This window comes from Rhodofomes roseus, assembly GCF_022264815.1.
Source record: "Rhodofomes roseus strain CIRM-BRFM 1785 chromosome Unknown C8Q71scaffold_7, whole genome shotgun sequence".
NCBI classification, from domain to species: Eukaryota; Fungi; Basidiomycota; class Agaricomycetes; order Polyporales; family Fomitopsidaceae; genus Rhodofomes; species Rhodofomes roseus.
The window spans coordinates 678,840-1,648,577 of NW_025952963.1; the positions used below are offsets into that span (position 1 = coordinate 678,840).

Genomic DNA, 969,738 nt, shown 5'->3' on the forward strand with positions numbered 1-969,738 from the left:
AAAGCCGGGAATTCAGTCGCAGACCATCACAGCGCGCTCGGTGGTGTCGGCGTGCAACATGTGCTCGAGCCGATAATGGACCAACGTGTCAAGTACGGTTGGCAGGCGGTATTGTACCGTGCGCGGATATTTAGGTGGAGTTTTCTGCCGATATTGTGCCCAGCACAGAAGCGCTATGGTTATCGCACAGGCTTTCACATCATAATAATTGACTCTGAGGTCAACAGATACTACGTATGGACGTGCAACCATCACGGGGACCATAGAGCGAGGTGAACGTTAGATCAGTGTTGCCTGCGGTAGACGTCTGGCCATGGGTCATTTGTGGGTCATCATGGCACACAAAATTGCGCCACAGGCATTGACTCCTCGTGAATACAAGATCGACTGACCGGACGTCATTGCCCTTTCGCGCGGCCGGGGCGATGGGCAGTGTAACACTCACTATCTAGGTTTACCGCTGCTTCCTCCCTGTAATCGACTCCTAGCTCTACTTCCGGGTATAGCCACGGTGAAGCCGCGTGTCCTCATTAACGACATACCATCTCTGGCGGCATCAGCCGTGGACAACGCCGACCGAGGACTCACGTAGCCGACGCAGTTTCCTAAATGTAGCTTTCATCTGCGCAGAGAACCGATAGGGCTGCACTCACCATGAATCATGCTAACATGAGGGACAGAAAACCGGTTTCCATGATGGAGGCAACACATCGCGGTGTAGTACAACCTTGCGGCTGAGAGCAATGGGGCACAGAGAGGAGTTCGACTTCAGCGCTGCGAAGATAGGGTTGCTGGTGCTAGTCACTAATCAGAGCAGGTGCTATGTCAGAGGCGGTTGGACGGTACTGGTGGCCGGGCTCCAGAGGTTTCGAGGATAGTCCCTGTAAGCTTTGACTCACGTTTCGTGTGGGACGGCGTCTTCGGTCGGGTGTCACGCTAAAGACTCGTAAGCGAGGATTGCATAACACGCTGGGAAAAGGAGTGTCGTGACCTATGTCAAACGGGATCTAAAGAGATTTTTGTACGGACCGCGGAAGCTGAATCCACCGCTGCACCACGTTACCACCACCGCCCCGACCAATCTTTTTTTGAAGACCTGCGATGGTCGTTGGGCGCTCACACTCACTCCGCCTTGCATGAGCGGGGCAAGGCTAGCGCTGTCACAGTCTAGGCTCCGTTGGATAGTTCGCCCCACCGCCAAACCACCGCCCCACTTCACCGTCGGATTTGACCGCCGAAGTTGACAGAATCCAAAACTCTCTGTTGAGCGATTCCCAGCGGTTGAACAAAACTGCGGAGAGCGCGGACGCGCCGGGTCATGCCAGCGTGGAGCAAGCCTAGAAATATCCACCTCAGTCGCCACTCGTCTTGATGAGGCCTGCCATTCGTCAGTCAATCTTTTGCCGCGGTCAAGACAGACCCGCTTCACCTTGGATAGTAGTTACACCTTATCTCCATTCCTCCAAACATCTCAAGAAGCCCTAGCAATCCATTATAGGTGCATCCCATGACCTGTCTGTCATTCTCGGGGCTCCGAGACGGTCGCTAACTTACAGCTTCAGGGACAGAATACGACTGCTAGTTCTGTGATCAGAGGGCGTCCCATATGCAAGGACGTCATCTCTTCTGGCATGTCACTTGACAGTCCGTGAAGCGAGCTGCGAGGACGGCTCACCGGCGTGACGATGATAGACCTGCCCCGACTTCGACTGCGCTGTCATGCGAAGCAGAACGCCTCCCGTTGTACCAGCCTCCTGCAAGGTTGCCGACGTCAGCTGGTGATGTACTCGCATTCCTTGACATAACTCTTACCTATGCTCATCTCGGCCGAGTAAAAGCGCTTCCCCGTCGCAGAAGAGAAGCATATACCATGCGCCGAACTGTTCATGGCCCCCTTTGCATTTGGCACTCGTCAATGCAACCCGCTCAACAGGGGGACGCGCCTGGTACCAGACAGAGCTATTGAAAACAAGACTTCCAACAAATCATGAAGTGCGATGTTACTAGTCTTGTATCCCTCCGCTTGACGTACGGTATGTTTGATCCTACCCGGAACGCAGGGCGTTAGCCTCCAATGATGTACCTTGCACTCTCATGTCTTACCGATAGGTCGTCCATGGAAGAGCTATCCTACGCGGCGTGAGCACTTTTTCTAGCCTTTACCGACTGCGTTCGGCCCTAGAACGTTTGATACAGATACTATGGCATACCTCGGTCTCAACAATAGAACCCCGGAGTACGCGATAGGCCCGTCCTTTGAACGCAGCACTCACCGCTAACACCAGTACTGCCGTATTTCAGGCGGCAGTATCCGAGTCTGTACCGAACATTCACATGATGGTTCCCGTGAATATCGTAGACTACCGAAGCCATAGAGTTCAGTGACCAGTGGGAGCGCGGTGATTCACGAACTTCTGGCAAACTTACCACTGGCCCCAACTTCAAGCGCCTGCTCCGTCAATATTATACCCAGTCCGCCAGTCGCGATGCGCAGTACTCGAAAGCTTCGGATAGGATTGGGTAGTAGACTCGGGAGCAGGCCAGCGTTACGTACGGTCGGCGCGGTGGACGGCGTCGTCCGCCGAGTCCTTTTACGCTAGGATCATCTTGTACACTGGTGGCCGAGAGCCTCGAGCACCACGAAAAGGAAGCATAGAATCGGACTGTCACATGTCCGAGTCATTCCTCAGACTTCAGTGCATGAACTTGCGACATTTGTAGTACGTGTGGCGACTAGGACTTAAACGTTCTAGCCCCCTTCCGAGTCCACGCCACTTTGGTCTACGGGCGCCTACAATTGAACTCGAACACCAGAAATTGTCTTCTGCTATAGAGTGGTAAGTACTCATTAGTGTCTCCCGAGCAATCGTTCCCTGTGATTGTGTTCTCGTCCTCTGGACCCTTCAGGAACCATGCAGTCAACATATGCAGTGTGCAGTCTCAATAGCGATTCTGTGCATGCCAGATGATGATCGTGATGCAAGACCATACACCGGCGTGACAATATTAGCCTGAGTATACTCGGACGAACGGACTCCTAGTGATCTTACAGCAATGCTGGTAAGTCCTTCGAGGCGTCTAGAGCGGTGGTGCTGTTGAACTTCCGAGTTTTCAGTGTTCTTATCTTATCAGTTATGTACGGATATGGACTTATGTTCTGCGATGTCAGATTACATACATTCTTTGATGGACTTTGCCTAGATTACGTCATGTGACTTTAGTCCAGATCATTCCATGATATTCCACGACATTCCTTGATGTTCCATGACATTCCATATCATTCCTTGATGTCCCATCACGTCCTATATCACTCTTTGATGTTCCATCATGTCTCATATTATTCCTGATGTTCCATCATGTTTCATATATCTCTCCACATCAAACTCCGAGTTTTGGCTTACTCATGCTGCTTACCAGCTTACTCATATCCCCAAAACCTCGGACTTAGTGCTTACTGATGAACCACTGATACAGCATGTGACCTGTATCAAATGTGTATATATACTGGGCTGGTTTGCCCTGTAATGATAACGATCCTTCGTCCTCTCCTCTGCCTGCCAGCATAGGATCTTCCCTTTGGGACTGGTCTGTTCACTCACTCATTAGTCCTTCACTGCCACTGGGCTTACTAAGCCTAAAACCTCTTTCTTCAACAGGTTATGAGCCCTGCGCTCTGATTCTTTAATCACCTGCACCCCTCTTTGCGCGCTCCAAAGCCCAACTCTTGAAAGAGTGAGTTGGCAATTTTTGTCCTTTGTTGGACTATTTTTAAGTCGCTGTGTGACATAGTGCCGAAGGCCTTGTCTGAGCGCATCTCTAGGGCAGCCCGAAAAGGCAATTACGAAATTTATCATCCGTCTCGTCGTGAGAGAAACGACGTTGACGAAGACGACTCTAACGTCATCGCCGTACGTCATCGGCATTTGTACGGTCATCTACCCGTCCGTCGCCAGATCGACATCATCCTTGCTCCTACCCCTCGTCGCCGCCGCCAAGCCTCTGGCCGCGTAGACACGTCCATTCCTCCCAAGGAGTCCTGCCGCACCTCGCCGGAGCAGCACCTCTTGTATTTGCAGAAGAAAGCAGACGTTGCCGAAGCTCTCGCCGAGACTCGCCGAGCCGAACTCGCTGCTGCTCGTGCCGCTAGTGCCGCTGCTGCCGAGACCAAGGCTTCGCTCATTGAGCGTCTTAGCGGAGAAACTCCCATCGTTCCCACGGCTCTAAAGCCTATCTTCCTGTCCGACTTCCGCAAGAAGTCTACCGCTGACAAAGTCGAGATCCTGTGCAAGCGTCTCCTTGCCGTCCAGAAGCGCCTTCAGCCCCTCTATCGCCACCGTAACCGCCTCTACGCCCGTCTTCCCTTGTTGGATAACTTGGACGATTTTGGCAGGCGTTTCAACTGGGTGCTGACGAATATCGAGGAGGAAGGAACCACGTGGTCTGCAGTCGAATTGAACGACATCTGTTCTGTCTGCGAGCTGATTGCGAAGATTTCCTTCATAAATCTTAGCCAGAATTTCGGCCGCATTATCAAGGACGTAGGGGACTTGTACAAGAACAACTACTTGTACTGGGTAGATAAGCGATTGTAGTCGCATTTTTTCTGTATATCTTCGTCCCTAGAATTTAAGCATCACACTGTGGCTTCGTCTCAAGAAGAGACATTTGACCGAGACTCAAATAGTGAAGCATCGGACGGAGTAATTCCACCGTACGATTGCACCGACCATCATCATCTCTACGACTACGAGGAGAACTTCGATTATCATTTTGACGTCGAAGAAGATCAGTGGATTAACTGCGACGACGCTAGTTGCCCACATCGCTACGATCAACCTCTAGGTCCAGTTCCAGAAGGATTTTCAACTGGAATATCGGTCGCTCCTTGGCAGGAGAATTTCCTATTTGCTAGTGAATTTTCGGAATTACCTCCATATCCTGAACACCTAGTCCCGCTCCCTGAGTCGAGACCTCAATCTCCATTCTTCGAGGAATTACCCTTCGAAGTTTTTACCCCAGAACTACCATCCGTCTCACAAGACGAATTTATCCTCCTATCCGCAACCATGGGTGACGTCAAGCCTGACAATGTCCCCAAGCTTTCCTCAGCGTCCCAATACGCTGATTGGTCAGCCGCCATGCGCGGCTATTTGGTTTTTATCCAAGCCTGGCCCGCCGTTATTGCAACTGGCACACCCGCAGCGGACTTCGCCACTCAGAATGCCCGTGCCCAGGGTGTTCTATTTATGAGAACCGATCGCTCGATGCATCATCTGCTCGAGAAAGACACCGGTGATCTCAAGGATGCGAAGGACATGTGGAACTCGCTCAAAACCGCTTTTGGCACCCCTGACACGGCATACGTCTGGTCTCTCTTCCAGTCGTTGATCAAATCTCCGGAAATGTCTGACTCCAAGCCAATGCAGGATCAGATTAACAAGCTGGTTACCCGGCTTAAGGAGATTAGTGGTGGCGGAATTACGCTCGGTGACTCGACTCAGGCTCTTCTCCTTCTGTCGAAGCTGCCAGAGTCATACCAGTCGATGATCTCTGCGCTCCTGGCGACGCAGACCCTCAAAGATCTAAAGGTCGACTCGGTCCAGAGCAAAATTCTTGCCGAGGAATCACTTCGCCGGTCCGGTATGGGACAGTCTGCGTCTAAGACGTCCCAGGTCAAGCATAAATCCAAGGACCCCTGCGATCCCTGCGGTGGGGCCCATGGTAGCGAGAATTGTTGGTCCAAGTACCCGCATCTCCGCCCTCAGAATAAAGGTGGCGGAAAGGGGAAGAACAACAAGGGCAAGGGCAAGGGCAAAGGAAAGGGAAAGAACGGAGGAAATGGTCAATCTAGTTCTGGTACTTCTAACACTGCATCTGCATCGGACTCTTCAAATGTTGTAACTGTAGAATCCTCCTCGTCGTCTGCGAATACTATGACTGCTTCTTGGTATACTGCGGCTAACACCGCGTCAGGAAGAACGACTGATTGGATTATGGATTCTGGTGCATCCAAGACGATCACCAACGACATGGCTGATTTTTGGGATTACACTCCTTATGAGGAGCCCATGATTTTTAGCACAGCCGGCAAGAGTAAGATTGCAGCTTACGGTGAAGGCACTATCAAAGGCGTTGTGCATGTTGAAGGGAAACATATTGTGTCGACTATCACCAATGTCGCATATATCCCTGCCGCGTCTAGTCGCCTATTTTCAACTGGAGTTATTGAACGTTCAGGTTTCACCCTTGTTCAAGGTGGAGGCCGTATGGTCATTTTTGACCAACCTATTTTGCATGGTTCTGACCGAATCCGTGGTAACAAGATCATGGAGGCGCATCACACGCCCTTCAACAATCTCTATATGTTGCACATGGAAATTATGAAACCGCAATTGGCTAAGTCTGCGGACAAGTCAAATTTTCGCCTTTGGCATCAACGCTTCGGACATTCGTCTGAAGAAGTTATCCGTCAACTACCCAAGCACACCAAGGGTGTGGATTCTATCGGTGACAAGGACAAGTCTCCTTGTGCAGGTTGTCAATGGGGCAAGTCTCATCGTGCTCCATTTCCCGCGTCAGACAAGAGAGCTTCAAAACCTCTTGAAATTGTTCATACCGACGAAGACGGTCCTATGCGTACCACCGCTATTGGTGGATGGCGCTACTTCATCAGCTTTCTCGACGACTACTCCGGTCTTGGCCGCGCCTATTTCCTCAAACATAAGAATGATTCGACCCAAGCGTTCGATGATTTCAAGGCATGGGCTGAGAACCAAACTGACGAGAAAATCAAAGCTGTACGCTCGGATCGAGGGGGAGAATATACCTCTGCAGAATTTACCGAACATTTGCGCAAATTTGGCATTGAACATCAGAAGACGATGCCATACTCTCCTCAACAGAATGGGAGAGCTGAGCGCTGGAATCGGACCATTGTCGAGAAGGCTATGTCTATGCTTCATCATGCTGGACTAAGCCATGGTTTCTGGCAATTGGCTGTTGACGCTGCGGTTCACATTTATAATCGGCAACCAATGCGACGCCTTAACTGGCAATGCCCCATTACCCTCTGGGATAGCACAGTCCCGGACATTTCGTACTTTAGGGTATTTGGGTGCAAGGCATATGTGCATGTGCAGAAGGAACAAAGAGCTGGGAAGCTCGACAAGAAGGCTGTCGAGATGATCTTTGTTGGCTATGAGTTAGGTTCCAAAGGGTATCGTTTCTGGAACCCGGCCACTCGAAGTATCGTTGTGTCTCGTGATGTGACCTTCGATGAAGAGACATTTCCTGCACGTAAAGATTTAGGCAATAATCCGAAATCCCTGGATAAGCCGTTTGATGAACCTCCTGAGGATGCGAACTTGGAGGATTCTGATTCTGAGGATTTACCTATTCCCGTTCCTATCCCGGAACATGAACCTGAACCTGAAGACCATCCAGAGCCAGTGGGAGACATTCCACAACCGCAACCTGATCCTGTACCTCCTCCACAACCTCAGTACGAACGTCCACGTCGTCAAGGTGCTGGACAAAATCCTAAGAGGAACAAGGACAATGCCTATGGTGACGAGCCACCTGCGAATATTGATCGTCGTACCGATGCTCAAGGCCGTCAACAATCTGAGGCTGAAACTCTCATGTTTGTGCGGATGCTAGCAGAAGCAAACCATGGCATTCCCCAGAGTCACAGGGAAGCTATGGAGTCTCAAGACAAGGCTAAATGGCACGCATCTGAAGGTTCTGAATACAAGTCGCTTATGGACAACAAGACTTGGGTTCTAGTTCCACGGCCTAAAAACCGAAAGGTTATCAAGTGCCGGTGGGTTTATGCGATTAAACACGATGGTCGCTACAAAGCGCGTGTTGTTGCAAAGGGATTTACCCAAGTATGGGGTCAAGACTATACCGAGACTTTTTCTCCTGTTGCACGGTTTGAATCCGTACGCTATCTATTGGCGCATGCAGCACTTGAAGATTGGGAGATTGAGTCTATGGATGTCAAGACGGCATTCCTTAACGGTGACCTTGACGAGGAAATCTACATGGAACAGCCCGAAGGATGGGCTGTACCTGGGAAGGAGAACTGGGTCTGTCTGCTCAAGAAGGCCATTTATGGCTTGAAGCAAGCGTCTCGTCAATGGAACGCTAAGATCCACAAGTCTCTCCTTGACTTAGGGTTTAAACGGACATATTCGGATGCCAGAATTTATGTCTTCTCTCGTGAATCTGAAGGACACAACTGCTTAATCATATTGTATGTCGACGACTTGCTCCTCATGGGCGACTCGAAATTGTTCATCGACAACATCAAGCAGAGACTGTCTTTGGAATACCAGATGACTGATCTGGGAGCTGTCCAGCGTTTCCTTGGTCTACACATTCGTCGAGAACGTCTTGCACGTCGTATCTTCGTTGACCAGGAAGACTATATTCAGTCTGTTTTGGAGAGGTTCCAAATGTCCAACTGCAAGTCTGCAAGGACGCCTCTTCCCGCTGGAGCAGTATTAGAGAAGAACACCGACATTGCGTCTGAAATTTTCCGAACCCGTTACCAGAGCATCATTGGCAGCATCATGTATGCTATGCTTGGTACTCGCCCAGACATCTCGTTCGCGGTCACGCGTCTGGCGAAGTTTTCTTCAAATCCGTCTAAAGAGCATATGAAGTTTGCATACTATGTCCTGAGATATCTTCAAGGGACAAAGGAACTTGCACTTTGCTACGATGGAGGCTCAAACTCTGGTCTGATCGCCTACTCAGACTCAGACTGGGCTGAAGACCGTGATGATAGGCACTCTACATCTGGCTTTGTTTTCCTCATGGCCAATTGTGTCGTTTCTTGGGTGTCAAGACGCCAACCAACGGTATCTTTGTCTTCAACCGAAGCAGAGTATAAGGCCAGCTCCGACTGCTGTCGTCAGATGGCTTGGCTGCGTCATTTTGGAGAAGAACTGGGAGACAACATGTCTCATCCAACTCCACTTTGTCTTGACAACCAAGGCAACATTTTCCTTGCGGTGAACCCCGCTGTGGATCGCCGCACCAAGCACATAGAAATCCGGTATCACTACATTCGAGAGTTCTACGAACGTGGGGAGATGGACATCTATTTTGTCGCAAGTGAAGACCAACTTGCTGATGCCTTGACCAAGAATGTTCCCTTCAGCGGAATCGAGAAATTCAGGTCTTCGGTTGGCATGATGAGATACTCGACATCTTGAACAAGTGGGAGTGTTGAACTTCCGAGTTTTCAGTGTTCTTATCTTATCAGTTATGTACGGATATGGACTTATGTTCTGCGATGTCAGATTACATACATTCTTTGATGGACTTTGCCTAGATTACGTCATGTGACTTTAGTCCAGATCATTCCATGATATTCCACGACATTCCTTGATGTTCCATGACATTCCATATCATTCCTTGATGTCCCATCACGTCCTATATCACTCTTTGATGTTCCATCATGTCTCATATTATTCCTGATGTTCCATCATGTTTCATATATCTCTCCACATCAAACTCCGAGTTTTGGCTTACTCATGCTGCTTACCAGCTTACTCATATCCCCAAAACCTCGGACTTAGTGCTTACTGATGAACCACTGATACAGCATGTGACCTGTATCAAATGTGTATATATACTGGGCTGGTTTGCCCTGTAATGATAACGATCCTTCGTCCTCTCCTCTGCCTGCCAGCATAGGATCTTCCCTTTGGGACTGGTCTGTCATGGTATGACACGGAGGCCCCGTATTTTTACTTTGTTTTATCCTATTTTTGCTCATTTCCTATGGACTTGTACAATACGCTGTACGGTAGACTTCGCCTGGAACGGCTTTCTGACTAGCCACGTGACACATCACGTGCTAGGGTTTGTCTTGTGACTCGTTCATCATGTGGCCTTGCTTATGTAACTTATCATGTGCCCTGCGGCAGCGCCTAGCCACCTGACTCGTTCTGACTCGTTCTGACTCATACGTACACATGACCTCAGTTCTCGGATCCAGCGTAGGTAGACCTGCCCTCAACCTAGCCAGTATATATAGGGTCCTGTACGCTGCCTAGCACTCCAGCTCGTCCTCTTGGAGTTGCTAGGTAAGCACTTCACATTGTACTAAGTAGAGTGCAATGTAACTAACTTGGAGTTGCTAGCATTGCGTTCGACGCTGTTAGACTGTTGTTGACCTCGGTCCAACACCTTGAGGTCAAGTGTTTCTGTTCACAGTTCTGTTTCTAGTCGCGTCAGACCTAGCTCCGCGACATGGTCTGTTCACTCACTCATTAGTCCTTCACTGCCACTGGGCTTACTAAGCCTAAAACCTCTTTCTTCAACAGGTGCTTCGTACCCCACATGATATCATATATTTACAGGATGGCAGTGTCACGTAAGCTCGAACTTCTGTAGCCTTGGAGGATCTGCTGCTGCGGTATTAGTGATCATGACGACTCGGAGTGGGATCACTGCCATGCTATATACATTCATTCGAGCTTGAAAAACTACTCATTGACATAGTAGGATGCCTGCTACATTGACGGCGCGCATAGTCATACAAAGGCGGATTATGATGCCAGCAAAACCGTCCAAGTCACCCAAGATTCTGGCTGTGCACTCGAGTATATTTGGATTGAGCGCTCGATGCACGGTGCGGAACGCTGCAATGTCAAAGCCGAGGTTCAACAACCAAACAAGTCGTTCGTCCCTAGTGGAACTTACGAATGTGGTGCTTATTAGGATTATCCCTCCACGTATCTGACCAATTTGCTATCATAGATCAAACTTCCTCCTACGCAACTTTTCAAAAGGCCGTCAGTATTGAGATCCCTCCCCAGTGAGCGCCATCGGCAACTGTTGGAACGAAGGTTCAAACGTTCCCGAAGGGAAGGATCGCGGCGTACCGGTGCAAGAACCGGAGCGGGTGCAGTCCCCAGCGAATGCACGCGACTTCTTCATTTTGCTGGCCCCGGCCCCGGAAATCTGGACTCTATTGTTGCTAAAATGCTGTGCGCTAATTGGCTCTCGTTCTTCCCTGAGCGTGTCGTTGTATAGGGGAACCATTGACTGTATGGCAGCTTCTTGCCCCCGTCGGTGTGTGACGTTCTCCACAGTCATGCAGCCCTGTCTGAAGTTGAACTACGCCAGGAGGGTCAGCTGTACTGCCCCCCAAAACCTCATGCTATCCTCGATGGGACATATCATTGCTATGTCTGGAGTCGTCGTTCCATGTCGAGGGTGTTTGCCACCGGGACAAGAGCAAGTGTCTCGGTCCTATAGCTTACTAGATGGTGCACGTACCATGTTGCAGCTTACTGCCGCCATGATCGTCACACGCATATGTCAAACTTGTCACATACGGGACGGCTGGTATTCGAAGCAATTAGGACGCGAATACTGGTAGACATGATGTCTGATCGACGAACATGCCATAACAGGTAGTCCGTCAATGTGTCTTGGCAGTCTAGGGGGTGTCCGTCGGATCCCAATCCGTTACAAGTCCTGAACGCGTCCGTGAGCTCCAAATACATTGACAATATATATTTTGCCAAAAAAGGGATACGTACGTTCATCCAAGCTGTCCAGGTGGGCCACTTCCTCCGATGTCAGCTCGAAGTCGTAGACGTTTAGGTTGGACTTGATCCGATGTTCGGACGAAGACTTTGGCAGCGGTATGTAGCCCTAAATGAGAAGGGGTGGTTTTATGGACATGTGAACCGTTCGGGATCGTGAAAGCATGCCTTCTGCAACGAATAGCGCAAGAGTATCTGGGCAGACTCTTTCCCGTACTTCTGCGCCAGGCCGACAATCGACGGGTGCTTGAAGCGGTATCCGCGTACCAGAGGTGCCCAGGCCTGTCACCAACGTGAGGAGCTTGTACCGCAGAGATCATACAGGGCTGCCTACCTCAAGCGCAATCCCATGCTTCCTGCACATAACAACGATGTCGGACCGGGTCATGAAGGGGTGAAGATCAACCTGGTATGCGGTCTCAAGGCGAGGCATCAATTGACAACGTTTCGCTGACCTGATTAAGAACGGGAAGTTCTACACCCGCGTCCACCATCTCTTGCAAGTGCCTTACGCCGAAGTTGCTGACACCCACGCTGCGCACGAGCCCCTCCTTCCTGGCTTCGAGTATCGCCTTCCAACTCTCCGCACGCCTCTGCGGACCGCCAATGGGAGAGTGCATCAAATACAGGTCAATGTACTCCAATCCGCACTTCTGAAGCGACCGTGCGACGGTAGCCTTGGAAGCTGAATACCCGGAGTTATTCTGCAACTTCGTGGTGAAGAAGACCTCGGAACGCGGGACGCCAGAAGCTGCGCAGAAATCGCGAATTGCTTGACCACATTCACGTTCGTTGTAGTACCATTCCGCTGAATCCTGCGAAGTTGACGAAGGTCAAACACGGATCGACAGTCGACAATGTAGCGATGGAACAAGGAAGCACTAGACCTACAATGTGTCGATACCCAGCCTGGAGTAAATACAATCAGCACTGAAACGAAGCAAGCGGCGGACTCTAACCTCCAAAGCGTGCTTCACGGCATTGTACGCCTCCTTTCCGTCCATTTCGTACGTCCCTGACAGTCGCCTGGGTAAGCCTGCCTGGGTGTCTGTCCGGAATGGATGAGCGTTGCACACCGAAGCCCATGACAGGGATCTCATTCCCATCTCGGAGCTGGACATAACGTTTAGCACACTGGTCTTCCGCTCAGACACCGAGGAACGTACCTTCATCCTCGATTGCAATGTCAACGCCATGGTGGTGCGATCCGGTGGGCTGTACGTTCTGCTCGACAAGCACTGTAGTCGAGTGCGGGAGTATACAAACGGTGACCTCGGCTTCGCGGTTGACGAAAGGACCTTGACAAGCGTCAGTGTGAGTAACGATGGTGTATGAGAGCGGAGCGGATGTCCATTCCGGCACCCGGCCCAGGTCGGCGGAAGAGACGTATAATTTTGGCTCAGAAGTATCTGGCTTCATGAGATACTGCACATAACAGAAAATGCAGAGCATACTGGCGGAAGAGGGTCACGGCCCCAATGCTTGAAACCGTACTTACTACATCATCATGATGCCTCAGCCTGAGGCTGTCTATGTACATGCTAAGTAGTTCATGGATGCGATAACTTACCTCGGGCGATCCAAGGGTCTTGGCAACTACAGAACCACAATGCTTCGTCGAGACTAGATTCAAGAGAGTGCAGTAGGGATGCCCGGGGAAGTCTAGACGTGCGAGGGCTCGTAATTGCATGCACTAAGTAGCCAGAAGCAACTACCTTACTAGCGCTCAATACAGGGCTCAATAGCGCACTGTGACGACGCTGGCCATCCGGTGGCGTGGGACAATATTCCGGTTTCGGCGAGAAGGAGCCTATTGCGGCCACAGCGCACGCCTTTGTTCTTCAACAGTTCAACTCGCTTTGCAACCAGCTCGCCGTTCTTCTCCGCGAAACCCGGGACACAATAACCTTGCTACGGCATTGCTGCTCTGTGTGCTAGGAAACTGTACTCGCTCACGTATCCCATGGCGACTGTCGACGTGCCCTCCCGCATAGTCTCCGACAGTGGCAGGCAGCAGCCTGCACACGAAGTCATTGATGTCGATTCGCTCGACGACGATATACTAGTCCTAGATGTCTCTCTACCATCTCGGCGCCTGACAGGATCCAACGCTCAAACGAATGACACTCGACGCCTCTCGGGGTCGAGCTCTGCATCCGCCATTCTTGTAGAAAGTGACGACGAAGTAGAAGTAAATCGGGTCAACAATGCGCATGGTATGGCACTGCATCTTGCCTGGTTGGTGATAATCTCATGACACTGGCCGACAGCTCAGCGACGATTACTGTCACCTCCACCAAGGCCTATTCACCCTCGATATGTCCCTCCTGTCCCTCCTATTCCACGCCACCTCGCGGGCCAGGGTGCATTTCCCATCCACCTCGGAAGACGAGAGGGTGCGCTTCCACCTCCTGTTATCCGACCCAATGACCGACCCTTCGCGTTTGAAGCTCACATACGGCACCCCGCACCCCGCGACCACACACCTCCCGTTGATGTGCCACCCCCGGCGCCGGCCGCTCGGTCTCACTACCAGCCAGTTATGGGCCTCGGCGGCGCCATGATTACTCTCAATAGGCCGCATGTCATGGAACAAGCGAATGGACGACGCGAGGCACAGGAGCAGCCAGGTTGGCGCCGCTACCTCCCGCCATTCATGAACGCTATGTGGCGCCGTAACGAGTCGCAACCTGCGCCACGTCATATCCCCGCACCGAACGAGATCTATGCCGGTGGATACCTGTTCAATGGACCCATAGACGATATCGAGGACCTCGAGATTCTTGAAGAAATTATGGCAGACCAGTTTGGTGGTGGGCGACTCCGAGGTCCTCTTGCCGCGGCCGAACGGCCGAGGGAGCAGCATTACAAGGCTAGCTATACACATCCAGATCAACCCATGCCTGGCTTCACGTTCGATTTCGCACCACCCGAACCCCCGTCTACGTCTGGGACAACCTCGCCTATCATCATCCTGGATGACGACGACGAAACAACTGCAGGCCCAAGCAAGGCATCGGGGAAGTCAAGTGCCGTCGAGGCGGTCGCTACCTTGGTTTGTGCGCATTGTAACGACCCTCTCGCTCTATCCGCCGAGAGCGCGGCGCCTGCCGATCAGCTGGCTAGAGTAAAACTCTGGGGGCTCCGGTGTGGCCATATGCTTGATGGCAAGTGTATTCAAGAGCTCATGAAGCCATCGGCTCCGCCGCCGCCGACTCTTCCTTTGCCAGAAACAGAAGACATGGTTCACGATCGCAAGGGTAAGGGTAAGGCACGGGCCGTGCTGCATGCCGACATCGCCATGGACATCGTCGAGACCGACCCGCCAACGTCTGGTAAAGGCAAGACAAGGGCGACAGCGAAGGAGTCGGTTACGCCCAGGAGAGGCAAGCGGAAGGCGGTGGAGATATCTGCAGACGTATCGAGGGCGGACACCGCGGTTCCGCTGGAAGACAACTCGATACGTTCTCGTCTACGACCTCGGCATCCGCGCGTACCCTCGAACATCGGCGTTCCTCCGGCACACGAAAGTGTAGCTGCATCCTCTGTCGTTTCGCCTCCTTCTCCCGTTCGCCCCGTCCGTGCCATGCCCCGCAGGCGAGGAAATGGTCCATCGTCCGCGACGCGTGTGCGCGGGAAGGGTAAAGGCAAGGCCAAACCAGTCGTCGAAGACATATTTGATTGGGTATGTCCTGTGGCGGGCTGCGCACGCGCACATGTCAGCGTTCTCGTCGATGGAGAGTGGAAGATGGATCCAGAGAAAGGCGCGATCAGTTTGTTCATTTAGTTTGGAGGTCAGTTCGGCTTTTCTGTGCGTGCTGCGTCTTCTTATGTGATGCCTCCTCTACCTCTCAGGGACGGCTCTAGATCTGTGCTTTTTGATGACCCTCGGCGGATTGTATCCAACGCAATGTATAATGTCTTGCTCTCACCCGAAGGGGTATGCCCCGGTAAGTGAGTGCATGCGTTCCTTTATTCTGGACCCGCCAGCTCCGCACCGCATGCATGTTCCGTTCAGGAACCGAGCGACGTTCGTCGGCGTGTTATGGCTATGCGCAGAAAACCTCTGTTCGCCTTCAGCCTGTAAGATGTGTTACGAGAAGTCGTCCATTATACGACAGGCGTCGACGGACTGGCCTTGCTGGAACATCGAGGCTTTGCTTCGGATATCTCGGTCCTGCTTCTCAGTAACCTGCCATCCTGGACTGCTCGTGGCATGAGGCGCTATGTTGCCGCGACCGTAGGTCGCATTGCCGGTCATTTGGGTGGCCGTTGGCATCCCGTGTGGAACAATGCCACGTCGTGCCGTACTCGTGCACGGTGGGATTATGCTCTTCTCATGAAGTTGTTCTCATCGTCGCACATTCATTTTGGGCGTCGATCTGCCGTCCACTCCTACACGCCGGAGGAAAGACTAGTAATGATATCGATCATTCTACTTACTATACCACAATTTCGTGTCATAGCCTGAGCTCTCCCAGCGTTCGAGCGTTCCCTGCAACACCCGATTCCATTCTTGACCTTGAAGCTTGAAGCTTGAAGCTTGAAGGCTTGACCGTGATGCCTACCCACTCCCACCGGCACCATCCTCTGGCGGCTGACGTACAGGACTCGCTCGGGTGGGGCTGGTACTGGCTGAAACTGTAAGCCACCGCGTTGAGCCGCCCAGTCTCGGTTCAGCCAGAGACAGAATTGCGCCATGATGTTCCGGAAGGTTTCGGTCGCGACCCCGACGTTGTCTATGACGGCACCCTTGTCATTTTCACTGTAATAAGCGGATGACTCCTTGCATTTGTCCCAGTCAGTCGGAGGAGCGGCTTTGCGCGGGAAGTTCAGCCACAGTAACACGACTTCCACGAAAGGCAACTACGCCGTCCTCGTTGCAACCACGACCACGACCTCGACCACAACCTCGGCACGGGATATCTTCGTTTATCAGTGGACAATGCACGCACGCACGGACTCATGGTCTCAACGCATGTGGCTCGTGTCTCCGGGCCAGATCATTGGCTCTTTGCCTACCGATTGAGTTCATGGCATATCGTGGCGGCTCAAACCGCTCGAAATTTGAGCCTTCTCTAGCCTCCGCGTTATGAACGAGGCTGTCGATCTCTTCATGAAAGTCGCGTTGCGCAGGGCGGGCGCGGCTGCGTTTCCCATATCTTCTTCCTCGTACCTGGTTCTCCGACTCCCCCACCCGCTCCCGCCTATACCGGTCGCGTACCACCCCGACATGGCTGCCCCCTTGGCGGACGACTGCGCTCACATGCTCTCCAGAGAGTATAAATGGGACAGACCCGTACGTATTGCCGATCTTGTGTTACTCACATCGGAAGGTCATATTCGTCGCTCTGTAGCTTACCAGATGGGAATCACTTCCCCGCCTCCGGCTGGAACCTCACCGTATCATGTTCGACTGCTTGCTTTGCGGTTTCACGAATACACTTGGGTATACATGCCCATGGTGTTTGAGTGCATGCAAGTCTAGACCTTTTGCCGCCACAACCGCGCGCCGGCGCATCAGTTGCCCGCAGCTCCTAAGCGAAACGCAGCGGAAGCACATGAGGAGGATGGAAACGCGCCCTGCCATGGCGACCAGACCCACCTGTGCTGTGTCAGGCCTACGGCCGGGATGCGGGGCGACACGTGTCCGCGTCACCCCGCGCGCAACGACGCGTCGACAGAAGCATCGCAAAGCAGGCATTCACTCGACCGCCGATATAGTTGCTGCGATAACCTATGTGAGTTAGCTATTTACTCTGCTCATCGGGTACTGACGATGAAACTCGTCGCAGGATGTCGAGGCAGAGTTAAAGCCATTCTTGAAAGAACTAATAAGCATGTATGACGACGAACATCCAAGCCCTATCATGCCCAACGAACCTGTCAAGTTATCCATGCAAAGCCGACCGGACCACAACAAGTTGGACGATACCAAGAGCGTCGATGCGTCATCCACTTCCGCTTCGTCTCAGCGGACCTTGCGGAGGAAACAAAGGATGGCTATGTTGCGCAAGCGTTCGTCGCGTTCGTTGCGAAAGCGGTCAATGCCGTTGCTGTCCTCGAAGACGTCTTCCAAACTTGTGGACGACTACGGCCCGGTAGTCCCGGTGCAAGCAGTACTGCCATCCCGGTCACCTTCGCCGTCGTCGGCGCCCTTCGTGCCACTAGGCCATCCCGAGCGTCCCCTGTACACAGCGATACGGAAGAGCATGACTCCCCCCGGACTACCACCAGCGCCTCGCTCTGACGTAGCGAACGCTTCCCTGCACGCCGTCCTGCTGGAGCGCGGCGCAAAGTCTCTCGATATGCCTCGGCCTGCAACCATTGGACGCTCGCATCGACTTCGCGAACCCGTACCCGCGTCGGACTGGACGGCTGGCTGCTCCATCACAGGAGAAACAGAACTACGCATGGACCTTGCGCGGTGTCGTTCTGCAGATGTCGTAACGTCCAGAGGGCGCGAGGCGAACCCGGGAGGAGTCAGGGAGAAAGTCAAGAACTTGGGGAAGGGTCTCAGAGAACTCCTGACGAGGCGAACGTGACCCTTCGTCGTTCCCAGCTCTGTTTTGCGTTTCCCGGGTCTGATAACTTACGTGCGTGCAGAGTCTTTTCGTCGTTGTCCGGTGTATGTTGATGCACTGGCGTTTATTCAGAGCTCCCCTATGTCACTACCAACGTCATCTGTTCTCGCCATGCGCCGTCGACGATCGCACGGCGCTCCGTTGATCTCGATGCCTTTCTGCGGCTTCACTACGCTAGTTCCGGGGGATAAGCGATCCCCAGCCACAGTGACCCATCGAAGCCGGGCGGTAACGCCACAAAGTCTCCGGTGCCGTGGCTTCTCCATGCATACCCTCGTAATGACCATGATACCAATACATGACTTCACGAAGAGAATGGCCGGCTCCTTGGACCGAACCTAGGTATTCTTACTCTATGACGTCCCACGTATACATGCTTGCTCTTCCCAATGTCACCTATTCATGCTATCTCACCAATACGGTCCTTGATTGCGTGCTACGGATTGCAGGGGGCGCTATGGACGATAGGTAGGCTGTCAAGCTTGAGCAGCTAAGCTGATGTTTGTGTCTACATATGTACTATGCGGCGAGTGCTCGTTCTGAAGAGCTTCAGTTGTTTCTTCTAATTGGCGTTTCGAGGCTGGTGCGCGTCTTTGCTGCATTCTTCTCCCACTGACAGAGCTTGCAGTCCTGAGTACACGGCGTGCTTTCTCGCGCGCAAGGGGCGGCATAGATGTCCCTGAATACGGAGGCCGTACTAGTGGCAAGACGCCAGTCGCCCTGACCAACATATGTCCCTACGTGCATTCTGTGTATAGCGCACCCGGGGTAGGTTCTGTTCTCCTTTGCCTTGCCCCAAGTGCCTCCGAGACGCCCCTGTCAGCTGGCATTGACTTTCGTCCGCTAGGTTTTCGCGCATCTTCTTGCGACGAAGGTGGAATAGACCCAGCGCCTGCGCTGCAGCTGACGGCATGTACCCAGTCGAGACTGTTATAGACAGCGCGCTCCGGTTGGTTCTGAGACGTGTCGTGCAAGTGTCGTGATGCCCTGCTAGTGTCATTCTCTTGTCGGACTCTGTGCCACCCAACCACAAACGGATGGCGAGAATTTGCGCGCTGAGACCAGGTTTGGGGATACTTTCTCCTGATTGTTCCAATGAGAAGGTTGTGAGCTATGCTGCGTCGACAGGGCAGACGTAATATCATGGTTTGTACGTTTATCAGGCTCCCTACGAAATGCTGATTGATGCGATATGTGTCTGCGAGTGAGTCGAGCCCGACGACCGCGACGGTCTGTGGCGCGCGCAGCGTCCCCGATGGCATCGCCTATGATGGGCGATGGCATCTGGCGGTCATGCGTAACGCGACCTTGTGGCGGGCAAACCCAGCGGACCCGTGCTAAGCCCACTTCCCAAATCCCATCCCGAGCATCCTCGAGCGCATGCTTCATGATCGTCTTGGGTTCGTGGCAATTGGCGTTTGCATCTCGGGGTTTCTCCCGCTTCGAATGACGAGGGCTCTTCCATATCGACGACATACCAGCAGATATGCAAGCTAGGAAGCCTTAAGGAGGGTCCGGAGCGGGACTGCGCGGTGAGCATGACCATTGCGAAGATGGGTGCGACACATCATCCTCCCATTACGTCTCTTGAGAGTACATTCCCGGAGATCACAGGTTCGCGGTGTGTATGCGGAGGAATGCGACCGGCCTCGACCAATTTTCTATGCACGATCTCGAGATTGTGAGTGACCGTCCTCGGAAACTCCGAGACGAGATAAAGCGGGAATGTGTCTCTCCTGCCCCCCAGTTTCGCCCGCTGTCCTCCCTGTTCCCTGCGACATCCTCCCTGTCCACGACGTGCACTAGCTCGTAGTGCGGATGCCCCGTAACGAGGATGAGAGACTCGACGAGACCACGGCGCTCCTGCCTGCGAAGGAGCCCAAGCCCGTAACGCCCCTTCCCAGGCTGCAAATCGGAATCCTCCTCCTCCTCCAGCTCGCTGAGCCTATCACCTCCCAATGTATCTATCCGTTCATCAACCAGGCGAGTATGATACGTTCAAGCATCGCTGGTACCTCCGTCTAATATGCTGTCGCATCTGTTAGCTCGTGAGCGAGCTGGATATCACGGGTGGGGATGAGAAAAAGGTTGGATACTATGCCGGCATGATTGTGAGTACTCCGCTTGCAATCAACGAAATAACGTGTGCTCATGCTGCTTGTGAGAGTAGGAGTCGGTCTTCTTCCTGACTGAGGCGATGTTTGTTCTCCAATGGTCGCGCATCTCAGACTACATCGGGCGCAAGCCTGTCCTTCTGACGGGGATGGCAGGCCTTTGTATGTCGATGATATGCTTTGGAATTTCCAAAACGTTCCTGCACTTGGTCCTTAGGTACGCGCGTTCGTGTTATTTGCAGAGTGCCGAACGCTGATTTCTCTACTTGTCCAGCCGCTGTTTGGTCGGGGCATTGAATGGCAATATCGGGGTCATCAAAAGCATGATGGGAGGTATGTTGTAGAGCTTTTGTTGCATGTGCCGAATGCTCAACTTATGCACAGAATTGACCGATTCGACTAACATGGCGCAAGGCTTCGCGCTGATGCCAGTCGTATGGTCCGCTGGCGCGACCTTGGGGTAGGCAGATCCGTTGAACAACGTTACATCCTGACTTAACTTGCATCTGCTCTAGTCCGATGATCGGTGGGCAATTGGCGAAGCCCCACGACAGATGGCCAAACCTCTTCACGGCTCCCATCTGGACACAGTATCCTTACCTCCTACCATGCGCCGTCTCTGCGTCCTTCTCCGCGTTCACGTTCGTGATTGCGTCTATTTTCCTGAAGGAGGTGAGCAAACCGCTCGTCGGCTACTTCGGACTCTAATGACCACACAGACCGTGCAACGGAGGCATAGCAAGCAGAAGTCTGTGCGCATCCTCGTACAAGCCGAAGAAGACCCTCTCCTCCGAGAAGAGTCGCTCGAAGACCCCGCGACACTGCGCTCGCTCATGGTCCGCCCCGTGCTGCTCTCGGTCCTAAGCTACGGCACGCTCTGCCTGCTCGACATCGCCTATCGCGCGATCCAGCCGCTCTTCTTCAGCACGCCCATCGCGCTCGGCGGACTGGGCTTCACGCCCGCTACGATCGGGCTCGTCCTCGGCATCTTCGGGCTCCTGAATGGCTCCCTCCAGGCTCTGTTCTTCGCCCGCGTCATACGACGGTGGGGCCCCAAACGCGTCTTCATGGCGGGCATGGCGTGTTTCGTGCCGCTCTTTGGGATGTTTCCTGTGATCAACGCTTTGGCGCGGCCAGACGGCCTGACGTATATCGTGTGGGCTGCCATCGTGCTCCAGCTCACCATCTCAGTGGTCATGGACATGTCCTTCGGTGAGTCTGTTCATTATTTCGCACCGAGTGCCTCAGATCTAACACGTTGCGTTATCATAAGCTGCGTCTTTCATGTTCGTGACGACCTCCGCGCCGAACAAACGCTCGCTCGGCGCAACGAACGGCGTTGCGCAGGTCATTGCAGCACTCCTGCGTTCGGTCGGGCCGGCATCAGCAACGTCGCTCTTCGCGCTCTCCCTCGAGCACAACTGGCTCGGCGGCAAAGCGGTGTACGTCATCCTGATGCTCACCTCGTGCGTGCTGTGGTTCGTGGCCATCCCGCTGCCATATGATGGCTGGACAAGGAACTGGTAGTTTGGATGTATGGGATAGCAGGCGTTGTGGGAGTGGGGAGTCCGACCAGAAGTCAGGCCGGTCGATGACGAGAGGGGTTTCAGCACCCAGGATGATTTCATGTCGCTTTCACGTTGGTCTCCTTGTTTCTTTGCTGCAACCATTGATGACTTATAGAGCTCACGAACGAACAATGATTACACCATGTATTATACTAGACTGCATCACTAGGAATCGACGTCCCGTTACAATGTTGAGTACTATGATCGACGCTGCCACCTACCGTGGAACGAGTTAGGACGGCGAAGACGGGGTTTACGTGGACGACCGTGAAGCTCCAATGAGGCTCATTCTCAGGAATATATCACCGGGCGATGTCCGCGAGGAATATTCTGAGACGGTTACAAGAAACGAAGTTGCATCTGCTCGTCCATCTCCAGCGTCGTCGGCGGAGGTGCGAGCCTGAGAGCGCGTACGGTGGGAGCGCGGTGTCCTGGGACGTACGCGACCGTCGGCGTGTCCGGCGGGGACTTTGAACGCTGCACACGCCTGGTATGGCCGGCGGGGCCAGTGCGTTGGACACCGCCGACAGGGGCAACGGGGACGTCGCGAAGCGAAGACAGCCTTCGACCGCGACACTGACAGTACGATCGCGCTCGCATCCGTGTCTGGCATGGTGCATCCGGCCGCAGGCCCGCAGCGGTGGCTCACTGCATGCAGTACTGCCGCACTCCCGAGTCCCTGTGTCCGCTTCCCCAGGCCTCACGAGCCGTGTTACTCGACGGACGTCTGCTGCTTATTATGAAGGCTCAGATCGATGGTTCCGGCCAGGCCAGGAAGCAGCCTTAACGGATCGCATCGTGTCCGACTTTCAAATCGGGCGCAGTGCCAGGGTCCTATGTAAATCTTCTCCGCAAAGCTCCTCCGGTCAGTGGCTGGGCCACCGTAGAGCTTGCGGGACGTATGTAGCGGGCCACTCACATGATAGGTCGATCTTCCTCCAAGTCAGGGAGCCCCGCGCGTGCAATGTGGGCTCGATCCCGGGCGCCGGCTGGAGCGTGCTGTACGCTCTCGCCGTCGTCGTGCGGAGTACGGCACGACGGGGCCCTGATCGACAAGCTGTGGGCGAAGGCTGGCGCTGAAGCACTGCACGATGCAGAAGCGTGGCGTTGACAGGGAGCGCGCAGGACGTGCATGGCAATCCCTCGTAAGTTATCGTTGTGCCGCCGCGACGGGGCGGCACTCGGAGCAAGGCGACTCAAGAGCTTCGTCTTGGTCGTGCTGTGATAGAACGAGTGAGCAGGCTAAGTGACCGTCGCGTTCGCAAGTACTAGAGTCCGTACCTCGCTTCGAGGTCGGCCCTCGCTCTTCCGCGTCCGCGTCCCTGACCCTTGTCATGAACGGGAATCCCGATACCTTCGCAGCGTATCTCTGTGAAGTTTGACTGGGTGTGAGTGCCGGTGGTATGTGGGACACCGGGCTCGGGCTGGGTGGCCATACGGATGTCTGAATGTGCGCTCTCCGGCTGGGCCTCGCCGACTTCAGCAGACGGTTGATGTTGTCAACGATCCTTCCTTCGCGAAGAGGAAGCAGTCGTTCAAGTTGAGGGTGCGAGCGCATCTGCAGACAACCCCCGGGGAGAAATATGCTCTCGTTGTTGTAAGTCGTCGACGTTACAGTAGGAGCACTACGTCGTGCGCACGATAGTGTCCAAGGCATGCATGGGGTGAAATTGGGAAACCCGAACACGGCGAATTCGAGACGAAGTCACGCTGGTAACGCGACAGAATCTGCAGAGAGTGCCTTTGGAGAAGAGATACATATACAAGCACGACGTCGACTGCTGCAGTCCCAATGAAAATAATTCCTGCCTGGACTCAGAGAGAGCCCTCCGGCTGTCGTGCAGCCCCTCAGCCGCCACAGTCGGTCCGCCGGGATAGCGAGACCCTCGAGAAAGTCGCTCGGTGCGCCCGTCCGCGCCGAACTGTTGTCCGGTTATATGCCAGCTGGTATCCGAGAGGGGTGCGTCCTGAAGAGGACCCGGCAGCGGCCCACATAACTTGAGGTTGAGAGCTTGGTGAGCGAAGTTCGACGACAGGCACACGAGACGGCCTGGACCGGGTGGGCCGTGTAAAGGTTCAAGCTGAAGTTGTTGGTTGAGCGGGAGCGTGGGGGCCATGTGGGGACGGGCGATCGTCACTCGGTGGTCTGGACTGCGATAGCCTATCGGCCCTCGTCATAGCGCAGGACATCCCCGTCGTTGGCAGATACCCACAAGGCAGGTCGACTGAGCGGTGGGCAGAAACAAACCGGGGAATTGAGCAGCGCGCGACGCACCGAGATAGGCTCGAGCGAAGATAGGACGAGTGCATTGAAGGTAGCCCACTTTAGAGCGCGCTGCAGCGCTAGGATATCGACCGAGAGGGAGGTAGAGGGGAGAGGGCCGCGGATGGGGAGAGGCGGCAGGCCGGCGGCATGGCGGCACGCAGGAGGACCCCACACGCAAGTGGAATGTTCCCGTGGAACCTGGACTGTGCAGCGCCGCTGTCCGCCTCCAATCCTCCCCAGGTGCCCCATTCTCTGGCTGCCCCTGGGCTGTCCTCGCCACCGCCGTCCGATATAGCCTCTCGCTGCCATCCACAGCACCGTGCTGGCCCCGTCCGAGCCACCGTCCACTCCCGCCCGCCTCCCGCCCGACCTGCCCAGATCCTCCCCCGGCACCGCCCTATCGCGAGCCCGGCGATCTCTCTCAGGCCCCCAGTGCGGCAAGTCCGAGTCCAAGTGCGAGACACCCGCTGTCGACGTCGACCAGACCTCTCCCGCCGCGTCTCCGCACCACGCTCAGCGAGCCCCCCATGCCCACCGTCCCGCCGACCTACGTCCCCATCGCTGCCTACGATGAGGACGTGCCCCCCGTCCCCGGCGCCGCTGCGTTCCCCGTCTCTGCCTTCCTCGACCGCGACCGCGACGATGCCGCTGCAGGGCCCACGCCCGACCCGGATCTCGACGACTTTGCGTTCGTGCCCATGGAGAGCGGCAACGCGGTGACTGAGGTGAGTACCGCTCTACTCGACATCCCGTCCTTCCCTCTGTCTACGCTGTGCGGGTCGGATCCCCGGTCCCGCCAGCAGCGGATCCGCCGCTGTCCCCTCATCTGATCGCCATGATGCCCGCCCCACCGTGCTAACAACCCGTCACCCCACAGACCGGGCCCGACCGCCCCCCGGCCCTCTCCTTCCCCTTCCCGCCGCGCACGTCCCGGTCGCCCTCGCCCTCGCACACGCCGCCGCCCGCGCGCAAGCCGCGCCTCTCGCTCGGCGCGCTCTCCCTCCACTCGCCCTCCGCCCTCGTCGGCACGCCCTTCGACCTCTCCCCGCGCTTCGAGTACCCCTTCCCCGCCTCCGCCTCCGCGTCAGCCGCCGACGCCGACGCGCACTACCCCTACCCGTACCCGTGCGCCCCCGGCTGGGCGGGCTTCCCCGTCAGCACGAGCCTCCCGAACCTCGCCGTGGGCCCCGCCTTCGCGTATGGGCACCCCCACCCCCCGTGGGGCCCGGGCTTGCCCATGGGAATGGGCGTGGGTGCGGCGCAGAGCTCGATCCACGCACACCCGAAGATGCGCGTCCGCGAGCCGCCGGTGCCGCCGGGGCTCGTGAAGAAGCGGAGGCTGATGAGGGAGCGGGAGCGGGAGCAGGAACGGGAGAGGGAGAGGGAGAGGCAAAGGGAGGCGAGTGCGAGGAGGGCTGCTTCGATGGGGAGTGTGGACGGGGGTGGTGCGGTGGACGACCGGACGCCGATGCCGATGCTGGAAGAGCGACGACCCTCCGCTCCGCTGCCCCTTCGCCCTACGCTGGACACCGACTCTGTGCCCCGGAGGGCGGACCTCGACAGGCGGGAGAGCGACGAGACAGTCGTGGGTGGCCCGCGCGAGCGGGGCGGGGAACGTGGAGGTGGATGCGGGGAGGCGGAGGACGCGGAGGTTGTTGGTGCGGTCGACCGAGTCGATGCGGATGCCGAGCGGGGAGGCGTCGACGTGCCTCGGGGGGTCGTGCGAACTGTAGGTGAGGCTGTCAATGCCGTGGGCTATCCTGGTATCCCGACACACGACGGGACCGACGCACGAGAGGGAGTGTCGTCGCATACACTCCCCTCTGATCTTATGCCCGCCCCCGCCTTCCCAGACATTCACGCACCCTTAGACTCCCTCCTCCCGCCTCCAACCGACATCGACATCCCTGCCGCCGACACCACCAACGCCGACGTCGCAGTCCCCATGATCCCCTACCCCACGCCCGCGCTGCCGTCGCGCCACGAGCAGATACACGAGTCTTACGATACCGCGCGCGACACGACACACACGCTCTCCGAACGCGACATACACGACTCCGCCTACGACCCCGCCCCCGAACTCAAAACCCCGGAGGTCGCCGCGCCCATACACGACGGCGCGCGGCCTCTCGGCGAACTTCGATTCCCCGCTGCTTCTGAGCAGCTCGACGGACCCCGCAAGGTGCTGGCTTGAATCGTGATGCGCGTGCCTGTCGTGTCTCGCGCCGTTGCGTTGCGGAGCCTATCGTCAGTGCGTGTCTTATCTGCCGGTCGTCTTCTGAATCTTCAGGTTAGTTTTTTGCACATTTTGTTTTTGTTGGGCTTCGGTTTGTCGGTCTTCTGGTCCGCAGTCGCCGCGGCTCCTCCCTCCCTCGTACATACACACACACACATTCTCCACGCATGCGCACATCCTACCCTTCGCCTTCGTCTGCGCTGTGCCACCCTTTCGCTCCGGCCCGGTCCCTTCGTTTCCTTTCGTCTGTCATCTGTCGTCGCTCTGATCTAGTGGTACCGGCACGTCCGTGTGTGTACCTATGCATGTTGTCCTCGTATCTCAGTTATTCGCTTCGCCTCCACCCCCGGTTCCGCGCGCCGTCGCCTTTTGCTTATGTCTGCTCACGTCGTCACGCTTTATACCCGCCCCTACCCTACCCTACCCCTCCTCCACGCCGCGCCCGCCCTGCATTCTTCCACCACTCCCCGTCCTCCGTCCGCATTCACGTCCCCGTCCACGTCCGCACGCTCACACGGTCAAGCACATCGTATACGTCACATTGCAACTCTCTCTCTCTTCCTCTCTCTCCCTTTTCTGTAGTCCACCGTCCGCATACACGAATGGATGTAGAATTCCCGACGCCCGTCTCGGTCGGTTGCGGGCTGTGTGTCGTGACCTTGCTGAGTTGCTCGAGGAGGAGCGCGCCGATCGTCTGGCTCGAGGGGACGTCGATCTTATACAGTATACAGTTTATTGTTGTCCATGTGCGATCATGCATTCATGGATCATGGAGGACCGACTGGCTGGTGGGCGACCTGATCTGCGCTGGGGCTGACGATCGACCCCAGGCCTTCAGGCGGCGGTGCACTCATCTGTGTCTTCAGATGCGTGGTCGCAGATCCTGTCTAGGAGGCAATCGCGGGCCCGGACGCTGGCGATCTGAGGACGACCAGGGTGGATCCGATCACCCTCGGCTCGGCGGTACCGGTGATGTGACACTGACACGCCACCTGCACGCCACGCACCTTTCAACTCGAGTCTCGGATGCACGCTCGATGAGATTAATTGGGAAAACAACATTGTGTGTCTCGCCTCTCCCTTATTTTGCGACTGTATCTGCTCATGGACACGGACGCGATGACCTATGTATAGAGATTATAGCGGAGTGTACGCGCAAACGCACAACACCGAGAGCCTCACCCAGCTGCAGCCTTTGGCGTTGCGGGGAATCCCTGACTAAGGGATGACATTAATGATGGCACCGGCACCTTGGTTTCAGATGGCCAGTTTAGAGACGCGCACGTTTCCGTTGCGTAGGTTCGTACGGCCAACGGCGGGGATTCAAGCTAGCAAGCAGTGCCAGGACATTGAAAGGTTGGCACGTCTTCGGTAGGGAGTGTCAACCTTCGCTCGTGCATCCTCCTGCTGTTCTAGCCATGCGTTCACTACGAGGTGTCGGTCCGATGGCCCTTCCTCTCCTCCTCTCCCTTGCCGCTGCGCTTCCGGCCTCCAATGCAGCAGGCCTTCCCGCCAACTATTCGGCATGGATGGCCACCAGTATCATGGCCCGCAACCAAGGTGTTCTCGGCGGACCCGGTGACGCCTCGCAACTCCTCCAAGCAGGCTTCACCCAGAAGGCATTCAACCAATTTCTATCAGCCTACCCTTCCAGTGCAATCGCCGACAGCGTCACGACGTACATCGAGCGATCCGTCGAATCCGTTACTAGCGTCCTCGCGAACGCATCGCACGACACCGCATACCCGCTTGACAGGCTCTCCAGCGGGAACGCGCTTCTCCGCGCATACACCGAGACGAGCAACGCGTCCTACGGAGACGCGCTCACAGCGCTCCGGGACTCCGTCGATCTTCAGCCGAAAAACGCGGAAGGCGGACTATGGTACTACACATACCCAGACTGGTCCTACCTCGACGGGATGTACTCCTACGCGCCCTTCAGCGCCGCGTACGCGGTGCAGTACGACATCGGCGCTCTACGCCACGCCGTCCAGAACGTCACTCACCAGCTCGACCTTCTCTGGGAGCATTGCTACAACGCCACCACGGGCCTCCTTGTGCACGGGTACGACGCCTCCAAGACGGCCGTCTGGGCGGATCCAGCGACGGGCGCGAGTCCGCACGTCTGGGGGCGCAGCCTCGGATGGTACGCGATGGCGCTCGTGGACACGCTCGAGCTCCTCCAAGGCCCGCTTGTCGACGCGGACGCATGGCACCATCTGCACGGCAGATTCGTCGAGCTGGCGAGCGCGGTTGCGCGCGCGGCGGACCCGGCGACGGGTGGGTGGTGGCAGGTGCTCGACGCGCCGGGACGGGAGGGCAACTACATCGAGAGCAGCGGGAGCTCGATGTTCGTGTACGCGCTGCTAAAGGGCGTTCGCTTCGGATATCTCGAGCGGGGCTTCGAGGCCATGAACGGGGATGACACGACGGGATCCATTGCCAATGCGTCATACGTGGATGTAGCGAGTCGGGCATACGAGTACATCGCCGATACGTTCGTCGTGGACAACGGAAACGGCACGCTGGGGTACAACGGCACAGTGTCGGTGTGCAGTTTGAACTCGACAGCGTCATACGAGGTTCGTCGCCATGTCTTGATTGCCCAGTCGTCCCACAGGCTGATGTTAAGGATCTGTAGTATTACGTCGGCCAGAGCATCCTGTACAACAGCGTTCTGGGATCTGCCGCATTCGTGCTTGCTTCGCTAGAATATGAACGCACCGTCTTCGTATCGCTTTGATGGACAGCGGACAGGAGCAAGAAAGAATGGTCGCGCAGGAGGTGCAGCAGACGACGCGGTCACCTGATGTCGTGTATCTTCGCGTAGCCACCAACGTGGCGGTCGAAGATCCTGGTCTTATGTGATGCTTTTCTGCACGCGGCAGAGCAGAAGTACTTATATTAGGGAAGCTCAATTACATGTATGGTCGTGATAATCATAGCACTCACTACTTCACTTCACCGAGGTTTGTGATCGTTCGACTGAGCCCGCCGCGATGAGACTGAGAATCTCACAGAGTCCCACCAGAAAAACCCGAGTATCGATACAATATAGGTGCGCGCCATAAAAAGATGTATCATCAACTGTCAGTTTGGCTATCACAGTCACTCCCGACCACGGTTTCGTTTGAATGATGATCGCTCTCTCTTGGCCACGTCTCTTTCGGCAGATGGAGCGAGACGGTCCAGAGTGCACATGAAACCAAAATAAGGATAAGCCAAACGGCGCCTCCACCAAGCCAGTTCCTCTCGAGCGACACCGCGAAGAGCGAAGTAGCAGAGGCAGGTCCAACAGCCCGCACGAATGCCGCGACAAGCTGCCCAATACCGTTGGTCCCTCCGAGGGAGCTCCTGTTCGGTGCAGAGGACGTGATGTACATGAATACGCAGCCTGCAACGCAGATAATCAGACAGTCTTGCTTATATGTAGGAGTCAAGACCCACCATATGCTGTGTCCATTACGACGCTCACGACCTGCTGCAGCATGACCATCGACCATACCAGAGGTGTCATCCCTCCCTGCCAGTGCGCAAGCCCCCCAATCACAGGGAACAGTATCCAGAGGGGAATGAATGCACCCAAGCCAGCCATATGCACATGTTTAGGGCCGAAGCGTCTGACCAGTGGAGCGAACCACAACGCCTGGAGGATACCGTTGAAGATACCGAAGCTTCCGAGGATCAGCCCGATCGTCGAGGGCGGAAGGCCGAGACCTCCCAACGAGCGCGGCGTTGCAAAGAAGAGAGGCTGGACTGCCCGATACGCTATGTCAAGTAGACAAAGCGCGCCATAGTTTGCGACGGAAAGGAGGACGCGCGGGTGCTTGAGGAGTGTAAGAAGGGGAACGGTGGTCTCGGAGGCTTGCTCCTCGGGGTCTTCGCAGGAAGACGCGGAAGAGTGGAGAGACTTTTTGCGTTTGAGGGTCTGCGATGCATCAACCACTATTCCTAGGAGCAATGAAAGTCCACGAACCTCCTTCATGAAGAGAGCCGCAATGAGACAGGCGAGCGCTGCGCATGCCGCAGCAACAGCGCAGGGAAGGAAGTATGGATATCGTATCCAAAATTTGTTCCCGAAGACGTTTGGCCATCTATCGTGAGGCTTGGCTAGCTGCCCTCCAATTAACGGCCTATTATCACGCCACGTAATGAGCTTTGCGAAGCAAAGAGACAGCATAACTGATATGACCTACGCTGTGGTGGCGCCCACGGACCATGCGACGGGCATGAGGGCAAACACCTGGGCCATATTGGTCGAATCGGTGAGTTCTAGCATGCATGCGCCCTGTGAGAAAGCGGTTTGACTAGGAGCAGGATGCATACCTCCAACAACGCTTTGCATAGCGCCAACGTTGCCATTCAAGGCGCCCAGTATACACCGACTACGATGTCATGGCATGTCTTGAGATTGCAACTGATTAGTCACAGACGTGTACACGGACCTGAGCACTAGTTGCCAGAACTTCTTCGAGAGGCCAAAGCATATCATGGATGTTGTTGCCCCTGCCATCCCGATGAGCAATACCGGTTTGCGACCGATGTAGTCAGACAGTCGTGACCATTGGATCACGAACACGACTTCGGTCAGGTAGAATATGGATTCCTATGATTCTCCGCATAGGTCAGCCTACGGTACCTCCATGGTTCGGGCATTGTCGAGTTCTCACAATCAGGCCGGCATAATAGCCGACTTTCTTCTCATCGCCATGTATGATGTCGAGTTCGCTCACAAGCTAGTTATTAGATCAGCGTAAACCTTAGTTAAATGTAGCCAGGGACAGACCTGGTTGATGAAGGGATAGATGCTTTGGGAAAGGATTGGCTCCACGAGCATAAGAACAAATAAGATACTGATCTGCGCTTTCGGAAGAGGCGTTATTGCAACGGGCCCCTTCCCATCGCCACCATCCACCCTGACATCTGCCTGTAGTAAAGGTGTGTCTTCTGTGGGATTGTCGTCCTCAGTTCTGAGTCGCGACATCGTTTCGCGCTATGTTCACGAGGAACACGGACTCCGCAGTGACCAAGGCGGGAGTAGACTGCCAAGTTATACATGCAGCCAGTATACTTATGTTGACTGGCCAGCGCAGGCCAGCGCTGCCAGTGCCAGCCTTGTGACGTAACATGATGATGCTCAGTGAAGAGCGCCCACGCCCACAGAGTGGCACGAGAAGATTTGGCGAAGATGTTCAACTCCACTTCAGTGTCGATCAGAAAGCGTTACTGTTCGAGATAAAGATATGCCAGTGCTTTGCACGGCGAAGGAAGCCTTGTATGATATTCAGTACGTACACTAACTGCATGCATCAGCACATGATTGATATAGAAACGATGTTGTGGAAGTGTGAGGCACTGACATTGTCCGAACGGCACTCTCTCATGAAAAGACGCCCGCTTTCCGCCAATACGACAGCCATTTCTGCATATCTTCCGTGTGCAATCGTCTCAACTCGGGGTTTGACAGCGTGGATGATGCGCTGAGAGAATATTTTAGGTCAAGGCTTACCATCCCCAATGCTACCGGCCCAGCATCGAAATTTTCCGCTATGCTTCGGAAGAAGGACAACAGGCGCGATGCGTGTAACCCACGAGGCGAATCATTGCCTGAGGACGCGACAGCAAAGCGCGAATTGTACTCCGACGTGAGACTTTCGAGCTTGGCGAACCATTCCGAATACGAGACGAGGGGTACTGAGAATGTACCAGCGATAAATGTCGCGAGCGAGCGCCAAGAGACGGGCCGTGGATGCACAAGATGTACAGTGTTTGTTGGACTTGACGCCTTGCGGAAGTCAACGATTGCGGCAGCAGCGAGGTCAGCGGGTATCCAATCAACGGCCTGCCACCACATAAGTTACTTGGATTCCGGTGAGCGATGGCACGCACTCTTGTGTCATCTGGGAAGCATTGCACCACTGGCGCGCTTTGTACCATAGAAGGGAACCATTCATGGGAGTTCCATACGCCATCGGGGCCCCCGCATACCTGACCAAGCCGGACGACCAGAGCACGCAGTGGCGTCCGGACTGCAGCAGTATACAGTATCTGTTCCGACACCCACTTCGACTCAGCGTAGCCGGTAGAGACTACGTTGCTCGGATCAACCGATTCCTCCATACAGAGCTCGGCCGGAGGCATATCTGGGTAAAGCAATTGTACCATCATCAGCGCCATGACTAGCCCTCGATGAGAATCAGTGCCTACTCTGCACAACTCCTATGGAACTGATGAATTGGATATGGGCTGGCTTGGTGCTTGCCGGTACAGTCAACGCGAAGTCGACGAGCGCACGGATCCCCTGGACTTGGGGCTCAAATGAAGAAAGCTTAAGCGCAAAGTCGACGTGCCACGCTATGAAGAGCACCGGCACCATGAGCACTTGACCACATATGCAACTCGGAATGCGTACCGTTGTGTATGATATGCGTGACCGAGGTATGCATCTGAGTATTTGAGTGAAAGGTTCTGTGATACATGGTGATGAGCCAACATACCTCGTGGTACGTATCTGCAGGTAGTCCAAAACCGGGCTGTGTCAAATCTCCTTCCAACATTACCACCCGATCGGAGTCTAGGATCGCTACATCCATACCCCGCTCGAGCAACGCCCTCTCTTGGCGGTGCCGAGTTGTGTCGCCATTTCTAGCCGGTCTATTGAGAGCATAGACGCGGCGGACTTCAGAGTTCGAAGCCAGCTGAACGAGAAGATGGCAGCCAAGACTGCCAGTGGTGCCGGTCACCAATACGACGTCACCAGAAAGTTGGCCAGAAGCAGCTCTGTCGGGGCTGAACACCGGGAAATCGGTTGTGTATTTGGCCACCATTGCGTGCATAGAGGCGATGCGGGCAATGGACGACTCAGGATTGCTGCTCGGAAATTTGGCACCGAGTACGACGGAAGTGAGGAAGGATCCTAGGCGCGAGACGGTCGGATTGTCGTATACGAACCCTTCGGAAACAGTATGTGTGTTGATCTTCGATGACTCGCGGATCGCGCGAAGCAGTGCATTTCGGATATACGTGGCCTGCAGACTAACATGGAACGTTCAGTTCGCTCCTATCGGCATATCAGAAGTGGCAAAACTGACCTGTCGCATCCGTTCTGGAAGACGTCGTCGTCGTCCGACACTTTGAGGCCCATGATATCATGCACAACGCTTCGGACGAAGGAGGTCGCCTGAGCGGGGTGCCACTGTGCTGGGTATTGAACGTTCACTTCTGTGGTGGAGTCTATCGTGTCGTAGAGCGCATTGATTTCTTCCTCGTATTCCTTTAGTACGATGCCTCGTCGTACGGTGTGCTTCGCAGTGTAAGCGAACGGCTTGCTTGGCTTCGTGACAAGGATCATCTACATGCAGTCAGGGTATACATGCTTCACAGCGATGAGTATGATGCTGATCGTCTTACCTCCTTGAACAGCCGCGAATGCTGGGGAGCAAAAGCATTGATCTTCTGTACAGTGGGCCTGGGTCTTGCTATCAATAAATAATCAAAGAGAGGCAACGCGACCTGAGGCACATACCACAGTTGATTCCTGAACTCGGCCAACCTATTCTCGTCCGCCGGATCGATGCTATACTCAGCTCTCGGTTCAACCAGTATGCCTGCTTGGAACCGACCGCGGCCAAATATGACAGACGCTACGACATGCGGGTCTTGATTCATCGTACCCTCTGCATCAGTAATGTTCAGTACGGTAGCAATCACTTGAGTCGACATGCATTTCACCTAGGGGCCCTGGATTTGTCTTGCTGAGCATAAGCTAAAAAAAAAACTCAATGAGGCCATGTCTAATCACCTTCTCGCCGGTACTATGTATGATCTGGTCGTCTGTGCGACCGAGGACCCGCCAATACCCATTTCTAGTGGGATGCTGCTCGAGTACATCGGAGGTAGCATAGCCATCGATTCCGTCAATTGTAGTGTTGATCACGTGGGGGCGTACATGTTCATTCGCCTGCAACAGTATTAATTTCGATGACACTCACTCACAGAAAGGGGACTGACCATGATGATGCACTCGTACTGGCCAGTCACGTAGGGTTCCAGCCTGACATCAATATGATCGGCGAAACGGAAATACTGCCAATCATCGCCAAGGTGCTCATCTGCGAAGGCGATCGTCAGCGTCCCAGAGGTCTTTGAACTGAATGTACATCTACTGACCCTGTAGGAAGTGATTGACGGCTCCGCACTCGGTGCTACCAACGACCCGACATGAACAACTACGCTATTGATGAAGTGTTGCGCGAACTCACGACCCGTATTCGAGGATGAGAGGCACTCCATGAGAGACCAAGTAGTCCCCGACCTCCTTGGTGAGAGGGCCCCCTCCGAATACCTAAACAGGACAGCGTGAGTGTGAGTCCGTGTCACTCATCGTGCGCAAGACACCTACAAGACCATCGCATTGACTCAACCATTCAACGTACGTGGTGTTGCGTGACCAGGACTGCAGAGTACCTGTGCGTCAGCGATGGAAGCTCACATCGAGTTGCTACTGGCACGAACCTCTATCATTGACGGCACCGCGAGGACCAAGTCCGAACGTGTATTCATGGCACCGTGTATCGTCACCTCCGCTGTCGAGCTTGGAGGGGGGTTCTTGGGCGCCGGCAAGCTGACGCACATGCCAGCCGTGATCTGCAGGTGCAAAACCGTGACATACAATGAAGATACGCTCGATCGAAGACTTACAGCGAAGCTAGCGATAGTGAAGCCCATTGCGTGGAACATGGGGTTACCATGCAGAGACATGATCTTGCCTGCGAGGTCGCGCTCGCCGTAGCATGGGGCTCTGGCGAATTGTAACAGACGATGGAGAGTACCATTGATAGGCTTCGGAAACGAAGTCGATCCTACAGCAGTGTTCACGGCTGTCGTCTGAAACGCGAAAGTACGAATAACACTCACCTGACGAATGCAAGATTAAAGCGAGTGTATCCGGGCCTCGCTGTTCGTAGGGGACCTCTTCCATTGATAGGTCTTCGCCACTCGCATAGAGCTCATCGAAAATCGGCATCGGTGAGAGCTCAGGCACACGAGCCGCGACATTCTGCGCCTTTAGCACCTCCAATGATTGCATGACGAGGTCGTGCATGGCTTGTTCACGTCCGACCAAAATGTGGGTAGCTCTTGTCTTCTCGATGAGGTGCGCTATGGCCGCGGGGCAGTTTCGCGTGGATATGGGGAAGGCGGCGTAGTTCGCACGCATGATCCCCAATATCATGGTCATGTACGGGATAGAATCTGGAATATGTGTACGTATCATGACTCGTAGTTAGCCTGAGCGACCACATACAGAGCACGGTGCTGCGCACCTGAAGACGATACTATGGCGATCACCGGGGTCTCGTCTGTACCTTTCCTCCATCCCAAACGGCCCCTAATCAGTGCGGCACCTCTGCGGATGGCCTGGCTAGCCTCCGACCACTTGATGTTCTTGATAGTCCCGTCGTCTTCGGCGTAGACAAAGAGTGTGTGTTCCGGAGAGTGCTGGCCATGCCAATCACAGAGTTCAGGGAGGGTCAGGGAACCATCTAAGGGAGGTTGCTTGAATGTCGCGCTTGGGACCCTTTGCCTTGGAGGCACGTCAGATAGTAGTCGCTGTGGCGAGGACATGGGAACCCTCGGTAGCAGACGTTTTCGTCACGGACAATCTATATAACTGATCCGTGGAATCAGTATGAGGCTTAAGTATGTCAAACCCGTAAGGCGTCGTATCGCACCATTGATGAGTTGAGTCACTCCAACTGTCGGGGAATCCAAGGTTCCAAGGTTAGGACATACTGTTCCAAGAGGTGCTTCGCTCACCATCATCGTACTGTCCTTCTCCACAGTCGGAATGCCTTCTGACTAAGGCTTCGACAGCGTGAACTGAACGGGACTATACCGTGGGTAGAGGAAGACATATTCGGCATTCACCCTGTCGAGATAGACAACGCGGAAGCTCGTGTCGGTCACCAGAGCACGATCCCGATGCGACTTGCTCTCACGACAGTCACCTTCGCTGTCCGCTGCGCATGCTGCCACAGGGGTGAGCTACAAAATATTGGAACAATACTGTGCACTCACCTCTTGACCACTTGAAGACGGCGCTTGTCGTTCTTTTATGGTCGGCAACGGAGACTATTGAAGACGGAGGTTCGACTGCAACGGACATGTAGGAAGAAATTGGCATACTGAGCTGACACGATAAAGATAGCATTCCGATTTGATGATCGGTATGTAATGGGTGAGCAACGTCGAACACAAGCTTATCATTGTCGAGCTTTCATACGTTCCTTTGGTGGTTCTGTCGATATTTGACAGACGCTGAAGGACGCAAAGAGGGGCATCGAGATGTCCAGTGCCAGTCTCGACTCAACCGTTACTGCGGCAATGCGAGCCAAACTGCCCTGACTGCAGCACGGATATTATCCTCTCTTGCGAGACTGCATAATTACACGGATTTCGGCGACACGCCGGACTGGACGTAGAACGATGGTCACATCCTTGCCTACATCTGCGGGTCAGAGTCAACAAGAGGAGGATTCCGTACGGTCACGCACTTCTGGTTCACGTACGATGCTTTGGTGTATCGCCTACAAAGCTGCTGCCTGCTGCAAACACTGGCCGCCGTGTGTCGAGAGACGCGTCAATGGTGACCGGAGCCGTGTCTCCGAATGCCGTAACTTAGACCAAGAATTTAGTCACGATCCTACTAGCAGCTCTCGGATGCGTATTTTGCGCTTCTCCTGCGAAGGCTCGCTAGCATCGCCAATGGAGAGATGTGCGCGTCGTGCGCCCATCCAGAGCGGACGAGACGATGAGCGTCGGAGGCAGGAAGCGGGGAAGGGCGCTTGGAACGCGCTACCCCGGACCGCTGTGCTCGGGACAACTGTTCAGAGCGACGATCAAGGCCTCGGACGCGTCGACGGCGAGCGTCGGACCGGCCGCTTCTCCGCATCCTCACCGTGCTCATGTGGATGATGCGCGGGTACCCGGCGTGGCCCTGGAGGGACCTGGCCAGTCCTCGCAGGCTCTTAAATACCCCCACCTATCATCCACCCCTCTAGCCCCTTTCTCCCGCCTCCCCACCCCGCCCCAATGTCGCTCGCTTCTCCTGTGAAGGCCGCCCTCGGGCGCATCGCGTTCGTGACGGGTGCCGGCCAAGGCATCGGGCGTGCCATCGCGTGTCGCCTCGCGCGGGACGGCTACGACATCTCCATCGCGGACATCCCTCCTGCGAAGCCCAGAGTCGACGACGTGATCAAGGAGATCGAGTCCTACGGCCGGAAGGCGGTGGCTGTATACGCTGGTGAGCGACGTGCTTCACAAACAGCTTTGGCGTACGCTGATCACACCCGACCCAAGACATGAGGGATGCGAAGCAGATCTACGCCGCCGTCGATGAGACCGTGAACAAGCTCGGCCCGAACCTCTTCGTCAGTGTGGCCAACGCTGGTGTGACGCAGGTCAAGCCCCTGCTCGAGTGCACCCCTGAGTAAGTCATAGTTTGCGGTGAGGTTCCTGGCTGGTCTGACCGCCGCGTCAGGTTCATTGAGAACGAGGTCCGACTCAATGTCCTCGGGCTCATGAACACCTATATCGCTGCCGCGAAGCAGATGGTCAAGCAAGGGTTCGGTGGTCGCGTTATCGGTGCAGGCTCAATAGCGTCATACCGTACAGCGGGTAAGCTCCCTTTCCGCGAGGCATTAGACCGTCGGTCACTCACATATCGATCAGCAAACCTCGCACCATACGGAGCTACCAAGTTTGCTGCCCGTGGTTTCACGGAGGCTGCAGCGAAGGAGTGGGCGCAGTACGGTATCCGCGTCAATGGCACGTCCTCACCCATATGTTACACAGCATTCCTCATCTGACATTTACTCCTCCCTGTAGCCTACGCTCCTGGAATCGTCGACACGCCTATGTGGGACCACATCGACAGGGAGCTTGCTGAGATTGTGAGTACATGCTCACAGACGCTAGACAATCTGTTGTTTGACCTATGTTTGTCCACAGGAGGGGATCAGCCCCGGTGAGGCGAAGGCCAAGCGTGTGAAGAACGACATCCTGCTTGGCCGCATCCAGGAGCCTGAGGATGTCGCGAAGCTCGTCTCTTTCCTCGCCTCCGAGGAGGCGGAGTACATCACCGGGCAGACCATCAAGACGTGCGGTGGTGCATCGCTATAATTGCTGAGTGATAGGACATGCTGTCTGTTTCTGCTGTAGTAAGTCGCATACCTAGAATCGGGATAGAAGTGGGATAGACGGGTCTACTGCTTGGTTACAATTCTTGCTGTATCATACGCTGTCAAATGACTATCACGACACCAATGCTTGCCAATACTTATACCCCGGTGTACTTACGTTTGAGTGAGTGCGACCCCAGTGCCCATCTCGAGGTCCACCCCTGTGCTATGCCCACCTGTGGAGAGCAGCACAAGTTTTCAGCCACGAACGCGTCGCGCGAGCATCTGCATACGGTCACGTGGCCGCATGTAGGTAACGCGTCCTCCGAAAGACTGACGACTTTCACTTTCTCTCTACCTCCGAGGCTGCTTCAGCCTTCTAGTACTTGCGCGAAATGCATTGAGCAAGATCTAAATGGGTTCTTATCATTGCTAATTCTCCTCGGAGTGGGCGGCACAGGCACCTCAGGCTGTCGTCCCTGGCAGTCCGAGTCGACTCTGTTCGAGTTGACACGCTCACCACTGCGCGGACGACGTTTGAATGGTAAGTCGAGATGATGAATACTTGGAATATGAATCTGAGCAGTTCAGGTAGAACAACGAATATATTCACAACTAACAACTGTGGCCAATATATAACAGATCCGCAAACGGCGCTCAGTCCTGAGCGCCTAGCACATTCCGGGGGCGGGGCCCCGCCGAGTCTCTGACCACTGAGATTCCTTCGGGTCCTCGAAGCTCAGTACTGCTGTACACCGGTCCAGTCTCCCAGGGACCCACTTTGCATCATCTAGCCTTCCCAGGCACATTACTTTGCCTCTGTGAAGTTCCGGGACTTCGAGCACGGGTCGTCCAACGGTCGTCAACAACTGCACGCCAGTCAAACGCGGCACGCCCGACTGCCTGTCCTGCAGCGCGCCCTCGCTTATATGCGCGACCTGGGTGGGGCCCCGCGCTCCTGGACACCTCTACACGCGCGAAGCCTTTTTATGGCGAACCCTTATCTTCGGGAAGAACTTCAGCGGGGCCCAAGATGTCACCGCTGTTATCTCCATCAACCAGGCCGTCGTCAAATTGTCTGAGCCTGCGATATAAAATCACCCACTCCGAGATGATGCCCCGGTTCCGCGGCAGACTCACTCGGACGTCCTCCCTCACCCTCTGCGCGCAGACGCGATGGCGAAGACGCACACCCGCGTTGCGGCCTACTTCAAGCCGTCAGCATGGGCTCTTGAACCGGAGCACTCGACCTTTGCACCGAGTAGCAAATGGTCGAACAAGGACATGGATCCGGTTCCTCCACATGAGGTCAGTGACTGGCTGCTTTCGGTGTGAGAGGTGAAGTGACGTTCTTGCTGCGGGTAGCGGACGTGGACGACCGTGAACTACATCGCGTACTGGATCTCGGACGCGACGAACGCTGCGGTATGGGAACTCGCGTCGAGCATGTTGGCTACCGGTCTGTCATGGTGCGTCTGCGCAGGTCGTGCGGCTACGAACACAGGGCTGATACGCAGGGTTCAGGCGGCAAGCTCTTCCTGCGATCGCAGTCGGACACATCATTATCTCCGTCGTAATGGTTCTCAACGGAACAATCGGTGCCCGCTTACATGTAGCATTCCCCGTGCTGAACCGGTCTTCCTTCGGGTTCTGGTTTAGCTACTTCAGCGTCATCAGCCGGGTGCTCTTGTCAATGTTCTGGTTCGGCATCCAGACATATACAGGGTCGGAATGCGTGTATCAAGTGTGTATCCTTCACCAGACATCGAGAGGAGACACGGGTATCTGATCTTAGGTACAGATGCTGAAAGCTATCTGGCCTTCATTGGCTAGATTACCCAATCACCTCCCAGCCAACGCGAATATCACGACCTCCGGCATCATGTGCTACTTCTTGTACTGGCTTATCCAGGTGCGTTCCATACCCTCTTCTTGTTTGTAGCACGAAGATTGAAACAGAGATCTCGCAGTTCCCGTTCATGCTGATCTCCCCTCAGAAGATCCGGTGGCTTTTCATGGCGAAGGCCCTTGTAGTCCCCGGAATGTGGCTCGCTATGCTCATCTGGGCAATGGTCAAGGTGCCTCCACGAGACGGGCTCTTCGTCCAGCATGCAACGCTGCACGGAAGCGACTTGTCGTGGGCGTGGCTGAGCGCGCTGAACAGTGCGCTAGGCATCTACTCGACGCTAGCGGTGAACATTCCCGACTTCACGAGATACGCGAAGAATGAGCGGGCGTGAGTATCCGGCCCTTCAGAGACCGTCATGCACGTTGACATGTTCTGCGCAGGCAATACGTCCAGATTGCCATCATCCCCATAGCCTTCACGCTCTGCGGGTTCATCGGCATGGCGGTCACGAGCGCGGGCATGGTGCTCTACGGCCAGACGCTCTGGGACCCGCTCAAGCTCATCAACCAGTGGGACAACCGCGCCGCGGCGTTCTTCGCGTCGTTCGCGTGGGTGCTTACCACGCTCGGCACGAACATCTCCGCGAACTCGCTCTCGGCCGCGAACGACATGACGGTGCTGTTCCCGCGGTACATCAACATCAGGAGAGGCCAGGTTCTGTGTGCGCTGCTTGGGGGGTGGGCACTGTGTCCTTGGGAGATCTTGGCGACGTATGTTGGAGTTTGCGCCTGTGGGAGATATATGGCTGACTTCGACATCTGTTAGTGCTGAGGGCTTCCTGACCTTCATTAACGGCTATACCGTCTTCCTTGGCCCCTTCGCCGGTATCATGGTCACCGATGTGAGTCGACCGTCTGCCGCATATTCTGATACCAACTGATCGGGCTGCTCTAGTACTGGTTCTTGCACAAAGGCAAGGTAGACGTCCCCTCCATGTACCGCCCCCACGGACGCTACCGCTACACGTACGGATTCGTAAGTTACCCAGAAAGCACCGCGCGCGCGCCAGATTGGCTGACGGGCGCACAACAGAATTGGCGAGCTGTCCTTGCAATCCTCTGCTCCGTGCCTCCGCTCTTCCCGGGCTGGATCAACTCTATCAACACTGGCATTAAGGTCGGCAGCGGCGCAGTCCACATCTTCGCTTTTGCATGGATATTCGGCGTACGTCCTCTCCCCTCCACAATCGGCAACGCTGATCTAACGAGTTGTAGTTTGTTGTGGCATCCACGGTGTACTACACCGCATCCATGCTGTTCCCTGCAATGGAGACGTACATCCCCGAAGCCATCCTGTCGGACAATGTGGACAGCGACTCCAGTCGGACGTCCGACGTGGAGGAGGACAAGAAGAGCATCAAGGAGGAGATCAAGGAGGCTACAGGGGTCTTCCCTCCGGAACAGGAGCGAGGTCTATGATGGCCGTCATGGCAGGAAAGTGATATACCTGTAACGATGTAGACAGATTGAGAATACTAGTACATGTAGCGGGGAATTGGAATAACATTTTAATGACAAGGCCTGCGTGGCTAAGTGGCTGCATAATGACTACACCCTTCCCAGCGGCATAGCATGGGAAGGTAGAATACACGACTACCTCAAAACTGTATGGAACCCAACATACTTACATACTAACCTTCAACAGCCCTCCATTTTTACAAGCCCCACCGCACAACAGGCCTCACGGCCACGCATCCGAACACGTCCTATCCGGCCGCTTGCTGTTCCTCCCCTTGCACGACAGCTTCCCGCAGTCCTGGCATGGGTTCGTGCAGAACGCGCGGCCGCCTTTGCCCTTGCAGTCGTTCGAACCGCACTTGCAGCAGTGCCGGATGCGCTTCTGCATCGGCTCAGACAAGCCCGAGTCCGGCGAGCCGTCCACGATCGAGAACGTGCGCTTCAGCAGATTCGGGTTCGGGGTCGCCGGGTTCGGGTCGGGCGGCGGCGGCGGCGCCGCGGGCTGGAAGTACGAGTATGGCGGGTATGCGTAGGGCCCGTACGGCTGCACATATCCCGGGTACTGCGGCGGCGGCGGCGGGGCCACCCCGTTGGCGGGCGGAGGCGGGCCCTGGCTGATGGACGGCGGCGGCGCGGCCTGCTGGCCATTCGTGTCAGGCGCGTTGCTGGGTCCCGCCTCGGGCTGAGCAGCCTCTGCCGCCGCGGTGCCGTTATTCGCGTTCCATGCTTCATTGTATTCCTCGGTAGGCTGTGGGTCGTCTGTTAGGGTTAGTAGCATGCACAAGGTGTGTATACTCACATCCTTTGGGTACTCTAGGTCACCCTCGATGTGATCAGCGTCCTCCTTCTCTTCGTCCTCTTCCTCCGGCTCCTGCTCCTGCTGCTCGAGAACAGGCGGCGCGGAGACAGGGGCTTGCGGCGCGGGCAGCTGCATCTGGAACTGCATCTGCATTTGCATCTGCCGGACGTTCTCGTCCTTCACGGGGTCTTGCACGGCATGAATGATGTCGACGATGGGCTCCTTCCTCAGCCCTGCGCGCAATGCCGCGTGCACCATGTTCCACAGAGCGAGCGACACGCCCATGCCCTGCCAGTTCCAGATCTCCGGGCCTGTCCCGAGGTCGGGCGCGCCCTGCAGGAGGTACGCAGGAAACTCATCTTGAAGTTTCGGCGGCAGCGCGCGTAAGATAGACGCGTCCGTGCTTGCGAACTTCCTGCCGTCGGGCGTCGTCTGGTGGATGCACGCCTGTCCCTTGCAAACGTACTCGCAGCCGATAATGAAGAAGGGCTTCCCCAGGTCGTACACCTTAATAGGCCCCGAGCTGATGCGCCCACGGTTGATGAGCGGGGTGCCACAGGCGGGGCAAGAGATGCCGTTGAATACGAGTGGCTGCGGGTCCCAGTACAGGAATCGGTGGTCAGATGGTGTGCGCGCCGTGGACGCAGACGCCGTCAACGAGAAGTACACAGGCGAGGACGGCAGCCAGAACGTCTTCAGCACTGAGTACAGCGTTGGGATGGACGGCGTGTTCTTGCTTGCAGGCGCCAAGGAGGCAAGATGCGATCGAAAGGCGTCCTCCATGCTCGGACCGGCGTGCGACCCAGCGTTGGGCGATGCGAGCGCAGACACAAGAGCAGAGAGGAAAACATCTGGCCTCGTGCGAGATAGCTCAGCCCAATTGTCCCTGTCCAAGTTGGGGTCGATATGGAACGCTAGCTGTGTCGCGGGAGGGGGAGGGGCCGGAGGGCCTGCCGGCAGTGATGCCATGGGCGGTACAGAAGCCCTCCATTGAGCTTGCACGGGGTAAGGGTACGGCGGCTGAGAGCACAGTCTCAGAACCTACGCACGGTACCTAAGCCACAAGACAGTACGCACCGCATAGCCAGGAAACGCGGCCGATACAGACTGGCCTCCACTAGCGAAGGAGCCAGGGGGCCGTTTGCGAGGCCGACCCGGACGCTTGGGACCCACAGAGCCTGCAGGCAGCCCATCCTTCCTCGGACGACCGACCGGTCGCTTGGGCTTGGGTTCAGCGTTTGGGTCCAGCTGCTTTTTCCCGCTGCCTTTCGGGCGGCCGGGCTTTCGTTTCACAGGGACTTCGGGGATGACAGTGTCCGGGCCCAGCACGAGCGGCGCTCCATTAAGCTGAGGAGGTGGAGGCGGGGGTGCATTGGGATCGACTGCAAGATACTGAGAAGTTGTCCGAACTGAGCGGTAGGAACTCACTACCTGCAGGCTGGCCTCCTGGTTGCTGCTGCGAAGGATCAAGGCCTTGGGTTGAAGCCAACGTGCTGGTCAAGCTGTGAAGCGAGCCGTCGGCCATGGCTCAGATACTGGACTGGCAATACATCGCTTCAGTAACATCGCTCGAAGCGAAGTGCAGTGAAATGTATTGAATGCAGAAATGAGCGGGATAACGCTGGGTACTGACACAACGATGGCCAGCCACTGGGAATGGACTGATAGGACGGAAGAGAGAGGCGAGGGTTGTGTTTCTCACCGGGTTATGAACGACAAGTCTGCTTGGAGAGCAGCGCGCCCGCAATTTCCGACAGGCGTGATGAGTATTTTCCAGGAGGCGGGCAGCAAGTGGCTTTCCGGACGATATGATGGAGGATAAGTGCAAGGTAACGCTTGTAAACGTAAGCCACAGCCGCGGTAGGCACGGCGGGGCCTGAATTTGCCTGCCTTTTCAGGGAGGAAGCGGGGCCTTGTCAATCCCACGTGCCGGCCACAGAATTTCCGACACGTCTGTATTTTTGGACCTGGATTTACCGACCGCGCCGCTACCATGCCCTGGGCAGCGTCCGCAGAGACCCACGCCCATCCACTGCTCATGCCAGCCGACTGCACGACCCGGGGCTTGGGGCTCGAGCCAAGTAGACCGCGGAGATGGCACGGCGAAAGACTATCACCTGCCTGACGTCACAGCCCGTAGCCACCCAGGAGCCTCGCTCACCACAAGCACGGCCCTCATACAAAACCGTCTCCCGTTCTTCGCCCTGCGCTACTTTCCCCGCTTGCCCTCTCCCCCGATACCATGGAAAACTTTGTTTTGGGCAGAGGACGAAAGCTGTTTGCTCAGCATCTGAAGGATTACGAGCCCCAGGATCCGCTGTACGAGACATACACAGACAGCCGGGGTCGTCAGAAGAGGCGAAAGGTACGCCCACCAGTGTTTTTCCACTCCTTTCTGTGCAACTGACATGCCAACGCTCAGAGAGACCTCCCGCCCGGCTTGACACCTCGTGATGCTCAGATCCTGAAGTCGGTCAACCGACGCGCTCACTACCTCGACAAGGGCTTTCGCATCTTGGGTATGCGTTTCGGGTGGACGTTCGTAGTCGGTGAGTATGCCTCACCAAGGTGCTTTCTCGTCATCTCTGATCACATGGCCCCTAGGCATCATTCCTGGAGCGGGAGACGTCGCAGACGTTTGTCTTAATTACTTCCTCGTCGTGCGCAAGGCAAAGCAAGCAGGGTACGTCTCCCGCACTTATCACCCACGTCCAATGCTGAACTCGCTACTTGCAGGATACCCGACCACATATACCACCGAATGCTTGCCAACAACCTCATCTCCGCGACCGTCGGCTTCATCCCACTCGTCGGCGACGTCTTCCTCGCGATCTACAAAGCCAACTCGCGCAACGCAGCTCTCCTCGAGGCCTTCCTGCGCGAGCGCGCGGAGCAGCTGCAGAAGGAGATTGAGGAGGCCCAGCGGGCCGCCGCGCAAATGTCCGTCGTGCCAGGAGGCCCCGCGGAACAACGCCCCACGCAGAAGAAGGAGAGCAGCCGGTGGTTCAGTAGGAGGGGGAAGAGCGCGAATATAGCGTCGGCTGCGAAACCGCCTGCGCATAGGCCGAGCGGCTCTGGGGATAGCAGGTTCGTGGAGGCTGTCTCATCGTGAACAGATGAAAACCTCTCTATGGCGACCTTGAGCGACTCAGCGACCGAGCAGCGGAGATATACGACAAGACACGTATCACCTTGACTTCCGATTTTGCTTTCATATGTTAGGACAATGTTATACCATACGATCAACTTCCGCTAATGTGCATTCATTCAATACCTGGGTCCATCGCCTGTTATGGCTTCCCTGCGTGATAGGCCACTGATTTACGCCCTGACCGACAGCGTCATAGTAAGGGACAAGAATAGAGCATTTCAATATGGTACGCATCGTGTCCGTGATAATATTAGGGAGAGTTGTTGACGCTCATCTCCCGTATCCGCAACTTACTATAAGTATCACTCCCAGTGCTGCGCTGCCAGTGAGCGTGGAACACGGCCTAGCGGAATTGAAGCGGAACGCGATGTCCTTACGTGATGTTACAATCGGCTCGAAGCACCAGACGAAGAGAGGAATATTCTATGATCTTTGTTATTTGTTATTTGTTATTTGTTATTTGTTTTTGACTACATCCTCATGCCAGCAGGAAGACGAGTCTGCTTTTACAGTCTAAATGAAATACATGTCTACCATTTCTGCCGGCGTAGGCAGAGGGGTCGGACCCAACACCTGGTCCTCATTCACGCTCAGCCCGCCGGACGATGAGCACCGCGACGCGGGCTTCGAGCCTCCCCAGTTCGCCATGAGCCCCTCGAGTAGGCTTTGAGGCGCAGAAGCACCTGCTATGGGTACGACCGCGCGGGACGGCTGGCGGAAGAGCGGCGCGCCAGGCGTGCGGTGGAAGTCGCGCGGAGCCGCGTTCGAGGCTGGCGTGACGGCCGCGTAGAGCGGGAGACCGGGGGTCAAAGGGAAGTGCCGCTCCACCTTCATGGGCGCGCCGGGCGTGAGGGGGAAGTTTCGCCCCATCAGCTCGCTGGGAGTGACAATTGGGTCTGCGGCGAGGTCCTCCTGCACGATTCGGTGAGCCTCCACGTCGATGGGCTAGAGAGGCGGTGCTAGGGTGACTTACTGTGATGCGGCGAGGACCAGTGCGAGGGCCAGGGAACGCGCTGGCAATGGCCTCAGCAGGCGAGGCTACCATAGGGACTATGATGCCCAACCCGAGCAAAGGCTTTGACTGGGACGCTTCACGAGCGAAGTGCGGCATCATGAATAGCGACGGCCGTACCAGCGGCTTTCGGAGCGTCGGCTCTGCCGGGGTGCTAGCGGGTGTCGACGGCAAACTGAAGTCGGCCTCGTCGTAGTCGATGGGCCATGCCTTCCTCGCGAGTGAGATCTCGGGCGAGGCGGGGTACGGCGGGGTAGGCGGGGGAGTCGGCGGTGCGCTTGTAGCCCCTCTGAGGGGAGACTGCGCGTAGCTGACAGTCATCATCCCCATCGGCGCCATCCGCGGCTGTGTGTCGCGGAGGGCGGGAGGGAACAGCTCGGCGGGGAGACCCAGCCCCACGAGAGAACCTGCCCGAAATAATCAATCACTGGATCTGAACTTGAGTTGAAGTGAAGCTTACCCTCATCCGAGTTGGTGTTTGTGTGCGATGCAGCTTGAGCGCCCCTGCGTGCCTGCGCATGGGCCAAGACTGCTTGCAGCTCGAGCCTGCTCGGGCGGCCCTGCGCGCCAGGCGCAGATGCCTCGGAGAAGCTGGGGTACTTGGACCTCGAGAAGGACCGGGCGACACTTCCCTGGCCTGCCAGGGAGATAGAGCGGGTGAACGACGGAGCAGGCATGATCAAGTAGTGCGATGTGTCAAGACGATGAATGTAGCTGATGCGGATGGACTTGATGAGCGAAATGGCCCTCCTTTTATACGTTTGGGAGGCTGCGGATGTCGGACGGTCATCACGCTTGTGCGGATGGATGAACGGGACGGAAGCAACGGGTGCGTTGTTTCCGTCCCGTTCATCCACCCGCACAACTCCCATGTACGAACCCGAGGGTTGCTTACCCGCAGGTTCAATTTGGCACCCTGGTCAGTATCGAAACGGGCGGTTGTGGTGGGCCGCCACAGCGGTCTCTTCTGCTATTTGATCATATTTCCGAGAAAGAATTCAACCAGAAAGCTGCTAATTCAGTACAGTTGTAATGTAGGTGGTAGACATAGTAACTTGACTGTCGACTCACCGACGACAACCACATTCTGCGGGCTCCAAATCCGCGGTACGCTGCATGGCTCAGAAACCGGCCGCCTAAGTTTTTCATGTACGTGTGAGACGAGGCAGGCAGCAGTAGTCAAAGAAACACACAACCCTGCATTTTCAAGGAGTACCGAACAAATGGCTTAGACGAGTACATATCATGTGCCGTCATGGTTGAATCTAGATAAGGATGCTACGAAGCGTTAGTGGCGGTGTTTGGCGCCTCTGCAGCCTCCGACTCCGAGGCCACCCGAGGCGCTTGTCGCACCTGTTCGTCGCCTGTTCGGGCCGCTCACCGTGTCTTCTGTCAATGCTTATCCTCTACGTGCTGGTAGCCAACCTTTCCATCATCACATTCACGGATCCAGAAAGGTGACCCGGCCGGTGTGGTTCATATCCGGGAGAGTGCAAGTCATCCGATTTCCGACAGCCGCTACCGTCACAAACACCTTGTCCGGCGCAATTCCGACGACTCCTCGACCGACGCGCGGTTCTTCAGACTGAGAAGCCATCGATGCACCCGCCGGAGCGGGAGAGGGGGCTCGGGCATCGGGCATCGAGGCCGCTTACCTATGTTTGCAGGTGGATAAACGCGGACGCTACCCTAGTGATGACATATTGATAGCGGCATCCTGGCACTCGCATTTGACAGAAGGAGGCGTCGGGGACGTCATGCGTGGAGACGCGGATGAACCGCTGCTGCATTCGTGCAAGAGCGTGAACGGTACAGGCTCGTAGTTACCGATTTATACTAGCTTTGGTATGCCGGGACGACTCACACTGTCTAAACTCACTGTGTAACAGAACCTGAACAGAAGAACCTCAGCAATGCTTCTGAGCGAATTGCCATCGTATGGGGAAGTATGGGAAGAGTGTTGTGTGCATTAGTCAGGGATGTACCACGCGAGGCTCAGAGGTCGCAACACAATGATTTTGCTTAACCCGCTACGTTGGCTGACTTTCACCTTCGCGAGCGAACGATTCAAGTTGCAGAGTTACTTACATAATCTGATCGCAGGCGATTTACATGCAGATCTGATGATGTGCGTCAGCCCGATCTGGATGAACGTTCCTAATCACGCAGCACGCTGTCGTCGCCAGCTTTGTCGCGGCCCAATCGCGGCCTATACTCGTTTCCCGGACCCAGACGGCCTACGATTCCTTCCCTCAGATCAAACGGGCCTCCCCTCTTACAGTAATTCATACCGATGAACAGCCGCGCTATGCGTCATGAAGCTGCAGTGAAGCACGCATCGCCTTGGTATGTTCGTGACCAACGCGGCGTGCAGTGTTGCCTTTCGGTGAATGTTCTGAAGACCCTTGGCCATTTTAGCGCGACAATTGAACACAGGGGTCCTAACTGCCATGGCGATGAGTCCGCCACAGGTCCGTCACATAGATACAGGACGCACCGGGTGTTACAAGTTCCCGGTTCGGAGATACGAACTAGCCCGCTCAGGCTACGTCGGCGACGGGAGTCGCACATGTTATGCTCGCCGACGATCGCGGTGCATAAGGGAAACCGACCAAAGTCAACATCTCTGACATACGCCGGATGTGTAGTTACCGGGTCGTATATAAGAGACCTCACCGCTCCCCTCGGGATCGACACACGTCTCATAGCCTGAGATCCTGTTCACCTAACTCTTTCACGCCACTACCGCAATGTCTCTGCCTCCGGTCCCCCAGACGCAGGGTCTCTCTTGTACGACGTTCAAGGTCCCTCCTGTCGATGGGTCCCTAGTGATCCCCCAGATCTACGACTGGCACCAAAAGCAATCGTCCTCACACCGTCTCTTCGTGTTCGCGGAGGATGACCGTGGCCCTATCCGAACTATCTCTTGGTCCGAAGGCGCGGCAGCCATCGCGCGGGGCTACCATCTCATTCGCGAGCGCGTCGCTGGTTTACCGGAGGGTAGCGTCGTTGGTATCCTGTCGGGCTCAGGTAGCGTCTATTCACTCGTGCTACCCAACTCGCCACTAATATGTCTGTCAGACTCAATCCCTTATGTCGTCTTTGCCATGGCTATGATGCGCGCGAACTACGTGCCCTTCATGATATCTTCTCGAAACTCGCCCGCTGCCGTCGCGCACCTGCTCAGCAAGGTGCACGTCAAGCACCTTCTCATTGGACGTGAACAAGCGATGCACGACCTCGCTCAGGAGGCATTCACTCTCCTTAAGGAGCAGAGCTCGGACGCTGCGATTCCTGGAACGTCGTCCATGCCAGTGTTTGATGAACTCTTTACGCCTTCGTCTGAGGATCGCCTTGTCACTGACCTGAGCACTCTGCCTTACGAGTCAAGAGGCATGGACGCACCAGCTATGATTCTGCATTCATCAGGTTCGTTTTAACCCGTGTTTTAGGAGCGCGTGAATTTGCTGAGATGGCGGTGTATAGGCTCGACAGCCTTCCCAAAGGCTGTCCAGTTCAGCCACAGGCGATTGCTGCAGATCGCCAGGGCGCCTTGCTACGGCCAGCGCGACCTGACGGACAAGGTCTACTCGTTGCACACAGTTCCCATGTTCCATGCGTTGGGAATCATCCACACTATGCTCGCGGTGCGTCCCTGAGAATAACTGTGCTTCATATACTCCTTCTGACAATCTGCGGTCACGGTCCAGATGTCCAGCGGAATCGTGTTCAGCGTATTCGCTCCGCGGTCTCCCCCTGTCATCCCAACAACTGACATGGCAATACAAGCTGCTATTGCTGCGAATAGTGACATCCTCGTCGCAGTGCCTGCCATGATTGAGGTGCCTCCTTCACATTGACGCATATGTACCTGCAATCAGACTGACGTTGAGGTCTACAGGCATGGACACATAATCAGGATTATGTGAACTGGCTCAAGACGCGGACTGGTATAGTGGGTCTGTTCGCTCATCTCACGAAGATCACTCAACTGACCCATGAGATAGGTCTACAGTGGCGGACCACTGAACAAGGAGGCTGGCGACTTCATGGTCTCTCAAGGGGTTACCATCTTCGTCCTCTATGGCTCGTGCGTTGCTCCTATCTATAAAACGTTCCACATACTGATCTGAGCGATAGAACCGAGTCCGGTGCGATCAGCGTCGTTTTGCCAGGTAAGATCCCTTTCAAAGGCGCTCACATAGACATTCACGCCTGTCATATTCGCAGCTGGGACCCCGAAGGAATGGGAGTACTTCGAGATTGCTCCGCACGTTGGTCACAAGATGCAGCACTTTGCAAATGACGAGTATGAGTTTGTCCACGTCGTGAGTAGATTGCGTTCGCAGGCCTTCACACTGTGAAGTCTAACCTCTGCCAAGGCGAACGAATCGATGGTACCAAATGTCATCAATACCAAGGTCGATGGAGTGGACGCCTACGCTACCTCGGATCTCCTCGTCCCCCACCCCACAAAGAAGGGTTTCTGGAAAATCTTTGGACGGACAGACGACCAGATCATGCACAGTACTGGCGAGAAGGTAAGCCTATCTCAACAATACAGCCACCTAGGTTAACTCGTTTGCCTCAGACGAACCCTGGACCTCTTGGCAAGTCTGACTGACCATGGATGGTACCGTCCGTGTGCTGACGCTGTCACAGAGGCCATGATCAGCCAAGACCCATACGTCATGTCCGGTGTCATGTTCGGTCGTGGACGCTTCCAAGCTGGGATCATTGTCGACCCTAAGCCTCAGTACGTTTTCGACCCAGCAGATGAGGCGAAGCTGGCTGGGTTCAGAAACAAGATTTGGTGCGCATTGGGTCCACATCTGCAATATGGCTCATAACTCATACATTAACAGGCCGACGATCGAGAAGATGAACGCATACGCACCACAACACTCGAGATTGTTCAAGGAGGTGGGTGGTTACCTAAAGGCTTGTCTTTCCAACTTCGTATGAACAAGCGACCTACGACTGGCAGATGATCCTGGTGGCTAAGCCCTCAAAGCCCTTCGTTTACACGCCAAAACGCACAGTGCGGAGAGGCGCTGTCATCAACCTGTACGAAGAGGAGATCGACGCCCTGTACAAGACCGTAGAAGCATCCGCGCAAGCCAACATCCCCTCTCCCTCGCAATGGGATGTGTCAGCGTCTACGGACTTTGCCCGTCGCGTCGTCTGGGCTATCATGACACACCAGGTGGCGGATGACGATGACGTCTTCCAGCATGGATGTGACAGGTGACCATATCGACCTTCTTGATGGGTATGATCTGACCAGCATCAAGTCTTCAAGCAACATATATCCGCAACACCATCCTGCACGCACTGCGCGAGGACGCGAAGGTCGGGACGCGCGACTTGTCTGGTGCCTTCGTCTACGAACATCCTACGATCTCCGCTCTTGGTGCATTTGTCTCGTCTGTTGCGCTCGGAACGGAGGACACCTCCGCGTCACCGACAGCCCGAGTCGACGCCATGCATACCATGGTGGCGAAGTACACGTCTGACTTCCCCGTGCACAAGACGATTCTGCTGAAGGCAGCCCAACCTGTGAAGGACGTTGTGCTTGTCACGGGAACAACTGGTGCTTTGGGTAGCCAGCTATTGGTAAAGCTCGCGAAGAACCCAGAGGTCAAAACGGTGTATGCACTGAACAGGACGTCGCGAGACCAGGCGTCGCTCCGCGACAGGCAAGCGAAGGTCTTGGTCGAGCGCGGCCTTGACGCAAGTGTGTTGGACACGGACAAGGTTGTTCTTGTGGAGGGTGATCTCACGCAGCAGCACTTCGGTCTCTCCGAGGACACCTACAAACAGGTACGTTGTTCGACACTTGCGGGAAACGCTGTGCTCAAACATTTCTTGCAGATGCATCACCATGTGACGCACATCATCCACAACGGTATGAGAATATCTGTACATAGCACAGGGAGAACATATGGCTGACCCGTTCGCAGCATGGAAGGTCGACTTCGCCATCAACCTACCCTCTTTCGAGCCGCAGGTCCAGGGCGTACGCAGCCTCATCGACTTCGCGCTCACCTCTCGCCTGCCCTCGCCACCCCGACTGCTATTCACCAGCTCCATGGCCACCCTCCAAAGTGAGACTCCAATGCGCATGAACAACAGCCACGAACTAATTGCGTACCTCAGATGCACCGGCAGACCAACTCTGCCCGGAATCGGCTGTCGATCCCCTTTGGGCCGTCGGAAGCGGGTATGCCGAGTCCAAGTGGGTGTCAGAGCAGATCCTTCAAGCGGCCGCAGCGAAGACGAAGGCAGACACGCTCGTCGTGCGAGTGGGTCAGGTCTGCGGAGGACCCGACGGTGTCTGGAACGCCTCGGAGTGGTTCCCATCCCTCGTGCAGAGCGCGCCCAAGCTTGGCTGCTTCCCAGATGACGAGAAGGTGCGCCGCCAGATCTCCCTGTTTCCCCGATTGCAGCAGACGAGCTGATCTCCCTTCTTGCAGGACGTACAATGGATTCCGCTCGACATCGCAACCGACGCGATCATCGACTTCCGCAAAGCGTCCACGCCTACCCATACCGTGCACCTCGCACACCCGCGTCCCGTCCCCTGGCACACCCTCGCCGTCGCCGTCTCCGACGTACTCTCTGTGCCGCTCGTCCCCTTCCCCGCGTGGCTCGCGAAGCTCGAGGAACAGGCCGCGGCTTACAATGCGCAGAGCGCCGCCGCCCAGGCGGAGACACTGCGTGGGCTGCGCGCGCTGCACCTGCTACCCATGTTCCGTGGGATGCTGCAGAAGGAGGGCAAGGAGAAGGGGCGAATGGCGCTCGGCCTGGCGGACATGGACGTGAGCCTCGCACGGGCGGCATCGTCGACGCTCGCGGACCGGGCGGTAAGGCAGCTGGGGGCGGAGGATGTGAGGCGATGGGTGGCTTACTGGCGCAAGGTTGGGCTGCTTGGGGCCTAACTTGCCATTGGTTAGCATACCACGGACTAGGATAGAGAGACGTACACACGGGCTGATCTCACCGTGAGGCGATACAATTAGATTCATTAGAATAGAAGATCTGTCAAGGCATTGAATGGGCGTTGTGTACTCACCTGAATCTGAACGTAAACCCGAATCGAGGCACCCGAGATCACTGAAATGCGCGCGCAGTATGATCCGCGCGTCCATTGTTACCTACAAACAAGGAGGAGGATGTGATGGGAAATTCAACGGAATGGCCCAGCTGGATGCACAGAGGGGATAGATATCACTCATAAACGTGAGAGTGTGGCATTACATGTATGCATGATCCAATAACCAGAAATCAGCAGAGCAGACAACATACGACAGCTTTCGTGACCCGACAGTCGTAGCACCAATAAGCGAGTCCCATTCAAAGCAAAGTCCCGTATGAGAGTAATGATGAGATCTCAGAGGAGGCGATTTTGCCCCGGCGGGATGCCGTTTGCCATCCTGAACATCGTGACGAGCCCCGACATGCTCGAATACTAGCAACAAAGCGACATCAGCACGACTCCTTCTAGACAGCGACGGAAAGCGCGCTCAAGCAGAAAGGGCACTCACCCCATTCCCCACAAACACCTGCGCCCTCTGTCCAATCAACATATCCACCGCCTGTTTCACAAACTTTTGCTCCCAATTCACCTCTAAATCCCTACTGCTCGCGACCGTCCTCCAGCCACCCGTCGCGCGCACCGCCTCCGTCAGCTCGTCCACCCACTCCTTCGGGCCGTTCGTCATGAAATACACATCCACGAGCTCCGGCCGCCCGATCGCGCGCTGCGCCGCGCGCTCCTCCACAGCGCGCTCGACGACCTCCTGTATGCTCGGGTAGCAGTGCGGGCGCTGGAGGGCGATCCGGTCGTCGTCGTTTGTGTCCGGCGGGTAGTGGAATTTGTCGGGGAGCTCCGGGAACTCGTTGTGGCCCACGTACGACGAGCCCCAGCGCGCGAGATTCGTGCAGTGCTCCGAGAAGTCGCCGCGCCGCAGGTGGATCGCGAGCAGCCCCGGGATCGGCGCATATCGCGCGGCGCTCGGCGAGACCGCGGTGGAGCCGGACAGCGCCATGGGCAACGTGCCCAGCGGCGGAACGTAGACGTACGTGGGCGCGAAGACTTCCCGGTTTTGGTCGAAGGCGAGCTCGACGAGCGGGGACCAGGCGAATTCTTGGAGGATGGGCGACTTAGAGAAGATCGGCCAGACGTCTAGAAGCCGGCTGGCGTCGCCGAAAATGCTGTACACGGATATCTCGGTGTCAATGGAAATACATATAGGAGGAGTGAAGAGTGGACGTACAAGATGTCGAAGTTGGACGGGGCATCGCTCGGGATCTCGATGCACTTGGCGGGGAGCTCACCGAAGACCTCTACCCACTTCTCAATCATGTTGCCGGCAGTGGATGTGGTCCCAAGTAGCGATGAGACTTCCTCCGTACGGATGTACTTGCGCTCGTTCTCCGGGCATACTCTGTAATAGTAGTCTTCTGTGACAGCGAACGGATGCGCTGCGGAAGGATCGATAACGGAGGGTGTACCCAATATCGGACCTATGCAGTGCGGGGTGAGTGATCGAACTAACGGCGCATATAGTCAGCTTCATACCTTGCAGGAGCGCAGAGAGGGGTATCGTCGAGGGTATAGGTTTGCCATTATAGTAGGAGATTGTTGAACCGTCATCCCGCCATGTATAATTATAGTACACAAATCTGCGGGCGATGTTAAGATGGGTAGATACCGAAGGCAAAATGGGACGTACGTTCTCTTCATTCGATATGCTAGCAGTGCTTGAAGGAGTAGTTCTTGCATTACATTGCCCCAACCAGAATCTGTCGAGATATATCAGCTTTCATCCCACCCTTTCTATTCGCGTGAATGATCCGCAGATGTCTCGTGCGAATAAGACAGGCGACAGGCCGTTCACATTGAAGCGGCAGGTAGCGACAGCCTTGAACTGGCAGGTCGACTAGCAGCCACTCAATAATGGCCTACAAGCTGTTGACAGGATTGTATCCGTCGACCCGGCTAGAATGCATGAACTCGTCACGATGGTTACGCTTTTTTTTTGGCTCCACGACGGCGGGGCCGCAACGGCTCTACATGTTTACGAGGAAGAGAGCGGCATACATGTGCAAGACTTGATCGTGTATCAAGACTGGGGCATAAATGCATGCCTTGATGCTGCGGAACCGCGGACAACAGTGAAGAACAATCTCGCGCAGAGAGCATACTCACTTCGTGCGTGATTAGCAAAGAATATATACTTCGTGTCCGCATAGTCGCCATGCCGCTCGGACGTCTGTAGCTCATACTCGTGGAAACGTGCGTAGTCGGGGGGCATGCGCTCGGGCTCGGCGAGTAGGGCCGCCACGACGGGCGCGCGCCGCCACTTCCAGTGCGCGCCCAGCGCGATGACGGCCAAGAAGAGCGCTAGGCCGACGAGGAACGCGACGGCGAGCTTCGTGTATCTGCGCGTGAACCAGACGCCGCCGTGTATATTCCGGCTGGGCACGCCGTTGACCTTGGGGAGGAGGTCGGCCTCGGAGTCAGACTGGGCGTGCCCCGGGACCCAGCGCGTCCTGGAGGAGCTGCGAGAGCGGGAGCCGGGGAGGAGCTTAGGCATGTGGAGGCGTGCGCGGTGCAGATGAAGCAGACGCGAGGAGGCCTTGCGGATAGATTGCGGAGAGAGCGCGCAGCATAGATGGACAACTGCTTAAGTAGTCGGGGCAGCCGCCCATGACCAGGTGGCAGTAATGTGAGTCGGAGGCGCGGCAGGGAGCGTTGTCCATCCGTAAGACGCGGAGGGTCCATGGTTCTCGGAGTACGAATTGTGGTCACTCGAGGAGGCGGCCGGGGCGGCGTCTGCTAGCAGCGTGAGCAGATTCCTGGTGGGATCGGAGCAGCGCAGTGCGAGCTCTTACACTTTGATGCGTACCGGAAGTCTCCTTGCTGGCCCGGAAGAGCATGTTCGAGGTCCAGGCCGCACGCGCGCGCACAGTGGGTGTCCCTCCGCTGGCAGGGTCCAGCGCGTCGCGTGCTGAGGGCGTGCAGTCTGCTGACGGCGATGACGCTGCCTGCGCCGCCTCTGGGGCATCTGTGAGCTGGGTGCTTGTCATGGCGCGCGTCAGAAATGCCAATGAGCGGAAACGGGACAGGAGCACCCATCGCAGCGTGGCCGGACGCTCTCCTCGATCCGTACTCGCACGGCATCCCGGCACCACGCTCGTCGCAAGCAGTCCATACAGTTCGACATTCTCCCGCTCGCAGCAGGAATACAACGACTCGCGCGCACCTACCATATCTGTGAGTGTTCTTGCCCCACACAATACACCCAGACGTACTGCACAAGGTTCAAACTCTACGCCATCACACACCTGGCCTGAGGCTCGAGTTATCCCCACCGAGCCTACTATGGAGCGTGGCGTCCGGCGGCAATCCTACGAGATATGCAGAGCTGTGACACGTCGCTCCGAACTCTGCGTAGCCAAGCCTGTGTATGTAATGAATTAATAACGGGGCTGTGCCAGACTCACTGCTCGTCACGCCGAGTGTACTGCGGTCTACGTCAACCGCGCGCCGGAGATATGTCTTGGTCGATAACAACAAATGTGGCTGTCCTTGTTCTGCGTGAATGCTAAGGAGGAGTGTGCCGGACGACGTCGGGACCGAGCAGACATCGACGGCGCCCCGGCGCTAGCACGGCGGCCCGCGTTCTCTCACTGGGCGGCTACTAAGTCAGTAGTTTGTGGCGGCCTCTCTTCAATGCATGCTGCTCCCGTTCTCTCGGGCTCATTCGACGTCCATTTCGCCCGCTGAAGAGCACTTTGGCGCCCTGTATGCCCAATGGTACGGAGAGTAAGTGGAGAACATCGAGTAGATCGCTCCCTCGAGTGTGACTCGAGGCGCGCTCATTCTTCAACCTTACCATATATGGAACATCAATAATCCTCGATCGAAGGTGCCAAGCCGCTCTGGATGGCTTTCAACCTCCAGTGTCTACTCCAACTCCTTCAAGCAATCTCAGCTCTCGTTCATCTTCATCAGGACCATTCTCCGAACACAGTTCCAGCGCACCTCGTATCATCTCTCGAGCATCCTAAAAACTAGCAAACCTGCATACCTCCACATCGAGCACAGTATAACCCAGCGTCAATCTGCCAAAGTCGACGCGGGAGTTTAGGGAAGGTCTGTTCGAACCCAGCTATCTTCTCAAGCATACGTACTCCGCTGTCAATCCAAGATTGGGTCGATGCTTCAAATGACTATAGTGGCAATTCTGGCAGTTCCGCTGCCGGACGGCACGCGCGCAGAGGTGGTCAACAGCGTATGTTTTATAAATCAATCAGGCCTATCCGTCTCTTAGAATAGGAGGCCCTTCGCGGAATCCCTACGAGTGCGACGTTGCGAACTTCACGCGCGTACTCACGAGTATCGACCCGGAAGCCCTCGATCCTAGCTCCAAGGGTCAACGTTCAACGTTCAACGTTCAACTCCTATTGACGAACACGATGATGGGTCAGCTCTCTCTCCGGACCACCGCATCGAACCCTTTTCCCGCAAAGCCTGAGCCCCGTATCTGATCTCAACAACTCGCTGCTCGCACACATGTCAACGTCGACATTCGAGCCTCGTGGAGCAAACGACAAGCAGGCTGGTCACGGCGCCCTGGTAGTATCAGTGTGATGTTCTGACTATCAAGGCTGCTAGCGTTGCCGTGAAGTTGCCATGAACTTGAGCGCCGGACAAGGGAACCGCGTTGCAATGTTGCAGGTTCCAACCCGTTGGATTCGTCGCAAGCCGGACAAGCCGCATGGCTGCTTTGCCGTCACGCTCTGTGCGATCACGCCTCGCCACGATCTATCTGAATGCTACGCAGAGACGGCGGCGCCGTTGACTTGTCAATATCTCAACGTCAGTATCATCCAGTTCATCCGCAACAACGTGATTCATGCTATCAGAACTCAGTTGCGTATTTGGCAGATCGGACAGCTCTGGGATGCCGTGGGTACCCCGAGAGTCCCAGACTCCCAACCCATTCGACTGGGAGCCTTGAACGAGGAAGAGTACGCTGTGCAAGTGCGAAGGGCTGTTCCTGGCATCTCCTTTGGACTTCGATCGAACGGGTTTTCAGGGGGTTTCCCATGTTGATATACAACGGTGCATCAGTTCGCGGGTTCACCATGGTAATGTACAACGATACATCGGTTCGCGGGTGCCTGCTCCCGAAGCCCGAGTTTCTTGGACCCGCAGCCTCAACAACCGAACCGGTAGGGTAGCGGCCTTGGGCAGCCCTGGGGCGCTGCATGACGCGCGCGCCCGATTGTATTGGGAAGACTGGGAATGGGTCTGAGGTAAGTCAGGTCGCCGGAGCAACTCACGACGTGCCGCATTGCGGCGCTACGTACATATCTTCAATGACATGTCGTGGGGGGCTGCACTCCCGGTTGAATATCTCCATGTCATGACTGGAACTGGCATGCATGCGCGAAAGAAGCTGCGAGGTGTATCAAGGCATGCTCGTTGTCTAGCATCTGCAAAGTTATCCGGTAAAAAGCCATGAATCGTTCGTTCGTAATCTTGAGCTGCTCTAAAGAGACTGCAATCCGTAACAGTCTACTATCATAATCTCATAAGAGTCCGTACAGAGTCGCCATCGATGATTTCTATCCTACACAACACTCGGATGTCATATTGACGCCTCAGGCTAGGAGGCACGAGATGTAGTCACAAAGACCACTTTCAGGCACGACCGAACAGCCCGACCTTGCGCCAATACGCCAGCCACCTCTGCACATCCTCCGCACCAAGCTGCCTCAACTCCGGGTCCGCCATCGTCCTGGATGCCTCCTTCGCCCTGCTCACATCCATATTCGTCATGCCGAGCGCCATGTTGCCCTTTCCTGCCTTCTCCGCCAGCCCGCGGAACATCGGCAGCAGGTGCAGCGCGCGCAGGCTCCGCACTGCGTCTCCGCCCGATCCGGCGCCCGCGCCAGAGAGCGACTGCGCGGCGTGCTGCTCGAGCTTCGCGAGCCACGTCGCGAACGGCACGAGCGGGACGGCGAACTCAGCGGAGACGGCGACGGCCAGCGTGTGCAGGGACACGGGGCGCGGATGCACGAGATGCACGAGGTGCGTCGGGCTTGACGCGTTGCGGAAGTCGATGAGCGCGGCGGTGGCGAGGTCCAGCTGGATCCAATCGACGGACTGAAGAGCGAAGGATAAGTTAGCTTGGACGCCACATGGAGATGGACGCGTATGACTGACCCTGTTGTCATCTGGGAAGCAGCCCAGCGTAGGCGCGCTCTGCACAATGGACGGGAACCACTCGTGGGCGTTCCATGCGCCGTCGGGGCCGGCGCATATTTGGCCGAGGCGGGCGATGAGCGGGTTCAGTGCGGTCTTCTCGGAGGAAGTGAAGAGGATCTGCTCCGAGACCCATTTGGACTCGGCGTAGCCTGTACCGATGGCATACTCTGGTTTGGAGGACGTCTCGAGGATAAACTCGTTGTTCGGGGCATCTAGCGTGCATTGGGCGGAGTGATGAGTACGTGCGATGACTTGAAGTCGATCAATGAGACTCACTTTGAAGCGTACCCATCGAACTTTCGAACACCAGACTGGGTGGCTCAGGGAAGGGCGAGCTGAGGGCGAAGTCGACGAGAGCTCGGACGCCTTGCACCTGTGGTTCGAACGACGTGAGTTGGATGACGAAGTCGACGCGCCAGGCTAAAGGTGACAGACGATCAATTTTTATTCTCGCTGCTCGAACGTCAGACATACCGTTGTGGATGATGTGCGTCACAGAGCGACGGAGCTCCTCATACACCTTCTCGCCCACACCGAAGTGCGCCTTCGCCAGATCGCCCTCGAGCAGCACGACCTTCTCTGACTCCAGTACACTCGCATCGAGCCCACGATCAATCAGCGCAGACCTCTGCCTCTCGCGGAGCGGGAGCTGGTCCTTCGCAGGCCTGTTCAGCGCATAGATCCTTGCGACCTCTTGGTTTTCCGAAAGCTGGGCCAGCAAGTGACAGCCCAAGCTCCCGGTGGTGCCCGTGACGAGGACGACGTCGCCCGCAGGCCGCTTCACACTGGGATCGGCCTTGTGCACGGGGAAGTTTGCAGTGTACTTCGCGAGCATCGCGCGCATGGCGTCAATGCGGGCCGCAGCAGATGTACTGGCGCTCTCTGAGCGGTCGGTACCAAGGGCGATGGAGGCGATGGAGGCGGAGAGCTGGGCGATGGTAGGGTTGTCGTAGATGAAGCTCTCTCGGACGTGGCGCGTGTCGATCTTCTGAGTCTCGCGGACGGCACGGAGAAGAGTGTTTCTGATATAGGTCGCCTGTAGACTGACAGTAATGCAGAGTAAGCGAGGCTGTAGCAGTGCGATGTACACGATCTATCCATACCTATCGCAGCCATGCTGGAAGAGATCACCGTCGTCCGGTATAGTGCGGCCCATGACCTGTGCAGCCACCCGACGCACGAACTTGGTCGTCGAGGGAATGTCCCAGCTCGCGGGAGGTGGAACGGCTGACTGCGAGCTGGCTTCAACCGAGTCATAGATTGCATCAATCTCGTCCTCGTATTCCTTGATCACGGCCCCACGGCGCACAGTATGCTTAGCGGTGTAAAAGAAGGGCTTGCTTGGCTTCGCAATCAATATCATCTGTAGACGCATGAGAAACAGGGAACGTCAATTAAGCATGGATGCGGAGACGCACCTCTTTGAAGAGACGGGAGTGCTGCGGAGCGAAGGCGTTCATCTTCAAGACAGTCGGCCTAGTGGCTCACTTAGTTCACAAGTCGATATACCAATGTCCTGTTTAGACATACCAAATCTTGTTGCGGAACTCAGCAACCTTGGCATCGTCCGAGGGATCAAAGCTGGACTCGGGCTTAGGCTCGACCAGGATCCCAGCCTGGAGCCGTCCACGACCGAACATGACGCTCGCTTGTACATGTGGGTCCTGATTCATCATCAATTCTAGAATGACGCGGTCAGCTGGGCGACCCTCAACCAATGAACTACTTAGCGTACCCAAAGGACCTGGGTTAGTCTACACATTCGTCAGCTACAGTACCCTTCAAGACTTCGATCGATGCCTACCTTCTCGCCGGTACTGTGCATGATCTGATCGTCAGTACGGCCGACTATCTTGTAGAACCCTTTTTTTGTCGGATGAGGAGCGACAAGATCAGAGGTCGCGTAAGCGTCTACTCCATCGACCTTGGTGTTGAGCAAGTTTGGCCGCACAAACTCGTTTGGCTATAATACAGTCGCGTGTTGGTATGAAGGTGGAAGTGTGAACTTGTACTTACCACGAGGACAACTTCGTATTGGTCATTGCCGTGTGGTTCTAACTTCACGTTGAGGTAGGATGCAAAGCGGAAGTGCTCCCAGTCTATGCCAGGATTGGCTGATAGAGAGTTTTTGTTCGATTCGGCGTGAATGAGAGTATCAAGGAGACGCTTACCAGTCAAAAATACGTTCAAAGGACCGCATTCCGTGCTGAAGCTTTGTCAGAGTAATGAATGGCTCCTGGTGACGTTGTACGTACGATCCGTAGATGTTGATGATCTCGACGCCGTGATTGACCATGTAATCGCCCCGCTCCTTGTTGAGCGGGCCACCACCGTAGATCTGATGATAGAAATATATTAAAGGGGGATCTGAAATCAACTTCGGGACAGTACATACCACTGCGTCACGCGTTGCAATCCATTTGACATACTCGGGGTTGCGTGACCAGGCCTGGGTAAGATTGAGCACGACTGCTAAGAGACCAGATACAAGCGATGACGAACCTCAACCATGGCTGGAACAGTCAAGAGCAGATTAGCATTTGTCGCCTTTGCTCCTTCGATGACCGAGTCGTTCGTTGGGACCGCCGGGGGCGTCTTCGGCGCGGGCACGGCGGCAACCATGCCATAAGCAGCCTGCGACGTTGGGGACAATCCCGTTAGACCACCACACGATAAATCCGCATTTTGAAACGCACAGTGCACAGGGTCATGAGGATACCCATCGCATGGAACATCGGCACGCTGTGTAGGGATATCACGCGGTCCGTCAGATCGAGCTCTCCGTAGAAAGCGGCTCTGGCAAATTGTAGGATCGACCGATAGGTGAAAGGAATCTGCTTGGGGAAGGCGGTGGACCCTAATGCAACGCAATCAAAGACAGCGCGTTTCCACGAAAAATATAATGCTTACCTGAGGAGTGTAGGAGGAAAGTGCGTTCTTCCAAGCCCCGCTGTTCGTACGGCACGTCTTCGACGGCGACGTCCGCGATGTCTGCACCGTACAGGTCGCTAAATACAGGCATGGGCGATGTTCCAGGAGCGGTGGCAAATTGGGACTGGGACTTGAGGATCTCGAACGCATCTCTGGCAAGATCCTGCATGGCCTGGTCGAGCCCGACTAATACATGTTGGGCGTTGGTCTTCTCGAGTAGATATGCGACCGCGGCAGGCGAGTTACGCGTAGAGATGGGGAACGGGGTATAGCCCGCGCGCATGGCACCCATGAACGTCGTCGCATAGGGAATCGAGTCTGTAATTGCTCTGGTCAACATGTAACGAGTCGCACGTCTACGAAACACGAACCTGAGGCCGACAAGATCGCGACCACCGGTGCGTCGACCATACCGGGCTGCCAGCCCAGACGGTCCCTCACGAACAGGGCACTTCTGCGGATCGCCTGGCTCGCTTGGGACCAATTGATTGTCTTGAGGGTTCCGTCGTCTTCTGCATACACGAACAGGCGGTGGTCAGCGGAGTGCTGCCCGTGGTAATCGAACAGCTGAGGGTAGGTCAGTGAGCCGTCCATGGGCGGAATCTTGAAGGTAGTGCATGAACGGCCTTGAGTCTGAGGCACAGCAGGGAGCAGGTGCGACGCGTTAGACATGACAGAGGATGATAGCAAACGTTAACGGTGAACGAGGTGAACTTGCGTTTGTGAGGGCTTCTGGAATTGTCAGATCTGAACGTCGCTTTATAGTGTCCTGAGTCCGATTTGGCTGATGCGTCAAGGTGCTGCCAAACCTCGATTACGACGTCTCGAGTCCAACACCCTCTATCGCACGAACCTTCGATTGGTTCCGCGTATAGGCGACGGCCGTCATCTGGGCGGGACGAGTGTGGCGTATGTAGATATCGGTGATGTGGTTAAACGAAGCACCCGTCACATGTGGCCGTACGCGGTGTGAGAATGACGCAAAGCACCGCGAGTCTGTAGGCATATGAAGTCACCTCCATACTGGTTTGCTGTGTGGGTTGCTGGTTCGGTATGTATGAGGTGGCATGAGGTAGTTCCGTGAGGTCACATGAACGAGTGTTCTGTACGACTCCGGAGAGCCTCCCAATGCGGGATCCAACTCGTCCGCACAAATGGAAACCGCATCCGACGGAGTCGGAATGGTGGCCCGCAGTGCACGCTTCCCAGCCCAATATTGCGGAGGGCTGTCATCAAGGCTTACAGGCAGTATATTGTACACTGATATGATCGATTAGCATGATCGCAACACGTACAATGAGGAGTCGAAACTACCACCACAGGCAACATGTACGGCTTCGACCACGGCCAGTTGTCGGCACTGGCCGCCGAAGAGTGCGCTTATCGAATTATTGTCAGCGAGTACCAGTCCGCGATGCGCATCGCCTGTGTATAGTAGGGAAGATCTTGTCAATACAAAGTATCGTGTCGGGGTCGGCCCTCGGGTACTCGGGCAGAAGCTTTAGACCTCACCGAACTCGTGTACTTTGTCTGGCTCCTCAGTGGTTCTTCCCCTCGGCCACTCCGGTCCCGCAGCCCCATCTAGGCGATAGCGTCAGATCTACAGTCATTGCGGTGCAGTCGGGACATGATCGGGACGAAGGTGGACCTGAGGTGGACGAGTCCGACTCCCAGCGCCCGGGGATCGGAGGACGCCCGACGCGATCGACATCGAGATATGTACACGTACCGATCCCAATCTCGAAGCCACCCATCAAATTCGTCAAATTTGATGGGCGCGCTCCCAAGTTCGCCCGGGCCACAGGCAAGTCGAAGCCACGAGATGCAGGCCTGAACCGCCTGGACTATCTCATTCGATGGGAATGAACAGGCAGCGGAGACATGGCAAAATCGAGCATCTGAATGCTGGGCCGACGACCTCCAGTCTCCGACGCGGCGTATCCTCTACAGATCTGAACCTCACGCAAAGCGATACTCGACACCTTCGAAGACAACCTCCGCCACAAGCCTCGCAGCTATCGTCCGTTCTCAGAACGCACCATTGCTCTCCACAGCGCCCCGCGGACTCGCGTGTCTGCCCTTGCTCACAGTGCGCCGGCCTCTTGCCAGGAGGGAACGAGAACATGCCTCGGAGACCCCCCGGCTGGATTGCGCGCCAAGTGATGTCTATGCACCTTGAACAGCTCGTCGGGGCGACGCATTCCTCCGGACTCGTCTGCAACGGCGATCACCTGCTAGTTGAGTATTGATGAACACGATGTACAGAGTCAGCCCGACCATACAAAGCACTCACCCTGGCCCGGCGAAGATGGTTTTGCCATCGTCCGAATCCCAACGTTGACCTCGTACGGTAGCCCTATCTTCTATGGGACATTGCCGAAAACAAGGGGCGCGACGGTCAGTCAGACAAAGACTCGCGGGCGGATGGCTGTCACCCAGACTTGAACGTGTACAACGTAGATCCTAGATAGCACAAAGCTTCAAATTTCAATCTGTGGTCAGGCCAGACAATGGACATGCTCACGTACATCCTCGTACTCTACACGCATACACGCACACTGGTTGTCTTGACCCTGGTCGGACGCGGGGCGTGCGGCCGGAACATGTAGGCGACATGGCAGTGCAGTCAATCCTACTTCCATCGCGTACCACGCCGCCAAACTCAGGCGTGCACTTCGAACAACATCTGCATTGTCAATGTCATATCCACAAGGAGACTACAACAACAACGTAGCCTGCCAAAGCACACAAGCGAGAAAAAAAAAGAGGGCGAGCACAGACCATACACACCCACACGGCGGCGCCAACAACAACGGGCGCCGCCGCGATTGAAACCGACGACGTACGAGCGGGGCCTAGGGGCCGCCGCACAGGGCAGAGACGGGGGACAACGGGATGCAATTCGGGGTCGGCGACGCGACTCGGTCGACAACGGCCTGGCGCGCGAACAGAGCGATAATAAGGATAGCACGAGGGCAGGAGGACCAGCGGGCGCACGCGCACGTATAGGCTAAACGGGGCATGCGCAACGAACAAGGATGCGTACGAAGGCGAGCGGGGGACAAGACGGGGCGGGAGCGGATGGGATGAAACGGAGAGGCGCGACCTACAAGGCCGCGCGGGAACTGCAGCGCGTCGAGCCTGCAGGGTATAGGACACAGTCTCACGGGTATCGGTATCGGTATCGAGAGCGATGCGGGGGATCGGGCGCGCGCTCAGAGCGAGCCGTGGCCGAGGTCCATCATGCGCTTGTGCCGCTTCATCATCCCGCGCACGTCGGGGTTCGGCGTCGCCTCCGCGACGGGCACCTCGCGGCGCGCGGCGGCGGTGGCCGTCGCGCTCCCGGGGCCGAGCGAGGAGATGTACGCATCCTGGAAGATGTCGTCCTGTGCGCCGGGCTGGAAGCCCATCTTCTGGTTGTAGTAGGGCACGTCGTAGTAGCCCTCGAAGAACTGCAGGCCGTCGGTCAGTATGCGATGCGAGCGCACATAAGCGGGAGGGACGGGGGAGGGAGACGTGAGGAGACGAAGACATACGTTGTTGCGCTCGGCCTGCAGCCAGTAGATGGGGTACTTGGGCCCGATCGTGCAGTTGCCCGGGTTGGCAGTGAGACCTGTGGTGGTATCTGTACCGCACCTACGACCAGAGGTGAGTTGAGCTACCCTTGGGGACCAATGCGGAGTGAGGGACTCACTGCCGGGCGAGCATCTTCTGGCCGATGGGAGTCGTGCCGGTCGCGCCGGTAACATTGCAGTTGAAGCCGGTCATGTAAACTACAGAGGACAATCAGATTCGGATTCTCGCCAACCGTGGCTGACACTTACGCTGCTCCGCACCGCTGTCATCCTGGCGGGCACCTGCGTCAGCCTCCGTTCAACCGACACGACGCAGGTATGGATGCTCACACTGTGGATCCAGAACCAAGCACACACGCAGTTCGCGCCTGAGCATGCGGGCAACTGTGCGGGAATCTGGAAGTCGGTGTTGAGGTTCCATACACAGGTGTCGTTGGTGCTGATAATCGTGAAGTCCTCTGGCTGCACGTCGGAGGCATTCTCCTTGTCGGCAATGGCTATGCTGCACCCCTTGGTGTCGTCAATGCTGTTCGTGTGGAACTGCGAGGAATCCTGGCCGGGGCATGGCCAGGTGCTCGGGTATCCTGCGTTACCGCTGCGACGGGCACGGTCAGCGAAGGCGCACAAACAAACAGCTAGAGTGGACGTACCCGTCGGACGAGGGCCAGTTCGAAGTCGCGCCCTTGTCGCAAGACAGCTCGGAGGTGAAGGTACCGCCGGCAGGCAACTCGGCGACATCACCTGCGTTGGGAGGATAGCCCAGGTGGCCGTGCTGTCCAGGCACGCGTCAGTCAATACCGCCACATGCGGGCCGTAGGTTATCCGGCCACAGCGGATGAACTGGGCACTCACGAACCACCACTGGTCGAACGGCTGGTTCACCAGAGGAACCACAGGACGGTTGTCGTAGGAGAACGTCTGTGCGGACACGTTGAAACCGTACATGGCCTTATTCCAAAGGGCTAGCAGGGGGAGTTCAGGCGCGTGCTGGTCGCGTCGGACGGGGGCACTCACCGATGTGTGCTGACGCCAGAGGCGCGAGGGCGGCGAGGGGAACGAGGAGGGGGATGGGGGAGAACATGGCGGGAAACGAATGCGTGTTCGTAACGAATGTGGGGCCGGGGGGCGAGACAACTGGCTGGGAGAGAGCCGCGAAGGTGGACGGGGACGCGGCGGGCAGCTCGTGGTTCAAATACCAACCGCGAACGCAATGATCCATGCATCTGATGACGGCCCGCGTGGACCCCACCGCCGGCGCCCCCGCCCATCTTCTCGCCGCCCGTCCGTCCCTGTCGCCTTGGCAACTTCCCTCCTCGGCTCGGAGGATCATCGCCTCACTGCAACCTCAGTACGCAACTAGTGTCCATTTGTAGTGCTTGTCCTGCCCATCCCGCTTGCCCCCGCCTGCACTCCCCTCAGCCCTGTACAGCGCCATGTGCTGCTGTCACCATACTGGTGCAATGAGCCTGCAACGAGAGGATACATTGCCTGTTGACGGCCTGCTGCATATGACTGCGGTGCCGGGACAATACTACCGATGCTTCCCTGCCGGGGCGCCGGATGATAGCCGTCCTTGAAAATGCCCCCCGCTGCCCTTATCTGCTCTTCAGATCTGAGCAGCACTATCGTCGCGGACTTTGCCGCACAATTTTAATCATCCTCCATCCTCGAAACGGGGTGCCACAAAGTTGCGCCCCACACGTACCCACTGCCCGTAGCTATCGCCGACTCCGAGTGACATCACAGCCCAGAGTGTTGTTTGGGACTCTCGGTGGCTGCAGGACGTGGTCAACGAGACACGCGTTGCTTAACGAGCTAAACGTCGCGATCATCAGAGCATCATAAATAGTACGCGAGAAGACCTACGCGACCTACGCGTTTCGCCCCCGAAATAGTAGTCCAGAATTTCCAGCCGTACAGCCGTGTACATATAACACAGGCACACCGCCTCGAACCACCCGTGGTTTCTTATTGCAGAATTATCGCAGCGCCGTCGCAATCGCAATGTGAGCACTGAGCAAAGAGTCAGCGTCAGCATCATCCCCATCACGATGCGACCACTATCACATCCAACCAACTATCATCTCAATTTGACATAGCGTTGGACACAGCCCACTGGCAACACGCATCTCAGAAGAGACAAGAGATATTCAACTCAACCTCTTCCGAGGCCCAGCCTCCCAGGTCCAGTTATCCATCTGCCTCTCGATGATCTGCGAGAGACTCGAGCCGAGGCCGCATCCCAGAACCAATCCAGAAATGGCCGGACTAGCCGTGGCTCCGCTGCTCGCTTGGCGGATTTCCGAACACGATCGTACGAGCACCCCTGGAGGGTTGACAACTTGGTCGGTTCCCTCTACAGCGGGTCTCCCGCTGGCGGCGGCGCTGCCGCCGGCAGATGCGCCTGCCTCGGACTTGAAAGATAAAGTGCGCATCCCCACTCAACTCCCTGACGCACTCACAGCCCGCGGCTGGAAGCGATACTCGTACGTGTCATATACCTGCCCACATAATATGCACACCCTGTGCCAAGTGAGGTACTAGCCGCATCTCCTCAGATCGTGGACGAGACGACTCCGAAAGCATCCAAGCCGACGGGCGTAGGTGCGTAGGCCCGACCTCTCGACATCGCGCGGCGTATGCCCATACTGAAGTCCCAAACAAGTCCTCGAGTCTCACAGTCTAGAAACTGCTCACCTTAGGCTCCCACCGCCTCACCAGCACCCCGCAAGTCGAGCAGGACGACCCTCATGCCCGCACGGCACGACCTGGCCGCCGTGTGTCGACCGCACCAGTCCACGGTTCCTGTCCACCCACTAATGCCTCCATCGCGGCATGCCGAGGCTGCGTACCCACACTAGTACTTAGCTGCAGCCTAACACCGACGGCGGACCTCCCGAAGTTCATCGTTACGGTGTCCTTGCGAGACGGCAGGCATCACCGACTTGATGCGCGCGCAGAGGGAGCATGTGGAGGGAGGAGACACGGCAGACGGTACAGGTAGGGCGCCGCGCGCTGTCCGCAGAGGGCGTCGCGGTCCACCGGATTGCCCGAGGACTCGGAGGGCTGGCTTGCTGGCGCTCCGGAAGACTGGGGGCGCTCCGAGGCTCGGTGAATTTGACTGCGGATTTGACGAAGGCGAGTTAGCCTGCGGCGGACGCGAGGAGGGCACCTGAAACACCGTCCTTCCCGGGGCGAAGCCTCGGAGCAGTGGGTGCTTGATGGTGGAGGAGAAGCGGGCGCGGTGCGGGGACGAACAGTTGCGTCGTCTTGTTTCTGTTCGCTCTTAGTCTGTTGACTCGCTGTCTGAGTCCGACTGAGGGCAAAGACTACGATCCGAGATGTTAAACACCGGGCCAAGAGTCCTGAGACACGGTAATTAAATGCATGTATGCATTGAGTCTACACTGCCATTGGAGTCGGAGGAGTCGTACCGGAAGGAACATGTGGAACGCGTTCGCATCCAAGCTGAGGCCCTCATCAGCCCACAGGATCAAGTCACGGTCGTACTAACCCTTGAATAGATCAAAGCCCTCGAACAAAGCAGGGCAAGTGACGTTTGAAGAGCGCTCCGTCACAGGGGCTGGCGATAAGTAGGCATGTTCTCGCTTCGACCTGCAAGCAAGGGCCCGGGGCCCCTATGACGTCGCAGTCAGAAACGATTTTTGTACGTCCCCGTCTTACGCGTCGAGCGTTTTGTGTGCCAGGTTAACGAGATAGAAAGGTTGTAGACGCACCTGCACAGGCTGCACCCGCTTTGACCTCGCACGTAAGCGCTCCTGGTTCACCGCCTGTCCCGCTCTCGCGACAGCAGGTCCCAGTAATGTGGGAGTACTTGCGGTCGTCCTGTAAGCCATCCAGCCAGTATCGTGGTTCCAGGATTCGTAGCAATTACCGCAGACCGTGGTCAAGCGCAATCCCAATTTGCAAACAATCGCAACTCCAGCATGAAATTCCAACCCCAGGCCTAGACGTGACGGGAGATGACAGGAAAGGTCAGCCACATCACTCGTAGCATTCACTGACGTCCCCATAGAGAACAGTGACAAAGAGCGAGCCTGATTGGCCCAGCAGGCCCAGGCTTCCCGTGGCCCGTGGGACGCACCCGGCATTCAACATTAACCCTCAGACAATCCAAAACACGTTGAGTAACCGGATGCGCGAGCGCACAGCCCCGGCCACCCCGGAGCTACCAAATCCAGCGGTGCGTTTGTTCCCAATTCGGGTGCCACCATCGGCAGAAGCGCAGGTTGTGGCACCGCACGCTTTGTTCGACCAAATCGGGGCGCATCCATGGATTGTCCTCTGTGGCTTGCGTGGCCCCAGTGCCAAACACGAGGCGCGCCGGCGACGCCGTCGTTGCTACGAGCCCGCTTTGGCAATGCCCTTGTACTGTGGCCAGATCGGGGCCGTGGCTTCGACGCGTCGCTGAGACGCATAAATTGGTGACGGGGCTTGGGGATGCTCCCTAACTCTGCGCCCCTTTTCGACTCGACACCGGCTCATCGTCTCCCTTCCGTGTCTTCTGACCCACCCGCCCCGACTCCGATCCCGCCATCGCTCTTGAAGAATATGCATTTTCTCAAATCTTTCTATGCCCTAGTTATTGTGCCCGGCCAAGACGGGGACCGGAAAGCGACCGTGACATATGTCATTGCAGCGCCGAACGGAGGGCAGGACTGGCCGCCCGCTGAGCGAATGGAGTTCTACGAGTCCTTGTCAATGGACAAGTGGGCGCCCTCCGAGTCGGGCAATGAGCTGGTTCGTGTGGAACGTGCGGGGACATCAGGGCATACGGCAACGACCAGTGGATCGCGACCGGTCATCACCAAGGTAGATCTAGACGAGGTCTACGATCCCTACACGGTACAGCACCACGAAGGGTTCATGGAGTCTTACCTGCCCACGGCATCAGGCGGGCTGTGGACGGTGAGTGGTATAAGCTTGTCTTTTGTCTTCCTGTTGTCTGAGAATTTGTGGCCTCGTCACTTCTAGGACATTGCGTGTGCGCACGATGGCAGAAAGGGTTTCAAGCTAGGCACTGACGGCTACCTGGTTCCGTGCGGTCTTTCCAGCGAAGACATCCGCCGCGGTTCTCCCGCCCATACGATGCTCCGCACATACAGAACTGGCCATGGGATCCTTGGATACGGGTACGGGGATGACGCTTACGAAATGCACCACAACGACGCTGCCGGCATCGACCCGGGGGCGTTAATCATCCGTCCGCAAACCCCACCCCCGCCACAAGCTGCCATAAGGCAGAAGAAAGTAGTCTCCATGCTCAAGGGCAGCGCCGGGGCTAGAGTTAAGGCGGAACTGCTCGAGGCGGCAGCCTCGCTCGCAACGCCTCCCTCCCACCGCGGACGCGCAGCATCGACGACGCAGCGAGCCTCCACTGGCTCTCCACCAAAGAGGGCCGCGTCGCCCCGGAAGCCCGCCTCCACAGGTCCGGCTACCAAGAGAGCCTCCTCCCCGGGCAAGCCTCCTACCAAGAGGGCCTCCTCCCCGGGCAAGCCTCCTACCAAGAGGGCCTCCTCCCCGGGAAAGCCTCCTACCAAGAGGGCCGCCTCCCCGGGCAAGCCTGCTTCCGCCGGATCGCCCAGGAAGAGGGCAGCGTCGCCCAGCAGGCCGAAGGTCCAAACTTCTGTGAAGCCTGTGTCGACGCCGTCGCCTAAGAAGACCGCGCCCCCAGGAATCTTCCCGATTTCTCCCCAGAAGCCGGCCTCCGCGTTCCTGTCATCTCCGGTCAAGAGGGACTCCTCGCCTTCCCCGAGTAGGGCCTCGCCTACCCGCGCGACGCGTTCTGTGACGCGTGCGGGTCTCATGAATCTTACCCCCGAGAAAGACCTCAAGCGTCGCTTTGTCCGACGGCCTGACGCTGCTGTTGCTCCGGATGCTACCGACGCCGCACCGGTCCAGGTTGTCGACGAGCCCATGGAAGTGGAAGTCGAGGAGGTTCAAGTTCCTGTCTCCGCGCCTCCCGCTTTCGCGGCACCACCCGTGCTCGCATCGCGTCCTGTCTTCATGGCACCCTTTGCTCCCTCGGCCTTCACGGCTCCTGTGAACGCCTATATCCCCCCGGTCGGCGCGTTCGCGGCTCTTGCCATTGATCCCTTCGCTAGCGTCTTTGCACAACCTGTCTCTGCCCCGGTTGCGGGCCCTTCAAGACTTGAGCGCACCCCGTCGATCGCCAGCACGGCCGCTGACTCCGACTCGGATTCCGAGTGGAGCGAAGACTCTGCACCCACGGGATATAGGTATATCAACCTTCCGCCTGGCGTACGTCCCCCTGGTCTGTCCGCTGGGCCGCGCATGATGGATCACACGATGTCCGAGTACTGAACGGCTACTGGCTTAGCTGACGAACAGCCCTGCACTGTCCTGTGGGCGGTGCTTCACGTCTGAGACGAAGCCTGGATGGATATTCACGCTCTTTTGTATCAATTTTCTCCATCTAAAGCTCTTGTATCGCCTACTCAGCTTGCATCTACTCATGGGCCCCCCTCACGCATACATCTTTCTCCACACATAGATTTCTCACTCTCATATCTATCTCTCCTTCACGCATACATACTTATTTCCCTGTCGCACTGACCTGTCCACTCATTCGCAATTACTAGATATTTCCGCATTACTTGCATCGTGTTTTCCATACTACGCATCTACTGTCCCTCGTGTTTGCTATCTCCGCATCGTGCTGTGTCGTAGACACTGACTTAGTCTATTCTTAATCGAGGTTATTAACGCACAACTCGTTCACTTTGCGTCGCAAAAATGGAGTCGTTGAGATTCCAAAGATCAAAGCTACAATTACACTACTCATACACGAGCCGCCAGAGCCCGATCACTATTGCTACACGAGACGCCAGGTATTCTGTCAAGAAGGGGTATCACCAAGATCATGTTGCACAAAGCGTACTCGTTCTACACGCCCGCGCGCACTAAAATACGTAGCACACCGCCCACGAGACGCCACATTAGAAGACCCGCCAAAGCCTGCTCCTATGAGCCGGCCTGTACGCCCTCGCGCCCCGTACTACTAACGAGTCGGTCGCGTTGTCACCGGGGTCGGCATCACGCCGACGCAAGCCGGGCTTCATCGCCTCCCAGACGTCCTGGAGACCGCTCTTTGTCGAGCGACGGGCCACGCGACGGGTTTTTGAGTTGGCCTGACTGCCTCTCGCCGCACTGCAAACACGCCAGAATGTCAGCTGGCAGTGCAAATCTAGAGGGCGTGCGACAAAGACGTACCATCTGAGGCCTGTGGGACTGGAGGTCGAGGAAGAAGCCGTTGCTGAAGCGATGTTGACATCTGGGATCAGGGAGGGAGAAGGAGCGTTGAGCAAGAGGGTCGAGGTCGCGGGGAGAATGGAGGCAGCCGAGGAAGATGAGGGTATCGCTAACGACGCAGATGCAGATTCTGAAGACGAAGATGACGGTGGCGTCGATGAAGCCGAAGACGACGCGGATATCGCTGAGGATGAAGAAAGCGTCGACGAGGACGCGTCGATCCCTGATACAACCGAGAGTACGACGCTCGATGCCGTCGCAGTCACGGACGCGGGGGCCGCGGTGACCGTAACAACCTCCGTGCTCACGACAGTTGAAATCACGACAGACACGCTCACCGCGTCCGTCGCACTCGCCGTAGACGACGCCGTCACATCCACCGATGCCGACGTCGATGCAGCCGACGCCGTACTCTGAATTGATGACGAAGGAGAATTCGCAGTACCTGAGGTAGTGGTCCCCCCGCCTCCCGCACCGGCGCTCGACGTTGCCGTCGCCACGGGCGCGGGCGTGCCCACGATGGCGAACGGCAGTCCGCTCGGCGCGCTGGGCGTCGCGGTCGGCTGCACGCCGACGAAGTTCGGGACGGGCACGGTGCCGTTCACGACGGGCGTGGGCAGCCCGTTAGGGTACGAGTCCTGGAAAATGTCTTGTTGCGCGCCATCGAGGAAGTTATAGAGGTTCGTGTAGAAGGGCGGGGAGTAGTAGCCTTCGAACATCTGTGCGTGCGGGTCAACAATCGTGCGATGCGGTGGAGAGAGGGAGGGCGTAACTTACATTGTTGCGTTCCTGCTGGAGCCAGTAGAACGGCTGCTTCGCGCCCCACGTACAGTTGCTAAAGCTAGCGTCGACCCGGCCGTTGTCGAGATCGGCGCCACAGCGGCGGGGGACTTGTGGCGTGGCCAGGGCCACGTCGGACGTCGCGCCAGTGACGTTGCAGCGGAAGCCATTCATGTAGTCTACGGGATATCAATCAGTACTACAGATCCGGCATACCAATACTCATACATACTCTGTTCGCCACCGCTGTCAGGCTGCAATATATGGTCAATGGGAGTGCATACTTGTGAGTTGAGAAAGAGACTTACCGAATGGATCCAGAGCCATGCGCAGATGCAGCCGCCCTCCGGGCAGGCAGGCATCCTCGCGGGTACCTGGAAGTCCGTGAATCGGTACCACACGCACGTCTGGTTGACACTGAACACGGTGAAGTCCTCAGGCTGCACATCGGACACGTTCGACTTGTACGTGATAGCGAGCGCGCAGCCCTTGAGGTCGTCGAAACCGGTCGTATGGTATTCGGACGGGGGCGAGCCGGGACACGGGTCGTCACCGTTCTGGATGTCTCCTCCGGGATCAGAGGCGAAGAAGGTGGTAGCACCCTTGTCGCAGGCGATCTGCGTCGTTACGGGCTGGCCTGCAGGCAGCTCGAAGATGTCGCCATCATTGGGCGGATAGTCCAGGTGGCCATGGAACCACCATTGGTCGAAGGTGTACTCTGTTAGGGGAGCCACGGGGCGGTTATCGTAAGGGAATGTCTGCGCTGTCACGTTGAAACCCCACATCGATGGGTGGAAGAACGCTGTGTGGAATGTCAGCAAACCGAGACGTCTGAACTGGCGGGCAGGAGCGTACCTGCATGGCCGGCCACTAGTGGTATTAAGCCTGCAACGGCAGTAAGTAGTAGAGGTAAGGGTATACGAGCCATTGAACCGTCTAGCCAGGACGTCAGCAATAGGCAGCAGTAGGACACGATCGCAACAGAGTCCGAGAGCCAGTCTCGCAGAGAACGCCGGAACTGAGTCCCCGTCGACACCAGGTAAAGAGCGTGTATGAGCTTGGCAGCGAGTAGGCCAGCGGTGGCCGGGTCTCTTATGAGCAAAAGAATGAATGGGACAAGGAGGCGCGCAGCTTGACACGCGCTATTGTCTGATTTGGATCGCGACGCCCTCGCGACGCCCTTGGCAACCGCGTGGCGAGCCAGGGCAAGGCAATCGGCACATCGCCCATTGTGCTATTTCTGGCCTGTACAAACATCGACTGTGGCGGACTGATCGCGCCGCGTACGTACAACAATGGCCGGACGCGCTCTTGACCCTTCGAGGCACGCGTCCCAGCTCGAAGCCAAAGCTCGCCAAACAACGCGCTCCACGTGCTTCGCGTCGCGGACTAGGCGCCCAACGAGCGTGAATCGCGCCTCCGCCGGCGTGTTTGTCGTGAACACCGAAAGCTACAGGGTCGGTGTATCACCAGGTTCTCCATGCACTCACCGACTGCAGTGCGCTATTTTCTCCCGTCTACTTGGTTTTGCGTATGTACATCTCTTGGATCAAACCGGGAACCCGAGAATCCCGTCATCATGCGCTGTCCTCATCCGAGTCCACACAGCACACTGCCTGACCGCCCGCGTCCTTCATGAGTCGCCGAGCGTTCTCTTGACCTTGTGGATGCGACCTTGATCTGAACTAGGAAGACACGTTATGAAATGTGAGTGGGTACTACTCCTTGAAGGATCCAAGGTGCCGTGTGTTGAATCTTGACGATGCCCCGAGTCAATGGGCTGGGCCTCACGAAGTCGTATGTGTCAGTCCTCCGAATGCCCTCACCTGATGGTGTAGCATGCCCCGGGTCGTTCTTACGCTTATACATAGGTGTCCCTTGGGTGTCCCGCGGCTTCATTTCCTGCGTGCAGTGCTCGGGTTGCTAGCGCGGAATGCCCAGAGTTGCCTACATCCGCAGCACCTGGTCGAGACGGCTATTCTGACCAGCGCGCACCTATGATCGTTGCCAGTTTCCCTCCGAGTCCACAGGTATCATCGGCCACGAAGCTTGCGCTCATGTGGAGATTACCTTTGTGCGCGTTCGCGCGCGCTCCGCGGGATGCCGACAGCTCTTGGTCCCCAGTATCGCCCCTCGGACCACACGAATACGGTACTTACACTTCGACGTATACAGGGCGCACTCCGGGGTCACGAACGTGTGCATCCATCGGCTTCGCTGTGGTTTGGCGACAGATATCTATCCGAGGCAATCACCTTGTACCATCGGGGATGACGCGGCCGTTCCATTTCGTCAGACGGCTTTGGGTCGGCCGTTGAGAGGATGCATGTCGGCAGAGTACGGACACTTGTGTCGGACCCGGTGCTCGATCATTTGCGCCCGTGGAGATGTAAATCCGGGGTCAGGAAGAGCAGATCGGCTGCAACGACGATCAGACCTGCGTGGATATCACCAACAGGTGAAGACGACCCCGCGCAACCTACGAGTGGTGCGCGGTTCGACTGTTTTTCTCGATGAAATTTTTGTGGAATTCTACGAGTCATTCGCGGCTGCTACTAGTAGTACCTGGCTCGACCTTTGGGAAGTCCCGGAACTAGCGTGCAGTGGCCAAGTATAGACAGGGATAGAAGGTGAGAGCTCTCGCACAAACTTCTGAACGTTCCCGTTGTTGATCGTTTTGCGCAGTCCGTCATCCCACGCTGCCTCTCACGGGCGACGACATTGGCAGTCTGTGACGCTGGTATTGCGCTGGTATCATGGTCTTCCTCCGCGTCGGAGTCAGCATTCGCCCTTCGCGCCTCGCATGTGCGCCATTTGGTACTTCAGTTCCCAGTCGGACACGTACCCCAGCGACTCTGAGATATGGTCGACGCACCATGGACTGTTCACCTGAAGAGTTGACTGTGCATAACGCGCTATGATACATATCCTGAGTCTGGGTGATGCACTGGGGCTTGTCATAGCACATAAAACTTCAGTGAAAACTGAGCGAGTGGGAGAGGGTGACCGGATTCCCATGTCATAGTGGAGAAGCAGCGCCGGTGACCCCGGTCCGCGCAGGCCTTGGTCCGCCACCGCTCGGCCACGGCTGATTGGGGACGATAAATCGCGTGCAGGCTGAGGGAGCAAGCACCACAACTCTCTTTCACTCCCCCTCCACCATCCCCGTCGCGCCGCACGTCCTCCAAAATGCCCGGCACAGCGAGCGCGTTCCCCATCGACCTCAATGCCCTGAAGAAGTGAGCCCCGCTGCTGCTCGCGCTCGATGGCTTGCTCACGGTCGACGGCATACGTCGTTATGCAGGGTGACGCTCGACCCGACCAAGCCGCAGCTCTCGAATGAGCAGCGCTCGGCGTTGTTGCACAACATCCAGATCATGCGCGATGCGATCGTGCTCTTCACCGCGACCGGTGCTGCTCGCGGTGTGAGCGGACACACAGGTGCGTAGGCGCGCGGTGTTGCGCTCGACTTGATCTGGTGCGATGATCCTCCTTTACAGGTGGTGCATACGACACCGTCCCAGAGGTCTGCCTCCTCCTGTCCCTCTTCAACGCCTCGAAGGACAAGTACGTCCCTATCTTGTTCGACGAAGCCGGTGAGTATCCCTCTCGATTCTGCGTCCGGATGGGGTAAAGCGGTCGAGGGTGGATCATCGCCGTGCGTATCGTTCAAGCGAGTGCACATCGTTGGGCGCCGTCGGTCGACGACGCAGAGGTGGGCGCGTACAGTGCCCGATTTGGTCTATGACGCACAAAGGCGGCGCGCGGTGGTGGTCCGACTTTGTCGGGGCGACATCAAATTCGCCATCAATTTTGCACATCAACGTCTAGATCGGCCATAGCATCACTCGTCTTGCACCTCTCGTCGAAACATGGCTTACAATTTATTGCTCAGGTCACCGTGTTGCGACGCAATACTTGCTCTCTGCGATCGAGGGCCACATCCCTGCCGAGCACCTCCTGCACTACCGTGAGGCAAACTCCAAGCTTCCAGGCCACCCCGAGCTTGGTCTCACTCCCGGCGTCAAGTTCTCGTCCGGCCGTCTCGGGCACGTATGGCCCTGGGTGAACGGCGTCGCGCTCGCGAACCGCGACAAGACCGTCTTCCTGCTCGGATCCGACGGCTCGCAGCAGGAGGGCAACGACGCCGAGGCGGCGCGCCTCGCTGTCGCGCAGAACCTCAACGTCAAGCTGCTTATCGACGACAACGACGTCACCATCGCTGGCCACCCATCGCAGTACCTCAAGGGCTACGAGCTCCACAAGACCCTCTCCGGCCACGGCTTGAAGGTGCTCACCGTCCAGGGTGAAGACCTCGATGCGCTCTGGGCTGCGCTGTGCGAGATCATCGCTTACGACGGTCCCGCGGCGGTCGTCTGCAAGCGTGTCATGGCCCCTGGTGTCGCGGACATTGAGGGCAGCACGCACGGCCACGATGTCATCCCCGTCAAGGCGGCGATCAAGTACCTCACCTCGCGCGGCTACCCCGAGACGATGGCGACGGATATCCTGAACAACATCACGCCGCATGCTGTGCCCTACCTGTACATCGGTTCGACCAAGGAGGTTGGCGCGAACCGTGTTGTGTTCGGTGAGGCCGTGAACAAGGTGCTTGACAAGCTCACGAAGGAGGAGGCTGCCGAGAAGGTCATGGTCATTGACAGTGAGTGACTTCAGGGTGGTGGTGCTGCATGGATGACGAAAACGGTCGATAGGTGATCTTGAGGGCTCGACTGGCCTCAAGTCCATCCACCAGAAGCACCCTGAGGTGTTCATTCCCTCCGGTATCATGGAGCGTGGAAACTTCAGCGCGGCTGCTGGTTTCGGTTTCGACGCGAACAAGTTTGGTGTCTTCTCCACTTTCTCCGCCTTCCTCGAGATGGTCATCTCGGAAATTACCATGGCGCGCCTGAACTTCTGCAACGTCCTCTGCCACTTTTCTCACTCCGGTGTTGACGAGGTACGTCACACAGTCATTTGCATTCGTAGCATTCTCTGACAGGCCTTGTCCAGATGGCCGACAACACGTGCCACTTCGGTGTCAACTCGCTCTTCGCGGACAACGGTCTCGCAGATACGCAGTCGTGGCTTTACTTCCCGGCCGACGCCGCACAGATGACGAAAGTCGTCGAGCGCGTGTTCTTCGATCGCGGCATACGGTTCATCTTCTCGACGCGTTCGAAGGTACCGTACATGCTCAGGGAGGACGGCAAGACGCGCGTCTTCGGCGACGACTACGAGTTCGTGCCCGGAAAGGACGAGGTCATCTGCGAGGGCAAGGCCGGCTACGTCGTCTCGTTCGGTGACATGCTCTACCGCTCGTGGGACGCCGTCCTCCGCTGCAGGCAGGAAGGCCTCGACGTTGGCTTGATCAACAAGCCGACGCTGAACCTCGTCGACGAGCAGGTGATCCGCAAGGTCGGCTCGAGTCCGTTCGTCCTTGTCGTTGAGTCTCTGAGCCAGAAGACTGGGGTGAGTGTGATGACTACGAGAATGAGGGCGCGATGATTAATGTTGCGTTTGCTATAGCTTGGTTCGAAGTTCGGCACTTGGTTGCTTGAGCGCCAGCTCACGCCGAAGTACGGCTACATCGGCACGAACAAGGAGGGCTGCGGTGGTCTGACTGAGCAGATCCCCCACCAGGGCCTCGACCCGCAATGTGCGCACTCACCTTCCTGGTCCCGGACCCGTGTTTGCTGACTTGTTCAAATATAGCGATCATCCTCAAGATCAGGCAACTGTCGAACTGAGGGATGCAAATTGCGCGACGTGTAGGATGTCTTTGGTCATGATGTGTAACGAGCGATCAGAGGAGTAGCAGCAGTCGAAAAAGGAACATGTACATGTACACCATAGAGCAATTCACTCACGAGTCAGTCTATGCTGTGACTTTGCTGGCCGGGAGCCGAGGTCTGACTCTAGTATACGCGACTCTGAATGACACGCCGGCCCCGGACATGCATACGCTGCATATAATAGCGCACCAGAGATGATGGAGAAGGCCGAGGATTGGCTCGGCATCCGCCGAAGTGCGTCAGAGCACCATCACTGCGTTTCGCGTCCGAGGGCACGGCGTGCATCTTGACTTGTTCTCTGACTTTCAGTTTGCACGCATACCCTATACCCCTTCACGACATGCCACGCGAAATCCTCAACGTACAGGTAAATGACACGTATTCAGAGCGTGCAGGATCGGTGCTGATCCGTCGGTGATGGCGTGCAGGTCGGCCAGGTAGGATAGCGCGTCGGTTCCGGTGGGAGTTTCGGTGGCTCACTATGGCGTCGTCGTTATGTAGGCCGGGAACCAGGTCGGGGAGAGTTTCTGGAGCACACTTCTGGCGGAGCATGGTCTGAATGACGAGGGAGTAAGTGTACAGACTCTCGGACTGGACGCGTTCGTTAATCAGGACGCGTTAGTTCTACACAGGAAACGATCCTCTACAGCTCCCCAAGGTACGTGATCTAGTATACCATGCATCAGTGTGAGCTAAGGGCGGTATCATCTAGGTTGACGTGTTCTTTACCGAGATCCCGCAAGGAAATGGCAGCAAGTACGTTCCGCGTAGCGTGCAGATTGACCTGGAGAATGGTGTTTGCTCCCGCGTACGCGCGTTCTCGTAGCGATCGACTGGCTGTTTGTCTTACATCTGCGCGTCAGATCCGCTCTGGAAAGCTAGGGAAGCTCTTTCGCCCAGACAGCTTCGTCACCGGCGAGACTGGTGCAGGAAACAACTGGGCTAAAGGCTGTAAGTCGATCCGCCACTCAGAACCTTGATCGTGCGCCTGAACCTTTTCTAGACTACACTGAGGGTGCGCTCATGACTCGAGAAGACTGACCATGCAGTATTAACAAGAGCGCTAGGTGCTGAGCTTGTGGACGGTATCATGGTCCGTATCACCCTTCAGCCGGTTAGGACGCCTCGTTATACTGTTATACTGAGGGTCTCGCATTTCTGTAGGATGTCGTCCGCGTACAGGCCGAGGCATGCGACGCTATGCAAGGATTCCAAATGATTCACTCCCTTGGTGGAGGAACGGGTGCTGGGCTGGGCTCCCTGCTACTGTCCAAGTTCCGAGAAGTTGTGCTTATTACTACCCGCCTCGTCTGCCCCCTGATGCGAATACTGCAGGAATACCCTGATAGGATGCTGTCAACGTTCTCTATTCTGCCATCTCCCAAGGCATGTACTACCATTAACTATATATCTCGAGTGCAGCTCATTGACATACTGACAGGTGTCTGAAACTGTCGTCGAGGTATGTCTTGAGGGACTGGTAGAAGTGCATCTCTGATGATACTTTTAGCCGTACAATGCCCTCCTGTCAATTCACCAACTGGTCGAGAACAGCGACATGACCATGTGCATTGACAACGAGGCACTGTAAGTTATCGTCGCCGACATGTCTGGGTTGTATCATTGACCGTAGATTAGATATGACATCACCGTCCGGACCCTCAAGAACAAGGCCCCCGAGTTCTCCGACTTGAACGTCGTAAGTCTTGAAGCCTCGTTTTCCGTGATGCCCGATGTAATCCCGATCTGACCGTCTGCAGTTGGTCTCGCAAGTGATGTGCGGAGTCAGCACGAGTCTCAGGTTCCCTGGGCAGCTGAACGGGTACGTGCTGCGCCCGACAATTCCGGCGGCATACTCACCGCACCCATCGGCAGAGACATGCGCAAGCTCGCGCTGAACCTCGTCCCCTTCCCGCGTCTGCACTTCCTCATGCCGAGCTACGCGCCGTTCTTCGATCCCCGTGCGCGTTCGTTCGTTCGCATGACCGTGCCCGATCTCACATCAGCGTGAGTCCTGTGTTGCTATGACGGAGAAGCGGACTGAGCGTCGTCCCTGATCCGCCTAGGCTCTTCGACCGGAGAAACTTGCTCGTCGCCTGCGACCCTAGGTTCGGGTGAGTGGTGCTTTGTGTATGTGCGTAGAGGTGTGCACAGATCTTAGTGACACGCGCTCGACAGCCGGTACCTCACGGCCGCGACGATCTTCCGAGGAGCAGTCTCCTCGCAGGAGGTGAGTGGTGCCGATTGTTTGCGCGACGTACCTCTGATATCGTTGTCGTATCACAGGCAGAAGTAAGTGTGTTTCGTCGTGGGTAGTATCAACGTCGGCCGATAATGCCTTGCAGTCATCCGTCCTAGATCTCCAGCGCAGGAACTCTACGCAGTTCGTGGAGTACGTGGAAGGATAGCCTGCTCATGATGTCTCTGCTGATTCGTGGTGCTTAGATGGATTCCTGACAATGTTTCGGTGTCGTTGGTTTCCGTGCCTCCTGTCGGCTCAACTCAGGTGAGCAAGTCACATACTACTGGCACCGACTCAATCTGATTGGTTGCATCGCTAGTCGGCAACATGCTTGTCCAACTCGACCGCGGTCCAAGAGCTGTTCCAGCGAACCCTGAGCCAGGTGTGTTAGATCCAATTAACGTGTCGGAACATATTGCTCACATGAGATACGTAGTTCATCGCGATGTACAAGCGTCAGGCTTTCCTCCACTGGTACACCGGAGAAGGAATGGACGCCATGGAGTTCTCAGAGGCAGAGAGCAATGCTCACGATCTAGTGTACGTACCGTTGAACTACGTGCATCGTCCGGACGCTGATATGCCCCTACTAGTGCTGAGTACCAGCAGGTATGGATAGACCACGTCAACCTCATGGAGTTCGTGTCACTGACTCATCCCCATAGTATCAAGAGGCAACAGTCGAAGAGGAGTACGCCGACGAAGAGTACGAGGTGGAGGAGGAAGAACTTCCGCTTGAAGACGAAGAATAAGTAATGTCGAACCTGAAGTTCTTCGGAGCCCTTGCCCTCGAGTGGGGTCTCGGCGTTCGAGATTCGCTATGCCCATATCTAGGAAAATCTCTAGCATCTATCCTACTAATAGCTTGCTATCGTGTTGGTTAATCCAGTGCTCCTTGTACATTGACACCTCCGCCCGAGACGGCCTTCCGACGCGGGGGCCATTTCATGGCTAGTGCAGGTACGTGATGAAGATGTAATACAGCTGTGTACCAGCGGCCATTCTGGGGCCCCGCGGGGGGAGAATCTAGATGTGCGTGGTCTTCTGAGCGGTAGTGCGTGCTGCCATCCTGTTGCCTGCTAACCTTGTCCTGTCAATTTCGCCGAGATTCCTCCGTGTCCTGACCATCCACTTGCCTGCTCGCCTCGCCCAACTGCGTCAGACCCCGCTGGTCTGAGGTGTACTGAATACAACGGGCTTGCAGGATCTCCGTGTACGGAGATGGTTATGCTACAAGCAACGAGCCCAGATGCATCGCCGAAGTCGCCGCGGGCGACCTGAGAAGCCCGAAGCAAACTCAGGAGTGCGCTATCCAGCGCAGTATCCTGGTCAGATAATCCCTGTCATGCTTTGTACCTTGTGATCCTGCGTGCTCACGGAATGCGGACCGTACTGAGTAACTGATGTGACGTGCGTCCGCCTCTTTCCAGATATAAGATGCAGCAGCTCGGACGACTCGTCCTCAGGTACCTCGCCGCAGACGACCTCTCGCCAGAATGTCCCATCCTGAACTCGGTCCATGCCCCCCTCGCTTCGTCGAGCTCAAGAAGGAGATCGCTGCCTCGTATCCTGACTTTGAGGCGCGTGTCACGAAGGCGTGGACGGAACTCCTCGCTGAACTCGAGGTCGTGACGGCAGACATCGCCAAGCAGGGCACGGAGGTAGGGGTAGCTGTCGCTGTCATGTCCTCGCATGCGTTGACAACATGGTAGTATGTTCCCGAAGTGGACTTCGCTGAACTCAGCACCCTCAGTCCTGAGAAGGTTGAGGAGGTCCGGAGGAAAGGGAGCGTCGTCATCCGCAACGTTGTAGATGATGCCGAAGCGGCGTCCTGGAAGGACTGGCTCAAGGAGTACGTCTCGACGAACCCCGGAATCGATGGTCAGAACCCTTTAGATACATGACTGCGTTCAGCCATGCTCAACTTTGGCTCTCCAGGTTTCCCTGCGGACGACAAGCAATTCTTCCAGCTCTAGTACGTCAGTCACATGCTAGCGCCAGCCTGTTGCTCACATCGCCGGCGATTTGCAGCTGGACGAAGTCTCAGGTCCGCGCTCGCGGGCATCCGAACGTCCTCGCAGCCACGAGTTGGCTGAACAACTTCTACCACGTCAAGTCGGGCGCGAAGATTGAGAGCGTCGACCTCTCCACGCCGCTCACCTACGCTGACCGCTTCCGCATCCGACACCCAGGTGTGCAGTGGGACGCTCACCCTCCGCACGTGGATGGTCAGTACCCTGCCTCGAGCGGTAGTAGAGCGGACATAACTGATTGAGGAGAACAGGTGGTGCAATTGAGCGATGGGAGGACCCCACGTTCAGGAAGTGTTTCGAAGACATCCTGACTGGTAATTGGCGCGATCATGACCCGTACGACCTGGAGAACCGGATGAACGCCCGCACCTCCTTGTACAACCGTATTGGCCAGGTAGGAGATCCGCTCGTCAATCGCGCTGCACTACCTTAACAAGGAAATTAGGCTACTGTGTTCAGGACATATCAGGGCTGGCTCGCTGTCAGGTGCAAATATTGCTGCTTGACGTGTTGTCACACTGCTAATATGGCCAAATCAGCGAGACCGCACCCCACGAGGGAACCTTGCAGGTCTTCCCGAACGTCTACCTTTCGAACGCCTACACCATCCTGCGCCCGTTCTTCCGGCAGATTCCCGGCACCGAGGACCCGCTCGACCCCAACAACTGGGAGTATGGTGGGTGCTCCAGTCCATCCTTTAACAAGTCACAATCGCTCACTAGCTACTCCACTAGACATCTCGGACTCGGACTTCCCTGGCGTGTACTCGACCGGCTCTGGGTTCCGCGGACCGTGGCCGAACACGAAGAAGCACCCGCACATGAGGCTTGAGCAGACGATGGTGTCTGTGCCGAAGGTATACCCGGGCGACATGGTCTTCTGGCATTGTGTACGTGTGTCCCCTTCTCCACACTCCACGCGCACTGATATCAGAATTGCCGCAGGACGTCGTACACGCCGTTGAGAAGGAGCACACCGGAGCCGATGACTCCGCCGGTAAGCAGCGCCTTCCACATCGTCGAGCCAACAATTTTCTGACCGTAACACCCTGACATACGCAGTGATGTACATCCCCGCCGTACCGCTCACGCCCATGAACGCGGACTACGTGCGTCGGCAGAAGGAGCGCTTCCTGCAGGGCCTCCCGCCACCGGACTTCCCGCCCAGCAAGGGTGAGATCGAGCACGCCGGCGTGGGCAGGCCGGAGGACATCGAGAGCCCGATTGGCAAGCGTGCCATGGGCCTCGCGATCGAGGTGGTCTGAGGAGCCGCCATTCCCTGCGTTGGCATGAGTATGGATGTGACAATGCTGTATGCTGTTGATTATATGCGCCGTTTTCGTGGATAATATTGTATGCTGTATGCGCATTCATTTCATTTGAGTTTAGCGGTCTGCCGTCGCCCTCAGCTTGTGTCAGTCCGTCAAAGTCGCATCTAAAGCATCGCAATGGTCAGATGCGACGTGTGGGCTCTATCAGCCAGCAGCATTCATGCTCGGGGAGTGTAGTACAGATCATTGGTCGCTTAATTTGCATACATGAATACACCGCTTCGGATTGACTACTGCACGGACCGTTCACCACTTGAGGTACGGCAAGAACTTGCCACTGGAAAATCTGGGATCAACACGATGCGCAGGTCACCCGAAAAAACCTCGACGTACTCGAATATCAAGAGCACGCGATCGCCCTTGGGGTCCGGCTTACGTTCGATGTTAACCTTGCAGTCGATCATGGACATGATCCCGTCGCCGAACTACGTGCGGTTATTTGAGCCGCAGCACTGGTGCACAACAATGCTCCCGACTCACCTTCTCGTGAATGACGGCCTGTCATCGCCGATACATGGTGAGATCTTTGCAGTGGAGCTACATACACCTTCGGGAGCTCACCTTGATAGCATTGCCATACACAAGGACGCCCTACACGCACAACTGGTCAGCCGCCGGGAACGTACCACGCCTGACACGCGCAGTGGGAAGCGTACCTCGTACAGACGGTACAAGACAGGGTCGGTGGGAGGCATCGGCCCGAGCCCGCGGCGCGGCCACCAGTTCGCGCCGAGTTCAGCCGCAAGGCTGTCGTGCGGGATCTCGAGGAAGTGGGATAGCTTCGCGAGCTCCTCGTCGGAGAGCTTTGCCTAAGACAGGATGTCATGATTGGGTGGTTCCGGGATGTATCTGGTGCCCTCTACCTGTCCGTAGAACATCGCGGCGACCCAGACTTCGTCGCGGCCGATAGCCTTGGCGATCTGGTCGAAGGTAGCACCTATGCCGCGATAAGTGGGGGCTAGCACGGAGATGATGAGACTCACCCTTCTTCGCCTTTGCCTCCAATAGTGCGACGCACATCGGCGGGAGATCAGCGTAAGGCTCGCTGGTAGCGTTCACTCTCTGCGAACGTCGCCGGGCATCGCTGGTCACCTATGAAATTATCCATTCGCACCATTTGCGACTTACCAGAGACTGAGACATGCTTGGGAGTGTGTTGTTCGGATGAAATGGGTGCTGGTGAGAGCAGCTGGAGTCTGGACGAGTCCGCTACCTATATAACGGAGAGCCGGAAGCGCGATGGTGGTCACACGTGATACGATGGATGATAAACGGGCTTGCTCGGTATCCGACTGAAGTTGCCAAGGTGCTAGTAATTGGGTGTGGGCATGAGGAACCTGCAAGATGACAGCGTAGCCGTTCTATTAGGCGCGAGCACAGATACCGGACAGTCATAGTTACCCCATACGACGTTTCCTGGCCTGTCTGCGTGGGCGGTGGTACGGTCGCGAGCGGATAGGAGGGGAGTTTTGGAGCTCGAATCGATTGGCCATTGTATGAGGAATCTGCATGATGGCAATGTAGCCATTCTATTAGACGCGGGCACAGTCACTGGACGGTCGTAGTCACCCCAAACGACAGTTTTGACCTATCTGAGCGGGCGGTGGCACGGTGGCGAGCGGATAGGAGGCGAATTTTGGAGCTCGAGTCGTAGTCGATTGGCCATTTCTCCAACTCTCAGGCGCGAACTACCCGCCGACCACCGAGATGAATATGCTGACAGATGCAGGGGAAAAATTGAGGGGGGGGTGTGCGATGCACGGAGGATCAGGTGCTCAAGACGACGCGCGACGCAATAATAGATAGTCACGAACAGTAACTGCGGAGAAGCCGGTCAGACTAGGTCAACGCAACGCAAGGAAAGTATCGCACAAGTACAACACTACATACTGGGAGGCCTATGACGACTTCGGAGGTACTACCCCTGCCGCTTCGTCTGGAGGTGCGTTAGGATTGTAAACATTTCTTGTTGCGTTCATCAGCTCATAGAGCTGTCCGAGCTGCTCAGCAGACATCTTATTCGACGAACGAATGAGCAACACAACTATGCCAGAGTGAGATATCGTACCTTCTCTAGCACCGTAGGATCCAGCTTCTTCCCAGAGAAGCGCTCTGCATCTGGACCTGACGGTAGCTCGTCCAGATACATTTTCCATTGTGAGAGGAAGCCGATGATATGCACTTTGTTCGCAACCTCCTTGTGCCGGCGAAACTCTGCGTAGTATCGCTTCAGAGATGGAATGTTAGCATTCTCATGAAGCAACTCGCCCGCTTTCACATAGTCATCCCCGAGGGACCGCATCTCAGGGGGCAGGGAACGATGCGCTCGCAGGATTCGCCTATATAGTCTAGTGCGAAGCCGTGGCGTGAGCCGAACGCCTTCAAGATTGCTCACAACCACTCACGGTGTTGGCGGCAAGAGTGCTGCACTAGTTTCTCGAAGATTCAAGGGCCTCGAGGAGACCGATTCTGCCAGCCGTAGGAGGGTGGTACGCATACTGAGAGGTCACTAGATAGGTCTTCCACTTCCCGACTGAATCCAGCTCCGAGTCAGAACAAGCCCAACTTGATGGAGGACTGGTTCGAGCCAATACCTACTAGGTATGAGTTGTCTGAGTCGTTGGAAAAGAGTTTCGAGCGGTGGCTGAGCCTGGGCTGAGCTTAAGATGAAGTGGTGGTCGCAGTGAACGTGTTACGTCACGTCTCGGGCTACTTAGTCCGAAGCATCGCCGAGGTTGTCGGACCTGTCACGGTGGCAGTGATTGGTCCAAAGTTCAAACCGACGATACCGTCGGTTCATAGTCCAATAAATGTACGTACACAAAAGACTATCTACGCTCATATCTAATGCTACAGGTCTCTACAAAACGAGAGAAGCTATGTATCGTCCGTACTAATACAAACGGGGCTCTAACGTGAAGTCCATGCCCAGGTATTATCCGACCGTCCGCGCTGTATCTGAATGCTGTGTGACTCTAGGATCTACGATAGAATGCTGGGACGAGGGATTAGGTAGAATCCGAGGCAAATATTGTCCGGGGTGGTGCTAGTGTACGTGCGAGTGCGAGGTGATGTGGGTGTGCTGAACTTATTGGGATTTTACCGTATCGACACAGACCGCCAAATTGGTGGAGAAGCTGGAGCCTACACAGCGACCATGAGTGATCAAATGGAAGAATCCCATGTATCAGGGTGTGCTCACCTGGATAGAACCAGAAGGTGACCGCGATGACAAGATAAAGGCCTGTCGCAGGCGTCAGCAGACTGTCACGGCCGACAGCCCAGCGGGCACTCACTGATTAGAATGACGCCCTCCAGCCAGTTGGACTTGCCGTCCGCCACTACGTAACCCATGATATTGACTGGGCGCACAACGTATCAGGCGAGGCTCAAGAACCGCCGATCTGTGTGAAGACTCACCAGAAATGTACAGGACCTGCAGCATAGAATGATGAGTGCCAATAGGCAAGTAAAACAAGAGCACATACCACTGTCTGGAACGGATCGAACAGGAGAGGAAGCGGCTTGTCCAGGATCCAACCCAGGATCACCATGAATGGGATGACGAACAGCGTAGTTTGCTGAGTATTCGCTCATATATCATTCAATTACAAGAAGCAGAAGGGACTCGACTTACGATTGATGAGCCGACAGCGACGCTGATGCTCAATGTCAATTTATCCTTGACAGATACACTGACAGCCGTCACACATTCTACAGGAATACAATTGAGCTGCATGTCCATATCCCATAGGAGGTCGGACTCACCGGCGATGGAACTAACGGATGGCAGCAGGATCAGGCCAATCCACTCCTTGCTGAGCGCCGGTGACAGGTTGTCCATAGAGTCGACAAGCCATTCCGCATTGATCGTGACGAGCTGTCGACGGTGAGACGCAAATCATCAGCAATCCAACCCGACATATCCCCACACAGAGGTCGACACGACACTCACGACAGTGACGGTGATCAGAACAACGAACGTCATCGTCCAACTCAACTCCGGAAGCTCGTCCTCGCCCACCTTCTCCGCCGAGCTCGACGGGGACACAGACGGGCTTCGCGCATCTCCACGCTGTTCATCCCCGCTCATGCCGAGATCCCGGACCTGCACCGAACGGTGCACGTCCTTGCGGTCGCCCGAGTACGCTGACACGAGTTCGTTGACACTGACATGCTTCGTCCGTCCGCTCTCGAACGAGCTCCGCTTGCTGCTGTCCGACGAGCCGGAGTACCGCCGGCCGCGCTCGCTGTTTAACCCGTCGCTCACGCTCGCACTGCGCCCACGCCCGCCCCACTTGTCGTGCACGAGGCGCACAGTCGGGTCCTCCCTGTACCGGCCGAACTCGTCTGCGGAGAGGGTCACCTGCGACGTCGCGCCGCACGGCGAGACGAGGTACGCCGTGCGACGCTGGCGCGCGCTGTCGGGGTTGTTCGCGTACTGCGCGCCGGTGCCGTCGGAGACGTCGAACGACGTCTCGGGGACCTCCTCCACGGGACTGGTCTTCTCCCTGTTCACGTCTACACGATATCCTTTTTTCTCTCCAGTGCCCTTGGGCAGAGGGGAGCCTCGCCCGCCTGACTGGGAGCCTGAGTTCGAGCGTCGCATGCGAAGGTTGCCGCTGTTCACCCGGACGCGTTCCGTGAGGGACCGGACCGACATCGAGAGCGGGACGCTAGGGATCTTCTCACTGGGCTTGGTGTTGTCCTGGTAGAGGTGCGTGTGAGAGAACAGTTGGAAGACAAGATACGCGAAGTAGACTGTGGACATCAGCGTGTCAGCGGTGAGATGCACGTGAAACTATTGGTCAGACGTACTGAGCAGGAGAAGGAGCGCAACCTATGAAGGAGGTCAGTCAATATATTGAATCATAGTAGATTGGATTCCACTAACACTGTGGCTCATCGTCAACAAGTCGGCCTTCTGCTGCTGTAGGGTTGTTCCCGCTGACTCCAGATCGGCAGCGTTGTACGACAAAGCAAAATGGAATGCAGCCGGGAGGCAGACTGCACCGACACCGATACTCAGGAGCGAAGAGTGGATGATCGTAGCAGCTATCATCCACGCTGCATCAGTCAGGATCTCGGGAAGTACGCAGATGACGACGAACTCTGGTCGTAATCCTGTTGGTAGAAGCGTAGGCCACCAGCCAGGAAACACATTCCAAGGATGAGCACTGTGATACAGAGGCCGTCAGAGTAAGAAACACCGGCTAGCGAATATTGGGGCTTACGTTGCTTGCTGAGGATTGCGCCAATCACTGAAAACCGGTCGAGAAAGTTAGATCACGCGTGGTTACAAGTGACGAACGGGTCTCACAGGAAGACTGGACGACGTGCAGCTCGCATTTCCGCAGCGCCGTGATCTATCACGAGTCAGGCTCAATTGCCGGAGAGCTTGTGTCAATATAACACCACTCACAGCTACGACCAGCTCAATACTGCATGCGCATGGCAAGACAGCATAGCATATAGTCAGTCAACAATCGAGATTGCACCATGCAATCTCACTTACATGTTGCTCTGCGGAACAACACGCTCAGAATAAGCATTGCAGACATGATAGCTCACGTACGAAACTAGCGTTGATTAGACCCGTCTTGGAACCTCCCATGCGCCGTGCCAGTACACCGATGGTCATATCATGAAGCTGAACCATTCGTTCAGCATCACAGACATTAAGACAGAACTGAATACGTTACCTTCACCAACGGAATCATAGAGACCATACATGCTACGTGAACCAAGAGTTAGCACGATGTCATGCCACACTTCAGACATTATGAGTGACGCGCACCAGAGAAGATGAGCGTGTCATTCCCCTCGGTCGCTAGTTTCAATATCCACTGTTATACGAGCATGAGCGATACGGCTGAAGGTGACCCGCATATACCCGCCGAGAGCACTCACCGCCACAGGGAGGAGTAGCAAAAAGACATTGAGCCCTGCGAAAGCAATCGAGTGAGCCCAGAACGCGTCGAAACATACGGTGCGCTTACATGAACCGAAGAGCACATATCTCCATCCATGCCAAGCTTTGAGGCGAACCTTCTTGACTGGAGCCGCTGGGGTCGCGTCCCGATCGTTCGCATCCGAGTCTGGAGACTTTCTTGGCCCGCCGTACCAGGACGTGATCCTGTCTTTCAAGGTCGACCTCTTTGTGCGGTAGTCCGAGGGGTGAGGAAGCAGGTCAGTGGTCGACGAGTACGACGCGGCGGTCGTGCTACGCGTCAACACAGGCAATGGTATCTCTGCGGGGTACTTCCGACCCGGAGGCGAGGCATACGTGCGTTCATGGGGGTTGCCAGCCAGCGGCTCGCCCGTCGAAGACGAGGTCAACATTGGATGTCTACGATAAACACGGTGTAGAAGTTGAAGGAATGTAGGTGGACGGGAGGAGGCGGGGATTTAGGGAGAGGCGGGTAGGGTATGTGGGGTGCTCGCGGTGTTAGCCAGGGCTACGCACCGAGCATAGGCGGAGGACAAGTTGTAAGCCAGTTCGAAACATTCCAAACACGAACTTCGCTTCTCCACTCCTTCTTTGCCGATCAACACACCTTCCATATCCGGCATTGCGTGCCGTCGCCTATCTGCGGCTATAAACGGAAATCCCATCAAGATGAAGTCACGCCGTGACGCGCGCGTCGCAGTCTTCCGAGCCGCCGTGCGCTGTCGCTGTTGCACCCGTCCTCGCCCTACAAAATCATGTTCCGCGCCGCCGTCCGCTCAGCAGGCCTCGTCGCCCGCGCCGCCGCTAGGCCCAAGCCCTCCCTCGCCATCCGCGCCCTTTCCACCACCCCTGCTCGCTTCTCGGACGCCCCCAAGCTCGAGCTTTTCGGCCCTGGTGGCAAGGCCGGTGAGGTCCCCACCGAGGAGGAACAGGCCACCGGTCTCGAGCGTGCGCAGATCCTCGCGGAACGGGAGGGTATTGAGCTCTTTGACGAGAACCCGCTGGACTCAAGTAGGATTGGCACCCTTGCCGACCCTATCAAGGTCCTCTCTTACGTGCGTCACAAAACAATGCACCACTGGTCTGCATCAACCAAGTTGACCTCTGTCGCTGCAGGAGCACAACCGAATCATTGGGTGCACTGGCAGCCCCGCGGAATCGCATGAGCTCCTCTGGATGAACCTCACTCAGGAGAAGAAGAGGCGCTGCCCTGAATGCGGCTCCGGTCAGTTGTGCCGTCTTCGTTCCTCCGGTGCTGCTCTGAGGCCCTTCCAGTGTACGAGCTTGACTACCAGGGCGACAACGAGATTGTCCTTCACGACTTTGTGCAGCAGTAGACTTGTGGGCGCGCCAGCCATTTCACTGTGTAACACACTAGTAATCAATGCATTTGCTGTCGAACATGGGTAGGTCTTCGGGGGCGTAGGAGACACCGAAACGTCGCTCGCCATGCTTCAATGCGCTCTCGTCGCCAGCTCATTGCCCTCTGGTGCGCACCCGTGTGGTTCCGTGCCGTCGCGGGTATCAGAGCCTCTGGAGGCCTGGTATTCACCTACGCCTGTCCAGGCCTGTTGGGTCCCGATCTAGGCTGACGAGAGTCTTGCCGCCTAGACCGACGACACCGATGCCTTTTTGAAGTATGACAGAATGGCAAGTGCGTTTAGGCTACTTGGGGGCTTACCTTGATTTTCCGTATATCATTGTCTGTGGAGAACAGCATTGCATTGGCTGGTGCGACAGCAAGAGAATCGAGGTCGTATGCCCGTTCGGCAACTGCCGTGACCATCAAGAGACGTGATCACGTCTAATAGTGTAATTAGTAGGGGATTTTATGCGCTCCGGGAGCCATCTCCATGCGTATAAGGTGCGCTTCTGTCCCGTTCACCTGAGCGAAGAGTGCATAGACAAGTTCTACGTCCTCTACTCCCAGGCAGCCGAATCTGATTTACGTCAGGATCTGCAGACGTGCCCGCGGACGGTCCACACAGGGTTCATATCCCACCTTCATATGTATCAGAACCCCGCGATCCGGTGTATGATGAGATGAGCTAGTAGACAACCACTCTAGTCTTATCGTCAAAGCGTTGCTCAAGTGTGCTTCGATATTGTGCTAATAGTGATGGACATCAATGTAATTCATTGCTGTCTTCTCGATCATCCTGGACAGACATATGCAGCCTGCTTGGTGGGCAGTTCAGTGCCATACGAGGACGCGGTCGTCGAAATCTGGGCCGGGACTTGATGGCAGGTCTCAGTCCAACGTGCGTCCTCGACGTGATGGACGTAAACGCAGGGCGCGCGCCGTTGAACTACTTCTGCGTGAGTCTATCTGCCCATACACACGGTCAAGCCAGCTCCAACTCCGGCCCCCTTCTCGCAGGGACCATGCACTAGTGAGGGTAACTTGCGAAGTATGCTAAAATCCCCGGACGGGCCACTGACACAACTCACTGTCTCTCTGGCACCATCGGGCACCCATCGCTACTAAACGCGAGCGGTCGACAGAGGAAAGACGTGCGGCCGTTATATCGGCGGCAGAGCTCGTAACCCCCCGTAGGTTCATTCTAGTCGGCTCTGCCGTTTGCGTAACAACATGCCTGCTGTGTCAGTCGACCTGTCTATCTACCGTCAACCCGTCAGCGCGTCAGCCAGCGGTACCAGGCGTGCATGCTTACCGGTACGTCAACAATCCAGCTGCATCGTCTTGCTCCTTTCGAACTGAAAATAGCGGCGACGCAGATTGACACCCGACATACAGTCGGTATGTAGATTTCTTCCGCCTGCCGCTGGCGAGGACGTCCCCAGCGGTGCAATTTATAGGACGGTCGTTCATCGTCGCAGCCTAGTAAATGAGCTTCGCGGGTTTGTAAGTACATGCATATGAGAGGTGTCCTCATCCGCGAATATCATTTTGGATCGAGCCTAGCCGCCTCAAATACCATCAAGTGCCGTCCGACGCCCCACCGACGTCCCCAGTCTGTCTGTCGGTGGGCGTAGAAATGATCAGACGCGACGTCCACACACCAAAGAGCACGCAGCGAACCGAGTCACTTCGGTAGTTAACCGCGCCCATGCCTAGGCCGTCGATAAGCCCGCATGAACGATAGTAAACCGAGAAGTGGACGAGCTTAATACTTACGCCTGCCCCGCTCGCGTGCTTCATCTTGAGTTGCACCGTACTTCTTTTCCTTTCTTTCCTCCAAGGGCGATCGCCGCGGCGCATCGAGATGGATCGCCCAGGGTGCGGGCTCGCTTCTAGCTGGAGGAGCATCGGGACAGATCTCCCAGGACGCGATTCGCTTCTAGCTGGGCTTCGCGGGTGGTGCAAGTGGCAGAGTTCTGACTCTACTGCTCTGATTATTCTGACGGGCGAACTCGAAGTCAATTCACAGGCACTTTCAGTTGGTTTGCGCTTGTCCTCTCGCTCTACGGTGTAGAGGAGACACGTCCACGACCGTAATGGCCGTCGAGGTGAACTGAGGTACTTGCGGCAGGACGCCGGCCTGCTGAAGGTTTTGCTTCCAGTAGCCGAGGCGTCGGCACGAGCAGATCGTTATCTCGTCTAAATCTGAGTCTCCCCCAGGCCTCCCCCAAAGCCCTCCACCGCAGCACCACGGGCATCTGCGCAAGTCCGATCGCAGTGGACTCGTTGCAACTCGCTACGCCTGCTGCCCCTTACAACTCTCCGTTGCATGACAGAGGGAATTGTGACCTCTGCAGTTGCGAGGAGTGCGAACGAGGGTGGCCGGCGGACTGGCTAAACCATCGCGGGCCGCATGATCGGTCAGTCCGCGCCGAACGCAGGACGCGCCTTCCGCACCCGTCGTTCGAACTCTTTATATAGTCCGCGCGCACTGCGGCACTGGGCCCCGGTCTGCAGCGCCGCGGACTCTGTCTGGACTCTGCGCGGTCTGTCAAGTCGGAAACCAATGTTCGCAAATTGTTTGGCACTGACTTTCTGGTGTTGCGGCAAGGCTGGCGGCCAAGGCAGCTAAGCATGCCGTGTCGTGCGACGCGCGCTGTTACAGGAGAGCTGCTGTCGTAAGTCGTCCCGTGCGCATGTGGGCCTTCCACCGCTGGAGACGGTTACCAGCGCAGACGCGGAAAAACCATACACTGGGGTATCAGGACGGGGGGACGTCGTCAACCGCTCCGGCACTCGTGTTCTTCCCCTGCTTTCGATCGGAATTACGCTCCAAAAGACGATATGTAGTTCGCACGGATTTGCATGTGGATGGCTGAAGGCTATGTCGACGCCACGACGGACGTGGTCGCGGATTTGTATGCCTGCCTGCCTGACCTGGACACGGGGGATGGGAGGAGGCAGCTGTGGACGGATGGGGAGCATTGCACCCGCCCGACAGGCGATCGGTCGAGATCTGGTCGTGGCGGGCCCGAGCTTGGCGCGCATGACGTGCAGCGATCGCCCATGTGCATGTGGCGGCCTCTATCACGCCTACGCCTTCCGCCCTTGCCCTTTTCGAGCGAGCAATGCATGCAAACAATCGCTGTCAACGCAGGTGGCGGTGCAGTGACAGTCTCATCTGCCAGACGCGTTCAAATCTGACTGTATGTTGAGCAGGACAGCGGCCTCGCGGGCCATCTGTCGGGCTGACACGGCAGAGGCACACGTCGGACAAGTCGCAGCTTCTGGCTGCAGTGATGGATGGCCCGAGGGCGTGAAGGGCTCGCACCCTGTGCGCACCGGCCGAGTCTATCTGATTACCCGTTGCGCTTAGCCGCTCCCAACGCCTTCTCGTGCCGCAGTTTCTTTGCGGCGATATGCCCTGACAGACCCGCACCCCCGGTCCTCCTCTGAGTCTCTGATCCTGGGCCCTCGTAGATCTCGTCAATCTCGTGGAGACCAGGGCATCTCCAGATTTCCAGGCGCCCAGTAACCCCTCCGTGATTTTATATGGTCGACATCGCACACACACTCGCCATGCGTAACCCCCCTCTGTCCTGTTCCGCTGGGCTACCGTCGTCTCCCCCTCCACCATGGTCGCAGAACTGAACATCCTCTCCGTCAACCTCGCCACGGCGTGCATGGAGAGCTTCCTCTATGGCATCTTCTGTATCCTCTCCGGCACGTCTACCTACCTCCTCCTCCGCCGCGGGCGTGAGCAGATGGCTGCGGGCATGAGCAGCCGGCCAATGTGGCGGACACCCATGTTCATAGCTGGGTGTTTAATAGCTTTGACAGTCACAGGTGTGAGTAGCCCGAGGCCTTCCGCGCATTAACACCATTTGACATCCACTATTCACAAAGCACTGGATTTTGACCGTCGTGCGCTTGTTCGACGCGTTCGTCAACTACAAGGGCGGCGCGGAGCCCATCATTGCCTTTGCAGACCTCTCGATGATGACAGAGGTCATCAAAACTGCGTTCCTGGTGGTGACGGTGCTCATCTCCGACGCGATGATTGTAAGCCTTCTACACTACACAATCCTCCTGAAAGAACCAACTAAGGCTTCTCAGATCTACCGGCTGTACATTGTCTGGAGCTATAACAAGTTCATCATCATCTTCCCTGTGATGACATGGTGTGGGTTGATTGGTACGTCGCGGCAATTGTTGCATGATGTGCCTCATTCATTGAAGGGCTGACGATTCCTATTCACCGTAGCTTGCGGCACTGGTGTATGCTGGCAATTCGCAGTGTACACCCTGGGGGACGACGTCTTCAAGACATCAGCTGGCCGATGGATTACAAGCGACTGCGTCTTCACCTTCACGTGCGTATCTCCTGGTATATATGCGCCTGATCCCGAATGCTTATGATGCGATCTCCTTGATGCGAACATTGATTAGCACGAACATCTACTGCTCTTGTGAGGCCCATATCTCTGGTGTCCGTATCACGCACATTCCGCTAATATCGTTGCGTCCCCGTAGTGCTGATTGCGTACCGTGTCTGGCGGACACGAATCACCACCCAGGCCTATGGTGGTGCTAACATCATGGGTGCGCTCGCGATCATCATCGAGTCTGCTGCCCTCCAATCGTGCGTACTGCGGTCCGTTCGGAGCGCCCTACCCACTGACCGCCTTCCCCTCCTCCCGCTTCCCATCCCAACAGGAGCTGGAACCTCATCTTCTTCGTGACCTACCAAGCGAAGAGCAACATCCAGTTCACGACGTGCGACCTCTGGGCGCCGATCTGCGGGATCTCGCTCACGCTCATCAACCTGCGCGTCGCGCTCGGCTGGGCTCAGAAGGCGCACACGAGCGCGTCGTCCGGCGTGCCCCGCGTCACCGCCGTCTCGCAGGCGCGCTCGTACGCGTCCGCGGCGGACCAGAACTTCGCGATGCGCCCGCTCGCGGTCAACATCACGCGCGTCGTCAACCAGGAGGACGACTTCGGCGGCATGAAGAAGGCGGACTACTCCAGCCAGGGCAGCATCCTCCCCGTATGAGCCCGCCGTGGCGCGACGGGTATAGACTAGACTGATACCGCGGTGCGCGGGCACCAGAGGGACTCTTACGGATACACTGGAGGCTGCGCGGCTGTGCTGTTGTACATCATGGTGTTTATAATTCTTGCTGGCTTGACCTGACCCGGCGCTATCCGACGAAAAGGTTACCGTTCGTTCCCCTCATCTAATCTCGTAAATGGAGCACCAGTATGTATATGCTCTCGAGATGCAGTCACTCGTTTGAACGGCTGGACCGAGGCAGACAAGATGACAGACGACGTCTTGGTGTACTGCTATTTGATACCGAAGCTTACGGCGAAAGGACGGCTGCACAGGCCTGCTGTACATACTTGCCCTACAAATCATAGCTTTAGAACACTTTTTGGCCCTACGCGCACCTCGAAATGTGTCGGTCGCCGACCAATGAAAATTTACATTCTGTCAGCCATATGTACTGGTTGAGATCGACGAGAGTTCCTGTTAGTTTACAAGCGAAGTCAGTGTGAGCTCCTGTCAACTGCCAGGGTGTCATCCGCGCGCAAGTCTAACATGGTTAATTTACTCACAGGTCCGAGATCCTCCTTCAAGTCGCGTACATCGGAGTCTAATAGTTCAGATCGATCGAACTTGGAGCGAGCCGCACGCCGTCTCGGACGGGAGTACGAGTGCTGTGTTCAGCAGGTGTTCAGTGCGTTCGGTACACAGTCTTACGCAGTCGGCGCGCCGATCCGGAACGTCGGATCCGGACGCATCCAGCCTGGATGCTCAGTTCGTACTTTTCCGCGCCAAGGAAGTCTGAGAGCAATAGCAGAATATATCGTACAGCTGTAGACCGAATAATATACTAGTGGAGCGAGCGGGCTATATACGACAGAGATATACAAACCAGAGCGAACGACTGAAGCACGATATATAACAGACCAGACAAGGCCATGACTACCTACCTACCTACCTACCTAGAGCAAAGAACGAAAGACAGACACGACGACGCACACCTACGCCAGCAGCGACCACGCCCTCTTCCACGACCGCGCGGGCGCAGCACTTGCCTCCCGCGCGCGGCGGCGCTCCTCGTCCCACCGCTCGAGCTCCTGCTTCAGCTTTCGCACGCGCTCGACGTTGAGCGGGTGCGTCGAGCCCGCCCAGGGGTGCGGGAGGTGCTTGCCGATGCCCGTGCGCTCCTGGATGACCTCGTCCTTCGGCGCGTGCGCGCAATCGGCGTTCTGAGCGCTCTGCGAGCGGTTTTCCCAAAAGCGCACCGCGTGCTGCGGGTCGAAACCCGCATGCGCGAGGAGGCTGAGGTGTTGGGTTAGTTGGGGGAGATACAGTAAGGGTGGGCGTGGGCCTACCGAGCGGAGACGATGTCCGCCTCGATCTCTTGTTCATGACTTGTGCATATGCCGGAAAGCTTAGCGAACTCGACTGAGCTTGTCTTCCAAACGCCGGAGATAGCGTCATTGATAAAGGGCCCGACTGTCAGGACAAGGTGAGCTGCACAGTCATCTGCAATATCAGAGCGGACCTACATAGCATGGTGAAGGGGAACATGAACGTCCGGATGACGTCGGTGGCGATAGTCATAAGGCTCGGCCCAACGATGGACCCAATGGAGAGTGTCTCGATGTGGTGTGCGAGCACCAAGTGCGCAACTTCGTGCGCGAGGAGGATGGCGAGCTCGGAGGTCTGCTCCTCAGTAGGAACAGGCCGCGCCGGTACAGGCTGCGCGTTGAACAAGCCGCCGAAAACGGCGGACCACCACGACACCTCTTCTGCGGAGGTCGCGTCTAGCGCAACGACGTTCTTGATGGGGTACTTTGCCATGATGTCGTTGAGGAAGCCGGAGAACACCACGATACCCGCAGCGCCGTCTGGGCCGAAGCCGTACGAGAACGCATTAGATGCGTCCGGCCTGTCGACGACCAACAGCGAGTACGGCGGGCCCGGTATGACTTCTTCGGGTAGCGCCGAACGCAGCTTCGTTGCGTCCGCCATCCTACCGATGTAGTCTGACTCGCGGAAGCGCGGCCGTAGGGGGTAGTCAGACGGCGGCGGAAGGGGCACCTTCGTCCCGCCTTCAAGCCAGTCGGGCCGGAGCTCCTTCTCAGCTTGGAGGACGGGGATAACGTCTTCGAGGCGGCGCAGCGTCTGTTGGACCCAGCGGTATCGCCAATCGGACGGGTCGATGAGCTTGGGTGTGTTCCCGCCAGTGGCTAGAATCTCGCCAACGGCGGCGTACCAGCCTGTGCCCGCTAATTGTGAGGCGATGTCTTCCTCCTCCCAAGGGGAGAGTAAGATGAATCTCCATCTGCATGTTTGTCGTCAGTGTGAAATGGGGAAATTGCGAGTATAATGCTTCGAATATAGCTCTCATGGGGTTGGACGGTGCTCGTGTCCAACCAAGAACAGCTGCGGATCGGCGGCATGTGAACGCTTAATATGGAGTGACATACCTGGGACGCGTCGGAAATAACAGGCATCAGGCTCTAGTACTACCCCGGCACAGGTGCAAAGCGTAAGCATAGAAGCATGAGCACAGAAAAATACTGCACATGTCAGTCGGGATCCGAGCCACAGCGTACTTCCCAATTGATGAGCGCGAGAACGTTCTAGCAATCGAGGCCGAAGAGAGCCATGTTCGAAGCACCGTGCTGAAGCAAGAGACTCACCTTCCAGTCAACGGTGTCCTCTCTATACCCGCCAGCAGCGTGAAAGCTACAATGACAGCCGGTATGAGCAGTAGGGTGCGCGTAATCTTCCGGGCTCTCCCCAGATACATGATAGCCCTGCGTGCTTTGCCATCAAGGTCCATGTCTTTGCCGCGGCCACTTTGCCGCAACTTCTCGATCTTCTCAAGTATTTTGCGTGAGCGAAACTGCGACATAGAGGCTAAGGGAATAAAGGTCAGCGCAACGCGGAAGACGGTCTCTGCGACATTGAGTGCAGTGGATGTCTGGTGGATGGATGTTAGTTACGGTATGTCTTTTCGGCGTTGGGCATGACGACCCCCAAAACAAACATAGCGAGCTGGTGTCATGTCCATTTTACAGCGGCACGTAGAAATACTGCGACAACGACCTTGAACGGTATTCACTGGTTCTAGGGGCCCACCATTCCGCTCTGCCAAAAAGGAGCATCATACCTTGAACCACCAGATGAGAGGGGGGGCACACATCCACTGACGGGGATTCGAGGCATGAAATTGCCTCCGCGGGGAGAGCGTCGTAAGGTTTGTCGGCCGGGGGTAGGACGTTTGTGCTCGATGAAGCGCAGGTGACGCAAGTACATGAATAGGCCTGCTGTTTGCCGACCAGCTTCGAGAGGGTAGAGAGCGAACGGCATAGCCCGACCAGCGGTTGACTCTGAGAATTGTCGAAGAAGAGCTATCCAGCACTGAAGAAAGCATCGTTGACCGTCATGGGCGGAAGGACGAGGAGAAAGAACGACGCTGGACTCTGCACTGCGGGGAGACTCCCCGGCGTCTACCGACCAGAATCACTGCACTGCTCCCCGCGCCCGAGGCCCAGAGCTAGATCGCCATCACTGGCTGTAGTTATCTATCACCGATTAGTGATTCTACATATGGACAGGCGTTCGAGATAGGGCCCCATCGAGGACCACTGCAGTCTGGCCAGCGCGAATGCTCGGCCATATAGCATGCCACTGGCATGCCATATCCCTCTGGAAACGATAGCCCCCACGCTGAGACACTCGACATGTCCGAACAGTCCGAACAACGCAGAAGGCTCGCATGAGTCGACAAGTACGGCCGATCCTGTCAAAGAAATGATGTCGGTCGAACAGCACGAGCGCCCAAGAACACCAAGGGCGGACCCGCTGCCGGAGTCAGGTTACATCGACTGCGTACTACACATGCACGCGTAACCTCGTTCATCCCAACAATGTGCTATGTTGGGCTGCAAGACGTCCTCTTGGTTGGCTTCCCATGCTGTTGCTCGGGCTTCGTCGATGCGCGGAAGATGGGGCGTCGGGGGATATGCATTCCGTCCGAGAGGTGAAGCGAGGCAACTTCCCCCGACCACGCTGCCAGTGATCAACTCGGACTCGGCGTCGAGGTATGCTCGAGCTTTACATTCGACCCCATTAACGAATGGCTCGTTGGAACGTCGCGGAGGCTCAGTGGGAGAGCGTGCATTGCACCCAATGGCAAGGACTCGGACAGCGCCGGCTCTACCGACGATACACTTCACCCTAATTCATGCACGAGCATTCCACTCGACGCCTCCAAGAAATGGCTTGCCATTCGTCCCCTTCCTGCTCTCGTTCCTCAAGGTACTTAAATCCGCACGATTCCTCGACCAGAGCAACTGACAATAGTTCCCCCCGGGATAACCATGTTAATCGCAGACCTCCAGTGCTATTCAGTTGGCGAGCACCGTCTCCCGGATCGCTCTCACATTCATGCCCATTGCCCTTCTCAACAAAATGAAGAGCTACAAGAAGCTGCAGAGGATTGACGCGAAGATCAAGGATGGCAAGTCCAGCGACGAGCTGCACGAGTGGAGGGAGACAGTCGTCGAGCGGTTGCGCAACAGCACACGGCTTTTCCACCTCGTCCTGTTCACCCCCATCGTCCTCTTCTGGCTCACGATCGTCGCCAGCCTCGAGCGCACGCCGCTCACCGGCCGCTGGCGCCTCATCCTCCTATCTCCCGACGAAGAGGAGGACATAGCCGCCCAGCTCGCAGGGCCGGGCTGGTACCGCGCCGTCGGCGAGATCCTCACGCAGAACGGTACCCCACGCCTCATCGACCCGGGCGACTGGCGCTTCCAATGGGTCCTCAGCACCCTCCGCCGCCTTGAGAGCGTGATCCCCGTACTGCAGCACGAGAAAGAGCTGCGGCCAGATTGGATTGACTACGGGCCAGACGACATACCCCAGCCTCCCCCCGCAAAGTATCCCCTACGGCCCCGCCCGCGTGCATCCGACTACTTCCGCAGATTCGCAGAGGCCGCAAGGAACCGGACCGCGCAGACACCAGCGCATTCCATCCCCGGGCCGCCGTACTCTCTGCTGGTCGTTGACGACTCGGAGTCGTCCAACGCGTTCTCGTATGGCTTCGGTCCGGACGGCGGGGGTGGCATAGTTGTGTTCTCGGGCTTCATCGAGGATGTGTTGCGCAAGTATCCGCGTGCGTTTGTTGAGGAGCCACAGCCGACGTCCTGGTGGTCGTACCTCTTTGGCAACTTCTTCGGGTTCGGTCCACATTCGCCGGCGCATCCCGTCCCTACCGAGGAGCAGTCCTCGGAACTGGCGATCCTCCTTGCACACGAACTCGCACACCTTGTGCTTACGCACCACATCGAGACGTTATCGACAGGCACGATTATCTGGCCTGGGGTCATTACGATCTTCACCGACATAGTCCGCTCCTTCCTATTCCCGGTGACTATGCTATGTGAGTTCCGTCCACGACACTGAAATCAGAACGTGCTGACTGGCGTGCAGTTGGGCCATTCATCAACGATGCCCTCGCGGGCGTCGGCAAAGCCAGCTCCGGCGAGATCTCTCGCATCACCGAGTACTGCACCTCCCAGTCGCAAGAGGTCGAAGCAGACATCGTCTCCGCGAGGCATGTCCCCACACACTGCCTCTCGCTCATCTTGACTGACGCTCCCTTCTGCAGGTTGCTCGCCCATGCAGGATTCGACCCGCGGCACGCTATCCATTTCTGGGAGGGCCGTAACGAGACGCCGAGGACGGCGGAGTGCACACCCGGGCGCGCGGAGGAGATGCAGCGCGAGGAGGAGACATCGCTGCTCAACCTGCCGCGCCGCTGGATCGGCGCGTCGCACCCGATCAACCTGGTGCGCGTGCAGAAGCTCAGGGACGAGCTCGATCGCTGGGAGCAGGCGCGGGTCAAAGCGAGGGAGACGCGCGAAATTGAGAGGCGGAAGGTTGCCGCTCAGCAGGAAGGGGCTGCTCCTGCTGCTGCGGAGTGAGACTGGGCCCGTCTTCAAGTTTACTGTTATTTATTCGTCGATGCCTCGTTTTTTATCTGGTTTGTCTCTTCGGCGCCATGTGTCGTGTAGGTCTAGTCCACTCGTTGAATCCCCCCTGTGTATTTGTAGTCCGAGTCGTACAACAGCGAACATTGCTATCGTGCTGCTTACTTTACATCGTTACTCTACACTATTTCTCAGTAGTATTGCAAACAACCCCACTCTAGATCCATCCCATTTCTACGTCCACGTCTGTTCTAGGTCTCGTAAAGGGCCGGCTGTCTCCAGTCAGAGCTAGGTAGAGTAACAGCAACGCCCAGACCACGTCACAAGCAGCACAAAAAGGAAGACGACCAAGGTAGAGCCAACTTCGAAACGAAGCGTATATCCGAAAAATTCGTAGTGCGGCTCTGAATGGGGTCAGTACACGGAATCCCCTAGTAAAAGGCGAGGGGATTGTCTTATTGCACTAACCCCAGCCGACACACTGATAGAAAGTGGATGTCCCCGTACCACCGAGTTTTGCATTTTGTCCAGCCCGCGTGTGTGCGGCGCTTACCGGTGAACTGTATCACTGCTCACTCGTTTTTGTGGTGTTCAGGTCCTTCAAGGTGTGATAAATCATTCGTACTGCTCTCAACAGTGGAACGAAGTGCATTTCTGGCGCAGCAATTGAGGTTCAGACCATCCATTCCGGGTACTTCGTTAATGGATATGATACATGGGTGTCACAAGCTACCATCTACGCTTGATGAGATACTGCCGTCCGTAGCCGCCAAAACGCGCGATCGTAGCCATTTGTTGCCTCTCAGGAGACGAAGGTTGCCTCTCAAGAAATGAAGGTTGCCTCATTGTAGATGATGCCTTCGATCTCTACCGAGCCAGACGCGTCCGGGAGGAGCCCGCTCGGGACGTTCACGGTAAGCTTGCCGGGGTTGAACCACTGCGACAATAAGTGAGCACGAATGCCAGCAGAGAGGACCGTGACACCAACCTGGTAGATGTAGGGTTTGGTACCCGCCGCATACGCGATCATCGTCTTTATCACAGTCGGGATCTCCGCCAACACATCGACCTTCTCGACGAGTCCGTTGTACGCGTTGGGCTGTCCAACATCGACGACGAGCGTCGCGTCCAGCTTGCCCGGAGCATCAGGCAAGATTGACGGAGCGGCCCATCGGAACGTCAGTTCCGTAGGGGCGTTGTAGCCCGTATCCGCGTCGTGGGCTGTCTTCGAGTGCACGGCACGCGACATCACCTCCGCTGTCTCCGGGAGTGGCTCGTCAGGGTACTTCGTCTCAGCCGTCACAGCAACGAGCTTGCCGCCGAGGACCAGCGAGCCGACGTTGACAGAGACGAAGCCGGAGCCTGCACCGTGGCGACCGTACGCGTCGATCGTGGTGAACTCCATCTGGATGGCGCTGCACCCGCCGTGCGCCTCGCTAACGAAGTGCGCGAAGTTCCAGCGCGCCGCGACGAGGTTGGGTCGCATGCCCTGTATGGCGTGCACGAACATGCCGGGGCCCTTCACAGACTCCGCGCGCCCGCTGCGGATGATGGTTCCCGTGGCAGTGGTCAGCGGCCAGAATCGGTGGATCACATATCCCTCAGGGTTCGCGACGTCATGCCCGAAGTACGAGAAGCCGCCCTTGGGGCCCTTGCCAACCTTCCAGCCTGGCGCAGACGCGGGGCGACGAACATCGAGGGAGATCTGCAGGTCGTCTGCGAGGTTGACCCGGATAGCGTAGGACTCCGCGAACTCGTCTCCTGGGTGGTCTTTGTGTGTAATGCTGAATTGATCGGCCTTGCTCGAGCGTTTATCGAGGCCTGGAGGCGGGGTAACAAAATTGCTGACGTTGATAGACTTCCAGACGCGCTGCTTCGTCTTCGGGTTATAGAGCTTGCAGGTGAACTGGATAGTAGGGTACCACACGCTGGCATGGCATGAGCATTCGCGCAAAGGTCTAGCGACACGGAAACTCACCCAACGGCGGAGTGAATTACTTGGCACATCAGGGACGACCCGTCGTCCAGCATATGGTACCATATTTGCGTCTCGACTGTAAAGCCTCCTGGGCATGTCCATTCGATATCCTTCGGCTCGAGTTCACCGAAGAGGTCCTGTGCACCCTTCCCTACATCGACAGGGTGGAAATTGGGCGCCTTCGGATCGACCGGTGCAGACGTGCTGCGTAGACAAGCATCTCCTCAACACAATCGAAAAACATCAGATACATCGCACTTACGAGAAGAGTGAGGAGAACATGGCAGGTGCGTTGAGGGAGCGTTCACCAAGTCGGACGCCGGTTAACTCGAGTGAGGAGCATGCATTCGGGTGGTCCCGTCACGCACCTTATCGGGCAAGTCACCGGCCGGGGAGAGACCATCGAGTTGTGTCCGAAACGAGAAACGGGAGACCAGGGGAGACCATAGCAGTCAGGCACAGCGACTGGGACACGACGTCGACCAAACGTCGACAGTGTCTGGACAGTATCAGTGTCACTGATCTGGCTGCAGTGGCACACGGTCCACCTTACCTCCGTCCGATGGGAAGAATGTGTCCATGTCAGCTGCTATCATCGCGCCTTCGAGGATCAGTGCAGATGCTTAGAATCCGTGCCGAAATGACAAACTCGCGAATTACGAGATGTCGGACGCTCATGTCGAGCGATCGTTGTGCTACCGTCGAGGCTGAGGACTGCGGTATTCTCTGACCGCCGCTGGGCGCATCCATAGTCGTGGAACCCTCGTGCCAACACATTCCGCAGTGCGGAGCTTGCTCGAACCCGGTGAAGACGGTGAGTCGCATTACGCCGGACGCGCAGACCGAAGCTTCACACATAACAACGCCCACAGAGTCGCTCACACCCACCGTCGTGTTCCGACTGTCTGTGGAATGCTGCTCGTTTCGCTTAATCGTATTTCCTACCCACCAGTTTCTCAACGAATGTACGACAGTCACGGGATGGTGAGTCGCGCATAGGATAAGCTCATGGGAATGCTGGATACTGACCATAGGTGACACGTCGACATTGTCTTAGAAACTCCTCCACGACCATAGAACACCGCGTTCGCCTATCTACGACCTGCCCTGCGAACTGCGAGACACGGTCATTGACTTGCTATATGAAGACCACGGATCGCTGAAGGCCTGTAGCCTGACGTGTCGATCGTGGCTCTCACGCGCACGCTACCACCTCTTCCGTACCATGTCCATAGACAGGGGACGCACGGGGGACGCGTTTGCCCGTCTGCTGCGATCATCACCTGCGATCTCCGCCTACGTCCAGAACATGGATATCAATGGCAGTCAGAGTCAATGCAGCTGGTGGAACACTGACAGCCGCAAGGGCATGTTCTCCTGGCCAACCTTGGGTCCACCCACCCGTGCACATACCGAAACCGACCTAACAGAGGCCGACACATGGCTCCGACGCATTCTCCCCGAGGACATGCACCTCCTGGCGAAAGTGAAATCCTTGAGGATCTCAGCGTTACCTCTGGGCGGTGGTCTCACCATCACTCTCCAGCCTCATTTCAAACAAATCAAGGTGTTGTCTGTCGATGGATGCAAGGCCCTTGCATTCAGCGATTTCATCACGTTCCTTCGCGCGTTTCCTCGCCTCAAGTCACTTCATCTGCTCGCGATCCAATGGCTACCGAGGAATCACAATCAGGGCGAGGGACCTACTCAGCCCCTCCCTCTATTGCGGTCTCTCGAGCTGTCTCACAAAGTAGACGCCGCACCGTTTGTGTCGTGGATGATTGAGGAAGAAGCTCATACCGAGCTTACGTCGCTCAATTGTTCTATATCCGGACAACAATGCGCGTCAGCTATCAGTCGGCTTCTGAAGGCACTGGGAGCTACGCTAGGAAGTCTTGTGATTGTGTTTCGTGAGACTGGGGATGGAGCAGGTCGGTCCACATTGACCCATATGGTATCCCATCGTTTATGAAATATTCTTGCAGATATTCTCCGCAAGAGCGCGCTCGAATTAACCCATTCAACCGGGTTGCAGAGCATCCGAATCCAATGCTCTACCGTCTGTTCCACACTACTACATTCATCCTACCGACCTTCCCTTTCGTGGATCGTAATCTTACTCGCCACCGCGAACTCGATACATCTCAAGGAACTCACGATCTCGATCAGCGCATCCGATCTCTGCGCCCTAAACATGGAAGGCCTCGACGTCGTGCTCGCGCACGCACGCTACGGCGGCCTGGAGCGTGTCGTCTTCGAGATCGACTTCCAGAAGCACCCGGTCGACCACTCTCAAATTTCGCGCGTTGGCGCGCGGATGACCACCGTGAGGAAGGGAGGTCTTCTGCGGTTCGTGACTTTCGGGGATGATGGTGTCTGAGCGTATTTCAGAGGGGTTGTCTTGGGAAGGGGAAAATAACGTGCGAGTGTCCAACCCATCGTTGTACCATGTCGCATCGCCTTATTCATATGGCTCACACGTACATCTGTCGCTCTGTCTAGCCTTCGGAGTAGCTTCCGGTATTATGGGGTACTTATGTAATGGATAAACACATATATCATGTTAGCTACTGTAATCGCGGTCGCTTCTGCGGGAGATCATTTTCCGCCATCCTCGTATCAGGTACGATAGACGAGCCAGACGGTGTAGGGTCGATGCTACGCCTTTCGCCCGCGCCGACCTTGTTCAATGCCGTCTCGGGACCGCTATCATTTCCAGGAGACGACCCCTGTGAGAAACGACAAGCAGGTGAACAGTAGTCCGTCGCCGCGCTCAGTCATCGACTGCCCTTGCACAGGACATCACAGTGACAACATTCAACACTCACTTTTGCGGCTGGCTCGTCAGGGTCTCGGTATGCCCAGGAAATATCCATCGCGTCCTCGGGTGTCGCCTTGAAAGCAGTCTGGACTGAGCCTGAGGTCTCCGGGAGATCTTGTGGAACGGCCATGCGTTCGAAGTACATACGCCCTTTACGCAGTGCCTCGAGCACCTCCTTGTTCTGTGCGACAGATAAGGTGGAGGGGTTCTGGGGTGGTACAGACGGAGGCCACCCGACGACCCGGATGCCGTAGACGTCTAGCTTGGAGTGGTCCGTCCACTTCATCTCGGCATTACGGACGCCCGATGCTGCTCTGCCTCGAACACATTTTACTACGGTATCGGTGGTGGGTCAGATATCAATGCGCACCTAATCGCGTCCCGTACCCGGGAATACACCTCAGACTTAAGCGAGCTTGCCGGGCCCTTCTTCTTAGGCGGCGCATTCACGAGCGGGATGTCCGGGAGAGCGAGCTCTCCTGACTTTGCCTCCTTGGCTTTCATGCATTGCTCCTGGAAGAGCTTCGCACCTGCTGCACCGCAACCTCTATGGCACCGCCAGAACTCGCGGCCCATGACAGTTCCTCCGAGGAAGCCTTCATCTGATGGGTCACTGGGATTGACCACGAGGAAGAACGACTGTAGACCCGCGATGTCCTCAAGAGACTCGAGTGTTTGTGAAGTCGCCATCAATATAGAAGAAACTGTGTGATGTTCAGTGGGATGGAAGGAGAGCCGCGGGTAACTCACCTCGCTCTGCCAGGCTTCCTTGCGGCTGTGTGGCCGGGCTGAACAGGTCCTTGCAGAACCACTTCGCCACTTGGTCCCTGATCTATGCTCGAGTATGTACCGACCCATCTGTGCGCAAGTAGATATATTTCAACCTACCTCTTCAAACGGGCGCGACTCGCGTTCAGCAAAGGAACGAAGATCCGCCAAAGTCTTGTCGAACAACGTCTGCAACCGTTCGAGGAAAAGCCCTGAGTCGTCCTGCATTTGTCTGCCTTTCCCCTTCAAGTCTGTTTGAATCTCAGGGTACATGTCACGTCAATGTACCGCAGTAATGAACGTCGGTGAGATGAATTCCGCGAAGCACGCTATCCAGCCCTTAGCAGCGACGAACGACACGATCACGGTTTAAGCGCAGAGCCGTTGTGGCGCCAGACGAGCGAATGTGAGGCGATCGGATCGGGCGTCCCCGAGATCACGATCTGTGTCAATTTCCTCCGCGCCGGGCGGAAAGCCTTCATCTCAAAAAGCTTTCCCGGGTTATATCCTCCTCTACTAAACTTCGGAGCCACCCTTCGACTTGTCATTATGGGGCGTACGCGCACAAAAACAAAGAAGGGAACTGTGTTGTCCACCAAAGTCTCAGCTGTCGAGGAAAGCCAGAGCGAACCGTCTGTTGGCGCTCTGCTCGAGAAGGCACAGTCTCTAGTCGTGGAATGCGACTATGATCTCGCAGGACGCTTTGCAAGACGGATATTAGAACGAGAACCAAATAGCGTGGAGGGGAAGGAATTGCTGGGTGTGATCCAGCTGGAGACGGGAGATTTGGATGCAGCGAAAATGGTACGTACCTGCTTGACCGTCAATCGAGTCGCAATTACGAGCCCTATGACTGATCGCAGACTTTCGAATCGTTGCTGCCTCCGCGGGCAGGCGCTCCGCTCACACCACCACCATCTGCGCATCTGTACTTGGCCCAGTTGTGCGACGATCCACACTCAGCACTGGAACATTACCAGGCTGCGGTGGACATCCTGAATAGCCAGCTGAAGGGGAAGGAGCGCGCTACAGATCCCCTCGTCACGGCTGATGACGAGAAGGAGCTCAGGCAGAGTATTGTCCGAGCTCTAATTGGCATGGTGGAGATATGGATGGATCCGTCTTATGATCTATGGTACGTCCGAGTGCAGAATCGGTCACCTGCGTAGTCTCACTTTCAGAACACAATAGCTTCGATCCTGCAGCTGAGAAAAATTGCGAGGACCTCCTCAATTTGGCATTGCAAACCGATCCGAGCAATACTGAAGCGCTGCAGAGCTTGGCATCTGTGCGACTTTCGCAACAAAGACCGGACGATGCAAAAGCATGCTTGGAGCAAGCATGGACCCAGTGGAAGGACTTGGAACCAGGTACGTCCGCACATTGGGTAGGCCAAGGGATGCACTGAGCACGCCTGTAGACGATGTCAGTCTGCCACCAATCTCCTCCCGCCTTTCGCTCGTAAGGTTATTTTTGGAACTATCTCTCTTTGAGCCGGCTCTTCTCGTGTTGCAAGGTGTCATGGCCGTTGATGATCAGGAAGTCGAGGCATGGTATCTGCAAGGCTGGTGTTTCTTCCTCATGGCGGAGCAAGCCCAAGAAAGTGGAGGCAAACTTGATGAACTCGCCTGGGAAGAACTCGCGAGGGATTCGCGTGACTGCCTGGAGACTTGCCAATTGGTACGTGTCATACGCGTATTTTGCGTTGAACTTGTGGTTGACGTCTTCCCATAGTCGCATGTGAACCAGGACCACCCGGACAAACCACTCTTGGAGCATGTGCACGAGCTCATCGGCAAATTGGAGGCGTTGGGCATACAACCGTCGCCAGAGGACGGGGATGATGAGGATGCGAATGGCTGGGAGGATGTCGAGGGAAGTGAAGATAGTGACGAGGACGTGGAGATGTCATGACGCTCGTGACGAATTGCATTGCCGTTATCCCTGGTTACATTGTGTTTTGGTATCTTTTCTTCATCTGTCTGTACCGATCTGTGCTCGTACGTTGCGGAGAAAAGTAAATTACAAGCTAAGGTGGCATCGATTCCTATGTGTATTTCTCTGGATCATAGACTTGTATTAGGTGCGCCCTGTCAAGCCGAAGGACCTCAGTCACTCAAAGGTCAGTCATGCAGGAGACGCGTCGCGACGCGACATGCCCGGGCCCGGTCGATTCGGCCGAGTGAACGCGTGTGTGGCTGAGATTTGTCTGGGCGCCTGCATGACATACCCCCGGGCCCGGGCCTCCCCAGTTGTTCCGCATTCTGCCTTCCGCTTCCTCTGACAGTGACAATCCTTTCGAGTCTTCGCCATCCATCCGCAATGGTGAGCACGCTCATCTCGAGTGACAGGCTAAATCTCAAACTGGCTAGATGAGTAGTCTAGGCGTTGTCCGGGCTCAGTTTCGACGTAGGCTGGTCACCGGTAGCAGACCTCAGTGTTTGCGAACGTCGCCTCCCGCTACTCTGTTACAGCGAGGGGTCGCGCAAGCGGCGAGACAGACTCCATCTCAGGAGGGGTTCAAGCCCAAGCCTAAGCCAAAGGCTTCTACCTCTTTGCGCAGGACAGCGGCCGCATCGCTGCCTATTCGTTCGAACCGGACACCGACCCGCAGCGACATTCAGCCCATCATCACACTTGCGACCGCGGAGCGTTACGACCTGCGCAGCATTAGCAGATATCTTCCACCTTCAGCTAAGCTTTTGCACGAGTCATGGTGGATCCCGAGTTGGGGAGAGGATGGGAAGGAGGGCGAGATATTCATCTTCGGTAACGGGAGCTTCGTAGCTTGGGGGCTTGAAGAAGAGCAAGCGAAGAAATTTGCTGCAAAATTTTTGCGCAAGCCGGACATCGAGATCTCGCCGTTGCGTGAACCGGAGACGGAGGACCTGGAGTTCGTGACCGACTCCGAGGAGTGAGTATGCACTCCATCTAGCTGTGTACAAGCTCTGACGAACAACCTGCAGAAACACACGGCTGCAAGGCGATCTCATTATACTTGGCCACACACCACCGCTGGACACGGACGATGCACTGCCAAAGGGTTTGCCCCAACCGTGCTTGCCTCACGATACTATTCTGGCTCGTTATGCCTACTCTCAGGCCCTATCACGCTCAACCGCTCTCTCTGCCCTCGAGGTCTCGTTGGAGAGGTACTTGTCGTCGATGGCCGTACTACCGGACACGCTCCACCGGACGGGCAAGCCAGGCTTGAGCAGACAACAATTGGTCATGAAGCTCGGTGAACTGCTGAAGTTCAGGCAGGGCCTCAACTTGAACAGGGAAAACTTCGCCGACACTCCAGACTTCTACTGGGCTGAACCGGTACTGGAGAGTGAGTGCATCGGTCGTTTCGTGCACCATCTACGTTCTAACCGGTGTGCCCAGATTACTTCCACTCTCTGAGTGCTGCACTGGAGATAAAGTTGCGTACGCAGTCGGTCAATGACAAAATCACATATGCCGCTGAGGTAAGTCATTTCGGAGAACTTGTCGTGGTTTCGGCTCGTGCTGACAGCTCTCGAAGATGCAATCCGTCCTGCGGGAACTCCTTACAGAGGTGAGAGGTCGTGAATGTAGTGCCACAGGATGAGCTCATCGGACCCCTTCAGACTTCAGCACATAGAATGGAATTGATTATCATTGCGCTCATCGCAGTCGAAGTGGTTATTGTGAGTGTTTTCGTGCTCCTCGGAGATGCAGTCAGCGATCAGTCACTGACTTGTCTTGCCAGTGCCTCATCCGCGACGGTCCCGAACTTTGGGACATGGTTGTTGGTGATAATGAAGATGTGGAGCACAAGCCCGCCGGCCGGCATTGAGTAATGCTTTGCATGAACCTAGGGATTTCCCTCCAATTCGCACAAGCATAATACGGACTCGCAGGATCTGTTACTAGTATCTAATGACTGCTAAAAATCCTTCTCCCCCTGGCAGTTCTCATTGATTCACTAGACTTCCACCCCGCTCAATCATACTCTCGTATCAGTTGTATGTACTCTATCCTTTGGGAAAATCATAGGGCTCTTCATTGTCTGAGAGCATCCGAGTGCTAGCTGCCTGCGCGTGGGGCGCGCACACCGCATCCTTGTCGGTACTGCGCGTATATTGACAATACACTAGTCATTACTAAGGTCATCAGTACAATTTCAAAGATAGTGTAATGAGAAACTCAGAAACGCATGCGACGCCTTAGTTTCATTGAAACTCCGAAAGTACTTGTTGTCTACGCCGCCACAAGATCTGGCTTGTGTTCCTTGCTGACCACCACCATATCCGCCACTCCACTTGTACCCTGTGTCCGTCACCATGTCCAAGGAGGAGAGCATCACTCTTGAGGAGACGAATAAGATTCGTATCTCCTTGGGTCTCAAGCCGCTCACGGACGACAGCAAGCCGGTAGACGACAAGGAGCAGCAGGCACAGGACAACTATGCCAAGCAGCGAGAGAAGGAGGCGAAGGAGCGGGAAGCGAAGTATGTACACTGAATTAGATCTCCTGGCGTATGGCTTATGCTCTGCCCTCTATAGGAAGATACAGGATAGCATCGCGAAGTGAGTACACCCATTCCTTCTACCCGCGATAGTTGCTTCTACCCCCTGTTGGCCGTACAGGCCCGCGCGGTTTTCGAGCAATCACGCTCATTGAACCATCTCTAGGGTGAGAAACCGGCGAGAGCTCAATGCAAAGCTGAAAGGTGCGACGCTCGGTGATGCGGACGGCGACGCAGACGACGCCTTGAAATGGATCAAACGGAGCAAGAGGAAGGAGAGGGAGCTCGCTAAGAAACGACAAGAAGAGCTGGAGGACATGGACAAGGCGTTCCAGGAGGACTACACGGAGAGTGCGTCACATAGACCGCCTAGTTTCGATGGATTTCTGACGTATTGTTTCCTTGTAGGGGATCTCGCCGGCTTGAAGGTCAGCCATGACTTCGGAGCGATGGAGGAAGGCGAGGACCGGATACTTACCCTCAAAGATAGCCGTATCCTGGACAATGAGGGTGAGTTCGTTTGCGTGTTGTATCATCACATGCTAAGCCCTGCACCGCAGAGGATGAGCTCGAGAACGTCGCCCTAGCTGAAGATGAGAGGACCAAGAAGAATAAAGAGCTTAAGATCAAGCGGCGAGAGTATACTGGATACGACGACGAGGAGTTCGCCCCCGGCCATGCGGGAATGAAGCGGAACGTCCTCTCCAAATACGATGAGTTCTTGGAGGGCTCCAAGGAAACGGTGAGTTATTCGTCCAACGCTATCACGCCTAGCTACTGACATCTGTTGTGCAGGGTTTCCGTTTGGGTGGATCTGCACAGTCTGCCGCCCAATCCAAGCGTGCAGAGGAGGAGGCGTCTGCTACTACGGTTAACAAGTCCCTGCTGTCCATCGATTACGCTAGTGCGTGTTTTGGTACCATCCTGCAGCATTCACTTACCATCGTCGTATAGAGAATATTGAGTCGGCGGACTATATGAAAGAAGGTGACGTCGGTTTCAAGAAGCCAAAGGTCAGTTCGTCCTTATCGTCCCATGCGGAACTTCTCACCGACCTCATCGCTTGTTAATAGACCAAGAAAAAACGCCCTTCACGAAGAGTGGCAGAGGAGTCCGACATCGCTCCACTCAATGGTGACGACCAGATGCAGGTAGACGAGAAGCCGATTGTGCCACGACCGCGTAACCTGGACACCAATTTCGTAGATGACGATGAGCTCCAAGCGGCGCTTGCGCGTTCACGACGAGCAAAGCTGCAGAAGTCGAAGAAGCTCTCGCCGGAGGGGATTGCGCGCAGAAGTAAGTACCTTCCTGCACGCATTGCCAGTGACTAACTGGTTCATTATGCAGTTGCCGAGGAGCGTGCTCAGCCGGAAGGTCGTGCAGTTGAGGTCATCAACATCGAAGATGACGACAACGATGGCGATGGCGGTCTGACATTCGATGACACCTCAGAGTTTGTCCGCGCAATCACGTACGACCCCGTAGCCGTGAAGAAAGAGTCTCCTTCGCAAGCACCAGCATCGAGACAGACGCCGAAACCTCATTCACCGTCTGCTGATGTCAAGATGGAAGAGGGTGACGAGGTGCTGGATGAGCTGGAGGCAGGCGAAGTTCGCGTGAAGGAGGAGCAAGACTATGACGAGGAGATGCTCAATGCGATCGAGAACGCCATCAAGGAGACGGAGGCCGCTGAGAAGGCTGCTACGGATAATTCGGAGGTTGAGGTGGGCACTTCGACAGAGCAGACATACAGTTCTGGTATGGCATCGACTCTCAACATCCTCCGCCATCAAGGTGTTCTCGCGCCGCCGAAGGCCGATGACCAGGAGAGGGAGCGTATTCAGCTGCAGAGAGACCTCTGGCTCGCCGACTACAGGCGTAAGCTCGCAGAGCGGGAGCTCGGGCGCACGAAGGGGCGTGGCGGGAACAAGGACCAGGCGACGCGCGAGTACGAGAATCGCGTGCGCGAGCAGCAGGAGGCGCGCCAGAATCTCGAGCTGTACAAGAACTACAAGCCCGACGTGAACATCGTGTACTACGACGAGTTCGGCCGCGAGCTCACGCCGAAGGAGGCGTGGAAGGCGCTCTCGCACAAATTCCACGGCAAGGGCTCGGGCAGGTTGAAGACGGAGAAGAGGCTGAAGAAGATCGCCGAGGAGAAGAAGCAGGAGGCGATGGCGAGCGGGGATACGCCGTTGAGCATGAATCAGGCGTTCCAGATCCGCCAGGAGAAGGCGGGACAGGCTCACTTTGTTCTCTCCGTTGGCAACAGAGGGTAAGTCGTACGCCTCTACGTTTGTTACAGTAATACTCACAATGCTGTTTCAGTGCCGTGCCTCAAGCCGCGGAGTTCCTCGATGCCCAGCCGCTCTCGAAGGGCAAGACAGAGAAGACCAAGAAGAAGAAGAACGCCACAAAGGTGTCGACACCTCAGCTCGACTCGAGCGGCTTCATGACTCTCCCCGCACCGACGACGCATAACGGCAGCCCCGCGCCATCAGGCGTAGCGGGCGCTTCGTCGACGAGCAATGGCTCGCCCGCTCCCCGGCCAGGCTTCTCCCGCATCTCACGCGCGGTGGAACCCTCGCCGAAGGAGGGTACACCTCTGGATCGTACGAAGTTCGTCATCGGCTTGGGGGCTAAGCGCAAGGCGAGTGGAGAGCCTTTGGACTCGCCGCCACCCAAGAGGCGGTAGTTCGCGAGTCGTTCGTGGTGTTTGTTCCGGTTCTTATTGGTCACTGTATGTCGTACACTAGTTATACATCGTTATGAGACTCAGGCCTGTATGTGCAGTATGTATAATGCAATTGCGGAAGTTGTCATGGGTTTCGTGAAAGGTATCCTGTATGGTGACGGCACTATAGCGCGGAGACGCTGCGTATGCAGAGGTCCTTTGCTACTGCGCAGCGGTTCTTATCCAAGCCGGTGCCACTCCCGAAAGCTTGTGTCAAGGATGCTTGACCATCGTCGATCCTACAAGCATAGTGTTGGTGAGATGGGTATTCGAGCTAATCAACCGAGATGCTGCCTACCATTCCACAGGATGTGCGCTCTTCTCCAGCACCATCTTTATAGTCGTCCAGGAGAAACGGACCAGTGCAGGAAAGCCAAATGTTGGCTCGAGGGAGCTTTTGACCCATGCCTGCGTCTTCGGATCTGCAAACGCCATTTCAGTTGCCGAGCTCGGGAAAGCCGAAGGAGCAGATTGAACCTGAAGGGTAGCCGCTGCCTAGTTGCGTCCCCCATCTTGGCTTCTCTTGCTGATTTTCAGTGTCGTCGGATAGCTTACCGCCGGGCTGGTGCTCCTCGAACATCCAGCCCTCGACCCAGGCGTCTCGTGTCACCTTCGCGGCCACACTTGCTGCGCCGACGATCTTGAACTTCGAGTCGGCTTTGGCGGTGACGGTGAAGTTGATGCCAGGGAATTGAGAGGACAGATAGGCTTCGTACGGCTTCGTTGGGCCCAGCGCGTCCACATAGACCTACACGGGTTTCTCATTAATGTGCGGTCCAAGAGTTTGGAGCGACTGAGGCTGACCTCGGATAGTTCCATGCCACGGTCAAGGACTTCGCGTATGAGCAGAACGGTAGCTTGTTCGGATTGTCGATTGAGGTTTGTGGGAGGTCTCCGAAGCATCCCTGAGGATATTGCTTGAGGACTGATTGTATGAACGTAACTTAGCTGAGAATGGAACACACAGTGAATGACCTCGAAAGCGGACGCACCATAGCACTCGAACAGACCAAGCCAAGTTTGAAGGATCAGAACATAGCGTGTCCAGCAGAGTTGAGCGTGTGGCGGCAGTCAATGTCTTTGAATCTGGCTTTCACGATCAGGATTCATTGATATTCAGGGCACTCTGAGGAAAGTGGACGCGTACCTGCGAAGCCTAGCTTGTCCAGATCATCCTGGTACGAGGCAGGGCAGTAAGCGACTCCATAGACAAGCGGCCCCAGCACGGGTCCTCTTCCGGCTTCGTCGACTCCCAGAATATAGGGTCCAGGAGTAGTAGGACAGGGCGAATGGTATGTGTACGAAGCTGTCAGTGGTACGGAGGGGTCCACAATGGAGGGCACACTGTTCGACTCGGGTTCTTCGTCGCCTGCCATGCCTCCGAAGTACTTGCTCAATGGCCCTGTGCGCTTGCGCTTGGTAGGTGAGGCAGCCATCGCGGTGGAGCGCGTCGCAGTGAGCGCGTTGTTGGTGTCTGTTTGCTCGACGCGTCAGTGGCGTGTATTTATGCGATCCGAGAAAGGCAGGCGATCGGAGGCGGTCGACAACAGGCGCAAACAACCGCTTCCCGCTGCTGCAGCGACAGCCAATCAGATGTGTTCCTCTCCAAATTATGCGCGCACAATCGGGGCCTTCACTCCCCCAGTCCCTGCTCGAAGAGCTCAGCGGCCAGACTGGTAGGTGTCTCAAATACTTCATTAGGTTGCACTGACTGAGCAACATGCAGACGATAGTCACCACCGAAGACCAAAGACAGGAAACCGGCGGGGCTCGAGGAAGGAGGCCCGAAAGCAGGCGCGCGAGGGTCGGAAACAGCGCAAGACTCAGTTCTTCTCGCTGCAACATGCCCAGCCACAATATACACATACCAAGCGGCTCGCGGAACACGAGCACCCCGAATCACCGAAGCGCAAGAAGGCGAGGCTCACCCAGCCTGCACCGGTCGCACCAGCCGCCAACTCTGCCTTGAATGATAGTAAACCTGCCAAGGTTCCCAAAGCACCAAAACCTGCCAAAAGTGCCTCAGATGCGGGCCAGTCGCGATCTCAATCGCAGACACCTCTGGAGAAGCTAGCGCGCCGCTCGGAAGCGGCCCCGAAGAAGGCCAAGCTGAAGTCTGTGCCCTCGAGTTCTGCGGCTCCGCCACGATCCCGAAAAGACGAGGAAGAGGATGCATACATTGCCTATCTAGAGTCGAAGCTTGGGTATAGCAAAGGAGGGAAACGGACTCAGAAGTACGGGAAGGGAGAGGAGGATGGGCTTGACGGTGCGATATTCCTTGCTAGGTGCCTAAAGGGTTCTTAGCTCGGCTCACAATGTACAGACCTATTACAGGATCTCGACTCCATAGAAGCCTCGATACTTCCTGGCTCTAAGGTGCGTGAAAATGTTAGAACTGTGCCGGTTGCAATCCTTGACTATTTCTCAGTCCAGTGCCCGTGCACTTGATGGAGACCTGTCTGACGCAGATGCATTTAATGCCGAGGACGACTCAGATGCAGAAGAGAGCTCTGATGCAGACGAAGACGAAGACGCAGATATGAGTGGGATGTCAGAGGCGGGCGAAGACCAGGAATGGAGTGGTATAGAAGGCGAGGAGGAGGACGACAGTGAGAGCGATGACGAGGAATTTACAAACGCTTCCCTTGAGGGTCCTAGTCCGGACCCTGCACCAAAATCTGGTACGTACCCGCTTATCCTGGTGTCACGATCCGTTTCCTGACGAAGAGTCAAATAGCGACAACTCCGGCCGGGCGATATATTCCCCCACATCTGAGGAATCGCACACAGGGCGGCGAAGTGGCTGTTCAGTCAGAAGCGCAGCTTAAGCTCATGAGACAGTTAAAGGGACTGCTTAACAGGTATGTTTTGGTCGCATGACACCTCAAGTCTGGGCTTATGTATCTTGTGAAGGCTGACCGAACAGAACATCGCATCTATGGTGGACGGTGTCGAAGAGATATATCGTAACCATCGACGACATGGTCAGCACCCATCTACTTTCTCATGCGTTTCTATATGCTGAGCTCTGGAATGCAGACGTAACGTCTACGCTTACTACTCTCATTGTGGACGGCATCTCCTCCCACTCAATGCTCCTCGACTCCTATGTTGTCCTTCACGCGGCATTCGTATCTGCCCTCCACAAACTCATCGGCATCGAATTCGGTCCGTGATTCACCGACGCAGCTCAGCGTCCCCCCACTGACCTCGGTTCCAGCTGCATACTTCCTCCAGAATTCCGTCGCCGAGTACGAGCGCCACTTCGCAGAGGCTCAAAGCGGCCGGCCTGCACCCCAAGCAGCTTCGGAGGCAAAGCCGGAAGAGGATGTGGACAACTTCGGCAAGGAGGCCTCGAACCTCATCGTCCTGCTCTCGGAGCTGTACAACTTCCAGGTCGTCTCTTGCGTCCTGGTGTACGATCTTATCCGGGGTTTGTTGGATGGCGACCTTACGGAGTTTGCAATAGAGCTGCTCTTGAAGATTACGCGAAGTGAGTGCTCCTCACGATGTGGCGACCCTCATGACGTCTTACGGTGACCAGATTCTGGACATCAGCTGCGACAGGACGATCCGACGGCGCTCAAGAGCATCATTCAAAGTGTGCACTCCAAGCTACCAAGCCAAGCGAACGCAATGAGGTCCGTTCGAGGCTGTGCGCCCGTATACGCTCTGCTAAGAAATCTGCTAGCTCCCGAGCACGCTTCATGATTGAGACCCTGACCAACCTCAAGAACAATAAAGTCAAGAAGAACGCAGCGAGCACCGCGGGCGAAGAGACGGTGGAGCGCCTGAAGAAGTTCCTCTCAGGCTTGAGCAAGAAACGCCATGGTATGGCCCGGCTCTCATAGCATTGTGTTAGTAGAGCTAACGAGTCCACGGTGTAGTGTTGTCGCACGAACCCCTCCGCGTGAGCCTTGAGGACCTGCACAATGCGGGGAGCAAAGGAAAGTGGTGGCTCGTCGGGGCCGCCTGGGGAGGTGATCCTCTCGTGGAGCACCAGGAGGCCCGGCGTGAGGCCTCCAGCAAGGCGAGCGTTGACGCGGAGGCGATCAATGAGAACGTCTTGCTGAAGCTGGCGCGGAAGCAGGGCATGAACACTGAGATTCGGAGAGGGGGCTTCGTCGTGCTGATGAGCAGTGAGGTACGCCTGGGCCTGGGCCGCACGGTGGTTGGGGTGGTGCTCAATGTTGACACAGGACTACGTGGATGCATGTGAACGACTTTCGCAGCTCAAGCTGACCGAGGTCCAGCAGCGCGAGATCATCCGCGTCATCCTGCACTGCTGCGGCAACGTACGTCGTCCCCCCCCCCCTCACGCAGACTAGACACTTACCATACGCTCACAGGAGAAGATGTACAACCCATTCTACACTCTCGTCGGGCAGCAGCTGTGCAGGACATCGCACGCGCACCGGATCACGCTGCAGTTCTGCCTGTGGGACTTCCTCCGCGACCTCGGCGAGACGGCCGTGGGCGGCGCGGAGGTCATCAAGAACCTCGGCGAGGACGCGGGGTTCGACGTCAAGAGCATCTCGTCGACGAGGCTCCGGAACGTCGCGAGGGCGTATGGTTGGTGGATCGCGAAAGACTGCTGCACGTTTGCGATCCTCAAGGTCCGTTGTTTCATGTAGTGTTTTTGAACTAGTGTATTGATCGACATGCGTGATACAGCCCGTTGACTTCACCGTGCTCAAGCCCCAGTCGCACACCTTCCTCAAGGAGCTCCTCACACAGGTCTTCGTCAGCACACAAGTCTCCACCCCGCTGCTCAGCGCCGACCCGAACGCGCTCCCGACGAGGAACCGCGGGCCGCTCGAAGAGGTGTTCATCAAGGCGACCCGGGTGCAGAACCTCGCGGTAGGCCTCATCTTCTTTATTGGCGAGGCGTTCCGCGGGGAGGCCTTGGGCGACGAGAAGGGCTTTGTCAGGTGGGCGAGTCAGGTGGCGAGGGATACGTTGCGCACGGGGATGGATGTCGTCGCGGGGCTGTAGGGCTTGAGTGGTGTTTGGTTAGGGTTGCTTATGAAATGCGACGCTGGAGTAGACGTTGCCGCTTTTGCCGCCGAAGGAAAAGCTCGGGAACGGTATGCGTGAGCTGCGCGTGCAGCTGTGAGCCAGAGTAATCCGAGTAGAGGGCGGTCTTTGAGTACATACTGGTACACCAGGCCAGTCTCCGCCGTGGCGAACTTCGCCTTGAGCTCTTCTTCCGTGAAATTACAAGCTGCGGCGATATGGTGTGAGGGCAGGTGGGGCCGGAGGCAGGAGTACATACACGTTATGAGGAAATAACCGCCGGGCTTGACCACCCTGCCCACTCTAGATGGGTACCCATCCGCGATGTTCACGCCCTGATCATTCTGTCCCACCAAAGCCATCGCGTCGAATGTACCTTTATCCAGGACGAGATCCCAAGTCGCCGTCCCCTCCACGCCGTCCAGCGCAGGCACATCTTCTGCGAGGAAGTCGCACACAGCGAACGTGATCGCCCCGGGCCCCTTCACACTCGCGTCCTCCTCGTGTTCCTCCGCATCCTGTTCCCGCTGTTTGGCTGAGGCGATCGCCCGCGCGAGCTTCACCGCGTCCGCGCTGTAGTCCAGCCCGCACATCCGCCCGGGCGCGAACCCCGCTTCGCACAGCGCGAAGAGGAGGTTGCCGTTGCCCGCGCCGACCTCGAGGATGGATGGGGCCGGATCGGCCGGGACGTGATCGAGGGCCCAGTCGACCATCTTTTCCACGCTGTCTTCGCCGAACCTGCAGGCAGCGCAGCGTGGTTGGTCTGTAGGATATGTGACAGCGAAAAGGGTGATGGAGTACGCACCATACTTCGCCCTCGTCCCCGATCTCCTTGAAGTTCGTGAACTCTGAGGAGTATACGCCATCCCAGCTGCGAAATGGTGGTCTGCTGCTGCTATCAGCTGGCTATCGTTGGCTCACGTACTGTTCCTTCGTCCCGAGCTTAGATGGAGGCAGGTCGATCGAAGACATGGAGGCTTAATGAAAGAGAGCGGTTGCTTAGTCAGCTCACTGAGAACTGAATACTCGGTGAGTGTCGAGTGAGGGCGAGAGGGCCCGGGGCACGATGCGCATGCAAGGCTCGATTCCTACTGAATTGTCGTCTCACCACAAGTGGACCGCAAATGCCCTGTGCACTCGTTTGCTGACGAACTCGGCAGGGTGGACACGGAGTGGGAAACACAGCTCCGTGGCGATGCTAGTCGGATGCCTCATGCGTGGTGGTCGTAGATGGAAGACGAGGTATTGCTCGGCTGAATGGTGCTGGTATTATAAGGATACGGTACAGTAGTGACATGAATGCATCGTGACTGGGCGATCGAAATGAGTACGACGGCAAACACACGGGAACTCCGAGTGTACGTACTAGATAGACCGCCCTGCTACCTCTTCTCGGTCTTTTCAAGCAAGTCTTTTGCTTCGTTGATTTTGCTGGCAAGGTATGGTGAACCGCCGCGGTCGGGGTGGTTGGCGAGCATGATCTGGCGGTGCGCGTCCTTGAGCCTGCTCCGTAGTTGTGGGCTATCTCTGCGCGCGTGTCCCAATCAGTCACGAACGACATCCATTGGTCAGTCAGAGGGCTCGTACTTTAGACCAAGGATAGCAATAGCTTCCTTGCGGTCCATCTTCGCCTTGAAGCCGCCCTTGACCCACTGCTCAGCGGCTCCTTGGCCCGCCCTGCGTATCATCTGTCTGCCCACAACAGCGGCTGCGATTGCGCCGACACCGACGAGAAATGGTGTTGCCATGATCAGGAGAGGGTTGAACGGGTACAAGGTCCTGGTGAAGGGTGCGGAAGGAGCGGACAGCGTGTGCCACTGTGCGGTCGTGACAGTTGGCGTGACGGAGCGCCCGTGCGGCTCTCTCGCAGAACGCTCATTATGGTGCAGCCACTGGCAGCTTTGCGCAAGGGTCAGCACTTCCATCTCCAGTCCACGAGTCCATCTTACGATTCTATATTTTTCAGGGTGCGACTCTATGCATGATGCCGAACAATGTCTCCATAGGCAGCAGCACCTCTGCCTATTTCGAAGCTTCGGCGGTCCACATCGACGGATGCGCGGTATTCGCAGGGTATTCGCACAAACATCCCTGACTCGTCCGTTCCCTCGTTCCTATCCATCACAGACTGCTGTCAAGATTACTTGCCTATTTGACACGATATCTAAGGTTCGGCACCTCAAGGCGCGTATCCCCCCAGGGACACTCATATCCACGCGAGAGCTATAACAACTACTGCGGCACACGCTGTACCATTGGCGACTTGTATAAGGCCCCGTTGCTGAGCTAGGCGGCGTGTTACCTTCCCTCGCCTACAGCTCACTACCTATCATGGTGCGTCGCAGTTGGAACATTAAGCAGACGCTCCTCAGGACCTCTCATCCTGAGCTACTCGTCATGGAAATAGACGAAGCCGACCTCGTCGACTTCCCTCTTGACGCTCTATCTGCCTTGTCCGACGACGTCGTGGGCGTAGCATGTACCCAAGGCGTCAAAGGTCGCCTTACTCACCTCGCTTTCGCAACACCGACACACGTCCTATGTATCCGTATGCCTGGCCCTGCAGCGACGTCCAAGCCAAAGAAAGGCAAGCAGACAAACACCCAACAGCGTCCGATAGGCCGCGACGTTCTCCGGAGGATGCTCCTACACAGCACGGAGCACCGTAAATTCGCACTCGACATGCATACGCTGGCGCTTGCACTATACTATGATTACCAGCTTACGCTCGTCGAGGCCGTGGACCTGAAGTCCGTGCAGGGTGGTGATCGACGGGCCCTCGACACACTCATGAATTTGTTGGGCGGTGAGCCGAAGGTGTACAAGTCATCCGTCGCCGACCATTTCAAGGGGAGGGCCTTCGCGGCCGGTGGCACTGACAACCTCGCTATGCGTGCGTGGGCTGCCTGCCAGGCCGGGTCAATGCCTCACTTGATCGCGAAACTCAAAAGTGCCGCGTTGATCAATACGACGTTGGTTCCGGTCCCAGTAAGTCGCGTTCGACATGGTCCCCGCAGCCCTGACCTTGAATACCTCGCATCAGCACTTGCAATGGCTTGCGAAGTTTGCTCGAGTGGCATGGCGCTTGTATATGCTCAAGCCAACCAGGGTGAAGAACGACGTCGTTGGTGATTTCGAACAGAAGGAAGGCCAGTTACATGTTGGGCAGGCGCGTTTCAAGACACGCATGCGGGTTGATCACTCTCGTAACCAGGTATTCCAACTTCATCCGAACATGAAGTCGTGCTTGTGCTTATGAGCGGCTTGCAGATTGTGCAGATAGAGTACGGCGCAAAGAACAGTCCTGTAAAGACCGTAATGGGACGCACATTCGATGTCAACGGTAAAACTGCAAAGATCAAGGCAAACAGGTATATCGCGCCAACTGCACGGATCGTCAGCATCGTGACGATCGGCAGAGACGACCTGACACCTGCCGAAAAGGAGCGCGAAAGCATCATGCTGGAGGTGTTACGGCGGACGCTTCGTTTCTTTGAGCAAGATCTCGTCCGTAAGATCTTTGAACGTCCCGCTCGTGGATCCGTGCGAAGGGCCAGAGCGTCTAGCCGTCCCGTTGACCTCAATGGTCGTCGTCTCAACGACTCGCAAGCCGCGGCAGTCAACCGCATCATCTCTGAGAACCCAATTGACCAGGTTTGCCTCGTGCATGGACCTCCCGGCACAGGCAAGACCACGGTCATAGCTGCCTCGGTCCTCGAGTTGATGAACCTCCCCAACAAGGACCGCGGCATCTGGTTGATCGCGCAGTCAAACGTCGCCGTAAAGAACATTGCGGAGAAGCTTGCGGACGTCGGTTTCATCGACTTCAAGGTCCTGGTTTCCAAAGACTTTCATCTTGAATGGTGAGTCGTGTAGTACCGATTGTCGCCGTGACACGCTCAATGACCGCTTCCATAGGCACGAGCACCTGTACGAGATGATCGAGCGCAACGTCATACGCTCGGATGACTTCGACAGCGACATCGTCGGCAACGAGAGGCTGCTATTAGGGTCCAAAGTCATGTTATGCACTCTCAGCATGCTCTCGCATCCACGCCTGGCTAGTGCAGGTTTCACTCGCATGGTTCCCCTCAAGACTGTAATCGTGGATGAAGCCAGTCAGATAGAGCTCAGCGACTACGTGCCATTGTTGGGCCGCTACGGTGGCACCATCAAGAAGCTAGTCTTCATCGGAGACGACAAGCAGCGTGAGTGAATCGTTCAGCGCCAGGGTCACGAATGGCATACTAAGCGGAACATACAGTCGCCCCGTTCGGACAGGATGACTTGGGCGAGATATCCAGCATCTTCGAGATGCAGCATCTGCGAGAAGACGCCTTATTCCTCAACACACAATGTATGCATCTCTATTTGCTTAACTGCGTACCCAGGCTCATAAGCGATTTGTCTACCGCGCAGACCGTATGCCGACGCCGATCGGCAGGTTCATCTCGCAGCGTGTATACGGCGGCCGTCTCAAGACGATCCATCCCGTTACCACTCGCAAATCATGTATAATGGTAGACGTCAACCACGGCGAGGAGGCGAAGTCAAATAATAGTTGGACGGTGAGCATTTTCCTCACTTGATAACAACGTGTATTAACACGATGACGCCGCAGAATGAAGCAGAGGCCCATGCTGTTGTCGCGATCGCGAGGAAGTTCCACAGCGAAGGGAAGTCATACCGCGTAATCACGCCGTACGACGCACAGCGCAACTTCCTTGAACGTGTGCTGGAAAATGCGAACCTCCCTTGGGAGAACAAATGCTTCAACGTCGACTCCTTCCAAGGTAAGACAGAAGCTGTTCAGCTGAGCGAAATTCATGCTCACACGCATGTCTTCTATCAGGCAACGAGGCAGACTACATCATCATCTCCGTCGTTCGTTCGGAGAAGATCGGTTTCCTGTCCAACCTGCGGCGAACGAATGTCATGCTCTCGCGCTGCAAACAAGGCATGATCATCTGCACGAGCCGCGCGTTCATGGAAGGGAAAGCCAAGTCCTCTCTCGTGGGCAAGCTCGCGAAGGAATGGGCGGATGGATGGGTCTCCTGGCGGGACGTGTTGCAGGGGGAGTTCTAGGGCGTTCTGCCTCGTTGCTTTAGTCGCGCGTTATCTTGCTTCTTTTCATTGAATGATAGCATCTATAAATCCCATTGTGTGATTGTTGTCCGAGCTTTGACCATCGCCGCATCCATTATCCCGTGCTGGACCGTTGAGACGCCACACGCGTTTCTTCGAGCCACCATCCCAGGTTGACTCTCATCCACCATGGCTCCTCCCCCGCTGCAGCGCATCATCACCCAGAATTTCATTGATAAACATCAGCCACCTATTCGACAGGAGACGCTGCTCGAGGCTAGCCTAACGGACGAGTTCCTTGACGAGTTCCTGAAGAGCGCACCCACATTCCCGAATCCCATCCGTGTCGGCATTGCGCCCGCGTATGGCCCTTCCGACCAGCTTCTTGCGATTGCTCTTGCGACAGAGTCGCGCGTCCTAGTCATCCAGCTCCAGAAGAGCAAAGGAGACACGCTGTATAGAGGTCGCGGGGTACTGCTCACCAAAGTCCTTTCCAACCCCGACTGCCTACTCTACGCCTTCAACATCGGCCAGCTCGCCATTTCCCTCTTCCTCGACCACGGCTTGCGCATCGTGAATGGGATCAGCGTCCAGGGCATCTGCCCGGAGAGCCAGGAAAAGATCGTGTCGCCCTTCGCCGCTGTCAAGTTTGCGGTCGGCGATCAGTGGCCGATCTACGAGGAGAACATCAAGGCTGCCTTCCGGGAAAAGCTCTGGGACCCTAAGCCGGCTCGACAGACGTCTCTTGCACTCAAGGCCTGGCTGGCCTGCTTCCTGCCGGCCATCCCAAACATGGAGGAGCAGTTCAACACTGTCAAGCGGGTCAACACCAAAGATAAGAGCGACTCCGTGAGTTATCGAGCCCTGATGGTGATCGTGTACTTACCAGCGATCGTGGCGGTCGCATCTCTAGGAGCTCGCGCAGATCGCGTCGATCGCGCGGGCTGATCAGCGCCTCGCCTCGCAGCGGCCGACCACGTCCGCGAACGAGTTCAGCGGACCGTCCGTGAATCGGAAGAAACTCAACGTCCGGTCAGACAGATACCAAACGAGGATCCAACGAGAGACCGTGAGTACCCAGTTCTTCTCATTGACATGACACAAACATCGTCGATGTTGCACAGGAGGCTCAGTTCACCGTTGTCGACGAACACGGAGCTACGTATCTGGTCCATGGGCGGACTGCTGACACCGCGGGTCGTGCCGCTGAACTGAAGGCTGAGATAAGCCTCGAGGGCAAGACGGTCATAGGCATCACCTCCACGGGGGGAGACAGGGCCACTAATGCAGAGACCCAGAAGGCACTCTATGTCCTTGGGGCTTTGCAAGGTCAGGTCAACCTCTTTGAGAGCCCCTTCCAGCGGTACATCTGGTGCCCTGAAGAGGACTTCAGCTGGCCTGAGAACTTTGAATCTTCTGACAAGGTTCCTAAGATCTCTGATGCTCAGCCACTGAACACTTCACAGCACAGAGCTGTTCACCATATGCTCTCCAACACCAATCCTAATCGTGTGACTGTCATACAGGGTCCTCCTGGGACTGGGAAGACATCTGTCATAGCAGCCTATGTCTGCTCTGCAATTGCTGGTGGGAGGAGGGGTATCTGGCTGGTTGCACAGACCAATGTGGCTGTCAAGAACATTGCTGAAAAGCTGGCCAAGGTTGGCTTTCTGGATTGGAAACTCCTTGTCTCTAAAGACTTCCACATGGGATGGTGCTTTACACCTATTGATTATTGGGTCCTTGCATGCTGACTCATTGAACATAGGCATGAACATCTCTACACTGTCATCAACAACAATATGATTCGCTCTGACAGCTTCAAGCATGCCCACAAACTCCTCAAAGGCTGCTCTGTCATCCTTTCTACACTCTCCATGCTCTCCAACCCTCGCATCAAGAACTTCACTGCCTTTGTCCCTATGGCCACTCTGGTTGTGGATGAAGCCAGTCAAATATCCATCAATGATTACATCCCTGCTCTGCAACAATTCCCATCCCTTCGTAAAATGTGTTTCATTGGTGATGACAAACAATGTGAGTTTGCAGTAGTAATTGTCTGTCATATTGAATTGTCAATGTCTCTAGTGCCACCATTTGGGCAGGATGAAAATGAGGAGCTGAAGAGCATATTTGAGGTTCCTCACCTGCGCTCAAGTGCACAGATGCTTGATACACAATGTGAGCTTTCTTCTGCACAAGTGTGAAATGTGACTGATTCCTGGTTCAGACAGAATGCCACCCCATATTGGGGACTTCATCTCTACAGCTGTGTATGATGCTCAGCTGGCATCAAACCCCCTCCACCCCATCCAAATTCCTGAGAGTTACTTTGTTGATGTGGAGGGTGGTGAGGAGAAGAGAGATGGCACAAGTTGGAAGGTAAGCTCTGTCTCTGTGTTTTTGTTGGAGTGTATGCTTATCAATGGTACACAGAATGCTCCTGAGAGGCAAGCAGCCCTAAAGATTGCTGCCAAGCTCCAGGAGGAGGGCAAGGACTACAGGATCATCACCCCTTATGATGCACAGAGGAATCTCCTTGAAGGAGAAATGAAGGAGATGGGTCTTGCATGGCAGGACAAATGCTTCAATGTGGACTCCTTCCAAGGTGAATATCTGACTTGATTACACATTTTCCATGGTTGACACTCTGTACAGGCAATGAGGAGGACTACATCATCATCTCTCTTGTCAGGACTAGGGGCCTTGGCTTCCTGGAGGATCTCAGGAGAACCAATGTCATGCTCACTCGCTGCAAGAAGGGCATGTTCATCTGTACCAAGTGGGACTTTGTCACAGGCACTGCTGCTAACACCTTGGTGGGGCAAATGGCTCAGGCATGGGGTGCAGAGGCCTGGAAAGGCTCATGGGAGTGGGATGAGCCAGAGCAGGCTCAGCAGGATGTAGCATAAGCCCATGTAGAGGCTTCACCAACCAGTTGTGTGACCCAATGCAATGTACTGCTTCAGAGCAATGTGATTATATGCATGTATGACAGTAAGGCTATAAATGTGCATTAGCAGTAAGGCATGTAGACTTCATGTCTGCCAATGCTTCAATAATGGCTGCCTTGAACACCTCTGTTGAGGTCAGTGGTGAGGAGAACTTGCATTCTATGCCAAATGTGATTGTGCTGGGAGCTGCAAGGTCTACCTGGATGTTAGACATACAAACTTGATGACATGCAGCACAGACTCACAGTTGATCCCATAGCCATCAGGATATGCAGCACCAAAGCTGTGAGACATTGTGAGCATCAACAACACAAGGTCATACTGGAGGTCATACCCAGTGCCACGGAACTGATGTCCCTCACTCAACCCACTCGTACTCAGCTTCCACGTCTGACTGAGCGTGAAGAGCTCATCGTCAAACAAGTCATGCCGCTCGCGCGCAGAAGCATCGAGCATCAGTCGCAGACCGAGCAGATGGCGGTCGATGCCGCGACCGGTCGCAGCATGGCGCGTCGAGCTCGTATGCGTCTGTACCGCGCGGCGCAGAAGCGATTGTCGCGCCTGCGGCTGTCATGTCGCGAGTTAGATTGGGGGTCTGGTAGCGAGAAATGGTACATACAGTGCTTTTTGGGTCGACCATGGCGAGGACGAAGGCGCGGCTGTCGGCACTAAGCGTGCGGATCGTCTCCGTTCGGCCGTTCTTGAAGAGGCGCGTTAGCGCGGTCTCATACGTCGCGGTGAAGCATCCGCGCGTCCGGTACCACGCGAGCTGCATCGCCATCTGTATGTATGCGTCGGTGGACAGCCGAGCTACATGGGGCGAAGTGGGCAGATGAGCCTCAGTCGCGACGAGGACGGCACAAGAAGCGACGAGAGGCATCGCGGAGGTGCGCTACAGGACAGCGAACGCGACGTACCTTCATTCTTGATCCGCTCAGCACCGTAGTCCGTGAACCACAGAAGGCCCTGGTCCGAGTCCTCTACGATGATCTTCACCCGCTTCTCCGCCTCGTCACACTCCTTCCGGATTCTCTCATCTACCACCCACTCCAGACGTTCCCAGCCTCCGACCGCCTCGACGTTCGGCATACGCCCCTCAGGCAACAGCGGCGGAAACGCATCCTCATCAACGCTCTCCACCACAGCGAACTCCGCGCCGATACTCGGGACGAGCGCGTCGCAGGGCGAGTGCTCGCCAATGGCGCCCGCGCGGGTGTTCGACTCGACGACGAGCGTGTACGCCTTATCGTACCACCGGTTATGTCCTGGGCGCGGCGTCGGCCCGGAGCGGATATTGTGTAGGTGCGCAGTGAGCTCGGAGACGGTGTTCGGTTCTGGGACAGGGGAGCCTGCTTGGGCAGGCGTTGAAGACGGAGGGACGTAGGTGTAGGGATCGAGACTGAGCGCGAAGAGGGAGTGATTGACGGTGCGCAGAACGTCGTGATTCACAGGCGATAGTGAGAGGAGATGGCCGAGATTCTGATCACGAAATTTTCAGACAACAGAAACTAACGAGGGCATACTGCTCACCTCCGTCCAGCGATCTCGGTCGTCAGCGGTGAGCACACCGACCGCAGGAGCGATTTCGCCTCGCTTCAGCCGCCCGTCGGCATCAGCAACGACGGCCAACAGGCGTCGCTCGATTTCTGCCGGCTGGAGGACCCGCTTGTCCTCCTCTAGAACGTCGACAGCGTAGAACCAGTCGTGGAGCATGACAATGATCTTGTGGGCGTCCGGGTCGGTGTATGAAGGAGTGGTCGACAAGGTATCGCAGTCCGCTTGGGGTAGGCGAGAGACGTTGAACATCTTCGCTGCGGTATCTCGGAGCCATACACCTAGAGACTATCAGGTGGACGTTCAATGAATGCGCGCTGGCCATACTCACCCGCTCTAGTGATTCCAGCCTGGTCATCCTGTCTGTCATGACGCAGCGCGTGAGTACATCATCGAGGAGAGATTGGTATGAAACAGACCTCTCTAACCGGGCTTTCCACTCCAACGTACGACGGACTAGCCACGCTGCCCTGCGTACCTGCCAGTCCGTGATGCCGACCGCGCCAAGAGCGGGACGGTGTCCCAGCACAACCTCCCGTGGAACGGCCGGGTCGTTATGAAATGCCAGCCACCAATTCGAGTTGACGATGAGCGGTGCCCGCCATTCGTGGTACGCCTTCTTGATCCAGAAGTTGTCGTCGAGCCAGTTTGTGGGTGACGCCCTGTCAAGTGCTTAGTCCGTGCACCCACGTAGCTCAGGCCGGACTGCTTTCGATACGCATGTATATGATACTGACCTAATAGGCGTTCCTGGCATACCTTCCCGATCCCGCGCTCGAAATCATCCGCCCACGTTTCACGTAGGCGGCGGGCTTCAGAGAAGCTGGGACCACCCCGAGCCTCATTCTCTAGCAGAAGAGGGTCCAGGGACTGCAGATACTTTTGTAGCGTCTGGTGAAGGTCGGGGACCGGGAGACGGGGGAGTGTGAGCGCAGACGTCATGGACCGCCGACTCGCAGGGTGCTTGGAGGGTGTCTTGCGAGGCAGAGATTTCGCGACTTTAAAGGCGGAGACATGATTCATGATGAGCTCTGCATATCTATCAGAACTCCCGGGTGGATGTGGATCGTAGCGCAAGGGATGCGATGGGCAGCACGTCGGATGCTCGGATGCTCGACGGTCGCTGACACTGACAGAGTCGCCTCCGACGAGCTTCATGAACGCACGTGACCGTCGTGAGCGTTCCAAGCCTCAAGGGAGCGTACCTGAGGCTGCAGAGAGCCGCGAACACATTCTCAGCACACTTCTCGGACTGACTATTTTGGACAATAGGTACCTAGTAGCAAGCTACGAGACCCATGTCAGCTCACTGAGGAGTATCTATTTGCTGTCGGCCAATGTCCGCCATACCGCCAGCCTATAAGCGGCCGCCTGCTTGGTGAAGGCCGAGTCTCTAGTTAGCTGCGTCGCTGATGTGAGCATCATATTCCGACTCGTCTGAATTATCAGCTCTATCTGCACGCTCTGCTTCGCAAACATGGACCAGGATAGCTGCCAAGATACATTTGCCACAGACGCGGCGGAGCTCACGTGGGCGTGTTCCGCGCGCGCGATCATCTTGCGATCGCAAAATCTGTGACAGATCTCATGCAACGTCCATAGCGCGTTCGCCTCTGTACAGTCAGCGTACCCTTGCTGATTCAGTCTGCCCACCGCCGGAACCGACGACAACCTATTACTCATCGCTAGCGTCCCTCGCCTCCGCCCCGTCAAAAGGCGACTGCCCCGGACGTCTGCAGCCAACTACACCACTTTTCACTCACCACACTAAGCACCGATGGAGCCAGACCACGCACAGGATGAGCGGATCGAGGAGGGTGAGGAGGACGACTTCATCGACCCGAACGATGTCTACATCGAGGTCGCCGATGACGGCGACCACCCCATGGACGAGGACGACGCTGAGGGGGAGGGGATGATGGTGATGGATGGCGAGGGCGGACCCCACCCGGACGACGAGATCGTCTACGAGGACAACTCAATACAGCACTTCCCATACCACCGCAAGTCTGTCTTCGCCGTCTCCACACATCCTGTTGCGCCCATCGCGGCGTCGGGCGGGGAGGACGACCTCGGATACATCTGGGACTACACGACCGGGGACGAGATCGTGAAGCTCACGGGGCACACGGATAGCGTGACGAGTACGGCGTTCAGCTTCGATGGCGAGATGATCTCGACCGGCGGGATGGACGGCAAGGTTCGCATATGGCGGAGAGTGGGCAAGGAGAACTGGAAGTTGTGGGAGTTCCTCACAGAACTCCAGGGTCCGGACGAAGTCATGGTACGCTTCGTCTCATTCACTGCAATGTCCGCCGGTCCTTACACTACACGGTAGTGGCTACGCTGGCATCCGAAAGGAAACGTCCTCCTCGCCGGCTCGAACGACTCAACGGTGTGGCTCTGGCAACTCCCCTCCGGCAACACCATGCAAGTCCTCGCGGGACACACCGCACCCGTACAATGCGGAGAGTTCACACCCGACGGGAAACGCATAGTGACCGCAGACGCAGAAGGCACGCTCATCTTCTGGGACCCGCGCTCGCCCACGCCCATCTTCAAGCTCACCGCGGCGGACGCGCGGTTCGACATGGAAGGGATCACTTCGCTCGCCGTGAACCCCGCGTCGACGCTCGCGGTCGTCGGTGGGACGACGGGCAGCGTGCGCGTCGTGAGCCTGAGCAAGGGCGAGGTCGTCGGCGCGCTCGGCGGGCACAACGAGGGCGAGAGCGTCGAGGCCGTCACGTTCGTCGAGCTCACGCCCGGCGCGGCCGCGCAGACCGCGGGCGGCATCGTCGTGACGGGCGCGACGGACGGCAAGGCGTGCATCTGGGATCTGAGCACGAACCGCCTGCGCGCGACGCTCGAGCACGAGGTGAGTTGTGGGTGCTTGTGGGTTCGCGCGCGGCGTGTACTCGCCGCGCGCGTGGTCCTAACCCGTGTGTATGGTTCTGACGTGCGTTTGTGCTTTGCAGGATGCGGTGACCAGCCTTTTGTCGCTGCCTGCGCCGAAGGGACATCTGGTCGTGTCTAGCTCTGCTGACAAGAGTCTGCGGACGTGGGACGCGCGGGCCGGCACACTTGTCCGTGAGCATAAGGGCCACCACGGTCCTATTCTTGGTGCTGCCCTCGGACTCGAAGGCGGCGTCGTGGTCAGCGCGGGGGACGACGGTGTCTGTTTGGTATTCGCGACGGAGTGAGGGTAGGCGCGAGTCAACCAGAAAATGACAAGTCCCAAAGCTGTATTTCTGGACAGGTACGAATATTGTTATTGATGTAGCCCTACAATATCGCTTTCTACTGAGACTTTCCGTTGTTGGTTCCCACCCGAGCTCAAGCTTGAGTTCGCAGTCTGTACGCGGCCCGACTGTCGGCAGACATGGCGACGCCTGTACGGCACGCAGCGCTAGGCAAGACGGCCTCCGAGCGCTCGAAGCAAGCCATCTCTATTCGTCCGCATTATTGCACTCTCCTCATCGCTCGCACGCCAAATCGCCCTCCGCGCGAGGAATCGGCGTGTATGCATTGAGATGTCATACGCAGCCACTAGTCGGTCGAGTTATTTTGAGCATCGGGCACGCGCATGTGAGCCTGTAGCGCACACGAGTACAGCGTGGTCGAGTCTACGGGCGTCGGATGTGAACTTGCAGTCTTGTCTCCAGCAACCAGGAGATAGGCGCATACTACACTATTCAGCTGCTCCCAGTTTCCCTTCCAGGCGGTGCCAGTGCCACGGACGACGGAGGACTGATGTGATAGAGTAGATGTGTTCCAAGCGTCCAAGAGTCTAGGCAGGTCAGGACTAACGCCTTGGTGTCTTGGCCGGAAACATTTGGAAGACAGATCCCCGTTTAAGTTTGGTCTGAGTTCTCGTTTTTGACAGTATTTACAGTGCCCGAGATGAACGCGTTCCGTGCAGTGGCCAGAACGTTATGATAGTTTGCCCTACTGGCCATTACATGACTGACGAGTCGACTATCTACACTGACGTATGCGTCGTACGGTGCGGATTTCATGTGACGGAGGAGGGGTGGCGAGACACGGATCACTCTTGGCTGGGACTCTTCGCAAAGAGGCTCGCCGGTTGCTGCGCTGGCCGAGACAAGACACGGCCGGGCCGTAATTACTGTACTGATTTGAATCATGGGGTTTATGATACCGAACGCCGTGGATGACTGTCCAAAGAAAAAAGTCAAGAAGAAAAAAGGCGGAAAGAAAACAGGAGTACAGTCGGCAGGACACGGCAGGAGGAGAGGGCTCGACGGGGAGCCCGGAGGAAGGGGATGCGCCGACTCGAACAGGATTCGAAGGCCCGAGAAAGATGGGAGGAGCGAATGTTGCCGCCGAGCGCGGGCGTGCCTCGCGGGCCAAACAGATGACGCCGGTTTTCTCCGGACATATAAGACGCCGCCTTGCGTCCCATCACCGTCGGTTCGTTCTTCCCCTTCCCACAAGCACTCCCCGCCTCCCCGCCTGCGTTCTCCGCGATCCCACCAGCAAAGATGAAGTTCGCTGCCCTCTTCACCGCCGCTGCCCTCGTTGCCAGTGCCTCTGGCATCACCGTCAACACCCCGTAAGTTGCTCTAAACGAGCGTCTAATAGACATTTCCTCATCATGGTTGCGTGCAGGGGGAACGTCATTGAGTGTGAGCCGACGGCCATCACCTGGACGGGTGGAACTGGTAAGCTTCGCCTCTCTTTGCATTCTGCGAACTGGCTAATTCTCTGTGCAGCTCCCTTCTTCCTGAGGTATGTCGCGAGGACCCCCTATCAATGAACAGTATGGTGATCGTGTTTCAGCTTCAACCTCCAGACGAACCCCAACGGCGACGCGCAGCAGACCTACGCTAACCTGCAGAGTTCTCCTTTCACCTGGTCGACAAACATCACCGAGGGCACAACCCTTGTTCTCACTCTCAAGGACAGCACAGGTGCAACCGGCCAGTCTGGCGGCTTCACCATCGGGTCAGGTTGTAAGTACTATGAGACTGTTATGGGTGACTTTGACTTGACAGAAATCGCGTAGCCACCAGCTGCCTGACCTCCTCCGGCTCCAGCTCCGCCGCCGGTGGCTCTTCTAGCTCTGCAGGTGCCTCATCTTCCGCTACCGCCGCTAGTTCGTCTGCCTCAGCTGCTTCTTCGTCAGCCGGTTCGTCAGCCTCCTCCGGTGCCAGCTCCACTGCTGCCGCGAGCTCTGGTGCTTCCTCTGCGACTCACGCGTCCGGGTACGTCGAGCTGTTTGCGTGGCCAGCCTTCAGCTTACTCATGTAAATTTGCAGCACTTCCTCGGGTGCGGCCTCCGCGACCTCGGCGGCCTCTGGCGCTCTCTCAAACGCTGTCAACGTCGTCCTCGCTGGTGTCTTCGGCGCTGGTGCCGTCGCCTTCCTCGCGTAAGCGAAGGAGGTGCGGCAAAAGGGGCTCGCTCTGACCCGAACTCTGGTTTCCTCGCAAATTTCTTTTGTCTTGTGTTGCGTCTGCCTATCTTCGTGATACCTCTCGCTGCCAGCTTTATACAGTATTCGCCCCTTTTACACACACTGTCTGTAATACTCGCCGAGGACTGGAACTCTTGCCTTTGTAGTTGTCTGACCTTGCCCCTCATACATACAATGGTCTGATCCCTGCCGTCTTCTCTCCATATCCGCCCTTTTCCTGGCTCACTTGCGATAGGCCTCTGAGCATAGCTTTCGGGTTCGAGAGGTTTCGTTTGTACAGTACAAACCAGAACCGTTTTACGATCCGAATGACATCGCTCAATGACTTTCGCGTATGAACTATTTGTGCTTGCGAGGTTGTGTGCTTGTTTCGGGCTCGAGGTGAAACGACCCGAGGTCTTGCGCAGGTGTCGTCCTGTATCGCCGTTCTCGACTGTTCTTGACGTCATATCATACGACATGTTCGCGAAGGAAACGCACGCGTTATCTAGATTCAAGTCAACCATCTAAGTTACGAAATCAACATCTGCAATGATGAGTGAGGAGGTGGCTGCACTCTGCAGGCCCATCGTCGAAGTCAGCATAATGGCAGCCGCCAAACGGTCGCACTCGCAAAAGCCGCGAGGATCATGGAGCTGACGACTAACCATTTCGATGGAACTCTTTGCATTGCATCGCCATGTGTATGATGCCGCGAAGGTGCATGTACTCAGACAGACTTAGATGACACGAGGAGGCTATGAAGACAAAGTCGAAATCACCAGTACTCACACTGGGATCCGTTGGTACGCTGCCACTATTAATTGTTTTTGGATGCTGTGAGACCTTTATATACGACCGCTTTCCTCCCCTCAAGCTTTAAAAAGGACGTGTTTAGAGCCTGCCTAGGGGATAATAGTTAGATCTCACGGTGGATATGCATTTTTGTAAGTACAGTAAGAACGCTTTGGAGGCTGCGGTTCTGTCGGTGACGACTCGACTCGAGCCATGACGCGACGCGACGCGTCTGAATGGAGTGCACGTGCACCGTGTCACTTGCTAAAGAGAGGCATCTCTGCCTGTGACTTTGCGGATACACACCGAGGAGCCTGGGGGAGACTGGTACGTCGCCTTGGAGCAATTCTCTCGCGAGCTGTACCGTAGCCTGCCCGGATAGTTCTGCTCTGCCAAGTCTCGTGACGACAACAGCACGCGTATACGAGCCTGCAATCGCACCGCCCATCGCAGTCTATGCTGTGCACCGGAACTACTATTGCGACCTTGAACAACTGCGCCCAGACGTGCCTGCGATGATCCATGGCACGCAGACCACACCCCCACGTCGCTATTCCCCCGGGAGCTGCCCCGCCGACCAACCCGTCCCCCACCTCCCCCTGGTCGTCCTATCTTCTGCAATCGTCGACCCATGACCCCTCCACCTCCAGTATATACACCGATTCCGGCTACAGTGGCTACAGCGGCTATACCCCCTCTCAAATCTCCCCGCTCGCCCCTAGGATTAGCCTGGATGCCCCCTCACGCCCCGCCAGCCGTGCATCGAGCTACACCGAGCAGGAGGCGGGCCGCATCAGGTTCCCCGAGCCCCAGCTCTACCGGTCTTCGTCCCAGCGCGCCTCGCTTCGCCCCGGCCCGTCGCTCGCGCACCGGGCGACGCGGAGTGAGCTGACGGTGAGTCCCACCCAACGCTCGTCAAGACCGCCCTCGTTCGTGTCCACGTCTTCGACAAGCAGTCCGGAGGTACGTCGTCTTTCGTTGCAGCTACTTCAGCTTCACATGTTGCGCTAGTTCGCGCCCACCGAACTTTCTGAGGAGCTATCTGGCCTGACGTATGTGTTTCCCGCACTCCCTGGATAGATCGCTTTTTAATGTGCCGATCGCGCTAGTCTCGAATCAGAGGAAGACCTCCGGCGCTTTCAGGCGGGAGAATTGCCCGAGAATGACCAGGAATGGTACAAGCTCGTCCCGCCGTCCGCGCGTGAGGTACTCGACAAGGGAGAAGTGACACGACAGTCGATTCTGTTCGAGATCATCAAGTCGGAAAGAGACTACGTGAACGATCTCACGTTAGTGAAGGAGGTCCCTCTTTCCCTTGTTAATTGTCCTCTCGGGACCTGACAGAATGTGCTGCAGGTGTTTATAGAGCCACTTCTGAATACGTCGCCAGTACCACACCATCGCTTGCAAGGCTTCGTGAAGGAAGTGTTCTACAACCTCGACGAGATCCGCGAGCAGCACGAGCGAATGCTCGGGGCCCTCTTTCAGAAACAGCGCGAGTTCCACCCATTGATAGACAGTGTTGCGGAGATTGTCATGAAGCGTATGTCGTCCCCTTGCTTGCTGTCTCACCCGACTCATTAGCACTTCTAGATGTCCTGCAGTTCATGTCTCCGTACGAGGATTATATCAAACACTATCCAATAGCCGGGGCACGCCACCGCGCGGAGATGAAGCGAAACTCGCGGTACCAGTATTTCACGCAGCAGTGCATGCATGACCCACGTGTCCGAAAACGCGACCTCATCACCTTCCTCTCGCGGCCTGTGACGCGCCTCCCGCGGCTGTGCCTCCTGCTCGACAACGCGAAGGAGCACACGGCGCCGGACCACCCCGACCAGGAGACGCTGCCGATCATCCTGGAGATCCTCAAGACGTTCGTGAAGAGCACCCAGCCCGGGATCGCCGCGGCGGAGGACAAGGTCAAGTTCTGGGAGCTCTGCGAGAGTCTGTCGTACCAGAAGGGCGAGATCTTGGTGCGTGGTGGTGCCCTTTACGCGCTCAGTGTGCGCTTGGAGGTCCTGATGGTGTGCGGCAGGACCTCGATTTGTACGATGAGAAGCGGACTTTGGTGTACTCCGGCCCGCTCGGAAGAAGGTGGAACGAGAAAATGAGCCAGCTCGAGGTGCCGACGTACAGATGGATCGATCTGCACGTTGCGCTCCTGGACAACTACCGTAAGCAGCGTGACATCGTGGTGTCGCATCGCGCTCACATTCTCTGACATCGCAGTGCTCCTGTTGAAACCGGAGAATCGTCCCGGGGGAGTCACGAAGCGATCTGTAGTCTCCCGCGTAAGGCCTCCGACGTTCCTCCCTGCGTCTCCGCGGCACTGACGTTCTCGCCCCAGCCAATACCCCTAGAGTACTTGCGACTCGGCTCGTTCTCGGACCCACCGGAGAAGCGGAAGGAGCAGGTAGACGACGGCGCGCTGTTCCACTTCCGGAGCAACTACCGCGACGTGTGGCCGTTTACGATCTATCATGCTTACGAGAAGTCTCGAAGACGGTACACGCTGTTCGCGAACAGCGAGACTGTCCGGGAGAGATGGCGATGTGCGCTGACGGATGCGCTTGCGGTGCGGAATGCGCAGCAGGAATCGAATATGGTACGTGTTATTCGAGCACCATTGCTTTGGTGCAACGATGCGACGATGTGCTGACCCTTGGGTATGGTACAGTGGTTTGCGCCGCATACAGTCCACGAACGGTTCTTCAGATATTCTGAGTCGTTCGTGCCTCCGGCAGGGAACTTGACAGGGAAGATCACCGCTGTGGCTCCAATGAGTGTGTACTTTGCCAAGGTTGTAAATTTGCGTGCGGGCTTACCTTAGACCTGGGCAGCTAGTGGCGGGAAGAGCTTCCTCGTGGTTGGCTGTGCCTCCGGTGTGTATGCTGGATTACGCAGCGAGTTTGGTACGCCATCTTTGCAACACAGTCTATCCCCCGCTTATTGTCGGTACTTTGGTTCTTGCAGACTACACGAAGGTCCTCCACTTGTCAAACCCGACGAGCATGGTTGCCCTGCCCGAGCTCAACAAGCTGCTTATCCTGTCAGATCACTACCTGTATGCTTACTCCCTCGATCTCGTCGCGCGTGCTACCGCAGGCCAGTCGACGACAGAAGCTCTGGAGACGACGCGGCAGGTCATCGCTGGCCATGACGGGAGCGTACTGTTCTTCCGTGCAGGGAAGATTGGGAACAGGAACATGAGTGCGTGACTTCATAATGGACGGCGACACTGTTGCTGATGAATAGCAAATAGTCATGTATGCGTCGAAGCGGATCTTGCAGGTCTTTTTCTACGCTATTGAGATCGTATCCACGGGCGATGGTCCGATCTCGCCCAGACGGAGCATATCCAACTCACACTCTGGTGCGCCCTCCAACTATCGGCCGTTTGGTGAAGTAGGTAGCTCTGCGTTGTTGATGTTGTCGAGAGGAGCTCACCGTGCTTTGCCTTTTCTCGTGCAGCCTATTCCAATACCCAAGGACTCGCACGACTTCACGGCACTGCACACGCGGATTGGGGTATGCCATGACCGTGGCATCACGATTGTCGACCCTACGAAGTATGCCTTCGCCTTGTTTCACTGTGGCTCTACTTGACCTATCATCTCCATGCAGCCCAAGTGCGTCGGGCACAAATCCTGCGGTCATCCCGAAGTTCGGAGGGGCAGACAGTAGTCCACCGCTGTATGCGTTGAAGAGTCGCTGTCAAGACGCAAAGCCATTGGGTCTCGTGCGCTGTCTGAATGAAGAGATCCTAGTCGTCTACGACGGTATGATTTGGCTTATTGAGCTTGTCCCTCGTTCTCATGCGTGTTTGCAGAGGTTGGATGCTACATCGACAAGCACGGGGTGCCGAGTCGCTCAGCGGGATATCTCCGCTGGGAGGCGAAAGCGAGCGCGTTCGCACACAGGGGTGATCATATCCTGCTGTTCTCGCCGGAGTTCATCGAAGTGCGCACGGTGCAAACGGGGAAGCTCGTACAAGTCGTAGACTTCCCGGACGTTCGCCTCGCATACCAAGGACTCTTACCGACGGACCGGACGGTGCTCGTCGCGTGCAGGGGGCGGTCGGAGCGCGGCGTCGTCATAGACAAGATCGTCGAGCTAGTAGAGACGTCGGAAATCACCACACCTCGCGCATCGGCCGTTAGCATACCAGGGTTATGGGATGAGTGGGACATGTAGAGTTGGTCAGGGGATCTACGAGGCACTTGCTCTGGATGACAGAAGTTTATTGGATGTACACCGCAGGAAGGTTTTATTGTATCTGCAGTCTACGTTATACCTATGTAATGTACAAGACCAAGGTAGTGACCCATGTAGCTGATTAGCATATGCACTGTATTCTCTGTGCTACAGTATGGTGATACTGATATCAGTACGGTACCATCTATGTAGACAAGTCCATTCATCTTGCGTGAAGCCCACAGGAGTTTAGAGACAGCCTGAGTGAGCGCGCAAACGCGTGCCACGTGATCGACGCGTCTGACGCACGCGGCGCGACGCAACCGAACTTTGACCTCCTCCGCGACCTTCTCGACTCCGGCCCTCCTCCTGGGCCCACCGCTACCACTTGTGGTCAAACTACGCGGATCCCTCAACGTGAGTGCTCTCCTAGACATCGTCTTTCTGGCGGACTGGCCTCTGTGCGCGCGTGATTCAGTATGATTATCGGGAAAGCTGGGCGATCGTCCTCGGATACCTGCACACACACCTGTAAGGTTTCCACCTGCGCCTGCCCAGGCCACTTTTGCACCAGATTGTGCGTCTGCGCTGCTTCTCCATGCTCAGGGTCTTCAAGCTCACTCGAGAGTCTCCGTGAAGGTCGCTCCGAATGCCGTCTAGACGGTTGTGTCCAACTGCCTAGGGTAGGGCAGGAAAGAGCGGTCCCGTCAGATGCTGCAATAGTGACTTGGTACACTGCGCGCTATATGAGGGTGACGCCATCGAGGAACGCTGTATTTCGATCAAAGCAGCCAGTTCGATGCGCGACTCCATCGCGCCGGAGCTAGTGTATACTTGAGCGCATGCTGCTGCGATGATTGTACGGAGGAACCGTTGATCTCAAATGAGGCTGCCTTATTGCACATGTTGCTATACGTCGGGATGCATGTCTTTTAGGGAAGATACGCTCCAGACGACACGTTTCAATGCCGACTGTATTTTATTGCTTTCATTCGCGTTATCATTGGAATGGACCTTGTTAACGGCCTCCCTCGTGATGCAGCATACCGGGCTTGTTATTATTTGTTCCTCACCCCATTGAGCATGGACGCCTCAAACGATCTGCTCAAGAAACGAGAACAATATCGTGAACAAATCCGCACCGCCCTAGAAGAAGATCCGGATCCGTTGTCCGCCTACGACAACTTCGTCAAATGGACGCTGGAACATTACCCCAAACAACACCTTGCGCAATCCGGACTACTCGAGCTTCTGGAGGAGGCAACGCGGCAATTTAAGGATGACCCGGCGTACAAGGGAGACCTGAGATATCTCAAGCTCTGGTCACTATACGCTGCCCATGTCGAGGATCCTACCGTGATATATGCCCATCTGCTGGCGAACAGCATCGGTATGGTGTATGCGCAAACGTATTGGGAGTATGCTCTAGCACTTGAATGTGCTGGAAGGTGAGTAGAGCTATATCAACATTGCTTGTAAAGCTCAGATGGGAAGCAGGCGACCGGAGGCCGAGACAGTATACAAGCAAGGCATCCAGCGGCGGGCACGCCCGGTAGATCCTCTGAAACGACGCTACGAAGAGTTCAAGCATAGAGGCTCGCCGCCGACGAGCATTGCCAGTACCAATGCTGCCCTATGGAAGGGAGCCCCGTCGTCAACAAGAGCATTGCGACGAAATCCCCTCAGATACCATGCATCCGACTCTCCTTCTGCCCCCGCTTCCGCCACTGCTGCTCCTCAATCCGCATCTCCAGTCCCTCCTACAAGCCAACCCTCATCTGCTGACCAGAAACGTGAACGGTATGCTTTGATGCTCGCACCGCCCGTCCCCGGAAAGCGTCCGGAGAAGCTACGCTTCAACTTATCGTTGCTCTTCACGGAGGACGGAACGGAGTACAGTATGCAGGAGGCGCGCGCCCGTTCAATGGGACTCCTAGGCAAGAAATGGGGTCCCCCTGCCGAAGCAGCAGCTGTGCGCGTGAACTTCAAGGATGGACCGAGTACGAGTAGCAACCGTACGGGAACGACACGGACCATGCGCAAGGGCTTCGAGCCGACGGTCACGCTAGCCACGAAAGAGGCACTCGCAGACGTGTTTGGGATGTACAACTCACCGGAGAAATCAATGCGATTCGGTGCGGTCGCGGGAAGCAAATACGCTCCTGTGCACAAGGTTGCGCCTGTTACGCCGATGTCGCTCGAGAGCCAGTTCCGTGCGGCCAGTAGCGAGAATGCCCTAGCGGCTGCCAAGACGCCAAAGAACAACGAAAACGCAATGATGCCTGTCAAGACGCCAAAGGCAAATGAGAACGCAAGCGTGCCGGTGAAGACACCAGGTAAAAATATTGCGCACGACATTACTGCCACTGGCTCATAGATTTCATAGTATGGCGACCATTCGTGGATGAGAATGCGGAGAGTACAACGCCTGCACCCCCACCCAAGGTCAGTCAACGTATGTTCTGTATCTTACGCGTCCCGTTTATAAAGCTCGTTCAGTACAAACCCTTCGTCGACGAGCAGCGGCCTAGCAAGCTGCCTACATTCACCCCCAACCCCGGACGCAAAGCCCTCTCTCTCAAAGACGCCTCCACGCCAGCGCAACCCGCCAAGGATGAGCTTTCGCAGAGCACGAAGACTCCGGGAGCGTTCAAGCCCGCCCCAGTATTCTCTGCTGTTTTCACTCCTGTTGCCGAGGTTCCAAGAGAACGTCCTGCGGCGCGTCGGGACACGGAGCCAGAACAGCAACCTCCGTCGAGGACGACCAGCACATCTCCCGCAGAATGCGGGACTGTCTTTACGCCATTCCGCGATCCAGAGCCGCCGATGAAGGTCTTCAGCCGACCACCCACACGCAATGAAAACCCATCCGAGCCTACCCCGCCTTTGCAATCGAGCACATTCGAAGTTCTTGTTGACGGCGACGACGACGATGCAGCTCCTGTGCCCCTTCAGGTATTGGGTGAACGGACACCTTTGAGAGCTGCGTTCGCTGCGCCTGCAGTCGACGAGCCTGGGGACGATGCCACGCAGCAGACGCTCGAAGACTCATACGAGGAGGATGACGAGGAGTACGATGAAGGCGTGCCAGAGGATGCCGCGCTGGTGCCTGCACCTCTTTCCAGTGAGGAGGGCGAAGATGATAGCATGTTCGACGATGGGGAGGACCTTGCATCTCGACCGACTCCGCTTGGCGGGAGGTTTGGCAAATTCGATGTCTTGACACCTATCGCTGAACGGACACTCGAGTATGCCACGAGTTCGCGCTCAACCCCGAACGATACGAGGGACGGGAGGCCCATGCATCAGGATCCCGTCGAGGTTGCGGAGCAGCTTGCGGCAGAGCTGCGCGAGGAAGAGGAAGCAGAGGAACGCGAGAAGGCCAACGGACTCACCGATATCGAGGAGAGGACGGGTACACTCAGCCTGACGGACGCCTTGGCTGTCGCGTCGTCATTCCAACCCGCGAATCCCTGCAATCCGTTTGACCCGCCTATCGTGAAGACGCTGCTGTCGTTGATCCCTCCTGACCACGACTTCCACGATCTTAGGCAGCAGGACTCGGGTCGGTTAGAAGCCATGCAGAAGTTCGCGAAGAAAAAATCACGTCGGAACAGTGGGAACACTACTGGTAGATTGACCGAAGACTTGGAGACTCTGGAAGTTAATCTCTTAGATCAACGCTTCGGGATCCTGGGCAAACTCGGCGAAGGTGGATTCGGAACAGTCTTCGAAGCCGTCGATCTCGACAAACAAGAGGAGCTGGACGAAGCTGATGACGTTGATCTGGACGCAGAAGCGAAAGCTCATGTCGCCCTGAAAGTCGTCAAGCCGCGCAATCTATGGGAGTTCCACGTCTTGCGACGTATTCACCGAACACTGCCCTCTAAACTTCGAGAGTCGATCATCACACCGCAGGCTTTGTACGCCTTCCGAGACGAGAGCTTCCTCGTGCTCGAGCTACGCAAGCAGGGGACCCTTCTGGACGTTGTCAATCGTGCGGCGCAGAATGGCATGACCCAGCAAGGCGGCTGTCTCGACGAACTGCTTGTCGTCTTCTTCACCGTCGAGCTCATGCGCCTGCTGGAAGGCTTGCACCGCGCGGGATTCATACACGGCGACGTCAAGATCGACAATTGCCTTCTGCGGCTGGAAGATGGGCCTGACGGGCTCACCACATGGTCGAGCATCTACCAACCTTCGGGCGAAGGCGATTGGTGCCTCAAGGGCATCAAGATGATCGACTTCGGACGGACGATCGACACACGTCTCTTCCCCGCCGGTCAACAGTACATGGCGGAGTGGCCGACAGATGCGAGGGACTGCCTGGAGATGAGGGAGGGTCGGCCGTGGACGTTCCAGACCGACTACTTCGGTCTCGCGGGCATCATCTACTGCATGTTGTACGGCAAGTACATCGAGGCATCGTCGGTGACCCTCGTGCCGGGGACGGAGAATCGGTACAAGCTCGCAACGCCGTTGAAACGATACTGGCAGGGCGAGCTGTGGACGCGGGTCTTCGACCTCCTACTCAATCCTTGCCTCGTGCGGGATAACGGGCAACTGCCAGTTTGCGACGAACTCGCTGAACTGAGAGTGGAGCTGGAGGGTTGGCTGCAGACTAACTGCAATCGAGCCTCCAATACGCTGAAGGGTCTGCTGAAGAAGTTGAACAAGGTGGCGATGGGCGGGGCCAGATGAGACCGACAACGGACATGTACCTATTCTACACTCTTGTTTATGCCGATGTAGCCTTACATTCTTTCATCCTCGGTATTCCGATCCGCATACCCATGGGGAGGTCCCATGCTTTTTTATTGTTTTGCATTGCATCACAACAAATTGCAGCGAACAACACGACATGACAGCCGAAAGACAACACCGGATCGCAGCGATCGTACATACAGGACCGTACCTCGCTCGCGTCGCAGAGCACCTGAGGCTCCGCCACAACCTCAGCAGTGCGCACTGAAGCAGGCAGTATGGACAGACGAAGCAAACCGACTGGCCTCACACATGAGCTTAGGCGTGGCCAACGCCGCCCATGGACACAGGCGGAGCCTGCGAGGGGTCGTACGAGTGATGCGGTCCGGGGGGAGGCATCATCATCTGGTAGGGCACAGCATGTTGTACTGAACACACGGTTGAGTAAGAGTGGAAAACACAGCAAAGAAAACACGCACGCTGTGGACTTTGCTGGTAGTATGGGTGAGCGTGAGAGGGAATAGGTGTAGGGGGCATAGATGGGCGGTGGCCGGCGCCGTTCGGCGGCACAGGGTAACCAGGTGGAGCCTGCTGCATGTAGGCTTGTGGGGCTGTAAAAGACGGCATGAACGTCCAAGTTCTGACATCGACATGGTATAACGTACGGGGCATCTGTCCCATAGGCGCACCAGGGTACATCCCTATCAACGATAGTCAGGGTCAGTAACACAACATGTGTGCGTAGCAAAGACTCACCATTTGGAGGCATATGTGGATAAGGCATAGGCTGCATGAACTGTGGTCCAGCAGGAATATATGCGCCAGGCGGAGGGGGCGCCATGCCGGGCATCATCGGCTGGCCATACTACCACAAATCATCAGTAAACCTAAACACGGCACAAACACTGGCTCTCAAGTGCTTACCTGACCATGGTAGTACTGAGGGTACGCGTAGACGTATCCGCGCGTCGCAGCCTGCGCGGCCGCGTCTTCTGGCGGCTCGTACGGCGGCGGGGGCTGCATCGAGGGAGGGGGCGGGTGTGCCATAGGCGGGGACTGCTGCTGAGGCTGGGGTAGTGGCGGGAACATATGCATGTAACGCTTGCCCGAGTACGGCCAGGTCGCGCCTGCGTACACACCGTCAACACCCGCGCATTCATTGTCAACACGAGAAAGCGTACGCACCGACTTGGTTGGCGTCGGTGACCTTGTGGTGCTTGAACGGGTTGAAGTCCTCCTTCATATGCACCACCATGCCCTTCTTCGGAAGCCTCGTGCCAAAGAACGGGTTCGGCGGGCCCTGCGTCGGAGACGCAGAGCCCTCCGCAGCCTTCACCTTCGGCGACGCAGTCGACGACGACGTGCCGTTCGGGTTCGGCGAGCCGCCCTACAGCGCATATCAGCCATCCGCAGACAGAGCTCTGCGCGCATATATACAAACACTCACGGGCGGAGACACCGACTTGACGGTCGGCCTGAACGAGGACGCGTTCACGTTCAACCTGTTCACAGCCGTCGGGCTCAGCGGACTTGCTATACCCTGTCTCTGGCTCTGCACCGCCGCACTCTGCGCATGCGCAGGCGCAGGCGCAGGGGCTCGCTTCCCCTTAAAGGGCGGGATCGACTGGATGACCATCGGAATCCTCCCCTTCCCCTGCTCCTTGCCTGCCGCGGGCTTCGAAGCCGCAGAGGCGTTCTTCCCTAGGGCAGCGGCGGGCGGCTTCGCCGACGACGGCGGATTTGCGGGGACGGCGGGTGATCCGAGCGCGCGGCTCGCGGAGGGCGACACGGTGAGCGTAGCGGAGGTGCTGATTGCGCGGGCTTGCGTAGACTCGGCGTCCTTGGTCGACTTCTCCTTGATCTGGCGCTGCTTCTCCTCGTCCTTGGCCAGAATCGGCACAAGGTCTTCCGGGATGGGCTTGTTCAGCTATAAACGGCCGCGTCAGTGCTCGACTCCCGATGCAGCGCGCACACGGGATACGTGCCTTGAAGCTCTGGCTGAACTTCACGAGTTCCGCCATCCGCCTCTCCATCTCGTTCTTCATCAGCGCCTGCTTCTTCTTCATCAACCGGTCCTTCTCGTTCGACACGAAGTCCCGGAACGCAGGCACCGCGTCCGCCGTTGGCTGCACCACGGGCAAACACAATCATCAGCACGCTTCCCAGACACAAATAGAACGGCCGACGTACCTTGTTCGCGCCAGGGGCAGGCGATCCTGTCTTCGCAGCGTCAGCGGCCTTCTCCTTCTCCTTCTCCTTGTCGCCAGGCACCGCCGTTCCGTCCGGCGAGTTGACAGCCACGCGCGGGATGTCCTGCTTCGCGCCCGCAGGAGGGGTGGGACCGCCTTGCCCGACCTTGCGCGCGCCGGGGGGCACATACGCGTTCGCGCCGCGCACCACAGCACCATACCTATCACACAGGACAACACCACGTCAAACGTCAGGACCCCCGAGACGAACAGCAGCCACGCACTTCTCCTCCTCGTCCTTGCCCTCCCCGACGAAGTCCTTCGTGCGCTCCTCCGCGATGTGCACGTTGCTCGTCTGGCTCTGCAGGATCTCGTTCGCGATGACCGCCGCCCGGCGCTCGCGCTCCTTGAAGTCCGGCGCATTCCTGTCCAGCTTCGTCGTGTACAGGTCCTCGTCAAAGTTCGCCTTCACGCCGAACAGCCGCTCGTTCGCCTCGAACTGATTCCACGCGCCTCCGTTCGCTGCCCCCGGCCCGAACGTCATGTCGTCTCGCGTCCCACCGTTCGGCGCGGCACCTGATGCGCCCGCCGGCGCGGTGGATGCGGACGTGTCGTCCGTCGGCTGCCAGGCTTGGAGCTCGCGTTCTCGATGCCCGGCGGTTTTGCTGATGTCGGTGTCGCTCTTGAAACCTGCGCAGCGTTGGGTTGAGCATATCGATCTCGGGATATTGCAAAGTAGGAAAGAGGTAATGGGCACATATGCGTGCAAATCAACGCTAGTGAACCGCACGCTGATTTGTCTAAGCGAGATAGGCCAGAAGACAACAGCATGAGCGGACAAGCGCCGAATGGCGGAATTGCCCGCATGTATGCATACATACTACTTCGATCGTCGCAATGGAACTTATCGCGGCACGGAAAGCGGCTTATTGCAAGCCTGCAAAGCTGTCCACATCAGCAGTCGCTGGTCAGTGCACGGAGCCGCGACGTCGCGCAACACCACACAGCTTCTCGCGACGAACGAATACTCGCGGAAGTCAGATACGTCGTCGCGTTGGTGGGTCCGGACCTCCCAATATCAACAAACATAGAAGATAGACTCACTGTCACCGTTAGTGGTCGGCGGCTTAGCATCCGCAGGCCCGCTGCTCCATTGGTCAATGTTGGTGCTCGCAATAAAAAGTGTTTCGCGCAGGGGCGCGCCGGGGTTCGAAATTTCCTTCACGTCGCGCAGGGTGACGCCGGTAGTGTCGCCCTCGCCGCTTGTTGAGGCGACGGAGCCCTCGTAGCGCACGTGGGTCTTCGTGGTCAGGGTGATAGTGGTTCCCTGCGTCATGGACATCGACGGATAATCCAGATATGACGAGTGAGAGGAAGCGGGAGAGAGCGTGAGTGAGTGGTGGGTTTAACGGACGACTGTTGGTACGTACAATAAGGCCAGAAAGCTGAGAAAGGACACGGTCTTGCGGGGCACCGTCCTGCGGCCTTGGGGGCGGAGTGTTGCTCGCGCCGTTCGGTTGGCCCAAGGGCGGGAAGGCGCCTGGGCTCGCGGCGGGAGCCCCATTGGGAAGACGGGCGTTGGCGTTGCTCGGAGAATAGGTCGGGGAGGCGCGTGCATTCGACCATGCCGGAGCTCGCCTGCCAGTAGGTTAGCGTATATTCGCTCGCGGCAGGTGTGCATCGGTGGCGGGAGCGAGACGAGTCGCGGTGGCGGAGTAGCTGAGTGTGGTTACTCACCTGGCGGCGGGCTCTGGTACGCCTCCCTTGCGCTGGGGCTTGGGTTGCCTCGCTGTGGTGGCCATTGAAGACTCGGTGGTGGGGAGGGGGAGACGAGTCGGGTGGATGGGATGGAGGATAGAGACGGCCTGGAAGGGAAAGAAGAGAGGGGAAAGGAAGGGAAAGCAGAAGGAAAATGGGAGATGTGCAGCCCGGGTGAGAGAACGGATAAGACCAGCCGGAGCTGCTGAGCGGGATAGGCGAGCGAGGGCAGTCGCAGGGACGGGCGTGCGTCGAGGTCGAGGAAGACCGTCCCAGCATCCGCCACCGCCATGGCCACTCCCTCCGAGGACCCCGGCACACTCTGTCTGCCGCCCGCCTCTCCCTCCTCCGCTCCCCATCCACCAATTGCTTATTCTCATTCGTCTCCGCGGTCTGCAGCACGCTGGCTGCCTATTCCGCGGCAGCAGAGCCCGCCCAGAGCACCGCACCCGCACCCAGACATGGCCCGTGCCCGGGGTGGCCGGGGCCCTGGCGGGGGCGTGTCAAAGTTCTGGACATGTTGTGCTCTTGCTCGTCTTCCTCCGCGAAAAGCAACCCGGCCATCAGCGCCCTCCAATCACTCGCTTTGCTTCCGCAACCAGCCACCCCCGCCGCCGTCTCATACCCAGCGCGTACCCTGACATGTACGAGCCAACAGCTGGTGTATGTACTGCAACTGCTGAGGAAAATGTAGCAATCACAGTCGTGTTCACCTTGTCATCATGGATATTCGTCCTTCCCGTTTAGCTTGTGAGCGAAGGCCAAGAAACCGTCGTGCAGCCATCTCACAACGGCTCAGTCTCACGATCATGTTACAGTCACTCGGTCAAAAATCTTTGAACTCATCATGGCATTGAGTGCTCCTCATAAAGTACCACATCAAGACATTAAGCCGCACACATCGACGACATAGAATACTTCCCCACCCACAGCTACTCACGAGTCAGTCCCCAATCCCATCTGCCTACCCACCCCATTCCGGATCCCCTCACCCGTCCCCATCTTCGCCACCTCCCTCCCCAAGCCCACCAAACACGCCCCCTCCACCGTCGTCTCCCAAAGCTCGACCCGCGCCTTCTCTCGCGCCCGCTCCAGGTCCCGCCGCATCGCCTTCGCGCGCTGCAGCACCCCCGCGCGTGTCAGCCGGCTCGTGCCCGTGCCCGCGGGCTTCGACGCGCTCGTCAGCGCGAGCAGCGAGCTGAGCGCGTTGAGCGGGGACGGCGCAGTGTGCGGGGCGAGCGCGGCGGTGGCGAGGGTAGCTAGCTGTGGTGTGCATGAGCCGGCGGAAGGTTGGGCTCCCGCGCCCGGCGACGCGGATGACGGTCCTGCGATGGGTTGAGTGGAATGGGCGGGCAGGAAGGCAGGAGAGATGTTTCGAAGAGATGGACCGTCAGGCAGTTGCAATTGCGCTTGCTCTGCTGTCGATAACCACTGGATTGACGGCTGGTCCGACTCGTCCACCTCCGCCTGCGATGTTTGACCACCATTTGGCATTTGCCCGGAGGCCGTCTGTCCTGTACCGGTGACCTGCCCGTCTTGCATCTGTTCTTCCGCGACGCCAGGCAACCCCCTACCCGTCCCAACACCATCCACGTCCATCGCATCTCGCCCGCGCCCCGACTCGTCCACGTCCCTGATTCCTGCCCCAGCGGGCACGCTCACAGCCCCCGGCCCACACGCCTCCAGCACCTTCTCAAACTCCCTCATCTCCTCCGCACCCACAACGATGCCCTCCCCATCCGCACCCGTCAACCCCAGCTCCACGCCGCCCAGCCCAGCCGCCGCGCCCCCACCGCCGCCCAGCTCGCCGAACGACCACGCCCACTCCGGCGTCGCCGGGCTCTGCTCCGCGTCCGCGAGCGACGCGGTCGACGCGAGCGGCGAGCCCGTCAGGCTCGGCGTGGCGCTCGGCCCGGGGACGATCGGCGAGAGGTACTTCGGGTCGGCGGTCGGATGGTTCCGTGCGGGGAGTGCAGATTGGGCAAAGTCAGGAAAGGAATTTGGTGGTGCAGATGGGGGGTGGGGTTGTGCAGGGGGTGTATCAGGGAAGACAGGCGCGTCGAATAGAGCCGGGTCGAGGAAGAAGTCAGGGAAGGTGTCCATGCCCTGGCCTGAGCCCGAGGCCCCATACGCGTTGGCAGAGCCGTCGGCCGGCACACCAGCAGCGAAGTCATCCAGGACGTTCCGCAAATCCGGGAGAGCAGAGGGGTCATTCGGATCCCCAGGCGGGATAGACTCGAGTAGCGCCAGCCAGTCGTCGAAGTACTGGTTATTATTGGTACCTTCAGCATGTTCTGACGATTCCAGGGACACGCCGGAATCAGCTTGGGTGATAGTGATCGCGGGGAGAGGCAGCATACCTTGAGCAGACGACCCAGCCAGAGATGCTACATCTTGAGGAGCTTGCGGTGCACCGGGCTCTACTTGACCTTGCTCTTCCACGGTAGGCGGCGTGCTCGCCAGCATTGACGCCAACCATTGGTTGATCGACGCCGACGACGCCGACAGCGAAGGGGCCGGAGATACCTGTCGCAGTGGGGGCTCGCTCATCGTCTGCCTCGACGCCATCATAGCAGACTGCGTCGGAGCACTCAGCCCAACACCAAAAGCCGGAGGTCCAACACCCGGAGCGACACTCCTCGCCCTCGCCTGAAACAGGCCATCTTCCATGCAATAGAGCTGCGTCCTGCCGCCGTGTTGATCGCCGCCAACCCTTCCCTGCCAGCCCCGCTCGTCCATCCACTTCCGTTTCCTTGCGCGCTCCTGCTCCTGCAGGTATCCCTTGACAGCCGCTTTTTTCGCGGCGTCGCGCACCAGGCCGACCAGCTCCCTCACCAGCCGGCGCGCGCGCTCCTTCGCCCACGTCGTGTGATAGTCCGCCGGGCCCTGACCGTCCTGGAACGGGTACGGCACGTCCCAGTCGCTCGCGCCCGCCGGTACAGTATTGAGCTTGCGACGCTTGAGAGGCGGAGCCTCTGTAGGTCTGTGACGCTCCCATCCGGTGCGTTCGAGGCGCTTGGGCAGCGGGGCGGCAGTGGTAGCGGTGCCCGCGAGGAGGCGGACGAGTGACTCGACCAGAGGAAGGACGTTCCCTTGCCGAGCTAGAGTTTGGAGTATTTCTGGACCGCGAGCGGTAGGAAGTGGGGGGACCGTGCTGTCTGCGAGAGGCCGGCGACCGATAGTACGTGGCTGATCGTCGTCGTCTTCATCGAGCACGATGGGGTTGCCTGCAGTGGTTCCAGGCTGCGGGGCGAGCTGAGATGGGTTGACGCCACCGACGAGGCCTGCTACTCCCAGGAGGGCTTGCTGGTTGCGTAGGAAGTTCGGCGGGACCGGCTCGTCAGGCGAGGGGATAGGTATGGGCGGCGCGGCAGGCCGCGGAGTGGACGAGCGAGAAGTAAAGCCTCCCACCGCCTTCTCCTTCCCTTTCTTCGACTTACGCTGCCCGGATGAAGCGCGGGAAGCGTCGGCTACCGCACCTCCGTGCGCAACGTGTCCAGCAGCAGGCCGTGTACATACCGGGTGAGCGCCCGCCTGCCATGCCCTCTGCGCACGCGGCGGGGGCGCGACGTTCGTTGCGCGGTCATTAACACTCAACGGCGATGACGCTGACGGATGGACTGATGCTTCAGCGACAAGATGGGAACCAGGAAGTGCAAGGGTCCCCACGTTTTGTGCAGAGCCAGCCGCGCCCGGCAGGGCTAGCGGAGATGGTGACCTACCTCTCCCGCGCGGCGAGGGCGGGGGCGAGCCGAAGAGCGAGTCCGAGTCCGCATCGTGGTCGACGTTCTGGTCTGGGCGCGACGCTGGGTCGCTTTGCATGGCACTTTTCGCGGATGTACTGGTCAGCGAGGGGTTTCGGAAGCCTCTGTGGATAACTACCTCTTCCAGAGTGCCGGGGTAATGAACGCCGAGTCGTGTGCGTGTAGTGACGTTGAGAATGGTGGGTGCGATGACTGCGAAAAAGTGTCACTATGTGGCGAAGTCGAGATCAACGTTACACCGACCTCACGCAGAGATTCAAGCAGCTTGAACGGCTTGCGACGTGGGCTCCAGCGAGTGAAATGGTGCGGAGATGTTGCTCGTCGATGAGGATGATGGATGCAAGATGGATGTGAGTAAAAAGCAAGGGCGCCTCTTCCAACGAACTCGGTGAAGCGTCAAATCCGTATAAGGTAAGTGCCGTCATCGGTGTATTCAAGCAGATTCAGGCCGTGATATTTGGTCAGAGGAGGGATGTATATCCAGAAGCGACACGTAACATGCAGGGAGATGTGTATGAGTATACATGGCAAGACTATGAGGGCTTCGGGCTGTCCTCTGATGTAGGCTTCCTGTCCTCCGCTCTCGGCGCCATTTCGTAGTCAGCAAAGCCTTGGGATGCCTGGACAACATCGTCAGGGGCGTCGGGCTCGAGGTGTCCTTGAGCATTTCTTCTCGCACTAAGGGAGGGTCAGCAATATATCAAACGTACGAACACGGAAGTAGTACCGGAAGAATGTGTAGGACAACACTACGTCGTCAAGATTTCTGCAAGCTGGATCCTCGAGGACGTCTTTGTCAATGAAGAAGAGCAGAGGCATGTCCACCTCCTCTCCAGCCAACAATTTTTGCTCGTCAAAGCAGAAGCATTCTACCTTGCCGAAGTACGGCGCAATCTAACCAGCGTCCTCAGTCACGAATGACGACACACAGCAACGTATTACACACCCTGTCCGGAGTCACATTATAGGTAGCGATTCCAATGATGTCCTTACTTGACTTGTTCTTGGCCTTGTAGAAGGCAAGACTGGTCTCACCCGGGAGGACGCTCACGAACCTCTGAGACGGCGTGAACGTCCAAGGCAGCGCGTCCGCCGTGTCCGCATTGAAGTGAACCTTGATGCGCCTTGCGTTCTCAACAGGTACCAATCGCTCGGCCTCGAACTTGCCCATCCCGACCTTAGGTGTTCCCGCGAACCCTGTGGCAGCACAGAACATCCGGTAGAGTGGTACAGCAGCATAGGTAACGCCAACGCCCAGGACAATCTACCAGGCATGAGCGAGAGTTGGAGCAATACGAAACTAAGGACACGGTGAAGGACATACCACGGCGGCAGTATACATGAGCAGACTACGGTTGCGCGCAGCATACATCTGCTGCCGAGATGCACGGTGAGGCGGTTGAGGTGGTGATGAGGCCCTTGGTGGAGGAGTCTCCGTCGCCATTGTGCGCCATGAATACTTTGGTGCGCGAGACCATGCTATCCGCTCTCGAGGAATGTGGGTGGCTGTCCTCCATGACGAGAATGCCTGGATTCTGCAGGGTCTACTCTGTTCACCGTCAGCGTACAGAGCGAGGCTTTGAGGGAGACACTGTGCTCACCGTTGAGGTGCATAGCCGTAAAGTGCTGGCGAATGACGGTCGCAAGAACGCGGACCGGAGAGAGTTCATCGGCGGTGGCAACAAGGACCGCTCGGCGCTCGCGCTCGTGTGCCCGTCGCGCTTCCCCTCCGGCGCTCTCTGCACGCTGCCGACTCTCTCCCGACGGTCAGCGCGGGACAGCCCGGCCCATCTTCTCCGTCGCATTCACTCCGAATTCACTCCCACAGGCCTGTCCTCGGCGAGAATAGCCTGGTACATCAATCTCGATTCACCGGGGCTCGAGAACGGGACAACAGAACATGTCTGCAGAAGCCTCCTCCTCCAGGAGTGCGCGCGCGAAGCATCCCGCTTCAGCGCCCCCAGCGGGCATAGATGACGTCGAGAAGCTCCTCAGCAGAGAGGCAACCGCCTTCCAGCGCGAGATAGAAGTCGAGCGCATACTCAAAGCATTCAAGCTGAAGTGCGTCTTTGTCCACTACTTCCTCCAGCAGACACTTGTCTTCTGACACTATCCCCGAATAGCCCGTACGAGATATTAGACTTGCAGCAGGATGCCTCAGCAGACGACATCAAGAAGAAGTACCGGCAGCTCTCGCTCTGTGAGCCTCCCCCTCCCGGCCCAGCCGTCTTCGTCGTCTTGAATGTCCATTGATCGACATTGCGTACGTTGTTTGATACATAGTTATCCATCCTGACAAGAATCCCCACGCTCGTGCACCAGATGCCTTCGAACTGCTCAAACAGGTCCGTCTCTACTGTTCTTGTATGTCGATGCAGCGTACTCACCTTGACTTTACCCAAACATGCCCATCATGGCTGATGTAACGTCTACGTCTCGACCTTGTCATGTCGTACAGGCCGAGTCTCAGCTCTCCGAAAAACCAAAGCGTGAAGAGATAGATGCGGTCATTAACCAGGCTCGCATCGTTCTGCTCAAAGGCATGCAGCTCCCCACCACAACACCGGATAACGACCCTAAGCTGAAGGGGTTGAATCCTCCCTGGCAAGAACAATTTTTGGCGAAAGCCAAGGAGCTATTGATTGAGGAAGAGGTCCGGCGGAGGAAGTGCGTCTCGCTCATGTTTCCCCCGCGGACGTCCACTAACACGCTTGTAACCGTCAGGGCGATAAAGATGAACCTGGCGAATGAGGGTCTCGAGGCGAAGAAAAAGGAAGACGAGGTCACCGCCAGAAAGCGCAAGGCAGAGGAGGACGCACAGTGGGAAGGTGCGTTCCGCCATTCTGGTTGCATCCATTCACCCCCTCACCGTCTGCCTCCGACAGAAACACGCGAGCAACGTGTAGGTAGCTGGCGGTCATTCGCGCAGGGCAAGTCGAAGAAAAAGAAGCAGAAGGTCGCCATCCTCGGGTGAGCTTCTCGCATGACTTAGATACGTCTGCTTGCGTGCCACCGGATCCCGGAACGCTGTACAAGGGACTCTACCTATCTCGACCGAGTTGTATCTCATTCCATCGTTCTCCGCATGTAGTATCTGCACATACTGTATTATTATAATCTGTTAAATAGAACGCTCGGTTATACACCTGCCGATTCATACACAACTACCGACTATGCAAGCAGAAAGAAGGGTATCTATCAGTACGTCTCGTAGCACACTCGCGCATTCGTGGCAACCTGACGTTCCCACTTTGTCAACATATACGACGCTCTAGTCGGACAGCTCGATGATGTCTCCCGGATCCTGGCTACGAGGGGGCCTCACGCGCCTCCTGACATGTCTCGTCGGTACCGGTACGTTTTCCTTGTCGTCAGTGTCCGAGTCATCGATCGTGATCACATCCGACGCTATTATTCCCAGACCTGCGCTCCTCTGAGTCCCCGGGCGACTGCTCTCCGCTCTCCCTCGCGCCAAGCTCGACCCCCTAATGGTCGTGCTCTCAGAGCCAGACCGAGGATTGGCAGACGGCCCAGCAACGCCCGATGTCGACGCGACAGCCGTTCTCAGCGTAGAAGCGGTCGCTACCACCGTCCTCCCGCTTGAGCCTGTCTGAGCCAGTGAACCTGAGGTCGAGGCGGTCGCACGACCACCGGCGCCCTGCGACTGCGACTGCAGCGCCAGTTCCTCCCTTTCCACGCGATCCGCCAGCTCCAGGATCGCCTCGTCGTTGAAGTAGTCCTCGTCGCCCATGTCAAAGTCCGAGCTCGACCCGTTCACCGCGGGCGCGGGAGGCTCGCGCGCACGGGCCCCAGCCACCTGCCACTCCATGCTCTCATCCTCGTCGCTGTCCGGCACGAAGATCGGGGGTCGGCCGTTCGGCGAGAGGAGGCGTTCGCGTGCGAGCGCCGCGGAGGGGTTGGACGCGCCGGGTCCGGCATTATGGAAGTAGTGTGAGCGGACGTTGGCCGCCGCCGCCGCACGGGCGGGTGGTTCTGGTGATGGAGTGCGGTTTGCACGGCTAGGGACCTTGCGCCGCCGCGGCTGCCCTGCATCGTCGTCGTGGTTCGAGCCGGACGGTCCTGCGGCCGGAGAGGCGGGTGGCTCTGAGAGGTCGCGGAGTGGGGAACGCATCTGAGTCGAACGTGTGTCGGGTGCTGCCTGGCGTTCTGGGTTGCGCGGCGGAGCTTGTGCGGGTGCCTGCGGCGCTACAGCTTCAGGCTGAGGCTGAGGCTGAGGCTCTGGGTTGTCGAGTGCTGGATCGTGAGGCAGGCTACAGTATATGCGTACCGTCAAATCAGTCGATGAGGATGTATCGTGAGGGACGTACCGCATCCTCTCTCGCAAAGCACGGGCGAAGTTCCGGTCTTGGAAGGCCTCGAGGTCGGCGACATGGTGGCCCTTCATGACCACGCACTTGGGCTCGAGAAAGGCGATGCCTCTTCGGACGGGCACGTTTTTGAGGATCATCTACTGAGCACGGGTCACATTGTGGACAAAGCAACAACCAAGAAAGGGAACAGCGCAGACTGGCACATCGATGTGAGAAGCGATGTATGGTAACAAGCATAGGAGCATGTATCGCGCAGGTACCCAACGCGGAACCGACGAAGGAGGCTATTGCTCACCTTGAACCCGAGCCTGCTCTCCCCGAGGTTGAACTCTGGCAAGCGACGGTATTCCACAGCCGGCAAGGTGACCGAGCCGTCCGTGAGCTCGAAGCGGAGCATTGAGCGTGGATAGGATGGGATGGGCCCGTCATCTTCATCGTCCTCCGCCCTCGCAAGACCGGCCATATCAGCGCGCTCGAGCCTTGCTTGTCGAACGTTCATCAACGAAAACGCGCTCTGCCCGATTTCCATTATGCTGAGAACCTGCACGAGGACCGGGCCGCGGATGATTGTTTCTTTGACCTCGGATGAGAGGTGAGACAGGCCTGTTCCTGCGACCACGGAATCCCTGAGATCGGACTCTAGCAATTGTGTTTCGACGTTGTGGATGATTTGGTCCATTTGTGTCGCTGGGTCGAAGTTGTATTCATCTCTGACCCAAGCATAACACTCATTTAGCCAGTCCTATCGGTTCACCGTGAGTCAAATGTACGAGCGATTCCAAGAATGCCTACCTGGTCTACCCTAGGACGGGGATAAGCACGTTGCAGCCACTGAGTTACCTGGACGGGAGGAGCCATCACAACAGGTTGTCTGTGATCGCTACGATCGTGTCATGCAGAGCTTGCCTCGCGATTGTGGTGTTACTGAGCTATGGGGTACGCGTTCTATGGGCTGTCGTCTGGACCCGAAGTCAGTGGCGGTCGAAGGCAAGGACTCGGACACGCGTCTGTGGCGAGAGATCTACGCGAAACACCGGGCGCGTACGCGTCCCACGTGAGCTGTCACGGTACTACTACATACTTAGCTTTGCAAGTCCTCCGAGTCTCAGCGTTCCAAACTTTCATCTCGCACAAACGATACAACAGGATGGTCTGTGCAAACTCATGGCGCCTTGACATTCGACAATCATACGCGATGGACTGCAAGTACTCCGAGGTTGCTTAGTCGAGAGTGGCCATGCGCGAGGGGAGGCTGACATTCCAGCTATTTTCAGAACGTTGGACAGTAGCAAACGCGAGCGACATACGATGACTAAGCACCCCGCCCTTCGAGATGTTGGAGAAAGTGGCACTCACGCCATCGCACCGCTCTTCCTCCCCACTGCACAACCTGCGCACGACGACGTGGCCCTTACAAAATGGCATAAACTATGTATGGTTCGACCTGCGCGACGCGATCCCGTGCGCTCTAGACGCAAGTCAATATAATTCCCAAACGCGTCTATGGCTCCTTAATCTTATGACCTTGCTTGCGGCGGGTGTCGGGACGTGTCTGCGGTTTCCGAGGCAGCGAGCCGTGATGCAAGCTCAATTGTGAGAACACTGTATGGGCTATACATAGGGCTCTGGTAGGCTATCTACTCCCGCGAGAACCGTGATCGCGACGCACCTCATTGTACAGCGCAGAGTTACTGGGGCAAGTGAGCATACTGAGAGGTGTGGAGGAGCGACGCGATGGGGTGAGCACCGCTTTCTCCAACTTCGCGAAGAGCGGGGTGCTTGGTCATCGTATGTCGCGCGCGTTTGCGACTGTCCAACGTTCTGAAAATAGCTGTCACTGGACATGCACCCAGCCGCAAAACTATGACTACGGCAGATGGTCTCTGTACGCATCTCACCTACTACCTCAACCATGGACGGCCTCCGTGCGACTATCCGTCCGCTAGTCTCGCGCTGCCATCTCCGACCCTTTCCCTGCCCAGCCATACTATCGTCGAACAAATGTCTCCAGGTTCTTCGACCTCTGTCTTACATTCTTCTCATAGGGACGGTTGCCGGTCTCTACATCTCGTGCGTGACGGAGGATGTCCTGCGTCAAAACATCGCCACGGCCCGCACCATGCACTCTTCCGACGCTGTTGACTCCGCTCTACGGTGGTTGTCGCTCGTCATGTTCCTCATCGCACACATCATTATGCAGTCGCCGCTAAACACCACCGACAGGCCTGGCATACGGAGCCAGACCTTGAAGGTCGCTGCAAACGTCCTCGGAACCCTCTGTCTCAGCTTCGCCATCCACTTCTGCATCTTCCTGGTCTTCAGATTCAACCCCGCCGAGCTAACAAGGGTCCAGGAGCTGAATGACGCCGTTACCATGGTCTACAGCGCTCTGATACTACGAGGCGGGTGGTTGGTGCTTTCGCACTGGTACGCATTCATCAGAGGAGACTTGCCAAAAGCCGAAGTAGAAGAACCTAAGCTTGACTGGCGGAAGGTACTTTTAAAACTCGATCAAGAGCAAAGAGCTCGTCGTCTGCTTGACGTGAGTACAACCTAATGGACAGACTTCAGGCGTGTAGCTCACTAGGTGCGGGGCGCCGTTAGGGTATCCTGGTCGTCCTGAAACAGCGAGAAGTCCCTCCCGAGGACGACTGCGCAATCTGTCATGGCAGACTTCTGCACATACACAACGGAACCGACGGAGAAGAGCGTCACCCTATTGTACGACTCCCCGGATGTCGTCATGTTTACTGCAAGCCTGAGTGAGTCCAAGTTCCACGTATGCACTCAGGCGTGTTTGACATTTCTCTGTGTCCTTGCTGCTAACAGTGTCATTAATTGGGTCCTCTCTGGGGTACGTCGGATCGCATTGTGATGCTCAAGCGGCGAGTGACTTAATGCCACTGCTGTAGCATAGAACGTGCCCACTTTGCTGCCAACGCTTCACTCGAGCAGCCAAGATGCCCCGTATTCGTCTCAGCCCTGATGAACCTGAAGGACGAGTCGAAGCCCAGCGTCTCCATCGAGAATACCTGCAAGACGAACGGAATCAAGAAATGGCGGGAATCATGGTTGAGTTCGATCGTCGTATCAAGGCGATGGTGTTCTGCCTGTCACTCGTCTTCGTTCTCTACGACATCTTCACTCTGGACCGATTCTGGTTGCCCCTCGCCGCACTCAGGGGTTTCCTTGTGTTCTGAGGAGGTCCGCAGCACCGTCTAGTTGGTGATTGTTCGGAGTTGACGCAGGTCGGGGGCGTTTGGGTGACGGCGGAGCGCGATACAATCAAGGCGGACGCTATTCCTGCTGCATTCCTGCACCACTGTGCTCACATATCCGATCGCCACGACAGTCTGGAATGCTCTCGTTGACAGTATCTCGCATCCCGCAGAGTGGTCGCATGAACATCAACGATGCGCGGAGTCGTCGTACGAGCTCCCTTCGATCGTGAGTACCTATGCTCCAGTGAAGTCGAAGCATGATCTCCAACTCGTTGTCTACAGGGCGATTGCATTGCATCAAGATAAAGCAAAGATGCCGGAGCCCTCGGAATCGCCAAACTCTCGCCTGCCTGTGGACACGTCGCTGGATGGGCATCGTTCTCCCAGTCGACAGTATTCCGTCCTGTCGCATGCTCCATCCGCGATTCTCTGTTCACCACCTGGAAAGAATCCAACCGGGCACATGCCGGGGGACTTTCACTGGCGTTGCATCTTGTATGTCTCCCAGACTACTTGGCTTGGGTTTGTGGTTCGTTTTGCATGTCGTAACCCCGTCTCCATCAATGCATACATCTCATGCCAACAACGTCGTTTGGATCCATCGCTAGGCATTCTCCAAGGCTTCATGGTGTTGTACAAATCAACGGGAATATACAAGATGGCTGTCCGTCACGACAATGATAACAATGTCCCTACAAGTTTCAACAGCCTATCGCTGTTGACGCAGCACAAGCCTGCGTAGACGCGATTTGAGGCTCCCAGTCGACCATCGCCATAAATACGACACAAAGAGTACGGTCATGATAAACATGAGCGTCCTATCATGTACAATTCTGTCCAGGAACCCCAGTACATATTGAACGCCAGCGGGAGGCTCGGGGTCCGTCATCTGACAGTGACATTCGAGATCGTCTGCGACCAAGGCCGTTTCCGTTGGCTCGGGAAGAGTTGGGAGAGCACTAGTCTCCCTTAGGCAGACCACAGATACGACCTCTTTGGAGGGGAGGAGGGCGGTCGTATGGAGAGCACGGCTGCGAGACTCTGAATTCAAACCTTCGCCCGAGAGAGCGCGGTACAAAAATACCACACACCTCTCGGCTATCTCGAATAGCCTGCGTACGTCGCGTTGAAGGGCTGGGATGTGGCGACTGGTCTTGAAGATTATGATTCGCGGGGGATCGATGACCGCCCCGAAACACAGGATGACGAGGAGAACAAGGGGCGTGAGGAGCATCTCCGTCGATGTAGACTGTGCGGGACGTCTTCGAACGGTTCTGGATTGTTGATCTGTTAGTCAAGTAAGAATCGGTCGGCACGCACTGTCGAGGCTTATTTTACCTGAATATGAGGTGTCGGTGTCGACCGAACCAGCGGGACTCGACGGGCAGAGCGTACTTCTCAGGGCGTTACAGACCGAGGTGTCGCTGGCGGGAAGGACCAGCGGGAGACTCCTCTGGAGAAGAATGCCCGCCGAGCGAAGTTGAACTTCATGACGACAGGCCGGAGATGCGATCGAGGCAAAAACCTGTCATCCCCAGCGGGCGAGTACCACAGCTGTGACATGCATCATGGCGAGACACCTGCATCTACTTTAGGCAGTGAAGGGCCCGTTCCCCACGTCACCCGAGTTTTCTGTACTAGTGGTCTACTAGTCTCCGTTGCTGACCCATGTTGGGCATCGCCACTAGTAGGCTGTTCAGTCACAGTTTGCACTTGCCTCTAAAAGTCGACCGCGGCACGAAGGGCTAGCCTCATCTCCTCGTCATGGAGTGGTGGTCACAGGCTCCAGGAACTCGACGCGTCTCCGCGCATACTTTGTGTGTCTCCAAGTCTGTGCTTCCGTGTGCGCACTGCGCCGAGAGCGTCAGTATCCACTGCGCAGGGGATTCGCTGGGCGATCCAGAGATGCGACAGCACAAGGGTCCTCGTCCTGCAACCCTCTCTGAGCTTCTACAGTCTGCAGCAAGAAAATAGGGCGTCCTTATCTTGCTTCCGACGTGACGTTTGAACAGTAGTGCTCGCCGCCGTACATCTTCAAGTCGTTATGTGCATGTCTGCAAAGCACGCACTTCCAATCATCTTCATTGCCATATACATCCATCAATGCACGTCGGTCCTGAATCAGTGATGGTCACTAGATGAGTTATTGATAGAGTCCTGAGATACCATCCATTCGGAGTGATGAGATGTGAGTAAAAGAAAAGAGGAGGCTTAGGCTGAGATCTTGTAGGGACCGATGCTACACCAGGCTTCCCTAGGATGTAGGGTCGCGCTTGACCCATACCTGCACTTGTCCGGGCGAGCAGGTGAACGTGCCCCATCCATCTCCAGAGACATCGACGCTACCAGTGCCGAACAGCGGGCCGAACGTACTCGGTCCAACGTTCTGCGCAAGTCATCATCACCGGGATACGCTTCACAACACGAGAATAGCACATACCGCTCCAACGTTCATACGTACGCTGTGCATAGCGTCTTGAGCACTGCATGAACCCATAAGTATCATATTGGTAAGGCAGGAAAGACACAACCGTACCCATGACCGGGATTAGCATTGCTGACGAGCACTGCGCATCCGCCATGCTGACCGTCGCCCGTACGCACGAGACCGATGCAGTTCCGCGAATCGAAATAGTCCGTGCGGTCGCCGTAGGCATACTTCTTCCGCGCCTCCATCAGAAGCTGCAGGCCACTGGCCACGCGGGGGTCATAGCATTCCTCGTTGGGATAGAGGTCTCCGTAGAATACGCATCTATTGGACTGTATCAGAAATCGTTCTGTGAACGAGGTGATATCTACTCACGGATGGCCCTCACCGCGGAGGAGGATGAGAGCGTAGGCCTGGAGCTTGAAGTTGGGACCGACCTAGAAGGCTTCGGTGAGCCCTTCGCCACGAAGTACTTGAGCAGACATACCCAACTCTCGAGGCTTTGTCCGATTTGCTAGAAGGAGCAGCTCAGAAGACGCGCTAATGGAACGTTCTACACTTACGGTGCTGAACAATACCTCAATCAACCACTTGAGTCGCATACGTAGTGAAAAATCACGTACTCGTGGTTGTCCACAAACGTGATAGCGTCTCCGGGTCTAAAATTCACAACTGTGTTGCTGAATATGGTCCTCAGGTCAAAACGGGGACCAGCCTTCGAGGCCCGGTAGAAACTGTCATGCAGCGGAACATCGAAGAATGTCACCTGAGACGATGTCGTGAGTTGAGTGATGAACCACGAGATATAACCTACCAGGCCTTGGAACGCATAGATGTAGGGTTTGATGAGCTTCACGCTTCGACTGGTATGAGCATTACTTCGAGTGATAGAAACACACCCTTACTTCGTCGACCAGTACTCCGCCACCGCGAACAGGTCGCCCCTGCCTGTCACTTGCCGCATGTGCTTGAGCTGCATTCAAGACATCCATTATAGCTAACAAGAGCGGGATGTGACACAAGCGACGTACGAAGTCAAGCAGGAAGTAACGATCCATATGCTTGATAGCGTCTAAACGGAAGCCGGCTCCGCCTGTTGTCTACATCTCGTGAGCGAGAGAGCACATTGCGAGCAGTGTTCCGTTACCTTGAGTACCCATTCCCCCCAGGCGAAGAGATCCTGGCGGACATCGGGGTGTCGATGGTCAATCTGCTCAGCTATCAGATAAGTATTGCTTTGTCACGAGAGACTGGCATACGAACGTCGGCTCCAAGCAGGTAGTCGTAGTTCCCGAGTTCGCTATCGACGAACTTCGACCAGCCCTTGTGCGAGCCCCCGACGATACGATAGATACCCTTCATCTGTTTCTTGTGATCCCAGTCCAGGCCTGTAGTTTATTCGATACACTGACATCAATGCGACAGTCAGGTCACGATGTATGTCTATGACATACCAGTGAAGTGCTCTTGCGTCCATCGAAACGTGCTGTACTACGAGACCGTTCAGCGCATAGTTAGTAAGCAAATGAACGGTATTACTTGACCGTTCCTCCCCGGAAAGTCGAACAGTGTCCAACCCTGATACCTGATTCAGTCCGAAGCTACTGCCGATAGGGCGGTGCGTGCCGGCAGCTACACACCTCGATCTCTCTCGGGGGCGTCAAGTCTCTAAGACGATTCTGAGGATCTACAGGGACCGCTTGGAAGGTCTCGGTCCTGTCTGCGCCAATCTTGTGCTATCAGGGAAAACAGTATAAGCACTTGCGTAGATGTCTTCACCAGATTCACGTACATTCATGACAGCATCTATGAGGACGTCAATGCCGTGAGCTTTCGCCACCTCGATGGCATGCACAAGCTCTTCTGCCGTTCCCCATCTAGTGGCGACGGTGCCCTTCTGGTCGAATTCACCTAAGTCCCACTGGAACACTTAGTATCTGTTCGGTATGCGACAACGTGACCGCATACCAGATCATAGGCATCGTAGCCTTGCCCAGTCTACCCGAGATCGTATTGAGTTACATGAGTAAGCACGCGAGAGGCCTTGCTAAGTCACCTCTTTCATTGCTTTGTTCGGCGGCGGAAGCCAGACTTGCGTGACGCCCAGCTCAGCGAGCCGCGGCACTTCCGACTCGAAGTGCTGCCACCAGCTCATGCTGGGGTGCTTGCTGTCCCATGTAAAGAATTGAATCTGGACCAACGCCGTCAAATTATAACTCAATCAGTGAGTACATACGACCCGTACCATCAAGCCATTGTCTGCGCCAGCTCCTGGGCTTAAACGCATCCCCTCTAGCGCGGGACGAGGGTACCCTCGGAGACGCGTGAGCACCCAGTCTATAAGCCATCCCCGCTGGCCCATCTTGAGTGGTATTCTAGTGATATAGGCTGGCTAAAAAGGAGCGGATGGTAGGTGTAAGATCCAAGCTGTGCGCTGACTGGCGCAGCTGTAGGCGCGGACAGCACGGAAGACGCGTTTCGGGCACGGTGACCGTGGAGCCGTCGGCGACGCGACGCGTCTTGTCACATGACCATCATTCCCACGATCCGTGCATAAAATAAACCTGCAGCGCGCTCGGAGCCTTCACCGTTTACGACCACCACTGCAGGCCCTCGCTTTCCGTCGGTATTCTGCTGACTACAGAGCGCGGGTTCATTGCTCTCTATGTTGTGGTGGTTCCGATTGAAAATGCCTGTCTAATCGCTCTGATGGTACTCTCCCATGCCATACGGAGTTTCATAATCCGGCGACATCATTGTCCACCTGTGTAGTTTTGGGTACCGGTGTATGTACTCTACGACTGATGAAGGTATCGTTGATGCTAGTGCTATGGCTGTGTGTTTGAGTCATTGATCATCCTTTACGCTCTGTCAGATGAATATTTCTGTCTCGCAAAGGTGGCCAGAGTGCATGTGGCGGGATGTCCGACCACATCGCGAACCATGGTGCAGTACATAGGTGTGACTACAAATTTGCTGGTATGTCCACGGTACGCTTCAAGCCTTTGTCTCCTGCAACTCGAGTCTCTGAGAAGCCTCTTGTCGGCCGAGTACTCCGAGTCCCGAGTGCAGGCTAAGCTGCATTCCCACAGTAATGACATAGCGCAGTGGTTGGGTTGTCTCGGGTGTCGTCGTGTTATGTGGCGGCGCGCATGCTACATTTGACCCGACCTACCACGCCCTGTGGGCGTGCTCAATTCTCGCCGCCCGTTCGTTCGCTCGTCGGCCACCTGCTCCATTTAGCAACTGTCATAGATCCGGATCAAGCGCGTCCGATCCAGCCGAACCCAGCCGACATTCGGCTAGAGCGGGTCGCCCTACAGTTTGAAGTTCGAACGTAGACGGCATACCAGCTGCAATAGATGTACGTCGACTACGACACCGAGCTCCTTTAGAGGCCTCAGGCGATAGATAAATAATCAGTCACCGCCGTAGACAGGGTGCACGACGAAGCCCAATGGCCATCATGGTCACGTGCATGAGTGTGGCAGGTCCCTACGTGTTCTTCAATTTCCTATGTGTTAACTAGCCACGATCCTAGTCTCAAACCAAGACCCTCCACACGGCGGGTTTGCGTCGAACCTACCACGATCCGGCAATTTCTTGGTGCTCCAAGCCCTTTTTGAGCATGTACATTAGTACTCAAGGGTTAGTGTATAAGCACTGGACAGCCGCAGTGCACCATCTGCTGGATGGTGCCAGCTCACTGTTCGGGTTCGGGATGACAAAACCGTGACCAGTCTGAACGATAACAATATAATAATTCCGAGTTGTAACTTGTTGCAGACAAGTACGTCGTTACGTTGGAGGAGGGACGCTGCCTGGACGCTGCTCACGCAGGAGCAACGCAGGAGTCCGGCGGGCCGCGAGAACCTGTTTGATGGATCTGATCGGAACTTGAAACAGCCGACGAGCGAACGAACGGGCGGCGAGAATTGAGCACGCCCACAGGGCGTGGTAGGTCGGATCTCGCTGCTTTTCCAGTTCCCGCGCGCCCGGGCTTATCGGCTGTAGGGCATGACCGATGACACGAAACTGTCTATGGAAGTGTGCACCTACGCTTCGATCCAGGCCGTTGACATGGCCTGGAGTGTCCTACGCGATTGCCTCCGTCTGTCGCTGAACGTTGAACGTTTGAACCCTTGCTACTCAGGGTATCGCAGTGACCACGGCTATAGTACGCAAGTCGAAGTTGTCGGCATGCGAGCACGAATTCTCAGCCCATCACCCGTGCGTTGCGTTTCATGTATTGGCAAGAAGACGGGCGATTCCGGATACCGCAGATGTGACTCCGCGGCGAAGGAAACACATTATTGCCGGTCGGCGTCGACTGTAAACCGCTCGCACCAGTGATGCCAGCCCGTGCTCCAGCAGTACAAGAGGTGGGCTTGTGCACACTGAAGGTTGAGCTGGGCTGGTCCTTCTCCTATTATCCTGTGTTGTCTATCTTTCTCGTAGCTTTCTCTCTAATTTCCCTTGGTCGCCTGCTCCACTTACCGTTCACGACGTTGCGATGCGCATCCTCCTTTTCTCATTCCTCGCTTCATGCCTCGCAGTTTGGGCCGCACCAGACATGCAAAGCTCTGTAAGCGTGCCATGCGTCCATTGCGTGAACAAATACGGGTTCAGGGCTCATTGATGCTTCTATGTGTAGCCTTCTGAAGTCTTCGTTCGCAGCCTTCGGAGACGTGCATCAGGTACGTTCAGTCCGTTCCCACTCTGGCCAGTTAGTCACAAGCTCAGCACGACCAATGTATCTGCAGGCGAACACGTACTGACACTGGAAGGGGAGAAGTTGAAAGTACGGCTGAACGACCGACAAGGCGTGCACGGCTCCGTATACAAGGTTGTCGGTGGCGACTATAAGGGTGCCTATGCGAAGACATGGATTACCGACCAAGAGGCCGAGGCCACGGGTGCTGTACGAATCCTCCATCCTCTCTCAAGGCCTCACTCACCATCCACCATTTTTTGCAGGCGGGGGAGCTTCTGAAGAGCGGAACGGACAGATATGGCCAGAAGTGGATCGTCGTGAAGGCGTCGCCAGGCATGCAGCTCGACCAGACGTCGGCCTTCCGGCGTGTGCGGCACGACCCGCAGCAATGCTGGGCATTGCTGAATCACGCCATCGACATCGCTGCGAGAAAGATCCTGGATACGTATACGCGGACTCACTGGCTTCACCAGGACCCGACGGTGGCGAACGTATTGTTCGATGACCATGTCTCCCAAGCGTACCTCATAGATTGGGGATGTGCGTCGAAGCCGCCATCCGTGGTGAGTACCTAATCGTATCGGAGTATGGCGTTTCTCTGAAGGGTTGTCTCCTTGCGTGCACATGAAGCACCCTGATCAGGTCAGGGCTTATATTGCGTACGCGATCTCGCACTCCGGTTTATGCGGCGCGCCGCCTGCGATGGTGCACATGCCTGTCATGGTGATGAACTTGTACCACTGCCCCGCACCACCTGCAGGATTTTGGTTGATTCATCACCCTCCGCAGTGGTGAGAAGAGCTCGCGTAGGACGGGCGAGGAGATTTTTGGTAGCACATCCAATAAATGATACCAGTCAAATTCTGACTGTGCGTTTTCATTTGTATGACATTGTACGTGCCGCGTGCACTTGCTCAGTGCTCAAGTACAGTATTCGAGGAGTAGGATGTCCGGAGCGACGAAGAGCGTAGGAAGATGTACTAAGTAGACGGAGGCGCCCACGCCACCGCAGGCCAGCCACAAGCGCGACATCACGTGGCCGCGTATGAGCAGTGCGCGGCACTCAGGAGTGTAGACACGGGCCGTCCGTGTAGGTGCGACTCCACATCCCACACCCGCCACAAATCATTAGCTCGAAGTTCCTCGTAATGTTCCGTCAACTCGTGCTATTGGAGACTGTCTATGGTTACTGACCAAGTTGCTCCGAGTCGTCTAGGGGCTCCGATCGCACTTAATGGCTGTGCTGATACCGTATAAGTACATCTTCCCGCGCAGTAATCCAAGTTCGACTTCAAGAGAGGACAGGCGATTTACGTAGCACGGATGACTTGGGACCGGTGGCATTTCGTTTCAAACTACTTTTGATTTCACTGCGGGCTGCATTCACTGGTGCTACACGAACGCTGTCACCACCGTGCACGACACAGCCTCAGCGACTCTCGAGTCCCTGTCCCAATGGACTGCAAATTGCGGGGATCAATATGTATCCAGAGGCAGTCTCACCGCGAGTCCGGGGTTGTGGATCTCGTAGCTCGAATTACAACTGAGGCTGACATCGGGTGACACAGCCAGCGGAAGACTCACCGACACGATGCCAGCCTCCCATGGTCGAGGATATAAAGGGTGAGTTCCGCTTCCAATTCGCCGGTCAACCTGCGCTGCTTCATCACTACGAGTACTAGCCACCCCTCAATATCCAACATGCTCCTGCTTGGCGTCTTAGCAGCGCTCTGGCGCTGCATGTCTCGCAGAGTATTCTACGAGATCCTCTTCGTCTGCCTGCTCTCACGCATCTACGCCATGAGTGTCGCCATGGGCCTAGGACTCTTTGATGCTCGTCGCGTCTGTTCAGACCCGCAGTACAAGCCCCCGATCAGCAATATGTTCGCCCCCGAACTGCACGGAGGCCGTGGTCTCATGTGGATGCTTCTTGCTTGGCAAGTCCCCATCATCCTCATATTCTACTCCTGGGAATACCGGCAACAAGACGGCGACGAAGACCTCACGCTCGATAACCTTGAGGAAAACTGGAAACGAGTGTTAGGCCTTATCTATCGCTATGCCATCACTGGGAGTGTCGTGGCTGTTCTCCTTCATGGCGTGTACATCCTCGGCGACATCAACAACACATACATCGTATATGCGCCAATCCTCACCGTCATCTTCACCGACGCATTCGTTTGGCCCCTCGTGACGTGGATCAAGACTGGCCGAGGCATTCCACGACCGCCAGAGCCAGAGCCAGCACCTGTCCCAATAATTCCTTGGAGAATAATAGTGAGCTTCGGGGTCGCTTGTAACGTACGCTTTTGCTGATCTTGACACAACAAGGGAACGTACGATGATCTCCTTGAGGCCTTCCCAATTCTGAGACAACACGATGTCCCGCTTGAGGACCAATGCGCAATTTGCTGCGAGACCTTCCAAGACGTTTGCGACGATCGCGGCATCATCATTAAGATTCCCGGATGCGAGCACGTATTCTGCCAGACATGGTGAGTGTGCAGACTGTTGCATCAGTGCCATGCGGTCGGCGCCAGAGCACTGACTACATTGTCGAGTAGCATCAGCGGATGGCTGCATCAAGGTGTGAGTACGGTCATGTCCTATCGAACTCGCGGAGACTGACATGACGGTATCAGGGTCATACTTGCCCCTTGTGTCGCTACGACTTCGTTCGCGATGCCGAGGGCCTCTTGGATTACCCGTCGCGCATCGGCACTGTTAACACCGACGTCACCTTCAACCTTTCGTTGACACGCATGTTCTGGGCAGTACTAGGGCTCTGTCGCAAGCTGCTCATGGTTTTCGTCAACGACCGCATCAATACGACCTTCGGTCTCGCCATGGCAGTCTTCCACATACTCCTTGCAGCACCCTTCCGCCTATTGATAGCGCTCATCCGTGCGCTTTTGGAGCTATGCGAGTCTCTCAAGTTCGTGCAACACTGATCCAGTGCTTGCTCGCGGACGCGTACGTCAAGGAGCTCCTGGAGGTCACTCGGTTTCAGGCTTGTCGGCTGGACGAAATGGAACGGCAACTCAGACTGTTGCAGAACTCCGAGCGGACTGGCGACCACCTCACCAGCGTGACAAGTGAAGAGAGAACTCAGAGCCTAAGAGCACCGACCTTAGGGCGCCGAGACCAGGTTCAAACCAGGTTTTGTAATAATTCACGAGGGGGCCGGCGCGGAAGCGCAACTTTCACTGTCGTGTAATGATACGGAGACCCGCAGGGGACGCTTTCACCCCCTATGCAGATATTTTGACTACGAGACGTATGAGGACGTATGCCACCGAGGAGGAACAAGAGGTCACCGGTCATAGCTAGGCTCTAACTTACTACCAACGACTCAATGGAGGCACTGCCTGTGATTGGCCCATGGCTACGTGATTACATAATCCGCACTAGCAGTCAGTAGACCGTAGACGAAGCGGACCACACTCAACCCTCCAAACCCCTACTGTACCATAGCGTTATTCTGCACTGCACAGACTATCATGTCGCCTTCTACACAGCCAGTCCGGAATGTAAAGGTCAAGGTTCCTCGACATAACTCCCAGCGTATTGGCCCAGCAGTGACGGCACAAGTCGAGGTCTTTGCCCGTGAAACCAAAACACGCGTCGACGTCCGACAAACCGCGTATGAGCCAAGCAGCGCGCTGGCGCAGGCCATCGTGAGTATGGCAGTGAGATTGTCCAAGTAGCGAGGTGTATTGAGCGAGTCTGTGTCGCAGGAAAGCGCGTCCGAATGGAACTCGCTACTCCTCACCGCTCGTGCGGAGCGAGGGCCACAATGGGACATAGGCACACAGCAGTACGTCGCAACATTTCTATGTACCGAGGGCCAGTCCGTGATGATAGCCTGTGAAGATTTCTCGTTGAGGAATACTCCGAACTCTACTACGACCCCAGTCCTTTGCTCGAGTACCAGAGAGAAGGCAAACCGTCCGGGGACGGCGATGGCGCCATTGCCTCAACTAGCCGGGGCGCATCGAATGACCGGCAGATCTTAGACATGCCTGGCACGCCAAAGGTGCAATCGTCGCGCGCGCAGAACTCCTCCATCACCCCCCAGCATATACCCCAGCAGTTCTTCGCGAACCAAGGCACGCCCGGCATGGCCTCGCCTCGGCATCCGTTCTCCCCGTCAGCGCAGGGCATGGGTGGTCAGGGCATGGGCGCGCCTGGTATGGGGATGGGCAACATGGGAGGGATGGGGATGGGAGCCGTGCCTCCGGGGCAGTTCTACGGCAACAACACGGACTCGCCTATGCGCATGAATAACGCCGGGATGGCCCAGGCGATGGGCGGTATGGGGATGAACATGCAGGGCATGAACATGAGCATGGGTATGCACGGTGGGCCAGACATGGGTATGGGTATGGGGATGAACTCTCCTGACCCACGCCGACGGATGACGCGGACTATGAGTGGGGAAGACGGATTTGGTGGCATGCACGGCTAGGGGTGATTGCGGTGGACGTTGAAGTCCCATCATGTCTTGCTACTAGGCTATGACCCGTACGGTGAGGCTCGCACTATTTATATATGTCGAGTGCGCAATCCTGATATACGTAGGGCAGGCCGTGCGCAGACGATTCTCCGTGATATGTATGATGTCCGTTTCGCAACGGTTGCCCAGGAATGGGCCCGTGCATGCCTCTCGATGCGAACGGCAGTGATTGCTTCGCGCATAGCTCGGCGTCAGACGGAGGGCATCCTGTGAGGAGTTCGACAACAATTAGGCAAAGCTGTATTGAGTTGTGATTGTATAACCTCCATGTAGATTAAGTGCACGTAGTAGAACAAGCAGATGAGAGATGGTATACAGTGGTACATGATAGCGTAAGATCCGGTGAGGCTACAAAACAAGCTTGCGCTACAAGAAGTGAGATCCGTGGGTCGTCAGCGGGCCCGCCGCGATGCCTATATCCTGCAACAGTGTTCTTCGTGAGATTCGTGAGCCGTCGTCGGTGCTCTATGACTGCGTCCAGCCTCCGCCCTCGTCGCCCCAGTTGTTCGACTCGCCCCAACCACCGTCGCCCGCAGGAGTAGCCGGTGCCGTCTCATCCTTCTCCTCGTCGTCGTCGCCGCCACCACCCTTGCCCTTCTTGCCCTTCTTCTTTTTCGCAGCCTTTTTAGCATTCTTGCCGAGCGGCGCAGCGGGTTCTGGCTCGGGAGGTGCAGCTGCCGATGCAGTCCGGGAGACAGCGTCGGGAGTGGGTGCAGCGGTCGGGGCAGCAGTCGACGCAGCAGTGGTCGCAGGCTCTTCCTCATCTTTCGCGTTGCCTTTCTTTCCTTTCTTCTTCTTGCCTTTCGTCTTGATGGTGGGGGCCCACTCGTCTTCCTCCACCGGCTCCTCCGGTTTGGGGTTGTCCTCTTCAGCTTTCTTCGCTTCCTCCTCAGCCTTCTTCGCGGCCTCAGCCTCCTCGTCGGCTTTCTTCGCGGCTTCGGCGTCCGCTGCCGCTTTCTCCTCGTCGGCTTTCTTAGCTGCCTCTTCTTCCTCAGCTTTATTCAGTGCAACCTCCGCCTCCGCCTCCTCTGCCTGCTTCTTCGCTGTCTCCTCTTCCTCCACCTTCTTCCGCGCAGCCTCCTCTTCCGCGGCCTGCCTGCGTACAGCCTCTTCCTCTTCTGCCTTGAGCCTCGCAGCTTCTCCCTCTGCCTTCCGAACGGCTTCCTCCTCTTCCGCCTTCTTCTTAGCCTCCTCCTCAGCCCTCTGTGCAACAGCGGCAGCCTCAGTAGCCAGTCTGGCGGCCTCCTCCTGCTGCCTCTTCTCTTCCTGCTCTCGCTCTGCTTGCTCCTGCGCGGGGTCAGAACCGCCATTGCCCCAGAGACCCGTGCCAAAGCTGCCGAACATGCCAGAGGTTCCACCACCGAGGCTTCCGAAGCTAGACGACGGCTTCGTCGGCTTCGCAGCACCCCAACTGTTGCCACTGAGGAAGCTAGAGAAGCCACCTGTTTTCGGATGGCCAGGAGAGCCCATGAGATCAGAGAATCCCGCGGACTCGGGCTCCTTCGCAGCGTTCGTCTCGTTCTCAGGGAACCAGCCAGGGAACGGCGACGATGCCCCGGTCTTCGAGGCGCTCTTCTCGGTTGCAGCCACCGACGCTGTGCCGTCGGGCATGGTCGGCGGCATATCCCATGTGGGTGGTGGCGGGACGACGGTGTCGTCGTGCGCAGGGGGGCAGAGAGAGGAGACGGCGTCGACAAGGGTATTGACGGGGACGGGCTCTTCGGGCAAGGGCTCTGGGTCTGCCTTCGGTGTCGGCACCTTCGACGTTGACCGAGGCGTCGGGGCCTTCGACGCTTTCGGAGTGGTGGCCTTTGGCGTGGGTGCCTTCGAGGCTTCCTTGGGCGTAGGTGCTTTGGAGACCTCTTTCGGCGTGGGTGCTTTCGAGGCTGCTTTCGGTGTCGGCGCGGCAGACAGCTCTTTGGGCGTCGGGGCCTTTGAGACCTCCTTGGGTGTCGGAGCCTTCGACGTCTCCTTCGGCGTGGGAGCCTTTGATACCTCCTTCGGGGTCGGTGCCTTCGATACCTCCTTGGGCGTTGGCAGCTTGGACTCCCTGGGCGTCGCAGCTCTCGAGGGTTCCTTGGGCGTCGGTGGTGCGGTGGGCTCCTTGGGGACAGAAGACGCTGCAGCCTCCCTGAGGCTGGGAATCCGGGAGACCTCCTTGGGCGTCGGGGGTACCGTAGCTTCCCGCGGCGTAGCAGCCTTCGAAAGCTCCTTCGGGGTCGTCGGCTTCGACACGACTTCCCAAGGCGTAGCAGCCTTCGAGGCGTCTCGAGGTGTGATCGGGCTGAGCTCCTCCCTCATCGGTGTCGCAGCCAAGGTAGACCTCGACGACTCCACTCTCGATACCGCCGGAGATTGATACTTCGAAGCGCTGCCCCAGACCGCGGAAAGCGTGTCCGCCAGCTTGCCACTCCTGCCAGAGTCCGCCGAACGTCCGGACACGTTCACAGATCGGTCGAGAGCCTCCGGGCGCGGCGTCTCTGGGATGATCTCCCGCTGCTTGCCCTTGTCGAAAGAGGTGCGCGTCTCTGATCGGAGCGCGCTGCGCGTAGTGGATGAACGAGAGAGCTCTGGTCGGGGTGTCTCCACGCTGGGCGAGCGAGGCGCGTAGCTGACTCGCGATGAGGGAGCAGCTTGTGACGGTTCCCTCGATGGCACCCGGGACGGTTGACGCGACCTGTCTGACTGAGTGGAGAGGATCGTAACATTGTCCTCAGGGGATTCGTCAGGCTCATCCTCTTCTGCACGGTGACCGCTCTCGCTGTACACAATAGAAGCAGGGCCGCTAAACAAATGATTGTCAGGCAATATCTCCGCTAGCGAAGTTTTTATACGTACTATCTGGTCCTCCCCTATAAATACACATAATGGTCAGCTGAGTCAATACCGACGAGACCCGCCCACTTACGTTGTCCAGCCACTTGATGCGCGCCCTAAACTCGGTCAAACCGAAGTGGATCTCTATGTTGAACACGATCGTCCAGTAGGTCTTGCCGTTCTTGCCCTGCTTCGATTGTGCACTTCCCGCCAGTGGAGACAGGTCTGCGCGGACGTAGCAAAGGGTCGAGAAGTTCTCTGTGTGCTCAATGAGAATGCGATTCATGACATAGACAATGAGTATGAGTACGCACCAGCGTCCCGGAGAATCCACTTTGGGATAGAGCCTCCACCTCTGTAACACCAAATCTCGACTTCGAACACGGATAGCGTCGACAGGTTTGTGACCTCTGTGCAGTACTTCCGGCTGAAAACGGTTGACTCCTTGACGCGCACTCCCTGTCACGATGCATCAGCATAATTGAAGCACATGTAATGACCGCTGCACGCACTCTGTTTAGGATGCAGTCGAATGCGTCCGGCAATAGCTTGGGGCCTGAGGGTAGCTCGAACAAACGGTGCTTCCTCGCCACATGCTCCCCGTCTTTCGGGTCGAACTCTCGCAGATACTCGACACCATACATAAACTTTGACATGCGCGCCGAAACGTGGTGGTCGCAGTAGAAGCCTATAGCACCGTCAGCTACCGCCTTTGACCTATACCATCGTTAGCACCTAGTGACTTCAGGCCAGAGGCTCGACTTACGTCTGACTGTCTGGCCGGCTGACAGTGATATGATAAGGAGCCAGGCGTTCTTGCAACTGACTGAAGAGCCAAGGACTTGCAGCAAAGCCCCCAACGAGCCATACAGACTGAGCAAGAAGTGATCAGTGAACGGTATACATGACAGGCTGCGAATGCACTACCTTGACAGCTCCACCTGACGCGTCGATCTGCGCCTTGATTGACTGGATAGCAGCCTCTATTGACGGCTCGAACAGCGCGGCTACCTCATCGCTAGTGGACGTTCAGCAACATGAGTTGGCTCCCTCCTCAATACGTCGAGTAGATGCTCACCCAGTCAGCTTCAACTGCCCGCCTCGAATGCCAACGGTCTGATCCTTGTCGAGCGGGGAGCCAAATGGTACGAACTGCAGTTCCTTGCGATCTCGAAACAGCCGTTTGGTAGTTTCGTCGAAGCGCTTGGTGATGTGATCGAGGGAGTCCGGTGTACCGTACTTCGAATTCTTGAGCTTCTCTGTGGGGATGAGAAAGGTGAGCCTTGATCCGCGCGCGCGACAGACGCACATACCCTCGAAGAAGGCTCGTGCCCGCCTGCTCACGAAGACAGAGCCGGCGAAGACACCTAGAGAGAGAAGTTTGGTCAACAGCTATACGTACAACAAGTAATGACGCGCATACAATCTGGAGGGGCGATTTCCTCAATGACGAGAGGTGATGCCCCCCGAATAGCATACGAGCTGATATCTAGGGTGCCACCACCGGCATCTGCAACGATGAAACCATGCCCTGAAGGGTTCTGTAACAACGTAACTCAGGATGACATATGACAAGGAAAGTGGCACCCCTACCTGCAGGACGTCCGCAGCGAGACCATTCAGCACGCACGCGTGCAGACTGGCCTCTCCCTCCGTCACAAAGCGTATCCGCGCCTTTGCCTCATCTGTATCGGGTATCAAGCCACCATACACGGCAGCACGACGCATCTTCGTCTGTTGCGCGCCCTCCCAGCCATTCGGGTGACTGAGTACGAATTCGATGTTCTGCTCGACTGCCTGCCATAGTGCAGGGCCATTCGCGTGCGTGTCGACGATGAATGACCGCGTGCAGCGGAAGAGATAAGCCAGGAAGTCCGCAAAGACGTCGACTGCTGTCTTTCCCGGAGGAAGCGGCGCGAACCGCATGCCGTTCATTTTGAGTTTCATGTTCTTGGGTCGCAGCCGTAGCTTGAAGCTTGTGCAAAGTTCAATGACGTACTGTAGCAGCCACGGTAGAGGACTCACAGCTCGGCCTTGATCCATCCTTCATCTTCTGCTTGTGCAATAGTCGACGCACTCTCTGCTTCTGCGCCTGTAGCCATCATTCGTCCATGGCTATCGTAGTACATGATTGTGGGTACTTTGGAGTTCCCTGCGACATGTTCCTGCCCCGGAAATCTGCGAGAGCGTAAATAATGCTCTATCGGGCTCTGCGGAGCACATACCGCGTAACTCCATGGATCTTGGGCACCTCGCCCGGTTCAAGGATTGCGTAGGAAACGCCGCTGAACGTTGTCCCAACATCGAGCGCCAAGACAAGACTCCGCGATTGCCCAGTGTAGGGCTTGCGGGTGCCCGAGGTGGGCTTCATGACAGGATAGTGTAAAGGATAATGTACGGAAGGTCGTTACTTTCACGGTGAAGAGTAGATGGGAGATAATGGCGGGTACGACGCGTCAGGTTCGCGCCGTCCGAGATATAAGGAGAGCTCGGAGCTCGAGGGCTGAGAGAAGAAAAAATGGCGAGGACAACCACGAGGCATGATAATATGGGTTCGCTCTTCTGGACGAAAGCGGCCATCGCGGGGCTAAAGCAGCTTATGTAAGCTACACGCGTCCGCAACGCGGTTGTGGCGAGGCGGCCCACCGCCCACGCGAGACGCGTTCGCAGCGCGTCCACCATGTCATCCCGAGGACACCATCGCGGCGAAGATGATCTCTCCGCGAACAACGGTAATCCGCGTCCCATTTAGTATCATGGCGCAGCAGCGCAGGTCGTACTACTGCGCAGCTGGTGGCGTACTAGGTGTCTCCTTCGATTGCCAGCTCGACCCGGGTCCGCAGGTGCGCTCTCTACCAGCTCCTGAACAGACTGCACGTCCTGGGCCTGGGTTTGGTGACGCTAAAACCGGATCTCCAGCGTAGCACCCGCCTGGGCCCAGAGTCCTTCTCGAAATCACCTTGATAGCCCTGCCCTCCGAGTTTCCGACTCTTCCTTTCATTGAGGGGAAACACCTGGTCACTTATTGGACTACCACTCGGTGGCTGTGGTTAACGCTGTCATACGTTTCAGGTCTGCACGACTCCGAAGACGCCTAGCCTCGTACCTCTCATACTGACGTACAACTCAAGTTACACGTTCCCGCCACCGGCGGTCTACACGCCTTGCTGCACAGCCGTGGGCATTTGTGCCACAGATGACGCAGGATGGTTCCCTCACACATCTTCTCGCAGAGACGTTCATTTCCGCCACATCGCAGATACGCGGTTGGACAGTCGGACGCGTCGGTTACCGTGCAGTGCTCATGCACTCATGACTTGTCTGAATCCGCTGGGGCTGGCTAACACCCGGGAGTGCTGTGGTCTGGTTCCGGATGCAGATCCCTCGGTTGCAACGTAATCGGTGCTTTCATGCACAAGCCCCGGATGAGGAGGCCAAATAGCCTGATAAGCCTAGGTCAGTCCTACTGCTGCTCGCACATGATGACTCCAAGCAGCCGGAACCCTTCACCGTGCTGCGTGTGTACGCCTCGCGCTGCTAAACGGCCGTGCTTACTTACCCCGTCATGCACTTCTCGACGAGTCACTTACAAATGAATACGGCCGCAACAAGGAGGATTGCGAGTGCATCCTTCCACGCCCTCCTGCTTTCCTCAGAGCCTTCCAAATGCAGCCACGAGATCGCATAGGCGCCGATTGCAGCCGCAGGCGCTAATTGCAATGTCCATTCGCCAGTCGTTTCTTGAACTTCATCGTCTCAGCAAGTGCAGGACGCAGGAATCGAGCACCGCGGCGATCTGCACAACCGTCCAGTCGCTGTACTTACTCAACCCCGCGATGGCTGGGGAAACTGGAGATTTTACGTCCTGAGCGCCCCATCAACACGCGTTTGCGATCTCCGATGTGCATGGCTACACACGCTCCTCACGCACTCACGCCGCAGCGACTCACTGCAAGATTCTCTTGCACACCACCAGTCGACAGCGCTGCTCGGTGGGCAGATCCTCTCTAGGCCTTTCATATAGCACGCAAGGTAAGACTCCCGTTCTTGTATCTCTCCCTGTTCCGTCATCCCACGGGCTCACTACTACATGATGCACGTTAGACACCACAGCGATCCCGCTCTCGAAATCTACACACCGCGCGGAGGTGCGGTCGTCTATTCTACCAGGCCCCGATTCGAGTCCGGCGAGTTTACGCCCCTCGCGGACCCCGTCGCACGGCTCACGCGCGAGTGCAGCGCGCTCCGGCTGCGACTAGCCACCGCCGAGCGGCGCGAGAGATCAGCACCGTTCGGCCCATTGACAGCTCCCGTCCAGCCTCGCACGCCGCCATCGGCGCGATTCGAGCTTGCGTTGGAAACCGCCTACGCGCGCCGCGACGCCGCACGCTCACACATACATATCGAGATCATGAAGCTCGCCGAACGATACAAGGCGCTGCAGGAGACCCTGCGGGAGATGCAGGAGAACCTGCGCACGAAGGACAGGGAGATCGAAACGTTGAGGCAGGAGAGGGACAGGTTGGTCGCTGAGCGCGACCAGGTGAGGGTGGAGAGAGACCAGGCGAGGACAGAGCGCGATGAGGAACGAATGAAGAATCAAAGGGTGTCCCCGGAGAGTGGAGTAGTCGAGAACAGGGAGCAGAACGGAGTACAGCACCCTAATCGTCGCCGGAGTCGGACACCGAGTCGGAGTCGAGCACCGCGCAGGATCGAGAACGCGCCTCCCGTCCCACAGAAGCCGCAGGCTGTCATGGACGCCGAGCAGATAGCGCGGACACGGAGCATGGACGTTTTCATGACCAAGACAGACAACTGGTCGGGCGCTCAGGTCATCCAGGCTGTGGAGGACCTGAATGCCGAGATCAACCAATTCGCTGCGAGCGCGACCGAGACGTGTGCGTTCACAAAGAGGATGAAGGCCCGGGCGCCGCCCCCGACGTCGGACACGGGGCCCTTGCAAGACGAGGAGAGCGCACCCTGGCTGGGTGCGGCGTTCGTGCAGGCACTGTCGACTCGCGACCACACGCAGGATCCGATCCTCGTTCAGCTCGCGCTGCAGGCGAGCATCGTGACGTGCTGTGCACGCTCGCTCTCGCTGTTCTGCGTGGGCTTTCCGTCGAAGCTCGACGCGCTTCTCTCGCGCGTACTTACGCACATGCAGTCTTCCGGTACGTGCGGCCTCTTCGTGTTTGCTCCGTGACCTCAGCGAACGCTGTGCTTTACTCTCCAGAACCGCAGGCAACGTCCGCACGATGGCGCGCCTTGACGCATCGATCGATCAGGATGCTGTACCCTGGGCTGGAAGAATACGCAATCACGGAACTTGTGGCGACGATGCTGCGGTGGTCTTCGACCGTCTTCGCGCTAGCAGGCTCATCACCGACGACGGAGCCGTCACCCGCTCTCGTGCCAAGCACTCAGTTGCGACGTATCGCCGAGGCTGTTTATCGTTTAGCACGGGTGACGCGGGAAGAGATCCTCTCTACCAGCTTCGAAGTCGTCCTTGTGGACAGTGGAGAACCGTTCGAGGAGGGCTCCATGTCGAACAAGATGAGGGACTATGAGGAATGTATCATCGACGATGCTACCAGCGTCCAGAGCTACTCTAGTGGTAGATCGAGTGGGGCGCGAGCGGGCGGGGCGAACAACGGGAGAGTACTCTGCACGACAGAGCTGGGCCTGCGTTGTGTGACGCGGAAGTCTAGGAGGGCATCGACGGCCTCCGAGGACAACGTGGAGGAGCCCTTCGAGGACCGCATACTACTGACTCCCAAGGTCGTACTTAATTCGGCCCTGGAGGCAATAGACCGGGGTCAGTGACCATCGTAAAACGCTCGACGCCTTTGGCTTGTGGCGTAGCCTCGGTATGTACTCATGCGTATTCGATCTGTAGCACACACATCTTGTATCACTATAACATCCTAACTTATGTCATTCGACATGGATTATGGAACTACAGGTCCCGCCGACGTAGACCATGACTGAGGCCGAAGGACCTGGGTTAGTACACCATAGGTAAGGTACGCAATTGATCAACTTCATCTCCTGCGCTATTTAACGTCCTATTTTCATGCTTGAACGAACCAATTAGAGTCGAGGATTTATCGCGTACGCGGGACAAGGACTTAGGCCTTAGGACGTACTGGAGTCTAAGGAGGATCGCGCCAGTGACTGCTCAGATCTCAGACTCCTAACTTAGCAGACTTAGCCACATGTACCTTGTCCTCCGCATGTATTACACAGCTGTATTTTCTCGTATCTTACGAGATTCCGCTTTCTAAACACGTTGTTATCCGCGAGTGTCCGCGAGTCGTGAATACCATACCGTTGAACCCAGAGTAAGTTACTAATATGTGCCTCAGACTCCCTCAGTCACCGTGGGACTTCGGACGCTCACGTGGTCGCGTCGACCGGTCGCCGCGAGTCGCGACGTTCCGCTTCGCGTTGACCATCATCGCCAGCCCCGCCGTCGACGGCGCCGCCCACGGTCCTCGTCCAACCTTCGCTTTGCTTGGATTCATATCTTTTTCTCTGTCCTCCCCCCATTGTACACTCCTTTCTTGGAACGTCCTAACTTAATGTCGTCTATTGGATCAATGTTTCGTCGAGCCCCGACTCCCCTACGCTCTGCCCCGTCCTCAGGACCAATGGAGGCGATGGCCGCGAAGAAGCAGGAGCAAATTGAAGAACTCGTCGCGAAGTCGCGGACCCTCGAGCACACGATAGACAGGCTCCGCCAGGCCCTCTCCGAGGAACAAAGGCGTGGATCAGACGCCGTGGCCGGCCTGCAGAAAAGGTTCCAGCAGGAGCGGGCAGAGTGGATCAGCGGGTGTGATGCGATACAGGCGATCCACCGTCTGGCACACGCGCGTACGGTGATCGAGCTGGATCGCGAGCGTATGGCAGTTCTGAAGGAGCGAGAAGGAACCCGCCTGGAAAGGCTTGCTCGGCTGCAGCGCGACTATCGGCTCGTCAGCTTTCAACGTCGAGAGTTTGATCTGGAGAAGCGCGTGTCGGACTTGGAGCGGGAGCTTGAGGACCAGCAGAGGACGCATGAGGAGGAGACGCGGGACTTGAGCGGGGAGCTCGAAGAACGGTGCGCTACTCTCACCGCTCAGCTCGAAGATACGGCGAAGGAGCTCGTTACTGCAAGCAAGTCCAAGGATACTGCTGAGGTACGTCACCTCCGCAAGCACTGTCTTTGTCTACACAGTCGTGAATATCAGTACTTTTGCTTTGCCATATCCCTGTGTGTCCCCCATGTCTAGGATGCGCTGTCCAAACTACGAATCGAACACAACGCGCTTGTCGCCTCGACGAGTAGTTCAACGACTAATCTTGAACGTACGACTCTGCACTTGGAGGGACTCAAATCTTCCTACGCCGAGCTAGAGACCAAGCATGGTGAGGCAGAGCGGACCAACGCCGACCTCCGACGGCAGCTGGAGAAGTGGCGCACCCTTGAAAGTCGTGAGGGCGCTGAGATGGACACTCTGCGGCGTAGCAGGATCGAGCTCGAGGTGCGCGTGAAGGAGCTGGAGAGTCGTGTTGAGGAGTTGGAAGGCGAAGTGACAGAGAGAAACGAGTTCAATGAGAAAGCGAAAGCGAAGGTAGCTAGGTACAAGACGCACATCGAGCAGTACAAGACCTCTATGCAAGAGCACCAGGTACGCGTGCTGGATTCACTGCAAAATCAGCTCATTTGCTAACACGTCCATCTTACGACAGAACGCTTTGGATGAGGCTCGCGCCGATGCTGACAAGGCTGAGATGGAGGCTGAAGAGGTGAAGGAGCGCTTGCTGAGGGTAGAGGCAGAGCTTCACGCCCTGCGTACTACCTCCAATGCCAGACCGCCAAACAAAGTAATTATTGATGTTTATCAGATCTACGACCTTCTCACACAGCTTCGGCCACATCACAGCCGTCTCCCGCAGACCCTGTCCGCGTCCCGCCTTCCATTTCTGATCACGAAGGCGATGACATTGCAGACGAAGAAGCTCCCTCCTCTTCTGCTCCACCTACGCCGCCACGGAAAAGCAAGAGTCAGCAGCGAGGCGCGGCGTCGTCCCAGCAAGTCAATGATTCTGACGACGACGACGTTGTCATGGTCGAGGCTGACAGCCCGCCAAAGGCCCAGGAAGCTAAGAAGAAGAGGGGACGCCCGAGGAAGAGACAGCCCGAAGAAGACGGTAACGATGAGGTGGTCGCGAAACCAACTGCAGGTCGCAAGGGGAAGCGGAAGGCTACCGACGTCAACGATTCAGACGACGAGCCGCCCCCGAAGAAGAGCAAGGGGAAGGCCAAGGACAAAGGCGATGCCGACGAGGACGAAGAGCCCCCCAAGGCGAAGACGAAGACGAAAAAGCCCTCTGCCTCTACTAACGGCAAACCAACTGCTCCCCAGAAAGCCAAACCCGGACGAAAGGGAAGCGTGTCAAATGCAGCTCCAGCCACAACGGTAGACGAGGACGACGAAGAAGCTGCACCGACGCCGACCAAGGGCAAGAAACGGAGAATCAAGCTCTTCCCGGCTTCGCAGCCGGTCTCGTTCGACTGGGTCGAACTTTCGCAGGTGAGCTTGACTACTGAGAACGAAGGTCGGGATCCCAGCTGATCTTGACATGAATGAAGACTGGCGGCGCGCTTGACATCCCGTCACGGTTATCACCCGTCAAAGAGACAAACACCGTTCCCCCAAGATCGGTGTATGGTGGCAGGGGCAGTTCTGCGTTTGGCAGTTTCGGTAGTTTGGGTGGCCGTCGTTGATTTGTGCAAGTATGCTTTTACCGCCTATGATCTCTCATCTATGACTGTAGCTCTAGGTATATCATGTCTTTTTCGCTTGCAGTACCCCGGCCATGCAAACGCGTCCGTCGAGCTGCACCTCCCGGTTGGTGGCAGGCCGCGGAGCTCGATGAACGTGCGGTCGGGGATAGCTTTGGCAGGTACGAGGTTAATCAGAAGGTCGGAAGGCTCTGCCTACCCTCGACGTGCCGAACTCGCTCCATTCGATCTCATCACGGTTTGTTTTACCCTCGCCTGTTCTGTGCTTGCTGTAAGTACGACTCTCCGCATGAGGGCCTGAGCAGCATCAGGCTCTGAGTTTCATGACTCGGGATGCTGTGTCGTACGGTGAACGGTACCGCTGAGCTCGTTGACTTTCTGACCTTCGAAGGTACCACCCCAGGTGATCGGTTCAAGGGCGACATGCAGCAACTGTGCGTTGACAGCATGTCATCACAAGTGCTGATGGACCGGAAATTTCCAACGACGTGACTCTCGACCGGCACTATACCTGCTGAAGGCTCGCGCTCAGACCCGAACACGCCCATCCCCAACGCCCACAACCGTAGGCAGACCCCACGTTCCTTCATTCACGATGCAGATACTGGCGCTCATCCTAATCCCCATTGTCGATACTTTCGTCATGCTGGTCTCTTACAGATTCCTAATTCACCCGCAGCTTGTGCGCCTCATCGGTAATGAACACCAGCATCTCCTTGACCGGCTGTGAGTTCTTAATCATTGGATCGCCCCAAGACACTGACCGGGTGTTCTTCGCAGCACACCTATACAACTGCTCGACCCGCCTCCCGTCATCAACATCACCCAGCTCCTTACGCCGGATCTAGTACTCGACGTAGTTCCGTACTACTCGACGCCTCCCGAAACCGACGCACGAGCAGCGGGTCCCGCATCCTTCGAGTGGTCGTCCTTGCACGAGCAGCTATCCCACCTCTTTTATACATACCAGATGGACGTCATTTGCCTAATTCTCTTCGCTGTGCTCTGCATGGAACTCATCTGCATCCTGATCCGCGGCGCCCAACGACATGCACGGGTGCGGGCGTTATGGCGAGAGGTTCAGTATCGCAGAGCGCTCGCATATGCCCGGGAGGAGGAGGAGGAGCAAGAGCCGCAGGTAGCTCGCCCTCAACCGAGCTTAGCGGGCGCACAGTCGCTGGTCGGTGAGCCCGCGCGGTCCCTGCCATCCTAGTCGAAGGGAGACGCGGCGACATCAACGGAGGCAACGGTTCGGGCTTGCGGCAAAGGGCATCGCAGCCGAGGCTAAATTCCCCGTAAGTCAAATGCCCTTGTCTGTAGATTGCTCAATAGCTGACAGTCTTCAAGCAACTCACCTACATCATACTACTTATCAAACAGACCCGACTACACTGGCACCTATGCGCGAGTACCCGACTCGGATTCATTGAATATCCTTAGGCTAGTAATGACTCGGACATTGTCGGGCGATAGATATGTATCACAAACCTTGGATTTGTATTGTGCTGAGACGCATACATGAGTCACGAATGTTCGACGTTCGAATTCGGGGTCTTATGCAGAGTGCCCCATTTCTATAAGGCGCACTGGGTTGAACCAACGTTGAACGTTTGAAATTTGAACGCACTTTGTAATCGCGCAGTTCTACACCCGCCGCAATTCATTACATAGCTCGAAGTACTTGCCACTTTGGAAGACGAGTGCTTCCTCGTGATGTTCCGTCAACTCGTGCTATTAGTATTGGAGACTGTCCATGGTAAGTGACTAAGTCAATTGCTCGTCTCGGAGCTCCGATCGCACTCAATGGTTGTGTTGATACGGTACATTTTCCTAGCCTACGCAGTGATCATTCGAACTCAAGAGAGGGACGGACGATTTACGTAGCACGGATGACTTGGTACCGGTGGCATTTCGTTTCAAACCAGTTCGACTTCACTGCGGTCTGCATTCACTGGTGCTACACGAACGCTGTCACCTCCGTGCACGACACAACCTCGGCGATTCTCGAGTCCCTGTCCCAATGGACTGCAAATTGCGGGGATCAATATGTATCCAGAGGTAGTCTCACCGCGCGTCCGGGGATGTAGATCTCGTAGCTCGAATTCAAACTGAGGCTGACACCGGTTGACACAGCCAGCGGAAGACTCACCGACACGATGCCAGCCTCCCATGGTCGAGGATATAAGGGGTGAGTTCCGCTTCCACTTCGCCGGTCAACCTGCGCTGCTTCATCACCACGAGTCCTAGCCACCCCCCTCAATATCCCAAATGCCTACGCTTGACGTCTTAGCAGCGCTCTGGCGCTGCATGTCTCGTAGATTATTCTACGAGATCCTCTTCGTCTGCCTGCTCTCACGCATCTACGCCACGAGCGTCGCCCTGGGCCTAGGACTCTTTGATGCTCGTCGCGTCCGTTCAGACCCGCAGTACAAGTTCCCGATCAGCAATATGTTCGCCCCCGAACTGCACGGAGGCCGTGGTCTCATGTGGATGCTTCTTGCTTGGCAAGTTCCTATCATCCTCATCTTCTACTCCTGGGAGTACCGGCAGCAAGATGGCGACGAAGACCTTACGCTCGATAACCTTGAGGAGAACTGGCAACGAGTGTTGGGCCTTATCTATCGCTATGCCATTACTGGGAGTATCATGGCTGTAATCCTTCATAGCGCGTACATCGTCGGCAACATCAACGTCGGACTCATCGTATTGGCGTGCATCGCCACCGTCTACTTGACCAACGTACTCGTTTGGCCCCTTGTGACGTGGATCAAGACCGGCCGAGGCATTCCACGACCGCCAGAACCAGAGCCAATATCTGCCCCAATACCAGTCAGAACTTCTCGGAGAATGAGAGTGAGTTTCGGGTTCGCTTGTATGGTACGCTTTTGCTGATCCTGACACAACAAGGGAACGTGCGATGATCTCCTTGAAGCCTTACCAATTCTGCGACGACACGATGTCCCGCTTGAGGACCAATGCGCAATCTGCTGCGAGACCTTTCAAGACGTTTGCAACGATAACGGCATCATCATTAAGATTCCCGGATGCGAGCACGTATTCTGCCAGACATGGTGAGTGTGCAGACTGTTGCATCAATGCGGTCGCCAGAGCACTGACTAAATTGTCGAGTAGCATCAGCGGATGGCTGCATCATGGTGTGAGTACGGTCATGTCCTATCGACCTCACGGAGACTGACATGACTGAAATTTAGCGCTCTACGTGCCCCATGTGTCGCCACAACTTCCTTTGCGATGCCGAGTACCTCTTGGCCGTTGCGTCGCTCGCCAGAGGTGGGGTTCAAGTCGACGACACTGTTGATACCAACATAGCCTTCGACCTTTCGTGGACACGCATGTTCTGGGCAGTACTCGGGTTCTGTCGCAAGCTATTCACGGTTTTCGTCAGCGACCGCATCAATCCGTCGTTCGGTCTCGCCATGGCAGTCTTGCACATACTCTTTGCAGCACCCTTCCGACTATTGAAAGCGCTGATCCGTGCGCTTGTGGACATATGCGAGTCTCTCGACTTCGTGCAACGCTGGTACAGCGCTACTGAGGACGCGTACATCAAGGAGCTCCTGGAAATCACTCGGCTTCAGGCTTCTCGGCTGGACGAAATGGAACGACAACTCAGACTGTTGCAGAACTCCGAGCGAACTGGTGACCACCTCACCAGCGTAACTCCGGCAAGTGGAACGAGGCTCGACAGCGGGGCGATGCGCAGTGGTGCGCTTCTCTCCGGCTTCTAAATTGTGGTAATGATGTGCCCGGTGGACTCTGCTGCGCACGAGAGTCAGGCGGGCACATCTACGGGGAGGGCGACGGTGACCATGCTCGGGATGAGGCCGATAACTGGAGTGACAAGGGGCTTATGGATCAAAACCGGGATCGTTGTTTCGTGTGAGACCTTCATGTGGTATAAGTGCTGCGTCCGTGCTAATGGGCCCTTTCACAGAATATTGCCATCACTACTGGACCTAGCTCGTCAATTTCACACACGACATGGACGAGTCCGTGTGCCATCGGCACGGTCCTTTTTGCCACGCGATGATGGATATACTATTCGTTTCGCTAGCGCCACTCAGTAAGTGAATGCTGCATTGTCGAACCGGTGCTGTGACACTGATGCTCCTCACCGCTAGAGGTGGAGGATGGCAAAGCGGCCTATCGGCTCCTTGCTAACGTCCCACCTTCAATCATTCCGTGCACGACGCTTCAACGGTCAGTTTCCCCTTCAGTTGTCCTTTCCTGCGTAACTACATTATGTGACGCACAGTGCGGCTATGTCGGCAAGATCAAGTCTAGAGAGCGCAAAGCGGCTGTAACCTGGACCTCTCAAGGGGAAGTTATGCGGAGCAAGTGCGCTATTTAGGGTTGGATATGCGGAGCTGTTGAAGAGCACGAAGGATGCAATATATGCGGAATTGTAAACCACCGGTGTACTGTCAATGATCTCCGAGTCTGTGCTGTGGATGATGCTTCTAGTCATCCAGGGTTCCGAGTCATCAAAGTTACGTAGCACTTGTACATAGTCTCGTCCACTGGCGACACGGGCTGGGACATGATCAATTTATCTACGTCCTCTGAGTCCTCCCTGCGCGATTGATCATCACGTGGTTCGCCCCGCCGATGATGGCATGTGCGCCTCGCCCTCGATGTCGATGAACATTGAACGCCCCTCCGCCACGCTCTCCTCCCCGCACCTTAGGCCTACTCGACCACTCTGCCTCCTGTGCTCTTTGAACCAGAGGTCTCATAATTCTCAAACTCTCTGAAGGTTGTCCACACTTCGTCTAGGTCTAGAGTGGCTTGATACTGGCGCTGGTGAGTAGTCTGACTACAGATACAGACTACAGTCCGAGTCGTCCCCTCTAACTCGAAGCTATGTTGTTGCTTCAGTAAGAACAACCCCCACCGAGATGAACCTTATACCCACAAGACTGGTAGCTTGGCTTCAAGCACGACCCCGTGCAATTCGTGTTCTAGTGTTCATCATCGGGCTCGCTACGTTCTGGTATTTGTCAACCCAAAATCTCATCCCAAATAGGAAAATACTGGCCCAGACTTTGTGTGTACTTCTGCTCGGCACACTCCTGGGAACCTTTGTCAAGTTTGGCGTAGAAACAGGATCTCAAGTACACGCTCTCGAGACGGCCATTGATACGCTGAACAAGGAATTGGCGCGGCTGGCTAGAGAACATCATCAGTCGAACAACGAACTCACAACCAATCAAAAACTGGACAACCTCTCCCAATCCCTTGCTGAGGCGACTGCATCTCTTCCGCAGACCGTCAGGACCGCCGTCGTCGAGACGGTCGGTGAGATGGACCAGAAACTGGACAATCTCTATCAGTCTCACACTGAGGCAACCGCGGCTCTTCCGCTGACCGTCCGATCTGTTGTCGATGGGGCTCTTGGCGACCTGGTTGGCGATATGGATCGAAGGCTGGACAACCTCTCCCAATCCTTTACTGAGGCGACCACATCTCTTCCGCAGACCGTCAAGACTGTCGTCGTCGAGACGGTCGGCGAGATGGATCAAAAACTGGACAACCTTTCCCAATCCCTTGCTGAGGCGACTGCAACTCTTCCGCAGACCGTCAAGACCGCCGTCGTCGAGACGGTCGGTGAGATGGACCAGAAACTGGACAACCTCTATCAGTCTCACACTGAGGCGACCGCGGCTCTTCCGCTGACCGTCCGATCTGCTGTCGATGAGGCTCTTGGCGACCTGGTTGGCGATATGGATCGAAGGCTGGACAACCTCTCCCAATCCTTTACTGAGGCGACCACAGCTCTTCCGCAGACCGTCAAGACTGTCGTCGTCGAGACGGTTGGCGAGATGGATCAAAAACTGGACAACCTTTCCCAATCCCTTGCTGAGGCGACCACAGCTCTTCCGCAGACCGTCAAGACTGTCGTCGTCGAGACGGTCGGCGAGATGGATCGAAAACTAGACAACCTCTCTCAATCCCTCACTGGGGCGGCCTCTCTTCCACAGACTGTCCAGTCCCTTGTAGACAAGGCCATCGCTGACTCGGTCTCTGATGTCTGGAGCAAGCTGGACGGCTTATCTCAGTCTCTTGCTGAGGTAACTTCTCTTGCACGAACCCTCGCTGACGAGGTCGTCCCCGCCTCGATTGCCAATGTCATGAGTGAGTTGAGCCGCACTCGACAACTACTCGCACACGTGGAGGAGTCACAGGAATCCACCTCGACCCTTCACGTTACTTGGACGTCGCCTCCTGTGTGTGGCAACGATGGCGTAGTCGCAGAGCAATACAACGAATACTTCGCTGTCGTTGAGCCGTCCTATACTCAAACCTACGATGGGAACGAAAGTGAGGAAGCTATCCTACAGCAGTGAGTCCTATACTCACCGTGTCCCACATGTAATGATTGACTGACAGTGGTGCCACGGCACAATAGTTCTGAGACTGTCACCCTTGCTAGTGGACAACCCCACACCGCGGAGGCGTCGTCTGAATCATACAACATGTCCGATCAGCTCCCTGAGCTCCTCACAAGTCTGCGAGCTCTGGTTCAGACGTCTGTGCGCAGTCGACCTCACTACTATCCGCTCGACGACAACTTAACGGACCCCGGTGCCTCTGGTGCCTCTGGGGCTCGCCGCGCTCACACCGAGCTCATGCAGCAAGTCACCGAGGTCCATTATAATCCATTGAGTTCAACATCAGACCCACTTCCCGAGGCAGACATGGCTCATCTCATCCAATCAATCATCCACCTGCGGGGACAGACTTGTCATGGACAGCTGGGACCTGTCACAGACAGGAGAAGCTCGGGAAGCTTCCGCAGCATCTGGTCAACAGACGCAGACATCCCTCTCCAGACGCTTCTCCTCGGCACGCAAGAACTTGTCCAGCTCCATTCGCTTGTCCCTCAGCACCCTTCCCCTCAGCCACTCTTCAACACAGAAGCTCAGGGCGCCGGATGCTATCCATCGAATGAATTCTTGTGCGCTGTCATGGACCGCATCAACGAACTCTCCATGCATCTGCAGAAGCTAGTGCAGATGGGAGGGCGATTCAATGAACTAGCACCTGTTCAGGCTGAACTGGTTGTTGCGCAACACTTGGCAGTCGTATGTGGGAGGCTTAATTTTGATGACTGTGCCGAAGTGGTGTGTCTCCTTGTCTGTAGGTTGGCCATGGCGTCATGATTGACTTTCTTCAGACCCTACCAGGAGATGCAGGCAGTTTTGCCCTGCTTTGCGCGTACTTCACAGAGCGTACGGCGACGCTTGTGACGGCCATGCACCAAGTCGAACAAGTCAAGGACGAGTCGCCTCAAGGCTCGTCGGCATTCATCGGTCTACGACAGCAAATCATAGAGCATGTACAGCTAGTGCATGCTCTGTACACGAGTGTGTTCTGTTCGAAGAGTCATGCACACACCCGTACAGCCTGGATAGACCTTGCTGTCATCGCCGATGACCTCCAAGGCGCGTGGGGAGGCCATATGGACCTTTCGCGCTCAACCGACTTTCTCTCGGACACTCTCCACGAACGTGATCGGGCGGGCAAGGTCGCCAAACGGCTGTGGAGGAACTACGACGACAATTCTACACCTGGTGCATGGATTGTTGCGAAGGTAGTCCATCTTTTCTTGAATTTGTTGTATAGCACGCACGTCGGTGAGCTGCCCCAGTAGCACATCTTCAATCTTCGGAATGGGCCAGGAAGTACTTCATAAGTAGAGAACGGACTCTCCAACTGTATTCATCACGACTCCGTATACCGTATAGCTCCGGAATTAATCTCCAATTCGCCCGTACTTGTATTCAATAGAACATCACATGAAAGACGTCGCGCGGTGAGCTGATGTTCAGTTCAGATACGGGCGACGTGCAAAGGATACGTGGCGCGACGGGGTATTCGCAGACTTCTACATGCAGGTCGCTAGATGAGCCCCTATCGAAGTCGAAGTTGTGCCACTAGTCTGAAATGCAGCACAGACCAAGAGGTCGACAATGACGAGCCGTACCAGAGGAATCCTCGGTTCCTCGACGATCACCTTCAACGTTTACCAGGCACCGGGGATATGGACGGTAGAGCCTGAATCCGCTCTGCGTTCCCGACTCGGAGTAGGTGCGCTCTGTGCAGCCTCGGCCTGTCCGCTCCCATCCCCCTCATCGACAAGGTTTAGCTCCATGTCGAGTTTCTTGGCCAGCTCTGCATCGACTCGTTCGCGTTCCTCGGCTTCACGCCGCGTCGCCTCTTCCTCACGCTCGAGCTCTAGCGCGAGAAGCTTGTCGCGCTCCTCTTGCTCCAGGCTGCGCGTGAGCGCAGCCTTTCGCGGGTCCTGAGCGGGCGCAGGTGCGGGTACCGGCGGGTTGAGATGAGGCTGAGGATGTGCCGGAGTGGGCGTGTGTACGCCCTCCGGCTCGTCTGGGAGAGGAAGCGGCGTAGTGTACCGCTCTGGATTCACTGGTCCTGGATGTGGGCGTGATGGACCTGTCTGTGGGACGGGGAAAGATGCAACGGGGAACTGCGGCGGGGCTTGTGAGCTTTCTGAAGGGTAATATTGCGCATATGATTGAGGTCGGGAGTGCGGCGCCTGGCTCTGGAATGTAGGAGGAACATGGCCATAGGTCGCGGCCGGTTGCGCGCCGTGATGCGGTGCAGGTGCCGGAGCATACTGATGCGATACAGGTGCTGGGACGTAGTGGTATGGTGCGGCCGGCGCGGCGTTCTGAGTCATTTGAGGGCCAGGAAGCGGGGGTAGAGGCGGACTCGGCGACTGCGGAGGGGACGCGGGGTACTGGGCGTGAACAGGACTCTGAGGAGGGAGCATGTTCCTTGCGGGTCCGGGTGGGCTGCTGCTGGTCGAGCGCGACTCTCTGCCTGGCACTGGACCAGGTCTCAGAGAGGCAGGGACAGCAAAAGCACCTTGCGGCGATGAATAAGGAGGGATCGCAACTGGAGCTTGAGGTGGGGAATGCGGCTGCGACGCGCTGATAGTGGTGTATGCGCCGTAAGCAGGAGGCGTGGGTGTATGGCTGGGGCTAGTGTGCGAGTACGGTGAGTCCCGCGGATGGGGCTTCTCGCTATAGTGGACGTCGCCCTTCGGGTTGCCCGGACGAAGGATGTCGGGGATGCTCTGAGGGGAGAGGTGATCCTGCGGGATCGGCGGGAGCGCATCGTACTTCGACCGCGGCGATGTGCGAGGCGACGTATGTGTGGACGTAGGCGGCGAAAGGTGGCCAGACGCACCCGCGTTGTATGCTGGAGTCGGTCCTGCAGGTGGGACGCGCGAAGGCGAAGTCGACGGACGCGATGCGCGCGCTGCGGGCGGGGACTGGTTCTGCTGTAGAGCTGGGTAGGCATAGGCCTGAGAGGACCGTACGAGTCGTTCAGAGGCGGGCATCTTCGTCTTCCGCCGCTGCAGCGGCGCAGGGCCCGTGGCGAAGTAGGTCATCTCGAGGTAGAGCTCCCCGCGGTAGGTGCCGTTCTCCTCGAGTTTCACCCAGTCTGCGCGAGTCCTATATGAGCCCGCATGCAATCTCGGACGAATGTCGCAGACACGCACCGTCAAACTCTCCTGTCCTCAAGGTCTCCTCGATGTTCACAGTGCCTTTCCCGATGCACTCCGCACTGCGGGGCTCCTTCCTCCAGCAGCTCACCTCCATGATCCTGTCCTCCTGCTTCGTCTTCTGGTATATCGGCAAACGAAGCTCTTCGTCCCAGACAGGGTGCTGCCCGCCTTTGACATCGATCTTGGTGGCTTTCGTGCTGCCCCCTATCGCTACTTGCGAGAAGACGTCTTGCTTGTAGAAGGAGTGCCTATCGGATAGATTCCGAGCCTTCAGCACGACCACGACCAGTGTGCCGATTTCTTGCATCGTGTGTGCGGTAGACAGAGTAGTATTTGATGCAGAAAATAGAGTAGTAGATAAATAAGCCGTGTCGTGCGGTGGTATCGATAGAGATCAAGGTATACGCCAGTGGTAGCAGCCAAGGCCAGGTCCGAGCGGTATAAGAGGAGTGCTCTCCAACACCGCCATCATCGTCGTCTTCCGCAGCGGGAGAGGTGGGTCACAGCTTGCTCATGCATCATAGTCATTGCACTGCATACGGCAGTGCCTCGAAGACTGGCATGCCGGTGGTTGACCCCAGTCGATGCTAAGGCGCATCAGAGAAAGCCTCAACATCACTCAGCCGCGGGCCCGCGCCCACGTTTACCACAAACAAATAGTTTCACAATCCCAGTCAAACGGCGCGATGTGTTGGTTGTACTAGTACATTGGGCATAGCTTTCCACAGCAGATATCAGATGCACCACTGTCTTGAGAGCGCGACTACGACGGTAAACGCAGGCAACCGGGGAAAGTGTCATACGAACACAGCGATACGAGAAGGAGGGTACTAATACTAAGCACGAGATAATAGAGCCAGTATACTGCCAGCCAACGGAAGACGATAAGTGAGATTAAAGGCAGGAGCAAGTCTAGGAAAGAGAGGGCGCGAGGAGAGATGGATTGTCGTCACAAGTCGTTAAGGAGGTTGCCATGGAATGAGCGCAACGGGGCGCGTTAAGCAGTCGTGCCAGCGTGATCTTCAGGCAAAGGCGCAGGGGCGTCGAGGAGCGGTTGACCATGCACCCGCACTCTGTACAAGCAAGTGAAGTCGTCGCGTCCCCAGTTATTCTCGATCATCAGCGCCACGACGCCAAAGTCGACACCCAGCTCCTGCACCTCCTGCGGGACGGCAAAGGTCTGGATATGGTCCGGCGCGTAAATGTTGTACGTGAAGTTCGCGACGCGCACGACCTCGCCCCATTTCTTTAGCGACGGCGGGGCGGGCGGATCGACGAAGGCGTCCTCGACGACGGGCTCGCCGTCCAGCGCCGCCTCCATGCGCGCTTCCTCGCGCCTCGCGCGCCATTCCCGCACCTTCTCGAGGTTGTCCGAGCCCTCGACGAGGCCCCAGAGCTCCATGTACCGCGGGGCAGAGCGGCGGTCCGGCGCGAGCTCCTTTGCGACGTGGTCGATCGTGACGTCGCTGATGAAGGTCGGGCCCGCGAGCTTGATGCCAAGCTGTCCATGCGTGTCGGGGAAAGGCCAGCAGTGCCCAGGGTTGATTTCGTGGTGCAGCGCGGTGACGGGCGGACGGCCAATGGCGCCGGTCCCGCCGCCAGTGAAGAACCCTGTGACCTGGCTGATGAGCCCACCGGGTGGGATCTCGTACGTCTGGGTCGTGAGTGCGGGGATGACCTGTGCGCCTGCGGAGTAGAGCGCGTAGTCCGGCCGGGCGACGACGTCCTTTGCCATACGGTAGACGGACGTGTCGACCAAGTGCCTGACCAACGACGTTACATCCTGGCCGTCGGTTGACTTGATCGTCAGCGACGAGCCCGCGTTCCCGGACGCAAGTTTGCTCCACCAAGCAGCAGCAGTACCCGTCGACGCGCCGACCTTGGCCGCGGTCTTGCCGAGCTCGAGGGCCTCCTTTACACCACTCTCCGTACTTCCCAGACGTTCCTCCAATGCACGCAGCTTGGCTCTCGCCTCGTCGTCGTTGCCTGGTGCGGGCGTGCTGCGCGCGGCACTGTCCTTGTGTGCGGCGAGCTGTGCCTGAAGGGCATCCATCTCCTGCTTGATGACCTGGATCGCGTCACTTGTCGACGTCCTGAACTTCGTCTCTGCGTCGTGTGTGCGCACGGTCTCCTTCTGCACCTGCGACTCGATCGCGCCGACCCGGCTGACCAGCTCGGAGCGGCTGCCCTCGATCCACGATTGGGACTTCTCGCTGTCCTGCGAGAACTTCGAGAAGGCGGCCTCGAGGCGCATGAGCCGGTCCGCGTACTCGCCTATGTCCGTGACGGGAGCATCGGGCGCGTGGTACGGCGTGCGCGAGGAGGGCATGAACTTCGAGAGGTCCACCCATCCGTTGTGAAGGGCAGACCATGCAAAGTAGATGATTGCCCCAACGAACACAGCTTTGAGGAACGGTGTGAAGTCCGCGTGTGATAGCCACCGGAATGGTTTGTGGACGGTCACGTCCAGCGTCAGGCCGAGTACCTTCCCGATGAATCGAGCGACGAGTCCGAGGAAGCCGAAGAACAGCTGTATGATCATCCAGCCTAGACGGATTACAGCATTTACGACACGACCGAGAGTTGCGCCTATGGAGAATCCCGATCGTGGAGGCTTGTCAAACTCATTCACAAGCAAGTCCTCGTCGATTTCGCGGATCGGTGGCAGCATGGTTTCCGGATCAGACTGGTCGGAGCGAATGAAGTCGTCTGGTGATGTGGGAGGCATTGATGTTCGTGACGCTGGTGGATGAGAACCTCGCTGCACAGACGGGAGACGGAGGAGTGGTGTTTGGCCGCGCACGGAACGCTACCAATGCACGTTGAGCATATGCTATTCGCAAGGCACGGCCATACATTACCTGCTCTGCGACCGCTTCCTGCTCTTCGCTGCTTTCCTCATCCTCATCATCCCCATTGGTCTTTCCATTCGCTCGTCTCTTCTTCTTCCTCTTGTCATATGCAGCAACAGGTAGGGACGTCAGCGGTGGCCCTCCCACACCGCCCTTCTTCTTCTTTCGACGTGTCCTCTTTCCGCCCTCGTCATCGAAGTCTTCGTCAGACAGCTCGAGATCAGACTGGGTCGGCTTGTACGCCTTGTTATCTGTGGACATCCGGTTGCGCTTATGCGCGACCGTGTTCCGCCTTGGGCCTGTCGGCGCAGATCTCTCTACGGCCAACTGTGCTTGGTAGTCACGCTCCTCCGCGGAGTAGTCGTAGCTCGAGCTCTCGTTCGGAGCCCCATTTCCGTTCGACCGCGAACGGGACTGGTCCGCCTCGGGCTCTCGCGATCGAGCCTTCATGAGGATTGAAGTCGGAGCGAATCGTTGTGCAGCATCGAGGAAATGCTCTAGAGGGCTCTTTCCACGGCTGTGTTCTTGGGACTGGGAGGGCTCGGTTTGCTCGCCTTCCGAATCAGGTACGTGTCGGATGGATGCGGCTTTGGAAAGGGGTTTGCGGGCGCCGCCCGTTCGGCTTGGGGGAGGCGCAAGGCGCCGGTTGACTGTCGACTGCGTCTCCTTCTCGTACTCCACGGACGTGCTCCGGGGCAGGCCCTGCCTGCGGGTGCCGGATGCCCAAGAGTCGTTTGGATTCATGTTGTCGTCGGTGTTGGCTGCGGTGTGAAACGCACTTGCGATGTTCACTGAGGTATCCTTGACGGACCACTTCTCGGGGTGTGGGGACGTTTGGGACTGGGGGCCCGAAGCGGCGCTGGTGCCTGCTTGCTCGCGCTGTTTGAGGCGTGCGAAGCGAACAAGGGCGGGTTCTTCTGCGTCGTCCGGCGGGGCGGCGGGCGCGGGTGGGTTCTGTGATTTGGGAGGGGGGCGCGTTCCGAGGGTGGGTCCTCTGGCCATGATATGGGTCAGCACGCAGCACACTGGAGATTATAAGCACGCGACGCGCAGACGTACCCGTACGCGTAGGTTGTGGGGATGGTGCGGCGAGGCGGAGAGTGTGCCTTCGAGCGGGGCTTGTTGAGGAAGGCTGAGTGATCCAGACGTCTTCCTTGACCTAGCGGCGTGCTCGAGAAGGACATGTACTGCGTGTATCGTGTTCAGTCACTAGAACACGCGGAATGAGATGCGGACACGGTGAGGATTTGATTGCAGAGCTGTGTGGATATTTGCGGGTATGCATGCACAGGATAGCAGGGGACAAGCCTCGCGGACGGCGCGTGCAGGGAGCTGGTTCGTTCGTGGCCGCGGCGTGTAGCGATCGCGACGGTGACCGCTCTTCGTGTTTGGCCTTGTTTGTCTCCCGACTACAAGAGTCTTCCGCATTTGGGCATCAATGTAGATCGCTCGGGCCTGCCCATCGAGCTTATGCTGTAACATTGCTGGCAGAAAATAGTAGGACGTGTGGCGATGATCATACACATCTCCTACGCTCGCGCAGCGTGGTGAGGAGCATATATGCGCCTTGTCTCCGCCGCAGCATCCTCGACAAACCCTCACTACAGTAGCGACAACTTCTGTCGACATGCATTACGCTTGTCTGGGTTGCCAGTGCACCACACTGCTGAGAGGCGATGTTGTCGAGGTGCAAGTCCATGCGTTGAACATTGAACCCTGACTATGGCGAAGTGGGGGACAGCAGCGATCCATCAGCCTGATTCGCAGTGGCAGCGGGATACTGTCGAGGGTCGAGAGGAAGGCAGCATCCCACCTGCACGGTGTACGAGCATTCACAACGACGCACGTCCGAGCTCTGCCCAGAAAAAGCGAAACATGACCTGCAGAAGCAAAAGCACCGTCCTTCAGTTCATAACGTACACCCCATCCAAAGCTACCTAGATCCAAGCTGCTTTCCTAGACACGCAGTTCCCCATCGCGGACCCGCTATCACTCAGAGGTCAGCAAACTTGTCCGCCGCCTCGACGAGCAGCTTCGCCGTCCCCGGCTCTCGCGCAGAGTGCCCCGCGTCGGGGACGATGTGCAGCGTGATCTCCGGCCATACCTACCAGAGGATCAGTCAACCAAATGAACAGCTTGAGCGATGGACACAGCCGGCGTTGGTAGAACCGACCTTCTTTAGATCATACGCCGTGGTGGCCTGCAGGCCGGGATGTCAGAGATGTGCAGTTGTGTGATGCGATCAAGTAGACGTACAGGACACACGACGTCGTACCGGCCTTGTACGACGATGCACGGGATGTGGCGGCTGCGATGGAATGTCAGATACTGTCATACGTATTTGAAATCTGAGAAGGTGATGCGGGTACGGACATCTTGTCGATCTCTTGCTGCCCGAGCAGTTGGCCGTCGCGCATAAATCCCTGTATGGAGATCAAAGTCGGTGAGTGATGGCGGATATACGGGGATGACGGAGACGCTCACGTCGTTGACGAAGTAGTGGTTCTCGATCTTCGCGAACGCGCTACGCAAACGCAAGCAATCAACCTCAGATCCATATCTCATCACAGAGCGAGCACCACTCACTTTGCCCATTTGTCGTCCTCGACCTGCGCCAATTGCGCCGGGTCGACGTACAACTTTGACGTCGCCATCCTGTTCTTCGATCAGACCCAGGATCCCGAGCAAACGTATAGAACAGACGCACTCCCACTTCGACCACGCCTTCGCGGCACGCAGGGCCGTCTCCTCGTCTGCGGAGTTGAGTTGCGCGTGGTACGCGGTGACCATGTCGTGCCGTTCGGGCTCGGGGATGGGCTCGATGTATTCCTCCCTGTCGTGTGGTATGAGGGCAGATGGAAAGGGAGCATGGTAGTGTCCTCACCATGCGTCGGGGAAGAGATGAGAGGTGCCTTCTTGGTAGAAGAAGCGAAGCTCGCTGTAAGAGGTGGTCAGGGATCTCATCTTGCACCTTGAACAGGCTTATGCTTGCCTCTTACGCAAGGTGAAGATACCACTGCGAGCAAAGAAATCTCAGTACATATAGGTCTACTAGATGCCATGCGCGTACCGTAGCACTAGCGACTTCACGCGATCGGGATGGCTCTGCGAGTAAGCCAGAGACAGAGTCGATCCCTACGCAAGGCATCAGACATAGACCACACTGGTTCTCTCGCACCACTCACCCAAGACCCGCCAAAGACATGCCATTTATCGATCTTGAGGTGCTCGCGGAGCTTCTCGATGTCCTTCACCAGGTCCCACGTGGTGTTCTCCTCGAGACACGCCGTGCTGTCGGAAATTGGGACGATAGCTCAAGATGATCGGAAGGCACATACGGTGTCGACTTGCCAGCGCCTCTCTGGTCAAAGAGAATAATCTGCAATTCGGTTTAGCGGGGCACGGTGCGCGAGATTGAGGGGTACGGTTCTACCTTGTACTTCTCGGGGTTGAAGTAGGTGCGATCCTTCGCATCTGCACCACTTCCTGGGCCACCTGGACAGCCGTTGAGACATGATTCTGGGCAACCATCTGAAGGTATGTTATACCGTGCAAGAACACGACTGTAATGGCACTCGGTCAGTGGGGGCCACACTCGCGTTCCGGTTGGTAGACGCGTACCGGGGTTGCCCTTCGGGTTGCCGCTAACTTCATAGCTGGGACCTCCTGGGTCAAGGCCCCGCCAGGCACACAGAGCTATCACAGAACGTACTAGAGCGTATGTAGATCCGAGACCTTCAGCGTCCCCGTCTCGTACGGCTCGATGGGCGGGTATGTGTTCGGTGCGCGTCGCGACCCCTCGAGATTCTGGCTCATGTTGCGTTGCAGCAGGGGAATGCTTGGGCTGGTACGTGGGAGAGGTCGAGAGATGCGGGCGGGTCTTGAGATGGCGAAATGTACCGAGGCTGTAAGTGTCAGTGGGCCGGACCGAGAGCCTGAGCGACCTAAGTTGGGGAGGACGCGGTATCGTGAGGAGATCGTGATCATACTTAGACGCCTTCCTTTCTGGGCGACGGTTATAAAGGGCTCGATCGAGGCTCGATCTGATTGCAATGGTCGACTACCTTTGTTCGCTCCCTCCATATCGCGGAATTCCTCATTCTGCGTTCACAGTCCCCAGAGTTGCGGCTGTATCGCGCATGAGCATCGTATCTGGATACTCATGCGTGAGACAGGCGCTATTCATTGAGGTACAGTTTGATGCGGCCGCGGGTTGCATAATACTGATTAGCAGGGAGAATGGACTGCATCTCCTTGTTGCTGAAGCAATATATTGGTTCGTTCATGCGCCGACCAGACCGTCACTGTCAGAAATGGATAGATGAACGCACGTAAACGATGCCGCTGAGGTGTCGGAAGGTGTGTGAATCCCTGTCGTGCGAGGCTGTGCAGCGTTCGGATGCCCGGGACGCGTCTTCGAGAGGAAACTCTTCTTGTACAAGGCTATTGAGAGCCTTACGGTAATGACTCTTCTCAAACATCCAGTGAACAGAACTCTAACACAGATTGACAGGGAGGCTGATGCGCACGGGCGAATCAGAGACAGAACTGTGCGCTTCCACAGGCCGTCCCCGTGGGTTTTAGACAGGCGCGAGTCCGCAATCTGCATCATGAACGGAGGTGAGCCTGTCAGGTGGCCCTTTGGTCGCCCTCTCGCCGCGACGCGACCCGTCCGGAATGGAGACGGTGCATGTGCATCCGGGCCTTGTGACGACGGGAACGTCCTACAGGCATCTCGCCGTCCCCCGATCTACCCAAGGACTAGCGGGGTCTCTCAGGCTGCAGGAACCATCCTTCACTTGCAAACGCGCCCACTCGCGTCTCGCCTCCCACACCGCGCATAAGAGCCTCCGGCGACGGCTCTCACCCCCGCGTTTCCCCACACCTTCCCCGCCTTCGCAGGTGCCTACTGTCCCCGCCCCCGCACTCGCACTCGCACCGCCAAGGTGAGATGGCACAGCCCGAGAAAGTCGGCCATGGGCCCGAGCATGTCGAGGACGCGAAGAGCATCGAGAAGGGCGCGCCGCCCGCGTACAGCAACTTGACAGCGCTCGCGCACGCGGCAGCGACGGAGAAGGCGTATACGCCGTTCCAGGCGGTCCAGGTGTACTGGCAGGCGACGCTTTGGTGTCTGTTCATGTGCATGGGCGCGCTGCTGTGGGGTTATGACTCTCAAGTGAGTGTGCGCGGTAAGGTATCCTGCACACCATCTCACACGATGCACACAGGTCGGAGGCGGTCTGCTCAGCGTACCCTCTTTTCGTCGCGACTTCGGGTTTCAAAGTGGGGGTCAAGGAGATTACATCCTAACGGCGCAATGGCAAAGTGCCTTCAACAGTGTCAGTTCCGTTGGCGGAATGTTCGGTGGCCTGTCACTAGGCTACGTCTCTGATAAGCTCGGGTGAGTGCAATTCCATGCTCCAGACTGCACGCGTGCTGAACACTGAACAGACGGCGAGGCGCAGTGGCTGTCTGCTGCATCGTTTCCATCACCGGCATCTTCATCCAGTTCTTCACCTACCCGCACAGGAATGCGCAGCTCGTCATCGGCAAACTCATCAATGGATTTTCTTTGGGTAAGCGCACCCGTGTTTACGGGCGCACACAATCCCCAGCTCAGCGCTTCCTGCGTAGGAATGTACGTCTCGGGAGCAAGCTCATACTGCGCTGAAGTGTCGCCCCTGGCGCTGCGTGGCATCACGACGTCATCTGTAAACTTGTGGATCGTTCGTGAGTACCGCACTACATTGCTGGCCCGGAACTCGGCTCACCTGGCCAATCCCAGTCGGTCAATTGTGAGTTGTGCGTGACATATGGCGCCAGGGCGCACTGACGACACTAATGAAGGATGTCGAACGGTGTCATCGAAGGCACAGGCAACTGGACGTCGGCGTACGCATACCGTTTGCCCTTGTGCGTCCGCATCCTCCATACGCGCGGCTACACAAAACCTGACGCTTGCCATTGTAGCGCGCTGCAATGGATCTTCCCCGTCCTCCTCCTGATCGGTCTCCCCTTCGCGCCCGAGTCGCCCTGGTGGCTCGTGCGCAAGGGCCGCAAGGACGACGCGCGCAACATCCTCGTTCGCCTCTCTAACGGCACCTCCAACGTCGACCTGCAGCTCCAGCAGATCCAGGACACGATTGCGCTTGAGGACAGCTTTGCGGCGAACTCGACGTATGCGGACTGCTTCCGAGGTGAGTCGCGGGTGTTTGACGATGGAGATGGACTTGAGCTGATGGCGGCGCAGGGGTGAACGGTAGGCGCACGATGATTGCGTGTATGGTGTTTGTGTTGCAGCAAGCGGCAGGTGAGCAGATGGACGGTCTCGGTGTGCGTGGTGTGCTAAGCGGGCATCAGGCGTTGTCTTCGTGCTCGGCTACAGCACCTACTTCTTTGAGCTCGCCGGTTTTGCGGACAACAACGCCTTCCGGCTCGGCGTCGGCGTGACAGGCATTGGTGTCAGTCGCACACAACTTATCCCTGCTCGCTCCTGACAAGTCGGTCTAGGTGGCAGGCAACCTGATCAACTTCTATACAGTCAACAAGGTCGGCCGGCGGTCGATGTTCAACTGGACGATGTTCGCGAGCACGATTGTGCTCTTCCTGATTGGCTTCCTCGCCATCCCCTCGAACAACCAGAGCGCGAAGTGGGCGATGGCGTCCTTCGTGCGTCCTCCTCTGCGTCTCTTTCTGCCTCTAACACACTAACGTACATGACCTGCAGACGATCATCTACAACTTCATCTACCAGCTCGGATTGTCAGTAGGCTCAATGGATGTGTACGACGAGTTACGCTGACGGGAGCTTTGCAGGGGCCCGCTCGGATACGTGATCTTCGCCGAAGTCTCCTCCGCAAAGCTGCGTTCCAAGACAGTCGGCATCGGCATCCTTGTCAACTCGCTGTGCGGCATGGTCATGAATATCGTCATCCCCTACCTGTACGTTCATACTTCTCTACCACGTCCGCTGGAGCACTCACACTGCGCTGCAGAGTGACCCCGAACGAAGCGAACCTCGGGGGGAAGGTCGGCTTCATCTTCGGTGGGCTTTGCGCAATCGGGACGCTGTGGGGCTACTTGTACATCCCCGAGACGAAGAACCGGACCGTCGACGAGTGAGTGCCTGATCTGTACTTTGTCGTGTGGCTGACTGAAGGTGTGCCGCGCAGGTTGGACACGATGTTCGAGCGCAGAATCCCACCGCGCAAATTCGGGTCGTATACGATCGTGGAGGAGGACATGTCAACGGAGGAGGTCGCGAGCTCATGATGTACGACGTGTTGAGGCTTTTGCGTCGCATGGACATGAATAGCTTGCCCTCACTGACATGGCCTCTCTGAGTGTTATATTGTAAGTACGCCTGTAACGAACATGACCGCGGTGTGTGATGCTTGGTGCCTGCTCGTTTTCCTACCTTTTAGGGACCGCATAAATTAGGTTTGGGACTAATACTGTCTACATGTAGCAATAATGCGTCTGTTATCGAGTTTTCCGGTTGCAAGTGCCGTCTTGTACCATGACTAGGCAGAACGTCAGTCAGTGGATTGCTTCAATATGAGGTTCTGCGTACCGGGCCGATTTTCAAGGAGAGTTTCGAAGCTCTCGAAGTTCTGCATGGTGTCGGGCTCGATGGACTGTAGGTATATATGACTGGAGGACCATTAGCTCGAAGTACCGCCGTAGGTTCTGCAGTCGTATAATGTGGAGTATGCTAACTTATCAATATCATCCACAGAGAGTCTGTCGCGACCGGGGTAAGTGTACAGACATTTGTGAGCGAACTGTCTCCACTGCTGCTCATCTGTCGCCTGTTCCGTCCGTGCCCTCGCATCCTCGAGGGTATCTCGCAAATTAATCACTTCGGTACATTGGTCGATCGCGTCGTCCACTGTGCTCTTAACAGCGGGACCCCTACGCACGACACGGAGAAGATCTATACAGAGGTAAATGCGCTGAGCTAAGGTAGTTGACTTGAACGTACTATTGATTACTCAGTCGTAGGACTGGCGCAGGCGGTCGACGTTAATCCACAGTACCGTCCACTGGCAGGATGAATACCGCTAATGGCAGTGCGCGACTCGGCTTGTGGGGAGTATTGTTCCGCCGTTTTGTTCAGCTACTGTTGATTCAAGAGAATAATGATGAAATTCGTTGCCGACTCGACAGTAATCACCGTACCCCCGACATGTACTAGTGCCCCGCCCGCGTCCCAGCTGACAGTTGATGACAATGGGCGCCCTCGACACGCTGTTGCGCACCGTCACGTCGATCAATTCGCTGAGGTCGCTGAAGTCCGGTGGCCGCTTAGCAGTGATTTGCATACGTGTGTAGGCAAGCTCCGAGTCCGTGCTGTCGTCGTTGTACCTCCGCGCAGTCATTATGTCCTTGAACACCGACACGTTCTGTAGTTCTACCCCTTCCCATACGGGGATGACGGAACCGTCGGGCGTCTCGGTGTGCAGGAGCAGTCGACCTCCGAAGGCATGCAGCTCAGATATTACGTCGTCTCGTAGTCGTTCCTCGAGCACCTCCAGACGCGAGGATGAGATGGCTGCGAGACACTGGGCGGGACGGTGAACACTGGACGCCTAGTCTCCCCTAGGCAGACCTTAAACTTAAGAAGACCTCTTGGACGATGAGGAGGGCGGTCTCTGGACGCCAGACGCGCGACGCGTGCCCGCGCGCGTCGCGTCCGGGTCACGTTCCCCGCCCCTGCCCCTCCTCCTGCCTAACCTTCCGCCTCCCATCTCCGTCGCCTACCGTTACCCGCTAGTCCGAGGATGAAGGTCTCGCGCCACGCGCCTCAGCCACATCGCGTCTCCGGATATTCCACGGCGCTGTCTAGCTCAATTCTTGCGCAATTGATTCATAAGGCCCCTTTATTCGTTCCAGGCATCAACACCAGCATAGTGAAGATGTCACCGAGGCGATACACACACAAGAACGCGCGCGAGGCCAATTCCAGAGTCGGAGGCCGTAAGCGCTCGTGCCAGCTGGCGGCGCAGCACACGGCGTCCGAACGAGACGTGTATTGGGAGTTTGAGGCGATCCTGGTGGAACATTCGGATGTTACGAGCTGTGGTCTGCTGCGGTGGTGGTAGAGGTGAGCGGGGTGATATCAAGATTGGGCTTGGCCTACGAGACTGTACTGCATGTGCCTTTGTAGATCATCACAGAAGCTACCGGACCTAGGGAAGTTGGAAGAGGTGGTACTTACCAGTAGGGCATCCGTAGTAGGGTATGTACACAATGAAATGTGTGGCCTCAATTTAGCTCGATGCATGCCTCCTCTTCTGTCCACTACTAGTACTAATACCACTTTGGCTGCGGGTGTTGTCACCGAACAAAATATATTCCATATCCTACTAATAAAATGTTATAGAAGCACGGGCTGCCTACTGTACTGAGTACTGTACCCACGACAAGAGTCCCCAAAATTTGAGAGCACATTGCCAAACCGTGTCCATGAAATGTACTCTGTTGGAAGCATCGGACGCCATGTGCCGCGCCGCCAGCTGGCACGAGCGCTTACGGCCTCCGACTCTGGAATTGGCCTCGCGCGCGTTCTTGTGTGTGTATCGCCTCGGTGACATCTTCACTATGCTGGTGTTGATGCCTGGAACGAATAAAGGGGCCTTATGAACCAATTGCGCAAGAATTGAGCTAGACAGCGCCGTGGAATATCTGGAGACGCGATGTGGCTGAGGCGCGTGGCGCGAGACCTTCATCCTCGGACTAGCGGGTAACGGTAGTCGCCTCCGCCTCGATCGTCGTCCAACCTCTAGAGTCTGACCTCATCGGACCTCGCGATAGGGCGTGATGTCTCGTTCGTATCATACTCGGATGAAGGTCGCGATTCCCCATTTACTCGGAAGATACGGTAGATTTCAGGCCACATCGCTCGCTGTAGAGCCTGGCGATCGCTCTCGGGCCGTGCTCCTCAACGTTGTTGCATAACGGGAGTGATCCTCGGAGACTGGTAGTACTGGTAGTGGGGGCCGCGAATCTGGCGTGAAACTGCGTATATGAATGTGTTACGGTGCGTGGGCGCCGGCGCCGCCGCTGTCGTACAGTAGTGTCTGGCAGGCTGCCACCCAGCGCCGAGCCTCAAGCTCAAGCTCAAGCTTCAAGCCTCAAGTGTGGGCATTTCGTCTTTGCCATGTGCCTTGCCATGACTGCCTGTGACTCCGATGCCGCATCGACTAGGCGAGAACCTGCGGAATGCGACTAGTGTGGCAAGCCGGGCCACAGCTGTAACGTATCTGCAACTTGAAGTCCTCAATGTTCTGCATGGGCCATACAATTTATGACCAGGGACACTACTTATTGAATGTGATACTTGGGACATTCCGGCGTTCATACGTTCTACAGGTACGAAGACATTATACAGCCGCGGTCGCCCGGCCGAGTAAGACCAAGTTGCTCGGCCACAGCCTATCTGGTATGACAAATCCAATTACCACTGTCTTGTGCCTCAGCTAGTACCGAATGCTCATGATCCCCACAGACTCGGCAGAATACCGTTCTCGTGAAGGTTACGAAAATTGCGCAGGAAACTCATTCATCCGCGTGGTCTCCAATGTAGTCCGATCGTATCATGTCCTAGGCTGCGCTTCCACACAGCGCGCGCCTGCTCAAGTATCCGCGCACCATGGCCGCTGTACAAAGTGTAAGTGGCAAACCTATCCTTTGGTCGTATGCTCATGAAATTGTAGTCAAACTAGGCTGGAGTCATATGTCGTGCCAGTGACTTGCAGATCATGTCGGTCTCTGAGCGAGTTGAGCCGTGCGTGTGCGTTAGGTAGAGCTTAATCTCTCGAGGGTGACTACCAGACATGCCAATGTGCGTCATCCCTTGCCTTGAGTGTGAATTACAACGGACCGCCCGAGTGGCATGGAGCGCCAACATGACTGCTTTTCTGGCTGCCGGACTGCAGAAACCCATCGGAGCGGCTGAATACACTGTATGAGCAGCATGAGACAGCGTAGCTCCCCCGGGCCTGGGTTAGCTCCGTGAGACCCTGTGTGTCAATTGCTACATGTTGGCGGGGAACTCAGCTGTCTGTGTTCACATTGTTGTCGTCAACCTTTCGAAGGTAACTAATTCACATTCAGGTTGCGCCTACGATCGAACTACACGGTATGGCCGACTGCTGCTCACAAATCTGAACCTCAAACCCGAGGCACGTTTCTTTGGATGCTTGTCACGGCAAGACACAGTGTAACTACAGGTATGCTCCACGATTCGTCTACTAGGTGTATGGCACAAAATGACCCGCTCCAGCGTCCACTCCCCTAGAAAACTTCTTCCGCCGTGCTTCGGGCTACAGCGATAACCGCCTCGCCGGATTGATAAGTCCCTGGTGTCCGGAGCAACCCACAGAAGGTTTTGGATGTTGAAGGTTCAAGCCGTGACTATGCGCCTCGGTGGTTATGGAATGTGTCCCACCAGGGCTGCTCGAGGACACCTTCGACGTCGGGTTCCTGAGTAATGATCTCATGCCCGACGAATTTCCCGACGAGGTGAGTCATGGCTGCGGTTAGCCTGAAGATGATGATTATGTTTTTTTCGGAGGTCGATACTATGGTTGCGCTACGAGTCTAGGAACTGAACGCGCACGACACGATACTTAAGCAGTACCTCATGTCCAGCTACCTCACCTCCTACGGTCTTTGGCTCACTCGTAAGTCTCACTCCAACATGTCTTCTACTTTAGACTCGTTCGTCCTCCCCGACCTGTTGTCCATGCTGCCCTTCAAACACTCCTTCAATTCGACCCACTACGAGCCAGCAATGAAGGAATCCTCGGCCTGGGTCAACAGCTACGACATCGTCCCAGAGCACAAGCGCGCCTATTTCGAACACGGTGACACGGAGCTTGTCTGCGCTCATGTCTACCCTTACGCTAACTTCGACGAGCTGCGCACCGCGATGAACCTCGTGGACCTCCTGTTTGTCATCGACGATGTTAGCGATGACCAGGACGGGAAGGGTGCATCTGAGACTGGACAGGTCTTTCTCAGTGCCCTGCGTGACCCCGACTGGCACGATGGGTCACCGCTCGCCCAGATGACAAAGGAGTAGGGACATGCCATCCTACTCTGTGCTTACGCACTCACTAACGGACGTGCTGTAGGCTCCGCGAGAGGCTGCTCCAGTTCAACGTGCCCGCGTGTTACAACCGACTGCTCAAGCACTGTGAAGACTACATCAACGCGGTCACCGTAGAGGCAGAGCTTCGCGAGCGCAACAAAGTCCTCGACCCAGAGGCGTACGCCAACGTCAGAAAACGGCGCCGTTCGAATTTGCTTCGGGTACCTTGGGTTCGCCTTAGGTCTCGACCTCCCGGACGAGATGTTCGAACACCCTATCATGACGCGCCTGCATATCGCTGCGGTCGACATGGTGTGGCTGGCAAACGTACGCCAGTGACCTCTCATACTCATTTAATTTGAACACTGAAAATTGGACAGGACCCCTACTCGTACAACAGGGAGCAGGCGATGGGCCACCCGGGTAATAATATCCTGACGGTCCTGATGGAATCCGAGCACTGTGACCTCCAGACTGCTGCAGACCTCGCGGGCGGCGCGCGTTTCAAACAGATCGTAGATCAATTCCAGGCCGACAAGGCGTTGTTGCCATCTTGGGGCCCGGAAATGGATGCGATCGTCGCGGAGTTCGTGAAAGCCCTGGAGACTTGGGTAGTTGGGAATATCGTGTGGTCGTTTGAGACGACGCGCTACTTTGGTGACCTAGGGGAGGAAGTCAAACGCACTCGTGTGGTTCAACTGTATCCTAAGCATGAAGTTGATCACTAGTAAGGTTCGATATCCCATGTTTTGTTACTGTAACAACCATAGCTGACGCTCAGACGGACTCATCACTTGCCGGCTTCATTTACAGAAGGTCACCAGCACTGCTACACCATTTACGGGGGTGCTGTGAGCATATCCTTCTAGAATAGATGTATGCGGACTCCGCAGACAATACATGTGGTACCTTTATCCTGATGCTGCATTCCATCTTGGAACATCATCGATGTGATCCGGTTTGGTCTTCAAATCTGCTCCAAATGCGCGTCAAGCTGAACGCCGTCCGTTTGTTTGGTCCGATCAACACGACACTGGTCGGCCTCTCTGGCGCAGAGTCTCGCGTAATTACGACGGTTACATCGTCTTCTTCTTGTACTGGAGTATACACTGACATCTGGCGAGGTCACTAGCTTCGCTCAATGCTAACTACCCTTACCTCCTAGAGAATATCACATTAAGAAAATCCTAGGCGTCGGTTTGATGTTGGCGATGCAATCCTGTATTTCAACGACATTGACCAACCCAGCTTACAACAAATAGCGATAGTCTCTACGGAGGTCCCCTTTCTCATCTTCCGAGCCCGCACTAGCGGACGACTCGGACTCCTCTTTTCTCCTTCTCCGGTTCTCCCGCGAGATAGCATAGAAGTACGCGCAGTCCGCAATGATAGACGTGCATGTGGCGGCGATGCAGACACTGTAACCTGCTATGTAGCGCGGGGAGTCTTTAGCAAGGAAGGAGTATACGGCAATGATACCTCCGACTATGCATAATATCAGCACGGATGCGCGGAATGAGAACTTCAGGTCACGCACTGCTACCGAACCCGATTTGCCATGCTGTCCCCACTGCTCTTCGACGATGTCCGCCCACTAGTAATAACCGTGAAGATTGAATCCATGTGCGAGTCGCATTGACGAGTCTGTCTACTCACAGTTGATGCCAAACCAGCATATCGCAATAGGCATGGCGGTGTACGTGCCCATCGCGGGCAAGAATAGCGCCGCATACTGTACGTTTGGCCTGTCGTGCACGACAAGGAGCATGACGTAGCCCGCGAGAGCAAGCATAGTGAAGGACACCACAAAGAGGAAACGGTGCCGGATGTGGTCAGAGATGGTTGCGACGACCATTGCGACGACGCAGGCACACGCCCAGGGCGGGACTGATATGAGCTGTGTGCGGATGCTGCTGTGTCCGAGGCTTTGAATGATTGCGGGGGAGAAGTATGCTGAGTGGAGGCGTTCAGTCAGTATTGTATGCCGGAATGAGGGGCGACAGATGGGGCGAACCATAGCTATATCCAGCGCACACGAGGCCGAGATACATGAACCCGCCTATGATGATCTTGACTACGCAGCGTGAGCTCAATTTGCATCCGCACACACATTACGCCTGACTCACCGTCCTTGAATACAGCCAAAACCGACCGCACGGTCAACGGATCATCCCTGCATGACTCCCCCACATCCTCACGAAGCCTCGCCTGGACGAACTCTCGCTCCTCCGGCGTGAGCCAGCTCGCTTCCTCTGGGAAGTCGGAGATGAAGAAGTACAAGGCGATAGAGACTGCACACGTCAGTGCGCCTTCTGCAGGTCCTTGAGATAGGTTCATACATGCGAGAGTGGGATGCCACGACCTACGATGAAGATCCACCTCCAGCCGCGGTACCCGCCCAGGCCGTCCATCTTGCCTATTGCCGAGGCGAGGAGGCCGCCAAATGCTCCGCCCAGAGTTGTCGAGGAGAAGAAGAAAGAGTACCTCTTCTGCGCTTCTGCTCGTCTGTACCACCTATATGCGCCTGCGCGTCAGACTATTGGCACTCGCATGTTGGACTAGCCTGAGAACGCACATTGAGATGAGGTAGAGGCAAGCTGGGAATACGCCGCTCTCAACCAGACCTACGGAAGTCATCAGAAATAAGCACTCCAGTGACAACAGTCGCCCTTACCAAGAAAAAATCGTGTGGCGACGAGGCCAGAGAGGTTCTGCGTCAAGCCTTGACAGACAGACAGAAGGCCGAAGAGGAACATAGACATCGACACTGGAAGTCGTCAGGACTCGACTAAGGCGAGCTGCAAATGTGTACGCACGCCACACGTGAGGCCTTAGTCGCTTGACAAGGGCGTTGAAGGGAATGTCGAAGAGCATATAAGGAATGAAGCTGGAGGGTTGGTATCAGTATTTGAAAGTTCTGCACATGATATGTCATGAACACGGGCGCACAAGACGACGAGGGCGCTATTGTATTGGGTCCCCTCGAGCCTGAGATCTTCCTTGAGACCGAATAGGACAGCGTTGCCGATATTCACTCTACCATGTCGCATCAATACTCACGCGAACCTATATGAAGAGGTGCATTGCACTCACCGATCAAGATAGGCCAACAAGTACATGACACACAGCACCGGTATGACCTTCAGATCGATCTTGCGCATCAACTTGGCCTCGTTCACCTCGGGGAACCGCAACTTGTACTGCTCCCCCCGTCGGACCAACTGTTCGATGTTGACTGTAGCATCGACTGCGACTGCGACTGCGTCTTTGGAGGATCCTGGCGAGGACGGCAGACTCATCCCTGCGGATTTGTGTGTCGTGGGTATACCGTATAAACGATCAGTAGGAAGAGAACTCACCCTTAACCTCGTCAGACATCCCCTTCACTGCGGTATGCAGACCGCCCGCCTCCGTCTCCGTAGTTCCTACGGGCATGAGCACCGACGCAGGGAACGCTCACTACACCATCCTCGACACCTATCATCTTATACCCCCGCACGGCGAAACGGACTGAGATCACCTAGCACTTCCGCGGCATGACGCTCCCAGGACAGTCCGGCGGAATGCTAGTTCAATACCATCTAGTACCATCAAGGCGCGTGTGTTTGACACGTACTAGTGGTACTTCACGAACGTCGGAAGGCTTCCAGGCGGCGGAGGCGCTCAGAGGACCTCCCGCCGGGCTGCCTCCGGGCGTCGGCTGTGGGGTCACGGTGCGCGAGCTACGGGCCTACGGAGCGACATGGCCTGATAGCGGCGTGGCGAGCTGTGGAGGTTCAATAGAGGCTAGTAGAGGTATTTACCAATACTATCACATCCCATCACATCAATATTAATTCCCCCAAAACATCCCCCTTGACAACTCGACGACGACTGGGATTCAGACGATCGAGCGCAAGAAACGTTCATGGGATGGAGCATCCTGGTCATGTCTTGATCAAATGCCTCGAGAACCGAGAGTACTGACCGTACTGTGGTCATCACGACATGGGACTAAGTAAGTAGTGCGCTTGTCGGCGATCAGTGCACGTTGTGGCGCAGAGTAGCCTAGAGTAGCTAGAGCTGGTCAGGCGAGTGAAAAATCACACTTATATGTAACGTAGGATGACGTGCGCGTCGTCGAAGGTCGTCGAGATCCTGATCATACTAAGTAGCGGGTGTTCTCTCGGCTATAAGGCACGGAAGATCAATGACGGCTAAGTGGGATGGCTATCAGTGCCGATTGGGAACTCGGAGTCGGAGGTCGCACTTCGATCAGGCACGCTCACACTCGGGGCTGGCAGTGGTACTGTACTGTACCCAGGTAAGTTATACGAACAGTCAGCGAAAGGCTGTACTGCTCCAGGAAGAGAAGGCTTTAAATCGAGAACAGGGGTTGTAAAAGGGGGGGGGAAGGCAGGGCGTACAGCCAGCGTACAGCTACCGGCCAGCCAGCTTTGCATCAGCGATGGGATTTGCGTGAATCGTCACCTGCATGACAGAATTGGGGCAACTTTGTCAGAATGTTTACGTGGACCCCTTGAGCTCGTCCGCGACTGGCAGTATACGGGGTTCTGCTGTCGCAAACACTGCGGGCGGAGTACCTGTTCGGTTCCCCAGGGGGGTTGTAGCTGCAGAACGTCACAGGCGTTCGTCCCCCGCTGAAGAACCGAACAATGCTGCGCCGCCCGCGCCGAAGGCAAAACCGTAAAAATCACTCACGTTGTGCAATTTGATCTCTGTCAGAGGACGATTCTTCGCATTGACCGGGGCGCGCTCCATGGCATCGAGCGTAGTGTCCGCTCCGTCAATAACCTGCATAGATGCCTGTGAGCAGACGTAGCCTCAATGGGTTGCAGCGGGGGCCGTACCTTGCCAAAAATAGTGTACTTCCCATCCAGGTGGGGCTGCTTTGCGTAGGTTATGAAGAACTGGGACTTGTTCGAGTCCGGGCCTGCATTCGCCATAGCGACGATTCCACGGTTGTTGAACTGGACGGCGTCCGGGAGCTGTCAGCAGGGGCTCGCACGGAATGTCGAGCGGGCCGACCTTGAGCGTGGAACGAATCTCATCCGCAAAGGGGGCACCGTAGATGCTCTGGCCCCCCTTGCCCGAGCCAGAGGGATCGCCCGTCTGGATCATGAAGCCCTTGATGTTGCGGTGCCAGATGCAGCCGTCATAGTAGTCCCAGGCGCACAATGCTAAGAAGTTCTGTCGAATGGAGGTTATGCATTGCAATGGAGGAAGGGCGGGAGACTCACCTCAGCTGTCTTGGGCACCGCCTCGCAGAAGACCTCGATCTGGACGGCAGCGGGAGAGTGAGCGCACGGGAGGGAGCATATGGGTGTGCGAGCAGACCTTGATGTCGCCGAGCGAGGTATGGAGAGTGACTGACTGGAGTGGATCAGCCCATCACGAAGACATCAGATGCGGACGGAGCATCGCGCGTACCATGTTTCTTGCTATCACGACCACGCTAGTCTTGGAGACGGTGCAGGCGGTGTGGCGGGGCGACGTGCAGTGTGGCAGTCGGGCGGCGGTGCGCTGCCACTGCCAGACGCTCGAGGCGGTGGGCGCGCTCCCCGCCGGGCGGCAGGCGCACACACAAACGCCACAAAGGCCCGGAGCCCGGCCGACGGCGCGGAGGCAATCGGCCAGCCACCGCGATCGCGGGCGTGATTGGCTGTGCGCTCGGCGGAGAGGCCGGAGCAGTGCCGGAGCCCGGAGATCGGGACGCGGGCGATCGGTGGGCTGCGGCAGGTGCGTTGGTTCCATCTACGGCCTGCTTCTAACATACATCACGTCGATGGGCGGCCGTCAGGCCAGCCAACCTAAAAGAGGGCGGGCATCACCTGCCCCCTCCCACTGCCTGCTCTCTCGCTGCCACCACCACCACCCTCGCCGTCGTCGTCGCCACCGGCCATGATCTCCACATCGCGGCCACCCTCCCTGCGCAGCGTAGCCACCGAGGATCCCCTCTCCGCCATCCTCCGTCCCCCGCCCGCGGAGTCTTCCGAGGATCGTTCGGTGCGTCTCCAGCGCGAGGCGAACGCGAAGAAGATCAGCGACAGCATCGACGAGGCCATCAGGCAGGATAGGGAGCGGCTCAAGAAGCGCAAGGAGGATGTCAAGGTGAGTGCCCGCTCTCATCGCCGTCTAGTGCTGCGCGCGATGTGGGCCCGCGTCTGCCTCTGGTCGCTGGTGACCGCCGCGCGATCCGTGTGTTTCTCAATTTCAGATGAATGGCGCTGCCTCTGCCATCGTCTCAATCACTTGAAATCGCACGATGCGCATCATCTTCTGCGGCCCCGAGCGACTTTTTGCTCACACGAAACATCGCAGCTCCTACTCCTTGGCCAGGCCGAATCAGGCAAGTCTACGCTGCAGAAGCAGTTCCAGCTCATATACAACCCAACGTCCCTCCACGAGGAGCGACTTTCATGGCGAGTCGTTATCCAGTACAATATTGTCCGGCCAGTGCTTCGCATCCTCGAAGCGCTCGATCTGTACGCCGAGGGTGACTCGGATGACGACGTCGCCGAGAAGATGAACTTCGCGTACGGCACGTTGGAGAGCCGGATGGCAGCTTCCGACAGGAGCGAGAAACTCGGGAGAACCGCGGATGCGAGTGCCAGCCGGGAGACCCTGCAACCGTCGCCGTCGCCGTCTATGGATCAGCAACTAACTGCTCTCCGACTCCGCTTGTCACCCCTCGTCCAACTCGAATCGCAGCTCGCAAACCGGTTAGGCGGTGTATCGGTATGTGGCTCCGGCAAAGGCAGCGTGATGGTTCGTACCGGCTGGCAAGCCCGCAGTTTCGGGATTCCGTTTGGCAAGTCGAGGGAACGGACCAGCTCGAGGGGCCGCTTTAGCTTCACTGGTCAACGCAGCGCGCTGGAGAACGCGGCGACGGAGCGGAAGAGCATAGATACGGAAGCCTCGGATCACTCTGAACTGGAGAAGGACAGGCTCGTGGAGGAGGTCGCGCTGGTGCTCAACTCGTGTAAGGGCGATGTCCAGGAGTTGTGGCGGCATCCTGCAGTGAAGCGGCTACGTGAGAACCGGAAGTTGCGGCTGGAAGAGTGGGCTGAATAGTGAGTATTCTTTGTCGTCACAGTTGATGGTGCCGCTAACTGCAGGACAAGCTTCATGGATAACATCGGCCGCGTATCTTCACCTGGGTACGTTCCCACCATCGGTGCGTGTAGACGTTCGAAATAGACAGGATGCCAAGCCTGACATGCTCGCAGACGACATTCTTCACGCGCGAATACAAACCATGGGAGTCGCCGAGCACATATTCGACGTTCCACTACACGGCCGCAATGTCACTTGGCATTTATACGACGTTGGCGGTGCTAGGGGACAGAGGCACACGTGGGTTCCGTACTTCGACGATGCGACTGCGATCATTTTCCTCGCACCAGTCAGCGCATTTGATCAGGTAAAATTTCACACATCATTTCAGTGTGGACACTGTAAATAACATTTTTGGCAGTACTTGAGCGAGGACCCCAGGACCAACCGCATTGACGACTCGCTGCAGCTGTTCAAGCAGATATGCTCGAATCCGCTGCTCAAGCAGGCACATCTAGTCCTGTTCCTTAGTACGTCGTTCGCTCTTTCTTGCGGTTGCCCCAAATTCATTCTGTGAATTCTCAGATAAGGCGGATGTACTTGCGGATAAACTTACCCGCGGGATCAGGGTTAAGAAATAGTATGCTTTCCACTTAATCAAGATGGCTATGTCCTGACAGTTCGGCGACAGTATCACGTCCTACGGCGACCGGCCAAACGACGTGGACGCAGTTGTATCCTACTTCAAGGCACATTTTACGCAAGTGCATACACGTAACAACGAGGGCAAGCGCGTGCTCTATACCCACCTCACGAGCGTCGTCGTATGTTCTATGCTCACGTTCTCCATGACGTAGACGCTGACGGTTAGACTTCCAGGACACGAAGGCGATGCAGAGCATCATCTCCAACGTGCGGGATTCAATATTCCGTGATTATCTCAAGTCCGCTGCGCTCGTGTAATGCCGACTTCGTCGCCTCTTTCTGCATCAAGACCTGTATCGATCACCAGACATATCACCCTTCTTCTCTGTGCGCGTTGCCGCTTACCCTCCCCACGGTACATCCGCGAACCGTACGCTTCCCCTTATTTTATCGCTTTCAACTTCATCGAGTGTTGTTTTGGTACACTTTCGTCACGGTCCTGCTCCCCGCCCCGTCGCCCCACGACTGTTAAACTCTTGTTATAATTGTTCTTATACTCTTTTCTCTCCCATACAAGCTCTCGGACAGCATTTTTCGCTTTCTTTATTTGTTCGCTGATTTGTTGTGCTTCGTAATCACGCTGGTGGGGGCCGTCGTTGTAGAGTCGGAACGGTCGGAGTGGTGGGGTGTAAAAGTTTACGTGTATGTGTTAGTATCGAGCGAAGTAGTGTACAACGTTGGCTTTCCGATAAGTATTCCTTAAGTTATTGCGCAGTTCACTGTGTGCGTTCAGCATGACCGGTGTAGATGTGCAGTCGTAGTAGCTTACCGGTACCTTCGGTGTCGCGTCGCCGTATGCATTGAGGTGACGATGCGTGCCAGAAAAGGAAGGTGATGTGGATCAACTTCTACTTGCCGGTACTTGCCGCTACTACTTACGGTACCCAAGCGCTCAGAAACATGACCTTCGACCTGATCTACGATATCTCAAATGCCAATGAGGGAGGCAAGACCGTAACCCACTGCCGCAATGCCGTACGAGTTGAGCCTGAGCCAGCCTCTGAGGCTGGCATCTTGTGCAGGCCCAACGTCAGCCTCGAGAAGAAGGGTATTTAAACTAGGACTGTAGGTACGGTTGTCTCGTCCATTCCGTCTTCCTCTCCGCCACTTAGCCCCATCATACACAAGCACCCCCACACTCACTACTACTCTCCAGCTATGCGCAAGGAGTCTTCCATCCTATGGTCGTCCAGGTTCGGTCGAGGGCTGTCCTCCCTCGCCGCCACGGTTCTGCTACAGTCGGTCTTCCTGGATGGTCCTCTCAAGGCTGCGTTCGAGTTCCTGGGACGCAAGTATGGGTCTTCTGTGGCTATTGGCTTCCTCTTGGTCTATGGTGTCTCGGTCTACTCTGTGGTCTACTTCGGTGTCATCCCGCGTCTGTTGGGCTATGTCGGTGGAGGGCGCCCTGGTACTGGGGGCTCTGGTACAAGGCCAAAGGTATGTCGAACAACAACACGGCATGGCTGAATATACGTCCTCACGTTCTGGCAGATCCAGGAACTCCCCGGCACTGTCCTCGCGCTTGTTAAGAGGGCAATCCGCGCATACAGAGAGAGGAAGTCTCGCTCTCAGGTACGTCCTTCCATACCGATCCTCAGCGACTGTCTCTGACATCCACCTAGCTCTTATCCGACATCCTATTCCTGAGCGATACGCTCACAGAGCATCGTCACTTCGCCAGACGCCACAGGCAGGCCCACTCCCAGCTCCAACGCCGACATGCGAAGTTCGTCACTGGCTACAAGAACGCGCAGAGCGACCTCGAGGTCGAACAGGTCAAACACAATCAAATTCTCGCGAGCTTGAACCAGGCGCTGGGGGAGAACACGGCCTTGGAATCGCGCACGTTCGCCCTCATGGATGATCTAGCTGCTACGGAACGTCTTCTCCGGATCGAGAGGCTCGAGTGCAAGGAACTGGACGGACTGCTTCAGGCTGAGACGAGCGGCCGTCTGGAACTAGAGGGCCGTCTAGAGACTGAGACGCGAGAACGCTCGGAGGTGGAGGGTCGTCTTCACACTGAGACGCACGAACGCTCCGAGCTCGAGGCACTGGTCAACAATGCATACATGGAGGTCGCTCGTACTATGGGTCTCCGCCTCGACACCGACTCGATGTCCTCTGCCGAGAAGCTCGCCAAGGTTCTGCAGCAGTTCCAGAAACAGAAGACCGAGGCGGACGCGCTCCAGGATGCGCTCGAGTCTGTCCGCTTCGAAGTTGAAGTGAGAGACGCCAGCATCGCCGAGCTCGAGAGCGAGACCGATGTGTTATTCGAGGCCGGGAAGAAGAAGGACGCCGTAATCGCGACGCTTAGCGTGGATAAGGAACGTCTTCTCCGCGACAAGCTCCACAAGGCCAAGGCGATCAAGGAGTTCAAGGCGAAGGAGGACCAGCTGGTCCAGGAACGGATTGGCTTGGACGTGACCATCATGCAGCTCGGCGAGCAGAAGGCTCAGTTGCTCGCCGAGGTGCAGAACAAGGATGTGGTGATTGCGAAGCTCGGTGGCCAGAACGACGGGTTGCGTTGCTCTGGGGAGGACAAGGACCAGTTGATCACCGCGCTCAAGGACAGCAACCAGTGCCTGCACGAGTCGAGGGACAAGTTCTCTGCCGAGCTTACCGACGAGAAGCTCAACAACCATGCCAAGGACAAGACGATCGACGCGCTCAAAGAGCAGGTCCGCGAACTGAAGAGTACCGTTACCGAGAAGGACGAGACTATCGTTACGCTCAAGCACGACGTCACTGACCTTCAGGACTCGAACGCTAAGCTCCAGGACTCGAACGCTAAGCTCCAGGACTCGAACGCTAAGCTCCAGGACGCGAACGCCACTCTTCAGACCTCTGTCACTGCGCTTCAGACTTCGGTCAACACGCTTGAGAACTCGATCACTGCTCTACAGGCCTCTCTTGACTCTCTGAACCTCGAATGCCTGGCGAAGGACAAGACAATTGCCGCTCTCGAAGACCGAGTTCACGGTCGGAACAAGGGCGTACTCGAGAAGGACGAGGACATCGTCACGCTCCGGAACGACAACGCAGCTCTGCAGGCTTTCATCGACTCCCTCCCTGGCGACATTGAGTTCGCCGACCTCGAGGTGCGCGCAAAGGACGCGGTGAACGTCATGCTCCACGCCAAGATCGGCGGACTGCAGAGCAACGCAGCCGAGAAGGACAAGACGATTTACACGCTCAAGAACGAGATCACAACTCTGCAGACCTCAATCGACGCTTTCCAGGATTCCATGGAGTTCGCCAGCCTCGAGGGCAGCGCAAAGAGCGAGGCCATCATCGTACTCAAGAACGAGATCACCACTCTGAAGGCCTCCGTCAACGCGTCTCACGGTTCTATCGACTCTGCGAACGCCGAGGTCCTGAAGAAGAGCAGGAGGATCGCAGGGCTGAATGCGGAGTGCCGTGACAAGGAAGCGAGAATCGCAGGGCTGCAAGACAGGCTCAACACGTCCCGGCAAGTCTCGAAGTTATGGCGCGAGGAGCAGGAGAAGATGGTCACCGTCCTGAAGGCCAATGGGCTTCAGTGGTGAGCGGCGCGGGGGGAGGGTGCGGGGGAGAGGGGGGAAGGTTTAGCGGACGTGGGTGCAGGAGGTAGCAGGGACTTGCGAAGGATGGGAGATGGGGTTGGAAGCAGGGAAGAGTTGGCATGCGAATACATGATCATGGAACAAATCAAGGTAAGAGGCGTTTTCATCGTCTGTACTTTCGTCTCGCACGAGCTGATCTCCCTCATAGGCGGTCAATTCTGATACAATATCTCAAGCAGATGCAAGCGAGTCACCAGTCGAAATTCGCGGGTCTCGTCAGTACTCCGGTGCCCAACGGCGCTGGACTTGGTAGCATCAAACCGAGAGAATGCAATGGGACGATAGGTTTGTAGCTTCACCATTGCATTACGTGACGTCGACTACCTGGAAGGATTTACTGACCATCTCTCCTGCAGTCGATGTGTCGAGATCGCGCTTTGCAACGGAACGACGCAAGGGGCGATCTCGACTGCTCAACGTACCTTGGACAACGCGTACGCTATTGGCAATCGATGGTCACCCGAGCAACGCACTCTCGACGATTCCGTGGCGTCGGAACATACGTTTTTGTTGAACAACTTCTCGGTGCGTGCCCAGTTCCGTCTGTAGGGCTTGACTGAACATCTCGCTTAGAGCGGACACAACTATGCGGAGCTAGGCGAAGCAACAAGAACGATGCGGAGACGCTACGATGAAGATGCAAGAAAACCCTTACTGAACCGCTCACTTGAGGTACGTCTTGATACCGTCCATTCAGATTAACTGAGTCTGAAGTTCGCGACAGATATACAGAAGAATCAAACCTTGATCGGTCCCAATTCTGCCTTGAAATTGGGATTTCTACCATGTGTCTGACAACGGTCACTGCCAAGTTTTGCCTGTATCCCAACCCTTTCCTCGATCCTCTGTATTGTCTCTGCAACCTCCTTCATCGGCGGTCGCATGCTTCTGTGGTTTTCTTTCTGTCTTCGTTTCGTGTTTCTATTTTTCAAACTTTATATCTCGGTCTGATATGGAAAACAAACCTACTCTCACTATCAAGTGTGTGACGCTGAAGGCATGATGATACGACATACGTCGAATGAGAGACGCGTCTGTGGTAGGACACGTGACCGCGATTCGGGGGATGACGCGACGCGACGGTCTCCTCCGCCGGCGCGCGGCAGACTCATACTGCCATTCACTGTCAGTTTCGCCCCCGAGCGGATGCCGCCTAGTCAACTCCCTTCTTATAAATTGTCTTTCTCCCTTCTCATCCAAGCCCAGCCGACCACAGGATCCCTACCTCCTCAAGTCGTGGCGGCACACTGTCTTGCCGGACGCATCTAATAGTCTTCACGGTTTAATGAACAATGCGGGGCAGCACCTTCTCTCCGGTATGTCGGCGTATATGCAACCTTTCTTGAAAGCAAGATGACACCTCCGAGCATAGGAGCCCTCTCCGGCCTGGCATCTACCATAACCCTACAACCTCGTGAGTCGTGCTAGGCAGCCAGGGTAGCATCAGTCAACGGCGGCATTCTGACTACTTACGAAAGTTGACTTGTTGAAAACACGCTTGCAGCAGGGAGACGGACGAGTATCTGGATCACGGTATGTCATCTACGCGTGCGCTCTGAGCTCTGGGGTCATCTCCTCTAGCCATGCAGGTACAGTCGTCTCGCTCGCCCGCGACATCGTTCGTCGCGACGGTGTTCTTGGCCTCTGGCGAGGAACAACGGCTACTCTACTCCGGTATGTCGCGAAAATCCGATGCTTCACTGCCTCCGTTTTGCCCACTCCTCGTGCAGCAACGTCCCTGGCGTCGCCTTTTACTTCGCCGGCATGAACCAAGTGCGCACGATGCTCGCCGGGACGACCTACTTCGCTGCTGAATCGGAACGTACGCGCTCGGGCTCAGTACTGCCAAAACTGAACAAGCAAGGCAACCTCCTCGCCGGCGCATTCACCCGCGTAACAGTCGGCGCACTCCTAAATCCATTCACCGTGCTCAAGGCTCGATATGAGGTACGACATCACATTTGATGGTTTGTTTACCACGGCACTCTAATAGCATGGAACAACATCAAGAGCAACTTTTACCAGTATAGCAGTATCTCCAGTGCAGTTCGCTCCTTGGTACGCGCAGGGCCGTCTGAGCTCTTCCGCGGTGTAGTCGCCACATCACTCCGCGACGCGCCGTACGCCGGCATATTCGTGCTCTGCTATGAACAGCTAAAACATGAGATATGTGAGTATATCATTCGCAATCGTTGCTCGTATAACCCGACTGACCGTATGCACTTCTCTCTTCGACAACAGCAAGCCTTGCATTACCTAGCTCGTCGGCGCAGTCCGGGCTTGTACATGGTATATCAGCCGCAACCTCAGGCGCCCTGGCCACGCTGGCCACCCACCCGTTAGACGTCGTGAAGGTGCCTGCCATCTAGCCTTGGCCACTGGTGCGCAAGTTCTCTGACCGGTGATTATCCAGACGAAGATGCAGGTCCGTACAGAGGCAAAATATCAAGGTTTGCTTCGGAGCATCCTTACAATCCAACGAGTACGTCCACCGAGCGCCATTCTCGGACTTCTTCGCTTACTGTGATCGCTGATCTGACGTCCTCCGCCGTAGGAACGCGGGCTACTTGGGTTCTTCGACGGCGCGCTCCTCCGGCTCTCGCGCAAGCCACTCAACTCGGCGATCGCATGGGCGACTTACGAGGCCGTCTTGATGTTGATGCGGGATCCAGAACCGCGAGAAGGTCGGGACTCTACATGACGCAAACGTACTGTATGTCCAATCGTGCTTTGTCCACGAGCGTCACCGCGGCCCAATGACAGAACACTCGACGGAAGGATGACGATGGAGAGCTCGCACTCACTGGCAGAGTATTGTCCACGATGACTGTACGATAGTACGTCGTACTTCGTACTACTACGACCAGTACTACATAAGTGATTGAAATACTATCTCAAGGTCTGAAGTGACCACTCCACATTGTCGGGATTTGTCGTCCTTCCCAACAGGTTTTAGCAGAGTGTCCCGCCCCGCCGAAACGTGGAGCCTCTCGGGAAGTTGAATCTATGGTAGGGATGGAAGGGGCGCCAGGTAGTCTAGTTACGGTACAGTAGTCCTATGGGTAGCCATGTTGTACCGTCGCCATCACTGCAAGGTGGGCCGAGACGCGCGTACGGGATCGGCCCGGGCCGGTGGCTGAATTGACCCCCCTTCCTCCTGCTCCTCCTCCTCAGTCCTCCTCCACCAGACGCGTTGACGGTTGTGTTGTGCCTCGTCGCCGTGTGCGGGCCTGGACCAGGCTGGTGCCTACCTCCATCCGGTCATCGACTTTTCAGAGACCATCGCCGCCCGCTCGTCAAACGCAGTAGATCGTAGTCATTTCCACGTCTTAGTCGCGTAGTCTTGCGCAACGAGCCTAGCACTGGTGAGTTCTCAGACTTCCGGCTTTGAGTCTCACAGTGTCTCACGCGCACGGCCGGCCAGCCTGGGTCCCACTGGCAAGTCACTCAGGCTAGCGTCGCGCGCCAGGAACCTCAGTGCCACTGGCAAGTCGACGACTCGACGTCGACTTTGCTGCTGTTCTCATTACTTCATCATAGGTTACACACGCTGCCCCAGTTCGCGTCTCTGAACCGTGCGAGCTCCTGTCACAACTCCGACGACCACATCCACCGCGCGCAGCATGCCACTGCTGGGTCTGCCACCCGAGCTCCTGGAACGGGTCTTGGACATCCTCTACGATGACCCTCCCTCCCTCAGTGCATGCAGTCTGACCTGTTGGGCGTTGCTCCTGGTGGCACGTCTACGTCTCTTTCGGACAGTCAAGCTCGGGACCACGCGACAGTGCTTACGCTTCCTCAGCTCACTCGAGACAAGTTCGGAGATCAATGGTGGCATGAGCAACGGTGCCTTTGTCCGGGTGCTGATCCTACCGGCCAAGATGGGTCTTGAGCGGAGGAACAGGCGAGCGGCGCTACGCATGGACCTGGTGAAGCAAATCTTGCGGCGCGTCCCCAATGTCGAGACCCTGGACATGTGCCGGTTCGAATGGTATAAACTCAGCGGACTTGCCTGTCCGAATGGCATCGACGTTGATCCGCGTGACGCCGTCAAGACCATTTTCGCCTTTCCCCGGCTGAAGGCGTTGTTACTACGCGAGATTGTTCCTCATTCCATGAGTGGGATCCCCCAGCTCGTTTCTACATTCCCCTTCTTGACTGCCCTCCAGCTTGGATGGTCACCGGGAGCACCACACCGTGATTTCGATCATGCCCCGATAGACGTCGCATTTGACCGACAAACTCATGTAACAATTCGGGAGCTGACGATAGACGGATGGTTAGGCCCCCGGAACGCATTGATCACCACAACGCGGGCGTTATTGAGACCACCCTACGAGCTGGAGCTTCGGCGGCTGAAGTGGCGAACGGGTCTCGCGTTCAATCGGGCATACGGAGTCGGTGATCAGGAAGTGCTGGGCGACCTGTTCCGCCAATCTGCACCCACTCTGGAGGCGTTCGAGTTTGACTTCAATCACATCGGTAAGCAGCGTACTATGCTACGTGCCTGCCTTAAACTGACTAACTGTTTGGTCACCGCTGGTACGCACAGGCTGGTTCTTGAATCAGGATCTCTCTGGCCTCTGCTCGCTGCGCACGCTCATTCTGCCGGAGCACGTCGTCTACTTCCCAACAGTCTGGGCCTCTATCCTGCAAATCATCGCGGACCTTACACGGCAAAGCTTGCGTGATGTGGAACTCGAATATGGTCCCTACCCTCGGCGCCGCTCCTTGTCTGGCAGGGACCTGCAGAACTTGCCCAAGCGCCTCATAGAGCTGCATGAACTTTGCCCGACGGTATCGCTCACGCTACGTCGATGCGTCCCGACTGGATCGGACTGCCTCTCGACTTTGAAGGCCAGCCACCGGGAGATACTGCGCGACGTCCTCGAAGCTGGGTTGCCTATCACAGTCGCATATATGGAGGTTGTGGTGCCACATGTGGAGCCTTTTCCCAAGATCGTGGGGCGCACGATGGCACTCGGACAATGGCGACGAACATGGGCGGCTCGCAATCGGGACCAGGATAATCTTCGTTGGCCGGTTCGCTCGGGATGCTTTACATTATCTGCGTAGCATCCTATACTCATCCGCTTCCACACCGCTGCACACATGTAATCAACATATTTTGACAGGGCTTCATCTGCGTTCGGGATCCTCCATACCATTCTTATTTCTTTGGTACTCCCAACACACTCGCCTCTCTTGCTTTCGCCGTGAGATCCTCATCTGCTTTGCTGGCCTATTTCTGTTCGGTCGCACCCTTGTCGTATCTCGTCCCATGCCATCTGCTCTGCTTCATCTTTCCCCTAGTCCTCCGACAGCCTTCACTACACCTTCGTGAGTCCGGCTCCACCTTCATAGACCCCGCCCCATTCTGACCTACTGCCATCCATCGTCTCGCACATGCCAGCACGTCGCGTTGTGTCTAGTCTACCTTCAAGCTCCTCTGTCGCAGTGACCGCTTGCGTTATGAGTCCAGGCGTGACCACCTTCGAGCTTCAGTTTGGGTGTACAATCTTGGGCAACGAATTCAATCCGACTGTGCATGCGGAAACTGTGCAAACTGGAACGTGAAGAACGAGCGGAGCGAGCAGGGTAACCTATTACGCAGACCTACTGCTTGATCATTTGTATCTGTGAACATGTAAGGAGTGGCCTGGTGAAGGACGATTGGAGACTGCCGCATAGGTATTAATATTGAATTCTTTATCGTTCGTAATTGAATATATAGACTGACTACCTGCTCACGCCGCACTGTGCCCGCGTACGCTAGTTTGACTAGAACATCGACATGCCTCTCTCAGAGCTTCCCATCGAGCTACATGAACATGTCCTGGACCACCTCCACGACGACCCTCTCTCCCTCAGAGCGTGCAGCCTGACGCACACCGCTTGGCTCCCGATAGCACGCTTACACCTCTTCTGGACAGTCAGGCTCGACACCGCGCGGGATTGCTTGCGGTTCCTCATCACCCTCGACACGACCTCGGAGTCGGATGGCGTCGGCGTTGGCTCCCTCGTCCGGGTGCTAACCCTCCCAGCAAAGATGGGTTTCACGCAACTTTGGCGTAGGACGCAGGCCAGGCGGGCGAGACTACGTCTTGACCTGCTATGCCAGCTCCTGCGCCGTGTCCCTAACCTCGAGATCCTGAACATGACCAACTTTGAATGGGACTGCTTCGCAGACCTCATTTGTCCGCAGGGCGCTGGCGTTGATCTGCACGACGCCGTCAATACTGTCTTTGCCTTCCCACAGCTGAAGGTGCTGTTGCTGAGATGCATCATCGGACGTTCCATCAAGGAAATCATCCAGACCATCGCTGCGTTCCCGTCCGTAACGACCCTGGAGCTCTCCGGAATTTCCTGTATTGAATGTGACCGCCGTCCCCACCACGAACCCTTAGACATCGCCTACGATCAGGCCATGCGTATACGCATCCGGGAACTCATCGTGGGCCCACCAGACTGCGGCGAGCATTCGATGATGCGTGTATTGCACGCATTGTTCAATCTGCCTCACGGACTGCAGCTGCGGCAGCTGAGATGGCGCCTCAGTCGCCTAGTCGATGACCAAGAATTGTTGGACAAGATGTTCCATGGATCCGCGCGCACTCTGGAGGTGCTTGAAGTTGATTCTCTTTATGTCGGTGAGTATCATCGTCAATTTTGTATATCCTCCAACTGATTGATATCGCCACTGGTCTGCGCAGAATGGTTATCGGCAGAGGATCTCTCCCGTTACCGAGCACTGACTGCAATCATCCTGTCAGAGCACACCGTTCATATACCAGCAAGGTGGGCTTCTGCCCTGGAGGTCATCTCAAGCCTTGCACAGAAACGTCTGCGGCATGTGGAGCTCGAGTCTACCCGTCAACATCGTAGCCGTGTCCTGTCCGATCGGGATCTGCGGAGCCTCACACCTCGCCTGATAGACTTACACGAACGGTGCCCGACTGTATCAGTCACGTTAGGTCGATACGTTCAGGCTGGGCTGAACTGGCGGCAGACCTTGAAGGCCAGCCATACAGAAATATTGCGCAACGTGCTCGAAGCAGGGATGCGCATCGCTGTGGTCTACACAGAACTCGCAGTAGGTGGTAACCAACTGCCATGGATCTTCCGTCGTGGTTTTCATGATCCTTTCCGAGTAGTCCGCTCTGGATATTTCACGTTATCAGCATAGCGCTCCATGGTGTCGATCGTACACCAGTCATGTCCTCCCGCTCGTACGCTTCGTCTCTGCAGTGATCCCCCTCCCTGCGCCTCACTCCGCCGGCACCTCGTCCACTTTCTCTATCGCTCCAGATCCTCCTCGTCGTCGTTCGGCAGGCTCAACACTGCCTTCGTCAGCTCGCTCTGCTTCGTCCGCAGCCACTCCACCAGGCCGGACCCGCCATCCGGGATCCCCGCGCTCGGGCGGTCCCGCCAGTGCGTGATCTTGCCCGCGGCGTCGACGGTGATCGTCATGACGGTGTCGAACGAGACCGTCTTCGGGACGAGCTTGGGCGTGAACTCGTGCAGGACGCGGAAGGACGTCGTGTGCGCGTCGGAGGCGGTGATCTGCGCGGACTTGGTCACGGACGAGCGGAAGAGCTCGGGGAGGCCGTAGAACTGCCCTGCTATCGACGTCCTGCCGACGCTCTTCGCTACGCTGTGCGATGCGAGGGAGTGGACGCGTCAGTGTGTGGCGGGACGAGAGGAGGGGGCGACTCACGGGTTCTCGTAGACGGCGTCCTCGGCGAAGAAGTCCATCTTGTGGAGACTAGGTTTGCCCTGGAAGAGGTTGAGGACGACGCCGACGAGCGTGCGCCGATGATCATCTACGGCGACGCCGGGCGCGACGTCGACGGACGCGTTGATGATGATGTGATTGGACTGGATTGACTTGGACATGGCTGGGTGAGGTCAATAAGGTTGTACTAGTATTTCCTCTCTTGAAGAGGTTTAGTGTATGTGATGAAGGTCTCTTCGCGAGCGGTATCTGTATATGGTGGGGACGGAAATCCTCGTGCAGACGTCAACGGCTCTACGCTCGATCGTACTTTACACCACGGGCTGAAGGAAGGCCGGAGATCGCCATGGCGGGACACCTAGCTAGCGTCGCATAGTCTCGTTGTTATAAGTACTATATGCCAAATGCGCCGGAGAACTCGCGACGTTCGTCGCAGATTCTACTATTCCTTGTTGCGTGCGTCGCGAACTCCCTTTCCAGACTGGTTTGCCGATGAGAGTCGCGATGGTATGTACAGCCGGGGCCTGCTGAGACCGAGCCACTCATTCTAAAAAAGCGCATGATCCAGTGGTATTATCCAGGTTGATAACGTACAGGGTCTACATGACATACTGCATATACTATTAGTAGGTGGTGGGTGAGTTCATTAAACCCTAGTAAAAAGATCGAACGCTCGGTGAGTGAGCAATTAGCCAGTTGGACGGACGTCACGCAGACAACCAAGTGCGTGCAGACCACACTGGCGACCACGTCACGTCTGGGGCGCCCGGCGAGGAACTATTATACTTGTACGAGTCCATGAGCCCTGTGCGGACCACCGCGACGCGCATCCCCGCTTTGAGGACGGGGCGAATGAGGGCTCTGAGCGGCTCGACGACGAAAGGCGCGGGCTCCAGCTGCCCGAGGCGGACGCGGAAGAGGAAGGTGAACGTGACCACGACCGACGGGTGCCTCTGGTGCAGCGTGCGGAGGGCGTCCGTCATCTCTTGCCAAGGGAGGAACTCCCAGTGGAAGCGGGCGTGCAGGTCTTCAAACCGCAGCTGCACTTCGCGGAGGGCACCCGAGTTGAGTTGTGCGATGAAGCGTGGGACCGCCGGCCAGTGGCACGAGTAGTACCGGGTGAAGCCAAAGGTGAGGACGACGTCTGTCAGCGCGCGGTGTCGCGAGACGTCGTTCTTCTCCAGCCAATCTGCAGAGGACGTCATCATATGTACATGGGCCGAGCCTGGTGGTGGGCGTGCACTCACCATCGCGCAGGATGTCTAGTTCAAACTTCTCAAGGGTGTCTGCGGCCCCTCTGAACATCTCAGTCAGCACCGGACCGTCCGAGTGATTCGAGGTCTCGTCGGCGGCAGAGGTCTTCCACTGCAGCTTCCTGAGTCGCAGATCGAACGGCGGCCTCAGCAGGCCCTCGAGGATCTTGCGCAGCGCCGGAGGAGAGCTGGACCATCTATCCACAACGAGCTCCCGGATACAGACGCGAGGGCCTCCGTGATAAGATACGGCTACAGGCTCATCGTCTTCTGAGAACTGAGAACCTGTGATCTGCACGAGTTCCACGGAGGTCAGGGAGGGGAACGCGGAGATGAGCTGCAGCGCCTCCGGGTGATTGCGCGGGCGCATGCTGCGCAGAAGGAGCGTGGTCAAGCGGGGGAAGGGAAAGACGGAGGCGAACGCGTCCCGCAGATCGGCGTTGGCGCGATCCTCGCCGGGGCCGGCGAGCAGTTCTGCGAACGTGAACCAGTCGAAGCGCTCCATGTTCAGAAGCTCGACGTTGGGGAGACGCCGGAGGATCTGGCAGAGCAAGTCGAAGCGCTGCCCCTCCTTCCTTCCCCTCTGGTCGAATGTCATGGTGGGCAGGCGCAGCTCGCGGACGAGACGGCCCACACCCGCGCGGATGCCATACCCGTTCGAGGTCGACTCGAGGACGGCGAGGAAGCGCAGGCAGTCTCTCGCGCGATGCAAGTCGACCACCCTGAACAGATGCAGCCGCGCAGTCGAGATCCATGCCGAGCACACCAGGCTGCACGCTCTGAGGGCGCGCCGGTCGTCGTGGAGGTGATCGAGGACCTGCTCCTGGATCTCGATCGGCAGCTCTGGGAGGGGCATGCCGCGACTGCGGCCACCTCGACGTCCCGAATAGTCACTGGCCGCACTGCTGTACATTGGGTGAATTCCAGCGATGGCGGATGATGATAGAACAACGTACATGGTCCAGGGCACCTTGAACACAGGTAGCACTTGTCGAGCTTGCTGCTCGGAATACAGCCAAACGCCTACAATCATCGTCGACCTATGTCACCAATTAGAGACTCCGGCGTCCGGAGCGCTCGTCAGGGAATGTGAATTGGGCATGACATACATACGTGTACGCAAGGCCCCGAGGTCAACGGGCTACAGGTTCTGAAAGCAGTGGGGGGACGTAGCGGGTCGACGGGATGGCCGCTGCTGGGGTGACTATGTACAAAGGCGACGCGGGCGCGATGGTTCGATCGCACCCTGGAGGATGCACACATATATAGCTATGACTCGATGCATCGCGTAAGTGGGTGAAGCCTAAGTGCATAGCCTCCGCGGCTCGGGAGCATACGCATGCGCCTGTCTGAGACAGGTTGTATGCATCTGCACACTAACGCGGGCCCCTTCTCGACTCGGATCCCTGGATACCGTCGCGTTGACCGCCATAAGTAGTCGGGCCCGCCGGCGTCTTTGTTGACCTATCGTTCGGGCCCAGCGCCAGCCCTCAGTGTACGGTGAGGCGGAACGAGCACACAGGAGACCCAGAGGAGGCGCAAAATGTTGAACAATCGAAATAAAACAAGTTCCAAAAACTCCAACCACCGGTCAGTCGCAGTGGAGATGGGAGCCACGCACTAGCGTCGTAGCAACCATTGGTATCCACGTTACATCACCATCGAGTCTCGAGATCTCAGCGAAGCCACCATCGCAAGATCACGATCGACAGATTCGACGCCGTCGCTGTTCGCCTCTGTTCGCCTGCTGTTCGCGGCTGGTTCGCTTCACGAACCAGGCACGAATCAAACGCTGGAGCCGCCGTCGAGCCGACCCAGCTGGAGACCCTCACACTCAAAGGAGGCTTGCAGACTGAGACTGAAAAATCTTGCGAGAAAAGAGAGAGAGAGAAAGATACAATGTACATCTATCTACTCTGACTAACTGGGCGATCTGGTACTGGGTGATAGGTCGACGGTTACTACTGCGCGACGAGAGCGACTGCGACGAGACGGGACGAGCCACGATTACAGGACAGTGACGTCGATACTAGCTTGCGCAGATGCAGATGCAGATGCAGATGCGGGTGCGGGCGAGACACTCACTGCGTTCAAGGCGCGTATCCTCCAAGGATGTGCTCGGTCGTGTAGCCCAACGTCGACCAAGCGCAGTGCCACACAGGGTGGATGTAGCGTAGATTATGCCTGTGTAGACCGAGGAAACGCATGTAGGCACGCATCCGTAGACAGTACGTAATCCGACTTTGGTTACATGAGGTTACATAAGCCTAGGCGTCTAGCCCTACGTGGGCGAACATCGCCCCGTCACCGCATGGTCTACCTTCATCGCCTTCTGGTATACTTGGCTATACGCATCCCTCTTATGCTAAGTAGTCGTACGTAGACTAACACTGTTGCATGGGACCATAAAATCTTCATTTTCTTGCCTTCTGTACGTTGTCCTGAACGTCCATCACGTCGTCAACCTCGGCAAAATGCCGCCCAAGAACAAGAACACACAGGTAAGAGCACGTCTCTAGATGATTCAAGATACCCATACAGGCTACTTTCGACGCCGCAAGCGGTCATTGACGAGTTGACTGGTGCCATGGCCGCCCCGCCGTTTCTTCATTTGCGAGGTCATCATCATTCTCGGCTGCAGGTGGACCACCAATGGGGGATGGATTTGGCCCTAAGCCAGTAAGATTCTGCATTGCGGTCACCACGGATTTCTGATGACACCCTCAGCGCCAGATATCATCCGCATACATTGATGGGAGCATGCCCAGAGCTCGGTCCCAGTGACAGTTAGTTGGTCTAGAGTGAGTGCCTTCATATATCTTACGACACTCAGCATCTGACTCTGGTTGTTAGCCTTGTGTCGCTTCCAAGCGGGTGCTCTGACGTCTCCTTCGTCGTTCCCATCATCCCCGCCTTCATCCCTGCTTCACCATCGCCACAGTCCTTCTCTTCCTCCCGAGCATGTTTGACTCGGAGCTCAGCTAAGTCGGCCTTGAGCTTCTCGACCTCGCTGTGCAGCTTGACCAACCGGAGGAGGAGGGATCCCAAGACAACATGGCGAAGGTGGCAAGAAATGGACGGCCGGACCAGGAGGAGAGTGTATGCAGGGCGGAACCGCACGCCGCGCGCGTCGTCCCACGTGATCGTAACTGTGTACCCGTTTCGGTGTAATTTAAATGACACGATTATCTCAGCTGTGTTTTGCAAGCGTAGACCACCGTAAGCTGAGGTAGCCTAACATGACATACATAAGTACAGCAGTACGATCGAAAATATGGCATACATGAGTGTACATTGCGACGGCAGGGCTCTACACAGCACCAAGTACATCGCCTAGCTACGCTGCGGCTACATGCGGTTAGATGCACGCACTGGGACCTAATACAATGTGGGATTACATGATATGTCCGCCGTCAGTGTATATTTTTTTCTTCAGACAATGAACACGCACACACATGCAACCTACTCACTGTAGCATTCACGTCTGTCTACATACGTCTACTCAACCGTACCACTGCTACACCTATCTACCCCAAGCTCGAAAGATACGGCTCTTGAACGCAGTGACTGATACCGGGCAGCAGCGAGCGATCCGGCTGGGGACCCACTGGGGGACGTCGGGGAGGGGAGGGGCAGAGACTGAAGGTTCGGACGGCGTGCGGAAGAGAGGGCCTCTGGACCTGCAAGGCACGCAAAAACAAGCAGCCGTCCAAGCTAGAGAGCTAGAGCGTGCGCACAGGAGACGCGCCGCGGCGCTGTGCGGGAAGTGGTTCGAAGCGGGGGACGTGCGCGGCGCATGCAATGCGCCGCCCGCGATAATTACGGCGAACGTGGCGAGGAGCGTAAGGGTTTGGCGGGTTCCGTGAAGGGTGGATGCGGGCGGAGGGGTTATCGAAGAAGGGGTATTGGGTGATCAGCACCAGGAGGAGAGTAGTAGGGGGTGGAAGGTAGTGGACGGTTCGGCTCGGCGAACCGCCGGTGGTGAGTAGTAACTTGGTGTGTTTACAACGTATATGGTGCGGCAACAACATTTCAGGGCGGCTATACACGCAGGCAACGCGCATACAGGCGTCGGCGGGTCGTTCACGAGAAGTTGGACCACGAGATGACGTCCTGCCTCGCCGCGCCGGGCATATCGAGCGTAACGGTGACGCCGAGACTCGACGTCCGTATCGGCCTCTCCGCCCTGAGGCCCTTGATCGGCTTGACGAAGACCCACGCGGGCACCGCGCCGAGGTCGACGTCGCCAGGCGCGAACACGCTGTCGCGGCCGACGATGCACCACCCGTCGTCGAACGTGTTCACGATCATGACGCGCTCGCCGAGGTTGAGCACGAGCTCGTCGGGGAGCGTCGGGTGGAACAGCTGGCGCACCTTGCGCTTGTTGCCCTCGTCGAAGCCCGACATCGCGGACGCGGTGCTCTGCCGCTTCGACGAGCGGCTCGAGTACGCGGAGGCGACGCTCAGGAACGACGCCGTCGACACCGGCCGCAGCAGCGAGCTGCGCGAGCTCCGCTGCGACTCCTTCGGCGACGGCGGCCCGCCGCCCGGCATGCCGCCCGAGTCCCGCGTGAACGGCGCGAACGGCCGCGGGAGCTTGCCCTCTGCGGCGTAGTAGTCGATGATGTCCTCCTTGGAGGCGTTGTTCTTCATCACGGCCTTTTCGGGCAAGATGATGCTCTTCGTGAGTTGTGCGCGCGAGAAGCCGTTGCCCTTGGCTTGCATCATCTGTGGACCACTGAGAGGGAGTCAGTCAACGGCTTGAGGCTTTGCTCAGTGTGGAAAGAAGCGGCGGGACCAGACTGAAGCTCAAATGACCCGCGTCTGAAGGCAGTAACACGGCGGATGCGTATCGTTGTTCGCAACAAGCATCATGACGCCTGCACAACTCCTGCACATCCGCTCAGGTACGCTCGTGGGCGGCATCACAGCTCACCAGTGTCATCATTATCACGTCGATGAGCGAACAGGTTTCTGTCCACAGCGGGGCCGGTGCGTCTAATACCGCACGCACCCGGGGCAGAAGGCCGCGAAAAGTATGCTTGAGAGGCAGCACGAGCAAGTGGTCGTCTGGAGCGAGCTCGTCTGGAGCGAACACAAGCGAGAAGAGCGCTCGCGTCAAGACGGATCGAGCGCAGCGCGCTCCGGGGGTCGCGGGGTTCATGAGTGAAGGGACGACGCGCCCGGGATACGCGAACCGTCCGGAGATCAACAGGCTCGCGCTGCATACGCGTCGCGCGACTGTGAAGCCACGAGGGGCCCAAGCAAGCGTGGTATGGCAGAGGGAATGGACTGCGTTCGACCGACAACTAGCCTGGAAACTGGAGGAGAGACTCGTAGATCAAGTGCTCACCTTCCCTCTTCACCTGCCATTTGCGAAGTCTCAACGCGAATGGCCGGGAAGATAGAGATACGGCTCTCCCATGCATCGCGGTCCCTCCTCACGGCGCGTCGTTTCCTCCAGAAGTAGATGGCAAAGGAAATCGCAGCAATAGCAGCGATGCCGGCTGCGACAGCGATTCCGGCGATTTGGATGGTGTTCGAGCTGAGGCCGTCGCTGCCATCGCTGCGGCGACTGAGGACGTTGCAAGCGGGCATGGTGGTGGGGAGGAGTGCAGATGCCGGCGCACGTACGTGCAGGTTATAGGCAATGTGACTGTGAAGGCCGGAGGCTGCGTTAATGGCTCGTCTCGAAAAGAGGTCGTGTGCGGGCTGGTCCTTCCTGTGACCGCTGGGCTAGGCAGGACGGTTTAAAATGTTCGAAAAAGGGAAGGCGGCTTTTCGAGAGAACGTGAGGCAAAGGAGTGTCGACGGACGCGCTGTCCAGATAGACGGGGGATCCGGAGGGATGTCGTCGTCGTCAGAGGGGGGCGGGCTGGCCGACGACGGGGGCAGCGGGGGTGCGGGAGGAGGGAGGAAGGAGAGGTGCGCTTGGGCCTTCGCAACGGAGGCCGGGATGGAGCCGCTTGTTGATGGGCCTGTATGCTCGCAGCCGTATCGGGACACGGATCTGTGCCGATAAGCTATTAGCTCCCGCGTCATGTCCGTTCGGCCTCTCTTCCTTTGCTCCGTCCACGCTGCTCGCACCCGCCCGTTGGTTGCACGACGACGCGACCACATGCGCGGCCGTGGCGGCGGCGGACACAGCTGGCGCACATCGACCTGCGCGTCCCCGCCATAGCTGAGGACACGTGCTCGGGTGCGATAGGAGCCTGTGGAGTCGCCCCGTTTTTCGCATGACGGCATTTGCTATTTCCGGCCGCTGTCGTCGAGTCCGGGACCCTCCTCGCCGACACCGACTCGCCGCCGTCATGCCTAGCAATATTTGCCATGTTGTTGGTCTTCCAGTTGATCCCTCTCCGCTAGACGTTAAATGCATGCTCGTGCAACCTGTTTTCCGCTCCTTGTGAACGCCGCGTACGTAGTGGACCACTCGTGGGAGCTCGAGCAACTCAGCGAGGCAATGCGTGCGTGCGACGATAGTTTTCTCAAAGTCGATCATACACCGGTGCGGATGGGTCGACTACGGTGAGTACATTACGCGTACGGGCGATGTCAGTTGACCATGACACTCGCAAACTCGTGCGCGGACTCAAGACGACAGCGGTCGTCCATCCAGGCGTCCCTATATCACTGCACACGCAAGCCGAGGGTGTAGCTCGCCCAGTCAGGTGCGACCGCCAGCCGCATCTGTACAGCCCCGGGGGCTGTTTGGTGAGGTACCAGTACTGTTGCATGCGCCGTGATGCAGGCCGCGTTGCGATCGCATTCCGGGTCTGCTCTGAGTCTTTGTCGCAATTGGTCCGAACGATCCTCGCAAATCTTGGCTGATTCTGTCACCTTGCCGCCATCTCGAGCAACAAGATGGTCAATAGTTTAGTACATATATACTGAACAAGATCCAGTAGGTTCTGATGTTTAATGTTCCCTCATGACCATCTGTGCACGCGTACCGGCGAGCCAGCGCACAAGCAGTGTCTGCGAACCGTGTCAAGTCAATTGGCGTCATGCTGCAATGGAGGACTCGGTTACTGTAAGTGACCCTAAACGGACATCCCGCCACGGCGCTTATGACGTACGTATCCAGACGTATCCTGAACTTCCTTCAGAGGTTGGCAGCCATCGAGCGTCGAGCCATCGACGTCGACACGTCAGCGCGTCAGCATGGGTACTCCCGTCCCCACACTGTATATAGGTGCTGTTTGCACAGAGACCTCCTTCCTATTCGCCCCATCCTCACGACGGGAATTACTAGCACAACCTTACACCCAGCCATGTCCAAGGCAACCCCGCCCAATCACATCATCACGAACGCGTCCGTCGACGTCGCGCCCGGCGTCACCATAGACGATCATCGGCGAACGCTCGTCGGCGTCGTCCTCGACCTCTTCCAGGGCAAACCCAGTCTCTACAAGATGGACTTCTTCGCCGAGGACGCCGTCTACGAGGACCCGTGAGTCGCCCTCCCCCCTCGTCCCGCCACACACTAACGCGTCCACTCCCTCGCGGCATCGCACAGCGTAGCGAAGAGCGTCGGCAGGACGTCGATAGCAGGGCAGTTCTACGGCCTCCCCGAGCTCTTTCGCTCGTCTGTGACCAAGTCCGCGCAGATCACCGCCTCCGACGCGCACACGACGTCCTTCCGCGTCCTGCACGAGTTCACGCCCAAGCTCGTCCCGAAGACGGTCTCGTTCGACACTGTCATGACGATCACCGTCGACGCCGCGGGCAAGATCACGCACTGGCGGGACCGCCCGAGCGCGGGGATCCCGGATGGCGGGTCCGGCCTGGCGGAGTGGCTGCGCACGAAGCAGAGCGAGCTGACGAAGGCGGTGCTGAACCTGCCGAATGACGAGGAGGAGGATCTGGAGCGATGGCGGAAGTGGTATGGAGACGCGGTGCCGAAGTGAGGCGCAGGGAGGGGGACCACTGTAGAGACGACGCGTACGAGCGGAAGGACATAGACTGGTGTACGATCGACGTCATGGGGCGCTAAGTTATGCTGATAACTTGAAGTATTCAGTGCGGACTACTCGCAAGGGATCATGAAGATCACGACGGTGGGTCGATGGCCCTCCGTTATCGAGTTCTGTGTAGGCCACAGCGATGCGCATCCCTGCTTCGAGCACGTCGCGCAATACATCTTTGTGGTTGGCCTCCAAGGCCTGACGGCTGTTCGGCCCAGCCGCAGTGCACTGACAGTGACATAATGTGACCGAGACAGTCGGGCACCGTGTGTGTAAGTCCATCAGGCGATGCGAGAGGCTCCGCAGATCCCGACTGGACAGGGCATCCCGACGAGGGTGACGGGTAAACTCCACATGCCGCAGACGCTTCTGTGCAAGGCTCGAGATGACCTCCAGGGCAGAAGCCCACAATGCTGGTGTATGGACGGTTTGCTCTGACAGGACGATTGTAGTCAGTGCCCGGCAGCGGGAGAGGTCCTGTGCTGATAACCATTCTGCGCGGACCAGTGGCGATCCCGGCTCCATCGGTCAGTTGAGGGATATACATAATTGACGATCATACTCACCGACAAGAAGAGAATCAACTTCAAGCACCTCCAGAGTACTCGCGGATCCATGGAACATTTTGTCGAACACCTCTTGGTCATGAACTCGAGGACTGAAGAGCCATCTCAGCTGTCGGAGCTGTGATCCTTGAGTGAGATTGAGCAATGCGTGCGATACACCAATCAACAAAGGCTCGGTGCATTCTAGTGGGCCCACGATGAGTTCCCGGATGCGTATACTGATGGTTTGATCGTAGGCGATAGAGTCTGATGGTTCGTAGTGGAAACCGTGGAAATATAACCAGACTCCAGAGAGCTCCAGGGTCGTTACGGACGGGAATGCAGCGATGAACTGGATGATTTCCTGGATGGAACGTACGGCGAAGCACCTCAGCACTAGCACCTTCAGCAGTGGGAAGGCAAAAACGGTAACGGCGTCGTGCAGATCAACGCCAGCGCCTTGCGGACAGATGAGGTCTGCGAAACAGTTCCATTCAAAGTCGGTCATGTCCAGGGTCTCGAGGTTGGGGACACGGCGCAGGATCTGGCATAGCAGGTCAAGACGTAGTCTCGCCTGCCTGGTCCGCGTTACAGTCCTAGTATGTAAAAGTTCCGTGAAACCCATCTTTGCTGGGAGGGTTAGCACCCGGACGAGGGAGCCGACGCCGACGCCATCCGACTCCGAGGTCGTGTCGAGGGTGGTGAGGAACCTCAGGCAATCCCGCGCGGTGTCGAGCCTGACTGTCCGGAAGAGATGTGAGCGTGCTATCGGGAGCCAAGCGGTGTGCGTCAGGCTGCACGCTCTGAGGGAGAGAGGGTCGTCGTGGAGGTGGTCGAGGACATGTTCATGTAGCTCGATGGGAAGCTCTGAGAGAGGCATGTCGCGCTGTTCAATAAGTAGTCCCAACGAAGTCTTGGTACGGTAGCGATATTGACAGGGAAGAGCCGCTGCGTAACGCGTTGCGTAGAATCATAACGTCACGCAAGTCACGGTGGCTGCACCTCGCATTGAAACCGGCGAAGTTCGAACGTCCTCTAATTTATTCAACGGAACGTGGCGCACACAGGCAAGTCTATGCTCTACATGCAGATGGATGAGAAAGAGAATGAATACGGTCTCAGTGCACATCAAGAGTGATCCCTATATTCAGTGATACTCGCTGTCGCCCCACGAGCCATAGGCAGCGTCGCAAGATTAATAACGTTGAACGGTATGTGGCTTCGCCAAATCAACAGAAAGTTCAGACGTAACTGGTCTCTATATATAGAACGATCTGCGCGACATGACTATCCTCTATGTCGCGCACTATGGCCATCCGCTATTGAAAGGCGCCAAACATTGGTCGTTTCTGCTCCCCAAGCCGAACTCGAACACAGACTCAGACGTCGCCACTGCCTACCAGGTCACCGGATCCACTGAAACCTACGAGGTGAAGGATCCAGAAGAGCTGCGGTCAGACTCGGAGCAATCAAAGACGTGCATGGGTCGCGTCGAAGTGGGCAACATCGAAGACAAGCGGCGCGGCGAGTTCGAGAGCGTTGTGTTGGCTGTTCCGGTCACGAGGGGTAACCTTGCGTGGAACTGCCAGAACTGGATCATCGAGGCTCTGGGTGCGCTGAAGCAGAGGGGATTCAACGTGAAAGCGTACCAGCTTGCAGAGCTCCAGAAGTTGCTAGCGGAGGCATCGGTGTCGAGGTGACGCATTAAGGCGCTTGGATGTTGAAGCCGCTGGCGATAGAGAGTAACAATGGAAAGGATCAACTTCGTGTAACTTACACAGTGCTTACAGTACTTGGGGGGAATGCAATCAGTGAAGGAGGCTACGGTGTTAGTATAGCTTTGGTGACCTATGGGAAGACCTGCTCCGATATCAGTGCAACAACATTCATCTGCTCTGCGTTGCTGCGCCGTTGGGTCATCTGCGCCAGCCACCAGGCAATTTTCGGTTTCACATCTTGCTAGAAGTACAAGAAGCAACCAGACCAAGTGAAGTATTGCACACCGTCGGGAGACCATCGGCATACAGTGCTCAATACTTCGATAGCCAGTCACAGACCTGAGTATCTGTCCGTTCACATAGGATCGCTTTCCTCATTAAGTCTCCAGTCGTCGCGTAATGTAAAGTATTATACACGCCCCAGCCTCCGAGCTTCGACACAACGAACACCAAATACACACGAGCCTTCCATCACGCCGGTGTTGCCTCCGCCAGCAACTTGCGCAAATCCTCCAATCCGTACGCCGTCACATTGAATCCGTTCGCCTTGAGCGCAGCCAGAGCGCCGATGATCCAGTTCTGGCAATTCCAAGCCGTGTTGCCCCGTGTAATGGGCAGGCCCAGGACCATCTGCTCGAACGCAGCGACGTGAGACTCGGCGATGTGGCCAACAGGGACTTGGCCCATGAAAGAGGACGACTTCGCGGGGGTCACTTCCTCTGGTTGCTTGACCTCGTACGTTGTCGTTGAGCCTGTGAGCTGATACGCCTTGGCGTGCTGGTCGCCTGGTTTGTAGAGGAGGAAAGACCAGTGCTTCGCACCCTTCAGCAGCGGGTGGCCGTAGTGAGCGACGTAGAGGGAGCGAGCCTGAGACATGGATGATGGTTTTTCTCTGGAAAAAACGCCTCAGCGCAAGCAAAGAGAGACGAGATGTGACTTACTGTTGGAGGGATTGTAGCTGAAGTGGGTTTCTGAGGACATCGGAGTAGTGTCGCGCTCAATTTAAAGGAAATGAGGCTACCTATACCTGAGCACCCGAGGTGCTTGGATACTGGGCCACCAGCCTTGCTATCCCAAAAGAGGTGCGGCCACCCAGTGAATGCGTCGCCAAAAGCACAAGGACAAACCCCTGTATTTCGCGGGCATGGTTTCAAGGGCCCGTGGTCACGCTACGTTCCTAAGCGAACAACGGGGGTCAAAGCAGTGATCGGTACCCTGAGACGAATGTACTGGACTTACAGGGAAATGGCCCGGGAAGTTCACGCTTTGTGTCGGTCCACTGTGGCCATCGCCTCTGACGCAATGTACAGGCACCACTTACACGAAGCGAAGGTGCATATCTAGGCGGGTGCTCCTATGGCTAAACAAGACTGTCGTGTGGCCTGCAAACTTACAGGGCCACGTCAGACAAAGCCGGCACTAGACTGGTGCGTGAACTTACTCTCCATGGACTGCTCGCATAGGTTCTTCCCGGCGCGCTGGCTGAGAGCGCCGGATACGTTCGTTGTCAACATCATCCAAATCGTCCTCATCGCGTCGAGCGTGAGCCGATCCTCAGAGGACCTTTGTGAGCCAGCGCTGCGGCACGCACCGGGCTAGGGTACCATTCATCCGACCAAAAACAGCCCACCCGTCGATGGTGTTCGAGCTTGTCGTCTTCGACCCCTCCGGAGATCCTCTAGGCTCGTTCAGGCAAAGGCACTCTAATCTGAAAATCGCTACGTCAGTCATTGCTGCGTCGGTAAAAGAGAGCACTAGTCGCGAAGAGTGACCGTAGTAGATCGAAATGACTTAGCTTAGTTGTAGAATTAGCCCAAAAGCTCCGTCACGGCGCACAATCCGGAATACTCTTCGTCTGCTTGACGACTGTTATCTTGCCGGACTCGCCGATGCCTGTCTCACAGGAAAAGTGAGTAAAAGACGAGTGGGGATGACACGTAGACTTCAGCGCAACTTCAGCGCTTCAACATCCGACGCTTCGGTATGTGCACGCTTGTAATAGTAAGTACTCCGAGTCGGTTCTGGTGACTCGTGGGAGTCCGTGATCTCCATCGACTACCCAAAGGCAATCGAATAGTCTACATCGCATCGCAAGTCAGATCAGCCAGTGTATCTCAGAAATTGTACGCACGTGCGCTTGATAGGTGGTACATATCATCGATGTGATCATCGTGCCCTACGTACGCCCATCCGCGAGTCAGTTTTGTTGTTCGCTGAGCCGCTGCAGCAATACATAGAACGTACACATTGCTTGACTTAGCCCGAGCACGAGCCATCCCCCGCTGGAGGCAGGATCCATACGTGGGACCATGAAACGAGCATGTTCAAAACGGATGATGATTGTTGGACATGACCGAAAACATGACAGATGATTACATGTCACCCTCGGCTTGGTCTGCATAATGTACGGCCAGGGCGTGCCGGACGCCAGGCACACGATCGGACACTCTGGGCAGGGCAGAGTCGACGAATCTTCCTGCATGATTAATATGACGACAAGCTCGGCGACACGTTCATCGCGTCTAAGTACGCTGGGCCATCCGCGACTTGGACTCGAGTGTCTCGCCGAAGATCAGTACTTCAGTGCCCGTAGTTTACGTATCATCACACGGTGTAAACCACGTATCGTCGAGATTCATCCGCCTTGCGTCCGCGCCGCGCCGTGCTTTATTAAGACCAGTGTATGCATCACCATCGCGCGTGAGACGCCCCCCGGGGTACACGCTATATTCGCGCGGCGTCAGTTCCCAGGCGCCAGGCTTCCGCTCGGGATCACCTCGCTTTCCTGTCTCCTCCCAACCGTGCCTGTATCCAGCACTCCCGCCAACGTACATAGGACGTACGTGCGGCCAGTGCTGCAACGATGGTCCCTCCTTCCCCCGTTCTCCTCGTCCGTGCAACGAACGACCCCCTCGGAGGCGGGCCGCCCCCGCCCGTATCCTTTCGCACCGAGAAAGCACCGTTCATTGGGATCGCGTTCGCAGGCGCCCTGGTAATCGGGTGCGGGATATGGCTAGCGATCTACTTCTTGAAACGGCGGCGGAAGAGGAGGCGAGAGAGGGAAGAGAGGGCGGACGAGAGAAAGCGCATAGCGAGGAAGTCATTGCTCACCCAGGTTGAGGAAAAGGCAGAGTGCGTCTGTTCGTTTCTTCTGCCTGTCGCACGCTGATCAGCGTCACGATGTCCGACTAGCATGACAGCGAGCCCTTCGCCAAGGCCGAGGGAGACCACCAAGTCGAAGGCAGTCAACAGAGCCCTGGTCACCGCGAGCGTGGTCATGCCCGAGAAGGCGCTGACACCGAGAGTGGGCCACCAACGGCAGACAAGTGATTTCGTCGTTGAAGCCGCACAACCTGCGCAACCCCTACCACTCCCCCTCCCCATCATGATCCAGCCACCCTCCCCCACAGTCGAAGAGGCTCCTCACCTAGCGCAAATGCAACGATCACCGTCGTCCATCCAAACGGTCCCGCGTTCCATCCCAAGTCGGCCAGGCAGCAGCTCGCGTCCGGTCTCCTTCGTCTCGCGTAGCAGTCCGCTCCGGAATAGCGTCAACTCACGCGCGTCCTCGCAGTCAGCGTCAGCGTCGATGTTCGAGGAGGGCCAGATGCGCAAGGTGCGCCAGGTCTTCACGCGCGCGCTTCCCGACGAGCTGGCCGTGACGCTCGGGGAGCACCTCGCGATCTTGCAGCGCTTCGACGACAACTGGTGCGTCGTCGGCCGCGAAAGCCGTGGGCGTCGGGGAGACGTCGAGTTCGGCGCGGTGCCTGCGTGGGTGTTCACCCGCCCGGAGGAGGGTGTGCGCCCGATCCGCCCGATCAGGACGTCGAGCTTGAATGTGCGGATATCGCTGGAGGCACCGGGCGGCCCGTCGTTTGCATGGACGAACACCTGAGCTAAAAGGCGTACTGGTTCCATAAGCGGTAGCAACTCATGAGGACTATGTCGGGATGTAGGATATTTTCTGGTGTGTCATGCTGCCCTGCTGGACCTGACTTCAACTTGCGGTGTCGTCATCTTGGATGAATCAGAAATGGGACCATGTAGAGTAGACAGTTTCGTATTCCATCGAGTTCTAGATGGGGCGCACGTGGGGGTATTTGCCATGACCGAGCGAGGTGAGCATCGCCCGTAATCTCAGCAGGAAGCCGGTGAGTTCATGTTCAGTAGCACACAACACGAGTGGGCGTCGTTACAGTTGGTCGACTCTGGGATTTGCCGACGTACGCCACCGTAATCTCCGATCGAGCCCCTAAGCACTGCGAGCGCCGGCCGGCCCGGGCTGTCGTTCGCATTGTTTCCTCAATTCCTGACCTTGAAAGTTGCATGAGAAACAAATCCTTGACGTGTGACGATCAATATAAGTATCCTAAAGTTTCGACCAATCTGCGTTTGGGTACCAGCGCCGGCTCCGAGCTTAGCTGGTTCAAGAGACCTTCCGACACTGGCAAAACTTCGGCAAGATCGTGCTCAATTGAAGCGGATATGTACATACTACACCGCGACTCATCGACACTCTCCATCGGGATGCGAACAAGCGTCTCGCGCGGAGAATGCGTCAGCATTCAAATTTTGAGAGCAAAGGAAGTATGAACGAAGGCCATCAAACAGGTGGTGGTAAGTGACATTCGAACCAAACGTGATTTATGTGATGCACATAGCCTAGTAATCCATTGAGGATGCGTGGAATTCAGAATCTATTGTGCAAGACAACGTAGGCGGGGACTCAGAAGGGAGCGCCTGGCGTTGGCCTGGCGTAGTAAGTACTACTATTACCATAACGGGCGCAAGCACGTCTGTTGCCATCGTGACGCGGCAGGGCGTGACCATCAGCGGTAAGCTGTCACGGAGCTGTCACTGGATCCCGCAGCTGTGTTCGTCACGCACCGCTAGCAGCTATCGCGCGGTCGTCCATCTGTCCCCGCTGTCCCCAACGACGAGGCCGCCAGCGAGTCCGGGCGACTCTTTCGCAGGTACGCACCCTCCTTTCTCTACCTGCTGTTCAGTCCTGAAGCTCCGCGCACCCTGCCAGCGCCCTCAGCTTTGGCTTCGGCATCCTCGCCCGTTCCCTGCCTTCGCAGGGTGTACTCTCACTGAGACGACGCTCTTTACACCTCACCATCATTCGCTCCCTTCGCAGCAATGCACATAAAGAAACATGCCAAGAGGCAGGCGGAAGCTGAAGAGACCGCTCTTCCCACCATCTCAGGCTTCTCCGGAGTCGCCTCAGCAGCGACTGCCTCAGCTTCGGGCCCCCTCTTCCTCAACAGTGACACTGCGGGTTCCGTTGGCTCTCAAACCGTACAGTACTCCATCGCCGGCGCACGCATCACTCTGACCTCCACGATGTCGAGTTCATCCACCTCGCCAACTACTTCGTCGACAGCATCGTCATCCGCCACCGCTGCCTCCGCGTCTTCGCGTGATTCTGACATATCTATTGGTGCTGTCGTAGGCATATGCGTAGGTGCCTTCGCAGGCCTCGGTCTGCTGCTATTCGCTTTCTACCTCTACTCGAAACGCTCGATCAAGAAAGAGACGAAGAACCGGACCGGTCACTGGAACAAACTGAGCGAGGGCGAGGATAAGTGGTCGGGGTCATCGCCGACATCCCCGGGCGAGCGGGAGCTGCAGGAGAAGAACTCGCAGATGTTCAAAAAGTCCTCCCCCAGCATGCGTACCACACGCACGAAGGTCCTCGATGAGGATCATGGCGGCTTCAACCTGCCCCCGCTCGAGTTCGCGAAGTACCATCCCGGCCTGGCCAAGGAACTCGCGCTCGAGCAGCCTACCCGTCCCTATGCTGCACAGCGCGGCGAGAGCGGGGTGTCGTGGGATGGCTCGACGGTTCACGAGGATTCCTTCCTGGAGATGCGCTCCGTACGCGTCGACTCCGGCGCGGTGTCGCCGACCTTCGGCTTCGCGAAGATGACTCCTGTCGCGGAGTCCTCCCCGATTCATCAATGGGAGTCTGCGGAGGTGTTGACCATGGCTGACGAGCACGTCGACGGCCCGAGGGAGGTGCAGAACCCCTTCAACGATGTCTCGGAGCAGCGCAGAAGCGTCGCAAACCCCTTCTTTAACGCTCAGGAGATCACGCGTCGCCCCACGCGCAGTCGCAGCAATAGCCGCAGCCGGACGAGTCGAACGCGCAGCGTCAGCGAGGCGACGGCCGTCAGCCGCCCAGCCAGCGCCCACAAGTCCGAGCGCGTCTCCAATCCGTTCTCCGATATCCAGGAGGTCCCGGTCTACCGCGTGGCTCCGCCTGATGCGTTTGGTCACAGCCATAACGACTCAGTAGCAAGCGGAAACAGCATGAACTTGTTCGGCGCTCATGCGATGAAGTCGCTGATCGCTGCGCTGGACTTGGCACCGGACGAGGTCGAGGAGCGTCTGCGCATCATGTCAATGAGTGGCTCGACTGCATCGCGCATGTCGACTATCAGCGGGCAGGACGATGACGCCGACATTGTTACTGTCCGCGCGTTCCCTATGCCACCTGCTGCCGCCTACATCGAACCTTAGGCCACCGTCCAGCTCCGCGCTCGGCTTTCATGAGAGCTCCGTGACGCCCTTCCCTGACGTTTGCTCCGGCCCCCACCTCCCGGCACCTTTGTTGCTTTGCCCAATTTGCCGCTGTGAAACCTGTTATACCTTGCCTTCATGACGTGCAACTGTGATTATAGCCTACTTGCCATCCACCTTCGTCTTCCCGTGTCATATGACTGCCTACTTCTATCGCGCGGCACGCCTGATCTGGCATCGCTGTTATTCATGACCCTCTTGTCCTCTCTCCCTGCTCCCCGGGACTTTTGGATTAGACAGGAGCCTTCCTTCTAACTGTTCCCCGTGCCGCCCGCCCCACCCTTGACCACTACCGCCGTCTGACCGTACTGTACTAATCCCTGTCATGCCTCTGGCGTCGCCGCCCTTTATTTATTTATCCGCCTGCTCAGGGCGGCGTCGTTCCTCTGGAGAAATAGCAGAGTGAATTGGAATGCTTTCGATGCAGCATCAGTGTGACAGACACCTCTAGTGCCCTATGTGGCGTACTGTACCTGCCAGGCTAGGTATGCCGGGGCGAACAGACAAGTGTGTAACTCGCGGTGCGTACATCATGATATGTTTCGTGTATGTTATAGCATAGGATGGCCCTGCACTGACATTTGTATTGGAGCTGCATATATAGGTCAGGTCGACGTCTGCGGCGCTGTCTCTTGAACCGATCGCGCTCTTCGCTCCTTACACACAACAAGATACCTGGTACTTGAGCTGAAGTGCACGCTCAGCCCGCGCCATCCCCACGTCCAAGGAATCTAGGATGTCCGACGCCATGGGTAGCTCAATCTCGACAAGAGTCCTGATCCGCGAGGCGCTACAACGATCGCGGGAGATTGACAGGCAGATTGAGGACTCGCAGGAGGCGAAGACAGAATGCAAGGACCTCTTACTTGGTGAGTCCATTGTTTCGATTCGTTGTACATTCGGACACACCGCTTTCAGTGCATGTGAGCTCGTGCCCCACTCGCTGAAAGGTGTCTTCTACCGTGCTCAACGACTGCCCCCAGGCCCAGCCGAGTCAGGGAAGTCAACGATCATGAAACAGATCAAGATGATCCAATAGGGCGGCTTCACGGAGGACGAGCTAGTAGCCACCCGCCCGTCCGTCTATCAAAGTCTGCTCAAGTCCGCGCACAACGCAATCCTCGAAATGCGTGCGATGGGCCTCGACTGTGTTCTGCCTGACAATCGTGTACGCACTGAGCGCATTCTCGACCACGAGGTCCGTGCGAATGATGCCTTGTTCGACGAGGATATCGCTCGAGCGATATACGAGCTCTGGCAAGACCCGTTGATTCCGGACTTCATGGCCAACAGCGGCGAGTGCTGTCTCATGGACAACGCACAGTAGTGAGCTCCCCAATTGCCTGCTGTTACCAATTGAGTCCACGTATCCTTGTGCCACAGCTTCGGCACAAAGGCCCAGCGGATTGGCAAGCGCAGCTACATCCCCACGGACACGGACGCATTTTGTGCACAAGAGGAGAGCACGGGCATCACAGAGATGCGGTTCGCGCTCGGCCCACTATCGTAAGCTGTTGAATCTTCACGCCTCGCCTTGGGTGTACGGGAAGTAATCGATTGACAACAGGATACGCATGTGCGATGTGGGTGGACAATCCGACAGCGGTACCATCGCTTTGATGATGCGACAAGCATTATCTTCTGCGTCACGCTCAGTGAATATGATCAACCACTGCTCAGGGAATCAGGCAAGGTGGGTGCTTCTCGCTCACCGGTCATGGTAGTAGGCCTGGTGTACTGACGCATACGATGTCAGAACCGCATCGCCGAGGCGGCGACGTTGCTTGATTCGGTATTCAACTCGAGATGGTTCCGCCGGATATCTATCATCCTGCTGTTCAACAAGCTTGATGTGTTCGAGCGTAAGCTCAACAAAGTTCCACTCGAACGGTGCTTTCCCACATATACTAGTACTGGCGGTCCAGATATCAACAAAGCGGCAGAGTTCATACTCTGGACTTTCATGCAAAGGAATCGCTCAAACGCAAGCTTATTTCCTCACTTTTGATTTCTTCTGTACCCCGTTCACTCACAGTGGCGCTGCACTTGTCCCAGCTTGACATAGGCAACGAGCACGAACACACACATAACTTCCAGCTGGTACTCTCAGCCCTGAAGGAGACGATACTGCAAAATGCGCTCAAGGATCTAACAAAGGACACGGAGATCCTTTGATAGCCAGAGCCTCATACATTAGGATCTCAATGGATCACGCGCATAGGCCCTGTCGGACTCAAGCAAGTCAGATAGTGTCCCAAATGAGTCAGGATGTACGATCTTCTCATGGAGGGGCAGGAAGCGTTGCTGCGCGTGGAAGACGGGATGCATACCAATTAGGGCGGGTCAATCAGCCTGTTTGGTCACACGAAGAGGGCGGGCACCGTGGTTCAAGGCAAAGTGTCAATGGAAACATATGAGCACAGTCATGTGTGTGAAGCAGTAGCATATCTGTCGGGTCATTTTTACACAGTACAAAAGGATGGCTTCTCATAGTCCGTTTTATATCTGCCAAGCCGCTATTCCGTGGTACAGTACGGAAGATCCGCGACGCGTGACTTCACTTCGTCGGTCTCCTCAAATCGACCAAACGAAGGGCCTGCCTTCATCAACCCGATGACTCTTCGCGGTGAACTCTGTGCTGACGAACAAAGACAGGAATGCCTGCGGCGACCATGGGTCGAATCCGCCTCCGCGTGGGCGCAACGGCATCGGGGATCTTGTCCTCTTCACCGTGGTACCAGAAGGAGAATTTAACCGACAACGAGGGGCGTTTCTGATGTAGAGAGATCAACGCGGAATTCAGAGTCGGCCAGGGGAAGAATTCATGGAGGAAGGGGTCGTGCCTGTGGTATAGGCAGAATTCGATTGCTTCCAGTGAGGCAGTGAGGTGGGATTGACCCATTGCAACCACATCGACACGTACGCCCAGACGGGCGTAACGTACGTCGGGAAATAGAACGAAAACGCCAGTGTCTTGAGGCGATGGTGACGAGATGGCCAGAACATCGTCACATAGCCTGAGGCACGTATGCCACAAAGGAATCAGCGAATTGGAAACAGGGGATAGGCAGTGTGAAGCTCACTATCATCGGCGCTAAAAGGCAGCTCGAAGTGTTCCAATGTTGATTCCGCGCGACGAAACATGTGTAGCAGGATAGGCAGGAAGCTACCCCACCGGTGCGGTGCCATGGCCCAAGACAGCCTCTTGATACGTAGCTCGAATGGAGGGGCCGTGAGTGTGTTCAGGAACTGAGAGAGTCGTCCCACAGGAATATCGCAGATACAGCCAGTGAGGTCTTCTATACAGATACGCCCATCTCGGTGCCTTGCGACGAAATCTTGGATGGATGTGGTGTTGAGAGGATCACCCATCCAGTTCTCATTATTCTTGGTGTCGACGCGATGCATGTACAAGGCAGATACCGTCGGGAATGCTCCATGAAACTGCAAAAGGTCATCGAGATCTGAGACGGTCACCGAATCGTACTGGATGGCTTTTAGATGGCGAAAGTCGAGTATCGAGGATACGGCTTCCTGCATGTTGAAGGCCTCGTCCTCGGAGCGTAAGTGGTTCAAGAACGAGGTGATGCTGAACTCCTTCACGTTGAGAAACTTGAGCATGGGAAAATAGCGCGCCGTGCTCCGCAACAGTTCGCAACGCAAGTCTGACTGCGAGTGGCGGCGAGGAAACCCCATTTTGGGCAGCCGAAATTCTTCGACAAAGTCACCGACACAAGCTCCAAGCTGCGCAGTCTCCTCCAATATTGATAGGAGACGTATACAGTGACGCCTCTTCTCCGGGTTGACGACCCTCCAGAAGTACCGCCTTGACTTCCAAGTCCAGGCGCGACAGACCAGGTTGCATGACTTCAGGGTCTCCTGATCATCGTGAAGATGATCTAGAACATGTTCCTGAAGTTCTATAGGAATCTCTGGCGGGGGCATCGCTGTATTATGTAGCCTGCCAATCGTCGTTCCGTCAGAAAGAACTCAATAGATCGCCCACGCAGTAACCGGACCCACCTTCAAAGACACGAGTCACCACGGTAGTGCTCAACGGCAAGTGTCCAGCTTGTAATGGCAGCTGAAAGGATTCTCAGCGAAAATAAAGCACTAGCAGGCAGCTGCTGCAGGCTTGCGGCGTACCGTTCTGATCACAGCTCGCGATCGCCACTCGCCACTCCAGTCGGACAGCCGAAGTCAAAGCTGATCTTTGCCGGATCGCACTCCCGATTCTTAGCTCGTGACGATGGAGTATATGCGCACAGTTGACCGTACTACGGAGGTGAATGCGAAAGAGAAGCTGGCGGTCGTGCTGCGTCGGACCAAAGCCTGCTGGAGGCTTGAATGAACATTTACCACGTGGTCCGAAGTAGGACGCGTTCTAAACACGTGATCGCGAAACGTTCAACGGTTCTAACTTCTCGCTCGTAGGCTCGACGCTCGACGCTGAGGCTCAGGATTGCCCACAGGTAAAGGGAACTGAGCCCTCATAGTCATCGTACTACGGTGAGTTATTTGAAGGTGAGCTACCCTCGACTGCCCGTCTCACAGGCTCTGCCACTACACGACCACACCCCATGGGTTCTCAGGCTGTTCACAGTTACCCTCATAGTCTTACATATCATTGTCTATCGAGACCAGAGCCTTCGGGAGAGTCGTGTTTGGCCACTCGATGAGTGCGCCGCGTGAAATTCGATGTTGACCCTGTGCTGAGCCACAACGAAACCCGAAGCGGCCCTGCCAGGGCCCGTCTGCTCTCCCGAGGGACAGGTCATTTCATCCAGATGTGCACCGAATTCGCAGGCATCCAGTCGATTTCGGACCATACGCGGATGATATACCTTGATGTGTATGGATTAACGAATGTCAATGAGCATTGCTCTTACGACAGTCACGCGCATGCCCGCAGCCAGACCAGAAGCGATCCGCGCCCTCAGTGCGTCGATTACAGTCAGCATGCCTACCAGAGTGAGCTTACCCAAAGCGTACTGGTGTAGATACAAAAATGGATTGTAACCGTCATTGTGGGACATCTGTGATGAGTTTGTCATTCAGAATTGGCCAGTCGAGGAAGTCCCAGGCCTGTGGTCGAAGCGCAGATACGAGGAGCAGACGTAGAACCCCATTGTCCGTAGGTCGTCCGATGTCATCCCAGTGGGATGCGACGCCAACGGTCGAGTCTGCGCTCGAGATGGAGGCGGAAAGTGAGTGACATGGCTCTGACTTCACTGTAGCCAGTCATACTGCGGCGCCGTTATGGACCAATGAGGCTGACATAGATTATGAGGCAGCGTAGGACTCACTAGTATCTTCCGTGCTCAGGACACACTCTGGCGGGTGGTCTAATATCGCGTTTGATCCACAGAGCAGTGACGCTAGCCAGTAGTACATAGTGTCTTCAGACTGGAGAGCAACGGTAGCACCGAATCGCATATGGCCAGAGATGCTTCTGAGCCTCCTCCACAACTTCTCCGCGTACGAACCGGACGGCGTAAAGCGGGTTGTTATGGCACGTACAGCGCTAGCAAAACCCGCGACGCGCGTCTGGAGTGAAGCAACCCGCGACGCGCGCCTGGCGGCAATTACGCGGCGCCACAGGCGCGCCAACACGTGATCGCGAAGCGCCAGCTCGGTCGCTTCGCGACAGGCAGGACTCCGACTCCGTTCTTGCTGTCGGATCCACCAACTGAAGTGAGACAACGGGCTCGTCCCACGACAGGACATGTGGTAGCGCATAAGCAACGCTGAGTGTTCTACATACCATGCCGATCAGATTCCAGCTTGGCCGCTACCACTCGCAAATGACGACACTGACAGAATCGATCCTTCGCGCAGAATCATTATCTTGTTCAACGCATGACTTGCAGCGAGTGTTCAGAGCGATGAATCACGAACCTGCTAACACAATGTTCTCAATTCATATCATGCCCGACTATTATCGTCAATGGTGGTCACCGCCTCGATGAACAGAACGTGCCGACCAAGCAGCATGAGGGACTCCAGAGGGAGCAACGTGAATCGACGCTCGAGCGCCAGTGCAGGGTGAGCGATGCTTCTACCTGTGCCTGAAGCACGAGGCGCTACGCGCCGTCCCGGGCCTCTGACTGACTGTCTTCGCCTACTTCGCGAGTGCACAGGCGACGGACACTCCGAATCTCGGCAGAAGTCCCCACTCTCGCGTCCTCGTGACGTTGGGAAAGTTTGTGGACAGCTGCCCCATGCGTGCATAATCTCTCTGGAGCCCTATTGAGGGCCGCTGAAAAAGAAGCTCAGGATGTAAGTACATCGGGTCCGTGGTAGGAGGTGGTTCGTTGACGTTCCGCAGTCTCAGAAATCCATTCGTCACTGGCTGTATTGAATCGGACGGCGAAAAATTTCAGTCGGCCGATGGAAATGGTCAGCAAGGACCAGAAAGAAGGTGAGTATCTGTCATGACATCGCAGAGGCATTCAAGTCTTGCAGAGGTATCTCACCATGTCCTACCATAGTCTGCAAAAAATCCCCTCGCAGAAGATCAAACCGACTTCGCCTCGGTAAGCCTCTCTGTAAGTGTGGGATTATTGACAAAGGTAGCGAGTGCTGCGTTCTCAATAGAGACGGTTAATCTCAGGTTACGAAACTAAGCAATACAAGTGGAGACAGAGCGGGATCAACACGATGAGTTGATGAGGAAGTCTTACGCATGCGGGGAAAACCAGGCTTCCTTCGGATCCCGGTCCCTTTCCTGCCGAAATGAAACGCAGTCGCCATGCTCGACTGTAGTTCCGACACCTTGCAAATTCAGCTGTATGTCGTGAACTCCCCCGAGTGCTAGTGCGTGTGCAGATGACGCAGTGAATGGATCGTCCGCTGACTGATTTGCTTACCCTGCAGGCACCCATGGGTCGAAGCCAAGACATACTACCCACTGGCAATTCCGTCTGTGAGGAACGAGAAAGACTAATCACCAGGGGAAAACAATTCAGCGCGTCACCCGAGGCCCAGTTGTATCGCCTAGGTGGAGCCATATTGATTTAATCGCCAGCGGCAGTGTGGTGTACGCATCGTCGTGTGTCTCAAATGGTTATACACACCGCTGGAGCCAGAGATCTGACTTGCCAACGAACTGGCACTGGCGGCGTGTGATCAAGCTGTTTCGAATGACGGCTGAATGGGGGAGCCAGCTGCACCGCCGATACTCACGAAGGACCCTGTCGGGAAGGCTGGTCGCGCAGATCCGGATGTTGTCTTAGAGGATAGCGCTTCGGGAGATGCAGTCATCGTACGTATCGCGCATGCAATCATTCTGTCAGCCTTCAAATGACCGTCCTACAGTTTTCACCCGTGAATTCGGATTGCGTCCCGTTACTTGCATTCAAAATGAGCAGGAGCAAAGCGGTGCCGGTCAGAAGGGTCGCATAGAACTGTCAATGCACATTCAGCCTCGGTCCAGTCACGCACACACTATGTATGGTAGTGAGTGACGTTCAAAGCATTATAATATCGCCCCGCGCCGTGAGATCTAACGGACCCTTCGCTTCAGCACTCCACGCTCCTGGTTCAGCTCTGGAGCGTCTTCGGAAAGACTTGACCGTGTAGGACGAGTCCGCCAGGATGCCAACAACAATGCAACTCAGAGATGCGCGAGCGGACCCAGCGCATTCTTCCACACTACTGATCGAAGGCGGCGCAGCGCCCGAGGCGTATCTGATACGAAGGCAGACGCCATCGTCAAGGCACGGCTTGCCCCAAACGCGCTCCGACGTATACTGAACGCAATGCTATTGTAGAGCACGGGCGGGCCCTTGCCAAGGTGGCGCGGGAGGTTTGAGCTGACCGCTGACGATGCGGCGGGAGACGACGCGGCGACCCTCATAGGCTGGTGCTGCTCAGTGCTATGGTCTCGACTACAGTGGTGCTGATGCCTGGACGGTCGCAGTTGTATCGGTGCGTTTTACGTGTGGGTTTACCGAATGGCGTTTGTATGGGTGTCTGTGAACACCGAATAAGGACCCGTGAAGGCACGCTTGTAATTGTAGCTGCAACTCGACAACCGGAGGAGGCGCGTCAAGCAGTGCACGGGCGTGTCAATCGAACGAAATACGCGTCTCGAGTCCGATCCAGTGGAGGATGTGAGGCCAATCGTCGATTCGATTCGGGCGACGTTTCGACTTCTCACCGGGCGAAGATGTGTCCCGACTTATCGAGGTTTCAGCTCACTAAAGCACGCTATTACATGCTCCCTACGAGTCTAGCTTCTGAAGCCCGTGGCTTCATCTGGATGTCTGTGCATTTCTCGACTTCCATAGAGTCCTGAAAGGGGATAAGAATCAGTTGTGCAGGGGTTTCAGTCCAACATCAGGAAAGTGGCACCTTGCCTCAACGGCCTCAAACGGCCTCACCAGTCTAATTTGTACCTCACATGTCTCACTGCCTCACGAATCTTCGACTTGGCAGGCCATGATTTTTCGCACTTACTGATCGACAATACAGTGAATGCATTACATCAGTATATGTACTAAGTATGACACTATCGCTACTGAATTGCTACAATGCTCTCGTTCCGGCCACTGCTCGATCAAATTTGTATTCACCGCCCGTGTTAGCGGTGAACCGTAGGTTGAATCATCGCAGGTGTTCTGCGCTTGGGCTTACCGTGCCTGTGCCCATGCCCGTGCGCACCGCCCGCTCGCTCGCTCGTTGCTGCACCTCCGCCCGCCGTGTCTGCCTTCTCGCAAGTCTGTCGTTTTTCACCATAACGCCATGCTCACCATGATGCGCCCTTGCACTCCATGTCCATTTGTCTGGCGGGTGCATGACCGTGCGTGCGGGGGCATCACGCTGTGCCCCGTCATCGGCCAGGGTGGCGGATGCGCGTGACGCATGTCGCATGGGCACAGTCGGTCGATTGCGTGCAACAAAGGACGGGGATGTAAGAGAGAGTGGGTACATAGAGCATGCAAGCGGGGATGCAGACGGGGCGCGGCAGGCGCAGACGACGTCGCGAGGCGCAGGGACGTTACGGGAGGTCATTGTGGGACGCGCATGTTGTCAGTCGTGCAGGCCATGCACGTCGTTGGCCGCACAGGTGGTCGCACGCGCCCGGGGCGGTTGACGAGGCGGAAAGTGATGTTGTGCGGCGACAACAGTAAGTGACTGTTGCGGCTTGCCCGAAGCTGAAGAAGGCTGAAGAGTGAAGACCGTTGAATGCCTGCCCTGAACTGTATTACGACTCCGACCGGCGCTTGGAGTCGACGCGCACACGCGGCCTGCTCTGCTGGCATTTACCAAGCACTTACCCTCACATCGCGCAGTCGCGGGCACCCACCATCACCGTGCAAGACATCCCCCAAGTACATAGAATGTGAGTTCTGTGTGCACACGCGTGCAGTAAACTGATGGTGGGCACTGAGGCGCGCACAGCGATGGGTAAGGGCCCGGGCGAGTGGGCAGCAGGCAGCGGGCGACCCTTGCTGTCCGCGACTCGTGTGCCGCGTACGTGGACACGAGGATGTCCTGAAAGTCGGCATGGGCGGGCAGCGCGTCGTGGGTCCGCATGTCCGCTGGATCCGCAATCGGAACTTGGAAGGAGTTGAAGGCGAGGGAATCGTCATCACGACCGTCTGGCGAGGAGATGTATTGCGTGAACCTTTGCGGGAAGGACGGTGAGTTCTATGGCTACGCGAGGTGAATTCACGTTGACGAGGCAAGGTAGCATAAACGACGAGTCCTACTGACGCTGACTCTTACAGGACGGTTGGTTCTATTCAGTGCGGTGAGCACCGTGTTTCCGTGCGGAGTCGCCCATGCGCCGCGGCACCAGCCGTTTCTCCGCCCAGTCTGCGGGGGTTCTCAACAATGTATGTTCTTCAGTCCTGCGGAGCGGAGGTGGAAGGACAGCCCGCTCCCCGTGTCGTCTGACCCTCCCTCACAACTGCAGGTGCAGGTGCAGGTCCCGCCATCTTCGTTTGTTGGAGGCCATGCTCTGCAGCTGCCAACCGAGTCCGTCCGCGCAACCCCGCGTCACTCAGCTTTGCCCGAGATGCACATGGCTCACCATCAATTGAGCAGAGCCGGTGGTACTCAGCAGCATCAACCAGCGGGCGAAGGCCAGATATCTCGCGCGCAGAGTCAGCATTATGACTACGGGCGCTCACTGGAGAACATTGACGTGCTGGTCGTGCACTGCGGCGCGACGATCTAGCGTTGGTACAAGAATTGGCTCGCCAACAAGGACGAGGTTGTCGCGGTGACCGGTGCATGGCCCCTATGCATTCTAGACATGTCGGAGACGCTGATCAATGTTGCACAGGTGAACTCATGCCGATTGAGCAGCAATGCCAGTGGATAGCATGCGGAGACGACAGAGCGCGGGTGTGCATTGGGTGACCTAGTGGGATGTGGTCATGGTGCTCGCAAATAGGGTCGCTGAACACATCTCGGACGGGTACAGTGAGGAATTAGGACTACTGTTGTAAAACAATATTGGCTAGCTGAAATATATTTGCTGCTTTGTCGCACTGCTTTCCCGCACGCCTAAGTACCTCATGTGTCTATGTGCCCTATGAGCCTCATTGCCTCATCGCGTCTCAGATGAGAGATAATCTACTCAAATGAGACTTGAATGAGGCAGCCGTCTCAGACTGTCTAATTGCCTCATTGCCTCAATGAGGCAACATAGGCAGGTGGCGCACTTTCCTGATGAATGTACCAACTCCGCAATGAGTTGATGAAATGAAGGCAGGCCGTCTGTTCGCATGCTACAGGCGCGACGCACAACGATCGTACGAAAGCTGCATGCACAGAGATGCACAGGAACGCAGGGCGAGGCCAAGTGAGACATGCAGCCTACGGCTGTGGCTGTGAACGTACTACAGCGCGAGCATCAGTAATCACGATGACGCAGAGCCGCGGCGCCTGCCATTTTAATTGGACACATGGTCCCAACGTGGACCGTGGGAAGCTCGGGGAGATCGCATCGCGGGACGAGAAGATCGGACTAAAAAGATCCGCGAGGTGTTGGAGTGGTGTTGGTTACCGACTCGAGTACGTACCTGACGCCTCGGCGCCTCCGTTCCCCAGGTCCGACCACTCCAGCTGCCGGCGGACATCTGCATCCCATCCCAGTGCACGAGGGAGTGCGAAGTCCTCCTGTTATTAAGGATGACTGAGGGCTATTCAATATGCTCTGTCAGTACCAACAAAGCTCTGCTGCAAAAGAGGAATGACCTTCAGACACGTCGCGGTTCGCTGAATGTGCTTATACGACCTGCAGAAAGGAAGCGATCACAGGGCGACTGTCGTTAGTCAAACCCTTGGTCATGATGCATGATGCCCAAACTCTTCATGGTTTTCCCCCAGCGATCATGCACATCGCCACGCGCTGCATCTAAGGCGCTGATGACTGTGCGGACATGACAGTCGATCTCGGACGAGAATGTGGGATTGAATGGCCGCGACCAGCATGTCCGCCGGCGAGCCCCCAGGCCTGGCATGATGATCGAGACGGCTCGCAGGGCGCGCCTGCGCGTTTCAAGCTTGCCAAGTCCCACCCAAGGTCCCAGCTACAAGAGTGAAACTCTGTGCCCCAGGCTGCCGTCGGTTGCTGCACACATGCGCATGCATTCTCACTGCGTCCAAAGCGCGCGCAGTGACGCCAAAGTTGCCACAACGGTCGTCCTGCGCCGCGGGATTCGAGGCGATGTAGATGCGAAGGCCCTGTGGCAGAATTGACATTGAGACGCAGCTCAAATAAAGCATGAAATCGCTAGCGGAACCGAGAACTTGAACAGTAGACACGCCGAGGGCTTGCGCCTCAGAAAGCTGGGGCTTCCGAGAATATGACGAGATACGTCGACACGTGACTGGCATTTCGCGGCGTTGGCTGTGTACACTGCAGAAGAGGGATGCACGGCGAGCGTAAATCGAGTATCGAGGAGAATAGCTCGCGGCTGCTTTAGAGAGCGCATCACGGCGACATGAAAGAGGCGATGCGTAAGGTGCGCGAACATGGAGGCAGTTGAGACTCCGCGACCGGGGGGCAGACTAGCGCATTGCCGCCTGCCGCGTCCCCGCGCCAGCCATCATATCTCGAGTCTCAGATCGCCCTGCTGTCCTTGCACCATCAACTCCTCTCGGCTTGCTGGCTGAGATGCCGTTCCTCTTAGCGTTTCGTATCGATTGGCTACGCACCCCAGCGCTGGTGATATCGAAGGTCCAATTGTCCGATATCAAATCCGACTCAGACCTGCGACGAAATGGACCACGGCGGCTGTGCAGCTCGAGTTTGTCGAGTCCTAGTCGATCGCACATTCCGAGACCTTCGGATAGGGGAAGACGGCACGGCAGACATTGCACGAGGGCACGGCGGACATTGCACGAGGCTACGGCATGCAGACGCGCCCACGCTGGCACTGGGTGGCGGCACCGCCCATGTCGTGCATTGACTGATTCTGAAATTGTGCACCTTCAAAGCTTATGATCCTCTGGGAAGGGACAGGAAGGCTCATTGCCACCGGCATTGCCCTCCGACTGATCCACAGCCGCGGAACCAGCACCAGAATCGGTGCGTCTACTGCGATCCACGAGGTGCGCTCCTGCTCAATCTGGAAGGCCTATAGCAGCTTCTCCGAGCGCCCAACCTTCCGGGTATATAGAGATCTAGTCTATCTCTTGGCGTCTCTCCGACCACTCTGCATACCGCGGCGCGCTGTCCTTCTTGCTCAACCATTACGTCCTACGGCGCTCTATTGTCTTCTATACACTGACCACGACTGGCAGCCCCCACAGCCATCTCAGCTCACCATGGAGCCGCAAGGCTGGATTGAACCATCGCTTGCTATGCATTCGAGCGCGCAACCTCAGCAGCTCCAGCTCGAACACGAATACGAAGTGGACCCCGCTCAGTTCCAGATGCTCCAAGGCGGACGCGACCCTCAGAGCAGCCGCCACCCGGGATACTCTGGTTACGGTCATTCGTTTGGCAGTAGTCAAATGTCATATACATCGCAAGAGCAGCCAATCCCGGACGCGTTCACGGGCGACTTCACCTACTCGAGTACGGGCGCGTATGCTCCCATATATTCAACGATCGCCTGACTTACATACCTCTTGCAGGCCATGGGTTCGGCGCAGGATCGTCGAGCTCCCTCCAGTCCTCCAGCCATTCGGCGTTTCACGGGCACGGCAGTGCTCAGGTCGACCTCTACCCCTTCGGCAACCCACCCAACCCCATCGCATCAGGCAGCCAGCGCCCGAACTCCCGTGCGTCCCCGACATACGGACGCTTTCAGCAACAAATGGACAGCACGCAGCAGCTGTATGCACCATCTGTGCCCATGCCAGGCCCGCAGGGGAGCCCCGACTTTCAAGCCAACCTCGCCTTCGGAGGGATGCCGTACGACATGCAGGGCGGGCGGGGCGCGACCAAGCGCATGCGCTCGACGGGAGACGGGCTTGACGGCGACGACTATGACGGCGATGGGTTGTGGGACGACGGTATGTCGCTTGAGCAAGAGCAGAAACCCAAGCCGTGAGTGTCGGGTAGATCTCCGTTCTTCTCGGAGTCTAACTACGGTCGCAGGCTGGGTGCGTGCGCGCGGTGCAAAGGCCTCAAGGTTCGTGTATGCACGTCATTTCGTGAATAATCGCGTCTCATGTGGCTATATGCGTCTTTGCTGCGACTATATGCGCCTCGAAACAGGTCAGATGTGTCTTTTCGCGCGACAACGACGTCTGCGAACGCTGCACGAAGGGAAACCACGACTGCATCATCCCGGGGCGCAAGAAACGAAGACCACCCCCGTGAGTTTGCCTGTCCTCCCCATGTTCTAGGGCTGCATTGTTGAGCCCGCTCTGGTCCGCCCTCAGAAAACGCGAACACCTCATCAACCAAATAAGAGAACAAGCCGCACAGATCTCAGACCTCATGAGCAAGCTCGAGGAAGCGAACCGCATCGCGTCTCGACGTATGTCCGTGTCCAAGCCAGATCGGCCCATACCAAATATCTGCGACGAGGGCGCTGCGGCAATTCTCGCAGCTGAGGATCTCACAGGCGACGTGCCCGTGGCGTGCCCACCGACCGAGGGGGATGTCGCGAACTGGATCACGAACGCGCGTCGGTCCATTGTGGAGCTCGGCAAGTACGTGAGCATGGGCGGCGCCAGCGTGACCGTTGACATGCTCGGCGACGAGGGCAACGACGAAGATGGCACCGACGACGAGTACGAGTACGAGGACGATGGCGAGGACGATGATGAGCGTTTCGCACAGAGCGACAGTCGCGCTGGCTCTGCTGGTAACGAGGCCGGACAGGGCGGCGGGTTCTCGCCTGCGAGCACGGCGAGTACGACGGACGTGGCGCCCGGGAGGAAGGGGTTAGGCAGCGGTGCCAAGCTGGCTATCTTGCCGGATGGGGACGCGCCTTTCGGGCTCATGGCCAACCTTGCGCTCAGCATGTCGCGAAGAGTGTCGCGGCGAGAGGCTGCGCCGGGCGCCGAGAAGGAAGAGGAAGTCGGGTTGGCAAACAATGATTATTTCCGTCCGAGTACGGTTGTTTTGTTCGGTCGTCGGCGTGGCGTCGCTCATCACTCGTGTGTAGGTCCCTCGCCGCAGGCACCCCTTGTCGACGAGCAGCTGCAGCCTCCTATCATGCGCAATGGGATTATCCGTCCGGATGAGGCCGAGAAGTTATTCTCCATGTGAGTCCGTTGAATGTCCCCATGTCCCTGTCTTCTGATATCGATGGGGACAGCTACTTCGACTACATGAATGTCTCCGTCTCACTTCTCGATCCAGTCCTCTATACAGCGCAGAAGACCTACTGGCGCTCGCCATTTCTGTTCACGACCAGTGAGTATAGCGTGTGTATGCGAGTGCGGAACATCAATTGAAAACTTTGCTTCTAGTATGTGCCATCGCTTCCAGACACTACTGCGCACGGCCGGAGCTTTACCAGGAGGCCATGAAGTATGCCCGTTTGGGTGCAGGCACCGCATTGATTGGAGGTCAGAAGTCGATCGAGGCGGTTCAGGCATATATTCTTCTCAGCTTGTACCCGGTGCCGGCACGGCGGTGGGAGGACGACAGGAGCTACCTCTACCTGGGTCTCGCCATACGGTTGGTCATTAGCCTGTGAATACTTGCCTGCCGATGTGCTGACGCATCCGTCTACTCCTTAGGATGGCTACAGATCTCAAGTTGCACTACCCGGTTACTGCTGCCAAAGGCGAGAACGAGCTACGGACGCGCGAGATACTCAACCGGACAAGAACGTGGCTCAATTGCTTCAACCTCGATCGCTCAATCGGTTTGCAGTACGGACAAAGTGCTGTGATCAATAACAAGGATTACGTCGCGAATCACACCGATGACTGGTGGAAGAGCTCGCCGTACAACCTGCCGGGCTTCGATATTCACCTGTGCTGTTACAAGCCGGAGTTGGCCCTGTTGGCGGATTTCCGTACGCGCATATGGAGCGACCCGGAGCATCCTTCAGGGCTGAACAAGGTTCATCCTCTCCACCACTTCTCCCGCATGCCGTTCTGACGCTCCAGTGCAGAACATCGATTTGGCCCAGATAGCAAGCGAGACTGACGACCAGCTGGCCGCCCTTGAGGCGAGCTGGACGCCGATTCTATGCAAGGCCAAGACTGACGACCCTCAATGCACCTTTCGCATCGGGTTGTTGAGACTGGCTTACAGCTACTCTCGGCTCTCAGTATTGTCGGTCGGCTTCCAACATACATTCGGCAAGGCGTCGTCAGATACCGAGGTCCCATTCCTCCGGCGCGTACGTAACATACATGTCATAACGGAGCAATTTCTGATTTGTAAACATGCAGTGCTTGCGGGCAGCGAAGGACACGGTGTTGTCCGTCGTAGACCGCCTCGGCATCCCCAGTCAAAGTATGTTTCATAATTCGTATAAATTGGATCGACGACTGAGTAGCGGATAACAGTGGTCTACATTCGACATGGACCAGAAGCTCAAAGCGTCTTCGTGACATTTGCGTCAGCGTTCCTTATCAAGGTACGGAGCCTGCTTCCAGAAACATGATTATGGCTAAATTGACGAAATCCAGCTTTTGCAACCGAAATACAGCGTGTATCTTTCCAGGGAAGAGCGGGTAGAGATCAAAGACCTGGTCCAACGTGTGATCGATCTCCTGGGCTCCCCTGAAGTGGCCATTGATGACCGACATGGGCCCAAGCTTTATGCGCGTTTCTTGCAAGGACTGCTTGCCACGCCTATGGCTCGTATCGATCATTCGCCATCTTCGCTCAGGCGCGATGCTGCGGCGTCGCGACGCTCCAAAACCACTTCGTCGACAGCATCGTCGCCTTCTCACCCCAGCACGTCTACGCGACAATCGATGTCCCCGCCACCGGGAAGCACGAGCACTCAGTCTAGCCCGAAGCCACACACGCCGCCTCCAACATTACCGCCGTCCACCTCCAACTCACCTGCGCCTCATGGGTCACACCAGTTCACGTCGTCTCAGTCTGCGGCGTACAGTTTTGCTGCACCTGTGTCGCCGCCTCTCTTCTTTGATTCGGAGCTTATACAGTCCATGCAGTCTATCGACGTATTTCCCGATGTCGTTCTGCCTGGTTAGTCGCAAAGATAATAAAAGAAGCATAAACATCTAAGAGCTAACTTGTCCGCGTAGGCTTCAACTGGATGGGATCTGATCAAGCCTCAGCCATTGCCCACCCCTATTGATCCGACGACGAACTCGCAGCGGACGCTTTCGAATTTCTCTTTTCTTGTGGTACTAGGATACTTAATAGGGTATAGTCATAGTTCTTGGGCGCCTCCTCATCCGATGTTTTGGCTGTATTTTTATATCGCATAGCAAGATTACGTTGTCATCGCTACAGCTCTGTATACGTAGAAGTAGTCGTAAAACATGGGTCAAGAATACATCTAAAATGACATCTATGTGGTAACGCTGAGGGTGTAGGAATATTTAAGCGTGACGCTCAGTCATGCACGCCCGAACCAAGGGGGTCGTCATTGCATGTGGACTTTGAGAGCGGCCTTTTCTATCTCCGCCGTGCTGATACCACTCCTCTCGCACATGCCGCGGAAAATTCCGTCCGACACCTGGAAGAGGCTCAAAGGTGTGTCGAATTCCTATATCACAATGAGTAATAGAAGCTTGCGAGAGATATTATACGTACGGCTATCCGACCAGAGTCCATCACCACGATCCTATCGTAGGAGATGATGGTTCGCAGACGGTCTACGTCGTCGCCACAGTGAACAGGACGATCAATCTAGAACTGCGACTGGTACTCACGAGCGATGCAGAGTAGTGTCTTGTGTCCAAATTGCGTCTGGATAGTCTGTTGAATCTTGGAATCTGTTTCCAGATCCACGGACGCACTGTCGAGCGGTCAATATCGCACAGCCCCAAAGTACTTAGACACCTACGTGGCCTCGTCCAGGACTAACAGCCATAGTCAGTAACACACGGGGCCGACTCAGGAAATGACTCACCAACTACTTGGCTGTCCTTCACGAGGGCTCGAGCTAGACTTAATAGACTGCGTTCGCCGACGCTCAAGTTTGCCCCTTCCGACTCAACCATCGTGTCTAGGCTGAAGCGGCTTGTAGGCGTCTGGACGCCGTCGTCGTCTTCGCTATCCTTCTCGACAACGTTTTCGACTAAATATGATCGGCGTAGTGCATCCCACAAATGAGCATCGGTCTGAAGACCACCAAAGTCAACGCTAAAGATTGGAGTTCGAGGATCAATGATGTGGCTTACGTATTGGTTGAATGGATCGAGGTTCGATCGTATAGTGCCTACGGCGCTGTCAGCCCATGTTATGTTGCTGATGCTCACTGACAATCTTACCGCTGAATAAGAGCGGCTGTATCGAACTCGTGAGTTACATATGCTGTACATAGCTGCGAGATCACTTACGTCTTGCGGGATGATGGCCAGCTTCGATCGAAGATCTTTCAACCCGATCGTGGAGATGTCGATACTGCGCAACAGTGTCAGGCATGGTCGACCGAGCGGAGCAGACGATACTTACTCGTCAATGTTGATGGAACCCGATGACAACTCCACGATACGGAACAAAGCCAACATGAGGGACGACTTCCCGGCTCCAGTCCTGTCCCAATGTCAGCCAAACGCGACTGTAACGGTATCATACCTCACCTTCCAACGACACCGATTTTCTCCCCGCCCTTGATGCTCAATGACAGGCCTTTGAGTACAAAGGGAAGGCCAGCTCTGTATCGCATGACAACATCCTTGAATTCGATCGCTCCACGAGCAGGCCACTCCTTTGGCGGTTTATGATCTTTGATCTCATGCGGGGCCTCGTGCTCAATCCTGTCTCCTCGACTGTACTCGATAACTGCAGTAAAATCAGTCGTGATCGAATGAGGACATTAGAGCCACACTGACCGCGCTCAACGGAGCTCATGTAGGTCTGGCAATGGGTCAGCGACGATTCAACCCGACAGTATTACCGACTTACTTCCACTTCGGCAGACTGGACAGCATCTCAACGACATATTGGAACGACATCATTAAGATAGTAGTACGCACCTGGCGAGTGACCATGCCGCACATTTGCACAAGGGAGGCTGAGCACACTCAGGTCAGCATCCCGAAGCCGAACAGGTAACTCGGCTCAGACTTACTCGAGTATGTCAGAACAAGACCGATCTGCGCAGGGTTGATCCCAGAGGCGTTGGACACCGTCAACATGGCCACCTAAATTCATAACGAATGAGAACGTGCCCCTTTTCCATCCTTATATGCCACTCACAATGAAAATGAGCAGTCCACCAAGGAAGTCGAGACGAATTGCTAGCCATCTGGTGCCCGTGTGAGCTAGGTACTCCAGTACTCCAAGCCCAGCGAGTAGACTTCACCTCTGGTTGGTGATCGTCAGGATCGCTGCCCTGTCCTCCAGGTCGACGTAGTATTCGTTGTCCTTGAGAAACCGGGTTGTCTCTCCGTAACTACGGATAGTGGGCAAGCCGGAGAGGGACTCGGCAAAATGGGCGTATAGGAGCGATCGCAACATAGCATCTGATTAGTGGTCAACAATCATGACTGCCTTCGTTCGTTACAGGAACTCACCAATTCGCTTGAGCTCACGAGCACTGGACCTATAGAAAGCCGCGAAGTAGTTGTAACCGAACGCAATACCGACGACCGCGATGACTGCGTCTCGTGAGCCATTGTCCACGGACATGATGAATACTGGACGCACTGAAGTAATGCTCAAGTACTGTGATGATGGTCACACTCCCAACCATATTTGATATCGTCAGAATGACTAGACAAGGTCAGGGTCTGTTCAGGCGGGGCAGATCATGCACTCACATAGCCGCATGGAGACTGATGGCGCGGGGAAACGTCGCTCAACGAAAACCCGAATGTGAACGGTTGGAAGACTCACCAGGAAGCTGATTATCGATGTCTGGAACGTGTGGTCGGTGAGTAAAAGGAATCGATCAAGGATCATGTGGTTTACTTACTCTCGATATCCTTGCCGAAGATACTCAAAATACGACCAAGAGGCTGTTCAAGGGTTAGCTTCATCATCGATTCCAATACGGACAAGCAGCTCACCGTAGTGTCGAAATAAGACATTGGGGCATAGAAAATGTTCCGGATAGCGTCGTGGTGAAGGTTGGACGAGACATAGAAGCTAAGCTCGTCCATTGTACCGCCTCTGCATATAACGCGCGTTAGCTGAGCAAGCGACAGATGAACCCTTGTTTGCTTACACGGCGAACGTGAAGACAGCCTGTCCGATACCGAAACAAGCGTACAGAATCTGGTAGAACGAGTTTTTCTTTCCCCAGTTGCTGAAGACATGTATCATCTAGCGAAGGCCACTTATATGAACAAACACACTTACTCCTCTTCCCACCAGATCAACGTATAGCTGTTCATGATAGTGCAGCCTTGCATCAAGATGATGAAGAATAAGACGGCGGGTCCAAGGGCCCATCCTCTTCCCGCATTGAGGTACTCTCCGTAGACTACACTGGATGTCAGCTAAGACATATACATATCTGCTATGCCACGTACTCTTCCAGCTCACCGAACCCGTAGTTCGTTTCTCTGGGACGATGAGTCTGCCCTCAAGCCTGCCTGTACCGGCGGCCGCGCGCTTGGCAGATTCCTCCTTGATTTTGGCTTCATCAATGACCTTCACAGGTTTGCCCTGAGGGCCCTCGATTGCCTCCTCCTCAATGACTTCTTCTTCCTCCTTAGTGCCCGTGCCGCCGAACTCCTCGATGAGACGCGAGAACTCCTTTCCGTTCTGCATGAGTTCGTCGTAGGTTCCCTGCTCCTCGAGACGGCCATTCTGTCGCGAGCGCATGGGCTGAGCCTGAGATCATGGTGGTTACTTGAGATTGCTTACCTTCATAGTGTAGATATAGTCGCATTGGTCGAGGAAGTGCAAGGCGTGGGTGACGAGGATGACAGTCTTGCCGCGGTTACGGAGTGCTCCTAAAATCGCATCGGCGAAGAGGGCCTTCCCGACGTGAGCATCAACTGCCAAAATATGATGAGACTCAGTAAATCCTGCTGTACCACGTAATACATACCGGCCGATAGCGGGTCGTCGAAGATGACGATATCCGCGTCGTAGTAGAGTGCCCGAGCAATGTTAACCTGGTACAGCACGTGAATTCGAGCGGGAGGGAGGATGCAACACCACTGCTTACCCGCTGCTTCTGACCACCGCTTAGGTTGATACCCTTTTCTCCGATCTAGATGTACGACCAATGAAAACCCAAAAGAGGTCGGCGTAGCAACGAACTGACCTCCGTCAGATCACCGTCCGGGAGGACTTCGAGATCGGGGAGTAGCGAAGCATTCTCGATCGCTTTCCAATACTACGAGGAAGTCAGATCAAGCGATTATGGACCAGGGCGCCTGAACACACCCGTTCATCTTCGTACGGCTGGCCAAACAGAACATTTTCTCTCTGTAGACACCTTAGCCTGTGTTATGAGTGTTACAACTGGTTATATGCGTACCAGGGAGGCATTCTGGATCCAAGCCGTCTGTGAGCAGTACGCGACCTTGCCACCAAAGGACACATGGCCGCGAACTTTGCGCATCTCGCCAATCAGGCCCTGGAGGAGACTCGACTACAAACCCGAACATCAGATCGCAAGCACCGTGTAAACGCATTCCAACTGACCTTGCCGCTGCCCACAGTACCGACAACCGCAGCAAGTGTACCCCTGGGGACTGACATCGTCACGTCCTTGACCTGGAACGGGGCGCTTTGCTCTGGGGTAGGTGTAGCGACCCCCTGCGCGACCCCCTTTCCTTCCTTCTTGGCCTCCTTCGCGTCCTCCTTACTCTCCCGTGCACTCGAGCTCTCTTCCCACTCAAACGTCGCATCTTCCACTACCAAGCCCATCTTCTGCTCCTTGTCGACGGCGAACGCCTCACCCTCGTTGAGTTCCGCGAGGAAGAGCGTTTTAAGGCGCTCCATCGCGTTCTGCGCGTCTGTGGTCGCAGAGAGCGCACGCGGCAGGAACATGAGGGGTTGACGGAGAAGGTTGAAGAGCGAGAGTGAGGAGAAGATCGTCGCGACGTTGAAGGCGTGCGAGGTGGAGGTGTAAGTCACGAATGAGAGGGTAGCTGCGAGGACGGGTACGGAGAAGGCTGAGGCAATACTGTCAAGGGGTTAACGAATGCGCGTCGAGAGACAGTGCGCGCACTCACTTGGCCGAACGAGCAATCTGGATTTTGCGAGTGCCCTTGAGTTCGTTTTTGCGCATGTCATAGATTCCTGGTAATCGTCAAAAATTGGTCTCTACTACGGAGTTACAGTAACCCACTCCTCAAGAAGGACTCCTCATGGGAAAAGTACTTCACCACTCGCATAGCACCTGCACGAGCATGGTCAGCCCGCACAGCCTCCACAAACAATTCCTCGAGTCTTGGGCTTACCGAGCACCTCCAGGATGAGTTTCGACCGCTTATCCGTCCACTTGAGCGCCTTCTTAGCGACCGTGAACTGGAACGACATCATGCGCTCTTGGATCGGCATAATCAACAGGAATAGCGAGAAACCCGCCAATGCCGAGTATCCGAGCTGGACGAGCAGGATGATCAGGCAGATAGTGACCTGGATGGGGGCCGTCCAAACTATGTTGCCCACTGTCAGCAAATGATAGAGGTATAGGATGGGGGACGTACCAGCATGGAACCATTGCGCGCATGCATCAATTCGGCTGACCTAAACACACGTTAGGATGAACCGTCGGTTGCATCTGAAGCGGACGATGCGCACGTCTGTGGATATATGCGTGACGAGCTTCGCGTTTGGCATCGTCGTTCGCGCCTTCCCCGTCAACGCCAGGCCTCGCTTGTATATGGAGCTGATCAGCGCCGCACGCGCGAGCATGCCCGTGTTCATCGACCGCCAGAAGAACTGAAGGGCGACCCAATCAGATGTGCGCTGCTGATCACGCTAGTAAAATACACACCTGGTGCGTACACACGCTCGCAGTAACCGTCGTGCAGAACAAACCAATTGCCATGCCCACGCCACGGCCCAGGCTAGCGGTCGGCTCGCCCGCTGCTTTGGCCGCGAGGCGGTCCTCACTGAAGGTGATGATCGCCTACGCAGAGGATCAATGTCTGCAGGTCACGGACACCGCGGTAACACTTACGCGGACGAGGAGCGGACCCATGAGTTGGGCCGTATCACCAAAAACCTGCACATGAATCGTCACGCCTCGTCGCCTCACCCAACTACACGCCGGCACGCACCTTGAATATCCCGCCCGTCCAAAACGTCCACCCGAACACATCGTTCAGCGCCCACGCAATGTTCGGTTCTCTCCGTCCCGCGCCCTCCCTCCATTCCCTCTTCAGCTCCCTTCTAGTCTCACCGAAGCTCGCCAGATGCAGCAGCGCGACGAAGAACCATTTAATGTGGAGCCATAGGGACGGGGTGACCTCGCCCGCAGCGAGGCGTGCGTTCCACTCTGCCGCGGCCTGCACGCGCGCCGCCCAGGCGAGGTCGAATCGCGTGCCGAGGGTGCCTGCTTCGCGCGAAGAGTCGAGCTTCCAGAGGTCGGTTGCTTGCAGAGTGCGTTGGTATCCGAGCATCTAAGGCGTACAAAGAGTGTTAGACGGTTGAGACGAGGTCCTATAAGAGATCATGTTTGGTGGTTGTTGGCCGGGTAGCAGCATAACTCTAGGGACGTCCGTGGACTGTCTCAAATTGGTGGACGTTGTGTACAGGCGAATGCAGGCTGTTGCCGGACACACGTAGTTCACATTCAGTTCGGAGCGACGATGAGATCTGTGGCGGGCGGCACGAAACGATGCCCCGGGGCTTACTTCACTGCCACATTTTCCTCGTGCAGGAAAGTCCGTTAAGGTCGGAAACCGAAGCTCACGCTTCTCCATTGATCGATCAGTATGCTCCACGTTCGTCGTTCATTTCGATCTTTCATAGGCTTTCCTACACGAGGAGGTTGTTGCATAGCGTTGACATGCCTGTGTACAAGGTCCATATAGCATACAGGCCGTCCCCAACATAACGACCACTCGGCATGAGACCCACCATGATCACTCACCATGAGGGGGTTAATCCACGAGTACGTCAGAACGGAGATAAACGATGCACAGGCCATGGGGAGCAGCGTCGCATCGTCCAGTGACTTCGGTGCAGGCGGCGGGGGGTCCGTCGGTAGCCTGTACGCAGCGTCGTCGAACGTCGTACGATTCATGCAGACCGGGCGACTCACCATAGCTGCCACCACTTCCTGCGGAACCGCACATGCTGCTCGCCCTGGTCGAACTCGAGCTTGCGCGAACGGCGCGTGGGCTGCTCGGGGCGGTCCTTCTCTGTCACGCCCGCCTCCTGCTCGACGTCTTTCTCGAGTTCGTCCACGGAGGTCGTCTCGGAGTCGGATGGGTCTTTCTTTTCTGGGTCCATGGCGCGCCAGGGAAAGACGAAGCCCAGTTGCAGCTGCGAGGAGACGGCGTTGCGGTCGAGAGTCGAGGCGAGGCAAGAGGGGAGCTGCGGACATGGTGGGCCATATATACCACCGCGCCTGGTGGCGAGCTATCTACGATTTGGAGCGCGAGTAGGAACCGATAGCCTGGGCCAGCATCGGAGTCAGCATGGGGTTGTCCGCGTGTAAATCTACCTGTCAACTCCGCAATAACAAGTTGCGGTTGGACGCATTTCCGAGTTCATGCCATGGTTTCTTCGACGCCCCGACCTGTTTCCTGGGCCAAAGTCACATTTAGGATACTAGGCAAATACCGAGTGTGCAGTCATATATGAGCTCAATTATATGCAGGACACGGCAGAGATAAGTCCACGGGACGGCACTGGGACGGCAGGAGGGCTCAGGAGCTCGACGGCCGGCGTTCTGTGCAGTAAGTGCAAATGCCAAGCACATGGGTGCTCTATAAATAAAGATCCGATCGGTGAGGGCCACTGCGGCATCATGCCGGCATCTCGTACCTCGGCCCTTGGGGCCCCGGCCGCGCCGAGGAATCAATCGGCATGTTGTGTGACGCGCTGGTGGCTTGTCTGCAGTTACTTACGCAGTGCCCATGGTTATAAGTACTTTGGTTAGTATGCTGATCAGGACACCTTATACCTGGCCTTCGTCGTCGTCACGAAACATGAAGGTCATCTAGCGCAATGGCAGGTATTCCGAATGTTCCGGACGAGGGGCGCAGGTTTGTGGTCGTCCTGCCGGGAGACCAAGGGGAGACACAATCCCCACCCGTCGCTGGCAAACGCAAGACGCAATCATTTTGCAAACGACTGTATCAACCGTCAACAGGAGGGGTTTGAAGTCGCTCTCAATATGACTTCTCCGGAGTGTGCGTGTAAAAGCGACACGGCACTCTGGTTGTTTCTTCGGTACGTACGCGTACTACTACTGTTCAAGTATTCATGATCAAGTTATAGGTCCAGTCTATCCGTAGCCCGAATGTGACCGACGTGCTCATGGACTGACATATATTGGTGTTCCAAAGATACCCTCTCGTGCATCGGATGGTTCCCCGAATTCAAGTGGCCTTATTGACTCAGAGTCACTGTGCAGGTGGAGGCTGACCGGATGCGAGGCGAGGCTGTCTTGAGCCCCGTCAGCCTCAGGCAGCTCGATATGACCCGAGCATCTTTCGGGCGTGTCTCTTGCCTCCGCTCGTCTGGGCTCGCTCGAGTATCACCGTCGTCCATTAGCCCACATGTACGCCAACGGCATCAACATGCCGACCCGACAACGGCTTCTACTCTATCGGCTACTGGTATCTCTCTTAGCCACTGTGTACTTCGTCGGCTCGCCGCCTGCACCTGTGGAAGCATATCTAGGCTCACTGGCTATGCTCAACAATGCGGTACTCTATTTCTGGGTCCTTAGCTTATATGTCTGCTCGGTCTTCGCTGTCATTCACTTGTGCATCCGGTCCTCCCTCCCTGCCATGTTCTATGCTGCCCCGTTCTTGAAGGGTCTGGCTAACATTGAACTCTGCCACCAGCGTGGGCAGTGCCTCAAGGTCTGTCCATTTTTCCGCCGTTCATCACAGCTTTTACACATGTCCTCTGCAGTCTGCCGGCGGTGACAACGTCCATCAGCAATGCCAACAACAGGTGAGTCTCACGACCATCACATTTCGAGTGTCAAAGGCTGACGCGGCCCGTCGCAGCTTGCCTCGACCTCGCTTGACTGGGAACTCCGCTTCCACCGCCTCGCACGCGCGAACGCGGCCCTCCAGCAGGCGAACGAGGCGCTCGAAGCCAGCACCGACGCCGCCTGTGCCGACAACGCCGCCCTCAGAGCCAAAGGCGTCGTGCTCCTCCGCATGACGCGGGCCTGGCGCGTCGCAGGTGCGCGTCGCGTGCGGAAGCAGACCACGAAGCTCGTCGACGCGCGCATCGAACACAAGAATACGCTCGCGGGCCTGCGCAAGGAACAGCGCGCACACGCGGTGGCGAAGGACACCGCTAGCACCTGGGAGACTGACGCGCGCGCGTACGAGGCGCAGGTGCACGAATTGGAGACTAGCTCCCGCGAGCTGCGGTCTGCGCTCGAGGGCTCTGAGACTCGCGCACTGCAACAGGAGCTCCTGGCCAACGACTTGCAGACCCGTGTACTCGACGGAGATGCCAGGGCCAAGGAGCTCGAGGCGCAGGTCGTCGAGTCCGAGGCGAAGGCCATCGAGTTCGAGGGGAAGGCCAACGCACAGGCGACAGCCTTCGAGACGCAGACTAAGGATTGGAATGCACAGACCGCCGAGCTGACGGCAAAGGCAAAGGCATGGCGGGCTCGTGCCAAGGAAATGGACGGGACCGCCAGCGCCTGGCGCACCCGCTCGAACGAGTTCGAGGCCAAGGCCGACGAGCACGAGATAACCGCTCGCGACCTGCAAACCCGCAACGACAAACTCGAGGGAAGGGTCACCGAGTGGAAGAGCCGTGCCTCGGAGCTCGAGGCCGAGGCCGGCCATTGGGAGTCCCGCGCTCGTGTCGAGGAAACGAGGGCAAACGGGCTCGAGACCCGCACCCTCGCGCTCGAGGCGCTCGCGGACAAGTGGAAGTATCTCGCGACAGAGCAAGAGTCGAGGTCGGACGCCCTGCGAACCTGCATCAAGAAGCTCGAGGCGACCGCTGACGACTGGGCGTCGCGCGCCCGCGAGCGCCAGATTACTGTGTTGGAGTTGAACACTCGTGCCGCCGAGCAGGAGGAGAAGATCCACGGCTTGGAGACACGCGCTCTGGACCTCGAGGCGACGGCTGCTGGCTGGGAGTCGCAGGCTCATGAACACGAAGCCGCTGCGAACGAGTTCAGGGCTCGTATCACTGAGCAGGAGGCAAAGGCGGACGAGTTGAGCACCCGCGTCGCTGAGGAGGAATCCAAGGCCAACCACTTCGAAACACGCAGCCTCGAGCTTCAGACGACAGTCAACGACCGCAACGCCTGTATCGCCGAGAAGGAGGCCGAGACCAACGGCTTGAAGACGCGCAATTTCGAGCTCGAGGCGTCCGCTGCGGACTGGGAGTCACGCGCCCACACGAGCGAGGCGACGTCCAAGAATTTGTCCGCCCGTATCATCGAGCTGGAAGTCACGGTTCACGACTTCAAGGTGCGCACTCGGGAGCTCCAAAGAATGGTCGACGATCGCAACACTCGCGCGGCTGAGCAGACGCAGATCTTGGAGGCTAAAACGCGCGAACTCGAGGCGACCATCCACGACCGGGACTCTCGTGTTCAAGAACTCGAAGCACGGGCTCGTGAGTGGGAGTCCTGCGCCCACGAGGAAGAGGCCGCTGCCGCCGAGTGCAAAGCCCGTGCAACCGAGCTCGAAACCCGCGCGGAGGACCTGGATGCGCACGTCCACGTGCTCGAAGTTGAGTCTGCCGCTTACCAGACGCGCGCACAGATGTACGAGTTCAAGTTCCACGCGGCGATGTCCGACGTTGGCGTGGAGAAGTGCAATGTGCAGCGCCTGGAGGTCGACATCTACGAGCTCGAGAAGAAGGTAGACGGTCTGCAGCGTCGGGTCAATGAGCTGGAGGCGCAAGACGGCTGTCAGGAGGCCCACGCGAACGAACAGGAGACGACGGCCAAGGCCTCAGAGCATGCGACGTGCATATTGAGTCCATTGGACCTGCTTCTAACAACTGTAGCAATAGGTCTTCCACACGACGTCACCCGCTAGTCGAATATACATTCTTTGACACTTCTTCCTGTACATTCCAATGGTCCACTCAAGATACGGAAATCATCACCGCTTGATGAAGCCGACAAGCTCCTTCTGCAGCTCACGCTGCCGTCGTGCCTTCTCCAGATCGTCGATGCTGCGCAGATCGAACACGATGTCTCGTGTCTTGCCAAAGTACACCTTCACGCCGAACAGATCAGTTGGCAGAGACGTGTGAGAGAGCGAACTAGTACATACCTCTTGGAGGAGGTTGCGCATCTTGATCTCCATCTCTTCGATCATCCGCCCTGTGTTCGATATGTGCGATGCTTGGTCTTGCAAGGGCTGATCTTGTTCGCTCTGGTGTACACCATTACTTAGGAGAGATGAGGACGTAGGACTACATGAAGGCGCACCTGTCTCGTCATGCTGCCACTGAGCACCACCTCACCTTGCCTGTTGGCATCTTCTTTTCCACTCCCCTTGGTTTTGTCATCTTTCTCAGAGGCAGAGGTTGCTGCACGGTTCGTCATCTGCAGCATTATGGTGGATGTGAGCTTGTAATGCGCTTGTCGACCGCGTTCGGCAGCCTCGAAGACGTGGATGGAGTCCCATGAGCCCGATGGCTCGCTTGGTGATGACGCATTGAGTACTACAGAACAGGCGATTGTGAAGCGCACACATATTTGCAGGACACTGACATAACGCACCTTTCTTCAGCAACACAACACCTGCGAACCCGCCGTCATCGAGATCCCAGAGGAAGACAGAGGACACGCCGCCTTCATAGTACCTGTATTTATCCCGGTGTGATCAGGATGAAGATGTGACTACAACGCGCCCCGGCACTCACATCTCACGATAGGTATCGAACGCCTCATTCGCTGTGATCTCCAGCTTGCGCAATTTAGGTGACGGGACTGTCCCGTCTTCTAGAGGGGGATCATAGTCGTTCGACCAGGGACTCCTGCAGGGTGCACGTCAGACATCGCGCTGCCTTCCGTCTACGCAGGACGCCGGCCACAACATCCCTTCCTGTTCTATGAGGCCGAGACGACACATACCGATAGCTTTCCCCGTCTCTGTTGTAATCGCACGCGAGGTAGTCCCTGCCCGTTGCGCGGTCCGTCATCACCTTCAGCGGCTGGTCGACGCTCCCCAGGAGGTCGTCCGCATAGTCCGGGCACATCGCAACCAGTGAGGCAACGTTCTCCTCGACGTGGGTCGGCGGGAGCCGTCGCATCAGGTCGAGCATCGAGTCTACGAGGTCTCCCATGGTGCGTGTTGTGAGTGCTTGAGGGAAGACGATAGGGCGATGTGAGAGGCGGGGTTGAATGCTGCGAGTAGTCGACTCGAACGGTACGCGCTCAGTGTAAGTTAACGCGATGGGATCGCGGTCACGTTCTACTGTGTGTACGAACGCGCGCGCAGTCACGGTATGATGCCCGTCGATGCCCGCGCATATCTTGCAACAGTGATACATTCTTCTTTCGCTACAGCTACAGTGTTGCGGCCTATATTATATGCTGCTGCGTATAGCTACAATATGGATCACTCGGGTGCACTTTTGGAGGGCTTGCCGGAGTCGGCCACTCTTCCCTCCTCAGCCGTCTCACCGTTCTTTACATGGGCAATCTCCATCACGTTGAATTTGTGCAGGCGGTAGTAGTCCTTCACTACGCTCATACCACAAATACTCTGGGAATTCGCATGAGGTGATGTACGGATCACATTCGCAGCCAGACTGACCTTGAAGACTTCTACTAGGATGAACGCCTCTGCGTTGTCTAGGTCAACCTTGTGTCTCTCCGGGATGCACTTCGCAAGCCCCTCAATCAAGGCGCTTCTCGATATCGTATTGTGATTGCGCATCCTGAGTTCAATCTTATACTGCGGCGCCGGAATATCAGGGATACAGACCATGAATGTGACTCTGCGGCTCAACTCACGCGATATATCTTCTCCGGATCGTCTTCGAAGAATGGCACGACCATGCGTTTGCAAAGAGATAGTACCTCGGGTAGATTGGCAACACAGGTAGCAGATACCGGAGTCAGTCGCTGCGTATACCTAAAGCAAGCATTGTTGGCGCTGTGCCGTTGAAGGGAGGCACGACACCTACCGTGTCTGTGCAGCACCTCCATCCATCACGTTCTGTACGTGCTTGGTGACCATATGGACGGGGTCTATCGGAGGTTTGCACGAAATGAAGACGACTGCTCGCCGTCAGACAGTGCACTTGATGGAGATGATCAGTGCGACGTACCACACGGCGTGTTCGTCTGACAGTTAGCTGCGACAATTGAGTGCCTGGCGGAACGTGTATAGCTAGGGACATACCGAACCTTTGCTCTTTCCTAGGTCGCTTCATGGATGCGATCTCCCTCGCTATTTGCTTCTCGATATCCTCGTCATCGTCATCGCTTTCGCCGTTCCTTGCCTCGTTCGCGTTTTCTGCAGCTTCCCCTGGCCAAAGTTCGGACGCCAGCTACGCCAATTCAATCGGAGGCACATATGGCACTACTGACCACAACTTACGGATTCGAAAAGATCATACAACTCGCCCACCGTCTGCTTTTCCTTTCCTTTCACACAGGTTACCCAGACTCCTGGACCGTCTATGGTACGTTGACCCCAGATCGGGGTGCCATCCTACGGGATACACGGTTTCGCATGAACGCGAGGTGACTGGCTATAAATAATGGCGGGGCTTACTGAGCGATAACGTCTTCTTCCTTTGTCTCTCCCTTCAGACTTTCTTTTTCCTTCTCTCGACGGCATGCAGGATGGAGTGATGGTAGTTATACGCAGGTAAGTAACTTGGAGGATTCTGACTAGTAACTTTACTGATGTGGCCCCGCGCCACTATCCTCACGTGCTCTGCGACCGGGCGTCTCCGCCGGCGCCTTCAAGTTGCTTCAAGTTCAACCGCCTTGCCTCGCCCCACGTCTTGCCCAGGTCTTGCCCTGCATGCCCATGGCATCCGTAGCGGGTTGTCCAAATCACTAATACTCAGATCTCAGAAAGTACAGTGGTTGATCGAACCTCAACTGAATGTTCATCATGGGCCCTCGGCGGTGTCGGATAGCAAGGTAAGTATAACTGTTTTCTGTACACTTCCATTCTACATCTGCTGTAGATGAGTCGACGCTCCTCCGAAATTGTGAGAGTCTGTACTGATCGACTACACTCATCACTAGTGTCCAAACTCCGAATTCCTCAGAGCGGGAACCGAGCTCGTCAGAAGGGCGGTTCACAATGGATTACATACATGCCCGCTGCGCCAAGATCAGGACAGGCCAGAGTGACACCGTATCACTGCGGTTCTTCTTTATTGTCAGCGGCGACTCAGCGTCCATCGGGGAGACTGGGAAGACGACGGATGCGGCATACAGGGCAAGCAAACACAGATGTTTCTCAGGCTGATTACATTCCAGTTGAGCATGAGGCGAGGCTTGCGCCGAACAGCGACGTTTCAGTACGAACCCGAAGCTTGTCGTACGGTTCTTCGATACCAAGGTACGCCCTCTGTGTTCTAGGTTGGTCTCCACTGTTTTCTCTGGTGCTGAGTTTGCCGAACAATATGTGGTCATCCCATGCATAGGTAACCGGTCTTTTGGACGTCACAAGCCGCGTGCTTCCTGTGTTGTGATGATGCCGTTCCATTCGGCCCAGCTGGATAGGTATAAGAACAGACCTTCCGCTGGTACATATGATTTGTGGTATGATAGCGGGCGGTGATATCGTGATAACTGGGCGTCCACCGCCCGATGATGTGTACCGTGCGTCCTGGCCGTTCCATTCGTGCGTCGTGTGTGCAGTGCGGGCGTGTGGTCGACACATGCCTTTATTTGACGTTCGCTGCCATACATATGGGTGTCAGTGACTTCTCCGGCGAAGCCTGTGCTTGGAATGAATTGCCAGTTGTTGAGGCGCACTCGGGAACATCAGCGCTCGAACACACTTCCTGTGACAAGGTTTATGTTGACAACTTCTGTCGCTTGACGGATTCTGTCATACGTTCATATAGCGGTCGTGCCTCCCTCCCGCCTGACTGATCTACCTCTCTCTCCTTCATGCCTCTTCCTACTGAACAGCGCGCGCCGACTCCAGACGGTGACCTCGATGAAGCATTAGTCGAGGGAAAGAATGCTGCGCAGATCCAACTTGGCCCCCAGGTCAGCCCTTAGTCATCCCAGGATGTTCTGCAACTTCACCATGCACCTTGCAGTCGCCACCGGCCATAACGTTAACGTTTCCTGAAGGTGGACTTCGTGCATGGAGCAACGTGATAGGATGCTTCCTGCTGGCTTTCACTTCCTTTGGTCAGTCATACCACTTATGTTACCACGTCACTCATTGCCGCGTCTCAATATACCGTTCACAGGTCAACTCAATGCATTTGGTGTCTTTCAAACGTACTATGCCGAGAACCTCCTTCAAGATTACACACTCTCTAGCATCAGTTGGATTGGTAGCGTCCAACTAGTCATCACGTATATCAGCGGAATTATCCTCGGTCGCGTCTTCGACATCTATGGCGCAAGGGTTCAGTGATCGCTTTTCATTAGAATTTCTCATTCACTCATGACCTGTATTTCCTAGTCTTCACTTGTCATTGGCTGGATATTATCCACGTTCTCCTTGATGATGACGTCTCTATCCCGCAAGTACTATCAGATTGTACTCGCGCAAGGTATTGGGCTGGGAATCGGGATTGCCCTGCAGTACGTTATTCGTCTCCAGACCCAAAACGATATGTATCAACTCATGTGCTCGACAGGTTTTACCCCATTGTACATATGCGCCCAGTGTTGTCTCATATGCATCTGATTGAGCAAGACCTAGATGACCGTACCGACTCACTGGTTCCGCGCCAAACGAGCCGCGGCAATGGGCATAGTGAGCATCAATTCACATCTTCTCATCCGCATGAGTCGTCATTACGCTCTTGCGTAGGTGGTGTCTGGTGCTAGTCTAAGTGGCATCATCTATCCTATCATGTTGTCAAGACTATTCGACTCTGTTGGCTTTCCATGGGCTGTCCGCATCATGGCCTTCATGAACTTTGGGATCCAGGCAGTGGCCATTCCTCTCGTCAAGGAGCGTCTTCCGCACCGCCTTGGTCTCCCGCTCGTCGATGTCGGAGCTTTCCGGGAAGGGACATTCCTGTTGCATATCATTGCTGGCTTCTTGGCCCCCTTCGGTATATTCTTTCATTGCGTCTTGACTGCTGTTTGTCTCCTGACAGGTATTCGTCTAGGTTTATACACGCCATACTGGTACATCGAACTGTTCAGCTTGTCGACCGGACTCAGCGCGAACCTGTCCTTCTACATGATCGCCATCATGAACGCGGCCGGTCTAGTTGGGCGAGTTTTAACTGGCTACCTCGGCGACCGGGTGAGTTGTCCCTGGCCCAGGCCCATTGGGAGGCGAATAACATATCTGCATAGTACGGACGATTCAATGTGACTGTTCCTATCCTCGTGTTGGGTGCCATTTCATCTATGGCAATCTGGACGACTTCCAAGGGTGCTGCTGAGACTGTCGTTTTCTCTGTGATGTGAGTCGAATTAACCGTATTTTGCGTATTGTTTGAAATGCTGACAGCGCCCAGATTCGGATTCACGTCTGGTAAGTTTAACATCTCTTCATACTACGAAGTTGTCTGATAGCGTATGGAAGCTGCGTACTCTTCGATTTCGGCGTCCGCCACTGCTCAAATCACACCGGATCCGACCCAGATTGGTGCACGTATTGGTATGTTCATGTACGTCTCTCGTTGGATCCTGAATGAAGTGTGCGGCTCAAGTGTGATGGTCAGGACTGCAATGGCTCCGGGAATTTTGACCGGTCCGTCGATCTCGGGCGGTGAGTGTATCCAGTGTTCGTGTTCTACCGTAAGCTGATTGAGCTTATCATCTTCAGCCATACTGCAGCATAATGGCGGAAATTATCTCGGCCTTCAAATATTCGTGGGCGTCATGCTCTTAGCAGCTGCAGGGGCCGAGTCAGCGGCTCGGTTGTATGGTGCACCGCAATTGTTTTGTATCTTCTGAGGGGATCATCGCGTTGCGTAGCCTGACGGAACTCAATAGCGTTGGCGGACCTTCGTATTTCGCATGTGAGATGTCTCTGGTCTATGTTCTGTGATCACTCGAAGGCCGTGTGCGCGCTCGAGTGTCTTGTTGTACATTTTAGATATGGCAGGCTTGATCGCACGACTCGGACTGGGGTCATCATTACCAGTGCACTTCGGTGGACAGAAGTGTAGCCCTGTGGGTATCTTCTATCTACTCATCTGCGCACCTTCAAGAAGCATCTGATCCCAACAAGGCCGCTCTGTCAACGAGGTACAGGTGCTTGACCTTACTCGGCAAGGGAGAGACTGCCAGGGGCTTATCTCTTCCGTAACGGCGCTGTTGTTCAAGTTTCATCACCACGAGGATTTCAAACTGGTGGACAGCATTCAAGCACCTGGACCCATGTCCGGAAGGAACCCTGATCAGCCTGAGTCAGTCGATGTACCTATTTAGAATCTTTCCCGCAGCCTAACTTCAGTGCCACCAGGTTGTTATAAAAGCATACTCAAGTCGTCCAAGGCCGACGAAGTCTTTCATCACACCTTAACTGCTCCGCACGTCAATTCACCATTGCGGCGCCGAAAGATATGCTCGCTCAAATCGCCGATATTTCTGGAAAGGAGTTCGACTATATCATTGTCGGTCTGTACTAAATCTCTTGTGTGTATGACCACAAAGTGATTGACTCTTCCCAGGCGGTGGGGTGAGTACGACTTATTATTACTGCCTACGTTTGCAAGAGCGCCGACATCATGCCCTTGCGATGTATGTAATAGACGGCCGGACTTGTTGTCGCTGCTCGCCTTACTGAAGATCCGTCTGTCCGTGTACTGGTGCTTGAGGCCGGCGAAGCTAACCTCGATGACCCGATGAATCGTGAGTGCATCTGCGTCATCAGGAATCCGCGATGACCTGGTGCAGTACTCCCAATGCAAGCCGTGAGGCAATTCAACAAGTCGAAGTATGATTGGGCATATAAGACTGTAAGGACGATCATTCCTTTCTCGTGTATATGAGCTTAAAACTGAACAGGTCAAGCAATCTCACTCGAACAACCGTGAATACGTTTGGGCTCGGTTTGTGGTTTCCTTACTCTCATTACTGCGCAACTAAAGAAATAATTCAGTGGAAAAGGACTCGGTGGTAGTTCAGCAGTCAACTTTATGTTTTGGAACAAGCCTGCGCGCGAATATCTCGATAGTCCGTGCACGATCCTCTAATGTACACTCAATCGATACCTACGTTGATCGCAGTGTTCCAAGAACTCGGGATCGAGGGATGGAACTGGGATCTGTTCCACGAATACGTCAAGAAGGCTGAGAAGTGCGTCTCCTATGCTGCATGTGCAGCCATGTTCACAGCTCACTGTTAAAAGGTTCACACCGCCAAACCACGACTCGGACTTGCTGACGTACAACGCGGTATCCATGGGCTCGTCAGGCATGTGCTACTTGCTTATTTGTGAAGATTTTCTGACCCAGTTCTGGACGACAGGCCCCGTTGACGTGTCGTTTTCTCCAGCCAGGACTTACCTGGAGGAACTGCTCATAGATGTATGTCACAAACATGACCAAACGTTCAGATTATGACCCATGTTTTGCTAGTCAATCACGCAGCACGGGATTCCTCGTATCGCTGACACTGTAAGTGCCCGGTAACACAATTCCTGGAGCGCGCTACTAACTCAGTCGATTGTCAGTCATCTGGGATGGTACGTCAATCAATGCCGCTGCACAGGGCGTGGTACTAAGCCTCATCAAGACAAACGGAACCTCTATAACCCCTTCAAGTATCAGTCCGACGACTTTCTATCGATCATACTCGGCGAACGCACGTGAATATTCCTCGTTCTTTGTGACACTGCTCAATATGTTTGGAACAGTCTTACTATCAACCCAACGCTCATCGTCAGAACTTGATTGTTCTCGTGACCGCTCACGTCACTGGCATTGTGAGCCGTCGCGGTGATGACGGAGCCATCACAGCTACCGGTGTCACTTTTGTGCACGAAGGCAATGTACACAAGGCGAAGACGTCAAAGGAGGTGCTCCTTGCGGCTGGGTGCGTCCGTTCTACTCACTGCAATCACCTTGCTCCAATTGATGTCCCCGTAGGGCTGTGATATCTCCCCAGGTAGGCAACTTGCCCCATTTACTCGCTTTGTGTGTTAAACGGACGAGTGTTCTCTCGCAGATCCTCGAATTGTCTGGCATCGGGAAGCGGGACGTCCTGGAGAGAGCAGGTGTCGAGGTCAAGATTGATCTGCCTGGTGTAGGGGAAAATATCCAGGAACACCTCTTTTCTGGTCTCGTATGCCGTATGTTCTTTCTTGCCTGTACGCCTGCCCAAGATATGACACCTATAGCTGCTAGAGGTCAAGGAGCATCACGTCAATGGCCACGAAGTCGAAACGTGCGACCCGCTCTTCTTTCCTGACCTGGCTCCAGAGCATTACAGGATCCGGTGAGCATTCATCTAGTTAGTCGAATCCCCGTGATTTGTATTATCTAATCCGCGCTGTAGTCCGGAAGGGAAAGGAGCCTTGAACATACGCACACTCAGCCTCACGTTCGTCCCGTTGCAGTCCATATGTCCGGATGCGGAAGAGATACAGAGCACGCTCTTGAAACACATAATGACTGGAATCCAAGAAAACAAGTACCCCCAAGGTCTCCGCAAACAGTATGAGTTGCAGCTTAAGCATCTCAAGGAGCAAGTCCCGAACATGGAGATCATGCTGGTGCCATCGCCCATCGTTCCAGTTGGTGCGTGCTCTTAGGCTAGCTAGCACATACGCCCTGACTACGGATGCCCGGTAGCTACCTTGCATCCTGAGAGGAAACATGTCTCGCTCTGCTTTGGACTGAACAACCCTTTCTCGCGTGGGTCAATTGTGAGTACACCTAGTCTTCCCGAGCATATCTCGCTTGGTCACTTTTCTTACGCGTTCCACAGCATATTGCATCGACGGATCCCATGGAGCACCCGACGATCGATCCTCACGTCTATGAGGAGCCATATGGTAGTGCCGCTAACAATAGTCACTACGAGTCGTAGCTGATAGCATATACAGATCTGCAGAGTATGGTCGAGTCCGTCAAGTTCAACAGGAAGTTGTTGCAGACTGAGCCGTTCAAAAGCGTCATAAATGGTGAGTCGGGTCCGATACATCGATCAGTCGTCGACCTCATGATGCTCGCTTAGAGGAGGTGTATCCCGGCAAGGACGTCCAGACCGACGAGCAGATCGCTGGTAAGACGAGGGCATCCGCGCATGAAGCAGAAGCTGACATGGAGATCAGATTGGCTCCGCGACAATGTCAGAACTACGTACCGTACGTCTTCGGTTGAATTAACGTATGCGCGCGGGGCACTTACTCTCGACAACATAGATACGTCGAGTTCGTGCTCTATGCTCCCTAAGGAAGACGGCGGAGTTGTGGACTCTACTTTGAAGGTAAAGCCGAACCGCACTTGATAAGGTTGCATAAATTCAACGAAGCTCCCTCCCGACAGGTCTACGGAACCACCAACATACGCGTTGTTGATCTTTCCGTGGTACCCATGCAGATTGGTAGCCATACTCAAGGTTGGCCTTACATTCGTGTGACGCATATCGCGAGCACTGACAATTGCTGTCGCATAGCCTTGGTGTATGCCATGGCGGAGCAAGGTAAGAATACTTGTCGTCTCTGCCAAAGTCTGCTTGACGAGCCTTTGTAGCGGCGGATATTATCAAGGGTGCCATCTGAATGGGACGCCGTATCATTGAGCGATGGCGGTGGGAGCAGAACAGATCAGGACGAACTTGCCGTTCGAAAGACCTACAGCTTTCTTCGGAGCTCATATGCAACTTCCGACAACTGGTACCTGATTTTCATGCCGAACGAGACATCAATGAATCTTTCACAGTTGCAGCTTGTTCTCTGGTCGAAATCGGCTATGCTTCGAAGCTGCATACGTGGAGGCATGTCCGAGTGATGCTTCAAGTCTCTCGTCCGATGCAAACGTATTGCGCACCGTGACGAAGCGCGACGAATGGACTGGCCCAGTCTTGTTGGTCGCATTCCCGCCGTCGGCCTACTCAGCATGAAGTTCTTCGTGCACTTTCTCCTTTGTTTTGGCCATTTTTTCGCGTTGCTCACGCGAGGCCTGCATGTCGAACCACTCAACTCATAGTCTCACAGTGGGTCTGCCGTTTCCACGGCCGCGGACATGCAGGCGTCGTACGGCGTCCCGATGCTGTCTGCGACACGAGCACCTTGTCGCTACGGTCGTGGGACGTTCGCCCGACAAGTCACGCGCGTGGACCCCTTAGTAGAGAATCGTGGCTGCTCGGAGTTGACTGAAGAAAAACGCGGCGTACTACAGCCTGGGGAAGAAGACTAGGCTGGGCCACATCATGCTCTTTCCAATGCCTTCATTCACTTCGAGAGTTGAAATTTGATTATCCTGCGGTGTACCGGAAGCCTTTGGAATTAGCCTCGAGTCTCGTGGAGCAAGAATCCACCCGTCGCGAAAAGCGCTTATAGCCAGTCTCCTGTTATAGCCAACCAGCTATGTGTGTAGCGAAGGGAGTGAGCCACTGTTAGTGCTCGAAACGTACCTGAATCTGAGATTCTGTTTCTCGCTAGATCTCGGATCGGCGATTGTGGCTTTTGGGGACGGCGCGCGCCCGCGGGATGACAACCGTGACCGCGAGCCGTCTGTTTGATTCCTGCCTGCGTGGTCCCTGCCTCTGCTGCCTCATGCCGCTCCTGCGTCCTTCCCTCTCTACTCCTGCTGCCACATAGCCTTACGTCTCTTGCGCCTCGTCGTCAGCGCGGTGCACACTAGCTGGGAACATTCGCACCCGCGTAGCTACGTTGACGGCACTCTGCTTCGCTGCTCTGGTCTAGATGGTGCCCTCTGTCCAGCAAGACATGTTCAGCACGGAGCGGCCTGCGCAGAAGAAGCGGGTTGCACAGATAAGGCTCTATGGAGTGTCTGCGTCGCCTCATAAGCGGTTCCCTGGCGAGCTGGCTGTGGTACGTGTCCTTCCTCCGCCAGTGCCACTCTAATCTCTCAGACGACCAAACTAGAAGAAGATGAGCAAGGCGGAATATGAGCGACGGTTTCCGTCTGCCCCACCACCTCTGTGAGTGTTCGTGTCATTCGACTGTTCTCGCTGCGACCTAGGCCAGTTTCAATCGCAAACGAAGCATTGTGGGTACTTCGAGGCAGCGCGCACGGGGAACCTAGGCGGCGTTCATCAGCCGATAGCCGCCCTTCCGGAGCACATGCGCAGGACATGGCGAAAGGACTGCCTGACGCGGCGGGCCACTCTAGTCGGGACAGTATATATTACCGGAAATGATGGGTCCAATACAACCCACCTAGTCTCCGTATGTGTACTCGGCGAGAGTACCTGTCGTCATTTCGTTGGCTGGCGTAATGGTTGTCGTATACACACCTATCAGCAGCGCTGTTTGCCTACCTTTGGCTGGCCCCGAGGCATCTCAGGTCTCGTATTCCGTACAGTGCGCCTTTCTAGTTCATGACAATCGTCTTTACGCCATTGGCTATCACGCTTGGGTCTGTGCTCCACGGCGTCAAGTACTCTGTGCGCCGGACTCTTGTTCCACTCGCCTCGAAGTGGAGGATTGAGGAACGCAAAGTTCACTTAGCCTGGGTCACTGCGAGAACGATTTCTTGAGGACAACTCACTAAACATCCCTGCACAGCACACCAGATCTCACCATCAGTCAGAGCGTTTCCTCATCCACACCCCGTTCCATTTCGACCAATCTACCGTGCTCCTCCGCATTATCTCTCGAACCCGTCGTCACTGCCCCTCGTGACCTTTCACCACGCTCTCGCAGGCAGCTCCGCTATCACCGTGCGCAGACAGCGTTATCCTCGTCTCTGCAGCACAGTCTCCCCGAGCCGTCTCCAGTCGATCAGCAGATCCGCGCTTTGGAGCGCGCGACGGCCATGCTGAGCACTCAAGCCCGGGAATCCAAGGAGCAGGCCGCACGGCTGCGCGAGTGTCTCGCGGATCGCGCAAACATGGAGCCCACGGAGTACGAGTCCATGTTGCGCGAGCGGTGGCTGGCGGACAAGCGGGAGACAGACATGAGCAATGCGGTGCGGATCCTCGAGGCATCCCTCACGGCACTGCGCGAGACCAGCCACCGACCCCATGCCCCGGAAGAAGCAGCAGCAGGAGAATCGCGGATGTCGCCCCGGAAGCACGCGAAGGCGAAGGCGAATCTGGCGCTATTCTTGGAACAGGCGGGCACACGGGTCCCGCTGGCCTCGCGGCTCGCGCCCGGGCAGCACGTTGTCGTCGCCGCGCAATGGCGAAAGACCATGCACCACGTCCGCTCCCTCCGCCTCCGCCAGTCCGCCTGTGCGCTTGCCTTCATGCAACACCCCGCGCCCGCACATACGCGCCCACTCAGCCCCGCCGGCTCCCTCGACGAACGCTCTCCAAAGTTCTCGCCCGCATCGCCCGCATCGCCCAGGACACCCCCGCTACCAGGAACGCCGTCGAAGGGCGCCCTCGCAAGCTCGCGCTCACCCAAGACACCTCCCAGGTACTCCTCGCGACTAGTCCCTCACCCCCAGTCTCCCTCCGACTCGCCCTCCAGCCCGTGGACCGCCGGCTTTGCAGACATCCTCCTGCCCGACTCGCCCCGTTCGCGCGCGGACCTCCTCTCCCAGGTCGAGGCGGACGACCCCGGCGTGCCCGCGTACGCCGTCGACCTCCTGGACGCGCTCGTCGCCTCCGAGCTCGACGTCTCGCTCCGCGCGCCCGCACACGGGCCGATGCCGCACACTCCCCCGCGCGCGCGGCACGAGAGTGATTCGTTCGGGACCGCCGCTGCGCGGATGATCGCGGACAACCCGCTCCCCGCGTCGCCGCACCGCCGGTCATCGCCCGCGCCCGCGTCGCCGGGGAGGGACCGGAGCACGTCAGCAAGCTCGATGCCCGGGTGGATGAACGCGGCGATTCCGCGCGCGCGCGGGAGCTCGTCCAAGTCGGGCGCGAGCGCGACTGCGAAGCCGAGCGCGTCGAGCGCACAGAAGATCCGCCAGAGCCTGCACCTCGGCGGGCTCAGCGTGTCGAAATCGAACCCGAACATGAAGGCCACCGCACACGCTCATGCGCACGCCCAGCTGGGGAACCACAGCAGGCTCGGCTCGGGCTCGCCCCTTCGCGGCGTGCTTGTGCCGACGTCGAGCTCGCTCTCGTCCGTCCCGGAGAGCCTCGCGTCGAGGTCGAGTGAGTCGGAAGAGGGTGCGGAGGACGGGCGGACGGGCAGGGCGGAGTCGCGGGCGGCGGAGAACATGATGGACGGGGACTTGGCGGAGAGCAGGTCATTTTCGGTCGTGTCGTTTAGCGTGAAGGGCGAGGAGCCGCAGGGCGTGGGCGGGCTCGTGGCGAGGGTGCGGAATCGGCTGAGTGGATTGGGGAATCGGAGGTGAGACGTCTGATGACGTATTGGTTTCGTTCTTCAGTTGCTTGTTCGTTGCTTTCGGTGCATCATATGTATGCTGGGACTACTCGCGCCGTCATCACTTCGCTTCGGTACTAGTGTACTACCTTGCTTCATTTGTTGGGTTATGCCGCATGAACATGACGATCCACAGCGGACATATCGCGATTTATGCCACTCGCGTATCAATATTGAGACTAACAGTGATCGACTTGAGATCTTATTGGGTTTTCATTCAAGGTAATAAATTCATGCAAACAATATGGAGGTGTGGTACATTCAGGCAACTATCACCCAACTACGTCAATCCCAGTGAGATAAAAGCGTCACGAAGTCGTATGGGAACATACAGGCTGTTACTGCGAGTTCAGGAATCATTGGCTCACGCTCTCCACCTATCACGGCGGCCTCGGGCTCGATGAGGTCCATCCTCAGAGGAGGCGATCCTCGAGCCCCGCGTTGGTAGCGATGTCTTCGGTAAAGCGACGTGAACGACTTCTCGGATGCGTATCCAGAATAGCTACTTCTCGCAGGTCGGTGCGACCGCAGAAAAGCTATGATGGCCCAGGAGATGATCGATGAAGAGGCATGCAGCGCATCCGATCTAAGAGGCTCTCGTCAGTTGAGGCAGGGCGATGCATGGGATAGGGTGGCGTACCGCTAGGTCAGCGATATCTCCCGGATTGAGATGTCGCCCGCCCGACGTCGCGGCTCCAGAACTGACGGACCCGATGTTAGACGGCTTCGCGCTTGACGTCGAACTTGCACTGATCGGAGAGCTCGACCTGCGAGAGTGTCATCGTCAGTGTGGCGCGCAAATTCCCTCAGGCTCAGAACACGAGAGACTCACGTTTGCACAGCACTGTGCAGGATCGGACCGATGTCGACGTCTTGTCGCGGATCGTGTTCGTCATGTCCATCGTCTCGTTCAAGCCCGTCGCCAAGGGCTTCAGCGCGTCCAGAACTTCGAATGCTGTCAACGCATTGTATTGGATGATGGAAGGGAGGCTGTCCGGAGGAGGAACCACGCTGATGTTGTACGCGCCGGATTTGGAGGCCGTAGTGCCATAGATAGCGAACCCGACGCTGGATTGACCACTGAAGGCTGCTTCCTCCGAAGGCAAGAACGTTGCAGTGTAGTCGCACGGCCCGGGATGTGGTCGATGAGCGAGTAGCTGTCTGGATGCAACGCAGCCCGCCGCTTGCTTTTGAAATCAAGCCGACGTGACGGTGCCGTCCCAACGAGCCGGTACTCAACAACCGAAGCCGAGTGTAGACATGATGTGCGACTGTTCGTTTGTGCGCGATTCCTGCTGTTGTGCTCGCTCTGCGCGTCATGACTGAGCGGAAGATGACTCTGCAGATATTGTCGCTGTCGAAGCTACCCTTGCCCCGCGTATAGAAATGCTATCGGGGTCGAGTTGCCCATGGTCCGCATCGGGTGGTGTAAGTGCCCCTCCGTGGCCCAAGCCGACTTCCGCCGATGACTTGCCCGAGTGCCAGTGTGTGCTCTGGGCAGACACGTCCCCTGTCGTAGTTGACGCAAGTACGCGCCGCGCTCGCTGAAGCCAATGCCATAATTCCCCACGAACAGCTTGCCTGTCGTCTTGTGCAGGTACCTCTCGCGCTGCACTCCGTCCAAAGGCTGCAGTTCGGGAGGTGTTCCAATGCAATGGACGAGGTCCTCTCTGTCATCCGAGGTGTGGGTTTCGAGGTGCCGCTCGAGACCCCCATGAGCGACGCGCTTCCCGCAACACTGGCACGTTGTTGCGGGAGGTTTCGGCTCTCCCAGGATCCGGTCAATGTCGTCCCGGGAGAGACTAAACTGGGCGTTTCGTGCCCTGGAAAATGTTAATCGGAGCGTTGGTAGGTGGCCGGGTGCAGCGGGAGACAGAGAGGGAGAGGGTGCGTAAAGCGGTGTCGACGCCGATGTCGACGAGCCGGGAGAAGACAAGGCGGCAGAGGGCGATGAATGCTGTCCTGCGCGAGCGTAGGGATCCTGGCGCGGTTTGCGCTGTCGACGCGTGAAGCCCTCAAGCGCTGAACCCTCAGAGAGGATGGGTATTGGCGGATGAGACCGGGATCCAGACGGTGGGGCGCCAGCCCAGGCAACTGAGTCGACGTGGCTCGTCGAGCAGCATGATGGCTGTCTCAGCCAATCTGTGTTGTTAGTGGTCCCCCAGGTGCTGTCTGTGAGCCACGGAGAGGTGCCATCGAAATCACTTAACGAAACTTGCGTTAGCCGTGTGAAGCTATTCTCGAGTGAATGAATAACATACGATAGCACAGACTGAGTCGCGCTCTCCATCGGGTCGTGCCAAGCAAACGGATCGTGCGCTGGTCCAAGCAGGGCGGATGGTCCTACCATGGGCGGACCCGCGCTCTCGACAGAGCCAAGCCCTAGCTTGAGCTCCGAGGTGTTGCCAGTGGTGCCTATGTGAAGTGTGCTGAGGCTATGCGAGCACGGCGCACGACGTAGCGTCCCGGCTCTGCCCGTGGTCACGGATATACAGAGCGCACGGTACCACGGCCAGCACGACGACTTCAGAACCGAGGACCTATGGACAAGGTCAGTACATCAGTACGCAAAATGGTATGGCTGTTGAGTGAAAGCGTACATGACGATACGGCTCGTCGCAGTCTCGATCCGGGGTGGAATGACGATTGAATCAGGAAGCGCAAGGCTTGAGGATGACTTGAGGTAGGGCCCGGCAAGCGGGCCACGAGAGGTTTCGTGCGTAGCATGTGAAGTGAAGTTGGAAGTGAAGTTGGGGAGGGCGATACATTCGTTGGTACTCATCCAGGGCCCTTTTATACCTGAGGAGACAGGGGAACGGTTGAGCATGTGGCTCTGTCGCCAAAGCGTTGTGTGGCTCCGGCGGACGCGTACTTGACAAAGGTGCCTGAGGCCATGGCAACAGCGCACCAAAGTGTGCTGAAGCGGATGATCATATGGTCAAAGCAAAAGCATTCGCCACAAAGGGGCACAACAGGGTGATAGATTTCATCCGGCCTGACATTGTCTGTCTCGATCGAGGCACATTGTCGACTGCTCGTATTTGGTACAACCGATCACAGAGCGTGAACGTTGCCGGACTAGTCTCATTGCGTCAGAGGAAACAAAGACTGCACTGAGCACAAGACTGACCGCTAATGACTGTCCTCGCGACCGTGACGCCACTCATCCGCGCAGATGCAACTTCGCCTCGTGCACAGCGTTGTTGACCTTTTCCTTCCGACAGTAACAGCATTGATTGGTATTACTGTTCTGAAGTGAAGGTGCCTTATCCGAGATTGCCGGAGCACGGCTGTAAGAGGTTGTCGGTTTGTCGTGACTGAGTGGACGCTCATGCAATTTGGACATGCATACCTTCCTTATTAGGCAGGTCGCTTTCCTTTTTAGTTTTCAAGTTCGAACCTCGATCAGATCCTCTCTTCTTGTGTGGCCTTTTGAGAACATGCGTGAGCCTATGATCATAACACATATGTCAGTAGCATTTTTACATTTGAAGCGGGCGTGCCCAGCGCCGGTCTGTATCCTAGTAGCCCCCACTTATTTCTCACCAATCTAGCGATCATAAGCATGGCCACGGCGAAGGCACAGCTTGATAGTACTGACTATCCCATTATAGACTCGAGGTGTAGGTTTTCCATGGTATCCATCGGCCTGATTATCCATCCTAGAGCGCATAGTACATACGCTGCCCGCAGTTCTGGCCCATCGTCTGTCCTATGACAGAACGACCGCCTGCCAGGAATTGTGGTCACATGAACGTCGCTCCGAAAGGCGGTACTGCACATACGCCTCTTCATCATGGAGTGAGGATGAAATCCAGCGATATAGGCCTCGCCGCTTTAAAATCCTCCGTCCTGGCACCCTATGTCCGACAATGCTGCTGCGCAGCCGCGGTCAAGTTGCCGTAGATGCTGAGACCTAACGACACCCGCTTCCACGGTTCCCGAAGGCCCGAGCGGGGGTAGTGCCACAGGATCCTACGGCGCCCTGATGGCACAACAATCAATAACGAACAAGCAACATGAAATGAAGACTTACAGGAGGATCGAAACCGACGCGCAAAGTATACACGTGTAGCGCGAGAGTTTAGTCACAGAATCACGACTCGTCTCCGAACGACAGCAACTTCTTCTCTGCTTTCTTCGGTTTCTTCTTCATGCCCTTAGTTGGCTTGCCTGTTGGCGGTTCGTCGTCTCGGGCGTCCCCCACGGCTTTCCGTTTGGTGGACTTGGTCTTTAAGCCGATCGACCCAAACGAACGGCTATGAGCCTGTTTCTCTGCACTGTCCTTCTGAGACGTGCTACCCGACGCAGGGGCTTCTGCTTCCCCTTCCACGATGTCAGGCAGAGGCGACAAGCCCTTCGCTGATTTGGGCACGCCGGTTAACAAGCGATCTCTACACGCAGGCATAAGCTCACCCTTTCGCTTCTCATTCTCAACCTCCCGCTCCGAGAGGTGCTTCCCTTCCCTCAGAACCACTACCTGTGGTTTCTCATCGCCATTATCCTCTTCGGCACTGCCTGGATCGTCATCCGGGCGTTCTGGAATCGCAGGACGCTTCGGAATGGGTGGGCGCCCAGAGCCGTCGTACTCGTATTCGTCATCGTCTTCATCTTCGGCTGTCCCGTTGACGCGAGCCTGCATCCGCAGAAGAAAAGCGGGCGTTTGCGCGCTGTACGCGAGCCTGGACGATAGCTGGTTGCGAGTTGGTTCCTTGGACATGGCGATAGGAATTCGGAGGTCTACTTAGCCGCCTTGGTACTCTCACTGGCTATCTGGGCGCACGTGACCGCCGCCCCTCCCCCGCCGTCGTGTTTATCACAAGCCGCAGACGACTATGTAAAGGGCGGGGCCCCGCACCATCATGTCCCTGCTCTCGTCGTCGGAGGCGCAGTCCTTCAACGCCTTCCTCTCCTCGGTCGACCACACCAACGACGCAGAGATCAGCCCCGAGCTCCTTGAGCAGATCTCCATCGCGAAGGGGAGGCATGCCCTCGCAAAGGCCACGAAGGATCTCATGTCCCTGGGCAACCGCGCCCACGGCAGCAGCAAGACTCGCTCGGGGGCCAGCAGCCGCTCAGCTGGAGCGGGCGTAGGTCCAGGAGCAGCGGGGCCGAGCCATTGGCCCAGTTTCAGCCCGGATCCGAATGGCGGCGACGCGCGGTCCCCCCGCTCGTTCGACCAGTCGATGACACCACACGAGCTCGCCGCGTACCCGATGCCTGCGCACAGCCAGTCGCAGCCGTCGATACATTCGCTCACATCGGGCTCACCGCCGTATACGCTGCCACCTCTCAACGGCGGCCTGTCGCCTCCTGACGACGGCTTCGATACCCCTCATCGCAGCTCGCTCAATTCGACCCCTTCCGCTCCTTCAGTATTGGACCACCCGACTGGCAGCTCGTCGAAGCGCCCCTTTCCAGATGACTCTGAGCCCAGCAGCTCCAAACGCGCAAAACAGTCAGCGCCGCGCGAGAAGCAGCGCAGACAATCGTCTGCGAGCGCGAGCTCTGCCAACAAGCAGGCGAAGCCTACGCTGCTGACCCCGGCGGAGAAGCGCGCGAACCATATCCAGAGCGAGCAGAAACGTCGAGCGAATATTCGTAGGGGATATGAGGCACTGTGTGCTGCGGTGCCCGCGCTGCGAGAGGCGCTTGCGCAAGAAGAGGCCAACGGCGGCGGAGAGGCCGAGTCGAGTGCGAAGGGACGCAAACGGCGGAAGAAGATCGAGGACAATGCGCTCGATGGACGAGCAGGGCCAAAAAGCGAGAACGTGGTCCTGCAGAAGAGTAAGTGCCCGTTCGCCGCTCTATGTCCGCTTGATAGCCTGTGCTCATGGCTCGTGTCCTCCCAGCCATCGACTACATCCGTGCGCTGCTCGACGACCGCGAGGCGCTTTTCTCTCGTCTGCAAAACGCGCGTCATGTCCTTGGCGAGGGCCACCCTGCTTTGGTGCTCACTTCCGAACTCCGAGATATCAGCGGTGTACCGCTTTGGGACCGCGAGTGGAACGGCGGTACAGGAATTGACGAGGGCGCTGACGACGACGATGGTGACGAGTTTGGCGGAAGCGAAGACGAAGGGTGATACTTTGAGTTGCAGGAAGATGATCTGAAAGGCAGGCCGGACGATTTGCCATGGTAATCATGGCTTGTATGATAGGTGTGGACTGCTGCTGGAGCTTGTGTTGCTCATATACTACTGCTTGTCACACTAACGCTTTCGTAACATTACCGAACACGTTCACAATATGCCACGTCATGAATTCGTGTGTGCTTCTCATCGCGGTAGCAGCCCTTCACGCTTCAATACGAAGTGAAATTGTACTCCTCATCCACTGCCTGCAAAAAGTCGAGCATCTACGGCATGTGGCGGGACGTGAGTAGAGTATCCCTTTTAACAACCAATCACTCACCAGCTTGTGGCGCTTTTCGGCCAACTGCTTGCCAGGTTCAGTCTTTAGGCGCCCACGGATGCGTAGAAGCTTGTCGTGGAAGTGCTGTACAGCAGAAGCGGGATGGGCGGGATCGCCGGCAGGTGTGTGCAATGCACTGTCGACCGATCAGCACTTCTGATGCACAATGATCTTGGGCAGGGGTACATACTGGTTTGTAGCGGCGCTGTATGCAGCGCATCGCATGATACCTACGAACTATGAGCAGTGAGCTCAACAAAGGTCCGCTGAGACACGCACCAAAGGCCCCTATGGCATCCAGTCTATCCGCGTCCTGTACGCAGTGCAGTTCCACGCATTTCTCATGCCACTCGCTCCACTTTCCCTCTGACCTCAATTGTTTCTCCGTTGACCAGCTAACGTTGTCCACAATGTTCGTGATAGTTCGTGCTCTGCCATCCTCCACGAGATCTATCCCGTGCTCCTCGGAAATCTGTCGGAAGAAGGGCAGGAAGAACGCGTACGGGTCAGCAGCATCAGCCGCAGAGACGTATTTCTTGTCGAGGACGTCGTGTAGGAGCGCGGCGAGCTCCACGGTGAGGAGGTCGGGCTGGACTGAGCCTTCGGAAACTGTGACAGAGCGCGCTATATGCAGGGCCGTTTTTCTTACGCGGTGTACTGCCAGTGAACGCGTCAGTAAGTCGACGTTCGAATTATAGTAGACCTACCATGGTATGCGTCATGAGAGGGGTCGTACCGAGCCATCGTTTCTGTCATGAGCTTCTCCGCGGCCTCGATTACAGCTTGCTCCTTCTGAGTGGGATCCATCTTGCAGCACGTTGAGGCGTAACTGGAACAGTGTGCGCCACGAGAATCAACGTGAATATATTGTGAACAAAGTCGGGATGGGATACAAACGAACGAGCGCTTGCTCCTCCAGCCACAGGCGCGGCGGCGCCCACAATTAAACGCTTCTTCCCCACGTGACCGGCGCCTACGAGCGTACCACGATCGCGACCGCGTCTACGTTGGGCGCTTCGTCTCCGCTCGTTCCAGCCACCCCGACGTCCAGCAAGCACTGCATTCATCTCTCGAACTTGTCATGCAGTCTCTCCTTCTGCAGTGTCGACGCCGCCTCGTGCTTCTAACCATCCTCGCCAGTCTGGCCGCGGGAGTCTCGAGCATCGTCGCGGACACGACGAAAACACCGTTGACCGTTCTCGTGAGTCTGCTTCCGCTCACCAGTCCACGTATTCCGCCTCGCGCACGTGGGTGTACAAAGACGGCCTGGCTAACTGGAGGCTATCGATCGCAGTCAACAGAGATAGGACAATGTGCACCGGTCGTGCAGCTCAGCGAACTCAAGGAAGAGCTCGAGGCCGCGCAGTCGCCCATCATGCGACAGGTCTTTGCATGGCTGTTCCCCTTTGGACCTGGATGGAACTCGAGTAAGTGATTTGTTTGGTTTCATGGGTCTCCACACCAGTGCACTTGCTGCGAAAGAACGATATACGCATAGGCCCTTCATGACTGCGGGTGACGAGCAGATGGGACAAGCCTAGCCGTTGCGGACTACGTTCTCGTGGACGTGATGTGGTAGCGACGTCTACGACCGGTGAGGAGGAGGGTTGGAAGCGGCCGTGCTGCGTCTGGAGGCGGTACAATACAGCCGTTCCAGCGCTTATTATGGTTCCTCCGCGTCTTTGGTATCCCCTTGCTCCATGCAGTCTGAGGCGAACCTTGACGTGGTGGCAGGGCAGCTATGACCTGTCTATCCCCTGTGCCTTTTTTCACAGTCTGCGGCCGTTGACGGTGAAGCTCTGCCATGCGCTCAAGCTGAGCCGAGTCGCATAACCCTTTATATGGAGGATCCTTTCCCTAGGGACCGGTCTGCCTCTCCCAGAAGGAAGCGGAGTGAGAGAGGAAGTGAGAAGACGGACGGTCCGCCCTTTGACAATGTGCCGGCGCACGAGGGGCTGCTTCGGGCACCGGGCCCTTCTCGGCGTCCCAAAGCCGACTTTGCGGGCCTATCCTCATCTGGGACCCGCTACTCAATTTCTTCGGACTGTAGGACCATCTAAGATAGTGTCAATGTCGAGATGAGACAGGCTAGTGCGGTCTAAGGATCGATATACGTCTCGGGCGGTCAGCGTGTGGCTCCTGGCCAGGCATCGGCTTGGGTTCCCGTACCATTTCGGGGTCCTGATGCGGTCCTCGTACGCGACGAACGTGTCTACACATGTTCCTGCGCGACTCCGGAAGAGAATCAACCTGACACGGATTTTACAGTTCTGGGGACGTTTTACATTAGCTCGTGAGTGCCGTACCCCCGTGCCCTCCTCCCAGCGGCTCACGCCCCCCGGTGTCGCATATCCGCGTTGAATGCGCCGTTGACAGCGTACCTAATTTTATTCTTGCGTTCATTCCTGCGCAAATCAACACTAACACGCTTAACACCATGACGGCCTTCGCGGTGGGTGCCCTGTACTCCTCACGCCGTCCTACGTTCTCTGACCAGACCTGCAACATGTTTGTAGACCGGTGGCCTGCTCTCGGACGTGTTCCTCCACTTGGTGCCCCACTCGTTCATGGGTGAGCACCAGGGCGGCGGCGTGCACTTCGTCATGGTCGAGGAGAAGCGCAACATCCTAATCGGGTATAGTGCACTCGCCCTCTCACAGAAGCTCTGGAACAGCTGAACACCGGCGCACACAGGCTAGGCATATTCGTCGGCTTCGCGTCGTTCTTTCTCATGGAAAAGACCCTGCGCGTCCTCGGCAGCGGCAGCGAAGACGGCCACGCCGGGCACTCGCACAGCCATTCGCACGGCGAGGCGAAGTCTGACGGCAAGGCGTCCGGCGCTGCGAAGAACAGCGCGTCCAACGAGCTGCGCGCGCGTGGGTCGCAGAAGGACGACGCTGCGCCGTCGGAAGAGCAGGAGCTGGAAAAGGCAGGGAAGCAGCCGTCGAAACTCTCTGCGTACTTGAACCTCTTCGGCGACTTCGTGCACAACATGTGAGCCTGCTCTGTAGGATGCACGTTCGATATTGACTGATTATATATGGGATTTATCTCACAGTACGGACGGGCTTGCGTGCGTGTTTTTACGTTACAGCCGTTGCGGCGTTTACGGTGCGAACTGATGGCGCTGCTGGCACGTTCAACAGGATGGCGGCGTCCTTCTACTCCTCGCCGCTGATCGGCGCGACGACGACGCTCGCATGCTTCGCGCACGAGATCCCGCACGAGATCGCGGATTACTCGATCCTCGTCCGGAGCGGGTTCACGAAGAAGCAGGCAATGCAGTCGCAATTCCTAACTGCCATCGGGGCGTTTGTGCGTGCTTTCTTACTGTCCTATCCCTTATAAAGCGCGGCCTTTTTGCGTGCGCTTCCGCCTTAACGGCATCCCTTGACTCCCTGGATGATTGCTGACTCGCGGCTCGGATCCCCCTCTCCCACGCGCAGGTCGGGTACGTACCAGTTTCCGCAGCTTTATAGTATGTCTATCCGCACGGAACGCTGATGACGGTGCTAGGACGTTTATGGGGATCGCCATCCGGAACCTCTCAGCGTCGGATGCGGTCGACGGCGAGGTCTCGGACCTCGCTGCAGCGGTGCGACAGGCAGCCGCTGGGATCCTAGGCACGACCGTGCAGCTCGCCGATCTGGTGCGTCTCGGCGGAGTCTATCTGTTGAGTGGGCGTGTGGGTGACAGCGCGTTACTGACCGCTCCTCCAGGTGATCCCGTTCGTCGCCGGCGGGTTTATGTACATTGGCGCTGTGGCAGTCCTGCCGACGTGCGTATATTTGACTGCCTCAGAGGCTAAGGCGTGCGTCGCTGATTGTGGACTGGCTTGCAGGCTGCTGGAGGAGAGTTCGAGCGGTAAACAGGCGCTCCGCGAGGTAAGGGACCAGCTGTCGTGTGTCGAGCGAACGCGTTCACTAACTTGTTGTGTAGTTCGCCGCAATGGCATTCGGCGTGGTGTGTATGTTCATGGTCGCGTACGTGCCCGTGTTCCTATCGGCGAAGGGGAATGGCGTCACTGATGCTTCTCGGACAGATGGAACGAGTAGAAGGCTCGTGCGAGCTTCGATTGTGGGGCTTCGCAACGCTGCTCTGAACATCGTGCGTACGTAGAAGTAGACAGAGAGTACCCCGGGCTGTGGGCGAGCACGCGTCGGGCGTAAAGTATATTGGACGGATGGTATTTATTGGCAGCCTCAGGCACGGGGCCGAGATGAGTAGTATAGACTGCTATCGAGATTGCGAAGCACGGTGGATCTTCGCAGTACGAACCTAAGATGCGCGAACACAGAGGGCTATCTGGCTGTGAATAGCGCGTCTTCGACTGCCCAGGAGGCTCGCACGGGCAGGCTGGGAGGAGGAGGGCTGATGGGCATGATGGGCGAGCGGGCGGCGAGTCGCTGGGCCGGCGAACGTGCGCAAGGCCATTGGGCGGGACGGCCGCTCGGCCACGCTTGGCGCCCGCCGGTTGTGCCACCGCGGTGCTCGTCGGGGAGACGCCTCTGCCCTCGCCCTCATAAGCTACCTCCCGCCAGTCCCCGCTAATTCCCAACCACCACCACGGTCGTGTGCCGCCCCGCCCTCCCCGCCGTCGCGCACCCTCCCCGCCCGGCGCGCACTGTGAGCCCGAACCGTCCAGGCGCCCCAGCCACCTCCCTCACCTCCTCCCTCACCCCCGCCAGCTCCCGAGTCGCCTGCACACGCTGCCATACTCTGCTGCCCTCCTAGTCGCCCAGCAAGCCACGCCGTGACTTCCCTCGGCTCGGGTTTTGTCCGAAGGCACCACGCTCAAATCTTACGCAACAAAGATTTCTGCCATCGCCACCTCCGTATCCTCGCTACTCCGCCCGCCCACCATGAGCAACAAAGGACGGTCCACGCCTCGCGTCGTTTGCTGTGCAATCCCCATCGCGAGGAGCGCAAACAAGGTCCTGGTGATCACAAGTCGGAAACGGCCAAATAACTGGGTTTGTAAGTCCCTCCCGCCCTTTCTCGCCCCCCGACGGGCTGCGACGCAGCTTGCTAACTCGTCTCTTTGCGCCACGCTTCTTGGTCAAAAAAGTGCCGAAAGGAGGATGGGAGCCGTCAGATGGGATGTTGGAAGCAGCAGCCTCGCGGGAAGCCTTGGAAGAAGGTCTCATCCGTTCCTCTACCCTCCCCGCCCCTGCCTAACCTGCTCCTCCCCTCTGCGCCGCGTCACCAATGCCTTACGTGTGCATCTTTTGCAGCGGGCGTGCGTGGCAAAATCACCCAATTTGTGACGACGATCCCCACCGCCTCCTCGACATACCACTTCTACGAGCTCGACGTCGCCGACCTCGATGCTGAATGGCTCGAGAGCAAGGAGCGCCGCCGCGAGTGGGTCGACTACACCGAGGCCATCCGCAGGCTCGCGTGGAAGGCTGAGCTCGCTCAGGGCCTCTCCCTCTCGTCCCTCGCGCCGAAGCGGTGACCGCTCGCCCGCCGCGCCGACCTCGCCGCCTCGCCTCCTACACGCGCGGCGTGGCGAGGGGCGGCCGCCCCGTGTCCAAAACTGCGCTCTGGCGCCCTCCTAGTACGTCAACGCCCCCGCCAAAGGACGTTCGCCGCCCCCAGTTCGCCAGTTTGTAACAGACACTCGCACTATCGCTTTCGCCGTCGCACCGCATGCTCATCGTACCGTACCTCGTCCCCGCATCCTCCATCATCACAGTCCACATAGAGCGCCGCACCGTTCTTGATATATTTGGCCTTCGTACCACCCTCCTGTTCACTCATCCTCCCCACTGCTGCATATCTTAGCCACACTTTACTATTGTACTTTTGTAAGTGCGCGTTTGGTATTGAGATACCTTGATTGCGCGCGCAAGGCCAGCTCGGCACAGCCGTCATGGTCCTTTGTCGTCGGTCTTCGTGGTTGCACCTTGTACAATAGCCCCTCCACGCCGGTAATGCCGACGCTTCTGTCGCTGGCCTACGCGGCAAAGTTCTGCTTGGCTGTTGACTCTTCGGTGCTGGTGTAGAGGCTTGGACTCGTGCCGAGCTTGCGTGCTACGCCTGGCACGCATACAGGGGGCTTACGTGCTTACGTTCGGCAGGCCTTGTGGGTCCCGGGTGCCGCGTTGAATTGTGGTGCGTGCGGACCCCTGTGCATATTTGTGTGCTAATCACGCTTATTGGACTCTAGGTACAGCGCAAGAGAACTTCAATCGTCCTTACATCAAGTATGCCGAGCACCCGAGCCTTACTGTGCGCCATTCACGCTGCCCACTGGTGTAGTTACTTACCTCGAGAGATTTACCGTCGGCTGGCGGAGGCGCTAAGCGGACTTCCCTTTATGGTAAGTCCGCTCGATCACTCGCACGATCACACCCGGGATCTCGCGTGTGCACACCGGCGCCACACCGTCCCAAACCGGCCCACACTCCGGGCTCCTTCCTGTTGCGGGCACTGCCTTTGCCCAGGCGCGTAGGGCGTGTACGACGACGTGTCGTCGCTCTTCGTCGCTCTCCGCCCCCTCGCCGCTTGCGTTTTCGCACTTGCAACTTTACGTGCCGACCGATTTGCTCAGTAGGGCCAGGCTAGAGAGGTAGCGGCTAGCATTAATTGTAGTGACATTGATCCATTATAGTAGGGCTTGTTACGGTCCTCTAATATCGCGCGGTGATGGCAGCAGCCGGTATGTACGCTACTAAGTTCTTAGATAATGTACGCTATTAGAATGAGAGTGTAATGTATGCTATTAGAACGAGAATGAAACGAAGTAGGCAGGCGTAGAGCGAGAAAGAAACAACCGCCATAAACGTGCACAATACTATTCTGCAGTCACTGAATGGCGTCGTCGCTCATCGGGGTCGCCGTTCTTGCTCCTGCGCTCGATGCGATCACCACGCGTTCGTCGTGCTTCGTTGATTGCTTTAAGTAGTGCAGTGGACCCTTTCCCGGCCTCGGGGTATGCATGTAAGAAGGCATGCTCATCGCGGGCGAACCTTTAGTAACAGCCAATACGAGTTAGCTCGCAAGGCCATACATTCTGAAACTATGGATGTACGCACCGCTGAATGAACTCTTCTGCTACAACCTTTCGCTGCTGGTATTTTGCTGCATACCGTGTCTTGTTCTCGCCTGTAAGCCATTCTCTCGGCCATTCACGCAGCGGCATGACATTGATGGACGGAATTCCAACATCCCAGAGTTCGATTACGTCTCTCCACGCATTTGCCTTGTCTCGTTTCCCATCACGCAATATGGGGATATTGAGCACACGTGCATCAGGTGGCGGCAGACTTGTGAGCGGCTGGATACCACTGAGTACAGGGAGCGAGTGTGACCTATGCAGTTGAAAGGGACTGCCCGTTGATGACGAGGCCCAGCTGGGAACGAGAGGAGATGGTGCGAGGCTGAGACTCTGCTGGACGGGAATGACAGGTTCCGAGTTACTAGGGGGTAGGCGATGCGATGGATGCGGTCCTGAGCCTCTCAGAGAGGTGAGGTCTGGAGTCTGCCAATAGTGCCCTCGTGCCGATGCAATGTTGTGTATAGGCAAAGGTGGGAACGTGAGCGGCAAGACTGACGCTGCTGCCGGATTCGGATGAGATTGAGGTGCATGTGACGGTTGTGTCGTAATAAGCCTTGGTAGTAGTACGGCGGGCTGAGGGCGTGTGCCAGTCACGCGGCTAGCCTGAGAATACAGCTCAGTCGTTGTGAATGTTCCGATTCTCGTATGCTGGGACGTGCATAGTGCACCTGATTTGCACTGTTCGTGAGTGACTAGTCCAAACAAATGAGACGTTGAACTGAACTCACCCGGGTACGATAGAGAAGGATGGACATGACCAATCGGATCTTGTGACATCACCTGAGGTGGGACAGCCCATGCGCTGAGTGCTGTCGCGACCATCGATGTGATGTCTTGTTGGATGGACAACAGGCTGTTCCGGAAGAGGTCCTCAACATCTGCGGCTGCCTCCGCCTTCACTGCCTTGCCAGTGTCGTTCCTCTGGTCAGTGATTGTCGCTGTTGGCTGGAGTGCATCGATATGGGATTCCTCGTACATGTACAACTCATCCAGTAGATACCGAATGAGCGTGTCACGCTAAAATGATGAGACGGCATAGTACTATATGAGACTCAATGATGATGCTTGGTTATGCATGCACACTCACATGTTCGCCCTTTGCCCATCCTCCCCACCAACGAACACGTGCCAGTGTCCATCGCTCCTCAGCTGGAGCGAGCATGAAGCGAAACTGTGCTCCCCCTCGTCGGAAGGTGTGTGTCGTGAAGTTTCCGTTTACCTTCTGCGCGATCCCAGCAGCTGACGTAAAATGGTCCAAAAGCTTCTGTACTGTGTCGTGAGAGACCGGGAGGTGCGGCTGAATGATCCCGTTGGGACCGATGACAGGGAACAGATACTCTTCATCGCACAGCGGGCGGAGATAGTGAAAGCGCTCGAGATAATTGAGCCACACAGGTAGGTGATGAAACATATTTGCCGCTGAGAGGTGAGGCTGATTGTAGATATGAAAGGTATTGCCTTTGCACGCAACGAGTACATCAAAATCCCAGTTAGCAAGTGCAGTTCACCGTGTAACCTCGCCGAGTACGTACCTTCTAACTCAGTTTCAAGCTCGCCATTCTTGTCCAGCTTGCGCTGCCAACCTTTCCGGTCAGTCACTTCAATCTTGAAGAACGGCTGAGAGAGCGGTGCTGGGCTTATATGCCCCAGTCGGTAATGTTTGCGCTTCAATCCAGCGGTCTCAAAGTTGCTGACACAAAGTGATTTGTCAGCCAAATCATGCTTAGATGTGGCGCTTAGGCAATCATCGTACCGTGTCCAGATGGTCCACCCCGTTGAAGCAAAAGCACGGAAGAACAGGTGTGTTGTGACCTTTGTTCGGTGTGCTACGTCTCTTGGAGTAACCATGGCTTCTGCAGGAGGACATTCGGTCTCTGACCACTCGATGATCGCCTTCAAATAGTCATATCGCATTGCGACCGAGTGAGTCCGCTCTCCGCCGTCCGCGTTTGCTTTGTTCTTGATTGCCTTCAGGATGTCGCGAACTTCTGCACATGTTGCAGGGTTTCCAACCCAGCGGCTACGATGCTCATCGAACCGCCATTCCCCACGGTATAGATCGCCTTCACTAGTGGGTACGTCAATTGATGAGTGAAATGTGCGTGCAAATAATTCAGCAAGTTGTTGATGATGGCTTACTATTCTTCCCAGTACTTCTTGGCAGCAGCATGTGCGCCCTCTGCTGTCGAGACGCCGCGCTTCTCGTGTAGGCACTTGAATGTGATATACAGCGCAAGTGCTTCTCCTGAGCACCGCTTCGGAGGCCCTGAAAACGCTTCAGGGAACTCCGGATCGGCACCCATCGCAGCGTCTGCAACGTCCTTCGCAATCGGTAGTGCACTGGTCCCACTAATATCGCCCGTCTGTCCATTTGGCAGGCTATAACTGGCCGCCCAATTCTGCATCCGGACGAGGTAACCTGCATAGCCGTCGCGAGTGCTCTTCGTGTGCTTATGTGACTTCCCTGCTTCCTTTGTAGCACGAAGAATTTCAAGACCAACGAGAGGAGTGTCAGCCGCGGTGGTCGTTGCCTTCGAAGAACGCTTTCGTGGAGAGGATGGCCCTGAGACAGCCGTCGCTGGGAACGGTACTGCTATAGATGCTGACCGCTCAGATTTTGCTCGAGGCATCTCAGTTGTAGGATAGGGAAGAGCAAGGTCCGTCGTCAGCAGGGATGCAAGCTGAGATGGGTACAGCCCTCAGGCTACCTCGAATTCTCGATCAGGGTCCGTCCATTGCGATCCTGACCAGCTTCCATATTTGACATGCACCGCGCCGCTCCCCGAGTCCGCGTAGTGTTTCATGACGTCTATACGTAGCCTTTTGAGTTTCACTATCTCGTGTGTACATACAATATCAGAGGCCACATCAATCTCAAAAGAATACCTCCACTGTTGAACTACCTATTGACCTACTACTCTCGCAAGACCTCTCGCCCGCCCAGCCTTCTTGCGTGCCGATTCTCTGTTGGAGCTGCTGGAGCTTGTACGAGCTTCGTGTACCTCTTGTACTAGCATACACTAGCAACGCTACTCGACAATGAGCTCTTGCTACGCTTCAAGCTAATGGCACTCACAGTTGACAGCATCCGAAGCGATGACCAACTGGACATGATGGACATTGGGTGGCCGTGCACATTATGATGATGAGGTGCGCGGGATATACGGAGAGTCGTGTGGGAGCTTGAGGCTGCCCGACTTCCGCAGAGCCAATCGAGGGCACTTTGAGACCTTGCGCATCGTCACGCCGGTTGCAGTCGCAGTTACAGTCCCCAGCCGCATCGAGGAGGTGCGGTCAAATCCAAGCGTTGTTTTCTCTCGCCATTTCTCTCGCCACCTTAGCTATCATGACGGGCTGCGTATTCTCCTGATCGCTGTTGTTCATGAGTCGCGCTTAGCTGGTCGTCCTCATGAGGACGTCAACACAACTGCGCGCACAGCTATTGATCCCGTCAGGGCCATCACGGGATTCGGCTCAGGTGCAACTTCAGGCCGTTGCTACCCATTGACACCTGATCCACAGAGGTCGTGGTACGTTCTCTTGGCGGCGCCGGAGTCGAGCGAGTTGAGTCACGCACGCAACAGCGACTGAGGGTCATGGTCAAGCAACTTTACCGGCTCAGGGACTGCAACAAGCTGTCAGTCCGAACACACCAGCTCTACAAACCTGAGGACTCACTCTTCAACCGCAGAGCCAACTTTGCTCGCATACTCAACCCGGCCGGCTCTTCTCCTCGAGCTCCTCGTCCTCCGCATGGTCAACATAGATCTCGGAGCCCTTGTCCTTTGGCTCGGGGCCAGCAATGCCGATGAGCAGCCCAGCTTGGGCATCTTCGGTACAAGTCGCTTGCGCAGGGCATCGGAGGCGGGACATGGGGAAGAGGAGACGACGTCACGAAGTGGGCAACGGATGACACAGATGTGCAACCACTGCCAACGACGTGCCGCAGGACACGCCGGAGGGTGAAGGCGATCGGCCGCCCGTCACCGTCGTACCAGCTGGTGGTGCCATACCAGTTCCACCAACATTGCCCGTTCCCGATGATCCTGCCCGTGTTGTGCGTGTCGATGGTGAAGTCGCGGCTGGTCATGACGAACCAGGAGGCTTGGTCCTGCAGGTCCTGCACGGTGCAATGTCAGATGCGGAAACGCGCGAGACGAATGGACAGCTTAGTTTACCTAGATATACACGACGCGGTACGTGTTTTGGGGGTTCATCCAGTATGGCAGCTTTGCCGTGAACTGTCATCTGGGTCAGCGAGAGGGGAGAAGGTGAGTGACACTCGTACACATGTTCAAGTAGCCGTGCAGGTCAACTCGAGACTCCACCCGGTCCCACATTATCTTCCTACACATCGTCAACTCCAGTTGACTCAGTCACAGGGGCAGCGTACTCACCTCGCCACGTTGTAGACACCCTCTGAGATGACCGTTGTACCATAATGACCGCACCGCGCAATAGCAGCCTCATACTATGCACAGCAAGACACCTCTATCAGATCCTGTCCAACGTCCATAGATCAAGTCCAGCGTACCTATTCCGTGTCGTCCAGGCCCTCTCCCAATGGCTGAATAGTTCAGTTATTTCCGACCTCCCAGTCGTCCACCCACGCAAGCATCCGCGCAAACTGAACGCTCGTGCCGAAGGTTGTAAGAAGCATGCGTACAGCCAGCATCCTTCCCGGTACTCGCGGCAAGTTTGAGCGAGAATGGGCCCACTGGTCTCGGCCGCCGAGCCCATTTCGGACGGGATCGCAGATACCAGCAGTCAAAATGTCGGCATGGCCTGCGGAGGCATGTCGGTTAGTGGTCGGGGATGTACAGCAGATGGTGAAGAGGAAGAGGAAGGGGCCGGTGCACGAGACAAGAGCGCGGCTAGAGTTCGTGTAGGACTTCATAGGTTTCAGCGTGGGTTAACAACAATGGACCAGGAGAAGGACTTACGTGGATATCAACCACAATAAGGGATTGTGAGCTGGCACTGGCAGGCCGCGTAGTGCTCGGCAGTGCTGATCAGTGCGACAGCGCGCGGCTGTGTTCAGTAAAGAGGATTAAGTGGGTAAAGTGCGACGTACACTTTATTTTACTCGGCCCGAGTAAATCTGGTAAATTTCCTGGCCCGTGCGTGGGTCTTTGGTAAATCTGCGGAGCAACAGAAGGACGCCGAGTGATCCTAAGGGCACGTTCCCTGATACTCCGTGATCTGTGGGTCCATGCCTAGCTGCGAACCTCAGGGTCGATTTCGGCAGCCGTTGTCATGATGTAATGAGTACTAGCCACAGAGATCAAGAAAGCGAAAACACCGCGGCCAGACACCACGGCATTACAGAATACATTGGAGGGCATCGTTACATCCATGAATCAGTTCTACATGCCCGACAACATAATCTCTGCGGCCCAGTCAGAACCACACGTATCACTGCAGGCAGGCATCCCTCGTATACGAGCGCACTTCTCAGAACGTCTCGCAGTAGGCGGTGTTAACAACGGCGGGTAGGACGTGTAGCGTAGGCTCACCCATCTTAGCTCGAGGGCTGTACCACTAGCACGCCCAGGGACATAGGCTGCCCAGATCAAAGACACGAGACATAAAGTATGATTCGGGGGCTCAACACTCCATTGTACAGGTTGTGAGCGGCAGTGATAGGTAGTCGCTCACCTCATTATCCTAGTGCCCTTGTGTCTGCCACCCAGCATCCAGACGCCGACGGCTGATCTCCCGCGTGTGGATTTGCACCCTGCATCAGCCTGGAATTGAGTATATTTGAGTACATCGAATGTAGGCGTGCGCACGCGCGTCGCGCGGTGAGTGTGGAGGACTCGGGTTTGCGCGCGACAAGGAAGGGCGGCGGCGGGGAATGCGAGGCTCAGTGACAGAGAGCATAGGCGTCGTTCGCGTTGCCTCCGTACTGAAAGGCAGGAGAGTGTGTGTGAGACGAGCCCAAGACTTGCACGCGTTCGAGTCTTCGAGATGGAGGACTCCGATGCGAAGGAAAGGACGCGTCCGATGCGAAGGGAAGGACGCGTCGCGTCGCGGTACGCGTGCGGAATGAGATCCGGAGAAGGCGCTGACTCAGCACCGGTGCCCGATGCGGCAAGATCCAGCGAGATCGTGGCATCCCGGCGATTTACTGGATTTACCCGGCATTGTAAAGTTCCTGAATAAAAAGAACTTATACGCACTGCAGCTCTCCTGCCAGTGCCAGCAAGTTAGGTTCCATGTCTTCCTCGAGCGCCAATTGACCGAAACGAACCAATCTCAGTCGCGTAGGACATTTCCGGCAGAACTCAATCTCGCCCATTCAGCCACGATGAGATCCCTTCAGGGCGGGGCTCGCGGAAGGCCTGTGCTGTCGCGGCGCATGTTCCAAGGAATTTTCATGTCCGATGACGACATCGGATGCTGACTGGGAGGTGCGCTTAGACTCGTGTGGACGAGAACATATGCGCTCGCACGTACTGTCAGATATGTGGCGCGTGAGGCTGATGGGTGTTCCGGTAGGCCCCCGTCTAGAGATCAACCGTGTGGTTGTATGCGCGCTCTGTTATCATCCGCCCGCTCAGGCATGAGATCTTCGCCGGAACAGTACACAGCAAGTTCTACGAAGTCGCCTCAACCGCTGGGCATAGGCGCATCATCCTCCCCGACAGAGTTGCTACGAATTGTAGCGTGTCAGGGACCACCTCAACGGCGAGTTACCGAATGTCAAACAAGCATGCACTGGAAGTATGTAGGACTTCGGCGCCGTGATAAGGTTGTGCCGCGGATGTGGAAGTGCAGTGTTCCAAGAATACCTGACAGAGTTTGAACAGGATGAAGCTTGAAGCTAGTGGTCATGAGGAGCGCATACGGTGTCGTCACATATTTGCAGACGATCTGGTGAGTGCTACCCTAGTAGTCGATATCGGGTCATACGTATAGATACTACACTCGATGTACATCCCAGTGAGACACGCCCTCTCGAGCTCGGAGGAAGCACGGTCAACTGCTCGTGTGCTCCTGGTGGCCGGACGGCTTTCAGGTAAGGTTCGATCGTCAGGCAGTGCCCGAGCCGGAGCTTATACCTTGCGGAGTGACACTCGTGGCAACACAGGGGGCTGGACAGTTTCTAGGCGGTGCGAACTTGAGCTTGAAGCTTGAAGCTTGGAAGACTCGCGTGATAGCCATGGTGAACACCAACCTGGATATCGTACAGACCTAGAGAAGACAGCCGCAAGACCATACGTTCCGTTCGTGCAGCATTTCAAATCAGCTGTGTTCATAATCCAAGGAGAAGTCCTAGACAAAAGGGCTGTACGCACAACCAGCTAAGTAGCCTTTGTTCCAAGGGACGAGTGCCAGATGCGTGGTTGCGTGGCAAGTACGGCAAGCCAGTGCGAATGCAAGGTACGAAAGCTACCTTGAGGCTACATTCCTGAGCTCTGTTTCAACAACCATAGACTAGACATACGGCAAGAGGCAATCATACCTTGAAGGAAGTGCAGTCTATCATGTATTTCGCCCCGTGCGTACACTTCCATCTCGCAACTGTGTCAGCCTTCATCAAAAACCGCTAGGTAGCTCAGAGTCACCAGCGCATTCAATCACCGCGTCCTGCTGACAATTCAACATACTTACTTAGGTGATGCTCTTCTCTTGCCGCCTGCCAGATTCGTGCATATGAACGCCGCCCCTCGTTGCCTCACAAAAGGTCCATATGATGCTTGCGGACTGAAACAACCGCGGTGTGTACTCTCTGACAACGAGCTGCGCCAAAGCGCACGAGGTCCCACGACCAGTCCTCTCAGAAGCCAACACAGACCAAAAATGCGACAGAAAAGGAGCGATCTGAATCAGACTTGACTTGGCACCTGCGGCGTAGCGAATGTTCACTGTGCCCGCTGTCGGACCTCGTTGTTGACCGACTGCGTGAGTCCTGTAGACGCCTAGCCAAGCGATATAATGCAGCTACGGCAAATAACCTTGCCACTGCCTCGAGTCGCAAACTTCGAAGTCTGTAAGACAGATTAAACGGTCAGTGACGAGGCACCTTCAGCAGATGAATAGTATGCTTACTTCGCTCTACTCGTCCATCACGCGGAAGGCGTAAACATCTCACCGACGCGGATAGCTCAATATGATCATCGACCCCGAGTCCGACATTGCGGCCAGCGTCACACTCGAGCGACCTACCATTCGAGAAGCCACCCCGGACGATGTTCCCGAGCTCGCACGCCTCTTCCTTGCATCCGTAGATACGTCTCTTCCTGGAGTCAAATTCTCTCATCTTCCGGGATACGGCCTTCCCAGCATCGAATCGCACCTGCAGAACCGCCTCTTCCCCCCTCCCGCCGTGCAGACCGTTTGCCTCGAGGCTGCAGGCTCGCGTGAGATCCTTGGATATGCCTCCGTTAAAAGCAAGCATTCCGAGGAAGATGAAACAGAGCCGGAGTTGGACATGTTCTTCGTGAAGGTGGGCAGGTCTGGGAGAGTCTACGGAGGCATGTTGATGCAGGGCGTGCGAGAACGGTGGAGGGAGACCGGTGTACGCGTCAAGGTATTCACGCGGAATGAGCGGGCCATTAATTTCTATAGGAAATGGGGCTTTGTTACGACGGATGCAGAGGAACTTGAATTTGGCGAGGGTACTGGGAGACAGAAGGAACTGGTTTATGTGATGCGATGGCGCGTAGCGTAGTAGATACACGTGACCGCGTAGCGCAAAGCCGTCGTCGTGACCGTAACACCGGATGAAACTTTCGATCCTTCAAGTGAAAGATCGATAAAATTGACAAAATCTTTTTCACGATATTTCGTATGAAAGATTGTCAATAAAAGTCAGAAACAATCAATGAATCATTCAGACTCGAAGTATCAGGAACAGATCACAGAAGGATTCATTGACAAGTGTCTTTGATCTGTTTGTGATCCTCTAGGCAAATGATTGAGAACATGATTTTGAAAAATTCTTAACACTATGTGGCTCAATTGTTCTGAAAAGATTGAAAACAGATTGTCACATGGGGTGTTACAATCTGTTCTCAATCTTTCAGGCTGTCACAATCTGTGCCAAATCCTTCCAGCTGTTGAAATCTTGGTGAGATTGGAAACAATTTGTATCCCAGGAGTTCAAAACAATTTGCCCAAAAGGATTGACAAGAGATTGTGACACTAGCTGTGACACTGTGCCACTTCCCTATGACAGAGCAGTGAAGGCAAATATGCCAAACCTATGATAAGCTGCCTTCTGCTGGTATGCTCAGTCAATTTTGGTCCCTCTTTCATTGCATCTGGACATGCACAGGTCTGGGACATGTTCATTAGTCATATAATGAGATGCACATCTCTAGGAATGTACAATCACAAGTACAACCCTGTACACTGAGTGCATCTAATGAGACTCATGTGATGGCAGGCAATGAATGAATGAGGGACCAAAATTGACTGAGCATACCAGCAGAAGGCAGCTTATCATAGGTTTGGCATGTTTGCCTTCACTGCTCTGTCATAGGGAAGTGGCACAGTGTCACAGCTAGTGTCACAATCTCTTGTCAATCCTTTTGGGCAAATTGTTTTGAACCCCTGGGATACAAATTGTTTCCAATCTCACCAAGATATCAACAGCTGGAAGGATTTGAAACAGATTGTGACAGCCTGAAAGATTGAGAACAGATTGTAACACCCCATGTGACAATCTGTTTTCAATCTTTTCAGAACAATTGAGCCACATAGTGTTAAGAATTTTTCAAAATCATGTTCTCAATCATTTGCCTAGAGGATCACAAACAGATCAAAGACACTTGTCAATGAATCCTTCTGTGATCTGTTCCTGATACTTCGAGTCTGAATGATTCATTGATTGTTTCTGACTTTTATTGACAATCTTTCATACGAAATATCGTGAAAAAGATTTTGTCAATTTTATCGATCTTTCACTTGAAGGATCGAAAGTTTCATCCGGTGTAATGCGAATGGTGCTTTAAACATCTTCGGTATGTAGATTTGGGCCAAAAATTGGGCCATAGTAGCCAATATCATTCACAATGTTACACGAGGCACGGTACAACCAACGATAGGAAGCTATGCATACATATGAGTTGTACATACTCACAACGTGACTCATCATCCCTCAACGCCTGATGTCCTGATGTCTTCATCTTCCGAGGCGCAGTCCTCTTGCTCGTCTCATTCCTCTCGATCACCCGAGACCTCGCCGCCCGTCAGTGCTCCTTTGTCTGCCGCTTTCTGTTCACTTTGCACCCTGTCATCCTCGTCCGTAGAATCCGGCGTGCTGTCGCTGACATCGCCCTTAAGCCGGAGGTGCGGCGCAAGCACCCTGGGATCCATGACTTGCCATATTTCCAACACCTGAGCTACAGCCTCTTCCGTGATGTCGACCCAGTTCCCCTTGTCCGCAAACCTGACGTTCTCCGTCAGCTGGTCCATGGTGGTTATCGCAATGTAGTGCCCCGCCCAGCGACCACGGTGAAGGGGGCCGCGGTAGTCGACGCTCGTCGAATCGTCCGACGACCAGCAGATCTGCGTGAGGAGGACATGACCGAGGCCTGGATCGGCGCTTGTCCAGGGGCCGTCGATGTCTGAACCGGTGAGCCTAGCGACCCCGCCGGTACGTACGTATTCCGCGCGTGTCCAGTTGCACAGGATCCACTCGGTCTCTTGCCTCCCGTCCCAGGAGAAGTCGGCGCGTATCAAGTCCTCCAATTCGCGGCGCTCAGCCTTGGACAACTTGCCCTTGGCGGCAAACCGTTTCCGCCAGTGCCCAATGGTCCTGGATGAGCGGTTGGTCTCAGCATCAGCCGCACGATACAGACGACTCGGACAGCCGTATTTACTGTCATCGTCACTGTCAGTGTCGGAAATGTCGCCGCTGAGCGACTCTTTCTCGTCCTCCTTCAAGATGTCAGGAGGCAGGTCATCGCCTTGAAGGTAGTCGCCAACGCAGATGATACGCTCTAGATACCACGGAGCATAGTATGAGAGTAATTCGTCGTAGAGACGCTTCTGGCCAATAGCGCGCAGAAACGTGTTGGTGAGAGCGAGATAGGCAGCGTCTACGATGTTCTCGCTGTCGATCGCCTCGAATATGAGAGACAAGACGTCGAAGGGGAGATTGAGAGCGCCAAGGTCGCGCGATTCTTTGCTGTGCCATCGTTCAATAGAGCGGTCGTAAGGCTTGGGCTGTCGGAACAAGTGTTGTATGCGGTGTCTTGAGTTCCAGTCCATGACCTCTACGCAGCTCAACGCTCACCTTACGAGGCATAGCGAGTAACCTTATCAGACGCGTTGGACTTGGGCAAAGTATCACTTCGCCGAGTTTGCCCCAATATATTGACTGCCTCTGGTCGATGTTGATACTGAGCAGATCCACGCGTCAGTCAACTCCAGCCTCGATAACCTAGGCCCTGCTGGCACTCTCACTCACAGTTTCCAATACTGGCCCATTGCGACTAGTGTAGCAGATTAGCTGAGAGGGCTGGGCTGAGACCTGATGGAGGGAAGTACTGAAGGAAGGAGTGAACGGTACAACTGCGCGTACATAACCACTGGGGCCGAGCCACAGTGCACATATTCCCACAGTATATATACCACGTGACCGCGTGTTAGCGCGATCGTAACGTGCGGCTTTTGCCTGGCCTCGACTGCTAAATACAAGAGCTTCAACTTGTCCTCGCTGACTCCAGGGCATCCCGGGAAATCGAGAACAACACTCAATACTAGTACAGCTTGCCCCTGGCTATGGAGTGCCATCGATGCCTATAGCACAGTCTCGTCTACGGGCGTGTCTCAATCTAGCTATTTCGCGAAGCCAACGTCAATTAGATTTATTCGTGTTCCATTACCATCGGATGAGAAGTCAAGAGGTGTACACTAGCTATGTCAACATGTTTCATGAGTGCTTGTGCGGAACCGCCGGAGATGGTCTATGTGAGTGTACGTGTCTATAGCCGATACAGACAAAAGCGGGAGAGCGAAATGATGATACACGTCTTTGCCTTGCTTCTTACAAGCCTACATTGCAACGTCCGCCCATGCTAGAATAAGAATACCACCGTGCATGCATACATAGCCTACTGGCTGTTACGCGCGGGTGCATTGGCAGGCGGGGTGATGGGTACGCTCCCCTCCACCAAGCTGAGGCCCTTGAGGTCCTCGCGTTTAAGCTTTAGCTCCGCTTGGCCACCCTTCTGCGTCCCTGCGGGCTCATCCTCCGGCGTCTGGATCTTGGTCATCTCCCGCACGAACGACGTGCCCCAGTACGCCGCAGAGTACTTCGTCACGTACTGGTGGGGTCCGTGAGCACAAGTAGCGAGGCGACGTAAATAAACGCTTACCTTGAACAGTTTGCGGTGGTTCTCCGCACGAGTCTCCGCGTCCATGCTCACGGCTTGGAAGATCGCGTCGGCGACCTCTTGCGAGTCCCAAGGGTTGACGACGATACTGCCGTTCAGGCTGTGTGCCGCGCCCGCGAACTCTGACAGGACCATGACGCCCTGCTTCTCCTGCTGGCAAGCGATGTACTCGTATGATACCTGGTACTGAGTTAGTCTCGCAGTAGCGTCTACGAACGAAGGCACTCACCAAATTCATACCATCACGGGTCGAGGTGACGAGGCACACGTCGCTGACAGCGTACAACGCGCACAGCTCATCGAACGGCAACGACTTGTGCATGAAGTGGATGGGAACAAAGTCGACCGTGCCGAACCGTCCGTTGATCCGCCCAACGAGCTCGTTCACGATCGCGCGCAGGTTCTGGTACTCCTCCACATCCTGCCGCGACGGCACGGCCAGCTGCGCAAGGACGACCTTGCCGATCCACTCCGGGTGCTGGCTGAGGAAGAGCTCGAGTGCGTGCAGCTTCTGCGGCACGCCCTTGATGTAGTCCAACCGGTCCACGCCCACGATCACCTTCACGTCCCCGAAGCGCTGCTGCAGCTGCTTAATCCGCTGCTGCACGCTCTCTTTCTTGAGGTTATCCGTGAATGACGTTGGGTCGATACCGATCGGGAACGTGCCGACGTGCGCGAGCCGGCCCTCGAACTCGACGCCGTTCGGCATCGTCGGGAGCGCGAGGATGCGTGTGCACGAAGAGAGGAAGTGTCGCGCGTAGTCGTACGTGTGGAAGCCGATGAGGTCCGAATACAGCGTCCCGAGCAGGATTTCCCGCCGTACAGGGAGAATCCTACCAGGCGTGAGTATGGCTTCGGCGTCAGCACGGGACGGGCGCACCTATAGATCTCACTGGACGGGAACGGAGTGTGCAGGAAGAAGCCGACTTTGACGTTCGGCACATGTGCGGGCGGTATGTCCTCCATCTCGATGCCCTCGAGGATACGCTCGGTTTCGACTGCAGTCGTCGAGCCGACGTTCTGCGAGCCGTCGTTGAGGACACGGAGGAGCATGGGGAGGAGCATGAGGTGGTAGTCTTGCACCCAGACCATCGACCCGGGTGAGAGCTGCTTCATGATGACCTGCGCGAACGCCATGTTCGCCTGGCGGTACGCGAGCCAGTTCTCCTCGTCGAAGTTCATCTCGCCGGGGTGGTAGTGGAACAGCGGCCAGAGAATCGAGTTGCTGAACCCGTTGTAGTGGCGGTCGGCGACCTCGTCGTCCAGGTAGACGGCCTGACACGAGTACTCCTCCATCAGCCGCTTGTCGACGATTGGGCGGTCTTTCGGAGGAATGAAGAATCCTGGCCAACCGATCCAGGTGAAGGACATAGATTTCTTGCAGCCAGACAGGGCAGAGACGAGGCCGCCTGAGGACATCTTGAAGTGGTATTCACCCGACGCATCTTTCGTGATGGTGACGGGGAGACGGTTGGAAACGACGATGAGGTGACCTTGCGCGCCGTCGAGCTCGGGGATTTGCGGAGAGAGGAGCTCGGAAGGCGACGTGGTGAGGGGCGGTCGCTGTGACATCGTGGGCAGCGTGTAGACGGCGCTGGGCACTGGGGCCAACAACGGCGGCGTCGAGCAAGGTGTTGAGGGAGGCAGTGAGGGCGATGGGAGCGACGGTGAGCAGCGTTTCCGGTTTTATGCGATTTGTGCTGCAGCAGAAGGACTTATCGATGATGTCATGCGACCGTAATTGATCGAAGCTTCGCCGGTAATCCAGATTTGGTATATAGACTGTTAACACCTGTTAATTGTGTTAACACTTCCTCTTTGGTCGAATAACTTCAGCGCTACGCTCTTCTCTCTGCCACCCCCGTCACGTCGTCAAGGTCTTCATCGCTGCCATCGTCCACATACGCTTGTGCAACCATTCGTGCGACGGTGTCGAGTACTCCGACTAAAGGCCGCAACAGCTCGAAGATCATCCGTATCGCGGCCTTAGCCCAGTCCATCGCTCTACGGCCCGGTCCATTGCCAACTCTTACGCTCGTCAGTTACTGCGGTCTGGAATCGGGTCAGTCACAAGTGCGTGTACAAAGAGGCCGAATACATAATTCGTGAAGGAGGAGCCTTTATGGTGCGTGCCCGCTGGATTTATGCGGTCGGACGGTGTCATGACCGGGACGCGCATCGATGAGCATGTCCATCTGTATCCGGACTGAGGAGGTGCATTGCCCCGGGCTCGCGTTCAAATTGGGCTTGCTGCGATTGTTAGCTCGGAACGAACGTGCGTATGCTTGCTACATCTGGTGGACTGCTTCTTGATTCTTCAGGCATGCCCGAAAACACCTACCGTCATCCATTACGGCGCTGCCACCTCTTGTAGCTTTGGAAGTCTGGCGTGTAAGTTAAGTGCCGTCACAACTGAGGCCTGAGGCGATGACGGATCTTTTGAATTTTCCTAGTCGTCGCCCCCCTCGCGCTTTGTGACGGACCCATGGGCCATAGGCCTCATCCTGTGACATCGGACATACAAACAATGTTCCGGTCGTGGCCTACTAGTCCGCGACGTCCCTGAGTGAGGAGAGACCCGGTAGTCGTTTTAATTGCAAGATATACTCCATGCGAACCTATGGCTAGGCCTGTGTCGATCATCGTCTCTTCATGAGAAGCGGAGGATCGATATCGATATCGAAATCTGTCCTCCTCGAAGACGCGATAATGTCTTTGCACTGAGACTTCCTGGTAAATCGTCATGCTAATTTCGCTATACGTCTACCGATACCCAGTCTCGCTTACATCAAGTTCTTATCGCAGATCACATTAGGCCACTACAGCAATCCGTGCGCCTTGAACCCGCGAATCATGTCGTCGGTACTCTCCTGCTTCGTGTGGTACTTGAGCTCAAGAATATTCATAGACTTGGCAGCGTCGAACAAGAAGCTGTGCCCTGCGACGGTAGGGTCATAGGTGGCATCGCCAGGAGGTAGGCACGCATCGGCTTCATGCGCGGCTTTGACTTCAGACACATACATCTCCATGAGCTCATCGCAGATCGCCGGAGTTCTGAAGGTCGACTCACCGAAGTCCTGCCACCTCCAGGGCCCTTCCGATGCGATGATTCGCTCTTCGCCCGCCTCTTTCTTCTGGAAAGCAAGCACGTGCGCCTCCGCGACGTCTCGGACGTCGACCCAGCACATCCTGTAATAGGCACGCACATCAAAGATCAGCGCACAAATCCCGATTAACATGCGAAGTTGGCGCTGACTCGACGACCATTCCATCCGACCGCACATCCGTTTGGTCCTTCGCCTTGACGATCACCGTCTCGTACCACTCTCGCAAGCTGTTGGCCATCTCTGCGGGAGAGCGCACGGGCAGCATCGGCGGTCCGAATACGTACGACGGGCAGATTACGACGAGGTCCCAGCCGATCTTTCCCTCCCGTCTGTTCTTCTCAACGAACTCCCAAGCCGCACGCTCTGCGAGGACCTTGCTCGCGCAGTATTTGTCCGTAATCGATGCAGCGGGCCCGCGGGCCCGCACCTCTGCGAGTGACGCATCGTTCCAATCTTCTTCGGTGAACGTACGCGGTAGGTCGCGGAACTCGCGGATTGCAGCGCAGGACGATGTGAGGACGATACGCTGGACGCTGGTACCGTACGCAAGTGCGGACTCGAACACGCGCATGGTGCCGCGCACGGCGGGTGCGATGAGCTCCTCCGGGTTGTCGACACCCAACACGACCGGCGAGGCTAGGTGCGCGATGGCGTCGACACCATTCACTGCCTCGTCGAAGGCACCTTCCTGTACATCGCCTTCACGTTAATTTCTGGCTATATGCGTGGTAGAGGGTGTGGAGAGCGCACCTTCGTGATGTCCTCGATGACGATGGTCTCAAGCCTGTTGTGCGACCTGAACGTCTCGCGGAGGTGCCGAGCCTTGCCCTCCGAACGGACCGTGCCGCGCACGGCGTACCCTTGGTCAAGTAGCTTGCGCACGAGCCACAGGGCGATGTAGCCATTGGCGCCAGTGACGAGGATCTTACCTGATGTGATTGCAGGCATTGCTTGGTTTCCTTGCCCGCGTTCAGTAGATTCGACCTGCTGTTCATCTTGTGTCGAGGCGCAGAACTTGTATCTCGACAAGCGCCGGGTTGTTTGTCAGACAACGGAGGTGATGGAGGGTACAGGGAGGATTGGTGAGCATCTGGCTTGCTCAGCGAGAGGCCATTGAGAGTTCACTGACATAATAAGGGAACCTCAACGTACCCTCGTGGGCGCTCCTAGCTGTCCGATGCGGAGACTAGCACTCGCCGTGCGGGTACTTGTAGTTGAGGCCTGAGGGTTGGATGGAATGCGCTGCCCGTGTTATCGAATGCGTCGGTACAGTGTGATGGGGTGCGAGCTGTAGATCTCCTCGATGTATAACCAATTCTCTTCATGACTTCAAGCTAGAGAAGGAAGCCCTTGTGTGGTGCGTGTCCGTGGGCTCGGACGGCCACTGAAACGCGGCCACGTGATACATATGCTGTGGGAATCTGCGCACTGTGGCTCGGCCCCAGGGGGTATGTACGCGCAGTTGTATCTTTCACTCCTTCCTCAGTCCCTCCATCAGGTCTCAGCCCAGCCCTCTCAATTTAACCGCTACACTAGTCGCAATGGGCCAGTATTGGAAACTGTGAGTGAGAGTCACTGTTGGCAGGCTATCGAGGCTGGAGTTGCCTGACACGTGGATCTGCTTAGTATCAACATCGACCAGAGGCAGTCAGTGAGCTGGGGCAAACTCTGCCAGGTGATATTCGCCCCAACTCTAATAAATCTGGTATGGTTACTCGCCATGCCTCGTAAGGTGAGTGTTGAGCTGCGCAGAGGTCATGGACTGAAACTCAAGACACCACATACAACACTTGTTCTGACAGCCCAAGCCTTACGACCGCTCTAATGAACGAGGGCGCAGCAAAGACCCGCGCGACCTTGGCGCTCTTAATCTCCCCTTCGACGTCTTGGCTGCCATATTCGAGGCCATCGGCAGCGAGAATATCGTAGACGCTGCCTATCTCGCTCTCACCAACACGTTTCTGCGCGCTATTGGCCAGAAGCGTATCTACAACGAACTAGCCTCGTATTATGCTGCATGGTACCTAGAGCGTATCATCTGCGTTGGCGACTACCTTGAAGGCGACGACCTGCCTCCCGACATCTTGAAGGAGGACGAGAAAGAGTCGCTCAGCGGCGACATTTCCGACACTAACAGTGACGATGACAGTACATCCAATCACTCGGATGTGCCACACGGCGCGCGTCTGTATCATGCGGCTGATGCTGAGACCAACCGCTCATCCAGGACCATTGGGCACTGGCGGAAACGGTTTGCCGCCAAGGGCAAGTTGTCCAAGGCTGAGCGCCGCGAATTGGAGGACTTGATACGCGCCGACTTCTCCTGGGACGGGAGGCAAGAGACCGAGTGGATCCTGTGCAACTGGACACGCGCGGAATACGTACGTAACGGCGGGGTCGCTAGGCTCACCGGTTCAGAAATCGACGGCCCTATGACAAGCGCCGATCCAAGCCTCGGTCATGTCCTCCTCACGCAGATCTGCTGGTCGTCGGACGATTCGACGAGCGTCAACTACCGCGGCCCCCTTCACCGTGGTCGCTGGGCGGGGCACTACATTGCGATAACCACCATGGACCAGCTGACGGAGAACGTCAGATTTGCGGACAAAGAGAAATGGGTCGACGTCACGGAAGAGGTTGTAGCTCAGGTGTTGGAGATTTGGCGAGCTGAGCATCCCGAGGTGCTTGTGCCGCACCTCCGGCTTAAGGGCGATGTCAGCGACAGCACTCCGGTCTCCACGGACGAGGAAGACAGGGTGCAAAGTGAAGAGAAAGCGGCAGGCAAAGGAGCACTGGCGGGCGGCGAGGTCTCGGGCGATCGAGAGGAATGAGACGAATAAGAGGATTGCGCCTCGGAAGACGAAGACACCAGGACATCAGGCAATGGGGAATGATGAAGCTTTGAAGTGTATGTGACTACAATCCATGTCAACCCGGGTGTAGTTTGTGGTGCGCGGCACAGTGGCTGAGGTACAGCGTCCGCATCGTTTACCTGACAACCGAGACTGGCACTCGGCGCTGCCAAATCAAGTTCTCATTATTGCTTATGGCCTCAAGCTGGCTTCAAGTGAAAGCAATCTTGTTGCCGTTCATGCCGGTGTCAGTGAAAGTGAAAGTGACCGGGCCAGTCACTTAGGCTGAACGGTCGTCCTCAGTGAACGTACGCGCCGACGCGGTAGGTCGCGAAACTCGCGGATCGAGGCATTGCACAGTGCTGGAAGACGTCTACGTGAGGACGATGCGCTGGTCGCAAGTGTGGACTCGAGCACGCACACGGTGGGCGCGATGAGCTATCGTGACTGCATGTTAGTCTCCCCAAGCAGACGTAGACAATTCCTTCAACCTTCGTGCCTCAGGATATCCTTGTCTGACCTGCAGATGCGCGAGTCACTGCCATTCTTACGCATCGCACTCAACGTGATCACACCTCGGCGATATATCCGTACATGTATCGCAATCCTCTCTTATCGTGAGACGGATCCCACCCACGTCCCCGAGGATTGTCAATGCAAGCGGAGGCAAGCGGCTCACATGCCAAACGGGATGGCGTGTCGAACGCAAGAAGGTATAAGAAGACGCGGCCAATGTAAGAGGAGAGTCCCAGACCCACTCTTCACTCCCACCGCGCTGCCTGCGTTCTCTGCACACGACGACGCATAGTCCAAAGTCTGCTACTATGGTCGCGGTCCAGCAAGGAAAGGTGCTCGTGACAGGAGCGAATGGATTCATCGCGATGTGGGTCGTGAAGCACCTGCTCGATCAGGGTTACATCGTTCGCGGTACAGTGCGTTCGGAAGGTAAAGCGAAGCATGTCCGCGAAGTTTTCTCCCGCTATGGCGACAAGTTCGAGGTGGTCATAGTCGAGGACATCACCAAGGTACGTGTATTATGTACTTAGGCACCAAACCCTGGGACGTACTTGCCTCTTCCCGACGCGCACTCATGCGTATGATCCACACAGCCAGGAGCCTTCGACGAATACGTCAAGGACGTCGACGCAATCGAGCATACCGCCTCGCCATTCCACTTCAAGGCGAATGACCCAGATGAGCTTATCATCCCCGCGGTGCACGGCACGACACGCATCCTCGAGTCCGCGCTCGCGCACGGCAAGAACGTCAAACGCATCGTCATCACTTCCTCCACCGCCGCCGTGCTCACCGTGCAGAGCACACCGCGCACCTTCACTGAGGCAGACTGGAACGATGGAGCGATCCAGCTCGTCCGCGAGGAGGGTGCAAAGGCACCGAACCCTATGAAGTACCGCGCGAGCAAGACGCTTGCGGAGAGGGCGGCTTGGGAGTTCGTGGAGAAGAACAAAGGGACGCTGGGCTGGGACCTTGCCGTAGTGAACCCGCCATACGTATTCGGTCCCGCCATTCATGAAGTCGGCGCCCCCGAGGCACTGAACGAGAGCATGTACGACTGGTTCCACACCGTGTTCAAGGGCTCGAAGACCAAAGAACAGCTGTCCTCGATTGGGTAAGCGATGTTCAACGTTCGACTTGAGGACGATGCCGTAATGGACCCTATTGATATGCGTCAACGCGCAGATCGTGTTGGATCGACGTCCGCGATCTGGCGGAGGCGCATGTCCTCGCGATTAAGAAGCAGGAAGCAGGGGGTGAGCGGATCATGGTCTCGCAAGGACCCTACAAGTGGCAGGACTTCGGTGCGTCATGGACAGCGCACTGTCCTCTGACAAAGTCTGAATGGCATACAATTACAGTGGACGCTGCACGACAGTTCTACCCCAAAGTCTCGCCCCGAGACGAGACTTACGACCCCGCGAAGACGACACACATGATCCTATATGACACATCGAAGGCGGCCAAGTTGTTGGGGATCAAGTACCGCTCTATTGAGGAGGGTACGAAGGACATGGTCGAGGACTTCAAAGCAAGAGGTTGGATCTGAAAACGGTCTAGATGGGAAACGTACGGGTGCCCTGGGACTGTTGTTTTGCATGTGACCAGCAGCCCAGTTGGAAATGCAGAGACCACTTATTCGGGCTGAGTCAAGTGCAACACAGTTTATTGGGTATCCAGATGCAATACATGTCACGTAGCCTATATGTTCCAGAGGGTATACAAGAGTTGAGAGTCCCAGATGCAGACATAGTTATGTATAAAGATGAATGGACGAATTTGTTCAGGCTGCGCAAATTATATGTCAAGAGTACGTCAGCTGAGTAGGACGGGTTACGCACCCAAAGCACTAGAAACATTCCGTGAATCAAGGCCGAGGTATGGGTATCTTATCGTTTTCGCAAAGTACAAGTTGGCCAGCGACGAGCTCCGCACAATAGCTTGTGTGTCCGCTGCACATGGTCCGGACATCAGTGACACGGAGCGGCAGAGCCGAGGACAGGACGAACCAAGTGGGTGGTATCACTACCTTGTAATTTGACATGGGCCTGACGATGATGATGCGCGAATTGACGAACAGCCTTGTCGTAGAGATGTCGAGAGGATCGGGTAGTAGCTGTAGACCTAGATGATGTTAAGACTGAAGACAGTCAGCATGGCACGAATGCTGATGTGAAGGAGGCCAGACATACCTGTCCAGACGTTTGTGAAGATGCACGAACCAAGATACAGATGTTGATGCTTGAGGGGGAAAGGGTAACTTCTTGCGATGTAAATTGTTTGCTGATTCTCATTCCGTGACCGTGAAACCGCCTTGCACTGCCCATGCCCGTCCGCATGTGGGCCTCAAGTAGCGAGGGCGAGAGCGACTGCTTGGTTGACGCCTAGTGCGCCAAACAACATCTCCTATACATCATACGGCAGATGAGTCAAGCGCTAGAGCTGTTCAGAACGAAGGTACATACCTGGACCTGTGCCTCCTCTGCCTCATCGTAGAGTGAGCCAAACGAGCGCGACTCGGAGATGGCCTGCAAGTGCCCCAACCGTCCCTTCGGCGTCGGCGTGTCGAAATTGTCGAGCACCCTGAACCGCGTGTCTGCCTCCGTCTCAGAGTACTTCCTCGGCCCGTTCATAAACGGTGTGCTCTGATGCTTCTGAGGAGAGAAGGGGACCTGGGCCAACTGATCGACGGACATCGACGACGGCTGAAGATGAGGCATGTAGCTCGAATGAACGCTAGGAGTGACCGGAAGCTGTTGGGACATCCAGTGGTAGGGGGTCTGGGTGCCGACCGGACCGGCGGCCTTGTACGGGGTCGCCATGCGCATGTCGACATCGACGAGAGTCGTGTCCATGTCAGACAAGAAGCTGCGCGAGGCGAGCTCCATCTGCACCGACTCCATCGGGACGAGCGCCCCAATGGTGGACTGCACAGTGTTCTGGTCATGAACCACACAGTCTGCCATAGTAATAGAGCGAGAGCTAGACAGAGGGGCCTCGTTCGCCAAGTGAACAGCGAACTCCGAGATCATGGTCACCATCTCGGCGTGCTTGGGAGCCCTCTGGATGTGTAGACCCCTCGCCGCGAGGCGCTCCATCATGACTTGGCCCAGCGGAGCGTATGCCCCGTCAATTGTACGTTGCAGTGCATTGAGGGCCTCGACTGCGCCCTTGAGGCCGGCCTTGGTGGTAGACAGGTCGGCCTTGGTGGTAGACAGGTCGGCCTTGGTGGTGGACAGGTCGGCCTTGGTGGTGGACAGGGCATCCTTGACGGAAGCAAGTTGAGTAGCAGCCGTGTCCAAGTTCTTGCGCTGAATGCACCGCAGGGCGCGCGCGTGCCTCGAGCTGATGGTGGCAGCCCTGGCGAGTCGTACCTTCAGTCCATGCCCAACAGCGTCGCTGCGAACGTGGACAGGCTGATCGTCGAGCAGAGCAGAGAGGCGCTCGACTTCTTCCTCGGCAATGGTCTTTGCTTCGATGGCATCTTGCACGTCCTGTTCGAGCGCAGCGTTCTGAGTGTTCAGCAGGTCGACTTCGTCCTGGAGCTTGTCTCGCTGGTCGTCCACGGAGTTCCGTTGTGCTGTCATGGTTGCCAAAGCCTCCTTGAGCTCATTGATCGTCAAGCCCAACGTTGAGCGCACTTCTTCCACGCCACGCATCGCGATGACCCTCTGACGTTTCAGTTCGTGGACGTACGTAGTCGGCGACCACCGTAGCTCGGAGCTCTTGGCATCGGGAGAGTCCTCGTTGCGCAGCAGGCGCTGCCTAGAGATGGTATAGGTCCGGGGTTGCTGCGGGGTGTCCTTCGCGGTGCGCTTGTCGAGCTCCAGCTTGAAGCGCAGAGCCTGCGCACGGCATTTCTCGGATTCGCGGGTGAGCTGAGCGATCTTCTCCTGGTCCTTGAGGCGCATGTCGGCAATGGAGACGAGTTCGGCATTCTTCGCGGTGCACGTGTCAAGTTCCAGCTTGAAGCGCAGAGCCTGCGCACGGAAGTCCTCGGATTCGCGGGTGAGCTGGGCGATCTTCTCCTGGTCCTTGAGGCGCATGTCGGCAGAGGAGACGAGTTCGGCATCGCGCACGCAGAGGCGACCCTCGAGAATGATCACCTTAGTGGTAGCACTGTCCAGTCCACGCTTGAGGTCTTGTGCATGTTCCTCCGAGACCGTCAGCTTGCCGTTGAGAGCGTCGAACTTCTCGGCGGCTTCCGTTTGAGCACGGGCGAGGTCGCCCTTGAGGTCTGCCATATGAAGCTCCGCATCGTTGAGTGAGACCTGAAGCCGGCAGGCGCGGAGCTGAAACTCGGTGCCGGTCTTCCTGAGGGTCTTGTTCACATTCGCCAGTTTGGAATACTCCTTCTTTTGAGCGTGTAGCTCGATCTTCAGCCAGATGAGCTCGTTCTCCAGCTTCTTAGCTACACACTTGGGGACAGTCTCGGTAGGAGGCACAGAGGTGGCGGCGGCGGGCTCGGGAAGGGGAGTGACAGGAGCGGTGTTGACTAGCTCGGTAGTGCGGCTGACAGCACTAGAGGGGAGGAGTTCCGAAGCAGGACTGGCAGGAGTGGCATCGACTGCTGTGGGAACGGCGTCTGTAGAAGCAACGCTGACGACCTCGAGGGCTGGGCTGGCGGAGGTGGTGGCGATAGGTCCGAGATCGGGGGTCGCAGGTGGAGACAGCATGGCAGGAGGTAGTGTTTCGGCGGGTTCTCCCAGCGATGCGTCTAGTAGTAGTAGGGTCATCCCGCTGGAGGAGCACAAACCAGCGTCAGTCGGCAAGTCGTTGCATTGTCCAGATCCGTCGCGAGCGTCAGAGTCCAGATGGGTAAGAGCCTGAGAGTCGTCGATCGGTCCCACTAAATGTTCGGCGAGCGTCTCGACGGCGGCGTGGGTCCCCAGCGCCACGACCCGGCGTTGACCACGAGTAGCGGCAAACAGGGATGTAGCCCATGCCTGGAAGGCTTCTGTCACAAGAAGCCAACGAAGAACATATGTAGCAACAGACCTTGAGAGCTTCTCCAGCGAACCATGAGGATCGGTAGCATAGCCCGAGGAACTGCAGGAAAGTGTCGAGGATAACGAAGAGGCCCACCACGAAGCCGAAGTGGACGAATAACCAGAGCAGAATGCCGTTGCACATGTACCGCACCTCGGGTCTGACCAGGTGTTTGAATGGCGCGAGGAAGTCGAAGTACTCGCCACGAGCCAGGCAGAGGTAGAGGACGAGCAGTAGTGAGAGCGTAAAGCGGGTGTACCGTTGGTTCCACATGGCGGAGAAGGGTGTCGACTGTTTCACGGACTAGATGAGGGTGGATGGCGAGGAGGAGCAGAGACGACGGCAGTGTAGAAGTAGGAAAGGGAGAGAGGCTGACGACAACGTCAGCCGGCGGGTTGCAAGTCAGCCACTTGGTCCAAGCCGCCGTTGTCAGTCCCCTTCGGTATGGTCCGAGGTCCGCGACCCATACTGTGGGTACCCTTGATTAGCCGAAGGCAAATACGTACCCTTACTCGTGTATGCGGTGCAGAAGCAGCGAACGCCCAGCATGCAGTGCATGTGAGCATGTGCCGCGATACTACTTATGAGTAGGCGCTCAATGGTGTAGTAGACGCTACTCCGAGCTTCAGCAACAAGTCAAAGAACTATCATAGCATTGAGGGTGACCAGCTTGAATGTCATATCATAGGCGAGTACTTGCCATCCAAAAAGTCACAGGCGACGCATTGCTCAGCGATACGAAGCATAAATATAGTGTACACACTCACAATACCATTGAGAGAACACAGCAGTACTTCACCACCATACTGCACACGACGTAGCTCGACGATACACCCAGACCAGCAGACGTGGATACAGGCAGACACATGAGTAAATGCAAGCAACTTATCGTTCCTCGTCGCCTGATGTCCCGTTGTCTCCGTCCTTCGACGCACCATCCTCCCCTCGATCGCCCGAAACCTCGCCGCCCGCCAGTGCTCCTTTGTCTGCTGCTTCCGGATCCTCTTCACTTTGCACCCTGTCTTCCTCGTCCGTGGCATCCGGAATGCTGTCGCTGGCGTCGTCGGCGCCCTTAAGCCGGAGGTGCGGCGCAAGCACCCTGGGATCGTCAGCTCTCCATATCTCCAACACCTGAGCTATAACCTCTTTGGTGACGTCGACCCAATTCTTCTTCGCCGAAAAACTGATGTTCTCCGTCAACTGGTCCACGGTGGTGATAGCGATGTAGTGCCCTGCCCAGCGGCCACGATGGAGGGGACCTTCATACGCCATGGCAATTGAAGGATCCGACGACCAGCAGATCTGCGTGAGGAGGACATGCCCGAGGCTCAGAAAGTTGTCTGTCCAGGGGCCATCGATGGCTGAATCGGTGAGCCTAGCGACCCCGCTGGTACGTACATATTCCGCGCGCGTCCAGTTGCACAGGATCCACTCGGTCTCGCGCCTCCCGTCCCAGGAGAAGTCGGCGCGTACCATGTTATGCACTTCGCGGCGCTCAGCCCCCGACAACCGGCCCTTGGTGACAGAGGTACGTTTGCGCCAGAGTGTCTTTGGGTACGAGATATTGATCCACGTATCACCCGCATGATACAGCCGCGCGCCGTGCGGACCATATTCAGAGTCGGGAAAGTCACCGCTGAGCGACTCCTTCTCGTGCTCCTTCAAAATGTTAGGAGGCAGGTCGTCGCCTTGAAGGTAGTCGCCAACGCAGATGATGCGCTCTAGGTGCCACGGAGCATGGTACGCGAGTAGTTCGTCGTACATGCGTTTCTGGCCAATGACGCGGAGAAACGAATTGGTGAGAGCGAGACAGGCAGCGTCTAGGATGTCCTCGTGGTCGATGATGGCGAATATGCGAACCAAGACGTCGAACGGGATATCCAACGCGCCGAGGTCGCGCGTATCCTTGCTATGTCCTTGTTCAATAGAGCGTTCGTAAGGCTTGGGCTGTCGGAACGAGCGTTGCATGCGACCACATGAGTATCAGAGTCTATGATCTCTACAACGCAACGCTCACCTTGCGAGGTATGGCGAGTAACTCTATCAACGTCGTTGGATCTGTCCAGTGGATTATCTCGCCGAGTTTTAAACCAACAGTGTCCATCGTCTGCCTCCGGTCGATGTTGATGCTAACCAAACCCACGCGTCAGTGAACCCAGCTTCAATCATCTGACAACCTCACTTACAATTGCCAATACTGACCCATGTTGGATCGTGAAACGTACTGCAACCGCCAACGGTCAGCGAGCAAGACAGAAAGTCAGACAGTTGCTGATGAAATGCGGAAGCGAGGATGGAGGAAGTTGAGGGGAACGATTGAAGGGTCATCAGAGGCCTGTCATAAGCTAGTAGTAGTACGCCGGTTCCCACGTTGGCCATGGCTTTCGCACCACGTGATCGCGTTTGGGCCTCACTACATCGAACCGGCGCTGTCGCCCAAGACGACCACGCCCAACTCGAAGTCCGAGACAATCTTTCAGCACTCACCACCATGTCTCTGTGGGTTGACAAGGTACATACACGCGTAGCTCTTCCAAGCTCTATAGACACTCATTGCGCGTAGCATCGGCCACGCGTCCTCGACGACCTGCACTACCATGCAGGCCTCTCAGCACGACTTCGCGCATTGGTAAGTCAGAATGTCTCGCGGAACTCAGGCTGCTCTCCATTTACCGCGTACCTCTCACGTAGGCAGCCTCGGGAGACTTCCCTCACATGCTATTCTACGGCCCCTCTGGTGCAGGCAAGAAGACGAGGATTGCCTGCACGCTGCGTGAACTATTCGGGAAGGGTGTGGAGAAGGTGTGTATCAAACCATGAAAACTAGCCTCCAATATTGATGTGCGATGCCCTGCTAGCTGAAAATTGATCAACGGGTCTTCCTGACACCGTCCAAGCGGAAACTCGACGTGAACATCGTGCAGAGTAACTTCCACATTGAGATAACACCCAGGTGCGTGGTTGTCAGTGGGCTCCCGTGAACTTAGACACATGTCATATCACAGTGAGGCTGGGAACTACGATCGAGTGGTGATTCAGGAACTCCTCAAGGAGATTGCGCAAACGCAGCAGGTCGACCTCAGTGCGAAGCAGCGCTTCAAAGGTTCGTCGCATCGCCACGTTCCATATGCGTGACTTACTCTGCTTGCAGTCGTTATAATCAACGAGGCGGACTCACTCACGAGAGATGCACAAGCAGCTCTCCGTCGGACGATGGAGAAGTATATGTCCAACATGCGGATTATCCTCTGTGCGAACTCGACTTCCCGCCTGATTGCCCCCATCAAGAGTCGCTGCCTGCTGGTTAGAGTGGCAGCACCTGATGAAACTAAGGTGAGGCCCCTTCTTTCCCATAGTCTCCTACGCGAGATTGACTGTTACCCTCTCACCAAGACGATCGAGGTGCTACGGTACGTCGGCAAGAAGGAGGGCTTCGACGTCCCCGACAAAATTGCACACGAAATCGCGGAGGACTCAAATGGCAACCTCCGCAAAGCCATCCTTGTGCTCGAAGCACTCAAAATGCAATCGTGAATGCTTTTCGCTATGACATGTGACGTGTTCCTTTCGTTGACTGACTATCCGTGCAGGACTGACCTCGACAAGCCGCTTACGATCGCAAAGCCCGACTGGGAGACGTACTGTCACAAAGTCGCTGACATGATCGTCCAAGAACAGTCTCCACAGCGCGTGATGGACGTCCGCGCGAAGCTGTACGAGCTCTTGAGCCACTGCATCCCGCCGACGGTCGTTCTCAAGGTACGCTCCCGTCTCTCACTTTGTCCTCTGCTCGTCAAGCTAAAAGCTGACTGGCGGCTAAGACGATCGCAGACCGAGTCGTCGACCAGGTGGACGAGAGCCTGAAAGCGGATATCATGCACTGGGCGGCGATATATGAGACGAGGATGCGCGTCGGGAACAAGAAGATCTTCCACCTTGAGGCGTGGGTCGTCAAGGTCATGAGCTTGTACAAGGTGCGTCCGCTCCGTGTATCCATGTGACTGTATGCTCAACCCAGTCTCCAGCACTTCTTCTACGATATAGACATGTCTGGCTTCGATGATTGATGTCTTGCGTTCCAGGATTGTATTGGTATGCCGTCGTGTAGCATTAGTTGCTTTGAAACCCCTCTGCGCTCACAGGTTGATGCTCAACTGCACTTGTTTCACATGAGACTGGTATGCGTGTATGTGTGGGTTCGATAGCTGGCAAAGACACATGCGTGGGCGCACGCCGTGTTGATTCTGTCGACAATGTTCAGATGCTCCCGAGAGGCATACTGAGCGCAGGTGTGGTTTCTCCCTGCACTGACAAATCTCCAAGCCCGCCTACAAAGTGTAACCCATCCATCATTGACAAAACGAATATTGAATCCGCCACCGTAAAGTACACTGGTAACATTTTTCCCAGACATGTTCTTAAGTTACAAGCAACGCTGATATACTCGGTGTTCAGATCCAGCCTTTAGCCTTGCCTTGCTCGATGATATCGCGCGTCGACTCCTCAATGGTGAAGTACTTCAGACCAAGCAAGCGGTCCGCCTTGGAGGTGTCGAACGTCACGAGGTGCGTCGCTGTCGCGGGATCGTAGGACTCGTCGCCCACGGGTACGTTTGTATAGAACTTCCTCGCCGCATTTACTGACACCCACATCGTTAGCAGGTTGTTTCTGTGCACTCAATTGAGCCTACTCACGGAAGTCTTGGCCCTTCCAAGGGCTCGTTGAGATGATTATGCGCTCGCCGGCTGTTCTTTCCTTCTCAGCAGCGACGGTCAATGCCTCCGCGACGTCCCGCACGTCGATCCAGGTCATCCTATGCATTAGCTCGTCGTCAAACCTCTTGCCTCAGTAAATACCACTACCCACTCACCCAAAGTGCGTGTAAAATTCTTTCTTCTGCGGATTCCCCGATGCATCAATACCGTTGATGATCGCGTAATACCAGATTTTCATGCTCTCGTTGAGGTCGTCAGGCTTGCTCACGGGCTGGAGCGTCGGGCCAAGTATCCATGGCGGGTTGCATACGACGAGGTCCCAGCCGATGCTCTCCTTGTTCTTGTCGACGAACTCCCACGCGGCACGCTCTGCGAGGACCTTGCTTGCCTGATATTTTGCGAGCTGGTCGGCCTCGCGGCCTCGCGCGCGCACGTCCGCAAGGGCCGCATCGTTCCAGTCCGCCTCGCTGAATAGCCGCGGCGTCGTCGGGTTCTCGCGGATCGCGCCACAGGTGGAGGTGTAGACGATGCGCTTGACGGAAGTGCCGTACGTCAGTGCGGATTTGAGGATGCCCACCGTGCCGTTCACGGCAGGGATGATCTGCTCGTCGGGCTCGACGGAGAACAAGTGCACGGGCGAGGCCGTGTGCTGGATCAGGTCGACGCCTTTGACCGCCTCGTCGAAAGCGCCCTCCTGTTGGAGATGAGTGTCCGTACGGATAGCTGGCGTGGGCGGTGCGCACCTTCGCGATGTCCTCGACGATGGCAAACTCGAGCTTGTCACCGAACCCGGCGAAGGCTTGCTTGACGGGCGCGATCTTGCTTTCAGACCGGACAGTGCCTCGGACGGAGAAGCCGCGCTCGAGCAGCTTGCGCACGAGCCACATGGCGACGAAACCATTGGCACCTGTTACCAGCGCCTTTCCAGAAGTGACTGCAGGCATGATGAACCGAAAGGTTCCTAGTGTGTGGTTGGTGGGGTTGTGTGGCTTGCGTAGTTGGTGAGTTTATATGCAGCCTGACACCTCGTTCAGTTTATATACATCAGGTTACCCTGGGACAAGCCCGCCCGTCAAGTAATCGAGGCCAGTCATCAGCTCCTACTGCACTCCCTACTGAATAGTCATGCGTCAGTCTGGGCCGGGATGCTCTGTCGGTGCTTGTGGAGGAACGGGTTGCAGTGCGAATATTCAGTATCTTGACGCCGGAGAACGCGACCCCCCGTTCGGACGCACGGGCGGATGCCGACCGATGTACAACCCAGTACTACCGAATGCTTAATATGCATAGGCGGACCTGGCGCCGCGGATGCGTGCATACAGAGAGGAAGACCGGACAGCCAGGGAGACGCGCATGTGCGCGGCGGCGAGCGTCGTGTACACTTGGTATCTCGATAGCGTCCGCCAAGTTGCAGTGCGGTCACGGTGATCCTCCGACCCCGGTGGGGATCGACATGATCGGTGAGGCAAGTCTGGCGCGTCGGTATGTTTGCAATACGTATGCTGTGCACTTGGCACGCGTTGTAAACGTAGCGGAGTGGCGATGGTCCGGATCGGACGAGATTTCGTCAAAGGCTCCATCAGGACTGCATTGACTTCGTATCGGCGTGCACATGTAAGTGACCAGTGAGATCTGCCAGTGTCAGTGATAACATATGGCGGCCCGTTTGTGGAAATAATCGGATCGCACGAAATGTAATAGTACCTACGAAAAGTATCATAAACGCACGAAATGTGCATTCACGAAAAGTTTGGAACCACTCACGAAAACTTTGGATGATCACGAAACTCGGAAGGGTACACGAAATGTATGCTCACGAAAGTCGGCCTACACGAAATGCGCGCGCAATGTGACGCGAGTGTGATCAAGTGACCGTTTGTCACCGAGTGTGACACGTGAGTGTGTGGCCTTAGCCCACCTCCGGCACTCAGCTTCGAATTGTAGCGGCCAATATTTTCTAGGTACATTCAGAACACATAAAACACGCGTTTTGCGCACGGAAACATCTTGGGGAAGTCGCTCTTCCGCCACGAGTTGAATAAAGACATCGCACTCGCGCGCCACCGCGCCACCGCGCCGGCGCTTGTGGCTACGGCGACGTGCCCGAGCCCTCATGTGACCGTGTTCGATGTTGAACGCGTCGCGTCGGTCTCAGTCTGCTCGCGTCCTTGTCTGAACGTGTTTTATTGCTGGTACAAGGTAAGTACTTGCTTGTAGTTGTATTCAGTAATTACTTACACATGTCTGTGGGCTTCAAGCCTTTCAAGGCTAACATCGCACACGCCTTCGGGTCGTACGACGAGCTGCTACTAGATCAGCAAATCCGTCCGTTTGTCTAACACCTTCTAATACCATCTAAAACACCTAAATTCAGACAATTAGGCGTATCAGACGATTCAGACACGAGCAGTCGAGTTAGTAGATTCCTCTCTAAAACGAGACAGGTTTAGACACTTTGAGGCCCCTCAGAGTCTCAGACTGCCCGGAATTTCGAGACGTTTCAGACACGCCAGACACAATAGTATAAAAGTAAATATATTCAATCTCAACACCTAATCTACTATGCCATCCTGCTGTGTACCGATAAGTACGCCGGGTGCGACAAGCACATGCTCACAGGTTGCACAGGCCACGGCGCGCATCCATCTGTTGCAGGTGCGCAACAATCAAGCGGTCGGAGCGAACTGCCAGGGCGCTCGGGCCCAGTCGTTATCATCTTCGCACTGTGTCACTGGGCGGACACATCGTGAGCGCTGGGAGCGAGGGGACAAACATCGTACAGTGTAATACGCACCAGGTGAAGTCAACGGAACAGATGAGCGTCACCTGCTGGTGATGCTTGGCCAGCATTGAGGTCACACGCGGCGTTTGAGGCGGTTGCGCACAGCGGGCGTGCCGTGAAACAGCGAGAAGGTTGGTTTTGATAACAAGATCTACGACAACTTCTTGAACCTCGTGTGGACGGCGGAGCCCAAGGGTGACGGGGGCGGCGAAAGATGGCCGCGTTCTGGAGGATACTTCATGTCGAGCGAGGGCGGCGGGCAAAGCCGCGAAATGCACGAGCGAGGGCGGGTGCGAGCGCAGGGGAGACGGCGGTCGGCGGGAGTGTTCGAAGGGAGAGGGAAGGTCGAACGAGGGCGAAGTGGGCACGGCGGGTAGAACCGCGCAACGCACGAGTGAGGGCGGGTGCGAGGGCGTGCAAGACAGCAAGTGACGGGCACGTTCGGACGGGAGAGGTGCGTCGAGTGAGGGTGAACGAGCAGAACGAGAGGGCGGGAGAGAGGAGGATGGAAGGTGAAGAATTGAGGTACTCACCAGAGTTCTTCTGACTCCCTCCTCTCTACCAATTTCCCCGCTCGTCCCTTCGCGGTGGGCCGGTGCCGGTTGACTGGCCGAAGCCTCCTGCAAGGCGGTCTTGCAGGCGCAAGACGCGCAGTTCGTGAGCGTGGCGCGCGGGTCCTCGTCTGCGTCTGCTCTTGCGCGCGTCGAGCCGGCCGGTGCGTCGGGCTTGCGAGTGCGCTGGACTTCGGCCGTCCGCGTCGGGTGAGTGACCTCCTGTCGGGGCCTTACCGTATGCGCTGACGTGTCGCACAGCGGACAAGTCGGCTTTCAACAAATTGGAACATTGGTCTTACATAGCAAGGGTCAGTAGTTTTCTAAGCGGCCATGTACGGTTACGTAACATGTCACTTAAATATGAAATGTTCACCGCATGTAAGAAATTTCGTACATAGGTTTTGAAAGATGTTATGTTCGGCTACAGTACATTGACCACATGTGTCCTGCATGTTAGCAACACATACATTGAGACTAAATACTGTATGGTCAGATAATGGTAGTCACTCTAGCATTGTCAGCACAGTTATAATGTTAGAATGTCGTGCATTGCGGGAACAAAGGGCGCACATTCGGAATGTAATCACAATGTAAGAAGGCCCCTCTAACATTGTGCTTACATTGTCATTACATTTGAAATGTATGTCTTACATTGTCATTACATTTTTAATGTGCGCAGCCCCTCTTACATTGTGATTTCATTCCGAATGTGCGCCCTTTGTTCCCGCAATGCACGACATTCTAACATTATAACTGTGCTGACAATGCTAGAGTGACTACCATTATCTGACCATACAGTATTTAGTCTCAATGTACATGTTGCTAACATGCAGGATACGTGTGGTCAATGTACTGTAGCCGAACATAACATCTTTCAAAACCTATGTACGAAATTTCTTACATGCGGTGAACATTTCATATTTAAGTGACATGTTACGTAACCGTACATGGCCGCTTAGAAAACTACTGACCCTTGCTATGTAAGACCAATGTTCCAATTTGTTAAAAGCCGACTTGTCCGCTGTGTCGGGCTTGTCATCACTCAGAGGGCGCGGCGGCGTAGTCTCCCGTAGGTACATCAGGAAAGCTGCACATGGCTTCACGACGACTTAGATGGCTTAATTAAGCCATTAAGCCAGTTAAGCTGGTAAGCCATGGTGGCTTAAGTAAGAAGGTCCAGTTGCTTATTTCAAGTCGTTCTGCTTAATGAAGCACGGCTAAGCCGCCACTAAGTTCACACAAAGCCTCATATCAAGCTCCAATATGTACAATTCTCAAGTGATTTATTAAGCTAATATTGTTACATTGACTGATATTACGTTTGACTGTCGTACATGCAGAGATTGGCGCGCCTGCGCCCGTGCCCGCCGTCCTCCTCACTTGCCCGCGCTCGCACGAGTCGCCCGTACCCACCATCCTCCGGCCCTCCTCCCCGCTCACTCGCCTCGCGCACCCGGTTTGGCCACACTCCGGCTCTGCCCACGGCCGCCAAATCGTCTTCCATTCGCCCTGGCCTTCCATTCCTCACGCGCGCGCGGTCCGTTTGTTGGCCACGGTTGCGTGCTGGGCCTTCGCCTGATACGCTCGCCGTCGACATGCGTGTCGTTGTGTGCGTGTGCGTGCCTGCTGTCCTACTCACCTGCCTGCGTGTGCCCACCGTCCCACTCGCCCACCTGTGTATGCGTTCGTCAGCTGTTCCTGCATGCTGGGCTTTCATGCGCTGTTGCCTGCCAGCTTACCCATCTACCCGCCCTCCTGCCTGTTCACTCACCTCCTCACCCGCCCGCTTGGCCGTCCGTCCCGCCCTGCATATTCAGCGTCACCGCGCGTGTCGCGCTCGCCATGCCGTTTGCATCGCTGTGCCCTGTGCCTGCCGCTCAAGGCTTGCCCTCCTCCCTGAGTGTCGTGGAGCCTGCGCCCTTGGTGCGCTCGTCGGCTGTTTGCTCGCGGGGCCTTTGTCCTGTGTGCTCGGCGTCGCCGTGTGCGCCGCGCTTGCGTATCATTGTACCCGAGACCACAGTGTGTGGATTACTCACCTTCACTCACCCTCGAGCCATTAGTTCGGCGTGTTCGCCCGCCACCACTGCTCGGGACGGATGTGTCGTTGTCACTGTTTGTGCAACCTCCGCTTGTGCAGCCCTGTAAAAGGGTCAGGCCAATGGGGAGGACAGCCTCGTCGAACGTGGCACTTACGACTCACGTGCAGCACGCAATGCGGGCGACGGTGCATATGGGCGACGCGACACGGTGAGTGATGCAGTCACGGTCGGCGGGCGCGCGCAATGGTTGAGCGCGGCGGCGAGATGCGGGAGGCGGCGGCATGACGTGGCAGCGGCACCTGCAGGTGCTGGCATCGGAGGCGGCGGCATCAGTGCGAGGGAGGGCGTTGTGGGCAGTGGCAGTGAGTAGAGGACGGCGGCGGTGGGAGAAATGTGGGCGCGACATGGGCACGTTATGGGCGCGCAACGGCGGCGCGAACGCGGCGGCATGACGGGTTGACGGCGGGTGCGTGCTAGCGGGTTTCAGCTTGCGGTCGCGACGGATAGCGGTTGGCGTGGGCTCACCGTGAATGCGGCGCGCTTAGGGAGGGTCGAGCATTGGACGGGGGCGCGCAGCTCCCTGTGGGCACCGACCGTCCGCTGCGTTTGCATGCGGGCCTTCGCCCTGCGTGCTCGCCGTCACAGTGCGCGCAGGTCGTGCTCTTGGTGTCGCCCTGTGCCCGCCATCTCACACATCCACCCACCCCCTTGTACACTCACCTTCTCCCGCCTGCTCGTACGACTGCCCGCCCGGACAGGTGCCTGCGGGTTGCTCGCCTTGTGCCAGGCTCTTGTACACGTTTGAGACGCGGGCGAGCAGCGCGCGTCACGGCGCGCCTTCAAGAACGCAGAGTGGGCCGGTCTCTTGATAGACCGGTCGCGTTTGCGCTTGTCGCGTTTTGCGTTCGTTGTGGCAGAGCAGCAGAGGTCGAGAGGGAGTAGCAGGGGGAGGGGCGAGCGTTGGGCGGGGACAAGGCAGGGGAGCAGGCCAGCGCAACAAGGAAAGTTGGACTTGGAGCGTCGAGGGACCTGCTCTCGGCGGACACCGGATATATCACGTGTCTCGCTGATGTGTTCCGCTCAGCGCTTTGCGACCTCCCTGCCTTTCGCGACCTCCACCACCTCTTCCCGCCCTCGTCTCCGCCTCGTCTCTGCCTCGTCACACGTCCCCGACCCGTCGCAAGCCTGCCGCCTTGCAATCTGCCAGCAACGCACGCCCCCAACGGGCTGAATACCGCGCGGGAAGGCCACGTCATTGCGACGTGGCCCGGCTAGCAAGTGCCGCCGCGCGACCTATGCCCAACGGCATAGACCACCGACTGGAGCACGGACGGAGGGGGCGGGGACGAGGCAGAGCAACCGGATACAGGTGAGTATCCCGGGTTCTCATCTTGTTTTGCCCTCCCACCCCATTCCACGCGCGACTTTGTCGTTTACCCGATTAATGGGCTCTCTATTATGACGCCTACAGGGATTATTTCCGCCGCGCAATTTGCATATTGTGATGGGGCAGGGCTTAAGTGTGTTATTAACGAGCACGCGTAGACACGAAATGTCGCCCGCAATGTGTGAAGACTCGCGCGGAGCAGTATGCTACGCCTGGGCCTGGCTTTTCGGGCCGGTACGTGTAAGTTCGACTGGGCCATTGGCTTTATGGTGCTTCAGACGACTTAGTTTACGCAGAAATTGTGTGTACTTAGAGTAGTGCTTAGAATAGTGCTTAATAATACTTGTTGGCTTAGCCTGTCTTCGGTGTAGCAACAGCCTGCAAATGGTAAGTAGTCTTAAGACTGCTAAGCACGCAAAGTGAGTTGTCGAGCCGTGCAAAGCCACGCAAAGCCGCATAAGACAGATGAAGCAACATGTAGTTTTCCTGATGTAGCCTACTAGGACGATTTCTCGGGGGCGGAGGGTGGTCATCGCGGCGGCAAGGGACAGAGTTTGGACAGAGTCCAGACAGCAACGCAGGCTTGACAGGGCTTGACGTGGCAACGGGAGGTTTAGGGCAGGCTTCCACCGGAGTTTGCCACCGGTCGGCGGTAAGTACTTACTTGCGCGCGGCGCGCGCACGCTAAGCCCGCTTGCCCTCACTCACCACTCGCCTCGGGTCTCGTCAACGAGCTCTCAAGATCTCATGGACGGACGCTCGACTCTCACGCCGACACTCCTCGACCTCTGCCCCTCTCGCGCCCGGTCGACGGATGCCCGTGGGAATCGCGTCTGAGCGTGTCGAGTGCGCTCGATTCTCGCGTCGACCTTGACACCTCCCTACGCGGACGTCCACTGCTTGCAGCAGACCACGAGGTAATGCACGGTTCCCGCGCATCTCGCAGTTGCCTGGCCCCCGCTGACGCCTCAGGCCTCAGACAACGACTGCCGTGTACTCGTCCAGACTCCGGGCCACTAACGATGCGACTCGCGAGGAGAAGACGCACGCCCGCGCACTGCACTGTGACCAGTCCGTCCGCGTCGTCACGCCGCTATAACACGGCCAAGCCCAGGCACGTTCGTGCTCCGAGCTCGAGGCGGGCGCGGGAGCCTGAGGGTCGACACAGATAGTCCACCGCGAAAGGACGTGCACCAAGTCCATGTAGTATAGTACTATACCATTGTATCTGGGTAGCGTCAATACATGATTTTGCCATTGAATAAGGTTGAGCACGAGAATTGGGGTGGAAGTCTAGACGAGACTTAGAAAGGTAAGGTATTTTAGACAATAATTAGACTGGCCAGACACGTTTAGAGGGTTAGGGCCTGTCAGACAAATCACAGCTTTGCTGATGTACAGCCCGCTCGTCGACTTCGTCTACATCTCGCTCCCGAACGGGCAGCACGGCAAGTGGGCGATCAAGGCGCTCGAGAAGTGCAAGCACGTCCTCCTCGAGAAGGCCTTCACCGCTAACGATGCGGAGGCGCGGCGCGTCATCGAGACCGCGCAGCGCACGTAATGGAGGCGTTCCACTGGCAGTGCCATCCCGCCGCACACGCGTTCAAGGACGTCGTGTCAAAAGTGTGTCTGCCCTCCCTTTGCTCTCCCTTATGCTCACCGGCCCGCAGCACGGCAAGGTCCTGCGGACACATGCGATCATGACCTCGCCCGTCTGCTCGATCCCCGCGTCGGACATCCGCTGGCAGTTCGACCTCGCGGGCGGCGCGCTGATGGACGTGATGTACGTCCTCTTGAGCACGCGCTTCGCGCTCGACGCGGGTGCCCCCTTGTGCGTCAAGTCCGCGCACACGCGGCCGTCGCCATGGGATGAGCGTGTCGACGTCGGAGGCGATGGACACGACGCTCGTGTACCGTGAGGGCTCCGCGGAGAGCGCAGAGGGTGAGTACGATGTCGAGGCGACAGTGTATGCGGACATGCGCCGCGCGAATGTCGCCGGGCTCGTTCCGCGCGTGTGGGAGCTCCCTACGATCGATGTCGAGACGGAGCGTGCAGTCGTGACGCTCTATAACTTCACGATGCCCCACCACGTACGTGCCCCGCTCGTCTGAGAGAGGGTCCCGGGTCCCGGCGCTGACGGCTACTATGGCACTAACAGCTGTACTACTACATCGCAACAAAGGACAAGGCGACGGGCGAGACGCAGTACGAGAAGCACTACAAGTACTCCGGGAAGACGGGCGCGCACGGTGCTCGGAGGAGTACCGGAGCACGTACTGCTGGCAGCTCGAGGTCTTCGTCGACAGGCTCCGCGGGCGCGAGTCTGCGCACTGTCACGAACCAGAGCTCAATCGACCAGGTGCGCATTTTCTAGCCTGTGTTTCTGCGGACGATGGGGTACTGACAATTGTGGTGACTGTAGATGAAGTTGATCGATATGGTGTATTAGGTGGCAGGGCTGCCTCTGCAGCCCGCTGTCCTGAGCCAAAAGTGTTTGGCTCAGGACATGCACAGAGAATAGCCTAGACTCAAGCCCCAAGGATCCTGAATCAGCGAGAGCCCCAGTTTCTAGGAGACGCAGCCACATGGACCCCGATTACCAAGCACTCTAGGTTCGCACCCCAAACTCAAGGACTGACTCATGCTGTACAAATGGCTGACTCATACGGTGCAATGACTGACTCATGCTGTACAAATGACTGACTCACACGGTGCAACGGCTGACTCATGCTGTCCAATGGCTGACTCATGCTGGTTGACGGATGACTCACACTGTGTCATGGCTGACTCATGCTGTGAAACAGATGACTCATGCTGTGAAATGGATGACTCATGCTGTGAAATGGATGACTCAAGCTGTGCAGATGGATGACTCAGGCTATGTATCCTTGGATGACTCAGGCTGTGTATTGGATGACTAAGGGTTTGTCAGCTCATGTAATTAGTATTAGATCAGCCTGTTCCCCATGTATATAAGGACTCACGGCGCAGGGAGCAAAAAAGCAAGTACGTAGGAGAGCAATCCCCCCGGCAACTCGTGCCCCCTTATTGCCCACCTCACTGAGTAGTTCGCAAGCTGCTCCCTAGCCAAGCAATTTAGTATCGGTAGCCCAAAGTCAACGTGTGACTGTAAGCTTCTGCTAAGTGCTACACTAGTGCTCTTGTTTGGGTAAGCTGTGATCCATAACCAGCAACTTCATTCTCATCTAGCCACGCTCGTCTCTCAAGTCCAAGATCAGCCTCACGTCAAGAATACTCGCCACGCTCGCCTATTGTCCCAAGATCATTTGAGCAGTCAACCTGCTTGTAGTAAGTACTAACTGTGCCTACTGATCTATCTTTGCAGAACACTATAGTATCTCTTGTGTGTTTCCCCTCCACAACGAACAACTGTGATAGCCCGGTATTACTGCCATACCCGGTGAACCGCAGCAGAAACCATTTCTGACCTGACACCACAATGAGGGATGTGGTCAAGCAGTGAGGGTGTCAATTCTGAGAGTAGGATGTAAAGTACATGTACTGTACGATGAGTTGTCTAGTTGCAGCTCGACGTGGTTGCGTTGACCGGGGCAAAGCCATTTTGTGAAAGCAGCACCGCAATTGCGCTGCACCGCCGTCTAGTATGCGGCTGGGACCTTTGCACTGTTTGCAGTATGACTGGTGAGTCCGTGTGTTTGTGTAATCTCATGATGGCGGACTCTGTCTTATGCTGAATGGTATGTAGACACACCGCGAGCGTATGCGGGCTGCACAGCTGATACGCGCAAGCGGTCAATCTAGACGGCGGCGAGACTCGGGTAGGGAGAGCCTCATTGGTGGAGAGGAGCGGCAGGTCAACACGACGGGCCTGAAGCCGGACGTCGACAAGGTGTTTGCGCTGACGGACTGCTGTTGCTCGCGGTCCTGCAGATGGACTGCAGGCCATCACTTGTCGCCACCTCAGAGCATCTTGAAGCCGGCGGGTGTATTATGCGCTTCTGTCTTGTACAATAGTAGCATACTCGGAGCGGCAAATGCAATGTATTGACTACTAGTACTAAAGAACTTCCGGTAGGACAAGCCAGCTTTTATACGGCTTTAAGCTTGACCTGTGGAATGGAATCAAAAAAACGCAGGTGATTGTGAAAAGCGGAAATGCTCCCAGTGACTCGAATCATCAAGAGAAAGCAGTGAACTTGAAATCACCTCGAGACATATGCATTTACTAGTACGCAACATATTACACACGAATCGGACTGTGTTTCCGGAAGATGGCCAATTAGAGCAAAGCCAAGATCATGAGTGGTCCACATGCTTTAGAAGTGCGATATATTACACGGCGAGTCTGTTGACCGAACATAGCAGGTAGAAGACACAAAGATCAACTTGTTTGAAGTTTCGCAACTTCATGACATGTGGCACCGGCTATATTTCTTTCATTAGTCACTAGATACATGGATGTGCGAGGGCCAAGGGGCCAAGAACGTAAGATAAAGCTAGAACCTAGCTGCCTAGGGGATCTACTGACTTGGACTACAGCAGTCAATGTGACTGCATCAGGAAAAACCTTCCCTATGAATATCCTGCAATATCCCATCGTGTTCGGTAAAAGCAGATTCTATCGTACATTCCCTTAATTGTTGCCCAAAGCGAAATTACCTGGACCCACCCCTACCCAATATGAATGACAGGTAAAACTTAGGTAAAATGGCGAATCCCAGATCATTTGCTAGCCTTCTCGTAGGTTTCCGACAATGGGTATCATCTCGGTTTGCTCGTTCACTCGAATTATAAGCAACATTAGATCAATTGTTCTGTATAGTAATCAATCATAGATAACAAAAGCCATGACTACGGTCAGTGTTCGGTTCACTAGGAATGCGGCGAGAATTACGTCTGAATGCTATGCAGTATAATAGGAATGCTGTGAAAGACCATTAGAGGCGAGAGCCAGTACGCTAAACAGTCCATGTATGTAGAGCCAGCGTGAGTGTCAGACGGAGTTCTTGTACTAGATATGGAAGTCTGTGTTCTACTCCGAGTCGTCATCGGGTATGTTATCCCAGTTCATGCTTGTGCTGCCGCCGTGTGTACCCGAATGCAGAGCATGACCCGTTCTGGATGCGGAGATCAGGCTGATGGTAAACTAGCAAAAAACATGAGGGCATACGTTACGGCTTTGAATATATCGTGCATGACGCGATGATAGCGCTTCGGCTTCTGCTGGCGGAAATCAGCGAGTCGCACCATGTGCTCTCGGTACGCGGGTGCGCTAGCAGCTCCGAACTCAAGTGCCTTGCCAAGACGAAGGCTATGTTCGTGTATGACAGACTCGACCTGACAGAGACGTAGGTGATTAGCACTCGAACAGAAGGCACCAACTGAACTTACAGCTGTCATGGCAAGGGAGACCAATTCTCGGGGTACCTCGTACTCTGATGGTTTGCTTGCCAACGAAGACGGGCAGAGCACGACGCTCTGCAGCCCGATTCCGAGATACACCGCATTAGTAAAGAATCCGGAGCGTATGACCGACTTGATCATCTCGCTTTCATAAGGTGCGCGCCCATCAAAACCCCCCTTCAATCCACGCATAACGCTTGTCATTCCATGCAAATCAACATGCAGTTCATACTCACTGTTGGAGTCCACGGATATATGTAGTTCATCTCCTTGAGGAGCTCCATCTTGTCGGGCACTGCGGGAACGTTGCCGGACTTGATCGTGAGCTTGAACTCGTGTTCAACAACGAAAGCGATTGCTTTTCGAATGCCCGTCCGAGCCATGGACACTCGACGAGCAACCTGCCGATGCAAGCGTTAGCAAGTAGGACGATATGAGTGTGACAATGCTGACATCCGTCATAAGCGGTCTAGTGTAGTCTTCAAACGACCCATCTTCCAGGCGGTGAGCGATGTCCCCCTCACCGCCGTACCCGAGCGTGTCTGCCGATTGGACAAGGGCATCGTATGCGATACGATCAAGGCCAATCTTGTCCATTGGCGTGACCATGGTGTTGAGGGCGTCGATGGTGATGTCGAGCTCGCGGTCCTCTGCTCGGCCAAATACCATCATCTGCTCACCAAGGGTGTAGGCGTGGGACATGACTTGCTGGACCTCTCCGTCTTGAGCTTTCTTCCCCATCTTTGTGCTCTTCGGGAGCTTGATAACCGTGATATTCGACCGTGGCAGCCATTTGATATTGTCGTGCATCTTGCTGCTGACGGAGGCCGAGCCCGAGTGGTGAGTCTGCGCCTGCTTCTTTGTCTTCTTTGTCTTCGCAGTGCCCTGAGTGGCACGGCGAATTTCAGGCATCTGACGACGCGTTGATCAGTATTCGTGTAAGACAGAATTGTTACGAACCTCAGACTTCAACTTGTCTTGCTGCTTCTGTGTTAGCTGAACGTGTAACTTCGGGTCAGATATGTCGTGCAACTTGACCGCGCGGTAACGTTTGCGCACCTGCCGTTGCCCACGCGAGACGACCTCCGGGATCTCATCTTCATCGAGATCGTCCGCGTCACCGCCGATTGCAGGATCCGAGCTGTAGGCGACTGGTTCATCATACACCCGGTCGTAATCAGAGTGAGCGGCTTGCGCCTCATCTTCATCGACGTCTGCTCCGTGCATGAGGAAGTCGTCATCAGTCGCCGGTGGCTCCGAGTTGTAGTAGGACACGACACTCGACGAGCGTGAGCTCTTCGAGCGGAAGCGGGGAGGTCGAGGGCTCGGCACATCGTCCGCCGAGTCGGGCGCTTCGCGCGCGGTCGTCGACCGAGAGTTGCCTGTACAGATGTTGCAGCAGTTAGACATCAATGGATGAGGGAGTGCTACTCACTGGACCCCGTGATAGTTACACGCTGCGGTAAGGTGAGATCAGCGATGCAAGGGACAACTAATGTATCGTACCTCTGCTTCAAAGTCGACGCATTGTTCGCGCGACTCGGCCTCCTCATCACCCTCAAGCTCGCCCTCCTGCTCGTACTCGGCTTCATCATGATCCACAACCTCACCATCGTCATCCAGTCCGTCCTCAATGCCGCGAGTTGCAGCGGCACTGGGTTGCAATTGACTTCGGGTCGCCTGGGATGATCGAGAAGTGCGGGGTCGTGGCGGTGGCGGCGGTGGCGAGGGCGAGTCAGAGTCCGACGCGTCGTTGATCACTGCAGCTCTGGGAGGTCTCTCTGGGCGTGGTTTCATCCCAGTGGTAATGATATGGTTAGAGACAGGTAAGACTTACTGTTCGATGGCGCGTTCTCATTGAAGTTTGCAGGCCGCAAGTTGCCGACCTTCGCCTTCTTCTGCTGTGGTCGTCGCTCTATCTCACTGTTGGTACTCTTCAAGCGCGGCGCCGCCGTTTTTTCACTGGCAAGATCCTTCGCGCTCTTCACGCTTGCTGAGTCTGCTCTCTTGCGCTTCTCTTGAACCTTGACGCGACTTTGGATCTCGTCGGTGTTTCCTGCAGTGAGTAAGTCAGATTCATTATCAAAATGCACAACATTGAATACTTGCCCCGAAACTCCAGGTTACTCCCACCAACCTTCTCCACCTTCTTCCGTGGCTGCGGCTGAGTTGCCTTCCCCCCATTTGTGCTGCCGGCTCTCTTCTTCGGCACCATACTAGCCCACGCTGTAGGATGAAGTGCAAGCCGAACCTACGGGTGAGTCCCAATCATCCTACACAAATATTTGTGGAGACGTTACCCTTTGGAGCGGCCTGAGAGGCTAGACGAGTGGGACGTTGTGAAGTGCCTACTAGTACATAGATGTGAGTATAGTACTACTGCAGCCAACACTCTTACTTACACTGTTCATCGTCAGCCTCGTCGATCTGAGTGTCGTCGGGTTGATTCCGGCCCTCAGTGTCAACTAGGTCGACCCTTGATTGCTGACCTATGCGACTACGAGTGACGTTCCGAACTGATGACATTGCACAGCGTTCTGTTGTGGTGTAGCAGGTGTAAGATTGTGTCGAGAACGACAGCCGGGGCGTTGGTCAAGATAGATGGTCAGTAGAGACGACTATGCAGTCAACACCGCTGCAAGGAACACTCACATATGTGCTAGGAACGAAGGAGAGATACAAAAAGGCAGGGGAAGGAACAGTTATTGTTGCGTGAGTGGTCCCGAAACGATATATGCAGGTTGGAGTACTGAGGTGCAAAGGATTGTTGAAGGATTGTTTCCAGGGAGTTGGGACGGGCAAGTGAGAGTTGCGCTGGCACATGCGCGTGACAAGGCGGGTTCTGCGAATGTGTGTAACTCGGCAAGGGGCGACCTTCGCTTGTGAATCTGACGCCGTACGTCTTGCTTGTCGACCTCAATCTACAGACTCTGACGCTTATCCGCCATAACCCACCACTATCCCATCACTTGCACTCTCTCTGTTAGCCGTCTACCTGACTCGGAGTTGCAACCCTTCGACGTCTACTGTTGTATACAATAGTGAGTTCACTCTTGTGTTCTCCTGCGCAACGAACCGTTAACAAACGTCATCTAGTCCGAGTCTTCTTGTATAATCAATCTTTCTACATCGCTATGGAATTCCATTGCAACGGCTGCACCCGTCGCTTCAACGAACACGGCGCATACATCCAGCATCTCCGAACCAGCCCATATGCCGCCTGTCAGCTCGCACGTACACAACATGAAGAGGCTTCGAGACGGCCGTCTCGTCGAGCCAGCCACAGACGCGCTGCGCGTCGTTCTCGCTCAAGAAGCCAGCCCCCTTCAGAAACTCCCTCAGCTTCGCAGGGTGGCGCTTCGCCGCCCGAAGACGACGCTATGGAGGGTCAGGTCCCCTTTGAAGGTGATTTCTTCGGTGCCGCAGACGAGTATGCCCAGGGAGACCTCCCCTTCGATGGGGACGCTGAAGAACCGGCTGATCTCGCTGATCAGACCGATGACTTGGGCCCGGTGGAAGTGTCGAGCGATGTTGAGTCGTCTGACGATGAAGCAATTGGACGTGATCTTGTCCAGCCTGGTGATGAGGTCGAGCGTGATGGACGTCGGCTTCCTCGCTCAACGTCACCCAGGCCACTTGCTCCGAGTTCAACGCTGGACGCCGAGCGCGACTCGGAGCAGGTTGCACCACAACCTCTTGCTGCCGAAGCACCCACCGTTTCGTCAGAAGGGCCCAACACCGCACCAGGCGGAGTGAACGCTGATGCCCATGAACAAATCCGCCGGGCACCTGCATATATTGTCTCGTTTGGAGGACAAGCAGGTGCCCCTGTCCCGCCTGAGTCTATTTCTGGACAGTCCGAAGCGAAGTCGGCGGGTTACACAAGCTACGCAGAGGTGGTCGACCCAGAGGCGAAGAATCCTTACGCCCCGTTTGCATCCCGGATGGACTGGGAACTAGCACGCTGGGCAAAGCTACGTGGTTCCGGGTCAACGGCATTCTCGGAGCTACTCGCCATACCAGAGGTATGCCTAAACATTTCTCAATACAATTGCATCGTCTTGATCTATCTCCTGTAGGTCCGAGAGCGGCTCGGCATATCTTACAAGAACACGGATGAATTGAACAAGATAATTGATGACAAGCTGCCGACACGACGCCCCATGTTCCACCGCTTTGAAGTGACAATCGGTGGGGAGCGGTTCGACATGTTCAACCGCGATGTTATAGAGTGTGCGCGTGCCCTCTGGGGTGACGCAGAGCATGCACCAGTCTTGTGCATTGTCCCGGAGCGCCACTATGCCGACGCTGATAATACTGTGCGTCTCTATCATGATTTCAATACAGGCGAATGGTGGTGGGCGACGCAGGTACGTTGTAGTCTCATGGTATGAATCATCCAGGGTCTCTGAGTTCCTATAACAGAAAATGCTCGAGAAGAAGAGACCGGGCGCGACGGTCATGCCGATCATTATCTTGTCCGACAAAACTCAACTCACGCAGTTCCGGAACAAAACGGCATACCCAGTCTATATGACGATAGGTAACCTACCAAAGGAAATCCGCCGCAAGCCGTCGCACCGTGGGCAAATCCTACTAGCCTACCTACCAGCGAGCCGGTTGCAACATATCACGAATAAGGCTGCTCGCCGCCGGACACTAGCGAACGTATTTCACGCTTGCCTTTCCGAAATTTTGAAGCCTCTGCAGCAGGCCGGCGTCGATGGTGTCGAGATGATGAGTGGTGATGGCGCAACGCGCCGCTGCCATCCTATTCTGGCGGTGTACGTCGGGGACTACCCGGAGCAGGTCCTCGTGACGGCGACGTACACCGGGGATTGTCCTATCTGTGAATGCCCGCATGATGAGCTAGGGACGTATCCTTGCACGTCGGCCTTCCGTAATGTCGATGAGGTCCTCGACGCCCTTGATCTCTTCGGTACGGCAGACTACAATCGTGCTTGCGAGGCTGCCGGCGTCAAGCCTATCCAACACCCTTTTTGGGAACATCTCCCGTACCTCGACATCTTCCAGTCGATCACCCCTGATGTTTTACACCAATTACATCAGGGCGTAATCAAGCACGTTCTCGCATGGATCACCAACATTGTTGGCAAAGACGAGGTCGATGCGCGTGTCAAGCGACTCCCTCCGAACCACTCCATCCATAACTTCCATAAGGGGATCACTGGCTTGTCGCGCGTCACGGGTGCCGAGCACAAACAAATATCCCGGTTCATCCTTGGGCTCCTAATCGACCTCCCGTTACCTCGAGGGGACTCTTCGGAATTGATCGACGCCACGAAAGCTCTGCTCGACTTCCTCTACATGTCGCAGTATTCAGTTCACTCGGACACGACTCTGCAGGCGCTCGAAGGCTCACTTGCCGAGTTCCATGCCAAGAAGGACGTCTTCATCCGACTCGGTGCAAGGAGTAACTTCCTCATACCGAAGTTACACATGCTTACCCATTATGTCCGAGCGATCAGGTACTACGGGACAACAGACAACTACAATACAGAATCAACAGAGCGCCTGCATATCGACTTCGCGAAGGAGGCTTATCGCGCGACGAACCGCAAGGACGAATTCCCGCAAATGACAAAATGGCTTGAACGTCGCGAGAAAGTGCTCCAGCATGCTGACTACGTTGGATGGCGCCTGCTGCGCGCAGAGAGTGGTCGTGATGATCTGATCGCCTCGCGTCAAGGGGTACGCTGGCGGCCGCCTGACTTGGCATGTACCCTCAATCACCTGATGACGAAACATCCAAGCCGCAAGGCTGTACCCATCACTGAGCTCGTAGCTCCAGATGGTTACGATGCTACACACCTCATGCCCGCACTTGCTCGTTTTCTCATAGAGCACAACAATCCAGGTATTTCGCGAAACGAGGTGGAAGCTCAAGCCGCGTACGTCCGGTTTCCCTTCGCTACGCTACCGGTCTTTCACAAGGCAAAGTTCCGTAACCTGGAGTACCATGGCAAGGAGACCTTAGACTCGATACACGCTCGACCAAGGAAGCTCGGAGGTAACAGTGATATCCTTATACCCTCCCGTTTCGACACTGCCCTTGTGCAAGTGCGACACATCGAACCCGCCGCCGAAGGTCAGACCACCCCTCGTATTGGCCTGTCAGGTATGCACGCACCCTACTTGTATGATCGCTCCAACATTGCGTGACTGATGGTATCACTACAGACATGCGTATAGGCCGTGTCCACGCGATCTTCTCAATTCCACAGAAGTTCCATAACCAACTGATCCCGTCGATGCCGAACATCCGATGCCCACGTCACCTCGTATATGTGGATTGGTTCTCCAAGTTTGCGCGCTCTCCTGACAGCCACTACCAGATGTACAAGGTAACTACGTTGACAGGGGGTGAAAGAATTGGATCTGTGGTACCTCTTGCGCTCCTTGAACGCAGCGTCCACCTTCATCCGAAATGGGGTGGTCCTGTACCAGCACATTGGACGAGCGAGAATGTGCTAGACGAGTGTACGACATTCTACTTAAATCCGTACAAGAACCCGCACGACTTCTACAACCTGTATTAGTACCAGTATAATCTACTTTTTCACGCAATTCTGTGATGGGTGTCCACGACATTGTTAAAAAAGCGGTTTAGTAGGAAATTCTGAGTGATCATCCCGTAATTCTCTACCGGATCTCTCTGACCCGGAGAATGACATGCAAATGCAAGAGATTGCAGAGTTTCTGAACATTTTCACAAATATCAGCCTGTACATGGCAATTCACGGGGGAGGGTTTTCCTGATGCCTGCGCGCAGTGGTACGCGCGCAGCCACAGCCACAAGCGCCGGCGCGGCGGCGCGGTGGCACAGTGGCGCGCGAGTGCGATGTCTTTATTCAACTCGTGGCGGAAGAGCGACTTCCCCAGGATGTTTCCGTGCGCAAAACGCGTGTTTTATGTGTTCTGAATGTACCTAGAAAATCTTGGCCGCTAAAATTCGAAGCTGAGTGCCGGAGGCGGGCTAAGGCCACGCACTCACATGTCACACTCGGTGACAAACGGTCACTTGATCACACTCGCGTCACACTGCGCGCGCATTTCGTGCAGGCCGACTTTCGTGAGCATACATTTCGTGTACCCTTCCGAGTTTCGTGATCATCCAAAGTTTTCGTGAGTGGTTCCAAATATTTCGTGAATACACATTTCGTGCATTTATTATACTTTTCGTAGGTACTATTACATTTCGTGCGATCCGATTATTTCCACAAACGGGCCGCCATAATAACATGCCTGCGTGAGTCCTGTGTGGTTCCTGCTGAACCAATACTGATAAACCTTGCATATCTGAGATCTATAGCTGCCGTACTGGTGCATTCAATGCTTCCCCTTTGCTACAACATACAATTTCGTCGGCGAGTATGTACTATGAAGGTATCATATAATGATACAAATGGTTCATGCATTGCCTAGTCCCATCGCACATCCATTCAGATCCAACCTCTAGCCTTGAAGTCCTCGACCATGTCCTTCGTGCTCTCTTCGATGGAGCGGTACTTGATCCCCAACAACTTGGCTGCCTTCGATGTATCATATTGGACCATGTGTGTTGCCTTCGCGGGATCGTAGGTCTCGTCTCCGGGCGAAACGGTGGGGTAGAACCTCTGTGCGGAACTGACTGTGATTCGACGGCCATCAGTCATGCACTCAGCAAGGTGCATCGGAATGTCTATGACGTACTGAAGTCCTGCCATTTAAAGGCCCCCTGCGAGACGATGATCCGCTCACCGCCTGCTTCCTGCTTCTTAATCGCGAGGACATGCGCCTCAGCCAGATCGCGGACGTCGATCCAGCATGCTCTACACACTGAGACATCATGATCACAGACCAATAGGGTTCATTACGGCATTGTCCTTCAGTTGAACGTTGAACATCGCTTACCCAGTTGACGACAGCTGTTCTTTGGTCTTCGAGCCCTTGAACACGGTGTGGAACCAGTCGTACATGCTCTCGTTCAGCGTCTCGGGGGCGCCGACTTCATGAATGGCAGGACCGAAGACGTATGGCGGGTTCACCACGGCAAGGTCCCAGCCCAGCTTCCCTTTGTTCTTCTCCACGAACTCCCAAGCCGCCCTCTCCGCAAGCGTCTTGCTCGCGCGGTACTTCATAGGGTTCGGTGCCTTCGCGCCCTCCTCGCGGACGAGCTGGATCGCTCCGTCGTTCCAGTCTGCCTCGGTGTAGGTGCGCGGCGTGCTCTGCACAACGATGACGGCGGCGACGGAGGAGGTTATGACGACGCGTTTAACGTTCTTGCCGTGCGCGAGCGCGGACTCGAGAATGCGAGTCGTGCCCTGCACGGCGGGGACGATGAGCTCATCCGGGTCGTTCGCCTTGAAGTGGAATGGCGAGGCGGTATGCTCGATTGCATCGACGTCCTTGACGTATTCGTCGAAGGCTCCTAGCTGTACGGATCATACGCATGAGTGCGTATTGGTCGGACTCAGAGGCAAGCGGCGCGTGCCAGGGGAATCTTGCGCGTAAAGAATATCATACCTTGGTGATATCCTCGACGATGACTACCTCGAACTTGTCGCCGTAGTGGGAGAACACATCGCGGAGGTGCTTTGCCTTGCTCTCTGAGCGCACAGTGCCGCGGACAACGTAGCCCTGGTCGAGCAGCTGCTTCACTACCCACATCGCGATGAATCCATTCGCCCCTGTCACGAGCACCTTTCCTTGCTGAACTGCAACCATGGCTTCAGATTATCTATTGTGATTCCGATTATATGCAGAGAATTCAGGCAGCAGTGTGAGGGGAATGAGGAGTTTAGGACTCTCCTGTCACATTGTCCGTATCTTTGATACCACCTCGCGATCGACCAGCCAGTTACGCCATCCTGCTTGGCATGTCAGCCGCGTGCATTGCGTAACAATGCTCGGGGACGTGGGTGGAGAGGGGTGGAGGCCCTCCTCCTCTTCGTTGGTGATCACGATAAGAGTGGAATGTGGCACAGATACGGTTGTTTCGTTGAAGCGCGATCGTAGACAGAAGCGTGTTTCACTCATGATCTTGGGCCGAATGAAATGTGTTCTCATGAATATCTTGCTTTGACCTGACACGTATATTATGTCACTGAGTGAACATCTCAACCGGGAGATACAGTTTGTCTCGTTCCACACGGCAACCTTGTGAACGAGAAGCGTCCATCGTGGCGAGACCATTCGATTGCTTCCAGTATGAGTTACAATGATGAGCAGCATTTCGCGGTCGAAGATGCCTGCATATAATCACTACTTACCATCGTGGTGAGCCGCGACACCCCGGTCCATCTACAACTTGAACTCCGACTCGTTATGCACACAATCAGACATAGTTCGTCAATATCCAATGGCAGCTTTTCCATGATTTCATCCTCCAGTATGGGGATGATAATGCTACAACGCATTCACGCACACTGCGAATTCGAACTGGCAAACAAGCCTATAATGTACGCACAGTTTAAAGCCATCCCCTCGCCTTGAAGTCCCCGACGATGTCGGAGGTGGTCTCCTGGATGCTACGGTACTTGAGCCCAAGCAACTTGACACTCTTCGAGGCGTCAAACATCAACATGTGCACGGCCTTCGCGGGATCGTAGGACTGATCGCCAGGTGGCGCGGAGGCATCCACCGTGCGCGCGGCATTGACTACCAATTGTCGAATCAGCATACTCATCATACTTGAGCAGGCCATCACATACTCCAGTCTTGCCACTTGTAAGGACCAGATGCGATGATAATTCGGTTGCCACCGGCTTCTTCTTGCTCGATAGCGAGGGCGTGGGCATCCGCGAGGTCGCGAACATCGACCCAAGCCATGCTACATTACCACTTCAATCCAACCGCCAAATGCAGAAGCGCACGTGTACGTACCCCAACGTCCCGAGCTGTTTCGGGTCTTGCGATCCCCGGAACACACTGTGGAACCAATTGTGCATACTCTCGTTCAGCGCCTCCGGCGCGCCCACCTCATGTATCGCCGGGCCAAACACCATCGGTGGGTTGAGCACGACCAGGTCCCAGCCAATGCTCCCCCTGTTCTTCTCGACGAAGTCCCAGGCCGCCCGTTCCGCGAGTGTCTTGCTCGCGCGGTACTTGCCTGCCTGGCTCGCGCCCGCACCCTTCTCGCGCACCTCCACGACGGACGCATCATTCCAGTCCTCCTCCGTGAACACACGCGGCGTAGACTGCACCTGCAGCACGGCCGCGACACTCGAGGTGACCACGACACGCTTGACGGAGCTCCCATGCGCCAGAATGGACTCGAGTACTCGCGTGGTGCCGTGCAGCGCGGGTACAATTAGCTCGTCGGGGTCGCCCGCCTTGAAGTGGTACGGCGAGGCAGTGTGCTCGACGGCATCCATGTCCTTGACGGCCTCGTCGAATGCCCCGACCTAGTGCGCATTAGCGTGCTTGCCGATTGTCTGCAAATACTGAAGATTATACCTTGGTGATATCGGGCACAATCACCATCTCGAACTTCTCGCCGAAAGGTTTGAAAAGCTGGCGGATATGCTTCGCCTTCGCCTCAGAGCGCACAGTCCCGCGAACAGTGTAGCCCCGCTCGAGTAGTACCCGAGCGACCCATAGACCGATGTAGCCATTGACACCGGTGACAAGTACTCTGCCTGCGGCGACTGCTGGCATCGTGGCTTGATGATAGTATGCGAGGAGGAAGATGAGTGTTAGTATGGGACTGCACGGGAGCCTATAAACCACCACAGGTGGTCTGAGTTTTCGAAGGGAATCACCGAATGGGTGCGATGTCGAGCTCTCTCGCGGCACTACATGTCGATCGCCTGACCGATGCGGCCTCCAACGGAGCGGCACGTACCCTCGTGGTTCCCTTCGATATGGGTAGTGAGTTGACTCAGCTCATACATCATATCCCCCCAAGTCGAAAGATTGTATCGCGATCCGACCCATGGCCGTCCGTCGCTCCGTCGCCTTCTCACACTCAGACTTTAGAAGCTCAAACAAAGTGGATTAGTCGATACAGTGGTGCGGGCGCGACCCGCGTCGTATTTTGAGCGTGCGACGATACATAGCATGACAGCAGCGTGCGTACAGATGGCGTCTAGTCGAAGAGACCGAAACCCTGTGATCCAACGGTAAGTCGTTGTACCGCTGCCAGAATCACGGAGCCATACCATGTCATCGTCCGATTCGTCCTCTTCCTCCTTCTTTGCCGGCTCGTCGGCAGCGGCAGCGGCGGGAGCAGCATCGGCAGCAGGGGCAACAGCAGCGGCAGCGGCAGCGAACGCCTCCGGGTTGGCGAGGATCTCCTTGATCTGTGGGAGACGGGTCAGTCGAGCATTTCGAAAAAATCCAATATGATCAAAACGGGTCCATCAGAGAACAGAAATCATTTTGATCAGCATACGTCCTTTAGACGCTCAGCATTTTCAGTGTAAATAGTAATACGCATCCTTAGACCAAAGAGATCAAGCTTTCGACATGACATACCTTCTCGGAGCCCTCGAAAGTGTAGTCGGTGGCAATGGAAACAGCGATCAGATTCTTGTACGAGTTGACCAGCGAATGCGTGACGGACACAAGGGTCGGGTAGTGGAGAGCAAGCGAAATGGCAGCAATGGTCGTGACACCAGACGCGAAGCGCTTGAGGAGCTCATCCTCAGAGACATCGAGAACTTCGGGAGCGAAGATGTTGCCCTGGTCGAAGATCTGAACGACTGTCATACCGTAGGTGAACGGCGAGATGTTCAACATGTTGAGCAGCGTCGCCTCGGACGGGCCGACACGGGTACCAGCAGTGACGACCTGGACGTCGGACACGATTTCAATCGTACCACGAGCGATCTTGGTCGGGATACCGAGAGCCTGGAAGAAGGAGGTCTTGCCCGGCTCCATACCAGTGTTACCACCGGGAATGATGACGTCCTTGGGGGCGAGGGCACCAGCACGGGCGGGCGCCGCAACCTTGTTGGCCGTGATGATGTCACGGATCTCCTTGAGGTCGCCTGAGGTGAAGACGAAACCAATGTTGCCCTTGACGTGGGGGAGCAGACGCTCGAACTGGGGGAACTCCGCGAGGATGGAGCGGAGGGCACGGCGGACCATAGTGTTCTTGCCCATCACGACAATACCCTTGCCACGGAGCGCGACACGGATCTGGTGCATCTGGTTCGAACCGACGTTGTCGACATTGACCACAAAGATTGAGGCTGCATGACAAGGTTCACGGGAGAGCGGTAAGGCCGGAGCAAACGGACGTACGGTACTTGGCGACCAAGTCCTTCAGCTTGGTGAAGTAGAGCTCCTTCTGCGCGCGAGTGGCACCCATGGTTATTGCTTTCGCTATATACTAATGTGAATCAGATGGCCCTCGGACGCCAGGGTACGACTCACGGAAGTGATGGACTTGATGTGTAGTACAGTCGTGGGGATCAGTGCCTCCCAATGACCTCTGCCTGTAACTCTGTGTCAGCTCTGAACGTCTACATCCGACAACGACGAACCTGCGTGCCAAAGGAATTTAAAGGCGACTGGTCGTGGACGTTGAGAACACTGCGCTCGACATCGCGTACGTTGTTGTGGCGGAGGGTGGCTACAGTTCTTCGATTAGAGTTTGATCCGCCTTCGGTAATCGCCGATTACTATTATCGGTCACCGTGCTCCCTGTCTGCTGCTCCCTGTTCTTTACCAAAAGTAATGGTTCTGCTCACTGTAATATCTGGAAACTACATAGTTGAACTCGAACATTGCGAGTGAGAACTGGACCTAAATGGACACAGGAAGATCAATCTGCGTGGTGGTAGCCATATTTGGCAACTCCTGAATTCTTACCGGATGTCCGGCGAGTTTCTACACGTGACCGAGTCCTCGACTCTAGTTCGCGGTGTAAGAACTTGTTTCCTTCAAGCGGCAGCTAGCACACTCTGAGTGCCTCCTTGCTTCCTCAGTGTCGTCCTGTCGCTAGTGTCTTGCAAGCTGCGAGCAAGGCCATCGCGAGGTTTGATCTGCTGACAGCGTCGGCCCCCTTCGCGTTTGACACGTCGCTAGGTGCCCGAGACGCGCATCACAGCAAGACGAGCAGCTCAAGTGCTGCGATGGAATGTGGCGATGGTATTGGCGAACCGTCCGAGACGCGGGCGGCATCGCTAGAGCTGCTATAGGGCTCAGGTGAGCCTTGCAGTATTGTTGCAGGATGGATGTAGACTTATGCTTCGCAGTATTGGTAGAGACTTGCGACTTTTCCTCGGCCATGACACAAGACGTCGTGTCAATGAGTCCGCAAAGGCAGTCTCGGTCATAGGGCGCTCAGCCCATCGAGATGCATCGAGCGCTGCAAGTTCGCCTTGCGAACAGGGGGCGAAGACATCGCCTTCCGCGCAGTCCGACGCGCTCGGTACAAACTCTGTACATATACAAGTACCTGCTCCAGGCACTCATGTCGTGCAGGTAGCACGCCGCCATGTGAACCCTGGGGTAAACAGGCTCTCCTCGATCTTCCATCAACACTCTGAGGCCGTCGTGATCGCTACGGCGGTATCACTAGGTCCTGCTACATCTCGAGCACAAGGGCGCTCCCCGGTCCGCGGTACCTCGACCACTGCTCTCCCTTTGGACACCATTGCTCTCCCTTTGGACAGGTTGCGGCTGCTGCTTTCTGCAAACATCATTGAACCTGATGCTTGTCGTGTCTCCGCTGTTAAACTATGCTCCTTGTATAATTCCTTTCACGCGCAAAGACGCGTGGGCTCTCTGCGCTCAGACGAATACAGCGGTCTCATCAGGCTCTATGGATCGCTCTCCCTTTCAACATTCAAGCAACCCTACCGTTCCGTGTACGGACACCGTCTCACAGGGCACATGACGGCGGATGCCTATCGCTCGCACTGGGTCATGGTCGATCGCGTTGCCAAGGACAAACTCCGACACCAGCACTCGTTGAGTCTGTCTGATCATTATTGGCTCATGCGCATGGATATCGAGGCGTTGAAGACGCGTGTCGCTGGTGTCGACAGTGCTCGTGAGTGCATCAAACTCAGTTCCTCACCGTCCATTCATCATCTTCTTAGTGCCCGATACCGACTTGATGCGGAGGATCGAGGCCAACTACGCACAGTTGCGCCAGCACCCGTCAGCCAACGTCCATGTTCCGTACCTACAAGCCATATTCTCGAGCCCTGTCGCTTTGCACGTCCAACTTGCGGTCAAGAGGCTCTGGGAGCTTCTCGCGTGGTATCAAGACTGCCCGCCCGCGTTGCTTCGCCTTGTCTGGCGAATCGCCCTTCAGCCGCCCGCTCCTGTGCGAGAAGACCTCAAGTTGGCAATCCTGGACGCTACATGGCATAGGTTGCTGGATTCCTCTCACGAGCAAGCTGGCGGGAAACCTACAGCACAGTCCGATCGATCTGAGATGACGCTTGTGTCCGTCTCTGGTCCCCAGACAGCGCATCTTCGCGAACCGACGAATAGCATTGACCTCGTACCTTTCCTGCAGAATGCTCTGTTCGTCCGACCCAACACGCAAGCGTGCTCCACGTCGAAACACGGCATGTCATCTTGGGCACTCTCCGTCGCACGGACGGTCTTCACTCCCGATCACCTAGACGAAAACTCCTTGGAACACCGCTGGAACTGCTTCCTCCTCCTCGCAGTGGCTAGTAGCCCGGGTCGCAACGGCGGTGCGAGCATCACGAACAGCTACGCCAGGTGGGGCGCAGTCGTTGATTGGCAGACGATCTGCGCGTTGGCGTCCCTACACAATGCCATCAAGTCCGATGAGCAACCCCTCGACGTGTCGTTCTCCGACGCCATGGTGCAGAGTCTTGGCAAGGTACTCGGTGGGTTGTGGTATCATTGGTCGTCCCTCCCTGGGCTGGACCACGCTGCGCGACCGCGCGTGGCTACCCGGGCTATATGCGCGTCGTTCATGCACTTAGCGGGTCGCTTCAAGAACCGCCGCGTCGTCGAGGATTGTCGTCAGCTCAGCGCTGCTTCACGCCTCTGGGAAGAAGAATCGGGCGACGCAGCCACGTCTCCGAGCTTGCGTTCCCTGGCTCAGGAGCAGCTCGTGGCGCTCTTGCTAACAGGTTCTCATCCCGAAATGGCGACGTCGGTAACCCTGCAATGCCTCCAGGAGGAGCGCGTGCTTACCGACGTCTACAACGCTGTCATCGGGATGTTCGCGTCGGAGGACGTCATGCTTGCATCGGATCTCCGGGACATAGCGCAGCGTGTCGGTATCCCATCGTCCACCGACACTTCAGTCGAATTGGCCCTTCAACTCGCGAAGCAGAGCGACATCGCACGAGCCAAGGGGTTTCTGTCCGACGCGGCACTCTCATTCGATCAGCGTCTTCGAGTCCTGCATGAAATCTTAGCGCAGCTGATCCAGCGGGGCCATCGGTTCCGCTGTGCTCGCTTTACCCCGGACGTAGTCGATGCAATGCTCAGCCACTTGTCCTCTCCCTGTCCCCCTCCGGCGATGCGCTCTGTCCTGGAGACAGTCTTGCTGTATATGCCACGCTTTCAGAACTCCAAGGCGGCTGTGACGCTTGTGGAAGCGGTGCTCAAGACCGACAAATCGTACTTTTCGCGGACCTTCCCCGATCTGTTCATTCGCAGTTTACTCAGGCACAGGCAGTTCAGGCACGCGAAGCGAACACACGAACTTGCACGGGGGCTACGCGTCCGTGGCACGCCTTCGTCGGAGTGGTTGGCGTCTCAGCTCTCCAATCACGGCTCATCAACTTTGGCTAAGAAGATTGCAAAGTCCTCTCGCACCAAACCAGGCGTACCCGACGTGGCGAGGGTAGTCAAATTCAAGGAGGCTCGTCCTTCTCGATCCCTAGTGTACAAACTCCCCAGTCTTCTTCGAAGGCGACGATTGCGGGATAGCCCTTCTATACATCGTGCTCTGGAGGTCCTCGTTCGCGCTGGACGGATACGTGCCGTCAAGCAGTTATACAGCGAGCTCCACGAGAGTCAGAGCCCGAACGCAAGAATCGCGATCGGTAACAGCATCCTGCACCAGAGTATGCAGCACCCCACTCGTTCACAGGTCGGTCGCGGGGTGAAGACTCTGAGGACGCTCACTGAGCTGGTCGATCAGTATGGTTTCGTGCCGGACCGCGTCACAGTTAACGTCCTCGTCAAGGCGTATATGGAGTGGACAGCAGGGTTTACGAACGAAGACCTCCGCGCGCTGTTCGACCACTTCGTGCGGATCGGTTATCCCACCGGAGGTGGGGCACTGTCTGGGGTGCCCTTTGGGACCGCGGAGGGACCGCCCCCGGTCTACCTCCCGGCACCCAAGTCGCCTCTCTCGTTCCGCAAGCACGCGCGGCCGCTATATAAAATGTTCGTCAAGGCGTTCTACCGGAGAAGCGATGTGAGTGCTGCGAGGACCGTGGTGAAGATCTTGAAGGCGGCCGAGGCTGAGTCGGAGGATTTGCTTGATCGCTGGAGACGGAGCCGAGCGTGGAAGGAACGGAAGGCGACAGGCGATTCGACGTCGTCTAAGGGTGTGTCCAGGTAGTTGGTGTTTAAAGCTGGGGCAATTCATATATGTCTCTGAGGCCTTGGGTATGCTGACATCGCCTGCCGTGCGTTGAGCCTGAAATTGTTTGTGGTGTAGTCAGAGACGTAAGCTTTGAGCTGAAATATGTCGATGGTAGGCTTCACGCTGCAGCATGTATAGTGCATGCGACCACATACAATACACTATTCATGCAGTCATTCATCCTGTATCCAGTAAGTGCTTCAAGTCGACCTATTCGGATTCCTATTCATCTGCTGACTATGCATATCGCAGTGGGACAGTATGCAAGACGTGAGTGCGCAGCGTGCGCATATGCGTGCTTGCGATGAAGGGGTACAGCCTACAGGTGTTTCATCAGTCGTGTACGGATTATTATCATCGTCTTGATGTCATGCAACTTACTCATGAGTTGATGCAATCAGCCCCGATGCTACTTATGCATGTCTTCAACATATGAACAGGCAATGCCATAATACCCTCCTGCGCCGGAAAAAGTAGTCTTCGAAGAGAGACCAACGCTGAGCAGAGAGCCACTGCAGTCTGCGCATTTTCTCGGAAGCAGTTTCTCGGTCTCTTGGCGACGTCAATCGTAAGCAGTATCGTTGGGTTTCGTCAGAACAGTCCCGTCGTTGACGAATGGTACCTCATAGGTGGTTGTTATGCACTGATACGAGGTCGATATTGACAGTGCACGGCAAACAAATGCGGATGCACTGTCCCCGACTAAGTTGGTTGGCCTCCTGATTTGACATATTTATGGAGCCCACGGCTCGCCCTGGGCAGCCCTGGGCTCGCCAGCCGTAATAAGTGATGTGATCTACTCAATATCTCTGCGATGTAGTACCTCGCCTGCACCATTCGCAACGTCTTGGAGGGCCTCTGCCACACATATAAAGGGTATCTCTGCATCGCAGCTCTTCAGCTCTTCTTCCTCTTCGAGCTCTACCCGAGTACAGGCTCTGGCAGGTAAGTAGCACATGCGTTACGACTACTGCATGCAGCTACTGACATTCGTTTTGTGGACTAGCCGGGCTTTTCTTTATTGACGATTCACGTTCTTCGCGCCTGCACTACCTCACGCACCAATCACCATGCGCTCCTCCGCCTTCGCGGCTATAGTCCTCCTCGCCGGCGCTATGGCCCCAACCATTGCTCACCCCATCGACTATTTGTAGGTGTCTAGCTCAATTGGAACATATCATTTCGTCTCACGCATGTTTTCTCAGGTATACTCGCTCGCCCGAAGATTTGTCTTATTATGGACTTGCTGCTCGCGGCGACTCGGAGTTGCTGGCACGCAACCCTAAGCAGGAGGCGCCGAAACAGGCTTGGCAGCCAGCCCGGCCCCCCAGTCCTTATCCCTGGCCCGCGTCCAAGCTCAAGAAGTCCAAGCCAAAGCCAAAGCCAAAGTCAAAGTCCAAGCCCGTGAAACGCCCGCAGCCATCTCGGAGGTCCGCGCTGGGTACGGTTGAAGAATATACTGAGCGCAGGAGCTTTGACTTCGATGATGCGGAGTTGCTGGCGAGAATGGAGTTGGACGAATGGGATGAGCTGGATTGATAGCCTGGATCAGAGGCTGTGACTTGGCATAAGTTATGCACCCCCTTATGTACCCCAAGCTTGAGTAGTACAAGGCGCGTCTAATATGATGGTTTGATTTTTTGACTTAGAATTGTGCACGGCGCAGAGCACTGTTGATGCTTTCCAATGCCTCCTGGCGCGCGAGTCTCGTTGATTCTCAGTTGGCGAGCGGACGAGTGTGTACATTCACTTTACTCGACGACCTCATGACAACTCATGTAATCCAAAAGGCAGAGGACCAGCCAGTGGTCGGAGGATGAACAAACTACACGATTGCCTTATATAGGCGCTCCTCCAGTGGCTGCGTTGGGCGCTAACTGCTGTGCCCACCAATCACCAAGCACCAAGATATACTGACCGGCGCCGCGGCTGGGCTGCGCCGCACGGCGGGATGGTCGACGCCGTCGACGTCGATTTAGCTACTCGACGCTCATGCAGCGTGTCCTTCCCAAGTCCCGGTGCTCCCGCTTTGATATCATAGTGCACTGTATACAACACAACCGGAAATGACTGTCAAAGCGTGGAACCGACTGAGTGCCAGTGTATAAAGCAGCGCCGCCCGTCCACATCCGTCATCTATACCCTCAACTGATTCTCCCTTCTTCACGATGACCATCTCAGCTGCATACCAAGAAGGTACTGAAGAACTAACGGTGACGTTCCAGCCACCACTGTTTCTCCAAAGACGCGGATGGGTATTCGATGTACTTCGCAGAGAAGGGGTTAGGGAGGCAAGTACAACACTACCTACACATGGTGGCCTCCCCATATCTAATTCATCCGGTGGACCAGATTCTAGACGTCGGCTGTGGTGAAGGATCGCTCATATCGTGTGCATGCAACCCTGCGCCGTGGCTTCCACCACCGCTACCATCGATCCTCGAGACCTTCGCCACAACGCGTGCCGAGTCGTCTGCTACCGCTTCAAGCATCAACGACCACGGCACTCTTACTGAAGCGTCATCACATCTGCTTCCCGAGCCCGTCCGGGAGGACTTCTTACACCCCACCAAGGTCATCGGCCTGGACATCTCAGCGGCTGACCTAGAATATGCGGCAGAGGACAGCGCCCCAAGCGACAGCCGCACACGCTGGGAGCCACTGGAGGTTCAGATCTGGGAAGGTGGGCTGGAGGTAGTCAATCCAGCGTTCGTGGGCATCGAGTGCATCGTCGCGACCGAAGTGTATGTCATCCCTTCCTCGCGTATCTTCACGACCCCAACCGTTCCACCTCACCCAGCATCGAGCACCTCCCGGAAGACGTTCTCCCGCAATTCGCACCAGTACTCCTCGGCGCATATCAACCTCGCTTCTTCCTCATCACCACCCCCTCCTACACCTTCAACGCGCGCTTCACCGCGCCCGATGCCCCACGCACTGCCCGCTCCGGCTATCCCGACCCCACCAAGCGGACCAGCCGCATATTCCGGCACCACGACCACAAGTTCGAGTGGACGCCGCAGGAGTTCGCCGAGTGGTGCGCGACGGTGGCAGATGAATGGGACTACGACGTCGAGGTGGGCGGTGTCGGTAGAGCCGTGGAGAAGGATGAGTGGGGCAGAGACGACGCCTTGGGGTATGCGAGCCAGGTTGCCGCGTTCACGCGAAGAGATGGTGAGGGGCGGGCTGAAGAGAGACAGTCGCACTTTCGGCGGATGCGGGAGGTCCAAGCATGCGCAGAGAATCAGCATACACTCTTGGTCACTCACCAGCATCTCGCGCACGAGAAGGCTCGCCAGCCGTTGCCGCCGCACGAAACAGGCGAGATCATCAAGCGCACGATGATTGGCACTCGGCAAAGCCCAATACAGCTCGGTGACTTGTGGTGGGAGGAGAGCGTCGCGGCTGCCTGCGGAGGATGGACAGAGCTCATGGTTGCTGCTATTGCACAGCACGCTGACCTACGGCTGGAGGCATCCGAGCACATACCTGTGACTGAATGGAGCGCAGAGCTGACAGAGGGCCTTCCGGAAGACGAGTCACAGCAAATGGGCGAGGTGTCGCCGTATCTGTCGGCAAGCTCGGACGAGTCGGAGGAACCAATTACTCCGTTGGAAGACGACGACCAACCGCCGGAGGATGTGCCGCATCATGAACACAAACTCATAGATCCATGGCCACATAGCAATAGTGAGAACGTCTGGGATGCGCAGAGCGAAGGACGAGATTGGAGTGGCGGAGGAAGCGGTTGGGGTGGTAGTTGGACGACGACGGACAGTGATGCCGCGACGTAGTAGCCTTCATTGCAGAATAGCATGCAAGCGATGTGGTATTACGACGGCAGATATAAATAATACAATCGGAGCTCCTGTGCAACTGTGAGCGTAAGAAATGCTTTGCAGAAGTGAGGGACGCACCGAACTCAGCCTCAGAAGCCCACCACCTCAGATCTCGTTGCCCACCGTCTTCCGTGGTCCTAGATGATTGCACCGTCACTCGTCTCGTCAGTAGGGTAAGTAGCACACAGACTCACTCTCTAGGGGGTACACCTGCGCGAGATATGTCACTGCCCACATCAAGTAGCAGCACATCAGCGCGAGCATGAGACTCGTCCGGATGAGTCTGCGTTCATTCTAAAGTCAGCATACACCAGCTCATTCAACGAACGGCGAGGAACGCACGTCTGGTTTGGGCCCTTTGGCGTCACAAACCATATAGTCCCCATCACCAAGAGGATGATAGCAAATATGAGGAACACGGGCACCGGAGACGACATGGCGGGATGGTGAACGGAGAGCGCTGCGTGACACCAAGGTCGGGCATTGCGCACGGGAGCTAGCGCCCAGCGCAGCCACAGCGCTTATTCTGGACCTCTCCTCCATACCGCCACCTTGACCAGCGAGTCAGCAACATGTCCACCGCCATTGCGACGTCCTCGTCCATACCGACCTTACCTACAACGAACATGGGCTCTGAGAAGAGTATCAAAGTGTGTGGGCATCTGTACGCGCCGCGGTGCCGTGGTTAACGCCTTCTTTCAGCGCAAACTCGAGGATGCTATTCACACCCTAGACGAGGCGGTCGCACCTGCTACGTCGTCGCTAGACCAGCGCCCACCCACAAAGAAACAAAGAACAACTAAGAATCTGTACGCTACCCTTGCGAAGTACGGGATTCGAAAGGAGCCTAAGGCGTGAGTGCCTCTGCCACCTTGCGTCCACGAGCTGACACGAAGGCTTCGCAGAATTGACCCAGCGAACGAACTCCAGACACTCGCAAAGACTGCCCCTCACCTAGCTGCGATCCTCTCCCGCAGCGCGACACGCACACGACAGGCACTGCCCTGGAAGCTCGGGCACCCGCCACGCTCTGCCACAGCGCCCTCCTCGACCGCCGAATACCGCCCCTCCTCGATGCAGTCCTTCCTCTCACGCCTCTCCACGTTCAAGCTCTCTACCTATTCCAACAAGCCGCCCGCCATCGACGCGGTCGCCGCAGCCAAGTGCGGCTGGGTCAACGACGGCAAGGACCGGCTCGTGTGCGGGATATGCGACATGTCGTGGGTCGTCGCGGGGCGCGAGGGCATGAGCAGAGATGCCGGTATGTAGGACAAATGAAGGTAGGTTCGAGTTCGGCTGACCATACACAGCCAACACTTTGGTGGAGAAGCAACGTGCCCAGCTGGTGGATATGCACAAGGATGGGTGTCCGTGGAAGACTAGACAATGCGATGGTGAGTCTCGTCCACTCCCAGCGTTGTCACATCACTAATCTGGGCCTTAGACTCGATATACAGGATACCTTTGCAAGCACCCTTGGCTATGGCGAGGGAGATCAAGTCGCGCGCAGCGGCGCTAGACACTGTAATGCAAGGCGTTGAAATCAAGCACCCAATGGTGCGTAACCTCTCCCACCACACGAAGTTGATCCTAATCGGAGACATAGGCATCTACCCAAGTCCAATCGCTGCTGTCGACTGTCTCGACCGTTCGCGTCCGGACATTCGCCATCCCTGACTCGGACCCGGATGACCCCATGTCTAGCGACAACGGCGAGCCAGATGAAGAGCCACAGCCCTCGGAAATTGCTGTCGTCGCAGCGTTGTTCGGCTGGTCAGTCCTGCCACCAGCTCCGCCTCCCGAGCGGCCGCGGACACAATCGCTGTCTCGCGCAACCTCCGTGGCGCCGTCGACCCCCACAAGAACACCAGCTCGCGCGGCATCTGTTATGTCCCTGCGAGAGGGTACGCCCACGCCAGGGAGTTCCAGTCGTGCTCGGATCATGCTAGGCCAGCCAAACAGTCGGGCATCGACACCGGCGCCTGCACCCGCACCAGCGAAACCGGATACGACCCTCCTGCATTGCGCCCTCTGCCAGCGCCGCGTCGGGCTCTGGGCGTTCATGTCTCCGCCGCAGACGAACGGCGCCGCCACGACGGACGCACGGCCACAACAACGACGGCAGCTTGACGTGCTCCGCGAACACAGGTCGTACTGCCCGTACGTCGTGCGCTCGACGGTCGTGCCGTCCATGCCTGCCCCGCAATCGGAGGGTGCGCCGGCCCGGTCTGCGACGACGGAGCCAGCCACGGTCGAGGGGTGGCGAGCTGTGCTGACTGCGGTGATGAGGCATGGGATGGCGCGCAAGCAGCGCTTTGGGCATGGCCGGAGCGTGAGCGGGAGGTCGGCAAGTGGGTCGGTCTTCTCGAATGGGCAGCCGCTGGAGAATGAGGCGGAAGTGGACTCTGTGGAGGCGATGGTTGCTGGCGTCAAGAGTCGTGGAGTACGTCGTTTCTCTAAGTGGTCATCATTCGTGGTGCTGACTGTCGTCTGCAGGGCAGGGATCTCTTGAAGTATGTCAAGGGATTACTTGGATGAGGGGGATGTTGGACTGTATTGCTGCTTCATTGTCTTTGTGTTATGGAGGATGCTGAATTTGTAGTTGCTCTGTTGTTTTGAAGATCGTGCTCCCATTGTTCGGCGTATTACATATGCGGCTACCCGATCTGAAGATGATTCAAACGACACAAGCCGTAATATCTGATGAGGTTGTGTGGCACGAAATACCTGTCTCAGATAAGGAGTGCGTGCAAATACTCAGTACTCAGGCCTAGGACTCTGGTGTTTTCCGACCCATCTCGAGGGTGTGTGCTACTCAAGCAAAGGGTCCCAAGGCCCCGAGCGGTCAAACGATATTAGAGTAGTTGAGATGCAGAAGAAACAGTGAGAGTCGGATCTCTTCACCGTGAGCCCTATTATGCTCTGTTCTGTGCGTTTGATGCCCTTGTAACATACTCTATCCAACGACTGGACATTCTCATTCAGAATGGGCCATCATACATGTACATATGTCATCGTGAATATGGCGATCATCCCGCCCGCTGTATGTTTGTTGCAAGTATGACTGATGCGGGATGCAGAGACGCCGGCGGTCTCACACAACTGCGCGGCACGCGTCCCCGCCTGGGACGCCCATCTCACCTACACCGCATCTTCCGACTACAACCTTCAAAGCTTCATGTTCTAACGTCCGTCCGATTGGCCCTACTTTCTTGAATACCACTCGAATCATTCTGGGCCCACGATGCCCGCTGGCTACGCACCGCTGCCAAATCCCCGTTCTGAGCCGGACGCAGACCGGGAGTTGGAGGATGCGTTCGACGACCACGAAGATGACGAGCACTCGGCGACCGAGACGTCCCACCTGACGCACGGGCACTACGTCGACTCGCATCCGCTAGCGGTAGACACAACAGCGCCGTCGGCAGCAACACCCACATCGCGGCCTGGAGCGTACGACTTCGAGCGCGAGTACGAGTACGACTTTCCCCCACCCGGCTCGCCCCCATCGCCCTCCAACTTCGCCCGCCCTAATGACTGGGGCAACTCGAATGGCGAGCTGCCAGTGGCCCCCCAGCGTCCGGAGCCACCGCGACCGTCGTTCTTCCGGCGGGTGGTGGGCGCGCTACTCCCCCAGCATTACTCAAGAGTGCCTACGGAGCCGAATGGTGCGTCCGCACCGCTGGGCGGTGGGCTGGATAACGATGGGGTGTTTGCGAACGTGATGGCGAAGCCTGGGAGGTCCGTTGCGTTGACGAACGAGAACGGGGAAGTTATCATGGTGCCCGAGGATTCGCAGAATGAATTGCCGCCGGTGCGTATGGGATCCGCATACAGGATGACCTCAACCAATCTTTTCTCCTACAGTCGTACCAGGAAGCGCAGGCGGACGCTGTGCCGCCGTACTGGGAGACGACCGTCATGGCGCCGGCGATGATGTCCATCGGCGGGGACATGATTGTGGACGACTTGCCCACGGGCTCCGTAATTTTCTTCATCTCGACCGCCTTCGTCTCGTATTTCTTCCAGTTCGTCGGCTTCGTGCTCACGTACCTCCTCCACACCACGCACGCCGCCAAGCACGGCTCGCGCGCGGGCCTCGGGCTCACGATGATCCAGTACGGGTTCTCGTCGCGCATGCGCGCTGCACAGGAAGAAGGCGACGGTGGCGTCGGCCAGGACCTCATTTTGTGGAATGCAACGACTGGTTTACCGGAGGTCATACATAAGACGGGGCCGGGCCAGGCGATGTTGCCTAATGGCACGGTGATAGACATATCCTCGGCGGAATGGAGCATGGGATCGCGGGACTGGATGTCCTTCTTGCTGATAATCATGGGTGCGTATCCTTCACTCGTTTACATGAACGTGGACGGAGTGTTTATCTGCTTTTGCAGGCTGGTTCCTCCTCGTCGCGTCCATCATTGGCTTCTACCGCGTCAAGCGGTGGGAGAAGTCCATCCGGCAAGCGGCAAATCCCCCCGCTCCGAGCTCGTCTGAGCAGGTGCTGCAGGACATAGAGACGCGCCGCAATATCGAGCGCGTCTTCGGCATCTACGACTACAACGAGCACGCCGAGCCGCCCACGCCGACCACGACGCAGCTGAACGAGGCGGAGTCGCGGCTGCAGAGAGACCTACGGGAGGCAGGCTTACTTTAGGTGTACATTAGGTTTGAGTAGTTTGAGCGGACACGGTTCCATGGTATGCAGACGTTCCGAGGAGATTGTACTATTTATCTCAGTACACGTTGTGCTAATGTGATCACAGTGACTACCCTTTCGCCTCGTACAGCGAGAGCTGCACTTGCTGGCGTGCACTTCAAGCCGCATCCGTGACGCATCACTAACAGATATGCATGTAGGCCTTTTCTGGGTCGGATACTGAGGTGGCGACACCAAGACTCGTCTGGCGGTCTTCCGTTAACGAGCTGATGCTGTCGATCACGAAATATTTTGAAGTTCTCTGAGACGTCTTAGCCTGGAGTGACCGATTCGCCCAGCATCACGCATTATCATGCCGGTGAGTGCTTTCCGCTATTGTCTCACCACATATATACATGCTGAGGGTGGGTAAGGTACGCAGCGCTGCTAGCCTACCGATGTGATACTGTATTTGTAGAACGATCCTTGCTCAGCGATTTGCAGGCTTTGCCAGCAAAACGCCGTCGAGATACAGGTTCGCTTTACTATCGTAGAACGAGAAAAGTCCTTTGATCCCCGTAGCCTCTTCAGATATGGGTTCCTCGTAGCACCACATCATATTGTCGATCTTCTCCCCATTGGACAGCTCCAAAGTATAGTAATTGGCGATTCCCTAGCACGATGAACGACACCCTTAGCACGACGCAGAACATAACAAATGACGTGACGGCACCTTGTATGGGCAACGCGTAGTGTGCTCCGTCTGCTTGAGAAGCTCCATATGAACGTCGCTCTTCCGGATGTAGATGTACACGGGGAGGTCGCCCTCGAAGAGCAGTCGCGGCGCGTTCGTCTTTGCCACTTCCACGCCGCTCACTTCAACGCGCAATTCGCGGGTGGTGCGCACGACGTTGATGTGCTGGGTCGACGATAAAGTGACTTCCAAGTCAGAACCGCGCTGCCGGCTGAATGAAGCTGGCCACGAACCTTTTGCGGATCTTTGGCCGTCGCTGCCTCGTCGAACCAGGCGTCCATGGTAGTAGGGAAACTAGAATCTCTCCAGCTTCCTTGCGCTCGCCCGCTGGCGTCGAAGTTTATATTCCAAGCCAGACAAGGCCCAATGGTTCAGGAAGAACGACCTTGGATACGTCACACCGGTAGTAGGTACATGCACGATCGCTGGGCGGGCTCGTCATGGTCCGCAAGGATCTCCATTCTTTTACTTTTGCGAACGGTTCGTCTCTCCGATGAAGTGCGTCATGTAGAGTACTAGCTGCAGAGCACAGTGGGGACCGATGGATGAAGCAATGCTGGGGATGGCTACCTGTCCACGATACCTAGAGCAGAGTCGTCCGCCAAGTCTAGGTTGTCATATGCATATACTACCTACTCGGTGATGTCAGAAGCAGCACGTCGATCACTTTCTGAGTAACCAAGCAAGCACTCAGCTGAGAGGACCTAAGGATCTCGTTGAAACCGTGTACTTGTATCTTGGGGTGCCCTATGTACTGCGAGCAGTAGAAGAAGATTGGAACATGTCTAGTGCGCACGTCACATAGACAATCTATACGAACTGCATACGCGTCGGACGCCTCACCCAGTACATATACCACGACGCTCATGTGTCACACAAGTGAAAGGTTATCCCAGATGGATCAATTACAAGTGTCTGCACTACTTTCCTTAATATAGTCTCTGGATTAAAACGATGTATAAGTTGACTACTTCCTCCGACGGTACAGGATGTCGCAGGGCTGGAGGGGCGTGACCATCATCGACTGAAAACCATAGTCAGTATCACCGTCGCACATCGAGACAGAAACGACAGTACGTACTGTGTAATCAGGCTTGGGGAACGGCCCCTCGAAGCGCGTCTCGACCTTCCGGACCATCGTCGACACAATGGCGCCAATCTGCAGCATCGCGAACTGCTCGCCGATGCACCGATGCCTGCCCGCGCCGAACGGCAAGTACGGGCTGCCCGTGCCCTTGCTCACAAGCCCGAAGCCGAAGTCCACCTGCGAGCTCTCGTCGTACTCCTTCCGTGCCTGTGCCGCGAAGCCAACCTTGTCGAGCCAGCGGTTCGGGTCCCACACGTTCGCGTCCTTCCAGAGGAGCGGATCGAGCTGGCTGTGCGCGGGCGAAGCGAGCACGGTGTAGCCCTTCGGCACGACATAGACGTTGTCCTCGGACGGGGCAGCGAGCGAGGACGGTATGGGAATGTCGCTCCTCACGTACCGCATGATACTGTGGATGGGCGAGTGCATGCGAAGGGTTTCCCGAATGACGGCATCGAGTATGGGCAGGTCCTTCATGTCCTCGTACGTCATCTCGCGGAAGTCGCCCCCTGAGATACCGAAGTGCTCAACCTGCTCCTGGTACAGTAGCTCGCTGGGAAAACGTCAGCGATGTTGTGAGAATGGAATGTGAGATAGAACGTACGCGATGTCGGGACGATCGGCGAGGTGGAGGAGGACCCACGATGTTGACGACGAACTCGTGTGCTGGCCAGCCATGAGAAGGGCAATCATCATGTGCGCGATTTCGTGGTCTGGAACAGACCGGCCGTCGCGGTACGTTTGCCTCATCAGGGACGACATCACGTCATCGTAGTCCTACAAGGGTACACAAGTGTAAGCCAGGTCACATAAGTCAAACCTAGTGTCACTGCGTACATCTGGGTTGCCTTCCCTGCGCTTGTTCATGATGCCGAGGTAGAAATCCGTCATCTTGCGCTGCGCATCGTCCCGCTTCCAGTAGCTCGGCAGCGGAAGGTTTGTAAACATCCAATGAAGCGGGGTGAAGCCATGGTCGAGGTCATGGTAGAGATCGGCGAAGCCCTTGGACATGCTGTCCCGAATCTCCTTGCCTTGCAGGGTCCGTGAAGCGGTGAGAATCGTCATTTCTGCAAGCGTCTTGTACACGCTGAAGGAACCCCATTCAGTCGTGCTGCCCGTCTGGAAGACTCGGAAGGGTGGCTCGTTGTCCATGTATTGCGTGACCTCGTCATCGACCATCCCGATGTACTCGCGGAACTTGTCCGTCGTCAATGATACCTTGACAAACTTCTTTTGCTCCATCAGAACCTCGTTCGGGCAGTCGTACACGACGTCGCTGCCGAACACGGGGGTCGTTAGCGACTGCAGAGTATATGTTAGCTTGCTCCGACATCCGTGAAACAGACACCACGTACAGAGTAGACCTCCTCTGCTGCGACGACGGTGTGCTTGCCGCCGAAGACAAAGTCATTGCCCTTGGGACCGAGCGTAACAGTGACGCGCTTGCCAAGCAACACAAATGTGAAGACGTTGCCATACTGCCATTTAAGCTTAAGCAACAAACTCTAGCATGGATCTCGCACCCGACCTTACCTTTTCACGGCAAGACGCGAAAAACTCGACGGGGTCTTGACCGTACTGGGCCGCCGATCCAAACCACGGTATCCAGTGGAAAACGACCGGGGGCAACGAAGGGTCACGGGGAAGCTGTTGCAACGTGGTGAGCATGACGGTGGTGGCTGATGCTACGCCCGCGTTGTCGCCGACGTGGTTGTTACGCACCAGTTGGTATAGAACATTAAGCACGACGGCGATGATGGGTATATTGATGACGAAAAGGAGGGCGAGACGTGGGAGAGAGGCAGACACGATTTGCTCCTGCGCCTGGACGAGGTAGCCAGTCCAGGGCTCGGAGTAGTTTGTGGCAAGCGACATGTTTTACAGGCGAGACCAGACGGAGTCGCTCTTGGGGGTTGCGGCCGGTGTCGTGGTCGTCGTGGTCGTTGCGGGCGTCGTGGGCGTGGAAAGGAGAAGCCGTCGACGGGCTGAGAACAGACAGCGGGCTAATAATTTATATCCGTCTCGAATAAGTATCGAACGATGGTCAATTACCATTCTGGGAAAGGGTTACGGACCTGGCGCATGGGCGCCCATGGACCCGATGGAGACCGTGATGCAGGCCTCGTTAGGTGCCCCGAGATGGCCCTGGCCTCGTTTCGCCCATCAAGTATCCAGTTTTCCGCCTGTAATATTACTAACAGCCCGCCGTTGGCCCACCGCCTTTTTACAGCTTTTTACCAGTCTCGCACCACCCTGTTCGCCGCGAAACACATGACATGACAGACAAATATCGGTGTAGCATCACAGAATCCGAGGTGAGAGGACTCCTACGCTACACTGCACGCCACGACGCCTGACTACAGTGTTACGTAGATCCGCGCCGCAGCAACTGCTACGCACTGCGCGATGCGAGGCAAACGTGACTGGAATGGCCGTCTGCGGCGGCTTGATGAATTCAGCTGTTGTACCGCCATAACAGCGGACTACGCTGGGAAGCGTATACGTAACAGGAACTTACCTACGATACAGACGCGATCAGATTAATAGGTACACACAAGTCCCATGGACGCAGCGGGGAAGTCTCTGCAAACAGAACCTTACCCTGCCTCGTTCAATGAATCAATTCTACCCGACGTGACTTTGGTGCCGTACACACCTATCAGAAGTATGCTGTTCGCTCTCCCTGCTGTTTGTCAATTCATGTAGGGCTGACTGACTTCCATTGGCCTACATCAGGTACCAGAAATTCTGGGACGTGTGGAGTGTCATATCGGACGAATGAGTAACTGGCTGGTGTGCAGTGACGACGATCACGTATCTCTGTCTTTCAGCCGAGCTCGCCGCTGTGTATAGTGGTAATTTCAGTGGTACGTCCGACGATCGTCTTGCACACATCAGCCGTCACGTAGTCCATTGACATATTGTCCGTTCATTATCAAGTTTTATGAGTCGGGATGAATGCTCGTGGATGTCGCGTTCCCCGCATGATTTTCAGTTGCTCGCACTGTACACTCACGACCGCCAGACTCGAGGGTCCGTAAAACCGGAGGCGTCGGCTCGTTCACGAAAACACTGCCTGGTCACTGCGGCGCAGGGAGTATGACGATGACAATGACAATGACCTTGAACCACGCCTGATTTGTCCCCCCGATCCACTCGTTCAGGGGAAATTGATATCTTTCTCATCTCCACAGGACTCCTATCCACGCGCAGAATCAAACCACTGCTGGAGGCTGCGCCAGCTCCGGGTCTGCGGCGTCGCGGGACTGTGGCGTAGGTTTGGAGCGTTGCTATGTCCTCGACTTCATGGCGGCTAACCTCCGCAGGAGCAAGCGTCGAAGCAGTGACTGCGGAACCCTGTGGTCCTCTATCCCGGTCTTCGCTGCTGAGCTTGTTGGACAACGGGTAAGAAGTGCTAGCACCGGCTACGGTACAGACAGGCCGGCCTAAGTCCGCGACTCCGATATCCATTGGTTCGATCGTGCCACAGCGTTTCCATAGGCCAGCGGCAGCGGGAGAACCAGAGCCGCATGTCCATCGCCGCCACCACGTCGAGGACGACCCCGAACACACGACGGGAACGAGGCTGTTCTCTGGCTTCCTCATGGACGACCCGTGAACATGACCACAGCTTTGGACGCGCCCAAAGGGGAGTGATACAGCCAATCGTGGCATTAACCAGTCCTCGTACCACCATTCGTCGCATTGACAGGAAGACGCGCTCTTCGCTCGGAGATAACTCCCGCCCTTTGCCGGGGACGGGTCGGGACTTCATGTCGTAACTCCGTGAACTGCGTGGAAACCGACCACAGCAAGTGAACGCGACGTTTGCTGCAGGACGTTTGTCCGCCGCGCCGCTGGGTGAAGCGCCCTCGAGCTATGTTCGATGTCATTCATGTCATGGGCAGCTTGGGGCGGCTGAACATGGTACATGCCATTTCATGCACGCGGCTTTGATCGGTGTCACAGATCTTAGCATACGGCTGGGATGATACTGGCTGGCAGTATTACACCTGAGGCCTGAGGCAGCGGCAAGTTGACTCGGTCACGAGACCGCGTCGCGCTCCTGCCTATTCCAGCTAAGTCGTTCGATTTCTTGTTGTTCCAGATACGTTCAAGACTTGTTCATCTGGCAGCTTGTCGAAACACTACGAATGGGACTAAGTACGAGAATCAACAGATATGTAACAGCTGCGCTTGCTGATGCAAACTGTCCATAGCACAAGCAATGCGATTGACGGACGTTGGACTATATAAACCAGGCTCCCAACTCGGACTCGACAACATATCCCTGACTACGTCGTCTTGCTGCGGACACTACCAGTGCACCGGTCGTTGAAGCACGATGACGTGGGATACGATCGCCTTGAACGATGCTAGGTGGATGGAACCTCCCTGTATTGAAGACACGCTGAGTATGTTGCGTCGATAGGAAGCCATATTCCCTCTGTAGCATTTGGCACTTGGAGACGCGGAAACGGAGAGGAAGCGATTGACATTATCAACAGCGCCTTCTCTGTGGGGTTCACCCACATCGGTGAGCCGCATACCCGATTATCCCTGAATCATGATCAACCCAGACCCATCCAACAGACACAGCGCAAGCCTATCGCAATGAAGCCGAGGCCGGAGCAGCTCTTCGTGCCAGCGGGCTGAAGCGTAAGGACGTGTTTATACGACGAAGTTCGCCAGCATGACGGACATCGATGCGTCCATAAGGAACAGCTGCGAAGCGGTAGGTTATCTACATCGTGACGATCTTCCCCCTCCCTGAAGTTTCCCATTGTGGTAGCTTGGTGTAGACTATGTGGACCTTTATTTGATTCACGGACCGAAGCACGCAAAGCCAGACATCCCGACGATCTGGAAGAAGGGGGAGGCTATCAAAGAATCCGGGCTCGCGAAGTATATGTGTCCCGCTGGCTTCGAGTGCTTCTATCAAATACTCACTTCATCTAGGATCATCTAGGAGCATCGGTGTGAGCAACTTCACAGTGGACCTTCTGAAGATACTGCTGGAATTCGCCACAAATAAACCTTATGTTAATCAGGTGTTCAGTCTTGGTGACGCCGTGTCACAGCCGACTCATCTACGACTTCGGAGTAGATCATGGTTCACCCTCAAGTCATGCATCTGCAAATGCCGGTCATCGAGTTTTGTAGAAAGGAAGGCATAGTCGTCGAAGGGTACTCCCCCTGTCTGTGTGTTGTACGCATTTTCTCACCTCGATGACGACTCATTTGGCGTCGAAGACCTCTGATACACTACGTCGACGGGCCCGTAACCGCTATCGCCCAGCAGATTGCTCGGCGCCTCGGTCTCAAGCCAGAACAAAAGTTCTCCTCGCATGGGCAAAGTCGAAAGGTGTCGTTGTCATCACGTTTGTGCCATCCAAGCTGTCAGGATGTCAGCGGTCATTGACGATCTTGCATGTCTGCGGCAGCTCGAGTACAAAGCTAGAGCGTCTGAAGGACTACATTTCCGCCGGGGACTTTGGTGCGTCTTCATACGCCATGAATATTCGCATCTCGTATTCATCTCACGCGATGCTTCACGCCTACTTATCACCAATACCGATCACCTCAAATGATTGCCACAGAACTGTACACCGACGATGTCAAAGCGATAGACGCAGCAGGAATGTCTGATCCCAAGGAGCTCCCAAGTTGAAAAGGGATTATGCCTTTCTGTGGGCACGAGGTGCAAATGCTATACATATGTCCGATTCGTTCAAGTATTTTGGACTGGCCTGGTATGTGTGAACAAACTGGCACCGCTAGTAGGACTCGTCCAGGCAGCGTCCTTTCGCCGCTGATACCGAACGGTTTGCGCTTGATGCCTCGGTGATACGACACATCACGCAGTGCCTATAAGTGAGCTTGCGGAGCCAAGCCCTCGGGCCTCGGGGGACGCGGGTTATACGACTTCCCGTTCGTAGCAAGTATCTGACCCATCATGCGCATTGGTAAGGCGGCAGTCCTCGTATCGCCCACGGGACCTCGTGCGTGCTGGAATATATAGCCCGCGAGTCTCGGGGCGACAGATGATCCCCATATCTGAACTTCATCATGGACGCCTGGTTCAAAGAGGCGGCCCAAGGCAAAGACCCACACAAAGTTCGTGTCTTCGACGCTACTCAACGCCAGGATGCTGCCCTGACCTCAGCACTAGCGTATCAACGTCGTGGAGTCACCGCGCAAAGTCCGCGTCGAAGTGAACGGCGTCGAGGTTGCGAACACCACGAAGCCGCGGCTCCTCTTCGAAGGCAGTCTACCTCCTCGCATCTACATCCCGAAGGATGATTGCCGCATGGTATTTCTCCAACCTACAGATCTAACGACACATTGCCCATACAAGGTTTGCTAGTCGCTACATTTACCGCCTCGCGTTTGAGCACCAATTGCTGACGCTGATGATGTTTAGGGGATTGCGAACTATTATACCGTAGAGCTCCCGAGCGGGGAGAAGTTCGACAACATCGTGTGGTGGTATGGCGAACCCTCTACTGCTGATGCGGCCGGAATCAAGGGATATGTCTCGTTCTACGACACGAAGGTGGATCTCTACGTCGACAGCGTCCCCTAGACGAGACGGTGGGCCGGCTGGGTAGAAATGGCATGTAACACAGTAACCTCACGTCTAATGTTGTCGCCTCGGCATGGGCACTTAGCGTGGTCTCAAGCAGCCCAGAGTCATGTACTTTCATGACAAGCATACGTCTAGTTGGTTGTGAGCAAACTTTACATGTTGCCAGCTGGAGGTAGTATAGGCGAGCTTCCAGTTTCCCAACAACGAACATGCCAACAGGTTGCTTCATGCCAGTGGCAAGCCAGTCGGACACAAGTTCAAGTTCACCTTGGCTACGGTGTTTACGACTCTTAGTATGACCCTTGTACTCTGATTATGTTACTGTCATTGCACTGCTCCGCACGCTGAGTTCATGAGTGCTGCCGTCTCCAAGTCATCTGGGAACTGCACAAGGGTCGTGTCATTCATAAGTCGAATACATGCGCATCGTCTATCCAGAGTGGGGAAGGGTTATGTAGTACAAGAAAGTTGGCACAAAGCACGTACTACAGTAAATCTATCGTCTGACGAGACTCATGCTCGACGTAATGCCGGGCTCTATAGAATCGATCTTCACATGCACCCGACCGCCCACTTTCAATGCCGCTGTGGGTTCCAAGCGGATGATGTTGCCTTTCAGTCCCAAATTCCAGATCTGACATGGAGACTGCCAATACTGATGGTAGTAGTTGCGCAATCCGACATTGGTCACGACGGCGACGAGCGACCTCTCGAATTGCTCCGCCTCGGGCGAGCCTTCCTTGTGCTCCACGAGCCACCGCTCCAGATACTTGTACGACCAATACATCGTATGAGACCGAAGGGTGGCCTTTTGACGGCTTTCCCACCAATTCGCATGGTCTGCGAGGTTTTGCAGCCACTCAGTTGGGAATAGCCGCGGCGCGTCCGGGGTCAGCATCGCATGCTTGATCTGCCAGTGGGTGACGATGTCGAGGAACCGCCGAAGGGGTGAGGTTGCACGCATATATCCCTCCCCGTCTGCAACGCCGAGCACTGCGTGCGGCCCTGGCGTGAGTTCGTAGGCCACGGTGCCAAGTATCACCTCCTGATGAATCAGGGAGTAGTCTACAAACCCGTGCTCATCGCGCGCCTCCATCAATCGTTGTGAACCACCAGGAATCGTCTCCATATGTGGGTGAGACACCCGCCGGATAGCAGGGATGTCGCGGTCTCTCAACCACAGCGATGCGATGCGATTCGCCATCCGCGCACTCTCTGCAACGATCCCCCGCGCGCCGGATTCTTGCAGTCTCGTCTCTTCAACCCGGAAGGATAACTTCGGAAAACCTGACCAGCGGTACGGCCGATTCGTTATGGGTGGCACCTCCGGCAAGGACTTCGAATGGATTTTGACGGTTGCTGTCGGCCAGTTATACTCCATCGCGCCATTGCGTACGCGGGCTTTGACCATGGTACCGGTGATCTTCTGAACGAAACGTAGATCGTCGACAGCCGACTCCCCAACCGACGATGCGTTGGACCGAGGGAACAGGCTTTCGTCCCCACCGAATGGAAAGTGGATGCCGCCGAGTGGGGAGCCAAGTGCCTCGCTCACGTCATTGTAGCGCAACTTTTGCGCGTTTCGGATGATGCTCGGCGTGACCTTGTAGTCGACGATGTTGCCCTCCTGGTCGATCTTGCCGCTGAAGGTCATGACGCATTGCTCCCCAGTCTTGCCCAAACTCAAACCACGTAATTGCGGTAGGTCGGGCAACATGGGAATTGAGCCATCCAGATAATACAGAGATGACATCTGTCCAAGAGCCTCCCGTGCGATCCTGTGAGTAGGCGGAAGCACAGACGTCGGGTCGGCGACATGCACATGGAGCCACGCATGTTCGGGCTCAGAGGGAATCCTCTCCACGGAGATCCCGTCGTCGAGTTCATTTGCGTCGAAGTCGTCGATGACGTACACAGGCGTGTTCCCAAAGTCGTGCCGTAGGTGATCGGCCAGGTCGCGCGAGTAGAAGTCTTCCGGGCCCAGAGGTACTGACGGCGCAGGACGCGCAGCGGACGTGTTCGCACTGGACGACGAAAGCTCGTCACGTGTGAGCCTGCTACTGAGCAATGCAAGTCCGCCACTCATGTTCTCCTCCGCGGACATGTGCACGCGCTCGACAGGGTCTACCCACGGCGGCATCACACCAAGCTCGACGAGTAGGGGTTGTGCGATGCGAGGACCGTAGTCCGTTTCGTATAGACCGATTCGTTTGGAGAGGTAAGATAGCGATGGCAGGAAAGGATCCCTCTGTGTCATTCGATTGTTGCGAAGCGCTATGCGGAAGAACCGAAGAATGGTCAATTCGGCAGGTGTGAACGTAGTGCTGTCGTCGACTTGGTAGGAGGGCGGTTCTGACCACGTATCCTGCTCCCGCTTCCGAGCCGCTCGGACGAGGACCTTAGCCTTTTCCACGAAACCATCGAGGACGGGGTCTCTGCGCGCGACCATGTCGTCGACAGCCTCGATAGTTTGCACGTCCTGCTTTGACCGTACCGCAAACACCGGTCTCGCTAGGAAATTGAACGTCTCCGCCGTGAAGTACCTGGACTTAGCGAAGAGGTACTGGTGGACAGCGAATCTCGTCAGCAGAGGGATTTGCGGGCCGTCGATGAGAAGGCGCGCCGCTTGTTCCACTGTCACTGTCGCGGCCTTGTCGGGATCCGGATGCCTCAGTTTGTCATACAAATCCCTGAGCTGATAAATCATCTCCTTCGAACTGTGTTCCGCCGCGATTTCGAAGTTCCGCAGCCGTTTGAGGACAGTGACTCGCGCGGCGATCTCGTGCTCGCTAAGGGACGACGCTTGCTTGGTGCCACATCGTGAGACTAGGTCACGATCGACGAAGTCGGGGATGTAGAACATAACGTCGCTGTGCCGGTGCGGCCATAGCTCGCCACCGCTGAGCAATGAGTATGTTGTCCACACGCCATTTTCTGGGATATTTTGGACGACAACTCCGCGTTGAGAACTCTCGGCTCTGCGTCATGGGTCAAAGAGGCTCCTACTGTACGCGATTGCGTATGCCTTACCTGCGAATTTCGACGAACGCACCGGGCTGCAATTGTTGCTGCCTTGCGACGTTCTCAGTCGACAGAGGGTCAAATGAGAGGTCCTGAGACGCGAGGAGCGTTTGTAGTTCGGGAGTAGGGATCCTGTGCGGATTCGCCGCGCTCTTGACTGCCTCCGTCAGCCTGCGAGTCTCGCCCTCGTAATGCTGTGGATGGCCCCAGCCAGCCTTGTTCTGCTTCTTCGCAGCAGCGGATACAAGACCCTTGGCAGTGATCTCTACCCGGTCGTATGTCTCTCGAGACAGCCTCTTTCCTCGCGAGGGCTTGGGGGTTCTGGCAACGTTCGATGCATGGCGTTGAGTGGTTCTGCTCAGAGCTGCCGAACTGGTAGACGCAATGTCTGCGAGACGAGAAGCACCATGGCGATGCATTTAGAAATGGAGGGTGTGCACGACGTTCCACGCGACCGGGTCCTGAGACGCTCCTTGTCCGAAATGGCCACCTAGACACGAGAGCATAACGATGCATCAATGGTGGCTGAGTATTGATGGCAAGACTGACTTACAGAACTTAGGTAGTGTTCGTGAAATCAAGCACCCTAGAGCCGTCTACCCAGAGAGGACATAGGAGAAGGCTGCAGGATAGTGAAGAGACTTCGTAGTCGTGAGTAGGAGGCGGAGTCGCCCGTCATTCACGCATTTTCGCGGACGCGTACGGTCACGTGCACCGTACATTGCGTTTTGCTGCTGCAGGCTCCTGGCTCAGCGACTCAGACACTCCTCGCACTCGAGTTATACCTGCTTATACCCTCATTTTCGAATGAAAGCGTTTCTTCTCGCTTTGAAATAACACTAGCTCATCCCAATGTTCAAACGCGTGGCGAGACGCCAGGAGAGACAGGAGCGCGATGAGGAGATGGGTCTGGACGCGGAGACTAAGGAGGTCCTAGGGCTGCATGACACGGACTCGGAAGAGTCATCTTCGAGCTCGGGGTCGGAAGACGACTCTGACGCCGAAGAGGAAGTGGGCGGAGTTATCCCTGTCGTGGAAAGCGAGACTGAGGACGAGGACGAAGACGAAGGTCTCTCCGAACACGACGAGGGTAGCGAGGAAGACGCACATTCAGATGACGATCAGGAGCCGCAATTATCTGTGGCAGAAGCCCTGAAAGACCCGCTCTACCTCATTTCCCTCGAACCCGAAGTCAGGGCATGCATAGCTTGCCGGGGCAAGCTACTCAAGAATGCCATTATGTGTGAGGTGCACCGCTCCTCTAACGTACGTAGTCACCTCCAATACGCGTTCTTCGTCTCTGACATACACATATTATTAGGCACACGTCCGTCGTTACAAGCGATTTACCGAGCTAGCACAGCAAGCAGGACTAGAGACAGATGTTCGGGACATCGTATCCCAGCTCAGTGCGGGACCAGAGAAAAGCGCCGACGCCGCCGTTTCAAGACGTGCAAAGAAGCGGGTTCGTAGTCGAATTGCACCTAACATATACTTTCGCTCATTGGTGTCCAGCAAGACAAATTGGCGAAGGTCAAAGCCAAACGTGAGAAGCAGAAGCAGATGAAAGCCAAAGGCATCGCGGGGAAGAAGGAACGAGCAGCGAAGGCCACAGCAGGTGCTCCCGAAGCCGAGGGCGAGGCGAAGCCCGCTACTCGCCCGGCAAAGAAGCGCAAGCTTGAGGAGGAGGGTGACGCTCAGCCCACTGGCACCGACTCCAAGCCGAGGACGAGCGAGCAGACTACAAAGTCACCGGCCGCGACGGCAGAATCGCTTGAGCTGGTGAAGAAAAGCAAGGCCGAACGGAAGGTACACGAAGCCAAGTCGCCTATGATCAAATCATCTTCACCCAGCCCGCCTGAGAAGGCACGACAATCCCTGCCGTTGAAGCCACCGAAAAGCGCAATGTCCACCAAGGACTCAAGACCGAAGGCCTCTAAGCCGGCGCGAGTGACCAAAGGCTCGGACAAGTCCAGCGTTCTCTCCAATGGAAAGAAGCGGAAACGGCTCCAAAAGGACACAGCTTGACGATTTCGCGCGCGAGACCTGCATCCATATATCATATAAATAGCACACCGAGGAGCAAGTCTGTACAGCAGCGGAAGGGGGAGGGGACGCTAGCATCGCTATCTCAGACTCTGCAAGACCTTGTCGGTCATCTCGATCGCCTGCACACGCGACGCACTTCAGCGGCGCATTCCTTTGAGGATACGGAGCGTAGCATACCTGGTGGATGTCGGGTCGCTCGCTGGGGTTGACCTTCAACATGCTGTCGATGAGGGTCTTCAGGCCCTGGGAGTAGGCGGACTGCGGATGCTTGTACTGCGCGTTCATGACCGCCATCGCTATCGAGCCGCCCTGCTCGGTCGTCTGTGTGTTCTCGAATGGCGAGTGGGAGTAGGCGAGCGCGAAAAGTGTGCAGCCGAGCGACTGGGTGCGTATACTCGTAAGTGAAGGATAGACTTTCGTGAGCAAGGTAAGGGTGCTCACCCAGATGTCGACTTTCTCGTCGAGTGTGACGCCAGTCTTCACGTCGAAGAGCTCGGGAGCGCGGTACGCCATTGTGCACTGTTCCGCTGCCAGATCCTGTAGAGCGAGGTCAACCGACGGATAGGAACGGACAGCGGATGCTGCAAACCTGCTGCAGCAAAGCTTGCGACCGGTTCTCGATTTTTATCCGCGCTTTCATGGCACTACCGAAGTCCATGAGGATAGGTGACCCGTCGTCTGCGATCATCACGTTGCTGCAAATCGCAGTCGACGTCAGGCTTATTGTCAGCATTCGACGAGACGGGTAATGTGCTCACCCAGGTTTCAAGTCTCGATGCGCATATGGTACGAGTTCCGTATCCCCAGAATGACTGTTCCCCTCCTGTTGGATGCGTGCAAGTTCCTCATCACCGTCAAAGATAGCTTCGTTGTCATCCGGGTGATCCCTCGTCAAGAGTGGGGCAGACGAGCTATGTACACTCCCATTCCCGCGGTATGAGTATCCACCCTCGCCATCCCCCTCCGGATGCGGGAACATCTCTGCGTCCTCGTCATCATCGAGGGAATGCCGGGGCGAGCTGGGATTGCTGGGGCCGGGCATACGTGCAGCGTTCGAAGAGGATTGGGATTGATTTGTGCGCCCGGCTTTGGCGTTGACGGGGACGCGGTAGTCGTGCATGGCGCGAACGGCTTCGCAGGTACCCTTGAAGAGGCGCAGCATTTCTTGCTCAGAGAAGTGTGTGCCGTTGATAGAGTTGGCATTGATGGCGTCTTGGAGGTTCCCTCGCTGAGCGAACGTTGGGTGTGAGTTCGTTGGGGTGTTAACATGCCGCGCACCTTGTACAGGGGAAGGAAGAGATAGACCACCTGGCCATCGCCATTTGGGTCTTCCACGACCGCGGAGTCCTGCGCATGTAATGAGATTTATTTGGCCATACGCACGTTGTATACTACCCACCAGAATTCGAATGATATTCGGATGCCTGGGCACATTGTCACAGTCTATCCCCTGATTCAATATAGCTGACTTGGATACTTACTTGAACCTCCGGTATGCCTCGACCTCACGCATAGCTTGCCTCACATCCTCCCGTCCGCTCGGACACCGAATCTTCTTCAGAGCGAATTGTCTCTGTCAAGAGTACTGTGAGATGCGGCGCAGCAGCGAGCCACTCGCCAGTTGTCCAATAGCTGGGATAAAGTAGAACGTACCCCGCTGTGCTCATCCTCCGCCAAGTACACGAACGAGAAGCCACCTTCTCCCAGCACTCTCACAATTTTGACTGTAGTGATAGAAATTCGTCAGAGGCACTGTGAACTATCGCGCAACACTGACATGTCCGGCCGTTGATCTTGACCTTCGCCGACTGCTGGCAAATGCAGGACGAGAGCGCCCAGAATGCGTCCTTGATCTGGAACTTGAGGCTGTCGAGTGTGCTGTGAAGCTGTGGATGGATGACAGACATTGCAAATAAACCAAAAGATTAAGCGTAGAATAAGCAGAGAGAGCGCGAGTAGGTAGGGAGGGAGGGAGGCTGTAGGGAGGGAGAGCTGTGCGAGCGGCGCGACACGGTCGGTGGCGGGGAAATCACGCACGCGACGCGTCCGGCTCATTGACGGCGACGCGACCTTGCTGAGGGCCACATCCGTGCCCTTCCTCTTGCTTGCTCCTCAACGATCTCACTCCGCGTTGTCCGCCGCAAACATAGCATCTACTTGCCCGAGGATCCCTGGCAAGAGTAGCAGGTGGAGACAGCAGAATGGACGGGTTAGTCCAGTCGCTGTTCGCGGAATGGGCTGCGGCGTTCGATGATGATGGAGAGCCGGGGCCACCAAACGGGACGCCCCCAACTTGTAAGCCATACACTATGTACAGCACAAGTAGGATCGACTCATTGCACTCGTCTGGTAGCGAAGTTCGAGGGGCCATGGTTCACGACACAACTGATACTATCAACATGCATTGGGCTCGCTTCCTTTCTCATATTCTCATATTGCCGGACACGATGGCCACTACAATTCGCCCCTCGGACAAAACTGAAAGGTGAGTTCTGGCACGCTAAATGAGCGATCGTAGAACCTACCGCCTGGTACGTCAGGATTCTCGCCCCATGAAGCGCATGCCCACCAAGCATTCTTCGGGTGGATATTGCCCACGATCCGGACGTCTGAGTTCACTGTACTGCAAATAGTAGGACTTGATGCTGCTGTCGTAGGTTCTCTCAGTGGTGTTAGACTTTCTTGGCCGATGAAACTCTGCTCCAGCTGCTCAACTTCTTCAAGATGTCATTCTACCTCTTTGCCGTCTGCTCCATCTTCGCGGCACTCGTCCTCATGCCTGTCAATTTGAAGGTATGTCATCTCACTCTCTAAAATGGGCCATCGTGACGGAGCCGCTATGCACAGAATAACGTCGACATTGGCGACGGCCGCGGAGACTCGGATGGAGATGGAACATGGCCCCCTACCATGAGCTTCGCCCCTGCTACCAACTCAACCGAACCTCGCGATTGGCTCGACCTCATCAGCGACGCCAACTCCTACCTCTCCGTGCACCTCCTCTTCACCTACATCTTCACCCTCCTCGCCCTGCGCTTCATCCACAACAACTATAAACGCTTCATCCGCGCCCGTCAGCTCTTCTCGCTTGAGCTCGTGCACTCCATTTCGGCGCGCACGGTCATGATTACCCACCTGCCGGAGCATCTGAAGGGCGAGCGCGCGCTGGCGGAGTATTTCGAGCACATAGATCTCAGCGTGGAGAGCGTGAGCATCTGCAGGGAGGTGGGGTCGCTGAAACGGTTGCTTGACAGACGAACAGCGGCATTGCTCAGACTGGAGAAGGCGTGGGTGAAGTACGTTGGAAATCCGAGCGTGATCGATCTGAAGCAATCTACCACGCCAGAGGACCGCCTCGTTGAAGTAGATGCCCCGGACTTGGAAGCATCCTCGGAGCAGATTGTCGTGCCGGGTCGTAAACGGCCTACCACTCGGCCGGGGCTCTTCATGCCAAAGGTCGACAAGCTTGAGTATTTGGAACAGCAATTCAGACAGGCCCACGAGGCCGTAAAGACCCGTCGGAAGAACGGTCGGTTCAAAGCCACCCACGTCGCCTTTGTGACCTTCGAAACGATGTCTAGCGCAGTATGTTGGCTACTTCATTCCTCGTGACCTAACAGCTGAATAAGTGTCCTCAGCAAATTGCTGCACAAACCGCCCACTTTCCCACCCCGCGCTCATGCACCACCCACCTCGCTCCCGAGCCGCGGGACATTCTCTGGTCTAATATCAGCTACCCCCCGCCGAACCTGCGCATTCGCGAATGGATCGTCCTCAGCGCCATCGCGGCACTCCTACTGTTCTGGACGGTACCCACGTCCGCACTGGCTAGTCTGCTGAGTTACGAGGAGATCAAGAAGGTGATGCCGTGGCTCGGCGATCTCATCGACGAGAGCCCGCAGGTACGCGCGATCGTGCAGAACTCGCTGCCGTCGGTTGCGATCGCGAGCATGAATGCACTGCTGCCGTTCTTGTTGGAAGGTAGTACTGACCATTCCTCATATTACTCTCGTTCTTACCCGCGCAATTCAGCCCTCACGTATCTCCAGGGGTATCCTGCCCGTAGCTGGATAGAATACTCACTCATGAAGAAGTAGGTTCACTGAGGACTTTGCATGGAGACTCAGATACGACTGAACTCACACAACAGGTACTTCTTGTTCCTACTGGTCAACGTCGTCTTCATCTTCCTAGTGGCGAGTACCTACTGGCAGCTCGTGCGAGACTTTGCAAATTCTCCTGCAAGGGGCATCGAGAAGCTGGCTTATGCCTTGGCGGCTGGTAAGGCTAGGCATTTCTTCTTGTCCTATGTCATCCTACAAGGTGAGTTTTCTGAGTACAACTGAGGAGGCCGCAGGACGCTGAATAAATGCAGGTCTTGGCATCATTCCTCTGCAGCTGCTCAACCTGGGTGTTTTACTTCCGCGCATGTTCATTCGCTTGTTTATCACGAGAACACCTCGAGGTAAGCTCGTTGCACTCTTAAATTTATACCAAATACTCAAGCCCGTTCAGATTATGCCGAGCTTAACGCACCGCCCATGATCAACTATGGTGTTGTGTACCCTCAGGCCATCCTCGTCTTCGTGATCACGCTTCTATATAGTGTGATACAACCGCTTATTCTCATCTTTGGTGCCATTTATTTCGGCATGGCCTATGTCGTATACAAGTACAAGCTGCTTTTCGGTGAGTCTCCAGAACCGTATTTTTTTTCGGACTGATGTTGACTATTCGCACCCTCAGTGTTCTATAAACCATACGAGTCTCAGGGTCAAGCATGGCCCATCACGTTTGCGCGTCTCATATGGGGTGTGATTATTTTCCTGGTCTTCATGATAGGCATCTTCATCCTTCGCAAGTCGTTCGTCCTCTCGTCGTTGCTGGCACCTCTTCTTGGCGGTACGCTCCTATGGGCATGGTATGAAGACAAGGCATTCCGTCCGCTGAGCAAGTACGTGAACCTGAGTTCGGTGTTCGAGGTACAGAGGGGCGAGGACACCGCCGATGTGGTGAGGCTCCGGCATGGGCATCCTGTAACGTGGTCTCAGAGGTGCGTTGTACCCGGCACGACAACTCTGTGCAAGAAGCTGATCTGGACCTGGACAGTAATCTGAACAGGAGGCGGTACGCTCAGAATGATGAAACGTTGTATGTTGCTCCTGAGGATGAGCGGACGGACTACGTGGGTGATGATAGACAGGCCACCGAGTATGAAGTCTGACATCATTCTGCAGTCGCAACCGCCAATGGCGAATTGGTACAGTGGTGTGTTGAAGTACGTGACCACCGTGCATAACATACTCTAGATTTGTTGACGGTTGCTCCATAGCACTGGGAAGCGGAGATACGGACACCCAGCACTCAACGGCGTCCTACCGATGCCATGGCTTCCTCTGGCGAAGAAAGAACAGTCCAGCACAACGAATGGTGCCCAACCAGCTGCCACCGCGGAAATCGCAGAAGATCACACAAACCACGCCGTTGTAGTGACACTACGAAAGCGCCGCAGCGTCATCCGGCCAGATAGCAGGCAGGTGACTGCTCCCGCGTCGGCGGACGGCACCCCCGCCAGTGCGCCCGCAGACCTCGACCATATCCCCTCACCCGGCGAGCAGCTCGCGTCACCCGAGACGACTGCGAATCCATGGCAGGACGTCCAACCTCGGCGACCGACTGCGCGGCGACAGGCGCCTCCATTGCCGCATCGACTGAGTTACGACCAAGGCTCGGGCGTGATCGTCCTCCCCGAGAACGACGATTGGCTTATCGACGAGGAGTCCAGCTCAGACGAAGACACGGACAGCCTGATCCGCTCTGCGCACAGTAGCCCCGGTGCGGATCCCGAACGGCGGTCGAGTCTGCGCAAGCGATACAGCACGTACTATCACCACCCGGAACGACGCAGGAGTACTGTCCCGCCAACACCGGCAACGTCCCAACCATGATACCTTTTATGTTTCGCACGATGTTGTGTTCGTAGCTCATGTATACCACGCTCATGTCACGCTCCACGACGATTCAAATTATCCGTTGGGTACTAATTTGCACCATTATGCGCGATCTAATCCATTTCCTTTCCATGGCTACAGCTACGTACGGTCTGACTGGTGTTCGTATTGCTTGCTCATATCAATGCTGACACCCAGTGATACGTGTGCATGAAGCATGGGCGGAGTGTCTGCATCCCCGTAGGAACACTGGAGTGAATAACAGCCTATTACTGAATCTGACCTGACTACTTAAGTCCCTCGCCACGAGTCGCCAGTATCGCTCAGCCAGTCTTCTCCACAGCGTTGAAGACATGCCAGACAAGAAAGCTACTGCAAAATATTACTCTCCTTGTGTATCATATGTATAAAACCCATCAAACGAGCGGTACTAGCAGTCGTGCTAAATATGCGGTTCATCGTTTCCTATCACGGTACGTTGACGCCAGCGGCGTCGCCTCGGGCTCCCTGAACGGGAACGGCGGGACCTCCTGGTGTACTCTGCTGTACTCGCGTCCTGAACATTCCTCGACAGTCAGTGCGAAGCAAACGATGCCGAGGACTAGTGCGCCGCTGAGGAGCCCGATGATAACGTAGACGTTGCGGTTCAGCTCGGTCCACTCGGCCAGTGACGCAGACGCGGACGTACCGACGGGCTTTGCGACGGCGGCCGCTACGACGTCGTCGACGCTTGCTGTGCTCGGGCTGACGGTAGACGTGCTGAGGGTGACGGACGCGCTCGTGGTTGTGACGGACGTGGTGATGGAGATGCGGGTGGTCGAGAGGGACGCGCCGGTGGCGTTGACGATGGGCCAGGTGTACGTCGTCGCGGCAGCCAAGGGAGTCGAGCTCGTGATGTTCCAGAATTCGGCGAAGTTCTCGTACTCGTTCTGCGCGATGCGTTGCAGGTTTACCTTATCGTACTCCGCGAACGCCTCGTCGGGGTCGACCAACTGTCAAGGAAGTTGAGTTTAGCGGGAGTGGAGGCCAGGATATGCGGAGGGCTCACGCTAAGGAGCTGGATGTAGGGCGCAGTGGACTCGTCGGTAGCGGCGCTGGGCAACGCGCCGTTCCCGTGGTAGTACAACGTGTAGACGTTGTGCATGAACGTATCACCCAGGGTGAACACTGAGCATGGAATGTCAGGGATGCATAGTAGTAGTATTATGATACAGGACAAGGAACGCACGAGGATCGTCACTAGCACCGAATGCGCCACGGCACGTCACCTCACCGCTCGTGTTCACGTTGACGATGACAGAGTCAAGTGGATGGACTGGGTAGCTGATGTTGCTACAAGCCACATACAACGTCAGCGCAGAACCTCAGTGAGATGGCCGAGAAAAATGTACCTAAAGGTGAAGCTAATGTTGACACCTTGGTATTGCAAGGGACCGTGTAGTACTGCTGCCCGTCATCATCCTCGGTGAAAACAGCGCCCGGCAGATCCTTGTACATGTAGTCCAGATAGGTCCTGGGTACCCGGGCTATGGAAGTTGTCAGCGATTTGCTGACACAGGACGGAAAACCTGTCGTACCGAGGCTCGTGCCACTGTCCAAAAGGGCAAAGCTCTGGTTAACTATCGGTTGTATCGTGAAGTTTGCCGTCTTGCCGTTGAGACTAGACGGGAGGGCAGCCTGAGATCACTGATTAATGCAAGAGAACACTGCATTTCTATCTTACCCAGAACTGTTACCCGGGTGAAAGACGCCATTGACGGTCATTCCGTCCAAGAAGGTGAACCACCCCTTATTGTAAGGCGCAGGCAGCCGAGGGGATTCCACGATGTTGGAGTAGTTGCTCACGAGCTCGCCTGTGCCGTCGAATGAGCGAGCCGTCTGCTTTCATGCAACAGACTAGTTTCATACCGATAGTGAGGGCGCCGCCCTGGACGAATTGATTGGTGCCCATCGCTGACCGAGACAAAAGGAGAGTCATATATTTCGAATCATTCGGTAATGTGTTGAAGACCTTAAATCAAGGATGGTAAGCCATGTGCGGAAGGGGAGACCTACGTTCTGAAGGAAAGGCAGGCCATTGGACGATGTTCCGTTGAGTTGACCGAGGATGCTGGAGCCCATGGGACTACGCGGAAGGTCTGAGTAAGAGAAGCTAGAACAATTGCAATATCAGGGACATACAGACCAACACCGAGGAGACCTTGATCCGCGCCTGTGATTGTGGCATTGCTGCCGGGAGCAGTTACTGTCACGGAGTATCAGGAGTGCGTCAAATTCCCGCCGTTCCAGGCCAACTCACCGAGAGCTTGTCCAGAGACAGTGAAGCCCCCGAGTGAGACGTTGGCCAGGACAATTGGCCCCTCAGCTACGGAGCCGTCGCTACATAGCGGATGGTGAGTATGATTTACAATGCACAGCAGGTTCGTGACCAACCCGTAAAATGTGGTGCTATATATGTTGGTATCGGTCAGACCTTGAAGGTCAGTACCGTCGTTGTTGATCCACAGATCGGAGCTACCCGAATCTATTTGCACCTGGGGTGAAGAACGTTACTTGTAGTCGACAAGGTATGGAGTCATTCTCGGTACTACGTACCTGGACAGGCTGCCCCTGGACGTGGATAGTGGCAGTATAGAGGCCGTTGCCAACATCGGTGAAGCCAGTGTTCCCGGAGTTGGCGAGATTAGAAAGGACTATATTAGTCGTCCGAGGACTCGGGCTTCGCCGCTCAATGGGAAGCCGCAAAGCAGAAACAGATCCAGCGAAGAGAAAAAGAAGGGAACCCAAGAGCATGCTGACTCGGAAGGAAGGGAAAGGGATGTTGAATGCCGCTATCATGGGGTGCTTATATATGACGGTAGCAGGCAACGACCCATTGCCATGCTACTCGGTGTTCGCGGGTACGTTGTCAACTGTGTTTATTCGAGCGGGTCAAAGCCTGTGCTTCATCAGGGGTGAGCGGCGGGGTCGCAGCCTCAGACTTGCGAGCGCATCAATCAAAGATACAAGAGGCAAACGGCGCTGGTCGACAATGGATGTCGCATGAGTTCTGCCCTTTTGGCCGTGACTGATTCTGAACACATACCTGCTGCGTCGACCCCACGAGCTATCGAGATTTTCCGACAGTCTCCATTGAGTGAACCTACATCCAGGCTGGTAAACACCCGATTCGCGCATGCGATACGGTAAGCCTATGTTCGGTGTCATCGGCATGACATGAATGCATGAACAGCCCGAAGCTCCCTGGTCAACCGCGCGAGGCCGGAAAACGCTTTCTGCAGATGCAGAATCTGGCCGCGGACGCGTTTCCATGTGCGCCTGTAGTGTTCATGGCGTCTGCAACTCATCAACGTTCTGATGTACACATTTGTAGTTTCCGAGACATTCAGCGGAGGAAGGGACATGCGCACAGGTACAGCATTGCCAGCATTGTGGATACGTATGCTGTGAGTACCGCGATTCAAGGTATGTGTTCGATGCGCACGGCGTGGCGGTTGCGGTATGAAGTCGGGAAGCTCTAAGTAGGAAGAGTCAGTACGGTACAAAAGGACAAGTTGCAAATGTGATCCTCACGCAAGTGATCCAATAATAGTAAGTACTATGCATGGGTGGTCACGGTACAGTACACCGTACAGTGGCACGGTACTGCATGGCCCAGATGACGTCACGCGTCAGCGCTTCAGCACTTCATGGACCCAGTCGTGCCCTCTAGAGATTATCGCGTAAAGTCCTTGAACGCTACTCCCGTGTGCTCAATATTGTCTACGCGACAGACATGTCTGACCTATCCGCGCAACAAGTTAAACAGCGCTTCGGCGTGTCCATCCCTATCAAGGCCATGCCCGTGCAGCTGTCTGAGCAGGAAGAGAGGAACGTCTCTACGGTCCTGAAGGTGAGCATGACGACAACCCTGACAGTCAACAATGACTTGAGCGTCGGCAGTATATGCGCACTGCGTACTCGTACGAACTCAACTCGGGCAAGGACAGCGTGCTCGAGTTCTGCGCGCCGAACAATACTTTCTCGGCACCGTCGACGTTCCCGACTGCGCATACGGTTGATGAGTACGCAGGGTAAGTCCAGAACCTACTCTCGAAGCACATAAGTAGTAACTGCTGATATTGCCTTGCGCAGATCGCACGCAAGTGAATCCCTTTCTAGTTGTCGCAAACGCACGATCTGACCTTGCACTGTACTCGCAACAGAGGTGCTGCAAAGCCTGAACGACCTACACATCATCCAGTTTGACGTCGTCATCGCCAAAGAGGACTTCATCTCCCTGCGCTACACCGCTGAGGGCACGCACACCGGCGAGCCGCATGGCGGCATCCAGCCCAACGGGCAGCATGCGCAGTGGACTGCGCAAGGGTCGTTCATCATGGTGAGTCGAGCATCTCACCTATCGTCGAACCAGAAGAGTGTAATGCGCGAACGTCGTCTCCGTAGGAAGGAGGGAAGATCAAGCACTGGTGGAAGGGTGAGTGCCTGCGCGTTGTCGGGTCGGCGATGAGCTGACGGGAATGGTTCTCGGAAGACTGGGACAAGATGAGGAGTAAGTTGATAAGGCCTGTGCTTCCGGGATTCGACGGCTTGCTGACAATGATGTTATCGATTCGCAGTGTGGAAAGGCCTCGGATGGGTCAAGCCCACCGACGCTGAGTTTCTCTGAAACAGTTACGCAGCGTCGTTGGAATGTACTTGCGCATCTTCAACTGCGACGTTGTACATAACATAGCGGCCGTTTCAAACACGGAGCCCGGTCGACGAAGCGCGCAAAGCCCGATAGCCATGGCGAAACAGAAGCATCCGCGAGGCACCTCTTGCTGACGTTGTGTGAGAACCAAGTGAGAACACACTTACGGATGCCAAGTTCGAGCGCAGCACCGAGGCCGGCGGCTTCGCTAGCTCTGGACCAGCCACCTCGAGGAGAACGCACTCGTAGCAACGCCCATACAACGAACCAAATTGAGTTCGCCACCGGGCTGTCGGTAGCGAGAATGACAGCTGAAGTTGGTCACTGCACAGCTACAGGCGGGGCAGCCTTGAGAGAGTTGGGGTCCATGTTTAGCTTGCAGACAGTTGCTGACAAAACGCGGCTCCCACCGAGGCTTTGCAAGCTGTCCGAAGCCGCGATGCTGAGCAAACGCACCGCTTCGAGTGCAGCCCAGATGAGACCCGCCTGTCCGCGCGGCCGACGAGGAGCGGGTTCGCTCGAGCTTCGCAGCAACCAGGCGGGCGGGATTCGATTCTCGAAGGGCGGAGGCGGGGTGCTTGTCAAGCGGGGTTATGGGCGCCTCCGAGTCCGAGCGGGCGGGGCTGAGTCACATGACGGGGATCGCAGTGCGCCGGTGAGGTGCTCACCCAAGCCGGTGACCAATCTCAGGAGCGAGCGTTAGTAAACAGTGTATATACCCTCCACGCTTATCCCCCGGCCTCGCTCTGTCTCCTCCTGGTCTCCTGCACGCCGCTCGTTACTACGCTGCCCCAGGCGCACCCCCCGCTTCCATCCCCGAACATAGCGCCCGAATCGCGCTCCGCCACACCCACTTGTCAATTTCTGGACCCGTGCCGCCTTCTGCCCGAGCGCACTAGCCACAGCCCACCCGCACCATGTCGCGGACGGTAAACCTGGTCGTCATCGGGGACATTGTGCGTGCCCGCCAGGATCGCCGGCTCCCGTGCCCGCTGACCGCGTCCCCGCAGATATGCCCCTGGTGCTACATTGGCGAGAAGGAGATGGAGAACGCCCTCGAGGCGGTCCGGGATCTGCCCATAACCATCAAGATCGAGCACCGGCCATACCAGCTCCAGCCCTCCCTGCCCGAGGACCAGGCGCTGGTCAAGCGGGAGTGGTACCTCAACCGCTTCGGCAAGGAGAAGTTCGAGTCGATCCAGCAGATGATCACCCTCCGCGGGCAGCAGCTGGGCCTAACTATGTGAGTGATACTACGAGTCGTGTGTTTACGAGTCGTCTGCAGGAGCTTGCGAAGCAACGTCCGTGTACCTGGGTCGAGGCAGGTCGTTCTCCCCGAGGCCTGTCTCCCCCGCCCCACCCCTTCTCTAGACGCCCGGGACGGGACGTGCTTCTGCAACCCTGCAAAACTACGCGGTATGTGCACTCAGAGAGGGACTCATGAACTCTTCAGCAATTACGGCGGCACGATTACGCAGACGGTCCGCGCACACCGATTAAGTCTCAAGGCACTTAAAGTCGGTGCACAAACGATGCAGCAAACCTTTCTGCGGGCGATCAACAAAGCGTACTTCGAAGAGAACCGGAATATCGGTGACGCTGACGTCCTCAGCGACCTCGCGCAGGCGAGTGGGATCATGTCGAAAGACGAGGTGCGTTTGCCGTGGGACCTTGCCGAGGATGGGCCGAGGTTAGCTCACGGGCGTGCAGGCGGTGAAGTTCCTGGAGTCGGATGAGTGCAGGGAAGAGGTGGTGAACATGATGGCGGAGGCCCGCAAAAAGGGCGTCACGGGCGTGCCCTTTACGATCATCGACGGGCGGTGGGCCGTCATCGGTGGGCAGACCGCGGAGGTCTACATCCAGGTGCGTGTATCAACACCTCGGGCGGGTGCTTTCAGTGGTTCCTGACCGGCGGCCTGCGCGTGCACAGATATTCAAGAAACTCGCACAGACGGAGAAAGTAGTACCTAATTGTGGTGTTCAGTCAGGACCTGTGTGCTCAGATACGTGATTTGCCTGCAGGAACTCCCGTGATCACATCGACGTCGCGCGTTGGGTTGGGGTAGAGGATATACGGCGGATTGATTCCATCCATGCAGTGCCACACTAGATGGGGAGGTCGGGACGAGCGAGCGAGTGAGGGAACAGTTTTTCGCGGCAGGGTCTGGATGTTGTGTTACTAGGTATCTGTTCTACTAGTCTTTATTTACCGTTCTGCGTTCGTATTCTACTCCTTGCTCCGCGATGGCGTGCCTTCCAAGCGTTCTCAGTAATCGGCACAGCACCAATGACGATGATGATCTCTGTATTTGCTACCCGCTGTAAGCAAATATGTGTGTTAAGACGCAGCGGGCGCCGGCCGGTGTACAGTAGTGGGCGTTAAAACGCGCCACCCAGGTCGTCGTCCTGCTCGGGGCTGTACTCGTAATATAGTAACGTCTGGAGGTTTATATAGGAATGCTAAGTTCTCGTTCTGTGGTCTATGGTATCGTCTAAGTGTGAGGCTCTGTTCGTCTATTGGCACGGACCATATTTAAACGAAAAGAGGAGAGAGGAGAAAGGGGGGAAATCGCACAGTCCGCGTTCCACGGTCGGCACGTCGTCTTCTCCTAGGGAGTATTCTTCCTCAAATCGGTATCGGCATAGCACCGCGGGGGCGCAACAGGCAATTGCCTCCTGAAACCATCCTTTACCTCAGACAAGAAAGGCATTGGAATTAGAGGTTTTGCCCTTTTAGGCATGTGGAGAACCCTCCGTTGTCATTTCCACCCCACCTTCGTAACAGGTTCTCTCGCGAGGAAAGGATGCTGCCGTTGTAGTGCAAGAGTGCAGCCACCGAGGGAGATGTGGCGGTGGCTGGTGGCGCGCCAAGAGCCGGCATTGTGGCGCAGCGAAGTGACGTCAGGCCGTTGCAGAACCCGCTGCGGCTCCCTGGCCAGGCTCACTCAAAACCACCTGCTGCTGCGATGGAGCGACCTGCTGTCTCTGCCCCGCTAGTCCCTCCTTTGCACCACCCCCTCCCACCACGAGCTGCGAGCGATGTTCCTTGCCTACGAGCACTACTACTGGGTATATGCGTGGATACCCGTCTTCGGCGCGTTCATCTGGTTTGGTGAGTCGCTGCTCGTGCTGTGATCTAGGCAGAGAGCTGACGCGCGAGACAGGAACGCTATGGGCGATGTTGATTACCTGGCTGGCCACGGGGAAGCCGCAATACGTTACACAGCAAGGAAGCATCGCGTACATTTCTGATGTCGGCGCGAGTTACCTCAAGCCGTTGTTCATCGTGTGCTGCTGCATAACAGGCGTGACGTTCTTCCTCACACTGGTGGTTGAGAGGTGGCTGCGGCATTCTGGAAGGTGCGTCATATCAACTCCGATACCGCGCACATGGGACTGAGAGATTCGCCCCGTAGGCTGCACCCGAACATGCGCCGCCGCGAGCGAGTGTTCTCAACGCTGGCCGTCCTTGGCTCGTTCATCGGTGGCGCGGGGCTCATCCTCCTCTCCATCTTCGACACCGGGCGACACCAGAGCCTGCACCGCGTCTTCCTGCTCGTCTTCATCATCGGAGTCGGGCTCTCCGCGATCTTCACCATCGTCGAGTACCGCTGGATAAACAAGGATTACGACGGCCAGCGCAAGCTCCGCATCGCGTACATCGCCAAGGGCATCATCGCGTCCTTGCTCATCATCCTCGCGGTCGTGTTCGCCATCACGCTCTACACGACCGCGGACGTCGGCGCGGTGATCGAATGGGTCATCGCGTTTGGGTACACGTTCTACCTGCTGACGTTCTATTACGACCTGCGGATGTCCCGCGGCATGCGCAAGGGCGCGTACTTCGACCGCGAGCTGCTTGGCCGGCGCAGCGTCGAGAGCGGAGGGACGGCGGGCACGATGCGCCAGGTCGGTGGACCAGCGTACGGGAATGGCAGCGTGGCTGGAAACGGATATGCCAATGGGTACGGAGACGGAAACGGAAACGGAAATGCCCACTATGGCGGTCAAGGACCGTACGGTGCACAGAACGCGAGAGGCGCGAACGTAGAGCCTGTGCGCAACACTGGATATTGATAGGGGCATAGTAACCTCGCAAAGTACTGTCATGATGTTCACGATGCTGATACATGTACGATGAGTTGCCGTGGCAGTGGACTTCGATACCTTGAAAACGAATACTGTACTGCTCCGGAATAATCAACGCATTGAATAGAACATTTAACTTTGTCTTTAGAGGCGCTGACAATTTGAAGTTTTCGTCGGCAAGGATGCAAGGGAAGGATCAACGCGACCGAACACGCGTTACTACACTCGCGACTGGCAAGCTATAGCGAAACGCGGTGCCATGAATCACGTGTAGCGTGTCGCACTGACGCGCACCACCCAATCGAAGCGTCTTCCGACTCTTCGTTACTCGCCAGCTCAGCCACGGCCCACAACGACTCCCTACGCCGCCTACCAGGCGTCGCCGGCCTCATCCCCGTTGACAATGTCCCTCCCACCGTTCAGCCCACCCTCTCGCTCGCGCACGCCCATTCCCCGGCCTCCCTCCTTGCCTCTGCGTGCCACCACCCCGGGCTCCCCCAACACGCCCACCCCCGCAAACATGCGCCGCATCTCCAGCACGAGCCCGCTTGTGCATGGCGGCGCGCTGCCGATGTCTCCGCCGCCCGATGCGAGTAACCGGCAGAGGGTATCCCCGCCCGCGGGGGGCGAGCGGCCGAAGACGCGTGCGAGGGATCTATTGAGGATGCATTACGGCTTGGGTGTGGGTCCGCCGCCGCCGATGGGCGGAGCAGGGAGGGCGGCGGACCCGATGGACCTCGGTGAGTAGCTCGTTTGCACGGTCGACGCGGTGTCGTATGCAAGCGACTGATCAGCACTCGTTGCAGATTCGTCGGCGTTTGACGCGAAGGCGTACTACGAACAGCTGATCACGACGAGCTCGCTGCCCACGCTGCTCAAGCGCGAGAACGACCTCCTCTCTGAGATCCGCCAGCTCGACAGCGAGCGCCAGAGCCTCGTGTACAACCACCACCACGAGCTCATCGCCGCGAGTGACACTATCGCCGCAGTACGTCCTCAAAATCTCGTCCTTCCGCCGCTTGCTCGGTCGGTGTACTGACGGAAGTGTAGATGAAATCGCGTGCGGACCACTTGGATGCGGACCTCGACCTACTAAGGGCGGCGTTCTCGGAGATATCGCGTTTGTCGACGGAGATCACTGGGCGCGACTCGTAGTAGGCTCTCCCGGCCAGGTCATTAGATAAGGCCACTAGACATGAACAGTGCTGGCAGGGAGTAAACAAGCTTTGGCTCCCTGCTGGTATCGGCGCGTCGGGAGACGTCATGCGCACAGTGCTACAAAGGTGTCCTGCGCGCAGGAAAGGCTATGAAGCGGCTTGAAGCTGGAGGCCAAGTACTCTAGGCTGTTAGAACTTAGAACGCCGATCGCGCTGGGCCCTTGAGCATCTTAGTGAGATGCGTTCACTTTCGTAGTCCAGCAAGGGCGAATGAGGGCCCCCTTCCAAGCTGTACCTCTGTAATTACGTAGGTACATACTAGCCAGTGCTGCATGACTGAACGTCGTATGTTAAACTGGGTCTCTGTACTGAGTCCCGACTTCGTCTATGATCATCGTTCAGGACAATGGGGCGAGGAACCTATCTGCATTAAGGGAATTTAACACTAAGGCACTATGGCCGAGTGGTTAAGGCGACAGATTCGAATTCTTCGAACCATCTGTTTCCCTCTGGGAGCGCAAGTTCAAATCTTGCTGGTGTCGTACCTTTTGCCTCGTGAAACTAGAAGGCATTCAAACTGTTCTTTGGGGAGCACGCAGCGATTTGCGAGCCTTTCCTTTCATGAAACGAACACCGACATGGAGAGTAGCGCATACTGCACCCCGGGCGAGGTGAGTGCCACTATATTCGTAGCACGGACGTCTCTTCCATTGACATTGTGTCAGATTCTTGTCACTCCGAATCGCAGACGACGCAGTTCAGCAGATTCTCTTGCTGCTTACCCCGGCACGAAGTCGGCCTTAGGAGTTGATATCTGCATAGCCTACCCACATACGTCTCACTGGTGTGCGTACTTTTTGGTATCTGTGGCACCCCCAAATGTACACACAGGTGTACATGGCCCACATATGAGACCCATTGGACTTCGGTTTGTAGCCTATACAAGTTGATACCATAATGCACAATAATTGATCCACGCGAGTACTTATACATCAGCTTCTGCGTTCAATCTTGTTCACGTTATTTTCCGGTACAAATACACATATTGTAAGTCTGCGACCTCTGGCACAAGCTTACTTCTGGCCTGGTCGAGCCTGCAGGACGCCGTCGAAGTACGTGTCCACTTTCTCGTCGTAGAACGCGACATAGCCTTTGATGTCGGCGCACTCGGGGAGCGGTACGCGGTACCACCATACGATGTTGTCGAACACCTGCCCCGTGGAGAGTGCTACACTGTAGTAGTTCGCGACACCCTAGGACACGGTAAGTAAATGAAGCTCATAGCACGTTTGGGATGATGTACCTTGTATGGGCACTGGGTTGTGAGATCCGTCGGCTTGAGTAGGTCCATGTGACAGTCAGTCTTCGGAATGTAAGTGCGAACCGGAAGGCTCGTCTCGAACAGCAAACGGGGCTTCGTGGTGTTCGCCACCTCGACCCCGTTCACTACGATGCGTACGTGACGAGATGATTGCAGCACGTCAACACGCTTGTGGCCTAGCTATCAGCGATGGCTAAACCTCGAAATACGCAGATCGCGCAGACCTTGTACGGGTCCTTGGGGTGCACAAAGACCTGCTCGTCCTCCTCGAACCACGCGTCCACCGCGCCCATGGTGATCTGCACCAATCCCGCCAGATCACCCTGCAGATACTTCGTGACCGCATTCTCAGCCTTGCGGGCCCCTACGACCAAGTCGTAGTTCTCGGACTCTGCCGACTTGGATGCCTGTTGCAGGAACTCCGTCGGGACATCCGCGGCGTCGAAGAAGTAGTAGGGGTAGTTGGGCTTCAGCCACCTAGGAGGAAAGCATGACGAGTGGGCTCAGAAGCGGGCCTGCGGTACTCACACCAGCTTTGCTTGCTTGGTATCTACGACGTACTTTCCCCCGAAAAGTACGCGCACGCGTTTGGGGGAGGGCTCGATGTGCGGCTGGGAGAACGGCGGAGCCATGGCGCGCAGAAAAGAGAGATTCAGCTGACCATAGATCAACTAGTGTCCCCCTATAAGCTGTAGAACGGCCCATTGGATATGCAGAAGCGCTGCGCTGACTGAGCTGCCTTCCTGCAGCTCCTCGAATTCCTGGCCTGTCGCGCCGAGCTTCGCTATTACATACCTGATGAACCCGTGCTCGATTGAACAAGGTCACCCGCAGTGAGTATGACGCTACGACAGAATCTTATAGTGAGAACGCTGTCGTGGACGGAGCTGGCTTGGAGCTGGCACAACTAAGTTTGTACGAGTGAACTGAGTGAAGAGACTCAGAGGTGTAAGCTGTGGCTAGCCGCGGCCCGTGGCCCGGCATGCAGCCACGCCCACGTGACCGTTGTATACACGCATTATTCGCACGGCCCGAGCGGCCACAGTCGTGCGGCTCAGGGCTCGTGCCTGGGCTTGCTCTTATACTGCCAGTGCCATTGTCCCCCTTCATCCCCGCCATACGAACTCTGGCATTAAACGCAATGGGATTAGGCGAAGTTATTCAAGACAGCGAGGACGAGGAGATTTTTGCACCCTTGAGAGTGCCAGGACCATCGACAATGGAAGCAGAGGCTCGGGAAGCGGCGAGAGGTGAGTGCATGCTACAAGACGTAGGCGGAGCCGCTGATACGATATTGGTGGAAACTAGCTGCGAGTGCTAGCACTCGACCACGGCCACGACCCGCATACAAAGGTGCGCTTTCGAAGGCTGCTCCAGCCAGCGAAGTAGCAGGCCAGGCGACTTCGTCTTCATCCACCACGAGACCACCGAATCCGCCAGTTGCCAGCCCATCGAGCTCATCCACGCTGATAAACCACTCCGCTGCGTACACACACCCTCCGCCCACTAAGGACGTCGACATGCTCTCCCTCGACATCGCCGAACGAGCAAAGTTACGTTCACGGGGCTCGAAGGCCAACACCAAGCAGCCAACACCCCCAATAGATGAGGATGTCATTGAAATCACCTCCTCTGACGACGACCTCAACATTCGCCCTCCGACTCGAGGTCCGAAGGCCAAGGTTGCTGACAGAGACGCGCCCTCGCCCAAGAAACGCGCCAAGAGGGCGCATATACCCGTCGATCTGAGCATGGATGATGCCAGTCCCGCGGTCATACCCATCGCTACCTCAGCTCCCAGCTCCCAATTACCCCCATCCGACCCGCCTCCGCCATCCACACCTCCTGAGCCGACTCCAGCCAATGCACGACCTACGAGTCGTATTGTTACCTCACCATTATCCTCGCCTCTCCCTCCACCCCCGCCCCCACCGAAGCGCAAACGGAAGACGTCGCCGAAGGATTCGGACGACGAAGGGAGCGTGAGACACCGAGGCACGCTGAGGAAAGAGGATTCCGGCCTTGCGATGCCCCCGCCTCCCCCACCGTTCTTTGCGGATCCCTCATCATCATCCGTACCTGCCTCCGATACGCTCGTCGAGACGTCCTCCTCGACGCGTGCTTCAGATGGGCCTACCGCCTCCAAACCCACCAAGAACAAAGGCAAGCGGAAGGTCATAGACGATGACGATTTCGAGGACGACTGGCCTCTCGACCCACCTCCTCGGCCGAAGCCACGGCAACGCAAGAAGCAGCCCGCCGACGAGGACGACTGGCAGGGCGACGACGCGCCTAAGCCCGCACGCAAATCGCGCAAGAAGGTGACGGCCGATGATGACGAGGAGGAGTGGGGAGGTGACGCGCCGCCAAAGCGCAAGCCGCGGGCGCCGCCGAAGAAGAAGGGCAAGAAGGACGAGTTACCGAGGCGGATTGTGGAGGTTGTGATCGAGCAGCCTAGAGGCGGGAGGAAGGGGAGGAAGGGCAAGGGTGACCCTCAGCTGACCGGAGATGTGTCGGGGCATGGGCAGGATGCGTCGGCGGCCCCTGACACCACAGCTGTTGCAGACAAGACTACCGCGGAGGGCGACTCGTCACCTCTGAGTGAAACAGAGGTTGAGAAACCAGCTGACAAACCGAGTACCCCTCCTCCCGCTTCGCCGAAGCGCTCGCTCCCAGTGTTGCGAGACGGCGAGTCCATCTTGAACTCGCCGCGCTCCAAGAGCAAGTCCAAGGGCAAGAAGAGAGCCGTGATAGACTCTGATGAGGAGGAGAACGATGGCGGTGAAGGGGAGCAGGCTGGCTCTCCTCCCAAGAAGCAGCGGCGCGAGCTCACAAAGGGCAGGAAGTCTGCTCCCGCGGCTTTGGAGCAGGAGAAGGAAGAGGAAGAGGGGGAACCAGGTAGCTCGAATAGGGTAAGCAGGCCATCACATTCTGCTCAGGGTAGATACTAAACAAAGATGCTCTGACAGGATCCAAGACCTCGGGTGTCCAGCTATTCAGCCGTAACGGCGCCCTTCAAGTCTCCATTGCCTGCCCCAGGCACCACGCCCAAGCTGACTCTGACGAACCGGTCCTACACCGTCAGCGGGCGGTCATCCCAGCTACCCATGTCCGAGCTGCTTAAGAAGGTCAACTCCCAGCCTGGCTCGCCATTTGCTTCACCGCGCCCGACGCACTCACCTTATGGGAAGACTACTAAGAGCTTCCTGCGGAAGATCGCCCCACTGCACCCCAACCGCCGGACGCCGCCTCCCCCGCCTCCGAGGCCGCCGCCGCCGAAGAAGAGCAAGAAGCAGCTGGAGCTCGAGGAGAAGTGGGAGATGGAACTAGAAGACTCTGTTGAGGGCTGGTACTGTATGTCTCAAGAGGAGAGAGCGGCCTTGCTGAGGGCTAAACGGAATGCTGAGATGGGTTTCGAGGATTGACCTCGACTGTTGTTGTTCACTTGACAGTAAGCTTCTCAACCTGAAGGCAGAAAGCTGAAAGGCCGTTGTACAACGGTGTCATAAGACACGTAGCTGTAGCCGTGGACTTGAAGGATTTGCGTTAGACCGCGCATAATGGTGCAGGTCAATACCTCTAATTTATACCCAATTGTATTACATCATGTTAACAATGAAGTCCATTCGGTCTCGGTATATGATGTAGTAGCTGGCCGTGTACATTCGTATGTACGTACATCTGGCGCTGCCTCAAATACCAACCAATACGAACAGCAGAGGCCGACCTCGTGCCGGGGTACATGCATATGTACATAAGAACTTCTTGACCTGGCCTTGTCAGCGTCGCCGCCCTTTGCCCATCCTCATTGCTCTGTATATGGCGTCCTCGCAGCTCCAGCAACAGGCTAAGCCAGATGTCCTGCCGTCTCGCAGATCAGAGTCCCCAGGCAGAGCTGGCCCAAGCACGGAGTATCATGCCAACGCTGGGGGCCATGCCACAGGGCCTCAGGTACGTACTATGTTGTGCTACTTCATCACGATATAGTGGTTGATCTGAATACTGAGGTCAAGGAGGAGGCCATTCAAACTGAACCGGGCATACTGCTCGCCGATCTCGACGACGACACGCTTGTCCGCATGCTCTTGTCAGAACGGGAGGAGTGCAAGGCCCGCGTCAACTTGACCTCGAGATCATGAAAGCGCAAGTAGTCGTGAAGAAACGACAGATTGAGCAGCTCTGGGCGCTCATCGAGTCCCAGAAGAAATGCATCCACTTCGCGGATGTGCAGGTCGTCCAGCTCGAGAGCTACGCGCAGCGCCGTGGCTTCGATGTCGAGGCACCCAGGCGCGAGTTGGAGGATGAGTTGGAGAATGAGGGATTCGGCTCCGAGGGTGTCGCTCACGACTCGTCGGACGGTGACTCGGACCACGACAGTGAAGATACGGTGATGACGAATCACGATGCCTAGGGCATCGGCAATATGAAAGGCGAGAGTCTTGGCCCAGCGAGCTCCGACATTGTCGTCTCAATGACCGACAGAAATGATGGGCGTGGGGGCTGGCAACTTGAAGGTGCTCTGAGATTATGTCTCAGGTAGTTGTGTAAGGTAAGTCAACTACTGCAATGTTCCCTGGCTTGAGCTGAATGTCAAATATAGCTTGTACCAAATCGACACATTTCCGAGGTGGGCAGCAGCACTAGCATGTCTCTCGGTATCTCTACTGTCCCTCATTCCTGACTCGTCAACGGTTCATTCCGTCATTGCGCTCGTTTCGTGCCCCTTCATTTCGTTGTGGATTGTTGTACGGATTTCGAGGGTGTACTATGTATGGGATGGGATCCACCTTCCCAGTGGGCGGTGTTCTAGTATGACAGCAGTGACATAGCGGCTGAGTACAAGCGAGTTATCGCCTCGCATGTTGTCCGAAAAGCTGCGTACGCAGATAATCCCACGAGGCCGTAACAAATGTACAGGACCAGGTTCATTTTGCGTGCCGGTACATACTCGGGGCCGCCGACTGCCAACGCCACAAGCGCGTTCCATTAATCGCGTCCCCGATCAATTGATGCACGTGAGAGACGCGTCGCGGGGCTGGTGCGGCTTGTGACACGATCGTGACGCATCATGCGCCGACGGCAGGCCTCTCGCGAGGAATGAATCAATTCAGTTCGCTGGGGTCAGTCTGCCACCGCGCCTAAGGCCTAGGCACCTTCGCGGACAGCCGCGGCAACAGCTGGACAGCGTGAGCCTGGCGAGACCACGGGCGGAGGAGGACGGCGACGCAGGGGACGACGAGCACGGCACACAGGGATGGTGGAGGCGATATGTACAGTCTATGCATTACTTTGAACGTAGGCAGGGCTTCTTCCATGAACTATACTCGTACATACGACGCAGCGACACGAACACTAATATTGACCAGCGAAACCGACAAACGTGCGAGTCCATCATCCCCAACGGCTGCCATAGCGAACGGCACCGCTCTCCTCACTTCCGATCCTTCCAGGCGTTGTCGTTCCCCATCTTCGACCACCTCTCCGCAACGGCCGGCGTGTCCGGCGCAGGATTCCGCTCCGCCAAGCTGCCCTCCCCACCCGTCGTCTTGCTCGCGTCCATCAACCCGAGGCCGCCCTCGCTCCCAGCGCGCATCTGCCCGGGCGCCTCGCCATGGCGGACCGCAGCGCTCTCCATCACGCCCGCATCACTCTGGGGCACGGCACGGGTCAGAGTCGGGTGAGCCGTGCTCGCACTGGTTGAGGAACGCTGCGCACCGTGGGCCGTCTCCGGCGCGCCCGTCTGCGCGAAGTTGTGGTACGGCGCGGACGTGGGGTATGCGCCCGAGGGCACTTCGTACGGCGTGTCCGCGGGGTCCGGCTCCGAGACGACGTACGTCTGCGTGCCCGCGTGCGACATCCGCGGGTCGGGCGAGCTGTCCTGCTGCTTCTCGTAGATGGGGGACACGGTCGAGCCCGGCGCGGGGGGGCTCGTGAGCGGCGAGTTGGCGAGCACCTTGAAGGGCGAGTGGAACGCGCGGGCGGGGGCGGGGCGCGCGGGGATGGTGCGCGAGAGCGAGCGGGTGTGTTTCGAGAGGGCGCGGAAGGCAGACATGGTGGGCGGTGTGGATAGGGGGTGGGCGTGCGGGCTGGGCTTTATGGGATGCGGCTTTTGAGGGCTAGCCTGAGCTCTGTTTGAATATAAGTAACCGTTGTGGGGTGAATGGGGTATACGCGCATCATTCTCCCACGCCTGCTTATTTCAGTCCGTGTCAGGCCAGTTTCCATGTCGGCTTCTCGTACCACCCCAAGCCAGCAACCGCCACCGGGCCATCCCCTTCTGCACAAGAACCACCGCGACTGTCTCGACTGGAACAAGTACTTATTCCTTGGCACCATTCGCGGCGCAGATGAACAGGACGGGTGGCAGGGCAGGGCCCGATATGATAGCGATGACATAACACCTCCCAGCATATCCCGCCGATGTCACAGCGGACAAGTCGGCTTTTAACAAATTGGAACATTGGTCTTACATAGCAAGGGTCAGTAGTTTTCTAAGCGGCCATGTACGGTTACGTAACATGTCACTTAAATATGAAATGTTCACCGTATGTAAGAAATTTCGTACATAGGTACTGAAAGATGTTATGTTCGGCTACAGTACATTGACCACACGTATCCTGCATGTTAGCAACACATACATTGAGACTAAATACTGTATGGTCAGATAATGGTAGTCACTCTAGCATTGTCAGCACAGTTATAATGTTAGAATGTCGTGCATTGCGGGAACAAAGGGCGCACATTCGGAATGTAATCACAATGTAAGAAGGCCCCTCTAACATTGTGCTTACATTGTCATTACATTTGAAATGTATGTCTTACATTGTCATTACATTTTTAATGTGCGCAGCCCCTCTTACATTGTGATTACATTCCGAATGTGCGCCCTTTGTTCCCGCAATGCACGACATTCTAACATTATAACTGTGCTGACAATGCTAGAGTGACTACCATTATCTGACCATACAGTATTTAGTCTCAATGTATGTGTTGCTAACATGCAGGATACGTGTGGTCAATGTACTGTAGCCGAACATAACATCTTTCAGTACCTATGTACGAAATTTCTTACATACGGTGAACATTTCATATTTAAGTGACATGTTACGTAACCGTACATGGCCGCTTAGAAAACTACTGACCCTTGCTATGTAAGACCAATGTTCCAATTTGTTGAAAGCCGACTTGTCCGCTGTGTGTGGATCTTCCCGTTCGTTGGGAGAACTCCGGCAGACTCCGGGCAGAGGGTGACGGAGTGCGGGCGCTTGTTGGCGTGACATCCTCACCACCATCCGTTTAATAGCCATGTACATGCACTCGCTCGAGATCTGTAAACCGTACCCTGTGACAAGATGAGAAGATTAATCATCAATTTCATGAGAACGTAAACACCAGGGTCTCACTGTCGGTAGACGAAGAATTCAAACAGGCCAGACCGTACAGGTTAGGTGTGACAGTGACCAGCGTTTAAGTAGTTATACTTACAGTCACCCACTGTAACACCCAAACAATGTTTGGCCATTTCCTTGTCTACCGAGTGGACGATCCTCACGTTTAGATTCTCTACATTCTCAAAAAACTACTAGCTACTCTTACAACATTTTTTACCAGGTGTCATTCTCAGAGCGTGAGTGAAGGGATGTACATAGTCGAAAAATAGATGTTACATTGACAGTGATGAGGATGTCACGGTAGAATGTCACGGTAGCAAGCGCCCGCAAAGCGCCACCTCTGCCATCTCGAGCGAACATTGCAATTTGCTTGTTCTGAAGCTGAGCTTGATGGACCTATGTATCATGAGCAAGATACATAGTAAATATCTTGTAATGCCATCAAAATAAGGAAACATCAGAAGTAGCTTGGGAACGAGCTACTTTGAGTTATGATGACCGGTGGTGTTACAGTGGTCGGTGTAGCACTGATACAGCTTATGAGGCTCAACATGTATCCTTCGATAGCTCAGTTGGAAGAGCGCGAGACTGTAATGGTTACGTAATCTTGAGGTCGCTGGTTCGATCCCGGCTCGAAGGAGTTCTTTTGCTTTTTTTTCAAGTGTGCTGCGCTCCCGGAGTTCTCCCAACCAACGGGAAGATTCACAATAAGCGCCCGCACTCCCGGCCCACCTTAAGTACCTCGGAAAGTTGCTTGTTCTAAGCTAAAGGGCGGCAGGCCATCTGTCAGGAGCGGGATACATGGTAAATATCATGTGCAGTCATTAACCCACCGGTGGGTCAGTATCGTCTGATGGGCCACCTTCCCAATCCAGCAACTTTTGGAGCTATATTGGGCAACTGCAAACATTTGCTCCACTTCTAAGCGCGCTCTCGCCCGGATTCCTACCCAATAGGGAAGGTGGCCCATCAGACGATACTGACCCACTTGTCTTATTCGCCGCTGCTACGCCCGGCAGGATCCGATATGCATATTGTTGTATGCACCAATGTGAAGGCAACGACACAAAAATATTTCAAGTGACCTGTGAGCACCTATGTACAGTACAGTGCTCCTCTCGCCCGCGGCGGCTTCGCCGCCCCGGGCGATTCGGAGCTATGCCTCAATCAGAGGCATATTACCACTTTCCTTGTTCACCCAGAACCCTACTAGTACAGATAGAATCTACTACGACACCAGACTAGTCAATGCTACCGGATGCAGGCTCTTGCAACTCTGGAATTCGAATCTTACAACAGGCGGTTTGAATGTTTGACTCGGAAGCGCGCGGATGATGTAAGCTGTCCGACGTTTCTGTCCAATGAGACTTTTTTTTTTTTTTTTTTTTTGGAGGGCTATATGTAGGATCCGGCAACTGACAATTGGTCAGACCCAGGTCCCAGCCAGCCAGCGGGTTCCCCCGCGGTTGCTTTCCAGGGATAAAATGCTTTTACGCACGACCACATTTGGTCAGTGTGGGGCTCAGTTATCCTACATCCCACGTTTCGTAGGTTTGAGGATTAATACCCACTAAAACCCTTCTAATTTTTGTCCAATCGTCGGGTAGTGCTAGCTCGTCTTGTAAGGTGCCACACCACGTGCTTAGGACTAATGGGGGCCACAGGGCGGCTCTCCCAAAACGTCGGTGCGTCATGGCGATATCTAAGTGGAGTCTACTGTTCATTATATAGCCCCATCGCGCACGGATTTCTTGTCGTGAGTGAGTCCAGTTATCGTCCATTGCATGTCCGATCGTTCTTTCACAACGTAGGCACCAGATAAGATATGCGGCTTCAGAGATGAGGATGCGCCACATGCGTTCGACGAAGGGTCGTCGTTTCTTCTTGTCTGAGAACCAGGGGCGCATTCCAGCACTGAGGATGTCTTCAAGGTCAGGCTTGGTCCACTCAGCCTGTTTACGTCGCCATAGGTTTCCGGCCATGGCCCAGATTTCAATCTGGCCTGGTGCCGTACATTCAAGCAGTATGTGAGACATTGAGTCTATTACGCCACAGTATTGACACTGGGCACGTTCTTCGTAGCCAGATATCTTCGCCCAGAATCGACCAACACGGAAGGCGCTGTGTAGGCACTTCCATAAGAAGTCGGATATTGGTCGGCGGAAGTCACTGTTGCGTAGGCTTTGCCAGAGTTCATCAGCTGTTATGGTATGGTCCGACGTCAGATTAAGCTTTGCTAACACTGCTTGTACCGTCAGTGCAGTGGATCGTCGTACTTCCAAGGGTCGTCGTTGTATGATGAGGCGGTAAGCAATCCTTTGAGATAGGTGTGACAGTTTGGCACCTGACAGGTTGAGTGTAGGGTCTATAGTCAGTGAGACTGTTTTGGCCCCGCTATTGTCCATCAGGTATTTCACCAGGTGCCTGCCTTTGTCGATTGTTGACCAGTCATTCTTAGAGTTGGCTTTCCGGAATGACGTAGGGGTGCATCGCTGACGTAGAACATTTATCAGGTCTTTCAGCGCAGGCTTGTTGCTCATTCCCAACCAGTCCGTGTCCTCCCAACGTTGTATATCTTTACATAGTACATCGCGGAGGAATTGTGTCTCGCAGATAAATTCAATAGGTACGTCTTTGGGTATAAGCTGTACTGCGTATGCCGCAGCGGTGATCTCACCACTTGTTGTCAGATCGTCAATGTTGGCTAGTGGTTGTAGCAGCTGGGCTGCGGCCTCCTGGTTTCGCTCAAACATGAAGATGCCGCTTCCTTCGGGGGCTATTCGAGCTTCACCGTGTTTGAGGGCGCCGCTCGCTTCGAGGATATGTACTACGATTTTCCGGAATGCAGTACCTCGTCGCGGTCGCAGGTTCGGAGGGTTGACGAGGTTATTGTCATCCATGAAGGTGCGGAAGACTTCAGATATGCCTCCGCGTTCCGTGACTGACGGGTTAAATATTGCTTCTCCTCCTTTTACCTTGAAGGCGGCGCAGTTGGATTCTTCTCTCCTTTGGGTGAGAGTCAGGCCGTCGGGGATAAGATCGACTTGTGGGTTCCACTTGTCGCTTAAGGTAGTGAGTAAGCGTCGTGCTGCTTCTACACAAGAGAGGGGGTGCTGACAACCGTTGTTGGCAGCGGCAGCGCAAGAGTCACAGGGACATTCGAGAGGATCGGCTGGGCGTGGGGTTGGGATGAAGTCATGTCTGGCCAGCAGTAGGATATCGGCCACATGTCGGATGCCATGGTTCTTTCGTAGGCATTTGCTAAGGTGAGTGTTATCCAGACGGCGGAGGCGTTTGGACGCACTTATGTGGTACCACACAGGGAGCTTGCTTTTTAGTTCGTTACTCAGCTGGATTGCTCCGAATGATGTTTGATGTTTCTTTGCGACCTTTAGCATGCGTTTGATGTAGTGTGGTAGTGAGGAGGCCGCGTGTAAGGCCGGGTTCCAGCTTTGTAGGAACGAGTTTATCTGGGCTGAGGATTGTATCGCCCCGGCGGAACGGCTAACCTGTAGCGCAATTAGGATGTCGATTACATATGCCCAGCTCGGTCGGGAGTCAGATAGGGATAGGTACTTGTGGAGCCATGTGAGTTCAATCGCTTCATTTCGTGCATAGATGTCAAGGATATTTAATCCTCCTTCAGAGATCGGCGAGTGCAGAGTGTTGAGATTGACTAGGGGCGTCCCATTATTGCCCCATACAAAGGATCTAATCTTTCTGGTGAGCTCTTTCTCAACCGAGGCGGGCATGCCCTGTACCGTGGTGAGGTATTGGGTCATGCCTCCAGGTCCCATTTGGATAATGTGTTTCTTTCCCTTCATTGTTGGGTTACAGTGTCCCCATCTCGTCAGGAATTTGTCTACTTTTTCTAATGTCGGGATCCAGATGGCTGCCTCACGTGTTCGGTTTCCTATCCATGCACCAAGGATACGTACCGCTTCGCCATCTTTAGCAATGTGGACGAAGTCTGGGATACAAGGTGTGTTGCTTGTCGGGTCAATACGGCGAGAGTGTATAACTTGGGCCCGGTATTCAGGCGATCCAATTGGTATTATCTCAGTTTTGCCTGAGTTGAAGCGTGCTCCAGAGGCGGAGCACCAGTCGTCAAGTATTTCCCACAGGTCGGACCAGCGATCGCACTGTGCGAGGAATGTGGAGGTATCATCCGCGAATAGTGAGGTAATGATACGCTCTGTGAGTCCCGGTATCTGGAATCCTCGTAAGGTTGATCGACGGAGAGCACAGGCAAGTGGTTCAATCGCAAGATCGAATAGGAGACAGGACAATGGGTCTCCTTGTCTTACTCCTCGGCGTACTCGGTAAGGTTTGCTTATCTCTCCATTTATGATAATTACTGTCGTCGCATTCTCATACAGGTTCTTGGCTCGGGTGATGAATGATGCGGGTAGCCCCATTGCCTGTAGTATCTCCCAAAGGTAGTCATGTTGTATGCGATCATACGCCTTCTCCTGGTCAAGCGCGACAATGACGCCATTGTCGTCAGTGGCCTCGGCGTAGTCTACCATCGTCCGGCAAAGTTGTGTTTGATCCGATATCTGGCGTCCCGGTATGAAGCCGGCCTGGTCAGGGTGAATGATGGACTTAACGACAGATCCGAGTTTGGTCGCCATAATGCGTGTGTAGAGCTTATAGTCCGTGTTAAGTATCGTTATTGGGCGGTAGTTACTGATGTCTCTCTTGTCCTTCTTCTTATAGATGGGGCACATCCACCCGTCAGCGAATCCAGATGCTGTGTTTATACCATGGGAGTCGATGTCGTCAAGGACGTTTAGTAAGTAGGCCGTGCTGTTGAAGGATGTGTCGTCATCTGATGCTGTGTCGTCTTGTAGTACTTTCCAGAATTCGTATGGAATTCCGTCCAGGCCGCTCGCTTTGCCTGCCTGAGCTTTCTTTAGTGCGTCTTTGATGTCCGCGGTACTGATTCGAGATTGAAGTACTGCATTGTCTCTGTCATTCAGGGATTGTTGAATGTTATTTATGGCCGATGATATGGCCGTCTTGCGTATGGTGGGGTTCGTCTGTCCGTCATCGTTGTTTTGTAGTGAGTCATGGTATTGTCGGGCGAGTTCGGCCATGTCTGAGGAGCGTCGTACATAATCGTGCGTGCCAGGTTTCCTTAGGGCATAGATTATGTCTCTTGGAGTTTTGTCTTTGTTGATGTTCGACCAGTATTTGCTTAACGTTTCAGCGTTTAGGGCGTACCGAGCGACAGTGGCTTCGCGGACATGTTGATAACGTTTGCGTTCAAGCTCAATGACGCGGTCCAAGAGCACTTCAGCTTCGGTTTGTAGTTGAGCAGTCGAGCTATACGCAGGATCGGCCTGTATACCATCAATCGCCGCTGTTATTTTTGTAATCGCCGCAGTGAGCTTTGGGGCCTTTTTCTTCATGATTGTCCTTGCTAATTTAATTGTGTTGTCTTTGAAAGCTTTGTGTATCGTTTGGGCATTATTAGCTGGTGAGCGTGTCCCGCAGTTCTTAATTGTTTTCATGTCATTGAGAGCTCTATTCCCAATGGTCTTGATTTCGGCCAGGAAGGACTTGTCTTGTAGTAACGCAAGGGGAAGAGTCCAACGGCCTTTCCCAATGTATGGGGCTGTCGTAGTGCTCAGCAAGGCCGAGGCTAGTCGGTGATCCGTAGGTATACCCGTTGATTGTATCTTCCATACCTGAGAAGATTGAAGTAATCGTCCAGTAACATATATCCTGTCAATTCGAGAACGGACGTCGGACGCTCGTTGTGGGAAGGTGTAGTCGCAGTGCGATGGGTTGGTAATACGCCAGCCGTCTTTCATGCGGAGTCGGACGAGTAGCTTTTGTAAGGGTTCGGTTATGGACATAGGGTCTTCGCGTGGAGGGAGCCTATCAATTGGTTCTTCAACAGCGTTGAAGTCTCCAAGTAGTACATCAGGGAGCTTGTGATGCGGATTGGCATAATGGTTTTCAATCGTCAGCCAGAACGCGGAGTTAGCAGCTGGGTCATTCGGGGCATAGACGTTAAGTAGGGTCAGTTTCTCCTCTTTGTGCCAATGTATGGTCGTAGCCATTGCTCTCCCGGGTACAATAGTTGTATTGTCGCAGCGGGCCGTGTCGACTATTTCTCTATTTAGGATTAGAGCGACACCTCCAGCATTGTCATCGTGTGATAGTCCGGGTATAACCGCCATACGTCTTCCGTATAGTCGATGTATTTGGTCTATAGTTGTACTGTTGAGATGCGATTCTTGTATCGCCAAGACTCCAATCTTCTCCGTGCGTAACAGCTGATTAAGAGCATTCCACTTATTGTTAGTGGTGCCTGTTAAGGATCCTCTGCCGTTGATGTTTAGTGTGGCTACATTAAGCGTGGCCCGAGTGTTACGGCCTTTCTTAGGCTTAGTCGATGCCCCAGGGTTGTGATTACTCAAACTCGTACCATCCTCCGTTGGCGACTCTGCTAACAAGTCTTGGAGGACTGCCCTGCCGTCCGATCCTTCCGACGATTCATTGGGAGTCACACGGGCAGGAGGCGAGATCATCCCTTGTCGTCGGGAGGGAGGTTGTCCAGTTGCCGTTCTAACGTCCGTGGTGTGATGTGTTATGTTGTTGTTGTAATGCGCCGCTGCAATCATTCCCGCCGCTACAGCGATCCACGGCGGGCGGGGACTGCTCCTGAGCCCCACAGGTGACATGCGTGTTCCTTGTAAAGGGAAGTTGCTTAAGCCTCTCGGCGGGGCAAGTCTCCGAGTGCCCCAGTGTGAGAAAATGGAGAAGTTTGTGTATTCTTTAAGAGCGTGCTGTCAGGCTTTCCTGTCCCGCTGTGGATGGCCAGTATATGTGGGCCTTTCAGCGCATTCTTCTGTGTTCGTTATCGTGACATTTATTAATATTCTTTTTAAGTACTCTTGTGTTTGAGCTGGTCAGCTGTATCGCAAGATGTTTGTGTGAGGTGCGGGCGTCACGAGTTTTTGGTACGCAGATGTGATTTCGGAAGAGCGCAGGGTATACTTAATACAGCATGATGATACATCGTAGTGCGATACGCGAAATGGTGAATGAGATAGTACAGAATAGCGGTAGAGAGTAGAGATCGTGCTACGCGAGGCGGGCTAACAGTTCAGAGACCAGCATACAAGGGATGAGCGAAATTTGTCAGAAGTTACCGCGGCCACGGCCATTCCCTCCACGTCCACGACCATTGCCGCGACCATTACCGCGTCCACGGCCCCTGCCAATTGCACCGTTCGCACCGTTGTTCTGCGGCGGTTGGGCTTGCTGCTGGGTCTGCAGGGGTGGCTCGTGCCAGCCGATCGTCCGACGTACGCTGCATGCCCCTGCGATGTGGCCGAGCGAGTGGCAGTAGCCACACCAGACTCGGCTCGTGAAGGGTTCGGGGTGTCCTGCAATGTTTGACCCGAAGTGGTGGCGCTTCAGCTGGCTGCTGAATCGCAACCAGTCGCGGCGGTCAGACGTGGGAGGCATGACGTAGATGACGGCAACAGGCTCCGTCGTGTTCGCGGAGACGCGGCAGTGGATGATGTCGACGTCGATTGAATCGAGGATGGCGTTGAGAGCGTCGATCCTTGTTGATCCGCGCCACATCCCGCCGCGAGAGATGTCGCGCGTGAGGACATCATAGGTGGTGTCGAAGAGGTCCGATTCGAGAAGGGCGCGGCGTACAAGATTCTCGTACTCGGCCTTGGTCTGTGCTCCAAATCTATAAATAAATCTGAACATACCGCACAGGTGGGGATTCGAGTCGCGCCAGAAGTCAAAGTTGAGAGTGATGGGGGTAGAGTTGAGCCAACCTAGACCTACAAGAGCTACAATAGTGGGCAGAGGAATCCCCCGCGCTAGGTACCAGAACGGCTCAGTGTTCATACCATGGAAGCCGGCGACGGAGTAGCCTGGAAGGATGAAGGCACCGGGGATCAGTAAGACGCGGCGGAATACTTCAAGCATGAGTTCAATACGCATACTGACCCCGGGTTCTTCTGTGCCGTGGAAGGGAATCTGAACTGCAAGTACAGACTCAGTGTCGTCAAGCTCGTTCCAAGACTCGCGCTGGGCGGCCGCCATGCCACGTCCCCTCCAGCTCGCGCTATCGCCTTGGACGCGACGCCAGGAGCGTGATAGAGGGGCGACGTAGTCGGGGTCCAGGGCATCGACGTCGAAGGTGATTGGAGGCTCGTCCGGGCCGTCGTCAGCTGAGGTCTGGGAGGTGCTCGCGACAGAGGCGGCCCGGTGTTCGCGACGTTCGCGGCGGAGCAGACGGCGGCGGATGCGACGGCGAGAGTGCGAGGAAGACGTTGGGATGGGAGTGTCAGGCCGAGTAGCGTCAGCCATTTCGACCTCCTGAATCGAGGGCGTTCGCTGCGAGGAGCGCCAAGAGCCATCGTCGTCGATGCTGCTCGTGCTAACCACCGACCATCGATGGCCGCGGGCCGGTGCGATCGGAGTTGCCTGTCGTTGGTGCCTGTGGGGAGCGGGCGTGCGCGGGGAGCTAGTTGGGATGGACGACGGAGGGAGCGGGAAGAGCGGCAGTAGATCACCGATATCCGATTGGTCGTCGTCGTCAGAGGTGTCGATGGACGCCCTCGCCGCGCGCCCGCTATGCCTACGCCCAGATGCAGGGACGTGAAGTGGGGTATGGGGCGAAGAGTGGTCCGGGATAGCCAGGAGCGACTCGACAACATCAGAGTCAGGGACGATCGCGAAGCCGATGTCGAGCGAGCTGTCGACGACCGAGTTGTGAGGACGGGAGGACGACGGCTCGTTGGATTGGACAGGGTGTGGGACTCTCGATGACGACGCCGCCGGCTCAGACGAGGCCGTGGGGGGCTGGGAGGTTTCAGACGTGGGCAGACGGACAGGAGCGTTCTGTGTACGCGTCTCGACAGACGGGGAGTCCTCATTGCCAAGGTCTTCCTCGGTGCGGCGGCGTTTCCTCGACGCGCTGCCAGGGTCCTCGGCCTCCACAACTTGGTCCTCGAGTACGACGCGGCGAACTTCGTCAGGGCGCGGCGTATTGGACCCACGGCGGCCAATGGCGCCGGCCACTGCCTTGCCTTTTTTCTTGTGAGAGACAACGGTCCAGCCGGCCTCCTGGCTGGACATAGTGGCAAGACGAAGGTCTTATGTGTCTAATCAGCGTGCGGTTCGCAGCGTGTGATAGTTAGGGTACGTACTGTTGTTCGTTACATTTGCCAGAGAGACTGGGGTAGACGGTGGCGGCGCAGGGCCTGCAGTGTTTTGATCATTTTCATTGGAGTTTCGCGGAGAGAGAGACCTAGCGACCGCGGACGCATAAGAGCGTCCCGGCGAGAGCCTGGCCGACGGCGACGACGAGGTCATCGCTCTATATGTCGTCGGGCTCTGGGGTCGAGAGTTGGGGACATCTTCGTACGCGCCCTGGGCGGCGACGTTGTTCGTAGTGAGCATAGAGCCACCGTGGTTCGAGGAGGGTGTCTGGTTCATGTTGGTTAGGCGGGCGTAGGAGGACAGAGCAGAGGAGACGATGAGCAGGGTAGAAAGAAGAGGCGAGTAGACGAGTAGAAGCGAGCAGAGAATGATACAGGGTCACAAAAGTGATGTCGTACCGTTGAGACTTTCGCGTTTATTTAAGGAACACGGACGACGCGTTCCATTTGTCACTAGTCGCGTTCGGATTGGGTGAGCAAGTTAATTTGCTGTACAGGAGTGTGAGCCTAGTCAGCTGTGTGGAGTGTGGTGTTGCGATGTCGTGCAGAGCAAGGTCACAGTCGGGGGAGATCGAATTTCAAAGTGTTTTTTGACATGGGTGCCGACGCAGCAGGTAGAAGAAGACGGGAGGAAGACAATGGGCGTACCATTTTCGGTTTCAAGGCGCGAGGCTGTCCTCCACTGCGACGCGTTATCTCTCCCTCCGTTCCAAAGTCGGTATGTCTATGACCTGAGACAAGTTCTCGGGACACTAAGGGTCCAGCCTGAAGGGACGCGCTGTGTCGTTGTGCATTGAGTTTCATCAAAGTTGGGAGCTGCCGCTGTCTGCACCAAAGTGTATGCCGTATATGCGTGTGACTTGTACCTCGATGACATCGAAGCTGGCGAGGGCGGGCGTTGATATTAGTGTTGCATTTTCAGCTTGTTATTTTCGGTGTTTTTGCAGGAAAGTCGGCATGTTCAGGAGCATGAGACGCGAGATTGAGTTGGCATACACAGGAAGGGCAGAGGCACAGAGGCGGGGCTGGTTGGCGGTGCGGTAGCGGAGGTACATCATAGGCGCGAAAGCTCTTCGCTGCAAAGGGCCATGGGCGCTTGCTTTGGGCACCTTACTGCCTAGGCGGGTATTTGGCGTTAGTTTCAGTTTGATCGACCCGGTGGCGCATATTGGACGTGGAGGCCTGGGCATATGATTGGGTCGGTGAGGTGCGGTGTCTCGATTGTCATGATAAGGTTTGCTGGTCTCAATATATTCGGTCTAGAACAGGTGCCTCTAGTACGATGCTAGTCTATCTATCCTTAGCCATCGTGCGGCATGCCCTCATCGTATACCGCCACCACTCCATCGCCACCATGGTGAGTTTCCACCAGATCCCGGGTTTTGGGGTCTTTCGCCATTCGTGCGCGCAGCCGCGCTACGGCGCCCGGGGTAATGTCAAATTCATAGGGATTAGAGTCGGGATTTTGAAAGTCAGGTTTGGTGAGGAAGGCGCGGTGCGGTTCGGGAAGTAGCGGGAGTGAGTGATAGACAAGTGTGTGTGTGTAGCCATCTAGGTCGCAGAGGCGGGCCCATGGGATTGGGACTTTGATTTGTAAGCCGTGTTTGCTGCCGGTGAGTCGGAACGTGACCCAGTGGCGCATTAAGGTCACGGCTTTCGAGACGCGTCCAGTCTCGATCACATGGCTGCCCGTGCGGAGGGTTAACACGTGCCCTCGGGCCAACGGCCTGTTAGGCTGTCTCTCAACAATCCACGTCTCCCTCCTTCCGTCTTCATCAAGCTCGGGGGTAGGTTCGACAAGGACGTCGACTGCAATTGAGTAGGCGGGTTGGTAGGAGGTACGTGTTCTGGATGTCTGCGATCCAGCCGCGAATACAGTTGATGAGGATACGCCAGGACGGGTTACGTGCTGTCCATCGTGGTATGCCTGAATTATGGGCGATTGGGCAGGAGGGCTACGCGTTTTTCCAGATGAGAATGCAAAGAACATCAGGTAAGGTGTGCGCGTCTATTTTACAGGGAGCTTACGAGGATTATATAGGCAATAACGTCAGTGCAACGTGACGTGTCATACGGGCGTTTCGTGTGCTTTATAAGGCTTTCAAGAGCTTCAGAAGACAGTGGTATGCACTAGGGTGTAGGATCATGCAGCATAGAGTGGAGTATGTAGGCGGGCAGGGCCGTTATGGACGGGGGAAGCATCCGGGTGGGAGGTTTCCACGGGAAGCTTCAGCGATTAACTCGCTGGAGGTGTGAAAGACAGTGGTATGCACTAGGGCTTAGGATTATGCAGCATGGAGGGGAACATGTAGGAGTGCATGGCTGTTACGGACGGGGCGGCCGTCTGTAGGAGCGGATTCCTCGAGATGCATCAGCTTATACTGCTAGGACGCGTTGTGAAGGGGCGTGATCGTTCCGTTCACGTGAATAATCTAGGCCGCGGGTCGTTTGGTCCGGTCTCGGGCGTTTCGGGCCGGGCGAATCGGAAGCGCTTTTGCACAGCTTCTGATTCGCGCGAGTACGTCGAGATCAGCTATCTGCTCGTCGTGAGGGGGCTGGGCCAGTACCTGGGGATGTCGTATTCGCAGTACAGCAGTGTGGGTTAGGAGTCATGGTTGCAATGCGTGAGTTCAGGTCAGTCTATATGGTGTCTGGCACAAGAATCACTTAGTCGGTTGTCGGGCTACGAGGTCGTCGCCATTGTGATCATGATCGAGTACGACGTTCAGCCGGCTCGTCGGGAGGGTCCCAAGACCCGCCAAGACCGCCAGAAGGGTCTTTCCGTTACCCTTAAGCGGTTCAGGGTGTTCGGAGAGCAGGTCATCTGCAGCTAGCCGTACAACAGTGATTTTGGTTGAGCCAGGCGTATCATATCAGGTTGGTCTCCAACCCGTTTAGGCCTGGTATCATGTAAGGTACCAAGGGCCGGTCATACAGAGCGTAGAGTACATCGTACTATGTCGTAGTCGATGTTCAGGCCAGTACAAGCGACTGTTGTGGAAAAACTTTCCAGCCTGCGACCTCGAATCTGGTATCCACCAGAGGTCGTTATAGTGCAGTTGGTTTCACCTCCTACGAGGTTACTTATCCCCTGGACCACGTAAAGGTCTGCACTGGACTCGTCGACGACGAGCCCACCCAGGGGGTCCAATGAGACTTGAATGAGACTGTCCAATGTCGCGATTCTCCTAACGCGGTGCTGACTAAGCGAGGGCTCGGACGTTGCGGAAAAGACCCGATATTAGCATATCGGAACCAGTGGGTTAATGACTGTGGTACCAGGAAAACCAATGCATCGACAGGAGTGCTTGGGAACGAGCCGTTACAAAGTGTTACAGTGACTAGTGGATGACTGCCGCACCGCGCTGCGGCTTTGCGTCCCTCTTCACTACTTATTGAATTCAACTCTCATGATCTCTTACCAGCGAGCCCCTCAAGAATAGTACAGTTGAATCCACTACAAATTGACAGAGAATACAGGGTTCGCTGTCCAATAATTCCTCATTTGTCATACCAGTAATGATTCATGAATCAGAACCTACCCCAATCTCTATGCACAAGAATACACAAGACACCCCAAGACACCAAGCCGCATCCTCATCGTTACGAGCGTGTGGCGGACTCGCGAATCCCAAGGATTGCCGACTTGGCCCGACTTGGCCTGGTCACCCAGCCGTTGGTGGTCTTCTCTTCTCCGTTGGTAATAAATGCCGCAAAGGGCCTTCGCCGTTCGTCCAATCGTCACACCTTCTCTCATGAGTCAGGGTTTATGTACATATGACGCTCAATCGCGGAGGTATATATCAGTTCTCTATGTACTCCGAAAACAAGTGCTGTGTGCCGCAACACTGCGACTCAATAACTGTCTATAACAGACGATATAAAAAGCTCAGGCTACTTAGGATACGGGCGAACAGTGTCAACGATGCTCGAGAGAGTTGTGAGAGAGAGAGAGAGGAGAACAAACAGCCAATAGCGAGGGTGGGTGAGGATGAGCGAGACAATGTCAGTTATCAATAGATCGTGGGCGATCGACGCCACGGCGGTCCACCGAGGGGACCGCACTGATGTCAGGACAGACAGACAGGACAGGGCACGACGCGGGGGACGAGCGCACTGCCAGCTACTATACAAAGAGCCAGGTGACGCAGAAACGGCGGTAGAAACAGAATAAGAAAGGTGAAAGCCAAGGATCAGTTTACTGACAGAGGAGAATGGAGGGAGAAGATGTATGTGCACTATCGACGAGCGTCCCTTCTAGCAAAAGCCAAAGCGGTACGGTGGGCTGAGAGCGATGCAATGTGTTGTGAACAGCAATGTCCCGAAGTGCGAGTGGTCGGTTTTGGTGCTTGTGCTGGCGCCGAGCGCGAGGATCGTCGTAAAGGGGCGTGAAGGAAGTTAAGCCGGGGCGGGCTATACGATAGTTTAGGCAGTCGGTCGTGGACGTGGTCATGAGGGTTGCCGCATGCAAAGCCTGGCACACACGCACACAGCAGATCAGCACCCGCTGCCGTCACATTCCCACAAACGAAGGACGCACAATTTCACCGACGAGTCTCGCGAACTCATCCGCGACAGCAGAACGCACCCCAGAAGCCTCTGTGACGTCCGCCATGCTCATCCTGCTCTCCCACCCTCGCCATCTGCTCCCGGTCATACATACCTATCGCACGCGTGCCCGCGCCGCCCATTGCGTCGCGGTTCGCGGCCGTCCCTGCCGTCGTCGTCCCCTCCCGCGAGTTCGTCCCGTTCTTGGCCTGCTGCTGGCCATACACGAACGAGTCTGATGCCCCCGGTTGCCCGTTCGCCGGAGGCGCAGGCGATGAGCGGTCGTACGCCGTCGCGCGATACCCACCCGGGCTCGGCGTCGCCGCGTAAGGGTGGGATGCTAATGCCTGGCTTTCCCGCTCCGCGCGCGATACGTGCTGCTGGCTCTGCCGCCGGCTCGCAGGCGGCAGTGGCTGCACGCTCGCGTGCTCGCGCGAGGTTCCTCGAGAGGCCTCAGCGGCCACGCGACGGCTGCTGCTCTTGACATGTGCTGGGGTGGGCGCGAGTACCATTTGCGAAGACGGCGACGGCGCGGCGTCTTGCACGGGTTGGCGCGAGCTGCGCCGATGGCCGTCATGGCCGCGCGAGCGGTGCTCGCGGTGCGGGGTATGCGGTGCAGCAGCATTTGCATGAGCCTGTGCGAGCAGGGTCGAGGGCGTCTGTGAAATTTATATCAGTCACCCCTTTGCGCAGTGGCGTGGAAGACGTACGTGACCAGCCTCCCAGCCCTTGCCATTGTTCAGGAGCATCCAGTCGAAGACGCCATCCTCAGGCTCGCCGAGCGTCTTCAGCACCTTCGTGAACAGTTCGCGGAGGAAGTCGTAGTCTGGCGTCTCCTCGAAGCCGAGCTTACGAACATAGTTCATGTAGATCGCGAACTCCTCTGCACCGCACATGAGCCACGCTGCTTCCACCAGTACATACGAGCACACCTACCTGGGAAACCCTCGCACAGCTCCTGTATGGACGTGCTCTGCTTCTTCTCACCGATCTTCTCGTACTTCTGCTTGTTCGTGGCAGCGCGCAGACCCTGCCACGGCAGGCCGCCGCGAAGGAAGTACATGAAGACATGACCAAGCGACTCCAGGTCGTCTCGGCGCGACTGCTCGCGACCGAGATGTGTGTTGATTGACATGTACCGGGCCGTCCCGGAGAGCGACTTGCGCTCGCGGTAAGGAATGTGCTGTTTCGTCTTCGGATCACGGTAGTGTTTCGCCATTCCAAAATCTGTGCAGGAATCAGCATGGGAGTCATAGCAACCCTCGCGTCGTTGTAATGCGACGGAGCAAGGATACAAACAGCAAGAACAAGCATGGATCGAATGGGTGGCGGAAGAAGCAAGCTCCGAACCACCTCATGTCGCCCTGCGGCTCCGAGCACCCCTTCACAGAATCGCGGAGTATCAAATGTAAGTACTTACCGATGATGTGGATGGTGTTCGCGTTCTTCGATCCGGGGACACCAATAAGGAAGTTGTCGGGTTTGATATCACGGTATATGAGGGATTTCTCGTGGATTGCTTGTACACGAGTGACCTGAGAGACTGGTCAGCAAGCACAGACAATACAGCGGCCGCTTGCCACCTCAATGTCCGGTGGACGATATCGCGTGAAGGGGAGACAATAAACGGCAAGGACCACATGTGACAGGAGAAATGGAAGTAGCCACGCCGCCGCCCGGGTCCCGTAAAGATTACGGTTGTTTTGGGGAGAAATGGGGACACCGCGATTTCAACCGCGTAGGTACTGCTGCATATATTTCATCGCTTTGCTTGCGAGGGGAGATGGCCAGACACAGAGGGGCCATGAGCTCAGGCAGAGCGCCTGTGTGCATGCCGTGGACACCACGTCCCTGAGCGCCGAACGTCGTTACCGGCGGCGAATCTCCGCATGGCTTGCGAATTGAATGAGGAACAGCCACTGATACGCCCCCTCCCATACTGCGCCACAGTGCGCGACTCCGAAGGCATGTCGAGGACCACTGTGCGCGCAGCGACATTGGCCGTGGGACACGTAGTAACGAACTCACCATCTGCCTGGCCGCCATGCATACAGTCTTGATGGTGAATTTGCGCCCACACATGTCGAAGAGGTCCTCCAGGTTGGGGCCGAGCAGGTCGATGACGAGAACATTGTGTAGGCCCTCCTGGCCGAAGTAGTGTACTTGAGGAACTCCGGCTGAAAGACGGGTCAACGCTTGCTCTGCTGAGGAACAGAGGACATACGGGTTCCGTTCAGTGTCCGGTATGACCTGTACTCATCCCTGAGCTGTGGTGCCTCCGACTTCCGAGGTTCCTAGGGCGACTGTGAGGACGACGGAGCGAGGAGAATGGACTGCACTCACAAACTTGATGGCAACGGGCTGGTTGTTCAGCAAGTTCGTTCCTACACAGACACCGCTGAGCTCTCCTCCAGCCCTAGGGGCCCATAGAAGTAACCATACCCTCGAAGACGACACCGAAGGAGCCCTCGCCTATCTTCTTGCCGACCCGAAAATGCGCACCCACGATGCCGTTCGACGTCGCAGACTGGGAGCCATGATGGGCGGACGAAGAGGCTATAACGTGGGGGGTGGCCATGGTGGGGAGGAAGAGACGGGAGGGAGGAAATAAAGGAGGAAATGTTGAGAGGGACGCTGAGCCGCTCGGGCGGGGGCGAGGGAGAATGATGGCGGAGTCTAAAGGCACGCCCGTCCATATATGGTGCCCCAGATACGCCACGCGCCCGCGCCGTCCCCGCCTCACCCTCCTCCGCCACTGCCATCCGCTGCGACCGCAGTCTATCAGGCCGTCAGGTTCTGTACAGATCCGGCATCATCTCCCGCTCGTTCTACATACTCTCGATGGCGAGCTGCTGCATCCGTATCTTTTCAGGCCTGTGAACGGACTTGCACCCTTATTACACTACATACGCAGTCAGGTACATCCGGAAATGAGTCAGACTACAGTGTGGTATCTGTATGACTACCAGCGTGACTTCGGCAGGTGCCTTGCTCACAGCCCTCGACGTCTCGGACACACTCCATGCTAAGTAAGAGCATTCATTTTATATCGCCTTTGATCATAGTGGTGCACACATGTCCTACCACCCGGGGAGGTTGGCCATTTGTGAACCGTGTAGGTGGTCTGCCAAATACTGTAGCCACTGGACAACCAGACGCACCGCGGACGTATGAACTCCGTCAGCCATGACATCTGCGCGTACACGCCCGAAAGGACTCACTCACGTCCTCGGCGTACGTTGCCAGCCAAACGTAAGTGTTCTATTCGCGATCGACACAACAGATACGAGACAAGGATGGACATTTTCATTTCATCAACGATAGTACATGTACTATGTACATGTAACAACGTAGGTACTCAGTTGACATTTTGCGTCGAGTCATCGAGGCATCACAGGAAGGGTGTCAGGGCGAAGCACACGTACCAGTTATTCGCGGAACATACGTCGCACCTCGTGTTGGCAAGAAAAATCTGCTAGATGAAGCAGTCAGTGTCATTTCATGATGCAATGAAGGTGGACGAAGTGTCAGAAGGGGTTGCCCGAAGTAATTGAGCTGTGGCGGGCACTTTCGGCAGTAATAATACGAAGACCGTCGTGATAAAGCATCATTCGAATGACAATGAGACGCGATTCTCACCTTTTTCACTCGCTGCACTGGGCGCTGCATCATGATCTGACTGTTGAGTTACTTACGCCTCGAGTGGTCCTGAGTAACATGAGTCAGCATCGGTAAGACGAGAAGTATGAAGGAGCTCAGAGAATATAAAAAACAGCCTTGGATTTGTCGTCATAATCGAGGTCCGTAGACCAAGATCAGGCGGTAATTCCATGTGTTACATCACAGCAACATGCAGGCACGGACGTGATGCTTACCTGATCGTTGTCGGATATGACCGATTGCTGCTTCCATCGGAGATGTTTACGCATGGTCGACCTGAGGCAGAAGGAACCAATTAGAAAAGGTTCATTCCACGAGGACACGATAGAAAGAGAGTATCAGTGGATTGACAGATATATGTAAAGCATCGAGCCTTGTAGACTCTCAGATACTCTAGTTTGAATGATAATGTTTCATCGCGTAGAGTATGCGCAGGAGGGCAAGTCCACAAAGAATTCCCAACTCACCATATAGTTTACAGCGTCGACCTGCCCTCGTTCATCCCAAGGGCCAACGCTTTCCAGCACGCTCCTGACAATAGAGCAGTCAGATGAAGGTTCATAAAGACGAATCTCCAAGGACGCGAAAACCGATCAGTGTAACTATGACATAAAAGCTCAATATCATCGCGTCAACGACCTGGTAAAGGTCGAGGACACTGGAGGTAAACGAAGAGTATCATCAAATCGAACAGGCAGCTTGTGCACGAACAAAGGCGAAGACCACGGGTACTCACCATGCACGCGAAGGGGCTCGTCATCCGTGACAGTTCGGTGGGCCATCGAGACAGGAAAACAAACGCGTGCAGGAGAATTTTAGCGTGTCGGGTCAGTTCAGGGCAGGTCCAAGGCGGGATCACCGGCGCGTCTTTCACGTGATGCGACGCGTTCCGAGCCTCCGAAGACCGACCGACTGAAGCACAATTCTTGGCTGTCTTCCCCACCACAATGCTCCTACTATCTTGCAGACTTGCATCACAACATGGTCATGCACGAATATACAGCGCGAAGTCTTGCGCGCGACGCCTCTCAAGCTCGGGGGCTCAGCCAATAGCACCTGTAGACCTGCATTATGACAGACTGGTGCCGAAAGACAAGAACGCGACGGACAGGCCCTTGGTCATCCTGCACGGCTTGTTGTATGTGTATTACTTCAATGAGGTGGTGCGCAACTGACACGCACCAGCGGAATGAAGCGGAACTGGCTCTCGCTTTCCAAAGCGTTCCTCCGGGACTTGGACACGCCAGTTTATTCGCTAGTGAGTGACACGCCCCTGCATGCCCATCTCACCATTGAACTCAGGAAGTGGTAGGACCTGCGTAATCACGGGACGTCCCCTCACGCAAGGCCTATGAACTACGCCGCCATGGCCACGGACGTCCTGCATTTCTTCCGCACGCACTCCCTCACGAACGTCTCGCTCCTCGGCCATTCGATGTGAGTCCTCGGCCGAACGCGTGCGCGCATCGCTCATGACTTTAGAAGGGGAGGCAAGGTTGCGATGTCGGTCGCGCTCAGCCCTGAGTGCCCACCAGACCTCAAGCATCTCATTGTCGCGGACATCTCGCCTGCGAAGGGACCCTTGTCGGCGGAGTTCAGCGGGTACGTCGAGGCGCTGACGAAGATACAGAATTGCAAGATCACGAGCCGTAAGGAAGCGCAGGAGATTCTGAAATTGTACGAGCAGGTGAGCAGAAACCATACATCATTCGTACGACGTTAGCTAATCGAGGCGGCCCCTCGACTGACAGGATACAATGACCCGCTCGTTCCTCCTGACGAACCTTAAGCGTCAGGGATATGATACCCAGGCGCTCGAGTTCCAAATTCCTCTAGACATCATCGGCGACAGCATCCCGGAGATTGGCTCTTTCCCGTATGAGCCCGGTGAGCGAACATGGGAGGGCAACACACTCTTCATCAAGGGTACGAAGAGCAAGTGAGTTCTTCGCTCCTCTTACACGGTCCTGCGTGAACGTGATGCTTTGGGTCAGGTACATAAACGACCGTAATATCCCCGTTGCGAAGCAATTCTTCCCGAACATGGCGTTGGAACGCTTAGAAGCCGGCCACTGGGGTAAGTGTCAATGGACTTCTTTATGATGCCCTGTTGTGCTCATTCGCAGTATCTCTCTTCAGTGCATGCCGAGAAGTGAGTGAACCGTAACTGCTTTACCGTGCTATGAAATTGACGTGCGTATCGCTAGGCCAAATGAATTCAAGCACCTGGTCACGGATTTCATCAAGACTCACTGACCATAGATCACAATATTGTACCACAATCACAGACTAATCGAATAGAGCGTTGTTGTGTCGCGGAGATCTACTGCCACGGTAAGATCGCTGTGGATATTCGGGCCAAGAAGATAGGATCAGAGGAAGTTGAGTCTAGGACGAGGGGTATACCGTCGATGTTATGGTGATACTTCATCCACTCATCAATAGCATCCCCACCCAGGAGTAGTCGCTGACTTTCATGACCATCTCCCGGATTACTGTAATCCCGCTTCAGTGGGCACCGAGTTAATGCAAGGCCAACACAATGACATTGCCTCCGGTCTGACGCTGTCGGCCACGAGAATTCTGCTTGGGAATGTGACGGGTTTCAGACATGGTGCTGCTGTTTATAATCCTGTTACGGAGTGCACGTCTTCTCAGCGAATACGTTGCGATACACTTGCATCTCTCTCACTCAGGCTACATTCGGTCTGTTCCTCATGGACATACTGTATCAAGGCGCGGTCCTTGTCGCGAACATTTATATGGCCAACCCGTTGATAGATCCCAAAGTCAGCACCATTGACAAGATAGCACCCACATGCCGCATGGGTGTCCGACGTGGCTGAATGTTCGCGTAGCGCCGCTGTCTCCGTCACAAATGGCATCATGCATGATGTCCTCCTAATCCTCCCCTCTGATCTGGACGGCTATGTCACTATGTGTGCTCTACTCAGACTCTGTCCGTAAACTCGATCTGTAGACTCAGAGCTCCAAAATGAATCAAATCCCTTCACCTACATATTAGCAGGAGTCAGACTGGTGCGGTACACGGGCAGTCAATCTTATCAGATAAACTAAATTAGAACATAATGACGGCGCCGCGGAGCGCGAGCTCTCAGAGGCGTTTCCTCCCAGACTCCCGTTTGGGGTGGTCTGCTACGCAACTAGTCCATCTTGCTCTCGACTCCCACCTCCTCTGGCCCTCAGACTTTGCTCACCTCGTCACGACCCGCATGTCCTCGACGAAACGGCGCCGCGACGGCGCGAGCTGTTGGCAACAACGAGCGTACCCAGTGGCTGCCCTGACCCTCTCCTCAATATTTCTGGTCGGGCTCGCAACAAAGTTCGACTTCTTCTCGTCGGGACATTTACCTGACCTTCTCCACAAGAACAAGCCTGTCTACGGTGAGCCTTTCCTGGGGGGGCGTGTATGCGCAGTCATCTGAGCGAGGGGGACAGACTTTCCGGACTTCAACAAGGTCACTCAGGTGTACACCCTTTCAGAGGGGGAGCTGGGCCTCAGTGAGTCGCGCGCAGCTTCGTGCAGCCTGCTCGCTGACGAGCGCGTAGATGACCCGAACAGACGGGTCTTGCTTATCGGGGATCTCCACGGAATGAACAAGTCCCTCCAGTACGTTCCATTCCTTCCCAATCATCCTCGCTTCTCTTCGCATTATGGCATACTTCCTGGGTGCCTGCGACTCCTCATGCTGGTCATGTGCCTCTGTGTGTGCAATGCGCTGCCTATGATTGGTGTACGCGATGCTGGACTGCGACCTCTGTCCCATCGATGTGCCCCGGAGCATATAGTACGCCAGGTTGTCCAGCTATGGTCATTTTGCGCCCTTTGATGGATGACTGAACGGGCGACGACCATCTTGCGACACCGCGGGTACACCAGCTTTTTCGAACCCCGAACCGCTACAAACATTGCCTGGGTTTTCTGAGAATGTTCGGGTTCCGAACATTCTCAGAATATCATGCGCTATAGCTTGGTCGGAAGCATGTTCGCAGCGTGTTCGCAGCATGTTCCACGCAAACACGCCTTTGCCTAGTGTTCTCGGAGCATTTTCTGAGTCTGTCAAATCTCAGAAAAGGTTCCCATGAGGGACTGATGTTCGTAACATCTTCGGAGTCCGAACAACCTGGTTTGCCCGTAGTGGGAGTTATAGACGCGCTCAACGCACCAGTTCGCTTGTGTACACGCCTCAATTTATCCTGGCAACCGCGCACACGACGACTCGCCGTCGTTGGCTGGTCTTCAGAATACGTGGGACATGCCACATTCTGTCGTTACCATAATATACGCAAGGAGCTGCGTGCCGGCTGACTATATGCGGGAAAAGCGAGTCAATTCACCGCGGCGACAGCCACGAATGTTACACCATGTAGTACGCCACGCGTACCTTACATGCACGTTAGTTCACAAGTTACAGTCATTCTGCTCTGGGGTTCCATTCGCTGATATCACTTCTGCCTGGCATGGAGATTCACGCTGGAGTTCGGTGTAGTCCTGCCCGCTACGAGAATTATAGGACGGGATGGCATGCTTTCAATTGTGCCGACGCCCGACTTCGTCCCCCGAAAACCATTGTTCGATATGTGACACTAACGTTCCTCCAGCCATTTGCTCTCCGCCACACACTACGACCCCGCGATCGACACAATTGTCCTCACAGGCGACACAATGGCGAAGTCGACGCTCTCCGGCTCACTCGCTATCCTCGACTTCATCACCTCGCACAAGTGCGGGACAGAGCCCGGACCCCTCTACGCCGTGCGCGGGAACCACGACCAGACGATCGTCCAGTGGCGCGCCTGGCGAGACTGGTTTGAGCCCCTTCAGCTCTCCATCCCTTCCACCCCCGCATTCGCCGACTCCGAGTCCGAGTCGGACGCGGAGGTGAATCCAGACGCGCACCCGGGGCGCCCGGTCAAGACAGGCAGGCAGTTCCTCAAACTCATAGAGCGAGAATGGCGGCGCGACGTGCATCGGGACCCGAAGGGCTCCGCGGACCCGGAGGAGTGGGCGGACGTCGCGAGGAAGCGCGCGATGGGGACGTGGCGGGAGGAGTGGTGGCGCAGGGTGCCTCGGCCGGGCAAGGGACACCAGAATAAGGACTGGCCGATATTCGATGACCATTATTGGCTGGCAAGGTGCGTCGCCTTGGGTGGACCTTGGAACGAGAGGGGCTGACCGATGCGCGTCCGCAGGGAAATGACGCCCGAGCAGAAGGCGTGCCTCTATTCGCTGCCGCTCGTGCTGCACGTACCCACAGAGCACTTCTTCGTCGTGCACGCCGGTATCCTTCCCTACGACCCGAAGCACCCCTTGACAGACAAACGTCAGCCACTCGCGCACCCGCCGAAGCTCAGACAGTCTTTGACTGACTCAGAGGAAGGGCAATACGCTGCTGCGGCGTCGTCCTCTCAGTCTCAAAGTGTATTGGTGTCTGCTCCAGCGGCGGATGCTACCCAGAGGAATGATACACGGGAGCTACTCCGCACCATGCAGGGGAGGGCATTGTTGGCGGACATCCCGGGGAATCGCGACCCTTGGGTGCTGCTGAACATGCGGGGAATTCGGAAGAAGAAGGCAAAGGTGACTCGGTACGCCGAATTTGACAAAGCTTGTCGATCGGCCATGCTCACTGCGCGTGCTTAAAGGGACAACAACAAAGGCACGCCCTGGAGCAAAGTCTGGAACGAACAGATGGGCCTCTGCAAAGGCTTCGACAGCGCGTCACCCTCCGGTGTTTCTACCCTACACACCAGGGACATGCGCGCCCATCCTTCGTTATCCGGCCTCCGAGAAGATGAGGACGACACGGACGTCCTGCCATGCGAGCCTGTCACCGTTGTGTACGGCCACGCCGCGACTCGCTCGCTCGACGTTAAGCGATGGAGCATGGGTATCGACACAGGATGTATTTACGGCCGGCGGTTGACCTCGCTCGTCTTGCAGCGGCCGAATGGTAGCATGGCTATGCACCTCGTCGACCGCAAGGACGATGAGGACGAGGACGAGGACTTCGAACCGTCCGCTCCACGCGAGCGGAACACACCCTCACTCCGCGAGGAACCAGACCTCCCGCACAAGAGATGGAAGCCGAAGGCACAAAAGGTCCAGTTTGGCGATGTCGACTCGGGCGTCGATGCGCAGCTCGTGAGCGTGCGGTGTCCCGACATGGGCGACCTCCTCTGAGCCTCTGCCCGGGCCGCCGGCGGGAAGCGGCGGTGATTGCTTTCTTGGTTTTTATCGTGTTCAGCAAGTGCATGAACATCGACAGTACATTAGCAACTCATAGTATGGTTTCAGAGTATAGGCACAGCTTAATCTTGATAGCTTAATTATCAGAGAGTCACACATCGACTCCTTCACACATCGACTCCTTCACACATCGACTCCTTGAGCCCGCGCGGCATGACGGACACTGGACGGGGACAAGCGTGCTCACGAGTCCGGTTTTGACGCGGGGCCGTACAACAGTGCGCTTTTTTGTCTGTCACTGAACTGATATAAAAACCCATGTCAATCACTACTGATACATATGCCCCAGTTCGACCCATCCATCGCGGGAGCTTCATGGCTCCGGATCTCGTTCTACTTCAACGGGTGAGCATGAATGAAACTCTGTCGCTCCTGAAATCACTGTCTGGAGGACAATGCTACTGATCAACGTGCTGGATTCAGGGTTGTGCCTAGACTTACTCGAGGAGATCGAGGAGAAACGGGTACACAGCGCGAATTCGGGTACGTCAAGATAAGCCGGCTGCCGTCTTGAGACGCAGTGACATCTTCAAACTGAGTCGACCGTCAGCCACCAATCTCGTCAGACCGAGCAAAATGCGAGTGCGGCTTACTTTGGTCCCTTCTGGTATAGGGATAAACTGCGTATGTTTAATCTCTTGTCTGTCTCGCACGAGGACGCCGTCTTCCATCTTCTCTCTCACATTCCTCATTCTCCAGGTGACGATGATGTGCTTAGACCGGAAGCTAACGTGCATGTCCTGCTTCTGCACGTCTGGGATGTCGAACGTCACGGTCATCTGAGGGCAGACGTTCACTTCCTGCTACTATGTGCGCAGACGTCTGAAAGATTACCGTCAGACCGTCCGGCGACTCCTTGAATGTGGGACTACACGAGTCACCATCAAAGCCATATCACTACAGTGAACTCGAACTCGTGCGCACCTAGACGTACGTTTTGTCAGTTTCTTTTCACGGCTTCGAGCCTTTGCAGAGCCTGAAGAGAGCGCTTCCCCAATCGATCTGACCTTGGGCGGAGTTTTCGCGAGGCTTTTCTCCTTCAGTCGCCTCACTTCTTCCCACAACGAGTCGGGTGTTTCTTCATCAGGTATCATCGGGGTGGTGTGGAGGGAGGACACTACAGTTGGAGAAGGTGGACTTGGGCTCCGAGGCTCTTGTTTGGCCTCCTTTGCCCCTTCCATCTTCGTCTTCGTCGATTTGGGCAAGGGAATCCGTGTCGCAGTCGCAAAAGCTGTCTCGAACAGTCTGTCAACAGTGTCCAAAGAGTAACGTGCCTTCTTCGTCCTGATCGGCGATGGCATGCCTAGCTGGTGTCGTGGCGGTAAGATTTGTTCGGGTGCGTTCAGATTGCGGAGTGAGCAGAAGGACTTCGTGCACAGTGAAGATTATATATCCATCAGCCGCGTGTTATCCGTGCAGCTTGACATCCCGATGATGACGTTTCTACTGACCTATTGACGGTCTCAGCCTTGTAGCACAATATCGATGCCATGCCTGGCCGTTGCAGTTACAACAAACTTCAGAGTGGCCCTGTTGAGGCATGCCGGCTACTACTCACAACGCACAGACGGACGTTAGTTGATGTGAGGCCGTCAAGACCATGATTGTGTCCAGCGGCGCTGAATCACGGGTGAAGAACATGCCCATTGCAGGACGCCTTGAGCCTCGAGGTCGGCGTGCGTTGACAAGCGCCGGTTTACAACACGATTTGGCAATCCATGCTTCTGAGTAATCTACAACGTACAATACGACAATGTACTTACAGATAAATTAGATGACCATCGACAAGATCCTAACGCACATCCGCGAAGCACGGCGTGCTTTCGTTTCAAGTGCCCGAAGTGTTCCCTGGGGTCTTGAACTTCTTGTTGGAATATCCACCTCCTGTCCTACCCATGCCTAGACGCCTCTTGACGCCAGTGGACTTGACAGTTGAAGATTGAGGGCCATCCGAGGCGCTGGGAGCGGGTGAGGACTGAGAAGGTGCAGCCGACTGCGACATCGCAGCAGACGCTGGCCCTGCCGTAAGGGAAGGATTCACGGGAGGCGGCCTCACTGCAGGTGGATGACGGTTTAAGAGTTGATTTGTCAGAATCCCAGCTTTTTTCACGTCGTGTGCCACCGGTGTCCTGGAAGCCGAAGGTAGGTTATGCGACGGAGTATTCACGACTATGTTGCGTATTGGCGAGAGCGGTGGCGGCGGGAATGCTTCACTATTGATGGAGGACACAGAAGAGGGAGGCTTGTTGGACAGAGCGGTCCTCGCAGAAGAGAATTGCACAGATCCTACCAACGGGGTCTGTTATAATCGAAGGTTATTTGGGCGATGTAACTGACCTGATGGAGGCGCCGAATCGCTCGATCCTGCTAGCCGTGGCTGGGCTACAGAATAGTTAGGGAACCCATACGAGGCGTTCCAGGCTTGCGTACTCGAGTTGCTGTAACTGGATCGAGTCAGCAATGCTGAGTCCATGCGTAACGAAAATCACATACTACTGAGCCATTCTGCGGACAACCTCGGCTTCATCTGGTGCGTTTCTCCCAAGAAGCTGAGCAATCAGGGTCCGGTCGCCTGCAGACAAATTCGGAGCCTCCCTGGAAAAATAGCTCTGCGGATAGTCTTCAGTCGGCATGCGAGCTTCTCATGAGTGCCTGATTCAGAAATGCACCAACCTTGTCATTCTGGAGAACGGCAGAAACGAACTCCGACATATCTTTCTTCTTCGCCTCTCCCGCGAACATACGTGAATTCGCATGCGTTAGATAGAGAAGAGCCTGTGCCCGCGTGCAGGCGACGTACAGGAGCCGTCTGAGTCGTGAGATAATCAGTGGCGTTCCCAAGCAAGGTTCGAAGAATAGGTGTCCTCACCTCTCTTCGTCAACGTCTTCGGCCCGATGGGATGGGAATGTCCCTTTCTCCACTGTGCAACGGAACACCGCTTATCAGCATCATGCTTATCAAGTTTGAGTGGGACGAACCTGCAGGAACGAACACGACAGGCCATTCGAGACCTTTCGCAGCATGGCAAGTGGTGAGTGTCACCTTCTAGTCCAGGCCGAGGGCTCTTAGAACGAAGCAAAGAGGATTGGTGATGAGAATACATACTCCTTTTCCGTCATCCTTGTTCTCCGAAGCCACATCCGTGGAAAGCATGGATGCCTGCAGGAACATTCGCAAAGGCGTATCCCTGCCGATATGCGAGAGTCAGATCTGGCTGGTGACGTGGGTGTGGCGAACTGACTGTTCTGGCTGCTGCTCTCTGGCTTTCCTCGTTCCCTTGTCCTTGTGAACTGCGTCAGAGCTGGTTTCAACGAATCCCTCATCGTTCAACTGATCCCGGTCGAACTCCTCGAGCACGTCCCAGTCGCCATCCCAGGGTTGTTGGTCAGGCTCGGCTGCCTTGGTGTTCTCCATGTTCTTCTCAACCTCGCTCGCAAAGTTGATCAGTTCTTGAACGTTTTCCCATCGGCTGTCCCAATCTTTCTGTGTCTTACGCAGATGTTCGTCATACTTGATGCTTTCTAGTAGGTGTCGAATGAGATCGGATGGAAGTGTATCCTGCAGGGCCCAGCGTGATGTGAAGTTGGTCAGCATTGGAAGAGCACGGATAGCTGGGTATGCAACGGACCTTTCGAGCGAATGTCTGTAGCTCGCGAACAGGTGGCACAAATGACGCCAGCTTGCGCTTGACACTTGGCTTGATATCAGGAAGCGCTCCATCGTGTATGCGCATTACCACCTCCAAAGGGGACAGCTTGAGGCGCTGTGCAGCGCCCAGAATCTCGTTGACTGTCTATGTGTACGAAGGTAGGTTCGTAAGTCAGTCCAAGGAGAACCCCTCCTCAGCATGCTGGGAGTCGCGGGACCGACCTTCTCACCGATACCTCGCGCAGGGACATTGATCACCCGAGTGAAAGCTGCTGCAAAATGCGGGTTGTCGATGAGCTGGAGATATGCCAGAAGGTCTTTGACCTGTGTGTAGATGCACGTTCAGCTAAGCGTATGTTATAGCTCGGCATTGATGCGAACCTCGAGTCGTTCAAAGAACTTGTGTCCGCCCAAAATCCTGTTCGGAATGCCTTCCTTCTGCAGCGCACTCTCTATCAGCCGTGATAAAGCATTAAACCGCACTGCCAAGGTCCGAATGACGTTGGAGAAGAGCAATGAACACGGAGAAGAATCATTGCACATTGCTGTCACTCACGGAGAACCACGAAGTCACCCCATTCGAGCATTCCCCCGGTTGCTGCAACGATCTTCTTTATTTCCGAGGCAATGAATTCCGCCTCTTGATGTTCGTTCAAGAACAGTTGCAACATGGGAGACGGCCCTGCAGGATGTTCGGCACGTAGTGTCTTTGCAACGCGCTTCTTGTCTGTAACCTATGTTGAGCCCATCGTTGAAACTTTGTGAACGTCAAATGCACATACCCTGACTGACAATCGCCATGCTAGCGCCAAGGATGGACGCCGTTGATCGGTAATTCTGTTCAAGAAGAATCTGTTGGGTGTTTGGAAAGTCTGCATATGCGGAGCACATAGTAATGAGCAACCCTGGGATTGATCGGGCCGAAGGTATACGTGTACCTCGCTGCATGTTGATAAAATTCTTGATCTCTGCAGAACGCCAGCCGTAAACTGCAATGAAGTTACGATGCAGTCAACAAAGGTGACCAACACGCAAGACGGCAAATGAATGGTGATCGGTCAGGAACGTACTTGACTGGTCAGGGTCACCGACAATCGTCACACATCGACTCGCCGCGGCAATTTGCCGCATGAGCTCGTACTGTATGGTGTTCGTGTCTTGACTATATCGGGCCATTGGAACGAGATTAGCATACATACCGAAGCAAGCAATGCAATGACACCTACAACTCATCCACTAGCACATGTTGACACCACTCGCCCACGGCAGGATTTCGCTTGAAGAGACGCACGCCAAAGAGAAGCAGATCGTCGAAGTCGAGGCTATTGCTTGACCTAAGGGTTCGCTCGTACACCCTGTAAACGTCTATCAAGACCGCCATGATATTGGGGTCTTGCATTGTCTGACTTTGCTCGTCGTCGCTGTTGTCCTCATTGTTGACATCTGAAGGCAGTCGCGAACGCTTTCGACTGCCACTAGCGCGGCTTCGACGATATTTGGCCTCCAGTTCGTCTGCTGTTTGACCACGTGCTTTAGCTTTGGAAATCATCGACATCAATGTCCCTTCCGTCAAAGAAATCCTCTTGGCAGCTAGGTCCTTGGAGTGTTCGCCCAACAATGCCTTCACGATTTTCTTGCTGAAGAGAGTCGAGTAAGTGCGAGCTCTAAATGGTGCATCGCAGCCACACGTACCTTTCATCAGCATCGCATATCGTAAAGTTGGTCTCCAGGCCGACCATTCGTCCGTGTCTCCTCAGAAACGATGCACAAAGTGCGTGGAATGTGCCCATCCGGATGCACGCTGTGTCATGCACACCAACAAGTATGTCTAAACGTGCCCGCATCTCGTTGGCTGCCTTGTTGGTGAAGGTTACCGCGCATATAGCCTGTGGTGCGACGTGGTGGTGGAATATGAGATGTGCGATTCGGGCAGTGAGAACCCGGGTCTTCCCGCTCCCGGGGCCGGCAAGAATTTGGAGTGGGATGTCCGGGGGATGTTGCACAGCTAGTAGAATAGGCATCAGAGCATTGCGAGAGGAAGCGTATGCCGAAGCGCGGACCTTGCAGTTGCGCGGGATTGAGGTTCCGCAGGTATGCCTGCGACATCGCGCTCGCGCGGGAGATCTGGCGAATGCCAGCGAGGATAGATCTTATACTATTCATAAGTTTTCAGCTCATCTACTGCATGAACTCCATCGATATGTGTCCAAAGTAAAACCAGTCTCCGATACGGGGACCTACTCTCCTCAGCGTCTCTGCCCGACTGTGGCGCTGTGAAGGAGCGATGCTATAAACAGTCTCCAGAAAAGCTGGTCATATTCGCCACACATCATATTCAACGATGTCTCACTGACATAGAACCCGCGTGTTCGCTATCCATGGCACGGGGAGCAATGACGAAAGGATGCTCTTTCGCCGTCCTCAGCGACCCGAGTGAGTCAGGAGGATACAGCGTAGGGGTCTTAAAGTGTAACAGTTGGTGAGATCAGAATGACGACTTACATGATTTTGCAAGAGAAGACAAGGTGTGGTGAGAAGGATGGATGTTCGGGACAAGCGCTACACCGTGGCAGCGGCAGAACACGACTCGCGTCGCACACGTGATCGTGTCACTCGACCGTGACGCCTGTGTGGCCGCCTCTCTTCCCTGCCCAGGGCAGCGCCAGAGCTTTCGAATCCTTTTTGTCCGTTGCTGTTAACGTTATGGAAACTTCATGAACTGAGAATGGTGAATCACTGCTTTCTCCTGCACTTCTCATCACAGAGCCGTTTTGTCGCACCCGGAGGTGGCTCGGATATGTCAATGCATAACCTCTGGATAGCGCGAAAGGCGGCAGCAAAAAAGAATACAATCAACAGCCTTGGTATGATACAGTAGTGAGTACATCGCAGCCGAAACGAATAGTCGCTGATAGAAGAACAGTGTCGTTACACAGCGCCGATATCCGGTGCTGGATCGTAGCAGATCATGACAAACCCCTAAACCTTCTGATTCATGTGGATCTCCTGCTTCTCCGAGCTGTCCGCGTCCGACCCGACGTAGGCGTATTGGTCGAGTCCGAGACGCTTCTCGATCGCGAGCTGCCGCTCCGTATCCGCAGCAGCGAGGCCCTCCGAACCGAAGACGTCGTCCATCTCTTCGAGCGTGAGGCCCTTCGTCTCCGGCACCTGCAAGGCACAAAGCGGCCGGCGTCAGTAAAGGGAATATAATCGGTGACGGGGCCTGTACGCACAAAGAATGCGATGAATAGAGCCCCAAGGAACGTGAACGACTAATGTTGTACAGCGTCGTCAGTGGTGCCCGATGTCAGATTGCCAAAGGAAGATAACCTACCCCGAAAAACACGAAGGTGCCGAAGGTGATGTTCTTCATCATCGTAGGCGTGACTTGCCCCACGATGAAGTTGTTCATCTAGTAAGGTGAAAGAGCATTCTTATCAGCACCCATGACGATCCCAACAAGAAAGCATAGGAACGCACCCAGTTCGAGGACGACGCTATCGACATGCCCTTGCCACGCACCGAGAGTGGCCAGATCTCTGCAACGACAACCCATGAGCAAGGGCCTGAGGATTCGTAAGTGTCTGCTAGTCAACGCACATTCTGAAGCTAATGACTCACCCCAGCTGTAGCCAAATCCTGCGGAGAACACCCAGACCATAGCGCAAGCAGCCCAGCCTGCCGCCTTGTGTCTGGGAGAAATATTTCATCAGTCTCATTGCCTGAAGCACACGGGAGTGATCGTCTTACTCAGGCCATGAGTGCTGGTAGAGACCTGTGAGAACCGCAATAATGAGGTGGCACCTGTAGTACGCAAAAATCTGGTGAGTGATCCTGGAGATGCGCAGTGGGGTTAACGACTCACGCAGCCATGAGGAGTGCACCGGAGACCAGGACGGGCTTTCGGCCGACCTTATCGACCCAGAGAACAGCAGGGATAGTCGCAACCCACATCCTACCCACGGCCTAGTCAGGAACACCGGCGTACGGCTGACTTGGCTAGAAAATGCTTACACAATACCCACAACTCCTGTCGCAAGGAGGTTCACCGTGTTACCGGTCTGGCCGAGGGACTGGAAGATGGTTGGTGCGTAGTAGAGAATGGCGTTGACACCCGTCCATTGTTGGAAGAACATGGTCAGACTGCCGATCATCACACGGCGCAGGAGGGAGGGCGTCCGGATCAGACTCCAGTAACCGAGCAGGCCGAGCTTAAAGTTCGACTTCCACGACCCATCCTGGTACTGAGGGAATTGCATCTCAGACGTCTCCTTCTCGAACAGGTACTGAGCCCTGATTTCGCTAGAAAATGGGTTCGTCAATACGTGCGGCAACAACTTGGGGCACGGGGCATACAGGAACTCAATCTGGACGACCTCTGAGTTGGGCGGAAGACCTCTTGCGCGGCTGAGGACCATGAGGGCCTCCTCGTCGCGACCCTGGTTCACGAGCCAACGCGGCGAGAATGGCATGAAGAGGATACCAGCACCGAGGATGAGCGCGGGCACTAGCTGAAGTGCGATCGGGAGACGCCATGCAGCCTCGGACTGCGTGTCGGTCGTTCCACCGATGTAGTTCGTGCCGTAGTCGATCCAGAAGGATATCATAATTCCGAACGTGATCGCCAATTGCTGGAGCGCGACAAGACTACCACGGACTTCTGGCGGTGCGAGCTCGGCGCTGTACAGGGGTGAGTAAATGAGAACAGAGAGTGAAACAATTGAGGCTTACTTGTAGAGAGGCACAGACATACTCAGCGAACCGACACCCAAACCGGTGATAAACCGGCCTGCAAATATCGACGAGGGCTTGTATGCCGTGTCCTGAACAATGACACCAACGCAGAAGATGATGACAGCTATAGGCGAGTGTCAACAGAGTCACGACATGCACGCAAGGGCCGACTAACCGAGAACGATAGAGTGCTTCCGCCCGAGCTTGTCAGCAAGGTAACCTGTACAGAGCACACCGAACCAAGCGCCGAGCTCGAGTATAGACACGAGCCAGCCTTTCGTATTTGTGTTCGTGACGGCATCTCCCATCCGCTGGTCGAATGTATACATTCTGCCAAGAAATTGTCAATCGACAGGTGGGCCGAGGCAGACAAGCCACATACGTCAGTACACTTGAGAAGACACCCTGGTTGTATCCTGTTCGGTGCATCACATAGTCGTAAGCGCGGGAATACTCTGACTGCGAATTCAGCGTTACCATAAAGCCTAGCTCGGACCGTCAGTACGTGTTTTATGGCAAACATGCATCTAGCTAATATACTCACATGCCACCCAGAGACGCGAAGACGGCAATTGCGAAGATCTTGCGATTGTGCACCAACCCCGCCTATACGAGATAGTTCAGACACAAGCAAGCATGACGAGGAATATCGCACTCACGAAGCCAGACTGCCCGGCCAACGTCCTACGACGACTACTCGATGCTACGACGGCGCCACCACCCATGATGAATTCGCTTGGTCAATCGAGGACTTCCGTTGCGGGGCCCAGGGATATCGGAACGACTCGACGAAACACGCGGTGGATCCGCCTTCTTATGCATTTCACCGGGCGCGTGTGGTTACGCGCAAACCAGTCTGTAGGTCAGGACGGTGCCAAGGTCACACGGAGAACCCAGCGCAGGCCATCATCCTAGAACTGATCAAGCGATCAATAATGATCAACCCCCACCTCCAGGTCGACCGGGGAAGCGGAGCGTCTCAGGGTTTCTCCGGGCGTCAACGCTATCTGGCCAATGAACCGCGTTCAGCCCTCCCACGTCCCCGCATTCCGTGCGCTGGCGGAGGCTGGCGGCCCGGGGTCGAACGTCGACGTCGAACCCTTCCCCCCAGTCAGGGCTTCGCAGGCTGTTCCGGCCCTTCCGGGTCGTCCGCGTCAATGCGCAGACGGCCCCGTCCCGCTCGATCACTCAGAGCGGCGCTCAAGCCAACCATGCTGCAACCTACACCCTCACTTAGCGTCCTTCACTCTGCCCTCACTTGTTGTCGACTTTCCTACGCGTCTTTCACTCATCCCGGTGACACGAAGGAGAAGCGGCGGGGCATTGCAAGATAGGTACGTCAGCGCGTAGGCTAAAGCACGCGTTGAGGCGGCCGTATGTCGGATCAAGCTGAGAGTTCGGAACCCGGCACACGCTGGTAGGCAGAAAGAACTCTCAATAAGGAACACCCGCCGAAGGTGGTAGTCCAGGACCTGTTGTGGACCCTCCCAGAAGGCACTACCATTCGCCACTGATTTTGTCCTACTCGGAGGCCGCAAGAAGACGGTTTTTGCTTCATTCACAGATAAAGCACGATAGGTCACCTTTCTCGGTGACAGAACACGGTGGCAAAGCGTACTGGTGCAAGCGCACGAACGGCTATCTGCCGTACACCACCCAGTCATGCTGCCGATGCGGCAAACTTACCAGGAACAGGGTACAGCAGCTTCAAGGCTGGCACATTCTGGCTGTTGGCATCCCCGCTAGGATGTCGCAAAGCATGGAGCACCACCGACATATATCCGCGGCCGTTAGGATGCTGGGGGCGCCTTGGACTGAACTTGACACTTCACATCGGAAATGGGCGCGGACCGCCCCCTCCGTTGCCGGGAGGCCGTTAGACCTGGTTTGCCATCGTCTGGAGTCTGGGCGTCACAGTGTTGAGACGGCTTGATAAAAATCGTCGAACTTTCCGTGCTTTACACCCAACCAGTCGACACTTGTCGTACGGACCTGCTACGAGCGCGGCCGTAGATGCTCATCCAGCTCTCCATTGACAGGCCTGCACCCTTCGCTGTAGCGCGCTGGGGCCAAATGTATGGACGAATATGAACATCGCTTCTTGAGGCTCACGGGGTGCGCGGAACTCAACCGTTGTGGTGCGTCCAAGCGCCATACTTCCCATACACGAGTCTCCTGGTTTGTGATAAATGGCTGCTGCAAAAGCCTCCTGCGTTCCTTCTGCCGATTGACTGTCTCGCTGCTCGTACTCAACCTCTGTCCCGAGGTACTTCCCTCCTGCCGAACACCGCCTACGAGAATCCGACGTCAAGTTCCATGTAACGCGCACGACTGCAAACATCATCCGACGATGGACCCGGTGGCCAACGGGCCGCGCACGGAACCTGGATATCGCACCGGACGAAGTGTCGTATGCTGAGCATAACCTCTGTGTCGTCGGGTGCGTCACTCCGCATCCCTTCTTTCGATGCCAACGGCCCTCCGTGCCCCAATGCCCTCAACATCACTACCGGACGTCTCCGCTCCTTGCCACCAGCAGCAGCGCGACAGAAAAGGCCAGACCGTCACTGTCGTCAACACCATCCGACTCACTAGATGCCGCTCAGCCACCGAGTCCGTCCGCCGGCAATACGGAGGCTCTACCCCACACACTGTTAGGCTTTCGTCGGCTCCTCGACACCCTTCCTCTCCCACCCCGCATCCCCCACACTTTCCCACTTCGCGGCGACGAGGGTGCGGAGCCGTCCAGGATCTGCGCTGCCCAAATCTGCACATCTGCAGCGGCTCGCGCCCCTTACGGGATATACTTGGTCGATGGTATCGATGGTGGTATAACTACTTCACTCTCTCGATTGTTGGGCGATCGGCGGGCGCGGCAGGTGGCAGAGCGGTGACCGTGGCAGAGAAGCGTGCGGGGGCAGTGTATTCGGTCGTCTCGCCGTGCTCTTGCATGCAGGCGGCACAAGAATTGTGTAGGAAGACTAGCATCAGGAATACATTACATTCGCAGCGTAGGAGTGCAAGAAGGAGTCGCAGAAAAAGTTGCAAGAACAGGTTACAGTGTCAATAGGCATATCAATGCAAGGATCGCTCTGGCTGAGCTATACACGTCTGTCCGACGCCTCAACAGATGAACAACAAATTCGTTTCCTGCAACAGTGCAGATCATTAAGGCATGCTCCACGTGAGAGCCAACGAAGCTCGGAGGAGTACGCACGATCGGATGAGAACTCGAGAGCTGCGGCTTCTGGCTGTACTTGCTATAGAGGATCCCCCTACACGAAAATGCACGTCTCAGTACGAGTGCCCAATCGCGTGGCGCGGCGAGAAGCAATAGCGAATACGTACCGAACATTCACGAGCAGCTGCTGGTAGCTTAGCTGCTTGTTTTGCCCTGTGGGAGATCGTCAGCGGGCGACGGACAGGCGGAGCGGATCGAGTACGTACGGAGGACGGTCATGAAAGCCTGGATCACGACGCAAATTGAAATGTCGGTGTTAAGAGCGGTGGAGACGCAGAACAGCGAGAGAAGTCCACTCACGTAACTCATGGCTCCCGTCGCCTGCCCGCCTTCGAACGTATCCGCGCTGGTCTGCTGGTCCTTGCAGCCGCCCCAGCAGATCTGTTGGAGAAGGATTGTCAGTGTCGATTGGTGGGGCCGTTCTCATGGTTGTAGAAAGCGGTGCGCAGATCATGGCACGCGGATACTCACCACATCGGCGGGGCTTGTCTTCGTCTGACGTGTTCTCTCGCGCGCGCCTTGGTTTGAGCCTGTCACACCCTTGAAGATGCCCGATACAGAGCCGAGCATGCCACCCTGCCCAGAATATAGACAGTAAGTCATGGATGAGACCGCCAGCCGTCGGGGAGGCCCAATTACGGCGAAAGCAGAAACGAAGACGTACAATATCACCCCGAGCATAAGAGCTGACGGCCCCAAGGAGGCCTTGCGCGGCTTCTGCTGCCAAATTGGGTTCCTTGATCTTTCCTTCGTGAGAGTACATGTATGGAAGGTCTATGCACACGATATTGAGAGACACCGTCTCTGGTTTTAGGACATATGACTTACCCATAACAGAGCCGGAGTGACAGGACTGTTTGCAAACGCGGTCAATCATGACTTCCATGCAGTGGTTGGTGTAGAACATACGTCGAAAATAGCCGTGAGACGACATCCCTGCGGAAGAGGCTTCACGAGGAGGTCGTGCAACTCCTGCATCGTGGTGAGTCAAGCACAATATAAGAGACGCTCGACGCAGACGTACATCGTCTACGATCTGGCCATTCGCTTGGAAGTCCACAGGGTAGATCACCTCGTCGTAGCCACTCTCTTCGTCACCATCCAGGTCTTTCGTGAGACCGCCATGTCCGGAGTCTAGAGCAATCCCAGGCCGGCGGTCAGTGTCAGGAAACACCATCACGAGACCGCGATCTACGCACAATGCAGGAAGAGCGAATCGTTCGGTCGGGCATCTCTCACGAGCCATTGGAAGGCATGGATCTATAAGCAGGGGCGCCGCGGGAGCGGATATCACCATCAAGGTTTTTCGGACGTATGGGAAGACGATTGCTGACCATGTTTATCCGCGTAGGAATGGACCTCGGTTCCATTTGGTCGTCAGTCAGCATGACAATATCATCATCTTGGTATCCATATTCTTCTGTGAACCGCGGTGAGAAAGGACAGTCACACCAGCAACTGATCTAGATGAAATGCGTACGGATGAGGAAACGACGCATGTTGTTTGCATCGTTGATGCATCCCTTCAGTTCCTGGGAGGTCCCGATGTAGTTAATCCCAATCTGTGTAAATACATCCAGTGCTGCACAGCTGCGTCAAGCGATCGTGAGGACGTACGCAGAGCGCCTTCTTCTTTCCAGTACATTGAGAATATTGGAAGTATGGTTGCATCTGCTGCTGCCCGCCGGGTGTGTCCATCGTCGGTCCATAGTGCTGCTGACCTGCGGGAGGGCGCGGCGGAGGCCCGACTGCGGACATCGCCGAGGGTAAGTGACTCTTCGTCGATACTGCGGATACAACGACATATCAAGGTTTCTCAGTGCGAGACAGCATAAGTTATCTCCACTAGGTTGCAAGCAATGTCCCGTGTCAGGGTACTGTATCTTGGGATACGGTGCGTTCGCTTCGGTCGCAACGCTCCAGATAAGCATGCAATGACCTCGCGATCAGATTTCTATCCCAACGGTGATAGTTATCCATGCGTGCACAATTCACGTTCCATAACAGTGCCCTAGTGCGCATGATACGTGGTTATGCACCTCGGGGAAACTCAAGATGTCCCACCGTGGAGTACCGGAATAGAGATTTGTAGTATCTCATTCAGCATCTCACACGAGGCCTCGAGCTCAGATACCTTGATATGCTGATTGTGTTTTGGGTCAACTTACGCGGAGGAGCATACTGGCCTGAGTACGGGTCTGAAGAGCCATACTGACCGGGCGGCGCGCCTGAGGGAGGCGCATACTGTCGTCCAAGACCAGGCGACGGCGAGCCATACCCAGAGATTGGCGGGCCTGGCGGCGGCGCGTAGCCGCCTGGTGATGGTCTCGGAGGAATAGACGGTGGTGGGCCAGGAGGGGGAGCGTACCCGCTACCTTGGTGGTGATGGTGATGGTGGTGGTGGCTGGGTGGAGGGCCAGGAGGCGGTCCCCACGGATCCCTTCTAGTTTCAATATGTGAGGGTGGATCAGCTGCAGATATGGGTCCACTGACTGGACGGGTGGCGGCCCTGGCGGGGGCGCGTAGCCCGGCGATCCGTACGACGGTGCATAACCCGGTTCGTAACCTCGCGACGCTTGAGGCATACCTCTGATCAAGATTCAATACTTCAAGTCACTCAGAAGAGACCAGGACATACGGGGAAGGGAACCTCATGCTACATAACACATCTCTTGGTCAGTAGATCGCACATGTTCGAATCAGGAAATGACGGACGAATCGCCTTCGCTCGGTGGCGGAGGGTATCCGCGCTGGTTTCCGGGGTAGTCATTCCACATAAGACTTCGATTTATTCGATACGAGGGGTGAAGAGGTGCTGGTCAAGCAGGAGATGGCGTGACAGTATGTAGCAGCGCACTCAGGCTGCGTCGACCTGGTGGCTGCAGCCACCCAGCATCAATGCGCAGCCACGGTCACGTTATCCGGAACACCGCGTTAGCAGAAAGTCCAGGAAACGAGGAAATGCGACCCACGCCGCACGGGGAGATCCGAGAGCCAGTGATGAGAGAGATACTTATATATTATGCTTCGATTAGAACGAATGTCACCTCAGTGTGCATAGTTGGAAGTGATTGCAGTCCGGTACGGTAAGTACTTAGTTTACGTAATCTCTCGGTAAGTTGGTCCCTGAAATTCCAATTGACCTGCAAGTTCAACAAGCTAAAACTCAAACGTCCGATTGTCTAGGAGCTACGTATAGTAAGTTATCACACATGCAAACACTGTTCAGATATCGCTGTATCTTGGAAGCCGACTGCATCACAATGCGCCGCCACATGCCCCGATTAGGCAAATGGTCGGTCGACTAGTAAGTCACTAAGTATACTATACACAACCTTGTACAACACACGTCGGCGTCAACCCACTGTACAGTCGTCAGAAGCACCATGCTATTACTCCTTATCTTTTTCAGATCTCTGCTCAAGCTCCGTCGCTATGGCTGCGCCGAAGTTATACGAGCACATGAGCAACACTGGCAGTCGATCGGACGTTCTCGGAAGGGCTGCGCCGCTGCAGCCTGCCGAGCGGTAAGGGCAGCCACAAACACGTGACCGCGTCACACGCGTCTGTGGCTTGCCTCGCCGAAGCCACAGCGCTTCCTCCCAATCTATCCCAACCTTCACCTGCGTCCACGCGACGAACCTGGATCACCGCACAGCCACGTCGAGCTTACGAAGACACGCCTTGCCTACCATATTAGTCGGACAAAGGACAAAGCAGACACCGCCTCTGGGTCTCGATTCACCGACACGCATCCATTTCGGGCTTATAGCAACGGGTTCGATCACAGCCTAGCAGAAGTTCCCAAAGAAGGATACTCCCTTGTGCATTGTCCCAACGGTGACTACACTTCTCTTCACCGAAACCTTTCACACTGACTGATACCAACTCAGTATATAAACCGCAGCGATGTCGCCTCGAACGCCCGTGTCCTCGTCTTCTCAGTCCTCCGGGTCCTGCACTGGAGGATCTAGCGGTTCTTCTGGTCGTCTCGGCTCACCTTCCTCATCCGACATGTACGGCACCATGCGCTCTCGGAAATCTGGCAATGGAGTCGCCACAAAGGAGCAAGCCGTCGGGTCAAGCGAAGTGAACAAGGACTCTTGGGCCGCCGAAATCAATGGCAAAATCAACGTATTCGACAAGAGTCTGGTCGAGTTCTTCGACACCTATGTTCCATGCGAGGCCCCATCTCGTGCCGCGCGCCCATGGAACGACCCAGCGACCCCCTTCAAGACTGTCCCTACCACAGGACGGGAGACTGAGATGTACCCGCATATCGTACGTCTGGGCTCTTAACTACACTGTCCACATGACTGACTCCGGCCACATCACCAGATCAAGGGCCTTGAAAGCATAGTTCGCAAATTCAAGCCTGCGCGCAGACCTCGGTTTGCCAACGGCAGCAAACGCGCTTTGCGGTTTCCCTACTCGGCATGGGAAGACGAACACAATTATACATTGCCAGACATTCTCATGTCGTTTCCCGCCGAGGCCGATTCAGACTGGCACTTGAACTGGCGTCGGATTGCGATGGCCATCGAAGTGAAGCCGACAAAACGCGAGGATCCGATCGGGCTGCGCGGTGTGAAGTACGGCAAGGAGGCAACAGGCGTACTCACGCAGATCGCGAAGAGTGCGCGGAACCTCATGCTGACGCATGGGATGCTCTACGTCTACATCGTTGGTATCTACTGTGACACGGCTAGGATCTATCGCTTTGACCATGCGGCATGCGTCGTCTCAAAGGCGTTCAACTATAAGAAGGATCCATGGCCTCTCCACGAACTGCTCTGGCGTTTCTGCCACAACCGGGAACACGACAGGGGCCGAGCCAACGCACCCCTCGTTCATATGGTTCTCGGCGCGGATCCGTCACTTCAGCCGGCCACGGACGAGGAAGTCCAGCTGGCCAACGAGAAGTGCGTGGAGGCAGGGAAGGGCTGCCTTACGGAGAGTGAGAAGCATGCGTGTCGGTGGACGACGGCGTCAAGGTACAACAAAGACGGCTCGGAGGCAGGGGCGACGAGGTACCTGCTCTACCGACTCCGTTTCATGAATCCTCGGCTGTTCTCGCGTTCGACGGCGGTCTGGGACGCATTCGAGGAAGGGACGTGGGAGCCCCTCGTGATCAAGGAGGCCTGGAGGCAACTCGCTCGTGACCGTGAAGACGCGCTATACGATCGCCTGCGGCATGCATTCGACCCTCAAAATCGACCGTGGTGGGCGAACGTCGCCGACTACGTTTTCCTGCACCGCAACGACGAGGACAAACCGATGTTGCCGGATGGCGGTTTCAAACTGGATGACCAAGGCTGCCCCATACGCTCGGAAGACTTTGATGAACTCGAAGCAGAGGCTGAACTCGATGCTGCCGCCTCAGAGCTGTATGGGCTTCCGAGCGTGACGTTTTCGGATGACCTCGGTGCGCGCGAGGCGGCCAAGCTCCTTTCAAAGCAGAGCGACTCACCACCGGAGGCAAGCGACGACGCCATGGACGCACTTGCTAGCGGCGTGGACCACCCGCCTGCGTACGATGTGTATCACCGTACGATCTGTGGCTGGTTAAGACATGCGAACAAGGCCAAGTACAACGAACGAAGCCACACGCGGGTCGTGATGAAGACGACCGGTCGGCCTTTATCCGAGTTCGCGTCGACAAGAGAGCTTGTGGAGGCGCTACGAGACGTTGTTATTGGTAAGTGACTCCTCGTTACATCCAATTCGTTGTCAGTGTCGCTCACTCGTGTGTGCCAGGGCATCGACAGTTATTTCAGCAAGGTATCACACACCGGGATATAAGTGAAGGCAATGTCATGATCTACGACGGATCGATCCATGTTTTCGTTGGGTTCCTGCTCGATCTTGATTACGCCTTTGACTGGAAGACTGCACTCAAGCACGCGGGCTATCAACAGATCGATGAGGACACTTGGAAGCAGTTTGTCGAGGAGTACAACAAGAATCTACCTCATTCTGAGCGTCCAGCGCCTCCGGAGAAGGAGATACCTATCCTCTTTTGCAAGAAAGAGGACGGAAAAGACTTGGGGGACGAAGCCGAGCGGGAGGCATGGAAGACGAGGATGAGGATGAAGGAGCGAACTGTGCGCCCATCTATGACTATGACCATTTACTGGTACTAACCGTCTTCCTATTAGGGAACTCTGATTTACATGGCTATCGAGATTCTGTGCAGCTACGTTGCGCACGAAGTTCGCCACGACCTAGAATCCGTGTTTTGGCTCTTGCTGTGCATGGTGTTGCGACACACCCGGCATACTTCCTTCCCGGCTTACCAGCTTTACATCAATATTTTTGGTCCTAGCACCGAAACCGGAAGCGCGAACGCAAAACAAGCGTTCCTCACTAAACCCATGCTCTGGGAAGTCGAAGGCAACAAGCCGCTGACTACTCTCATCCGCAAGTACAAGGTCCTCTGTCTTCGGAACATACCACTTGAGGGGGTTCCGAACATTACTCCTCTGACCTACGAGAGCGTCTTGGACTTGTTCGATGAAGCCCTCGCGGACAGTGCGTCCTGGCCAGAGAACGACCGCGCTCTGCCGTTCAAGATTCCGGGCGACAGCAATGACTCTTCTACAGGCAGCCAGAAAAGTCGCGGCAAGAAACGTGCCAGGGACGAGGAGGCGACGACTGATGATATGGTCACGGAGGACTCGGTGGGTGACCCACGGAGGCTGCCTCAACATGCGTCGAAGAGGGCAATGGTAAGGAGTCCCTTGGGCATCGACACTGGCAGTCCCGAGTCGGAAGGCAATGCTTCAAGCTAGGTGGTATGTGCGCAGCGAGTATCGTGGAGTCGTTTGTTCAAGGTTTCAATCTCGGACATTTTCACCTATTTAATCATGTATCGACCGAGACACGCTTTGAGCCGTCTTTGTGTAGCCTTGTGTTGTATCTATATTCTGAGGGCCATCGTGTTGCACTGTGTATTCCCAGTTCATTCGTATGTGAATGCATTTGTTCACGTCACGTCATGGGCACTGAATTACGACGTCCGAATGACGAGACTTGGGCAATGACTTGACCCCGTTTACCGTCCTCGGTCGCTGAAGCGATTGCGCTTCTGTCACTCCACCTCCATCGATCTTTACGCCGACGTTGCGGAACTCGACTACTGCACAACGAGCCCGGAGACATCACCTAGTCTACTGCAGTCTTGTCTCAATGTCCAGTGCAAAAATTGCCTCAGATAAGCAAAGAAAGGCCACCAACACAGAAGTGGGCCCGAGGGTGTCGCACCGCCTGCGCGGGCGCGTCTTGGAAGTGACGTTGTGCGTTGAGCGCACCCTCCGAGTCCCAGTCGATCAAACGTTCTCCGCATGAGTCAGACAGAGCGCCTCCGCCATCTGAGAATGTTCATAGCATCGTACACTTAGGCTGTCAAATCTCAAAGCCACATTGAATTAGGTGCATCCAGACGTCCATAGCATACACTTCACAATGTACAGCAACGCAACATCGACAGACAGCATACGGATCTACATGGCATGTCGCTCATCCGCCACGGTAACCAGAGAACAGATCCAAGTTGGACGTCAACATTGAATCATACTCTTCATCGCCAACCAGCTCATTCATGTCACCCTCGGCGGCAAGAAGCATCGGGGAACCAAACCGTTCCGTATGATTATACGCGAGGAACCTAGGGCTTGACTTGCCGCCTTGGACTCGGACAGGCCGTGGACGAATGGCACGTCGGGAGTGATGTTCACGCGTTGCTTCGGTTCGGGCATACGGCGCTGGGCTACCGCGAGCCTAGATACAGGGTATGAGTCCGTGCGCACGCTCGCCCAGTGAAAGACACGCACATTACGGTCCATCGTCGTCTGAGAGCGCAGATCTCTATACCGAGCGGACCGGTCCGCAACGGACGGGCCGCCGTTCTGGAGCAATTGACCCACGCTCTTGGTACTGCGACTCTTTGCTGAGAGCCCACACTCTTCTTGATTGGCCGCTGATTGTAGCTGGGTAGCTGCGCGTGCAGTCTCTCGCAGAGAATCTAGGTATGACGCCAGAGGCCGCAAACGAACGCTCTTCTCCACAGGAATATCGTCAGTAGTTAGAGCCAACGTTCCGATAGCACCAGTGTCGCCGAGACTACGAGTTGACGAGAAAGTAACAGCACACGCGTCAGAAGTGACAGCCAGAGTAGCAGTGTTGGTCGGATTCGAGGACCCTACAACAGCAGCAGCACGATCAGGACGATCAGCCAGAGAGTTGCAAGTTCCAGCCCGATTCGGGCAATCCGGGTACGTTGACGTAGCAGTGCTAGTCGAGGTATCTTGGACAGCATCAGATGATTCACCCGACATTGCGATCGCTGCCGCGTCGAAGCCGTCTTGCGCATACAAGAGTTGACGAGGGTCTTCCGACGACGCAGACTGTCCGAAGCGTGAACGCGGCGATCGAGCGATGATGTCGGGTGGAGCGAGGGGTACTTGTCCATGGACGGGCTTTCCAGGGTACCGCCCGTTCGGTCGCACTTGGTTGTGCACCTGTCGCGGAGGTACAGGAGTCACCGTTACTGCAGGTCGCGGCGCATCCCAGGGCGGTTCTTCCTCTTCCCGTACCGTTTTACGACATGCTGCTCCCGAGAGTTCAGCCGGAACGTCCAGCTGGCGTTTTCTGAAAGGGGTAGGCTGCAAGTCAGAGTTCGCTCGTATCTGCGCATCGCGCACGCGCAGGCAGTGAGAAAACACATACTTTGATTGCAAGGACGCTTCATGTTCCTCCAGCGGGACAAGCGCAAATGGGAACACAGTGCACCGGGCCTGATCGCGATCGGTGACAGTTGGAGAATATGGGGGCGCGCGGCCATGCGAGACTTTATGACCCCGAGAGGCGTTTCTGACGTCCGCAGTGCGTAACATCCACTTCGTTATTGGCCTCCTCGAGGGACGGAGAGTAGGTCGCGTCTCAGAACGCGTGCTGACGGGTGGAGGCGACGGCATGTCGAGGAAGGCAATGGACTTCCGCGGGTCCACGAGCCTCCCTTTCTTGCTTGCAGGCTGCGGAGGGATGTCTTCATCTACGTCAACGAAGGTGAGCGGGACGCGGCCGCCTGTATGCGGCCCGATCTGGGTCGTGGGGCCGTGCGAGAGGGCTGCAGTGGTGAACGTGCAACTGGCGAGCGACTTGGGCTTCCGGGCACGCTGCTTTCGCGCCATCTTCGACGAGGGTGCCTTCGCGCTATCTTCCACTCCATTACCTGCGACATATTGATGAGCCCGTATGTACAACGAGTCTACTAGACGCGGAGTTACCGGAGAAACGAGGAGCGTCGTCTCCGGGATGGTGCTCCGAGGTACCGGGGAGTCGTGATTGCTGCTTCGCTCGACGTTGCTTACGCCCTCCGTATCGTTTCGCTGGTGGCGTACGGACAGACCATCGCAGAAAGTCTTCGACTGTGAGAGCCCGAAGATCCTGGTCAGTCATTGGTTCTGTTGGTCGCTGAACACAAGTCCCGTCGTTCGGTGCAGTTACTTCGTCACGGTCCGAGGTATCGTCTTGAAGGACTGTCCAGCCAGGGACATCTTGTCCACATTCTCCTTGTACTGCTGTCGTAAATGACTGGTGCAGCGGATGGGTTTCAGGTAGTCCTCTCCGCTTTCTCTTGATCTAGTAGATGCCAGGAGATTCGAGAATATGCCCTGAGCGCGTACATTCTGCCACTGACTCACCACAAAGTCGGGTGCATACGTGAACGCCATCCGTCTACGGTTCCGCTCCAGAGACTTCTGTTGCCAATGGGACACGTTGATGTGGTGAGTTCTGAGTAAGTTAGAAGAGGCCACCGCCGGCGCCAACGTGTGTTCGGGACTTGGGCGGGGTGTCCATTTATGGCAACATCGTCGGTCTGTGGCAGGCTGAGTCAGCCAGAGGCGATTGAACGCTCGCCGCTCCGCAGCTCAACAACAGAAGTCGACCGCGAGGTACGCAGCTCTTACAGATCATGAGGAGTTGGATTTTGAGGTCCTGACGATGTGGAAAAATACAGTTAAATCTGGGAATACTTGAGCCGTTGAGAGCTCGATAACTTAGGACAGTGCCAGCCCCACCGTGACTACTAAAGGCATCGGGGATGTTCAAGTTGAACTCAGGCTCTCCAGATTCGAGGCTACCATCTTACTGCAGCGCAAATGCTCTCCCGAATAACGCCGCGCTATATGCGCCGCTCGAGGCAGAGAGTGACAGATGCTCCTATCAAGCCCGGGGCGGCGAACCTGGGCCTCTTGGAATGGTCTGCCGCTCAGTCACCGTGACAATATTGCTAGTCAGTGGGCTGACTTAGGGCTGACGGAGCGAGACCGAATAAAAAGTGGGGAGGGAGACGGCATAGCTTCGACTGCACTCATTCTCTTAGCAGCGTCTCTCGTCTATCACGGAAGCTCGGATTCTACGGAAACTCACAAGGATGCCCATTTCGTTGAACAGAATCTTCGTCACTACCGCGTGCTTGCTCGCGCTCTCCTCCTCCGTGGCTTCGGTACCTCTTGGCTCTCCGTCCTCGACTTCTTCGACAGCTTCACCAAGTCCGACTGTCCCATATGCCAGCGACGACCCGAACACCGAGCTGTGGAGCCCGAACTCGAACATCGACCCTCAGCCAATCCGAGGCTCACTTGGTTCGACGATTCTTGGACCTCAGAACATCCCGCTACAGCTCCAGAACCCTAGTCTCCTCGCCCCTCCTACGACTGACCATGGAGACGTGTAAGTGGCAATTGCACGCGACTCGCTGGAGGCGTACTAATACTGGCTGCGAAAGCCCTAACGCCAAGTGGCCCTTAGACCTGAGCCATACCCGTTTGCAAACGGGAGGATGGGCACGCCAGCAAAATGGTAAGAAATTTAAGGATTGTAACCCATATACGACGCTCACTTGTGTATACATAGTGAACAATTTGCCCATCAGCACTGGTAAGCAACACAAACACGGATTATTGGTAGAGAAACCTGCCTAACTCTACTTAAGAAATGGCCGGAGTGGACATGCGTCTCGAGGCTGGGGCAATTCGGTATGTGAGTAACAGCAGCCATGGGCTTGACCTCACACCTCTTCTAGCGAGTTACACTGGCATACATCGGCCGAGGTATGTATTTTCACCTGCTGACTTGAACGAGAGTTGATCACACGTCTCTGATGGGTAGTGGGCCTACGTGCTGAAGGTATGTGTACAAGGTGCCAAGATTCGTCGTTGGCAGCACTGACGGTCAGCACAGGGAAGCACGCAAATCTCAACGGTCACGTCGGATGGTCAGAACTATCTAGCCACGGTGGCGAGTATCACCGATTACACAGAGGCATACCGGCAGCTCGGACTGATTCGGCGCCTTGCAGAACCAAGGAGACCTCTGGTACTTTCCGCCTGGGCAACCGCACTCCCTCCAAGCGACCGCCGATGATCCTGCTGGCACCGAGTTCCTTTTAGTGAGTGCTCTGTAGTCTAGCCTGAACACTACCATAGCCAGACCCCCTTAGGTGTTCGACAACGGAAGCTTCAGCGACGATTCTACATTCCTTGTGAGTATTCTTAGCGCATACCTCAGGGGTCCGGGCTGACCGAGGAAATAATCCAGCTCACCGATATGATGGCGCATATCCCAAAGGAAGTGATCGCGAAGAACTTCCAGCTGCCGCAGTCTGCATTTGACCACATCCCCGGACGGGAGCTGTACATCTTCCCCAGCGGTGAGCTCCCTAACAGCAGCACAACGCCTATCCGTCTGTAGCTGTATTTTGCTGTTAGACCCGCCCGCGTCGAACGCCCAAGCGCCCACCGATCCTCAAGGTCAGACCACCGAGCCATACTCGTTCCCTCTGTCGCAGATGAACGCGACGCAGCGTCCTGGAGGCACGGTCAAGATTGTGGATTCGACGAACTTCAAGGTGGCGAAGACGATCGCAGTCGCGGAAGTCACACTGGAGCCTGGGGCAATGCGCGAGATCCATGTAAGCTCATGTATCAGACCCTCAGTTGGTAGTGACCGAACCCTGTGTGTCGTAAGTGGCACCCTACACAAGCCGAATGGGACTACATCATGTGAGTGATGACTTGCTCAGGCAGCGAGGCCTCGCTAATGATACGATAGCGAGGGATACGCGCGTATCACGCTCTTTGCAGCTAACTCCAATGCGAGGACGTTCGATTACCAGGTAAGCGGGACGTCCTTTCAGACGATCCATGTCTCATTGTAGGACTTTTTGTAGGGCGGCGACGTCGGCTATATCCCGCCTTCCTACGGTGAGTCAAATCACACGGGACTCTTCCTGCTCATCTCATGAGAGTCATCGAAGGGCATTACGTGGAGAATACGGGCAACACGACTCTGCATTACCTCGAGATCCTGAAGACGGACAAGTTCCAGGACGTCAGCCTAAACCAGGTGAGTATAATGTCTCTGTGTTCTCGTGTGATGGACCTCTGACCACATCTATCAGTGGCTTGCCTTGACTCCACCGGCCCTAGTTCAAGCGCACCTGGATGTGTCGGATGAGACGATAAGTCATTTCAGCAAGACGAAGCCAATCATCGTCGGGCAGTAGCCTCGTGGTCCCGGGCTTGCAGCACCCAGTGATCGTTTGTATCTCTTGTTCGAAAAGAATGTCATGACTCAGTTTCTCGATCTATGCCCGGTTAATGATGCCGTGCAAATCCAAGAGGTTAATCGGTCAAAGGCGCTCTGTTCGGGCAGCTCTCTTTACGCTGCAGTCAAGCGCTAGTATATGGGCGCCAAAACAGCAGTGGCAGTCGCGGCGCCTCGGCGACAAGTTGGACGTGGACGCGGATGCACAAGTCAAGGCAGTTGGCTCTTCAATATCTCGATGCTTACCTTTCTAATATGAGAATGCGCCGGCGACCACTGATACGCCAGAATCCGAGCGCCAAGCCCGTCGCTCGGGGAATGATTGTGTCCAACACTAATACTAACTCGGGGCCGCCAGAAGGTCTGGATTTTTTTTACGGAGAAACAAACGATGACGCTGGCCTTGTCGCCTAATGATCTTGCCAGAGCGATGGGGCGATGTGTCGAGGACCCTAGCGGCGCACTGCTCCTGCTGTTCGATGTCGTCGAGACACGAACCGCACAAGGATGTCATCACCAGCCGGTGGTACAGTAGCGCGTGGTTCTGGCCACACCCTGACTTCTGCCCTGTCGCTTTCCCACTGTATGTCACCCGCAGTGCTGGACGGTATTGTTCAGGGATTGCAATCTACGTCTGGAGAAGCTCTGATGTGTGTGCTGCACCACACACTCCTGTTGCACTGCTCGATGGTGCCGTGATACGAACGTATCTCCGCAGCTGTGACCACAATCGTGCGCGCTGACAGTATCCTTCCATGCAGCGCTGGCTCTCTACGTGCCACAGCATCGTTGTTACAGCGACGAAGACTTCTCTCAAATCACGCGCTATCTCCCAGTATCGGTTCGTCGTACGTGTGATCAACTTATGTCATTCGCATGACATTGCTGACTGCATTCTTTAGTCTGTCCTTGTACTAAATGACGTGCCAAGGAAGCGGTACCATTCTATAAGTGGTCCGGCCGCTGCGTCTTACAATCCTGTATCGAACAAACCGCCCATCTCGAGCACGATGTCGATGTTGTATGAACCGGTACAGGCACTCAGTTGGGACACCTAGTGAGCTCGCATTTCTTGACAGACGTGCTGATGTGTCAATGATGGTGTAGCTTTGTTCAAAATTGCTGTACAGCTGCCACCTTCAGTATGTCCCAGATCTCTGCTCCTCGAGTGTGCATCCCAATCTGATTCCGTCTGACATGTACAGGCATCTATCTGTATGAACGTGCAATAACCTTCTCCCGCGAAGTCGACGTCGTATGGCGTGGCCCACAGCGGCGCTTTGGCTACTTGTATGCGGGCATGCATGTTTCAGCCATTCTGTATTTCTCGACAAACATCTCGTCCTGGGCTGGCATGGACTGTACAGTGAGTCCCCCCAGTTCTGTGTCTCGTCCATGTCATCTGAGACTAGTATGGTAGAGGTAAAGCTGTTTGACGTCCCGAATACATGCCACGCGAATGCGAACCGACGTACTCGAATTCTATAGGGACCGGTTTATTTACCCACTCTACGCGGCTTGCTGGTGCGCCCTCTCTGCGCTAACCGGAGGTATAGTGATACCGTTTGAAGGCCCATTGAGCGCGTGAGCTAATCCCGTCGCAAGTGATTACAGCAATGCGCGTTTACGGGGTCAACTTGAGCCAGAGGCGACGCTGGCTGCTTCCGGCCATCATATTGACCTTGTTCCTCCTTGGCCCCATTTACGCGGTTGTAAGTTCGCACCTCAGCAGTTCATGTAGCATATCTGATTTCCTACAGGTCTTCGTCATATACACGAGTTATCAATCGTCTCCGTATCCGATAGTTTGCTCCATTGGTGAGAAGCGGTTCGCTTTCACAATGCAGTGAGTTCGTCCCGCTCCAATTAACATATGGTTTTGTAACGGGTTATCTTCAGGTGTACATATGCATGTCTTTCTGTCAGGAGTCTCGCGCCGCTGACGTTGTCATTCTTACAGTCGAGGCTATTGTGCGCGTATGCAACATTGTAGCGGATGTTCTCGTTCTGTTCGTGACATGGCGGGCAACGTATGCCAACTTCAATGAAGCCCGACGTCTTAAAACGCCCCTCCTGCTCACGCAGCAGTTGCTCAAGGACGGTAAGCAACGGTCACAGAGTCGATCCGCGTCTGATTTTCAACTAATATTCCCGCTGGTCTAGGAACCGTGCATTTCTTGTGAGTACTGCAACCCGCATACGCGTGACACGTATACAAGGTGTCTGCCTGCAGGGTGCTTCTGGCGTTGAACACTGTCGTGTTGGCATCTTGGGTGGCCAATGTACGTACCTCTGCAACTCGCAGAGATGGTGCTCATGATATACTCCTTAGAACCTGGAGTGCTCCATGTTCGTCGACATGTGAGTGCAGGGACTGAGAACCCAGCGGGCTTGCTTGACCGTCATAAAGACGCTGTTGACATCTGCTCTCGTCAGGTTTACGGTGGTCTTACTATCTAGATTCGTCATCGGTCTCCGCGAGGCGACATACCCCAATACCTGTGCATCCACTCCTTCGCAGATGTCGGACGTCCGCTTCTTCGATCGAGGTCAAGACGGGGCTCCTGAAATGGAAGATGGAGCATCCGATTCATCGAGATATGACGACGAAGGCTGAAACAAACATCACTGTCGAACATATTGTCCGAGGTATGTTTGACATGCACAACGAACACTGCCGTTGATATCTGCATCTCATCACAGAATACAGTAGTACAACGGATGCAGCTCATATAGTGAATATATGTAATCCAGTCCAGAGGACATCGGAGCCACACTGCCAAACCGTCGAAGCACCTAGTTGTCCATTCATCCGATCTCAAAGTACCGGCAGAAGCCCCAGTGGTAGCTAGCGGTATGGTCCCACGGCGACAACGTTATGGTCCGACATCGCTCGGAGCCTCGCATTCGCTCCATCTATGGTACTGATGTTGGACGTGACTGATGAGATGGACTTCATGCAAGACGGAAGTCGATCATTGCCCAGTCAAACCTCAGCCTGAGGCTCCGACACTGCACAACCACCACAGCGACCATTCCTTGCTCAATCTGGGCACTCTTTTGTGTCTGCATTTCGTCGAGATTCACGCCAAATTCACGCTGCTCGGATGTATGCATCAAATTCAGTGATGAGATCTGAGAGCCGGTTCGACCGTCCGATTGTTCTCGAATGGCGCTGTGCCGATGCATATACTCCTACAGTCTACTGTTACACTTCAACGAATATGCCACACTACAAGACGTCGTACTCTTCAGAACTTATTTACGATACAGTCATTTTCTAAAACGTGTAAGCAGATGCATGCGATACCCCACTCTTGAGATGTAGGCGAGCGTTCAACCTATATAAGGGTATCGTAGGTCAGCTCACGCTTGCAGGTATGGGCCTCGATGTGTTTACTGAGTACTCACACAGCCATCATTGAGTTGACGTAGACTGCAAAGTAATCTCGGTCAATTGTGGAGATACAGTGTGACACTGGCGGACGTACTCTTGCCTCCCGCGCAATGAAAGATAGCCCAGATCAACTTGGTCTGGTAGATGGAGCCTAAGTACTACATCGTTGAATAATGTTAGTTCGGAAGACGTATAGGGATCACTCGGCCCATTGACGAACCGTCCCCAAGAGCGCGATCTGCAACACACTGGCATGTGGCGGAACGCCATTCAGTGGAAGTAGCAGGTCATGCTCGGAATGGGACGTGCGCACTCACGTCGTGAGGATACCACGATGGATGATGTATATAGTGAGTTTCTGGAGGACACTATCTGTACTGAGACCAGGCGAGGTAAGGTCTGTGAAAGCGCTGAATGCGAATAAGCGACTCACCGCTTGAAGCCCGTCATCTTGTTGCGCAATGCCCAGGAAATGGAAACACAAATCCACACGTCCGCTACGGCTGCCGCGCAGACCCTGATTGCTGTGGGGACCTGTGCCAACAATCATCAGAGATATACAATATCCTTCCGCTTCAAGGAAGCTCGCCGTGTCTGGAGGTAGGGTCTTTGAGATTATCCATCCATGCGCACTGTGGGTGGATGATCTCGATCAGCCTCTGTGCTCTACATCTGCCCATACCTACGTAGAGATATGAACGCCGACTTTTGGGATTACGCAGACAATCAGCCCAAGGAATCTTATTGAGCGTACAATAGAACTGACCAATGCCAAATACTGTCACGTAATAATCAGAAGGTGACCGTGTATTACAGCTGTGCAAACGGGAAAGACGTACCTACAGACAACAGGGACAAGATCATCTGACGACCCAAGTCACATCGATCCACGTTATTTACTGGGCCGAAAGGTAAGCTGCAGCATACATACCGGCACCAAAGTGACTGTCCACTTGATAGAGCTTGGGTACGATTGATCGAGCACTGTGGAAAGTGGCTTCAGAATAGTGATAATGCTAGTCACTTGTCAATGCTCACATTGCCAGATGCCGTGGATATAGAAGCTGACAACGTGGAACAACAGGTATCGATGCCAGTGAATGGTATAGAAAAAGTACAACAATATGGCTTACACTTGCACAATGCAGGTGGTCACGGTCTGGACAACGTCAGTGACGACAATATTAGTGAGGAGAGCGACGCACAGTGGTTGCATACTCCAGCTATTCAAAACAACAGTCGGTCGAACTCGTTAACTTGAAGTCTGTCAATACGGGGTGCTCACGACATATAACCTGAATCGAACCACAAATCAGCTGAGGGCTTTGCTTGTCAACATTCACAGTGAATACTTACTTCGGAATGACGTTGAGTGCGAGTAAGTTGGCGTGTCCTTGGACAAGAAAGGACCAAGTCACCTACCGCACCAGTCAGCGGGTCGGTCAGGTATGGAGCCGGTACGAAAGCACATACACAAACGTCTGAGATAGTGATGACAGTATCAAGTGCCCTTGGTGAGTGAGTTAGCCCTGCTGCTTCGAGATACAGTGCGCCGATAGAGACCATACGAAGGCGACCTTATGAGTATATTAATGGCAATCCGCGTCTCGTTGAGGGTAAACCGAACTCACAAGTGCTTTGATAGACTTTTTGTCGGGGCTGAAGTAGTGCCGACAATAGTACACCCCTTGAGCACACGTCACGCCATAGAACCTATGATAATTCCACATTAGAATGCCAAATATGGAGTAGTCGCGTAGTGCCGACTCACATGACCGAGAACAGTGCTCCAACAAACCAACCTCCCATGGTAGGGTTCAGGTCAAGACGTAAGCTAGACATCGTACGCGGTATATGCAAGGATTGCAAGAGACGCTGCAATGCGTGGGGCTGATGTCTGGACAATCTCTCCCGAGCGTCGCAAGGTTCATGCTTTATACAGCGGCAAAGGAGCCCTCAGCACATACTTGCTACCGCTGCCGTTGTTTCGAAGATATTTCTGGCAGCTGTCCACTGTATGAATACGATGGATAGCCATCGAACTGTTCGAAGCATCTTCGACTACCTATGCAGCCTCATCAGCCAAGGTTCAGTCAGTAATTCTATTCAATGAGATGCCCGCGCCAGCAAGCAAGTTGATAATCAGTCACATCTCTCAATCAGTTGATATCCCAGACGGCGGTGCTTGACATACCATTCCAGCGTCGACATAGAGAGTTGGCAAGGAAAGATGAAGGACGCTGTGCTTGGTTGAGGACCGTGGACTGCCAAAGATGTTCAGAACATGTATTTCAGCCACATCTGGTGATGTTCAAGGTCGTGTTTTACGTACGGATGTGACTACGAGAACCGCCGACCGCAAACCGACGCGCCGATTTTGCGCCGATTGCTGACGACACGTTTGCATGTTGTGCTACGTCGAATGGTAACAAGCGGCGTTTGATTGCTCGGGACCACCTAGTGGTAACGCCGCCGAATACACTGGCACTCGCCAGATATTCTCAACTACATGAGGTTCTAGCTTGTTCACGTCGCCGGAACACATCTTCGTCAGATGATAGATAATACCTTCGCGCTGTGGTCTGAGCACCCTACGTGAAACCAGATACATGCAACAGCCCGCTCTTCAGATGCTGTCGGGCGTACAGCCTGAGACCGATTTGTGTACCGTGAGTCAGCGCACGGCAACAGGCGTGGATTCGACTGATTGTTACTCACATAGCCATCATCGACTTGACACTGCTAAATGAGGACCGTCAATCAGGGAGTGCATCCTGAACAACGGAGCGTATATATTCCTTCCTCCCGCGCAGTGTCACTGAATGAACCAAAACATCTTGTCTTGGTCGATGGAGTCCAAGTACTGATGGAGGCGGAATCCGTGCGGCGTCCGTTCTGAGTGTGCGATGATGAAGCTTGCAGACGAACCGTTCCGAACAGCGCGAGCTGCATCACGCTGCTGCGCGGCGTGCCGTTCTGGTCAGCAAAGCACCCTGGAACTCAAAATGGATGTCCTTCCGCGGTGGATGATGTATACAGTTAGATTCTGGATGACGCTATCCGTGCTGGATACATGCAACGTGAGCTTTGGATACGAAGCCATCAGAAGCAGGAAGCGAGTACCGCTTGAACCCGGTTATCCTCCTGTCCACGAAAGGGCAACATAGATGCATACGTCCGTCATTGCAGCAGTAGACCTTGATCGCCGTAGAGACCTGGATCGGTATGCCCCCGGTGAGACAACGTATATGGTTCTTTTGGTATGAGGACCGTACTAGATCCGGAGGAAGGGTCTTGGAGATGATCCAACCATGTGTGCTGCATTCGAATCAGTGATAATTCGACTCAGCGCGTATGTGCCTCCTCACGCAGCGACGTGCACGCCGACTTCAGCCAAATCGTGAATGGTCAGCACGTAACATACGACAGAACTTGAGACTCACCCATTCCAACCGCTAGCGCGCAACGTTTGTGTTCATCAATAGCCAAACAAGAGTACTACCCGAAACACCGAAACACCGAAAGACAATAGGGACAACACCGTCTATCCTTAGGGGGCTCAACTTTCGCATAACACAAAGAGATACAATGCGTGCTCACCGGAAGTATTGTGACCGCCCATTTGAACCACTCTGCGTACGATGGCACACATGACAGCACCTAGACCTGTAAAGATACGCCTGCGGCTTCACGCAGGGGCAAAGTTCAGTCAACGCCTCTATGAAGGCTGTACAGACTCGAAGATCAGCTTCACGCATCACGGGGTGACATAGTATACGGAAGTCATGAACTCGCCTTGGGATGCCATAGCACCTTTGGCAGGGCTCGGAGCCTACATAAGCCGCGGGAAGGCTGCATGAGGACTCGATACACCAGAACCGGCTGCTTCCTAAGCACTCGGATATCTCTGACAAAGTGCGATCCAGCCGAGACCGCGTCACTATCGTCCCTACTTCATGTCGACGTCCCGAGAAGTCGACAGGGCTCCCTGAAGTGAAGAGAGGGAAGGCCGCGGTCTGATGATGGTGCTCGGTGCCCTATCGTTTGATCCAACATGTGACAAAACCATCGCCCGGATTGCGTACAGCAAACGCTCGATTGCTGAGAACCGCCAGTCGCTAGCCTAGATAGTAGTGATACTCTTCAGGGACGGTAAGTGAGCGCAGACGTCAGACAACAGAGGGAGGAAACCTACCGATACCGGCGATGATGAAAAAAGTAAGCGTCAGGCGCATTCCGCCCACTTGAATACACGTAGGTTCGGATCTGGACTAGAAGTAAGACTCTGGGCTCAGTTCACGGCAGGTAGCCCGGTCATCCGCAATTTCCTGGACACTGGCAGGAACGACCAAGGCAACAATATTACGTTAGCTGTCCTTGAATGCCATACGCTCATAGGAGATGAACACTCGTACCTATTCAACGTTGCCGCCGCCATACAGGGAGCCTTGAAATGACATCCCGGAGGACGTCGCACCCTCTTCGTCATCACTCGGCAATGATCATTTGGGCCTTCAGAATGTCGTCTGTCTCTAGCTGCAATAATGTGAGATGACAATCGATGTCCCAGATGAATCACGTCGTGGCACGGTACGGTGTAGACGTGCCTATTCTTGCATTGAGTCTGCTCGCTTAACGGCGGAACTAGAGTGCATGCAACGGTGAGGCCCAGACTGTCGTCTGCAGTCTTCTGTTTACCTCAGGCAACTTCAGGAACGGTACGGTCAGCGACTCGGATGAGGCTACGCTTTCTCTTGGTAAGGTCCTTAGACCCAGGCATGTAGTTTGGAAGCTGGACAGACGAGATGATTTGTACAGTAGTACTTAACTGTATGAATACGATGGATAGCCATCGAACTGTTCGAAGCATCCTCAACTACCTACGCAGCTTCACTAGACCAAGATTCAGTCAGTGATTCTATTGAGATGCCCGGGCCAACAAGCTTCATAATCAGTCATATCTCTCAATCGATAGATATCGCAGACGGCGGTGTTTGACATACCATTTTGGCGCCGACTCTGAGTGTTGGCAAGGAAAGATGAAGGACGCTGTGCTTGGTTAAGGACCGTGGACAGTGACGGTGGACTGCCCAAGATGTTCAGAACATGTTTTTCAGCCACATCTGGTGATGGTCAAGGACGTGTTACGTACGGATGTGACTCCGAGAACCGCAGACCGCAAACCGACGCGCCGATTGCTGGTACTTCAGACTTTTGAAGTTGAGATATGTGTGAAGGCGACACAATAGAATCTACGATACGTGACATGTTCAAGATCAGTAGTACGACGGCATGTACAATACAGCATTGCTTCAGTCTAAGTTGTTGATACCTTCTCTACGACGCTTTCTGCAGCGCAGCCAGTTCCTCTTTCAAGCGCTTCAGCTCCTCCACCGCTCCCGCAATGTCCTGTTCGGCTTCCGGTGTCTTCGGCTTGCCCTTCAGCGTCCTGACGACCTGGCCCTGCTCCGCAATCTTCTGCTCCCACGCGAGAACCTCCGCCGACTTCGGCTGCGCGTCCGACACCGCTCCAGCAGCCTTGTCCGCAGCCTTCTTCGCCGCCGCCGCCTTGCGCTTCGACATGCCCGGCGCGACGTGCGTCGCGTCTGCGCTGGGTTCGACCGCCGCCTCCGCGGGCTTGCTCCCCCCGAACTTCGCGCGCCACGCATCTGCCATCTTCTCGTCGATCTTCTTGAAGAGGTGCTCGGGTGTGCCGATCGTGTGCCCTGCGAGGATGTCCGTCGAGAAGACCTGCGGCACGGAGCGCGCGGGCGCGTTCAGTTGTGTGAGTATAGACGCCTCCGTCGCGGGCAAGAAGGGGTGGATGAGTGCGGAGAGGACGTAAATGAGGTTGATCGCGCGCGAGACGACCTGCGCGCAGCGCTTCGGGTTCTCGTTCATGAGTGCTTTGTTGAGGCCCGAAGACTGGAGGTAGAGGTTGCCTCGGCCGGAGAGGAGCATAACAGTTTGGAGGCCGAGTCGCAGCTTGACGGCGTCCATGGCGTCGAGGTAGTCCTTCAGGTATGCGTTCACTTCCGTGATGAAGTCGGCGTCTACTTCGTCGTTGGGGGAGAGTGGCCCTGGTGCATCACCGCTATCGGGGATCACGCTCTCATATTGCGATGAGACGAACTTCAGTGCACGGTTAACGAAGTTTCCAAAGCTGGCAAACAGATGAGCCCCACGACATCGAGCATATATGCAGAACGTACTTATTGAGCAGGACGCTGTTGTTCGCTGCGATCTACGTTGAACGGTCAGGCATTGCGGTCAGAGCACTGAAGGCATCGCACTTACAATGTCATCCCACGAGAACATGGCATCCGCAGTTTCCGGTCTTATCGAAAGCAGGTAGTATCTCCAGACGGACGGCGGGATGCCGGTCTCTTTTGCTGCGGGTCCGAATACGCCGCGGTTATGACTCTTTGAGAACTTGCCGCCCTCATAGTTCAGGTACTCTGCTCATCCGATCAGTAGACGGCATCGTCGGAATGAGACTGCCCTACCTGTGGTCGACAAGTGGTAGAGCGTCGTCCAAGGGCGGCCATCACCGATTTCGATGGAAGGAAAGTAAACTGTGTGGAAGTAGACATTATCCTTGCCCATGAACTGGTATAGTCGGACGTTGTCCTGGTTGAACCACCACCGCTTCCACTCTGACGTGTAGTTCGCGGTGATACTCGGGTACCCGATCGGTGCATCGAACTGTGCAGGATGTTGGTGTATTGCTGATCTGACATGGAACCACACTCACCCAGACATCTGGTGTACGTCAGCATCAGGTATCTACACACGCTAATCGAGAGTACTCACACAACACCTTGCCCTTCATCCCCTGGTCATCCTCTCCCTCCTCAAGCGGTACAGGTACTCCCCACGTCAAATCGCGTGTAACAGGGCTCGGTCGCAATCCCCCGCGCATCCTCGCATCCACGATCTCGCCGTCGGCATTGATGACTGCGTTCGGCGACCACTTGCCCAGCGTCCAGCGCTGTTTGATCCACGCCTCGGTCTTGGGCTGGAGCGCGTCGAGCTTGACATACATGTGGGCGGACGAGCGCGTGGTCACCTTGTGCGCCCTGCTGATGAGGCAGCGCGGGTTGATGAGGTCGATGGCGTCGAGCGTGCGGGCGCAGACGTCGCATTGGTCACCGCGTGCGTCCTAGCAGCGGGATGAGCATAGTGTATCGAAAGCCGTGAACTCATGGCGGACGTACGTCGGCACCACAGTGAGGGCAAGTCCCTTCGACGAAGCGATCTGCAAGGAATCTGGAGGTATGTAAGTCAAGTTGACGATCATCAGGCTCACGTCTCGCACTTTTGGCAGCCTTCGCAGTAGGTCTGGTCCTTGATTTGCTTCTCAAGGTAGCCGTTGTGGAGGAGGTTTAGGTAGACCGATTGGCAGATTCTGGACAGCGTATGAGCAAAAGGCGGATGTACGAGTAGGTTTGATCACTGACTCTGTATGCAGGGGGGTCGACGTTCGCCCAAAGTGGTCGAAGCTGTACGACTCGTCAACTCCAGAAACGTCGGGTCAGATGACGAACGTATACACCTGAGCTCGAACCAGTTGTACGTCTCGACATGGAGCGTGTTGTACTTGTCGCAGAGTTCGCGGGGAGTCAAGCCTTCCTTCAACGCTTGCGTCTCTGTTGCAGTCCCATACTCGTCGGTGCCACAGATGTACAGGGTTTTCCGGTTCCTCGTTCCTGTGGAGTGGAGGTTGAGGGGGCGTATGCCATGCGGGGAGCGGGGGACCTACGGTTGTATCTAAATACCAGCTTTTCAGAAGGCAGTTTAAGGACGCGAAAGGCACAACTCACCTAGCAAATACATCGGCACTCAGGGTACTTCCAATGATGTTGCCTACAACCCGTCAAGCGCGTCTCAGAGCAATTCGCCGTCACGCGAACAGAGGTCATACCGAGATGCGGCACATTGTTACAGTATGGCAGGGCGGATGTGATCAAGACGTTCTGTTCGCCGTCCTTGGGCAAGCTGGTTGATGTTGAATGGCAACTCGCTCTCGCTGACATCGCTCCACTTACATCGCCTCGCCTGGCTTTGGTATAGCTCGCAGAAGCCCGTCGGCCTCGCGGATCTTTTGAGACATTGCGTGCTATTGAGGTCACAGAGTCTGGATACAGGGTGTAGTACAAAGTGAGCTACAAAACGGACGAGGAGGCGAAGGACAGAATGGTGGCTATCGATGGATGACTCGAGGTCGCGCCAAAACGCGTCTTTTTGGCGCTCGTCCCACTGGCAGACGCGGTCATGATCACTGGCTGCGGCTAGCAAGTACTTTGACGAGTACTGAGTACTCAAAGTACTCAAACCACTACTGCTACTACCCAGGCCAGCCGTCCATGTTTGCGTGCATGCGGCTTTCAGTTAGGCGTGCACCACAGGGGTTCCGAGTCCCGGGTCCGACTCTCGAAACGACGAGTGTCGTGTCACGTACGTCCAATCTTGTTCCACTCAATGAACTACAATGCTCACAAAGTCTAGCTTGACCACGATGCGGTGTAGGCGATGAACGCTTTGTTTGTGACCTAGGATTAGCCGACTGCCACCAGCATCGGAATCGTGACATTCGATTGCTGGGATGGTTCCACCAGCAGCAAATCGAACTGCCCATCATCGACAGGTAGAGAGGCTGTGACTCGCCCCGCCGTCATCGAGGTGTGATCATTGCATTTTTCGTGCTGGATGGCCAATGTACTTGTTGGTGATCGGCCATCTACATTTGTAGTCTTCGCGACTGACTCCATCTGCTCGAAATTGCGCGAACGTAGTCGACTCGCGATTCCGAGATGGTATGCCCTCAGGCATCGGGCCTAGTTGTCATTGGCCACTAAACCTACAGGTGCCCTGATTGAGAGGTGAGATCGATAATCAAGGACATCGGACATTTGAACAGATTCGCTGACTGAACCTTCAAGTCGCCGAAGTGGTCGTAAAAGATTTCTATGTGGTTTGTTGGCTATCAATTGTGATTACTATGCTGTTCACCGCCGCGAGGGGCCCCTCAATGCATCAGCGGTCAAACCAAAACAAGCTAAGGCTGAGGCTGTATAAGATTTGGCTCTTACGGGAGATCTCGTAAGTTATCCGACCTCATAGCACGCACCCACTGTTCACAGACCCTCTGCACTCCTCAAACCATGTCTACCATCCTTCTTCAACTAGACTCGGATCTGGGCTGCATATTCATTGGTGTAATGTTCTCCGCGATGTGAGCTTGAGCTACGAGTTCCTTGGTCGGCACTGATGCGTGCATACATCGCAGGTTCTACGGGGCCACATGCGCTCAAACCATGTACTACAGTTGGCATTACCTGCAACACGATAAAGTCTATGTGAAAGCTCTCGTGAGTCCGATACACCCTCATTGATGTGTGAATGATCACTCACCTAGTCGTCAACTTGAAGGTTCTATTCATATGGTCTGTACGGAAGCACTGAGTCTGTTCTATAGCAAATATCTCACACACCGGACCTTGAAGGATGCTTGACACTGTCATCACTTTTTCAGATATTCATGTACGTGACTTCGTACCAGCTCTATACATATCTCACATGTCGAGTTTGTCGGTAGAACCTATGGTATTATGCTATTCAAGGACGCGCCGATTTGTCTGACCTCATCTTCGCTCCAAGGTGATTTGCCAGTTTACATCGGGTCGCATCGCGTAGCCTTATACTGACTCGTGGTTCAATTCAGAGTCTGGGCCGTAAGTAGCATGTATCACCAGCCTTAGCCCGAGATCCACTCATCTGGTCGTTGCTCATCGCAGCTCGAATATACAACTACAGTGCGGACGTTTCCTTAGCGTTAAATGCTGTGACTGACGTCGATCAGGCCGTCACCATCTGCATTGTACAAATGTGAGTATGCTTAATCAGTAAGACCTCCATGTAGTTGTTACTTATGCGAGTCGCTAGCTTTTATATTCACGGCATTTGGCAACGTGAGTCATCTGGATATAGATACCGCTCCCATCAACTGAGGCTACTCGCCAAAGTAATCGCGTCACGGGAACCGAGCTGGTTCAAAAGCTGGTTCAGGTGGACAGCGAGTTTACTTCCTGTCAGTACTCTCCAGTGCACCTCTTTCCTCGTGTGGCGATGAACACAACTGGCTTAGATGTTATTATCCCTCATGGCTCTCGGTAGGTCCGATCCAGTGTATGCATGTCGGTTGCATGATGACGATACTCCTGGTTGGGTAGTATCTAGCATCAGTAAGTTTCAGGTCTCGTTGCATGGCCTACCATTTAGATGTTGACCATTCCGGAAGTCGGTGTACATGTCTCTGTGTAGGTTGTGAACGGTCATATGCAATGCTCAGCAATTCATTGGTGCATGCTTAGTACTCAAGACTGGATCACGTCGAAGATTCTTCTTAACAGCACGGTCAGCTCCATGTCAATGACAAATTTCGAGGACATCTCATCCCTGCTTTCATTCAGGTCCCCAATACGTTCAAGATATCCGCCGCTGCACTTGCGGATATATACATCAGTTTCGCTCTTTGCTGGACGCTGCGCAGCCGGATGACGGGCTTCAAACGGTGTCGTATACAGTCCCTCGTATTCATCAAACCGTCATATAACTCACGTCGTTCCCTGAAAGCACGGACAATATCCTCCAGAAGCTTGCTGTATGCATGATCCATCGCGGTGTTCTAACAACGTAAGCCAAGGTCCAATTCAGCTGTTACGTGACTTAACCATCGGGTCCCACACGCCAGTGTGATACAGATTGCGTTGATGGCAGCGGTTGGTCTATGGGCTCTCTCATTGCCCGTCCGCTGCGTACTAACACTACACATGACACAATAGTACCTGAACTCCATAAATCAAACCAAGATGACCTGGGTCATCTTTCACTGCGCAGGAGGCAAGAGTACGCATCCGCCGCTGTTGCAGCCTTGTTTACCTGGCTGACCGTACTGATTTCGCAGTCTACGTGAACTCGATGATGGCAGTGTAAGCGATGGTTCAGTGGCCATTCAGGTCCATGCCCTTACACGCGTGCTAACCGACGGTGTCCCGATCCAGTTTGAATGCGCGCCAGCACCTCAAGAGCGGTGTGTCGCACATATCCGCCACTTTTACTTAGAAGACGACCGGTGTGCCCCCAGAAGTTGTGCGAACAGAGCACAAGCCTGTACTGTAGCGTAGCAGTATACGTATAACGAATGTTTCTGTTGGTGCACAACTGCTCCAAGGCCGACCAAACGTCATAGTACATCGCACTCTGAGTTCCAAGCATTCACGCTTAAAGAGGTGAGGTATATAAAAACACATCTGATACACCGGCGATGTCCGGACTGTACTACTACACGTACCATATTCCCGGACGAACATTAGCTTCCGAGGCGTATCAGAAATTAATTAGAGTGGAAACCGAAAACAACCCACCAATGGCATATCCACGTCGAAGGAGTCTGATTGCCAGTGGTGCCCAAAAACTCGGGGGCTAGGGCTGGCATACGCATCTATGGTACGCCGGAAGGCCACAGTTCGATTTCCGTTTGAGGTGGCTGTTGCCGAGGCCCGATCTGCTTATGTAAGCTAATCTGGCGAAAGTCTTGTTCCGATTCGTGCCTCCCCTCACTAGATTCAAGCTCTACTGAGTGCTACAGACTATTGTTGATCTGTATCGGGTTGAATTGTAGCTTTTGAATACATTGTGGGGAGTCCATATCTCAAATTTGAGCCGGAAGAGCCGGAACCTCGGTAAGCGCCGTCGGGTAAGTAACGGTCACACTTGGCGGTGGACGACGTCTTCGCACGGGGGCGATTGGGCGCAATGCTTTGAAACTTATCTGGCTTGACTCACAAAAAATGGTTGGATAACTCACATCGCTGCGGATGACAAGAACTTAAGTGCAACCGATGTCCGCCGCCTGTCCAATTTAGGCAGGTGTGACCGTGAGTCTGGGGCGCTTACGGAGTTCCGGCACGCCGAGACAGACAATCCATACCACAGAACACCCAAAATCCATTGGAAAGCCGATAATGCACTCAATAATGTCTCTTGTGTGTCTCAGAGTACATGGTGGATGAGCTAATCTAAGGGAGAGCACAGACGAGGCCATGCAACACTCGGCCAGAGTGGCTTACGTAAGCAGATCGGGCCTCGGTAGCGGCCGTACCATGGCCGTATCACTGATTTGAACTGTGGCCTTCCGGCCGACCTTACGCATCGGGACTTGTGGGCCTGAGGCCTGAGGACCGATCCTTGAAGAGTACATATCACGATTTTGATTGTTTGGCGTGAGTACACAAACTGAGACAATCGCACCTCGAGGACGGCCTTGCGGTCCAGATTCTGATTCCAGAATGGCGAACAATTTGTGGCGGACGAGCGCTGGGCGCTGCGCACGCCGCCCGATCTGGCGATCTGGCTGCTGCTGCGACATTGATCCCGACGCCCGCCGCCACGCCATCTGCGATCTTCAATCGTCGACCCTCTAATGGTACGCGTTGGTACGCTCTAGGTTTTGACGAGCGGCCGTCGAGAAGGGAAAGATCAATAGAAGCCTTCTTGACACAGCAATCGTCCACAAAGGCCTACAGTGCCATGGGCGCGCGTTGCATGTACAACTTGCCTCTTATCCTCATCACCACCGCGCGAGTATGAGGCAGGCTAGCTGGGTGTTTCTCCCGGGCCACCTTCTCTGGTGAGTAATTGTTCCGATGAGACGAAGCAACTGACAAGGACCTGTGTCATAGGGTCAAAGCGCGTTCCGTTTTAGGAAGACGATACGGAAAGGGACACGGTACGGAAAGGACTAGACTTCAATGTCAGGGTCTCCTCCTTCATGTCCAATAGGCTAAGGGTACTGGTGAGAGAAGGAAGACATGGTGTGCATACCGGCACAGCATTTCCGAAAGGCGGTTCTCTCATTGCGGTCCGCCATACAACGATAAAAGTACCATCCTCGCCGATGAAGGCTGCGATGGCTTAGGCGCACTCTTGTTCCCAGGAAAGAGAACACGGATGTGTGAGTTATCCCTTTGTTGCATATCATGTAAGTCATCTCAACTCACGTTATCTCAGTCTTGAGGAAAGCTGATGAATGGATCGCTAGTCGTTGTTAGAGCTGCAATAGCTCTTTCTAGATTATGTCAGCATTCGCGACTGTATGCGTCGTAGCGAGGCAAGCCTTGGTCAAGTCAATGGCGAACGTGCGACATCCGATGAGCAACCCGACCCCGCCATGCCTCCGCTTCCTGTTCAGGTACGCTTCTCGTCATTAGATAATCTTCTCGCAATGACAGCCCCTGAACAAGGCCTCCGCTTCCGGCTTCCTCCTGGGCGGTAAAATGCTGATAACGATCTTTCCCGGAGCCTATTCCCCGATTCTGACTGTGGGTCCACATGCCGAGTATGGATATCCCGAATGCATCCATGCGCATCCATTCGCTCCCTACAGTCCATCTGCCACCACCCCAGGCCTCCACCGCCAATTTTACTCTTGAAAATCCCCAAGGTCACTCTTCCTTTGAATTTGGCCATATCAGTGCGCTAGGCGCAGCGTGGCGGTCGTTATGCGACCAGCAAACTCAACTTAGCCTGTGTGTGTCGGGCGCTAACAAATTTGCTGAAAACTCGGGCTTCAACGGATTCGGAGGCGTTGACAACAGTTACATTACATCGCTGGCCGTAGACGGACGACTTGGAGCTACGGGGACAGTATTTTTCGCTCAGCGTCGTCAATTTGCGCATGTGGACGACTTCAGCGTATATTCGCACCCTATGGAGCGCCTGCGTCGTCTGTGCCACCTTCAACGGCCTCGCCTCAGGCAAGTACCACCTCGCCCTTATCAGCTCGCACCTCCTTCAACTTTTTGCATTCCAGCTGCCCGACACGAGGAGTAGTGACTCGAGTAGCCCCGCTGGCTCGGTCGGCAGCCAGCCGGACCGCCGCGGCGGCGGCGACGGGCACGGGGGCCCCCAAGACGTGTCGCATGTTCCGGCTGTTACAGGGCAGCCGAGTAGGGCTCAGGGCTCACAGATGGGCGCGGTGATACACACACAGGGCGCGGCAACCGTGTCACCACAATCGATTGGTCCCGATACATCCTACAGTGCATATATTCGTCGTGGCGGGTTGGAACAAGCTGGCGTTGGGAATACGGTGGCACATGGGATGACGGGTAATGTACTCCAACGTCAACCGGTGCATCGGTTCGCCTCTACAGGTATCGTAGCGGGCCCACCGCCGCACCACTTCTTCGACGAGCGGCGCCACATCCACGGCGGCGACCCTCCTTCCCACTCCCACACTCCATCTTTTCCGCAGACCCCACAACTCGACTTTCGCACTCGCCAGCTCTCTCTTGAAGACAACCCGGTGCACTACGAAAGGCATCCACAGGCGCAGCATGGTGTGGCGCCACCATTCCCGCCCTCCCCGTCAACAGCACCCGCGGGCATAGGTCCTGGCAACGTTCCGCAGCCTCAGCCCCATCTGAACTATATCGCCGCAGCCAATTTGGGTGAAAATCTGACACTCGACATGCTGTCGGATTCCGCCATCCCCGGAGAAAAGCCCAACTACCCGTACCCAACTCTGATTAGGGCGGCGATCCTCGGTAGTCCACGCAGGGCTCTCACTCTGCAAGGAATCTACAGAGCACTTCAAGATAGGTTCCAATGGTTCAGAGACCACGGAAACGACAGGGCTTGGCAGGTGAGAATCGAGTCATCGTACTGACGCCACAAACACTGATGGGCTCCTTCCAGAACTCGATCCGCCACAATCTCTCGCTGAACAATGTGTTCCGTAGACTGGCTAAACCCATTACGGAACCCGGGAAAGGCAGCTACTGGACCGTCGACCTCGCTGCAGGCGAAGGCAACAAGCGGGAGCGCAAGCGCACCAAGCGCTCCGGCAGGACCCAATACAATCAGCGCACAACTCAAGCCGACGCGCCTTCTACATCACGCTACGCCGCGAAGGAAAATAGCAGCAGTGAGGAGGAAGGCGACGGCCAGTTTAGGCGACCATCTCACAGCCAGAGCCTCCCCACAACTCCGTACCTCAGCCGGCCAATGTACAACCCACCGCACGTCGACCCGGCGCTTCTGCAGGGACACTTCGTCGGACAGGGCCGTATGCTGCCGCCCAGGAGCCCCAGACTTGGGCCGGCTCCATACGCTCGCTCTGCCTTCCCGATGCCTGCTCCTATGTCGTCTCTACAGGACTCGCATTTCCCTGCGCTTGGCCATTTCTCAGTTCGCCCAGGTCAAACCACGACATTCGGGAACCCGACGTTCGGTCATGGCCCGTCTGGCTTCGACGCGTGGGAAGCCTCCTTCATGGCCGGCCCTCCTGCGGGACCGCCGACCTGGGGTACGCAGGCTTCTCCTTCGCCGATATTTGACATGCCCTTCCCGCATGCAGGTCCATCTCATACTCCCGACATCGGATACTCGCCTCAGATCCCTGCTCAAAATACTCGAGGCCGTTCTAATCGTCCCATGACCAGCCCTGCTACGATGGTTGCGGGTGCTTCTAGCGCCGCGATGGGTGTCCAGTCGAATACACCTATCTATCACCGCGGCTCTATTGCTGTCTCTGCCGATACCGTAGGTTCAGCTACCGGCACGAGCTCTCAGAGCTCTGTCTCCGAGACCAGCAGCGTTCACAACGTCGCGGGACCCAGTGTTCTCCGTGTCTACAAGCGCGAGAGCAGTTCGTCTGGGTCGTCTCAGGAGTTATAGGTCCCCTCGAAGGTCTACTGCGGCCGGTCGATGTCTTCCGCGGAAGGTTCAAACCTCGTGTCATGGAGGATATTCCAATAGGATATGCGCCTAGCCTCACTCCTCATGAAGCCACCTGTCGCCTCGCTTTGACATGTTCAAGCTATGTCAAGACACTGTCGTCCGCCCTGCCATCCTTCCCCTCATGCTATTCTGCTTTCGTGTTTTGTAAATTCAGCTCTGCCGATCCTGTTATCGAAGTCCGCTCTCGAGTGTTCCGTCACGCTTCTCTGTTGGCTACCCTGCGACCCGTGGGAGGACCGTTCGTATCGCGTTGCGATGCACCTACGATCCTGCCAGGGGGTGCAGCTCATTGCCCAAAACTATCCCCCTCTATATCTTATTGTCGATGCGGCGCAGTGTACGAATGAAATGTCGGCGATCTCTTGTCTAACCACGCTTTTCGAACGCTTTCCCGTATCAAACGTATAGGCTCCATCGCTTCACAAACTACGAATACCTTCGGTGTATGACCTGTGCTCCACGGATGTCTTGATTATCGTTGACAAGAATGCCTGCTGTGTAGCATTGTCATTTTGGATACCCAGCCTTGTGTACATATGTAGCCCATGTATATCTATAGTTTCAGCCGCTTGTCTTCCTGGATCTTGAACAGATTAGAGTTTCGCCGAGGTGAACAACACCGTTAGTAGGACTATCACACTGCCTACAGGCTACCGCATCCATATGTTGTATCCATCGCGGTAAGTGGGAATTTCATTGTTGCCCATTCGAACTGATCATGCATCATACATCCCGCGCATTAATGTCCATCCTGAACCATCTGAGAGATGACTCGCTGGGCGAAGTAACGGTAGGCCAGAGTCTGTCAGTGTCACAGTCTGTGGCGGACGAGCGCCTAGAGGCTAGCGCGCCGCCCGATCTTGCGATCTGACCGCCGCCGGCGACATTGATCAAGATCCCGCCGCCCGCTGCCACGTCATTTGTGGCCTACAATTGTCGATGCTCGTTATTTCGTTCGGCAATTGTGCGGCACGATAAGTGACCACCGGAATGGGTAAGATCAATGGAAGCCTTCACGACACAACGCACGCCCACAAAGAGCAACACAGTCGGGCGCGCGCTGCTCGCACAGCTTGACCCCTGTCCTCATCCCCCGTTCGTTGAGCGAGGTTGCTTGGGTCATGTAGTCGAGTATTCTGCGCACTGAGCCAGGTGAGTAGGCTTCGCCTGTGAGGTGAATTAGCTGATAAGAAATTGAAACGCAGCATCAAGGCCCGTGCACTCTCTATCTCTGGAACAGGTAGTACGGAACTCGCGACCAGACGTCAGACGCGCCGGGCTTCCTCGCGTCAGTACGAGAGATGAAGATATAGCGAGCTGATCTACAATGTGAGTTATCCAAAGATTGGTTGGGACGATTGCGGCGAACCATTATAGAGCCGTATAGGTGAACCTTTATAACCCTTCCCACGAAGGCAGCGGCGACCTCAATGAAGAGTCTTGCTCAAGGAACCGTCAGATCGATTTGCAGCTGGGAAGACATGTCATGACTATTGAATGAAGTCCTCGGTGAGTCTCCTGTGAAGAAGCGTAGCGTTCTCTCATTACGAAGTCAAGCTAGACCAATATGAACGTCGATCGTCCTCGCGAGGCCTACATCCGCCTACCACAGATAATCTCTTCGTTGTTCGACCGGGATCTGCATGTGTCATGGCTTGAAGCAGGTGCTGGTTCAAAGCAGGGTACACGCGATGGCCGACCCGCGCTCGCCTCGCCTCGCCCGCTTTCCCCTTCCGGGGGGCTTCCTGCCCATTAGATAATCTTCCTGCAGGGACAGCCCCTGATATCCTCACCCAAAAGGTCTGCTCTTCCGGGTTCCTGGGCGGCAGAATGGCGATAACGATCTCTCACGGAACTAATTCCCCGATTTTGACTGTGGGTCCACATGCCGAGTATGGATAGCCAGAACCCGTCCAGGCGCTTGCGCTCCCTTCCTACATCCCATCCATCACCACTTCAGGCATCCTCCGGCCATTCTCTACCTCATAATCGTCGAGATAGCTCTGGGACCCATTCTGGCACATTTGGTGGACTGGGTGCTGCTCGGCAGCCTCCGCGCGGCCAGCAGCCGAAGCCCAGCCAGTATGTCCTAGGCGCCAACGAATTCGCTCAAAACCCGGGCTTCAACGATGTCGGACGGGCCGTCAACGCGTACGCCACAATCTGGGCTGGAGAAACGCAATATGTAGCTACAGGGGACGTTAACTCCGTTCATGGTCCTCAGTCTGGGCAGGAGGATGGTCATAGTTTGCCGCAGCATGCATTCACGGGCTATGGTGTGCCTGTGTCGTCTCTTTCGTTCTCTGCAGCTTCGCCCCAGGCAAGTGCTACCTCAATCTTAGCTGATTGTATTCTTCTTGAACTCCTCCCATTCCAGCTCCTCGATACTAGCAGCAACGACTCCTACAGCCCCGCTAGGTCGGTCGCTAGCCAGCTGAGCCGCCGCAGTGTCGGTAGCGGGTACGGGAGCCCCGAGGACGTGCCTCATGTCCATGGCGTGTCGGGACACGCGCATACAGCTCAGATTGGGCAGCTGGGCGGGCCACTACACATGCCGAGCGTGCAAAACGCGTCGCCGCAATCGTTCGGTCCACAGCCTCCGTATGGCGCATATACTCCTTCTGTAAGCGGGGACCAATTCAGTGTTGGAAATGTGGCGCATGGCATCGCAGGTCGTTCTGAGCGTCCTTCGGCACATCGCTTCGCATCTACTGGCGTCGTCGCGGCCCCGACATCGCAGGACGCGTTCGACGCAGCGCCCCACACCCAGGGCGGGGATCATTTCGGGCCCGAACATACCTCCTGGTTCCCGCAGACTCCACAGCTCTCCCTACATGCTCTTCAGCTCTCCCCGCAAGACAGCCCAGTGCATCATGGAGGGCCTCTGCAGCCTACCCAGCAGCCGTATGGCGCGATGATGCCGGTTCGGCCTCCGCAGCCTATGGGCTACCAGGGCTTTGGGGACTCCCCATATCCTCAGCTGCCTCTGACTCATATTGATGCGGCGAACCTTGGTGAGAACCTGACGCTCGACATGCTCTCCGACTCGGTGATCCCGGGAGAGAAGCCCAACTACCCATATCCCACTCTCATCCGAGCGGCCATCCTTGGGAGTCCGCGCAAGGCTCTGACTCTTCAAGGAATCTACAAGGCGCTCGAGGACAGGTTTGAATGGTTCAGGACCCATAGGAACGACAAGGGCTGGCAGGTAGGTCTTGATGAGTTATTGAGCTCACGCCACAGTTGCTGACGAGCGCGGACCAGAACTCGATCCGGCACAACCTTTCCCTGAACAAGCTCTTCCGCAAGCTTGACAAGCCCATCACCGAGCCTGGCAAGGGCAGCTACTGGACCGTCGACCTCACTGCCGGAGAGGGCAACAAACGGGAGCGCAAGCGGATCAAGCGCTCCGGCAAAGCCCAGCAGACCCGCTTTGCAATGGGAGGCGACACTGCGCTCGTTTCGAGACAGGGGGAGCAGAGCAGCAGCGAGGAGGATGACGTCCGCTCTGTGAGCACGTCGCAGAGCCTCTCCCCGACACCGCACTTCGGCAGGCCGATCTATGAGGACCAGTATATCAATCCCGCTCTAATCAACTCGGGCCACGTCGTCGGCGGACAGAACCACATGCTCCCGCCGAGAAGCCCCAGACTCGGTTCAGCGCCGTATGCCCACACAGCGTATCCGGTGCCGACTCCTGTGTCGATGATGCAGGATCTGCAATCCTCTGCGTTCGACCAGTTCTCCGTGCGTCCCGGTCAGGCCACCGCGGCGTTCGGGAACCCCCCTTCTGCTCAGCAGCAGTTCGGCCAGGGCCCTCAAGGCTTCGACGCGTGGGAGGTCTCGCTCATGGGACCGCCTACCTGGGACATGCAGCCATCTGCTCCTCCGACATTCGAGCTACTGCAGCCCAACGAGCCTGCCTACCATCATGGCTCCCTGGCTTCTTCAGTGCAGACCAGGTCATTCACCGCCGGCTCAAGCTCGAGTTCCGGCTCTGATGTCGGGAGCACGCGCAGCGTGGTCGGGCGTGCTGTTCCCCAAGTGTACAGGCGCGATAGCGGCTCCTCGGGCTCTTCGTCGTCCCGGGGATAGGTCGTCGATGACTATGCGGCATGTACGAAGTACATGCTGTGCAAGTCATTCTTGCGAACGCTTTCGCGCCAGTCTCGTTTTTCCTTTTGCTCAAGTCACTATGCATCCCAGTTCTGCCCTGATTCGTCAAGTCTCGTCAAGACCAATACACAAACCAACATCTTACCCGCTTTCGTTGCGCTTGCGTCCTTCGACCACTCTGCTATATTCAAACCCGCTATCGTTTCTGCTCTCCAATTGTATCCCCGGTTTGCCGCGCTTCGCGTCCACGACAAGTAGGTGGACCATAGACAAAATGTCCGTTACGCCACGAGGGGCTTATCTTCCTCCTCAACGTCTTCATTCCCATATTTTGTAGTCAACGTCGGTGTACGATTGTGATGCTGCTGTTTCGCTATGCTTGCCCTGCTTTCGTATCAACATCCCGTATACCTAGTACTTACATAACACATGACTCGCCAATCCGAATGCTCTGTGAACTGTGTCAATCTGCTTGTATATACTCGCTGTGTAGCATTGTTGTGTCGTGGGGTTGCTCTCTGTACTATGGCTCGCTTATTTATAATGTTCGAGTGAGTTCACTGTCCGACGTTTTAGTACACACGAGTTGGCCGCTGAAGATAGTACCAAGTCTTGAACACAGTAGATGTTAGTCGGGCTGCTTATCTTTGCATTGCAAGCTCAGAGCTCTCGGAGAGTCGGGACTGGCAGCGATGGCGGTGACGTCGGAGACAGACGAAGACCCCGGTCACACTCACGACTCGAATTTGTCTGTTCTGTCGTCAGTGACTCATGACAATATGGGCAATGCATGTGCGAACGCAGAACTGTCAACTGAACAGCAGAACATGGTGAGTTGTTCGTCGTCGAACGATGCACGCGCCTTCAGCCTGCCAGAGCCGATCTATGGCCGACCAGTGCGGCCGTTGGGGACGCCCACCCGCGCGTTGTGCGCGCCCCATGCCAGTGACTCGCTCGAGTACAAAATGCAGGGGTAAACTCCTCACCAGCACCCGCCTTCCCCCCGCCCGGCATGCCCTCCCTCGGCGACCAGCTGACTGCAGCCCTCAAGTCTCGCGACGAGCGACTCATCCGGCGGCGCCTCCCCGACCCGCAGGCGGACGACGGCCTCGCGGACTTCTCCACGAACGACTACCTCTCTTTCGCGACCTCATCCGTACTCCGAAAACGGTTCCTCGAGAAGCTCACCGCTGCCCCGAATGTCCTCGGCTCAGGTGGCTCGCGCCTGCTCGTGAACGGTCCTGCGCACGCGGCCCTCGAGGCGCGCCTTGCACGGTTCTTCGCCGCCCCCACTGCATTGCTCTTCAACTCCGGCTTCGACGCGAACGTTGGGTTCTTCTCGGCTGTACCACAACCGGGGGACGCGATCGTGTTTGACGAGCATATCCATGCATCCGTGCACGATGGGATGCGCGGGTCGCGCATCGAGCCATCGATGCGGCGGGCGTTCGCGCACAACTCGGTCGACGCGCTGCGGAACGTGCTGGAGCGGCTGATCGAGGAATACCCCGACTTGCAGACCGGCGGACGGAGCGCCTTCCTTGCGGTCGAGACGCTGTATAGCATGGACGGGACGATCTGTCCACTCGCAGAGATGGTGGAGGTGATGGAAGATTCCCTGCCGTGCGGGAATGGGTATGTCGTGGTCGACGAGGCGCATGCGACGGGGTTATATGGGCCGCAAGGGCGAGGGCTGGTCGCGCTGCTGGGCCTGGAGAACAGGGTGCTCGCACGGCTGCATACGTTCGGGAAAGCGTTGGCAGGGACGGGAGGTGCGTGTCCTCCTCGTCCTGTCTCGATCGCGCTGACGTCAAACAGCTGTCTTGCTCACGACCCCGCTGATCCGAGACTACCTCCTCAATTATGCCCGATCACTGATCTATACGACCTCGCTGAGCTATGCGAACATCATCTCCGTTGACTGTTCCTTCGACCTCCTCGAGGACGGCACAGCAGCCCAGGTGTGTGTATTCTCAGCATGCCCTTCTTCCGGTCCTGACACCCACCAGCTCGCAAACGAACTGTACGACAGAATCGACCACTTCCTCGCTCTCATCCGTCCCCACCTCTGCACCATCCCACTCTCCATTCTTGCGCTCCCCCCACACCTCGCCCTTCCACTTCGCCCCTCTTCCCCTCCCCACCGCACGTTGCTATCACCGATCATCCCTATCCTGACACCATACGCGCGCCCACTCTCCGCCCACCTGCGGGGCCTAGGCCTGAACGCACGGCCTATCGTGTGGCCGACCGTGCCGAAGGGTCGCGACCGCGTGCGCGTGTGTTTGCATGCAGGAAACTCGAGGAAGGAGGTGGAGAGACTTGTGAGTGGGTTGGTTGGGTGGGCGGAGAGGTGGCAGAGGGAGAATGCGAGACTGGGCGAGGATAAGGGCGAAGTGGTAGCAGCGAAGCTGTAGAGTGGGCGGAAGTCGGAGGCGATGAGAACTTCAAAAGCCTCGAGACCGGGGCCAACGCTGTATGCGGCAGGTTTGCCGTCGAGGCCCATTGCAGCTCCGGGAGACTTTAATCCTGTAGGGCTTCGATCTCTTGCGCGCTTGTCTGCAGGAACTCTTCATAGGAGTCTTGGTAGCCAGCTAGAGTCATACAGTCAGCTGGCTGTCGAGACTATCTCTTTGGGATCCTCGGAAAGAAAACGGAGCGTACCAGGAGTTTTCGCGAGGGCGCGGTAGCGGGCGATAACCTCCCTGTTGTGCTGGATGGCGGCGAGCTGGGCTTGCTTGATGGTACCTACGTGCATAACAATAGCTGTCATTCATTTATCGAATAGAATGACAAGGAATGTCGTCGTACCTGAGACGTGCACGACATTTGGGATGTACCGCTGCCCGTCAATGGTCGACAGCATCGTCACACCCGCCCAGGCGATCCGGTAGGGGTCGCGCGCGACGCGGATGATGCACACATTCGTCCGAGGAGAGTAGTACTTCACTTCACGCACCCACGAGTCCCGTCAACCACCGCACGACAAACGAACGGCAAAACCACGCGTACCGGTCAAGGACGCACCGACCGCGCCCCAGCCGGTGTCCCCGAAGTGCGTGATCACGCTCTGCTTGAGCGCAGCCCAGATCTGCTTGCTGCTCGTCTCGACGTCGCTCCCTCCGATGCCCCCGGAGGCGGCTTGTGCGGCGGGGGTCCTTCCGGGACTCGGAGCGGTGCAGGGGATGAACTCGACGAGGATCCAGCGATTCTGACCGGGACGCCCGGGGTCAGCGTGCCATACGTCGACGACAGCGGTATGGTGCTGACCTTGAAGCGGACCATGTTTACTGGCGGACTCGGGTTTGCATGTCCGTGGAAGAGTCGGATGGAGGTTGTGCGCAGGGTTCGGCGGTGCGAAACGGAAACGCGACTGTGGCGCCTAGAGTCGACGTCTGTTTTGGGCAAGCGCTGTGGTTGTGGCGATTTGTTACTTTATCTCTCTTGCCATCAACTTGCAATCCTGGGCCGCTCCCAACAACGAAACGAATCATACTTATGCATATATTGTTGCCCAAAAATGATGCCTTAGTGACATTGTCGACGCGCTGACAGCGGGTGACAGGCGACCGACTTTGTCGCCGACGATACACGTACCACCGGCCCTCACATCAGCGTAGAGGCGAGGAACAACGATGGTGCAAACGCAGACGTTCGGCCTACTGCTGATATCCTGTGACAGGCTCTCTTCTCCGGATATTCGACGCGTTCCTGCGACTCTTGACTTGACCTTAGTCTGGACTCAACCGGCGGAGTGTTCGCGCTGGCAGCATGGCGCCCATGTTTCGACCTCTGGGCGTTCCGTTCTGACACGGTTGTTGCGTCGATATGTGGGCTACGAAGCCCATCGGCAGCTAGCTCTTGCTTCCGTGGACTCGGGCTGACCAAACATAGAACACTGCGGCTTACGAATGTACAGCTGCCCGACGTTGCACCCCGAGCCTCAAGCTTCAAGCTTCAGGCCTCACTATTGGCTGATGTAGATTTGCCAATGACTTCCTCATAGTAGCTTGTGTGCAGCGTTCGAGTGTCCTGGGTGGATGCCATGCAGAAGGATCCTGTAGTGGTGCTGTACTAATTACATCGACTTGCTGACTTTGGTAAATATAATATTGACTCGTAACAGTGACTATAGTAGCCCTATATTATTATACAACATTGCTATAATATACTAGTCTTTGCACGTGAAACCACGTCGCGAGGCGCGTGAATACCGGACAGCTTGAACGACACTCTCACCACTGACTTCCGAACTTTGATCAACGACGTTGTAAGACTACTCATAAGGGCAAGTGGCATAGCCTCCTACATTTTACAGGCGCGCAGAAGAACAGCCGGGAAACGTATATATTGGCACCTTGATCCCGACACTGGCATCGCAATACCATCACCCACGAATCCTCTGACGCGCAGCGCAAGCCAACTATCGAATCATGTCAAAACTCGAATACACCCCTGTCGAGGAGATTCCAAAGGTCTGTTGAACGAGATTGGTTGAAGTTTGAACCAAACGTCATGATCGTGCCTCTTGACAGATCCACGCTGACCTCTACCGGGGCTTCCGTACCGGCAAAACCAAGTCTATCGAGTACCGCAAGGACCAACTGCTCCGATTAGCGTACCTGTTGCAAGACAACAAGAAACGGTTCGAGGACGCCCTCTTCGCTGACCTCGGGCGACCCCATCCAGAGTCCGTCCTGTGCGTTCGTCCTCCCCTGTTCAACTAGTACATCGTCTCATGCCCACAACCGAACCTTCATAGGCTTGAGCTTGACCCCCTCATCGGCGACATTAAAGAGGCGTATGGCTCCGTCAAGAAATGGTCCGCGACGGAGAAGGTACGGTTCAGCCCGAAGTGGTTCCCCATGGGCCCCGCCATCCGGAAAGAACCCAAGGGCGTTGCGCTGATTATCGCGCCGTTCAATTACCCGGTGCTACTGCTTCTTGGTCCTTTCGCGAGCGCTATTGCCGCAGGATGTGCAGCAGTCATCAAGCCGTCTGAGCTCACCCCAGCGACGAGTGCTCTGATGGGAGAACTTGTCAGCAAGCATCTCGACCAAGATGTATACCGACTTGTCAACGGTGCTATCCCTGAGACTACCAAGGTGCGCTCCTCAGTGCGGGATGTGCGTTGTTGACTCACGTACTCTCAGCTTTTGGAGCTTCCGTGGAATCATAGTAAGTGCACAAGGAGGCTACCAATGGTGACGTGAGCGACTGATCACATTCCTGTTTCGCAGTCTTGTACACTGGTAGGCTCTTTGTGCTACAGTGACGGACACCAGTGTCATTATCTCGATTTTACAGGTAATGGTAGGGTAGCGAAGCTCGTCAGCCATGCAGCGGCTGAGCACTTGACCCCACTGACACTTGAGGTATGTTTAGGTCATTGCTTATCACTCAGAGGGGGGTACTGATCTACATGTGCAGCTTGGTGGTGAGTTCTCAACGGAGAGCCGTCTTTACCAAAACTGAAACAATGTTCACCAAGGCAAAAGCGCTGTCATCATCGATCCGAAGTGTGACCTCCCCACAGCAGCTAAGAGAATACTCTGGGGCAAAGTCGCCAACGCTGGGCAGGTATGACATTGTTTGGCACAGGACACGGGCCTTTTCCACAATGACGTCTCCCAGATCTGTCTGGCTCCCGACTACGTTCTTGTTCCGCGCCAATTCCAAGACACCTTCGTTGCCGCTTTGCAGCGCGCGTGAGTAGAACACGTTCCCATGAGGTGCGCAGATCCTTACGGCACCATCCCCAGCTTCAATGAATTCTTCCCGGTGGACCCGCTCAAGGCACCAGAAGGCACTATGGCGCATGTCATCTCGGACGCCCACGTCCAGCGGCTTAAGCGACTGCTCGACGCGACTCGCGGTACCATCGCTATCGGTGGTCAAGTGGACGCCGCGCGGCGGTTCATCGTCCCCACTGTTGTGAAGGACGTGAAGACTGACGATGCGTTGATGTCCGAGTACGTGTTCCTCGGCGGTTGCGCTCAGCTTCCATTTCGTGGCCTCGATGCTGACAGGGTTTGAACTTTGCTTGTAACAATGTATGCAGGGAGATCTTCGGGCCTATTCTGCCGGTGCTTCCGGTCGATAGCGTCGACGAGGCCATTGAGATCGTCAATGCTCGGTGCGTATGCCTGTAGTATAGGTCCCATTGCATCGACTGACTTCTAACAGGGACCACCCCCTTGCGCTTTACGTATTCACAACAGACGCGAAGTTCAAGGCCAAAGGTTAGTCTCGGCGTCTGGGATCTGCGGGAGAAGCTCACACAGCTGACTCGGTGTTAGTGTTCGACAACACACAGAGCGGGGCCGCGATAGCGAACGAAGTCGTCATTCATCTCGGTGGTGCGTAGCCACATTATCTCCCACTGCAGCCCGTACACCGCCGTTGACTGACCGATCATGACAGTCGACCACCTTCCATTCGGCGGAATTGGTCCGAGCGGCTGTAAGATTGTCAGCGATGTTTACCTACAGTGTGGGTGCTGACCTTGATTGCAGCCGGATACACGACCGGCAAGTTTGGGTTCGACACGTTCACGCATCTCAGGGCCACGATAGATAATCCGAGCTGGTGAGTGTCTTCCCTGTGCGCTCGGCGTATATCTGAAGCTCATCAACACGACCTATGCAGGGTCGATAAACTGGTCATGTCGGCGCGCTACCCACCTTACGACGTGAGTTTTATTTACCCTTCGTCCGATTGGCCAGAGCTTAAGTGAGCACGCCCTATGTGTTCTAGCGCGGCGCAATTCAGAAATTGAACAAGATGTCCAAGCCAACGCTTCCGCCGCGTCCGGGCAGTCGTCCGAGTCTATTGAAGAGGTGGCCGCTGTGGCTTATTCTCGCCCTTGTAGGCCTGGTGACCAAAGTGAAGTGGCGCTCGATCGTAGGGTCTGCTGCTTGATGAACCAGGAAGCGAATCATCTCATCCTGTCTGTTGTCCTCTCCTAGTCTCTGGTGCTGTATCACCCTGTACTTATGGCGAAGGATCTGTACATATGTATGCTATACTGTTATAATGGAACCTTGTTAAGATACAAGAATGCTATGTCACGGAGTGCATGAAAGGACCGGGGCAAGAGATCAAGATGTATGTCATAGTCCGTTCAGAATGAAGTGGAATCCGAGTACCGTGGAGCCTGTCACCGCATAATCATCATCAACAGTTACAAGTAACTCTACGACGTGATGAGGAAGGACTGGTCCTCCTGCGAGGGGCTGTCCACCCGCTGGCGCCAATCTCTCAGCACCTCGTCCGCCCAGCCGCCGACGCTCGACCGTTTACTGCGCACGTTGACGTGGGCGGGCAAACCGTTGGCGGTGCCCTCTTGACCACGCGTGGCGTGGTTGGGGCTGGGTGAACGGATGTCAATAACGCTCATGATGGACCGTCGTTTCTCGGCACGCGACGTGCGCTTTGGCGGAAGGGGCACTGTCTTGGTGGACTCGAGCGACCGGCGTCGCTCGCGTCGTGGTGAGACGAGGCTCGCGGTGCTGTCGGTGGGCGAAGGGTGGAAACACAGGAACGAGTTAAGAGGGGAGGTAATGTAGTCTATGTCGGTGTGGGAGCTTGCGATGGACTCGCGGTCGCTATCGCTGCGACTAGGTCAGTATGGTCGGTTGGCATATATGGAACGCTAAACTCACCGGGAGATTGGTCGTCCCGAAGAAGACGGTTTCGAGTACGAGGGAATAGCATCTCGCCTCGACTTCGCACGACCGTGCAAACCGTCGGCGTGCCTGGAGGAAGTGGAAGACTCATTCCTCGGCCTTTGGACACGCATGTCCAGCGTCTCCGTGTCCGTATTGATTCTGGGGTGAGCAGTCCGGGGTGCGGGATACTCTTGCTGAGGGTAGGACCCATTTCGGAAGTGGGCAGGCCGTTTGCCTGCTACTTTTGAAGACTCCGGCTCGATGGGCGATGGAGCAGATGGGTTAACAATCACGGATGCTGGGCGCGTCGCAATCATACGCAGCCCGGAGAAGAAGAGATTGGAATAGGGGCAGACATCCTGTTCTTGCCACATGAGGACCGGTTGGAAGGACATGGGCTAGCAGTGAGGATGAGGGGATACGGTCGCCGGTCGCAGAGCATCTTAAAAGAGTTGGTGGAGCGCCGCGGCAGTGTGTGGACCGTCAGGAGGATAGTACCGCTTGAAAGATGCACGCAGCACCGAGACGCCTAGATGCGAAGTGCGAGCGATGCTTCTACGGCGTGGATCAACGCGATTAAGATTCTTATCCCATGAACGCTGAAAGGAGAAGAGCCACCCTCATATCCGAGCAGTTCTCAGGAACAGCAGTGGCCCAGGCTGACACCTCCTGACGAGGAGGCGCGTCCGGACCAGGTGTGTACCAACGCCCGTTCCGGGTGGCATGGTATCGAGACGAACGCCGCCACACGAGAGGCACATTCTCATGCATCGCACTGCAACCGCTGAAAACTGGCACTTGTAAGCTGAATTGCGACGCACGTGAAAGATAGCGAACCAAGTCATTACCGGGACGCTGTTCGGCTTCCCAGCTAATTCAGGGTACAGAACAGTGTAATACAAACAGCGTCTTCTGAGTCCTTCAATCATGATAATCTTTCGCGAAGACATAAGATGCACAGTCAACAACAGTGGGCATTGCCATTCGATGAAAGTGGGCTGAAACCCGGGATCCCCATAGATCATTAACACGCGCAAGCGTGTAATGCATTGCGATCAAGCGCATGCCAGTAATTTGCCTTCCACAGCGAGCAGCACGGAACTGAGAGCAGCACAGAACCTTGCTGAGGTATAGGCATTCCGTGCAACGCACTACTGATCTCCGAGAATGCGTTTCACGCCACGTAATGGAACATCGCTCCATATTGGCGTATTTGACAGTAACCTGCGAATGGACAGGCGCATGTCGCAGTACCTCGACAGAGGCTAGGTCGGACCAAATCGCCTCGATGACACGGTAAGGACAAATGTACATCGATAGAAGACTTACGTGATGAGACTCAATACATATACGCCTTGACATATCGATTGGATTGTTACCTGACTAGAGTCAAGAGAATAGCTCAGCAAATGCGGTCAATGGTATTTCTTTCATCACCATTTCACAGCTCACAGCTAAGCCCCGGGACAGATGGCAGCTGTATGTGATTACATCACGCCCCTTCGCGCACAGATGAATAGCCTCCGTATCCAAGTTATCCGGCGCATCAGCGACTGCATCGCAGGAATTTGTGTCGGCTGTCGAATGTTTTGCTGCACCGAACTTGGGTGAGTGGACTGGGGTTATTCCAGAGTAGATAAAACATGGCCAACTGGCTGCTTCGTGCTACCTGCGCGCTGTAGCACTCGATTGGGTGTTGGCTTGGGCCAGGACACCCTGCTGTTGCTCCGCCAGCACTCGACGTTTGTTGAAGTAGTCGATCTGTTCGTGCCATACATTGATATGAGTGGCATGGTAGCAATAGACAAGCTTTATCACGTACCCAACTTTTTGCACAGTTCCGCTCGTACGCCGCCTTCGGAACATCGCATGCACTGCCCTCGTCACCGGGCTTGACAACTTTGGCACCGTCCAGGCATGCGAAGTAAGCGTCCCGGCTGTCCCAACACTTCTGCCTATCGGTTCTCGACGCTGGGTCAGGCTTCTCCGGCGTCTTAGAGCTGCTGAACCACCCCATCTGGGTATTTTCGCGAAGAGCGACAGCAACGATGTCGAGCGTAAGGAGACTGGAGAGGCAAGCCCCCGGTCTGTTGTGTAAGCGCTCGACTGCTCGACTGCCATCACGTGGTCTCTCCCGCGCTCGCGACCTCCGAGGGCACGGACGCGTCTCGTCGCCAAACACCACGACGACGACGTTCCTTTCGACCACCTGTTCATCACTTCGAGAATCCATCTGCGGAGCTATTTCATGAACAATCACTCTCCTTTGTTGCACTAGGCGTGTCAATGGCTTCGGCATCGTCGACCCCGTTCTCTACCCCGATCCACTCGCACCCACTGTCGGTCGAGGAGGCTCCGTCCAGGAGCCGTCGATCTCGCGGTAAGCAGCCCTCGGACGACGTCAGGCCTCCTACAGACTATTTCACGCTCAAGGCCCAGCTGGAGAGCAGTGCTGAGCAGCACACCAAGCTGAGCAATGTCAACTGGGATGGCAGTGTGCGTGGTTACGGGAAGGACGCGAAGCGCAAGTCAGTGGGAGGCAGTGTTCTCCGTATGTCGCCCTTTGACTGAACGTGCTCCGGCATAGGAACAGCAAGCCGGCGCCTCTCATCGTAGTTGAATCTACGAGCGGCCAACTAGCCCCACCGGCCTCTGCGACCCTTGACAGTTTCGACTCCGTGTTTGTCGAGGACACGGCGAATGGGTTCGCATCGGCCTCTGACGTCCTCCGAACCCAATGGCACGAGATGCCAGATGATGCGGTGGAAGCGGCTTTGTTGAGCCTCCAGGAGACAACACCTCAGTCGAGTATCCCGAGCCACCCATACCATTCCGTCATCAGGGTACTATCATCTGCTGTACATAACCTCTCTCGGATCCGCCGAGAGCTCGAGGACGATCGCCGCCTTCTGCGGGAAAAGGAGGCGAGACGGCGAGAACGCGCAGAGCACCTCATCAGGGAACTACCTCTATCTGACAAGCTCGTCGCGCAGCGCATACTACAATCATTGTATCCTGATGACGACGAAGCGACGCATCTTGTGCAGAAGCGACATAGTCAATTAGTGAGTGTGAGCTGCTCAGGATGCCTTCAGACTGACCAATACACATCAGTCTCTGTCAGAGTCGCTGACTGAGGCGATTGAAGATGATGTATCACTCTCGCGAAGCGTGCCGGAGGATTCGTCCACCCCAATGGCGAACTCCAATATGGGGTCTTCGACAGTGACCGTCGAATCCGCGGAGGCGCCCACAACCAACGGAGACTCGCGAGATGCCTCAGAGGCTGATCTGGACTCACAAACGACGAGCGAAGCATTCATGCCTAATGGAGACGAACGTGCATTATCTATCAAAGGGGACAAGGCGAGCCTCGGAGATTGGATGGGAACTTGGTGGGTCAAAGGCAAGAAGAATGGGCAAGCAATCACGCCGCCTCGAGTCGAACCGTCCCCGGAAGCCATCGTCGAGAGCCCGGTCGACACCCCTCAGACGGGAACCGAGGATGACCCATCTACTCCATCTGCGTCATCTGCGTCGCAACCCCCGAACAAACCTAGTCGTCGCAAGGCAGTCCGGAGCGTCTTCGGTAATCTGGGCTTCTCGATGTTAAATCCTTCAGTGACTTCATTGGGCCCACGGAAGCGTCGCAACATGTCGGTGACGGACACCCAGGGCTTCGAGCCGCCGACGGACGCGAAGTCAACGAGGAGCGTGCGCTCTGCAGCATCTTCCCCGTCGAGAGCGTCGTCTTCACTGCTGCCACCTGCTTCCTCTGGACCTTCCAAGTCAGCCTCGCTGTCCAAGCCACCTTCGATCGTCTCAGGAACTTCCCGAGCGGCGGCGGAGGAACGGCCGCCACAGGGATCGTCCCTGCGGGCCATCATACAAGCCACACGAGTGATGACCACGGACCCTGCAAGCATCTTGGACGACCAAGGCCGCGAGACCAGCCCATTGATCGCTCAGAAGGCCTTCGATCTTGTGCGGGTTGCTCGCGAGGAAGGCCTTGACTTCCGTGAGCAACCCAAGCCGAAGAGAGAGCGCAAGCAGGACAAGGCTGATGGCGCTGACGACCAGACTGCACGGTCAACGCTCAGCCCTGGGGGCGAGACCGCGCCGCCGCTCGTGCGCGCATCGACATCCGGAGATGTGCGCAGGCCAACCAGTCGAAGGAAGCCTAGTGTCAATATACCGTCGTTCGCGTCCCCGATCTTTGGCTCGTTTATGGCGCAACAGGACAAGGCAATATCCACGGTCGTCAATGCGGTGCAGAGAGGATACCCTTCGGGCACCCCTGCGCAGACGGACTCTCAGGCGAACACAACAACATCGCCTCGTGTGACAAAGCCTGGCTCTGTGCCGCTGGAGTCGATCATTCCGGTGGACGCGAAACCACCGACCCAGTTTCTCTCCCGCACATACACGCCGCTGACCTCGCGCGACTTTCACTTCTCGATCCCACTTCCTGACGTTGCCTCGGCCCTGTCGGTGCCATACGATGAGCATAGCCATGAAGGCATGACCGACAGATATGGTTTCATCTACGACGTCTCGAAGTATGATGTCCTGCTGCTCATCCGCGCGAAGGAGTGTGGGAACACCGCCCCCGCCTGCTTGACGGGTATCAAGATCGCCGACCGCAAGGAGGACAACACCTGGCCCAGCGACGACGGAGTGGTAGACGACGCGATCGAGGTGGCCAAGGAACCCTGTGGTTGCGATGGTAATGGGGACGTATCGGATGTGATCAGCGTCAAATCCACCAGTACTCGACCCACCGCGCGGAGTATACTGTTCACAGAAGAAGGAGCACAATCGTCGGCGTCAAGGCGAAGTTCACCATCGTCCACTAGGGGCCGGAAGCGCGCTGGCACGACCACTACTGGCCCTGCACCGCGTCCGAAGTCCTCCATCCTGGTGGTCGACGCGGACACTCCCCGACACGTCTGTGCGAACACCATCCGCATGCTGATTGCACAGCTCGTGGACATACACGATCAGCGACAGACCGCTCAGCGCCGGGAGTGGGACGCCTTCGTGAAGCGCAGAGAGAAGTCACGTAAGTCGACGGGTGGATCGATGTCGCGGATCACCACCGCTACAGGAGGCGCTGCTGCTCTCCTCGGCCTTGGTACTGCCGTGGAAGAGGAAGAACTCGCACACAGCGGTGGCCTGGTGGGCTTCGCCGAGCTCGGCCTGCCAGCATTCAAGGACGAGAAGCGGGAGTTCGTGCGGCTTGTTCGTAATGGCATCCCTCTCGTGTATCGATCGCAGGCTTGGCTCGAGTGCAGTGGAGGGCTGGAGATGCGGGAGCCTGGTGTATTCGCGGACCTGCTTGCCCAGGCAGACGACGGAAGTGGTGCGATCCGCGAGATCGAGAAGGATGTGTGCCGTACTATGCCGCTGAACATCTTCTTTGGACGTACTGGCGCGGGTGTGGACAAGCTGCGAAGAGTGCTCATTGCATACAGCAGGTAAGGCTAGTCGCTTGTAAGACGACAACGCCATTTGACTCGATACATCGCTTCCCAGACGTAATCCGGCGGTAGGCTACTGCCAAGGCATGAACCTCGTGACATCTACCCTTCTGCTGATCCACGCCGATGAGGAAGAGGCCTTCTGGGTACTTTCCGCGATCCTCGAGCGGTTATTGCCCGAGGACTTCTTCTCGCCGACCCTCCTCAGTTCGCGGGCTTGTCCCCTGGTGCTGCTGGAGTATGTCCAGGACTCGATGCCAAAGCTCTATCACCACCTCACAGAACTTGGTGTTGACCTTCCCGCTATCTGTTTCTCGTGGTTCCTCTCACTCTTTACGGATTGTCTCCCCGTAGAGGTGTGTTCATGTCACCACTATCAGCTTGGTTAGTTGCTGATGCTTCTGCCCAGACTCTGTTCCGCGTATGGGACATCTTCCTCGTCGACGGCATGGATGTGCTATTCAGGATCGCATTCACTATTCTTCGGATGAGCGAGCAAGAGCTATTGCATTGTTCATCGATTCCTGCCGTCTATGTTGCACTAGAGAGTCTGCCCAACAGGATGTGGGAGACCGACAAACTACTTCAGGCAAGTCCTGACACATCTAGTCTGCATACGTGCGTTCTGACTTTTGCACAGTATGAAGCGGATCTCCGCTCGACTATGGTTCATTCAGACCTCGTCCGTAAACGACAGGCACACACGGAGGAACTCAGACAGTGCATGGCATGAGCATATTTCGTCACCATCAGGCACCACCGTAGACCTATATTATTGCGCGTTGTATTGGGTACAGTACTCAGGCTTGTATGCTTAGATGGGATAGGACCTTGGCTCAGTTGGGTTAACAGATCAGCTAGTCAGGCTATGCGCCTGAGCACGACACTCCATCTGTGTCCATTACTTATTTAGCTACGTTGAATCGCTCGAGCACACGGATCCGTATCGCCCTGATTTGGTCGTTCATTAAGTTTGGACCCGATAGCGGCCCGATGACAACAGCCAAACAACAGCAGTGAGAGTATATCTACCAACCCGTCAGGGTTTCACCGAATGCTAAGTTCGTCCGCGAACTCCAGGACAGTGTGAGGTACAGGCTCTGCGGACAGTAGTACTCACGCCGTAGACGTCGACATGGCCCCCTCCAAGCAGACGATAGTCATCGGCGGGATCGCAGTGAACGTGTATTCACTCCCCGGGGCTACAGACCCGTCCGCTCCCGTAGCGGTCTTGTTCTTCCTCCACGGCAGGACTGGCAAAGCGGGCGACTGCGAATGGGTCGCGCACTCTACGCTCGAGTGGACTGACGAGCTGAGGAAGAGTGCCGGTGTGCAAGGGCAAGACCTTCTCGTCGTAACCCTTGTAAGTGCTCAATGCTTCGTAGTTCGGCGATTGGATTGCTCATGATTGGGAGGATCGCAGGACCAGCGCAACCACGGCGATAGGGTTGTTGATATACGCGCCAACAGTGGGTGGAGGGAGCAGCCTCCCCAGAGGAACGACTCTCATGCGTAAGTGGAAGTTCCTGCTCGGTCTGCGTCGAAGTCTCGCACTCACACCGATTTCCTCATGTTAGGGTTGACATGTACGCGATCTTTAGTACGTCTGCGTCGAAGATTGTAAGATGTAGTTGCATTGCACTGACGACAAGTCTAGCGGGATCGTCCAAGGACGTGTCGTTCTTGATTGATTACCTGCCCTCATACCTGTACCCGTCTGGGGAGCGTACCGTCTCACAATGGCTGCTAGGAGGCATCAGTCTCGGTGGACACGCAGCTTGGTATGCTCTGCGGCATGGTAGGAAGCCTTCGAGAACGCTGCCAAGCCTTTGTTGCTAACCACCTTACAGAACCTAGGATTAGATTGGGTATTCCAATCATAGGTGAGAACTAGAGCTCGCAGGATCGCGCGCGACTGAAAGACAATTGTCTAGGTTGCCCCGACTACCTCGCGCTCATGACCGAGCGCGCCGCACTGAACGGGATCCCCTTCGAGCCTCCATACATCCCGAAGACGTTCCTCAGCCTCATCGCCCAACAGGACCCTGCAACGGCGCCGTACGAAGCGTCGGACTCATCTAACCCGTTCTATGGAAAGAAGATCCTTGTGCTGTCGGGGGAAGCCGATAAGCTGGTGCCGTGGACCGCATCGAAGGAGTTCGTTGACAACCTCAACGTCGGGCCGGAGGGCACGAAGGAAGTCATCGTAGCACCAGGAGTGGGACACGAATGCACGAAGGATATGATCCGTGCGATGTCAAAGTTCATTTGGGAGCAGGCGTTGGCGGTATGATCCAGGTACAGTATAGGCGAAGAAACGAGGGAGAAGTTCAAGTAACTGAACGAACCCTCCATGTATGTACGATGTACGCACGCGTGTAAACGGAAGGAGCATGTCGTCTCACCACAAGACCCTCCGCGCAGGTGTGGTTTGTGTCGAACCTGAGCCGAACGTACCAGTCACGATGGACGCAAGCACCAGACAACGCGAACTCCAGAAGTTCACTCGCGAGAAATACCATGCCATCATGCCGTTAGGCTGCGAAACATTCGTTCTGGAGGTGGGGGCCACACCCGAATGCACTGCCCCAGTTCAATTGCGAGGCGAACAGATGAGCTATTTGCTGGAAACACTCGGCAACATACCTCGCCACAAGCCAGCGAATTCACTCAGCCGAGGATTGCACTGTCGTCTGCAGTACGTGAACACTCACCATGACCCCCTAATCCGACGTAGTGCAAAAGCAAAACCGAGGCCTCTGGAGTACGGAGGATACTTGACCGACGATGGTCCCGCCTATTAGCGGACTTGGAGGTAGCCCGAGCAACGTAACGAAGAATGAGCATGATATTTGGAGCACGGCAGCGGTATACATGTTCGCAACAGAATGGATGTGTAAAACACTGAGCAGCGTGTGGACCTGCACGAATAATCAGCTTCCAGTCCGATACGACGCCGAATGAATCGTGCAAGTGGAATGCGACTGCGGAAAACGTGTGACCTCAGCCTCGCCTTTAACTCTCCACGCGCACCCATCGCTTCGAAAATGCCTACAGAAGGCATGCAAGGACGAGCAGATACAGTGGGAGTGAGTCGCGAAGGACAGCTCGCCACCGAACGGTCCTCACATCGGGGTGCTTTATGTTACCAGGGTTTTCTTCTTCGGTCTCGCATAACATAGTCGCAGAAAACAAGACATCATTGACGACACTCACTATATACATGCAACGGTTCCACAGGAAATGTAAGTGATCCCCAGGTGATCCTGCGTCCTGGCCTCTCAACCAGAGGGAGAAGCAATCAGCATAGATTGTTTTTGAGACACTCTTCCGAAGGAGATTGTTCTACGACGCTTGTCTGGGCCATCCAATCCAAGGAGTAGCAGAGCCTCGAAAGGCGAGCAGGGGATCAGACAGCAATTTGAACGTCGAGGTTTTGGTGAAGAGACGTGCGCGATGCGACGCGCCTTGAAAAGTGCTCGGCGAGGACCGAAGCGCCGCTTCAATTGTAGGCGCCTACAGCAGCCCCCAAATAAGGCAATTCCCGACGCTCTTTGCCGGGCTTTCGTATCTCTGTCGGTGCTCGTCTCAGGCTACTCCGCGTCCATCTCACCGACGAGCGTGCCATCTTCGACCACCTATTGATCTGGTATACTGTGGACCTCGGACGTTGGAACTTATCTGCATAGGCCGGTTAGAACGACCTCGGAGGCCAGCTTGTAGCTCGAATACGACCGCCCCTCCCCATATCGAAAAGGTCGCGTCCAGAGCGCCTGCGGGAAACTAGCTCGCAGTGCTGAAGCAGTAGCCTACCAAGGATCATGGGCTCCGGGCTGAACGGCATCTTGCCACCATCGCCGGATGGAAAGGTTGTAGATGCTGCTCTAGCACAGTCTACTGTGCCCGTCGCGCAAGCAACAAACGGAGGCGGTTCGACGCTATTGAGTGTTTTCGGTGACAAGTGCGTGCCGACATACATTCCCCGCTGGCCGCGTTGCTCACGAACGGTTGCTCTAGCATAGTCCATACTTCCAAGCCGGGTTCGGCCTTGTGGTACGTGTACTATTCACTGCACGTCCTCGCCGGACACACGGCTGATGAACTATACAGGGTCTCGGCGCTGGCCTGAGTGTGTTCCGCCATGGTCTCGTCTACGCTTCCACGGCACTGCGACGCCGAATGCTCGTCTCCCTCGAGATCAATAACAAGGATCCATCCTACGAGTGGTTCCTGACATGGATGGCGGCCCGCTCAGTAGCAGTCGCAGAAGCCGGTGCGAAAGCGAAGCCCTGGTCTCCCAGATTCTGGACGCGCAGCCACAACGTGAGCGTGCAGACGGTACACGAACAGCGCAAGAATGGCAGCTCGAACGTATCCTTCAAGCTCGTCGCCGGCCCTGGAACACATTTCCTTCGCTACCGGGACGCGTGGATGCAGGTGAAGCGCGAGCGCGAGACCCGCTCGCAGCAACTCATGTCCGGAATCCCTTGGGAGACGGTCACGCTCACGACACTGTCGCGGGACCGGGAAAAGTTCCGTGAGTTGTTGGCCGAGGCGCGGGACATGGCCCTGCACGCACAGGAGGGAAAACTTGTTATACACACGGCTTGGGGCACTGAGTGGAAGCCATTTGGGCAGCCGCGGAGGAAGCGGCCGCTCAAGAGTGTCGTCCTAGCAGGAGGTGTTGCAGAACAAATCGAAGAGGATGTCAACGCTTTCTTGCAACGGAGAAAGTGGTACGAGGATCGAGGTACGAAGTTCATCTAGTCTCGCATAACACCGCTCATCTGTCACTACAGGCATTCCGTATCGGCGCGGCTACCTTCTCCACGGCCCCCCTGGCTCAGGCAAGTCATCCTTCATCCAGGCGCTAGCGGGAGAACTCTCGTACGACCTCTGCCTGCTCAACCTCTCCGAACGCGGGCTCGCCGACGACAAGCTGATTCACCTGCTCTCCAACGCTCCCGAGCGCAGCTTCGTCCTCATCGAGGATGTCGACGCTGCGTTCAACAAGCGCGTGCAGACGACTGCAGACGGGTACGTTTTTCGCCCTGAGCATCGAGTTTCTCCGCTGATAGCGGGGTAGGTACCAGTCCTCCGTGACATTCTCTGGCTTCCTCAACGCCCTCGACGGCGTCGCATCGGGCGAGGAACGCATCATCTTCATGACGACAAACCACCCTGAACGCCTCGACCCTGCGCTCATCCGCCCCGGCCGCGTCGACCTCTCCGTGCTCCTCGACGACGCGACCCCTGAGCAGGCACGCAGGCTGTTCATTCAGTTCTACGGGGGCTCGGACGAGGTAAGTCAGGACGAGCTGGCGCGCATGGGTACGCGGGTGGAGGAGATCGTGCGGGATGCAAAAACGCGGGAACGGAGAGCGAGCATGGCTGCACTGCAGGGCTTGTTCATACGGAGCCCTGTTCAGGATGCTGTGGCAGGCATCCAGTCACTGCTGTCCTATAGTGCACCTTAGGACATCGGAACATCGCCAAAAGTATATAGGGTCCTGGCCGTAGATGTTGCATATATTGCTACTAACATGCCTCGAAAATAATGATACCGTGACCCGAACCCTACGTATCGCATCGTGCATACGACAGGCTGGACATATCTCCATTGTGAGTTGCAAGTTGTTTCGCTCTGTCATGGTTATCAGAAAGTCTGGAGACAAGTCTGCAAATGGAGATATCGGATCTAGACGGTACAACTGAAAACATCGGCTACCTGGCCTTGATATCACAATTCACGTAACACATTGCATACAGCAACCAACGAAGACAGCAGAAACAGGTAACAGGAGCCAAACCGTACAACATCACACCCGAGTCCGAGTCATCCCTCACATCAAGCCATGCTCCTCCAATAGCTCCAGCCGCGCGACTTGTCTGTAGACGCAGCGTCAGCCCAACAGACGTCGTTGATTGCCTTGACACACACCTATCCCTCACCGCCTCCTGCCATCTCATGAGCTTCGCGAGCTCGTTGACCTGGAAGCCAAAGATCCGGGGGCGGTACCGATCCGCCTTCAGCGCGACGCTCGCGGTGCTCACACCCTCATTGCCCAGGTCCGCCGGGGGCTCCTCCTCGCGGACCTTCCTGCTCCGTCTGCTGCTCTCCGCGTCCGCGCCGCGCGTGAGGGGCGCGAACTCGACGGGACCGCTCTTCGGCGGGATCAAACCAGGGTAGACGAGGAAGAGGAGGTGCGGGAAGGATGTGCCGAAGTACGCGCCGTCGATGGAGCCGTGCCGCGAGGACTTGGGCGAGTAGATGTCCTCGCAGCGGCCGCAGTAGAGCTTGACGGACTTCTCGTAGGGCACGTCGGTGAGCCCGACGGGGAGGAGGGGCTGTTGTTGGCAGAGCACGCGTGGGCAGCGGCCGAAGTCGCCTCGCTTGTACTTCTCGAGCTGGAGTGGCGGATGCGATGAGTGGCATAGGTAGCAGAAAAGAAGGCAGGCATACCATCTTGGCAAGACCGCGGGCTGTGACAATCCACCTGGCGTGGATTAACCCGTAAAGTAGTCGCGCCTGGACGTCGAGAGTACCCCGGAACTCGTCTTGGATGTCGTCATCTAGACAGAGGTCCACGCGTGAATGTCTGCACAAAACTGGCATTAAGGTAGACTGACCGAGGTTGTCGGTAATGAGGTCTAGGGCTTGCGTATAATGCTGGACATCGGCGTTCAGACCGGTGAGGTTGAAACGGTCGAGAATGTAGTCCTCTTCGACTTCGCAGAAGTACTCGTTGCCCTTTGACGACAGGAACCACGAGATCCACTGTTACCATCCGTCAAGACAGCAACATGCAGCGAGTATAGTAGGATATGATACCGAGCTTCGCGTCGAACCGGTCAGGCATCGTAGACAAAGACATTCCAACGGTGGCTTACTTGGAGTAGTCCGAGTCGGAGCCGGTCGAGATGTCGTCCACTGTGCGTCGAATCATGTCCTTGTCAGTCTAGCAATGTCGCAGAGTCGCCTTCGAGTCGGAGACTGACTTTGGCCCTGAAACCCGAGAAGAATAAAAGGGAGGGATGAGCGAAAGGACGAGGGTGGATGGCGTCAAGAAGAGAGATGGCGCGGGCAGGCTCAGCGTGGTCGCGCGCGGACGTGCCTGCTCTCTTCAAATTCACTTTGATTTTGGACTTCTACGTGCTCTTGAGTCGGTTCTGCACAGCCTGCTACTCATACCCCGGAATCGAGCTCTGCAACATAGGGAGCGGCGCAGAAGGCTCTGTCGGATCTATGCTTGAGCAAAGTCAAGAGCGAAGACCTTGCCATACCGACTAATGCTGGGAAACGTCGCTGGGATGCCTTCTGACCTTCGTCCGCACACATCGACATTCGAACTAGAGTCCGACGATGAAGCCTCAGGCAAGCGGTCGGGGATCATCAAGTTGACCATTGACATACCCTCGTCACATCGACCGCAAGTCGCAGCAGAGCCACATCCAACCCCGAGATGGCGAACACCAGAGTTCATCTTCTATGGACTTGTGTTCTGCATAGTGGTCCCTATGCTGGTCTGGGTACCCATAAGCCTAAGCTCACGTATGTTTCCCTTGCCGTGAACTGCAGTTGTCGATGTTGATGTGGACGTGTAGCATCGCACCCAAACTACAGTATGTATCGTCGACGCCTACATCCAGGCTGGCTCTTTGGTAGGCAAATTGTGAGTCTCATTGTTTCGCTGCCCTGCAGCCTGGTTCCGTGGATTGAGCCTTTCCTTGACTGCGTTCATCACAGGACAACAGTGATGCCCAATATCGCTCGTTCCGCAATAACATTCCATCACTCGTCCTCCTAGCGTCAGCATTCCTCGGACTTAAGCATCTCTACACCGTCGTGCTTCGTCGTTCTCGGGATACCCAGCGAACTAATCGGTCCTACCTTATACCCTATTTATTCACGTTCTCACTGCTCATGCTCGCCGGTCTTCATGGCGCGAGTGTCCTCAAGGTCCTCCTGATCCTGACCGGCAACTACGCCATCGCAAAAGTCACGAAAGGATCTAAATTGAACCCCTTGCTAACTTGGATCTTCAACGGGGTTGTTCTGTTCGCAAATGAGCGAAACGAGGGTTACCGTTTTGCGGCTCTTCACCCATCCCTCGAAGCCTGGGTATGCTATTGTTCATTTGTATGCAATGGCAGGTTAACCGAGCGTTTTGCAGGACACTGTGACGGGGATCTACCCGCGCTGGCACGTCAGCTTCAATATAACCATGTTGCGGCTCGTCTCGTTCAACATGGACTACTATTGGGCCTCGAACAGGGCCGGCCCATCTGATGTGAGTAGTCATTCGTGTGTCTGCTTGTCTGCTGGCTCAGCGATATTAAGCCAGGTAGCCCCTTGACCGAGAAACAACGGCCCGTGATAGCTCATCCCCTCGACGCGTATTCCTACATGAACTATGTCGCCTACGTGCTCTACCCGCCGCTGTACATCGCAGGCCCCATCATGTCGTTTAATGACTTCATGTGGCAGGTGCGCATAGACCATTCGAACGTCTACCTCACCAAGCGCTCAAAGCATACTCGCAGATCCATCGACCTCTCACTATCTCTATGCGAGAAAGACTGGGCTATCTCGCGCGTTTCGTCATTTGCTTCCTGACCATGGAGTTCATCCTGCACTTCATGTACGTCGTAGCCATCAAGGATACCAAAGCCTGGGGCGGGGACACCGCGGCGGAGCTGAGCATGATTGGGTTCTGGAACCTGATCATCGTGTGGATGAAGGTGCGCTTTGGATGCCTCACGCACTCTGTTCACCATTTGACCGGGTTTTGGATACAGCTACTGTTACCCTGGCGGTTCTTCCGCTTATGGGCCCTGGCCGACGGTACCGACGCACCGGAGAACATGGTTCGGTGTATGGTGAATAACTACTCTACGCTGGGATTCTGGAGAGCATGGCATCGCAGCTACAACCTGTGGATCATTCGGCGAGTGTTCGCCTCTCACTACAGAGAACCCAATGTAGCTGACCACTCACGTCATGCAGGTACATCTACATACCGCTCGGAGGGACGAAGAACGTGGCCTTTACCTCGCTCCTCGTCTTCACCTTCGTCGCCTTGTGGCATGACCTTTCCTTCCGCCTGCTAGCGTGGGGCTGGCTCGTCACCCTCTTTATTCTACCTGAGTTGATCGCTCGTTACGTCTTGCATCCGTCCAAGGTTTGTCTCGTTCCTTATAAGTCGCGGACAGCTTCCTGATTAGTCTATGATTACAGTACGGAAGCAGGTCATGGTACAGACATGTCTGCGCCATCGGCGCTGTCTTCAATATGTTCATGATGGTGGCGGCGAATCTGGTCGGTTTCGTCATTGGGACTGACGGGGTCTCGTACATGCTACAGCAATTGCTTGGCACCGCGGAAGGTACGTATTCTCACTCGTGTATGTTGCGTCATATTGACGGCGCTCTGCTCCGATAGGCTTCCGGTTCCTACTGTTTGCATGTTTCTGTATGTTCGTCGCTGCACAAGTGATGTTCGAGTATAGGTGGGTCGCTGAATCTGTTGCTCGCCGAGGCGAAGTGTTGACACGCATACAGGGAAGAGGAGTTGCGTCAGGGCATTGTGCGTCGATGTTGACAGAGACGATAGACATCTTCCAAGGAGCGCGAATCCCTTCGCAGGGTGTCGGCAGCTCGTGCTATCGGCAGGATCACCTCTTGCCTGATCTCCGATTAACCTCCATTACGAATCACGTAGGTCGTGCAACTCTATCGTAAGTTGGACAGGCAGCCCAATGAGGGGCAGTACATAGTGTGCGCATGAATATGACAAGACCCAAACATGTCCGGCTACTCTCGCTTCGCGTCTGTGCTCTGGTCAACCGCAACGCCCATATTGCTCCATGTGAACACGAGGTCTCTCGCCTGGCTCGCTTCGGGACTCTTCGCTCGCTCGCGCAGAAGCCCCCATTGCACCCACCAGTCATCGGCATGATCCTCACAGTCATAGTCAAATGTGGCCCTCACGTCCCTCCACTGCGGTGTCTCTTCCTCCCCGTCCTCTGCGGACATGACGTTCTTGCCCGCGCGGTACCTCTCCTTCAGTCCCTCGTCGCGCGCCTGCTGATGGGGACCGTCCTGCAGCGTCATGAACCAGATATAGCCGAGCTCGACCTGGTGAAGTGTAGCGCAGCGTTTCTGTCTGATGTCCTGGAATGCCCAGAGGAAGCTCGAGATCTGATCCCGGCTGCTGAGATGACAGAACAGTTTGCCCAGGACTGCCGCGTCCTCGACAGCCATTGCGACTGCCTGGACCGCGATGGCCTTTGGGAAACACCGTTGAGCACGTCGCTCACGATGATCCGGACGTTGAATGCTCACCGGGAATGCATGTGCCGCTTGGCCGATGACGACGAAACGTGCGCTGTCGTGCACCCAGCTTTCCAAAGGACTATAGTCTTTGATCACTGTACGGACGGCGTTGGTGGCGCTGTCTGCCACGAGCCGTACACTTCGCTATATGTGAGACACGACTGCGTGGCGAAAACCCGCAGAACATACCGGGGGTCGCAAGGGCTGGGCACCAGTGCACTGAGGTCCGTGCACGGGGCGTCTCCCCATGTTCCCTCGGTTGCAGGATCGCGGAGGATGAACTCAAGGGCGACTTCCTTTCGTTGATGCTACACAGTACACTGTCAGCCATAGTTGGACGATTGCAAGAGTCTTCGAGACTTACTATTGGCCAAGCCGCCGCACCGCATCCGTTACCGAAGCCCGCGAATATCACGTTCTGGGATGAAGAGTGGTCGGCAAAGTGTTCTAGACGCGATACGCAACCTCACTCACGTCTTCCAGATCCACGGCTTGTCTGATGGCATCGGGCATCTCTTTCGTGGCAATGGTGGTACTGAACGTTGCACTAGAACAAACACTGGTGAGTGTCAGACATCGTTTAGGGACAGCTGACTTCACTGGATGACGCTCATGCCCACTGGTGTACCTCGGTCGTGCTGTCCGACGAGTACATCTCGGCTGATGCCAGTTTCCCCATCCGCACCAATGATCACGTCTGCTGAAAGGGTATCGCCTGAAGCCAATCTCACTTGGCCAAGATCAGGATCGATGCTAACGACTTGTGCATCATAGCGGATGTTGACACCATGGGCGACAGCTGCATCCGATAGAATGCGATGAAGCTCTGCGTGCTATGGCAGTTTATGACGTAGAAGAGGTACGCAACCCATACATCGCTCACCGTTGTCAACAAGAACTCCCCTCGCATCTCCTTTAGGACCTCATAGTCCCAGACTTGTGTGCCGAGCAGTTCCTCATTCTCGACTACGTGGGATCAGTGGGCTTCGAGATGTGTTTCAAGAAGGGACACATACGTCTTGAGAACAGAAGTATACGGGAAACTAAGCCCACGTCCTGTAACTGTGGCTTCAAACCCCAATTGGAGAGAATCTTGGTCATATTGGGCGGTATGCGTATGCCATGGTGTCCGCTCTAAATGGTCATGATCAGATAAGTGCCACAGAATTATCCTAGCATTCTATACTCACATTTGATTGTCCGTCGTCCTTCTCCAAGACGGCGACCTCGTGGCCAACGCGAGCGAGGGCTATAGCGCTGGCTAGTCCAGCGATCCCTTTTGGCTCTCTGCTTGACTGACAATCACTTGTACAGGTAATAGAGGCGTGCTTACCTCCTCCGACTACCAAGAAGCGGATCCGCAACGGCGCTTCAAGCGGCATGGTCAGTAGTGTCTGTACTCAAAGGCATTGTCAACTGTGCGCAATATCAATGAACCGCAACAACTGGCCTCTCCGCTCATCGTTATCTGGGGTTGTGAAAAGATAGAAGCACAGTATCGAACAGGACCACAAGATACGACCACAGCAATAGCCACCCGATGAAACGGAGGCGTCGGGAGCAAGGCGACTCGGACCAGTGGACCACGGTGTCCGACCACCACTCCGTCATAGCCGGGGATGTGACATTGCGCTGGCGCGGTAAAACCACGCTTCCTCAAGGTCTTGACTACAGGGTCTTTGGTAGAGCCAGACACACGATCATACTAGATCTGTACTCGTGGAGACTAATCACTACTAATCCTCAGAGGGTGCTTCGGCCTGCTTCGGCAAGCACGAAGGGCAGAGATAGATAGATCAGGTCGATCAGGAGCCATGGGGATCACACAAACGCGATAAAGTATAAACTACGGACGGCAGTTCATCAGTTTTGCCCACCCTCGATCTAGCCAAATGCGCTAGGAGGGACCCACCGAATTGACACTGCAACGCTCCGACTTGGCTCCGACTACAACCAATTCACCGTGGTGGCCCTGGTGGCAGACTCCTTCCCGCCCTCACCGCACGTGCTCGGCCCTGGTGGGTGATATCCTGCGGCCTCGTGCGTCCGGCACCCTTGTATCAAGCTTAGGTGGCAAGGGGACCATTTTGAAATGTACGCCAGTTGCTGGGATCGCGAAATCGGCCCTGCCGTGCCCAGACAACTCTGTAGCTTGCCCACAGCTTACCCAACAAGTCGACTATTATGATGGCCACGAGCAGGCCAGCCGCCATGAGGCAAAGAAATGACAGCGCTTGGATTTCTCAGGCACGGGTCTCCGGAGCTAGGGGCCCACGTACGCGTATGCTGGCCATGACCTGTGCAGCTGCAGTATCCTTTAGTACAATCATGACATATGAAGTTGCCTATTGGCGAAAAGCATGCATGCATGTCTGCAGTATTCCTAGCAATTTCTAAGGCGATACCGTCGATGTCATCGTGATTCGTGATACTTAGCTGCATTCATAGCCTGGCCACGGTTCTCCACCGCCAGACACGTAACAATCATTGAATCAACGCAAAAGGCACATCTGAACAAGCCTGGACCGTGAGCGCGTGAGCAAATAACCCGTGGAGAAAGGTGGAGAAACGGAAGGGAACAGACTGATCGATGCCACTACGATGCCACGTTGTGCGGGTTGACCCACGTCCACGGAATCTTTCAGCGGTTGTAATTACAAACTGTACGCTCGCATCGAGGTATGTATGAGCACTCATCTACATATATTAGCCTTTGATTGTATAGAGAGCTACAGAAGCCATGTATCATAAGCTGAAACGACCCCAATCAGTTCTCATCAGATATGGCCTCAGACCATTGGCAGACTCACCCGCGAGAGGATGCATCCAGAGGGAGGGAAGCGAGGCTCTGGCGAGGCTTTTCGACGGTACGTTGCAGAACGGGATACAGTCTATCTTTCCTCGAGTCCATCATCAGTCATCATTGGTCGTTAAGATATAGCGGTACAATGTATGAATCGACAGGAGAGCAAGGAACAGTGGTCGTGGATTATATGGTGCACAAAGCCCGGCAAGAAACATGACAATCAGTAGAGCGGTAGAAATACGGGACACAGAAGACGCGAGATACAATTCGTATAAAGATATAATTATCATGGCTTCTGTCCCTGATATCGTTTAATGAGTTCCCGGAGTCGTGCTTGTCCAAATGCGAGATCGCCTTTCGCGACAGGAGGCTTGGTCGGGTCCTCCTTCAAGGTCGGCAGTGATGTCTCCACCTGCGCAAGGCGAGCAGTGTTCAGCTTGTTAGCTTTGTTTCTATCCATGAGAGCTGGTGCGGGTCGAGAAAGTGACGCAGTGGATGAAAGCATGGGTGTCGCGAGGGAGGAGGATACGACCGCAGGGACAGAGGTTGACTTGATCATCCTAGCACGTCTAGCGGTCAGGTCCGCTACGGAGACCGGCTTTGGGTCGGACGTGATGCCAGCGAAGGATACACCAGCCTTAGTAGTCTTCGCGGGCTGGCTACGCAACGGCCTCGTCACCCCTTGAGGCATCGGTCTGCTAGCTGCGTTCTTGACCAGCGGAATGTCCTTCAGACGTGCTATGTCCCTGGGAGGACTGGTTGGCTTCGGCGGATCGACCTTGCCTTGTTGCTGGGTTGCAGACGCCCAGATGGCGGCTACCGCAGTGACCTTGCCTCCCTTGCCTCCACGAGCTGAACGAATGTCGTAGCGCACCTCAGAATCTTGCGGCCGGGGGGGATAGATAGCTAGACGGGGAGAGACAGGTGATTTCAAAGCTCGTGCATGCTCGGCATGGGCGGCCTCAGCAGCCTCGCGTCTCTGTTGTTTCTGTGCACGGTAGGTTCCCATTGGCATGAATCCTGATGAACGAGGGTTCGGGGCTGCAGAGATGTCACGAGGTGTCTCAGTCTGTGGCGTGCCCTGTGACGCATCGGCACTGGGCTTAGGCACGTCATCTTTGCGCTCGTCCAGTTCGGCAGCCTGGTCATCGCGCGCGGGGAGTTTGGGGCTAGCAGGAGGCTTGCTCGACTGCGATGGATCATCCTTCCGCATGCTCCCCAGCCACGCAGCTACTCTCCCTTGGGCGTCCTCGCGGACGACGTCCGATAAGTCAGCTACAGGCGCTGGGCTGAGAGGGGGCGGCGTGCCCGACTGCGGGGGGACTTCCGGCTCGATGCTTCCTAGCCACGCAGTGACTCTGCCTTGCGCAGTCTTCCGCATGCGATGAACGTCCTCGTCCTTGCCTGCGGCCCCATTGCCTCCGCTGCGCTTCCCACTCCGCCTCTCCTTATCCTTGTTCTTGTCCTTCGACTTGCGCGTCCCGGTCGAAGAGCTGGACTTCACGTTCTCTTTGCTCTTACGGCTCACCCTGCGCTCTGTCAAGGCTCGGTCGTCGTCGTCGTCGAGGTCGGGGTCATGAGGGGGCTCGAGGCTCTGTCCTACATGTAGAGTCTTCACCTCGGCGTCTAGACCCGGCAGCGTAAGACTTGAGATCGCGGAGTCGTTGGCGGGGTCAACCTCTGCGGGGCGCGGGATAGTAATGGGCATGACCGAGCGTACATCCGGAGGCCGCTCCGATCTCTCCAACTTGCGCGTACCGACCTCCGCCAGGAGCTTGGCCTCCAGTGCATCCAAACCACTCAATCCGCCGCTGACGCCGAGATTATTCCTGGGCGTTCTGAGAGACATGACAGCGGCCAACGTCGGTGTAGGGGGAGTGTCGTCGGCAGCTGCTACATCAGGTGGGAAGAGCGTGTCCACCTTCTGGCGCACAGGGCTTGGATATGCCCTCAGTGTATCCTGAGGTACGCGAGGGAGCGTCTTGTCCCGCTTGTCCATGGTCGGACTGCCGCCAGGCCCAGACATGTCCGCGTTTTCGCTGTCGACTTGCGCGGCGATGCGCTCGAGCTGCTCGACCGGCGTCGCCGTGGTGAACGGATCAATCGAGAAGGAGTGCTTCGGCGAGAGCATCGGTCGGGGAGACACTACGCCTTGGGAGTGCGCGGGTGACACTGTCAGATTTATCGTTTGCGGACGGCGTTGCGGGGTACGGGGCGATGAGGTTGGGCTATGTGCTGGAGACGCGTGGGAGACACTTGATGGGATGGGTACGGGGTCGGTCGGCGAGAGCAGGGCAGCAGAGGCGTGCGCTTCGGACGTGGTGGGCATGGCGTACCTGTGCGCTGGTGGCGAGGCGGAGCGGTTCCGCGAGGACATGCGGAGATGCAAGGCGATGCGCGAAGCACGCTCGCCTTTGCCCTCTTCGCGCTCTGCCACAGGTTGTGGGTGGTTGCCAGTGGGAAGTGGTAGCAGTGGCTGCTGCACGGGAACCAGGGGCAAACCAGACGGCAGGCCATGGAAGGACTCCGAGGGTATCGGTTCGGCACTTGAAGGTCGTGGCGGAGGCTCATATGGTGCACCAAGGGACTGCGGCACCTGCGGTGGATGCTGATAATAATACTGCTGGGGTATCGGAGGTGATAGTGGTGGAGACATGGGTGCGACAGGTGATGCGTAGTAATAGGGACTGTGAACCGGAGGAGGCAGCCAGACTTGGCCTTGGTCTATGTAGGGCATCGACGGAGGAGACATCGGAGGGGCGTAAAGGGAGTATGGGCTGAGAGGGCGGTCCATGAAAGGCGGAGGGGACATCGCGGAGGTGTAGTGAGGGTCGAGCACGGGCGCGGCATATGCTTGTGGAGGCGGTGAGTGGGCCAAGTACGGCTCTGGTGCTGGAAGAACAGGTACTGCGATTGGGTCCAGGACGGTTACAGGGATACTCAGCGTGATGTCTTTGCTGTAACGTGTGTTGCAAACGTCAGAACGACGCACGCACACTCTGGATCAACTACGCACCTGCCTATCCCCATGGTCAGCTTGATGCTGACCGAACAGCGAACCTCAAAAAGTGCATCTGCCATTCGATTGACTTCTTCGTCGCCTTGTCGCCGTCCTCCCTTGATACCCCTGGCATTCCTAGGAAGATCGAATACTAGGGTAGCTACGCCCTCAGCACCTGGTGGGATGATGTATTCCGGCCCGCGGAAGGACACTGATGTCAGCGTATCCGAGATCTGCAGAGGTTGTTTCTGGTTCGGAGGTTGGCTAGGCAAGACAAGATCCCTCATCAATGATACGGAGAGTCCGGTATTCTGCGGAGTTCGTCTTGAGTATAAGTAGGTCTGCCAGCGTAATTCCTGACCTTCTTGGAAGAATGATTCTTGACCTGCAGCTCAACGCAACCGGCTTGCCCCGCCACCATGAAGCCGCCGACCACTTTGCCTTGAGCCCAAATCTTACCATTCTCTCCGACAACCACCGCCTCCGGCTCGCCGCGGAGAAGCTCTTCATCAAAGCTCTCTACTACATCCACGGGCTTCTTGTCAAAGACGAGGCGGTTCTCGCCCTTCCAAAACACCCCGACGGTGGCCCGAACTTCGTACCTGACGTGCGCAAGTCCGGAACCAAAGCTGATCGCTGACGGCGATGACGAGGGCAGCGGCAAACGGAATAAGAAGGTAGTGATACCACGACGCGCATGGTAGTAATGAGAAGGGAGGGGAGGATCGCCTGGGTTGGGATAAGGATGGACGGAATTGGACGGCGGAAGTCCTTGACCCTGGAAGAGGCGTCTGGTATGCAAGAATGTTGAGGTCGCAGAATGATCCCGCGATGTCAATTCTGTGAATCATTGACGTTGAGAACTACAAAGCACCTTGCACTCTGCGCACGAAGACGTACCCTCTACTGCGAATAACTCTACCATGATCACCCCGATACCCAGACCACGGTCGGATTTGCACTCCATCTCCATCTTGCCGGTGACCACACCACCAGCGACGAAGGTACTGTCCGGAAGTTTCAGGGAGACCTTCACTTTAGAGTGGTTAGGCGAGGCGTTCATTGCCTCCAGTCGACCCTGTTTCTCCATGGTGGGATAGTGTGTGGGTCTTGTTGTATGGCTGAGTTGGACAACGAGCGGGCATCAAGCAGATAGTCACTACTGAGCAAAGAGCATGGACACTCAGAGGCGAATGGTCTGCGCCATCTCCTGACCCGATGAGCAGACTTAGCAGAGTAGCGACTTCAAACTGGGCAGGGACAACGCCTCTATGACGGTATACTCCGTAACGGGTATCTCTTAAAATAACCGTTGAATTCAACTCAGATAAGACTGTAAGCTACGCAATCGAAGATCCCACATTCGAATGCTATCACTGCCTTATCATTTGTTATAAGTTAGTGATTTCCACGGAAGCGTTCCTTTGCCTCACGTCTTCAGCGTGTACTCCGAACGCGTACGGTGCAGATCGACCCCACTATATAATGACAGGTAGATTTCACCTCCATGGAGCTGCTGATACCAAAAGATCCATACTGTCTATATTTCAGAAATGGCCGGTCGGTGGGCCCCAGCACAGTAGATACTCAAGTACAGTCACGGTACGTCCATTCACTTATGCATCAAGATGTCACAATTCTGAAGCTGTGGAATTGTTCCCGTACTCGACAGGTCGGTATCTGCTTCGACGAAACATGCATCTGACATAAATCAAAATGACTAGTGTGACCTTACGACCATTGGCCCAGATGTGACGTGGTTGTGCGTCCAGCTGCGATTGAATCAACATGGCATTGTACACGTCGTACTGTCTTACTCTCCAATATATGCAACCTGCCGTTATGGTAAGCGGGGCTTCGGGTTATTGACGGCTGAAAATACCTTCCTGTGATGCTGATTGCACTGCACCAACAGAGACAATATGGAAGCTGAAGCTCTGAGTGCGTGCTTGAACACATCGTTCCTCGAGCAAACAAGACTGGAGTACATGCCCGCAGCTCAGAACATCCAAACAGTGACGTTATGGACGTCAAGAGATCGTTCAGAACGTTTGAACTCGATTATGAAACGAGAGACAGCGGAGGACGATAAGATACAAGCGTGCGAAGGGGCACCTATACGAGACTGTTGTGTCGTGGATCACGCTGACAGCATCGTGAAGAGTGGTTCAAGGGGCATTCTCTACAAGCCCAGGCATCTAGACCTGAGAAGGTGAGCACCTTCCCGGTGCCGAGTGACGAGTGACGAGAAGAGCTTACCTATACCGCGAGACCCCACATATATAATTGCTCCCTGGGCCTAACCCCATCCGCGTGCTCGAGGCCGTAAGCCCTCGGAACCTCATTCAAGCTCGTCGGCCGGTCGAGAAGGGTCACAATGTCACTCAGTCTACCCGAATATCCGGGCTGGCCGCCTGGTCCGTCGAACGCCGCACTAACTCCACCCGCACGGATACCCTCTTGTTTGTCCTGGGAGTCGTCGAGCTCCTCGCGGACAGGCACCTCCACCGCGTCCCTGGACGCTTCTGCCGAGGAGAGGCAATAGAGTGTGCCGGCGGCGACGGTTGCGCGAAGACGAGGATCTTCGCCTTGCGGGCTGCCGGCAACGCCGATTTCGTCGAGCAGCGAGATGATGTCCGAGAGGTTCCTCGAACATCTCTTCTCCTTCTCCACTATCGAGATAGCATCTCCAGGGGCGTCGGAGCCGTGTTCGAGATCTCGGAGGTTGCTGCCAGATGAAGGCCGGACCCGAGGAGGCGGGTAGGATACCGGAGCCTTCGCGGAAGGAAGCGAGAGCCTCGAAGCCCCCGCCGCATGGCTCAAACGGGGATCTGGTAGAGCGGGAGGGGAACATGTGATCGTGTCGCGCTGCGCGATGTGAAGAGGGAGCATAAGAGGACGGATGCCTCGAGGGGGCGCAGTAGCTGCCGAAATTTCGCGTGAAGCGCGGCGGTCGACTTCTTGGGGCAAGAGGAGGATCCGTAGTCTGGGGGGACACTCTGATATTCTCTCTACAGGAGCCTTGCAGACGGTCTCCTGAGGTCCCTTGCTGGGCGCGGAACGAGCGCTGTCACGGTTCTGCTCTTTTGCTGGATTCGAGAGTGTTGCTTTCTCGGATGTTGACCGCGCTGCATCGGTCAATCCCCGAATGTCTCTTCGGTACAATCAACACTCACCGGCAATGCTCACCGTGCGATTTTCTCTGAACTCTCGGGTCCGCTGACGCCTAGGTGGCGTCGAGCTCGGCGCATAGATATCGAAGTTGTACAGATCCGGGGCTGCATGGGCGCTGTCGACAGATCCCTTTGGTTCGTCCGCGAAGTGGGACTCCGAGAACGCGCCGAAGGGATCAGGCGTGTGCGTCAGAGGGGCACAGGGGTTGCCTGAGTAGTCGCATGCAGAAGATAGGAGGATCGGGACAAGGTTCGACGACCTGCGAGCGAGAGGAGATGGGCAGGGAGACAGCTGGGGCGGAAACTCGATCGGCTTCGGAGCGACGTGTAGGATGCCAACGTTGTGTGCGTCTTCGACCGACGATACGTTCTCGGAACCTCCGATGTTGACCTCGAGTTCTCCCAGGTATGGAGAATCAACTGGTGTGGGCGGAACAGATGTCGCCGCTGTTGACGCCACCGACGTTCCAACCGAGTCGGACAGAGATGGGCACGATGACGACGGAATTGGGGATGAAGGCAGACTCGGAGCTATGCCTTCGCTGATGTTGCAAAGCTTCTCAGATTGCAGACGAGCACCCTCTGAAATCGTCCCGGCACCGGCTTGGGGAACACTGCCCTCGACGACGTCGGCCATGGTATCGCCTGTACTAACTATCATGAACACCATGATGCGCCAGTGAACAAGTCAACAGGTATGCTCACCGGGGATTTCCACCCCTTCGATACACCGGCGTTGATTGTTGTGATTGTCAGCCTGTACAACACGTTCTTCGTGGATAGCGGTGAGCAGACGGATAGGATCTGAGGGATCCGTACTCACCACGACCGTTTACTGTAGGCTGCGCACTACTTGCTGTTCTGAGATCGTATCTGTTCGCAGGGAAAGATGGTGCAAGGATGGGATAAGGCACGATGATTGATTCAATGTCTTCTTCGTTCAACTTCGTACGCCGTAGAGTGATCCAGACCCAAAGAGCAAAGAGGGACTCGATGATCGAGTAGAGGAGCTGAGTAAGTCGGAGCATGGCATTACCTTACGACGTTTTCTTCTGGTCTTGAGTACTCGAGGGTGAGGATCAAAGTAACACGTCTCGTTCTAAATGCTGACTTCCTGATTATTATATTGCTGAGGCTGACTACTGGACTGAACTGCAATGCCTAGTGCCCGCCGTCTGCAGCTGCTTCGGCTCTTAGTGGCTGACATCCCCGTTCGTCATGCGGGCAACCTCACAAATTCATTCGTCGAATACAAAGGATATTGTTGCTGCGACGCATTTGCTGTGACGATGAGAAACAGCATTTAAGCTTACTGAGTACTAGACGAGTCCCAGCCTGATCCAACTCACTCTAACGACAAACGTCCTGATCTGATCTGCAAGTGCCAACGATCGTGGCCTTGGAGCCGATCATCACTTTTCCCCGATCTCATTGCCATGAATGACAGTTGACTGATCCTGTCACCTAATTCAGTACTCAACTTCATGCACTCCCGCTCCGTCGGCATTATTTGGTACTCAGATCATTATGGGCCAAATTATTATGTTCAACGCCGTCGACAATCACCAAGGCGGCTTTGTCGAGATACTTACACATGCCCCCTCTGGCTAGGCTGATTTGTGACCTTCGGTCCGGACTGGCACAAGATTGGTAAGACTCTATCTGCGCTTTCCGTACGAGATACATTGAACGCTCATCGCCCCTTAAGCTGAAGGTCATTTTGCATTAACCACGGAGAATCGAGCGCCAATAGCTACTTATGAAGGCGGTGGCAGTCGGAGCTGGCCAACGTGGCATTTTGCCTGGCGACCTACCATCACCTCTGGTCGCTGTCGTCGCCATGTCTTGACTATCCTCCGCCGTCAGACGTCATACAGGTGAGCTCTGCTTTATGCTTTCGACCCACTCTGATGCGTGTTGTTCTCACAAGCACTGGTTGGTTTGGCCACTGGCGCCGCTGGGATCACTGGAGGGTTGGCTCTGCGAGAGAACCCGGGTTTACGAGCGCGGCTGGGTTGAACTAGATCTGTCTCATTACTGCATGATCGCCAGTAAAGGCGGGCGCGTGTTCGCTCGCCTCTCCTGGCTCTTGCAGTACTTAGACATAGCTATGTAGACGTGCCTTTTGAGATAATCCATATTCGCCGAATCGCAGGCGTTGTCAGGTCAATGCTCGCGAGTCGTAAGTGTCTATTCCGTGTTGTGTTTGCTTCTCAATGTCTGCATCATGCGGGGTCGCGGGTGAGTGCTTCGCTGCGCCTGCATCCCAGTCGCAGAGAGTACGTGCTGCTTGTTAGCCAGAGAGGATCCCATTAGGGTAGTGCAATCAACGCGGAGACGCTGGCGTATTTGGCAACGTGGGCGCAGCCTTCGTGCACCTGATACCCATCTGGAAGAGTAACTGCGCGTCGTACTCCTGTCCATCCTCCAAGGTGCAAGAGGATTGTTCCTATTCCTATCACACGAGCCCTTCCGCGACCTGAACAACCACGCAAGTCTTCCGGAAAGCATTCAGCAGCTATACGCGGTTACATGTCCTACCAATCCTGTGAGTACGGGGTGCTTTCATGGCATGTGGCGTCACAGGCAGTCTCTTATGTTGCTTCCCAGACGTTCCTACCATGTTTCTGCGTGGACAGCGCTCCACCACAGGCGGTATCAGCCGCGTTAGACCCACGATCAACACGCGAGACAACTACACATCGGTGAGTCTGACCGGATGGACGTGAGAGATGCGAACCGACATTCGGCATGGGCAGAGAGACCCCGAGAAATGGACCAAGGAGGACGTCGCCGACTATGTTGATCGACACTCTGATGATTTCGCAAGCAAGAACAGAATGCTGGCTATCATTAGAGACAAGTCCCTTACCGGCCTTTATTTTGTCCAAATAGACCACGAAGGCTTGCGGAAGGAGAGGTACGAAGTCTATATATCTGCACATCAGCTATAATTCACATAGTAGTCGTTGAATGGCCGAGCAGTTTCATATCCGGAGACAGCGATCTGCTGAAAGACCTGATAACACTTTCGGATCTGCTCAAGAAGAAAGCCAAACGGACGAGTCCTGTGCAGCAACGTTCGCCGCCGACGGTGTGGGCGATCTGGCCCAACTTGAGAGGCGAGCCCTCGTCTCAGGATTGACTGTGAGTCTGGAGTAGTCATGTCATAGCCATCATGTAGTCCGAGTCTTAGGCTCGGACCATGTCGTGGCTCGCATTGAATACGTTCCGTTCCCCATTCGTACCACTCTTCCTTATGTTTCCGTGCATGACAGAGAAGGGTGTGTCCGTTGATCACAGTGTTCTATGTAATGGCGGAGGACAATCCTGCCGGCGGCATGTAACCTGACCCATGCGTTGTATAGGAATAGTCCCCGTCTGAACATGTAGCGGGACTATCTCTTTCACGCTCTACTCCAGTGTACCTGGATTCTCAATTGGCTGTCCTGTCTCGCATATTGCTGTGGTCCCGTGAGCTGCATGCCAATGCTGACAGAATACCTCAGGGCGAACACGGGCGGATGCGAATGACCTTCTTGCACTCGAGAACATGGCGGCCGGCAGTGCAAGGGCCGCGCGTCACCTTCTGCATTCCACGATTGTCGGGTCTTTGGATGGCGGCAGATAGCAGCCGGTATGAGAATTGGGCCAATAAGTTGCACAGAGCATTGGTCCAGTTACCACACCAATAGTAGACTGCTGGTCGGACTCCTCCACGGGAACGGGGTCCTCTTCTTGTACTTATTGCGCTTACATCTCGATGGTTCGACTGTTGTATAAATGAACTATGTTACGTTCAGTGACCATGACACCGAGGCATGTCATGATAGCAACCGATATCGCTGTGTCTTGACCCGCGAAAGCGTGGTCGGCCCCTCGATGGGTGTCCGGAATTCTCGGTTATCACCTTCAGACCCGCCGCATCGAATCCGAATCTGCGAACCAAGTGCGACTTATTCAGAAGATACGAAGGTATGTATGTATCTCGTGCCGGCGGGAATCATCTACGCATCATGGGCAGGAGTATCCCGGGGAGCAACCTCGGACATACACTCAGTGTGGCACAATGCCTGCATAAATGTCTTCCCACTGGCATTCAATCCTCTCAAGCTACTCACAGGCTCCGGCGGCAGCCAACTGGATATTTATGGATTTGCCACCACGCAGGGACATCTCATCGCAGCTCGAGTTCTGGAGCACTCGGACGCCTGCGGTGGGCCGGTTGGTCACAAAGCCACGAGGAGCATAATCCGTGCGATTCTGGGCTACACCCTCACTACCGTGACGGTGCTTCTCATCAGGATGTCAAATGTTCTGAACAACAGAAGAAGAGACCCCGCAGGCATCCGCAGTGCGTTGCACGAAAATTCCGAAACCCGGAAATTAGACACTGACTCAAGCGCAGTACGTGGATCCCATGGGAACGTTTCCTCGTGCCCGCAGAAGCTCTGCAAGCCATGATCCACATTACTCCGCTACTCGGCAATTAAATTCCAGGCCCATAATATTACAGGGGACCCCGCGATCCCGTCGGCATCGTGGGGTTGCAGTGTTCTGGTTCACTCTTCTCCGGGGCCGGAGTCGCTGCACAGTATACATGAATTATATTGAGTCGGGCATGTGAAGCTCGCGTCTACAGTGTCCCATCACCATGCATGCCAAAAGAATAGAAGCCCGTACACAGGATCGCGAGTTCTAGCGTAAGCATCGGCGATTCCCCATGGACTCAGACTGCAGTGCTCCCCACGATGATGGGCTTCGTCTTGCTCAGTGACGCCAAAGTGTCGTTAGGCAGATCCAAGTGCTCTTGGACAAGCTCAGGAGGTGTCACGGCAAGCCACTAATTACGGGCATTAGTAACTGCATGTGATGAACAAACGAAGGCACAACTGACCTGGTTCAAGCTGACATCCTGGTAAACATCTGTAGATAGCGTAAGTATGAGTCTACGCCTCCTTCAGACACGTACCAGTGTTGAAAATCTCCAGGAAGTGCAGGTCAGTGTCGCCGATGTTCTCGATGTAATGGCCTACGCCAAACTCGACGTCAGTCTCTAGTATGGGCGCCCCTCTCATGATACCCACCATACGAAGCGGGGAAGAACCCTATGTCGCCGCCCTGCAAACAAATATGAACGCCTGAACGAGATAATGTTACGTTCAATGGCACGGACCTGGTAATCGTACGTGCGGGCGGTGCTCGTAGACGCGAACGCCGTGACACGAGCATTGCCGGAACTGCGCAAAAGGTCGGTTATCACCCAACGGGAGGGCTGGATGGATCACAAGAATGCTTACATATAGTAGGTCCACTCGTCTTGTGTCGGGTGCCACTGACAAACTCACTGAGATGGAGCCAAGTATTCGACGGAGATGAAAAAACGCACGTGCATCTCCCTAGAAACGCACGAGTTGAATGAGTGACCTTACATCCCGTACTCGCACACGCACCTCATGCCGCCAGGAGCAACAGTGACATCAGCAACGGAGATGCCGGTGGAGGCGTTGAATGTCGTCGAGTCGGCAATCTTCACAGAACCACCGGCGTATTGGGTTGCCGAGACTTGCGAGAGCGGGAACGTGTATGGCAATGGCACCTGGCCCTGCGGGTCTTCAGGCGCGACTGCGTCCGGAGAAGGGGGTGCTGCCAGAGCACATGTTAGAGCTCACGAACAATACTCGACACGGATCGATCACCTCCGGGGAAGATATACAGTTGTTGGGCAGGGATATTATCGAGCGCTTCGATTGTTGTGCCGAAGTTCTTCGCAAGGACGTCCTTGGGTGTGTGCGCCAACCAGTCGGTCAACTGGACCGCGTACCGATCAGCAACGATACGCGTGGGTCGCATGCAATCACACTCACCAAGAAGGTAGAGTCTTCGCTGAAGTCTCCGCTATTGAAGATCTATCGGTGCGGTAATTATAGCTGTGTGCTATAAGCAGTAATATGACGTACCAGAAGGAACTCCGCTCCGTTAGGGTCCGTTGCTGTTGCCTGCAGGCTGTGAGGGATACCAGCCGGGAAATACCACAAGTCACCAGCATTCTACGTTTCTTTGCCTTAGCACTCGTTTAAGGGGCAAGTCGGCACGAGCCATACCACTGTGCCCAAGAAGTTCCTGCCATTCGCGTCGACTGCAGTAACTTGCATTTGGCCCTGTGTACGCGGATCAGACAATGGTCATAGGAAGATGGTACAGTACTTACGCTCAGAACATAGGCCCACTTCAGTACACGTAAGTGAATATCGTTCTGAATTTAGCGTAGAACATACCTCCGCCGTTTTATGCCAGTGCAGCTCCCTGACGCACGTATCTGTCAGGATTACGACGTACAAGAACGAGTACAGAGACACGCACCGGATCGCACCGGCCTCCAGGCGCATGTCGACACCGGCCATGGCTTGAATATACTTCAGTATCGTTCGTACTCAGGTAGGTCCGGCTTACATGTAGCGATAGAGAGCTGGTTGACTGGCGCGAAGGTTCAACAGCGAGTAGGCTAGTGAAGGGAAGAGGACAGACCGTTCTGTTGCCTAGCATAACCGCCAGTCTGAAGACGATTCGTACTCATCGTGAACGACCACTTAAGGTTGGGTCTGATGACCACTGTTAGCGAGTAATATTAGATTACATAGTGCGACTTACATGTCTCCATTGTCCGTAGTCGGCGGGGCGAGGAGGTCAGGGTTCATTTGCTGCAGAGGGATGTTCTGCTGCGCCATGATGGGAGCCCCAAGAGTGCCCCGGATAGGTTGAGGGTCGCCAGTGGTAGTGAGGTTCCACAGGACGCTGTTGGGGTTATCGCTCGCGTGCGGGGTTGTCTCTTGCTCCGGCTCTGCACTCAATACCGGGGAGGGTATAGGGCTAACCAATGCAGCCGCGCTCCCAGCAGGGGCAGCGAGAGCCACAGAGGTCAAGGCGATGGCACAGAAGACTGCAGTGAGGAGCTTGCTCATGGCTGAACCGATGGGGGCCTGAGGCACTACAAGCCCTGACAGTGGCTTATATACATTTTGTGCGGTGAGAAGTGCGCGCCAGTGAATTTCGATTGGGCGTACCGCGTGAAGAAGAAACGGAAGGGGGAAACTGTCACGAGATCGACTTAGCTATAGTCGCATGAGCGGAGTAGCGGTCAACCTGCATCTAGACGTAAGTATTGCCATACAGCTTCAGCGTTATTATTGGGTCAGGCAGGTACATGCCTCTGGAAGTCAGTCTTCTCGTTGAGCAAACTTGGTCCGTGTAACTCCTGAAAGCGATCATGCTTCGGAGGCATTCCTCTGTACCCACGGCACGGGTAGTCCGGGACAATGACTGATATGGTTTGGATTCCAGGTTTCCGCGACGATCTGAACTCCTCTGCAGATTCATTCCGAGATCTAGATAGCGGAGAAACACCCTTTCAGTGATGAAAATGGACAGTGCAAGTTATGAGCGAGGCCTACGCACTGCAACGTACCAAGGAAGCGCCCCGGAGATTGTTGACTACTCGTGAACGTTGGTCCGTCGTGGATCAGAATGAAGAACGTATGGTTGTGGTCGCCAAACCATGGAAGTGCGGCGAAGATGGTCATCATGCTGGTATGCATCTTACATGGTCGTGGACAGCTACGAGATCTAACAATAGCTGTGGGAGATAGATCTTCAGCGTGTCTGTAGCATCATGTCACCCATTGTGTACATTCACACAAGGAGTGTTTACGGCAATCTTCTCAAGAATTCCCAGAAAATCGCTCCGCAGTTGCCGTTTGAGAGTGAGACACTGTGGATTACCAATGGGGAGCGCAACGACCGATGACACGTTATCACCAACGCGTAGCTTCGGTCATATGAGTTAACCTTGCTAAGTTGCTTCAAATACATAGGACGAAAGCTTTTACCGGGCAGCCCCTGGGATGCGATAATCATTCTCCGGTGTGCCGAGTTGCCTACGAAAAACACTCCTGTCGTACTTAGGTTGAGGTCGACGACGACGAAGGTGTCTGATATCCGGAAGCATCTGATTGTGAACGCTGCAACCTAGTCGCAGGAGCCTTGTTGTAAGAGGGTGCGAGAGATGCGGGGCAGAGCGGGCCCGACGCTGCAACTTCGATATATTTTTGTGGCGAAAAAGCTTGGTGCTTCGAGATTGTATGAACACGATCGTGTCTCTCATCCGATCTTGGTAGTCAAACGAGCTGCCGTTAAAGACCTTCTTAAACAGTTGGCTGATCGTGCAGCTTCGATATGCCGGAAGTCACAGCACCTTTCGACCATTGGTACCTTCAAGGCTTTCTTCGTTGCTACGACTGGTTCAGAAATGCCCTTAGGCGACGTTCCATGCGAAAGGAAGAGCATGGGGACGGCCTCAGATACCGGAGCATTGTCGCTGCATACGCTTAAGCGTGCATCGCCGTCGCGGTTGCACTTTGATTTGCACCTTCTGCGTAATGCTGTTGCTGGATCTAGTACGTAGGCCGGCTGCAGCATAACGTGAACGATCAAGCAAGAGAACCGCGTGTGACGACCCATTGACGACCTCTAGTCCGATCACGGAGGCGTGCGCAGCCGAGTGGGATAAGCGAGAAGCGTGTCGCTACCAGCCCCCACAGCGATAGGAGTGGTTCCCGGCGACGCCGACGCCCGTTGTCAGCGTAAGTCGGAAGTAGCGGTCATAGCATCAACGAGAATCAAGTGATAAACGTCTGAGTCAAGCTTGATTGATAGATCGCGCTGTAAACAGCACATGAGGAACGTCGGTGCGACCAGTACCTACGTCGATTGCGAATGAAGTTAGCTGTTGCAATAACCCCGGAGACAAACACAGCTAAGTATGTAGGCACGAACCTTCGACATCCTTCAGGGTCGTCATGAGGCTCACGTCATACCATAGGCTATATGACGACCCAGTAGAGGCATATGCGTGCCTGTTCTGAGTCGGTAGCGATAGCATGCGCAGTCCCTGCAGGCCGGAATGGGCGAGAAGGTTGCGGTTGCAAATGAAGGATGCGGTAGGCAGTGCTTTCACCAGAAGCAGCTAGGCCTAAGTCATTCCACCGATGAGAGAATGGCACGGGTTTTGGAAGTGGCCTTGCAGATATGGGAGGATAGGCTGAACACATGAGGGGACAATTCAGTAAGACGTACGACACGAACAGGCACAGCGATATGGCTGCAATGCAGCAGACACGTACATTTTTGTATGTCCATCGAGTACAATGCATCTCAGCTCGGAAACACTCCGACTTTACCGCCGTTCTCCAAGATGTGAACAGCCTGTCCGACCTCGCAGAACCAGCTAAATCCCTTATCGTGTCCTCGACTACCAGCGGACACGTAGTACTTCAAGGCTCGGACAGCAGAACGGTAGGGAAGACCCTGAGCATGCATGTGCAGGTGATTGACTGAAAAGAAAGGGGGTATATGGAAACCTAGACTAGAACACTGTGAGTATCGGGTCAAAATCAGAGACGCGGATGAGAGAGCTCACCGGCGCGACGCGGGGGGCGCCTTCAGCTCATCTAGTATGCGATGGCCAATCGCTGCCATTTCGCTAACTGTGTATCGTGAATGACCAGTACCAACAGACATTGCGCATAAGAGTATACCCATGTCAGCATCTTGCGCAGTCAAAGACTTGATGTTATCTATACAATCGTCGTAGAAGTTCAGGGACGCAGTACCGGCAAGGTTCAATGCAATCATTACCAACCAACATGACGTTTAGGAATTACCAGCAAGTGATGCGCGGCTGCAGGGTCTCTGTCCGTAAACACTGTATAAGATTCATCCTATGTCCATCCCGTCGATCAGGCGTAGTCATGTCAGGAGCTCAGCACGGCTTACCTCCCATACAACATTGAAGCCATTGGCTTTCGATGCACCACAGAATATGCAGTTTGATTGTTTTCCCTGCGTTTCAAAGGGGGATGCCAAGCTCAGCGGTGTATGTCCGCTTTCTATGTCCGCGTTTAAATTGCCACGTCCAAAATAGCTGGCGTAGAGGCTCTTGATGAATTTCATAACCCTAGAAATTTGTATGTCAAGAAAAATTGCCTCCCAGATACTGTGTGGCTGCACAAGCTAGCACAGTCTATGGCGATAGTTGGAGGAGCAGATCGACGTGGCCGACGTCGTAGATACCAAAAATGGCCATGCAACCATGTAAGACATCACGTGCGACGGACGCGCGCCGCGCGCGACTCTCCGAGTCGACGCGCCTGGCGCCACTGACTCTGAGTCTCAGTCTGGCTTGCTACAGTACTATCATACCCAGGTCCCACAGTGAGCTGCTATTTGGATGCCAGTACATAGAGTGTACTGAAGGCGACATCATTTCATTCGATATCACAAGCAACGATCCACGGGGATCTTTGCAAACAAAGAATGAACCAGGTAAGTTCGGTCTTTGATGTCTACTATTGATGCTTCAAGTGTGCCACGGCGAGCTAATGATCATATCTGGGCCTGCCGCTGCGATAGGACACTCTAGCCGTTTCGGCTGGGGCTCGCCTTGCGATGTGTTCACACGTCGATGTCTATCCTCACGACACGGACGACGTATTCAGGAAGCTAAGAGCGCTTGGTACTTGGAACATCCAACGCCTTCATAATGCCGCACGTCCATCCAAGCGTCGCAAGGTGTCTTGTTATCTCTTACTTTGCATTGTCCATGAACTAAGATCATTTCAATAGCTGTCTCTACCCATGTGTGACACATGTCAATCTACTCTGCGACCATTTGCGTGTTTGCACTGTCCTTCCACTGGGTGTTGGCATGAACGGCATATGAGAGATCATCTTGAAGACACTGACCATAACTTCTGTCCGTAGTCTATTTCTCCGTCCTTTCGCCATCAGTCGTCGGATGCAGTCTATGAACCGTCTGCTGACTTGGACACAGGTGTTGACGTCAGGACAGGGACTATATACTGCAATGCATGCGCTGACTTCGTCTATGAGAGAGCCGCAGCACGTACGTTCGCAATCGCGACGATCGGTGCAGAAGAGATTGTCGGAGGTATTGTCCCTGAGTATTCTCTGTACGTATCTGACGTTGTTCATCTCAGTGGCCAGGAATAATCGACAACCCTTCGAACCCTGGAGACCAAACCAAAAGGAAAGTACGATTCTCCAGACCGCCATCTCTATGCCATGCCAAGGTTAGCTGTCGCCTGGAGACTGAAAATGCTAAGTTCTTCGCTGACAACCATATCCTGCATCCCAATGCACAGCTCGACGTGGGCTCCTGAACCTCGGAAATACGTGTTTCATGAACGCAATCTTGCAGGCGTTTCTCGTCAATCCTCTTCTCCGTGACTTCTTCCTCAGCGACAAACACAATCACCTGTTGTGCAAGAACAGAGATTGCACATGCTGCGAAATGGATAAACTCTTCTCGGAGGTCAGGACTTCCTTCCGCATCCGTCATACGTACTGTCCCTAATCCTTGAGAACTTCGGATAGATGTATTCAGAGAACGCGACACCATATGGTCCGGCGAGCTTCCTCGCGACGACGTGGCGTGCTTCAGCAGAGCTGTCTGGCTACGCGCAGCAAGATGCACACGAGTTCTTCATGGCCGCGCTGAACCACATCCACTCTACCAGCAGAGGGTCGACCAAATTCCAATGCATTTGCATCGTTCATTCCACATTCACGGGGCTTTTACAAAGCGACGTCAAATGCGGTCGGTGTGGTAACGTCACCACCGCCTCAGACCTTATGCTGGACATCAGCCTAGAATTACAAGACAAGGGCAGCGCTGGTCACGCCGGGAGCGAATTGACTCTTGCATCTTGTCTGCGGAGGTGACTATTTCCTGATATGATCGTCCATGTTCCTGTTTCATGGCCCACCAGGTATACTCAGCCGGAGAAATTGGGCCCGAACGCATACGATTGTGCCAATTGTGGGAAAGTTTCCCATGTACGTGCTATTTCCGAGGCTGTTCACGTCTTCGAAGCTAATCTGGTACCACGGCTGAGCAGGCGGACAAGCGGCTGAGCCTCCGAAAGCTCCCGCCCGTCCTGAGCTTCCAGTTCAAGGTGAGAACGCGCACGAACCCGGCTCTCGTGCCTCCTATTGAGTCGCGAATTCAGCGCTTCGAACACAAGGCCGGAGACAAGGCGGCAGCGCAGAAGATCGAGGCCCCCGTCCGGTTCCCGTCGAGCATCAATATGGCACCCTACACGTCTCTCGCAATGGCCGTGAGAGAGCAGGAGGGGAAAGACGGGGGACCAGACTCCGCTTCGTCTTCGTGAGTTTGCTCCCTCGACCCTCGGCTTCGGGCGTCTTACGAGAGCACGAAGCAGCCTCCCGGGGCCCGCCAGTATGTATGAGTATGATCTATTCGCAGTGGTCTGCCACGAAGGACAGATCAACAATGGACACTACACGTGTTTCGCTCGTTCTCAAGACGAGGTACGTAAGCTTCTAGCGTATTAGTTTCTATTCTCAAACCGGTGCTCTCCAGTGGTACAGGTTCGATGACGACAAGTAGGTTTCATGATGCTTCGACCCTCATAACGACTCATGGCCTATTTCACAGAGTGTCACATTCGAGCCTGCGAGCATGCCTTAGTTCGCAGCCTCAGGTTTACATGTGCTTCTACGTCAAGAAGCACCTGGATTATAAGCCGTACGTGACGCCTTCGTACAAAGTCGCAAGAGAAGCGGAAGCGGTTAGGGAGAAGCAACGAGAACGAGAGAAGGAGGCAGCCCGCATGAGGGAAGTCGAGGATGCGTTGCTGGCTACAGTCTGACAACACGTTGCACATCAGGTCGCACACATAAATGGCTATGAGCAGGTTACGAACGACGAGGTCCTTATTTATAGCATTAGTCGAGCAGGCTATCGAATGTACTTAGGTGTAATACAAAGTGGGGAGGTATATGTGTGCAGTCGATATACAATGAGAATGGTCTATGGACGGGGTGTGTTAGGAAGCAATGCAGGGACATGATGGAACGAAAGCGAAGATGAGCAATATGCAAGTGAGGGATCAATGAGGCAGGATATCATTGAGCTCGCCCTCCTTCACCCGAATCTCCACAACCTCCACTTCATAATCCATCATGGACGAGTTGGTAGACGATACCGAGGAGGAGATGAAGCCAGACCCGTTCGGCGGAGATGTGGAAGCGACATCTGTAGGAACGCGAAGCAAACGGTAGCGAGGCAAGGTCAGCAACGGAGAATGCATGAATAATGAAGACACGGGAAGGAAAGACAAACGAACATCTGTCTTTGATATAGGGTGGGACAAATAGATCCTGCATAGCGACCACATACGTCAGTCATTCATATAACACACCGGCGAAGGGAGGGCAGCTTACCTGATTCCATACGAACCCTTGGCTCCTCTGGATGGTCAGGATCGGTCGCAGCGTGAAGACAGGCTGGCGGGGCTTTCGCCGGTGCTGTCTCTTGGGGCTCTCAGGCTCAGGATCAACGGCACGCTGCTTGCCTTTGACATCCTTCTTGAGTTCGGCAATCTTGTGCTCAGACAAGGCCTCGTCGCTCTCGTCGATCTCCATGTCCCCGTCTGGGCGACCCGCGCGATCCTCTCTCTCATGCACGGCGGGGCGATCTCCGTCCGAGACATCGCTGCTGCGGTGGACAATGCGTCCGTAGTTCTCGTCGTCCTCCGAGCACGAGTTGTCCTCTGATCCGCTGTCACTGTAGTCATCGTCGTACGGGATCTGCTCGTAACACGCCCATGTGGGAGGCGAGGGCGCCCGGCCGATCCTTCGGCGCACGAATGGGTGTGCGGACGCGGTGGTAGTGTTGCTCATCGTTGCTCGTCGTCGGTACGCACGGCCAGTGGGTTGCGTGCAGCGGCGATGGTGGTGGTCAGGGTGCAAGACGAGTCGGACGCTGTCGGGCAGGTGAGCGCGTGTGTGATGTGTGAAGAGTCACTTGCGACTGGAGACAGCCTGGCGTCGAGTCACACCTTCCCTTTCCGGGCAGACCATCATTTCGGTCGACGCTCCGTCGAGTCCAAGTCGAGTCCTAATCCAGAGTGTCACCCGTGCTACACACTGTACTTACAGCAGCATCTGCGTATAATGAATATCGCCTGATACACGTTGGTAAAGTCGGCAAGCGTAGCAACAATGGGCCAACTCCATATGCTGTCGAACTCCCACAAGTCGTCCAGTGTGCCGACACCTGCCTAGGACCAATTCTGGCGGGCCCAAATATGTCAGTGACGATCGGGGCCTACTAGCTTGTCGTACTCATACGAAGCGTTGTTTCTAGATCCAATGTTAACGACAGCCCATCGGTGCAACAATTCAGTTCAGTGCATCCCTCTCACGACCCACGCTAAGGCTGTGCGCGCGGATGCAATGACAGAGCCTCAGCAGAAGTCCACGGGTAAAATAGGGAAGTTTCGTGTACCATGTGTTCGAGATTGGGTGGTGGGACGGCACGGTGTATCCAATATAATCTGTTTCAATTGCACCGCCTCTCGATCGAGGTACACTGCTAGAAATGTCGCGGAGAATTTGAACGTACAAAAACAATCCTACCGCGGGACAAGATTGCCCCCGAGCTCGTTCGTCGACGCCGAAGCTGCACGCCTCGCAGACGCAGCTCGACCGCGGCGTTGTTACGACAGTTTGACATTTGCCGGACGCAACGGGACGTCTGTTCACGAGAAGGGCGTGGCATATTTACTGCGGAAGTCTTCTCCGTGAGCTGTAGCTTAAACCTTAGAATGCAAGCGGATTGGAGCATTGGACGGCGCATCCGCGCCTACGTAGAACTTCTTCCTCTCAGCGTATCGACGACCCTGGCCTCAAGGCGATACAACGCTGCATAGGCGGCTTCCGGCTGCTGTATCATCGGCACGATGTAAGGTTGCCTTCGGTACGCATCCATTAGCACATGGTCAATAATAGTAGGCCCGCTAGAAGGCAGCGGCGCAAATGAAGACAGAACATGCCGTACAAATATGACAGGATCCCGCGCTCAAAACGCATGGGGCATCGACCATGCCGTTGCTGAGGCTACTCCGCGAGCAAATAGGGTCGCTGGTCCCAGAACTCGTCGCCAATGATGTCACAATGTAGCAGTTCCACCGTATACTGCGCCTTCGGCTTCTTTGGCGGTTTGCGCGTGCTAGGTTGAGGGATGCCCTGACCCTCAACATCGGGAGTGCTTGCTGCCCCTTCCGCAGCTGGTGCTAGTAGGACGGCCTTCTCGGGCATGACCTACGGGTAGTCACTTTAGGGTCCATTGTTCTGATGGACTTGCAGATCGAATACGCACCTGCTCGCGCACAAGAACACTGCCTTTTCGAAAGCGCGCAGGCAGACTGTTGTAATTGATGCTGAAACGGGAATGCAGCATCTCGTGTTTTGTGCTGGATACCGTTCCCTACAATCGGTATCAGCTTTGGGTCCGTAGTTCCTCGAGCTCGAGTACCCACCCGGAGCGTAGCATGTGCCTGGGTCGTGCTTTCGTCGCCTTGAAGCACCAACGCCCAAAAGACCGTATTGTACAGGTTGTTTATGTGCGCTTCAAGCTGATTATTAGTCCCTTCAGCGGGCGCATTCATGAAATCATCAGGCCGCTCACTGTCTGCTTGTCGCCACGCGAAGTAGTCTCGGATCTCCTTCGGAGAGGGGTACATCACGATTCGCCCGTCAAATGAAGGTGGATACATCAATTCTTTGTCTGGCAGATATTTTGACCAGTTATAGACATAGGATGACGTGAAAAGCGAAGTGACGGTGGTGATGATTTTGGACTGCCGGCGGTTGTAAAGTGTCGTGGATTTGCGGAAGAGAAAGCTGTGTGTATGTACGGATGAGCTAAGGTTAGTGAACATCATCGCTCATCCGAGGTCATCAACTACCTGTATTCGTCTGACTCGCCGAATGCAAGGCAGATGTCGTTGAACTCGTTCATGACATTTCTTGCGGCGTGGTCCATCAATTGCAGAGCACGTTCATCATTTGGTTTAGTGAAGTCGTGCGCCTCTGACAACCTACAGGTGCAGCTAAGCATGAGTACGCAAGGACGCGAAAATGACTCGAGTAGTGATCCTACTTGTGAAAGGCATGCCCATCAATACGCAAAACGAGGAATGTCCCCAGCAGCAACGGATCTGGGAGCTCGAACTTCTTCACATATTCGTATCGACTGCCCGCCATTTGGCTCGCGTAAAACAAGCAGATGCAGGGGTTTGGGTATGCCAGTAGCAAAACTCAGAAGTGCTCTGCGGTTGTTGCAGACAAGCTGCACTTTCCAATTCAAGACGCAGGCTCCTCCGCCGGGTCCTCCGGCCCGCGCTATCCGCACGAACATACACCTTACCGCAGCTTGCCCGGTTGCCGCCCGCTCTGCCCAGCTGCACCAGCTTCAAGTTCAAGCTTCGTCCGAGGCATGAAGCGTCGGACAGGATTGGCTTGCAGTACGCAAGCATATTTCGATTCGGTCATGAGATACAAGAGGTCTATGCACAAGACTGCAGTCTGCTAGAGCGATGTAAACCTGTCGGTCGATGATAAGAGACTGTCCGTACGTGCCGGAGCCAGCTGCATTTCCTAACAGATTCAGACTGCACTGGTACCACGAGACTGTCACTGTTGTGGGGTAAATCATACCGTTGTGTGGCTGTACCTACATGAGAGGCGGCGGTTGATTCTCGCACGGCAAGGTGGCGTCGACACGTTCAGCGCCTGAATGAGGGCGTACTTGCTAGTTCGGAACGGCATAGACCTGTCAGGGCGTATGTGCACCCGTGCAAGACGGTGGTAAGTACGGCAATCCTCGGAAGATGACGGAGTACGTCAAACAGAAGCACCGTGACTGTGGTACCAACATTGAAAATGTGTACCTGCAGAGGAAATGCGCTCGGTGACGTGGCGAGGACGAGTTGGGTAAGTGCGTAGGCATCCTATACAAGTCAGTATGAATCTACCGCTGGACATGAAAATGAGAGGAGCGACGGAACCTGCTGGAGGAGGAGCGAGTGGTCGGTGGCGCCTACAAGTCACCACAAATGCGCGGGGCCGCTGGCAGCCACCTAGATTTAGATCGCTTCGATGTGGCCGTAGCCCAAAAGCGCGACACAATGCAAAGCGAGTTCAGCAGTGAGTCCCGTTCGGAGAGAAGCAAAGCGCACCTGATGCATCACGACTTCTAGACGATGCGTATTCCAAGCATTGTGACCGAGGAGGGCACTCGGTCCTTCGGTGTCACCCAGGAGGTGCCACTCAACATCCTCGACACCTGCCTGTGGCCCCTGGTGCTCGGTGCACCAGCAAGGAACGTAACCTAGTCAAACAATGCGAGGTTAGAAACGAGCGGCGCAGTTGAAACACTTGCTTTGACAGGGCTTAGGATGCTGGGAAAGGCAAGGGCCACGCCGCACGCTCCTTCAAGCGTGCATTGTCCACCGGCAGCGACGGCTCAGGGACGTTGTCAAAGCTGTTCCCCGCCCTCTTCCGCGTACCTTGCGTGATCTGGCATGTCAAGAAGAGTAGAAATTGCCGTGAGAAGAGGCGCGTCCCTACTCACCTTCCTCGTCGTCGCGCTGCGCGCGGGCCACCAGGCCCATCTTGCCTAATCGCCTCGCGGAACCACCCTGACGTTTGGTCCTAAACGGCTGCTACTCCGCGCGTCTAGGGCGCCTGCACTCTCTCACGACAACCACTTCCTGTTTTCCTCTGTGGGTCCGCATTCCTAGTATGGACGACCACAGCCCCTCCAGGCGCCTTCACGGATTCTCGACGAATCGACCGCCACCGCTGCCAGCGTATCCCGAGTCCCCCAAGGGACATCATCGGAGGGATAGCTCAGGCTCAGAGTCTGAATCCTCGAGCGATGCGAGCGAGGGTAGGTCTCCACCTCGTGTACACCAGGCCCAACCCGGATACGCCACCCGGCGCCCACAATTCTCGAGCCAGAGCCAGGGCTATCATGACCGCAGGCGACCGACTCATCTTCACGCAACGATCTATGTCGACGACCCGCCATACGTGCCTCGGGACACCCCGACGCGTCCGTCGGGTTACCACTACGCGCCCAGAGGTGGCCACAACCAAGTTCAACATGCCCCGGTCGACTACCGCCGCGTGCCGCCGCTGCCCCCACACACGCCCTCGACGCAGGTAAGTTAGAGTTCTGCTTATCCGATGGGCTGAACTCATGTAACTGGTTTCCAGTACTCTGGCAGACGAGGTAGCAGCCCCAGCGGCTCTGAGCGCAGCCATGGAGGTCAGGAGAGCGACGACAGCGGCGATGGGAGCGAGACGAGCGTGTCGAGCGAGGAGAGCAATCGAGGGCGACCACACCGGGTACAGCAAGTGTCGATGGCAGGCGTTTTCCACGTCCACGAGCCGGTACTCACGAATCCTTACCTGCCGTACAATCCGGCGCGGTACCCAGCGTACGACGCACATGCGCGGAGGGTCGGTCTGGAACATGTGAGGTACGAGAGCACACCCCACGAGCCCTCTCCAGGGCATACGTACTATCGTCCAAGGACGCACCACTACCCGCCGCCTCGCGAGACCCCGAGCCCGGTCAATGAACCTATGGTACTTGATTCGCCGCCACGCTCGCCTGAGCCTTACACCCCGCCAGTCGAACGTAGCCCATCTCCGCCCACCCCTCGTATCGGCTATGACACGCGTGCTCCATCCCCGGTCAACACGAGAGCTCCTGTACGCCAGCCCAGTCCGGCGCGACCTCCTCCCCCTCCTCCTCCTCCTCATGCGCCTCCCGAGCCCATGAGGCAGTCTCCGCCGCCTATGGCTCCGTTCAGTCCGACGAATACGGCGAATACGGCACAATCTAGCAAGGATTCGGATCCCTCTGGTTCGCCCGCCCCCGAAGATGATGTCACGCTGGACATGCTCGCCGATCCCACCTATCCGGGGCAGAAACCCAACTATCCGTACCCTATTCTCGTGAAGGCTGCGATCCTCTCAAGCGCGAAGAGACGCTTGACGCTGCAAGAGATCTATCTTGCACTTCAATGTCGATTCCAGTGGTTCAGGGACAACGCGAAAGACAAGGCTTGGCAGGTTCGTATCTACGTATTACAAGTACATCAGAGACTCAACGTTGTTTTGCAGAATTCCATTCGCCACAATCTGTCTCTGAACAAGCTGTTCCGCAAGATACCTCGGGACATCACTGAGCCTGGCAAGGGTAGCTACTGGACTGTCGACGTTGGGGCGGGCGCAGGCAACAAACGCGAGCGCAAGCGCAACAAGCGTCCCACCAAGGCAGAGCGTCTCGCCATGCAAGGTCTCGCCTCTACGTCGAACCAGATGGACGACCAAAGCTCTGATGAAGAAGGTGACGACGTCAGCTTGAAAGCCACGACCACCCAGAGCCTCAGCCAAAGCCTCGGACAAACCGCAGCCTTCTCTGTGAACATCGCACCCCTGCAGCCGGATACGAACATCGACCCGGAGCTCCGCGAGGGTGGCCACGTCATTGGGGAAGGCCGCTCGCGCAGCCAGACCGGTGCGTCCGCGCGCAACAACGCGCGGCGCGGCGAGTCGCCCTACACCCGCTCGCAGGGCGCTGCGTCCGGTGGCCACTCGCAGCCCAAGTTCGGACAGCCATCTTTCGGGCAGCCAGCCTTCGGCCAACCTTCCTTCGGCACGTTCCAGGGGACCTTGGGTGCTCCCCCGCAGCCGGCGCCCGCTCGTCCGAAACAGTCAAACAACCCAGTGTCTACGGCTCCTACGTTCCGCGTCACTATGCCCGCTAAGGGAAGGCCCAGCGGCCGGCCCTCAAATGCCGCGAGGGGCCGCGCTACGCCCTCGATGTCTACTTCCACTGCGCAGGCCGCATCGATTCCGATCGCGCCCATCCTTCAATCAGCCATCCTTCAGCCGACTCTGCATCCTAGCCTCAATTTCGCGCGCGAGGCGGTCGATGCGGGGACTGCTGGCCGACTTGCTGGCGAGCCCGCTGGATTGGGCCCCGGCGCTGGTGCTCCTCCTGTACCTCCAGCTCAGGCGTACAGACAGGGAAGCACCTCTTCTGATTCGTCTCAAGGTTAATCTCAAGATCAATGTTCAAAACGCTCCTTAACGTCTCCAGCGTCCGTTTCTCTCAAAAGAGAGCCTGCTTGATATCGAATCCATTGCTTGTCGACACACGCTACTGCTGCTATCCCTGTTACGTGCTCTTTGACTGTCACACCTGCTATCATCGTCGTCTACACCCCTTCCGCTGCCCCATCCTGCTCTGACCCGAAGACCCGTTTGTCCATCGTTCTTGATCTGTTATCCGTTGTCCCTTGCTTTTCCTCGTCATATCGTGTCGTGCACATATTGTTCTGCTCTATCTCTTCCGAATTTGCTCTCCTGTTTTGCACCGAACGCGCCTGCATCTCGCCTAGATCTTGACTATGCAAGGAACTGGATGCGTTTCCGTAAGGATTTAGACACGACTCAGCCGCTCTAAAGAGATTATAGCGGAGATTAAACTGTAATTAAGAGGTGGTTTGTATTCCGTAAGCCACAATAGAGACGTCTCAAACACGGGCGACCTATCGTCTCGCATGCGGCACGAGTCGCGCGGTCGAGTCCTCCACTATGCCTCCTCTCTCGATCCAGCTACAGGGTGACGATGAGCTTGAGGAAGATGATGACATGCGGCGCTCCGCCCTCGCTGCTCTCCTCCTCCTTGGCGCAGTTGAATCCCGCGAAGTACGACGAGCTCACCGCCGCAACCGCTACCTGACCCGCGCGGAACTCTTGCCCGACCCTCGCATCGACACCCCCTGGCAGCGTCTTTGGGAAAGCCAGAACGACCGCGCTTTTATCACAACCATGGGGGTTGACGTCGCAACGTTCCACTACATTCTTGATAACGGCTTTGCGCTCAGATGGAACTCTACTGCCATCCCAAGAACCGACACGAATCCCCGAGGACAACCTCGCCTCGGTCGGCGCTCACTGGATGCAGCTGGTGCACTCGGGCTGTACCTGCATTACCTCAGCTCGGCCATGACGGAAGTTCCGCTTCAAGAGATCTTTGCTCTCGTCCCGGGTACGACCAGTCGCTACATACGATTCGCGCGGCGCCTCGCACTCGCTGCTTTGCGCGAGATTCCTGAGGGCAGAGTTGAGCTCCCGAAGGATAATCAGTATGATGAGCTATCACGCTTGGTACAGGTGAGTTTCCGAGTATATGTTGTCCAATCTGAGTCTCATAGTAATAACCTGAATTGCAGCGCCGTCATCCTCTACTCAACGGTGCTTTCGGAGGCATTGATGGGCTGAACGTTGTGACGCAGGTGTCCGATGATCCCGCAATTGAAAACGCGACCTTCAATGGCTGGTTACACGGTCATTTCCGGAGTTGTGTGTTGGTCTTCTCCGCCCGTGGTAAGTTCTGCCGACTGCTCCGTCAGGCTTCAGATTCTCATCTCATAACTAGGTGTCATCATTGCATGCAATCTGAACGCCCCCGGTAGCTGGCACGATGCAAAGATCGCACGGCCGATTTACCAGCAGTTGCGCGATGACGTCCCGGAGGGCTATTACCTCGTCGCTGACGCTGCGTTTCCACGTGGTACGGCTGACGTTGCGGGTCGAATCCGATCAGCACGATCAGATGGTGCTGAGCTGCCCAGTGACGCACAAGAGCGTCGCGATGTCCTTGCGTACGACAACCAGCTGTTGTCGTACCGCCAAACCGTGGAATGGGGGATGCGTCAGCTACGCGGTTCATTTGGTCGTCTCCGAGTGCCGCTGGACACTGATGATAATGAACAATGTGGTGATGTTCTCGAGTCGTGCGTGCGCATGAACAATGTACGTGTACTGCGTGTTGGCATTAGCGAGATACGCTCTGTTTATGAGCCTATTTGGAGACGGTCTGAGGCCGCAGAGCTTTGGGATTCCTTTGAGCGCGTGGCAGTCCGGGACATTCGTAGAGGCGACCGCGTTGCACGTTTCCATCTCGGTGAAGCTACACTTTAAATGTCATATATTGCACGTAATGAATGATATACTACGATGACTAAACAGTATATAGAGTATGCAATGAAGAGTTAATCAGTGATGACGGCATATGAACAGGGTATGGAATCTACAATGCACTTAGGGCAATTACGTGTGAGTAGTGAGAGTGGTGGATGAGTATGGATGAGACGTATGAAATATACAGCAGTCGGCGATGGTATACTAAGTTCAGAGTTCTCGTTGTACTCACAGTTCATGGCTAGTCACTACCTTCGTGCTCAGTGCGACGTTTGCGGGGAGTGACGGTGACTTCATATGAAGTCTCTTCGTCAAGTTCATGACTTGGCGCCGGAGGCTCGGGGGCCGTCACATTTCCACGGTCGACCTGCGTCGACGCCCCTGTGTCCGAAGGACAAGCATCGTGCCGTGGCGAATGTGGGGTGATCGGCATACCCTGCAGGCGCTCGCGGGATCGCAGAGGCACATGCGCCTCACCGGCCTCTTCACGAGCAAGCGCGGCCATGGCCGCAATAGAAGCCCGATCAAGGATTGGGCTACCGTGACGAGGGGGTCGGCTTGACTGGTTGGAGGGACCAGGAGTTGGAGCGGGTTCAATGGCACGAGGTGGCGCGGGCCCGGGTTCTGTAGCTTTCGGCAATGAGATACATGGCCATTGCAATGAAACAAAGCCTTGGACATACCTGGGATGCGTCGAGAAGCCGGCGTTCCGAAGAGACGTGCGTGGACAGAGTAATAAGGTTCACCTGAAGATGGATGAGCATGCAATCACACAATATGAACCTTCAACGTACCTGTTGTCTTTGCGATCTGTTCAAGAAATGCTTGGTGTTCATCACGTCGACGGAGTTCATCTTCAAGGCGGTCACCGCGGCGCTTCTCTTCCAAGTACCGCTCTTGGAGCGTCTCGTTCCGAAGGCGGTAATGGTGCAAATCGCTTATGAGGGACTGCAGGTGAAAGTTATCCACATGGCGAGCGGCACGAGCTTCGTCACGGGCCGTCTGGACAGCGGGGTCGAAGGCAGATGCGATGGAAGAGATGAGGTTGTTCGACATGCCAGTACGCGTTTGGCCGCGTGGCGCAGTGCCAGCAGCCACAGAGGGCGAGGCGCCGGCGCTTGCGTTTGCTGTCCTTGCCTTCTTGCGAACGACGTAGCGCTTGCTCTCCTCCTCCTCATCGGTATCCATGATCTCTATTACCTCCTGTCCACCGGCTCCCCGAGGCTGCTCAACACTGTCGATCCTCGCGTCATTGAGTGGACGAACATGGGCGCGCTGTTCGATGAGATCGTTGATGTCCCAGGACTCCTCAACAAACCAGGGGACTTCTGCTTTGCCCGTCGGCTTGGGAGTCCGGACGATCTGTATGCGAAGGTCCAATTGATATCGGAGGTGAGTTCATTAATCCATTCTTAGCATATCCAAGCCACTTACAGCATCCCATTTAGACCGAAATGCTTTCACCTGACGTTCTCCACGCCCATTTGCACGAGCCCACTTATTGAAGTGCGCGACGACCGTTGCCCACTCGTCGGGCCCTATCGGAAGAAACATGCGGACGAGGCGCAACATCTCTGTGAGATCAGCGTCGGTGTATCCCGTTGCGCCTGGCTGCCGGCCTCCCCGCCTTGCAGGCCCGGGATTGCTAGCGGCTGGCTGGCGGCGGCCGCCAGCAGCAGCTGCTGGGGAAGGCTGCGGCAACGCCGGTGAGTTTGCAGCTACACCTTTGCCCTTCGCACCCGCAGCCGATTTGCGCTGGCGCTTCTTCCCAGCAACGGGCTCTGCGAGGATGGTGCGAATCTCGGGGAAGACGGTGTCGTCATCGGAAGGCTCCTCTTTGATAACGATATCAGGTGAGTCTTGTCGCCCATCGGAGCGATGCTCGCTGTGCGGTGCGGTAGGTGCGACAGGATAGTGACGGGGAGGGCCCGGAAGAGGGTGACTCGGATACGGAGATGGGTAAGGAGCGGGGTGCGTGTAGGCAGAAGGATGAAAATGATGTAACGAGTGTGGGTGTGAAGGATAGTACGAAGGCATAGGGCCGGAACCCTGGGGCAAAGGTGCGGGCGTTGAACCGGGGTATTGAGCGTCTGTGGCAGGGAATCCTGCCGGTGGTGCTATGCAACATGCAGGTCAGTTCAACCAGTCCGAGTCGGTGCGGCTATGTAACATGTATCTCACCGTGGTCAGCTAGGTACACTGCTGGCTCCTCAGGCTGTTGCGGGGCGTCCTCATCCGGAACTTCCTGACGGGCCCTTCGCTTCCCAGCGGCCTTCTCCGACATTGACGGTGGTTTGCGGCCCATGCGTAGGTGTGTAAGTAAAGCAAAAGACAGTAAAGAGCGGACGGGTTATGTGGATGCTTGACAATGCTGCCACTGACGGCTTTTATACTCTAGTTCCCCGCAGTCCACGGTATGCTTACCTGAGGTCTAAACATCGGCTTGCTGGTCTGGCCGCCTCCCAAGATGAAATTCAACAACTTGTGACCCTGTCGGTGGCTGCTGACCGAACCGCGTAGTGCGCGCTCGGTTGATTTGTGCCACAATCCACGGAGCTGGTGAGTCAGGAGGCCCTCACATATGTTTCAGTGCATTACAGCTGATTCCCAGTGGGTTTGTGTGGGCTGAGCGTGTCCGGACAATTTCGGAAACAGGCTGTAGTACACGGTTCAATCGACGTCATAGGTGTAGCAGTTCCCGAAATGGAAATACATTAAGAACATTCTACTACCCCACGTCCTGTAATGCCAGCATCTAGCAAGGGGGTCATACCCCCCTCGCTAGATCCCGTGTTTACGGCCTGCAAATGCCGCTGATGGACATTGAAACGGCTCTCCGTGGTCACGATCTCAACCTTGGGAATCGCGATCCGAACGGACATCATCGGCATGTCCTCGCCTTGCCTTTCTGAGCAGCGGACAATGAATGTTTTCGTGCTCAACGCCTTTACAGCGGTCACCTTGGGCGCTCAATAGCGGTGATCTGGAGTCTAGAGCTGTTTGAGCCCATCTAAACCCTTACGGAAACGCATCCACTGATCTCGTAGTATGCTGAATTGCTCGATGTTGGCTGTTGTTATCGTTGCTAGCACTTGCTTGTCTCTGAATTGAAATGCTATATCTATTCTCCCTCCAATACCGATACAGCCACAGTGTGGCTTGGGTGTGACTGGTCAAACAGGGCCCAGGCCATAGACTCGTAACGGTAGAGCGCCCGCAGTGAGTCTCGTTTCCCACGCCACGAAGGCCGTCTCACCGCGGGCAAACCAGGTTTTTCGGGCTCCGAAAATGCTAATAACATCGGTCCTCCATGGGAACCTTTTCGGAGAGCTTGATTGACTCCGGAAATGCTCCTACATTTCTCATGTTCGTAGCATGTTCGCCGAAAACACGCATGTTCGGCCTCCGAACATGCTGAAATCGGCTGAAACGCATCATGTTCGCAGCATGTTCTGACAATATTCGGAGTCCGTAAAGGTTCCCAGGCGGGACCGATGTTCGTAGGGGTTTTCGGAGTTCGAACAACCTGGTTTGCCCGCGGTGTCTGCAATTCGGACAGGTGACGAACATCACTCTGCCATACTGGATGCGTTTCCGTAAGGGTTTAGATGGGCTCAAACAGCTCTAGACTCCAGATCACCGCTATTGAGCGCCCAAGGTGACCGCTGTAAAGGCGTTGAGCACGAAAACATTCATTGTCCGCTGCTCAGAAAGGCAAGGCGAGGACATGCCGATGATGTCCGTTCGGATCGCGATTCCCAAGGTTGAGATCGTGACCACGGAGAGCCGTTTCAATGTCCATCAGCGGCATTTGCAGGCCGTAAACACGGGATCTAGCGAGGGGGGTATGACCCCCTTGCTAGATGCTGGCATTACAGGACGTGGGGTAGTAGAATGTTCTTAATGTATTTCCATTTCGGGAACTGCTACACCTATGACGTCGATTGAACCGTGTACTACAGCCTGTTTCCGAAATTGTCCGGACACGCTCAGCCCACACAAACCCACTGGGAATCAGCTGTAATGCACTGAAACATATGTGAGGGCCTCCTGACTCACCAGCTCCGTGGATTGTGGCACAAATCAACCGAGCGCGCACTACGCGGTTCGGTCAGCAGCCACCGACAGGGTCACAAGTTGTTGAATTTCATCTTGGGAGGCGGCCAGACCAGCAAGCCGATGTTTAGACCTCAGGTAAGCATACCGTGGACTGCGGGGAACTAGAGTATAAAAGCCGTCAGTGGCAGCATTGTCAAGCATCCACATAACCCGTCCGCTCTTTACTGTCTTTTGCTTTACTTACACACCTACGCATGGGCCGCAAACCACCGTCAATGTCGGAGAAGGCCGCTGGGAAGCGAAGGGCCCGTCAGGAAGTTCCGGATGAGGACGCCCCGCAACAGCCTGAGGAGCCAGCAGTGTACCTAGCTGACCACGGTGAGATACATGTTACATAGCCGCACCGACTCGGACTGGTTGAACTGACCTGCATGTTGCATAGCACCACCGGCAGGATTCCCTGCCACAGACGCTCAATACCCCGGTTCAACGCCCGCACCTTTGCCCCAGGGTTCCGGCCCTATGCCTTCGTACTATCCTTCACACCCACACTCGTTACATCATTTTCATCCTTCTGCCTACACGCACCCCGCTCCTTACCCATCTCCGTATCCGAGTCACCCTCTTCCGGGCCCTCCCCGTCACTATCCTGTCGCACCTACCGCACCGCACAGCGAGCATCGCTCCGATGGGCGACAAGACTCACCTGATATCGTTATCAAAGAGGAGCCTTCCGATGACGACACCGTCTTCCCCGAGATTCGCACCATCCTCGCAGAGCCCGTTGCTGGGAAGAAGCGCCAGCGCAAATCGGCTGCGGGTGCGAAGGGCAAAGGTGTAGCTGCAAACTCACCGGCGTTGCCGCAGCCTTCCCCAGCAGCTGCTGCTGGCGGCCGCCGCCAGCCAGCCGCTAGCAATCCCGGGCCTGCAAGGCGGGGAGGCCGGCAGCCAGGCGCAACGGGATACACCGACGCTGATCTCACAGAGATGTTGCGCCTCGTCCGCATGTTTCTTCCGATAGGGCCCGACGAGTGGGCAACGGTCGTCGCGCACTTCAATAAGTGGGCTCGTGCAAATGGGCGTGGAGAACGTCAGGTGAAAGCATTTCGGTCTAAATGGGATGCTGTAAGTGGCTTGGATATGCTAAGAATGGATTAATGAACTCACCTCCGATATCAATTGGACCTTCGCATACAGATCGTCCGGACTCCCAAGCCGACGGGCAAAGCAGAAGTCCCCTGGTTTGTTGAGGAGTCCTGGGACATCAACGATCTCATCGAACAGCGCGCCCATGTTCGTCCACTCAATGACGCGAGGATCGACAGTGTTGAGCAGCCTCGGGGAGCCGGTGGACAGGAGGTAATAGAGATCATGGATACCGATGAGGAGGAGGAGAGCAAGCGCTACGTCGTTCGCAAGAAGGCAAGGACAGCAAACGCAAGCGCCGGCGCCTCGCCCTCTGTGGCTGCTGGCACTGCGCCACGCGGCCAAACGCGTACTGGCATGTCGAACAACCTCATCTCTTCCATCGCATCTGCCTTCGACCCCGCTGTCCAGACGGCCCGTGACGAAGCTCGTGCCGCTCGCCATGTGGATAACTTTCACCTGCAGTCCCTCATAAGCGATTTGCACCATTACCGCCTTCGGAACGAGACGCTCCAAGAGCGGTACTTGGAAGAGAAGCGCCGCGGTGACCGCCTTGAAGATGAACTCCGTCGACGTGATGAACACCAAGCATTTCTTGAACAGATCGCAAAGACAACAGGTACGTTGAAGGTTCATATTGTGTGATTGCATGCTCATCCATCTTCAGGTGAACCTTATTACTCTGTCCACGCACGTCTCTTCGGAACGCCGGCTTCTCGACGCATCCCAGGTATGTCCAAGGCTTTGTTTCATTGCAATGGCCATGTATCTCATTGCCGAAAGCTACAGAACCCGGGCCCGCGCCACCTCGTGCCATTGAACCCGCTCCAACTCCTGGTCCCTCCAACCAGTCAAGCCGACCCCCTCGTCACGGTAGCCCAATCCTTGATCGGGCTTCTATTGCGGCCATGGCCGCGCTTGCTCGTGAAGAGGCCGGTGAGGCGCATGTGCCTCTGCGATCCCGCGAGCGCCTGCAGGGTATGCCGATCACCCCACATTCGCCACGGCACGATGCTTGTCCTTCGGACACAGGGGCGTCGACGCAGGTCGACCGTGGAAATGTGACGGCCCCCGAGCCTCCGGCGCCAAGTCATGAACTTGACGAAGAGACTTCATATGAAGTCACCGTCACTCCCCGCAAACGTCGCACTGAGCACGAAGGTAGTGACTAGCCATGAACTGTGAGTACAACGAGAACTCTGAACTTAGTATACCATCGCCGACTGCTGTATATTTCATACGTCTCATCCATACTCATCCACCACTCTCACTACTCACACGTAATTGCCCTAAGTGCATTGTAGATTCCATACCCTGTTCATATGCCGTCATCACTGATTAACTCTTCATTGCATACTCTATATACTGTTTAGTCATCGTAGTATATCATTCATTACGTGCAATATATGACATTTAAAGTGTAGCTTCACCGAGATGGAAACGTGCAACGCGGTCGCCTCTACGAATGTCCCGGACTGCCACGCGCTCAAAGGAATCCCAAAGCTCTGCGGCCTCAGACCGTCTCCAAATAGGCTCATAAACAGAGCGTATCTCGCTAATGCCAACACGCAGTACACGTACATTGTTCATGCGCACGCACGACTCGAGAACATCACCACATTGTTCATTATCATCAGTGTCCAGCGGCACTCGGAGACGACCAAATGAACCGCGTAGCTGACGCATCCCCCATTCCACGGTTTGGCGGTACGACAACAGCTGGTTGTCGTACGCAAGGACATCGCGACGCTCTTGTGCGTCACTGGGCAGCTCAGCACCATCTGATCGTGCTGATCGGATTCGACCCGCAACGTCAGCCGTACCACGTGGAAACGCAGCGTCAGCGACGAGGTAATAGCCCTCCGGGACGTCATCGCGCAACTGCTGGTAAATCGGCCGTGCGATCTTTGCATCGTGCCAGCTACCGGGGGCGTTCAGATTGCATGCAATGATGACACCTAGTTATGAGATGAGAATCTGAAGCCTGACGGAGCAGTCGGCAGAACTTACCACGGGCGGAGAAGACCAACACACAACTCCGGAAATGACCGTGTAACCAGCCATTGAAGGTCGCGTTTTCAATTGCGGGATCATCGGACACCTGCGTCACAACGTTCAGCCCATCAATGCCTCCGAAAGCACCGTTGAGTAGAGGATGACGGCGCTGCAATTCAGGTTATTACTATGAGACTCAGATTGGACAACATATACTCGGAAACTCACCTGTACCAAGCGTGATAGCTCATCATACTGATTATCCTTCGGGAGCTCAACTCTGCCCTCAGGAATCTCGCGCAAAGCAGCGAGTGCGAGGCGCCGCGCGAATCGTATGTAGCGACTGGTCGTACCCGGGACGAGAGCAAAGATCTCTTGAAGCGGAACTTCCGTCATGGCCGAGCTGAGGTAATGCAGGTACAGCCCGAGTGCACCAGCTGCATCCAGTGAGCGCCGACCGAGGCGAGGTTGTCCTCGGGGATTCGTGTCGGTTCTTGGGATGGCAGTAGAGTTCCATCTGAGCGCAAAGCCGTTATCAAGAATGTAGTGGAACGTTGCGACGTCAACCCCCATGGTTGTGATAAAAGCGCGGTCGTTCTGGCTTTCCCAAAGACGCTGCCAGGGGGTGTCGATGCGAGGGTCGGGCAAGAGTTCCGCGCGGGTCAGGTAGCGGTTGCGGCGGTGAGCTCGTCGTACTTCGCGGGATTCAACTGCGCCAAGGAGGAGGAGAGCAGCGAGGGCGGAGCGCCGCATGTCATCATCTTCCTCAAGCTCATCGTCACCCTGTAGCTGGATCGAGAGAGGAGGCATAGTGGAGGACTCGACCGCGCGACTCGTGCCGCATGCGAGACGATAGGTCGCCCGTGTTTGAGACGTCTCTATTGTGGCTTACGGAATACAAACCACCTCTTAATTACAGTTTAATCTCCGCTATAATCTCTTTAGAGCGGCTGAGTCGTGTCTAAATCCTTACGGAAACGCATCCACTCTGCGGGCTGCTCGTATGCTCCCTTCGATGCTCTCCCATGAAGTCCTTGCTCTGAAACAGTGCTTCCAACGTGGGCTTGTTGCTGTAAACGGACCACACCCTGCATTTTTGCATTGCTCTACGAGTCCGAGGCAGCGCGCTCTCAGCACAACCCCTACCACTAGGGCAGGCTCTGTAGCCCAAGAATCTTCGCTCACAAGTGCGGAAGCTACGTCGAAGGCTGACGAATCTCCTGTGGAACAGGCAGAAACCTCGAGTCGTCAGCCCCAAGCGTCTTCGGGAAAAAGATTTGCTGACCTCGTTCAGGATCTCCTTGGAAAACCCGCAGTCCCGGTGAGTCCCAACTGTGAGTCTGCAACCTCCGCGTCTTCAACCATAGAATCAGCCCAAGCGAGCCCAACTGAGAAGCGCAGAAGAGAAGGAAAGAGCATGCCAGAACCGAGAGGCGAAACAGCGGGCGATGGGATTCCTGCCAATTCCGACCATGCCTAGTGCACCCAAGTACCCGTGTCCCTACCTCACCAGGGATGAGATCTCGTTGTATCTCGTTCCTCTATACCGGGACGGGTGGGTCGTTGGCAGCTCGGAGTTCTTGAAAGACAAGCGCCTGCCGCGGGATGAAGATAGTGCTTCGCCGGAACTCACCAAGGCCTTCTTGTTCGCGCCGGAGCACCGTGATGCAAGGCTCGAATTTGCGCAGAGCGTAGGTCAGTTGCAGACTACTGAGAAGGTGAGTACGTCTACTCGGTATCGCACCAACCCATTCAGCTGAGCGCTCACTTGGCAGCACCACTGTACCGTGTTGGTCGACGACCATTCCGTCCGGATCCGGACGCACACCCACTCGGCGCGGCCTCTGAGCTCTAGCCAGCGTGGTACAGAGCCGCTGGCACGCCTGCGCCCTGGCATCACGCTTCGCGATGTGCGCCTCGCCTACCTCGTCGAGAAAATCTTCCGAGGCTACCTCGAGCGCGGCACGGCTCTATGGCGGTCGCAGTTCATGACTAAGCCCCTCATTCGCCCGCTGGTGCCTTACGACATCGAGCGTATGCGGCTGATGCCAACTCGTACCTTCAAATGTCCGGTGTGCCGAGGGGCGCACGCAGTGAGGGATTGTCCAAAAAAGGACAGTGTCAAGCCTCGGACACCGTGCAAATGTGGGCAGATGCACTGGAAGGCTCAGTGTGATGCATCTTAGCTCGTAGTTGATGACCGGGCAATGCTTATAACATTTATAAATGCACGGTTATCGGTCGGGGGCACCTATTGGACTCGTGGTCCGACATGATAGTACTCAATAGATCTGTTGTCGGGCTAGGAGCACTACCGTGACATCCTACAATCCCCAACTGATCATATCAACATCCAGTCCCACAGTTCACTTTACAGTATACATTTGTCTCCATCGACTCAAGCAACCAGACGTTTGAAGAGTTGATACATACCTTGAGGCGGTAACCCGCCGGCGCGACGGCAGGTCGCGACGCGTCTGTGGCGTGAGATACGGGATTGAAGATCGGCTGCCCGAACTGTCGGACGACATCCAGGTCGGTGACCACGACCATGTTCACGCGCAAGCTAGCCTGCAGCCCCCGCCTTATTGCCTCACGCTGTTCCGTCTGCGCACGATATGTCTCAACAGCCACTGCGAGCCTTCAACAGGCTAGACAGTCAGGGCTGCCGACAGACTTTCAGTGGTTCCCAAACTTCTTCTCGACACGTGAACAGTACGCTCTGCTAGACGCTGCTCTTCGGAAACTGGATGTCACGGAGAATAGGCAGTTTAGGCGACGGAGGAAGGAGCTTATGAAGGCTCATTCATCGACTCCTGTCGCGGATAGCGGAGAGTCTGTGCAATCTCTCTTTCTGCCCGACGAGTACTACGACTTCCAGGAGGTGCGCTGGTCACGTTACGGAAAAGCCAAATTCCTTGAACAATGAGGCTGACGATAGACTTTAAGGGCCATTACGATGGTGTTATAAGACGATATCGTGAGATGCATGTGTCGTCTTGGCCCCAGGACGTAGAGGGGCTGCTGCCTGCCCTGGACCGTCTACGCGACATCTACCCAAGTCCCGACATTCAGACGCATCTACTACACCTTGCTTCTGATGGAGAGATTCTCGTGAGCTTCTGCCAATATACCTCGAGGAGCCACTGTGATTGATCTCAACACGATGGAAGCCTCATGTAGACAACGTCGGGGCCAGCGGATCGTGGATACTGGGCATAAGCCTCGGGGCAGCGCGTGTTCTCAAGCTTGAACACCCTGTCAATTCCGACGAGGTCTACACATTAGCCCTTCCATCTGGAAGCGTATACATCCAGAGGTGCGCCTCGCCTGACCATCAGGGATAGAAGAACTCACCGCTTCACAGAGACACGACCCGATACGACTTCAAGCATTCAATACTCTTGAATGGGCAGTTCGAGGGAAAACACTACAATGGTGGCCAACGTATGAGTATCATGATTAGGGTACGTTGCTGACTCTGGTCCATTGATGGCATTGTATACTGAGTTGTGGGGCAGGACCGTTTCAAGGATAACGGAGCGCAATGAGTGATGATGTACCCCTTGATGACAACCGCTTCCCATGTCCTCAAGGTCGAGCGGAATGAAGGAAGAAGGGACTTCTCTCTAAGCTTGCACTTGCTGGAACGAACAGTGGACAAGTTTATGTGCGCCGACCCAGAGCCTGAGCACAATTTCACGTTGAGATATATTTATCGTGAGTCTATGCCCTTGTTGCGCTCTTGCGCAAAGGGACGAGTTCTCAAGGTGAACGTCTGAGTGTGAAAGTTGTTACAAAACGCATGCTATGTGACACGTGAGGTTATTCTCGATCGCAAGTGACGGGATACTACCGAATGAACGCTGGATACAATGATGCAAGAAAGTCAAGAAAGAAACCCAGAAAACGACCGCGGTTGGGCGAAAGCCCGCGCCCGGAGGGCGCGGCGATCCGACGCAGGTCCCGCGTTGTCCGATGGCAGCCTATGGTGGCCCGAGTCAGCCGCGAGGGTGGGATGGGCCATGAAAGGGTGTGGTGAGGTGGGAAGAACGCAAAGTTCGTAAGTGCTATGGACAAAGCGCGGTACCCGCATCCGAGATGAGAAAACTAACATTGCGCCGTAGGTGTGTCAAGGCATGTATCATTGATGAAATGCGGATTGACGAGGGAAAGACGTGATTCTTGCGACGACTACTGCTATGCTGCCGTTCGTACTATTTGATCAGCCTATCGTGATGATAGGTGACGCTTAAAGACATTATCAGCGTACCTCAAAGACATAGAGCGCCCTCGGCAGCCCAGGCGACTCTGGCGAGGGTGTCTTGGTTCTCTATGGCTGCCCGCTGCACCTGCGCTATGTGTTCATGAACTGGTTGTCTTTCTCCCGGCCTCAGGAAGTTCGTCCACGGCCACGGGGTGTCTCGAACTATGCTGTGGTGTGACTGTGTGCTAGGTAAATGCGAGTCCTGCCGTTGGTGTTGTTAACTCACTGGCTCTGGCAGCATCAGAGGCTCATCCGCTGCTCCGAATGATATCGGCTGGGGATGGTACGCCGCGATCAATGGTGGGAAGACGTTTAACCAGGTTCCTGAGGTATTGAAAGTTTGCCATCTCTCCTTCCAGCCAAGGTAGGCCTTCTGACGGTCAACCAACAGGATACAGTCTTGCCCCACGTCTCCTCTCAACTCAAATGCCACCCAAATGCCTGAAGCCGCGATTACTCCAGTCAGTTTACCGCAAAACGGTCTAACTTCCTCTGCTGCTGCCGGGATCAATGCGACCTCCATGCCGCTTTGGATACAACATGGAGGGGGTCCGATGATAGCGACAATGGATCCTCCTTCGACATCCTCCTTCGATTTCGTTAGGAAGCGTATGTCCAGTCGGGTGTAGCCTTCCGCAGCTAACGGAAGAGACAGAATTGAGGAGTGGATGTTTAAAGAATGGACTGGGTTCAGCATGATTGCAACAGAGGATTGAGAGGGGAGTAGTGATATGGCCTAATGGTTGGTGGTCTGATGTTCTTTTTAATGAGTCTTAACCGAGCAGTGGCGTCGGTGGAGGAACGTGCTTGATTTTCTTTCAAAGGGAGTGGAGGGTGGGTTCTCGAAAACAGGCAGTGCCGAACAGACTGTCGGCCAACGGTGGCGGCGAGACGCAAGAGGTTCGAGCGCTCGCTGCCACGCGTGCATAGACTCAGTTTGAAGGAAGCGCTCGTACCTCGCGCTTCCTTCAAACACTCAATCTATGCCCTTGTTGCGCTCTTGCGCAAAGGGACGAGTTCTCAAGGTGAACGTCTGAGTGTGAAAGTTGTTACAAAACGCATGCTATGTGACACGTGAGGTTATTCTCGATCGCAAGTGACGGGATACTACCGAATGAACGCTGGATACAATGATGCAAGAAAGTCAAGAAAGAAACCCAGAAAACGACCGCGGTTGGGCGAAAGCCCGCGCCCGGAGGGCGCGGCGATCTGACGCAGGTCCCGCGTTGTCCGATGGCAGCCTATGGTGGCCCGAGTCAGCCGCGATACCCGGGATGTAGGAGTTCGAAATGACGCGTCGCCTGACTTGGGACACCCCAACTCTAGGAGGAAGAACGAGACTTACTGAGTTAACGCACTGGGGGCATCGCATATCTTGTATACGCCGAGTGCGCCTCAGGATTCTCCTTCAAGTACGGCGCCAGGATTTGCGCGTGCTTGCGGAGGTAGATTCGGAACGCATCGCTTTGCCATCGTCCCATCACCTTGACCACATCGAAGGGGACCCCCCGTAACATATACTCCAGTGTCCCTCCGATGCGGAGGCTGTGCCCATGTAGCACCGCGAGCTTCGCGACCTTGGCTGCTTGCGCCACCCTCGCCAGGACGACCTTCTTCGTCAACGCCTCCCAGCCTCCCCCGTTGTCCCCGACCCTGCCCACACGATGCGAGAACAAGGGTACGTTGTTGGGTGGGTCGTTGATGGCTATGTGGTCTAGCAATGCTGTGACCGGGTCCAGAGCTCCGTCCTGCCGCGCGAAACAGAGATCTTCTCCCGCCGCACTCACTTTCGTCTTGGGGATGGTAATGACCCATACCTCCCTACCGTCTCTGTCCCAGTCCGTACGAATCCGTGCGCGCGTTGTATGCAATGTCTCGTCGAAGGTACCTTTTTTCTTGAGCACTAGCTCTCCCAGTCTCGCGATTGAGAAGAACGCGACCGTGAGGACTGCCCATACTGCGCAGTCTGTAGGGTCCTTCGGGTCTAGATATGCGCGCAGAGCCGACAGGTACTCACGCGTATATGGTTGTCTCGGACTACGCTTCGAGCTTGATGGTGCCAGCTTCGTCGCTCCGCGCAACAGCGTGTCTAGCTGCTCTTTGTCTCGGGTCCAAGGGATGCCGTGCAGGATGTGCCACGCGCGGATACCCATTACGTAGTTGCGTATTGTGTCTGCGCTGTACGCGCCGGCCAGGTCCGCCACGAAAGTTTGTAACAGGACGTCGCTAGTCGGCGCGCGCTGCTCCTCTGGGACCTGTCTCTCGTCGCATACTACGTGGAACGTCAACAAGCCCGAGCCGTAGACTTCTAGCGTCGACTGGGTCCACGCCTTCTCGAAGACCGACTTGACACGCGCGAGATCCTCCGCCGAGACCGCCACCGGAAAACCGCTGCGGTCTACTGGCTGCCGGCCGGTCACTGGGAGCCAGAGACGGAGCCGGTCGCGCGCGAGGCAGTGCGGGCGTAGCGGGGATGGTGCCAAAGCTAGGTGCGAGGGGTATGAACGAGGACGAGCCTGGGACTGCGGCTGCACGGGCAGAGGGACACCTCTCTGCCGCTTACTAGGCGGCCCAGTCGATGTGCTGCCAGAGGAAATCCTCGGCGGCGTGCTCGTCTGTGTCGTATCCGGGTCGGACAGGAATCTCCGTGTAGTCTGGGATGGCTGACTCTCTGCTAGGCTTTGTGCGGTGGGCGAGGGATGCGTGGCGGAGTCTATCAGGTCCGTCCACGACCGCGTCGTCGAGGAAGGGCCGGATGTCGTCGGGGATGGGGACTGGGGGGAGAAGAAGGTGTGCGGGGGGGTATCTGCCGCGAGAGGGAGCATCGGCTGGGTTGTGACCGCTCGGGACGTAGCTGAGGAAGAAACCCACTCGCCGTCCCACAAGGGCGTGATGGATCCGCTTGAATGCGCTGTTGACGTGTCGGTTCTTACTGCAGCCTTTTCTCCATCCCCCCACGACGCCCATGTTATCTCCGAAGAGGCGGATCCGTGGTGGGAGCTCTTCGTTGGCCAGCAAACATCGGACGAGTAATTCGAAACCCACCGCCTCTGCCCATCCGATGTCTCTTCCGTCTCTGTCCCATCCTGCGCGCAGCGTCCAAGCCCTCCAGTGATCGCCAATAACGATTGCGATGCCTGTTCCTGAGCTTGCATCTGAGAATGCGTCAAGCCGGACAACTGGGAGAGGACCGGGGATGGGGCGCGAGATCGATTGTTGTGAGAGAGTGTCGAGCCACCAGTCCAGATCAGCTGGAGTCCCTCGAGGAGGGGTACGCGGCATGAAAGGGTTGTTGTGGAAGATACCCAGCATGGCTTCGAGGTTGGTGAGGTAACACCGTCCCGCCGGGACGACCAACGAGGCATGTAGAAGCTTTCCGTAGAGCTTCTGGACTTCTTCCAACGTGTGCGTGCGGTGTCCGGGGGCTCGCCACTCAGATATAGCCAGGCAGTACTTTGCCGCTTTCGCTGGAGGGAGGGATACTTCGCGGGTTTCCAGGTTCCATAAGAAGCCCGTGAATGGGAATTCGTGAGCGAAGGGGACATCCTTCTCGGCTTGCCATGGGATTCCCAGTTCCGATGAGATGTCATCGATATCCGCCATGCAGCAGGAGTATCGCGCATCCTCCAACGAACGCTCTGAAGACGCGGACAAGTCTTTGATTGGGAAGCGCATGTCCTCGACGAATTCGTCCACCCGCCCGTCCTGTAGCCGGTCACCTCCGTACCATAACCTGCCTCGGTCTTTATGCTCTCCGCCGTGGAATTCGATCTGTTGACGCCACTGCTCTCGTGCCAGGTTATATTCGCGTATGTATTGCCGCAAGATCCGGAAGAACGTGTGATCGTCGACCCACTTCGTGATGGGGCCCAGTCCTCTGGAGCGCATGATGTCTGCTCCGGCATCTGCGACGCCTCCGTAAAGCCCCGCATTTGGAGCGGCTCCGAAGGCTGCGTTTGAATCGACCAGGAACTGGTCGTTTGCGGACAGCCGCACGACTGTACCTGGCCATTGCGACGAATCAAGTGGTACCGTGCGATATGCTTCCGCCACGTCTCGAACCGCGGCCTGAGATCCTGGAGGGAGTCAGCTACATAAGAGACACATTGCGGTGAACGTACCCCAGGTACAAGGGAAATCATCTGATCGGAGTGAATCATTGATTGCGGAGTATCCAGCTCGTGGTGAATGAGGGTACGAGAAGTTCTGAACCAAACGGAAAACTCCTGGTTTGTGTGGCTTCGGAACCAGAGAAAGTGGAGAGGACTGAAAGGGGCCAATGAGGTCTTCCAATTCGCGTTGTGAGAAAGGGCCCATGTATCTCCGTTTTTGGATCTCGTCTTGGACGATACGCAAGAAAGTGTCTGTGTTCTGCTCAATTGTGAGGCTATTATTAGGGGCTTTAGTGACGTGAATGCGCGGGATTCCGATGATAAAGCCGGATCGTAGAGAAGACACCAAAGAAGGGTATTTATCAAGAAGGTCTGCGTCTCGTAACGTTCTATGCCAAGCGTCTGGGTGGTATGGGGTGAGGGGGTTACTTCTTCTGTGCAAGATTGCACGACGAAGCTCCGTGGTTCCGCCCCCCACATCCCGAACACTGATGGATGTGTTTGGGGCTGGTGGAGCGACAACCTCCCACTCGTTGCCAGTCGAGACAGATCGTCTCTCCATCCTTGTTGATAATCTGTCCCGAGGAGTTTCTTCCACACAAGGCTGGCTGTCCGTTCCACAAAGAACTCGATCGACACTTTCCGATCTCCTCTGAGGGGTGGCAGCCCAAGCATATGGCGCAAATCGCGAGGGCCGTGCGAGATGCGCCCCTCTGAAAAGACCCTCTTGCATTACGCGAAGCGGACTCTCGGTCTCGCGAATGATGGCCGTACGGCTCTGCATCGTCTCTTCGACTACTACGACCCTGCTGCCCCGAACCACGAGCACCACCTCGCTGCTGACTTCTCGGAGACGGTGAGCGTCGTCGCCCCGACGCTTGACCTGATGAGCTTCCCCCTCGCTGGGATTCAAAGCTATCATTCAATTTTTGCATCTGAAAGTTTGTCCGGTCATGTACAGAGCGCGGGAATGGTGACCACGCCGGTTCACGAAGGATGACCACGCCGGTCCGCATAAGATGACCACGCCGGTCCGCAGAAGATGACCACGCCGGTCCGCAGAAGATGACCACGCCGGTCCAAGGAGATGACCACGCCGGTCCGCAGAGTGACCACGCCGGTCAAGAGATAGAGACCACGCCGGTCAAGATGTAGAGACCACGCCGGTCCAGAACAGCACGACCACGCCGGTACGTGAAAGTATGACCACGCCGGTCGATTGAGTGAAGCCACGCCGGCCACCGAAGGTAACGACCACGCCGGTCAAAGAACAAGGGACCACGCCGGTCAAGAGAATAACAACCACGCCGGTTGAATGAACGCCGATGATAAATCCGCCAGCCGAAAATTTTAGGGGGGGGTAGGGACGTGATAGAAAACGACCGCGCCGGCCGGTCCCGACAAGGAGAGACATGACCACGCCGGTCAAGAAGAAAACGCGCGACCAAAGCCCCACGGAGCGTAGAAGATGAAGTTGTAAATACCCGCGAAAATGAGGACGCGATCCCCATGGGAGACGAATATGTACGCATTTGAGACGACGATGGTTTCGCGTGGGGGCGTACCGGTGCCGATACGTCGAGGGTGTTCCGTGGTGTCGGGGGAGAAAACGGAAGATGGGAAGTTCAAGATCACGCCTGGTCAGCGGAGATTCGACGAATTAAACAAACAGAGGGGAAGACGCACCCGTTGAATCTGCAACCTTGCCGACGTAGACTGGATTTCGGCTTTGCACTGCTCGTACAGTTTTGGTTCGAAGACGCCGATATTGTACGTCTGATCCGAGACGTTCCTGGCGATGATCTTCTCGTGCCAGTCTGTGCGCACCTCCTCCATGTAGCGCATGAGGGCCGGCTGACCGATCGGGTCTTGGCTATCCTGGTGCCCCACGATCTGTAGGAAGAACCGAAGGTACTGCTGTACTATAGGTTGCGGCCAGATCTCCGGGAGGTCCGTGATCTCCTGTATGAAGACGGGCCAGGCGGTCGTCATCTCCTCGAAGGGAAGATCCGCATCGCGGCGGACTCCTTTGATAGCTTTGAGGGACGACGCTGGGGTCAGGCTTAGACCCGTGTCTCCGGAGACTAGGGTATAAGTCTTGTTGACGACGCTCTTCGCTTGACTCTCTGCCAGCTGACGTGTTTTAGCCGTGAAATAGTCGAGTTCGACGTACGCTAGCTTCATGAGCTTCTCGCGCGCGTACTCCGCTACCCTCTGCCGAAGTTGGGTAGGGGGCCTTCGAGACGGATCTACCGTCGCGAGCTTGGGCTTTTTCTTGTCTAGTGTCTTCTGTTCTTCTGCCGCTGCACGCTGCTCTTCCGCCCGAAGCGCCTCTTCCTCTTCGCGCGCCCGCTGCTCTTCCTCTTCCGCTAGACGACGGTCCTCTAGGGACTGAACCTGCCAAGCTTGGATTTGCGCGTTGTGATGAGTTTGCCAACTCTCTCGAAGAGCCTGGACTGCTTGCTCGTCGTTCATGTTGCCGTTGGCCGTCATAGCCTGCCTGATCGCTGCAAACGCGACTAACTCGTAATCCGGGCACCGCTCACCGGATGGGTCGAGGACGCGGGGTCGGTTACCATTTTGACCGAGAGGATCCATCGACTGAGTTATGTAGGGAGTGTCTACCACAAGTCGAGAGCGAACGAGTCTCGAAAACAGGCAGTGCCGAACAGACTGTCGGCCAACGGTGGCGGCGAGACGCAAGAGGTTCGAGCGCTCGCTGCCACGCGTGCATAGACTCAGTTTGAAGGAAGCGCTCGTACCTCGCGCTTCCTTCAAACACTCAAAAAGTCACCGCTTGCTGTCTATTCATTGGTTATCTATAATACAAGAGGCGTGGAATTCGCACGGGAGACAAAGAGAGCATCTGATTGGCTGAGAGACGGGCACCGAGCGCTGCCCGAGCCCCGAGCGCTCTTTGACCGCGCGCTGCGGGAAAGGTCATCGTCGTGTCTCTTCATTGTTAACCTCGATGATCATTTCTGGCTGAATGGCTGGTGACAGGGCATAGCGGACTCTCTTCCTCAATATATCCAAGTATCCTGCACGATCGGGGAGGGGAGGAGACGCTCAGGAAGAGCCCGGCGAGCATTCAAGTTGTGGGCGCGACAAGGAAGGTTTGCAATTCAGCGTTCATCTGCCTCGAATTTTACGCGAACGATCCTTGACCCGTGGTACCATCGACATCAGGACTTAGTGAGACCAGTTGGAGACACGGGCTCATTGCATGCTGTGGTCGCGTGTAGTAATGGAGACAGTGCTTGATGACCTGTTCACGCCAGAACGTGCTGTATGTATGCATTCTGTTCTGCTTTGACTTGGAAGTACTGATCTGTAACAAGGTTTGGACGAGCAAGAAATGAACACGAGAAGGCTGCCGGAACCAGAGGGAACTGGCATCTGCACAGACGACCCAGGAACCAACGAGAAGGAGAGGCAAGGAAGATGAGTGCAGATACATGCGAGCAAGCGAGCTAAATGCGGGCCCAGCAGGCGCACACCGCTGAGGACAGGGCGAGCCGGACAGTGGGTGGGCACACGCGGGCGACGAGACGCTTGGCGATTGAGAGCGCAAACATGACCAACAAATGGACTGCGAGCACGTACTATAGGGACTCGGAAAGAACGGGCGAGTGCGAGTGGAGGACGGTGGGCGAAGACGAGGTGGCAGCGGCGGGCAGGGCCAGCGCGCGGCAATGCGACACACATGGCGACGGCGAGCATGCAGGGCGAATGACCTGTGTGCAAGCGCAGCCTGCCAGCGGATCACAGCCGAGTGTGCAGATGAGAGCATGTGCGAGCAGACGGTGGGAATGGGAGGGGAGGGTCAGAGGATAGTAGGGACGGGCGAACGCGAGGGTGGGCAAATCGCGGAAACGGGCAACTGTGAAGGCGAGCAAGCGGGAGGAGGAGGAGATGGTGATAGTGGAGGAGAGAATGGCGGGTGCGGGCGCAAGTGGGCCAACCCGCGCATTCAACAGGTAGGGTACGGGTAGCCCTGTACGCGGGTTGCGGGCGCGGTATGCACCCTGCGCACCCGCAGGTGGCCTGCTGCCTGTGTCCAACCCTCAGAGCCATTGTCTAACAGTCTACCACTACTTATGAACAAACCTCGCAGGTCGTATCATTCCGTGAATCTTAGGGTTGAAGCAGCAGATCATCCGGTGCCAGTGATTTGTGCAATCAGAATCACAAGTACTGTTCTGAGCTGCATACTGTACGCATACTATTCACCTCATATATATATAGCTTGGTGAAATAGCTTGGTGAAATGGAGGCAGCACGGTCTATAGCCGTAGCGGAGCACGGGCTTCTGCTAGTCACAAAGTAATAGGTGAGAGCTCACTTAATCCAACGTCGTTGACGAACACTCAGCATGCAAACGTCGTATCGTATCACAGGACAATGTCTACCGAAGTGCTCTATATGACGTCATGTAGCTAAACCCGATTCTTGAGGACCTCTTCACCCGTCAAGCCTTAGTGCCAACAATGCAAGACCTATATCGATAATAGAGGAACGTTCGGCGTGCATCCTCGCTAGTCAATGCTTGTCTTCGAAGTACGTCAACAAAAGCCGATCCATCAACGATGCAAACGCCAAACTCCGAACACTGCCGAAAAGCAGGCCAGTGGCAAAGCTCTTGTCTTCTCACTCAGCTAGAAACCTCCCCTCGTCCGCCACAAAAGTCCTCGTGTTGACTTGCCCTCCCGTTTACACTGGCGGCGTGAAGATGACGAGAGAGCTTGAGCACAAGACAGAGAAGGTGAGTCTATTTGAAGTGCAGCCACATTCATTCGGCTCACCTTGAGCAGACGCAGGCTAGCTCTGATGGGGCTTCACCTGCACCGGCGCAGCCTAGACAATTCCCCCCGGAACTCTGGTCACTCATCTTCGTGAGCGTGGTCGACCGCGCTACGCTCCTCTCTGCCAGTCTGGCGTGTCGAGTGGCTCACAGGGAAGTCGACCCCTACCTCTACAGAGAGATTGTTTTCAAATGCTGGCGAAACCGGTACATCTGTGCTGTACACGATACCCTTGAAGCCGCACCGCGCCGTGCCAATATGGTGCAGGTGCTGGCGATCCAAAGTGCCACTGGTCACATCGAAAGTACGGCTGTCTCCGCGTTAGTGGACATCTTTCGCATGGTTCCGAACCTGGAGGGGCTTTCATTGACCTTGTTTGACGAAACGAACGTCAACACACTGTACCCCGTATTGGAGCAGCTGAAGACCCCGTGCCCGTTTCGTCTCAACTCCCTCTCTACAAACATACCACTCCCACAGGCAGCCCTCAGCATCTACGCCCAGCAGCCAGAGATCATCTCTCTCCGTTGGAACGGCTCAGGCCCCCTCGATCCCGCGTCTCGCATCCCGTCTACCGCGCTCCCCCGCCTGAAGTGCCTGAGTTGCCTGGCGGGGTACAGGCCTTTCAATAAGTCCGCGCGCGGCATCACACATCTCGAGGTCGGCATACCTAGCCTACTGCCTAGCATACTGTCCTCGCCGGAGATCAACCTGATCCTGTCCCTGCTCGCGGACACACTCGTCAGCCTTAAGGTTCTCGAGCGCAGGCGGGGGTACGCGCGTATCATGCCTGCGATCTCGCATAGGATACCGAAGTGCTTGAGGCACCTTGAAGTGCATGAACGCGCGAGGCCTCAAAGTGTGAGTACCCTCATCTCGCGCACCCGTGCCGATAAGCATCGATTGCTCATGCACCTGTAACTCAGACGGCACCTTTGGACCCGTTGTTAATGTCATCGCAAACCTACTTCACGCATCTGTTCCTGGAGCCCGGTTTGACGCTGGAGACTTTCGTCTGGGGAGCGCTGTGGATGCGCTCTTCTGAGAGCAATCTGGAGGCAAGCTATCAAGAGGGGATTCAGACGTTGGCAGAGGACCTCGCGATACCGTGTCGAACTCTGCGCCGGTTCATCCTTTGTGAGAAGAACAAGTCTGTGACGTATACGCTGCGAAATGGGAAAGTAGCGGATCGCGTCGAACTGCCGGGCTTTTCGAATGACACTTGGGCTAGGGTGTGAATGGTCTAGGAACCAGCGAAGTAGCATAGATTGATCGTGAGTGTTATACGCACGATATCGCTGCTCACATCTCTATGCGCGGTCATATCGCATGTATGTGATGTTATATGGGTCAACTAACGCTATAGATATATGCAAGCTAGTTACACAAAACGATCATGCTACACAGCAAATCTTCACGAGCAAGAGCAAGAAGTCCGTACAATGGCATAGGAGTGTGAGTATTCCGTTAGAGATGTATATGTTTCTTCGTTTTCTCGAGAGCAATGACAACATAGCAAGACAGCAGGAACCACCGACGTTGTATTCGTACACCGAACATTGATCATAAAATATGGGAGTTGGGATTTGATCTGCTCCCAACGGCAGGACCGGTCGTCTATACCCAAAGGTGCGAACGGTCCTTCCGCTGCTCACAGACGGAAAGCATGGCACAGTGATTTTATAGCGGTTTTGAGAGCAGAATCGATAGCGGATTTCGAAGAGCTGGGTCAGGAAGGCGAGAGCGAGATAGCGTTTGTACGATGAAAGCATATCGATTTGGAGTGGTTTGATCTTGACGAGACTGACTGGTCAAAACGAAAAGGGACGCATAGTGACTGGACGAGACGGAGGATCGAAATTTGTGCATGGAATTGTCTAGTCGATGAGTCCTCCACTGCATGTGATGCTCACATGTAGCACAGGACTCAGTTGACGAAGTCGGGTGATGATCACTCCTGAGACGACGACGAAGAGGAGCCGCTGCCACGCTTATAGGTTTGAGGGACGCTAGGCCCGGCGACATTACGCACGCTTCCAGCCTCAGAGGCAGAGCTCGAGCTCGTACCAGCCGCAGATGACACAGTCTCAGCGGAGGCAGCCAGCGAGCCATGATGGTAGACGGGCGTGTTGGTACCGGAAGGACCCGCCGTAGCCACAGAGGGACTCGTCATAGCACGAACAGGGTGCGCCCGACCAGGCATCTGGTGTCCAACGTTGGGAGCGGGGCCAGCAGGCGCAAACGGGATGTCAAACGGCGACGGGGCGGGCGGCGTGCCCCAGGTAGGCGGTCCCATGAAGGACGCCTCCCAGACATCCAAGCCCAGCGGGCCCTGGCCAAACTGGGGCTGGTCGAACGACGGGGTCCCGAACGTCGTAGTCTGGCCGGGGCGCACGGAGAACTGGCCGGAGAAGCGTGGGTCCTGGATCGCGGACGCAGGGACGGACATCGGGAACGCGGGGCGGGCGTACGGTGCGGGGCCAGGCCTGGGGCTCCTGGGAGGGGCTATGGGGCCCTGTTCGACGATGTGGCCTTGGCTGAGGAGGGCGGGGTCGATGTGCGGTTCGTCGTAGATCGGCCCGCCGAGGAACGGCGAAGGGGGCTGGTTCTGGCTTTGGGATGTACCGACGAACAGGGGGTCGCCCTCGTCATCGCTGCTGCTGATGTTCTCCAGAGTCTGCTGCGAGGTGGAGGGGGCGTCGCCTTCGGGTTTGTGTTGTTCCCTACCGGAGTGCTTGGTCCTCTTGCGCTCGCGTTTGTTACCCTCGCCAGCAGCGAAGTCGACAGTCCAGTAGCTACCCTTGCCTGGTTCAGTAATAGGTTTAGCCACCCTGCGGAAGAGTTTGTTGAGAGAGAGGTTGTGGCGGATTGAGTTCTGGATTGCGCTCGTCAGTATGCATGACGTAAACACGATGTGCAATCAATACTCACCTGCCAGGCCTTATCGTTCCTATGGGTCCTAAACCATTCGAACCTATCCTCGAGTGCGCTGTAGATGCCCTGCAGCGTCAGAGCCCTGCGCGGACTGCCAAGGATAGCCGCCCTGATCAGAGTCGGGTACGGGTAGTTTGGCTTTTCTCCGGGAATGACAGAGTCCGACAGCATGTCAAGCGTCAGGTGCTCGCCCAGATTAGCCGCAGCAATGTGGGTCAACGGTAGCTGGCGCTGCTGGACATTCTCCGCGCCCGGCGGTCCCATCGGGGCAGGCGGCGGGGCGGGCATCGGCACGCCATACGGCTGCTGCTGAGGCTGCAGATGCCCTGCATACTGCACCGGGCTGTCTTCGAGGGAGAGCTGGCCTGTGCGGAAATCGAGCTGTGGCGTCTGAGGGTGCGAGGGTGCCTGTGGGTGCGCATGAGGGTCCCCGCCCTGGATGTGGCGCGGCACTTCGAACACGTTCTGCGGCGGCGAGCCCGCTACGATGCCCGTGGACGCAAGCCGGCGCACCTGCGGACTCGATGGACCACCGCGGTGCATGCCATACGCCACATTCCCGAGACCGGCCTGCTCGAACCCGACAGGGAGGGAATACGCGCCGTGGGGGATGCCGGGACTGAACGATTGCGGCGACGCGTTGTGCGCGCCCTGGACGTGTATCGCTGAGCCCGTCTGCAAGCCATAGGCCCTGTGCGTATACCCTGCAGAGTAGGAGACATGAGACGCGTCTCCGGGGCTCTGGTGCCCGCCGCCGCCGCTGTGGTGGCTGAGTTGGCTACCGACCGAGCCGGCGGGGCTCCTAGAGTCACTGCTCCTCGTTCCCGGAAGCTGAGATCCAACGAGTTAAGAGAAGCTACGATATTATAATTATGGGTGGTACTTGCCTGGGGCGAAGCCGTAGAAAGTGAAAGAGACAACGCCGGCGCACCGTGGTCCGTGAAGGCGTGCTGAAGCTGACCATGACCACTCTCCTGGGCAAATTGAGGGGCCTGAGCGGCAACGACGGCCCCTGCGGCTCCATGTTGAGCTCTGCGAGCTCTGATTGTGGCGTAAGCGTTGTCGCCTCGTTCAAAGTCGTTGAAGCCCGGGTTTTGAGGGAATTCGTTAGCGCCCGGGATGCTCTGGCTGGGCTGAGGCTCCTGGCCGCGCTGTGGCTGCCGGACAACGCCCAGCCCACCAAATGTGCCGGAATCAGACCCAGGGCTATCTCGACGATTTTCGGGTGAAGAACGGTCGGAGGACGCCTGAGGGGGTGGTGGATGGGATGCAGGAACGGAGCGGAAGCGCCTGGACGGGTTCTGGCTATCCATACTTGGCATGTGGACCCACAGTCAAAATCGGGAAATTGGTTCCGTGAGAGATCGTTATCGCCATGTTGCCGCCCAGGAAGCCGGAAGAGCAGACCTTTTGGGTGAGGATGTCAGGGGCTGTCCCTGCACGAAGATTATCTAATGGGCAGGAAGCCCCCCAGAAGGGGAAAGCGGGCGTGGCGAGGTCACTGCCGGCTGGACCGCGCGCTCGTCCTCCCTCAACCTCTACCTGCTACGACTCTGGTGCCCACAGCTGCGCGTTTGCACGACGAGAGCGTAGAGCGCACAGGCATAGCTGCAGATGGGGCTTCTCTGTCGTCCTGGCGTTGCATCTTCACGACAGAATGCACAGTGGTCGTCCACTGGTCGTCGCGGGTAAGGACGTCCCGTTGGTCCACCCTTGTTCGAGGACCGAGGTCGGCTTTAGCATTCCGGTGAGCACGATGCTGTCTGCATGAGGCGTATATTGCAATGCTCCATGTCAATCGCAGGTGATGCCCCCGTCGAACTCTCTGCCACTCTCTGCCACATGCAACGGAAGTGGGTCGAGCATGTCTCTGGACCTCGTCTTGCCGCCTCTTGCGCAGCCTCGGGACTACTGGTCCCTGAGGCGCGTCGTTTCGATTACGGAACGGCTTCAACCCTATGGCATGCCACATTCTCGTCAACAAGACCCCCTCGTTACCTATATGAACTCACCTAGGTACGAACGCAGCACGTAGGCTCCCTCAACCGCCCTCAGTCTTTGGTCACGAAGAGGTTAGAAAGACAAGAGCCAAGCTGTGCACTGCGAGCGTCGTGCGCGCCAGTGTTGTCCGTTGTGGGCGTGCGTTTTGGCATGCAGGCCCCCATTGTTCTTACGCTTCTCGTCGGTCGCTCGCCGTTGCGTCGCACAAGCTCAACGAACAGAATAAGAGTCGGCGATCGTAGATCACGGCCAGCGTGGCGGTGTGCGTCGCGATCAATGTTGCGAGGACGGCCAGATCACCAGATCGCGCGGCGCGCTCAACGCCCGCCAGCCACAGCAACTTGAGTGTGCACTGCGCTCGTCGCTCGGACTCACTAAGTCTTCAAATTCCGTTTGGTACAAGTGACCCTATGTACTGGATCGACCCGACGAGTGCGAGCGGAACAGCCTCGGTGGGTCATAGACGTCTATCTTAAGCTGTATTTGTGTACAACTTCCATGTCCGCTTACTACAACAGCATTGCAAATGCATACAATCGGTCTTATAATTATACGAGACACTGTCGTCCTACGTTGAGCTGAGGCACTGGTGGAGAATGACATGCTATGATATGCACGGCTGGAAGGGGAACCTGCTATATGTGGACCAATGTGCGACGTCGCACATCCTTGTACAGGATCAGAAGACAATATATATCTACCAGGTCCTCTAGTAGGGCGACTAGGGTACATCGCTCCGAGTCAATGAACGCATAGGACATGCCGCCTAGCTTTCGAGTTGACTTGCGACAGGGAGAACCTTGACCGGTATCCGATCCGTACGCCCACCGCTTTCCTTCGTGACGAAGAGAACGCCAGAGCATCCAGGTTGCGTACATTCCGAGGTTTCGAGCCGGTAGAGCTGAGAGGGATGGTAGCGGGACCAACATATGTCGCAGACGAAGTAGTAGACCACGTGTTGACCGGAGTCAAAGCCCAGTCGACGCTGGACGTCGGGGAGAGTGCGCGCCATCTCGCCGAGTCCTCGCAGCTCGTTACCGAAGCGCTTCGACATCGCCACGAGAGTCCGGTTCGCGCTCGACAGCATGCGCTGAGCTTCTGCACGCGAGACGTGGTCGAACGACGCCGCGAGAAACACGTCGATGTACACGTCGCGGATGATAGGGTCCTCATCGAAGGCGGGTGGGACGTCGGGGAAGCGATTGGGACCGTTGAAGATGCTGTTTAGGAGGTCCTGCCGTGGCGCGTCCAGAGATATGTTCCCGACTTCAAGTTGAGGAGACTCGCCGTCGCGAATAATAGTATCAAGGCTTTCCATTGACTGGTCTTCGGTCCGCAGCCCAGCCTCTGTGTCAAAGGGGTCCAGGGACATCTCATCGTGATGCTCTGACGGTTGTTCGTTCCGGCGATAGGGAGTCCAACGAGGTTCGCTGAATGGGGCAGAGTTAGGGGTGGACCTATTCAGGGTGATGCTTTCTGTGGATGTCTCTGGGCTCCACCAGGTTTCTGGCCGGCGGGAAAATTTGACCTCAGTCAATGGACAGAACGTCGGCGATAATGGTAAGCGAGCACACTGACGATCCGCAGCTATAGAACCAGACGTGGTACCATCGCTGGACTCGTTCCTCGTTGATGGCATATTAAACGTCCCCGCCAATCGCACCTTCTTCCTTATTCTCTCAGTGGCGGTGCCATCCTGTGTTCAGTGAGCAATCTGAAGGACCATTGGATACAACACATGAGTAGCGACGTACTGCCAGTGCGTTCGCGGGCTTCCGTCCAGCCGCAGGCCTCGTAGTATGAGAGGTCGCGCCTTGGTCGAGCTGTCTCGAGGAAGCTTGCTGAATTTTGGTGTCATTGGGTGCACGCGGCTTGTTGCCTGTCGCACTGTATGGTTTCGCTCGCGCGTCCGAGCCTGCCAGACGAGGTTGTGTGGAAACCAGAGAGCTTGCTGCTTTCGGCATGATGCGAAAGTAAGAGGGTATCTGAGAACTGAAGTAAGAGGGTGGATGAACCTCCCTAGGCGGTTATATGCGCGCGAGAAGCTCAGATCGAGGACGAGGACCTGCAGTGTGAATTGAAAGAATAATCGAGGTCATCATTTGGTCACGTGGTCACCGCAGTACGGACTCGTTTCGCCTCCCGAACCATCACTGACACCAACGCTTGATCTCAACGCGTGAAGCGCGTGAAGTCTTCACTAGTTCCTATAAACCATCCTCTGCTCACTATTCCCACTCGGCTCCCGACGGACCTGTTCGTTCGTCGCTGATAATGTCTGAGGAAGAGAAGCGCACGCTCGCAGCCCAGAAGGACGAAGAGGCTGAGACCAACTCATCGGATGCCGAGCAATCGGACGACGAGGCGTCTGCAGGAGACGTCGGAGAGGACACCGAGCAAGCACAGAGCGACTCCCGCCTAAGCGCGAGCCCCTCGCCTTGGCAACGGCTCGCGCTCGTCACGTTCGTGCTCCTCATGTTCTGGTTTGCATGGGCGTTCCGCAAGCACAACAGCCGGCCAAATATCGTCTATGCCGACCGGTGAGGATGCGAAGGTTCGTGCGACTGGTGCAAGTGCTGACTCGTTATATAGATACTCGGCCGAGTACAAGTACAGGCCAGCGGCGAGTCCGATCATCACTGAGATCCTGAAGGATGGGCGGACCCGTTTGAGAGGCGCAGTGCCGACGAATAAGTGAAGGGGGGGCTCGGGTCTGGTGTTGAGGTGTTTGAGGTACGCTCCTTGTCAAACTTGCGTGTGTAGGCCATACCTGACATGACCTCCAGGTGCTTTCGTGGAGGTGTCGGACTCCTTGCTCTTATTATGCTCTTTCTTCGTAATTTTATTGTATACTCCAGTTGCTCTTCTCGTTGCTTGTGAGTACGTATCTTCACGGCCCTCTCAGATACCTCACATCTGTGCTATAGACTGGTCATATTACTGACATTACATTCGTTTCCGCCGAGATTCGCTCGGCGAAGGTTCGGTTGTACCGTGGTCCTCTATTTCTGCTTGCTATGTCTTGCGGCGGCGAGCTCTAGTGTGGGCTCGCAGCGGTAGATGCGTCTGCTAGCATGCGGTTACCTCAAACAAGGCTGCACTTATCCCTTGGCTTGCCTGTTCCAGTCAATGTGTTGGCGCCCGGGCCGACTCTCTCGCTGAGTTCCCAGTATGGAAGGTGTGGTTGATTAGCTTCCTCGCCATCGTCGTTGACATGACAAGGTCTCCCTTTTCATCACCCACCCACGTCGGAGACCCGACCCCCGCTGTTTTCTTTCTCCCACCAACTCTGCGCCAGGCTTTCTCGCTTTCCTCGTTATCCCGCTTTCTCGCTATCAGTCTCTATAATGCCCTACGAGCAGCCGTTAATCGACGAAAGAAACCCGTTCTACTGTCCCGCTCTCGACGCTCTCGCTTTCCTACAAAGTCTTAGACATGAACTTCACGCGGCCCCGCCTCCCTACTCTCACTCTCCGGGCGACCACCAGCTGCCCTCCTTCGCCGAATGCCTCGACAAGTCCCTCGACGAAGCCGAATTGCACGAACTCCTCTACAGAGCTGTCCCTCGCGTCCTCGACAGCCCCGGTGTCTCTCAGACTAGCCTCAGCTTTTCTGGATTTGTGTGCGACCATAGCACTCCCGTGCCGCGGCGCGGCTTCCACCTACAAGACGCGCCTCCTGGAGTCAAAGCCAAGCGCAAGAGGCCTGCTTCTCCTCCGGGGACCTTCAGCGATTTGCTCGCGCCGCCGAAGAGGGAGAAGTCGTACCAGAGTGTCAACGAGGGCTCCTTCGAACTCAGCGCTAGAGGGGAGAAGCTGAGGTACTTCAGCGGATCTGTGGACGCTCTGTACTCGCCGTATGCACCGCGGAACTATGGGTACTCCGATGCGGATACGTTCGAGCTGGAGAGGAGGATACGCGTGCTGGAAGGTGGGTATATGCTGTTGCTCGTCGACGCTGACGAGATGTACAGTCGGAATATCGCGTGTTCGACGCGCATATAACGTGTTATAGACGAACTGTATGGTCCCCCCGTCGGTGCGGAGACCCCGCGCAGCATGAACGCGCTCACGACACGTCTCGACACGCTCCTTCCCGGCATTCGCCTCAAGGAGCGACTACAGGCGCTCAAAGCAGATTCTCACCAGCATATAGCGAACATTCTAGCTGTCGACGGTTCGTAATGACATCGTTGATAACTCATCCCACCAGCCCTATTAACTGGTGATACCAGGGCACTTGAATGCGCACGTACTGGAGATACTACGCGTGTCCGAAATCGACTGCCTTGACCTCACTGCGTCACTGATGGATGCGGAAGGTCTGAACCTCGGCGCGAAGGAGTTGCTACCAGGTGCGTCGCTGGAATGCATCCGCCCTGTCACTATGTCCCACCCTGTATATGATAGTGTTCAGCAAGCCGAACAGCTTCCTCTTCCTGAGCGAGCTTAGTCTCAGCGATGCGTCTCTTCAAGACTTCGACATGACCTACATACACCATCTCCCGCGGTTGTCCCGACTGTGGCTGAGCAACACAGGTATCAGCAACGAGGCGTAAGCACCGCTAGATTCCCTACCAGGCTCCGAATCGTCACTCATAATCCGCCCGATGCACTAGCGTATACCACCTCGTCGCGCTCCGCCGGACGCTCTCCGAGCTCGACATTGCGCTGAACGCCGCGATCGACGACGACGTCATATCAGCGTTGCTCGCCCTTCCGAAGCTGTCCTACCTCTCGGTCTTCGACACGGGCGTGCGCATGCCCGGGCTGCGCCGTCTTGCAAAGTGTGTCGCGGACCGCTCTGACAGCGACGCGCATTACACTTTCGAGATCGAAGTTCCGCGCGAGTGCGAAGAATACCTGGACAGTACGTCCTCCCATCCCCATCCCTGAAAATGGGGTGCTGACAGCCGTCACGTAGGTCTGCACCGCAGGTACATGCTGCACCCTGCCCCTCCACTGATCGCCCACCCTGCCGCGTGCACCGACCTCTCCGTCCCGGCGCTCCGGCGGAACCTCGCTGCACACGCGGCGTTTGACGCGCAGATCGTCGTGGGCGGGAGTAGGCAGGAGATGGTGGAGCGCCTGGAGCGGATTCTGACGATGCGAGAGGAGGATCTACGGGTGAGGGAGATGGTGTGGTGTGCGGTGGGAGATGCGAGGAAGGAAGTGGGCTTGGAGGAGGACAAAGGCAGTGTGGAGGTGGGCGAGCTGTGAGTGATGGTACATAAGGCTGTGAGTGAATGTGAATGTACACTGCCGAGACAAAACATTTGGACGAGTGCGGCACATGTTCCTACAAGTCTGCACGTTGTATAGCTTGGCTGTGCTCGTGAGTCAGCCCTGTATGTCACACAGGGCAGCCTGGGCAGGGCATCACATTAACGACGCTTAGACAGGCTTGGACAAAGGAGGCCCGAGGGCAGCCACAAACACGTGACCGCGTCGCACGCGTCTGTGGCTTGCCTCGCTGAAGCCACAGCGCTTCCTCCCAACCTTCACCTGCGTCCACGCGACGAACTGGATCACTGCACAGCCACGTCGAGCTTACGAAGACCCGTCTTGCCTACCATATTCGTCGGACAAAGGACAAAGCAGACACCGCCTCTGGGTCTCGACTCACCGACACGCATCCATTTCGGGCTTATAGCAACGGGTTCGATCACAGCCTAGCAGAAGTTCCCAAAGAAGGATACTCCCTTGTGCATTGTCCAACGGTGACTACACTTCTCTTCACCGAAACCTTTCACACTGACTGATACCATCTCAGTATATAAACCGCAGCGATGTCGCCTCGAACGTCCGTGTCCTCGTCTTCTCAGTCCTCCGGGTCCTGCACTGGAGGATCTAGCGGTTCTTCTGGTCGTCTCGGCTCACCTTCCTCATCCGACATGTACGGCACCATGCGCTCTCGGAAATCTGGCAATGGAGTTGCCACGAAGGAGCAAGCCGTCGGGTCAAGCGAAGTGAACAAGGACTCTTGGGCCGCCGAAATCAATGGCAAAATCAACGTATTCGACAAGAGTCTGGTCGAGTTCTTCGACACCTATGTTCCATGCGAGGCCGCATCTCGTGCCGCGCGCCCATGGAACGACCCAGCGACTCCCTTCAAGACTGTCCCTACCACAGGACGGGAGACTGAGATGTACCCGCATATCGTACGTCTGGGCTCTCAACTACACTGTCCACATGACTGACTCCGGCCACATCACCAGATCAAGGGCCTTGAAAGCATAGTGCGCAAATTCAAGCCCGCGCGCAGACCTCGGTTTGCCAACGGCAGCAAACGCGCTTTGCGGTTTCCCTACTCGGCATGGGAAGACGAACACAATTATACATTGCCAGACATTCTCATGTCGTTTCCCGCCGAGGCCGATGCAGACTGGCACTTGAACTGGCGTCGGATTGCGATGGCCATCGAAGTGAAGCCGACAAAACGCGAGGATCCGATCGGGCTGCGCGGTGTGAAGTACGGCAAGGAGGCAACAGGCGTACTCACGCAGATCGCGAAGAGTGCGCGGAACCTCATGCTGACGCATGGGATGCTCTACGTCTACATCGTTGGTATCTACTGTGACACGGCTAGGATCTACCGGTTCGACCATGCGGCATGCGTCGTCTCAAGGGCGTTCAACTACAAGACGGATCCATCGCCTCTCCACGAATTGCTCTGGCGTTTCTGCCACCATCGGGAACACAACAGGGGCCGAGCCAACGCACCCCTCGTTCATATGGTTCTCGGCGCGGATCCGTCACTTCAGCCGGCCACGGAGGAGGAAGTCCAGCTGGCCAACGAGAGGTGCGTGGAGGCAGGGAAGAATCGCCTTACGGAGGAAGAGAAGTCGGCGTGTCGGTGGATGACGGTGATAAGGTACAACAAAGACGGCTCGGAGGCAGGGACGACGAGGTACCTGCTCTACCGACTCCGTTTCATGAATCCTCGGCTGTTCTCGCGTTCGACGGCGGTCTGGGACGCATTCGAGGAAGGGACGTGGGAGCCCCTCGTGATCAAGGAGGCCTGGAGGCAACTCGCTCGTGACCGGGAAGACGCGCTATACGATCGCCTGCGGCATGCATTCGACCCTCAAAATCGACCGTGGTGGGCGAACGTCGCCGACTACGTTTTCCTGCACCGCAACGACGAGGACAAACCGACGTTGCCGGACGGCGGTTTCAAACTGGATGACCAAGGCTGCCCCATACACTCGGAAGACTTTGATGAACTCGAAGCGGAGGCTGAACTCGATGCTGCCGCCTCAGAGCTGTATGGGCTTCCGAGCGTGACGTTTTCGGATGACCTCGGTGCGCGCGCGGCGGCCAAGCTCCTTTCAAAGCAGAGCGACTCACCACCGGAGGCAAGCGACGAGGCCATAGACGCCCTTGCTAGCGGCGTGGACCACCCGCCTGCGTACGATGTGTATCACCGTACAATCTGTGGCTGGTTAAGAAATGCGAACAAGGCCAAGTACAACGAACGAAGCCACACGCGGGTCGTGATGAAGACGACCGGTCGGCCTCTATCTGAATTCAGGTCAACAAGAGAGCTTGTGATGGCACTACGAGACGTTGTTATTGGTAAGTGACTCATCGTTACATCCAGTTCGTGGCCAGTGTCGCTCACTCGTGTATGCCAGGGCATCGACAGTTGTTTCAGCAAGGTATCATACACCGGGACATAAGTGAAGGCAATGTCATGATCCTCGACGGATGGATCCCTGTTTTCGTTGGCTTCCTGCTCGACCTCGATTACGCATTCGACTGGAAGACAGCACTCATGTATGCGGGCTACGATCGGATCGATGAGGTCACTTGGAAACGATTTGTCGAGGAATACGACAAGAACCTACCTCATATCAAACGCCCCGCACCACCAGAGAAGGAAATACCTGTCCTCATTGACAAGAAAAGGGACGGAAAGTTGAAAAACAAGGCCGAGCGGGAGAAATGGACGATAAAGATGAAAATGAAGGAACGAACTGTGCGCTCATCCGTCTCCATGACCATTCCCTTGTACTCACTGCCTTCGTAGGGAACTCTGCTCTACATGGCCATCGAAATCCTGTGCAGCTACGTTGCCCACGACGTTCGCCACGACCTGGAGTCTGTATTTTGGCTCTTGCTGTGCATGGTGGTGCGGCACACAATTCATACGAGCTACCCTGCGTACGAGCTGTACTTGGACATCTTTGACGCGCACACCGAACGGGCAAGTGCGAAGAGCAAGCGATCCTTTCTGGCCGGGCCCATGGACTGGGAGGTCGAAGGCAACAAGCCGCTAACTACCCTCATTCGCAAGTACAAGGTCCTCTGTCTTCGGAACACACCACGGGAGGAGTCTTCGAACATTACTCCTCTGACCTACGAGAGCGTCTTGGACTTGTTCGATGAAGCCCTGGCGGATACGTCCTGGCCGAAGAATGACCGTGCTCTTCCGTTTAAGATTCCGTGCGATAGCAATGACTCTTCCGCAGGCAGCCAGACAAGTCGCGGCAAGAAACGTACCAGGGACGAGGAGGCGAGGACTGATGATGTGGAGGGTGACCCATGGAGGCTGCCTCAACATGCGTCGAAGAAAGCAATGGTGAGGAGTCCCTTGGGCATTGACACTGGCAGTTCCGAGTCGGAAGGCAGTGTTTCAAGCTAGGTGGTATGTGCGCAGCGTCGTGTTGTACGAGTATCGTCGGGTCGTCTGTTCACCGTTTCAATCTCGGACATTTTCCCTCATATTTAATCATGTACCGACTGAGACACGCTTTGAGCCGTCTTTTTTGTAGCCTCGGATTGTATTTATCATATGCTGACTTTCGTCGCGTTGCAATGTAATTCCCGTTCGTTCATGTGTGAATGCATTTGTTTACGTCACGTCATTGGCAGGACCTTAAGTACGTCCGAACGACGAGACTCGGGCAATGATTTGACCTCGTTTACACACGTCCACACCGACCCACGAATGAAAGGACAGAACGGCTCCGGTGTGCTATCCATTCACTCCTTCTCTACTACGATGCTCGTCACCTCATCTGCCGCAATTCTCCCGTTCATCGCCCGCCGTCGATCGACCTCGACGTAGTCCGCGTTCGCGTCCGCGCCCACGCCGACCCATTTGTGGGCGCTGTCCCGCACGAAGTCGGCGTACTCCCAGATCGTCGGAGAGAGTTGTGATACGGGCTGCGCCCACACATATGTCTGCGCGGGCACGGGCGGACCGAGGGTGTCGAGCGGAGGGAGCGGCGGGGGTGTGCCGAGCGGGGCGGCCGCGGCGCTCTCGGGCGAGGAGAGCGGGACGAAAGGGCCGAGCGGGTAAGCGGGGACGTCCTCGCGCGTGTACTCCTAGCAAAAACTTAGGAAGAGAGGAGAGGAACGCAGGTGGACGTACGTCGCCCTCGAAGGTGTCTAGCAGCTCGATGTCGGGTTGTTCGAGGCCCTTGACGAGCGTGCCCCGGACTACCCGTTCTTCCGAAGCCAAGTCGTGCTCGTAGAGGGCGCGAGATCGGCTGTATGGCAGTACAGCTGGGTAGTCTGCGTGCTATGTGCGTCCAGGGGACTTCAGTTGCGAACTCGATGACAGTTGGGCGTCCCAGCAGCACACCTTGATTTGGTGACGCGTGTAGTCCTGCATTCGCAGCAGTATGATGAGACTGTCCCCATAACATCATCGTAAACCGAAGCTCACTATCAGCAGAGCAGGACATATCTCCAACTTTTGGCCTTTATGGCCGATAACGCGGCAAAGGATCGCTGGGTGGAGGAGTGTGCCGTAGAAGAACGCTGTGTATGTGCGTGACATTCTCAAATTTCAGACGATGCAGACGGTGAGGAAAGCTGTCGATGCTGTATCAAAGTTGCTGCAGCAGCCATGGTGAGTCTGTTTACACGCAACCTGGGATAATTCGGATGATGAGTGATGGTCGCGTTCAGTGAGTCACGTGGGACGCGTTCAACGCCGGGACGCGTGGGCCCAACGTATTCTTATTCCCGACTCCCGCCGTCCCTTGGTCGACAAGCTGAGCTAGGACTGCTGCGAATCTGCGATATTGTGACAACTGGCTTGGAATTTTCATTGCCTTACGGCTTGTTGCTGCTCTGTCCTGACTACACACAATAAATTCCCTGATATGACCGGGAGCCTGCGCTTTCTTCGAACACATCGTTCCGCTTTTACCAAACTCAGGGTAGAATGTTGAGAATTGGAAGAAGGGTTGGTATGAGGTGCGTATTCCATCATTTATTTCATAAGTTTGCTCTTACCTTGGCTCACAGGACTAAGTGGAGGAGGGGTTCTGTATCCCAAGCGCTCCTGGACCCCGGCCTGGAAGCCAGGCGATTGCAGCCGGCACCGGGATTGTGTCTCAGAAGTAATGTTCAGGCTATCCTCCGTCAGAGCTGCGCTCTGAAACGGTGTGGCGGTTTTGAGGATAGGAGGTATCTCCCGGCCTATGCTGCTCTCAGCTCGTCGTCAGTAGTGGTGGTCAGATGACGATGCAATTGTATGAGAGGACACACCGTCATAACTTCTTTCACACGGGTGCCGTAACTCATCAGGGTAAACTGACGCTAGGTCATCGACCATTGCAGGTCTAGATACCAGGCATTCAGCCGGTTTAACCTCCCCCTGCACGTATCTGCACAGGGGGACCGGGCTCCTGTCGAGGTACACACACGGAGCCGGCTTCCAACAGTGTTCTTACCGGTTGTTATCGCACTCAGCCCCTCCTCCAACGTCCGTCCGGACGAGCGATACAGTGGGAGAAGGTTCGGACCGCCGCCTTTCCGCTGCATGACGATAAGCTACCCCGCAGATAAAACGCCCGGCGGAGGCGTGAAGCTGAGTGCCCACAACCGTGTTCCCACTTTTCTTTCGATCGAATCATACACGTTCATCGGCGAGCGCGAGTCCGACGGTATTAGCTTCCAGTATGGCCACAGCAGCGAACTCCGTGCCGCACCCCACGATCATCCCGGTAGGCGCTCTTACCGTTCGAGTTCGTGTGTACCCGTCTCGCTCACTGATCGATCGACTTATAGATCGACCCCTTCATGTGAGTGCTCTGGTGTATGCTTATGTTCAAAGTAGCCGCGCTCAACCTGTGTCATCACGCGCAGTCCGGCAACAGAGCAAAAGGTGCGCATTGAGTTCGACCGGACTCAAGCTCAGTGAAATGCTCACCCCAATCTGGCCGTTTTATAGGGTCTGCACAATCGTTGGCAGTGCGTGTCCAGCCACACCCGTTTCGCACACCGCATATATACTGACATGCCTTGTTGTAGTCCTGACATCCCGGCCTTTGCCACTGTGAAGCCCGGCCAGGTCTTCAAACTCGAATGTATCGGTGTGTCGCCACCTACACTCCTCTGGCTCGAATAAGGAAACTCACTCTCTGGAACAGACTGGACTGGTGCGCAGATCGGCAACAATGATTGTCAGTACCACAACACGCCCTGTCTACAGTACACCTGACAAAATCCCCCTATCAGCCTCGGACGACATCAAGGACGTTGACTTGACGAAGATCCACAACCTTTCTGGCCCTATCGCCGTTGAAGGCGCAGAGCCCGGCGACTGCCTTGTGGTCGACATCCTAGATGGTACAGCGGTATCACCTCACTGACTACGTTCCCCAAACTAACATCCCCTCAGTCACACCATTCGAAAAGATGCCCTGGGGCTACACCGGCATCTTCGAGCTCGAGAACGGTGGCGGGCTGTTTGGTACGTCGCGCCCGCGCCCTGCTCTGCCCTCGCCTCCCACTCACACTCATTCGTTCCCAGCTCGCGAGTTCCAAAGCAAAGCCGCCAAAGCGATCTGGGACTTTCACGGCGTGTACGCTTCCTCGCGGCACATCCCCGGCGTGCGCTTCGCGGGCGTGTCGCACCCCGGCCTGATCGGGACAGCGCCCTCGGCGGAATTGCTCGCGACTTGGACGGAGCGCGAGACAGGGTTGGTCGAGGCGAACCCCGGGGCGGTCCCCCCGGTTGCGCTGCTCCCGGTCGAGAAGGGCGCGTATGTCGGGCAGGACTTGGCGGAGGATGTGAGGAAGAAAATCTATGCGGAGGGCGCGAGGACGATCCCCGGGAGAGAGCATGGCGGGAACTGTGACGTGAGTCGCTCTCTTGGCTAGGCCGAGTATGGGGCGCGTGTGTCGGGGCTTGATGCTGAGAACGGGTGTGTAGATCAAGAACTTATCCAAGGGTTCGCGCTGCTACTTCCCTGTGTTCATCAAGGGCGCGAACCTCTCAGTTGGCGATTTGCACTTCTCGCAGGGTGATGTGAGTCCATCTCTTTGTATCACTCTTGAGAGATTGAAGCTGATCCCGTTTCGCGACAACAGGGTGAAGTGAGCAGAGGCCTTCTCTAGCATGTTCTATTGGGTCATGTGCTGACATCTCTCCAAGATGTCGTTCTGCGGTGCCATCGAGATGGTACGTCGTCGCAATTGTAGCTGAGCACACAGACTCATCAGTCGTGGCGCACAACAGGCGGGCATCATCACGCTACAAACCAGCATTATCAAGGGCGGCGTCGAGAAGTTCGCTCTCAAGCAGCCCATCTTCCTGGTATATACATCACTCATACCTACCGCGCATCATCATTGACTCATCTGTTCATGCGCAGCCATCGCCGGTCGACCCGTTGTACTCGGCGAAGCTGGTCTTCGAGGGTATCAGTGTTGATCTCCGTATGTCTACTCCTTCTGGACCGAGTTGAACATGTGGTTGACAGTCTGGATAGATGGTGACGGAAAGCAGTACGACATGGACGCGTACGTACATCGTCTCGTTGAACAGAACGGTGGCAGCTCACGCGCGAACGCTTCACAAGGACTGTGGCTTACAAGCAAGCGGCGCTCAACTGCATTGCGTATCTGATGAAGGTCGGTCTCACAGGTCAATGGCTATGCGGTTTGTTCTCTGAGACCGAACGTCACTTTGCAGCTTGGCTACACTCGTGAGCAAGCTTGTGAGTATATCCTCAGATTATCTATCTACGCCTCTACGATTCTTACTTCCCCATGCCACTTACTTAACCTCCCTTTCAGACCTCCTGCTATCGGCCGCCCCTGTCGAATCACACATCGGCGCGATCGTCGACTCCCCGAATGCTTGCGTTACTCTTGCGCTGCCGCTTGGCATCTTTCAAAATGTACGTCCTCCTCGTTTGTTACGCCGAGTCAGTCATGTATAATGCGATGCACAGGACATCCTCCCTAGAGATGAGGGTCTGACGAAGAGAGACTTCGGGCAATGCGCCATCCGAAGTGATGGTGTCGTCTGAGGTCAGACTTTGTATACATGATGGTTTGTTATATGTTTATTGTCATGTATGCTGTATGAATGATCATCGTCTGAGCTAAACGGGGTTGGCTTTGGTCTTGCTTTCCTACTGTCCGACCATGGCTTGCATGGTGATGACGATGATGATGAAGTTCGCCGTTGGGCGTTGAGTACGTTGAGTCTTGAGTCCTCTTGACGCGTCGTGTCACAGCGTGTCTCGGATCCGGCAATGCGATCGCGTCGTGCTTAAGCCTTATTGTCGCTCGAAACCTCAACGAGATCCAAATAACTATGGTCTGATTACCCTCGAGGGATAGTACTGCGAAGCGAAGCGACAATACAACAGCGCGCTCGTCCAGGAAACGCGAATGAATGCGAAGTACGTGAAACGCTCTATGGTATCTGGTATCATGAAGGTCGTCGTCGTTCAAGTCGTAGCAGCGTGATGTCCTATGCGTAGCAGATCCAATGCAAGTATTGTATACAAGAATCACTATCGTTCCTACCGAGTCCCGCCCGCCTGGCGTCTTCACCAGGTGTCCACTTGAGAGAGGCACGACCCCTTGCGCAGCCTGAGATGCCGTAGATACGCGTCGCGCCTGCTAAAGCCGGCGCCGCAGCCCCCCACGAGCACCTCACCTGTTGTCGGGTGCAGATACTGCTCGCGCTGCACTCCGTCCAAGGGCTGCAATTCGGGAGGTCTTCCGATGCAATGGAAGACGTCCTCTCTGACATCCGAGATGTGAGTTTCGAGGTGCCGCTCGAGACCCCCATGAACGATGCGCTTCTCGCAACACGGGCACGTCGTTGTGGGAGGTCTTGCCTCTCCCAGGATCCGGTCAATGTCGTCCCGGGAGAGACTGAACTGGGCGTTTCGTGCCCTAGAAGACATTAATCGGAGCGTTGGTAGGCGGCCGGGTGCAGCGGGAGATAGAGCGGGAGAAGATGCGTAAAGCGATGTCGACGCCGATGTTGACGAGCCGGGGGAAGACAAGACGGCAGAGGGCGATGAATGCTGTCCTGCGCGAGCGTAGGGATCCTGGCGCGGTTTGCGCTGTCGACGCGTGAAGCCCTCAAGCGCTGAACCCTCAGAGAGGATGGGTATTGGCGGATGAGACCGGGATCCAGACGGTGGGGCGCCAGCCCAGGCAACTGAGTCGACGTGGCTCGTCGAACGGCATGATGGCTGTCTCAGCCAATCTGTGTTGTTAGTGGTCCCCCAGGTGCTGTCTGTGAGCCACGGAGAGGTGCCATCGAAATCACTTAATGAAACTTGCGTTAGCCGTGTGAAGCTATTCTCGAGTGAATGAATAACATACGATAGCACAGACTGAGTCGCGCTCTCCATCGGGTCGTGCCAAGGAAACGGATCGTGCGCTGGTCCAAGCAGGGCGGATGGTCCTACCATGGGCGGACCCGCGCTCTCGAGAGAGCCAAGCCGTAGCTCGAGCTCCGAGGTGTTGCCAGTAAGGAGCACGGAATCGAGCATCGGTTCCTCTGGAGCCCACTGTGGGTTTGATGCAGAGTAGTAGTAAGGCGGGAACATGACGGATTTGAGTCAGAAATCGGAAGGGGAGAGCGCGGGCGGGGAAGGGGCTCAGGGATGAATTCCAGACCGGCAGCCGCGCTCCCTTTTGTACCATTGCACGAAGACCACATTGCGAAGGGCACGCGTTCGAATAGTCGCAGAGACTGGGCGTGCGCCGCTGCAAGTGCTGCACAACTACGACTCTAAGGGATCCCTTCCTGCCATATTTGGAAGGAACAGTGGCGGCCCCTCGCCTCGAGGCTCGCAACCCCGCACTGATCGCCACACGCGCCGCCTGGGCCCAGTGGCACTCGAGCCTAACAATAGGCAGTTAGCCACCAGACTACTGTTGAGACTTACATTGTGCGCAGGCGCTGTACGTTCCTTTGTCGTTGGCGGTCAACGACTTGAAAGTCTGATAGTTCATACATTTCTAGATTGAAGGTAGGCCACGGGCGAGGGCACTGCGATATGACTGTCATTTTGAGGACTTTCGTATCCGATACGGTTTGCTAGTAGTGTCGAATGTCGATGTTTGAACCTGGAAGGGATATCCGCGAATGGTGTTGTAGCGAAGCGTCTTGTTTTGGATATTCGAGCGGCGTGCAATGTGCGGTGCTGCCGCATCTCAATTGCGCTGCATATGAGTTCTGGACGTCGTAGAATGTCGGACGCGTGTTCGTACCAAGGATTCGTCTGATCCGGCGAAGGCGGGCGCCCCGGGAGGGGGAAGGGTGTTGACTCCTTGTCACCCGCGGCTTGTATCGAATCGACTGGGCAATCGACAGCTCGTGTTACACAAGCCTCCGACAGCTATCGGGCTCACAGTACAAGTGTGCCTCCATTGTGCTGGTGCCTACGCCATTCCGGATTGATCGCCACTCGCCTGTCTACGCCGCTCGTTCGTATGGCTGGATCTGCAGTTAGATCCGGACTTTCAATGTCAGTATGATGCGATAGCAGCGATAGGCACTTTACCATAGACGTACTTCATTATGACCTTGCAGATACAGACGTCAATCCCCCGATCGACGCTCGGGAGTCTGACGGATGCGTGGGCCCGTGCTTGCGCTGCTATAAGATCCATCTAGTCGCGCCGGGGTACGAGATGCAAGCGGGTCGCTACTGTCGGATCTTGCGCCTCGAGGTCGATATCATCGAGTGAGGAGGCGACACATGTGTTCCATCGACTTCGTCCGACGCTCGTACCTCATGGCAGAGCAGTGGCAACGTTCGAGCTTCACAGAACGCAGTCATTGATGCTACAGTGGCCACCAGTAAATTTCCTGAGTCATGAGGGATTGGTGTAGTATCGAACTGTCAAAGGATTGAGGACCTTGAGGTCACGGAGGCCGCGTACGGCAGTGGGCCGCGGGCGCCGGGCGCTTGAGCGATCTTCGAGATTTTCATATATCACGTGGACGTGTCTTGCTTGAGCGCCTCTGCCCGGTCTGCGGCACAGCGGCGAGCGACATTGAGAGCAGCTGAGAGCGACCCTATTCATATTTTTCTCCTTTACTCCTTGAAGTAGAGGATCCTCTATCTTGAAAGTCATTTCATCCAGGATATCGTGCGGCGAGTCATGTCGTGTGGAAACCCTGCAGTGGAAGGCGACGCCCTTATGCCTCGTACGTTGATAGTCACATTAGCCAGCACGCTGGATCGATTGACCACTCAGACGATGCTTCGTAGGGCGTAAGAAATATGACAAGACGAAGTTCTGCGTGAAATGCAAAGAAGCTCAAGGTAGTATTGTCATTCGACATGCCGTATACTGCAAGTGCGTTTTCCTGCTTCTTTTTCTATGCATTGCAACTGGTCGTCTGACTCCCTCGTCTCGCAGAGACTGCTTCTCCCCTCTGATCACCCACAAGTTCCGGAGAGGGTTGGAGCCTTCTGTGAACCAGAAAGCAGACGGGCCTCGTCGTACCGCTCTGAAGCCGGACGGCAACCTTTTGGTCGGGTTCTCTGGCGGACTCGGCTCAACTGTCCTTCTCGATCTCGTACACCGTTGCTATGTCAGCATGGACCAATCTACGATGCCCTCCGATGGGGGCAAGAACCACCCTCGGCACGAGAAAGTCTGGAATAGGGTGACGGTCTGCTACGTCGAGATCAGTGGTGCGTTTCCTGCGGTGAGTGGTTTCTTGGTCATCGCGCCCAACGCGGGGCTCTGGCTGATGTTCTCGAAGTAGATGCGTGACAGGACACCTGACGTAGAGCAGTACGTGGCAACATACGAAGGGCTGGACTTTGTGTCGCTGCGCTTGCAGGATGCTTTCGATCCAAACTGGTGGAACGCTGTACACGCCTCAAGCGACGACCAAAGGTTTGCCGCAGATATGACCAGTGAAGGTGAGTCGCATATGCAGCCAGTACGACCCCTTGATGCTGACACATAGCAGAGCTCCGGCTATCAAAGCTCGCCTCCACTTCAACCTCTACGCCGCTACAGTCCCTCCATTCCTACCTCGCATCCTTACCGACTGCCACCGCTGTACCCACCGCCATCGAGACGCTGGTCCGGGTACTGCTACTACATACTGCGCTGCAGACCGACTCGTCTCATCTCGTTCTTGGGACGTCCCTTACGAGTCTGGCCGTCTCCCTCATATCTGGAGTATCGCAAGGTAGAGGATACAACCTGAAGGAAGAGATGCAAGAAGAGTGGATGCCTGACGCGGAGGTCGCCAATCTTCGCAGCGAGCAAGAACAAACATCGCACGACACAAAGGAAAGGAGGAGTGCGAGGGACGGACGCCGAAAGGGATATGTCAGGGTGGTCAGGCCACTTCGAGACGTTGGGCGCAAGGAATGCGCGTTATGGGCCCGATGGAGGGACGTGACTATCATTGGCAAGGAGCCTTGGCCATGGTCAGGAGCCAAGCAAGGTATTGGTGCATTGACAAGAGGTAACGTCTTCTGTGAATGGAAGCGTACACGTCATATTCATCATCTCATGCAGAGTTCATCACTGGTCTGGAGAAAGACTATCCGTCGACTGTGTCGACGATCGTCAGGACGTGTACGAAGGTCGAACCGAAGGGCGAGTCTGCGGGGCTGTGCGCCTTGTGTGCACGGTGGGTAACCCTCTACGGCGGCGATTGTCTCTCCTGACACCTCCCTCTCCAGACCGATGCAGGAAGGCCTCCAAGAGTGGAAGTCGCGCATATCAATACGCTCTCGCGACGCCTCACATGATACCCCGCCTTCAGCCTCCGCATCGCTGACACCGCACCTATGCTACGCATGCCATATAACACTGACAAGTCGTAGTAGTCGACCCGCGCCTTCGCTGGGATTGACGCCACCAGCACTGTCTGATGTCCCGCTGCCTGTATGGGTTGGGTCGGGGATGCCTCGGTCGGCGAAGTTGAGCGAGCAGCAGATGAAGGAAGTCGTACAGGACTTCCTGCTGGAGGATACGTAGTACATAGCGTCGACGACGTCCCCACATCTCTTGTTCCTGGCTCTTTCGTTTCGTATACTCTACTAGTGTGTGGCTGCCGTGGTCTTGGTGTGACCTTTCTCTATAAGGCAAGTGAGTACTATCTCCCCTGAGAATCGGCCCGACCGGATGGATGTTGACCACCACTTGCCCAAGCTTGGCCCAAGCCGTCCCGAGTCATTCTCGTTCCTGTGTCGAGTCAGTTCAGAGTCACTCGAGCTCGTTCTTGTGCGCGAGCTTGGCGGAGTGCCAGCACCTGCTATAACTGGTCCCTCCTGCTCAGCCGGCGTAGACACGACCCACCCATTCCCGCTGTCTGGCGTTTCTTGAGCAGATATGACTGCCGTCGATCAGTCCGACAATGCGAACGCTGACAACGCGAAACAATACACCTATGATACGGGCAGGAAGCCGCCCCCCTTTGGGCATGCTCTGCGTCCGTATTGGGCTTTCGATCCCGGTTTCGTGAACATGAATAACGGTCAGTACATACGGATATGTCAATCATTGGCACAGCGATTCTCGATCTACCGTGGTTCACGGCTATGCACGCATGACACAGACGTCCCGGATCTGGCTGGCTAACAATGATAACACGTTTGCTCACACTTGATGACAGGTTCATATGGGTCGCTTCCGTTACCTGTGCTATTCAAATGCCAGGAGCTGACGCTTCTCGCTGAGCGGAATCCCGACAAATTCCATCGTATCACCTATATGGGCATGCAGCAAGAAGTCAGGTTCGTCCGCGATCTACATTCTTGCAGTTTTGCGCGAGACTTACAGACCTACTCCCCTGTACGTGCAGGAAACGCGTGGCAGATGTAGTTGGTGCCGAAACAGATGAGATTGTACTCGTTCCCAACGCGACTCATGGCATCAACACCGTCCTCCGAAACTTCGAATGGAAAGAGGGCGACATCATCATTGAAGGTATGCGCAATGCCCTATGTGCCCGGAAAACGCTGACCTAGCTCGTACACAGCCACGACGACATACAACGCCGTTTCACGCACCATTCGCTATCTCAGCGACCGCGACGAGGCTCCCAGGCCTACGCCCGTGAAGATCATCCTCTCGTTCCCCATGACGCGTGCGCAGATCATTGAGGACTTCCGTACGAAGATCCACGAGATCAAGGCTGCCAACCCGAACGTGGACTTCAGCGACACTCCACCGGATGCGGCGGGCGCGCAAAACCCGAAGGGCAACAAGATCGTCGCGGTGATCGACTCGATCATCTCCAACCCGGGTATGGCGCTTCCGTGGAAGGAACTCGTGCAGATCTGCAAGGAAGAGGGCGTCTGGAGCCTCGTTGACGGCGCTCACAGTATTGGCCAGGAGGTTGATCGTACTTTTGTCGATGAACGTTCCGCGCTGACACTGTTCATCCTGACAGTTGGACATCAAACTGAGCGTAGCAAAGCCCGACTTCTTCATCTCAAATTGCCACAAGTGGTTCTACGCCAAGCGAGGATGTGCGCTGTTGTATGTTCCGAAAAGGTTAGTCTCTCGGGCTCACAAACACCGCCTTTCCAACCTCAAATCGATTTCTCTCTAGGAACCAGCATATCATCAAGTCGTCTGTTCCTACTTCGCATGCATATGTGTCTCCTAACGATTCGAAGCTACCTCCCCCCGGCGAGACAAACTTTGTTCTCCAGCATGAGTGTAAGTGTATGTATCGTCTGACTTCGATGAACCTCATCGGATGCCACTCTAGGGACCGGAACGACGGATCAGACACCAAACCTGAGTATTGGCGCAGGTATGAGTCACCTCATATCTATCAATGCATACACTCCCTTGATGCAAATCCAACGATATAGCAATTGACTTCCGACAATGGCTGGGCGGAGAAGCCGCCATCAATGCTTACTGTCACCAACTAGCCCTGGATGGCAGCAAGAGGCTGGCAGAACTCTTTGGGACAAAGGTTCTAGACGAAACAGGAGAGTTCACTCTGAACTTGGTAAGCCCCCTTTCGGAGTCGAAGGACGCGGAACAAGCTCATTGACAACCGTTCAGACGAACATACAACTCCCACTACCCACGGAGTCTGCGAGCAGCGCGTTCTACACGCCACAGGCCCGCGAGAACATCGTCAGGACATTCACAAAGAAGCTGCTGCTTGATTGGAACGTCTCTGCGGCATTCTTCGTGCACGCAGGCGCTTGGTGGACACGTTGCAGTGCCCAAGTCTGGAACGATGTCAGTCTCGTGTCGTCCGTTTCGCCGCTCCCACTGACTGACCTCACGTAGATATCCGATTTCGAGTATGTTGGGAAGGCTTTCAAGGCTATATGCGCTGAGGTCTCAGAGATCGTAGAAACCGGACGTGACTGGCCAGAGGCCATAGACACGCGCTAGAGTTGTATGGCTGCACGACCGAAGAGCCCTTCCATGGGTTAGAGCCATCGTAAGCGTTAATGTATGGTGCATACTGATCACTGAAATGAACGCTCCGCGAAGCCCGAGTTGGTAGGCGGCTCATCAGGCATCCTCAGTGAGCGTTTGGTTGGCAGATGCAGCACAGCGGAATATGCAGAATAACGGCCCTTCAGGCACGCACAAATTGCGGCCGGTGGCTAGTAAATGGACACGTCCTCCTCCTCCTGCCAGAAACGCCGCCGAGTCGGGCAGTATTTGTGATGACCGATGAGATGACTGGCTGTCGAGTCATGCATCCAGCTGGTAGTATAAGTATCGACGCCAACGCCATGCCAGCTTTGATTACACCGTAGACGCACTGTAATCATGATTGAAGTAGCTAACGCCATCAATGCGGAAGACCCAGGTGAAAGATGGTGGACGTATGACGCGAACGAGAAGCCCCCTCCCTTCGGTCATGCTGTCAAGTCGTTTTGGGGGTTCGATCCGGAGTATGTGAACTTGAATCATGGTGAGTCACTCTGCTTTCACCTTATGCGATCGCTGCCTATCGTCGTCTAGTATGCCATCTGAACTTGATTCATGAATATCAGGGTCACTCGGGGCGCCGCCTCTACCCGTCCTGAAACGCTGCCAAGAGCTGACCATGTTGGCGGAGAATAATCCTGATAAATCTCACCGCCTCACATATCTTCTGTTGCTCAACGAGGTTAGGTGATTCCATCTGCCTTGGGATACTACCCCCATGGCGACACTGACCATTTTCTCCTAGGAAACATGCTGCAAATGTTATCGGAGCAGACCACGAAGAAGTTGTTCTCGCACCGAATGCTCTGCATGCGATTACTACGGTTTTCGCAAACTTCGAGTGGAAACAGGGAGATGTCATCATCGGCGGTGAGTCACCTCGCCGTGACCCTCATCACGCTTCCTCATACAGTGCAGAGTAACTGATTGAATGCTTGCGCGTAGCTAACACGGCGTATATCGCGGTCTCTCGCTACATACATTACCTCAGCGATCGCTCAGAGCAACCCCGACCCGACGTTCATACCATTGACTACGCTTTCCCGCTGACGGCAGAGCAGATCCTCGATAAGTTTAGGTCGAAGATTCAAAAGCCAAGGAGCTCTACCATGAGGCTTCGTTCAACGACACACCTCCGAGCTTATATGCTCAATCAGACTTGCGCGTCGAGGATAAGAAGAACAAACTTGTTATAGTCCTTGATTCCATTACGCCTATGCCGAGCGTCGCCTTGCCGTGGAAGGAGATGGTTAAGATTCGCAGGGAAGAAGGCGCGTGGAGCATCGTCGATGGTGCTCAGAGCATCGGACAGGAGGCGCGCCCGCTTCTTCTTGGTCAATCATATGCATATGTTCTGACTTCTGAGGTGGTGAATAGTTGAACGTTGACGTGAAAACCGCGATGCCAGACTTCTTCATATCGAACTGCCACAAATGGTTCTATGCGAAGCGCGGTTGCGCGTTACTCTACGTCCCCAAGAGGTCCGTAGACCGTCATCCTCATGTACGCGCCGGAAACGGGAGCGCAAGCCATACATATTGCATAATCGTGTCTCTTGTGCTGATGAGCCTTTCTTAGGAACCAATACATCATCCGATCGTCCATCCCAACTTCTGCACAGTATATCGCGAGAAATGACCTGGACTGCGTCGATGTCAAGCTTCGCTCGTCGAACTTTGTGGATCAACACGCATGTATGTCCACTGACGTTCCGAGTTGTCCTTCACATCTACTAACAACTCGTCGCACAGGGACCGCGACCATCGACTTGGTGCCTCAATTGAGCGTCACACCAGGTGCGCCTGAGTAGTGTCTATAATCATTATGCCTTCCCTCTGACGCTGAAATGCACCTTCCCCCAGCTGTTCAATTCCGAGAATGGTTAGGGGGAGAGGAGGTGATCAACGCGTACTGTCACCAGCTGGCAATCGCTGGTGGGAAAGGGCTTGCTGAGATCCTGGGGACAGAGGTACTGGATGTTACTGGCGAGTTGACACGAAACATGGTGAGGCCTTCCGACTACTCTGCTTCACTTCGTGCAAGCTGACGGATGTTACGTTTGTGAGACGACTGTCCGACTTCCGCTGAAAGCGGAAGGCATATCCGGCACGGTATACACGCCGTCGTCACGGGGGAAAATCAGCAAAACGTTCACGGACAGGTTGCTCACCGAGTTCAATGTTTCCGCTACATGTTTCTTCTACCAGGGACGATGGTGGTGTCGCTGCTCGGCGCAGGTATACAACGAGGTGCGTGATGGTGCTTCTGAATGCCGAAGAGAAGGCCGAATGATTGTACTTGTGCAGCTTGCGGACTTCGAATATATCGGAAGAGCACTTAAGAAGTTTTGCGAGGATATCGAAGAGCCCATGCTGTAGCCTACTAGCGTATGCAGTTGCGTTACGGTGTTACTTCAGTGCATGCCGATACATCCGCGCGTGCATGAACTATGTATACGGAGGTATGATGTATCCGTATCCGAATCGAAAATATGACTTCCTGGTCAATTCCTGGTCGTTGTGGAAGCCAGCGAGCTGGATGTTCGGGCGGAGACTCGCCCGCGAGTCGCGTCATCAAGACCATGTGACCGTGTCTCTATCACGCGCTTTGTGACGCGACGCGTAGACGTCACTCCGGGGCGCGTGAGGCGGGTCGCGCGGGATTGGTTGTCCCGCCGCGTTCTCAGACTCGCACAAGCTGCCTCTTCTCGCCTTCAATGGGAAGGGCATAGGCTTACGCACTGAGCGCTGCTCTCACATTATATCATACCTTCCGAATTCGTCGAGGGCGTATAAAAGGGGCATTCGCGAGAATGGGCCGTCCCTGCTCTCACCCTCATCATCGACTGTGACGTACGCATTGCAGACAGTGGTTACTAGTACGATATGGCCCAGCAGACAAAAGCCCGTATCCTCATCTACTCTGCGACGCGCGGTTATCGACACGATTCGATTCCTGCGTCGATCGAGGCTCTGAAAGCCAAGGCTTCGGTCATCAATGTCGAGTACGATGCTACGGAGGATCAGTCGTGGTTCACAGACAATCACCTCAAGCAATACGATGCAATCCTCTTCCTCAACAACTCGGGAGACGGTGAGTGCAATGTCTCTGATGTAGCAATTATATCTGACGTTTCTCATGTTCCAAGTGCTCGATGAGACGGGTAAAGCAGCGTTTCAGAAGTACCTCAACTCCGGTGGTAACTTCATTGGAATCCACTGCGCTTCTGCATGCTTCTACAACGAGTCGGATGACTGGTTCCGCAAGGAGATAGGTCGGTGAAATCCTATAGAACTACGCAATGGCGCGCTGAATTTGGTGCCCGTCCACAGGAGCGCTCTTCGACTACCATCCAGATATCTGCACAGCGGTGCGCACGATCGTCCTGAGAACAACCATTGGCCAGTATCGAGCATACTCAACTAGGTTTATGATGTTGTGGGGCCTTCGCATCCTGCCACAAGCATGCTCCCAGCGAGATGGGAGCTCTACGACGAGGCGTAAGAATCTGTCATCTCGTCGTGTTCCCCGCACTGATGCCCCTTGAATAGGTACAACTTCACGTCGGACCCGCGCAAAGTGGGAGCGACAGTAATCCTCGCAGCGGACGAGTCTACCTACCTAGGTGCGTAACTCAGTTACTGGTGCTCTTGTTATCCATTTTCTGATTCATACTGGTCTCCTAGATCCTGGTGAACGGAAGTTTGACCATGGCAGCCCTCACCCGATTGGTATGTATGACGTGGTAAGCGTCCAGCTAGCATGCTGATCACCACATCCGTAGCATGGTTCCAAGAGCGAGGCGCCGGCGTAGCGCCTGGCGGAATAGCCGGTCGTAGCTTCTACACGGGCCTGGGGCACTGCATCGAGACTTGGCAGGTTCGCCTCATCTCTCGAAAGGACTGAACAACAACGCAATACTGACTGCGTATCACCAGGACGAACTATTCCTGGCACACGTTCTGGCGGGTATACAGTGGGCTTTACAGTCTGGAACGACGAAGGCGTACAACCCTAACGCACTGGTTGGGAATGCTACTGTATGATGTTGCTGATCCCGAGAACGAACGCGGTCGCGGCGTTGATCCGTCGGATACGACAATTGAGTATGTTTGTATATCGTCGCAATGGTCAAGAACCGATAGCTTTGTGAGAACAAGCGATAAACGGTACGGCGAGCGCGAGTGTCCCGGGCGTGGGCGATGCCCGAAGGGCAATCGCGTGAGGTAGATACACGAAAATCAACGGTTTATATACCCCTCCCCCTATCCATTTCGGTCAGGTACTATCGCGGCCGAGCTTGCGAGCTCGCCACGATCGCGTGCTCCAACAAGCTTCTAGTGGTGCGGATACATATATAGTTTGGTAACAGAACACGAGGCTGCTTCGAAGGCTCGAGCCACAGGAGAACCAACTCCAATGCCGGGGGGACGAACAATCGTGTAAAGACTGTCAGTATTGAGTACGAGAATTCTAAGGGTCACTGACCGGGTCACTGTCAGTATTTGTTGCTCTTTCGGAGTTTCAAGTTGAGTATGACTTACGTGGACCGCTGGAGCTACGCTTTAGCGCCCGCCGCCTTGTTGTCCCGCTCTCAATCATACAATAATGTCTCATTCAAACCTCTCGATTTGGCCGGAAAGCAAACTCGCAAGCGATGTTTGTTCACTGAGTATTCGAGGTGACTCTTCTGTCTGGCTCATGCCGCCCCACGGTCCCTGCTGTCTCCATCCGTTTGATGATGCCTGGGGCTACGGTGTAGCGACTCTATCATGACCAACAGCCACTGTTAACGTGCAAAAGCCTCGGCTGGTACTACCACTTCGAGGAGTCAGCGAAAGCGCGTACAACAGCAAATATCACTCGGATCACCTCGAGGTACGTTTCCCGGTGCGCATTATCAATTCCAAATACGCAAGATCGTCATTAATCGTCATCCATTCAATAGGTGTTGTCAGCCAATCTACTAACGCCATGTGCATAGACAGCGGTGTTCAGCGCATAAAGGAATGACTTGCGCATCCACTCTCGGCTCCGCAACTCTGTTGGCGCGTCGCTTGATCCTATAGACCATAAATGGCTTCGAGAACCGCGCGCGCTGAAGGTTAATGGTCTCGAACAGCGGTGGGCTCGTATCGTCAATAACCCGGTTTGGTGTTCGAAGCGGTTTGAAACAGCTAGTGCGGATCTGATTCTTGCTGCTCAACGGGAGAACTTCGTAGTAGAAGATTCTCGTCTCGAGTCATGGGCGGCTCGGGTTCTGTGGGAGTCCCATTTGGCGCAATACAGTGCAGAATATTTTGAAGCAGCTGCAACGCACTTAAAATGATGATCGCCCTATCGATCAACCAACCCTCCCTGTTGCACTAGAGTATGTCCAACAACCAGGTTGCGCTCCCGACAGAGCCGGGATTTGAGGACGGTGCTGTACAAGAGGTACCGTCGGGGCCGTCCGACACGCAAGTCGACCACGAGCCTGCAGGAGACCATCCGGTCGGGGACACCCCTCTTCCTAAACTCCAGCTCTTCATCCTACTGTATATACAACTTGCGGAGCCGATCACGTCGACAGTCATCAATCCGTTCGTCAACCAGCTCGTCCGGAAGACAGGTATCACGGGTGGCGATGATGATAAAACTGGTTACTTCGCCGGACTCATAGTGAGTCATGTTCAATCTTGCGTGAACGATGTATGTGGACTAACATCTATTCGAGGAATCGGCTTTCTATGCCACTGAAGCGATCTGTGTGCTGCAGTGGGGGCGCGCTTCCGATCGTCTTGGCCGGAGGCCTATCATGATGTCCGGGCTTCTAGGCCTTACGCTCTCGATGCTAGGCTTCGGCTTGTCAAAGACGTATTGGGCCCTTGTCTTGGCTCGTTGTGCCGAGGGCGCTCTCAACGGGAACGTAGGCGTTACGAAGAGTATGATGGCCGAGATTACGGACGAAACCAACAGAGACAGAGGTTTTGCGTTCATGCCCATGATATGGAGCCTAGGCAGTACGCTCGGGTATGTTATCCGGGTTTAGGGATGTTCGCTTTCTTGACCGAACGTTCTGTCAGACCTACTATCGGAGGCATCTTCTCAACGCCTGCCTCGCGTTGGCCATCCGTATTTCACGCCGAGTTTTGGGAAATGTACCCGTACTTTCTACCGTGCATGATAGCCGCTTGCATCTCGATGAGCGCGTTCCTCTTGGCATTGTGTGGATTGAAGGAGGTACGCCATCCCGGGGCACTCAGTCCGACGACTTGACCCAACTTCATACTACCAGACTCTGCCAAAGACGAAGCGGCGACGTGTTACCAAAAACCCTACCAGAGGTATGTTCCATCATACATTCGCGACCTGCATACCATCGCACCTCTTATAACAAGTAGCTCGGGAGCAGACTGCGCCACTAGAGTCCAGCGGGATCCAGCTTGAAGAACAAGACGCCATTCAACTTGTTGAGCGATCGGGGCCCACGGCTACGAGGGCCACTCCATCTGCTTCCCCGGCCGCCGAAAAGGACGAATCAAAAAGCGAAGCGATCGTTACCTGGTCACCAATCGAGCCAGGGACGGCAGTGTACGAGCCTGTCGCCGAGACAGTGGCTGTTACTATCCGATCTATCCTCACCGCTCAAGTCCTCTACCCTATCATGAACTACGGCTTCTTGGCTTTCACAGATCAGAGTATGGTTGTCCTACTTCCTCTCATGTATTCCACCGCCATAGGAGGCGGCGGTCTTGGTTTCAGCTCCTTCAACATCGGAATCATACAAGGCGTCACTGGGATCCTTGCCGGCCTCGTACAGATTTTCACCTTTCCGTGGTTTCGTCGTAGGTTCGGCAACAGGAGCTTATACGTGGCCTCTTATGCTTGGTACCTTGTTTGTGTGTGCGCGTTCCCCCTCCTTGCATTCCTCGCAAAACGTGCTGGGAAAGCAGGTACTGCTGTCTGGGCGGTCATCGTTATCCAGAACATAGCATATGCCGCGACCAATATGACCTGGGGTTAGTGTCACGCCAGTTACATCCTGCCTCAAAGTGCTTACTCATCCTTCCGTGACGTGTCAACAGGTTGCATTTTCATGTATATCAGCGAATCCGCGCCTACGCGATCAGCACTGGGGCTCACAAACGGACTGGCGCAAACCACAGCATCTGTAGTACGCGCTCTGGCGCCCTCCGTCGCATCGTCGCTGTTTGCCGCCACTATACAAGACAACATAGCCAACGGGACTTTCGTGTACTGGTTGTTATGTGCCGTCATCGTTGGCGGTCTTTGTGCATCTGTTTTACTACCGAAGCGAACATGATGAATCTTGCAGGCTTCCAGGTAAGCACATATAGAGTTTCAATCAACCATAAAGCTAAGGAAGTCTCCCCCGGCCACAAGGGGTTCATGCAGTGGGTGATATAAGCAGCATCGTTTTTAGTCCTGTGAGTCGACTTCTATCCTGCACTCCATTGACAACACGGCTAACGTGTGTTCCATCATCGATTGAAGCCGTCACTACAATTTACACGATATTACATGATGTCGAGCACCTTCAATACTACTATGCCGCATAAAATTGAACCTTGATAAAACGCAAGCGTCACATACACCGAGACACCGAATGACATCAACCTATTTCCAAACGTTCTCTGCTATAAGGGAGAATGTCTCCTTCAGTTATACACTGTCCACGTCCGTGACTCATAAGCCCAGATGTTGACGCGCAGATCAGCTTCACTTACTCGACGTCCCAGTCCGGGCTGGCAATTTCACTGACTACACCGCCGTACGTCCAACAGTCTTCAGCAACGGCGAGACCGAGCTTCCTCTGAAGAACGTCCGCTATAATCGCACACAACAGGATCTAGTCACTGGTACTACCTTGGGGCAAGCATCACAATTCTTTTGAACGTGACAGCGCTCCCGGTCTCGCTGGTGGAAGCGCACAGACGTGTAGGTTTAAGTTGCATTACATGAGAGGTTCAGTGCCGTCCTTTCTGGGAGGGACATGGTCCTTCGACTTCTTGCACACTGAGGAGCAGGAGCCACTTGGTAGCGTGCACACTGAAGGTCAAACCTTCTTCACGGTCGGTGTTCGATAGTTCGACATGATTGTACGGTGAGCAGCGGTTGTGGTTGTTCGACGCGTCGACGCCACAGGGGCCGTGAGCGCGCCACAAAGCTTCGTTGTGCGTAGCCTTCGAGACAGGACTCGGCGAAGCTAACGCTCAAGGCAGTTAGAACGGACAATCTACAGGAACGGAGAGATGGCGCTCACTTTGGCGTTCAAACATCTAGCTGTTCAACTTTCAAAACGTTCAACGTACGTTCAACTTTCACGCTGATCCGCGTGACTCTCGAATCATCGGGACTTCGAAAGGACTTGCCACTGTTGGTGGCAGATCCACTAGTATGCCTATCGCATCTCGACCTACCAGGACTGTATACCGGCAACATATTCAGGGATCGAGTTCTGTCCACGCTGTACAAGCCGCTGCCAGACGGCATCCAATCCTGTGTAAAATTTATCCCGGGATCCGAAACGCGCAACCGTAGGTTACAATCCATGAAACTTCCGAGTTCCTAGTAATGTAATGAGCTGGAGCACAGTGGAAACGATGGACTGTTGAGCCAGGGTACCCGCCCGGAGTTGCTGCAAATCACATAATGACACAGTCTCCCTTCTTCTTCCCCTTCTTCTCATCATCAGTGAGGGCCGACCGAGGAACGTGCTCCCTCGACGCTGCGAGCTCCTCCCGCGCTCTCTCCCGCGCCCGCCGTGCCTCTCTGATCTGCTGCGCACGTTCATCTTCTTCAGCCTGCAGCTGCCTTGCTAGCTCCGCGCTACAGTCAAATCCTATTCAGCACACGGCCCCGCGATACAGCGAACCAAGCACACGTACTCTCCGCGCTCCTCGAGCGTCAGGGCCGCAGTCTCCGTTTCGAGCGCCGCGAGCGCGCTCTCGGCTGTGTGGCCCGCATAGTCCCCGCCCGCCGGGCTCGAGCGGATGAAGTCCGAATCCGCGAAGGACGACATGCTGCCCTCGACATCCTCGAGCCGCTCCCACACCACCGAGGCCTCGTACAGGAACACCTGGTCCGTCACGAGCGTATACAGCCCGCCGTCGGACCCGTGCGGCTTGTAGAGCACAGACAGGTGCGAGTTGCGGAAGAGTGCGACCAACTGGCCGGGCTCGACCGTCGACGCAAGCGTGAAAAGGCCGTGATACGTGAGCTGCGATTGGGTCTTATCGATGAAGTCGCGGATGATGATCGCTGTCAATGAATCGAGTTAGTACCGAGGCCGGAATGCTGGCACGACGGTGACGTACCATCCTGCACCTTCTGTCGCTCATCGTGTGTGAGTGCGTCGTAGCTACCGCTGCTGTCGCTACTTGAACTTCCGCCCGCCTCGGGCTCGGGGGGCGCCCCCTCCGATGCGAGCAGGCGGCCCTTCGTGAGGTGGTCCGCCTCAACAATCAGATTCACGGACGTATCGTAGTCCTGTGTTCTGGAGAGGATCTTGTGTTCAGGGCTCTCCGGATCCGCTAGCCAACCGTGCACGAGCTCGATCCCGGCGTGCTCAAACAGTTTCAACTCCCCGCCTTCGCCTGCTGGTCGGAAGGCAGTAGCACCAGTGAACAGCGGGTTTAGGTCCATTCCCTCTGCGTGGCCAGTCAGTCATAATTCTTCACGCAGGGCATTCGATCTACTGAAATAACACGAGGTTGCTCATTGGCGATAGCAGCGTTCGAAGCATCACAATCGAGCAAAAGGGATGTCACGCACTTCTTGTAGCAGGCATGACGGACAGAGCCGCAGACGTATCCTCTCCTGAGGTTGCCGTCAACAAGTGTTCCCCAAGTAGCCGGGCGAGGTAGTCATATGAGACGGTCGCTCGTTCTGGCGGTTGAATCTCGATTTGGCAGCGGAGGAGGAGAATATTGCCTAAGGTTCATACGCGCTGAGTCCTGGATACAGAACACAGCCACCACGAGGCCTACATATAGCGATGAATGAACACGGTCTAGAAGCGTGTAAATAGGCGTGAGACACCAACCCAGCCAATTACACTGACCCATTGTAGTTCTGGGTAATGATCTTCAGTGTTCTTGGTTCCGTGTCGGGAGACGGCCGGAACGAGATTTCCTTGAGGTACCACAGTTCTTCCATTGACTCCCTCAGGTTGTCCTGAGACTGGTGCGAGACGAAGTCGCCTCCGTGGTTCCCAGAAGCCAGGGTGTTGTCTGCGTCGTCGAGCGCCATATTGATACGAGCAGCGAGGTGAATAGGGCAGCAGGTTCACAGTCACAGAATAAAATGAGACACGCGTCGCAGTTCATGGAGGGCTGCGGCGCCGTGCGCGTCCTCGCAAGACGCGGGACACGTGACCGTGGGCACAGCGCGTACACAGGTGCATACAAATCCGCATTCCGCTCCAAGTGGGGCGTGAGAAGAGGTTGCCCATATCTTCTGACTCCCTGAAGAGCTCGTCCAAAATTGTGTAGCTGGTCAATGTATCTCGGGATACCTGCGCTCAACCTGCGCTGCCGATCTTCCTTTACTTGACGGTCGTTATCGCGGAAAAATACTTACACTGAAAACTTAGTTGTCGCGTAAGACTTACTACTTAGTTGACACGTGAGCCGTACACTTTGGACATAGATTCATGCCGTTTCGTGCACTTGGTCTCTACAATCATGCATATTCCTTAGTCACTACTGTATATAGTTTGCAGTGAGACACGAATCTGTTGTCTGTGCACCCTAGAATAGGCCCGCTCAGACTGAACGGGTAAGGGTACGGGTACGGGCAAGGGCAACGTCACGGGACGTACCCGGGCGGCTCAGCCACGGCTGCCACGCAGCCACCGCGCTAGGGTTAGCGGCGGGTGGCTGCTAACCCTAGCCTTTTTCTCGCGGGCTTCTAACCATGGCAATAATTGTGGTCTCGAGTCTCAGAATAATTTACTTACATCACGGCCTTTCGGTGGCACTAATACGAGTCCGGTCGCACACTTGTACATGATTTTGACTTCTATCTTACTGTAGTGATTACCCTACAGACCAATGTCAGCCTGCCGAAACACTGCCAAAATAACACTTGCCTAAATCGGGTAAATGTAACCGTAAAAAGGAACCACTCCCCTCGCAGAGACTGAGATAATTACTGGGTATGTTATTGTGATTGCAGACGCTCTGACTCGCTATCCACACCGTCTGTATTCTCTGGTTTGTACGTATGCCTCAAATGAAAGGGATAACTGAGAGGTAGGTTACAGGCGCTGGAGAGAAAGGCTAGGGTTAGCAGCCACCCGCCGCTAACCCTAGCGCGGTGGCTGCGTGGCAGCCGTGGCTGAGCCGCCCGGGTACGTCCCGTGACGTTGCCCTTGCCCGTACCCGTACCCTTACCCGTTCAGTCTGAGCGGGCCTAATGCCCAAGTCCGCAGCGGCGCTTCGGCAGCTGGTCAATTGCCTAATGCGGAATGGCCAATTGAGGCGACTGTCTACGCACGACTGCTGTTCATTGCATGACATTGCACGGTACAGATAGCACGAACCCTGGAAGCCCACTCTTGGTTATATAGAAGCGGATTTGTGGGATGCTTGTTGACACTCCATAGCCCCCATTATAGACGAGGCGTATGGCCCGGGTAGGACTCGGGATGGCTGCCGATGGCATGGCCATGAGCCCGCGGTTCTCATGGTATGAGAGGACTAATATTGTGACATGGAGTAAAATAATATCAAATCAATGAAGAAATGGTATGCATCACAGAGAATACAGGGGGAAATGTCTGGCGCAGCGATCCTGGCAAGTGCGATGTTCATCCCGATTTGGCAAGCCTCGGCCTCGGGTAACGTACGCGGATTGGTCGCTATGGAAACCGAAAGTGAGCAGCCTCGTTGTCTGTCACAGACGTGACAGATCGTGATCCTAGATCTGTGATCGAAGCCTTCTATATCGGGTAACCGATTTTGCGCGTACGAGATGCGACGCAGGCCAGCCCTCTTTCCGCCCGTCTACCTTGCAGATCTTGACACTGAAGCTTATTTGTGTGCTCGGTCGTACTGTGAATTTTCAGGAGTGTTGCTGGCTGCCAAAAAAATGCGATTACGGCACATTTGAGAATAGGCGCCCGCGCAGCCCGCCGCGCAGGCGCTTAAATACTACTACCCTCCAACTGCTCTCCAACGCTCGCGTACTACGCAGGTGCATGTCCGCCCGAAGTCAAGTCCCTGTAACTTAAGTAGCGACTAGTGACTCGCAAGACAATACTACTCCTGGATGCGCCAGGTAAGGATTATATAGTGTATTCGTTGACGGCTCGTCGTCACTCACCTGCGTGTCACGCAGAGCCTGAGCATGCGGCAAAGCCGGCGGGTCAGTAGTACTACTGCACCCACGAGGCGCAAGTACAGCAGACCATCTCGAGCTCGAACAGCATGCAGCTTCTGCCGGACCCTTATGCGCATCTCGCGTCTCGCCCAGTAGATATCTTCGTCTCGCACCTTCTCCGACTTGCTCGCTGTGATTTCTCGCGCGCCGCTACGTCTGACCTCACCACTGGCAGGTCCGAACTGGACACTTGTGCTGCACGTGGTCTTCTGTTTGGCAGGCACCAGTATCACTGGCATGGGCTTGTAAATGGCTAGCATATCTATACAAAGGTGAGTTGATTTGTACTAGACTCTGGGTGAGTGCGCGACGTGACTGCAGGTTTGACCGGGAGTCTGCCCCTTCAACTCAGCCTCAAATTCATATTGTTGTGAGCGTGCTTTATCGCCCCCACTGCCGCCACGGCGCCATCCCCATCTCCTAGTCTCACACTGTATACATTGCCAGTAGGCTCAATTCAGATTAGTTACCTTGCACGGACATCATATGGTACTATACTGAACTGCAATCCATGATTAAATTCATGCCTGAAAGTAAGTACTGCTGACCATGACGGACCCTAGTACGGCATTTGTATCGACTCGGAGAAGATTGGAGTTGCTACTATTCTTGGGACTGTAGTAATTCATACTAGCAGTACCCGATCGGGAGGTACTACTAGATGTTATGTTATCCGTTGGCCTTCGGACCCGTGTCCATCAAAAGACGGTCAGACAACAAGTCCGTCCAACACTATGAGTTGCCGCCACGGTGCAACACGAGCAGTGGACTCGGCTCGCTCGAACAAGCGCCTGCGCGGCGAGCTGCGCGGGCGCCTATTCTGAAATATGCCGTAATCGCATTTTTTGACAGCCAGCAACACTTCTGAAGATTTATAGTACGACCGAACACACAAACAAGCTTCAATATCAAGATCTGCAAGGTAGACGGGCGGAAAGAGGGCTGGCCTGCATCGCATCTCGTACGCGCAAAATCGGTTACCCGATATGGAAGGCTTCGATCACAGATCTGGGATCACGATCTGTCACGTCTGTGACAGACAACGAGGCTGCTCACTTTCGGTTTCCATAGTCGCGGTTCAATTGTGCGTTGCACGCGCGCTATCATCTCAGCGCTACGCTCTTCCCACGACTTAGGAGGGCCAAAGCGATTCGAATTGAACGCCACGACCGTCTCGCAAGTTAGGTGGAGATAGTTAAGCACCTAGAAACGCAATGGAAGGTGTATGACTCTATGTTTGCTCATGTCCGGCTGCACACTCGCAGTGTGCGGAGTGATTCGATGAATCCCTTTTGGAGGTCACGGGCGCTAAGAGTCTGCCACTGCGATGCGGTCTTCAAAGTGGTTGTCGATTGCTGCAAGTATTTGACATACTTTTTCGGTGAAAAGGGGCTCGCTACAATCCGAGGGCGTATGTGAATGAGAATATATATTACCCAAGTCAAAGCTTGTGCCCAGCCACCGGAGCGAGCTGTGGCCGTGACAAGCGTGACCGTGCACTGGTCATGTTTGGTTTTGTTTGTTCTCCTCAGAAACAGTCCCCCTCGGCCATCGTAGGCCTTTCTTTTTGTCCTACCACGCATCTTCATAAAACTCTGAGTATATTATGAGATGTTTCAGCCATGCTCTTGGCCTATATCTGTAGAGGGCTAGGCAAAGGAGGTTTAAAACATGAACGCGCCGGTGGCAGGGAGCGAGGTTGAGCGCCCTGATAGACGCGGGAAACGGTGCGTGTGGCGCAAATCAACCGCGACCAATCCGCGTAGTATACTCGGGCACATCCCCCGGGCGCCAATTGCACCTCGCCTTCGGCATCAACTCGGCCGTAGGCCTCGCTGCACCCTCTCCGCAAGAGACCGTCCCTCCGGCTCCGTGCATGGGCTAAGGCAAACCGTGCACGATCCCCGGCTTTGCTCAGTGCTACAGCGGTATGGTCTGCCAGACTCCCGAAGGCGCCGCTCTTGGCGTGAGTGAACTTCGTCTGTATCGTCTGCTGCATATTGAGCTGAACGCGATCCTTTGCATGTGCACAGGCCTGTGTCTACCCGTGAGCACCGCTTGCGACGGAAGTTTGGGGGTACCGCTGGATGAGGATGGGCAGCCATCCACTCGTTTTGACGTGCCTTGCGAATGCCTATGTTTTGTGACCGTAGTAAAGAGATCGTCGCTCGTTGCTTTCTTGCTAGGTTTGCAGGTGCTGTTCCGTCCGATACATCATGTCGTACTTCCTCGCTCTGCTCGCCGGGAGGTATCAAATAAGCCTATGCATTCAAGTAACTTACTAGTCGACACAGTTGTGCACGAAACGGGTCAGATGATTGGGAGTGTCAGGCTAGGGGGTCTATTTGACTTATGTAAGATCTACCCCTGACTGCTTGAGACTGAACTTACTTCGACCCCGACTGAAATGCAACGTGCTAAGGTCTCAGCGATTATTCAACGTAGGTCACAAGACCGTAACGAAAACTTCAATCTCATTCGTGAATGGGGATCGACGGTCATGTACATATTGCAACCTCTACTCCATATCCTCCATCATCTCGACATCGTTGAGGGACCGCGGCGGCGTCGGCCAGAACTTCGAGCCCTTCGGCGGCTGGGGGGGCTTATGCGGGTCTTTCTGACGGTACCTGGGGACGGGGGCGGGGTCCTTCTGCGAATAGCCCGTCTTGGGGCCGTTGATAGGGTCGTGTTTGCTGTACTTCGGTGGGTCGGAGGGCATGGGCGCACGCGCCTCCCACCAGCGCACGCTCGACGGCTCGCGGGCTTCCAGTTCCTCCAGCTCGTCGAGTGAGCGAGGCGGTGTCTGCCAGAACTTGGACCCTTTCGGCTTCTGCTTGGGCTTGTGCGGGTCCTTCTGCGAGTAGCCGGGCTTAGCACCGTTGATCGGGTCGAGTTTGCTGTACGACGGTGGCTCCGACGGCATAGGTGCGCGCGCCTCGTGCCACACCCGGGTGACCTTCCGACCCTCGAGCGCATCGACCACGGCACGCGCCATGACCTCCGCATCGTACTCGAACCCACGCTCCTGAAGGTCCGCACTGGAACACTACGTCAGCCCTGGTGAATCCGAACGGCGGGACGGGACACTCACCCTTGGGAGCCAATGGGCAGGGCGAGCACCGACGCGGGTATAGCCACGAGCGATGCCAGAAGGAGCGATAGCGTTGTGTCAACACGCATCGTGAATTTTTTGCAGTTGCTGAACGGTGTCGTCAAAAGGATGAGATGGAAGGTCGTTAAGAATCAAGCAGGGCTATATCGCAATCGGTCAGCAGGGTGTTACGTCGGATGTACACGGCGCTGTACTCACCAACCAGTACCACAACTCTCGGTGAGCTCAGAAGTGAACGAGCTGAGCTGAAGAATGCAGGCCGCGCTGTCCTCCTTATATATAGCGACAGGCTGGGCGTCCATCCTGATGAGGTCTTGATGCAATAAACAATGGCTCCCGTCGACTTCGGGTTCGGGTTCATGCCGCGCATCTTACGCTGTGGTTCCTTGGAATTGCCACTACTTACACGCTATCACCGCCATGTTGTTTGAGACTAGCTGTTCGATGTTGTAAGCGACGAAAAAAATGTTGACAAATGCAACTATCCGGCAGGTGGTCTGACGATAGAGCTACTTCACCTACGAAGTTGTAACGGGGCAGACCCGACGCTACTTATTGTGGAACTTGAAGCTTGAAGGCTGCGAGGCGCTGAGTTCGGTGGCTGTGTTGGTCCCACAATGATCGTCCGCCGCAAGCTGTGCATATACAAACTAAGCTTGTACTTAGTAAGAACGCCGCATGGAGGTCCGGAAGAGACGCCTCGGGCGTGTCAAGAAGTCGAGGCGCCCAAATGCTATCGGCCGGTGTTTAAATGGACCTCCTCCTCCTCCTCCTCCTCCTCCTCCTCGGGCGGGATTGTCTCGGGCGGCCTCAGCGCTACCCAGCGTACCTGAGTAACGAGCCACGGAGCTACAACGTGTCATTGATGAAGCTGAAGCTTGACAGAAGCGGTGCGAGAGATCATATATCGATCTTAGTCCAGGCGATCCGTATCGGCGACTTCAGCCGCGGTTCGAACTAAGCAGTGAGGAACCAGAACATGATTTATCGGACGGAACAGGGTACAGCGGATCTTCTGGTATCGGACGACCATGTAACCAATGATGTGCGTTGCAATGTACCGGGTTTTTGGGTAATAATGCCAGTGACTACTGTAGAATTTCGACATCATGTTCAGTGGGTGTGACCTGTGACGCTGAACTAGGTAGGCGCCCCAGTTCAGGACCGGCTGGGACCTGTGACCATAGGGCTAGTTCAGTCCAGAGGTCTGTCCGCGCTGGGGCCTACGTATGTTCACAAACCGTCACTGTGACCATCGGCAAAACCTCAGTTCAGGACCCCCTGCGACCTGTGACTTCTGAACTGAAAGCTCAGTTCAGAGAGGCCCGTGACCTGTGACTGAACTTGATGTCGAAATTCTACAGTAGTGTTGACCAGCCCGCGAGCCCGGCCCATGGACATCATCTTACCCGCAGGAGAAGCGTTAGCCGTCAATATCGAGGGTATGATTGACTCACTTCGACCACAACGTGGGTTGTCAGCGAACGCGAGAACACCATCACTGACGCTCAGGTGAAAGTCCTGTTCGCGTTCATCGGGATTGAAGGCACATACGTGTCTTCATGCCATTGAAGTTAGAGGCACAGACTCAGAGGTACGGTGCACCTATTCTCAGCCACAGCTCTTGGGCGGTTTTGTGCGGCCTTACGAACGTACAGCTTGTATACAACACACCGCAATCTCGAGTTCTCAGTGCTTCCGCCACAGCCACAAGGCCCACAGAAGAGCATCCCAGATCAGCATCCCAATTTGATACTGATATTGGATCACAGGCGAAAGTGCTGTGCCATCCGATGCATGCATAATTCCTAGGGGAAGTCATCGAGGTAGGTCGTCCGGTTGCAGAGCATGCGTTATGATGATCATGATGAGTGTTATTCGTTCGTTGGTCAAGATAACCCAGCGAGGGCCCCTGGCGAAAGGCCTTCTAACGGGTATGTGTTGACCATCTCGAGCAGCGCAGAAGGGACCTACCCATGGACCTTCGACGTATGTTGCCGATTGAATCCGTCTTTGACGGCGATCTGAAGTGAATTTGACATACCACGTCTGCCCTTCCCACATGGTCGTCCATTCACAGAACACCGCCGCTTGTGACCGCATTGGGAACAGAGAAGTCTAATATGAACAATGATTGCCGGTTTGCACCAGCATCTCAGACATCAGCTCACTCATGAAGATGGAACATGCTGATCCCAACGCGGTGAGGCCACCGCATGAAGTACTAGCATCCGGCCTCTTGGAATTTCATATAAAAGGAGGGTCAGAACGACCATGACTCCTCAGCTCAGCTCCTTCATTCCTGAGTTTACTGATAGCAGCGGCACTGGTTGGTGAGTAGTGTGCATTCTGTATTTCGTACGTCGACTAACACTTGTGCGGCAGCCTTGCTTGATTTTACGAATCTTCACTCTCATTCATCCACGACCACCGTACATTTTGAAAGCAAGACACGATGCGCTTCAGCACTGCATTCTCTGTCCTTCTTGCATCCATCGCGACCGTTCCGTCGGTGATGGCCCTCCCCACCGGCTACGAAGGGTGAGTTACTTTTCTGCGCAGACTAGATACAAGACTGAGGGAACATCGCAGGGCTACGCTCCAGGAGCGTGACTTCGAGTACGACGCGCAGATCCTGGCTCGTGCGGTCGTCGACATGCTCGACGCCCGCGATGCATCACGTGTCCTGATGGCCCGGGAGCCCAAGAAGACTGACCGGCCTCCAAAGTACAAAAAAGCTGACCCGAACCCGGCCCATGCTGCTGCTGCTGCTGCTGGTAGGCCCCCGCTGTACACGAAGGGAGACCCGATGGCGTTACCCAGGTACCGCATAGGTGCCCATGGCCACGGGATAAAGCCGACCTCCGGCTCCGGCTCTGGCTCCGGCTCTGGCTCCGGCTCCGGCTCCGGCTCCGGCTCCCACCATCGGCGCTTGGACTTCGACATGTGGGATGATTTGGAGTAGATGTCGCGCATTGTTGACGATCGTTCATTGTTCACGGTGTAATGAGAATGGATTTTCGTGTTTCCCGCTACGTGCGCATGGCGAGAGCTTCATATTCGCCGACGCCTGCTCCTGGTGGCTCTGCCACACTACCGTGCTTGACAATGACTGCATATTTCGGGTGATGTGGCTCTGTGTGCTGCCAGCCTAAGTGTAGCGATTCTTGAAGCTTGATGTCGGGCCTGCACCAGTGCTGCAGTGCACGACTCAGTGAGAGTCAGTCTGGCCCGCCGTTCCAGATTGCGTTCCCGATCTCAGGTGCATCGGGATCACGCAGCCACCTGGGCCTCTCATAAGCGCTGGGACTGCTCTGTTCGTTACCCCAACGTTGACTTCGACCAGTCTTTACATAGCGATTCGACTGGCGAACACCGAAGAACCCACTAGGCCTGCACATCTACATGCGTGCTGGTGCGTTAGCATTGTCTGGATAGATTGTGGCTACCGGTCGCACACGGTACACGGACCTGTCTTCAAACCGGCACGTAGCATCTATCGGTAAGCAGGATGTAATCCATACTGTGTGTGACCTTTGAAGGTTGCTGGCGTAAACTGTGATTCCTTATAAGACTTCACAGGCACAGGCTGACGTATCCCAAGCCCCAGACCCGCGCGGCCGGCGCGGCAGTGCGACTGTCATGACCAGGGCACACTACCTCCGCACCTTCGATCATATCCTTAACGCCACCAAAACGAACGTCGCTGCCCACGAGAAACACTCGGAGAGGCACACTTCTCTTACGACAACGACTAGTGATGTGAACGATAGAGTCGCCGTGGGTGCCCCTTCGTATTGAGCGGAGCAAAGCACAGCGGTTTCGATTGGATGACTGACATGGCGATCGGACATGCAGACACAATGCAGACATGCCAGCCTGGACATGTTTGCAGTGCCTAACATGTCACAGGCCAGCGACCCTGATCACCGCATTACCCCGCTATCGCCTGCAGCGCCGAGCATGACGCTACAAGTGACGAAGCGATGATGTGTGAACACGAATGCCCCTCGGGGCGAAGGCGGACTTGCACTAAGCGCTAAGTGCCCAGTGGGCCTTCATTCTACTCGCTTGGGTATGATGATTGCAGCCCACACTGGCGGTTGTGGCAGGTGGACCTATTCTAGGGACATGGCTTCGAGTATATAGCCTTGTCGCTGTATTCACACTACGAGAAGATGTTCTCTGCGACAAGTTTCTCCGACGCGGTTGACAAGATGTCTGTACAGATTGGGATATACGCACTCGCTGCCTTCAGTGTGCTGTTCATCGTTTGCGCACTGATATTCGATAGGAGTCGCAGATACGTAAGTCCCGCTTCTTTACTGAATGTGCTCCTAAATAATTGCTGTTGCATGCAGTTGTCCGACATACCTACCGTCGGCAGGCCCTCACTCCCGGTCTTCTCCTACATAGGCGTCATACGATATCTTGCGAACGCTCCTAGTATCATACACGAAGGTTATACGAAGGTATTTTGCCTCGCACGGTACTGCTCTCCACCAGCTGACCGCGTTGCTTCATATTCATATGTCACCCCCACACCAATGTGTGTATGAAAAGCACAAAGGCAGCAGCTTCAAATTCGCTGAATCTGGTCGTTGGCGCGTGCTCCTCACTTCCCCGGAAGCAGTTGAGGAGCTCGCGCGCGCGCCGGAAGACGTACTATCCTTCCATGCAGCAGCGAACGACGTGAGTCCCGCCTCCACCCTGTGGGCCCGCGGGCCAAATTGAGCACACGGACACTGACGGGTGGATATACAGTCGATACAGCTTGCATACACCCTGGGCCCTAACATCGAGCGCGACCCGTACCATATCCCACTCATCCGCAATCAGCTTGTGCGCAACGTCCCACGGATGATAGACGATATTCGGGATGAGGTCGTGTGCGCGTTTCGTGACGAGATACAACCCCACGACGCTCGCAATGGTAAGTCTGCTTCGATCTCTAGGTCACCTATTCGTACTTCTACTCAAAAATGGTCGTCGTTGAAAGGTTGGATTAGCGTGCAACTGAAGGATGTGGTAGCGCACATCGTGTGTCGGGTCGCTAACCGCGCCTTCGTCGGCCTTCCATTATGTATGTTTTCAATCCCTGGCGTTGTGCGTTGCCACGTTCAGGGTGCTATTGCTGATTTCATAAACGCGTCTGTAGGCAGAAACACCGACTATCTCGCAGTCAACACAGGATTCACGATGGACGTGGTGCTTGGGAGCGCTCTCATCAAGCACTTTCCTTCATTCTTGAAGCCGTATGTATCTGTGCTCTCTTAGCCGCAGTATTTTCCTCAGCTTGACGTCGGCATTGTATACACCCTCGCAGATTCGTTGCAAAGTTCTGCACGAACATCCCCGCAAGCATTGATCGTATCGTCCGGCACTTAGAACCGATTATCCCGGAACGTCTGCGTGTAGCGGCGGAGAGCAAGCTGAGCGGTCGGAAGGAAGGTAACAGTCCAGTGAGTGCTTCTGTCATGCAGCTGAGGCTGCCGCGCTACTGTCGCTGATGTCCGCTAGAACGACCTGCTACAATGGCTGATCGAGAGTGCGCCGGAGGGCCCTGAACGGACTGTCCCTGCGCTCGCCTTGCGCATCCTAGTGCTCAACTTCGCCGCAATGCACACAACATCTACAGTACGTCTCAACCACTAAGGACGATTGTACTGCTCACTTCTCGACGATGCGCTCCACACAGGTTCTTACACATACCCTGTACTACCTCGCCGCCCATCCGGAACACGCAGCAATTCTCCGGGACGAGGTCGAGGGAGTTGTGCAGGACGAGGGCTGGAGTAAGGCCGCACTGGGGAACATGCGCCTCGTCGACAGTTTCCTGAAGGAAGTTGGGCGCGTCACTGGCATGGGTGCAAGTACGTCATGGGCTGCTCAAATCAGCCCAGTGTTCTTCAGCTGACAGTCACTGCGCTAGTTGCCATGAATAGGAAAGCGCTGCGGGACTTCACCTTCTTGGACGGCACGTTTATTCCCAAAGGAACTTTTGTAGCTGCTGCCGCTCGGCCTATCCACTGGGACGGGGAACACTATGCCAATCCCGAAGCTTTTGATCCATGGCGTTTCGCCACCATGAGTAATCGGAACTCCAAGACGGGTGAACAACTGGTCAACACAAACGACCACTATCTGTTGTTTGGGCATGGTCGGCATGCATGGTGCGTCACTCAGAAGGCTCATTGTCTAGTCACTGATCGCCGTGGGCTATGCAGTCCTGGTCGCTTCTTTGCAGCGACACTGCTGAAGTTGATGCTCGCCCACGTCGTCGCTACGTACGACGTGAAGTTCGCCGATAACATGGAGGCTCATGCCGTACCGCCGCCAACGTGGGTCTCGCTGTCGATGGTTCCGAACCGCAGCGCAGAAGTCTTGTTCCGCGAGAGGCGATCGAAGCATTGACGGGCAAGCTGTGGGTCATTTCTGAGAACACCCAAGCGACGTAACTCATTACTCGGGCGTGTATGTATGATTGTCAGGGGGTGTGTACTATCGTGTCTCAGGCGTGTGAAAGTGTTCTGAGGATTCGGAGGAATGCGCGCAAGCAAAGTGGGGTATACTTGCAACTGACCATCGTTTCTGTGATATCTTAACAAGCACTGATGACTGGCCAAATGTTGTCAATGTTGTCATCGAGTGGTGTCTACCTTCATGAGACGCCCAACAAGCGACCAATATACTGTACATCTGCGGAATTGGAGTCTTATTTGTATAGTGAACGTCGTCCCCAGAGCGGTTGCACCGCCGCGGTCTCCTCTCAGAACACACCAGTGGGCGTGTTGAAATCTCCCACTCAGCCTGTAGCACAACCGTCTGACCGGCGTCCATACTACGCACCCACTCAAAAACACCCTCACCCTCCCTACCATCCGCCTCTCCGATATTCTCGCCCAGTACCCCGCGTTCCCGAGTAGCGCGGCGGCTCACTCGGGGTCGACACCCGCGGCATTGGGATCCTTCTCGTGCACGGCCTTCACTGTGATCGCAATCTGCGGATCAACTGCGGATTCACGGACACAGGGACACAGGCAGCGCAACCCGCAGCACGAACTTTGGGATCGCGAACGTATGCCCATTCGTCACGGCGTAGCGCTCCGTACATGTCGTCGTCCAGAGGCGTTCCACAAACGGACGCTCGGCCCCTGTCCTTCCGTGCGCGCCGCGCCTCGGTGCATGACGTGCACAGCGTCGTCCACACCGAGTGGAGCGACGATCGTGTCTTGCGTTTTGATGTCCTGCACGTAGTCAGTATCGTTTCTTCGCGCTACCTACGCTCACCTCGCCAGCGTCAGGTATGTAACAAAACAAAAGACGCGCCTTCAGCGAATTCTTCGCCACCTGCTTTCCGTCGACGTAAACGGCCAGCGGTCCCGCGACGAGAGTGTGCGCACTCGTGTTCCTCGAGCGGCACTCGACGAACACGGCCACCCGCGAGCGCGGCACGCACACCCACGCAAAGGCAGCATTCAGCACGAGCGAGGCGATCGGGACCGCATTCCCAACAACATCGCTCGAGATGCTCGCCCTCTCCTCTGCTGAGAGGTGCACGTCGTCACTGAGCCCGCTCGAGTCGCGGTGGACGATCTTCTCGCCGAGCGCAGTCACTCGCATATTGGGCGCAATCCCGCTGCTAATACCACGGCTGTCCGTGCCTATTGTTGATCTGTGAATGCGCCGCTTGGCCTGCTTCGCTAGAGCCGTCGCTGGTGGTGTTCGCCGGAGGATGCGGAATACGGCTCCCAAATAGTCCACCTCCCGCCAACGAAGCGCCAGAGCCTGGCACATCGGATAACGAACGGTCGAATACACCACCTGACTGTGATCCAGAGTTCGTCGAAGCCGCGACGGAGTCAAACAGGCTCGGCCGGGGGTGCTGCTGAGCTGCCAAGGCGCTAGGCGAAGGACCAAAAAGGCCGCTGCCCGTCTGAGCTGGCGGCGATTCAGAGGACCACAGCCCCAGCAGCAGCACCTAAAGCCAGTGGCTGACCACGGAAAGTCTGCTGGCTAAGTAGAGGATACGAGCCACTGCCAAACGCAGCTCCACCTGGTGTAGCTCCGAATGGCAGGGTCAGTGCAGGGCCCGGGACTGCGAAGGTAGCTGAAGCACCTCCATTCCTACCAAAGCACGTAGGGATGCGCCGATTCAAGCTGAGAGCAGCCAGCGAGGGGACATCGGCGTCGTCCCCTTGTGGAGGCTCGTCGGCAGACACGAAGGCCACGCTCGCGTCCGTCCAGTCTCCGCCCGATGGTTGCTTTGTAGTGAAGAGATACCGTCGACGCCGGCTGGCTGTCGACGGTAGTTGCGTGTAGTTCGTCTGAGTACGCCACCCGGCTAGCATCGTCGACCTCTGTTCGCTCTAAATGAGCGAAGAAAGGTATGAGCTAACTTAGCGATAGACTCACCGTATGTAATGTCAAGCTCAACCGAGCAAGTCTAAGTTTCAGAGGCAAGAAGTAACACTGAGGACGCCAGCAGTATGTGCACCGTTGAGCGTGCGCGCATGATCTACGAAGAGGCTTGAGCCGTGATCCTGGACCTTCCGCTCGTCTTCGAACTCGCGCTTTCGCTGCAACAAGGCGCGGCGCGCGGCGCTGTCGTCCGCGGGCATTGTTGCGTTGAGCGCGGCAACAGTGTAGTGAATATCCGACACACGGGCAGAGCCGCCGAGATGGGATACTCTCAGAGACTTGTCATCTAGCGAGCCAGATAGCTGAGTGATGTGAACTGTATTCCTGCCCGTCTACAGGTGCGAGATGTACGGCGCGTCGAACTCCATATTAAGACGCGAGGACACAACGTCATAACTTGAAATGCGCACCTACATAGATCTAGGTCGAGGGTGAAATTTTGAAAGATCGGACGACCTCCGCTGCCTTCCGGTAGACAGTCACCGCTTTGATGGGCTGAACAGACGCGTTGAAATGTAAGACGGTCACGGTTGCAGGCTCAGAATACTGTGAGACAGCCCGCTTATACTTATGGTTGAGGTTTCCTGAAGTCAGCGTGGCTATGATGGTACATGGCAGATAGGCGCTCATCGGTCGCACGTTGTGGTATCTTCGTTCGAATGTTGACGTTCACAGTAGAAGACACAGATACTTCGCAGTGCACGGCGAGTGGGATGTGCGCAACCACGAGTTCAAGACACAACAGCAGGATTGATTTGAACAATCTATGCTACGATATGTATGGTGGCGCCACAAATACACAAGAACCACAGAAACCGGCGAGGATGGATGAAGCTGATGGGATGGATGGATGGAATTCTTGCCGTCCACTCGTACTATGTTACTAGGTGCTGATACGGATGATGTAGTGACTATGGGAATAACCTTGAAAGATGAGGACCGATAAGGATGTGTGCATGTGAAGTGGCGATGAGCAGATGGGCGTGAGGAGACGTGGTGAAAGTCATGATGCGTGCTGCAGGACCGAGGGACAACTCAGAACAGATGCAGCAGCGGGGCAGTCCTGCGTAGCAAACGTCGGTGTAGATGGGGTGATTCGCCAGCAGAGCGAGACAAGCCGACGCAGCGCTGCGATTCCAATGCATGCTGTAGGCGCGGCGAGGTGGCGCTGAGGGACCAGACCAGGACCGGGGTTCCATCGGACATCGGAGATCAGCGATACGACATTTCGACGGACGGCCGGTCATGCATGCGGCGTCGGCTGCTGTACGGGTACGGGCCTTGCAGCGCCCTCGGGATCCTGTATAGCGAACGGAGGCGTTGAGCATGGGGACAGACAACCAAAGAGAAGTACGAACACACCATGCGCTGCTTTTTCAGCGGCCTGGGCCGGACTCCCGCGTTGCCCGCCTTCGCGCTCACGACTATAGCCGGCCTCGCTGCGGCAGCCCCATTCCCGTTCGTTGCATTCGTGCCGTTCGTGCGCGCGACAGGTTGCGCGCCGTCCCCGGTGGGCTCCCTCTCGCGCTTGGTCCCGCGCCTGAGCTCGGTCCCGGTGGACACATTCGTCGACGCTGGCGTGGAACCGGGTGGGCTGAACGCGACCGCCGTCGGTGCAGGCGTCGGGATAGCCGCGGTGCCAGGTGTAGGCATCGACTGCGGCGTTCCGATGCCGACGGGCGTTCGACCGCGCGGATGACTGGGGTTCACATTCGCGTGCGGTATTGATACGGCTGGCCGTGGCACACCTGCAGGTTTTGGCGTCGCTCCGCGCGCCGGAACAGTCACCGATGATGACACCGCCGCAGGGGTTGCAGGCAGTCCGGACGCTGAGGGTGTGCCCACCACGAGTGGGGTTTGGCCCTGCGATTTTGCGAGTTTCTTGAGCTCTTTACGTTTCTTCCTGTCCTCCCGCGCTTGTGGTGACTCCGCGACGAGCACGTTGATATTCCACTGCAAGAAGCGTCAGTCCTGCACCGCAGAGGGACAGGAGGCAGTCGTACGCCTTTGAGGCCATCCAGGTTAACTGAGAATGCATCCCGCTGAGTTCGTTGGTCGAACGGCACAATGGCAATCTTCTGCTTCGGAGGCACCTGCATTATCGTCGTCAGGTATTCGTCCTTCTTCATAGAATGTTTTCCTGTCCCAAATGGTGAGAAATTCCGACGCGTCATAACGGTCAAGGCACGCACCAGGAATGCCCTTGATGAGCTGCTTATATGTATTCTTTGCTTTCTTCTTTCCCTCTCCATCGTCCTCGTCTCCATCCAGCACAGCTCCTGGTGTTGCGCCCAGCGGGACTGACATCTCCCTCTCCCTGCCTTTGCCCTTGTCCGCGGCGGAAAGCTGCTGACCGACGGGCGGCGCGTACGGCCGAACATATTTGTCGTAGGCAGGAAGCAGTTGAAAACGGGTGATGAGGTCCTGGGTACTGCTAAGAAGAGGGCGCGGTCGAGGAGGGCCTGGTGGACGTAATGGCGAGGTGAGTTTGCACACGCGAGAGAAGAGCATGGCGACAAACCTGGTGGCGGAAGGTAGATGGGTGGTACTTCGAGCATCGTCGAGGGCCCAGCGAGTGCATTTGGTGGATGTGGTGGATGTGGTGGATGCTGTTCGTCGTCGACGGGCATGACGACGAGCAGAGCGTGGTGGTCGATGAACAAGTGGCGACGCCTGTGGCAGGTGGATGGCCATAGTATTAGGAGCGCCGACGCGGCAGTGCTTGTCCGGGTGTGTCGGAGCTTGGGATTTGTGATCCGATGTCTTTGTTACTTTGAGCGGAGAACGAAGAAAACAAAGCGTCTGGACACCGATGTTCAAGTCCGCGACGGTGCTTGTTCCGGACCTCATTTCATATATTGTATCTTATCTTCGTCACGGCGCCGAGGACGGCGACCGCGAGCTCGTGTCGTGCACGCTCTAGCTGGGACTTATACTCGCCGCATGTCCACTGCTCCCGCAGGTCGTCCCACTGCGCATCCCCTCATCCCAAACCACCTCTCCTCTGGCGACCCACTCGATAGAGACCTTGCGGGCTTCTGCGACCACGGAACTGTAGAACTAGAACAGCGTAGACGCCGCCTGCCGACGCGACCGGGATGACGTCGCGTGCACTCCTGACCACCTCCTCCGACCGGTCGCAAGGAGAACAGTCTCACTCTGGTGGCGATGAGAGGGCACCGCTTCTGAGTGGTAGCAGGGCGAGGCCGGCGAAGAAGTGGTACCGTGCGCGACCACTATGGTGAGTGTCCAATCGCGAGTTCGCTATCTAGCGTTTGTCCTATGCATTCTCTCGTAACACGTCCCCGAAGCGAGTTCAGCCTCTGGGGCACTTCTCACCAGCTCGTTCTACGGTCCATCGCTTCACCTTGGGCAGCGTAGGCCATGCTCATGCAGCCTGGCACGAGCACCAGCCGCCTGAGGTCCAGCGCTCGGACCTCGGCTGCCCAGGGGCGCCCTGACTCAGGCAGCTAGCTCATCATTGCAGTCATTGACCGCGCAATCCACGTGAGACTTGCGGGAGTCGCAGTATTCAGCCTTTGCAGTGCGATCTCAGCGGGTCTAGTGGAGACCAGTTCGTTGCCTATGTCTGGCTGTTGGCGACGCAGACTTGATGGTAGCACGAAGTCCACCTTCGCCTCGGCAGTCGTAGACGCGAAGGGCTATCGTCCTGGGAATAGCTGTGTTGCTGTTCTGCAACCAGCCCGTCTGTGCATGTGCCATGTTCCGCTAACCTGTCAGATCCGATGCTTATCCATCAGGATGAAAGGAGTTTACTCGCGATGTCAGTGCACAAACTGTGCAGCAGCAATGCTCGCTGCGCTCGGGTGGCTGCGGGGGAGCGACTGCAGACCTACAGCCAATACGTCGCTGGGTCACCACACACAGGCGGAGATCTGCGCCAACGTGTCGGAAGGCCTTCACGTATTTGACTACTGCTGGGAGCTCCTGGCTGATCCAGAGCAGTGACGGAGAATTGACAATTGACGTCCTGCCTATGCGGAGAGTTCGTGTGGGCCCCAGCGACATGATCTAAGCTGACATGTGCTCACTCTCAATACAAGGTACCAGCGTCGAGAGCACGAACTAATTGTGCATCCACAGGCTGGTCCCATTCTCAATTACCGCTTCGATCGTCGTGAGTAGCACACCAGACTCGAACTGTCGTCGCTCGCCATTGACATACTATTCAGCGAGGCATGACTATTGGCCCCAGAGTCGAAGTCTTCACTCAACTCTCCTGCAACGCTATTTATGGCCATCACTCCTACAACCACACTTCCGAGAACACGAACACAATCCTTCCAACTATCTATTCACGTGATCCCACTCACATCGAGTCCTTTATTTTCGCTTTGGATGGAATGTCTCTTGCATCGTCTATTCTTACCCATCATCGACCCATCACATTTGTGACTCAACCCGACGACGACGAAGACGACGATGAACGTGACCCTCGTACCCTACCCTCCAAGAGATGTTCCCAGGATGCAGCTGTTCAGAAAGGAGCAGCTCGTTTACAGACTATCATGACATTTACGGCCGGTGTCCTTTCCGCTCTGACGACAGGCTGGTGGGGTCACTTCGGCGAAATGCGTGGACGCACGAAGGTTCTGTCGGCAGCGACGCTCGGTCTCTTCCTGACGTGCGTATATGCACTGCCTACATTGTGCGACTCAATCACTAACGCAGTCACCAACAGCGATCTGACATTCATCCTAGTCTCCACGCCGCATAGCATATTCGCTGCACATGGCCACAAGTTGCTCGTGATCTCACCGATGGTCGAAGGTTTGCTCGGTGGCTGGCAGACGCTCATGGCTGCAGTCAATGCCTACGTCTCGGACTGCACCTCGGACGGGTCGCGCGCGCACATATTCTCCCGCTTCCTCGGTATCTCCTTCTTCGGGTTTGCCCTCGGGCCTGCTGTAGGCGCGTACTTCATCCGCCACCCGTTCGTCGTGGGTCCCTTGCCAAGTCCGAGCGCGCACGGCACGACGCAGAACGTCACGACTGTGTTCTATATCGCGGCGTTGTGTTCGTTGATCAACCTGATGCTTGCGCTCTTCGTCTTTCCTGAGCCTACGAAGAAGGCGAAGATTTCGGCGGAGACGCAGGCGCTGCCGGAGGGTGAAGGCTCAACGCCATTGTCTCCTGGCAAACAAGGACATATGGCTGGCTTCTTGGGTCCCTTCAAGCTGGTGGCGCCCAGAGTTGTCCAGAATCCGGACGGCACATCCAGGAAGGATTGGCGGATCACCCTTATCGCGACGTCCTTACTTGTGTATGCTCTATCGACAGTACGTCGTTCTCTTGCTACCATTCTTCGATTGTATTTACAAGGCTTGCGTCACAGGGCATCTTCCAGATTAAATACCTGTACGCAGTGCACGTCTACGGGTGGGATGCCGAACAAGTGAGCCCATGACATGCTCCGAGGTACACTGACTGACAATCGACGTCGGCTACAGCTTAGCTACTACATATCTGCTATGGGTGGCTGTCGGACACTGTACCTGTTGGTGCTGATGCCAGGTACGTCACAGTGCGAGTAATCTGCACGCTGTCTGAGCGCGTGCCACAGTCGCGATCTACTTCTTCAAGCCCAAGCCCAAGGTATCCCCTCAGGCTTCCGCGGCTCCTACCGTGAAAGGGAAGAAACCGCCGCAGACGCCTGCGCAGATCGCGGCCGAGATGCGGTTTGACTTTGGACTTCTGCGAACGTCGCTCGTTATCGACTTGATGTCGCACGTCCTGGTGTCGCTATCGTCGCCCGACTCCAGCTCGACCGCGTTCACGATGTTCACCTCTCTAAGCAGCTTCGGCGCGGGCGTTGATCCGGCGCTTCAGAGCCTTGCGCTGTGCATCATGCAGGCGAACGGCGAGGACAACCGCGGCCAGTTGTTCGGCCTGTTCGCGATGCTGCGTACCATCGGACAGATGATAATTGGCGTACGTGATAGAACGATCTCGTGGCAGGGCATTGCTGACCTCCTCGTCTAGCCGCTCATATTCGGCCTTATTTACGCCGAGACGGTCGCGACGTTCCCCAAGGCCATCTTCGTGGCCGCAGGCAGCTTCGCCTTCGCCGCTTTCATCTTCCTCTCGCTCATCCGCCCCGATGCCGGGATCAAGGTGCGCCGTAGAGTAGCGCGGCGCGTTGACGAAGGCGAGATGGAGAGAGGGCGGTCGCGCGTGAGCAAGGACATCAGCAAGTCTGGCACACGCGTTGCGGTGGTCTCTATCGGGGGCACGCCGTCCAGTCAGGGCACGGCTTCTGGGTCGATGACACACTAGATGGAATGGTAGGATGGATTGGATGACTGACAGGGTGATAGAGTGTTGTATTTTGAGATCTACTTTCTGTACCTGCCTAATCTTGAGTATTGTATGTATATATGAATAGAACCGTTGTGCGTATTGACAACCTTGAGTTGTGTCCGTCGATGAGACTTCGTTTTGTATGAACGTTTCCCGTTGGTGGGTTCAAGTTATTTCTCCCTTCCTCCTCTTCTGCACGAGAGCGTCTCCGAGTTTGTAAGCTACATACTTACTAATATGAGTTCGTGGCGATGCTGAGCAGTCAGCGCCTATCTGCCAAGCTGACAAAGCGAATAAAATCCCGTATATAAGCAGGCTGTATCCCACTTCCTGTCGTTGCATCCTTTCCCTACTACCATGACCATCATCCAATTCAACGCGTCTCTGCAGTCTATCAAAGCGGTCACTGTCTACCGAAAGGCAGCCGAGGTCGTGAGGACCTTTACTCTCGACCTCCAGGTGCGTTATACATGTCCTCATGGTCAGCCATCGCGTTTTGACGAGTACGCTGCTCCCACACGTACGCCTATTAGCCTGGTAGAATTACAGCACATGTCACCCAGTTGTCTAGCTCTATAGATGATAAGTCACTGAGAGTGTCCCATCTGAGCGGATCTACTCGTGTGCTGGATGTTCAGTACACTGTCGCCGCATCCAACGCAGTAATGCCTGTGGACGACAGTGACGCGCGCCACGCCTTATTGCTGCGGAAGCGCGAGTTAGAAGATGAGCGGAAAGTCCAGGATCAGGGACTGAGCCTCTTCGTAGACTATGCGCGCACGCTCAACAGCGCGCACACCGCACCTGGTGATGCCGTGAACTTCCTGGATGCTTTCATGGCTGGTCGCCGGTCTACTGTCGCTAGTATACGCAAGCTCGACGATGAGATCGCTGAGATTGATAGAGCGCTGAACGCAGAGAACAACAAGTCCACTGGCAAGGGGGGAACGGATGGACGGGTGACCATCGACATCCTTGCCTCCGAAGCGTGTTCGGTCGAGCTTAGCATTACATACAGTGAGTTCCATGATCACCTCGTACCTTTCTTCGCTCATGGCATGGCGAACAGAGGTCGACGCTGCTGGCTGGAAGCCTTACTACGAATTGCACGCGACGACCGTCAAGGGCCAACCGGCGTCGACGGTGTCTCTCCATTACAACGTCCGCGTGAAGCAGACGTCGGGCGAAGACTGGACGGACGCGAACTTCGTCTTTGTGTCCGCCGACGAGCCTTCACAAGGGGTCGACGCCGATGTCCCCTCGCTGGCTGCGCGCAAGGCGAAGTGCATCCCGCTTTTCGGTGGCTACGGGGATGTTTCTGCGACCTCCGGAGCTGCACCAGCGGGTGGGAGTTCGTTTGATTCGTCGCCTAACAGGGGCTTGATTGGAGCTCCATTTGCGGCTCCATCCGGAGGCGGAGGTCTATTTGGTTCTACTGGTTCTACTTCCGGCTTTGGTGCCTTTGGAACTGTCGCCAATGCAATTGCCCAGCAGCACGAGGGGGGCAACGACCCGCCGCCAGCCCGGGCCGCAGGTGACGGTCCTACGCCCCACCCATTCACGACTTGGGGCGTGTTCAGTCCTCAAGCGCCTGCGACGAACCTGGGACCACAGGCAAGCGGGGGTCTATTCGGACGTTCATCACCCGCTGCGGCAGTCTCTGGAGGTGGAATATTTGGGAGCCGCATCCCGGACCCTGCGACGAATGCCGCCAGCGCGAGCGCTTCAGCATTCGTCGCGCGACCCGCCCACACTACAACGGATGTGGCTACCACCCCAGGCCTGTCCAGCAAAGCAGTCCCTGCCGTCAAACCCCAGATCGACGATGGCACGGCCGGCCGTGGTATTAGCACCGGAATTGTGCCCAACATGCGCGTGACTGCGCTCGGCGAGAAGATCGTCCTCCGCGAGAGCGGGCTCCGTGACGATGTACGCCTGTCCGCAGAGGAGAGGGCGAGCATCCCGAGCGATGGTGTTGGGCACGCGGTCCCGATCGCCTCGCTCGTGCTGAATGCTGCCTTCGCGTGGGTGTGCGTGCCGCGCTCGCGGGTGGCCGTGTTCGTCGAGTGCCGCTCGAGGAACACGAGTGCGCATACTCTCGTCGCGGGTCCGTTGGCCGTTTACGTTGATGGAAAGCAGGTGGCGAAGACTACGCTGAAGGTGCGTCTTCTGTTTTGTTACATACCTGATGCGGGCGAGGTGAGCGTAGGTAGCGTGAAGAAACATACTGACTATGCGCAGGACATCAAACCGCAAGACAAGATCGTCGCTCCACTCGGTGTGGACGACGCCGTGCGCGTCATGCATCGACGCACGGCGAGCACGGAGGAACAGCCCGAGCGTCCGTTCGTGGAACGCCTCTGGACGACGGCATGTACGGCACGTTACGCCGTGACGAATGGGCATACGTTCGCGATCCCGAAGTTCGTGCTGCGGGATGCGCTGCCTGTGTCCGCGAATCCGCAGATTGCGATCACAGTCAAGGCCGTGCGCGAGAAGGACCCCAATGCCGCGGGTGTCAACTCCGGATTCGACTTGGGCTCTGGTCAGGAAGGCGGGGTTCTCGGGGAGAACGTCCGAGAGGCGGATGGTAGGGAGGGTGAGGGTATCTTCGAATGGGAGCGTAGAGTGGAAGCCGGACATACGGATGTGCTGCAAGCTGAGTGGGAGGTCAGCACTCCTGCAGGTATCTCCTGGGAGGAGACCGCGGTGATGAAGCCGTTCTGGGGCAACAATCACTAAATAGTAAACGTAGACTGGGATGTAGCAGATGTATAGTATTGTGTTGTCACGAGCCAGTATTGCGACATGCCAGTGCTCGAAATTGTACAAGGTCATTGCTAGATAAACGTTGAGCCATGAATGAGCGTCATTATATCACTGCATCAACGTTGAGTCACGCACTTTCAGTGCTGACGGGAATGGCCAGTACTCTCGTAGGCATAGCCACGATCGATGTGAGCAAGAGTGCGAAGATAGTACTGGAACGCATTCTGTCTGTTCAATGTCTGCTGTGGAAGCTTTGGCAGTCGTCGAAGCAAGAAGGTAGAAGCGTAAGTAGTCAAGCAAGGTTGCCGCAGTGACTAAAAGAGCATCATGAAAGCGGCAATCCAGAAACGTTGATTGCGGGCTATTCACCAACCAGACTCAGAAGATAAGGGGCTGAGCTGAGGTCCACCACACCAGCTCAGTGCGTCTGTACTGCAGAACCCGCTGAGTGCCTCGCGATTGGGACATGAGTGGCACGATGTCTGAGGTGGGAGGCGGGACGGCGATCAAGATTACAATCCCTGTTTGTGTAATAGGGTGGCTGTGGAAACAGTTCGTGGCCGAAAGTAATCAGTACTTATGCTCGCAGAAATAGGAAACGTCACGTAGAGATACAAGTAACAATGCGTGTCGGTATACCGCAGCCAAAGGACTTGTGTAGCAAATAGTGAGAAAGACAAGAAATGAAGAAGACTCACGCGACAAGGGACAGGCCAGCGGGTGTCCGGTAGGATGGCTGTTCCACCTCTGCAGTAGTAATGATCGCGAAGGGTCACGTTGTTGGGTCTGAAACAAGCTGTGCGATACAGACTACAACCATTCAATACGGTGCTGCCTATCGAGAATGCCTTGGTGTCATTGTCCGGATCCAATCTCAGCCACCACGGACTCAGGCGTCCATGGTACATACACATCTAAAGAATGAGTTACGTCGCTTCGGTGTTGTCAGCAATTACTCACAGCTCATTCATTAGTGCTTGGAACGCCTCTCGCAGAACAGCACTTTCGCCTTGCGGTTCGGAATCATCGACACCGAGACCCACGTTGGTGGCGGTACGGCATGAGCGTCCATGCTATCCGCGAATTTGACGTCGTACGTGGTGACGACGTGTGCGAGTATCAACTTCAGCAGTGTCGCTGCAAAGAAGCGACCAGGACTGCATAGCCCACGGCGATCAGTGACTAGACAATGAACCTTCTGAGCGACGCACCATGCATGCCGACCATGTCCAAACAACAGATAGTGATCGTTTGTCTTGACCAGTTGTTCACTCGCTGCCGTCTTGAAGTTCCGATTACTCATGTTGGCGAAACGCCACGGATCAAAAGCCTCGGGGTTGGCATAGTGTTCCTCGTCCCAGTGAATAGGCCGAGCGGCGGCAGCTACGAAGGTTCCTTTGGGGACAAACGTGCCGTCCAAGAAGGTGAAGTCCTGAAGCGCTTTCCGATTCACGGATACTAACGCCTGAGCGTCAGCCGGAGTGCGTTGAAGAGACTTGAGGCGGTCATGACGTACTCGCACCCAGGCCAGTGACGCGCCCAACTTCCTTCAGGAAACTGTCGACGAGGCGCATGTTCCCCAGTGCGGCCTTACTCCAGCCCTCGTCCTGCACAACCCGCTCGACTTCGTCCCTGAGGAACGCGGCGTGTTCCGGATGGGCGGCGAGGTAATATAGTGTATGTGTGAGCATCTGTGAGGAAAACACAATTAAGCAGGGCACAGTAAGAGTTATTTCTAGCGGATGAGACGAACGGTAGACGTAGTATGGAGCGCGGCAAAGTTGACCACCAGGACGCGCAAGGCGAGTGCAGGGACCGTCCGCTCAGGCCCATCTGGCGCGCTCTCAATGAGCCATTGCAACATGTCGTTCTAGCAGACATGGGTGATAATAGCGTGTCAATTGTGTTCTGTGGGTGCATGACCGGGCACTCACAGGACCATTCCCCTCCTTTTGACCGCCCAATCTCCCCTCAGCAGATACACGCAGACGTTCTGTGATGATCGGCTCCAAGTGTCGGACGACACGATCAATGCTTGCAGGAATGTTCGTGCAGAATTTCGCGACAAATCTGAGGGGGCAAGTCAAACTCGGGGACCATATCGCGCACGGAAGGTCAGGGACATACGGCTTCAGGAATGAAGGGAAGAGCTTGATGAGAGCGCCACCTAGGACGACATTCATCATGAATCCCGTGTTAACCGCTAGGTAGTCGGGGTCCCTGCCTACAGACGCGGTCGGGATATCAGTCATAGCACCATAAGCGCGGAAACATAACGTTGACAACGTACACAATGGGAGGCCGACGAAGACGCGGTTAATGACCCGGCACACGATGTGCGCACTTACATCCTTCAGCTGCACGCTAATCCAACCTGACAAAGACGAGTCACGCGGCGGTCCGAGCAGAAATAGCGAGTCCATAGTGAAACAGACTTACCATTGCCACCATCGCGGGGTTGCATCTCGTCACGAAATGCGCACACGACTTCATCCCGGATATCGTCCATCATCCGTGGGGCGTTGCGCACAAGCTGATTGCGGATGAGTGGGATGTGGTACGCGTCGCGCGCGATGTTCGGGCCCAGGGTGTATTCAACCTGTATCGACTATATGACCCGTCAGTATTCGTGTATGAAATTCTGCCCGCGGGCCCATAGGATGAAGGCGGGCTCACGTCGTTCGCTGCTGCGGGAAATGATAGCACGTCTTCCGGCGCGCGCGCAAGCTCCTCGACTGCTTCCGGGGAAGTGAGGAGCACGCGCCAATGACCGGCTTCTGCGAATTTGAAGGATCTGCCTTTATGCTTATCATCCGCACATTGGCGTAGTGGGGTGGTGAGTTTGAAGCAACGCGGTCAGCCGGTGGAGAGCAGCAATGCAGGACGAAATATACCTTCGTGTAACCTTCGTGAATAATGCTAGGGGCGTTGGCAAGAGATCGTATGACTCCTATGTAGGAGAAGACCGGGAGTGAGGGCCCGCCGACAGAAGGGATGCCGGACAACTGCAGCACACGAAGACAATTTGTGTAGGAGCGCAGCAAGTAAGGAAGTGCAACTTACGCGTCTATCACTACCGAATAGCAGTGCGCACACGATGTACAGCACAGTGAAGGCAGCGAGTGAGTATATCATGAGCTGGAAAGACATATTGCCAGCCCGTTGGAGGAGCTTGCCGTAGGGGAGATTCTGCCAGAGTGCACGCACCGTGATAAGGATATATACTCGAAGCGGCGTCCCTAGGATAGGTAAACCTGCCACAACGGCCAATGTGGGTTGCGATCGGCGTACCCAAGCAGGCAAGGCCGCGGCTCGTGGGCACCTGGAGCTTGGTGTAAGTCCGCCTTCGCCCCGAGGGGCACGGTGCGCATATCTAGTCGGTGGACGATGGGATTCGCAGCTTCATGCTTGAGGCTACAGGTGATAGTGGGGTACTGCGGTGATTAGGGTCACAGCCCTGGCAGTAGCCTGTCTTTGGCGGCAGTCTTGGTCCAGGATCTCCTGCATTGGCAGCGGTCAGCGAAACATGCTGAACGTATGGAAGACAAAGGACCCTAACAGAAGGCTGTTCAATCTGCAACGACATACCCATGAGGACGGAGCTGGCAGCACGCTTGCAGTGCAAGCCTCAGCTGACAGAACTGGTCCCATGTAGATCTGAGCTTAGCAGCACTTCCATGTAACGTTCAAATTACAGGACAGACGGCGTGGAGGGAAGGAGCCCACGGACCACGTACAGAGACGACTCCGTGATTGCTGGGGCGGAGTAGCAAGAAGTCGCTCACAGGACGCGGACTACCTGTAGTCGTAGTCATGGAGTTGTCAGCTCAGTCATCGACCGCCGTGTGGCAAGCCATCGAGTTACTGAGAAAAAAAGGGTCTCAACCAGTGGTACAAGCAATTGGAGCCATGCTACGCTTCGCTCGATAGGAAGGTGCGCCCACGCCGGCGACTACCGACCACATCACTAGGGCTCCTTCGGTCCTTACTAGTAATCGTTGTCGTACGAGAGAGATATGCCTTTCTGGAGTCTTTCTCATGGGCAGCGGCGTTCATTTGTTGTGGCCGTCACGGATGTGATTGAAGATGCGGACGTTGAGTGCCCGTCACCGCACTGACGCGGAGACCGAGCAGGTCTGGGACCTGAAATGACTCGACCTAGACCAGGACGTCTTATCAGAACCTCTGGCGTGCGCCAGCAGACTTGCAAGCCTCCAGGGTGAATTACATACTGCTTACCGATAAGTAGCACTAGACGCTGCGCGTCGGTCTCAAGACACTGGCAAGTCGATGCACCGTGCCCGGGCCCTAGCATGATGACAGCGTTCGGTGCCAAGATGTCAATATTAAGGTGCCAGGGCGCATATATCTTGATAGAGTAGGCGGTCTCTTGAGCGTACGTCCGTCGTGACACGATGTGTTGGAACCAAGTGCTAGCCCTCCGAGCCCTCGACCGATGAAGGCAACGTTGAACAAATTGACTCCGGTCCCAGTGGCTGCGTGATCCCGATTCCCCGATGCACCTGAGATCGAGAACCCAATCGGGTGCGGCGGGTCTACTTTTTCCTTATCAAGCAGCCAGTGTACATTGTTCGCGCCACGACCGGCACTGTCACAAGTCTGTGGTTAATCACACAGCCCTGCGGCGTTGGTCTTAATGCCAGCCTTTGGATCCTCACGTCCATATAAAGATATACTGACTTACCTCAGGCTCCTGGCAGTTGACGGCCCATCTCTGCGAACCACATCTCTGACTCGGAGTCATAGTGCGTGTTCAAGCTCCAAGCCTCACGCTGGAATGGGTGTGGTTTTGGAAACTCACAAAGCTCCAATCTCATTACACCGCCACCGACGACGTGCTACAGATGGCTATATTCTATTCCCAATCCCAATCGAACGCGTCCTCGAGCGCACGGCCCTTCTTGCGCTGAGCCGGGTGCCCGTCGATCGGGTGCGGGCTCGGGCCTCGTGCCAGATGCGATGCCTCTCGATGGCCATAGGATCCTGCTTGTTGCACGAAGGCGGATCGTTGGCCGCACACGCCGGACGTGGGTTGGAGTCGTTCTTCTTGTACCCGGAACACACCGGAGGGTTGGGCTCGTGGGCTGTGAGCATACGCCACGCATCGCGAGCTTCAAGGACACTCGCCATCGCACTCGCGAGGGTCTCCGCGTAGTACTCAAAGCTAAGCTCCTGGAGCTCAGCCTTGCGGTCATACCTTAGCGCCATCTCCAGTAGTCATCAATCAGGACTGACTCGCCTTCATAGCCAGCGGGAAGGGCCAACACGGACGGGACGGTCGCGATAGACGCACTGGTAGAAGGAGAACGCGGTGTTGAAACACATCGTGCCGTGTAGTAGTTGAGGGTCGGACAAGGATGTCCTGAGGCACAAAGGTTCGAAAAATTGACTACGTCTGCCTGGGGACACTACTACATATCTGTATAATCACAAAGATAGCGCTAATAATTGCTAATCAACGCGCCTTTTCCCTATGTGACCTATGCGGTACAGGGATACCCGCGGGTTACCGACATCCTAAGAGATGGTCGTCAGCGAGATTCATGAGGGATTTAGCCATCGGAGACGAACGTAGGGTGCACGGTGACGCGCCTCCCACCAGCGCAAGCTCGACGGCTCGCGGGCTTCCAGCTCCTCTAGCTCATCGAGCGAGCGGGGCGGTGTCTCCCAGAACTTGGACCCCTTCGGCTTCTGCTTGGGCTTGTGCGGGTCCTTCTGGCGGTACTTGGGGATGGGCGCAGGGTCCTTCTGCGAATAGCCGGGCTTAGCACCGTTGATCGGGTCGTGTTTGCTGTAAGACGGTGGGTTCGATGGCATAGGTGCGCGCGCCTCGTGCCACACCCGGGTGACCTCCCGACCCTCGAGCGCATCGACCACGGCACGCGCCATGACCTCCGCATCGTACTCGAACCCACGCTCCTGAAGGTCCGCACTGGAACACTACGTCAGCCCCTCATGAATCCGAACGGCGGGACGGGACACTCACCCTTGGGAGCCAATGGGCAGGGCGAGCACCGACGCGGGTATAGCCACGAGCGATGCCAGAAGGAGCGATAGCGTTGTGTCAACACGCATCGTGAATGATCTGCAGTTGCTGAACGGTGTCGTCAAAAGGATGAGATGGAAGGTCGTCAATAATCAAGCAGGGCTACACCGCAACTGGTCAGCAGGGTGTTACGTCGGGTGTACATGGCGTTGTACTCACCAACCAGTACCACTACTTTCGGTGAGCTCAGAAGCGAACAAGCTAAGCTGAGGAATACATGCTGCGCTGTCTTCCTTATATACAGCGACAGGCGGGGCGCCCATCCTGATGAGGTCTTGATCGAATGACTTCCTCCGGGTTCGGATTTGGTTACACGGGGCCGCACGGCGGCGGGAGGAGCTTGCAGCGTCGAGGCAGCGCCTTCCTCGGTCGGCCTTCACCGCTGACGAGAAGAAAGGAAGAAGGGGGACTGTATCATTATGTAATAGACAGCATCTATGGGCGGTACTTACCCTGGCTGAACAGTCCATCCTCGGAGTCGTAGTTAATGTGCCACCCCGGCTCATTGTGACATTACTCTAGTACTCCTGTGTGGATAAAATCAGATCAGAACCGGACGACGGCGTAAGAATGCTCACTTACTGAAGAGATACCATGTCAAGTTTCTGCGAATTTGTGTCGAGATGGCAATTGTTGAACGTTGAACGTTGAGCGTGAAGGCTCCACTGCCGACCGCCGAGCCACATACGTACGCATGGCGTATTCTGACCAAATGTGTTCACGCATGAATCAACGGTGGATACGTTGCAATGCGACCATTCCTAGTATATAGACACATTGTAATGATGAACATCTGGCCTGAGGCTACAAACAGACGACTCAAAGCGCGTCTCAGTCGGTACATTTTTTCATATGTAATCAGCAGTGGAAATGTTCAAGATTGAGATTTGAACAGACGACTCAACGATACTCGTACAACACCGTGACAACGCTGCATGAATACCACCTAGCTTGAAGAATCGCCTTCCGACTTGTCGAGGTCCAGCCTCCATGGGTCACCACCCTCCACACCATCAGTACTCGTCTCCGACTCCCTGGTACGTGTCTTGCTCCAACCTTCCTGGCTGCCTGCAGAAGAGTCATTGCTGTCGCCCGGAATCTTGAACGGCAAAGCGCGGTCATTTTCCGGCCAGGACACATCCGCAAGGGCTTCATCAAACAAGTCCAAGACACTTTCGTACGTCAAAGGAATCGCCTCGTCATCCGATGGAATATTGCAACAACAGAGGTGCTTGTACTTGCGAATGAGAGTAGTCAGCGGCTTGTTGCCTTCAACCTCCCACTCCATGGATTCGGTGAGAAACCCTCGTTTGTGCATAGCGCTTTCGTATTCGGTGCTGGCACCAAAAATGAAGATGTAAAGCTGGTAGGCCGGATAGCAAGTATGTCGCGTGTGCCGCAACACCATGCACAGCAAGAGCCAAAACACGGATTCTAGGTCATGGCGAATGTCGTGGGCAACGTAGCTGCAGAGGATTTCGATAGCCATGTAAAGCAGAGTCCCCTGATAGGAAGACGGTTAGCCCAAGCAATGGTCATGAACATAGGTGAGCGTACAGTTTGCTCCTTCATCCTCATCCTCATCTTCCATGCCTCCCGCTCGGCTTCGTTGCCCAAGTCTTTTCCGTCCTCTTTCTTGCATAAGAGGAGAGGTATCTCCTTCTCCGGCGGTGCCGGACGCGTACGATGAGGCAAATTCTTGTTGTATTCCTTGACAGCCTGCTTCCAAGCGTTCTCATCGATCTGTTCATAGCCCGCGTGCTTGAGCGCAGTCTTCCAGTCAAAGGCGTAATCAAGATCGAGCAGGAAGCCAACGAAAACATGGATCCATCCGTCGTAGATCATGACATTGCCTTCACTTATATCCCGGTGTATGATACCTTGCTGAAACAACTGTCGATGCCCTGGCATACACGAGTGAGCGACACTGGCCACGAACTGGATGCGATGAGTCACTTACCAATAACAACGTCTCGTAGTGCCTCCACAAGCTCTCTTGTTGACCTGAACTCGCATAGAGGCCGACCGGTCGTCTTCATCACGACCCGCATGTGGCTTCGTTCGTTGTAGTTGGCCTTGTTCGCATCTCTTAACCAGCCACAGATCGTACGGTGATACACATCGTACGCAGGCGGGTGGTCCACGCCGCTAGCAAGGGCGTCTATGGCGTCGTCGCTTACCTCCAGTGGTGAATCACTCTGCTTTGAAAGGAGCTTGGCAGCCTCGCGCGCACCGAGGTCATCCGAAAACGTCACGCTCGGAAGCCCATACAGCTCTGAGGCAGCAGCATCGAGTTTAGCCTCTGCTTCGAGTTCATCGAAGTCTTCCGAGCGTATGGGGCAGCCTTGGTCATCCAGTTTGAAACCGCCATCCGGCAACGTCGGTTTGTCCTCGTCGTTGCGGTGCAGGAAAACGTAATCGGCGATGTTCGCCCACCACGGTCGATTTTGAGGGTCGAACGCATGCCGCAGGCGATCGTACAGCGCGTCTTCACGGTCACGAGCGAGTTGCCTCCAGGCCTCCTTGATCACGCGGGGCTCCCACGTCCCTTCCTCGAATGCGTCCCAGACCGCCGTCGAACGCGAGAATAGCCGAGGATTCATGAAACGGAGTCGGTAGAGCAGGTATCTCGTCGCCCCTGCCTCCGAGCCGTCTTTGTTGTACCTTATCACCGTCGTCCATCGACAAGCCTGCTTCTCATCCTCCGTAAGGCGATCCTTCCCTGCTTCTGCACACTTCTCATCGGCCAGCTCGACTTCCTCCTCCGTGACGGGCTGAAGTGACGGATCCGCGCCAAGAACCATACGAACAAGGGGTGCGTTGGCTCGACCCCTATCGTGTTCTCGGTGGTGGCAGAAACGCCAGAGCAGTTCATGGAGAGGCGATGGATCATTCTTGTAGTTGAACGCCCTTGAGACGACACATGCCGCATGGTCAAACCGATAGATCCTAGCTGTGTCACAGTAAATGCCGATGATGTACACGTAGAGCATCCCATGCGTCAGCATGAGGTTCCGCGCACTCTTTGCGATCTGCGTGAGTACGCCTGTTGCCTCATTGCTGTACTTCACCCCGTACACCCCGATTGGATCCTCGCCTCTTGTCGGCTTCACTTCGATGGCCATTGCGATCCGACGCCACTTCAACTGCCATCCTTCATCCGCCTCGGCCGGAAACGACATGAGAATGTCTGGCAATGTATAGTTGTGTTCGTATTCCCATGCCGAGTATGGAAACCGTACAGAGCGTTTGCTGCCGACGGCGAATCGAGGTCTGCGCGCGGGCTTAAATTTGCGAACGATGCTGTCAAGGCCCTTGATCTGGTGATGTGGCCGAAGTCAGTCATGCGGACAGTGTAGTTGAGGGACCAGACATACGATTTCCGGGTACATCTTAGTCTCCTCTCCTGTCGTAGGGACAGTTTCAAAAGGGGTCGCTGGGTCATCCCATGGGCGCGCAGCACGAGATGCGGCCTCGCATGGAACATAGGCGTCGAAAAACTCGACCAGATTCTTGTTGAATAAGTTTACTTTGTCATCAATTTCGGCCGCCCAAGGGTCCTCATCGACTTCGCTTGTCCCGGTGCCAGATTTACGAGAGTGCATTGTGTCGTACATGTCGGATGAGGAAGGCATGCCGAGAAAATTAGAGGAGCCGCTGGATCCCCCAGTGCAGGACCCAGAGGACTGAGAAGACGAGGACATGGACGTTCGAGGCGACATCGCTGCGTTTTATATACTGAGATGGTATCAGTCAGTGTGAAAGGTTTGGGTGAAGAGAGGTGTAGTCACCGTTGGGACAATGCACAAGGGAGTATCCTTCTTTGGGAACCTCTGATAGGCTGTGGTCGAGCCCGTTGCTATAAGCCCCGAAATGGATGCGTATCGGTGAGTCGAGACCCAGAGGCGGTGTCTGCTTTGTCCTTTGTCCGACGAGTATGGTAGGTAAGGCGGGTCTTCATAAGCTCGACGTGGTTGTGCGGTGATCCAGGTTCGTCGCGTGGACGCAGGTGAAGGCTGGGAGGAGGAGGAGGAGGGGGGGGGGGGTCCGGGAGGAAGCGCTGTGGCTTCAGCGAGGCAAGCCACAGACGCGTGTAACGCGATCACGTGTTTGTGGCTAAAACATCTCGATCTCATTCAAGCAGGGTCGACGTCCACTGACCACCGTATCGTTTCCTACCTTAGACATCTTACAGAAGCGTAGCTATAGATGCCCAAATGCACTCAACCAGACTGACACAGACCTGAGGGGCTGCCAAAGCATCGCACGATGAGGCGGCAGAGCCGGCTTGGATGATTTGTGGACTGTCCAGTAACACCGACACGTCGAATTACAGTCAAACGAGCCATACAAGCGGTCTTGTCCGGGTCGATGATTGTCGCACGGACATCCTCGACAACACACCGGGGGTGACTTGGCCTCCAGCCTTCGATATTGAAGGGACATTCTCCTTTGCCACCCCAGAGGCCGGTCCATCGCAGTTGCGGGGGTTCGTAAGTATGACTGTTACAGATATCATACAGTAGAATCAGAACTTCACAGAGCGGGGTTCCAGAGGCTCCTCCCATTCACACTGGCATAAGCGGATGTGTCGCGCACGACATCATCAGGGGCGAACTTCTCACTCAGGACTGCAAGCTTCGAACGATACTCATCGACGCCGATGTACGCCCCGCACATGCGGCGCTTGCCTGTGAACGCTGAGCGGCCGTGAAGTACGCGATGGTTGTCGACAACTGGTGCATTGAGAGTAAGACAACATACCGCAAGGACATCTCAGAGAGCTGCACTTACCGACTGCTGTTCCTGGGGATAGCTGGATCCAGTACTCAGAATCCGCGCTCGTCAAGAGTTTGTGCCATTTCCTGATCGCGTCGTACCTGTGCAAGAAATCACATCAGACGATTCGACAGCAAGATCGCGACCGACCAACCATTCCTCGACCATACTGGGCTCTAGATTGCTCATGACGCTACGGTCGTCGTTGTTCCACCGCACCTGGGTCAGTTCGCCGTCTGAGTGTGAGTGTCTGAGAATGGGATAGCCTGAGCGGGGCGTCGGCGTGTACAGTGCGCTCGGCTCGCCTGCTGCATGGGACGGCACCCGGACGCCCGCGAGCAGGTCATACGCTGTGGGATGGAGCTCCTTCAGGATCGAGGCGACGTAGAAGCCATCCACGAGCAGTGTCGCGCCGCCAGAGCCGCCCGTATGCTCGAGGAGGTGGAATAGCTGGAGACCGCAAGGGTCTGTCTGAATGAACACTCGTCAACGTGATGCGATGCACAAGGACAGAAACATGCGCATACATAGTATGTCGTGTCCGTATGCGCTCCCAAAGCGAGCGTAGTGTACGCAGTGTCGCCCTTCGCGAGGTCCGACGTGAAGTCCCAGAATGTCCCGTCTGCCGTTGATGAGTGGTTAGCACAGGGCCCCATCCGAACCGTCACTTGCGTACAGACATTGCGTCTCCCGAATGAAACCGATACGCCGCGAGAGTTCCTCGGTTGCCTCAGGTGTAGGCGGGACGCCGGAGACGAAGCAAAAGCCGAATTTGTCCTTCGTGAGTATGAATGAATTTAAATAGAGCGAACAACGAGAGGGGCACGCACAACGTTGGACAGCCACTTGAAGAGACCCCGCTCGTCCTCAGCCATCACTTGCTCGTAAGTCACAGTTGGCGGATCCTGGAGTATCTTCGTGCCCCATAAGATCTTCCTACCTTTGACCGTTAGCTAGGCCGACTTGAGGATATGGTAAGGCTCACTCTACAGGGGGAGGGCGGGCCAGTGGTGGGTCGTAGGAGTTCCGTCGCAACCAAGACCAAGGGTAGAAAGAGGTGTGGGGTTGTGAGGATGGCCCTACCCCAATTTTGATAACAGACGCAGAAGACTCATAGGTAACTACTTACAAGTCACTTCTAGGCCCTCAGGCTTCGACTCGACAGCGACTGGCTTGACATCAAATGGGATCTGGAGAAGGGCGGTCGGCATTCGTTCCCTGAGACGGCACCTGGACGCACCTCGAATGTGTTCACAAGACGTTGTTTCGTGACCGGGTGGAAACACTGTGGACATCTACAGTGGTCTCTGAGCCAGATATGATGGCTTGAACGCCGTCAGTCACCTACACCGATGTGAAAGAGGACCATTGATTGACGCACTATCGCGACCATGTCTGCGTGTCCCATCCCACTACCACTTTCCGGTCGTCGATCCTACTGGTCGGTACGTCGGTACGTGCGACGGCGCCGTGTTGGTCTGAGGTCCCTGATGGAAGGGGCTTGAGTTTCACAGCTGCCGCGCCTGAGGCTTGTCTCGAGGAGGCATGTCCGCGCACAACCTCCGGTGCTGAAGTAGTCGACTGCAAGAGACAACCTGAGCATTCAGGGATCAGAGGTAATTTTGTGGTGACTTACGATTGCCCTACTATGCGACCAATGTTCAATTTTGCTCCTCCGCGCGAGCGAGCCTTCAGAGATGGTCGTCGTAGTTCGCTTGCCCGCGGCGCTCAGCCGCAAGCACGAAGTTGATCGCCACATGGACACAATAACTAGTAGCAAAGGACACGATAGTCAACAAGTCGTCGCTTGAGAGAAGGAGGCAGGCGTCGAGGACGAGGGAGATGTGCTGTATGGCCTGAGGCACGGTGGAACTGGTGAACTGGTGGTGATCGCCTGGTCAGCCGGCCTTAGCCAACGTAAAGCTCGCGGCACGGACTCGCCCAGGCTGGATCTGCCCTCAGGCTCCCCGCGGCGGACCCGCTCGTTCCCCCTTACAACACTCACAATTGCTGAGGTAGCATATCGGGGACAGGTTATTGGAATGCTGAGAGAATAGTATGAATGTGTCTAGATAATACTCTGTACATCGTAATATTACTTTTTGCTCCCGTCTTCACGCCTCTGCCTGGATAGACTTGAGCACATAGCCTTCCAACCCACCGCAGACCCACAACTCCTGCACACTCGCACCGACAACCCCAACGCTATACGTCTTCTTCTCCGTGCCCGGCCTGCTCACCTCCACGCGGCCCTCCGCAACATGCACCTCCACGCTCAATCCCTCATTCACCGTCAGTTCGCCATTCTTCCCGCCCGCACCGCGCTTCCCATCTCCCGCGTACTCTCGCGTAAGGTCCGCGACAAGCTCGGGGCATTCCACGCACACGAGCCCGTTGTTAATCGCGTTCCGCTTGAAGATGTCGCCGAATGAGCCCGCGAGCACGAGCGGCACGCCCGCCGCCTTGAGCGCCGTCGCGGCCTGTTCGCGCGACGAGCCCGTGCCGAAGTTGTATCCCGACACGAGTATCACACCCGGCTTGACTGACGGCTCGGGCGCGGGCGCGGACGACTGGTCCTTGCGAATCGAGGCGACGAGCCCCGCGAAAGACGGGTCGTAGTTCTCCATGACCACCTCTGCCTGGCGCTCGAGCGTGATGTCATCCTGGTACGTGTACTTGCCAGGGTAGAGCGCGTCCGTGTTCAGATTGTCCTGGGGCGCGAAGAGCAGCGGCCCGGCGAATGTCGCGGGGAAGCCGGGGAGGACGGACTCCTTCGTTAAGGCAGCGCTCGCAGGCGTAGACTGAGTCGTCGGCGTCGCGATCGAGAAGGTAGGGGCGCCTGCGGAAGGTAGCCTAGCGGGGTCCAAGGTGTCCGGGCTGCAGATGTAGCCCTTCACTGCGCTCGCCGCCACCACAGCCGGGCTCGCCAAGTACGCTTGCGCCTTTGGGCTACCCATCCGTCCCTTGTAGTTCCGGTTCGTCGCGCTGATCCCAACCTGGCCGTCCTCTAAAAGACCCGTTCCTAGCCCAATGCACGGCCCACAGCCCGAGGGCAACGGCTTCGCGCCAGCCTGAATAAGAGTCTGCCAGTCACCTTGACGTTCCGCGTCCAACTGAACCTCCGAGCTCGCCGCAGCGACGTAGAACTCCACGCCAGGAGCGACCTTGTGACCCTTCATCACTGCCGCTGCGGCAGAGATGTCGGACAACCGCGCGTTCGTGCAGCTGAGGAGGTACGCTTTGTTGATCGCGATGTGCTTCTCCTCGAGGGCTGGGAGTGGGTTCGACACCTTGACACTATTTGGGCCGGATACGTACGGGACGAGCGTGGACAGGTCGAAGACAAGGTGCGACGCGTACGTCGCGTCGGGGTCCGAGGCGAGCTGCAGCGCGCGCACTTCGTCGAGGTGACGGCGGTTGATGCGAGGGTGTTCCGGGGGGGCAGGGATGGCAGCGGCGAGCGCAGGCGAGGCAAACGTCCGCAGCTCGAGCTTCTTCAGCGCGCGCTCGTACCACTCGAGCAAGGTATCGTCCACGGGGAAGACACCTGCCAGTGCACCCCATTCCGTCGTCATGTTCGAGATTGTGAGCCGGTCGTCGACCGAGAGTGCGGAAACGCCCTCGCCCGTGAACTCAATAGCCGCGTTGAGCACCTCGTCGTTGTTGAAGCATCCACAGAGCGCGACAATGACGTCCTTGCCAGTAACCCCAGGGGCAAGCTGGCCCTTGAACTCGACCTTAACCATGCGCGGGACCTGCCACCACGTCTTGCCCGTCGCCCAAAGCGCAGCAGCATCCGTGCGCACGATCGGTGTACCGACGCAGCCTACACCGCCGTACATGTTGCTGTGACTGTCGCTTGCCACGGTCATCGTGTACGGGAAAGCATAACCCTCTTCCACCAGGATTTGGTGACCGATGCCACGGCCGGCAGGGTAGAAGTCGATGTCATGTGTCCGCGCGAAGGCCTCTATCGACGCATACTTGTGCAGGTTCTTGTCGGACTTGTTCTGAACGTCGTGATCAAGCGTAAAGACCAATTGAGAGGGGTTCTTGATGCGAGTAGCCCCGATGGACTTGAATCTGCAGCAGCGTGTCAGAAGGCCTATGAATCGATGCGACAGACTCTGGTGCCAGCCGCGTTACAGCTCTCATCTGAGCAAAAATGGAAGGGTCAACAACGGCAGGCCACATGTCTCGAAAGGAACCCTATCAATTGGGGGAAAGGCCTGATCCAGATTCCGGCCTTTTGAGGGGGTACGCCTGATGCCGTACAAACAAGATCGACACTCGTGCGGACGTAGGCCTGATCTTGTCCAGACGCTGCAGGCCTCAATCGTCTGGCATGTAGCGTCATCGCAACATGGCCTACAGCCGACCTAGACATCCGCTGCACGCGCGAGATCGGCGTCATCGTTCTCCTACAGGCTCCTGGCGTCGAATGCAGAGCAGCCATAGCGCGTGCGCGAAGAGGACGAGCGCTGGCATGATCATTGACCGGTGACCAATATCCACCCCGTCCGTGTACCATTGGTGCTCACTCGCCCAACATCTACCATGGGTTGCATAGCTGACGAGGCCTGGCCCTACAATCTGGACATCAATCCGCTCGTACCAAGGGCTGATGCACAGTCCGAACAGCACCGGCTCTGTCTCGAACAATCCCTGTGCATCGCAAAGACATTCGCAGATGTCGCTGGTTCAAGCTACACTTATACTCACTTGGATATGACCGGGCCCGTGTTGTCGTGCGTCATGACATGCTCCGGACGTATCATGACATAGTCGCCCGCCTTGACAACCTTTTGTGGAGGGAGGTCGACGGCATACTTCTGTACGACCTTCTCGATGATAGTTTGCGGGATGCGGGGAGACTCCGTGGCCGTGGCGAATGACCGCCTCGGAACCCAGCCTGCTCGCCTCAGAGCTGAGGAGAGAAACCACATGGCTGCGCAAAACAGCGAGCGTGCCGCCGCTGTGTTCGCGTCGGGTCGAGGAGGAGGAGGATGTCGAGGAGGATGTCGAGGAGATGTCAATGGGCGCTGAGTCAAATGTGGCGGCGAGGATTCGTCCGTGGATCTGAACCGGTTCAGATCAGGCCCGGGCCGGACGACCACTGATCCTCCTCCAAGCTTCGAAGGCTTGTGTTAGTACATCTCACCATGCTCACTCATCCTACTAGGCCTCGGCTGGAGATGCAATCCTTGTACTTCTCGCTGTCATTGATAATCAGCTAAGCTGACATTCATGCAACGTTCAAACTTCGATAGCCGCCTTTCTAGAGCTGACTTGCAAGTACGAGTAGCATCGGAAGGCACGAATGCGTTTTGGGCGTGCTAGACCAAGCAATCTGGGTATGTTGAATAGTATCCCATTTGGAGCGTTGATAACACGATGTAGATCTTGCCCAATGATTCGTACAGGGCGATATTCACTTGCCAGTTGAGATCGGAAGGAGAGGCTGACACCAGTCTGCTTGGATGCCTCTCTCGACTGTCAGCCTACGGCAACCGTATAAAGTAGCTTTCGCACTGGTGAGTATCTGGGACCTTCTCTTGGTCTTGGCCCTCACTCAGTACCCCACGCCCGCACGGCATCCACGGTCTTTCCACCACCACACCATGTCGAGACACCACCGGTCACTCCTTTTCCTTTTCCTTTCTGCTTCACATCTATATGTTCTCTCTGCGCCTGCCGGCCCCGGAATGTCTGCCGAAGTGATCACCGAGACAGTGGTCGAGATTCCTAGCACTCTTGTACTCTCGCCTGCTAGCACCTCTTCGGACTCGGACGCCCAAGCATCACCGACGCCGGCTCCCAGCAGCGTCGCATCTCAAATCGCTGACGGCTCTCTGACCCTGGTTGCAACTACGCAGACGGTATTGTTCGTACCTTTTGTGGCTGGGGACTCCTCAACCTCTGGCTTGTCTTCGTCAGCCGTGTTCGCTCAAGATGTGCTGTCAACCTCCACCCCTCAGCCTACGTCCAATCCGAACGCCAACGCTGATAACCTCCAAGTTGCTTCAGAAGCATACAGCTCGCGGACGACACTCTACGTTCCTTCTTCGTCTTCATCAACGGTGTCTCGTATTCAAGCTGAAGCGGCCCCGACCACTCTCATCATCAGCTCTTCTCCGCTTGCTACGTCTACTAGCAGCTCCTCTGTCTCGTCGGCAACCACTACCTCTGTTCGTCATTCAGCCACCGTCTCAATGTGGGATCCGAATCCGACCTCGGAGACGCAGGCAGCGTCCAACGCGAAGAGCCAACAATCCCGGCGGTCTGCGATCCTCGCCGCCTTCCTGATCATTGGCGTCCTCACGATGTTCGGCATCACCTACAGCTGCATGCGCTTTGACCTTCCCTTGCGTCTTGGCTACGTCCGCCGCAGGTGCGACAGCAAGAAGGTGCGCTTCGCGGATGCGGAGGACGCCATTGATGCCATTGACCCTGCCTACCCTCCATCCGTTTCCGAGAAGGAGAAGGACAACATCGCTCCAGACTCAGCCATCCTCGCGTACCAGGAAGTCTCCGTCCCCACACTCGCCCGCCAGCGCAACGGCCCCGCCCCTCCCTCGACAGGAAACGGTACACAACCAGACTGGCGCGTCTTCGCGAACTACGATGGCCAATTCGAGGACGTCACACACATCCTCTCGACGGACGTCTTCGCACCGCTCGGCCGGCACGCACGGGAAGGTTCGCGCGGGTCCATGTCCGTGCTCTCCGGCTCGCGCGACAGCTCGCCCCGCACGAGCGGCGGTGGCGCGAGCTACACGGGCGCGTCGTACAAGTCGTGCGAGTCGCACTACTCCGTGCCGAGCATGGCCCGCCGTTCTGGGGAGTGCCCCGTCACGCCTGCGCGCGTGCCTGAGCTCGAGGGGGAGTGCACGGCGCCGAACTCCCCGCCCTCGCCGGCGCTCCCGCAGACCCCGCACTCGGTCCACACGGAGCCTGGGGTCCCCGTCGGGTGTGTGGGTAGCAAGGAGCCGCACGAGCTCGTGAGGGGCCTCCGTGAGTCGGCCAGTACGAGCGCGGGCTCAGAGTGGGATGTCGCGAAGGCGTATGGGGCGCATAGCAGCGTGGGTGGGGATTCTCTGTTGAGCCGCGTTGAGAGCGTTGTGTTTGACGGGCCCATGGAGAGTGTAGATGTTGGCGGGAAGAAGTGCGTGCTTGTGCAGGGTTGAATTGTGTTGTTCGCTTGGGCATTATGAATGGAACGCAATGCATTGTGGACGTTGAGAACGCCTGATGGGACCGCCCTCTGCCCGTTTGTTGAAATATTCGTGTTTGAACTTGGTTTGCACGGTCGCGGCGCTAGTCTTCAGTGAAGAACGTAAGGCGTACATGCATGTGATTGCATTACAACAGTATTACAACGTGCTATGTATCCTGTGCCAATCCTGTGCCATCCCAACCAAGTCCCAACGTGTTCTGTCATCTTGATTCTTGTGAGCATACGTTCACCATTTGCACGACCGTCACCAATTGCGTCCACGCCGAACCTTTGAGGAGACCATCTGAATGGGCGACTCGACACTCTGGCTACGAGGCTTCACCGACGAAGGCAGGACTTCCGCTGTCCTCGCCATTACGATTGCTGGTACGCCCGTCAACCCTGCCGACCCCGACTCAGTCCTCCATTGGATCATCTACTACGATATCGGGCCCGGGCGCGCTATCAAGTTCGACATGCTCCCCGGTGGCGGCCCCGACGGCATGACGGGCTGTCTGCAGGTGGTAGTGTGCGACGCCACAGCGGCTCGAGCTCAGGAGCTCGCAGCCAGCTTTACTGCAGAAACAGCAGCGCCCGAGCCTGTCACCGGACAGCGAATCCTGGACTTGCTCCTCGATGCACCCCGGAGGCGAAACCGGTACAAGTACGACGAGACCGGCTCTGGATGCAGGTTTTGGTGCCGCACCGTGTTAGAGGACCTCGAAGAGGCTGGGATCGTCCCAGCTGGTTCGCTCGGTAGCTTCGACGAATATGTTCTGCGGAAGAGTGAAGAGAACCCAGCGCGATTCCCGATGCCTACCCGTCGTGGCCGCTTCTATTGAGAATTGGTACGTTACTCGTCCGTGGTGGCCCTTGTCTATATCACTCGATATTCACATCGATATGCTTGCTCGTTACCCTTTAGAACATGGTCTGAATGAATGGTATTGGGTGTTCGCCGTCAAGATGTCGGGTTCTCCTTGGAATCATAGGAACGTTCGTCGGAGTCATATCTGTACGCTACAGTCCCATCACTTCTCTTCAGATCAATGTGCCCGCTCAACAGATCCCATCTGACCTCTGGCCCACGACTGCCTCCTCGATACAATGCGAATGACAAACTCTACAACTGAATTCGGTTCAAATTCTGGAGGTCTTTCCGAGACGTTGCGTCTACTTCAGTTCGAGTCGGCACCGATCGCGTTCTATCCTCGCTATGCTCTCAAACGTCAACCAAGACCCTCCACACGCCGCTAGTGTGGAGGTGAGGGGTTTGTGTCGAACCTAATCCTGGGTGCGCGAGCCTAGGGCACCAGTTGTCCCACATCCCGAATAGGAGACGCACAGAACACAGCCATTCTGTGGTAACCCTAACATGGTGCGGAACGTCTGGTAGGTGTATCCTGTCGCCACTGAAATGCCGCTCTACCCGGAAGCCTTGATCCTGCCGCCTAAGGACCGCTGCACGTCTGGTAGGTGTAGCCCTTTGAATCCGGCGAAGCACTGAGCGGCGTATTGAGATGCACACAACGTCTACTCACCTGTTTTCGAACCTCTCTTGCTCGGTGCCGACGTTCTTCCCTTCGTTATGGATGGTCGGGACATGTCTGATTATGGGGTGTAACAGTTGGCCATCCCGACGAGTTGCCGAGTAGACGTATAATCTAATGACATGCAAGTCTTGACTTCCATTGTTTCTCAGCAGGGTGGTCGCTCTCCGATCTCTTGCAATGTCTAATCGGTTGCTAGAGGTGTTCTGCCATATGGTACGCCTCTGTATGTCGCCCCCGTTCATCCAAGTAGACCCCGATCGTGCGCTCTGGGCCCCTACTTGCACTGGTTGTGAGGAGATAGACCAACTTAAAGTACACGGCAGGCTTCTGGACTCAGGGCCACGCTGATTCAAGCGCCATGAGCGATGAGGATAAATGCCTCCAGAAGTTCACAGAAACACCAGCGTCCCGTGTCGCTAGCCCGAGAGGTCTCTACAGGTGCGCCTGTCTTCATACCTAATTGTATATCAGTACTCAACACGTATCTGTAGACATCATGCGCCTCAACATCCTCGAGTTCGCCGCTGCCTTTACCATCCTCGCGTTCGGCATCAACACTACAGTTGGCCTCGTCTTTCCGGCTCCGCTCGTGACCGCTCTTCCGTGCGTGCGAGAGAGTGGTTCGTGCACAAACATCAGCGCTGGCGGATGTTGCAGCGGTCTGGTCTGCCAGCTGCCGGAAGGCAGTCCGTTTGGTGTAAGTTATCTCTCATCTGCGGCGTGTGTACAGTAATTGACCGCGTTGCGATGTGTTCACGCAGTACTGCACCAAATCTTGAGAAATGACTGGGAGATATAACGGACTAGTGGTGAAGGCTCATCCGAGTCGCTAATTATGGGGTTTCATTTGGGTTTTATGGGTGGTCAAAATGGATCGGGATGGTCTACTTAGTAGGAGGGTGTATTGAGGGTCATGTCATGTCCGCCGTTCGAACTTAGCGCAGCAGTACTCACACAGGGTGCGATGGCAGAACGCTGTTATCTTATCTATAGTATCTTGATATGGCAAGTGACGCAATGTCTGACATCTCGCGCACGCCGCACGAAGACCTCCCGCCCTCCCGAGTTCAGACTCCCATCTTGCGCTGCGTACAACATCAAGCACTCACCGAAAACCTATACGTTACGGGGTTTTAACATGGCTATGTCTCGTTTCTCGGCGTACTTGAACAGAAGCAGTAAACTCCTTCGGGACAACACGTCAAGTAGTATGTAATAATCCTCGAGCCTCTCATACTACGCTGAGGCGCGACCCATGGCTCTCAGTCCTACGGATGTCGGGAGCGGATGAGCCCATCCGCACACCCGTCACGCTCTTCAACTTTAACTCCCACGAAGATATACAGCAGTTCGCGACTGGGTGCGACGCAGACGTCGGCGGAACGTCTACCGTCAACCTCGCGCTGGACGAGTCCACCGGGTCGCCTTCCGCGTCGAACGAGAAGCTCGCGGAGTTGCGCAGGCCGACGGCGAAGTTCTGGGGCGAGATGCGGCTCAATGTACGACATGGGCTTGAGGGGCGGATCCGCGGCGGGTACGCGGGCTTCAGGAGTAAGGCACGCACCTACCTGCATGTTGGGTGTTTGTCCTCATTGACGTTTGGTGTTTTCTGCTGTGTGCGGCGGTGCGGTGGTGCGGACGACAGCCTAGGACATCGTTGTTTGGGGAGATTACGAACGACGTGTCATTACACAAGTACCTCGGACTGCGCGTGCGCGGCGCCGGGCACCCGCGCACGCGGAACTCGTACTATGTGAACATCCAGACGGACGGACCCATCACAACCGACCTCTGGCAACATAGGCTGTACTTCCGACGAGACGACGGCGGGTGGGAGGATATCTTCGTGCGTGTACCTCCGACATATACCTCTGCCGAACCCGAGAGCTCACCGACTGCGTCACAGATCCCCTTCGACGCCTTCGTCCTGACGAACGTCGGCGAGGTGTCTTACGAGCAGATGGAGATGTTCCGTGAGCGCGTGCGCACCGTCGGTATCTCGCTCCTCGGTGGGAACAGCGGTGTCGAGGGACCGTACGAACTCGGCATCGATTCCATCTTCGCGGTGAACGAGGAGGACGTTCCGCCATACGCGGCACCTAGTGAGCACTGAGAACTTGTCTGACGCTTGCTGGCGCTTACGCCGTGTTGCTACGCTACAGAACACGAGTCCTCGGATGGGACGCGATGGGAGAGGCCTGCTATCTGAGAATGGCATTCCAAAGTGTAATGGTTTTTACTGCATGCTTCCGGGTTTGCAGCATAGGCCTAGCGGAAATCACGATTGCATTCGTCCAGTAGTGAATATTGCGAGTGCATTTGTGTATCCTTACCTTTGCTCAGTCAGTGCCAATGCGCTGAGCTAATATACTAGTAAGTCACACCTATCACTTCAATGCAGACGCGACCACTTCACAAAGGCCAGGGTAGGTTCCTTTCTAGAGCGGCTAGCCTGCTTTGTCCATGACCACGGTGTGTCAGCCTGGTACGGCTTCGTGATACGGTTTATGCGCACTGGCTGCCATCAACACACAAGCATCAAGTCAGGCTGTTCTGTGAGGTGAGTGGACCTTCGTGTACTTCGAGACAGGTGGATGTTTGTCCCGTATCTTGACAGCAGCATTACTTTGTCGTGATGATCTACGCGATGGGTGTGGTATACGGGTAGTGGAGCTCTCGAGGCTTAGAGGGCGGGCTGGATGCAATATCTCCGCTTATGCCCTATGGCAGGCGTTCAGCGACTCTGATTTCCAGTCTGGCTTTGCGAAGCACAGAGACCGTGCTTATTTTTGGGCATCGACGTGCCCTGCGCTGATGCCTCTTGCTCCTCTTACTTGCGGGTGACGGACAAAGATAGCTAACAACCGTAACGGGGTGGCCACAGCGTACCCCAGAAAATATGTTCGAACTCCCAAGGTTCCAGCTCCAGCGTACAGCATGGCGGGAGCGCGTGGTAATGCTACGGATGCATACACAAGCTCGCCTTCGTGCATCATGCTGGGGGTTAATCACTCACGGTGCTGTCGTAGGAGAGGCCGCCTGCGCCCGGCTCAGGGCCTCTTCCGGGCCGCGAGGACAGACGTCTTGCGGTACGAATGAACAGCAGTCCCCCCTCAAATATGTATTAATTGACAACGACCTGCAGACGCGTCCATCGTAGGCCATCTATCTGACCCCGGTGTCGCTTCGTCGTCATGCAGCGAGAGCCAGTGGAAGGTGGTACACTTACCACACCAACGGCACCGATCATTGCGCTGATCTTGAGCTTGAGTAGCAGGGCTTGTAGAAGTTGGAAAAAATGACGCCCTCGGCGGGTCATCGTCTTCGTTGATGGGCCCAATGCGCTCCATGGCAACAGGCTCTACGCAAACCCCTCTTGGTCTTGCCTATGGGGTCGACTTCTGGGCGCCCACATCTATTGGTGGTCACACTCCGCCATGATATACTCATGGAACGACAACTTCCTTAGACTCGTAAGTCGTTCTCCAAATTGTCTAGCGATCGGATCCGAGACTCGGAGCTCACGACTTGGTGTTGTACTCAGGTTCGGCACAAACTCCTCACGTGGTGAGGTTTGGTACGAGACTACTACTGTAGTGTTTGAACTTAGTTCGAACCGCGGCTACTTGAAGTCGCCGATACGGATCGCTTGGACTAAGATCGATATATGATCTCTCGCACCGCTTCTGTCAAGCTTCAGCTTCATCAATGACACGTTGTAGCTCCGTGGCTCGTTACTCAGGTACGCTGGGTAGCGCTGAGGCCGCCCGAGACAATCCCGCCCGAGGAGGAGGAGGAGGTCCATTTAAACACCGGCCGATAGCATTTGGGCGCCTCGACTTCTTGACAATCCCGCCCGAGGCGTCTCTTCCGGACCTCCATGCGGCGTTCTTGCTAAGTACAAGCTTAGTTTGTATATGCACAGCTTGCGTCGGACGATCATTGTGGGACCAACACAGCCACCGAACTCAGCGCCTCGCAGCCTTCAAGCTTCAAGTTCCACAATAAGTAGCGTCGGGTCTGCCCCGTTACAACTTCGTAGGTGAAGTAGCTCTATCGTCAGACCACCTGCCGGATAGTTGCATTTGTCAACATTTTTTTCGTCGCTTACAACATCGAACAGCTAGTCTCAAACAACATGGCGGTGATAGCGTGTAAGTAGTGGCAATTCCAAGGAACCACAGCGCAAGATGCGCGGCATGAACCCGAACCCGAAGTCAACGGGAGCCATTGTTTATTGCATCAAGACCTCATCAGGATGGACGCCCAGCCTGTCGCTATATATAAGGAGGACAGCGCGGCCTGCATTCTTCAGCTCAGCTCGTTCACTTCTGAGCTCACCGAGAGTTGTGGTACTGGTTGGTGAGTACAGCGCCGTGTACACCCGACGTAACACCCTGCTGACCGGTTGCGATATAGCCCTGCTGGATTTTGAATTAAACGACCTTTCATCTCATCCTTTTGACGACACCGTTCAGCAGATCATATATTTCACGATGCGTGTTGACACAACACTATCGCTCCTTCTGGCATCGCTCGTGGCTATACCCGCGTCGGTGCTCGCCCTACCCATTGGCTCCCAAGGGTGAGCGTCCCGTCCCGCCGTTCGGATTCACCAGGGCTTACGTAGTGTTCCAGTGCGGACCTTCAGGAGCGTGGGTTCGAGTACGATGCGGAGGTCATGGCGCGTGCCGTGGTCAATGCGTTCGAGGGTCGGGAGGTCACCCGGGTGTGGCACGAGGCGCGCGCACCTATGCCGTCGGAGCCACCGTCGTACAGCAAACACGACCCGATCAACGGTGCTAAGCCCGGCTACTCGCAGAAGGACCCTGCTCCCATCCCGAAGTACCGCCAGAAGGACCCGCACAAGCCCAAGCAGAAGCCGAAAGGGTCCAAGTTCTGGCAGACACCGCCTCGCTCACTCGACGAGCTGGAGGAGCTGGAAGCCCGCGAGCCGTCGAGCGTGCGCTGGTGGGAGGCGCGTGCGCCCATGCCCTCCGACCCACCGAGGTACAGCAAACACGACCCTATCAACGGCCCCAAGCCGGGCTATTCGCAGAAGGACCCCGCCCCCATCCCCAAGTACCGTCAGAAAGACCCGCATAAGCCCCCCCAGCCGCCGAAGGGCTCGAAGTTCTGGCAGACGCCGCCGCGGTCCCTCAACGATGTCGAGATGATGGAGGATATGGAGTAGAGGTTGCAATATGTACATGATCGTCGATCCCCATTCACGAATGAGATTGAAGTTTTCGTTACGGTCTTGTGAACTACGTTGAATAATCGCTGAGACCTTAGCATGTTGCATTTCAGTCGGGGTCGAAGTAAATTCAGTCTCAAGCAGTCAAGTCAAATAGACCCCCTAGCCTGACACTCCCAATCATCTGACCCGTTTCGTGCACAACTGTGTCGACTAGTAAGTTACTTGAATGGATAGGCTTATTTGATACCTCCCGGCGAGCAGAGCGAGGAAGTACGACATGATGTATCGGACGGAACAGCACCTGCAAACCTAGCAAGAAAGCAACGAGCGACGATCCCTTTACTACGGTCACAAAACATAGGCATTCGCAAGGCACGTCAAAACGAGTGGATGGCTGCCCATCCTCATCCAGCGGTACCCCCAAACTTCCGTCGCAAGCGGTGCTCACGGGTAGACACAGGCCTGTGCACATGCAAAGGATCGCGTTCAGCTCAATATACAGCAGACGATACAGACGAAGTTCACTCACGCCAAGAACGGCGCCTTCGGGAGTCTGGCAGACCATACCGCTGCAGCACTGAGCAAAGCCGGGGCTCGTGCACGGGGCGCCTTCAAGGCCCATGCACGGAGCCGGAGGGACGGTCTCTTGCGGAGAGGGTGCAGCGAGGCCTACGGCCGAGTTGATGCCGAAGGCGAGGACGGCGAGGACGGCAGCGACGAGAGCAGAACGCATGATATCTGGTCGAAGATGATTGAAGACTGGAAAGCTGAGGGTAGGTCAGACGGTTGCTCCGCAGCTAAATTGGTTCACTGAGCGTAAGCGCACCTCTGATAGACTCTTGGGTGTGTGAGCTGAAGAGACGGCGGGTGCTGCTATCTGTGCAGAGCCCTCGTAGCATTTATACCTCGATACCTCACCACAAATGGCGATTGGGTTCGAGCGACCATTGCATGCAAGCCGCATATAGCCTGTACATGCTCCCGACGGTTGGTTCCCGGTACGGCCGCAATGAGAGGTTGGAAATGTATAATCCTGATGTCCCTGTAGCGACAGCCTTGGACGCAGTTCTCTCGGTACGGCAATCTGCTCTAGAGCATCTGAGGGCGATCCACTGGCCGCAAATGAGTGAAATACGCTCCAGCCTGCTCTCAGGGAACACATCTGCCCGCCACTTTGAGCCATCTGCCTGTTTGGATCCTCGGGCTGGGGCCGCATTTGTCTCGAGGTCTAGAAATTGTCAACAGCATCCCGGAACAGGACAGTAGTGCGGGCTGACGGCGGTCTAGAGTGTCGTCTACGAACCGTGTTTACGTCTTCAATCTCCTGCGTGTTCAGACGGTCAGCGACAGCCCACTGTACAGGGTTGCACGGAGGCGAACAGCGTCAGGACCCAGGCCCAGGGAAGGAGATCCGAGATCGAGGGCAAGAGACTTCGCGCGTGCAAGCTGATTGGTTGTCTAGCGAGTATTGATTCTGGCAGGCATCGCTTTCCCCCATGCGTCCGACCACAGCATGGAAGTTTCCGGCCAAGGCGTTCTTTGGGTGGTGGCTTGCTTTTTTGACACGAGGTTGGCCCGAGGGATATACAATCTCATGGTCAGTGCGGTGATAGAAGCTGCGAGATGTGTCGAGCCCCACAGACATCAGTGCTGACCTCTTGACCAGGGCAGATGTATGCCATCTGCGTTCAGAAGATTCGGCATTGACCAGAACTTTATGTTTGCAGAGGCTATGATGAGTCCATACGATCGTCCGAGTGTTACCGTTTGGCGTTACAAACAAGACGGGAGGGCTACACCGCTTGACCACCTCCGTCGGCTACACGCAGGCATCGAGATCCAAGGCGTTCATAGACTAGGCGCAATGAAGAGAGGACAGAAGGACAGGCAGCAGTGTCAGACCTCACGAACTAAGTCAATCATTGCGGAGGAAGACTGGGAGACGTACCTATACTTAGTGATACCGGACAGAGACTCAAATTGTTGTGGAATGCGAGCGACAAGTAGGATTTGGATAAAGCTATCAAAGAGCGCACAAGCGGCTGTGGGCGGATGCCGGTCAGGACGGGACATACAACTGCTGCAATGTCACATAGCATACGACGCGTTTCGAGCTAGAAGATAGCGATCTATATGATCTGAGAGTAGGGCAGACAGGACCGCCGACGAGCAGTACAACAAGTATCTCTCCATTCCTGGCAACGCCGAGTGGCTGTCAGCAATTATGGCACTACCGGAGAGTTATGATACGCACCTCTCACTACAAATCCACTGCACTCAGTCGAGAGGCAACCTTTTGATACCCTCTAATTGACTTCCTCGCCTGCCGCTGCTCCGTCTTCGTCCGTATCGCCGAAGCGGGAACATTCTCCACCTGCACCAGCTCCTTGACCCGCAATATCTTTCCAGCAATATCTGGCGAGTGTTTGTGGTAGACGGTTTGCATCCTCCGATGTATTCCAAGGGCGACGAGGGTGCCCTTAAAGTTCGAAGGCAGGGAAATGGCGGATCGGCGAAGGGTGATGCGGAAGTGGGTGTTCGGTTCGACTTGCTCGCTGGCGTCGGTACCAATAGAGCGCGCCCATTGTCGGACTGACTGGCGGCTGGCAGACGATGTCCGCAGAGAGAGTTTAGAGGGCAGCAACGCCCACATCGTTGTCTTCGTCGGTGTCGTGGTGGCAGACGACGAAGGACTCGCAGAGGAACGTGACCCCAGACGCGTAACGTCACGATTCCGTCACGTCACAGTCGCGTCCACACGGCGCGCGACGCGGTCCGGGGTTGGACGCGATTCACATCGTTCAACACCCACTCTGGTCTCCCTTTTATCCCTTTTCCGCGTTGCTATACACTCTGACAGATAGCTGGCTGTTTGTATCTTCACTAAGCTCATACCGGAGCAAGCGAGCTTCAACTACTGGCCTGGCTACCAGTGGCGACTTCAAGTTGCTCGAGCATTCCACGCAAGGCTGGATACGAGGCATCAACTAGGGAATGAATCGCCGGAGGACAAATAAATCTGCAAAGGTATGTACAAGCCAACAACCAGTTAGCCCTGCTTCACAACAACCCTACGCAGGTTCCGAACGTAAAGTTACGGCCAGCAGCTCCGGCAGATCGGACGAGCAAGACTCACGAAGATGCACCACCCTTATGGACCCGTGATATGGGGTTTGACCCGGACGAGGAGGCCAGCACTGTGGACTTGTGCCCGAGGCCTTTCAAAGGAGTGGTCGTGTGCGCTACGGGTATAGAGGATAAGGTAAGCTTCATCGACTTGCTATGTACTACCGGCAATCCCTCTCTTCGCTTCGCATTGGCGTCGAAGGCGCTCTGCATCCTGCACCATGTGGTGGTTTCTTTCGTCGTGTTGCTCATCAAGACTCGCCATGGACAACTCAATATGGCAATTGCTGTTTTTCTGGAGAGCAATACATTACACAAGGAGTGTTTATGATTTCATTGCGAGCGAGGCTTACTCACTTGATCTACCAGACAACTCTGTTCAAGCAAGCTTTGGAGCTTGGAGCCCTCGCAACTGGCGACCTCACAGACAGAGTCACACATTTAGTTGCCGTCGACCCAGGGAGCGCAAAGTACAGAGTGGGTGGCTCTATATTCCTCGCAGATCTTACCTGAACCAAGTGTAAACGCTCTAGTGCGCACTGGAGAACAGAATCCCGATCATGCGCTCATCTTGGATTACTGAGAGTTTTGATGTCTGGCTCAAGGGTGACGATGTAAATTTGCATGCGGTATGTTCATTTATGCCTGTGTTTGGCCGAGCATAGCTGACAGTAACTCAGAGCATCGAGAGGCACCGCCTTCCTGTTTTCACTGGTGTCGTGCTCTGCCTTTCCGGTATCGACGACGTGGAACGCCGCACGGAGATCAACCGGCTTGTCACAAAGAACGGAGGCAAATACGTCAAGAACATTGAGCGTCCCGTGAAGGTGACGCACCTCGTCTGTGGGAGTGCGAACGAGGACCAGACGGAGAAGATGAAGTATGCAGAGAAGTTCAATCAGAGGGGCGAGTCGAATATCCAGATCGTCTGGGAAGAGTGGTTCTGGGATTCGTTGGACTTCGGAGGTGTGTATACGAATAACTACACTCAAAACAGAGACCCTGAGCTGTTTGCAGGGAGGTTCGATGAATCGGCATATAAAGTGTCTAATCCTCGCCCCCAGCGGAAGTCGCTACCAGAACGTGCGTAGATCCCGATCCTATGTCGCAACGCGACACTGACCACATCATTCGCAGGTGCGACCCCTCCTCCGCCGTCGTCCTCCCCGCCCTCCCCCCAGCCGCACAGTTCACAGTCTTACCCGCAACATGAGAAGAACAATAGTGCCGACTTGCTCGCAGCCGCGACGAACGACGAAGAGGAGGTCGCCTCGGCACGGCGCGTGCCCGCAGAGATGCTCGCCATCTGGGGCAACCTACTCAAGCCGCGGGGCTTCGAGGTGCAGTCGGGGCGGCTCGTCCGTAGCCCGGGAAAGTCGCAGGTGCAACAGCCTTCGAGCGGCGCGGAGTCGCCTATCAGGGCGAGGTCGCAGCGCTTGGGCATCGAGGACGAGCAGCTGAGGAAGGGGCGGTCGACGAGCGCGCTCGCGTTGTCGTCCTTCAAGCGAGCGAACTCATTTGCACCTGTGGGTAAAGACAAGGATGCCGCTGCTGTCAGGCAGCCGTTCAAGCGGACAGCTCTGGGACCCCAGACATCTTTCCTTGCCCATCCGTCAGGGTCTTCCTCTAGGGCAGGTCCGTCTCGACCAGCAACGAATGTCACAGATGACAAAGGCAAGGCGAGAGCAGTAGACGGTTCGGAAGAGGAATCGAACAATTCGACCCTGTTCAAGGGCCTGAGATTCCGTGCTCTGGGCGAGGCTCAAGGACCGAGTGTCAAGGGCGCTATCAAGGAATGCGGGGGAACACTGGTCAGTGAGCTAGACGAAGACGTCGACTTCATTATCGTACGGTTGGTCAGGTCAGTCGTCTTGCTTCTTGTCCTCTGGTTGACTTAGCTAATCGCTGTACGTGCAGTGGGAGCAACTTCTTCCGACAGGAGGGTGACGAGGACGAGCGCAGGAAGTATAGAACAGAGTGTTGGCTCGAGCGATGTATATTTGACGAGCGAATATGTCTGCCCGAAGAACACGTTGCGTTCCTCCCCTTAAGCATACCAATCCCTGTAGACGGCGAGTCGCTTTTTCATCTGTCGAGGTACAGCTCGCTGATCGTTGTCGTAGGCGCCGAGCGGATTGTGCTCAGCTACTCAGGTCTGGACCAATCCGAAGCATGCTGGGTACGAAGGCTATCCAGGGCACTCGGCATCACCGTCGCGCCCAACTTCTCTCGTCATTCAACGCACCTGCTCTGTCCAAGCCGAACGGGCGCCAAGGCAGAGAAAGCTGTCGAATGGGACGTGCCGGTCGTGGATATGACGTGGCTCGCAGCGATCGCGAATACAGGCAGTCTATCTCCCGCACAACATGGAACAGACTCTGCACAAGGACCTTTGCTAGAACCCGAGACCGAGCCGGCGGAGATGGACTGGGATGTTGTGCCGCCCGAGGTAGATCGTAAAGGCAAAGGAAAGGCGAAAGCCGACTTGGAGGACACCATGTCTGACATCACAAACGGTATGTTCGGTTCAAACGAACGGTTCCGTTCCGTGCTGACTCATTGACAGGTGTCTCCTGTGGTCAGTTGGAAAACATAACTGCTGCCAATCATCGGCGTGTTGCTGAGTTCGCCACCACAGATGCAGACGCAGCTTCGTCAGGCGTCGAATCATTTGGGAAGCCCAACGGACTTCTCGACGAGAGCTGGAAACCACCATCCACACCACCCCCTCCAAGCCGAACGTCCAGCGGCCTCGCCCACTCCGCCGCCGCCGACTCCGCGCATTCTACCCAAGTCCTCGTCAAAGATAGTCGCGCACCTTCAATAGCGAACATCCAGCCACTACCACCGACACAACGAGTGCCTTCCTCCGAGTCGCCCTCGCCGCTGAAGCACCCCGGAAGCACCCCTGGCAGCGTGCCGGCGTCGCCTACCAAGCCCGCAAAAAGCCCCGCGCTGGCGTTGCCGGAAAGTATCGCGTCGTTGTTGGGCAAACGGCCCTCTACGGAGGATGAGGGCTCGGACAAAGCTGCGCCTTCTCGAGCCGGCAAGCGGGCCAGACCCCCGTCTAAGACAAAGGTATGTCCCGCGGCCTCACATCACGTTGATGCCGTTCACTTACAGATGGGCAGTCGTTGTCCTTCACGAACCCTGCTGCTGGTGCTGGCGCAGGGCCGGACCAGCTCGACGGCTTCGGCCCGGAGGTCCTTGCCACACCCGAAACGATGAGTCTCGCAGACGCACAGGCCGCAGGCCGGAGCATGCATGTTGGCTATGACGATCCGGGGCAGCACGCGGAGAAGAAGAAGCTGCTGAAGCTGCTGACCAGCCAGAAGAAGAAAGAGATCTGGGACGTCGACGATGATGAGGTGGAGGTTGTGCAGGCTGAGTTGACGACGAAGCCTAGGAAAGGACCAGCGCCGAGGAGGAGAGGTGCTAGAGCCCCTGGATATTGATCTCATCGAAGTCGGACGGTCGCATTTACTGGATCATCTATTGGAGCAATATGTATTGTAGTCATACTGAGCAGCCTTATGCGCCTCCCTGGCAGGAGGATAACGACATGTATAATGAATTGGACGAGTGGTTTTCCATTCTTCCTGAGCAAACCTTGCACGACCTCGTGAACAAGCCGGCATGGATATGCTTTCTATCAGCAGACAGCTTGAGGGTACGTGAATGGCGATACTAGGTATTGCCACGCTAGTCAAGTCTTAGCAGACGACGCAGAAACATGATTAGCCCATACAAAAACGACAAGCCTTCGCCCGCAACCAATTGCCACATCAACCAGCACAAAACGCCTCTCGGTAACCATTGGATCATCGCACTCGGCCACGCACCCACGCCCAACGTCATATATCTCGGCGGGTTTGGCTTCAACACCTCACTCACGACCTTCTGTGCGAAACGCTCTGCAGTGAGAGATAGGGGCCCGTCCGCATGCGCGATCGCCCTGGTCATCGAGGCAAGCCAGGGTTTGTAGAAGCTGTTCTCGGGAAGGTCGAGCTGATCGAGCGCGTGCATGGCGATGTTGGTCTTAACGCCGCCCGGGGAAATGTGCATGACGTGGATGTTGAAAGGTGCAGCCTCCATGTAGAGTATCTCGGATATGCGGGCCAGTGCTGCTTTTGTGGCACCGTACACTCCTCCCCAGGGCGCCGGCCTGTGCATCCACTTCATATTGAGTGCTGAGTGCGATCACTGAGGCATCAATTCACTTACGTATCGCCCATGATGGAGCCTATGTTCACGATCCTCCCGCTCTTCTTCGTAGCCATGTGAGGAAATGCAGCTTGTGACAAGCGCAAGGGACCAAATATATTGGTATCGAACGTTATTTTGGCCTCGAGCAACGATACCTCCGCCAGAGGGCCTGTTAGGAGTCAGATAGGCATTCGTACGTTTAGTGTATCATATTCCACATGCCTGAGTGAGGACGGGCAGCATTGTTCACAACGATGTCTATGCGGCCTTCGCGATCCAAGACCGTCTTGACCACATCTGCTACGTCTGCATCCGAGGTGACATCCAACCTCAACCGGACGATCTGCGTGTCTTTGAAATCGCCTATTGCTTCCACTCTTCTGGCCGTGGCATAGACTTTGCAGCCTTTCCCTGCAAATTCTTCACACCTAGCAGTGTTCGCATACAAATTCAACAAAAAGCGACGTCCCGCATCGGTGCGCATGAATTGAGTGCTTGCAAAGATGAAACTCACAGTGCGTGTCCAATGCCCCCTTTTGTGCAACCAGTAACAACGACAACTTCGCCTGTCATTCCGAGTACAACGTGCGTTCCGGTCAGAGTAAGTGAACGTCACCGTGACGACCTGGGATAGGGCTGCTGCGTGTGCATGTACTAAGTATAAACTGCGGCCGCAGGCCCGAGTCGCACGGCATGCTATGATTGAACTTGCGCGCACTAGCCAGAATCACTGATCTGTATTGTGCCCCATCGCAATTAGATACCAAGTATTAGGCTAGCCGAAACAAGCTTACTGTGAACCTTTGTGCCCGTCAATACGTTCAAGTTGCAAGATGCTAGTGCCACTGGCAGGAGTTGCCTGTTTTGACGACGGCCCGATCCCGCGGCCGTTGCCGGACCCCAAATCGCAGATTTCTCGCCTCGAAGACTGGCATTCTTGTCTGCGGTCGCATCCACTACCTCTCGTTGCTTCCTTGAACATAGCACATAGCTCACCGCAGAAACGTAGGAGATGGCCACGGAGATATCGGTAAGTGTAAGGGTCGTCAAACCCGTGGAGGTTGTTCACAAGCATTCAGGTAGGGCTCGAACGCATTGAATCGGTCAATGCAGGGCCTATGGTCCACCCACAGACGGCCGAAAATCAACCTGAACTCTGCGTCGACACCCCCAGTCGCTGTCGCTGAAGAGCCGACTCTGACACCCACCGCTGATGCCCCGAATGCGGAAGCATCGACCTCGACGGCGGCGCCGCCCCCAGAAGGAGAAACATCCTCTACTTCAGATGTTCGTCCTCCCGCATCAAACGGCAAGAGGCGGTCAAGAGTTGGGCGAGGTGGTGAGGAAAGCAACAAGAGGATCAAGCTTACGTCGCAGGCCGGAGGTAGCGTAGCGAAGGACCACTCTCCGCCCGCGACACGGTTGTCGGACCTCGGCGGAGTGGACGCATGCATCGAGAAGATGCTTGAGCTCGTCGCGATGCCTCTATGTCACCCTGAGATTTACCTTCACACCGGAGTACAGCCTCCGAGGGGTGTGCTCCTGCATGGTCCACCAGGGTGCGGCAAGACACTGTTAGCACATGCCATCGCTGGGGTGAGTTCTACGTAACACATGCGCGGGATTGTGCCTCATGAGGCGTATAGGAACTCGGCGTTCCCTTCATCAGCGTTTCCGCCCCCTCAGTCGTCTCTGGGATGTCCGGCGAGTCTGAAAAGACACTGCGAGACACATTCGAAGAGGCGAAGCGAGTAGCACCATGCCTTCTCTTCATTGACGAGATCGACGCTATCACTCCGAAACGCGAGAGCGCGCAGCGGGAGATGGAGAGACGAATAGTCGCCCAGTTCCTGACGTGCATGGATGGTATGTCTTTCCTCATGTACGCTACGTGCCGCTCTGAACACGCTTGCCAGATATGTCTTGGGACAAGACGGACGGCAAGCCCGTAATTGTCATCGGCGCGACCAACCGGCCAGACTCGCTGGATGCTGCCCTGCGCAGAGCGGGTCGCTTCGACCACGAAATCAGCATGGGTGTGCCAGACGACGAAGCGCGAGCACAGTGAGTGTCTTGAGACGCGAGACGACAATTGCGTAGCTGATCATGATATGTGCAGAATCCTACGTGTCCTATGCTCCAAGTTAAGACTCGAAGGTGACTTCGACTACCTGGCACTCGCAAAAGTAACCCCGGGCTATGTCGGCGCGGACCTCACCGCGCTCACAGGCGCGGCCGGCATCATTGCTGTGAAGCGCATCTTCCAGCAGATATCCGACGGCACGCTAGTGCTTTCGGAGGATGTACAACAGCAGCTTGCGTCCGCAGACGGCGATGTCTCGATGCAGGTGGACACGCCAGCCATCGAGGTCGAGACACAGGCTCCCACAGTCTCAGACAAGCCTGTGCCCTTCGCGAACATCGACCTCGCGACACCCACCGCCTCGTCCATCCTGCACTTCCTCCGCGCGCACCCGTCTCCGCTCACGCCCGCCGAGCTGTCTCCACTCTACATCACTTCCGCGGACTTCCACGCCGCGTTGAAGCAGGTGCAGCCCTCCGCGAAGCGCGAGGGCTTTACTACTGTGCCCGACGTGACTTGGGCGGACGTTGGTGCGCTGCATGCGACGCGCGAGGAGCTGCACATGGCGATTGTGCAGCCGATCAGGAGGCCGGAGCTGTTCAAGAGCGTCGGCGTGGAGCGGGCGTGCGGCGTGCTGATGTGGGGCCCGCCGGGTTGCGGCAAGACGCTCCTGGCGAAGGCGGTCGCAAACGAGAGCAGGGCGAACTTCATCAGCGTGAAGGGGCCGGAGCTGTTGAACAAGGTGGGTACCTCTGGTCTTCATCCAGTCTTCGCACAATTTGACCAATACGCCGCGACAGTACGTCGGCGAGAGCGAGCGCGCCGTACGCCAGGTCTTCTCGCGCGCACGCGCCTCTGCGCCATGCGTGATCTTCTTCGACGAGCTCGACGCGCTGGTGCCGCGGCGGGACGAGGCGCTGTCCGAGTCGTCCGCGCGCGTCGTGAACACGCTCCTCACCGAGCTCGACGGGCTCGACGCGCGCCGCGCGGTGTACGTCATCGCCGCGACGAACCGCCCCGACATGATCGACCCCGCGATGTGCCGCCCCGGCCGCCTCGACAAGCTCCTGTACGTCGACCTGCCGAGCGCAGAGGAGCGCACGGAGATCGTGCGCACGCTCATGAGGGCGGTCCCGCTTGGTGGGGAGTCGGAGAGGGCGGAGGTGGAGAGGATGGTGAAGGAGAGGGGAGAGGGGTATAGCGGGGCGGACCTTGCGGCCGTCGTGCGGGAGGCGGGGGTCGCTGCGCTGCGAAGGACGTTGGGCGCGCTAGATCAGATGGAGGCGGATGGGTCGGCGACTGCTGGCGAGGAGCCGAAGATCGTCGTTGGCGTCCCAGACTTTGAGAGAGCGCTGGAGAAGGTGCAGCCTAGCGTGAGCACGGCACAGCGGCGGAAGTATGCGAGCTTGCGGGTGAAGCTGAGCGGGAGCGGGCTGCCTGTCGGTGTCAAGACTGACGAAGGGAAAGAAGGCAAGGGCGGAGGCATGCAGGAGAGCTAGATTGCAAGATGTCGATAAAATGTAGAGTACATTTGTGCTGTGCATATGGTAAGATACATGTGTTGTGCGATACTAGGTACAGTGTTGATTCATCTTCGTCTGGTCTAACGCTCTCCCACCTTCTTGACACCCGCTGGTACAACCCTCTCGTTCCGCCTCCAGAACTCCACAAGCACTTCAGCCAACTTCCTTGGATCATCCTACGCCATAAGAATTGTCAGGCTCTGCTCAAATCTGCTGCGGAAGGCGGGCGGTCGTACCTCCTGGAGCATATGCCCCACCCCGGTAACGACCGTAAGCTGGAACTTGCCCTGCATCTGGCCGATCATAAGCTCGCGATCAAGCCGCTCCGCGCCCGCGAGCACGAGCAGGCGCGCCGTCCGCGCAGTGAGGAAGAGCTTCGAGAGCGAGGTGAACCAGCCTATAGCGCACGCATCAGTATCAACATCGACCCACACCTTCAGCAAGGCTAGGACGTACTCGTCCAGTAGGGCGCGGTGTTCCGCAGAGGGGTCCGCCAGATCCACGCCGGGGACGTGCCCTCGGGTGCGGGCTGGATGATCGCGGGGACGGAGACACGCGCGGAGAGGGGGTTGCGCACAGCGTTGGTCTTCAGGCTGGGTGGGGGATTCGATTAGGGTCTGGGGCGGTCGGGCGATGATGGGGGCGAGGGTAGGAATGCTTACTGCCACTCGATGGCTTCCTCCTGGCTCCCGAAGCCGGCGGGGCGCGCGTCGAGGAGGGAGTGCATCATTGGGAGCGCCTCGAGGGTGAACTCTGCGTTGTATGAGGAGCAGTCATGCGAATGGGTGTATGGGTCGCGGGTTGTGGTCATGGATTGTATCCAGGCGAACTCAGTGAGTGTGGAGTTCTCAATCGTGCATGGTAACGCGTACCTTCCACAATATCGAGCACGGCAACACCTGCGAGACGGTATTTGAGGTCTTGGAGCAAGGGACATGCGCGCACGATCACAGAGCCACCGAGAGAGTGGCCGGAGAGCTATGGCACGAAGGTCAGTAGACCCTCCGGGGGATGTATGCAGGTGTAGACCATAATCAGATGGTGGGGTTGTGAAGGGCGGGTAGGATAGTGACGTGCAGCGACCAGGGCAGGGCATAACTGCCATCGTGCAATATGTGCCTAACGTAAAGAAGAAGCGAGGACGTACCAGCAGTGACGGTGCAGCGCCAGGATCAGGATACAGCACTTTCAAAGTGTTCACGAAGTCGCTCGTCAGCGTCTCGATCGAGAAGTCCTCGCCGCCCTCAGGACCTGGCCTCGGAATCGTCGTGGCCGTCTTCCCTACACACCGAAACACTCTCCTTCAGCGCGAAGACAAAAATAACATCAGGCACTACAGCTCACCATGTCCCCTACAATCCAATGCCAATACACCGCACTCCCCGCGGCTCAGCTCCGTCACCTCCCCCGCCGCAAGCGCGAACGTAAGTGCGGACTGGCCCGCGCCGTGGTGGCACACTATCACCGTCCCGGGTTCCCCGCCCTCTCTGACCCGCGGCGGCGTGTAGTACGCGCGGACGTCGAGCCCCGAGTCGGGCACGGCGATCTGGGTCGCCTGCGCGAAGTAGGCGGACGCGGAGAGCGGCGTGAGCTCGGGGTTGGGGGCGCGTTTGCGCTGTGCGGAGGCGTACGCGCGGGTGCCGGGCCTGTCAGAACGGAAATCAGTTTCGCGGGGAGATGTTAAGATGGGTAGGAGAGCCTGCAGAGGCACTAGCGATGCGTGGTCGTGCGACCTATCGGCCTATCTCGCGCGCTGGGACCAGGGTATCTGCACACTCATCTTGACCAGTCTAGTTCGATTGGAGGACTTACATTGTAGTCGGGCCGATACCTGCTACAGGTGGGGGCAACGACCCGAGCGAATCTGCCGCCTCGGACTCCTCGTCGTCCTCGTCTGGCTCCGGAGGTAGCATGGGCAGCTTCGAGATCCGCGCTGAGAGGGCAGAGCGGTAGAGGTCAGACATGAGAGTCTTACGCGGCGATGGAATGTAGAGGTAGAGTGTCGACGGGTGACTGACGGTGAGCGCTTGAGCGCCGAGAGCGATGTACCGCCAAATACGAAAGGCGTCGAGCCGCCGACTCTCTGCCACGAGCGTCCAAGCCGCCTCTTCGTCGTGCACGCATCCAGATGGCTACGGAACCCTGGGACGTCAAAAACCTCCCGTTGGACGGCTCGGAGCAGCCTCGAGCCCCTTCACAAGCCTCAGTGAGTCTCAATATTCGTATTCCTTTCGCCTTGGCTGAGCGCTCGATCCGTCAACGCCCACGTCGGAAATAGAGCTCGCACTACTTCTCCGAGGTGGAAGATCTTGACCCGATTATTGGCCAAATCCCAGGCGAGTACGCCGTTCACCAGCAATACTGCCAGCCGCTGAATTATGTCTCTTAGATGCTGATGTCACTGTCACGCTGGGCAAGCGTCAGAGGTCGGAAAGCCGTCCGTCGACGGGCACCACGCCCTCCCGAAGCTCCAAGCAAAAGGTGCACACAGGGTCCCATACGACCCCTGTCATAATAGTTGAGTTCTTGACATTGCCGCTGGGTTTTGCTGACTGCATGTAGGCTGAGATACTGGGCGCGTCAGTCGATCATCTCCCTTTCGGCGTGCAATGGGAATTGGCCCGGCTGTGCTCTGCCGGTCTGCTTAAGGGCAGCAGCAAGTTGCTTGCTGACAAGGTCAATCACTTGACCGCCTCGTCGAACGTGCAGGGCGTCCCTGCGCTCCACGCATGCCTCAACCTTCAGTCCCCGACAAACTCAACCATCTCAATGAGGGAGCAGGAAGTCAGGGTATGCATAGCACCTCATGTTCTGTCAGTCATTATGCTGATTGAGTGTTCTCAGTTGCCATGGAAGGAACTTGACAAAGAGGAATATGCTCTCTGGAAAGATCCATACAGCTGTGTGGGTCACTCTGCTGATAACCCTGGATGGATTGGTGGGCGTGTGCACTTCACGGCAACACTTCAGTGCTCTTCACTTGGTAATTCTCCATTTGACATCAAACTTGAGTCACCAGCTATGGGCTCCTCGAATCGGTTTGCACGCCGGTTTGGTTCACATACATTCCTTCGTGTCCGGATACCTGATGATGTTAGATGGGAGGTTGACAGTAGTATCAGTGGCCCAGACAACCTCATTGCTTACTTTACACAGCCATTCATCATTCACCATTCAGTCTTTCGTTCATTTTATGCAAAAGATGGTCATGTTTTCCTCTTTCGTACTGTAGAGCGCTGGGATGGCAGCTCCATTACTGTACCTACTGTAGCACCAGGCTCTACTGCTGAGTTCACTGCAGAGGAGTTCCTATCCTGGCACAACAACCTCAATCACAACTTGGGACAGGTGAGCAAGATATTCATTCATGTTTATTTCCTCATTTGAAGTGCATTTGTAGAGTATGACAAAATGGGCTGCCCGGTTTGCTCTGGGGCTGTCCAATTCAGTTCCTGGTGTCCAGGTGAAGGAAGAATGCATCCAGGAAGTCAATGACATTGGTATGTAATATTTCATCCTCTTGTTGTGAAGTCAGGATTCATCATGTATCTTCAGTCTGTCCTGGCTTCAAGAGACAAGGCAAAGTGCCCAGTCAGATGGTCATGACAGATGGGTGTGGACTGACCTCCCACAATGTGTTGAGAGCACTCACACAGCAGCTGGGATGGCTTGATATACCCACTGCTGTTCAGATGCGCTTGGCTGGTGCAAAGGTATGTGTATGCTTATCTGGCTTGTTATGAGCTACTCAGCATGCCAAATATGGACCTAGGGCCTCCTGTTGACAGACCCTGCACACACAATGCCTAACACACCCTTCCATATCTCCCTCCGTCCATCTCAGATCAAGATTGACCTCTCAGGCTTGGGCAATCCCATTGACCCAGCAATGTTGACCATTGACATCATCAAGCCTTCCAGGCTGAGTACCCCCTCTCGTCTCTCAGAGGAAACCATCATCAACTTGGCAGAGAATGGGGTTCCACTCCAAGCCTTTGTCAAGCTGATGAAGGACGACTTGCAGGCAAGGGTGGATGGTCTCACACAATGGACCTCCCCTGCCTCTGTGTTTTCCCTGTACAGAAATGTTGGGATTGCTGAGTCTGTGACGACACAGAGGCTTGTCAGGGAGGCTGCTGGTACTGCTCGTGCAAAGGGCTATACCAGCCGTGATGTAGATGAGGGGAAGGATGAGGCCCTAGATGAGGATGGGCTGGACAACTTGGATGATGTGCTCAAGGAGCAGTCTGTTGCATGGTGGGCTGATCCAACTAGTGGATGCCCTTCTACCATTGCAGAGACTGCTCTTGTCCTGCTTGATTCTGGTTTCCTTCCTGACACATGCCCAGTGCTGGCCTCCAAGCTCAAGCATTGTGTCAAGATGGTAATCAAGTCTTGCAAGAATAAGTGCCATATTGCAGTTCCCATGTCATGTACAGCCTTTGTTGTACCAGGTGAGTTGTCAATTGACATATATGTATTATCTAACATGACCATTGTAGATCCCTGCAATGTACTGGAGCCCAATGAGGTCCATGTCAAGAGTTCATCCAGGAACTTACTGGACCAAGATGGCATGCAAACAGATCTAGTGCTAGGAGAGGTCTTGGTGAGTGTGTATGCTTTATCATGGACTTTATTCTCAATGCTTTCCTGCTAGGTTACTAGACATCCATGCAAATTGCCTACAGATGTCCAAAAGGTGAGTTCAAGTACCATGGTAGCATCTGAGGCTGAAGAATGCTGTAGGTCACTGCTGTGTATAGAGCAGAGCTCAGCAACTATGTAGATGTTGTTGTGGTATCAACAAAGAACCATCTCTATGATGGCCAGCCACTGAATCAACATCTAGCCAGTATGACTGGTGGAGGTGAGTCTGTTCACTTGTATCCCTACTGCTGGCTTCATGGAATGAATAGGTGACTATGATGGAGACACATTGGAGGTCTTCTGGGACCCATCTGTGGTCTCCTCATTCACCAATGCAAACCCAAAATATGCTCAAGAACCCAAGCAAGTCAAGGCTGTGCTCAGCAGAAATCCTGAGACAGTCCCACAATTTCTAGAGAGGACCTCAGGTTGCAGCAAGGCTGACAAACTTGCTGAGATGCAGAAGTACCTCCTTGGATCATTGCAAAATGTCTCCAGGGTTGGTACCTACTCCAACTGGTGGTTAGCCTCAGTGTACAAGAATGGGTACTCACATCCAGATACCATCTTCCTTGCATACATGTAAGTCTATCAATCTCAATGACCACTCTCACACCTTACTCAATGAGGTTTACAGGTTCACCAATGTCCTGGATGGAGCCAAGACAGGCATCACTGTCTCAAGAAAAGTCTTTGAGGAGCACAGGAAGGCATACAGTTCTCTCCCAATGCCCTGGACCCTCAGCCAGGGACCATCAAGGGGTAGGAATGAGCACATTGGCTCTGATGAAATCCCTGCCAAACGAAATCCAGAACTCCCACCTTTCACCCTAGAGCTCCTCCACCGCGAGCTCCAGAAGCAGTGCAACACTCTGGACAAGAGCCTCGACACCATCTTCCCCGAGAAGGAGCCAGGCACCACAGTACCCCTCGACGAGCACCTCGCCGCGCCATGGCAAGACACCGTCACACGCGCGCAGAAGATCGCGACGACGCGCGGGGACACCTGGATGCAGACGGAGCTTGACGCCATCGCCACGCACGTCGCCGTGGTGTACACGCAGCACATGGCGAAGGTGAAGAGCATGCACGGGCAGCGCCAGAGCCGCAGCCGGGCGAACAGCAAGAAGAGCAAGGGCGGCGCGTCGTTCACGGACCTCCCGATCGAACAGCGCCAGGACATCTTCCGCGAGCTCTCGCGGATGTTTGAGGACGGGCCGGCCACGCTCCCCGACGGCAGCGCGCTCCTGTGCTTCGACAAGCCCGCGATACGCAGGCTGCGCGCATCGTACGCGTACATACTCGACCGCGACCGCTCGCGGGGCGGGTGGTCGCGCTTCCCGTGGGACGTCGCGATGCGCACACTGTGCGAGATTAAGGTGGAGGCGCTAGGTGGTGGGAAGACGCTGATGGAGGAGTTTTACTACAAGATGACGATCCCTAGGTCATTCGTGAAAGGGACATGACGGCAAGGGAGGCAGACGGACTAACCCTCAACTCGAGTTGGGGTCACGCAAGCGTTCATAACGAGATATCAAACCGCTCTATATTCCAGCTTAATCAATGCAGGGAAAAACTTCTTCAACAAAACGTATAGCAACAACGACGGTTAAGGTTCAAATGTTTAAAGGGGTAACATGTCTTCGGCGAGCGGCAGGCAGCGGTATAGAGTACGGAACGGCGTGGAAGGGTAGTGTGTCTGTGGGGTAGGCGGCGAGGGGTACACAGAAGCAAAAGCAAGGAACCTAGAGGATGACGCAGCCGGAGCAGCACCCACCGACGCCGTCGTCGTCCTTGCCAGAGTACACGCCGGGTGCTGAAGGTGCGTTGGGCTGCACACCCGGGCGACCCGTTTGTTGTTCCTACGAAGGACTCGTCATGAAGAGTGCTACGTATAGCGCGACGGCGTACGTACCTTGTTGTACCGCCTGATCTCACGCACAAGGCTGCAGAACGCCTCGTCGACGTTGATCCTCTGCTTCGCGGACGTCTCGATGAACTTGCAGCCGAAGTGCTTCGCGAGGTCGCGGCCCTCTACGTGGGCCAGTAAGCAGACAGCCAGACGAAAGAACAGCAGTCAGGCGCACCGTTCATGCCCACCTGGCGCTCATACTCCAGATCGCTCTTGTTCGCGACGACGACGACGGGGAACGAGTCCTGGTCCTTGACACGCAAGATTTGTTGGTGGAATGTGCTGATTTCCTCGAACGACGGGCGTGACGTGATCGAGTAGACGAGCAGGAAGCCCTCGCCTGTGCGCATGTATTGCTCGCGCATCGCTCTGACGAACGAGTGTGGGTGGATGGTAGGTGACGGTCGAAAGATGGACGTACCCGTATTCTTCCTGACCCGCAGTATCGAGCACGTCCAGCAGAGCAACCTCATCGTCGATCACACATTGCTTCCGGTACGAGTCTGTGAGGGAGAAGACGTCAGCCAACCAGTCAAGAGCATCGTGTCGAAGGGCTCTGGAAGGACACGTCGGTATAGAAGGCATACAGCACGAGTACACGGAACGGGTGCATGACGATGGCAGAGGAAACGCAATAGCCCCCCGTATGGTGATACTACGGATAATCCGGCCTACGTACGGCAGGACCCCTATCAACTGGGAGAGGGTTGACCCCAATCCGGACAGGTTCCGACGATTTGAGGGAGGTATGCCTGATGCCATCCGGACAGAATTGACGTTCGTGCGGACGGAGGCCTGTGCCAGTATCCGGACATGGTTCCTCCAGCCCCGCAAGGCCTGTCCGGACGCCTCAACCGTCTATGTAGTGTCGCAACACAGCCTGTAGCTGACCACACGTCCGCTGCATGTGCGAGGTCGGCGTCATGGCTTCCCTCCAGGGATCTGACAGTGAATGCCGAGCAGCCATAGCGCGCTGTGCGCGACGGGGACGAGTGCTGGCATGATCATTGACCAATGGCCACCCCGTCCGCGCATCGTTGGTGTTCAGTTGCCCAACATCTACCATGAATTGCATGGCTGACGAGGCCTGATCCTGTATATACCACCAAGGCCTGATGAGCGGACAAGACTCGCCGAGGCCTGATTTTATCCGGACAGATTTGAGAGTCTGGCCTAGCAGACGCTCGCGAGCAGCATCAAGCGCGGTTCCGTTGACAATCCACCACCATCTTGGCAGGGAACCGTAGCGGCCCCGAGGAGCGAACAGCGCCGTCAAGTGCGCCGTCAGGAACCAACGCTGTCCTGTCCGCCCAGTCCACCTCATCTCCGTGTAGGTTGGCGCAGAAAGCCTCACGGACCGTCTCTTGGTCTGTGTGCTACAACTCGACATAACAGACGAAGCAAGTGGGGTACTGTCATGTGCGATCTCACCGCACATGCACACTGTGCAGTTGCGTCCGAGTCGCCTTCAACGCGCTGCCAACCCCTGTCACAGCACCAGGTCTCTCGACTACCCCAAGGCGTGTTATGAACAACAGACGCGCTTGTGAAGTCACCTTCACACCCATCGCGAACCAGTGACATAATGATGACGGCCAAGGGAAGAACTCACCCTCAATGGTCGGGTCGTACTCGTCCACGAAGTGACTCTGAATGAACTGGATCGTCAATGCAGACTTTCCGACACCTAGTGCACGATAAGACGAAGACTAGGAGCGAACATAGTGTCGACGTACCACCACCGCCGACGACGACGAGCTTGTACTCCCGCAAGAACTGTGCCTGTTCAGGTGCTCTGTTCAGAATGCCCTCTTCGCATCGTATAACGTTCTTACCCGAGACATAACTGCAAGATAGAAAGGAGAAGGGTGGAAGGAGCAGCGAGGGCGACGAGGAGGGGCGATCCGCTGTACTGGTCGCGGACGCACTTGTCCCTAAGTAGCCGGCACGTGCCAAACAAGGCCAAATGTCTCTCCCGGACACGCGCCTCCTCCTCCATCATCCCTCCCATCTCGCCCACATCTGTCCAACACAAACACGACACCTCTCCCACACGTCTGCCAGCTGCCCAGGATGGCTCTGTCCAGCACAGCGAGGTTGCGGGTACAGCTCAGGGCAACGGCGGAGGTGTGGACCCCGGAGGTCGAATTGTGGTCGCGAGAGGTTTCCTCGGTATGTCTGTACTCATTTGCGGTGCGCAATGTACCCTTGTTCGTAATACCATACACGTCTCGCGCTCCTGAGAACCGACAGAGGCTATGAGGGTCTCTTGACGCTCGACATGCGACACCACCGGTCCCAATCAATCTCTCCATGCTACTATTCGAGCTGCGATCTATAACACGATTCCTTTACGGTTTTGCAGGGGTCTCCGTCAGCAGAGAGGTCTTGATACCGTCTCTCGACACCGCGATCTCGCTGACTATCATATGCTCGCCCTAGTTGGTCACACTGTTCGTGCTGGAACTGCAGTGTGCAGGTCCCCACCCTCGATGGTCACCAGCGATGGTCATCTGAGGATGGTACTCCTAGAATCACAATCATGCTCAGGCCTGACTGCTCTGCTGGTCGATATGAGCCGGTACGGAATTTACACCGAGATGGATGTCTGCTCTGATTGTGCGGACAAGGACTGAACGCTGAAGACATCTCTTACGCCTCGTTTCGTGATGCGGGCAAAGCGCCATGATGAAGACATGAGAACCACTGTGCCTCCTTCCCTTCCGCGCCCTGTGCATGGCCGCGAACTCAAGTGAGCTGCAGTCGTAGCATACCAACAGCCCATCCAACATCGGCCCGGCCAGTCACTTCCTAGCGGCGGAAAGAACGCTAGCAGTCAAGTTGTGCAGCATGTCCCAGTTATTGACTCGGGACACGCGTACTGCGCTATCACAATACACGTCAGTGTTCTCACTGTTGACGCAACCTTGAGCTTTGACCGAGTTGCTGATTGGTCTCAGGCGGCACGGGCTACATACCACAGTGAATGCCTTCTCTGATCATTTGGGGCGAGGACTCAACACTGCTCATCGAAGATGTCTCTCTTGTTCTGGCAAGGCAGACGCCTTCATCATATTCTCTTGATGCAGAGCTTGTCAGCCCCGTTGGGAACCTCTAGCTGTGGAAGGATCGTGAGCAATTGTGCATTGTGCTATGTAACCCATTTTTCATTCTACCCACACGCTTGAACTTCATCATCTCACCGCGCGCCAGCTCATGATGGACACTTGTATTCGCACTTAGGAGTCAGCTATCCCAAACCGACAGGCCTCCGCATCTAGTCTGCACAGAGGCGGAGTGTATCGATCTCAATGTTCCCTTCAAGGCCAACCCTGTGGTCTCTCTGTCTCCACTTGATACTCCCGGAGCTGCGATCTTTGGTGCGAATCATCATTATCTCTCGCTCAGCGAAGCCCATGTCGGCGGACGGGCCTTGATACCGTCTTCGCGATGCGGTCTCGTCGACTGTCGTACCGTATGTTCCCTCTGTTCGACGCCTCGTCAGATGTACTGAAATTCGTGCTCAGAATTACGGCATTGAGGACCTCACCCTCGATAATCACCAGTGATCGTCATCTCAAGATGCTACTCCAGAATCATGTCCAGGTCTGAGTGCTCAGCGCTCAGCAGCTCAGGATTGATCTCAGCCGGCACGGCCTATACCCCGAGGTGACCGTCTTCCCTGATCGTGCGGACGCATACTGGGTAATGCCTACTCAAGACACAGACACGCACCTCGTATTCTCGTGATACGGGTCGATGGAGATGGGATACCCGCCATACCTCGAGCTCAAGCGAACCGCGGTCTCAGCATACTATCGACCCGATTAGCTCACTTGGCCATGGAAGGATCGCTGGCAGTCAAGTTGTGCGCCTGCTGCTCCATCTCCACTCCACCCGCACCCCGGCACATTCTCTGTCATCGCGTCCCAGCGACCGACGGGACATGCGTACTGTGTCTTCGGTTCCGGTTGGGACTCAATGATAGCAAAATAGCAAATACATACATATGATACGCGGGTGCATATGACCAAGTACGTATTGACAGCCTACATCTATATTCTACACCGATACAAGTCCTCCAGTCTACACAGATCAGCGATATAATACAGTAGTGAGTGTGAGTGGTGTGTCCGACGTGACGAAGCGTGCAACGGCAAAAGTAACAAGAAAGACAGGCGGGGGAATGGAATAGAACGAACGCGCGACGACCTTACAAAGGAATGCACCATACATGTACCCAAGATCAAATGTACTCACTCTGCGAGACAAAGTCGGCGTTCCTTGACGAATATCTCGCAGGCGGCTTGCGCCCCCCCAAGAGCGGGACGCCCCCGTCGCCCACCAAGCTGACTGTCGACGGTGACTTGAGCGACCCCATGCTCGGCGTGCGCGCAGACAGCACCTCTGCGGGCGGCCGCGTCGAGTTGGCATTCGCCGACGAGGCACTGGGACGCACGACACTGACGTTCGGCGCGCGTGGCCCGCGGATGCCGTTGCTAGACCGCGAGCGCGGGAGTGCACTAAGCGTGCCGGTGGGCTTGTCGGGCATGATGCCTCCACGAAGGGGTGGGGCCGACTGGGCGCCGCTCGTCGCTGTGCTCGAACGTGCACTCGAAGGCATTCCCATTCTGAACACTGGGATGGCGGAACCGGACTGTGAGCTGCTCGACACGACAGGCGGGGCGCTGCTGGTAGTGCTACCGCCGGAGAGCGGCGAGGGCGTGTGCCTCTTCATCTGTGCGCCTGCTGCGACGTCCTCACAAGCCGCCCGCAGTGCCCTCGGGTTGTGTGGGAGCCCGCGGAAACTTGTCGACGCGATGGAGGGCACCCTACTGCTCTGGCTATGCATGGCCCCGTTCGACGGGACGGACGCGCGCAGGGCTGCAGTGGCCGACTCACGCGCGGGAATTGTCTGGAGCGATATTAGGCTGTTCGTCGCGCTGGGGTTCGTCCGCGTCGTCGCGCTAGCGCTCTTGGGTTGCGCGGAGCTCATAGCGGCGAACTGGGGTTGTGGGTCGGCTTCCGGGTCAACGAGTGAGGCGGGCCGGGAGATGCAGATGAGAGCAGCGCTGTGCGGGGGCGAGGTGATCACGGGGTGCGCGGCCTCTTGATGGACGATACGAGCTTCTGGAGACCGCTCCGATGCATCAGTGGCCTTGGGACCGACAATGGTGACGGTCGGCAGTATGCGAGGGGTCCTGAGTGGCTCCTCCAAAGGTGGCGGTTTGTGGCGGGTAGTAGGGGGTTTGCCATTGCCATCGGAGTGAGGCAGGCCGAGGGGCGTAGGTCGAGGAGATCCAGGGAGAAATATCTTGGAATGTTGCCAATGCACCGGCCTAGGCGCAGTGATGGCTCGCGGGAAGAAATACGGTGAAGACGTGTTGTCCGGAGTCTGCGGTCTGGAGCTGCGCTTGGACGGGGACGACGGCCTCAGTGCAGCCATCGCGCTACTCAAGTCAATGCGCGACCTCCGCCGGGACGAGACGTGCGCGACGGGTGGGGCGGTGAGGTACCCGTCCGCGAACGTGTCGGCCTTACATGTCGAGTCGAAGCTGAGTGAGGCATTGTGGCTGCTGAACAACGACTTGGCGGGCGGATCGACGGGCGAGGAGCTCGGCGCGAAGAAGCTCTCAGAGTCGGCGTTCTGTGGGTTGCTGAGCACGCAGCCCTTGATGAAGGGCGCGATGATACGGAGAGTGTTCAGCAGGATAGCCGCGTTCGCAAAACCTGTGAAAGGTAATGAGCTGAGCTGCATCGATACAGAGACGAGACGGTTACCTAGCATGCCGACAGTGGAATCACCGAAGACGTGTAGCCAGAAGGGAAGAGTTTGGTTCCCCGCAACTTCCAACAAGACGGACACCATGTCTGCGAAGTTCAACACGATGAAAGCTATAGTGCAATGGGGCTAGGTATGAGAGCAATTGTGAGTCAATCGTTCCACGAACCGACTGGGTACCTGAGAGGCAACTATCACTTGGCATCCAACAGCAGAGTAAGGTCAGGCTAACACTCACAACAACAGGCTTCTTGCGACGGTCAAGATGAAATGCTGATACTTTGGGTCCGTGCCGTCCATATCCAACGAACGCTTGCGATCCTCGGTGCGGAAGTTCAGTCTTAACCCGCTACTCGTGGAAATGGTCCCGCGCAAGACAAGGTACACTAGAGTGTAGAACAGCAATGACGCGGAGATCGCAAGGAGAACCTAGCGTGTATGTCCAGTGGAGTCAATACTGAGTCTCTGACAGGCAAAAGGATACGCACGGGAATGACTTGAAAGAACAGTTGAAGGGCAGGGTACGCCAGCGAGATCCCGCAGGCCATACCATCGAAACCATATAACAACCCAAGATCGCCGTCATTGATCATGGCTGGAATGATACCTGAGACGTTCCTCAGTCAGGCGCCTTCGTGAAGTCTATAGAGCCAAAGGTTACTGACTCATGACGGCTGCTATCGACCAACCCGACACAACGGCCACCCCGCAAAGCCAATCAGGCAAACGACGACGGCACGCAAGCGTGGTGAAGGTATGGATGGCGATGGCGGACGTGAAGTAAGAACTGCCTGTCATGCTGAACTGCTTGATGAACCCTGCGAACGTTATGCAATGTCGATCGTGTGGGGCGCTGGATGCAAATACTCTTACTCACCTTGTGCCGTACAAAGCGCATCTATCAAGAAGTATCGTCAGTGAGAGATTTCAAATGCAGCGGTCAGTGGCATACCGGATCGGACGCCGCCCAGCTGAATCCAATGGGCGTTGAACATCAGCGCAATACTCGTCAAGAAGTTGCTGAGCAACAGCGACACAGTGTAGGCGCCCAATTGCGTCTGGAAAAAGGTGCGCTGTTCTTGAGCTTGTTGGCGTCCCCCTGGTCGCTTCGCCAGGAATGCATGTAGAGAAAGACGGGCAACATATGCGAGGAATCCGCCAACGGCCAAGATAGACACACTAGCGAAGACGATCACGGCCTGTTGGGCATTCGCTTGAGCTGGTCAAAGGATCATCGCTGAAGATTGACTCACCACCAGTGAAGCAGCCTCCGATGAGGAGTATCTCCCCGGCAGCCTTCCAGATACTCCACCAAACACCCGCATGGTCGAAGAAGTGTCAGTGTAAAATGAACATACAATACGAGTACCAAGGAGTTTGAGGAGGTCTGTCCCCGACAAGGCCGTCCTGTGCACAAACAGCGAAGAACTGCCGACGATGCCCTGCGTCTGGCGAGAAGGTGCCTAGAACTAGACGACAGGAACCTGCCTGGAAGAACGAATATAAAACAAAAGCGGTCAGCCACCAGCGCAAACGTAGTTGCGTCGAGACCGAGCGGGAAGAGCTCAACCGCGCGGGGCTTCATAGCGAGTTCAGTGGCCTGGATGGCAGTACCATGGCGGTGCATCATGAGATGTGTCCGGCGTGACTGACGTGTATGGGAACCTACGATGGAGTGGCTGGCAGTGCGTCGCAGACTTATCGAAGCGCCCATCGCGGGCGTGCAGCGTCGGTATAGACACGCGTTGCGCGCCCCGACGCATGCGTCTTACTATCCATTCATTCGGTTGTAGTACAACAAACCTACATGTAGTCGTCAAAGTGAATAAAGATAGGATGATCAAACAAAGGGATGACATCACGTCAACCGCGCTACTTTGCAGCGAAGAACTTGGCTATGCCACCGGATTGTTTTGGTTTCCTCTTCTTCGTCCCTGGTTGTGTTTGTTCGCCAGAAGACGGTCGAAACTTGCGAGGGGAGCCCACGGAGTCGCCGAGCTCCTTGGAAAGCTCCTGAGCATAATGAAAGTCGGTATGTTCCACGCGCAACGCCTCGAGCGCCTCTTTCACGATCACCTGTTCCAGTCCATCACCCACCAAGTCTCCGGGAAGGGATATGCGCTTGCCACATTCGTTGCACACGAAGTATGTGGCACGGTCAGGGACAGCTTCGCCGTCGCTGCCACTCTTGCGCCGTACAAGGTCCCGCCTGGCGTCCTGTGCATCATCGTGCGAGTCCCTCTTGCGTTTGACAGGGGTGTCCGTACCCTGGGCCTCCTTCGACGTCGAAGGTGGCTTGAGGAAGGCATCGATGCTGCGCTGTCCAACCTCCATAACCCCGACCCCCGTAAACCCGAGGGCGACATTCGTGATCTTCAAAGGCGTCGTCCGGGAGTTATCAGTGCCGACCAGCTCCTTCCAGAGCTTATCTCCTGCAGATGCGATCACGTCGACGGATGCATCGCGTGTGAATGGGAACGCAGCCTGCTTTGACCGCGACGCGTCATAGCCTTAGCAATGACGACAAAGTATCAGGATGAACAGGAAGGCGCAGAGACAAACTGAGGCAACGCACTCTGTCGGGCATGTAGCACCAGCGTCTTTGGCCATAGCGCAGGCATCTCTTCCCTGGCCTCGCGCAGGCGTAGCGCCAACTCCGCTGCAAGCACTCTGATCCAGTGGGGACCCTGCGACGCCTTCATGATTGGGTTGGGAAGGTTCTTCGATGCCATCATACTCTTGTTGACGGCCGACTTTTCCTTGACTTGTCGTGAAACAGTCAGCGGAGGCGCGCGATTTGCGGAGTGAGAATGAAGAGTATCCATACCTTCGGACCGATCTATACCCCTGGTGATGAGGACCGCGGTCAACGCCTCCGTACCATTGTCTATACCAGACTACACATACCGGAGGATTTCATAAACCCAGATAGACTCTTCTCCGAATTTGCGTTGCATCTCCTCTGTGATCAAGCAATATGAGGTTCGGTAGTATCATAGCCGTGATAATCGACCAACTGGCCTAGAGAAATGCTCCTAACGGAGCGTGAGTGCCGATAGCGCGCGTCTTGCGAAGACACTTACAACAAGTCACCGACAGTAGACGCTTCGTACTCTTCGGCAATAGCTTTCCCCAGCTTTCCTCCGAGAAATCGAATCTAGTGATCGAGATGTCAGACGTTTCGGAGCTGTCGACCATCTGGCGTGGCGCTACCTTCTGGAATGGCAAGGGCCTGAGGTAATTCGGAATTGCTGCGTTGCGCAGGATGCTCTGTCATGTACAACATATATATTGCATTGCATTGCACCATGAAACATTCGTACCTGGCTGTTAGGCTTCTTGTATGATGCGGTAAGCTGTTCGGCACGTCAATGTAGTGTTCCTTACGCGTAGATTTCAGAGCGCACTACCTTGGCTAGAAACTTATTCCTCGCGATGCCCTGGCGCGAGTGTGACTAGATGCACGAGCGTCTGAAGAGCGACTACTCACCGCGGACGTCGTGTACCCCACTTTCATGTGGATGTCGTGGCGAATCTTGCCCATCAGCTCAGCAGCGATGGCGAGTGCAACATCATGCCAGGTTGTTGAGTCATCGCCGTTGTCGATGCCTTCACTATCGTCATAAGAGATGCCTTGGTCGCCTGGAGCGTCCACAGCTATCACAGAATTCACTGGCGATGGCGCGTTCACAGGTAATACCGTCCCTAGACCGTCCCACATGATAGGCGGTGGCGGCGGAAGAGGACTATCCGCGCCGTTCGGTGCGTCTGCAGGTACTTGTGAAAGATAGGGGTATCGTCGAAGAATTTCTTCCCGAACCGGTCGAGTAAAGTCGATGAACGCCTCGTCTATGGAAGCCTTCTCTACAACGTGTATGATTGACTCGGTTCGGACATAGCCCATACGTGAGTACATACCGATCTCACCAGAAGGCAGGCCTTCTTGAAACATGCGGATGACCTTCATGCTTTCTCGTCTGTAGTGATCCAATGATACCTGCGCGAGCCGATGAGAACAAAGAATGGTCGCTGTCAACAAGACAAGCGGGATAGGATGTGGCGGAGAAATTTCTCGTCCCTGCACTCCTTCGCTTCCCCATGTTCGATGACCATGCACAAAACTCACTTTATGCGTCGACGTATCGGGATTCTCCCAGTATCCGGGCTCCTTCTCCCCTTCCTTGTAGGTCGCAACATGCACCACGACTAGCTCCGGGCACTTCTTCTTCGCCTCTTTGATCTTCTCCATTCTCGTGATTCCAAACTTCCGTGCAGGATAGTTCACGGCGATGAGGGAATCCCACTGCTGGACTACCAGAGGCCGCGAAGGATCGATCCCAAGGCGGATCTGCTCGCACGCTGCGTAGAATGCATCGCTATCGCATAATGCTATAACGCGCAATGGGTCTTTTACGCCGAGGTTCCGTGAGTGTAGCAGCCGATAAGTGATCATGGGGTTGAGGTCGTAGAAGTCGGCTTCTGAGTTGGTGGCCTTCCCCTTGCCTTTCCATGAGACAGGTTTTGCGCTGACAGTAGAGGTCATCGGGCGTTATATGGTCGCACGTTTTGAGTGGGCTTCTTGTCGGCCGGAATGGAGTCGAGCAACAAGCTACAGAAGAACAGCTTCGACGGAGACCTGGCGCGCTCTGATCTGTCGCGGCACGCCTAGTAACACCCGCGCAGGTGAGTCGAGACAAGAGTCCAGGAGGCAATGCAGCACCTGCAGGCTGACGATGAGCTATGCAGTATTCGTGGTCCGCCGCCTGGACGCAGATGGATGGTAGAATGATGGTGGGTGGGATGAAGGCTTCACCGACCGGCGAGCCACAGACGTGTGTAAACGCGACCACGTGATTGCCTCAGCGTCATCCTACTCGGGTGTCCATGGCGTATGTACTGTGTGACGCCGCGTATTCTGAGCAAAAGCGTTGTTCACGCATGAATGAACGGTGAAGAAATTGCAACGCGAGAAAAGTCAGCATATGATAGATACAATCCGAGGCTACAAAAAGACAGCTCAAAGCGTGTATCAGTCGGTACATGATTAAATATCAGTGAAAATGTCTGAGATTGAAATGTTGAACAGACGACTCCACGATACTCGTACAACACGACGCTGCGAACATACCACCGAGTTTCAAGCACTGCCTTCCGACTCGGGACTGCCTGTGTCAATGCCCAAGGGACTCCTGACTGTTGCTCTCTTCGACACATGTTGAGGCAGCCTCGATGGGTCACCCTCAGGCTCTGTGACCACATCATCAGTCCTCGCCTCCTCCTCCCTGGCACGTTTCTTGCCACGACTTGTCTGGCTGCCTGCAGAAGAGTCATTGCCGTCGCGCGGAATCTTGAACGGAAGAGCCTGAGCGTGGTCATTCTCTGGCCAGGACGCATCCGCGAGGGCTTCATCGAACAAGTCCAAGACGCTCTCGTAGGTGAGAGGGGTAATGCTCGAAACCCCATCCCATGGTATGTTCCGAAGACAGAGGACCTTGTACTTGTGAACGAGAGTAGTCAGTGGCTTGTTGCCTTCGACCTCCCAGTCCATGGGACCAGTGAGGAACCCTCGTTTATTCTCTGCGCTGTCGTAATCGGTGCTAGCACCAAAAATGCGGATGTAAAGCTGGTAGGCCGGATAGCAAGTATGTCGCGTGTGCCGCAACACCATGCACAGCAAGAGCCAAAACACGGATTCTAGGTCATGGCGAATGTCGTGGGCAACGTAGCTGCAGAGGATTTCGATAGCCATGTAAAGCAGAGTCCCCTGATAGGAAGACGGTTAGCCCAAGCAATGGTCATGAACATAGATGAGCGTACAGTTTGCTCCTTCATCCTCATCCTCATCTTCCATGCCTCCCGCTCGGCTTCGTTGCCCAAGTCTTTTCCGTCCTCTTTCTTGCATAAGAGGAGAGGTATCTCCTTCTCCGGCGGTGCCGGACGCGTACGATGAGGCAAATTCTTGTTGTATTCCTCGACAGCCTGCTTCCAAGCGTTCTCATCGATCTGTTCATAGCCCGCGTGCTTGAGCGCAGTCTTCCAGTCAAAGGCGTAATCAAGATCGAGCAGGAAGCCAACGAAAACATGGATCCATCCGTCGTAGATCATGACATTGCCTTCACTTATATCCCGGTGTATGATACCTTGCTGAAACAACTGTCGATGCCCTGGCATACACGAGTGAGCGACACTGGCCACGAACTGGATGTAACGATGAGTCACTTACCAATAACAACGTCTCGTAGTGCCTCCACAAGCTCTCTTGTTGACCTGAACTCGCATAGAGGCCGACCGGTCGTCTTCATCACGACCCGCATGTGGCTTCGTTCGTTGTAGTTGGCCTTGTTCGCATCTCTTAACCAGCCACAGATCGTACGGTGATACACATCGTACGCAGGCGGGTGGTCCACGCCGCTAGCAAGGGCGTCTATGGCGTCGTCGCTTACCTCCAGTGGTGAATCACTCTGCTTTGAAAGGAGCTTGGCAGCCTCGCGCGCACCGAGGTCATCCGAAAACGTCACGCTCGGAAGCCCATACAGCTCTGAGGCAGCAGCATCGAGTTTAGCCTCTGCTTCGAGTTCATCGAAGTCTTCCGAGCGTATGGGGCAGCCTTGGTCATCCAGTTTGAAACCGCCATCCGGCAACGTCGGTTTGTCCTCGTCGTTGCGGTGCAGGAAAACGTAATCGGCGATGTTCGCCCACCACGGTCGATTTTGAGGGTCGAACGCATGCCGCAGGCAATCGTACAGCGCGTCTTCACGGTCACGAGCGAGTTGCCTCCAAGCCTCCTTGATCACGAGGGGCTCCCACGTCCCTTCCTCGAATGCGTCCCAGACCGCCGTCGAACGCGAGAATAGCCGAGGATTCATGAAACGGAGTCGGTAGAGCAGGTACCTCGTCGCCCCTGCCTCCGAGCCGTCTTTGTTGTACCTTATGACCGTCATCCACCGACAAGCCTGCTTCTCATCCTCCGTAAGGCGATCCTTCCCTGCTTCTGCACACTTCTCATCGGCCAGCTCGACTTCCTCCTCCGTGACGGGCTGAAGTGACGGATCCGCGCCAAGAACCATACGAACAAGGGGTGCGTTGGCTCGACCCCTATCGTGTTCTCGGTGGTGGCAGAAACGCCAGAGCAGTTCATGGAGAGGCGATGGATCATTCTTGTAGTTGAACGCCCTTGAGACGACACATGCCGCATGGTCAAACCGATAGATCCTAGCTGTGTCACAGTAAATGCCGATGATGTACACGTAGAGCATCCCATGCGTCAGCATGAGGTTCCGCGCACTCTTTGCGATCTGCGTGAGTACGCCTGTTGCCTCATCGCTGTACTTCACCCCGTACACCCCGATTGGATCCTCGCCTCTTGTCGGCTTCACTTCGATGGCCATTGCGATCCGACGCCACTTCGACTGCCATCCTTCATCCGCCTCGGCCGGAAACGACATGAGAATGTCTGGCAATGTATAGTTGTGTTCGTATTCCCAAGCCGAGTATGGAAACCGCACAGAGCGTTTGCTCCCGACGGCGAATCGAGGTCTGCGCGCGGGCTTAAATTTTCGAACGATGCTGTCAAGGCCCTTGATCTGGTGATGTGGCCGAAGTCAGTCATGCGGACAGTGTAGTTGAGGGACCAGACATACAATTTCCGGGTACATCTTAGTCTCCTCTCCTGTCGTAGGGACAGTTTCGAAAGGGGTCGCTGGGTCATCCCATGGGCGCGCAGCACGAGATGCGGCCTCGCATGGAACATAGGCGTCGAAAAACTCGACCAGATTCTTGTTGAATAAGTTTACTTTGTCATCAATTTCGGCCGCCCAAGGGTCCTCATCGACTTCGCTTGTCCCGGTGCCAGATTTACGAGAGTGCATTGTGTCGTACATGTCGGATGAGGAAGGCATGCCGAGACAACCAGAGGAACCGCTAGATCCTCCAGTGCAGGACCCAGAGGACTGAGAAGACGAGGACATGGACGTTCGAGGCGACATCGCTGTGTGTTATATACTGAGATAATATCAGTCAGTGTGAAAGGTTTCGGTGAAGAGAAGGGTCACCGTTGGGACAATGCACAAGGGAGTATCCTTCTTTGGTACAGCCCGTTGCTATAAGCCCGAAATGGATGCGTGTCGGTGAGTCGAGACCCAGAGGCGGTGTCTGCTTTGTCTTTTTCCCGACGAATATGGTAGGCAAGGCGGGTCTTCGTAAGCTCGAAGTGGCTGTGCGGTGATCCAGTCCGTCGCGTGGACGCAGGTGAAGGTTGGGAGGAAGCGCTGTGGCTTCAGCGAGGCAAGCCACAGACGCGTGTAACGCGGTCACGTGTTTGTGGCTAAATCATCTCGATCTCATTCAAGCACGTCCGACCACCGTATCGTTTATATCTTAGACATCTGACAGAAGCGCAGATGTAGATGCACAAATTCACTGAACCAGACTTACACCCGAGACCTGAGGAAGCCTGCCGAAGCGTCGCACCACGAGGTGACAGCGCCGGCTTGGATGATTTGTGGGCTGTCCAGTTACACCCAGGTTACACCGATATGAATTGCCGTTCCATACGAGCTGTCTTGTCAGGGGCGACGATTGTCGCACGGACGCCCGAGTCGACAACACAAAGGTGTCGCCCGGGTGACTTGGGCTCCAGCCCACGATAGTGAAGGGACATTCTCCTTGAAACCAGAGGCCGGTCCGAGCAGTATCGCGTCTCAGGCAAGATGGCTACTCTCTCCTTCGCTCTCCATTACCGACCTCGATCATTGACGCAACTACACCGCCGCTGTCCATACAGCCGTGCGATTCCGACCGCGGATTGAGAACCCGATCTATATAACACCATTGGCTCTCTCTCTATTGATTACTGGTACACACAAACAGATCTCAAACGCACAGAGCCCCTCAGGCGGGACACCCTCCACACATCCCATGGCCGCATCCCCAACAGCTCGCGACACCGAAGCCCCAAGTCCTCAATATCAGCGACACGATACTCACCACACCCTCACCGAGGACGAAGCCGCTCGCGATGATGATCAGCTTGATCCCGCCCTTCTCGCGGCCGACCCGAGTGTAGTACACGTGCTCGACGATCCCTCCGATCAGGCGGGCGATGGAGAAGGACGGCGTGTTGAGGAATCCGATGGCGAAAGCGACGCCAGACGGGATCCACTTAGCGTACGGCAGGCCTTGACGTTGAGCGTATGCCTTCACAGCTGCAATGGCCCCGAAGATGACCGCGAAGATCACCATGAACTCGCTGCTTTTCGCCGGCAACTCACCGTCGCCTGCGTCGATGCATGAGATGGGCGAGGACAATTACTAGACCAAAGGTGGGAAACATACGGAGAAGACGCGCAAGTCCGAGCCACACATACGCCGTGGGTGCCGGGAAATAAGGGCCCGGAATCTCGTATGCGCGCTGGTAGAGCGTGTACGCTGTGGTCGTTACGACGATGGACAGCAGCGACCCCAACAGCTGGCCAAAAAACTGTGCGCGAGGAGACGCGCGTATGAGATGCCCCGTCTTCAAGTCCTGCATCAAGTCGCCCGCTCTGGGGCGCATACTCAGCACAATGAGACGACCAAGAACCAGAACACTCACTGTTGCGCACCAGCCTCTGCGACACCACCAGCAATGATGTTCGCAACAATGTTGCCAGGCTGTATCCACGCAAAGAACAGCTGGCTGATCTTGCCGAGGCCGCTGACGGGGTTCAAGTCCGTCTCCCCAAGAGCGCGTACACTGCGCGACGACATCAGGCCACCAAACTGTCTGCAGGACAATCACACAGGCACGCACCCAAGGACGCTGAGCAAGCCACCCATCACGTAGCCGATGAACGTCGCCCACGGCTTGATGCCCTCGTCGCCAAACACCGCCCACACGAGGAGCGTCCCGAAGACGACACTCCCACCGAGGCCCCAGGCGACCCAGCGCATCGGTACAAGCCTATCGGGTGACTCTATTTCCTTGTCATCCATGAGTACGGCATCCGCGTCGCGCAGCACAATCGCGCCGCGCCAGACCTTCTTGTAGAGGACTTCGGCGATGACGGGAACAAGCGAAACCAGGCTGTCTGCGCACATGATAGCGAGCGACACCCAGAGGATCCACCCGCGCGAGCCAGTTGTCATGTCACCAACTGGTCCTGGAGCCCAACCGGAGTGTTTTGCGACAGGTGAGAGGATGGCCCAGCCGACCAACATGCCCTATGAGGTATCTAGTGGTGAATGTTACCGAGGCACGTACAACTCACAAGGTTCATACTAAGGGTGGTCGGAAAGCCCATAATAATACCTACAACGATGGTGAATTCTGGGATCAAGGACACTAAGTATCAGGACTTGCCTTGCCCGATATATGATAGGCTCGGAGTGAACGTCCATAGCCACTCACTGGCCAAGTGGGTGCCGAATAAGGGGATGGAAAAGACCACTGGGAAGAAGTACGCGGTCAGCTGAAATCAAACGTCAGTTCCCTTTGTGCAAGCTCAACAGATGTGCACCGCTACTGACAGTCATGACACCAGAGGCTGCAAAACTCCATATGAGAGCATTCCAGGTTTCCTGCGGCGCCACATCGACGACTTCGGGCTCTGCAACCGGATGTTCCTCCTCGAGGGGCATTCCCGGTGTATCAGGATCCGGGATGCCCTGAGCTTCCTCGGTGTCCAGCTCGCGATACCCATGGCGCTGTCTGACTGTTTGGGTGGTATCTGGAGGGGGAATCTGATGCAAGACGGAGATAAGCTGCGCGGTAGCCGTTCCAGACGGAAACGCAAGTTGCTCCTCGATGATCTGGTACGTGGGACATCAGAGGCGGTCCGGACGATCTTACGAGCAGACTCACTACTTGCTTGCGTATTGGCGGAGACAAGAAAACGCTAGAAGGTATTTGTATTAGATACGAAGAGTATGCAGGGGAGGGTTCTCACCCGAAGAATGCGACTGCGAGCGACCAGCCAACCGCGTCCAGCCATGAGAGATGTAGGGCAGGGACACCGTCGCGTTCCTCATCTAGTAGTCCTAGTGCAGGCAGAATACCGACGAATCCCGCTGCCAGGGGCATCTGTGTGGAAGAGGTCAGATGAAACCAGGTGGGGGAACGTAAACGTACCGTGCCAGTTGCGACCGCGATCGTTTGCAGTACGACGTTCTCCTGCGGGGTCATGGGTGTAGGGAAGAATTTGGACACAAGGAAGCCAATCAGCGCAGACTGAAGGGACATCCTAAGCGGAGGTCAACACCCGCCCCGCTTCCCTCAAGCAGACCATGAGTAATAGTGCGTACATGCTAATCCATCCTGTCTGCAAGCCGAAGTAGAGGTTCGTGAAGCATAGGAGGCACCCGATCAGCAGACCGAAGAATGCTACCCGGAACTGACGATCGTAGACATTTCATCAGGATGAAACACATCTGTAGGGACATGACGACGAACCGTAAACTCCTGTTGCCCTCCGTCGAGCGTTCCCGCACCGCGCCGCGCCTGCCGACGAAGCCACCTGGACCGAATGTCAGTGATTCTTCCGACTTCGAGCATAGTGGGGTGAACACGCACTTGACCCGCGTGCCTATGCTCATGGTAACTGTACACTCTCGTCTGCCCGTCGCATAGGCTGGGGGTAAGTTCGCGGCGCTGAGGATGTGGTATGTGAGGACGAGTGTGAGTGGGCCGGGGACTCGGAAGCGCGCGCGTTACTCATTCCGGGCAGCGCGTCTTGGCACGTGCTACGCGCAATCGAGTCTGTTCATGAAGCGGCAAGCCACCGCCAAGTCCGAGTCACCGCTCACTTGGTAGCGTGGCAGTAGTGACTCGCAATACAGCACGACGCTGTTCGTTTGCAAAGCATGACTGTGTCTACGTATTCTTCTTTATGGGCCCATCGTGATGGCGGATTGAGCGTGTCCATGCACCGTGACCATAGCTGGGGGACACCGGTACTTCGATTGAAGTCCCTATCTTTCAGCCATATACATCAGTACAACTGGGTCGTCGACAAGTTGATTGGCTTGAGTGTGTCGGTGTGATGAGCACAGGATACCGTCATGGCCGTCCAGGAAGCAAGTAACACATACATATACAATACATGCATACAGAGAACTTCTTCGGCCTCTGACACCAATGACGATCGCCTTCGTAACATCATCTCACATTCGATCCTCCCAAGCCCGTGCTTCTCCTCATCGAGCCAAGGTTCGACGAGCCCTCCCCACGATCATCCGAGGTGAACGCCGCGCGTCGTCCAAACCCGCCTCCAGACTCCCGCGGCGGCTGCTCAAACGCGGCGGACGGTGACGCGCGGAACAGCCGGTCGTGTTCCCAGTCATATGCGCTCGGGCGTGGCTGGACGCGCTCTCGCTGGCCACGGTTGAAGAGGTACGTGCCGAGCCCGCCGAGTGCAGCGCCCGTCCAGAAGCCCGGCATGGGGTTCACACCAGGTGTCGACCCGGTGGGGTACTTGGTGTACGGAGGCGGCGCATCGTGAGTGCCTGGACTGTGATCTCCGTTACTGCCGAACCACCCGGAGCCCGGCCCAGTGTCTGGAGGACGGGGGCGTGAGCCAGACGACGACGAACTGCCTGTCCGGCTGGTGAAGCAGGACTTGAGGAAGCTGTACAGAATGAGGAGGAGACAGGCCGTCCAGACGATTGTGAACACTGCAGCAGACGGGTTCTCGCGCGCCGCTGCATGAAACCCATGTGTGAGATGCCTGTATATATATGCCGAAGGTCGCCACCGCACGCACCTGCAATCCAATTCAGAATCCGAGAGTGATGGCGGTGGTGTTCGTCGGGTCGACGCAGGGCATCAGGGATCTGCACAAGTCGGTATTCGAGACCGCAAGACCCTACAGCAACGGGACTACGTTCAGCACATTCTGCCACTTCTATAGCGATAAGTCGCACCTTTCAAGACGTACGGATCGCCAGGACCACTCCATCCCTCGCATGACACCTCGACCCTTCCGAAGCGCAGGGCCTCCGGGAGGTCCGCTTCGCACTAGGAGCCATCTACGTGAGCTAGCTCCCCAGCCTTTCATGGGCTTATGCTCACCTTCCAGTCCACTTCGGTACCATGGCCGCCGGCATTCGTGCACCGCACGACGTCTGGCTCGTACAACCTGCATGCTTTGCCCACGCACGTGAGCTGAGGTACCGGGTCGCCTCTCTTTGACAGCGTCAATGCGTCCTTGTAAAACGTCAGTGACGGGATGCGCTCGAGCGCGACCTTCGAAAGCATCTTGGACATGGCCGCCGGGTCTTCAGATCTCTAGAGCCTGTTCGAGGAGCAAGACGAGAAGACGATGGCGAAGGAGAACCTCGGGTCGCTGGAGAGTTGATCGCGCACCCGCAGATGATATTCAGTAGCAAGTTCTGGACGCGACACGACTGCCTAGGCGGTTAAGCTAACGTGGAGCAACGTGTAGTCACCCTGCCAATCTAAATGGACACGGCGACCCCTTCCCAAGGCAGTGGACGCACGCCAGCTTTCTAGACGGCCTCTACAAGTTGAGCATTTCCTGAAGGTTGGCAACTCGCATACAGAGGGGATAGCTCAAACTGAAGTCCTTGGTCACGCTGTCGGTACGAACGAGGCTCGTGATATCGGCGTACGCGCCTGTGGCTGCATCGACTCGGAGGCCGCCGCTCAAGCGCTCTGCCATGGTCTCGGACTCCTATGTACATGTCGCAATGCACATCCTAGGCTGTTTGGGTTCGGTCGAATATACGCTCGCCCTTCTTTCTATACAACGACTGTATATGTACAGACGGGCAGCACTTGTTTCTCACCATTCACCCATGTTTAGCGTACTTTCACTCTCAGTCTCTTGTGTAAGCAAACGACTAGGTACAATCAAGCAGTGCATCGTAATGCTTTTGGGTCGGAGCGACGCGCCCCGCAGACAGCTCCACCACCTCACGATAGGTTATCCGGGCGAAGGGAGCGCACAACCTTGCCTGCAAACGAGCGCATTCAGCACACCACACGTCGCAAGACGAACGTCAAACGACAACGTACCAGCTCTCCAGATCTCCTGGTCGTCGATCTCCTTCAGCTCCTTCGCGAGGTCCTCGCGGTACGTCGACCGGCCGTTGAACTCGAGGCTGCGGCGCGTCTCCGTGCCGTTGCGCACGCTCTCGTAGAGCTTCTCGAACAGCGGCGTGTTCGTCTCCTCGAACGCCTTGGCCCAGTCGAGCGCGCCGCGACGCGCAGTCGTCGAGCACGCGTTGTACATGTAGTCCATGCTGCAGAGGAATCGTCAGCGGAGCTGCGGGTGGCACGACGGGGAGACGCCGTACCCGCGCTGGCCGATCAGGGGGTAGAGCGACTGCGTCGCCTCCTCAACGGTCTCGTTGAAGGCTTCAGACGGCGTGTGGCCGTTGGCACGGAGCACCTTGTACTGCGCGCAGAAGAGGCCCTGGATGGCGCCCATGAGCTGCACACATCTACGTCAGCTAACTTCTCACAACTGGGCTACAGGAGACAAGTCACGTACCACACCACGCTCACCGTACAGGTCAGAGTACACCTCCTTCTCGAAGGTCGTCTCGTACATGTAGCCCGAGCCGACCGCCACGCCGAGCGCAACAGCCTTCTCCTTGGCCTTACCCGTGACGTCCTGCCAGACAGCCACACTCGAGTTGATGCCGCGGCCCTCCTTGAAGAGCGTGCGCACTGTGCGGCCGGAGCCCTTCGGCGCGACGAGGATGACGTCGACGTCCTTCGGGGGAACGACGTGCGTGTCGTCCTTGTACACAACCGAGAAGCCGTGCGAGAAGTAGAGCGTCTTGCCCTTAGTGATCAGCGGTGCGATCGTCGGCCACGTCTGCGACTGCGCCGCGTCCGAGAGCAGGTTCATGACGATCGTCCCGCGCTTGATCGCCTCCTCGATCGGGAAGAGCGTCTGACCCGGCACCCAGCCGTCCTCCTGCGCCTGCTTCCAGCTCTCGCCGCCTTCGCGGACACCGACGATGACGTTCATGCCGTTGTCGCGTGCGTTCAATCCCTGGCCGTGGCCCTGCGAGCCGTAGCCGATCAGGGCGAGCGTGTCGTTCTTGAAGTAGTCCTGGAGCTTGGCGAGCGGCCAGTCGCTGCGCTCGTACACAACCTCGTCGGTACCGGCGAAGTTGAGGGTCTTCACGCCACGCGCACCCTAAAGGCAGCCAGCGTCAGTGGCTTGTCATAATTTTGACCACAAACGAGTGTATGCTGCGGCAATGGATGAGGGGTTGTACTATTGCTCGAGCGTGCTGTGACCGGTCTGCTATTCACGCGTACTCTCAGTGCGCTGGCGGGATAACAGGTTCTGCAGACGCGTGAACGTATCGAGCTGGCAACAGGAGCCATGTATACGACAGGGGAGCAGTCGTGTCACGGCGCAATAGTCAGGGCACAACCAAGTATGCTCGACGCAGAGCTTCTGTCAAACGCCCACCTCGGTAGCTGTGTCCCCGTGTCTCGACGAGTGAGACGGAGAATTCACGCACTATTTCGCACGGAGCACCTGAACAGGAATACACGTTCAAGACGCGTTACCAGGCCTGTTCGAACGGCTGTGACAGGGTGGCTTGGAGGTCCTCCAGCCACCACAGGTCAAGATACTGTGCCAGTACCCTCATCGCGTACAACCCGCCTCTCTGCGTCACGCATACTTCCGTACTACCTCGGGGGAGGTGCAGAGACACAATGGAGTTCAGGCTGTCCAAAAAAACCCAGACTCACCGTGACCGAGGTCCTCTTCGCCGACGTAGCAGCCGCGGTCTTCGCAAGGACAGAGTACGCCGCACTCTGGGAGGGCTTGGCGACCGCCTGCACGGCGACGCGAGGAGCACGGCGAGCGGCGCGAAGAGCAGAGCGGGCGACGAAGGAGGCCATGGTGGTTGTGGGGAAAGCTGGGGCCCGGCGAGTCAAGCCAACTCAGTTTTGAGGCGAAGCGCTCGAGTCACACACACTATGGGCGCTTCGTATTCCATTGACAAAATCAAAGTGCCGCCACAATTCATCCATAGTTCGGCAGTTCTATTGAACGCTGCAGCGTCCATACCAATGTATCGACGGAGTGTCGAGGAGGTTGCGAGGTGTCTATCATGAGTCCTGTACGATGGCGAGTTTGGGTAGAACGTGCATTATTGGAACAAGAGTGACGACAAGACACATTCGCTGGACACGAGACACGGTGAATCCAACATCGGTTGGGTTCAGAATTACTGTCGTACGATCGTACAACTCCGAGGTACGATTGCTGCTCTCTAATGTACAAGAACGCGATCCATCGTCCATCCAGACAGCTATACCGAGCTTTGATGCGAAACAACACAACAAGACAGACGCAAGAATGCTATGATACCTTGAACAGCTTATTCGTTCTTCCCTGCTTTGTTCGGACCCTGCCCGAACAACACCTCGTCCACCTCCGCCTTCTTGCCGCTCAGCTGCAGGACGAAGCCCCAGACAGGCGTCAGAAACGGCACGAACATCGAGACGCGCGACTGGTACGCCTTGTACGCTTGTGGGTACTTCGACAGCGAGATGCTCTCCGTGAACTGCGTGGATGAGACAAAGAGCGTGCACAGGACGAGCGCGGGCAGGAGCGGCCAGAGGGACGTCACAGGGGTCTGCTGCAGCGAAAGGTTAGGCGCCTCCGGGGCAAGCAGCGGGAAGAGCGTGATAATGCCCTGCGGAGACAGACGCGTCAGAGTGTGGCCATTCAACGCGCATATAGACGGGACTCACCCAGAACGCCTGCTCGCAAAAGAAGTTCGGGTGGCGGGACCACGCCCAAAGCCCGCGCGTCACGAACCCTCTCTTCGCGTCGCGCGGCGTCCACTGGATGCGTGCGCCGGGCCACTCGTTCTTATCCAGCACGCCGCTGTGCTTGTACGTCTGGAAGGAGTATTGTTGGTTGTCCGCGACAAACTCCATCAAAACGTCGGCTAGAGCGAGCGCGCCCAGAACGTAGTCGGACGTGCTGAGGTGGGCTGGCTGCTGGAAGGCGGCAATGTGCGTCGGGATCCCGAGCAGGAACAGGATGATATTTTGGATGACAGCTGGGGAAGTCGGTCGTCAGCGGTGATGCGGATAGAAGCAGAGTGAACCGGTACCTATGAAGACAAAGTTGAGTATCTGGAAGAGCCACGTGGGGAGCTTGTCGCGTAGGATTTGCCAGCGGTAGTCTTCGTCATGGCTGAGATGCGTTTTGAGTCAAGCGACGTCATATGAGAAATATAGAAGCCGTACAGGTTAAACAACCCTCTCCTCCAGGTGTTGTACGACAAGCTATGGTTCTACGCGTTGGTAGGCACTCAGCGACGCGTGGCAGAGTCACATACCGGCACATCCAAAGGAACTACGGCAGTATTCATGAGACTGTACTCCATGCACGAGAGACTCGGAAGCTTACCACCAACACCAGCATTAACAACGCTCGTGGACTGTAATTTCCCCCTACCAGTGGATGCACGGCCTTTGGCGTGTACGGCCAAAATGGCAACAGAGGCTCTTGGGGCCATAGCGGCAACAGCGCAAAATACGCGGTGTAGATTGTCGGCAGGACGGTCCACACCCGGTCAACTTGTGAGACGTTCCCGGTGACGACGGAGAGGGCCCATGCGACCAATGTTGTGCCGGTGCAGAATTTGAGAGGCCATGCGAACGAGGCTGGGATGCTCCTGCGGATGATCTCCGCGTACGGTAAGGGAGCCATATGCCGAACTGAAGTATGTCGCTGAGACCCAAGAGACAAATGGGGAGTCCGTTCAACCTCGAGGAAGGGCTGCTGCAGTCGTTGTAGTGCCTCGGTCGTCGTGCACAGCAAAAGGCGTAGCGCTAAGTGGTCGTAGGTGGTCGTGCGACGTCACTACCGTCTACCCCGCATCACGTGCTCAGGCTGCTTATGTAATTGACTGGACCGCGACGAGCAGCGCACCGTCGAGCTCGAGCTTTCATCCGGCTTCGCCACAACGTCCACCATCTCCGCCTTGCCGTCGTCAGCTCGGACATCTATCGCTCGTCATGTCGACCTCGATCCTTGTCTCGGCCTTTGCTCCGTTCCCGACGCTCTCGCTCTCAGCGCCGTCGGACGCGTCGTTCTCCAGCCTCTATGACTTGCTCGCCGACCGTTATCCGGAACTCCCTTCTGACCTCCTCTTGACGCCTCACCGTGGCTGCGCGCCCCCGCCAGATGCTCCACTTTCTTCGCTGCAAAATGATACCAATGAACCGTCGTTTGTTTCCCTGCGCTTGGTCCCCCGGCTCAGGGGAGGCAAGGGAGGTTTCGGCTCGCAGCTGCGTGCCGCTGGTGGCCGTATGAGCAGCCAGAAGACCAGCAACAACGATTCGTGTAGGGATCTCAGTGGGAGGCGGCTGAGTACGATCAAGGAAGCTAAGAAGTACGTACACAGTCGTAGCTTCCACTGCAAATGACGAGGTCCTGACATTTTTCAGGCTGGCTGACTACATCGAAAGTGAGCCTCTTCGGAAGAAGGCACAACAAGAAGCCCAGAGAGCGAAGCTCGAGGCACTCGAGAAGAAGCTCGGCATCGTGCACTCGGCAGATGGCTCCAAGACCTCCTCAGAGCCGTTGGCTGGCACGAAGCACCGCCTGGACGACACAGAATACCTGGAGCAAAGCCGGGAGATTGTAGACAACGTGAAGAACGCTGTCTCCGTTGGTGAGTATTTCTTCTGGGCATGTTAGTTTAGTTTATAAGCTCATGTCGTGATCAGCCATGTTGAAGAAGAGGAAGAAGGCGAAGACCTCCCAGAGCTCGCCAGCTGCAGACAAAGACAAGTCCGGTGCATCCAGCGTCCCTGCAGCAATCGCAGAGGTAGCTTCGTCTTCCGCTGCTGCTCTCGCCGGGAAAGTTCTAGAGTCAGCCACGACAGCGCCTGTGGTCGTTGCTGCTGCATCCGCGGTCGCTGAGGTTGCCAGCGCGTGATGCTTGGGACTTTGTACTTGTGTTGTATTGGTAATGTATACATGTGTCTTCCGATGTTCGTGTGCCAACGTGTGGCAGCGTATCCTCAACGTGCGATCGTGCGCACCCTTGAGCGCCTGCGAGGAAGCATCGTTCAGACTTCAGTGAGACATTCGGGTCAGTTGCGAGTCAGGTGGGTGCATTTGTATACGGCCTCATCGACAGTCATCGATCACGGTGCGCCCCCAAGTGAATCGGTGCAGCAGGTGGAAATGTTAGCAGCTGACGCGTCGTACATTGCCGCTGACTCGGTCCAATCGTACATCGGCCTTTCGGTGAGTCCTTTAGACATCTCGTATGGCGTGCCCACAGACAACTCGTCGCAGCGTTTGCGAGCGTCTTGTCCCTCGCAAAGGTGACGTGAACTCACGCTCTGAACGACCCGGCCTTGGTCCGGGAACATGTGCTCCTCTTGGTCAGAGCGCTCGGGGAGTGTATATAGGCAGCGGGCGATCTTCGTCTCAGCATTCACCGGAGATCATCCAGTTGTGCTTCAACTGCCTCCGTTTCTAACTAACAACACCAACCGCCTTACCTTAATCCCATCATGTCAAGGGACGATGTCGCTTTCTACGGCTTCACACCCGTGCCACGAGACCCCGATGTGCTATTCAAGGACCATCCCACAGCGAGTGGACCCAACCCGAAGCAAGACTTATTCACGGTCGACGACCTCCCTCTGCCAGACTCTGCAGTCGTGCGTGCAGTGAAGGAGTTTGTCAAGGTATGCAATAACTCGTGCTCAGCGGCACCCATGGCTAACCGAGGATCATCCCCTGTGCAGAAAGAGCTCGACGAGCAGACGTACAACCACAGCCACCGCGTATACATCTACGGTTCCGTACCCTCACCGTCCGACCACGCTTATGACGCTGTACTGATGTCTGACGTCGTTTCCCGCATGCAGGCACGGCCCTGGTGAAGACGCATTTCCCGTCGTGGACATACGACAACGAGACCTATTACCTGTCATGCCTCCTGCACGACATCGGGACCGCCGAACGATTCCTCGCGACGACGAAGATGTCCTTCGAGTTCAAGGGCGCGATCGTCGCGCGCGACCTGATCTTGCAGCAGGGCGGGCCTGAAGACCAAGCAGATAGCGTTTGCGACGCCATCATCAGGCACCAGGACATCTTCGTGAAAGGGTGAGCACACTCTCTGTACTGTTGGCAGTCATGTCCTCATGCATTCGCTCGTGCAACAGCGGAAACATCACGATGGTCGGACAAATCCTGCAGCTCGCGACAATTCTCGGTAGGCCCGCGCCTTGATCATGCGCTCATACCGTGCTGATCATACGTCCTATGTACTGCATAGATAATGTCGGGATGTACGTGGTTTCTCGAGACTACTCGAGTCATGGCTCGATTCAACGCTGATCCAACTTCCCGTCAGCCGCGCGAACCTCATCCACCCCCGCCTCATCGAGACGACGACTGCGGCCTTCCCGCGCAAGGGCTGGTCAGAGCACTTCGGGCGCGTCATTGAAAAGGAGCTCGCGCTCAAGCCCTGGTGCCACACGTCGACCTTCGAGGTGCCGAACTGGAAGGAGGGAGTGCGAAGTAACTTCGCGACGGACGTGCGGGGCAACGATGTCATGCGGCCGTTCGATTAAGTCATAGCGACCACTATGAATGTCCAGTGCAGTGATAATGAGAGCATACTCGTAAGCCAAGCGTTTTGCTATTCCAGGTCAGTGCTGCGACTGAACGGTGAGGACCTCCCCGTAATGAAGCGCGAGCTGCTGCTCGACGTGATTATGCGTCGATGACAGCTTCAATAGATGTTTGATTTCACATTGCGGCCATTGAAGAACTCGGTCAGACTCCTGTTGAATATATTGATCTTGCCGTGAACAACGGTCATCCAAGGGTCCCGTCTCACTTCAATGTTGGACCCAAGCGTTTGCTCCTTCGCGGTGATTCCGGAGGCAGTAGACTTACAAGAGCGCACCGTACCTTGTTTGCTGGTCGGATGATAACATGGGGCTTGGACACGCAAAGGAACCATTCATATAGCTGCCTCACTCTAGTACAAAGCATCGTAGCTACTAGGACGCAGGATCTGTAGAACGCCCGTTCAAGTTAAATGATGACACCGCCCTCGAACCACTCGCCCCGACACCTCTAACCCTCGACGACCTCAGCGACGGGCCGACTTGACATTGGACGGCGATGACGACGACGATGAACCCTCGCCGGCATTGCGAGTATCAGAGAGCGGCCCAACCGGCCGCAGCCGCTTGGGTTTGGGAGTAGGAGACAGTGGTTGGTCATCGTCGTACGTCTCTTCGGTTTCATCGTCCGAAGACGGTTGAGCAGTTCTTCTGGCATTGGGCGACGTGTCCCAAGTGTTCCCGATATCATTAGCCCTCCGTTTGTCCTCGTCCTCTCGGAGCTTCTTGAATAGCTCCGACGGGTCTCCTTCCTTTAGGCTCCTGATGTGCTTGTCGAACAGTCGGAGAACGTCCTCGTAGACAGCTTGAGCATCTCTACGATTGTCTTTGTAGGCAATTCTGATGAGAGCAAGGAAATCAAAGATGAGATCTTTAAGTGGCGCCATGAAGTCGGACACATAGCAGAGGAGCTCGTCATCCACCAGGTCCCGCTCGGAAGCAACGTAGATGAAAAGTCTTTTGGTACGCATCAAGACATTTTTGTCGCCCTCGAATAGATCAATGACTATTTGTCGAAGTCCGGAAAGCTGTTCGCTTTGTTGCGTCGACGATAAGTCACGTCGACGCTTTGCCGGGCCTTCCCGTGTAAGGCATATCCATACCAAAACCCAGAGAAAACTCTCCAAATCATGGATGAAGTAATGCACCGGGGGCCCAGTGGCGTCCTTGCGTCGGAAATACACATGTCCCAGCAGCTCTCCAGACATGAAGGGAAGCGTCCCCTGCAAGATGGTGGATATGAGCAGAAATATAGACCAGGGGAGAACACTCACGGTAAGTGGATCCTCGGGTATGGCTTCGTGTATTGACAGAATGATAGCATTGTCGAAGTCGATCAAGACACCCCTGCCGCCGACAACAATCAAGATGTTATTTGCGCTGATATCGCGGTGCAGGACCCCTTTCGTGTACGCTCCGTAATGTCCTAGATCGACAACAGCTTGTTACGACAGACGATGTATATGATGCCACAACGACACGTACCATTGATTGCATCTCTGAGCACAGTCGCGAGTTCCAAGGGCGACTTCGCATTCTTCGCGGGCCACCCATACGTCTTCATAACGAGCCTTGAATGCACTCGCTCTCGAGGAAGCCAACGATCCGCGTCAGCGTCGGGATCTTCTGGCAGGTAATCGCCTTGATCGATGACGTATCGCGTGGTCTTATGCCTTTCCTCAGGTGATTCATGAGGTATGGCCTCAATGGCATCCGAGTCTGCAATCTTCTGTGGAGCAGCAACTTGGATATGGTTGCCAGAGGTAGCGAAGCCGCGGCGAATGAAGGATAGGGTCGTGTCTTTGCTCCCGTCGATAAAGACAGCTGCGTAGGAGTGCATGACAGCAACACCTTCGCAATGCTCGAGTATGTCGTATATGTCGCCCTCAAGGCCACGCTCTGCGTCACGCCACGTGTCTTTGATGATGTAGAGCTGTCCGCGATGACTCAGTCAGAGCGCTGTGAATTTGGATACGATAACTTACTGCACGTTTCTCCTTGGGCAGGTGCATGTCGCTCCACGACCACGCTTTCCATACGCGTGTTGCACGACCCACAATAAACTCTCCGCGAAACAGGCTCAGGCTCTCGTACAGTACGAAGAATTCGGGTTGTGGATCGCCGGTAGGGACTGGGGCGTCAGTCTTCGACTTCGCGGGCGGCATGCCTATGACAAAGTAGTGATCCATCGCAGCTCCTTGATACGGGATCGCGTGGGACAGTGGTAGCGACTGAGGGTCGACGTTGGCGATACCTTGGTCCTTGGCAAGCGCGTGCATCGTGGTGTCCCAACCTAGTTTATGTAGAGGCAGCGTCTCTAGAGCAGCCATCACGCGGATGAGTTTCTTCGGGTGCTGAGGTGAAAAACACAGGAGATGTCATTACGAAAGGCCAGAATTCGTGTCGATCGCAAGATACGTACAGCATTGATGTCGAAGACCTCGCTACCGAGCACACCCGAGCGATCTGCGAGGTACACCCTCATCTTCCTGTATCCCAGTGTGAATCCAATGAAAAAGCGGCGGTCGACGGCTTCGCGGAAGAGCTGTCGCTGGTACATGAGCAACTGGAGGAGCGCAGGTTTGTCGTTGTGGTCCTTCTTCACCTCCAGCGGCGCAAGGATGCGACGCCACGGTGCAACAGCTCCGTTCCCGGGAATGTTGCCGATAGTCGCAACGATGTCGGGTCGAAGATCTGCTGCAAATACCTGGGTAGCGGGGGGCACATGCGAATGCTGGTCGATCCATTTCACGTTGTTGACTGGCTCGTGTCGTGCATTGGCCTTGTCTCGACAGATCGTCGTGACTTTGTCAGCTATCTTGACGAAGGGCTCGTAGAGTTTGACTTCCTTCGAAGGTTGTCTCGTGGGGTACCCTCGCCACTGCCCTGCTTCCTGTTGGCCTCTCGCAGGGGTGTATAACTGCTCCCCACCACTGACTCGGATGCACGTGTTATAGACCTCGTCGATGATGGTTTGCGGAACATCAAGTATGGCCTCTATGAATCCTTCGGTTGAATTGTAAACGTACTTCTCGAGCTCGTTACGAATGTCCTCCTCGACGTCGATAGCTTTCGTCTTGAAATGCCCCGTTTCCTGGAGTGCGCTCTGGCGATCCCGACCAAGGCCGCGGCTGCGTTTTTTTCCACGATCAATAAACGCATCGTTTCCCTCTGGCATATTGCCGGCCTTGCTATGGGAGCAGGAGAAGATGGGCGTACCTCGAGCTGCGAGGGCTATCCATTTGGCTATGGGAACGCTTCATATATGTGTCTTGTATCTCGACTCGGACACTCGTGGCGTCGAAGACTCGGCCGGGGGCAGTTGGTCGGTGGTAATGAGCAAGGATGCGTGATGTCCTAGGAAATCGATGGACAAGGATGTTGGAAATGGGAGGTACAGCTGGATTGGGTGATCTGCGTGTCGACGCGACAGTGAACCGCACTAAGTAGCCGAAGGAGAACGTTGCCAACTTGGGACAAGTTCTGCCAAGTGGCTCCAGAGAAACGCGAACCGGGCCGGGCCCTCCCCCGTATCCCTCCCCCGAGTCTGATCCCTCTGTGTTTGCTTGTGTTCGTCGTCCGTAATTTCGAACCTACTGTATAGTAAATCTGCTGGACACTCGCTGAAGATCACCGATGGGGGCACTGAGTTGATTGTATGCAATCACGAGGCTTAAATATTGTATCACCATTCTCCACGAACAGGATAGTCGCACTACGAAAGAAAGTCGACACTGGTCCATATGATACTGAGGTGAATGCCAGCATTCGACCCCCGCCGCTGAAAGACTGCCCTAGCTCGATTTGTATTGTCATTCAATCAGCTCTTCTTCGAATCAGGGAGCGTCACGCCTAGTGCTGCCGCAGTGAGGCCCATCGGAAGACTTTGGATCGATTTCAGTGGTTCGTGTGGTGCGAAGGAACTTGGGAAGTACAGTACTAGTGCCCTCATGTCGCAATACAGATGTTGGCAAGTTCTTCCATCATGTCCATGTGTGCATGCGATGATCGTTCGCTGCGGCCACACAATTCTTGAGCTAGAACGTCCCGTCGGCTTGAGCCTGGGAGACCACCATGACTCAGAGGCTGACTTCTGGCACACGACGCCGCAAGGCAATAGTTCCATCTACGCGGCCATCCGATTGGCCTCGGCGGGCATGAAGATACTATCCCGACGATCAATTGGTATTGTTTGCGCAGATATGCCAATGTGACTCGGCGTTTTCATGAGCTCCGGATCGAGCTGGCGAGGAGAACTCAACAACCAACTGCATCGAATCCACACTGGCATGTTGAGACCTGCTTCGCGAAGGATGCACGCCATCGGAACCTGTGTGATTGTAGTTATGACTCATGGGCAATCTGCCAGCAGCTCCGCCGACATGACGGTGAGATTTTCCTGAAAATGGTGACATGAGCAGGAGAGGTACGTGGCGGGGAAAGAAACATGCTCTTGATGAATTCTCGAGCCGGGCTCCGTTTGTCTCGAGTTGCAGTTGTAGGATAGTATCATCAGACTCGGAAGTCGAGCAAGACGCCGCTCCCAGTTCCTGGGCTGTTGAGTCAAGAACAGATCCGAGCTACTATGCGCACTGCAGCCGTTGAACAGAAGTCCTATAGTACCTTCTATGGTGTCTCTGAATACAGTCGCGAGCTCCACTGGTGATGTTCCATGCTTTGCGGACCATCTGTACGTCTTCGTGATAAGTCAAAACCATGCCCGTCCTTGAGGGATCGGTGCTCAGTGCCTGTCACAATCATCAAGGCGATGTAGATACACACGTGGTAATGTACGTACCGGTTACAGTGTGATCATTCTACACCATGAATGACGTTTGATTTCACAGAGATGCTAACGTACCAGTAGTAGAATGTTAGCATCATTGATCACTCGGGGTGGTATGGCTTCCAGTGGGAACGCTGTCAGTCACTCTTTGCTCGTAGTACGATTTCGATACGAGAAGAACGAATTTATACAACCTATGCCCCGTAAAAAAATCCGCAGAACACTCGCCGTCTTTACCGTGACAAGACAACGCTCATGACCATCCGCACCAACTCCTCTAACACTCGACGACACCAGCGACGGAGCGGCCTGTTCCTAGACAACGACGACGATCGTGATCCCTGGCCGGACTCGCGATCCTCGGAAAGCGGCTGGAGTGGGTCAAGCGGCCGGGGCCGCTTGGACTGGGGAGTGGTGGGTCGTCATCGGTTTCGCCGTTCTCCTGGCACTGGGCGACGTGTCCCAGGTGTTCCCGATGTCAAATCCCTCCGTCACTCCTTATTCTCTCGGGGCTTCTTGGATAGCCCGGACGGGTCTTCTTTCTGTAGGCTCCTGATGTGCTTGTCGAACAATCGGAGAGCGTCCTCGTAGACAGCTTGAGCATCTCTACGATTGTCTTCGTAGGCAATGCTGATGAGAGAAAGGAACTCAAAGATGAGATCTTTGAGTGGCGCCATGAAGTCGGACACATAGCGGAGGAGCTCGACATCCACCAGGCGCCGTCGGGTAGCAGTGTGGATGAGATGGAGTTTGGTACGCATCATGAGATTTTTTTCACCCTCGAAGAGATCATTGACTATCCCTTGAAGTCCGGAGAGTTGTTCGGTTTGTTGCGTCGACGATAAATCACGTCGACGCTTTGCCGGGCCTTCCCGTGTAAGGCATATCCATACCAGGACCAAGAGAAAACTCTCCAAATCATGGATGAAGTGATGCACTGGGGGCTCAGTGGCGTCGTCGGGTGGGTAATACGGATGTCCCAGCAGCTCTGCAGACATGAAGGGAAACATGCCCTGTGTAAGAAACATGAGTACAACAAGTGCGATGCAAGGAAGGAAACATACGGTTTGAAGTGGGTCTCCACTGTCAGATAGGATCTCATAATCGTGCGTCGACCGTAAACCAGGACCGTCAAGGTCGACCAAAGCACCGCGGCCGTCGACGAGAATCACAATGTCTTCTGGAGTGATATCTCTCGGCATGGTGGCGCACTTCATATACGCCTCGTAATGACCTGACCAAGGACACATTAGTACTTACATAGGGTAGGAACAGGTATTCATGAGCACCGTACAATTGAGTGCATCCTTAAATACAGATGCGCATTCCAACGGCGATGATGCGTTCGTCACGGACCAGCCGTGTGTCTTCGTGACAAGTCGAGAATGTGTTCGCTTTCGTCGTGCCTGGGCCAAGTTATGGCCCTCTCCGACCATGAAGACAGGGTCGTATCGCGACGTCGTCGCTCTTCACCCAACTCGTGAATATGTCGTTGTCAATGTCACTGGCGGCGGTGCATGAGCAGTGCAACCATCGCACACGCGCCTCTGGCGTACGAGGGAGGCAGGGCTGCTTACGGAAGCAGGGCGCGGGTGCTCGAGTGCGCTCACAGATTTGACCGCTGCGCTCACTGCTTGGCTCGACGAGGCTATCCCCGCAGTCCTTCTCTCTACGCTGCTTATTTGCTGTACATTGCGCGACCCATCCCCGCCAGCGCGACACCTTTTCTGCACCGCACGACCCCCTTCACCCACCGCTTCTCCATACACGCTATCAGTGCTTCAGGGCTCGCCCAACTGCCTCACGTCCATTGCTTCTCGCTCTCCGCTCGTCACTTGAAAGCGTAGAGGAACACCTCGCACCTCGCCACGCAGAAGCAGCATGCCGTTGCTCGACAGTATACAAAGTGCGGTCACCCGCGTTCTCCCCGAGAAGAAACCGACCTTGCCCATGCCCATGTCGACCACCGGAGGGATAGGGAACGCTGGGATGATGCCCTTCGAGGACGACGTGAGTGGCCTTCTCTTCGTTGTCGATGTACGCAGTACGGGAGGCGCTGCCGGCTGCGGCGCCTTGACAGCATCGGTCTCGTCGTGGTTACGTAATGTTCATGTTCTTTCAACATCCCACCACGCGTCTATGGCGACGACTGCAGAGACGGGAGGGTATCTCGTCTTCCTGCTCTTCATACCTGTACTCTCGACACTATGGATCTGGGTTCATCTTCTCTCGTCCCCGTCGCCGTCGCGTGCTAACGCGCCGTTTCGTATGACAGATGATTGTGTCCAAGCCCGCCATCATATTCCATGCGTCTCAGTCCTTCTTCAACTTCCTGGCGATGTGTTGCCTTGCGAGCGTCGCTGCGTTCCAGGCGAAGTGGAACGTTGGGCCGTGTGCGTTATTCGCTTTCCCGTGCCCATCCTCCACGTTTGCTGACCTCAATCTTCAGCGGGTCTGACCGGCTTCGCACTCTTCATTTCCATCACCGGGGTCCTCTTTCCGTTGTTCCTGCTGTTCGTTCCTGTGGTGTACGAGAAGTACAACAAGGGCGCACGCCTTGCACGCGCGCTCAGCGAGCTCCGCGTGTCCTTCATCCTCATAGGCACGGGCACTACCCTCAGCCTCCTCATTGCGTACGCGCACTCGCATTGTCTGGGCTTTATCTAGCTGACATTCCCTCAGGTTTATTGTCACGATCTCTGCCTGGACAGAACCTGGCTGCAAGAACGCGAATAACGACCCGCACGCGAAGCTGGGCGACACCTTTAAGAACGGGCTGTCAGGGTGGTGTGCTACGAAGAAGGCTGGTGCAGTCTTCTTCTGGCTAGCATTCGGTGAGCCCTCCATCGCCAATGCAAACATACGTTTGCTGATGCAGACTTCGTAGGCTTCTGGCTGGCATCACTTATCCTCACGATCATGCACTGGCGCAGCGGCAAGTCAACGCGGCCACGTGACACGCCGTTCACTCACCCCGCCGAGTTCTCCGAGGTCGCGTCCCACGAAGGCGATGACTACGGCGATGAGGAGTCGCAATACAACCCCAAGCCCGTGGACGACGACGCGCGCTCGCCCTTCGCCGACTCGCCATACACCCCGCCATCCTTCCCTGCCGCGCCCGCCGGCTCGTACACCGCCCCAGGCCAGCCACGACCGAGCATCGACGCGTACGGCGCGTTCTCCGACCCGCCCCCCTCGGGCTTCGGCGCGCCGGGCACTGCGACGCCGCCTCCCGAGGGCCCGCGGCTCAGCCGGACGATGCAGTACGCGGACCCGTATGCCGCGGTGCGCGCGACGATCGCGGCGGGCCAGGGCCAGCGGAACTCGACGGCGTCGTCGAATCCGCCTGTGTACAACAACTATAGCGGGTACTGAGATGGAGTTCACGAACGCCGGGCAGCCTCTAGACGATCTATTGTAGTATAGTAATGATCCATGGACTGCAGACGACCTCGCAACGACGCGCATGCACGACTATATTCCGCCTATGTTGTGTTATGGATGATTAGGAGTAGCTCGCTAACTTATTATGTGAATCCCTATATTGCCATATTCATGCAGCGTTTTTCTTCCTACCTTGGTTCACGCTGCCAGCCAGTGCCACGGTGGTTCGCGCGTTTTGCCAACTGTTGTGGTTTGAACTGACAATAGATAGGTACTTGACAAGGACAAGGTGGGATATTTCCCCGAGCAAGTTCATTTCTCCTAGTTCCACGTCCTCTGCAAACAACTCAAGGTAGAGCAGACCTGGGTCTGTGGTCTGTGAGCGGGAGCTCGCCCAATATGGTAAGTAGGCGTCGGCCCGCGCGCTTGTTGATCCTTGTTTGCCGTTCAGTTGGATCTTGTTCTCAGCCACCATGGCCCCGCGACAGCGCGAGCCCCTGCCCGAGCCATCCTCCGGCCCCGGCATCCTCTCAAACGTCCTCAGCTTTGTTACGCGGGAGATCGAGTCTTTTGTGACCACGGCGGTGGGCGGAAATGAAGTTCAGGTGAGTGTTGGTATCCGTGGCACGCAAAGTTCATGTTTGAACGTGTTGAAGGTTGAGGAGCGGACACGGCCACGGGCTTCGACTTCACGCGTCAAACTCGATGGCGATGTCACGAAGAAGCGGAGGAGGAGAAAGGACAGCGCGCATAGACTCGTCCAGTCCGAGGTTGAATACGAGGAGGACGTGCCGGCGGATGCTGGCCCCAGTCGGAGGCGCTCGCACCGTCCTGTCGACTCGGATCCCGAGACCCCAAGAACACGGCGACCAAGGAAGAAGACACCGTCCGGTCCTACCTCGCCGTCTCCGACCCCTGCTCGTACCAGAGCTGCCGATCCGTACGAAGAAGAGACGTCGTACTCGCGCGAGTATACGATCCCTATCAATGATACACCGAGCTCGCGGCCACCATCCCCCACGACGCCCCCTCCCCTTCCGCCGCTCTTGAAACCAAAGAAGGTTGTCACTATGCCTGGCTCGTTCTTTCCCCGTTCAGAGTCTCTGATCCCCGAATCGCCGCCCAGTCCCGAGCCAGAGCGCCGTGTCAGCTGGCTACCGCGCACGCCCAGTCCCACTCCCACAAGCCCTAGGAAAACTGAGAAGACTCTCCGCCAAATCGAGAAGTCGGAGAAGGCAAAGGGCAAGGAGCGCGCGGGCGACACATCAGGCGAGGTGCAGGTGCGCGGCAAAGAGCGAGAATTGCGTGCGGCTCGCGAAGCGCATGCTCGCCACGAGCCTGGCCGAGACGACGACGAGCGCGAACGCGACAAGCTGCGTATCCGAATGCTGGAAGACGAAATTGCATGGCTGCGAGCGCAGGTACGTGTCGCTGGATTGTGTAAGGATGTCCGGAGAATGAATCGTCCTCCCAGCTTTCTGCTCAGCACACTCACTCTACCCGTGCAATGCCTCCACCTCCCGCACCACCACCACCGCCTATGGCGAAACTTTTCAAGGCACCTGGGACACCTACCGTTGCACGAGCAAACAAATTCCTCGCTTCTGCGCGCGCGAATCTGAAGCCGACCGCACCTCCTGTCGAGGCCCCTATTAACTCTGCGGTCGGAAGGACGCGTCGAGCTGGCCAGCCTACAGTTAACGTTCCATCGGACAAGATGGCCGCTTTCCTGAACGAGGTGAAGACCGTGCGCTTGCGCAAGGTTAGCACAGGGGAGGGTGACAGCAGGTCGATGCCGCCTCCTCGATATGTTCCAGGGGAGAGGTCGTTCAGCGCCGTCGAGAACAAGATTGGCGAGAAGCGGAAACGTGACGCGTTCTTCGCGGGCGATACGGACCCAGGGCCGTCGAAGAAGCGCAACACAACCTACATTGCACCGGGCAATGATACTGGGTCTTCTATGTCATCCCAATCATCGCAGTCCTCGCAGACGTCGGCGAACTCCTCACTATTCTTCCCACCTCCGGACCATGTGCCTCCACGAGGATGGCCGTCGGTTGCGACCACCGAGACGGATATTACCACCCCATCGTTGTGCTCGGACAACGAAAACGAAAACGAACAAGATGCCGACGAGCGTCTGCCACCTACCCCGCCTCACAATCGAACACAACATTCCGTGCCCAGCCACGCAGATAAACGCAGAGCCAGTACCTCACGCGAACCCATCGACGTAGATGCTGCGTTCCCGGAGCCCGACCGGATAGTTGAACCACGGCCCCAAGCAGCTCGTCTGAAGAAAGAGAAGACCCCTCCATTCGTCGACTTTTTCGCGCGCCGTCCGCCGAAATCGCCCCTGCCACCGACCCCCGTCCGCAAAGTGCCCGCTCCGGCGCGCAAGCGGGCCAAACCAGTACCCGCACCTCCAGTCGATGGGGACATGTCGGACGGCGATGACCCACTGTCGATGTCCCTCCCAGACCTCGGACGGCCCGGCGCAACACCGCATCCCGCGCGGCCGGCTCAGAAGTCGCGCTCGAGGACGTCGTCAAATGCGTCGTGTGACTCCGGCACGAATGCCCAGGACACTCCATCGAATCGAGCACGGAGGCGCCGTACGCTGGATGACGAGCTGCGCCGCGCGGGTGACAGGCTCTGGGACCCAGAAGCACTCTCGGACGACGAGTTGGCGGTAGGAGTCGAGAGCGGCGAGCTCGTTGGCGTGGGGACGAAGAGCAAAAAGAAGGGGTTTCTGAAGGGCGGAGGGGGCGCGGGCAAGCCTGTATTCATGGGCGTGGGCCACATCCAAGGCGCTGAGGACGATGGGGACGATGAAGATGAGGACAGGTCGCCTCCCCCTGTGCAGCGGCGAAGGAGAGGGACAAAGGCGAGGGAACGTGTCGATTGATCAATTTTTCGTGTGATATGCTGTCGATCTTGCTTTGTCGCTCTGGCTATCTACTTCAGCGCCCATTGTATCATAAGAAATTGGTTGTACTGTATATCTTTGTCTTTCTTCTGCGTGGTGTGTAGCTGATAGCCTAGAATTTTAGCTCATTGCTAAAGTCCATATGCACAGCGCTACGCTACGGACGCACTCCATCTCGTTCGACCTGCCGCAAGATCTCCAACGGGCTACGGCAAACCTCAGTTGGACTGCAAGGCCGCAAGGATCCTGCTCTGCACCGTCTGCACAACCGTAGCCGACGTGTTCAAGCTAAGCATGAAATACGCAACATCGCCCAATGTGCGGTAGTGCATGCCGAAGGGCGCGCCCCCAGGGGCTGATGATGATGTCTGCTCCTTCGTCGGCAGGCGAAGTGACTGCAAGACTTTTTGCGCAGAATGAGACTGATAGCCTGAGGGGTGTCTGAATATCCGTCCGACTTGCTCGACATGAAATCACTTACCGCCAGCGTTGTCCCGGATTTTGAAGGCGAGCACCGTGCCGAGCGTCATGACCTCGTCAACAGCGTCCAGCCTGGTGAGCTTGTCGATGAAATCCGGGGTCCATAAGCTCCAGACCGCTGTCTCAGCCCGCTTTTCGGATTTGTCGATCCCCCATTGTGCCCGGGCTTGGTCCCATTGGTCGCTCTCCGCTAGCTTCTCCACGATGCTCAGCGTCTCGTTCGCGACTTCGCACCCTACAGGATACGCGGTGTAACTGTGTCCGTGAAGCAGCGCATCCAGCTTGCTGTCGCTGTTGAACGCCTGGAAGATCGAGTCCGAAGCAAGCGTGACTGCGAGCGGGAGCAGACCTCCTGTCAGGATCTTCGCGTGTACGGAAATGTCGGGGTTAACGCCGAGCAGCGGACCCGTGGTTCGTAGCCCGAGACGGTAGAATCCGACGAAGACCTCGTCAAAGATAACCGGGAGGCCGGACCAGCCGCCTTTCGCGGGTGGGTGAGGCTCGGACGCGCGGACGACGTCGATGAGGACGCGCTGGAAGAGCGGGTCGACGAAGATCATGCCGCCTGCGCCCATGACGAGGGGCTCGAGCACGAGAGCGGCAATCTCGGGAGTGCCGCGCTCCTTCAGCTTCTTGAGCGTGCTGGCGACGAAGTTGCGGTAGACGTCGGCAAGTGGGCTCTCCAGCCGCGACTGTACGTCGTAGGCCTGCTGCAGTGATCCTACGTCAACCTCGGACATTCCGTCTGCTGTGGAGGCCATCGACTGGGGAAGCGATACGACAACTCGTCCCTTCTTGTTGGAGACCGTGGGCGGATCAAGCCAGTACCCCTTGGCGTCGTGCCACTCGCACGTATACACGCCTTCCTCGCAGGCATCCATCGCGCCGATGGTGTCCCCATGGTAGCTGCCCTTGAGCCCAAGTATGCCGAGGTCCTTCCTAGGCTTCCTCTCGGGCTTCGCCGCCGTGTTGCGTGAGGCATACGCACGGAGCGCCATCTTGAGCGCGACCTCCATCCCGGTGGACCCGTCGTCGGAAAAGAACGCACGCGACGCCCAGCCCTTGCCGGGCCCCTCGTGCACGAGGCGTTCAGCGAGACGGAGGGCGGGCGCGTGTGTCGCTTCGGGAAACATGACATGGCCGTAGCGCCCTGCAGCCCGTGCAGCAGCGAGGGTGAGCGATGGATGCGCATGTCCGATAGCCTGAGTCCACCAAGAGGCAGACCCATCGAACTGCGGCTCAAGGAGTGACGCAGTCGGGGCTTCTTGAGTTGCTTTCGCTTTGTGACCGTTGTAGATAGAGAAGAAGTCTTTGGTTGCACTGTCAATGACATTGATGTCAGATGGCGCCTTCACGAGCCCGTGCTGGACGAATGGCCACCAGATTGTGTCGGCGGTGCGCTGTGGCATGGAGTCGAGCTCCGCTACCCGTTTCGCGTGACATTGGTCCAGATGCTCGAGCGCATCGAACATGCCGCCCTGAAGAGAGTCCGGTACGAGACAAGAGTAGTATTTGCCCATCTCCGTGCGTTCCTCGTCGGGGTTGGCCAGTCGCTTGTGCGGAGGATCTAGTGGCAGCACACGAATACCGCGTTCCGAGAAGTATGGCATCAGATACTCGAAGTTTCTGTAGTAAGCATCCTTGAAGAGTAAAACCAGGTCGATGATATAGCCTCGGAGCAGCAGAGATTCGTATGACGAGATAGTGGTTGATATACCACCGAGGTGGGCATCACCGACTAGTACTGTAGGCAAGAACAGAGGTCTGTAGGCATCCACTTGTGTTGTTCCGGAGAGCGTAGGGCTATGAATACCTGAAAGTAATCATTAGGATCTCCTTGCCACAATAGATTTCTTACAGCTATTTCTATATCGATAGGCCCCTCTCCGACGAAACAGACATAGGCAGAGGACGTCGGGTCTTGACTTCCGGTGATCCGTAGCCTCTACCATTTGACCTCAGCCTCCCGCTAGTGTCTGAGACTAGCTCGGCCCCCGACGCTGCCTGTAGTGACACGGTCCCTATGACACCACCGACACCGACATAATTCGCCTTTGCATAGTCGTGAACGCAGAGACCCGTCGTTTTGGAAATAGCTATAAGCCATGCGATCGTGACACAACTTACCTCCTGCGGTCTCTATGTACATGTGCGACGGGCGGCTCGTCTGATGCGCCGTTTGCCTGATACTATCTGCCACAGCGGTGACAAACGCCTCGTCGGTTGGGACATCTGCCTTCATGGATAGCGCGCGTGCTCAATGATGACCGTAGATGCCAGAGAAGCACAGAAATGACATACCTGTCTGTTGGAGAGTCTAGCTGCTAGATGCGGACTGACAGGCTCGTCAAAACGGAACAAGCATTTCGCACGCACATCTTTGCCTTGAGCGTGGGCAAAGCAATTGACATGTCTACGAAGGAAGGTCTCAGTCGCAGGTTCCCGATACAACTGTAGTGACTCTACTTGACCTATCATCTGCATCTTCGATTGGGCCCGTGCTCACGGGTTTCAGATAATGGACAGGGATATTCTTCCATGCCGATGCCCGGACGAGCGCTGTTGTTAGTATGGTCTTGCCAACATCTGTGTTCGCTCCGAAGACCTGATGAATTCGGAGGTTCTTGAATAGCGAAGACATGATGGGCACAAGCAGGAGATAGCAAGAAGCAGGCTCAAATCAGTAATACCGGACAAGGCATGGCACTATACGACCACAACTCCGCACAATGTCCGAAGGGTGAATGTGCCGGTAGTCCGAAGCGCGCCACAAAATTGACAACCTAAATTGGGGATGTTTGTCCTTGTTAGATTCAGAAGCTCTTGGCACACAGAGACAAACAACGCGTCAGAAGCGCGTGCGTAATGAGCGCCTACACTGTAGCCCAATCCCCGCCACCACCTCGTGCAAGTCTGAGAGCTAACCACTCAAAGTCGTAGCTTGGACGAGCGGGTGACTCTCTTTTGATGCAGCTACTTGGCGCGGCTGCAGTGTAACAACATCATATCCAATACAGTCATTCGCAGCCCAGCGCTCGGCACTCCCGACCCCGGCCGACGACGGCATCGGACGACTTGAACTGCATCCTCGACCTTCTCCGCATCGTCCAGCGCGAGTTCTCATCTTGTCTGTACATGTACTTTGCTGTGTTGTAGCTCTTCTTCTCCCATTGATCATGTCAACTTCGGCGGAGGTTGTCAGGCCGAAAGGCTTGGTGTTCAAGGCCGCCCACCTCGCTAGGGTGCATACGGTCCTCGCCTTTTCCGCCTTTCTTTCCGCGCTGGCCATAGGTAGCGCTCTGCACTACAAGAAGATAGTGAAGAATGGTGTAGCGGGTTACCCAGATGAATGGTTTCCATCGGTCTCAGCTACGTGAGTATCCGTACGCTCTTCGCAGTGCCAAGTTGTAAACTGAAGCTGCTATGTGTACAAGCATTGGTGACTGGTATCCGGAGCGCAATATATTCCAGATTCTGATTGCTCTCAATTCCGGCAAGTCTGTCTTTGAGTCCGGACATAGTCAGCATCGTTGAACAGAACGCGGGGAATAGGTCCCCGTTTGGCTCTGGTCCTCTTGCAATACTACATGCACCGCAAACCATCAACAAGTCTTCCCGGCCTTGTCATGCTTTCCGGAATCCTCAGGACATTGTGTTGCGGTGGTTGGGTCTACATCACCTCCACAGACGCCCACGACGCCCACGACGTACTCATGATCAGTTATATTGTACTCAATGTGCCATGGATGTTCGGCACTATCGCTTGTACCCCTATGCAAAACACACGCATCCGCCGCAGAAGGTAAGCGCAAAATCTCTGGCTGTTATGTGTCATCCTGAAGCGACATAGGCAGCTCATGGCCACGGTGTGAGTGCCAATCAGGCCGTGGCTGTCTCAGCATTCGGGCGCTAACTTTATTAGGTTATTCGTGTCCATGGTCCCGATGATATATTTCTTCATTCAACATAAGGTTCATCGCATTCCCGGAGGTTAGTCACGCACTCGGGGTACCCGTACTTCAGAGCTCAATCCCGCCATAGCGTACACCCGGTACAGCTTCTTCGAATGGGGACTCATCATCTTTGATATCATGTTCGACTCGGCCGCTGAACTCGAGCTCGAGGCTGCCAATCTGGAAGTGAGCACTCTGCCTTGTCCTCTCCCTCTACTACTCATTGTGCCTCGGCATGCTTCAGATTGGTGTGGGCACTATCTCAGAAGGTGCTGGAGCGGATGACATGTACACACGAATCCATCGTCTTGCCTGATTTGTATTGATATTCGGATACTTCAGAGTCACAGTCGGCCACTTTAGTGTGGCAGCGAAGAGTACTACAGTGAAGACTACTCCTGCAACGATGGCTATTTCCAGCCAAAAGACAGTGGACCATGCTGTCAGTCCCTCTCCAGCTCCGGCAACTGTGGTGCACCGCCTGAGTCTCGTCAAACACTTCGTTAGTGATATGTACCTCTGTGTGTACATGAATCTTCGTTGCGCGTTCAACCTGCTGATAGGGCTGATTGACAGCGTACATATACTGGTCCATCTACACCTCGCTAACCCCAACGCTCTTCTACTTTTCCGTCTGGGAGCTGGGTATCGCCGGGCACGAGCTCTCGCTCCTATCCACGCTTTCGCCCATCCTACTCGGTATTCCACCTTTCGCAGAATGGTGCCGTACGCGCAGTGGGAGGACGGCCCTGCACATCCTGTCCTTGACCGGGTTGGCAGCGTACAAGCTGGAAAGCCCTCTTCATAGGCTGTTTGTGGTGGCGTTTGCTACTTCGGTGGTCAATATTGGGGCTGCTGTCGATTGGACAGGACCGGATGCATCGTATCAGACGATCGGTTTGTGTGCTGTCGCATTCATCGAGAATAGTTGGTCTGATTCACTCTGCAGTTGCTGGCCTGGGGTTCCTGTTATCATCGATTTCGAAGCATGCTAATCATTCGAACAATCCAGGTGTGTACCTGTTGGTCTTCGATATCGCGGTACTGACGGAGTGCAGTGTGGCCCATCGTTCACGAGCAGTCCGGCGGCTATAATAAGACGGGCATCGTCCTAGCCATCATAGCTATCCTCGACTACGCTGCGCGTCCGGCAAGCAACGTCTTGACTTCGTCCACCGACAAGGCAGAACCAATACACAAAGCTCCCGGTGGATCCTGGCTAAGAGAGTCGATCTCACTGGGGAGCCTCATCTTCACTCTGCATTGCCTCCTCGCCGACTCGAGTACTCTCATCGCGTGGTCATGGATTGGGTATCCCGTCAAAGGCCCTGTGCCTCACCTGCATGGTTCGATTACGCACGTCGCCCAGGCGCTCGGCCTTCTGCTGCCGTTGCTACTGACTACTCCCTCTTCCGCAGGCCTCGATGTGTTCCTGCACCCGCTGTGGTTCGCCTACGGATGCGGCAGTGCGTACATCATGTACGCCTACAAGGACTGGCTCGGGTACGCAGGCGGCGCCAACCTCGCTGTGTTCCTCATGTCTGTCTTCCCCGCAATAGTGCACCGCGCTGCATCCACAGGGCGCATCGCGCGCACGTTCGGTTTGGCTTGGCTCATCGTGTGCGTGTTCATAGTCACGAACGTATTCACGGTCGCCTATGCGTTCGTCCCTGGAGGCGAGTACTTCCGTGAGCACACGGACCTTGTGCTCACCGCGCAGATGGCGGCACTTGGTCTGGCATTCCGGTGGCCCGGGCTCAAGGGCCAAACGCGTCTCCGTACTACCGCACTGAGTAAACGGGCTCGTGTGGCAACTGGTAGCGCGCTTGCTGCGTTGACTGTCGTGTCTTTGCTCGTGTCGCTGTACAGGTGGCCATCGAAGGTCATCCAACCGCACAGGCCTGGGCCCCGCATTGTGCGCAGTGGTATCTGGACGGTGCACTTCGGCATCGACAACGAAGGGAAGGATAGTCAGCGACGTATGCGGGACCTGATTAGGTGCGTATAACAGCTTTGCTTGGTGGTTTGGCGCTTCATCTCCCCTTGCTTCAAGGGATATGGAACTCGACGTTGTCGGTCTGCTTGAAACAGATCTACATGTACGTTGCAGATGGCTCTGTCCGCGAGTGAGATTGACCGAGCTCATCGTCGTCAATTGCTACAGCGCACTGTCTTCGGCAATCGCGACTTGTAAGTGGTTATGCTGCGTCGGTCTCGATAGACGAACTGAATAGATGTAGGACTCGGGTTATGGCGGATGAGCTGGGATTCGTGAGTAATTCCTACAGCGATGGATTGCTGTCCCTCTGATAGCATCTAGTATGTCGACATTGGACCTGGACCCAATCAGCATACGTGGGGAGCAGTGCTCTTATCCAAGGTAAGGATGAATTTTGCTCCGGATCGTGGCTTCTGTTTACCACTCGCAGTTTCCGATCCTCAGCTCTACCCACCATCTACTGCCTTCTCCTCATGGAGAGCTGGCTCCGGCCATTGAAGCCGTTTTGGACATGTATGGCACGAACGTGACGGTACTTGTCGCTCATAACGGTCAAGGTATGTGATGTTGCGATGTAGTCTGTATACTGGGTTCCAACATCAACTCTCAGAGGAAACCCCGCTTGATCGCGAACTACAAGCCGGCGAACTGGCCCGGATCATGTCCAGTTCCTACCCGCAACCTGTCATTTTCCTCGGATATGTCGTGACAAAGCCGCTCGCATTGAGACGTAAGTGACACTTCTCAGTGCTAACTTAATGACCTCAATCTCGTCCTAGCTGCTCCATATGAGATCATGGTTGCCGACGGACGTGTCCTCGACATTGACGAAGAAGACTGGGATCGATGGTAGGTCTCGCACTCCAGTAAACACCAATCTTACTCACCTGCACCCGAAGGTGTGAATACATATTCTACCGCGGCCTCTATCGAATTGCGTATGCTCGAGTGTCCCGGAGCACGATCACGGACACAGAGCTCCAGATAGGACAGTTCCAGCTCCCAAGGCATGGCTTCGGTGTTACCGACGACAGTCGCGAAGCTCGATACATGCGATCATGGAAGGAAGACTTGCCACCAGACCATGTACGTGAATATGCAATCCCACTAGAATCTGTTGACCGAGTTCGTCACAGTGGTTCCCAATGGAGTATTATCCTGAACTCGGTGGCAAGCGCGGTCACTTCTATCATGTTTTCGATACGGTGAGGTGTCTTTCTACCACCATCATACAATTTATGGCTAACCTCACCGATAGCCTCTGTACTACAAGCTCCCCGAGGGTGCATTGTTGTAAAACCTGTTGTATTAACGGACCTGCTTCTTGCGTGCACCACGGACAGGACAGTATCATACAAGCTGTTGTTGTAGATTGCGTTGTAGCTGCTACCCATGTATTCGGTCATCGTCGCTCTCATCTTCCCCTTCACTCTCCTCATCATCCTCGCCGCTCTCCTCATCATCCTCGCTCTCGTCCTCACTCTCCTCGCTCTCGGTCTCTTCCTCCTCCTCTTCGTTTGTATCCTCGTAAAACTTATCCAAATCTTGCCAGTTGACCTTGGTGCCGTTCTGGCGATTGAAAGAGTTTGCACGGGAGTCGGATGAGGAAAGCACGATAGGCGTCGACCTTGCTGAGATCGGGCGCGCGACCGCTGATGCTTGCGAGGATATCTGAGTGACCACGGGTGCCACTGGCACATCCTCTTCTGAGTCGCGGAGAGAGGGCTCGGTGCCCTCCTCTAACCAGTCGGGTAGGTGGCTCTCCAGGGTCTCTTTGCCAGTGACAGCACTCAATGTGCCAAATGGCAAGCGATCGTCGTCTACCATCCCTTTAGCGATTGACATCACCGAGCAGTTCTAGGTACTTACCGTGTCGCGAGGTATCTTCTGCGACGCCCAACTTGCCTGAGAACAGGACCATACGGACCTGCTCCCGGCGAAGCGTCACGCCGGCTATGTCCTCCAAAGGCTCTGCGACGCTAGCGTCGACGCCTACGAGAAGCGCAGCGAGCATCCGTCCCCGGTCACGTACGTCTACCGACTGGTCGTACCTTGCTAGGGCCAACACGTGTCGGGCCATGAGCGCGAGCGTGCGGTTCGTCGGAGCGAGGACGAGCAGCTTCGCGGCAAGCGTCAGTGTCTGGAGTTTCACCATCGGCGGCTACACAAAGCAAGTGTCAGACACCATTCATTCAGTAGCCGGGGCCAATAGTTATATCTACCTGCTCCATGAAACTCTTGACGGACTTGCGAAGCACGTCGGGCGCCCACTCCACGATGCCCTCGATGCCCTTACCGGACCCTTTCACTTGCGCGTCGCCCGGCGCGTATTGCCCGACGAGCCAGAGGACGCACGCGCGTGCCTTCGGGTGACGGATCTCGTCGATGCGCCATGCGAGGCGGGCGATGATCGACAGAGGTGACGTCGTGGGATCGCCGTTCATGGGCACGTATTGCTGATGCTGGAGACGGATTTGGACGAGGGACTTGAGAACGATGACCGCGTTGGCGACGATGCTGTCTGTGGAGGGTCAGTTGGTATCACAGAGGAGGGGGGTCGGGCTTGCCGTGTTTGCTCTGGATAAAGCCCATGAGTGCACTGAGACAGTGTTGCGTTGCCTCTGGGACGATGCGCGCACAGTACCCGATTGCTTGAATGGAGTCTGCCACGAGGGCATCGTCCGCGTCTTCCGCATAGGCCTATCGCTAGCTTCAATACACGATAATAGCATATACGCAGCCAACTGGACTGACCGTAAACTCGCGGAGGAGTGCTGGGTGTGTTTCCGGCGTAATGAGGGCACGCAGGAGGCGCACCTTGGCAACCTTCGTCTGGCGGACGTCGTCGGCACGTATAAGGCACCGTGCATAATGTGGTGCGATGGCATGCTGTCACATGTCAGGTAGAGGACTGTACGATGGCAAGAGTTGGCTTACTGAGAAAGTGCGCGCCGCAATGAGAAGATATGCGAGAACGACTCGCTCGACCTGGCGCGATGTGTGGAGGAGGCGGAGCAGCGGAAGGACGATCTTGGGTACTTCCGAAGGCGGGGCGAGGTAGTAGAACACGCGTGCGACAGCCAATACGACCTGTGCTACCACGCTTGTGTCCGATCCCGCTTAATACCTGACGTACCACTTACCGCCGGGTTTTGAGACTGGAAAAGGGGCTCCGCCGAGTTCAGGAGTAACCGAAGGTCCGGGTCAACCTCTTCAGTCGGACGTGGCAGCATCGTCCGTGCGTATCGCGTGAGCAAGTCGAGCAGGTCGACTTGGCCCCATTCGTCCGCATCGATGATCGTGCGAGACAGCCGGCGGTAGTGAGGATGGAGAAGGTCAAGGCGTGTGGGGCATACTGTGGTGAAGGCGGCGGCGACGGAGCCGATGGATAACGGCGACCGATCGCGTAGCAGATTCGTCAGGACTTGTATGAGCTCAGGTTGGTGTGAGGGATCTAGGCTTCGGGCGGGTCACATACTGGAGTAAGCGCAGGGCGGTGATATACGCACTTGTAACACTTCGGGAGGGCAAGCGCAGCAGCTTTGCGCACGTAAGGACTAATATCCGAGGCGGCTTTCTTGATCGCTAAGACAAGTATGCTGGCGATGACCGGCATGTTCAGACCTGATAGAAGCCGAAGCGCCATTGCGCGGATGAGAGGACTTGAGTCTGAGAGGTCCTTCTGGAACGTGTTGATCGACAGGAGGGCGGTCTCGGGCTCGTCTTCGGCGTAGCGGAGAAGGTAGATGTATACGAGCTTGCGAACCTCAAGGTTATGCGACGCAACATTCTTCACCACTTGAGGGAAAAACTCTGAGACGTTGCGCCCCTTGGAGATGAGCTGGGTCGGGGATACGTATGTGACGGAGTGCGGTGTTACAGTAGGTACGGACATACCGCAATGAGCCGCTTCATAGCCTCCAGCTTCTCCCTATCACTGTTTGAGTCGAGCTGTTTCTTGATGTTGCGAACTTTGTCCTCCGGATTGTCTAGATAGGCTGAGCTGGACGCCCTGGCGATGTTCAGGTCGCGCGTTTGCTCGGAGAGTGTTTCCTGCAGACGTGCGCCTAGCCGCGACGCGTTTTCTGCCAGCGAGTTGAAGTCCATGTTGCGCGGGATACCTGCGCGAAGTATTGTACCTGTGTTCATGATGGTACGAAGTACTGGCGCACCTCTACTGCTCCTTCCAATGGATCAAACAGAACCGTTCTCAGCGGAGTACCGCCGTGGGTACGACGAAGCTTAATGGATGCTGATTCCACAAGCAAGGCCCCAGATTGCAAGTAATCTATCCGCGCTGACAGCGAGTCTCCTTCGGAAGTCGAGTCGTGATCAGGCCAGTCGCAGACGAGGGAAGCTGACGAAGTGCTGCAACTTCGTGCTAGCTGCGGGAATATTGCGAATTACACCTAGGGTTCCTCAAGCTTTGGCAACAGATAGTGAACGGTGGCCTTGGAGACAGTAGAATATATGCTGGTCGTTCGTCGACGACACCGGAGGCGATGTGGTTGCCTCAGCAGGGTTGTGGCAAGACGCGAGGCTCGTGAAGGATGAGTGCTAGATTCGGGATCTCCGATACGAGATCCCAACACCGATGGGTGGCTGGAGTGGCCACAATGGTCTGACAATGCTCGTCCAGTTTGGTTGCAACCACAGCAACATAAATACGCGCGGACCATGGATGGCGCAGCAGACCTCCACGCGACCGCACTCGCCAATATGCACAGACATCGTAAGTCGGCATCCATGAGTATGGCCTTCCAGGTGCCCCCGGCCGTGCTCGAATCGCTGTCACCCAAGTCCAGGTCATGCATCGAGAACCTGGGAGTTCACCAACCCGGAGAGATAGATATGTACGTTTCAGTATCCGTGCCACACAGCTTATCTCTCTAATGCGTTGCGACAGCTCTAACTCTGCCGTGCTGGCTGCAGTCCTCGTACTGCTATACGAGAAGTCGGACGAACTCCGCGTCCTACTGACCACCCGATCCAAACTCCTTCGTGCACACCCCGGAGAAACCGCCCTTCCTGGAGGGAAAGTTGATAAAGACGACGCCAGTCTCGTTTTCACTGCTGTTTGTTTGTCTCTCTTGATGTGACCAACGGCATCGCTGAAGTCTCGCTGTTCAGTTCCGAGAAGCGAACGAGGAAGTGGGATTACCTCGGCATTCGCCCTCACTATACACCGTGTCAGTCCTCCGCCCATTCCTGTCGAATAGGAAAGTAGTCGTCCGGCCCGTGATTGCGCTACTGGGCGACCTCTCGCTTCTGGATAAGCTGAAGGCCAACGAAGCCGAAGTGGCACACATCTTCGACCACCCTCTCGAAGCCATCATAGACCCTATTCTCGCACTGAAGGAGTCGCTCGTAGGGAAGGGCTCGACCGACTGGCCGTACGAGGAAGACCTCCATGTCAGCCAGCTTTACTCACAAATGCCGCACATATGATAACCTCCCGCTTCGACAGAACACCGATGACCGCCGGCTTGCATTCCTCGGGGACGCCACATACCGCATGCACCGTTTCAGGAGTACCGCTTCTCCAATAAAGGGCCTCACAGCCGAGATACTCGTAAGCACGCGTTGATTCATACCGCGAGTCTGATGCTTAGGATTGACTGTCTGATCGGTGCGCAGATGACGGTGGCCGAGGTTGCGTATGCCCGACCGCCCACGTTTGAGCGCTATGCACCCGAGCAGATGACCGACTTCACCGCGGTCCTTCGCGCGCTCGAGCAAGCGGAACAGGGAGAACAGGTCCACGCCTCCGGGACATCCACTCCAATTGGTGTCGCGACGAACGTCTCACATGGTGGCACGTAGGAGAGATGAGTCCAATCCCTCCACTTCTACGTGCATCAATAGTCGTCAGCACTCGAGAGTTGGGACTAATGCAGTCTGATGTCAAAAGGGAACCCAAGTATAGTATACTTGAGGATGCGAAACAATGTTGTACCCATAAATCCTACGATCTCTGGAATGATACTCGGGAGTCGTCGTATACTACCCGCTGAAGTCCGGGAACCCCGGTCTGCCTACCTACTACTCGGCCAGCCAGCCTTCCATCATGACATTGCTCGCCCGTTCTTGGTAAGTTCTGAATTTTGCATAGTGGTGTTCTTTGAACTAGCAACTTTCTTTGCATGTGCTTATCATGAGCATCAACGAGTTCTCCGGACATGGTATTCAACTGGCCAAGTACGCTGGCACTTAAGACGCTTGCCGGCTATCATGGTATGCAACGGAGACTAGTTGGAGACTAGCTCGCGCTCGCCGATCGAGAATGAAGCGTCGACGTTGATCTGTAAGTGTTCACCAAGGCTTTGAGATCCAACGTAACTAAGTCTATAGGGACGATCTTGGTATGAGTCAACCCATGACTTCGATTCTACATTACAGTGGACAGCCCGAGGTTGTTTGTCGCCCTCACCTTATGAGTGAGCTTGTACATGTGCCGACTAGGACGACTTCGCAGTCTATGATAGTCGGCCGCTATATGAATAAGGTTCGTCACACAATAGCACCGTGTTTTGTGGTTCCTACTACTCGTGGCATCCGATAAGTTCACGTCGTAGTTACAGGTATCCATCCGCCATACCTCCGCCGTCGGGAGAGTCTCAGTCTGGCGATACAACGTACATACCCGTGCGGATTTGATCTTATATCCTTCCATCAAGGGCATGTTGTACTAGTTACGTGGCTCTTCACGTACGCTGGGACAATCCCGCCCGAGGCGTCTCTTTCATCTCGATGGGCTCCCAGCGTCATAGAATCCCGCATGGTAAGTATCTAGATACGGCTCGACAGTTCCCCGATCTCTATCGGGGGAATCATCGCGGCTTCTCTTGGGCTTCTGCTGCCACTATTGTCTTGTGACAGCTCAATGACAACTGCAGGTGTTCTTGCCCACTGGCCTCAGGCTCGTATAGGTCCTCTCGGTGATCCGCTGCTCCCGAGTCAGAAGCAACCCGCGGATTCTCGCTACGAGATATGCCGCGAGTTTGAAATACAAAAATACGGTTGATCCCGGCGCTCTGCTGTCCATTCTATGTATGGCGCGGCACCCGTGCATTACGCGCGAAGTAATTAAGGCGAGGCTCTTGGTCGCCTATAAAGCGCCCCCAGCGCGCAGTCGCTGAGAGAGAACATTGATCCCCGTGGTCCTCGCTGGAATGGAGCCAGTCATACTGTTGACCTCGCTCATCGTCACAGCGATTGTTTTCCTGGTGATCCATGGGCGTACATCCGAGTCTGCCAAGCTGCGACTGCCGCCAGGCCCAGCGCGGATACCACTCCTGGGGAACGTCCATCAACTCCCATCCATGGGGCAACAAAGGGCGTTTGCGGAGTGGGGAAAGCGCTATGGTGAGCATCTTCGTAATATTCGTCTGACTATCTGACTACTATGGTTGTACTCAATATCCTCATTCACAGGGGATGTGATCTACGCTCGTTTATTTCAGACACCAGCCATCGTGGTGAATTCCATGAACGCCGCACAAGACCTTCTCGATAAGAGGAGCGCCAAGTACTCGCACAGACCTCGGTTCATCCTATTGCAGGATTTGTAAGGAAGCTTTCGGTCGCTGTGCGCAAGAGAGAGGACACTCACCCTGATATTTTAGGATGGGCTGGGACGTCATGACGCACTTTTCATATGGTGAAAGATGGCGAAGACACCGGAAGTGGATCGCGAGCGCCTTCCAGGACAAGGATGCACTATTGAGTTATCGACCATTGCAGCGTAGAGAAACCTACGTGCTCTTATCCGGTCTGATGGATACGCCGCAAGAGTTCATGGGACACATTCGAAGGTCAGCTGGTAGTTTACACGCTCGTTGGTTGCTTACCGCCCTATAGATTCACGGCCGCTATGATCATGGAGATTGCTTACGGCCATTGCGTCGAATCTTCCGACGACAAATTCATCCACCTCGCAGAGCGCGCTAGCGCGGTCACTCTAGAGTCAGGAGATGCAGGAGCAATGCTCGTTGACTTCTTCCCATTATGTGCCAGCGGCTGCCTATCGTCTCCTGATTCTAGGCTGACCATGATTATTAGTGCAGTACCTACCGTTCTGGGCTCCTGGAGCTGGTTTCAAGAGGAGGGCGTTTGCTGCCAACAAGATTATCCAAGAATTACTCGATACGCCATTTGACATGGTCAAGAACGCAATGGTGAGGCTTTGTACGTATATGGCAGAGAGATTCTACCCATCATAGTTCATTCAGATGAAGGGCATAGCTCGTCCCTGCTTTACGACTTCGCTGCTGGAGGAGATCATTCAAAAGGGCACGCTGAACAAACAAGATGAGCATGAGATCAAGGGCGCTGCGGGTCTTCTATATGGAGGTAATTGATTCGACCCCTGCAACGTCGGTCCATCATGCTCACATCGCCCTGCAGCGGCTACTGACACCGTGGGTTCTGTAGCGGATTGTGTTGCAGCCGCTGACGGTAATGGTCTCTAACCTTAGACGTCGGCTGTACTCGGGACATTCATGCTTGCGATGGTTCTACACCCGGAAGTGTACCAGAAGGCACGGGCAGAAATCGATCGCGTTGTCGGTGCGGATCGGCTGCCGGACTTCGATGATAGAGCATCGCTCCCCTATCTCGAATGTGTCATCCAGGAAGTATTCCGGTGCGTTCATCGCGGTCTCAGGAAGGAAGGGGCTTTGACGTCGCCCGTCTGGCAGTTGGAATTGCCCAGTCCCATTGGGTGCGAACACTGCCGGTATCACTTCACTCCTCGCTTACCAATGCTGCAGGATTGCCACACAGGACTATGGTTCAGGATGAGTACCGCGGGTTTGACATTCCCGCCGAAGCAATGATCATACCTAATATCTGGTGCGTTGTGATGCCAAGCACTTTCGGAGCTCAGAGTGACGACGAGGAGTATTCAGGGCGATGACCAACGACCCGAGTATCTACTCGACGCCAGACATCTTCAGGCCAGAGCGCTTCATGGAGATGGATCCACAGACCATGGAATCTCGGGATCCTCGGAATGTTGTCTTCGGCTTTGGCCGTCGGTGCGCGTCATGTTCCAACGCAAATATTGACACAGCTTGCTGAAAGGATGATACCACATAGCATCTGTCCTGGCCAGAAGTTTGCTGATTCCAGTGTTTGGCTGGCGGCTGCATGCATCATCGCTGCAGTGGATATCAGTCAGATCCTCGACGCGTTTGGAAAATCCGTCCAACCGCCCGCTGCTTTCGACGAGGTGTTCGTCAGGTAAGCAAGATTTTCCTCGTTACTTCGGCTGCTTGAAGCAATTTTCCATAGCCATCCGAAGGATTTCCCTTGTAACATCAAACCACGGTCATCCAAGGCTCAGAAGATGGTGTCTGATTTCGTCGTAAATCACACGATGTGATGATGTCGATAATGATATGATTTCATTCTCTTTATTACATGATGGATTTAAAAAATGGTGATGCTTGACACGCATTGTTTCTCATGGTACCTCGCTGAGATTATGATGTTCCTTCGGTATGGTGGTACTTCAAGGTTCTCTGTTTGGCATTGTTGTCCAAAGGCTTCTGGATATAACAAGGACAAATAACACTGTGGCGTTACGGCTGGAAGTCACATTTGCCTGAAGTACTTCTCTCATCGACACTGATAAAAAGATAGACAGACAGGGATCTTCTTTGGCCTCATGATTGGATTATCGCAGGATGGCGCGCCCAGAGCAGTTCCTCTATATCGCTGAGTTTGAACGTTGACGGTGACTCCGGTCCCGGCCAGCGCTCGGTGACGGAACAATCCGAGCTTGGATTGGATCTCAGATCAATGATGCTCAGCTCAGCAACCGCCGATGGAAGTTCGCTCATTCATCGACTCCGAGCTCTTCTGACTGAACGCAAGGCGTACGCGTCCTGGGAGACGCGTTGTTGCCATCCCATAAGGTGTATACGGTAAGACAACTTCACTACCCGCAGCATGGACAAGGACAACCGGGACGACTTCACTTTCGCCAAGTTGAGCGATCTGAAACTACCGGTCACTTTTCGAATGTCAGTCGCCGCAAGCGATCTCACAAATGTACACTAATAATCATACTTGCTAGATCTCAGCTTGAAGGAACGCGGAAACCGCATCCGTATACTGAACTGCTAGAGAAACCGGAGTTGAGGTTTCACGGCGTTCAGCAGTCACCGTAAGCAATGTTCAGCATGCTACTATTGCCAATAGCTTATATACATGCAGAGAGCTGTCCGACTTATACGTCACCTGCCAGCTAATCGCTGACAATAAGCCTCTGACGATTCCCTTCAGAACGTCTTACAAGGCGTTTAAGAAGGACTACACGTATGTCTCTGATAACCGATTCAACGAGGCGAAAGCTTACAATTAGTACATGAATGATAGATGGAACGAGTGGCTTACATTCCCCATCCGTTACTGCGACCTTCCCCTAAGTACTCAAATCACCTTCACCGTGTGGGACATATCGGGCCCGAGATCTGCCATCCCAGTTGGCGGCTCCACATTTCGTCTCTTTGGAAAGAAGCTGTATGCTCTGTTTCAACAACAACACGTTCTGCAACTGATGTGTGTATACGGACCTGCAGGAGCCTTCGAAGAGGAAAGCATAGATTACTATTATGGCCGGACCGAGAGGCAGACGGCTCTATCGAGACCTCAACACCTAGCAAGATCGGCACACGAGACGAAGTGGGCAGGCTAGAGAAGGTCCGAATACTAAGCCCATCGTGACACAAAGCTCACATATGCACAGCTCTTAAAAAAGTACGAAAGGGGTGACATGCCGAAGTCTGATTGGCTTGACGCTATGGCCTTTCGCAAGATCTCAGACATACACAAAGTCAGCCTTCTATCTCCCTTGCTACCTCTCGACTGACCATGAGCATGTTCCTCCCAGGCAGAAACGGACAAGTCAGACAATCTGTATCTCTACGTTGACTTGCCGCGCTTTGACTTCCCTGTGATCTTTTGCGAGCCGGTGAGTGTTGCGCGTCTTGTCCCTGGCAATGATTACAAACGAATCGACCAGGATGGCTCAAGCTCAGCCTCTACGTCTACTGCTGCCGTCCAAACACCGGTGCCTCCCGTCGTTCCTCAACAGCCCAGCTTCATCGTGGACTCGTCGTTGTGGCAAGTGGTCGACCCCGATGTTGCGAGAGAGAACCCCGTAGAGGATAAGCATCGCCGACTGGTCCGAAGTCACCGGAGCAGTCCCTACGATCGCGAACTCAAGCCCAATGCAAAGATCCGTGACGAGCTTTCCGTGCGTATTTGCATCATAGGCGAAGCGCCCATCTGCTCACCCCATGTAACTAGGAAATTCTGAATTACGCACCCAGTCAGCCTCTGACGTCCGAGGAGAAGGACCTGATATGGAAGTTCCGCTTCTACTTGACGAGGGATAAGCGCGGATTAACAAAGTTCCTCAAGTCTGTGACGTGGCGGGACCCATCGGAAGTCAAACAGGCCGTCGAGGAGCTCCTGCCTCAGTGGACCGAGATTGACACCGACGATGCGCTGGAACTGCTCGGACCCAACACCGTCGACTCTCGAGTGAGAGCCTTCGCTGTGAAGCAACTCAGCAGAGCAGACGATGACGTACGTCCGTATCCTCGGCCGTGGCCTGTCACTCACAACTATATACTCTAGGAGCTCCTCCTGTACCTGTTGCAGCTGGTGCAGGCACTTAAGTTCGAGAGCGCTGCGAGTGATCAGAGGTCCTCGCGCTCTACCACCAGCGCAATATCCTATGATGACAGCGGTCTCGCTGACTTCCTGATCTACCGTGGTGTTCACAATCCAATACTTGGGAACCGATTCCATTGGTACCTCATGGTCGAAGTCGCCATCGAAGACCGGGTGATCAAGAAGATGTATGGAAGGGTTGTATACAACTTCATGCAGAAGATCGTGGAGGTATGGACTATGGTCAGTGTGCGATTGTTGCTGGACTGATGCATGCCCAGTCTGAAGGAGGCGCCGAGCGCCGCGATCTCATGCGCCGCCAAGGCGAGCTCATCGACACGCTCGCCAAGCGTGCACGCGACCTTCGTACCTCCAAGGATCCACGCCCGAAGAAGATCGAGAAACTGCGCGCGTTCCTCGCAGATTCGAAGAATAACCTCTCGTCAATGGCACCGCTGCCTCTGCCGCTCAACGCGCGCGTCATGGTCACGGGCATCATCGCGGAGAAGTCCAGCGTCTTCAAGTCGAATATGTTCCCGATGCTGCTGTACTTCCAGTGTGCGGATGGATCGGAGTACCCGCTCATCTTCAAGGACGGTGACGACATGCGGCAAGACCAGCTTGTGATCCAGTTGTTCACTCTCATGGACAGGCTGTTGCGCAAGGAAAATCTGGACCTGAAGCTCAGTCCCTACGATGTCCTCGCGACGGGTCCATTGCAAGGTATGGCGCAGTTCATTCCGAGCAAAACGATCGCCGCCATTGTGAGTGAATACGGGACGTTGCTCAACTACCTGCGCGCGCATTATCCCGACGAAGGAAGCGTGGGGACCTACGGCGTAGAACCCGGTGTCATCGACACCTTCATTCGGAGTTGCGGTGAGTGATATGACGCCACCGATGTACGCGTCCGCTCATGGAAGTCAATAGCTGGATACTGCGTTGTCACCTACTTGCTCGGAGTTGGAGACCGCCACCTAGATAACCTCCTGCTTGCGCCTGATGGTACGTTGTCTGAACTCGCACCTCGACTCAGAGCTGACTGCCCAATGTAGGACACTTTTTTCATGGTATGAATACTCTTGCTTGGATGAATGGCTTATTGACTACGGCGCTTCAGTTGACTTCGGTTACATCCTCGGACGTGATCCGAAACCTCTCGCACCGCCTGTGAAGGTGTGCAAAGAGATGTACGACGCCATGGGTGGTGTGCAGTCAGTCCACTACACGCGATTCAAGAACTTCTGCTTCACGGCGTTCACCATCCTGCGAAAGAGCGCTAACCTCATCCTGAACTTGGTGACCCTGATGGTCGACGCGAACATCCCGCACATCAAGCACCGTGATGTCCATGAGCAAGTACTTGGGAAATTCTGCTTGGACCTCACGGAAGAACAGGCTATCGAGCACTTCGAGAAGCTGCTCAATGATATATCACCCTTCACAGTTGTGTTGGATAGGATGCATGACTGGGCGCAATATTGGCGTAGTTGAGGGCTCCCGCTGCGGCTGTACTTGTAGAGTGTCGGCTTGCCCTGCTTGCCATGCCGACTTCACTTGACGGCGATTTTGGGTGTGCGTCTCGCCGCGTAGCTTCATCATAATGAGGAGTATGTACAGTAAATCTCGTACAGTATCTCGATTCGACACGGACACAAGTTTGTCATTGGAAAATGCATCGAATTGTATTATTAGGTAAGACATCATGCAGGATTAGGCGCGGTGTTGGCACAGTCAGTGTTGGTCCGGTATTAAGTAGCTGTCGAACGACGCAGCGTGCTGCTCAGGAATAATTAGCGGTACCCTAGGCCTAGGATGATACAACGAGCAATGTGCACCGCATCGCATGACCACTTTGTTATTTAGCTCATTGACGGTTGTCCTTTCGGTAGCTTTGAGTTCCCTTCTATCGGTGTCGTGTTTTGGTCGTATCCGTCATGTATACATACTAGCTGGTGTCGTCCCCATGCTTTACTTCAGCCGAGCGTGGGTTACGCCCCCATCTACGAGGTTACCAAACGAAATGAGAGCGAGGCGTTCAAGGCAGCGCAAACCGGGCCCCGATGACGTAACGGTAGTGGTCTGCCCCGCCACCGGTTAGCGCCGCTGACCCCCACGTCGAGTTGTGGTCTGCTTCGTTGCTTGTGTTGCCTACACGGAAGATGAGCGGTCGTAAAATCAACGCGCTCGAGCGCAAGCTACACCAGGCTGCGCTTGCGAGACCAAACAAGGTAAGACGAATGTCGTGCTGCCCGTATGTTTCCTTCCTCAACGATGATACTTCAGGTCATATCCCAGAAAGATCTCGACAGCCTTGTCTCGGACACTAAGGCTCGAGTCTCTGCAGTCAACTTCTTGCTGAGCACGGTCAGCGATCTCCTCCCTGGCATGATGTTATAGTCTCATTCGTACTCTACAGGGCCTGTTCGTTCTACTCGTAGGCGATAAGGACACGCTTTCTTATAGGGCAGTGAGCCAGGACGAGATCGAGCTGTTGGTAATCCCTCGAATTGATAGAGCTCAGGTTTTGATAGTTGCTTCAGGAAAAAGGGTCTCAGTCAGGAAGAGACCATGGTTCTCGATCGAATTCGTGCAGCAGCAACTGAAGGTACGTACTAGCAGCTCTTCCTAGACAAAGCTCACCATCTTCGGAGCAGGCATCTGGACAAAATACATCAAAGTCAAAACGCAGCTACATCAGACAATCGTTGACAAGTGCCTCAGATCGTTGACTCAGAAGCGTCTCATCAAGACAGTGAATGATGTTCGAGTATGTCATATAGTGTATTATTATGTGCACATTTCCTAACCATCTACGAAAGTACGCGACACGCAAGATCTACATGTCAGCGGAGTTAGAACCGTCACCTGAGATGACGGGCGGGCCCTGGTTTACGGACAGGGAACTGGACACTGAGTTCATCAAACTGTTGTCCGATGTCTGTCTCAAGATCATTCGAGACAAAGTGAGTCAGCTCAGGTTAGACTCGCGCACTGTAGAAGTTCAACATCTGATACCTATTAGAGTCTCCCGAAACCAGCGCGCGACCGCGCTGAACAAGTCAGGCTACTATATCCGCCTTCCTACTCATCCTATCCGAATGCTGAACAGATCTTGGTCAGTGTTCTCCAGGCATCGCAAAAACCTTATGTCATACTGACATAAGACATCAGGCCTTGCTGAAACGCAGTCGCGTCACAGAAACCGAGCTGACGGTTCAGCAAATCGAGATGCTCTTGAACGTGCTGATTTTAGACGGAAAGGTTGCAAAGGTCTGTCTATGCCGATTCGCACGCATTTTCAAGCCGCTGAAGGTCATTGAATAGATACCGGCATTCGTCCTATTTGACCAAGGCGACGCTTTTGAGAACTCTGACAGTGATACGGGCAAACATAGCACTGGAAAGCGCCGGCGAAAGGCCAGGGCCCGAGACACAGACGAGTCCACATCTACCGATAGCGAGGATAGTCAACCACGGAAGAAGCGACGTCGACGACGCGACGCTGCTCTGGCGACATCCGATGAAGATGTCCCCAATGCAAACGATCGTAATCGGCAGCAGCGGAAGAAACGCCGCAGGGACGAAACGGACTCGGATGCCTGCGACACTGCTGATAGTGACGCGAGTTTGAGCGGAGATGACGAAATCAGGCGGAAGCGACGCCGTCGTGATCCAAAACGGGTAGGCCGGTCAAAGCAGGACGGTCGCTCCAAAGGGAAGCGCAAAGGACGCGCCTACAGCGCATCCAGCGACGCCGACGACTTCCCTGGTAGTGCGCGGGCTCTCGCCGACTCAGGCGTCCCGGATACTCGCGTCGACGTCGGCTACTCAAGTGGATTTGTGTATCAAGCCATCCATGAAGAGCGCATCCGAGTCGTCTCGGGGCTAGGCCAAGCTCCGTGTGTTGGCTGCCCGACTGCCGACTTTTGCACGGTTGGCGGCCCCGTGAACCCTCAAGAATGTGTCTATTACGAGACCTGGCTTGATGGAGATGTTGTACCATAGTAGAAGAGGCTCCTTAGAGAGTGCCTCGGGCTTCTGTTTACCGCGATGTTTCCAATCAGTATACACTCATATTGCAAGCGTGTGAAACCACATGTTCAGCACCAGTGGGTGCGGATCGGCTGCAGGAGTTCGACGATAGGTGTTCGTTCCTGTACCTTGAATAGGTCATTCGGGAGATGTTACGGTGCGTTCAGTGTGACTAGTAGTGGCTGCGTACGTATGGAGAGAGCTTGACGTCGTTACAACAGATGGAACGCTCCGATACCGCTGGCTGCAACTACTGCCAAAGGTATCAATCTACTCACCGTTGATTCAATGTTGTAGGCTTTCCGCATAGGACTATGGTACAGCCTGAGGACGAATACCGGCGTGGTCCGTGATTATGACATTCCTGCAGGCGCGGTCAGAACCAGGTGATAGCACTATTAGCACAGTCAAGAATTCTCAACTACGAATCACTCTTATGACCTCCCCTTCCCCTGATCGCTGCGATGCTGCGACAGTTTCGGCCGGGCTTTGGCATTCTACGTTCAACTCGCGTATGGATCTTGGTAAGTATGATCGCTTCATGCGTACAGTAGATCTCGTATCTCAGATACGATACGGATCAAGATTGCCAGATCGAAGGACGCGGGTCCGCGCCGGCGGCACTTCCTTGAATCTAGCACTCAGCTAACGGTCACCACCTGGTCTCCACAACGGAAGCCATGTCCTCGTCAGTCGAGAAGACGTCTCACATCCCCATCACAGTCTTCACGGGATTCTTAGGAGCGGGAAAAACGTCCATCATCCTCTCGCTGCTCCCGAAGTTGCCGAAGGACTACCGTGTCGTCTTGCTGAAGAATGAGTTCGGCGATGTTGAAGGTACCGTTGGCTATGTAGGAGCCCGTGGTCAATGCTGATGTGTATGCATGAGTAGTCGATAGTCAGCTTGCGAAACAATCTAGCTTGGCGGCTGTCAGCGAGATCCTCAACGGATGTATGTGAGCGCAGGCCGATGCATGGTGCTCCGCCTCGGATCTCATCTCCTCGTAGGTGCTGTGTTCTTGTGGGACAGATGAAGACCGCACTGCTGGAGATAAGAGGTATAGTAGTACGCCCTGAATATCCGACTCTGACATCACCCTGATTGGCATCCCTACCAACAGAGAAGTATCGGCCAGACAGGATCATCATCGAATGCTCGTAAATACACACCGGTGTCCTTCCTTGACCCTGAACCTCATGCTCCTCTTTCTCAGAGGATCCGCATTCCCAGCCACCCTGGCCTTTCAGATCCGCGAGCTCGAACGAGAGACAGAGCGCGACCTCCGTCTAGACGCGATCGTCACCGTCATCGACGCCGAAAACTTCACGGGATACGAAGACACCTCGCCCACAGCCAAGATGCAGGCAAGTTATACAGACGTGATCCTCATCGTGCGTGGCTCCGCTTTATCCGAACATCGCCCACTGAAGCTCACCGACTGTACCGCTTCACCCAGAACAAGTGGGAGCACATATCCGACCGTGCACTCGACATTCTCATTGACCATCTGAACACATTGAACGATACGACGCCGAAAGTGCGCTGCGAGGGACGCGCGGGTGTCGACCCAGATCTCATTTTCGGGCTCGACTCCAAGCTCTTCCTAGCTGAGGCCGAACATCCGAGCGAGAACCATCACGATGAGGTAGAGACGGCCACCATCTACAGAGGCGCGAAGCCCCCACATCCAGCGGGCCACCCACACACGCACGGAGACTCATGCACCTGCTCAGCAGCAGCACCCCTCGCCGGCGCCAGCGACACGCCACCGGTAGACGAGGCGTCCGACGTGATCAGCGAAGAGACGCTAACCGCTGCGCTTGACGGCCTCTCGAAGGAGACCATCTGGCGCGTCAAGGGCTTCGTACGGACAGCAAAGGGAGTACACATACTGAACTGGGCATTTGGACGGTCCGACTTGAGTGCGTGCTCGGCCGATGGGCTGAGAGATGGGGGCTCTGTGCTCCTTACCGTCATGGGCGAGAGAGGGGAGGTGAAGCGGGTTGCACGCCGATTTGCAGAGAAGATCGGCGCGAGTGTAGCTTGAATATGTAGACGTGCAAGTGCTGCGTTATTCTCAATGAAGTCGCAATGGGCTGTCGGCAGGAAACCAAAACCACAAACTGTATCATGGATACACTATTCGTCATCATACAGCAGCAATGCAACTACAGAAAATATGTTACCTCAAGAACCGAATCCATGGATCTAACTAACACAAGGGAGGGAAGCATCGGTCGGCGGTTATTAAGCGTACACATCTATCTCATCATACCTCCGAGCACTTCGCAAGCGTCCGCGTACCCGACGGGGGGAGTCATAACATCGTCACAGCAAATCCTCTTGTCGCCACTCCCGGCGAGCCGGCTCTGCGGGCTCATCCGCCTTCACGACAAGCGCAGGTCCTGCTTCGAGGATGATGTCCTCGTCCGGATCGCCGTCCGAGTAGTCGTCCTCATCGTCCGAGAGGCTGATGAGCTTCGTGTCCTTGCCCTTGCCGGGGCCGACGGCGGGGCCCTGCGCAAGGATGACGTCGCTCGCGTCGTCGCGGTACTGCTCGGCGAGGCTCTCCGCGTCCGCCTCGACATCGACGACGGTTGCGAGCTCGCGCTTGAAGAAGTAGCGCAGGCCAACGGGAATCATCACGCCGACGACGACGGCGGCGAGCATGAAGAAGTTCTTCCATGAGATGAGGTGGAAATCGTCCGGGGACGTCATCTCGTCGAGGCTGCCGCCGATCGTGGTGTGGATGACAGTCACCCCGAGGATGCCGAGCCATGTGCTAGTCCAGAACGGCAAGATGCCAATCCCGAGGTGGGGGCAGAGGACGTTCACGACCCAGTGCGGCGGGAGCGGTGCGATGCGGAGCACGATGAGGTACGAGATGAGGTTGTCGCGCTGTGCGCTGATCTTGTCTGCCCAGACGTCGGCGCGCGCTTTATACTTGGGCATCGTGAGAAGGGCGGGCCCGAGCGCGGCGCTGATGAGGTAGCAGAGCGTCGCGCCGCACGCTACGCATGTGCATGCAAGCAGAATGGCGCGCGGGACGCCCCACACAGCGCCACCGAGGATGGACAGGTACATCGACCCGGGAAGCGAGAACGCTTGTAGGCTGCGGGACAGTCAGTTGTCGGTCAGCAGTGAGAGTGGCCGTACGCACAATAGGTAGGTTATAACATAGCAGACAACGATGCGGTAGGGATAAATATCACGGTACTTCTTAAGGAGAGCGTTCAGTGCCTGCAGCTGAGCAAACGATTTGGGGATGCGAAGATCTGGGCGGTCCTCCCTAGGCAAAGTCAGAGTCTGGTCGCATCCGAAATGTGTGCGACTCACTCGTCTAGTGTTGGCAGCGCGAGCCAAAGTGTTCCGCCGAGAAACAATGTGCTGACGATGAAGATGGCGGCCATCTTCAGCGTCGCGGTGAAGAGGATCCGCTTGTTCGAGGGCCCGGCGGGTGGTGTCGTGCCATACTGGGGTTCGTCGGCATGCGAAAGGAGCGACGTGCGCGCAGAAGGCGACGGTGGGTCGTGGACCGTCGCGAGCGAATACGCTGATCTATTGTCCTGCAGATGCAGGTCTGTCATGGCGGAGGATGGGTGAGGGGGAGAGGGAGACGGGCGTCGGCGGCTGGGGCGCAGAGCGGAGTCGCCCGTGAGAAACGCGGCTATTCCGGTCAATGTTACCCCTCTGACCACGGCGTCCTGTCGACCGCAGGCTGGTCGGCTGATACGACCAGGTTTTCTTCTGGGCGAGTGCTTCGACGTCTACGGGAACGAGGACCTTGTGAGGCTGTCGGTGGTCGACTGCGATGGAGGACTGGGCGCCTGTTGAATGTTGAGAACAAGCCGAGCTCTCTTGCATAACTTCAACTTGAAGTTAGTTGTGGTATATGATCAAGACAGCATGGGGCAGTTCTATCGATAGGGCCACCCTCGCACTTATCATGGAACAGGGAGCACTGCCAGTGGTTACTACTTCAATGACATCGAATTGACTTAAGAAACACCGCGACTAAATGTGAGTATACAACCAGACTACGGAGGGCTACCCTCGAGCCGACGCATTCTTCAAACTGCTGCCGATTGCAGCGGCGAGGAGGCGGTGTACGCGCTCGGTTGGATGTCCGGTATTGTACCAGAAGTATGACGGATCGGAGCAGGTGCAGTACCTATCAGATTCGTCAACATCCGTCCAACACACGCTCCTATGCCATGCCTACCCAGTGGTATTGGTGAAACCGTACACAGCAGCATTGTCGAGTACCTCGTTGAACCAGGAATGCGCATCGAAGGTCAGCACATTCGTGTCCGGGTGCTCCTTGGCGAATGCGGCGACATAGTCCGCGAGGACGCTGTTGTAGAGCTCGATGTGCGCCTTGATGGTGTCCTGGTCGTCCGAGTCGGTATGTGCTGGTGCGCGTTCCCCAGGCGGCACATTGATGAACAGGTGTGCGCCTTGAAGACCATTGTCGTAGGCGGATTGCTGGACCGATCATCAGAGGTCTCCATGTATGTCTCGCCGGCAAAAGAGCACTGACCACGGCGTTGAAATACGATGTCATCTGTTGGGCTGCCAGTGAGAAACTACTGGTTTCGACTGCTTTATGAGTTCTTACCTCGGCATTCCAGAAAGCAGTCCAGTCTGTGATCTGGAGGAAAATACGAATCAGTACTCGATAGCCACGGATATCATGTCTTCGCTGACAGTCGCGTTTGATATAGTATCTCCTGTATCGTTGATACCAATCCACCATGCTGTCAACGTATTCTTCACCGGATGCGGGACAACATCTTTTGCATAAGTGACCCATTGCTTCACTTGATCGACGAGTGGAATGGTGAAGTTGTGGTGCAAGGGCAAACTAACCACGGGTCATCGGGTTGCTCAACTCATTCTCGACAAAGTGCTCACATATTTCCGTCAATGTCTGCACCGGCAAACGCGAAATCCCATAGCTTTCGAGGACAGAAGGCGGGGTCTCCGGCGAAACATCCCGTCAAGTATTCAATCTATGTGAAATACTCAGTCTTACGAAAAAGCCACACTGATTCTGCCTTCCGGACATACCCAGTTAGCGCCGTCTGAGCTTGTCTGCAGTGTACATGCGTTCAGGTTCGGGTCTCACACCAGAGATGAGAACGCTTAACATTCTTGTAGACGATTTCGTCCGTCAGCAACTCGCCAGGCGTGAATGATAGATCAAATAAATCCCCGATGAAGCTTTTGGACGAAAAAAAAGGTCAGAATAACTTGTGTGCCGTCCCCCACAGGCAGACATCGCTCACCTGAAGTTGGCGAGGCCGTGAGTACCTTGTACGAACGTGTAAGAGTCTCCGAACGCATAGACGTATTCAATGGACTGCCAGTCGAAGCTTGAGGCGGCCGTGTTGCCCGCGGCTACGCTCGCGAACGCACTTGCTGACGCCGTAGCTGCCACTGTGGCAAAGGAACGTAGGAGCATTCTCATGACAGAACCAGGCTCAGGCGTGCCGGGGACAATATTCACTGAGCACCTGGTATTTATGCGGGATCACTCTTGGATGACTCCCATGGCATCGAGGAGTTCCCGAGGAAAGGGACACAGTATATTCTCTTGCATCACAGTCTCCTGTCTGACCACAGCGGTCGACGCGTGAACGGCCCAGCTGACGAGCTCCTGTAGAGGGCAACGTAGGGTCCGGCCCGGCGGGTGGGAGCTGGACTCGTCCGGAGTCCCGGACTGTTTGACGAGTTCAGACGAGAAGCCTGCGGGAAGCTAAAGTTAGGATGTGTACCGGTTCGCAACGGATTTTCAAGCGTAGAGAGTTCAAGTTGCAGGAGATGATACTAGATCCAAAGGGAATCCGAGCTTTCCTTATTGAAGATTCTTCGGATATGTAAGTACTTATCGCTTATGTAATTCCCTCTGCCGCGAGCCCGTGACCAGTCGCGCACGCGTCGACGCGACGACGCCGCGACGAGTCGAATGCGCTAACTTGTCTCGAACGAGCATGTACCGCACGCATATACCCATGCCACATCTACGCATTCCTTGCCAGCCTCAGGAAGTAAATAATTCGATCCTTCTCCAGTCGCTAGCCGCGGCGCTCGCGCTTCAATTGCAAGTTGAGGGCCTCCGAGTCGAGTCGCAGACCGGAGTGCTCCGTTGAATGACACCGAGGTTTTTGTTCATTTCTCTAGCTACCTGTATACATGCTGATCTCAATATCAGATGCGACGACGTCGTACATAGTAGCGTCGAGGCTACCACGGAGGGCGCGAGCGATGTATGCCCCCTATAAGCGCCGGCGCGACTATACGATCAGGACTGCGCATATGCCCCTGCAGCGTCTTCGCGGCGAACCCCTAGGCAAGTCCTCCGGGAATGAGAGATATATAGATCCAACGGTGAGATGAACAACGGCAGCACCAGCTGCATACACCTAACGCGAGAGGTCAGTGGTCTGTCGGGCGCCGCATACACCCACTGTCTGATCCTCCTTGCCTCCAACTCAACTCAGATTCTCATTTTCCTCCATTTATCGATACCAGCAACCTCCATTTATCGATACCAAGCAACCTCATTGGCCAACTTGCTTCAGGGTGAATTGTGTAAGTACCCTGATTTGTGACTCCTAACCACAGATGCGGCAATGCTCATTGCTAGATAGTACACTTATACTCCAAGTTTCAGGCCATCGCTATCGGGAACTTTGTCATCCTTCTGCGATCACAAAAGACAATTCACTGCAGCTTGCTACAGATGTCGGGAAACCTAGTGTCCGCGGAGGTTGCGGCATGCGGTACGTTCGCGTGACATACTCAATTATTGCACTGCTTGACGTACACCATGTACCATCTTGTACCATACAGTAATGCATGCATATCACGTCTTACAAGCAATATCTGGGCGGCAAGCTTTGACCGGTGACCGGTGACTATTTGCCACCCAGCCTGGCAGCGCGCGAGCCCGGAGTAGCGACTATCCCGAAGGTTGGTGGTTGTCTATCCAATCTGCTACTACTGAACACGTGCATTTTGTTGGTTCGATACAGCTCTGTCGAGCAGCCTATACTACGCATGGTAGCCTCGAGGTTCCTCCTGAAGGAGCAAGTGATATAACTACGTCCGAGTCGGGGTTGGGTGCAGGGATGATCTAATTGTGAGTACGCAGTTGCAGTACACTCTGAACGAGTTCATTGACGAGCGCTGCGTGCAGATGATCATCTTATACATACTTACAGGCATCATTATACCTCGGCTGGTGGCTCAATGAACTCGTCGTCGTCGTCGTCGTCGTCGAGTCCTCCGCCGCGCTAAACAAGGTCGTCTGGACCGGCGCTTATTCGCAGTGTCAGAGGTCACGGTGTACGGGGTACAAACGCCCGACGAGCGCTGCGACTTCGGCGGTTGATAATCAGCGTCGTCTTCATCGTCCTCGACGTCCACCTCGACGGTCTGTGCGGCGACGAGCTCGATAGCACGATGGCACACCTCCTACCCCCGCATGGAGACCTCAACATGGCGCATTCATCGCTCCAATCCGCTCTGCAGATCGATCCCAATCAGCAATCCGCCCAGCAACCCGGACCCCCGCCGTCGACGAGCCGCAAGCGTAGAAAAGGAGAAGGTGACGAGCCTGCGCAACCAGCAGAGCCCCGACGATTGCGGCGGTCGCATGAGGCATGCGCGCGGTGCAGGAGCAAGAAAATCAAGGCAAGTCCCGCCGGGCGAGCCCGACGGCAAATTCCCGTCCGCCCGCCCTCGCGGCCTCGCTAAGTCGCAGTCGCGCTAACTGCCTACCTCCCTCTCTCCCTGTAGTGCGACTCCAAGCATCCGCGTTGTACCGCTTGTGCGACTGCAGGCACTCCATGCCACCAAGAAGACAGGCATCGCCAGACGCTTACCCCTCGCGGGCACACCGAGCGCATCGAGCGCCAGCTTCTCCAGTGCGATGCGCTGCTTAAGCGCCATAACCCGGACTTCACCCTCGAGAACCTGGACGACATCTGTGCGCGGGAGGGGATCAACATAGAGTACAGCGAAGCGGCAGTCACAGCGACCTTCCAGTTCACGGCGCAGCAGCAGGGCTCGCCGCCAGCATCGGGCGCACGGCCGTATCCACTCCGCAATGAAGTACCACAACTACCCCCGGGCGGGTCGCCGCCTCGATACCCACCGTATCATGGGCAGCCAATGATGCCGCCTTACGGACCTGGGCCGATGATGCCATATGGTCCTCCCCCGCCTGGTGTGTACCCTCCGCCTCACCCTCACATGCCGATGCAAGGCCCCCATCCGGCGTACGGCCAGCACATGTATGTTGCTCCTGGACCCGGACCAGCATTCCACCACCCCCTACAGCCTAATGCGGGCCCCCAGCGGCCGTCGTCATCACACGAAGTGAAAGGCCAAGACCCTCTGGCGCGCGACATGTCCGATACGCGGGCCCTTGTGAAGAGCTTTGGCGTGGACATGGACATTGTCGCGGGTGTGGAGCTACCGGCGCGCGAGAAAGAGGACCTCGCGGTGGGCTCAGGTGGACTGATGTCTCGACGGGATCAAGAGATCGCAGAGCCACGGGACAAGTCCAAGTGGTTGACCGTCAAAGTGCGGCGCGACACCGCGACATCGCAAAAGATCTCAGTCTGGCTGCCGAAAGACCGCGGAATGGTACAGCACATCGTCGACATTTACTTCACGCGGCTCAACTTCCACCGACCGGTATTCTCGAGGCCCGAGTTCCAGCAGACGCTCGACGCGATGTACGAGGCGCGCCAGGTACTGAACGATCCAGGCTACATTTGTAGCGTCTACCTCATCCTCGCGCTCGGGACTCTAAGCGAGCTCAACGCGCGCTCGAATGGCGTCGACAAGGAAGCTCTGCAGCCGCCGACAAGCCCGACGGCATCCAAGAAGCTCATGCCACCTGACTGGCCCGAACACGAAGAGTTTTTCGAGCGTGCGCTAGCTGTGAAGCCTGACCTACGGGTGGTGCTGTCTAGCCTGCAAGCGCTCATCTTATTACACTGGTACTTGTACACCGAGGTGAGTCTTGCTGCCGAGGTTGTTGCGCAATCCACTGATGATGCGGGCCGCCAGCGCACTGGACGGACCCTCTGGCGCCTGGTTGGCAGTCTCGTGCGGCTCGCCGTTGAGCTCGGGCTGCACCATAGCCCTCTTTCGCAGTCACACATCTTCACAGAGGAGGAGATGCAGCTCCGGATTCGGCTCTGGGCTATCGTCGTGCTGCATGACCGTGGCACGTCTATTCTACTCGGCCGACCGCTGGCCATCGCTCCGTCGGACTCCAATACCCCTCAGCCGTCGCGCAGCAAGGACATCTCGGAGCACTTCGTGTTGTCTGCGCCGCTCGTGGACATTCAGGCGGACATCATCAACTCGCTGTACTCGCCGACACGGCAGAGCGCAGATACCATCATGCGACACGCCGCACGCATCATGAAGAGCATGGCGAGTTTCCGGAGTCAGCTGCCGGAGAGCTACAAGTGGTTCTTCTTGAATAACCATAACATGCCTGAGGACCAGCGTGCCAAGATCGTAGCGGATATCACTGAGGACCAGGGGCTGACGCTGCTGAAGATTGGGATTACGAGGATCCTGCTGCTACGGGCGCTGTTCAGTGCGACGGAGCTCGGATATCAACCGCGCTTCCGTGCGCTAACTGACGGTGCGTGTTTTTGTTATGAGCTGGTGATTAGTGACTAACAGCGCGCTGCAGCTGTCGTGACCTCGCACAACATCATCGTCGTGCACAACCAGCTGATACGCTTCCCGGACATCACGTTCTTCGTCTCGCCCATTCCAGTGCACATCGCGGCGATGGTGATGCTGTACGGGCAGATGTCGCGCTGCTTCGAAGTGCCGCGCGACAACGTGATTGCGGACGTTTGGATGGCCGTCGACATCCTACCCAAGTTCCGCTGGCGCTGGGAGAGGCGCGACGTGAACGGGGACCACTCCCTGATTGAACGGCTCGCGGAGAAGGTGCTCAACGTGGATCTGCGCACGGTGAAGCCGATGTACCAGCCGATGCTCATCTGGGAGCGCGACTGGGACGACGTGTCGATGTCGCCGCACGGCACGCCGACGACGAGCCCGACGGTGGGCCCCGCGTACCCCGGCGTGAAGGGGAGCCCGGGGCACATGGGCGGGCTGCCGGGCACGCCTGTGGAGGGCAAGCAGATGCCGGAGGTGCCTGGTGGACTGTTCTTCCCGTTCTACCCGGAGAACCAGGCGCCGCCGGGACACCATGGCCCCCCGCCCCCCAACCCTGCTGGGAGCGGTGGCGGACAGGAGATGCACACGCTGCTGGCGGCAGTATCTGCGGCTCAGCCGTTGGGCACGTATGCATACCCACCGTCGCAGGAGTCGTACATGTTGGAAGAGAAGGACACTGAATCCGGTGGTCCGCCGCCGCAGACGACGCATATGTGGATGCGTCGATGAGCTGTTGGTGGTCTGGCGTGCTAGATCGGTGAGGTCTGGCCAGTGAGGTATGCAAGCGTGGTGTATTGACGGTTACTCTGCCTAGTTTTCTGTTGAGATTATCCTTATGTCTTCCGTTACCCCCCTGTCGCGATAGCTTGTACTCCGTGCTTCCCTCGATACTGTACACTAGTAGTGTCTTCCTTGCGATGTTATGCTGTCCTTCCTCGTATTCTGCTTTCGTTCTCGGTATGCAAGACAACGTGTGTTATTCGTCTATATCAGTACGCTTCTCCGCTCCGATGTCACCCACGCCGCGACACCGAGCTTTACATGTCAGATACTCTAAATAATGATGAGGAATGTGGAGCCGGGTACGAGCATCTAAGTGGTAGAAGGGCATGGCGACCCTTTCAGCAATACGTTACAGCCCCAGATAGAGCACGAAATGAATAGCAATGAGATATGAGTCCGACAAAAGGGAATGGAGATGCTCTAATCATTTGAGGACGTGCTCCATCCGTTCTAAGACATGGACCAGTCCCCTCAGGAGACGGTACACACGTGCGTTCATGAGGGCGGTCCTATCCGCACCGCCGACGCCATCGCGGGTACCGTCCGCGGCGTATATGTCGTCCGCGTTTTGCTCGGTGAGTGCACGCTCGAGCGCGATGGGCAGCGAGACGGTGAGCCGCGCCAGGCGGATGGTCAGGCAGGAGCGCCGGCGGATGTCGAAGTAGGAGAGGTCGTGGAAGGCACGCTGCACCTCGAGCAGGTGGGTGAGTTCGTGGTGGAGGGCGAGGATGCAGGTCCGGCAGGCTGCGCGGTTGTCAGGAGTCTTGTGGTGGGAAGGGATGAATGGAGACTCACTGAGGGCGCGTTCGCGGATGGCTTGGAGGGAGACGAGGACAGAGTTGATGCCCTCTTCGCCTATTCGAAGCGAGGGATTGAGGTCGTTGACCGTTCCTGGTAAATGAAAGCATGAGCCTTCAGTCATGGACGAGCTAGACCGTAACGTACTAAGAAGTGACCGGACCATGTCAAGGTCACCATCGAGCAGGTCATTGAATACGCCTATTATGACGCTACGGAACGTCTCTTGCACGGGCGGGATAGGCCTGGTCGCGAAGATGTCGTAGGACTGTGGTGGCTGGGAGTCGTAGAGTCTTTTGGAGGAGGGCTTGCTGAGGACATCGTAAGCGACGGAGACCTTTTGGAACGCGCGCGTAGCCTCTGGGTCATCCGGGAATTTGCTGCGGTCGGACCTGATAAGCACAGGCAACGAAGTAGCCTCAACACGAAACGTACTCTGGGTGACACGCCTTACTTCGTGTCAGGTATGCTCTCCGGAGGGTCATCTTATCTATGCGGGAGGTCCGGTGTATTCCCATGATCTGGTAGAGGTCATTATGGGACAGGATCTCTTGGATGACCGCTCTGTCCTTTCGATTTGTTCTGGGCGTTGAACGAGTGGAAGGTGTTGAGGATGTGGAGGGAACGGGTGAGGATCCGGAGTCTGAGTCGTCCGAATCCGTGGAGTCTGTAGATGGCAACCAAGCTATGTGTCTTGAGGTGGGGAACTCGTCGTCTTCATCCTCCTCGATTGGGAGGTGGAAGTACGAGCTCGCTATGAGGGGCGTCAGAGATACTCGCTGGATAGTGCGCTAGACATACCAGAACTCAGGACGTAGGAGAACATGTCGGTTCGCAACGAACCATGGAGTGGTTGTTGTGCATATTCTCTCCATCTCAATCAATTGCAGCCACTCTCTCGCATGTGATTTTTGACAGCCCATGTATCGATCGTCACGTGGGGCGCGACAACGCCCGGCGTCTACCCACAAGGATGTTTATGTAGACCCAGAGCGGTGGATCAATGTCATAGTAGTATAATTGCCGAGTACAGTACTTCAGTCACCAGCGGTGGATCGCTTCATTGAAGGCGTGGGTCGGACTGTGCGAGAAAGGGGTTTAGCTGAGATCTGTTGTATGCTCTTTGTACCCTACTAGTAGCGGTGCGAGCGTTGCAGGTACCAGCCCGCCGTCGACGGTCGTAGGGCCATCCTCACAATACTGTGAGCAAGTCAGGTATGCATCGACGCTCTGGAGGACGCGGACAGCGCAAGGACCTCACGACTGGTTGGCCGGGCTGCCGCAGTGCACGACCCTTAAACTGCGTTCAGCAAATCACCTCGCATCGCGCAAAGAAGGCGCGAATATGTACCGGCATCGATGAAACTTGGTCGACGAACTGCTGGTGCTCCCGTACAAGCCCCCCGGCGTAGATTAAGTGACGGCAATCATCGTACGAGATTGAGTACTTCGTAGTCGCGGACCGTAACGCAACACGCCATTGTAGAGGCAGCGATTCTGAATCGAAATGATTGCCTTCTATGTAATAGATGAATCATCATGATTGGGTATGTAATCTACTCTCTCTTCCGCCCTGTACTGAGAAATGGATATATCAGTTATTTGAGGGATATGGACGGTTAGAAATTGGCGTACAATGGCGACGTCTGGGGCAACGGCGGAATAGGTAGCCAGTCCGTTGAGCCGGAGGTTTGTCAAGTTTGCGCGCGCCGGGATAGTCTTGAAGGTAGGGCCCAAACTTCATTTGTACGACCCATAACACCTATTATAGTAGTGTACCGAGGTTAGTAGACGTGTACGCGTGCATCGGGCGCGCAGAGTGGGTCACTGGGCCTCTCCATGCTCGAGCCTTCAGTCGCCAATAGTTTCCTATTCTCGCTTTCGACCAGGGTAAACATGTCAGTCTGGGCTGCGGTAGGCAGACCTAGCCGGGGACGAGCAAGCACTCGCTCTGCGTCATCGCCAGTAATGAGTAGAGGCATCTCCATGACGGTCTGTTCGAAAGAGGTAGCAGCGTACTAGAGTAGAACGGTGGAGCTTGAGTCTATGTGCGATCTGGGTATAGGGAGCGCCTTCGGTGGTCTCCTGCCATCCCAGGCCCATGAACAAGTCACTAAGACGACAGGTCACAGCCGCCGTCACTCCGGAGCAAACGAAACTGGCCGGTGCTCCGGATGTTTGCAGCAGCCAGCTCCCCCGGGTCAAGCACCGGGAGCGTTGTCTAGATTCCACCGTTCTAGTGAGCGCAGGAAGTATAGGAAGCGCAACTCACTGCAGACATGCGCCGTGGCCCGTGGCCAGCAGGGCCATCCTGATTCCGGAGTGTGGGCCCGAGCGAGCGGCAGTCCCGCGGGCAGGTGGATATGTCTTGGAAAGGCCACAGCACACACCGGAGCGCTGTCCACCGCAATCGGCGCTTGATGATTGGGCGCACACAGCTGGCTTGACACTGGACAGCAGGCTGAGCGGGGCCAGACACGCAGCCACTACCGACGGGACGCGCGAAACCCAGTCAGGCGAACTGGCTGGTTCTTTGACCCTAAAAGGCGAAGCTGTCGAGTGGCCAGCAGGAGCGATACCGTTCCAGGCGACGACGTCTAAGCCAAACGCCGCACAGGCCGCTGTGGCGGACCGCCTGGGACGTTGGCCGCTCGCGCCAGCCGTCAGCACAGCCTTCGCCGAACAAAGCAACGTACTGCAGTCGGGCTCGCTGAATCATGTGTGCGCACTGGGTGGTTGATCCTGAGAGTGGATGTGGAGATGAACGCAGCCACAGACAGGTTGGTGGATTGGATAATCGTCCACGAGCCTACTTTTGGCTTACTCGCATTACAAGGCGGACGACAGAGAGGAAATCTGTACACGATCAGATATATGCACACGAAAGAATTTGTGGTGGGCAACAAAAGAGGAGACAATTGCAGGACAAGGTGGACTACGGTGAGATGAGAAAGGAAAGCAGGGCGTTGAAGCTCCGCGCTGTATGTCCCTGTATGGCCCATCGGCGCCTCCCCGACTCTCCTCCTCCCACCACTCTCCCGCCCCGCCCTCCCGTCCTCCTCGGCCTCTTGCCGCCCCTCGTCGTCGTCGCGCCTACTCGCGGCACTCAGGACCCGTTGTCTTGATCCAGATCTCGTACTCGCTCACCGAGAGCAGTCTCTCCGGGGCTCGTGGGCTCAGCGCCTGCTTCTCACTCGCTCCCGTGTGCCGCAATGGCCCAGCAGTTCAACATGATGCCCAACAACTTTCCGAACGGGCTCACGCCCCAGCAGCAGGGACTTCTTGATTCCCAACAATTCAACGCGCAGGGCATGCAACCGCAGGGCCTGCAACTTACCCCCGACCAAACTCGACTGTGGCTGCAGCGGCAAGCCCAGCAGGGTCAGCAGCAGCAGCAACAGCAGCAGCAGCAGATGCGTCCGCAACAGCAGCTCGGCGGCGCGCACCCCATGAACGGAATGAATGGTGTGCAGGCTTCCAACGTGAACCAGCAGGTGCGTCCGTGCATTTCGTCGACGCCGCACCCTCTCCGGCCCATCCGGTACCACATCCTGCCTCCCAGTCCACCAATCTCGGTGCTGTGCTAGTGCCAGCATAGCCTTCGTCCTTCATCTGTCCTCCATCCATCCCACCGTCGACCTTCTCGTCGTCTTCGCTTGCGGCAGGACCTTTACTCACGCCCGTCTGCTTACGTCATCACGTGCGGCGGTCGAGAGTGGTCCCCTTCGTGGCTCGTCTGTTTCCTGACCAGTGCTGACTCCCCCCCTCAGATGATGGATATGCTCCGCAACCAGAATATGCGCATGGGGACGGTGCAGCAGCCCCACGCGATGGGCCAGAAGCCAATGCCCATGCCCTTCGCGTCGCAGGGAAACCAGTTTCGCACCGACAGTCAACAGGGCCCGGCACCCGGGTTCAATGCCCAGGGCCTCCCGCTCAACAGCAACGTAGCGGCTCTCGCGCAACGCGATCCTGCGGCTATGCGCGCGTTTATGGCGCGCCAGTCGCAGCAACGACAACTGCAGCTCATGAACGCCGCCCAGAACCAGCAGCCGCAGAATGGTACGAACCTCGCCCTGCTACGACAGATGCAGCAGCAACAGCAGCACCAGCAGCAAACCTTGGTCCGTCAGCAAATGCAGCAGTTCCAGCAGCAGCAGCCGCATCAACAGTCGCCGCCACTCCAACAATCCGCGCAGCCGTCTCACCAGAACTTGGCCGTGGGTATGAACCAGATGCAGCCCCAGATCGCTCAGCAGACGTTTCCTCAGAACATGATGCAACCGCAGCAGCAATCGGGCATGGGCCAGCAGAACGTCATGCAGAACGGTCTGCAGGCGCATCCGAACGCGCAGTCACCACACATGGTGATGAACCAGACGATGAATCCGTCTCCACAGCAGTTGCAATCTCAGGGCCAGCTGAAGCCTGGGATGCAGCTACAGGCGTTGAAGGCGCGGGTCATGGAGAGCATCATGCAGCGCAAGGCAGCGCTCACCCGCGATATGCACGAACTCAAGTCGCGGCTCCAGCAGGAGTCTACGGGCGACATCCAACACCAACAGACCAAGGAGAAGCTCATGGAGGAGTTCAGGACGAAGGTGGCAATGTTGAAGAGCCAGGACATCGACATGGGCCGCTTCCAGCAAATGTCTGACCAGGACTTCGGTACATGGGTGGCGACCCAGCGTAACACGTGAGTATCTCGTCCCGAGTTTGGTGTCACGACTAGGACTGACAGTCTGTTTAGTAGTCGGAGACCAGACGCTGCGCAACACCCCACGCCGTTCCAGCAGATGGGTGGTCAGCAAGTCGGTTCGTCCCAGCCATCTCAACCTTCCGCACCCATGGTGCCCGCCGTCCCTCAACAACCGCCGATGGCGCAGATCAGCACACCCCAGATGCGGCCCCAGATGTCCCCTAGTCCGGCGAACCAGCCGGCTCGCACTGGACCGACGCCTTTCCAGCTCCCTCACGGTCCCCAGAACCCTCCTCAGGCGTCGCCGAACATGCTTGCGGCACAGTCGCCGCTACAGCTCCCTGCCGGTGTGCGACCTCCTCAGGCGCGGCCCCTTGCGTTCCCGACTATGGCCGCGGATATGTTCCACAAGGCTTTCCCTACTTTCTGCATGCGGAACAACATCGCCATAGATCAGAATCTGTTGCAGTTTGAGGGTAGGCCTATTGACTTGCACGCTCTGCATACGGAGGTCCTCGGCAGCGGCGGCGCGCCTCGGGTATGTCGATAATTATTCTTATGTCGTGCTCCTACTTACCATCTCGAAACAGATCTTGCAGTTCGACATGTGGCCCATCATCGGTGCGAAGCTAGGCTTCGTCCAGTTCCCGGGTAGCGAATCTGAACCCGCGAAGTCGGGCCCTGGTGTCGCTCAGCACCTCCAGAACATCTACCGCCGATATTTATCACAGTTCGACGCCATGTTCGTCGCGTCGGTGCTGAAGATGAAGAGGCCGCTGAACGCTTCGGGCAACGCAGGGCAGCCAGGTGCTCCCAATCAGGGGCAGCCCCCTTCTGGGAATGCCGGATCGCCTGCACCACCGACGAACGCGATGCCCGGCGGCGTCCCCCCAAATAACGCGCCTGGCAACAGCGCCACGGGTATGCCTAGTCTCACGATACCTCCCGGTCTCGACCCGAAGCAGATCAACGAACTCATGGCATATGCGAGTCGTCCTGCGGAGGAGCTCCGGAGATCAGGGATTCCGGAGCAAGTCATCAACATTGTCGAGCAGAACCGACACATACTGGAGGCGAGCCTACGCTCACAGCAAGACTTCCATGGCTCCCTTGCGAAACAAGGTCAGCCGCAGGCGAATGGTACCATGGGCGCCGGTCAGGGAATGCAGCATAGTATGGGCCCCGGCTTCCCCCAGACGCCCCAGATGAATCCCGCCGCGCAAGGGTCGACGGCGAGTCCTGCGCAACAGCAGATGGTCCCGCAGGGCCATCCTGCGCCGATGGGTCAGCCCCAGAACGGCGGCGCACCCATGGCCAGGCCGATGCCTCACCAAGTGCCCAAGCCGTTCGTCGCTGTGTCGAATGGGGACTGGCCGACTGCGCAGGAATACGATCAAGCCGCCAAATGGTTGGCGGCGACGAGGGAATACTTTCAGCAGACTCGAGGTATGTCGAAAGGTACTACCCAGTCGAGACGTGTCATGTCTGACGACCGTTAGTAATAGGCAAACAAGCCATGCCGTTCATCAACATCCCCGACTCGGAGGAGAACGAGTGGCGCACCCTCTTTCATGAGCTCCTAGAATACCTCAACAATATGACTGGGAAGCTGCCGGTGCTGGTCTGTGGTGTCAGCGATGATTCTGCGCGGAATATGACAAACTCGGTGCGTATGCTGTCTGTCGAACGCTGTTGGGGCGCGCTCTGACTTTTGTCTCTCGTCGTAGCTCTTGACGTGTTTACAGCAAAAGCAGTTCCTGGAAAATGGCAAACGTTTCATGCTGTCCTTGGCGCACGTCCGCTCGATGCGTGATTCATGGCGTAACTGGACGTTGAGCTACCGGAAATACGAGCAAGCGCGGCAACAACAGCAACAACAACAGCACCAACACCAACAGCAGCAGCAGCAGCAGCAGCAGCACCAACACCAACAGCAGCAGATGCAGCAGCAACAGCAGATGCAGCAGCAGCAGCAGATGCAGCAGCAGCAGCAGATGCAGCAACAGCAACAGCAGCTGCAGCTGCAGCACATGAACGTCCAAGGTCCTCACGCAACGCAGCCTGCCAGCCATTTCGCTCCGAATGGTGTTCCGCGGACTCCCCAAGTCAAGCCTGCTCCACCTGCTCTCGTCCCTCAGTCCGCTTCTCACACCGGCCAATCTCCGGCCCAGCACCTCCTGAGTACGCCTCAGATCATCCCTCCGCAACTCCCGCAGAAACGACCGCACCATTTATCGGCTCATTCGCCCGCCGCTGGACCTTCCAACTCTACCCCTCCCGCCTCCGCCGCCACACCCACCGCCAACGCGCCTACCCCAGTACACGTCGCGAGTTCGCCGCAAACACCGAAGTCGCCCAACCGTCCTCCGAGAAAGGCATCCAAAGCTACTGCGAAGCGGTCGAAGTCTACTCCCAAATCTGCAGCATCAGCGTCAGCATCTGCGCCCACTCCAGGCGAAGCATCTACGTCCACATCCACTCCGCCATCCACGTCGGCTGCTGGACTCATCGTCGTGCCGGTGCCTTCACCCGCTGCGCAGAAACCGCCAACGCCAGCGCCTGCCGCTGCGACGCCAACTGCGACAGGTTTGAAGCGACCACGAGAGGACGAAGGGCTGGTTAGCCTCGAGCAGCCAGTGGGCCAGTCGCCGCCTAAGAAGCCAAAGACGGAGTGGGACGGCCATCTGAGTGAGGAGTTGGTCAAGAAGCAGGAGGACATCGACAACATCAAGACGGACGAGGATGCGACGAAGTTCATCGAGCAGATGACTGAGATGCTGAAGATGTACACGGCCAACGGGGACGAACAGGATGTCCTGATCTCGGCTGAGATTTCCGATGAGCTGGAGAAGATCCTCAAGGGGTATCCTGGCCTCGCGGACGACCCCGATGGCTCTGTCCTTGGTAGCTCATCGGATGTCGGTGACCTAGCGCAGTCGATGCAGCTGAAGGACGAGTCCGAGCAGTTCTTCGACTGGGCGTCATTCATGAAGGAGGATGAGTATGCATCCAAAGCGGCAACGCCGGACCTGGTACCACCGTCCTCGACGAAGACGAGTCCAGGATCTGGCTCAGATAACGAGGGTGCTAGCCATATGATGACTTCGTCTGGCGCAGACACCGTGAGGATCGCCGAGGTCGAGTCCTCTGACGACCCGCTGCAGTTGTCAATTTGGGGTGCGATTGACGGTGGTGAGGGCGCGTATTGGGAGCCGCAAGACAGTTGGAAATGGGGAGAGTCAATGCAGCCATTGGAATCGCCGTGGGGGATTACATAGACGGAGTGGATCTCGTTCTGTTTATCTGGTTCATTATTTGGCTGCGTGTGCGATATCGTGTCTCACTGGATATGTTTCTCTTTGCCCGTCTCAGTCGTCGCATCTGCTGTTGTGTCTTGAATATCCCGCTGTGTATTTCTATATACTAGTCTACTCGCTATCGAATATTGCTCCAGCTGTAGCATCTCTTGACCTTCTCCTGGCGACGGAGCGAGACTGACATGATGCCGGCCCCGTACTTCAACTGATTGGCAGTGGCATTGGTACTTAGTTTGGTACCTTCACGAGACATTCACGCATACGACAAGGTACATGATCTACACAGACGGTCCGTCATGTCCATTCAATGCATCGAGCGCGATATACCATACGGTAAACAGTAGGGCTACATCCAGGGGCTAAGTTACAACTACAGACGTGGAGCTTTGACGATCGTCACCGACGTAGAATGCTCCCTTTAATATCGGGAGGTTTCAATCGCCCCGAAGCACCTAATGGCTGTGATCGCCGCGCTGTGTTCTCGAGGATCTTCGCTCGCAATGATGAGACTGCTGAACTCGACGCTGAACCGCCCCGGCTCTTCGCTGGCAGAGCAACGCGCGACGACTTCCCGAGTCGAGGAGGCACCGCGGCGTCGTGAGTCAGCTTTCTGCGCTTCGCCTCCTCGCGCTCGCGCAGCGCCTGCTTCTCCTCCTGCCACAGCTTGTTCGCCTCGGCCTTGCTCTCCTCGCTCTCTGCGGTGAGCGCGAGCGTCTCTGGGAGCCCGTACGTGCTCTTGAGCTTGTCGTCGGACTCTTGCTTGGCCTTCTCGACCTTCTTCTCTTCCCGGAACCGTTTCCGGGCCTTCTTGGAGAGCGAGTATGGGTCGGTGCCGTAGTGGTCAGACAGCGACTGGATGGATTCGAGCCGCGGAACCTGGACCTGGTTTACGTAGTTCTGGGCGTCGGTTGACTTCTCGAGTGCGGCGAGGGGGTCCACGGGTCCCGCATTGGGGTTGGTCTCTGATATGTACCATTGAGTACGCAGGACAACCTGATACGGATAGGACACACACCGTGTACCGCGAAACCTCCGTTCTCTTCGGGATCCCAATCCTCATCCTTCTGTCTAGCACCAGATGTGACCACGTATCGCGTGTTCTAATGGGCGTGATGTAAGGTTTGGTATGCCCGCGAATGGAACCAAGCACGCACCTGTGGATCTGTCTGGATTTCAAACCACCCGTCGCACAGATGACATTTGCAACGGAACGAGTACATGGGCGTCGAGTAGTAGTTCCCAATCTTCTTCTTCTCCGCATTGTAGCGGACGCCCATGCCGATGTGATTGTTACATGTTCCGCTGCGCACTCGTGAACGGACACTCGACAGTGACTATGGTCCAACAGACGTACCACCAGATATTGAACGGCAACTCAAAGCGGACAATTAGGATTCCTTGATCTATCTTCCTCGCCCGGTCACCGAGGGCATGCTTTCCTGGAAGAAATGTGAGTCCGTCTGGCCCAGTCCGATGACAAGTCGCCCGCACCTCTGTAAGCATTGAGACTGCCATGTTTCTCGCCGTCGTAGTCGGGTGGATAGTATTTGTTGAAGCCTAGATACAGTCAATAATCTCGTTTGACGGTACAACTGGCCACGGTACTGACCTTGCATGGCTTACAGGCTCGTCGTCGTCACGGTTAGAACTTAGTAGAACTTCTAGTCGTTCATAATCCCATCTATTACAGTGACATCACGTGAGCAACTGCGACGCGCTTCCGGCGTGCCCTATCAGCCACCAATTCAAGAGTTCATCACTGCACAACACTCGATTGCCACCTCATGCTCCCCCAGATTCTTCTGCACTCCAGGATCTTATAACTACATATACCTCTTCTATTCTACTTACATCCGTCACGACCACACTGGAATATTCACGAAGTATCAAGGTTGCATCCGAGCGGCCGGCGCGGTAGCTTGAATTCGGGTCGTGCACGGCTTCATCTCGGACTCTGTGCGCTGTAGCTCGTACGAAGGCAACAAGGCATTCTAGCGACATCTTGGTTACTGTTGTATCTGGAAGGCCTTGCGCTACTTACTGAGCAGCCATGACGGAGTCAGGTCGTCCGACACGTTCAGGTATGCCGGAATGTCGCCGCTCATTCACCGCTATCGTGACTGACATCGTGTTGGGAACCGCAGGCCACGGGAATGTCGTTGCACGCCTTCATGCACTCTTCCCAGGACCAGGACTTACGTCTCCGAGACAAGCGCAGCAGCCACCCCCGCCAGTCTCACCCGCCGCACCCCCAGCTAGGCCGGCTCTGAAAGTGAGGGTCGTAACATGGAACATGCACGAGAGTCTGCCAAAGGTGAGTGGGCAGCATTCCGACATACATGAACCCTAGACGACGTTATGGCCAGGGCGACTTGTCCGAGCTGCTTGGGTCGCTACTTGACCAAGCTTCGGCAACGATGCAGGTACAAGATCCCTCGGGTCTGACGTCCTTACCCCTGGATGCGCGTCATCCTTACCATCTGGTAGTCGTGTATGAACATCCTCTGTACTTTTGTGATGCTGCTGATACGACCTCTCCCCAGTGCCGGACAGGAGTGCCCGACCGCCACAGGTAAGAGCCTGTCCGCTCCGTTCCACTGTGACGTGGACTCACCCTTTTCAGGGCTGCCCCTGGGCCTTGGTGCAGGGTTCAGGCTCAAAGACCTCGTCGAGAAGGAAAAGGACAAGGCAAAGGACAAGGAAGGCAAGAAACTGGCAGAGTACGAACAGAGAGATGTAGAGTCGGAAACCGGTAGCACCCGCGCCCCGGCTCTCGCAGAGCCTGGTACTCCTCAGCTCGCCTTCGCCATGCCCGCCGCAATGGAGAGCGAAGAGCCCATTGACTCGCCATCAGCCAAAGGCTCGACAGATCTCTCCCACCATAAGAGCTTGCTGCACTCCTCTCCGTGGTCGCTCATGCTGGACGGCTGGTACAGCAACAAGACGCTGCCTCATAGGAGCACGAAGTCTCTGCCAGATGTGGGCGACTCGCCGCTGCCTCGGGCTGATACGCCTGGCGGTTCAGACGCGAAGTCGATCAACGTCGCTGGTGAGGCTGGGCATGTGCGACCGGCGACGGCGCCGTATGAGCTGCTCAGCAAGGAGAGGATGATGGGTCTCTACCTCGCGGTCTACGTCAATGTGAACGTCAAGCATCTAGTCAAGGGTAGGTCGTCCCAGTGATACCCCAGCAATGGATAGGCGGCTCATGATGGCGAGTAGGCACATCGAAGGATGCCGTGACGACCGGTCTGATTGGCGGAAGAGTGGGGAACAAGGGCGGCGTGGGCATTAGCGTGAACATCGCTGGGACCACTCTGCTATTTATCAATGCCCACCTCGCAGGTATGTGGCCAAGGGCACGCGTTTTCCCACAGAGTACTGAATACGCTATCTTCCCAGCTCATGAAGGCAAGGTTCAACACAGAATCGCCGACTTCGCCAAGATCAAGGTGGGCGCCGGTCTTGACCTCATGCATGCGGCGGCCTATTCACGGCTTGTGCGTCTACCTTACAGGCTGAACTTGATGTGGATGACTTCCTTGCCCCGGATGACCCACGAATCATGTCAGAGGGTAGGCTCAGTCGTTGGTATTGTTGAATGAACACTCTGACGCTGTCCTGAAAGACATTACTGACAAGTTCGACTACACATTCCTTTGCGGTGACCTCAACTTCCGGCTAGACATCACCCGCCTTCACGCAGACTGGCTCATCTCTCGCAAAGGTATGTCAGAGGTCTCCATGCCCACGCTGACATGGATTCGCGTCTAATACATGGATACAACAGAGTATGCTCAAGCCCTCGCATTCGACCAACTGCGCAAGATCATGGAGGCAGGTCGTGCGTTCGTAGGCTTCCATGAAGCGCCCATCACCTTTCCCCCGACCTTCAAGTACGACGTCATGCGCACGCTGAAGCGCCGCAGGAGCTCGTCGAAGCCATTGGCAAGCCCGTTCTTACCTTCGACGCCGGTACCCGGCCATCAGAAGATCCTCACCCACGTCACAGAGAAGGACGGCGAGACGCCGGATGTGAATGTCGTGAGCGAGCCCGAGCATGTACAGGAGCAGGAGCAGGAGCGCGAACGGGATCAAGATGCAGCTTCTGTTGTGTCGTCAACGTTCACATCTGCGCGCTCGAAGTACACGAGCCAAAGTCAGGGCGACGATGCGCATGAGGACATGGAAGAGGAGGACCTGTTTTTCGCTACGGAGACGAAAACAAAGTCGGGCAAGGTCATCCAGCGGCTGTCGCTCACCGCTATCAAGGCGAAGTGGGTCGCGATGGTGTCCCCTGCAAAGACGGAGTTCATCAATCATATACCGACGAAGCGCAGGAAACGGTGCGTACATTTCTTCATATACCCGAGCAGGTATGCTGATCTAAATGGGTCTCCTCAGGCCGAAGGTGGACTCCGCCAGGAATAGTCCTGCACCTGAGGCGAATGGGCGCCGGTCCCAGAGCGCCCCCCGGTCAGTCTTTGATGAGCGTGCAAGTTCGACCAACCTATTGGATGGAGTGATAGGACAGGAATTCACAGGGGGAGACGTATATGACTCTTCTCACAAGCAGCGCGTACCCAGCTGGTGAGTGTCTTTGTCCAGTCCGTTCTTGTGTGAATCTCAATGCTACTATCCCATAGGTGTGACCGTATCCTTTGGAAATCTACAGTGGAACCCAATCCGGAGGAGACGCTTCCTCCGCTACAGCCACCCCGAAACCGCGTCTCCAACATTTTCCAGGTGCTCCGACCCGTCCGCAACCGGCGTGACTCAGCATCTTCCATGCTCTCTGCCGTCCTGGGGCCCTTGAACTCTTCTGCTACCAGGCTTCCCTCGTCTCCCTTGTCATCTCCAGGCTTGCCCCGTGAACAACGCAAAGCCAGCAGGCCGCAGCCCCATCGAGCACCGCGTATGTCAAGACCCAAGTCCGTAGATACCTTGCCAACACTCACCGCACTACGTGCGTTCACCTCACCTTTGCCGCCCCTCCCGCGCCGCCTGAGCTTCGAGGGCGCGACGCCGACGTCGTCAGTGCCCCTGACGCAGTCGCAGACAATGCCGCCGCCGATGCAGGACCGCTGGGCTCCCGATGTTCTTGCTTCGGAGCATTCGCCCGCGCTGACCACGGCACCTGCGGTAGTGACGAGCCCGGCCTCGCGTTGGTTTGGCTTCCTACCTGCGTTCTTGCATCGAGAGGGCTCCATGCCGACGATGAGCAGGCCGGACAGCCCGATTACGCCTGAACAGCCCCCACCACAGCGCGGGACCGTCGTATGCCTCGGCTACCGCTCGCTCGATGACGCTGCGATGCGCCGCCTGGAGGGCCGCAGCGACCACCGGCCAGTCATCGGCTCGTACGCGATCTACATCTAGTAATATGTACAGTGTTTCGTTTGTAGAGTTGTTATCATCAGCCCGTGCACGGAGTCCGCTCATTACTGACAGTTTTTACACATGTAGATACCCACACACCACACACGGACGGTAGCGTAGATCATCATACTTGTACTTGCCGGCATGTGCTGTATGTATACCCGGCTCTTGACAATTTAGAGTCTCATGCATTGCTACGGTCGTTCGATGCAGCGAGAAGGTCATAGCATGTTGACGCACATAACATACAACATAGCGATACATTGTCGTCAAGCATGTCTCTCAAGCAGAGATGGTGACCTCCACCTCGACACCAGGCTCCAGGCTGATGCTCGTCTGTTATCAAGAAGGTCAGATGTCAACACTACTGGCTCAGAAAGAAAGAAAAAAACATACGATCTGCTTGACGATCTCGCTGGAGGAGTGCAGGTCGATGAGGCGCTTGTGGACCTTGAGCTCGTAGCGGTCCCAAGTCTTGGAACCCTCACCGCAAGGCTGGAGAAGTACTTTAGAGACGATGGTTATGCAACGACTTAGCAGCCGACTTACAGTCTTGCGAGTGGTGATCTTGAGGACCTTGGTGGGGAGGCGGACAGGGCCCTTCACACGGAGCTGCTTGTCCTTCGCGCGGTTAATGAGGTCCGCAGAGACTACGATACTCCATGAGTCCCATTTCCACAACAACGAATGCACAAAAAACAGCACGTACACTTCTCCAAGTTCTTGACATTGCTGCTCGTGAGCGTGATGCGAATCTTGTGGATTTTGGCGTTGGGCACGGCGGCACCGGTAGCGTCGTACTCCTTCTCACCCTTAGCGACGTAACTCATCCTTGCTGTCTTGGAGAGTCAGGAGGTGACTAGAGGCGATTATGAGTTGGTTTATCTGCGGACGGAGCAGCGGACGCACCTGAGGGCGAAGGCTTGTTGATGGTGTGTATACCGAAAATTAGAGTTCACGCAACGACGACTTTACATCTCGGGGTATGCCGAAAGATCGCAATATCGAGATACAAGATCTTGCGTATGTCAGCATAGTGTTGGTACCCGCCACCGTCGCGTTTCCTCAGGCTGTTTCTACACCTTCAACTCATCGCTGAGTCTTCGTCTGTATAACAAATTATGCAGTCTAGACAGCTTTGAAACCGGTGACCAAGGTCAGAAAAGTCTTGATCCCCTGAGCAGGTCTGAGGTCAGCGGCGGTCCGTGTTCGACTTAAACGTACTACGGAAGGGGTGGATCGCCCACTGCATGTACTGTGTGTCAGCGGTCGGTCTGGCTCAATCTATAAGCTCTCAGCGCTTTATCACGACAGAAACTAGGAGGAAGCAAAGGAATCAAATAAGGGTGAACACCAGGTGCGACGATTCACTGGATTAATAAGATATGCTCATCCCTAGTCAACCCAGGTGTTGCATGTAGAGTGTCGCACCGGCGACCGTGACTCACGATGGATGCAACCCATCCGGCACTGTATTTATATCAAGATTCCTGAAAGCTTTGAAGCTGAGAACGCGAACAATAGAGCGTAGACTTGTAAGTGACGTGCAAGTGATTTGGAAAGGCATCTCCGCAGTCCTTCAAGCTTCAAGTCTAACGCGTCCGGGTGCCAGCAGCGTCCTTCAGAAAATGAATTGCTTGGGAAACAAAGACCCAGCTGAAGGTGCCGATCTGGTATGCTCGAGACCTGTCGGGCCGTATTCAATTTCTCCCAGCGATCCTGGCTGTCTGGCTGGCATCGCAACATCGTACTGTAGAGAACACGAGGCATGAGTTGTTGCCGGGACATGGGTGGACATCCTCCAGACGATCGATCGTTATGATCACTGCGCTTCATCCCCTTATCTGTTAGCCCATGTTGTTGCAGCATGGCAGTTTGTGCATGGCAGTTTGTTGACAACTTCTTGCAGCACACTACACGTGGATCTGGCTTCTCGCACAGGTATCAACTACGTCCGGCGGCGGGCGATGATACTTGCAATTGGTCGAGGCCGACCGCGCACAGCAACATCGCTCACTAGGCCCGAAAATACGCAATACTCATGTGCGGTATGTCTTCTGAACTCGTCAGTCACCGACCCCCTCAGTCGTCGCAGCGTAGTATGTGTTGGCTGTGTAAATCGACGATGGTGCGCACACAAGTCTGCATCACGATTCACATTCTCTGGAACTAACGCGACATTGGCTAAATGCTGACAGCTGTTTCCGTCGAGCTTGGGAGGCAACATCCTCGGCGCGCCGCTGCCGTGCCGATTATCTCCTTCGACCCTGAGCACTCAGTGCTGTGTTTTCAAGTCAGCTTGTCTCCCGCGAAGTGCTACCTTGTTCATGCGACCTCCAGCGAGTCAGCAACCCACAGCCCTACAGCCCTAGGTCCTTCCAGTCCCAGAAACACGGTCCATGCATTCTGCTTAGAGACGAAAGATTCCGACGCACTGGTTCGAGGATGAGGCGGAGGGGTGTACCATTTATTCAGCAGTACTGGTCAATCATCCCGGTTCTGCATCCCCGCGCGACTCCCCCTCCCCCCCCCCCCCCGCCGCGGCGATATGGGCATCACACCCTCCTCCCTCATGGATGACGAAGCAGCCTTCGTAGGGTGGATGGAAGCCGCGGGTATCATCCGGTCCCGTGCTGACAACTACGTGTGGGGTCCCGCAGGGTACCAAATGACACCCCCTCACTCGTTCTCTGCGGGGCCCAACACGTTTGCACCAACGGTACCGTCTGGTTCCACGCAACCGAACGGAATGCCTACACCTCCTCCGCACCAGCTACAGACGACCAACGCTCCAGGACACGTGTCCATACCTCTCCCAAGGCTCAGCTTGTCGCAAGAACTCGAGGATCCCAAACCGCCTTCATCAGCAAGTGATGGGCTCGCTGTACCAGGACCGAATCCGATCCATCCCGCAGAACCACCACCGCTCGTTGGTCCTCCCCATGGTCACTTCGTCCCAGGGCATAACCCGTATCTGCTTCCGAGCGGAGAGCCACTCTATTTCGCGGGGGCGTCGCCTCATGGCGCTCCTTACGCGAATGGGGCAGCTGCCACCGGCTTCGCCCTAGGAACACCTTACCAGGTACATTATGCGTCTCAAGGTAATCCGCGTCCAGCTGTCGGCGGACAACTTCAAGGGGTGCGCGTCGACGAAGAATCTGCGCTCCAATTGCATGCTGTGCGCGCATACAGGGGCTCCCGCAGTCATATCATGACCTTCGACCGGACCTGGGATGATGAACGGTTGCTGAAGGAGATGCGAAAGACATACGACGGGCTCCGCTCGTGGCGGAGATGGCTCTCGCTCAAGAACGTGAGATCTGTAACGCTGGTCTCTGTAAGTGAATGCGCTGTTCGAGATCCGTGTTCAATTCATGCCTGACGCTGCCCGTCTTGGTTATAGATTCGGGGAAAGGATCAGTTCATATTCCCTCAACGAATCGGCCCATCGAGGGTCAGCGCGCGCCAGCACATGCGGCTACGATTCCTTCTCGATCACCCAGAGAAGTTGCGGGGGAGCCGTGACTTCATGAAGATGCTGGATGCTCCCGGCGTCGGCATTGAGTTCGTTGAGCGCTGGCAAGCGAAACGACTAGCATTCGCCGTCATCGGGTTGGTCCTCCTCTCGTTGGCGGCGTCGCTAATCTACGCATGTGTCACGGGCGATGTGTCGACCGCATTTACGATTGGATGTACGTCCGCCATCTTATCTGCTCTGGACGATGGCTGATCCAATCAATAGCCTACATAACCTCCGCATTCTCGGTGGTCCTCGTCCTAGTCGGCATTTTGGGCTTCGTGGATCTCTAGGCGGACAGAACTTCTTGGACACTGATTCATATCTGTAAATCAACAGTAGTCCTTCTAGCGACGCAGGCTGTCGCAGAGCATCAACACATTTCAGGTTAGAATAGCGGGGATGTTCAGCTCGAGCCTCACAGTGAATGAGGCCGCACCATACGGCCTCTGGTACAACAATGCAAACACCAATCAGAAGTGAGATACATAGGTTGAGTCGATCCTCAATCGAAACGGCTGTGTAGTGTTGAGTATATATATGGCATCCTTCCATTGCCACCATGACGCGCTTTTGACCGTCGAGTGTTGCACATACACATGTGATGATACCGCAATGATGGAATTGACTTCGCCCGCTCGATGTAGGATCTTGCAATGACACGTTCCGCGACTGGGGTTTAGTGCAATCACATGACCGCGTTTCTTGGGCGGCTGTGCCAAGGCCAGTGCCCGCCAGACCAGGCTGAGCTCGAGGCCAGCGACGGCGATGTTGGCAAGCTGCGTTTTGAAGGCCTATGAACGTGTGATGCCTCATCTCTGTTGTCATCTCATGGCCAACATCTCTCTCGCGACTGTGGGTATGTCGTCGAACGTGGATAATCTTAACTTAAGGCTTATCACACAGCTTTGAACCGCACAGCAGCGCCGGCATACCAGTGTACTTGGCAGCTGTAACGGAACTCCTCTTGCTTCGGCCCAAAGTACTCCGTTACACCTCAGCATTCTTGGGTGATGGAACTAGGCTCGTCAGTGAGCCTCGAATACTACATACGTATCAAAAACTGCCCCATAAAGCCATTTTATGCAGACCCAAAACGTGACGGAAATTAGTGGTGAGAGGCTCACACTATGTCGACTGCAAGGCCGCACTGACAGGGTTTCAAAGCGCTCAATGCGGTGCTATGGTGGGCCCATGCCTTTTATGCGACACTGTCTTGCTCACGAGACCTCGACATAGTTAGCAACTCATAGCCCTCTGAACTCTGTCCGGCCCTGTGGCAGAGGTACGGTCAATTCAGGTGAATCGCGGTTGACACGAGGACGGACGCAGAATCGCGTCAAAAGCGCGGCCCTGGTAAGAGATAAAGTTCGACACTACTGCCTCCCAATTGCATCTCTCCCCTCTCGCATTCATGGGCAACACTCTTCCTTCAGGTTCTCGAGCGGACGAGGAGGACGAAGCGTATGCCGGGTGGATGGAAGCCGCGGGAATTGTCACTGCCCAAAGCGACACTGTTTACACTTGTGGCCCCGTAGGTCTCCCAGTGATGCCTTCATACACGTTTCCCCCTGGGCCATACATGGCTGCATCCACCGCCAGCCAGGCTTCTGCGTCAGTCTATAGAACGCCCATGGAGATGCCCGCAGTTCAAGCTGCATCCATGGTTAGCAGTGTTAGCCACCGTCTTACTCCTCTCTCAGGCTACTCCCAAGTCATCGATGCCCCGGAACACTTGCCTATACCTCTACCCATTGTTTCTCGGCCCCTAGACCCATGCGACACGACGGGTGTGCCTCACACTGCGTTCCTTGACCGACTCGACGCCGACGTCGAGGCTCAACGGCAAAGGACACCGTCTCGCCTCAGCAGCATTTCCGATCTACGGAGGCTCCAAACGTTTCCCCTAGCTACTGCACACTCACCTGCGACTAGGAGCGCTCATCCCTCCCTAGGCTTCCAACCCAGTCGCCCGAGCTCGTTGAGGCAGTCATCACTAGATTCCAATGCGCAGGTGCCCCGTGCAACCCATCCCCCTCGGAATGTACATTTCGAGGACTTCGGACATGAAGTTCCAGACACTCCGTTGCCTGGTCTCTCAACGTTCACTAGTCCAGCAGCTTCAGTGACGTCGGAGCTGTCGCTAGATGACATCAGTACACCGCCGAGCGAAGGTGGCGATAAACCACTGGAGCCTGAACCTGTTGAAGTCAATGCTGCTCTCCATCCCTCCGCCTGTTTCGACTCAGAGCCGGACGGTGACGGCCATTCCGACGTAGCCAGGCGACATTTCCTAGGATTGACTGATCAAGTCATCGACCCAGATAGGTCGAGGCCGGAGCCGCACCCACATATGCGCCAACAATTGTATGCCATCTTGGGACAGGCTGGCACCACCCACCATCTCGAGTCGGGGGTTGTCATCCCGCCGAGCCCATCCGCTTCCTATCACGCCGGGTCGGTAGACATTGTCGCCCCTCACGTCCCTCGCAGATACGCGCCTACGGCCTCTGTGACCACAGCCATACAACCTACTACCGTCCCTCCATCTACTCCGGAAATCCTTCCCTTCGCAACACGAAGTGTACCTATTATGGCGCCAGCTCCATTTCCCACCACAGTCGTACCTCCCAGCCCATTTATCCCTGTCGTTCCTCAGGTTCCGATCTCGCCGACACTGCCGCCAGGTGCAGGGCCGGCGGGGCCGTTCACGGCACCTGTGATCGGAGGGCATATCAGTCCATTTACATTCTCAGCGAGCGGAGAGATATCTCATTTCGCAGGATCTTCGCCTCGCGGTATGCTCTATCAAAACGGAGCAGCTGCAACTGGCTTCGCTGTCGGGACGCCCTACCAAACAATCCTTCCACCTGGCGTCACCACGGCGGCGGGCGTCCCTACATGGAACTCTCCTATGGCGTTTACGCAACCCCGTGCGGTGCATGCCGGCCAAGAAGTCATACTCTCCTTACGAGCTGTGCACGCATTTAGGGGCTCGCGGACTCAACCGATGTGCTTCGACGCGCAATGGGACGATGCACGGTTACTCAAGGAGATGCGCAAGACGTATGATAAGCTTCGCTCGTGGCGGAAGTGGTGTTCGCTCAAGAGCGTGAGGTCCATCACTCTCGTCTCGGTGAGCAGACGCGTCTTTGCGTGTACAAAACCCTGCTTAACACTGTCTTTCGACTGATCTACAGTGCCGAGACACGTTCATCTTCCCTCAGCGGATCGGTCCGACGAAAGTCAGTGCACGTCAGCACATGCGGCTGCGATTTTTACTCGACCATCCGGAGCAGCTACGAGGACGACGCGACTTCATCACCGCTCTCTTGGAACGACCAGGCGTCGGCATAGAGTTCGTCGAACGCTGGCAAGCAAAGCGGCTGACCGTCGCCGTCGTTGGACTAGTCTTCATCTCCCTGATCGCGTCATTGCTCTACGCATGGATCACGAAGGACGTATCTACTGCGTTCACCATTGGATGTGCGTCTCGTAGTCATCTGCTCCCAATGCACCTAACTTACCGATTGTGCGTTAGCATATATAACTTCAGCTTTTTCGGTCATATTGGTTCTGGTCGGCATTTTGGGCTTCGTAGATTTATAGACTGGGCAACATGAGTCTGACGCTACGATGTCTTGAGCTTTTGCTAGGGTAGTGCCATCTGTCACTCAGTATATGTGCGGCATACGAAGAACATGCGCGCCATCGTTGAGACGTGCGACTCAACGAGAAAGCCGTTGAACGACATACCACGGTCCAACTCAGTGTCAAGATAGTGCTGTACGGTCCTTTGAAAGACTGGAACACCGTGCTGTCCTCAGAATTCCTTGCACGAAGTCGCTAGCGATGCGCACACCAATCCTGTATTTCGGGTCATAGTACTAGCTACTCTGCCAATAGACTATCTGCGTCCGTTCCACACTCGAGGGAATGCACCACGGCATGATCGCTCGGCCAGGTGTTGAGAGCCGGAACAGGAGAATAGATGGTATTGGAGCTGGAGGGGCGAGCGCGTGCGACGCGGGGTCCTGGGGTAATTGATTTGCGGTGGGCTGCTTCGCTTTTCGATGCAGACCCTTCCTAATGACAGGGACGTACGCGTCGCCTGTTACAACTTTCCACGCGACCACGAGGACGCGCGCATACTAAAGCCGACGAGGACGAGTGTCTAGATGCGTCGGGCGGTGGGCACGACATCGGGAGGGCATCGACACGGCGTCGAGGGTCGGAGGTCCTGGGGTAATTGATTTTCGGGGGTCGCAGGCAGGCAACCAAAGCACGACTCTTGAGAGCCGGCTCCAGTCCGCCGCAACAAATACGGCCAGACAAGGCAGGGACTCGTAAGTCCAGCGGCCCGCTGTCTGCCAATCATGCTAGCAATTGCGATCGAATGGTTCAATCACGATTGTCGAAGCTTCAACTCCAACACCCAAAAGAGATGGGGGAGCCGTCCCTCGAGAACAAGGCGACTGCGATTGTTTCTGCAGCCGGATTGCACTCGATGAACTTCCTCGGCAATGCAATGCATGCTGATGACTACGAGGATATGAGTCGCAATATCATAACGGGTTCAATAGTCGAAGTACCTTCAGTTTCTGTGACGCTCGTCGTCAGCTGGAGTCACCGAGCTTGCCGAGGGGGGTGGCGTAGAGGTCCCTGCGCTGGAAGATTGCATCGCGTACCGAAGCAAGGGAGCAATGGCAAGGATCCTTGACCACGAGTCGATGGAGAGAGTCTGCTAATGAAAGCGACCCTCGGCACCGAATGTATGGATGTCCTGGGTTACTTGATTTGAGCGTAGGAGCGCGACATTGTCGTGATGCACAACGTTGTCGGTGCTCCACCCTGACTAGAGACGTGTGAGCCTCTGCATCCCCTGTGAGACATAACACGCACGTTCTATTCCTCAGGCGTCCGATATGCCCAACAACTTCCTCGGCTCGGTCACACCCCTTGCTGCTCAAGGATGGAACATCAGCATTGCCCGTCAGCCATGTATCGGTTAGACGTACCCCTTCTGGCATAGCTGCGAGCGCAGCGAGGGCGACGGGAACCTGGTGCGTGGAAGGACCGGCGAGGAATCTTGGAATGAACTCTGCGCTTATATACCCTTTGCCATATTTGGCATTGTTTGGGAGGATGCCCGACGGGCGCTTAATTGCACTGCGCACTAATTCGAAGTACCGCGACTGAGAGCTCGCTGCGCGGCTCGTCAACGACGGCCATGACCTCCACCGCTTCAAACGAGCCCATCGCGGACAGAGACTCGATTCACAAGTCATGCAAGACTCTCGAGACCGTCGTCAATGTGCTCAATGACTACTGCGAGGCAGCAAACGCGATCCTCATTCTGCAGCGGAAGCTCGTCAAGGCCTTGCGAGATGCCGCAGCGGTCAAGTGTGTTCCGGAGATACCAGGTACGAGGAGGGACGGATAGTGGGACGACGAGTCGCTCAATGATTGCCTAGCAAACGCGTTAAACGTGAGCGCAACCATCTTCGACACACTCTGCGAAGTGGATGCAAAGTTCGTCAAGCTCGCGGACAAGGAGTGCGACGCGATTAGCGCAGAGATCAAGAAGTGGTTCAAGAAGCTTGCTGTGAGTATCCTACATGTGGAACCGTCACACCGCGAGCTTTACGGCCGTGTCGTAGAAAGAAGAACGCGCCTACGACGATCGCCTCGCCAACGCCAACGCCAAGATCAAACAGGCTGGTCAATCGTACGAGAAGAAGGCAAAGAGAAACCCACAGGACGCAGCCGATGAGCATGCCCGCTACATGCACATCCTCACGACTCTAGGCCCCGAGATTAACCAGGAGAAATTGTGAGTGCCTCCGCGATCTCTGCGTTTCGATTCCTTACCGTCGCTTCACCCGACTTAGCAACCATTCCCTCATGGTGACGCGCAGACATAACGCGACCATACACAATCTAGCTGCCGGCCTCTCTCGCGTAGCAGACGCGGAATGGCTCCGGTCCTGCGAGGGTGTAAGACGGTCCGCCCCTACCATTGGGCAGCTCGGCGAATGGCGCGTCTACTGCGAGGGCGGTTGGTCAGGCCCGTTGCCTGCGGACTTGCCCAACGGCGACGTTCCTCCTTACCGCTCAGAGCGTTCAGTGACTCCGGTAGCGCAAGGGCGCACGGTGACGCCAAACACGGAGAAGCCACCGCCAGGGCCTGGTACGCCGATGCTCGAGAAACCCGCACCTGAATATTCCTCTCGCCGCCCGAGCGAACAGGAGACAGACGCGTCATCACGAGCCGTCACGCCGACCCACGACCCATCACCCGCCCCGCCGCAATATCGCCCTCCGCCTGACCAGCCTGCCGAAGCGAAGCTCGCATCACCGCCGCCTCTGAAGACAATCGCAGACGACTCCGTTCGATCTCTGGCGTCTCTATCCTCATTCCCCGCACCGCCGACGCACTTCCCGATGCCGCCTCTTGCGAAGGCAGAGGCTAGTTCGCCGGTGAAGGAGACAAGGCCAGAGTCGCCGCGCGGCCCGCGCACGCCGTCCGAGATTCTATTCTTCCAGCGGAAGACAGAATCGCCCGCACCCCTCACGCCCTCCGAGACACCGCGACCTTTACCCTCGCCTGCGGTCCCACATGCCGAACCTGCTGCAGTCACATCCACGCGTTCTGTTGACTCGAACGGTAGGGTCGAAGGTGCACAAGAGCCGTCAGATTCGCAGCATTCACCACGTTCGGACGCCCATGAGCTGCACGAGCGGCGCGCCGCGAAGACCCCTTCGCCAGTGCTCACGCGCGCTTCCAGCAAGAAGCTCAATATTGAGAACTCGGGAGCTTCGTCCGGTCCGACGAGCTCCATCGCTGGATCCTCGCAAAGCGATCATATCGACGACGGCGAATTCGGTGCTCTTCGAACGATGGACGAGCAGCGCATCCGGCAAGGACGGCCCGCTGATGCCCCGTCGTCGCAGCAGGTCGAGCGCAGCGACACAGGAGCGAGCAATGTCAGTGTAGTGGCTGCCTTACGCGACCGATATTCCCGAATAGTGCGTTACTCCACCTTCTTCCTATCTGGGTGAACTGAGTACATTTCCTTGACAGCCCGAGCAACCTACCTCACCTCGCAAGGAGGTGCCCAAGTTGCCCACGAACGTCTCGAAGATCGCGAACAGATACCAATCTAACGACACTTCCCCGACCTCTCCCCGACTACCGCCACCGTCACCTACCGGGGACCGTCGACGGCTGTCCATGGATGTCCCGCGCAACAGCACACAGCCGTTCCCGACGGACCGCCGAACATCTGGCGTAACCTCGACTAGCTACGCGACGAATACGATGACCTCGATACCCATGTCCGACGATATTGCGCTACGCAGGCAGCGCATAGCCGAACTGGAAGACCTAGAGATCCGAGAGCAAGAACTGGAGCTGCGGCGGAAAGAGCGCGAGATCGAGCAGAGGGCAAAGGTGCTCGAGGAGGAGCGCGCGCGCATCTTGAACGCACGCAGGCCAGACAGCGGCTACGGCAGCGACGCTGCTCGCAGCGGGATGACCGACCGGTTGTCGATGAGCCAACAGTCCGATGCGTACTCAACGTCGTCTGCCCGGCCACGGTACCCGCAACACTCCTACAGCAGCGCAGCATTGGACCAGCTTCGGCCAGCGCGCCCATCTTCGAGCCAGCCGGCGTCGCCTCTATACCAGCCTGCTTCGGACCACGCGCCCTACTGTGGATGCGAGACATGCTCGGCATCTAAGTACACTTCCAGGGATACTTCGCCATCGCCTATCCATGTTCGGCCCATCCAGCTTCGCCCCGAGAAACCGAAGGGATGGATCCGCCGTCTGAGCATGCCTGTGATGGGCAATGCGTTCTCCTTGGACTCCAAGAAGGGTATTAGCAGCGCAGGCATCGCAGGCGGCCCTGGCTTCCGGAGCAGTCTTGCGTTGCCTGAGGAAGACGGGGTCATCAGGAGGGACGTGACAGGCGGCGTCCGAAACCGGAGTGCGACGAATCTTGCTCGGCGATGACAGTAACTTGCCTGTTTTTCTTATGCTTTATTTGCTGATTTCCATGTGCTTTATCTGCTCTGCTTACACCCGCTCGAGGACCTGGGCCTACGTTCAGGCCAGGCCTCGTTGCACGCCCTTTCTGACCTTTACGAGTAGCGACGATGACTTATTGCAGTATCCTATCCCTTGCTGATTGCTTTTCGGAGCTGCTTGGTTGTACCCCATCAATGTTCGACTTCTATCATCTATCCTGAATTGTACAATCCGGTATAACGCAGACGTGCATGACGCCGTCGTGAGCGTGACATGCCCAACCTCAGTCCAGCTAATAGCAAGATATACCGCGGGTGCTTGTGCGATGTTCGGCTGTGAGTGATGACGTGAGTACATACTGCTGGCAGCTTAGTCGTGGTCGACGATATTGGCAGGGTGGGAGGTCCATGCAGACTGAGTGCTGCAGGCCCGCCTTACATGCGCAGAGATTGCGGTCAGAAGTGGATCGGTTTCGTGGATGCGAGGGAATACATACAACCGACGAGGGAAGGTCTCGACGAACGACGACAGAAGACGAACTCGAATCCGAAGAGGCAATCGAACTGCTAAAAGAGGAAAGTATCGGTTGCTTCCGTTCACGTTTCCAATGATGCGCATCAATGTTCCGCAAGCGAGAAAGTATTCGACTGCGATTGCTTTTCTGCAGTTTCGGCCAACGCAACGCCTTCGGAACTTTCCAGGCGTATTACGCAGATCACCAGCGTGCATGAGCTAGTCACCCAACAGGTGCGCTTCGCAAGCCCTCATCGTCCGTACTACCAGCGCGTTCAGTACAGAAAGCTGAAAGAAACGTGATCATTGGACGGTAGTATGCCATGTATATAATACATACTAGACGAGGGTCATGTCCAGGGGTGGGACGCCGACCGTGGGCCTGGGCCTAACATTGGCCGCGACACCGCAGACTCTAGTAACTCTTGGATCCGAGATAGCTGCGCTTCAAGTCCATCCAATCTATGGTAGAGGCTGTCGTGCATGGTCCCAAACCTCGTCTCTAGTGCTTCCATACGTTGCTCTATCGACAATTGTGGTTCTTCCCTCATTCGAGCTTGACACCGTACGAGCGTGTGTGTCTCCTTATGTTGATTCTTCGTGATTCCGCCCTTGATATCGCATGCCACGCATAAAAATACGTCGTCTTAGTCGATGTGAGTGCGATTTGCGAGCTGAGAGCGAAACAATGGCCTACCATCGCATTCTACGCAGTACCAACAGGGCCACTTTACGCCGCCCTCACACCCTAGACAGCGCAGTTTCCTATTCACCATGCTGGATGTATTCGGTCCGCTGTCTGGGGCATCCAGCTCGTCGAGCGTCGCGTGAGACCTCCGCAAAGCCTCTCGAACTTGTGCGTCGTACTGCTGGCGCTCGCGCATGTACATGGTCTTCCTGAGCTGGAAGATATCGTGCGTCGGAAGGTGAGGCGATGCTAGATCCGAGCGCTGTGTCGGGGTGACAGTGGAAGCGAGACAACGGGGATCGCTACACAAGTCGAGGGTGTCCAAGGACCGTGTAGCGCATGTCATGCATACCATGCGCGAGCCCCTGATTTGACAGCTGCAGTTGTCGCATTCATACCCGCTACACATAATGGAGGATCAATTGTGGCAGCTTGATCTTCTGGAACAGATACATACTGATGTACGCAAGCTGTCTGGAGTAGCTGATGTTCAGCCAAGGATGCGTAAAACCGGGCGTCTGCAGGACTGAGAGAACGTATCAAGCCTTGATACTCGACCTCGTCCTCAGCACTGAGGCGGGGGCCAAATCTCTCTCGCAAAATGAATTCGACGTAGCGCAGCCTCGCCGTTCTTCGTTGCTTGAAAAATTTCCAGGAGTAGGTCGATCTCAGGACTTGCTGACGGGTGGCTGAGAGGGCAAAGCGCCATAAAGCACGGATCCTGTTTTGCTCGAATTTCCAAGGGGCCGGACGGCAAGAGAGTACCTCCGGAGTCATCCGAGTCAGGACGAAGGGGCCGACCTCTGTGTGGGTCGCTTCCTTCCCCACACCTCCCCAGACACCCTCGATCAGCGTGGGACTTTTGCTCATTTTCCCGCGCAGTTCCACGATATAGGCCTGGAAAGTGGAGCTCAGGTGCAGTGTGTAGTAAGTCTCGCCGTGAGCCGTGGTCTCCGCATTCCCCCCGAGTGTGAATGTTATGCCTCTCATGCTGTCGGGCATGGAGCCGACGGCTTCGAGCTCGTAAGGCCCGCGCTTTGCAACGTGAATTTCGACCGTGAACATCGGGCCCATCGGCCACTCTGGAGGATTCCTCTTCGAGAGTAAACTGTACCAGGTGCCCAGGCTGCCAGAGGAGGTGAGTCTCAACTCACAAGGGTAGGAGTGGGTGAAGGACGCACATCTCCTTGATCGGCGACTGAGCCATGCGGTCCTCGTCCGTCTCAACGTACTGCTTTGCGATGTATTGCTCCACTTCAGGGCGGTACGGCTCTTTGAGCGGATGGTTCAGGGCAGAGAGGTCAGACTTTTCCTCGCCGGCTGTACCGGACGACTCGTCGTAGTGGATGTGTGCTAGTTTGGCGTCGTACAGCCGCTTTCGTCCTTCCTTCCAATCGTCTGTGAGTTCGAACTACAAGCGTGCATTAGCGCCGAAGGCAGTCACGTTGAAATCAAGTGCCCTACTAGTCTGCAGTATTTACTCTTGAATTGCTCCTGAGGGATCCAACCCTGATGTGAGAACGTCTCTGCCTGGATTTGAGCATTGCGTTTCGAGGTTCGTGCCAGATGCTGGCAAGTGTATAGCACTCACCTCCCAGGGATTGTTTCCTTGTTTTGCAGGCGTTTACCACAGTTAGGATATTGTCGCCACAATCCCATAGCTCTCGTTCATCGACGATGTGATGCCGGCATATTTTAAGGATTTGCAGATCACGTTGCAGCATCAAGTAGAGCAGCGGGAATAGATACTGCCAGTGTGGTCACAAGTGCTACACGTCAATAGCTGAGATAAGAGCCAGTGAATCTATCGTCTTACCTTCTCGATTCTCCCCGGACCCGTGACGATGGAGAGCGTAGTCAAGTCGTCGACACGGTAGCGAATGGTCTCCAAATTCCGTTTGAGTCTCGTTTCCTCGCTAACGACGTAATCCCCGAAGCGTCGTTGCACCTTGTCTAGCAGCGTTAACGGTTCAAGGGGCATGGTGCTAAACATCAGCTGTTCCCACGTATGATTCAGATATCGCTCAACCATCTGACGATTCTGAGGGTGGATGCAAGGTTTCAGAGCGAACATGCTGTCTACGATTTTGTAGATCTTCTCCTTGTAAATCGTCGCGGTGTTTTGCCAGCCTGAAGAAAGGTGTCAATTGGTGCGCCGGAAGCGTGAGGGGCGAAGGACACACCGACTGCCCAATACGCAATCCAACGGGGCAAGCTAGGACAATCATTCGGCATCCAAAGGTATGAGCAATTATTGCAGGAGTCACTCACCTCCAGTTGGTAGGTCTCGAACTAGTGAAATCGTTCGCCTCAGCAATCGTGACGAAGCCTGAGGCGTCGTCGTCAAAGGCTTCGCTGATTGACTGGAGCCACTTCATGCTGATGAACTCCAGCGACCACGCGTCGGCATCGGAGGTGTAGGCTACGTCTGACGCTGCCTCCTTTCGTTTGCTTTCTTCGACGCGGTCATGATAGAAGTCTCGCAGTGCGAGGACGAAGTGCCTTGTCTTGACGCTGCCGCGCCATCCCTTGGAATCAAGAGGTCATCAAATTATGCAGTTCCACAGTAGTATTGTGCCTACCATTTCCTTCCAGATAGTATAAATATCCTGAGATGACGTTGATGAGAAATGGATGAGACCTTGATAGTCGACGAGCTACCTTGTCCAGTATCCTGTCATGAGGACCTGATGTTACTGACTCGATAACACGGTCGCTCTCCCGGACCATAATCTTCTCCGTATCTTCGACGATCTGCCTCTGGAGGATTTCGAGCTTGCGTTCGAAAGACGGGAGATTCTCATTTGCAGCTTCAGCTGGGTCGCGTAGATCTGCCTGCAGAGAGCGCAGGTCGCTGGCACCATCATGCTCCCCGGACGGCTCCCTGGCACCCTCCGCGGTGAGCTCCTCGAGGGCACATTGATCATGAAGGACTGCAGCAGCTCCCCCGCGTAGCGTGACTTGTTTGTACAGATGTTGATCCTCTTGCGACACATATGTCTGAATGAAGTAGATGATTTGTTCTGGGTTTGTCCTTCCATTCCTAGTTGTCAATGAAAATCGCCCTATCGCGAGTACGAGAGTGCGCACCTCTCCTCCATTAGACGGCTGATACCTTTCAACTGATCAGAGACGCCATCGATGCCGCGCATAGCATGCATTGACATCGCGAACTGAAGATCGGCACGTCGTTGCGCGAACAAGTTCACCAAGTCGACAAAGTTGCTTTCCCAGAACGGTGCCTTGAGGACCTTCGCCAAGGATCTCATCTTCGACCAGACGTCACAGACGTTTGCGCATCTCTTGATATCTTCGGCTATTTGCTTGATGAGGCCCTGCATCCTCCCCTCGACAGCAATGCCCTCGACGTCAACCGCACTCGGGTCCTTGATGCTCTTCAGTCTACACATAATCAACATGATGCTATCGTGCTGCGGGATTGCGCCTTACTCCAGTAGGACGGTCATCATATCTTTCATTTCAACGTAGAGCGCGATTACCTTCGAGTCGTTCTCGCTCCGCTTCATCTCAAATGTATAGACGGCTTTAAAAGCGAGTAGAGCGACTGTAGAAACGAGACGAAACGATGAGCATATTGACGACGCGCTGATTATCTGGCATACCTGAGATGAAGGGATGAATCTTGGCAATTTCATCTAGAGCTCTGACGAGCACCGGAACACTCTCGAAGAAGCCATTGACGGCGTTCTGAATAGAATCCGTCTCTAGAGAGGAAACTAATCCGTTCGCTGTCTGCCCAATGCCGACTGTCGAGTGGGGCAAGGACAACGTGTTTCCGTCAATGATACGATAGCTGTGGCACAATGATGGTTACTAGCCTAGTGCACCTATCTTCTTGCCCAACTTGCTCCCCGGTTTCGCTGCAGGGCTGCGAGCGCGCAGTTCCTGCGCGGCCTCGTCGATCGCCTCGTTCACATGATCGTCATCTCCGCTTTCATGGTGCGTAGTGCCACTGACCGAGGAAGCCGAATGGGATACGGAGGCAGACTGCGCAGGTGCCCCGTTGCCCTCAGCACTTGCAGTCTGAGAGGAAGGTTCGTGTATCGGGTCAAGGGTCGATCTCCCGGCAGACCGAATCCTCGACTGATGGCTGGAGATCGAACCAACTGCACCTGGGATCGACAACGGAGATACAGACGCCGCTTGGGACTGAGCATCGTCGCGAGGAGAGTCTGGGGTTCCATTTTTAGCCCTACGTTTTGGGAGGATGTGAAAAGGCGACATGGGAGCACACTGAGCTGGGAAAGGCGGAAGCCGCGAGCCTTGTCGCGCTTGCTATCAAGGGCCCGTTACCTTGTGACGTGGAAGCTTATGAAGAATGAACTCCGTCTGGAGACAGTCAAACCTAGCCTCATAGTGTGTGACACTATCAATCGATTTGAACGGGCGGAGCGAGGCTGTATGTAGGCTTACTCAATGATGGGGACGGGTGCACTGCTTCCTTCACGAATGGCGACCGAGAACTGAGAATGACAGATCGTCAGTAGCACAAACCATATCTAACACTGTGTTTGATGAGCATGACCACTTGCTCCGTATACTGCAGGTACATACATCAACACCAATCGACGCAGCGCTCGCGCGAGGTCGAGTAGTGGGACGTGTACAGCGGCGTTGGCCAGAGTAGTGAATTGGGCCTGAGCCAATATTGTAGACAAACGCTGAAGATCAACGCAGGGTGCTGAACGAGTGCTGAACATTGAACAAGTCATTTTAAAGAGTTCCAACTTTGAGTCAAACTTTGAGGTGCCACGGTCGGTACGTCCACGTGACCTGTACCGCGTATAACCTGTTCGAGTTTAGCGGCGAGGCGACCTTCGTCCTGCACGACGTCGAGCCCTCTTCCATCCGCCTCCCCCCTATTCTCTCATCCGCCCACATCGCCGCGTCTCGACGCGCGCGCATCCCCGCAAATAAACCGCTGAAACATATACATATTCAGTGAGAAACAGTCGGAATCTATCGCGAGGCTGGCGCTGATGAGAACGCCGTCCTTGCAGCGAACCCTCACGATCTCTACTCACGACTTCATACTAGCCTTGCGCTGCCTGCTGGATGGCAGCACCAACGCAAGCTCTGCCGGCTTGGATGACTCTTTCCTCTGCTGTCGTCACTGCACCAGACGGCAGTGTCTTCACCTCGTACACCACCCTCGAGTTGCCGCTCACATACTACGGCCCAAGCGTGAGTCTCCCGTTGGTTCATTACTTCGTCTCTCTATTGGAAGCCCCCGACCTGCTTGCGCGTCACCCTAGATGATTCGTAGGCAGCGTGCCGTTTCAGCACGCTAGCACAACCCAGGGCGTAGCTCTGCTACACCGCGGGATGTAGCTTCTGGGCACGTATGTTCCTCCTACTCTTCGGACATTAGCGTACGTACAAACGTACACTGGACTAGCCGACAGTCGGGCTAGGATGGACTACGCAGACTGTTGTTCGACTGCAGCTCCGTTACTCTGTGAAAGCCCCGACAACGTCCTCGCGTCTCAGTTGTTCAATGGCGAAGCGCGTGTCTGACGACATCAACAAACACGCCCCTGAGGGCGGGTGTCTGTCCAGATTTCCGCATCGCAGGGTACTGTGACAAGGCAGAGATAACTAGACTGGATACGAAGGAACGCTGCAGCATGGGGTCATCACATTCATATGTTTTGCGTCGAGACTCGCAGGTTGTGCTGTCCTCCAAACCAAAGAACAGGTCCTCTGGCCCCATCGGCCTATCGATCGGGTTCAGGCATTCGCTGTTTCGTGATGTCCTGGTCTGTGTCCCTGGTGCAAATGGTGATAGTGCGGAGAGACGTTGGCAGGCCTCCCATATCCAGACGAGAATGTTGCGCGTCTCAGGACTCACTACATCGTCACTGCATTTGGCGTAAACCATAATTCAAACCTTGCGATGCCTGAGTCCTCGATTTGGGGGCTTTAGACGGTGGCATCACAGCCACACAAGCTGCGCTTGAATCATTGGTTGAGTACGATAGACTGCCGGGCAGTGTCAGGACTTCCTGGTCAGCCCCGGATGGCGGCGATCCTTTCGGCCTGTATGGCATTTTGCTCACTATGATTCGCTCCCTACTCTTCACCGTCGAACTTCCCGTGCTGACATGGGCCCATAGATTCCCCTGAACACGGGCTGGACATACGGAGGGTTGACCCCACCTCCGTCTACCTCCACGGCACCCACTTCCTCATCGCCATTTACTACCACCTCGCCCTCATCTGCTCCATCTAGTTCATCCTTCTCGTCATCTGTATCCTCGTCTTCCTCTAGCGTGTCGTCGACATCTTCATCGTCGGCCTCAAGTTCGACCATGTCGAGCTCCTCCATAACCACAACGTCGTCGGTGTCAGCGTCGGCATCACCATCTGCCGTAGCATCTGGAGCCCACAGTTCAAGATCTTCCACAGTGATCGGGGCCGTGCTTGGTTCCCTTTTGGGCACGTTGGTCCTCGTGCTTTTGATCCTCATTTGGCTACTCCTGCGGAGACACTACAGGGGTGTCAGGAACAACACCGAGCCGCCAGCGAAGAGTGCAAGCTCGAGCTTCTGGAATCGATCTACAACTGTCTTCTCGCGTCGGAAGTCGCGGCGGCAGACACCAATATGGACGGAGTGGCAGATGGTGAGCCCCGAGGACTTCGAGGACAGGCTGCCTCAGAGCCCGACCAGCCCAACCAGCCCTGAAGAAGGCATTCCCCGTGACAGCGGAGACGAGACGGACCCGTTCCTTAACCGCACTCTTCGCAATGGCACGAACGAGATGTCGCAGACGCAGACGGGCACAGACACACTCGTCAGCATACCCGTCGCTGCTGCGCTCGCTACGGGCACCGCATCGACGCGCCGGTCGGGGACGACACCTACTCATGTGGGCGGACCGATCATGCCACGCGAAGAGCTGCTTGCGCGGATGAACGAGGAGGATGCTGCGATGATGCAGGTACGTCTGGTGAGCCCCTCGACTGACGAGCACACGTCGCCGCTGCTCCCGCCTCCGCCATTGAGCTCGGATCGCCGGAGCATGCGTGCGGCCAGGCCGGGACTCAACGAGACAAAGTCAATGCGCTCGCTCGCCTCTGCTGCATTCTCTGGGTCATCGGAGAAGTCGGGCAGCATCGACGCGCAGGAGCCGGAGCGTGCGGAGTTGCTCACGGCGCGACGAGTCAAGGTCGGCAACTACGGTGAGCCAGCGTCGGACGCCGGTGCGAGTTCCCTCACGAGCGGTACGTCCGGCCTCGAGAGGCTCGCGAATCTCCCGCGCATGAGTTGGTTCCGGCGGATGTCATTCCTCCCCACCCCCGTTGGCTCGAGATCGAACTCTCGTGACGGAGCGGAAGGTGACCGGTACACACGCACTCCCCCACGGTCGCATTCACGGCAAAACTCTCGCTCAAGGCCAGTCTCATGGGCGCCGTTGCCAACAACAGAGCCGACCAGCCCGACTCTGGAGTCTAGCGTGGGTCGGAGGCCGAGGCCACCATCGTCGTTCCCCCAGGGCTTGGGTCTCCTCGTTGGCGACGAGCGGCCAGTATCGTCCATCAGCGCCAAGAGCCGTGCGAGCGGGAGTACCGTGTACCACGACGCAAGGGACACTCCCAGCAGCTCGCTGGTGGAGGTCAACGTGACCCCGGCTGGAACGTTTGGATCTAATCGTTCGCAGCCGGGTATTCCGCCTGTGCCTCCACTCCCTCACCAGGCGCGCTCGGCGCCAGTGTCCCCGCTTGCGGAGCAGACACTTGGGACGAACACTGGTTATATTCACCTAGACATCCCTAGCTCTGAGCCACCCACCTACGAGGAATCGCATCGGGACTCGCCACATAGCTCTGGAGATCGTCCTGCTGATTCCGTCGACGTCCTGGACCTTCCTGTTCCCCGCCCCGCCTCACCGTTCACTGCTGCCTCAGGTAGCAGCCGTGCTCAGCCGCCCCCTGGCCTGCCAAACCCGAGCGTGTGGCGTGATTCCCATGCGACCACGGATGGTACCTCAAGCACGTCTGGCATTCGGATCGATGTCCTTGAGGAGGCACCACCTCCGGCTCAGGATAGCTGGCGCAACTTGTCAGGCGGGAACGCAGGTACGGCTCCTGGTGGACGGCGAACGACATTTGGAACAGTGGTAGGTTTATACGTTTCATGTATCATGTTCTCTGATACTCAGTGTGCCTTTGCAGCCCATGGTAGTTCATCGAGACGCTGTCCAATCCGAGCGTGGTTCTCTCGCGTCTGGACGCTCACATCTAAGCCCACACGTTCTGCAGTCGTCTGGTTCGACAGCGGCGTCACTGCATACGCACCGCAGCTCTTCGTCTAAGTCTCACTCTCAAGGGCCAAGCGGCAGCTCTGGCTCTCGTTCGGCCTCGCATGCCGGGTCAATCGCCGACCGGAGACTCGAACAGGTCAGCGAAGCAGCTTCTCCGCCTTTGTCCGCCGTCTTCTCCAAGGACGGCGTGTGGAGCCGTCCAAGCTCACCGCCAGGTGTACGCCCGATGTCGCCCATCAGCCAATCGCCTTCATCCTCCGCGGAAGGAGAACCCGCGTTCCCGGAGCCGCGCCCTCCGACGCCGAACACCGCGGCGGGGACAGTGACGTCCACTACAACTTCGAGGACGGAAGAGAGTGGCACGCATGCGAGCGTGACTACGAGTGGTACCGACCCAGTGAGTGGCGCTGTGTTGCACTTCCCTGCACTGCCGTGGCACCGACCCCGTGAACAGGGCTATGCTGAGGCCCGACATGACGATGACATCCTGTGGTAGTGCTAGAGTTTTTCCTCGGTTGTGGTGACTATCCCCTTCTATCCCCCTATCCCGCATACCCTTACGTATTCGTCGAGAGAGCTCGACAGTGCGCCCCGTTCACACCTTTGACATGACACTTGCACGCGTTACCTGTTATCCTCCCTCTACCTACCCCCGACCTACTTCTGCGATACCTCATTCGAACTTCACCATGGCATCCGATACCTGTTAGATGTTTTGCAATTGCTTTGCGTTACCCTTGACCTGCTTGCTCCGATCTATATTGACCAGACTTGTATCTATCCGTCACCTATCTGATGCTCACGACCCACGTTATGATTATGACCTACTAACGACCGAGAATATAGCCTTCTTTGTTTTGTATATTTTCGACCGAGCCTGTTTGCCACGACGTGTCAGAGCAGAACTCTACCACATACTTAAACCAAGCCTGTGGTGAGTACCTCGATGTGCAACTTGTTCTGACAGTAGCTCCGTCATGTGTCGAGCGTTCTCTACTGAGTAGACCAGGGCAGGTCTGGTTTCACAGATACGGTACTCAGACTGCCGTGCGTGCTTCTGCCCATCGTGCGTACAAAGGATACTGATTGAACGCGTAGAAAAACTTGCGCTACAGTACACCTACTAACGATACATTCCGGTTCCACTCCTCGTACTTACAGATAAGCCCCCCTTTATTTCACGACCTTCGCCTTGGAGCTGACCGTCTGGATGTCGATGGTTAGGATATCCTGTGAAATGGTACGTCCGTCAGTGTTACGCTTACTCGCAGGGGAATTGACGTACCTTTCCAGCGCGCAGCTCCGCGGGCGAAGGCATCAGGCCCAGCCGAAGCAGTTCCGACGCCTTGCTCACGACGGGGTCCTTTTGCATACTGACGACAAAGTCAATCAACGTTTGTCATTGAGCCAGTGCATGCAACGCGGCTTACCTTGCAACGGCGACAACCTTGTCGTCCTTCACGTAGTACGCAATGAACTGTTGACGTTGTCAGTATCCCTGGTCTCGGCGGGTATGTGGATGTGGACACTTGCCTTCATCTCATCGGGGTTGCCAATGATGATCACGTCTTCGAAGCTAGCACCAACGCCGCAGTAGCGGAGTTGCTGTCCCTCTGAAGGTGGACGTTCGGTTAGTCCCTCTTTCTCGTATGCAATGCAAGGTGCTCACGAGCACTCCAGAACACAGGGATCTTGACAAACGGCTGCGCCTTGCCCTCCGCGATCGTCTTCCCTGCCGCACGTCCCTGATTACCTGCGACCTATACTCAAAGCCTGATCAGCTACTCAAGACCTGGTCGGAAGCCTATCTCTACTCACATTCCAGTGCTCAATCCTGCGCAGCTCGCCAGTACCCGGCTGTGGGTACATCGCAATATCACCAATCGCATACACGCCTTGCAGACCCTTTACTCTCAAGTACTCGTCCACGAGCACCGCGCCGGTCTTGTCGAGCGCGCTTTCGAAGCCTTTGCTCTGCCCGCTCTTGAGGAAGTCGGTCGCGGGCGCGACGCCTACACCCATGATGACCGCATCCGCGGGGAGGGTGTGCTCGCCCGCGCTACTCTTCACGACGACCGCGGCGGCCTTGGAGTTGTCGCCCGGCGAGGGCACGATCTTGGAGGCTTGCGCGTTCATGTGGAAATGCACCCCTTTAGACTCGTGGAACTACAAATGGGGTGAGCTCGTGCGAGGTGGTGAATTACGGAAGTGCTGTGTACCTTCATGAGGCCGCGGCCGACTTCCTTGCCTAGGATGGGCTCGAAGGGAACAGACCCTTGCCCGATGACGTCGATGGATGCGAGCTTCCTGCTGGATACGGCTGCGACGAGCTCCATGCTGATGAACGAGGACCCGATCACGACAAGCCTCTTGCCCTCCTGGCATGCTGCGCTCAATGCTTCAGCCACCACTTCTATGCTACGCTGTGCTCAAGACACTCACCAGCATCAATCTTCTTCGCATCGTCGACCCCGCGCATCGTGTATACGTTGCTGAGGCTTGCACCGTCGATCGGCAGGCGGCGCGGGACGCCGCCAGTGGCAAGTACCAGTGTTTCGTACGGGACGGTCGTGCCGTCGGTGAGGCGCACGCTCTTTGCAGACGCGTCGACGGACTCGGCCTGCACCCCCGTGCGGAGGTCAACGCCGTACTTCGTCTTGAGGTCTGCGGGCGAGCGCCACTCGATCTTGGCGGGGTCGGTGATGAGCGCTTTACTCAGCTTCGTCCTGCGGCGAGGGTCAGAGGTAGTATGGAATGAATGGATGTATGCGCACCTGTCAATGGGGCTGTGGTTCTCTTTGGACAAGACGGTGATTGGGCCATTGAAGCCATGCTATAGACATCTAGGTCAGTCAGGTTCTGTCGTCAGATATGAAGCCTCAAAAGGGCGCAGCTCGGGGCGAACAGATCTGTATATGTGGCAGCACAATGTGTGCAGATCACGGTCATGGGGTTCCAGACACCAGTCCCCGGGCTAGGCCGTGACGCCTGCATTGAGCGTTACACTCACCTCCCGCAAACTCTCGATACAGTGGAAGGTTCCGCTACCTCCACCGACGATGACAACACCCGTGCCACTGGCAACACCAGTGGCGAGCAGCTTGGATTGGCGAGACATGTTGTTCTTCAGTGTGTCGGAGGGATTCGCGGTCACGTGGATCTTTCCGTCGGCGACATGGGCTTTGAAGGAGTGGATAGCCATGGGCGCAGGCGCGTCCTCTAGTTATCCGTAGAGGAGTTATTACGATACCCAAATGATGTGTGGCAGTGCGACATACCGATGTCGCCAGTACAGACATTGAAGCATGCTGCGTGACGATCAGCGTTGGTACGATCATCTTCCTAGATCACATCCGGCTGAGTGTACGAACCTCCGTGCCAAGGACTACATTACAATTCCCATGAATGGAGGTATGCACAGATATATTAGGTGCTTACCATACGACTCGCCCATCGGCAGTGAGCACACCTTTCGCGAGCGGCGCACCGTAGTGGGTGCAGAATGCACTAGTCGCGTGGATCTTGTCGCCCAATCGTGAGAGAAGGACCTTTCCCTCTCCTTCAAATTCAACCTGTTTTCTGTGCATCACTGTAAGTTTGGCGCATATATGCTTGAGGAATCGGCTACGCACAACTCTCCGTCCTTCAGCTCGGACTCGTCAAGTACGGCAATGGTTTTTGCGGACATCTTGCGAATTTGTGGTCGAGCGAGCTGGAAGGCAGGTAGATATAGGGTTTGTCTTTGCAACTGTATGAGCCCTCGGGGATGTAGATGGGAGGAACGGAGGAGAGAGAACATACGCTCGCGCTGACGCTGCTGGAGGTCGATATAAGTACACGCCTAAATCGGGCGATGACGTCGCTGCCAGCGCCATTGGTGTGCTCTCGGCGTCCAGCCAATCACCGCCTCCAATTTACTCATCGGTGGTTCAAGGCGAACCACAACGCCTTGCGGTAGCATCTCTTATGCACTGTAGTCGCCACTGTCAGTCTGATAAGTGGACAGTGTTAAGGGAGGTTAGGCCTCCACTAGAACGTTCTCTAGGGCGAGCATGTAGAGATCACCGGCGTCTACGCAACACCGTACATAAGTATGTGACTGGGGACGCGTCCGGCACGTGAAACCCGTCACATCACGACCTCTACGGCCGACGAACCCGCCGCGGTGACTGCGTTTGCCCGCAACTGAAAGCCCTCTCCACCACCACCATGTCGTCCGCTCGAATGCTCGGTCTGGGTTCCGTGCTGAGGCAGGCTGCTCTCAAGCCGAGGGGTGAGTCCACTCACATACAGCTACTACCACATCTCACAGGTTGGATATACGCAGCCAATGCCTTGCGGATGGTGGTACCCAAGCGGCAAGTCCTCATGTTTGTGTCTGGCGAGCAACTCGAGCTGACATGCTAGGTAAAACTAGCGGCATCAAGACGCAGTCCCTCCCACCCTCATCCATGACTGAGATCCTCAACACTCAACGCCTGAAGCGCCCTTCCAGCCCCCACTTCACCATCTACCAGCCCCAGCTTACTTGGCTTGGCTCGATCGCCAACCGTATGACTGGTTCTGCTCTGAGCGTCCGTGCGTATCTAAATTTCTCAGTGCACCCGAGACTCGTGAAGCTTACACGAGCGTAGTTCTGTACGGATACGCTCTCGCATACCTCGTCGCCCCTGGAACATTCGACTCCGCGCACGTCATCGAGTTCGTCGCTGGTCTTCCCGACGCCGTCAAGTATACCGGTAAGGCTATCTTGGCTGCGCCCTTCGCTTTCCACTCGTGGAACGGTCTGCGGCACTTGTCCTGGGACGCTGGTAAATGTATGTCACCCTACCTTCGCCTCTACTAGACCTCGCCCTTCACTGATCACGGGATCCTTGTAGTCCTCAGCCTCAAGGGAGCGTATCAGTCTGGATATGCCGTGCTCGGCGCCACTGCTGTCACGACGGTCGCTCTCGTCCTCATGTGATGTAGCTGTATTTGTAGACAATCGCAAGATGCAGAGGCTGTGGTATAAGGATTCGCGATCGTGGGTACCTGACAGCTGGTGGTAAACCACATAAGAAGCCCATTGTTTATGCACCAACACTCACAGCCTACCGTTTAGCGCGCTGATCATCACTCATATACAAGGGTTCAGCAGATACAGTCCTTCGTCCCGTTCTCGCGAGCCATCTCTTCCTCCCTCCGGCTGCTCGATCGCGCAGGGATGGGCAACAGCTACTCCGTCCTGCAGCAGCTCTCGCGCGAGGAGCAGGAAGAGTGTGAATACACACGTCTAGTCGAGGCAGTCGAAGCTGCTCAGACTGCTCAATTGCAGTCGGGACAACAGGACTATGGACGTGCGCCGTTTGCAGTGAGACAGCCTACCCCCACGCCATCCATCCCACCTGTGGCCCAGCCCGGCCCCGCCAGTCATACACCATGCCCGCCCTCCTTCGTTCCAGTCCCAGGTTTTCCGACGCTCGGATTATCCTCGGAACGTGCGTGTTCGATGTCATGACATTGATAGAGTAATAGACTGATTAAAGCATGGTCGATCGTCGTTGTAGAAGGGGCGCCTGACCCCGCATTGCATAGACCTATCCCAGTTCAACCGAGGAATAGTGATGGATCGCAAACTATGGTCGAGTCGCCTAAGAATGCGCACGTTAATCCAGCCCCGAAAAGAGGTGAGCACTTATCTAGGTCGTAGGGTCGAGCTCTCATAACTCGGGAATTGGAGATGAACCGCCTGAGCCTTCATACGCACCAGTCGTCCCTCCCGCGTAGGTTCCCCTTCCTACCCCGCTGTTGCGCTTTTGACGCTTAGTCTACTGTTTTCAGTCCTCCGATAATGCCCACTTATCTTCGACAAGAGGTATCCTCCGAGTCATCGCCAGGCGCGTTATTGTGCACACGATCGCGTTCACCGCCGTACCGTTCCCCGTATGAGCATGAACCAGCCGCTGATAGCACCCGCTCGCCTCAACCTCACTATTCACCATCGCCGCCTCGCGAGAGAGGGACGGTCGTGCGTAGATGGAGCCCGCGGCGCAGTCCTAGCAGGCACAGCTCCAGACGTCGCTGGCCCTCTCCCCCTCTTATTGATGCAGTATCAAGCCAACCAATACGCGCTGAGATTTTTACTCCCAGGACACCATCACAGGACGCCCCTGCTTTCCGCGATTCGTCGTACTCACCACCGTATCGTCGTCAGCGTGGGCAGGCGTCGAGCCCAGAGGGCGTGCGCTATCGAGTACCCACCTCCCGCCTCGTAGCATTAAGGTCAAGGAGTCCCCGACCTTTCATTGCACGCATAGAAAGGTCACCGCCGCGGGCGCAAGCTGTGACCCACCATTCACCAGTCGCCCCGCCTGGTCGCTATGGGCGTCAGCCGACCCCGGACAACGCACGCGCCTCTCGAGCTCGGCTTACGCCATCCCCGCCAGCCTTCCGTGAGCATGTAGTTGAACGCGGGCGCAGCCCCCTTCGAAGGCCCTCTCCCCTTCCTAGCCCTTCGAGGTCACCGACCCAGGGACCGATTATAATCCGCCCTCCGCCAGTTGAACCACCGAGTCGTTATCTGCGCGAACGGACCCCGGAGATCGTACGCGCACCTCCAACTCGGTATGCGCCATCGCCGCCAATGGACCGTGAGTGGGTCCCTGTTGGCCGAATGCGCGGTTATGGACGTTCGCCCGTGGAGATGCCAAGAGAATCTCCATCTGGCCACGTACTACCCCCCCTTCGAAGGCCCTCTCCCCTCCCCAACCCTTGGAGGTCACCGACCCAGGAACCGATTATAATTCGCCCTCCGCCAGTTGAATCACCGAGTCGTTATGCGCGCGAGCCGACCCCGGAGAGCGTACGCGCACCTCGAACTCAGTATGCGCCATCGCCGCCAATGGACCGTGAGCCTGATTGGGTCACTGTTGGCCGAGTGCGCCATTATAGACGTTCGCCTGTGGAGATGCCAAGAGACGCTCCATCTGGCCACATACCATCACATGGACGTCCAGCGGACAACCGTGGTAGAAGTCCTTCGGTGATTACGATTCGAACTGAATGTGGTCGCACACAGAGCAGTCCCTCGCCTATCGTGGTACCGGTGAGTCGGTCGGGGCAACCAATCTATCCACGGGGAAGTTACTCGCCTTCTCCACCGCCAGTCGTCCAGGTCCCTTCGCGTCCCTCTGCGGCCGTCCGCAGCAGCCGAAGTCCTCCGCTCATCGTTAGAGTTCTGTCTGAGTCGCCGGAACGTGGTCGCAGACAGAGGACTCCCTCTCCTGTGCGTGTGTCGCGATCGCCATCACCCTATCCACGGGTCAGATATGCCTCTTCTTCGCCGCCGCCAGTCGTCCTGGTCATCCGCAGCAGCAGAAGTCCCCCGCCCATCCGAATTCCGTCTGTGCCGCCGGAACGTGGTCGCAGACAGAGGACTCCCTCGCATGTGCGTGTGTCGCGATCGCCATCACCCTATCCACGGGTCAGCTATGCCTCTTCTTCGCCGCCGCCAGTCGTCCTGGTCATCCGCAGCAGCAGAAGTCCCCCGCCCATCCGAATTCCGTCTGTGCCGCCGGAACGTGGTCGCAGACAGAGGACTCCCTCTCCTGTGCGTGTGTCGCGATCGCCATCACCCTATCCACGGGTCAGCTATTACTCGTCTTCGCCGCCGCCAGTCGTCCAGGTCCCTTCGCGTCCCTCTGCAGTCGTGCGCCGCAGCAGAAGTCGTTTGTTGTCTCGGGTTCGTGGTCGCAGACAGAGCAGTCCCTCGCCGATCGCGGTGTCTCGGTCGCGGTCGCGGTCACCCCAGCGATTCTGGGGCCCGCCGCCGGTGATCATTCACCGGCACCCCCTGCCGGACGACGCACCTACTACAGTATCCTGCGACCCAAGTCTGGAGCGCCCGCGAAGGTCCAGGTTGCTCAGTCGACGACGTGATCGCTCCTCGACACCCCCATGGCTTCGTCCACAGAAAAATATGTCCGAACACCGCACCGGCTCAGACCTCAAGCGTGACTATCGGAGAGGAACAGCGGAGATGCCGTCTGCCCCCCAAGATGCATCAAGCGCGACGCATCCGAGCGATACGGCTCTGCCCACGTATGGGGCTGGTCCCTCAGTGCCACGGGTACACCCAGACAGACATGAATTCCTGGAGAACTCCTTCCAGAGTATGTTGTCCACTGAAAATACTGATCCAAACGTGCAGGCCACTACGTCCCCCCGGTCCATTGTTCCGAGTCCAAGAACACCGGACATCCATGGTGAAGAACCGCTAGGCGCACCTCTTTGTCCACCGGGGCCGATGTTATGCATGCCTACGCACATACTCGGCCCTTGCGCTATGCCTATCACCGATGTCCGACAATCCACTGCCGCGGAGCCACAGGTGAACTATGATTCACCTTGCACTTCTCCAGAGCGCAGCTCAGTCAACGCGACATCGTGTCCCGATCCGAAGCTTCTTGCTACATCGTATTCGAGCAAGCTGCGCAAGTCTGGCAGCTCTGCCTTCAGCGAGAAGCGCAGTAGTGCTAAGTCTGTACACTTGATCATCCCTCCCCCCGGCAAAGCACCTGCTACTCAGTCTCAGCAATGTGTCAATTTCCTCCGTGCCGTTGGTCTCCCGCATGAACTGAAGAGCGAGGCGAGCGATGGGTGGTGCCCTGCATGGGAAGTGTTCCCGCTGAAGGTCTTCAGGGGTGCGGAATACAAGGTACTGAGGATACAGGGCGAGTGGGACGACGCGGCCCTGTTGAGTGAGCTTCGGAAGACGTATGATGACTTGCGGACGATCTGGAGGAAGTGGTTCTCATTGAGGAACGTCGCGTGAGTGGCTCTTCTGGTGGTTGCATGATGAGGGACGTCTGCTAATGATAATCCATGACAGCTCAATCACCATGGTACATGTGGGTTGACACTGTAGCTCCGTGATGTTCAATATTATGCTGAATGTGATTGTCGAATCACAGGCAGATCACTCGATCGTCTACCCGCAACGGTTGGGCCCAGCGAAAGTCAGCCCATCGAAGAACATGCGTCTGCGATGGTTCCTGCACCACCCGTCTTACATGAAGGGACGACACGAGTTCATGCAGGTCCTAACCGTGCGCACGGACCTCGGCATCGAGTTTGTGGAGCGGTGGCAGCTCTCGAGGATAGCCATCGCTATCATGCTACCTGTCCTCCTGTCGGTGGTGATTGGAGTAGTGTATAGTATCGCCGCGAAAGACCCTTCGACTGCGTTCACAATAGCAGGTACGTCTCGTCATAACGCCGCAATGTCTATGCATGTCCGAGTCTAACCTGGGCTTTTTATTAGGGTATCTGACCTCTGCCTACTCTGTCTGTCTCGTTCTCGTTGGCTTACTCAATTTTGTGGACTTCTGAGGCTAGGAAAGCTGTTCAATACCCTGTACAACGTGAGGCATGCTTTGGCTCCTCAGATCTAGTTCAGTAGTCAATGGGTTTATCCTTTGCATCAGAGTGACGATCGGATAGGATGTCTGATTGGATCGAGGGGTGATACCCTAGTTCACGGTTTACGCTGACCATGACATGTACAAGAATTGCAATGAAAATGACTCTTACGTTTCTGCAGCGAGAAAACCGCGTACTGCTTGCTGAGCACGAGCATGTTATCACCGGACGCTCGAACGACCCACGGTGCTCCGATAGCACGCTAGCTGCGAGTCCACCATCCACGAACGTAAACTCAAGGCTTGCTCACGCACATGTGAAGTGTTCGATTTTTCCACCCGCAACGCACCAGTACCGCAAAAGTCAACCCATGAAAGGGCCGCGGTCTTCGCACACCACCCGACCCGCATGCGGTGGCCGCTTGAGTTCCTGCTATGCAAGTACATACTTCCTTCTGTATTGGCAGTACCTGACCTTCCGATCGAGCTCGTTGAGCGACGACGATGCGGGCCATCTCGCTGTTCGTGGCTGCGATGCCGTTGCCTGTATGCATGTCGATGGTGATTGGCGTCGTACATACTGATGTTGCGGTGTAGGATTAGGCAAAGGAGTACACAGTTCCGGATGATCGTTTATGTAGCGACAGTACTAGTGGTAAGGCCGCTGTCTTCGTGGGCAGACCCGAGCTCGCAGGGTATGCAGTAATTCAGGCTGCTCGAGGCTCGCGCGGTCTTCTACGAGTCTAGGGACGGTCAACTTATCAACTTTGATGTCTGTTACACCACTTCTCCATACAATGAAGCACTGACTTCCATGGGCCTTCAAAAATAGACGGGTGCCCCAAGTCGCTTGTCGATACGGACGGTCAAACCCGGCGTATAACAACGGCTGGACTGCGGACGCCAGGCTCGTCAATTGATCGTCCGTGACCTGACTAGGACTAGTTATCATGACCCGACCGGTGTGTGTTCATAAATCCTGTCCTCAACTTCTCGTCCAGTCCTTCGAGGTCCTGGCCCATTCAGAGCTCTGCGCAGCTAGTCCCTTGGTCCTGAACAAAACCATGCAACAGAGCGAGCTGTCGCATGTCTGCTGAATGACCAAGAGACACGGACCATCGAGAACTGCTCAGAACGGTGCAACGCTGGCTTCTGCGGAGGTACTCTGAATAGAGCGGTGCTCCGGGAAGCTCGTGCAGGCCGATTTTCAACCGGGCGTGACAGCGATTGGTCTACGGACGGTTGTAGACACGATGCGGATGTATTGACTCGGAACAATGCACAAGTACGCGCTCACCGAGCATCGTGAGCCGATGTAGCCTGTATTGGAGGCCGGTGACCGGGTGCACAGAGGCCAGAGAACGCATTGGAGGAGGCTGGCTGGGGACACGATGCAGGCTCTCCATGCGGATTGCGAGGGTCGTGTCAACCCGCGTGCCTCATGCTATCAGCGCGACGAGCAGACTGGCTTGTGCAGGCTGGTTCGGTCCGTAGTCAGTTCACGATGCTTGTTGTAAAGGCGCGTCGTCCATGGCGCTTCCACTCGAGTAGCAAAGGTCTGAGGTCTATAAATATGAACGTCGAGACGAGGTGATATGATACTGATATAGTGGAGCAAATGGGGCATCTGTGTGAGAAGGGTCCTGCGAAAGTGTCTCGGTGCCGGTGGGAGGAAGAGTGAGATGAGAGACTCACAGCGCCGTACGGACCGAATGGCATGATCCGTTGGTGTCCCAGGACTCGCAGTTAGACTTCCTGTCGAAGATGTCACCGTGGGTGTAAGCTGACATAGAGTTTTACCATGCGCCAATGAATATAGCCTATTGTGAGCACTTGTGTCTCGAAGAGGCCAATTGTCCAAGCCCCATAAACACCCAGAGAGCACCAGGGAAGACGAAGGGAGTCCGCTGTGCGAGCACCGGTACCTGGGAGCCTGCTGAGAAATGGTACACTGAATGACGGATGGACAGATGGGCCTGTGTCGTGTGCATGACGCCTCTAACAGATGGGCACCACCAATTGGCAGTTGGGTTGTTCCGTCGAAAGATACTGTTGTTCTGCGGCGGTGCGTCAATTCGTTCGATGACCGACTTGTACGAAACCGCCGAGCCCGAAGACCACAGCACCAGACACTCGCGTTCACTAGGCGGCTGCAGCCTCATCATCGCTCTGAAAGGTTCCACGTATACGATTACGTTCTTGGAAGGCGGCTCGAAGGCGGCTCGTGAGCGTCGGAGGTTCCGCACGAAGGTCAGGTGCATAGCATAACGCCGAACAGTACGTACATACAACCGTCTTCGCGCACTCGTCCGAGCGAGCTGTGCGCCGAGACTGGCAGAGCGGACAAGGCTGGAGTGAATCGAGGGGCGTGAGAGGCTCCTGGGCGAGGCGCGGCTGCTGTTAGTAACAGTGTTACGCAACGTTGCTGGCGCCGGGTGGTTGGTGAGAATTCCTGATTGGGATTGCGCGCTACCTGGGAGGAGGACGTGGGCACTGGCAGGAGACACCGGGCAGCCTGGAGGACGCGCCGCTTCTCGAGGGCGGGACGGCGGGCCGCGGCGGGCGGGGCGGGGCGGGCGCAGCTCCGAGGGGCACCTTCCATAAGCGGAAGTGGCCGCCCGACTCCCCACAGCGGCTGGAGCGCTTAGTCAGCAGGCGGTGAGAGTGCGGCCGGCTGAAGCGAAGGAAGCCGACCAGCGCCTGATGTATATGGCAAGGGGTCGACCGTGAGCCAGACACTCCTCTCATCCACCTCCACGTCCTCCCCGCCCACGACGTCCACGACCTCCCGCACGACGACCACCGCCCTTTCGCCACCGCCCGGCAAGCCCAAGACATGTCCTCCGCCTCAAACCACGTTCCAGACGCGCTCTCCCGCCGCATCAAGGACGGCATCCGCGTGGTCACGCAGCGGCTGCATAGCAAACGGTAAGCATGCCCTTTCTGCAAATGCGACGGTCGGGTGGGATTGCCCCAGCGAGGACCATCTTCTCCGCCGGTATCGAGGCTTTTGCGTTGGGATGCAGCGCATACATCTCCACGATCTGGCCTAAGCGAGCTGGACACTAGTCGCGAAGAGGCAAGTCGCGCCGCGAATCCGGGGAAGGCTTGCTTGATGCGTTCAATGACTTTCTGTCTACTGTCCTTGTGTCGGTCGGACAACTGCATAGCTTGGACGTGTCGCGTTTCCTGGGTGGGCGCACGCGGCATGCATCTTTACACTCGCGTCCGGCGACGCGTGTCCACCATATGTGAGTCAGGAGCAATCACTCACACCCTCACTTCTAGACACCCCACAGACCGTCCTGCAGTAGACTGGTCACGCAGTAAACGGTGAGCTTCCTTCAGTGCTATCCTTGCCCTTCTCGTTCTCCTGGTGTCTCGTGGCGTACGCTGCCCGACAGGGTATATGCGGACCGGGAGCGCGACTGTTCGGCTCCTGGTACTCAACCCCGCCGCGGGGCATTTTTTTTTTGTTCGGGTGGTTTTCCAGTGCTTGCATATGTGTTCGAAGGACGCGAAGGACGATATTCCGCGCGTTGCTCCTAAACTCCACTTGCCCCACTATCACTGCGCCATGCGCATCTATCCTCCAGAACGCAGCCTGTCGCGTTGTCTTGACGCGTTCGTGTGCAAACATCCCTAACACAGCGCCCTGCATGGTCTGATGCTGCTTTCTTTTGGTTGCGCATGACTGCAGCATCCCCAACACGAACGTGCTTCTCGGCCGGTTTGCTTTACCTGATTGGGCATTGCTGGTACCGCGTAGAGTGCCCTGAGAGAGGACGTTGAAGTGTACGTCCCCGGTCTTGGTTAATATCAATGCGCTGTGCCTCGTAGGAGAGGATGCCTTGTCCCTCACAGGGCCTTTTGAGGGCATATGGCCTAATCCTTGCTGACCGACGAGAGCTCACATGAACAGGGCCCGTGATATGGTTTGCTGCTGTGTGTATGCTTCTGTGTCTCCTCGAATGCTCAGGAAGGGTTCGACGCGGCTTTTGGGAGGCCCTGCGCCGAGGTACCACATCCCAATCTCCTGACTGGATAAGGTCATAGTTGTCGTGTATGCGGTCCTATCGCACGGCTGTTCCTCCCTGGCCTGTGTGCCTATCTTTCTCTGTATACACAGACCCGGAGTCGCGACTCGCGATCGGCCTGCATGCGGTGCCTGTCGTGTCGGTCTGTGGAATGCTAAATAAGGCACCATATGAGCGCTTGTGTATTTGTGGCTTGGAATGTTTGCGTTCTCCAGAGCATATAGGGTCAGTGCCCTTGTTCTTGATGTCGTCTTTGTCCTCTGCCATATAGCCTTTCTGCCTGCTCGGTCGTTGCGACGAATATGCGCTCACTATTTGCCCGCAGACGCTCGGTTTTCCGCTACCGTTCGCGACAATCGTTGAAGCTACCCTACATCCCTCCAGAACTATGGGGTGTCATCATCCAACATGCATGCCTATTCGACTACGACCCGCTGGACACCTCGCAGGAGCTGTCCTTCCTGGAGTCGTCGAGCTCTACTCAGCTCGCGACGCACCGCGCCGCTATGCACGTCAAGCTTGCGCTATCGCTCGTGTGCAAAGAATGGAACGCGCTGAGCCGACCATTCGTGTACGAGTTCGTATGGATCAGCCGCTCGGTCCAGGCGAAGCTTCTCGCGCGGACGCTCATCATGGAGTTCGTGCAGGGCGAAGAGTGCAGTGGGAAATATCTGCGGCGCCTGCATATCGAGACGCCAGCGCTAGAGCGCTGTGCGCCGGCTGACCTCCGGACGATTTTGGACTACTCGCCCCAGCTCTTCATCTTCTCCGACCACCATTCCGTGCAACGTAATCTTTTGGCGGCCGTACAGGACCCGCGGTGTAGTCCTGAAGAGATCCTGCGGCTCGTTACGCATCCGAAGATCCGGAGGCTGAGCTGGACCTGCTATGATGATACGCCGTTCGAACTGCGGATGCACCCACTGGAGACGAACCTTGCGACCCGCCTGGAGTATCTGGAGCTCTCATGCTGTTCGCCAAACTTCCGCTCCATCATCGCCGAGTCGTTCGCGCAGCCGCAGTCACACGGCGCGACGATCGACATGAACGTCTGCCTGCCATCGCTGCGCGCGCTGAAGGTGTCGCTCGACAACAACACCTTCGCGGCCCTTGCGTCGTGGGACATGCCGAAGCTGACGAACCTGTCGGTGTTATCCTCCGACTTCAGCTATACCGGCGCGGGCTTCGCGGCGTTCTTCCAGGCGCACGGCGCGAAGTTACGGCAGCTCGAGCTCGGACACTCGTCCGCGCTCGTCGAGGAGCACTACCTGACGACGCCGCAGCACGTCCTCCAGATGCAGCACGCATCGCCGCGCCCGATACCTCTCGCGGAGTGGTGTCCGGACCTGCGCGAGTTGATCTGCTCGGCGGATGCGGAGTGGCACTGGCAGAGCCCCGACTGGATCGCACCACACATCCTCCTCCCGGCGCACCCGCGCGTCGAGCTCATCGGCATTCGCGACATCGACACGCGGCTGCGGGAGGACCCGGATGTCCCCGGCGCGGACACGCCGTACTTCCCGCTGTTCGAGCAGCTGTCGTCCCTGCTCCGCCGTGACGCGTTCCCGAGCCTGCGGTACGTGCGCGATATGAGCGAGGAGAGCCATCGGATGCGGATGGTCCAGCCGGAGGAGCGCGTGAACGTGTTCTGGTGCAAGGTCGTGCGCGCGTGCCGGGAGCGCGCGGTCTGGCTGGAGGACTGCTCGGGCGTGAATATCACGCAGCGGAACCTCCAGCGCGCCGCGGCTCTGCGGAAGCCGACGCACTCGTATATGGAGGCGGCGTTCCGCTCGCGGTAGGCGAGTATCCGTTTGCGCGTAGTCCGCGTCTCATGTCTTGCATACCCTGCTCTCTTCGGATCTCAGGCTTACGTCTTTGCATATTCCTCATGACTTTCATGCCTTTCTATGACGCAAGCAAACAAAGAAGACCCACAATTACCCATGTTCCCTGCATATATCCCCCACACAGTGCATGTCCATTCTACGATCATGGTTACCCATCTGTACGCATCTCATGTGCTGTATCGTCTTACATCCCAGCTTCCTTCAGCCTCCTCAACTCGTTCTCGTGCATCTCGGTTCTTTCTTCCTGTTGCGGTCCGTCATCCTGCGGCATCCTTGGGCTGGGCGGGTGATATGCTGGTGTGCAGTGTATGACTGCGACTTCTTGTCGATTCTTTCGGCGGTTCTGGAAGTACGGGTTTTATGTTTTGTTTTCTTCTTTCTCGTTTTGTCGTTGCTCTGTCTATGGACTTGATTCGGATTACGCATCGGATGCGGTAGAGGTACTCTGGTAACTTACAAATACAAAATGGATGCGCGAGGCGCCGTTGGTACATCATCCGAACGAATGCCCTTCATGGGCGTTTCTCCGCGATTCACGAAGTACATGGTTAAGCTTGACGATGAGCGGGATTTCAGGGGCGATGAATGTGGCTGCCAGCCTGCGGGGGAGGGTTATGTATGGTGAATCAGATCTGTGGAACTTACGTCAGAAGGATACATCCTTATGCGATGGAGGGCGGTGTGCAGGGTGGGCATTGTACGACAGGACTTCGACAGGAGCTCAAGGCAGCGAAGACTTGATCTCCTGCGACGGCGAGCCATTGACCGTGTTAGAGCCATCATCTTGTGATTACAACCCACCGGTAGCCTAGTTTCACCGTCTGAACATTTACGGCTTCGAATCACTGAATTGTCCGCTTGATTGACCAGTCGTTGCATGACACTAAGCACGGGGGCACAGGTCATTCAACCTATCTACATGCCGCCTACGATGCTGGCTTATTAGTATGGACCACTGGGTCATGCCATTTGCAAGTGCCCGACTCACTTCATAGAGTGTGACGACTCCCGCTCATCATTGGGTCAACTCTCTGCGCGACTTGTAAGTCTAGGTTTCGCGGAAGCATGCAGCAGCTGCATTGAAGGAGTGCATGCATACCATTCTTTCAAACCTCAGACCAGACCGGCAATCTTGCTTCGTCTTGTTCAATGAAATGACCGTCTTCTGCTAACGTGAACGAGACGATGAAATGCAGCCCCAAGTCATCGCGTTCGACGTAGTAAAATCGACGCAATGATCGGCAGGCGGCTAGGATGGCCTCGATGTAACCACGGAAGAGAGCCAGACGTGTACTCTTGCGTCTGCGGATGGGCCATAGAGTGACCCACGTGAACGTCTCGAGCTTCACGTCTGGACGTGACATGTACTCCATGTTGGAGACCTGTGCAAGGCATGGCGCGGGCTAGAAACGTGGTTAGATCGTCGTTGATGCGAACAACGAAGGCTTTACTCACTTCGTCTATCTGGTCGACTACCTTGAAGTGCTTGAGCTTCGGGAGCTCACAGGTACGGAACATGGCCGAAGGGTGCTCGATGAAACTCGGGTTGCGCCCGAGGGACCTACGGTAAGCGAAGTCGACGAGCTTTCTGCCGAGAGGCTGCAGCACCCGACCCATGTCGGTGACATGGGCAGAGGACCAATCGAGATGGGTGATCATGCGGGGACTGGCGTGCATGTTGTCAACGAAGAAATCGTCGTAGGAGTGTAGCCACTTTAGTCGAGGAAGCGCGCCGTATGCAAGTCTCCATTCTGGCCGGTCGAGAATCGTGCCAGGCTTCGCGATCAAGGACTCGATACGCGTCTGCCTCTCCAGGAATAGCTTGAGATCCTCGTTTTGTGTCGTTCGACATTCAAAGGACGACAGGCTAAAGGTGCATTTATTCAGGGTCCGGAGGATGCCATCATACACTGCCGGCTGCGAGCAGCAATACTCCAAGTCGAGCCGAAGGTCCGTAAGGTGCACGAGCGTCGGGAGAAGCTTGTTCAGCATGGCTGTACAATTGGAATTCGTGTGTCTGTTGTCTCGGACTCGAAGGACATGTACGAGAAGCGCACGGTGAGGTTGCGAGGTGAGCGCATCGTAGAGGCTGCGAAGTTGACGAGGTAGCCCGACGCAGATGTACACTTCACGGTACAGGCGCGAATCGACCTCTGTTTGAAAGGCGCGACACACGCTGCTAGCGCTCGCTAGAGCGGGAAGTGAGTCGATGTTCGCGAGAATCAGTATGAGGAGTTCCGTCGGAAGTCTCTGAGCCCGACTTGACATAGCGTCCTGCGCCGGCCGCCTCGGGACTCTCTTCTTCGACATGGGAGTGATGGGCGCGCGGTCTGCAACAGCGCTGAGAGTTGAAGGATACACCGGACCTGCCAGTCAATTGTTACTTCAGTCCTGGTCCCCAGAAACCTTGCAAAGATACGTACTACTCGAATCGAAAGCCTCAATAGGTCTGTCGAGTCCTGAATTTCGAAGCTTTTGCCGCAGCCTGCCAGGTACCTGCTTGTAGACTCTTGAATGATGGTCGTGGTTAAGAACGGTTAAGTCGGAGTGGGTGAGACCAATATGAGCATCGGGCGCATGATCCATCTCGGAGCGTCCCGAGCACTGATGTGACTTTAGCTAATAGCTTACCGTCTGCATCGTGTTCCAAGACTCGCTGACTGGGCGAGACTGACTTGTATTCTCCGGGTTTCTCATCGTATTCGGTAATTCCCGTGGGACCACAGGGAGTCTATGTACACTTCTACTTTGGTCCGTCCTACACCAGCGGGCACATGCTCTACTTCGAGAGGCATATGTAGCGATGCAGGCTTATGAATCTTCGAGCCTAGAACCTTTCAGCGACTGTCAGCGGGGATTTCCGTCATGAACTTGGATACTCACATTGGTCTAGACATCAGACCATACCGGGATTTCCTGCTCCTTCCTGTCTTGTTGTAACAGCGTGCCGTCGGCCGACAACGTAAAGAGCACCCCTGTCTCAAACGCTTCGTTGTAGATCAAATCCCGCTCGATGTAGTATATCTCGCGCAGGGAACGACGTGCTCGTAGTACCCTGTCTGCCCATATGCGAGCGAAGGCCAGGCGGCCGTTCAGTTCGTCAAAAGCCCCGTCCCGATGAGGATAGGTTTCCCACACAGTAGACCAAACCAGTCTTTCTAATGCGACTGTTGGGTCCGTCATGTATTCAAGATCAGCCTGAAGGTCAAAGCAGGACTTGTGCTGCATATAGAATGTCAGCGCGACACATAGGCCAACGACTTCGTACGTACGCCGTTTTCCATGAAGTCTCCTACATCAAGGAACTTCAGTCTGGGAAGGGCTCCACCACGTAGTACGTGTGACGGTTGGCCGACGGGGAATTCCGGGTCTGAATCTTTTGCGTACTTGAAGCTGACGAGTTGCCCCCCGACAACCTGCAGGATGTTATCCACCTCATGATCGTCCATTGGCCAGCTCGAGAGATCAAGATGCGTGATCATGCGAGGATGGCGAACTATGCTCAGGAAGAAGTCGTAGTCTGTCTGGAGGAATTTCAGACGAGGTAGCACATCCTGCGGGAAGCTCTGGTCCGGAAAGTCGAGCACTGCGTCCTTGATGCCGAGTGACTCTATGCCCGGCTGTCGCTTGAGGAAGCGGACGAACTCCCCATCGCTGCCCACGTAGCCGCTGTACGACTCCAGCCTGAACGCGCAGTTGGAGAGCGTCTGCAGCACTTTGTGGTGTAGCTCGGGTTTTTCGAAGCAAGTAGTGAGGTCCAAATCCAAGTCCTTGAGGTTGTTGAGCATGAGGAGTATGGCGTTGAGCAAGTCCAAGACCATCGACATGCGCCCGTTGTCAATGGCATGGAAGATATAGACAAGGGACGCGCGCCGTGGCACCTTGGTCAGAGCCCGGTGTAGACTACGAACATCGGGAACGCGACGAACGGTGACCTCTCGATATAGGAGGTGTTCGGCTTCATTTTGAAACATACGACATACTCGGCTTGCTCTAGCGAGTGTGGCCAGAGAATCGACCTCTTTGAGGATGAGCAATAGTAGTTCCACCGGAAGCTTCAGAGGCTGAGGTGTATCCGGCAGCTGCGTTGCATGGCGTCTTAGTCGTTTACGCTGAGTTCTCTCGCCAGACTGGTAGAGACACTCGAATAGTTAGCCGGGCAATGCAACAAACGGAATGCAACGCATTCACTTGCCTTGGCGGGAGCGTTCGGTTGCTGCTTACGTGGTCTTAGTACTCTTTGAGTAGAAGACATGCTTCGCGAGTTCAAAACCACCGGTTTGTGGTATGAAGTCTGTTGTGCACTATCGCGTTCAGAGGACCTACGTCGCATGATCATCGCAGAGAAAACGTACAGTACTTTTGACTAGTATGGCTCGAGAGAGTCAGTCACCGGTGAAGAGGATCCACGTTCCAAGTCCTAGAGTATGTTACGGATAATAGGTTGTCGGTATGGGATTGAGCCTATTGAGAACTGGAGAATGGATGTTATAGTCAATGAAGCTCGCGCCCGGCGCCGAGCTTTATGACGACAGACAAGTGGCGAGTCATGTGACCGTGGACCAATGTGCGAAGGCGCAAGCGCCGAGCGCAGTGTGGCTAACCATTGGCAAGACAATGAGTACTCTCCGTTATCCAATACTCACGACTTGTTCACGACCTCGGAGCAGTGATTGATACCGGATCTCCATTTCAGCAGGTCATCGTAGTCAGCGAGACGTCAATGAATGATTACAATAGAGCTAATGACATGCTTGATTCGAGCTAAGGCCCCAGTACTACTCCCATGAACAGAGCTTTGAAGTAGCTCGAGGCCATCAATTACACAATACACGGTCAAATGTAGGGGAGTAACGCAAGTAAAGGACTTGTACATCCCAATCCGATGCCACACTTTCCAGAAAATACCACAATGGATGCTGTCAAATATCAGACCAAACAGGTAAGCCGTTCACCTCCGTCGTTTCTTCCATAAACCGTCCATCAGATCCTAGCTTGAACAGCACTACGCAGGTCTCCTGCGTGTGCTGCCGATCTCCCACAATTCGTTCGACATAGAAGAAACGGCGCAATACACCGTATATTTCCAGCAACTGCTTGGCCCGAGAACGAACGAAAGCCAACCGGCTCTGTGGTGTGGGAGGACCGAAGTTGTGCTGGGACATGAACCGCGCCGACCAAACCAGAGTGTCCAGCGCGGTATTGGGTCGTTCCATGTGCGCCAGGTTGTCATCAGTGTATTCGAGCTGCAGAGAAGGTCAGACGACTAAAGGTGGACTAGAGTATGCGTGCATACATTGCCAGGGTTCCTCATCCCGTCGTCTTTGATCTCCAGATACCTCAGGTTTGGCATGGACACACCGTTCATGATGTTGTCTGTCAGAAGCCAGACTGGAGGATGAGGTCCGAAATGCAGATTGTACTTGAGACTGATTAGCTGGTGTCGCACAACTCGCAGAATCTTTCCGAACTCCATGGGATCCCCATAGAAGAGAGAAAGATCGAGATGCGTTATTGCGTGTGGGGCGCGAATAGCATGCACGAAGAACTGAGAGTATGCCTCCACGTACTTGAGGCGTGGGAGAGTGTCTGATGGTATGCTCCAGTCGGGTGGTGGATATCCAGTTGTACGGAGTGTCTCGAGGCGACTCTGCCGTTCGAGGAATGTCAGAACGTTTTTGTTGTAAAACGCATGGCTCGCGAACGACTTGAGCTCGAATGTGCACTGCGCCAGTATGGTGTCGATGCCCTCGGGAAATTGAGAAGGTAGGTTCAGTGTGAGCTCCAGGTGCTCGAGCTGCGTGAACGCAAGGAGGATCTCTTTGAGCAACGGGAGCACGGAATCGAAAAAGCCGTTGTCGATGGCCCGGAATATGTTGACGAGAGATGACCGTCTGGGCGAATTCACGAGAGCTCGGTGTAAACTGCGGATGTGTGGGACGCGTTTCACGGAGACTTCACGGTAAAGAAGACGCTCCGACTCCATCTGGAGAGTGCTGCACAGACGACTGGTGGTCGCGAGCGTTTGTAAAGAGTCGAAGTGCTTGAAAACGTCCAGTATCAGCTCGAGCGGGAGTGTCAGCGGCGGTATCGGTTCATCGCTCTGCTCCGCATGTTGCCGTGGTCGACCACGTCTTTCGCGCTGGGTTTGAGCCTAGAAAGAGTCTCGTCACATGAAACGCAATAACCTTAGAGCACACTTACTTTGACAAGTGCGTCTGAGGACGGGTGTGTCCCTCGGAGTCCGAGAGCATTCTGCGAAGAGGCCATGATCATGGACTGTCCTGTGAGTCCGATATCCTGTTGCTCCTGTTCAGTACATGGTCACCCATGTCATCGGGATCGGAAGCCACACCTGGACGCAGATTGAGAGGGGGGACCTTAGAATGTCCTCAACGAACTCGAGGCAGACAACAAAGCGGTGACTGCACGCTCGCCGTACGTCTCTACAGCTCTGCAGTTATCAGGATACTATGAGAGAGGTATATCACATGAGCTTATGGTTCAATTTATCGCAGCATACATACCACAGGATCCACAGGATGTCCTTGCCCAACAACGTAACGGTACAGAAGCACAAACTTGACTGCGAAGGCCAAACAGAGGCCCTAGTGGTACATAGCCAGCGGCAACAAGACGCGCGTCGTGCGTCTGCAATCGGGGCTGGACAGCATGCGCCCGCTCGGAGTCCGGCGGACCGGATTCACCGGAGCGCTGAACTACGGCGATGCGTCGAGGCAGGTCGAGGCTTTGCCTGGCTTTGCGTTTTTGCGTTGGGTCCACATTGATGCTGAATGAGGCCTTCAAGAGGACCAGTACTTGGTAGTGCCCTTGGGTACTCAGAACCGACCTTGTTGCAGGCTACAAGCACGACAGACATCGGAACAGCGGACACACAATTCATAGGGACTCCCTTCACTCTACTTCAGATATCAGACCAAATAGGCACGTCCTTCTCCGCCTTCTGAACCTCCACTAGCTCGCTACCAGCCGACAAGGTGAACAGAGTCACGGTAGGTGTCTCTTGATCACATCGTTCAACGTAGAAGAAGCGTTGCAACGAGCGGCATCCACTCAGGACTGTCTTGACCCAAGGACGAACATGGCCAAGATGAGCAGGCCGGACGATTTGTGAGCCTTCATCCCTGCGCACGCCGACCAGCCAACTCGCAGACCAGACAAGCGTGTCCAATGCGACGTTTGACCTGGGGGCGTTCATGGTGCACGGGAGGAACTGTGGGCTGCATTAGTATCTCCGAGAAAAACGCAGCGTGGTGATACATACAGCGCCGGCCATAACGTCGTTGACTTCGAGGAACTTGAGATTCGGCATGGTCCTGCCCGCGAGTATGTCTGACGGAGGCCAGACGGGAAATCGGCGGTCCGTATACCGGTTGCATCTGAGACTTATCAGCTGGTGCTCTAGGATCCTCAGGACCGCATCGAGCTTTGAGTCTTGGAGATCCGTAGGGAAACAGCAAAGGCTGAGGTGCGTTATCATGCGGGGTGCGGGGATGACGTCCAAGAAGAAGTCGTAGTCAGTCTGCAGATACTTGAGACGTGGCAGGACGTCTTCCGGCAGCTCCCATTCGGGCAGGTCGAACGATAGAGGTCTTGCGCTGAAGAACTCCACGTCCGCTTGCCGTCTGAGGAATTGGATAAGCTCCCTGTCGTTGTTCACGAAACATTCGAGAACCCTGAGTTTGAATGGACAGTCTGAGAGCGTGCGTAGGATGGTCTTGTAAAGCGGCGCATCAGCGAAGCAGGTGTGCAGGTTGTGATCCAGGTGTTCGAGATCCGTGAACATGGGTAGGACCTCGTTGAGAAGTGGGACGATGTTAGCGAAGCGTCCGTTATCGTGGATCAAGAAGTCGCGGACGAAGGATGCGCGGCCTGGAGCTCTGGTGAGAGCGAGGTGCAGACTGCGGACCTGCGGGACGCGCGCTACGCGGACCTCCCGGTACAGGAGCCGTTCAATCTCGGGTTGTAAGGTCTTGCATACGCGACTTGCATCGGCGAGGGTACGCGGAGAGTCGATTTGCGCGAGAATGAGCAGTATCAACTCAAGCGGGAGCTTCAATGGCTGTCCTGATAGGATGTCTTGCTCTCCGCTCTGGTATCGCAGAAGCCTTTGCCGTTTCGTGCTAGGCTGCAAAAGGGCATTCAAGTTGTCAATCGCGGTGCCAGCACGACACGCGAATATCGAACGTACCCTAGCCGCGGATGCCTCGGAGTGCTTGCGCGGTCGAAGGACTCTTTGGGGAGAAGCCATGCTTTGTGATCACGACTTCAATGTCTCTGTTCAGATTCAATTCAATCTGCTGTATGTTTGCTCAACTCCTGAAGACATACCTAGTGGCGCAGATGGTCGCGACTGATCAAGGACTTGGGCACGGAACAGGCGCGCGATGCGCCACGCCGCACGCCGCCCAGTGCCTGATGCTTATATGTGATTTTGATAATTACACGTTCTTTACAGTACTTTGGCCAGTGCGATCGTACACGCGCGATCGACACCCCGAGTCTCATTGTCGCGAGAAGTTGGACCTGTCAGTGAGATGTTGTGACCGCTATTATCATCTCGCGGCAGAAACGAGGATTCGGAGTCGACTCGAGCCTGAGGAGTCGATGCCAAGCATGTGGACAACAATGAAGCTTTGGCCGTGGCGAACGGGCAAAGCATACAGCCGACGGATATATATGCATTGAAGTCGCTTTGGCCGCGGGTCCGTCACCGGTAACTTACATAGCTAGTACTATTGTTACATGATCGATCGCACATGTACATTGAACTACTTACAGCCTACTATGTAGGTAGAATACTATCAAAAGATCGACCAGAATACAACATCCATAAATTGTCCATAAATGACCAATTATCCCGGGGCGCGGGTCTTTAAATCCACAGCGCGTCTCCAGCGACGAGGACTGCGGCACTTGCAGCGGTGCCGCTCATGACGCGGACTTCTTCTTGAACTTAAACCTCTTCAGCCTAGGATCGAGACCGAAAGACGAGTGTGTCGGCGAGGTAGGTGTGCTTCCTGCCTGGGGTTGCGTCACCGCAGGGTTGACAGGAGCCCAGGCAGATGGCGTAGAGGTTGTGATGGATGAACGTCGAGGCTGCACCTGACGCTGCGCGACGGGACTTGGCGCATTCGCACGCGAGGCACCGGGAGGGCGAGCAGCTCGATACGGAGGAGCGCCCAGTCTAAGGGCAACTGCGTGAGGCTCCGGGAGTTGCGATGCAGTAAACGCGGGTTCGATCGGAGAGGTAGGTGCCGTGCGTGGTCGCACGAAACGGGTAGCGAGAGACTGTGGCTCCAAGCGCTGAGGCGGCATGTTAGACGAGTTTGGGAGCGACGACGATCCTGCTATTAGTGGTGCAGGAGGAATGGGAGTCCCTTCGTACTTGGGCTCCGGAATCGGACTGTACGCTCGTCGCTTGGTCTGCCTGATATTGGATGTTCCCTCGCGCCTAGGTATGGGTGGCTGATTGGGGAGCCGCTGATGCACGAAACATTACATTAGAGATGTGGAACCCATTCTCGAGGGACATGCGAGAATCACCTCTAATTCGAAACGGCACACCTTGAAGCCAGATTTCCCTGTTTCTAGCGATGCCTGAAGGAAGTAGTGGGTGTCAAGACGTACCGTCGCCGTGATCTGTGAAATCGCTTGCCTTAACCACTGTGTAGAGCCCATCATAGCGATAATTCTTGCCACTACTTGTCTGTCAGAGAGTCCGTACGAATACACGTAAATGACACACATACTCTCCGGGCGGTGCGAAATCCGAGCCTTTCAGCCTGAGTTGGTGGCCCCGGATTACCCGAACAGGCTCGCCGGTACGCATGGATGTCTATAACACAGACTTCAGTCATAGCGTAATCAGATACACAGGCACTTACCTTCAAAGCAGCATTCTTGGTATCGTCGAAGGACTGGTCACGTATATGACGCCCCTGCGCGTGCTGTGAAGCTCGACCTTTTTGCTCAGCAAGTACAGTTCAACATACCTGTCCCTCCGGTCCTGTCTCCGGCCCGAGTCCTCCAGAGCCGGTGTAAATGCTAGTAAGCAGACGCACCAGGTCAGCAACTGTAGTTTAGCGCGACAAAGTGATACAAACATTCGGTCTCCCTTGTCGACGTCGTCTTCATATACGCCTGACAACACTATGCTGTAAGCACCATCCGCCCTATTCCCATATATCCCCGCTTGGGTAGGAGGATGTACACCGGCATTGCTACACTCCTGCCTGGTCGACGAGAGAGATGCAGCGAGGTCAATGTGAGCAACGATCGCCACGACGCGCCGGAGATCACCGTAGAACTCACCTTGACGCCCAATAGGTCCCGACCGGCACGCCAGGTATGTCTCCGAAGACGTTGCCCGCGCTGTAAACGCACCTACACCGTCAGAGACGTCTACGACAGCAAGGAGGGGTATTCCTACGGAATGCGCGTCCTCCCCGCACGCTCCGGGCTTTGTGGGGGCATGATAGTTTCCGATCAAGAGGTGCCATGCTAGTCATCCTCAACATATAGTATCGCGCAGCTCCCGAACTCCGATCTACTCAGCTGCTTCTCTTCGATTACAGAACATCCGCGCATGGGACAATTGGACGCAACTCCGTTGTTCTGCGACAATCATCATGATGCGCACCGCAAAGCTGTGCCTCTCCACTGGGGACCTTGTACGAGATCTGGGCAGCTGGATCCACTGTTCCCAGAACTAGAACGCGTACACCACCCAGTGGCTCTCAGGTCTCGGGCAACGGGATCGCCTGGAAGCTGTCCAGGCCTCGACACTACAAAAGGTGTATTGAGACAATGAAGTAAGTCTTCTCGGAATTCCTGTCACGATATCTCTGCCTCGATAACCATGATTCTCTCAGGTAGAGCCCTGTGTATGCGTCAAAGCCTCCGGATTATGTGCGACGTGACAGCCGTGCTATGGATCGCGTTGTCGAGTCAGCTATCACGATTCGGTCGATTTGAACATGCGCTATTCACCTGGTCTGTGAACACGCCCTGGAGCAGTGCGCATAAGGTGAGCAATAGGGATGCGATCCCTACACAATCAAGCGCGTACACATCTCTTACCTTCGGAGGGTTCCTCACCGCCGTACCGAGTTCCGCGGAGAACTGCTTCGCCTCCTCTTGGTTCTCGACGATTGCCTCAACCTTCGCGTATCTTCGTATTAGATGGTTGCCTGCCAAAAGATGGACCCACCTCGCCTTCTCGCGTCCCTACACGAAACCTGGTAGAGACGGTGTGCCCAACTTCGATGGGTTGACCGTCCTTCCCTTCAATTTCGGTCTATAGTTTGCGCAATCAATGCCGGGTGTGGTCAGGACATCATATTGTATGTCGTGTGTGTCGCCTCTCACTGACCGGCATTATGACAGTGTTCTGAATGCCTGCTTCTCGACGTATGGTATGTGTTGGGAGTACAGTTTGGACTGGTGTTTGGCTAACTCACATCTGGATTGTGCTCCACAGCATGAAGTCATCGAGCCGAGGCTCGGAAGCCACCGTGACGGAAGACTGTCATACTTTGTCGCAACGCTTCGCTCAGGCTCTCATCAGCGAAACCGTCGCTTCGAAATAATCTCAATGCTGCGTATGACCGAACCTATACATCGTACACTCCCTCCGCAAGAGAACTTTCGCCATGTTCCTATTGTTCCATCTTGACCCACGTCGTACCGGAGCTCACCCAGAGCCCTCCGGATGCGTGAGGGTCCCCGGATTATGAGAGACGCGGTGGCCGTGCTGTCCACAGCAACTCGTAAGCCACCCTCCGAACCGCAGTGCACCAATACAACACAACACTGACCTGGTCGGAGAACACCACCTACGAGACAGGTGTCGTGAGACGTCGCCAGCTGCATGCTGAGATCGCGATAGAGCGGCTGCGTACTTACCTTGGGCGGATTCTTCACGCTCGTCCCGAGCTCCTCGGAGACCTGCTCTGCCTCCTCCTGGTCATGCGCGATGGCCTCGACCTACGAAAATGCAAGCACGAGTACAAGTGTCGCTTGAGTCAGCTTGGGCGCGGAAGGTTGGGTGAGGAGGGGTGGGACTGGGAAGCGTACCTCGCCCTCGTGCCTTCCGCCGCGGATCTTCGTGTAGACGGTGTCCCCGACCGAGATCGGTATGCCGTCCTTGGACTGTACGCTGTTCTGTGGAACGCAGGTATCCGTGTTACGGTGTCTCTGATACGGTGCAGCATGGCGTTACTCACGGTCATTTGGAGTCTTCGTGTGGTTTACTCGCTTGTTCGACTCGGAGTCGATGATGGATGGGTTCTTGATTGACTGATGGTCGGTCTGAGGTACCGGTAGATGCGGTTAAGAATACTGTACATATGTGCTACTGGAGGTGCGGCGCACAGCTGGTCTGCACACTCGCTTTGCGCCACGAATGAGGTCATAGTCATCGGCGCGGGGAGTGGGGAATGCGCCACCTTCGGTGATCTTAGATTCATCTGCGTGCTTATGTGGATCCAATTCGAGCACTCCGCCGCTCCGCGACCAAGGCAGCCTTGTCTAGATCTCAGAAAAGAGCACAAGTAGGAACTGAAAACGCAAGCGTTCAAATTCTATCACAGTACATCAAGCATCGGGGGAGATTAAACATGCCAACCCGTACTAGCGAAGTATGTCTCCAGTCGAACTAGAGAAGCCAAAGAGGAATTCGGACAGCTTCAGCAGGTCCGTCGGCGTGGGCATGATTGGAACGTTCATCGCTCGATCTTCGACCGAGCGAAGACATAGACGGGTTGTCATTGACAAGATTGTTACGTGCTAACGCAGCACAATCTGATGTGCGGTAAGATGTGTCACGATGTGGTCAAACTCTAAAGACGAACCAAACCTTCACAGTGCCGCGTACCAATGCAAGGCGCCTGCATGAGAGGGTGACAAGTACCTATTCTGAGCCGTGCGTCCGAGAGTTCCGACGTCGCATGTGTGTAACATGTTTTCGAGCAAGTCGCAGACGCGCACCAAGCACCCATGGTCCACCATATGGTCGTGTGTGCGGCCTCGTCGGTTCCTCGCATTGAAGGCCACAGGAGGCTCAGGGTCGCCGGGAAGCGGCCCACGTCCGTTCGATGGAAAGTGGCTGGGAATACGCAGTTATGTGTGAGCCGCTGCGTGCCGGCTGCCAGAGTCGACGTCCGCAAGAGTTTTTCCGGACCGCGAGCGACTGCTGACCGGTCCTCTCGTAAGTCGAACGCCCGGGGAGGAATGCGAATCTCGTTTGGACTCCAGGCGCGGGCTCGCAGTCAGCTGATGCGTGCTGATGGGTCGCATTCGGCGGTTGGGTCGCAGGGTGCGGTGACTTTGGCTGGCAGCGGTACATACACCGAGCGAAGGTTGGACGGCAGTAGACGGGGCGCGTGTTGGGTGCGGCTAAACTCGCGTTGAGCTTGATACTAATAGGGAGGACGGCCTTGCGCCAAGGCGGACAGGGCGGCCCACGGGCCCTCTTGTGCCAGTCCGAGCAGTGCTTGCGGGGGAGATCCGCTGTTTCCTGGGATAGATGGGTGAGAAGACGCGAACCTACTTTTGCGGGGACGCTGGTGCGGTTCGTGGACGTTCATTTCGCGTATGCGCACAGCGCAGAGATGGCGAGGGTTTGGTGGCATGGGACGCGGGTATTTATGTCGACGGGGCCGTGTATGGCAGGGGCAGCCCGGTGGTGGGCGCCTGAGTGCCGGATGGGGACATCACGTGGGGGGCAGTGCATGTTTGGGCGTGTTGGGTGGGTAAGCGGGGAGAGGGGCTCGCTGTCGCCCGACACCTTCTCGTCTGCCCCCGTTCTCGGAAAGCGATCCTCATCACGATATTTCCGATCTGCATTTGGTGCAGTCGTATTTCCCCCGCTTCCGACGCACGTCCCACCGCGAGTCTATTCCGAACCCACCCACCCGTCCCAGCGTCGACGTGGCCGTCTTTGTAATGTAACTGTCTCCCCTTTTCGTCTCTTCAGCCCACTCACCCGATCCATCCCCGTCATCCTGTCCTCGACAATGCAGATAGCCGCCACATCCCCGTCAGCTGTCCCTTTCCAAGCCCGTGTCTCCGTTCCTCGTCCCATCACTCCCGCGCAGCATCGCCATGGCGCGCTCAACGCGTGTCCTCTCCAAGTCGTCCCCGAGGTCCAACAAGGCCTCTTCCAGTGTGATGCAATCCCATCCAAGTGCCTCCTCCAGTCCGAGGCGTTCTCCCCGTTTGCGTAGTAGCCCCCAACGGCCTGACGCCACCCTCCCGACTGCCCCCAGCCCAAAGCCCGAGAACCTGCGTGGTAACAGCCATGAGCGTCGGCAAAGCCTGTACGAGCAGCTCGAGCAGCTGGAACAGGAGCAGCAGCAGTATGTGGCACCCACCCTATCGGGGAAAGGTGCTCTCGCCAGGGTATCGGCAGGCCATCTGCCTCCTAATGCGGACGCCCCGCGCTCGCCCAACAAGCTTAAGCGTCGCCGCGGGCTGGATCATTACGATCTCGTTCCGTCTTCTCCCCATGATTTAGACAATGAATTGACAACGCCCCGAACCCTCCGCGCTCTCAAGCGTCAGCGTCTTCTTTTCGAAGCTCCAGCGACTCCTGAGCCTTCCCCTTCTGGGGATAGGCACGATCGCCCTGCCAGCCCCTCTTCGGGCGAACACAAGTCTCAGCCTGAACCCGGGTGCCCAGAACTTCCGCCCAAGCAGGCCGATAGCGATCTATGCATCGTTCAGGCCGACGCCACTGCCCCTGCGGAAGCGCCTGCAAGGGAGGAGCCTGATGCCTCATATGGCGAAGATGAAGCCGAGCGGGAGCAGTCCGGAAGTGACCTTAGCCAGTCGGTCACCGAGTCGGTCTCGCCTGCGCCTGCGCCGGCAATGGTTGTCGAAGAAATGTCCGACGAGGACGTCATGGTCGCCGAGGTAAGGGGTTTCGCAGTGCGAGATGCGGACACTTCTGACAACGCTGTGTGTTCGTTTTATAGCTCTCAGGCGCGGAATCACCGAGCATCGGCGACGTTACAGATCTTGCCACCGCTTGTGGGTAAGTGTGTTCGCTAGCCACCGGGGCATGTGAAGAGACTGACACCATCCATTAGACCCTCCCAATCCGTATCGGCTGATCTTTCGGCATCGCCGGCTCCCGCGTCTAACGACGCCTTACCACCACCCGGTCCCAGGTAAGACATGCTTCCGAGTTCATTCCAGTTGCGATGAGGACCAACGTCTCGTTCTTTTTGCAGTTCCGCACCTGTGCCCCAGCAGCCGCAGCAGGCGCCCGAACCGGCGCTTGAGGAGGCTCAGCCACAGCCGCCGGCACACTCCGAGCCCGAGGTGCCACTACCGCCCGCACCCCTGGCTGTCTATCTGCCTACGCCCGCCGAACAATGGGCACAGATTGCGGCAAATATCAACCTGCCGCAGGGCGCCGCCGTGGGCATGTCCTTACCGCGGTGGCGATATGCGGTTGACCGCGCAAGTCTGAAGGCGAGCCGCGGGATGCGGCCGAGGAACGTGAAAGCCGAGGCGTGGGTTGGCACCTGGAAGCATGAGATGATGGTCCGTGTGGAGGCGGTGTAAGTGCTTGTCAGCGTCTGCGCGTATGTCACCTATCCTAATGAGGCGGTTTGCAGGATGGAATGGGCCACTGCCGAGCTGGTTCGCGTGTACAATGAGCTGCAGACGCGGGATGACGCTGTTGACTTCTACAACTTCTCTGCGGAACATCTCCCGGACGATGTTGTGGGCATGATGGACGTCGATCAGCCAGAAGCGCATGATGTGTCTGCTGAGGATATGTACGAAGATGATGACAGCGACGATGAAGACGAAGACGACGAAGACTTCGACGTCCCCGACAATTCCCACGTTATCATGGAAGTCGACAGTATCGAGCCTGCTCCCGAGTTTGTCCAAGGCAATTCGTCTTCTGTCGACGCCTCAGATGTCACAGAGGAGCCGAACAGTGCTCCCGAAGCACCACAAGCTAATCTGACGATGCCGCCTTCGTCGATCCCCCCGCGCTTCCGCAATCTCACACCCAAGCTCCCCAGACTCTTCTCTTTCCACACCGGTCCGTTCGAGCTGCCTCAGACTACGCCGGACGGCGTCCCTTACGTCGGCCGGGGTACGCCCGTCGACAGGCGGCGCCTGGATGACTGGGCTAGTCCCCCGCCGCCCCGTCCCCCTCGCTACACCGCCTCCGAGGAGAGCTGGTTTTCATCCCTCGTCACCACGCCGTCTATCATCTCGGGCAACACTTCGTCGCTTACGTCTGACGCGACCTTCGGCGTCCCGACCGAGGTCGGCCCGTTCTGCTGCACGCAGGACGGTCTCTACGGCGCGGAGGGTTCCGTCATCCCTCCTGACTATAGCGCGAACGGAAGTGTCGCGGGTGCGAGCACGAGTACGGGCGTGGGCGCGGATGCGTTCAATTACCCTACCCCGCAGGACTGGATCGAGCCGACGCTCCGCGCGCCGAGTGAATTCCCCGCGTTCCCAGGCGAGCTGACGGAGGGCTTCGCGGGGACTGCTCCCGCGCCGGAGGCGCTTCCTCCTGCGACGCAGCAGACGAATACGGGCTGCATGTTCCACAGGACTCTCCTGGAGTGCCTCACGTCGGGTTTGGGCTGCGTGTCGGGCCCGTTCGCAGGCATGCCGATGCCGCCACCGCCACCCACTCCGACGATGGTCCCGTGTAACGTAGAGGCGGCGAATCCACCAGGCGTGTCCGGCGTGATGGACGTCGGTACGTATGACGTCTCGATGGAACCGGTGTCCGTCCAGGCCTCCAGCGCGCTGAGCCATGCCCTCGGTTAAGCGGTGTGGCTTTACGCGTCACACTAGCGTCGTGGCATTGTTCCACATCCACTCCTACGCCCGCAGTCCTCAGTCCTGTCCTCTCTTCATCTCGCCTCGTTCCGTGCCTATGCGTCTCCGTCCTCTCGGTCATTGCGCCCGCGCCAGCGTGGCGGTGCACCTTCATCTCGCTTCCCCCTCTCTTCTCCTCTCCGTCCCGCAAATCAATCATCCGTGTCGTCTGCAGCATCGTGTCCCCAGCCCGCGCTGTCGTGTCGTTTTGCATCGCTTGCATCTGCCCCCTGCTCTGCCACAGCCCGTGCTCGCTCATCTCAGTTCATCTCTCAATCTTAGTGTACCCCGTCGTAGTCTGGATCTTTTTAGTGTGTCTGCTGTACATCTGGTTCCTTTGTAAGTAGGTACGGACGTTTTCCCGCCGCCGTCTTAGCGTTATCGCGCCCCCGTCGCGCATACCCGTGCTGTTGTATTATCATACCCGCGTGTTTGTACCTGGCGGCATGACCCGCTTCATGTCCGCTGAATACACCATCCGGATCTCTGCTGCAGCTCGTTCTTTGTCTGCGTTCTTCGCGTGCCTCAAGCTTATTGTGTGTGGGTGCGGAGGGTCGGACGAATGCTCGCTGAGACGCAGCCCAGGCGGCGTGTGCAGCGTGGTGGACTCATTTTGCGCCGTGAGTACGCGTGAGTCCGTGTGGTCCTGTGGTGCGCTTGCTGACTCACGCGGTGTTCCTCGTTCATATCGCGAGGCGGGCGCGATGGTCCGTGGATAAGCATGCCTGCGCAGCGGAGCCAAATTTCGCTCCGTGTCTCTCTATTAGTATTAGATTCCGTGCTGTTGGATGCGCGAGCTGCCTCGAGGCGGGAGACTCGCAGCAGCTTGCTGCGTCTGTTCAGTTCCGACTCACAGTGCACCGCCCGCTCGCATATCGCTTGTGCAATGTGTGGACTGTGCAGCGATGGTCGGAAGGTCGGGAACGTCGTGTGTGTATAACCAGAGGGGTGATTACGAGATGCATAGTATCCGAATGAGAGTCCTAGTAGGGAAACAGAAAAAGTCAAAAGGGGACACTAGAAATGCAACAACGGTGGCCCGACGTCTTAGGACCGACGGGCGCGCCGTGGCACGAGGCAGAGCGAGACGAGACGGTTAGTGCGGTGGGGATAGTACAGATGCGCGGGGTAGCTGCCAAGGTATATCTGTATTGTACGGTATCCGAGTCGTGATCCAATGTAATCCGGTGGCCATGGGACGATGAGATGATGCATGCGTGCGGGGGAGACGAGGCGCTTAAATGAGACACGCGGACGTTAAGTTCGTCAAATTGGGAGGTGGAAAAGAAGAGCAGGAAATGCGGCGGACATTAACACGCTCGCAACGCGTCGGTGGACGGTGGGGTGGAAACCCAAATTTTGCCGTCAGATTAGAGGAACGTCATCATTGACGAGGACGAGGGCGGCGCCCAGCTCTATGAAAGACATGAGTACGCTGAAGAGGGGGATTCGTATCCTGGCGTACCTTGTGCGTAGAACGGCTTCCGTGCGTCTGCCAGGACTGCCTCTCTGGTGCACCCGAGAAGAGGCCTAGTGCGTCGGTGTCCTCCTTGCTCCTCAGGGCTACGCTGACTCGACGTGCGTGGCCCACGCGCTGTGTCTTCGGAGGGACGTAGGGGAACTGGTCCTCAGCTTCCTCGGCAACAGACAGTTTTCGCAGGTCTTCTACAATCGACGGCGGCACTGGGACGGTCGTGCGCGGGATGCTCGCGTCCCGGGAGTGCATCAACTGCGCTCGATCTGGGGCTTGCTGAGCCTGCGGCGGGTGCGCAGAGTAGATGAAGCGGTCCCGGAACGGAGGGGTCCTCGGCTGGAGGCCGTAGCTGGGCGGCATGGGCGCCGGGATGCGCGGTACGTCTAGCGCGAAACCCGGGGCGTCCATGGACGACATCGAAGAGTAGCTCGTGCTGTATTGCATGGGTGACGAGTGCGCGACGGGCGAGATTTGGTGCTGCCATGGAGGAGACCCCAGGTACGCGCCGTAGCCCATGGGGACCATTGGCTCGTTGCTTCTCTGCGGCTCGTAGATGCGCATGGATGGGATCGGCGCGCTCGGCGCAGGCGGAGACACTGGAAGCTGGGATTGGAGAGGGAAGTATGTCGTTCCTTGGTATTGTACGGCTCCGCCTAGAGTCGTCTCGACGGGACTCGGGGGCTGCGGCCGCGCACTCGGAGGCGACCCTATCGACGCCGGGAGCCTCCCCACCTTCGGGATGATTGGCTCGGGGTGCTTGTACTGGCAGAGCGCGCCCTTCGTGCAGTTCGGCCACTGCAGGCAGGGCGTGTGCCGAATGACTGCGGAAATAACGGTCAAAATACTGCAATAATCGAGGAGACAGTCGGACGTACAGAGATGAGCCTGCACAGGATGCAGATATGGGCAGTTCTCAACGTGGCAGAGGCCTTGAATGTACGCCCAGCAATGGCTGTGCTTGCTCCCGGCCTGCGGTGGCCCGTCGCCGTGACTGTCTTCAGGAGGTGGCCGCCCGCCCGGGAACCTAACGTCCTCCAGAGCTATCGCGGCCAGTTCGAGGTCATGGATGCTACAAGAATGAGTGTTTATGGTCTGTTAACAGGATCGGACGGGAGGAGTACGTACTAGTTGCACTCTTCGCCCAACGGACACCATCCATGATGGCGAGCAAAATGTCGGCACAACGTGGTTCGCCACGATAGAGGTCTATATTGGGGTGCGCTCGGAGGAGGCACTGAAACAGTCGGATTCACTTGAATTGCAGGAGGAGGTGCCCAAGCTTGGGCGGTCGAGTTCATTCCGTGTATGGGCCGTCCCATCTGGTACCATTGTAGGGCAGGAACGGTCAAATGTTGCGTTGACGACAAATGCGCAGCTTCTGGTTGAGTCTGAATTATCCCGAAGAATATTGGACTTCTGTGCTCGACTGCCGGACTAGCTATACTCACTGGTGGAAATGTGGCGTGTGGCGTAGACGATGCTGGCAAAACGACGTGCAGATACTTGCATCTCTCCCCCTGAGGGCAGTATCTGAGCGCATAGTTGCGACAGAGTTTGGGTGCTAGGACGCGTCAGGATGTGTGATCATCTATCATAGACAGGCATGGAAGACGTACCGCGAGCCCTGTTATTCCTCCTGGGAACCATCTTCGAGATCCAGCACGGCGAAGAGAAGCAAAGTTCAACTCCTTGCGCCCAGGGCGCTCGACACTTATATGTCGGCGAAGAGCACAAAGCGTATGGGCGCGGATATAGATGGTCAACCGCACGTGCTCGTCACGCGAAGTATCAAAGCTGAGGTAGCGGGTTAACAAAAGCAAGCTGATGTCAAAGCATACCGTCTCTGGTAGACATATGAAGCTCTCCACTCAAGACAATAGCTTTGACCCCGGGGATTAAAGCTACGTACGGCCCTGAGGCTGTGACGGGCCACGGGCAAAGCGTCGAGAACATCCGGTGCGGTGGCTTGACTGGAAAAAATTGACGTTGGGGACGAGGAGACTTGGACAGCCATCGCAAAGCAAGAGCCGGGGGAGTCATTCGCCCCGGGCTCGCCATGAAAAGCACTGCTCAACACCACAAACACGCCTTCTACACGAGCTGACCCGGTTACCCAAACAGGCAAGATCGCATCGTATGCAGGCTTACCTAAGCGCTGTATCGGACGCCATCTTGCCCCGTGTATGGGAACATGCCCTTGCCGTCTGCAATGCGGTGCCAGAGGTGTCTGCCATTGCGTAAGGCTCGCCAGCAGCCAGCCAGCCCGCGGAATACCGGCAGCACACATGCACAGCATGACACCCTAACCAGTGCGGCTCGAATCTGCGCGTCCGAGTCGTTCGTCTTCGGTATCGAGTCCCGCGGAGACCTGCGGCAAGTTAGGTAGCAGTGCCGGGCCACAAATAGGTGAGCAAACGGCCAAACGCCGACGGGCTAGGTGGCACGGTACCTTGATAACCTCGCGCGGATAGATGCGAGTGGTGCGTCTCAACTTTGAAAATCACTCCGCTCCGCCTGGAACTCGCAGGCACGGATCGATCGACATTGTAAACATTTTCCCGGCTTCCGACGTCGATCCAGAGTGCGAAGCCGCTCCGGGCCTTCGAGTTGATTCAAGTATCTGTCTGTATCGAATATCAGTACTGTGCGTAGCCGCCATGGCAGCTAGATAGCCAAAAAGTCGCAAACTGGGTTCAAATCAAGGCGTGACTCCTCTTCTCGCATCACTCGGAGACGCAGCACCGGAGTTCACAAGTTAAGAAGCAACGTCTTATACAACGACGATCACACCAAGGACTGCAGATACACAAGGAAGTGGGTCGTCACGGCCGCGATGGCTCAGAGCCCCCTTGGATCTCCCAGGAACAAAATGAGGTGAGTGGAAGTCTGTGAGACGACAACCATCTGATACCGAGCCCGGCCGCGAGCCGCGAGCTCAACATCCTATTCAGGGAGGGACAGAGTCGTACCAGTCAAACCATCCCATGTTGCCATTTGCGGAATGCTCACTTCCATATGCCTGACCGGCGTAGAATGCACAGTATCTAGGTATTCTCATCTCAATCATGCATTTGGAGAGCGCAATCGAAAGCTAACGACAGTCGTGGTGCTTATAGCACATGCGTGATCTAGGCAAGTACCGCAAGGAGCGAGGCCGGTGAGGGGCGACTAGTGTTGATGCTAGAAGGCAAGTCAATGACCGAACGACGATGAATGGAACCGATCAGACGCACCGGAGTCCGCCGGTACGTACGGCTTCACATGTTGCCCAGATGGCCCCCTTGCTGGGCATTCGGCATGAACGAGACGTTGTGGTCGACGCGTTGGGGATCCGTCACGGCCATTGGCATGCCCGTTTGGCGGAACGAGGAGGTCAGTGAGCTGGTTGACTGCATCGCACTCCCAGATAGTTGCTGACGCTTCATTGGGGGCAGCGACGCCATGTCCTGCAGTATCGTAAGCGGGTATACACCGCATGCATGTGGACCCTTACTTCGAAAACGTCTCGGCCTAGGATCGATCGGTAAGCGAAACCCAAGTCAGCGAACGGGATCGGACAGGCCGACGTACCTGGCAGAGGTTCCCAGCTCCGAGGGTGCTTCCGATCGGCACCCATGGGATCGATCTGCATTCCGTGCTCCCGCGACGTCCCAGCGAGACTCTGCTCGAACAACCAGCTCAGATGCGATCTGGGCTCACTCAGACATCGTACGCACTTCATCCATCATCGCGACATTATGACTTTGTGCCATAGAGGCCCCCATGTTATCTACGTGCGACCATGTCATATCTCGCATATTCCGCCAGCTATTTGCATGGTCGGGCATCATGACATTGTTTGGTCTTCCAGCAGTCAACAAGTGACAAAATTGACGAAAAGATTTCGCTCACATGGGGCTCATACCACTCCCTCGGGAGTCGCTTGTACTTGGTCTGGATTGCGGTCGTTGTTGCATAACAGCACTCGCCAATAGCTGATTTCGGGGAGACGATCGGGCGGCCTGCATAGCTTCGAATCGGTCAGAGGGAGTTTCACTTGAGCCATGGTCTGTCACACCTTCACCCGCCTCGCCGGGGTAGCTGTTCATGAGTCTTGACACTGAAACATAGTTTAGATGCGAATTAAAGGAGCAAGGAGCGCTAGCCGCACTACCTAGGTGGTCCCGCCGCTGCTCCGCCGCCAGAACCTGCTGACGGGCCCTGTCCTCTGCATCCAAACAGGTCGTGTAAGCGGCCAAAGCTTCCTGCGAATTCTTGCGAGCTCGCGCAAGCTCAGCCCTGGCATTTCCCAACAGGTTTCCTGGAACGGCACGGGTCAGGATAGGATCGGGACGAGGTGAATGAACGCACGGGCAATTTCAAGGTCTTGCATTACCGTTTGGGTATCGTCTGTTGCGCCGGAGCCTGGAGAAGCACCGGCGTCGTCATGTTCGTCTGGGCAGTGTCATGGATTGGCTGTGAATTCATTGGAGGATCTGCGTACCTTCGTCATCCGCTGTCTGCCAACCCGAACCAGATGCGATCGCTGAGGTTGATGCGGTCGGGTGTTGTAGGCGCAAGGCCGACTGCTCCTGCTCCCCTGTACTCGTGTGTAGAAAGGTTCGTCGTAGGCGGGGGTTGTGAGGAATTCCGGCCACTTGTCGCTCGATAAACTTCCGTAGGAACGTAAGCTCCAGGTGGTCGGGCATGACGTACGGTGGCCCTTGTATCTCTCCTTTCTGCATGAGCAGCTCGAGGTGCGACATGACCTTATCCTTCAGCTGCTGCAGCCACTCGTGCAGCTCCATGTGGTCCTGGTCCGCGCGTGCATCGTAGTCTTGACGTCTCCTAGCTTTCCTCCAGTAGGTCTTCGTCAGCTTTAGAGCGCGAGTGACCTCCCCGTCAAGCGTGCGATACCAGTCGCTTGCTTGTCGGTTCAGGCGGACAGCCAGGACACCGGGCTGCACCCGCAACTGCAAGACGCAGCGACCTTCTGCGTCTGTCGGGCCAAGAACACCCTTTTGACCCTGATTGCCTCTGGTGGCTCCGCGTGAAACATTGCCGAGTTCGGGCCAAGGGAGGTCGTCTGCTAGCATGCTGGATGTCATGCGGCAAGTGGCTAGATGGGGGGCCTCAATCGGTATGGTGAAACGGTGCGGCGTAACTTTTCAGCTGTCTGACGTTGCATTATGCCGGAGTCAACCGAGAGCACGGAGAGAACGCACCTGCGTACTGAACGCCGCGTGTGGGAGGGAACTCGACCACTCGCGGTTCCTGTAAGTATGATATGGATGCCACCCTGCCGGCAGTAACAAGCTCTGCACAGCCCGCTAGTTCTTGCCATTTCGCCGTAAAGATGGCAGCGACATCAATCAAAGTGGGCTATGTAAGAAATACCATAGATGTCTTATAAGGGGCACCAAACAGGACCTGCGCTCGTATAACGTACGATGGGAACCTGGGTTACAGCCCGGGTTGTTAACATTCCTGTAGCATCACATCAAAACACTTGCCACATTCACAGCATCAGAAAGTTGCCTATTTGGGCAGGACCAGATCGGAGACACCAGCCGGAGAAGCGTGAGTACAAGGGATCGCTAGCCGCCAGACACACTGTTTCTGGTGACTGAGCTTGAATGTATCCACGTTTCACAATGACTACAGTGTTCCGTGTCGGATAGTTGCATTGTGTCTTGCTTTGTGCGGCTGTAGCAACGGAGACGGGCCAGGAATCCGAGAACGTCGGTGGAGATGTAAGTATGGGCCAGTATATGACGTGATGGCCATTGGACAACGGTCAAACACAACAGTGCGGTGGGGATCAGGCCCAGGACCTTGCCATACGGGATTCCTGAAGGGTACAGAGTCCGCAACCACCCTCTCCATGATGCGGCCGTTGTGCAAGGCGGCGGCAGGCTCATCAAGGCACTGCCGTCGGCTGATACCCTCTACAGTAATTCGAGCCGTCGCCGGCGTTCTGTGAGGGTCTCGACAGCCGCCGCATCAAGGGTTTCGGAGGCTCCCGATACTAAGGGAAGGCATAGAACAGATCTGGGTCTGGTACTTCATGATAAGTACGGGGCACCAACCGAGCGGCCGGATGGATCTGTCTGGTAGTAAACGAGATCTTGTGTTACACGATACAACGAGTCGGGCAAGGGACGGGCGCGCAGGCTTTGCTTCGAGTTTCCGAATAACATCCGCCGGTGCGTAGCGCTAAGTAATGGCAAATGACACTGACAGTACGTCAAGTGTAATGGGCATGGCCGGTCAACGGCTAAGTATAGCGCTATATTCGCCGAGTGTTACCTGCAATGCGTCAGCCCGCTAGAATGCAACAAGTCCATTCGAAGGGTAACGTGGTACTGTGATCGATACTCACCAATACTCAGCGATCTATGACGAGGCTTGTTGACAAGGGGCGCGGCACACTAATGGCAAAACAATAATGTCAGTAAAACGTCCAGTCGAGAGGCCGGTAAGGCCGGAGGCTTACGGCGAATGTCACTGAGACGGGTCGTTTCACGTCGACCGCCATGGAGCAGCGGTTACTGAACATAAGTACTATATTGACCGAACTATGACATCCGTCATAGCGGTCCGATGAGCCTAATGTATCGATCTGTCCGAAGCCGTAGCAGCGGCACAACTTGTTTGTCTGAAACAGGAACTCACGATAATGATTTACTTTGATGGGTACCGTGTAACACGGCCCGTAGCAGCTGCCAGGCGAGCTGTAGCCCTTGAGTTGATTCATGCAGCAAACGGAGAGCCAATAACGCTGTCTCGACTTCTACAAGTGCTTAAACGTGGTCTTCTCCATGGCGCGTCCCGATGACAATGAAAAACCATGAGCCTTGTCCGAGACTGATGCGAGTGGACTAACCTTCGAAGGGCAAGCCTGAGCAAGCTGAACAACAGAGTTTATGCGGTCAGACCGCACAGCGACACAACATATCAATGATCTGAATTGACAGAGGTGACTGTGACATTGAAGGTAGCCGAGAATGCTCTCACCTCAAATTGATAAGTACGTGCCAAAGTCCTGAAATTGAACAGCCCTAGCAGCTGCGTAGGGGGTGCGGTAGGCGAGGTGGCTGCAAGGTTGACTCGGAAGTGACGTATGCATCCTGACTTAGGTATCTCAGCGCATTGGAGCGGAGATGATATCGAGATCATGGCCGGATCCCGCGATTCGCGTGGCTCGAAGGCGGCGGGATTTGGTCGGTGAATAGCGCGCAGGCGTGTACAGAGCGGCCGCAGCATACTGGATTGTGACGGTGTTCAATTCCGGTATGCGAGTGGTAGAAGGTGATAGTTGGCGTAGCACCTTTGAATATTTTCTCCAATGATTCGAAATCACGCGAAGCCGAGTTCCGAGTCGAATAGGGCTTCTTGTCTAACAGAACGGTCCGCCGAACGGCCAGTGACGGGACCCCGGTTCAATTGCCACTAGCGTCACGGTACCAAAGAAAACGCGGAACTGTAGTTCTGTGGACGTCGGGCAACAAGAGGCATTCGAGAGGGCAGTACCGTGCTGATTATCACGACAGATAGAAGGAAGACGAGGCGCCCCTTGCAATCTAGGTGGGAATTGGAATTGGATGGGAAATCGAGGAAGGCTGGCCCACATGCTTGACCTTCAAGATGACCAACGCATCCGAGAAGCATTGGGACGCACCTGCCAGACCATGACTCAAGACGGCCGCTGATATATAAGTGATTCTGTGGGGAGCTTGAGCTTCTCCATTGACTAAGGCCAGACTGAGGCACTGTCAATACGCATGGACCTCCAACATCGTGGCATGATGGAGCATTAATTGGTGGTGATGCCGGCGATTCGAGGAAGGGAATCAGGGGTCGTACGACTGAATGCTAATTCGGCGGTCTCGCTTTCCTACCTCATAATATGAAAAGCCATCCGCAACCGCAAGACAGGAACGAGGAAATTCATTGAGAGGTGCATTACGTATGAATTAATACCTAGAAGCGAAGATGATCAGCGAGGTCCCTCAATCCAGTTCAGACAACCAGAGAGAAGCACCGTTATCTCAAGTCCGCCGTGGTTGTTTGCAATGCATGGCGCAACAAATAGCGCCTCAAGTCAACTTCCCCATCAACATTCAAATTCTTATTGTGGCACGGAAGCAAAGTACACGGATACGTGCACCATGCCTCCTGGCCCCGCCGATGCTGTTAACTCTTGGATGTTAACGTCTGTATCATGTACCACTTGAGCATCACTCTTGTCTCCAGTTGACAGTACTTACATGAAGTATGAGCGCGCGACAACCGGCAGTGCACATAGTCCTCAAGTCACAGCTGCTTGTGTAACCTGCATCATTGCACTTCTTGACAGGCAGGCATTTGATCATTTATACCCTGCATAACCGAGTGCGGTGGGCCGCCGGCAGAGCGTAAGTAATAACATGTGAGGATCGAGCTACGGCAGGAGACCGATAGGGGAGTGCGCTGGTATAAGACGTACGTCACGATGCGTCCGTCTTGATTAAATCCCAGGAACAATCCGGAGCGAAGAATCCGAGCAGCGGTCACATCTCAGTTCAGACACGGGACTCGGTGTTGCGCAAAAATAATACAAAGGGAGGGGGGCTTACCGACGGAGCCGATGTCCCCCCAATAAGCCTGTTTGTCTGCGGCTTGTACACGACTCTCAGAGGCTATACACCAGCTTCGGCTTCAGTCCGATAACACCTCCACCCCTTCCATCCCAACCCGCGATAGCCGCACGGCACACAGGACAACTGCGAGTGTCCAAGGGAACGAGAGTGAGGTTTGATATCCGCATTGGGTCACGGAAGCGACACGCACAGCCAAACGACAGAGCATCAGTAGGACCGTACTGGCCGTGGACTCGGCGGACTCACCGTGCGATCAATCTTTCGCCCACCGGTGCGGTGTATGACGCTCGTTGCATTGTTGTCTTGATAGCGGTGAAAAGGCACTCTCCACAACAGACGTGTCCGCAAGGAGTCATCGTCGCGCGGACAGGTGGCGAGAAGCAGATCGGGCAGCTATACGCAGAGAGCGGCTCGTCGCCGCGAGGACCGGAGCCGTCTGCTTGCTCGCGCGCTGTCGACTGCGAAGACGAAACGGCATGGGCGACAGCACTCGGTCTGCTCCTTGGACTGGGGTTCCTGGCGGCCGATGAGGGGCCTGCAATGGGAAGCTCGTCCATAAGTGCGTCCACATCAATGATCATGTTCCGCTGTTGGGCCATGGCACTGGACTCGGCCTCCATCGCTTGACCGGGTGATTCGGTAACCCACCCGGTGTTCAGCACGACGGCAGAAGGGGACGTAGGGCTGGCGGGATCCAGATCATTTGAACCAGGAACCAGGTCTCGTCCACTCCGAGCATCGCCGGCGTCTGGGAAGCTGCTACGAGCATCGCCATGGACGCTGAGTGGACCCGCCGCTGCTTCGGAAGCAGATTGAGAGATGATCGTGTCGTCTGTGTCTAGATTCATTGCGGCTGCCTCTGCAGGAACATTCAGTCGCTGCGACATGGTTGTAGAACTGTCTGATGGTTCCTCCACTTTGCGCCGTTTACGGGGGCCTTCTGTGTCTCCAAAGTTGGAGCCTGTGCTTTCTGGTGCGGGCGATAGAGGCAGCCTGATAGACGCAGACGTTGTCTCTGTTATCTGTGGAATGTCGGTGTCACGCAGAGACACCGCTTGCACATCACTTTCTGCGACGGCCTGGGAGCGAACCTGCGAGCTAGCGCGGGACTGAGACGCAGAATGCGTAGTCGATCTAGAGCCTGAGCCAGAGTGCGTCGAACGCCCTCTACTCTGGCGAGGTTGCAGCGATCTACCGGTGACCGTGGTAGGCAATGGCAGTGGCACATCGAGTTCGGGTCGTGTCACATCATACAACAGATCGCTGTCCATCGACCCGGCTTCTGCAATTTGACAGAACGAACAGATCGTCACTAGAGGCAATTGAGCACAGCAAACTAGTGTGACTTACTTGCGAGAAAGCGTGTTCCTTTGAGACTAATTGCGATCCTGCCACGACTCCAACAACAGATAAGTAAGAGATGGTCACATTCCTGGATCACAATCATATGAATTAAAGTCACCTTGCGGTTGCGGACAGTCAGTTCAAATGTCACTGCCAGAGGATCGAATTTGAATGAGGGTAAGGTCAAAGATGCTAAGCGCCAGTGGCGAACCGCGTACCGAGTCCAGACAGATGTGCACGTGACTGACAGGGACACGTCGCCGTTAGACTCAGCTGGTGCTCTGCCACCAACTCTATACTGCTCCGCCCGCTCCGTTGTGCTGGCAGGCTAGCCCACCGGAAAACCACCTGCGCCTGCAGGATGGCCAACATGTCCGCTCCCGACCGCTCAGGCTCACCTACCCTCCTTGAGAAGATTGACGAAATCGTCCCGGCGCCGCTCGCACAGTTCGACGCGTTCCCAAAACTCCCATCTACCTACAAAGCGCGCTCGGAGTCCCGCGGCTTCCTCACTGTCTTCGTTGCTCTCCTGGCTTTTTTGCTTGTACTCAATGATATCGGCGAATACATATGGGGCTGGCCGGATTACGAGTTCAGTGTGGACAAGGAGCCGGGAAATAACATGAACGTTAATGTGGATATGATGGTCAACATGCCGTGTCGCTGTGAGTTCCATGTATGGTGCTTTGCTGGTAGAATGATATTCACAAGCAGACAGTTCTCAGTGTGGACCTCCGAGATGCTGTCGGTGATCGGCTATACTTGAGCAGCCGTTTCCGCCGGGACGGGACGAAGTTCGACATCGGCCAGGCCACTTCATTGAAGGAACACGCTGCTATGCTGTCTGCGCAACAGGCAGTTGCCCAATCTCGCAAGTCTCGTGGGCTTTTCTCGACGCTATTCCGAGGAAGCAACAACCAGTACCGTCCGACATACAACTATCAGAAGGATGGCAGTGCGTGCAGAATATATGGAACAATCACTGCCAAGAAAGTTACTGGTGAGTATCCATTGCTGGATATTCCTGGATAGTAGGTTGCCGCGGCATCCGAAGCTGTATCAACAACGGCCGGGTGTCCAGCGGACTGGACAGGCGGCTAGATGCATGTTTCGCGACCCCGGCGACATGGACAGGAGGATAGCCCTTCTAATGAAGTCTGGCTTACGGCCATTCCTCCGATGACGCCGGATGTCTTGCACTTCATATCCGGCCTTCGCAGCTGAGTTCTGACCCTTATGTTACTCAACTAGCAAACCTGCACGTTACAACCATGGGACACGGCTATGCCAGTAGGGAACATGTTGATCACAAGCGTACGTACATTCAAATTGTGCTCCATTCGAAATGGGCTGAGTTGTGCGCAGTCATGAATTTATCCCACGTCATTACCGAGTTCTCCTTTGGGCCGTACTTCCCGGAGATTACGCAGCCACTCGACAACTCCTTTGAGGTGGCTGACGATCGTGAGCTGCCAGTCTGTGTCTCGAATGTCTGTTGACTGACCGTTGCTTGCGAAGCATTCATGGCGTATCAATACTACCTTCATGTTGTACCGACGACGTATATTGCGGCGCGCTCAGCGCCTCTGTATACACATCAGTACAGCGTTACGCATTACACTCGCAAGCTGGACAGCCACCATGGTACTCCGGGTATCTTCTTCAAGTTCGACCTTGAGCCTCTCGCCCTCACTATACACCAGCGCACAACCTCACTTGTGCAGCTTTGGATTAGGTTCGCATCTTAATTCTCTCGGAGGGTTTAAGTCTGACGATGAGAATAGATGTGTCGGTGTTATTGGTGGCATATTTGTCTGCATGGGATATGCTGTGCGCATCACCGATCGCGCAGTCGAAGCTGTCTCGGGTGTCGACAAGTCGCAAGGGATCGTCGCCGCGGAGGCCAGCGGAGTCGGTGTTGGCATTCGCAAGCGTCTCGGTAATACCGATGTCCGCCTGCGCGGCAACCGTCAAAGCTGGGCTGACGGCGGCGGTGGTAGCGCGTACTCGAGCTACGCCGGGACGCCCGTGTCGGGCGCCTTCCCAAGCCCTCAGCTCGCGGCGTACCCGTCGTCGCCCTACGCCGCAAGTATCTCGAGCCCCCTGCCGAGCGCCCCACCTATGGACCGCCGCTCGTCTGGTCTGGGCTTTGGGCTGAACTCGCCTTCGTTCGGCCCAGTCCCGTCGACTGCACCACCGCAAGGCCGACGTTCCCCGAACTCACCGTTCCTGACGGCTGCGACGGCTGGGTCGCCATACAGCGGAACGTTGTCTGTGCCGCCTACGCCTGGCACCGCGCAGAGCGGGTTCTACTCGCACTTCCCGCCGACACCGAACCCTGCAAACGCGGGCTTCCCACGCTCGCCTGCACCGGGTGGTGGAGGCACGTTCGCCACGCAGCAGGGCATGACGTCTCCGCCGCCACCGCGATCTAGCGGACTGCGCCACCAGAGCAGTAGCGATAATAAGGCGAAGGATGACTAGTCTCTGTCTTGGAGCTACGGAATGGGACTTTGGTGCTCGTACTACTTTGTGCGGATTCGCTAGCGCTGTCTGTGCTCTGTATGTGTATGTTATCGCTTTGGGATCGCTCTCTCATGCATCTGCGGTCTTGTGTATGGTATCTCAAGTGTGGAGATTGCCCTGGCTGAGCGGGAAATGGCTCGTCAGGTTCAACGAAGGCACCAGACTCGAGTGCATCCAGGTGCACTTGCACATCGCGGTTGCGTGTGTAGTAAGGTAGTTGTCTGAATACCTGCGAGAGGTGCTCCGCCGCGGAAGTTCAATCAGAAAGCCTATTGCAGTGAACCGACTGGCATTGCTCGTGAATATCTGTACTCGTTAGCCATTCGTTGCCATTTGACGAACCAATGGAATTTCGCCACATTGAAGTAAACATTAATATGTTCCCGATGCCATGCACTTGTAGACGTCGAGAGACACCCGCTCATTACTAGTTTACTACGTATTACTATTCCCAACTCCTGTGTACCACAACAAGCTATCATAGCCCCGGACTTGGACGACGTACCAGTCTCGGAGCGGCTGCGAGCGGTACACGTAAACGCCAACTAGTGTACAGGCCGGCATTTGCCGCACCGGATGTCTTCCAGTGGCCCGTGGGATCAACCACCCGCGCATGTTGCCAATGCCACTCTTCAAGTCCCCAACTCTTGCCACTCGCCGGGGTTGCTGCGACTGACGGCCACTGTGCTTCACATTCCTGTCGTTGTGGGACACAACCACTGTAGTACGTACTCAGGTATGCTCATTCTTTGACGCGCTTATGACTCTAACTCATATCAGCGTAGACTTCCAGTCAAGAGCGTGCATTGTGCATGTGCTAGTTGTCTCCGATACTAGTGCCACTGGGATCGTGTGAAGAGTCGACGTCGACGTCCTCGACAGCGAGACCCCTCCACCCGTCCAAGTCTGTTCGCGTTGCATGCAGGTATGCTTCCTTTGGCCCTGGCTTGATAGAGGATCTTCGAGCTGAACGTTGAACTCACAAGTAAGGCATTATAAGACGCCTGAATCTTGACTTCATTTCATACTACTTCACATTTCACACTGTTATGGCTTCTTCGCGACGCAAGAAGAGGCCGGTCTCAAGTGCGGCTGCGAAGGTGAGTTATCACAGAACATCACTCAGCGGACGCTTTCCTCTTATACAGATGTTCAATACAGCCAAGAGCGAATCGGAAGAGGTCCAAGCACGTAGGACCCGGAGAAGAGCAAGAGCAAGACATTGCTTTGCCTGCACGGCCACGGCTCCCGGTTGAGCTGATATTGCTTATCTACGAGCATATCCACTCGCAGCACTGGCTTGCCGTTGCAAGCCGCATATGCCGCGCTCTCCAACACGAATTTGAACGTCTCTTATACCGGAATGTCTTCGTGAGGCGTCTCCCGGAGGCCGTTTGTCTCTACTACACGCTCACCGAATCCCCAATACGCGCGGATTTTGTCCATTCGCTCGAGATCGTGGACCAGGGACAGCTCGAGCCCGCTATGCCGCAAATCAACGAGATGCTCCTCCTTCTGAAGAACCTCAAAACTCTCACGCTATATATGCCTTCCCACAACCCTGCGCTCTACAGTACCCTTATACGGACCGCTTCAACATGCACGTTCCATCTGAAAACACTTGAATGCCATGATTCTGCCGATGAGGAGTTTGTCCACTTTCTTCGACGGCAGACCGATCTAGTATCTCTCCGTGTGAAGGTTGGACCATCCTCCCCTTCGCCCAATTCAGGTTGCACGATCCCTCCAGACGCCCTTCCACGCCTCACACACCTACAGTGTTACAATACATTCCTCCTGCGCGGCATTGGCTCCCCTTCTGCCCTCACACACCTATGGCTTACTCTCCACGACGAGGATGTTCCGTATCTAGGCATGGCCCTTGGGGCTGTGCGGCAGCAACTCATCAGCTTGAAGTGCGTACTGTATTGTTTGGACCTCCCGGTTTGGCCTCTAATATCGGGCATCATCCGTGGCGGACCCATTCCGAGGTTAAAATATCTGGAAATCGACGATGGCTACACTAGTGTTGTACGTGTTTATTTTGCTCCTCAAATTTTGAATATATTCATATCAGAGCACTGTAGTATCGACCAAGTCCAGACGTCGATATCAGATCGGACGAATCAAACGTCACGTTGCAAACGCTTGTATGGCGTGCAAAATCACGTCCATACGATCTGCCCCGTAGCAAAGTCCTGCGCTCCAGCCATGGCCGTGTAGCCTACACTCGCCCCTGGGCGGAGGCGTTCCTTGGTACATACAGCACCCAGCGCCGATTCTACTATGTCGACGAGAATCGGGACGACCCGGACGCAGCATTCGCCGTACGCTATACCAAATCAGTTGACGGAGGTGTTTCGGAGGACAAGATGGATGTGCTGGACGTGCCGAATTGGGATGATGTTTGACATGGCAATGTCAAAGGTAGCCATGACTTGATGAGTACCAATATGCTGCGGCGAGATGGGTTGCTCAACGATAATGTTACGAGGCGCTTATTGCCATGTACTTATGTCTTTCACAAGCTGTATCGAATCGACGATGAGAGGGACTCACGGTGCGAGCACAGCCATGCGAGCACTAAGTGGAAAGAGAGTAGGGAGCTTATGATGGGGAGGGAAAGGTCGGCAGGTGGGGTAGTACCGAAGCGGAGGGTGCCAATGTGAACTACAGTATGGGTGGTGGTAACAAGACTTTACGGAAGTTTGAGGTATACGTAGTTTCAAGCACATTCAAGCAGGTTGAAACTTGCCCACAACTGCCCTAGTCTGCTCGCGCAGTAATCAGGCCTGCTCCGGGCAGATTGAACAGGGTGGAGGTGGAGTCCAAGTATTGCGCGCAGGATCCAATGTGACACCCTTGCACGTGATCGCGTATGTCACACTGCAGGCGCGCTCGATACTCGTTCGTAGTCGCTTGATCCTCGACGCTCGTCAAGGCAAAGCGATGCGCTTTCGTGCCAACATCGAGCATGTCAACACCTTCTATAGTATGTAGCAACACTGATCTTGACGCACTCTGCTGAACTGCATAAACGCTACCAGAGATCAGCCAGGCAGTCGAGAAACTGCAGAAACGCTGCATCATCAAGTTCACGGAGAGCGAGATGCACATCATCTGCAACAACGAAGCCGGCGAGGGCGGCATCCAGGTGTGGTCGTGAGTCCCCCGCGTCTCTCCCGCTTGCATACTGGTGACCGGCCCAGGCACGCAGACAGATCAAGGTCTCTTCCCTGTTCACGGACTACCGCATACAGTCGAACGCGAACAACGAGATTTACCTGGGGCTACCCACAGAGGCCATGACCTCCGCGCTTAAGTCAGCGGCGGCACCAACGGGCCAGCAAGCTGCTTTTTCGGCGGATGCGGAGGTCGTCATGAAGTGCGTGCCTGTCTCCGCCTGTCCCCCCTGCTTCCTCCGAGCGCGCGGCCGTCCTCCGGCTTCCCAACGTTCCCGTGTTGTTCGAGGACGCTGATGCTGGGAGGCAGGCTCATGAAGAAGAACGACGTTGCGGTTCTGACCTTCGAGATCGCGACGACGACGCGGATGGGCCGGTACGTCCGGATCGCGCACGACGTCCGGATCGAGGTGCTCAAGCCGCAAGACGTGAGCCGGATCAAGGAGCCAATGTGTCCAGAGCCCGAGGTCCGTCCCCACCCTCCCTCTGGGCTCGCCGAACTGACCGCTCCATCCCGAAGGTCCACATCCTCCTCCCGCCCCTCGCGAAGCTCCGCACCGTGGTCGAGCGCATGCGCCCGCTCGCCGCGGACGTGATCGGGATCCGCGCGAACCTGTCGGGGTGCTTGCAGCTCTGCGCCCAGACGGACAACGCGCGCGTGGACGTGTCGTGGAACGGGCTGTCGAACCCGAAGATGGGTAGGTCGTGCGCTGGGGTAGTCGGTGCCACTGATACAAATGCTGGTTTCAGCGCAAGATCCGAGCACGCAGGACCCGGACAACTTGGAGGCGCGCGACCCGACGACGCTCTATGGCGTGCTTGTGTCTCTGAAGAGCTTGCAGAAGTTCCTGAGCAGCCACGTCGTGTCGACGACGACGATCGCATGTGCGTCTTCTCGTGCCTGTGAGAGACGTCGGTGTTCTCACCGCTCACCCCCGCCGTGTCCATAGGCATATGCCAGAATCACTGCATCATCCTATACGTCTACATCGGCGAGATGGCGGAAGCAGGCGGTGTCCTGACGTTCTACATCCCCGCCATTATCGAGTGACAACTCCACTCCGCACGGTCACGCTTTCATCTCCCGGGCTCTCATCATTTTCATTCTATGTATCTGTCTGTATTCCCATCGCTGATGCTGTCTCCCCTCGTGATATCCACATGCTGTATCTGTAGCTTTCTCTTGCTGTCGGCGCGCACGCCCGTTGTACTAGCTCCATCCCTTATCGCATCTCATCGACTGCCCATGTCCAGGACTGAGGAATGCTGGCAAGTGGCGTGCTTAAGGCCGGTGGTCCGGGTCGAGTCCCGGTCCGCGCGTGGGTGTGGTCGTCTATGCAGACAGGGATCATCCCCAGGGTGTCCGGTACGCCGTCACGGTTTCCTACTTCTTGAACGGGTCACGGGTGACATCGTTGCAGATACGCGGAGCATGCATTGCGTAGCAGCCATCGTCGCCATCGATGACCCTGCCCGCGTGCTCCTGTTCAGGTGTGCTTTGAATGAAGCCCGTCAACCAAGCTCTCCCTGCCGTACCCGTGGCTCATACGTTTCTCGACCCATTGACTGACGGTCTTGGCGCAAGTAAGCTCACAGACTCACCCGTCACATCACGCGGGAAAGGCGCACCGACAACCACGCTGAGCAGGGTGACGCACGGCTGCGTCAGTTTGGGGCTTCCACGCCAGTGCCGCGTCGACTGAAGACGCGCTATGCCGCCCCGCTCATTCGCACTCGCAGCGACTCGGAGAGTCTATTGCGCACGCGCAGGCCACATGCACTGGCACGTCGAGTCTCTCGGATGCGGAGGGGCAGCGGCGATGACCGCTCGGACGTGGCCGCGCACACGCACTCAGGGCCGCTGAGTCTGAGTCGGAGGTAGTCCGCGTCGTCGCGGCTTCGAATTCTGCGCATGCGCCGGGGACAGCCAGCGGCCCATAAGGCTAAGCTGCCAGTGGGCAGCCGGGCTGCCTCCCTCCCGTGCTCCGTCCGTCCTCCCCCTCTATCGTCTGCCCTCCCGTCGCCCGTCCATGCCACTGCTCTCGCACCTCCCCTCGGAGTCATATTCGCGTTGGCTGCTGCCGTCGACGCGTCCGGCTCACGTGCCAGTCGAGTAAGTAAGTTACAGTGGCGTTGACGATGACCGATCGGGCGACGGCGGGGGCGGAGGCGGATGCCAGATTGTGATCCGTGTGCCTGATCGGACGGCCCCGCGTCGTCGGTCCTCCTCGTCGGCGTGGGGTGTCCCGCCGGGTCCTGCCTGCACTAGTACTGTTGCTCGGGCTCCGAGTCTGCGTTTCCTGGCCTGGTGGCGTCGCACTGCAAGCTCTGCTGTTCTGGTGTGCTGGGCCTACTTGATGCATATGGTGGACTCTGTACGTGTTCAGACGTTCGTGGCGCGCTCTCGTTCCGCCCCCCCATGCGTCGACGGACACTGATGTGACACTCCGTACACGACCAACGGCAGCGCATCTCGTGCACGACCTCGTTGAGCACCTCCCCTCGACTCGACTCGTCGCCCCGGACATCTCACTGCCCACCTAGCGACCTCGCGCCCACCGTGCCACCCCGACTGGGGTCTGCACGCCCAGCGGCCCTGCACGCCCTCAGCCTGCTGCCGTCTAGTCAGCGCGTCCGGGCGCGTCGTTCGAGGCCCAGTCCGCCTTCGCCTCTCGATCCCGCCCTCCGGACTCCCTGGCACGCTCAACAGGACGCTCGTAATTCTGCGAACGTCGCGTCCCCACAGACCGGCGGACCCGGGCCCCCACATGCCCATTCCCATTCCCATCCCCATATCCATATCGTCCCCGCCCAATTACTTACAAGCACCAAGGCAAAGAAAAAGCCCCACGGCCGGGCTATCGCCTCAGTTTCGCACCTCGACGTTGCGGGCAGGCCGAGGCCTCGGGCAATGGGCATCCAGCTTCCCCGGCACGGAGTCTGTCTCACTGTCTGCGCGGGGCATGAAGGGGTATAACTGCCGTGGGCTCGTTATCTGGGGGTAGGTGCCTCTGAGTCTCGTCGACCCGTTTCTTCTTCCGTGCCCGGACGCGCGACCGTCCACCTCAGCATCGCCGCGGCGCACCATACCGACACAAGTCATCAAGGCACTCCGATCCTGTACTTGACCCTATCTACGGAGACAGACAAAGGACAACTCGGCGGGAGAGACAGCTGTGGGCGAGCGGCGGAGGAAGAGAGAGCGCGACCAGAAGTATCCGAGAGCAGTCTAGAGATACAGTGCGTATGGTACGGGAGGTGCGTGTGTGCGGGGGCGTAGCGGCGACGTGGGGGTGTCGTTCTGGTGCTGTCGTGTGGTGTGAGTCGTGCAAGAACCCAGTATTGGCATCATATCGCGAAGAAAAAACCGAGGGACCCTATAGTAATGAAATATTAGGCGGAAAGCAAGAAGAGGTGAGGGAGGAGAAGGCGAAGGTGAGTGAGCTCGAACCGCGGCGCGGTGTATGTATGCGCGTCCATCCGTATCTGCATGCTCCCAGCCATCCTCTCAGGACCGTCGGACACCGCCCCGTCGCAGGCCGCGAGCGCCCCGGAAGCACGAACACCAAGGCTCCTCCGAGTCGCGACGCGGGCCAGGGCTACGGCGCCCATCAGCGATCGCCAAACAGGCTGGGGAGGTCGGCCATGTCGAGGAGGACGACGCCGGCCTCCTCGAGCTCCTCCTCGATCTCGCGCTGGACCTTCTCGGCGGGGGTGCTGGTGCCGCCGTCCCAGTACTCGATGCGGTCGTAGGTGGCGTGGGCGCCGCGGATGAGGAGGACGTCGTTGCCGCGGGCGAGGGCGGCGGAGCACGTCGCGCGGACGCAGAAGTCGCTCTCGAGCCCGACGACGACGAGCTCGGCGTCGGGCGGGACGAGCTCCGCGAGCGCGGTGCCCGTGAAGGCGTTGTTCTTGCGCTTGTCGAGCACGGGCTCGTCCGCGAGCGGCGCGTGCACGAGCTCCCAGCCCGGCAGGTGCGGCTCGTCCGCGTCGCCCGGCGCGCCGCACTTGCGGACGTGGATGATGCGCGGGCGCGACGGCGGGGGGCTCGCGCGCGCGGTGGCGAGGACTTGGGCGATGTTGGCGCCGACGGAGCGGGCCTCGGGGACGCCGAGGGGCGGGTCGGACAGGCGGGCGACCTGGCAGTCGAGGAGGAGGAGGACGCGGGAGGACGCGTGGGGGTGGGCGGTATGGCCGGTTGCATGGCCGTTTGCATGGCCGTTTGCATGGCCGTTTGCGGGGTGGTCGTTGCCGTTCACGGGGTGGCCGTTGGAGGGGTGGCCGTTGGCGGGGTGGTGGCTGGAGCTGGCGTTGATGTCGTGGGGGTGGCTAGAGCTGCCGTTCATGTCGTGGTGGGCGGGGGGGGCGGGGTGGTAGGGGCGGGCGAGGAGGGTGGGCGGAGAGGCGGCGAGGAGGGTGGGCGGAGAGGCGGCGAGGAGGGTGGGCGGAGAGGCGGAGAGGACGGAGGGTGGAGGCATGGCCGGTGAGTGCGAGGGCAGCGGATTCGGAGGAGGAGGCAAAGAAGATGGACGATAGCCATCCACGCCCTCCACGTGACCCGCGTCTGGATCGATCGAGGCCCGTGTCCCGCCCCCGCCTGCGCCCATCCTCCTACCGGCCTCCTGGCGCACTGCGCACACAGGTCCATCGTTGCCCCGCCCGCGCTCTTGCCGCGGTACACTCTCCGCGGCCACGTCGCGCTGCAGCAACCCAAACCGCGCAAAAGGCACGGAATCATATGCGAAGATTGCCGCCGCGAGCATTTGAGGTGAGGTTCGCTGCCCACTACACAGTGACACTGAGCGGTGATTCGTGCAGCAAGCCCGAGAGACGACCATCGCACGTCGGACTGGCTCTAGACCGCGTGGGCCCTGGTACGACCTTCCGGGCCCCGGCAGAAAGCCTACCTACAGGGTCGCAGAGACCATATGCCTGTGGTGCCGTGCGTGCACGGCCGCCCTCTCAGGGCGCTGATGCACACCGCCGTATGGGTCAAGTCCGACGATGTGCGTGAGCCTGGCCTGGACTTCATGCTGACGGATATCGCAGGGTCACTGTAGTGTCCAGTTCGCACAGGGTGACTCGCAGTGTCCCCACTTTCCGTATCGCATGGTACTTGACGGCGGTCGCGTTGCTGGCCACCTTCCCTTCAGAGCGCATCATCGCTGAACGGCGTAACGCTGTGGTATGGCCCCGCTTGGAAAGGCCGGGGGTCAGTGTCTCCAAGTACGTACACACCCCGAGACTGCGTTGAGTCGTACATGCTCATCGAGTTCCTGTAATTCATCCCAAGTGGTTGGCTGAATATCGATACTGGAACCATATTTATCTGTGAATGATAGTCACGGCTGTCATTGTGACCGCGACAAGCAGCACGTTGTGGACAATGCGTTGTATCATGACTCTGGCCGAGCGTGCGGGAGTTTGTCGCGGGATCCGGAAGTGAGAAATGAGGAGTAACCTACACCGCAGAAAGCACGACATGACCTACACATTGGCTCGCGGTACCTTCATGCATTACTACCGCTTTACCCTTCTAGTGGACGGGTACTTAGTATCACTACGCCAACCGTTTGTGGGCCCATCTGAGATCTGAGCTTTGATAGGAGCGTCGCTTTTGTGCCACTGGCAGATGAGTGGCGACCCATCTGCAACGTATTTATACGGCTCTCCTGCCGCCCGGCGTCCGTCCTCTCTCTTCGCTTCCTACCCACCGTGCTACGAGCTGCCCGCAAGTTGAACAGCGAGAGTGGCGGTCGAGGAGCTCTTTGCCAGAGGAAGCGCTCAGCGCCACAACCAGTCAAAGTCTAATTCGGCGCGCCGCGACGCGTCTGCCGCCTGGTCCACTTGCTCACGACCATGGCGCCTCCCAAGCCCAAGGTGACTTTGCACAAAGTACGTCCGCGCGCGCTCACTCCCTTCGCGCTCTCATCCATGTCCACAGTGCAACACATGCTACGCTAGCGGTACCGAAAAGACGCTGCAGAAGTGCGCGAGATGCAGGGTCCGTCGAGAACATCGTACCCCTGGATTTCACTGAGGTCTCCTTCGCCAGGCTGCAAAGTACTGCTCCAAAGAGTGCCAGCGGGCGGACTGGCCGGTTCGTCTCCGTCCCTCCTATCCGTACCCCGTACTCACACCCCGCCCAGAAACACAAGCGCAGCTGCCAGTACAACGCGGAGCTCGAGAGCGCGCTGAAGGAGCACGACGCGACGCCGTTCGGGCTGCTCGAGCGGCTGCTCCTCCCGAACGGGATCTCCCTGCACGAGCTCGACCAGCGGCTCGAGAAGTGGGTGCGCTGGCAGCACCCGACGCTCATGTGGGCGACGATCCACGCGCTCCGCCTCCCCGACGACCTCGCCCGCGCCCGCACGCACGTCCTCCACGTCCGCCTGCAGGCCCGCGCGGACCACGCCGACGCCACCGCCAAGTTCTTCCGCGTCCTCGACGCGAGCGTCGTCCCCGTCGCCGACGCGCTCGCCTTCCGCGAGCCGTGGCCCGCGAGCCTGGCCGCGCTCAGGGATATGCAGGAGGACAGCGAGACGATGGGCAGGGGCAGGATCGCCGCGTGTATGGTCGAGTGCGATCGGCTCGCGGTGCAGACGGTCCCGTTTGGCTCGATCAGGAACCTCAAGTACCCGGTTGAGCTTCGCTGGAAGGAGGCGCTGATCCAGGACGTGGAGTCGGGCAAGAAACACATACGCCGTGCGTGAGCGCTGCCTTCGTCGAAGTGGCCCTGTCCGGCTGCCCTCCACCATGCCTCCGCGAAATGTTCCCCAGGGCCATTCGGCATACAGCAGCTGTCTGCGCCATCTTACTCGAGAAATCTTGTTCCCCTGTGTGTACTGTACCTTGTATTGCATATCCAGCTGTGTTCCCTGGTCGAGTCGACGTTTTGTATTTACAGCTGATCTATTTTGCTTCATCGTTTGTTTGTTATGACTGATACCGGCACACAAAGGCATACCGTTGCTATGAAGCAGCAGAGCCGAGTCTGACGTCCAGTACTGAACCAGCAGGATGGACTCAAATTGGGGCCCCTCTTGCGAGTTCTGCACCATCGCTGCGGCGCTCCTATGTCTGTCAGACTCTAGAAACTCATAGTTTGCAACACTTCGACGGCAATGATGAGCAGTCAGAATTTCATGGCCTGCTATTAAGAGCATAGTATGCCCGGACATAGGCAGAGACGGAGACGGAGAAGAGGGAACCGGTGGGACGGAGCAAAAGGAGTGTCTTTATGTCTACATAGGGCCTCGCCCTCAGTGACAACAAAGGGACCCAAGAAACAAGCAAATAGTATGCCGTAGCTTGCTCGAGCTGACAGTAGATGTGCGCATTCACGTTCAGCGCTTCAGCCGAGAAGGCCGCCTGGCCGGTCGAGATCATTACGCTGCGACGCCGGGCTCTTTTTTTATTATTTTTATTTATTCACCGAGTTTAAAGCCCATACGCTGAGGTACATGCAGGCACTAATAGATCACTACCGAACGCTAAGACCGTTCCTCCCGAGCCCCATTTCCCCTTGTGGGTCCCTGCGGGTTACTCTCCTTCGTGCCTTGTTGAGTCCGAGGACGGGCAGTACCGTTGAGTGCTGGCGTCGAGATGTCGGCGCCAGACGCGACCCCCCGTAGGTAAGCGCTCCAGTCTTCATGATAGCAGGCCGCATGAGGCGCGATACCCCATTCCATTGCGACGCCGGGCTCACCGTGCGTTTTGAACATTCTCAGGATTATAACAAACTATGCATCACTTCCGCCCGCAGCACGGACCCCTATGCCCTGTACCAATTCATGGAGCTTCGGGAGAGCCTGTCGGTCTCGACGTTGATACGAGCGGCGACCCATGGAACGAGTGGACCTACTTCGAATATTAATCCTGCGTAACGAGGGAGGCAGCCAGCACCGGTGCAGAGAAATCTGTCCTCTCACGTCGAGCAACGTTGCAAACACTGACACTTTGCGTACCAAAGCACGCGTTTTTCGTTGCGAGCGCACGTACAGCCCGCCCCCTCAGCTTATTGTCCTCGCCACAGTGATACGAACACCACGCTCTTACGTCCACCCGTGCAGGGTCGCCCAAAATACAAATTTCACAGCGCGCCGCGGAGAGAGAACTCCCACCCATGCACGGAAGCCCCCGTCCGGATCGTAGCCATCGCCCACGTTCCATTCCTCGAATCACTGCCAGTGGCGCATTCGCGGGTTCCCCGCAGTCTCCCCGTTGGCGAGATCCAGGGACTGCAAGAACCTCCTGAGCGCCCTCGCGGATCGTACTCGGGGATCTGCTTGCTCAGTGTTCCTCCAGGGCTTCCGGTGAAGGCCGTCAATCGGGGAGAAAAGACCGCAAGGTCGGGCGCGCAAAGGAATCGAGAGGCCTCTTCCCAGAATGTCTGGACAGCTTCGGAAACGGACACTTCCTTCGCGGCAACGTGTTCGACTCCAGACGTTCAAGGGGAGGTACATACGGGGATCCGAGGGACGCGGGTTCCACTGTGGGCTGGATGTGGCCATTGCAATTGCCTGCAGCCGCTGCGTTGTGTTGGCGTTGGTAATGTTGTGGCGAATGGCGGGTGGATCGCGCCCGCAGATTTGCACCGTTGGCAATACTGCGGATGAACAGTGAGGCAAACTGATCGAATTGGTGGTATATTTGTCGTTCAGGACCGCGGGTGGGAGGTCAGCAATATCATCACATCGAAGCACGTACATACAAGCACAAGCGAGTCCGAAAAAAATATCCATGAAGGGGCACCATCATCAAGGCCCCAGCTTCGCATCGCGGAAAGGGATGATTCCCGGTTGCAAATGCGAGGCAGAGTTACGAGAACCGCGAGCGCGAGATGTCCGGGGACGCCCGCTGCTTGCGCGCCTGGCGGCCATCCTGAATGGAGCTACTACTATACCTCGAGGAAGTCCTCCTCCTCTTCGATCAGGAGCTCGAGGAATTTGAAGAACGACGCCGCGGGGAATCCGACGACGTTCTGGTAGTCGCCGTCCACCTTGCGGACGAGCATGCCGCCGAGACCCTGATGACAGCGGCACCACCTTCGTTAGCACCACAGATGCGGGATGGGTTGCATGGGAGCTGAGCGTACCTGCACGGCGAAGCCACCCGCGCGATCGAGCCCCTCGCCGCTGTCGACGTACGCCTCGAGGAGCTCCTTCGGGTTGTCCGCGAAGTACACCAACGTGCGCTCGTCTATTGACCTGGTCGTGTCGCGGCGGGCGCGCCGAGGGAAGGCGAAGGGAAGCGTTAGACTTCGACGTGAGCGATCATCGCACGTCTATGTAGATGTACGTACTTGATCTTGTAGCCAGGGGCCTCGAGCACAGGGTAAACTGAATGGATGACGGCATCAGCTTTACTGCCGTGCGATGGTGGGCGGTGGCGGGACGCACCGACTGACACTCCTGTCACTACCTCGCACATGCCGCCATTGAGATCAAGGAGCATCCGGTAGTTGTCTGCCTTGTCTGCGGGCTTCTCAAGGAGGTCTTGCAATCCGAGCGGGATGTCTGCGGGCATGCTAGACAACCCAGGAGAAGGATGTGTGAGGACGACCGTATCAGCTACGCGCTCTCTTTCAGTCTGCGGGGTGGGGGCAGCAAATACTGATACGGTACTCACCGCCTATCACCAAGTCCGGCGCATCGTCTGGGTTCTCTCGCTACCGGAACGTGGGCTTAGCATGACCGCACTATCTAACTGCGACGTGTGGGCGGGCAGCCCAAGCAACAACTACTCACCACTAGCTTCTCGTAGACTTCCACGGCCTTGTGCGTGGCGGTCGCCACAGGATACTCGTGGATATCCTCAAACGAACTGGCAGGCAGCGTCTCCTCAAACGTAGACGGCACGATCTCCGGCGAGAGGCCCTGTCAGGTGCGTAGAGCATGCGGTCAACAGTTAGACAGAGACTCCTGAGTCACCGTACCCACAAAGGTCTGCAGGATATCCCTCCTCCGCGGGCTGGCTGAGGCCAGGATCACCCGCTTGCCGACTAGCTTCTTCAGCGCGGGGAGCTGGAGCGCATGCGAGAGCACGCAGTTGTGGTCCGGCAGCGCGATCTTTTCATTGGTCGAGCCAAAGATACCAAACATTGCACTGAATGGATTGAGGATCTCAGACTCAGAGTGCCAGCAGTACGAGGTGAGAGATGCTCGGAATGAGCAAGCGAGCAACGGAGGAGGCGGTCGTTGCACGCAACGGCATGGCGGCGTAAGTACGCGCGATCTCGATGTGGGAACGGCCACGTGAATCGACGACAACGCGTCGCGCCTTGGTCGCGCCGACTGAGACTCGCAGTCGTTCGACGTTCATCACACTCTACACACTCGCCTCGCAAGGAGAGGCATACCTGCTGCTTCGTGTATAGATTCTGCTTATATCCAGAGTATCTCATCTACGAAGTGTGCCCATGCGTCAGGGGATCGGCCTCCACAAACGCAATCATCGTTTCTTACTCTCGGTGCGCACTGCACAAAGGCGTGTATCTAGCAGTCGACTGAGGTGAGTACCAGCTGAAACGTTGCTCAGTAATTAGGCTTACTTTAAACTCGTATGCAGGACTGAGGGGCTAGCTTCCCGTTCTCATTGGGATCCGGCCTTCTCGCCCCCCGACTCGGACGTCCCTGTCGCTCGCCAGGATCCATGTGGTAGTCCCACTAGCCGTCCAGCTTCTGCTCGTCAAGACACCTATCTGAGACCCGACAGCATCGCGAGGTCGATCGAAGTCAAGCAGACCATACTGCTTTTGTGACTTTAGGTATTCGTGACGTCCTCGCCTCGTCATGTCGGCCACGCGGTCTCTCGTGTTTACGTCTCGGCCGTATACCACTGACACCCCGAATCAAAGGGATCTCTGGCGAATCTCGTACCTGACTCATCCGACTCGCCGCACCTACTGTCCATTCACCGCTAACCAACTATAGGCGATTCTGCAGTCCCCCGCGTCGGGAAGATGTGTCTACTGCATCAATCTCGCGATATTGACCTCTTCGAGGGAAGCTCATACGACTAGCACATCTCGAAGCTGGCTGGCGCACGGGGCCTGACTTACGTCGCGATCGGGCCCTTAGCATTCTTTGATTCATGTTCTTCCATCATGAACGCATCGGTGCGTCGAGGGCAAGTGCGCACCAATTGCTTATCTTCCAACACGTTGGGTAGGGGCAGCGAGACTCCTGCTGCTTGCACACAATCACCCCTCCCCTGCATATTGAAACGAAAAGATCGCTGCGACGCAACCCATCTGCACTGCGTAGCTAACGCTGGGCATCTGTTTCCGTGATCATAATCGAACGCTTCTCGTGCCGAACTACAAAGGCATACGGATTTCGACGAACCCAAGCGTAACGGGCCTAAGTTACTACGAGTGAATCGGAAGGCGGGTTGTCTGGTGGGTTACACCCATAACTTATCACGTCTGAAGACTGCCCTTCCGCTATATAACAAGGCTACAGTGTCGAGGAGGAACAAGAAAATGCTACAGAAATCATGTCAAATCGTACACCTCCATCGATCCGCGATGCCATCTACTAGGCGAGGAGCTCCTTCAGCTCGCCGTTCTCAATCGTCTCCTGGACAATGTCCAGGCCGCCCACGAACTCGCCGTTGATGATAAGCTGCGGGAAGGTCGGCCAGTTGTTGAGCACCTTCAGGCCCTGCCGGACGGAGTCGTCGCTGAGGATGTCGAAGTGCGAGTAGGAGACCTCCTGCTCCGCGAGGAGGTTGACCATCCGCCGCGAGAAGCCGCAGCGCGGTGCGTCGGGATCACCCTTCATGAAGAGGACGACCTTGTCCTTGTTCATGAGCGAGCGCAGCCGCTCGTTCACCTGCTCCTGCGTCTCCTCCTTCTCGGGCGCTGCGGGGGCCGCGTCGGTCTGGGCGAGTGCCTTAATGGACGGCTTGGGACGTGCGTGGGCTGCGATCGCGTCTGTCAGGCCATTGGCATCCGCCCCTGAGATACGAGCGAGCAGTGTGTGCCCCTGTGCAAAGAAAGCTGAGTCACAAGATCGTGCTGGAGAGGATGTGGGAGCATACCCTGAGGACAATGGATGAAGGAACAGCTTCGATCTCGAACGACTCAGCAATGTCCGATTGCTGCTCTGCTTCCACCTGTGTGTGCGGTTCCCGACTTAGCGCGGCTTATCGCGGGAGAGCGGGATGTAAGCGTACCTGAAGCACCAGCACCTGCGGGTACTTCTTCGCCAGCTCCTGCACAACCTCGTTCATCTGCTTGCACGGCTCCGCCCATGGTGCCCAAAAGTTGATCAGGGATACTCGTTCCAGGTCTGCCGATAGCAGCGACTGGAAGTGCTCCGCCGAGTTGATTTCATGGAAGTTATCTAGCGTTGTGGCGACGGGCATTCTGGCTGTTTCTAGTGTGGTAGGCTAGGGCGTTGATGGGAGGGCGGGAGCGTCGTGAGCGTTGTTGAACGAGCAGAGAGCGGACGGCGGGGACCTCTTTACGGGCGACCATGACTAACTGCAGTCATCTGATAAGATGAGCATGTCGCCATCCCGTGCTTTCCCAGGCAAGGGACTGATCAAAAGACCGCCCCTGATTGGCTGGCGCGGTGGCTGACATCCATCCCCGTCGGTGTTGGGTCGGCCACTGTGCTACATCTCTCACTGCTCGCCCTCGAAGTCGAGCTCCGGACGAGCATTGGCAAATCCTCGCACTGGTATAGGCGTGGAGGCTGTCTGAAATAGAATTCGCAACGCTTGAGCCTCCTGGATGACAAACGACTCAGGTGCAGCGTCGGCACCGTGTCCTTGCGCTGTTACGGTCAGCATTGGCATCGAATTCACACAGACGACAACTTGGCAAGTGTACTTGCGGGTCAGACCCTCGGATTACTAGCGGATATAATGTAACTCATACAACAAGAAATAGCACCTTCACACGACATGCGCCTCGACTCGGTCCCGCAGAATGTCGGAAGCGGGGTACATAGCGCGAGTAGGTAGTGTTGAATCTCACAGTCCGTGCTCCGATACCCCACACTAGAAAGTGCGCAACACGACCCCTGGAGGACGCTCTCACGAGACGCGTCGACCCGCCTTGAAACACGACGCGCTACGGGTGCTTCTCCAACCACTCGCTGACACGGACGATAAGTTCGGCCTTCTTGCCTGACACCGATTGGCTCTTGCTCTTGAGAAATTCCTGTCAGACAGTCACGTTAGTGCTCGTGATTGCGCATAATTGGGTGAATGTATGCAGTCGCTGGGACGCTGGGATGCAACGGACGAGACAGGGCATTCTAGACACCACTTCCCAGACACACCTACAAGACCGCCATAGGGTTGTCAGTGAAAGGACAAACCTTAAGCTGATCCACTCGAAGCTAGGCAGGTTACGACGGTCAGTCTTCCCATGTCAAAAAGACAGTCCGAGCGCACCTTCTCGAGCCCCCCGCTGTCATACTTGCTCCGGATCTCCGCCTCGTCCACGCTTACGTCCTGAAATAGCATTGTCGAGGTGTCGATGTCACGGGCGTATCACAACAGAGTATCAGCTGTCTTACCGCCTTGCGCTTCGAGCCGGTGGTAATGATGGTCATGTTTGCCGACTCGTCCTTCAGCAGGGCCTCTTTCCACGCCTTCATGAGCGTGCCTGCACGCTGTCAATCATCCGGGATGGAATCACCGCCATAATGAGCTCGGCCCCGTATGTGCTAGTTCCGCGATGGTGGGAGGTGCGTACCTTGTGCATCTGATCATATTTCGGCACGGTCCTGTCCTCGAACGCCGCGGGATCGAATTCCTCCCGGAACGCGCTGGCTTCAAGTTGCGCGTTGTGATATCCCAGGGCTGCGCGCCGATGATGGTGCACAGAACAGACAGAAACATCGGTGAAATGAACAGGTCAGCCGAGCAAGATATAACGGGCTGTCACGATCGCACCAGGGTTGGGGTGAGCATCCGCATTATAAGCACCGTTCTTTATCATGAGCTTGTCTAAAAATCTGCGCGCCTCGTCCTTCAATTCATCGGATGCTATCGGTATTGCGTCGAGCCCGCGCAGGCGGGGGCAATTCATAGGAGTCAGTTAGATGCAGCGAAATCAGTGTGGGATGGAAAGAGGCTGGGTGAGAACATCATCCAGTCGGAGCTGATCTGAGAAGTACTTACCACGAACACTCTCCTGGACGGGAGCTGCCCTGATGTCATCAGCGAATGGCAGCGGGATGAGGTGGAAGCCAGCTGGCTCGTGCCATCCTCCCTCGTCTACCTTCTCCGCCTGCAACATTCGGAAGCGTTAGTAAGAATCGTTCAGCCGTCTACCGCACGACCAGTTGGCAATGAAAGAACGATTCGAGATGGCGGAGGAACCTCCATCGCATCCCACCACATGCACGCACTGTGGGAAGATGTCCGTAAAACGGAAGGCTCACATACCTGAGGCAGCAGTGCACAGAACTGCGGTGACGCGTTGCGTCGCGTGAGGGTCAATACAATGCCCATTCTGTTTTTGTTGAGCATGGTGCGCAACAGCGCGGTGAACGTCCGCTTGCTCCCGGAATAAGTCTAACTCGGTCTCGTGCGTGAGCGTAGACCTCTGGCACAAGACAGGCCGCTGACCATCTCATCCGGATAGATGAACAGGGAGTGCTTCACATTGTCCTCGAAATTGAGCTTCGATTGGCTCTTGAAGCCAAGCAGTTTGATGACTATGAAAACGTTGAGTTTCGAGTTCATGCGTTTAGCATGCTTATTGCACCCACTTGGGTCAAGCCCTAGCGTACGGAAGGAACGTAGCTCCTCTGCGGTGTAAAAAACCTTGATAGTGAAAGGCATGTTGTCCATGAGACATTCCTTGAACAGACTAGACCATGTGTATGCAACCTGCACTCACCTTACAGTTAGCGGGCGCAACTCGCAGCCCCTCTTCACCTTCCTCGTCCTCCGCCGATTCCGCGGTCGAACCGAGCTCCATACCGTACAGAACCCGCGCCTTATCGGCTTCTGCCTGCGTGTCCTGGTGGTTGATGCCATTTGAGCTCACAGACTCCCGAGACCAATCACAAGCCCGCCCACCTCATCCACATACACGGTGCGGGAATTGACGACATCCATTCTGTCACCAAGGTCGACGAAGTACTTGTAGGAGCCCTTCTTCTGCTCAGTGATGAGGCCATACCTAAGTGGGTTCTAGGCTCGGCCTCTGGACGGGAGCATTCTATTGAACGCCACGCACCCTTTCACGCCGATGGTGAATCCCTCCGCGAGCTGGAAGGGCACGCTGAACTGGGCCCGCTTCGGCACTTCGCGGATCCGCATTTGTTCTAGCAGGTCGTCGACGCGGGCTATTGAGATGGACTCCGGGAGAAAGTTGCCCCCCGCGTCATCCTCGTCCACGACGTTCGTAGGAAGGAGCACGGACTGCGGACCGGGACCGTCCAGTGATCAGTGATATCGGAGGCTAGTTCATAGCGAACTTACCGAGTAGAAGTTAGACGGGTCGAATGGCTTGTCCTCCGTACTGATGAAGAACGGCTCGACAGTGACTCCGGCCTGCACCAAGTCCTGACAACCGAATCTTAGCATATATGATATGGCCGTTGGAAAAACCAGGCAGTGGTCTTACGATGAGGGTGGTCCGCGCGGTAGTGATCAGCCTCTCCTTGGCGGCGCCTGGGTGAGGGTCATCCTCATCCGTCACGAGAAAGACGCGTTTTGTGGCGGTCTTAGGAGCCCTGTAACACGGTCGAGTGTCCATCCGCAATAACCGTCGCATCATGACTTACCCGTCGCGGATGACCCAATTACAACTAGTGAAAACATCTCCCATTGGGATGCGGCCTTCGGTCATTGGTGGGAATGTTTCGCGCAGAAGGTTAGGATCCTCTCTTGCAGCTTGATGAGGAGATACACTCAGCACTGAGCGTCGTTGCAGACTCCGCGTTACGAACCTTCAAGCAACCGCATCACCTCCTGCACATTCGGCGCATTGATAGTCTCTATCGGCTGATACACAAAGTTTCCCTTCTTGATTTCAGCACTCTGGCCATCCTTCTCATTTCGTCTTGTCTGTGGCGGCAATGAATAATCGTCCCATGACAGGAGCAATATCAGGGTTCACCGTGTTAAAAAGCATAATCCCTACTGCGTCGTTTGGGCCAACCATGACCTTACGCTTCTCAATGTTCATTGCAGCCTCTAGAGCCGTGTATAGGTGGCATGTCTGGAGGTCTTCGTAATTTGGGTCGTCGTGCAACTCAAGCATGGATGGCGAACAATCAATGCAGAACAAAATGACATCTTTCTTGCCTTCGTAGTACTGAAGCTCGTGGGGTCATGCAACATAAATCATGTGAAATTGCCGTTGGTGCTCACAGATGCGTCTTCGAGCTCTTCTTCCTCGTCCTCCTCAATTCTGTTCCAGTCTTCGTATGAAGCCATTTGGGCGATCAATTTTTTGTTGCAAGCGTTGAAGTGATGTTCGGGAGCTCGAGGTCGTAGGACAATCCTGATCACAACTTTGCGAAGACTATGCCAATTCGTGGGCGTGGTCGCCGTTCAAGATGAAAGCAAGTGTGGCTCCAGTCAGACGCGTAGCGCGTGTCGCGACTCACCGCGACGCGCTCCCGAGACGCACGTGCTCCAGCTCCACGATCGGCCAGAGCCACAATTTCCCAAACAGGCATGCCCTCTCCTTCGTGTCCACTTCGAGCATCCCGACGCCTCGACGCCTCTTGGATCGTGTCTACAAGACCTACTACAGCCTCAGGTAAGCACGAGAGAGTCTGTGCAGCGCAAAATTACTGCGTTCTCCAAATGCGTGGATCGTCAGGCGTTCCCGGAGACCACATGTTCGAGATCACGCTGCGGAAGGAGAAGCACCTCGTAGCACAGAGGTCGCCACGGCGACTCGAGTGCATGATGGTCGAGAGTCATTCGAAACCGCTGGAAATTCTGCCTGCCGAATTTCAGAAGGGACGATGGGACACACGCTGATAATTCGGAATCTAGGGTTCGCCTATGATGGCTGGTGGTCCTAATTCGCCGCCGCTCCGTGCTGTCGACATCCAAGAGCTTGTGAAGCTCGATCTGCCGATAACGAGGATCCGCACGGACGAGGATGTTGCCTATTGGAAGACGACGCGTGGACACCAAGATTTTGGCCTGTTCTTGCGACGCCTCAACGAATCCGTCGTGGGCCACAATCTACCTTATACGGAGCCCGTGGGCGATGTCAGAACGCGAACGTCGATTTCTAGTACGAGTAGGCGTTGACTCAGAACTTCCTAGGCGGCGACCAGGATGATTGCTCTCCTGGACACGCTCGACGGCTGGATCGATGAAATTCCACCGCTGCCAACGCCCCAGCGGTACGGTAATTTGGCGTTCCGCACATGGGGCAAACGTCTAGAAAGCGTGCGGAATCTTCACTGTCTATGGAGAAGTTCCCCGCATCTGATACGATTGTAGGAAGGCGACGCCGTCCTCGCTAAGCTACTTCCCGAGACTTTGCAGCCCGCCATACCCTATCTGTCGCCGTACCTCTTGACGTCTTTCGGGTCATTCACGCGCATGGACTGTGGAACGGGCCACGAGGCCTCCTTCGCGTTGCTGCTTCTGTCTCTCACCCTGCTTCGGTTCTTCGAACCCGAGGCTCGAACGGAGCGCGAGTTGGTCTTGTGTGTCTTCGTCCGCTACCTTCGTCTGTGCTGGAGACTGCAAGATGTGTATAAGCTGGAACCTGCGGGCAGCCACGGCGTATGGGGGCTAGATGACTACAGCTTCCTCGGGTATATTTTTGGCAGTGGCCAGCTTCGAGGTAGGATTTCCTTTCTACTTGCATCGTGTATGACCTATATTTAGTCGCCGTGCTCTGGATAGATCAGATAGAGATCCCCGTCAACGCCATCTTGCATCCGCCTCTTCCGCCGACAAACCTGTATTTCATGTCGATCATGCGTATCCACGAAGTGAAACATGGCCCTTTCCACGAACACTCGTCACAGCTACATTCAATAGCCGTGGGTGTGGTTTCGTGGTCCAAGGTGAATTCGGGGTTATTCAAAATGTATGAGGTACGTTCGGTGGGCGTCTCTTCTGTGCTTGTCGCTTTCCACCGACTGACGATGACGCTCGCCGCAGGCAGAAGTTCTGGGTAAGCGGGTAGTGGTGCAACACATCCCCGTCGGCGGTTTGCTAGATTGGGATAATTCTGTTACACCACCTCCCAGGCTACCGCAGCCATTCGTAACTGCCCCCGCACCTATGCAACCCCCGACTACTGCATTCACTCCTGGAGCGCCTCCGCAGTCTCGGAGTCAGACAGGTGTTGGAGCTGTCTTCAAACCCGTCCTGCCCACTTCCGCACCTCGTCGAGCAGATCCCGGTCTGACTCGGGGCGTGCATGGCCATCCTGGGCCCGGCGGTGCTTGGGGCATTCTCCCCGCGCGCTCACCGCTCGGGCCCACTGCGAGTACCGTTCTGCGGCCAATTGACAGAGACCCGGACGGAGCCCCGGATTCGCTACAGGGTCCGTCCCGTTCACCCACACCGACCAATCACGGAGGAAGATAGATGCAGCTTGGAGCTGTAGGCGGAAGGCGGTGATTCATAAAAAGGAGGAAGTAGTAATTTCGAAGAGCAGCCTTGATTGATGTACCACTACTGTATTGTATTTGGCGGAGCACTTACGCTGAGAGGTCCGAGAAATTCAGGTCTGTTCTACTTACGATGTGCCTGTGCGCGCACCAAGCGGCAGCACGGCTCTGAGCCGCGCCACAGCCGGCGTGGCTGTTGATTGGCCACGGCAAGTGCCGAGACGGTGTAATCGATTGGGCAGAAAAACTGAAAGGACGGACGCCCGCGCTGTCTGCCCCCGTCGTCGTCGTCTTCCCCCACGTCCTCGCTGCCCTCTCTGCCGTCGTGCCTCCTGAGCTGCGACGTAGAGACCAGAATTATCCACAATTCCTGACCAGGCGCGAAACGACGATCTCCGTCTCTTGACCCTTGAGTACGTCAATAACTTGTTTGGATGACGTGACAGAACTGACAGAGGCCGTGACTGGATTTGTAGGTGGTCATCAGTTCGTGGTTCGTACACTCAATCCTCCACCTTGCCGCGATGATATTGAATTGCATTTACCGTCAGGTGAACCTCCCTGACAGGCCTAACACACTCGCGGTAGATACATCAACAGCTCAACAATCGAGCCCTTGCTTCCCCGCTTCCTCTCTGCACCTCTTCATTTTCCCTTGCCCACCACCCGTCCTCGCTGCACAGGCGAGGATCTCACACCGATTGAAGCAACCCGCACGTTACCGTCCTAACCCGCTACGGCGGGGGGCTCGGTAATTCGGGTAGAATACCACAAGAGCACAGACACGCGTTCGCGCACCTAGTCTCTCAATCTTTCGCGCTCCGTCGCTTTCTCGCATCGCTCTCCACGTACGCCGCGGTTACCCGCAAGTTTCAAGCTATAGATCCTCACGTAGATTTCGCCGGTTCGACCGAACCCCTCGATATTCCGAAACGAATGTCTCAGCTCGAGATCCTCACCGCCCGCAACGCGCTCGACTTCGATTTCGACGTGCTATCATGCTCGCCGACGCTCTCGAGTTCCCTCTCGCGCTCCTACACGGATAAATTCGCAAACGCCCTCGTCAGCGGCCTACTCTCGTCGCCCACCCACTCTAGCCAGGGTCATGACAGAGTAGGCACCTCCGACTCGGACCGGGTGTCCGACACCGACGTCAGTATTCCTGGATTACCTCCGCTCCTCCGTGGACACCCGGACGTCCACCTCAGGCATGGTGTGATGAATGCTACGCAGCTTGCCGTTGAGGGAGAGACAGACGCGGAGAAAGCATTCTTCGTCGCTGATCTGAGCTACGTGCTCAAGCAGCACCAGCGGTGGAAGGCGAACCTCCCGGAGATTCAGCCGTTCTACGGTGCGTCTAGTGCAACTGTTCCGCGTATATATGGCGTGTGTCTAACGCCGTCACGTTTCATTTAGCTATCAAATGCAACCCCGACCCCTACGTCCTCCGTCTTCTCGCGGCGCTCGGGACCGGGTTCGACTGTGCGTCCATGGGAGAGATCTCCCATGTGACCGGCCTCGGGGTGGATCCGTCCCGCATCATTTTTGCAAACCCGTGCAAAGCAGTTTCATTCGTCCGGAACTCGGCCAAAGCTGGCGTCGAGATGATGACATTCGACAACACGGACGAGCTGTACAAGGTCGCGCGCGCTCATCCCAGTGCCAAGCTCGTCGTGCGAATCCTCACGGACGACTCGAAGAGCCTGTGCAAGCTCGGACTCAAGTTCGGCGCGCCGCTGGTGACCGTACCAGCGCTGCTGGCAAAGGCGAAGGAGCTAAACCTGGACGTCATCGGCGTAAGCTTCCATGTGGGAAGTGGGTCCTACGATTCCTACGCTTTCGCAGACGCCGTGCAGCGCGCTCGCGCCGCCTTTGACATGGGTAAGGAAGCCGGGTATGATTTTACCCTCCTCGATGTCGGGGGCGGTTTCGAGGATAGCACCTTCGAGACTACGGCTTCCATTCTCAAAGATGCAATCAGCCAACACTTCCCGGACAGGGAGAAAATCAAAATTATTGCCGAGCCTGGGAGATACTACGTTTCGAGGGCATTCAGCCTGGCGGTGAACGTGATCGCCCGGCGCGCACCTCCCGCGGTGGAAGACGGATCGCAAGATATGGAGGTGGACCCTGAGCAGCCCTCCGCGATGTGTATGTTTCGGTGCTCTTGAAGTATAAACGCGGCGATTAACTTAATTTGTTGCAGACTATATCAACGATGGCGTCTACGGTTCATTCAATTGCGTTCTCTTCGACCACCAAGCTCCGCAACCATACGTGCTGTCACTGAATGGCTCCTTCCATGTCCCTTCCTCGGAGCCCCTGCAGCCCAGCAGTGTGTGGGGCCCGACCTGCGACTCCATTGACTGCGTCTGTCCAATGACGCGTCTGCCGGGCTCGCTTCGCATCGGGGACTGGCTGGGCTTCGAGAACATGGGCGCGTACACCATCTGCGCTGCGAGCCAGTTCAACGGGTTCCAGGTCAGCAAGGTGGTATACACGGCCGGGGGAGGCCCGGACGCGGTGGCGGTCCGAAACGCGCTGAGGGAGCATGAAGGCGGTGGTGCTGGTTCTCATGCATGACACGGACTTGCGCTGCTCGAGTACTGTTTCCGGTTGACGTGATGGACGGACTGCGACGAGATACAGGACTTGTCTTCCCACATACACATCCATCGAACGAAGAACATGTCGTGCGCATCTCATCTGAGGGCGGTGGCGCGCGAGATAACGGTCTGGAGACTCGGTGCGTGCGCGAATAGGAGAAAGCGGCTCAACCGCCGGACGTGCCTGCTTGGGATCGGAGGGGGTCGCACGCTCTCGGTTCCGTGCCATGCGGTGCCGGGACCGCAGTTGTGTGGCGGCCACGAGGGACAAGGCACCCGCGGCCGCGACGGTCGTGTGTGCTGATGCAGATGGCCCGGTGTGTCCCAGGCGGCTCCCTCGTTCGCTCTTCCCCGTGACGTATGGGCCTTCGTCGACGCCGCCTCGAGGCCGGGCGATCTGCAGCTGATCGAAGAGGCCAGGGCTCGCGCAGGCGTGTACGCCCGCCCGCCTCTTCCGGCAGCCTCTCACCTCGGTCCTGGATGCGCTCGGCCGGATCCCTCCAGTGCCCGGGCGGTTCGCTAGAAGCGGTCGTGCAAGAACGCCGTGTGTTCATTCCGCCCAAACAGGGAGCTTAGCCAATGCACAACTCTAATTTCTGACATCACACGTTCCCGGTGCGTGATCTTCTTGCTCAGCCCTGGCTCAGCCCCATAAGAGGGCCAGAGCCCCGGTCGGCAAATAAATCTCTCGCTGCTCATCCAGCTGCGCAGCAGCGGTAACATGCTGGGCAGCCTTGGTGCTGAAATGGAGCTTCTGTCGCCCCGTTTCTTGACCAGCGCGCACCGTTGCTACCGCCCCCCAGCGCCGCTGCTGCTCTGTATGATCGAGGCGTGTGAAGCTGTCCGCCCGGGGCACTTCTGCAACGGCGGTCCCGTAGGACGTGGGGACGCTGATGAATGCTCCAAGTCGTTCCACGCCGTCTGCGTACTTGTTAGACACGGACAGCGACATGAGAACCCCTTCCGTCCCAGCGGCCGGGCCCTGCCCCGGCTGGTAAATCTTTTGCCGCAGGACTTGTCCCGCGAGCCCCGGCCTCGGCGGTCTCAACAATTGCAGATGCGGATCTCTCGTCTCCAAAATGCACGGAGTTTCTGATCGTACCCCATCTCTCTATATCTACCCGATGCTGCCGAGCCTCGGTGCCTAATTCGTCCTTACGTGCTGCTATTCCTCGTTCCATTCGAAGAGAACCTCCTTGCTGCGGCCGGAGGGCACGATCATCGAATATATTCGTTGTCTTCGTGATGTGAAGGCCCATCACCACCTGCGGTTCTGCCGTCTCGAGCAACGCTGCTATCCCTGGCCTGTGCCCTCATTGCGGAAGCTAGCTGCACGCTTATCGTGGCGTCCGTGTACCTAAATTCCGCAGTCAAGCTCGCCCATTGTCAAATCCCCGCGCGCACGTCTGAGCTTAAACCGCTCGCTCCTATTCTTGTGATAAACTCGAGCGCCTTGCGCGACACTTCCCTTTCCTGTTCCGCAAGTACACCCATGGCCCTAGGACCTGCGAGCATGTCATCTGGGTTGCTTTTGGTGAGTCGTCCCACCTTATATTCAGCCCATCCAATAGAACGTCGTCGCTGTCCGCTGTAGGATCCCATGTCTGCGCAAACCTCTGAACAGTCGACGACTGGCCCTCGCTTCCGACCATACGCTAGCCCGAATCACCATGTTACGAAAGGTCGCTACATAACCAGCAACGATCCCAGAGGTTACATGTGAGTGGACGCTTAATTCAGCTAGTGTACCTAGTGAGGCCGACGCATGTCCAGCCCAGTGTATGAGTACCCTCTCAATGGGCAGTGGATAATGCTGGACATGGACGATGGATATGTCCTCTGGACAGGTATCTGGAAAGGTGCGTCGCATGCTGACTTTGAGATGCGTGTGCTTACGGAGGACACTTGCAGCCCTTGGGAATAACAAAGGTATTGTACATTCTTGCAATCCACCCGGAGTGGCGCCTAACGTAGCTCCGTAGCGGACATCGTCAAAATAATTGATTCACAGCCGGACCTCGCTTCGCAGCTACGACGTGTCCGTGGTGGATACTTAAAGATCCAAGGCACCTGGATGCCGTATGAGATTGCCCTTCGCTTAGCACGTCGGTCAGTCCGTCTTTGATGTCTCCTACAGTAACACTTCCGATGCTCACGCAGGCATATACAGTGTTGCATGGCCGATACGGCAAGACCTCATTCCTCTATTTGGGTAGGTAGTTGTTTCGCTATCTCGTGACTCATTGGTTGACGACCATTCAAAGGCCTACGTTTCCAAGCACCTGCCTGTCGCCAGACCAACCGGGTTATGGCCAGATAGTCAATCCTGGGACTGGTAAGCGGAGGCCGCGCCGTAGCATCGCCGCCGACGGCGCAATCGACACAAGGCATGCGTGGACCGTCATCTCTGACTCGCCCGATGGTTCCGCCACCGACAGCCATGCCGTCTCGTCCCGGGGTGTCCACCAGCAAACGATGTACGCAAACGGTTCCTCTAGCCAGCACGCACAGGTCGACTCTCCGGTCATCTTGCATGTCCCTTACATCGAACGACCACGTCCCGCATCCGAAGCGGGGCCATCGAATAGTCAGAATTACGCTGCATCGCGTAGAAATTCGCCGCCTTCAGACAGCGGTAGCGTCATGAGGTATTCGCCCTATCCTGCTAGCCCCGTACACACCCGCCTGGCTGCGGTGCGAGAGCCAACGCACTCGAGAAGCATCACGCTGCCCTCACTCCAGCCTCGAGGAGAGGACGAAGGAGAGTCGACGACATTGCCTCCGATCTCGGCCATGACCCGGCCAGCAGGCGGTGTGCACGATGATCCCATGGCTATCCTGCGGCGTCTGCAGTCCGACGATGACGCTAGCTCCCGGACATCGTCCACGGAGCGCTCCTCGCACGGGCGACGGTCGTCCATACTAGAACCCGCGCATCGTATGTGAGTACTGTCCGTCCGAGGTTTTGTGGTCTTGTTGCTGACCGCTCACCAGGTCAGACGCCTCGTACGGCGGCGGTCGAGTGCCCTCTTCGCATCGATTGTCTCAAAGCAGTGTATCCCCTCCCCTCAGCGCCGAGCGACCTCCCGCGAGTCGATACTCCTCGTCGGCTGCAGCAGCGATCCCATCATCCCCGGCGAAAACGAGCACCGGATCACAGCTCCCGCCCTCGCTTGCGCGGTCTTTGCTGATGCCTCCACCGCCGAGTCCCCATATCCATTCAGCTCCGCGGGACCTTGCAGACCCACAACGGGCTGCAGACAGACCTTACTGCGGCGCAGCTACGAATGACCGAACATCGGTCGTGGAGAAACACGCCTGGCGACCGTGGTGAACCAATCATCCCGGGCTCGATTTCGTATTGTTGGCATCCTTGTCTGCTCCCGATCGTCGATTTGTTTTGTGCGTTTGCTGTCTAGTGCGTCTGTTCATTGCGTCTCGCTTTAAGTTAACCCCCCCCCCCCCCCCCCCGCATATGTCCAGTGTATATTGTACTAATACGTCTACTGTGCTTAGTATCGAGCGTAACCACACTGTAGATGTCTAGACACTGCCTGTAAGTTCCTCCGAGGTGCTGTGGCCGTGGACGGCCCAGACCAGGATAATAATGGGATGCAGTACTTAACCTGACGAACGACGCCGTCGTCGACACGCTGCCGACGCTTCCTGTACGTAAGTTCGTTTTAGCTTCTTCGGACCGTACCTATCAGCTCGAAGGCCCAATTCAATTGAAATCCAGGGCAAAAGTGGAAGCCATGCACCTGCCGCCGTCTCCGCTTATCAGATAACTGCTGGGACCAATCAGAGTCGGAGCGTAACCACGTCTCGCAACGATCCGTCAAGTACCAGTGTGAGCCGGAGGCTGATTGGCTTGCGCCTGACCCATCCACCAGGAGGAGCATGTACCCCCGCAATCAGCTTCCTGTATAGCGGACCCTGGAGCCTGGGAGCGTCACTGCATCGTGTCCCGCGGGATTGCCTCATGGGACGCGACTTGTATCATGGCACGCCTGACATAGAGGCGTCCTTTGAACTTCCTGCATACGGCAACTGACACCACCGCTGGCAGATGCAACAGTCAAAGTGGCCTGCTAAGCGGAGATAATCAGGACTGACACTGCACCCATGCACTTGCAAGTAGAGATGAATTGTTTTGGTTAGCCGATGAAGGCCGATCGAATGAATATGAGCGGACGTGCGGCACCGAAAGATATCTCATGCTAAGTACAACGGCAGTGTCTCGAGGATATGGCAGTGTCCGCGGCGGGAAGCATTTACACGGTCGACTATGACTTTCCCGGGACACCTTGATGTCCGCAATCTCGCAGTCCGGGGCTAAAGCTCTGGGACTCGCCTAATGAACATCCTTCGGTCCTTTCCATATGCTTGGAAGAAGTGGTGGGAGGCTCGGTATGTTCATACGCTCCTATACAATGAGGAGATGTGTGCGCGGCTCGAAGTCATGAGCACGACCGTGAACACATGCCGAGGAAATAAAGCCTGTCATTTCCCCATAAGGCTGCTTGCCATGAGACGGCACCGAGGAGACGAAAGGCAATCAGGTCCTGGCCGAGGGAAATGACCTCAGGACAATGCTTCACGACTGCTTCTGGGTGGAAATAGCCGCGAGAAATGAGAAGTCTTTGTTGAGTCTTCGTATCCCCCCTTGGCCGAGAACAAAAGAGCAGTTACATGAGGCATCAACGTGGCATGTACCATGCTCGGGAGATCTAGCTCTGGCCAGGACGATCGACCCAGACTGCTGATACGGCCCGAGGAACGGATGCGCATCGGCGGCGTTCTGGACGGTGTGGATGCGTGGCCTGACAGAAAGAAACGGGGGACAGATCACAAAAAGGGAGGCGCGGTGAGGGGTCAACTGACGTCCCAATGCCGGAGTATACCCAAGGTTCTCGAGGACGTACCTGTACGTCTTCCGCATGCTCTGGGCGAACTTTGACGATATATTTGTCAATTGCCGAGCAGCTTCTCCATGTGCGTCCTGTTGGAGCCTGTTGGCATCCATATCGCGCGTATTCCAGTTCCTGATCGTGCACGAGCATGCTGTCAAACCATGGACGTACCTGAGCTGTGTCCACGGTTTGCATGACTGGCGTATGTGTCTACCGACGCATGTGCAGTCTGCACCTGATTTGTGCATATCTCAATCCTCGATGAGGCGCCCAGAGAACCCGATTGTGTGCTCGCTGTGCCGAGGCAAGGTTTCAGCTGAGCATCACCGTGTCAAATGAGGTTCTGTATCAGATGCGGAGATTCCGTGGCTAGAATCCCTAGACAGGTGCTCTCAAGGTGCTCTGCAAAAAGTCTCCACGTACCGGGGGTCTAACGAAAGGCCGAGCGTGGTACTGTCGATAATAGTGGTCTCAAAATAGAACTTGACGGGAGATAATCCTCTTGGTGATGTTGAGATGAGTTCCGAAGGGCGGAGGGACGCGATTCCCCTAAATATAAGCACTGACAATGTAGTCAGATGCAGAGAACGGATCTGAACGCATAGGACTTGACCATGCCAATCAGAGACAACGACTAGCATGTTGCCCGTACGAGAAAACTGCAAACGCACCCAGTCGAATTTAAGGTATACCTATCCGTCAGCACACTCCCATGACCGATAACCACCCTTTCTCGGCACCTTGCCTTCCTGGTACAAAGTGAATGCATTGTGGCCGTTCATGACGCTGCCTGCCTGTTGTGTACCCTTTGAACCTACTGTGCATGACTTCCGCGCAAAATTTCATCGGTAAATTTGCAAAGTACAACGTGTAGTCCACGGCGGCGATGCACGCCCGTTACATTGCGCAGCGGGGGCTTCATCAGGTCAGGAAGTGTCGCATTCTCGCAGGGCCCTTCTTCCTACTTACCCTCGCTGGTTTTCCGCTCCGCTCCTCTTCGCAGCGGAGGTCGACGTCGCTGAGAGCATCTCCAATCATGGACTGCATCGGCGGTCCACAGAATATAAGGGCACATTTCCCTTCGAAGGAGGTATTCGCGGACGCTGATCTACAAGGCAGGAAAGAGTCAGCAGTCTGACAGTCGTGAATCTCGAATGCGGTCAAGCGCGATACTCACAACCTTCAAGTCTTAGTGGGTCAACTGCGGACGATGGGAGAGAATATCATCCGGTGTACAAGAATCAGCAATTTTCGAAGTGAAATATTGATACGTAGCTTTGATGTACATCTAGAAGCATTGAAGCAAAATTACGACCGATTGGAGGGTGAAGTTGCCACTGAAATGGCAGCCGCTGCTGGATTTGTCTCGGACTGGCCTTGGACTGGCCATTGACAAAGCGGTACTCAGGCTGTTACTAAACAAGGACGGCCCCAGCGGCGAGCCATCTCTAAGTACAAGAAATGTGACTGCGATGATGTATGAATTCTCATTGTTGATTCAAATAACAGAGCGCAAACACGCTATGAACCAGAGATGAGCGATAGTAGCCACGTCCGACGGTGGTTGTCTGGTGGTTGCAGTTGGGATGCAGAAGGCTGAGAGTGGAACCCGAACGCGTCGCGGCCGTCGCGGATGTTGCCGCAAGCGCGTCCGAGAGAACGCGGCGTCACGGTCATGTGATTGAATCACGGCGTGTCACCGTCACACCAATCCTGAGCGCGCGAATCGCAGCAACGAGGCGGCTCAGGCTCCGAGCTCGACGCCGCAGACATCTTCAACTCCGTCGTCAACGCTCAGCACAAGTTTCACGCGGCGGCTTTCTTGTGGATTAGGACTCGGCTGGTACAGGTACGTGGACGATTCACTGTCGTTTGCAATCACGTCTATTGGTCTCATGGATCGCATAGCTACTGCAGACTCTGATCATCGAGCTCGCGCTGGAGCATCGAGACGAAGACTGCAAATAACTTCTGTGCTCCCGCAAGATATTGGCTGTTCAACACTCCTAGTTTCTGATCTGTCCCATCTCTCAAGATGACGACCGAACGAGCTCTTCCTATTCCACCCGTGCAGTCACCGTCACCGTCCAAGTTTTCCTTCCCCTCCCCAAGCAAGCCGGATCCGAATCTCAAGCCCAACCCTCATCCGTATGCAGTAAAGACTACAACCAGCGCACTGCTGTCACGCTCGAATTCATCCGGTCACAACGAGGCAACTCGCCACTACTACGTTCCTCTCTCCCCTAACGCGAGCCGGAGTCCAGAGAGCGCGAAGAACCACAAGGTGTCCAAGTCGCTCAACGCCGTTCCAGAGTCGCCGGATCGCTCGCCTCGTCCGCTCCCCGTGCCGCCCGGGTCTAGCTCCGCCAATACGTCCCCGGTCCACAGTGCCGACCCGAGCTTGTCTGGCTATGAAGCGGACACATCATTCCCTCGCCGCACCAAGCGTGCTGATACCCTGCCTACGTTCCCATCCAACGCGTCGTCTCTCGAGGTGCTCGCTATTCCCGAAGATCTCCCTCCGAACCCGAAGCTATGGACGCCGTCACAGTTATCTACGTATCTCACTACCGCTCTGCGCGTAACATCTCAGGCGAAGGCTGGTCAGCAAGGTGCTGTACCATTGCCCACTCGCGTTGCGAAGGACATCGCAACCTTCACCCGATCCAGGATGATCAGCGGAAGGATGTTCCTTCGCCTGACTGAAGCTGATCTTGAGAGGTACGTACCACTGCATCTCGAAGGATTATCAGCTCACCAAACTGATCTCTTAGTATGGGTATGAACAAGAAATGGCGCGAGCTGTTGTTGGCCACCTCCCAAGAGCTCCGGCAGAATGTTTTGAAGGGTCGGATTTGGGGCCCGGAGGTCTCCCCCAACCCTTCCCCAGGCTCTACCTCTCCTCTCCCAAACATGTTCTCCAACGCTTTCTACAACTCCAACTCGTCTACCAGCTCCCTCGAGCTTTCCGCAGACGAGGGTGCACAAGCAGCTCGGCCCTTGCCAGAACGCCCGAGGCGCTCGAGGAATGGGAGGGTGCGAGGCATGGTACAATCGTTCGAGCGCAGCGGAAGCTTTAGCTCCGAGGCTAGTTTTGATGGGGATCTGGAGGATGGAGAGGACGAGCGGGCGAAACTCGGGCAGTGGCTTCGTGAGGAGGGAGGGTCCTCCATCGATGAACAGCCATTCAAGAGCCCTAGTCCTACACGGCGCCCACTCCCAGACCCGTTCGCACCGGCACCCCAGAGAGCAACTACGTCAACCCCACCTCCGCAGGCGCCTGCGATCAACGAGGAACCGTCCATGGAAGAGCTCCTCGCGGCTGAGCCTGGCGAATCTGCCTCGGCCTGGGGCGCGCGTGCGTGGGAGGAGATGGATAACCTCCCGGGAGTGACGGTCAAGCGCATGAATGGCGTGCCGCACCCTCTTCCACCCTTGCCATCCGACGCCGAGGTGCACAGAACGGTTGTGGGCCATGGGCGAGACGCGAGCAGCGGCCGGCGGAAGGAGAGGGATGAACGAAGAGTCGTCACTGCCATTTTCACGCCCTCTGTTCCAGCAGATGAGGTGCTGGTCGTGGAGCCACCTACGGAGGAACTCAAGGCGGAGGTCGAGCCGTACGAAGCTGCGGTACAGACGGACGAGCATGCTGCGGCTGATGCGACCGCGCCGGACGCAGAGGCGCGGCGTCTCTCGGAGGGTGTCGCAGCGACACGAGCACTCGTGGATGTCTTCCGAAAACGTCTAGAAGACGTGGAGGCCAAGGTCGCTGAGTTGGAGCGGCTAGAGGTGGAGCGTGAAGAGCGCGAACGACAGCTCGCTGCTGAGCGAGCAGCGCAAGAAGCTGTGGAAGTCCTCGTCTCGCCTGGAGTCGAAGCTGACCGCAAGGCGTCGAGCGCGGAAGACCCTGCATCCTCGACTCTGCTCGGCCGCACAACTTCGATGCTTCCGGCCGCGCTACAACACTTGGACCTGACTGGTAGCTTCACGGGTGCCAACGGACGTACGAACGAGGACGACGGGGAACCGTCGAGGCTATCCGAGCTACCGTCTTACGTATTGCTTGTCGGCTTCGGGGTCTGCGCAGTCGTCCTTCGGGTGGTACTAAGACGTGTCGCTGGAAGGAACGCCATAGCTGCATGGAAAACCTAGCGGCTCGGACGTCCACCGACTCAGAAGTGTACTTATATTGCTATGCTTTTCTTGGACTTCGCCTCCATGATCTGCCTGCACCGTCGCATGCTGCTCACGACCTCTTATGCCCTGCACGGGTTCGCACCCAATGATCTCCCTAGCAATGTAATTCTTTCTACCGCCTGCGTTCTCGCCAAGACCGTGCGTATCTCATCCCCATCCCCATGTCAATAGCGATACTAAATATGAGTACACCGATCGCGAGCCTTCGCGAGCATCCAGCCGATCATGACATTTGCAGTGTGGCACAACGCTGACAGTTCGCATCATGTTTTGCTGGACCGCAGTATAGCAGTGGCGTCGAGGTGGACGATCGGATTGGCGGTAGCATCAAGCTGTGCCACCCATGATTATGCATGTCAAAGTTCGTAGGTTACTGCTGCTGCTGTGTCGCCACTGCGATGGAGGCCAGAAAGTTGTGCGGTCGTCCGAAGTAACTGTCAACGACAAAGTTCGATGCGCCCTGTTCGCTACGCTATATGGCGCGACGATCCGTCAGGAATCAGGATGGCCTCCGCGATTCAGCTTCGGCATGATTACTGCACGTCTCAAGATCTCAAGGCCCCCTTGGAGCGGCCGCCACTGATCGCAAGCGCATTGATCGCTGTCCATATGCTGCCAAGCTTCTGCGGGCCCTTTTCTATACGGCTTTGTTCTGATTCATGCGTCATGAATACAAAAAGCCCAACGTTCTCTTTGCGGCTCCTCCGTCCTTCGTTTTTATTTGTATGAGCCTAATTCCACATTCTATCCTCCCCTATGTCGTCCGACGATGTTGCAGCCGAAGTAGCAGACATTGCGTACAATCTCGAGCTCAGGTAATATCCCAGAGCGATGCATTGCCTTTCCAATCTAACATCCTTCTAGCTACGTACAAAACTCCTGCATGGTTGCGACAGCAGGTGAGCGTTGATCGCAATCGTAGCATGGCATGTCCTGATGCATTCTTTGGACTTCTAGCGCTATTATCCTATGAATACCTATGCACACTACCCCAAGAGCTCGACGTGTTGTGGAACCGCAGAAAGACCGGCGCCACGATACTATTCCTACTCAATCGCTTCGCGACCGCAGGCTTCGGCGTTGCAATGATGCTCATAATTCCAAACTATGACACAGTACTTGTGAGTACGATTTGGGTCCAGCCTACCTGCAGATGTTGACACCTCCCCAGTCGTAAGAGTAGTGACCAGTGGTGTCGAAACATCGCTAATATTACAAAACAGATGTAAGGCTGTGAACCTTCTACTGCCATGCTCTCAACTCCTGCTTTCGACGATATGGGCAGGTCGGTCATTCGTGTGAACGGGTGCTTCAGGTCACTCATTCTCGACGGCAGCGTTCTCTGCACTCCGTGTCTTCGCGATCAGCAGTCGTGACTGGCGCATAGCGAGTTCTGTATTTATGCTGGACATGGTGCCCGTTGGCACAAACCTCGTACGCCGTATTTGACTGGATTGGTCGAACATCTTTGTGACCTAAATGATGTAGGCCAGTGACATTCGGGAAACGTACGACACCCTGGAGGTGCCGTTCGTTGGCACTGTCTGCAACCTCAATTCTCTTCTTTCGGCGAAAACGAACATAACGTACGTCCATGCTGTGTCGGCTGCGTGGCTAATTGCTAATTCAAACTTCCTTTGGGCAGATGTGGGCGCTCCATCGTATGCCGTCCTAGCCATACTGACTGCTACCCTAGTTCTTATTTTGACTCGTTCATGCATTATAGCCGCGGACGTCATTGTCCTCGTGGTGACGTGGAGAAATACGTACAACATACAAAAGGAAGCCAGCGTTGTGAACCTGAGAACGCCTACTATCACCCTTCTTCTGAGAGATGGTACGTATCACCAGTATGTGCCACCAGCTGCTCTTGCTCAAGCGTATATTCATAGGAACAATGTACTTCACGTAAGGTGTCCCTACAGAGTTTGTGTCCGTTGCTAGGGCTGAGGATGCAATGATCCATCCCATAGGTTGCTCCTCATCCTGAACGTACTGCATCTAGCCCTCGAAATCACCGATGTACGTGGAATACAGTGCGTTCAAGCTTACTCTTGCTCATGGATACGTATCTCGACAGGTCTTCTGGGATATCACATACTTCGTCACAGGGTGCGTATACTTCGCCAGTATACTTCAACGAAATTCACCACGGATACAGATTCTCATCAATCGTCATCTCACGCTTCCTCCTCAACCTACGCCAGGTACACGCTGACGAAGAGCGGGATGGCACTCAGCCGTCCTTCATCGCGTCTCATGTCTCGGGACTGAACTTCGCCTCCACCATCATCGGCAACCTCGGCGAGCACCTGGATCATGGCAACTTTGTCACGAGCCCAGCAGAGTTCCAACATTCATACGGCGAGACGGAAGGGGCCACGGGGCCTGACGACTTGGAGATACCTCGTGAACAGTGGCCCCCGGGCTCAGAGCCGTTCGAAGAGGGGAGCACGTCGTCGCCGACTCAGAGCGACGAGATCCATACACTGGCTTGACTGACTGCATAGAATTTGGATATCACTACATGTACATTGCTATCGCACAGCTTCGTCCATCATAGACGCATTTGGCACGGGTGCCATTGATTGTCAGAATCAGAGATTGCATCAATATTCGTTCACGCACTCTCAAACCCTGGGGTCGTCGTATACGCAGCCTGAGACTTGACAAGCTTGACACGTCTTGCAGTGCGGCGTAGGCGTTCGTCATGGTCACCGACGACCTGGCTGTCAACCGATATGAGCGAGAGTATGAGACTGATGGGGATGAGGTACAATAGCAGTCCAGGACAGTGACCGAGTGTCGTAGTACAGTACTAATCAGTCACTTACGTGTGACGCATAGCAGACCCTACTGCAGAACCAGCTTCCCCGATGCCAGATTGGGAGACAGGAGCGTAACTCCGTGCAGCCTGGATCAACTCTTTGTCGCGGCGAGCGCGTGCGATGTCCACGTCGGCCATGGTGAGCGAATGGTACTGAAGCGGATCCGGAAAGCCTTTGGTGCAAGTCGAGGCCTGACAATCCACGAAGAAGCGGCGACATTTGAAGCAGCCTTCATACTGGCGGAGCAGCAGCTTCTCCTCGTCGGTGAGGTGAGGCACTCGGTCTCGAATGAAACCGAGTTTTTTTTTGTGCTGCTCCCACAAGACATACCGGGCCTGAATAAGATTCCGATAGAATTCAGACTGTGAATCTGACATCATGACAGAACAGGAGATGATATATCGTGGCCAAATCTCTTCACAGATGCGGGTGCTTGGTCAGATTGCATACCTATCGTACTTTGATGATTACTTACCGGTATTCACTGTTCAGTATTCCCCAGAGCGAGAGATACGAGTACTGGTCTACAGTGACCCAAGGGCGGCAGGTTGAGGGGTGCGGAGTACGTTTGAGGTCTTAGGCCACACCTACATCGATTAAATACTTATCGACTCGGGAGGGCCGACCATCAAACTCTGGTCCAAGAGCAGTATACGGTACCCCAGGGCCTAGTACCGTGCTACGCTGCTCTGCTGACCCTGACACGACTTGCAGATATCTTCGTAGAAGTTCATACAATAAGGTTCAGGGAACATGTGGAGCCCGTACGTGGAATTTCGAGGCCTGAGGAGTCATGCTTCAACATATTTGGGCTCGGAAGCACAAGTTCAGTTCGAGATCATGCGTTCCACGTACGATTGAGTTTGTCATGAGCTGGAACACGCGGCTGGAGGACACGACTGAGTTCTGCCAGAAACAATAGCGCGGGGTCGCCGCACACCGAAGCATTGTGGTCACAATGACTTACTACACAGAACGATGACGCTGTGCACCTAAATTACAGAGACGCAACCGACGGCTGTCCGAGTCAATAGCACTTGGGCATTGACAATGAGCTTGGACAACAACTCACATGTGCTGATGCCAGACGTGGGTTTTCCTTTATCGTCTGCAACCATTGCCAGGCTCATGCGTCAAACTTTTGAACACACTCCTGCCCAACTCTTCTCCTGAGCCATGTCCTTCGAGTACGCAGTTGGCATGACCCAAGGCAGCTGCAGTCTGAATTAGTCTAGAACGATTAAGGCACCTGCATAGACCATCGCCGCTGGGCCGTAGCCACCGACGGCACTCACCTACTACATATATATGCACTGGTGATAGTCGGCAACGCGGTGACTCTGAGTGACTGCAGTGAACAGGCGTAGAACATGTAAGTATTACGTAACGAAGCAGCAGGGCGGAGAGTTACGATGGGCGCTTAGAAATTACTATGCAGGCTGTGGCTGACTAGGGCTCCCAAGTCAAGTTCTCCCTCGCTGCCTCACCTCCTGCCTCTCCATCCACGACCAGCTTGGCCGTAGCCTCTTAACCGCTTCCCTAGGTCGGATATTCTGGTTGGGGATCGCTTCATTCAGGCAAGTGAGCGCCCCGAACACGACCTCACGGCGTACGCACGTGGGGACTGGGACGCTTGCCGCACAGGGAGCCAACTCCTCACATTCGGTTCAGCGGCACCAGACAACACGTCGCGGCATACTCCAGAGAGCATCCCGCTGAGGACGCTGAGACGTCCGGGCCTAGACCTCACCGCCTTCGCCATGAAGTTCAGGTGGGTGTGGTCCGCTCAGTCCCTCATAGCTGCTTGACACAGCGACCAGTTCGTCGCTCAAGTTCAACGCCGTCCCCGAGTGGTGGGATGAGTACATTGCCTATGATGCCCTCAAGAAGACCGTCTACCAGCTCGAGAAGCAGCAGGCCGGCCTCGGCGACTCGTTCTACAGCGAACACCGCGACCTCGAGGCGAATGAAGAGTCCGCTCTCATGGGCAGCGCGAGCAACGCATCCACGGACAGCATCTTCGTCCCGCTGCTCGATCGCGAGCTCAAGAAGATCTGCCTATTCTACGACACGCAGGAAAAGGAGCTCGAGGAGGAGGTCGAGCACCTGCAGCGGCTCGTCCAGGAGCAGGAGGAGGTCGGGCCGGACGCCGGACATCAGTACATGGACGCGGACACAGAGGACGACGACGACGACGATGAGGACGAGGATGAGTTCGACACCCATAGCCCGACAGCTAGCCGGGACCCCACACGCTCGCCATCGCGCCCCCCAGGTGGCCGACGACACGCACGTTCCGCGAGCTCCGCGGCTGCGGGTGCCTCGTCAGGGAGACGGAGGTTCGACTCGAATCCGACACGGCGATTTAGCATCTCGTCCATGGAGGACCACGGCGACCTCGAGGCGAGCATCGTGTCGCTGAAGTCCCAGTACGGGCAGGCGTCTGGGTCGTCGACCTCGCCCAAGGTGACGACGAAAACGATTGCGGCGAAGGTCAAGGGCATGAAGGACAGTATCACGTCGCTGACGGGCCCGCAGACGGTGTGGACGGCGAAGAACAACTACGCGACGGACATCCAGCTGCTGTTCAAGCGGCGGATCACGAACCTATACCTGACCGCGACGTCCCTGCGGTCGTACGTGGAGCTGAACTACTCGGGGTTCCGCAAGATCCTGAAGAAGTACGACAAGGTGACGGACGGTGCGCTGCAGGAGCACTACCTGCACGACGTGGTTGAGCAGGCGCCGCCGTTCGCGCAGCCCGTCAAGGACCGCCTGAATGCGACGATCACGCTGCTCGTTGAGCAGTACACCAAGTGCGTAACACGCGGCGACCACCGTGCGGCGCAACGGCAGCTCCAACTGCACCAGCGCGAGCACATTGCGTGGGAGCGCGACACGGTGTGGCGGCAGATGATCGGGCATGCGCGGCGAGGGGGCACGGAGGATAGCCCCGCTACACGCGGCGGGACGCTCGTGCTCGAGCCAGAGAAGGGCCTGCTGGACGTGAATACGAAAGCGGGCCACCTGCGGTTCACGATAAAGCATGTGTGCCTGCTCGTATCCGTCCTCGTGTTCATCATCCTGTTGAACGTACAGACTCTAGACGGCGTAGAGGCGAGTCGATGTCTGGCGGTGTTGGTGTTCGCGACGATCATGTGGGCGACGGAAGCAATTCCGCTTTTCGTGACGTCCATACTCGTCCCACTTCTCCTTGTCACGCTCCGTGTGATTCGGTCGCCTGACGGCGAGGAACGGCTGAACACGCCCGACGCTACGAAGTGAGTCTGCGTTGCCATCGTTGAGACGATTGTTGACCAAGTCCACGCAGGTATATATTTTCAGTCATGTTTTCACCCACTATCATGCTCCTCATCGGCGGCTTCACCATCGCCTCCGCTCTCAGCAAGACTGCGATCGACCGTGTATTAATCACGAAGGTGCTCAGTCTCGCTGGTACAAGACCGAGTGTCGTCTTGCTCGCGTTCATGGGTGTTGCATGTTTTGCCAGCATGTGGATAAGTAACGTTGCAGCACCGACGCTTTGCTTCTCGCTCATCCAGGTAAGGTTTCCACCGCTGCTCGTGTGCAGCAAAGGACGTCGTGCTCATGCACATACAGCCAATCCTGAGGACACTACCTCCCAAGTCGAACTTTGCTCCCTGTCTGATTGTAAGCACACTTGTTCAGCCTCGCCCTCCAATTCTTACTGTGATATTCCAGATCGGGATCGCTCTTGCGGCCAACATTGGTGGCCAGAGCTCGCCCATTTCCTCACCGCAAAACCTCATCGCGCTGCACGAGATGGACCCCCAACTCGACTGGGCAAGTTGGTTCGCCGTCGCGCTCCCTGTCTCGGGTATCTCCGTCGTGCTCATCTGGCTGCTCCTCCTCGTGTCGTACCACCCCGCACGGTCGCCCGACGGCGAGGGTGAGATCGAGATCCGGCCAATACGCGCGTCGCGCGAGCCGTTTACGATGAAGCAGTGGTGGGTAACGCTCGTGTGTCTCGTCACGATCGGCCTATGGTGCTTTGAGCACCAGATCGAGGATGCTATCGGCGATATGGGCATCATTGCGATTATTCCGATCGTCGCGTTCTTCTCGACGGGCGTGCTGAAGAAGGTGCGTGTGGATCGGTGGCGTCTTGATGTGGTCGTTGATTAAGCCACGTGCAGGAGGACTTTGAGCAGTTCTTGTGGACGGTCGTGTTCCTCGCGATGGGCGGCATTGCCCTTGGGAAGGGTGTCACGTCCAGTGGCCTTTTGGACGTCATGGACGACGGCATTCGTGAGATGATCTCCGGCCTCTCGCTTTACACCGTCGTCATCGTGCTCTCGTTCATCGTCTTGGTATGTATTACTTGGTCCATCGACGTTAGGTGTCATTGATTTTCCGATGTAGGTGGTCTCCACGTTCATCAGTCATACTATCGCCAGTGTGTTGCTCGTCCCCATCGCCAAGGAAGTAGGCGCGAACATGCCAGGCAACAGATCGAACCTGTTGATCTTCTTGACCGGTCTCTTGTGTTCAACTGGGATGGGCATGCCAGTCTCCGGCTTCCCGAACCAGACAGCGTACGCCCTTTCTGCTCTGTAACTACATGCTGTATTGACGTTGACGGTCCGTCACCCTCAGTGCGAACCAAGAAGACGATATGGGCGTGTTATACCTTTCGAACATCGATTTCCTCAAGAACGGCGTGCCTGCGAGCTTCATTGCGATGATGGTCGGTGTCGTCTGGCTTCGGTTGTTACAACGTTTTGCTGACTTGTGTCTTCCATAGGTCGTCGCAACCGTCGGATTCCTCTTGATGGAGGCCATTGGGTATGTTTCAGGGCTCTAGGCACCGATATCTTTGTCTGACGCACTGTTGTACAGTCTTTAACGATCTATGCTCCCGGCTATATCTGCCGTACAGTGTCCATCTAGCATTTCTTGCTTTTCATGTCGATTCCAGATATCCTCATGCTGATGATATAGTGTATTAGAAGGCGATAAGGACCGTAGGTAGAACATCCAAGTTCCATCTAGTTAGCTATAAGACTAGTTACTTTTTGTGCTCTGCCATCTGCTATTTGCTGTATGTAGGCTTACCATCACGACGTTGACAAACGATGCGTCCCTGGGTCATGTCGACCCTACTGGAGAGATCATGCTTATTGTGTCATGCTTCAGTGCAACGAATCGTTGCGGGGGTCGGCTTTCTTGAAGACTGCAACCAGAGCAGGCGGTCATAGCACAGAATGACATATTCGACGCCTTGTATGAAGGCGGCTCCACGAAAGGTGATACAACATCACGAGTACTGTACACGGGCTATATGACACCAAATCTCTGCAAAACAATATCTACGAGTGCGATCTTCCAGAACTGACGGAGGAAAGCACCAAGCAGAATCGAGACTATACTCACCAACGTCCACCTTGCTTGACACCAGCAAGCTCCTGGTTTCCTGTCCTAATACCACTCCCCGATTTACCTTGCTGACTGGATTCCATCTACGAGGGGTCTTCGACTACACCGATGTCGGCCATTTCATACCGTAAGCGCGACGGTCCTATCTTGGAACGCTCATAGCATGGGACCCAGCCTTCATCGCCGGATTGAAGTCGCGGTGGCAGAGGCCACGGCGGCGATGGGATTCTGAGAAGATCAACGTGGCTACAGCTGCCTCCTCCCTGTGAGGCCCACGGCAGGGCCAAGATATACTCTTGCATACAGATATCCGGTTTGTAATAGCGCGACCTACATGGCAAACGGGTTTGAATCAATGACAGAACGACACTGGCATGTTCGCCCGGCTAATATACCTAGCATAGATGATAGTGATCATCCGCTCGTGCCACAAATCCATGCTTGATCTCCGGACACGGCAATTGACCAGTGTATGGGCGCGGTCTCCTTCAACGTGTCCATCGGCATAGATTGAGATTTCTTCGCTCTCAGCCGTCTCGAGGACGGGGTACGGCTCCACTTCGTCTGTGGTGGACGCTACTGACGACGCATCGGAATCGGAATCGGAATCGGAATCGGTATCAGCATCAGCATCTGCACTTTGACCCTCTGATACGACGGTGAGTTTCAAGAATCGAGAGAACAATGCCGATCCTCACATACCAGCCAGAGATGCATTCGCATCGTCCGTCTCCGCTTCATATACACATTGGTCCTCTTGTCCGCATTCAGCATCAATGCACCCAGTCCTGGCAAGTGCGGCATCAAGCGGCGGGTCTCCTCCTGCGTCAGTGTTGTCGGTCATCAGGCGCATCCTCTTCCGGTCTCCCTCCTCGTTGTTGTCGAAGTCAATGCTTCGTTTTTGGTGCAAACACCCAGTATCCGAGGTTTTCTGCGGCAAGGGCATTGCATCGTGCGGCGTAGCATTGGGCACATTATCACAAGTTGAGGGGCGCAACGCCGGTTTGGAACCCAGAGCCATATCCAGAGAAGAATACGTAGATGTCGCGGGGGGAGGCGAGGTGGACATCGTGTTGTTTGTCGATACCAGTGGGAACAGCTGAGTGACGCGTCTTCTGGAGAGGCGACTATGAGTTCAGGTTGGAAGGATTGTGGCCGGCTGGAGCCACAGTTGAAGCTGATGGTGGGATCACGTGCACAACACAATCGCATCTATATCGCATATTCCTCCGTCCCACCACGCGCTTGGCGCCAAACGAGCACTGACAACGTCGTAGGAAGCATACAGATGCTGGGAGAAAGCCATATCAGTCCTAACGGAGCCAGACAGCTCGTTTAGAGGCGATTTTACTGACCGTGATCTTCCCGAAAGTCAAACATGCCTACTTGAAACTGACGGGTAGGCCTATAGGGCAAGCTTGGGCTTCAGGTACGTGTCCATTGGGTCATTGAGGTGTTCAGGCCCCTCCCATCATTGCGGCAGTATCTTGAGGGCGCATCGCATCGCGAGGCGACGGTTCACTGGGTCGTCGGTACATTGTCAACCGTATACCTCCCCTTCAGTGCAGCCATATCGTCCGCTAGTGAAGTTGCCAGCCCCCTATCTGAGTGGACTCTATTGACGTACCGCGATTAGACGGTAAGCGATCCTGGGTCGCCAACTCTCGGCGCGGCGTGTCCATCGCTAATCTTCACGTCAATACCTGTCCCTGAATTCAGTGAACTCAGGAGCCTCGTGGGTCGTTGCTATTACCACCTTGTAGCACTTCACCTCCACACAGAAGCATTCAATGTGAATGGCGTCAAATTTGACTGGACAGTTTCAATGCCGGTTGTCCCTCGACGAGAGCATAGCAGGGCAAGATCTCCGTTTCAATAGGCAACGCCTGTTGCCCTCATTCGACGAAACGTTGAGCATTCGTCGGCTTGGAGAGCTGGGGGAACCCTACTTGCGTTCGGGCCATCTCGTGTATCAGAAACAAAGGGAGGGTACTCTCGAATGCGTATACAACACACCTCAACGAAACGACGCGGTAGAATTTGCCTTGTCCAATCTAACTCTTTTCACAATGTCACTGCAGAAGATTGGAAGCGCAAAGAGAAAATAGCGGAGAGTATGTAGAACTCACGTTTTCGCACTGCGCATCTCACTGCGAATATTCGCCCGAACGACCTGTCACAGAAGTTAGCTCGCTCTGAAACTTACGGCTCATCTCGCCCTCATATACCTGGCATCGCAATGAGCTTCCATACGTTCCAGACGCATTGTCCACCGACCCACCCACGAAGTAGTCTCCTGTGGGCAGGCCCTAGAGCGATCTTCTTCAGCGGAGGCGCGCGGTCGCGTGTATCAAGGAGGGCGAAGATTCGAGACCTCAACGACGTCGAGTATGAGCACACACCTCACAAAGATGATGACAGTACATACCTGCGGTAGTCAACCGACACATTCCGTCGCTCGAAGTTCAGGGAGCATGACGAGGTCCAACCTGGTCCAACTGCTTCCTGATCCATTGGCACGTTCCGATCGGCGAAGTGTGGGCATAATATAGCTGCACGACCCTGACCGTCTTTCTAGCCACGCTATACCGAGCAAAGGCCCTTATGAGACCACATTAATCCCGACTGTGCCAGCAATTCCGGTCGAACTTGACGTCGAGCGAGCCGACGCGCCTCATTGGCACTGGTACTGGCATAGTGCATCGTATGTGACGAGGGTGATAATGCGCCAAGGAGACAAACAAAGACAACATTCATCAGGCAAATAGCAGGAAAGCGAGGCAGAATGAAAGGAGGCAGACTACAAGAGGGGGAGATGATGCATTGATGGGCAAGGTGTCAAGCATGTCAAGCTTCAAGGTCCCGATGAGGCCGCATTGCAGAACTACAATTGACAGGCGCTACACAGTAGTACATATGTACACCACCGTCGGCTCAACATTGGCTTCCTCAAACACACAGGAGAGACGTCTCGAGTCATTGCATCTTGCTCCTGCCAGTGACGTGGCTATGCACAGCTCGGTCGCTCAGGCCAAGCTCAGGCTGCAGCTGGCTGCAGACACCGTTCGCGACGAACAGCGATGTGTCAACTTTCGTCACGGTCCCACCTCCGATACTTTGGCGACCCGCTTTCATAGGTCATCCAAGGACGCAAAGGTAAGTACGCGAGGACCGCAACGAGATCGAGACCATACATAATCAAGACATTTTCGATCGTGTCACTGAGTCGACAGTCACAAGTTCTTGAAAGGCAAAGGCAAGAACTTGAAGAAGCCAGCGCCCAGCTCCGAGCCATCGCGCTCAACAGACAGCCAGGATGTGTTGGATTCGGCGTCACGTACGAGTCACTTCCTTCGTCCCCACCCGCGTATGATCGACGCGCTCACGCTCGCTTGTGTGGACAGCGACAGTGCCTATGGAAATCGACGGGAAAGACGTGCTCTTGCAGTTGGCCGATGACATAGGGTCACCGCAGGGTTTGCATTACAGAGTCGTCAAGGGCCCATAACAGTGGATAACAGGCAGTCCTGTGAAGAAGGGAGCAAGCCTACTAGACGAGATTCATCTAATGCAGATAGTACGTCAACTTCGGTGCGCGTCATGCGGCCATGCATGGTTCCAGTGACACAGATGTCCATGTCTAGGTGGGTACCATTGTCGGTGAACACTGGGACGTCGGTTCGACACACTACGCCATGGTGAACATGTCGGGGTACTGGAAGCTCCTTCATGAGACCCCGGCTTGGCAAATTATCAAGACTGACCGAGCAATGTGCGAGTTTCTCTTCTCAACCGCCGCAGACGCGTTAGTCGCCGAGATCACGAAGACTTTCTATACTCCCCACGGTTGGCTTTTTGATGCCCCCTCCTACAACGATGTGCTCTTCGATGTGCAGCATCCGATTGGGGGGAGGGTGAAGATAAACACGTATCCATTCAACTTGCTCGGGGCGTATTACTCTCCGGGAGAAAATGTGAGTATGTCACGATGGTGCTCTTCGGGTGATGCTAACCATGCCGAGCGCAGATACAGGAAAAACAGGCAGAAATACGGAGAAAGTTTATGGAATCGGCGCCGTCAACATTGTGCCCAAAGATTCCGTAATGCATGTATCATCCGCACGGTATAGAGGAGGTCGCTTGACGCCCCTGCCGGACCAGCCTGCAGTGCGACAGCGGACAAGGGTTTGTGGATAAGCGTGCCTCCCTCCCGAGTCCCGCATGGCACATTCTGCTCTGTGCGATGCGTCCCGTGGATGCCGCAAAGGAACCGCTGAACATTCGCGTTCGACGGGGCTACCAACCCAGTGCCAACTGATGCGCCCAGGCCCCAGCGACATGCCACCCAGGCAGCGGATCCGGAAGAGACGCAGTTGATAAGTTCCGGCAACAGACAGACCGCCGACTCGACGTCTGCGCCCGGTCTTGAGGCTCGCCAGCAGTCAGAGTCAAACTGGCTATCACCCCTTGCACGGCGGTGCAGAACGGAATTGCGTTAATATGATCCACGGCCAGACTGCTACCCTGTATCACTACGTACTGGACGCCTACAAGGCTTGAGCGGCCAACACGATGATAGACACCTCGGAGAGTAGAGCAGCGTATTCGTGATGATGTCGCGCGTGCTGGCGTTGTCGTCGAGCGGAACGAGTTTCCCGCGTGGCCGCGGCATAATACCGGTGAGGGCCCATGCGCATACGCTGCGTACACGGCGCCGATGCCGTTCAGCTGCGAAGTATCGCATCAGGACTGGCGCAGACATGGCATGGACAACGGCGCGCTCACATTCTGCAAAGACGCCCTGAAACCTAACCACAGTCGCGAAGTAGGGAGGCATAGCGATGGACCGTCCTGGACCGCGCGCGCACACGGTCCAGGTGAGCCATGCTCCGTGACGAGCTGGCCGAGCTTCCAGTGGCTCTGACTGCTAACCTCGATGTCGGCCAGTGTATGGCCGTTACGTTGACGGCAACGAGTGGGGCGCAGAGCAACAAGACCCCATGTCGTGAGTATGCCGCCAGACTCACATATGGAGTCTCGGTCCCTCGCCGCTCGACTCCAGTGAGCGCGCAGTGCAGGGCGGTTTATCTTTTGTGACCTTTGCTGTCGTATCATCGTTGGACTTGTAATACTGCTTGTCTGACGCATCAATCCAGCAGCGCAACCCTCTGATCGTTGACCAGCCGCCCGGGTGGATTGCTTCCTGCGGTGAGCGTACTCGTAGACTTCAGCTTGCTGATCGTACTGTGCACGACTTCATGGTCGGTGTGGTGGCCTCAGATGCGTCGGTAATCCGCCAGAAACAGGGCAACAACACTGAGCTGGCGCGTGGTGGAACATATGGCGAGCAGAGAACTACCTGTCGGGGCCAGACGACGTTGGCGCGGTGCTTTCACCTGCGAGAAGGTTGCCAGTGCACATGTGCTGTCTGAACCGCGGGAAACAAGTATATAGCTGTGCTTCGGACTTGAACGAGGTACGTCTGGTAAGAATATGTTATCATCCCGAATTTCTGCTAGCAAACGTGAAAGAGCTCGAAAGTACGGAGATGGGGATGAGGGAGGCTACTTGTGCTGCGGGGCGAAGTGCAGATGGTCAACGGTGGTGAATGTCTTCTGATCAAACATTTGCAATGGGCGAGGCTCGTGCGGATGGCGCCTTTTCTTTGAAGGACATGACAGAGGAAATGGTCAAAGTCACGTTGTGTTCCACAGTTGAAAACGGATAATTAGTTATGAACACGTACCGACCGAGCAACGCGGATCGCCAGGAGAAGGGCGTGGTTCAACGTTGGGACTTTCGCCAGCGTTCGAGGTCGGAACATATCGCGAACTTTAACGTGACCCAGATACTAAGTAGTAGCCAGTCAGCAGCGAGGTCAGAGCGCCACCGAATATGATACGCTTAGTACATGAACATACGCACCCATGTCGACGACTGCGAGATGACGCGTGACGGCCGAGGGTGTTGCGAAGGTGGGGAGAGGGTTTGGGTGGGTGAGGATTGTGATACGGGGCAGCCTTCCCTGTCATAGTGAGCATGTCACGCCGCGTACTCAGCGAGCGTAGCGCGGAACGGGGTATCTGAATGAGGCAGCGATGCGGCGGTGCGCGTTGTGTATTGCAAACGGAAGAAGGCAGATTGGACGTGTCTCTCCAAGGGCAGACCCTGTGGAAGACCGGAAGAGAGGGTAAGATGGACGCGCGAGACAGGTCTTCGCCGTGGGCGTGTTCGAGGCCGCGGCTCGAGGAATTTGAGACTGGGTATGGGAGTCGAGAGGCTGGAACAGGAGCATACGGTCTGCCCTCGGTGGCTGACAGGGAACCAGGATGTATCGACGCCTGTGTGACGGATGGAACAGCGAACACCTCGGCCGATGCAATGCAATGGCCTGTCGTGGCTGGAATCTAGACGCGGATGCTGCAAGGATACGTCAGCAATGAATGAGCGGGAGTGACACAGAGTGCTCAGTGGTCAACGCGGGAGGCGTGTCTCGGAGCCGGCCTGCTCGCGTCGGGAAGTGCGCGCTGCCCTGGCTGCGGGCTGAGTAACTGGCGCTGCACCGGGGCGTCTGATTGCCATATCAGGCAGGCCACCTTCCTTGTAGGGCGCGCACGTGATGGGGAGAAGCAGGGAAAACGGTCATGCGCGATGCGGCGGCCGGGGGGGGAGGACGGATTTGTTCCGTTACAGTCCAGCATGTCCTTTATATATCTCCCCTCCGATCCAGCCGGCTTCGCTGCCTCCGCCACCTCCGCCCGCCCACAGACTTAGCACGCGTCGCCATGGCCTCCAACCCAGACAGGCCAGCCTCTTCTCAGGCCACCCATCCCACCGCCCACGCCCACGATCCAGAGGCCGCAGCCACCCCGCCAGAGAAGATGCCCGACGGCGAACACGCCCCTCGTCCCCTCAGCACGCTGCAGACCGTCGGTCTCATCACGACATGTACGGCCGCCATGTGTCTCAACGTACGTGTCTCCCGCCTGTGCTTTCCACGCGTTTCTTAAGTGTCGTGCTCCCAGAATGCTCTGAACACCGCAGTCGCGATCGCGCTGCCCACCATGGGCAAGGAAGTAGGCATCCCGCAGTACAGATTGCAGTGGGTCATCTCCGCATACACCCTCAGCTCTGTACGTCCGTCCTTCGTTCCATCCTACCCCACCCTGCTCATCGTTTGCCAGGGCTGCCTCCTTCTCTTCTTCGGTCGGTTAGCAGACCTGTACGGACGCAAGAAGGCCTTCCTCGCCGGCGTCGCTGTCATGGGTATCCTCAGTATAGGTCTAGGCTTCGCGCAAAGTGAGTGTCATTCTCCTCGGACGCGTCGTCTCCTGCGTGGCGTGGCTCGGGCTGGGCGTGCGTTATCAGCGCAAATACGTCCCCCGGGCGAGCTCAGCCCGGACTGCTCGTGGGTGCCCGGTGCGAGGCTATCACTGTATGCGGGCTTCGGACGTGTCGTCGGACTGTTGGGGCCCGCGTCGCAATCTCACGCGCTCGTACCGGCGGCACTCGCTGCTATTTTCGTCTCTTTGTCTCCATTTTATGATGGCTGTTCGCTCCGCGCACGGCTTCGCATTCCATGCAGTGTATTGATGAATGCTGACGGCGCCTTCTTCGTACAGCGGAAATTACGATTGACGTCCTCCGTGGTTTGCAAGGGCTCGGTGCTGCTGCCGCTATTCCCGCATCTGTATGTCCCACCGCCCGCGCCGCATGCGTACACATGAGCTGACGCCTCGGATCCCAGCTTGGTATCCTCGCACATGCATTCCCGCCCTCCAAAACGCGCTCCGTCGCCTTCGCGACCTTCGCCGCGGGCGCGCCTGTCGGCGCTGCCATCGGAAGCACCATCGGTGGTGTCCTGACTCAGTTGACAGAGTGCGTCGTCTGCGACTTCTCCGAAAGGGGATGGTGCTGATCACGAGTCTCGTGGCGATATTCATAGGAAGACGTGGCGCTCGACTTTCTGGTTCTTGGCCGGTATCAGTGCCGCGACGTTCCTGGGCGGGGCGTTGTCAATGGACGCTGATAAGCCGTCAGAGGAAAAGGACAAGTGCGTCGCTTCCTATGCCCTCCAGATGCGAACTGCTACTCACAAACAACCCACTTTCCTCTTTGCGATACGCACACTTGCCCGTTCTGATGGCGAACCTTGACGTCACATTGGTCCCCGACTCCTCCCACCGACTCTCTTGGCGACACAATAATCGCATCTTCTTTTCGTCGGCTGTGAATTTGACGACTTCGGCTGATCACCTTCGAACCCGCACTCGCACTCGATCACGTACGCTTCATAACGCAGGCGCATCGATTGGCTGGGCGCATTCCTCGTCACGGCGGGCCTGGTCTTCATCATCTTCATCCTGAGTGACGGTACCATCGCACCGAACGGGTGGAAGACCGGATGTGAGTCCTCGTCTCACTATCGCCGTGGCCACTCGCTGACAACGGGCGCCCCCAGACATCATCGCGCTGCTCATCGTCGGCGTGTTCTTCCTAGTCGCCTACGTCGCCTGGGAGGTCTTCCTCGAGCACCAGCTCGACGCGCACTCAGTCGCATGGTGGACGCCCCCGCCGCTCATGCGCGTCTCGCTCTGGGGCCGCGCGCGCGGCAAGCTCGCCGTCACGCTCCTCCTCGCGCTCCTCGAGTACGCCGGCTTCATGAGCTTCAGCTTCTGGATCCAGCTGTACTACCAGAACTACATGCACCTGAACCCCGTGCTCACGATGGTCCGCCTGCTGCCGATGTTCGTGACGGGCATCATCGCGAACATGTTCGTCGCGGCGTTCGTCGGGCGGGTGCCCCTCGTGTATCTCGTCAGTGAGTAACTTAGATCCTGTCGGCGGCTTCTGGTGGACACGCGCTGACGCGGCGCCGCAGCGATGGGCATGACCCTGACGGGCGTGGCGAACCTGCTGTTCGCGGTGATCAACCCCGCCGCGACGTACTGGGCGTTCGGCTTCCCCGCTGCGATCCTCTCCGTGTTCGGCGCGGACTTCGTGTTCGCCTCGGGCACGCTGTTCGTCGCCAAGGTGTGCCTCCCGCACGAGCAGAGCGTCGGCGGCGCGCTCTTCCAGACCATGACCCAGGTGCGTGCCCCGCCCCCCCTCCCCACTCCGGTGCGTGGCTGACGTGCGTGTTCGGTGTGGCGCAGCTCGGCGCGTCGTTCGGACTGGCGATCACGACGATCGTGTACAACTCGGAGCTGAAGAAAGTCTCCGCGGCGGACGGCGTCGTCGTGAACGTCGACGGCTCGAACGCGCCCATGGACGCGCAGCTCACCGCGTACAAGGACGCGTTCTGGTCCGCCTGTGCGATCGCGTTCTTCGGTGCGCCTTTCCCGCGGTCCGCTGGGTGACTCGTTGGAACTGACCCCCGCGTGCCTTGTAGGTGCTGTGCTGTCTGTGCTGATCCTCCGTGGCGCGGGCATCGTCGGACACCAGAAGGGCTCCGAGCACGGGTCGACGATCAGTGGAGATACGATCCGCGACGAGAAGGCTCAGGTCCAGACGGAGAAGAAGGCGTGAGACCTAATAGAGCTGCCCTGGTCCTGGTCGCTTGTCTCGACACTTTGGGGTGCGGCTGGGATGGACGGTTCAACCTGCCATGCCTGCACGCTTGATGACCTGCTGTCTGAGTCTCGCGCGCGCGTGCGCCTGGAGCACGCCGTGTCCATGGTACGAATGACGACGAGTTGAGATTGTTCACGTTCATGACAGACCCGCATCCGCATCACATCACCCACGATAGAAGACGTATTCCAATGTTTACCTCGCATACATATCTAGACCCGCACGCACGTAATGTTCTCGTCGATCTTCCTCGCACGATACGCCTCTTCACGCATTGATCTGATTCTCATGCCCGCGATAGTTAAGTAGTGTAGTTGCATGTATACTTGTGGTCTCGAATGCCGTACGATACCTATGTAGTTGGGCGTTTTTTTGGGGTAGATGCGACGCATTCAATGACCACCGTAACTCAATGCCCGAGGTCGTGTTTGACGTCGACCGTTGCTGTAAAATACGACATGATCGTCCTTCAACAAGACTGTCACTCTACTGTTTCCTAGTCTCCCCTAGGCAGACCTTAAAGAAGACCTCTTGGACGGACAGGAGGATAACTGTTTCCCGGTGCGGCCTGAGGCCTGAGGGCCAGGCGCGGTATCCGTACTGGAAGACGAATGCGGCTGGCAGAGCGTAAGGATTGATATGGACAGCGAAGGAGCACGATGCGCACATGTTCCAGCAGTTCACAGGCCAGAGATTGTAGGAATGATCACACTGTGTCGCCCAAAGTAAATAATAAACGCGAAGCACGCTCGCGTGAGGGCTTCACGGACACCCTGTTGCGTATGCGTGCTGGCCTTGTACTTGGGATTGACTGTTCGGATGTTCAATAAACTCAATAGTATTCAGGCGACATCTAACACACGCAGATACACACGACAAAAGCGACTCGACTCGACCAAACAGCCAGAGCGGGCATCCAGGTACTGTGTAATCCTCGACCAGCGTACACAGCGGGGCGGGGATATTGAACGATATGATGGCGGCGGATTCATCGCCATACTGTGTTATCCAAGAGGCGTCAGTGAAGCTAGCACCTTACGGAGGCGCGATACGGCGGGGGCGTATGTAAATCCTCCCGCATCGTCGTCCGCGTCATTCACGTTCTGCGGGGGCGGGAATGGGTCTTCGTTGCCCGTGTTGGGCTCGGGCAGTGTGTACGCGACCTCAAGAAAGTGCACCTGCGTGAAGGCGAGCGTGCTCTCGTCAGACGAATTGTGCGGGTCACGCACGGGGCAAGCAGGCAGCCGGGTAAGCGAGTGGGTGTGCAGGCGAGTTACTCGTTCCGGCGGGCAGATGCGCAGACAGGCGAAGTGGGTAGACACGCGAATCAGGAGGCTGCTGGGCAGACAGGCAAAAAGGCAGGCGGGAATGTCCTGGCGGGAATTCAACTGCTTGACAAGTTGGCGAGCAAGCGGCTTGGTGCAACAGGCCAGTGGGCGGGCGAGTCGGTACACGTGCCAGCGGGTGGGTGCATACAGATGATGAGCGGCCACGCAGGCGAGTGGAAACATCGACTACTTGGTTCGTCGATACGTCTGCTCGCGCGGGTACTGCCATGGTCGCGTAAGAGGCGTGTCAGGAAGAACATACCTTCGACCTTTCGAGCCTTCGTGCTCGCTTTCTCAGCCCTTGTAGCGCCCTTCTCCCTCGGGTTCGCGTTGCTCACCTCGTCTCTGTTCCTGAATTATCGCACTTTAGAGCGCAGGACTGGACTGACTTGCACGCCCGTCGCTCGAGTCCGGTCCAAGTTGCGATGTCGGGCTGCGCCGTGTCGGGCAAGGGCTGGCAAGGGGTGTCGAATTTGAGCTTGTATAACCATGATTGAGTAAAGCGAGCGTCTTGCAGTGAGCTTGGGCGGCCAAGAGGACTGACCGGGTTGAGGTGGTATCTGAGGTGATGGTGGTCAACTGCGCTGGCAGAGGCTGGCGGTGCACACAGGTGGTCCGCGCCACTGTCGGATATGTTGGCGCCTACCCTCAAGTCCGCTTCGTCGTTGAGAATGCCTGCATAATTTGTGTGAACACTCGTCGCATACCCAGAATCAGTGTCCCATCGGGCCTGAGCTTCGAGCCGGTCGACGCTCCGTGCCGCTGCGGAAGCCATGAAAACGGACGTTATCCTCCCGATGACGGACGAATGCATGCAGCAAATCGTGCAACGCGAAAAAGTCAGTGTTCCCGTCTAGAGTCGGAAAAGAACTCAGTGAAACACCCTCTTAGACGTATGAATTTCGACGGTACAGGCTCAACGCCTCCGTCAAGCGAGTCTGGTTCTACCTGAAAGCACCCCTCAGTCACATCTCGTACGTGTGCGAGATCGACCCGGCGCGGACACGTCTGCCAGGCGACCCGCCGCTCCCCGAGGATGGCATAGGCAACAAGAAGTTCAACGAGAGACACCCGGATATGGAGAGGTGCGACTTCGCGTATCGGGTTTTGAGCGTGCGGAAGCTGCCTAGACCGGTGTCGCTCGAGGAGCTCAAGAGGGTGTATGGTGTTGGGATTGCTCCCAGAGGAAGGATATATGCACCAGTGAAGTTGCTTCACGATGTGCCGTGGTCGTCCCAGGAACTCCTGTGGACTCAGGGTGGTACAACGTCGGAAGACCACGTTCCTATGCGCGACGGCCCGGCACATAGCGATGCGAAGGCTGCGTCCTCGCATGAGGTGCGTACCATTGGCATAGACGATAAGAGTGGATGTGCATTGTCTTGCAGAACGAGGGTACGAAGCGAGTGAAGAAGCGCAGCGCTACGGCTATAAACGCAGAAGAGTCGCATCAGCCACCCAAGGTATGCCAAATGACTGGCATAGCCCTTGAGACATGGACGTTGACGCAGATTCTCTAGAAGCGGCGAGGGCCATCAAGAGCAAGACACTAGCTGGCGAGAACGTGTGCCGTTGTCGGGTCCAATGTACATCGTCGCTGCGGCCGTTCAAGCGTGCCATGTAAGGAATCCAATCTCCATTCCATGGTCTACATGAAGTGCACGAAACACGGACTGCTCTGATCTGTGTGAAAAGACGAGGGACGAACCCTGTCGCGCGTCGTCCCCAATTTCTGAGGGCGCGGAACCACAATCCAGAGGGTTAGCCAAGGTGAGCGTCCCGCACTCACCGTTCATCGGTTCGGCAGGCTCAGATAACCTTTCCCAGACAACGCACACCCCTTCCAGCCATGCGACTGGGGAACAGTGCCCGGGATGTGTGGCGGTAAGTGAGAGAGCGGGGTGCGTGCGGGTTGGACAAACCACGTGACGCGCTGTTTAACAAGTTTAAAGCCACAGTCGCGAACGACGCAATCCGGACCGTCGCCCTTTGTTCTGACCTTCATTCCCGTGCCCCTCCCCTCTCCGCATACCCCCGATTTGCCCCTTGCTTTGTCCTGCCGCTAGGCTATAAAAGACCTGTGAGTGTCTGTTTGACTCCCTTTCTTATTCGCTCTCGTCGTCGCGGGGCATGCAGGGCTTTCCCCTCGTCGACGTGATACTGTCTGTGGCTTCATTGATTGCTGACGCCATGCTGGCAGCTCGTCCTGTCGACTATGGTCGGTCATCTGTTCGAAACCAAGGAGGACACTGTTCCGCAGGTCGGTGTTCAGACCGAGGAGAAGTTGGTGAAGGAAAAGGAAGCTACGGTCGACAGCTTCGTCTACGTCGTCGACGTCGCCGGCGTCGACGGCGGACTGGCAGCCGCAGCCAACGATGTGAGTGCGCGTTTCGCTTCGTGCTATGTTCCCTTTGTCCTCGCGGGCACGTACAGAGCCGTCTGCTCGCTGTTATGCTTGTGTATGTCTTGAATGAATGCTGACGACGTGCTTGTCGCTTCTCAAGCCCTCTACGATGGATGAGAAGGAAACCAACCGCGCTGACCTGGACGGTCGTGCCCCGCTCACGCGTTCACTGGTCGAGAACCACGCGGACGTCGACAACGTCTATCTCGTCGGCGTCGACGACGTCCGGGGCGAAGCGCCAGCCGTTGTGGTGCCGTCAATGAATGATATACCGGAAATCGTCCTCGACGATGATGAAGAAGTTAATGGAGGAGTAACGGCTGATGAGGATCGGCCCTTGTCTTGTAAGTCGAGTCTCTGGCGTCACGGTAGTAGGACTTGCAGGCTCATGGCGGAAGCAGGGCCTTCGTGCGTCATTGACGGTGCTTTAACCCCATCCTCGTCGCCGGTAATGGCTGCGGCGTATGCCGGCGTTTCTCTCCACCGCAACTTCAGCTTCCTCGATGTTTCGGCGGGGTGCGAAAGTGAAGAGGACCTGGAGGAAGAAGAGAAGGATGAAATCGATAGTATCTTCGATGACGACGAAGAAAGAGGAATGCAAGTCCGGGGATGGTCCGAAGAGGACAGCATAGAAGAGGAAATACGAAAGTGGTTCGAATTGTCGGATGACGACGACGAGACTCGGGGCACACTGCCCCAAGGGAGGTTCCCCGCGCTCACGGACCTCCCAGAGAGTCTGCTCCTATGGGACGAGCTCAGCGATTTGGTCTCCTCCGAAAAGTACGCATCCCCCGATTTTTCCTTCGATCATGTTTGCTCATGGGTGTGCCCTCGGCGATGCAGCTCGCGCGGCAACACGGACCTTACAAAGCCTTCCTTCCGCCCGGCTCCGCCAGTGCGGTGGGCGAGGCCCCGTATGCTCTCGAAGCCCCCGTACGTCGTGCTCGTACCGATTGCTCAGATCGGCGGGAAGGAGGCAACGAGTGCGAGAAGGTTCCACCGCAGGATAATGGAGTCTAAAAGCCTGAGGCAGCCTAGCCGCCTCCGGTTCCAGCTCTCCCGGGCGGCGTCGCAGGAGTCCCTCGTCGGTCAGGAGGTCGCTCCCCACGGAGGCGAGCGCGAGGACGCTGTGGTCAGTTCTGTGGAGGTGACCGAGGCGAGGGTCGGGGAACCTAACGACTACCCCGAGATTCCGTCCGAGGTGGATACCGAAAATCAGGCCCCCGCCCCTGCGCGACGCCGCTACCATCTCCAGACCCCTTGGATCGAGCCAGTGGATTCCTGGGCGTCGGATGAGCCAATGATGTGGCAGCTGTTGCCCGGCCTCTCGATGCCCATGTAATGGGAAGGCGCGCCGTACGCATCTCGTCGTGTGCTTTGCTTCTATGCTTGCTGTTGCTCTGTGCCGATATCGTTGTAATTGCTATGTACTATTGCGCTGATGCGCTGATGATACTTATAGGTAAGTAAGGTGATGTTTCGTTGTTGTTTGTACTCTGTATTTGTGTATCTGGATCTCGTCGACCCTCATGGTCTCTGGTAGCTGTAACCTGTCCTGTCGTGTACTGTGATACGCTGCTAGCAAAAACACGCGTTGTCGTGTACTGCCATTTCATATATCTGATAACTCGACCAATTAATGCGGGCCAGGCGGTATATGCATGCACTCAATAATCTACAGTGACGATGAATGGGAGCGACCGATATGGCAGGTGGCTTACCGTTTGTGGATCCAAGTGACGTCACGAGCACCAACCGACTGCACTTAATGCCCTCCGAGTCGCCCTCTTCGGCACTCTCCTCCATAACCTCTCGAAGAGACCTGCAAAACATATCGATAATGTCCGACGCGTACGAAACCAGCAACTACCCTCCTCCGGGAGACTGTGAGTACCCTGACTAATGTCACAACTGGGTATAATGGCTGAGATAGTTAACGTTGTTCGTACAGCGACCTCAACAGGCGGGTACGGCTCTGCAAACACGTTCTCTGATCCTGTACAGAGGGGCCGACAAGATCTCGTGAACAATGAGTCGGAGACCGGTCTAGTCGATCAGTCACTCAGTGGCGGGCCGATTGGCCAAGAAATCGACGATGCGAAGCAGGGACGGGACGAGGCGTCTCGAAAAGACTTCACGCACGAGGCCGAGCGAGACTTCGACCGGGGAAACGGCTCCGCGGGACTGAACCCGTACGGACAGAACCCAGATAGCAGGGGCGAGGCGACAGAGATGCTAGCCTCGAGGTATGCGGATTCGAGAGGGAAGCATTTCGAGAGTGGTGCGGCCGGAGGAAACGACGCGGACATTGGCGCGTAGGGACGTGATTGTATTCGAGACGGACGATGGACAGTGATGATTGTACTACGTATACAAGGCACAGCAGAAACACTGCCATACACGATGTGCGAACGACAGACGTCCGGGGACGTGACCGGGTCCTTATAATCGCTTTTGCTGACATAGCGTCTCGCGCTGTGCAAGGCTCGGGCAGTCAGAGGGCTTGCCGGAGCTCACGCAAGTGCTCCGAAGCCCGAGTCGGATGACCGACCTCGGTGTTCTACAAGCAGTCTGACTTGTGTCTGGCAGTAGCATTGCGGTGTATCGGAGGTACTGCGGCTTACCTAGCAGAGGATGGCCCAAGAGATACTTATCGGGAGTTCCACATCAGTCTGAATGGGCAGATGAACAGGAAGAAGAGCCACCGCAGACAGTGTCTGTGATGCGGTAACCAGGGATGTTGTCCTGCTGCCCGCTCGCCGTGCTCGTTCCCTCGGCGATTGTACGGAAGGCGGTGAGTAAGTAAGAAAGTTACTGTAAGTAGCGGGGCTTAGTCATCGAGGGCGCGCTCCGGAGGCTGACTGCGCCCAAAAAGGGAAGCAGGCGGGCCGGTGCCTGGGCAGCCACTGGCAAACAGGGCCACATAATCATCAGTCAGATCGCACCGCCCGACCGGCAGACGACCTCAACATCGCACTGCTCAACGTCCACGGCCTCCCAGCCACCCTCCACCACCCCTTCCTCACCGCACCCATCGTCTCCAGCAACACAGACAGCGACACCGACCCCATCCCTACGCGCCCACTCTCCTTGGCCTCATGCGGGAATCCAACTTCGCGTTGCCAGCCCAGAACCGGGCCTGTGTCTGCATTACCTCCCAGCTTTATGACAGACGAGGTGAGTACCACGTCTTGCCAACTGTCCTCGGCGAATCGTTCTGGCTTGGGTTGTGCAACTCGCGAATGCTGGAAGGCAGGCGAGCAGGCTGGGCTGGGGGTTCGCCAGAGCGCGACGCATCCGGGGCTACGAGCCGCGCTGCATACGGCCGCAATGGTGAGACGTACCGTGCCTTCGCTATCCCGTTCGTGAATGGCTCACCCGAGGGCGCGCGCCCCCTCCGAAGATGCGCCTCCCACCCCAGTCGGTTCTGTGATGGTTCGTATTCCCATGGCCGCGCCGCGTCCCAAGTCTCTGTCTGCTGCGTCCGACCTCTCAAGGCCATCGGCTGACATTCAATGGCGTCTTATGCGCACCGCCACACCTCGATGCCACTGCTCGTAAGCAAGGGGAAGGCTGGACCGTCAACATACGTGGTCATTCCCACTGGAGCCCTCTTGTCTTCCCGTCGCCATCATACTCCGCGTCTGTCGCCGTCTGCGTGGTATTTCCCCACCGACAACACGATTACTGGCTGTGGTTGGCACGCGTATGCAGCATGCCCAAGCTCTGACTCTGGTTGGCTCGACTTTGCATCTCGGCCCCACTTGGGCAACGGGATGGGCATTCCTGTTGTCATCTGTGGCATCTCACAACCCGGACTGCCGTCTCATGATGTGCAGTGGCGTTCCGGTGTTACCTCGTCAGTTGACAATAGACGCGATCCTTAATCGAGGTGCCACCACCCGGGCACCGTCAGAAAGGACACCCCATGTTCCGGAGCATGTTGGCAGATCACGATGGCTTGCTATTGGTTGAGTTACGCCTAGGTTCGTTCTCGTACCCTGCCTAAGTTTGTTTACGGCGGACAGCCTGGTTCGGTGTGCTGTTTATTTGAGGAGGGATTCGCCGAGGACATCTATCTTCCCAGTATGACCCGATGCAATGGCTGATGTTTCCTCCTTAGCTCTCGACACGAACTCTCCCCTCCCCTTGTTCAACTCCCTAACGCACCTAACCTACCTCACCTCGACGTCACCTCGCATCCGCGAGACGATCATCATGGACGGCGGCATCGAGCGCCTCGTCCGCATCCTCCATGACTTCTGCATGTGCCCTCCGCCCTCCGAAAACCCCATGCTCTTCTATGGCCTATCACCTCCCTCCGCACACCCACCGAAGCTCGTGCCTACGCTGAACCCCAAAACATTCGACAGGCAAGCGCAATATCGATTCACGCTCGCCTTCCAGTGTATTGTCAACATCGGTGTGCGTGGCAGCGAATTGATTCGAAGTCGGGTTGTACAAGCAGGTACGCTTGACGTGGTAGGATGCATCCTGGAAGCATGGCTGGCGGGACGGGGGTTTGCCGTGGGTCCGAGCGTGAGCGCAAGCGGAATGCCGAGGGAGACGAAGGAGCAACGGCTCGCGAGACGGCAGGCCCAGATGGAGGCACGTCAACGGGAACAGGCGGACCAACTGGCGCGAGCACTGCAACAGCAAGTCATCGAGCCCACTCGACGTCTGGCCCCGTTACCGCCAGAGGTGAGTGTCGTGCGCACTGGGCCGTTGCCGCTGATGCGAACCGTGTCGCCAGGATGAACCCATGGAGACAGAGCAAATGTCACGGAACGACACCCCGGGGGACTCATCATCAAACACCACACCTGGTGGCACCGACACACCGACAGGGGCAGTGATCATTCCCAGTCGTGAGCGCAGTGGCACCGTCATCGGCCGCCCGACATGGGATCAGCAACCAGCAGGTCCCCCTGGGGCCACTCACACACACCGCCGGGTATATCGGCGGCGCGATCCTCCTCCTGAATCTGCTGGCCCGTCGACCTCAACTTCGGCGGACAACTCCAGACCAGAGACCGAGACGGAAGACGACGGGGATGTCGACATGGACCGTGAAAGTGTCCAGGGCGACGAGGCGTCGACGTCGGGTACGCCACCTCCCGAGCGGCGCGGGCCGACTGGGGGCACGATTCGCGCGCCGACCGTGCATACGCGTCGCACGGTGGGCATCGTGTCGGATGCTGGCAATCCCGCAACCGCAGGTTCTCTGGAAATGGACAACGACGTCCATATAGTAATCAACGATCAGGGGGAAAATGGTGTCGAGGGTGTAGGTGTCGAGGACGGGCTGGTGTCACTCGAGACGAATGACGACTTCGCGATGGGCGCACCACCCGGTGCACCTGGCGCGATCGATGGCCCGCCTGCAAGAATGGGCCCCGATCCGCCCATACCTGGAGAGCGAACACCGAGGGCGCCCCCAACCGCTCTCCCGCACAACATCCCAATCAACGTCCCCGCCGTCCCGAACGCCAACGTAAGAGTCACCACTGCTGACCCAGCGACGACTCGCGCCGGCCGCACGCACGTCAGTCGTGGGACGAACACCGGTGGCCCAGGCGCAAATCCCGCTGCAGGCGCAGCTGGCGGCGCGCACGGGCACCATCACCACCACCACCACGTGCGCGAGTCGGAGGGCCCGTACCGCGACGACGACGTGCTCCTCAGCCTGCAGCTCCTCGCGTTCCTCAGCAAGTACCCGCACGTGCGGCAGGCGTTCTACAAGCCCCGCTCGACGTTCCACCCCGCGACGGCGCAGCTTCCTGTAGGCGACGGCCGGTTCGCGCAGTCGTCCGCGGCGGGCCCGAGCAACAAGGCGGGCGTCGGCGCGGGCGGCTTCGGCCCCATTGGCCCCTCGAAGGAGCCGAACTCGTTCATCAGGGCGTACAACACCGTCACTGGGCGCGGCAAGGAGAAGGCGGGCCCTGAGCCGCCGGCTCCTGTGCCGGTGAGCTCGACGCCGCAGAGGATGACGAACGTGTTCGCGCTCGTGGAGAGGTTCACGTTCCGCCATAGCTCGGCGGATCTCGAGAGCCCGAACCCTCCGCCGTCTTTGCCCCCAGAGATCCAGTACTGGGCGGGTGTCATCATGCGGAACGCTTGCAGGAAGGACGACAGTCGAGGTGGAATCAGGCAATGTGCCAACAGTGAGTAGATTTGACTTGCATCGCTATGTCGTACTCGAGTCTGATCACATTGTTCCATAGTGCTCTGTGGTAGATGGGAGTCGTTCCCGCGCGAGTTCGCCAAGTGCAGAAGATGCAGAAAAGCGAAGTATTGCGGGAAGGAGTGCCAGAGTCTCGCGTGGTCCGAGGGCCACCGCTTCTGGTGCAGCGCGAAGGACCCAGAGGAGGACGCCGAGCACGCCGAGAGCTCACGGACAGCCCAGAGCACGTCAACCGGCACAGTGACTGCAGACGGGGCATCGCAGGCCGCGCGCAACGAGCGCCGGGCAGAACGCGAGCGCGAGCGACATGCGCGGACAATGGCAGTGGAGGCACTTCGCCAGGAGCGGAGGGAGCAGATGAGGGGGCAGATGATAAATGGCAGGATGGGCCCGACCATCGTGCGTCCTGGGGCCCCTGCCATCGACGTCGGGATCCGCGACGGCGTCACGGTCGTCACCCCTGGGGATGACTCTCCTGAGGGAGCGAACCCGACGCGCGGAGACGGGAACCCGGACGACATGATGTTGGGCTAATCGCTCTTCGCATTGACACCCCCCTGGTCGCCCTCCCGCAATGGGACGTCTTGCCCGTTCACGCCTGTCGACCATCTGGAATGCCAGACACCCTCGCAATGGACTACACACATATCGCGATTCGCGCTAGTACTGCGCTATAACATTCTTTGGCAATGGTCGATGATCCTTTTCCTTTTCTTGTTGCCACTGCTGCTGGTGGAATGTAGTACATACCCGTCTGTCCCGCATCGTGATCTCTGTCCTGTTTCCTCCGCACTGTAGTTCTACACACATACAATCTACCGCAACGCAATACATTTATTTCTATTAGACCTGTGTTTCACCTACCGCGGCGGGGGTTGTGTGGAATGGCGACGGTGTGTTCTGGAGTGTTCTGAGCCGACCGACCGACGTTGTTTGGCGCGGCCAAACAAGGGGGCAGAAATTGTGACGCATGCGTTGGGCGCTTGCCACACATCCGCCAGCGTCCTCTTCGCCGAGTCCTCTGTCCTCTGTCACAAATGGTACAGTCCCCGCCGCATCCCCGCCGCCGTCCCCGCCGTGCTGACCACCGCGCTGCAGGCTGCCCAGGCGACATTCAAGTCCATCAAGGCCGTCGTGCCTCTCCTTGACCGTGTCCTCGTCCAGAGGTTCAAGCCCGAGACGGTACGCTACCTTTCCACCTGTATCTCATCAGCAGAGCGTGCAGGCTGACGACGGCGCGCACAGAAAACCGCGACAGGCATCTTCCTGCCGGCGTCTGCGACGAGCAACCCCCTCCCCGAGGCGACCGTCATCGCGGTTGGCCCCGGCGCAACGAACAAGGAGGGCAAGATTATTCCTACGGCGGTCAAGGCCGGTGACCGCGTCCTCCTCCCTGGCTGGGGCGGCAACTCGATAAAGGTTGGCGAGGAGGTAAGTGTCCATCTGCGCGTCGATGTGCGGCGGGGCTGATGCGTGAGTAGGAATTCTTCCTCTTCCGGGACTCGGAGATCCTCGCGAAGATCCAGGAGTGAGTGTCGCCGTCGTAGGCACAGGAAGATGGTGCGGGGTGCTGTTGGATGCGGGGAGGTCGTGACTCGGTCAGAGGACCTATGTCGGCTGAGGTCTGGGTGTAGGGCCTGACAAAAGTTTGCTATCATATGTTTTGGTGCTATGGCTAATTCATCCAGCATGTTTTCTGCGCATTGTGTTACTCGTCGCTGCAATCACACACATCTCCCCACTCAGTGCTTCCATGTTTACTCATTATAAATCAGCAAAATGGTACGCTTCATGCGAGGTCGCTTGGCTGCAGTAGGCGGATAGCAACGGCACATGTAGAAGTGCAAGTGTGGACCCCGATCGTTCGCCGCACTCTATATTGCATTACATACGTGTACCCAATAGCAACACACCCAGCCCAGACAGTGAGCGACTTTTACACAGAAGGGGGCCAACCCAAGGGACCCGAGAGCACTCGAAACGCACTCTACTCGTCCTTCTTCGCGACGCGCTTCTCTGCCTCGTCGATCGCCGCCTTGTCCGTCTTCGGTTCCGCCGCAGCTGTCAAACGGACCCTCAGCACCTATGCTCAGCCAACGAATGGTGGGATGGATGACGCACCACCCATGAAGCCGCCGGCCTTGAAGGGCCGCTTGAGGTCGCCCTCCGCTGGCTTGCCGAGGACGTGGATCGCGACAGGCTTGGCGTCGTAGAGGTTCTTGAGGCCCATCAGCGCCTGGATGAAGAGTGGCTGGGTGTACCTGTGCAGCGCGGTGTGTATGTCAGTGCGGGCAGAGTTCGATGCAGCGAGGGGAACGCACTTCATGTATAGGTGCATGAAGGACATCATGGCGAGACCCATGTAGACGGAACGGATGAGCTTGGAGGTCTCTGCGAGGTCGTAGTCCTTGATGGTTGTCGTTACGAGGTTGCCCTGATCACCGCTCTGTGCACGGGGATGGGTACGTGAGGCTCAGGGTGGGGATCCGGACGTGCGGCGGATGCGTACCATTGGATTTGCGGGCTCAACTACGAGGCCACTGTTAGCACTTCCCGGCATAGTAGTGAACGTTGCACGCACCATACTTGAGAACCGTGAGGTCGTTCTTCTGCTTAACCTGCAGGCCCGGGCCACGTCAGTCAGGCGAAACAAAACAAAGGGGCAGACGCACTTTGTATGACACATAGTAGTACGCTGCCAGAATGACCGCCTGCACGGTCACATACGCGATGCGCACGCTCACCAACACCTGCGGGTCGTCAAAGTCCATCTTCCGCGCGACTGTGCGGTGGGCGCGTGCGCGGCCGGTCAGCATACATTGTCCCTGCCAGACGGGCGCAGTGGGGGACGCACCCTGCATGGCGACGAGGGAGATGACGAGGTTGGAGGCGGCAGCGTTCATGCTGGGCGGGCAGGCGAGTGGGCGTGGGGTGGGCGGGGAGAGGGAGGCTGAGGAGGATGGCTGGCGGCGGGGTGGGCGGGCTGGGGAGGATCACTGGCGCTTGTCCCAAATTCTCTCCGCAACGTGGCACGTCCTCGCCCGATCAGGCAGGTCCTGTCCTTCCCCTTGACCCATCCTCCTCAGTCGCGTTCACTGGGTGACCCATCGCTAGGCGTTGGCGACGTACTCACGCAGCATACGCTCGAAGGAATGACTTAGTGCACAGTAGGAAGCCGTCAGCGTGTAGTACGTGTTCGGAAGGCCCGGCAGAGGTCCCGGTGTAGTTCGACAATGATCGTATTGATACATACACAGCACGGAGACTATAATACACGCAGACGACGCAACAAAACGCAAACTACAACCCATGTCAGACGCTATCGCGTGACTACCAAGCGCGGTGTCCGCCGTCGACGATAATGCTAGATGGCGCACATGATCAGTAAAATTCCATGGCACACAGACAGGAACCACGACGACGTACTCGCTGCCCGTGCAGTAGGTGCTCGCGTCGCTCGCGAGCCAAGCGATGACACCGCGCAGCTCGTCGGGGCGGCCGAGCCGTCCGGTCGGGTTCTGGCTTGACCACTTCTCGAGCAGACCCGGCTGCGAGTCGGTGAAGAGAGCAGTCAGCCTAGCGAAGAAGTCAGCGGGGACTCCAGAGCTGAAATGACCCAAGGGGAGAGGAGGCTTACGTGGTGTAGATGTAGCCCGGACTGAGGGTGTTGACACGGATGCCCTGTGCGGCGAGCTCGCACGCCATGCTGCGGCCCATCTGCTTCACAGCGGACTTGGAGGTGTTGTACGACACCCATTTTTGGCCCTGCGCGGCGCGGTGAGTCGGCAGAGGCCATCAAACCGACAGAGAGGACGTACGATGTTGGTGATGCTGCCGCTCATGCTCGCGATGAGGATGATGCTCCCGCCGTTCCCGAAGCGCCTCATCTGGCGGCCTGCAGCCTGCGCGGTGTGGAGCACGCCGTTGACGTTTACGTCCATGACCTACGAGTCCCGCAAATGTTATCGACAGGCGAAGACACGCCAGGATGGGCTGAACATACCTCCTGGAAGGTCTTTGCATCGTACTCCAGGCAGTCCTGGTCGGGCCTCAGGATGCCCGCAGCAGCGACACAAACGTCCATACGGCCCTCCTTGTCGCCGATCATCTCACCCAGCTTCCACATCGTCTCCTACACACGGAAGGAGAGCCGTTCAGGCCCATATTCGCACTCTGGTCAGAGGGGGGCGCACCTGGTCTCGGACGTCCGCGCTGATGTACTCGAGCCGCCCCTTACCCTCCATCCGGTCGAGGTACTGCTTGACCTTCTGCCACTCATCGCCCGGCGTCTTCGGGAGGTCTGCACAGTACACCGCCCGCGCGCCCGCCTCGATGAGGGCCATGGCCATTTCGAGCCCGAGCCCGCGGTTCGCCCCGGAGACGAGGGCGACACGGTCGGAGAGGGAGAGCTCCTTCTCAAAGAGCGTGGGCTTCGCAGCTGCATATTGGATATGTAGTCAGCGGGTGTATCTGGGTGGAAGGTAAGGTTTGCTCACGGGAAGAGGGAGAGGCATCGAGTGCTGCGGCTACACCGACGGGTGCGTACGGCGGGAGGACGCTCTTCTTCTTCTGGGCGGAGGTACTCGAGGGGGACTCGGCGTGGGCGACGCGCGCAGTCGAGAAGGCCGCATATCGCGGAGCAGCAGAGACGTATCTCCCAGAGCGGAGAGCGGAGCGTGCGATACGGGCGTGCTGCATGACGAGTGGACGTCGAAGATGGTTACAGTAAACTAGGACCGTCGGATAGCCTGTCTGAATCAGAGTTCGGACTTTGCGGAGACTGTTGGTTTGGACAGCGAGCAGGGCGCTTTATATTCGGGTTGTGGAGACGGTGCGGTATAGGAGGCCTGCTAGAAAATGATTTATGACGATGGGCGGACCGTCAGGTGGAGGGTGTACAGGGCTCAGCTGACGGTCATGAGAGCATCGCCTCGCCTGCACACTGGTCCGCTGCCGAACAGCGGGTGTCTAAGTACTCTGTTCATATCTTCCACCAGAGTTTTGCTGTTGCTGTATGTCGCGTTATTGTCGCATCCGAGAACGACAGGATTGAGTGGTTTGGTGGAGAAGGCCGGTGGCTGAGCGCGACGCGCTTGTGGCGGGAGGCCCCGGCACACGCGTCCGAGCCCCACCGTGACCTCGGGCTGCAGCCTGCGCGTCGCGTCCGCCATCCATCACTTGGTTTGGTCTCTTCCTCTCCCCCGGCCGCCGCAGCCAGAGTCCACTAGTCCACCTCGGCACGACCCATGATCGTCACAGGTACCCTCGGGCGATGACACATGGAGCACCGTGTTTGCCGTCGTCGAGGTCACCGCCTGCAGCTGCGGCGTTCCTTGTTTCCGGACCGTGCTGAGTGTCTTTATCCTCGGCTCCAAGGATCTGGTTTCGTAAGTAGGAGGTTCAAGCGTTCGTTCTGTGTGGTGTCGAGCGACTACCGGTCTAGGTCTAGACTCCGGAGTGCTTTATACTATGCAACCACAACATTTAATTTATTACTCAATGCATGTGAAACCTCACCTTGCCACTCGTAATACTCTGTGGTTGTGGGGTGCGAGCCGCTGACCAAGGCCTGCCATCGACATCATGAATACACCCGTGCAGGTCAAGACGAACCTCCGCTGCCAACAGGTAGCGGACGTTCAAGTTCACCAGGCCCCTCGACTTGGCTATGCATGCGGGCATCTGGCTACTGTGCATCCGACGCTTTCTCTTCACGAGTGTTATGTTGTCAAGGTACTGTCAACTGCTAACCTCCATTAGATGCGGGAATTCTAGAAGTCCCCACCAGTGTAGGTGCAATGGAGGTCGTAGAACGGGCGCGGTCTATACACTCCAATCAGAGGCTTGGCGCTACCAGAGAGCGTTTGCGCTTGCTTGGTTTGCGCCCAGGAGACGCAGCAACCACTGGCGAAATGCGCTCGAGATGGCAGCGCAGCCATGTTCTGAGACACATATGTAAGTTACAAAGGCCTGATGTATAATGCTGCGGCCGCTCGTAGGCCGACGACATCCGCCCAGCCCAAGATGTGGTCACAAAACACGAGGTATGCGTTCACTCCAGTGGTCAGGTACGTACCATACAAGCTAAGCTTCGCCGCCAGTGGCAGGCGGTGCATACTTATCAGTGGCGATAATTACTGGCCCGGATCTTACTGGCCCTGCTTATAACTGTTGCCTTTGGGGGCCTGCTGGGTGATCCGACGCCGTCGACATGGACAGCGCGGGTTCCCGGCAGCGGGCGGGGCAGGACATGATGATGGAGTCACCACGGGTGCGTACTTATACGTCCGTTGTATCGAGTCCGGACCTGTTATCTTACCTCGAGACCCCCCTCGTCCCCCGCTTGAAAGTGCGCCTCGCCTTCAAGTCTCTCCACTCAGACTGTACAGGCTAGGGCGCTGCGTTAACGTTGCTCGCTCCAATCAGCGATCACGGATTAGCGAAGCGACGACTGCAATGTCGCCCCCGTCGTGCGTCGCTCCAAACTGCAGGGACCGAGCATGTTTGTTTATCCTTTCATTGCAGGAATGCCTCCGCGGCAGTCGACAGGATGGCCCTCTATCAGGTCGATCCTCGAGCTCTTCATTGGACTGTGTAACGTGCTGACGTCATTCTCTGCAGGAGTCGGCCAGGATGCTAGTGACTCTTGCGTCGCGGTGCCCATTCGCAGACCCAGGTCCGTCCTCTCCGGCCGCACGCGAGTGGGCCGACTCTCTGCATGCGTACCTGGACGCCCTTGGGTCTTGGGATGTCATCTCAAGCCTCGTCCGATGGAAGGAAATCGAGGCTGGACTCGTCACACTGTACCGGGCGTGCCCCTTCCTGCCTGTCTGTGTACGCGGAAACCTTGTAGCGCCGCTCGTATATGCACTGATACGGCTTGGAACCGCAGGAGCGCGAGCCCGAATGGCGCCCCGACATGATTGAGACCGTGAACGCGGTCATCGACGTCGTCTCCACCAAAAACTCCGTCAAGATGCTACTCGAGTTGGCGCGAGAAGACGTCTTCGCGGTCATTGATCTGCTCTACGAGGTACCCTCGTTCGTTTTTGATGCCGGCCATACACTTCCACTGACATCTACACGCCTCGAAAGGTGCTGGACAACCATATACGGCTGTCGATCGCACCGCGCCTCGCCAACCGCGTGTCGGACGCGCTCCGGCGGATTTGCGCCAAGTACGAATGGCTGCCCGGCGCGTGCATTGTTCCCGCCGGTCGCCTTACCCTCCTCGGCGACAGTGCCGTCGACTGCGGGGGCTACTCCGATGTCTGGCACGCCACCCACTATGCGGACGGCCGATCGACCACTGTCGCGCTCAAGGTCTTCCGCGTGTATGCGAAAGACAAGCTGCAACGCGTTCGGAAGGTACGCACTTTCCGTCTCTTCTTGGTCCTCTGCTCATCCCTGCGGTCATAGAAGTTCTGCCAGGAGGCTATCCTCTGGCTCAGGCTTCGTCACAAGAACATAGTGCCTTTGCTGGGCGCAGACATGACGCTCTTCCCTGTCTGCCTCGTCAGCGTCTGGATGGAGTATGGCAACATCTCTGGCTACCTCAAGCAGTACCCAGACGAGGACCGCTTGCGACTCGTGCGTTATCTCGTGTCCGATGTTGACAGTTTCGTTGAAATCCATTGTTATACAGCTCATCGACGTGGCTGAGGGGCTCGCATATCTGCACTCAGAAAGTATGGTACACGGCGATCTCAGATGCGTTCGTCGCTGCAGTCTCTTTCTTTCCCTTTCTCATCTAATGGCGCTTTCAGGCCAACATCTTGATCAACGATGAGCGTCAAGCCTGCATTGGTGACTTCGGCCTCTCTGCTGTCATCCATGACCCAGACACTATCATGTCCATTACTCCCAGCCCCAACGCTGTCGGCACCCTCCGCTGGACCGCTCCAGAGATACTCGATCCAGAAACCTTCGGCCTCGAGCATGCGGTTGCGTCGCTCGAGACCGATGTCTATTCCTTCGGCATGGTCATGTGGGAGGTGCGTAATCGTGTGCTTCACTGCCGTCTTATGGGATGTCTCGATATGTAATCCGACAGACATTCTCGGGGCATACGCCATACGAGGAGTACCGCTACGACGCAACCGCGCAATGGAAGATCCTCTTAGGCGTCCGCCCTGGGCGGCCCACGCATGCGATGGCTCTCGGGCTCTCGGACCTCGTCTGGGACCTGATTCAACGCTGCTGGGTCCCCGATCGTCACATGCGGCCAACGGCTGACACCATTCTCCATGAACTGAAGGCCGCACACCAGTTGATGCAGCTACAGCAGCGCACTGAGCGTTCGGACGAGCCACACCGTGCACATGGGCGCGCCTCCCTTCTTTCGCGCATGCGGACCAGCGAACGTGGTGCGACTCTGCGTCCTCTTCGCAAGCCCAGCTCGCTTGCGAGCTCGCGTACCTTGACTCCACTGGGCATCGTACCCAGCAAGGGAGGACTAGCCTCCGCTACGGTCGCGCAAGAGATGGTCTCTGCCGTCTTTTCGCGTGCACCATCGATGGCAGAAGCTGACACACCCCACCTATCCACGCGGGCGCGTCTGCGGGCGGAAGGCTCAGAGCGCACGCTCGTGGGCGTAAGTGCCGAGTCGACGGATACGGTGAAGGCAGGCGCAGGCCAACTCTCCCCGCTGCTCGTCACCGACGCCAGCGCCCCGATTCCATTCGTCAGGTCTCCTGTCAGGTAAGCGGCATTGAACATTCGCCTTTGTCCCCAGTGCATGTTGATGCTGACTATCGCCATAGCATTACCACACTGTCCACCGGTTTCCACAGACAATCGACATCGAGCGATTGCCCGACGCCTCAGCTAACCTGGGGCAGCACCTCGCTGCCTATGCATGTGACGAACGATCGCCTATATGCTCGCCGCGGCTACTCTGCGCCAGAGGCCGAAGTCAAACAGACATTCGCTGGAATGATGCATGAACAGGGACCATCTAAGCAATCCCTCCATAGGCTCGAAATCCAGCGTGAACTCTCGGGAAATCGGAACAACAGCTGGGTCCACGATTGGGCCTACGTGGGTGGCGGCTGGTAGCTTGTTGACGTCAAATCGGTGAGCACGCTCGCACAATGGCTGTGCTTGCCGTATCTGGGCCGTATCTCACCTAGCTCATGCGACCCATAGTGCAAATCAAGCATACACCGCTTTTCCTAGTATGCGACGGCTCTGCAGGCTGTAGCTCTCATTCTGAACCGCCCCCGTCATGGGTTCCCTACGGCTACCCTCTAGACAACACTCAGACACGTGTCTTAGCAAGGACACGCAGGCGCGACTTGCCGACTCGCTGATACCATTTGCAGCCGCTAGACTCCAGAAGTGGTCTGATATCTCAGAACTCAACATATGCAGTCAATGTCTGAATTTTCACCGGATAGCTTCATATGCAGAGCACTATGCGCCCAATGGAAAGCCTACCACCGTTTATTAGGGTGCCCTGTGGAATCGATGACAATCGAGCCAACTTACTATGCAGGTGACCTGTGCAGTGTGCATCAACTGCCGTTGACGCGGACGGTTGACTTCATATATCCGTAACCGAAACACTATACTAGGGCCAATACTATGTCATCCTCAGTCGTCTTCGTACGCATTTTATACCTCACAGAATGAGCCGCTGTCGTAGATCAAGTCATACTAGTACTGCAGTTTGTCTTGTACTGGACTGCTTCAAGTTCGCGGGACTGACGCACCACTTGCCTACCAGTCAAGGTAATGCAACAAAACAGCAACAGTATCATGCACGAGCAACACGAATGGTGATAAAAGTCCGACTGCATTAACGTCGCAGCACATCATCTACGTTGTTTCGATATGTAATACATCACATACACTATTCATACAGGGTACGGTACGTTACGTTCATTTCATCACGGGCACTTGTAGTATCAACGTAACGGCAGCCATCGAGAAATCGTGCAAGAATACGACAAACATGGGGGAGGGGAGGATAAGGAGCGCACCACGACGACACAGTATATAACTCGGGAGCCACACGTCCCGAACACCAGGTTTGGGGAGGGGGCGCGAAGCACGGACATAGACACAGACAGACATCATGGTATACGCTATGCAGACCGCAGGCACGTCGCCACACAAAAGGTGAACGTCCACATGCCGGCGCTGATGGCCAGGGCAGTCATTAGGGGAGAATGTACACTAGAAGAACGAACCGCGGCTGATCAGCCGTCATTTCTTTGAGACACGGCGAGAGGGCCTGCTGCCCTTCTCTGCCCATAAGCATACCGACGACGTACGCACGCATTTCAACTCGGAGCGGTCGACGGCTCCATCCGCCCCGGTGGAGGCAACTCGGCCGTCGACGCACTCGCCCGGCGGTGGTGATCAGGCAAGGGGGCCATCAGTCTGTCGTAAGCACCGTACTTGTTTGCGTGTGCTGCCCCCTCGTCTGTGCCAACGCTCAAGCTGCGCCGACCGAAGTCACCGTCATCCTCGTCCTCTTCGTCACCGGCATCATCATCCCACCCCGCAGGCCCGAGCAGCGCACGCTTCGTATTCTCGGGCCCCAGGGTCTGCGACGCGAGACGCTTGAACGACGGACGATAGGACGAATCAGAATCCGTGCCAGTATCGCTGCCAACCGCAGTGGTCGACACCGATCCGCCCGATGGTGGTCGCATCGTCTGCGTCTGCGGCTGTGGACCGCTCTGTGACGACGGTCGCGAATCGTGCGACTGTTGCATCTGTCGGGCGTCCGCACTTCCGAAGGCATACGCCAGCGAAGATTTCGTAGATGCCGCCGACAACGGTCGGTTGAGCAAGTCGGGGATCTTGTTGGGCGGGGGCGCGAGTGGTGGAAGGTGCGGCATGTTCGGGCTTACGCTGTTAGCCTTGCTGCTATCGGAGTCCCCCTGCGACTGCTGAGCCTGAATTCCATGAGGTGGCGCGGTCCCTGCAGGCATCGTCCCTCGGCGCTTCGGGACCAGGTTCAAGTTCATCGGCGCCCTGCGCGCAAGGACAGCTTGCTCGTAGCTCCTCAGATCGTCGGCATCATGCAGGGTCGTCCGCATGCTTGAGAACACGCCTGGGTGCCCCTCGTTGTGCTGCTCATCGCCTCGTCCCTCCGGTCCCCGCGACGCGTCGCTGGGCATGTGGAGCTGGAACCGGGTCAGGGCAGGGAACACGTTCGAACTCGAGTCCGCGAGTGCTGTCGGCGTCTTGATGCTCGGAAGGCTTGCAACGCGTGAGTGCCTCCGCGTCGGCGAGGGCCTGCCTGCACCCAGGATCTGGCCCGGGCCCGTGGGGGTAGCGAGCGGAAGTCCATTGTTCGCGCCTGGACCGCTTAGTGGCGTCCGAAGGTACATCCTCCAGAATTCACGCATTTCTTTGTTGTCAACGTCACTCCTACCCGTCTTGAGGGCCGCGAGTATGTCTTGTGTCGGCGTCGGGAGGTTAAGCCCAGACGCACCGGGAGTAAGATTCGAAAAGAAAGGGGCAGAATCTGAAGCGAGGCCCGCGAGGACATTGGGATCATCGAGCGACATGAGCCCGAAGGCGGACGAGAAGCCTCCCTCACCCTGGCCATCCTGTGCAAACACAGGTTCGTTCTTGCCCGAATCCCCCTGCGAGCCGGCGTTGTTCGAGCTGCCCGAGTCCCGGTTGTTGGGGTTCGTAGGGTCAAGATGAGTGAAGCCGGGCAGCGAGTACGACTGGCGTGCCTGTGATTGATCAGGCAAAGGTAAGTGGACATTGCTAGACTGCGCACTGCCTGGCAACGAATGTGAGTGATGCGTGCTCCCGCCATCGCTACTGAAATCCTCGGTCAAGTTCTCGGACCGCTGGTTGTGGTGGTAGATGTTGGGGCCGTGGTAGCCGCCCGTGTTTCCTGAGGAGGATAAGGACGGAAACGTGGGTCCATACGCGGGAGGATGGGTCTGAAGCGACGGTTCGCCTGCTCCTGAGGGTACGTTGCCGTCTCGCGCAGGAAAGGACTCGCGCGCTCCGGTGTAGCCGTAGCCGGATTCCTTGCGGTGCTCGTCGAGGCCATGAAAGGAATGCTGCGAGGGCTGGGCATCCTGTGTCCACGTAGAGGCCGCAGGCATTGGGAGAGAGTAGCGGTTGTAGGACACCTGTGCCTGAGGATCATTGTAGAGCGTGTGCGAGGGCAGGACGCCGCCATCGGTGGCTGCAGCTGTCTGCGCGCCGTTGAGGGAGAGGGCGGACTGATGGGGAAGAACGCCGGCACGTGAGAGAAGCTCAGCCTGTGCGCGGTAACGGGCAACAAGCTCCGGCGAGGCGCCGGCAGGTAGCGTCAGGCCTGGGTTAGAGGCGTGCTCTGTACCGTTGGCATAGCCAGTGGAGTACAGGGATGACGTAGGTGGGAGCGCATAATCACCACCGGTTGCCTGGTACATGGAAGGGAAATTGAATGACGACTGCGGGGGCCCGAGAACGAAGTCATCGGGGAGACGCGACGTCCCAGGGAGGAGGCCGCGGCCTGCAGGTGGAATCTGGTTGGGGACTGGATGCCCTGGGCCCTGCGGCATGGTCTGGCGGTGAAACTTGACGTAGGTGCACCGGCACTTGCGCTGGACGCACTTGGCTGCACGGACGTCAGCGGACTGGCAGAATTTTGGGAAGGGGGGATACGCACAGCAAGGGTTCGCGCCATCGCAAGGTAAACTGGAGGTGACGCACTGGTCGCATGCCTGCTTGGACGTGGTCGCTCGGGAGCCCGCAGCGGAGCCTTTGCGACGGTTCGGTACCGTGGTGGTCGGAGGCTTCTCTGATGCATGGCATTTGTTTACGTGCCGCGAGAGCAGATCACTGGATGGCCGAGAAGCTATGAGGATCAAGCATGGAGCGGGGAAGACGAGGCGCTGACCTCCTCGCAAACTGGTCGCCACAGTGCTGGCATTTGTAAGGCCGATCGCCGGTGTCTGTGGGGAAGGCGGGGTCAGCGTGGTGGCGGTGCGAAGCGAAGAGGAAGCAGGAGCGCGTCGTCGGGACTCCATGGGGCGCGCCGGTGGGTAGGTGGAGCGGACTTACGCGAGCGCATATGCCTTGCGACATGCTGGGGCCGGGTGAAGGTGGACTGGCAGACTGGACACTGTGGGCGGGGGTGAGCAGGACGCGGGGGACGACGAGGACGGGGGCGGGGGCGACGGCGAGCTCACCTTGTGGTCGCCGGCCATGGTGGTGGCGGGGGAGAGAGGAGATGCTGGTGGAGACTGGGAGAAAGCAAACACCGCCAACACACCCACTAAACTGCCAACGATGTGGAGCAATCAGGCGCCCCGCCTGACGTCACTATGATCTCCGTCACATCCTCGCCCGTGTCACACCCGCTGCAATGTGTTCGTTACGCGTTACGGTCTCTAGTACAGCAGCGTATGTACCCGTCACACCCCGCCCGCCGCGCACTCTCGCCGACGCGAGATTCAGATACCCCGTCCCACCTGACGTCACCATGATCAGTGTCGCGAGATTGTAGCCGAGATCAGGCCGCTGCAAAAGGAAACCCGCGTCATCCCATCGAACGCCACAGAGACCAGTCTGGACCGCTTACCTTGGCGCCGACAGCGGCACGAACACCTCTGCCTCCGATCTGCACACAAGCCCAGGCCGTCAGCGCATGTCCTCGACCCGCCCCCCGACGCATCCCGCCCCCGCTGCTGCAGTCACGAAGCGTGACGGCGCACGTGGGTATCAGCGTCGCCATCGCGAGACAAGCGTCGCGTGGTCTGGGGTCCGACAGAGGACCCGCGGTTTACGCGCTGCGCTCGCACTCGAATGCACATCTACAGCCCCATGGGAATCCCTCCGCATCGCACCCCCAAACGCTGCAATCAGATGCCCTCCCACCCTCGGCAGCCAGCGGGGGTCTCTTCCCCCTCATCAAACAACCGCCGCATGTTTCGCCCTCGACGCATCTGCGCTTCTCGCCAAACAACCTCCGTGAGAAGCCGCTGCTGCGCAGTCGTCACCCCCGGACATCCGCGTCCCAGCGCTCCGGCCGCCTCTCGTAGCGAGCTCTCTCGACGGCAGCAGCTCGCTCTGCTCCTCCAAGGAGACCGGTCTGCCGCGCTCCTCGAGCACCATTGGCACGCCAGATGCGCCCGAGATGCATTCCGATTTACTCGGACCACTGCAGATCTGCCCGAGGCACAGATAGCCGGCGCCGACCAGTCGTTCCACCCATACCCCGTACAGCGGTCGCGCGCCCCGGTCGCATAGGCAACGCACGAGGCAGCAGCGGGCAACGCGATAATGAACAGCATAATGAAAAAGGATACTCAACGGTGTCTGGTTATCGATCCCGATGTACTTCATGTCCACAGGCACGTAGTGCTTGTTCGGCAGCGTGTACGTAACCTGGTCCACAAACTTGTTCGTCGCGATGATCTTCTGCGCCATCTTGTACAACGTGGCCTGGAGCCCCAACGCCACCGGCATCAATTGCAAACACCCTTGACGACGTTCGCGGGAAGCACGCACCTGCACACTCGCGCTCTCGTCCAACGCGAACGTCTCGAGCGTAATCTTCCGCGCGCTGTCCGCGACCGTGTCCGCCTCCCACGCCGTGCCTTCCTGCGCGTCATCGCCCGTGACGGCCAGCTCGAGCAGCAGGTCGTCTTTCAGCGGCGGCACCGCGAACGGCCGGTACACATACGAGAGGTCGATCGACGTGCTGAAGATCCGGTCGTTCACTTCCACGAGCGTCGTGTACTCGTCGCGGACAAAGTTCTCGAAGGCGGAGCCAGTAGACTTGAGTACTGCCATGGTGGAGCACATATTTGTCACCCATTACATGCGCCGCGAGAACGCGAATAGGCGGTACTCACCGAGAAGATCCTTGATTCCAGATGTCACCTTCGCAATAATAGAGTCCTTCCCCAGGGTCGCGTCGATCTATAAGCAGGTGCGTTAGCGAGTCCTCAGTTTCATCAACTGCACACAGCCCACCTCGACGCTGGTGAACCTCTTGTCCTCGCCATCACGGAAGTACGAGTGCGGGTGCAACTTGACGGGCTCAAAGTCGTTCACGATGGGAATGCGCGCCCAACGCAGCTTCTCGACCGTGATATGTGCCTTGTGTAGGTGCTCGTACTTGGAGACGAGGTGCGTGCCGAGGTGGACCGCGAACCGTTCGGGACTAAGGATGTGCGGAGAGGTCTTCGCGAGATCTGCGGTGACCACGGGTGGGCATACACACACGGAGTGAATCAGGTATCCATACAGTATGTAATGTTCTTGACTGCGTTACAGATACACTTGGTGAGATGAGATACACAGTGCGGAGACGAGGTACGTACTGGAGTCGGTAGCAACGACGACCGAGTTGTCGGCTTGAGTGAAGCTGCGAGGATGATGTCAGTACACGTCCAAGCGAAGAAACTAGGATCAATATTTCCAACGAGAGGACTCGGAGAAACATTCTGTTGGCGCGGGATCACAGACAAGGCCGCTCACCTGACGTCGATGTCGCCCTCCACGAGGGCTGTAACGTTGTATTCGACTACTCGATGGGCTGCACCCTCCCGGACGATGCGGAAGACGCGGATCTTGTCCTTGCCATACTGGGCGCGAGATAGATAGGATTCAGACATCGTGCCAAAGAGAGAAGGATTCGTTAGCTAGATGAGAGCAGAGCAGGAGGAACAAAACGAGTCAGACGGATAGGGGCGGCGGGACGAGGCGAGCAATCGAGCTGTAGCGCGGTGAACAGCATCGATCACGCCCATATTGCGCCCTCCGGGGGCGCGATCTGCCTGGCCGGGGGCTCGCCCCGCTCGGCCGGACGCGCCCGTCGCGGTGCCACCGGGGTCTCGCCCGGAGCGTGCCGGGCCCTTCCGAGCTCGCCAGCACGGGCAGCGGTAACAATTTCTCGTCACCGTCACCGTCCCCGACCACACGCATCGCGAGGCTCGCCCTCCCGTCCGCCCCCTCTCACTCTTAGACTCAACACTAGACACAGGGCGTAATAGCGAGCATGCGCGCATCCGTTCCTTTCCGTCTGGCGCAGTTGCGCCCGCACGCGCATGCGCAGCGGCGATTCGCGTCGAGCACACCCGGGGGAGGCGTCAACGTGAACACGGCGGAGGCTCAGAAGAAGGCCCAGGAGGCACTGGCGGTGGCAGGAAAGAAGTTGGGACAGGCGGTTGAGCTGGGCAAACAGTACATGGGCCCGGTCGGCGAGAAGGCTGGGACTATGCTCGGATGTGAGTCTGTCTCCTCTACACACGCTTCTTGCAATCCTCGCGTCTGCATGTATGCGCGTTGGCCGCGCGTGTGTGCTCTTGCGATTTTACTTGAAGCGTGTTGTGTGAAACAGAGACTGATACCTGTTCTCCAGCCTACCGGGAGCCTCTCACGTACAACTTCGCCGTTGCGCGTGAATTCCTGAAGCAGGTCTACGTTGCGGAGCGGTTGCAGCCACCAACATCACTCGCTACGCTACAGAGCGCGTACTCTACCCTCTGGTCGCGTGCCAGCAACCCCGCGTACTGGCGAGAGCTCGTACAGTCGGGTGGGTGGACGAAGGTTGGCGTGTATGCGCTCGAGGCGTACGGTATTTTCAAAGTGAGTTGTCCGCCCGACTCTGCTGCACGAAGGTTTGCTGACGGCTGCGCGACTGCTGGGTACAGATTGGAGAGATCATTGGGCGACGGAGTCTGGTCGGGTACAAGGTGGAATAGAGTATCATGCTAGCTGTACTTTGCCCGATATAGTCTCTTTGCTTCGTGATATGGACCACATGCTTTGTTTGTGCGCGGTTCTGTTGTGTGGAGACCTGCCTAATGCGGGCAAAGCGGGGTGACGTCAGGACGGCGCTGCACAGGCCATGTTGAATCCGCGCGACGCAATGGCCGCCCTCCTATATCAGCCCTCCTCCCGCGCCCTCGCCGCCTTCCTCCTTCCCTCTCGCCCCCATGCAGACTGACCGCGACGCCGTCTCCATCTCTCGCGCGAGGTCCGTCTCGCGCGCCAGCAAACACGGCTCGACCGTTTCGCGCTCCCAGTCGCTCATCAAGAAGAGCATCGCCCCGCACGACCTACGTCCGTCCGACATCCTCATCGAGCGGTTCACCGCATGGAAGATCATCGTCAAGCAGCTCATCGCGTACTTTGAAGGCATCGCGGACATCCAGAACAATGTCGCACGCGAGATGACCAAGCTGGCTGGCGTGATACAGGTCCCGTTCCGCTCGGGCAACCAGTTCTTGGGAGAGGGCGGCCTTCAGGTGTGTATATGCGCGTTTTCTCGTGGCTCGTGACTTCTAACGCATCGTGCAGGACATCTACTACGGCATACGCGACAGGACACGCGCGATTGCTGATGAATACGCCAACCTTGGGCGGACTGTCGACGGTTCCATAGTGCAGCATCTGCAGAAGCTCCGCGCGGAGATCAAGGCGCATATCAAGGCGAGAGAGATAGTTTAGACGCATGACCCCTGCAAACTAAACGCGATTCACACAGAATATTCAGAACGACACGGGCAAGCTCGCCACAGCGGTCGCCAAAGAGCGCGAGCTTTCCGCCAAGCTAGTCGGCGACCTTGGGACAAACATTTCGGTACTCAAGAACACGCCGCTCAGCGTGACTTCGAAGTCAGACCCGTACGTAGCTAATCAAGCCGTCGCACGGCAGCTCGTGAAGCAGGTCCACACCGAGAACGCCCTCCAGAAGTCCCTGCTTCTCACGCAGGCGTCCTCGGCTGTATTCGAGGCTTCCTTGATTCAGGCCTTGCAGTCGGCGTGGTCGACGTATGCTGAATGGCGGACACGCATGGATGCGAACATCCGAGAGACGTGGAATGCCATGGAACGCGACATGTCCGGTCTGCCTCCCGACAGGGAGTGGATTGCCTTCGCTGCCAGGGAGGACCACCTGGTTGACCCCGAGACGCCTTTGCGCGACCCCCAGCACATCATCTACCCATCCAAAGAAGACCCGTCGGTCATTCCCGTGCACACGGGGCTTCTCGAACGGAAGAAGCGCTACACGCGGGCGTATCGCGAGGCGTACTACGTGCTCACGCCCGCTGGATTCCTGCACGAGTACGCGTCGTCCGATCCCGCGCTGGCAGACAGGCCGGCATGGAGTTTGTTCTTGCCTTTGTGTACCCTTGGGCCGCCATCAGCTCCCAGCGCGAAGAGCCACAAGTTCCACATCGAAGAGCGCAAGGACGGCAGCGGCTCGGTCAAGACAGGCTCCTTCCGAGGACTCAGCCGGTCGCTCACTGGGCGCGGTAATAGCAGCGGTCGCGCATGGGCCTTCCGAGGCCGCTCGCACGACGACATGATGGAGTGGTGGAACGATATACGGATGCTCTGTGCGCGGTATCTGGTCGCGAGCGAGCAGATGGAACGCAGTGGGCCGGTCGCGGCGGCTGTTCGTGCTGCGGGCTATACGAGCGAGGACGAAGAGGATGACGAAGAGGGCTCCAGTGTGGAGGAGGAGCAGGACGTTGAGGACGACGAGGTATATGAGCAGGCGAGAGACATAGGCGAGGGGGAGGATGACGCAGGCCCACCGGAGTATACGCATGAAGGATACACCACCGACTTTGGTCCCAACGGATACCCCGTACGTCGCGAGCATACTTGATTGTGCAATGACTCAGAAACGTCCTAGGTGGACAAGAAGTCTCATGCAGATGATCACGCAAGTGGAGGAGCCAATGTGTCGAGGCGACCCAGCAAGCGACAGCAGGAGAAGGCTCCCGAGGGCAAGCCACCCCACGTTGCATCCGGCGATGAAGCTCCTGAAGCCGCGGCTGCAAATGAGGTGCCCTCCGGAGCAGGACCCGCACCAACTGAATCCCGCTTTACAGAAGGGTTGTAGTGGTGATATGGCTGTCTAGACCAGTTTTAGGCTATGCATATATGGTGCCTACCCATTGTCTATGATAAGCCATAGGAGTCCATACTAGCATAGAGGGCAGACTCTGTTGTGTTCTGATGTGTTCACATGGACTGGATTACCATTGGGGATGAAAGTTGTTCATTGTCAGGAAGTATTCTAAACAGTTATTGTGTTAGAATGCAGCATGCTGATGAATCCTTCTATCACCTGTAGTTTGTTCTACTCTTGTATGGTGTTGCACTATGTATTCAATGTGATATCAGGACTTATACTTAGGTTGTAGTGAGTACTTTAATTTGTACAATCTTGACTTATTTATTACTTGTTGCAGATCCTGTACTCAGGTTCAGTGGTGTACTATACCATCTGGAGATGTAAGTTATTGTACTTCATGACAAGGGCACTCTGAGCACCTGGGATGGACAGCCATACCTCCACTCACACCCAATCTTGCTAGAGGTGAATGTTGGCAGTTGTCAACATCTGTAAGCCCACTGCTTACTATGAGATCATTACTTATCATATCAGGTTGTTGTGTTGTATGTACACACCACCAAGTTTGCTTCCATCGTAGAATGTGCTCTCTCTCCCCCTGTCTCCAACTCTTGCTTCTACACTTCCACCTCCCTGTTCCCTCCTGTATCATAGCACTACATCTCCCCCTCCTTCCACCTCCCTGGTCCCTCCTGTATCATAGCACTACATCTCCCCCTCCTTCCACCTCCCTGGTCCCTCCTGTATCATAGCACTACATCTCCCCCTGCTTCTCTCAGTCTTGCAATCACAACACATTCTAGATTCTGGTCTCCATGTGACAATCATTGAGTGGGTTCTTGCTGCATAACAGGCAGCAAGCTTTCAACATCACTGTAAGCCTATGGCTCACCACGATAGGCAGTACTTACCGGTTATGGAAGCGTGGACACATGTTTGCGCGTATTTGGGTCTGGCTGCCGCATTTGCTTCCGCTGCCACCTAATCATCCCACCTAAGCAGCCTAATTAGACAGGTAAGACGGGCCATGTGACCTTTCTAGTGTAGGCTCGTTTCCACGCATTTCAGTGACTTCCCGTTATCTCACCCGAGACATCCTGACTTTGTCGGTGACCTCTCGAGCCATTGCCGCTGGATCCTAGCACGTGCTCTGTGTCTCGGCCGTTCCCTCGCGTTCTCAACCGTGGCCGTGACCTACCGGTCTCTCCCGTCCAGGCCCGCCGCTCCTGATCAGTAGCCTCGACGTCGTCCCCCGCCTCCTTCCGCATTAGATAGCTGTCGGTCCCTTAGCCACCAAGCGCTGATAGACTTCCACATTTGTACCTAACCTATATCAATATTATCGCGGCCCCTTGTCGTCTCTCGCCGGCGCTATCCCTATGCTATTCTTGTTGCAGTTCCAGTGCCACCATGTCTCTCGATCATCCCCTGTCCCTTCCGCCCCGAGTCGTTGCGCCACCATGCCTCCCCCGCCGTGTCGCCCCGCGCCTTTCTGTTTCCGGTGGTGCACTCTGGAACCTCTCGGCGCACTGCTCAACATATACCTTCATTATCCTGCTGCTCACTTCTATCCTTCTTGACGACTCTTCCATCTCATCTTTCGATATATGCTGCTGTCAGTCTGTCAAATCGGCCACATATTGCCCGAGTCGGTGACTCTCCCTGCCTCTTAGTCGCTCTGTGTCTCCCTGCGCCGAGGTATTCCTAATGCAGACGTGAGATCCCAAAGTTTTTGCTTTCAGATTCAGCGTCTCGTATTGCCTAATGCGTACGCCAGATCCCAAAGTTTTCGCTTTCAGATTCAGCGTCTCACGTTGCCTAATGCGTACGTCAGATCCCAAAGTTTTTGCTTTCAGATTCAGCGTCTCTATACCTGCCTTTCTCAGACGCTATCTCCACTTCCTGATCGCACCGGAGCCGCTATTCGCGACCACCCTCAGGCCGATGAAGCTATACCTGGGCTTGGTTCCAGGCGCGCCTTGCCTGACTGAACTGTAAGTCAGAGATCTCACCCTTTTTGCTTCCAGATTCAGCGTCTCGTTCCTGCCATTTTAGGATTGAATGCCGGAGGCACCAGAGACTGTGTTGTTAAAGCTGTGACGAAATGTTGTCCTACTGTAGAGTCATGTATACTAGTTGCTTATGATCACATATGTTTTCCGAGACAAGCGCATGAATATTGAATGACTACGAGTGATACATCATTTAACCAACAGGCTGCACGGATTTGGAACTATTCGACGACAAAGATGAGCTGAACAGCGACAACGGCGACAATGGTGAGTGCGGGTACAGGCAGACATGATGCTAGTCGGACTCGTCAACAATCGGACGGCTCTTGGGGGCCGCCTTGCGAGCACCAGAGGTCGCAGTACGGCGTCGCTTGCGTACAGGGCCGTCAGTCTCCCGCTCCTCATCACTCGAATCGCTGCTGCTGCTGCTGCTACCGCCATCCCTGCCACCAGCGCGTCCTCCAGGAGCAGACCTCTTGGCCTGCTTTCTGCGTTTGCGACCCGCATCGCTGCGAGTCTTGCGCGGCGCAATCTCCCCGGAAGCAACCTTCCTCGCATAATCGGCCTTGCGCTTCGCATGGTCTTCCGTGGAGAGAACGACAAAGCGGCAGGCACCAGATTCCAGTGCGTCGAAGAGGGTCTGGAGGGGAGGGAGGCTTGTGCTCAGCTTCGAGGGGCTGTTGAACGTTGGGTAGGTCCAGCCTTTGATGTCGATTCCATATCGGATGACGATGTCGCGTTCAAAGGTCTTGTAATGCATATGCACGTTCGGGTTCTTCGTAATGGCGACTGGCGTGCACGGTGAGTATGAGGGAACTTTGGCTATGAAAGGATGACGTACCGAGAAGCTCAGTTATCTTGTCTTGGATTTGAGCTTTCAATTGCTTCGCCTTGAGCTTCGACGTGTTTGCCATGCCTCAAGCATGTGTCAGCGGCTGATATATGAATGGATAGGTTGGCGACTCACTCCGAATGTCGCACTTCGCCAGCACAAAGGCTTCGACCATTGCAGCAATCCTGTCCGAGTCCCAACCCTTGCGTATATTGTTGACGAGGTAACCGGGGATGCTCTTATCAGTAAAGAACCAGATAGGGCTGAAATGAAATGAGGCGTCGTTCCGAACGATGAGCGACATCACGTCGATGCCGCACATGATCTTGAGGAACTCGTACTATGATTAAATTCAGTAGTAGCCCGACTACGCAAACGACGAATGACGTACCATCTTCTCGATCTTCTTGAGCGTTGAATACAGTATCTTCAGTCGCCCCCTGGACGTCAAGCGAAACGCTCCCTCCGAGGTCGAATCCCGCTCCTTGGTGAGGTCGGCCATAATCTCCTCCTTCTGTGTGTCTGTAAGGTCGTAATACTCATCGCCGTACTCGAGTTGAATCTCTCGAAGCTTCTTCCGCTCGCCTCTTGGGAGGTCTGCAGGCGATCAGTGAGTGAGAAGGCTTCGATGCATAGTTAAGAAGAAACGGTACCTTCGTTCACCTGGTTTGCGCGCCAGTGGAGCCAGGCGTTGTACAGATTTGGCTTGCGTTTATCGGCCTCCTTCGTCCCGAACTGGAACATCATGGTCAGGAAGTGGGACTGCGACTGGTCGAACTCTTCTCCTAATTTGGCCGCCAACGCCGCAGTCTGCTGGTACCACGCTTCGAGTTCCGTGTGGATCTTCTGCTGCTTTGCAGCACGCTGCGCCTGTAACGCTTCTTTCTGTGAGGTGGGAACTTGAGGCGGACGGCTTTGATGACTAGGCGTATCCGCCGCTGGTGCAACAGTGACCGTACGGCTAGAACCTCGAGGCATCGACACAGAAGCAAGTATGACAGAGAATTAATGGGAGGTCGGCGACTGATCCATTCAAGGCCATGGAACACTTACTTAAGGGCTCACGGCGTATTGGATAGAAGACTCATCTGGACCCTGCCCGCCGGCAGCGCACAGCAATGGCAATGGATCGACGGGCACTTCTCAGCAATGTTCAAATTGGTACGAAATGGTACGTTACTCACCATTTTTGTGCATAGCATAGCTTGAACGGCACTTCGGAAAATTTTCAGTCAGACTGAATACGGAGTATGGTGTACCAATTGAGGGGCCTTTACTAGGTTGGTAGCGGGATCCGACGGCGAGCTCGGTAGCAGTGCCATCCCAGCCCAATCAGGTGTGGCTGTCAATGGACCAATTTACGTGAACAGATCCCTGCATTGCTCAAGTTGCAGGGCTTCATGAGGGTTAGCGCACACCAAGAAAGACGATGACATTGCAATTACAGTATATTCACGAGCACATTGATGATTCACTACGCCGTAAGCCGACTCTGATCGTGCGTGTCTGCCACCATCGCTTCCGCCAGCCCTGAGGCCTGCTCCTCGCTGATGCTGAGACGACGGCGAAGTTCCTCTGGCCACAGCACTGCCGCAAACGTCAAAGCCACATCATCCAGTACATGGTTGGAATACTTCGGGAGGCCGATGTTGGCGAGGTAGCGGGCCGAGCGGTAGCCAAAACCGATGATCATCGTCGCGGGGATAGACTCTGCCTGCGGCGACGAGGACACGAACGGGGACATCGGAGAAAGCGGACGCGAGGAAGATCCCACAGAGGACTCCGAGTCAGAGATTGACACGGGCGAACCGGAAGGCAGCGAACGTATGGAACGTGTCACCCTAGGTTTGGCGATAGGCGAGCCAAAAGAGCTCCCGAGCTGTGGCTTAATTGACAATGCCCTCGGGGGCAACGGCTCAGCAGGTAGGGGGCGCGTACCGCCCTGAACAGCCTTCACCTCGGCGGTTCTGGACGGAGTGTCCTTCTTCGGCGCCTTGTTGCCGTCGCTGGATGCTGACGCACGCACCGCAACGACACGGCCGCTGGCAGTTGCCAGCTGCGAACGGGCCATAGGTTGCGCCGCCGGAGCCGCAGGCTTGGCCCTCAGCGGAGAGCAGTCTGCGAGCTGCGGTAGGATGATGCTGGGCGGTGGAGCGTCTCCGCCGGACGAGGACGGGGGTCTCGTGAGAGAGATGGCGGGGATAAAAGATCCACGAGACGAAGGCGGGGACTTCAAGACAGTCCCACGAGACGAAGTTGGGGACGTTGCGACTGACGTGACAGGAGAAGGTATGGACCGGGAAGGTGGTGCGTCCGCGTCGGGGCCGAACAGCAAGCGAACTAGCATGCAATTTGATTAGTACCTCCCCCTCAGAGAGAAGTCAGCACGTACCGGTGTCGATGGTCTCGTTCGGAGGACCACGCAGCGCAGCGATCTCACCTTTCAGCTGATGTACGAGTTTGCGTAGCTGCGCATTCTCGATACGCAGGTGGCCTACCTCATCCGCAGCCAGACACGCAGCATCGGAGGAGGTTGCGTTGTTAAAGGGCTCAGGCGCACCAGCGTGAGGGGAAGATGTGTCGCAGTGCGGGGCAACGCTGACTCCAACAAGACTGCCTGTATACCCTGTGGCGGTAAGGAGCCCTTCCAGCTCCCCCGTACACCGACCCCAAATCCTGTAATGAGAGCTGTTGGTGATGACGGGGAAGATGGGAAATGGACCGTCATGGTTCGGCCTCAGGCTCTCGTCGCTGAAGGATAGGTCCCAACCGGCAAGCTCTGCGGCACGCCGCCAGCGCCGACAGACCGGCATGCCAATGAGCTCGACGGTAAGCTGGACGAGCTGTGAGAGGATGGGCTGAAGCTCCGGCAGCTCGTCGAAGATTCCAGGCGGAAAATAGACATCCGTCTGGATGTTCTCGAGCTGGAGATCAGAGCCGGGCCTCATGCTCCCAGGAATGGACACGACAATGGTAGCGCCGCCACTAAGGCGGTCGTACGCCGTGATCTGGGGCGCATTCAGGCCGCCTGATGAGCGCAAAAGTTACTTGGGACTCACTGAATCAAACGCGACGCCGAGTAGCTCGCACCTCATGTTGTAATTTCCGTGGCTGCCTGGCGTCTTGGCAGCCTTACAGTCAGGATGAAACGCATCCCTGGGCAGGCCGTGTTGCCCATCCTTTCGTACACCAGAGACCAAAAATGCGAGAGCAGCGGAGTGAAGACGAGTCGGATAGCTTTGACCGAGGCCATCATGGTCAAGACCATCCTTCACGGACTGCAGTCCGGTAGGCGTAATCCGACACTTGGCGAAAGGGAGGGTGCTGTACATCGGGGAATGTGCGGTTAGATGCCCCAGGGAGTGAGTCGTCTTTATCAGTTCTCGACGGGCGCGTACTCACCTTCGATCTGAGTACGTACAGTACTCAAATTGGCGTCCGCGACAGCTGTTTGACAACTATTCGGTTGCGCATCCGTCCGAACCACGCGTACACTGAATCGGGACAGATCTTGTCCCGGTGAGATAATTGGGGTAGATCTCGATTTGAGATGGAGGATCGCAGCAATTCAGAACATCGAAGCGGTGAAACTAGACATACTACCAACAATTGACAGAGGTACTATTGGGTGCACGAACTGATACAGTATTCATCCTTCAATTCTAAGAATAACAAAATGTGCTCGTTCGAAATGTGTCTTACTTACAGGACGGCTATGGCGCTTCAGGCTGAAATGAGGAGTGGTGCCAGTCCACTGGTTTGCGATGTACCTAACACAAGGTGAGCATGCAAGGAAAAACAGGTAATCGAACGTCATGTCTCTGGAATATTCCAATGCAAAGACATGCTCACCTCTATCCGTATGTAGTGACAGCGACTGAGCACCGAGTTGGGCTAACGGACTTAAATATGCACAGATTGCCCAGGATTGCGGCGTTGCGACTAGCGAGTGACCTGTCTATTGTACCTCCAGCCTATCTCGTCGCCCCTAATCAAAATGATAGATATTCCTAATTCTGACATCGTACTTCATGATCTCGTACTCCGAGTGAATGCTACTTAGCTCTGAGTCAGTGAATACTTTCACCAGTCAATCATTGACCACTGATAAGCTCGCGATCGAGTGCGTTGATGCATTGCAAGTTGTCTGCATTGCGAAAGACATATATTCAGACTATCCAAGCTTCATACGTATGAGTGTCATTAGTTACGTCTCATGTTCTGCGTGATCGCGTACACCGAGATTGTCCATGAATGTAACTAAGGTATCCGAGTCCTGCGCTGACAGCGATCCGACAGTAAGCATGTCATCCCCTTCTGTACCCTCTGCGGACACCCCACTGTCAGCCAGAGGGGCGTACATAGCCCAGTCTGGCAGCGGAACGTCGTTGCCGCCTTGAGATGCCCTTCCAAGACGTTGTCCCGTTTGAACACTTCCCGAGAAGCCAGGAAGGCGAGCCGTCTGTTGGAGTCGTGCAGCGATGTTGGCGTGAATACGATCGCGGTACGTCCACCGCTGTGCAAGTTCATGAGCTAGGGAAGGATTAGTGACAATGTTGCGAGCAATAGCAATGTAGAAGTCGATATGATCGTCGTGCATGAAAGTCAACAATCGAGGTATCTCGACGTTCAACCGCTCGATCTCCTCTTCTGCGCGCTTCATGTCAAATAGCATATTCATCGCTTCACGGTTCTTGCGATCGGCCCATGGTTCTTTGCGAATGTCAATCCGCGCATCGCGGAGAAGGTCGAATTCGGCCAGGGACACCATCTCGAGAACTTCGTCCCACGACAGCGAAGGCCGCGGTGGAACCAGTGCAGCTGCGTGCTTGTTGTACCGCGTCAGTGCCTTCTTGATCGCTTCTGCACGCGCCTTAAGCCCTTTGCTGATCTTCTCCCGAAGTTTGTAACCTAACAAGCAAGGTCAATCATCTACGGCGGTCACGATTCAATGGGTGCACTCACCTACACCACTCATTCCCAACTTTGTCAGCTCGAACAAGCGTTGGACGATGAGCCGCTCAAGGTTGTCGACGGCTAAGCGATAATTGCGCATAGACAGGTCCTCTTCGGCCTGCGCATATTCAGGCGAACCGGCAACCCAACGGTGTTCGAGCTCGAGCTTGTCTTCAAACGCCTGGCACTCATCGTCCACGAGTTGATACTGACGCGCTGCAATTGTGCGGTTCCGTCTGAGGGCTGCAATCTCCTTCCTCTGGTACCCATGATATACGATGTAGAAGTCTTCCTTTGCCGCCTCTTGCTCTGTGTGGATTTTACGAAGTCTGCAACTTGTGAGTAAGTCATTGAGCGTAGAATCGGCATTGCTTAGTACCCTGCCGCTTCCAGACGCTTCAAGGCCGCCATGTAATCGGCCTTGCGCGAGACCTCCGGTGGTTCTTTCTTGCGACTGTGCAGGTACTCTCGCTCCTCGTCGAGAAAGCTCTCAAGATCCAGGGTCGTGACATGCAGCTTCGAGCAGAGAACTTCGAGCGCCTCGGCACTCTCCTTGCGGATGGCAAGCGCCTGTCGGTAATTGTTGTATATGAAATTGCCTGTCCAATTCGTCAATTTGTAAGTGAGCGTTCGTGTCGAATGGAGATGACACTATCTTACCCGATTCTGCGTGCTTCGAGTCATCCCAGTGACTGAAGAATTCTACAATGGCCTGATGGCGATGGAATGCGGATGCGAGACGGGTGCCTGATGCTAAGTGATTGGATGCCGAGAAGAGCCGCTCGCACCCTTCGAAGTCTTCTTTCCCTGCGCCGATGAAGTATCGGGGATGCCAGTGGACTTGGCACCCCCGGTTGTGACCATGACCGTGGAAGGCTGGGACAATACCGGTGAGACGCATATCCTTTGCACGTTGTGCGAGCGAACTTTTGGCCACGGTTCGTGCAAACGCGCACGCGATGTCGTACCCAACTAGGATGTCACTGCCATACACGTTCATCAACCTGTCGATGATTGCCAGAGGGTATTTCATCCTTGGGAAAGCGCCGTCAGTCATCATTACAAAAGGAAATGGAAAGTACTACTCACAGCTCTCCGGAGCGTATCATGTCGCAGATTGCAAGGAGGTGGCCGTGCCGGCATAAGCAGACGAAGACCCCAGTAACAGCAAAGAGCGCGAACATTTTCTTACGAGATTCAGGCCCCGCATTGCGCCACCGTTCCACGCAAGTAGTGACATCGGCCTGTGAATTCTCGTCACCTTCTTCAGGGCTGTCAAGGCAGCCGAATTCGTCGTCAAAGTGGTCTTCATCGTCGTGAGAGTCCTCCACTGCCGTTCCGTCAGCACGCGGTGTGGCTGAAGGAGTCCCGATCGGGGCAGGCACACATGCATTGCTGTCTGATGGAGCACTCGCACTAGAGCCGTCAGAGACGCTGGCACCGCTGGCAGAGGTGGCGGTAGGCGCGGTGGCAGAGGCAGTAGCAGAGGCGGTGGTAGGCGTGCCAGCAGAGGCGGCGGCAGGCACGGCGGTAGAAGTGGCAGCAGAGGCGGCGGCAGGCACGGCGGTAGAAGCGGCAGCAGAGGCGGCGGAAGGCGTGGTGGCAGAGGTGGCGGCAGAGACGGCGGCAGAGGCAGAGGGGCGCTGCTGGAGTGATGAGCTATCCTAGGAATCACTAGGAACGAATCATTGACTTACCGAACGAGGAACCTCGTCTTTCCAGCGATTGACTTCCTCCGTCGTCAACCAGAGCCGTGAGAGGCCGACGCGATCGTCTCGTAACGTCTTGCCTGCGCGGAAGACGTCATCAACAAGCTTTAATGACTGATTGCCATCCATGGCCACCAGCATCGAGTATTTGAGCGACGGCTCGTCCTGGAGCCTATACAAGCAGGGCGCGCAGGCATTCAGCATTGCCCATTCAGTGGCATCGCGCCCGAGTACAGAGTTAACACGCAAATCAATGCGATGTAGTATCTCGAGGTAGAGGTCATACGCGATGCTGAATTGATTGACTAGGGTGCGATTGAACGGAACCTGCAGGAGGTGGGTGAGCGGGGGCCCGGGCATAGCGATAGCATGAGGAACTACTGACCCTGTGTAGATGGCAGAGCGTCTGCACTAGTGCCTGTCTGCTGAGGCGCGGACAGGTGTGGTGAAGCTGGCGGTAAGCTTCCAGCGTGCGGAAAGCGATCGCAACGGATGGTCGAATTGGAGCTGTGCCAAGATAGCCGTGACGGACCAATGACTCGTTTGGTAACTCCTCCTCCAATGCAGGTGTAACGATTCCGATGTCTTTGGCTTGGACAACATGAGATAGATGTTGATGAGAACATTGACTTGTACTCACTATCGAAGCTTATAAGTACCACATCCCACGGCTGCACATTCCCCTCAAGAGGCTGCTCTCCGGCACTCCAAGCAAGATACCCGTCGACGAGCTTGTGGATTTGTCGCTGCCACTCCTGCTCGCGGAGGAACGTCCTGTTGGTGCGTGTGCGCGTGTCGTAGCGTTTGCTGTAGAGGCGTTTATACGAATCAAGTCTCTGTGGTGTTCTGGTACGCACCTGTGTTCCTCTGTGAAGAATGTCTGCCATATTGTGTGCTCGCCGCCCGCGTTGCTGTTGAACATCGCCTCCTCACCATGTGGTAAATTGGCTTGCATATCGTCCTCCCAACCCTCATCATCCTCTGGGTCGACGGCCATTTGATTCAGCGCATCACGCTCGGCGAAGGTAAGACCTGTTTACGTGTCGACTGAAGATAATGATACTTGAGATATAGAGAACTCACCTGCAAGTTCTGCCCGATACTTCTTTTCCAGCTCGGCACGCCGTCGAGCTGAACTGCACAAGGTTTGCGTCGCTTGTGCGACCGGCTTGCCAAACCCTTGCGAGACGCGCACCTTCACTGTCCGAGAGCCACCATACCGAGACCTCGACTTGTAAGACGCGTTGTTTTTGACCATCCGGATGCGACTGCCGGCAAAGCAAAAGAAGTGATGCCCACAAGAGAGTACAGCAGCCAAAGTGGGCTCCCAAGTGTCTGGAGCGTTGACGGCGAACACGTGCTGAGACTCACTGGGCGGACACAGTAGATTTCGGGGAATGCCGACTCGTGAGTGCCCCGAGAAATGATCGGGAGACAGAGGCTGGTAATAGCACTAATTCGGCGAGTAGCTGATGCAAGATCCCAAAGTTTTCGGTCACAGATTCAGCGTTTAGAGTGTCTTGTTTTGGGTGATATTAACGCTGAATCTGAAAGCGAAAAGTCCTGGATCTGACAACCAGATTAGGCAGGCTCAAGGCACTGAATCTGGGAGTGGAATGCCTTCGATCTGACGGACGCATGGAGCGATGCGGTAGCTCCAGTATTGACAGCAGGGAAGACTGCCATTTGAGACAGGCTGAATGCCGTGACAAAGGTGTATTTCGAACTGTGCCTGTGAGTTGCCACTATGCAATTTCTGATAGCATAGTGTCGCATTAAAAGTGCCGTCAAGGTGCGTAGTATAGTGAGTGCTTGTAAGATGACTGAGCTACTATTGATATGCAGGAATGGTGCCGCAGGCGGACACGTATAGCTTATGTACATCGGCAGGAGTGGCCTGAGGGCGGTCGCGAATAGCGGCTCTGGTGCGATCAGGAAGTGGAGATAGCGTCTGAGAAAGGCAGGTATAGAGACGCTGAATCTGAAAGCAAAAACTTTGGGATCTGACGTACGCATTAGGCAACGCGAGACGCTGAATCTGAAAGCGAAAACTTTGGGATCTGGCGTACGCATTAGGCAATACGAGACGCTGAATCTGAAAGCAAAAACTTTGGGATCTCACGTCTGCATTAGGAATACCTCGGCGCAGGGAGACACAGAGCGACTAAGAGGCAGGGAGAGTCACCGACTCGGGCAATATGTGGCCGATTTGACAGACTGACAGCAGCATATATCGAAAGATGAGATGGAAGAGTCGTCAAGAAGGATAGAAGTGAGCAGCAGGATAATGAAGGTATATGTTGAGCAGTGCGCCGAGAGGTTCCAGAGTGCACCACCGGAAACAGAAAGGCGCGGGGCGACACGGCGGGGGAGGCATGGTGGCGCAACGACTCGGGGCGGAAGGGACAGGGGATGATCGAGAGACATGGTGGCACTGGAACTGCAACAAGAATAGCATAGGGATAGCACCGGCGAGAGACGACAAGGGGCCGCAATAATATTGATATAGGTTAGGTACAAATGTGGAAGTCTATCAGCGCTTGGTGGCTAAGGGACCGACAGCTATCTAATGCGGAAGGAGGCGGGGGACGACGTCGAGGCTACTGATCAGGAGCGGCGGGCCTGGACGGGAGAGACCGGTAGGTCACGGCCACGGTCGAGAACGCGAGGGAACGGCCGAGACACAGAGCACGTGCTAGGATCCAGCGGCAATGGCTCGAGAGGTCACCGACAAAGTCAGGATGTCTCGGGTGAGATAACGGGAAGTCACTGAAATGCGTGGAAACGAGCCTACACTAGAAAGGTCACATGGCCCGTCTTACCTGTCTAATTAGGCTGCTTAGGTGGGATGATTAGGTGCCGCTGCTCCACTCCTCGTTCGAGTTCGTCTCTTGTTCCCGAACCACTCTCCTCTCTCTCTCTCTATTACGCTAGTTTATTCTCTACCTCTCTCGCGTGTCTGTAGCTACACTCTCGACTCGCGTCTTAAATAGACAACCTCGCCTCACGTAATCTCGGACGGTCAGCACCCCTTCACCTCGACGACCTAGTGTTCCCTGCCAGACAAGCGGCAGGGTTCCAATCACCCATAGATCCACCTAGATATTCCAAGTGGATGCAACTCCACATGACACACAGGTGCCTGACGGGCACTTAGTAAGTGATATAAGACTGTTACTGTTGTTAAACCAGCTTGTGAGGACACAAAAACCCAGAGAAATTAGTCAATATTTGTAAAGATAAAGGACACAACCTCCACTTGCTGCGGAGTGGACCATGCCTGACAGTACAATCCCTTCAGTTCATATTCTCAGAGCAAGCAACCCATGTGTCTAGTACTGTTGCACCTGTGATACCACCTCACTTGACACTAACAAGCAAGCCTTATAGCCATTCACTGGCTGAGAATTGCCTTAGTGAGCCCCTCTTGAGCATATGCCTCACACTGCTACATTAGGGTTCCATAACTTGCCATTGTCACTGTGCAGTCAAAGCTAGCTGTTCAGACTTCCATTCAACTTCTGTTGTGTGACTTCAAATCCAAAAAAGCCCATTCCTTCAGAATCAACCTCTGAATACTAATCCTCTGTATTCAGACTTAATCCTCTATTCTCAAAAAGCTCTAAATCTTGGCAAATAATCCCATTCCTTGCCGACTTAAGCCCATTATTAGCTTACTCTTCCCAGTTGAAGCAGTACTGCATACTTGTATAGCAGCACTGACTAAAGTCCCACCCTTTTTTGCATTCATTTTGGATCTGGTATCCTCATTACAGCTCAACTTTGCACCATCTGAGTAATTGCATTGCCGAAGATTACCGAAGATTTTACTCTTTGTTACCACTTTGTATAGGCAATACAAATCTCTATTACCAAGGTTACTATTCCTATCAAGCCGGCAATAAACTTGGTAACTAGCTGTCAACAAATCAAAAACAGAACCCTAACAGCTGCTGATGCTTGATGCACATGCAAGTACTTCAACTGAAGGTACTGGGGTCCTTATATATGGGGGGGCAATGCCTCTGGCCCATGTGGATGCTTAGTCAGTGATGCACTACAACAATTGTGGTCAGAAATTGATTGCGGACAGTCCTCCCTCAGCTTGTCACAATCTCCCTCTCCACAATGCCCCAGACAGCATTCCAAATACAACATGTATGTATATAAACATTATATGATCACTACTCTAGCACTATAACCTGAACCAACTCAAAGCTCCTGGTCTTATTTGCCGCCATTTTCAAGGTGTCCTGATGTGACTCCTGCAGCCACCTGCTGTGTTTGCACACACAGGATTGCTTGCTTCACTGCAAGTAGAACATCGGGTTTTTTTGCCTTCTGTTTCTTTAAGGCTGATGGTGATGGTGTCTCAGGGTCATCCAGGCAATAAGCCTGAAGCTGAAGCTTGAGTTCATCTCACTTCAGCTTTGCCAATTCATCATCCTCAATGACGAGCTTGATTGCTCACAGAGTATTTGGTACATTCCTCCTTCCTCTGCTCCTTCGCCACAGCCTTGGATGCCTGCTGATGAGCAACAGTGACATCAGGAAAAACTCATTTTACTTGGCAAGCTTGGCCAAGCTTGGCCAAGTACAATAAGACTTGGGGCTGTCTTGGGGTACTTGTACAAGGCCTTCGCTTGGCGCCAGACGCACTGGTTTGACCAACCGTGGGAACCGCACCATCGCCCGAGCGCCCGAACATGTCGAGGGTGACTCTCAGCTCAACTTTTGCGTTGATCCTTCCCCTTGACCTCTCCTGCGCCTGGACGGCCACTCAACGCGTCCAGCACCGCATCAAGTCGCCAACGAGCCAGCACCCCGACCCTTGCTAACACACACGCCACCGCTCTGCGCTCAACGCGGAGAAGGATCGTCGACTTGAAGTGACGCAACACGCAAAGAACCGGCGCGCGACTGCGCCACGAACCCGAGTGAACACCAGCTGGCTACAGCTGGTGTGCTTCCGTCACAAACACGAGTGAAACAGCGCCGAGACACATGCCGACCACGAGCATGCAGGGCCAATGCCCGGCATGCAAGCGCGGCTGATGAATGGCTGCAACGCGCACAAGGTTGAGCACAAGCTAACGGCGGCGGGTACGGGTGGGGGCGAGGGGGAGAGAGTAGGCCAACAACGTTGAGCAGACGGGCAGGTGAGTACCCACCTCCTCCCCATTGTGCTGCGTTCTCGCTCCAAGGACCGCACCTCGACGCGTCAAGCCCCACCCCGCACACGCCTACGACGACCCAGCAGAGCACGGTCCCACCCGTGTTGCCCGCCTGTCGCCACCCACCTGCGTCACCCACCCGCTGCCATCCATCGTGTGTCACGTTGATCCCTCTCCCGCCGCTCGCATCTGATGCGTCTACCGCGCTCGTCACGGCGACCCCATTCATCGTGTGCCGCTGCCACTCCACCGCTGCCGCCTCATCGTCGCCGTCCTCCCACCCACCTCACCGCCACCACTGATGCCAGCACGAATGTGCCGCTGCCCGCGCCCGCCTTGCGTCCTCGCGTCGCCCGCACTCCGCACTCCACGTTTGTCATTAGCGCCTGCGCAGCGCTCTGCGCGGGCGGTCCTCAAGCGGACCTTGTCCGCATCCGCCAACCCTCTTTACACGAGCTGTCTCTCGACAGCAACCCCCTGTGACCGACACATGTACTAGAGTAGTACAATAGTAACATGAAGCGGGTTAACACGTCAGCATTGAACTGTCATATTACGCGGCTGTTAGGAATATCTAATTGAAGTGTCTAAGTCACGAAGTCTGTCAAGTGGCTAGCGCCGACACATGACTAACAGCACGAGCCTTCCTTTTTAGGAAGAGTCAATACTTACCTACTTGAGACTTAAGTCAAGTGACTAAGGAAGATCGTGCTGGACCTCCGATCGACTTGACTAGACTCACCTGTCATGACCGAACCAAGGCCGATCAATTTGGCTTTTGAACAATGAATACACGGGCAGTCGACCGAGGATCTCAATAGGACTATTGTTCACGTATGGAATATTCTAGGACTCTTTGTAGATATATAAACACTGTTGTAGAGTATGGACGAATAACACTCTCTTGAACTTCAATCCATTGGTGTGAGCCACTCGATCGTCCATAGCCCTGCGCTGGACATACTAAGGTCGATCGTACTTATAGCCGTGCGCTAAGCCGATCCACCTTGACCCCTTCAATAGTATAGCCTCGTGCTACTCTGAAGGGTTCGGTAAGAGTAAGCTTCACCGATCTACGGTTAGAGTCGGGTTCGTGCTTAGTGGCATCCTCAACTATTGTTGTAACGCTCTATTCACTAAAAGTCGTAACCGACTTACTTCGATCAACCAAGTTTCTTAGCTTCACTAAGAACGTAGGCACTACTGTGCCACTCCGAACTTAGTGCCTGAACTTGTTGAGCAAAATCGATTCTCGATCGACTAATCCTCATAAGTCGATCACTCAAATCGTTGTGTTGATCCTCTTCACGACGAGATAATCCTCAATTCATTTCTTAACTAAGGTGACTACGATTACGTAACTACCGATGGTTGTTACTAAGTAAGTACTCGGTAAGTTAGCAATCCCAGTCCATAACAGCAGCCGTACGAGGGCGCCGCGCTGGTACAAGGGCTGTTGTGGCAAAAACACGCAGCAGCACTGTGCAAACCTTAAAGTGCCAGGGTGCCTAGTGCACGGTCCCCCCCGCCACACGTCGTCTGCCCCACACCTCGTTGCCCCATCTGTGCCGCCCTGTCCTTGCTGCAACACGCCCGCCTTGCTAATCACTCCCTGTGAGGTCAGGCTAATGAGCAGGCTAATCGCTCTGGAGGAAGAGCTTGAGCTGTTCAACCTCTTGTCGTTGCAAACTGCCAGTCTTGGCTCAGCCTTGACGGGCTTGCTGAAGAGCCTTCAAGCCTCTCGACCCCTACAAGGCGTCGGATTCCCAGCACCCATGGAGGAAGTAACACGTGTCATGGACCATACACAAATGAGTGAGTGGTGTTTTCTCCTCTATATGTCTTGCTCACAAAGTGATTAGGCACTGCTGAGACCCAATGCAACATTGATGTTGGCGTGGGCATCGGTGCAGGCTTTGAGACCAATGCTGCCCCCTCCCTGCCTGCTGTCAGTCAAACAGGTATGACATCTCATTGGTACAGATTATGTATATGTTGTTTATACATCTCCAGAGCCCACACATGGCCCCCAGGGCAGCCTCGGTCTTTCAGCAAAGCTTGTGAGTGCGCTCAGCCTTACCCACAAGGGACCGGCGGGGGACAGAATGGTGGACATGTAGTAGCCCATCGCAATCTGGCGATAGGTCTGCTTCCGCCCTGCCGGCGAGGCGGCATACCGTATATGGCCGCTCAGGGATGGGATATCCTAGAGGAACCAACACAGGCAAGGGGTGCAGACATTCGCAACATGATGTCATTGCTGGCGGCTGACGTTAATCACTCACATCTCCTGGATATTGCCCTTGAGATTGAGGCCAGCCATGTTCGTCTACAAGGGGCCCAGCTACGTGACGACGCGCCGCTCCTTGACCTCTCCAACCGATGCCAGACAAGCTTGAATCTCAGCACGGTAGCGAGTTTTTGGGCAATGATCAATCAGATACGTTTAGCCTGCAGAATTTCAGAGTAAGTTGTGTGTGGGTTCTTGTTGACCCTTAGGTTGATCTTATGCCTTCTAGTATGATTGCAGCACACCCTGCAGATGCAGACAAAAAACTAACTGTGGCTGCCATATACCGCTCTACGTATGCAGGCTACCGGTGGAAGCCACCCGCGGCACGGACATTTCAAGATTGGAATACTGCCAGGACAAAGTTCATGAGACTTGCAGCTGGTGGTAAGTCTCTTTGAGCTTTCAATGACTGTTATGTACGTATTGCTCATCATTTATACAGGTTCTGTTGGTGCTCTGGTCTTAGTGGCCCATAAAGAACTCAGAGTTAAGATCGGAAATTGTGATGGCCACATTGCCAAAGACCTGGCCAATCTCATGCGCCACACTCAAGGTAAGTAGCAATTGTGTTCTGTGTAGGTATAGCTCAGTGTTTGTTTCATTAGACACTCCAGAGGGAAAGTCATCAAAACTGTCATTCCTGCAGTGGCCCTGTTGCTTTGTAACCTCACCCTGCGTCTGTCGGATGTGGTACCTGCAACAGGACCAGCCAACACCCATGTAGGAAAGCTCTGCAGCGATCTCGATGCTTCGGACGATTTGTTTGATCGAATCAGAAAAAAGTGAGTTCGCTCGTTCAGTCTTGAACTTGTTCAAGCTGACCAGTCTCAATTTAGTGGGTTTCATCTGGTGCCCCACTGCAAGGAGACCTGGGCCAGTTGCTACAACATAACCCTGCCAGATGACATGGCTGGGTTGTTGCCGCTAACCCAGCTGACAGATCTCACTGAGCTTACGTCCCAACTGTCCAGACCCATCCTGTCGCCCCTCTCTGTCTCCTTGCCCCCCCTCCTCTCGCCAGGCTGCCAGCAAGTTATATCTACCTCCTACAATGCTCACCACCAGGACAACATCAAGTACACTGCACCGCGTGGTGAAGACAATGTTGCATGGACTGAACAAGAGAGACTCAAAGCTGTCCATGCAACAGTGCCTGCAAGTCTGGATGAGTTCCAGACTGAGGTACGTCTAATCTTACCCCGCTGATCCCCACGTTCATTATCACCCCAGTTACGCAATCTATACACCAAGGGGAAGAGGGTCAACAATACCACTGACATCCAGGTCCCAGTTGCCCTTATTTCATGAGAGTGCTCCTAGTTCAACGGCCCATCATGAGCTAATACCCTTACAGAGATGTCTTGACACTACGTGACTCGGACAACGATCTTATGATGTCGATCTGCACATCCATGCCGGTCGACCTGAGGGCCAGCCTTACTGAAAGGCTCATCTCATGCTTTCCAACTGATCCCCTCAACGTTCTTGATACTGCCACAATCAGTCGCAGCGAGCCTCTCAAGTTCCAGGCTCTCCATTTCTCATGGTACAACAGACACTGCACCCGGGTAAGCATACATTCTTTCTGTGGTTCTGAATGTGTCTCATGCATATCTTTATGCAGGGACATGACGCCCCAGTTGACGTACCCCCTCGGAAGCTCAGGTGTGCTAATCGTTCTAGGACTAATTATGCACAAATGTTACCCTACCCGTCGAAGGACATTGAAGAGCACCACCTGATATACGACGCTCTGAAGACAATCCTGAATGATGTATTCTGCTGGCTTGACAAGACGGTGAGTGCTGTCTGCTGTGAACATCTCACACGCTCAAACTTCAAGTAGCTTCTCAGAATTCTGCCTCAAGAATATTCGCACCTAGAAGCCTCTGCTAGCATTCTTCCGGATCACCATACCTCCCCTGTCCACCCATTCCTCGGACTGGTCATCAACATGAACATTGCTACCTACGCCCATCGAGACAGCAAAGACAACTCAATCTGTCTGGTACTTCCAATAGGCTACTTTGACGGCGGAGAACTCTGTTTGCTAGAAGCTGGCCTAGTTGTACCCCTTCAACATGCTCAGCTGTGTGTTTTTCCCTCGCATTGTTTTACGCATTTTGATCTACACTACTGTGGTCAACGAGCATCTGTTGTTCTACACTCAGATCAAGAAATGGTGAAGTGGAGCACGGGGGATTGTAACGTTTGGGCTTCTAATGTAAACTTTTGCTAATAATATACTCTTGTTGGCTTTGCCTCTTGTACTCACCCACCGCGCACGTTCATGCACATTTACAATTTAGTTCACGCCCACATCGATTGTCCACTTCAACTTGCCAGCACCAGATGTGCCCATGTCAATGCCCGTGGGAACCGAACGATTGCATGAGTGCCCGAGCATGTTGAGCGCACAGCTTTGTGATTTTTGCACTCGACTCATGCCGCCTTCCAACTTCAGCTTCATGTCTCTTGTGCCTTGACACCTCCTCGACGTGTCAAGCCCCATCTAAAGCCGAATGAGAGGAGGTGTCACCGCCTGCGCACCTTACAGCTGCGGCCCACCCGGCCTCCATGGTTGCAGCGAACGAGGATTGCCGCATGCCCGCACCTGCGTTCACCACGACAACACTCGACCTCAGATGAAGCACCACACGAGGCTTCTCAAGCCTGCATCCTCGAACAACTCATGGACCGCTGAGGGATCGATGTCACCCACCGAAGCTGCTGCTCCAGCACAACATGCGACTGCTTCAACGCGAGCCATCCCACAGCCCGATCAGGAGGAGGTGGAAGGCGCGAGGGAGAGTGAAGTGAGCATGAAGGCTCGAGAGCACAGGTGAGTCCGGCAAGTTGTCATGTTTAATAATGATTGCTGTTAGTAGTCCCTGCAGGTGTGCACCATTGCTCGCATGCTTGCACTCTCGCACCCATTATTTCTCCCATCTTCGCCCCTCATATGGATCTTCTACCTCCACCTCCTATGTGCCTGGATGGCCAGCCGATGCGCCGAGACCCACACTCGGGCAGCCCAGCAACACGCCGAACTCACCGTCATGCAGTCCCCACAATTCAGCTGCGAAGCGGCACAAGACTTTGCGTGCGTCGTAGCTACTCCATTGCGTGTACGTAGAGCTCTACGTAGTCAATGGATGCACTTACCCCGCCAGTGACCACCGCGCGACAATTGGCAGCGGCTGTCCAATGTCGGTGAACGGCGGGAATAGAGCAATTGGATGACTCACCACCATCCGCGCGGGCACATATATGCACCAGGCAATTGACCCGCCTTCGCATTGGCGACACAACACCAACCTCGTCCGCCAGCTCATCCTGAACAACGCCTCGTCGACGAATGTTTGGCTCTTCCCTGCGGTGCAACTGAGGGTCCCACTGCAAACGTGGCGAGCGGTGCAGTGGTCATGGAGAAGGCGAAAGGCGAAGGCGAAGGAAGTGAATGAACGAGAGATGCGCAGAGAGCCAGTGGGCGCGGGCATGGCGGGGAAGGATAGACGTGGAGTGAGAGGTGTATTGGGATGCGGCGTGTGTTGGGCGGTGGTGGGGGATGGACAGCCAGAGACCAGGAGACCAGATGGTGAGTTTCCGTGCTTGCTGGTGCGCTCAATCCGCTTTCCCACAGGCAGTGCACGACTCAATGCAGACCACAGAGGCGTGACCGAACTTGAGTGTGCTGCTGCAGGCAGAGGGCAAGTTGAGTCGGGCGACACCAGCACTAGCCTGCCACCCGCTGCGGCAACAACCGAACAGCGGTGAAAGCCACAATCAAGACAGTGAACGCCTGCACCGAGCACATGCAAACAAAGCGGAAGGCGGACTCCTTTGCTGCCCTGCTCGCGCTCGCTGCAGCTGAGACGGGTGCATCGGCTTGCCCACAAACTTGACCGCAGGCAAACCACGGCGGTGGTGCGTGCAAGTAGTGCTTGTAGCACTTTTTCATGGACTTAAAGACGCTGGAGCCTTGGGCGCCCGCTCAATGGGCCCACCGGAATGGCGGAGAGCCGGTCCCAAATGGCACCCTGAGCGCGGCTGCTCTCTCCTTTCTGCTGCCTTCTTCTGTGTTGCCAGCACCATGTCCTCTAGCCCTCGTACCACTAGATCCACTGCTAGGAAGCAGGACAAAGTGCAGACCGCTAAGGCCACCAAGTCTCAAGAAAAGACATCTGTTAAGCCACCTAAGACCAAGAGATCCAGTGCAGCAGGCGCCACTAGCGACCATGACAAAGGATGGTCAACATCACAACAGAAGCAACTGGATGAACTTCTCAAATGCAAGGCAGCGGTGCAGAGAGAGGAGAAGGAGGTACAGCGGTCCGGTATGTGCTCACAAGATCGAAGATGGTGTGAGCTTACATATTGAGCCTGACATCAGGAACTCGCAAGCGGGTGGTCAATCTGACCATTGAAGAGTAATCTTCAGCTGATGAAGACCAGACACCTGCTTGCAAGAAGGCAAAGAAGGTGCAGGAATCGGCCAAGGGAAACATAAGTGATGAAGTCCAGGAAGCGGTGTCTGTGACACCCGCTTCATCTCGTTGTAAGTGCCATAAGCTCTGTGAAGTACTCAGACATGTGTATCCACATTCACATAGCCAAACCCAAGCCAGCCTACAGGGGTGCAGCTGCGCTAACAGAGGGAGAACGCGCCATCGTTCAGAACTTGGGTTCGTACTTCCGTACTAGTCTTTGCCACTTACTGATAATTTGACAACTTTGTCGATCGACTGTCACAGACATTGCTCAGATTGCCAACAAAAAGGGTCAGAAGGAGCCAGAGGAGCACAGTGACAAAAGTGACGAAGGCAGCGACGAAGGGTTGTCACAGAAGAAGGCGATTTGAGGGAAGAAGATGAGCATAGAATTGTAACATATGTGCCTCAAGTTAACTTGTACGATCTTTGGTTTTCAGACACTGTCCTCAAAGGGAAAGAATCGTGCCCCAAGGCAGGAATCATCAGAGGCCTCAGATGATACCGCCAAACCAGGGGTTGTAGACTCCAACAGCTCAGCGTATGCTGGGAGTGAGGACAAAAAGAGGTCAAGCTGGGATGAGGACGATGTCATGGTGCGTTCAACTAGTGATGCCTGAATGACTGACACAACATTGATGAAACAGGACATGGGGCCCAAGAACGCGACAAAAGGGCGTGCCTCTCAAACAACACAGAAGTCTCGCAATTGTGTGAAAGCTGGGGACCTGCCCATGGACATGAAGCCCCTTGTCAACATGGCAAACAACTGCATGCACAATTGCCTGGCTCTTGATACCGCATGGACAACGGATACAACAATCACAAGCTCTCGTCTTGTGTCCAGCAACCAGCTCGTCGCTTATGCCTTGAAGGATGCTCGCAACTCGGTGGACAAGGATGGAAAGAGGATGGTGACGGTGTGCACTGCGTACAAGATGTTGAGACAAGGCACCAGCAGCAAGGACGACAACCTGCGCAAGCAGGTCAATTTGGTCGTAAGTGCTATGCTGTAGTCTTGACAGTTTAGTTGACGCTGCACAGGTCTGGGGCACTGCCTCGCAGCTTCGCAATGAGGTGAAGAGGAAAGCCAAGGTCATTGTTGATCATGCGTATGGCTTGAATGTGGTTCAGACCAATAAGCGGACCCAACTTGCATTGTGGCTGCTCACGACTCACGCCATGAAGGTGAAGGGAGGCAAATGTGGTATCCCTAACTTTGTGTTTGGGGATATGCAGGTTGTCTGGGATGAAAAGGGCTCCATTGACAAGGAGGTCTGTCTGTCCCATTCTCTTTGTTCTTCCTGCTATGTCGGGTGGGTGATGGTTCTGACACCTCAAGTCAGAAATCAAACGTCAAGAATGATGTACCATTCCGACACCCTGCAATCTCTGAAATCATCACGCAGCAGTGGTTTGTGGGTCACGCAAAGACCACCACGCCAACAGAACGATTCAGCAGTGTTCCGGACAACTTGATTGCATTGGTGTGTAATGCCGTAAGCTTGGTCTTCGTTCAACTCCTGCGTTGTTTGATCTTGTATTCTAGATCGAGGTTTCATTGAGGGAAGTGGCAACAAACACACCCATGTCGTTCTCAAACAAGCAGTATGCCCCCAAGTAAGACATTGCATTGAAGCAAACACTGAATACCCTACAGATGGGATGACCTGATGTCAATCCTGGAGGCAACTCGGCAGAATGCACCTGACTACTACAAGGCAACAAAGAAGCTGCTGTGGGACAGCATCAAGTGAGTATATCCTGACAAGCTTTTTGTTTTTCATGATTGCTGAATCCCTCCCCAGGACCAGCACAGAGAGCGGCTTCAAAGCCAAGGTGGCAGCAAGTGAAGACAAAGGCGATACGTTTGTCAACTGGTCAAAGCTCCAAACGGTCGCGCTTGAAGATACCAGCACAGTGTCTGGCAGCAAGGCCCAGCCAGAGCCTTCTTCTGTCGAAGCTTCAAAGAATGGGAGGAAGAGGAGCACAGCCAAGCCGTCATCATCTACAGTAGCTCACGCTGGTCCTTCAAAAGCTCAAGTGGTTCCAGCAATCACAGAGCCATGTGAGTGAGCACAACAGTGATGTAAGGGTTGTCTGATTAGCATTACAACAACAGACAACACTTTGGGTGATGTTGAAGAGCTGGAAGATGATGACTGATTTGGCATTCCGATGTGAGTTCCTTATTTGTAGCGACTCTGAGGTTGTTGACATTGAGTGTACAGAATCTCTATATACGTACTACCTACATTGCTCTCTCTTGTCCGATGCCCTTGTCGCTTGTCACTATCACTGTGACCTCATTCTCCTCAGTGTGCTGTGCTGTACTCTGCTGCTGTATTCTAGCCATACATTGTGTCAATGTCAGTCAATGTGATGTCATGGTATCAGAAAATCTATCCTACAATGAGAAAGCAGCATACTTAATCATCTTGAGGATGAGGAATATGTCCACCAGTTGCTTGGCCCAGAGTAAAAGCGAGTAAACAACTCTTCAGAGCATTGGAGGTGTTTTAAGCTCGGCAAGTACCACAAGTGAGACAGTGAATGCAGACTGAACACTTAATAGCAAGGTTTTCAAATTGCAAGCTCCGCTTGGTCGTCTTGTCCAAGTAAAAAAAGGAAAACACTTGTCTTTGGAGCCAAATGTGCTTGGGGAGCTTGACCAAGTACCACAAGTAACATGAGTTTTTCCTGATGGATGTCATGTTCAGTCTGACATTTGTGCTGCAGCGACCCATACCTATTATTGAAGTTGCATGCCTCACACTGTACATGTGAATGGCACAAGTTGTCAAACATCACCTCCATGAACCTGGCTGTATCATTATTGTTGTGCTTCTTCTGTGTGTTGAAGTATGCCTGAGTCCCATGTGGAGTATTCCTCATCAACCATGGTTGGTAATCAGCTAGACTTCGATGCCGGCTGCATGTTCTTCCTTGCAGTCCTCTGCAAGGTTTCAGAGAGCTTGCGCATGCCTCAGAGGCCTTGCGGGATGGGACATTGGCCAGTAGCAGTGTTACGGGTAGGCAACATCAGGAAAAAACATTCTGTCTTAAGTGGTCTTGTGGAGAGCAATAAGTGTCATCAAGTGTCATTATGTGCCACAAGTGCTTAAGGTAAGTCGATTTCTTCATTTGTCTTAATTAAGTTCCATTAAGTAACCAAAGTAAACACTCATTCCAAGCAAGAATAATGTTTTTTCATCCTTACTGGGGTAACTTCTCTCATGATTGTGCTGTGTTTGTGCATATGCTGTCATAACAGGCATCCCAGATGCAAAAATGTTGCCCAAAATAATCTGCCATTTCCCAGAATTGAACCCCTGACCTGCTACACTAATTTCTCACACTCTCAGCACAAACTTCTGACCACTACACCATAGGTCCCTGTGCTTGTGCCCTTGCACAATAACCTATATTGACTATCTTTCTGGACTTGTAGAAATCTGCAATTGCTGCCCCCTGTTAGCCCAGCCCCTGTGCATCCCTGGGCTCTCAGACTGGCCTCATTTCTTCTTGGCACTATCTGTTGCCTTGCAGACCTTGTGTAGACTTACAATTTGCTCAAGGCCAGGCTTCTTGTCTCACTTTGTATGCTTAAATGTTCTTTTTCTGTCTTTCACCCTTAACAGGCCAAATATGTCCAAATCCTTGACAATATGACTTTGACCACATTGAGCAATCTGACATCTCATCATGCATATTTATTAGTTAAGAGGTCATTTGCCAACTAATGTGTACTTATGCATCTTAATCTGTAGTACTGAAGTTGCATGTCCTCCAACTTGGGGACAAGACAAATTTCTCAAAGGTGCTATAGTTCACTTCAGCGGTCTTCATGCACATAGTGCACTTAATTGAGGAACACAAGTTATGAAAGATTGAATAAGATTAGGTGCTCTTCATTCAAGACTGCTGAAGTTAGAAGTGTTTTTCCTGATGCAATACTATGCCTGCCCTAGTAGATTAGATCAGATCATCTGTACTTAGCCATCCTCCTTCCATATTGGGAAGTAATTTACTCTTAACACTGAACTACTACCTCATCTGTGTGCAAACACCGCGGCATCCATGAACAATCTGTTGAAAAAAGAGGTTTGAGGTTTAGTAAGCCAGTAGCAGTGAAGGACTAAAGAGTGAGTGAACAGACCAGTCCCAGAGGGAAGATCCTATGCTGGCAGGCAGAGGAGAGGATGAAGGATTGTTATCATTACAGGGCAAACCAGCCCAGTATATATACACATTTGATACAGGTCACATGCTGTATCAGCGGTTCATCAGTAAGCATTAAGTCCGAGGTTTTGGGGATATGAATAAGCTGATAAGCAGCATGAGTAAGCCAAAACTCCGGAGTTTCATGTGGAGAGATATATGAAACATGATTGAACATCAAGGAACATCAAGGAATGATATGGAACATCATGGAACATCAAGGAATGTTGTGGAATATCGTGGAATGATCCGGACTAAAGTCACATGATGTAATCTAGGCAAAATCCATCAAAGAACATATGTAATCTGACATGGCAGAACATAAGTCCATATCCGTACATAACTGATAAGATAAGAACACCGAAAACTCGGAAGTTCAACATGTTCAGTCCTCCCCTCAGCCTGTGCTCCTTGCCCTTGTCCAGGACTCATCCTCAATATGGCTCCTCACCCTGTCTAGGACATCCCCTCGGCCCGGCTCCTTGCCAGACCTAGGACACACCCATCCACACGCAAGGCTCCTCGCCCTGCAATGACACTAGCAGGAGCTCCTTGCCTCACTCATGACCTCACAAAGCTTACAACACCTTCCCGGTTCACAGGCAGCCCAGCCTGTTAAGGTTACACAGTCTATGAAGTACAGTATGAGTGTCTGTTGTCCGTGTATAAAGCTACAAAGTGGCTTACCTCAGTCTAGTGCTTGTGGTACTTGACTGAGGTAGCGCTATCCAAGACATGTTCATTTGAGTCCATATCCCAATCACGTGTCCATGTCACAGTTAGCGTGCATGTCCCAATCCCTCCTCAACACTCCCCCGGGATCACAATGTGCATGTACAGTAGATGCTTCCGTAAAGTAGGTAAAGTAAGGGCCTTTGTAAAGATGTCCGCCGGATTCTCAATGCCTGGAATATGAATAATTTTTAACTGCTTACCCCGAATTGCCTCCCACAGCCAATGGTACCATATGTGCAGGTGCCGCACGCGCAAGAAGTTAGCAGAGCGCGTTGCAAGGCTTTCTCCACCCGCGCTGTCCATGCGGATGATGACAGGGCACTCAACTGGCACATAGATTTCATCCATGATGTTCGCAATACAAACCCTCATCTGCCCGGCATGCACAGCTGCAATATACTCGGCTTTGGTCATTGACAAGGTGACGACCTCCTGCTGATGCGAGCTCCACAAGACAGGTCCGCCAGCCATCATGACCACATGCCCGTGGGTTGAACACCTGGTATCTGGGCAGTCACCTTGTTACGATCCCTGGACGAAGGAATCGTTCTTATGACTGGAGGGGATGAAACGCCTTACAGTGGCGCCCGATTTGGAAGGAGTCCACGTGACTTTTTGAGGCCCAGATAAGCAAAGATAAGTAACTGATACTAATGTCCATTAGTGGGACCTAAAATTTGAAACTCCCAGACAACACGACTTGCACCAACAGATACAAATAAATGCTGTGGCTGGCTGCTCTGTCCTGGGGTGAGGGCCCATGAAACACCTTCCAGTGGCGCCCAATATGGCAACTGGTGGCTTTCATCATGTGACTTACAGGCTGGCTGGCTGCTGCGGCCTGCCAGCGCTCACACTGTATACAGTCAATTAGTAAGTAATCATAGTAGACATAGTATGCCCATCTGATAGCCATTTGTTCAAAGAGTATACAGTAATATTCCTAAGCACTTACAGTGGCTGGTTGGGCTGGAAAGTGCAAAACAAAAAAATCTACATGTGCCTTTGCATAAGTCAAAGCACCTGTGTCTGCTCCAGATACTCACTGAATCATCAGGACAGTGACCTCATGCAGTTGAATGACTTTGTATGTGTCAGTTGCTTCTGTGATACAGCAAAGATGAGCAATATTGGGCAATTTGAACACTAGTGAGCATATTATTGCTTGTGTGTCATGTCTATCACTGACCTGTGTCATTGATGATGACCAACTGTACCTGTTTAACTTCTTATTATATTATCAGGATTTTGCACATTTTTACAAGCTCATAACAAGCCCATTTGCCCTGTATCAGCTATGGTTTCCTTATTGGGCAGGTTGCCTACTACTTATGGCAATACACTTGTCTTATTCGCCGCTGCTACGCCCGGCAGGATCCGATATGCATATTGTTGTATGCACCAATGTGAAGGCAACGACACAAAAATATTTCAAGTGACCTGTGAGCACCTAGTATGTACAGTACAGTGCTCCTCTCGCCCGCGGCGGCTTCGCCGCCCCGGGCGATTCGGAGCTATGCCGCAATCACAGGCATATTACCACTTTCCTTGTTCACCCAGAACCTTACTAGTACAGATAGAATCTACTATGACACCAGACTAGTCAATGCTACCGGATGCAGGCTCTTGCAACTCTGGAATTCGAATCTTACAACAGGCGGTTTGAATGTTTGACTCGGAAGCGCGCGGATGATGTAAGCTGTCCGACGTTTCTGTCCAATGAGACTGTCCAATGTCGCGATCTCCTAACGCGGTGCTGACTAAGCGAGGGCTCGGACGTTGCGGAAAAGACCCGATATTAGCATATCGGAACAGAACAGCACACTCATAGACCTCATCTGGGCCCCTCTGACTAAACACTGCATGTATGATACATGCTTAGCATCTGTGGGAGTATGTGTGCTACACAGACAGTGACTAGAGCCTAATGTATTGCTTCTGTAAGCACTGGGCCGATGATACAGCAACCAATGTAAATGTATTGAAGGTGTAACATGAAATAGAGTCTTCCTTCTCAATTGGAGCCTTGCAATTCATTGTCTATGCTTTTGAGAATATTCACTGATTCTTCCGCATTTGTTTAGATCTGTACAAGCTAGTTTAAGAGAAGTAAAAGGCTTACATCGCTTACTAAGCGCCCATTAAGCGCCCGTGTGCCGTTCGGAGTTGCATCCACCTGGAAATTCCAGGTGGATGCAACTCCGTGCGGCAGGGGAGAGATGCCGATTGGCTGATAAGCCCATTTCCTTGCCCTGTTAAGGCAGGCCTGCCGATGTTTGGGCTGAGTTTAAAATTCAGCTGCAAGACCATTAGTAGCATGGTTACTGTGCTACTATAGGCCAATAAAATCCGTAAAATCTTCAAAATATTATGCCTTATAGCCCTCATACTATAGAGTCTATTGCTAGTCTTACCTTCTCATGCAGTTCAGTACACAGGGCACAATTTACAAAATAAGAAATCACACAAATGCCTCAGTGACATGCTTGTGGTCCTTTGTGCCTGGTAAATGATCTTGAAGAATGCAATTGTATGCCTATAAGCACCTGAGACCTGCTATTTGGAGCATCTTTGTGTCCTGTAGTGTACATTACAATCTACTTGCTGCTGTTTCTGATATAAGCCCCACCCTTGTAGATGCAGAGGCACATGTGAGTTTTTTTCTTTTGCATTTTGTGGCTTCACTAGCCATTGTATATGCATAGCATTCACACAATATATCCTCTAATGAAGGGCTTTCAGGAGGGTATAGTATGCTTGTATCATTTGTTACTGATGTGTGCTTTGAAGGCTTGTAATGATTCAGTTTACATTGTGCAATAAGTGCTCAATAAGCGCCCATGCCATGCGAGATTCACTCGTTGACAGGTCAAAATTTTGACCTGTCAACAAGTCATCTTGCAGTGTAGTCTCCCAGACTCTGTTGCAAACTGCTGCAAAAAGTAATTGTCCTTAATAGGATTCACCATTCTCAGCCCAGCCACAAGTTGAAATGAATCCAAAAGACCTCGAAATATTCATGCTAGTAGTCCTCATACTATAGACTCTATAATGGGTATCAGTTTGCTGTAGTGTCCATTACTCATGCCACAATATGCAAAACAAAAAGTGCACAAGTTGTCATGGTTTTCTTTACTTTGTTCAAATAAATAACACAGCATATCCACATTTTTAGACCCACTGGATAGTGAAGTTGTATCATTGCTAGACTGCTGAATCAAAATGCAAAACTGGGAGATTGGATCCAGGGCAACTTTCATTAAACATACAGTTCATGAGGTTCCTTAGATAATATCTATGCAGGATAGCAATGACACTCCCTTAGCATACTGCTACTTTTGGTCAAAACTGCCCTTTTGAGTGTTACTGCTCTTCCATGGCCATGATAAAATCAAAAATACCCCAAAAATCCACAATGGTATGTGCCATATCATAGATCTGATCTTGGGTATCACTTTACCATGTAGCTCGAGGGACTTCCGACTAAATTTGGTTTCTCTCCCACTTATCTGATTCATATAACCAAATAAAATACTCACAGACATTCCATCAAAGTATCTGGCTACTATATTGGGCAGAAGGATTTCCCTGTGAGTTGGTGGTTTGCTATTTGATCTGAGCTCAATAATCATTACAAAATTGGGGCATGCTTGACAATTGTTGTGGTGTTGCTTCACAACAGTGACAGCTTCTTTGCAAGTCATATGACTGTGTTTGCTGCCCAATCCAATATTCAAGCTGACTACTACAGTGCTGCTCATGTAATGTCTTGTAAATTATTGGTTGAAATGACTGACAATGGCTATATAGTGCTGTACCCATATTGACAAGTTGAAATTTGTCAACAACTTCATGCTGCCCACATTTTTGTTGTGGCAACACCTCTATGTAGCATCCAATGAAAACCATTGAGTGATCACTGACTTCACTACAGGGATTCCAGCAGCTATTTGTGTTGTACCAGGCAAAATGAAGCATACTTACATGTTGGATCAATACTATATAGGTACTACCACCAGAATACATCTCCACATTCCTATTCTGTCCAACCTATGCCTATGTCACCGCATAAAGGGTCACTCAGCATTGTGTACTTTATGCCAATGTGCATGCCATCACTCAAAATCAAAAAAGAATTGATGGGTAGAGATTCAATGAGAACACTGGCTCAGTAGGGGAAGTCACAAATACATGTTCCTGAGGCAGATGACCTTGGAGCTCAAGCAAGGAAACCACATTGTTTTTCCATTAGCAAGTGGCTACATCTGTTGAATGTTTTTGATATGTATTCTATGTCTGTCTATCTTTTCTGTCAGAATTTCACTTGTCATCATTGCATGCTTTTGTTGTACTATTACCAATATATGTGCACACTGACATTTCAATGCTTTGAAGCACTTAACAATGCATATACTATGTGGACTATTATTGTGACTATTTCCCCATCTCCCAATCTCTACTGTGTTCCTGCTCATTGCAGTTATCATAGGATCCTTCAGTACTGATATAATTGCTGTTGTATGCTTGGTAAATGATGATTATACTAATCAATTACTAAGTTATAATGGTATACTCCATTTTGGTAACCATGTCACCAAGCATTATCAGAGGTTTCACAACCTCTTACCACTTTGAATAGCTCAGAGATCTTTGTCACTGAGATTCATGTCCCTATCGACAGGGTGATTAACTCTGTAATCAGCTGTCTACAATTGAAGCAGAACTATGACGGACTGGAACCCAAAGATGGCAGAGAAATTAAGAGAATATGTTTATTGACATCATCACTCACACTTGGCAGTTCTCTTATGACATCTGTTTGATCATAATGGTTGGTCATAACATACATATGAAAGCCATTAATTGTTGATTTTACTGTAGCAATCAGTGACTGATAAACACATCATAAGTCAACCTCCCTGTGCTCTAGATATGTCAGGCATGCACTTAAATAATGAAACCATATGCCTGAGCCTAAGGGGCAATCATATGCAACTCAACTGTTCTGATACCACATTGGCATGCCCATGCACCCTCTAAGATTTGATGTTACAATGTGACACCATCAATAACTGTTCATGACACCAATTGGCAGTAGCATCTGCTGAAATGGAGTGATTACTTGCATTGAATGCTGCTAGATATGACTGACTCACTTGTGAATTCATTACAATCATGTAATTCATTTTTGATAATACATGTCAGCTACCATGCACCCAATGGCCATCACAGGCACAGAGTATAAACTGGACAGATGACCAAAATTGTGCAGTAATCAAAACAGATCATATATGCAGTGAGGAGTGAGAAATGATTACCAAAGCAACGTTCTAGCCATAGGCAAGGCATTTGAAATCACAATTCTATGGACCCATGTACATTAAATGGTGCATGATGAGCTCAATAGTTGTTGGTACATAGTGGTACCATGTCTGTAGGGAAGCCTGGATATGTAAGTTCAATCATTGTGAAAAAGAATAGTGGGGTTATCAAGGCATGCACAAGTCAAAATCCAGAGTGAGAGATATGTAAGATTGAATGTCTGGAGCTGAGGAGGTAGTGTTACAGATGTGACACTACTAGACATGTTGCCTGCTTGCTCTGAGATTTCAAACTGAAGGGATCGTATTGCCAGACATGGCCCACTCCCCAGCAAGTGAAGTGTTGGAGTAGATTGTCAGCTGGAGTCCTGCCGGGTGGTTCCCGTCAAATGTGATGCCGTAGTCGAGTGTTCCCTTCAGGTATTGGAGGACACATTTCAGCACATGCCAGTGGGTATATCCTGGGTTGGCCATGAAGTGTTAGGGATAGAGGCTTGATAGCCTCAGAGTGCACAGAAACTCGTTAGAAGTGTTTACTTACCGAGTGGCTGCATCAGTGAAGGTTTGTTATGTGCTTATCTTACTCTCCTTATCTTTCCTTTATTCCTCTCAATGGACATCAATGTAGCGCTTTCATTATTTTATTACCGAGGTATTGATTACCGACGTTTTAATGCTTTAGAAGCGCTTGTTACTGTATCTACTAAACAGACTATTACTGAGTTTCTAGTGTGTGTTCTTACTTATTATGACCAGATGCTTTCAGTACTGATACAAGAGCTATTGTATGCTTGGTAAATGATGGTTATTACTGATCAATTACCGAGTTATAATGGTTTTGTATCGGCATAGAAAGGAATGGCTGTGCGACAATTACCGAGCCATTCCTGAAGCTATGTTGAATGGCTGTGCTATCCTTAGGCTGTACACCGAAAATGCGGACTCTTGCATGCCTCGGTAATGCCTCGGGAATCACAGTCCTGAAACAGTGGCTGTACTGTGGCTGTACTAGGATGACTCGGTAACATAGCTTGCCTTGTTGGAAACAATGAAGTGTAAGGCTATGATCCTATTGTTCTCCTAGAATGGCCTCTGGAGCGGTGTAAATGAGTCAAGGACATGTACTATACACTTCTACGACACTCCTTGATTTTCTATATACTTCCATGTAGCTCCATTGGCTGTGTCCTCGGTAATGGCATAAAAGGGCATTCCCGAGCACGGTCAAGGACATCTATCATCCAATCCACCATCTACTCTTCACCGAAACACACCCTGTGTGCCACTCAAAGTCTTACTTTGTCCCGAGTGCTAAGTTAGCCATACTAGCCACTCAACCACTCTCGCCGAGTTCTTACCGACGCGCTCTAAGACCTGCGACAGTGAAACCTTACTTAGTACAGTCCTCGCGCTACTAGTAAGGTTTAAGTAACCCATTGACTGACTTCACAAGTTGAGTTCAGTAAGAGAAGGTGCTTAGTCATCATCTACTTCTGTAAACTTGTTACCAACATCAATAGATCTCTGTATCAACTAGTTCCATACTAGCACGTCTCAGTGGCATTACTATAATTAAAGTGGTTAGCCTAACCAGCAACTCACTTGACACTAAAGCAAGCCTTATAGCCATTAGCTGGTTGAGGATTAATTGCCTTAGTGAGTCCCTCTTGAAGCACGGCCTCGCGCTGCTACATTAGGGTTTTGTAACTTGCCATCGTCACTGTGCAGTCAAAGCTAGCTGTACAGACTTCCATTCAACTTCTGTTGTGTGACTTCAAAACCAAAAAAGCCCATTCCTTTGGAATCAACCTCTGGATACTAATCCTCTGTATTCAGACTTCATCCTCTATTCTGAAAAGCTCTAAACCTCGGCAATAATCCCCATTCATTGCCGACTCAAATCCATTCATAGCTTACTCTTCCCAGTTGAAGAGCAGTACTGCATACTTGTATAGCAGCACTGACTAAAGTCCCACCCTCTTTTGTATTTGTTGTGGATCTGGTATCCTCATTACAGCTCAACTTTGCGCCGTCTCGGTAATTGCATTGCCGAAGATTACCGAGGATTTTACCGTTTGTTACCGCTTTGTATAGGCAATACAAATCTCTATCACCGAGGTTACTATTCCTATTGACTCGGCAATAAACTCGGTAACTAGCTTTCTATAAACAAAAACAGAACCATAACATGAAGTGGCTGAGCAGCTGTATGGGGTAGGAGAGGTCCGGTTGTGACGCAACTGCAAGGTACATGACTGCACCCAGACCCTTGCAATAGGGCATCTTCTCCATCTCGGCTCGCTGCTCTGCAGTCACCGGCTCAGCCTCCTTCAATAACTTGCAGCCTGGCTCGAGCGGTGTGCCTACAGGGTTTGTGTGACAGATAGGCATCACTATGCCTGCCCAGTACTATAGATTATGAACCATCTAGTGTAGATAAGATTAGATCACACATGTACTTAATCATCTGCCTTCCTTGTTGGGAAGTAACTGATCTTAACCCACTACTGCCACCTCGTATGCGTGCAAACCACCGCGCCGTCCGAGCATGGAGTCTTATCTCTAGTCGAGAGTGCTCCTCGCACTCTGACGAACAGTGCGAGCTCCTCGCTGCACTGAGGAGCACAGCTCCTTGCTGTCTCCAAAACCGGGCGGCTCCTTGCCAGCGTAGGACTACAGGAGGCTCCTTGCCTCACTGATGACAACAGCCGGCTCCTTGCCTCACTGATGACAACAGCCGGCTCCTCGCCGTGCTGACAATCCTCAACTAGGCTCCTCGCCCGTCTAGGAACAACCCTTGACAGGCTCCTCGCCTCGTCTAGGACCCACTGTTAGGTATATCTAATCAAAGTATCTAAGTCACAAAGTCTGTCAAGTGGCTAGCACCGACATGTGACTAACGGCACGAGCCTTCCTTTCTAAGAAAAGTCAGAACTTGCCTACTTGAGACTTAAGTCAAGTGACTAAGGAAGATCGTGCCGGACATCTGATCGACTTGACTAGACTCACCTGTTGTGACCTAACCAAGGCTGATCGGTTTGGCTTTTGAACAATGAATACGCGGGCAGTCAACCGAGGGTTTCAATAGGACTATTGTTCACATGTGGAATATTCTAGGACTCTTTGTAGATATATAAATGCTGTCGTAGAGTATGGATGAATAACACTCTCTTGAACTTCAATCCATCGGTGAGCCACTCAATCATCCATAGCCTCGCGCTGGACACACTAAGGTCAATTGTACTTATAGCTGTGCGCTAAGTCGATCTACCTTGACCCCTTCAACAATATATAGCTCCGTGCTACTCTGAAGGGTTCGGTAAGAGTAAGTTTCACCGATCTACGGTTAGAGTTGGGTTCGTGCTTAGTGGCATCCTCAACTATTGTTGTAACGTTCTATTCACTATAGTTCATCAGGAAACCCACCCTGCGCGAATTTGCGTAAATTCACGTCAATTTCCTGGACACCCCATTACCTTGACCCCCCCTTTCAATTTGCTCGAATTTACGCAAAATCCACGTCAAACCGGTGCTAAAGACAGCTCAACGCAAAACAAATCAGTAGTCCAATCCATTTCAATTCATTTGAATTTACAGTACATGATCGCCACCATTATCTATCAGGACTGCAACATGCATAAACCGTAAACAAACACTTAAGCCTCCATCACCTTTGAGAACGCAAACGTCGGTCCACCCGCACTTCAAGCCAAGCTTGTTGGGGCCGAGCTCGGTCACATCGATGCCAGCGATGGACGTATGTGACACTCTTAACGAGCACGTCCAGGCATGCGAGGGGGAAGGCAGGGTGTGTGGGTGCACGACAGGGTGCAACCGTGACGAGTCAGATATACGGCGTGACGCTGCATATGGGTGCACTTACCTCGAGCGCAAAACGTATACTTGAGAGCGGGTATGTGGTGTCCATCAGCATGCTGCTCACGAGGTTGAACTGGCAAAAAATGTCAGACGTGGGAATCAGACTGACGGGTGACGGACTGACGGGTGAGCTCGTGGGTAGACAGCCTCGAGTCTGTGATGCAGTTACATACGTGAGCATGAGCAGGGGCAGGCACGTACAGAGTATACTTATGTGGTGTGTGCCGTGCCCACCACACTTGTTGCGGCACCTTCCCGACGTGTCCAACGTGCCGGCCGTGCGCCCGCCCGTCCGCGTGCTTGGTTGTTCCCCACCTGCTTGGCCACCCACCCCCGCACCTGTACCCATGTTCCGCCCGTCGGCTGCGTTTGCACGCGGAGCATTGGCCCTGCGTGCTCACGGTTGGCATGTGTGTTGTGCTTTGCGAGCGTCCTGCCAGTGTGCCCGCGGTCAGCTTGCGTGCTCGCATTCGACTGCACTCACCTGCACTGCTGGCCCCCGTGATCCGCTCGTTGAATACGTCTGCGTGCTCGTGGGCACACCGCCCTGTCGAGCTTCGTGGCCCTCCCTCATTGCTCACGCACCCGCCGTCTGCTCGGCGGGTGACCGTGCATTTGCGCGCCGAGTGTCGCCGGGTGCATTTGCGCGCTGGGGGTCATCGGGTGCATTTGCGCGCTGGGCGGTCAGACACCACGTAGGCATTGAGCATGCGAGGAAACTAGCTTACAGTACTGGTGGTCTGAGAGGGTTCGAGGTAGTACTGAAAAGCGTGAGTCGCCAGCGAGGCAGACTCGAAGCGCCCGGTGGCGGAGTTCAGGGCAGGCCTCGTACTGCCTTGAGTCGTGGCGACACTGAGTACTTGTCCCACTGCGAGCACTTGTACTCCTCTCGCCACCGCCTCTCACCCTGCCTGTCGACCCCGCCGTCCCGCTCGCGACAGGGCGGTCCCTCCCACGCACCGATGCCGTCGCCAGCACGAATGTGCCGCTACCCGCCAGCATGTGCCCCGTCACGCCGCCGCGTCGACTCATCGCGCGCCCGGTACGCCCTAGCTGCCCCTCCACGTCGCGTCGCGCGCACTACGCACTGCACGCAAGTCGTTAGCGCCTGTGCAGTGTTCTGCACGGGTTCTCTCTGCAACTTGTCCGCCATTGCGCGTGTTCACCGACCACTATTCCCCGTCCTGTCCTGTCACCCGCACCTGTCCCGTCGCGTACCACGCGTCCCCGTAAGTCATCCTGCTCGTTGCTGCCCATGTCCCCGACCTCCCCGCACGGACTCGCTACTGCTCACCCTCCACAAACGCAACTTTTTGAGAATCAACGAGTGCTACCAGCACCCAGCAGCAACGCAACTCACGCAGCGCGACAATCCGTCCGTTCGCACCGTCTCGCACCACGCAGATGGCGCAAACAGGAGGACCGGAGCCCGAGCATCGAGAAGGAGTGTGGAAGGCGGGAGGCAAAGTCGAGTGAGCGTGAAGGCTCGAGAGTACAGGTGAGTGCGCCCGCCTGCATGCACGCACGCCCATCCACCCACCTGCGTCCTCGCACGCTATCCACTCGGCATCCCGACCCTTCACTGTCACCCACACCTGCGTCCACTCGCGGGACCTGCAGATAACACATATCCGCCGAGCAGGTACGTATGAATTGCCGCCGCGGCCGTCACTTCGGATCGCCTGTTCCAGTGTGTCAGTGCTGGACAGGCAGACAGCCCCTGTCTGCGGCAGACCAGACAGCCCGCAATGTGCACGGTTGCTCGCGCATAACAGGTGAGCAGACGTGCCCTATCTCACAACTGCTCGCCCAATGTCACCCAGCTAGTGGCTGCCCAGGCTACACCGGCAACCTCGACAGCCCCACGTCTGCGACCTCTCCGCCCCAAGCCCCAATCGCGCTAGGCAACCTTTCCAAGTCCACCTGTGTGCGGCATCGGTGTTTCCCGCCGAGAAGGAGTGCCATGACTCAACGTGCCGCACGGCCCTGCAGGTGGCATATGCCACTTCAGCCCAAGCTCAACCCTGTAGAGCCCTTGGTGTATGCGATCATCGCCGCCGCCATCGTCTTGTCGACGTGCACGTCCCGCGCCAATGGCCACGCACATGCCGACCGGATGGGCAGAAACATCCCCATATTGAGCCCAAGGTGTGTACGCTAACGTCTGACTGTCTGTGTAACATTGACCATCATCACGGCAGCGAACTCGAGCACTGCAGACAGCGAACACGTCTGCCAGACGTTGCGCCGCGCGCAGCTTGCAGCAAGTGGCCCCACCGCACTCTCGTGCCTTCTGGTTTGATAGTGAATGTTGAACACAATTGTATTAGCATATGTCAGTCAAACAACAAATATATTTATGGGATGTTTTTACGGGGCTGTGGACAGCCCGTTTACACCGGATTTTATTGCTTTACACTGATTTACGAGACACTGGTGCCCAAAGTGGCGCGGCGGCGCTTTACCGCGCATTTGCGCCACATTTGCGCGGGGTGGGTTTCCTGATGTTGTAACCAACTTACTTCGATCAACTGAGTTTCTTAGCTTCACTAAGAATGTAGGCACTACTGTGCCACTCCGGACTTAGTGTTTGAACCCGTTGAGCAAAATCAATTCTCAATCGACTAATCCTCATAGTCGATCATGCAAATTGTTGTGTTAATCCTCTTCACAATGAGATAATCCTCAATTCATTTCTTAACTAAGGTGACTACAATTACGTAACTACCAATGGTTGTTACTAAGTAAGTACTCGGTAAGTTAGCAATCCCAGTCCATAACACCCACCGTCCGCACTGGACAGCACTGGCAGCAGTGCACCAAGGTCACCCCTGGCCTATAGGGCAGTGAAGCCTGTTCAAACCCCTGAACAAGGCCTCCCAGATAGGCCGAGCTCTTACAGTTTGTGTCTTTCATTCCAAACCGGTCTAACACACGTTCCATGTACGCGCGCTGGGAAAGACACATGGTTTTTTGTTCTGGTCCTGCTTGATCAGGATGCCAAGCATGTACTTGAATTCTGCTCCCCCGCTGAGCTGGTACCACACAGTGAGTTCAGATTGCACGTTGTCTAGACTTGCGCTCAAATCTGCTGCTTCATTGATGTTGTCCATGTAGGTAGCCGTGATTGCTAGGCCTTCCTCGTCAAACCTGGCCCACACGCATTTGTCTGATTGCAAGCGTAAGAAACCCAAGTCCTTGTAGGTTTTGGCAAGGTCCTTCCACCAGTCGTTCCCGGCTTGCATCAGGCTGTAGAGTCCGCGGTTCATCCTGCGTATGTGGGTGTGGTTCATCCTGCGTATGTGGGCAGGGAACTCTTTAGATACGTACCCTGCTGGCTGCTCCATGTAGATGGTCTCCTCGGGCGAAGCATTCAGGTATGCTGTTATGGTTCTGTTTTTGATTTAATGACACCTAGTTACCGAGTTTATTGCTGAGTCAATAGGAATAGTAACCTTGGTAATAGAGATCTGTATTGCCTATACAAAGCGGTAACAAATGGTAAAATCTTCGGTAATCTTCGGCAATGCAATTACCGAGACAGTGCAAAGTTGGGCTGTAATGAGGATACCAGATCCACAACAAGTACAAAAGAGGGTGGGACTTTAGTCAGTGCTGCTATACAAGTATGCAGTACTGCTCTTCAACTGGGAAGAGTAAGCTAAGAATGTATTTAAGTTGGCAATGAATGGGGGTTATTGCCGAGGTTTAGAGCCTTTTAGAATAGAGGATGAAGTCTGAATACAGAGGATTAGTATCCAGAGGTTGATTCTGAAGGAATGGGCTTTTTCGGTTTTGAAGTCACACAACAGAAGTTGAATGGAAGTCTGAACAGCTAGCTTTGACTGCACAGTGACAATGGCAAATTACAAAACCCTAATGTAGCAGCGCAAGGCCGTGCTTCAAGAGGGGCTCACTAAGGCAATTAATCCTCAGCCAGCTAATGGCTATAAGGCTTGCTTTAGTGTCAAGTGAGTTGCTGGTTAGGCTAACCACTTTAATTATAGTAATGCCACTGAGACGTGCTAGTATGGAACTAGTTGATACAGAGATCTATTGATGTTGGTAACAAGTTTACAGAAGTAGATGATGACTAAGCACCTTCTCTTACTGAACTCAACTTGTGAAGTCAGTCAATGAGTTACTTAATCTTACTAGTAGCGCGAGGACTGTACTAAGTAAGGTTTCACTGTTGCAGGTCTTAGAGCACGTCGGTAAGAACTCAGCGAGAGAGTAGCTAGTATGGCTAACTTAGCACTCGGGGCAAAGTAAGACTTTGAGTGGCACACAGGGTGTGTTTTGGTGAAGAGTAGATGGTGAATTGAAGATAGATGTCCTTGACTGTGCTCGGGAATGGCCTTTTATGCCATTACCAAGGACACAGCCAATGGAGCTACATGGAAGTATATAGAAAATCAAGGAGTGTTGTAGAAGTGTGTAGTACATGTCCTTGACTCATTTACACCGCTTCAGAGGCCATTCTAGGAGAACAATAGGATCATAGCCTTACACTTTGTTGTTTCCAACAAGGCAAGCTATGTTACCAAGTCATCCTAGTATAGCCACAGTACAGCCACTGTTTCAGGACTGTGATTCCTGAGGCATTACCGAGGCATGCAAGAGTCCGCATTTTTGGTGTACAGCCTAAGGATAGCACAGCCATTCAACATGGCTTCGGGAATGGCTCAGTAATTGTTGCACAGCCATTCCTTTCTATGCCGATACAAAACCATTATAACTTGGTAATTGATGATTAGTAACCATCATTTACCGAGCATACAACAGCTCTTGTATCAGTACTGAAGGCATCTGGTCATACTGAGTAAGAACACACTAGAAACTCGGTAATAGTCCGTTTAGTAGATACAGTAACAAGCACTTCTAAAGCATCAAACCCTCGGTAATCAATACCTCGGTAATAAAACAATGAAAGTGCTACATTGATGTCCATTCAGTGGAATAAAGGAAAGATAAGGAGAGTAAGATAAGCACATAACAAACCTTCACTGATGCAGCCACTCAGTAAGTAAACACTTCTAATGCGTTTCTGTGCACTCTGAGGCTATCAAGCCTCTATCCCTAACACCGGGTAATCACTCAGAACAAGAACAGGAACCAAGTGTCTTCGTTGCGCAATAGTAAAGAGTCATAAGTACAAGTATATCACGGTGTACTGAAGTACATACCTTCATTGTGCAATAGTACAGACTAAAGGACAATGAAGGTGTGAATCCAAACATGAAGGGAATTGCTTATGTAATGTGAAGGAACGGTGACGGGTATGTGTGCGGAACTGTGATGTTTGTGTAAGGTAAGTGTCCGTAGTGATGTATCGTAGTAACTGCAGGGAGGCAGGTTACAGCCACTTGCTAATGAAAAAACAATGTGGTTTCCTGCCATGAGCTCCAAGGCCATCTGCCTCAGGAACATGTATTTGTGACTTCCCCTATTGAGCCAGTGTTCTCATTGAATCTCTACCCATTAATTTCTTTTGGATTTTGAGTGATGGCATGCGCATCGGCATAAAGTACACAATGCTGAGTGACCCTTTATGTGGTGATATAGGCATAGGTTGGACAGAATAGGAATGTGGAGATGTATTCTGGTGGTAGTACCTATATAGTATTGATCCAACATGTAAGTATGCTTCATTTTGCCTGGTACAACACAGATAGCTGCTGGAATCCCTGTAGTGAAGTCAGTGAACACTCAATGGTTTTCATTGGATGCTACATAGAGGTGTTGCCACAAGAAACAATGCAGGCAGCATGAAGTTGTTGACAAGTTTCAACTTGTCAATATTGGTACAGCACTATATAGCCATTGTCAGTTATTTCAATCAATATTTTATCAGAAATCACATGAGCAGCACTGTAGTAGCCATCTTGAATATTGGATTGGGCTGCAAGCACAAATGCAGTCATATGACTTGCACAGAAGCTATCACTGTTGTGAAGCAACACCACAACAATTGTCAAGCATGCTCTAATTTTGTAATGATTATTGAGCTCAGATCAACTAGCAAACCACCAACTCACAGGGAAATCCTTCTGCCCCATGTAGTACCCAGATACTTGTTGGAATGTCTGTGAGTATGATATACGGTGATATGAATCAGATAAGTGGGAGATAAAACAAATTTAGTCGGAATTCTCTGTGCTTGATGTGCAAATGGGGCCCTCATTAGTGAGCTACATGGTAAAGTGATACCCAAGATCACATCTATGATATGATACATACCATTGTGGATTTTTGGGGTATCTTTGATTTTATCAAGGCCATGGAAGAGCAGTAACACTCAAAAGGGCAGTTTTGACCAAAAGTAGCAGTATGCTAAGGGAGTGACATTGCTATCCTGCATAGATATTATCTAAGGAACCTTATGAACTGTATGTCTGATGAAAGTTGCCCTGGATCCAATCTCCCAGTTTTGCATTTTTATTCAGCAGTCTAGCAATGATACAACTTCACTATCCAGTGGGTCTAAAAATGTGGATATGCTGTGTTATTTACTTGAATCCTGTGCACAAAGTAAAGAAAACCATGACAACTTGTGCATTTTTTGTTTTGCATATTGTGGCATGAGTAATGGACACTACAGCAAATACCTATTATAGAGTCTATAGTATGAGGACTACTAGCATGAATATTTCGAGGGTTTTTGGATTCAATCAAACTTGTTGCTGGGCTGAGAATGGTGAATCCTGGTAAGGACAATTGCTTTTTGCAGCAGTTTGCAACAGAGTCTGGGAGACCACACTGCAAGATGACTTGCTGACAGGTCAAAATTTTGACCTGTCAACAAGTGAACCTCGCGTGGCATGGGCGCTCATTGAGCGCTTATTGCACAATGTAGCCTGAATCATTACAAGCCCACAAAGTACACATCAGTAACAAATGATGCAAGCATACTATACCCTCCTGAAAGCCCTTCATGCAGAGGATATAAAGGGTGAATGCTATGCATATACAATGGCTAGTGCAGCCACAAAATGCAAAACAAAAAAACTCACATGTGCCTCTGCATCTACAAAGCTGGAGCCACATACCAGAAACAGCAGCAAGTGGATTGTAATGTACACTACAGGACACAAAGGTGCTTATAGGCATACAATTGCATTCTTAGAGATCATTTACCAGGTGCAAAGGACTACAAGCATGTCACCGAGGCATTTGTATGATTTTTCATTTTGTAAATTGTGCCCTGAGTACTGAAGTGCACAAGAAGGTAAGAATAGCAATAGACTCTATAGTATGAGGGCTACAAGGCATAATATTTTGAAGATTTTATGGATTGTATTGGCCTATAGTAGCACAGTAACCGTGGTACTAATGGCCTTGTGGCTGAATTTAGAACTCAGCCCAAACATCGGCAGGCCTGCCTTAACAGGGCAAGGAAATGGGCTTATCAGCCAATCAGCATCTCTCCCCTGCCGCACGGAGTTGCATCCACCTGGAATTTCCAGGTGGATGCAACTCCCAACGGCACACGGGCGCTTAATGGGCGCTTAGTAAGCGATGTAAGCCTGTTACTTCTCTTAAACTAGCTTGTACAGATCTAAAAAAATGTGGAGAAATCAGTGAATGTTATCAAAAGCATAGACAATGAATTGAAAGGCTCTAATTGAGAAGAAAGACTCTATTTCATGTTACACCTTCAATACTTTCATGTTACACCTTCAATACTTTCATGTTACACCTTCAATACTTTCATGTTACACCTTCAATACTTTCATGTTACACCTTCAATACATCTACATTGGTTGCTGTATCATCAGCCCAATGCTTACAGAAGCAATACATTAGGCTCTAGTCACTGTCTGTGTAGCACACATACTCCCACAGATGCTAAGCATGTATCATACATGCAGTGTTTAGTCAGAGGGGCCCAGATGAGGTCTATGAGTGTGCTGTTCTGTGTATTGCCATAAGTAGTAGGCAACCTGCCCAATAAGGAAACCACAGCTGATACAGGGCAAATGGGCTTGTAAAAATGCGCAAAATCCTAATAATATATTAGGAAACTAAACAGGTACAGTTGGTCATCATAAATGACACAAGTCAGTGATAGACATGACACATAAGCAATTATATGCACACTAGTGGTCAAATTGCCCAATATGGCTCATCTTTGCTGTATCACAGAAGCAACTGACACATACAAAGTCATTCAACTGCATGAGGTCACTGTCCTGATGATTCAGTGAGTATCTGGAGCAGACAGAGGTGCTTTGACTTATGCAGAGGCACATGTAGATTTTTTTGTTTTGTGCTTTCCAGCCCAACCAGCCACTGTAAGTGCTTAGGAATATTACTGTATACTCTTTGAACAGATGGCTATCAGATGGGCATACTATGTCTACTATGATTACTTACTAATTGACTGTATACAGTGTGAGCACTGGCAGGCCACAGCAGCCAGCCAGCCTGTAAGTCACATGATGAAAGCCACCAGTTGCCATATTGGGCACCACTGGAAGGTGTTTCATGGGCCCTCACCCCAGGACAGTGCAGCCAGCCACAGCATTTATTTGTATCTGTTGGTGCAAGTCGCATTGTCTGGGAGTTTCAAATTTTAGGTCCCGCTAATAGGACATTAGTATCAGTTACTTATCTTTGCTTATCTGGGCCTCAAAAAGTCACGTGGACTCCTTCCATATCGGGCGCCACTGTAAGGCGTTTCATGCTTGGCAGCGCTTCCAGTGATTTGGCAGTTCTTGCATGGAGACTTGGGCCCCCTCTCTGCACAATGACATGCAAGGCACCCTCCAGACGTTGCTTGCCCGGTACCCTGATTTGGTACCCAATGTCCCGCCAGGCAATGGACCACCCACATGGGCAGGCAAGACTGTCAATACCTCTGCCCAATCAAGACATGTGGTGACAGTTCCTCACAGGGACTATGCCAATCTGGCATGGGGCTGGTGTCTCATTGTGGCCTTAGGTGATTTTGACCCCAGGAAGGGTGGCCAACTGGTTCTATGGGTCCTCAAGTTGGTTATCAACTTTCCCTCTGGTTCCAGCATCCTAATCCCATCTTCTCTCTTACTGCACTCCAACACAGTCATACAGGATGGAGAAGACAGGAGATCCATCACCTGTTATTCTGCTGGTGCCCTGCATCGTTGGGTAGATCAGGGGATGCAAACCAAGGTCAAATTTCAAGCTAGCATGGATGGGGAAAAACTAGAGGAGTTCAGGCAGTCTGAACTGCAGTGATTTGTGAACAAAGGGTTGTCTAGCTTCTCATGCTTGAAGGACCTTCAGAAGATGTAATTACTTTACTCCTACTAAATGGACTTGACGTGGTCCTGCCAGTTCAACAGAGAGCCAGATAGTACCACCATCTCCATTGCATACATCAACCCATCACAGACAGATGCCTGGACAGGACTGATGATATCCCATGACAGACTTACCATGATGATGAACAAGGACCACTGTGGCTAGCCTGAGGCAAGGCTACAACAGAACTACAGAAGCAAACTAAGCACTGTAGTAACAGAGGACTTACAACAGATCTCTTCAGAGCTGAGAGGGAAGACTCAGAGGCGTAAGATGAGAGGAGAGACTGTTACATTCTAGGGTGTATCCAGCCCGGTATATATACACATGAGAGAGCCATCACATGATCGTACAGTAAGCGTAACAGTGTAGAGTCATAACGGAGCAATATGGTGCAATGAGCAAATACACAAGGATGAGGTGATATTGCACCATGAATGGAATGTCATGGAAAGGACTGGAACAGCGATGTGCTCAATGATGCAATACAATGCAATCAAGGAATGTGGTGGAACATGCTGGAAAGCGGTGGAATGTTCCAAGGTCTAGATCTAATCATGTGCTACAGGTCTGGATCAAATCCAAAAAGAATGTAGCATAGTAGAACATAAGTCCATAACGGGTAAGGATAAGTCCTGTCCCGTGTGATAACACCTGAAACAGTCAAAGTTCAACACTCCCACTTGTATGTGCTTGGTGTTCCTCGCAGCTCATGCAGATGGGTCAATATGCAATACATGCATTGCGCGCGAATTAGCAATGACATACAATACATCAATGTAGCCATCCAGTCTTGGTGAGATATACGAAAGCAAAAGAGGGTGATGGGCGACAGCCCGCACCCGAAGGGCGCGCTGGCTCTCCGATGCAAGTCCAGGTGTATCCGTTCTGTCAATGTCCGAGTCAGCCGCGAGGGCGGGATGGGCAATTGAAGGGTGAGGTGCAGTGGGAAAAGGAAACGGAAACACAAAACGAGCGACACGTGTACTGTACTGTGGGGGTAATGAAGGTGATCATATTATTCTGAAAATGTAAGTGTCATTATCTGCAGTTGGCTTGCAGCTGGCTTAGGGCTAACCATGCAAATAATCATGTACAAGATAATCACTCAATTAGTCAATCAGTTACATCACACTTGACACAGCGTACTTGTTACGATTGGATCTGAATACCTAAGATATTCATACACAACACATCACATTGAGCCTTCTTGACCCTATTTCTTGACTCTATTCTGAATCAGTGCTCAAGCATCATCAGCTCCATTGAGACACAATCATTTGGTGCAGTCAGTACACATAAAGTCCCATTTGAAGGTTGCGCATATCTGCCATACCAAACAATGTTGAGACCCAGATGTTCAAAACATGAATTGTGCTCATCCAAAGTCTTGATATCTCAAATGAATGCCATGAGAGTCTGACTCTGCAGGCAGAATGCTTCCCAAGTGAAGTCTCAGCTCTTGTGATTCCCAAGGTCCTCAAACTCCTTGAGACTTGCAATTGCTGCAGTGCCAGCAAGAGCTATTAACACATCTGAGGTGCTGTTGGTAAAAAGATGCTGGTGGGTAGAGTACAGTCCACCAGGGCACTGGAAGATGACTGAATTGTGCAACATCAATCATAGAGGTGTGCTTGCTTTGAAGTCAATATTGTAAGGTTGTAGTCCAGGAACAAGGACAGGGAGAAGCATGATTGTCTTGTTTATTTTGGCCACATTCATGCAGCAAACCATTACTTGTCAGGATCTATAGTTGTTTTGTCAAGCTCTTGTTCATGCAGCTGAGTGAGCATGGCAGCTAACTTGTTGACCTGTGTAGAATCTGGGAATGGTATGGTGAGTGTTATGTACTCCTCAAGCAGACACTTGGCAACCTGTGAGTATGCTTGATGGCAAGCCTTTGTGTCCTCTGGAGTAAGGTCCTGCAAAGTTGGCTGGGCTGGTGCTGCTTGAATACTCTGCATTAAGCCACCATACATAGCCTCCCACTCAGCTGGAGGACCCCATGAGCCTCCATGAAACAGTGAGTACTATATGTAATGAAATGAGGAAAGTAATGACTTACTTGTTGATGGTGCCCAGGTAGCCTGTGACCACACCTGATGTGTCTGCACAATATTTGAACTGATGGATCTCATGTTCACAACACTAGGTACCTCTCCTAGTACTTCTGGCAGGGCAGGACAAAAGGGTTGCAGTGATGATGATGATAACTGATGGCTGCATGCTACTGATGTTTCCAGAAGTAGTAGAGGGAGTTGGATAGGGGTGTGCCACCTGCAGCAGCTCTGGGTCAATAGCACTCTGGGCCAATGTTTGACAGGCCCGCATGTAGGACCCTCAGGCTGATCAGGATGTACTATTACAGAGCCAGGCTCTGGGTAGGGAATATATGGATGTGGGGCCTCTTGAGCTTGAAAGGACATGGACACTTGAGAACCTGAGGCCTGCTGAGCCTCATATAAGCTATCTGTTGGAGTCTGGGCTTAGGTTAGTAGAATATGTACTTCTTAGTAATCAGTTAACTTGAAGTCAGAGCAACAGAGTAGAGAATGTATCCTTTGCTACAGAGGAGTAGTAACAAAGTTGAAGTGTTTGTTGCAAAGATTACCAAAGTAGACAATACTCAGTAAATAGAGATGAACTGTCAGTGGTGCTGAGTCCAGTAGAGTGATTACTAAAATGTCGGTAATAAAAGATTGCCAATGATAAAGCAATGTTAGAACATCAATCAATGAGATGAACCTAATCCAATGAACCCAACTCTTGTAGTCAGTTGAAGTTACTTAAACCTTACTAGTAGTGTGAGGTCTGTACTAAGTAAGGTCTCAAAGTCACAGGGAAGTCACCAAAGGAAAGTGCTGACCATTGCAGAGTTGAGGAATCACAAGCTAGTGAATTGAGGCAAGGGGGGATATGTTATGGGAATATCTCCAAATGCCAAGTTTGCCTTATATGCCTCAACTCATGAGCTATTGTTAGAGCTCCACTATCATTGGTAAGAGTCCATTAAATAAGTACAATGCAATTACTGTCAATTGGTTGAGAGCATGTTTCAGCAATACCCAGTAATCTACACTCTTTACTGAAATTCACCTTGTGTGCCACACAAAGACTTGCTTTGCCCCAAGTGCTAAGTTAGCCACTTGACCACTGTCACTGAGTTCTTACCAACGCACTCTAAGACCTGTGATTGTGAGACCTTACTTAGTACAGTCCTTGTGCTACTAGTAAGGTCTAAGTAACTTCAACTGACTACAAGACTCGGCTTCATTGGAGAAGGTTCTACGTATTAACTAATGTTCTAACATTGCTTCTCTGTCGGCAAACTTTATTACCGACACTTTGGTAATTGCTCTACTGGACTTAGTTAGACATTACCAACAGTTCATCTCTAGTTAGAGTGTTGCATACTTCAGTAATCTCATTAATCAAACAATCCAGTTTGTTTACTAATCCTCTGTAACAAAGGAGTCATCCTCTACTCTATTGCTCCTACTTCAAGTAACCAGTTACTTCGAAGTAAGTATTATACTAATCCTAACCCAGAGCACCATATCAACAGAGGCCTTTGTGTGATTTTTTATTTTGTGATTTGTGCCCCAAGTACTGAAGTCAGTGAGAAGGTGATACTAGCAATAGACTCTATAGTAAGAGGGCTACAAGCCAGGATATGTTGAGGATTTTATGGATTTTATTGGCCTATAGTAGCACATGCACAGTACTACTGATGGCCTTGTGGTTTGAAGACTCATGGCAAAGGACACATTGACAAAGGTGATTTTACAATGAAGCAAGAAGTGCTTTGCACAATGACACCAATATGTAAAGCTGAAAGAATGAGGGTCTGCGAAGATGTGGTGGCCACAGTTGTGTAGCGAGCGCTTAAAGTTGAACATTGCGCCAGCCACTGTTCTCGAGGCCAGAACGTCAAAACATCGTACAACACAGGTCAAAATAGCGCACACAGAGGTGTATTTTGGCATTGCGAGAATTATGGTGATTTTTCTGAGATTATCGGAGTATGTTTGAATGTGTTTAAGGGCGGGTTTTACAGCCATTGCATGGAATAATCATCTGTGTTACGTGGAATTTGTACTTGTTTGGTCCCGGGCTGCACCCCCTAGACAATGTATGCTCGCTCCGCTCACAATAAAAGCATAGAATGATAAAATCCAGCCATGTCCGAGGAATGTTCAAAGCCCGTGTCTGCCACATGGCCGGCTGCAGCGCTGAACTGTCTTTGCGATGCAAGACCAGGATTCAAGTGTATGTGAACTTGTGGGCAGCCAAGCGATGTTGTAGCCAGAAAACCCATCTAGGGAGCCAACCTGTATGCAGATGAGTGTTAGGCTGCCAAGACGCACAAAGAGCGTTGACTTGCTCATTGCCAGTCTGTGGCCCTGGGTTCAAATGAAGCTGCCTTCTGTGCTCCTACAGGTCAGAAGAAACATCAATTCCGGAGGGCCTAAAGTACTGTGATGCGGGACGTACCGCAGTTGCGTGCAACCAGAAACACATGAGTTGTTTAAGCATCACCTTGGAAGGTTCTGGAGGAAAACCATGCAGGTTCAACTTCTGATCATGGTTGAAGCCATGATGGACATGCAGCCCGTCAACGGCAAGAAGGCCGTCTGGATGCCTCTTGCAAAAGAAGACGATGTGTAGCAAGACAAGCATGAAGAATTGGACATGATTCCTCTCTGCTTGGTTCCAGACCTGTACACTTGATCAGTCCATTGTGAGCACGTGCTCCCGTATCATTCTGGTTGAATGTTGGACGTCCAACATGCTTCATTCATCAGGTCCATGTAGTGCTTCAGGAGCACCACATCCATCTTGACCTCCAGGATTGCAATGTTGTTTCTGTTGCTGTCAAACAGTGTCACGTCTGCTTTGGTTCTCGAGCCAGGAGCTGGTTGATCACGGGCACTCTGTAATTCAAGGTTGCCCAGGGGCATTGGTCAGTTGAGTCGAATGAACAATCCGACAATCAGCTCCCAGACGTGGGCAATATCTGCCTCGGTCTTTGGACAGGTTGGGATGCCAAAGCATCCAGCATAAACGCTATTCTCGTGTCTCATGGAAAGCCAATGGCTCTGGGACTTGCAGAGATTGTGTAGGCTTGTAACCGAGCGCACTGCGCGTAGGTTTGCGGTCACTGTCTCTTCAATTGACTGACTTTTGAGCAAAATGCTTGTCGAGATATCGGTGAAGAGGCCGGGGAATTTTTCCTCGTGAAGGATGTCAAGATATTGTTGGCTGGTTCCTCCAGCCTTGTAGTGCTGTATAGTTGTGGTGGGGAAAGTCACAAAAGCTGACATGGTAATCCTCATAAGTGCTGACGTCACATCAATCAGTGTTACATACCAGGTCCAGATGTGGGGAACATTTTGAGGCAAATTTGAGGTGACTGCGGCGCTGGGGAGGACGTAGCATTGGGTGAGAATCGGCGGCAGTCAGTGGAACCCCGTCTTATCTATGAGTCCCGCTAGAAGGCGCTGTCTTCGAGTCACGGCAGCATCCTAACTTCAGATGCTCCCATAACAATTCCAGGGGCTCCAAGCCCGGGTTTGGGCCTGGGCTCTGGAGTTGGTGGGGGCAGTGGCAGGGCTTCCCGAGGATATCACTCAAGTCAAATCCCAGGTTGTTCAACATTGTGCGAGTGAAGACGACAATTATGATCCCTGAGGTACGAAGGTATCGTTAATAGGACTGGAGGGGATGAAACACCTTACAGTTGATCTCCTTTTATGGCAGGAGGCTCCCATAGTGCACGTGACACATTGGACCCCATATAAGCAGAGATAAGTGACTGATACTGATGACCCATTAGCGGGGCTTGAAATTTCAAACTCCCAGACAATGCAACTTGCACCAACAGAGACAAATAAATGCTGTGGCTGGCTGCTCTGTCCTGGGGTGCAGGTCCTTGAAACGCCTTCCAGTTGCACCCCAATATGGCAACTACTATATTGGGCCGGGATCTCGGCCACCTTAGCACTCGACGAGCCCTCTCCACTGTATGTTCACCGCACTGACCCCAATCAATGTATAGGATGATGTTAAAACATCTCGGGAACATGATAAAAATATCAGAAAAAATTTGGATTCACTCAGTAGATATCTGTGCGTTGTTTCCTTGAAGAGGGTAGGGGGAACCGGACCGACTAGGATGTCGGCCATGCTATCGACATCAGCTCCATACATCGCCGGGACCCATCCTCATGGTCTGTAATCCTATAGAAATATTCAAAGATGCATTTGAGACTCTGTTTTGGGTGCTAGGCATAAGATTCGAGTGAGGTGCGCAGTTATAGACGAGGGGTCCGGGAGACTCAGCCACAGCTTACCAAAAATGGACATCATCCCATTGATTGATTTTTTCTGAACCTGGGTCTCAACATGGTGGCTTCAAAACGTGCACAGGCATTGAAGAGATGTATATAAATGTGCTTGTATTTATTTCCAGTCTATAAGAGCAGCTGTCGTAGAGTGAGGGTGCAATGACCGAGTACCGCAGGTGGCCGAGATCCCGGCCCGATATAGTAGTTGCTTTCATCATGTGACTGGCTGGTTCACTGCCCAACACTGGCTAGCACTCACACACTGTAGACCCTCTGTAGTGTGAATCAGTAACAAATCATAGTAGACATAGTATACCCATCTGATAGCCCTCCATTCAAAGAGTATACGGTAATATTACTGAGTGCTTATAGTTGCTGGTTGGGCCAGAAAATGCAAAACAAAAAATCCACATGTGCCTCTGCAGAAGTTCAAGTGCCAGTTTCTGTTCTTAATGGTCAGGACAGTGTATCCATGCAGTTGAATGACTTTGTACATGTCACTTGCTTCCATAATAGGGCAAAGATGAGCAATAACAGGCAGTTTGATTGGGTGTCATGTCTATTGCTGACCTGTGCCATTCATGATGACCACCTGTATCTGTTTGGTGTTCTTGTATATTAACAGGATTTTGCACATTTTTGCAAGCTTATAACAGCCCATTTGTCCTGCATCAGATGTAGATCCCTAATTGGACAGGTTGCCTACTCCATATGGCAATACACAAGGACAGCACACATATAGACCTCATCTGGGGGTCCTCCTGCTAAATGTATGACCCATGCTTGCATGCACACTACACAGACAATGACTAGATCCTAATCAATTGCTGCTATAAGCACCAGGCTGACAATACAGCAGCAGCCACTGTCAATGTATTAAAAGTGTCACATGAAATGGAGTCATTCTGCTCCATTACAGCTTTGCAACTCATTGTCTCTGTCTTTGAGAATATTCACTGATTTCTCCGCATTTCTCCAGGACCATACAAGCTAGTTTAAGAGACTTGAGTAACAGGCTTATATCACTTACTAAGCACTCGTTAAGTGCCCGTGTGCTGTGTGGAGTTGCATCCACCTGGAATTTCCAGGTGCATGCAACTCCATGCGGCAGGGGAGAGATGCTGATTGGCTGGTAAGCCCATTTCCTTGCCCTGTTCAGGCCGGCTGCCGAGGTTTTGGGCTGAGTTTCATTTTCAGCCACAAGGGCATTATAGCACTGTTACTGCCCTACTATAGGCTGATAGAATCTGTAAAATCATCAAAACAGTCTGGCTAGTAGGGCTCATACTATTGAGTCTACGGCAGGCCTTACTTTGCCAGTGATTTCAGTACTGAGGGCACAAATCACAAAATAAAATCACACAGATGCCTCTGTTGACATGGTTGTGTTTTTTGCACCTTGTATGTCCTCTAAGGATGTGATTGTATGTTCATAAACACTCAAGCATCTGAGCCCTGCCATGTCATTCACCTGAGTGTCCTACAGTGTATATGACAATCTAGTATGTGGCCCACCTTCATAAATGCAGAGGCACGTAACTAACTACTGCATACACAGGTGTACATGCTCTGAACCAAGGGCTATCAGATGAGTATAGTATGTCCTCTATAATTTGTTACTGACTTGCAATGTGAAAGGCTTGTAATGATTGAGCTTACATAACACAATCAGCACTCAATCAGTGCCCATGAGGTTCACTCCCAACAAGTCATCTTGTGGTGTAGTCTCCCAGACCCTGTTGCAAACTGCTGCAACAGGTTCACCATACAGCCACATGTTGTATTAGATCCAAAAAAAACTTCGAAACATTCACACTAGGAGGCCTCGTATAATACACTCTATAATGGGTATTGGTATGCTGTAGTGTCCATTATTGATGGCACAATTTTCCAAACAAAAGAATGTACATTTGAAATGCCTCTTTGTATGCCATTGTGGTTTCACTTCATGCAAATGATTCAAAAGAACAACACAACATACCCATAGACATCGTGATCACATTCTTGGACATACTATAAGAGGAAGTGTACTGTAGCTACACTGCTGAATAAAAGTACAAAAACTGGGATATTATATCAGGGCATGTTGTATCAGACATTGTAGGATTAGATACCTGATATAGCCAATATACAAGATATTGATTGCATTCATAACCAGTTCCTCTTTAGATAGGTGGCCTACTACAAGCAACATATGCAATGAACAGTTTTGCCATGTTGTATTCAAAGGTCATTGTATAAGCTCTGAACACCCCTTGTCAACACAGGGCACTGTTAGGTATACCTAGATCAGAAGTGTCTAAGTTGTGAAGCCTGTCAAGTGGCTAGCACTGACACATGACTGAGGGTATGAATTTGCCTCTACAAAGTCAAGACTTGCCATTTTGAATGGAAATTGGGTGATCAAATAGGACAGCGGATTGACTTGACCAGACTTGTTAGTTGTGGCCAAACCAAGACTGATCAGTTTGGTCTAAGAACAATGAGTATGTGGGCAGTCAACCAAGGACATAAGTATGGGTATTGTCTACTGTCAAATGTCCTAGGCCTCTTCTTAGGCTTCCAAACACTGTCATAGCATATGAGGGAATAACACTCAGTGTGAGCCACTCAATCTTCCATAGCCCCATGCTGGACAACACTAAGGCCAATTGTATGCACTCTAAGTGGATCTGTCTTGACCCCTTCACAAGTATAGCTTGCACTACTTTAAGGGGTTTGCCAAAGTAAGAGTAAGCTTAACCATAAGAGTAGGAGTCAGGTCCATACACTAGTGGCCTATCTCCATTTCTGTTACTATGCCCTGAAAGATTACCTCAATCAACTATACATCACTTAGCTGAGTCGATCCTGATTCACCAAGTCTGTACCGTATCAGGCCGGGATCTCGGCCACCCTAGGTAGTCGGTCACTGGGGCCTTGCTCAGCTCCAACCCCTTCTGTAGCCAGGAATTAAATTCTATTACCTTACTGTACATCTTGTCATTGCCTGTGCATCACCCAAAGTCGATGCATTGAGGTTTGCGTCCTAGAAAAATCATTCTTTGAGAGGATGTCCATTTTAGGTAATCGGTGGCTGGATCTCCTGGACCCCTCGACTTCAACTGGGCATGTCGCTCAGATATCATGCCTAGAGGCCAAGGAAGAACTGTAGGAATATCTTCGAATATATTTGCATGATTTGTGGCCCATACAGATGTGTGTCAGCGATGTATGGTGCTACTTGAAACAACATGGCCGACTTCCTAGTCAGTTTGGCTCAACCTACTCTTGCCACAAAAAGTTGCACTGTCCTTCACCGAGTCACCCTGCATTTTTTCTGACATTTTTATCGTGTTCTAGGGAATGACTGAACACAAAAGTCTAGGTGAGTACAGTACATATAGAGCGAGGAAGGCTCGTCGAGTGCTTAGGTGGCCGAGATCCCGGCCCGATACAGTACTTGTCAGTGAGCCACACAGGACTCAGTGAATAGCTGAAGCAATCCTCATTCTCAATTGACTGATTGACTCAGTCAGTTGCACTTCAATCATTCTATTAATACTCTTTTACAACATGATGATCCTCAATTCTAACTCTACTTAGGTGACTGCAATTACATAACTACCAAATGGTCTTACTTGGTAAGTACCCAGTAAGTTAGCAACACCAATCCATAACAGGCACATCTGGGGTATAGAGATGCATTCTCATGGATGCAGAGGCACATGCACATTTTTTGTTTTGCAATTTGTGGATTAACTAGCCACTGTGTATGCCCACCATTCATATTGTATGCTCTGTGAATGAAGGGCTACCAGATGTGTCTGTATACAGTGTTGGATTTGAACCTATATTGACATGATTGAACAACTTCATGCAGGCCACACTAGTTGTGGCTTGCATTGTGGGGATACTTCTATGACAAAAGAAAACACGCTCTTGCTAATGATGACCCTGAGTGAGATTGGCTTACATAGTTACTATATACAACCTCACTATATATGTTTTACAGGAAGCCTGTCCTCAACATGCAGAAGAGGATTACACTGGATAGAAAAATGAATGCAGTTGATATGCAAGGCAATTAAAGTGAGTTTCCAGTTCTGCATGGCAACATATCACAATTGCATGATTTGTGGCCTGCTTGTAGACAAGAAAAGGCCTCCATTGATCTCACTGGTGGAACTGGTGGCGCCAGCTCCGCGGACAACAACTCTGGCACCCTTGATTGCTTGATTCTCATCCTGGGAACCCAAGTCCATGCAAATAGTCCTACAGTAAAGTGGTCAACAGGTCACACAACTGTTGTTCCATACGTCCCAGATGAAGATGGTCACAACACCATCTGGGACAACAAATACTTCGTTTGGCACCTGATGATTTGGGTGCCCTCAACCTCAAGCTCCTGGGTTGTAGCTGCACTTGAAGGCAAGGAGTGCAGCTCCCCCTTTGAGCTCAGGAATTCCTTGGCTCATAGCTTGGTGGTGCATATTTCCAACACCCGAAATGTGTCCAACTTTTCCATGACCCTGGAGGCATTGAATGCACAGTATGGGATCATCCCAGCCACTTGAGTGGATTTTCACAGTTTGTGTACCTTCATCATCTGTTCCTTGTGACTTCCTCAATCATTTCTGTTTTAGATGTGGAAAAAAGGCCAACAACTGGAACAGCCCTCATGTCACGGGAACCATCTGGGACCTCTTTGATGGGTTGAATGATCCATCCTTGATACAGTATGTGTTGTCCTGCCAGCTCCAACATGCTGGATGGTTTCCTCCATATAAGTGAGTCTTTTGTGATTTTCAAGCTCTAGTGCTGAGACTCTATATTCTATATCCATAGCCTGGCATTGGATGACCTCACAACTGCGCAAAACATCACCAATGAATCATATGTGGGTGGACCTAGTGCTGCAGCATCTGATTTCTGAGGGATACACTGTGTAGCTGGGATCTGTTGCACCAGCCTTGCATTGCAATATACCCACAAAGGGATGCAGATTGCATGGGAACTTGGGTGGGTAACAACAGGTGTTGGCAGCCTCAAGCTGTGGTTTGTTTTCTGCCTCAAGGAGCTAATTCATAGCCACAAAGAAGCTTGTGCCAAGCTTGCTGAACTACTTGAGATGAAGAACTGGTCGGCTTGTAAAGGGCTCAGACTGTGTTTGCCACCTGGTCATTTTGACATACCGTTGCCATGGGAAGAGATCACAGATGTAGAGGTGGTTGCTCTGTGCCCAGGTTATTTACTGTGTTAGTATCATTGTACTTCACTATTCAAAACTTCATGCTAACAGATAACTAAGGATCATGCCCCCTGGTACGATTCATGCTATGGTAACCCCAATCACCTCCTTCACCATTGGCAAACATTTCTATTCCTATGATTGCATGCACCACACTGAGCATGCAAAACATGGGGGTCACTTGCATGGGCTACATACCACAAACACAGACATATCCACTCACTAGAAGCTATCACCCATATGACCCTTGCCATACCTCAAGTCTTTGAATCTAACCACTGTAAGTGTTTGAGTTAAATCGGTGCTAGCCTTAGCTAATGATACCACTGCTGCAGGGTTGTACAAGCAACCACTGGCTGCCCTTCTATCCCAACTCTTAAACCCAGAACATCACATTGCAGAAGCAGATTTACATGAATACTGTGCTAAAGGTAAGTCTTTACCTTAGATGCAGAGTATATTATGCTCAAGCCTCACTGGCATATAGACTAATAGGTCAAGAGCTACAAGTTAACTGCAGCATACATAAAGGCAAAGAAGATTGGCCCCTACCTCATTTGGAATATCCTTGGATTCTGTTCTCATGCAGCAGCTTGGACATATCTTCAAGAGCAGATGGGTGGCTTGGATATGGTGGAGCTATTGGGCAATTCTCAGGATTATAGCTGTTAGATTGTCTACCAGGGTGTGCTTAGATTAATGTCATTCCCCTTGTTCACTGCCATTGCTACTTACCTGAAGGTTTGAGTGTGATTACCATCATGTTCAAGTTGTTCCCAATCATCCCCAAAACCTCCTTGTCCACTATTGGCAGCCACAGCCACTCATTCAGATATGTCTGCTGCACACCTGGCAGCCATTGGGAAAAGCTGCTCTCCAGATTGAGTGAGCATACTGCATTTTCTCACTGAATAGTGATACTGACGTTTACTGTGTTCATTTAATCTGCCGGATCAGCTGGTCTTCTTTCTTGTGCAATGTATAGAATTATATGGTACCTTTGACAAGGCCTATCAGAGATGTTTGGCACTGAATAGGTCAAGAATATGTGACAATCATCATCAGTAATACATTGTGCATGCTGTTCACCTGTCACACAAGGATGTTGGAGGACACATTAGATGCATTATTCATCAATCACCATGACCACTACAGTACAGACACTACACAGTATACATGATCATAGGAAACCCAGGCAACACTATCTGAATGGCCAATGAATGGAGCTCAATTTCTTGAAGATATGGCTGTGAATCTGGAATATGTGGGACCTACTCAACGAGATCATTGACAACCCATCTGCAAGTGCTTTCTTGACTACAACATGGGTGCATTATGCTCCAGGACCAAGTAATCAGGCACAACAGCTAGACATTGTTGACACATTTACAGCTGACTACTAAGTTAAATTCTCCTTGCAAAGCACTCCTGGACTAATGCAGTTGTTCACACAGCTACAGCAAGGTTGGCTACTATGCCAAGTTGGCTGATAACAACTGATTGAACTATTGTATGCAATACCACCTGATATGGACAAGTACCTGTACTTCTGCATGTAGCCTCAGTAATATACATGCAGAATCCTAGGAGACATCAAGGAGGATGTGTAATAAGTCCTCACCTCATTGGTCACTATCCCCAACATCTTCCTTGGCATGCCCTTTCTCTGCAACATGTACCTGGCCGTGACTTACGGATGCCCAGACAAAGGCAGCACCTTCTCCAGCAATGACACCTACTAGCATGCCAGCAAAGAAGCCAACCCCTACCTTGGGCTCATGGCGCTCAGGAACAGAGGTGCAGCATCACTTTGGGCCACCCGCAGCATGCCATGCACATGTATGGTTGCTACAGTATGGTATGTAACTATTGGCACACACATCTCCCCAGTCAGGCACCAGTGCCTGACAGGCTGTACAAACCTAAGCTCTGCAAATGTCAGGGTGAACATGAGTTTGCAGAGCAATGTTTGGCAGACAGAAAGTGACCATGAGGTGTAGTTACAACACAGTAGCAGCGATTAGTACTAGCCTGACAATATATTTAATCCCGGTGTACCAAGCAATGTGTTAGTTTGTCTACAATGTGCATTTGTTCTCTGATTTATGAATACGGCTCATGTTATGCTTGTAATTATAACCTCTTGTCTCTGTCTTTACCTGCCATGTGACATCTTCAACCTGCAACATCTCACACTGTGCTAGTAACGTGCTGGGGGCAGGCTAGGAACAATATGAGCACAATGTGCAGGCATCAGATACGGATCTCAATATATATGTGCAAACAGCTGTCTAATGATTGTGGGCTACAAGCAGGACAACACTGGGACCTCAACGAGGCCGTCCATGTCATACAGGCTGGGATTCCTGTTTGCCTTGTTGAGACGTTGCTTTGCAGTTTCCCAAGCATCCACTGTGACCAAGGGCAACAGTCTGTCAACTGGGTTGCTGAGAGGTGGGGCTGTTTGAGGTACTCTGAGCCGGCTTGCCAATGATCACATAGGAATGAACACAGCTGGTTTTTTCCTTCACCATCATTATCTAAGTTGTGTCGAAGCAACTACAGATCACTCATGAGTTCCAGTTCAAAGAAATAAAGAACATAGGACCTACCAGGCAACACCTAGAATGGACCCACTGGGTGTCTTTGAGGTCATCAGAGTAGTGCTTGCAAAGGTATTGGTGATCCTCTGCCCCTTGGAAGGCCCAGAGGAAGACCTTTAGGGGTCCAGAGTATACCTTACCCTTGGTGGTGTAGCCACCAACAATGTGGTTCTTCGGGCAAGGCAGCTCCACCCAGTGATCAACGTTGATGTCAATCCCATCCAGTTTGACTTGTTTTCCTTCCTCAACAGACACCACAATGAACATGACATCTGATATTGTTCTCCTGTTGGGAGGAATCAGAGAGGAGCCAGGCTGTGAGGGCGAGCTAGGCAGGGAGGGGGTGGAAGGCAGCATTGGAGCTGTGGACAGCATTGGAGTTGTCTCCCACCCTCCACTGCAGTGTTTGTCTGGCCGGCTGTGAAACACACATTGGATATGTGGTTCATGAAGGCTTCCTCCTCTACAACCATGGCTTGGGCATGGGCAGTCTGCAGGAGGTCCGCCTTCAGTATTTCAGAAACAGAGATAATTCTGATGGCCTACCTTAATGAGGTTGTCAACGTAGGACTTGTTTTGGCATTTTGGAGGTAACAATGTCTGGACTGTTATCCCCCACCACTGTGAGTTCCTGTGATTCTTGTGCAATGAACATAGCTGACACAGGATTATTGTAAGACCTCGGCCTAACTGGGAGGCCTTAATCAGGGGAATGAACGGGCTTCCCTGTGCTATAGGTCAGGGGTTGACCTTGGTCACAGCTGTCAGTACTGTCCAGTGTGGACAGTGAGTCCTAGATGGGGCGAGGAGCCTGTCGAGGGTTATTCCTAGACAGGCAAGGAGCCTAGTTGAGGATTGTCAGTGCAGCAAGGAGCTGGCTTTTGTTGTTAGCGAGGCGAGGAGCCTCATGTAGTCCTACGCTGGCAAGGAGCCTGTGAGGAATGCCCACAGCAAGGAGCCCAGGGCAACGAGCTGGCGAGGAGCCGCCCGGTTTTGGAGACAGCAAGGAGCCGTGCTCCTCAGCGCGGCGAGGAGCACTCTTGACTAGAGAGAAGACTCCACGCTTGGACGGCGCGGTGGTTCGCATGCATATGAGGTGGCAGTAGTGGGTTAAGATCAGTTACTTCCCAAAAAGGAAGGCAGATGGCTAAGTACATGCACGATCTAATCTTATCTACACTAGATGGTTCATAATCTATAGTACTGAACAGGCATAGTGATGCCTATCTGTCACAGGTATGGGTAGCCAAATATGGACCCATGGACCCGCCATATACCCGTGATGGAGGGGGTTTTCGGGGACTCACCGGTGACCAGCTCAGATCTGGATCTGGGAGAATAAAATATACCAATGTTGCAATTGGCATGCTGCTGGAAGCTTTAGTAACAATCAGGGACACCCTAAGCCTTTGCCTCGTTGTTGTCCTCCCACTCCCTGTCACTCGCCCACAATGTCCGGCAGTTGGATCAGCAAGAGACCTAAGATACCTTCTGAAAAGCATAGGGCAGCTGAGTCACCAACAAGACCTGCAAAGATGTTCAAGACAGCACGTACACACCAATTTGAGTGCTGATGCTCAGCCAAGTGCCGGCAGCAGTAGCCGTGAGCCTTTGGCAGCAAGAGCAAGCTTGGGCTTTGGCAGTGAGCACCCACCATTCGACAGCCAGCGCGTGGCTTCCCACACAGTGCTCCGTTGAAATTGAAGACATCAACAATGTTGATGATGTATTTTTCGCAAAGGGAAGCGAGCTGCCAATTGTGATTGACTTAGAGTCGTCAAGGTCTGTTGAGGAGAGCAGTGCTAGCAGCAAGTCGGACAAGGGAGGCAAAGATCTTGCCAAAGAGACTGCAGAGAACGAGCTAGGTAAGTGGTCAGCATGAACTGATCATAGAAGAACCATACTCACCTTGAACAATACAGCATGTATGCGGCAAATGGATGGCACCAGCATATGCGTTCTCAAGGGATAGCACGTGCACGTCTTCTGATGTGCCAATTTTGGTTGCAAGATGAGGCGGCAGCAGTGAACCTACAATGTTCCCCATGGCAATCACTTTTGGCACATTGATGGGCATCACAAGCTCATACAGTGGGGAATTGTCATCCATGGTGGTATAGATGGGAAGTGCCGCAAGGTACTATCATACTCTGGTGTAACAGTGTTCAGCTGACAGATTGCAACAAGTCTAGGTTGTTAAGCTTCACGCTATCAATAACAACCAACCAACAACTGTCCTGCACGAGCTCATTATTGCTGTCCAAAAACACGGCTTACCGTGGTACCGGTGTTTATGGAGACCACGGTGGCAAGAATGTGCTTGTGTCTGTATACATGATCATGCGGTGTGGGCCAAATTGGGCCTCATTTATGTGGGGAGTGTACATCACATTCACAAATTCACTGCACCTATTGGCCTCACTTGCGTGCAAAATCATAGATCAATGAGGACTGCAATGAATTTCTCGAGAACTGCAATGGGGGGTGGCATGTCTGATCTGTCACCTGCTGTACGTCCCAGGTTCTGCCATTGAATGAGCATTGATATGTACACAATGATGTGCACCTACTCTGAAGTAGATTGTCTCATTTCCTGTAGAGGGAAAGAGCTCAAGCTTGGGCATCATGTAGCTAATGAACCTGTCGGTATATGTGGATATATAATCAGTACAGTGGTTACACTCACACTGCACCAGGAATACCATTGTCTCTGTCCTTGCTGTTGGATGATTATCAGAAGCATGATCCTATTCTTGGACAAAAGACATACCCAGATGGTTGCTTCCCACACTTGAGGGTTTTTGATGTCTCAATGATGGTGTCAAGTCTGTGATCTAAATGTTCATAGCCATTTACATCAAAATGGAAATCATTTACCGCTTGCCCTCGATGAACACAGCCTCCCTGTATATCACAGCTATCGTCCTATCCATCTGACAATCAATAAATGACATTCTTGTTGCTCGTTCCAGCAATCATGGCTGGACCCATCCTAGATTCCTATGATGCCACCATCCTCGAGTTTGTCGACGAGACATACATCAGAGAGTACTCATTCCTACCTCACCTATTCAACATGCAATGAAGAAATGACATTTTTGTTGCTTGTTCCAGCAATAAATGGAATATCCTCTGCATCAGAAATGACTACTGCCTTTGCCCTTGCCTTTGCCTTTATTGCTGTAGACATGTTCAGCTGTTGATCATCTAATCTCACAACATAACTGACACCATTGTATGTGACTGCTTGGGTGGTGATGCATTCAGGGACTCTGCTTCTTCATCTGCAACAGGAGTTGGGTGCTCAATACTACACTGCTATGATCAGGTCACATTGTGATGACACAACATACAACCTACCGCTTGGCTCTCACTTTATCTTTGCTGTTAAAGGTCAGCATGCATATATTCCTACATGAATAATTTAAACCTCGGGGGTTGCTGGACTGTCTGGCGGACCCGTCAGGGATGCCCTATCAATGAATTGGCATGGACAATGAGCTGTCATTGTGCTGCTCTGCAACATACCTTTTGATGGGACTATTGGGGTTTGAACCCACAAGTTCGGTGTCCCATTCAGGATTACTTGACATGAATATCAGTTCAATTAAACCGGTGACTGAGTGACAGCACATCAAGATAGCTGCTGACAACTTACATGAATGAGTGACGCCTTCTCATCTTTGGGGTAGAGCCATGGTCCTCAGTAGATCTGAAGGTCATTTTGTCAGCAATGCACTAATAAGGTTATTCCTAATCACTTACACAATAGGCTCATCATCACTGGATGCAACAGTAGCCACATCTGCTGTCTCCTCCTGTACATTTTCTTCATCAGGAAGCATGACTAAATCTTCATTATAATCATCTTGCCAATTGTCAGCTCAATCCTTTTGGTGTCCCGTGCTTCATCATCAATGAGGCAGTGGACTTCAGCAGCACTGGGCTTGGCCTTTGCAGATTGCACACTGTATATATAATGTAGAGAATGAGAAACATAAGATCAATTGATAATAACATACTGCTTGGAAGGTCCATGCTTAGCTGCCTGTCTGCTGTTGTACATAATTACATAAGTCAGCTTACAGAACAAAGTCATTCACATACAACTGCTGTTTTGGCTCTGGGACATAGTCATCTCCACTGTCAGATACCTCAACAGGCTGATTCTTGACCATCTTGGCCTTGGAACTGAATAAATGGAGTTCAAATAGAGTTCAGCACAGTCAGTGGGCTCATGGACAATGCACGTACGACTGGGCAGCAGCACGTGGCTTCTTGGGGTGTTTGCAGCAGCACCACACTTTGCACTACTTGATCTAATACAGCTGCAGTATGAGACACATACAAGCCACAAATGAACATACAGCAACTCACCCAGGCATGACAGGTTTGCAGTGTAATCTGTGTGAGATGTATGGGGTGAAGCACTGGGGGCTGCTCAGAGGGATGGGAGACTACTTATACAGAGAGGGAGTCATCTATCAGCAGATGAATCAGAGATCCATCAATTGCATGATCAGTGTCATGCTGAAGTTGCCATCAGAAACACAAGCATGCACAGTACCTTGGAAACACAAGCCAGCCAGCCACAACTGCTGCATACACTCCCAACAGCTACTATATTGGGCCGGGATCTCGGCCACCTGTGGTACTCGGTCATTGCACCCTCACTCTACGACAGCTGCTCTTATAGACTGGAAATAAATACAAGCACATTTATATACATCTCTTCAATGCCTGTGCACGTTTTGAAGCCACCATGTTGAGACCCAGGTTCAGAAAAAATCAATCAATGGGATGATGTCCATTTTTGGTAAGCTGTGGCTGAGTCTCCCAGACCCCTCGTCTATAACTGCGCACCTCACTCGAATCTTATGCCTAGCACCCAAAACAGAGTCTCAAATGCATCTTTGAATATTTCTATAGGATTACAGACCATGAGGATGGGTCCCGGCGATGTATGGAGCTGATGTCGATAGCATGGCCGACATCCTAGTCGGTCCGGTTCCCCCTACCCTCTTCAAGGAAACAACGCACAGATATCTACTGAGTGAATCCAAATTTTTTCTGATATTTTTATCATGTTCCCGAGATGTTTTAACATTATCCTATACATTGATTTGGGTCAGTGCGGTGAACATACAGTGGAGAGGGCTCGTCGGGTGCTAAGGTGGCCGAGATTCCGGCCCGATATAGTATGTTTGACAACTCAGGCAACACAGAAGTGCACTAGGAGTCAATGTGAAATTGAGGGATTTCAAGTTGCCATAGCTGACAAGATCCAACCATCCTGTGGAAATCTGACATTCCAGTGATTGATACTCATGGAAGCATCAGATGTCTCAGATGCATGTGTTGGTAGGAATATAGCCAGTCTCCTCAAGGATGCTGGCTGAACACATTGGTGTCTGGTATGCCATTGCATCCTTTCATCCTGCACTCATGGCTCTTGTCAAAGACTCACAGACTGAAGGACAACAATCACACAACAAATTGACCCTTGCCTGAGTCATGATGGCAACAAATCATCAAAGCAACTTGTGGCTGCTGTGTGTAATGACATATTATATTATTCATGGGCTAATAATGCAGGCATTATCAAAGCTGATCACTTACGTGAGTCTGCAGATGTTCTGAACCATGGGCCTGGCAAGACAAATTGCTTGTCTATGGAGGAAAGAACAATGTGGTGGCCAAAGAAATCATAATCAGTATTCAAGGTTATCTATTGAGGACCAAGTTACCACCTATCATAAAGGAGTCTGAGTATGTCTTACGATCCATAAAACATAGCATATCTGATAATATATGCAGCATAGCACAGACCAAGGTTGTCCATACAGAGCAGTATGTGTGCATTGGAAGCCTGGCAGATCCACTCTTTGGCCAGGGAGTTGTTGTGGTTCTTGCAATTCATCAATTCCTGGAATCAAGACTCAGGTCCTAATCCCTGCAAGATATGAATGTCAAGCAAGAGCAGGGACACAATGTTCTGGACTTTCATAACTGGTACCTCCCCCCCATAGTGAAGCAGCAGCAGCCAGCATCATCCTGTTCCCTGATGACTATGATCCACAACACATCTCGTGGAGCTGGGTTACAGATGAGGTCTTCACAGCCAAGAATGCAGTGCAGTTCCATGAGCATGTCAAGCTGGATAGATCTAGTCACAGGTAAGTGTATTATTTCATACATTCATTTACTGGTGCATGGATTACAATGTACCAGTAAGTATCAGTTCAAGAATCTCATCCAACTGCCATGTGTTGGACAGCTTGTTGAGATCCAGATGTTCTTTGGTGTGGTTCCAAGAGGCAAGAGAAATTACAAGCTAATCAGCAAGCAAGCTACAATCAATCTGTGTCCCTGACCGGGGCATTGAGAATGTACGCACAGATTACACTAGTTGTATGTTTTATTGCATCTATAATCTTAACACAGGAGATCAATCAGGAACACATCCAAGTGTTGAGCTCGAATTTATTCCGCATTTCTGCGGATTATTCTGAGCTCCATTGCCCTGTCCAAGTCATAATATGTGTCCTGGTGTGTTCTCCTTTATTTTACATGGACGCCATTACTGTACCATGCATACTATATTTTTTCCGACCTCTTTCCCTTCAGTCTACCATTTTCTATAATGTTTGACACTTCTGGGATTTGAACCCTTGCACTCACGAGCTTTTCACTTGTTTGTTGATTTCGATTTTGTGGCTGTTCTACTATACAGATGTGGCTGTATTACGTAACACAGGCCGTAGACAGTCCGCCTCGTTGAGCTCTAAGTCCCTAAGACTTTACAGAGCTCGACTTAGGTGTGTATCTTTGCTTTCTTGAATATAAAGACTTTACAGAGCGAGACTTAGGCCTTTGGAATCGCTCTGAGGCGCACTGCAGCCAACACCAAGCAGCCTTGCAGAAGACATCACCTACCTGGAAAGTGAAATGGAACATGGGCTATGAGCAGTCAAGGAAGCCAGAGAGAATGTGAAGTGCATGCAGATCAATAGATCAGAATCTCCATAGTAATGTAAACCGTTGTCATAACAGTTAGCTCTAGTGGGTATCATGCTTGACACCTATGATGGGCTTCAGGATATCAAGCCACATGCAATCAGGGCACTGGGATGGTATGTGCATCCTGCCAGGTACAAGGTTTGGGTGGTGCCACACATAGTTATTGACAGTGATGGGTGGGGTGCCCTCCATGCTGTTGTGGTATGGAAGACGATGACACTATTGTGAAGACGGAGGATGAAGGACATTTTGAGCTTATGGGCCATTGTGTGGTGAAGAGAGACAGCACACTGGATGATGACCTGTGTGGCAAAGTGGATGTCAGAGCTGAGGTGGGCATTGAATGTTGCAGCTGAGAAGCCAACCTTGTAGTCAAGCAGTTGACACTTGAGGTGCATGCATGTGGTGTTGTTGGTCAAAGATTCATTGAACATCCAGTGCTGCAAGACCTTGGAGAGTGTTTTTAACTTGTTGGTGAGCATGATGTTGAACCACTGCAACATGTGAGACAAGGCAAAACAAATACATTGGGGACTTACCTCATCTAAGTTGCATCATGAGCATGATATAGGTCACCGATGTGCACATTGCTGTGGTATAGATGAAGGTGACAAGGTGGACATCTGAGATGCTAACAGAAGGCTGATAAGCATATGCACCATCAGATGTACAATATTATGTTGGCATACAGACTCTTCATATGCCTGGCATTCACTGCGGCATCCTTTTTGATGTAGAAATCAAATACCACATCAGCTGGAATGGCCCTGCCAAGGTAGAATGCATATGTGGGAACCTCTTGCCCGAAGAGGAGGAACAACTTGTCGGTGGACCATGTGCTTCTGCCCCGGAATGCACATAGTCCGGACGCACCACGGTTCAGTAGCAAATGTATACAGCACTTCAAGGCTAGGCACGAGAAGCACCTAGCCACCAGCCGAGCATCCAACCTTGATTCACAGCAAGCTTCTGTATTGAATCCACATGCAGTGAACCACTTCTTTGATTGGACGGAGGCAGAGTATCAGGATCACCAGATTCAGCAGATGGACATCTGGGCAGCCGATGAATTTGGCATCACCAAGTTGGTTGAGGCAACTGAGCAGGTTGTATACTGCCGAGGCAAGAAGCATCCTCCTGTACAGCAAAGTGGAGAGGAGAACATTCCTGTCATGGCCACGGTCTGTGCAGATGGAGAATGTCTGCCATCATGGACTATCTACAAGGGTGAGCAGTTCCAGGCGTCATGGGGACTAGACAATCCAGGGGGTGTGATGTGAGCTTGTCCTGATTACTGTCCTGAATTCTGTACTAAATTGGAATTTACTAGGGTTGCATGTTTGTCATCAGGCTGGATGAAATCTCATCTGAGCCTGGTGTGGCTACAAGAATTTGCAAGGACTGCCCCAAAGGCCAATGGAAGCCGCTGTGCCATGCATCTCGATGGACACAAGACACACACACATCTTGGTTTCGACAACTACACCGACGAGCATGGCATCAGTCTCATTGGCTATCCACCGAAGACGAGACACGAGCTACAGGGTCTTGATCATGTCCATTTTGGGCGCGTGAAAACGCTCTGGCCCGAGCATGTACAGCAATTTGAGGAAGACAACGGTGTTCCTGTGGGAAAGCGCTACTTGCTCAGTCATCAGCAAAAGTGTGTGTTTGTCTGAACCCTCTGAGATGTTCTGAGCCTTCTGACATCAGACATTTCAGACACTTCAGACTGTCAGACAATTGGGTCTGAAAATGGAAGGTTCATTCTGATGTCAGATGCAATCTCTGATGCTGACTCAGACACCCTTCAGACGGTGTTCAGAGCAGTCTCAGAGTGATTCAGATCACCTTCATGCAATCATCAGACCACCTATAAGCAACACTGCATACACAAACATTAGCAATATCAATTGCATGGACTGTATAGTATGGTTGTCCACCTTCAAACTGTAACATAAGCGATTGAAAGGGTTCCAAAATGAGTGTAAACAACACAAAATGAAGTCCAGGCTTGAATCACTGAAGCAATGCTGTACTAAGTGCAAACTGATGGTGAAAAGCGAGCATTGTAGAAGTAATGAGATCCTTCAGGCATTGAGGGTATCAGTATTTGAGCAGTCCAGTACGACTGGGACTTGGATTTGGAGGTCAAGACGCTGTGCTCATTGCTGGCTGGGTGATCTTTGCCTTCTTCTCTGCAATCTCCTCAGGCAGAGCAATGTCCATGACGTCCACTGCCTTTGCACCGGGGAGCATTGCCATGATCTCTTCAGCTGAGGTGAGGATCTTTGCCCAGGTTTTCTTTGCAAGGGGATCTTCTGGCAGATCACCGCTTGCATAGAGTTTCCACGCATGTTCCACCTTCAATTGGTTTGCAAGAGGCTATCATACACAACCCAACAACACTCACTGCAATGACTGCTAGAGCAGTGCTCCCTGCGGATAGTCAACTGTGCCGTTGTGTGCATTTTGAGTCCACTGAAGATGGTAAGCTAGAGTCTTAAGGATCTTGCGAGACTGAAGCCGGCCATGATGCACCTGAAAGTAGACACATGAAGATCTGAAATCAGATATATCACTTGAATCAGGACACACAATGTACCTTAACACTCCCATCAGGATTCTTCCGGACTTCATGCCAGAGGAATGGTGTGGTCCGCAGAGCCCTGTCAGCTTTGGGATCCTCCTCAAGCTCTGCATCTGCATACTTCATCTGCTCTTCATGTGGCATGATACAACCATGAAAGGTCTTGTCAACCGCAGCAATTGTGTTTCTTCTGATGGCAGTGCGCCATACATAGCACTTGTGCTTGGCCTATTTGAACGGCAGGTCAACATAATGTGTCACTGCTCGGCATCAACTCAGAGAAGGGAACACTCATAGACTGGACTCACTTTATGGGGCTTGTTGGGAAAGCAATTGTCCCAAGTCTTCTGTAAAACCGCAAGATTGCTTGCCTCCTGAACATCCCATGGGTTTGCAAGCCGACCTAGATGCTCAAACAATGTTGGCACAAAGATGAGCTGCCACTCGCACTCAGAGCAAGGAAGGTCCTCATTCCTTGCACACTCCACAGCCTTCCGCTGTTGGCTGTGGTTGGTTCCCTGGCATGCCTTGGCTGCAGCTTTCTGAGCTGCATCATCTGGCTTCTTGCATGTAACAGAGATGATGCCCTGCCATTGTCCATGAGTACTGATGTTGCATTTTTTGACTTGGGTGAAGGTTAGAACTGTGTACATATGGCATCAGTGTTATGGACTGTTGTTGATGTCTCCCAGGAGTGATGTTTGCACTGCACTCTCCGTGACATCCTCAAAACCCTTGCGTACTTACTCGTCTGACTGAGTGTAGCCGTCAACCATGGCAGAATCACTTTGTTTGTTGGCTGAGTCTTCATCTGAGAGGTTATGAGCAAGTGGAGAGATGGCCTTCACGGTGATGAGGTCAAAGATGGAGGCCATGGTTTGCTCAGGTGGTCGCTCAGACTTGGGAGTTGCTGACTCGAAAGACCGTGCCTTCGTTTTGTTGACCTTAGCAGGAGTTGTGGTGGATGCCACCGAACCAGTGGTGAGCATTGACAATGTCTTGCTGCCATCATAGCCCCGGCATAGGCCCACAGGAAAAGGAGTCTTCATTCACTTAGGTGTTGCAGAGGCACTGACAACCACCATGTGAGTCAGTCAGCGCTGACATGGTGATGCCTAACCCATATGCAGCATGTAGCGTACCTTTTGGGAGTCACATTCATGAGCGGACCCGTTCCTCATGGCACCCAGTACACCCAGGCTGCATATTCCCCATCGTCAATGGAAACCCAACGCCGGCTGGAGGAATGTGTCTGGAGGTTGCAACCACCAGCCACCTGAGGTGCCCATTTTCAGCAGACTGGCCGGTCTTGTTTTGAACAGACTGGCCAGCAATAGGGCAAATCAACAAGTGTTACTGAACAATGGTCCGGAATTTAATCTATGGTTGTAAGCGGACCAGCCAGAGATCAGGCACCTGCATTTATAACAGACCAGCCAGAGGTCATATACCCACATTTATAATGCTCCGGTCAGACTTCATCCCTATGGTTGTAAATGGTCCGGCTGGAGGTCATATACCTTCATTTAGAATGTACTGGCCAAAGGTGATGTACCTGCATTGAGAAAGAACTGGCCAGTCATAATGTACCTACATGCAAAACAAACCGGCCAGGCATGACATACTTTCACTACACATGGGCTGGCCAGCCATAACAAACCCACATTGGAAATGAACTGGCTGGTCATTGGAGCCTGGATAATAATTGCTCGAAAAAGCCTGGAAAACATATTCATGGATGCACTGAGTTTTCTGGGCTTGGGATACATGCTCCCAGTTCTTGAGGCACATACAAACCATTCCAGTACTTCAAAAGTACCATAAATGAGCTTAACAGGCTGAAAACAGACCAGAACTAGCCTTTCTGGGCTGGAATTGCTTCAGAAGCCATTCTTTACGATCCCTGAGGTACGAAGGAATCGTTCTTATGACTGGAGGGCATGAAACGCCTTACAGTGGCGCCCGATATGGAAGGAGTCCACGTGACTTTTTGAGGCCCAGATAAGCAAAGATAAGTAACTGATACTGATGTCCTATTAGCAGGACCTAAAATTTGAAACTCCCAGACAATGTGACTTGCACCAACAGATACAAATAAATGCTGTGGCTGGCTGCACTGTCCTGGGGTGAGGGCCCATGAAACACCTTCCAGTGGTGCCCAATATGGCAACTGGTGGCTTTCATCATGTGACTTACAGGCTGGCTGGCTGCTGTGGCCTGCCAGTGCTCACACTGTATACAGTCAATTAGTAAGTAATCATAGTAGACATAGTATGCCCATCTGATAGCCATCTGTTCAAAGAGTATACAGTAATATTCCTAAGCACTTACAGTGGCTGGTTGGGCTGGAAAGCACAAAACAAAAAAATCTACATGTGCCTCTGCATAAGTCAAAGCACCTCTGTCTGCTCCAGATACTCACTGAATCATCAGGACAGTGACCTCATGCAGTTGAATGACTTTGTATGTGTCAGTTGCTTCTGTGATACAGCAAAGATGAGCCATATTGGGCAATTTGACCACTAGTGTGCATATAATTGCTTATGTGTCATGTCTATCACTGACTTGTGTCATTTATGATGACCAACTGTACCTGTTTAGTTTCCTAATATATTATTAGGATTTTGCGCATTTTTACAAGCCCATTTGCCCTGTATCAGCTGTGGTTTCCTTATTGGGCAGGTTGCCTACTACTTATGGCAATACACAGAACAGCACACTCATAGACCTCATCTGGGCCCCTCTGACTAAACACTGCATGTATGATACATGCTTAGCATCTGTGGGAGTATGTGTGCTACACAGACAGTGACTAGAGCCTAATGTATTGCTTCTGTAAGCATTGGGCTGATGATACAGCAACCAATGTAGATGTATTGAAGGTGTAACATGAAAGTATTGAAGGTGTAACATGAAAGTATTGAAGGTGTAACATGAAAGTATTGAAGGTGTAACATGAAATAGAGTCTTTCTTCTCAATTAGAGCCTTTCAATTCATTGTCTATGCTTTTGATAACATTCACTGATTTCTCCACATTTTTTTAGATCTGTACAAGCTAGTTTAAGAGAAGTAACAGGCTTACATCGCTTACTAAGCGCCCATTAAGCGCCCGTGTGCCGTTGGGAGTTGCATCCACCTGGAAATTCCAGGTGGATGCAACTCCGTGCGGCAGGGGAGAGATGCTGATTGGCTGATAAGCCCATTTCCTTGCCCTGTTAAGGCAGGCCTGCCGATGTTTGGGCTGAGTTCTAAATTCAGCCACAAGGCCATTAGTACCACGGTTACTGTGCTACTATAGGCCAATACAATCCATAAAATCTTCAAAATATTATGCCTTGTAGCCCTCATACTATAGAGTCTATTGCTATTCTTACCTTCTTGTGCACTTCAGTACTCAGGGCACAATTTACAAAATGAAAAATCATACAAATGCCTCGGTGACATGCTTGTAGTCCTTTGCACCTGGTAAATGATCTCTAAGAATGCAATTGTATGCCTATAAGCACCTTTGTGTCCTGTAGTGTACATTACAATCCACTTGCTGCTGTTTCTGGTATGTGGCTCCAGCTTTGTAGATGCAGAGGCACATGTGAGTTTTTTTGTTTTGCATTTTGTGGCTGCACTAGCCATTGTATATGCATAGCATTCACCCTTTATATCCTCTGCATGAAGGGCTTTCAGGAGGGTATAGTATGCTTGCATCATTTGTTACTGATGTGTACTTTGTGGGCTTGTAATGATTCAGGCTACATTGTGCAATAAGCGCTCAATGAGCGCCCATGCCACGCGAGGTTCACTTGTTGACAGGTCAAAATTTTGACCTGTCAGCAAGTCATCTTGCAGTGTGGTCTCCCAGACTCTGTTGCAAACTGCTGCAAAAAGCAATTGTCCTTACCAGGATTCACCATTCTCAGCCCAGCAACAAGTTTGATTGAATCCAAAAACCCTCGAAATATTCATGCTAGTAGTCCTCATACTATAGACTCTATAATAGGTATTTGCTGTAGTGTCCATTACTCATGCCACAATATGCAAAACAAAAAATGCACAAGTTGTCATGGTTTTCTTTACTTTGTGCACAGGATTCAAGTAAATAACACAGCATATCCACATTTTTAGACCCACTGGATAGTGAAGTTGTATCATTGCTAGACTGCTGAATAAAAATGCAAAACTGGGAGATTGGATCCAGGGCAACTTTCATCAGACATACAGTTCATAAGGTTCCTTAGATAATATCTATGCAGGATAGCAATGTCACTCCCTTAGCATACTGCTACTTTTGGTCAAAACTGCCCTTTTGAGTGTTACTGCTCTTCCATGGCCTTGATAAAATCAAAGATACCCCAAAAATCCACAATGGTATGTATCATATCATAGATGTGATCTTGGGTATCACTTTACCATGTAGCTCACTAATGAGGGCCCCATTTGCACATCAAGCACAGAGAATTCCGACTAAATTTGTTTTATCTCCCACTTATCTGATTCATATCACCGTATATCATACTCACAGACATTCCAACAAGTATCTGGGTACTACATGGGGCAGAAGGATTTCCCTGTGAGTTGGTGGTTTGCTAGTTGATCTGAGCTCAATAATCATTACAAAATTAGAGCATGCTTGACAATTGTTGTGGTGTTGCTTCACAACAGTGATAGCTTCTGTGCAAGTCATATGACTGCATTTGTGCTTGCAGCCCAATCCAATATTCAAGATGGCTACTACAGTGCTGCTCATGTGATTTCTGATAAAATATTGATTGAAATAACTGACAATGGCTATATAGTGCTGTACCAATATTGACAAGTTGAAACTTGTCAACAACTTCATGCTGCCTGCATTGTTTCTTGTGGCAACACCTCTATGTAGCATCCAATGAAAACCATTGAGTGTTCACTGACTTCACTACAGGGATTCCAGCAGCTATCTGTGTTGTACCAGGCAAAATGAAGCATACTTACATGTTGGATCAATACTATATAGGTACTACCACCAGAATACATCTCCACATTCCTATTCTGTCCAACCTATGCCTATATCACCACATAAAGGGTCACTCAGCATTGTGTACTTTATGCCGATGCGCATGCCATCACTCAAAATCCAAAAGAAATTAATGGGTAGAGATTCAATGAGAACACTGGCTCAATAGGGGAAGTCACAAATACATGTTCCTGAGGCAGATGGCCTTGGAGCTCATGGAAGGAAACCACATTGTTTTTTCATTAGCAAGTGGCTACATCTGTTGAATGTTTGTAATGTGTATTCTGTCTGTTTATTTTTCCTGTCAAAAGTTCAAAGGTCATCATTGTATGCTTTCATTGTACTATTACCAAGATATTTGGACACTGACATTTCAATGCTTTGAAGCACTTAACAATGCATATACTATCTGGACTATTAGTGTGACTGTTTCCCAATTTCTGTTGGGTTCCTGCTCATTCCAATTGTGATAAGATCCTTCAGTACTGACATAATTGCTGTTGTATGCTTGGTTTGTGATGATAATACTAATCAAATTACTAAGTTATAATGGTAGACTCTATTCTGGTAACCATGTCAAGCATTATCAGGGTTTTCACAACATCTTACCACTTTGAATAGCTCAAAGAGATCTATTTCACTGAGATTCAAATCCCTATTGATAGGGTGATTAACTCTGTGATCAGATGTCTAAAATTGAAGCAGAGATATGACAGATGGGAACTCATACGGGGCAGAGAATGTAAGAAAATATGTTCATTGACATCATCACTCACACTTGGCAGTTCTCTTATGACATCTGTTTGATCATCAATGGTTGATCATAACATACGTATATGAAAGCCATCAATTTGCTGATTGTACTGTAGCAATCAGTGACTGATAAACACATCATAAGGCAACCTCCCTGTGCTCTAGATATGTCAGGCACACACCTAAATAATGAAACCATATGCCTGAGCCCAAGGGGCATTCATATGCAACTTAACTGTTCTGACACCACGTTGGCATGCCTATGCACCCTCTAAAATGTGATTTTACATGTGACACCATCATAACTGTTCATGACACCAATCAGCAATAGCATCTGCTGAAATGGAGTGACTACTTGCAATGAATGCTGCTAGATATATGACTGACTCACTTGTGCATTCATTACAATCATGTAATTCATTTTGGATAATACTTGTCAGCTACCATGCACCCAACAGCATCACAGGCACAGATTATAAAATGGACTGAGGACCAAAATTGTGCAATAATCAAAACAGAGGTTAGAGAACATATAAGTGGTGAGGAGTGAGAAATGATTACCAAAGCGATGTTCTAGCCATAGGCAAGGCATTTAACTCACAATTCTGTGAATCCATGTAGATTAAATGATGGATGATGGGCTCAATAGTTGTTGGTATGTAGATGGTACCGTGTCTGTAGGGAAGCCTGGATATGCAAGTTCAATCATTGTGAAGGTCATGGAGAAGAATAGTGGGGTTATCAAGGCATGCACAAGTCAAAATCCAGAGTGGGAGATATGTAAGATTGAATATCTGGAGCTGAGGAGGTAGTGTTACAGATGTGACAGTACTACACATGTTGCCTGCTTGCTCTGAGATTTCAAACTGAAGGGATCGTATTGCCAGACATGGCCTGCTCCCCAGCAAGTCTGCAAGGACGCCTCTTCCCGCTGGAGCAGTATTAGAGAAGAACACCGACATTGCATCTGAAATTTTCCGAACCTGTTACCAGAGCATTATTGGCAGCATCATGTATGCTATGCTTGGTACTCGCCCAGACATCTCGTTTGCGGTCACGCGTCTGGCGAAGTTTTCTTCAAATTGTAGGAACTGCACAGCCGTCAGACGCTCAGTCGTGGGTAACACTCGACTAAATTAGGGTTACCTGCACAGCCGTCAGACGCTATGCAGGACGTGAGTAACTATCGTAAGTATGGAACGCGGAACTCTCACCTCAGTCGTGGGTAACACTCGACTGAGGAGAGAAGAGAGGGGAAGGGGACGAGAGGACGAACCACCCCCGGCGGTCTGTCACGTGCGGTGTGGCCGAGATCGAGATCACGTGCCGCAACCTCAACACTCCTCCTCGGCGCGGAGTCGACGAGATCTCGGCCAGGAAGAGAACGTATCGTACGTATAGTAGGTGTCGCGTGTGAGTGGGTTTTCGCTTGTATGTGTGGGTCGTATGTATCGTAGTCCGTCATGGAGTATCGTAAGGGAATGTCAATGCAGACGAGAGAATGAATGAAAAGGAATGTGAGCGTGAAAGAATGAAGAAAGTGTCATGGTCGAAGAACTCCTCCTCACCGTCGACAAACTCCTCCTCACCGCACAAGCTCCTCCTCGGATGGAGGACGAAGGCCCATCCGCGCGCGAAGCGTCAGGAAAGGCTTTCGCTCGAGCGGTTTGGTAAAGGCGTCGGCGACGTTCAGATGACCGGGGACGTGCTGCAGCGCGACTCGCTTGGCGGCGACGACTTCACGTAGATAATGCCATTTAATGTCGATGTGCTTTACGCGGGCATGGAAGGTGGAATCGGTGGAGAGGGACATCGCGCTGGTGCTGTCGACGCGCATTAGGGAGGCGACTGGTTGGGGAAAACCGATACCGTCGAGCAGGAAGCGTAGCCAGATGGCCTCCTTGGATGACTCGGCGGCGGCGATGTATTCGGCTTCTGTCGTCGACGTCGAGACGGTTGGCTGCTTGCGCGCAGCCCATGATACGATGCCGGAGCCCAGATTCCAGCAGTAGCCCCCGACCGAGCGTCGTGTGTCGTAACAGCCGGCGTGACTGGCGTCCGCGAAGCCGTTCAGGTTTGCGGCGTCGGGGCCACCGAGCTCGAGGCGGAATGCCCGAGTGCCCTTCAGGTATCGCACGACGCGTTTCGCGGCATCCCAATGGATCAGCGAGTAGCAATCGAGGAATTGGCTTAGCTGTTGGACCGCCAGTGCGATGTCCGGCCGGGTGCCGATGGCAAGGTACATGAGGCAGCCTACCAGTGATCGATAGGGCAGTCGCGCGGCGCGGTCCTTCTCGTCCTGAGTCTTGGGACAGTGCTGCGTGCGGGATAGGCGAAGACCGGCGTCCATGGGAGTGGAAATAGGGGCGCAGTCCATGCCGTCGAGGCGGAACTCGGCGATGATCTTGTCAATGAGCGCGGTCTGGGATAGAGCGACGGTTCGTTTGGCACGATCGCGGTCAATTTGGATGCCGATGCAGAACCGTGCATCGCCAAGCTCCGCGATAGCCCATTTGCGACGCAGTTCGGCCTTGAACTCCTCCTTGGCGGCAGCCGTGCTGGAAGTGAGCAGGAAATCGTCGACGTGCACCCCAGTGAGGACAATGCCGCGCGCGTTCTTACGGTAGTATATGCAATGCTCGCAGGAGAGCCGAGTGAAGCCAAGGCTCAGCATGTACTCATTGAGCGTGTCGTTCCACGTTCGACCGCCCTGCTTCGTACCGTAGATGCCACGCACCAGTTCCCAGATCCAGGACTCCTTGCCCGGCTCCTCGAACCCTTTGGGTTGCTCCATGTAAAGGTGCTCGTCCTCGGGCAAGATGCCATGGAGGAACGCCGTCTTGACATCGAGCTGTTCGATCTCCCAGCCCAGGGAGGCAGCGATGTGCAAAAGGACCCGGAAGGACTCCATCCGCATCGTCGGGGAGGAGGTACGATTGTAATCCAGGCCGTACACCTGCTGGAAGCCCTTCGCACACCAGCGAGACTTGAACCTCACAGGCTCACCCTTCTCGTTGCGCTTCAGCCGAAAAACGGGCTTGCCCTTGAGAATGCGACGCCCGGCAGGGACCTGAGACCGCGGGATGAGCTTGTAGACGCCAAGGTCTTTGATAGACTTGAGCTCGTCAGAGAGGGAAGCGGACCACTCAGCCTTGAAGGGACCGGACATAGCTTCCTCCAGCGTGGCAGGGTCGCCGGGATACTCGACGTCCATGGGAATGGCGTCGGATGCGGCGAGGGCCTCGAGCTGCGCGAGGATGTCCGGCTCGTCGACCGGAGGCGGTTGGTCCACGACGAAGTCCGGGGGCACCCGGGGCTCAGCGGGGGCATGCACCGCGGCGACGTCGGGCGCGTCGGGAGCCACCGACACACGCGACGGCTCTGGGACAGCTGAGCCCGAAGGAGGGCGCGGGGCGGGAGCGCGAATGGCGTCGAGAGTGCGCTGTAGTCGGGTGACGTGAGGCAGGCCATCAGCCTCGGCACGGCGCAGAGATGGGATGGGGATGCGCGAGGAGCGCCGAGGCTCGACGGCGGGCGGGGCGGGCGCAAGTCGCGCAGCCGCATCGGGCGCGTGAGCAGCGGGAGGCAGGTCGTCGGGCATGACGGCCGGCATTGGGTCGTCCGCAGCAACGGCGTCGGAGGCAGACGTGACACCTGGAACCACAGGGTCATCGTCGGGCACGACAGCCGGAGCGGGAGGGACACATGGGGCCGGTAGGGCATCAGAGGATTCGTGCGACTCGATGAAGGCGACGTGGAACGAGCTGACTACCTTGTGGGAGGCGCGATGATAACACCGGTAGGTCTTCGAGTTCAGACCATAGCCGATGAGCACGCACTCGACAGATCTCTCGTAGATCTTCGGGTTATGCTTGTTCTGAATCAGCACGAAAGCCCGGCAGCCGACTTCGCGAAGGTGGGAGAGGTCCGGCTTTCGACCGTGCCAAGCTTCATACGGAGTGACACCTGGAGGGAGAGAGCGCGAGGGCGTGCGGACGGTAAGGTAGTTCGCAGTGAGCAGGAACTCGTCCCAACGATTTGCGGGAACATTGGCGGCGAGACGCATCGCACGGGCTCGATCCATGAGAGTGCGGTGCAGACGTTCGACACGCCCGTTGTGCGCCGACGTGTACGCGGCGGTGAGACGTAGAGATATGCCGCGACGGGCGAGGAACGCTTTGAAGTCATTAGAGAGCAGCTCGCCGTTGTCGATCTGCACGGCGCGGATCTTCTCCCCAGATTCGGTTTCGACAGCATTGGCCCACGCCTCGAAACGGGGTTTGGCAGCGTCCTTAGATGGAATGGGGATCGTCCAGGAAAACGACGTGTGATCGTCAATTATGTCTAGGGAATACACATTTCCGTTCGCGGACCGAGAATCCATCTGCCCTTGCAGATCAACGTACACCAGCCCCAACTTCCGCGTAGCCTTCTCCCCCTCCCGCACCTTTGGAACAACTGATCTCGTCTGCTTGCCAAGAATACAGTGTTCACATTTGTTCGGTGCAGGGGAAAGGGTGATGGGCATACCTTTCGCGGAGCGGAGACGGGCCATGTCGTAGATTGACCGATGGTTGACGTGACCCAGGCGACGATGCCAGGTGTCGAGAGTGGGCAGGCGAGCGGACAGCAGAGCGTGTTCGGTCGACGGCGGAATCCCGTTCAGCGAGTACAGGCGACGTCCCGTGAGAGTGCCGGATGCGACAACAGCGCCACCGCGAGTCAGGATGGACACACCTTCGTCGTCAAACAAGACCCTGTAACGGGCAACAGAGCAACAAAGGGCAGAGATGCTGATTAGACGCACGGTCGCGCGGGGTACGTAGAGAACGTCGTCGAGCACAATGCAGGCGCCACGTCCGATACGCAGCCTGACCTTGCCGACACCGCAGGCGTGAATGACGGATCCGTCGATGCCGCGGATGCCACGGGGAGCGATGGGACGCAGTTCATGAAAGTCACGACGGTTCGGAGAGAGATGCGTGGAGGCGCCTGAGTCGAAGACAAAAGGTTCAGAGCCGACAGTGGACACGCGACGAGAGGCAGCGGGCAGCGGGACGACAGCGTAGGCAGACGGGTCCACAGTGGCACGAGCGTGAGACGACCAGTTGAGCGAGACCTTGTCTTCGGAGGTGAGCGAGACCAGAGCGGAGTACTCTTGTACGTCGGCCGGAGTTGCCACAGCGCCCACCCAGTCGGGGGCAGTGGCGACGTTCGCCAGCTCAGAGAAGTCGTCAGAGTCCAGGTCGGGCTGGGCAGATGCGCTGGCAGGAGGATCCACGCTGAGGAAGTACACTTTGCCCGTGGAGGTGTCGACGACGAACGGCCTGCCTGAGGAGTCAACAGAGGCCGACTTGGCCAGCGACGTCGGCGCGTTGAGCGTAGTAGCGGCGGCCGCGGTTTCTTTCGCCTTGCCCTGACGACCACGGCGGCGGGAGGCCAGATACTCGTCGTGTTTAGCCTTGTCCTCGAGACCGCCGCCCTTGGCGAAGCACGTGTCGATGAGGTGACCCTTCGGGTTAGGGCACGCTGGGTTAGAACACATGCGCGTCGTACGACCAGATTGGGCGGAGGCGGCCAGGGCGTCGGACACACCGGGTACGGCGTCGACAGCGCTCATTTGCTGCTCGAAGTCCAGTCGTTTGAAGATGTCAACCGAAGTGTACGGCATCTCGGGGGTACTGGAAGCCAGGGAGGTTCCAACCTGCGATTGGAGGTACTTCAGGTGGCCGGCCATGGCGTTCAGCATGGCGACGGTCATCATGACGTCGGCGGATGGGAGACCGATGTTGTAGATACGGTCAACGATCTCCTGCATGCGGAGGCTCGTCACGGAATAACGTTCGGTCGGGACGTACCGGCAGCTGAACAGCTCCTGTATCAGCGTTGCCTGCGCGTACGCTCCGGGCTCCTTCTCGTGGCGTTGGCATAGCGCCTTCCAGACGGCAGCGAGCGAGGGTCCGTTCTTCTGGATGAACACCTGCTCCTCCTTGTTCGTCTTGGACTCGAGGAAAGCGATGGCGACCATCTCGTTGCAGTCGAAGTTGTAAGCGGATGCAGAGTCGACGGCCGGGTCGGGACGTTCGACGTAGCCTATGAAGTATGGCCAGAGATGGCACATCTTGGCGCTGCGTTCGACGTACGCCTTCCACTCGAACCAGTTGCTCTTGGCGCGGTCGAGGATCTCGCCGCCGGCATGCATAGAAGACGGAATCGCGATCGACGAGATCGTCTTCGGCTGGGGGCGAATACTCGGAAGTTTACCGGGTTCGGACATGATGGAGGAGACACGGCCCGGTGCTTTCGGACTCGGCTGGGGAGTCTTCGTCATTTGACGCGAGGGGAGGTGACTATATGCGGGTCAGGAACGCTCTTCTGTGGGCGTTGCGATGTTACACGAAGTCTATGGGCGATCGGTGCGTTCCAGGTACTGGTGCGGGGGCTCAAAACCTCCGACCAGGGCTCATAACCTGTAGGAACTGCACAGCCGTCAGACGCTCAGTCGTGGGTAACACTCGACTAAATTAGGGTTACCTGCACAGCCGTCAGACGCTATGCAGGACGTGAGTAACTATCGTAAGTATGGAACGCGGAACTCTCACCTCAGTCGTGGGTAACACTCGACTGAGGAGAGAAGAGAGGGGAAGGGGACGAGAGGACGAACCACCCCCGGCGGTCTGTCACGTGCGGTGTGGCCGAGATCGAGATCACGTGCCGCAACCTCAACACAAATCCATCCAAAGAGCATATGAAGTTTGCGTACTATGTCCTGAGATATCTTCAAGGGACAAAGGAACTTGCACTTTGCTATGATGGAGGCTCAAACTCTGGTCTGATCACCTACTCAGACTCAGACTGGGCTGAAGACCATGATGATAGGCACTCTACATCTGGCTTTGTTTTCCTCATGGCCAACTGTGTCATTACTTGGGTGTCAAGACGCCAACCAACGGTATCTTTGTCTTCAACCGAAGCAGAGTATAAGGCCAGCTCCGACTGCTGTCGTCAGATGGCTTGGCTGCGTCATTTTGGAGAAGAACTGGGAGACAACATGTCTCATCCAACTCCACTTTGTCTTGACAACCAAGGCAACATTTTCCTTGCGGTGAACCCCGCCATACCAAGCACATAGAAATCCGGTATCACTACATTCGAGAGTTCTACGAACATGGGGAGATGGACATCTATTTTGTTGCAAGTGAAGACCAACTTGCTGATGCCTTGACCAAGAATGTTCCCTTCCGTGGAATCGAGAAATTCAGGTCTTCGGTTGGCATGATGAGATACTCAACATCTTGAACAAGTGGGAGTGTTGAACTTCCGAGTTTTCAGCTTACTGATGAACCACTGATACAGCATGTGACCTGTATCAAATGTGTATATATACTGGGCTGGTTTGCCCTGTAATGATAACGATCCTTCGTCCTCTCCTCTGCCTGCCAGCATAGGATCCTCCCTTTGGGACTGGTCTGTTCACTCACTCTTTAGTCCTTCACTGCCACTGGGCTTACTAAGCCTAAAACCTCTTTCTTCAACAGTTACAGTGTCTCAGTTGTGTCCTTGTGGAACTCAACTAATATTGATACATTACTTGTTAAGGACCAGGAAGGTTACAGAGTCTACAAGGTACAGTACAAGCATCCAGTGCCCAGAGTATAGGGCTACAAGGTGCTTACCACAGTTGCATCCTCATGGTGTTTCCCCACCATCCTTAAGTGTGTAGTAACTGCCTGCAAAATAGTGTCACATTGATGTTGTATCATGCACATTGGGTCTACACACATGAGTCATCCCAGCAGATCACAATTTGACTGTAGTAGATTAGATGTTCCTTGGCACCATAGCGAACACACCACGGAGATCTTATAACATGCTTTATATAGTCACTAGTGCAGAGAGCATTCAAGTAATCTACCATGACTCTACTTATCCGTCCTACAATGCACGGCCGCGGGTGCGCTGGCAGCGTCCACCCAAAGCCTTTTTGGAGTGACCACCTCATTGCTTGCCCTTGAACATCTTCTGGATGGCGGCGGTCGAGTACGACTTGGGACGCTCGAGAGCTGAATAAATGGTGTCACCAATAGATAGGTCATGTCCACGGGGAGCACTCACGAGCACCAAGCGCACGGTCCCAGATGAGCTGCGCAGCGACACCAAACGCACGCGAGACACCGAAGAGAACAGTGTAGAACTGCATCTCCTCGAGACCATAGTACGTGAGGAGCACACCGGAGTGCGCGTCGACGTTAGGCCACGGGTTCTTCGCCTTACCTGCCGCGAGCAGGATGTCGGGCACGTTCTTGTACACCTGGCCAACGAGCTCGAACATGGGGTCATCCGGCATGTGCTTCAGCGCGAACTCGCGCTGGGCCATGTAACGCGGGTCCGTCTTGCGGAGGACGGCGTGACCGTAGCCAGGAACAACCTGACCGGCGTTGAGCGTCGACCAGACGTACTCCTTGACGGCCTCGTCGGAAGCGTTCTTGCCGATCTTGGCCTGCATCTTACGCAGCCAGACGAGCACCTCCTGGTTCGCGAGACCGTGGAGAGGACCAGCGAGACCGTTGAGGGACGCACCGAAAGCGAGGAAAGGATCCGAGAGAGCGGAGCCGACGAGCTTGCCAGTGTGGGCGGAGACGTTGCCACCCTCGTGATCACTACGCTGCGTCAACGGCTGCGTAGTAGGCATTAACGCGAGAAATGTACCTGTGGATGGTGATGTAGAGCCTCATGAGCTCGACAAAGCCGGGCTTGTCGCTGAAACCAAGCAGGTGAGACAGGTTCCAGGAGTAGTCCTTGGTGGGGTCAATGGCGGGCAGCTTGCCGCGGCCGTAGGTGTTGCGGTAGATGCGGCCCGCGATGTTGGGCAGTTTTGCAATGCTGCCGGCAGAGTGATGAGCGCGCGGTGCCTATCGGGCGATGACGTCGTGCTCACAGGTCCATGCAGTCCTCGAAGACCGGCTTCCAGTACTCCTTCTTGGAGATACCCTCCGAGTACGCCTTCGCGAAAGCAGAACCGTGGTTGAGCTGTGGGAGGCGCGTGAGTGTGACTGCAGATGACGTCGAGGGTGACTACGCACGGCGGTGACCGCGATGGAGAACTGGCTCATCGGGTGGAGAGTGGACGGGCATCGGTCGATGAGGTCCTCGACAAAAGCGGGGAGCTCGGCGCGCGCGGCCCACTCGCGGGAGAGGGCATCGGTCTGCTCCTGGGTGGGAACCTCACCGGTGAGGAGAAGCCAGAAAAGGGCTTCGGGAAGGGGCTCCTGGCCACCGGGGGCTTTGGGAAGGGCCTGCTGGCACTCGGGGATGGTCTTGCCGCGGAAGCGGATGCCCTCCTCTGCGAGAGGTGAGTGAGAAAGGGCGCCGATTAGGGAAGACGGAAAACCGACGGACCAGCGTCGAGGACGGAACCGTCCCAGATGAGGGCCGGGAGACCTCGCATGCCGCTGCCGGGCAGAGATCAGTGAGGCGGTCCGGGGACAGTGGGAGGATACAAATAGGACTGACCCGTAGAGCTGGTCGACGAGAACGGGGCCGAATGCCTTCTTTCCGTGCTCGGCACGCGTGGCCTTGACCTGTTACGATCGACGATCAGCATGACGCGCTGGGAGGAGGGCGAGGTGCGTGCATTCTCAATCTCTGCGGGGATGAGCTCGGCGACTCTGTCCTTGAGGGAGGTTGCCTTGGTCGAGGCCAGCCTGGCCGGGCAGGCGAAGGCGCTGCGGCGGGACTGGGCGTGATGAGCACACGTGGCTGGGCGGGGTGGGGGGACGCACCTGGGCAATGGCGGAGCGGACGAGCGAGGACTGCATGGCGTGCGCGACGGCGGCGGCGGCGACGAGGAGGGCTCTGGCGACGAGGAGGAGGAAAGGGTGAGGAGAGACCGCCGCCAGCGCACACTTATGAGCCCGCCCGGCCGTTCCCACGTGCGCTCGGACTTGTCGGCTTCTCCCGCCGGGCTCTCTCTCCTCCTCCCGGCCACCTCCAGCACCCCGCCGTCGCCGCGATGCCCAAGCGCAAGCGGCCCGACGCCGACGCCGACGCTGAGCAGAACGCGCTGCTGCCCCAGGTGCGTGGCCCGCCGTGGGTGTGTGCGCCGTCTGACCCGTCGCAGAAAAGACACTATCGCCAGCGGGCGCACGCGAACCCCTTCTCTGACCACGCACTCAGCTACCCGTCCTCCCCGCGCGCCTTCAACTGGGCCGAGCTCTACCCCGCGTTCGCAGCCTCGGCCAAGACCCCCGAGTTCGCAGACGTCGGCTGTGGCTTTGGCGGTCTCCTGATCGCACTCGCCCCTCTATTCCCGGACACCCTTATGCTCGGTCAGTCCCCTCTCCGTCTATCGCCGACCTCTCCTCCCCGCGTCCCTCTCCTCCATCAACATCTGACCCCGTCCCGCCAATCGCTGACCCTCGTGCACCCACACAGGCATGGAGATTCGTGTCCAGGTCTCGCAGTACGTCCAGGACCGCATCGCCGCCCTCCGCGCCACATCTGCCCCCCAGCCCGGCAGCACGTCTCCGGCCCCGTACCAGAATGTCTCTATCGTGCGCGCCAACTCCATGAAGTTTACGCCCAACTACTTCCCCAAGCACTCCCTCTCTGCCATGTTCTTCCTCTTCCCCGACCCCCACTTCAAGTCGCGCAAGCACAAGGCCCGCATCATCTCGCCCACGCTGCTCGCGGAATACGCCTATGTCCTCAAGCCCGGTGGCATCGTGTACACGATCACCGACGTCCAAGATCTGCACGAGTGGATGAAGACCCACCTCGAGGACTTTCCGCTATTCCAGTACGTGAGTGAGGAAGATCTCAGAGGCGAGGGCAAGGGCCCCATCCTCGACGCGGTCTATGCCAGCACGGAGGAGGGGAAAAAGGTCGAGCGCAATAAGGGCGACAAATGGCTCGCGTGCTTTCGGAGGATCGAGGTGTCGAGGGACTGAGCAGCATTTGTACGATTGCCCATCTGTTGTAGCCTTAGACCAGCATACCACGGAAGTCAAAAACTCATTTTGTCCTCCATTACAACATCTCGCTCGAA

General features: G+C 55.5%; 329 protein-coding genes and 2 non-coding genes across 331 annotated transcripts in view; 176 read left to right on the forward strand and 155 right to left on the reverse strand.

Moving 5' to 3' along the window:
* Window positions 1–11,249: 11,249 nt before the first annotated feature.
* Window positions 11,250–13,370, reverse strand: C8Q71DRAFT_751319 (NADP-dependent oxidoreductase domain-containing protein). The gene is made up of 10 exons (XM_047923302.1): window positions 13,141–13,370; window positions 12,737–12,868; window positions 12,647–12,683; window positions 12,530–12,585; window positions 12,462–12,479; window positions 12,026–12,385; window positions 11,905–11,976; window positions 11,739–11,852; window positions 11,565–11,679; window positions 11,250–11,499 (listed from the first exon to the last, which is right to left on the reverse strand). Exons 1-10 carry the CDS (start codon window positions 13,258–13,260, stop codon window positions 11,462–11,464), a joined length of 1,062 nt encoding a protein of 353 aa, XP_047780360.1. The 5' UTR covers window positions 13,261–13,370; the 3' UTR covers window positions 11,250–11,461.
* A 163-nt stretch (window positions 13,371–13,533) lies between these two features.
* C8Q71DRAFT_896338 (uncharacterized protein) lies at window positions 13,534–15,466 on the forward strand (the record flags this gene model as incomplete). Its single annotated transcript, XM_047928743.1, has 2 exons — window positions 13,534–13,786; window positions 13,841–15,466. 2 exons carry the CDS (start codon window positions 13,534–13,536, stop codon window positions 15,355–15,357), a joined length of 1,770 nt encoding a protein of 589 aa, XP_047780361.1. The 3' UTR covers window positions 15,358–15,466.
* A 911-nt stretch (window positions 15,467–16,377) lies between these two features.
* On the forward strand, window positions 16,378–18,169 carry C8Q71DRAFT_530935 (uncharacterized protein). Its single transcript, XM_047919162.1, has 3 exons — window positions 16,378–16,869; window positions 16,928–17,311; window positions 17,366–18,169. Exons 1-3 carry the CDS (start codon window positions 16,663–16,665, stop codon window positions 18,113–18,115), a joined length of 1,341 nt encoding a protein of 446 aa, XP_047780362.1. The 5' UTR covers window positions 16,378–16,662; the 3' UTR covers window positions 18,116–18,169.
* A 1,803-nt stretch (window positions 18,170–19,972) lies between these two features.
* Window positions 19,973–21,795, forward strand: C8Q71DRAFT_795919 (MFS general substrate transporter; the record flags this gene model as incomplete). The annotated part of the gene is made up of 8 exons (XM_047925641.1): window positions 19,973–20,137; window positions 20,200–20,265; window positions 20,325–20,485; window positions 20,543–20,601; window positions 20,653–20,728; window positions 20,784–20,940; window positions 20,988–21,480; window positions 21,542–21,795. 8 exons carry the CDS (start codon window positions 19,973–19,975, stop codon window positions 21,793–21,795), a joined length of 1,431 nt encoding a protein of 476 aa, XP_047780363.1.
* A 2,718-nt stretch (window positions 21,796–24,513) lies between these two features.
* Window positions 24,514–26,401, forward strand: C8Q71DRAFT_530988 (uncharacterized protein). Its single transcript, XM_047919163.1, has 2 exons — window positions 24,514–24,827; window positions 24,980–26,401. Exons 1-2 carry the CDS (start codon window positions 24,630–24,632, stop codon window positions 26,294–26,296), a joined length of 1,515 nt encoding a protein of 504 aa, XP_047780364.1. The 5' UTR covers window positions 24,514–24,629; the 3' UTR covers window positions 26,297–26,401.
* Window positions 26,402–27,882: 1,481 nt separating this feature from the next.
* C8Q71DRAFT_704585 (Six-hairpin glycosidase-like protein) lies at window positions 27,883–29,081 on the forward strand (the record flags this gene model as incomplete). The annotated part of the gene is made up of 2 exons (XM_047920399.1): window positions 27,883–28,920; window positions 28,980–29,081. The coding sequence occupies 2 exons, from the start codon at window positions 27,883–27,885 to the stop codon at window positions 29,079–29,081; spliced, it is 1,140 nt and encodes a 379-aa protein (XP_047780365.1).
* A 281-nt stretch (window positions 29,082–29,362) lies between these two features.
* C8Q71DRAFT_531044 (MFS general substrate transporter) lies at window positions 29,363–31,442 on the reverse strand. Its single transcript, XM_047919164.1, has 8 exons — window positions 31,125–31,442; window positions 31,009–31,074; window positions 30,784–30,944; window positions 30,665–30,723; window positions 30,535–30,610; window positions 30,315–30,471; window positions 29,786–30,266; window positions 29,363–29,732 (listed from the first exon to the last, which is right to left on the reverse strand). The coding sequence occupies exons 1-8, from the start codon at window positions 31,320–31,322 to the stop codon at window positions 29,422–29,424; spliced, it is 1,509 nt and encodes a 502-aa protein (XP_047780366.1). The 5' UTR covers window positions 31,323–31,442; the 3' UTR covers window positions 29,363–29,421.
* Window positions 31,443–31,554: 112 nt separating this feature from the next.
* On the reverse strand, window positions 31,555–36,132 carry C8Q71DRAFT_751351 (uncharacterized protein). Its single transcript, XM_047923303.1, has 20 exons — window positions 36,070–36,132; window positions 35,662–36,008; window positions 35,255–35,590; window positions 35,039–35,199; window positions 34,853–34,984; window positions 34,740–34,793; window positions 34,600–34,682; window positions 34,508–34,542; window positions 34,349–34,449; window positions 34,140–34,298; window positions 34,070–34,088; window positions 33,864–34,014; window positions 33,749–33,806; window positions 33,430–33,689; window positions 32,836–33,373; window positions 32,751–32,784; window positions 32,546–32,692; window positions 32,228–32,481; window positions 31,699–32,180; window positions 31,555–31,634 (listed from the first exon to the last, which is right to left on the reverse strand). Exons 2-19 carry the CDS (start codon window positions 35,960–35,962, stop codon window positions 31,719–31,721), a joined length of 3,285 nt encoding a protein of 1,094 aa, XP_047780367.1. The 5' UTR covers window positions 35,963–36,008; window positions 36,070–36,132; the 3' UTR covers window positions 31,555–31,634; window positions 31,699–31,718.
* A 1,084-nt stretch (window positions 36,133–37,216) lies between these two features.
* Window positions 37,217–38,678, forward strand: C8Q71DRAFT_751357 (uncharacterized protein). The gene is made up of 6 exons (XM_047923304.1): window positions 37,217–37,640; window positions 37,697–37,826; window positions 37,878–38,014; window positions 38,069–38,164; window positions 38,225–38,289; window positions 38,348–38,678. The coding sequence occupies exons 1-6, from the start codon at window positions 37,430–37,432 to the stop codon at window positions 38,516–38,518; spliced, it is 810 nt and encodes a 269-aa protein (XP_047780368.1). The 5' UTR covers window positions 37,217–37,429; the 3' UTR covers window positions 38,519–38,678.
* A 747-nt stretch (window positions 38,679–39,425) lies between these two features.
* C8Q71DRAFT_531204 (NCS1 nucleoside transporter family) lies at window positions 39,426–41,975 on the forward strand. The gene is made up of 10 exons (XM_047919165.1): window positions 39,426–39,825; window positions 39,883–39,986; window positions 40,042–40,261; window positions 40,319–40,429; window positions 40,488–40,753; window positions 40,807–41,136; window positions 41,192–41,267; window positions 41,321–41,401; window positions 41,459–41,590; window positions 41,641–41,975. The coding sequence occupies exons 1-10, from the start codon at window positions 39,694–39,696 to the stop codon at window positions 41,842–41,844; spliced, it is 1,656 nt and encodes a 551-aa protein (XP_047780369.1). The 5' UTR covers window positions 39,426–39,693; the 3' UTR covers window positions 41,845–41,975.
* C8Q71DRAFT_751363 (uncharacterized protein) lies at window positions 41,899–44,507 on the reverse strand. The gene is made up of 5 exons (XM_047923305.1): window positions 44,385–44,507; window positions 44,114–44,222; window positions 43,760–44,064; window positions 42,683–43,702; window positions 41,899–42,631 (listed from the first exon to the last, which is right to left on the reverse strand). Exons 2-5 carry the CDS (start codon window positions 44,205–44,207, stop codon window positions 42,107–42,109), a joined length of 1,944 nt encoding a protein of 647 aa, XP_047780370.1. The 5' UTR covers window positions 44,208–44,222; window positions 44,385–44,507; the 3' UTR covers window positions 41,899–42,106.
* Window positions 44,508–44,622: 115 nt separating this feature from the next.
* On the forward strand, window positions 44,623–46,045 carry C8Q71DRAFT_751365 (uncharacterized protein). The gene is made up of 4 exons (XM_047923306.1): window positions 44,623–45,047; window positions 45,105–45,231; window positions 45,287–45,365; window positions 45,419–46,045. The coding sequence occupies exons 1-4, from the start codon at window positions 44,925–44,927 to the stop codon at window positions 45,792–45,794; spliced, it is 705 nt and encodes a 234-aa protein (XP_047780371.1). The 5' UTR covers window positions 44,623–44,924; the 3' UTR covers window positions 45,795–46,045.
* Window positions 46,046–46,293: 248 nt separating this feature from the next.
* Window positions 46,294–47,633, reverse strand: C8Q71DRAFT_751366 (uncharacterized protein). The gene is made up of 3 exons (XM_047923307.1): window positions 47,306–47,633; window positions 46,807–47,252; window positions 46,294–46,745 (listed from the first exon to the last, which is right to left on the reverse strand). The coding sequence occupies exons 1-3, from the start codon at window positions 47,520–47,522 to the stop codon at window positions 46,347–46,349; spliced, it is 1,062 nt and encodes a 353-aa protein (XP_047780372.1). The 5' UTR covers window positions 47,523–47,633; the 3' UTR covers window positions 46,294–46,346.
* Window positions 47,634–48,144: 511 nt separating this feature from the next.
* C8Q71DRAFT_751367 (uncharacterized protein) lies at window positions 48,145–48,734 on the forward strand. The gene is made up of 2 exons (XM_047923308.1): window positions 48,145–48,302; window positions 48,361–48,734. The coding sequence occupies exons 1-2, from the start codon at window positions 48,241–48,243 to the stop codon at window positions 48,518–48,520; spliced, it is 222 nt and encodes a 73-aa protein (XP_047780373.1). The 5' UTR covers window positions 48,145–48,240; the 3' UTR covers window positions 48,521–48,734.
* An 861-nt stretch (window positions 48,735–49,595) lies between these two features.
* Window positions 49,596–53,786, forward strand: C8Q71DRAFT_896407 (uncharacterized protein; the record flags this gene model as incomplete). Its single annotated transcript, XM_047928744.1, has 18 exons — window positions 49,596–49,875; window positions 49,927–50,274; window positions 50,332–50,492; window positions 50,556–50,687; window positions 50,747–50,800; window positions 50,853–50,935; window positions 50,986–51,020; window positions 51,076–51,173; window positions 51,228–51,386; window positions 51,437–51,459; window positions 51,521–51,658; window positions 51,711–51,768; window positions 51,833–52,092; window positions 52,140–52,668; window positions 52,720–52,753; window positions 52,809–52,952; window positions 53,005–53,258; window positions 53,322–53,786. 18 exons carry the CDS (start codon window positions 49,596–49,598, stop codon window positions 53,784–53,786), a joined length of 3,255 nt encoding a protein of 1,084 aa, XP_047780374.1.
* A 369-nt stretch (window positions 53,787–54,155) lies between these two features.
* Window positions 54,156–55,743, reverse strand: C8Q71DRAFT_531289 (uncharacterized protein). Its single transcript, XM_047919166.1, has 5 exons — window positions 55,584–55,743; window positions 55,430–55,533; window positions 55,125–55,374; window positions 54,393–55,062; window positions 54,156–54,316 (listed from the first exon to the last, which is right to left on the reverse strand). Exons 1-5 carry the CDS (start codon window positions 55,631–55,633, stop codon window positions 54,239–54,241), a joined length of 1,152 nt encoding a protein of 383 aa, XP_047780375.1. The 5' UTR covers window positions 55,634–55,743; the 3' UTR covers window positions 54,156–54,238.
* A 3,632-nt stretch (window positions 55,744–59,375) lies between these two features.
* C8Q71DRAFT_807349 (uncharacterized protein) lies at window positions 59,376–64,020 on the reverse strand. The gene is made up of 17 exons (XM_047926009.1): window positions 63,433–64,020; window positions 63,041–63,379; window positions 62,827–62,987; window positions 62,633–62,764; window positions 62,526–62,579; window positions 62,386–62,468; window positions 62,302–62,336; window positions 62,147–62,244; window positions 61,935–62,093; window positions 61,866–61,884; window positions 61,661–61,811; window positions 61,549–61,606; window positions 61,234–61,493; window positions 60,605–61,173; window positions 60,407–60,550; window positions 60,089–60,342; window positions 59,376–60,028 (listed from the first exon to the last, which is right to left on the reverse strand). The coding sequence occupies exons 1-17, from the start codon at window positions 63,731–63,733 to the stop codon at window positions 59,564–59,566; spliced, it is 3,282 nt and encodes a 1,093-aa protein (XP_047780376.1). The 5' UTR covers window positions 63,734–64,020; the 3' UTR covers window positions 59,376–59,563.
* A 2,256-nt stretch (window positions 64,021–66,276) lies between these two features.
* Window positions 66,277–67,717, reverse strand: C8Q71DRAFT_722637 (uncharacterized protein; the record flags this gene model as incomplete). The annotated part of the gene is made up of 8 exons (XM_047921538.1): window positions 66,277–66,513; window positions 66,598–66,697; window positions 66,756–66,834; window positions 66,886–66,907; window positions 66,967–67,231; window positions 67,287–67,408; window positions 67,489–67,598; window positions 67,651–67,717. The coding sequence occupies 8 exons, from the start codon at window positions 67,715–67,717 to the stop codon at window positions 66,277–66,279; spliced, it is 1,002 nt and encodes a 333-aa protein (XP_047780377.1).
* A 3,156-nt stretch (window positions 67,718–70,873) lies between these two features.
* On the forward strand, window positions 70,874–73,391 carry C8Q71DRAFT_531999 (uncharacterized protein). Its single transcript, XM_047919169.1, has 2 exons — window positions 70,874–71,565; window positions 71,632–73,391. The coding sequence occupies exons 1-2, from the start codon at window positions 71,098–71,100 to the stop codon at window positions 72,979–72,981; spliced, it is 1,818 nt and encodes a 605-aa protein (XP_047780378.1). The 5' UTR covers window positions 70,874–71,097; the 3' UTR covers window positions 72,982–73,391.
* Window positions 73,392–73,399: 8 nt separating this feature from the next.
* Window positions 73,400–75,815, reverse strand: C8Q71DRAFT_751400 (uncharacterized protein). Its single transcript, XM_047923309.1, has 7 exons — window positions 75,565–75,815; window positions 75,018–75,511; window positions 74,942–74,963; window positions 74,707–74,888; window positions 74,375–74,648; window positions 73,891–73,951; window positions 73,400–73,827 (listed from the first exon to the last, which is right to left on the reverse strand). Exons 1-7 carry the CDS (start codon window positions 75,635–75,637, stop codon window positions 73,617–73,619), a joined length of 1,317 nt encoding a protein of 438 aa, XP_047780379.1. The 5' UTR covers window positions 75,638–75,815; the 3' UTR covers window positions 73,400–73,616.
* A 306-nt stretch (window positions 75,816–76,121) lies between these two features.
* Window positions 76,122–77,219, forward strand: C8Q71DRAFT_531858 (uncharacterized protein). The gene is made up of 3 exons (XM_047919168.1): window positions 76,122–76,420; window positions 76,482–76,512; window positions 76,581–77,219. Exons 1-3 carry the CDS (start codon window positions 76,410–76,412, stop codon window positions 77,025–77,027), a joined length of 489 nt encoding a protein of 162 aa, XP_047780380.1. The 5' UTR covers window positions 76,122–76,409; the 3' UTR covers window positions 77,028–77,219.
* A 679-nt stretch (window positions 77,220–77,898) lies between these two features.
* C8Q71DRAFT_896437 (thiamine diphosphate-binding protein) lies at window positions 77,899–80,781 on the forward strand (the record flags this gene model as incomplete). The annotated part of the gene is made up of 8 exons (XM_047928745.1): window positions 77,899–77,948; window positions 78,014–78,150; window positions 78,210–78,305; window positions 78,605–79,372; window positions 79,425–79,669; window positions 79,723–80,181; window positions 80,239–80,368; window positions 80,425–80,781. 8 exons carry the CDS (start codon window positions 77,899–77,901, stop codon window positions 80,457–80,459), a joined length of 1,920 nt encoding a protein of 639 aa, XP_047780381.1. The 3' UTR covers window positions 80,460–80,781.
* A 63-nt stretch (window positions 80,782–80,844) lies between these two features.
* On the forward strand, window positions 80,845–83,498 carry C8Q71DRAFT_856415 (beta-tubulin 2; the record flags this gene model as incomplete). The annotated part of the gene is made up of 23 exons (XM_047927298.1): window positions 80,845–80,871; window positions 80,933–80,941; window positions 81,006–81,074; window positions 81,127–81,162; window positions 81,217–81,312; window positions 81,368–81,455; window positions 81,508–81,519; window positions 81,572–81,597; window positions 81,669–81,791; window positions 81,946–81,966; window positions 82,015–82,091; window positions 82,143–82,203; window positions 82,265–82,326; window positions 82,380–82,511; window positions 82,571–82,618; window positions 82,683–82,734; window positions 82,791–82,796; window positions 82,850–82,896; window positions 82,950–83,010; window positions 83,066–83,128; window positions 83,183–83,286; window positions 83,340–83,355; window positions 83,412–83,498. 23 exons carry the CDS (start codon window positions 80,845–80,847, stop codon window positions 83,496–83,498), a joined length of 1,323 nt encoding a protein of 440 aa, XP_047780382.1.
* Window positions 83,499–84,242: 744 nt separating this feature from the next.
* On the forward strand, window positions 84,243–86,043 carry C8Q71DRAFT_896479 (DUF1479-domain-containing protein; the record flags this gene model as incomplete). The annotated part of the gene is made up of 10 exons (XM_047928746.1): window positions 84,243–84,407; window positions 84,459–84,627; window positions 84,685–84,721; window positions 84,778–84,974; window positions 85,031–85,173; window positions 85,225–85,265; window positions 85,319–85,455; window positions 85,514–85,668; window positions 85,724–85,775; window positions 85,841–86,043. The coding sequence occupies 10 exons, from the start codon at window positions 84,243–84,245 to the stop codon at window positions 86,041–86,043; spliced, it is 1,299 nt and encodes a 432-aa protein (XP_047780383.1).
* Window positions 86,044–86,205: 162 nt separating this feature from the next.
* On the reverse strand, window positions 86,206–87,410 carry C8Q71DRAFT_531506 (cyanate lyase C-terminal domain-containing protein). The gene is made up of 8 exons (XM_047919167.1): window positions 87,238–87,410; window positions 87,093–87,171; window positions 86,973–87,046; window positions 86,766–86,918; window positions 86,671–86,700; window positions 86,590–86,607; window positions 86,443–86,534; window positions 86,206–86,386 (listed from the first exon to the last, which is right to left on the reverse strand). The coding sequence occupies exons 1-8, from the start codon at window positions 87,250–87,252 to the stop codon at window positions 86,356–86,358; spliced, it is 492 nt and encodes a 163-aa protein (XP_047780384.1). The 5' UTR covers window positions 87,253–87,410; the 3' UTR covers window positions 86,206–86,355.
* Window positions 87,411–87,825: 415 nt separating this feature from the next.
* C8Q71DRAFT_751431 (ACN9-domain-containing protein) lies at window positions 87,826–88,864 on the reverse strand. The gene is made up of 6 exons (XM_047923310.1): window positions 88,708–88,864; window positions 88,515–88,642; window positions 88,378–88,457; window positions 88,178–88,323; window positions 87,982–88,124; window positions 87,826–87,928 (listed from the first exon to the last, which is right to left on the reverse strand). The coding sequence occupies exons 2-5, from the start codon at window positions 88,604–88,606 to the stop codon at window positions 88,008–88,010; spliced, it is 435 nt and encodes a 144-aa protein (XP_047780385.1). The 5' UTR covers window positions 88,607–88,642; window positions 88,708–88,864; the 3' UTR covers window positions 87,826–87,928; window positions 87,982–88,007.
* Window positions 88,865–89,197: 333 nt separating this feature from the next.
* On the reverse strand, window positions 89,198–92,451 carry C8Q71DRAFT_856419 (Sodium/calcium exchanger protein-domain-containing protein; the record flags this gene model as incomplete). The annotated part of the gene is made up of 20 exons (XM_047927299.1): window positions 89,198–89,253; window positions 89,312–89,353; window positions 89,406–89,471; window positions 89,530–89,545; window positions 89,598–89,690; window positions 89,747–89,823; window positions 89,878–89,989; window positions 90,065–90,870; window positions 90,928–90,949; window positions 91,004–91,164; window positions 91,221–91,286; window positions 91,344–91,370; window positions 91,430–91,475; window positions 91,532–91,550; window positions 91,625–91,632; window positions 91,685–91,759; window positions 91,812–91,843; window positions 91,907–91,955; window positions 92,020–92,054; window positions 92,109–92,451. The coding sequence occupies 20 exons, from the start codon at window positions 92,449–92,451 to the stop codon at window positions 89,198–89,200; spliced, it is 2,151 nt and encodes a 716-aa protein (XP_047780386.1).
* A 291-nt stretch (window positions 92,452–92,742) lies between these two features.
* C8Q71DRAFT_751437 (cytochrome c oxidase polypeptide IV) lies at window positions 92,743–93,468 on the forward strand. The gene is made up of 3 exons (XM_047923311.1): window positions 92,743–93,114; window positions 93,176–93,284; window positions 93,335–93,468. Exons 1-3 carry the CDS (start codon window positions 92,815–92,817, stop codon window positions 93,394–93,396), a joined length of 471 nt encoding a protein of 156 aa, XP_047780387.1. The 5' UTR covers window positions 92,743–92,814; the 3' UTR covers window positions 93,397–93,468.
* A 3,467-nt stretch (window positions 93,469–96,935) lies between these two features.
* On the forward strand, window positions 96,936–98,565 carry C8Q71DRAFT_532149 (uncharacterized protein). The gene is made up of 7 exons (XM_047919170.1): window positions 96,936–97,270; window positions 97,329–97,484; window positions 97,539–97,617; window positions 97,687–97,795; window positions 97,872–97,891; window positions 97,956–98,064; window positions 98,139–98,565. Exons 1-7 carry the CDS (start codon window positions 97,058–97,060, stop codon window positions 98,473–98,475), a joined length of 1,023 nt encoding a protein of 340 aa, XP_047780388.1. The 5' UTR covers window positions 96,936–97,057; the 3' UTR covers window positions 98,476–98,565.
* A 668-nt stretch (window positions 98,566–99,233) lies between these two features.
* C8Q71DRAFT_751447 (peptidase family M48-domain-containing protein) lies at window positions 99,234–102,001 on the reverse strand. Its single transcript, XM_047923312.1, has 5 exons — window positions 101,615–102,001; window positions 101,142–101,425; window positions 100,002–100,780; window positions 99,825–99,948; window positions 99,234–99,771 (listed from the first exon to the last, which is right to left on the reverse strand). The coding sequence occupies exons 1-5, from the start codon at window positions 101,876–101,878 to the stop codon at window positions 99,471–99,473; spliced, it is 1,752 nt and encodes a 583-aa protein (XP_047780389.1). The 5' UTR covers window positions 101,879–102,001; the 3' UTR covers window positions 99,234–99,470.
* Window positions 102,002–102,046: 45 nt separating this feature from the next.
* Window positions 102,047–104,910, forward strand: C8Q71DRAFT_751453 (peptidase family M48-domain-containing protein). Its single transcript, XM_047923313.1, has 4 exons — window positions 102,047–102,765; window positions 102,841–103,891; window positions 103,942–104,065; window positions 104,120–104,910. Exons 1-4 carry the CDS (start codon window positions 102,382–102,384, stop codon window positions 104,433–104,435), a joined length of 1,875 nt encoding a protein of 624 aa, XP_047780390.1. The 5' UTR covers window positions 102,047–102,381; the 3' UTR covers window positions 104,436–104,910.
* A 315-nt stretch (window positions 104,911–105,225) lies between these two features.
* On the reverse strand, window positions 105,226–106,851 carry C8Q71DRAFT_532284 (oxidative stress survival Svf1-like protein). The gene is made up of 4 exons (XM_047919171.1): window positions 106,682–106,851; window positions 106,420–106,623; window positions 105,430–106,369; window positions 105,226–105,378 (listed from the first exon to the last, which is right to left on the reverse strand). The coding sequence occupies exons 1-4, from the start codon at window positions 106,699–106,701 to the stop codon at window positions 105,265–105,267; spliced, it is 1,278 nt and encodes a 425-aa protein (XP_047780391.1). The 5' UTR covers window positions 106,702–106,851; the 3' UTR covers window positions 105,226–105,264.
* A 576-nt stretch (window positions 106,852–107,427) lies between these two features.
* C8Q71DRAFT_795941 (uncharacterized protein) lies at window positions 107,428–108,799 on the forward strand (the record flags this gene model as incomplete). The annotated part of the gene is made up of 3 exons (XM_047925642.1): window positions 107,428–107,453; window positions 107,497–108,350; window positions 108,405–108,799. 3 exons carry the CDS (start codon window positions 107,428–107,430, stop codon window positions 108,797–108,799), a joined length of 1,275 nt encoding a protein of 424 aa, XP_047780392.1.
* Window positions 108,800–108,959: 160 nt separating this feature from the next.
* On the reverse strand, window positions 108,960–110,384 carry C8Q71DRAFT_751459 (uncharacterized protein). Its single transcript, XM_047923314.1, has 4 exons — window positions 110,129–110,384; window positions 109,991–110,072; window positions 109,611–109,944; window positions 108,960–109,554 (listed from the first exon to the last, which is right to left on the reverse strand). Exons 1-4 carry the CDS (start codon window positions 110,279–110,281, stop codon window positions 109,197–109,199), a joined length of 927 nt encoding a protein of 308 aa, XP_047780393.1. The 5' UTR covers window positions 110,282–110,384; the 3' UTR covers window positions 108,960–109,196.
* Window positions 110,385–110,459: 75 nt separating this feature from the next.
* C8Q71DRAFT_832634 (uncharacterized protein) lies at window positions 110,460–112,094 on the forward strand. The gene is made up of 5 exons (XM_047926386.1): window positions 110,460–110,812; window positions 110,872–111,143; window positions 111,200–111,378; window positions 111,429–111,688; window positions 111,743–112,094. The coding sequence occupies exons 1-5, from the start codon at window positions 110,558–110,560 to the stop codon at window positions 111,920–111,922; spliced, it is 1,146 nt and encodes a 381-aa protein (XP_047780394.1). The 5' UTR covers window positions 110,460–110,557; the 3' UTR covers window positions 111,923–112,094.
* Window positions 112,095–112,200: 106 nt separating this feature from the next.
* C8Q71DRAFT_751465 (uncharacterized protein) lies at window positions 112,201–114,047 on the forward strand. Its single transcript, XM_047923315.1, has 7 exons — window positions 112,201–112,333; window positions 112,381–112,922; window positions 112,975–113,342; window positions 113,396–113,478; window positions 113,535–113,567; window positions 113,620–113,679; window positions 113,742–114,047. Exons 1-7 carry the CDS (start codon window positions 112,331–112,333, stop codon window positions 113,826–113,828), a joined length of 1,176 nt encoding a protein of 391 aa, XP_047780395.1. The 5' UTR covers window positions 112,201–112,330; the 3' UTR covers window positions 113,829–114,047.
* Window positions 114,048–114,262: 215 nt separating this feature from the next.
* C8Q71DRAFT_751467 (SART-1 protein) lies at window positions 114,263–117,662 on the forward strand. The gene is made up of 12 exons (XM_047923316.1): window positions 114,263–114,482; window positions 114,538–114,561; window positions 114,667–114,851; window positions 114,909–115,010; window positions 115,061–115,242; window positions 115,296–115,404; window positions 115,455–115,513; window positions 115,574–115,799; window positions 115,851–116,778; window positions 116,832–117,243; window positions 117,297–117,475; window positions 117,535–117,662. Exons 1-10 carry the CDS (start codon window positions 114,316–114,318, stop codon window positions 117,196–117,198), a joined length of 2,349 nt encoding a protein of 782 aa, XP_047780396.1. The 5' UTR covers window positions 114,263–114,315; the 3' UTR covers window positions 117,199–117,243; window positions 117,297–117,475; window positions 117,535–117,662.
* On the reverse strand, window positions 117,362–118,613 carry C8Q71DRAFT_704729 (ribonuclease H2 subunit A; the record flags this gene model as incomplete). The annotated part of the gene is made up of 6 exons (XM_047920403.1): window positions 117,362–117,476; window positions 117,536–117,659; window positions 117,715–117,985; window positions 118,042–118,162; window positions 118,230–118,323; window positions 118,385–118,613. The coding sequence occupies 6 exons, from the start codon at window positions 118,611–118,613 to the stop codon at window positions 117,362–117,364; spliced, it is 954 nt and encodes a 317-aa protein (XP_047780397.1).
* Window positions 118,614–118,821: 208 nt separating this feature from the next.
* C8Q71DRAFT_532463 (uncharacterized protein) lies at window positions 118,822–122,522 on the forward strand. The gene is made up of 14 exons (XM_047919172.1): window positions 118,822–118,913; window positions 118,964–119,503; window positions 119,561–119,613; window positions 119,666–119,918; window positions 119,975–120,098; window positions 120,151–120,221; window positions 120,277–120,405; window positions 120,458–120,730; window positions 120,782–120,878; window positions 120,929–121,068; window positions 121,125–121,381; window positions 121,437–121,532; window positions 121,587–121,853; window positions 121,912–122,522. Exons 1-14 carry the CDS (start codon window positions 118,850–118,852, stop codon window positions 122,230–122,232), a joined length of 2,685 nt encoding a protein of 894 aa, XP_047780398.1. The 5' UTR covers window positions 118,822–118,849; the 3' UTR covers window positions 122,233–122,522.
* On the reverse strand, window positions 121,831–123,201 carry C8Q71DRAFT_751500 (S-adenosyl-L-methionine-dependent methyltransferase). Its single transcript, XM_047923317.1, has 5 exons — window positions 123,179–123,201; window positions 123,059–123,124; window positions 122,513–122,991; window positions 122,395–122,461; window positions 121,831–122,335 (listed from the first exon to the last, which is right to left on the reverse strand). Exons 3-5 carry the CDS (start codon window positions 122,964–122,966, stop codon window positions 122,251–122,253), a joined length of 606 nt encoding a protein of 201 aa, XP_047780399.1. The 5' UTR covers window positions 122,967–122,991; window positions 123,059–123,124; window positions 123,179–123,201; the 3' UTR covers window positions 121,831–122,250.
* A 280-nt stretch (window positions 123,202–123,481) lies between these two features.
* C8Q71DRAFT_807405 (uncharacterized protein) lies at window positions 123,482–124,099 on the reverse strand. Its single transcript, XM_047926010.1, has 3 exons — window positions 123,841–124,099; window positions 123,620–123,780; window positions 123,482–123,563 (listed from the first exon to the last, which is right to left on the reverse strand). The coding sequence occupies exons 1-2, from the start codon at window positions 123,999–124,001 to the stop codon at window positions 123,636–123,638; spliced, it is 306 nt and encodes a 101-aa protein (XP_047780400.1). The 5' UTR covers window positions 124,002–124,099; the 3' UTR covers window positions 123,482–123,563; window positions 123,620–123,635.
* Window positions 124,100–124,650: 551 nt separating this feature from the next.
* Window positions 124,651–127,338, forward strand: C8Q71DRAFT_795949 (P-loop containing nucleoside triphosphate hydrolase protein; the record flags this gene model as incomplete). The annotated part of the gene is made up of 7 exons (XM_047925643.1): window positions 124,651–125,241; window positions 125,297–125,459; window positions 125,495–126,116; window positions 126,172–126,461; window positions 126,673–126,821; window positions 126,875–127,060; window positions 127,153–127,338. The coding sequence occupies 7 exons, from the start codon at window positions 124,651–124,653 to the stop codon at window positions 127,336–127,338; spliced, it is 2,187 nt and encodes a 728-aa protein (XP_047780401.1).
* A 91-nt stretch (window positions 127,339–127,429) lies between these two features.
* C8Q71DRAFT_832652 (P-loop containing nucleoside triphosphate hydrolase protein) lies at window positions 127,430–130,250 on the forward strand (the record flags this gene model as incomplete). Its single annotated transcript, XM_047926387.1, has 9 exons — window positions 127,430–128,187; window positions 128,252–128,407; window positions 128,463–129,052; window positions 129,107–129,375; window positions 129,427–129,519; window positions 129,569–129,720; window positions 129,775–129,946; window positions 129,997–130,028; window positions 130,098–130,250. The coding sequence occupies exons 1-9, from the start codon at window positions 127,528–127,530 to the stop codon at window positions 130,248–130,250; spliced, it is 2,277 nt and encodes a 758-aa protein (XP_047780402.1). The 5' UTR covers window positions 127,430–127,527.
* An 85-nt stretch (window positions 130,251–130,335) lies between these two features.
* On the reverse strand, window positions 130,336–132,980 carry C8Q71DRAFT_751514 (acyltransferase ChoActase/COT/CPT). Its single transcript, XM_047923318.1, has 9 exons — window positions 132,584–132,980; window positions 132,266–132,518; window positions 132,178–132,209; window positions 131,823–132,127; window positions 131,210–131,771; window positions 130,912–131,102; window positions 130,627–130,859; window positions 130,538–130,575; window positions 130,336–130,487 (listed from the first exon to the last, which is right to left on the reverse strand). Exons 1-9 carry the CDS (start codon window positions 132,867–132,869, stop codon window positions 130,342–130,344), a joined length of 2,046 nt encoding a protein of 681 aa, XP_047780403.1. The 5' UTR covers window positions 132,870–132,980; the 3' UTR covers window positions 130,336–130,341.
* A 643-nt stretch (window positions 132,981–133,623) lies between these two features.
* Window positions 133,624–135,046, forward strand: C8Q71DRAFT_705556 (ribosome biogenesis protein Sqt1; the record flags this gene model as incomplete). Its single annotated transcript, XM_047920450.1, has 3 exons — window positions 133,624–134,130; window positions 134,185–134,721; window positions 134,822–135,046. The coding sequence occupies 3 exons, from the start codon at window positions 133,624–133,626 to the stop codon at window positions 135,044–135,046; spliced, it is 1,269 nt and encodes a 422-aa protein (XP_047780404.1).
* A 1,238-nt stretch (window positions 135,047–136,284) lies between these two features.
* On the forward strand, window positions 136,285–137,620 carry C8Q71DRAFT_751521 (uncharacterized protein). The gene is made up of 6 exons (XM_047923319.1): window positions 136,285–136,419; window positions 136,476–136,528; window positions 136,580–136,595; window positions 136,647–136,819; window positions 136,873–137,071; window positions 137,126–137,620. Exons 1-6 carry the CDS (start codon window positions 136,349–136,351, stop codon window positions 137,238–137,240), a joined length of 627 nt encoding a protein of 208 aa, XP_047780405.1. The 5' UTR covers window positions 136,285–136,348; the 3' UTR covers window positions 137,241–137,620.
* A 738-nt stretch (window positions 137,621–138,358) lies between these two features.
* On the forward strand, window positions 138,359–142,489 carry C8Q71DRAFT_751529 (uncharacterized protein). The gene is made up of 15 exons (XM_047923320.1): window positions 138,359–139,018; window positions 139,067–139,107; window positions 139,165–139,357; window positions 139,412–139,598; window positions 139,649–140,031; window positions 140,094–140,232; window positions 140,288–140,349; window positions 140,406–140,663; window positions 140,736–140,841; window positions 140,899–140,970; window positions 141,032–141,268; window positions 141,321–141,463; window positions 141,530–141,627; window positions 141,683–141,837; window positions 141,888–142,489. Exons 1-15 carry the CDS (start codon window positions 138,578–138,580, stop codon window positions 142,250–142,252), a joined length of 2,880 nt encoding a protein of 959 aa, XP_047780406.1. The 5' UTR covers window positions 138,359–138,577; the 3' UTR covers window positions 142,253–142,489.
* Window positions 142,490–143,335: 846 nt separating this feature from the next.
* Window positions 143,336–146,953, forward strand: C8Q71DRAFT_856439 (Mad3/BUB1 homology region 1-domain-containing protein; the record flags this gene model as incomplete). Its single annotated transcript, XM_047927300.1, has 4 exons — window positions 143,336–143,700; window positions 143,750–144,588; window positions 144,639–144,697; window positions 144,752–146,953. The coding sequence occupies 4 exons, from the start codon at window positions 143,336–143,338 to the stop codon at window positions 146,951–146,953; spliced, it is 3,465 nt and encodes a 1,154-aa protein (XP_047780407.1).
* Window positions 146,954–147,028: 75 nt separating this feature from the next.
* C8Q71DRAFT_751533 (uncharacterized protein) lies at window positions 147,029–151,166 on the reverse strand. Its single transcript, XM_047923321.1, has 13 exons — window positions 150,883–151,166; window positions 150,576–150,783; window positions 150,250–150,472; window positions 149,430–149,835; window positions 149,147–149,366; window positions 148,942–149,082; window positions 148,404–148,883; window positions 148,142–148,343; window positions 147,881–148,083; window positions 147,713–147,821; window positions 147,622–147,657; window positions 147,436–147,567; window positions 147,029–147,384 (listed from the first exon to the last, which is right to left on the reverse strand). The coding sequence occupies exons 1-13, from the start codon at window positions 150,945–150,947 to the stop codon at window positions 147,275–147,277; spliced, it is 2,535 nt and encodes an 844-aa protein (XP_047780408.1). The 5' UTR covers window positions 150,948–151,166; the 3' UTR covers window positions 147,029–147,274.
* Window positions 151,167–151,744: 578 nt separating this feature from the next.
* C8Q71DRAFT_532945 (uncharacterized protein) lies at window positions 151,745–154,757 on the reverse strand. The gene is made up of 2 exons (XM_047919174.1): window positions 153,264–154,757; window positions 151,745–153,197 (listed from the first exon to the last, which is right to left on the reverse strand). The coding sequence occupies exons 1-2, from the start codon at window positions 154,723–154,725 to the stop codon at window positions 151,840–151,842; spliced, it is 2,820 nt and encodes a 939-aa protein (XP_047780409.1). The 5' UTR covers window positions 154,726–154,757; the 3' UTR covers window positions 151,745–151,839.
* A 278-nt stretch (window positions 154,758–155,035) lies between these two features.
* On the reverse strand, window positions 155,036–156,356 carry C8Q71DRAFT_751546 (cytochrome c oxidase assembly protein CtaG/Cox11-domain-containing protein). Its single transcript, XM_047923322.1, has 5 exons — window positions 156,269–156,356; window positions 155,992–156,216; window positions 155,614–155,931; window positions 155,395–155,561; window positions 155,036–155,345 (listed from the first exon to the last, which is right to left on the reverse strand). The coding sequence occupies exons 1-5, from the start codon at window positions 156,335–156,337 to the stop codon at window positions 155,201–155,203; spliced, it is 924 nt and encodes a 307-aa protein (XP_047780410.1). The 5' UTR covers window positions 156,338–156,356; the 3' UTR covers window positions 155,036–155,200.
* Window positions 156,357–156,358: 2 nt separating this feature from the next.
* Window positions 156,359–157,832, forward strand: C8Q71DRAFT_751548 (DnaJ-domain-containing protein). Its single transcript, XM_047923323.1, has 6 exons — window positions 156,359–156,728; window positions 156,791–156,867; window positions 156,951–157,012; window positions 157,126–157,334; window positions 157,392–157,495; window positions 157,553–157,832. The coding sequence occupies exons 1-6, from the start codon at window positions 156,568–156,570 to the stop codon at window positions 157,639–157,641; spliced, it is 702 nt and encodes a 233-aa protein (XP_047780411.1). The 5' UTR covers window positions 156,359–156,567; the 3' UTR covers window positions 157,642–157,832.
* C8Q71DRAFT_751554 (uncharacterized protein) lies at window positions 157,833–159,990 on the reverse strand. The gene is made up of 3 exons (XM_047923324.1): window positions 159,791–159,990; window positions 159,294–159,740; window positions 157,833–159,135 (listed from the first exon to the last, which is right to left on the reverse strand). The coding sequence occupies exons 1-3, from the start codon at window positions 159,854–159,856 to the stop codon at window positions 157,939–157,941; spliced, it is 1,710 nt and encodes a 569-aa protein (XP_047780412.1). The 5' UTR covers window positions 159,857–159,990; the 3' UTR covers window positions 157,833–157,938.
* A 745-nt stretch (window positions 159,991–160,735) lies between these two features.
* C8Q71DRAFT_533231 (uncharacterized protein) lies at window positions 160,736–162,305 on the forward strand. The gene is made up of 4 exons (XM_047919176.1): window positions 160,736–161,540; window positions 161,603–161,760; window positions 161,828–161,852; window positions 161,911–162,305. The coding sequence occupies exons 1-4, from the start codon at window positions 160,875–160,877 to the stop codon at window positions 162,196–162,198; spliced, it is 1,137 nt and encodes a 378-aa protein (XP_047780413.1). The 5' UTR covers window positions 160,736–160,874; the 3' UTR covers window positions 162,199–162,305.
* A 572-nt stretch (window positions 162,306–162,877) lies between these two features.
* C8Q71DRAFT_533186 (uncharacterized protein) lies at window positions 162,878–163,606 on the reverse strand. The gene is made up of 2 exons (XM_047919175.1): window positions 163,558–163,606; window positions 162,878–163,506 (listed from the first exon to the last, which is right to left on the reverse strand). Exon 2 carries the CDS (start codon window positions 163,451–163,453, stop codon window positions 162,929–162,931), a length of 525 nt encoding a protein of 174 aa, XP_047780414.1. The 5' UTR covers window positions 163,454–163,506; window positions 163,558–163,606; the 3' UTR covers window positions 162,878–162,928.
* Window positions 163,607–164,121: 515 nt separating this feature from the next.
* Window positions 164,122–167,009, reverse strand: C8Q71DRAFT_896589 (alpha amylase; the record flags this gene model as incomplete). The annotated part of the gene is made up of 18 exons (XM_047928747.1): window positions 164,122–164,605; window positions 164,660–164,702; window positions 164,756–164,971; window positions 165,023–165,084; window positions 165,135–165,161; window positions 165,267–165,413; window positions 165,462–165,504; window positions 165,553–165,620; window positions 165,679–165,747; window positions 165,795–165,857; window positions 165,911–166,035; window positions 166,102–166,138; window positions 166,187–166,225; window positions 166,288–166,383; window positions 166,440–166,568; window positions 166,616–166,645; window positions 166,704–166,838; window positions 166,893–167,009. 18 exons carry the CDS (start codon window positions 167,007–167,009, stop codon window positions 164,474–164,476), a joined length of 1,578 nt encoding a protein of 525 aa, XP_047780415.1. The 3' UTR covers window positions 164,122–164,473.
* Window positions 167,010–167,628: 619 nt separating this feature from the next.
* On the forward strand, window positions 167,629–167,975 carry C8Q71DRAFT_751571 (uncharacterized protein; the record flags this gene model as incomplete). Its single annotated transcript, XM_047923325.1, has 2 exons — window positions 167,629–167,637; window positions 167,751–167,975. 2 exons carry the CDS (start codon window positions 167,629–167,631, stop codon window positions 167,973–167,975), a joined length of 234 nt encoding a protein of 77 aa, XP_047780416.1.
* Window positions 167,976–169,080: 1,105 nt separating this feature from the next.
* On the forward strand, window positions 169,081–170,360 carry C8Q71DRAFT_533280 (uncharacterized protein). The gene is made up of 5 exons (XM_047919177.1): window positions 169,081–169,232; window positions 169,302–169,344; window positions 169,411–169,568; window positions 169,625–169,924; window positions 170,004–170,360. The coding sequence occupies exons 1-5, from the start codon at window positions 169,161–169,163 to the stop codon at window positions 170,154–170,156; spliced, it is 726 nt and encodes a 241-aa protein (XP_047780417.1). The 5' UTR covers window positions 169,081–169,160; the 3' UTR covers window positions 170,157–170,360.
* Window positions 170,361–171,062: 702 nt separating this feature from the next.
* Window positions 171,063–172,312, forward strand: C8Q71DRAFT_856449 (uncharacterized protein; the record flags this gene model as incomplete). Its single annotated transcript, XM_047927301.1, has 4 exons — window positions 171,063–171,638; window positions 171,693–171,856; window positions 171,926–171,950; window positions 172,004–172,312. The coding sequence occupies 4 exons, from the start codon at window positions 171,063–171,065 to the stop codon at window positions 172,310–172,312; spliced, it is 1,074 nt and encodes a 357-aa protein (XP_047780418.1).
* A 498-nt stretch (window positions 172,313–172,810) lies between these two features.
* On the forward strand, window positions 172,811–173,829 carry C8Q71DRAFT_906301 (uncharacterized protein; the record flags this gene model as incomplete). The annotated part of the gene is made up of 3 exons (XM_047928918.1): window positions 172,811–173,038; window positions 173,099–173,178; window positions 173,235–173,829. Exons 1-3 carry the CDS (start codon window positions 172,862–172,864, stop codon window positions 173,827–173,829), a joined length of 852 nt encoding a protein of 283 aa, XP_047780419.1. The 5' UTR covers window positions 172,811–172,861.
* A 2,848-nt stretch (window positions 173,830–176,677) lies between these two features.
* On the reverse strand, window positions 176,678–179,065 carry C8Q71DRAFT_704768 (uncharacterized protein; the record flags this gene model as incomplete). The annotated part of the gene is made up of 11 exons (XM_047920408.1): window positions 176,678–176,952; window positions 177,009–177,153; window positions 177,207–177,411; window positions 177,461–177,567; window positions 177,622–177,712; window positions 177,773–177,953; window positions 178,008–178,061; window positions 178,118–178,235; window positions 178,297–178,669; window positions 178,720–178,872; window positions 178,920–179,065. 11 exons carry the CDS (start codon window positions 179,063–179,065, stop codon window positions 176,678–176,680), a joined length of 1,848 nt encoding a protein of 615 aa, XP_047780420.1.
* A 1,722-nt stretch (window positions 179,066–180,787) lies between these two features.
* On the forward strand, window positions 180,788–182,993 carry C8Q71DRAFT_807439 (uncharacterized protein; the record flags this gene model as incomplete). The annotated part of the gene is made up of 2 exons (XM_047926011.1): window positions 180,788–181,865; window positions 181,928–182,993. 2 exons carry the CDS (start codon window positions 180,788–180,790, stop codon window positions 182,515–182,517), a joined length of 1,668 nt encoding a protein of 555 aa, XP_047780421.1. The 3' UTR covers window positions 182,518–182,993.
* A 146-nt stretch (window positions 182,994–183,139) lies between these two features.
* On the forward strand, window positions 183,140–185,771 carry C8Q71DRAFT_533552 (uncharacterized protein). The gene is made up of 5 exons (XM_047919181.1): window positions 183,140–183,872; window positions 183,966–184,364; window positions 184,426–184,560; window positions 184,620–185,270; window positions 185,330–185,771. The coding sequence occupies exons 1-5, from the start codon at window positions 183,276–183,278 to the stop codon at window positions 185,462–185,464; spliced, it is 1,917 nt and encodes a 638-aa protein (XP_047780422.1). The 5' UTR covers window positions 183,140–183,275; the 3' UTR covers window positions 185,465–185,771.
* On the forward strand, window positions 185,714–186,855 carry C8Q71DRAFT_533558 (uncharacterized protein). Its single transcript, XM_047919182.1, has 3 exons — window positions 185,714–186,208; window positions 186,263–186,777; window positions 186,830–186,855. Exons 1-2 carry the CDS (start codon window positions 186,078–186,080, stop codon window positions 186,693–186,695), a joined length of 564 nt encoding a protein of 187 aa, XP_047780423.1. The 5' UTR covers window positions 185,714–186,077; the 3' UTR covers window positions 186,696–186,777; window positions 186,830–186,855.
* Window positions 186,856–187,660: 805 nt separating this feature from the next.
* On the forward strand, window positions 187,661–189,463 carry C8Q71DRAFT_533626 (uncharacterized protein). The gene is made up of 5 exons (XM_047919183.1): window positions 187,661–188,335; window positions 188,390–188,553; window positions 188,615–188,639; window positions 188,695–189,380; window positions 189,438–189,463. The coding sequence occupies exons 1-4, from the start codon at window positions 187,751–187,753 to the stop codon at window positions 189,229–189,231; spliced, it is 1,311 nt and encodes a 436-aa protein (XP_047780424.1). The 5' UTR covers window positions 187,661–187,750; the 3' UTR covers window positions 189,232–189,380; window positions 189,438–189,463.
* A 938-nt stretch (window positions 189,464–190,401) lies between these two features.
* C8Q71DRAFT_856455 (uncharacterized protein) lies at window positions 190,402–193,157 on the forward strand (the record flags this gene model as incomplete). The annotated part of the gene is made up of 3 exons (XM_047927302.1): window positions 190,402–191,846; window positions 191,913–192,588; window positions 192,648–193,157. 3 exons carry the CDS (start codon window positions 190,402–190,404, stop codon window positions 193,155–193,157), a joined length of 2,631 nt encoding a protein of 876 aa, XP_047780425.1.
* A 158-nt stretch (window positions 193,158–193,315) lies between these two features.
* On the reverse strand, window positions 193,316–195,696 carry C8Q71DRAFT_533655 (uncharacterized protein). The gene is made up of 2 exons (XM_047919184.1): window positions 195,036–195,696; window positions 193,316–194,977 (listed from the first exon to the last, which is right to left on the reverse strand). The coding sequence occupies exons 1-2, from the start codon at window positions 195,346–195,348 to the stop codon at window positions 193,530–193,532; spliced, it is 1,761 nt and encodes a 586-aa protein (XP_047780426.1). The 5' UTR covers window positions 195,349–195,696; the 3' UTR covers window positions 193,316–193,529.
* Window positions 195,697–195,698: 2 nt separating this feature from the next.
* On the reverse strand, window positions 195,699–199,231 carry C8Q71DRAFT_751600 (uncharacterized protein). Its single transcript, XM_047923326.1, has 3 exons — window positions 198,953–199,231; window positions 197,903–198,887; window positions 195,699–197,850 (listed from the first exon to the last, which is right to left on the reverse strand). The coding sequence occupies exons 1-3, from the start codon at window positions 199,075–199,077 to the stop codon at window positions 196,039–196,041; spliced, it is 2,922 nt and encodes a 973-aa protein (XP_047780427.1). The 5' UTR covers window positions 199,078–199,231; the 3' UTR covers window positions 195,699–196,038.
* A 629-nt stretch (window positions 199,232–199,860) lies between these two features.
* Window positions 199,861–201,709, reverse strand: C8Q71DRAFT_896595 (proline iminopeptidase; the record flags this gene model as incomplete). Its single annotated transcript, XM_047928748.1, has 15 exons — window positions 199,861–199,997; window positions 200,067–200,093; window positions 200,150–200,201; window positions 200,267–200,316; window positions 200,378–200,417; window positions 200,480–200,548; window positions 200,601–200,726; window positions 200,778–200,831; window positions 200,886–200,909; window positions 200,964–201,028; window positions 201,079–201,184; window positions 201,232–201,272; window positions 201,327–201,388; window positions 201,515–201,549; window positions 201,606–201,709. 15 exons carry the CDS (start codon window positions 201,707–201,709, stop codon window positions 199,887–199,889), a joined length of 966 nt encoding a protein of 321 aa, XP_047780428.1. The 3' UTR covers window positions 199,861–199,886.
* Window positions 201,710–202,406: 697 nt separating this feature from the next.
* Window positions 202,407–205,588, forward strand: C8Q71DRAFT_751608 (general substrate transporter). Its single transcript, XM_047923327.1, has 14 exons — window positions 202,407–203,069; window positions 203,122–203,294; window positions 203,345–203,469; window positions 203,528–203,623; window positions 203,679–203,688; window positions 203,741–203,806; window positions 203,864–204,090; window positions 204,144–204,203; window positions 204,254–204,354; window positions 204,404–204,562; window positions 204,621–204,655; window positions 204,710–204,835; window positions 204,889–205,011; window positions 205,066–205,588. Exons 1-14 carry the CDS (start codon window positions 202,845–202,847, stop codon window positions 205,163–205,165), a joined length of 1,626 nt encoding a protein of 541 aa, XP_047780429.1. The 5' UTR covers window positions 202,407–202,844; the 3' UTR covers window positions 205,166–205,588.
* A 500-nt stretch (window positions 205,589–206,088) lies between these two features.
* C8Q71DRAFT_688206 (inositol hexakisphosphate-domain-containing protein) lies at window positions 206,089–206,445 on the reverse strand (the record flags this gene model as incomplete). Its single annotated transcript, XM_047919829.1, has 1 exon — window positions 206,089–206,445. A coding segment is annotated over one exon (357 nt), but the record flags the coding sequence as incomplete, so codon positions are not given.
* Window positions 206,446–209,597: 3,152 nt separating this feature from the next.
* Window positions 209,598–210,718, forward strand: C8Q71DRAFT_795965 (terpenoid synthase; the record flags this gene model as incomplete). The annotated part of the gene is made up of 4 exons (XM_047925644.1): window positions 209,598–209,977; window positions 210,034–210,194; window positions 210,232–210,317; window positions 210,371–210,718. 4 exons carry the CDS (start codon window positions 209,598–209,600, stop codon window positions 210,716–210,718), a joined length of 975 nt encoding a protein of 324 aa, XP_047780431.1.
* A 521-nt stretch (window positions 210,719–211,239) lies between these two features.
* Window positions 211,240–213,425, reverse strand: C8Q71DRAFT_856461 (MFS general substrate transporter; the record flags this gene model as incomplete). Its single annotated transcript, XM_047927303.1, has 12 exons — window positions 211,240–211,475; window positions 211,528–211,584; window positions 211,647–211,943; window positions 212,005–212,064; window positions 212,117–212,302; window positions 212,353–212,504; window positions 212,566–212,614; window positions 212,665–212,757; window positions 212,807–212,877; window positions 212,940–213,026; window positions 213,084–213,291; window positions 213,350–213,425. 12 exons carry the CDS (start codon window positions 213,423–213,425, stop codon window positions 211,240–211,242), a joined length of 1,572 nt encoding a protein of 523 aa, XP_047780432.1.
* A 984-nt stretch (window positions 213,426–214,409) lies between these two features.
* Window positions 214,410–215,366, reverse strand: C8Q71DRAFT_704989 (cyclophilin-like protein; the record flags this gene model as incomplete). Its single annotated transcript, XM_047920423.1, has 6 exons — window positions 214,410–214,460; window positions 214,692–214,784; window positions 214,841–214,960; window positions 215,019–215,180; window positions 215,231–215,269; window positions 215,328–215,366. Coding segments are annotated over 6 exons (504 nt in total), but the record flags the coding sequence as incomplete, so codon positions are not given.
* A 384-nt stretch (window positions 215,367–215,750) lies between these two features.
* On the forward strand, window positions 215,751–218,205 carry C8Q71DRAFT_534142 (G-protein alpha subunit). Its single transcript, XM_047919185.1, has 8 exons — window positions 215,751–216,101; window positions 216,312–217,063; window positions 217,115–217,167; window positions 217,220–217,413; window positions 217,468–217,576; window positions 217,632–217,686; window positions 217,738–217,870; window positions 217,926–218,205. Exons 1-8 carry the CDS (start codon window positions 215,892–215,894, stop codon window positions 218,007–218,009), a joined length of 1,590 nt encoding a protein of 529 aa, XP_047780434.1. The 5' UTR covers window positions 215,751–215,891; the 3' UTR covers window positions 218,010–218,205.
* A 4,251-nt stretch (window positions 218,206–222,456) lies between these two features.
* C8Q71DRAFT_751653 (mitochondrial carrier domain-containing protein) lies at window positions 222,457–224,438 on the forward strand. The gene is made up of 9 exons (XM_047923328.1): window positions 222,457–222,669; window positions 222,726–222,767; window positions 222,832–222,886; window positions 222,935–223,027; window positions 223,084–223,300; window positions 223,364–223,523; window positions 223,595–223,707; window positions 223,767–223,835; window positions 223,908–224,438. Exons 1-9 carry the CDS (start codon window positions 222,639–222,641, stop codon window positions 224,052–224,054), a joined length of 927 nt encoding a protein of 308 aa, XP_047780435.1. The 5' UTR covers window positions 222,457–222,638; the 3' UTR covers window positions 224,055–224,438.
* A 68-nt stretch (window positions 224,439–224,506) lies between these two features.
* Window positions 224,507–225,780, forward strand: C8Q71DRAFT_534329 (uncharacterized protein). Its single transcript, XM_047919188.1, has 3 exons — window positions 224,507–224,718; window positions 224,894–225,472; window positions 225,523–225,780. Exons 2-3 carry the CDS (start codon window positions 224,977–224,979, stop codon window positions 225,552–225,554), a joined length of 528 nt encoding a protein of 175 aa, XP_047780436.1. The 5' UTR covers window positions 224,507–224,718; window positions 224,894–224,976; the 3' UTR covers window positions 225,555–225,780.
* Window positions 225,781–227,110: 1,330 nt separating this feature from the next.
* C8Q71DRAFT_534275 (uncharacterized protein) lies at window positions 227,111–228,594 on the forward strand. The gene is made up of 2 exons (XM_047919186.1): window positions 227,111–228,003; window positions 228,067–228,594. Exons 1-2 carry the CDS (start codon window positions 227,148–227,150, stop codon window positions 228,537–228,539), a joined length of 1,329 nt encoding a protein of 442 aa, XP_047780437.1. The 5' UTR covers window positions 227,111–227,147; the 3' UTR covers window positions 228,540–228,594.
* A 55-nt stretch (window positions 228,595–228,649) lies between these two features.
* Window positions 228,650–229,562, reverse strand: C8Q71DRAFT_847257 (uncharacterized protein; the record flags this gene model as incomplete). Its single annotated transcript, XM_047926656.1, has 2 exons — window positions 229,071–229,562; window positions 228,650–229,007 (listed from the first exon to the last, which is right to left on the reverse strand). The coding sequence occupies exons 1-2, from the start codon at window positions 229,247–229,249 to the stop codon at window positions 228,650–228,652; spliced, it is 537 nt and encodes a 178-aa protein (XP_047780438.1). The 5' UTR covers window positions 229,250–229,562.
* Window positions 229,563–229,795: 233 nt separating this feature from the next.
* On the reverse strand, window positions 229,796–231,254 carry C8Q71DRAFT_722679 (uncharacterized protein; the record flags this gene model as incomplete). The annotated part of the gene is made up of 2 exons (XM_047921539.1): window positions 229,796–230,277; window positions 230,336–231,254. The coding sequence occupies 2 exons, from the start codon at window positions 231,252–231,254 to the stop codon at window positions 229,796–229,798; spliced, it is 1,401 nt and encodes a 466-aa protein (XP_047780439.1).
* A 1,565-nt stretch (window positions 231,255–232,819) lies between these two features.
* C8Q71DRAFT_751678 (uncharacterized protein) lies at window positions 232,820–233,834 on the reverse strand. Its single transcript, XM_047923329.1, has 4 exons — window positions 233,812–233,834; window positions 233,635–233,689; window positions 233,195–233,575; window positions 232,820–233,142 (listed from the first exon to the last, which is right to left on the reverse strand). The coding sequence occupies exons 1-4, from the start codon at window positions 233,817–233,819 to the stop codon at window positions 233,065–233,067; spliced, it is 522 nt and encodes a 173-aa protein (XP_047780440.1). The 5' UTR covers window positions 233,820–233,834; the 3' UTR covers window positions 232,820–233,064.
* A 242-nt stretch (window positions 233,835–234,076) lies between these two features.
* On the reverse strand, window positions 234,077–236,070 carry C8Q71DRAFT_534446 (uncharacterized protein). Its single transcript, XM_047919189.1, has 2 exons — window positions 235,695–236,070; window positions 234,077–235,079 (listed from the first exon to the last, which is right to left on the reverse strand). The coding sequence occupies exons 1-2, from the start codon at window positions 235,937–235,939 to the stop codon at window positions 234,425–234,427; spliced, it is 900 nt and encodes a 299-aa protein (XP_047780441.1). The 5' UTR covers window positions 235,940–236,070; the 3' UTR covers window positions 234,077–234,424.
* A 1,545-nt stretch (window positions 236,071–237,615) lies between these two features.
* C8Q71DRAFT_722681 (uncharacterized protein) lies at window positions 237,616–238,251 on the forward strand (the record flags this gene model as incomplete). Its single annotated transcript, XM_047921540.1, has 2 exons — window positions 237,616–237,794; window positions 237,861–238,251. The coding sequence occupies 2 exons, from the start codon at window positions 237,616–237,618 to the stop codon at window positions 238,249–238,251; spliced, it is 570 nt and encodes a 189-aa protein (XP_047780442.1).
* Window positions 238,252–238,335: 84 nt separating this feature from the next.
* On the reverse strand, window positions 238,336–239,891 carry C8Q71DRAFT_534585 (uncharacterized protein). Its single transcript, XM_047919191.1, has 2 exons — window positions 238,875–239,891; window positions 238,336–238,827 (listed from the first exon to the last, which is right to left on the reverse strand). Exons 1-2 carry the CDS (start codon window positions 239,731–239,733, stop codon window positions 238,421–238,423), a joined length of 1,266 nt encoding a protein of 421 aa, XP_047780443.1. The 5' UTR covers window positions 239,734–239,891; the 3' UTR covers window positions 238,336–238,420.
* On the forward strand, window positions 239,788–240,627 carry C8Q71DRAFT_534550 (uncharacterized protein). Its single transcript, XM_047919190.1, has 3 exons — window positions 239,788–239,920; window positions 239,976–240,064; window positions 240,122–240,627. Exon 3 carries the CDS (start codon window positions 240,137–240,139, stop codon window positions 240,551–240,553), a length of 417 nt encoding a protein of 138 aa, XP_047780444.1. The 5' UTR covers window positions 239,788–239,920; window positions 239,976–240,064; window positions 240,122–240,136; the 3' UTR covers window positions 240,554–240,627.
* Window positions 240,628–240,920: 293 nt separating this feature from the next.
* Window positions 240,921–241,802, reverse strand: C8Q71DRAFT_534619 (uncharacterized protein). Its single transcript, XM_047919192.1, has 3 exons — window positions 241,599–241,802; window positions 241,513–241,542; window positions 240,921–241,463 (listed from the first exon to the last, which is right to left on the reverse strand). Exon 3 carries the CDS (start codon window positions 241,445–241,447, stop codon window positions 241,043–241,045), a length of 405 nt encoding a protein of 134 aa, XP_047780445.1. The 5' UTR covers window positions 241,448–241,463; window positions 241,513–241,542; window positions 241,599–241,802; the 3' UTR covers window positions 240,921–241,042.
* Window positions 241,803–243,207: 1,405 nt separating this feature from the next.
* C8Q71DRAFT_751702 (uncharacterized protein) lies at window positions 243,208–244,749 on the forward strand. Its single transcript, XM_047923330.1, has 2 exons — window positions 243,208–243,703; window positions 243,764–244,749. Exons 1-2 carry the CDS (start codon window positions 243,435–243,437, stop codon window positions 244,464–244,466), a joined length of 972 nt encoding a protein of 323 aa, XP_047780446.1. The 5' UTR covers window positions 243,208–243,434; the 3' UTR covers window positions 244,467–244,749.
* A 720-nt stretch (window positions 244,750–245,469) lies between these two features.
* C8Q71DRAFT_534671 (uncharacterized protein) lies at window positions 245,470–247,591 on the forward strand. The gene is made up of 2 exons (XM_047919193.1): window positions 245,470–245,544; window positions 245,613–247,591. Exon 2 carries the CDS (start codon window positions 245,714–245,716, stop codon window positions 247,094–247,096), a length of 1,383 nt encoding a protein of 460 aa, XP_047780447.1. The 5' UTR covers window positions 245,470–245,544; window positions 245,613–245,713; the 3' UTR covers window positions 247,097–247,591.
* Window positions 247,592–247,904: 313 nt separating this feature from the next.
* Window positions 247,905–249,164, forward strand: C8Q71DRAFT_795971 (G-protein alpha subunit; the record flags this gene model as incomplete). The annotated part of the gene is made up of 7 exons (XM_047925645.1): window positions 247,905–248,025; window positions 248,075–248,079; window positions 248,196–248,482; window positions 248,540–248,662; window positions 248,724–248,739; window positions 248,760–248,849; window positions 248,913–249,164. The coding sequence occupies 7 exons, from the start codon at window positions 247,905–247,907 to the stop codon at window positions 249,162–249,164; spliced, it is 894 nt and encodes a 297-aa protein (XP_047780448.1).
* Window positions 249,165–249,739: 575 nt separating this feature from the next.
* On the reverse strand, window positions 249,740–251,247 carry C8Q71DRAFT_534699 (uncharacterized protein). The gene is made up of 4 exons (XM_047919194.1): window positions 251,180–251,247; window positions 250,240–251,117; window positions 250,000–250,173; window positions 249,740–249,929 (listed from the first exon to the last, which is right to left on the reverse strand). The coding sequence occupies exons 2-4, from the start codon at window positions 251,099–251,101 to the stop codon at window positions 249,907–249,909; spliced, it is 1,059 nt and encodes a 352-aa protein (XP_047780449.1). The 5' UTR covers window positions 251,102–251,117; window positions 251,180–251,247; the 3' UTR covers window positions 249,740–249,906.
* A 5,085-nt stretch (window positions 251,248–256,332) lies between these two features.
* C8Q71DRAFT_534808 (uncharacterized protein) lies at window positions 256,333–256,954 on the forward strand. Its single transcript, XM_047919195.1, has 3 exons — window positions 256,333–256,502; window positions 256,552–256,774; window positions 256,891–256,954. Coding segments are annotated over exons 1-3 (252 nt in total). The 5' UTR covers window positions 256,333–256,500; the 3' UTR covers window positions 256,918–256,954.
* Window positions 256,955–259,942: 2,988 nt separating this feature from the next.
* C8Q71DRAFT_856478 (uncharacterized protein) lies at window positions 259,943–263,862 on the forward strand (the record flags this gene model as incomplete). The annotated part of the gene is made up of 14 exons (XM_047927304.1): window positions 259,943–260,195; window positions 260,255–260,669; window positions 260,721–260,754; window positions 260,841–260,941; window positions 261,008–261,684; window positions 261,739–261,838; window positions 261,892–261,989; window positions 262,046–262,256; window positions 262,319–262,646; window positions 262,699–262,929; window positions 262,982–263,045; window positions 263,099–263,169; window positions 263,222–263,750; window positions 263,810–263,862. 14 exons carry the CDS (start codon window positions 259,943–259,945, stop codon window positions 263,860–263,862), a joined length of 3,165 nt encoding a protein of 1,054 aa, XP_047780451.1.
* Window positions 263,863–263,971: 109 nt separating this feature from the next.
* Window positions 263,972–271,530, reverse strand: C8Q71DRAFT_534887 (P-loop containing nucleoside triphosphate hydrolase protein). Its single transcript, XM_047919196.1, has 41 exons — window positions 270,910–271,530; window positions 270,739–270,856; window positions 269,924–270,265; window positions 269,824–269,868; window positions 269,638–269,772; window positions 269,442–269,582; window positions 269,348–269,387; window positions 269,099–269,296; window positions 268,987–269,037; window positions 268,871–268,937; window positions 268,338–268,821; window positions 268,171–268,284; window positions 268,077–268,118; window positions 267,955–268,026; window positions 267,856–267,900; window positions 267,736–267,802; window positions 267,549–267,682; window positions 267,212–267,491; window positions 267,039–267,162; window positions 266,905–266,985; window positions 266,747–266,849; window positions 266,653–266,695; window positions 266,574–266,594; window positions 266,385–266,450; window positions 266,252–266,335; window positions 266,041–266,200; window positions 265,935–265,983; window positions 265,807–265,879; window positions 265,712–265,749; window positions 265,641–265,655; window positions 265,568–265,592; window positions 265,316–265,517; window positions 265,188–265,268; window positions 265,073–265,136; window positions 265,004–265,019; window positions 264,914–264,951; window positions 264,643–264,853; window positions 264,577–264,592; window positions 264,443–264,528; window positions 264,324–264,385; window positions 263,972–264,276 (listed from the first exon to the last, which is right to left on the reverse strand). Exons 1-41 carry the CDS (start codon window positions 271,098–271,100, stop codon window positions 264,154–264,156), a joined length of 4,347 nt encoding a protein of 1,448 aa, XP_047780452.1. The 5' UTR covers window positions 271,101–271,530; the 3' UTR covers window positions 263,972–264,153.
* A 718-nt stretch (window positions 271,531–272,248) lies between these two features.
* Window positions 272,249–274,879, forward strand: C8Q71DRAFT_535017 (uncharacterized protein). The gene is made up of 3 exons (XM_047919198.1): window positions 272,249–272,683; window positions 272,736–272,777; window positions 272,834–274,879. Exons 1-3 carry the CDS (start codon window positions 272,375–272,377, stop codon window positions 274,844–274,846), a joined length of 2,364 nt encoding a protein of 787 aa, XP_047780453.1. The 5' UTR covers window positions 272,249–272,374; the 3' UTR covers window positions 274,847–274,879.
* On the reverse strand, window positions 274,880–276,236 carry C8Q71DRAFT_534973 (F-actin capping protein beta subunit). The gene is made up of 6 exons (XM_047919197.1): window positions 275,893–276,236; window positions 275,682–275,795; window positions 275,539–275,621; window positions 275,245–275,480; window positions 275,087–275,188; window positions 274,880–275,029 (listed from the first exon to the last, which is right to left on the reverse strand). The coding sequence occupies exons 1-6, from the start codon at window positions 276,102–276,104 to the stop codon at window positions 274,913–274,915; spliced, it is 864 nt and encodes a 287-aa protein (XP_047780454.1). The 5' UTR covers window positions 276,105–276,236; the 3' UTR covers window positions 274,880–274,912.
* A 36-nt stretch (window positions 276,237–276,272) lies between these two features.
* C8Q71DRAFT_751726 (uncharacterized protein) lies at window positions 276,273–277,637 on the reverse strand. The gene is made up of 8 exons (XM_047923331.1): window positions 277,544–277,637; window positions 277,367–277,480; window positions 277,169–277,316; window positions 277,095–277,121; window positions 276,951–277,044; window positions 276,778–276,898; window positions 276,578–276,718; window positions 276,273–276,526 (listed from the first exon to the last, which is right to left on the reverse strand). Exons 1-8 carry the CDS (start codon window positions 277,607–277,609, stop codon window positions 276,380–276,382), a joined length of 858 nt encoding a protein of 285 aa, XP_047780455.1. The 5' UTR covers window positions 277,610–277,637; the 3' UTR covers window positions 276,273–276,379.
* A 1,267-nt stretch (window positions 277,638–278,904) lies between these two features.
* Window positions 278,905–280,890, forward strand: C8Q71DRAFT_795985 (MFS monocarboxylate transporter; the record flags this gene model as incomplete). The annotated part of the gene is made up of 11 exons (XM_047925648.1): window positions 278,905–279,006; window positions 279,060–279,153; window positions 279,216–279,376; window positions 279,434–279,559; window positions 279,677–279,730; window positions 279,788–280,034; window positions 280,092–280,231; window positions 280,285–280,389; window positions 280,507–280,601; window positions 280,656–280,702; window positions 280,760–280,890. The coding sequence occupies 11 exons, from the start codon at window positions 278,905–278,907 to the stop codon at window positions 280,888–280,890; spliced, it is 1,302 nt and encodes a 433-aa protein (XP_047780456.1).
* Window positions 280,891–281,205: 315 nt separating this feature from the next.
* C8Q71DRAFT_535104 (GMC oxidoreductase-domain-containing protein) lies at window positions 281,206–283,927 on the forward strand. The gene is made up of 21 exons (XM_047919199.1): window positions 281,206–281,345; window positions 281,402–281,556; window positions 281,610–281,617; window positions 281,691–281,790; window positions 281,836–281,897; window positions 281,947–281,990; window positions 282,041–282,114; window positions 282,168–282,237; window positions 282,290–282,354; window positions 282,409–282,467; window positions 282,519–282,557; window positions 282,614–282,625; window positions 282,676–282,744; window positions 282,797–282,975; window positions 283,029–283,047; window positions 283,108–283,231; window positions 283,287–283,377; window positions 283,438–283,572; window positions 283,625–283,679; window positions 283,734–283,807; window positions 283,870–283,927. Exons 2-20 carry the CDS (start codon window positions 281,502–281,504, stop codon window positions 283,779–283,781), a joined length of 1,308 nt encoding a protein of 435 aa, XP_047780457.1. The 5' UTR covers window positions 281,206–281,345; window positions 281,402–281,501; the 3' UTR covers window positions 283,782–283,807; window positions 283,870–283,927.
* A 1,681-nt stretch (window positions 283,928–285,608) lies between these two features.
* On the forward strand, window positions 285,609–287,715 carry C8Q71DRAFT_847269 (uncharacterized protein; the record flags this gene model as incomplete). Its single annotated transcript, XM_047926657.1, has 3 exons — window positions 285,609–285,940; window positions 285,995–286,050; window positions 286,637–287,715. Coding segments are annotated over exons 1-3 (1,263 nt in total), but the record flags the coding sequence as incomplete, so codon positions are not given.
* Window positions 287,716–288,741: 1,026 nt separating this feature from the next.
* C8Q71DRAFT_751769 (uncharacterized protein) lies at window positions 288,742–290,186 on the reverse strand. Its single transcript, XM_047923332.1, has 3 exons — window positions 289,245–290,186; window positions 289,053–289,179; window positions 288,742–288,998 (listed from the first exon to the last, which is right to left on the reverse strand). The coding sequence occupies exons 1-3, from the start codon at window positions 289,730–289,732 to the stop codon at window positions 288,915–288,917; spliced, it is 699 nt and encodes a 232-aa protein (XP_047780459.1). The 5' UTR covers window positions 289,733–290,186; the 3' UTR covers window positions 288,742–288,914.
* On the reverse strand, window positions 289,584–291,133 carry C8Q71DRAFT_535384 (uncharacterized protein). The gene is made up of 3 exons (XM_047919200.1): window positions 291,013–291,133; window positions 290,674–290,952; window positions 289,584–290,616 (listed from the first exon to the last, which is right to left on the reverse strand). Coding segments are annotated over exons 1-3 (1,122 nt in total). The 5' UTR covers window positions 291,015–291,133; the 3' UTR covers window positions 289,584–289,775.
* A 1,153-nt stretch (window positions 291,134–292,286) lies between these two features.
* On the reverse strand, window positions 292,287–293,176 carry C8Q71DRAFT_535533 (uncharacterized protein). The gene is made up of 3 exons (XM_047919202.1): window positions 292,829–293,176; window positions 292,449–292,774; window positions 292,287–292,397 (listed from the first exon to the last, which is right to left on the reverse strand). The coding sequence occupies exons 1-2, from the start codon at window positions 293,130–293,132 to the stop codon at window positions 292,509–292,511; spliced, it is 570 nt and encodes a 189-aa protein (XP_047780461.1). The 5' UTR covers window positions 293,133–293,176; the 3' UTR covers window positions 292,287–292,397; window positions 292,449–292,508.
* A 98-nt stretch (window positions 293,177–293,274) lies between these two features.
* Window positions 293,275–294,497, forward strand: C8Q71DRAFT_856487 (uncharacterized protein; the record flags this gene model as incomplete). The annotated part of the gene is made up of 2 exons (XM_047927305.1): window positions 293,275–294,199; window positions 294,265–294,497. 2 exons carry the CDS (start codon window positions 293,275–293,277, stop codon window positions 294,495–294,497), a joined length of 1,158 nt encoding a protein of 385 aa, XP_047780462.1.
* A 123-nt stretch (window positions 294,498–294,620) lies between these two features.
* On the reverse strand, window positions 294,621–295,825 carry C8Q71DRAFT_535601 (uncharacterized protein). The gene is made up of 5 exons (XM_047919203.1): window positions 295,533–295,825; window positions 295,105–295,482; window positions 295,016–295,055; window positions 294,826–294,961; window positions 294,621–294,769 (listed from the first exon to the last, which is right to left on the reverse strand). The coding sequence occupies exons 1-5, from the start codon at window positions 295,630–295,632 to the stop codon at window positions 294,716–294,718; spliced, it is 708 nt and encodes a 235-aa protein (XP_047780463.1). The 5' UTR covers window positions 295,633–295,825; the 3' UTR covers window positions 294,621–294,715.
* On the forward strand, window positions 295,793–299,118 carry C8Q71DRAFT_535418 (Zinc/iron permease). Its single transcript, XM_047919201.1, has 14 exons — window positions 295,793–296,026; window positions 296,120–296,252; window positions 297,094–297,118; window positions 297,202–297,277; window positions 297,342–297,460; window positions 297,520–297,819; window positions 297,884–297,898; window positions 297,972–298,140; window positions 298,272–298,276; window positions 298,342–298,474; window positions 298,545–298,603; window positions 298,667–298,709; window positions 298,765–298,808; window positions 298,868–299,118. Exons 1-14 carry the CDS (start codon window positions 295,907–295,909, stop codon window positions 298,878–298,880), a joined length of 1,254 nt encoding a protein of 417 aa, XP_047780464.1. The 5' UTR covers window positions 295,793–295,906; the 3' UTR covers window positions 298,881–299,118.
* A 569-nt stretch (window positions 299,119–299,687) lies between these two features.
* C8Q71DRAFT_795980 (NUDIX hydrolase domain-like protein) lies at window positions 299,688–300,283 on the forward strand (the record flags this gene model as incomplete). The annotated part of the gene is made up of 3 exons (XM_047925646.1): window positions 299,688–299,802; window positions 299,894–299,965; window positions 300,060–300,283. 3 exons carry the CDS (start codon window positions 299,688–299,690, stop codon window positions 300,281–300,283), a joined length of 411 nt encoding a protein of 136 aa, XP_047780465.1.
* A 1,341-nt stretch (window positions 300,284–301,624) lies between these two features.
* On the reverse strand, window positions 301,625–304,518 carry C8Q71DRAFT_704885 (uncharacterized protein; the record flags this gene model as incomplete). Its single annotated transcript, XM_047920415.1, has 8 exons — window positions 301,625–301,799; window positions 301,866–302,503; window positions 302,669–302,905; window positions 302,976–303,346; window positions 303,421–303,578; window positions 303,642–303,956; window positions 304,028–304,199; window positions 304,275–304,518. 8 exons carry the CDS (start codon window positions 304,516–304,518, stop codon window positions 301,625–301,627), a joined length of 2,310 nt encoding a protein of 769 aa, XP_047780466.1.
* Window positions 304,519–305,599: 1,081 nt separating this feature from the next.
* Window positions 305,600–305,978, reverse strand: C8Q71DRAFT_856491 (uncharacterized protein; the record flags this gene model as incomplete). Its single annotated transcript, XM_047927306.1, has 2 exons — window positions 305,600–305,733; window positions 305,816–305,978. The coding sequence occupies 2 exons, from the start codon at window positions 305,976–305,978 to the stop codon at window positions 305,600–305,602; spliced, it is 297 nt and encodes a 98-aa protein (XP_047780467.1).
* A 1,198-nt stretch (window positions 305,979–307,176) lies between these two features.
* C8Q71DRAFT_751791 (uncharacterized protein) lies at window positions 307,177–307,994 on the forward strand. The gene is made up of 3 exons (XM_047923333.1): window positions 307,177–307,494; window positions 307,547–307,625; window positions 307,681–307,994. The coding sequence occupies exons 1-3, from the start codon at window positions 307,483–307,485 to the stop codon at window positions 307,938–307,940; spliced, it is 351 nt and encodes a 116-aa protein (XP_047780468.1). The 5' UTR covers window positions 307,177–307,482; the 3' UTR covers window positions 307,941–307,994.
* Window positions 307,995–309,865: 1,871 nt separating this feature from the next.
* C8Q71DRAFT_751793 (acyl-CoA N-acyltransferase) lies at window positions 309,866–310,671 on the forward strand. Its single transcript, XM_047923334.1, has 2 exons — window positions 309,866–309,901; window positions 309,972–310,671. The coding sequence occupies exon 2, from the start codon at window positions 310,005–310,007 to the stop codon at window positions 310,563–310,565; it is 561 nt and encodes a 186-aa protein (XP_047780469.1). The 5' UTR covers window positions 309,866–309,901; window positions 309,972–310,004; the 3' UTR covers window positions 310,566–310,671.
* A 1,223-nt stretch (window positions 310,672–311,894) lies between these two features.
* On the reverse strand, window positions 311,895–313,420 carry C8Q71DRAFT_906341 (uncharacterized protein). The gene is made up of 3 exons (XM_047928919.1): window positions 313,311–313,420; window positions 313,137–313,242; window positions 311,895–313,066 (listed from the first exon to the last, which is right to left on the reverse strand). Exons 1-3 carry the CDS (start codon window positions 313,328–313,330, stop codon window positions 312,053–312,055), a joined length of 1,140 nt encoding a protein of 379 aa, XP_047780470.1. The 5' UTR covers window positions 313,331–313,420; the 3' UTR covers window positions 311,895–312,052.
* A 536-nt stretch (window positions 313,421–313,956) lies between these two features.
* C8Q71DRAFT_795981 (alpha,alpha-trehalose-phosphate synthase TPS1 subunit) lies at window positions 313,957–315,657 on the reverse strand (the record flags this gene model as incomplete). The annotated part of the gene is made up of 4 exons (XM_047925647.1): window positions 313,957–314,169; window positions 314,221–314,418; window positions 314,468–315,071; window positions 315,119–315,657. The coding sequence occupies 4 exons, from the start codon at window positions 315,655–315,657 to the stop codon at window positions 313,957–313,959; spliced, it is 1,554 nt and encodes a 517-aa protein (XP_047780471.1).
* Window positions 315,658–316,681: 1,024 nt separating this feature from the next.
* Window positions 316,682–318,700, reverse strand: C8Q71DRAFT_536044 (NAD(P)-binding protein). The gene is made up of 6 exons (XM_047919204.1): window positions 318,475–318,700; window positions 318,096–318,359; window positions 317,495–318,033; window positions 317,309–317,427; window positions 317,026–317,245; window positions 316,682–316,958 (listed from the first exon to the last, which is right to left on the reverse strand). The coding sequence occupies exons 2-5, from the start codon at window positions 318,291–318,293 to the stop codon at window positions 317,058–317,060; spliced, it is 1,044 nt and encodes a 347-aa protein (XP_047780472.1). The 5' UTR covers window positions 318,294–318,359; window positions 318,475–318,700; the 3' UTR covers window positions 316,682–316,958; window positions 317,026–317,057.
* A 101-nt stretch (window positions 318,701–318,801) lies between these two features.
* Window positions 318,802–320,392, forward strand: C8Q71DRAFT_751835 (uncharacterized protein). Its single transcript, XM_047923335.1, has 3 exons — window positions 318,802–318,906; window positions 318,972–319,077; window positions 319,148–320,392. Exons 1-3 carry the CDS (start codon window positions 318,887–318,889, stop codon window positions 320,174–320,176), a joined length of 1,155 nt encoding a protein of 384 aa, XP_047780473.1. The 5' UTR covers window positions 318,802–318,886; the 3' UTR covers window positions 320,177–320,392.
* A 241-nt stretch (window positions 320,393–320,633) lies between these two features.
* C8Q71DRAFT_751836 (NAD(P)-binding protein) lies at window positions 320,634–322,745 on the forward strand. Its single transcript, XM_047923336.1, has 5 exons — window positions 320,634–321,222; window positions 321,307–321,827; window positions 321,899–322,017; window positions 322,075–322,665; window positions 322,723–322,745. Exons 1-4 carry the CDS (start codon window positions 321,022–321,024, stop codon window positions 322,260–322,262), a joined length of 1,029 nt encoding a protein of 342 aa, XP_047780474.1. The 5' UTR covers window positions 320,634–321,021; the 3' UTR covers window positions 322,263–322,665; window positions 322,723–322,745.
* On the reverse strand, window positions 322,644–323,956 carry C8Q71DRAFT_751839 (uncharacterized protein). The gene is made up of 3 exons (XM_047923337.1): window positions 323,179–323,956; window positions 322,906–323,119; window positions 322,644–322,853 (listed from the first exon to the last, which is right to left on the reverse strand). Exons 1-2 carry the CDS (start codon window positions 323,812–323,814, stop codon window positions 323,060–323,062), a joined length of 696 nt encoding a protein of 231 aa, XP_047780475.1. The 5' UTR covers window positions 323,815–323,956; the 3' UTR covers window positions 322,644–322,853; window positions 322,906–323,059.
* Window positions 323,957–326,413: 2,457 nt separating this feature from the next.
* C8Q71DRAFT_751843 (uncharacterized protein) lies at window positions 326,414–328,035 on the reverse strand. Its single transcript, XM_047923338.1, has 3 exons — window positions 327,889–328,035; window positions 327,720–327,831; window positions 326,414–327,649 (listed from the first exon to the last, which is right to left on the reverse strand). Exons 1-3 carry the CDS (start codon window positions 327,906–327,908, stop codon window positions 326,588–326,590), a joined length of 1,194 nt encoding a protein of 397 aa, XP_047780476.1. The 5' UTR covers window positions 327,909–328,035; the 3' UTR covers window positions 326,414–326,587.
* Window positions 328,036–328,121: 86 nt separating this feature from the next.
* On the forward strand, window positions 328,122–329,951 carry C8Q71DRAFT_751846 (P-loop containing nucleoside triphosphate hydrolase protein). Its single transcript, XM_047923339.1, has 10 exons — window positions 328,122–328,214; window positions 328,266–328,331; window positions 328,394–328,504; window positions 328,561–328,655; window positions 328,708–328,805; window positions 328,854–329,035; window positions 329,096–329,232; window positions 329,293–329,461; window positions 329,524–329,676; window positions 329,728–329,951. The coding sequence occupies exons 1-10, from the start codon at window positions 328,194–328,196 to the stop codon at window positions 329,767–329,769; spliced, it is 1,074 nt and encodes a 357-aa protein (XP_047780477.1). The 5' UTR covers window positions 328,122–328,193; the 3' UTR covers window positions 329,770–329,951.
* A 202-nt stretch (window positions 329,952–330,153) lies between these two features.
* Window positions 330,154–331,361, reverse strand: C8Q71DRAFT_704621 (uncharacterized protein; the record flags this gene model as incomplete). The annotated part of the gene is made up of 4 exons (XM_047920401.1): window positions 330,154–330,341; window positions 330,397–330,515; window positions 330,573–331,111; window positions 331,161–331,361. 4 exons carry the CDS (start codon window positions 331,359–331,361, stop codon window positions 330,154–330,156), a joined length of 1,047 nt encoding a protein of 348 aa, XP_047780478.1.
* A 3,763-nt stretch (window positions 331,362–335,124) lies between these two features.
* Window positions 335,125–336,077, forward strand: C8Q71DRAFT_751865 (uncharacterized protein). The gene is given in 7 exon segments (XM_047923340.1): window positions 335,125–335,236; window positions 335,248–335,341; window positions 335,349–335,440; window positions 335,488–335,612; window positions 335,636–335,749; window positions 335,774–335,894; window positions 335,920–336,077. 5 exon segments carry the CDS (start codon window positions 335,349–335,351, stop codon window positions 336,002–336,004), a joined length of 537 nt encoding a protein of 178 aa, XP_047780479.1. The 5' UTR covers window positions 335,125–335,236; window positions 335,248–335,341; the 3' UTR covers window positions 336,005–336,077.
* Window positions 336,078–338,572: 2,495 nt separating this feature from the next.
* Window positions 338,573–339,629, forward strand: C8Q71DRAFT_722705 (uncharacterized protein; the record flags this gene model as incomplete). The annotated part of the gene is made up of 5 exons (XM_047921541.1): window positions 338,573–338,736; window positions 338,804–339,010; window positions 339,054–339,270; window positions 339,339–339,539; window positions 339,603–339,629. The coding sequence occupies 5 exons, from the start codon at window positions 338,573–338,575 to the stop codon at window positions 339,627–339,629; spliced, it is 816 nt and encodes a 271-aa protein (XP_047780480.1).
* A 2,565-nt stretch (window positions 339,630–342,194) lies between these two features.
* Window positions 342,195–345,091, reverse strand: C8Q71DRAFT_856503 (uncharacterized protein; the record flags this gene model as incomplete). Its single annotated transcript, XM_047927307.1, has 12 exons — window positions 342,195–342,279; window positions 342,333–342,499; window positions 342,554–342,742; window positions 342,802–342,966; window positions 343,019–343,477; window positions 343,526–343,947; window positions 344,001–344,022; window positions 344,072–344,346; window positions 344,403–344,621; window positions 344,699–344,791; window positions 344,866–344,913; window positions 344,968–345,091. 12 exons carry the CDS (start codon window positions 345,089–345,091, stop codon window positions 342,195–342,197), a joined length of 2,268 nt encoding a protein of 755 aa, XP_047780481.1.
* A 1,343-nt stretch (window positions 345,092–346,434) lies between these two features.
* Window positions 346,435–349,125, forward strand: C8Q71DRAFT_896764 (uncharacterized protein; the record flags this gene model as incomplete). The annotated part of the gene is made up of 5 exons (XM_047928749.1): window positions 346,435–346,590; window positions 346,645–346,935; window positions 346,991–347,990; window positions 348,048–348,689; window positions 348,767–349,125. Coding segments are annotated over 5 exons (2,448 nt in total), but the record flags the coding sequence as incomplete, so codon positions are not given.
* A 472-nt stretch (window positions 349,126–349,597) lies between these two features.
* C8Q71DRAFT_807520 (NAD(P)-binding protein) lies at window positions 349,598–351,600 on the reverse strand. The gene is made up of 4 exons (XM_047926012.1): window positions 351,092–351,600; window positions 350,480–351,000; window positions 350,279–350,397; window positions 349,598–350,216 (listed from the first exon to the last, which is right to left on the reverse strand). The coding sequence occupies exons 1-4, from the start codon at window positions 351,290–351,292 to the stop codon at window positions 350,029–350,031; spliced, it is 1,029 nt and encodes a 342-aa protein (XP_047780483.1). The 5' UTR covers window positions 351,293–351,600; the 3' UTR covers window positions 349,598–350,028.
* A 140-nt stretch (window positions 351,601–351,740) lies between these two features.
* On the reverse strand, window positions 351,741–353,591 carry C8Q71DRAFT_906351 (NAD(P)-binding protein). The gene is made up of 5 exons (XM_047928920.1): window positions 353,024–353,591; window positions 352,451–352,971; window positions 352,279–352,397; window positions 351,838–352,225; window positions 351,741–351,767 (listed from the first exon to the last, which is right to left on the reverse strand). Exons 1-4 carry the CDS (start codon window positions 353,222–353,224, stop codon window positions 352,038–352,040), a joined length of 1,029 nt encoding a protein of 342 aa, XP_047780484.1. The 5' UTR covers window positions 353,225–353,591; the 3' UTR covers window positions 351,741–351,767; window positions 351,838–352,037.
* On the reverse strand, window positions 353,541–355,102 carry C8Q71DRAFT_751886 (60S acidic ribosomal protein P0). The gene is made up of 6 exons (XM_047923341.1): window positions 355,057–355,102; window positions 354,947–355,008; window positions 354,815–354,895; window positions 354,044–354,762; window positions 353,728–353,868; window positions 353,541–353,675 (listed from the first exon to the last, which is right to left on the reverse strand). The coding sequence occupies exons 3-6, from the start codon at window positions 354,879–354,881 to the stop codon at window positions 353,655–353,657; spliced, it is 948 nt and encodes a 315-aa protein (XP_047780485.1). The 5' UTR covers window positions 354,882–354,895; window positions 354,947–355,008; window positions 355,057–355,102; the 3' UTR covers window positions 353,541–353,654.
* Window positions 355,103–356,410: 1,308 nt separating this feature from the next.
* C8Q71DRAFT_856508 (uncharacterized protein) lies at window positions 356,411–359,084 on the forward strand (the record flags this gene model as incomplete). Its single annotated transcript, XM_047927308.1, has 2 exons — window positions 356,411–356,570; window positions 356,620–359,084. The coding sequence occupies 2 exons, from the start codon at window positions 356,411–356,413 to the stop codon at window positions 359,082–359,084; spliced, it is 2,625 nt and encodes an 874-aa protein (XP_047780486.1).
* A 1,094-nt stretch (window positions 359,085–360,178) lies between these two features.
* On the forward strand, window positions 360,179–360,647 carry C8Q71DRAFT_856509 (uncharacterized protein; the record flags this gene model as incomplete). The annotated part of the gene is made up of 2 exons (XM_047927309.1): window positions 360,179–360,258; window positions 360,314–360,647. 2 exons carry the CDS (start codon window positions 360,179–360,181, stop codon window positions 360,645–360,647), a joined length of 414 nt encoding a protein of 137 aa, XP_047780487.1.
* Window positions 360,648–361,005: 358 nt separating this feature from the next.
* On the forward strand, window positions 361,006–363,312 carry C8Q71DRAFT_751899 (uncharacterized protein). Its single transcript, XM_047923342.1, has 4 exons — window positions 361,006–361,399; window positions 361,461–361,852; window positions 361,909–363,230; window positions 363,290–363,312. The coding sequence occupies exons 1-3, from the start codon at window positions 361,277–361,279 to the stop codon at window positions 362,900–362,902; spliced, it is 1,509 nt and encodes a 502-aa protein (XP_047780488.1). The 5' UTR covers window positions 361,006–361,276; the 3' UTR covers window positions 362,903–363,230; window positions 363,290–363,312.
* Window positions 363,053–363,384, reverse strand: C8Q71DRAFT_856511 (ATPase, V0 complex, subunit E1/e2; the record flags this gene model as incomplete). The annotated part of the gene is made up of 3 exons (XM_047927310.1): window positions 363,053–363,084; window positions 363,142–363,230; window positions 363,290–363,384. 3 exons carry the CDS (start codon window positions 363,382–363,384, stop codon window positions 363,053–363,055), a joined length of 216 nt encoding a protein of 71 aa, XP_047780489.1.
* A 15-nt stretch (window positions 363,385–363,399) lies between these two features.
* Window positions 363,400–365,912, forward strand: C8Q71DRAFT_751906 (C3HC zinc finger-like-domain-containing protein). Its single transcript, XM_047923343.1, has 7 exons — window positions 363,400–363,597; window positions 363,650–363,801; window positions 363,853–364,208; window positions 364,258–364,341; window positions 364,392–364,504; window positions 364,554–365,390; window positions 365,444–365,912. Exons 1-7 carry the CDS (start codon window positions 363,520–363,522, stop codon window positions 365,483–365,485), a joined length of 1,662 nt encoding a protein of 553 aa, XP_047780490.1. The 5' UTR covers window positions 363,400–363,519; the 3' UTR covers window positions 365,486–365,912.
* Window positions 365,913–366,042: 130 nt separating this feature from the next.
* C8Q71DRAFT_751914 (uncharacterized protein) lies at window positions 366,043–367,727 on the forward strand. The gene is made up of 3 exons (XM_047923344.1): window positions 366,043–366,761; window positions 366,815–367,286; window positions 367,345–367,727. Exons 1-3 carry the CDS (start codon window positions 366,192–366,194, stop codon window positions 367,605–367,607), a joined length of 1,305 nt encoding a protein of 434 aa, XP_047780491.1. The 5' UTR covers window positions 366,043–366,191; the 3' UTR covers window positions 367,608–367,727.
* A 352-nt stretch (window positions 367,728–368,079) lies between these two features.
* C8Q71DRAFT_705540 (uncharacterized protein) lies at window positions 368,080–368,624 on the reverse strand (the record flags this gene model as incomplete). The annotated part of the gene is made up of 3 exons (XM_047920448.1): window positions 368,080–368,262; window positions 368,323–368,508; window positions 368,577–368,624. The coding sequence occupies 3 exons, from the start codon at window positions 368,622–368,624 to the stop codon at window positions 368,080–368,082; spliced, it is 417 nt and encodes a 138-aa protein (XP_047780492.1).
* Window positions 368,625–368,967: 343 nt separating this feature from the next.
* On the reverse strand, window positions 368,968–371,464 carry C8Q71DRAFT_536531 (cytochrome P450). The gene is made up of 7 exons (XM_047919205.1): window positions 371,150–371,464; window positions 370,961–371,074; window positions 370,783–370,905; window positions 370,265–370,729; window positions 370,032–370,204; window positions 369,425–369,980; window positions 368,968–369,367 (listed from the first exon to the last, which is right to left on the reverse strand). Exons 1-7 carry the CDS (start codon window positions 371,300–371,302, stop codon window positions 369,311–369,313), a joined length of 1,641 nt encoding a protein of 546 aa, XP_047780493.1. The 5' UTR covers window positions 371,303–371,464; the 3' UTR covers window positions 368,968–369,310.
* Window positions 371,465–373,772: 2,308 nt separating this feature from the next.
* Window positions 373,773–375,098, forward strand: C8Q71DRAFT_795995 (NADP-dependent oxidoreductase domain-containing protein; the record flags this gene model as incomplete). The annotated part of the gene is made up of 11 exons (XM_047925649.1): window positions 373,773–373,807; window positions 373,864–373,964; window positions 374,021–374,096; window positions 374,120–374,162; window positions 374,220–374,356; window positions 374,397–374,478; window positions 374,535–374,629; window positions 374,681–374,745; window positions 374,766–374,808; window positions 374,872–374,924; window positions 375,028–375,098. The coding sequence occupies 11 exons, from the start codon at window positions 373,773–373,775 to the stop codon at window positions 375,096–375,098; spliced, it is 801 nt and encodes a 266-aa protein (XP_047780494.1).
* Window positions 375,099–375,256: 158 nt separating this feature from the next.
* C8Q71DRAFT_536710 (uncharacterized protein) lies at window positions 375,257–376,316 on the forward strand. Its single transcript, XM_047919206.1, has 3 exons — window positions 375,257–375,544; window positions 375,600–375,785; window positions 375,852–376,316. The coding sequence occupies exons 1-3, from the start codon at window positions 375,497–375,499 to the stop codon at window positions 376,011–376,013; spliced, it is 396 nt and encodes a 131-aa protein (XP_047780495.1). The 5' UTR covers window positions 375,257–375,496; the 3' UTR covers window positions 376,014–376,316.
* A 23-nt stretch (window positions 376,317–376,339) lies between these two features.
* Window positions 376,340–379,741, reverse strand: C8Q71DRAFT_751937 (RNB-domain-containing protein). The gene is made up of 3 exons (XM_047923345.1): window positions 379,591–379,741; window positions 379,047–379,527; window positions 376,340–378,994 (listed from the first exon to the last, which is right to left on the reverse strand). The coding sequence occupies exons 2-3, from the start codon at window positions 379,454–379,456 to the stop codon at window positions 376,513–376,515; spliced, it is 2,892 nt and encodes a 963-aa protein (XP_047780496.1). The 5' UTR covers window positions 379,457–379,527; window positions 379,591–379,741; the 3' UTR covers window positions 376,340–376,512.
* Window positions 379,742–379,889: 148 nt separating this feature from the next.
* On the forward strand, window positions 379,890–381,065 carry C8Q71DRAFT_856519 (uncharacterized protein; the record flags this gene model as incomplete). The annotated part of the gene is made up of 3 exons (XM_047927311.1): window positions 379,890–380,303; window positions 380,359–380,502; window positions 380,553–381,065. The coding sequence occupies 3 exons, from the start codon at window positions 379,890–379,892 to the stop codon at window positions 381,063–381,065; spliced, it is 1,071 nt and encodes a 356-aa protein (XP_047780497.1).
* Window positions 381,066–381,163: 98 nt separating this feature from the next.
* C8Q71DRAFT_705703 (Pkinase-domain-containing protein) lies at window positions 381,164–382,993 on the reverse strand (the record flags this gene model as incomplete). Its single annotated transcript, XM_047920457.1, has 10 exons — window positions 381,164–381,205; window positions 381,264–381,467; window positions 381,528–381,623; window positions 381,676–381,781; window positions 381,845–382,314; window positions 382,365–382,433; window positions 382,486–382,510; window positions 382,568–382,659; window positions 382,740–382,810; window positions 382,864–382,993. The coding sequence occupies 10 exons, from the start codon at window positions 382,991–382,993 to the stop codon at window positions 381,164–381,166; spliced, it is 1,305 nt and encodes a 434-aa protein (XP_047780498.1).
* A 137-nt stretch (window positions 382,994–383,130) lies between these two features.
* C8Q71DRAFT_536934 (DUF221-domain-containing protein) lies at window positions 383,131–387,237 on the forward strand. The gene is made up of 14 exons (XM_047919207.1): window positions 383,131–383,381; window positions 383,440–383,571; window positions 383,627–383,739; window positions 383,793–383,879; window positions 383,934–384,671; window positions 384,725–385,067; window positions 385,119–385,179; window positions 385,237–385,409; window positions 385,462–385,551; window positions 385,602–385,775; window positions 385,833–386,139; window positions 386,196–386,271; window positions 386,324–386,364; window positions 386,419–387,237. The coding sequence occupies exons 1-14, from the start codon at window positions 383,288–383,290 to the stop codon at window positions 387,032–387,034; spliced, it is 3,045 nt and encodes a 1,014-aa protein (XP_047780499.1). The 5' UTR covers window positions 383,131–383,287; the 3' UTR covers window positions 387,035–387,237.
* C8Q71DRAFT_896841 (aspartic peptidase domain-containing protein) lies at window positions 387,127–389,830 on the reverse strand (the record flags this gene model as incomplete). The annotated part of the gene is made up of 12 exons (XM_047928750.1): window positions 387,127–388,029; window positions 388,086–388,204; window positions 388,266–388,369; window positions 388,401–388,563; window positions 388,615–388,697; window positions 388,761–388,890; window positions 388,946–389,048; window positions 389,093–389,189; window positions 389,219–389,282; window positions 389,337–389,416; window positions 389,471–389,571; window positions 389,633–389,830. 12 exons carry the CDS (start codon window positions 389,828–389,830, stop codon window positions 387,493–387,495), a joined length of 1,779 nt encoding a protein of 592 aa, XP_047780500.1. The 3' UTR covers window positions 387,127–387,492.
* A 982-nt stretch (window positions 389,831–390,812) lies between these two features.
* Window positions 390,813–391,706, forward strand: C8Q71DRAFT_722722 (uncharacterized protein; the record flags this gene model as incomplete). The annotated part of the gene is made up of 7 exons (XM_047921542.1): window positions 390,813–390,929; window positions 390,980–391,110; window positions 391,172–391,182; window positions 391,243–391,418; window positions 391,484–391,514; window positions 391,572–391,589; window positions 391,657–391,706. 7 exons carry the CDS (start codon window positions 390,813–390,815, stop codon window positions 391,704–391,706), a joined length of 534 nt encoding a protein of 177 aa, XP_047780501.1.
* A 710-nt stretch (window positions 391,707–392,416) lies between these two features.
* C8Q71DRAFT_751964 (thioredoxin-like protein) lies at window positions 392,417–394,038 on the forward strand. The gene is made up of 5 exons (XM_047923346.1): window positions 392,417–392,686; window positions 392,741–392,973; window positions 393,184–393,382; window positions 393,441–393,593; window positions 393,661–394,038. Exons 1-5 carry the CDS (start codon window positions 392,648–392,650, stop codon window positions 393,739–393,741), a joined length of 705 nt encoding a protein of 234 aa, XP_047780502.1. The 5' UTR covers window positions 392,417–392,647; the 3' UTR covers window positions 393,742–394,038.
* A 555-nt stretch (window positions 394,039–394,593) lies between these two features.
* On the forward strand, window positions 394,594–395,967 carry C8Q71DRAFT_906370 (Frag1/DRAM/Sfk1 family-domain-containing protein). The gene is made up of 3 exons (XM_047928921.1): window positions 394,594–394,842; window positions 394,895–395,090; window positions 395,147–395,967. The coding sequence occupies exons 1-3, from the start codon at window positions 394,770–394,772 to the stop codon at window positions 395,805–395,807; spliced, it is 930 nt and encodes a 309-aa protein (XP_047780503.1). The 5' UTR covers window positions 394,594–394,769; the 3' UTR covers window positions 395,808–395,967.
* C8Q71DRAFT_751972 (Vps51/Vps67-domain-containing protein) lies at window positions 395,968–397,392 on the forward strand. Its single transcript, XM_047923347.1, has 3 exons — window positions 395,968–396,559; window positions 396,626–396,807; window positions 396,870–397,392. Exons 1-3 carry the CDS (start codon window positions 396,223–396,225, stop codon window positions 396,972–396,974), a joined length of 624 nt encoding a protein of 207 aa, XP_047780504.1. The 5' UTR covers window positions 395,968–396,222; the 3' UTR covers window positions 396,975–397,392.
* Window positions 397,393–397,425: 33 nt separating this feature from the next.
* Window positions 397,426–397,518, forward strand: C8Q71DRAFT_t53. Its single transcript has one exon. It is a non-coding gene; the product is annotated as a tRNA-Ser (tRNA).
* A 387-nt stretch (window positions 397,519–397,905) lies between these two features.
* On the reverse strand, window positions 397,906–399,243 carry C8Q71DRAFT_751979 (uncharacterized protein). Its single transcript, XM_047923348.1, has 5 exons — window positions 399,093–399,243; window positions 398,826–398,968; window positions 398,522–398,774; window positions 398,280–398,465; window positions 397,906–398,229 (listed from the first exon to the last, which is right to left on the reverse strand). The coding sequence occupies exons 2-5, from the start codon at window positions 398,927–398,929 to the stop codon at window positions 398,050–398,052; spliced, it is 723 nt and encodes a 240-aa protein (XP_047780505.1). The 5' UTR covers window positions 398,930–398,968; window positions 399,093–399,243; the 3' UTR covers window positions 397,906–398,049.
* A 111-nt stretch (window positions 399,244–399,354) lies between these two features.
* On the forward strand, window positions 399,355–401,967 carry C8Q71DRAFT_537437 (uncharacterized protein). Its single transcript, XM_047919208.1, has 3 exons — window positions 399,355–399,547; window positions 399,606–401,209; window positions 401,267–401,967. The coding sequence occupies exons 1-3, from the start codon at window positions 399,439–399,441 to the stop codon at window positions 401,720–401,722; spliced, it is 2,169 nt and encodes a 722-aa protein (XP_047780506.1). The 5' UTR covers window positions 399,355–399,438; the 3' UTR covers window positions 401,723–401,967.
* A 149-nt stretch (window positions 401,968–402,116) lies between these two features.
* Window positions 402,117–402,708, forward strand: C8Q71DRAFT_856529 (uncharacterized protein; the record flags this gene model as incomplete). Its single annotated transcript, XM_047927312.1, has 3 exons — window positions 402,117–402,248; window positions 402,305–402,370; window positions 402,430–402,708. 3 exons carry the CDS (start codon window positions 402,117–402,119, stop codon window positions 402,706–402,708), a joined length of 477 nt encoding a protein of 158 aa, XP_047780507.1.
* Window positions 402,709–403,728: 1,020 nt separating this feature from the next.
* On the reverse strand, window positions 403,729–404,349 carry C8Q71DRAFT_705178 (uncharacterized protein; the record flags this gene model as incomplete). The annotated part of the gene is made up of 1 exon (XM_047920433.1): window positions 403,729–404,349. One exon carries the CDS (start codon window positions 404,347–404,349, stop codon window positions 403,729–403,731), a length of 621 nt encoding a protein of 206 aa, XP_047780508.1.
* A 1,896-nt stretch (window positions 404,350–406,245) lies between these two features.
* C8Q71DRAFT_t54 lies at window positions 406,246–406,328 on the forward strand. The gene has a single exon. It is a non-coding gene; the product is annotated as a tRNA-Tyr (tRNA).
* Window positions 406,329–407,066: 738 nt separating this feature from the next.
* C8Q71DRAFT_896871 (uncharacterized protein) lies at window positions 407,067–408,342 on the reverse strand (the record flags this gene model as incomplete). The annotated part of the gene is made up of 1 exon (XM_047928751.1): window positions 407,067–408,342. A coding segment is annotated over one exon (1,128 nt), but the record flags the coding sequence as incomplete, so codon positions are not given.
* A 4,501-nt stretch (window positions 408,343–412,843) lies between these two features.
* Window positions 412,844–415,168, reverse strand: C8Q71DRAFT_856531 (uncharacterized protein; the record flags this gene model as incomplete). Its single annotated transcript, XM_047927313.1, has 2 exons — window positions 412,844–414,825; window positions 414,880–415,168. 2 exons carry the CDS (start codon window positions 415,166–415,168, stop codon window positions 412,844–412,846), a joined length of 2,271 nt encoding a protein of 756 aa, XP_047780510.1.
* A 4,059-nt stretch (window positions 415,169–419,227) lies between these two features.
* C8Q71DRAFT_537509 (kinase-like protein) lies at window positions 419,228–422,119 on the reverse strand. Its single transcript, XM_047919209.1, has 9 exons — window positions 421,882–422,119; window positions 421,783–421,823; window positions 421,664–421,733; window positions 421,468–421,616; window positions 420,860–420,974; window positions 420,376–420,666; window positions 420,150–420,322; window positions 419,432–420,098; window positions 419,228–419,365 (listed from the first exon to the last, which is right to left on the reverse strand). The coding sequence occupies exons 1-8, from the start codon at window positions 422,015–422,017 to the stop codon at window positions 419,457–419,459; spliced, it is 1,617 nt and encodes a 538-aa protein (XP_047780511.1). The 5' UTR covers window positions 422,018–422,119; the 3' UTR covers window positions 419,228–419,365; window positions 419,432–419,456.
* A 1,890-nt stretch (window positions 422,120–424,009) lies between these two features.
* Window positions 424,010–425,734, forward strand: C8Q71DRAFT_752010 (alpha/beta-hydrolase). Its single transcript, XM_047923349.1, has 8 exons — window positions 424,010–424,237; window positions 424,285–424,357; window positions 424,412–424,536; window positions 424,585–424,786; window positions 424,851–425,038; window positions 425,094–425,176; window positions 425,239–425,251; window positions 425,307–425,734. The coding sequence occupies exons 1-8, from the start codon at window positions 424,047–424,049 to the stop codon at window positions 425,353–425,355; spliced, it is 924 nt and encodes a 307-aa protein (XP_047780512.1). The 5' UTR covers window positions 424,010–424,046; the 3' UTR covers window positions 425,356–425,734.
* A 284-nt stretch (window positions 425,735–426,018) lies between these two features.
* On the forward strand, window positions 426,019–427,608 carry C8Q71DRAFT_537597 (uncharacterized protein). The gene is made up of 4 exons (XM_047919210.1): window positions 426,019–426,504; window positions 426,559–426,621; window positions 426,670–426,730; window positions 427,192–427,608. The coding sequence occupies exons 1-4, from the start codon at window positions 426,189–426,191 to the stop codon at window positions 427,427–427,429; spliced, it is 678 nt and encodes a 225-aa protein (XP_047780513.1). The 5' UTR covers window positions 426,019–426,188; the 3' UTR covers window positions 427,430–427,608.
* Window positions 427,609–427,711: 103 nt separating this feature from the next.
* Window positions 427,712–429,304, forward strand: C8Q71DRAFT_705335 (uncharacterized protein; the record flags this gene model as incomplete). Its single annotated transcript, XM_047920441.1, has 3 exons — window positions 427,712–428,256; window positions 428,314–428,709; window positions 428,767–429,304. Coding segments are annotated over 3 exons (1,479 nt in total), but the record flags the coding sequence as incomplete, so codon positions are not given.
* Window positions 429,305–429,775: 471 nt separating this feature from the next.
* On the reverse strand, window positions 429,776–430,551 carry C8Q71DRAFT_705679 (uncharacterized protein; the record flags this gene model as incomplete). The annotated part of the gene is made up of 4 exons (XM_047920455.1): window positions 429,776–429,904; window positions 429,964–430,149; window positions 430,205–430,238; window positions 430,295–430,551. 4 exons carry the CDS (start codon window positions 430,549–430,551, stop codon window positions 429,776–429,778), a joined length of 606 nt encoding a protein of 201 aa, XP_047780515.1.
* A 2,312-nt stretch (window positions 430,552–432,863) lies between these two features.
* On the reverse strand, window positions 432,864–435,557 carry C8Q71DRAFT_537697 (P-loop containing nucleoside triphosphate hydrolase protein). Its single transcript, XM_047919211.1, has 11 exons — window positions 435,522–435,557; window positions 435,080–435,174; window positions 434,712–435,024; window positions 434,246–434,656; window positions 434,090–434,181; window positions 433,958–434,008; window positions 433,802–433,891; window positions 433,576–433,746; window positions 433,401–433,501; window positions 433,000–433,343; window positions 432,864–432,929 (listed from the first exon to the last, which is right to left on the reverse strand). Exons 2-10 carry the CDS (start codon window positions 435,123–435,125, stop codon window positions 433,104–433,106), a joined length of 1,515 nt encoding a protein of 504 aa, XP_047780516.1. The 5' UTR covers window positions 435,126–435,174; window positions 435,522–435,557; the 3' UTR covers window positions 432,864–432,929; window positions 433,000–433,103.
* Window positions 435,558–435,691: 134 nt separating this feature from the next.
* Window positions 435,692–438,680, reverse strand: C8Q71DRAFT_906381 (general substrate transporter). The gene is made up of 15 exons (XM_047928922.1): window positions 438,413–438,680; window positions 438,298–438,359; window positions 438,231–438,238; window positions 438,136–438,169; window positions 437,929–438,083; window positions 437,751–437,877; window positions 437,376–437,699; window positions 437,034–437,321; window positions 436,885–436,974; window positions 436,770–436,823; window positions 436,641–436,711; window positions 436,500–436,585; window positions 436,354–436,431; window positions 436,253–436,291; window positions 435,692–436,187 (listed from the first exon to the last, which is right to left on the reverse strand). The coding sequence occupies exons 1-15, from the start codon at window positions 438,476–438,478 to the stop codon at window positions 435,999–436,001; spliced, it is 1,671 nt and encodes a 556-aa protein (XP_047780517.1). The 5' UTR covers window positions 438,479–438,680; the 3' UTR covers window positions 435,692–435,998.
* A 2,169-nt stretch (window positions 438,681–440,849) lies between these two features.
* Window positions 440,850–443,962, reverse strand: C8Q71DRAFT_537869 (caspase domain-containing protein). Its single transcript, XM_047919212.1, has 18 exons — window positions 443,710–443,962; window positions 443,633–443,650; window positions 443,488–443,583; window positions 443,181–443,437; window positions 442,612–442,742; window positions 442,475–442,556; window positions 442,329–442,414; window positions 442,194–442,254; window positions 442,019–442,128; window positions 441,904–441,966; window positions 441,823–441,847; window positions 441,659–441,768; window positions 441,466–441,570; window positions 441,295–441,375; window positions 441,201–441,219; window positions 441,102–441,147; window positions 440,971–441,028; window positions 440,850–440,903 (listed from the first exon to the last, which is right to left on the reverse strand). Exons 1-18 carry the CDS (start codon window positions 443,769–443,771, stop codon window positions 440,877–440,879), a joined length of 1,437 nt encoding a protein of 478 aa, XP_047780518.1. The 5' UTR covers window positions 443,772–443,962; the 3' UTR covers window positions 440,850–440,876.
* A 642-nt stretch (window positions 443,963–444,604) lies between these two features.
* C8Q71DRAFT_752040 (uncharacterized protein) lies at window positions 444,605–447,802 on the forward strand. Its single transcript, XM_047923350.1, has 5 exons — window positions 444,605–444,834; window positions 444,888–445,275; window positions 445,333–446,692; window positions 446,752–447,098; window positions 447,153–447,802. The coding sequence occupies exons 2-5, from the start codon at window positions 444,904–444,906 to the stop codon at window positions 447,783–447,785; spliced, it is 2,712 nt and encodes a 903-aa protein (XP_047780519.1). The 5' UTR covers window positions 444,605–444,834; window positions 444,888–444,903; the 3' UTR covers window positions 447,786–447,802.
* A 596-nt stretch (window positions 447,803–448,398) lies between these two features.
* C8Q71DRAFT_752046 (uncharacterized protein) lies at window positions 448,399–450,831 on the reverse strand. Its single transcript, XM_047923351.1, has 5 exons — window positions 450,699–450,831; window positions 450,282–450,636; window positions 449,722–450,226; window positions 448,827–449,643; window positions 448,399–448,773 (listed from the first exon to the last, which is right to left on the reverse strand). The coding sequence occupies exons 1-5, from the start codon at window positions 450,726–450,728 to the stop codon at window positions 448,513–448,515; spliced, it is 1,968 nt and encodes a 655-aa protein (XP_047780520.1). The 5' UTR covers window positions 450,729–450,831; the 3' UTR covers window positions 448,399–448,512.
* A 601-nt stretch (window positions 450,832–451,432) lies between these two features.
* Window positions 451,433–453,565, forward strand: C8Q71DRAFT_704841 (oxalate decarboxylase; the record flags this gene model as incomplete). Its single annotated transcript, XM_047920414.1, has 16 exons — window positions 451,433–451,731; window positions 451,787–451,860; window positions 451,915–451,938; window positions 451,994–452,036; window positions 452,084–452,111; window positions 452,170–452,187; window positions 452,242–452,295; window positions 452,360–452,449; window positions 452,501–452,542; window positions 452,599–452,710; window positions 452,769–452,971; window positions 453,028–453,062; window positions 453,112–453,175; window positions 453,230–453,263; window positions 453,317–453,405; window positions 453,461–453,565. 16 exons carry the CDS (start codon window positions 451,433–451,435, stop codon window positions 453,563–453,565), a joined length of 1,314 nt encoding a protein of 437 aa, XP_047780521.1.
* Window positions 453,566–454,195: 630 nt separating this feature from the next.
* C8Q71DRAFT_752056 (uncharacterized protein) lies at window positions 454,196–456,647 on the forward strand. The gene is made up of 14 exons (XM_047923352.1): window positions 454,196–454,308; window positions 454,368–454,454; window positions 454,509–454,663; window positions 454,714–454,748; window positions 454,812–454,972; window positions 455,093–455,156; window positions 455,212–455,318; window positions 455,367–455,454; window positions 455,567–455,707; window positions 455,770–455,785; window positions 455,840–455,888; window positions 455,939–455,967; window positions 456,043–456,255; window positions 456,310–456,647. Exons 3-13 carry the CDS (start codon window positions 454,617–454,619, stop codon window positions 456,221–456,223), a joined length of 918 nt encoding a protein of 305 aa, XP_047780522.1. The 5' UTR covers window positions 454,196–454,308; window positions 454,368–454,454; window positions 454,509–454,616; the 3' UTR covers window positions 456,224–456,255; window positions 456,310–456,647.
* Window positions 456,648–456,719: 72 nt separating this feature from the next.
* On the reverse strand, window positions 456,720–459,043 carry C8Q71DRAFT_752066 (uncharacterized protein). Its single transcript, XM_047923353.1, has 20 exons — window positions 458,775–459,043; window positions 458,635–458,716; window positions 458,567–458,580; window positions 458,477–458,513; window positions 458,360–458,421; window positions 458,289–458,298; window positions 458,209–458,226; window positions 458,137–458,162; window positions 458,042–458,067; window positions 457,935–457,987; window positions 457,843–457,867; window positions 457,770–457,781; window positions 457,690–457,708; window positions 457,593–457,635; window positions 457,437–457,537; window positions 457,321–457,380; window positions 457,224–457,251; window positions 457,098–457,161; window positions 457,018–457,042; window positions 456,720–456,947 (listed from the first exon to the last, which is right to left on the reverse strand). The coding sequence occupies exons 1-20, from the start codon at window positions 458,843–458,845 to the stop codon at window positions 456,887–456,889; spliced, it is 837 nt and encodes a 278-aa protein (XP_047780523.1). The 5' UTR covers window positions 458,846–459,043; the 3' UTR covers window positions 456,720–456,886.
* Window positions 459,044–462,169: 3,126 nt separating this feature from the next.
* On the reverse strand, window positions 462,170–465,116 carry C8Q71DRAFT_896911 (methionyl-tRNA synthetase; the record flags this gene model as incomplete). Its single annotated transcript, XM_047928752.1, has 14 exons — window positions 462,170–463,166; window positions 463,216–463,247; window positions 463,301–463,461; window positions 463,510–463,708; window positions 463,758–463,765; window positions 463,817–464,165; window positions 464,221–464,272; window positions 464,322–464,411; window positions 464,464–464,505; window positions 464,559–464,712; window positions 464,766–464,773; window positions 464,827–464,869; window positions 464,928–465,001; window positions 465,052–465,116. The coding sequence occupies 14 exons, from the start codon at window positions 465,114–465,116 to the stop codon at window positions 462,341–462,343; spliced, it is 2,103 nt and encodes a 700-aa protein (XP_047780524.1). The 3' UTR covers window positions 462,170–462,340.
* Window positions 465,117–465,992: 876 nt separating this feature from the next.
* On the forward strand, window positions 465,993–466,885 carry C8Q71DRAFT_538448 (uncharacterized protein). Its single transcript, XM_047919214.1, has 6 exons — window positions 465,993–466,238; window positions 466,293–466,362; window positions 466,482–466,546; window positions 466,602–466,663; window positions 466,728–466,818; window positions 466,866–466,885. Exons 1-5 carry the CDS (start codon window positions 466,168–466,170, stop codon window positions 466,739–466,741), a joined length of 282 nt encoding a protein of 93 aa, XP_047780525.1. The 5' UTR covers window positions 465,993–466,167; the 3' UTR covers window positions 466,742–466,818; window positions 466,866–466,885.
* Window positions 466,886–466,954: 69 nt separating this feature from the next.
* Window positions 466,955–468,236, forward strand: C8Q71DRAFT_538394 (uncharacterized protein). The gene is made up of 12 exons (XM_047919213.1): window positions 466,955–466,974; window positions 467,029–467,093; window positions 467,151–467,175; window positions 467,236–467,247; window positions 467,304–467,322; window positions 467,377–467,419; window positions 467,476–467,576; window positions 467,639–467,698; window positions 467,757–467,784; window positions 467,848–467,911; window positions 467,970–467,994; window positions 468,067–468,236. The coding sequence occupies exons 3-12, from the start codon at window positions 467,151–467,153 to the stop codon at window positions 468,125–468,127; spliced, it is 438 nt and encodes a 145-aa protein (XP_047780526.1). The 5' UTR covers window positions 466,955–466,974; window positions 467,029–467,093; the 3' UTR covers window positions 468,128–468,236.
* Window positions 468,237–470,755: 2,519 nt separating this feature from the next.
* On the forward strand, window positions 470,756–472,835 carry C8Q71DRAFT_538522 (uncharacterized protein). Its single transcript, XM_047919215.1, has 3 exons — window positions 470,756–470,820; window positions 470,877–471,710; window positions 471,764–472,835. Exons 2-3 carry the CDS (start codon window positions 471,033–471,035, stop codon window positions 472,742–472,744), a joined length of 1,659 nt encoding a protein of 552 aa, XP_047780527.1. The 5' UTR covers window positions 470,756–470,820; window positions 470,877–471,032; the 3' UTR covers window positions 472,745–472,835.
* Window positions 472,836–475,823: 2,988 nt separating this feature from the next.
* On the forward strand, window positions 475,824–476,167 carry C8Q71DRAFT_689553 (uncharacterized protein; the record flags this gene model as incomplete). The annotated part of the gene is made up of 2 exons (XM_047919847.1): window positions 475,824–476,015; window positions 476,072–476,167. Coding segments are annotated over 2 exons (288 nt in total), but the record flags the coding sequence as incomplete, so codon positions are not given.
* A 1,578-nt stretch (window positions 476,168–477,745) lies between these two features.
* C8Q71DRAFT_538572 (pyridoxal phosphate-dependent transferase) lies at window positions 477,746–479,490 on the forward strand. Its single transcript, XM_047919217.1, has 3 exons — window positions 477,746–478,695; window positions 478,742–478,884; window positions 478,933–479,490. Exons 1-3 carry the CDS (start codon window positions 477,936–477,938, stop codon window positions 479,338–479,340), a joined length of 1,311 nt encoding a protein of 436 aa, XP_047780529.1. The 5' UTR covers window positions 477,746–477,935; the 3' UTR covers window positions 479,341–479,490.
* C8Q71DRAFT_538560 (uncharacterized protein) lies at window positions 479,146–480,297 on the reverse strand. Its single transcript, XM_047919216.1, has 5 exons — window positions 480,194–480,297; window positions 479,936–480,134; window positions 479,735–479,872; window positions 479,588–479,671; window positions 479,146–479,517 (listed from the first exon to the last, which is right to left on the reverse strand). The coding sequence occupies exons 1-5, from the start codon at window positions 480,206–480,208 to the stop codon at window positions 479,447–479,449; spliced, it is 507 nt and encodes a 168-aa protein (XP_047780530.1). The 5' UTR covers window positions 480,209–480,297; the 3' UTR covers window positions 479,146–479,446.
* Window positions 480,298–481,147: 850 nt separating this feature from the next.
* Window positions 481,148–483,987, forward strand: C8Q71DRAFT_752128 (NAD-aldehyde dehydrogenase). Its single transcript, XM_047923354.1, has 17 exons — window positions 481,148–481,398; window positions 481,459–481,622; window positions 481,686–482,028; window positions 482,077–482,101; window positions 482,164–482,175; window positions 482,231–482,298; window positions 482,354–482,360; window positions 482,415–482,503; window positions 482,558–482,631; window positions 482,686–482,895; window positions 482,985–483,059; window positions 483,110–483,165; window positions 483,223–483,282; window positions 483,347–483,385; window positions 483,439–483,511; window positions 483,572–483,614; window positions 483,680–483,987. Exons 1-17 carry the CDS (start codon window positions 481,357–481,359, stop codon window positions 483,842–483,844), a joined length of 1,545 nt encoding a protein of 514 aa, XP_047780531.1. The 5' UTR covers window positions 481,148–481,356; the 3' UTR covers window positions 483,845–483,987.
* Window positions 483,988–483,991: 4 nt separating this feature from the next.
* On the reverse strand, window positions 483,992–485,083 carry C8Q71DRAFT_538691 (uncharacterized protein). Its single transcript, XM_047919218.1, has 2 exons — window positions 484,588–485,083; window positions 483,992–484,536 (listed from the first exon to the last, which is right to left on the reverse strand). Exons 1-2 carry the CDS (start codon window positions 484,986–484,988, stop codon window positions 484,119–484,121), a joined length of 819 nt encoding a protein of 272 aa, XP_047780532.1. The 5' UTR covers window positions 484,989–485,083; the 3' UTR covers window positions 483,992–484,118.
* Window positions 485,084–486,258: 1,175 nt separating this feature from the next.
* Window positions 486,259–486,610, reverse strand: C8Q71DRAFT_705547 (cytochrome oxidase c subunit VIb-domain-containing protein; the record flags this gene model as incomplete). The annotated part of the gene is made up of 2 exons (XM_047920449.1): window positions 486,259–486,354; window positions 486,416–486,610. 2 exons carry the CDS (start codon window positions 486,608–486,610, stop codon window positions 486,259–486,261), a joined length of 291 nt encoding a protein of 96 aa, XP_047780533.1.
* C8Q71DRAFT_538830 (TBC-domain-containing protein) lies at window positions 486,414–490,975 on the forward strand. The gene is made up of 6 exons (XM_047919219.1): window positions 486,414–487,121; window positions 487,181–487,658; window positions 487,708–490,070; window positions 490,129–490,429; window positions 490,483–490,662; window positions 490,714–490,975. Exons 1-6 carry the CDS (start codon window positions 486,880–486,882, stop codon window positions 490,804–490,806), a joined length of 3,657 nt encoding a protein of 1,218 aa, XP_047780534.1. The 5' UTR covers window positions 486,414–486,879; the 3' UTR covers window positions 490,807–490,975.
* Window positions 490,976–491,208: 233 nt separating this feature from the next.
* Window positions 491,209–492,366, forward strand: C8Q71DRAFT_856553 (Alpha/Beta hydrolase protein; the record flags this gene model as incomplete). The annotated part of the gene is made up of 6 exons (XM_047927314.1): window positions 491,209–491,436; window positions 491,497–491,585; window positions 491,651–491,673; window positions 491,731–491,871; window positions 491,924–491,956; window positions 492,008–492,366. 6 exons carry the CDS (start codon window positions 491,209–491,211, stop codon window positions 492,364–492,366), a joined length of 873 nt encoding a protein of 290 aa, XP_047780535.1.
* Window positions 492,367–493,630: 1,264 nt separating this feature from the next.
* On the forward strand, window positions 493,631–495,654 carry C8Q71DRAFT_752144 (BCS1 N terminal-domain-containing protein). The gene is made up of 5 exons (XM_047923355.1): window positions 493,631–494,034; window positions 494,096–494,126; window positions 494,184–494,823; window positions 494,873–495,110; window positions 495,160–495,654. Exons 1-5 carry the CDS (start codon window positions 493,895–493,897, stop codon window positions 495,548–495,550), a joined length of 1,440 nt encoding a protein of 479 aa, XP_047780536.1. The 5' UTR covers window positions 493,631–493,894; the 3' UTR covers window positions 495,551–495,654.
* Window positions 495,655–495,916: 262 nt separating this feature from the next.
* On the reverse strand, window positions 495,917–497,020 carry C8Q71DRAFT_705080 (casein kinase II, regulatory subunit; the record flags this gene model as incomplete). Its single annotated transcript, XM_047920426.1, has 6 exons — window positions 495,917–495,962; window positions 496,015–496,481; window positions 496,537–496,646; window positions 496,704–496,851; window positions 496,906–496,909; window positions 496,965–497,020. The coding sequence occupies 6 exons, from the start codon at window positions 497,018–497,020 to the stop codon at window positions 495,917–495,919; spliced, it is 831 nt and encodes a 276-aa protein (XP_047780537.1).
* A 144-nt stretch (window positions 497,021–497,164) lies between these two features.
* C8Q71DRAFT_538922 (MBOAT-domain-containing protein) lies at window positions 497,165–499,765 on the forward strand. The gene is made up of 11 exons (XM_047919220.1): window positions 497,165–497,625; window positions 497,679–497,746; window positions 497,821–498,195; window positions 498,248–498,364; window positions 498,415–498,561; window positions 498,618–498,815; window positions 498,873–499,021; window positions 499,081–499,255; window positions 499,312–499,459; window positions 499,516–499,582; window positions 499,635–499,765. Exons 1-11 carry the CDS (start codon window positions 497,364–497,366, stop codon window positions 499,672–499,674), a joined length of 1,746 nt encoding a protein of 581 aa, XP_047780538.1. The 5' UTR covers window positions 497,165–497,363; the 3' UTR covers window positions 499,675–499,765.
* Window positions 499,766–499,886: 121 nt separating this feature from the next.
* On the reverse strand, window positions 499,887–501,790 carry C8Q71DRAFT_704899 (FAD/NAD(P)-binding domain-containing protein; the record flags this gene model as incomplete). Its single annotated transcript, XM_047920418.1, has 10 exons — window positions 499,887–500,360; window positions 500,418–500,547; window positions 500,598–500,716; window positions 500,773–500,826; window positions 500,898–500,943; window positions 501,009–501,241; window positions 501,292–501,374; window positions 501,425–501,542; window positions 501,599–501,684; window positions 501,742–501,790. 10 exons carry the CDS (start codon window positions 501,788–501,790, stop codon window positions 499,887–499,889), a joined length of 1,392 nt encoding a protein of 463 aa, XP_047780539.1.
* Window positions 501,791–503,500: 1,710 nt separating this feature from the next.
* C8Q71DRAFT_856558 (uncharacterized protein) lies at window positions 503,501–507,305 on the reverse strand (the record flags this gene model as incomplete). The annotated part of the gene is made up of 4 exons (XM_047927315.1): window positions 503,501–506,171; window positions 506,231–506,526; window positions 506,577–507,055; window positions 507,116–507,305. The coding sequence occupies 4 exons, from the start codon at window positions 507,303–507,305 to the stop codon at window positions 503,501–503,503; spliced, it is 3,636 nt and encodes a 1,211-aa protein (XP_047780540.1).
* Window positions 507,306–508,474: 1,169 nt separating this feature from the next.
* Window positions 508,475–510,424, reverse strand: C8Q71DRAFT_906402 (uncharacterized protein; the record flags this gene model as incomplete). The annotated part of the gene is made up of 3 exons (XM_047928923.1): window positions 510,212–510,424; window positions 509,392–510,159; window positions 508,475–509,343 (listed from the first exon to the last, which is right to left on the reverse strand). The coding sequence occupies exons 2-3, from the start codon at window positions 510,056–510,058 to the stop codon at window positions 508,475–508,477; spliced, it is 1,536 nt and encodes a 511-aa protein (XP_047780541.1). The 5' UTR covers window positions 510,059–510,159; window positions 510,212–510,424.
* Window positions 510,425–512,009: 1,585 nt separating this feature from the next.
* On the forward strand, window positions 512,010–512,533 carry C8Q71DRAFT_856560 (uncharacterized protein; the record flags this gene model as incomplete). The annotated part of the gene is made up of 3 exons (XM_047927316.1): window positions 512,010–512,093; window positions 512,148–512,308; window positions 512,374–512,533. 3 exons carry the CDS (start codon window positions 512,010–512,012, stop codon window positions 512,531–512,533), a joined length of 405 nt encoding a protein of 134 aa, XP_047780542.1.
* A 1,584-nt stretch (window positions 512,534–514,117) lies between these two features.
* Window positions 514,118–516,350, reverse strand: C8Q71DRAFT_856561 (oxalate decarboxylase; the record flags this gene model as incomplete). Its single annotated transcript, XM_047927317.1, has 18 exons — window positions 514,118–514,231; window positions 514,286–514,314; window positions 514,361–514,420; window positions 514,476–514,509; window positions 514,565–514,628; window positions 514,689–514,723; window positions 514,778–514,787; window positions 514,842–515,034; window positions 515,088–515,199; window positions 515,256–515,297; window positions 515,349–515,438; window positions 515,493–515,549; window positions 515,600–515,617; window positions 515,667–515,694; window positions 515,752–515,794; window positions 515,842–515,865; window positions 515,917–515,990; window positions 516,040–516,350. 18 exons carry the CDS (start codon window positions 516,348–516,350, stop codon window positions 514,118–514,120), a joined length of 1,338 nt encoding a protein of 445 aa, XP_047780543.1.
* Window positions 516,351–518,124: 1,774 nt separating this feature from the next.
* Window positions 518,125–519,502, reverse strand: C8Q71DRAFT_752196 (HIT-like domain-containing protein). Its single transcript, XM_047923356.1, has 6 exons — window positions 519,220–519,502; window positions 519,086–519,164; window positions 518,982–519,020; window positions 518,864–518,930; window positions 518,568–518,809; window positions 518,125–518,485 (listed from the first exon to the last, which is right to left on the reverse strand). Exons 1-5 carry the CDS (start codon window positions 519,394–519,396, stop codon window positions 518,599–518,601), a joined length of 573 nt encoding a protein of 190 aa, XP_047780544.1. The 5' UTR covers window positions 519,397–519,502; the 3' UTR covers window positions 518,125–518,485; window positions 518,568–518,598.
* An 88-nt stretch (window positions 519,503–519,590) lies between these two features.
* On the forward strand, window positions 519,591–522,174 carry C8Q71DRAFT_752208 (cysteine proteinase). Its single transcript, XM_047923357.1, has 13 exons — window positions 519,591–519,768; window positions 519,856–520,014; window positions 520,069–520,198; window positions 520,277–520,393; window positions 520,443–520,535; window positions 520,608–520,777; window positions 520,840–521,183; window positions 521,235–521,301; window positions 521,364–521,420; window positions 521,475–521,632; window positions 521,688–521,796; window positions 521,849–521,871; window positions 521,924–522,174. Exons 1-13 carry the CDS (start codon window positions 519,760–519,762, stop codon window positions 522,135–522,137), a joined length of 1,650 nt encoding a protein of 549 aa, XP_047780545.1. The 5' UTR covers window positions 519,591–519,759; the 3' UTR covers window positions 522,138–522,174.
* Window positions 522,175–523,295, reverse strand: C8Q71DRAFT_752209 (uncharacterized protein). Its single transcript, XM_047923358.1, has 3 exons — window positions 522,712–523,295; window positions 522,615–522,648; window positions 522,175–522,523 (listed from the first exon to the last, which is right to left on the reverse strand). Exons 1-3 carry the CDS (start codon window positions 523,168–523,170, stop codon window positions 522,378–522,380), a joined length of 639 nt encoding a protein of 212 aa, XP_047780546.1. The 5' UTR covers window positions 523,171–523,295; the 3' UTR covers window positions 522,175–522,377.
* Window positions 523,296–523,990: 695 nt separating this feature from the next.
* On the reverse strand, window positions 523,991–525,614 carry C8Q71DRAFT_752213 (tRNAHis guanylyltransferase-domain-containing protein). The gene is made up of 6 exons (XM_047923359.1): window positions 525,434–525,614; window positions 525,240–525,371; window positions 524,960–525,174; window positions 524,811–524,899; window positions 524,651–524,758; window positions 523,991–524,592 (listed from the first exon to the last, which is right to left on the reverse strand). Exons 1-6 carry the CDS (start codon window positions 525,535–525,537, stop codon window positions 524,389–524,391), a joined length of 852 nt encoding a protein of 283 aa, XP_047780547.1. The 5' UTR covers window positions 525,538–525,614; the 3' UTR covers window positions 523,991–524,388.
* Window positions 525,615–528,141: 2,527 nt separating this feature from the next.
* On the forward strand, window positions 528,142–528,603 carry C8Q71DRAFT_704804 (uncharacterized protein; the record flags this gene model as incomplete). Its single annotated transcript, XM_047920411.1, has 2 exons — window positions 528,142–528,417; window positions 528,469–528,603. Coding segments are annotated over 2 exons (411 nt in total), but the record flags the coding sequence as incomplete, so codon positions are not given.
* A 2,725-nt stretch (window positions 528,604–531,328) lies between these two features.
* On the reverse strand, window positions 531,329–534,082 carry C8Q71DRAFT_906411 (uncharacterized protein). The gene is made up of 5 exons (XM_047928924.1): window positions 533,521–534,082; window positions 532,774–533,456; window positions 532,134–532,701; window positions 532,023–532,085; window positions 531,329–531,969 (listed from the first exon to the last, which is right to left on the reverse strand). The coding sequence occupies exons 1-5, from the start codon at window positions 533,642–533,644 to the stop codon at window positions 531,581–531,583; spliced, it is 1,827 nt and encodes a 608-aa protein (XP_047780549.1). The 5' UTR covers window positions 533,645–534,082; the 3' UTR covers window positions 531,329–531,580.
* Window positions 534,083–535,673: 1,591 nt separating this feature from the next.
* C8Q71DRAFT_897019 (uncharacterized protein) lies at window positions 535,674–537,921 on the forward strand (the record flags this gene model as incomplete). The annotated part of the gene is made up of 5 exons (XM_047928753.1): window positions 535,674–535,776; window positions 535,841–536,523; window positions 536,596–537,163; window positions 537,212–537,274; window positions 537,334–537,921. The coding sequence occupies 5 exons, from the start codon at window positions 535,674–535,676 to the stop codon at window positions 537,714–537,716; spliced, it is 1,800 nt and encodes a 599-aa protein (XP_047780550.1). The 3' UTR covers window positions 537,717–537,921.
* A 1,545-nt stretch (window positions 537,922–539,466) lies between these two features.
* Window positions 539,467–540,965, forward strand: C8Q71DRAFT_752251 (uncharacterized protein). Its single transcript, XM_047923360.1, has 3 exons — window positions 539,467–539,860; window positions 539,913–540,257; window positions 540,315–540,965. Exons 1-3 carry the CDS (start codon window positions 539,543–539,545, stop codon window positions 540,723–540,725), a joined length of 1,074 nt encoding a protein of 357 aa, XP_047780551.1. The 5' UTR covers window positions 539,467–539,542; the 3' UTR covers window positions 540,726–540,965.
* A 113-nt stretch (window positions 540,966–541,078) lies between these two features.
* Window positions 541,079–542,295, forward strand: C8Q71DRAFT_821769 (uncharacterized protein). The gene is made up of 5 exons (XM_047926208.1): window positions 541,079–541,423; window positions 541,489–541,653; window positions 541,713–541,858; window positions 541,907–542,006; window positions 542,061–542,295. Exons 1-5 carry the CDS (start codon window positions 541,091–541,093, stop codon window positions 542,088–542,090), a joined length of 774 nt encoding a protein of 257 aa, XP_047780552.1. The 5' UTR covers window positions 541,079–541,090; the 3' UTR covers window positions 542,091–542,295.
* A 6,264-nt stretch (window positions 542,296–548,559) lies between these two features.
* Window positions 548,560–549,632, reverse strand: C8Q71DRAFT_832891 (uncharacterized protein; the record flags this gene model as incomplete). The annotated part of the gene is made up of 1 exon (XM_047926388.1): window positions 548,560–549,632. Exon 1 carries the CDS (start codon window positions 549,514–549,516, stop codon window positions 548,560–548,562), a length of 957 nt encoding a protein of 318 aa, XP_047780553.1. The 5' UTR covers window positions 549,517–549,632.
* Window positions 549,633–549,992: 360 nt separating this feature from the next.
* Window positions 549,993–550,745, reverse strand: C8Q71DRAFT_539964 (uncharacterized protein). Its single transcript, XM_047919222.1, has one exon. The coding sequence runs from the start codon at window positions 550,709–550,711 to the stop codon at window positions 550,067–550,069; it is 645 nt and encodes a 214-aa protein (XP_047780554.1). The 5' UTR covers window positions 550,712–550,745; the 3' UTR covers window positions 549,993–550,066.
* Window positions 550,746–551,337: 592 nt separating this feature from the next.
* On the forward strand, window positions 551,338–553,069 carry C8Q71DRAFT_540000 (uncharacterized protein). The gene is made up of 3 exons (XM_047919223.1): window positions 551,338–551,683; window positions 551,733–552,584; window positions 552,650–553,069. The coding sequence occupies exons 1-3, from the start codon at window positions 551,651–551,653 to the stop codon at window positions 552,959–552,961; spliced, it is 1,197 nt and encodes a 398-aa protein (XP_047780555.1). The 5' UTR covers window positions 551,338–551,650; the 3' UTR covers window positions 552,962–553,069.
* Window positions 553,070–554,403: 1,334 nt separating this feature from the next.
* On the reverse strand, window positions 554,404–554,828 carry C8Q71DRAFT_705504 (uncharacterized protein; the record flags this gene model as incomplete). Its single annotated transcript, XM_047920446.1, has 2 exons — window positions 554,404–554,598; window positions 554,655–554,828. Coding segments are annotated over 2 exons (369 nt in total), but the record flags the coding sequence as incomplete, so codon positions are not given.
* A 2,596-nt stretch (window positions 554,829–557,424) lies between these two features.
* C8Q71DRAFT_856575 (uncharacterized protein) lies at window positions 557,425–558,030 on the reverse strand (the record flags this gene model as incomplete). Its single annotated transcript, XM_047927318.1, has 1 exon — window positions 557,425–558,030. The coding sequence occupies one exon, from the start codon at window positions 558,028–558,030 to the stop codon at window positions 557,425–557,427; it is 606 nt and encodes a 201-aa protein (XP_047780557.1).
* A 757-nt stretch (window positions 558,031–558,787) lies between these two features.
* On the forward strand, window positions 558,788–559,571 carry C8Q71DRAFT_540173 (uncharacterized protein). The gene is made up of 3 exons (XM_047919225.1): window positions 558,788–559,198; window positions 559,251–559,391; window positions 559,445–559,571. Exons 1-2 carry the CDS (start codon window positions 558,933–558,935, stop codon window positions 559,354–559,356), a joined length of 372 nt encoding a protein of 123 aa, XP_047780558.1. The 5' UTR covers window positions 558,788–558,932; the 3' UTR covers window positions 559,357–559,391; window positions 559,445–559,571.
* A 434-nt stretch (window positions 559,572–560,005) lies between these two features.
* Window positions 560,006–561,877, forward strand: C8Q71DRAFT_705687 (uncharacterized protein; the record flags this gene model as incomplete). The annotated part of the gene is made up of 6 exons (XM_047920456.1): window positions 560,006–560,588; window positions 560,673–560,834; window positions 560,893–561,012; window positions 561,068–561,212; window positions 561,277–561,531; window positions 561,595–561,877. The coding sequence occupies 6 exons, from the start codon at window positions 560,006–560,008 to the stop codon at window positions 561,875–561,877; spliced, it is 1,548 nt and encodes a 515-aa protein (XP_047780559.1).
* Window positions 561,878–562,146: 269 nt separating this feature from the next.
* On the forward strand, window positions 562,147–565,505 carry C8Q71DRAFT_752286 (uncharacterized protein). Its single transcript, XM_047923361.1, has 6 exons — window positions 562,147–562,373; window positions 562,401–562,403; window positions 562,430–562,818; window positions 562,876–564,235; window positions 564,295–564,638; window positions 564,690–565,505. Exons 3-6 carry the CDS (start codon window positions 562,447–562,449, stop codon window positions 565,302–565,304), a joined length of 2,691 nt encoding a protein of 896 aa, XP_047780560.1. The 5' UTR covers window positions 562,147–562,373; window positions 562,401–562,403; window positions 562,430–562,446; the 3' UTR covers window positions 565,305–565,505.
* Window positions 565,506–565,521: 16 nt separating this feature from the next.
* Window positions 565,522–566,615, reverse strand: C8Q71DRAFT_540090 (uncharacterized protein). Its single transcript, XM_047919224.1, has 4 exons — window positions 566,334–566,615; window positions 566,250–566,273; window positions 566,037–566,186; window positions 565,522–565,990 (listed from the first exon to the last, which is right to left on the reverse strand). The coding sequence occupies exons 1-4, from the start codon at window positions 566,445–566,447 to the stop codon at window positions 565,646–565,648; spliced, it is 633 nt and encodes a 210-aa protein (XP_047780561.1). The 5' UTR covers window positions 566,448–566,615; the 3' UTR covers window positions 565,522–565,645.
* Window positions 566,616–567,576: 961 nt separating this feature from the next.
* C8Q71DRAFT_897050 (Acetamidase/Formamidase) lies at window positions 567,577–570,102 on the forward strand (the record flags this gene model as incomplete). Its single annotated transcript, XM_047928754.1, has 16 exons — window positions 567,577–567,621; window positions 567,849–567,868; window positions 567,929–567,990; window positions 568,048–568,080; window positions 568,136–568,246; window positions 568,299–568,370; window positions 568,431–568,759; window positions 568,833–568,928; window positions 569,055–569,081; window positions 569,139–569,216; window positions 569,275–569,338; window positions 569,392–569,422; window positions 569,482–569,533; window positions 569,595–569,619; window positions 569,699–569,802; window positions 569,857–570,102. 16 exons carry the CDS (start codon window positions 567,577–567,579, stop codon window positions 569,932–569,934), a joined length of 1,227 nt encoding a protein of 408 aa, XP_047780562.1. The 3' UTR covers window positions 569,935–570,102.
* Window positions 570,103–570,106: 4 nt separating this feature from the next.
* Window positions 570,107–571,681, reverse strand: C8Q71DRAFT_540349 (uncharacterized protein). Its single transcript, XM_047919226.1, has 2 exons — window positions 571,253–571,681; window positions 570,107–571,195 (listed from the first exon to the last, which is right to left on the reverse strand). The coding sequence occupies exons 1-2, from the start codon at window positions 571,477–571,479 to the stop codon at window positions 570,463–570,465; spliced, it is 960 nt and encodes a 319-aa protein (XP_047780563.1). The 5' UTR covers window positions 571,480–571,681; the 3' UTR covers window positions 570,107–570,462.
* Window positions 571,682–572,914: 1,233 nt separating this feature from the next.
* C8Q71DRAFT_752306 (uncharacterized protein) lies at window positions 572,915–575,152 on the forward strand. The gene is made up of 8 exons (XM_047923362.1): window positions 572,915–573,089; window positions 573,154–573,241; window positions 573,305–573,596; window positions 573,657–573,816; window positions 573,867–574,373; window positions 574,427–574,541; window positions 574,594–575,002; window positions 575,066–575,152. The coding sequence occupies exons 1-7, from the start codon at window positions 573,044–573,046 to the stop codon at window positions 574,889–574,891; spliced, it is 1,506 nt and encodes a 501-aa protein (XP_047780564.1). The 5' UTR covers window positions 572,915–573,043; the 3' UTR covers window positions 574,892–575,002; window positions 575,066–575,152.
* On the forward strand, window positions 575,036–577,420 carry C8Q71DRAFT_540370 (PLP-dependent transferase). Its single transcript, XM_047919227.1, has 10 exons — window positions 575,036–575,390; window positions 575,529–575,649; window positions 575,718–575,842; window positions 575,895–576,253; window positions 576,309–576,412; window positions 576,471–576,580; window positions 576,633–576,677; window positions 576,739–576,881; window positions 576,938–577,120; window positions 577,172–577,420. Exons 1-10 carry the CDS (start codon window positions 575,246–575,248, stop codon window positions 577,277–577,279), a joined length of 1,443 nt encoding a protein of 480 aa, XP_047780565.1. The 5' UTR covers window positions 575,036–575,245; the 3' UTR covers window positions 577,280–577,420.
* A 1-nt stretch (window position 577,421) lies between these two features.
* C8Q71DRAFT_897082 (PLP-dependent transferase) lies at window positions 577,422–579,705 on the forward strand (the record flags this gene model as incomplete). The annotated part of the gene is made up of 11 exons (XM_047928755.1): window positions 577,422–577,811; window positions 577,894–578,014; window positions 578,073–578,197; window positions 578,273–578,292; window positions 578,406–578,661; window positions 578,736–578,808; window positions 578,906–579,021; window positions 579,079–579,123; window positions 579,190–579,332; window positions 579,394–579,576; window positions 579,634–579,705. The coding sequence occupies exons 1-11, from the start codon at window positions 577,667–577,669 to the stop codon at window positions 579,703–579,705; spliced, it is 1,299 nt and encodes a 432-aa protein (XP_047780566.1). The 5' UTR covers window positions 577,422–577,666.
* Window positions 579,706–579,995: 290 nt separating this feature from the next.
* C8Q71DRAFT_752325 (ThuA-like domain-containing protein) lies at window positions 579,996–581,587 on the forward strand. Its single transcript, XM_047923363.1, has 8 exons — window positions 579,996–580,420; window positions 580,476–580,601; window positions 580,660–580,697; window positions 580,754–580,827; window positions 580,879–580,952; window positions 581,014–581,058; window positions 581,112–581,206; window positions 581,266–581,587. The coding sequence occupies exons 1-8, from the start codon at window positions 580,213–580,215 to the stop codon at window positions 581,371–581,373; spliced, it is 768 nt and encodes a 255-aa protein (XP_047780567.1). The 5' UTR covers window positions 579,996–580,212; the 3' UTR covers window positions 581,374–581,587.
* Window positions 581,588–582,264: 677 nt separating this feature from the next.
* Window positions 582,265–584,728, forward strand: C8Q71DRAFT_540523 (MFS general substrate transporter). Its single transcript, XM_047919228.1, has 7 exons — window positions 582,265–582,988; window positions 583,044–583,339; window positions 583,393–583,549; window positions 583,605–583,653; window positions 583,711–584,328; window positions 584,395–584,653; window positions 584,714–584,728. Exons 1-6 carry the CDS (start codon window positions 582,701–582,703, stop codon window positions 584,631–584,633), a joined length of 1,647 nt encoding a protein of 548 aa, XP_047780568.1. The 5' UTR covers window positions 582,265–582,700; the 3' UTR covers window positions 584,634–584,653; window positions 584,714–584,728.
* A 1,023-nt stretch (window positions 584,729–585,751) lies between these two features.
* On the reverse strand, window positions 585,752–587,647 carry C8Q71DRAFT_752338 (uncharacterized protein). Its single transcript, XM_047923364.1, has 6 exons — window positions 587,394–587,647; window positions 587,320–587,342; window positions 587,105–587,263; window positions 586,648–586,980; window positions 586,219–586,591; window positions 585,752–586,159 (listed from the first exon to the last, which is right to left on the reverse strand). The coding sequence occupies exons 1-6, from the start codon at window positions 587,579–587,581 to the stop codon at window positions 585,976–585,978; spliced, it is 1,260 nt and encodes a 419-aa protein (XP_047780569.1). The 5' UTR covers window positions 587,582–587,647; the 3' UTR covers window positions 585,752–585,975.
* A 4,524-nt stretch (window positions 587,648–592,171) lies between these two features.
* On the reverse strand, window positions 592,172–592,904 carry C8Q71DRAFT_752343 (uncharacterized protein). The gene is made up of 2 exons (XM_047923365.1): window positions 592,809–592,904; window positions 592,172–592,755 (listed from the first exon to the last, which is right to left on the reverse strand). The coding sequence occupies exons 1-2, from the start codon at window positions 592,895–592,897 to the stop codon at window positions 592,233–592,235; spliced, it is 612 nt and encodes a 203-aa protein (XP_047780570.1). The 5' UTR covers window positions 592,898–592,904; the 3' UTR covers window positions 592,172–592,232.
* A 4,009-nt stretch (window positions 592,905–596,913) lies between these two features.
* C8Q71DRAFT_540658 (cytochrome P450) lies at window positions 596,914–599,287 on the forward strand. Its single transcript, XM_047919229.1, has 10 exons — window positions 596,914–597,136; window positions 597,191–597,301; window positions 597,393–597,521; window positions 597,594–597,762; window positions 597,829–597,912; window positions 597,988–598,084; window positions 598,156–598,291; window positions 598,350–598,466; window positions 598,528–598,702; window positions 598,762–599,287. The coding sequence occupies exons 1-10, from the start codon at window positions 597,008–597,010 to the stop codon at window positions 599,241–599,243; spliced, it is 1,629 nt and encodes a 542-aa protein (XP_047780571.1). The 5' UTR covers window positions 596,914–597,007; the 3' UTR covers window positions 599,244–599,287.
* Window positions 599,288–599,764: 477 nt separating this feature from the next.
* On the reverse strand, window positions 599,765–601,450 carry C8Q71DRAFT_856590 (uncharacterized protein; the record flags this gene model as incomplete). Its single annotated transcript, XM_047927319.1, has 7 exons — window positions 599,765–599,841; window positions 599,971–600,076; window positions 600,120–600,493; window positions 600,639–600,770; window positions 600,829–601,189; window positions 601,245–601,301; window positions 601,352–601,450. 7 exons carry the CDS (start codon window positions 601,448–601,450, stop codon window positions 599,765–599,767), a joined length of 1,206 nt encoding a protein of 401 aa, XP_047780572.1.
* A 1,043-nt stretch (window positions 601,451–602,493) lies between these two features.
* C8Q71DRAFT_856591 (uncharacterized protein) lies at window positions 602,494–603,880 on the reverse strand (the record flags this gene model as incomplete). The annotated part of the gene is made up of 5 exons (XM_047927320.1): window positions 602,494–602,550; window positions 602,613–603,203; window positions 603,254–603,390; window positions 603,443–603,712; window positions 603,772–603,880. 5 exons carry the CDS (start codon window positions 603,878–603,880, stop codon window positions 602,494–602,496), a joined length of 1,164 nt encoding a protein of 387 aa, XP_047780573.1.
* Window positions 603,881–604,114: 234 nt separating this feature from the next.
* Window positions 604,115–607,677, forward strand: C8Q71DRAFT_752367 (MFS general substrate transporter). The gene is made up of 8 exons (XM_047923366.1): window positions 604,115–604,491; window positions 605,355–605,388; window positions 605,444–605,895; window positions 605,953–606,550; window positions 606,607–606,666; window positions 606,722–606,785; window positions 606,835–607,202; window positions 607,254–607,677. The coding sequence occupies exons 1-8, from the start codon at window positions 604,349–604,351 to the stop codon at window positions 607,545–607,547; spliced, it is 2,013 nt and encodes a 670-aa protein (XP_047780574.1). The 5' UTR covers window positions 604,115–604,348; the 3' UTR covers window positions 607,548–607,677.
* Window positions 607,678–607,922: 245 nt separating this feature from the next.
* Window positions 607,923–610,420, forward strand: C8Q71DRAFT_752375 (uncharacterized protein). Its single transcript, XM_047923367.1, has 4 exons — window positions 607,923–608,030; window positions 608,105–608,588; window positions 608,641–609,731; window positions 609,813–610,420. The coding sequence occupies exons 1-4, from the start codon at window positions 607,929–607,931 to the stop codon at window positions 610,311–610,313; spliced, it is 2,178 nt and encodes a 725-aa protein (XP_047780575.1). The 5' UTR covers window positions 607,923–607,928; the 3' UTR covers window positions 610,314–610,420.
* Window positions 610,421–611,310: 890 nt separating this feature from the next.
* On the reverse strand, window positions 611,311–613,490 carry C8Q71DRAFT_705142 (cytochrome P450; the record flags this gene model as incomplete). The annotated part of the gene is made up of 11 exons (XM_047920429.1): window positions 611,311–611,497; window positions 611,552–611,798; window positions 611,857–612,031; window positions 612,094–612,210; window positions 612,275–612,410; window positions 612,468–612,560; window positions 612,627–612,714; window positions 612,789–612,948; window positions 613,017–613,145; window positions 613,235–613,345; window positions 613,404–613,490. 11 exons carry the CDS (start codon window positions 613,488–613,490, stop codon window positions 611,311–611,313), a joined length of 1,530 nt encoding a protein of 509 aa, XP_047780576.1.
* A 2,322-nt stretch (window positions 613,491–615,812) lies between these two features.
* Window positions 615,813–616,436, reverse strand: C8Q71DRAFT_856595 (uncharacterized protein; the record flags this gene model as incomplete). The annotated part of the gene is made up of 3 exons (XM_047927321.1): window positions 615,813–615,878; window positions 615,933–616,293; window positions 616,348–616,436. 3 exons carry the CDS (start codon window positions 616,434–616,436, stop codon window positions 615,813–615,815), a joined length of 516 nt encoding a protein of 171 aa, XP_047780577.1.
* A 917-nt stretch (window positions 616,437–617,353) lies between these two features.
* C8Q71DRAFT_856596 (uncharacterized protein) lies at window positions 617,354–620,042 on the reverse strand (the record flags this gene model as incomplete). Its single annotated transcript, XM_047927322.1, has 4 exons — window positions 617,354–617,911; window positions 617,965–618,311; window positions 618,368–619,727; window positions 619,785–620,042. The coding sequence occupies 4 exons, from the start codon at window positions 620,040–620,042 to the stop codon at window positions 617,354–617,356; spliced, it is 2,523 nt and encodes an 840-aa protein (XP_047780578.1).
* Window positions 620,043–620,639: 597 nt separating this feature from the next.
* On the reverse strand, window positions 620,640–623,199 carry C8Q71DRAFT_752395 (Trimethyllysine dioxygenase). The gene is made up of 11 exons (XM_047923368.1): window positions 622,823–623,199; window positions 622,568–622,767; window positions 622,427–622,511; window positions 622,316–622,376; window positions 622,172–622,265; window positions 622,017–622,122; window positions 621,867–621,963; window positions 621,714–621,808; window positions 621,341–621,657; window positions 621,202–621,287; window positions 620,640–621,143 (listed from the first exon to the last, which is right to left on the reverse strand). The coding sequence occupies exons 1-11, from the start codon at window positions 622,943–622,945 to the stop codon at window positions 620,944–620,946; spliced, it is 1,464 nt and encodes a 487-aa protein (XP_047780579.1). The 5' UTR covers window positions 622,946–623,199; the 3' UTR covers window positions 620,640–620,943.
* A 24-nt stretch (window positions 623,200–623,223) lies between these two features.
* Window positions 623,224–626,239, reverse strand: C8Q71DRAFT_752399 (homoaconitase). Its single transcript, XM_047923369.1, has 2 exons — window positions 625,909–626,239; window positions 623,224–625,269 (listed from the first exon to the last, which is right to left on the reverse strand). Exons 1-2 carry the CDS (start codon window positions 626,130–626,132, stop codon window positions 623,301–623,303), a joined length of 2,193 nt encoding a protein of 730 aa, XP_047780580.1. The 5' UTR covers window positions 626,133–626,239; the 3' UTR covers window positions 623,224–623,300.
* Window positions 626,240–626,350: 111 nt separating this feature from the next.
* C8Q71DRAFT_752403 (uncharacterized protein) lies at window positions 626,351–628,464 on the forward strand. Its single transcript, XM_047923370.1, has 2 exons — window positions 626,351–626,540; window positions 626,587–628,464. The coding sequence occupies exon 2, from the start codon at window positions 626,667–626,669 to the stop codon at window positions 628,371–628,373; it is 1,707 nt and encodes a 568-aa protein (XP_047780581.1). The 5' UTR covers window positions 626,351–626,540; window positions 626,587–626,666; the 3' UTR covers window positions 628,374–628,464.
* A 102-nt stretch (window positions 628,465–628,566) lies between these two features.
* C8Q71DRAFT_752405 (uncharacterized protein) lies at window positions 628,567–629,349 on the forward strand. The gene has a single exon (XM_047923371.1). It carries the CDS (start codon window positions 628,711–628,713, stop codon window positions 629,242–629,244), a length of 534 nt encoding a protein of 177 aa, XP_047780582.1. The 5' UTR covers window positions 628,567–628,710; the 3' UTR covers window positions 629,245–629,349.
* A 1,750-nt stretch (window positions 629,350–631,099) lies between these two features.
* On the forward strand, window positions 631,100–632,371 carry C8Q71DRAFT_897132 (complex I intermediate-associated protein CIA30; the record flags this gene model as incomplete). The annotated part of the gene is made up of 5 exons (XM_047928756.1): window positions 631,100–631,163; window positions 631,222–631,529; window positions 631,601–631,801; window positions 631,862–632,057; window positions 632,118–632,371. The coding sequence occupies 5 exons, from the start codon at window positions 631,100–631,102 to the stop codon at window positions 632,162–632,164; spliced, it is 816 nt and encodes a 271-aa protein (XP_047780583.1). The 3' UTR covers window positions 632,165–632,371.
* Window positions 632,372–633,800: 1,429 nt separating this feature from the next.
* On the forward strand, window positions 633,801–635,210 carry C8Q71DRAFT_752418 (uncharacterized protein). The gene is made up of 4 exons (XM_047923372.1): window positions 633,801–633,997; window positions 634,079–634,317; window positions 634,375–634,540; window positions 634,594–635,210. The coding sequence occupies exons 2-4, from the start codon at window positions 634,146–634,148 to the stop codon at window positions 635,147–635,149; spliced, it is 894 nt and encodes a 297-aa protein (XP_047780584.1). The 5' UTR covers window positions 633,801–633,997; window positions 634,079–634,145; the 3' UTR covers window positions 635,150–635,210.
* Window positions 635,138–636,746, forward strand: C8Q71DRAFT_752428 (uncharacterized protein). The gene is made up of 3 exons (XM_047923373.1): window positions 635,138–635,617; window positions 635,685–635,922; window positions 635,982–636,746. The coding sequence occupies exons 1-3, from the start codon at window positions 635,546–635,548 to the stop codon at window positions 636,419–636,421; spliced, it is 750 nt and encodes a 249-aa protein (XP_047780585.1). The 5' UTR covers window positions 635,138–635,545; the 3' UTR covers window positions 636,422–636,746.
* Window positions 636,747–637,314: 568 nt separating this feature from the next.
* C8Q71DRAFT_541275 (uncharacterized protein) lies at window positions 637,315–637,942 on the reverse strand. Its single transcript, XM_047919230.1, has 2 exons — window positions 637,410–637,942; window positions 637,315–637,350 (listed from the first exon to the last, which is right to left on the reverse strand). Exon 1 carries the CDS (start codon window positions 637,806–637,808, stop codon window positions 637,416–637,418), a length of 393 nt encoding a protein of 130 aa, XP_047780586.1. The 5' UTR covers window positions 637,809–637,942; the 3' UTR covers window positions 637,315–637,350; window positions 637,410–637,415.
* Window positions 637,943–637,951: 9 nt separating this feature from the next.
* Window positions 637,952–641,860, forward strand: C8Q71DRAFT_541289 (uncharacterized protein). The gene is made up of 11 exons (XM_047919232.1): window positions 637,952–638,182; window positions 638,235–638,417; window positions 638,651–638,758; window positions 638,815–638,910; window positions 638,962–639,247; window positions 639,299–639,364; window positions 639,419–640,142; window positions 640,199–640,353; window positions 640,405–640,797; window positions 640,848–641,359; window positions 641,413–641,860. The coding sequence occupies exons 1-11, from the start codon at window positions 638,150–638,152 to the stop codon at window positions 641,734–641,736; spliced, it is 2,880 nt and encodes a 959-aa protein (XP_047780587.1). The 5' UTR covers window positions 637,952–638,149; the 3' UTR covers window positions 641,737–641,860.
* A 2-nt stretch (window positions 641,861–641,862) lies between these two features.
* On the reverse strand, window positions 641,863–643,331 carry C8Q71DRAFT_541286 (uncharacterized protein). The gene is made up of 5 exons (XM_047919231.1): window positions 643,282–643,331; window positions 643,002–643,222; window positions 642,710–642,915; window positions 642,506–642,656; window positions 641,863–642,446 (listed from the first exon to the last, which is right to left on the reverse strand). The coding sequence occupies exons 2-5, from the start codon at window positions 643,058–643,060 to the stop codon at window positions 641,984–641,986; spliced, it is 879 nt and encodes a 292-aa protein (XP_047780588.1). The 5' UTR covers window positions 643,061–643,222; window positions 643,282–643,331; the 3' UTR covers window positions 641,863–641,983.
* Window positions 643,332–643,386: 55 nt separating this feature from the next.
* Window positions 643,387–646,069, forward strand: C8Q71DRAFT_847359 (ribosome biogenesis ATPase RIX7; the record flags this gene model as incomplete). The annotated part of the gene is made up of 6 exons (XM_047926658.1): window positions 643,387–643,517; window positions 643,601–644,083; window positions 644,134–644,353; window positions 644,404–644,551; window positions 644,607–645,312; window positions 645,338–646,069. Exons 1-6 carry the CDS (start codon window positions 643,500–643,502, stop codon window positions 646,067–646,069), a joined length of 2,307 nt encoding a protein of 768 aa, XP_047780589.1. The 5' UTR covers window positions 643,387–643,499.
* Window positions 646,070–646,078: 9 nt separating this feature from the next.
* On the reverse strand, window positions 646,079–648,153 carry C8Q71DRAFT_832947 (Alpha/Beta hydrolase protein). Its single transcript, XM_047926389.1, has 8 exons — window positions 647,906–648,153; window positions 647,438–647,739; window positions 647,241–647,374; window positions 646,966–647,071; window positions 646,756–646,846; window positions 646,550–646,686; window positions 646,330–646,490; window positions 646,079–646,269 (listed from the first exon to the last, which is right to left on the reverse strand). Exons 1-8 carry the CDS (start codon window positions 648,055–648,057, stop codon window positions 646,174–646,176), a joined length of 1,179 nt encoding a protein of 392 aa, XP_047780590.1. The 5' UTR covers window positions 648,058–648,153; the 3' UTR covers window positions 646,079–646,173.
* A 763-nt stretch (window positions 648,154–648,916) lies between these two features.
* On the forward strand, window positions 648,917–652,209 carry C8Q71DRAFT_705710 (RNA dependent RNA polymerase-domain-containing protein; the record flags this gene model as incomplete). Its single annotated transcript, XM_047920458.1, has 9 exons — window positions 648,917–649,441; window positions 649,494–649,593; window positions 649,649–649,806; window positions 649,866–650,547; window positions 650,596–650,702; window positions 650,754–650,795; window positions 650,843–650,963; window positions 651,013–651,325; window positions 651,381–652,209. 9 exons carry the CDS (start codon window positions 648,917–648,919, stop codon window positions 652,207–652,209), a joined length of 2,877 nt encoding a protein of 958 aa, XP_047780591.1.
* A 279-nt stretch (window positions 652,210–652,488) lies between these two features.
* Window positions 652,489–654,499, reverse strand: C8Q71DRAFT_856609 (ras protein; the record flags this gene model as incomplete). Its single annotated transcript, XM_047927323.1, has 7 exons — window positions 652,489–652,605; window positions 652,659–652,777; window positions 652,831–653,024; window positions 653,077–653,158; window positions 654,268–654,342; window positions 654,392–654,437; window positions 654,491–654,499. 7 exons carry the CDS (start codon window positions 654,497–654,499, stop codon window positions 652,489–652,491), a joined length of 642 nt encoding a protein of 213 aa, XP_047780592.1.
* Window positions 654,500–656,584: 2,085 nt separating this feature from the next.
* On the reverse strand, window positions 656,585–660,001 carry C8Q71DRAFT_541576 (uncharacterized protein). The gene is made up of 9 exons (XM_047919233.1): window positions 659,691–660,001; window positions 659,390–659,636; window positions 659,315–659,335; window positions 659,103–659,255; window positions 658,926–659,044; window positions 658,676–658,866; window positions 658,607–658,617; window positions 658,437–658,550; window positions 656,585–658,385 (listed from the first exon to the last, which is right to left on the reverse strand). The coding sequence occupies exons 1-9, from the start codon at window positions 659,760–659,762 to the stop codon at window positions 656,902–656,904; spliced, it is 2,412 nt and encodes an 803-aa protein (XP_047780593.1). The 5' UTR covers window positions 659,763–660,001; the 3' UTR covers window positions 656,585–656,901.
* A 308-nt stretch (window positions 660,002–660,309) lies between these two features.
* On the reverse strand, window positions 660,310–662,980 carry C8Q71DRAFT_705605 (DNA/RNA polymerase; the record flags this gene model as incomplete). Its single annotated transcript, XM_047920451.1, has 12 exons — window positions 660,310–660,947; window positions 661,013–661,201; window positions 661,265–661,284; window positions 661,345–661,394; window positions 661,451–661,472; window positions 661,521–661,594; window positions 661,651–661,707; window positions 661,761–661,793; window positions 661,848–661,877; window positions 661,928–662,301; window positions 662,356–662,434; window positions 662,564–662,980. 12 exons carry the CDS (start codon window positions 662,978–662,980, stop codon window positions 660,310–660,312), a joined length of 1,983 nt encoding a protein of 660 aa, XP_047780594.1.
* Window positions 662,981–663,413: 433 nt separating this feature from the next.
* C8Q71DRAFT_832958 (uncharacterized protein) lies at window positions 663,414–666,698 on the reverse strand. The gene is made up of 5 exons (XM_047926390.1): window positions 666,489–666,698; window positions 666,078–666,438; window positions 664,661–666,020; window positions 664,255–664,601; window positions 663,414–664,201 (listed from the first exon to the last, which is right to left on the reverse strand). Exons 2-5 carry the CDS (start codon window positions 666,420–666,422, stop codon window positions 663,575–663,577), a joined length of 2,679 nt encoding a protein of 892 aa, XP_047780595.1. The 5' UTR covers window positions 666,423–666,438; window positions 666,489–666,698; the 3' UTR covers window positions 663,414–663,574.
* A 540-nt stretch (window positions 666,699–667,238) lies between these two features.
* C8Q71DRAFT_752457 (OPT oligopeptide transporter protein-domain-containing protein) lies at window positions 667,239–670,095 on the reverse strand. The gene is made up of 13 exons (XM_047923374.1): window positions 669,986–670,095; window positions 669,866–669,929; window positions 669,718–669,806; window positions 669,545–669,656; window positions 669,363–669,496; window positions 669,278–669,311; window positions 668,944–669,225; window positions 668,777–668,885; window positions 668,685–668,725; window positions 668,228–668,637; window positions 668,030–668,170; window positions 667,771–667,979; window positions 667,239–667,712 (listed from the first exon to the last, which is right to left on the reverse strand). Exons 1-13 carry the CDS (start codon window positions 670,006–670,008, stop codon window positions 667,327–667,329), a joined length of 2,034 nt encoding a protein of 677 aa, XP_047780596.1. The 5' UTR covers window positions 670,009–670,095; the 3' UTR covers window positions 667,239–667,326.
* A 263-nt stretch (window positions 670,096–670,358) lies between these two features.
* Window positions 670,359–671,994, reverse strand: C8Q71DRAFT_807720 (uncharacterized protein). Its single transcript, XM_047926013.1, has 4 exons — window positions 671,483–671,994; window positions 671,335–671,428; window positions 671,175–671,276; window positions 670,359–671,112 (listed from the first exon to the last, which is right to left on the reverse strand). Exons 1-4 carry the CDS (start codon window positions 671,675–671,677, stop codon window positions 670,571–670,573), a joined length of 933 nt encoding a protein of 310 aa, XP_047780597.1. The 5' UTR covers window positions 671,678–671,994; the 3' UTR covers window positions 670,359–670,570.
* Window positions 671,995–672,095: 101 nt separating this feature from the next.
* On the reverse strand, window positions 672,096–674,395 carry C8Q71DRAFT_752462 (uncharacterized protein). Its single transcript, XM_047923375.1, has 5 exons — window positions 674,153–674,395; window positions 672,927–673,583; window positions 672,730–672,866; window positions 672,449–672,675; window positions 672,096–672,387 (listed from the first exon to the last, which is right to left on the reverse strand). Exons 1-5 carry the CDS (start codon window positions 674,303–674,305, stop codon window positions 672,347–672,349), a joined length of 1,215 nt encoding a protein of 404 aa, XP_047780598.1. The 5' UTR covers window positions 674,306–674,395; the 3' UTR covers window positions 672,096–672,346.
* A 124-nt stretch (window positions 674,396–674,519) lies between these two features.
* C8Q71DRAFT_752463 (DUF1295-domain-containing protein) lies at window positions 674,520–676,249 on the reverse strand. The gene is made up of 6 exons (XM_047923376.1): window positions 675,831–676,249; window positions 675,760–675,776; window positions 675,668–675,706; window positions 675,532–675,614; window positions 675,164–675,477; window positions 674,520–675,105 (listed from the first exon to the last, which is right to left on the reverse strand). Exons 1-6 carry the CDS (start codon window positions 676,131–676,133, stop codon window positions 674,788–674,790), a joined length of 1,074 nt encoding a protein of 357 aa, XP_047780599.1. The 5' UTR covers window positions 676,134–676,249; the 3' UTR covers window positions 674,520–674,787.
* Window positions 676,250–676,441: 192 nt separating this feature from the next.
* C8Q71DRAFT_686047 (telomere stability and silencing-domain-containing protein) lies at window positions 676,442–677,340 on the forward strand (the record flags this gene model as incomplete). Its single annotated transcript, XM_047919804.1, has 3 exons — window positions 676,442–676,818; window positions 676,874–677,100; window positions 677,156–677,340. Coding segments are annotated over 3 exons (789 nt in total), but the record flags the coding sequence as incomplete, so codon positions are not given.
* Window positions 677,341–677,738: 398 nt separating this feature from the next.
* On the forward strand, window positions 677,739–679,112 carry C8Q71DRAFT_541861 (uncharacterized protein). Its single transcript, XM_047919234.1, has 6 exons — window positions 677,739–678,130; window positions 678,191–678,242; window positions 678,314–678,554; window positions 678,614–678,663; window positions 678,727–678,739; window positions 678,805–679,112. Exons 1-6 carry the CDS (start codon window positions 677,954–677,956, stop codon window positions 679,022–679,024), a joined length of 753 nt encoding a protein of 250 aa, XP_047780601.1. The 5' UTR covers window positions 677,739–677,953; the 3' UTR covers window positions 679,025–679,112.
* Window positions 679,113–679,551: 439 nt separating this feature from the next.
* On the reverse strand, window positions 679,552–682,262 carry C8Q71DRAFT_856619 (uncharacterized protein; the record flags this gene model as incomplete). Its single annotated transcript, XM_047927324.1, has 5 exons — window positions 679,552–680,307; window positions 680,359–680,510; window positions 680,570–681,017; window positions 681,070–681,438; window positions 681,507–682,262. 5 exons carry the CDS (start codon window positions 682,260–682,262, stop codon window positions 679,552–679,554), a joined length of 2,481 nt encoding a protein of 826 aa, XP_047780602.1.
* A 1,624-nt stretch (window positions 682,263–683,886) lies between these two features.
* On the reverse strand, window positions 683,887–685,072 carry C8Q71DRAFT_897196 (uncharacterized protein; the record flags this gene model as incomplete). Its single annotated transcript, XM_047928757.1, has 2 exons — window positions 683,887–684,883; window positions 684,935–685,072. The coding sequence occupies 2 exons, from the start codon at window positions 685,070–685,072 to the stop codon at window positions 684,362–684,364; spliced, it is 660 nt and encodes a 219-aa protein (XP_047780603.1). The 3' UTR covers window positions 683,887–684,361.
* A 392-nt stretch (window positions 685,073–685,464) lies between these two features.
* Window positions 685,465–687,443, forward strand: C8Q71DRAFT_752484 (uncharacterized protein). The gene is made up of 5 exons (XM_047923377.1): window positions 685,465–686,087; window positions 686,146–686,263; window positions 686,320–686,503; window positions 686,553–686,704; window positions 686,758–687,443. Exons 1-5 carry the CDS (start codon window positions 685,752–685,754, stop codon window positions 687,243–687,245), a joined length of 1,278 nt encoding a protein of 425 aa, XP_047780604.1. The 5' UTR covers window positions 685,465–685,751; the 3' UTR covers window positions 687,246–687,443.
* Window positions 687,444–687,483: 40 nt separating this feature from the next.
* On the forward strand, window positions 687,484–690,409 carry C8Q71DRAFT_541966 (uncharacterized protein). Its single transcript, XM_047919236.1, has 3 exons — window positions 687,484–687,859; window positions 687,911–688,675; window positions 688,729–690,409. Exons 1-3 carry the CDS (start codon window positions 687,728–687,730, stop codon window positions 690,160–690,162), a joined length of 2,331 nt encoding a protein of 776 aa, XP_047780605.1. The 5' UTR covers window positions 687,484–687,727; the 3' UTR covers window positions 690,163–690,409.
* Window positions 690,282–693,414, reverse strand: C8Q71DRAFT_541953 (onanonoxo-7-onima-8-eninoihtemlysoneda). Its single transcript, XM_047919235.1, has 5 exons — window positions 693,135–693,414; window positions 692,965–693,076; window positions 692,791–692,899; window positions 690,665–692,476; window positions 690,282–690,613 (listed from the first exon to the last, which is right to left on the reverse strand). The coding sequence occupies exons 1-5, from the start codon at window positions 693,302–693,304 to the stop codon at window positions 690,402–690,404; spliced, it is 2,415 nt and encodes an 804-aa protein (XP_047780606.1). The 5' UTR covers window positions 693,305–693,414; the 3' UTR covers window positions 690,282–690,401.
* Window positions 693,415–693,839: 425 nt separating this feature from the next.
* Window positions 693,840–697,912, forward strand: C8Q71DRAFT_796060 (Frag1/DRAM/Sfk1 family-domain-containing protein; the record flags this gene model as incomplete). The annotated part of the gene is made up of 20 exons (XM_047925651.1): window positions 693,840–694,036; window positions 694,098–694,156; window positions 694,216–694,465; window positions 694,586–694,653; window positions 694,705–694,802; window positions 694,861–694,904; window positions 694,959–695,137; window positions 695,193–695,513; window positions 695,566–695,628; window positions 695,675–696,614; window positions 696,670–696,715; window positions 696,781–696,806; window positions 696,857–696,887; window positions 696,937–696,996; window positions 697,046–697,172; window positions 697,226–697,345; window positions 697,395–697,464; window positions 697,515–697,701; window positions 697,752–697,820; window positions 697,874–697,912. 20 exons carry the CDS (start codon window positions 693,840–693,842, stop codon window positions 697,910–697,912), a joined length of 2,994 nt encoding a protein of 997 aa, XP_047780607.1.
* Window positions 697,752–701,154, reverse strand: C8Q71DRAFT_752500 (adaptin N terminal region-domain-containing protein). The gene is made up of 10 exons (XM_047923378.1): window positions 700,788–701,154; window positions 700,513–700,736; window positions 700,125–700,456; window positions 699,759–700,074; window positions 699,553–699,705; window positions 699,370–699,504; window positions 699,183–699,315; window positions 698,838–699,136; window positions 698,485–698,776; window positions 697,752–698,435 (listed from the first exon to the last, which is right to left on the reverse strand). The coding sequence occupies exons 2-10, from the start codon at window positions 700,720–700,722 to the stop codon at window positions 698,002–698,004; spliced, it is 2,304 nt and encodes a 767-aa protein (XP_047780608.1). The 5' UTR covers window positions 700,723–700,736; window positions 700,788–701,154; the 3' UTR covers window positions 697,752–698,001.
* A 207-nt stretch (window positions 701,155–701,361) lies between these two features.
* C8Q71DRAFT_704772 (uncharacterized protein) lies at window positions 701,362–702,438 on the forward strand (the record flags this gene model as incomplete). The annotated part of the gene is made up of 5 exons (XM_047920409.1): window positions 701,362–701,468; window positions 701,522–701,690; window positions 701,746–702,027; window positions 702,083–702,187; window positions 702,253–702,438. The coding sequence occupies 5 exons, from the start codon at window positions 701,362–701,364 to the stop codon at window positions 702,436–702,438; spliced, it is 849 nt and encodes a 282-aa protein (XP_047780609.1).
* A 1,180-nt stretch (window positions 702,439–703,618) lies between these two features.
* Window positions 703,619–706,186, forward strand: C8Q71DRAFT_752507 (cytochrome P450 monooxygenase). Its single transcript, XM_047923379.1, has 13 exons — window positions 703,619–703,980; window positions 704,050–704,182; window positions 704,241–704,429; window positions 704,476–704,624; window positions 704,677–704,792; window positions 704,847–704,967; window positions 705,022–705,035; window positions 705,093–705,259; window positions 705,315–705,337; window positions 705,387–705,468; window positions 705,525–705,653; window positions 705,715–705,858; window positions 705,910–706,186. The coding sequence occupies exons 1-13, from the start codon at window positions 703,788–703,790 to the stop codon at window positions 705,998–706,000; spliced, it is 1,551 nt and encodes a 516-aa protein (XP_047780610.1). The 5' UTR covers window positions 703,619–703,787; the 3' UTR covers window positions 706,001–706,186.
* A 261-nt stretch (window positions 706,187–706,447) lies between these two features.
* C8Q71DRAFT_752509 (atypical/PIKK/PI3K protein kinase) lies at window positions 706,448–710,006 on the forward strand. Its single transcript, XM_047923380.1, has 14 exons — window positions 706,448–706,643; window positions 706,697–706,786; window positions 706,837–706,938; window positions 706,999–707,142; window positions 707,202–707,322; window positions 707,369–707,455; window positions 707,513–707,593; window positions 707,645–707,878; window positions 707,932–708,213; window positions 708,265–708,531; window positions 708,582–709,179; window positions 709,231–709,305; window positions 709,356–709,370; window positions 709,421–710,006. Exons 1-14 carry the CDS (start codon window positions 706,570–706,572, stop codon window positions 709,792–709,794), a joined length of 2,544 nt encoding a protein of 847 aa, XP_047780611.1. The 5' UTR covers window positions 706,448–706,569; the 3' UTR covers window positions 709,795–710,006.
* A 363-nt stretch (window positions 710,007–710,369) lies between these two features.
* C8Q71DRAFT_752510 (RNA polymerase Rpc34 subunit-domain-containing protein) lies at window positions 710,370–712,401 on the forward strand. Its single transcript, XM_047923381.1, has 9 exons — window positions 710,370–710,531; window positions 710,587–710,667; window positions 710,720–710,793; window positions 710,844–710,908; window positions 710,958–711,070; window positions 711,123–711,266; window positions 711,326–711,418; window positions 711,475–711,573; window positions 711,628–712,401. The coding sequence occupies exons 1-9, from the start codon at window positions 710,463–710,465 to the stop codon at window positions 712,306–712,308; spliced, it is 1,419 nt and encodes a 472-aa protein (XP_047780612.1). The 5' UTR covers window positions 710,370–710,462; the 3' UTR covers window positions 712,309–712,401.
* Window positions 712,402–712,909: 508 nt separating this feature from the next.
* Window positions 712,910–714,430, forward strand: C8Q71DRAFT_752514 (cobW-domain-containing protein). The gene is made up of 6 exons (XM_047923382.1): window positions 712,910–713,172; window positions 713,228–713,291; window positions 713,344–713,393; window positions 713,457–713,493; window positions 713,550–713,727; window positions 713,793–714,430. Exons 1-6 carry the CDS (start codon window positions 713,016–713,018, stop codon window positions 714,381–714,383), a joined length of 1,077 nt encoding a protein of 358 aa, XP_047780613.1. The 5' UTR covers window positions 712,910–713,015; the 3' UTR covers window positions 714,384–714,430.
* On the reverse strand, window positions 714,431–716,209 carry C8Q71DRAFT_807760 (oxalate transporter). The gene is made up of 3 exons (XM_047926014.1): window positions 715,673–716,209; window positions 715,497–715,625; window positions 714,431–715,448 (listed from the first exon to the last, which is right to left on the reverse strand). The coding sequence occupies exons 1-3, from the start codon at window positions 715,921–715,923 to the stop codon at window positions 714,665–714,667; spliced, it is 1,164 nt and encodes a 387-aa protein (XP_047780614.1). The 5' UTR covers window positions 715,924–716,209; the 3' UTR covers window positions 714,431–714,664.
* Window positions 716,198–718,166, reverse strand: C8Q71DRAFT_752519 (uncharacterized protein). Its single transcript, XM_047923383.1, has 10 exons — window positions 718,114–718,166; window positions 717,625–718,058; window positions 717,487–717,559; window positions 717,407–717,430; window positions 717,251–717,348; window positions 717,044–717,200; window positions 716,955–716,987; window positions 716,877–716,900; window positions 716,559–716,821; window positions 716,198–716,507 (listed from the first exon to the last, which is right to left on the reverse strand). The coding sequence occupies exons 2-10, from the start codon at window positions 717,804–717,806 to the stop codon at window positions 716,384–716,386; spliced, it is 978 nt and encodes a 325-aa protein (XP_047780615.1). The 5' UTR covers window positions 717,807–718,058; window positions 718,114–718,166; the 3' UTR covers window positions 716,198–716,383.
* A 1,440-nt stretch (window positions 718,167–719,606) lies between these two features.
* Window positions 719,607–722,895, forward strand: C8Q71DRAFT_752522 (fungal-specific transcription factor domain-containing protein). Its single transcript, XM_047923384.1, has 5 exons — window positions 719,607–720,034; window positions 720,140–721,366; window positions 721,421–722,009; window positions 722,061–722,816; window positions 722,874–722,895. Exons 1-4 carry the CDS (start codon window positions 719,804–719,806, stop codon window positions 722,786–722,788), a joined length of 2,775 nt encoding a protein of 924 aa, XP_047780616.1. The 5' UTR covers window positions 719,607–719,803; the 3' UTR covers window positions 722,789–722,816; window positions 722,874–722,895.
* Window positions 722,896–723,266: 371 nt separating this feature from the next.
* C8Q71DRAFT_856633 (DnaJ-domain-containing protein) lies at window positions 723,267–724,466 on the reverse strand (the record flags this gene model as incomplete). The annotated part of the gene is made up of 5 exons (XM_047927325.1): window positions 723,267–723,586; window positions 723,638–723,733; window positions 723,788–724,020; window positions 724,076–724,394; window positions 724,442–724,466. 5 exons carry the CDS (start codon window positions 724,464–724,466, stop codon window positions 723,267–723,269), a joined length of 993 nt encoding a protein of 330 aa, XP_047780617.1.
* Window positions 724,467–727,319: 2,853 nt separating this feature from the next.
* On the forward strand, window positions 727,320–731,841 carry C8Q71DRAFT_542653 (uncharacterized protein). The gene is made up of 5 exons (XM_047919237.1): window positions 727,320–728,336; window positions 728,391–728,877; window positions 728,930–729,785; window positions 729,839–730,005; window positions 730,067–731,841. Exons 1-5 carry the CDS (start codon window positions 727,411–727,413, stop codon window positions 731,615–731,617), a joined length of 3,987 nt encoding a protein of 1,328 aa, XP_047780618.1. The 5' UTR covers window positions 727,320–727,410; the 3' UTR covers window positions 731,618–731,841.
* Window positions 731,842–732,052: 211 nt separating this feature from the next.
* C8Q71DRAFT_856635 (DUF572-domain-containing protein) lies at window positions 732,053–733,272 on the reverse strand (the record flags this gene model as incomplete). The annotated part of the gene is made up of 6 exons (XM_047927326.1): window positions 732,053–732,618; window positions 732,672–732,756; window positions 732,811–732,958; window positions 733,011–733,095; window positions 733,148–733,213; window positions 733,266–733,272. 6 exons carry the CDS (start codon window positions 733,270–733,272, stop codon window positions 732,053–732,055), a joined length of 957 nt encoding a protein of 318 aa, XP_047780619.1.
* Window positions 733,273–733,413: 141 nt separating this feature from the next.
* Window positions 733,414–737,128, forward strand: C8Q71DRAFT_542690 (Endonuclease/exonuclease/phosphatase). Its single transcript, XM_047919238.1, has 12 exons — window positions 733,414–733,737; window positions 733,801–733,970; window positions 734,023–734,147; window positions 734,200–734,228; window positions 734,280–734,822; window positions 734,879–735,001; window positions 735,059–735,108; window positions 735,174–735,231; window positions 735,285–735,383; window positions 735,447–736,002; window positions 736,061–736,246; window positions 736,303–737,128. Exons 1-12 carry the CDS (start codon window positions 733,707–733,709, stop codon window positions 737,033–737,035), a joined length of 2,703 nt encoding a protein of 900 aa, XP_047780620.1. The 5' UTR covers window positions 733,414–733,706; the 3' UTR covers window positions 737,036–737,128.
* Window positions 737,129–737,317: 189 nt separating this feature from the next.
* Window positions 737,318–737,865, reverse strand: C8Q71DRAFT_704783 (40S ribosomal protein S20; the record flags this gene model as incomplete). The annotated part of the gene is made up of 4 exons (XM_047920410.1): window positions 737,318–737,371; window positions 737,432–737,530; window positions 737,585–737,685; window positions 737,745–737,865. The coding sequence occupies 4 exons, from the start codon at window positions 737,863–737,865 to the stop codon at window positions 737,318–737,320; spliced, it is 375 nt and encodes a 124-aa protein (XP_047780621.1).
* A 1,710-nt stretch (window positions 737,866–739,575) lies between these two features.
* On the forward strand, window positions 739,576–740,845 carry C8Q71DRAFT_906472 (uncharacterized protein; the record flags this gene model as incomplete). The annotated part of the gene is made up of 3 exons (XM_047928925.1): window positions 739,576–740,372; window positions 740,439–740,727; window positions 740,778–740,845. The coding sequence occupies exons 1-3, from the start codon at window positions 739,584–739,586 to the stop codon at window positions 740,843–740,845; spliced, it is 1,146 nt and encodes a 381-aa protein (XP_047780622.1). The 5' UTR covers window positions 739,576–739,583.
* A 2,621-nt stretch (window positions 740,846–743,466) lies between these two features.
* C8Q71DRAFT_704639 (uncharacterized protein) lies at window positions 743,467–744,161 on the forward strand (the record flags this gene model as incomplete). The annotated part of the gene is made up of 3 exons (XM_047920402.1): window positions 743,467–743,688; window positions 743,753–744,038; window positions 744,094–744,161. 3 exons carry the CDS (start codon window positions 743,467–743,469, stop codon window positions 744,159–744,161), a joined length of 576 nt encoding a protein of 191 aa, XP_047780623.1.
* Window positions 744,162–745,729: 1,568 nt separating this feature from the next.
* On the forward strand, window positions 745,730–748,903 carry C8Q71DRAFT_752547 (uncharacterized protein). Its single transcript, XM_047923385.1, has 5 exons — window positions 745,730–745,975; window positions 746,027–746,157; window positions 746,213–746,385; window positions 746,444–747,581; window positions 747,637–748,903. Exons 1-5 carry the CDS (start codon window positions 745,783–745,785, stop codon window positions 748,567–748,569), a joined length of 2,568 nt encoding a protein of 855 aa, XP_047780624.1. The 5' UTR covers window positions 745,730–745,782; the 3' UTR covers window positions 748,570–748,903.
* A 91-nt stretch (window positions 748,904–748,994) lies between these two features.
* C8Q71DRAFT_752552 (uncharacterized protein) lies at window positions 748,995–754,504 on the reverse strand. Its single transcript, XM_047923386.1, has 18 exons — window positions 754,361–754,504; window positions 754,220–754,311; window positions 753,625–754,156; window positions 753,409–753,552; window positions 753,236–753,350; window positions 752,876–753,187; window positions 752,447–752,819; window positions 752,368–752,394; window positions 752,057–752,313; window positions 751,969–752,000; window positions 751,602–751,915; window positions 751,377–751,533; window positions 751,250–751,311; window positions 750,967–751,196; window positions 750,243–750,911; window positions 749,795–750,186; window positions 749,438–749,743; window positions 748,995–749,385 (listed from the first exon to the last, which is right to left on the reverse strand). Exons 3-17 carry the CDS (start codon window positions 754,028–754,030, stop codon window positions 749,448–749,450), a joined length of 3,786 nt encoding a protein of 1,261 aa, XP_047780625.1. The 5' UTR covers window positions 754,031–754,156; window positions 754,220–754,311; window positions 754,361–754,504; the 3' UTR covers window positions 748,995–749,385; window positions 749,438–749,447.
* Window positions 754,505–754,633: 129 nt separating this feature from the next.
* On the forward strand, window positions 754,634–758,932 carry C8Q71DRAFT_752556 (uncharacterized protein). Its single transcript, XM_047923387.1, has 5 exons — window positions 754,634–754,747; window positions 754,807–754,990; window positions 755,923–757,926; window positions 757,982–758,467; window positions 758,525–758,932. The coding sequence occupies exons 2-5, from the start codon at window positions 754,862–754,864 to the stop codon at window positions 758,564–758,566; spliced, it is 2,661 nt and encodes an 886-aa protein (XP_047780626.1). The 5' UTR covers window positions 754,634–754,747; window positions 754,807–754,861; the 3' UTR covers window positions 758,567–758,932.
* Window positions 758,933–759,243: 311 nt separating this feature from the next.
* C8Q71DRAFT_856644 (uncharacterized protein) lies at window positions 759,244–761,758 on the reverse strand (the record flags this gene model as incomplete). Its single annotated transcript, XM_047927327.1, has 14 exons — window positions 759,244–759,300; window positions 759,356–759,443; window positions 759,501–759,547; window positions 759,598–759,683; window positions 759,740–759,830; window positions 759,889–760,236; window positions 760,290–760,456; window positions 760,513–760,796; window positions 760,845–760,903; window positions 761,081–761,289; window positions 761,349–761,378; window positions 761,442–761,455; window positions 761,509–761,649; window positions 761,703–761,758. The coding sequence occupies 14 exons, from the start codon at window positions 761,756–761,758 to the stop codon at window positions 759,244–759,246; spliced, it is 1,677 nt and encodes a 558-aa protein (XP_047780627.1).
* A 521-nt stretch (window positions 761,759–762,279) lies between these two features.
* C8Q71DRAFT_796076 (SDHC, cytochrome b subunit of succinate dehydrogenase) lies at window positions 762,280–763,036 on the forward strand (the record flags this gene model as incomplete). Its single annotated transcript, XM_047925652.1, has 5 exons — window positions 762,280–762,343; window positions 762,383–762,428; window positions 762,488–762,648; window positions 762,705–762,887; window positions 762,951–763,036. The coding sequence occupies 5 exons, from the start codon at window positions 762,280–762,282 to the stop codon at window positions 763,034–763,036; spliced, it is 540 nt and encodes a 179-aa protein (XP_047780628.1).
* Window positions 763,037–766,396: 3,360 nt separating this feature from the next.
* On the forward strand, window positions 766,397–767,442 carry C8Q71DRAFT_705002 (uncharacterized protein; the record flags this gene model as incomplete). The annotated part of the gene is made up of 3 exons (XM_047920424.1): window positions 766,397–766,881; window positions 766,979–767,310; window positions 767,375–767,442. 3 exons carry the CDS (start codon window positions 766,397–766,399, stop codon window positions 767,440–767,442), a joined length of 885 nt encoding a protein of 294 aa, XP_047780629.1.
* Window positions 767,443–770,183: 2,741 nt separating this feature from the next.
* C8Q71DRAFT_543092 (uncharacterized protein) lies at window positions 770,184–773,566 on the forward strand. The gene is made up of 3 exons (XM_047919239.1): window positions 770,184–770,399; window positions 770,760–770,804; window positions 771,834–773,566. Exons 1-3 carry the CDS (start codon window positions 770,308–770,310, stop codon window positions 773,305–773,307), a joined length of 1,611 nt encoding a protein of 536 aa, XP_047780630.1. The 5' UTR covers window positions 770,184–770,307; the 3' UTR covers window positions 773,308–773,566.
* A 683-nt stretch (window positions 773,567–774,249) lies between these two features.
* Window positions 774,250–776,019, reverse strand: C8Q71DRAFT_543113 (uncharacterized protein). Its single transcript, XM_047919241.1, has 6 exons — window positions 775,987–776,019; window positions 775,779–775,864; window positions 774,811–775,721; window positions 774,455–774,758; window positions 774,344–774,386; window positions 774,250–774,281 (listed from the first exon to the last, which is right to left on the reverse strand). Exons 3-4 carry the CDS (start codon window positions 775,663–775,665, stop codon window positions 774,462–774,464), a joined length of 1,152 nt encoding a protein of 383 aa, XP_047780631.1. The 5' UTR covers window positions 775,666–775,721; window positions 775,779–775,864; window positions 775,987–776,019; the 3' UTR covers window positions 774,250–774,281; window positions 774,344–774,386; window positions 774,455–774,461.
* C8Q71DRAFT_543095 (uncharacterized protein) lies at window positions 776,017–777,844 on the reverse strand. The gene is made up of 5 exons (XM_047919240.1): window positions 777,711–777,844; window positions 777,551–777,649; window positions 776,628–777,485; window positions 776,239–776,577; window positions 776,017–776,182 (listed from the first exon to the last, which is right to left on the reverse strand). The coding sequence occupies exons 2-4, from the start codon at window positions 777,608–777,610 to the stop codon at window positions 776,245–776,247; spliced, it is 1,251 nt and encodes a 416-aa protein (XP_047780632.1). The 5' UTR covers window positions 777,611–777,649; window positions 777,711–777,844; the 3' UTR covers window positions 776,017–776,182; window positions 776,239–776,244.
* Window positions 777,845–778,200: 356 nt separating this feature from the next.
* Window positions 778,201–779,513, reverse strand: C8Q71DRAFT_543228 (uncharacterized protein). Its single transcript, XM_047919242.1, has 2 exons — window positions 778,652–779,513; window positions 778,201–778,601 (listed from the first exon to the last, which is right to left on the reverse strand). The coding sequence occupies exons 1-2, from the start codon at window positions 779,339–779,341 to the stop codon at window positions 778,278–778,280; spliced, it is 1,014 nt and encodes a 337-aa protein (XP_047780633.1). The 5' UTR covers window positions 779,342–779,513; the 3' UTR covers window positions 778,201–778,277.
* Window positions 779,514–780,171: 658 nt separating this feature from the next.
* On the reverse strand, window positions 780,172–781,781 carry C8Q71DRAFT_752573 (uncharacterized protein). The gene is made up of 4 exons (XM_047923389.1): window positions 781,708–781,781; window positions 781,568–781,653; window positions 780,641–781,504; window positions 780,172–780,589 (listed from the first exon to the last, which is right to left on the reverse strand). Exons 2-4 carry the CDS (start codon window positions 781,625–781,627, stop codon window positions 780,281–780,283), a joined length of 1,233 nt encoding a protein of 410 aa, XP_047780634.1. The 5' UTR covers window positions 781,628–781,653; window positions 781,708–781,781; the 3' UTR covers window positions 780,172–780,280.
* A 256-nt stretch (window positions 781,782–782,037) lies between these two features.
* On the reverse strand, window positions 782,038–783,868 carry C8Q71DRAFT_752578 (PUA-like domain-containing protein). Its single transcript, XM_047923390.1, has 9 exons — window positions 783,809–783,868; window positions 783,691–783,750; window positions 783,483–783,611; window positions 783,372–783,423; window positions 783,264–783,317; window positions 783,129–783,214; window positions 783,035–783,077; window positions 782,923–782,976; window positions 782,038–782,859 (listed from the first exon to the last, which is right to left on the reverse strand). Exons 1-9 carry the CDS (start codon window positions 783,850–783,852, stop codon window positions 782,308–782,310), a joined length of 1,074 nt encoding a protein of 357 aa, XP_047780635.1. The 5' UTR covers window positions 783,853–783,868; the 3' UTR covers window positions 782,038–782,307.
* A 328-nt stretch (window positions 783,869–784,196) lies between these two features.
* On the reverse strand, window positions 784,197–784,947 carry C8Q71DRAFT_543282 (uncharacterized protein). The gene is made up of 6 exons (XM_047919243.1): window positions 784,847–784,947; window positions 784,751–784,797; window positions 784,589–784,675; window positions 784,459–784,539; window positions 784,369–784,386; window positions 784,197–784,306 (listed from the first exon to the last, which is right to left on the reverse strand). The coding sequence occupies exons 2-6, from the start codon at window positions 784,754–784,756 to the stop codon at window positions 784,247–784,249; spliced, it is 252 nt and encodes an 83-aa protein (XP_047780636.1). The 5' UTR covers window positions 784,757–784,797; window positions 784,847–784,947; the 3' UTR covers window positions 784,197–784,246.
* Window positions 784,910–785,754, reverse strand: C8Q71DRAFT_543442 (uncharacterized protein). Its single transcript, XM_047919244.1, has 6 exons — window positions 785,725–785,754; window positions 785,604–785,667; window positions 785,455–785,541; window positions 785,284–785,364; window positions 785,196–785,213; window positions 784,910–785,131 (listed from the first exon to the last, which is right to left on the reverse strand). The coding sequence occupies exons 2-6, from the start codon at window positions 785,607–785,609 to the stop codon at window positions 785,072–785,074; spliced, it is 252 nt and encodes an 83-aa protein (XP_047780637.1). The 5' UTR covers window positions 785,610–785,667; window positions 785,725–785,754; the 3' UTR covers window positions 784,910–785,071.
* A 1,728-nt stretch (window positions 785,755–787,482) lies between these two features.
* Window positions 787,483–790,188, forward strand: C8Q71DRAFT_856652 (uncharacterized protein; the record flags this gene model as incomplete). The annotated part of the gene is made up of 5 exons (XM_047927328.1): window positions 787,483–788,292; window positions 788,355–788,413; window positions 788,469–788,549; window positions 788,613–788,945; window positions 789,003–790,188. The coding sequence occupies 5 exons, from the start codon at window positions 787,483–787,485 to the stop codon at window positions 790,186–790,188; spliced, it is 2,469 nt and encodes an 822-aa protein (XP_047780638.1).
* A 1,421-nt stretch (window positions 790,189–791,609) lies between these two features.
* On the reverse strand, window positions 791,610–793,011 carry C8Q71DRAFT_705155 (uncharacterized protein; the record flags this gene model as incomplete). Its single annotated transcript, XM_047920431.1, has 4 exons — window positions 791,610–791,654; window positions 791,705–792,534; window positions 792,589–792,782; window positions 792,839–793,011. The coding sequence occupies 4 exons, from the start codon at window positions 793,009–793,011 to the stop codon at window positions 791,610–791,612; spliced, it is 1,242 nt and encodes a 413-aa protein (XP_047780639.1).
* A 1,557-nt stretch (window positions 793,012–794,568) lies between these two features.
* C8Q71DRAFT_543490 (uncharacterized protein) lies at window positions 794,569–796,958 on the reverse strand. Its single transcript, XM_047919245.1, has 12 exons — window positions 796,918–796,958; window positions 796,197–796,864; window positions 796,064–796,147; window positions 795,864–796,013; window positions 795,771–795,812; window positions 795,605–795,722; window positions 795,430–795,556; window positions 795,284–795,374; window positions 795,207–795,223; window positions 794,947–795,132; window positions 794,813–794,893; window positions 794,569–794,757 (listed from the first exon to the last, which is right to left on the reverse strand). The coding sequence occupies exons 2-10, from the start codon at window positions 796,798–796,800 to the stop codon at window positions 794,971–794,973; spliced, it is 1,395 nt and encodes a 464-aa protein (XP_047780640.1). The 5' UTR covers window positions 796,801–796,864; window positions 796,918–796,958; the 3' UTR covers window positions 794,569–794,757; window positions 794,813–794,893; window positions 794,947–794,970.
* A 3,408-nt stretch (window positions 796,959–800,366) lies between these two features.
* On the reverse strand, window positions 800,367–800,891 carry C8Q71DRAFT_704949 (uncharacterized protein; the record flags this gene model as incomplete). The annotated part of the gene is made up of 2 exons (XM_047920419.1): window positions 800,367–800,457; window positions 800,581–800,891. 2 exons carry the CDS (start codon window positions 800,889–800,891, stop codon window positions 800,367–800,369), a joined length of 402 nt encoding a protein of 133 aa, XP_047780641.1.
* A 1,078-nt stretch (window positions 800,892–801,969) lies between these two features.
* On the forward strand, window positions 801,970–804,358 carry C8Q71DRAFT_752651 (DUF1692-domain-containing protein). The gene is made up of 6 exons (XM_047923391.1): window positions 801,970–802,343; window positions 802,397–802,678; window positions 802,930–802,992; window positions 803,044–803,142; window positions 803,197–803,413; window positions 803,463–804,358. Exons 1-6 carry the CDS (start codon window positions 802,040–802,042, stop codon window positions 804,160–804,162), a joined length of 1,665 nt encoding a protein of 554 aa, XP_047780642.1. The 5' UTR covers window positions 801,970–802,039; the 3' UTR covers window positions 804,163–804,358.
* A 428-nt stretch (window positions 804,359–804,786) lies between these two features.
* On the forward strand, window positions 804,787–807,037 carry C8Q71DRAFT_752654 (uncharacterized protein). Its single transcript, XM_047923392.1, has 5 exons — window positions 804,787–804,940; window positions 804,990–805,129; window positions 805,195–805,304; window positions 805,366–806,235; window positions 806,292–807,037. The coding sequence occupies exons 3-5, from the start codon at window positions 805,254–805,256 to the stop codon at window positions 806,613–806,615; spliced, it is 1,245 nt and encodes a 414-aa protein (XP_047780643.1). The 5' UTR covers window positions 804,787–804,940; window positions 804,990–805,129; window positions 805,195–805,253; the 3' UTR covers window positions 806,616–807,037.
* Window positions 807,038–807,090: 53 nt separating this feature from the next.
* Window positions 807,091–808,767, forward strand: C8Q71DRAFT_543984 (cell cycle checkpoint). Its single transcript, XM_047919246.1, has 7 exons — window positions 807,091–807,196; window positions 807,252–807,366; window positions 807,422–807,589; window positions 807,697–807,853; window positions 807,907–808,084; window positions 808,137–808,271; window positions 808,337–808,767. Exons 1-7 carry the CDS (start codon window positions 807,154–807,156, stop codon window positions 808,435–808,437), a joined length of 897 nt encoding a protein of 298 aa, XP_047780644.1. The 5' UTR covers window positions 807,091–807,153; the 3' UTR covers window positions 808,438–808,767.
* A 2,230-nt stretch (window positions 808,768–810,997) lies between these two features.
* C8Q71DRAFT_686878 (Isochorismatase-like protein) lies at window positions 810,998–811,552 on the reverse strand (the record flags this gene model as incomplete). Its single annotated transcript, XM_047919812.1, has 1 exon — window positions 810,998–811,552. A coding segment is annotated over one exon (555 nt), but the record flags the coding sequence as incomplete, so codon positions are not given.
* Window positions 811,553–813,245: 1,693 nt separating this feature from the next.
* On the forward strand, window positions 813,246–814,099 carry C8Q71DRAFT_856660 (uncharacterized protein; the record flags this gene model as incomplete). The annotated part of the gene is made up of 4 exons (XM_047927329.1): window positions 813,246–813,281; window positions 813,331–813,390; window positions 813,442–813,486; window positions 813,536–814,099. The coding sequence occupies 4 exons, from the start codon at window positions 813,246–813,248 to the stop codon at window positions 814,097–814,099; spliced, it is 705 nt and encodes a 234-aa protein (XP_047780646.1).
* Window positions 814,100–815,959: 1,860 nt separating this feature from the next.
* C8Q71DRAFT_752681 (Maf/Ham1) lies at window positions 815,960–817,645 on the reverse strand. Its single transcript, XM_047923393.1, has 7 exons — window positions 817,328–817,645; window positions 817,136–817,264; window positions 817,017–817,056; window positions 816,788–816,958; window positions 816,691–816,727; window positions 816,484–816,595; window positions 815,960–816,414 (listed from the first exon to the last, which is right to left on the reverse strand). The coding sequence occupies exons 1-7, from the start codon at window positions 817,487–817,489 to the stop codon at window positions 816,286–816,288; spliced, it is 780 nt and encodes a 259-aa protein (XP_047780647.1). The 5' UTR covers window positions 817,490–817,645; the 3' UTR covers window positions 815,960–816,285.
* A 913-nt stretch (window positions 817,646–818,558) lies between these two features.
* Window positions 818,559–819,873, reverse strand: C8Q71DRAFT_752683 (glutaredoxin). The gene is made up of 3 exons (XM_047923394.1): window positions 819,573–819,873; window positions 819,433–819,512; window positions 818,559–819,377 (listed from the first exon to the last, which is right to left on the reverse strand). The coding sequence occupies exons 1-3, from the start codon at window positions 819,756–819,758 to the stop codon at window positions 818,927–818,929; spliced, it is 717 nt and encodes a 238-aa protein (XP_047780648.1). The 5' UTR covers window positions 819,759–819,873; the 3' UTR covers window positions 818,559–818,926.
* Window positions 819,874–820,214: 341 nt separating this feature from the next.
* Window positions 820,215–823,940, reverse strand: C8Q71DRAFT_752689 (ku70-like protein). The gene is made up of 19 exons (XM_047923395.1): window positions 823,734–823,940; window positions 823,480–823,677; window positions 823,310–823,427; window positions 823,145–823,253; window positions 822,985–823,093; window positions 822,840–822,923; window positions 822,595–822,779; window positions 822,435–822,537; window positions 822,253–822,375; window positions 822,122–822,176; window positions 821,979–822,067; window positions 821,796–821,924; window positions 821,529–821,637; window positions 821,301–821,393; window positions 821,101–821,207; window positions 820,922–821,017; window positions 820,797–820,856; window positions 820,721–820,741; window positions 820,215–820,560 (listed from the first exon to the last, which is right to left on the reverse strand). The coding sequence occupies exons 1-19, from the start codon at window positions 823,797–823,799 to the stop codon at window positions 820,471–820,473; spliced, it is 1,944 nt and encodes a 647-aa protein (XP_047780649.1). The 5' UTR covers window positions 823,800–823,940; the 3' UTR covers window positions 820,215–820,470.
* Window positions 823,941–824,049: 109 nt separating this feature from the next.
* C8Q71DRAFT_752695 (Phosphotyrosyl phosphatase activator) lies at window positions 824,050–826,086 on the forward strand. The gene is made up of 6 exons (XM_047923396.1): window positions 824,050–824,127; window positions 824,370–824,591; window positions 824,649–824,774; window positions 824,829–825,177; window positions 825,240–825,433; window positions 825,501–826,086. Exons 2-6 carry the CDS (start codon window positions 824,379–824,381, stop codon window positions 825,930–825,932), a joined length of 1,314 nt encoding a protein of 437 aa, XP_047780650.1. The 5' UTR covers window positions 824,050–824,127; window positions 824,370–824,378; the 3' UTR covers window positions 825,933–826,086.
* Window positions 826,087–827,173: 1,087 nt separating this feature from the next.
* C8Q71DRAFT_705626 (ornithine decarboxylase) lies at window positions 827,174–828,538 on the forward strand (the record flags this gene model as incomplete). The annotated part of the gene is made up of 3 exons (XM_047920452.1): window positions 827,174–827,306; window positions 827,372–828,106; window positions 828,162–828,538. The coding sequence occupies 3 exons, from the start codon at window positions 827,174–827,176 to the stop codon at window positions 828,536–828,538; spliced, it is 1,245 nt and encodes a 414-aa protein (XP_047780651.1).
* Window positions 828,539–830,161: 1,623 nt separating this feature from the next.
* Window positions 830,162–830,777, forward strand: C8Q71DRAFT_796087 (transcription regulator HTH, apses-type DNA-binding domain-containing protein; the record flags this gene model as incomplete). Its single annotated transcript, XM_047925653.1, has 5 exons — window positions 830,162–830,280; window positions 830,335–830,420; window positions 830,473–830,490; window positions 830,544–830,670; window positions 830,732–830,777. 5 exons carry the CDS (start codon window positions 830,162–830,164, stop codon window positions 830,775–830,777), a joined length of 396 nt encoding a protein of 131 aa, XP_047780652.1.
* A 4,435-nt stretch (window positions 830,778–835,212) lies between these two features.
* Window positions 835,213–837,978, forward strand: C8Q71DRAFT_544656 (uncharacterized protein). Its single transcript, XM_047919247.1, has 3 exons — window positions 835,213–835,323; window positions 835,383–836,195; window positions 836,249–837,978. Exons 2-3 carry the CDS (start codon window positions 835,510–835,512, stop codon window positions 837,624–837,626), a joined length of 2,064 nt encoding a protein of 687 aa, XP_047780653.1. The 5' UTR covers window positions 835,213–835,323; window positions 835,383–835,509; the 3' UTR covers window positions 837,627–837,978.
* A 449-nt stretch (window positions 837,979–838,427) lies between these two features.
* On the forward strand, window positions 838,428–840,169 carry C8Q71DRAFT_856668 (uncharacterized protein; the record flags this gene model as incomplete). The annotated part of the gene is made up of 9 exons (XM_047927330.1): window positions 838,428–838,486; window positions 838,536–838,570; window positions 838,629–838,792; window positions 839,317–839,332; window positions 839,398–839,508; window positions 839,564–839,579; window positions 839,645–839,693; window positions 839,752–839,783; window positions 839,833–840,169. 9 exons carry the CDS (start codon window positions 838,428–838,430, stop codon window positions 840,167–840,169), a joined length of 819 nt encoding a protein of 272 aa, XP_047780654.1.
* A 61-nt stretch (window positions 840,170–840,230) lies between these two features.
* On the reverse strand, window positions 840,231–841,215 carry C8Q71DRAFT_544700 (uncharacterized protein). The gene is made up of 3 exons (XM_047919248.1): window positions 840,975–841,215; window positions 840,506–840,912; window positions 840,231–840,400 (listed from the first exon to the last, which is right to left on the reverse strand). The coding sequence occupies exons 2-3, from the start codon at window positions 840,877–840,879 to the stop codon at window positions 840,292–840,294; spliced, it is 483 nt and encodes a 160-aa protein (XP_047780655.1). The 5' UTR covers window positions 840,880–840,912; window positions 840,975–841,215; the 3' UTR covers window positions 840,231–840,291.
* Window positions 841,216–841,864: 649 nt separating this feature from the next.
* On the forward strand, window positions 841,865–845,655 carry C8Q71DRAFT_752720 (Sodium/sulfate symporter). Its single transcript, XM_047923397.1, has 10 exons — window positions 841,865–842,270; window positions 842,320–843,780; window positions 843,831–844,062; window positions 844,121–844,171; window positions 844,223–844,624; window positions 844,678–844,851; window positions 844,904–845,076; window positions 845,138–845,228; window positions 845,286–845,326; window positions 845,381–845,655. Exons 1-10 carry the CDS (start codon window positions 842,260–842,262, stop codon window positions 845,385–845,387), a joined length of 2,643 nt encoding a protein of 880 aa, XP_047780656.1. The 5' UTR covers window positions 841,865–842,259; the 3' UTR covers window positions 845,388–845,655.
* A 417-nt stretch (window positions 845,656–846,072) lies between these two features.
* Window positions 846,073–847,381, reverse strand: C8Q71DRAFT_544908 (uncharacterized protein). Its single transcript, XM_047919250.1, has 3 exons — window positions 847,273–847,381; window positions 846,620–847,208; window positions 846,073–846,565 (listed from the first exon to the last, which is right to left on the reverse strand). The coding sequence occupies exons 2-3, from the start codon at window positions 846,984–846,986 to the stop codon at window positions 846,270–846,272; spliced, it is 663 nt and encodes a 220-aa protein (XP_047780657.1). The 5' UTR covers window positions 846,987–847,208; window positions 847,273–847,381; the 3' UTR covers window positions 846,073–846,269.
* A 2,749-nt stretch (window positions 847,382–850,130) lies between these two features.
* C8Q71DRAFT_544738 (uncharacterized protein) lies at window positions 850,131–851,313 on the reverse strand. Its single transcript, XM_047919249.1, has 2 exons — window positions 850,703–851,313; window positions 850,131–850,645 (listed from the first exon to the last, which is right to left on the reverse strand). The coding sequence occupies exons 1-2, from the start codon at window positions 851,063–851,065 to the stop codon at window positions 850,214–850,216; spliced, it is 795 nt and encodes a 264-aa protein (XP_047780658.1). The 5' UTR covers window positions 851,066–851,313; the 3' UTR covers window positions 850,131–850,213.
* A 1,284-nt stretch (window positions 851,314–852,597) lies between these two features.
* Window positions 852,598–855,674, forward strand: C8Q71DRAFT_544940 (efflux transporter). Its single transcript, XM_047919251.1, has 11 exons — window positions 852,598–852,888; window positions 852,943–853,050; window positions 853,102–853,216; window positions 853,540–853,607; window positions 853,665–853,795; window positions 853,863–853,970; window positions 854,220–854,323; window positions 854,379–854,738; window positions 854,799–855,007; window positions 855,073–855,247; window positions 855,309–855,674. Exons 1-11 carry the CDS (start codon window positions 852,703–852,705, stop codon window positions 855,443–855,445), a joined length of 1,701 nt encoding a protein of 566 aa, XP_047780659.1. The 5' UTR covers window positions 852,598–852,702; the 3' UTR covers window positions 855,446–855,674.
* Window positions 855,675–856,280: 606 nt separating this feature from the next.
* C8Q71DRAFT_752753 (uncharacterized protein) lies at window positions 856,281–857,410 on the forward strand. Its single transcript, XM_047923398.1, has one exon. The coding sequence runs from the start codon at window positions 856,310–856,312 to the stop codon at window positions 856,970–856,972; it is 663 nt and encodes a 220-aa protein (XP_047780660.1). The 5' UTR covers window positions 856,281–856,309; the 3' UTR covers window positions 856,973–857,410.
* An 18-nt stretch (window positions 857,411–857,428) lies between these two features.
* Window positions 857,429–858,542, forward strand: C8Q71DRAFT_544982 (uncharacterized protein). Its single transcript, XM_047919252.1, has 3 exons — window positions 857,429–857,657; window positions 857,710–858,281; window positions 858,339–858,542. Exons 1-2 carry the CDS (start codon window positions 857,592–857,594, stop codon window positions 858,226–858,228), a joined length of 585 nt encoding a protein of 194 aa, XP_047780661.1. The 5' UTR covers window positions 857,429–857,591; the 3' UTR covers window positions 858,229–858,281; window positions 858,339–858,542.
* A 144-nt stretch (window positions 858,543–858,686) lies between these two features.
* C8Q71DRAFT_545008 (uncharacterized protein) lies at window positions 858,687–860,608 on the forward strand. The gene is made up of 5 exons (XM_047919253.1): window positions 858,687–858,898; window positions 859,019–859,195; window positions 859,323–859,566; window positions 859,624–860,002; window positions 860,066–860,608. The coding sequence occupies exons 2-5, from the start codon at window positions 859,034–859,036 to the stop codon at window positions 860,562–860,564; spliced, it is 1,284 nt and encodes a 427-aa protein (XP_047780662.1). The 5' UTR covers window positions 858,687–858,898; window positions 859,019–859,033; the 3' UTR covers window positions 860,565–860,608.
* Window positions 860,609–861,062: 454 nt separating this feature from the next.
* On the forward strand, window positions 861,063–861,541 carry C8Q71DRAFT_856675 (uncharacterized protein; the record flags this gene model as incomplete). The annotated part of the gene is made up of 2 exons (XM_047927331.1): window positions 861,063–861,108; window positions 861,174–861,541. 2 exons carry the CDS (start codon window positions 861,063–861,065, stop codon window positions 861,539–861,541), a joined length of 414 nt encoding a protein of 137 aa, XP_047780663.1.
* Window positions 861,542–862,180: 639 nt separating this feature from the next.
* C8Q71DRAFT_752761 (uncharacterized protein) lies at window positions 862,181–866,276 on the forward strand. Its single transcript, XM_047923399.1, has 4 exons — window positions 862,181–862,399; window positions 863,346–863,923; window positions 863,976–865,386; window positions 865,447–866,276. Exons 1-4 carry the CDS (start codon window positions 862,321–862,323, stop codon window positions 865,938–865,940), a joined length of 2,562 nt encoding a protein of 853 aa, XP_047780664.1. The 5' UTR covers window positions 862,181–862,320; the 3' UTR covers window positions 865,941–866,276.
* A 225-nt stretch (window positions 866,277–866,501) lies between these two features.
* On the forward strand, window positions 866,502–866,938 carry C8Q71DRAFT_705257 (hsp10-like protein; the record flags this gene model as incomplete). Its single annotated transcript, XM_047920435.1, has 3 exons — window positions 866,502–866,588; window positions 866,652–866,837; window positions 866,888–866,938. Coding segments are annotated over 3 exons (324 nt in total), but the record flags the coding sequence as incomplete, so codon positions are not given.
* Window positions 866,939–867,245: 307 nt separating this feature from the next.
* Window positions 867,246–868,388, reverse strand: C8Q71DRAFT_545045 (inorganic phosphate transporter). Its single transcript, XM_047919254.1, has 6 exons — window positions 868,079–868,388; window positions 867,988–868,024; window positions 867,916–867,935; window positions 867,728–867,852; window positions 867,528–867,667; window positions 867,246–867,467 (listed from the first exon to the last, which is right to left on the reverse strand). The coding sequence occupies exons 1-6, from the start codon at window positions 868,307–868,309 to the stop codon at window positions 867,394–867,396; spliced, it is 627 nt and encodes a 208-aa protein (XP_047780666.1). The 5' UTR covers window positions 868,310–868,388; the 3' UTR covers window positions 867,246–867,393.
* Window positions 868,389–868,454: 66 nt separating this feature from the next.
* C8Q71DRAFT_847412 (sorbose reductase sou1) lies at window positions 868,455–870,557 on the reverse strand. Its single transcript, XM_047926659.1, has 7 exons — window positions 869,903–870,557; window positions 869,600–869,844; window positions 869,410–869,538; window positions 869,225–869,350; window positions 869,044–869,171; window positions 868,833–868,982; window positions 868,455–868,770 (listed from the first exon to the last, which is right to left on the reverse strand). Exons 1-7 carry the CDS (start codon window positions 870,102–870,104, stop codon window positions 868,737–868,739), a joined length of 1,014 nt encoding a protein of 337 aa, XP_047780667.1. The 5' UTR covers window positions 870,105–870,557; the 3' UTR covers window positions 868,455–868,736.
* On the reverse strand, window positions 870,311–871,080 carry C8Q71DRAFT_722848 (uncharacterized protein; the record flags this gene model as incomplete). Its single annotated transcript, XM_047921544.1, has 4 exons — window positions 870,311–870,557; window positions 870,585–870,866; window positions 870,924–870,975; window positions 871,020–871,080. 4 exons carry the CDS (start codon window positions 871,078–871,080, stop codon window positions 870,311–870,313), a joined length of 642 nt encoding a protein of 213 aa, XP_047780668.1.
* A 959-nt stretch (window positions 871,081–872,039) lies between these two features.
* C8Q71DRAFT_705673 (kinase-like domain-containing protein) lies at window positions 872,040–874,110 on the forward strand (the record flags this gene model as incomplete). Its single annotated transcript, XM_047920454.1, has 7 exons — window positions 872,040–872,234; window positions 872,302–872,439; window positions 872,502–872,765; window positions 872,829–872,996; window positions 873,052–873,120; window positions 873,173–873,400; window positions 873,460–874,110. The coding sequence occupies 7 exons, from the start codon at window positions 872,040–872,042 to the stop codon at window positions 874,108–874,110; spliced, it is 1,713 nt and encodes a 570-aa protein (XP_047780669.1).
* Window positions 874,111–875,321: 1,211 nt separating this feature from the next.
* C8Q71DRAFT_752791 (uncharacterized protein) lies at window positions 875,322–878,717 on the reverse strand. The gene is made up of 5 exons (XM_047923400.1): window positions 878,564–878,717; window positions 878,436–878,496; window positions 878,272–878,326; window positions 878,041–878,213; window positions 875,322–877,989 (listed from the first exon to the last, which is right to left on the reverse strand). The coding sequence occupies exons 1-5, from the start codon at window positions 878,579–878,581 to the stop codon at window positions 875,693–875,695; spliced, it is 2,604 nt and encodes an 867-aa protein (XP_047780670.1). The 5' UTR covers window positions 878,582–878,717; the 3' UTR covers window positions 875,322–875,692.
* C8Q71DRAFT_752796 (uricase) lies at window positions 878,718–881,117 on the reverse strand. The gene is made up of 9 exons (XM_047923401.1): window positions 880,860–881,117; window positions 880,703–880,746; window positions 880,627–880,644; window positions 880,353–880,573; window positions 880,232–880,298; window positions 879,885–880,162; window positions 879,688–879,818; window positions 878,956–878,994; window positions 878,718–878,894 (listed from the first exon to the last, which is right to left on the reverse strand). Exons 1-9 carry the CDS (start codon window positions 880,994–880,996, stop codon window positions 878,861–878,863), a joined length of 969 nt encoding a protein of 322 aa, XP_047780671.1. The 5' UTR covers window positions 880,997–881,117; the 3' UTR covers window positions 878,718–878,860.
* Window positions 881,118–881,249: 132 nt separating this feature from the next.
* On the forward strand, window positions 881,250–882,163 carry C8Q71DRAFT_752799 (mitochondrial ATP synthase g subunit-domain-containing protein). Its single transcript, XM_047923402.1, has 3 exons — window positions 881,250–881,608; window positions 881,743–881,969; window positions 882,035–882,163. The coding sequence occupies exons 1-3, from the start codon at window positions 881,380–881,382 to the stop codon at window positions 882,083–882,085; spliced, it is 507 nt and encodes a 168-aa protein (XP_047780672.1). The 5' UTR covers window positions 881,250–881,379; the 3' UTR covers window positions 882,086–882,163.
* A 51-nt stretch (window positions 882,164–882,214) lies between these two features.
* Window positions 882,215–884,438, forward strand: C8Q71DRAFT_545553 (uncharacterized protein). The gene is made up of 4 exons (XM_047919258.1): window positions 882,215–882,631; window positions 882,684–882,815; window positions 882,871–883,980; window positions 884,029–884,438. Exons 1-4 carry the CDS (start codon window positions 882,320–882,322, stop codon window positions 884,236–884,238), a joined length of 1,764 nt encoding a protein of 587 aa, XP_047780673.1. The 5' UTR covers window positions 882,215–882,319; the 3' UTR covers window positions 884,239–884,438.
* Window positions 884,439–886,560: 2,122 nt separating this feature from the next.
* On the reverse strand, window positions 886,561–890,429 carry C8Q71DRAFT_722852 (uncharacterized protein; the record flags this gene model as incomplete). The annotated part of the gene is made up of 10 exons (XM_047921545.1): window positions 886,561–887,054; window positions 887,107–887,181; window positions 887,233–887,437; window positions 887,489–887,694; window positions 887,751–888,065; window positions 888,282–888,312; window positions 888,357–888,439; window positions 888,589–889,437; window positions 889,490–890,105; window positions 890,157–890,429. 10 exons carry the CDS (start codon window positions 890,427–890,429, stop codon window positions 886,561–886,563), a joined length of 3,147 nt encoding a protein of 1,048 aa, XP_047780674.1.
* Window positions 890,430–891,304: 875 nt separating this feature from the next.
* C8Q71DRAFT_704735 (uncharacterized protein) lies at window positions 891,305–894,300 on the reverse strand (the record flags this gene model as incomplete). Its single annotated transcript, XM_047920404.1, has 7 exons — window positions 891,305–892,008; window positions 892,069–892,341; window positions 892,449–892,652; window positions 892,714–893,087; window positions 893,143–893,383; window positions 893,747–894,089; window positions 894,148–894,300. Coding segments are annotated over 7 exons (2,292 nt in total), but the record flags the coding sequence as incomplete, so codon positions are not given.
* A 2,404-nt stretch (window positions 894,301–896,704) lies between these two features.
* C8Q71DRAFT_722854 (uncharacterized protein) lies at window positions 896,705–899,165 on the reverse strand (the record flags this gene model as incomplete). The annotated part of the gene is made up of 9 exons (XM_047921546.1): window positions 896,705–896,860; window positions 896,899–896,914; window positions 897,441–897,460; window positions 897,487–897,649; window positions 898,057–898,163; window positions 898,234–898,287; window positions 898,330–898,530; window positions 898,606–898,682; window positions 898,934–899,165. 9 exons carry the CDS (start codon window positions 899,163–899,165, stop codon window positions 896,705–896,707), a joined length of 1,026 nt encoding a protein of 341 aa, XP_047780676.1.
* Window positions 899,166–902,590: 3,425 nt separating this feature from the next.
* Window positions 902,591–903,336, forward strand: C8Q71DRAFT_689884 (uncharacterized protein; the record flags this gene model as incomplete). Its single annotated transcript, XM_047919849.1, has 3 exons — window positions 902,591–902,797; window positions 902,854–903,036; window positions 903,076–903,336. Coding segments are annotated over 3 exons (651 nt in total), but the record flags the coding sequence as incomplete, so codon positions are not given.
* Window positions 903,337–905,322: 1,986 nt separating this feature from the next.
* Window positions 905,323–907,885, forward strand: C8Q71DRAFT_856687 (uncharacterized protein; the record flags this gene model as incomplete). Its single annotated transcript, XM_047927332.1, has 13 exons — window positions 905,323–905,566; window positions 905,623–905,639; window positions 905,685–905,787; window positions 905,843–905,914; window positions 905,984–906,043; window positions 906,236–906,315; window positions 906,367–906,717; window positions 906,764–906,994; window positions 907,066–907,218; window positions 907,269–907,327; window positions 907,380–907,472; window positions 907,528–907,787; window positions 907,842–907,885. 13 exons carry the CDS (start codon window positions 905,323–905,325, stop codon window positions 907,883–907,885), a joined length of 1,767 nt encoding a protein of 588 aa, XP_047780678.1.
* An 11,853-nt stretch (window positions 907,886–919,738) lies between these two features.
* Window positions 919,739–922,190, forward strand: C8Q71DRAFT_897459 (uncharacterized protein; the record flags this gene model as incomplete). The annotated part of the gene is made up of 10 exons (XM_047928758.1): window positions 919,739–919,804; window positions 919,845–920,285; window positions 920,316–920,645; window positions 920,929–921,104; window positions 921,280–921,373; window positions 921,496–921,517; window positions 921,567–921,650; window positions 921,699–921,813; window positions 921,868–922,027; window positions 922,077–922,190. The coding sequence occupies 10 exons, from the start codon at window positions 919,739–919,741 to the stop codon at window positions 922,188–922,190; spliced, it is 1,602 nt and encodes a 533-aa protein (XP_047780679.1).
* A 6,391-nt stretch (window positions 922,191–928,581) lies between these two features.
* C8Q71DRAFT_704833 (uncharacterized protein) lies at window positions 928,582–929,094 on the forward strand (the record flags this gene model as incomplete). Its single annotated transcript, XM_047920413.1, has 1 exon — window positions 928,582–929,094. A coding segment is annotated over one exon (513 nt), but the record flags the coding sequence as incomplete, so codon positions are not given.
* A 4,329-nt stretch (window positions 929,095–933,423) lies between these two features.
* C8Q71DRAFT_722858 (uncharacterized protein) lies at window positions 933,424–934,552 on the reverse strand (the record flags this gene model as incomplete). The annotated part of the gene is made up of 6 exons (XM_047921547.1): window positions 933,424–933,491; window positions 933,528–933,594; window positions 933,655–933,879; window positions 933,990–934,094; window positions 934,302–934,477; window positions 934,531–934,552. The coding sequence occupies 6 exons, from the start codon at window positions 934,550–934,552 to the stop codon at window positions 933,424–933,426; spliced, it is 663 nt and encodes a 220-aa protein (XP_047780681.1).
* A 4,999-nt stretch (window positions 934,553–939,551) lies between these two features.
* On the forward strand, window positions 939,552–941,409 carry C8Q71DRAFT_722859 (uncharacterized protein; the record flags this gene model as incomplete). The annotated part of the gene is given in 9 exon segments (XM_047921548.1): window positions 939,552–939,578; window positions 939,650–940,038; window positions 940,133–940,225; window positions 940,245–940,276; window positions 940,335–940,386; window positions 940,458–940,732; window positions 940,964–941,017; window positions 941,073–941,168; window positions 941,258–941,409. 9 exon segments carry the CDS (start codon window positions 939,552–939,554, stop codon window positions 941,407–941,409), a joined length of 1,170 nt encoding a protein of 389 aa, XP_047780682.1.
* Window positions 941,410–945,774: 4,365 nt separating this feature from the next.
* C8Q71DRAFT_722861 (uncharacterized protein) lies at window positions 945,775–947,944 on the reverse strand (the record flags this gene model as incomplete). Its single annotated transcript, XM_047921549.1, has 16 exons — window positions 945,775–945,864; window positions 945,911–945,980; window positions 946,027–946,059; window positions 946,111–946,167; window positions 946,218–946,244; window positions 946,570–946,650; window positions 946,701–946,724; window positions 946,869–946,925; window positions 946,999–947,052; window positions 947,106–947,193; window positions 947,283–947,308; window positions 947,363–947,395; window positions 947,448–947,531; window positions 947,595–947,650; window positions 947,718–947,797; window positions 947,908–947,944. The coding sequence occupies 16 exons, from the start codon at window positions 947,942–947,944 to the stop codon at window positions 945,775–945,777; spliced, it is 897 nt and encodes a 298-aa protein (XP_047780683.1).
* A 3,309-nt stretch (window positions 947,945–951,253) lies between these two features.
* Window positions 951,254–951,595, forward strand: C8Q71DRAFT_676761 (uncharacterized protein; the record flags this gene model as incomplete). Its single annotated transcript, XM_047919717.1, has 1 exon — window positions 951,254–951,595. A coding segment is annotated over one exon (342 nt), but the record flags the coding sequence as incomplete, so codon positions are not given.
* A 916-nt stretch (window positions 951,596–952,511) lies between these two features.
* Window positions 952,512–953,939, reverse strand: C8Q71DRAFT_722863 (uncharacterized protein; the record flags this gene model as incomplete). The annotated part of the gene is made up of 6 exons (XM_047921550.1): window positions 952,512–952,745; window positions 952,774–952,799; window positions 952,902–952,923; window positions 952,966–953,178; window positions 953,259–953,556; window positions 953,698–953,939. 6 exons carry the CDS (start codon window positions 953,937–953,939, stop codon window positions 952,512–952,514), a joined length of 1,035 nt encoding a protein of 344 aa, XP_047780685.1.
* Window positions 953,940–966,374: 12,435 nt separating this feature from the next.
* C8Q71DRAFT_752804 (citrate synthase) lies at window positions 966,375–968,561 on the reverse strand. Its single transcript, XM_047923403.1, has 9 exons — window positions 968,474–968,561; window positions 968,326–968,427; window positions 968,205–968,272; window positions 968,091–968,143; window positions 967,775–968,034; window positions 967,630–967,721; window positions 967,401–967,574; window positions 966,807–967,351; window positions 966,375–966,754 (listed from the first exon to the last, which is right to left on the reverse strand). Exons 1-9 carry the CDS (start codon window positions 968,507–968,509, stop codon window positions 966,690–966,692), a joined length of 1,395 nt encoding a protein of 464 aa, XP_047780686.1. The 5' UTR covers window positions 968,510–968,561; the 3' UTR covers window positions 966,375–966,689.
* On the forward strand, window positions 968,562–969,712 carry C8Q71DRAFT_752806 (guanine-N-7 methyltransferase). Its single transcript, XM_047923404.1, has 3 exons — window positions 968,562–968,766; window positions 968,812–969,019; window positions 969,126–969,712. The coding sequence occupies exons 1-3, from the start codon at window positions 968,704–968,706 to the stop codon at window positions 969,638–969,640; spliced, it is 786 nt and encodes a 261-aa protein (XP_047780687.1). The 5' UTR covers window positions 968,562–968,703; the 3' UTR covers window positions 969,641–969,712.
* Window positions 969,697–969,738, reverse strand: part of C8Q71DRAFT_906518 (ribosomal protein S5 domain 2-type protein) — a gene marked incomplete at its 3' end in the record, with an annotated part of 1,026 nt that continues 984 nt past the window's right edge. The window contains exon 3 of the mRNA XM_047928926.1: window positions 969,697–969,738. This exon is cut by the window's right edge and continues 484 nt beyond it. Coding sequence (XP_047780688.1) covers window positions 969,697–969,738 — 42 coding nt within the window.

What these genes read in the sequence shown, in the direction of transcription:
- C8Q71DRAFT_751319 (XM_047923302.1), bottom strand. Translation starts at nt 13,260, where the DNA reads ATGCAATTACGAGCCCTCGCACGTCTAGACTTCCCCGGGCATCCCTAC. An exon ending in GATCCCTGTCATGGGCTTCG is followed by an intron (nt 12,586 to 12,646) that starts GTGTGCAACGCT and finishes GGCGACTGTCAG; the next exon opens with GGACGTACGAAATGGACGGA. An exon ending in TGCGCTATTCGTTGCAGAAG is followed by an intron (nt 11,680 to 11,738) that starts GCATGCTTTCAC and finishes CTTCTCATTTAG; the next exon opens with GGCTACATACCGCTGCCAAA.
- C8Q71DRAFT_530935 (XM_047919162.1), top strand. Translation starts at nt 16,663, where the DNA reads ATGAACGAGGCTGTCGATCTCTTCATGAAAGTCGCGTTGCGCAGGGCG. An exon ending in AGTATAAATGGGACAGACCC is followed by an intron (nt 16,870 to 16,927) that starts GTACGTATTGCC and finishes GTCGCTCTGTAG; the next exon opens with CTTACCAGATGGGAATCACT. An exon ending in TAGTTGCTGCGATAACCTAT is followed by an intron (nt 17,312 to 17,365) that starts GTGAGTTAGCTA and finishes AACTCGTCGCAG; the next exon opens with GATGTCGAGGCAGAGTTAAA.
- C8Q71DRAFT_530988 (XM_047919163.1), top strand. Translation starts at nt 24,630, where the DNA reads ATGCCCACCGTCCCGCCGACCTACGTCCCCATCGCTGCCTACGATGAG. An exon ending in GCGGCAACGCGGTGACTGAG is followed by an intron (nt 24,828 to 24,979) that starts GTGAGTACCGCT and finishes GTCACCCCACAG; the next exon opens with ACCGGGCCCGACCGCCCCCC.
- C8Q71DRAFT_531044 (XM_047919164.1), bottom strand. Translation starts at nt 31,322, where the DNA reads ATGTCGCGACTCAGAACTGAGGACGACAATCCCACAGAAGACACACCT. An exon ending in CGGCTCTCTTCATGAAGGAG is followed by an intron (nt 30,267 to 30,314) that starts GTTCGTGGACTT and finishes GATGCATCGCAG; the next exon opens with ACCCTCAAACGCAAAAAGTC. An exon ending in CGTAATGGACACAGCATATG is followed by an intron (nt 29,733 to 29,785) that starts GTGGGTCTTGAC and finishes TCTGCGTTGCAG; the next exon opens with GCTGCGTATTCATGTACATC.
- C8Q71DRAFT_751351 (XM_047923303.1), bottom strand. Translation starts at nt 35,962, where the DNA reads ATGTCCTCGCCACAGCGACTACTATCTGACGTGCCTCCAAGGCAAAGG. An exon ending in CTCATCCTCGAATACGGGTC is followed by an intron (nt 34,543 to 34,599) that starts GTGAGTTCGCGC and finishes GGTCGTTGGTAG; the next exon opens with CACCGAGTGCGGAGCCGTCA. An exon ending in CGTCAATCACTTCCTACAGG is followed by an intron (nt 34,450 to 34,507) that starts GTCAGTAGATGT and finishes TCGCCTTCGCAG; the next exon opens with ATGAGCACCTTGGCGATGAT.
- C8Q71DRAFT_751357 (XM_047923304.1), top strand. Translation starts at nt 37,430, where the DNA reads ATGTCGCTCGCTTCTCCTGTGAAGGCCGCCCTCGGGCGCATCGCGTTC. An exon ending in GGCGGTGGCTGTATACGCTG is followed by an intron (nt 37,641 to 37,696) that starts GTGAGCGACGTG and finishes ACCCGACCCAAG; the next exon opens with ACATGAGGGATGCGAAGCAG. An exon ending in CTGCTCGAGTGCACCCCTGA is followed by an intron (nt 37,827 to 37,877) that starts GTAAGTCATAGT and finishes CCGCCGCGTCAG; the next exon opens with GTTCATTGAGAACGAGGTCC.
- C8Q71DRAFT_531204 (XM_047919165.1), top strand. Translation starts at nt 39,694, where the DNA reads ATGGCGAAGACGCACACCCGCGTTGCGGCCTACTTCAAGCCGTCAGCA. An exon ending in TTGGCTACCGGTCTGTCATG is followed by an intron (nt 39,987 to 40,041) that starts GTGCGTCTGCGC and finishes CGCAGGGTTCAG; the next exon opens with GCGGCAAGCTCTTCCTGCGA. An exon ending in CCGGTATCATGGTCACCGAT is followed by an intron (nt 41,268 to 41,320) that starts GTGAGTCGACCG and finishes GGGCTGCTCTAG; the next exon opens with TACTGGTTCTTGCACAAAGG.
- C8Q71DRAFT_751363 (XM_047923305.1), bottom strand. Translation starts at nt 44,207, where the DNA reads ATGGCCGACGGCTCGCTTCACAGCTTGACCAGCACGTTGGCTTCAACC. An exon ending in ACCAGGAGGCCAGCCTGCAG is followed by an intron (nt 44,065 to 44,113) that starts GTAGTGAGTTCC and finishes AGTATCTTGCAG; the next exon opens with TCGATCCCAATGCACCCCCG. An exon ending in CCGCGTTTCCTGGCTATGCG is followed by an intron (nt 43,703 to 43,759) that starts GTGCGTACTGTC and finishes CTGTGCTCTCAG; the next exon opens with CCGCCGTACCCTTACCCCGT.
- C8Q71DRAFT_751365 (XM_047923306.1), top strand. Translation starts at nt 44,925, where the DNA reads ATGGAAAACTTTGTTTTGGGCAGAGGACGAAAGCTGTTTGCTCAGCAT. An exon ending in GTCGTCAGAAGAGGCGAAAG is followed by an intron (nt 45,048 to 45,104) that starts GTACGCCCACCA and finishes GCCAACGCTCAG; the next exon opens with AGAGACCTCCCGCCCGGCTT. An exon ending in CGGGTGGACGTTCGTAGTCG is followed by an intron (nt 45,232 to 45,286) that starts GTGAGTATGCCT and finishes CATGGCCCCTAG; the next exon opens with GCATCATTCCTGGAGCGGGA.
- C8Q71DRAFT_751366 (XM_047923307.1), bottom strand. Translation starts at nt 47,522, where the DNA reads ATGCCTGCTCCGTCGTTCACCCGCTCTATCTCCCTGGCAGGCCAGGGA. An exon ending in AAACACCAACTCGGATGAGG is followed by an intron (nt 47,253 to 47,305) that starts GTAAGCTTCACT and finishes TATTTCGGGCAG; the next exon opens with GTTCTCTCGTGGGGCTGGGT. An exon ending in CTGGTCCTCGCCGCATCACA is followed by an intron (nt 46,746 to 46,806) that starts GTAAGTCACCCT and finishes CGAATCGTGCAG; the next exon opens with GAGGACCTCGCCGCAGACCC.
- C8Q71DRAFT_751367 (XM_047923308.1), top strand. Translation starts at nt 48,241, where the DNA reads ATGCTTATCCTCTACGTGCTGGTAGCCAACCTTTCCATCATCACATTC. An exon ending in ACATTCACGGATCCAGAAAG is followed by an intron (nt 48,303 to 48,360) that starts GTGACCCGGCCG and finishes GATTTCCGACAG; the next exon opens with CCGCTACCGTCACAAACACC.
- C8Q71DRAFT_531289 (XM_047919166.1), bottom strand. Translation starts at nt 55,633, where the DNA reads ATGCAAGAACTACTCCTTCAAGCACTGCTAGCATATCGAATGAAGAGA. An exon ending in CCTCTCTGCGCTCCTGCAAG is followed by an intron (nt 55,375 to 55,429) that starts GTATGAAGCTGA and finishes CGCACTGCATAG; the next exon opens with GTCCGATATTGGGTACACCC. An exon ending in AGGTGTTTGTGGGGAATGGG is followed by an intron (nt 54,317 to 54,392) that starts GTGAGTGCCCTT and finishes CTTTGTTGCTAG; the next exon opens with TATTCGAGCATGTCGGGGCT.
- C8Q71DRAFT_807349 (XM_047926009.1), bottom strand. Translation starts at nt 63,733, where the DNA reads ATGTCTAACGCGTCGCACCTGCTCCCTGCTGTGCCTCAGACTCAAGGC. An exon ending in TTTCCTCCTACACTCCTCAG is followed by an intron (nt 62,988 to 63,040) that starts GTAAGCATTATA and finishes GCGTTGCATTAG; the next exon opens with GGTCCACCGCCTTCCCCAAG. An exon ending in ATCATCAACATCTACGGATC is followed by an intron (nt 62,337 to 62,385) that starts GTACGTACAACG and finishes ACAAAGCTTCAG; the next exon opens with CACGGAATGCGGTCCTTTGA.
- C8Q71DRAFT_531999 (XM_047919169.1), top strand. Translation starts at nt 71,098, where the DNA reads ATGCTCCCTAACTCTGCGCCCCTTTTCGACTCGACACCGGCTCATCGT. An exon ending in CATCAGGCGGGCTGTGGACG is followed by an intron (nt 71,566 to 71,631) that starts GTGAGTGGTATA and finishes CGTCACTTCTAG; the next exon opens with GACATTGCGTGTGCGCACGA.
- C8Q71DRAFT_751400 (XM_047923309.1), bottom strand. Translation starts at nt 75,637, where the DNA reads ATGGCTCGTATACCCTTACCTCTACTACTTACTGCCGTTGCAGGCTTA. An exon ending in ACTAGTGGCCGGCCATGCAG is followed by an intron (nt 75,512 to 75,564) that starts GTACGCTCCTGC and finishes CATTCCACACAG; the next exon opens with CGTTCTTCCACCCATCGATG. An exon ending in TCCAGCAGGAACGCAACAAT is followed by an intron (nt 74,649 to 74,706) that starts GTAAGTTACGCC and finishes CCGCACGCACAG; the next exon opens with ATGTTCGAAGGCTACTACTC.
- C8Q71DRAFT_531858 (XM_047919168.1), top strand. An exon ending in GGCCTCACGAAGTCGTATGT is followed by an intron (nt 76,513 to 76,580) that starts GTCAGTCCTCCG and finishes GCTTATACATAG; the next exon opens with GTGTCCCTTGGGTGTCCCGC.
- C8Q71DRAFT_531506 (XM_047919167.1), bottom strand. An exon ending in CCGCGATGTTCTACGGACAG is followed by an intron (nt 86,919 to 86,972) that starts GTAGAGGGCACC and finishes ATCCTGTCTTAG; the next exon opens with GCAAAGCTCTCCGACGAGGA. An exon ending in CGCGTGCTCTTGATATTCGA is followed by an intron (nt 86,387 to 86,442) that starts GTACGTCGAGGT and finishes CAGATTTTCCAG; the next exon opens with TGGCAAGTTCTTGCCGTACC.
- C8Q71DRAFT_751431 (XM_047923310.1), bottom strand. Translation starts at nt 88,606, where the DNA reads ATGCGTACCACCCTCCTACGGCTGGCAGAATCGGTCTCCTCGAGGCCC. An exon ending in GCACTCTTGCCGCCAACACC is followed by an intron (nt 88,458 to 88,514) that starts GTGAGTGGTTGT and finishes GCTTCGCACTAG; the next exon opens with ACTATATAGGCGAATCCTGC. An exon ending in GGATGACTATGTGAAAGCGG is followed by an intron (nt 88,324 to 88,377) that starts GCGAGTTGCTTC and finishes GATACTACGCAG; the next exon opens with AGTTTCGCCGGCACAAGGAG.
- C8Q71DRAFT_751437 (XM_047923311.1), top strand. Translation starts at nt 92,815, where the DNA reads ATGTTCCGCGCCGCCGTCCGCTCAGCAGGCCTCGTCGCCCGCGCCGCC. An exon ending in CTATCAAGGTCCTCTCTTAC is followed by an intron (nt 93,115 to 93,175) that starts GTGCGTCACAAA and finishes CTGTCGCTGCAG; the next exon opens with GAGCACAACCGAATCATTGG. An exon ending in CTGCCCTGAATGCGGCTCCG is followed by an intron (nt 93,285 to 93,334) that starts GTCAGTTGTGCC and finishes AGGCCCTTCCAG; the next exon opens with TGTACGAGCTTGACTACCAG.
- C8Q71DRAFT_532149 (XM_047919170.1), top strand. Translation starts at nt 97,058, where the DNA reads ATGGTCGCAGAACTGAACATCCTCTCCGTCAACCTCGCCACGGCGTGC. An exon ending in TCATCTCCGACGCGATGATT is followed by an intron (nt 97,485 to 97,538) that starts GTAAGCCTTCTA and finishes AAGGCTTCTCAG; the next exon opens with ATCTACCGGCTGTACATTGT. An exon ending in GACTGCGTCTTCACCTTCAC is followed by an intron (nt 97,796 to 97,871) that starts GTGCGTATCTCC and finishes AACATTGATTAG; the next exon opens with CACGAACATCTACTGCTCTT.
- C8Q71DRAFT_751447 (XM_047923312.1), bottom strand. Translation starts at nt 101,878, where the DNA reads ATGCTTTCTTCAGTGCTGGATAGCTCTTCTTCGACAATTCTCAGAGTC. An exon ending in CTCTCATCTGGTGGTTCAAG is followed by an intron (nt 101,426 to 101,614) that starts GTATGATGCTCC and finishes TCCATCCACCAG; the next exon opens with ACATCCACTGCACTCAATGT. An exon ending in GCGGACATCGTCTCCGCTCG is followed by an intron (nt 99,772 to 99,824) that starts GTAGGCCCACGC and finishes CCAACACCTCAG; the next exon opens with CCTCCTCGCGCATGCGGGTT.
- C8Q71DRAFT_751453 (XM_047923313.1), top strand. Translation starts at nt 102,382, where the DNA reads ATGTTGGGCTGCAAGACGTCCTCTTGGTTGGCTTCCCATGCTGTTGCT. An exon ending in TCCTGCTCTCGTTCCTCAAG is followed by an intron (nt 102,766 to 102,840) that starts GTACTTAAATCC and finishes TGTTAATCGCAG; the next exon opens with ACCTCCAGTGCTATTCAGTT. An exon ending in ATTCCCGGTGACTATGCTAT is followed by an intron (nt 103,892 to 103,941) that starts GTGAGTTCCGTC and finishes ACTGGCGTGCAG; the next exon opens with TTGGGCCATTCATCAACGAT.
- C8Q71DRAFT_532284 (XM_047919171.1), bottom strand. Translation starts at nt 106,701, where the DNA reads ATGTTCTCCTCACTCTTCTC. An exon ending in ATGTTCTCCTCACTCTTCTC is followed by an intron (nt 106,624 to 106,681) that starts GTAAGTGCGATG and finishes TTGTCTACGCAG; the next exon opens with CACGTCTGCACCGGTCGATC. An exon ending in GTAATTCACTCCGCCGTTGG is followed by an intron (nt 106,370 to 106,419) that starts GTGAGTTTCCGT and finishes ATGCCATGCCAG; the next exon opens with CGTGTGGTACCCTACTATCC.
- C8Q71DRAFT_751459 (XM_047923314.1), bottom strand. Translation starts at nt 110,281, where the DNA reads ATGTACCCTGAGATTCAAACAGACTTGAAGGGGAAAGGCAGACAAATG. An exon ending in AGTCGCGCCCGTTTGAAGAG is followed by an intron (nt 110,073 to 110,128) that starts GTAGGTTGAAAT and finishes ACTCGAGCATAG; the next exon opens with ATCAGGGACCAAGTGGCGAA. An exon ending in CGGGTACGGGACGCGATTAG is followed by an intron (nt 109,555 to 109,610) that starts GTGCGCATTGAT and finishes TGTTCGAGGCAG; the next exon opens with AGCAGCATCGGGCGTCCGTA.
- C8Q71DRAFT_832634 (XM_047926386.1), top strand. Translation starts at nt 110,558, where the DNA reads ATGGGGCGTACGCGCACAAAAACAAAGAAGGGAACTGTGTTGTCCACC. An exon ending in ATTTGGATGCAGCGAAAATG is followed by an intron (nt 110,813 to 110,871) that starts GTACGTACCTGC and finishes GACTGATCGCAG; the next exon opens with ACTTTCGAATCGTTGCTGCC. An exon ending in GTGGAAGGACTTGGAACCAG is followed by an intron (nt 111,379 to 111,428) that starts GTACGTCCGCAC and finishes GCACGCCTGTAG; the next exon opens with ACGATGTCAGTCTGCCACCA.
- C8Q71DRAFT_751465 (XM_047923315.1), top strand. An exon ending in AAATCACATATGCCGCTGAG is followed by an intron (nt 113,479 to 113,534) that starts GTAAGTCATTTC and finishes CAGCTCTCGAAG; the next exon opens with ATGCAATCCGTCCTGCGGGA. An exon ending in TCGCAGTCGAAGTGGTTATT is followed by an intron (nt 113,680 to 113,741) that starts GTGAGTGTTTTC and finishes TTGTCTTGCCAG; the next exon opens with TGCCTCATCCGCGACGGTCC.
- C8Q71DRAFT_751467 (XM_047923316.1), top strand. Translation starts at nt 114,316, where the DNA reads ATGTCCAAGGAGGAGAGCATCACTCTTGAGGAGACGAATAAGATTCGT. An exon ending in ATACAGGATAGCATCGCGAA is followed by an intron (nt 114,562 to 114,666) that starts GTGAGTACACCC and finishes AACCATCTCTAG; the next exon opens with GGTGAGAAACCGGCGAGAGC. An exon ending in TGGAGGGCTCCAAGGAAACG is followed by an intron (nt 115,243 to 115,295) that starts GTGAGTTATTCG and finishes TCTGTTGTGCAG; the next exon opens with GGTTTCCGTTTGGGTGGATC.
- C8Q71DRAFT_532463 (XM_047919172.1), top strand. Translation starts at nt 118,850, where the DNA reads ATGCGCGCACAATCGGGGCCTTCACTCCCCCAGTCCCTGCTCGAAGAG. An exon ending in GGACCCTGCACCAAAATCTG is followed by an intron (nt 119,919 to 119,974) that starts GTACGTACCCGC and finishes AGAGTCAAATAG; the next exon opens with CGACAACTCCGGCCGGGCGA. An exon ending in GCTCTTGAAGATTACGCGAA is followed by an intron (nt 120,731 to 120,781) that starts GTGAGTGCTCCT and finishes TACGGTGACCAG; the next exon opens with ATTCTGGACATCAGCTGCGA.
- C8Q71DRAFT_751500 (XM_047923317.1), bottom strand. Translation starts at nt 122,966, where the DNA reads ATGGTCGACTGGGCCCTCGATCACGTCCCGGCCGATCCGGCCCCATCC. An exon ending in CGGTTATTTCCTCATAACGT is followed by an intron (nt 122,462 to 122,512) that starts GTATGTACTCCT and finishes ATATCGCCGCAG; the next exon opens with CTTGTAATTTCACGGAAGAA. An exon ending in GAGACTGGCCTGGTGTACCA is followed by an intron (nt 122,336 to 122,394) that starts GTATGTACTCAA and finishes CTGCACGCGCAG; the next exon opens with CTCACGCATACCGTTCCCGA.
- C8Q71DRAFT_807405 (XM_047926010.1), bottom strand. Translation starts at nt 124,001, where the DNA reads ATGGCAACACCATTTCTCGTCGGTGTCGGCGCAATCGCAGCCGCTGTT. An exon ending in ATTGCTATCCTTGGTCTAAA is followed by an intron (nt 123,781 to 123,840) that starts GTACGAGCCCTC and finishes ACACGCGCGCAG; the next exon opens with AGATAGCCCACAACTACGGA.
- C8Q71DRAFT_751514 (XM_047923318.1), bottom strand. Translation starts at nt 132,869, where the DNA reads ATGAATCATGTCTCCGCCTTTAAAGTCGCGAAATCTCTGCCTCGCAAG. An exon ending in GGCTGGAATCACTAGAGCGG is followed by an intron (nt 132,128 to 132,177) that starts GTGAGTATGGCC and finishes GATAGTCTCTAG; the next exon opens with GTGTATGGCTCCGAGATACC. An exon ending in TGGTCGACCCAAAAAGCACT is followed by an intron (nt 130,860 to 130,911) that starts GTATGTACCATT and finishes GCGACATGACAG; the next exon opens with CCGCAGGCGCGACAATCGCT.
- C8Q71DRAFT_751521 (XM_047923319.1), top strand. Translation starts at nt 136,349, where the DNA reads ATGAAGTTCGCTGCCCTCTTCACCGCCGCTGCCCTCGTTGCCAGTGCC. An exon ending in GGCATCACCGTCAACACCCC is followed by an intron (nt 136,420 to 136,475) that starts GTAAGTTGCTCT and finishes GGTTGCGTGCAG; the next exon opens with GGGGAACGTCATTGAGTGTG. An exon ending in CTTCACCATCGGGTCAGGTT is followed by an intron (nt 136,820 to 136,872) that starts GTAAGTACTATG and finishes GAAATCGCGTAG; the next exon opens with CCACCAGCTGCCTGACCTCC.
- C8Q71DRAFT_751529 (XM_047923320.1), top strand. Translation starts at nt 138,578, where the DNA reads ATGGCACGCAGACCACACCCCCACGTCGCTATTCCCCCGGGAGCTGCC. An exon ending in CTTCGACAAGCAGTCCGGAG is followed by an intron (nt 139,019 to 139,066) that starts GTACGTCGTCTT and finishes ATGTTGCGCTAG; the next exon opens with TTCGCGCCCACCGAACTTTC. An exon ending in TGCGCTCCTGGACAACTACC is followed by an intron (nt 140,233 to 140,287) that starts GTAAGCAGCGTG and finishes CTGACATCGCAG; the next exon opens with TGCTCCTGTTGAAACCGGAG.
- C8Q71DRAFT_751533 (XM_047923321.1), bottom strand. Translation starts at nt 150,947, where the DNA reads ATGGCCACCACAGCGAGGCAACCCAAGCCCCAGCGCAAGGGAGGCGTA. An exon ending in GGCAAGGACGAGGAGGAGAA is followed by an intron (nt 149,367 to 149,429) that starts GTGCGTGGCTGC and finishes CCTGTGTGATAG; the next exon opens with GTATGGTGCTGTGGTGCGCG. An exon ending in CTACCAGCAAAGTCCACAGC is followed by an intron (nt 147,385 to 147,435) that starts GTGCGTGTTTTC and finishes CCGTGTGTTCAG; the next exon opens with TACAACATGCTGTGCCCTAC.
- C8Q71DRAFT_532945 (XM_047919174.1), bottom strand. Translation starts at nt 154,725, where the DNA reads ATGCAAAGCGACCCAGCGTCGCGCCCAGACCAGAACGTCGACCACGAT. An exon ending in GGCTGGGTCGTCTGCTCAAG is followed by an intron (nt 153,198 to 153,263) that starts GTATGCTGCCTC and finishes TGGAATCGTCAG; the next exon opens with AACATGCTGAAGGTACCAAT.
- C8Q71DRAFT_751546 (XM_047923322.1), bottom strand. Translation starts at nt 156,337, where the DNA reads ATGAACTCTCTCCGGTCCGCGTTCTTGCGACCGTCATTCGCCAGCACT. An exon ending in TCATGTATACTGCCGCCGTG is followed by an intron (nt 155,932 to 155,991) that starts GTATGTCCTTCA and finishes CATGCCTGGTAG; the next exon opens with ATTGTCCTGGGCGTTGGCGT. An exon ending in TTGTCCTACACATTCTTCCG is followed by an intron (nt 155,346 to 155,394) that starts GTACTACTTCCG and finishes ACCCTCCCTTAG; the next exon opens with TGCGAGAAGAAATGCTCAAG.
- C8Q71DRAFT_751548 (XM_047923323.1), top strand. Translation starts at nt 156,568, where the DNA reads ATGTCTGCAGAAGCCTCCTCCTCCAGGAGTGCGCGCGCGAAGCATCCC. An exon ending in GTACCGGCAGCTCTCGCTCT is followed by an intron (nt 156,868 to 156,950) that starts GTGAGCCTCCCC and finishes TTTGATACATAG; the next exon opens with TTATCCATCCTGACAAGAAT. An exon ending in GAAGAGGTCCGGCGGAGGAA is followed by an intron (nt 157,335 to 157,391) that starts GTGCGTCTCGCT and finishes TGTAACCGTCAG; the next exon opens with GGCGATAAAGATGAACCTGG.
- C8Q71DRAFT_751554 (XM_047923324.1), bottom strand. Translation starts at nt 159,856, where the DNA reads ATGGCTCCTCCCGTCCAGGTAACTCAGTGGCTGCAACGTGCTTATCCC. An exon ending in CCCGTCCTAGGGTAGACCAG is followed by an intron (nt 159,741 to 159,790) that starts GTAGGCATTCTT and finishes GTGAACCGATAG; the next exon opens with GACTGGCTAAATGAGTGTTA. An exon ending in AGAGCAGGCTCGGGTTCAAG is followed by an intron (nt 159,136 to 159,293) that starts GTGAGCAATAGC and finishes CGTGCTCAGTAG; the next exon opens with ATGATCCTCAAAAACGTGCC.
- C8Q71DRAFT_533231 (XM_047919176.1), top strand. Translation starts at nt 160,875, where the DNA reads ATGGTCTCTGTACGCATCTCACCTACTACCTCAACCATGGACGGCCTC. An exon ending in GAGCTCGTCGTCTGCTTGAC is followed by an intron (nt 161,541 to 161,602) that starts GTGAGTACAACC and finishes GGGCGCCGTTAG; the next exon opens with GGTATCCTGGTCGTCCTGAA. An exon ending in TTAATTGGGTCCTCTCTGGG is followed by an intron (nt 161,853 to 161,910) that starts GTACGTCGGATC and finishes CCACTGCTGTAG; the next exon opens with CATAGAACGTGCCCACTTTG.
- C8Q71DRAFT_533186 (XM_047919175.1), bottom strand. Translation starts at nt 163,453, where the DNA reads ATGCTCCTCACGCCCCTTGTTCTCCTCGTCATCCTGTGTTTCGGGGCG.
- C8Q71DRAFT_533280 (XM_047919177.1), top strand. Translation starts at nt 169,161, where the DNA reads ATGCGCATCCTCCTTTTCTCATTCCTCGCTTCATGCCTCGCAGTTTGG. An exon ending in CCTTCGGAGACGTGCATCAG is followed by an intron (nt 169,345 to 169,410) that starts GTACGTTCAGTC and finishes ATGTATCTGCAG; the next exon opens with GCGAACACGTACTGACACTG. An exon ending in CGTCGAAGCCGCCATCCGTG is followed by an intron (nt 169,925 to 170,003) that starts GTGAGTACCTAA and finishes CACCCTGATCAG; the next exon opens with GTCAGGGCTTATATTGCGTA.
- C8Q71DRAFT_533552 (XM_047919181.1), top strand. Translation starts at nt 183,276, where the DNA reads ATGTCGTCTATTGGATCAATGTTTCGTCGAGCCCCGACTCCCCTACGC. An exon ending in AGTCCAAGGATACTGCTGAG is followed by an intron (nt 183,873 to 183,965) that starts GTACGTCACCTC and finishes CCCCATGTCTAG; the next exon opens with GATGCGCTGTCCAAACTACG. An exon ending in ATGCCAGACCGCCAAACAAA is followed by an intron (nt 184,561 to 184,619) that starts GTAATTATTGAT and finishes GCCACATCACAG; the next exon opens with CCGTCTCCCGCAGACCCTGT.
- C8Q71DRAFT_533558 (XM_047919182.1), top strand. Translation starts at nt 186,078, where the DNA reads ATGCAGATACTGGCGCTCATCCTAATCCCCATTGTCGATACTTTCGTC. An exon ending in CAGCATCTCCTTGACCGGCT is followed by an intron (nt 186,209 to 186,262) that starts GTGAGTTCTTAA and finishes TGTTCTTCGCAG; the next exon opens with CACACCTATACAACTGCTCG.
- C8Q71DRAFT_533626 (XM_047919183.1), top strand. Translation starts at nt 187,751, where the DNA reads ATGCCTACGCTTGACGTCTTAGCAGCGCTCTGGCGCTGCATGTCTCGT. An exon ending in GAACTTCTCGGAGAATGAGA is followed by an intron (nt 188,336 to 188,389) that starts GTGAGTTTCGGG and finishes TGACACAACAAG; the next exon opens with GGAACGTGCGATGATCTCCT. An exon ending in CACGTATTCTGCCAGACATG is followed by an intron (nt 188,554 to 188,614) that starts GTGAGTGTGCAG and finishes ATTGTCGAGTAG; the next exon opens with CATCAGCGGATGGCTGCATC.
- C8Q71DRAFT_533655 (XM_047919184.1), bottom strand. Translation starts at nt 195,348, where the DNA reads ATGCAAGAAATCGGCACACTGGTCGTGGTCGTGCTGAAGGCTCGGAAT. An exon ending in GAGGACAGGAGAGTTTGACG is followed by an intron (nt 194,978 to 195,035) that starts GTGCGTGTCTGC and finishes GGACTCGCGCAG; the next exon opens with ACTGGGTGAAACTCGAGGAG.
- C8Q71DRAFT_751600 (XM_047923326.1), bottom strand. Translation starts at nt 199,077, where the DNA reads ATGTCCTTCTCGAGCACGCCGCTAGGTCAAGGAAGACGTCTGGATCAC. An exon ending in CCCACAACCTACGCGTACGG is followed by an intron (nt 198,888 to 198,952) that starts GTACGTCTGCGC and finishes TATCATGGCCAG; the next exon opens with AGGACCCACCCTCGGAACGC. An exon ending in AGGAAGCGGTCGCAGAGCAG is followed by an intron (nt 197,851 to 197,902) that starts GTAATGTATGGC and finishes GTGCATTGGTAG; the next exon opens with CGTTCCGTGCGCGGCCAAAC.
- C8Q71DRAFT_751608 (XM_047923327.1), top strand. Translation starts at nt 202,845, where the DNA reads ATGGCACAGCCCGAGAAAGTCGGCCATGGGCCCGAGCATGTCGAGGAC. An exon ending in CATCAATGGATTTTCTTTGG is followed by an intron (nt 203,470 to 203,527) that starts GTAAGCGCACCC and finishes CTTCCTGCGTAG; the next exon opens with GAATGTACGTCTCGGGAGCA. An exon ending in AGTGGGCGATGGCGTCCTTC is followed by an intron (nt 204,563 to 204,620) that starts GTGCGTCCTCCT and finishes CATGACCTGCAG; the next exon opens with ACGATCATCTACAACTTCAT.
- C8Q71DRAFT_534142 (XM_047919185.1), top strand. Translation starts at nt 215,892, where the DNA reads ATGATCTCCACATCGCGGCCACCCTCCCTGCGCAGCGTAGCCACCGAG. An exon ending in TGGGTACGTTCCCACCATCG is followed by an intron (nt 217,168 to 217,219) that starts GTGCGTGTAGAC and finishes ACATGCTCGCAG; the next exon opens with ACGACATTCTTCACGCGCGA. An exon ending in GGGATCAGGGTTAAGAAATA is followed by an intron (nt 217,687 to 217,737) that starts GTATGCTTTCCA and finishes GTTCGGCGACAG; the next exon opens with TATCACGTCCTACGGCGACC.
- C8Q71DRAFT_751653 (XM_047923328.1), top strand. Translation starts at nt 222,639, where the DNA reads ATGAACAATGCGGGGCAGCACCTTCTCTCCG. An exon ending in GGACGAGTATCTGGATCACG is followed by an intron (nt 222,887 to 222,934) that starts GTATGTCATCTA and finishes CATCTCCTCTAG; the next exon opens with CCATGCAGGTACAGTCGTCT. An exon ending in GCATCCTTACAATCCAACGA is followed by an intron (nt 223,836 to 223,907) that starts GTACGTCCACCG and finishes CCTCCGCCGTAG; the next exon opens with GAACGCGGGCTACTTGGGTT.
- C8Q71DRAFT_534329 (XM_047919188.1), top strand. Translation starts at nt 224,977, where the DNA reads ATGCCACTGCTGGGTCTGCCACCCGAGCTCCTGGAACGGGTCTTGGAC. An exon ending in GATTGTTCCTCATTCCATGA is followed by an intron (nt 225,473 to 225,522) that starts GTGGGATCCCCC and finishes ACTGCCCTCCAG; the next exon opens with CTTGGATGGTCACCGGGAGC.
- C8Q71DRAFT_534275 (XM_047919186.1), top strand. Translation starts at nt 227,148, where the DNA reads ATGCCTCTCTCAGAGCTTCCCATCGAGCTACATGAACATGTCCTGGAC. An exon ending in AGTTGATTCTCTTTATGTCG is followed by an intron (nt 228,004 to 228,066) that starts GTGAGTATCATC and finishes TGGTCTGCGCAG; the next exon opens with AATGGTTATCGGCAGAGGAT.
- C8Q71DRAFT_751678 (XM_047923329.1), bottom strand. An exon ending in TAGAGCCCTGCCGTCGCAAT is followed by an intron (nt 233,576 to 233,634) that starts GTACACTCATGT and finishes ATGTCATGTTAG; the next exon opens with GCTACCTCAGCTTACGGTGG. An exon ending in CGCTTGGAAGCGACACAAGG is followed by an intron (nt 233,143 to 233,194) that starts CTAACAACCAGA and finishes GAAGGCACTCAC; the next exon opens with TCTAGACCAACTAACTGTCA.
- C8Q71DRAFT_534446 (XM_047919189.1), bottom strand. Translation starts at nt 235,939, where the DNA reads ATGCCCGCTTGCAACGTCCTCAGTCGCCGCAGCGATGGCAGCGACGGC. An exon ending in ATGGCAGGTGAAGAGGGAAG is followed by an intron (nt 235,080 to 235,694) that starts GTGAGCACTTGA and finishes ACTCCCTCTCAG; the next exon opens with TGGTCCACAGATGATGCAAG.
- C8Q71DRAFT_534585 (XM_047919191.1), bottom strand. Translation starts at nt 239,733, where the DNA reads ATGCCTCTCTCAGAGCTTCCCATCGAGCTACATGAACATGTCCTCGAC. An exon ending in AGTTGATTCTCTTCTTGTCG is followed by an intron (nt 238,828 to 238,874) that starts GTGAGTATGATC and finishes TGACCGATGGAG; the next exon opens with CCGGGATCGCCACTGGTCCG.
- C8Q71DRAFT_534550 (XM_047919190.1), top strand. Translation starts at nt 240,137, where the DNA reads ATGACTATCCTCTATGTCGCGCACTATGGCCATCCGCTATTGAAAGGC.
- C8Q71DRAFT_534619 (XM_047919192.1), bottom strand. Translation starts at nt 241,447, where the DNA reads ATGTCTCAGGCTCGCTCCCTCTACGTCGCTCACTACGGCCACCCGCTG.
- C8Q71DRAFT_751702 (XM_047923330.1), top strand. Translation starts at nt 243,435, where the DNA reads ATGGTCCCTCCTTCCCCCGTTCTCCTCGTCCGTGCAACGAACGACCCC. An exon ending in CAGGTTGAGGAAAAGGCAGA is followed by an intron (nt 243,704 to 243,763) that starts GTGCGTCTGTTC and finishes ATGTCCGACTAG; the next exon opens with CATGACAGCGAGCCCTTCGC.
- C8Q71DRAFT_534671 (XM_047919193.1), top strand. Translation starts at nt 245,714, where the DNA reads ATGCACATAAAGAAACATGCCAAGAGGCAGGCGGAAGCTGAAGAGACC.
- C8Q71DRAFT_534699 (XM_047919194.1), bottom strand. Translation starts at nt 251,101, where the DNA reads ATGCCCCCGCCAGAGATTCCTATAGAACTTCAGGAACATGTTCTAGAT. An exon ending in GCCTTTTAGCGCCGATGATA is followed by an intron (nt 250,174 to 250,239) that starts GTGAGCTTCACA and finishes TACGTGCCTCAG; the next exon opens with GCTATGTGACGATGTTCTGG. An exon ending in GAATTCTGCCTATACCACAG is followed by an intron (nt 249,930 to 249,999) that starts GCACGACCCCTT and finishes TCTCTACATCAG; the next exon opens with AAACGCCCCTCGTTGTCGGT.
- C8Q71DRAFT_534808 (XM_047919195.1), top strand. An exon ending in CGACCGTCTGGCGAGGAGAT is followed by an intron (nt 256,775 to 256,890) that starts GTATTGCGTGAA and finishes TGACTCTTACAG; the next exon opens with GACGGTTGGTTCTATTCAGT.
- C8Q71DRAFT_534887 (XM_047919196.1), bottom strand. Translation starts at nt 271,100, where the DNA reads ATGGACCCAGAAAAGAAAGACCCATCCGACTCCGAGACGACCTCCGTG. An exon ending in CATGAGCTCCGTTGAGCGCG is followed by an intron (nt 265,518 to 265,567) that starts GTCAGTGTGGCT and finishes ATTTTACTGCAG; the next exon opens with TTATCGAGTACAGTCGAGGA. An exon ending in TGGACTCTGGTCGGATAGCC is followed by an intron (nt 264,277 to 264,323) that starts GTACGTATAATA and finishes ATTGTGATATAG; the next exon opens with GAATTCGACACACCTTTGAG.
- C8Q71DRAFT_535017 (XM_047919198.1), top strand. Translation starts at nt 272,375, where the DNA reads ATGTACGCCAACGGCATCAACATGCCGACCCGACAACGGCTTCTACTC. An exon ending in AGCGTGGGCAGTGCCTCAAG is followed by an intron (nt 272,684 to 272,735) that starts GTCTGTCCATTT and finishes TGTCCTCTGCAG; the next exon opens with TCTGCCGGCGGTGACAACGT. An exon ending in ATCAGCAATGCCAACAACAG is followed by an intron (nt 272,778 to 272,833) that starts GTGAGTCTCACG and finishes GGCCCGTCGCAG; the next exon opens with CTTGCCTCGACCTCGCTTGA.
- C8Q71DRAFT_534973 (XM_047919197.1), bottom strand. Translation starts at nt 276,104, where the DNA reads ATGGGAGACCTCGTAGACTCGATGCTCGACCTGATGCGACGGCTCCCG. An exon ending in TTCGATACCTATCGTGAGAT is followed by an intron (nt 275,622 to 275,681) that starts GTGAGTGCCGGG and finishes GGATAAATACAG; the next exon opens with GTACTATGAAGGCGGCGTGT. An exon ending in GTGGCAGCATGACGAGACAG is followed by an intron (nt 275,189 to 275,244) that starts GTGCGCCTTCAT and finishes GGTGTACACCAG; the next exon opens with AGCGAACAAGATCAGCCCTT.
- C8Q71DRAFT_751726 (XM_047923331.1), bottom strand. Translation starts at nt 277,609, where the DNA reads ATGCCGTCGAGAGAAGGAAAAAGAAAGTCTGAAGGGAGAGACAAAGGA. An exon ending in TAGGAAAGAGCAAAGGTTCG is followed by an intron (nt 277,122 to 277,168) that starts GTATGTCCCTAG and finishes CAATTGTCGCAG; the next exon opens with CTAACTGTCAGACGAACACG. An exon ending in TCCTAGTAGAAGTCTTCAAG is followed by an intron (nt 276,527 to 276,577) that starts GTCAGTCTGGCT and finishes GCGAATTCCCAG; the next exon opens with AGTATTTGTGGTATGAGCGT.
- C8Q71DRAFT_535104 (XM_047919199.1), top strand. Translation starts at nt 281,502, where the DNA reads ATGCTCGCTCAAATCGCCGATATTTCTGGAAAGGAGTTCGACTATATC. An exon ending in CGTGAATACGTTTGGGCTCG is followed by an intron (nt 281,991 to 282,040) that starts GTTTGTGGTTTC and finishes GAAATAATTCAG; the next exon opens with TGGAAAAGGACTCGGTGGTA. An exon ending in ACTGGAATCCAAGAAAACAA is followed by an intron (nt 283,573 to 283,624) that starts GTACCCCCAAGG and finishes AAGCATCTCAAG; the next exon opens with GAGCAAGTCCCGAACATGGA.
- C8Q71DRAFT_751769 (XM_047923332.1), bottom strand. Translation starts at nt 289,732, where the DNA reads ATGACGCGCAGAGCGAGCACAACAGCAGGAATCGCGCACAAACGAACA. An exon ending in CTGCACAGTGCTGTGCAAAC is followed by an intron (nt 289,180 to 289,244) that starts GTGAGTCTCTCG and finishes ACACTCTCGCAG; the next exon opens with GTCGAGCTCTCCGATCAGTG. An exon ending in GAGATATCGCTGACCTAGCG is followed by an intron (nt 288,999 to 289,052) that starts GTACGCCACCCT and finishes AGAGCCTCTTAG; the next exon opens with ATCGGATGCGCTGCATGCCT.
- C8Q71DRAFT_535384 (XM_047919200.1), bottom strand. An exon ending in GCGACTCAGTCTGTGCTATC is followed by an intron (nt 290,617 to 290,673) that starts GTATGTTATTCA and finishes AGTTTCGTTAAG; the next exon opens with TGATTTCGATGGCACCTCTC.
- C8Q71DRAFT_535533 (XM_047919202.1), bottom strand. Translation starts at nt 293,132, where the DNA reads ATGTCCAAGGAACCAACTCGCAACCAGCTATCGTCCAGGCTCGCGTAC. An exon ending in TGAGAATGAGAAGCGAAAGG is followed by an intron (nt 292,775 to 292,828) that starts GTGAGCTTATGC and finishes TGCCCAAATCAG; the next exon opens with CGAAGGGCTTGTCGCCTCTG.
- C8Q71DRAFT_535601 (XM_047919203.1), bottom strand. Translation starts at nt 295,632, where the DNA reads ATGGATCCCACTCAGAAGGAGCAAGCTGTAATCGAGGCCGCGGAGAAG. An exon ending in GGATGCCATAGGGGCCTTTG is followed by an intron (nt 295,056 to 295,104) that starts GTGCGTGTCTCA and finishes CATAGTTCGTAG; the next exon opens with GTATCATGCGATGCGCTGCA. An exon ending in CCGAAAAGCGCCACAAGCTG is followed by an intron (nt 294,770 to 294,825) that starts GTGAGTGATTGG and finishes CACATGCCGTAG; the next exon opens with ATGCTCGACTTTTTGCAGGC.
- C8Q71DRAFT_535418 (XM_047919201.1), top strand. Translation starts at nt 295,907, where the DNA reads ATGCAGTCTCTCCTTCTGCAGTGTCGACGCCGCCTCGTGCTTCTAACC. An exon ending in GGGACGTTTTACATTAGCTC is followed by an intron (nt 297,119 to 297,201) that starts GTGAGTGCCGTA and finishes CGCCGTTGACAG; the next exon opens with CGTACCTAATTTTATTCTTG. An exon ending in AAGCGCAACATCCTAATCGG is followed by an intron (nt 297,461 to 297,519) that starts GTATAGTGCACT and finishes CGGCGCACACAG; the next exon opens with GCTAGGCATATTCGTCGGCT.
- C8Q71DRAFT_751791 (XM_047923333.1), top strand. An exon ending in CCCGCGTGTGGATTTGCACC is followed by an intron (nt 307,626 to 307,680) that starts CTGCATCAGCCT and finishes AGGCGTGCGCAC; the next exon opens with GCGCGTCGCGCGGTGAGTGT.
- C8Q71DRAFT_751793 (XM_047923334.1), top strand. Translation starts at nt 310,005, where the DNA reads ATGATCATCGACCCCGAGTCCGACATTGCGGCCAGCGTCACACTCGAG.
- C8Q71DRAFT_906341 (XM_047928919.1), bottom strand. Translation starts at nt 313,330, where the DNA reads ATGGGCCAGTATTGGAAACT. An exon ending in ATGGGCCAGTATTGGAAACT is followed by an intron (nt 313,243 to 313,310) that starts GTGAGTGAGAGT and finishes GGATCTGCTCAG; the next exon opens with TATCAACATCGACCAGAGGC. An exon ending in TACTCGCTATGCCTCGTAAG is followed by an intron (nt 313,067 to 313,136) that starts GTGAGCGTTGAG and finishes TTGTTCCGACAG; the next exon opens with CCCAAGCCTTACGACCGCTC.
- C8Q71DRAFT_536044 (XM_047919204.1), bottom strand. Translation starts at nt 318,293, where the DNA reads ATGCCTGCAATCACATCAGGTAAGATCCTCGTCACTGGCGCCAATGGC. An exon ending in TCGGATGGAATGGTCGTCGA is followed by an intron (nt 317,428 to 317,494) that starts GTCAGCGCCAAC and finishes TGCCTATTACAG; the next exon opens with GATGTGCTGGGTCGACGTCC. An exon ending in CTGGAGGTGGCAGGACTTCG is followed by an intron (nt 317,246 to 317,308) that starts GTGAGTCGACCT and finishes ATGTGTCTGAAG; the next exon opens with TCAAAGCCGCGCATGAAGCC.
- C8Q71DRAFT_751835 (XM_047923335.1), top strand. Translation starts at nt 318,887, where the DNA reads ATGGGCCAGTATTGGAAACT. An exon ending in ATGGGCCAGTATTGGAAACT is followed by an intron (nt 318,907 to 318,971) that starts GTGAGTGAGAGT and finishes GGATCTGCTTAG; the next exon opens with TATCAACATCGACCAGAGGC. An exon ending in TACTCGCCATGCCTCGTAAG is followed by an intron (nt 319,078 to 319,147) that starts GTGAGTGTTGAG and finishes TTGTTCTGACAG; the next exon opens with CCCAAGCCTTACGACCGCTC.
- C8Q71DRAFT_751836 (XM_047923336.1), top strand. Translation starts at nt 321,022, where the DNA reads ATGGTCGCGGTCCAGCAAGGAAAGGTGCTCGTGACAGGAGCGAATGGA. An exon ending in GAACAGCTGTCCTCGATTGG is followed by an intron (nt 321,828 to 321,898) that starts GTAAGCGATGTT and finishes GTCAACGCGCAG; the next exon opens with ATCGTGTTGGATCGACGTCC. An exon ending in CTACAAGTGGCAGGACTTCG is followed by an intron (nt 322,018 to 322,074) that starts GTGCGTCATGGA and finishes ATACAATTACAG; the next exon opens with TGGACGCTGCACGACAGTTC.
- C8Q71DRAFT_751839 (XM_047923337.1), bottom strand. Translation starts at nt 323,814, where the DNA reads ATGATGGAGCGCCTCGCGGCGAGGGGTCTACACATCCAGAGGGCTCCC. An exon ending in CAGAGGAGGCACAGGTCCAG is followed by an intron (nt 323,120 to 323,178) that starts GTATGTACCTTC and finishes TATGATGTATAG; the next exon opens with GAGATGTTGTTTGGCGCACT.
- C8Q71DRAFT_751843 (XM_047923338.1), bottom strand. Translation starts at nt 327,908, where the DNA reads ATGGGTCAGTATTGGCAATT. An exon ending in ATGGGTCAGTATTGGCAATT is followed by an intron (nt 327,832 to 327,888) that starts GTAAGTGAGGTT and finishes GGGTTTGGTTAG; the next exon opens with CATCAACATCGACCGGAGGC. An exon ending in TACTCGCCATACCTCGCAAG is followed by an intron (nt 327,650 to 327,719) that starts GTGAGCGTTGCG and finishes TCGTTCCGACAG; the next exon opens with CCCAAGCCTTACGAACGCTC.
- C8Q71DRAFT_751846 (XM_047923339.1), top strand. Translation starts at nt 328,194, where the DNA reads ATGTCTCTGTGGGTTGACAAG. An exon ending in CACATTGAGATAACACCCAG is followed by an intron (nt 328,656 to 328,707) that starts GTGCGTGGTTGT and finishes GTCATATCACAG; the next exon opens with TGAGGCTGGGAACTACGATC. An exon ending in TGCGAAGCAGCGCTTCAAAG is followed by an intron (nt 328,806 to 328,853) that starts GTTCGTCGCATC and finishes CTCTGCTTGCAG; the next exon opens with TCGTTATAATCAACGAGGCG.
- C8Q71DRAFT_751865 (XM_047923340.1), top strand. Translation starts at nt 335,349, where the DNA reads ATGCGTGTCGTTGTGTGCGTGTGCGTGCCTGCTGTCCTACTCACCTGC. An exon ending in GCCCACCTGTGTATGCGTTC is followed by an intron (nt 335,441 to 335,487) that starts GTCAGCTGTTCC and finishes GTTGCCTGCCAG; the next exon opens with CTTACCCATCTACCCGCCCT. An exon ending in GCCGTGTGCGCCGCGCTTGC is followed by an intron (nt 335,750 to 335,773) that starts GTATCATTGTAC and finishes CCGAGACCACAG; the next exon opens with TGTGTGGATTACTCACCTTC.
- C8Q71DRAFT_807520 (XM_047926012.1), bottom strand. Translation starts at nt 351,292, where the DNA reads ATGGTTGCAGTTCAGCAAGGAAAGGTGCTCGTGACAGGGGCGAATGGA. An exon ending in TCGTCGAGGATATCACCAAG is followed by an intron (nt 351,001 to 351,091) that starts GTATGATATTCT and finishes TGATCCGTACAG; the next exon opens with CTAGGAGCCTTCGACGAATA. An exon ending in CTTTAAATGGCAGGACTTCA is followed by an intron (nt 350,217 to 350,278) that starts GTACGTCATAGA and finishes GTCGAATCACAG; the next exon opens with TCAGTTCCGCACAGAGGTTC.
- C8Q71DRAFT_906351 (XM_047928920.1), bottom strand. Translation starts at nt 353,224, where the DNA reads ATGCCAGCAGTCGCCGCAGGCAGAGTACTTGTCACCGGTGTCAATGGC. An exon ending in TTGTGCCCGATATCACCAAG is followed by an intron (nt 352,972 to 353,023) that starts GTATAATCTTCA and finishes AATGCGCACTAG; the next exon opens with GTCGGGGCATTCGACGAGGC. An exon ending in TTACAAGTGGCAAGACTGGA is followed by an intron (nt 352,226 to 352,278) that starts GTATGTGATGGC and finishes GACAATTGGTAG; the next exon opens with TCAATGCCGCGCGCACGGTG.
- C8Q71DRAFT_751886 (XM_047923341.1), bottom strand. Translation starts at nt 354,881, where the DNA reads ATGGGTGCCACTCGCGCGCAGAAGGAGCTCTACTTCACCAAGCTGAAG. An exon ending in CTTTCGAGGGCTCCGAGAAG is followed by an intron (nt 353,869 to 354,043) that starts GTATGTCATGTC and finishes CGTCTCCCACAG; the next exon opens with ATCAAGGAGATCCTCGCCAA. An exon ending in ACGAATCGGACGATGACATG is followed by an intron (nt 353,676 to 353,727) that starts GTATGGCTCCGT and finishes GTTGGATCACAG; the next exon opens with GGTTTCGGTCTCTTCGACTA.
- C8Q71DRAFT_751899 (XM_047923342.1), top strand. Translation starts at nt 361,277, where the DNA reads ATGACCATCTCAGCTGCATACCAAGAAGGTACTGAAGAACTAACGGTG. An exon ending in GCAGAGAAGGGGTTAGGGAG is followed by an intron (nt 361,400 to 361,460) that starts GCAAGTACAACA and finishes CCGGTGGACCAG; the next exon opens with ATTCTAGACGTCGGCTGTGG. An exon ending in TGCATCGTCGCGACCGAAGT is followed by an intron (nt 361,853 to 361,908) that starts GTATGTCATCCC and finishes CACCTCACCCAG; the next exon opens with CATCGAGCACCTCCCGGAAG.
- C8Q71DRAFT_751906 (XM_047923343.1), top strand. Translation starts at nt 363,520, where the DNA reads ATGTCCACCGCCATTGCGACGTCCTCGTCCATACCGACCTTACCTACA. An exon ending in ATTCGAAAGGAGCCTAAGGC is followed by an intron (nt 363,802 to 363,852) that starts GTGAGTGCCTCT and finishes AAGGCTTCGCAG; the next exon opens with AATTGACCCAGCGAACGAAC. An exon ending in GGGCATGAGCAGAGATGCCG is followed by an intron (nt 364,209 to 364,257) that starts GTATGTAGGACA and finishes GACCATACACAG; the next exon opens with CCAACACTTTGGTGGAGAAG.
- C8Q71DRAFT_751914 (XM_047923344.1), top strand. Translation starts at nt 366,192, where the DNA reads ATGCCCGCTGGCTACGCACCGCTGCCAAATCCCCGTTCTGAGCCGGAC. An exon ending in CGCAGAATGAATTGCCGCCG is followed by an intron (nt 366,762 to 366,814) that starts GTGCGTATGGGA and finishes TTTCTCCTACAG; the next exon opens with TCGTACCAGGAAGCGCAGGC. An exon ending in CTTCTTGCTGATAATCATGG is followed by an intron (nt 367,287 to 367,344) that starts GTGCGTATCCTT and finishes CTGCTTTTGCAG; the next exon opens with GCTGGTTCCTCCTCGTCGCG.
- C8Q71DRAFT_536531 (XM_047919205.1), bottom strand. Translation starts at nt 371,302, where the DNA reads ATGTCGCTTGCCACAAACTACTCCGAGCCCTGGACTGGCTACCTCGTC. An exon ending in TCGCGTCTTGCCGTGAAAAG is followed by an intron (nt 370,906 to 370,960) that starts GTAAGGTCGGGT and finishes CTTAAATGGCAG; the next exon opens with TATGGCAACGTCTTCACATT. An exon ending in GCCGATCGTCCCGACATCGC is followed by an intron (nt 369,981 to 370,031) that starts GTACGTTCTATC and finishes ACGTTTTCCCAG; the next exon opens with CGAGCTACTGTACCAGGAGC.
- C8Q71DRAFT_536710 (XM_047919206.1), top strand. Translation starts at nt 375,497, where the DNA reads ATGGACGCCTGGTTCAAAGAGGCGGCCCAAGGCAAAGACCCACACAAA. An exon ending in AAGGCAAAGACCCACACAAA is followed by an intron (nt 375,545 to 375,599) that starts GTTCGTGTCTTC and finishes CCTCAGCACTAG; the next exon opens with CGTATCAACGTCGTGGAGTC. An exon ending in CGACACATTGCCCATACAAG is followed by an intron (nt 375,786 to 375,851) that starts GTTTGCTAGTCG and finishes GATGATGTTTAG; the next exon opens with GGGATTGCGAACTATTATAC.
- C8Q71DRAFT_751937 (XM_047923345.1), bottom strand. Translation starts at nt 379,456, where the DNA reads ATGCATCGCCATGGTGCTTCTCGTCTCGCAGACATTGCGTCTACCAGT. An exon ending in GCGTTCGTCGAAATTCGCAG is followed by an intron (nt 378,995 to 379,046) that starts GTAAGGCATACG and finishes CCCATGACGCAG; the next exon opens with AGCCGAGAGTTCTCAACGCG.
- C8Q71DRAFT_536934 (XM_047919207.1), top strand. Translation starts at nt 383,288, where the DNA reads ATGGACGGGTTAGTCCAGTCGCTGTTCGCGGAATGGGCTGCGGCGTTC. An exon ending in GTCCTATGTCATCCTACAAG is followed by an intron (nt 385,410 to 385,461) that starts GTGAGTTTTCTG and finishes GAATAAATGCAG; the next exon opens with GTCTTGGCATCATTCCTCTG. An exon ending in TGGTACAGTGGTGTGTTGAA is followed by an intron (nt 386,365 to 386,418) that starts GTACGTGACCAC and finishes GTTGCTCCATAG; the next exon opens with CACTGGGAAGCGGAGATACG.
- C8Q71DRAFT_751964 (XM_047923346.1), top strand. Translation starts at nt 392,648, where the DNA reads ATGTCGCGGACGGTAAACCTGGTCGTCATCGGGGACATT. An exon ending in CAGCAGCTGGGCCTAACTAT is followed by an intron (nt 392,974 to 393,183) that starts GTGAGTGATACT and finishes TGAACTCTTCAG; the next exon opens with CAATTACGGCGGCACGATTA. An exon ending in CCGCGGAGGTCTACATCCAG is followed by an intron (nt 393,594 to 393,660) that starts GTGCGTGTATCA and finishes GCGCGTGCACAG; the next exon opens with ATATTCAAGAAACTCGCACA.
- C8Q71DRAFT_906370 (XM_047928921.1), top strand. Translation starts at nt 394,770, where the DNA reads ATGTTCCTTGCCTACGAGCACTACTACTGGGTATATGCGTGGATACCC. An exon ending in CGGCGCGTTCATCTGGTTTG is followed by an intron (nt 394,843 to 394,894) that starts GTGAGTCGCTGC and finishes CGCGCGAGACAG; the next exon opens with GAACGCTATGGGCGATGTTG. An exon ending in TGGCTGCGGCATTCTGGAAG is followed by an intron (nt 395,091 to 395,146) that starts GTGCGTCATATC and finishes TTCGCCCCGTAG; the next exon opens with GCTGCACCCGAACATGCGCC.
- C8Q71DRAFT_751972 (XM_047923347.1), top strand. Translation starts at nt 396,223, where the DNA reads ATGTCCCTCCCACCGTTCAGCCCACCCTCTCGCTCGCGCACGCCCATT. An exon ending in GGCGGACCCGATGGACCTCG is followed by an intron (nt 396,560 to 396,625) that starts GTGAGTAGCTCG and finishes CACTCGTTGCAG; the next exon opens with ATTCGTCGGCGTTTGACGCG. An exon ending in CGAGTGACACTATCGCCGCA is followed by an intron (nt 396,808 to 396,869) that starts GTACGTCCTCAA and finishes ACGGAAGTGTAG; the next exon opens with ATGAAATCGCGTGCGGACCA.
- C8Q71DRAFT_751979 (XM_047923348.1), bottom strand. Translation starts at nt 398,929, where the DNA reads ATGGCTCCGCCGTTCTCCCAGCCGCACATCGAGCCCTCCCCCAAACGC. An exon ending in ACCAAGCAAGCAAAGCTGGT is followed by an intron (nt 398,775 to 398,825) that starts GTGAGTACCGCA and finishes CTTTCCTCCTAG; the next exon opens with GTGGCTGAAGCCCAACTACC. An exon ending in ACCCCAAGGACCCGTACAAG is followed by an intron (nt 398,466 to 398,521) that starts GTCTGCGCGATC and finishes CTAGGCCACAAG; the next exon opens with CGTGTTGACGTGCTGCAATC.
- C8Q71DRAFT_537437 (XM_047919208.1), top strand. Translation starts at nt 399,439, where the DNA reads ATGGGATTAGGCGAAGTTATTCAAGACAGCGAGGACGAGGAGATTTTT. An exon ending in GGCTCGGGAAGCGGCGAGAG is followed by an intron (nt 399,548 to 399,605) that starts GTGAGTGCATGC and finishes GGTGGAAACTAG; the next exon opens with CTGCGAGTGCTAGCACTCGA. An exon ending in AACCAGGTAGCTCGAATAGG is followed by an intron (nt 401,210 to 401,266) that starts GTAAGCAGGCCA and finishes ATGCTCTGACAG; the next exon opens with GATCCAAGACCTCGGGTGTC.
- C8Q71DRAFT_537509 (XM_047919209.1), bottom strand. Translation starts at nt 422,017, where the DNA reads ATGGCCACCCCCCACGTTATAGCCTCTTCGTCCGCCCATCATGGCTCC. An exon ending in CTTCGGTGTCGTCTTCGAGG is followed by an intron (nt 421,824 to 421,881) that starts GTATGGTTACTT and finishes GTGTCTGTGTAG; the next exon opens with GAACGAACTTGCTGAACAAC. An exon ending in AGGGCTGGGAGGCTGGTCAC is followed by an intron (nt 420,099 to 420,149) that starts GTACGTCTTCCA and finishes TAAATTTCACAG; the next exon opens with ACGCCCTCGACCCTGCTCGC.
- C8Q71DRAFT_752010 (XM_047923349.1), top strand. Translation starts at nt 424,047, where the DNA reads ATGCTCCTACTATCTTGCAGACTTGCATCACAACATGGTCATGCACGA. An exon ending in GTCATCCTGCACGGCTTGTT is followed by an intron (nt 424,238 to 424,284) that starts GTATGTGTATTA and finishes GACACGCACCAG; the next exon opens with CGGAATGAAGCGGAACTGGC. An exon ending in TTCTGAAATTGTACGAGCAG is followed by an intron (nt 424,787 to 424,850) that starts GTGAGCAGAAAC and finishes CTCGACTGACAG; the next exon opens with GATACAATGACCCGCTCGTT.
- C8Q71DRAFT_537597 (XM_047919210.1), top strand. Translation starts at nt 426,189, where the DNA reads ATGACGGCGCCGCGGAGCGCGAGCTCTCAGAGGCGTTTCCTCCCAGAC. An exon ending in CAAGAACAAGCCTGTCTACG is followed by an intron (nt 426,505 to 426,558) that starts GTGAGCCTTTCC and finishes CGAGGGGGACAG; the next exon opens with ACTTTCCGGACTTCAACAAG. An exon ending in AGAGGGGGAGCTGGGCCTCA is followed by an intron (nt 426,622 to 426,669) that starts GTGAGTCGCGCG and finishes ACGAGCGCGTAG; the next exon opens with ATGACCCGAACAGACGGGTC.
- C8Q71DRAFT_537697 (XM_047919211.1), bottom strand. Translation starts at nt 435,125, where the DNA reads ATGTCGCAGGCATACCTGCGGAACCTCAATCCCGCGCAACTGCAAG. An exon ending in CAATCCCGCGCAACTGCAAG is followed by an intron (nt 435,025 to 435,079) that starts GTCCGCGCTTCG and finishes CTATTCTACTAG; the next exon opens with CTGTGCAACATCCCCCGGAC. An exon ending in CATGTGCTAGTGGATGAGTT is followed by an intron (nt 434,182 to 434,245) that starts GTAGGTGTCATT and finishes GGCCCGATATAG; the next exon opens with TCAAGACACGAACACCATAC.
- C8Q71DRAFT_906381 (XM_047928922.1), bottom strand. Translation starts at nt 438,478, where the DNA reads ATGGGTGGTGGCGCCGTCGTAGCATCGAGTAGTCGTCGTAGGACGTTG. An exon ending in GTCTTCTCAAGTGTACTGAC is followed by an intron (nt 438,084 to 438,135) that starts GTATGTGGCTTG and finishes ATTTCTTGGCAG; the next exon opens with AATGTATACATTCGACCAGC. An exon ending in GGTGCACTCCTCATGGCTGC is followed by an intron (nt 436,824 to 436,884) that starts GTGAGTCGTTAA and finishes TGCGTACTACAG; the next exon opens with GTGCCACCTCATTATTGCGG.
- C8Q71DRAFT_537869 (XM_047919212.1), bottom strand. Translation starts at nt 443,771, where the DNA reads ATGTGGAATGACTACCCCGGAAACCAGCGCGGATACCCTCCGCCACCG. An exon ending in ATGGCCAGATCGTAGACGAT is followed by an intron (nt 441,967 to 442,018) that starts GTACGTCTGCGT and finishes ACCACGATGCAG; the next exon opens with GAGTTGCACGACCTCCTCGT. An exon ending in TCTCGAGTTCTCATCCGATC is followed by an intron (nt 440,904 to 440,970) that starts GTGCGTACTCCT and finishes GCACTGTTGCAG; the next exon opens with GAAACGAATTTGTTGTTCAT.
- C8Q71DRAFT_752040 (XM_047923350.1), top strand. Translation starts at nt 444,904, where the DNA reads ATGTCGCCTCGAACGCCCGTGTCCTCGTCTTCTCAGTCCTCCGGGTCC. An exon ending in CTGAGATGTACCCGCATATC is followed by an intron (nt 445,276 to 445,332) that starts GTACGTCTGGGC and finishes CCACATCACCAG; the next exon opens with ATCAAGGGCCTTGAAAGCAT. An exon ending in GCTACGAGACGTTGTTATTG is followed by an intron (nt 446,693 to 446,751) that starts GTAAGTGACTCC and finishes CGTGTGTGCCAG; the next exon opens with GGCATCGACAGTTATTTCAG.
- C8Q71DRAFT_752046 (XM_047923351.1), bottom strand. Translation starts at nt 450,728, where the DNA reads ATGGCGTTCACGTATGCACCCGACTTTGTG. An exon ending in CGTATGCACCCGACTTTGTG is followed by an intron (nt 450,637 to 450,698) that starts GTGAGTCAGTGG and finishes GGCATCTACTAG; the next exon opens with ATCAAGAGAAAGCGGAGAGG. An exon ending in GAAGCGTCCTTGCAATCAAA is followed by an intron (nt 449,644 to 449,721) that starts GTATGTGTTTTC and finishes TACCCCTTTCAG; the next exon opens with AAAACGCCAGCTGGACGTTC.
- C8Q71DRAFT_752056 (XM_047923352.1), top strand. Translation starts at nt 454,617, where the DNA reads ATGTCGATGTTGTATGAACCGGTACAGGCACTCAGTTGGGACACCTA. An exon ending in GGGCTGGCATGGACTGTACA is followed by an intron (nt 454,973 to 455,092) that starts GTGAGTCCCCCC and finishes CTCGAATTCTAT; the next exon opens with AGGGACCGGTTTATTTACCC. An exon ending in TGCTCCATGTTCGTCGACAT is followed by an intron (nt 455,968 to 456,042) that starts GTGAGTGCAGGG and finishes TGCTCTCGTCAG; the next exon opens with GTTTACGGTGGTCTTACTAT.
- C8Q71DRAFT_752066 (XM_047923353.1), bottom strand. Translation starts at nt 458,845, where the DNA reads ATGTCTAGCTTACGTCTTGACCTGAACCCTACCATGGGAGGTTGGTTT. An exon ending in AGATCGCGCTCTTGGGGACG is followed by an intron (nt 457,162 to 457,223) that starts GTTCGTCAATGG and finishes TCAACGATGTAG; the next exon opens with TACTTAGGCTCCATCTACCA. An exon ending in GTCAACTCAATGATGGCTGT is followed by an intron (nt 456,948 to 457,017) that starts GTGAGTACTCAG and finishes ACCCTTATATAG; the next exon opens with GTTGAACGCTCGCCTACATC.
- C8Q71DRAFT_538448 (XM_047919214.1), top strand. Translation starts at nt 466,168, where the DNA reads ATGTCTACCATCCTTCTTCAACTAGACTCGGATCTGGGCTGCATATTC. An exon ending in GGTGTAATGTTCTCCGCGAT is followed by an intron (nt 466,239 to 466,292) that starts GTGAGCTTGAGC and finishes CATACATCGCAG; the next exon opens with GTTCTACGGGGCCACATGCG. An exon ending in TGCAACACGATAAAGTCTAT is followed by an intron (nt 466,363 to 466,481) that starts GTGAAAGCTCTC and finishes TCTGTTCTATAG; the next exon opens with CAAATATCTCACACACCGGA.
- C8Q71DRAFT_538394 (XM_047919213.1), top strand. Translation starts at nt 467,151, where the DNA reads ATGTTATTATCCCTCATGGCTCTCG. An exon ending in CATCGCGGTGTTCTAACAAC is followed by an intron (nt 467,699 to 467,756) that starts GTAAGCCAAGGT and finishes CCCACACGCCAG; the next exon opens with TGTGATACAGATTGCGTTGA. An exon ending in TCACTGCGCAGGAGGCAAGA is followed by an intron (nt 467,912 to 467,969) that starts GTACGCATCCGC and finishes CTGATTTCGCAG; the next exon opens with TCTACGTGAACTCGATGATG.
- C8Q71DRAFT_538522 (XM_047919215.1), top strand. Translation starts at nt 471,033, where the DNA reads ATGGGCGCGGTGATACACACACAGGGCGCGGCAACCGTGTCACCACAA. An exon ending in GAAACGACAGGGCTTGGCAG is followed by an intron (nt 471,711 to 471,763) that starts GTGAGAATCGAG and finishes GGCTCCTTCCAG; the next exon opens with AACTCGATCCGCCACAATCT.
- C8Q71DRAFT_538572 (XM_047919217.1), top strand. Translation starts at nt 477,936, where the DNA reads ATGCCCTCCCTCGGCGACCAGCTGACTGCAGCCCTCAAGTCTCGCGAC. An exon ending in AGCGTTGGCAGGGACGGGAG is followed by an intron (nt 478,696 to 478,741) that starts GTGCGTGTCCTC and finishes GACGTCAAACAG; the next exon opens with CTGTCTTGCTCACGACCCCG. An exon ending in AGGACGGCACAGCAGCCCAG is followed by an intron (nt 478,885 to 478,932) that starts GTGTGTGTATTC and finishes GACACCCACCAG; the next exon opens with CTCGCAAACGAACTGTACGA.
- C8Q71DRAFT_538560 (XM_047919216.1), bottom strand. An exon ending in AAATGTCGTGCACGTCTCAG is followed by an intron (nt 479,672 to 479,734) that starts GTACGACGACAT and finishes TTATGCACGTAG; the next exon opens with GTACCATCAAGCAAGCCCAG. An exon ending in CGCCCTCGCGAAAACTCCTG is followed by an intron (nt 479,518 to 479,587) that starts GTACGCTCCGTT and finishes GTATGACTCTAG; the next exon opens with CTGGCTACCAAGACTCCTAT.
- C8Q71DRAFT_752128 (XM_047923354.1), top strand. Translation starts at nt 481,357, where the DNA reads ATGTCAAAACTCGAATACACCCCTGTCGAGGAGATTCCAAAG. An exon ending in GTTGCCGCTTTGCAGCGCGC is followed by an intron (nt 482,632 to 482,685) that starts GTGAGTAGAACA and finishes CACCATCCCCAG; the next exon opens with CTTCAATGAATTCTTCCCGG. An exon ending in AGTCGTCATTCATCTCGGTG is followed by an intron (nt 483,283 to 483,346) that starts GTGCGTAGCCAC and finishes CGATCATGACAG; the next exon opens with TCGACCACCTTCCATTCGGC.
- C8Q71DRAFT_538691 (XM_047919218.1), bottom strand. Translation starts at nt 484,988, where the DNA reads ATGTCCTTCCAACCGGTCCTCATGTGGCAAGAACAGGATGTCTGCCCC. An exon ending in TCGGGACGACCAATCTCCCG is followed by an intron (nt 484,537 to 484,587) that starts GTGAGTTTAGCG and finishes ACCTAGTCGCAG; the next exon opens with CGATAGCGACCGCGAGTCCA.
- C8Q71DRAFT_538830 (XM_047919219.1), top strand. Translation starts at nt 486,880, where the DNA reads ATGGCTTCGGCATCGTCGACCCCGTTCTCTACCCCGATCCACTCGCAC. An exon ending in GGGAAGGACGCGAAGCGCAA is followed by an intron (nt 487,122 to 487,180) that starts GTCAGTGGGAGG and finishes GCTCCGGCATAG; the next exon opens with GAACAGCAAGCCGGCGCCTC. An exon ending in AGAAGCGACATAGTCAATTA is followed by an intron (nt 487,659 to 487,707) that starts GTGAGTGTGAGC and finishes AATACACATCAG; the next exon opens with TCTCTGTCAGAGTCGCTGAC.
- C8Q71DRAFT_752144 (XM_047923355.1), top strand. Translation starts at nt 493,895, where the DNA reads ATGGGCTCCGGGCTGAACGGCATCTTGCCACCATCGCCGGATGGAAAG. An exon ending in TTGAGTGTTTTCGGTGACAA is followed by an intron (nt 494,035 to 494,095) that starts GTGCGTGCCGAC and finishes GCTCTAGCATAG; the next exon opens with TCCATACTTCCAAGCCGGGT. An exon ending in GTGCAGACGACTGCAGACGG is followed by an intron (nt 495,111 to 495,159) that starts GTACGTTTTTCG and finishes ATAGCGGGGTAG; the next exon opens with GTACCAGTCCTCCGTGACAT.
- C8Q71DRAFT_538922 (XM_047919220.1), top strand. Translation starts at nt 497,364, where the DNA reads ATGCTGGGAAACGTCGCTGGGATGCCTTCTGACCTTCGTCCGCACACA. An exon ending in TGATCATCGTGTGGATGAAG is followed by an intron (nt 498,816 to 498,872) that starts GTGCGCTTTGGA and finishes TTTTGGATACAG; the next exon opens with CTACTGTTACCCTGGCGGTT. An exon ending in CAAGTGATGTTCGAGTATAG is followed by an intron (nt 499,583 to 499,634) that starts GTGGGTCGCTGA and finishes ACACGCATACAG; the next exon opens with GGAAGAGGAGTTGCGTCAGG.
- C8Q71DRAFT_752196 (XM_047923356.1), bottom strand. Translation starts at nt 519,396, where the DNA reads ATGAAATTCATCAAGAGCCTCTACGCCAGCTATTTTGGACGTGGCAAT. An exon ending in TGCGCAAGATGCTGACATGG is followed by an intron (nt 518,931 to 518,981) that starts GTATACTCTTAT and finishes CACGATACACAG; the next exon opens with TTAGCGAAATGGCAGCGATT. An exon ending in GCGCCCCCCGCGTCGCGCCG is followed by an intron (nt 518,810 to 518,863) that starts GTGAGCTCTCTC and finishes ACAGTGTTCTAG; the next exon opens with TCTAGGTTTCCATATACCCC.
- C8Q71DRAFT_752208 (XM_047923357.1), top strand. An exon ending in TGCAGAAGAGATTGTCGGAG is followed by an intron (nt 520,394 to 520,442) that starts GTATTGTCCCTG and finishes TGTTCATCTCAG; the next exon opens with TGGCCAGGAATAATCGACAA. An exon ending in CATCTCTATGCCATGCCAAG is followed by an intron (nt 520,536 to 520,607) that starts GTTAGCTGTCGC and finishes CCCAATGCACAG; the next exon opens with CTCGACGTGGGCTCCTGAAC.
- C8Q71DRAFT_752209 (XM_047923358.1), bottom strand. Translation starts at nt 523,170, where the DNA reads ATGAGCAACACTACCACCGCGTCCGCACACCCATTCGTGCGCCGAAGG. An exon ending in AAGGGTTCGTATGGAATCAG is followed by an intron (nt 522,649 to 522,711) that starts GTAAGCTGCCCT and finishes GTCGCTATGCAG; the next exon opens with GATCTATTTGTCCCACCCTA. An exon ending in ACCCTATATCAAAGACAGAT is followed by an intron (nt 522,524 to 522,614) that starts GTTCGTTTGTCT and finishes GCGTTCCTACAG; the next exon opens with ATGTCGCTTCCACATCTCCG.
- C8Q71DRAFT_752213 (XM_047923359.1), bottom strand. Translation starts at nt 525,537, where the DNA reads ATGGCGGGCAGTCGATACGAATATGTGAAGAAGTTCGAGCTCCCAGAT. An exon ending in AGGCACATGCTACGCTCCGG is followed by an intron (nt 524,759 to 524,810) that starts GTGGGTACTCGA and finishes TACCGATTGTAG; the next exon opens with GGAACGGTATCCAGCACAAA. An exon ending in GTGTTCTTGTGCGCGAGCAG is followed by an intron (nt 524,593 to 524,650) that starts GTGCGTATTCGA and finishes GACTACCCGTAG; the next exon opens with GTCATGCCCGAGAAGGCCGT.
- C8Q71DRAFT_906411 (XM_047928924.1), bottom strand. Translation starts at nt 533,644, where the DNA reads ATGGGCCGCAAACCACCGTCAATGTCGGAGAAGGCCGCTGGGAAGCGA. An exon ending in AGTGTACCTAGCTGACCACG is followed by an intron (nt 533,457 to 533,520) that starts GTGAGATACATG and finishes CATGTTGCATAG; the next exon opens with CACCACCGGCAGGATTCCCT. An exon ending in TTCGGTCTAAATGGGATGCT is followed by an intron (nt 532,702 to 532,773) that starts GTAAGTGGCTTG and finishes CTTCGCATACAG; the next exon opens with ATCGTCCGGACTCCCAAGCC.
- C8Q71DRAFT_752251 (XM_047923360.1), top strand. Translation starts at nt 539,543, where the DNA reads ATGCTCCCTTCGATGCTCTCCCATGAAGTCCTTGCTCTGAAACAGTGC. An exon ending in TTGGAAAACCCGCAGTCCCG is followed by an intron (nt 539,861 to 539,912) that starts GTGAGTCCCAAC and finishes CCATAGAATCAG; the next exon opens with CCCAAGCGAGCCCAACTGAG. An exon ending in AGTTGCAGACTACTGAGAAG is followed by an intron (nt 540,258 to 540,314) that starts GTGAGTACGTCT and finishes CTCACTTGGCAG; the next exon opens with CACCACTGTACCGTGTTGGT.
- C8Q71DRAFT_821769 (XM_047926208.1), top strand. Translation starts at nt 541,091, where the DNA reads ATGTTCACGCGCAAGCTAGCCTGCAGCCCCCGCCTTATTGCCTCACGC. An exon ending in GGAAGCGTATACATCCAGAG is followed by an intron (nt 541,859 to 541,906) that starts GTGCGCCTCGCC and finishes ACCGCTTCACAG; the next exon opens with AGACACGACCCGATACGACT. An exon ending in GTATGAGTATCATGATTAGG is followed by an intron (nt 542,007 to 542,060) that starts GTACGTTGCTGA and finishes GTTGTGGGGCAG; the next exon opens with GACCGTTTCAAGGATAACGG.
- C8Q71DRAFT_539964 (XM_047919222.1), bottom strand. Translation starts at nt 550,711, where the DNA reads ATGCTCTCATCTGCACACTCGGCTGTGATCCGCTGGCAGGCTGCGCTT.
- C8Q71DRAFT_540000 (XM_047919223.1), top strand. Translation starts at nt 551,651, where the DNA reads ATGACGAGAGAGCTTGAGCACAAGACAGAGAAG. An exon ending in TTGAGCACAAGACAGAGAAG is followed by an intron (nt 551,684 to 551,732) that starts GTGAGTCTATTT and finishes CACCTTGAGCAG; the next exon opens with ACGCAGGCTAGCTCTGATGG. An exon ending in AACGCGCGAGGCCTCAAAGT is followed by an intron (nt 552,585 to 552,649) that starts GTGAGTACCCTC and finishes CCTGTAACTCAG; the next exon opens with ACGGCACCTTTGGACCCGTT.
- C8Q71DRAFT_540173 (XM_047919225.1), top strand. Translation starts at nt 558,933, where the DNA reads ATGTCTGAGGAAGAGAAGCGCACGCTCGCAGCCCAGAAGGACGAAGAG. An exon ending in AATATCGTCTATGCCGACCG is followed by an intron (nt 559,199 to 559,250) that starts GTGAGGATGCGA and finishes CTCGTTATATAG; the next exon opens with ATACTCGGCCGAGTACAAGT.
- C8Q71DRAFT_752286 (XM_047923361.1), top strand. Translation starts at nt 562,447, where the DNA reads ATGTCGCCTCGAACGTCCGTGTCCTCGTCTTCTCAGTCCTCCGGGTCC. An exon ending in CTGAGATGTACCCGCATATC is followed by an intron (nt 562,819 to 562,875) that starts GTACGTCTGGGC and finishes CCACATCACCAG; the next exon opens with ATCAAGGGCCTTGAAAGCAT. An exon ending in TGAAAATGAAGGAACGAACT is followed by an intron (nt 564,639 to 564,689) that starts GTGCGCTCATCC and finishes CTGCCTTCGTAG; the next exon opens with GGAACTCTGCTCTACATGGC.
- C8Q71DRAFT_540090 (XM_047919224.1), bottom strand. Translation starts at nt 566,447, where the DNA reads ATGTCACGCACATACACAGCGTTCTTCTACGGCACACTCCTCCACCCA. An exon ending in ACACGCGTCACCAAATCAAG is followed by an intron (nt 566,187 to 566,249) that starts GTGTGCTGCTGG and finishes GGACGCACATAG; the next exon opens with CACGCAGACTACCCAGCTGT. An exon ending in TAGACACCTTCGAGGGCGAC is followed by an intron (nt 565,991 to 566,036) that starts GTACGTCCACCT and finishes AGTTTTTGCTAG; the next exon opens with GAGTACACGCGCGAGGACGT.
- C8Q71DRAFT_540349 (XM_047919226.1), bottom strand. Translation starts at nt 571,479, where the DNA reads ATGTTCCCGCCTTACTACTACTCTGCATCAAACCCACAGTGGGCTCCA. An exon ending in GCGACTCAGTCTGTGCTATC is followed by an intron (nt 571,196 to 571,252) that starts GTATGTTATTCA and finishes AGTTTCATTAAG; the next exon opens with TGATTTCGATGGCACCTCTC.
- C8Q71DRAFT_752306 (XM_047923362.1), top strand. Translation starts at nt 573,044, where the DNA reads ATGTCGTGTGGAAACCCTGCAGTGGAAGGCGACGCCCTTATGCCTC. An exon ending in TCAGTGGTGCGTTTCCTGCG is followed by an intron (nt 573,597 to 573,656) that starts GTGAGTGGTTTC and finishes TTCTCGAAGTAG; the next exon opens with ATGCGTGACAGGACACCTGA. An exon ending in TATTGGTGCATTGACAAGAG is followed by an intron (nt 574,374 to 574,426) that starts GTAACGTCTTCT and finishes CATCTCATGCAG; the next exon opens with AGTTCATCACTGGTCTGGAG.
- C8Q71DRAFT_540370 (XM_047919227.1), top strand. Translation starts at nt 575,246, where the DNA reads ATGACTGCCGTCGATCAGTCCGACAATGCGAACGCTGACAACGCGAAA. An exon ending in CTCACAGTATTGGCCAGGAG is followed by an intron (nt 576,254 to 576,308) that starts GTTGATCGTACT and finishes TCATCCTGACAG; the next exon opens with TTGGACATCAAACTGAGCGT. An exon ending in GAGAGTTCACTCTGAACTTG is followed by an intron (nt 576,882 to 576,937) that starts GTAAGCCCCCTT and finishes ACAACCGTTCAG; the next exon opens with ACGAACATACAACTCCCACT.
- C8Q71DRAFT_752325 (XM_047923363.1), top strand. Translation starts at nt 580,213, where the DNA reads ATGGCCCAGCAGACAAAAGCCCGTATCCTCATCTACTCTGCGACGCGC. An exon ending in CTGGTTCCGCAAGGAGATAG is followed by an intron (nt 580,602 to 580,659) that starts GTCGGTGAAATC and finishes GCCCGTCCACAG; the next exon opens with GAGCGCTCTTCGACTACCAT. An exon ending in ACTGCATCGAGACTTGGCAG is followed by an intron (nt 581,207 to 581,265) that starts GTTCGCCTCATC and finishes GCGTATCACCAG; the next exon opens with GACGAACTATTCCTGGCACA.
- C8Q71DRAFT_540523 (XM_047919228.1), top strand. Translation starts at nt 582,701, where the DNA reads ATGTCCAACAACCAGGTTGCGCTCCCGACAGAGCCGGGATTTGAGGAC. An exon ending in GTTACTTCGCCGGACTCATA is followed by an intron (nt 582,989 to 583,043) that starts GTGAGTCATGTT and finishes CATCTATTCGAG; the next exon opens with GAATCGGCTTTCTATGCCAC. An exon ending in CGCGACCAATATGACCTGGG is followed by an intron (nt 584,329 to 584,394) that starts GTTAGTGTCACG and finishes ACGTGTCAACAG; the next exon opens with GTTGCATTTTCATGTATATC.
- C8Q71DRAFT_752338 (XM_047923364.1), bottom strand. Translation starts at nt 587,581, where the DNA reads ATGGCGCTCGACGACGCAGACAACACCCTGGCTTCTGGGAACCACGGA. An exon ending in ATTACCCAGAACTACAATGG is followed by an intron (nt 587,343 to 587,393) that starts GTCAGTGTAATT and finishes ACACGCTTCTAG; the next exon opens with ACCGTGTTCATTCATCGCTA. An exon ending in CGTCATGCCTGCTACAAGAA is followed by an intron (nt 586,981 to 587,104) that starts GTGCGTGACATC and finishes CTGGCCACGCAG; the next exon opens with AGGGAATGGACCTAAACCCG.
- C8Q71DRAFT_752343 (XM_047923365.1), bottom strand. Translation starts at nt 592,897, where the DNA reads ATGCGTGTTGACACAACGCTATCGCTCCTTCTGGCATCGCTCGTGGCT. An exon ending in CTGCCCATTGGCTCCCAAGG is followed by an intron (nt 592,756 to 592,808) that starts GTGAGTGTCCCG and finishes GTAGTGTTCCAG; the next exon opens with TGCGGACCTTCAGGAGCGTG.
- C8Q71DRAFT_540658 (XM_047919229.1), top strand. Translation starts at nt 597,008, where the DNA reads ATGTTCTCTGCGACAAGTTTCTCCGACGCGGTTGACAAGATGTCTGTA. An exon ending in TCGATAGGAGTCGCAGATAC is followed by an intron (nt 597,137 to 597,190) that starts GTAAGTCCCGCT and finishes TGTTGCATGCAG; the next exon opens with TTGTCCGACATACCTACCGT. An exon ending in ACCCCACGACGCTCGCAATG is followed by an intron (nt 597,763 to 597,828) that starts GTAAGTCTGCTT and finishes CGTCGTTGAAAG; the next exon opens with GTTGGATTAGCGTGCAACTG.
- C8Q71DRAFT_752367 (XM_047923366.1), top strand. Translation starts at nt 604,349, where the DNA reads ATGACGTCGCGTGCACTCCTGACCACCTCCTCCGACCGGTCGCAAGGA. An exon ending in TACCGTGCGCGACCACTATG is followed by an intron (nt 604,492 to 605,354) that starts GTGAGTGTCCAA and finishes GTGCATCCACAG; the next exon opens with GCTGGTCCCATTCTCAATTA. An exon ending in CCTGTTGGTGCTGATGCCAG is followed by an intron (nt 606,786 to 606,834) that starts GTACGTCACAGT and finishes CGCGTGCCACAG; the next exon opens with TCGCGATCTACTTCTTCAAG.
- C8Q71DRAFT_752375 (XM_047923367.1), top strand. Translation starts at nt 607,929, where the DNA reads ATGACCATCATCCAATTCAACGCGTCTCTGCAGTCTATCAAAGCGGTC. An exon ending in CGAGCTTAGCATTACATACA is followed by an intron (nt 608,589 to 608,640) that starts GTGAGTTCCATG and finishes CATGGCGAACAG; the next exon opens with AGGTCGACGCTGCTGGCTGG. An exon ending in TGGCGAAGACTACGCTGAAG is followed by an intron (nt 609,732 to 609,812) that starts GTGCGTCTTCTG and finishes GACTATGCGCAG; the next exon opens with GACATCAAACCGCAAGACAA.
- C8Q71DRAFT_752395 (XM_047923368.1), bottom strand. Translation starts at nt 622,945, where the DNA reads ATGTGGCGATCAACTTCGTGCTTGCGGCTGAGCGCCGCGGGCAAGCGA. An exon ending in ACGCAGACATGGTCGCGATA is followed by an intron (nt 622,512 to 622,567) that starts GTGCGTCAATCA and finishes ACGGCGTTCAAG; the next exon opens with CCATCATATCTGGCTCAGAG. An exon ending in GCCCGCCCTCCCCCTGTAGA is followed by an intron (nt 622,123 to 622,171) that starts GTGAGCCTTACC and finishes GGTCAAAGGTAG; the next exon opens with GAAGATCTTATGGGGCACGA.
- C8Q71DRAFT_752399 (XM_047923369.1), bottom strand. Translation starts at nt 626,132, where the DNA reads ATGTGGTTTCTCTCCTCAGCTCTGAGGCGAGCAGGCTGGGTTCCGAGG. An exon ending in ACGGGCCCGGTCATATCCAA is followed by an intron (nt 625,270 to 625,908) that starts GTGAGTATAAGT and finishes ACGCTGCTGCAG; the next exon opens with ATTCAAGTCCATCGGGGCTA.
- C8Q71DRAFT_752403 (XM_047923370.1), top strand. Translation starts at nt 626,667, where the DNA reads ATGCCTCTCTCGACTGTCAGCCTACGGCAACCGTATAAAGTAGCTTTC.
- C8Q71DRAFT_752405 (XM_047923371.1), top strand. Translation starts at nt 628,711, where the DNA reads ATGGGCGACTCGACACTCTGGCTACGAGGCTTCACCGACGAAGGCAGG.
- C8Q71DRAFT_752418 (XM_047923372.1), top strand. Translation starts at nt 634,146, where the DNA reads ATGCGCGGCATGAACCCGAACCCGAAGTCAACGGGAGCCATTGTTTAT. An exon ending in GAGAGTTGTGGTACTGGTTG is followed by an intron (nt 634,318 to 634,374) that starts GTGAGTACAGCG and finishes GTTGCGATATAG; the next exon opens with CCCTGCTGGATTTTGAATTA. An exon ending in CTACCCATTGGCTCCCAAGG is followed by an intron (nt 634,541 to 634,593) that starts GTGAGCGTCCCG and finishes GTAGTGTTCCAG; the next exon opens with TGCGGACCTTCAGGAGCGTG.
- C8Q71DRAFT_752428 (XM_047923373.1), top strand. Translation starts at nt 635,546, where the DNA reads ATGGCTGCCCATCCTCATCCAGCGGTACCCCCAAACTTCCGTCGCAAG. An exon ending in GCTCACGGGTAGACACAGGC is followed by an intron (nt 635,618 to 635,684) that starts CTGTGCACATGC and finishes AAGTTCACTCAC; the next exon opens with GCCAAGAACGGCGCCTTCGG. An exon ending in GATGATTGAAGACTGGAAAG is followed by an intron (nt 635,923 to 635,981) that starts CTGAGGGTAGGT and finishes GCGTAAGCGCAC; the next exon opens with CTCTGATAGACTCTTGGGTG.
- C8Q71DRAFT_541275 (XM_047919230.1), bottom strand. Translation starts at nt 637,808, where the DNA reads ATGTGGGCGTTGCTGCCCTCTAAACTCTCTCTGCGGACATCGTCTGCC.
- C8Q71DRAFT_541289 (XM_047919232.1), top strand. Translation starts at nt 638,150, where the DNA reads ATGAATCGCCGGAGGACAAATAAATCTGCAAAG. An exon ending in GCGGAAGTCGCTACCAGAAC is followed by an intron (nt 639,365 to 639,418) that starts GTGCGTAGATCC and finishes CATCATTCGCAG; the next exon opens with GTGCGACCCCTCCTCCGCCG. An exon ending in CATGTCTGACATCACAAACG is followed by an intron (nt 640,798 to 640,847) that starts GTATGTTCGGTT and finishes ACTCATTGACAG; the next exon opens with GTGTCTCCTGTGGTCAGTTG.
- C8Q71DRAFT_541286 (XM_047919231.1), bottom strand. Translation starts at nt 643,060, where the DNA reads ATGACAGGCGAAGTTGTCGTTGTTACTGGTTGCACAAAAGGGGGCATT. An exon ending in GGGGGCATTGGACACGCACT is followed by an intron (nt 642,916 to 643,001) that starts GTGAGTTTCATC and finishes GAACACTGCTAG; the next exon opens with GTGTGAAGAATTTGCAGGGA. An exon ending in GGCTCCATCATGGGCGATAC is followed by an intron (nt 642,447 to 642,505) that starts GTAAGTGAATTG and finishes GTGGATGCACAG; the next exon opens with GCCGGCGCCCTGGGGAGGAG.
- C8Q71DRAFT_832947 (XM_047926389.1), bottom strand. Translation starts at nt 648,057, where the DNA reads ATGTCTGACCTCTACCGCTCTGCCCTCTCAGCGCGGATCTCGAAGCTG. An exon ending in CACCGCGCCCTACTGGACGA is followed by an intron (nt 646,491 to 646,549) that starts GTACGTCCTAGC and finishes CGTGCGCTATAG; the next exon opens with GCTGGTTCACCTCGCTCTCG. An exon ending in TGGGGCATATGCTCCAGGAG is followed by an intron (nt 646,270 to 646,329) that starts GTACGACCGCCC and finishes CTTATGGCGTAG; the next exon opens with GATGATCCAAGGAAGTTGGC.
- C8Q71DRAFT_541576 (XM_047919233.1), bottom strand. Translation starts at nt 659,762, where the DNA reads ATGCGGGTGTTTGGTGGAGTATCTGGAAGGCTGCCGGGGAGATACTCC. An exon ending in GCTGGGCGGCGTCCGATCCG is followed by an intron (nt 659,336 to 659,389) that starts GTATGCCACTGA and finishes ACTTCTTGATAG; the next exon opens with ATGCGCTTTGTACGGCACAA. An exon ending in TTCCACTGTCGGCATGCTAG is followed by an intron (nt 658,386 to 658,436) that starts GTAACCGTCTCG and finishes TACCTTTCACAG; the next exon opens with GTTTTGCGAACGCGGCTATC.
- C8Q71DRAFT_832958 (XM_047926390.1), bottom strand. Translation starts at nt 666,422, where the DNA reads ATGTCGCCTCGAACGTCCATGTCCTCGTCTTCTCAGTCCTCTGGGTCC. An exon ending in CTAAGATGTACCCGGAAATT is followed by an intron (nt 666,021 to 666,077) that starts GTATGTCTGGTC and finishes CCACATCACCAG; the next exon opens with ATCAAGGGCCTTGACAGCAT. An exon ending in ACTACGAGACGTTGTTATTG is followed by an intron (nt 664,602 to 664,660) that starts GTAAGTGACTCA and finishes CGTGTATGCCAG; the next exon opens with GGCATCGACAGTTGTTTCAG.
- C8Q71DRAFT_752457 (XM_047923374.1), bottom strand. Translation starts at nt 670,008, where the DNA reads ATGAGCATAGGCACGCGGGTCAA. An exon ending in GGCTTGCTCAGCGTCCTTGG is followed by an intron (nt 668,171 to 668,227) that starts GTGCGTGCCTGT and finishes GTCGTCGCGCAG; the next exon opens with TGTACGCGCTCTTGGGGAGA. An exon ending in CGGACTTGCGCGTCTTCTCC is followed by an intron (nt 667,713 to 667,770) that starts GTATGTTTCCCA and finishes GCATCGACGCAG; the next exon opens with GCGACGGTGAGTTGCCGGCG.
- C8Q71DRAFT_807720 (XM_047926013.1), bottom strand. Translation starts at nt 671,677, where the DNA reads ATGTCCAAGATGCTTTCGAAGGTCGCGCTCGAGCGCATCCCGTCACTG. An exon ending in CGATCCGTACGTCTTGAAAG is followed by an intron (nt 671,277 to 671,334) that starts GTGCGACTTATC and finishes CCGTTGCTGTAG; the next exon opens with GGTCTTGCGGTCTCGAATAC. An exon ending in GATTCTGAATTGGATTGCAG is followed by an intron (nt 671,113 to 671,174) that starts GTGCGTGCGGTG and finishes GGTTTCATGCAG; the next exon opens with CGGCGCGCGAGAACCCGTCT.
- C8Q71DRAFT_752462 (XM_047923375.1), bottom strand. Translation starts at nt 674,305, where the DNA reads ATGGCCTCCTTCGTCGCCCGCTCTGCTCTTCGCGCCGCTCGCCGTGCT. An exon ending in TGTACGGTGAGCGTGGTGTG is followed by an intron (nt 672,867 to 672,926) that starts GTACGTGACTTG and finishes AGATGTGTGCAG; the next exon opens with CTCATGGGCGCCATCCAGGG. An exon ending in CCCCTGATCGGCCAGCGCGG is followed by an intron (nt 672,676 to 672,729) that starts GTACGGCGTCTC and finishes ATTCCTCTGCAG; the next exon opens with CATGGACTACATGTACAACG.
- C8Q71DRAFT_752463 (XM_047923376.1), bottom strand. Translation starts at nt 676,133, where the DNA reads ATGGCTCCCTTACCGTACGCGGAGATCATCCGCAGGAGCATCCCAGCC. An exon ending in ACTCAACTTTGTCTTCATAG is followed by an intron (nt 675,478 to 675,531) that starts GTACCGGTTCAC and finishes CGACTTCCCCAG; the next exon opens with CTGTCATCCAAAATATCATC. An exon ending in TTTGCGAGCAGGCGTTCTGG is followed by an intron (nt 675,106 to 675,163) that starts GTGAGTCCCGTC and finishes CTGTCTCCGCAG; the next exon opens with GGCATTATCACGCTCTTCCC.
- C8Q71DRAFT_541861 (XM_047919234.1), top strand. Translation starts at nt 677,954, where the DNA reads ATGTCAAGGGACGATGTCGCTTTCTACGGCTTCACACCCGTGCCACGA. An exon ending in CCACCGCGTATACATCTACG is followed by an intron (nt 678,243 to 678,313) that starts GTTCCGTACCCT and finishes TCCCGCATGCAG; the next exon opens with GCACGGCCCTGGTGAAGACG. An exon ending in CAGGACATCTTCGTGAAAGG is followed by an intron (nt 678,555 to 678,613) that starts GTGAGCACACTC and finishes CTCGTGCAACAG; the next exon opens with CGGAAACATCACGATGGTCG.
- C8Q71DRAFT_752484 (XM_047923377.1), top strand. Translation starts at nt 685,752, where the DNA reads ATGCCGTTGCTCGACAGTATACAAAGTGCGGTCACCCGCGTTCTCCCC. An exon ending in GAAGTGGAACGTTGGGCCGT is followed by an intron (nt 686,264 to 686,319) that starts GTGCGTTATTCG and finishes CTCAATCTTCAG; the next exon opens with CGGGTCTGACCGGCTTCGCA. An exon ending in CTTCTTCTGGCTAGCATTCG is followed by an intron (nt 686,705 to 686,757) that starts GTGAGCCCTCCA and finishes CAGACTTCGTAG; the next exon opens with GCTTCTGGCTGGCATCACTT.
- C8Q71DRAFT_541966 (XM_047919236.1), top strand. Translation starts at nt 687,728, where the DNA reads ATGGCCCCGCGACAGCGCGAGCCCCTGCCCGAGCCATCCTCCGGCCCC. An exon ending in TGGGCGGAAATGAAGTTCAG is followed by an intron (nt 687,860 to 687,910) that starts GTGAGTGTTGGT and finishes AACGTGTTGAAG; the next exon opens with GTTGAGGAGCGGACACGGCC. An exon ending in TTGCATGGCTGCGAGCGCAG is followed by an intron (nt 688,676 to 688,728) that starts GTACGTGTCGCT and finishes TCGTCCTCCCAG; the next exon opens with CTTTCTGCTCAGCACACTCA.
- C8Q71DRAFT_541953 (XM_047919235.1), bottom strand. Translation starts at nt 693,304, where the DNA reads ATGTCTTCGCTATTCAAGAACCTCCGAATTCATCAGGTCTTCGGAGCG. An exon ending in ATCGAAGATGCAGATGATAG is followed by an intron (nt 693,077 to 693,134) that starts GTCAAGTAGAGT and finishes CTTCCTTCGTAG; the next exon opens with ACATGTCAATTGCTTTGCCC. An exon ending in GTACATAGAGACCGCAGGAG is followed by an intron (nt 692,477 to 692,790) that starts GTAAGTTGTGTC and finishes GATTACTTTCAG; the next exon opens with GTATTCATAGCCCTACGCTC.
- C8Q71DRAFT_752500 (XM_047923378.1), bottom strand. Translation starts at nt 700,722, where the DNA reads ATGGACTTCAACTCGCTGGCAGAAAACGCGTCGCGGCTAGGCGCACGT. An exon ending in TTGCGGCGCGCACTTTCTCA is followed by an intron (nt 699,505 to 699,552) that starts GTAAGCCAACTC and finishes GACATGTGACAG; the next exon opens with CATGCCATCGCACCACATTA. An exon ending in TCAAGAGTTTCATGGAGCAG is followed by an intron (nt 698,777 to 698,837) that starts GTAGATATAACT and finishes TGCTTTGTGTAG; the next exon opens with CCGCCGATGGTGAAACTCCA.
- C8Q71DRAFT_752507 (XM_047923379.1), top strand. Translation starts at nt 703,788, where the DNA reads ATGGAGCCAGTCATACTGTTGACCTCGCTCATCGTCACAGCGATTGTT. An exon ending in TTCATGGGACACATTCGAAG is followed by an intron (nt 704,430 to 704,475) that starts GTCAGCTGGTAG and finishes ACCGCCCTATAG; the next exon opens with ATTCACGGCCGCTATGATCA. An exon ending in TTCGACGAGGTGTTCGTCAG is followed by an intron (nt 705,859 to 705,909) that starts GTAAGCAAGATT and finishes AATTTTCCATAG; the next exon opens with CCATCCGAAGGATTTCCCTT.
- C8Q71DRAFT_752509 (XM_047923380.1), top strand. Translation starts at nt 706,570, where the DNA reads ATGGACAAGGACAACCGGGACGACTTCACTTTCGCCAAGTTGAGCGAT. An exon ending in CACGGCGTTCAGCAGTCACC is followed by an intron (nt 706,787 to 706,836) that starts GTAAGCAATGTT and finishes ATATACATGCAG; the next exon opens with AGAGCTGTCCGACTTATACG. An exon ending in GCGTTTAAGAAGGACTACAC is followed by an intron (nt 706,939 to 706,998) that starts GTATGTCTCTGA and finishes CATGAATGATAG; the next exon opens with ATGGAACGAGTGGCTTACAT.
- C8Q71DRAFT_752510 (XM_047923381.1), top strand. Translation starts at nt 710,463, where the DNA reads ATGAGCGGTCGTAAAATCAACGCGCTCGAGCGCAAGCTACACCAGGCT. An exon ending in CGCTTGCGAGACCAAACAAG is followed by an intron (nt 710,532 to 710,586) that starts GTAAGACGAATG and finishes ATGATACTTCAG; the next exon opens with GTCATATCCCAGAAAGATCT. An exon ending in TCGTGCAGCAGCAACTGAAG is followed by an intron (nt 710,909 to 710,957) that starts GTACGTACTAGC and finishes TCTTCGGAGCAG; the next exon opens with GCATCTGGACAAAATACATC.
- C8Q71DRAFT_752514 (XM_047923382.1), top strand. Translation starts at nt 713,016, where the DNA reads ATGTCCTCGTCAGTCGAGAAGACGTCTCACATCCCCATCACAGTCTTC. An exon ending in CGCACTGCTGGAGATAAGAG is followed by an intron (nt 713,394 to 713,456) that starts GTATAGTAGTAC and finishes CCCTACCAACAG; the next exon opens with AGAAGTATCGGCCAGACAGG. An exon ending in ATACAGACGTGATCCTCATC is followed by an intron (nt 713,728 to 713,792) that starts GTGCGTGGCTCC and finishes CGCTTCACCCAG; the next exon opens with AACAAGTGGGAGCACATATC.
- C8Q71DRAFT_807760 (XM_047926014.1), bottom strand. Translation starts at nt 715,923, where the DNA reads ATGACAGACCTGCATCTGCAGGACAATAGATCAGCGTATTCGCTCGCG. An exon ending in GCGCTGCCAACACTAGACGA is followed by an intron (nt 715,626 to 715,672) that starts GTGAGTCGCACA and finishes GACTTTGCCTAG; the next exon opens with GGAGGACCGCCCAGATCTTC. An exon ending in TATGTTATAACCTACCTATT is followed by an intron (nt 715,449 to 715,496) that starts GTGCGTACGGCC and finishes ACTGTCCCGCAG; the next exon opens with CCTACAAGCGTTCTCGCTTC.
- C8Q71DRAFT_752519 (XM_047923383.1), bottom strand. Translation starts at nt 717,806, where the DNA reads ATGAGAATGCTCCTACGTTCCTTTGCCACAGTGGCAGCTACGGCGTCA. An exon ending in CTGCTTTCTGGAATGCCGAG is followed by an intron (nt 716,901 to 716,954) that starts GTAAGAACTCAT and finishes GCAGCCCAACAG; the next exon opens with ATGACATCGTATTTCAACGC. An exon ending in CATCGTATTTCAACGCCGTG is followed by an intron (nt 716,822 to 716,876) that starts GTCAGTGCTCTT and finishes TGATCGGTCCAG; the next exon opens with CAATCCGCCTACGACAATGG.
- C8Q71DRAFT_752522 (XM_047923384.1), top strand. Translation starts at nt 719,804, where the DNA reads ATGGCACACCTCCTACCCCCGCATGGAGACCTCAACATGGCGCATTCA. An exon ending in ACTGGTACTTGTACACCGAG is followed by an intron (nt 721,367 to 721,420) that starts GTGAGTCTTGCT and finishes GCGGGCCGCCAG; the next exon opens with CGCACTGGACGGACCCTCTG. An exon ending in CTTCCGTGCGCTAACTGACG is followed by an intron (nt 722,010 to 722,060) that starts GTGCGTGTTTTT and finishes AGCGCGCTGCAG; the next exon opens with CTGTCGTGACCTCGCACAAC.
- C8Q71DRAFT_542653 (XM_047919237.1), top strand. Translation starts at nt 727,411, where the DNA reads ATGATGGATATGCTCCGCAACCAGAATATGCGCATGGGGACGGTGCAG. An exon ending in ATACTTTCAGCAGACTCGAG is followed by an intron (nt 729,786 to 729,838) that starts GTATGTCGAAAG and finishes GACGACCGTTAG; the next exon opens with TAATAGGCAAACAAGCCATG. An exon ending in CGCGGAATATGACAAACTCG is followed by an intron (nt 730,006 to 730,066) that starts GTGCGTATGCTG and finishes CTCTCGTCGTAG; the next exon opens with CTCTTGACGTGTTTACAGCA.
- C8Q71DRAFT_542690 (XM_047919238.1), top strand. Translation starts at nt 733,707, where the DNA reads ATGACGGAGTCAGGTCGTCCGACACGTTCAG. An exon ending in GGAGTGCCCGACCGCCACAG is followed by an intron (nt 734,229 to 734,279) that starts GTAAGAGCCTGT and finishes CACCCTTTTCAG; the next exon opens with GGCTGCCCCTGGGCCTTGGT. An exon ending in CTGGCTCATCTCTCGCAAAG is followed by an intron (nt 735,384 to 735,446) that starts GTATGTCAGAGG and finishes TGGATACAACAG; the next exon opens with AGTATGCTCAAGCCCTCGCA.
- C8Q71DRAFT_752547 (XM_047923385.1), top strand. Translation starts at nt 745,783, where the DNA reads ATGACCTCCACCGCTTCAAACGAGCCCATCGCGGACAGAGACTCGATT. An exon ending in GAGATTAACCAGGAGAAATT is followed by an intron (nt 746,386 to 746,443) that starts GTGAGTGCCTCC and finishes CACCCGACTTAG; the next exon opens with CAACCATTCCCTCATGGTGA. An exon ending in GCGACCGATATTCCCGAATA is followed by an intron (nt 747,582 to 747,636) that starts GTGCGTTACTCC and finishes TTTCCTTGACAG; the next exon opens with CCCGAGCAACCTACCTCACC.
- C8Q71DRAFT_752552 (XM_047923386.1), bottom strand. Translation starts at nt 754,030, where the DNA reads ATGTCGCCTTTTCACATCCTCCCAAAACGTAGGGCTAAAAATGGAACC. An exon ending in CAAGAAGATAGGTGCACTAG is followed by an intron (nt 753,553 to 753,624) that starts GCTAGTAACCAT and finishes CCCACTCGACAG; the next exon opens with TCGGCATTGGGCAGACAGCG. An exon ending in GTACTGCGTAGAATGCGATG is followed by an intron (nt 749,744 to 749,794) that starts GTAGGCCATTGT and finishes ACATCGACTAAG; the next exon opens with ACGACGTATTTTTATGCGTG.
- C8Q71DRAFT_752556 (XM_047923387.1), top strand. Translation starts at nt 754,862, where the DNA reads ATGGCAGCACCAACGCAAGCTCTGCCGGCTTGGATGACTCTTTCCTCT. An exon ending in GAACGACATTTGGAACAGTG is followed by an intron (nt 757,927 to 757,981) that starts GTAGGTTTATAC and finishes GTGCCTTTGCAG; the next exon opens with CCCATGGTAGTTCATCGAGA. An exon ending in CTACGAGTGGTACCGACCCA is followed by an intron (nt 758,468 to 758,524) that starts GTGAGTGGCGCT and finishes CCCCGTGAACAG; the next exon opens with GGCTATGCTGAGGCCCGACA.
- C8Q71DRAFT_543092 (XM_047919239.1), top strand. Translation starts at nt 770,308, where the DNA reads ATGTCCTCCGCCTCAAACCACGTTCCAGACGCGCTCTCCCGCCGCATC. An exon ending in CAGCGGCTGCATAGCAAACG is followed by an intron (nt 770,400 to 770,759) that starts GTAAGCATGCCC and finishes CCTCACTTCTAG; the next exon opens with ACACCCCACAGACCGTCCTG. An exon ending in GACTGGTCACGCAGTAAACG is followed by an intron (nt 770,805 to 771,833) that starts GTGAGCTTCCTT and finishes ATTTGCCCGCAG; the next exon opens with ACGCTCGGTTTTCCGCTACC.
- C8Q71DRAFT_543113 (XM_047919241.1), bottom strand. Translation starts at nt 775,665, where the DNA reads ATGTCGAAGAAGAGAGTCCCGAGGCGGCCGGCGCAGGACGCTATGTCA. An exon ending in TAGTCGACCAGATAGACGAA is followed by an intron (nt 774,759 to 774,810) that starts GTGAGTAAAGCC and finishes CCACGTTTCTAG; the next exon opens with CCCGCGCCATGCCTTGCACA.
- C8Q71DRAFT_543095 (XM_047919240.1), bottom strand. Translation starts at nt 777,610, where the DNA reads ATGTCTTCTACTCAAAGAGTACTAAGACCACGTAAGCAGCAACCGAAC. An exon ending in AACCGAACGCTCCCGCCAAG is followed by an intron (nt 777,486 to 777,550) that starts GCAAGTGAATGC and finishes TGTCTCTACCAG; the next exon opens with TCTGGCGAGAGAACTCAGCG. An exon ending in GAGACTTCATGGAAAACGGC is followed by an intron (nt 776,578 to 776,627) that starts GTACGTACGAAG and finishes TTCTATATGCAG; the next exon opens with CACAAGTCCTGCTTTGACCT.
- C8Q71DRAFT_543228 (XM_047919242.1), bottom strand. Translation starts at nt 779,341, where the DNA reads ATGGAGTCGGAGCGTCTTCTTTACCGTGAAGTCTCCGTGAAACGCGTC. An exon ending in GGATGAGGAACCCTGGCAAT is followed by an intron (nt 778,602 to 778,651) that starts GTATGCACGCAT and finishes CCTTCTCTGCAG; the next exon opens with CTCGAATACACTGATGACAA.
- C8Q71DRAFT_752573 (XM_047923389.1), bottom strand. Translation starts at nt 781,627, where the DNA reads ATGGCTTCTCCCCAAAGAGTCCTTCGACCGCGCAAGCACTCCGAGGCA. An exon ending in CCGAGGCATCCGCGGCTAGG is followed by an intron (nt 781,505 to 781,567) that starts GTACGTTCGATA and finishes GCCCTTTTGCAG; the next exon opens with CCTAGCACGAAACGGCAAAG. An exon ending in ACGACGTTATGGCCGGCGCT is followed by an intron (nt 780,590 to 780,640) that starts GTATGTATCACC and finishes TGCAGCCCACAG; the next exon opens with TTCCTCCCGTGCACCATGAA.
- C8Q71DRAFT_752578 (XM_047923390.1), bottom strand. Translation starts at nt 783,852, where the DNA reads ATGCCCCCACAAAGCCCGGAGCGTGCGGGGAGGACGCGCATTCC. An exon ending in GGGACCTATTGGGCGTCAAG is followed by an intron (nt 783,612 to 783,690) that starts GTGAGTTCTACG and finishes CTCGTCGACCAG; the next exon opens with GCAGGAGTGTAGCAATGCCG. An exon ending in GGCTCTACACAGTGGTTAAG is followed by an intron (nt 782,977 to 783,034) that starts GCAAGCGATTTC and finishes TACTTCCTTCAG; the next exon opens with GCATCGCTAGAAACAGGGAA.
- C8Q71DRAFT_543282 (XM_047919243.1), bottom strand. An exon ending in TAGGGACGCGAGAAGGCGAG is followed by an intron (nt 784,540 to 784,588) that starts GTGGGTCCATCT and finishes AGATACGCGAAG; the next exon opens with GTTGAGGCAATCGTCGAGAA.
- C8Q71DRAFT_543442 (XM_047919244.1), bottom strand. An exon ending in GCGGAAGGCACGAGGGCGAG is followed by an intron (nt 785,365 to 785,454) that starts GTACGCTTCCCA and finishes GCATTTTCGTAG; the next exon opens with GTCGAGGCCATCGCGCATGA.
- C8Q71DRAFT_543490 (XM_047919245.1), bottom strand. Translation starts at nt 796,800, where the DNA reads ATGACATCCAGCATGCTAGCAGACGACCTCCCTTGGCCCGAACTCGGC. An exon ending in GCAGACAGCGGATGACGAAG is followed by an intron (nt 796,148 to 796,196) that starts GTACGCAGATCC and finishes GACACTGCCCAG; the next exon opens with ACGAACATGACGACGCCGGT. An exon ending in GGGAGTGGTATGAGCCCCAT is followed by an intron (nt 795,557 to 795,604) that starts GTGAGCGAAATC and finishes GACTGCTGGAAG; the next exon opens with ACCAAACAATGTCATGATGC.
- C8Q71DRAFT_752651 (XM_047923391.1), top strand. Translation starts at nt 802,040, where the DNA reads ATGGCCAACATGTCCGCTCCCGACCGCTCAGGCTCACCTACCCTCCTT. An exon ending in GGAACATGTTGATCACAAGC is followed by an intron (nt 802,993 to 803,043) that starts GTACGTACATTC and finishes AGTTGTGCGCAG; the next exon opens with TCATGAATTTATCCCACGTC. An exon ending in CTTGTGCAGCTTTGGATTAG is followed by an intron (nt 803,414 to 803,462) that starts GTTCGCATCTTA and finishes CGATGAGAATAG; the next exon opens with ATGTGTCGGTGTTATTGGTG.
- C8Q71DRAFT_752654 (XM_047923392.1), top strand. Translation starts at nt 805,254, where the DNA reads ATGGCTTCTTCGCGACGCAAGAAGAGGCCGGTCTCAAGTGCGGCTGCG. An exon ending in TCTCAAGTGCGGCTGCGAAG is followed by an intron (nt 805,305 to 805,365) that starts GTGAGTTATCAC and finishes TGTTCAATACAG; the next exon opens with CCAAGAGCGAATCGGAAGAG. An exon ending in ACGATGGCTACACTAGTGTT is followed by an intron (nt 806,236 to 806,291) that starts GTACGTGTTTAT and finishes AGAGCACTGTAG; the next exon opens with TATCGACCAAGTCCAGACGT.
- C8Q71DRAFT_543984 (XM_047919246.1), top strand. Translation starts at nt 807,154, where the DNA reads ATGCGCTTTCGTGCCAACATCGAGCATGTCAACACCTTCTATA. An exon ending in GGCGGCATCCAGGTGTGGTC is followed by an intron (nt 807,367 to 807,421) that starts GTGAGTCCCCCG and finishes CCAGGCACGCAG; the next exon opens with ACAGATCAAGGTCTCTTCCC. An exon ending in GCTGTCGAACCCGAAGATGG is followed by an intron (nt 808,085 to 808,136) that starts GTAGGTCGTGCG and finishes TGCTGGTTTCAG; the next exon opens with CGCAAGATCCGAGCACGCAG.
- C8Q71DRAFT_752681 (XM_047923393.1), bottom strand. Translation starts at nt 817,489, where the DNA reads ATGTTTGGTATCTTTGGCTCGACCAATGAAAAGATCGCGCTGCCGGAC. An exon ending in AGTGACAGGAGTGTCAGTCG is followed by an intron (nt 816,728 to 816,787) that starts GTGCGTCCCGCC and finishes TCATCCATTCAG; the next exon opens with TTTACCCTGTGCTCGAGGCC. An exon ending in CGGGTGGCTTCGCCGTGCAG is followed by an intron (nt 816,415 to 816,483) that starts GTACGCTCAGCT and finishes CGCTGTCATCAG; the next exon opens with GGTCTCGGCGGCATGCTCGT.
- C8Q71DRAFT_752683 (XM_047923394.1), bottom strand. Translation starts at nt 819,758, where the DNA reads ATGCCCGTCGCCACAACGCTAGATAACTTCCATGAAATCAACTCGGCG. An exon ending in AGTACCCGCAGGTGCTGGTG is followed by an intron (nt 819,513 to 819,572) that starts CTTCAGGTACGC and finishes CGGGAACCGCAC; the next exon opens with ACACAGGTGGAAGCAGAGCA. An exon ending in CCTTCATCCATTGTCCTCAG is followed by an intron (nt 819,378 to 819,432) that starts GGTATGCTCCCA and finishes TTTCTTTGCACA; the next exon opens with GGGGCACACACTGCTCGCTC.
- C8Q71DRAFT_752689 (XM_047923395.1), bottom strand. Translation starts at nt 823,799, where the DNA reads ATGGCTTCATACGAAGACTGGAACAGAATTGAGGAGGACGAGGAAGAA. An exon ending in CCGCGCGGACCACCCTCATC is followed by an intron (nt 822,924 to 822,984) that starts GTAAGACCACTG and finishes TTCGGTTGTCAG; the next exon opens with GACTTGGTGCAGGCCGGAGT. An exon ending in ACCCGTCTAACTTCTACTCG is followed by an intron (nt 822,780 to 822,839) that starts GTAAGTTCGCTA and finishes CCCGGTCCGCAG; the next exon opens with TCCGTGCTCCTTCCTACGAA.
- C8Q71DRAFT_752695 (XM_047923396.1), top strand. Translation starts at nt 824,379, where the DNA reads ATGATGGCTGGTGGTCCTAATTCGCCGCCGCTCCGTGCTGTCGACATC. An exon ending in GGGGCAAACGTCTAGAAAGC is followed by an intron (nt 824,775 to 824,828) that starts GTGCGGAATCTT and finishes ATACGATTGTAG; the next exon opens with GAAGGCGACGCCGTCCTCGC. An exon ending in TGGCAGTGGCCAGCTTCGAG is followed by an intron (nt 825,178 to 825,239) that starts GTAGGATTTCCT and finishes TGCTCTGGATAG; the next exon opens with ATCAGATAGAGATCCCCGTC.
- C8Q71DRAFT_544656 (XM_047919247.1), top strand. Translation starts at nt 835,510, where the DNA reads ATGACGACCGAACGAGCTCTTCCTATTCCACCCGTGCAGTCACCGTCA. An exon ending in ACTGAAGCTGATCTTGAGAG is followed by an intron (nt 836,196 to 836,248) that starts GTACGTACCACT and finishes CTGATCTCTTAG; the next exon opens with TATGGGTATGAACAAGAAAT.
- C8Q71DRAFT_544700 (XM_047919248.1), bottom strand. Translation starts at nt 840,879, where the DNA reads ATGATGTCAGATTCACAGTCTGAATTCTATCGGAATCTTATTCAGGCC. An exon ending in GGGTCTGCTATGCGTCACAC is followed by an intron (nt 840,401 to 840,505) that starts GTAAGTGACTGA and finishes ATCGGTTGACAG; the next exon opens with CCAGGTCGTCGGTGACCATG.
- C8Q71DRAFT_752720 (XM_047923397.1), top strand. An exon ending in AACACGCCCGACGCTACGAA is followed by an intron (nt 843,781 to 843,830) that starts GTGAGTCTGCGT and finishes AAGTCCACGCAG; the next exon opens with GTATATATTTTCAGTCATGT. An exon ending in GGCTTCCCGAACCAGACAGC is followed by an intron (nt 845,077 to 845,137) that starts GTACGCCCTTTC and finishes CGTCACCCTCAG; the next exon opens with TGCGAACCAAGAAGACGATA.
- C8Q71DRAFT_544908 (XM_047919250.1), bottom strand. Translation starts at nt 846,986, where the DNA reads ATGTCCACCTCGCCTCCCCCCGCGACATCTACGTATTCTTCTCTGGAT. An exon ending in TGCGAATGCATCTCTGGCTG is followed by an intron (nt 846,566 to 846,619) that starts GTATGTGAGGAT and finishes CCGTCGTATCAG; the next exon opens with AGGGTCAAAGTGCAGATGCT.
- C8Q71DRAFT_544738 (XM_047919249.1), bottom strand. Translation starts at nt 851,065, where the DNA reads ATGCGTCAGACAAGCAGTATTACAAGTCCAACGATGATACGACAGCAA. An exon ending in TCAGGGCGTCTTTGCAGAAT is followed by an intron (nt 850,646 to 850,702) that starts GTGAGCGCGCCG and finishes GATACTTCGCAG; the next exon opens with CTGAACGGCATCGGCGCCGT.
- C8Q71DRAFT_544940 (XM_047919251.1), top strand. Translation starts at nt 852,703, where the DNA reads ATGGCCTCCAACCCAGACAGGCCAGCCTCTTCTCAGGCCACCCATCCC. An exon ending in CTGCCGCTATTCCCGCATCT is followed by an intron (nt 853,608 to 853,664) that starts GTATGTCCCACC and finishes CTCGGATCCCAG; the next exon opens with CTTGGTATCCTCGCACATGC. An exon ending in CCGTCAGAGGAAAAGGACAA is followed by an intron (nt 853,971 to 854,219) that starts GTGCGTCGCTTC and finishes TTCATAACGCAG; the next exon opens with GCGCATCGATTGGCTGGGCG.
- C8Q71DRAFT_752753 (XM_047923398.1), top strand. Translation starts at nt 856,310, where the DNA reads ATGTTCAATAAACTCAATAGTATTCAGGCGACATCTAACACACGCAGA.
- C8Q71DRAFT_544982 (XM_047919252.1), top strand. Translation starts at nt 857,592, where the DNA reads ATGAAAACGGACGTTATCCTCCCGATGACGGACGAATGCATGCAGCAA. An exon ending in AAATCGTGCAACGCGAAAAA is followed by an intron (nt 857,658 to 857,709) that starts GTCAGTGTTCCC and finishes ACACCCTCTTAG; the next exon opens with ACGTATGAATTTCGACGGTA.
- C8Q71DRAFT_545008 (XM_047919253.1), top strand. Translation starts at nt 859,034, where the DNA reads ATGGTCGGTCATCTGTTCGAAACCAAGGAGGACACTGTTCCGCAGGTC. An exon ending in TGGCAGCCGCAGCCAACGAT is followed by an intron (nt 859,196 to 859,322) that starts GTGAGTGCGCGT and finishes TCGCTTCTCAAG; the next exon opens with CCCTCTACGATGGATGAGAA. An exon ending in TGAGGATCGGCCCTTGTCTT is followed by an intron (nt 859,567 to 859,623) that starts GTAAGTCGAGTC and finishes TGGCGGAAGCAG; the next exon opens with GGCCTTCGTGCGTCATTGAC.
- C8Q71DRAFT_752761 (XM_047923399.1), top strand. Translation starts at nt 862,321, where the DNA reads ATGCGGGAATCCAACTTCGCGTTGCCAGCCCAGAACCGGGCCTGTGTC. An exon ending in CCAGCTTTATGACAGACGAG is followed by an intron (nt 862,400 to 863,345) that starts GTGAGTACCACG and finishes TTTCCTCCTTAG; the next exon opens with CTCTCGACACGAACTCTCCC. An exon ending in AATCAGGCAATGTGCCAACA is followed by an intron (nt 865,387 to 865,446) that starts GTGAGTAGATTT and finishes ATTGTTCCATAG; the next exon opens with TGCTCTGTGGTAGATGGGAG.
- C8Q71DRAFT_545045 (XM_047919254.1), bottom strand. Translation starts at nt 868,309, where the DNA reads ATGAACGCTGCCGCCTCCAACCTCGTCATCTCCCTCGTCGCCATGCAG. An exon ending in CCTCACGGTTCTCAAGTATG is followed by an intron (nt 867,936 to 867,987) that starts GTGCGTGCAACG and finishes GTGGCCTCGTAG; the next exon opens with TTGAGCCCGCAAATCCAATG. An exon ending in GGCCGGCGGCTTCATGGGTG is followed by an intron (nt 867,468 to 867,527) that starts GTGCGTCATCCA and finishes TCCGTTTGACAG; the next exon opens with CTGCGGCGGAACCGAAGACG.
- C8Q71DRAFT_847412 (XM_047926659.1), bottom strand. Translation starts at nt 870,104, where the DNA reads ATGCAGCACGCCCGTATCGCACGCTCCGCTCTCCGCTCTGGGAGATAC. An exon ending in GCGGCAGCATCACCAACATC is followed by an intron (nt 869,172 to 869,224) that starts GTACGTCCTCTC and finishes CGCGCCGCGCAG; the next exon opens with GGCCAAAAATGGGTGTCGTA. An exon ending in ACCTACTGCACGGGCAGCGA is followed by an intron (nt 868,771 to 868,832) that starts GTACGTCGTCGT and finishes TGCGCCATCTAG; the next exon opens with CATTATCGTCGACGGCGGAC.
- C8Q71DRAFT_752791 (XM_047923400.1), bottom strand. An exon ending in CGCAAGGCATATGCGCTCGC is followed by an intron (nt 878,327 to 878,435) that starts GTAAGTCCGCTC and finishes CCTTCCCCACAG; the next exon opens with ACACCGGCGATCGGCCTTAC. An exon ending in GGCGACCAGTTTGCGAGGAG is followed by an intron (nt 878,214 to 878,271) that starts GTCAGCGCCTCG and finishes TCGGCCATCCAG; the next exon opens with TGATCTGCTCTCGCGGCACG.
- C8Q71DRAFT_752796 (XM_047923401.1), bottom strand. Translation starts at nt 880,996, where the DNA reads ATGTCTGAATCCTATCTATCTCGCGCCCAGTATGGCAAGGACAAGATC. An exon ending in TGGAATCAAGGATCTTCTCG is followed by an intron (nt 880,163 to 880,231) that starts GTGAGTACCGCC and finishes CCACCATGGCAG; the next exon opens with TACTCAAGTCTACTGGCTCC. An exon ending in GTGCCGCTGTCGGCGCCAAG is followed by an intron (nt 878,895 to 878,955) that starts GTAAGCGGTCCA and finishes TTCCTTTTGCAG; the next exon opens with CGGCCTGATCTCGGCTACAA.
- C8Q71DRAFT_752799 (XM_047923402.1), top strand. Translation starts at nt 881,380, where the DNA reads ATGCGCGCATCCGTTCCTTTCCGTCTGGCGCAGTTGCGCCCGCACGCG. An exon ending in GGCTGGGACTATGCTCGGAT is followed by an intron (nt 881,609 to 881,742) that starts GTGAGTCTGTCT and finishes CCTGTTCTCCAG; the next exon opens with CCTACCGGGAGCCTCTCACG. An exon ending in AGGCGTACGGTATTTTCAAA is followed by an intron (nt 881,970 to 882,034) that starts GTGAGTTGTCCG and finishes TGCTGGGTACAG; the next exon opens with ATTGGAGAGATCATTGGGCG.
- C8Q71DRAFT_545553 (XM_047919258.1), top strand. Translation starts at nt 882,320, where the DNA reads ATGCAGACTGACCGCGACGCCGTCTCCATCTCTCGCGCGAGGTCCGTC. An exon ending in AGATCAAGGCGCATATCAAG is followed by an intron (nt 882,816 to 882,870) that starts GCGAGAGAGATA and finishes CGATTCACACAG; the next exon opens with AATATTCAGAACGACACGGG. An exon ending in TTGGTCCCAACGGATACCCC is followed by an intron (nt 883,981 to 884,028) that starts GTACGTCGCGAG and finishes GAAACGTCCTAG; the next exon opens with GTGGACAAGAAGTCTCATGC.
- C8Q71DRAFT_752804 (XM_047923403.1), bottom strand. Translation starts at nt 968,509, where the DNA reads ATGCAGTCCTCGCTCGTCCGCTCCGCCATTGCCCAG. An exon ending in CGGTTCCGTCCTCGACGCTG is followed by an intron (nt 968,035 to 968,090) that starts GTCCGTCGGTTT and finishes CACCTCTCGCAG; the next exon opens with AGGAGGGCATCCGCTTCCGC. An exon ending in TTCGAGGACTGCATGGACCT is followed by an intron (nt 967,575 to 967,629) that starts GTGAGCACGACG and finishes CTCTGCCGGCAG; the next exon opens with CATTGCAAAACTGCCCAACA.
- C8Q71DRAFT_752806 (XM_047923404.1), top strand. Translation starts at nt 968,704, where the DNA reads ATGCCCAAGCGCAAGCGGCCCGACGCCGACGCCGACGCTGAGCAGAAC. An exon ending in AGAACGCGCTGCTGCCCCAG is followed by an intron (nt 968,767 to 968,811) that starts GTGCGTGGCCCG and finishes GACCCGTCGCAG; the next exon opens with AAAAGACACTATCGCCAGCG. An exon ending in CCCGGACACCCTTATGCTCG is followed by an intron (nt 969,020 to 969,125) that starts GTCAGTCCCCTC and finishes GCACCCACACAG; the next exon opens with GCATGGAGATTCGTGTCCAG.